The sequence below is a fragment of the Lasioglossum baleicum genome, chromosome 13, assembly GCF_051020765.1.
Source record: "Lasioglossum baleicum chromosome 13, iyLasBale1, whole genome shotgun sequence".
NCBI classification, from domain to species: domain Eukaryota; kingdom Metazoa; phylum Arthropoda; class Insecta; order Hymenoptera; family Halictidae; genus Lasioglossum; species Lasioglossum baleicum.
In genome coordinates, this window is record NC_134941.1 from 2,341,730 (window position 1) to 3,495,162 (window position 1,153,433).

Consider the following 1,153,433-nt stretch of genomic DNA (forward strand, 5'->3'; position numbering starts at 1 on the left):
CCGATAATAGCGCGCGAAGTATGCTGCGTCACCTCCTAACCTGACTCCCAAATATCTTATTTGATTTGAGTTGTTTACCATCACGACAGACGATTAATTTAGTTAATGTTAGCTCCGTGGCTTCGCAGCGTGATTTTCTTAACGATATTCTTAAGGAAACGTGTACAATTTACGGTGAGTGATTTCCATACTTTTAATATTTTCTGATTGGATCTTTCATTATTTGAATTGTAATGGTACTTTATACTTAATAAGTGTAACTTTTTGATTATCTAAACTTTAAAAACCATAATTCAGGGGGGGGGTCAAATATTGACTTTTATTATCCTGATTGTTCCTAGAAGTTCACAGGCGTGGTCAATTACTGACATAAATTTTTCAAATTTATTTACTAATTATAGTACACCTATTTGACATATAACCTCGTCAGAGATCAGGAGCGCAGTGCTCGTCTTTGTTTTATGATACACTTCAGAAGATGACCGTATGGTCAACTATTGACTTAATCTGGGGTCAATTATTGAAAAAATGGGGGAAAAAATAATGGTTAATTATTATGCAAAAGCATGGGAGATTGTGGAAGTGGCCAGAGACACCAGACATATCAGACTACGAGTGGGAAAATGTTATTGGTCATATCAATGAGCCTCTGAGAACGAGTAAAACTCGGAACATCTACTATGTTCAAGAAATAGATTTTATATGGAATTAGTGCTTTTTTCAGTCTTATTTGATTTTCTGTGAATAATTTGTTTTAATTCTTGTAAATAAACAATATAAAAATGATCGCATTTACTGTTTTTAATGTGCCGTAAATGGTCAACTATTAACCTAAAACGTGGTCAATTACTAGCGTTTTCATTTCCGAAGATGGTCAACTTCTGACGCCGTTTTTAGATTTGCAGATATGTTTATATAATTTGTATAACATAACTTTTTGTAGAAAGTTAGTATTGTTACATAATTTACGACGTTTGGACAGCATTTTTACACAAAATGTTTTGGTATGTAATAAAAGAGTAATAAATTACTATTATTTGGCCAGAAAGTTTCTCTTAAATATGGTCAACTACTGCTGCCTTTACCTTACTTTTTGTCACAAATGGATAAAGATCTGCAGTCTAGTTATTACAGCGAATTATTAAACCTGACAGAATAGAAAATAAGTGTGTTTATTTATATAAAATATATATTTATGTTATAGATTATTGAGTTTTAAATGCGATTTCACCGGTTATTTTATCCATTGTTCTCGCAGTTCGCGTAATTCCCACTTATCTGGTTCCATCCCTGCGGTGTGTTTTTGCGAATGGTACGATAGGATGCAGTTAATGGCGAATGATAAGTTTTATGGAGCTGATGGTAAAAAAAGGAAGTGAAAAAGATAAACGACGCACATTTATTACGAGCATCGACGTTTGAGAAAGTTTATCAATGATTAATGTTGAATTGGTGGCTGCTTTTCATTCTCGGTTTTCTTTTCTACCGATGCTAGGAGGGTTCTTTTCCTTCGATTAGGTGCGACACAATGGAAAGCTTAAAAAATATGGAGCCACTGGGAAATACAATTAGTAGTCCTGACATGTCTGTGTACTTCTATAAAAAGCAATTATACGTTAAGCATTCTTATAATGTTCATTATAATTATTACTGTTTATACAGGGTGTCCCAAAATTCGTGAAAATCCCGAAAGGGGGTGGTTCCCGAGACCATTTCAAGCGACATTTTCCTTTGTAAAAATGTTATCCGCGGCTTTGTTTAGGAGTAATTAACGAAAAACACGGACCAATCAGAGCGCGACCTAGACGCGAGTTGCCACAGTCGGCCAATAGACAGTTTGCGCGCCGGTCCGACTGTGGCAACTCGCGTCTAGGTCGCGCTCTGATTGGTCCGTGTTTTTCGTTAATAACTCCTAAACAAAGCCGCGGATAACATTTTTGCAAAGGAAAATGTCGCTTGAAATGGTCTCAGAAACCACCCCCTTTCAGGATTTTCACGAATTTTGGGACACCCTGTATAATAATTATATAATCATATAATATATAATAATTTATATTTATTTTTATATTTATTTATAATAAATAATAATAATTATTATAATGATTTAATATAATTAATATATATCATAATTATTATTAACTAAAATGCATGAAAAATCGTAGTTCCTTATTTGTGGAACTTATACTTGTTTTTAACTAAAGAATACGACTTAAATAAAGGAAAGCAGAACCAAGTACATATAAAAACTCGATTCGTTTACATTTTCCTTTCTCCGATGTCGAGACACTCGACAAACGAGTGCAAAGGGTTAAAAAATGATTGGTTCAATTAACCCTTTGCACTCGAATGGTTACTCCGGAGCTCCATGACAGTAAAAATTGCCATACCATTATTCAAAGCAGTTTTAATATTGTTGAAATATGTCAAAATGAATCTATTGTTTTACTCAAGGAACGATCGATTTAATATTTGTATTATAGTAGTATTATATAATATTTGTAGTTCAGTTTATTTATAAACCCGTTAGTTATTTGTTCGAAGTATCGTTCAATGCTTTCTAGCCTGAATGATTCTCAATTGACGTGTGATATTTAAATCAAATAGACGTGTTTTCTGTGTGCTCGGAGTTGTGTTAATAAAACTTCAATAAGTTAATTTGTTTGATTAAATACATAATCTAATAAATATGATTAAAATCGTCCGTATTCTATAAATTGTGAAAAGCTCAACTGTTACACGAGAAAACAGGTGCAATTTGATGTGCACAATGTAAAAAAGATTACGTAGAATAAAAATGATCCGGGTTGAATAAAATGTCTTGATTTTGGAATGAAATTTTTCTTCGAGTGCAAAGGGTTAAGGAGAAAATGAAAAGTTATTAAAAAGCAATAGCCAACAGGAACAACGAGCTAACTCGTCTTCGTCGACCAAGTCCGAACGTAAAGCAAAGTTAGTTGGAGAAATAGGCAGAATTCGCGCAAATTGCGCGAGATACGAGGGCTGTAGGTGGGTGGCGATATTAAAGAGTTTGAAAACGATGGATAAAAAGGAGAGAATCTGCCGACGAAAGTTCTCAGCTAGTCGAGTTTACGACAATACTTCGGCGGAATCTCGCGGATGGTCACGTAGGTGCGCCGCGCCGCGCGCCGATGCGATGTTCCCCGTGAATTCTCGCGCGTCGAAGAAAGTTGGCCGCCGCGATGGTGAAACAAATGAGCGCTTTGTCTCTCGGTAGGTTTAAAGCCTGGCGCGATGTGGCGCGGCGATCTAGCAGCGGGAAGTTTCGGCATCGTAGCCAGAGAGCTCTTTTATTCTTTCCTGCTCTATCCCTTCGTCTTCTCTTTGACCGTGCCCTGCCCGTGCAACCCCTTTTCCGCTGTTCGTCCTCCCACGCCCCCGATCCGAATCTCGACATGAAATAAGAAGAGAGTAAATACTCGGAGTCGTCTCCGAGTACATGGACGTTTGGCATGAAACCAAATTCCAACGGCAGGAGGTATATCATCGCTGGCAAGTGAACATGTATATATACAGTGTCCCCTTTGAAATCATTCTCGTAGCTTATTTCGAAGCGATGACGGTAACGAGATTTTTCTCTGAGGGTGGTCGCGCCACGAGAGGAACTGGGCCATGCAACCGTCTGCTATTTTACTTTCCAATTAGGTTCCTGCGAGGGTCGCGATCCATTTTATTTTTGTACACATGTCCTGGTTCCACTTTGTACACCGTGCGCTCAAATTTAATCACATTAACCGCTTCGCTGCGCCCCGAGTCGACCAAAAATCGGTCGCGACATGCGCAGCCATAATTGCGCGTTCATCGTTGATGATTAAACGTCCTGAGAATTTTGCATATTTTCGTAATAAATTGTAAAGCCCTCGGCACTACTGCTTCTGAAGGAGGAGCTTTTTACTAAGAACCACTAGGAACGTCTCTAATACTACGGGGTGAATTGCAACTACGATGAGAAACGAGCTTTACTTCAGCCCAACGTTTTAGGTTAGGTACCTATTCGATACACGTAATTTGGTAGAATACGATTCTCGATAAAGAATATTAAGGTGGAGTAGGGCAAGTCCGTCTACGAGGCAAGTTCGTTAATTGGTTATTTTTATTATAATATGAACGAAATTTCTCTAGCTTGTATTTATTAATGTAATCAACCAATGCCAAACAGTTACGTGCGAGGTACATTTACAACTTTTGAGGTTACCCTTAAGGTACAATAGTTTACAAGTTATTAATATATCCTGTGTTGCTATTTTAGGTAAGTACAACAAATATTGATGTAGGTTTACATTAAATAAACCGTTTTCATTGTATTTTTTAAAGTTTATTGAGAAAAACACTAAGATGATCTTACCCCGTAAATATTACTACACGGGGCAAGTTCGTACTATCACGGTGGGGTAAGTGCGTACTGTATAGATAACTATAAAACTAAACAATATAATTTAATCCAATAAGAAGCATTCTATAGCAGGCTTGGTAATCATTCTTTGCTTGCCCCGTAGCACTTGAAACAAGTTTCGAAAGCATTTTTAACTCTCAGAGACGGACTTGCCCCATTTTCGGGGTAAAATTTGTACAATGTCCTATAAAAATGATAATTTTCAAGCAAAATTAGAATTCTACATAATACTAATTCATCAATAATAACTATGGCAAGAATTTGATATCAAGAACGTTAAGTTTTTACATACCAGACTGAAAATACATCAGTTTAAAGTCCAACTTTGCAAAAACTAGGGCGGTCTTACCCCACTCCACCTCATAGATAAAAATAAGAAGAGTAATAAAAATAAAAGACAAAGTGAAGTGTAACAAAGAAAAAATGGAGATTTTAAGAAATAAAAAGGAAGAAGAGAATTGAGAAAGACAAAGGAGTTTACATTGTTCTTAATTTAACACTAAACCTACCAACACTGGTCAAAATGACCGGTTCCAGATTATTGAAATAACAAAAATGATTTTATAAGAATTGATTGTATAAATATTGTAATGAAGTATCGCTTTCTCTAAATAAATAAACACTCTTTAAACAACATTAGCCTTTTAGTACTCGGAGGAAGGAGACTTATCTTTTTCTTTTTATCGCTTTTATCGTCTTTATCGAAGAAGACGTCCGTCCTCAACCGCGTCTGTCTCCAGGCTCTCCTTCGTTCCAGCGTCGTTTTCATAACAACGCTGTGACCAACCTGAATCTACAACCGATTACCGATTCTATAAAACGGGTGTATCGGCAGACCCGTAACAATATCTTTAGTAGAGCACGTATTATAATAGGAGCACACAAAGTCTAAATAAAATCAATCTTGTCGTTTTTATAAGGGAACATGTACCAGTTACTTTTAAGGCTCGGTAGATTTAATGTTAAAACAGCAAGGAACTAAAGATAATAAATATTACTCAAATACTGGTTAAAAGAAAAGGTGTACTAATTTAACATGTAATAAATCAAAAAATTATTTGTTACTGTATTCAGGATTTACTTAAATTAATGCTTGTACAATCGTATATTTCTCATCCGCGGTAATACGCACAAAATGTTATTGATTTTATTTTTTAATATTTTCGTATGTTCTATTAGGTTTTGATGACCACCAATGGTTTTTCGTATTCAGAATACATTACTTTTCTATAAAATGCTTACACATATTATTATTTTATGTGTGACTGAAAGTTTTATTATTATTACTTCGATACAATATAAATATAAAAAGAAACTTCTCTTGTCCTTTTAATCAAAACATTAAGACCGCAGCATTACGTACATTAAAGTGAAGGAGGAGCTCATTACTGCGGCACAAAAATCACTAGGAATGTCCCTAATATTCAGAACACATCATTCTTCTATAAAATGCTTACACATGTTATGATTAGACTGCTGATTTTTATGCATTTATGAAGAAATTGGCTGGACGAAACGTAAAACAGCAAACGATTAGAAAAGTTGAAGAATATTGCAATACTGTCTTTAATCCAATAAAGTAATTAAGGGATGAAATATCAATTTTAATTTTACTCCTGCTTCCCACAAAAATTCAGAAGATTTTTAATTTTGCATAAAGATCCGCATTCTAGCTATGATAAATGAGGAATAATATTATGTGTGCAAATAAGTTCTTTCCATTTTTTTCCAAATTCAAGATTTTATTACATAAAATGTAATAAAATGTAATAAAGTCTTGTCTGGTGACTGCCAATCATTCTGCCAATTCTTCTTGCGTCTGGGTCGGATTATCGTTGAGCTATTCCTCTAATTCACACCGTCATCGAACTTTCTCAGTCCACCTGAACGATCGTCGTCTTCCAAATTAAAATTTCCGGCTTTAAATCGTTGGTACCATTTCTTACATGTTCCGTAAGATACGGCGTTCTCTCCCAGTGCCGCACAAACCATTTCAGTAGCTTCAACAGCTGATTTCTTAAGCTGGAGTGCAAAAAATAAGCAGTGACGCAACCGATGTTTCTCGCACGCCATATTGCTTGAAATTGTTGCATAGGACTGGAAACTCTTAGAGCGCTCATCACGATTCTTCTTAAAAAACTAAAGGAACGCTCTTCCAGATGGCACCAAAATCGGGAAGTAATTCGGATTCAGTCAGAATTTATGATCGTAAAAAAAATAAAGGGGAAGGAACTTATTTGCACACCTAATATTAAAATTAAGTACGTGCGAAGCATGACGCCGCAGTAAACGGTACAGTTACCCTAATGTCAAACACGAACGAGCTTATTATGTGCAGAGCCTAATAATACTCGTCCGCAAAGAACACAAAGGAAGTTAATATGCGGGAAGTTGTGTCAATAGTCATAAATAATCTCGCGACAATGGCGCCGTAACCAGCCCTTAAACCCGAGCTTCGCCGACAAGAGAGCTACGTGAGAACAAGGTAGCAGCAAGCTCGCCGTGTTCTTTTTTCCAAACTGCCGCCGTCCTTTCTGCGGCTCGCACGAACTACGAACGTCGAGCATCGTAAATCGTCCGAGGGATAATTGAAAATGAAAATAGAACGGGGTTGCGCCGCGAAGGTATTTAGGAGAACACGACCTTAATGAGTCCACCGGAACGTTTGTTGCGGGGAAACGTCGCTAAGCATGCTGGAAACGACTTTAATTCCCTTCAAGATTAGTAGTCAGATTGAAGCTATACACGGATTCGAAACGGTTTCAGTCGGTTCCATTGTCGCTCGTAAAGCAGCGGCGCGGCGCTTTGTTACCGCGACTTGCAATCAACGGGTTAATCGTGTAGCATTCGATAGGGCCGGCGACTCATGTCATGGGAATATCATGGCGTCGGTAATAAGGAGACTGCGAATTTATCCATTTGAAGATTAAATGACAAAAACAGGAACTGGAAACTTGATACGCGACGTCAACTCTGACGTTGAATATGAATAAACGGGACAAGAATTTGAATACTGAATATATAGGGAAAATTCTGTTCACTGGTCTGGCAGGATAAGCATGGTTCTGCGACCCCGCGACAATTGTTATTGTTATCGTGTGCATAACAATGTTTTTAGTGTAATACAAGGGTAAACACGCTTAACTTTATCATTTATTTTCACGGTTGTCACTTGAGATAATAATTGATATATTGGGTTCGGGACAAAGTTTCTTTATTTTCCTTTAGTTTCTTTATTTTTATTAAAAAGCTGAGCGTCAATGGCATGGTTAAGATTGAAGGCGAAAGATAGTGGTATAAATATTAAACAGCCAGACATAATAAATCTATTAATTAAATTTGTTCAATGTGAAAATTCTTTGCAATGTTCACGTTATGTAAAGGTCTACTAGTTTTTTTTCATAAATAGCTGATATGAGAAAATAAACCTGAAAGTGTTAAGAATTCGGTAGCACAAGTGGAACAGCCCAGAATGTAGTCAGACAATGCTGTGGGAGCAGTAGAATAAGTCGGTGCAATATCAGACATACATACTCAGCGCAGCAGCTTGAGGATTTCTTCAGTATAATTGGAGCAAGTATACTCATTAGCATCCAGTTTCCTTATTTTAATTACCTAGATTTCAAGTTATTTATTTATCTATCCATTTACTAATTGGAAATGAATTTCTTTCTGTACAATTAACAAAATACGACACGAAAGTGGAAACCTGACAAATGAACCACATTATCCGTAATTTCATTTTGTTACATGTTTGTTAATTTTCTATAATGTTTTTCCGGTTAATTCTAGATCTAGAAATTAAAACTTGCTTTGCTCATAGCTCATGCACAGTATAAACAGCTATTTTATTTTCTACAGAGAACTTATAATTTGGAGAGGCATTTATGTAAATCATTGACTCTGGATCTTTCTACAAAATTAGATTTTCTCTTATAATACTTGTTAATAAGTCGTAAATAATATAGCAATATCCTCAAATTCTTCTGTTTTCACTTAACAAATTAATCACAACAAGAATATTAGGTGTACAAATTAACTTGTACTGCTTTCTTCGTACTTTTATTGATTATTTTTACACACAATTAAAATACATTCTACTCTCGAAAATCGTTTCCTATGTGTTTACTCTATTTTATATGTAATTAATGAATTTCCAATATAGTGGTTGAACAATTTGAAATTCAAAATAAAGCTACAATTGATCAACTGTGAAGAATCGTTTTATATTTTCATACAAACCCTGTGTGATTTATCCTTACCTGTTCTCTCCTTTCAGAAGTTGCTCCATTAAATCGGCCACAGGGAAACAAATGAATGATTGGCATTGTCAGTACTAGTGCACGCAATTGTTCGCGAAATTTTTGAGTGCGATCAAACGTTGAATATGTACGCTGCAGCATGGCTAATAATGCGATTTTTTATACAAAGACGAGAGCTCAATCACACTGAGAAGGCAATTCGCAGCAGTGTGTTAATAATCGCCAATTAATTTGACCGTACGATGCTTCTGCATCTGCCGTTCCATTGTAACGTGCGGATGAGATAATGACGCGTTTCCTGCGAATGTCATTCGTTATTGACAATTCGGCCATAGACCGTGAGAACACTGCAAATATACACGCCACAGCTTTTCGACAGCAGTCGTCACCCCTCGAAATCATTTACCAAAAATTCGTGAATTTGTTGAAATCAATACAACATTTATTCGTGTATGTGCCCAGAATCATGAAAGTGGTCTAGGTAAAAATTTAAAAACAATGAGTTTATCAGTTATTTCACATCGCATTATTTCAAACTAAATTAATTCAATGTAATTTTTACGATATCATGTTAATGTCCTTTTCCTTGAAATATTTATGTTTAAAAAGGTAAATATTTACTTTAAATATTAAGTAATTATGGGCTCATATACTGTTAAAAATAAAACTTTGAAATTATTACCGGACAGCGGATCTTTATGCAAAATAAAAATTTTCCACCGGAATTGCAACAAACTGCAGTGACATACAAATTTATTTTCTTTCTCAATATGTTTAACTGGTTGCAAATAATATAACAGCGTTTTAAAATTTTTCTAATGTTTTTAATGTTTTAAATTATAGCTATTCATTTTTGGCATAATTGCATAAAATCCGCTGTCTAATTGTTACTTAGATTATTAAGATAATGTCAAAAAATTATCCTTCGTTTGACCAAGCGATGATTTCGATTGTGTAAGTGTAAGTGTGTACGAGTAAAATGAAAATAAGTGTGGTGATTTAATAGAAGTTCGTTTTCAATACTTATGTTTTCTGAAAATTGATGTTTTCAATATTGTCGATGATGTTAAATATTCGTTAATGTACATAACATTTTCACATATGCAATAGTGTTTATTTAGTCATGGATAAAATACATAGACCATTCGAAAAAAATTAAACTACAAATATTAAACTGAAAAATGTATGCTAAGTTAGTCACAATATTTAATTTTGTGTTATATTATACCGTCGTGTAATTGTGTTGTCGTCGATTATAACACCTGGTCGTGTATTGCGTGGTCCATACTAGTTTCCCAAGCTGTAAAGTAAAATTAGATTTGTGATACAAATTGAAACTCGAACTTTCACTGCAAAATTTTCAAATAGATTATAATAAATTCGTTAATACTAAATTAGCAATAAAAAATAAACAGATCGAATCAATGTTTCTCTCAAAATAGTATTTTAAATAACGATGCCACAAACTCAAATGACTGATAAACTTTATATGAATATTATGATTAGTTTAATGAACTCGAGAACAAACAAAAGTGAAGTATGATGGATTCGTTGTTATCCCAATTTTGTAGAATTAACAGAAAAAACATTATTTTTGAAATTATTAGATATATCTGATAATAAATATACATGAATGTGGAAATTATGCTTGTTATCCTGTGGACATTTAAAAATTGATAGAACATTTAAGTACAGCTAAGTTTTGTGAAGCTGCGACTTTATTAATACTTGGTTATTAACAAACATACAATTCTTAGACAGTTTTTCACGCTAGAACGAAAGAACCACGATTTTTGGATATCCATAATCAATGGTACGGTGTTACATTGAAAATTGGAACATTCCAATACAATTCGACGCGAACAATCTCGTCGACATGGTTCTTAGCACATGTATCTACAGTTTCGTAACTATAAAAGTCTTTGGCTGCCTGGAATGTAGCTACACCTTATTGCTATTCGCACACTAAAGTACTACCTCGCATAAATAGTATAACACAATAATTTCACAGGTGTATAAATTACAATGTGCTTAGCACAGCTAGGAACTCGGATTAGAAACGTTATGATCGGTTACGGTGGTTATATCATTAATCTACTTTTGATTATCGACGAGAAAACTAATATTAAAAATACAATTTTTTTACAAATTGATTCGATATTAACTATTTGTTAGACAGCGTATAGTGAAGGCATCATAGTAAGCGTATTTGAAACGGAACGCAGTGGAATGCGTGGCGTATTACAACGTTCTTAATCCTGTTAATTACATATGTCAACTGTAAATTGAAACTTTAACAATACACACTCATGTAAGTCCAAATGGATTAATCTTATTACTAATTGAAGCGATACAAAAAATTTGGCTAAATGACCGGACGAGAAGAAGAACGCGAAATCAGTTCCTCATTGAATTCCGCATCGACGACCCCAAAATTCATCTTGGCGAGACACGACACTGTGAATCCTCACGTTTCGCCCCACTGAATCACATCGTTCTCTATGCACTTGTAATATTCACCGGGCTACGACTAACCTAATTTACGATCGGGTTTGGAATGTATTTGCTAGACCGTGACATCAATTCAACCGTTGTTTGTCATTATTTCGGAGCACCGTTAATGCTGGCGCGTGATCTTGCTGCTGTACTTTACTAGTGCTCTTCAAACCACATTGTATAGATATGAGATGATTGATTTTTATTCTATATTCAAATGAAGCCATCAAATAATTTAGCTGCAGCTTTTCGAGGCGTATGAACTATTCTAATTCTGAATTCCTTTCTCATTCTAAAGATTTGATGAAAATGGACTTTTTGATTTACTATTTTAATCTTTCAACCATTTCAAACCATACCAAACCATATCAAGCCGCGCCTTAGATTGCTCTAATCTTCAATTTTTTCTCTGTCTGCAGATCTGATGAGAATGGACTTTTTGCGTTACTATTTTAATCTTTCAACCATTTCAAACGATACCAAATATATCAAATCACACCTTAAACTATTCTAATCTTCAATTCCTTCTTCGCCTGAGTATCTGATGAAAATGGACGTTTTGCGTTACTATTTCAATCCTTCAACCATGTCAAACCATACCAAATTTCATTCTTTCTGAAGATTCGATGAAAATGGACTTCCATCGATATTATTTGAATCTTCTAACCCTGATCAACCATGTCAAACCATACCAAATTTCATTCTTTCTGAAGATTTGATGAAAATGGATTTCCATCGTTATTATTTGAATCTTCTAACCCTGATCAACCATGACAATCCGTGTCATACCATCTTGTATTCGTCCGTCACTATTATCCGAGTCTTCGGACCATATCAAATTTTTAAAAGTAGTCTTCAACCCATTTTCAAACTGTGCCAAACAACGCGGATCATGCATTCATCTTCCAGTAGTTCATCAGTCTTCAAAGGACACTTAGTTACTTAAGCTCAAGATGGTTTAACGAATTTTTATTTTCCTAAAGCTATCTATTAGTTCCTGAGGTTATAAAGCACATTCGATACAGATTGGTCCACCGTTCCAATAATTTTTATTTCTTTCTTGAAATAGAAATAACCTGGAAAACCCAAAATTCAAGCTGCCGCATCTTGAAAGTATATCAGACTTTTGCAAATTAATAAGCGTCGATAAAAACAAACTGTTCGCAACAGTATCCGAGCTTTTTAATCATTATTAAACTATATATACGAAACCATTCTCCATCACCACTTGAGTCATTCTACAAGCTTCCTTCGCCCAAAGAAGATCCGAATCTAAAAACCTTCCTAGGTCATCATTCTTCCAAATAGTTATTCCCCAATAAAAAATATACGTAAACTAGAATTCTCGTTATTTCTCCAAACAATTCGTTCCACTTAAATCCTCGATTTCTCGAAAGTCCAATAAAATCTTCTTCCACTACCGGCAAGGCTGTCGACCGATTTAGTTACACAAACTGCTTGGTCGTTCCACTTTTATCTTCGACTTGGACTGATCGCCGCCTTGGAAAACCGAGAATCCCAGCAGCGGCTTCACCAAATAATTTCGACCCTTTAAATCCTTCATTCGTTCCTCGTCCCGAAGCTCCGGCAAAAAAAGGGCTTCCTCTAGCGTCACCGAGCCCGCATCAACCGCTTCCGAGTCCGTTTCTTTTACTCGCTGTCGGAATAGCCGGCATTCTCCTGCAGTTTGTCGGTGTCCTTGTTAGCGTCCCCGTTGTTGGAGCAGGAGACCTTGCTGTAGCCGTAGATCTGCGAGTTCCTCCTTCGAAGGTACCAGCTCACTGCCAGATAAACCGTCGGCGCAACTATCAGCACGGCCAGGTTGATGGCGAACAGGATCGACATCCTGTAGAACCACAGGGTCGACTGCATCGTCCAGGACAGCTCCTTCAGGACGCATTGGGAGTCCGCAAAGTTCGAATGCACCGAGTCCTCGTAGCAACGGGTGCACTCGGTGACCAACGGCCCTGAACAGGCCATGCAGCTGTAGTGACAGGGCACACAGGCTGACCTTGTCTCATCGTAGACAGCATAGGTCTTGGCTGGACACTTGCTCACGCAGATGCCGTCGTACAGGTACCAGGACCGGTTACACTCTGAAAAATTACATACATTTTTGATGGCCGTCCGTCTCTTCCCCCTCGGCAGAATTCTCCTCGTGTGTCACGTTGTTTGTGTTTGTTGTTGTGCGAACGTGTCGTGTGCCTTTCTGACGATTGGATGACATCGACGGATTTATTCGTTGAACAATTTCACTGTTTCTCGGTGTTCGTTTAAGCACGAGTCAATCTCTTTCCGCAGAAAGCGAACATTTTAGTTGTACTGTCCCTTCCTGTTCAAGAGGCAACTGTGTGTGTGTGTGCGTGCGTGTGTGTGTGTGTGTGTGTGTGTGTGTGTGTGTGTGTGTGTGTGTGTGTGTGTGTGCAGAGGGTGGTGTTTAAAAGAATTTTTCTGATGAAAGATTTAGTGACTTCTTCATTCTAATTTGTTGCTTCTGTAATTGTATAGATGTGTGTACAAGATGATAAATAAATTTTGATTTGAATGAATTCCTCATCAGAAACTGGAAAATGGAAAATATGCCAGAGATACTCAATAATGCATCATTTATATAATAAATTTATAATAACATTCTGAAAATCTTTCAGGTATTATTATATTAGATCTTTCTTGTTGTGAGTAATGCGGATTTTTATGCATTTGTGGCTTCTGAAAATTTTCGAAAAAGGGTGGAATATAAAATTCGACAGAATTTAGTAAAATTTTTATTTCGTTGAGATCTGCAAAGGCTACTACCACTGGAAATAACGTTGTATCTTACTCCACTTTTTTAAAATTCGTCTAGAAAAATTGAAAATTGCATAAGCATTCGCAGTCTAGTAATGAGATATATTTTGTTTATTTAGAAAAGTTATAGAACGTAAGAAGTCACTAACTTTTCGGTCAACCCCTTGTCGTATCTTAACGAGTCACACTCGTTGTGAAGATTTTAAACAAAATCTAACCAGGTACCATAACTGTTATAACCAAACAGAAAAAAAGTCATAGAATAACAAGTATTTCATCGACTAAAATCAAGGAAAAGTTTTTCTCTTGTTGCTAAATGTTATCGTTGAGAGAAATTAATTTCGATCACTTATAACAGTTATCAATGAGTGAAATTTATTTCGATCGCTCATAACGGTTACGAGTGAAATGAACTTCTTTCATCGATAACTGTTATGAGCGATCGAAATGAACTTCTTTTATCGATAACTATTTTGAACAATCGAAACAGTTTTTCTCCATCGATAACAGTTATCAAGGAGGATCCAATTTTTTGAACACTAATAACTGTTATTTGTAACCAAAAAGTATAAAAATCGATATGTTAAATTTCAATAATAATCGATTAATGATTTTTATCATAGAACATTTTAGAATAACTGTTATTTTTGGTCCCCGAGTCTAACAGACATGAACGTTACGCCTTTCTTTTTAAATGGAATGAAATTTGATTCGTTTGCAATTCAAATAAATGTAGCCATACAGAAAATATAAATTTTCTTTTCTCTTCTACGACGTTTTTGGGGATAAATACGTTTTAATCACTGAAACTGTAAAGAAAATAATACGGCAAGGGATTACACCACTATATTTTATCTAGCACAGTTGTCAAGTATCGTAAAACAGCTTTATTACTTTAGTTATCGTTGTATTTGTTACCAGTTATTTACTTGAAAATGTTCACGAACTTGAAAAAATAATTTTGAAATATCCAAAATATTCCAGTTGTCTATTGTTTTGTATTCGTCACCAGTAATTTACTTGAAAATATTGATGAATTTCAAAACATAATTTTAAAATATCCAAAATATTCCAAAGTTGTTTAGTACCCGATTCTCTTGATCTTACAGAAGTAGATCTATCGTATTTGTTTTAAAGTAAAAGTCGTAAGCGTTGTACCAGTGACGCGAAAAATCGGCGAGATTGTGTCGTTCCGTATAAGTGTCCGATAATTACAAGTTCCTCGAGCGGCGCGCAAACTTTGCAGATTGTCCCGTCATACAACAAGTTGGATATTCAAGTAATATCCGTGTCGAGAGCAAGTTTGGAACACTCCTCAGACGCAAGGTATGTTTAGAGCACCTTTATGCAGTAATGCAAATGTTGGTAAACCTATGCTGAACACGGAACAATCAAGGATCCCGAATTACGGCTCGAATTAATGGTCATAGAAGCCGGAAACGACTAATAGCTTGGAACTACAATTTCCGCCGATGGGTATATCGTTTCGGATCAAATGCCGATAGAAACGTTCGCAAGTTATGTCATCCACATGAAATCATTTAAACATTTTATACATTCGTCGCCTATTCGAACGTGGAAAAAACAATGAAATTTGCTTCAACCAAACAGTGAATACACTTTTCACAGAATTTTTACTTGGGCTTAAACGCCGATAGAAAATTTGAAAGGCAATCTCGTGCATATCAAATTATTTGGAGTGTTCATTTTATGCATCTATTGCATATTTGAAAGTGTCAATTTAATTAAATCCTAAACATATTTTCCGTCTGGAAAATTGCCAAAATATAATTTTAAAGACAATGTCATCCACATCAAATTACATAGACTGCTGATTTTATGCATTTATTGATCCTCTTATTGATAAATTATTATAAATCAGGTTTTTCTCTGTATTTAATTTGTCCGTGAAAATGATTTGCATAAACACCAGCAGTCCAACATGTTCGTTTTTCTGTGTTTCTGTGTGTTTGTGTTCAAGACAATGCATATCAAACATAGCTTACATAAAAAAAAGAACATAATAATATGTTACAAGTTATGATAAGTACCGCTTAAAACTAATGTACATTGACGCGATATAACGGCGCTGTAGAACTTAATGATAAATAAATATAAATAAAAATATATATTCGCCGAATTAGGCCTCGGTGAATTACACTGATATATTTCATTGTTTCAGAAATTAATGGACATTCGAGAGAGCGTCTCGAGCTTTGATTCGCCCAGCCCTAATACAAATCGGTCTCGCTTTTTCTTTTGTAAGTAAACATAGAGATCTCAATTTGCGTTATTTCGTTAAGGAAAACAATTAAGCGAGCAAGAACCAACTACGGAGGGTCAACCTTGCTGGCTACTATTTACAACAACTATGGCCACAACGAGAGCGACTACTGAGCATGCTAGACGAGTACATAGATTCGTTATGATACTAGGTGGAACTGAATGCATGTTGAGATGTGTTTTACAGTGACTCGAATTAATATTCGGACGCTCTAAAAAAGACGATAACTTTTTTAATATTGCACCACACGATTTGAACTTTTTTGGGGAGCTAGAGCAATTACTTTACTACAGGATGTGTAAAGAAATTTTATCAAAAATAGCAATTGATCGGAATTGTGCAAAAAATACTAAAAGTTGCATTTTACAACTTTTTTATGTGGGCCTATATTGACAATTTAAAAAGCACGTTTTGTAGGTCTGTGTCAATTGTATGCACTGTGAAAGTTTCATCGAAATCGGTTGGTGCGGGGAAAAACGACAGGCCTTGAAAGATGTAAGAATTAAGAATTGTTAGATACAGTGACTCACGAAAGTATTCAAACGCCCTTTAAAACAGAATAATTTTTTATAATCAATTAGAAGCACTGGTTTATGAAATGATATGCAAAAAAAATTTTCCAAAAAATTATAATTTACAAAGTTACATGTAAAAATAAAAAAGGCATTTTTTAAACTTTTTTATTAGGGTCCTTAATGAAAATTTAAAATATATGTTTTGTATATCTATGTCAGTTATACACATGCTGAAAATTTCATCGAAATCGGTTGATGCAGGAAAAAACTACACGCATCGAAAGATGTACGAGTTTTTGTGGATTTTAAGCAAAAACTGATGAAAAAATCGTGTAAAACTGCGAATTTCAACATTTTTAATCACTTGTAGCTCGTGTGTATGTTAATCGATTTTGACGAAATTTTCAGCATGTGTATAACTAACATAGATCTAAAAAACATATATTTCAAATTTTCTTTAAGGGCCCTAATAAAAAAGTTAGAAAAATGACTTTTTTATTTTTGCATGTAACTTTGTAAATTATAATTTTTTGGAAAATCTTTTTTGCATATCATTTCATAAACCAGTGCTTCTAATTGATTACAAAAAATCAGGTCGCGCGCGCGTTTGTTACAATTATAAAAAAATTATTCTGTTTTAAAGGGCGTTCGAATACTTTCGTGAGCCACTGTATGTCTTTAAGCGTTTGTAGCTCATTGCAACGTCGACCGATTTTGACGAAATTTTCAGAATATGTTTAATTCACACAGATGTACAGAAGGTATTTTTTAAATTTTCAATACAGGCCCATATAAAAAAGTTGTAAAAGGCAACTTTTAGTATTTTCTCTACAATTCCGATCAATTGCGATTTTTTTAAAAATTCCTTTTTACATCCTGTAGTAAACTGGTTGTTTAGCTTCCCAAAAAAGTTCAAATCGTATAGTACAATATTAAAAAAGTTATCGTCTTTTTTAGAGCGTCCAAATATTAATTCGAGTGCGTAACTGTATGTGCATACGTATCGATCAATTTCCAAATTATTGCGAGGACGTTTGAATTTGCTGAACACGAGGTGTTCAACAATTCCATTATTTCAGTAAAGATTACTCAAGGTTGAATTTTACGTTAACATAATTTTATAATATAAGTAGATATACACTTATTTGTTAACATTCAAATGCAAACAGCTTATTTTACACACACACATAATATGTATATATACTTCGAAATAAACTCTTTCTTTTATAGAAATGAATTTCAGAATTACAAACACCGTGCCGTGATTAGTACAAACAATTAACAACTTCGTACGTCATGTATGCAGTTAATTCAAGCTTGAGAGATGAAGCAAGTATTTTAGCTATCATAACCAGCAGCCAAATTTCACGTAAACATACAGATAGTCGCAGGCAAGATGAATAAAAAATAAGCAGCATTACTAATTATGAGGTAGCAGATGGTAAAGCTTGTGAGAGAATAGAGAACACACGTTAATTATGTAATAAAGTAATTTGAATCCAAGCAGGCATTATGTACATACATACACTTACATTATGTCATAATTTTCTGAAATGTTGAATATGTCAACTATTATTCGACTACATTTTAATTGAATTTAACGTAATAACTAGACAGTTGCTTCTATGCATTTATAACAAGAATAACTAAGTGTAATTTAAAATAGTAAAAACATTAGAAGTATTTAAAAATACTGTCACATTACTTTGAACCAATTAGACATATTGAGACAGAAAATGTTCTATTTCACTCCAGTTTGTTGCATTTTAGCTGGAACATTTCTATTTTGTATAAAGTCTAAAGCTGTCTAGTAATGACAAAGTACATACTGGAAGTCTGAAAATTCTTTTATGCAAATATCACTGACATTTTCGTTAATCTTTGCAATGTATATAATACAAACTTTATATACATTGTATTATAAAAATTGCAATACAACGAAAAGAATAGATTACACCTTCTGCAAAATTACAATAAATAAAAATTCTGCAAGAGATTATTTATTTTGCGTGTTATAAAAATTGATTTCAAATATTTCTCTTACACTGGTGGAATTAAATAGTACAATATTAATTATACTGATGAGAAACAAGTTTATTAGATGATTTTCTCAATCACTTTGTGTAAATTGTTTGAAGAAAATGAACTTCGTATGAAGAAGCTCTAATATACTGTATATTAAATTCTAAAAATAATAAATACAACACGGCAATGGATAGTAACATCTTTATACATTTATAAAGAATTTGGTTGGGTGAAATATAAAACCAGAAAAGATTTTAAGAATACAAGAATGCTGTAATGTTGTTTCTAATGTAACAAAGTCGTTAAGGGATGAAATCAATTTTTACATTATTCCTGCTTTCCACAATCAATGCAAAGCATATTTATTTTACATAAAGATCCGCAGTCTAGTGATGACAGACTACACAAAACAAGAAATACTTAATGTATTTCTTATTGTTTAAGGGGAGAGTCATCTACCTTTTGTAATCACATATAAAAAATTAACAGACCTCACATCAAACACAATATCTCTCGACATCTACTCGGCCGTCCCACGTGAGCCACCCCCACATAAATCCAAAGTGTCCCGGATCTATCGAAGCGTGTTAGAACTAATTTCACACTACTCTACCACAAGTTAGTCTAATACTACTGCCGCCTACAATTCAAACAACTCGATACGAAAGCAACGTTCAGCGAGAGGATACATGTACGTAGGAACATTACAGAACGATAGAGAAGTAAGACTCACCGTGCTGGTGAAGCGATCAGGGATAGGTCTTTTATTAATATTTGTTTTTTTTATTGATTGGTTGTACATGTGTGGTTGTGGATGTGGATGTGGTTGGTGATGGTAGTTGGTGATGGTGGTGGTTGGCTGGTCTGAGAAAATCCGCACCGCAACTCGCCCACGGAGAGGCCCAAGTACCTAAATACGTTTTCAGAACCTGCTATGGAGTAAAGGGATGAAGCGACACGTGACGCTTCGGGTGCACCGAGTAATCTTTCTTTTCGCCTCCGTGTCCCCGCCGCGAAGAATTCAATTTTGATCTTCTGGATAAACGGTGCCCGATCATCTTTCTTTTATTTTTCCTTTTCCTCATCTCCCTCTCTCTCTTTCTCTCTGCCTTTCTTTTTTCCATCCATTGATCGCCGGTCTCTCTATCACACGAGAAACTCGATTTGTCGCGTCGGAAATTGCTGTGGATTTCTTTGTCTTATTTTCGCGCAGGCTACGCGTAACAGCGGATTCTCTTCCGCCGATGGCTCCGCGTGTGTCACGGTGGTCACGTTGCTTTTATCGATTTTATTAAGCATCCCGGCAAACAGTCGAATAAACCCTCCGTTGTTCAGTGACTCGCAGATTCGGTTGAACAGGATCCACGGACACGCTTCGAGTGTGAAGTGCCGATCAACAGCGAATAATACTGCGTAAAAAGTCGGTCGAACCGTGTCCAATGAATTTACCGCGTTGCCGATCTTTCGCTCCCGAAATTGGGTCGAGGATTCGCGATATAGAACGATCAGCTCGCGCTCTGGACGCTGGAGAAATTTGTGTTTCATTGTTATTCCTCGCGCTGAATATATTTTACCGATATTCGCATCTACTTTTCACAGTGAAACGCACTGTGGCTTCGTATTTCTAGTCACGAGTGAGAGAAACGTTTTTGCGATGTGTTGTCAAATTTAAATTGTTATTGAACTTTTTAAACGTCCTATTGTCAAACGCACAGGGCGCAAAGAAATGTTTGAAGATCTGTAAAACAAGATGCAACAAAATTCTCCTTGATCTTGAATTTCAAGGTGAAATTTTATTCTTTTAGGAAAATAAAGGTTTTGTCGAGTCCAGTAAGTTTCGGTAGACAAAAAAGATTTGACTTTGAAATTTAAAGTCAAGGACGATTTTATGGCAACTTTTTTTACAGATCTTTATAGATCAGAAAATTCAGAATACGCCTATGGCAGCCAAGACTTTTCTTTACACCCTGTACAGCTAATTTCTCGTTTTATCTGATTTTTATTCAATAGTAAATATTGAAAAACCTGTCCTTTCATATTCAATTTAATTATTGATAAATATATACGGTGTTCTTCAAGTATTTGGATAAATGAAAAATCTCTTTAGAGGATTAACTTCTTTAGCATGTTCCTTTTATAACTGAGCATTCTTGCTTCCTCCAAGATTTATTTTACCGTAGTATGCTTTCGTATTAACGTTTCTAATCTTTGTATTTTGATGCCACAGTATTTTACAGTCACGTTACAAGAAGTAGTATAAAATCACAAAATGGCAAAGCACCGGAAATCTGCGAGTCATGTAGTATGTAGAAATTTTGTGCACTACAATTTTAACGTAACTTTTTCTATGATGCAGTTTTGTTTACACCTACCTTGTACATTTGCGAGTACTACGATAGCATGTAACAACGAAATTATTTACACAGGACATTTACAAACATCACGAGATAAACAATTACTTAATCTACGGCACAGGTAACTTGATTAAATGTTTCTTGGATTGGGAATGATTATTCCAAGAAAGCAGGGGACAATCGTATAAAATTAAAAATCGAAGGTGCAAGGATGTAAATAAGGGAATAGAACAAACTATAGCCGCAGAAACACTGTTAATCATTTTAGTAAAGGAATGTCAGGTATTCAAAACGAGACTTCGATTATGAATTTATAAGTAACTTTAAAAAGTAAACGATTGTGACGTATTATTACACTATTGAAACAACATTAGATAAATTATTTACAACATTATCATAAAAAAGGTAAACAATGCACCTTTAAACTACCACCAATTACGTTTGTTAAACTAGCTATCTGCAAACACGTGTAACAAAACTCAAGGTGCAAATGATGTACAGGATGGTTTAAAAATTTAGGCTGAGAGGTGGCTGCTTCCTAATTGATAACAAATTGGCAATCATACTATTAGGTTGGAAAGAAAGTTCTTGCTGTTTTTATTATAAAATCAAAATAACAAAAACCGGAAGAACTTTCTTTCCGACCTAATACTTTTATCGTTATAAAATGTCACACATTTGTAAGCGGAGTTGAATATTTTTCTTCTACAAGTGAATACGAATATTTAACTTATTAAAAAGAGAGATATAGAATATGGAATGTAATTCAAAATTGATTATTTATCACGAAAAATTGTTATTTTAAAAATGCCATTGAAGGTTAGAATATGTATCCGAGGTTTCCGACATGAAATATTCGGAGACTATTTAAATATAATTTCCCCATACATAGTCTCTGAATATAATTTCATAAAAATCTTGGAAATATATTCTAATCATCAACAACATCTTTTTCCGTGATAAATAAATTTTTTTAATAAAATGTTTAATAACATTATTAGTTTGAAATCGTTCGAAAGTAGCTCCAACAAAACCATGTGTTTAGAACCATCCCTATAGTGCTGCTACAACTACATACGTCTACAGTTTCAAATAAAAGGAAAATGATGAAGAAAATAATGTATATAGAATTTTGCACAATGCATGCACAGACACCATAAACAACAGAAAAACGTTCATTTGAAAATGCGTTCACAAACAGAACATGCAACGCTGGAACACAGTAATTTCGTGCTAAACAATTAACGTTCCTAAAAGGTTAATGAATTGCAGGCAAGGAAACATTATTATTCGAAAGTCGCTCGTGTCCGAGAAAGTTAGGTCGTTGGAAAAAAAACAAGCAGTGTCGCATCGGATCGTTCCAAGTGCGAGCAATTAAAATTTAGAAACGGCCACTGGTGTACAGGATTTCACGAGATGGAGCTATTAGGGCGATGCTGTCCAACTATGCAAACTGTTAAGTATTTTCATTATTCAAATACAGGTGTTATGGGGCCTTTCGCAGAGTTCACGTGAAAATTCGCTGAATTATTCATGGGGGCGCAAGCAGAAAACTTTCCGTATACGGGAAAGTTAAATTAAAATCTATTCCTATGTTAACTTCTAACGGTGTAACTCCTCGCGCGCTCATCGCGCCTCTTGTTTTCAAATCTTTCCAAATCCTGCCATTAGCATTTATCCCGTTATCCGACTTCATAACGGTATACAGTTCGAATCGTTCCGGAAAATTATGCATCGCCGGCCGATGTAGCTATGAATAACGTAGCGACTTCGCGAGGAGATGTAACAGCTTCTGGAGAAAATATTGCTCATAGTTCCAGACGATACGATACGCTCGACGCAATAAAGACAAATGAACAGAAACAAGATTTTCATATTTTTCCACCGATCCTTCGTTTCCGAGAAAATCTTATGAATTATTCGTGCATTTGAATATTACTAGCTCCAATAAATGTCTACATACGTACAGCTAGTAAATTTAGATGAATAGTTTATTCAACGCTAGGAATTATACAACTTTATTTTATCAGAATTAATGTTGGCTTAAACTGTCTGTTGCTGAAGAATTAGTAGAATGCATAACGATCATTCGTTTCTGAGAAAATCGTATGAATTATTCGTGCATTTGAATATTACTGGCTCCAATAAATGTCTACATATGTACAGCTAGTTTTAGATAAACAGTTTATTCAACGCTACGAATTATATAACTTTATTTTAACAGAATTAATGTTGGCTTAAACTGTCTGTTGCTAAAGAATTAGTAGAATGCATAACAATTATTCGTTTCTGAGTAAATCTTGTTGAATTATTCGTGCACTTGAATATTACTGGCTCCCATAAATGTCTACATATGTACAGCTAGTATAAATTTAGATAAATAGTTTATTCAACGCTATAAATTATACAACTTTATTTTAAAAGAATTAATGTTGGCTTAAATTGTCTGTTGCTGAAGAATGAATAAAGTACATGTAAATTGCTTACCAAATAAGCTTGGCAAATATGATATAAAAATATTTATACTATTTATACGAATATATGTAAATACAACAATGTATACAACAAATGTATAGAAATCTCTAACACCAGTGACAAATAATAATCTTAAATATCATGTAATTTTTGTCTGATTTTGGCTACAGCAATTTGATCAATATGTCTTAAAAAATATTAGTTATTTTGTTCGATAATAATGTAAAATTTGTAAAATAATAAGCTAATGTGATAAACGAAAGTGTACTTGTCAGATATTTCAGTGATCAGCAAATTTAAGCAAACAGACCATAGTGAACTCCACTGTCTGATAATTATTGGCTGTTTGTACTGCCAGCGTCATTTTCATTGTATCACGTTAAGTTTAAATAGATTGTCAAAGAATTTCATCGGTAAATTTACTATGGATGACAGAGTTGGACAAATTAGCTAATTCAATTCGGAAACAGGCGTATTTTAATAATTTTTAATATCTTAATATTTTCTCAAAAACGAAATTTCAAACGCATGAAATAATCTCATTTTCTAAAAAAGAGAGTTTGACACACCTACATATGTGAAATATAAGATAAAAATGTTATCGTGATTGAAAGAAAGACTTCCAATAATCTAAAAATTATTTTAAACCTTTCTAATAGAGAAGAATCTGACAATCGATTTTCAAAACTAGATCTACGAGTTTAGGATGATAATACCATCGTTTCGGTAGTAACATACTATGTTTAGATATGCAGTTTATAAAATGTACCTAATAAAAACTGGAAATAATAATGCATGTAATAAAAAATAGGATTAAGAACATTTCGACAGAGCCCCAATAAAAATTAGAAACTAGTTTAGATCAAACTATTCATAGAGGCATCTAATCTTAATTCTATATGTGTTAAAACATAAATTAATAACATAGTCAGAAAGTCACGATCGTCAATTTTTCTGAAGAATTCGTTTCGAAATTATTTCCACAAAAGCTAGAATTCAAATAAACCTCTACAATCTAGCAGTCATGGTCAAACACTCAAGAACTACAAAAAAAATCAATGATTAAAATACCAATTAGAACAACAAACGTGCAGTCAATCAAAACAGAATATTTTAAAAAAATTAAATCAAACGAGACTACGGTTGTCTGAGAACGTAGAATGCTTAGATGGGTAAACACCAGATCATGTGCAACTCTGTTACAAAATTACAAACTGTAGTCGGAATCGTAAGAAAAATAATAAAAATCGCGTTTTATAACTTTTTTTACTTGATCCTGCAAGAAAAATTTACCAAATACACTTTGCATATGTGTGTCCATCATTTGCATGTCAAAGAGAAATTATAAATATTTGAACTATGTTAATTTCATGAAGAAAAACAGTATAATAATAAATTGGGGCTCGTATTATAGATGGAAGCCTCAAATTCGAGCTTTATAACTGTTCTGTCCTACAAGGAGAGGTCACAGTGGTGGAGTTGTTGATACTAATTAAACTTTTTCTAGTGAATCTAGAGCAAAAATAAGCTCACCCATGTCCGAGCGTTTTTGATAATACTCATTATTTATCAACGGAATTATTACTTAATTTTATGATATCTAGAAAATTCATTGATATACTTCATTTCTTAGTCGTATAAGAACAGCTATGGTTTTTTTTTATTTTTGTTGCTTTTACTTTCAATTTTAAGTTTTAATCTCATTTCCTTTGTTTCTCTTTTCATTCAAAATGTTTTCTTTTCTCTTTGTTTCTAATCTTGCTATTTATCGTAACTAATTATATATTTGTGCAGGAAAAAGACAGCCCGTAGGGTGGTACGCTTTGCGAAAACATTTCAAACAAATATTTCCAGCAGTATGAACATTTTATGAATGCTACTGAATTACAAAGGCACTTTGCTGTTTTGATATCATCCGGAAAACAAACTTGGATTACGTTGGAAAAATTAGATCTGCCAGATAAAACCCGGAAAAATTAAAATATGATTAAGAAATTGCAGTAAATCGAGATATTTTCTGTATTTCATAAACTTAAATGCTAATTACCTGTATAAATAATGAGTATCGTAAAAAACGCTCGGACATGAGTCTGCTGATTTTTGCTCTAGATCCGCCGAAAAATGTTCAATTAAAATCGACGACCGTACCGCTGTGATTAAATCCTCCTTATTAAAGAGTGTAGAAAGACCTTTTGGACCGACTGTGAAAGTGCTCGAAGGCCCGTGTTATGCGGTGGAAGAGGGCCGAGGGATCGTGAAATCCGTAAAAACTTGCTCGCTGAACAGGCAGGCCGCCATCCGCGTTCTAGATTGAGCGATCAGTCATGCGACAAATACGGCACGATTCCAAAACCACATGAATCCGCTAAACATGCAACCGAACGTGCTCGGTATTTGCCATATCTACCTATGTGAAATTCGACGGAGGCATGCTTTAGTGGCACGTACCTGTCTCCCCCGTACGAAATAGAAACCACCGTTTAGTGTGTCTGTGTTATTTGTGTGTGTGTGTATGTGTGTACGGGTCTGAGCAATCTGACCGGGCAATGATTCGATTAGTTCTTGAACGAGCGCGCGCCGTGTCATGCCGTCGTGATCAATAACGAATGCCCGGCTGGGTTTTCTTTGTTCAGGATATTTTTCCCCTTTTAATTCATCCATGATATACAAATTTCAATGTCGCATATAATGGTTCATAGTAGTTGCAATTACTTATACAATATTATTATGTATATGTGTACATAAACGCACGTGTTATGTACTGACACCTTTCCTTCGATAGTTTTCTTCTTCCTCCTCGTCGCTACAACGGCGATCTTTTCTAATTGCGCGAACGAACCTCGTATGGAGGAACCTTCTATTATTCTTTCTTTTTACGTTTCTCCTTTTGTTCCGCGTTTTCTTTTATTTCTCTTTCGCAGCGGCGACTCGCCGGCAAGAGAGAAACCCGAGACGCGAGGAAGAAGAAAACGGTGTTAAGGCGTGAACACGTCAGGCTAGTCGCACCTCGCAGCTCCTCCTCTCATTCACTTTCTCTCATCTCTCAGAACTCTATAACTTAGGATATGTCGCCTTTCCAAGCAAAGATACATTTTACAATACATACAAACATTTACAATAGATACATTAACAATATGGTGGACCGCGCCGCCGCTGGACAACGTCGGAACTCCGAATCGGGGGAAACTTTCGTTATCCTTTTGCCATTTTATAGATATTGATTTTGCTGTTTTCCTATCTCAGAATAAATATTGTGCTTCGTTTTTTTGGTTCGATTGTTATATTGGTTCCGAGGTATTTTAAGAGTTTTTTTATTTTATTCAGGCATATTCATTTCAGCTAGAATCATAGTCGAAATCAAGCGAATGTTTATTTTAGAAAAAGTCAACATTCATACGTGTGGAAGAATATTTTTTCCGTTATTTGATTGAAAAGTTCAATCAAACCCACAATTAGTCAGTTGCAAGTTCTACAAAACCTTTTAAACTCGCGACAATGTTGCCTGGGTATATCTTAACCCAGTTTCGATTAAATTCAATGAACAGCTGTTAAGAACAACAAAACGACTAACATGTCTAGGACAAGTATCTCCAATATTCCAAAAAATTGATTAACAAAGCATTGGACAATCCTGAACGTCATCAATTATGTAATTGTAAGAATGATCTGCCGTCCGAGGGTAAAAGAGAGCTTATTGCAAACAAAATAGTAGTAATATGAACTTGTTCATCACATCTAACACATTAGAAAATTTCGATCTGTAACTGACAACAGATTCTATCGATCTTGATTTTGCTATCTCAGAATAAATATTCCGTTTCAGTTTTTCGTATTAATTGTTATATTGGTTTCGAGGTTTTTTATGATTTTGTTATTTTATTCAGACACATTCATTTCAGCTAGAATCATAGTGGAAATCAAGCAAACGTTTATTTTAGAAAAAGTCAACATTCATACGTGTGGAAGAATATTTTTTCCGTTATTTGATTGAAAAATTCAATCAAACCCTCAATTAGTCAGTCGAAAGTTCTACAAAACCTTTTAAACCTGCGACGACGTAGCCTGGGTCTATTTTGACCCTCCTTTTGGATTAACGACAGTGTCCGAATTTCGAATCAAGGGAAACATTCGTCATCCTAGACATCTTTGCCATTCTATAGACCTTGATTTTGCTATCTCAGAATAAATATTGTGTTTCAGTTTTTTGGTTCAATTTTTATATTGGTTTCGAGGTGTTTTATTAGAATTACAGTGGAAATCAAGAAAATGTTAGAAAAATACTCATCGAGTACAAGAATGTCCAACCACAGTGTTTGCTTTCAGGTTTATTTGCAGTTTATGCAAATTGTCGTGCTACTATGAACATCGTATAAAAAATTTCATTTCCCACCAATATTTTCTTATCCTTCATACGCTCCTCAGAGTGAAAACTACCCCATTTACCTTTCCTACATATTGTAGCAATTTATTTTTGTCTGTGTTGCCAAATGTAGTTCTTTGAAGCATAATTCGCAGATTTAAAATGTGAAGTAAGAAAGGGTGAAATATTATTCTTGGATCTTTTATGCAACTATGTTTGAGGAGCCAATTTTACTATCAATTTGACTATAAATGCGCACAACACACTATATGGTGTAGAAAAAGAAATCATACAACAAACAAAGTTATATACATTTAGTTTTAATGAAATTACTAAAGCCACATTACTCAAAAAGTTAAGAAAACAGCGAATATTAATGATGAATATAACAAATGATTCAATAAAGTCAAGGATTGCTGTTTACGATTCAATTTAACGAACATTGAAATATGGGGGATAAATTCATATTCCTCGGAGTTTATAAAAACGTAGAAACTTCTCGAGCTTCATTAAACCGGAAGTGTATTCATAGAATTACGCTAAATACCTGCTGCGTGTGTATATTTGCATCGTTTATAATCTGTGAAACATAATTTCGCGCTGGCATACGAACAATCACGCACAATGATTTAGTAGTATTATCCGCCATTAAACATCTGTAGCATTGACGACGACAGAGATTTCATCCAAATGGATACCAACCGTAATTTAAACGTCAAATATCGATCCTATCGAGTTATTGAGTACCGATTCACGATGCTAGTTCGTTGTTACATTCCCACGTGCTCAATGAATATAATTCTCCCCGTGTAATGGTTATTAACACGGACTCATTTAATCCAATTTTCGTGGTGTTGAAATGTGGAAGTGCAAATTTAATAAAGTTGCTTTAATATGACATTTTACAAATGTTATACTTGCAATAATTTTTTGGTTCTACATGTTCCATGGAAATTATATTTTAAGTCCCATATTAAATTTTTGCTCGTAGTAGAATGAAGTATAATTATGTTGAAATAAGAACCAGAGTCTTCACGGAAACTACAGTGGCCTAAATGTAGCAACGGAATAACAAAATCATTGTATTTCAAAACGTTTATAGTAAATCTACATGGGTAAATCACAATAAAACAGTAACGTCTAAGCAAAAATATAAGACAATATTTACTTTCCTCCCCATCGAATGAAACAGTTAGATCAATTTTGGAATATCTGTACTCTCGTAAATAAGTCGCTAAAGTTACGAAGCTGCAGTAAATATTGACAAAAGTCACTACCAATTTTTACATTTTAATATCCGGCAAAGTAATGCATTCCAAGTGAAATGTATATTCGTTTATTGTGTCATGTACGCCAATTAAGAATTATAATCTAAAAGAAACTACAGGCAAACAATCTAAAAATAAATCATACAGAAATATTGCAATTTCTCTCAACCCGTCTAGGGGGCTATGTTTGTGTCCACATTTTTGGACGTGGTGTCTGAAAGAAACCATTCATCGACATTGAAGTAACAAAATAAGATACGTCACTTTACAGCGGAAGTGTTCCACGCAAACGCGAATATTCCGACTGTCCAGCCGCGTTGTCCGACGTATTGTACACCTTGGAAGATACCTCACACCCGAACGAATTGTAACACATCCAAAATCCTGTTCTACGTAGTATTTGTCCACGTTTACACCGTTCATCTCCCACTTACTGGACTACCGACACCCTTCCGCGCTGATTAGAATAATTGACTCTTATCGTTAGAATCCAATATACACGTATGATCGGTATGTGTATCTACTGTGCAGAGGTGACAAGTTGGCTGGGCCGAGTGTGATTCCGCTCTGATTCGTGTCCACTGCCCCCCTCCACTGTCACAAGTCCTCCAGCTCCGCCTCCTTTCACGCGCCTCTACCAATTAGATCGCACGATACGGAACCTACACGTGACAACCGCATTGTCGAAAGTGGGGAGGAGCGTGCCGCAGCCCCGCCCAGCTGGCAAGTTGTCATCCGTGCACATTGCGCGCGAATGAATGTGTTACTTTCGTAATTGTTTCACTTTCCTTTTCGTTTTCTCTGGATTCTCGAGATAATCCGGGAACGCGTATCGAATTAATCTCTGATTTCTCCGGCAGTGGCTTTATCGGCGTCGTGAGGAGGACCTTCAAGTCGATCGTGTATTCGAAAATATCGGAGATTCGGCGTCTCCTCGTCTTAGAGATTCGCTTCCACGCGCGAAAATCTTTCGAGACCGGGCCGAAGGTGCTTTCGATGCCGAGCACGTCCACCCCCGGCGCGCTCTTCAAATTAGAAATTTAATCGAGCCTTCGAAAGCCTTTCGAGGGCGCCATTCCGAACGTACACCGAATATAATTGTTTCTCGGGGACTGTATCATCGCCGGAACCGACGCGACGACGGCGAGCTTTGTTATCACTTTCGGCGCACTTGTCTACGGTCTTTCCGTCTTTCCAGGATTCGTCGATCTTCCTACTTCGTTCTGGCGGCTTTGCGGAGTCGAAGCGGCGAACGCTTTTCGCGCATTCCACGTGTATATACAGTTATTATACATGCATTCGTGAAGGTACGTTTAACCCCCTACAATTCGACCTTTTTCTCTTTTGTGTGGTTAACCCTCGAACGGACCGAGTCACTTTTGACCCCTGACGCCAGCGCAACAAAGAGATTGCACGTATAAACTGTGGATCTTTATTATTACATCTCAAGAAAATCGAGTTGAGAACAATTTGATTTGATCTGAGACTGTACCGAATTGTATCAAACTTGGCGTTTCACTGTTTTCTTAAACAAAGTCTTTTTCGCAGAGATCTACAGTATAATTAAATTGGTTTCATGAAATCTCTCTGATGCGCGTCAAAAGCGACCAAGTATCTCTTTCGACCGATCGTTTGAGGGATTATGAGCCAAGGAAACATTTGTCTCGGCCAAATAAAAAATAAATTAACGATTTGAGACGACTATGGAGAGTTAGGTGTGAACGCATACGTAAGTGCATAAAAGTGTGTCTTTGGAAGTGTCGAATGGAACGTCTTTCGTTCTTAAATTATGTATAATAATGATTCAACTATGCGTTGCGTAGGGAAGATAGAATTATTATAACTGCTTCGTGATTTCTACCGACACTATGCATAAACGTTTACAGTCTTGCATAATGTATAAAAATATTTAAAGAAACATTGTAACTGATTCACCAGTTTCACGAGTGTTTAGTGCTAGAGTGATTGTAACTCGATTTCGAAGTTGTTAATATAGTAGTAGCAATTATCCTGTACGATTGCAACAATTCTTCCTTTCTAATTTTCATTACTGTAAAAATAGTTTCTGCTTAGAAATGCGTATATCAATTTTCGGACCATTAAATTAGTGTTTCCTAGAACTGCATACTAATTAGAAAATTACTATTATTTACAAATTCGAACTCTATTAATTATACGATATCAATCGACAGTAAGAAAGTGTTAAAAATGGCCTCCTTTAAAAATGCTAAAAAATAAAGAGCTCCCGAATTCTAATATTGTCAAACCACTTTGAGTGTCGCGTATGCTCAAATTTTCAACCAACCAACTCTGATAATTATCGACAATCAAGAAGCACTTATAAATATTATTGCAATATCGAGAAACTTCCATGATCAATTTGACCAATTGCTATTTCTCCTGTGACCAGAACTGTATAAATATTGTTAAACACCGTCAAAGCTGACCGAAAATTCGCACTCTCGATTAGAATAGTGACAGCGACACTTGAGTGACAGCAGTGAAGATTGACTGAACGATTGATAAAAGAGATTCTTCTCTTGACAGCTGCCAAGCACTGCTATTTATGCTCTCTGACAGCGTGTGCAACAATACTTATAGTCAATGTCTAGCACAGGAAATTGTAAAAATAATATCTGTCGAGCGAAAATTACTATTTATCGCAGCAGACACGTTGACACCATAGTCCACGCTTTTATACGCGTTACGTATCGTCGCGACACGCCGATCCACAGCACTTAAACGATCGATAAATTAAAAGCTAAATGTACAATAAGCGGCTCTGTATTCTAGTGATCGAACTCAACGCGCAAGGTGGACGACAGTAATCGAGTAGATCACTTCTGTTTCTATGTCGTGTCGATTCGAGACAAAGCTAAAACGAACGTAACAATTGCTTGCGAAGCGTAACTATTAAATATAGAGCGTTCCGAGTGGACCAATGAAAAGCGATTCCTCTCGATGAATAAACAATACGGAATAGTATTTTATCAAATATTTTCCATCTAGAAATCGAATATCGTAAACTCACAGATCCCTGTCGAGAGTTGTACACTATCGTTACGGCAGTTGTAGATTCTGGATATTTATACAAGTTCACATTTTCAGGGATAATCTGATAAAAGCTGGAAACCTCGCAAAGAACGTTTGTCAGACTGTATCTCACCTGTTTCATTCTGTTTTGCGTATCTGCGGTCGTTATAAATGCATGGAACTGCCTGTTGCCTCGATATAAAGTCGACGCTCTTCTCCCGTTATTGTTTTTCGGGGAATTACTTTAGTAAATTGCACTGTTGTAAATGCCGCACGCCCTCGTTGCATGCGCCGCAATGCCGGCGGAAAAATTCGCACTGGTAAATCGCGTGGCGCGCTGACAACTTGTCACCAGGTCCGTTCGTGCAACTTTCATGTCCGTTTTATTTCACTAAGGAAAGCCTGAACCACGCACAGGTCCCTTTATTAATGATTCTATTCAGCGAAATTAGATCTTGTCAAACTTTACGTGTATTATTAACGAAGTTTGTAAGCTTCTTCCAAATTTCGAATTTTTTTCATGTGCATCTAATCTTTTCGTAAGCTGTTTGGTTTGTTTAGATCAGTATAGAACATTTTCAAAATACATATTACCCAACTTAAAATTCAACAGAATTTAATACAGTTTGATTTCACGTTTTACTTTTTGGAAAATGCACAAACTAATTCATGAAAATTGATAAATGCTTGGTTCAAAAATGTTTTAAATTTCTTAATACATTATATGAATTAGCATAATATTGTAAATGCTTCTTCAGCAGAGTATTGATAGTGTACAAGAGGTCTGTCCAACTGGCGAGCCACGGAGGTGACGTTCCCCCACTGTGTGACGCATGGCATTTGTAGGCTAAGTAGTGGGAGAACGTATTGATTGATGGTGGGGATTTTGTGGCTCGCGACGAAGAAGTTGGACAGGTGTACACCAAAAATTCCTAAAGTAAGTATCGCTAACTAAACGAGATTATCTGTGATTTTAAAAATGTCGATTTTGCTATGAGAAATACTATTTTGCACTGTCAGTGCGTTACTCAGGGAGAAATCGCTTTTGTGCCACATTCGAGACGTCGAGTACACGGGAAAGGGTGTTCTGTCGATTAAACATGATGTACACGAACCTTTTCGTAAACGAATGCTGTGCGAGTATCGCGAACTGGAATCCATGTCGCAGCAAGAATTCCAAGGAACTGTTTGTGCGTATGGTAATCAGGTAAAATTAATCAATTTCTCGTAAGTATGTTTCCACGGTTCGCGTCGCGCACCGAAGCATCCGCGGTTCACTAAAAATTGTCTAACTACGAAACATATAGCAACAGGAAACTAGAGATAGAATAACAATTATTAATTATACTACAGCGTTCATCGTCACCATCGATCGCGTCGACGTTGAACGGCAACGATTACGCTGTCACGTTTTAAACTGTAACATATCACTTGAAAGATTAGCGGGCTGGTTTCTACACTTCAATCCAACTTTATGTCGTTGCGATAGAGATTCTCGTATTCCCTGGCATGGGGAAGGTCGCGAATATGGTTCCGAGGATATAACATAACCGTGTGCTTCTACACCTTTGTGCACGATTCAGGTGGGTACGTTGGAACTGGTGGCGGCGATTCAGAAAATTGGTTGAATCGCGTATTTCGTAATAGCCGTTGGGAATTTTGTTTCCAATTCAATGGTTTCGAATTATTCTGTAAAAATGATTGAAATGAAAAATAAAAGAATCTTTTCATTTTATAAAAAAATGCTCGGTTGTAACTCGATGTACACGAAATGTCAACAGAAATTCACTTCTATGCCCCATTAATGTTCTTCTTTAACGATTGAAAAAGCTTGAGATTTTATACAGAAAAATAAAATAGTCAATTTTTCAATCGGAATGTTAATATTCGATCGATGCAATAAATGCGTACAATTACTTTCGATATAACCACTATTTTCACAAACAAAACTCTTTTTATATTAAAATATATATGTTTATTACTTTTATTTTTAAAAAATTTATTTGTTATGTAAATAATTTTAATCGATTCGAAATAACGTCTTCATATTTTTACATTTTTTAAATGTTTTTAGTGTTTTAAGTTTCACTGAATTTTGACATAAATGCATCAAATCCGCTGTCTATTAATGATTAACGTCGCAAACGTTACGCTTCTGCTAATCATTTTCCAACGACAAAATGATATTTTAAAGTACATGTACTGTACATGTTTAACATTTATAAATGAAGCCCTCAATTAGTTGAAAGTTGTACAAAACCTTTCAACCTGACGTGTCTAGGACAAGTAAAAAATTAATAAACAAAGCAGTGAATAATCCTAAACGTCATCAATTATACAGGGTGTCTCACTTCAGTATGATCCCCAAAATATCTTCTTTAACTTTGACAAAGTAAACAATTTCTTATGTGTAATTTGAATGGTATCGAATTGTTAATATTTTACAGGGGTTGTTTTGTTGTTTTTTCGCGCAGTTGTCATATTTTCGTGTTGCATCGCGTAGCTCTTGAAAAATACATTCAAATATGCACCTACTGTGACATGCCCTTCAAATGATCTTGAACTCCGAATATGAAGGTCAAACTTAAATTTCTTTTGTAAGGAAAATGCAGTTTTTATTAGAAATGCTAGCACCTGTGAATCTGTAGAAAGTGTCTTTCGTAGCACAAATAATATCGAGATGGATTGATGATGAACTTCACAAAGATTTACTTTCATTTACTACATCTTTGTATTATAAAGAATTTTTTAGTTCGTCAAAATCAAAGAAAGATATTCTGGCGGTCCACTAATATTTTCATTTAATGCAGCGCTGACGTCTTGATAAATGAATAAATATTATAAATGAATATGTAATACACAATTTGATTAAAATTGAAATAATTATCGGTCTTCTCAAAATTAAAACACTTATGGGTCTCCTCAAGCTTAAACCCCTAAAGGGGTCTTATTAGTCTGTTGCTCAAAAAATAAGGCAACGACTTGAGCATCGTTAAAAAAATGTTAAGTATTGCAACTCCAAAGTTATTTATAGTAAATAATGTTTCTAAGAATGAATTTTCAAGGTAATAATAAGCTGAGACATTTATTTCATTTGAAATTGAAACAAGAACACTAAAAACATCCTGAATTATTACGAATATGGTTATTGCTTAAACAGCAATCAAATAAAATTGGATAATGTGTCATCATCTGGTTGCATTTATTGCGAACAAAATAGTGGTAATACGAACTTGTTCATCACATCTGCTACATCAGAAAATGTCGATCTGTAGTTGGCAACAGAACAAAATGGAGATAGATTGAAAAGCAGCTTTTCTATAAACGAATCGAGTTTTCATAACACATCTGACTTCATTCGGAAAGATAACGAATGGGATTAAGCTCTACATTTGATACAATTGAACAGAAAAAGCGATCGAGGTACAAAGGTATACTTTTGGATGAAACCAACCTGAACAGTGCGCGATGGTTGAAACGTACGTGTTGCCGGGGTGTGAAACGGGTTAGTTCGAATGACGTCGGTTCACAGCAGCGGTCTCGTTAGCCGACCAGACGGCAAGAATCGAAGGGATGAAAAGCAACGCTTGAATTTAATGTAGAAGCATCCGCACGTTGAAAATGATATGTGCTTGATAACATAGCCGATCGAGTCGCGGTGAATGGGCCGCCGCGTTACGCTGGAACGACGATAACGCGTTGTTTCCAGGCGTTCTCGTCGCCCATCGGCCGATCTTATTGCGCAGCCTCCGGTTAAAATGATATGACATTCTGCGATAGAATAACAACGCGGACAACAAATAGACGACGAACGAACGATAACAGTCGCGACTCATCTTCCGGAGCGGATTATTGGCTAAAGGGAAATCACATTGGCTGATCCGGCGCAGCCCGAATTCTGGGAATGGAGGAACGGAGGAACCGTTTTTCGTCAGAAATTAGGTTAATGTCAGGCGAGGAAGCAGTTAACAGAGGGAGTGCGCGCAGAGATAGAGTGGTCCGCCGATTTATTCTTCATCGCAAGCGAATAACTAATTTAAAATTTATAATGAAAGTAAAACGTTGCTGGTACAGTACCCTCTTTGAGCGTTCAGGGTGTAAAGAAATGACCTTGGCTGCAAGGGACGTACTGTACATCTTCAGATCAATGAAGATCCGGGAAAAAAGTTGTTGCAATATTGTGTCCGACTTTGAAATTCAAGGTCAAATTTTATTTTAAACACATCTTCGTCGATCCGAAGACGTAGAATACGCCTGTGGCAGCCAAGACCGAACATATATTTGCACCCCGTACAATCTATATTGTAACACAATAAGTACAATCCAGGCTTTGATCGAACGTCACTAAATAGCAAATAAAATAATGTCCAGCAGGCCTGTCCAACTCACGGCCCGTGGGGACCGTATGACTCGCGACGAAAAAGAAACGGGACAGACTTGATATACAGCATAAGGAAAATTGTTGCCATATCTCAATTGCTCCCAACGAGCAATGTTATATTCTAATTTAACAGAATCTTTGCGTCGAATTAAAAGACGCCGGAGAGAATGGTCGGAAGAAATGATTTAAACTCTAGGCGGATAAATAACTTGTCGGTTTTCCAATTAGTTTGTTGTTCGGAATGAAGAAGAAATCCACGAGCCACCGTGGGTTGGAATAATATCGTCTCGTCTCGCCGTGAGAAAAATTGATTATTGCACTGGAATTATTGCTTCCGTGTGGTCGCGAGCAAACGACACACTGGTGACTCTTCGTCGAGTTATTGACCGACGATACTTGTTCCAAAAGATCGGTAATAGAGAAATGAAGATAGAAGAAAGCAGGTGCGAGAGGGTGAAGCGTGGTTTCGCAGGAAGCAAGATATCGGAGACTCGTAAGACATGCTTGTTGATCACAGACTATGATAAAACATAACAAGTATGGTCCGGTGTCACGCGATCCGTGCGCTTTTCAACTTAAACGAGACCCCCGGAAATCGGTCCGATTTCCATGGCTGGAAAGGAAGACCTGTGATTTTCTAAATGACTACATTATCGTTTCCCTTCAATTTCCATCCGATCGCATCTTTTCACGAAACGAGAACGTCAAATTGATCGATTCCCCTCGTTTCAGACACTTTCCTAGATTTTCTGTCGCCTCCAATGTCGACGGGTTCAACATCCGAATCAGATGTCGGCGAATTGTTGAGGTAGGAACAATAATTTCGAGATTTGATCCTCTTCGCAAGATGCTAGGGATTAAATGAATCTTCCCGCGATCGATACGGCTCGCGGCGCGCCGCACAACGTGACCGAGCAGGCGCTGATAGAGTTTAATTTTATTAATTAAAATCGAGGCATCAATGCAAACCAATTTTCGTGTCCCATGCGACGATTCGGATCTTAATCAAAGCAAGGGCAATTAAACTTTGGCGCTGTTCGATCCCCTTCGAGGACAGACGTCATTAGTGTTTTCCATTCGACTGTTCTTTGTGGCCGCTCATCAATGATATCAATTAACGACCGACTCGCCTGGCTCTCTATTTTCCTCCCATCGTTCGCGCGCCCATTAAAAATCGCTGTTCTTACGGGTCGCGTGCTGTGTCTTTTTTGTCCTCGGAATATTAAAATCAATTGCCGGACGTGCCATTTGCTGCGTTCCCCCTCTCACCAGTATCGTTGTTTCATTAATTGATTACTTCCTCGCGCTTTTGTTCATTCTTTTCTTTTGCTTCTCGTCAAATTCTTTTTCTCTTTTCTCGAGGCTATATTTATACCAATATAAGGCATACGTTCTATTTTGCGTTGAAAAATAATTGCTCCATCAATTTTATTCTGCAATTTTTACACATTCCTGTTCATCTAATTGTATTATCAATTCGGTCATTTTTGCCAGATACCATTGTCACAAATTTTGTTCCGAGTTTTCATTGGCGAAACTTCTATACTCAACGATTTTACTTTCGCAGTACTAATGGACAGTACCCAATTACAGCAGCGAATGTTTACGCATTAAAACTGTAAATAACGGCGATAATACAATGAAATAAAAGTCGACAGCTTCGTATTGTTATTACAAGGGCAAACAGAGCATCGAATAAAATAATGAACATCAGCAGAAGTTCCATAAAGTCAATTTACTAAATGAAAAAGAAACTGTCTCGTCGTAATTCGCGTGTAAAAACCGTTACAGTGTGATTCTACACCTCAGGATCGGCGAAGATCTGTTAACAAAATGTTACGCAAAAATGATCTTGACAGACTTTTTCAAAGTCAAATTTCTTTTACGATTGTATCGTGCTCTACTCGTCGAGAGGAACAAACTTCTCGAAGGAACCATGCGTCAAAAATGAACTTCCCTCTTGAGGATTTACGTTAGACTTGAAATAACACATTGTAAGTTTACTTGATTCAGAATTTCATTACAACATAAACAATATAACGCAATATAATAGATGAGCAGACGAGAAGTCTGTTCCTCTTCATAAGTAGAACACGATGCAATCATAAAAAATGTTGGTGTAGAATCACGGTGTTTACAAATAATTTCTTAACACTCTGTATATAAACAATTTTGTCGAACCAACAAATTAAATACCTTGAAGAATAAATGACTGAAGAGTCAATTAAGAATTGTACCGTAAATACGTTCTCAACACGAGTAAAATGGTCGAAGCAGAAATGATAGAAACGCGAAGCGGAAGCTAGCGTTTGCACAAAGTTTGGCTGATCGAACTATTAAATATCCTTGTCGGGTTTATCGTGACAAAGGCTGCAGGCAAATTGATACAGCTTGAAGACAGCTGGCTGCTCACGAACGTCCCATTCTGGGCTTGTGTTTTCGTTTAGAAGGCCGATCGGTTTGAACGGGCTCTTCTCCATTCGACCATTGGTTTGAGTCCAGAGGCCACTTGGACGAGAGAGGATGTCTGTCGTTACCCCGTATACCGGTCCTTTGCGGTCGGACAGATAGGTGGTCAATTCTAGGAACATAAATGATGCCCCTTGTCAATGAATTGGGTTACTCGATTCCTTTGATAGCCGCCTAGCCGAATATTTCGTGCCTTTTATGCACGGGGCTCGTGTTCGCTTCACCATTCAAATTCTGAGGACCCTTTAGCCCCATGCTGTCCCCTTCATTGCTCGACCTCGCCGATTCAGGCTCGACTTAAAGGGTAATATTTTTCTTTCTTGCTACTCTGCTTGCCAGAGGGTACCATTAAATGCTCGCTGAACTAATCCACCAGAGTGTCTTTACATGACAGCATTTTATTTCGTATAGTAGACTTTTGGATAGGTAGCTTTGCAAATAGAATGTGAAATGTTGAAATGCTCGCTGAACTAATTCACAGGAGTCCCAAGCTTGTACGACGTCAGCATTTTATTTCGAAAAACAAACTTTTAGTAGCTTCGTATTTTCCATCGAAATGTAGCAGTACGGTGGCCACTTTGCTTGACAGAGGTTCATAACAAAATGGTAGTTAATTCGTTTGTTAGGCAAAAAAAGTCTCATTAAATGCCCTGACCCGATTTGATTTGATATTTGAATTCATTTTTAACAGTTTTCTCTCGAATGCAGCAAGGGGTAACTACCCTTTAAAATGTTTCATCTCGACAAAAATATCTTTGAAAGAGTTACTGTTTATTTCTTATGTTTTTGAGCAACAAATGAACACAAACGTTGCGGTAAACAGAAATATTAATCTAAACGAATATAAGTTGTGTGGTCAAAGTTTGGCCGAATAAAATGTTTGATTTTTATCACCGTTAGGAAAAACATCATTGACATAAGTGTATATGCATGTAAATATTATAGAAAATGAATTTTTTTGAAGACGGACCGTAAAAAAGTTGAAATTTTACACGGAACAACGCAATACCCGAGATTTATGGGTTTCGGTGGTCACCGTACTGCTGGATCATGCAGTGCAGAATGTTTTTTATGTCGCACGTAAAATTATTTATATCGTGGCACATAAAAAAGTGTCCTTGCACGTGCGACTCCTCTTTATTTTTACGGTTATTTATCCGATATCGATATCGCACATTTTTGTTTCACTTGTCAACAGTCCACGATCATTTTCGATTATTTTTCTTGCCATCGAAAAAAATGCGTGTAATACAAACACACACGCGCGCGCGGACATTTCTCTTTTTTTCGCGAGCCGTTGCAACAAACAATAGAGGCAATATATTCCCAATTAATGGAGCCATGTGGGCGTTCACGCGACAACTTTCACCCAAAGATATAGTTCAATTCCGTAATTTTCGTTCGCCAGTAGTTTATCAATGAATAGGCGGGTCACACTTTGTGTTCCATTTGATTTTTCGTTTCGTAATATTCCTGTTATCGAAACTGTTCTTCACGGACCAGTAAACTCCGCTTACATCATTATTATTCACATCAATATGTATCGCCGGCTCGATATCAATTTTCGTCTCTTAATTGATAAAAACGATTCGCAAAATGAAATCCGTTTCTTTCTGTTCCAAATAAATTGCTGACTTTTTACCATCTTGTCCATTAGAAACGTCGCCGTGGAATTAGGTTCATTCGTTTTGATGACGGTCTTCGGTGAACTAGATTGTGACAGTTCGTATTTTAAAAATACAGATAGAAAATATTTGAACTTCTATATTGTCGAGCCACTTAAACGCGCGAGGTAATTATAATTTGTTTTTGGAATGAAAACGTCTGAAATATGAACATAGTCATTAATAACTGTCCACTTTATTATGTTGCAGAGGTATGAAGTGATGGCAGTGGAGTGGACAGCTATTATGTCTATGAGGGTATTTTTAAGGGAGCATATTGAAGTGACGTTGGCTGATCGTAATGAAACTTTTAAAGCAATTAGCTATTACAGAGTATTATTACTGCTTTATATTGGCGCAAGTAGCTGATTAGCGAGAAGGTTTAAATAGCAAAGATATTTAACAAGGAAAGAGCTTTATTCAGAATTTCGACCCAATGTTAACATAAAAAAAGAATGTAATATGTAATCATAAATTCACCATTTTTAAAGCAATTAGCTATTACAAAATATTCAAAATTCACAGTTTTACATTGGCCCAAACAGCTATTCACAGCAGTGAAAAAAAGACACCTAGCAGTGCAAACTAGTTTTAGATAGAACAAAGAATGAACTTGATCATTTTTCGTAGGTTTTCGACCCACTATTAACATAAAAAAACTTATGTAACAATACGTAATCGTGAATTCACAATTTAAAGAAAAAATTGAATTTATTTAGAAGTGTTTTATCCAACAATACGGCTAAACATGAAATTCTAAAACATCATATGCGAGCACATGACTTCAAAGTTGGTAAGGGTTGTAAATGGTTAAGATCAGCTAATGTGATTCCGATATGTCCCTTCATTGGACGTTTTCTATCGAAGAGCAGACCGTAATTTCTAACAGTTAATTTTCTATTTAGGTAATACGGCAGTAAACGTGACGAAGGCCAACATTGGGTCCACTGTGTCCTGTTGATGGCTCTGTTTGCGTTAGCCGAGCGAGGTTGCCATCTCCTATCGGCAGTGCTGATAGTCTGGCTGACGTTGGCCCTCCGGGCAAAGTAAAGTTGCGGAGGGAAAGCTGCGGCCGGTGAAAGTTTGGCAGAAAGAACGCGGAAGCGAAGAGACAGAGGGAATGCGGCGCATAAAGGAAGAAGAACCGGCAGATAAAAGTGAAAAGTCCGCGAAGAGAGAAGGGGGTGGGGGTAGGGGGCGAGGCAGAATGGGACGGGGATGAAAGAGACGGATGAGAGAGACTCGAGGGATGTGTTGGCTCGTTTCATCAATCAATACGCTGAGAATAACTACCGAAGTTCGGACGCGGACAAATTCTCTGCTCTGGATGACATATTAAAATATTATTCCTCTTTTCCCGGTCACGCCTGCGAAACTCCTCGCGAGTTTGGTATAGGGTGAATTGTTTGCATCCTGCGTACACACTGCGACGATAGAACTTTACTGCGTTCCGTCATTGCCCGACAACATACTTCCATTCTTCGATTGTTCTTCAAGAAACAGTAACAAAGTTAGTGAAACATCAATTTAGTTCTAACCTCTTGGAGATATTTCAACGATTTGATCAAATTTTATTGATTGATAATATAGATAATCATTTCGAACGTCTTCGTCAAGATGGAAACGGCAAACCATTTTCAGTGAGAAAGTTTTGTAGCTACATGGGCAATATTGTTCTAAACACTTTAACGTCAAGTCCTAGTAGCTGACTTTAACCACACGTACTTAACGTTCTCGTTAAAAGTGTGTTCGTTAAAGTAAAAACAATAAAGCACATTCTCGGTGAGAAAGTTTCGATGCTACATCGGCAATGATACTCTAGAAATCTTAAACAATTACCGAATCAATTTCAAGTTTATGGGTAACATTTCCAGCAATTTCATTAAGTCTGAATGGTTGACTCTAACCACTGATTCCGGACGTTCTCCTTGAAAATGTCTCCGCCAGGATGAAAGCAAAGAAAGAGTATTTCCGATGAGAGACATTTGTGCAATGATACGCTAAAAAGTTTAAACGATAGGTTGTAAGATAAATGATAAATAAATTCTGTGATCAGAAGCAAGCTACTTGTAATCCTTTAATAAAGAAGCCTCTTGTAATTACCAATGAACATAACCGGGCTTGTTTTCATTAGGATCAATAACTATTGAATTTAGTTCCAGTTTCTCGAAGGCACTATCAAAAATGTCAGGCCTCATTGATTGACTCTAACCACTAATTTTTCACGTACTCCTCGAAAATATCAAGGCGAAACCAATAAAACATATTTTCAGTAAGATAATAATTTGATCAAAAGCAATCGGCGAACGGAAAGAACCGAAATTTGGATGGGCAGTCATCCGAGACCTGATCAAAGCCAACAGAAAAGTTTCACGTTCAATTTCCCTATCAATTAAACGTAATAAAAATTCGGCGAGGTTCTTCGGGGAAGAGCGTAGCCGATGTTTGTCAAACAATCACGGAACGCCTTATCTATTCGTTCCTCGGGATCGAAGCGGCGCGGCGGCAACTTGATCGATCCCTGTGTAATCCGAAGGACTCGGAGAGTCGAGTAGCATCCCCATGGCAATCGGAGAGCCGGCCGTGAGATTGAGCGAGCGAGTTAGCGTCTCGACGGGAAGCGATTGCGTAGCGAGTCTTCGAGAAGCGGTTGCTGGTGTTACCGGCGACAGTAATACTAAAGTAACGCGAGGTAATTTTTCGTCTGGGATCGCAGCCGACCCATCGATGAGTAGATTCCTCGTACTGGCAATATCGCGGGCTGGTTCTGTTACGTTCCGTAGAGAAGCGTAACGCGAGATGTTCCCGAACAGATGCAGGAACGATGCGCCTATCGATCAACAGCCGTCGCGCGACGGCTTGTGATCGCTGGGAGCAGCGATCCCCGATCGAGGAAAAGGTGGCGCAACCGGTGTTAGAATCAACGATTCCGAGCAGCCTTGTTCTAACTTTCATGGACCCGGCTCGAGTAGCAATCGGGATTGAGCAATTGCCGAAGATAGCGACTCGCCGGGATAATGGTGCAGCCGAAGTGTATTGTTTCCAAGACACACACACCGGATATATCCATATTGAATAATTCATCGGCGCGAGGAATGAGGAGACGACGGCGTTGGCTGCATATTCAAAAGAATACGGTCATAAACGTTTCGAATACCGTCCGGAATCGATCCTCTACGAGAGGGATCGCTGGCTCCCTGGTCAACCAGCCCAATTCTTCGCGGAGGTTGCCGTCTCAGTGACTCATTCTCTGCGCACATTCGTTCAGACAACTCTTTCCTACACGCGTACCAGTCACAGAGGTCTGTCGTACACGACACTTAATTGAGCTAAATCCTAACCCTCTCTAGCGAGCGACACACGTTTAGTGAGCGATCGGGCCGTCCCGGTGGAAAGTATTCTCTCTTTCTTTCTCCCTCTCTCTCCCTCTCTATCTCTCTCTCAGCCCGTTAGGACATTCGTTTCGTTTGTTTTATATTTTTGTCGTTTCTTTTTTTGTTTTAAGCTCGATGCCCGGCACATCCTCGGAGTCCGTTCTCCGGACGAAGAAATACGTCGAGGAGAAGGCGGCTCGCTTCGCTCCTTGGGGGATCACACAACACACAAAGTTTGAACGAACGCGTCGACACCCAGCTCTAGGAGGCTGTCTCTCGCGGACCGATTAGACGGTGCCCCGAGAGACCGGGGTATCGATCGTCAAGGGATGTCATCATGAGTACAGGGGAGCACCCGACGATCTGTCGACCGACGAGCTCGTGTCGGTCACCGTCACCGGATTTCTTTCGCTCAACGACGTCCAGGCTGGGCCCGAGGACACCTCGAGGTCTCCACAGCCTCGGACACTCGCCGGCTTCCGCCGACTGGTCACCAGGCTCCCCCAGCTGGTCTCGCAGGTCAGGTAGGCTAGAAGGAGTAGAATGAGGCACCCACCTAGGCACCTGCCATTCGCAGCGTCCACCGACGTGCAGCCGCTCGTCTGGTTCTCGGTCGTCGGTCTTTGTACCTCCAGATGAGAGACCCGTTCTACCTGCTGGCTGTCCATCCATGGATCCCCTTCCGCGTCCATCGCGTTATGCCTCGCGCCGATCGCCGAAAAGTCCTGGATCTCCTGCGGATGGTTCACCGATGGCACCGGCTTGTCCTTGTCCAGCTCGTCGTCGAACTCCAACGATGTTTCCGTGCCGTAGAACACTAGTTTGAATTGCTCGAGATTATCTGGAACAGTCCCGGATTGTCTTAGACTTGCCGCGTACACGCGAATGGGAACCTTAGATAGGACTGAGATATGCTGATCATTCTCGAATGTAGTTGACCATTTTTTCCTCTAAATCTAATTTCGATTTTCTACTAATTTGAAGTCTGAAGCTGGTCGATATTCGCTACAAAATTGTTCTATATAATAAGACCATTTTTGCAGCCAGTAATCTGTTTGATTCTTCTGTATTGTTTTGGCAGGAGATCAATGCTTTTGAGAAAGTTTTATGTCACACACACACTGGCTGCGTATATTGAGAACTTATTCTTACGGATAAAAGAAAGTGAGATTTAGTTTTTAAATGAATGTCTCTATATTTTTTGTCTCGAAATTTGCAAGGTGGACAACATTTTATAATATTATTTTCGTTCTTTCATACATCTCAGTCCCATCTACGATTCGGTTTTCTAAAAAACAATATTATATACAAAACAATAATAATACTAATATGCTGGAAAATTAAAAATTCATGGATACTTTGTAAAAAAACATAAAATCGTATCCACCGAAATTGTTAAAACAATATATATGTGTATTCCAATCTAGAAAGAAAGCTTAAGAATAACAGGTACAAAATAGATGTGTAATCATGCTGAAATCGAGTGATAGAAAAATGGTTGTGGTTGCTCGTGCCGACGCTGTAACATTGTCAATCGTAAAAAGAACACAATGAATAACCCTCGAACATAAAATCTCCGATACGTAACGTTATAGTGGCTCTTAAAGTATGAATAAACATTCGAGCTTAAACTTCGTGTATTACAACAACTTATCTTCCGAGATGCACCATGCTAAAAATATACTTATATTCAATATTTATAACTTCATAAGGGACGTAAGTAGCATCATTCAAAAACGCAGGAATAAGGGGAAAAAGCGCAAGCTTGCTAAAACTGATAAATATATTTCACTATCGTATTTAAAAATAAAAATTAAGATTGTGCAATGTTTGTGCGGTGCTAATAATGCTAATAAAACGCTTGGAACTTTATAAACACAAAATAAAGGAAATATATGTACATGCAGAATATTTCACCTAATTCAAAAGTCTTCTTAAATAGTTCGTTTATTTTTCATGATAGGAAAAAAGGTCAGAGGAGAAAACAGTAGTCGGCTCGAAGGGGCAAATGCGGTGATAAGCAAAATTGTCCCGAGGTTCCTTTTTCCGAGATTTGACGAGAAGGTCAATATATCGCACATCGTTGAATTTGTTTTTTATGTTTTCTACGATGACCTCGAAATCTCGAAAAATGAGACATTGAGAAAATTTTTTATCATAAAAAATAAACGAAATACAATATTTAAGATAGTCATGTTAGGTGAAATACCTTGTACGCACAACAATATAAATATGTAAAATGTACTACAAGCAGTGTTTTGGGCAATAAATAAATTTATTTAGATAAATAATTATTTAAATAAAAATTTAAATAGCAAGTTATTTATTATTTGAGCAAGTGTAAATGAATTATGTAAAATAATACAGTTAATTGTTATTTACAAATACAATTTCAAATATTATTTGTTGTATTGACAAATAACAAAGTAAATTGTATTTTTTTATAGGCAGCTAGGCCTTCGGACGGGCCCGACCACTGGTGGGTTATCTGAAAAGGTTGCTATAGCAGACAAAAACTGTTTATTTGATTTTCACCTCAATCCAAATAATAAATAATCTTTTCTTTGCAATAAAAATCACACGTTTATTTATTATTCAAAATAAAATTTGCCCAACACTGACTACAAGGAAATGTAACTAAAAGTGCACCGAATAATTCACGTGGAAATTACACACCAATTTGAAGTTTTATTTCTCGGTGTCCTCAGACAGTTACATATGGAAGACGTCCTACAGATAGCTTACAATAAAAACGCCTGAGGCAGGAACGTCGATCAAAATTTAATCTTCGATGCGATAGAGCTCTCGGTTTCAGCGTTTCCTTTAGGTCAGATCGCGCAGGCAAATTGCAGCGACCTGTATTCTCTTCACGAAATCATGCTAGATTGAATTCCGGGACCGAATGTTTCCCATCTTCGTCGGAAAAGAGAGCTTCTAATAAGATGGAATTGAGTTTCCTCTGGAATTGAGAAGTTTATGCTAAATAACAGTCCCGTTGGTGGAACCGACAACGACCGTTGCCACGCGTGATTGATTTTACTCGCGATTGGATCTCATGGGAATATCAGCGAACGAATTTTCTTTTATTCTTTTCCAGAAAGCTTCGAACGAATAACGATCTCGAAGCCATGGAACTCTGTTTCGTTCTACTTATTCTTAAACCTCTCCCCAGCTGGTTACCACTTTTGTAAACACCTTGATAAGTGTTTTGCAAACAGAAGGTCCTCGAGAACCAAGCAGGCGTGTTCTCGGCGCTTCCTAAGAATTTTCCGTCTTCGAAACTCGAAGATAAAACGATTTTTAGCGACGAAGCACGTCAACTTGTTTTCAGGAGACACGATGGAGTAACGAAGTTATTGTAAATCGTATGAACTCTTAATAATAGAAATGCTAAATCTTTTTGAAGCTTAAGTAAATTATTCTAGTGATACATTCCATTGCGAGTTTTTAAAAATTAATTGCGTTCTATCTCTGGCAGGAAGCAATTCATCGAAGTATGAAATGTGACTTAAAATTTGTTGTTTAAAATAATTAACTTTTCGAAGCGTTGTATAAGAACGCAGAATATTATCGCACGCATATAAAACAAACATGATGACTAAGAGTATGTCAAAAAAAATATAATATTAGTAAAATAATAACTACTAACGATATATCAAAGTTCTAAAAAATTTTCAATAACATAACTCAAGGTTAGAACATTTTTTAATAGATCAAACTATGGTGATGAAATTGCTAAAAACATTTGGTCAACATTTGAAATATTTTTATTTAAAATGATTAAATTAGTGTTAAATTTTGTCATTCTGTATGTCACTGACATAAGGACCGTTTATATAAATCAATATAATGACAGACATATAAAAATAACAATAAAATAATAGATAAATCCTAGACAATTGGTTCAATCGAATATTTCTTGCTAGAGATGTTTTTTGAATTTTACCCATATCCAGTGTAAGTAAATTAATAAAATTATCAATGACTATATCAGGAAGAAGCTTAAAATATTCTTTTAACTATTATGTACTCTCAAAGTAAATATGTGTATATAAAAGTAACTTCTTGGTCTATGATTACAATTCTCATTGCAAATGAAAAACACATTAATTAATGTATTAAAATTAGCATCAGTATGATATTTCTGAGAGATGACTATCAGCAGGTAAGGCATTTTTATTCAATGCTTCTAATCGGTGAGTATCGATTGCAATTTGGTCTAGGAGGACCTATTCTGAGCAGATACTGTTAGTTTCGAACTAACGATAAGTGGACTTCCCAGTTCATTTGTATGATCCAAGACCGGAAATCATATTAAACGCTTTACCCTCATTTCTATGCTCGAGTAACCGCGGACAAACTAGTTTATTTCAGCTTCACTACGCGAAAAACAAAGCTCCGTATAGCAGCATGGAGTACAGGTTGCAGGAAATTGTATTAATGTACCGCTCGTCTGATACTTCCTTAGCGACAAAAATTAAACAGTATTCCAGACCTTTGCAAATCGGTCAATCTAACAATCACGATCAAAGAAGAACTTTAAAATACGTAAAAATGTTGCCATATAGACGACGTTAAAATCATGTCGCTAACTTTTCCGTTGAATTTAAGACTGAAGTATGATCTAGTCCTGTACTAAAAAATATTTAAAAAATTTTAGAAATTCGTCGTCTGCGATTAACTTTATAAATGAGTAGTTTCATGTAAAAATTCTATCGGTAAATTTTTGCCTCCTTCGTTTAAGACGACATCTCAAGAATTTAACCGTCATTAAATAAAATAATATAATACAATATTATCGTGACATAATTCGATATACAGTGTAACCGTAGGATTTAAAATTACAAAGCTTCTTTACTTTTTCATGAGACTTTCACCAACTTAATTGTGGTATTTTTCTGATTAGAATGACACTAAAGTTGCGTTTACTGTCCAACAGCCTATGTTCTGCACGGACAGCGATCGCATACCGACATTATTTTTTTATGACTACGTCTACCGCGCCATCCGCGCCGAGAGTTCAAAAACAAGCCGAACGTACAGAAGGACAGCCTGTGGAGTGACAGTGGAGTGGGTAGGCACTGGGCAGTGATCGCGGACAGTAAACGCGACTTTACTGTAATTTGAACAGTTATTTAATGGTTTAATTCACGGTATGTAGTGCGCTTTTGTCGTTTTCTACCCTCGGCGCGGTGAGCGAGGTCACAAAGAAATAGTAGAACCACAAGATCTAAGAAACAACACGGACCCGAGGGTTTTTCTTAGAAAAAGGCTTTACTGAATTTCACTGAATCCCCAATATCAAATAATTAGCTGTTTTAACTTGCGCGACTTTTGCATTAAACTATTCGAATATTATTCAGTTTTCTTTCAACTCGAAATAATACACCATTTTGCGTTCAATGAATACCTAGGCCGCGAAATGAACGTAAAATGAAGAATATAGAATCTTTTATTTCGAGTAATCGACGATAAAAAAGCTGTAACGAGCACAGTTGTAATAATGGGCCGTCAAAAAACGAAAAGAACTTCGCATTTAACAGTGCTGGTGAACGTCTAAGTACGCTTGTACAGTCTAAATGACCTGCGATTTGCACGGCAAATTGCGAGCTGCGGCTTAAGATGAATCTCTACTGAACACACATTCTCATGCATACAAGCGATTCTGGAAGACAAGCATTACCTGTGCCGAAGTCATTCGAAGTTTTGATTAAATGGCACAGCCTGCATACACCTACCTTAACAAGTTTTCTTATTATGGGCGTAGGAGTTTTTACGAAACTGCGCTTCAATCATTACAGAGGAAAAGTTCGCTGCGTCGTAATTACCGACTTCCGTGTGCGAGTTGCCATACAGATTCCGCCATTTTCTTCGCGGGGTATTGAGAAAAATATTAAATAACCGAGGCACCGAGAGAATATTCATTTTCCTTATATCATCCATGTTATTTCATAATGCGTTTTCAACGAAACAGTGATTGTTTCACGATTTATTGAAGATAGTATAAATAATGAACATTGGCTACCACACTGTGGAAACGTGGTCATAGGAAGTAATTCACGTTTGCAAGACATGAATTCTATCGCGCGCTTTTTGAAATTAAAAATACTACGGTAATGGAAAAATAAATAATAATCCAATTACGAGGAAGTCATTTATGTAAAATCAAGCATAAAAGTGATTATTTCCTGCTTTCTTCTAAACATCCATTTAATTGTTAAGATGAAGCTTACAAATTAAATAATACAATGCGACTATCACGAACCAAGATCACGAACACTACGTAGAGCATATTTGGCAACAGTCTCGCTAAATAACATATAGTAAACACTACGATAACGGTAAAAAGTAAAAACTTGTTTTTATCGACTCGAGTGAAAACAGCAAACGATAATCGAATAATACCATGTTGCACGAATAAAATAAAAGATCTCCTTGCTAAAACCACAAGCAAAATTAATGAAAACCGTACTCGCAAAATAAAAACAGTCGAGGTGCAGTTTCTACACAGCAAACGGAAGAAAAGGGAACACTGTGAACCAAGGTCTACCAACAATATCACTTAATTCTGTAACATTACACAAGGGTGCATAAACTCCACTACTGTTGCAAGGCGTAGTGATAAGTCCCATGTAAGGCGTATCCGTGAACGTGTGCGAGGACGTCAGCTTCCATGGTCGTGTCTTTAAAACATAAACACAGGAGCAACAAATTGCTCGTATTACACGTTTGCAATTTGCGAGTGACGCGACTCGACAAACACGATTTCCGAGTTGCGCTATGAGAAGGTCATGGAGATACTTCTCAACCCATTATGGAGATCATATTTACCATTCCTGACTCGTGCGTTGTGCTTTATCGTATGAGTGTATCTACAATTATGAAGAAATGTATGTACTCAATCCTGTTCTATGAGCATCATTCATGTTGTTCATTATGAACAAATGTATGTAGGTACTTAATCCTGCTCTATGAGCATCATTCATGTTGATCATTCTGAACGAATGTATTTACTCAACCCTGTTCTATGAGCATCATTCATGTTGTTCATTATGAACAAATGTATGTACACAATCCTGTTCTATGAGTATCATTCCTGTTGTCCATTATGAACAAATGTATGTACTTAATTCTGTTCTATGTGCATCATTCATGTTGTTCATTCTGAGCAAACGTATGTACTCAATCCTGTTCTATAAGCATCATTCATGTTGTTCATAAATTGTATTAACCATTAATCATTGTCAATTATTAACAATTAAATATTATAAAAAGTGGAAACTAAGATTGTATATTAATCTAGGATCTTGTATACGACTAGATCTGAAGTGCACACGATGGCTACCAAAATAAACTGCAATTACGATCAAAAACAATTTTGCTTTTCCTGGAAAACGTAATCCTCGAGTAGCTCTGGTGGTCGCAAGTGTGCAATACAAGTTGTAAACTATGTATAGTCCAACATCGAGGAACAATAACCGTATGAAGACGTCAGTATGTCTACAACTGCTGACGCAAGCAACATCCACGGATTAGCCATTACAGAGACATAAATCCACGCTAACGAGAAACGTCAGTATTCGAGTACCCTTGTCGAGGTTCTTCGAATCGAACATCTGTTCGTCCTGGAGCAGATCGGGACCCTTGGCCCTGGTCGCGTGCTGCCCAGGTCCCCGGACACCGGGATAGACAGGGTAGAGTGGGTAGAGTTGCTGGATCTTAGGGTATTGTTGGAAGATCTCCGGTACGTTCTCGATCATGGGCTTCGCCGGGGGTTCGAGGAGGATTAAGCCCCTCTGAAGGGACGAGGCAGTCACCAAATCGACGATTCTTTGTCTGCTGCTGATCCTGGTGGTGGGGACGGTGATGGTAGGCCTAGTCTGGACGACCGTGGTGGTGATCGGACTTGGAGTACTCCTTCCTCGAGGCCTCGACGTGATTAGGCGAACCTCCCCAGCGGTGTTAGGCCCCCTGGCTGCCGTTAGACCTCTCAAAGTCTGCACGGTCGGCTTGGGCGTCGGTCGGTTCGCCGATTTTCCATTCTTGTGCTGACCACGGGCCTTGCTCTTCCTCTGAGATTGCGTCTGCGCGTTCACCACGTAAGGTGGACTGAGATTACCGGATTTTTCGGACTTGTGCTGCGCTTGCTTGCTCTTTGAACCCGTCAAGGAGTTTTGCGACTTCGAATATGCAGTTTCCCGAGGCTTCACGAACGGTCTTCTGGGAATGTTCATGCTGGCGGGGCTGTACAACGCGTACTCGGTGCGATCGGGCAGCGTCGCTGTCCCGTAGAAGATGATCGCCCACTCGTGGAGAGTCGCGCGGCCTGATCCATCGATCGTTCCAACGACACGCAGCAGGAAAGTAGAGAATTATTGGTTCAATAATCATTGGTAACTGGTTACAGAGATGATTAGCCTTGTATAAAAGCATTGTGGATAGACATAAGTATAATACATTTTGAAAATTTTTGTTGCTTCTTCTTATTCAACACTTTTTTAAAATAAATATTGTTTCTTCTTGGAAGTCCTTGTTGGACATTCCTACGGACTCCAACAAATATAAATATCAATACATTGCTTTAGGTTGAAATAAAATACTATTGGCAAGTCTACTATGTACTGTATTTACGATGGACATAGAATCTCCATTTCTGCTAGTAAAGTATTAATCCTCCAGCGCACGGGTTCAATCCGATGCATCCAAACAGAAAATTATTATCCCGTTGTATCCTTCGAATTAATATTTTATATAAATTCTTTTTAAAATGTATTCATTAAACACAAAAAGTGTTGTATTTAGTAATCAAAACATAGATGGCCCATGCACTATAGGATTACTAATGAAGTACCTCTGATGGGTTCAATTGGAAAATAAACCACAAGGCAAAGTGTTAATTCTTCTTCAACTTTTAATTCCCTACGTATAAGTATTGCCATGAAATTGTTGCGTTTACTAGTCAATTAATAATTTGCAAGAACTTCTAGTACGTTGCTTTTAATTTTGCGATGATCTATAAGTAGACAGCAGATTTTATGCGTTTATAATTATGTTGTCATGGTAAGTTACTTAAATTTGCACTTAGAAAATGATGCAGATTCGTAGAAGTTTTAAAACACAACAATTCTAATAACAACTTAACAGCGATTTTACACGAAATGAACTACTATCTTGTTGAGTTGGAATGTAGAAGACTAAGTATTGCGATTCCTTTTTGTATTTCACCAGTCAGAAATTCGAAAGAAAACGTGCATTACCCACGGGACCTATTGAGCCATCTAATACATAGCTGCTTGAGCACGTACTATTGCGAGATGGGGTGAAACAAGTGGCACTTCACCTCGCGAGAGTCTCGCGCTACAGTGACCACGTGTCGGTGAACGTTTTCTGTATTTTACAAATTCGCTATGGCTATGGGCACGGCGCGGCGGTGTGCAGCTCCGACAGTCCATTAACTGAAGAACAGGCGGTGGAAGGCCATCGATGTCGAAAACGGCAGCTGACGAACCAGTTAGCGTTCACCGACGCGACGGCAATTGATGCCCGGACAATCATCCGCGATTATTTCCGAACGTGTTCGATGGGATTCGCGAGTGGCACAATATTGTGCTATGGCCAATGATAATGAAGCGGGCCGGGGCCAGCGGCATGTCCGCGGAATCAAAGCAAACACGCGGAGCGGCAGCGATGGTTTAAATTCCTGTACACTTGGAATATAGTCGGGCAACATTATCCGAGACAATGGCGCGGGAATCCACCTTGCGAACGGACACCAGAGATTACAAGCTACCCCGTTCGCTCGAACTTTATGCGACTATCGGCTTTAACGGGCTTCCAGCTTGAAGTGGTTCCAACAGTTTCAACCCTGCACAAGGTCAGCCGACCCCGGTTGTGTGGTTCGCGAGAGACGCATCGCGCCACGTCGGTGCTGGATGCCATCGCGGGGGGACACGCCTCGAATATGGAATTATACCCCTGGGAGGTGATGCAGCGGCTTACGTGGTCCACGTGCACGGTTTACGAGAATTCCCTTCATGTTCCCGAAGATGAGACGATAAGATACCAGATGGCTGTTACTGTTAGGGACGGCCGACCGGAATCTATAGTATCGGCCCTAAACGACACTCCTCAGGTTTTACGAGAAATTTCGAGATCGCGAGACTCGTACGTGGTTTAGCAAAATTTCGAGCGGCTATTGCAGCTTGACCTCAATTGGTCGTTTAGATATTAGGTATTTGAATAACTTTCTGTCGTTTACCAATATCTACATGACGGAGCTAGTAGGAGAGATAGGGTCATCGCATCAGCGGGCGATGATAATCAGTAGACTGCGGATCTTTATGCATTTATAGCAAATTTGAGTAGATTAAATTCGCAATTGTTAGAAAATTTTAAAAATTGAAGATGTCCATATGTGATTTCTCCTTTATTAATCGTCTTGGAATCGATGCAGACAATTATTATTTTGCAGAAACATCCGCAGTCTATGCATTTATGACAAAAATGGTTACGTACAATTTAAAACAGAGGGAATATTAAAAAGATTTAAGGCCACCAGTGTATGAGTTTCATCTTAATAAGATAATTAAAAGAAGAATGAAATTTTTATTTGGCTCCTGTCTCTTGCAATCAATGCAAACATTTTTTATTTTGCATAAAGATCCGCAGTCTATTGATCAGTATTATTATTCCAAAATGACACATCTTACGTTTCTAACATTCCTTGTTTACGTCTTAGGATCGATTAGAGTTCAGCACCAATCAGACAAACATTCTTTAATGCATTTGAATGTTCAGTGAATCAAAATAATGTTAGCACACGTTGTAGTAATGCCATAGCGTTTTAATATTGCACTGTACGAGTTGGAATTTTGTTTGGAAAAATTGCAATACGTCGAAATTACAAAGAAAATGCTGAAAGTTGATGTTTACAACATTATTAGGTTGGCCTATATCGAAAATTTTATAGATGGAAGAAATTTTGTTACTTTCTGTAGATCTGTGTCAATTGAACATATTCCGAAAATTTTATCATAATTAATTTCGTCATTTTTTCCGCATCAACCGATTTTGATGAAAATTTCTGAATATGTACAGTTGATACAGATCTACTAACTAATTGTACTAACTTCTAAAGAAAAATCCAATTTGTATGATCCAATATTAAACAGCTCCTTTAAATAGTGCGCAGTATTACCTTGATTCACTGTATGTATCGGCTCAGACACATATCGAAAACTAAACAAAGAAAGTATTATTAAAGTGTTATTATACTAAACGGAACCGTTCCGTGTCTGAGCGGATAGTATAAATCGGCCTTTACTACACTGTTCGCCGCACGTGTGCACGATACCCACTGAACTGTTGCCTAATAGCGAAGAAAAACAAGCTTGATTTGGTTTTAAAGTGTGATAGATGTGTAATATTATGTGTGCAGAATATTAGAGATTAGTACATAGCTATTAACTTCGAAGCTCTTTTAACTTGATTTACACATAAATAGGTACTTGTCCCTATTAGGGAGCCTGTCCCTCTTAATGTGTATATGTATAAATAAGCAGTAGAAATTAATTTGAAAAAAAATCAATAAATAAATTATATTTTTTAATTAGATTAAACTATTAATGTATATGTTGCAATTGATATTACACATTTTTCAAAGGAACGTCTATTTAACAGTACTAAATTAATAGACAATTAATATAATTTACACTGTATGTACAAGGTAAGCATATCATGAAACTGTTTAATTTTCTGAAAAAACGATGAAATATTTTGAAATGTTGTCATTCATAACTTGAAAAAAATATTCAAATAAACAGAAAGAGTTTGGGAATCAACATAAATTTTTGAACAGATTAAATTAAAATCAAGTAATTCATTAATTAATTCATGAATTAATAAGTTAGCTAAATGAAACACAGTGATTGGGACAAGTACCCTCCATATTTCATATGAATATTTTTCATGTCATTTATCAAACAAGTTATTTCACTATAAGACAAAATATACATGACTTGAACCAACTTTCCTGCTGAATAAATTCGCTGAAAATTTATTTCATTAGGTTGCTTATAATATTTTTCATAAAAACACGAAAGATGTCGTTCAAGTTCATGTTCGAGACTTTGCGTTTAACGACTCCACCCAAGTTTAAAATTGAGTAATAAAATCATATATTGAAATTTTAACCTGTTAGTCTGTTACTCCATAAAGTTTTCGACTTTTTAGTGTCAAAACTTTGAATTAATCTACCAGACACATTTTTGTTTATTTAGAATTTTATGTCGCATCAACTGCTAGGTTTTCTATCCGGAAAAATTCGAAACCGGTTTCATGGAAAAGTTGGAATTCGAAAACCGGTTTTCTCAAAAGTCGGTTTTTGTATAAACCCTATTAGATATCTCAGGGATATTTCATAATGTAAATAATACTTTAAATAATAGTACAGCAAATTTTAGTGGTGACTTTGAGTCACCACTCGAGTGCTAAGGGTTAAAACACAATTTAAAAGATTGATTTTTCCGACCTGTCTGCACCATGCCCCCTTAAATGGCGTACGAAGGCTTGTTTAGCTGGCTGTAGTTACACGTGGTAACTGTGGGCTGACAGTTAGAGCGACCGCGACGCAACTGGCCTGACAAATCGTGGACTCGAGTCCCTCAGCAGGCGCCATGTTGCAACAGCCATCTTGTTAAACTGCCTGCATTTTCGTGACGATCGAAGACGTTGGGCAAACACCTGCGTCTTGAATACATCGGACGCAGAAAAGTCGACACCGGGGATTTACTATGCACGGATACACGAAGCCAACGATGCCCCATTTAGGGACAAATTTTACGTAATGAAGTTTACGCAGCCATTAGGTTTAACGGCGGTGTAGCAGCCGCCTGAACTTCTCTTAATACTTGCGGAAGGTCATTTGCTTCTCTCCCGGTGAGCGAAAGCTGCCTCGCTTCAAGCCAAAGTACTACAAGCCCGAGAATCATCTGAGCCGTCTCGGTGAACTTCGCCATATGCAAGAATCGTAGTGTGAACTACTGAATCGGTCGAGGAGTTCGGCAACAGCCCCGCAGGTGCAACTTTAGTGCTCCGTTTGAGCTGCGTACGGCTCAAGTTTCTTGTTTATCCCTCACTAATTTCCGGTATTTATATCTGTATTAGCAAGAAGCCAGTGCAGCTTAAATTCTAATTAACCGTCGGCCACCCTCTTCCTTTCAGAATGATGGATGGCATCAGGGAACAAGTATGAACATCGACGTTACTGCACGGCTTTCAAATTCGGTTAGAATTTTTATGGATTGTTTAATAAAATCCAAAATTAGGAGAAACTTCTAGTGCCAAGTGAAACAACCTTTGTGGCAAATGTAAAACGAAAGTAGCTCTTGTTGTTGATAACAATACTGTTACGACATTAATTCAAAATACACTGATTCTAATTCTTCAGCAATAATTTTCATGGATTGTTTTATAAAATTCGGGAAAACCTCTTTTTCTCCATTACAAGAAATTCCAAGTATTGGTACAAGTAATAGCGATTCGAAATATTTTATATTGTCGATTTGTATCGTTTATCAATTTATATTAAATTTCATTTTCCCAGGGGTCGACCATACTTGCATCATTACTAAACTAGGTTTTCGGAACACCACTAAAATATTTTTGATTAACAATCTAATTGCAAATGACAGATTATTAAATGCATACAATGAAATTTGATTAAACTTGAATAAATTTGATTAAACTTGAATAAATTTGTTTAAATGTAATTAAATTGAAGCATATTTAATTAAATTAGTCCTGCTCGAGTTTACCACACCCCTCGGGAATAATACATAATTATGCGGATATTTTATATGTTATGTTGATAGGAAATATGTGGTAGTTCAACGTTCTTGTTTGACATTTATAATTGTATGGAATTTCCACATATTAATTGAGATAACAAATCATTGCAGTTTCTAATTTATACACAGTGTCTAAAATCAATAAAATCTTTGAAAGCTTCCACAATCATTCTCAATACAGCAAAGTTTTATTGCTTAAAATACTAACTTCTGAAATAATCTTAATTGTTTATAGCCGAAAAAATGAGGTGTGAATACGTAAATCCTATACTCTAAAGTTCAATCAATATAAATTCGAATTTTTTGAAATTGTGACACACTGTGTTTTTCCTGACAACCACAGATGTTCTACTATTTTTCAACGAAATTATCACAGTCTCAATATCGAGAATTTATTGAGAATGGGAAATTCAGCATTCGAATGCTTTTTGGATCCATTGTAATTTGGCATTCAGACTTCTGGCTCGTGAAGCGTTTGCTTGTTTGATCGAGCCACTCTCAACTGAAGAAGCAGTGCCTAAAGTGAATTAACACAGCTGTGACCCGTATGTGGGTCATGGTCCCGTCGCCAGGGACACTATCATCTGCAATGGGGCATAGATTGCGGAACTGAAACTGGTATGACCCACATGTGGGTCATGGTCTGTAGACCCGAATATATTATGACCAGCACGTGAACCGTGGACCATATGTCCAAAGATAATATACAATTATGCTCTAGTCTGCGACTCGGGTTCAGGAAATGATACTACTCACGTGAGTGTCATATGTCACTGCCTGGAGTCAACCCTAACCAAACGTCTCCGAAATGAAATGTTGTGGCCTTTGACTCAATCTTGTAGTAAATCGAATTCCTCTTAGTGCAGTTACTGAATTATTTTGCCAATTCTGTGACCCTTGTGTTCACCCTTTGCACTCCGAATTATTTTTCCATTTTGTTGCCAACATCTCCCCACTATTTCAAATATTTTATTTGAAATTTATTTAAAAGATCAGATTATTTTAAACAATTTCGTTTACTAATCATATTAAATACAGGTCTCAAACTTTGTTGCAATTTTTCTTTCTCTGATGTTGAGTCACACTCGACAAAGGGGTGCAAAGGGTTAATACCAGAAATTTTGAATGAATGTGACAACTTTTATAAACATTGTCATTCCTTCGACATGAAATAATGAAAAACTACCCAAGCCATGAATAGATTTTGTAATCAAAATTTTAGATGCAAATTAAGAGTGCATACTTGGTTATTGACTTCTATCGGATATTGGTTATTAGTTATTTTAGTAACGGTGGCTATTGGGTTTTGGATCAATAATACAATAAGATCGACAAAATTTAATATATTACAGCGATTTAGCTGCGGTTCCATAAATATCCAAGAATGTGTCACTTCGTGAAGCTATGAAATTTATTACTACTAGCACAATTATCTTATTTTATATAGAATGGTATAATTTTTTAAGGGAGTCTATAGTGAACAGTATAATATTTATTGATGAAATATGCAAATAACATCACTTGCATTAGTGGATAACGTTTTGGAGACTTGAAGGTTGATTTCGCACTATTTTTCAATTAAACGTACAAGCCATAATTCGAAAAAAATTAAATTCCAAGTACATACAGCATATTTATTTTCACTAAATGTATAAACAGTTGTAGAAATATTATAGTGTGCCACTAAAATATTCAATTTCAAGAAACGAAGTCAAATATCTACAAATTGTACAATTCTATCAGAAAATAATTTCAATTAAAAAAAGAAGAGCTGGTTTCCTAATTTCCAAAACGCCTTCACCAGCATACGTGATATGAAACTTTATATGTGTATAATTAACTTATAAGTTATTGTACGTATATATACGTACGTAATAAGTAATAAGTATAATTACATAAGTGGGTAAATATTTAGAGAAGATACCTTTTTTTGAGAGTTTACCGTACAAAAAATGCTTACTCATATTATAAAATACTAGAATACTAGGAAGTTTCTCTAAAATTCTGTATAAATATTCTAATTTACCCTCAACTGCATAATTTAAAATTGAATAATCAAAATGCTTCAAAGAAGACAAAGAACTTGCATTTGCATCTCTGGCAAAGCAGGCCACCTAAATATCTCCTTCATTTTTAATGACACAAAACAATATTTGTGGTATAATTTAAATGGTATCGAAGGAGGAATATCATAGAAGAACAATTTCTTTCGTCCCGTTATTTTTTCATATATTTTTCAAGGTCATCGATATTTTTTATCGGCAAAACTGCTTTTTTTTATTCGATCTTGCTAATGACTTAAGCATATTCAAATGTATTTTTTCAGCCGCTATAAAATGGAATAAAAAAAATAAGTTTTCCTGATAAAAAAATAACGATGACCTTGAAAAAAACTATGAAAAAATAACCGGACAAGAAAAATGGTTCTTCTATGATATTCCTCCTTCGATACCATTTAAATTATGCCATAAATATTTTTAGTGTCATTAAAAATACAGGAGATATTTAGGTGGCCTGCTTTGGCTGAGACACCCTGTATAATAACGAAAGTTGGTGCACAGAAATTTCGTTGGAGTCATAAGAGACTCGAGTGTACCAGTTTAGGTACCAATTTTTCAAAATGGTGTAAGACTCTTTAAAATTAAGGTTATTGTCGTTGATCTGTTATTTAAATTAGATTTCATGAAAACCGAACAAGTATCCTCTGTTCGGAACACTCTTGTACGGTGCTTTTCCCAAGACGCGATAGGAAGAAAGTCTTATTGCTAGTCTGGAAACATTGTACTGGAAGAAAGGAAAGAACAAAAAGATCCACACAATGGACTCACCTTGATATCGACCCTCATTGTGGATTTCAAGTTTCCACGTGCCGTGCGGCCTCTCACCCCAAGTGTGAACCGACATAAATGGCCATTGATTGAAACCGGCTTTCGAGATGTCGTGTGGCCTTTTCGCGAGCAGGGTGCTCTTCGTGCCTTGTGGAGACGTTAGTTGTATCTGAAGATCTCCTCTTCTGATAGCCATCAGAGATACCTTCGCCTGACACACAAGAATAATATTAGGTCGTCCGTAGATTTCATTCCATTTCCTTGCGCACTCTCTTTATTACCCGTTATCCGTTCACGCTGACGATCGTACATACATTTTATTATCGAACGTAGCACCTACCAAAGGCTTTTCTCAAAACTTACAGTCAGTCAAGAAAGTATTAGGTTGTTGCGTATGAAATGTCCGATTTTAGAATGCAACTCTTATAAAACGTTTCGATCGAGAAATGCTATTGTATTACAAACTATAAGTTTATTATATAAAACTTTGAGGTACAAAGTTAATCTTTTACACTAAACGTACCGTGACCGGTCCTAGATTTTTTTTATTTCACAATTAACGAAATTATAAAGATGCTTTCATAAGAAATGATTTAATAAATATCTTTATTAGAGCATATATTATACAAGGTGTCCCGAATTTAAATGGCAAAACTTCAGGAGCGTGTAGGGGACCGAAAAACTGAGACAAAAAGTCTTTTAGAAATTTGCTCGTTTTTGCTTCGTTTTGGAGAAAATCGCAAAAATTCAATATCTCGTTGTCAGTTGCTCTCTTGAGAAAAAAGAAATAGAAAACAAGAATAGAATAGATGATAACGTAAATAAAATGTAAATAAATAAGTACAAAAATGAAAACTTGTTTTGTTTCTTTTTTTGCAATTTTCTCCAAAACGAAGCAAAAACGAGCAAATCTCTAAAAGACTTTTTGTCTTAGTTTTTTGGTCCCCTACACGCTCCTGAAGTTTTGCCATTTAAATTCGCGCGGGACACCCTGTATAATAAGAACCGCGCAAAGTTCAGATGAATCAATTATTGTCATTTTTATAAGACCACCACGTGCCAGTTACTTTTATAGCTCAGTACGTTCAGTTTTAATTTGGATGTGTAATTTTAGTTTTAAATCAAGATTATTTCAACGTCAACCAACGCGACTGTCGTGTATTCCTTTTATATGTCTGGAAAAATAACTTTTATGTGATTTTTGGCCAAAATGTGATGATTAATTCAGTTACTAGCACAGTAAAAATAGCCAGATTGCACTTATTCAAATTTTACGCAATTTTCAATATCCAATAATTTTTCTAAACAAAAACTTCACAATTTGACTGGCCTGCTAATTCTAATATTGAATACTAATCCTCATTTGTTAACTATGAAGTGAAATAAGTGTTAAATCTGTTATGCTAAAACATTTGTAATAATTTATAAAAGATAGCCTTGAAACGAATTTATTTACCCTATTAGAAGTAATATCATATTTCAACGAACATACAGATTAAATCATTCCAAATATATTTCTGATAAAAACTGCTACACACGCATGGACTCCACTGTCTAGTGATAAAAGATATTGTCAGTGGGATAGATAACGTTAAAAATGAATTTTCTAATTTAGTATGAAGGGATCGTGAACAATGAGATTATGTTTGCGTGATACTGGCCGATAAAGGCTGGCTAGAAAAGTCACGCACTCGCGGCACAAGCCATACAAATATTAAATAATAAAATCTTGTTTGTGGAATAACTACCAGCTAATGACTACTTGTACATGTACTTAAGCATTTTCAAGAATTAATTTTATAGGAATATTAAATGAACGAAATTTCTTTACGATCTACGGAGGTGCATAAAATTAAACGATCATTAGACTGCGGATTTTATGCATTCATGGCAAAAGTAGGTGAAACATGAAATAGTAAAAAGATTGAAACAATTTAGAAATATTATTACTAGACTGCGGATCTTTATGCAAAATAAAAAAATGTTTGCACTGATCTCAGAACACAGGAGCCAAACAAAAATTGCATTCTTCTTTTAATTATCCTATTAAGCTGAAACTAATACATTGATGTCCTAACATATTTTTAACATGTCCACTGCTTTAAATTACATGTACCAATTTTTGTCATAAATGCATAAAATCCTCAGTTTAATTATTACATTATTTTAAGCTTATTAAAATGATTAGGAAAGGTAATAATTTTTTATTACAGACTTGTCTCTGTTGCAACCTAGGTCAAAAAATGTTATTTTGCATAAAGATTCGCAGTCTAATAATGTGTTAAGTATAATAAGAAAAAAAGAGTTTCTCAGCAAAGTTTCAAGTAGGTATCGATGACATTTTGTATTCTACACGAGAGACACAAAAACAAAAGTATGAATAAGTACGTACAAGATATGGTTAAGTCGCATTATGTACACCGTGTTGACAAAGGATTACACTGCTTCGAGTGAAAAATTTTACCAGCAGGAAACTCGTATCCCAGTACAGAGATAAAAAAACGTGTGAGAAAGAAACTTCAAAAACAGAGAAACGCACAACCGCGTCACGGATTTCTTTTTTAAGAAGAAGAGTAAAAATTTAACGTGAATAGAACTGTTTGGAAAAAATTTTAATTAACATCCTGCACGAGCTAATATGCGGTCTGAGTATCAAAAGTACATAAGGTAACATTTCTGTAACAATTATTTCAGAGCATTTTGCAGATCCCTTTGTGTCTTCATTACAGGTGAGGTACTATATTCTGTTGGATACATGTTCCACCTCTACGTTCCACTTTGATAAAACGAAAAGTTCCGGCATTAAGCCCGCTGCTCTTTCCGGGCCTGCGCGACAAAAAGTAACGTTCCAGTTTCCGTAATCAATTCTGTTTTCCATAAATGTCGCTCCTCTGCAATATCATATTAATTATATGCATTTTCTGAGATCTCTAAAATTTCATATTTGACAGATTATGTTAGATTATCAATCAACATAAAAATACGGTTGATAATATAATACACACATATGTATACCATTAATTACACATGTAAAAAATGTAAAAAAAGGAAGAGAAATTATTTATAAAAATATAAATTACGAACTACACTCCTCAAAAGAATTACGGGATCACTTCTGCGAACCCGAAAAATTGGCACCACTTTACGTGATCATAACTCCGTCAAAAATTGCCGTATCGATACCGTTAAACAATGGTTTCAAACCCTGAAACCTCTAGTTTCAGATGCTCTGTTTCAAATTGTGGCTATGTTGGTTTTTTACAAAGTTATAGCGAGATGAAGACAACATTGACGGTTAACAAAAATTTTGCGCAACTTTGGAACACCACACGGGGAGTAACAAATTTTTTTGATAAATCGCGTTAATATTATTTGGAAGGGCTATGTTTCCTGCGTAAATTGTGTGGTTGTTGAATATTGTGCGATTTTTTTTATACGAGTTATTCAACGTTGGCGTAAATATGGACTTTTCAACTTTAACCGCCAACAGAAAGCGAAGAAATTATCATAGAATCTGGTGCAAAAAAGCAATAGAACCAGATTTGAAATCAGCGTTAAGAAATCTACGGGAAATGATATATAGCATGTAAAAAAAATTTTTCCGCGGGTGGTACTGGAGAAACCACATTTTCTTGAAATTCTACATGTTTAACGAATTTTCTCAACGTTAAAAAACGTTCGTTCCATAATCTCCCTATTTTCCCCATGTTCTGCAAAGTTTCAGCTTTACTTTTAAAAAAATTTCATCGCTCTACCTCATTATTTCTATCGAAAGTTCTTTGGTTTTGAATCGAGTTTGGTCCAAATTTTCCAGCGTATTCAGAGATGTCACTAACTTCAAACACAGCTACCATAGGTAAAAAATTGTCGCAGCGAGTTCATGGGGTACTCAATCGAATCGGCAGAATTTCTGGTACAATCTGACGTTCGGATCATGGCATTACGATCATTTCTCGCCGAGATACAGCGAGTTGAAGGAAAAATGGAAATTGTGCATTTTATAAGCATATTTTCAGAAACACCTGGTATATCGAAATGTTAATGAAATTGAAAAAACAACAGGAGTGACTTGAAGAGAAAGAAACGCTCTTTCTATTGCTTTTTTGCACAAGATTCTACGATAATTTTTTCGCTTTCTGGAGCCAGTTAAAGTTAAAAAGCCCATATTTACTTCAATGTTGAATAACTCGAATAAAAAAATCGCACAATATTCAACAACCACAGAATTTACACAGGAAAGATAGCCCTTCCAAATGATATTAACGCGATTTATCAAAAGAATTTGTTGCTCGCCATGTGATGTTTCAAAGTTGCACAAAATTTTTGTTAACCGTCAATGTTGTCTTCATCTCACTATAACTTTGTAAAAAACCAACATATCAACAATTTGAAACAGAGCATCTGAAACTAGAGGTTTCAGACTTCCAAACCATTGTTTAACGATATCGATACAGCAATTTTTTACGGAGTTATGATCACGTAAAGTGGGACCAATTTTTCGGGTTCGCAGAAGTGATCCCTTAATTCTTTTGAGGACGGTATTTATAAAAATATCGATTAGGAACTATGTAACACCTACAGTGGGTGTAAAAAGTATTTTCATACGCCCTTTAAAAAACGACCTCATTTTGTACATTTCATAAAATTTTCAGTATGTATGTATTTTTAATTTTCCACACATTAAGGACCCAAATAAAAGAAGTTTTAAAAATGCCTTTTTTCCTTTTGCATGTAACCTCGTAAATTATAATTTTTGGAAAATATTTGTTGCATTTCATTTCTTAAACCAATGCTTCTAATTCATTATAAAAAATCAGGTCTTTTGGTACAATTATAAAAAAGTTATTCTGTTTTAAAGGTCGTACGAATACTTTGTACACCCACTGTATGTAATATAAGCTACACATGTAACAATATTCTACTTGCTAAATGAACCACTCTGTTTCAAGCAATAATAAATAAAGAAATAAGAGAAAGTTAATAAACATTTAGATTGTTAGTGGGGTTTATCTAAATAAGAGAACATTATTCGGTAACAAGATTGCGGATTTTTATGCATTTACAGCAAAATAGATGAAGTACAAAAACTGTAGGAGAATTTGGAAAATTTAAAGATGTCAGTATATTATTTTCATCTATTAAAATCGTTAAGAGAAGAAATAACATTTTACTTGGTTTCTACTTCTGGCAATCGATGCAGACAATTTTTATTTAATAGGAAAAAGTTTCTACTTCCTGACAACTGGAGAATCGTTTAGACTTTTTAATTTTAGTGTACGATTTACTTGTATGAATTATTATTATTATAGCTATTAAAACCTGAATTATGGTCAGATCATTAATAAAACGTCGCATGTCTAATTACTCATGAAGCAGAGAACTTTTATACGGACTGAGCTTGTGGACGAAAAAGAAAGAACGTGGGGAAAAATTCGCCGACCGCAGAAACATATGAAAATTTTTCATACGTGCGCGATCTCAACCTTTACGCGAAAACTATTAACCTGCAGCTTACCCAAGTGACACGGTACTTACCTGAACGTGCTCGAGAAAATTAACACCGCTACACTCCTTGACGTTCAATTCCAGAGTTAACTGGCTCTTTGGTGGTATTGGCCTACAATATAACACGAAACTGAGGTCAGTAACGAAACTGGGGCACTGGATATGTCGAATACATTTTTAATCATTCAATCCAATAATTTCGACACAACGGGTATTCTAGTACCTCGGGCGTTCTTAGCTCTGACACCTGAGATTGTTTTTCGCAAGACCTTCGCCAATCGTGGATATTAACTACCAAATTAGAAAGCTTCGACTTCAGAAACTTCGAAGGTGGTGAGAATCGAAGTTTCGAAGCTTCGTTTTTTGAAACTTCACAGGTGATGAGAATCGAATTTCGAAGCTTCGAAAGTAGTAGTCCGTAGTAGATTATTAGAGGATTAAAATAAATGGAGTTTCGAAGCTTTGAACTTCGAAATTTCGCTGCTGAGTTATATTTGATATAATTACAGATACCCCTACATTTAGAAAAATACGTCACCGCAGCTAACAGATTGATCAAGTTCTAACTTCATATGATTCGAAGACTTCGAAGACTTTGAAACTTCGGACAATTTGAAGACTTCGAAATTTCGAACAATTTAAAGACTTCGAAACTTCGAACAATTTCAAGATTTCGAAACTTCAAAACTTCGGACAATTTGAAAGCTTCGAAACTTCGGACAATTTGAAAGCTTCAATACTTCGAAGCTTCAATACTTCGAAGCTGCAATATTTCGAAGCTGCAATACTTCGAAGCTTCAATACTTCGAAGCTGCAATACTTCGAAGCTGCAATACTTCGAAACATCGTACACTTCGAAGTTCTCTTCGTTCCTTCGAATCTTCGAAGAGTCGAAGCTTTGGAAAAGTAACAGCCCTCGATACTAGTAAATACTCCCTGTATATGTTTGAATTTTTAAACGCAGTGTCATACCAAAGCTAATTTGTCAACTTTGTGTATCGATAAAACATTGTTAATAAATGTTCATCGTTATCATCATTAATAAAATATTTAACGATACGGAAAATAAATGCGTGCGTGTTTGTAATGTTTGTAATTTACCTGCCCATATGGGGTGCCGAAACTTCACATTTATGTTGTTCCGGCACTGTCCGCCATCTTCGCGCTAAACGCACCATAGCTGCAGCATCCATCAACCCATAACCAAAACTGTGGCTCACTGTAAACAATTCGAAGAATGTCCACGTAATAAACAACGAACTGTAGGAATAAAAGGAGGATTATACGGGACAAAGGATAAAAGAGGGGGCATTCTAAAAGCAGAGGAAACGACCGAAAAAGGAGAAAGAAAGAGAGTAAAGACACAGTAGTAAGAGATAAGGTGGAGGAAACAAGTAACCTTTAGCGTAATTGAAGAGAGGGATACTGGAGAAAATCTGTTGGATGTAATTAAAAGACTGCAAATACACGTGTACAGGCTGGTTCACGGAATTGGAGCAAGTTACACAATCTCTTTTCTGGTTGCAATTAGAAAGAAATAGTAGGAGATAAAGTCGAATACTTCGGGAGTAGCTATCTTGCGAGAACAAAATCTTTTTCATACGTACTAGTTAAGTAATTTACTTGCAGAAATCTTCAAATAAAAATGTGTACTTATAGTCCAGTCAACGAAAAGTTGTAGAGGGAAATGGAAGGAACACAATTTTTAACTTTTAACTTTTCAAATAATTTCATGTTGCTGTATTTGATTGAAATCATTGCACGAGTGTTTGACTACGTATTGTTCATTCAAAATTTAACATGCTTAAACTGGCAATAAGATTGATATCGAGACACACTCAACGTGTGAGTGGAAAGGGTTATCCTCATCGAATGACATAGCTGAGAAAAACAGTTTTGATAAAGAGGAGACAGGATAGAATATGACATACTTCAAATATTACGCTCCAAGAAAAACTACTTGAACAACTTCAAAAGAAGAAGAAGAAGAGGGGATGGCGATCTCGAAACAAACATCGTCGCCTGATATCGGAAGAAAACTGTAACAATGTCCTTCGAACTCACCGTTCCTTCCGACGCCGTTCGTGACCCAGTCCGGGGCGGTGAGGTTCGCGGGCTTCGCAGTCCTGACGACAATGTGTTGCATGTCCCTCCAAGTTAGCTCTTTGTTGGCCTCGAGGGCAAGGGCACAGATACCAGCGGCCAAAGGCGCCGATGCGGACGTTCCGGTGTGACTGCTGGTGCAATGGTTATGCAGGTCGGTGGTCACCACTTGTTTCTCTCCCGCTGAACCGGAACTGTAGGTAGTGGCTAGGGTGGAAGAGCAGGCCTCGCTATACCACGGCACCTGGCCGTTCTCCGTGGCGCTGCTGATGGACAACGTCCAAATGCTGTTCGTGTAGCCGTCGCAGTTACAGTTGTCGTGGTCCTTGCCGCCATTCCCCGATGCCCACACGAAGATCGATCCCTTACCGTTGCGACCCTGCCGATCAAAGCGAGCACCTTGATCAATCGAATGCCATGAGAGATCCTTCGATCAGCGGGAATTCAGTTTAACTGGGTTAACTCGATTCGATGGTGGAATATATAATTGTTACGGCATCTGGATGGGTTCTCTTAGTGATTGGATCTTATTGTTAGAGAACACGAGAAGAATACACCGTCGGGGATTCAGTGCACATTCTTCAAAAGCTAATACACTTTTCAAAATTGGACCAAACGGCTTGGGAGGTCTTCTGAGATGTTCGAAGATGTTGGGAGATGTTGAGTTTACTAATAAAAGTTAATTGATTTTTAAAATGAAAGTTTGATTCTAAAGATTTTGGGAACGATTAATGATTTAGTAGATTTAGATTTTTCAGTAATTATGTACATGTTTTTCAGTATTTGGTTCTGATGAATTTTAATTGTCTCTTAAAACTGTCACGAAGATGTAATAAAAGACAAATGAATTTAAAATAACAATTTTACCATAGTCAAGGTAAATACGATATAGTTTATAAAAATATGGACACTCTGACACAATAACGTGAGAGAGTTATTCGTTGAGTTAAAAACAGAAATTCAATGTTCCTGGAAAACAATAACAACCTCAAGTGATGAAGAAGCTTGTTACCCTCGGTTAAAAGTTTAACGAACTACAATTGTTTAACCACGTTAAACGAAATTTAATATCTTTTTCCTATCTAAAAAGAAACATTTAATTTCTATCGAATTCTGTCTTTGTGAATGTATTTTTGTATTAAGTGTTCTGCCGATTAATAAAAATGAGACTGCGGATGTTCATGCATTTTCCAATTTTTGTCGACAAGTTTTACGAAAGTGGAATGAAATAAACTCCCATTTTTAATGGGAACAGCCTTTGTAGATCCAAAACAAATGAAAATTGTACAAAATTCTATCATATTTTATAACCTAGTCTTTTCTGAACATTTTCATAAGCCATAAATGCATAAAGATCCGCAGTATAATAATAATAAATGAAAGTAAACGCAATGTAGAACTATCACAATGGAAAAGTAGAATAAAGACAACTATTATTGATCAACTAGTATGAACTAGTATTGATCAATACGCAGTAACAGTGAAACATGAGTCGATAGCAAGAAAGTTGTACTGCTGTGGAAGATCGCCATATCAAGTAGAAACAGCGAGAAATGGTCAGACACGTCAGCTAAATTCAATTTAGTGCATCATAAATGTTGAAATCCATCTGTTTCAAATATCAGAAGAATTTAGTTTATTTCTCATTCTTTTTTAGTGTTTCCGATCTTAACTTTAAATGTTCGCACGCCTGTGCATTGTTGTTTAAATGTTAGAAACACTAGAAAGTTTCTGATTAAATAATAAAACTCTAGAAACGGCAAACAATCATGTTCATTTAAAACGAATTAAAAGTTGAAATGACAGTAATCCTTGTTAAAAGTTTTAATTACGATTTGAAGAATGAATATCGCGCAATGTATGTAGTATTACGAAACCCTGTACTAATTTAAAATTTTTAGTAGGTGGTTTCACTGCCAGGAGTATTTCATTGTGTTTCAATTACAGATAAGATAGCCTAAGGCTCTAACAGTAACTTATTAACTGATACACACTCTCGTACTTTAGGAACTATGAGTTTATCGTTAATAGTGATAAATAGACTGCAGATTTTTATGCATTTATGTATGAAATATGAAACAGATTAGAAATATCTACGAACATTGTTATCATGTTTTAATGTGAAAAATTTATTAATGGATGAAATTAATTTTTATTTAAATCTTGCTGCACAAAATCGTTGCAAAACATTTTCATTTTGCATGATGATCCGCAGACTAGTGATAAAGAATCTACACTGTTTTTTTTTAGTTTCTTTCGTGGTTAAGAAAATTTTCACAGATTTTAAAAATAACTTATAACTAGACTGCGGATTTTATGCATTTATGACAAAAATGGGTACGTACAATTTAAAGCAATGCACATGTAGAAAATATTTAAGAACATTAGTGTTAGTTTCAGCTTAATAGAATAATTATAAGAAAAATACAATTTTTATTTAGCTCCTGTGTCCTACAATCAATGCAAACATTTTTTATTTTGCATAAAGATCCGCAGTGTATACTTATAACATAAATATATCCTGAGAGGTAGCATTAAGAAGAACACTTTTAATTATCGTATAATTATTGATAAAAGTCTATTTTCATTGATAAAATATCTACATTATGTAATATTAATATATGAATGAAAATATTAATGTATGTAATAATATGTAATATTTCTATATCAATGAAAATATTAATATACGTAATATTAATAATATATCAATTAAAACAAAAACAAAGGTATTTAATACAAATATTGTACTGCAGATATGTAACAGGAAATAAAATTTATATTTTAAATTTAAAAAATAATTGCAGTAATTAAGTTACAACGCAGCAATGAGTGTCAGATCTTAAACTATTTATTTTCAGTGTTTGAGTCTTCCGGTTAAGAATAACACATTTAAACAATATGTGTCAAATTATAGCATAAACTCAGATGCTCTGTTCACTTTCTTCTCTTTAATAAATTGCAGAATATTGATTTTTTTGGATATTTGGAAAGGCGTATAACGAGTATGCAAATATTTGCAGGTTTCAAAACCACTTGGGCGCGTGATTTGTGTAATAACAAGGTAAGGGAATTGATAAGGGCGTAGTTTATTAGGTTCCGTTCGTTTTTTCAAGTAGAGGAAGTTCGAAATTCAATATACACGCCCGCACCGCAACGATTTCGGTGAAGTATTCTCTGGAAATATTAAACTGTTTAGCATATACGGGCAGCTCTACGGACTACCGCGAGCAGAAAGTCACTTTATGAATATTTAACGATTAACGTTGTATCAGGTAGTAGTGCTTTAAATACAGAAGTAACAGTAATTATACTGACTAGATGAATTCATACTTTCTGATGAGGGTAGTGACGAGCAACATTGTTACCGTCCCAATAAAACGAATGTCTACTCATTTTTAATGCTGATCTTTCCTGAAGTAAGTATTTTCAATTATTGAAATTGATTTCTGATATTTTTAAAAATGAAACATTCTTTAAATTATAATATATAAGATGGCAAAATTTCTGACTCAACTGAAACTTTCTACGGAGAAATATTCAAATTGATTTCAGACTGATATTTTTAAAAATTAAACATTCTTTAAATTATAATATACAAGATGGCAAAATCTCTGACTCGACTAAAACTTAAATCAAGAATTCAAATTGATTTCGGACATTTTTGAAAATTCTTGAAATTATTACAAGCAATCTAAAAGATTACAAAATTTCTGTCTTACCTAAAACTTTCTACGGAAAAGCTGCATCTTTACTTTTTGATATTTATGTCACATTACGTTTTATTAGCTGCGTAAATATATCTATAGAGATAACAGGGCACTGTATTACGAAACAGAAAAGTTTTTCTCAGTAAACGAGACTCCACTGGAATCTTTCCAACTATACTGGACGCAGTGTACAAACTAAATATTTAGTGAATATATTCAATTTATCAAAATGAAGCAACGGAGGCCAGAAGAAATTTTACTGAGCGAAACTAAAGTTGCGATATAAGCTTCACTAATGTTTTCGTACGGAGTTTGCATTCGCTGCAAATAAATTTTATTACTGTTTACCTAATAACATTCAACTCTCGAGCAACACGAGCGTTTGTCTTGTAAAGTAATAAGAAAATTTGGAATATAGAAAATGATCAAACGAAACATTACCAAGCATCGAAACTTTGAACGGTGGAAACAAAAATCAATGAATCGCAGAATCTATTTAATTCATTCGCTTGAAGAATCTTTTCCCTGTATTTTATTATACGCTTTTAGTTTTGAGAAAATTATTTAACGCAAAGAATCTTATAGTGGAACTAGAGAGAGAACTACATAAATTTTATACTATTTTTAATGGTCTGTATATTTGAAAACAAATTTTTCAATAGATAATCAATGGTATTGACAGTGCTGTAAAAGAAAGCACTTTTTCTGTGCAGTTATATTAAAAAACAATGATTTGTTTCGAAAATATACTTAAATGTAGTTACACAACTCAATTTTGAGACGGGAATATATGTCAAATACTTTTGCGAATTTTAATAACATTGTATTATGTGTAAATTGAGTGACGCCAAAAGCCAATTTTAAATTGATTTTCCAATAAAACCTCTCGATTTCTTTGAATCCTGTTAGGAATATGTATTAAGTATACATACTGTAGCATAGCAGAAACTAGAATTATGTTCACTGGACATTTTTTTATATTTTTAAAACAATAAAATTGTTAAAAGTATTTATTATTTTTATATTGTTAACGCTCTCAATCTTCCTTTGTTCCGCTACGCGATTCTTTCTCCTTTTGCACACTTCCAGTTCGGTTTCCGCTCGGGCAATGTGTGCACAGTACTGCACAGTTATTGCATTAACTGTATCAATCGTAATCCAATACTATGTTCAATAAATTTATCAATTAACTATAGACTTTTATGAGAAATGAAAATTGCCTATATCGATTACAAGACAAAGAGAGTAAAACAGAAATTAATTTCTTCTCTTAACAATTTTAGTACGTTGAACGTAATATATTTTTATATTCTTCAAATTTGTTAACTGTTTTGTATATTTGCAACTTATTTTTGTTACTAGTGTATAAAATCCGTAGGTTAATTATTATAATGAGTTCATTTAAAGTCCCTCTGTTAAGTAAATAGTGAAAAGTCAAAGAATCCTCACAATTTGCTACCTTCAATGATATACAATATAAAAAATGTGTACTATTTGAATCTATCAAAAAATTAACCCAATATTAACGTAATTTGCTTTCACCAATGCCCACAATTTTCGAATATGAACAAAGATTATTTACGTGAATCTTTGTTATAATTTATATTATCATCTTCGAAGTGCCATTTAGTATCTACATGCTAAATGCAACTTTCGTTTCCATTTAATAAAACAGTACTGCAGCTCGTCGTTTGAAATGCTCTTTAATGCTCTCGTCATTTCTTGTTTTATCGTGTTTGTATCCGCAAAATGCTGCGCCCGCATGATACTTTTTACTTTGAGGAATAAAAGGAGGTCATATGGAGCGATATCCGGCGAATAGGAGCCATGATCAAAGATGGCGATATCAAATCGTGCTAAAACCTTGTGAAAGGTGAGGGCAGTGTAGAATGGTGCATTTTTGTGGTGAAAAATCTACTGGTTTCCCTCATGACATCAAGTAATAACACGAACGTACGAACTAACCATTGATTATCCACACTTCATGTCGTACAATTTCTTTCACAGTTACAATTATTAAAACTTCTTTAGTCCTTTATATTGGGTTGGCAAGAAAGTAATTTCGGTATCTTAAGGTGAAGTAGAGCCGAATATTTTAATTCAAGCAATAAACTTTAATGAATAAGATATTTTCCCTTTTGTTCGATGATCTTTTCCAAAAAAGAATTTCTTTTTATTAATATTTTATTTATTTTATTTAGGTTAAAGTTCATCGTTTCAATAAAGAAATTCGGTTTTATTTCACCTTAAATACTGAAATTACTTTCTTGCCAACCCAATAATTCCTTAGAGGAAAAATTAACTTTGTACAGTAATGTACAAAAATTTCGTGCGATCTGTTCTTTATACAGTATTGGAGAATTTATCTGAACAATAATTTATTAGTAGACCACGGATTTTATGCACTTTTTACTGCATTTTTTTACACATTTCTCTAGGGATTGGACCTGAAATGTATATCTGATTTTTTATTCATATTTTTCTCAACAATATAAATTTTTTTGAACACTAAAACACTGCAGTTCACAAATAACACTTGCAGTTCAAGACTATCTGTTTAAATCTAGAAAAGGCCAAGATCCATATTCCCAATAGTTGTTTAAAAAAAAACTTAATAATCACTATTTCACTAAAGTTTATGAATTTTGTGAATTGAGTGAATTTTCCTGAACAATATAAGTTTTGTTGAACACTAAAACAAGAACAGTTGCACTTCAAAACTATCTGCTTAAATCTAGAAAAGGCCTAGTTCCATATTCCCAACAGTTGTTAAAAAAAAACTCTTCAAAATCATTATTTCACTAAAGTTTGTGAATTTTTCTGAACAATATAAATTTTTTTGAACACTAAAACAAGAACACTTGCACTTCAAAACTATCTATTTAAATCTAGAAAAGGGCTAGTTCCATATACCCAATAGTTGTTTAAAAAAACTCTTAAAAATCGCTACTTCACTGAAGTTACACAAACCTCCCTAAAATACGTTTCAAAGGAGATTTTTCCTTTTCATGCAAAAATGAACGCATACATATACGGGCGAATATCATTAGTATTTCCCACAACAAACACAACTGTTGTAATTAGAATCAACATTGACGTTCTAAACAATAAACAACAGGTGAAAAGTGTGTCCTTTATTTCGATGCTATTTATCATACTACTACATTCAACCTTAACTTCTACAGACATGTGTGTTGTCGTAAGAAATAGTATTAAATTTTATGAATTTATTGAATAAAGTTTTTGGAATTTTGCACTCCTAGATCGGCCGTTTACCTCACTGTGTGGCGCCTGCAATTTCAGACGGAAGGAAGTTTCACGCGTGCCGTCGTCGTAAAGCCAATAATGCGACGTAAAAGACCATGGCGGCCGGTAATTGGCGTGGCACAAGGGGCGTTAGCGGTGTCGATAATTACTCGGGCAATCGAAGGGCGATTCTTTTCGCCCGGCGAAAATAGTCGTTGCCGGGGACAACCATAATTCGATTACACCGGCGGGAACCGAGCGGAAGTCTCTTCAGCTGCGGATCCGGCTTAACAGACTCTGTCGGACGAGGTCAGTCCTCAGAAAGTTTCTAATTGGCTGCTTTTAGACGAACTGTCCCCGCGACACCGCACCCGCACGCATTACCATTTTAACCTTATCCTACTGCCCGCGGACAGGCGCGGAGACTAGCCGTAAGTCATATGCAAATTCCGAAAAGGTACTTTCGCCGCGGGAACTCGTTAAAACACTGCCGCCGGAAAATAGAATTCGCCGAAGCAGAATTTCGGAAGCTCCGCAGGCCATTCGTGGAAAGTAACTCGCGAGCAATTAGCCACGCCATTCGGCCCGTATGGAGCCCGGTGATTAAGTAACCAGAATGGTTTTTTTTTTCTCGACGCTGCAAGATTGTGCGAGAAATATTGGTTTTCTTGCTTTCACGCCCGATCTATGTACAACCGAATCGATAATCGTATTTTAACCTCTGCGGAACTTAGTTTTAAAAATCCCCCACAGAGTGCGGAATTAAAATCAAGCAAATGACGAGTATACACGTCGAACGCAGGGCAAATGGTCCTGTCAATTATAAATTTTACGAAAAAACGAGGAAGAATTACATTTTTATTTGATAGAAAATTAACAATTCATTCTTGAAGAGGTTATTGTTATTGCACCGCAATAGAGATTTGGATTGACGTGAATACACGTCGAACGCGTTAATTGGTTAATTGTTTCAGCGATGTGGGGAGAGTTGTTAAATTTTAACTAGTGCACAGTGGTTCGATTACTTTTGCCGCCAGGACAGAATTATTTTTTCACGGTTCTGAACTAATTTTGGGGTTTAATTGTTATAACTAGACAGCAGATCTTTATGCAAAATAAAAATTTTCTACCTGAATTGCAACGAACTGGAGCGGAATAGAAATTTATTTTCTTTCTTAATAGGTTTAATAGGTTGAAAATAATATAACAGTAATTTCAAACTCCCCTAATGTTGTTACTGTTTTAAATTACACCTACTCATTTTTGTCATAAATGCATAAAATCCGCTCTCTAGTTATAACTCGAGTCAGCTTGGTATTATAATATGTATTTCTCGTTGAAGGTCAACATATCGTGCAAAAGTACAAATGTGTAGTACTGTAATAGTAATGTAAAGGAGTTCATTTTAAAATTGTAAAATGTAAAAGAAATATATTATTGACAGCGGACGCGTTAACTAGTTAACCGTTTTCTCTTGAAAATCGAAAACAACTGTTTGCCAAACGCATAAACAAATATTTTGATTATCGATAATCTACCAAAAGCGAAAGTACAGCGCAGCGGTGCGGAAAACTGTTCGGTCAAATCAATTTTTCATTTTCATTATATTAAGTACAAATATGTACCAAATGAAGTAAAACAACGCGAAAAATATCCTGTTTACATTTATTGTATACAATTGCATATGTTAAAATACATATTGTATATTACATATTAAAATGTATGTGGGAGGTGTAAATTCTCGCGAGAAACAAGCGAAACGCGCGTCCCGCGAGAAACAGGCGAAACGCGCGTCCCGCCGAAAGCAAGCGGAACGCGCGTTCCACGAAAAAGTTTAACAGATGAATTCGCCTGCCGTTTGTCGAAACAAACGATAGGCGAAGACGGTTGAAAAAGGCGTGGAAGAAGCGAGAACGGCAGTCTCTCGCCGGTCGTCGCCTTGTAAAGTTGTCATTGAATCTTTGTTCTACCTTTTTTATTTCTTCATTATATTATTAAACAGTTATCGTAAGAGTCGATCCTTTTATTGCTTCCCCGCCCGCGTAGATCGATTAGCTAACTCGATCGCCACCGAAATAATATAAAATAGGGAAATCCTACATGTATATTAATGAAGAAATTCTTTGAGAGAATCACCTCTCGAAAAAATATTGAGCATTGATTTTTATCGATTAATTCTTTTATATTTCAAGTTTTTCGTTAAGTGTGCTATCATTTTGTACCTCTATAGTTCGTTAATAATTCCACTACATTCAATATAAATAGATAAGTTAATGAAGCTTCGTTTCATTTAATTCATACATGTTAAGAAAGACACATTAAAAATATGTGTATCAAAAAAAATTAAATTTCTAATGTTTAGTAAACAGAAATTACATTAAGAATGTATATTTATGTTAAAGTATAATTACATTAGAATCATAAATTTGAAGTTGAAAAATATGAAAGAATACCTTATATCCGTTTTTATACATAAGAATATTAATCGTGGGTTATAAAATACTAATGTCTAGGTGCTTACAAATTTTTCAGAATCTTCTGTTTCTCCGTCGGATCAATAGGACACTGCCTTTTGCGCGAATACGTCTTAATAAGTATGAAGAACAAAACAACACATAATCCAAAATCGTGACAACGAACGGGAAGAAGTTACTTCGATTGCGGTCAAAATAATACTGCGGTTGTCACCTCGGTTTTTCATGAATGGTTAAGGGTGGATTTAAGTGGGGAAATGTTGCGTTTGTTAATTGGAGGGAGGTGTATCGGAAGGACTTAGGTTGAGAAGTGGGGAAACTGTCAAAGAAATTCCTTTTGGTATTGTCTTCGGTCGTAAATAACGAGATTTATAAGGGTAGTCCGCTCGTCGCTTCGATGGGTCCGTCCCACGTGTTATTCATCTGTCGGGGTTGAAGATTCGCAAGCGTTTTTTGCTTGCTATGACGTCCTTTACAGGTATATTGCCTAATCCGCTGGAGGAACGGTGAGGTACGGTAACATTTTATAATATAGGATTAATATTTTTATAACAATGGATATAAGGTATTCTTTCATATTTTGCACTTCAAATTTATACCTTCCCTTTCCCCCGTACCCTTAAATTTCGTTTGTCTCAATGCACGCATACGATTATGTGCGTAGCAGACTTTTGTCTATACTATATAACTCCATACAATCAAACTTTGAAAAAACTTCAACAGCTTATATCTCAATAATTATTTGTTTGCGACACGTGGCTTCTTTCAAACTTTTTCTCTTCTGAATTAGTGGAAGGTGTTTATGTAAAAAACAACTTCACCAACAATTTTCTTTGTTATAAATAATTTTGCGGCAAGTTTCCCTTACAAATGTCCACCGATCCAAAGGTGTAGATTCACCCCTAGAACGGATGACCATTACTTTTCCTACACATTGTACGGTGTTCGTTAGAAAACGTGTTTGAATATAGTAATTTACTCGATGGAAGCCCATGAAAACGTTTACAATTTCAATTAATGATAATAATGAAAAATATGATTTCGGATATTTTACCAACGATGGTAGATTTCATGTTAATGAACTAAATGTTCACACGACCTTCGGATCAAAATTGACCCATTTTACGTAAAATATTTAATTCTAATTTAAATACTTTTAAATAACCCGGTGTAATTTTTATGCAATTACTCTCTCTTTCATTACTATTTAAATTATTGTAAGATCCTAACTTCGTATCATTTCTCATGGTTGCCATAATATTTCACTAATGAATTGGCCAATCTTCTTCAAATTCTACATACTACATATAAAATCGAGATTTCTTTATGCACACAACATTTTTTTAACAAGATAGTTGTCGTATGAATCAGAAATTCATTAAAATTGAACAAAAATTCATGAAAGTTGAAATGTATAATATAATAATTTAAACAGTACTAAAGATAATTGTATACAAATTTCACTGTGTTCACATGTATAAAAACTTTTAGAATACTTGATTTACGATTTTACTTGATCTAACCATTTGTTATCCTATAAATGTGTAAAATTTACTAAATGAGAATACCTCCTTCAATTGATTTTTAAAACGCGACATTTTCTGAAGCTCTCGCATTACACAAACTCTGCTCACGGGAAATATAGAACTTTTTGGACGGAGCTTGCAGAGCACAAAGAGAAAAACTTATTTATCCGGTATAAGCCAGTGTATCTTGTAGGTGTTTCCATTCGCGAGTTCCACCGGGCACAAAGCTGCGAGGCAAAGGGATATATATTGCACACCGAAGGACAGATACAGCCGGCGAAAAAATACAACGAATAGAGGGCGGTGTAACCGATGCCGCGGCGAGTCCGATCCAGATCTCCCTAAGCTCTGAATCAATAGAAAAAAGATTCCTAGGAAACCCGGGGTAGAAATATGGCCGGCGTGCAACTGTATCTGTCGAACGGGTAAAGAAATCGTCGCAGAGGGCTGGAAACGAACAAACGTTCGCAAGCAAGTGTTGCGGAGCCCTAATTCACAGTCGTCGGACTGATAAAGGAAGAAGAAAGCGATTGTTCTTGCATCGGCCTGTCCCGTGTCTCGATACGTTTCGTTTTCATTAACGGCCGCTTCCATTTAACTCGCGGGCTCCCCTATCAGCGCCCTAACGATCGGTTTCTTGGTCTGATTCGATGGGACGTCGGCTGACGTCCTCCATGTCTCAGGACCGAGATAAAGAGGCCTTCGTGCCTGTCGTCTGGCGAACGCAATCGAAGAGGATCGGTTCCGAGCTGACTGCTAGACATACACGTCGGGATAACAATGAGCTCGCTACGTCGTCGTACCCGGAAAGAGCCCGAGACTGCTTTCAGGTGATACATTTCTGGGAATTTCACTCCGGGAAACGACTCCTCTGATTCTATCGCAACGGTCAGACGAGATATTCTCCTATTTTTTCGCTCCCCGTGCGACTACAGAATGGGTAACGAATTTTTCGTGCACCGCAGACAAACTTCAAGAGATCCGACTTAATGCGCGCGGTGAAACGTTATTTCACAGATGCGGGGGGTGCACCGACGACGAGTGGGTCTGAAATCGAATAAGGAAAGCTCGTAGCCGCTAGTTTCGTTCCGTAAATGAACCGCGGAATATTAGCTTTAACCAAGTGGGTTTTAAATCCACTTTATTAGAAATTTTTATGTAAATCAAATTTTTGCCCGATTCAGGCTTTAACTGGATTTAAATGGATGAAACATTGAAATCGTTTTCCTTGAACATCTCCTAAACTATTTACCGCGTCGAAAAATATGCTAAACAAAACCTGTAGATTTTGACAGGCTGCGTCTTTTATGCAGTATTACTTTTCTTCGTAAAACAAACGGTTTCCGAAAAAATTGACAGAGAACGTCACACTAAAATTCAAACATTTTTCCTGAAATTTGAAAATTGAAGTGTGTTTTCATTATCTTTTATGAATAAATATTAATCCAAAATGTGTTTTGTTTTTAACTTGCGGCACTTATTTTTTTCAATTGCAGATATTTTTGCCCGAGGTTCAGGTGTGGGAACATGCGGTTCTTTTTTAACGTATTTGTTTTGAAGAGGACTGACACGGTGATATGAAAAAACACAATGAATTTGTCCGGTTGTGAGGGGGATTACGCAACGCAATGATATCGAGCGGTGCGGTGCACAGGGTGTTCCGGAAATTGTGTGATGCAACCGAAACATAAGTAATCCCTTGTGTGAAAGGTGGAAAATGTTTTTTATTTTATTAAACGATAAAAAATAGATTTTTAAATTTCTTTTTTATAATGAAAAAATAAATTCTCAACGTTATAAATGATTTGCTCACGTATATTCAAATATTTGGATACAAGAGGCTTTAATAAATCCTCTTTTTTCAGTATGTTAATTAATTGACTAGAACATCGAATAAAATTAATTTGGATTGTGCGTACATACACATACATATATTATTAACAGCATAAAGTCCTCGTTATAATTCATCAGGAAAGTTTATTGAAGCGTAAGCTATATTGCTTATTATTAGACTGTTGATCTTCATGCAAAATGAAAGCTTTCCGAGCTCTTCGTTGGGCGCAGAAGTTAAACAAAAGTGAATTTTGCCTTCTAGCAATTTTAATCAGTTAAAAACAAAGTAAAAGCAGTTTTGTAATTCATCTATTCATTTTTGTTATAAATGCATAAAATCTGCAGTCTACTAAAACTTATCTGTACTTAATTATCTGTAATTAAATAAATAATGTCTCACATCCTGATCCATAAAAGCTTTTAACAGAATGACTTGTGCTGGCAAGTACTCTCTCTTTTAATTTTATTATTGCAATTACATTGTGAATCGTTACAAATTATTACCTGGACAAACGACGCACTCAAGTTTTAACAATCTGCTCTACGTCAATTAGTAGCAACAGTAAACCCGTGTAAAAAAACTTTTGCTACTATAACTTCAATTGCTCACCCGCCCTTGAATCTCAGTTTTATATTTCTCGAGGTAAAAAAGCACAGTAGCGACAGACTTCGAACAAAAGATGAAGATTTTGGGATTAGGAATTGTCGATTTAACCGATACTCAACTGGCAATGTAACATAAAGAAGTGCAGTGTTGCGCAGGTAGTTAAAGTAGCAGTGACAGGTGATCGAAGAAGGCGCAGTCGAGCCTATCATAAATGGAAGTAGGCTACAGCTGGGGTGTGCGGTACCTCATTGTGCACAAGTGTGCAGATTACTCTTATCGCCGGGAAGCTTGACAGCAATGGTTCCTCAGAAGTTGCATCCACGGCCGGGACTTTTAATTAGACGCGTACCGACGGTGTCAACAATAGGTTATTGTCCTACCGCGCCAAAATGGAAGGGAAATCTCAGAATGTCTGATTAAACGGAACCAATTGAACCGTTTGAGAAAAAACCCTCGGGAATGTGCAATCTCGGCGCGAGACAATGGATTTATTAATACTCTTTCTACAGCGATGTGTTGTTTCCCTACCCATTCAAATCAATCATTTCGATGTAAGCAACTTCATAGTTTCAATAATTGTGAAATTAAAAATATAAAACCGGTCATTCGACCGGCAGTGGTGGGTATAGTGCTAAAGAGTGTTTAGCCACACACACACATGTGCCATAGATATTTCAAAATTATGCAATAATCACCGGCCAGTAATGTGTTAATAAGTATTTGTTTACGACATATGCTTCCTTTCAAAGTTTCTCTCATCTCGATGTGTAGAAGGTGTTGATGTAAATACAAACTTTAACAACAATTCTCGTTGGCATAAACAATTTTGCGGGAAGTTTCTTTTACAAATATCCACCGATCCACAGGTGTAGATTCATCCCTACGACGGTGACCATTACTTTTTATACACCCAGTATGTTTCGATTTATTTTGGCATGTGGAATTATGAGTTTTTGAGGACAAACAATATGTAGTTATTGTTATATCTATTAATTTTCAAGTGTTTACACACGGTAGTTGTGAGATTTCGCGAGATATTATCGAATTCGGAGGCAGTTAATGAACTTAAACAGAAAGTAAAGGTATTTATCAGAATTTGTGTGTGTATCGAACCTTCGTGATTCCTTCGATGAATGCTCTGGTGGCAAGTTCCCCGGGGCCGTCAACTGTTTTCCCATCATCGTCCGGCCCCCAGGAGGCGCTGTAAATGTCGATGTGCTGAGGATTTAAGCTCAGAGATCTGGCTTCGACGGAGTCCGTCACGTCCCCGTCTAACATCCTCACCCCTGGAGACAAATAAAAACACCTTTAATTTGTAATTAAAACTTCTTTTGTCATATTTGATATCCATCTTTCTTTGTTTGCCACCAAAAAGTGGATGCTGTCAAAGGACACACAGATGACAGTGCTTGGTACTATTTAAGTAGCTTATCAATGTTTTAAATTCAATTTGAATTGAAGACCGAAGTTAAAAAAGTTGTGACATTTTTTCAAAAATTGTTTGCTCCGCAAGAAAAGGATGTATAAGTTCCAACAGCAATACAATGAAACAAGAGATGGTTACAAGACGATCTTACAAGTTTCACATCGATTCTTCTCGGAATTTTCATTTTGGCACTTGCAGCCTTTTTTAATTCGTCTTCAATTAATAACTAGATACTGAATCATTAGATGATTCAAGAATTAATTGAATTAAATATGAACTGCTTTTGCAAAAATAATAATACTTTTTTCCCTCAATTCGAGTAAATTCCCTTCATCTGACTTGACACGTTGCCTTTCAAATCACCACTCGTAATAATCCTACAATATTTGTCACTAAATTTGCACTACTAACCAGGATGAGATGAGAGCTAGATGATACAAGATTTCACTGCATCCGTTTCATAGTAGAATAATTAAAATTCTTCACACATCTACATATAAAATGTTTTTCTATAATAAAGAAATAATCAACAGACAAACAAACAAACAAGAAAGCGAGCTAATAAAAACGTGGTAAAATAGTTCAGTAATATTTAGAATAGTTCAAATAATAATAACAATCATAAAAGTCAACAAAATTAAAACTGTCTATCTACAGAAAAAGAAATTCAAGAAATAGTTCAATAATATTCAGAATAGTTCAAATAATAATAACAATAATAAAAATCTACAAAATCAAAACTGTCTATTTACAGAAACAGAAATTCAAGAATTAAAATCCTCACTAAATTTTGCATAATCAATATAATAAAAATATAAATTAATCTCTGCATTTTGAAAAGAAAAAGGTAATTCGAAATTGAAATACAATTTAAATAACATTGAGTTATTCAGTAACCATTTTAGTACGAGTATATAGCGAGAAGAATTCTGATTTTTGCATTAAGAGAGAGGATTGCAGGTTTCGTGATAATAAACGAAATTATTTACGTAGTCTGTTCAACTATGTCTGCATCCGTTGGCAAATAGCTCAGTCATTAAAGCTAAAAACTTTCGAGTGCTCTCTAAGATAATTGACTGTTATTGTGCTTGGGACTGGAATCAAATCATTTTATACATATTGTTTCAAGGTACGTTCCCAGCTTCAGCGTCGTGGGTATACTAAATATGGATTCTAACCAGTGGTCACTACTGGTTGGTGTGTCGATTACAGTTTTGAACTTGCTTGCAATTACGGAATCAAGGCTAATCCCGACCTTCCAATTTAGGTCCCTGTGACAATACACTAGGAAATGTTAAATTTGCGGCACATGCGGATAATTTTCCCGTATGCAGCAAATTGTACGTTCAACTCATTTACTAACAGAGTTATGTTGTTGGAGAGCACGTATAATCGATGTTGAAACAATAAGTGTTATATGAACATTGAAAACGCTTGGAAGTTCAAAATGAGGACAATACTAGAGGGGAGGAGGTTAGCCAATCATAACCTCCCGATTTTAGTGGAATTTTTATATGATATCATGCTAAGGGGGTGAAAATCGTCATCAAAGTTGGGGTTGCAAAATCTATTTTATTAAATATCTCCGAAACTATTAGGCCTCCACAAAAATTTCAAAATCCTATTTGTGCGTCTTTGAATAACGAATATTTGCGTGCAAACTAATGTTTAAAAAATAGTTTGCTTCAAAAATATGTTAAAAGTTTACTTTTTTTGCAAAATTTGCGTTACGACTGGATAACCTCCCCTGTTAGTACAGATTATGCATATTACGAATAAATTATGTTCACGCTTTCACGAGTTCACATCTACGATTATATGTATAACTACATTTGTACTTTACGTTTCATTCTTCGTTGACAGATTTTTTAAAATATTTCAAGCCACGATTTCAGGAGAATGTGACAGGGTAAACAGAGCAAAATAAAAAAATACTTTGTCAAGCACTCTGCAGCAAAATACTTCGTGTAAAAAATTTAATTTAATGCATACGTGGAAAATGCCTTGATGTTATAAATTATGAAAACGAAACGTTCAAATCATTTAATGTACAGAGTAGGTAATATTGAATTGTAACATACATTTGCTCGATCGCAAATATAAATACGCTCTGTACTTTATTAATTTACAGACACTCCGTAAAGCGACGATAATAGAATTATTTGATTAACCCTTTGCACTCGGAGCTATTTTAACTCGAAAATTAAACATTCCTTCCGACTTAGAATATTTCCATTATCTATGATTTTTTAAATTGTATGTGTGTGTGGACATGAAATTGGTATAATATCTAAATGTTTGGTAATTGATTAAATATCGACATATTTAATAATGTAAACAAAATTTTTAATAATGGTACAGCAATTTTTAGTGGCGCCTCTCTCTCTCTCTCTCTCTCTCTCTTTCTCAGAGTCACCATTAGTCGAGTGTAACTTAAAAACAAATATAAGTTCCACAAATATAAATTACCAGGGACCAAAAATAACAGTTTTCTAAAATTTTCTACGATAAAAATCATTAATAAAAAGTTGATTAGTATTGAAATTTAAGATAATGTACACAAAATATAAAGAAAAAAATTCAAAGAACAAAATGAGAAGTTCATTTCGATCACTCATAACAGATTTCAATCGCTGATAACAGTTATCGATGAAAGAAATTTATTTCGATCGTTCATAACAGTTATCGACGATTGAATATCTTTTTACTTGTTCATAATAATTATTGATGAGAAAATTCATTTTGGTTGCTTATTTATTGAGTTGTCTACTCTTTTTCGGATGGAGCAAGTCTGTGAAATTCTTTGAGAAGGTTTAGTACAACAAGACGAATCAACAGACCATGAGAACAACACAAAATCTATTTGTTTGTCACATTAAATTTTGATCGAAGCAATTCATTTTACGAATACACAATTTATGAAATAATTGATTGTCTACTATAATAACTATTACAAATTACCTTCATCAATAACTGTTATGAACGATCGAAATGAACTCAGGCGGGCGCGAGCTGCGAAGCGTAAATTTATTTCGGTAGTCATTGTGCGATGAAGAAGTCTTCACCCTATAAAGGTAACTCGAGTATCAAGGTTTTACAGCGCCGTAGGTTTTTCTACGATCCGTGTTACGAGTTTTGTACAGCTGTAAGGGTTCTGCACACAGACTTACCCCCAATGCCAGCTCCGAACGCGACGCCGACTGCGCAGATGGAATTATTAGCAGTAGCAGCCACTTCACCGGCACATCTGGTACCATGTCGATTACTATCCAAAAGGTCGTATCTCGGCATAGGATCCTCGTCGTGATTGTTAACGTCGTAACTGGCTTGTGGGTCCTGGAACGATAATTTCATTTCCGTTTCACGAATCGTCGAGTATTGTTTCTATAAGGCAATGTTATTAGCAAACTATACTATCCAGTCTACTATTTCCCTTTGCAGAAGACACTCGCTCTAAGATCGTCAATGTTACGCATTCTCTTGTGCTCAAACCTTCGAAGGAGAGAGTGGAGAGCGAAACTGAAGCAATAATTAGAGGTTCACAGATCATTCTTTATTTAACATCGTGAACAACGGTCGGTACAAAATATTAATATGATCATTAGAGGATCTTTATGCAAAATAAAATGTTTATACATGATTTGCATGGAAATGGAGCTAAATAAAGATTTATTTCTTACGTAATTAATTTTAATCAATCGAAAATAACGTCTACATATTTTACATTTTGTAAATGTTTTCATTGTTTTAAGTTTGACCTACTCGATTTTCTCATAAATACATAAAATCCGCTGTCTAAGGATTATATTGTATTGTGTGGTTTCACCCCTTGTATCACGATTTATTTTACGGTTACAATGATTCGAATTCCTATATCCTTCCTACTTTGTTAGAAGGTGAAAGAAGTTTGTGTTAATTTTATGTTTATGTGCATTCTCTCTCTCTATGGCTTTACAATCGACAACTATAAAGTAGAATTTTAATTCGATTCATAGGAAATCAATAACGTCATGTGCCGGACTCGATGTTAAAGTTCAAGGGGTTGAGATGATATAAACGATTTTAAAAAATAGAGTATCTTTCTTTATTTACTTGTTACAGGAACTACTCATGGATTCCGAGCTGCCCAATATTTTCAACAGTATACCTTGTTAATTCTACATTTTTATCTTAAATCATATAAAATGGGATTGTTATAATTGCCCTCCATCTAGCTTGCTGTTCACGATATTCAAGATCTATACAATATTATTGATTATGGCGATATTCGTCACCATTGTCACCAAGTCGCTCAATTTGGCTAACTAATCCACTAATCCATTAAAATTTTCTGAATGAAAAGCCTCTTGAGACACAAGAAATTCTTATTATGCATGGTGTTTCGTAAAACGTAGACCAACTGGCCACACAGTAGATTTATTTACAAAAATAAATCGAAAACAGTAAATTATAATAATAACATGTGCTATATAATAATAATACATTATTAGTATTACATTATTAATAATGTAATAATAATATTAATAATGTATATAATATGTATTAGCCCATAGATCAATTATTACGTGTCAGTTTACAGATCCATGTATCGTGCAATTTTAAAACATGTAAATAAATTTGTCAACAAATACATCAGTGGTATATGCATAGTTTCAGTATTTAATAGTATTTGTTAAACATTAAACAGTTGCAAATGGATTCTTTTATCGTAATTAACACTGTGAAATATTCCACCTATACAATCATTTTTACAGGACTACGTAATATTCAAAAATTGTTGTCACCAATGAATTTTGCAATATTTGAGCATTAACTACAATTGACAGCAATCTCCACAGTCACGGATTAGTTAAAGTAAATGACGTTATATTATCGACAGATTTTTTAATATAGTGGTCGTTCGATCTCGAAAAATCTTTTCTTTTTATAGAGATTCGAGAGGACAAGTCAGCAAATTAATACCGAACAAACTAGTTCTGGAATTAGCGAATACAACTCGGTTGCAATTCTACAAAGTTCACGGGGAATATCGATTTCCTACTGGTTTCGATTTAATTACATTTTCCTTCGGGCGGTTTATAAGAGATTGTTTCAAAGTTCTCGGTCCGATGTCACGGTTACGAAACTCGTTCCTACGAAATTGTGTCGGAACGTTTAAACGATTGTAATATTAGAATGTCCCATTAAACCGTACTAGCTGTGGCGACATAGCAAAATGAATATTTGAAATTTTCGTCCATTAATTCATGCGTATGAAAAATTGTATTGGTCGACATATGTGTCCCGATATTCCTCTGATCGTTAAAGTGAACTCGAACTGATCGTAAACTCGAAATGAATAATATCACATTAAATATTATAATGAAAAACAATTGGTCTAATTAATTTTATTAATCGTTCGTTTGGTTACAAGCACTTCCTATAAAATGTGAAATAAAATATTATATGTAGTACTTGTAAACTTGCACGTTTGTTTCGCTTATGTGTCTGATCAGTACGAATTAACTCTACTTAAAAATTTGTAAGAATTATTAATGGGAGGGCATTGTTAATATCTGAAAATTATTTAATATAATTTGAGATTGTAGTTAGAAGAGGATTTCATTTATATAGAAAATAAATAATTATTTTTCGTCTTTCCTTCGCTACAAGTAGAAAGAATAAACGAAAGGTCAGACACGCAATCAATCATGTTGAAATTCATTCTTTATTTGAAAATGTTATAAGTAAAATCTTTTTATTTCTTTTCGTACGTAGATTTTACATAGCAAAATTTCTATTAATTCATCAAAAGGCACATCTTTACTTAAATTCTATCAGTAAACAAAAAATGTTGAAATTCATTCATTTGAAAATGTTATAAGCAAAATCTTTTTATTTCTTTTTGTACGCAAATTTTACATAGCAAAATTTCTATTCACTCATCAAAAGGCAACATCTTTAGTTAAATTCTATCAGTAAACTACACAGAGATAAATTTTAATATACTCTACTAATTTAACGCAATATTTTTCACTAATTCAGAGTTCATTAACAGTATTAGATCATTGTCCTTCACAGTATTATCTTATGTGATATCTAGACTGTGGATCTTTATGCAAAATAAAAATTGTCTGTATCGATTGCAAGGAATAGAAACCAAACAGAATGTTATTTCTTCCCTCAATAATTTTAATAGATGAGAAATCATATATTGACATCTTCAATTAAAAAAATTTTCCTACAATTTTCAATTTCATCTACTCAATTTTGCTATAAATGCATAAAGATCCGCAGTCTAGTGATATCTATTCCTGAGTTCCAATAATGTTTAAATTTGTTTAAATAAAAGATGTAGAGTCCCCATCAGAGTGTTGCGTTTATAAATACTTAACAGGAAATCGCCACTTCCATAATTCACAGATACAACCAATAAACCCGATCTCGAGGTACGGGCAATTTGTGTCCATACTACTTTGCTCGAAACTTTGCGGTCCAACAGAGACACAAATATTCGATCCGATACTCATAACTGCTCCGCATTTTATCGATTGCAATATTTTCGATCCGCTGCTAGTGGCTTCTATTAGAGCCGAGCGTATAGTCCGCCGGTGTGTATCTCGTTTAGATCAATATCGGGGCAGCAACCCGTGTCTGATCATGGGCGTCCATATCTACTGCGAGATTGTACAGAGTGTTCCTAAAACTATGGTACAGCCACAAATAACTGTAACTGTGATATAAAAGTGAAATATAATTCTAAAATGAAATTCAAAATTCTATGTTTAGACTGCGGACCTTTATGCATTTATGGCTTATAAAAATTTGCAAAAAATGCTAGTATTAAATTCGTTAGTAAGATTTTTGATAATTTTGAATCTACAAATGCTATTACCAATGAAATAGTCCCACTTTCTTATACTTTGCCTACAAAGTTAGCGCTTCCAAAATAATAAATTTCATTTATTAACATCAACGAAGAGTAGAACTGGTAAATTACACTGTCCAACAAATTTCAACTTTTTTTGTGATTTCAATATACTGTTGGGTCCTTCTTATAGAGTTTTTTGCGCTGATTCCGAATCTGGTTTTAATTTTTTTCCTATACGTCCAGTTTTTGAGAAAATGGAGTTTTAAAAAAAGACATATTTTTCAACTTTAAACAAATATTGCGATGTTATTATAAAAGATATTGAATTGTTGTTTACAGCAAAAGATTCTGTAGACTTTCCCGAATACAGTGATATCCAATATTAATACATTATGATTGTTTAAACATGTTTAAAGAATGATTAAAGACGGAGATGCACCACTTTTGCACCAATTTTTGCGGATATTTTCGAATTTATCTCAAAAAATAAGGGTCCAGCGAAAAATTGAACTATACCACGCGAAAGAGCAGACTTTTATCTTGAGAAACCCCCCTGTGAAGTTTGCATGGTCGACGTTTTTACCGAACCAGAAAGCAAAATATCTTCGCCCGACATGCGTTGACGCCAGTGGTGCTCTTCCACTAGCGGGGTCGTTCGTCGGGATACGGCGCGGCGCGCTGCGGTGAAACGGCGCGTGGCTATAAGCGCGCAATTATGTCAGCTTACTTAAATGTAATATTTTATTAAATGTGTTATACTATTGTTATTTATTATTTATTAGTATATTTATTCTGTATAAACTATTTTATGTATTTTTTAATGTTAGTCTCTCGTTTATAGTATATTTAATACAAAAAATACCTTTTGTAAAAAAAAAATAATTTATTCACACACTACACTATTACACTATTTACAATGCTAATATATATGTGTACACTATTCAGATATAATACGCTACTAAAATACATATATTATATACAGAACAACTAAAATACTATAAATAACTATAAATGTTTTTTATGAAGTTTTATACGTAGCAATGCAGATTTGAAATGCTTCACACGACTGATTTCAACAAACACAAAGCCGAAACTGAACTCTGGCATCAGTTTTCTTAAGAACCAACACGATACATATTTTGAAATAAATGACGGTCTACGGACAACGGAATACATACAATGTAAGGAAAGTCTGCAATGCGGTGACTGAAAAATTTTATTTTCAGTAATTGTCGTCTTATCTATGTATTGTAATTATAGTGCCAATGAACACTCGAGATTCTTCCGAGTAAAATAAGTCCAAACACAATATAAACGGGACTATTTTTATTGACTTAAATATATAATTAAAATAGTTTGCTCCATATTAAATCGATATAGTGTATTATATCTGAATAGTGTACACATATATATTAGCATTGTAAATAGTGTAATAGTGTAGTGTGTGAATAAATTATTTTTTTTTTACAAAAGGTATTTTTTGTATTAAATATACTATAAACGAGAGACTAACATTAAAAAATACATAAAATAGTTTATACAGAATAAATATACTAATAAATAATAAATAACAATAGTATAACACATTTAATAAAATATTACATTTAAGTAAGCTGACATTATTGCGCGCTTATAGCCACGCGCCGTTTCACCGCAGCGCGCCGCGCCGTATCCCGACGAACGACCCCGCTAGTGGAAGAGCACCACTGGCGTCAACGCATGTCGGGCGAAGATATTTTGCTTTCTGGTTCGGTAAAAACGTCGACCATGCAAACTTCACAGGGGGGTTTCTCAAGATAAAAGTCTGCTCTTTCGCGTGGTATAGTTCAATTTTTCGCTGGACCCTTATTTTTTGAGATAAATTCGAAAATATCCGCAAAAATTGGTGCAAAAGTGGTGCATCTCCGTCTTTAATCATTCTTTAAACATGTTTAAACAATCATAATGTATTAATATTGGATATCACTGTATTCGGGAAAGTCTACAGAATCTTTTGCTGTAAACAACAATTCAATATCTTTTATAATAACATCGCAATATTTGTTTAAAGTTGAAAAATATGTCTTTTTTTAAAACTCCATTTTCTCAAAAACTGGACGTATAGGATAAAAATTAAAACCAGATTCGGAATTAGCGCAAAAAACTCTATAAGAAGGACCCAACAGTATATTGAAATCAAATTTGGTGTTGGACAGTGTTATTGTAAGAGCCTTTAGCCGTTTTAAATAGAATAAAACGTGTGTTTAACAGATTTTTCAACTGGATTATTTCCACATATGAGTTGTTGAACGTCTCTTTCATATAATACTGTTGTCAGCTGTGCTACGGTTTCCGGAACATCCTGTAGGGCTCTGTGCGCATTTCTCTGTGGTTGCCTTATTAACTCCGGCCACCCACTAGTAAACACACGGTCCGGGTGCGGTTCAAGACTGCCACTCGACTCGCTATCTGACTCTGAATTCCCTAGTAACTTCGATACCGTGATGCAAACCCCTACGATTTAATCCTTTGCGCTACGCAAAATCATGGATCTGTAAACCTGCTTTGTAGCAATGTACTCCTTCATTTAAGTGCACGCAGAACCCTGTTTTGCCATATATATTCACAAGCTAACATACTTGCGGTTGCGTGTCACACTTGATGCGATTTTCTCATGATCTTACATTTACATGATAATGTAGTATTTATGGGAACAAGTTCAATATGTGTACTCACGAATCCGAGTCAATTTCAATAACCAAGTTTCATTTCATGGGTTTCGATTACTACTTAAAAGCAATAATGTTTCAATGATTATACTTGAAAAGCATTCATTTTATACAAACTGATATCGAACCTCGGAATGAGCACTTACAAGTTTCGAAAAGATACTTTTATAAGTACTTTGATGTTGAAAGGAATCGAGTCTTTCACAAGTAGTCTCGAATCTTGGAAATCAGAACTGCATTTTTGGAACTGGTTTTAAGCACTTTCTTGATTAAATTCGTAACTACTTAAGAATAATATTTCCGATAGATTATGAAATTATAGTTATACATGTTGAATTAAATTATGCATTAGAGGACAACATAATTGAGTTTAAAGGTAGAAAAAATAATGATTAGAAAAATCAGAGAATTTCCGGTACGACATTCGTAAAAGTTTCGAATCCGTTCGACCAAGATTCGAATATACTTGCAAGTATTATTTCCGTTTACCAAAATACTTGTAAAAGGTTCGAAACTGTCTGGCATAGGTTCGAGTATACTTAGTACTATGTATTTCTGTTTTTCGAAGTACTTATGTATAAAGAGTTAGAAATCAATCAATCAAAGTTCTAACCTGTTTGCGAAGTACTTGATCTCATCCCTAGTATTAAGGGACTGTCGTAACGGTTAGGATACGTTTTGTTTTCTGGCTATAAAATTTTGTGCTAAGAATTACGTAAAAAAGACCGTTGGAAAGTTACAATTGCCAGCTACATTTTTGTTCGAGAAAAAATAATGATAACGTTAACGAATAAAAAGTTATAATCAATTTTCTGAATACAATGTTTTCGGCAAAAATTATTTTCAATGAATTAAAATTATTTGCACAAGAAATAAATCTTTATTCAGCTTCATATATTTCCGTGCAAATGATGTATAAACATTTTATTTTGCATAAAGATCCGCTGTCTAGTTATAACATTATTTTAAATCCAAATCTTTTATCCTCCGAATTGAAGATTCATTAATTATATTTATGAGTTGGAATAAAAGCCCAAAATGTGATTTTTCTCGCCAGTAGAATATACAATATTTTAATTTGTAGAAAATCAATAAAATTACGAAAAGAACACTACGATTACTATTTGTATAATTTCAATGCATGTGTTATTTTCTTAAACAGGAATTAAAGAGTTGATAGTTACATTGATAAGACAATATTAATTATTGTTAAACACATAGTTGGTTACTTATTAATGCACCTGATAAGTGATTTTATCCTAGTATATTGAAAGTTACTTAGTCAAAAACATTTTATCGAAAGCTTCTAATAGATTTTTTAATGACCATTGTCTGTTCAGAAGAAGCTTGATAATTTTCTGACGAAGATAACCTGTTGGTTCACGAATAAAATCGTTATCGGTATCGAAAAATTTGTTAAGAAGTCCTTAACAATCTTTTGAAAATCTGAGATTAAAAATTGAGTACTCTTGAAAATCAAAAATAGACAATCAACCAATTGTCGTATCATTTTCTTTACAGTTACAGCGATTAAAACATCTTTATCCCCAAAAATGTCGTAGAAGCGAAAAGAAAATTTATATTTTTTGTATGGCTACATTTATTTTAATGCTTAAATATTGATTACAAACGAATCAAATTTTATTTCATTTAAAAAGAAAGGCGTAACAATCATATTTATTAGGCTTTGTTTAAAATCTTCATGACTAACGTGACTCGTTAAAATACGACAAGGGGTTAAGATGAAGTGAAGGTAAATCGATAAATAATATCTGAAATCATTGAAAATGATCTAGAAATGATAAAAGAGTGCAGCAAATACAGAGAGATTGTGGTACTAACTATAATAATTGAAATATAGTGAACTGAATCTAAAAAAATATATTCAATTGCTTCGAATGAAGCTTTTAATTGTTTCTCTATTCTTTGTATCTAAATGTACAATCGAAACAATCAACAAAGGTTTTTATGATCATACTTAATAGAATGGCATATAGACTCACATAATTTTTGTAGAGATCCGGATGATCTTTCTCCAATCCGTCGTCAAGAATCGTGACCACGATTCCATTCCCCGTAATTCCTTCGGCCCAAGCTTCCTGCACGTTCATATCCAATCCGTTCCCCCTGTTCTGAAACGAGTCGTCAACATTTACATTTATAATGTGCTTATGTTCCACATATTTATCGTTCAAACAATGACCATAACATAATAAAACATAAAAAAGGAAACAACGAACGAAAAATACAAATTATTTATATGGGATTTGTGTCGAACTTGTCGAAGTGCCATTCAATTCAATGATTCAGAAAAAATGAATTTCTAATAAGTTATTAATTGACTGGAATTGAGTATATATATAGAAATTTTAATAACGCCTACGTTCGGAGAAGAAAAACAACAATTTTTTGCGCGACATAAAATTTTTCGCCTGAAAGGCTTGTTAAATGAAAACGTACATTCGATTTATTTAACACTATTAGTGAAGCACTCAGTCGAAATTTAACTAACACTTTTTTGGAAAAATGGGACATGAATTTAAACATTTTTCTACAAAATGGAACTAGGCCATCACTTACGAAATGGAAAACTGTTTTAGTGCTTTCTTGCTCTTTAATATTTGTATTTTTTTCTTGTCATGTTTGGCACTGTTAAACAATTTTGCAAGGCGTTTCTGTGAAACTGCTGCAACTTCGGATGACACCAATTTTTTATTTAAAAAAAAAAAACGTTACACGTTCTTCACGTCAAGAGATCTGTGAAATGTAGTATTGATATATTTATCAGTTCCCTTCGAAAAAATATGCGGAAGTTATATCATTATTTTTAATGTCAATCTGATATATCGCTTATATATTGTTCTTACTATATTTTTTTTTAAATAAAGTAAGTTGTGAGAAAATAAATGCAGATCTCATATTATCAACATCTATATTGGAACTTAACTTTTTTCAAATTATAATTGATAAAATGAATTAGCAAAGTAAAAGTATTTAAGTGTGCATTAACACTAAATGAATTGCATATAATGTTGAAATAACAAGCACTATCTAACGGTTCATGTTTGACAATATAGTAAAAATTACATTGAATTAATTAAGTTTAAAATAATGTGATAACTCATTTTATTTTAATTTTGGCTTATAGACTTTAGCTTTACACCACTTTCATAATTATAGTCATATGGTCTAAGCTAGCACACAGTACTTGAGGCGCCGCGATGCGGTGGGCCCTAGAACTATTCTCAGCGCGAATTATAATCTATTCACACATTTAATACACTCATTTTTGTGATAAATGCACAAAATCCGCAGTCTAGTTAATAACATTTTATTAAGTTCACGGTAACAACTTGGAATATATTTACTAGAAGTATATATAAATACTAGAAATAGTAAGAGTAGAAAATAAAATAAAAGTAAAATATAGAATGCAATGCGTTATAATATTAAACAATGACACCAAATTAATGTAATTTTCTTTACGTGAAATATAAAATCGCAGTCGTCACAAATGCACGACGCTGAACGTGTTCAAAAATATAGTAGAAAAATGTAAAATTGATAACGATCATCTATTAGTTATCGGATTGCAGAGTAATTGTAAGATTTGAATCAAATTGAACATGCATAGGTATAATCAGATTTTTTTCAAACTCGGTGTTGCGAAAGAGACTGAAAAGCCTTGCGTGCTGCGCGTGGGGTTGAACTGTTAAATATTCGCCGGCTCTCGAAAGCAGAAAAATTCAAATGAACTAACCAAGTACCACATCTGCGACCACCTCTCATCATTCAGGATTGTGTGGAGATTGGACGGACCGCGTTTGATCAGATCTCGTTTCGTTCGTGATTTTACCCGCTGCTGCTCAGCCCGGCGCACCCTGCGGTCTTGTATTAGCCTCTGGTGTACACCGAGGTGTGGTTCCGTGGACCTCTTTACCACGGACGTGTGCACCATGTGGTACCAGTCGTCAACAATCTGTAACAAAAAAGAAGAAACGATCCCACATGAATCCCGTTTGTCTTGTAATCGCAGACGCCGCGGTTTAACTTCGTTCCCCAGGAACAAATGAATTTTAATGAGCTTCCATTGTTACCAAATTGCGACTGGCTGCGCTCCACGGTATATAATTCGCTCTTTACGCGACGAGCATCCCCGCGAGCACGTTGTAATTCATGCGCGAGTCGCTTGAGCTTGTATTTCTAGCCGTTGAAATAATATTTACCAAGATTTACTCCGCCCTGTTTTGCGGCCGAAGCGGAGTGCGAAGCCACGTGTCTTCTAATTTCGTTGAGCTGCGGCGACGTTGAAGTGTCCCGGAAAATATCGCGCGGACGTTTCAAGCGACTCTACACGCCCGTAATTGTGTTTTCTATAGCACAGAAATGGGACGCGATGCGAAAATGAGCTTCGAGCCGAAAGTCAACCGAAAAGCTTCGAATTTCTCACTGTTACAGTCAAACCTCTTTAACTCGAAAACCTCAACAAGACGAAATTTTGATCATTCCGCTGCACTTTCAAAACCTCTATAAAGTGAAATAAAACTTCCTTTAACTCGAATTATTTTCCACAAGTGTGGAAGCTAAACAAGCCAAAACAGCAGTAAATGTTTTACGAAGTTTCGTAGAAAGATGCGATGATATTGAAGAAAATGTACTCTCTGCTTTGGTTACCGTTGAGTTTGCTCAGCAAACCGTTAATTCATTAACGCAGAGTAAAGTCACAGATTTTTGTAATATGTAAGAGTACATCTCCAAAAATTGAACTTTCCTTTCGTTAAAACTATTACAATCAGCAAATTATTAGCTCGTGTACAAACCTCCTGTAAGTCGAATTTTCATTGGGTAAATCCCTCTTACTCGAAGATTGATTTGTCGCAACCTCTACAACTCGAAGATTTTTGTTCTCCCCTTGAGATTCGAGGTTCGATTGTAGATCATCAATTTTTCAGTTGAAAATAAATTGTTGTATTAGACTAGACCAGTGTTTCCCAACCATTTCTGTGCCATGCCCCACCTAAGCATTTCTAAAATTCTTATGCCCTCTATGTAACATGTATACATAATTTTTCATATTCAAAAATTAAATTGTTTACTGAAGAAACTTAACCCTTTGCACTCGGAGCTATTTTAATATTTTAGAATATTTTCATTCCCTATGATTTTTTTGATATTTTATGAATATGAAATTGGAAGAATACCTCGTACAATACCTAAATGTTCAGTAATTGATTAGGTACTGTATATTTAGTAATGTAAACAATATTTTGAGTAATCCTACAGCAATTTTTAGTGGCGCCTCAGAGATACCATTCGAGTGCTAAGGGTTAAATGATTGGTTTTAGGAAATTGTTGAATTGCCCCCCTTAACAATCAAACTGCCCCACTAGACTAGACTGTCTGGATTCATCTGACGAATATTTTCCCAAAATAAAAATTAATAAGCATCAGCATTGTGTCACTGAAGGAAGGCAAACGTTAAAAAATTCCCAGGATCGAACCCTGCAGAATGATGACTTAAATTCATTCTAATTTTACACATACAAAGAAAAAGTACTAACATAAATTGCAGAAAACGATTGATTTGCGTAGTACAGCCCTCATAGTCATAAGCGGACCCTACACGGTCAATCGGAATGACAGTCACGTCGAAGATTGACATTTGGATTGCTCGTAAAAGGCGGATTGATGAAATGGACTGACGGATTTCCAGACATTTGGAAATCCGAAATCCGAGCTTCAATCACAGGAAGTGGAGGAGAAACTATTTAACAGTCTTCAATAGGTTTTCGTCCATTCGAAAATAATTTTTATAATCATCAGAATTTGTTACCGTCATCTCACGGAGCAAATTACATGAATTTATTATGATTGAAGTCAGGATCACAGTCAGGATTGACAGTCTGACTGTTCAATCAGACTGTCATTCCTGATTGACCGTGTAGGGGCCGCTATAAAAGCTGTCCGCTTCAGTCATATGCCACAAGCCTGAAGTCATTCGAGTGAAGTTGACATCTATTATGACCATCAGTGCATGTCATGTTGTAACACATACAAATTTTGTAGCTTCAACGCAAAACACAGTTTATCTTGTTAGCACAACGTGCGAACATTATTATATATTATTGTTTAAGGGGTTACGCCATCCTGAGATTTAAAAAATCGATTTTTAAAAATTTTTCTTTAATTTAGAGTTCAGGGAATAATTTAAGCCACGATATAGATGTAATAGCTCCCAAAAATATCGAACTTACAGTGCTTAGAATTTCGTGCGACAGTTCGCCGTGTCCGAACAGGTACGTGGCGTTTCCAAGTCGCACTTTTCCTTTTGCATTTTTCTCGAAACTACATTTTTACAACTGGTGTAACAAATATCTCGGGAACTATACGTCCGATTTACTTCAAATTTAATACACATAATTCTAATAACATTATCTATCGTGAAGCATAGGATTGTTTTGCTACGATATCCCGATTGTTCATTACAATCGTTTAAAGTTTGATTTTTCGGGTAAAAATTGAATGTTCACTTTCACTTTCCTCGCATTTGTATTTACAAAAATGGTTTTTTCTTAAAATCCCTATGCCTCGCGATAGATATTTTATCAAGGAACAATAAAATCATGAGTTTTTAATTTCTGATAATCGTGAGCATCATAATCCGTTATACCGGTTTGCGCGTGTCATTACAGAGTACTGCAGGACAACGGATAACCAGGCCATTTTTAAATATATTCTTATGAAATTTACACAATACATCCTTTAATGCATGCCCTAACCATGTATAATAATAAAATAATTGTCACATTCATAGTTTCGTAGAAAAAAATTCGTTAACTTTGATGTCATTTCAGCCGGCTCAGGTTGGCGTAGGCCCTTAATTACTCTGTAATTTTCTGAAAAATGGTGAAGTTGTTTTGATAACAGCTCCGCGCAGTTTACAAGCTTTTTCATTAGGGACGGGGAATCCATCATTTCTGGATCGAAGCGAAGTCGCGCATTGCTCGTAAAGCAACATTATTTGATGCACAAGTTTGCTCGCCGGTATGGCGATACAGGCAAGTGAAAATATACGCCGAAGAGCAATGATAAATGCGAGAAGTTGGAAACAGCTGTTAGGCGCAAGCTTCTTACTGTTTCTTTCCCTATGACAAATTGCAGTGCATTTTTTTCCAGTTTCCCGGAGACTTTTCCGTCCCACGAGTGAGATTTGGTATTCTGCAGTTTCATCAACCTGTGGAAAGAAAGCTAAAGCAAGAAATATTCACCGAACAACGTTACCGTTCTGCAAAAATGTGTCTTACGCGGCGACAGTGGAAATTTTTAATATAGTGAACTTAATTCAGAGAATAAATTTTGGTCGAAGTTCGAAATTTAAAATTTAGATCAATTCAAATTCCCCGATCAATGAAATTTGCATGTGGTAGATTAGAGGCGTGTAGATTTAAAAATATTCCACGCAGGTATAGAAGTTCAGGATAATTTAATATTAACGACGGGTGTATTTTCCTTGGAATTACGAGACCGTAGACGGCAAATTCACTCATGTTTTCGTATACGAATTGTTTTGCAGTGCGAGGTCGAAGAGATAACCCGCGTTTTACGTCAGAACCGCCACAAAAATGGGGCTCGGCGAACAATAAAATTCGTCGGTGGCGGTGCTTCGTTCTATCTGCTTGTTGATTTTAATATTACGAAACGGGGAATTAAATTACAACGGCAGTTGGAAGGAGAACAATACAATTAGCCAAGGAATAATCAGAGCACATCGAAAAAGCACAGTTTCTTTGTGGTCTCCGTGAAATATCTTTTATGAAACCATCTCTTTGAATTTTTACGGTTGCTTATTCTATCTCGAGGCAGGTGATACTGTTCCACAATAGTGCGTTTATTCGTAATACAGAATGGGAAATGCTTTTTACATTCAGTAGATGTAGAAACAAGGTAAAAATTTACTATAGGTAAAAGTTCACTTTGGGACTCGTTTCTGATTAGTGCTGCATCGAATTTCGTTAATAATTTAATCAGTCGTTTACAAAGCTTATACGTAGACAGCTCGTAGATCTTCATGCGAAAGAAAAATGTTCCAACCAAATTACAACGAACTGGAGTGAAATACATAGAAATGTGTTCTTACTATTTTAAATAACACCTGCTCATTTTTGTTGTCCACTTATATGTTACAGGATCAGGATCATTTTAACTCGCCAATTAACAAGCAATCAAATATTATTCATTATTAAAAACTGAGAATAAATAAAAGGAAATGCAGATTTCTCGGAACAAATCAATTTTGCTCAAGTAAGTAATGTAAAAACTATTTACGATGTGCAATCGAATAGAAAAACGTTATCTTACAATTTAGTTGACGCTTCGACTGAATACTTATGATTTCTATTTATAACTTTGTTTATGGACATTGGGGATGATATACTATTATCTAGATGCTTTCTTTATCCAACATAAACTTCTCTTCCAATTTTATTTAAACTGACAGTTAAGAGATAGTGTGATTGATGATCACGGATTACATGGAATACAGAACCAGTATCAGTTCTTGCTGTAAGTAGAGACAATGGATAATAGTCAGACGCAGTAGGCAGTTTTAAACCCACAACACGCATGTTCCTCAAATATTCAAGCTCACTTTATACAAAGTAAAACCTTACTCTTAAACAAATATTATTCAATTGAAATATTCTTTCCAATGTACAGAGATGTAATATCTATATGTATTTAATATACAGAGATTTAGTAAAAAGGATGCCGCAAAAATGTTGTATTTCGTTGAAAAGGGTGATTCCTAAGGCCATTCGAAATAACTTTTCCCTTGACGAAAATGTGTTCCGCAGCTTCGTTACAGAGTTATTAACGAGAAACGCGGACCAATCGTTAGCGTTGGTATTGGCCGCGCGGAATGTCCGTGCTTTTCGTTAGTAACGCCTTAACAAAGCCGCGGAGAACGTTTGCGCAAAGGAAATCTCCCCAATCAAGGAAATCCAATATTTTTGGGACATTTTGTATTGGCAACAACTAGTAGTCCTTTGCTTTTAGAAGAAACCGTCGACTCAATGAAACAAATGTGTCCGTCATTCGGAGGTTCGTAAAACGTCCTACAAAAATTGGAATCTACACAAAAATCCGCAGTATGCCAATAATACTCACTCGATTATTGCCTACCCTATTTCGAGCGCTCTCTTTCAACGGAAACCAGTATTTAGGACATCGAAGGAAATTAAACTTTTCGGGACTTGGGGCAAGGTAGGCAGGTCTTTGCCCTCTTCAATTTTCGTCCCTGCGCGGTGCTTTCCTTCATCAGCGTGGGTACATTTTTCTTTGGCTCGGTCGGTGGAGCAGAACAGGGACATGTCATGCATTTATCATGATCCGTCTGTTTGAACTTCGGTGCTTGTATCATGCTACTATCGATGCGACTGCGATCTCGTGTGACTTCAGCCATTTTAGGTAAACAGGGATCCAAGCAGTCCTTCGATTTGTAAATTCTCAAGCGAATTTGGTATTTCTGGCCCCCCCACTCGCCGGACGCTTTGAATGGCGCTACCTTTCGACGCGTGACAGGAATCGCTGGTGGTATTTTGACAGGTTTCGCGGAGATCTTGGGCAGCTGGCAATCAGCGTGCTGCCACATCTCCTTCACGACAGGACACTTGGCCAGTCGGTACTTCAGCGTGGACATATTGGGCTTGGCGTCGTTAACATCGTCCATTTTGAACGAGCCCGCTGGCTTCTGGTAAGAACTGCTGCCGAGCGCTGCGAAGCTTGCCTCACCCCTGACCTCCTCGCCGGTTTTAACTCCACGCGGCAGCTTGAAGCAGTGGCTCTTCTTGTCGTCGAACTGAACGATGCATGGGTTCGACGAAGACGACTCCTGCCACTCCTTGTTGAACACTCTTGATTTCGGTTTTGCCTCCGTCCCCGGACGCTGACATTTCGCTGGGTCTTGAATCAAGCTTTGCACATCAATTTTTCTTGGTGGCGGTCGCTGCTTTACCTTCTGTCTTATCGAACTCTGATAAGGAATAAACACCTCAATGCCATATGCCTGAGTCCGAGAGTCTGGTTGCTTCTTCTGGGTCCAGTGGTTAGACTTCATAGGCAACTGATTAGTCGAATGCGATCTCGAGTCACTGCATCCACATCTTGGAGCTTCGACATTGGTTTTAGAAGTTTCAGAGGATTTGCACTTCCACAAGCGAGAAATAAGTCCTTCGCTGGTCGATGATTTTTTACAATTACTGCCGCACATCCGAGCAATTTTTTCTCGAAGAGATTCACCCTGTTGTTGCTTCTTACATGGCTTTGGCGGTCTGGGTTTCACCATTGGCAACGGTTGGAAGACGTTGCACGTAGTGGGTGAAGGATTCTCATCACATAATACGTTTGTTTGTTGGTTGCCAGTGGTTTCTGGTTGGTTCCAAGCAGATCGTACAGGCTGTTGTCCTGAGGGGCAGTCTTTTTGTTGATCTGAAGATGATGATGAGTTCTTACATTCCGTAGGTGGATGTTGTTGATCTGAATGTCTGCACGATTGCTGGTGATCTGAATTTTGTGGTTGTTGTGGCTCCGGGTGTTGATACTGTTGTTGTTGATGGTCGCATTGCTGCTGATGTGATTGTTGTTGATGACTATGCTGAGTGCACTGTTGCTGTTGTTCTTCTTGATATTTCTGCAGCTTCTGTAGCTGTGGATATTGTTGTTGAGCTTGATTTTGTGGTTGTTGTGTCTCCTGGTGTTGATACTGCAGTTGTTGATGGGCGCATTGCTGCTGGTGTGGTTGTTGTTGATGCTGATGGTCGCACTGTTGCTGTTGTTCTTTTTGATGTTGCTGTAGCTGCTTCTGTAGCTGTGGATATTGCTGTTGATGTTGCTGTACTTGATGATGAGGACACTGCTGTTGTTGTTGATGGGGACACTGTTGTTGTTGATGGGGACATTGGTGTAGCTCCTGCTGTTCCTGTTGACGAGAACACTGCTGTTGTTGCTGCTGTTTATATTGCTGTTGTTGCTCATCGTGACAACCCTGATAATTCACTTGTTCGGACGGTTCATCGTACTGGCATCGCGCTGATCGATACTGTTGATTTGCGGAACGCTCACGTTGTGTGGAACCTTCCATTGGTTTATCGCTTCTGCAGTGCACAGACTGTTGTTGTTGTTGATTTTCAAATTCCTGTTGCTTCGCATATTGCACCGATTCATAATCATGATCTTTGGACTGGCTATGTTGTCTCTGCTGAGGTATTCCTCTCTGATGTTTGGAATAGCTTGTTGAATCTTCATAATCGGGTCCCGTTGGTCGGTGACGTTGTCCGGCACTGTGTTCCGCCTGGTTGCAAGATTTGGATGTTTCATTATGATTATATTGTAGAGATTCGTGTTGCTGAGGGTAGTTGGCTACTTTGTCGGAACAGTCTGATGACTTTTGTTCTCGTGCATAATTTTCATTGCCACTGCAATCTGCAGGTTGACGTTCCTGTGTCTTCGTGTAGCCCTCCCATTGTTCCGAATCCTTGGCTGACCTATTGCCATACTGTCTACATATTACATCTTGGGTATAGTACCTCACTGAATTATTCAAAGACAACAGAGACGTAATCAGTCTCGGTTGAAAATAATCAATATCTAAATCCTGGGAATAATTTTGATGGTCTTTGATCTTTGTTTCCTTACCATTTTTCGTAATTACGTTCGATCGTCCAAAACACGTTGGAAAATCGGATTTCAGAGAGTGTACAGTTTCACTGGAGCTTCTTTTCAGCCTTTTCGAAGAAGGTTTTCTATCAGCATGCCAGTTTACGTAATGTCTGCACGAGTCTGCCTCATGATCGGGTACGTTTTGATCGGCGACGTAGTTTGAGAATCGCCTGGATGGTCTATTTACTATTTTGTCAGGGCAAACAACTGTTGAAGAGTCGCTTAGTATCCTAGTTCCGCGAAGTTTCTGTCGTTCTTGTAAATCGGAATTCTGTTGCAACAACCGAGCTCGAATACTGTTTTCCGAAAGGCTCTTCTTAAATTGCAGGCACGGCTTACTGCTATTTCGCAGCGTCAGGCTCGCTTTTGAGGGCACCTGTCGCGAAAACACTCGTATTATTGACGCGTGAAATAGACGACTTTCAAGAGGGGTGCTATTGAAACGCAATTCACGCGAGTCAAGCCGAATGATAATTAGTGGAGTGTTGAAGCGAGTCGGAAAACTGTGCAAGAGACTGCGCAACATGTATAAACAGCGCTTGCGACAACAATATGCGTCGTTGTTCGTCTAAACTGTCTAAAAGCCTTGAGGAACTCGTCATTAGACGGCGCATATTTGCACAAGCGTGTACGTTTTCAAACAACGTTCAGGAAACAGCAATTCAAGAACAATTCATTTCTCCATGAACCACTTTATAAAGTCTCATTACCGAGTCCTTTATCTCTTCTCTCTACCTCTATTTCGATATTGAAAGACCTTTCTTAATTTAAGAAGGCTCCCATTAACCCTTAAATGGACTATTAGTTGCCTGTGCAAACTAATAATTACTCAATGTATGTTGATTTTATCGTCTGAAGACTCCAATTTCTAACGTTATAAAGCACAATTTAAATTCATTTATCAACTTGGTACAAATCAACCTTAATTAATTGAGTGGTTGAACGTGTAAAGTTTACTTTGACAATTCACTCAACGGTTAAATATTTACAAAAAGTTCTAACATGCTAATTTAGCTACCTCTCTAATGCTGCAAGTAAAATCGAAGTTCACTTATCAACTTAGTAAAAGTTAAACGTTAACTAGATTAACTGAATTGCAGCACATGTAAAATTCACTTTAACATTTCACTTAACGGTTTAATGTTTATAAAAGTTTCTAAAGCGCGCTCTTTTCCAGTCAGGATAAGAGAATAGTCTTTTTTTTATCGGACAAGTATTGCGCAGGTAATTGGTATGTACCGTGATGAAATGACAAGAAGGTCCCTGGCAGGAATGCGGTGACGTGCGGCCGATTGGTTACTTTGGAAGGAGCGCGCCTTCTATTGGCCAAAGCAGTCACATTGTCATCTCACCACGGTAATCAACAATGCACCAGGTCCTTTTGCGAAGGTTGAAGTGCCTTGCAAAGGCGATGTACAATCCTGCACTTGATTTTCTTCCGCCGTCAATTTATTGTCAAACAGATCTGGTTTAATCGCAAAGTTTTGTCGAGGGTCTCTAGAGTATTGCAATCCGGGACGCCGATCGTGTGTCTCGATAAGGGAAGAGAGCTTTACCTTCCGAAGTAAAAGCGCCAACATTTCCTGCGACGATTCATCGATGCTACCAAGGACGAGGACCACACATTTTTTCGACCTCTCCTTTCAGTTCTCTTCGTTTTCAATAATTCTTGCAGCATTCGCGCTCAGTCGTTGTCATTGTACGTTCATTCATTTGAGAAAGGAGCAAATGCGGTGACTGAGGTGTTGTTATTTTTAAGGTTAATTAGTCGAGTTCTCAGGAATTCCGTTTATCTTGTGTTATCTTATATTGTGTATAGATAAAATTTTGAATTACCGCAGCATAATTGTCGTTAATGCGAAAAGAACTTAGTTACTAAAATTAGTTACTAAAATTTTGAATTTCATTAGGTGGAGTCCGAATATGGTTAGTTGAACTTTCTTATCGATTTCAGTTTGAAGGACATCGATTTGGATGGTTTTAGTCACATTTCAGTATGTATACGTCATGAAAGTGATATAGATAAGTGAAAATAACTCGGTATCAATTTTTTAAATGATTATTAAGAACTTCAATATTTGAAGTGAAGAATAATTATTAATTTTCCATACTTTCTTTCAACAATCATATCAGATTAGAATCAAAAACCTTTTCGGGTTGAGTTATAAACTTCAAATATTTGAGAGACTGATTGAAGTAATAGTTCTATTCAATTCAATTCTTGTTTTGCTCAATCTTTTATTCAATACTTGAAATATGTATCGTAAATTAAAAACAGTTGTGATGAAATTAATACCTTCTTTTTACTTAGGTTCACATATACATATGTATTAATTTAAACAAACTGAAATTAAACAGAAATTGCTTTACTCTACTACAAGCGTGATTAGATTACATTTTTGGAATTTCTACGCTCCAGAAATATACATTTTGATGTCTAGATTATAACGTACTATTGGAAATTCAGTTTCCGCAGTTTCTAAAATTCGATTCGGAACTTAAAATTGGAATTGGCCGGATAAAATAGTAACTCGTACCTCTGAACATCACTACATTATTTATATGTATAGAACCTAATATTATGCAACGTAATATAAAATCAAATCATACGAGTCTCATGTAATATGTAATAGAGAATTTTTTCTAAAAAAGCTAATATAAAAAAACTTATAAAAAAAAACTAATATAGTTTGTCATAACTCGTCTATTTCGCAGGAAATAGTTTTTATTATAGGAATGCACCAGTTGCAATTATAGTAATAATTTCACACAATCTGGCAGAAACACTAATATCTTTAAAACAGTGCAATTTCTGCAATCACGTTTAAAATCCGTAAACGATGTTTTAACAATTTCGTACGTAGTATACAAAATTCAAAAATGTAATTTATTTATCCTCTATTATTTTATTCAATATGAATTAAAATTCTTTTAACCCTTTGTGCGGGGTTAAACTTACGAGGATTTTTTAAAATACATACTCAAATATTTTTCTCAGAGAAAAAGGTTCAATCAATGTTTTAAATGTACTGATCTTTTGTTGTGTACATAATTTAATTATACGTTTGCAACGTCATGAATTAGATGAGTTGTTCTGATGTCGTTTTGAAATATGTATAATGATCGGTTGTTATAATTCCGACGTTTCGCTATAGATCATGAAACGATTTAATCATTCGCGACACGGATGTCGGTGTTTGGCCGCGGCATAACAGCTCATACGCGAACAGTTAAAATCTGGGGAAACTTACGGCGCCAGAGGACATTTTGGAATTCAATCCTAGATTGCTTTAGTTCCGTGGAGCGAGTTCATCTTCGATATGTGGCCCCGGCATACGCAGACACTGATCGATCAGATTCATCACGGGTTCGGCTTACACGGCTGTAGAACTCTCTCATTCTCTCCCTCACTCTCTCCTTCTCCTTCTCTCTCTTTCTATCTAGCGACGGTATTCCCCGATAAATTCCGCTTTGCGAGTCGGCGACGACGCGAGCGAACGGCGCACGTAATTGCAAAGCGTTTACACGACGCTCTCGCATAAATTGGAATCTTTGCCCGTAACGAGATCTCCATGTTTATCCTGGTTTATCATACAATGAATTTCTTAGTCGAACTACAGGCAGAGCCGAACAAATTGACGGACAATGCGATTCGATTCCTGATCGACATAAAGTCGGTTTTACGTCGGATCGATCCTGAATGCTGCGCGCCGAGAAATTGCAAATTATTCTCCTTGCTGAACGGATTCTTGAAAAATCACTTATCATGTATACACCCTCACGTTTAAGGAACACGTACAGTCGGTCAAGGATGATGGACTCCATATATTTTTTAAAATGCAGAATCTTTTACAGAGAAACTAAAAAGAAACCAAACCATTTGAGTTTCTTCAAGAACTTAGAAGGTAACTTTTCAAGAATTTACAAGATAACTTTTCAAGAACTTCTTTATACGACGTGTAAAAAAAATTGAAAAAATTGTAATTGAGAGGAATTATGAAGGAAATAGTGATTTATGAGCAAGTTGGTTTAAAAATTTGTCGTCAAGACTTTTCAAGCCCTACCAATAATTGTGCAAAAACTGTTTCGAACAAAATTTTATCAACTTGCAATTCACTACAAACGGTAATATCATGACTAGACTGCAGACCTTTATGCAAAATAAAAATGTTTCGCATTGGTTATGGGAAACAGAAATAACATGCAAATTAATTTCATCCCTTAACGACTTTGTTATATTAAAAGCGATATTTAAAAAAAAAAAACTTATAAGTTTGACACAGATCGAAAAATAGAAATGTTGAACTATATTTTTCCTGTGGAACATCGGTAACAATTAAATACATGTCGAAAGGAAGTCTAAAATACTAAAATACACAATGATGAAATACACTCATAATTGTCAGAATGATTAACTTAAAGATTCTATCGAATTTCAAATAATATATAAAGTTGTATCATGTTTATATTTCTGTTGAATAATTGTAAGCTTGTTTTATAGATCCCCATAGAATAATTTTGTCCTAATTGTAACATCAAAATAGACATTTTTAGGTCTCGAACTTCCGAGGAATAATAATTTTCAATACCGACTTGTTAAAGTTATCTTACAAAATTGATTTCGCATAACAGTTTGCAATCTACAAATTGAATGAATTCATTTGGTACCTGCAGAAACAGAAATGTGTGTTCCTCTAAACAAATTTCATCTCATTCATCCTGTATTAAACAATTAAAAATTCTGCAGCGATGCAGGGAACATAAAAGATCGACGATTAAGATTCCCCACTTTTGATTTGATTTGCTTTATTATAAGTTGGGCACGGGCCCGAGTAACGACGCAGCATTCGCACATTGATCGATTACGACGTCGATGGCACCGTACCAAAACCGATTCATTAGGGACAGTCTTGTGTTGGCTTATGTGATCTGGAAAGTCATGTGCGGGCGGTGATTGCTGAATTTGCAATTAACTGCATGAAGCTGTGCCCGTCGCCTCTTCAAACTAAATCGAAACTTCGAAAGGATGTCTGAAACTTCGCATCTTGCATTTGTGTGGGGGAAACTGCAAACTGTTTTCCGGGGATATGAATCGCGAGACACGATGATCGACGATGTGTCGTTATCGATGCGCACGATTTATGACATTGAGGACTCTACTGGAAGGGATCTCGTATTCTACAAAACGGATCTGAACGCATCACAGTCCGTTGTCATGGGACAAAAATCAAAAAGTGATCTTCCGTGTTATTATACAATGTCGTCATTGAAGATTCGATTTTCATCATTATAATTATTCGCAGCGAAGAATGTTTATACGGTAAATCCTCTATAAACGCAAAAAGGCCGAACACGATAAACGCAAGAAAAATATCCCCTCCACTGTAATAATCTGATCTCGGCTCGGGTATATCGGTGTGAAAGCCCCGTGCGTCCTCACAATGTAATACCAATATCAAATCTTTTTTATTATTACTTATTTTTTATGAAATTTTCACCAATGTACTTGTGGCATTTTTCTGATTAAAATAAGACCAGACACGATATAATTTGAACTGTATTTAGTGGTTTAATTGACGATGAACGTTCCGGACGCAAAGAAGGACAGCGTATGGGAAAGAAAGAGACGCGGAGAGTCGCAGTCACTTCGGCCGCGTTCGGCTCGGCCTTTGAAGCTCAAAAACATAGTGTCCGTCTAGGAAAAATGCAAGCAAACCTCCCCGAGGCTTCTGCGTTTATAGTGAATCTACTGTATAAAGTTGAATGATTTCGAGAGATGCATACTTTGTGGTGTTGTGACTTTTTTTGTAGGTGAACGCGTAGAAGAGATATGAAGGTCATCAGTATTTTTTTAAATAGGGTCGTATGTTTTTTCCTGCACGAATCGATGAAGCTTCATATTCTCTACAAAAAATTATTGCCTATTAATATCGAAAAACCATTATTCAAGGAGATATTTTATTTTTAGTGTTCTTACGAAATCACTACTCTCAAGTAGTTTTTTTCAGTACATTTGAAGTTCAACCAACTATAATTATTCGTTTAACGTTGAAAACTCTGCATTTACGTGTGAGCAGTTCATTTCGGTTTAACCAATTGTTTTAGCTTTTTCATGCTCCCTTATTTTGTAATTTTTTGCGCGATTCCAACAAATTTTTTTATTACAACCACTTTGTCCGTAATGCTTTGCTAGATATGAAAGAAACACAGGAAAAATATTAATATCAGAGAAATGGTACCTCTTTGTGATTCACCTTTCAACTGTCTTTTTATGCGAATTTAAAACATGTTTCTCGCATAAAGTGCATACTGCGATTACCGTAAAAAGATACGGCCTGTACGTCGTTTTATTACTTTTGAACAATGCGGACAACTGTATACTTGAGTAGACAGACATTTTATTCCTTTATCGTTCGGCAAAGAAACTGTCCCTTGAGAAAAGGGGAACGTGATTAATCCTGGTATGATTATACATTAAATATAAAGTTTACGTGTTTGCCGCCGGTATATTTTATATATTGTATGCAGAAATCTTAGTCTTTCTTTCAATATTCTTTTAGTCATACACGATATAGGAGATATGTTAGCAATCGATAATTAAGTTGGCTACTCAGAATTCAGATACGTTGATAATAAATAAACAATTGCACAAAAAAGCGAAGGATTATCGGGATCTTTACGCAAAATAAAAATGTTGTGCATCAATTGCAAGATGCAGGGGGTAATTAGAAATGTTCACCTGACATTAATAATTTGGATATTTTGAAAACAATACAAGGTGTTCTTCGTAACGGTCTTAAAAAATGTTTCCAATAAAAGTTATTCAGCAGTGGGATGAGAATAGAGTGCAATAATAATAATTCCGAAAAAATTTTGTATTCAATAAAAAGTTGAAGACTATATTAAATATAGCACTATGTATTTTTAATTTCATATTATTATAGCTGATAAAAAACTTCTACGTTCTTGTCATTACTGCATAAACTCCGAACTCTTATAATGATCATTATAATTATTGGGTTGTTTAATGAATTCCCGTGTTTTTTGTATTTTATTTTTTTCCAGCAATTCTGCGACTTGTTAGATAAAGTGCATATATGCATTTGCAAGTCTTTTTATTGCTCTACAAACCTGTCTGCTTCAATTTTTCGAATTAATTAATTTTAATCAATTTTCAGGCTTTTTCAATGGAAGTTCCAGGAGGCAGAAAAATTGATTTTCGACATCTCCTCGACATCTCACTCAAGTTGTGAGGCACCTAAGCTCCAAGTTTTTGAGTAAAGCCCATGGAGTGAAGATGGTCAGCGATGGTAAGTGATAGACAATATAAATCATTGTACATGAACGGTTGAAGAAGACCACAACTTTTGCATACGTTGAATAGCATTAACAAAGCAAATAGGCAGTGCTGGGAAACTTGGAGGGTCCTGTACAACAATCAACCATACTTAATTGTGATGCGATATCTTTGTTCGACGGTGTAGTACAGGATTCGTCGTCGATAAGCGTATTTCACGTGCAGCGATCGATGTTGATTTCGCTGGAGCTAATTGATTAGGAACAGCTTTCTCGCTTATGCGATTTGTGGCCCTGTACACTGACACTGATTAGTTGCTTCCTCGTTCTACTTCCGTGATTGCAAGAACTATCGACGTTACAGTAACTTGCTTAATTCATCTGCGGCAAATAGTTGCTAACTTCCCAAAAACGATCTGCTACAATTGTTACATCAAAGCTTATTCTTATTCGTATTCTTAGTCTCCAACCAATGAATGAGAGATTAAGAAAAGACAGTCTTCGATAGTTAGAAGAAAAATTAAAGATTACTCGAACAAATAAGTTTCGTTAAATTTAACTATAGACACACACACACATACATATATGTAATGTTAACTGTAATTTTTAACTGTATTACTCTATGTATCCTTATATACATATGCAGTACATACATACATATATTTTGACATCTATGACATCTATGATTGACATATATATTTTCAACATCTGGAAATGGAAGGTTCCTGAGATCATTTGAAGCAACATTTTTTTGTGCAAAAACAGCATCCGCGACTTTGTTAACGAGTTATTAACGAATAACACGGACCAATCATAGCGCGACCTAGACGCGTGTTGGCACAGTCGGCCTTTTCTTTTAATTTTTTTTTAGAACGCGTAGTGGAGTAGGGAGCGCTGGCGCGCGGAGTGGGGATCGCTGAACGCGATGGAAGTACTACCGAGTGTCGCGCGATGAGGTGTGACGGTTAATATTAAAATTCTTTCCTCCTGAACGCACAGTTTTTTTTCTAATTTGTTTTTTAATATTGCATTGTTATCCAGTTCTAAGCTATGTTTAAAGTTTAAAGTCTCTAGCTCATCAGGAAGTGGTTTAAAATTCGATTACAAGATTTGACGCATACAACGACAACTCGGCAAGCTGATATAAGCGTGGTAAAATAGCCTCCATTGATTGCAAGAAATAGAAACTAAATTGAATGTTATTTCGTCGTTAAACGATTCTAATAGAAGAGAAATCATATATTGACATCTTCAATTTAGAAAATTGTTCAACAATTTTGAATGTAATCTTCCCAATTTTGCTATAAATGCATAAAGATCCGCACTCTAGTAATTATTATTATTATGAACATACTAAAGGGTCTGCAAAGAAAATAATTTTCTCGAATAATCGGCTACCAAGTTTTCTCGAAATACCCATTCCACTTTGACCCGATCAAACTAAGTTTAGACGAATTCTCGCCGGTGAGATCCGCGACGGCGATTTCCCGGTGAACGCTTAAAAAGTTTCGAGACTCGGAGTGGACGCGGACCGCGTTCCACATTTCCTCGAATTCGGATAAACGGTGGATGACGTTCGCAGGAAATTCCAGGCCGGATCATTGTCAAGCGGATTCTGGCTCGACTAGGCTCGTCGCGGCGCGGCACGGCGGTTCATGCGTTGCCATATTCACGGGCCCATCGATCATGATGTCGAGAGGAGGCTGCATCGAATATGATTTACCGGGAAGAGCCTCAGCTCTTCGCGCGGCTTATGCGATTTACGATTCCGTGCGAAAGCATTGATTGGCGGATTTCGGATTACCGTAAACGGGGCCGCGCTCGGAAATTGTGGAAGGTCACGAAGGGATAATAGTAACTGTGTCTGGGAGAGACGATGGGGGAATGGGGGACAGCCGTGCTGCGACATGCCGATGGTAATTCCATAAAGTGGATCCCGAGCGAATCGCGGGCGAGAATTGAATCGTCGCCGAGCGCAATAGAAATTAGCGACCGAAGAAATCGGTAATGCCTTCAAAAGGAGGCTAAAAGCTCCGAGAGGATTCCTCGTGGCTTTAAGAGAGCCAATATCGAGACGTACTTACAGATGGTTCCGCGTTTCTGAATTTTGCTACAGTGGAGGGTGAAAAAGAAAACGAGTGGCTCTTACGGCGGTGCACCAACCTGATGGTTCCAACAAGCGAATTTCTTCTTTTTTCCCGATGCTTCAAGTGTACAGAACATTGTGCCCAAACGATTGTTCAAAGTTTTGACGTGTGGTAAAGATTACATCGTGGTAGACGATTTTGTTTCTTGGGCTCGGTTTCTTGATTTCTTTTCTTCATTTCAGAAAATATTCTGCCCAAAAGTATTCCACAATCATACGAATTTTTAGATATCCAATTTTTTATAAACCTTAAACGATGTTTCATCTTAAAGGTTTCCAGCCAGAGATTTTCTTGCTGCTGATACTTGAGTATTGAAAGACGACATTATCTCTTAAGTGGTATATTGTTTAGTCAGATTATATATATAAAGTATTCGTACGTTCGTTCACAATAAACAGACAAAAACTTTAAAGAGAAATACTGTTCAGAATAATGACCTTTTGACAACATATTTAAAAGTCATTGGAATCGAGGAGGGGAACCCATTTCTGCGAGTTTACCGTAAAAAGTATTAACGTGTTCATTCAACCGTATCGAAGTAATTCAACTGGAAAGAACTTTTCGATTTTAGTTATGCAATACTGGTGTGCTCCTTAATAAAACATGCAACTTTCGCCTGTACGAAGATCGGTTAAGCGCTGAGACAAAGAAAGTTAAAAAGAGTTTCGGTTAAACCGTGGCCAGTAATGGTAAGATAATAAAATTTAAATAAAATTAGTTCCCGCTAACCGGCTCGGCGAGGGCTGATTGCGTTAGAAGTTGACAAGTAGTTTTTGATGGAAAACTAACATCGCGATTCAGCGAAGGGGGCTGAAAAATTTAACGAGATCGAATCGATCGTGTAATTTCAATTTAAGTTTAAATTACTCGGTGTTGCATTATCTTCTTTCAACGGAGTAAATATTCTGGCAGATAATTGATGCATGCGGATGATGATTTCCGTGTTTAAGGAGGGCTCCATTTCAATTTGAAACTTTAATCGATTTTTAATGAGCTTAACATTCGAATATGTCTGTACGGTGCCATGATAATCTTCGCTTGAAACGTAAGAGAGCACGGAATAATTCGCACTTATGTAGATTGTTGTTATTGTTTTGTAAACATGTATATAAATCATACTCTGAGAGTAATTTTACACGCACTGCTGATTAATACGCTCAATTCGACGACTAAGAACATCATTTCAAATACGTAAAATTATTTTATCCTTGTGTCCGAACACTTTCGTGGGTTACTGCATAAAGTTTATCACAGTGTCAGTGATTATTGTAAGACAACATTAGAAAATTTCTGATGAAAACATTTTTATAATATCAATAATTGCGAAAGAAGACATTAGTAGTTTCGAGAAATAAGAAAGTAAATAAATTGTCTTACAATAATCTTATTTATTGAAGCATATGTTACAATAAAAATTTAGGAAGTCTGAATAGATGTGGTCTTGTCATTATTACAAAGCAATTAGTATATGCATTTAATTTATTACTAGGTAGTGTGTTAATAAATATTATATGGCTCAGGATATGTTGTTGAAATAAATATTATTAATAAACTGCGGATGTTTATGCATTTTCCAATTTTTCTAGACTTTTAAGAAAGTGAAATGGAATAAAATCTTATTTTTAATTGGGACAGCCTTTCTAGATCCGAGACAAATAAAATTTGTGCAAAATTCTATCAAATTTCATATCCCAGCCTTTTTTACACATTTTCATAAGCCATAAATGCGTAAAGATCCGCAATCTAATTATTAAACTTAGAATCTGCTGATTGATCGGTTAGGGAATTATTTGCAATCGCCGACATTTACTCGAATCGCTGTCACAATTGTCTATTTTTGGTTTTATCGACGGAGATCGACCGATTGTGGAGTCTTTGCGACAGGTGTTGATTGTAAACACGCCTTGTGCCAACTTTCTGGTGTTTCGATCAAGCGTCATCGGTCAGTCCGGTTCAGACAGTCGACGAAGCGATGCGTTTCGTGTTCCGCGTGCGGCGCGCGGACTTTTTGATATTTTATTTTTGGCCGACGTATTTTTTACTTTTTGATTTATGTACAATCGGGGGTGAAAATGGCGCAACAGATCTCGACGATGATGCTCAAGTATGCGTACTTGAAGCCGAGGAGATACTTCGGGAAGCAATGCATCTTCGAGAGCACACGGGTCGGGGTCGAGAACATCTTGCCAAATCCAGTTGACAGTGCGAATTACATTCAACGCAAAAGGACTGACCGTTCAATGCAATTATCCACGACATTTTCTACCCATACGGTGAGTTTCCAAAAACTGTGTGACGGATAACCTTAAATTTTCTCGGTGAACTTTAGGAGGCAGTCTCGTGTGGACGAGTAAAAAAATCTAACTGTTTTATGTAATTTATTAAAAGTATTGTCCCGCCCTCAGCACCGGGACAGTGATGTGCACTTGATCCGGGCGCCGCAGTCATTGTCACCTACTTCCACAATTGATAAACAATAAATAAATGTAATTGTAGTAGCTGAGACGTCCAATTTTTACCTTTTCTGTCATACTATGCCAGTGTTGCGATATGGTGCAAGATTTCTCGCGCATGCGCGGGCAGTTATATTGGCAAGAATGTACCGAAACAATCTGTTCCGGTAAAAAAGACTCCAGGACGTAGCGTACGAGTTGCAAAATATACAGAAATACACATGTTATACATTCATTTCTCACAATCAAATCATACCAATTTTTTTTAATTCTGCGGAGTGCCCATGGTACCCCACTTTATCGAGAATCTTACTTCATTGAGGCTGAAATCGCCGCGCATGCGCGAGAAATCTTGCACTATGTCACATCACTGTACTATGCGTAAGTATGCATTGTATTTTTGTCGAGATCGGACTTGCCCTAATAATAATTTGTATTTATCTTTTTGTATGATAATTCCAACTGTATTTAGTGGTTTAATCGACGATGAAAGTTTCAGGCGCAAGGAAGGACAGCGTATGGGAAAAGAAGAGTCGCGGAGATTCGCAGTCGCCGGCACAGTTCAAAGGCCCGCGTGTTCGCTGTCCTTCCTTGCGCCCGAAACTTTCATCGTCGATTAAACCACTAAATACGGTTGAAATTATATCGTGTTCGGTCTTGTTTTAATCACAAAAATTCCAGAAATAAGTTGGTGAAAGGCCCATAAAAACATAATGAAAACTAAAGAAGTTTTTGTACGTTAGATTAGTAGTGATCCACGCCGATACGCTTCGGCCACGCGATCCGTATTTCATGCTGTCTTTCTCTACGTTCGGCTTTCTTTTGAACTCTCTGCGCAGTCGGGGCGTTAAACGCAGTCATAAAAAGATAATGCCGGTATGCGATCACTGTCCGTGCAGAACACAGGCTGTTGGACAGTAAACGCGACTTTACTGTACAAGATGAATATTATGTATTTTGCAGGCACAAACCGGCAGAATAGACACAAAGGATTCGGGAGTCCTGCACGTGGAAGGAGGCTGGCCGAGAGAAGTTAATCGAAATGACGGTGAAGCCGTGCATAGATATCGTCGACGAGTGGAGAAGGACCACGGTTATGCATCTAGTATGATGAACCTCATACCGGTGAGATTCTCTGTCACAACTCCACGTAAAATATAGTGATAAGGGAAATACTGTAAAAGCACCGGCAATAAATACTTCAACAGATTTTCACACACTATCCTATATATAGCTGATGGAGTACCACGTGCGTCAAAACAACGCGGTGAATGTCCATAAAAATTTTTTCGACGACATGATTCCGACGCCGCTCGTAAAGCAGTACGATATAAGGTGCATTTCTCATCTTTCACTTTCTCGTTAGTATAACTTCGTTTCACGAACGCTCGTTCATTTTCACGACCGACGTCACGAGTGGAAGTCGCGTGCGCTGTTATTAATATATAATCACTCATTTGCGAGACAAAACGAGACAGCTCCGTAGCTGATGTTTTTTCGAGCTGTTTCGCAACAAGTTCCCGGGAACTCGTAGCACTGAATCACACTGTCATAGCAGTTACTTTTTGTTGCATTTTCTTCATTTATAATTAGACTGCGGATTTTATGCAATTGTGACAATAAATAGTGGAGAAATTGGAAGAATTCGAGTATATTGAAATTATCTTCAAACTGTATCTTGTATTTCATGCACAACATTTTTTATTTTGTATAAAGATCCACAGTCTAGTTACAACGTGTGTACATAAAATTTGAATCTAGCCATATTCATCCGAAGTAGACTGCGGATTTTATGCATTTATGACAAGAATGAACACGTACAATTTAAAACAGTGGACATGTTAAAAATATTTAAGGACACCAAGGTATCAGTTTCAGCTTAATAGGAAAATTAAAAGAAGAATACAACTCTTATTTGACTCCTGTGTCCTGCAATCAATGCGAACATTTTTAATTTTGCATAAACATCCGCAGTCTAATCAGAAGTATTTCCACATTTAACCAGCTAACTTCTTCACAATATTTCATTTGTGTAATAATATTGTAATTGTATAACTTTGAGCTAGCTATGTGCCAGTGACCAATTTCATTTATCAACATTTATCATTTATCTACAATTATTTATTTCTTATTCTCCTTCTGTCTCTGTTGAATATTGGAGCATATCCTCACAGTCATTTTCTATTGTTCTTATTGTAAATTCGTTGATACTAGCAACTTTTTGAACCTCTTGCTAAGGATATTATATGTACAGCAGGGCTGGGCACATGTTATTTGAAATATTATAATAAATAATACTGTATTATTTTTTTTCTTACAAGTAACATGAAAAACTAGCTAACATTCAGCGTTTGAAATACATACATTATTGCCGAATAATATTTTAGTTGATTAATTTTTCATTTCATTGTAAATGTAAGAGAAAATCTTTAAGTAGAATTCTGCACAGTATAAATTGTTCTATCAAGAGGAAAAACAAGATGAAATGAAATTGTCATTGAAACAATGAAATAATTAAAAAAGCTTGACTATTCAAATAAAGTAACAAATGATTATTTCGAATGTAGCCAAGTAGGATAACACGTGAACATGACAATTGAAATAATTGATTTCGATAATGTTCAAGCCTGCTCTACAGACTACAAAGATAAAGCAAGCGGTTCGCTGATAAAACGTAAAGTGGCCCGGACATTCTGAATGACTCGAACACGAGGCGGAGAGTGCAATTTCATCGCGCTTGATTCTCATATTATTTTGATTTGCAGAGTCACCCCCTAAAATATATAACGCCACAGTGTCGAGCACCCTATCTATGTACTCCGAGCACTTGAAACATCAAAGAATTCCGGATATTCGATTCGATTTTATTGGATCTCCCTCTCCTCTGTTTCTTTCTGTCCGCACAGGATTTGGAACTCGTACGACGACCCGCAGAAGATCGTGAGACCAATCAGGAGTCTCTCGTGGTCACCGAACGGCTCGAATCGATTGGGCGCCGCGTACTCCTTCACGGAATTCGAAGATCAACCAGTCGATCTGAATACGTACTCCTACGTATGGGACGTCGGTACTCGAGTGCCTCCTTACCAAGTTATTCAACTACGAACCGCGTTTAATCGACGTCACTTGCCGCTTCTCTCTTCTCGATTCTCGCTTGTCGCATCGCGTCCGCACAGAGAACGCTGTGTCGCCCCCCATCGATCCGATACCGCAAATGCGTGGTGGCGGTGCTGGGCTAACCGAAAAATTTCTGGTCAAATACCTACCTTTGAATTCTTTTTTTTCCTGTCGGGATCTGCCTTCAATCTCGAAAGCTTCACGCTCCGCGAAATCCGGTAGTTACGCGTCGCGATGCCGATCATTCCTTGCATTAGATAAAACGTGTGCAAAAACTCGAGCGTACACAACGGGAACTTTGATTATAATTCAATGCGCGGTTGGAGTGATAGTAGATCGTTGCATGCGAAATGTACGAGTTTTAACAGTAATGTTAACATGTTCCGTGCCGAGCCGTTTTTCCTTGACAATTGAAGGAGTATACTCCTTTCTTCCAGGATTGCAAGGGTGCGGGATGCGCGTTCTCATTTTTCGATAATACAAAATTGGGTTTTTAATAGTCAAAAACGCTAGATAGGAGTAGTATTAGTTTCACCTTGATAAGATAATCGAAAGAAGAATTAAATTGTTATTTGGCTCCTGTGTCTTGCAATCAATGCAAACATTTTTTATTTTGCATAAAGATCCGCAGTCTATTAATCACTTTTTCGATCATTTTATATTTCACAGACCACGAGCAAATTTTAGCACGCTCTCTACCTGTCAATACTGAAATTAATTTTTAAATATGGAGAAATAATCTCGTCTCCCGACAACGTGTTAATAATTAGGTTGGAAAAGTGTGAATATATTCGAGAATCAAGGAACATCTGTTTGCATCTCCTCAAAGTCAACGACTTCCCTCTTGTGCAGGTAATGCTAGCAAACCGATGATCGCGTTGGAGACATCTTCACCGATGCTCTCGCTTCAATTCAATCCGCGAGATATATCGATGTTGATCAGTGGTCATATGTCCGGACAAGTATGCTGCTGGGACATCCGAGTCGGTGGGAAACCAGTGCATACGTCTCATCTTTACCAAAGTCACGGGTATCTCTTCCACCTTACATAAATCTCACCTTTTAAGAATTGATGTTCCGCAGGGACACCTAAAAGTCAACGTAACTTCTTCTAATGTCCCTTTCCATCCTAACGGAGTTGAGTTTTATTTAGACGAAACTATTTTTACTGCGACTGTCGAGTAACAAATTAAATCGGTGTATCGTAATTTACTAATTTTACTGATAATTTAATATCTCAATTTCCTGAATATCTTTAACCATATTTTGGTTACTTTATTGCTATTATTATTTCAAACAATGTATCACTTTTTTGGAGTATAATAATTTCTCTCATTTAAACAGAATTATTTTACAATCAATATTCAAACAATAAATTGAATGATTGTAAATAATATTTACAAATACTTTACTATTCATTTCTATAAAATCTCCAATCATTTTTAGCTAGTTTATAAAAAAAACACATTACTACTTTTACTTTAAACAATGTACTATTGTTTTGGAACATAATAATTTCTCTCATTTAAACAGAATTATTTTACAATCAATATTCAAGCAATAAATTTAATCATTGTAAGTAATTTACAAATAATTTAATATTAATTTCATTAAAATCTGCAATCATTGTTAGCTAGTTTATAAAACACGTTACAATCTTCACTTTAAACAGTGTACTACTGTTTTAGAGAACAATAATTTCTCGTAACAGCGATTACTTTAATAATCAGTGCCAAAAATTTCTGATTTGAAATTCTGTTTAATATGTTTCCAGAAATGTTTTAAAAGTCTGAGCTGCAAGTAACAAATCGATATTCATATTTTTACCTTTATTTTAGCCATTTAGAAGGAGGGAAAATATTTTTAGTTAATATTTTTCGCAAAAATGTAAATCGCGGTACAACAGTTTCATTGGTCACAAGAGTAATTCGTGCTTGTTATCTTGGCAGCAATGTGACTGATACTGGATACGACAAACTCTGTAGAAACTTTATAACACTGTGGGGCGCATTTGAAATTCCTCGCTCGAGCTACATATTTTATCGGACAACGAGTTTGAATTTCAGACTTCATTAAATGAAATTTATGCGTTTGTTTGACCAGCGGAGACCGGCAGATAATGTCGCGTCGCGTCAAGCGTGAAAATCACAATCTATCACAATAGGGCCATTGTTATTATACTGCGCCAAGTATTGTAAAGATTATTCACACAAAATTTAAACGGGACCTACGTTATTTGAAACAATAAACTCGAATTTATTAAAATTAATTTACTAGATATTACAGTTTTGTCATATTAACTTTACCGATGTTACCGAAACAGCTGGGAGATGTACTTCTTAAAAATTTGTATATCCTGCTATATACATATATATGTATATATTATTATTATATCATTTTTAAATACTCATTTAAAACATTTTTCATGTTTACTTACAATATTAATAACAATCTATTTGTATCATTCCCTCGTGCACCGATTTAATATTACTGTGTTATATTTATACAAAATTTCGCGAATACGTCATTTTCAGGAATTCATTGTAGAAAAACTGAATGATATAAAGCCAAAATTCTTTTACAATGTATACGTGTATGGTTCACTATCGTAGACTTTTTACTTTTTATTTTAAACAATTTTACGTGGAGGAGTTGTACGTTTCGTAAATGGAGAAGTTATTTTCATCGATAAGTCGATCAGCAACAAAATACAATATACAACAAAAATCGTCTATAATATTAAATCATGCCAAAGTATATTTCAAAAAGTTTCATAGCTGTACATTATTTCCTTTCGTAATAAATTGCCGAAAATGACCTATCTGTTACAGGCAGAAGAGTATTCTTAATTAAAAATGATTGTTTTTTCCGTGATTCATTTAAAGAGATCCAGCAACCAAGTGCCTTTGGATTTCATCTAAGGCTAACACCGAGTTCTTCTCTTCCTCCTCCAACGGCACGATCATGTGGTGGGACACCAGGTTCATGCATACGCCGGTTAGCGTTATGGTCATGGATTTAGAAGATCCAAGACGATCCGACAAATTCAAATCAGTTGGCATCACGGCGCTTAATTATGAGCCGACAATGAGCAACAAATTTTTAGTTGGCTTGGTGAACGGTCTGGTCTTTAACATCAATAGAAAGAACATTTCGCCTGATGAGAAGTTCACGATGCAGTTCGAATGCTTCGCCGGTCCAGTGCATGCTGTAGACAGGAACCCATTCGCGCCGAAGACTTTCTTAACGATAGGCAATTGGTCAACTAAAATTTGGTCGGACGATGTGAAAGAAGGCTTCCTGGTCAATACTACGTGCGATTTCTATCTACTTTTTATTTCTCATTAACTTTATTATCATTTTGCAGTGAAATGGTCAAATTAATTTCATGAACTTTGCTGAGAGCATTTCTTTTCTGGCTCAGACAGAGCCTGCGTTGTTAATTTCATCTCCGAAGTAAAGTTTTTCTTTGTAATTGTTAGACAGCTGTATGCAAATTTTCATTTTCATAAATTATTTTATACAATAAATTTTTTAATGTTTTCGGCGCAACGGATCGATCGTTTATTACGAATTATAAAGCAACTTTGCTAATCGTCAAACAAATTTAATTTACAGACGCGATTCAAATGAATCTTGAAAAAGATCCGAACTTGGATCGAAACGTTGATTTTGTTTGACAATTCGCAAAGTTGCTTTATAATTCGTAATAGACGATCGAACCGTTGCGCCAAAAACATTTAAAAATTTATCATCAGCAAATACGATCGATAGAAGAAACATATATTATTACAAATCGGAAAAATTTGATCGGACAAATAAAATATATGTGCTATTAGTAGACTGTGGATTTTAAAAATTTATGAAAGCTGTTATATTATTCTGGTCTTATTAAAATTTCTAACAGCAAAATAGAAGCTATTAATAGCTATTAATTTCTGGCAATGTACGTGTCCTAAAAGATCCACAATCTGCTAATTATACATGATAAGAAATCAATCAAGTACTCCATTATATAAAATGAGAATTTAATCTGATGAAATTACCGATATAGAAAATAATATTCTATAATATAATATAATAATATTCTCACAATCTAATAATACAAACTAGGGTTAAACAAGAGCTATCCGAATGAAAGAATTATGGACGAGAGAAATTCTTTCCAACATTGCAAATTATTTTTACCTGTCATGTATGCATAAGTTATAAGTAGACTGCGGATTTTATGCAGTTACGAGAAAAATGGATACATATAATTTCAAGCAGTGGACATGTTAAAAACATTTAAGGACATCAATGTATTAGTTTCAGCTTAATAGGATAATTAAAAGGAGAATACAATTTTTATTTGGCTCCTGTGTCATGCAATCAACGCAAACATTTTTTATTTTGCATAAAAATCCGCAGTTAGTTATAAGAAACGATTGATGAATTTGAATATTTTGAGCAGCCTGCAGAACGAAAGTTTAACTGGCGGCTGTTGGAGCAAATCTAGGGGCTCGATATTTTACACCACGAAGAAAAATGGTCTGGTGGAAGCGTTCGATATTCTGTCGGGTATGCAGAAGCCATTGACGTCGATTCACGTCTGCAGTGATAGCTTGACCGCTATCAGCACTCACGAAGATGGTGAATTAATCGCAGTTGGAAGCTCGAAGGGTACGGTGTACGTTTTGGAGTGTCTGGAGGGTCTCACCACGTTTAGCAGGGAAGATAAATCTCGTTTAAGTTATGTAAGTTACATTCAATTATGAATATAGAAATTCACACATTAAAATTGCAAGAAAAGTCACGAATCATTTGTTTTTCTATTCTTTATTTGTTTTTTGTTTTATAATCTTGTTTTTTCCCGTTTTGCTATTATTGTGCGACTCGAAGTCTCACAGAACAAAATTAGAGATCTCTTCTTTTCTTTCTCTTAAGAAAATAAAAAACTTTGCTCTCGTTCACTGATACAACAAAACTGTACGTCCTAGAAAAATGTTACTCGCCTCATTTAGGTTATTAATAGAAAATTCTTCGTTTCCATTCGAGTCTTCTAAATTAATACTGCTCAAAATATTGCGAAAGATCAAAAAGGAAATGCAATAAATTTAGATAATTTGCGTCGTTGCAAAAATGAGTAAAAATACATACATTTTGTGTTTCGTAGTCGCTAGCAAAATGCTCAATTTTTGCAAAAATGGTAGAAGTATTATCTTCGGATCTTTTCTGCAACACTTTTAAGCTTCTGTGGATTAGATTGTTTCTTTTCTTTTCCGAGAGTAAACGGCTCCCGTGGTTCCCAATACTTCTCGAGTGGCGGTCTTAACGACTCGATAATCGAACAGCATGAAAAAGTAATGCCTCCGCGCGGAAGTTCTCTCGTATCGCGAGATTAGTTTCGCCGGCGAAAAATTGAATCGGTGGACTTCAAAGTCGAGGCATCCCGAGCATTCTCCGGGAAATCGATTCTCGGCCGAGCTGTCAGAATGTTCAAGATCGTGTTTACGTTCTTCCCAGTATTTGGAGGGGAGCAGCAGATTCGAGAAGGTGTTGGACAGCCGGCTGAGGGAACTGCGGTTGCTCTATAGTTCTACCGAGGAGGAGCTCGAACCAAAGCCAAAAGCAAAGATCAAAGTGAAAGACGAATCGAAAGGAAAGAAAAAGAGAGATGATGCGAAGAAGAAACACAAGGAGGACAAGAAGCTGAAGGAAGACAAGAAGCTGAAGAGGGTCAAGTCACGACGGAAAGAGTCCTTCTTCGTGGACGCTGAGCTTTCCGCTGTGCAGAAACGTTATTTTGAAATTGTGGAACAGGTAAATTCGAAATTACAATTACCGTAAAAATTGTATTGACTGTCGTTGCTTCAATCTAACCCACGCACAGCGGGCTGTTTGGCCGGAAAAGTCGGAAAAAAGTCGATTTCAAAATTTTGCGCGTCGTAAAATTTTTGCTGTCCGACGTAGTTAAAGGTCTGAAGAATGAGACATTCATTCGTCTACAGTCTACATGAATGTTATCTCCTTCAAAATAGAGTCTACATTAGGTATTACACACTTATTACACGCTTCTTTCGGGTAAACTTCATTTTACCGGACTGAAAATTTGTGCCTTTCTCCTATAAATTATGATGTATTTGGTACGTAAACCAGTAGATTTGTACTTGGGGCGGATCGAAGCTTCGATCTGCAGTCGCCAAGGGTACAAATCTACTGAATTACATACCAAATACATCATAATTTATAGGGGAAAGGCACAAATTTTGAGTCCGGTAAAGTAAAGAGCAGCCCATCTTTTTCAATCTCCGAAACACGTCTGGAACTCGATCTTTGGGATAGCTTTTAGGTAGTCTTTATTTTTGGGAACAAAAAAGGGTCACACGAGGCCATGTCAGGTGAATAGGAGGTTGGGGCATCATTACAGGGCTGGTTCTGGCCAAAAAAATCACGGACAAGCAATGAGGTGTGAGCAGGTGCAAAATCCATGAATTGTTTCGGCACAAACGTCTGATCGTACCAGAACACATGTAACCTTCTCGAAAGTTGACAATAAACTAAACATCTAATACGACAACCAATGTACAGACACTTTTCAAACATGTTTACCAACACAACACAGAAAAAATGGCGTGATTCGGACTAATACAAAACCGACGATCATTCTACCGGTACAAACGCGACTGACTTTTTCGAGCAGGAAGCCGCGAAAATGGAGGATATCGACTCAGTGGACAGGACGGCGGTTCAATCATTGCTGGAATTGCGAGTGGTGACGAAATCGGAAGACCAGCCCAAGGAGACCGAGAAAGAGGAACTGACGAGAGAACGGAGTGGGAGGGCCATCAGGATCAGAAAGCCGCCGCTGAAGCGACTGAAGAGAAGCAGTTTGGCGGTTGACGAATCGTTACTGGAGATGGAACCCATCATGACCGTCGATCAAGCCGCGGAGAGGGCCAGAGGGGCGAGACGTCGCTCGATCTTGAAGACTTGCCCGATGGAAGTCTGCAAGCCGGAAATTTGTTGCAAGGACGTAATGGGTAAGTCTGTTTCTGGTCGAAAGTTGCGGAAAATCGCATTTTATTCGATGAAATGCAATTTCCTTTCCGTGCCTGTTTCCGTCATCTTTCTTCCTTTTTCCCTTCCCTCGCGTTTCGAGCCGCGACGCCCTTCGACGCGAGATCTTTATTCCGCGCGGGGAATCGGAAGCAGCTTGAACCTCTTCAGAGCCAACGACTTACAGTGCTGGTCATATACAGTAGTCCTCACTTAACCTTCTCTCTGTGTACTGCTATACTAATGTTAACCGTATACAGAGGGGTAATTGGACCCCATGCATTTTTAGAGCAAAATGGAAGAAAAAATTTGTTCGCATAAGTATTTGTGGAATTTCATTGCTTTTTAAAAGATAAGTATATAATATTCTTGATGATTTTTCAGCGCACTGGTTCGATCAAGTATTGTAAAATAAACACTATTTGCAAATTTTCACAAAATCTCTATTTCAACGTTTCGATCTTCTTTTAGATCATTTTCAAGAAATCTTTAAAGAATTGCGTCTGTAAAGTAATAATTGATGCAAAATTTAAAATTAATGTGGATTTATACCATACCATCGTATGGCATATTCATTGCGTAGTACTTTGCCATAGCATCAATACGTGTTTCATTAAAATTCATAATATGAAATATTACTTTATATTGCACTAAGCAAGTAAGTAGCATTTATCCCACGTAGTTTAAAATCCACATTAATTTTAAATTTTGCATCAATTATTACTTTACAGGCGCAATTCTTTAAAGATTTCTTGAAAATGATCTAAAAGAAGATCGAAAGGTTGAAATAGAGATTTTGTGAAAATTTACAAATAGTGTTTATTTTACAATACTTGATCGAACCAGTGCGCTGAAATCACCAAGAATATCGTTTTTAACAACAATATACGATCGACACTTGTGTCCTTAGTCACTTATTAGTACCTTACTCACTTATTTCCTTAGAAACAGTTATAAGTATATGTATAATACTCAGAAAACTTGAAACATCACAGACAGCATTCCTAGATCATTTTTGTTAATCTTCCATTTGTCAACTTTCTTGGGGTGCGTTTGCACCCCACAGAGAAGGTTAAATTTGCGACATCTGTTACGCTTAAATCTGTACGACCTATCTTTACTCTTGCCTTGCCACTTAGTGCCTCGAGCTTGGCGGAGCCTTATCTCGATAGATAAGGAAGGATAATAAAATTGTACCGCGAGCGTAATGCAAAAACTTCAAATTCAATATTATTTGACTTGATCTTTTTAATACAGTATCAGTGGATTGTTGAGTTTCTTCCGATTAAAATAAGTCCAAACATGACGTTAATCGGACTAGTTTTATAGATTTAGTTTAATTAACATAATTAATATCAAGTCTGTAAAAGTAGACTGATTTACGTCATGTTTGGCCTCATTTTAATTGGCAAAACCTCAACAATCCATCGGATGCACATTTGGAAAGGTAAGACAAACATTATTCAATTTGAAATTTTCTTTGACGACTTCTGCATGATATATTAGGCGCCATTTCGAACAATTAATATTTTGGATAGATAAAAATGATTTAATGACACGTGCGCTATGCTTCGGATCGTTATTGCCTTGATAAATCCAATCATTTTCAATGCACCTCTCTGCATGTGGCAGCAATATCTCTTTTATTATATTTAAATCAAAATGACGGTCCACGATTTCCTGTATTCAATGAATCGTGGCAAACAATTAATCGCACGCACTTTAAATCAGAATGACCTTTTTTATAAATAAACCAAACGCCTTCAATACTACATAGAACTCCTATAAAAAATTCAGAACAATTGTTTCAATAATGTCTAACTACTGAGTTCTTATAAAACTGCTATCTCTAAACCTTCAATATGAAGTATGCATTTTTCCAATTTTTTTAAACATGTTCGCATAATCCGAAAAGACTGAAAAAGATAGACATTAATTGTCACGATGAGTGACAATAAACGTGATTCTCTGAAAACTTTAATATAAAATCTGCAATTTTATGCTTCCGGAATTTCAAGAAATCGATTTTGCAACCAAAAATTCTGAAATAATTCACTGTCATGTGTGCTATTAGGTAGAATTTACATTAATTTTTTCGTAATTCTTTGTTGAGCAAGAACAGAAGAAATAGAGTTTTGTATGTAGAGTCATAATTATATCGTGCTCACCCTGTGTGGTAGGAGTATCAATTTGAAACTTGTCACAGAGAATATTCTTTGGAAACCCTATCGAATGGTGTAATCAAAAATCAATTTGGTTTATGGCACTTTTCCCCATCTTATCCGGCTGTATGAGCCTTCTTTCGAAGTTTCGTTAGGATCTTCCCCACAGGAAATAAGAGAAGGTCCGCGATGTAGTTCCGGCCTTGTGCAGAAATTAAAAATTGAGAATCTTAGTGGAAGATGGATTACGAATGCTGATGGTCTTGTACATTATAGAAGTTTCTTTGTTACCGAAGTAGTCCAACCTTTTTGAATTGCTGAACGGTTCGACACATTGCACAATCTTCGAAACTGAAAGATCGTGCAGAATGCAGTTTAAAGCGGATGCATTTTTATAGAAACTTTCTTAATTAGGTGAAGAAAGTAATTTCTCTGTTGGTTATGTTTAATTACTTGATTTGATTACCAAATTGAATATATTATATTATTAGTGGGTAGACTAATATTCATATACTGCTGTAAGTATTATTTGATGTAATGGGAAAATTTCGAATTTTTAAGTTATCATTAGACAGCGGATTCTGTGCATTTATGTCAAAAATGAGTAGGTGTAATTTAAAAAGTAGAAAAATGTTACTTTCAACTTACTATACATATTGAGAAAGAAAATAAATTTCTATTTCGCTCCAGTTTGATGCAATTCAGGTAGAAAATATTTATTCTGCATAAAGATCCGCTGTCTACTTATCATGCATAAGAAACGGGAAGCAAATTTTCATGATAAGTCAGTCACAAAGACCAAATTTAAATTATTCGAGATAAAAAATGAAGGTTATGAACATTTTATACACTTGTAATTAACTATTTCAAAATTGAATAGATTCTTAAAAAATGACACTATTTAAATATTTGTTTACAAGAAAATACACACTATAGATGTATTAAATTAAGATATATCAAATTTATTAATACGATAACGATGGCAATTACAATAAGAAATTTTGTGCATTTTTATAAACATGCTCTGTATTCTCAAAATTTTGTAATAATTATTTATAGATATATGCTGAAGTAAATGTAAAGAACACATACTACTTTCACAAAGTTAACAACAACTTCCTACTATTTTAAGTATTTAATTTGAAATTTAATTCAAAGGACAGTTTCTTGACTCCTACTTTATTTCAAACAATTTTGTCTACTAATTATATTAAAGATAGCTCTCAAACTTCGTTGTAATTTATATTTGTTTCTAACTAAAAATACGACTTAAATAAATAGAGGAAGAATCAAATATATAAATCACGTTCCATTTACATTTTCAAGGGTTAATCACAAAGTGCATAGAATGTGGAAAATCGTGTTCCCTTCTAAGTCAAACAGATTAAATGAGGATCGAATCGCGATAGATCGATTTGGCGTGCAGGAAAAAGACTCTTTACTTCACCGGAGTCAAAATTTGTGCCTTTCTCCTATAAATTATGGTGTATTTGGTATGTAATCTAGTAGATTTGTACTCAGGGCGGCTGCAGATCGAAGTTTCGATCCTGTAGGATCAATCGTTCAGGAGTTATGCTTGCTTAAAGTTGAGCATTTTTCAGTGTTTTTGACAGGTAAGGGCGCCGCCATATTTGTTTGTAGTGACGACCGCGAGCCGCTTACCCCGACCTAATCACCAACCAACTGATTAATTATTGTGCTTGGTAAGCGGTTCGCGATCGTCACTACAAACCAATATGGCGGCGCTCTTACCTGTCAAAAACACTGCAGATTGCTCATCTTTAAGCAAGCATAACTCCTGAACCATTGCTCCTACAGGATCGAGACTTCGATCTACAGCCGCTCCGGGTACAAATCTACTGGATAAAGTCATTATGGAAAGAAGCGTACTCGATATGACCTATAGAAGCGAGTGGTTCTCACAAGTTTAAGTGAAGTCTCTTCGAGGCGAAATAAGAGAGGTGCAGAGCTACTCACGGAAAGTCGGGAATAAAACAGGAACACTTGAAATGTCACTCGAGCTCGCATATATAGCTTCTTTGCTATTCAATAATTTCCGCGGAATTTCGAAAAGAGGTTCCACGTTGAAGGAGACGACTGGATACGAATGTAGGTTACAAACCTTGTACCGTGATCCTTGGCCTTTATTCTATCCCGTATCGATCGTCCAGGGATCTGTGCCAGTGTTCCTCGAACTTAATGCCGAATTTATCGTCCCCAGTGCTCGCAATTGCTTCCCTATCGTTGTTCACAAACGATTCCCCGAAATTCACTTGAAAACATCAACTTGACTGAATCGATCGACTTATCAGGCACCATTATTCCCACATTCCCTTCAAATTAAAATCTCAAAATAAGCTTATTAACAGATTGCGAAAATAACCTAGCGAAAACTTTAAAAAGAACCCATGAATCATAATCTTCACTCGATGAAACTTCGCTTCAGTTTGATTTATCGGTGCCGTTCATGAGGAAAATTAAATTCTGCTCACATGGGAAATCTGGTGAGAGATATATGTATAACGATTTTAAGGCGCGTTTAATGTTTTTACATTTTGTTTGCAGAAAATGCTTGACATTTCTGGTATTTTATTTCTGGCATTCATCATGTGTTTGAAATACATAAATCATTTCAATAAAGTCTCTAATGAAAACCATCTGTGACAAGTTTCAAATAAAAAGAAACAGGGACCAGAAATGACAGTTATTCTATTTTCTACGATAAAAATCATTAATAAAAAGTTGATAATTATTGAAGATAATCTACACAAAACATAAGGAAAAAATTCGAAAAACAAGGTGATTAAAAAATATTGATACCTTTTGGTTACAAGTTACAGTTATTAGTATCAAAAAATTGGGTACTCCACGATAACTGTTACACATGAAGAAAAATTGTTTCGGTTGCTCAAAGTAGTTATCGATGAGAGAAGTTCATTTTGATCACTCGTAATTGTTATGAACGACCGAAATAAACTTCTCCCATTGATAAATGTTATGAGGGATCGAAATAAATTTCTCTCCACGATAACATTTACCAAGAAGAGAAAAAATCTTCGGTTACATATAATACTTATTTGTAACCAATACGATTTTGGTCGATGAAATACTTGTTATTCCATGACTTTTTTTCTTTTTGGTTATAACAGTTGGTTCCTGGTAGAAAATTCCATAGGATAAGCAGGTTTTAATTAATTATCTTCCATGTCCTTTGTTCTACTTGACAAAAAATTACGAAAAAATTCATGAACATTCTACCTAATAGCACACACGACAGTGAATTATTTCAGAATTTTTGGTTGCAAAATCGATTTTTAAAAATGCCCGAATCTTAAAATTGCTGCTTTCGTATAAAAAATATTTCTCATAAAAGTTTTTGAGATACAAATTTTATATAAATTCAGTACTCATTGTCAAATCTTTTTACGAAGTGCATCGTAGTTAATTAAATAAAAACTCGATTTTCTTTCGATGTTTCTTTACTTTTCTGTGTGTAGGATATTATGCAATATAATATAATAATATATAAATTTTGGAATTCACGTTTTGTGTGGAGCGGGCGAGTAAATGTGCGGTTGCAAAAAGCTTTGCAGCCTACTTGCTAAGCATCGATGTGCCACTTTGAAAATCAGTATGAAGTTATAGGAGGATGAGTTGAAACGCGGAACAAAATGGTGAAACAGGATAATTTATAGAGTTGGATCGGTCCGAGGCAAAGTTTGACCCGCACGCGCTGAATTTATTTCCATATCGGCGACGGGAAACGTCGCAAAAGCGATTTCTGCATTCTAATCACGCGAAGTAGGAGTGGATCTGGAGATCGAAGGCACATTGTTCGAGTACCCGGAAACTCTTTTCTTCCCCGTTCTCTGTGCCCGCCTCTTCAGAAACGTGAAATCTCAGCCGCAACCTAACGTCACTGCCTTACCCTCTCCTCCTTCTTTCCGTTTTATTTTTCGCCGCGAATTAATTCGAGATTATGTAAATGGGATATCGGGAAGGAGCCGGGAATTGTAAGGAACAGTTGAGAGCGGTCGAGTGAGTTTCACGATTACAAATTAGAACGGAATTCATTAGTGTCAGGGCCGTAGAAAGATCGCGTGCAACGAATTATTTTGTTTCGCCTCTGCCAGGAACCCCGGTAAGGCCATTACTACATTAAATCTCTTAATTAACTCGATGAATAGCTTCTTTGCGAAATTAACGAGTGTTACAACTCGTTTAACAGCTTCTGGAGGAGTGTACCTAACTTCGAGTCTTTCACCGCCCCTGAAATTGACAGAATAATTTCGTCGAAAATAATCGTTTCTGTTATTAGGTGTTGAAATTCATTTCGTAACTGTTACTGAATCGTTCGCGAACCTATTGCGGACTTAATAACATTCTGGCAGGTTTAAAATTATGATATGGTAATAAATACAACATATATGAGGCACCGCATAATTTGGCAGACAGTGTCGACACAATATAAATTGCATTTTTATTCGACATTATAAAATTTCCGATACTTCATTTCCCTTTTTAAATACGTATTTTTGTATAATACAACAATTTTTTATTTTGCTGCAGTAATATTACTCATTTTAATAAATGCAATTAACTATTTATCAATATGTTTTACATTGAAATTTAAAATGCAGGATCTGCTTTGTTTCTGCTTCTATCCAAAACCAGAGCCAGATATCTGAATTGTAGTATATTTTGTCAAAAATCAACAAATTAATCAAAATCGTACCAAACTCTATTGGCTATCGTGTCAATGTTTGCTGCCAATTTGCTGTACCAATTATGCTGCATCCAAATTATTCACATTGTCACCACTTCGAATACCTGCTTGAATCTGGTAAATTGCTAAATTATTAACGTATTACGTCTACCCTGGCAGTGAAATTGGATTCGCTTGCTCCACTCATAAAAAAGTTATTCTGATTTAAAGTGTGTGCCATCACTTATTAGACTGTCTGTATACGAACCCTTAACCAAGCCTCTATTATACAAACTATGTACAACCCAGCTTACTATATTAGTTATTAGTAGACAGCGGATCTAATGTGCAAAATAAAAATTTTACTTGAATTGCAACAAGTCGGAGTTACATAGAAATTTATTTTCTCTGTCTTAATACGTTCAATAAGTTGAAAATAATATACATAAGAGAGTATTTTGAAGTTCGTCTAAAGTCTTGCAATGTTTTAAATTACACTTACTGATTTCATAAATGCATAAAATCCGCTGTCTGATTATAAGAACACGTATTCTGAAGTCCGTAGAACATGTATGGCTAACCTTTATGTACCGATTCCGACAAAGGAGAACCTTTATGTTCACAATCTTTATGTACGAAAACAGCAAACTTCTATTTCGAACTCCGAACGGCTTTCCAGCCCGACGCGTTTGGATAAACATAGTTCTGCTGTAGTTCGAGAGGGACACAGTTTACACCCGACAGCCTCGACATTAGAAAAAGAATTGTAGAAAAAGAAATGGGTACTATGCGTCCAACGAAAGATGGCAGAGATGGATCTTGCGCTTAGGTTCTGGCGGGAAATGTCGACATAGTAAGCAAACATGCTCGATTTTGGACAATATCCAATCTATGCCAGCAGAACAACATGCCTCTGCGTTCAAATAAGTATCGCTTTATGCTGGCAGGGTGTGCTGTCGAAAATTGAGCAGATTCCGATCATCCTCAGCTTCGAGCGCGTTCTGACAGCATAACGCTCGCCATCTGCTGGCATCGTACGATTGCAGGCTGTGCTCGATGTCTACTCGAGGCAGGCCTGGCTGACTGGGCACATCGTTCTATTGCAGTCACACTCAATATGCTCGTTTGCTGTCTTCGTTGAACGATTCGGCCAATCGCGGAGGACGTGTAACGCGAAGTAGGGATACCACGTGGTACCTACAAGTTTCTCTGTGCCATCTTTCGTTGGACGCATAGTACCTATGTCAACTGGTAAAGCTGTTAGCTCACATTGCCGCAACTACAGTCGCACCTTTGCACATTTCAGCGAAACGGAGATCCCCAAGTACGCGTAAAAGGTATCCGTCGGAGGATCTACAACCTCCGAAGATGCTGACTCCACTGGTGGTTGAGAGCAAAAGCTATCAAACGCTGGCCGATTACGTGGAACAAATCGAACAGCCTACCCGGGAGATACGAAGGAATATCTTGAAACAGAGGAATTACCCGCCGAACATTCTGAAACACGAGCTTGCGTTAGCGAAGGCGGCTGTTCATATTTGGCAAAATGAGATCCTGGCCGGCAAGCTCAGCTTCCGAACGGTAGAGCGGAAACTGGAGGAAGACCTGCAGAAGACGGTTGACGATCTGGATAAATTGGGGGATAAACCAGAGTCATTGGACGCAGTCACTGACCCATCAAAGACGACGGTTCGAACTGTATCTGCGAGATCATACCACATGCGGACAGGTACCCGCAGGAGAAAGTCGAAGATTACGCTGGAGGACCCGGCAGAGGTGGCCGAGCGAGAGAAGCAGGAACGATGGAAGGAACTGAAGAAGAAGGTGAAAGAGTTCGAGGCAAACCTAGGAGCGAGGTGGACGTATCCTAGAATATCCGCTGCTCGAAGGTTATCGGAAAATGCAGATGTATCCCGGACATAATTCAGTAAAGGAAATCGAAAATTCGAAGCTGGAACTGTCGCTGAAGCATGGTACTCCGATTCTAGCGACCGGGATTTTTGGATTCTGTAGGTATGTTTTAGACATTTCGGTTCTTTTGGATGATGCGAACAATTCAGACGTTCAATGCAAAAATTATGCAAATTGAAGTAGTGAATTAAGTAAGAGTTCTATAAGACAAAAGAATATCAAAATTACGCAAGTGACGTGTGCGTGACGATTGCATCCTTGATGTATGCTTAACTGTCCAAATGTTATCCCCGCCACTGGAGGGTTGAAGTTGTTGGAAAGAAGTTGTTTTTACCAACACATTTTATTAAAAAATTTGTTGTGTTTCCACCATTTACGTTATACTGGATGTACTGGATTATACGCTGTACAGAATATGCAAGAGCATACAAGTGGAATAGACTAGAATATACCTGAATATACTGGTACATGCTAGAATGTACATACAGTATTAAACTCAATTTCTAAGGACATGAATTTTAAATATAAAAAGTTGAGCATCAATCAAGTGCGTCGACAGTAAGATTCAACATAATTATAAAAAAGAAGTAAATCGCGTTGACTTTTGAATGGTACAATCCGACGTCAACCGAGTCCAATTGAATTTCTAAAACATGAACGTAAATCATCTGAGCGTAGACTAAAGCTGAATGTCGTCGTCCCAACAGCCTATTATCTTGTCCGGAGCGTTTCGACGGAGTCTCCGAATACTATCGCGAAGTTATCCGTGGAACTCGAAGTATTCGGAGTATCTACGGAAAGAATCAAGTTCAACGGAGCTGATAGTCCATCAGGGAGCCGAATATATCCAAGAATGAGCTATCCAATTTTCGAAGAGTCTTCCAGGAGGTGATTCGGGCTCGAGTGTGTCGGAATACGTCGTCGAGGGCCAGAGAAGAGCCAATGGTTAACTAGGATACAGTAACAAACCGAAAGCCCAGAGCGTATATTTGTCTTCGCAGCAGTTCCAACAGAGCGGAGGGTTTCGAGATGGCCGGATCTGAATGAGCCACTCGGTGGGTAAACCACCAATTATTTAATCGATCTCTCTCTATTGCCGCGGAACAAGAATCATCGAGATTCAGCGCAGCTTTTTTAGGAGGGGGGGCAGGGAGGACTACGTGGGTTTCCTCAGGCATTCGAGATATTCCGCGAAGGTCGGGGAATCGCGGGGGAAGACAAACAATCTCGTGGAAAAGTTCCGCGAGCAGAAGAAACCCGAGGAAGCTCGGTCAAGACTCTCCTATCGTTTGCTCGGCGATATTACGCATTCGAGATACGGAACCGTCGAGATCGCAGAAATACTGGTAAATTGGTAATAGAGATAAATGGTAAACCCATGCGACATCGATGCCACACACGATTTCGTGGATCTTTGAAAAATTACCGTTGTATGCATGTTTTCAGTAATTATTAACCATTAGGGTGCTGATATTCCGCGGTGACTTCACACGAGGGAATCTTCGCTTGAGGGGAAGAGTAACGTTTTGTAGTGCAAGGTAATGGTCCCACTTTTAAACAATTTTAATTAACACGCGACTTACCGGAAACCTTTAGCACGATTCTATGTTCTATCAGAAAATCTTCTTTGGAAAAATAATCCCGAGATAAATAATTGAAATACTTGAGGATGGTTCATCACTAGACAGCGGATCTCTATGCAAAATAAAAATTTTCTACCTGAATTGCAACATACCAAGAGTGACATAGAAATTAATTTTTTCTCTCAACCCTTTGCACTCTTTTGTCGAGTGTTACTCGACAGCACAGAAAGAAAAATGTAAATGAAACGGGTTTTTATATGTATTTGGTTCTTCCTTTATGTATTTAATTTCTTACTTTTAGTTAAAGACAAATATAAGTTCCACAAATATAAATTACAACAAAATTTGGGAGAGGTATATCTAATATAATTAGTAAACAAAATTGTTCAAAATAAGTAGCAGTTAAATATTAGGGAGTTGTTTGCAATAAAATTGAAAAATAATTCGGAATGCAAAGGGTTAATATGTTCAATAGGTTGAAAATAATACAAAAGTATTTTTAAATTCGTCTAATGTATTTAACACTATTGTGTCACATTTCTTACTTTATAATCATTGAAGTTGCAAGGATATATAATTCTAATAGGAATTATATTAAATGAATTTCTTCATTCAAGCTCGAATAAATTCAGTGTTGTCATTTTTAAAAAACAATGTTCGTGTTAATGTTTTAAGCTACACCCTTCTCATTTTTGTCATTAACTGTGTAAAATCCGCTGTATACGTGTAACTTTTTATTGAAACATTATTAAATATTATTAATAATTACAGAGATATTCGAGGGAATCGCTTGAAATTGGGCAGCCTGTACATGTAGCCTAGTCAGCAGTTCTGCCAGTCGACTTTCCGTAAAAGTTGGTCGCTGTCGGCGTGGTAGCCGCGGATATTCGTCCGTCATCCTCCCTCTCGCGTAGACAGCATGAAATTCTGCTTAAAAACAGGTGGTTCGTACGCGGACGACGAGCACCGACGAGGAATTTATAGGACAAAAGAAGGGAACACGCGCGCGCGCGCACTCTCCTGAGAAAGTGCAAGAGTACGAGAGGAGAGGAAGCTGCGAAAATGTTCCAAGTTTACCGCTGTTCTTGTCCTTCAAGACTTCGACGGCCCTCTCGCAGCTTTCCATTTATTGCCGGAGTTTAAGCGGCCGGCTCTTGCCAACTTGCGCGGACATTATGCCGGAAAACATGGAAGATAATCCGACTGGAATTTAACTGGATGGATGACGAACTTGTGACGAGCGCCACGGAAACTTTTTGCCGTTCCTGTGTTCGCAGGAACGCCGCACCGTTTCGTGGTCGCGTCGCGTCGCCTGGAATAAAATACCGTCGACTTCTTAACGACCCTGCCCATTGTGGGAAACACCGGTAATTTTCTGAATTTTTTTTAGGGGAACTGTTGAACATACGAACGGCAAACTTCGTAGACTTATTAATGCGTGTTTCGAGAGTGTGCTGTAGTTTTTTTCGAGCAGAAACATTGATTTAGTCAGAAGTTAGAAAAGTTTTAATGAGGCACCTTGAAAATGTTCTCCTGTGATTTAATAGCGCTGCTATGGTCGCGCAAAACCAAAATACTAAAACAATTCGTGGGCTATACGAGTGTATGCACCAGAGTTGGGCATTAATCGATTAAAATTTTAATCATGATTGATTGAATAATGAGTACGATTAAAAGAAAAAATCATCGAAAAATCGGAGACTGATTCAATCGATTGATGAAGATAATCGTCAATCGTTGATTAAAAGAAGAAATAATCAAAAAATTGGCGATTGATTCAATCGATTGATGAAGTTAATCGTCAATCGTTGATTAAAAGAAGAAATAATCGAAAAATCGGAGACTGATTCAATCGATTGATGAAGTTAATCGCCATACGGTCTATCCATAAATTGTAATAAGGAGGGAGATAGAGACAGAGAGCGGAGATGGAGAATTGACAGGAATATATCTCAACAAACACTCAGTTTAAATTTTTTAGTATTCATACAGTTTTGATTCCGTATTTCATTTCGAAGTTTCAGCAGTTAATCATTAATCAATTATCCGATTGACGATTACAATGGAAAGGAATGTAATCGTTAATCGCAATTAACGGCCTAAAGTAAAAATTTGACCGTTATTCCCAATTAACGATTAATAAGTATTTAATTGTTAACCGCAATTTTTTAATGACTAAACTAGGAGATTAATTGTTAATCGCGATTAACGATTGAAATAGAAATTTATTCGTCAATCGTTGATTATATTTTTACCCAACTCTGGTATCCACCATGCAAATTAAGACCAAGAGTAGTTATTATAAAATAACACAATTTACGTGTAGTTTGATTACAGTAGTATCTCCGTAACTGTCGCATCGTCGGGTCTGGCGAGCAACAGTTATAGTAAAGGAGCTACTGAAACTTTAGTCGCTTATCACACGAGTAATTATAGAGTAATTGTATCGTGTTTGCAGTCATTTTAATTGGAAGAACGAGACGAATACGATGGTAAAAGTTCATTAAAAAAATAAAAAATTAGAAAAGTTGGTTGGCTGGTTCGATCGTTGAGCGTGTTTAACGTTTGACTGTTTCCAAGGGGGTTAGTGGGGATGAAATTTTGACAGTGATGGTAGACACAGTTATGGTCTTCGTGCAAAAGATACACTTTTCTCAGTTTTGAAGCTAGAATCAAATATATATCCACTTTGTTCTAGTTCAGACACTAATGAGACACCGGCTGAATGTGTTTTACAAAATTTTCAGTAAATTGACAACATTAAATTAACAAAATTTGAGGCGCTTCATTAAAAAAACGTGGTAAAATTGCAAAACTGACTAGTAATCGGTTGAAAATGGAGACGTCCTTGAATGTCCTCGAAAAATTACGATGTCTCCACAAGGGGAATTAGTTTACGAATTTCCTCCTTTTATTACTACCATTTATTACTAGACTGCGAAACCTTATGCATTTATGAAAAAATTGGTTGGCCGAAATGTAAAACAGTAAAAGATTAGAAAAATTTAAGAACATTGTAATGTTGTTCTTAACGTGACAATATATATGTCATTAGGGAACAAAATCAATTTTTGTTTTACTTCTGCTTCCAATAATAATCAATGCAGAACATTTTTATTTTGCATACACATAGGCAGTATATTTATTACTTTGACGTGGAAGAACGTCATAGCATCCTCTGAAATCTGTAACTGTTACAGGAAAAATGGAGTATAAGTCGCCTAAGTTGACGAAGATATGTGGACAGGTAATAATATCGTACAATTTTTATCGCTATTTGAGACTACAACAAAGGTATCCATTTTAATCGTTTATTAACGAAGTAAACGTGCTTCGATTAGCGTTTAGACACAAATGGAATGCGAATACATTGTTCACTGCTTCTCGACGATATCCGAAGTGCCTATTAAGGATGATTATTCCCAGAACAAGGAGAATCGAAGCACTTAATGCCAAACACGGAACGGCCTTTAATACTAGAACGTCTTTACTCAATTGTACTCAGAATTGATTTTATTCCATAACTTTGCTGATAGTGTTTTTATAATTTGTAACTGTAATTGTACTCGGTTAATATTTTAAGATTTTAACGATTTACTGTAGCTTTTGATAAATAAGGGAACAAATTGTAATACTTTACTTTGTACTTTGTAATACTTTAGATAATAATGAATTCCATTTTCTGAGTATATATGTTTTGTTCACTGGTTCGAAACAACATCGATTTGAAGTTGTAGAAAGCAGAGAAAATTGTTCGAGACTATCTATCGTAACATATAACATTATTCACGAATGTCAAGTAACATTTTGTGATTATAATGAATAATTATGATTAGACTGCGGATTTTATGCGTTTATGACAAAAATGGGTACGTGCAATTTAAAGCAGCGAACGAATTAAGAAGATCTAAGGACATCTGTGTAATAATTTCAGCTTAATAAGACAATTAAAAGAAGAAAGAAATTTCTATTTGGCTCCTGTGTCTTGCAATCAATGCCTGCATTTTTTATTTTGCATAAAGATCCGCAGTCCTGTTATGATATTGAATATTTTTTTTATAACGCAAAAACTAATTATTTTAACAAAATCGTGTAAATATTGAAAATATAACAAATATTTACACAATATGTTGCTCGCATATTTACATTTCTCAATTTCATTTGCAAGTGTTTGACTTACAAGGGAAGTCGAACAGTAAGTTATGCCTAATGCAACCCTATGTTTTTCTCATGCTAGTTCTCGCATTAAAGGGGTGAAATCAGCCCTTGAAAAAATCTCAATATTTTCTTTTTGGTATTAGTGCGTCTACCAAACTGTGTGAAAACATTTTTTTGAAAACACAATCTCAAAAATCTGCCTGCATTCTGAAGGAGATGAATGCATAATTGTAGTGTAACAATTCCAAAGCAACGAAGTAGAAGTCAAAGGCTTGAAAAAATGTGCTTCACAATTTTTATCGCGTATATTGCTATTAACAATACTAAATGTACAATACATTTTATGTTAAAAGAGTACGTAAAAACCGTGTCAAATTGACACGAGGGACGGAGGGTTAACGTTCTTCCATAATGCAACTTACTGAGTGCCATAGTCCAATGACTGCCAGTTCAAACACGAGCAATTGTGTAACAACAAAGTAAAAAATTCCTCAACGAACGTTCGTTTAGTTACAACGACATACCCAATGCAATCTGCAGCACAATGTATCCATAAACATCGTCGCTCGTGTCTCGCAAGTGTTCCCGAAATCATGCGTGACTATCGCGGAGCGCGTTGATCTGGTCATAAATTAATTGTGACTGATCAGTTTCAATCAGTTAATCGGTCAGTGAAAAGGGAATCGTTATTCGGTACAACGCTTCCGGGTTCGCGGGGGCGTATTCGGCACGCGATAGAGCTGTATCCTGTTGCAAATAACTCGAGACTAACACGAGTTCGGTGTAAAACCAAAATTCGGTCCGAGTTCGACCTTCCATTCCGGTTCCAATTTGCGCCGGCTTATCGGGCCAGAGGAGCGAAAGGATCCGGTCGCTTGAAACAATCGGAATCTCTTCCTTTTTTTGTCTCCCTTCGACCCCCCCCCCCGCACACACACACCCGTCGGATGGCACGCATAACCAGCAGCCAGGAAACTGACGAACCGGACCTATGTGCATTAGCTGATGAAAGAGTACCTCGAACGGTTTAGCTGGCTTTTTGACTTCGGGACCTGCTCGAGAGGAAAACGCCAGTCGGGTGAAGCTTCGAGCTCACGCTAGACGAGAAGCGAAAACAGCAGTCACTATGAGGATGGGATCTGAATAATGTAGGCCGACTGGTGGTGCTATCGGTGTCTGGATTTGCGGATGTGCGAATCTTGAGTAGCAGGGTACTCGCTCGATTTGGAGCCGAGCAATAAAAATGGGTACTCTGTAAAAAGAGAAAGTCGTTTGAGATCCTCTTATACGCCAGCTGTGATAAATAAATATGCCAGGGGTAGTCTAACATTGTACCTCGTCATCAGCACAGTCTGTGTAGTTTCATTTATTTCATCACCAAACTAGGTAGCTAGATCCAAAATAGTACAACCTCACCTTTTGCCCTATAAATACGAGTCAACATCATGATGAAGATTTCGAACAGAATTTACCAACTATACAGGGTGAGTCACCTAACGTTGCCACCCCAAGTATCTTTTGATCTTCTGAAGGACAAAGTTGAATGGTTCAGTGGGGCTCACACATGATAACAAAAATATTTTTGTTTTTATGTTATTTTTTTAGAGATATCAAGGTCACCTTCTTTTTTTTTAATGGAAGCACCCTTTTTTAAACACCTACAATGATGGTCCCTTTCATTAGGAATTCAGTGACTATAATTACCCATGCACGTATAAACTTTCTAAGTAACTCCTAGTTCATATAACAGACACATTATTATTTTGCAGTAGCCATTAAAAATTCGCAGTCTACTTGTTAATCACTCACTAATTTTCGAAGCCCCTTATTTGTAGACTTCATACTTAGGCTTTAAAAACAGCAAAGATATTTGAGTTGACAACGTTAGGTGACTCGCCCTCTAGATAAATGGTTTACTGATAAGAATTCATAGATATATAATACATATATGTATTTTTTTTCTTCTTTTTAATTCCAAATTCGTTAAAATTATTAAGGGATGAAAAGAACTTTATTTTTTACCAGCCGTTTCCTACAATGAGGGCTGAGTAACATAGCATTTGAAATAAAAAATATAAATATCTCCAGAGAGTATTTCCTAAATTGTGTTACATTAGTTAATTTGATGATTTCATTTATATTGCTGGAAATACCATTTGAATTATTTGTTTGATTTCACAAGCATACTCAATTATTAGTATACTCAATTATGTATTTACATTCCTGTTTTGTGCATTGAAATGTTGTGTATTATTTTCCTATATGAAAAGCATTATTATCAATAATTATTTCTGATAACTGTATGCTACAAACAATTATTAATTCAATCAGTAATTCCAATAAATATGGAATATGTACGTGGTCAAATACATATTCCCAAGAACTAAACTAAATCTTAAAATACTATCTTACTTAAAAATATTTCAATTACTATTCTCAATACATTCTAATTGTCTAATCTTTTAATCAATTTCAAGTTAAAAGAATTGATTCACACCATTTCTTCTTAAATTTTGTTAATTTTTACTCAAAGTATTTGCTGAACTCCTTTTTCAATGCATTTCTACAATGGATTTAATTGAAAGTTGAAGAAAGAAAAAAGAATTGCATCTGTAAAAATCATGTTTTTAGTAAATCTACCAATAGAGGAATAAGAGGTTAGCTAATAAGGATAACGTTGGTAAAATAGCAAATTTAATACAATAAACTGAAATTCCTGTAATAATAAATGTCGCGTATGAATCGTGTGCCTTTAGAAAAACAATCTCATATCACGAGCGCAGCAACTCTAGCTTCGTTAGGAGGTTTAATGCCGCGCTAACGACTGTAGGTATGTATATAGGAAGAGCAATGAAATATTATTCAAACATATTAGCATTGGTCCACTCGGTGATCCGGATTTAGGAGCTTCCTAGATTTCCCGATGGAAATTTTGGAACGATTAGATATTAAATGGCTCGCAAAAACTGGCATTAAGAGGATTAATTAATCGACTTCAGCCTTGCCCCAGGGCACTCGTGTGCGTTTTGCTGGAACATTTATAACCCATAAAGTTCATTTTCACACCTGAACACTTTATATATACATACTATAATGGGAGAGTAAGAACCGCTGGGAAAATTCCATGGTGTAGTCTCCAAGTTAGTTCAAAATGAATACCGAGGGTCATCATGTAGTGTGCGTATTAACGGTCACGAATCTCTATTTAGTAGAATATCAATATTTTATGGGTAGGGAAGTTCACGAATAAGTTTCATAAATTCTATATGCAAATTAAATTAATCTTCCAGTGATCTAGTTCAGGATTACCTAAATTTGTGAACTAGAAGAGAAACATCTTGCTCACCTTCTACCTCAGGTCCGGACGACTCCCACTACCATTGTACCGATTCCCCCACTATCGACTATTTCATATTGCTCCTACCAGTGTTACCAGACAGGGGTAATCGAAAAGGAATCGAGGGGAATACAAGTACCCCCTCTCTGATGACCAGAATAACATGTGACACGTTGCGCGACTGCGCGACTGCGCGACGAGAATAGAGTGAGGCGAATAGGAAACACGTTGCGCGTGCGCGATAGGGACTGAAAGGTGGAATAGGATAGTGGAAGGGGATAAAGGTGGAGAGCCTGGAGAGGGAATGAGGTTCGTTTCAACCTCAATCTGGCCACACTGGTTCCTACCGTGCTTGGCCCCGCGTAATTATCTCCCCACCTTCTACACTCAGGAGTTTTGTGGGGAGGACCCAGGAGTAGGGAGAGCAGTCCTCTGTGGCTCTCAAGCCGCAAGTTGTCCAGGCCTGTTCTATGTACCTAATTCCCACAGCACAGAAACGTTGAACGAATACGGAAACCAATGTGAATAGTTCCCTCGAGAATAATAATATTGTCCTTCGGTGTATCACATTGCTCACGAGAGATTCAAAAGGAACGGCAGGAAATTACCGTTTCAAGGACATTTAACACGCCATCACATTGAACATCCCATATGTGGATGACAGAAGTTTAAATTTTAATCAGAAATGAAAAAACAGCATTGAAAACTTTTAGAATATTCTATTGTCCTGTGCATTTTCTAGTTTGGTCATTAAAAAGCTCATTAACACTTTGAATGCCGCGTATCCCACAAAGAGGAGGCGGAATTATTTATTCAGCTCTGAAAGTGAATTTTGACGCTAATATATTCATTGTACTTTTGTATAAGATCTGAAAAATGCAAGAAGGTTAGAATTCACTTTTCAATTTTAATTGCATTGAATAAATTACTTTAACTTTGTGGAATTTTTAGGTTGTTGAGAGTTGACAGGCTGTTAACTACTTCGTGACGCGTATACATATGTATAAATTATATTCATATATTTAGATATTAATTATTCTACTGATATATTTAATGCACCTTTGGTTGGGATCTACGAGATGCAAGAGGATGAAAATATTAGCAGCTCCAATGAATATCGTATTCTCAGTTTCAGTTCTTCCAAATAGATTATCTCAAGCATTTAAATGGTTACTAGTTTGACATTCGACATATTAAGAGCACATTTTATAGAAATCTAAAAAGTGGTAACCGTTTATTTTAGATAGGAAAGGAAAATTGCACAAATGCCAGGCACGAAATAAAAATGGTACACAATAAGTTTCACAATCCATTTACAGTTTTAGAAACCTATGAACAGACGGAACGTGATGAGCATTGGCAATTACTGCTCGCATGTAACAACTAATCTCACGATAATTTTTGTCATTTGTTATTTTCACTCGATACCAATTTTCGTCTCGCTTATTATTATTATTGCTTTATTTTTCAGCCTCACAGCTAACAAATGTGACTTGGTTTACAGTATCCTAACTTTACATATCTATCTTATTCACACATTCGGTTCATATCTTTTCTCACTCTCTCCGTCTCACTCATTTTTACTCTAACCTACTCTATTCTTAACCTAATTATTACTAGCCTAATTATTGTATCCTTTCCTATTCCTAACATTTCTTTTTAATTTGCTAGATTTATGGATTCGATCTTTTCCTCCCACTCACTACATCCTCAGTCTTGACCCTTTCTTTCATTACCCACGTCTCGCTTATTAATTAGGTGTACAAATTAATCCACAGCCCGGTTTGTTAACAAATTATTCAGATTGTTCTTGATTGGACAAATCCAGTTTCTACGCTTTAATTACATTATGTTATTATGTACTAACATAAATATTTTTCGCATGAACTATACAGGATTAACACTAGCTAATTATTCAACAAATTATTTGTTGAGGGTATACATATTGTAAAAGATTGCTTAAAAATTTGAATAGAGCCGAGATCAATCATCGCAGCCCTGCGGCGTTGGCCGGCAGTGGAGTGGCTAGGCACTTGACAACTATCGCGACTTTACTGTATTTTCATAAAGCAATATAAAAGAAGTCACTGTTGGCCCCGTGTAAACCTAGCGTCGAACACGGTCTGAAATTAGAAATTTCAGTTCGAAGTGTTGCTTTCACAGCGGTGAAACGGTTTTTGCTTTGCAAGACGCTTTCGAAAGAGACACACGGAATTGTGGTGGGGTGGCCGCGGTCATTCTTTGTTTCCGTAATCACGTCGGTGAACCTTTCATTAAAACAATCAGCTGCAACGAAGTAGACTCGTTTGCAGGCGGCGCGCGGCGTCGTTCCCCCGTAACAAATTCGGCGTGCACGCAGCATCAAAGTCGCCCGACTTTCGGCCAGGGGCAATTAGAGGCCCGCCCCTTTGCGTTGGTTAGCTTCCGCGGCGCTGAAACCCGACAATTTTTGGCGTACCGTTCGAAATTAAAGCCGAAAACTCATTGTGTAACGCTCGGTCAATAAACAGAAATTATTTTCCGGTTACAGCGCGCACGCGGAATTCTCATGGCGGGCTGGTTATTTTATATTCATCGTGGACCGTTCGCAGCCACCGGGGCAATTTCTGCAACATTAACGGCTCGCTGTCCCAGGCCGAATATAACATCTCTATTTGCAGGCCATCTCCACGGAAACGAAGCAACGAATTATTTAGGCCCCGGCTATTAACGCGGTTAGGAAAAGAAGCTTCCTCTCTGCTCGCAGTAACGCCGACTTTTTCTTTCGGAAATGTTTGCGCATTGGAAGCTAACCTCGGTTTAATTATTCTCAAACATAGCACCCCTAGGATAATAAGAGGAGACCGGGGCTAAAAGTTCCGATTTTGAAGAAACATATAAAATGACGTTGAAATAGTATATGTATATGTATAGGGTGTCTCAGCTGAAGGATGCCAACTAAATATCTCCTTTATTTTTAAGCCACAAAAAAAATATTTATGGCATAATTTAAATGGTACCGAGGGAGGAATATCATAGAACAACAATTTTTTCATAGCTATTAGGAGGTCAACGTTATTTTTTATCGGGAAAACTTTTTTTTTTATTTCATCTTGTTAATGACTTAAGCATATTCAAATGTATTTTTCAGCCGCTATAACATGGAATCGAAAAAAATAAGTTTTCCCGATAAAAAAATAACGATGGCCTTGAAAAAACTATGAAAAAATAACCGGACAAAAGAAATTGTTCTTCTATGATATTCCTCCTTCCATACCATTTAAATTATGCCATAAATATATTTTGTGCCATTAAAAATAAAGGAGATATTTAGGTGGCCTCCTTCAGTTGAGACACCCTGTATATTCTCATCTTTATCGAGTAATTTTAGACTGCGGATTTTATGCATTTGTTACAAAAAGGGGTACATACAATTTAAAACAGGCCACAAATAAGGCCAAAAGTGTATTAGTTTCAGCTTAATAGGAAAATTAAAAGCAGAAAGACATTATTACTTGGCTCCCGTATCATGCAATCAATGCAAACATTTTGTATTTTGCATAAACATTCGCAGTCTATCTATTATATTTTAAAATTCTAATCTTAAAATTAACCCTTTGCACGCGGAGCTATTTTAACCCAAAAATTAAACATTTCTTCCGACCTTCAATAATTCCATTCTATGTATATTAATTCGTTTCTTTGTGCGAATATGAAATTGATATAATACCTCATGCAATACTTAAATGTTCAGTAATTGATTAGATACCAACATATTTAATAATCTAAACAATATTTGAAACAATGGTAAAGCAAATTTTAGTAAAGCAATTGTAATAGGTTATTGTAATAGGTTTTTTATATTTTTTCATTTATATTTTCGAACTTTTCGCCCTGTTGTGGGGTAAGTTCTTACATTGTGGCAAGATGTTACTAAATACTACTAAAAACTTTTATGTAGATAAAATTGATGTATGTTTTGCCTTAGGTTAACGAAAATATGCTACGTTTAACAGAACATCAAAGCAATGTTGCATTCAATTCTTTAGCCACCAAGAAGGTGGAATGTTGTGCAATTTAAATATTGGGTTGGCAAATAAGTTCGTTCGGTTTTTTACATTGGAGTAAATCACAAAAACCGAACGAATTTAGTTGCCTACCCAATACATTCATAAATTTTCATGAATATATTTATGCCATTGCAATTTCTGTTGACGAGGGGCTCAAACTTCATAGGCTTAATTCATAAACTTAATAACATAGATAAGAATTAATAATCGAAGAATAAACAAACTATTTTGTCTAAAAATTGCATCACTAAAAATAACGTAATGCACCAATTGGTGATGCATATACCACAGTTTCAGAAATACTCTGATGAAATTATTAATAAAATTCATCTTCTGCAATATTCATGCGAGAATATGTGGACAAAACTATCCGTCAACTTGGGAATTGATTCCACTAGCAATTGAATATAAAAAAAAACGATCGTTCGAACGTTTCTCAATTTTTATTTCTAGAACACGTATTGGTGAATATGGACCGAATTTGATCGTGCGATGCGAAAGTCCATCGATCAAAGGTATTGAGTTACAACATTTTAATTTCCGCGGGCAGTCCGCGAGTCGCGTAAAAAGGTTGTTCCAGGAAAATTCGTTGCTGGAGGTAAATGCGGAACAAATTTTTTTTATCAGAGAATTTGATTAGCGGCCGTCGAAATATGACGGTCAAAAGGATTAGCGTTTCGACGTTTTTCGTTACAATTTTTCCGGGGCTATAAAATTGTAAAAGGAAAGTCTTTCGGAACGCGATGGCGTGACGTGAATGCAACTCTCGACGGGCAAGAAACGAAGCTCAATAACGGGAAACGATCGATTCGTTAAGACAGAATGATTGCATCAGCGGTTCTTGATGAACCAAGTATTAGCAAAGAATTGAGAAGCCTTGATTGCAATCTTCTGCCGGTCGTCTCCGGTTTTCCTGTTGAGCGGGTCAGTTTTACAGATTGCTGAGCGCAATGTTTCGGAGTCCTGCGGCTCAATGGGGAGAAATTATTGATAAGAGGAAACAAACGCCAGGAATCAAACTGTTTTCATGGAACTCTGCTTACTCGGTCTTGTGGCTTCGTTTCGATTACTTAGCAATAGTTTCATTCCATCCACGATTTACCGTTGCTAGTTCATTCGAAGATTCTGATGCTTTGGTAATAAATCCGGTTAAATATTCAATTAGATACATGTTTAATCATTAACCCTCTCTGGAATAAAAACATTCTAGGTGGAGCTACATACCTGAAAATGTATACGTAAGCTAATATGATAGTACTGAAGCATTGCTATTTCAATCCAAAATTCTGATGCTTTGGTAATAAATCCGGTTAAATAGACAATCAGATAAACATTTAATCATTAACCCTCTCTGGATCAAAAATAGTTTAGGTCGAGCTAAAAATCTGAAAACGTTTATGTAAGCTAACATGATAGTGCTTGAGCCAAGATAAATAAAAAAGAAATAAAAATTTGTATTATGGTATTTGAAAATAATCATTTTTTACTATTTGTATTTTATTTTTATTATATGGCATATTTTACTTGACGATATAAATTTTTCTCTCGCTCACTTGAATGTTTCGTGTAACAAGTAAAGCATAAACCACGAATTGAACATGCATTCGTTGACACTTCCTTCGCCCCATACTTCGTCGATATTCAGAGCTCTTGAGCCTTGGGCCTATTTAGTTTGAACTCATAGAAAAAATTAATGCGAAAATCGCGTTTTGACATCTTAAAATAAAAGCCAAATAATTTAACAAAAATTTGGATAAAATTAAATATCAAAAGCATAATTAAATAGATCGTAAAACAATCTTTAAAATTACATATAAGTAATTAAATTAACAAAAATCCTGCATTTCTTTCTTTACAACCTAATATTATTAACTAATTTTATTTATTTTGTTCGCTACTCGAAACTGTTTCAACCTCAGTTTTCAGTAAATAAAGTAGACAGTTCAAGAGAGTTGTAATTTATTTTACACTTACGACAATAGTTGCTATAGTAAATATAATTCGAATTAATTCAATTAGCTTGAGATTCTCTTACAGAGATGTGCAACTGCATTCTTTGTCGAACGACAGAATAAAAACACCACAAACTACATATAAAGATTTAATAGTGGATATATGATACTATAAAATATATATGTGCTGGAATATATGCTTTTAACGCCCCAACATTAAAGAAGCAAGTGAAAGTTAGCCATTAAAGCCGTAGTGCTACAATTTAAGCAACATGATTATTCTGTCTAAAACAAAAACAACGGCAGTTCCGGTAATTTTAAGAGAATGTTCATAAAAAGCGGTCTACATATGCACAGGAACGCGTACGTAATTATACAGGTACATGCAAGAATGAACCCACCGAGGTAAAAAAGATCTCATAACTTAAATTTCATGCACACGGTACGTCAGTCTCCATCAACTTCATTTCATATGCAACAATTTAATTCCGAGCGAAGTTTCGTGGGGAAGACTTCGATTACTTAGTGCTTCGTCAAGAAGAAACCCATTCAAACTGATTTCCCGCCAATATTCGGCTTTGCAGAAGGAACAAACTTCCGGCGGCATGCTCCGACGACGCGCGACGGTTCAATCTCGAACCAGCGAAATATCACTTGTCGAGTGATCGACATGCGACAGTGAGCAAAACCGTGGCTATATTCAAACGGAAGTAGAACTCAAAGAGACAGTATAGCAAGAGTAAGGTACATTGGAACACCGGCGACCATCTTTTCATTGCTGATATACTCTATATTAGATTCGCAGTTTAAGTGAATATTGCTCGATTATCAAATACCGATTGTCTTGGAAATATTTTACGAAGGAGCTGTCATTCTGACATTGGTTAACCTCATCATGTGGCAGGGAGTCGTCAAGGTTTGTCAGTTGCCATATGCAGGGCCGGCCTTCTCTACATATAAAGGGGCCTGAGTGCAAGAAACCATTTGGGGCCCTAAATTTTTTGTAAAGTAAAAAAAATTACATACACGACCATATATTACTAATGCATGTTTATTTAATGCGTGATTTTGTTTTACTAATACATTAATTACTTCAGAAAAATTATATAATATTATTTTAGTTCTTGATAATGATGGGGCCCTCTCAATCGCGGAGCCCCGGTGCATAGCATCCGCCGCACCCCCAGATGGCCGGCCCTGGCCATTTGTCGCCCGTTTTATTTTTAACCTTCGCAAGGTAATGTGGGGTCTCAGGGAACCCAGCTTCAGATTTTTGAAAAGAATTTTTATAGGAATAAAATTAAATCTGTTTACTTTTTATCCAGTGTTATTCTTTATTCCAAATTCATTAATTAAAAACGAGGTTATTTGTGAAATTCATTTGTCGGGGTCTAAGAGACTCATTTATGTGTTATTAGACCTTATCTTGCGATGGTTAATAAATCTTGTGCACACAGCGTGTCCCAACAATATTGTATTTCCTTGATGTGCTGATTCTGAAGTCCTGAAATCCTGAAGTCATTTCAAGTAACTTTCTCGTTTGGGAAAATGTTCTCTGTAGCTGTGTTAAGGAGTTATTAACGAAAAACACGGACCAATCAGCGCGCTTTCATAGTGAAAGGATTCCGGCTCGGCGACAGGTCCCGCTGAGCGTGGCGTTGCCATTGGCTGCACCAGAATCCGTCTACTGTAGACGCGCTCCGATTGGTCCGTGTGTTTATTCGTTAATAACTCTTCAATAAAACCGAGAAGAACATTTTCGTAAAGGAAAAAGTTACTTCAAATGACTTTGGGAATCACCCCTTTTAAAGAAATACATTTTTGGAACATCCTGTATAATAAACATGTAGATTATAATATTTAGTATTTCTTGATTAACACACTTCATAAAATGCATTCTGAAAAAACGAAATACTTTCTCGGAAATATTTTCTCGTTTCGAATGATTTTGTTTATGACACTTTTTACCAACATATTTGTCGCATTTTTCTGATTAAAAGCAGACCATACATGGTATAATTCGTAGCATATTTGCTTGTTCAATAGACTATTCAGTAGAACTTCTATTATACGAACCAATGATATTTGAATTCTCTACTATCCGATTACATGTTTTACATGGAAACAGTTCGGCCTAAAGGGATCCATATACATCATGGTTTACTGTGCAAATCAGTAATGATTTAATAGCAATGTAGCTAGGTATAGCTGTTCTATTATTCGAACATAATCGAGGTTACACTGTATCGTGAATTAAACAAGCAAACTTGATACGATTTGTGCCGTGTTTGGTGCTGTTCCAATTAGAAAAATGTCTCGAATATGTTGGTAGATGTTTCATTAAAAAATTATTTACAAAAAAATGTTTCCCTTATTACCTTTCACCGCTCACGTTTTTTTAAATTCGACGCTAGCGATACGAGATCAAGGAATAGTGTTTGCACACGATGTAACTGATATTTCGGTTCCAAAGTTTTCTCATAATAGTAGAACAGTTTTGAAATTACTTATTAAATAACAAAGTACATACTACTGCTGTAATTAGAAATGTAATATACTGTATAATACTCAAAATACATATACATATACGTACCTGTACATATGTATATGTACACGATACATAGTATAATTACACTGTCCAACAAATTTCAACTTTTTTTGTGATTTCAATATACTGTTGGGTCCTTCTTATAGAGTTTTTTGCGCTGATTCTGAATCTGGTTTTAATTTTTTCCCTATACGTCCAGTTTTTGAAAATCACGGCTTTGAAAAAAAAACATATTTTTCAACTTTAAACAAATATTGCGATGTTATTATAAAAGATATTGAATTGTTGTTTACAGCAAAAGATTCTGTAGACTTTCCCGAATACAGTGATATCCAATATTAATACATTATGATTGTTTAAACATGTTTAAACAATGATTAAAGACGGAGATGCACCACTTTTGCACCAATTTTTGCGGATATTTTCGAATTTATCTCAAAAAATAAGGGTCCAGCGAAAAATTGAACTATACCACGCGAAAGAGCAGACTTTTATCTTGAGAAACCCCCCTGTGAAGTTTGCATGGTCGACGTTTTTACCGAACCAGAAAGCAAAATATCTTCGCCCGACATGCGTTGACGCCAGTGGTGCTCTTCCACTAGCGCGGTCGTTCGTCGGGATACGGCGCGGCGCGCTGCGGTGAAACGGCGCGTGGCTATAAGCGCGCAATTATGTCAGCTTACTTAAATGTAATATTTTATTAAATGTTATATTATTGTTATTTATTATATATTAGTATATTTATTCTGTATAAATTATTTTATGTATTTTTTAATGTTAGTCTCTCGTTTATAGTATATTTAATACAAAAAATACCTTTTGTAACAAAATAATAATTTATTCACACACTACACTATTACACTATTTACAATGCTAATATATATGTGTACACTATTCAAATATAATACACTACTAAAATACGTATATTATATACACAACAACTAAAATACTATAAATAACTATAAATGTTTTTTATGAAGTTTTATACGTAGCAATGCAGATTTGAAATGCTTGACACGACTGATTTCAACAAACACAAAGCCGAAACTGAACTCTGGCATCAGTTTTCTTAAGAACCAACACGATATTTTGAAATAAATGACGGTCTACGGACAACGGAATACATACAATGTAAGGAAAGTCTGCAATGCGGTGACTGAAAAATTTTATTTTCAGTAATTGTCGTCTTATCTATGTATTGTAATTATAGTGCCAATGAACACTCGAGATTCTTCCGAGTAAAATAAGTCCAAACACAATATAAACGGGACTATTTTTATTGACTTAAATACATAATTAAAATAGTTTGCTCCATATTAAATCGATATAGTGTATTATATCTGAATAGTGTACACATATATATTAGCATTGTAAATAGTGTAATAGTGTAGTGTGTGAATAAATTATTATTTTGTTACAAAAGGTATTTTTGTATTAAATATACTATAAACGAGAGACTAACATTAAAAAATGCATAAAATAATTTATACAGAATAAATATACTAATATATAATAAATAACAATAATATAACATTTAATAAAATATTACATTTAAGTAAGCTGACATAATTGCGCGCTTATAGCCACGCGCCGTTTCACCGCAGCGCGCCGCGCCGTATCCCGACGAACGACCGCGCTAGTGGAAGAGCACCACTGGCGTCAACGCATGTCGGGCGAAGATATTTTGCTTTCTGGTTCGGTAAAAACGTCGACCATGCAAACTTCACAGGGGGGTTTCTCAAGATAAAAGTCTGCTCTTTCGCGTGGTATAGTTCAATTTTTCGCTGGACCCTTATTTTTTGAGATAAATTCGGAAATATCCGCAAAAATTGGTGCAAAAGTGGTGCATCTCCGTCTTTAATAATTGTTTAAACATGTTTAAACAATCATAATGTATTAATATTGGATATCACTGTATTCGGGAAAGTCTACAGAATCTTTTGCTGTAAAGAACAATTCAATATCTTTTATAATAACATCGCAATATTTGTTTAAAGTTGAAAAATATGTCTTTTTTTAAAACTCCATTTTCTCAAAAACTGGACGTATAGGAAAAAAATTAAAACCAGATTCGGAATCAGCGCAAAAAACTCTATAAGAAGGACCCAACAGTATATTGAAATCAAATTTGGTGTTGGACAGTGTTATTAGACAGCGGATCTTCATGCAAAATAAAAATGTTTTACCTGAATTATAACAAACTGTGAAGTGAAATAGAAAATTTTCTTTATCAATATGGATAAAAGGTTGAAAATAATATAACAGAATTTTTTAATTCTTCTAATGTTTTCATTGATTTTAATTATACCTACTCATTCTTGTTATAAATGCATAATGATCCGCTGTATAGTAATTATACATGTACACCTAATGTTAACAAAACTTACTTGTTAACCTCCTTGCCGTGTATTTAAACTAATTAGACTCGTGATAAAGATTTTAACAAAGTAGTCGAACAAATATGAATTTCATGCCTTTCTTTTTAGATGAAATAAGATTTGATTCCTTTGTAATGAATATTTAAGCATTCAAGTATAATAAATATAGCCGTACAAAAAATATAAATTTTCTTTTCTCTTCTACGACATTTTTCGGGATAGAGACGTTCTAATCACTGTAACTGTAAAGAAAATGGTACGGCAAAGAGTTAAAGTAATCATTAATTCTTTTGAACCATCAAAGACTGTCTTTTCACTAGTTCGGATAATCGAGGCTCTGCTGCGTGAAAGTACAAGGTTTTGTTCGAATTAAATCTGATCTTTTGCAATACCGGTTCTATGAAAATTGTTTTCCGTTCAAAGTCGACAAGAAATCATAGAAAATTTCGATTGTCAGCGATCATTCCGACGATCATCGGACATCCCGCCGAATTTGCGACCGAATCGTGCGTAAAGAGAGAAACCCCGTAAGAAAGGACGAACGTCAAAGCGAGTCTGCCGTGAATCTTTAGCAGAGTTCCCGGGTGTTTGCTGAAACAAGGTAAATATCGTACCGGTTGTAACTTTATTCGTCTCTCGGTGAATTTCATGAATGTTCCAGCGCTCACTTCCTCCTCTTTTGCGCGCCGTAACTCGGCGCGAGCCTCGTAAACCCGCGAATTATCAATCTTTGATAAAGGGAGAAAAGGATCACGAAAATTTCTTTATTCCGCGACTACTGAATGAAAGGAATTTCCCGTTGGCCTTTTCCAGCGTTCCGACTCTCTCGTTAAATTATGCGACGGCAGATTAAAACGGACGTATTCCCTAATGAAATTTTGTTAGAAAAAAAAATAGACAGTTGCGAAATTCAGGATATAAACATGGAAATTTGATGATCCACGTTGCTCGGGAAAGTCGTTCCTTTAAATAAAAGTCCCTCCTGAAGGTCGAATAAAGTTTTCCAGAAAATATTCAGAAAATCTAATATTCTAAGTTGATCTCCTTATATTTACTTGATGCAGTATAATTCTCACACACAAAAAGCAAAGAAAAATTTGCTGTATAAGTTGGGACACTCAAAAAACTCCGAAAAGAAGTGTTGAAATGAAGTCAAAACGCCTTATATTACGTTTATTGATTCCTTAGATTATGTGTTGACACAAAGCAAACATTGTCCACTCTATAATAACCGACTTAATCGTCTGATTTACTATCACAATGTTTGCATCTGAAATAACCTGCAGGCATATTAGCACATTTCAAGTGCACAGCTCTGTTGCAGGTGTTGCATTCGTTGGAATTCTAGAGATCCAACTTCTTCGGCATGTTCTTCATAGACGCGATACAAAAATCTACATCTTTTGAAGTAGACGAATCCGGAGAATCAGACGAAAATGTCAATTCTCGGTTCACTCGTTTTGTTGCTGTCGTTTTTTATTTTTTGGATAGCGTTTCCTTTTTGGTGTCGCGTTGTTCTCTTGATCGGCGGCTATCTGCTTCGCAGCAGTGCTTTTTGTTTGTTTTCCTCTTAGTATCGAAAGATTATCGGGCGATGTCAAAATAGTTCAAACAAAGAAGAAAAGTCCAATCATTACAAAAAAGTGCCATTTCGAAACACACGCAAAAAAAGAAATTCACAACACGATAAATGCCTAATTACTTTTGCACATTTAAGCAATCTGGGTTGAAAAATGTTCAGTTGAAAACGAATCGATAAGAAACACAATGAAACTTTTTAGCTACACTGGACAGGACTTGTTGCTTCTAATGCTCGTGAAAGGTTTGTTCATAAACAGAAATAAAGTTGATAACCATGACATTGGTGTTTCCAGTGCGTTAATGTGAAAAAGAACACTGTCTACCTGACATTGTTCGAAGATGTGATCGAGTAAGAGGTTTCCGGATCAGTTGCAGGAAGAAGATTAGAATGGAGATCAAGAAGGTGTACGTGAAAAAACGATTGGAGTTCGGCAAACAGTGCACTTGGTCTGAGTCATACCCGACGCTGGACGTGGATATACCGCCGAATCCGTCTGAATTGCAGCAGTACATCCTGAGAACTGAGTGTCACGTCGGTCTGCAGAAGTCGACGCAATTGGCAGCGCACGAGGTTAGCCTGAACGTGATTTAAGGAGATTAAAGGGGGAGCAGCGGGTTTGCCCGGTTCATTCAGTGCATCAGCGTTGATCCGAATCAACACGGCATGGAAAATACGCCATTGTTCCTGATCTCGATAGGAGAATTCTTTTCTCTGTCAAACCGGAACACAATAGACGAGCCATCCTGTAGACTTCGCTTAGGCTGTACACGGCTCCCAGCCGTTAACGATGTGTCCCTGAATGGGTTTAATTAACCCCTTCGAGTGGAAACTTTTCTTTAGACCGCTCGGCCCACCTCGTGAACAACCGAATCACATCGGTACGAAGTGGTTATGGTGGGATTCGCTTATGATGCCAGTCATTATGACGCACTTGAGGCTTTTGTGTCGAAACACAGGCCACCGCGAAGGCTTCTTACATTTGCTAATGGCTCATAAGTTAATGAACTAAGATTCTAAGCAAAGTTCTAAGTAAATTTGAATTTAAAGTTATTATTTCGACCTTCGTGCATTTTCTTGGGGAGATAACTTTGTTTAGATACTGTTAAACATTTGATTCTTCTTTCTGCTTGCGTTGCAAGATGTGTATTTGACACGTGGAGTGTCACAATGGCTACAAAAGTCACACGAAGTCGAAACAACTTATTTAATAATACATTTACTAATAACTCCTAAGTTAATAAGCAAAGTTCTAAGTAAATTTGAATTTAAACTTCTTTTTTCAACCCTCGTGCATTTCTTGGGGAGATAATTTTCTTCAGATAATGTTAAACATTTGATTCTTCTTTCTGCTTGCGTAGCAAGATCTGTTTATTTAACACGTGAAGTGTCACAATGCCTATGGAAGTCACACAAAGTCGAAACAGCTTATTTAATATTACTAAAATAGAAAAGGTTTATTACAACAGTGATTTTTAAGACGTTCTCATACCTCATAGATCCTAATCAAAGATTTACTTTATTGATTTTAATAAAAGACTGCGGATATTTATGCAGTTTCCAATTTTTGTAGACAAATTCGAAGAAATTGGAATCTTTTAAAATTCTATTTTTAGTGGACATAGAGAGAGAGCCGTTGTAGATCCAAAATAAATACAAATTAGACTAAATTCTATCTATTTTAATATTGTAGCATTTTTTGACAATTATCGTAAGCCTTAAAATGCATAAAGATCCGCAGTCTAGTACTCTAATTTGAAAGTTTTTGCAACTATTAATAGAATAATATAGCGTAGGCTACCTTAACCCTTACATCGATGTAGTTATTAATCTAAATTTACAGCTTCGTTTGTTCGTTAAAAGAGGAAACATATACGAATCAGAAATCCGTTTCATTAAAGACTGGATAATAGCGTTAAGAGAATAAAGATACACGAGATATCTCGTCCACGGTAGTGAAAGGGTTAATAGGACCCGAAATCTCGATATGCCGAAAATCCGAGGGGTGACTCGTTACGCCGAGGGCTGAGAAGTTTATTTACACCGTCGTCTTGGTTGGCCAGCGCTACAATAACAGAAGCAGTCTCAACTTGTTGAAAGCTTTCGGTTAGACGGGTACGAACGATAGCACAACAAGCTTGCCGAAAACTTCCTTACTTGACGCATCGAGCATGCAACTTTCCGCGCGGCTACAGAGATTCCCTGATATTTTGTACAGATTTACAGAACATCCACGGTTACCAGCAACGTCTCTCGGCCGTGAGAAGCACGCGTTGTTCCGCCTGTCGCGTTAATAAGTAACAAATCTCTGGGAAATATATATCTTCATCTATGACGTCTGTGTTATCGACTTCGCTTCGTACTTGTGACATTACAGATTATAAATGTGTATTGGAACAGGAATATACAAGAAACTGTTGAGACACAATGAATATTTATAGCAAACAGCAATCTTTCAAACTTCAAACAGAAAATCTTGAATTATCTTGTTTCAAATATGTATAGTTTTTCTTATTTATTCAAAATGTATTTTCATCTATGCTATCAACAGGAATATACAAGATTATGACAAGTTATGATTAGACAGCAGATTTTATGCATTTATCGCAATCACGAGCAGGTGTGATTTAAAGCATTCAAAACACTAGAAGAATTTAAAACTACTGTTATATTGTTTTCAATCTATTAAACATATTTCGAAAGAAAATAACTTTCTATTTCACTCCACTTTGTTACAGTGCAGGTAGGACATTTTTATTTTGCATGAAAAGACGCGCAGTCTATTTATGAGTTAGAAAATTTCCATGACCATAGTTGGTTTATTTGAATTTTCCTTTCAAATGAGTACATACATACGGTATGTACTAATCAGATCGTATTAATAACTAGACAGCGGATTTTATGCATTTATGACAAAAATGAGTAGCTGTAATCAGAATAGGATTCAACAATTGAATTACTCCAGGAATTATAATTACAAAGTAATTGAATTACATTGTAATTCAATCATATTGTCATTTATAATTCAGATCTTCATTCAATTAAATTACAATGTAATTCGCAATTGCAATTGGAGTACAATTATAAAATACATTGTAATTAAATTACGATGTAATTCGTGATTGCAATTCGAGTACAATTATGAGATATTTCGTAATTAAATAACATTAATTACGAATTACGTTGTAATTCAATTACATTAATTACGAATTACGATGTAATTAAATTAAAATTAAAAATTAAAGAATAATAGGTAAGAACAGGTTGAAAAATCCATGTGAACGTTCCAAACAGAAGGAATTTATAATTTATAAATTTCAATTGCGTAATTGAATTACAATGTAATTGAATTAGCACAACTCTGGCTGTAATTTAAAATAGTGGAAACATTAGAAGACTTTTAAAATACTACTACATTCTTTTCAACCTGTATTAAACGTATTAAGAAAGAAAATAAACTCCTGTTTCGCTCCAGTTTGTTGCAACTTAGGTACAAAATGTTTATTTTTCATAAAGATCCGCTGACCATTAATAACCTTCCAGCGGTGACGCTCAGGCACTGTTTGACTTACGCGGAAAGCGCTGGAACGAATTAACCGCGTAATTCGTGGACTTACTGTATTTAAATGATTAATGCACTATGATGAATAAGTGAATGTTATATCGTCTTAAATGCCATTAATCAAATTAGAGAACGAGTATGTGTATAGTCCAATGTACGTGCTAATCGTTTGCTGTGTCGAAAATCGAATTATGCAAACTGATTAGTCTGCCATGCAAATGCTTGACAAATAATTAACCTGTTATCAAGTACACAATCCTCTAACGCGGGTAGAATCCCAATTAGGGTATCAGAGCATGAATATGCGATAGTTAGTCCCGTAATCTACGCGAAAACATTTTTATCCTGTGGTCAACATGGCCACTAGATTAAAGGCAGCGATCATTACCTGTCATTGTTAATCTTTAATCGACAGACATTGTGTCTATAATTAACCCTATTTAGTAACAATCATTCGGCCCCACTTTAAAGCGTACATACACGGTGTACTTTCGCACTCGACTTTCACAAAACTAACATGTTACTAAAAATTTCATTCTATCCTCTCATACTTATTTTTCTTGTTCTCGCTTTGCGACAGGTTACTTAACGCTGACATGAAAAAGCTTTTTAACAGACTTCCGCTAAATGATAAACTCGAGTTTCTACATAATTTATGTACTGTGTAATACATTTTAAAAATACAAACAAAATTTTTTTTAAATTTCTTTTTCATAATAACAGTCTCTGAAGATTATTTAAAACACATTGATACAGAACATCAAGTTTCTTATTAAACGAATCTTCAAAGTTAATGAATCTGGTTTGAACAAATTTTGTTGCATCTTTTCGATTAATTTTGTTAGATAGTTCTTTTAACTTAATCAATCATTAGACTGCGGTTCTGTATGCAAAATAAAAATGTTCCGCATCGTTTGTGGGAAACAGGAGTTAAATAAAAATTCATTTCATCACTTAATGATGTCTTTACATTGAGAACAACCTAACACCATTGTCAGGTTTTTCTGATATTTCATTGTTTTATTTTTCACCCAGCTAATTTCTCCATAAATGCATACAAATCCGCAGTCCATTAATCATCTATGCAGCAATGTAAACCTAGATTAACAGCTAAAGATCAAGTAACTGAAACATCTACTTGAAATTTCGATAGACAATGGATCTGACTAACCTACAGTGAAGGATATCATAGATTTGAAGATTGATTTTTTATCGTTTTATTCAGCTTCGAACAAAAAGTTGGTAGACCATCAATTCTGCAATAATATAAGGAACACAATGAGGTCTCTACAAATTTATTTCGCGTTTCTGTTCCATAAAAGCATCTGAAAGGGTCATACGTCAAGTTTTAAAAGGGCTTTGTGCAGGGGAGCCTTCAATCTTCAAATCTATGGTAGATTTACAATAGAGCCAAAAAGTATTTGTACACTGAATTTCCGATTCTCAAGACGTTCTAAATATTTGCTTTACGCGATAACTTCGTTAAAAAAATATTACAGTAATAAATTTCGACTTATTTTGAAGCTCGAAGCCTCTACTTTCTTACCCTCTGTATTATGCACGAACATCTCAGGAAGAAATGCAGTTTTGTCAGTGTGCGATTCTTTTCAGGAGACCATGACAGCTTCAGTATTGACAATTTGTCTAAAATTGGGAATTTAGTGTAGCAATACTTTCTGGTGCAGTTGTAGGAAGACGTACCAGCAGAGATCGCGCGAGACAGCGAGAAAGCTAAGAAAATAGTAGAATCTCGAAAGTCCGGGGAAACATTGAAGAAGTTGCACTGGCACCGGTAGCTGTGCAGTTTGATAGGATCTGTCTCGAGATAGCAGGTAAATTCGAGTTGTGCAACTGGAGCAACAGTTCCCTTGGAATTTCAGGCGCAGACCATTGAGAGGACTACGAAAGACTCTGGGATGTATCATTTCGAGGGCGGATGGCCGAAGGAGATCAATCCGAGGGATGAAGAGACCACTGCGAGATTTCGCAGGAGAGTGGAGAAAGATGACCACTGGGCACCGAAATTACATAACTTGTTCGAGGTAAGTTCCTGCTTGATCGATCGGGCTCGAAGCTTGACGCCTAGGAGGGCAGTTCGTCACTTTCGAACTTTGAAGATGGTTCTCCTTGGGCGTTATCGATTCGGATTACTATGCGCCCTCCTTCGCTCAGTGGCTATGACGTTTGTCATTTATCATGCGAAATTTGGGACGCTTCTTCATGCAGGGCTCCATAGATCGTGCTCTCTATTTGTTATACTTCACACGAACATCTCTTCACACTTCAGCTACGAAGAGGCTATTAACCCCTAAACATATTAATTAAATGAAATTCGATGTGGCCAAAGATACCATTTATTTTTAACTTATCATTTGTGTAAACTTTGTATTCTTTTGTGGAGTGTGACTCGACGTCAGAGATAGAATAATATAAATACAACGGGTTCTTGAATGTACCTGGTTCTTCCTTTATTTATTCTTTAGTTAAAAACAAATCTAAATTACAACAAAGTTTGAGAGCTATATCTAATATAATTAGTAAACAAAATTGTTTAAAATAAGTAGCAGTCAAGGAACTGTCCTTTGAAGTAAATTTCAAATAAAACACTTGAAATAGTAGGGAGCTGCTGGCAACAAAATTGAAAAATAATTCGGAGTGCAAAGGGTTCACAATTTTCGTATAAATTCAAAACAAATGTGTTCTTGGAATGATAATAGATATGTTGATGATTATATGTACTTCTTGTAGACATTACCCCTAGAATTACTAAACGCGATTTTATAGTAATGACAAGATTGTATTTATTCAGATTTTGAAAAATTTTTATCCAAATATGCATTTCAATAGAGAAGTTCATGAAAAATTCTTTGAAAAAACATTTTTGTAATTTAAATATTTGAGGAAGAAGCAAAGGAACAAGTAATTTTGATCAGTCCAATACTCCTAGTGTTAAACAATATTATAAGTGCGTAAAATATATTTTATAAGAAGCCACATTCTTGACTGATTAAAATTCTTAAAATAAGAAGCAAATCTCTTTGTAACTCTTGTTTCGTGTAATATCTTTAATTTTTTATTTTGCATAAAGATCCGCAGTCAATCAATGACTGTGCTGTATCTAAAAGAAGCACAATAATTTTCTTTCAACCTAATCTCAGAAGAAGTTATTAGATTACATTGTTTAAATAACTTGTTGAACTATTGTGCATTTTATTGAGAAACTCTCTCTTAATTGTTAATTTTTTACGTTCGAAGGACTATTAGAATACTGCCGATATATGTATAAAATTCAATACTATATTATAACCAAACTGAAAAATAAAAATTGTCCAGGATAATTGTTTAAAACAGAAGTTTGATGAAAATGTATCTCTTCTTTTAATATCTTTAGTATGTCGCAAATGCTGGCAATTATTTTTAATTTTTTAAATATTTTTTTAGTTTTATATTTCACAAAAACCCGCAGTGTAATCAAAACTAATTGCGGACAAATATGCAATTTTCTACTTTTGTAGACAGATTTTAAAAAAAGGGGGATTAAACAGAATCTGAATAAAAGAATAGCTAAAGGTTATATCAACTTCCTTCTTTCTCTTCTTATTGTTCTACTCGAGAACGTTCGTTTCACACGGAAATGAGAATTTCACCTAGTTTTCTTTACCATGAAATTTTCATTAACGCTTCAAACGTTTTAAATAAAAAGGTAACAGTTTCAGAATTTTTCCATTCATTATTCGCATACAATCTCTCTACCGTGCAAAGTGGCCCACATCTTTCCAAAGATCTTTATTGTCTCCGAAAAGGATTTAAAAAATGAAATGAACCTCTCTGTACACCGAATTTCATTTATAAAGAAAGCAATTTTAAAAATTGTATCCGACGTACGCTCTAATTTTTCCTTAAACTTGTTGCAATAATTTATAATACTCTTCAAAATGTTGAAATCCGGTAATAAATGATTAACAATTATTAGCAGTTTCGGCTGTTGAACAGAATAGTTCAATTGTGTTATCCAAGTTAGATACGATTGATGACGTTTTGTTACAGGTAATGGAAGAAGGTGTTCTTGAAAATGGCGCTATCAACATATACCAGCACTATTTCGACGACATGGTGCCGACAGAGCTGGTACAACCAGTCAGTCTCAGGTGAGCAAGTGCAGTGTTGCAGTTTCATTGAATTTTCTGTCACCTCATTAGTCTCGCGTGTAATTCAAAACGCAGACGTTACAGGATTCAATTCCTATTCACGAGTTACTCCCTACACATGCTTTTCATTCCGCGAACAATTTCTTGTTATTACAATGTTCGTCTAAATGACAAAAATTTAAATTATATGTGCAGATGTTACATACAAGGTGGTACACGCAACTTGCACACCTATGTATAATAACTTCCAAAGTATGCGTTGCACGAAAAAGTTTGGTATACAGAAGTTGCATGGTCTGAAGAGATACATTGTGTAGTGTATTTATTTTTTTTACCGGTGGACGCGTAAAGGACATATGAAGGTCAACTTCATTTTTTTAAATGGAATGAGGTATTTTTTAATACATCAATCGATGCAGCTGGACATTCGTTACAAAAAAGTACTAACCTATGTCGATGAAATTTTCAGTATGCATATAAGTTACCGAAATCTATAAAACGCATTTTTTAAATTATCGTTACAGGCCCAGATAAAAAAGTTACAAAACATCATTTTTAAAAATTTTGTATAATTCCTACCAATTGCAATCGTAATAAATTTTTGTTTACTTATTCTCTAGCGAACTAGCCAGTCTAATATCTAAAAAATATTCAAGTCCTTTGGACCAATTTCTAAAAAGTTATGCGATTTTTAAGGGTGTCCACTCATTATTGCCGCTGACTGTAACTCCTTTTAAGTTTGAAGGGATGCGAGAAGGTTTTAATAAGACGGTTACCTATTTTCAGAGCCGTGAAAGTGTACACGGACCCACAGAGGCCGAGGAGACCAGTAACCGATATCTCTGTGTCCCCAGACGATGGCAGAAGAATAGTGGTCTCCTACTGTTTCTTGGAGTTCGGTAGGCGAGCAGACTACAGTAACACGGTGTATGTCTGGCAGGTCGGTACGTAGAAAAAATAGCTTCCGGTTCTTCTAACCGCAAGTCTCGATTTTCACTGCATTATCAAAATCGGCCGGGTATTTGCATCGCTTTGCATCTCTTTGCATATCCTCGGGAAAGGACGTTCCATTGAAAATGGTCGAGATTGAAACCCCGGGGTTGGCTTCGTGTTTTGCTTTCGGAGAGAAATTGTCCGCTTTTCTATACGGCTGAAAGAGATTCATGTTCCCGGGATACCGCGTGATGCTGCGAGGTGAACGATGAAAATTAATTTTCCGGGCAAGAGACTGAATTAATTGTATGAAACATCTTACTCGCCGTGGTCGTGATACTAAACTGTGTACGCGTGCGCTGCCGAAGAAAATTTGATATTCGTCTGACAACCTTCATTAACCCCTACGCGGAGCGCTAAGTGAAATATTATTTCGCATAGCAGACGATCTATTTCTATTTAAGTCGTGAATTAAATATCGCGTTCGATGCAAAACGTATTTTAAATATTTTATTCGAAAGGTTCAGTATATGAAGGTACTTTATTTTGATAGAATTTTCAGTGTTTGAAAATAACATTTTATTTAGCTGAACGTCATAGTGTTGTAGCTGATGTCAAGACCAGTTCAATGATGTGGCACACCATGACGCTGAGTGAAATATCATTTCGCATAGCAGACGATCTATTTCCGTTTAAATCGTGAATTAAATATCGCGTTCGCTGCAAAACGTATTTTAAATATTTCATTCGATAGGTTCAGTAAACGGAAGTACTTTATTTTGAAATAATTCTCAATGTTTGAAAATAACATTTTATTTGAAAATTCCAGAAAATGGTGATACTTTGTTCTGAAATGATCTACTTTAATTCATTCTCTGTACGTTTATCATTAATTCCATCTCCATAAATTACTTTCAGTCGACTAAAATAATATTTTAACCGTAAGATTCTGTGTATCATAGATCTTTATACCGAACGATTTGGTTTACTTCAATTAATTCTCATCATTTACTTCAAACAAGTAATTTACCTTTTCTGAAGTAATTAACACTTCATGAACTTTATAAATTATTTTCACTTTTGATTAAACCAATACTTGAAATAATGTTCGAAGACTTTAGTTTATTTGTAGGATTCTCAAAATAGTGAAACTTTGCAAAAATATTGTTCTATCTTATGTTCAATTTATGTGTTATAATTTGTAATCATTAGACTGCGGATCTTTATGCGTTAAAAAATTTTCGAAGACGTCAATATATGATTTCTCCTTTTTTAAAATCATTAAGGGAATAAATAGCATTCAATTTAGTTTCTATTTATTGCAATCTATGCAGATCATTTTTCTTTTGCATAAAGATCCGCAGTCTAGTAATCATATAATAAATCACACACAAATAATCGATGTGTGTGATTTTTATTTGTTAATTATTCAGTAAATGAAACTCGCCTAAATCGCTCGATTACCTTAAAACCTCGAAGAAGAGCCGCGTGAAGTTACTTGGCGGGACACGTCTCATAAGCTGATTGCTTCTTATGCACAATCAAAGGATTGACTACTGCATGGTCGCAGACAGCTGCAGTCCAAACGATAGTTTCAAAGGTAGTCTCGAAAGAGTAATTGATTTTGATGTGACAAGCAACTGATCGATGACTGGCGGCGACGCGTAAGCCGCTCGAAACGCGAAGAGCGATGATCAAATGTAAACGGGCGGTTACGATGAAAATCATGGCGGCGCGGCGTGCGGTTCTCATTCACTTCTTTAATCCGGATTAAGAGGCACTGCCGTTATTTTGCGTGCAGACAATCCCAACGAGCCTTACATGGCGATGGAGCCTTTTTGTCCATGCGTCACATGCGAATTTAATCCTCGGGATCCTTCCATCCTCGCCAGCGGTCTTATGACGGGCCAGGTCTGCAACTGGGATCTCAGAATCAGCGAGAAACCCGTTCAGTACTCTGATCTGCTATACAGTCACAGGTGAGCGGTAGGAAGGTGTGTTTGTTTGACTTTTTCTGGGGGAACGCGCGCTGACTCACGCGAGTTCCTTTTGCTATGCTATCCTATACAACAATTCTGGGCACGGTTGGGGCTCCTCAAAGCAGTGGTGAGATATTGGGCGGCGATTTTAACCTCAGTAAAGTAAAATTCTACATAAAATGGGGTACCTTGAACACCAGGTAATATATCGGTACTTTCCCGCCAATATGCACTACCGCTCAAAAGTATCCAGACACTTGCGAAATGTGTAATAGCATCGCATAAAAGTTACTTAAGAATCTAAAATAGTGACTAAAATCGATCCTTATTACTCTCTTATGGAATATCTAACGTTTTAAGTTAAAAACTGTTCTGTTTTTTACTACTTTGCTTTTTTATTTAGCTACGAGGATCGTCCTTAATTTTTTCAATGGAATGTCTACTATTTTTTTCTGAAATTCGGATAAATTATGAAATTATGTGTAAAAACGTAATATACAAAGTGGGAACTAAAATGAATTTCAAAAATTTTCGGGTACCCGCCCATCCCTAGTGTTTACCCTCGTATTAACTTAACGTGACTCTGAAACATTGCCATACTATTATTCAAAACAGTTTTAATATTATTAAATTTGTCTGTATTCTATGAATTATAAAAAGCTCAACTGTGGTATGAGAAAACAGGTTCAATTTCACATGCACAATGTAAAAAAGATTACATGGACTAAAAATGATCTGGGTTGAAAGGTATGTCTTGATTTTCGAATTAAAATTGCTTCGAGTCCAAAGGGTTAACCCATTTGCAAGTAAAATGGATCTCTAAAAGATAAGTATACGATACTGAAGAAATTTGAATCATACCACAGGTAGCATTCCTGACAAATTTTTCGAAATTTTCCATTTGTCAACTTTTTATTTCCATTTTGGACAATCTGTATTTGCACCCCATACACAGAGACAAGGTTAAGCTGATCGTAAGTGGACATCCCATTTCGAATAAAATCGACTTGGAAAGCACAGGAGGGTTAAAAATTAATTGTCACACTTGCGAAATGTGTAATAGCAACGCATAAAAGTAACTTAAATATCTAAAATAGTGACTAAAATCGATCTTTATTACTTTCTTATGGAATATCTACCAAATTAAGTTGAAAACTACCTATGTGGAAACTTACTAATATTAGACTAAGATTAAATACGAGATTCGTCGACGTATCCATCACGATTAGATATCGTTGCTTGCACTAATCGCGGCAATCTTTCTACAGTAAAGTCGCGATATTTGTCAACGACCGCGTACGCGATAGTTGCCAGGTGCCTACCCCTCCACTGGCGGCCAACGTCCCAGGGCGATGATGAGTAAAACTTCTTTATTTTTCATTATTTTTTATGTGACTTTCATCAAATTATTTCTAGAATTTTCCTGATTAAAATAACACCAGACATTATATAATTTCAACTGCAGTTAGCGGTTCAATCGACGATGAAAATTTCGGGCGCAAGAAAGGACAGCGTATGGGAAAGAAAGAGACGCAGACAATCGCCGTCGCATCGCCGGCACAGTTCAAAGACCCGTGTGTTCGCTGTCCTTCCTTGCGTCCGAAACTTTCATCGTCGATTAAACCGTTAAATACAGTTGAAATTATATCCTGTTTGGTCTTATTTTAATCAGAAAAATGCCATAAATAAGTTGGTGAAAGCCCCATAAAAAAATAATGACAAATAAAGATGTTTTTGTACATTCGATTAGTAGTAATTCACACCGATACGCTTCGGCCACGCGATCCGTATGTCATGCTGTCCTTCTGTACGTTCGGCTTTCGTTTGAACTCGCGGCGCGGTCGGCGCGGTAGACGCAGTCATAAAAAGATAATGTCGGTATGCGATAGTTGTTCGTGCAGAATACAGGCTGTTTGACAGGAATCGCGACTTTACTGTATCTCGTCCACGGTAGTGAAAGGATTAACAAAAGAATTTGTTCCAAGGGCTTATGCTAATGCAGTGAAATGGGTGCCAACGAAGACCAACACAGAATTCTTCTCCACTTCGTCGGACGGATGTTCTTTATGGTGGGACACGCGACGGCTTCGGCAGCCAACGGAAAAACTGATAATGGATTTGGACAAACCGAACGAGCCTACCATGGAGAGATCGGTCGGAATCTCCAGCATAAATTTCGGACCAATGGTCGGGACGAAGTTCATGTGCGGCTTGGACAACGGTACCATTGTTACCGGCACGCGGAAAGCGAAAACCAACGCCGAAAAAATGGCCGCCAAGTTCATCGCCCATTTCGGACCGGTGTGCGCTGTTGATCGAAACGTACTCAACCCGTCGATATTCATGTCTGTTGGAGACTGGAGGGTTAAAGTCTGGGCGGAAGATACCAGGGAAGGGAACTTAATCTCCACTCTGTACGTTAGTTACTGTATAGGTTATCATTTTATTAAGTCATTCGGAAAGTAATTTCGATTTTCGTGTAGGAATGGAATTGCTTTCATTTGTTATTACTAGACTGCGGATGTTTAGGCAATTTTCAATTTTTGTAGACGAATTTTAAGAAAGTGGAATAAAATACAATCTTATCTCCAGTGGTAGCACCCTTTCCAGATCAAAAAAATAAAAATTGTACTGAATTTTGTCGAATTTTATGTTTCACCCTTTTTTGAAAATTTTCAGAAACCTTAAATGCATAACGATCCGCAGTTATTACTTAACCGTATTTGAAATCGCAAAATCGTGGTATATTTTTCTCAATTCAAGAAAGAGTTCTCAATCATTTCTGCAAATACTAAATACCATTCAATGAATAGTATTGTAACAATATTAAATGACGATTACAGTTGAATTGATATTTTAATAAGTTGAACGAGTAAAAATTGTTTGTGTTTCTCGTCTAAGTTGTTTTAATAAATTATTTATTATACATATAGATTTTAAAATATCTGCTCCATGAACACAGTTGGTAAAAAAGCTTGTTGGATAATTATTTATTCATTTTAATTAAGGGGACACAATTGTTTCAGAGTTCCAAAAAATTAATTCTTCTTTCTGCGTTCACGTATTGATGTTCCAAAATATTATGAGGCCAGTGTAGAAGGATAGAGGGTCGTGGAATGTTTTTAATCTCCTGATTTATAAATCCAAGGATCGTCATCGATTTTCCCTTTTAGCTCCATTAGTAATTACTCAAATGAAAAAGTGGCTTCGAAGGCGACGATATACACTACTGTGCGAAAGAAAGAAGCACCCAGTATAATTATAAGATATAATGACAAACAATAACTTATGTAGAAATTGTATTGTACAATGATTGATTTATTGCATTTAACGTATTAGATAATTCGCAATAACACATAGAGTAAATCCTGTATAAACGCAAAAGCGTCGGGGAGATTCGTTTGCATTTATCGTAGACGGGACACTATTTTTTGCGACTCTCCGCGTCTCATTCTTTCCCGTACGCTGTCCTTCGTTGTGCCCGAAACGTTCATCGTCAATTGATCGCACGGGCCTTTGAACTGTGCCGGCGACTGCGACTCTCCGCGTCGCATTAATAGTGGTTCTCACCGATATACCCAAGCCAAATCACATTACTACAGTGGAGGGGATATTTTTTTTGCGTTTATAGAAGATTTATTATACAGGGTCATCCGTTTTTAAACGGCCAAATGTTAACCAGCTGTAGAGGACCCCAAATGGAACAACTTTTACCCCTATCACTTTTTTTGTTTCGGCCTTGATTTCCAGATAATTGCAAAAAACCATCATTTTTTGAGTTTACATAAAATTAAATATCTCAGGACTCCAATGATGAATCTTGATGGTTTTTCCTTTGTTTAGTTTAAAATAAGTAGGGGCATCTTTTTTTATTGAATAAACTTTTTGTATGACCTTCGGATCATGGTTTTTTGGCGTGGGGCACACCGCCACTTTCCAACTTATTTCTTTCAGGCTCCACGGTGTGCCCCACGCCAAAAAAACCATGATCCGAGGGTCATACAAAAAAGTTTATTCAATAAAAAAGATGCCCCTACTTATTTTAAACTAAACAAAGGAAAAACCATCAAGATTCATCATTGGAGTCCTGAGATATTTAATTTTACGTAAACTCAAAAAATGATGATTTTTTGCAATTATCTGGAAATCAAGGCCGAAACAAAAAAAAGTGATAGGGGTAAAAGTTGTTCCATTTGGGGTCTTCTACAGCTGGTTAACGTTTGGGCGTTTAAAAACGGATGACCCGGTATATAAGTATATTCTCATGAGATATTAGATCTTTTTATGTTTTTTTACGTTTTAGATACTAGATTCTTTACGCTTTTCTATGAAATATGGTCGGGCGCTTCTTTCTTTTGCAGAGTAGTGCAACTGCTTAGCGTGATAGCAAAATTAGTTCTGGAATGGAAAGCTGTGTCAGTTTTGATTCAAACAAAAATGATGCATACATGCAATTTTGTGCGACTCTCGGCTGATAGGGAGGCTCCAATGACCTATATCCTTTCAAAGTGTCATATGTATATTGGTTGTCAGCGGTCGCCTAGCAGAGCTAAATATTTAGAGGAAATCTGGTTGGCCCCTGGCCGACGCGGTGGAATGGGTAAAACTGACCCACATTGTTCTTTCGAATCACAATATTGGTTATTAGCAATCGAGTGTCTGATGCAAATATTTAGAGAAAGTCTGTCGCATCATCGACTGGAGTGATAGGCTGCGATCAAACCATATACTGTTGTTTGAAAGGGTCATATTTGGTCGACCTCGTCAATCGGCAATCTAAATCTCTGTGTACTCTGCCTTTTACCTGCTGTTGAACTTCCGAAAACGCGCGAACGCAGAATTGTAATCTTCTGAATTAATTTCGGGCTTCCATGTTGGAGATTCTAACATTGATTCGTTTTGGCGTGGTCATACGTACAGGGTGAGTCACGAAAAACCGAACACCTCAATTTCTCTGTTCATATGAAGGATACATGCGATATAAAGATCTGTGCAAAGTTAGGGATGCATTTGGAACACATGCAATAACAAGAGCACGCATTAATAATGACAATAATCAACAAGTTCTATGAATTTTAATGTACCTTTCATATATACAGTACATTTCATGATTCTGAGTCTCTGATTTATTCGAGTGTTCTGGTAAACAAATGAAGGAAGCCATTGTTCTGTTTCAGAATCTGTTTAATGCGAAATTAGCCAGTTATTCACCGTTCATAAAATTTGCACTATCTCTCTCTCTCTCTCTCTCTCTCTTTGCGCTTATTAATAATATAATACTTCTAGTTTTTTACTCAGAATTCAATCGTTCACGACAAAATTAAGATTGACCTTCTGCAATAAAGAATCTCAAAAGAATTTCATATTTTGATAAAAATAGAAAAAACTAAAGTAATAGTTTAGATAATCGACCAAATACTTTACTTGCAATTTACAGTTACTCACATAATTCATCACACACACTCTCCAGAATAACTTTTCTATAAATCGACCAAAATGCTTCAAAGTTCATCGAAATTGGTTGATCGGTTTACGAGTTATGAACGCATTAATCATGACAATAATCAACAAGTTCTATGAATTTTAATGTACCTTTCTCTGATTTATTTGAGTGTTCTGGCAAACGAATGAAGGAAGGTAACAGTTTAGGTAATCGACCAAATAGTTTACTTACAATTTACAGTTACTCACATAATTGATCACACACACTCTCCAGAATAACTGTTCTATAAATCGACCAAAATGCTTCAAAGTTCATCGAAATTGGTTAATCGGTTTACGAGTTATGAACGCATTAATAATGACAATAATCAACAAGTTCTATGAATTTTAATGTACCTTTCTCTGATTTATTTGAGTGTTCTGGCGAACAAATGAAGGAAGGTAACAGTTTAGGTAATCGACCAAATAATTTACTTGCAGTTTACAGTTACTCACATAATTGATCACACACTCTCCAGAATAACGTTTTTATAAATCGACCAAAATGCTTCAAAGATCATCGAAATTGGTTAATTGGTTTACGAGTTATGAACGATCAAAGGTGGTAAAAATGGCAATTTTCACGATTTTCAGCATGTAACTGCCGTTTTTACCACTTTCGATCGTTTATGACTCGTAAACCAATTAACCAATTTCGACGAGAATTTTCAAAATGTATATTGACTCGGATAAATAAAATTGTGAAACTCAATTTTCATTATTATTGTTTGAACATTGTTTCATCAAGAAATTGGAGTCGTTTGGTCCATTTATAGACAAGTTATCCTGATCTAAAGTGTGTGTGATCAATTATGTGTAGCACACTTGTTAGCTGAACCACCGAGTATATTTACAAAATTAGTTGTTACATGTTGTTAACGGCACATTTCACGAAAAATCGTACCACCGTCAGGTACATGCAATCTAACCCAACATCTGGATGCTGGGACAAGACAAGAAACTCAGTTTTTTACGTAGCGACGGACGCTGGAACTCTAGTCGCCTGGGACCTTCTCCAGAGACTGCGGAAGCCAATTTTCAAGTTGCAATTGTGCAAGGAGAAGATCACGGCATTAGCGCCCTACGAAGAAGGGACGTACATGGCCGTCGGCAACTACAACGGGAACTCTTACCTTGTCGAATCAACCGAGTTCCTTCAGCACTTCGACAGGAAGGACCGGGCAGCGTTATCAGAGGTAGATGACCGTAAAACTAATGTCTGTATTCGTTTTTACCCATACATGTTTATCCGTCCGGTCTACGAGCGGTTTTTCTTGTAGCTGCGCAAAAACCTTTTCCGCTCTGCAGTTTGGGAAACTAAATAATTCACCCCGTATTTAAAATTCGTTAATGATTACCGGACTCCGAAAGTTTAATCGCCCGCAGCACCGTTTAACCGAAACGACTACGGTGCATTAATGATTCTAAGCGAAATTTAACAATAAGCATTTATCTGTTATTGTTACGCTATAGAGGCTTATGATCATTTATAGTGAAAGGGATTGGGATTAAATGAAACTAAAGTAAAACGAAAAAATTACACACTATGAATATTAAAAATTAAGGAAGTTTTGGTACAAGTGATATAATTGTTATTGGGTTATTTATTACTGAGATATTTTTCATTATTATCATATCGTAATGGTTTCACGTTCGCTAGAATATTCTTAGATTTCCTTGATATAAATTCATCAGCGTAATATGATTTTAAAAAGTGAAATAAAATAAATTGTTCACTAATGATTAGACAGCGGATCTTCATGCAAAATAAAAATTGTCAACCTAAGTTTCAGCAAATCGGAGTGAAATAGTTTATTTTCTTCTTTAATATCTTGAATAAGTTCGAGATAATATAACAGTGTTTTCTAAATTCTTCTAATTGCTTTACTGTCTTAAATTGCCCTACTCATTCTTGTCATAAACGCATAAAATCCGCTGTCTACTAATTAGGGAGCTTCATTTGGTTTGAATTTGGGATTGGGATTAAATGAAACTAAAGTAAAACGAAAAAATTACACACTATGAATATTAAAAATTAAGGAAGTTTTGGTACAAGTGATATAATTGTTATTGGGTTATTTATTACTGAGATATTTTTCATTATTATCATATCGTAATGGTTTCATGTTCGTTAGAATGTTCTTAGATTTCCTTGATATAAATTCATCAGCGTAATATGATTTTAAAACGTGAAATATTCAACGAAATGAAGAATTAATTGCTTCGCTTTAGTGTATAAAATAAATTGTTCACTAATTATTAGACAGCGGATCTTCGTGCAAAATTAAAATTGTCTACAGCAAATCGGAGTGAGATTTTATTTTCTTCTTTAATATTTTGAATAAGTTCGAGATAATATAAGTGTTTTCTAAATTCTTCTACTTGCTTTACTGTCTTAAATTGTCCTACTCATTCTTGTCATAAACGCATAAAATCCTCTGTCTACTAATTAGGGAGTTTTATATTTAGTTTGAATTTATACAATAATAGGGAGAAGCCCACTTTCATTTGCATTTAATGAACGTACGTAAATCAGACGATGAAAATGCGAATTCCAGTAAATATCTGATGGACTGCAGGGTCAATTCATCAGGAAGAACGAAGTTTTCTAAAAAATATTGTCTTATTCCTTATCGCAGTATCTGGAAAGATGCTCGAAGTTAACGAAGGCAGTGGACGCGCGGCTGAGGGAGATTAAATTAATGCATAAACTTACGACTGAGTGGGAAGAGGCCGCTGTGCCTGTTCCCAAGGTCAAAGAGAAGAGGAAATCGAAAAAGAAGGAGAAAGACACAAACCACGTGAACAACAACGACAAGAAACACAGCAGAGATTCAAAGAAGAAAGTTAAAAACGATTCAATGACGATCCACCTGATGGAGGCAGAAAATAAGTATTACGAGCTTGTGGGACAGGTACCCCGATACAGTTCAATATTTACATTCCACACCAACCATTTTCTCCATATTTCGTTTCCTGGATATTCAGAAAAAAATGATAGAAAGTGGTTAGTCTCATAAAAATCCACAATCAACTCGGAATTAGTCGAATGTAGTAGGAACGTTATGCTGTACCTCATTATTTCGAAAACTTTATTAGCATTATTTAAACTACTTTAAAATCGCTTTATTTGAACTCTCTTTTTACTGTTCGATCGTTCCAAACGGACGTGTCCCAAACTGTAATTTCTGAATCTTAATTTGATCAAATTTTCAATGAAACATTACATCATCGAGTAAATGCATCAAAGGAATTATACACCACAGAAAATGAATGCTTCAGTCGAAACGTTAATAAAAGCATTCGATGAATTTCGACAATTTTGTACAGCAGTATTCATAGGAACGGATCAATTAATTGATACATGCTATTTAACACGTTGATTGCAGAATTAGAATCTCTGAATATGCCACGAAATCGGAGAAATTAATTTCATGGAACGCAGCTGGAAATACTAGATTTCATCGCAATTATTTACACACTCTTTTTAACGTTCTTCTCGTATGTTATGTGAATGACATAAAACTTAATATTTTAGTCTCTACAGAGTATAAGTATTATAACTATGTACATATAGATGAAAATGCGTTCTTTATTGCGTTCCATCTTCAACCGTAATGAAAAGTGAGATTATATTTACAAACGGCGTAGATTAAATACTTTTTATAAATTTGAAGCTTTGAAATGATGCTCTATATAACATCTAACTTCTCAAGTCACTCAACTATTGTAGATTTTATAGCCATCTGTAGAGAACCTTCTTACTATTATATACATTAGTGCACGGTTAAACTTACATTAGTCACAGTTTTTACTTCTTTCAACACTCCGAGGTTCGACGTAGTGAGTCTATCTCGTTTTCGCTCTCTCACTTTGTCGAGTCGGACCTTGGGAAAAAATGTCCTGCTCGCGGGAAGTTAACTACCGACTCTTGAACTGAACGGATTTATTAACAAAATTGGGCGCACGGATCACCTGGAGTTAACGACCACGTGTTTGTCGCGGGCGCTCGTTTCAATCTGTCTTCTTTTTGCAATCTGTTGGCGATCGTAATTATACAATTCTTCTGTTATTTCTTATTTGTTCTTGTTTCTGTTATTTGAAATTGATTTGCAAAACGGTTGGATTGACTTGCGCAACGGTGAAATTGATTTGAAAAACGGCGAAATTTATTTCCAAATTGGTGAAATTGATTTTCTGTTAATAAACACACATACATACACCGTTCGTACTTCAACTCTATACGTAATTGTTTAACGAAGTGAATTATGATTGTGACAAAAAGGAATTGCTGCAGTACGCGTACAATACCGAGCCGGAGCTGTGTCCGACAGGCCCAATCATAGTTGCAGGGAAGAAGCAGGATCGAAAGGCGAAGAAGACTGAGGAGAAGACGAAGCCGGTGAAGGAGCCGAAGAAAAAGAAGAAGAAGGGTCGGAAAGCTACGGATGCGTCGTTCTTGAAGATGAGAGCGATGCTGCGGCGGGTTAAATCGGGCCAAAGATCGACTATAAGCCGGCCCGGGTTGTCCGCCGATCCGGCGTTGTTGGCGACAGTGTCCTCGTCCTCAACAGAGACGAAGCGACCGAAGAAGAAGAAGAAGGAGATCATCAAGTTCCGGCTGCCGGTGCCGTGCAAAAAGGAAATTTGCAAACCAAAGGTCTGTTGCTTCAGACGTAAGAGCGGGTCAAGGGGCAAGAAGACGGGAAAGAAGCGAGAGACAAGGATCTCAAGCTTGACCTCGTCGATGTTGACGGATGGGTCCACGGTATCGGCGTCGATGAAGCAGCCTTACGGAAAGAAGGATCGTAATCGGGAAGCGCTTATTCGCTGGCAAATGCTGAACCTGCCCGCGGAGCTGCTGCAGGAAGTCCGGAGGGCCAAGAGAGACGTAAGAAGGTTCGCACTGTACAGAACAGTCAGGAAGAGACGTACGAGACGTGCCGAGACTGTGCAAAGGGAAAAACGGTGAGAATGTGGACAAAGTTCCTTTGATTCGGGTGTACCCGGCTAACCGATAAACTGGCCTTGTTCTGGCACGGTTTATGGTCACTGGGAAATTTGTTTTCGAACTTGTTGTTGTTGTTGCGTGCATATATTTCGTTCTATGGTGGACCGGGGCAGGTTGTGGCCGAAATAATGGCTAGACGGATGGCGTTCGGGAGAGTTTCCGGTTCGGGGAGTAGCCCGTAGAAAGTGATGTGACGCTTAGAATGCAATTTTAACTGTTTTGTGTTCTTGGAACTGGTCTTGATACAATACGTACTTTTACTTGTCTATTTTGCTCTGGGATAGAACAGAAGGTTTGATAGTCATGTACAGTAGCGGACAAAAGTTTAAGACCGCTCTAAAGAAGACGATAACTTTTTAAATATTGTACTATACGATTTGAAATTTTTTGGGAAGCTAGAGCTATTAGTTTACTAAAGGATGTGAAAAGAAATTTTTTCAAAAATTGCAATTGATCGGAATTGTTGAAAAAATACTAAAAGTTGAATTTTTAACTTTTTTTGTGGGCCTATATTGAAAATTTAAAAAATACGTTTTGTAGATCTGTGTCAATTAAACATATTCTGAAAATTTCGTCAAAATTGGTCGACGTTGCAATGAGCTACAAACGTTTAAAGATAGTAAAAATTGCAGATTTTCACGATTTTCGGCAATAAATCGTGAAAATCTGCAATTTTTACCATCTTTAAACGTTTGTACCTCATTGCAACGTTGACCGATTTCGATGAAACTTTCACAGTTCATCTAATTGACAAAGATTCACAAAAAGTATTTTTTAAATTTTCAATATAGGCCCACATAAAAAAATTAAAAATTCAACTTTTAGTATTTTTTCAACAATTCCGATCAGTTGCAATTTTTGAAAAAATTTCTTTTCATATCCTTTAGTAAACTAATTGCTCTAGCTTCCCAAAAAATTTCAAATCGTATAGTACAATATCAAAAAAGTTATCGTCTTCTTTAGAGCGGTCTTAACCTTTGTCCGCTACTGTATATGGGGACATTACTTCCTTTTAGTTTACCATTATTTTCGTCGATTTTTGTTTGGTGTCATTCATATTTTCTTAAACTGTATAAAGTAGCTATTTATTATTTATAATCATTATATGTTAGTTTTAATTATGTATCTACATTTAAAACACTCTATTTTTAACGTAGGTTTATCGTAGGTAAAATGGTTTACTTATTTAATTTAGTTCTAAAACAATTTAGAAAATAAATAGAAAATAAAAGGATCCAAAACTACTAATTGTAGACGAGAAAAACTTGAAATTTATGAAAGAATGAACATTTCAAGACAAAAATTTCTTTTTCGAACGTTTCTAACGAGCGTATTTTTTTCTCCGACACAGAAGGCTTTTTACTGGATAAATAGCTTAACAATTTTTCTTTTAAAACATGACATCACATATGTATAATATAGCGTAATGAAAGCAATACCAAGAGCACAGTATCTAAATTAGATCATTGAATTAGCCCTGAGATTAGCTACTACCCCATAAAGCTAAAAGTATACAACGCTATTCAAAAGCGCTACGAAAACAGGAAAAAGCAACGTGAAACAATAAAAAATTACTTTTATAATTACATTTCCGTCCAACAGAAAAGCTTTTGCCCCGGACATTTTGTTCCACCTTTCCAGCGCAGATAAATATGTACTCTTTTTCTTGCGACTCGTCCTAAACACGTAGCTTCCGCCAGGTAGTCCGCGGGAAATTCAAACGTAAAGCATTCGTGAAATGCTTGATATAGAAAAGAGTTTCGCCGTAACCCACATTGCTCCAATTCTCCGTTGAAAACAGGCAAGTCAGCGAGAGCGAATGGTCGCGGAAAACGATCAGTGACGCGCACGTTAGAGGAAGTGAGGAGGAGGACTCTCCGGTGGACGAAGAGGACAGCTCGGAGGAAGACTTGCCGGTTAAAGGAAGACGGAAAGTAAAGATTGGTCCGGACCCGTGCAGTCCTCCGAGAAAGAAGAGCATCGCGAAGGAGTTCTCGGAGATGATTGGCGTCCCGATGCCGAAATCGACGACATCGATCGATGAAGGGGCGGAGGAGGGGAAGGCTTACATAAAGAAGACACTAGCCATGCAAGAAAGAGTTTATCCACGAATTTCAGAGTTTCACACGATCGAGTAACGCTAGAACGACGCTGTTTGAGGAATTTCTCTGCCGCGTTGCATCCGATCGAAACCGAACAACCGGTCGACCGATCGCAGACATTTTCTACGGTGCCTTGATTTCGGTAATGAGTGCAATCCCGGGGGACCGAATGTCCCGAGACGCGCATTGGCAAATAAAATGATAAGGTACCTTGAAAATTGTCGGAATAAAAACTAAAGTGGGTAGACACGTTTCCAGGATTGCAAGGGTGCGGGATGCGCCTTCTCATTTCTCGATCATGCAAGGATGGTGTTTTTCTGTAGTCGAAAGCGCTAGATAGAAGATCAATCTAGGCCGCGATCGCCCTCAAAAGTCCTATTTTTACGTTTGATAGGCGTAATATGCATTATTCTGAAGCATACAGCTGCGCATGTAGCTATTTTCATAAAGCTGCGGCAGCTACATGCTGCCAAATAATGCAAATTACACCTCGTAAACGTAAAAATAGGATTTTCGAGGGCGATCGCGGCCAGATTGATCGATTATCTAGCCTAACGCTTTTCAGTACTGAAAACCCCCATCTTTGAATTATCGAGAAATCAGAAGGCGCATTGCGCACCCTTGTAATCCTAGAAACGCGAGTCTATCCGTTTAATATTGCTTTTAGCCAATCTATCTAACATCAAAGTCCATATCCAACATCCTCAAAAAGTACATGAAAGTGCTAACACATTCCAAAATTGAATAAAAATAATAGAATTCCTCTTGGAACAAATTACAAGACACTGTTGCTTTAATGTAGGACTATGCAATCTATCTAACATCAAAGTCCATATCCAACATCCTCAACAAGTAAAAGAACAATGCTAACACGTTCCCAAATTCAATAAAAATAATAGAATTCCTCTTGGAACAAATTACAAGACTCTGTTGCTTTATTATGGGGTATCCAATCTATCTAACATTAAAGTCCATATTCAACATCCTCAAAAAGTAAATGAACAGTGCTAACATATTCCAAAATTGAATAAAAATAATAGAATTCCTCTTGGAACAAATCACAAGACACTGTTCCTGAAAATAGTGGCCTGACTGATATATGTAATTATTGTAAATATAGATGTTAAAAATATTTATGATGGGTTTATAATCAACTTCAGTATCCATTTGTTGAATATCCACAGGACAAAGATTAGAATTTAAAAATTTCTGTGTGAGTCTGGTAAGAAATATACTTCTGTTCCAATGATGGTGATTATTTATGCAAAATAAAAATATTCTACCGGAATTGCAATAAACTCGAGCGAAATAGAAATTTATTTTAATTATTAATGTGTTTAATAGGTTGAAAATAATATAATATATCATTTTTAAATTCTTCTAATGTTTTTACTGTTTTAGAGTACATCTACTCGTTTCTGACAAAAATGTAGTGATTATTCCACTTGTTTGTCAAACCTTTGGCTAATTTACCAAACTATCAAACCCTGCGTTAATGTCTACTGCCTTGACCAGTCAATAACTCTGCATGTAGAATTATTTCATTAAGCTTATCAATACCAGGATTTTTGATGTTAATGCTTTTCAAAATAAATCGATAACCCAACTCAAATCGATAATTGATATATTTTCGATATATTAATAGTTTAAATATATTTTTTAATACTCTTACTATATGGACAGCAACTTAGTATTATACATATTATAGTAACTTGCAGCTGTAGGCTCTGCTAATTCGCTTTCCCCTCTGAAATAAAAAATATCTGCTACTAAACATCATGATTGCTTATTGAAATTAATTAGAAAACAAATTCAGAATTATGTCATTGAAATAATCTATCCAAGAAGTAGTAAACGATGCTTCAAACAAGATATAAAATGATGTCACATAGGAAAGTTAGACTTTTATTTAAAGTGGGATTTTGCATGAGATTTCATTGATACAGATTGTATGAAACAAAAACTGTAAAACCTTGCAAATACACCCTAAAGGAAACATTCGAGCTTTTGCGAAGGTTTGAAAATATTTTGCAACTGAAAACGTATCGTTTTTAGATACCTTAGCATGTTCTCAAGAGATAAATAACACAGGAAATGCATCAACTCAGTAAAGCAATATACGAAGATGATATTTACATAGACAAATAAATCTAAACCTATTCCATCGAATAATTGAGGTAATACAAAATTAATTAACACTGACCTATGACTAATATTATTTTTAGCAGTTCTGTTTATTTACATAGTGCAGGACACTATTTTCTGGATAGTGTCTCATCATTTCGTTCGAGTAAAACTACCTAACTGACCAATTTTCTGACAAATTCAACTGACAAATTTCATTATTTAATCACATGCTATACTGAAAACTGCAAAATCTACGTAAAAACACTCTTTATTTAAAAGAGTTTATTTAAAAATTTGGAAAGTTATTACTTTCACATTTTGTTTTACTTTCACGTTTGCACATTTTATGTTTCAATAACATATCGTATGTTTAAATTTTAATATAGATGGATCAACATTTTCGAGATGAATTTTCTGAAATTAATGAAAAAATTGAAACAACATTTTCTTGTAAACCTTACGTACATACGTAGATAGATATGATTTGCAGCAATTTAGAGGATTTACCCTTAAATTTTATTTTACACCTCAATATAAACGATGGCTCTTTAAGAAAGAACAAATAAATTTTATTTTCTATTATCAGTGTAGATTTAGTATTGAATTGATAATGTTTTGCATGATTCGTTTAATTTGTGGTTACATGTCAAATGCTGTACAAATGTTGGTTACAAGTCGACTACGGATCTTTATGCATTTACGTTTGTTTTGTTTCTACAAAGGCTGTTTCCATTAAAAAAATAGGATTTGATGTCATTTCACTTACTCAAAAGTCGCCAGAAATTGGAAAATGCATAAACACCGGCAGTCTAATTGCAAAGTGAATAGCTCTATTTACTATAGATATTATATAATATGAAGTCCTTACTCCGATAATTTTCCGTGTTATCTTATCATTTCGTTCGCTAGCGAAGCGCCGAGTCTCGGACTTTCGAGTTAATTCAATTCTCAGTCGTAGTTTTAACAGTGCACAATTTGGTTCAATTGTTGCGCAGTTAGTCCAGTTACACGGACCACGGTTTAGTTAATAAACGATGCAGTTGGGATTACGTTTCTTGAGTCCAGTTCGCGGGACAAGGGTGGAAAGACGCCAAGTTGCGCCGACATTTTCTCGTTAAACTGTATACACCGTTGCGTACCGGTTCCCCGAGGATCCAAATTAAATTTTTCCCGTCGCGATTTTCCTCTCTCTCTCTTGTTTGAAGCGCCGGATCGTAGAAAAGCACGAGAATGCTCTTTCTTGCATTCAACTATCTTGGAATTGTGGTTTTCGGGGATGGCTTTCGGGAGTATTGGGAAGCTTTCCTGGATTAATGCAACGTTTTCGGCTGCTGAAGAATAGGGGATGTTTTGCTTGTACGAATTGTTGCGTTCTCCTGGAAGTTCCATTCAAACCATTGATATACGACGTGGAATATTTATGGCTCCAAAGAGATCGCTACAAAACGCAAAGCACATATCGAGGAAGACATCGTTGAGTCTTGTAAAGATGTCGGGATTCCTTGTGGTACACAAGTTTCATTGCGCGAATGACAGGGTTGCTATTCGAATGGATTAATGCTTTATTTGACTTTGTTGGGACCGTTCCTGTTACGATGTTCTATAGTATATTAAGTCTGATTTATGTATATGTAAGGTGTACTATCAAGGAGAGGTCACAGCTGTGGACTCGCCGATTTTAATGAAACTTTCTGTGCTGATTCTGGAGACAAAATAAGCGGACACGTGTCCGAGCCTTTTTACCACGTTTTTATTAGCTCGCTTTCTTGTCTGTCTGTCTGTTTGTTCGGTGCAAATTTTGCAATTGATTTTTTGCTAGTACTCATCTTTTACGAACGTATTTAACATATAATCTTTGGATATATCTGTATAATGCAGTTTATGTTTGTTACATATTTATTTCCAAATCTATTTGTATTCTTATTTATTTACTTATTATACAGGCTGAGGCCAGACGGGTGGTACAACCGGGCAGGGGATGATTCTACATGTAAAAACAAGTAGAAAAAAACGCTTCGTTTACAAGAAAATCGACTTTAAAGATCCGTCTGGTTCGTATGCTTTAGCTAGTATACGCAGACAGTAGAATTCGTTGGCCATGATCAGACGCGTCAGACGATTCCTATCAACTGCACGTGTATTTGCTCGTTTTCGAGAAAACAGATTCTCTGAAAATGCAGAAGAAAATGTTATTCTTTTTCTTCGACTTATTGTTACATGTAGATTCATCCCCTGCCCGATTGTACCACCCGTCCGGCCACACTCTGTATACAGAGGAATCCAAAAATTACATGTTAAATATCCTCGTGAAAAATAAGCACATTGGCATAAAAGCTCGGACACGTGTCTGCTTATTTTGTCTCTAGAATCACCATAAAAAGTTTCATCAAAATCGGCGATCCGAAAATTAATATTCTATAAGTTTTATATTGACTATTGTTATTATAAGTTTTTTCGTAATACTCTTTCTTCTATGAGTGAGAATAATATTGTATGTCTTTAATCGATTTCATTGAATTTATATTATTCAGATAGAACACAAGTCTTTGAAGTATGTGTACTATTGTAATGTGAATTTTAGATGTTTATGTACGAAACACAATAAAATAAAAGTTTTTCATTCAAATTTCCTACGTAACGTCATTAAACAACGATGAAAGAAATATTGCAATTCAGGATCATGCAAAATTGTAGAACATATACAACCTTGAATTTAAAACAAAATTTAGAAGAATTTTCATTCAAATTTCGTACGCGACGTCATTAAACAACGATAAAAGAACTATTGCAATTCAGAATCGTGCAATATTGTAGAAAATATACAACCTTGTATATAAAACAAAATCAAAAAGAATCTTCATTTATAATTTTCATTTGCAACATCATCAGACTACGATACAAGAAATATTGCAATTCAGGATCGTGCAAAATTGTAGAAAATATAGAACCTTGTATTTAAAACAAAATCTGGAAGAATTTTCATTTAATTTTCATTTGCGACGTCATTAGACTACGATAAAAGAAATATTGCAATTCAGGATCATGCAAAATTGTAGAACATATACAACCTTGAATTTAAAACAAAATCTAGAAGAATTTTCATTCAAATTTCGTACGTGACGTCATTAAACTACGATAAAAGAACTATTGCAATTCAGAATCGTGCAATATTGTAGAAAATATACAACCTTACATTTACAACAAAATCTCGAAGAATTTTCATTTAATTTTCATTTGAGACGTCATCAAACTACGATACAAGAAATATTGCAATTCAGGATCGTGCAAAATTCTAGAAAGAATACAATCTTTTAAAAAAGAATCTAGAAACAGAAACTCACGCTGATTTTTACTTAACTAACCAGTTAAATAACAATGTACATTAATAACGTAGAATCAGGGCTGACATTTATTTTAGGGGGGAATTGTTAAGCTGCAGAGACTATGATAAAGCTACAGAACGTTTCCAGAACCACAATATGATAAATCAGAGTAGGAAGGACTGACAATCAGGGGCTGGTTCCGGGCAGCGGTGCAAGAAGGCATTTCCTAAAGTCGTTTGCCGACAATGTCCAGACTAACTTCCGGGAGTCTAAGCTAACATTCAACCAGAGAGACGAGATATTCGCGTGGCAATAGGATTTTTTCTGTAAAAATAGAAATTTGTTCGTTTTATAAAAGGAAAGTGGGAACTAAAAATATAATTTTATTTCAATCTTTGTTCTACGAAAATAAAAGTTTTCTATCTGAATTGCAACAGAAGTAAATACAAGTAGAAGTAAAATCCAAAAGTTATTGTCCTCTTTAGTAGATTTAATGAGTCGAGAATTATTGAACAACGTTTTTAAATTCTTCTAATGTTTTTAGTGTCATAAATGCACAGGACTCGCAGTCTAATAATATAAAAAATATTTGTTTCATTATACTATGATACATATATATTTATTTATTATAATAAAGATGTAGTATTTATAATAATCTAATACTTGCAATCAATATAAAATATTTGCTATTGTTCAAATCTTTTAAAAAGACATTGTCAAGAATTAAATTTCCTGTTACCTGGAAGTTTTGTTACTATAATATGTTGAAGATAAATATGATCTCTGTACATAGTAGAAACTAGAGTTTCATCGTGTATGAGGCTTCCTGGAAAACTGCAGTGAACGCAAAGTACTATGTAATTGCATCGATAGTTCAACCATGTAACTGGGACGAGCATAATTTCCAATTACAATAGAAACAGTATTTTCTATTATAAAAATATACACATTATACAGGGTAGGTTACCACATATTACTTCGATTTACACGACCATTATTGTTTCTAGCGTAAATTGGTTCGCGTATGGTTGAATGGTATCAAGAGGGGCACATTTTGACATTAATAGTTTCTTTGTAGGTGAACACGTAGATAGCATATGAATTTTTTATTGTTATGAAGAAAACAGTGCATTCCTAAATCAGTCACATAAGATTCACAACTACTAACTTGTATAGACAATGTCCTACAACATATAAAATTAATTTTTCTTAATTCTTTACCTTCAAAAAGCTTCCTCATTTTTTATTATTTAGTTTTTTAATACACCAAATAAGTTATTATTATTACTTTAAAAGATTACTTTAAAATTATTTACTGAAATGAAAGGGGAATGAAATATAAGCTGTTTCAATATTAAAAAATTAATTTAAAATTTTAGTAAAAATGAAATTTTAAATTTTATATAAATCACAATAAAATTCCCTATGGTCGTCAGAGTTGGAGTGCGTTTGAAAAACTAGGCAAAGGAGGACAGCGATGAGCCTCACTCACGGAAATCTATAAAGTGGTTCCTGATGACAGCCGAATGATTTCAGGACCGTGTCGAATTCTCACGTTCCGCCTGCTCGAGACCGAACTATGGTTTAACAAAAAGAGGTCGAGGTCGAAGTCGGACGATTGAGGTTCCCTGTTCTAGAGTTAGCCTCCATCGAAATGGTTCAAATCAAACACTGCACGCGAAACAAATATTTTGCGTCGACGTTAGGAGCAGAAAAGGAAGCAGCGCAGCCTCGGAAGAGCACTCAACCCTATACAGGACGACAAATCCACTTTGGTCCACGTTATTCTATCGGAAGAAGGAGCCCGGGATCCGCTAAGCTCATCAGTGGACTGCTCGGGACTAGCTCGGTTTCCCTTCGAGCTTGAACAAACTGTTTTCCTCGGGAAAGCGGTCCTCGAGCTCTTCGAGCGGGGTTTCGTTGCGCGAACTCGTGCGCGATTAAATTCAAAGAGAATTGCCCGGCGAGACAGTTTCTCTCGTGCGCCGCTAGAAAGTGGAGTTTGCGTCGTCGCACAGGCCCGAGGAAAATTTTCGAATTACGAGCGAGGGAACGCGAACGGATGTCGGAAGAATCAACGGCGCCGGGAATTCCGTGAACGGACAGGAAAAGAAACGCGAACACGGAAGAAAGTCGAATAAAATACGCGATTCGCGAGCTGGCTGGCGGAAATCCAAATTCAGAGATGGATTCATACCCATTCGACGGCGGCGTGTCATCGTAATCGGCGATTTACCGTCCCTGCGCACACTGGGCCAGATCGAATTAGCTAATTTGGTAAAAAATCTACTTATAAAATCTACATTCCTTTCGAAATGTCCATCACGGTCGAGAAGGATAAAATTAATGGGATTTGTCGGACGACCAACTGTCAAGGGCTTACCAATAAAGAGAAACGAAGATTTGTATCACTTATGCACGATTGATCATTAAGTTTATAAAACAGTTAAAACGTGTCAACGAGACTGGTTCCCACAGTATTAATTGTAATTGCTTCGGCATTTGATGTTTTTCATTTTAAAAATTACCTGCTGTCAACTCTTCGTCGCTATTGTTATTTTTGATATTTTTGAAACGTTCATTTCCCAAATCGATTAACTCCGCGGTATTAAAAGTGGAGAAAATGTGCGGAACAGTGAATACACGTTAACTTTTGATACGGTAGTTATGGTATTAAGACTAATAACTAAAAAACTTTTTCTTAGGTGTATGTCGTTAACGAACGAGGTTACAGTAAATGTAAAAAGTCTGAAAGCTTCGTTTCTGAAGCAACTGGCATATTAACATTTCTCGAGGCGAGTGGATATAACGTGATTCTCTAATGCAATTGGGAAATCACTATGCGACCATGTAGATCGAAGGCTTTAGAGCGTTTCCTGATTCCGAATCAATTTACGGCTGTCAAGGGTAATTCAATGGTGTCTAATAAATAATGAGAGTATCTAAAGCGGGGGCGAACGAATACGTGCTCGGGCACGTTATATCAACTTCTAGGATTAAATGGTAAATTGGCCATTGTAATCCACGACTATCTGGTACAATAGACGGCCGGTGCAGCTGACACCGATTGTATTAATGTCGCGGTGGTGTTTCGCGATTAGCGGCGTCGTGATTTGAAGTGAGATCGAGCGTTTCGGACACCAGCAAACTCTGCCCTTGCCTTTGGCGCACTGGTGGCTCCACCGAATCACGTGTAGTATATCACTGCACTGCTTGCGGTGTATTTAGCAAAATATTAGGTCAATCGGAAAGTTCCGTCCGTTTTTTTTTTACAAAAAGTAGAGCTTTATTTAAGAAACAAAATGGAAAAGTACATTGATCAAAATATTGTCCATCGTTAGCGATGACTTTTCCCCATCTTTCGGGCAGCAAGCGAATTCCGCGACGAAAGAATGAGTCATCTTTGCAGGTCATCCTGTCAGAGACTCATTTTTCGACATCTTCGTAAGAATTAAATCGTTCCTCAGCAAGTGCGTGTGCCATCGATCGAAACAAGTGATAGTCAGAAGGGGCACAGTCTAGCTAACAAGCCGCACGGGGTAGCACATCCCGGCGAAGTGCTTCTAACGTTTCTTTGACAACTTTTTTTATATTTCGCAAGCAGAATTTTACAGATGGTTTTTCGCTTTTCAATGTCTCTTGGCTTGAGTTCATACGGGACCCACTTTCCTTCCTTGTAGACCTTCCCAAAGGCTTTTAAACGATCGGAAATGACAGATTAAACACAACTTCACGCTTCTGGGTCATTCCATGCCGAATCGATCACTTTTTGCAGGCACCATCGCCGATTTTGTTCTAACTGAAATATGTTGTAGTCCCTGCGAAATTACGGGGGGTTTAAGTCATCATTTTGCCGGTTTCGAATTTTTTTAGAAATGGCAGGACTTCAAATTTTTCAATTTTTGCCCATTTCGGCGAAAACGGGCCTCACTTACGAATTTTTATCTCAAGAACGGTTTGTCCGATTGAGCTAAACTTTTTTTTGGTTTTATTCGGAAAGGATTGGGCTATTACAAAATAATTTTTTCAACCGCGACAATCAACTTTATAATGTCGAAAAATTTAAACAAATTCTTCTTTTGCGTTTTTTTCGATGATGGGGCGGAGTGATTTAAATTTTGAAAAAAATATGGTTATATTCCTTGAAGTTTCCCCTTTAAAATGAGCCCTTGAACAAGATGGTATCTTTAAAATTGGCGTCACAATGAGCTGGTAAAGGACGCCGTGTACCTCCGTTTCAGGTAGAGGCGAGTCGAGCGCACGGCTATTAAGGTCCGTTGTCTATATCGCTGGTCTCAAGAAAATGCCAGCAGACTGTATACGACTAAATAACCCTATTTTTAGAAGGTATTGATGTGAAAACAAACTAGCCTCGATTAGCAATTTCAATTGTGAGTGTACTTCACATGAAGCCAGAAATTTGCATATAAAGGGTGCGTTCCGTTTCACGCTTCAGACGCATACACTGTATAGTGTATGCATAGAGACTCTTATACTACACTATACAGTGTATGCGCATTATGCGTGAAACGGAACGCACCCAAAGTGAAACTCGTAGGCAGCTCCTAAGATACCAACTTCCCTCCCAAAATTGCTAAAATTCCGTGCACAAGCTGAGCGCAAGATTTTCCGATGCCCGGGAAGAAGTCCGCCTGGGCGAGTTGACAGGCAGTTGGAACAAGTTTTGAACTTCGCAGGTCTTTGAAACGCTGTGTTTGTCAACGCGACAGTTCTCTCCTGCGCGGCTTCGAGTGTACATTTTCCGGAAACGTAAGGTGGTTCGGTGGGGTACACATGTTCAAAGACTCCGGGCTGCCACGATGTTTAAACCGTGAAATCGATGCGGAAATTCAGCGTGCACAAAAGCATCCAGCGGAGATGAAAAAAGCATCTGCGCTGCGGATCGGATATGCGAATGTAAATCGGCCGAGTTTCGTTATCGTTGGTTTCCCCTCGCGGTTCGGAGAGCCGCTTACAAGACAGACAAGAAAACGTTTCAGTGAAGAACCGACTCGCTTTACTTCCGAGATTATACGATACCCTGCAGTGGTACCTTTTGATTCGTTACTGTCACTCTTTGTGTCTAATAGGAGCCAGCCACTGTGGACCAAAGGCCGGCCGGAGTCGTATGTCGTCCGCCGATTACGCGTTAGGCTCCGTTCACAGTGGCTCCGATATCGGCCAATTCGGCCGACGTCCGACGTTGTGTCTCTTTTTCGCGCGCTCGAAAAAAGAGACAGATGCGTCGGACGTCGGCCGAATCGGGCGATATCGGAGCCACTGTGAGCGCAGCCTTAAATGGCAACCTACGATAGCGGTGAACATGTCTGCCTCAATTGAGGCAACACTAAGCGCCGCACAGTGGGCTAAACCGACGAAATCTGTGTAAAAATCAAAGAACTTTCGATAGAAATGAGATAGAGCGATAAAATTTTTTTTAAATGAAAGCTGAAACTGCAGAATATGGGATAATTATGGAGATTGTGGTACGAACGTTTTTTAACCTTGAAAGAATTCGTTAAACTTGCACAATTTCAAGAAAATTGTGGTTTTGCCAATACCACGCGCGGAAAATTTTTTTTTAACATTAAAAATAACCATGAAACAATCATACAGCGTGACTGTAATGCATTACAGTCACTCATAGCCTACAAGGAGTGCCGTACAAGGAGTGATATACGTTAAGTAAACGTTCAAATACTTCATTATGATTATTTTTAATGTGTTTTATATATGAGAATACAATATTCCTTCAAACTAGTGGGTTACCAATTCATTTCAACGAAAAAATGATTTCACAAGTTGTGTTCACAAAAATCGATTTCTTGCAAAATCCTGAGGTCGTAGACAAATTTTGAAACCAGATTTGAAATCAGCGTGGAAAAATCTACGGGAAATGATGTGTCGCATGTTAAAAAAAATTTTCCGCGCGTGGTATTGGAAAAACCACAATTTTCTTGAAATTGTGCAAGTTTAACGAATTCTTTCAAGGTTAAAAAACGTTCGTACCACAATCTCCATAATTATCCCGTATTCTGCAAAGTTTCAGCTTTCATTTAAAAAAAATTTCATCGCTCTATCTCATTTGTATCGAAAGCTCTTTGATTTTTACACAGATTTCGTCGGTTTAGCCCACCGTGCGCCGCGCCGCACAGTGGTCTAAACGGGCCATTTAGCTGGACAAAACCCAAAAATGGAAATCTCGCAGAAAATTTCTCGCTTCGGTAAATGAGAGGTACGGTACCAGGTCAGAAGAATCACTGTTGGTTTTTCACCTTCTATCACCCCATAATAAAATATACCCCCACGAACAACTCATTTTTCATCTTCGTATTTCTTCATCGTCGTTCGACACCTCACTATTCATTAGTATATCTCGTTGTGAACATCTAGTAGTGGATATATTTGTGGAATTTTTCATTCTATGATGGATACCAGCATGAACCAAAAGGACAAAACTCAAATAAAACTTAAATATATTGTTTATTTGCTTAAAAATGAATGTATACTTCAAACGTATATAGCATTCAAACTTTGACAGTCTCGCAAAAAAAACCTTTAAAAACCTTTAGGATGGAACATGTTGGAACATCTTTATAGAAGTCTAGAGTGTCCGAAAAAATCAATTTTATTAGCACGAACTTGCACCTTTGAATTTGAGACAGTTTTTAGTAATTCAATGTCGATATACGAATCATCTCTATGATTCTCTTCTACGTAAGCCACAAACGACACAAAAAGATATCAAAACATGGTTGGAGTAAAAGTGATATCGTATTTTTGGACCCCTAAAATTTATGCAAACAATTTTGAAGATTTATAAATTTTTTAAAATTTTGAAAATGATTGTTTTTAGAAAATTTTCGTACAAATTTGTCGGCCTAAAAATACGATGTAACTTTTATTTGAATCAGTCTTTGCTATCTTTTGTCGTTTGTGATTCATAAGCACTTACATAAAACGGTCGGTTCGGAAGTTTTTCGGTGGAAATGCCCAATTCTCACCACGATAATTTGAACATTTCGGATAATCTGGCAAGAAAATGTTTCAAACAAAAGTTAATCGATACTCAGTCATCTATAAATCCCAATAAAAACATTTCACAAAAATTTTTTTTTTAATAAAAAAATATAATTATGTCAATTTTTTAAACGCGACTAAGTATTTTTTATTACATATTGTTGTATCTGATGTCAAGACGAATCCAATTACCTACTTAACTACGGCTTTAAGTCTTAAAATAATGCTAGAATAATTTTGTCCAGCTAAATGGCCCGTTTAGACCACTGTGCGCCGCACAGTGGGGTATTTGGCTGAAAAACGGGAATAAAATATTGTAGCGTTATTTATGGACTCAGGGTCATAAAAAAGTAGGTCATTGGATTCGCCTTGACGCCAGCTATAACATTATGAAGTAAAAAATGTATTTTGTCCACTAAAAAATCAAAATATTTTTAATTTTTTGTAGAAAAAATTTTTTTTCGAAATTTTAAATATAGAATTTTGTACATGTTTAAGTACTGTTCAACTTTTATTCGAAGCATTTTATCATCAGATTATCCGAACTCTTGGGAAGTAGTGATAACGGAATGCTTTGATTACGATGTACAAAGTTGAGATAGGTGTATTTACAAACTCTTCACACATTTCATTCTGTTATAATCTAAATTAGTATTGTTATTAATATTTGAACATTACCAATCATTCTGTAATTTTTTTTTCGATTTCAAAACTTTATTGATGATTTTGTTATACTATTGAGCTGAATTGAGCACTCTTTCTTGTACCAATACATTCGATAAAGATTTGCGATTATAGTCCAAAAATAAATGGTTCCAGATTTTTCCATATTGCAGAGTTATACCTAATTTAAGTAGAAATGAGCATCGAAAGTCGCGACCCTCGTTTTGAAATCGAAAAAAAACTTACAGAATGATTGGTGATGTTCAAATATTAATAACAATACTAATTTAGATGATAACAGAATGAAATCTGTGAAGAGTTTGTACACCTATCTCAACTTTGTACATCTTCAATTGTACATTTTCAAGAGTTCGGATAATTTGACGACAAAATGTTTCGAATGAAAGTTGAACAGTACTTAACATGTACAAAATTCTATATTTAAAATTTCGATAAAAATTTTGAGTCTCCACGAAAATCTTCCCTTGCCTACTCGCTCCACTGAGGGGCAATACCGCAAGGCCACGAAGCTCGAGCTGCCTCGGTCTCCGAGCAGTGTAAACATGCCGCGTAATCTGACCTCGGCTCGGGTATATCGGTGTGAACCACTACTAATCCAACTACAAAACTTCTTTATTTTTCATTATTTTTTAATGGAACTTTATCGAACTTATTTCTGACATTGTTTTGATTAAAATGTCTAATATAATTTCAATTGTATTTAGTGGTTTAATTGACGGTATGGAGTAACTAAGTTATGCTTCACATGTGCAGTAAATATGGACCAAATTGTATCTTGTTTGGTGTCATTGTAATCAGAATCTATGATCTATGTAAAATCTATGATCACATAGATAATCCTCACTTCCTCCATGATTTTTATTGGCAAAAATATGCGTACATGTATCCTGCAAAGGATTACCTGCACGAAAATTTTAAAACAATTGTTTTGTTATTGTCATTTGTTTTGTTTTTATTATTATGATTTATATTATTTATAAACAATCGATTTCGACTTGACTTGTGTATAATAATTGACAACGTTTTATGCAAAAATAACGTTTTTGTAGTGTTTTGAAAATGTGTATCTTTTCTATGTGTCTCTCCTATATATGTATATGTATACATATGTAGAAATTTAAGTAAAGAATGTTTTTTATTACACCGTATTAAATAAACTGCACCAGCCCAGCGCTCCAACCGCGTTTTATAACGTGTAAAAGTTCTCATATTTGTATTTTTATTGATAAATATTGTAATTGCGGGAGAATATTTTGTAAAAAATAAACCAGTTTTACATTCTTTCATAAAGATTCACATTTTCACATACAGAAATGAACTGCAATTTGCAGGAAATAAAATGTTAGTCTCTTCAGTCATGAATGTAATGGAAAAAATAAAATGAAACGATTGAATTTCAATTAACATTGACGTAATAGAATTCGAGGTGATCAATATGAAGCGTAAAAATTACATTTGTTACGTTTACACAAGGCAAATTTTGAAATTCTGAGATTGTAGATTTTCAACAATCACGCACAAAAGATTAGTAATAAAAATTAAGAAACTATTAATTTTACAAGGAGAATATTGAGATAAGGATTGATTGTGATCGAATTAACCATGATTACTAGACTGCGGATCTTTATGCAAAATAAAAATGTTTTGCATTGATTACACTGTCCAACACCAAATTTGATTTCAATATACTGTTCGGTCCTTCTTATAGAGTTTTTTGCGCTGATTCCGAATCTGTCCTTAATTTTGCTCCTATACGCACAGTTTTTGAAAAACATGGCTTTGAAAAAAAAAACATATTTTTCAACTTTAAACAAATATTGTGATGTTATTATAAAAGATATTGAATTGTGTTCTTTACAGCAAAAGATTCTGTAGACTTTCCCGAATACAATGATAGCCAATATTAATACATTATGATTGTTTAAACATGTTTAAACAATGATTAAAGACGGAGAGACGCCACTTTTGCACCAATTTTTGAGGATATTTTTCAATTTATCTCAAAAAATTAGGGTCCAGCGAAAAATTGAACTATACCACGCGATAGAGCAGACTTTTATCTTGAAAAACCCCCGTTTGAAGTTTGCGACATCGATGTTTCTTCGAACCAGAAAGCAAAATATCTTCGCCCGACATGCGTTGACGCCAGTGGTGCTCTTCCACTAGCGCGGTCGTTCGTCGGGATACGGCGCGGCGCGGCGCACAGTGGGTAAAATCGACGTTCTAGCTGTTCACGGGCTAAAAACTCAAAGTCCTCATATCGATTTTTAACGAATGCACAATGTTTCTTAAATGTCTATTACATTCGAAAACGATAATATTAATTAAAGCTATTAAAAACTCTCGTTACAATAAACGTTCAAAGATCAAACTTTTTCAGATACGATTTATCACCGAAAAAATCCCATGGTCTGACAAAGTGGAACATTTTCGGCAAGATCTCCTCTAAAAGATCGTGCAAAATTTATACCCGAGACGACCCGGGGAACCGTAGTTATGATAGTTTAAAGCGTCGCGTGACACGCGCACAGTGGTGAGTTCGATCGAAATCGTGGCCAAATTATTCATTATTCACACGAGTTTTCAGACATTTCCGGTGGTGTGACAAAAAAATGTTTCCTACAAAAAGTAATCAGTACACAGACTTTTACAAATATCAATACAAAAAATTTGCAAAAAAAATTTTTTTTCAATAAAAAATTGTGGTCACCTTCATTATTTATTTATAACTATATATTTTTTATTCAATAATGTTATAGCTGACGGCAAGACGAATCCAACGACCTATTTAATGTGGTCTTTATGTATTGAAATAATGGTGAAATAGGCGTGAACAGCTAGAACGTCGATTTTACCCACTGTGCGGCGCGCTGCGGTGAAACGGCGCGTGGCTATAAGCGCGCAATTATGTCTGCTTACTTAAATGTAATATTTTATTAAATGTTATACTATTGTTATTTATTATTTATTAGTATATTTATTCTGTATAAATTATTTTATGTATTTTTTAATGTTAGTCTCTCGTTTATAGTATATTTAATACAAAAAATACCTTTTGTAACAAAAAAATAATTTATTACAAAAAGCGGTAGCTATGCGGACCGACATGTGTACCACTCAAATAAGTTTTATTTACTATGCTTCAATTTCATAAATTGTTTTTCCTTTTGGGTGCCGATCAGTACGCAGGATTATAAAATACAAAATATATTCACATTTTTTTGTGGAAATACTTAATAAAGATAACTAAACTGCTTGCCGCTTATACGTGGTTTCGCTATTTTCACTGATAAGTGTCCAACAATAGTCTGCAAGCATCGCACATAAGTCTTTCCCTTGATAACGTTTTTCAATTACTGAAATATCTTGATGAAAGCGTTCTCCATGTTCATCACTCACGTCACCAAGATTCGCAGGAAAAAAGTCTAAATGCGAATGCAAGAAATGTATCTTGAGTGACATATTGCATCCTAGTTTTTGGCAATTTTTTAAAAGTTTATTCACTATGGGCACATAGTTTTCCGATCTATTGTTCCCAAGAAAATTGTTAATTGTTTCCAAAAATGAAGTCCACACTTTTTTTTCTAGTTTATTTAATTTTTCACTAAAATTACTGTCTTTAAGTAACTGTCGTATTTGGGGACCGATAAATATACCTTTTTTTATTTTGGCATCAGAAATTCTAGGACATTTGGTTTTCAAATATTCAAATTCGTGTCCAGTTTTGTCCATAGCTTTCACAAAATTTTTCATTATTCCCAACTTTATATGCAATGGTGGCAAAATAACGTCTTCTGCATTAATCAGATTTTCATATTTTATATTTTTTGATCCTGGAGTTGAGTGTTTTCGTTTTGGACAATCTTTTCGCAGGTAATGTTGATTTCTTGCTCTGCTGTCCCACTCGCAAAGAAAGCAGCAATATTTTGTGTATCCCGCTTGAAGACCGAGCAATATGACTACCACTTTTAAGTCTGCACAAATTTTCCACTTATATTTATCATAGTTAATTTTGCATAACACGGTCTTTAGGGATTCGTAGCATTCTTTCATTTTCACCGAATATGCAATGGGGATGGACGGATATACATATATTAGTAATGTGCAGTAATACTACTTTCAAACTTGTTTTTGATGGATCGATAAATAGCCGCCATTCGGTTCCAATATGTTCAAAACCAAGTGTTCTTGCGAGAGAATTAATGTCAGTACAAATGCATAAGTCATCGGACATCAAGAAATACTGCTGGAATTTATGCTGCCGGGTTCTAAAGTGGGTGATTTTTGTTGAACTGTATAATAAATTCCATCCTTGTAGGCGCGATCCAAAAAGCTCTGCTTCTTCCTTCGTTAAATTTAAATCTCTCACGAGATCATCGAGGTCCGGCTGTGTTAATAAATGCAGCTCTTTCGAATGTGGTGAATTATATTTTTCAGTGTCTTGAGTTTCTTCTTGTTTTTCTTCGGTTGCGTCAAATGCCTGAGGTATTTTTGCAGGAGATTTAGGCACAGGGAATTCTTCCGAATAAGTAACTGGCCGAATAGCGGAAGGCACATTAGCATACACAATTTTGTCTTTATATTTTTTATTGAACCCACATATTTTTGTTAAACAAAAAAAGCAGTCCGTCGTATGATTTGTGGGCTCCCTCCATACCATTGGTATTGCGAAGGGCATTTTTCTAGTTCCACCCCTCAGCCACGCTAGGAGAACGTTGGCACAACGCTGGCAGGAAGTATGAGGAGCCCAATCTTTATCCTGGTCTCCAAGTTTGCATTGAAAATAATTTTCATATGCAAATTTTAATGTAGGAGATATGACCCCGCATTTTGACTTTAAAACAACTTCGCCACAAATATAACAGAAAGAGTCCGGTTTATTTATACACTTTCACGACATTATATAATATTATATTATATAAAACAATATTAATACATATATGTATACACACACTACATTTGTTGCGGATAGATACAATAGGCGTGGGATGGTTTATGGACGTATGGTGAAAATGTATATAAAAGTCTGCTCTTTCGCGTGGTATACTTTAATTTTTCGCTGGGGACCCTTTTTTGAGATAAATTCGAAAATATCCACAAAAATTGGAGCAAAAGTGGTGTCTCTCCGTCTTTAATCATTGTTTAAACATGTTTAAACAATCATAATCTATTAATATTGGATATCACTGTATTCGGGAAAGTCTACAGAATCTTTTGCTGTAAACAACAATTCAATATCTTTTATAATAACATCGCAATATTTGTTTAAAGTTGAAAAATATGTTTTTTTTCAAAGCCATGTTTTTCAAAAACTGTGCGTATAGGGAAAATAATTAAAAACAGATTTGGAATCAGCGCAAAAAACTCTATAAGAAGGACCCAACAGTATATTGAAATCAAATTTGGTGTTGGACAGTATTATGAGAAGCAGGAATAACACATTGATTTTATCCCTTAACAACTTTGTTACATTAAAAAAAACATTACAACATTCTTGAATTTGTTAGATCCTACTCTTTTATATTTCGGCCAACTAAATTCTTCATAAATGCATAAAGATCCGCAGTTTAATGATTACAATGCACAGTGGGCCAGAATCGCATAAAGGTGGTGAAAATTCACATTTATTGTATGTACTATCAGTGTGTCAATGCCGCTCGTTGTTTATAAATATATTAGTTTGTTACCAAGATACAGACCATCAAATTTGACGAAATTTCAAGCTCTTCAATTTCTTGTAAATTAGAAAGATAATGTACTAGGGATACATAGAGTTTATCTTAAAAAAGAACTAAAATAAAACATTTCATTCCTAAAGTGACAAACACAAACTTTCCACAGAAATAAAATAAAATACGTGCATTTTTCGTATTCAACAAATCAAGAAACATAAAAATGCCAATTTCCATAAAAGTTTTATTGCATTTAGATATATTTTGACCAGCTTTTTCGAAAAATGGCCCCACGGTGCGACGACGCGACACTCGCGCGCCATCAACGCGATCAACATTGCAGAAAGAGTTATGATACAGGTGTTATCCCGACGATTGAACGAATTGTTTCCCGGGAAGTGGAGAAATCAGGGATTCCCTGCGGCATCGAATCGTCTCGACGATTTTTCACGAGGAAACGGTGGCTGATCGAGGCGTCCTTATTTCGATCGGGGATTCTCGTGATTTCCGCGAAATCCCTGCGAATACCGGAGATATCAAAAAATTGTGTAAGCCCTTTCGGCGACAATCCGATTATCCGCGTTTCATAGAATTCTCGCAGGGCGGCGCGGTTTTAAGCCGGAGAAGCCGGACTAATTTTCGGGAGCCAGCGGAAGGAAGTTGGTTTAAATTCTTAATGAGACGAGACTACATCGGCCGGGAATATTCCCCTCCCATTCGGTCGAGTCAAAGTTTGTCTAAGTTATTGAGGCACTTTGATAGAAAAAGTGGGAACGAAATTAGCGGCATTCGCGACGGAAAAGTTCAGTCGTCGACGGCTGATGTGGGACAAGACTGTATTCTTAGAGACGTTTTATTCTTTACGCGTGGACTTCATCATTTTCATCACTACCAATAAGCTGGAAGCATCAATTTCTGAAGCTGGCTAAGGACCATTTCGGCTCTAATCGTCTTATTTTTTTATATCTACAGTGGGTGTACAAAGTATTCGTACACCTTTTAAAAACTAATAGCTTTTTTATAATTGTACCAAACGACCTGATTTTTTCTAGAATCAATTAGAAGCATTGGTTTACGAAATGATGTGCAAAAAAGATTTTTCAGAAATTATAATTTACAAGGTTACATGCAAAAATAAAGAAGGGACTTTTTAAAACTTTTTTATTAGAGCCGTTAAAGAAAATTTAAAATATATGTTTTGTAGATCTATAGTTGTTACACACATGCTGAAAATTTCATCAAAATCGATTATCATACACACGAGCTACAAGCGATTAAAAATGGTGAAAATCGTAGTTTTACGCGACTTTTGATCAATTTCTGCTTCAAATCCACAAAATCGTACATCTTTCGATGCGTGTCGTTTTTTCCTGCGTCAACCGATTCCGATGAAATTTTCAGCATGTGTATAACTAACATAGATCTACAAAACGTATATTTTAAATTTTCATTAAGGGCCCTAATGAAAAAATTAAAAAAATGCCTTTTTTATTTTTGCCTGTAACGTTGTAAATTATAATTTTTGGAAAATCTTCAATGCTTCTAATTGATTATAAAAAATCAGGATGTTGGGTACAATTATAAAAAAGTTATTGGTTTTTAAAAGGTGTGCGAATACTTTGTACACCCACTGTACATATTTTTCCAGCGAGGACTCGTTGTCTCATCTCCATCTTTTTTCTATGTTTCAATAACGATAATGAAAAGTAACTTTTAGCACCTATCTTATTCCATTTCTTTATCAATTATATACATTATAACATTGATTTTTATTGACTTGATAAGGTCGTAAAACAATTTTCATACAAAATAAAAATGATCTGTGTTAATTGCAACACATGAGCTACATAGACATCCTTTTCCTTAATAATTTGATTAAGTTGCAAATAATGCCACAGTGCTTTTATATTTTTTGAATGTTCTTATCGTTTCCCGTTTGACCCATTCGTTTGTGTCATAAATGCATCAAATCCGCAGTCTGTTTATAAGATGCGCTTTATTCTTACAATTAGTCATACAGGTCGAATGTTTATTACAGTTTTATATGTAATATGTAGACAGTGGATCTTTATGCAAAATAAAAACTTTGTACCCGAATTGCAACAAACTTAAGTGAAATGGAAATCTATTTTCTTTCTTCATATGTTTAACAGGTTGAAAATAATATGGTAGCATTTCTAAATTCTTCTAATATTTTTAGTATCTTAAATTACGCCTATTCATTTTGGTCATAAACGCATAAAATCCGCTGTCTAGTAACATGAAACATCGCCGAAATTATGTACGTTTCTAAAAAATATTTTTTGGAAACAAACAATTTTTAATTGACCGTCCGATAGAAATACAAACTCAGAATTTTCTCATGTTCAGATAGACATGATAAAACAGAAAAGTATAATGAAGTTGCAACTATTTATTCAACATACAAGCAGAGCATTTGAAAAAGAAACAAAGACGAATGATGGACACTATATAAAACAGTATAAAAAAGAATAAAAATAATTTTCCTAATTTTACTTTATTATTAACGCTGAGAAACTAAGCCCCGGTATTTATGCAGAGAATCATTTGAGCACATTCATTTGTTCAATTCTGACACATTTTTAAAAAATAATAATTTGCCTAAAATGGAAAAATTTGTTTAATCTCGCACACATAAATGAGGACAAATTATTTTTTCCGTAATATTCCGCACGAATTGAATAACATATTCTGTAGTTAATGAGTTCGACAAGTAATTGAAACATTTTATTGTAATTAGAAAATACCAATCAAATTGCCTTAAATAATTCATTAAAATCTTCGTCCGTGGACAGCCTCTGAATCCATTAAGCAGATTCGCATTTTTCGCGGCGATAAAAAAAAAGAGAAACATCGTATCCGGTATTATGCAAATTTCCGGAGTGTAGGACATGCCATTAAAATGGGAAATGACGAATGACGACGATTTAACGTCAAACAGCGGCACCTGTGGCAATCCTTTGGGTGTTGCGAGAAGTATGTAGAAGCCGGGCAGGATCTTGAAGGAACAATCTCGAGGATGCTATAGATCCTGGACCCATTCGAAGCCGCGAATTAAGTCATTAAATGATAGGTTTGCCGAGTTATTTATGACTGTAAGCTGGGAGCTTGTGTTGCCACGTGCTATAAATTATGGAAAAATTTATTGGTGGATCAGTGGCATAGAAACAAGTAATCTTAAAATATTTATTACATAGGGGAATAATACTCGAACAGAGAAAATATGGGGCACACGCTATATTCTTTAAATTGCTTTCATATTATGATTAATTTGATAATTTTGGTATAATAGCAATAATAAGAATTGTACATACTTGAACTCTTTCAGATTTAGAAGAAAAGAAACCAAATGTTAACACATTACCGACCGGTGATTATTGCATAATTTTGAAAAGTCTATGGTACATGGCTAAACACTTTTTAATGGAAACTTCGATAGCAACAGCAATTTTTATTGTGAACTAACAAGTCACCCTCAATAACGTCATCTAATAGTTTCATTTAAGATTGCAATGTAAAAGAAAATTTCTATATATGCTTTCTTTTGGCACAGCACAATTATTGAAAATCCTATTAATAGGCTTCCGGTAGGTAAAGTGTTAAATAGCTAGACTTATGATGTGCTTTTAAAATTTTTACGAATATTTTGTAAACTACTTCCGATCGCCAACACTTTAAAGGGAAATGTTGTTCAGAATATCATTGAAGTATGTTTCTTTAGACACATTAGTCATCTAAGGGTCAAGATACTGTTAACCAAATAGTAATTAACAAGTTAGTCCAATTTTACGCAAGAGTATTTTGCAATATTTTCAGTATCTACGTAGACAGTGCGGCAAAAACCATCTGTAGACTTTTATGTTAAATGTAATACCCGGAAGGCGCAAACTTGGATGTTTGCGAAGCAATTTACAATAAATTATCGCATAAATTGTGTTAAATTTCAGTAAAATTGTGTATTTTACTGTATATTCCATATATTCGCAGATGTTATGACCGCACGAAATCCACTGTCAAAATACAACATAGCTTGTGCCATACTGGCAAACATGATACCGCTGCCGCCGTTATTTAATGCAATTAATAAACTTTATTTAGAGTTTCGTTCGGTATGCCCGAGTTGACGGATACAGTGCGTAGTGATCGCGGCTTTAATAATGCTCTATATCTGTCAGATGTTTGCTGTATTAAAATGAACGAGCAAGTGAGCTAAATATGTGTTTAGAATATTTTGAAAGGATAGCTGCGCATATATTCGCATACCTCGGAACGTCGAGAGGCATTAAAATTTTCGTTGGATGCCTCGGCGATTTGCTGCTCACTTTTCATGGACACCTCATTACGCGAATTTCCAAGCAGATTTATTTCCCACGTGTCGCCGTGGCCGCTGAATCGCTTAGTCGATCTTTTTCTAGAAACGGAAAACGCAGCCAGCGGAAGACTGTAATCAAGTCCACGAAACGAAAGGAATCTAAAACATCGTTATTGGAACTAGTCTTGTCCCGTGTTTCCTCAAATCTCGTTGTTTCGTTGCAAGTAGATTTCTACATCCTCGCATCAGTCGGGAAAAATTACAATTTTTGTACGACTTTCTCTGTTGTAATAACAATACAGGGTGTCCCAAAATTCCTTCAACAGCCGGAAATGGGAGGTTCCTGAGATCATTTGATAAAAGTCTGCTCTATCGCGTGGTATAGTTCGATTTTCCGCTGGACCCTAATTTTTTGAGATAAATTGAAAAGTATCCTCAAAAATTGGTGCAAAAGTGGCGTCTCTCCGTCTTTAATCTTTGTTTAAACATGTTTAAACAATCATGATGTATTAATATTGGATATCATTGTATTCGGGAAAGTCTACAGAATCTTTTGCTGTAAAGAACACAATTCAATATCTTTTATAATAACATCACAATATTTGTTTAAAGTTGAAAAATATGTTTTTTTTCAAAGCCATGTTCTTCAAAAACTGTGCGTACAGGAGCAAAATTAAGGACAGATTCGGAATCAGCGCAAAAAACTCTATAAGAAGGACCCAACAGTATATTGAACACAAATTTGGTGTTGGACAGTGTAATTAATGGGGGTTGTGAATATTTTCGCGAGGCCAGCAGTGGATCATTAGGAACTAGATCTGGGATCGACGTCTCGTCAGTACCATTACCAGTAATTATCGATAATTTCCTCGTGATCCGTTGTAAGCACATACTCGACCGGCTGAAGAGGGCAAGGGGCGTCGTTTTGACACGAACGTTCGTACATCGGCCGTGCTCGAACAGGGCTGCAATAGATGCACCGACATCGAGTGCATGTCCGGCCCGGCGGAGTACACCGGCGCGGCGGCCACTTCCTAAAGCGCTTACTTCGCACACAGTGAATTCGATTTGCTCTCCCGCAATCCCGCCTCGATCGCGTTGCCTGTCCCGCGCAGATTGTTTCGTTTTCAATGAAAATGCGGCCCCGCCGATGGGGATTCGTTGAGCCAGCTGGAAACAGTGATGCGATCGGGCAACGCTTTCAACGTGCACGATGCAGATCCTTCCGATCGTTTCGTATCTTACTTGTTAACTCTGCGTGTACTGCACCGCCCGTAATTATTCCAACAACAGTTTTACGCGCGCCATTCAAAAACCAGCGAACAAACGTGCTTTGTTATCCTCTGCCCGGAACGCTATTTATTAGAATAATTTAAAGACCTCGCGCTGTATCGTAGCTGTGGCTGCAGTGAGTGACGAATTTCAATTGATGCTTCTTCTGGCAACCCTGCTGAGGACGCAGCTGCTAGATCGACAAACATATGTCACTTCGGTGAAGTATGTTCTCCTTTCGCATAATCATTTTTATTTAAATCCGATAATGTATCTATACATATGTATATTTATGCATATGTAGAAGATTCATTTATAATTTGTTTCATTATAATCAGACTGCGATTTTTTTTATCCGAAATCTACATCAATTGCAAGAAACAGATCACGAGTACAAATATTTTTCTTGTTTTAATAACTTCTAATCTTTCTAAATTTAATCTTTCTACTTCTCCAAATTGCACCTACTGACTTTTAACATGACAGTATTTCGTCTTTTATCAACGTTCGAACTTCCAAATAGTTATGAATTCTTTCTTTGAATTTGAAAAATTTGTTATAATATTAGGTCTTGTCTAACCATGATCTTGCATTTGACATAAAGAAAACTAAATTAATCGTGTGCATGTAACTCAAAATTATTTTGATTATGTGTATAAAATTTGTAACCAATAGAGCATGATATTCAGAAAATTTTTTATTATAAAAGCATACGGAATTGGAGTTTGTTGAGTTTGTTGTTCGTGTCAATTGAGCTCGCGAATTATTCATTTGTAATTATTGAAATGTCTGTATTGAAAGTCATAAATTATTGCAAACAAATTTACTTATCGAGGCACATATTATAATAAAAACCGTGGGAAATCTGATCAATCTGTCCATTAAAGTATGTTTCAATCATCAGAATAATGGAATGCCTTGACGCAGATACTGAATAAATCGACATTTTAAAAACTTGTCTAAATCTCACTTAAAAGAGGCGATTCCTGAAATGATTTGAAACAATTTTTACAAGCATCTTTTTTAAGGAGTTATTAACGAAAAACACAGACCAATGAGAGCACAAGCCCCGCTGGAGTCCATAATTCCTTCACAAAGCCACGGAGAACATTTTCGCAAAGGAAAATACATCAAATAAGCTCAAGAATCACCCCCTTCAAGGAAGTACAACATTGTTGGAACACCCTGTATGAAAATAGGTAGAAGCCTGAGGTGAACAATTTGGTGATCGGGAAATAGAAGATCGGTGTACAGCCCAGTATAAAATATAATGGAAATTAAGGTCTGAAATGAAAAATTGATAACAGAGAAGAATAGTCGATAAATTGAAGATTAAAAATAATTCAAAGTGGAAAGGTAACGTAAAAATCTGGCTATTAAATATAATTGACTGGGTACAGTTCCTTTGACTGGGCACCCTTAATATAGAACCCCGCTAATTCCCTTTCACCCGTTTGAACCTTCTCTAGCAGCAAAGACTTCCGACCCCGGTTTCCAGTCGTCAGTTTCTTTTAATTCAGCGGAGCCTCGGTCAAAAGAGGCAATCTCGCAAACCGTCTGATTCTGCAAACCGTAAATCGAATTCCATCAGTTTCGAAGCGACTTCCCTCGGCTGCCGCGCTCCCATTTCCCGATACGGAACCCGCAGGTTTCCGGGACGATCAACGCGAAACAGCAGCAGCTTGTAAAGGGGTTAACAAGCACGCGAGCCAAATAAGGGAGGAAAAGTCTGTCGGCTGGAGCTTGTTGACACACACGTAATCGACATGTGAATCGTAAACTGCTACAGGCCTCTGCCTGCCATTTTCCACCCCTTCTCTATCTTTCAAACGATATTTTACACTGTGTTTCTATTTGGTCGCGATGTAAATAATACAAATTATATTTTTATTATATGTATTTTGTGTTCGATATTATACAGGGTGTCTCAGCTGAAGGAGACCATCTAAATATCTCCTTTATTTTTAATGGTACAAAAAATATTTGTAGCATAATTTAAATGGTATCGAAGGAGGAATATATATATCACAGAAGAACAATTTCTTTCGTCCCGTTATTTTTCCATATTTTTTTTTCAAGGTCATCGTAATATTTTTATCGGTAAAACTTTTTTTATATTATATTATTTTATATATTATATCCATCTTATAGCGGCTGAAAAATACTTTAAATATGCCTAAGCCATTAACAACATCGAATAAAAGAAAAATAAGTTTTCACGATAAAAAATAACGATGATTAAAATGTTTCATCGGATAAAAATGTCGAGGCTCTATTTATTTAGATTTTGTGCAATTTTTATAGCAATACGTGCATGAATAAAGAAATTTATTGAATCGATTTCCATGTAAGCAACGTCATTATTTCAATAATTACAAAATTAAGAATCCAAGACCGGTTATTTGACCGGCAGTAAAATTGTGAAAATTTCAGATAGACAATTTTTCTTTTCAACGTAATATATCCCGATTATCTCCCCATCTCGACGTAATCGGTGAACATACATAGAAAAAAAAGCGAAAAAAGGCACATACAGATCGAATTGAGTAACCTCCTCCTTTTTCGAAGTCGGTTAAAAACAAAAATCGCGCGGTGGGGCATTGAAACAAATGTAACCTATTAGACTACGGTAACTGGTGGAGCCACCAAATATAGTTGCCGATCTGGTGGACGGCATCGGCAACCGGCCGGGCAACATTTGGTGGCGCCGCCACCAGCCGGGGTATTGATTTGAATGTAGCCTATTAGACAAAGCCACCAAGTTGCGCCACCAGCATCGCGAAAACATGAACAATTGACGTTCAAATTACCACCACATTTATCGTAAAATACATAAGAACACGACACAGCGTTACATCGACAGCGGGAATGAACGCTTGGTGGTACCACCAGTTACCGATTCATAAAAGCTCTTCAATTCGGTGGCGCCACCAAGTTGCCCACCAGTGGCCTAGTCTAATAACGGCCTTAAAGTCATGTAAAGAAGAATCTGCAACTCTGCTGGAGAATTGCAAAATTCGATCAAATATTAATGCAAAAAACATAATATTAATAAAACAGAAATTAATACATATAACAAATATAATACATTATATTAGAATTTGATAAAAAATATAATATCGCTAATATGATATGTTCGAATTGAATTGTTGCGGCACATAGTGTTTTACCGACATGTAGTTGAAAATCTCAAGCTGAGGAAATGACTATCATTGAACCAGCAGACAGGCGGTGGCAAGGTACACGGCATAACTCAAAGAAAATCATCGTAAGTGGCGAATACCGTGTCGCAGAGCTAGTAAACGTCACGCGCCGGTAAGATTAATCTTCTTCGAAGAAAAACCGGAGTGTCTGAGCCCGTTAACAGCGTTCGTCACTTTCTGGGGCGATGTCTGCGGCACGAAGTGAGCCAGGCTGAAAGCAATCGTGTCCAAGTTCCGTTCATCGTTCCGCGACGTGCCAGCATCGCGGTACTTCAATCCATCCCGGAACCCGCCCCCGACCCGAACCCGTCGCGGCGCATTTGCATAAAAGCGGAGAAACAAGCCGAACACGATTCAGCTGTTCCACCGGGAATCCGTGCGTTGCCACACGGCTCTCGAATGCGCCGGATGCACCGGTTGCATTGGCTTTCTCGGCCACCCGCGCACCGGGACCGCGTCTTACCATCGCTTGTCGTTATTTCGACGCTGTTAATCGAAACTTTCACTTCCCTCCAAAGTTTTCGGCTACTTCGAACTCTCCTCCTCCACCGTACCTATTACTAGACCATTTTCAACAAGAAAGAGCTCAAGTTTCGGTCCCACTTGGGGAACACACCCGAGCGCCATATTGAGTAACAGATATGCGCGCTTCTGGAAATGCTTATCCTGTCGCTCTCGAATTCCCGTGCCGTGCCACACAGTTTTCATAACGATTTCACCGAAATAATACTTAATTGTTTATTTACCTCAGTTCAGGGGTGTCTCGTTTAAGGGGCTACACTCGTTTTTCCAGGATTGTAAGGGTGCGGTATGCGCCTTCTCATTTCTCGATAATTCTCATCCCAGTATAATAGTCATTCAATATTCATTTGTCGATAAGTATGCATTTATAGGGGAGCAGCGAGGTGAGCTGTGCGGTGAAAAAAAAGAAAAACAATGAAAATAAATATGTACTTTTTCTTTAGTATGTGTCGAAATGTTGTCACGAATGTTGGTTTGTTTTCACCGCGCCGCGCCGCTATCATCGATGCGCTCCACTATAAATGCACCCTAATGCAGTAGTCAAAAGCGCTAGATAAAAGATCAATCTAGGCCACGATCGCCCTCGAAAGTCCTATTTTTACGTTTACGAGCCGTCATTTGCATTATTCGGCAGCGCAATTTGCATTTATTCACAAGCATACAGCTGCGCATGTATGTATTTTCATAAAGCTGCGACAGTTATGTACATGCAGGCGAGGTGAAAAGTGCATACATGTTACTTATTGTTAGTAATGCTTAACTCTAAAGGTAGACCAATGTAGATACATACTACAACCTGATACTTATTTGCTAAGATCGACAGGCGAACATTGCTTAGAACATTTTTAATCAATTATAAATTACTAATGCCTACTTTATATTTCCCTTATTATTCCAAGTTATGTTCTAGAAAAGAGATTACATTACCAGTATATTTTTTATTGTTTAAACATAAATACTTTGATGAGAGGGTGGATTCCTACTTATTGTCTTAGCTCTTTGAATATATGCAAGTCTTCTGTTATGTTTTATGAATATTCCTGAATGTAGTTTCAGAGTTCTAGTTGATCCAAACATTTTCTTGATCATTTTGATGATATTCGGCAGCGTAATTTGCATTATTCGGAAGCATACAGCTGCGTATACTGCGCATGTAGCGCATGTTGTATTTTCATAAAGGTGCGACAGCTACATGCTGCCGAATAATGCAAATTACGCCTCGTAACTATTAGAAATGTTTTACGAATTAAACAGTTGAAGTTGTTGAAGAGTTTTACAAATTAAAGAACTGAAGAGTTAAATTGTAAAGTAAAGAACTACATTACATTGTGATTGACAAAATAAAAGATATTGTCGAACTTCATAAAGAATTATGCTGTATTACATTTGGCAAAATAAACATTTCTTAAAGAGTTATACCGCGTTGTGATTCACAAAGTAAAAATAAAGTTTAAAAATGAAAAAATAAAATAAAAAATTGGTAAAGAATTATTCTGCATTATATTTCACAAAATAAAAATTTCGTTGAATTTGGTAAAGAGTAATACAACATTGCATTTTACATTTGACAAAATAAAAGTATTATTTGGTTTGATATTGCGTTATACGGCATCACATTTCACATAGTAACAATGTGGTCAAATTTATCAAATATAATTACACTATACCACATTTTATACAATGACGTTCCTCATAAACGTATAAACGTTCCTAATCCACTTATTACATCTGCATAAACTGAATAATTTGTCGTAACACCAATAGTTCATAATCTTCCACGGAAGCAAGAAAATCTGGTGGTGCAAATTTAATCCTTCACCATTGGGTATTGGGAAGTTTGTAATCCTAATATTAATACATTGTAATCTCAATTCTCCCGGATTAACTTTAACTAATTATGATTGCATAACAGCTACCTCTTGCCTCCTGGAATGTTTAGTCTGATTTAATTGAATCTCCAGTTAATTAATTATCCTGTGAGAGGATAAGAATAATAGAAGAGAATCCATGGCGTTATTCCATCAAAAGGATAATTATCTTTGTATGTTGTAGCATAATACATTAAGTTGAACCAAAAACTTTCGCAATGTATACGTTTAATATTGTTAGATAACACACAAGCATATAAAATTTATATTATTTATATTATAAACTAATGGTCACAAATAGTGTGATCGTCTGTTCGTTAACATTGTATTAATTCCTAAGATTTCTTTAACGTAGCTGCACAATTTGCTTTCTTAGAAAATTAGGTTGAATTTTCAATGTTTAATCGAAAGCTGAACGAACTTTCGGGACAACCTATAGTAAAGCCCTGATCTAAGAAAACTGAAATCGTAGGATCTACGCGAAACGAATATCCCCTCCACTGCGGGCCAAAACTTCTTTATTTCTCATTATATTTTTATGGGAGTTTCATCAACTTATTTATTACATTCTTCTGATTGAAATGACACTAGCACGATATAATTTGAACTGTATGTAACTGTATTCAAAAAATGCTAGAATATAAAAGTGCATAGAATTTAATAAGATTTTTATTTGTTTTGGATCTACAAGGGCTGTTCCTAATAAAAATAGGATTTTATTTCATGCCACTTTCTTAAAATACGTAGAAGAGAATAGCGAGTGATAAAGAAAGAGAAACAGCGAACGCGACGGTCGGCAAAAATGAAAAACCTTTTTATTTTCAATTTTCTTCTTGTACAACCTTTATCAAAATATTTTCCACGTGTTTCTTACTGAAATGAGTCATTTAAAAAACTCTAACAGGCTGCAGCTCCGTTAATATGCAAAATTCTAGTCCAATTCTTTGAGAACATATTTTCGTGATGTCAAGCTGTTTATGTAAACAAAAAATATGTTTTATTTTTTAAACTTGTTACACGAGAAGTCCCCTTTAAATCGTATTCGCCTTACGATCTAAGAAATGCGTTTTCTCACGCTTTTGACACTAAACACGATATCATTTGAACCGTGGTTTAGTTGTTTACACGCGCTGTCCTTTTCTACATTCGGCGCGGTCGGCGAGGACGCCAAGAAATAGTAGAACCATAGGATCTAAGAAACAGCATGGATCCGAGGGTTTTTCTTAGGTCAAGACTTTACTGCACATCGCCGGAAGTCTCTTGCGTTGTGATAAGTAAACCTACCGGAAATTCGTATACCAGCACGCAGCAGGAATGTTCTGTTGGCTACCGAACAATAATAGGAATACATTTTTGTCGTTGACATTCGCTATAACGGAGACAGGTAGGTCTTGTCGGTGACAATGGTTTATGGGAATACACAAAGGATGACCAAATGCGATATTCAGGACATTCTCGTTCTTCGCGCTCAAACGGACACTTCGTAACATCACTCCGTAAAGCTACTAAACCTCTGTGATCGTTTTACGAGACCAGTCGGATTTTCACTGTCCCTTAAAGCGACTGGTTACTCGTCGTCATCAAATCTGGCTCAAAATACTTTACGGTGGATGAAGATTGACGAGATGGAACGAAAACGATAAAACTGGCAGTACCGTTTAGTCTTTGATGAAAATTTCATTGTCTGCAGTGGAAGAAACATTTTTAGGGGATTATAGCCGATCGTCAGATAGCATAACAGTTGTCACTTCATGCCTTTATAATGAAAGTCGTGATAGTTTATTGTCGAGTACATCCGATCGTGAAAGCTAGGTTTTTCATATTTTCTTTATCTGTCTAGCGATTGTATGGGAAGAATTCCAAATGATTGTATGGGAAGAATCCCCCAAATGAAGAATTATTTTGAAATTATTTTATTTCGCAGTAAGATAAATGCTCTTCAAAGAAATTATTCAATCTAACTTTTAATAAAAGAGACACAAATTGGTCAGAATAAATGCTTTCAACCGATTCAGATATTTATTTTAGCCAAACTTTAACAAAATATAGTTAATTTTTATAACAATCAAATTTGGCGAGTTTAATTTTATGGGTAAATTCTAGAATTGAAGGAAGAATATTAAATTGATAATAATTAAATGGTTTTAGAGAATATTTCAATGAAATTAAATTTTAGAGGGGTTTCATTATACAATATTGAAATAATTTTGTGAATATCCAAATACATTTCGCATTAAAAAGAAAATTAAACCGACTTCGAAAAAATGCACTTTAATTTATGTGAATACACACGAACTTAAATACAATACAATCTTTTCGGAGGCGGCGCAAAATTGAAAATTTTCGACACTGGAAATTACGAAAATCCTTAAATTCTTCTATGTAAATATTGTATATGATTTCACATATGAATGTATCTTCTCTTCCCACTTACTGATTTCCAAGTTCATCATATTCCAATGGAATCATAATCAGCAACATCTGTCATTTGGAAAATTGTCAATTTTGCGCCGCCTCCGAAAAGATTGTATTGTAATTAGATTAAATAGAAATTATTTCATACTTTTTAGTGCGTTTTTTCGAAGTCGGTTTAATTTTTTTTTATAAAATTTTTTTATTTCGCACTTTTTAGTGGAACGAGCAGAATTTGTAGAACACCGTAGGGTTGTTTTTTCGGTCTTGGTAGTTATTTGCAATAAAAATCGCAAAGAATGAAAAAATGCAAAATTTGTTTTCAAGGGACCACCCCGGGGACACACTCTACAAAATGCAAAAGGTTTCATTCCGATTGGTCCATCCATCTCGGCGTAATCGGTGAACAAGTGAACATACATAGAAAAAAAGGCACATACAGATTGAATTGAGTAACCTCCTCCTTTTTCAAAGTCGGTTAAAAAAACATATTGGTAATGTATTTGTCATTTGAATATTTTTGTAAAATGATGTTTGCCGATCGGCGATGACCAGTACTTGTGGAGGAGGCTGTAGATCGCTAACAAACAGACCGATTAAAAAGGAAGCGGTGCTATTTGTCTTCCGGTGGGAGGCGCAAAGAGAGCAGTTATCGTCTCAATGAAAAAGCGAGTGGTTAAATGGATGTTGCGTGATGATAATCGCTGCTATCCGCGTAATGGTTCCTTTCAGGAGTGTTTCGACGGAGGTACTGCGTCCGCATTGACGCACAGTGAGAAACAATCTTCCACCGACACATGGTAGAACATCGTCCCGTCCCTCGCGGATCAACCCCTTCGAGACGTTTAGCAACAGCGCGTGTTGCGTTACGACCCTCTTTCAACGGATACTCTCGCCGCTTCTGCTCGAGGTAATTTCAAGCAAGCTAATTAAGGGATAGGGTGGCCGACCCTTCCCTGATAAAACTGGCTCGAGCTTCGAGCACCTCTTTCTCGGCAGTCATTCAGAGAACGATCTCGAAATTTGCGCCTGGTGCTTTAGATGCGCACTGCCATATCGTGACGCAACGGGAACGAGGCCGAGAAAGGGAACGGAGCGTGGCCATTTGATGGACGTTATTCGACTAATCGCTTGACTAGAGGCACCATGATCTTCGAGGCATGTATCGAATTTTTTTCGCATTCCTCCGAACTGTCGCATCACTGAATGCCGCAACCACTGCATATTTACAGGTACTTACAAAATTTAGTGTATATACGTTATACACGCCTTACTTGTTCGATTAATAAGAAACAATTTTTTTGGAAATGAAATTTTTCCATATGCAATTTTTTCAAAGTCTTAAAGTACCTAGTTAATGTTAGCTTCGTTTGCGATTTTAGTCAAGAACATTGCGGAATGTAGAAATAGTTTAGTTGTCAGTTTCAACTGTCTTTGTCGTCAATTTTTCTTATCTTGCCTCCCGACTTTTTCTTATTGGCTTCCTTAAGGGAGTAGACTCGTTTCCAGGATTGCAAGAATGCGGGATTCGCGTTCTCATTTCTGGATAATGCAAAGATGGGGGTTTTCAGTAGTCAAAAACGCTGGATAAAAGATCGATCTAGGCCGCTATCGTCCTCAAAAGTCCTATTTTTTCGTTTAAGAGGCGTGATTTGCATTATTCGGAAGCATGTAGCTATTCTCATAAAGCTGCGACAGCTACATGCTGCCGAATGATGCAAATTACACCTCATAAACGTAAAAATAGGACTTTCGAGGGCGATCGCGGCCTAGATTGATCTTTTATCTAGCGCTTTTAACTACTAAAAAATCCCATCTTTTTATCATCGAGAAATGACTACGCGCATCCAGCACCCTCTTGCAATTCTGGAAACGAGTCTCGCGCTGAGGTTCCGATGACAATGGCGAATATATGAAGGATCCGTGTTACCATAGATTGCAACAAAATATCAGCGAATATATTTCACAATGAAAAACAATCGTTATTTTATCGATTTACAAATGTTATAAGTGGTCGTTAGATTGAACTTTTTCTGTGTACACATGTAAAATCACTAGTCATTATTCCATATAAATACCATACATTATACAACAATAAACATATATGTTAAGTTGATGGTTTTTTAACAGCGGTAAGTTAACATTCCTTCGTAAAGAATATCATGATACACTTTCCTGGTACAATCAAAAATATATACTCCTATTTAAACAAGCATTCATGATTTTCTTATACAGGGTGTTGGCGTCATTACTAACCAGCATAAAAGAGGAGAAAGCTATACTGCTTTTTGTAAGCAATTTAATGGTGTCTGTAAGTTTTTTTATGTGCATTATTGAAACGAATTCATTCTTGCTGTATTTTAGGAACATTTTTTGGAATTCGTATGCATATGTGGATAATGAATTATGTGTTAATATTACAAGTATTTATCAAACTGGAAAAGGTTGTGTTTCAACATGTTGCATGCCGGAGTTCAAAATAATTGTCATAGAATTGATATTCAATCAGTACTATTGAAATTAACTAGATTACAGTTTAAAGAGAGAACTTCACTACCAAGTAACTAATAATCGTTATTAATAGACTGCGGATGTTCATGCAAAATAAAAATTTTGTTGCTTACAAGACTCAAAAGCTACATAGACATTTGTTTCTTCTTTTTCTTGAAAATAATACAACAGATCTATCCATCTATCCATCTTTTGTAATAAATGCATAAAATCCGTAGTCTAGTTGAAACGCATAAAATTGGCACGACACTGAACGTGTTAGAGTAAATTGGTTGCGAAGTACATTTTGCCGATTCACATCGAAGCGAACGGAAAGCGTAGACTATTCGCATGAAGTTAGCACAACGACGTGTAAAGTCGCGAAGCACTAAAGCGATTGTGCCAAAGACTTCGCGACACAACAGGTTTGATCGCTACTGCCAATTCCCCTCGCTCGATATAGCAATTTTGCAAGTATAGAAGATGCAGTTTTAATGGAAAGCCTAATTAAGCGGAGGAACCTATTATCTTTACCTTATTAACCATCGTCCTACCTCCGCGTTTCATCTCCTTCAGTTTTAATTATTTCATGGCATAAATTAAGCTATACTTTGTTCAATATTCGTCGAGTTAACTTCAATTTCGAGCAGGATTTTCACGAAAAATCATCTTCTTTAGATTTCCAAGCTAAAAAGCTAAATATTTGCAGGAAGTTCATCACAGAAAATTAACTTTCAATTTACCGGAGTCACGTAGAAATTTTCAACAAATATATCCGTGGTAGTTATCAATGAAATAAATTTATTTGATCTTTTTTTGTTTGTTTAAACTTACTGATACCCGTGGAAATTCAGCCAGCCGCAATGTCATTTCAATGATGTTTCGGAAAGCAACCACTCACCTGTAACAAACAAGAAATGAATGATTTAATTGCCATAAATTATAATAATTGTAGACACATATATATATATATATTTTGCCATATATTATATTCGTCGGTTTAATTGTTAATGGACAATTTGTTAGATAAATTTAACCCTTCACTGCATGATCTTTTTAATTGGGATGAAAAAATTGAAAGAATTACGTTGTTCAATGTTTTCGAATAATTATGTTATCTTATACCTTTCAATAAACAGCTTTCTATGAACCAGATAAATTGTATTATGAAATTCAAAGGACAGAAACCATTCTTATATCTGCAACAAACCTCTCGAAACGTTGAATAACATTGTGCTATGTAATTGATGTTTACTCTACAGAATTCAATAACCAGTCCCTAGACTCCAGGCTATGAATAATATTGTGCAATCGTACTGTTCAAAACAAAAATTAAATTATAAAACAACGTGATTTATCATAAACTGAATTATGAATAATACAGCTTCCGCAGCGTTGGTTTTTTTCTATGACAATAAGAAAACAATTGTAGTATCTATCAAAGTCTCAATATTTCGGATATTGCTAAATATGCCTATATTTTTCTATTCATAGTTTATATTTTTAATTTAAACTGTGATGATCTTGTAAAAGATGATCATACGACAATAAACTTGCACTCATTTTGAAGCTAGATACTTCTAGTTTATAATATATTCATTCGTGATATAGAGGGGCAAGAAACTAGACGCGTCTCTTCTAAAAAATGCTATAAATTCAAACGTCTGTGAAAACTTGGACACATTTTTTTCGTCACTAGAACCTCTACAGATTTAAAGACTGATGCCCCCGCTTTACAACGACACCTTAAAAATTGATGTACGATTTTTATTAGTCGTTTTGCAGTATACTATGAGTTACAGTAGTTACACCATGAGGGCTTTATACAACCGAAATTGTTCCTCGTTTTTGTTTCATAGAACAGTGAAAAAAATCGTGCACCAATTTTTGGGGAATCGTTGTAGAAAGCAAACTTCAATCTTCAAATCTATGGCAGTTTTATTGGTGAGAAAAATTTTTAACAGGTTTTGAAGACGCTTGAATTTGCAGCATTTCTCTATGAAAAAAACAGACAGACAAACAAGAAAGCGAGCTAATAAAAGCGTGGTAAAAATGGGAACAATACTTCAAAATATCTTAGTCAATATTAAAAATAAATCCAGACACGTGGTTGTACTATTTGCTCTTACAAGATTATCACAATTTATGTATCGACAATTTTTCAAGAATCGGAAACGCAGTGTTTAAATCATTTTTGTAAACTCCTTGTACGAAAGCATACAGAAGAAAGATTGTACAGTAAAGCCTTGATGTAAGAAAACAGAAACTGTAGGATCTACGAGAAACGAATATCCCCTCCACTGCGAGGCACTACTAATACAATTACAAAACTTCTTTAATTTTCATTACTTTTTTATGGGACTTTCGCCAACTTATTTGTGGCATTTTCCTTATTAAAATGACACTAAACACGATATCATTTGAACCGTGGTTTAATTATTTACACGCGCTGTCCTTTTCTACATTCGGCGCGGTTCGCGGAGTCACAAAGAAATAGTAGAACCACAGGATTTTCTTAGATCCAGGCTTTACTGTCTTATCGTACACCCTCAGTTCTCGTGATGTCTCAAAATAGGCTTTTTATCCCAAAATTTAAAGGCTGTTTTCAATCCCTAGCTCGGTGCAGTAAAATACAACACATGTAAAATATTTTTCGACAGGCCATATCACTAGATAGCGGATCTTATACAAAATAAAATGTTTATACATCATTCGCGTGGGAACGAAGCTAAATAAATATTTATTCCTTGTATAAATAACTTCAATTGATTGAAAATAACGTCTCCGTATTTTTACATTTTTAAAATGTTTTCACTTCTTTAAGTTTCACCTACTGATTGTTGTTATAAATGCCCAAAATCCGCTGTCTACATACGATCGTATCATTAAGATCGGCGTGATCGAATTGAACGACGTGCCTTGTTAATAATTGCAGTCGCAAAACCGTGGATCCTCCACCTTCCGTTTGCAAATATTCGTGGTATTCGTTGCAGAAAAACTGGACAGGTGTTCCCGTCTGAGAAATCACCCTGTATATTTCGCACGTCGAGCGGTTCTGGCGGGGGGTAATAAAATGAAAGACAGAAAATACGCGGGACTGAGGGAATTCTTGCAAGTTTCATTTGGTGCATCCAGAGCCGGCTGGCCGAGTAAGCGAATTTAGGCAGATCGCTTTCCCGTTTCCCTTAAGCGTAGACGTGGCACCGTTACAGAAGCCATTAGGGGGCATAATATTCACCAGCTACTGCACACCGTCCATAAATTTCATCTGCGTACATAAACGTATCCCCAGACGTGTCAGCATGTGTCTTCCTGTGCGAGCAGGTACACGGCCGGAGTGCCGGAGAACATTCGCGGGCGTCAGCGAATTTCCAACGTGTCTTCGGATGATGTGCGTGCACCTTCAAAGCCAGCCGTTACCTGTGCGACTTAATTGGCCTCGTGGGCCCGTCATCCGCGTAAGTCAATTATACACCGCGTCGTTGACAAATTAACAGTTGACGATGTCTGCTGCTTCCCATCGAATTTTCCAATGACGTCGTCGCGAAGTCTATCACTCCTTCCAGTAAGATGCAAGGACACGTTTTGTTTTTTAATTATAAATACGGATCTTGATGCAAAATAAAAATATTCTGCATTGATTGTGGGAAGCAGGAAGAAAATAAAAATTGATTTCTTCCCTTGATAACTTTGTTACATTAAAAACAACGTTACAGTGTTCTTCCTTTGGACTCCGAATTATTTTTCAATATTATAGCCAACAACTCTCCATTATTTTAAGCGTTTTGTTTGACATTTACTTCAAAGGACAGTTCCTTGACTGCTACTTATTTGAAAGAATTTTGTTTACTAATTACATTAAATATAGCTCTCAAACTTTGTTGTAATTTATATTTGTGGCACTTATATTTGTCTTAAACTAAAAAATACGACGATTAAATAAATAATAGAAGAACCAAAGGCATTTAAAAACCCGTTTCATTTACATTTTCCTTTCTCTGATGTCGAGTCACACTCGACAAAGGAGTGCAAAGGGTTAAATTATTTTAATCTATTACTGTTTTATATATTCCACCCAATCAATTACTTCGTAAATGCATAAAGATCCGCAGTCTAGTTATAAAATTTCATGGGATGAGAATTACGCAAAAAACTTATACCGCTGGAAAGACATGCCAGCTATATTTTCGCTGCAGGAAGTATAATACGGTAAAGTCGCGATTCTTGTCAACCAGCCTGTGTTCTGCACGGACAATTATCGCATACAGCATGTAAGTACGGATCAAAGAGAACGGTCGTTGACAACTATTGCGACTTTACTTGTAATAGCGTTAGCGGATAAAAAGTTATAGCCAATTTTCTGAAGACAATGTTTTCGGCAAAAAAATGTTGCTGTATGAGTTGGGACACACCAAAAACTCTGAAAAGTAAGTGATGAAATGAAGTCAAAACGCGTATATCCAGTGTTTATTGAATATTTATTTTTTAGATCATGAGTTAACACAAAAAAGAACATTGTTCACTCAATAATAACCGGCTTAATTGTTCGATTCACTTTCACAATGTTTGCATGTGACATAAGTTGCACGTATATTATTATTTCTTTGGCATGTGTGTTCTTCATAAACACAGACAATACCAAAATTGAAAAAACTTCAGAAGGATTTAAGGATACTATTATATTAAAGATTATAATTTTATTATGAAAATCTAATAATAATAGTAATTTAATCATTGTTATAACTAGACAGTGGATCTTTATGAAAAATAAAAATTATCTACCTGAATTGCAACAAACTGGAATGCAATATAAATTTATTCTGTCTTTTAATATGTTTAGAACGTTGAAAATAATATGTAATCGCATTTTTAAATTCTTCTAATGTTTTTACCGTTTTAAATGATGTTTACTAATTTTTGTCATAAATGCATGAAATCCGCTGTATAATTATAACAGAGAAAATATGATTTCATTCAACTTTTGCAATAGACTTGGACAATTTTTCTAGTTATAACATAAATTCGTTCAATTATCTTCAATGTCTTCTTTTCATTTATTAACAATGTAGAGAATTACAAGCAATCATTTATAAAATCTGTCGACTATAAACAGCTTGTATTTAAAAACAGTCATTTGCATTTGCAATGAGTCAACTAGACCGTTAAAATTACAACACACTTATATTTGCAAACGAACGAATTTATGTTAATTTTTTAACTTACTTTTTCGAAATCAACATTGAGGTTACTAAACTATTTCTGCTTGTAATAAATAGGTAACTATTGATTTGTTCACATTCTACAAGTCTATTTTTAGAAAATTATATACTCCATTGTATAACATAGTATCTAACACATACATCAAAACGGGAAATCGAATGTTTTATTCATTGTTCGAATCATATCATAGATTGTTTGGTTAACTTATGCATTGATTTTAATTCGCCACCTACATGAAATCCATTGCACGTTGAAGCTAAAATTTAAACGCGATAAAAATATTTTACAAACTGACGTTGTATTCTGTCGAAAATTTCAATTACTGCGTAAACTTTATAATTAAAAATTTTCAAAAATATATGCATCAAGAAATCTAAAAAAAAAATATAAATTTTCTACGCTAGAAAATTAAAAAATTTATAATTCCTAGAGTGTTCTGAATAAAGATTAATCTAACAATAACAAAAACTTTCTTTGTAGAATTCGTGAATGATTATGTCACTCTATAGGCCTGCATACATAACGCCAGTAGAAATCACGAATAATGGTCAGACATATGCTATAACTACATTATACATATGGAAGTATTGAATTTAACCCTTATATGTACATGTATATACAAATTTTAGTTTATATTATCTATTCACTATTGCAGATAGTATTAGATCTTGTTCTACTAAATGTTGGTAGACAATGTATAATACATCATTTGTTAGGAAATAATAGAATTGTTAAAAGGAAAAGAGGAGAGTCTCAAAATGTTTTCCAAAATTAGATATACTTACAGAATTAAATATTTTAGAACTGTAACATCATCATTCACATATTTACAGTTATTTGCATAGAAGAGAAACAAACTTTCTGTCTTGGAAAATACGCAACGATGAGATAGGATTTTTATACAGGGTAAGTCACCTAACGTTATCACCTCAAATATCTTTATTGTTTTCAAAGACACATTAAATGTCTTCAGGACAAGATTGAATAGTAAAATGGGGCTCATACGATACCAAAACATTTGTTTTTAAATAATTTTTTTAGAGATATCAAGGTCACCTTAATTTTTTTAAATGGAACCACTCGTTTTTAAACATCTACAATGACAGTCCCTTTCATTGCGATATTATTATAACTAATTATTGTTTTCTATGCAAATAACTGACAATATGTCAATGTACGATGATGTTAGACTTCTTAAATATTTATTTCTAATTTTGAAAAACATTTTGAGACTATAATTTTTTTAACAATTCTATTATTTCCGTCTAGAGAATTCAAAGATAAAACCTCCAACGAGGTGAAACATTCGATTCCAATAAATTCGAAGAACCGAGATTTCAATTGATAAGAAAAGGAGGAAGCCGACAAATAATTACAGCAATAATTCGAGTTTTCCGCGTCGTACAGTTACCCCTGTCCAATCAGACGATCGTACAGCTTAGACATATTGTATTAACAGTGAAAGCCTATCGTACTGGGAACCCTCGAGTCTAATGCGCGCACATGATAACTATGCTCATGATTATGTGTAGCTCTGTATATGCAGTTTCCGTGTACACGTGTCCTATATGCGCACGTGTTTCGCCTGTAACGCTGTCTCGCATTCCTATAATATTCGACATAATATCACGTTTACTAGACATTACCAAACGACGCGACGACGCGCGACGTCTCGCGCTGCTTCATTTGCCGTAACTTGGAAAAGCCGGTTACAACGCTTTACGTGGTCTTTCATAGTTTATTATGCTCCGCCTTCGCGACAGAAGTTTCCTGTTCACCCAACAAATATTCTCCCTCTCATTGTCAGATCTTCGATTCTTCGACAGGTACAAAACCCAGATTAAAATCAAGCAAGCTGTTGCGAGCATTTCGGTCGGAGCTTATTATCAAGTTCGGTCAAAGAATATTAGCAACAGCTTTACGATCCTTTTCCTGGAGAACAATGTGCTAGGAATATTAACCAAGCTCGTCGGCTTGTCTATTAAGACACGTTGAACAATTGTGCGAAAAGACGCGGATTTTATTGCAGTATAGTGAAGCAAATTCTCTCCGGGAATAAATTGACTGCTTTTTCTTGAAATATATAAAGATTTTTGGAAAGTGCCCCGAGACCAAATTGATTTTTGGTCACACCATATTCGATACAGAGCTTCCACTGAAAACCCTCTTTGACAAGATTCAAGTCGGTACCAATACCACAAGGGTAGTTGCAGGGTGAGCACGGTTTAATGAATTATTTCTTCTGTTTTGTTCATTCATGAACATTCATGAACATTCTACCCAATAGCATACAATACAGTGAATTATTTCAGATTTCATATCATGAACAATCAAATTTCAATTCATGAGCATTCTACTCAATAACATACAATACAGCCAATTATTTCAGATTTTGAAAACAATCAAGAAGCACAAAATTGCCGATTTTATAACGAAGTTTTCAGAGTACCACGTTTATGCATATTATATACTAGAGGGGAGTTGTTGCTCGCTCGTCTCGCGAGCTTCGCGAGTGGGGTTGTTGTCAAACGATATTTGCGTACGTAACGAAATAAATTGTAATCGAAATTAACTAACTGGCGAATGTTTATAATGTCAATAATGCAAACAGACGTCGATAATATAAATTTCTATTGAAATATTGATTAAAAGCTGCGACGTTCGTTTTTTTTGTTGTATTGAAATATGATTCTAAAAGCACTTTTAGTTTTTCCCGAATTTTCCATTTTTCCGTGATACTTTTCCAATTTTTCTTATCCTATAACCTAGTTCGGACTAATACGAACATTTTAAAAAAAGAATTAGCCAAATCGGTCCAGCCGTTCTCAAGTGATGCGCTTACCACAACGAACAGCATTTGATTTTTATTTATATAGATTACGTTAGTTGTGTCTCTCAGTGATTATTAATGTGTATTTTTTCAGATTTTAATATATGTATATGTAATCAATATAGGACTATTTATGCGAACAGCCTCATTGTTTATGTCACCACTTTGAAGTAAACTATCAGAATAATATAAGAATTTAGAGCAGAATTAAACCTGAACATATGAGACCAACACACATTTACAGTTTTAATGTACGTCTATTGTTTGACGCTATTTCTTTCTTTTTTGGAGACGTCATTTATTTTATTGCAAATTGTAACCTCCACCAGCCATAATGTGTAAAACTAGTTATGCTGTATATTAATGTACATTATATGTTATTCTATATTGTAACTGTTTTATTCGATATTCTCTCTAATCATCACCGCCATTAACGTGACTCTAACGTTGTATTAACATAGTATCATGTAACAAGTATCTGATAATGAATCTTATAATGAAATACTAATTGCTAAACTGCGGACCTTTATGCAAAATAAGAATATTCTGCATTGATTGTGGAAAGCAGGAGTAAAATAAAAATGTTGTGCATTGATTGTGGAAAGCAGGAGTAAAATAAAAATTGATTTCATCCCTTAATAATTTTGTTGCATTACGAACAACTGATGGCGCAACAGGGTTAGAGTGAATTGTATTTTATACATTCACAGTTTATTCACACGAAATGTACGAATGTAGTAAATGTAAAAATACAATTCTATAGTAAATAACATTAATGATAATATACAGGGTGTCCCAGCTAACTTGATCACCTTGAATATCTTTGTTGTTTTTAAAGATACGTCAAATGTCTGAAGGACAAAGTTGAATGGTAAAATGGGGCTCATAAGATACCAACAAAATTTTTTTTTTCATGTACTTTTTTTAGAGATATGAAGGTCACCTTCATTTTTTTAATGGAATGAGGTATTTTTTAATACATCAATCGATGCAGCTGGACATTCGTTATAAAAAGGTACTAACCTATGTATGTCGAAAAGTTAGTAGTTCAGGAGATATTTCAATTTAAAAAACTCTAAAATACCATTACTGTCGTACTAACAATAAGACGTTACATAAGTAAGTAAACACGTCTTAATACGATAACTTTTCGACAGACATAGGTTAGTACTTTTTTATAACGAATGTCCAGCTGCATCGATTGATGTATTAAAAAATACCTCATTCCATTTAAAAAAATGAAGGTGACCTTCATATTCTAAAAAAAAGTACATGAAAAAAAAAAATTTTGTTGGTATCTTATGAGCCCCATTTTACCATTCAACTTTGTCCTTCAGACATTTGACGTATCTTTAAAAACAACAAAGATATTCAAGGTGGTCAAGTTAGCTGGGACACCCTGTATACGAGAAACTCACTCATCCAATTTCTTCATGGATGCATAAAAATCCGCAGTCTCCTAATTACAAATACTGACAATAAAATTAAACTAACTATGCTACATGATAGATATCTTACAATGTGATTATTAAGATCAAATAATATTATATAAACAATATGTAACATCAATGTACAATGAAAAAGAAAGTTTATTTCTTGAAGAGACAATCGACACGACGAGGTATAATATTCTTTCAGTGTAACCTGTGAAATGTAACACGTTCGAAAGAATTATTTTTTTCCAATTCTCCGAGTCATAAGATAACATTTTTCGTTCGACAATAAATAGCGAACAGACCCTTCCGCCTCGAAGTTCGTAAATTTGGTCAGGTGCTAAATCAAGAGCGAAAAAAAATGTTTTAACAGAACCGAAAACGCATTGTTCGCGATGATCTACAATCTACAATCACCGGTTTCCCCGTTAGTTGTCCTTCGCCGTGATTCTCGTCGACATGACGGATTTCGGCAGCGAGTGCCACGGAGGGGAAACGGCGCGACGGCTGTCCATCGATTTACCGTCGCGTCGATTTCGCATTAGCGGCGGCCGAATCGTGTTCGTATCGATGCTCTATTGATTTTCCATTACCCGGGTAGCTTGTAAAAAAATTCCGTCAGCCGGTAATCCGTGGAATTTTTCACGGGTGATCGTGACGGGAACAAGCGTCCCGACGAGGCGCGCGGTGTCGCGTCGCGTCGTCGGCCCCGGAAATATTTTCGCCGAGAAATCCCTCGGTGTTCTCCTGTAATCTGAACAAGGTGAGGTGAAAATGGATCGCGCGACTTTCATAGACGCGTACCTGTGAAAAACATTCAATTTTTGAACGCTCTCTCCGCGCCGACGTTGTCAAATCAGAAAGCACGCCATTTCAGCCTGCATTTTCCCGGCTTAATTTGTTCCTCGGCGTCGAATTGACGAAAATGAAAATGAAAAATATTGTAAAATGAGATAGAGGATTGAAATAAGATTATTCGGTCGCTCACAAATAGACAAAGGATGTTTTTAATTTGCAACATACTGGAGTGAAATAGAAATAGGTTGGGGAAAAAGAAATCCATAATTTTTTCGCTTGAGATAACGTAAAAATAATGGATTTCTTTTTCCCCAATCTAATATATTTTCTTTATTTTCTTTCAATAAAAATAATATGGTTTATATTACTAGATACCGGATTTTATGCACTCATAACAAAAATGAATAAAGTCTGTCTCATGAAAGAAAGGACTCGTTCCGCGCAGCTCGACTGAGCTCAACTGATCGCAGCGCCTTGCTGCGAGCCTCCCAACTCCACTCGTTGGCTCACGCTCGTTGTGCATTGGGAGTTCTACCAATCAGGGCGAACCTGCGCAGCGAACGACGCAAACTGGTCGTTACCCAAGTCCCTTCTCTCGTGAGACGGACTTTAGGTATGATTAAAAGCAGTAAAAACACTAGAAGAATTTAATAATACTGATATATAATATTATTTTGAACCTATTAAACATATTAAGAATAAAAATAAATTTCCATTTCAGTCCAGTTTCTTGCAATTTGAGCAGGAAGTTTTTATATTGTAAGACGCTTTACATTTTTAGAAACAGTTTCTCATCGTCTACTCAATTTTACTATAAATGCATAAAGATCCGCAGTCTAGTTATGAAGTATGAAAACTATTTTGTTTTAAATTGTACGTATTTAGATCTCCAAAATTGTTTTTAATATTCATTCCGTATATTAATTTTGTTATAAAAATCAATTCGGAACTAACAACATTGGAGATAAATGTGCATACATCAGTTGTCTAGAGAGTTTTTCTAGAAATAATAAGAATATAATTACATTTATTTTTTTCAGTGTATTGCTCTTGTAACTAACGTTGGAATTTTTCGTGTGACGGGGGTCAATAATTGTTAGGAATTTATTTACAGTAAGTTCAATATAAAGTGTACTAATTTATATTAAGATCAACTAATGAGTAAAATTTACCAATCGTGAACAAATGATTATTTGTTTGTAGGGCCGTAGATAGAGGTTTCCACGGACATAGAGTGTGGACACAAGTCCTAATTAGTGATAGACTGCAGATCCTTATGCACAAAATAAAAATTGTCTGCATCGATTGCAAGAAATAGAAACCAAATTGAATGTTATTTTTAATAGAGGAGAAATCATATATTGACATTTTCAATTTTTAAAATCATTCAACAATTTTGAATTTCATCTTCTCAATTTTGCTATAAATGCGTAAAGATCCGCAGTCTAGTTATAAATAACATTTGTTTCGTTTGTATATATTATTATTTATATTTACTATATCTATAATTACTATACATAATGTACTATATATATAATATAATTAATTATATAATCATTATTTTTATACTCCACGCTGGTAACACAATCACTTTTTCAATATGCATCAGTTTCTCGACATTTTCCTTCATCGCAAAAACGGTGTAGTTCGTTACTAACTGCTACTGTTCACGGCAAAAAATAACTGTAAGTATTTGCATATTTATTCAGGAACATGAGAAAAAAAGTTAATTTTGGACAAAATAAAAATTTGTATTTTCGGCTAGCTTCTCAAGGCAACTACCCCACTGTGGCGTCCCGAGGAGCCGCAAAGGAAAAGAAAGCAATTAATGTGCCGCGTTGTTTCGGCGCAGGTGTGTATTTCCGCGGGACACGAAATGAAATTTATTTCGTCCATGTTATTTTTCAAATTTATGTTAGCCGCGAAAGGCAGCTCCTTAATTAAAACCAGCAGGGTCCGCGCATCGCTTGGTTTTACACACGAACTCGCAGTTTAATTAATCCACCGACGTTAAGTTCGCGTTATTCGCAGCAAATATTTCGGAAGCAGTTAGGCGAACCTCCGGCCACATCAACGAAGACGACTGGCTCACTGTATGTCATTACGACGCGTATGTATATTGATTCGACGATAATCCCCGCGGAAAGGACAGTCCAGCGACGTGCTTTCACCTCCGTAATTATGAAAATGAGCTTGAACTAATTACGATCGTAACGTATGACGCGACGATCCATTCAACTATAGTGCTAATTAGAGACGATCGAGCGTTGTCGCCTGAATAACGATCACATTCAATACCTGGATGGTCTATGGATTTACGGCTCTTGTTCTGCTCCTTACCCCTTATGTAGTTTCTCAAACGTGCAACAGAAGTTTAAATAATAAGATACTATTTGTAAGATGATTGTCTTTCACATAAAATTTGTTGTTAGTCATTTTATAATCAGATTGCGAATTTTTGTGCGTTCGTAGCATCTGTAATTTTATAACACACAAGGAAACAAGTTTAAATACTAAGATACTAATTGTAAGATGATTGTCTTTCATAAAATTTGTTGTTAGTCATTTTGTAATCAGATTGCGGATTTTTGTGCGTTCGTAGCATCTGTAATTTTATAACACACAAGGAAACAAGTTTAAATAATAAGTTTAAATTGTAAGATGACTTTGTCTTTCACATAAAATTTGTTGTTAGTAATTTGGAATCAGACTGTGGATTTTTGTGCGTTCGTAGCACCTGTAATTTTATAACACTCGAGGAAACATTTAAATTAACAAAGACTTATTTATTTTATTTCATCTAAAATCGTAGGAACTAATTTTTTTACAAATCCTGTCGTGTTAATAGATCTTTATATGCAGTACATGTATAGTATTATAATCTTCATGCGTCAACAGAATATGTAGTAAGGTGGAGTGGGGTAAGTCCGTCTACGGGGCAAGTCCGCTAATTGGTTATTTTTATTATAATTTTTTATTATAAGAAGTTAGTATGAACTATTCTACGTAGATGTTACCCAAGAATAAAGGTGTTTTCCTCGCTTAAATCAACCAATGCCTGAACGTGCAATAGTTTACAAGTTGTTAATATATTCTGTGTTGTTATTTTAGGTAAGTACAACAAATATTGATGTGGATTTACATCAAATAAACCGTTTTTATTGTATTTTTTTTTAATTTATTGAGAAAAACAGTAAGATGATCTTGCTCCGTAAATATTACTACACGGAGCAAGTCCGTACTATCACGGTGGGGTAAGTCCGTACTGTATGGGTAACTATAAATCTAAACAATATATTTAATGCAATAAAAAGCATTTTGTATAGCAGGCTTGATAATAATTCTTTTCTTGCCGCGTAGCACTTGAAACAAGGTTCGAAAGCATTTTTAAACTTTGTTTTAATATCACTGTGTCCCTTTTCATATTTCAGCATAAAAGTACTTGTTTGTTTAAAAATGGTTAACTATAAAACTAAACAATATAATTTAATGCTATAAGAATCATTTTAAAGCAGGCTTGTTAATCATTATTTTCTTGCCCCGTAGCACTTGAAACAAGGTTCGAAAGCATTTTTAAATCTCAGAGACGGACTTGCCCCATTTTCGGGGCAAGTGCGTCCTAGTTGACACTTCGTACAATATCCTATCAAAATGACAATTTTCAAGCAAAATTAAAATCCTACATAATACTAATTCATCAGTAATAACTGTGACCAGAGTTTGATACCAAGAACGTTAAGTTTTTACATACCAGACTGAAAATACATCAGTCCAACTTTGCAAAAACTAGGGCGGACTTAGCCCACTCCACCTTACAAAAATTACGTTATTAGATAGCGGATCGTCGACGGGACGAGCAACACTTTTTAAAACCACCGTACACCTTGTCCCAATAAATAATTTCCTGTTCTAACCAATTTCCTCGGAAATTTCCTCAAAAAAGGGAACGTATTCGTTCGAATCGGCTGAACCACCCCGTACATTCTATTCAGTTACGTCGCGAACATTCCCTTTTGTGAACCGATGCGATGGTTCTGCAATCATTAGGTTGCCGGCAATTCCAGATTGAACGAAAATGAACGTTAGAACGAACGGCGCTGCTGTCGCCGGGCTCGTTTGATAGGAGCCGGAAGACGAGACGGCATAAAAGAAACTAATCTAAATCACGTGCCGTTCGGATCGCTCGGCTGGGATTGCCGGTACACGAGAAAAGTCCCCGTGCCTCGCCTATTATTTCGACCACCGTAAAAGAATTGGTATGGCCGTCGCGCGCGGCCGTGTTTACGGCGACCGAGGGGATCCGAAAGACGTAAAAGGGCACCGGGCGAAATTACACGGGACAGGCCGCGAAATGATACCGCGTCGGGACACGTTAATTTCGCCCGACGAAATTTCACGTGAGTCTGACTCGCAACTAACTTTGACAGGGGACAGAGCCATTTCGTTGACTCTCGCCGCCGCGATTGCAGCACTGGGAGTGTACCTACACGGCCTGCTTCTCGTATGCGTTTCACTGGCAAAGTCCGTTGGAATATTCGGATACTTCACGCACCCCTCTCGAGCCGCTCGGTTTACCAGCCTGCTCCGTTACGTTGGCTTGAAATTTTGGAAAACTACGCGGTTAACGATCCGGCTCTCTTAATGACAATCGTCAGACGTCCGTGCTATGGTTAGTTATGTAACTAAAATTCTCGGAGCTCTGGCATTTTCATTGAACAGACGTCCAACTTGTCTGCAAAGGATTTTGGTTGTGACTAAAAAAATCGTGGTGACTACATATTGGGCATTTTCAATGTGAGAATGCAAACCGAAAAAATAGAACAACAACTTCTGTGCTTCTTTTAAAGTTTTGCAGCGAGAACACTGCGCTAGAAGGATTTTTTAACTTGAAGGAAATGGAGTTATAACACTGAAAATGACTACGCGTCATATGAGATAAATCTAAGACCTTAATCGTGTTTTTCTCGAAACTGTTTTCCGATCTTGCACCCAGTAGATGCGTCTGGAACTTTTTATCCACTTAAAAAGAAAAAGGAAGTTTCAGTTTTAACGAGATGCTATTCTCGCGGTTTTTAAGGCATTATGAAAGCGTACATTAGATCGACAATAATCCGTTCTTATTTCAGTTGAGACGAAAATCTCTATCAAATTGAATACAGCAGTACCTCGAAATTACATTCATGTGTAATACAAAATATAAATAAAAAAAAGATATATCTTAATTGATAATTTTGTATACATAATGTATTACGATTTAGATTTTATAAATACAGTCATTGTTTCTTGCTGAGGTATTTCCTTTTCTCGTCGAAGTTGGTGTTAGCATTCGCGATCGATCTTTCAATTCCGTTTGTCACCATTAGCGATCTTTCTTTATTTAGATTGATCTCCTATAAAGTATTGCTATAGAACTGATTCTGAGCGAGAACTATCCAGACTTGCGCATTTTATCCAAATAAATTATATTGAATATAATTGAATATATATGTTACTTACAAGGGAACATATTCAGATGCGAAAATCCGATTTTGATGAAACTTATGGGAGTTTATAGTTCTTTGAAAAATATTTGATACGTATTTTTTTTATCGGCAACCATCCACTTTGAAGGGGTGAAAACAGCCCTCAAAGTTGTGGGTCAAAACCATATTTTTTGAGATATCTCGGAAACCAGAGGTCGAAAAAATTTGAATTTTTTTTTAATTGTGTTTTTCAGGGAAATGTAGTCGCGCAAGACAATGTTAACAAAAATTTTTCAGTAATAAGCAATATCTGACGATTACTTAAAAGGTGTGAATAATTATTTGTCATTTTGTTATCAATAACTAATCAAAAAGTTTTGACTAATTACTATATTGCTATGACTAACATTCAAAAAGACTATTGGTCATTTTTAAATATTAGTGGATGTGTGGGGTTATGCGTGTAGACAAAATCCTTCTACTACAGTCCACCCGACCGTGTTGATCTGACAGAAGATAATCGCGTGCGTGCCATGAGACAAACGAAATTTAAAGGGACATTCTCGTAGCTAGGCCCGTACAACGTCATCGTCTCCCTGCCCATTCGAAACATAAATTTGAAGTGCAAAATATGAAAGAATACCTTATATCCATTGTTATAAAAATATTAATCCTATATTATAAAATGTTACCGTACCTCACCGTTCCTCCATCGGATTAGGCAATATACCTGTAAAGGACGTCATAGCAAGCAAAAAACGCATGCGAGTCTTCAACCCCGACAGAAGGACAACACGTGCGACGGACCCATCGTTGCGACGAGTGGACTACCCTTATAAATTTCGTTATTTACGACCGAAGACAATACCAAAAGGAAATTCTTTGACAGTTTCCGCACTTCTCAACCTAAGTTCTTCCGATACACCTCCCTCCAATTAACAAACGCAACATTTCCCCACCTAAATTCACCCTTAACATTCACGAAAAACCGAGGTGACAACCGCAGTATTATTTTGACCGTGGTCGAAGTAACTTCTTTACGTTCGCTGTCGAGATTTTGGATTATGTGTTGTTTTGTGCTTCACACCTATCAAGACGTATTCGTGCAAATTGCAGTGCACTGTTGATCCGACGGAGGAACAGACGATTCTGAAAAATTTGTAAGTACCTATACTTGACATTAGTATTTTATAACCCAGGATTAATATTCTCATGTATAAAAATGGATATAAGCTATTCTTTCATATTTTGCTACTTCACATTTGTGATTCGAATGGGCAGGAAAACAATCACTTGGTACGGGCCTGGCGATGAATGTCCCTTTTTTCGTTAGTCTCGAGACACGCACACGATTATGTTCTGTCTCACCGATACGGTCGAGTGGACGGTAGTAGTAGGCTTTTTCCTATACGTATAACTCCACACAATCAAATTTTGCAAAAACTTTAACGGCTTATATCTCAATAACTATTTGTTTGTACGTGAAAAAGTCAAATTCCAAAGTTGCAACCCCCTTTAGTACCTACACATACACTACCGGCCAAAAGTTTGGAGTCACTTGCTGATTTTTGTAAAAATCGAATACATCGATAAATTTTGAAATGATCCATCTTTATAATATCAAATATTAACTAGTTGAAAAATATTCCTAAACAGATTTCAGCATTTTCTTATGTTCGTAATGCTCCTGTATAGTTTATACACCCAGTGTGTATAACAATGTTCGAAATTCACTTTTCTAGAGGGACATCTTTGGCAACTTGTACAAGAAGTATGGAAAAATATCAAATTAGAAACATTCGAAAAACTAATTGCCAGGATGCCCTGATTGTCAGGCTATTAACAATTAGGGTTGTTTTTTTAATGAAAGAGTAATTTGAAGAAAAATACCAGCCGGACTAATTGTCAGGCTGTCATTAACAATTTCGGCTGTTTTTTAATGAAAGAGCAATTTGAAGAAAAATACGCACAATCCTTAATAAAAAAAAAATAATACAAAATATAAAACATAATTAATCTTCCTTGGTTGTTCTAAAGGCGCATTCAGTTCTTGTTATAAACCTTCTGTTCTGAATTTACGCCGTGATTCCAAACTTTTGGCCGGTACTGTATATTTTACGGTCCGACAAAAATCTCTGATATCCACAGATTAACGGGAAAGACTTGTGGCGATCAGCGGGAAAATTTGGTGCGAGGTAGGAAAACTGGCAGGGGAAGAAATAAAGGGAGCGAAGGCGAACCAATTTTCTACGGCAATGTTACAGCATATTGTCAGAGGGGTTGCGAGAGTGCAAGAGAGAGGGAGAGAGATGTACCGGTGCCAATAAGACCGCCGCGAATGGGCTTCCCTTAACAGTCAGCTTTATTGTAACCTTTATGTTCCGCGGAGAGCGGAGCCGTCGCGAAACGAATGTAGCAAGGGTGTGGAGATCTGAAACGCGTAATGATAACCGGGGTGCGTTAATGCGGGTCCGCGGACTTGCAATAAAACTGCGAGTAGGGTGGTCCGCGCCCTCCGACCCCGCATCAGTCGCCCTCGTCTCGCCCTTTCAACGTCTGCCATTAGTTCCTCGAAATGGAATCTCGCGACGCGAACGGCCGAAAGAAGCAACCGGGGATGACTATGTATACAGTATACATAGTTCCAAGTGTTGCCGTGGCCATTGTGGCATAGGTCTCTCCCTTTCTCCACCTCTCTCTCTATCCGTCTCTCTCTCGGGCAAGGAGCGATCCGCACGGTTTTACTTTTGCCTCTTATTTTTTTTCGTCGGCATGATTTAGCACGACCGCATTTCAAATTTTTATTCACTGCTTTTATCCTCGGAACACGTCGGCCTGACACCCTGAAAGCTTTTCGGGCTTGAACGTGTCACGGTTCGGCCGCGACATCCGAGTGTTCGCTGGTTTTTTCACTAGGGACTCGAATCACTGGCAATATTAATAATTCCGTATGCTTCTTCTATTCGGTTGTTTATTCGGAAACAACCGCCGAACGCGTTCTACGTGTTTTTATAGGTTTTCTGCCCTTCGAAAATTCGGCGCAGATATGTCTGAAAAAGTTGAAATTTTTATCATCTTTTATCGAGTTTTCGTTTTACTCTTTCCGGTTTGGTTTCGTTTCGCCCGGTTGTTTATTTGGAAACAGTTGCCAGACGTGTGACGCGTTTTATAGGATTTTTGTTGTCCCGGAATCCGGTGTAGTGAGATGTGTAAAACAGTGAAATGTTTATCTTCTTTCAGTTGGTATATTTGGGAACGACTGCCGATCGTGATATGCGTAAGTAGGATTTTCGATATTTTTATCTTCCCGAGCAATTAACCCCTTGCCGTACCATTTTCCTCACATTTACAGTGATTAGAACGTCTTTATCCCGAAAAATGTAGAAGGGAAAAGAAAATTTATATTTTTCGGATACATTTATTTGAATGGTTAAACATTGATTACAAACGAATCAAAAATTTCATTTCATCTAGAAAAAAAGGCATAACATTGATATTTGTTAGACTTTGTTAAAATCTTCATCAACACGAGTCTGACCCGTTAAAATACGGCAAAAGTCTTTCCCAAAGTAAAATTCAATCCAAATTCAAAATATAGAGATGTGTATAAATTTATATAGAGAAACAATTGCCAAACTGGAAGTAATGAGAACATTTTTATTGTTTTCAATCGTTTATATCTCGTAAAAGCATTACCCAATTTCGTTGAAATTTTCATCAATCTTTTTATCTGCATTATTTTCTTACAATTAGAAATGGAGGTGACCTTTAATTTTTTAAATGGAATGCTATGTATCTTTTTTATATCATATAATAACGTGTGCCGAAAAGATTTCATTCGTATACTACACACTGATCTTCAAGGCCATTCGAAGTCATAAATGAAAGAAACGCTTTCCCTCTTCAATTTCTTTCGATTCACAATAGTTTTCGGAAAAGATGCTGGCTAGTAATGACGCGGACACCCTGTATAATAGACAGATGTATCAACAAAACGTACTGTTTCAATTTCCAATATAACAGAACTGTGAACAAGTATACTTAACACTTTCTTCGCAATTTTCTAAAATCTAGTTTTACATGCCGTATGCAAAAAAAAACTAGGGTAATTATACAGAAAAGGTCTCTTTACTCCGATTTTGATGAAATTTAAATATGTTATACAGCAACACATTTTGAACAACTTTTTCCTTTTCCAATATAGGGGGGTCGCTTTTAGTTTTCGAGATATTTGCAAAAAACTATCGCTAATACTGTATTGAATTTTTCGTATTCTTGCACGCTCCGTGGCAACGTAAGCCTGTCCCGGTGCGGCGTTTGTTTACATTTTGACACTGTGGAGGTGAGAGAGAAAACAGGGTCTCACTCTGGTCATGTATATATAGGGTGAGCTTTCAATTTTGAAAGAATATTTCTGGGTTTCCGTATGCGTGGTCGGGCCCTCTCCGCCCCCCACCACCTATCCCTAACTAATTCTGATCTCATGATTTTTCCATTACTGGTTCAAATTCTGTATGACGGCTATATAGAATGAAAAGATTATGCGATCAGAATTAGTTAGGGTTAGGTGGTGGGGGGCGGGGAGGGCCCGACCACGCACACGGAAATGTAGGAGTAATCTTTCAAAACTGAAAGCTCACCCTATACATATATGTATGTATGGTCAGAGTGAGACCCTATTTTTTCTCTCATCTCCGCAGCGTGTTTACAAGCAATATGTAAACAAACGCCGCGCCGGGACAGGCTTACGTTACCGCGCAGCGTGCAAGGATACGAAAAATTCAATACAGTATTAGCGATAGTTTTTTGCAAATATCTCGAAAACTAAAAGCGACCCCCCTATATTGGAAAAGGAAAAAGTTGTTCAAAATGTCAATATCTATATCATATTTAAATTTTATCAAAATCGGAGTAGGTAGACCTTTTCTGTATAATTACCAAAACTAGTTCTTCTAACGGCATTGAAAAAACTCGAGCCGTTCAAGTCCTCTTTCCAAAAAGTTATTTGTTTTAAAACAGTATAAAGAGACTTTTTTAGTGTACGTAGTAAAATATTTTCAATGGAAGAGAAGAACAAGATTTTTCAAAGAGTTGGGAAGAAGTTTTATGAATAAATTGTTCACTGTGAAAATCTTACAAAAGCTCATATCAAAATTGATATCTGAACTGATTTATACTGGTACTTTACGGATTCGAGTGAAAGGGTAGCCCAGTTTCCATGCGTTTCCTTTGAACGGGACTTCTTTGGGCCGAAATTATTCCAGCCGGTAGCAAATTGCACATTCTGTTTGTTTTCTGAGCCAGTGCGATTCGGTCAAACGGAAAATGTGTTTATACGTATGTATAATGGCGCCGGATGCAACGAAAAGTCATTTATGCTTGCACGCATGCCACAAGACCGTAGAACCATTTGTTACGGTTAACTGTTCTGTTGTCATCGATTGTATTCATATTTCACTTCATGTTCTGTTCCATGTTCTGTCGAAAGGTCCAGATCGATATATAATATTCACGTCGAGTGCGTATTGTTAACTTTACTAATTTAACATCTCTTGCTTACAAGTGTACCCATAATTATGAAAGTCGTCCAGGTCAAAATTTAAGAAACATCACATTATTTTGAACTAAATGAATTCAATGTAATTTTTACGATATTGTCATAAATGAACCATTGGATAGTGATGTTATTTCAACATTATATGGAATTCATTTAGTGTTAATATCCTGTTACTTTAACCCTTTGTACTCGAGGAGTTATTTTGACTCAAAAATTAAACATTTCTTCCAACCTAGAATATTTACATTCAGGGCCTGCTCTAGGGGCGAGCGACCTGGACATTTGTCCGGGGCGCCATTTTGGCTGTAAGTGTAAGTAAAATGTTGATGTGTTAAATACCCAATTAGTAGAAAATAGCTTTTATTAAAATAAATGGTTTTATTAAAATTTAAATAAAATGATTTGTTTTTTATTGAAAATATAAAATATTTACCTTTATTTAAAAAATATATATTCTTAAGGGGCGGTGATTTGTCTTTTTGTCCGGGGTGACATAACCGCTAGAGTGGGCGCTGTTACATTCCATATGATTTTAAAAATTTAATAGATATGATATACTGATGTAATATCTGATACAATATTACCTAAATGTTTAGTAATTGATTAGATACCGATATATTTAATAAAGTAATCAATTTTTTCTAATAATGAAGTTAGTTAAATACCTCGAAACAAGAAATATGTATATGACTTATTATTAGACCACTTTCATAATTATGGGCACAATTATCACGACCACTTGCGTCGTCATACAATACTAATACATATCATGTATATTTTTTTTGCGTTTTGTTATTGTTGCATTTTCTGTGTTAACGATATTAACAGAAAATATCTTGAATACCTAAATACATACGTTAAAATGTGGCAAAATGTTTACGAATGTGGACTACACAAACGACATCAGTGTAATAAAGTACAGCTTGTAAAAATCATTATAATATTTTCTCAGAACTTTTATTTATTATATTGATATTCCCAAGATAAAATAGCTTTGGAATTTTTCAACATTTCTGCAAAAACGACACTTGTCGTACATACATTTTTTCCATCTTTATAAGTTTATTAGGATTAATCAGAAACTTTGAGGTAATTGTGTTTAATAAATCTACTGAAGAGTCAATTTTTAAATTTATATAGAAGACATTTTTAAATTTCTGGGATTTTAACAAGAAATTTGAAGACAGTTTTGTTTAATAAATCTACTATATGAAATAGACTATTCATTACTGGACTAATATTATATTTTCTATTAAAATTCTACCAATAACTTTTCCGTGAATGCAACAATGCATGCAAGAGAACTAAAACAAGTTTAACGTATACGTATTTCAATTACGAAATGCATACCACAAACATGCTCGGTAATAAACGTCACTGTTCCGAACAAAAACTCTGCATTGCTTGTATCTGCTGAAAATTCTATGGCGTCCGTTTCAATGAATTTCCATTTTATTCCGCAAAATCTGATCCCTATTATTCTACCATACACAATTGGAAATGTTCGGAACTTGTACATGCTTTAAAAGTTACTATTAACGACACCGACAGCTGCGAACCCAGGCATGGGCATCATAGGACCCCCTTCGCGGTAAACAAAAGTAAAAATAAAAACAATTTAAATTAAAAACTTAAGACAAAATAAATTATACAAAAATTGTTGGTGTTTGGGTTTCTAGTGGTGAGCGCCACTGGCGGCAACTCACGTCGGGCGAAGATATTTTGCTTTCTGGTTCGAAAAAACGTCGACCATGCAAACTTGAAACGGTGATTTCTCAAGATAAAAGTCTGCTCTTTCGCGTGGTGTAGTTCGATTTTCCGCTGGACCCTTATTTTTTTTAGATAAATTCAAAAATATCCTCAAAATGGGTGCAAAATTGATGCCTCTCCGTCTTCAATCATTGTTTAAATATGTTTAAACAATCATAATGTATTAATATTGGATATCACTGTATTGCGGAAAGTCTACAGAATCTTTTGCTGTAAAGAACAATTCAATATCTTTTATAATAACATCACAATATTTGTTCAAAGTTGAAAAATATGTCTTTTCTTAAAACTCAATTTTCTCAAAAAGTGTACGTGTCTAGCTCAAAAATTAAGGGCAGATTCGGAATTAGAGCGAAAAAGTCTATAAGAATCGCATAGTGGGAATCGAAATCCAAAAAGAGTTGAAATTTATTGGACCGTGTTGTTTGCACTGCTATTTTTAGTTTTTTGTGAACAGATTGTGCATACAGATAATTACTGGTCAAAGCAACTCTCCTTTGTAATTACACGTAGAAATTATAAAGGTGCTTTCATGAAAAATTACAATATTATTCATCTATACATTACCATTAAAATTGCACATCCTAAAAACGTATTTACATAAAATCGTTATATAAATATTCTACTATTTGTATGGCTATAACTTTTTTTGTGCACAGATAATACTTGTCAAAGCAACTCTCCTTTGTAATTACAGGTAGAAATTATAAATGTGCTTCCGTGAAAAATTTTTATTCGTCCATACTCTCTATAAAAAACTCTGTACCGAAGGAACGCTTTTACTGATCGGCATAAGCTCTAAATTTTCAACAAGTGTTCAGCAGAATACTCGGCAAAATTACATCGGCTTACGAAACCGCATTTATCGATCGCGGAACAACGCCGCACAACGAGCCGAATAATTTGGAGAAACAGTCGGGCAAATCTTGAAAGTGTGTTCCCGGGTGGTCGACGAGCCGCAGGAAGAAAGGCGGCGGATTAAAACCAAGTTAAATCGCGGCCACTAATAAAAGCCAAACAACATCGTAAAAAGGAAGGCGGGCTGCGGCGTGTACAATGAAAAAGTCCGAGAAATTTCGAGCTGACCATTTTTTCCCGCACTGATTCCTTCGCCGGATGAAAGGTGGGCTGCCACTCCTCTCCCCATCCCTTTGCTACAACCTCTTTAATTATAACCGCTAATTGCAGAACTTTCTATTACGTTTCTACTTGGCGGGCGTTCGCGAGTTCGTCTCGTCCCGAAAATTGCTCGATCCGAGCCCTTAAAAGCATCACCGCGTTCCGGAATCTCGTCCCGCTTAAATTTCAACCCCCTTCGGTATTCCCGCGTTTCTGTAGGAGCAGGTGCGCAACGCAAGCTCCGCCTCCGGTCGACTGACGTTTCACGTGGTTGTTCCGGCAGATCGCTTTGATTAGCGACGCGGATTATTGGCAGGGCGATGCACTTCGGTAATATACTTCCGATAACCCCCCAGGTGCATCTAGCGCTTCGAAACATCAACAGCAACACCACCGCAAGCCGGAAATTGCCTCTTCACCCCTTTTTTTTATTAATTGCGCCCTTGCTTTTCTCATTACCTTTTTAGTGCCTCTAGTTAAACGATTTCCTTTCCATAATTTGCGCGCGATTAACCTCTTAAAGGTCGGAAAGACATCTGATTGGCTTGAGCCAGAGGTGGGCATTATTTGGGCGAAACAGATATTTCAAATACCTACTATTTAATATTGTATCGAGGATTTTAAAGTCTCTATAACCGAGCCAAAACAAATTGCGTTCATAAATTCTGTCTTTTCCATCATATGCGCAATAGAGAAAGTTGCTAGTTAAGGGTTTCCTTCTTGCTATTGCGTTTTTCGGCACTCGATAAACTCAGATTAAAGTTTTTGCTCGCGACGTGATCAAGAATTCCACGTATTCCTCTCTGATTTTTCTGTTCAGCTGCCACAGACGTTCGGACGTTTCTCTCCGGGTGTATAACGGCCACCGAAATTCACCCCCGATTACGTATCAAGGGTCACGTTTTTGGGGTTGTTACCCTGCTCTAGGTTTTTACGATTCCCCGTCATCCCCGCGACAAGGGAGTATCGTGCAAGAGAAGGGGATTTAGGAAATATACGGTTAACCTAGCGGAAGGTATTACGTTTGCCTTCGAATTAGACCGCTGTTCTCGACAGTAAGAGTGTGCAGCCCTCTGAAAAATAGTAATGGAATCGATCATCCAGCGAAAATAAGACCGAAGTTTTCTGTTCAGCACATTCCGCAAATTATATTTGTCCTGTGTTGTCAATGTCAATGTCCTCCTTAACAATAAACCTACCGACCATCAAAAATGACTTACCGAATAACTTACCGACTTACTGAATATTCCGATTTTCTCGAGAACGAAACTTCAAATGAAAAAATTTTATTCCTTATTTTCGATTTGTTTTTTCATGTAGAATCGCCTCCTTCTCGGTTGTACCACCGATGCTGGGACACCCTGTATAAAACGCTTATTGGCCTCGAGGTACTGTTACTTTTAACGCTAAAAAGTCATGCTGAATAGAACCAATACACCGTATAACACGAATCGATGAGAATGCGAAACAATTTGTCCCCGAAACGTCCGTCGTAACAGTTGGTTTCCAGATTTTCGGGCGAGCAGGGAAATATGAAAGTTTGTTGAATAACACGATCACGGGCTCGTCGAGTTTTTCAGGTTATTGATTGGAAAAGCGTGATGCGATTCCGGTGTAACGTAATTCCTCCGGTTTGCTTTGATGTGCGCGCGGAGCACGTCGTTGTATTTGCAGTATTAAAATCGATGCCGTGAAATTAGTGACGGTAATGTAATGCCGAGAAACGGTCCCGGGCTCATAAAAACGTGAATATTAACGCAGCCGTAAAACAGCGCGACGAGTACTATCGATATTTTAAATTTATCGGACGGCACAAGCAGCGCTTCAATTTATGTCTGTACATTGATTTCGATTCACCGGTCGGGCCCTTTTCAGGTACCGGATGAAAAGTCTTTAGACCTCGATGCGATCTCTGCAAATGGGAAATTACACTGCGCGGCGAATAAATGTTGAGAGCCTATAATATCCGGTCTACATAAACTTCAAATAAAAATATACTACGAAGTGTGTCTAAACTTCGTATGTTAAAAATTAGTTGTCGAATATATCTAGAAAACTTTTAAAATTTTATTTTTTAAGACGCGGTGTTCTGGTTTTTGGATTGTTTCGCACGACTCTTCTATCGGAATTTTTTCAGAAAAGTAATTTCGATTGAGGCAAAGTTGAGTTTTTCAAAAAGGAATTATTACATTTTGTTGAATTTTAAATGTACCCAAGACGCGAAATTGAAATGCAGATTGCGCTACGTCGGAATATAATGCTGTGCTCTTTATTAAAAAACCGGACCGTGTGGATGAATTGTTCAAACAAAATGAATTTTACGTTACGCCGTCAACGGATGGTAATGGAATGACACAAATTCGTATGATATTGCGATCAATATTTTTCAATTAAAACAAATGAAACTTTACGAGCAATAAGTTCTGCAGAAAAATAGTGCAAAAATGAGAGAATAACGACCGCACGCCGTACATCAGGTGAAAAATGCGATGTAGTCAATATGCAGTAACAGTAGATACCCATCGAATAAAAAGTTTCGACCGCAAACGGCATCGAAAACATCGTCTTTCAATCATATTTCTCGAATAACATTTCAAAAAATAAATCATTCCACCAAATTTTGTGCACTTTCTGCACGTCACCAAAAATTATGAAAAATCGCACTTTGTGACGGCGTTCTTTTTGTTAATAAACCGTACATTTCTGAAAAACAACTAAAGTATTAAAACGACAACTCAAACGTAAATATCTTCCATTTTCAAAGCAATTGTGTTTCAGCCGTGTAGACCGTTGCCGTTTAAAATAGAGTTAAAGTAATAAATAAATTTTCAAAGAAAGAAATTTCGTTTCCAAAAATTGTCCACATTTAAATTGTGATCGTTTCGCAAAAACAAATTGTACAACTTCTTATATATTTATTTCGAAATCTATTTATAATTAATATATTAATCTATTATACAGGGTGTGTGGCCGGACGGGTGGTACAACCGAGCAGGGGATGATTCTACACGTAAAAATTAGCCGAAATAAAGGAATAACATTTTTTCGTTTGACGACTCGTTTCCGATATAAGCTAAATAGCTTGTATGAACGAAACCTGAGAAATTTATGCTGCACTCTTTCGAGCATGATTTCGAAATTAAAGCTTTTCGGAGACCATATACAGTAAGGAGCATAACTGATTCCACACACTTTAAATCGGAATAACTTTTATATGAATGGACCAAACGACTTCAATTTCTCCGTAAGGTTAGAAGAATTAGTTTAGTAAATGATGTGTAAAAAAATATGTTTTGAAAAAATGCATTTGGACGGAATTGTGAAAAACAGTACTAAAAATTTATTGTTCCAACTTTTTTAGCTGGCCCAATAACAAAAATTTAAAAAATGTGTTTTGTCAACTGGTATAAATTATATACGCTCTGAAAATTTCATTGAAATTGGTTGATTGGTTTGAGAATTATAAACGATCAAAAATGGTAAAACTTGCCACTTTATGGTACACTACAAATTACCACTTTTGATCGTTTATAATTCGCAAATCAATGAACTAATTTCGATGAAATTTTCAGAGCGTATGTAATTTATACCAGTTGACCAGACACATCTTTTAAATTTTCATTATTGGCCCAGCTAAAAAAGTTGTAAAAATCAATTTTTACTATTGTTTTTCACAATTCCGTCCATATGCATTTTTTCAACATATTTTTTACACATCATTTATTAAACCAATTCTTCTAGCCTTACAGAGAAATTGAAGTTGTTTGGGCCATTCATAAAAAAGTTGCTCCGATTTAAAGTGTGTGGAATCAGTTATGCTCCTTACTGTAATTGAAGCATATTCTAACAGGGTAATATACAAGCAATCTAAGTGTGAGGATTGAATGAAAATCAGTGGAAAAACGAAGTATGAAACCGCGAATGTTTTTGATATATTAAATATCTTCGTAAAAAATGAGCATCGGCAAAAAAGCTCAGACACGTGTCTGCTTATCTTGTCTCTAGAATCACAAGAAAAAGTTTCATTAAAATCGGTGACCTCGCAGACGTGTGACCTCTTCTTGTCAGACCCTTTGTCTTGACCGTCTGTCAAAATACTTGGAATGTTGTAACGCTAAATGATTTATAACAAACGGCGTCTGCAGCGGCCAAATTTGTATCACAAAATAAACGCGTTACATTGGACATCAATTTGACAGAATAAAATGAAATTACCCGTTGCAAGTATCGGTTTCAATGGGATGGTGGCAGGTTTCCGAAAATTCCCATTTTCCTGATTGGAAACGCGAAACTAACGGCGCACCGTTCCGCCGATTCGCAAGTGCAGCCGGGATACCTGGTCGTTTCTGTAGCCGGGCCACCACTTGAAAAGTTTATTAGTTCGATCGGCAAATAAAGCAAAAGCTGATAGCCCGCGATTTCATAGGAAAGATTTCGTCGAACTGACGCGACCCCTTGCACTGCCAGCTCGTTGCTATTCCCCGAAATTTATGAGCATTTCATCGCGGAAACTTGGGATAGTTATTCAAAGCTTCCTTCGTAATACGCGAGCTGACATCAAAGTGGAGTGGGAGAGAGAGAAGTCGCGCGCGCGGCTTCTAAGCGGTTCGATGTTTGCGAAAACTTTCGCGGTAAGTAGCGCGGGTATGTCATGCGTCAGACGTAATTATGCATAGCAAGACCGGAACCGAAGTTGACGACTGTTGCGTGTTTGCAGCTCGCTGTAAGTAGACGCCGATGTATATTCGAATTTGCTTACTTGTAAAAGCCTTCGGTAACATAAAAAATGTACTGGAATTCGGTTTCAGTGTGTCAAGGGGGTATTCTGATTTCTCATTTTCAAAGAATGGCATTTTCTCTAAATATAAAAAAATTACCAGTTGTAGATGTAGGGGTTACCCTCGGTTGGTCGACAACTCATTTCGCCGACACAGCTTTCATCGACGATTTGACCGTGTTAGTGTCGGCCAAACCGTGTCGATGGAGACATTTGTCGACGATTTGACCGTGTAGATAAAAACATAGTGTCGACGAAAGTTAATTAATTAAATGATGATGAAAACAGTGTCGACGAAATGAGTTGTCGACCAACCGAGGGTAACCCTTGTAGATGCATTTCCTCCCTATAAGATTCTGAGGTCAAGTTTGTTTAACAAAATTATTTAAATAAAAATAAATTTTTTAAAAATACCACGTTTTTAAAATGGACTAAAAAGTATAAAATAATTTTTCCTAGCCCCGTACAGATTCCTAACCACGTACAGATAATCCTGAAAATTTGTGATTGTGAATTTTTAACATCTACGCAAATACTTGTAAGATTTAAAACGAAAAACGTGGGGCGCAAGATAATAGTAAGGAGTGTAGAGAGTAGAAGCCGTTGAGAAATCTCACACAACAGTTCATATCATTTGCGAAGGAATAAAATTTTTAGTAATTTAGGTGAACTATTCATGCATCAATTATCTATTGCATGCGCCCCACGTTTTTCGTTTTAAATCTTACAAGTATTTGCGTAGATGTTAAAAATTCACAATCACAAATTTTCAGGATTATCTGTACGTGGTTAGGAATCTGTACGGGGCTAGGAAAAATTATTTTATACTTTTTAGTCCATTTTAAAAACGTGGTATTTTTAAAAAATTTATTTTTATTTAAATAATTATTTTCTGCTTTTTAGTCTTGTGTGTGTGAAATTTTTGAATCGATTTTAAACATTTTTATGAGATTATAACAGAGACACGTAGTAAATTTCAGACGGTATTGCAACCCCGTCCTATCGAAAACAAACGCCATGGTAAAATGTCAAAGATAAAGGTTCGGCGTTCAGTGGAGTGGGGATGAGTCAGAGTGGGAACGCCTAGTGGAGTAGGGAGCGCTGAACACGTGGACGTAGGGTTTCGCGGGGAGGTGAACAGGCAAATATTTAATTGTTATTTCTCCGAAACGGATAGACTTTTAAAAAATTTTTTTTTGAATAATGCATTGTCATCTAGTTCTGAGCCATGTAACCGATTTCAAGTCTCTAGCTCATCAGGAAGTTAGTTTAAAATCAATTGCAAAATTTGCCACCGAACAAACAGACAAACAGACAAACAAACAAGAAAGCGAGCTAATAAAAACGTGGTAATTAATACAGCTTGGGAAAAATATTTTTTTCGTGGTGTTATTTGCAGGTTTCAGCGGAAGGGGTTCTTAATATGGTATACCTTGAGTCTCTAATATGACACCTGGTGCCATATTCGACACCTATACCAAGAATGTCAATAGCTATACTCATATTTGGGAACCCTTGGTAGTGGGAACTCCACGTGGACTAATATTACTAGTTATTGACGAAGAGAATATAAATTTATAGCTGAAGCCAACAGTTGGCAAACATTAATATAAATAAACTGAAATTACAAATAATTCAAAATCACTTACCTTCCTAGAAAAAGATACAATCGAAAATCTAACTACAAAAATATTCAACACGTGAAAACACAACTGGCGGAGGATCCATACTAAAATCAGGTCCCATGGAAATCACCGACACAGATTTCTGCGACACGGTTTTCGCCGACAACATTTCTCCGACTCCAGATTTGTCCGACAATAGTTTTGGCCGACAACGCCTTTAACCGACAACGATTTTGACCGACACGATTTTGTCAGACAACGAATTTGGTCCGCAACAACTTAAGACAACCACAGTATGTATTATCATACAGTATTATCATATGTATTATCATACAGTATTATCATATGTATTATCATACGGTATTATCATATGTATTATCATACAGTATCATCATACAATATTATCATACTGTGTTTTAAGTCGTTGTGGATCAAATTCGTTGTCGGTGAAAATCGTTGTCGATCAAAATCGTTGTCGGTTAAAGGTGTTGTCGGGCAAAGCTATTGTCGGACAAATCTGGAGTCGGAGAAATGTTGTCGGCGAAAACCGTGTTGGAGAAATCTGTGTCGGTGATTTCCATGGGACCCACTAAAATCTATAGAATGGTGCGATTGCACTGTACACTATTGAGTAAACATGGTAAAGTATTGTTTGAGCATTTTCTCACTAGATTGCGACTTCTCCTTTACAAGATATAAGGTAGTGGCATAATAGGCAACTATTATTTTGTAAAATATACAGTTAGCATAACTGACCACTAGACTGCGGATCTTCATGCAAAATAAAAATTTTCTGCATGAATTTTAGAAAACACAGGCCAAGGAAAAAGTTCTTCCCTTCTTTAATAATTATAGTGTGGCTTGAAAATAATACATTGGTGTTTCTAAATTCTCTTCACCTTTAATCTTTTTTAAATTGGACTTGCCCATTTTTGATATAAATGCATAAAATCTGCAGTCTACTGATCACACACACTTCAAATCAGAATAACTTATTTATGAATGGGCCAAACGATTTCAATTTCTCTGTAAGGCTGGAAGAAATATGTTGAAAAAATGCATTTGTTCGGAATTGTGAAAAACAATAGTAAAAATTGATTTTTACAACTTTTTTAGCTGGGGGCTAATAACGAAAACGTGATAGATGTGACAACTAGTATAAATTATATACGCTCTGAAAATTTTCATTGAAATTGGTTAATTGGTTTACGAGTTATAAACGATCAAAAGTGGTAAAAATTGCTATTTTTCAAGATTTTCGGCCTTTTTAACTACGGCGACCTTTAAACTAGTTCTTCTAGCCTTGCAGAGAAATTGAAGTCGTTTGGTCCATTCATAAAAAAGTTATTCAGATTTCTTTAAGCAAAATAAAAATTGTCCGTGTCGCTTGCAAGAAATAGAATCCAAATTTAATGTTATTTCCTCCCTCAATCATTTTAATAGATAAGAAATCATATATTGACGTCTTAAATTTTCAAAATTTTCCTACAATTTTGGATTTCATTCGTGTGTATAATAATGAACTACACAAGGTCAAATTTCAGGTCAAAATCTATCTTTATTGACCTTCTCAAATTAATCTCAAGATCGAATAAATAACAGCATAACGTGTTTCCAGTAAAACCATACAACTCCATTCTAAAAAGCTTTTCATACCCTTCATATTTTTCAAGATATTTGTCATGAGAATTTAAAATGGTACATCCTTTATAATAGAATAATAAAAGTACATTTATAATAGTATAGTAAATGTAGTGCAATGTAGAATGACATACATGTTAAATTTTAACGAATGCTACGCCAACGTAATCTAGAGTATTAATGTCAAATTCGAATTAATCTTATTCCACAAAGCGCGATAAATTATTAATATTGTAATTATGACTGCGACACTCTGGTAAATATATTAATAGCAAACACTGATTCGGTTAATCTAAAGCTGAATTTTCTCGCATTTCAACAGAGATAATACAAAAATATTGGAAAACTAGATCGAATTATTATTTTTATTGTTGCAGAATATTATTATAATCCATTATATTAGACACTTTTATTTAATTTTTTCGTTACCCTTTCTTCGGGCGCATTAATCGGAAATTAATGGTTAATAAATAAGTTATAGTTACAATAATAAGCAAATTGGTTACATACAGGGTGGCCCAAAAGTCACTAGACAATTTTACAAGAAATTCACATTTATTTAATTATTAATTATTTATTTAATGCTTTAAACCAAGTATGGTTTATGTAGCATATACAATAAATACATGGACATATTAACATATTACATAATAGCTCTCTTAATAATACATAATAGCACCTTTTAACTTAACTTAACTTACAACTAGTTTATATAGCTTCTACTTGGTTACATTAATTTAATGAGATTAGATTTTAATTGCACATCGCTGAATAAAATCGAAGATAATTGATAGGCCTTTAATATCTGGGCCACATAGGAAGCATTTTATAAATTCACATTTATTTTTGTTGAAACAAATTCGCATTTCCAATCATCTAGCGACTTTTGGACCACCCGGTACTATGTAAACAAACTTGATAAGGGAAGCGGAGAAACTATCAAGCAAATGTAGCAAACGTAGCAAACGTACAAAATGGTAAATGCATGTGTAAGAGCCTGCACATCCAGTAAGTAGAATAAGTGCACCATGCGTCAGACACAATCAGGAGAGTTACGAGCGCAATAATTGCTCCAGATCTCTTAGGTGTCACTTTAACCTGTTGGAGCCTGATGTTTGGTATCATGCCAAGCCTGATGGCTATCATCATTAGCGAGGTTTTCATCGCAAATAAACAATTAGCTTAATTGAGAGAGATCACGTATGCAGACTGAATTGGTAATATTTTATTGCACTTTCTACTGCGTTCAATTTTACTATGCATGAACATGTTCTTGCTACTTTATAAATGTGCTACTATATAATGTAGAACTTGCTATAATTTCTCTAATGGTAAAAATAGTAATTTTTCTGTTAGAATTATAACATTTGTTTCCCAATATTTTACCGTTTTGATTCAATCTGTTCATTTATGACGAATTCGTAATATCATATTTGAAGCGAATATTCCAAATTAATTAAATATATAAAAGATTTTAGAGCATCTAATGCACAGATCGGGTGAATTTTAATCGGAGTATGAGGATTAATTTAAACAAGTACCCAGACAATATCAGCTTTTATATGTGTTGGACAGTAAAGATTGTCATAACCGGTATGTCAATACCTAAAACTTTCTATGACGTTCAGTAAGATAAATGAATAGATTTATGGAATTTTTAGGCTCGAATGTAAATTAATTTATAATTATCTAAGCAACTGAAGATCTACAATAATTTTTCTATTCATCAACAAGAACATACAACATATTTTAGATATTTTAAAGACAAATTAAAAGAGTAAGTACTCAGGCACAAGAGCTCAGAGTTTTTCTTTTGTAGAAAATCAAGTATAGACAATAGCTTAAATTATTGTTCTTTGGTGCTTCCACTAAATGTTCTATCAAATTCGAAATAAAACAAAAAGATTTTTAAAGTGGATTCTTAACTATATTGGATTATATAAAATCATAAGTAATCTAAATATATAAAATCCATTAATATTACTGAATATAGTATTAGTACTATGTAATCACTAGACAGATGATATTTATGTATGAAATAGAAATTTATTTTCTTTCCTAATATGTTTAATAGGTTGAAAATAATGTAACAATAATGTTCTTACTGTTTCAAATTACACCTACTCATTTTTGTCATAAATGCATAAAACATTAATCGTTCAATATTTCTCTTTTCTTTGTTCAATATGTATTTATATTATTATTTATTCAATATTACTTTTAATAAGGGATGATTGGCAACCCTCAGCAGACACACTGCTATATAGACATATAGAAAATTCACGTAATTAAACCTTCATATTTTCCGCAGAGGTTGACTGTGTGGAAAGAATGCAAGAGACAAAAGCTTCGAGCCTTTCACAACCAACACAATCGTGGAACAGAGGTACTGTCAATTTTTTAACGGAATACTATTCCCATATAAAACCGTTCAATAATTAGCAGTACAGTGACTTTCAAAGTCCCATAAAATCAAGAAACGAACAGAACAATTTCAATACCTCGTCTATTACCGAGACCATGACCACCGACAATCGATTTTCAAATGAATTCGCCACTGCGTCCGACAATCAAACGACCCACGCAAAAAACCGTATCGCTCCTCGAATTCGGTGCTGTACTATACACACCTGCCGTCCCTCTGATTGATAAAAATGGCGCGGATCCTGGACGTGTGCACCGGTTTCACCTCAATTCTCAATTACTATCGACTCCAAACAGCAAAGTACGATTGCATTTAAGGTACGTACGAATACACAAGTATCAAAGAGTATCAATTCCCAAATGATACCTGCTAAAAAATATCGACTCTTCACAGGTACATACAGTCAGTGTAAAAAGTGTTTGAACACTTTTAAAAAGACGATAATTTTTTACAAGTATACGAAACGACCTGATTTGATGTAGGAATAACACGAAAATATAAAACGGAACTTTTTAAAACTTTTCTGTTTGAGTCTGTAATGAAAATCTAAAATATTTTTACAGTATGTGTATAACTAACATAGACCTACAAAACGCATATTTCAAATGTTTATTACAAGCCCAAATAATAGTTTTAAAAAGTGCTTTTTTTTATTTTTTGTGTTATTCCTAGCAATTGCAATTTTGTCAAAATTCTTTTTCCACGATTTTTAGTGAAAATCAGGTCGTTAAACCTGTAAGATATAGTTAGACAGCGGATCTTTATACAAAGTAAAAATTTTCTACCTAAACTGAAACAACCAGGAGTGAAATAGAAAATTTTCTTTCGTAATATGTTTAATAAGTTGCAAATAATACAACAATATTCTTATATTCCTCTAATGTGTTCACTGTTTTAAATTGCATCTACTCATTTTAGTCGTAAATGCATAAAATCCACTGTCTAGATCAGTGGTGGCCAACACATGACACGCGGGTCAGATACTGACCCACAAAGGCTTTGTACGTGACCCACGCGTTTATTGTAATATTGACCTGCAAAAGGTAAAGTTATAAATCAAAAAGGAAACTAAAACCCTGTCAACTTTATCTTTTAACAGAATGTTTGATGTTTCCAAATAATTGACACCCTTCCCCCCCTCCCTTTTTAATTGAAGCCACAGACCCACAAGACATGACCCACGAGATAGTATTTAAAAAAGAAATAAAAATAATTGACCCACTCTTCAAAAAGATTCGTCATCACTGGTCTAGATACAATAGTATTTCTAAATCAAAATGCTTCGTTTCATCTGTATGCTAAAATCATAAGTTCCATATGCACCAACGAAATACTTAACCCGGCGTAAGGTGGGGCCTCACAGACCCCCCGAAATAATATATTGTATTCTGGAAATAAATACCTTTTTCATAAATATAAGATTAGGTATTGCTTTAAGAGGCTTGTAATTTACCAGAGTAAAAACGCAGATCCACGAAATTAAATTTTTGTTATTCAAAAATACTTAACAACTGTCACGCGTTGTTACAATGTTACGATCAATCTAAAATCTCTGGGGTCTGTGAGACCCCACCTAACTAACGCCGGGTTAAAAATGACAAGTAGGATCACTCCCATCACCAGTTTCGCGGATAGAAGCTATAAATGTCAGAGGGCTGCGCGGGCCGGGTGTTGAAGCGAGAACTCTGTTCCGCGGAATGGAGCTCAAAGAAATTTGATAAAAGAAAAACCGGGGTACAGAGGTTGGCGGAGGTGAGGGTGGAGGTGAGCGGCTGGAAAACAGGAAAGAGATTAATTCCCCCTAGAACGAGAAAGTTTCGGTGTCTCGAATGGGAGTACGCGATAACATCAGCTGCCAAAGATTCCCTGGTTCCGAGTTTCTTTTCCAGGGATGAACGGGGTGCCGTAAATGGGGCTGGGAGGGTTGGGACGCGTGTCGTTCGATTCGAAAGCATCAGTTCTCCACCCCCGGTCTCGCGAAACTTTTGCGCTCGAGGCGTCGCGAGACACGGATGGTCGCCTGCTCGAGTGATCCAACGAAAATTGATCCGGAAAAGCAGGATTTATGGAGTCCGCCGCCGCGCGCAACCTTAACTTTTCCGCTTCTAATATCTACCCGAGGACCAGGTGAAACGCAGAGACGCGTAATCGCGTACGCGTTGCTGCCGGGGGTTCGACAAAATTACAGAATCCTTTTACTCGAACCGGCTAACCATAAATTTCGCCGGGCTACGTTGAATCTTTATTACCGCGGTGGAGAGCCGCGGTGATCGGATAGCAAAACGATCCTTGTCACGGTGTGCTTTTACGAGAAAATTAGCTCTTGAATGACTGAAGGGAAGCTTGACGAGCCGGCCCGGTTACGGAATATTAAAAACGTACAGGGGGGATGGCGTAATCGGTGATCCTGCATGGAACAGAGTGAGCCTGTATGAAAAATTAACGGAAAACAGAGACTAAAGGCTTGTGTAGGGTTCATTGAGGTTAATCGTACCGATTTTCCTATACATATAGGGTGGGGCACTATAAACAGATCACCTGAATAACTCGCTTGCTTTTGGAGATAGAAGAAAATGCATCAGACCAAACTTACTTGATATCGAGGCGCTCGTAGTCTGATGTCATTAATTTTTATTATAGGTGGAGACGTCAAGGAGATATGGTGACCTTCATTTTTTTTAACGGAATGAGGTATTTTTTAATACATCAATCGATGCAGCTGGACATTCGTTATAAAAAAGTACTAACCTATGTATGTCGAAAAGTTAGTAGTTCACAGGACATATTTCAATTTAAAAAACTCTAAAACGATAGTAATGCTCATCAGTAAATAAACTCCGTTAAGTTAATTTATATGAAGTGTGCAGATTATTTAATTACATAATCTAATACTTTAGTTTGGATTTTGTTACGTCATGAAGATGTGTTTTTCGTTTGAAAAAATTTTTGTTTTAAGATTTGGTGTCATAAAATTCTTGTTTTAAGATTTGGTGTCATAAAATTCTTGTTTTAAGATTTGGTTTCATAAAATTCTTGTTTTTGTTCCTTACAATAAGTAATGTATTAAATCCTCTACTATAACCGTTTTGTTATTTTCTGCTGTATGTGTGCTGTATCAATACATACCTTTTTTTTGTCTCTAATTTCGCTCCAAAAATATGGACACCGTATATGTAGGACAAAAGAGTGGTTGAATCGATTGCAAACAAAAAAAAACATTCTAACGTAAAGCAAACTTCGAAAAAAATTCATGAAAATTGATCGATTTCTAAACACATTCAGTGACTCCCACTAATATTTGGACACTCTTGAAGAAACTATAACTTTTTTAATATTGGACCTTTACATTTTTATTTTATTTGAACTTTTTTGAGAAGTTAAAACAATTAGTTTGCTACACAACGCGACCAAAATTTTTGAGAAATATTGCGGGTTGTTCGAAATTGCAGAGAAAATACCGAAGCTGTATTTTGCAACTTTTCTATGTGGGCTTCTATGGAAAATTTACGAAACACGTTTCATACATCTGAGTCAACATATTCTGAAAATTTCACAAAAATCAGTCGACGTTGCAATGAGTTACAAAGTTTAAAGATGGTAAAAATTGCAGTTTTTCACGATTATGGGAAATGAATCTAAGAATTCTTACATCTTTCAATGTTTTTTCCCGCATTAACCGATTTCGATGAAACTTTCACAGTGCATATAATTAACACAGCCTACAGAATGTATTTTTAAAATTTCAATATAGGCCCACATAAAAAAGTTATAAAATGCAACTTTTAGTATATTCTCTACAATTCCGTCTACAATGCTGTAGTAAACTAAATTGCTCTAGCCTCCCAAAAACTCCAAATCGTATAGTCCAATGTTAACCCCTTGCCGTATTTCAACGAGTCGGACTCGTCATGGAGATTTTAACAGAGTCTAACACAAAAATGAATATTACGCGTTTCGTTTTAGCTGAAATAAAATTTGATTCGTTTGTAAATAATATTTCAGCATGAAATAAATATAGCCATACAAAAAAATATAAATTTCTTTTTTCCTTCCACGACATTTTTAAGTAAAGTGTAAAGAAAATGGTACGGCAAGGGGTTAACAAAGTTATCGTTTTTTTTTTTTTAGAGCGTCCGAATATTAATGTGAGTCACTGTGTGTACCTCCCGTAAGTGAACAATTAATCCACGTGTAGAAGATGCGAAAACTCCGTGTGAATTTTACAAATTGAACAAGTCTATGCTTCCGTAGCCGATTGTGTACTCGATTCTTTATCACGCGACAGGGGAATCCGATAAGTCGATACTCGAGGAGAGACAGGCTAAGCGATTCACGGCAATTTATCTCGCGCCGTCTCGAAACGATCGTTCGTTTCGCCAAATAGCGTTTATCGGTCGCAATCGGACCAAGCACGTCACGTGAATAGGGAAGCCAACCAATCGCTGGCTTCGCAAGATTTTCTGTTCGTTTGGCGAACGAGACAGTCGAACATGGTCGTTTTATTGCTCAATAATTCGCGTATTCAAAACGTCGCCGTTGGGCGTCGCGAATCTAATCCCGGATGGAGGACAAAGCTCAATTTATTAACTGTCCCGGCATCGAGAAGACGAATATCCCAGTGAGGCCCCATAAAAATGCAATTCACGACGACGAATCGCCGTGGAACGTTGTCTTTGGCCAGTCTCCTAGTCGCCGTTCCCCTTTATCCCTCAGACCGGACTCGCAATTTCCTGACGATTCGCATCTATTACCTTTTTAACCTTTTGTGATAGAAAAGGAAGCGACTCTCGCACCCCCACGGCCGCGCGGCGTGGAGAAGCGACTGTGTAGATTAAAAGTTGGCCCATCGTGTGAAAAGCTTCTCCGGCTCTCGAAGCAGTGTTAGTGTTTCAACTGACAGACGGCGGAATGTCGGGAGCGAGGCAAAAGGCGGAGCTGGATCATTTCCGACCCGTGATGGAATTTTTTATTTATCTGGAAATACATTTTCCTGACGCGCCTCTCTATCTTGACGTTTCAAGCTGCGTCTCTGCGCGATCATTTCTCGGCCGACGGCGCTGCTAATTAATGCTTGATAGGGGACAAAAGTGTTTCATCAAGTTGAAAAGCCAGTTTTCGCTTTAATGAAAGTTTTCAAATGAATGAGAAATTGTGATGAGCTGTGAAAATAAAATGTAAAACAATATTCGTCTTTTCCGGCAAAATCAATACCGAAACGCGATGAGTTCGAGTTGTAATTATAAGTCAACAGGATGTTGATTTAGTCGTTTTTGTAAGCAACTGTAATGTCAATATCAAAATATTACGAGTCTAAATTAATATAGGAAGTCAAACAGTATTTATATTTTTCGTTCGTCAGCAAATGAAAAGTCAATGTCGACGTGTATTTCAAATTAAAGTCGATATGAAACTATTGTGGGTTTAAAATACAGTTGAAGGTTAAGGGGGTGCTGTTTCTTTCTTTTTCATAAACAAATAAAAAATTAATCTCAATTGTAACGAGTAGACTGCGGATCTTTATGCAGAATAAAAAATCGTATACATTAATTGCAGGACACACGAACAAAATAGGAATTTATTTCTCTGTGTAATGGCTTTATTAAGCTGCGAGAAATGTATTGATACTCTTAAAATCTTGTGATCTTTTTATTGTTTGAAATTACACACACTTATTTTTCAAATAAAAGTACAAGTTGAATGAACATTTATCTTTCCCCTTTCGTGAGCAAATCAAACAACTACAGTAATCTGTATCTATAAAATAAAATTACCAATCCGCAAACAAACGAAATCAAAAATGATCGAACAGAAACTTTCGAAAGGCTGTTTCCTATAATGGTCATTTTAGTCATGTTCTTTAACACTAAACCATTTTAGATTTTTTATTTGACAATTATTGAGATTGTAAAGGTGCTTTCCTGGGAATTGATTGAATAAATTTTTTGACTGCTGTATATATTATAATAAAAATCGCACAAAATACAAATTAATTTAATCTTGTTATTTTTATAATACCATATACACGTGTTTGTCACTTTTGATGGTCGGTAGGTTTAGTGTTAAATATGCTAACATGTATTTGAACTTCTTTAGCAAAAGAAATGGAAACTAATACACCAGCAAACACAATGTTCTGGCAATTTAATTATGTACACGGCATAATCGCGACAGCGCAAGCGCTCGAATAATTTATACTAAGCCCTTAGCGTACAGCCTGTGTTTAATACACGAGTCTAACGACGAGATTCTACAGAATTGTATAATAAATTTCAAATCCGAGATTAAAGTTTCATTTTTACCCATGTGAACAGTTTTCTATACTTATACAGTACCCTTTGAAATATTAAATAGTACTAATGATTTCAACCTGTGATGTAACAAACTTTGAAACGGATTTGAACTTCGTACATCTCCTCGTTAAGAAACAGTCATGCGTTAAGGGATTACTCAAAGCAATTTTTCTGGAATCCGGTTAACATTTACGCAGAATTTCGAACAACTTTTCCTTCGTGGAATTGTAAAAATTAATAAAGTATGTAGATACATTGGGATGATTTGAAATACATGTAAAGTTATCAATTGAAACTCTTTATGCTATAAAGTTCAATCGTAAAGAACTATTTTTAGGTTACTCTGAGTCACCACACAAGTGCTATCGGTTAAATAAGCAGCCAATTTTGCTTGTAATTCAAAAACACATGTTGCAGGTGGGTCATTGGCAAATAGAAATTGACAGGTTATCTGGAAGATAGCAACAAGCTGTTACAAATAATGGAAATTATATCATTGAACAATATTAAACATATATTTTTATAAATTGATTCAAATGTTTTCTTTAAAAAATACATCAGAACTTTCCCTCCAACCTAGTAAATATATTGGTTTAAGTTAATTTTGCCTCTATATTCAATGTGAGCGATTTAGTTTCTATTAATTCGAATTTCCAGATTTGTCGACGGTTCATCACCATGAATACAAACTAACAATTCGAGGCAACGATTCGTTTTCACCGCTTTCCTATTTTTATGTGGAAAGCAATTTAAATAGACTCTCGTTATATGCCGATGAAATCGTACGAATCGACTGTAATATTTTTTTTGTATCTTCCATTTTGATTACAGGAGTCTAACACAGCTGCATTCCCGCCCCCCCCCCCTCGTGCAATGACCAACGTGACGCGACGGCCAGCTGAAAAGTTTTGAATTGAGCTGTTAACTTCCATTCCTGGTGTTCAGCATCGCCACATCAAGCTCACTGTATGACAATCCACAGTCGTCCGGTAGCATCACACGGTTCTCGTCGTGACAAGCGGATTTTTAGCAGTTTAATGCGCCGTACTTTATTTCGCGGTTAATAAATAATAGAAATTTGTACGCAATTTTTCATACAATAGTATACATATGTATACATTTAAAATTGTATAATAATGTATATGGTAATAAATAAAAGACATTTTCACAACAACTCAATGTGTTCTCCTTTCCCCTAATTGTACATGAATATATGTACAAAGAACAATTTTTTAACGCATTTTCCGTGTGACTCATCGTAGTGTCGTACTACTGAATTTCGTGTCACCTCCTCCCATGTCATGTTCTCCTAATACAAAGATCGATTTTTCGAAAAATTTTGGAAAACCACGAAAATTGAACTTTGTATTAGGAGAACACGATATCGAAGGAGGTATCCGAAATTTCAGTAGTACAAGTCAACGACAAGCCAGAAGCCCGAAAATTTTCGAAAATTCAATAGTGCAACTCAACTACGGTCGAAAATTGTTCGAAAAATCTCGAAAATTGAACTTTGTATTAGGAGAACACGATATCGAAGGAGGTATCCGAAATTTCAGTGATACAAGTCAACGACAAGCCAGACGGTCGAAAATGTATGGCCCGCTCGTGGTTTCTCTTTACACGCGCTGTCCTTCTCTATGTTCGGCTCGGCCTTCCAAGCTCAAAAAAATAGCAGCCCGTCTACGATAAAGGCAAGCAAATCGCCCCGAGGCTTTTGCGTTTATAGAGGATTTACTGTAGCTACATGCGCAGCTGTATGCTTCCAAATGATGCAAATTACGCTGCCGAATAATGAAAATTACCCCTCGTACACATAAAAATGGGACTTTTGAGGGCGATCGCGGCCCAGATTGATCTTTTATGTAGCGCTTTTCACTACTGAAAACCCCCATCTTTGCATTATCGAGAAATGAGAAGGCGCATCCCTCACTCTTGCAATCCTGGAAAAACGAGTCTACCCCCTTAACTTAACAATTGACGATTAACTTCATCAATCGATTGAATCAATCGCCGATTTTTCGACGACTTCTTTTTTTTAATCGTATACATTAATCAATCAGTCATGATTGAAATTTTAATCGATTAATTCCCAACTCTGGTGTCTACAACCACGTTCCACCACGCCAACAAATTTTAATTAATTAATTGCAAAATAAAAATACCAAACATGTATTTATGAGAAAGATATTGAATTTAGATAATTTTTAATTGCTTTATTAATTATACGAGTTATATCGTAGTCGGTTTTTGCGATAAAATGTTTTATGACAGCGCCAACTACGAGTATATTCGTAGCATAAACACAAACTTCGACCTACGAGATAACTCGTTGTTGGTAGCGAACGTGTTAAGAATATCCGGAAAAATAAAATTGCCGACTTTATATTAAAGTTTTCAGTGTAAAAATTGTGGTGGTCATACATTACTGTTTAAGCTTTCTTTTGTCCGCCACATAGACAAATCCAGCAGTGGTGGGGCTGAGTATTTGGCGGTGCGATCAGTGCTGCGACCGCAGAATTGTCAACCACGACGGTATCCGGTAATAAAAGTGGAAGAAAAATCGCGGAGAAACGAGAAACGAGAAACGCTGGATACCGGGTCCCGGCGGACAGGAGGCCGATATTTAATAAATTAAAGGGAACACCGTCAGCTTCTATTTTCATGGCGATGGCGGCGCGTGTAATCATTATACACCGGCAAAAGGTAACGCCTAGGGGAGCCCATTACGAGTTTCATAAATTGCGGGGTGAGCCCTCGGGAGTAATCTTAAATAACGACTACGAAAACGACGCTTAGCGGAAGCGAGGAAGAGTTCGTGCGACTTCCTCAAGGACACCTCGCGTCGCTTCTTCCAGCCTTTGCTTGAACGATGATGCGGTTTAGCGGACGTATCGCGAGCGGAAACGCTGCTGCACCGGATAACCGCGTTTCTTCGAAGCGAAAACTTTCGTTTCGCTGCCGGGGAAAGAGGAATAACGACTCTTTGTATATGAGTCTCTATTTCCGCTGTTTACCAAGTACGCTCTAATGACCAACTATTTACTCTAATTATTTATGTATCATTGCTTTAAACCGAATGGTTCATTCAGCAAGTACAATATTCTTGCATGCATTAGTGTATTTGTTTGAGAGGATTGAAGACTCGTATTAAAAAAAAGGCTGTAAGTAAATCCATATAAAACTTGTTGCAATTTACTTCAGAGCAAATGGTGTATGCAAATAGTGTGATTTTAAAAAAGAGAATGAAATATAAAATTGAGGAAGAAAAATTAGAACATTAACAAAGTGGAAAGAATGAAAGTCCGCTTGTCGTTTTCTTGAAAAAGGAACAACAAACTATTGAATTGACGTTGCAACTTACATCCTTTCTTTGCGAAGAAAATAATTTAAACAAATGGCACATTCTTAATTCCATTCTTCAATTTATTGACATCTTTCGTTAACTTTATACCACTTTATATGGCACGTTTTAGTCGGCTTGCAAATTTTACTACGGATGATATTTAACACGTTTACTGCCACGCGAATTTAATGAATTTCACCCAAGTTTCGCGTATTTCATTCATAAAATCAACCAGTGTTATTAATAACAATTGTTAGTTAATTGATAATGAAATTCTCACCCCATACTATAATTTAGTTAATTCCAGCATTAATAATCTGATATTCCCTAATGACCCTCGACGTGTTAAAATAGACACGATTTAACTTGTAATATTTACCAATAAACTTAAACCAATAAATTTAAAAAATATATTCATTGTCATAATTTATCATTCGTAATTGTATAATAATTTGAAACACTTTTTAAAAATATGGCATTATAAATAAAACATGGTCGAATTAAAATATAACATGAAAAAAAAATGGAAAATTAATGAAAATTATGTATGAGAAGAGTGCGATGATTAAAAACATGGAGGAAGCATGTTCGTGCTAAAATAACTTAAAATTTTAAACCATCAATATTGATGTATTACGTGTCAGTTTAAAATAACGAAACTATTACCATCGGCAATTGTTATTAGCATCTATTGTTAACACTTTTGTCAGAGAGAAATGAGTCTGTATTCATTCCGGCAGTATTAAATTCTGAAGTCCTAGAGCACATGAAATCTTCGTGGGGTGTTTCTTCGTAAGAACTTGTCAAGATACTTGAAAAGGTACAGTGGTAGTAGTCGGTTGGAGAGAGGTCTGGAAAATAAGCTGAGCGAATCAAAAAGTAGCAGAAGTTACTGCGAAGCAGCTTGCAGAGTTGAAAAAATCGAAATCTTCTTACTAAAGTTTCCACGAGGATTAAGTACATGTTTCTTTAAAGTTTCAACCCTTTACATCGCGAAGGCATTAAATAACTTCTTTTAGAACTGCCAGAGTGGACCATAGAATAAGCGTGAATATTTTTCCCATTAATGAAAATTAAGTTGTATAGAAAATATCATCAAAAGGGGAGAACTTTAGTCATTTCTTTAATTCAGTTCCCAGAAAAAGTAATTATTTGTCCCACAAGTCTGTTTTCGATCAATACTTGTTTTTCAAGAAAGCAAATTGCATGGTTCAGTAAGAGGAACTTTAGAAAATAGTAAAACATTAATTATTGCTAATATTATTTGACAATACTGGATGTACACATTGGGGAAGAATCTTCTGTGACAACCTAATACAGTAGGTCCACGATTATCCTAGCCTCTGATACTCTTTAGGGGTGGAGACTTGCAGTATATTTTATTGGAAACATGTATTTTACTATGTCAATCTTTTGCATTTACATTGTTTCTTAATTTTATAATATAAAAGCGTCGGTCAAGACGAATTCATTTATTGTATGTAACACACTATCTTCCAAGATCATACAAGATTAGAAATAAGAGAAATATGATTTTTCGTCACCTTCGTTTACCGAAAAATAATGTAAATATAAAAAATTGACATAGCTTATCGTGTTGCCGGTGAAATATTCTGCAAATTCGTCCTCTTCCATTTTTTGTGAATACTCATTGTTTACGAGAAAAACGCTGTTCCAATTTACCCTGAAGACCCTGTATACTCGCAAAAACGCGATATAAAAGTTTGATAAAGAAATTCGAAGTGACTCGACTTCTGTAGTATTCGAATTTAATATCGGAAACTTTATACGCTTTTCTTTCGGAACAGGAGGGGAATAAAAAATACTGTGTGCAATCGATCAGGCTAAAGTTTTTGGCTCCATTCCACAAAAGAAGACTACCCTAGGAAATTGCATCAAGTTTCTTCGTCGAAAAATTCGTGTATTTTTTGTAGCTAAAAGTTGTAAGAGAGTTGAAATTTTCGATAATTAAACTTAATCGTCACTTAAGGAGTTGAAACTTCCTAGGAGAACGTGAACGTATTCACAAGTTTTATACAGAGTGTTTCCTGTTTGGTAAATAGCAAAAGTCACTTTCTAAACGACAAATTCGAGTACAACCCTTATATAATGAAATACAAGATTTTGTTGTATAGTGTCTAAAGAGGTATATTATATTTTTTTGGACATAAAAAAGTTTAAACATGCTTCGCGTTTACGTAATAAAATTCTGAATACCACACAATTTTTAAGCGGATTTATGGAAATACTCGCTAATTGGTTTCATGGTTTTGACGATGCAGAGATATTTTTTTGCAATTTTAAACCCTGAATCATAAAAACATTGTTTGCGGAAAGCCGCAAAATGGCGTGTACCTACTTTATTTTCCCATTCCCATTATTTTCTAGATCAACTCATCAATTATCAAAACAATGTGCAGCATGCCTTCAGCGTATAAAGCTTCAAAAATGCAACTGCTTACTGCTTCCTCTTATGAGACATATTTCTTTTTTCCCGTGAAAATGCGGGAACAGCTCGATTTTACGATTCAGTGTCGCAACGGTACAATTCGAGACAACGTTTTTTTTTTATCTTTCGGAAGTAATGGTCCAGGCCGGAAGGAAGCCGGAGGTAGCGAGGAGAACTGAAACGGCGAGGACAGCGTCCAACTTGCGGCTCGGACGATAAATCGAGTTCGTAACGAGAAAATACGGTCCGCGATTTCTGGGAGGGACAGAGCCGACGCAGCAGTGTTGCTACGTCCGTCGACGTGCAGATTCGCAAGGATATTGTGTCTCTGTAAATCTTGCCCGCGAGAATTTGCGAGAATTTTCGCGATCATCCGCGTCCGAACACCACGTGTCAACCCTATGCAACGAGAAAAATATGTGCGTTCGAACAAAAGGAGTGCGAATCTCTCGGATCCACGACGATATTACGTTTCCCGCGCTCGGAACGCCGACGGCATTTAATTTTGCTTCGATTGTTGACAGTCCAGTTGTTTAAAACTCGTATATTCAAAGTCGTGTGCGTACATTGTCATCCGAAATAGGAAATCTCGCGCGCGGATACAACTTCCAGATTTATTAGTTGCTATTAGTTCGATGTGTTATTTCTTTGTGGACATGTATGCCGTACGCGAAACGTTTACGTAGTCTTTTATACGGAAAAAGAATTCAGTTATGGCAGGAGATGCCATTTTATGAGGTTTATGGTAATGCTTATTGCACTTTCCCCCGCGGGGACGCAGTTTTAAAAGGATCATAAAAATTCCTGCGGGGTCGATCCCTCTTACTGGGAAATACGATCTTGTTTACAGGATTTTGCAATAATGTTGGACCACTGATTCCTCCGATGAAACCGTATTGTTTTACTCATATGTAGTTTCAATATTTAGTGCACGATTTCGTAACGAAAGGTCACACTTGTAAATATTTGTACAGAAGAGTCTCTCTCTTTAAGACTAAACCTACCGAGCTTAAGAGTAACTGATAAAAATATATTTAAAAAAATTGTTTAAAACCATAAAATGTTCTTCTCCATAAAATACCGAATCCAGTTAAATAATTAATAATATTTTTCGACAAAATTTTAAGCAATTAGTTCAAAATTTCTGCTGTTATAAAATTAGAGTCGGAATAGATGGGAAAATTTAATATAAATTTAAATAAAATCATGTCATTAGTGACTATAAATAAAAGCGTGGAGCGCTAAACTATATTGACGTAATCTTCGTGGACGCTCCACGCTTTTATTTTTATAGTCACTAGTGTCATGATTTTATTTAACTTTATGTTAAATTTTTCTATCTATTCCGACACTAATTTCATAACAGGAGAAATTTTGAACTAATTCCTTGAAATTTTGGGGAAAAATATTATTAATTATGTAACTGGATATAAGCGTGGTAAAAATGACAAGATTCATTGTATTTAGACTTTGTGTAGCTCCTATTGTAATATGTGCTTCACTAAAGATATCTCTACAATCATTTCTTATGAAATTATGTTTGTTATATCAATAATCGTAAAACAAAAAATCTGGAACCGGTGATGGTAGGTTTAGTGTTAAGGGATGACTGGAAAAATAAGACGAAATGCTTTTTAAAAGATACATGGGTATATCTTAGTTTCCAAAGAAACTCGGTGACGAGTTTCAAGTCACATCCCTACCACAAGGGTAGTTGCAGGGTGAACACGGTTTAATGAATTATTTCTTCTGTTCTGCTCAAACAAAAAATTACGAAAAAATTCACGAACATTCTACCTGATAGCACACACGACAGTGAATTATTTCAGAACTTTTGGTTGCAAACTCTATTTTTAAAAAAATCAGGAAAAATAAAATTTCCAATTTTATATTGAAGTTTTCAGTGTACCACGTTTACATTATTATGTCAGTTGTGTCTCATCGTTGTTATTAATGTGTATTATTTTCAGATTTGTTGGATTGTGCGAACACAATTAAAACAATTGGAAATGTAACGCTCATCCTATAACTACCCTTGTGGTAGGGGTAACGACTTAAAACTTGTCACAAGGGTTTCCTGTGACCATCTTATCCGGTTATACCCTTAATCAAGAACTTCATGGAATCGTTATTACTAGATTGCGGATCTTAATGCGGAAAAAATGCTAGAATATAAAATTTTATAGAATTGAGTAAGATTTTTATTTGTTTTGGATCTACAAAGGTTGTTCCCATTAGAAATAGGATTTCATCACACAGGTCTCTTTCTTAAAATTTGTCTATAAAAATTGAAAATCGCATAACCATCCGCAGTCTAGTTGTTACTTTTGTTTTATTATAACACACATTTAGAATACATCGCGAAACAATAAATTAATATATTCTGCACCTAATAACATTGAATCGTTAATACTTTTGTTTTCACATATAGCATACGTTTATAATATAAGTTAATGAATTAATAAATTCTGCATTTAATAACATAGTAATAAATTAACGCAATTAGTGCAATAATTGTACTGCGGTTTAGTAATGGAAATGGATTTTAATATGTAAATCCACACTGTAGCGATTCAGCACATTGTTTTTAATGCAGCAAGCTCATAAAAAGTCTACTGGAAAAAGCAGCAAACGTAAAGAGTCTGTGTTTGCTGCTTTTAGTGTGCATCACATGTACTTATTATTTTTCTCTTGTTCCTTGGTAAGTAAATTAGTATGCATTTGAGAGTTAAGTTGAAAGCACGAAGTACACAAGCGTAACAAGTATTCATAAAATTCCGCTGGCGAATTACACGGTGGACACGAAACGTACCGTGCATTTTCAGCAGGGAAAAACTAGAGTCAAATGAGACGAGACTAGCGTAATTCCGGAAGCTCTAAAAATTGTCACACGAGCGCACCACTGTGCTCCGAATCCTTCTGTGAACATTCGTAAGCGGGTCGAAAGTTCGTGGTGGAAATTCCGCGAGAAAAGGATCGTGCCCGAAACGATCGGATCGCATAATTCGTGCGATTATGAAGCTGGATCCCGGCGGCTTTTCGCCGGAAAGTAGTGCGCACCGTTGGAATCACGAAGTTAGCCGGTGCAGAAAGGAAATTGTCTTTCTATAGACGCACGATGATGAGCCTGATCGAGATGAGAACGATGGCTTTATATCGGGGAGGGCTATCAGCGTGTAGGCGTCGCTTCGAGCGCGATTCCCAGTATCGATTCAGCCGGGACCACGTGGAGAGGAAGAATATTTCTTTATCGGTTTTATTATCTTCCTTCTTTTCAAGGGGTTTTCGAATGGGCGCCAGTCCGGCGTGGAACCGTGCCGAAGAATAGAACAGTTTCACCCCTCCCTGCCCCACCCCGATCGCCCTTTCCCCGCAGCTTTCTTGCTAACTTTTTGTCCGATGGGATTCGGCTCCCAGAAAAAACATATTTCTTTGTGATTGCCGGTGATACGAAGAAGACCGGGACGAATAGGATTACATGGGAAAATTGAAGACGAAAATTGAAAGACTGCGAGCTTCCTCAACCTAATACTGCATTAAAATTGTATTCCGTAGTTTTCGGAAATTTCTGTTTCACTGTCCAGGATTTATTAATGGATTTTTAATGACAGTAACAGTTTTTAACGTAGATAGAGTTTACACTGCATCCAAAAAGTATTCGAACACTGAATTTCCTATTTTCGAGAAATTCTCGGTATTTGAACTTTGATAATTTAATTAAAAGAGATATAATAATAAATTTATGTTTTTTAAATTTGAATATACAATTCTAATATAAATATGTTTCTTCTATCGATCGTATTTGCTGTTAATAAATTTTTAAATGCTTTCGGCGCAACAATTTATGTGTTGTGCAAATAAATCTTGAAAAAGATCCAAACTAGGATCGAAACGTTGATTTTGTTTGACAATTAGCAAAATTGCTTTATAATTCGTAATAAACGATCGAACCGTTGCGCCGAAAGCATTTAAAAATTTATTAACAATTCTAATATGTTGATAAACTCAATTTTAAAAGATCATTCGGTTTCAAAGTGTGTAGGCAGACTTTTTTAACTGGCTGTAGAAATGTACCACATACCGTCATTTCCAAAGGAACAACAACAAGCAAACCTAATTTCATGAAATTAGCTTCTCGTTCAGAGAATTTAATTGTTCAGGGGATAATGGTGTATGAATAATAGAAGCGAGTAATTTGTATGAATGAATTTTCGTGGTCGAGTATATTTACATAATCTCTATTTGTTATTTCTACGATTTCTATTATCAATTCATTTGACTGTAGATATACCAATAATTGATTTACTAATGTAGCCCAGACTATAAAACATTGATGAATAATTGTAAATATTATTAACCCTTAGCACTCGAGTGGTGACTCGTAGTCTCCACTAAAATTTGCTGTACCCAATTATTCCCAATATTGTTTACATTATTACATAGTATGTTGTGATCTAATCAATTACTAAACGTTTCAGTATTGTATGAGGTATTATATATAACAGTTTCATCATATTCATAAAATTAAAAAAGTAATATACATAGAGTGGAATTATTTTAGGTTAGAAGAAATGTTTACTTTTCGAATTAAAATAGCTCCGAGTGCAAAGGGTTAAATTACTATAAATTGCATGTAATAAGATTCTATTTTATTATACCTGTCTCAATAAGCGTTAATCATTATAAAACCACTTACGCCTACTAAACGATGATAAATCTTATTAACACCAGTCGCGCGCGTACCTCAACCAGTCAAATAACTGGTTTCACATTCCTTATTTTATAACTATTGAAATGACAAAGATACTTCAAGAGAAGTATTAGAAATTATTAAAGAAATTGCCTCAGAAAAATTGCAAGAAATCCAAATAAATTCAGTCTTGTAATTTTCATAAATCAACAAATACCACATTTAGGACAGCGGATCTTATTTTTTTACCTGATTTCCAAACACAAAAAACTAGAGTGAAACATACATTTATTTTCTTTCTTAATATGTTCAACAGGTTGAAAATAATACAACTAGACTGCGGATCATTATGCAAAATAAAAATTATCTACGTCGATTGCAATAAATGGAAACCAAATACATATATAGAATGTTCTGTTTTCCTTTAATAATTTTAATAGAGGAGAAATCTGTATTGACATCAATTTTCAAAATTTTCCTACAATTTTGAATGTCATCTACTCAATTTTTCTATAAATGCATAAAGATCTGCAGTCTAAATATAAGGGTAGTTTCAAATTGTTCCAATGTTTGTACTGTTTTAAATAACACCATTTCATTTTTGACATAAATGCATAAATTCCGCTGTCTAGTATTAAGCAATTGTCAAATTAAATATCAGTTTTAATGAAAAGAGCACATTTCCTCTCAGGTTTCTTTGATTTTCGCCACGAACGTAATTCGACCGCTGATTTTGATATAAACGCCTCGAAAGGTAATGGGAATTTCAACGTGACCATGCTGTAACGCAAGAACAATGCGGCCCGTAGTATTTGCGCCGAAACGTTGCTCTATTTTCGCCGAGGCACGTGATGCATTAAATTATTATTAACTGTGGACCGCATAATGTCCGGGAAATTCTTCAAAATCCGAAGGGTTTTTGTTGCTTGTAATACCCGCTAATGGATAGTATTTCATTCAGCAGATTTCACTATGAGGTAATTCCGCTGCTATCGTAAACTCCGATTTATTAACTGAACAACGTGGTTCTTTGACGACGGTAATTGTTGCTTGGGAAACAAGAACGAGTGACTTGTCGGTCAGTCATGCTACTTCGGAAGATAATTCACTGGACCAATTTGTGACTTCTGGGTCAAACTAATTTTCATTTTCCAGGTAGGAGACAATTTTGTAAGAGACAAACGTCCATAATTTCTTTATGGTAATTAGCAAATCCTCTATCGACGCAAAAGCCTCGGCGATGTTCGTTTGCATCGATCGTAGAGCCGAACGTAAAGAAGGACTGCGACTCTCCGCGTCTCTGTCTTTCCCATAGGCTGTCCTTCCTTGCGCCCGAAACGTTCATCGTCAATTCTGTGGTTGCAAGGAAAAACGCCGCATGGCACAATTTCAAAAAATTTGAGTTTATGCATTCATTGAGCTTCGCAGTATAGGATTGGCGTATTTACCAGAAAAAACGTCATGAAAACAAGTTCGAAAGGCTCGAAAAAATAATACAATTTAACCGATGTCCTATTTCGAAGCATTAGGGATGAAAACTTTAAACGGCTATATCTCGAAAGTGAAAGTGTGTGACATGCGGCGTTCTTCCTGACAATCACAGAATTAATCGCACGGGCTTTTGAACTGTGCCGACGACTGCGACTCTCCGCGTCGCATTAGTAATGGTTCACACCGACATACCCGAGCCGAGATAAGATTACAGTGGAGGGGATATTTTTTTGCGTCCATCGTGTAGCACCTGTTTGCGTCGATAGAGGATTTACTGTATTTAGAACAGGGTCCTCCTCACCGATCTTGATGACCTTGAAATATGTTCCCAAGGTCGTCATTCTAAACAATTTTTCTCTACACATGTTATGAATGTTATGTTATTCTTTTTATGCCATTTTTTCGTAATCTTGTTACGTAAAATTAGTAATGGGATCTGAATCACTTCGAATCGCTTCGACTCAATATTTACGACAGAATATTCGAATCAGTTGCAACATAATTCGAAGCTTAGAACTCGTGAAACTCTTGGACGTCTTGAAAGTCTTCATTGTCTTGAAATTCTTGAAAGCTTTGAAACTTTGGAAGATTTGTAAGAATTGAAAACCTTGAAATGTTACATCTATCACGAAACAATGATTACGTTATGTCAGCAGTGGGATGAATAACAGTATGAACGTACCAATATTATAAAAAGTATAACATTTATCAAGATCATATAAAAACTTTTAAAATTTCCAAGACTTCAAGACTTTCAAGAGTTTCAAGAATTTCTGATTTCGAATAAATATCAAATTGATTCGAAACTCTGTGATGATTGATTTGTTCGAAAACTTGCAAGACAGAATATTGTATGCCCATCACTACGTACAATCTTTTCGTACCTGCTATATTATCGTGAACTAATTCATATTATCTCATGCTTTACGGCATTACGCGGCAGCGGTTATGACTCCTCTGTACGGAGGAGCTCTTCGTGAATACACTTTACGTAGATAGAGTGAAACGCGTAAATAAGTAATGCTATGTAGATACAGTGAAATGCTGCAGAATTAATCGTTATTTGAGCGCCGACTATAACCGGTGCTAGTATCCGCAGTTCATTATGCGAACGACAACTATAGCCGGCGCTAAGAATGAAAGGTTTAACATTATGACTTTGTAAGTGACTTTATTAATTTAGCCTCTCACTTCTCTAGATATCGTTGTACGCTTACTTTCATGGCAGAAAAAAGACATGGACACATATAGGTACATATACTGGTAAGTAAATACGTATTGGAATGTATTTTTTTATGAGTTACACGATGCAACATGAAAATGTGTATGTAGTTGTTTAAAACAGAACATTCTCCGTTCATTATTCTTCCAATTTAATCTGGCACTTGGTGTCAAATGAACCTAATAATTGAGAAAATCAGTTTGATCGGAGGTAAATAGCTAAATGCAAAGTGTATTGCTACTAAGTACAATAAATACCTACTAAGGAAACGAAATGTAACGTTTGCATTCTTTTACTATTAACCTGTTGACCTACAATATCGTGTCAGACTCGTGATGAAGATTCAGAACAGAGTCTAATAAAAATTTTATTAATTTCCTTTAAACCGAAATAAAATTCCTCTTGGTTTTGTTAATCTACAGCTATTATAGAATATACAGGCATACAATAGATATAAATTTTCTCCTGTTTCAGGAAATTACGATCTACAAAAAAGTTCTAATCACTGAAACCGTAAAATAAATCGTAGGGCAAGTGGTTGAAGTACATTCATAAAATAATTCAATTGCACACTGTTATGTATTCTAATAATATACATACACTACCGCTCAAAAGTATGTGGACACTTATCGTTGAAATTTGCGTACTATTTGATTGTTATTAGGCGATATTTATTTTGTTCACAGAGCTGGGTAAAATAGAATTTGAAATAGTAAATAGTTAAAGTATGCGTACCACTGGAAATGTTTGGAAACGTATTTTAAGGGAGGCTTGTGGAATTTCATTGGAATAGTGATTTTTTAGAATTCTTTTTAGAACAACTACAATTGGTTATATGAAACTAGGCCTTTTCTAGATGTAAACAAATAGTCTTGAAGTACAAGTGTTCTTGTTTTAGTGTTCAAAAATATTTATATTGTTCAGAAAAATATAAATAAAAAATTAAATACATATTTTAGGTCCAATCCCTAGAGAAATGTGTAATCATGCAGTAAATAATAATTTTTGTTATAAATGCATAAAGTATTCGCGGTCTACTAATAAATTATTGCTCAGATAAATTCTCCAATACTGTATAAGACAGAGATCGCATGAAATTTGATTAAATCCCATGAAGATTTTTTTTCTACCAGGAGGAGAATTGAACAAGTGTCCACATACTTTTGAGCGATAGTGTACATGTAATTTCTTATCTAAAGCATATTGTACTGTACTCTTATTTAATTGTTCGTTGTTCAGGTGGGGTGTGGTGAACTAGATATATTGCAAGCTACAAGAACTAACGGTTTCAATATCATTCTCTGTAGGTAATATTTTTATTCTGTCGATTAAGGACATTAGAAGCTGTGATAATTTATAATTTATTAGAAAATACACATTTCTCACCTAAGTAACGAGGAGTTAACATATGATCTACCGGTAACTGTTTCATAATTTTTGAAAGTCTATGGTCCACGGCTAACAAGTTTTTAATAGATTCTCCAACAGATGGTCTTCCAGCACATGGAAGGCTTTGAAAATGACAGAAAACAACCCCTGTGAAATACTGGCCATTTGATACCGTTCACATTACACAAAAATAATTGTTTAAAATAATCCCAATTATCGATCGTAAATGTTCAATATTTAATTTAATTGATCGAAACGGTAGCGCCGAATGCATCATTAATATAATTGTGTGTGTGTGTGTGTGTGTGTTTACTTCGTCAAAATTAAAGAAGGTTAAATAAATGTACAGCAGGTTCGAAAAGCTAATCCACGTTTGAAACCACAACGAGACAGTTCTGACACGGATTCTTTGTAAGAATTATACCTGGCCGTTGGCTTATCTTCAGCTATTTGTACACCTCGGTGCATTCTTCGTTGCATTAAGTACAATAATATTCTCGACATGTTTCCCACAAAGAATCGTCTGTGGAGAGATTGTGCCACGAATTACACGCCACTCTGCGGTATGAGAGAAGATGCTTTCGTCTCTCCGCATTCAAAATTTCCTTTGATACTTCTTATCGACGCGGAAGGAAGGATTTTCCTTGCTTGTCAGAAACCGCTTCCGCCCTCGTAATACCGAGACAGCGGCGATCGATACAAGGCAGATGGGACAGAACAATTTTTTTACGAGCCTAACAACTTTTCTCTCCCCTTCGTTTAAAACACGAAACACATGCTGATTCTCTTGAATATTTTTTTAAAAATCGCGACTTCTCACCCGGCCGGTTTTCTGTTCCACCTGTTCGGCAAACGGGAAAATCGGACGATTCGCTAACGAGTAAGACGGTGCTCGGTGCATTATGCAACGCGTTGTCTGGTCACGTTGCTGGCTCGACTATTTATAGACTCATTGAGATATCGATGAAATGCCGAGAGAAGTCGGAACCACGGTAAAATTAATATTAACCGCCATCGTCGTCGGCCAAGAATATACCACGTCTGCCTACCAAATTAATTTCCGAAATTTTAACATGCTCTACATTTTAACGGATTATTTATTATTAATTGTTTAATTATTGAGTGATTGCGAAAGTTCGTGCCCGATTTTCAGTGACCTTTTCCGAACCGTTTTTGTGAACAAGAAATCCATTAATTTGTAAAATGTTGGAGGAAAATTGCGGGAAGTGATTTAACTATACCATTGAGTAATAAAACTGCTGTTTTAAACTGTAACAGCTTGTGTATTTTTAGCAAGCCTGCACGAATATGCAGGGCAGGGGAAAATTTGAAATAATTTAATATAGAATTGTAAACATTAAAATATTTGCACAAGTAAACATTATTTAATTTAATGCATAAATGAAATACTATTTGAGAATACTGTTTCATTAAATGTTTAAATTATGAGATAATACTATTTAATATTTATAGTTAAATTCATTAACAAGTGTATTTTGTTTAAAGCAAACAAAGTGAAAGTAACTCATAGAAATTACTCTTCTACAATGTTTCCAGTTATTTACACAGAAAAAAAAAATATATAAACGTCTTATGTAATCGACATTATTTTCAGTCAATTATAAACATGGCACTATAAAAAGTTAAAGCATAAAAACCTCTTATTTGCATGTATTAGTTGCATATTATTATTCTAAATACTACATATTATGTGAAATATTATTATTTGATGAAATATTATTTTCTTACATTTCTATGAGCTACTATTAAAATGAATATTTGAAATAGGATTTCCACATGTAACAACTATTTTAAAAAAAAGTTTATTTGCCAAATTCTGTATCACATGACAAAATAAAAATATTTATAGTCTACTGTATTGTTTATGCTACATAAACCTTACTTGATTAAATCATTAAATAAATAATAATAATATTTACAGTCTACTTACGATTTCAAAAATTTCTCCAATCTTGTAAATTTATGCTATTATTTAATATTTTAGTTGACACTAGGTTAACCACTCCCGGTAAACAAACATTATATTAAACGAAACAATAACATATATGATGCACTCATCGCGTTGAAAATACAGTAATTGTATTGTGAATTCGCAGATGTTTCGCTAAAGAGATCTATTTTATTTATACATTAATTTATTTAGCAATTCAAACCACATCCACGTATTCTAGATAAGTATTATCGTCTAGTTAGGACAAGCAAAACAATTTTTTTTTCGTAGCGGAAGATGAACTGTTACTAAAATGTCGGGAGCATTTTTTCCGTGTTGCAATGTACCATAATTAGAAAATAAATGTTCCCCAATTTAAGGCATCGCAGCGTAGAATTTAAGTAAAAGCGACATTTCATGTGGGGATAATGTAAATGTACGAACACCGTTTCGTAGGTGACCTTCCGTGAATGTTAATGTAAAAGCTTTACGAGATTAAGGGAAACGAATGTGACACGAGTTTTTAAAAAAAGCAATTGTAATTGCATGTTTTAATCATTAATTATTCCCGTTAAATCCTGTTATTATTTGACGATATAAAATAGCTATGTATACTGTTGCTTTGATAATATGGATGCAGCTGTTATGTGTACTAAATCAATTTAAAATTAATGGAATGAATGTGTTTTCAAAAGTGGTTGTGTACGTTAAAACAATCAAAAAATCTTTGACTTCTGCCAATACCGAATAAATTCACATTCTGTCGGTTTTGCAAGTCAGTTATTACGAAATAACGTCCAATTATTTGTCCCTCAGCGAAACACAATTACTGTTGCTGAATACGAAAAATATTTTGACCAAATCGAACAAATTCAATATTTTTAAGGATCGCCAATCAATTATTGCAAAATAACAATCATTCATCGTTTATTAAAGAATAATTTGTCGGGCTGTATAGTACAAATATTTACAAAACCATTTAAACACCTGTAACAAAAGAATGTTTACCGACACCAATACTTTATAAAATTAAAAACAATTTTGTATTTCGAATCAAATCTCTATTCCTTTTTTGTTACCTCTTTTTTGTTACTTTTTGAGATTTTTAACAGAATATTTTGTATGTTCTCTTACATCCTCCAGTTCTAGAGTACAAATTAAAGAGAAATTTTTCTCTAAATCGTGAAATGTTTCATTAAAATTTGAACCTATCGACTGCATCTGTAGCAATGTATACATATAATACATACGTGTATGAACAGGAATAAATATTCTCACATCCACCTGTTCCGCAGGAAAAATTGTAGTAATATTTTTCCCTAATTCTCGCAGTGTTTTATTAGAATTCCAACATATTAATTGTACCTGTAACAATCTTTATATGTGTTGGAATAGCTGTTCCTACATCCTCCAGTTGTACAGGAAAACAAAAAGTAATATTTTTCCCTAATTCTTGCAATGTTTTTGTTAATTATATCTGTAGTAACCCCCTAACTTATACCATTTGGTAAGAAATAATAATATACATGTAATTCATTTTATAATATACATATAATTATTATATATAATTATTTGTACGTACAGTTACTTTGTTAATATTGTACTGTACGATTTGAACTTTTTTTGGGAAGCTAGAGCAATTAGTTTACTACAGGATGTGAAAAGAATTGTAGAAATTGATCGGAATTGTAGAAAAAATACTAAAAGTTGCATGTTATAACTTTTTTATGTGGGCCTACATTGAAAATTTAAAAAGTACGTTCACGTGAAAAGTTTCTTTCCACATCTCCTGTAGTGTAAACTAATTGCTCTAGCTTCTCAAAAAAGTTCAAACCGTATAGTACAATATTAAAAAAAGTTATCGTCTTTTTTAGAACGTCCGAATATTAATTCGAGTAACTGTATATGTACGTGAAAGAATAAACGTTGTTATGGATAAAACTAAAGGGAGTATCTCTAGTCATTGCACCGTTTTATTAAAATTTGAACATACTAATTGTACTTGCAGCAGTCCGTACGCGTGTAGGAACAAACGTTAAATTCGCCAAAAAGATGCGAATTAAATGTGCATCGCGGCAACTGCAGCGAACGCGCAGAACATTATTTCCGAGTTTAGGCGCGCGAACAGCTGCTAATATCGACCGTAAGATGAGACGAGGGCTGTGGAAATTCTACGGGAAAGCTAGTTTCTGGACCAGCCGCCCTTCGACGTTCTTCTTGCAGTAGTTTCCACCCTTCTGTAAAAGGATGCCCCAATCAGCACGCACGCGAGCATATCCCAGCATTCGGGGCTTGGCTCTCTTCGTACGCCATTCTGTTTCCACAATCGTTCTAGGGGATCAAATTTTCCGCTCCTCCAGATTACTAGTCGCAAACTTTTACAGTACACCGTGTAACTGTTGAACATTGCTCCCCAGAAATATATAATCAATTCTGTTTGGTTAGGAAACTTTGATCTGCAGCCGCCCCAGGTACAAATCTACTGGAAATTTTAAGTCCGGTAAAGTAAAGAGCAGCCAATATGTGTGTCATAAATCTTCTTTAAACCGAGATGAAATTACATTTTAGTTTTGTTAATGTAGTTGTTTAATGTTGATGTAATGTTGTAGAACGTGTAGGCATGCAATAGATATAAACTTTCTCCTTTTTTAGAAAATTACGAACTAGGGTAACTGCACCAGTGAATGAACATTTAAGAAATTGTTCAAGAAGATATTTTATTTTTTTAAAAAATGTGTGAATTAAAGGAATCTCATATATGCCAAATGGCTCTCTATACTTCATTTGTCAAAAATAAATGAACACAAATAAAATGAAATTATTATTATTTGTCTTTATTAAACGTTAAATAAAAAATATAAAAAATACCAGTCAATGAACACTACATTCTAGTAATTGAACAATGATGGTCCAATGAATGAACAAAATTACTAAACAATATTTTCCTATTTATTTAACTCTTTATAATCACAAAAAATCCCCTAGAATTAATTTTCTTTGGCTCCGTTATCTTTGTTAAAACATCCTGTCTCTTGTACCAAACCGTATCTGGAATCTCTGGCCATTTCCATACCTTTCCTTTTTCACATTCTACCATTGTTGTCACTTCATGAACACTCTGTTCATTTACTGGGCTATGAGTAATATCGTGGACCAGTGAATAGGCACAACGAATTTTTAACGAAATATTCATTTTATAGCTATTTTTGTGATTTATATTCAATATTTAAACCCTCGTACATCTATATTGTTAGTAACTTTTATCTCATGTGTAAAAGAAAAGTATAAGAACTCATGTGTAAAAGAAAAGGTCGTGTATACATACCCTACTAGTTTTAGCTTTGTTGCACACACTCAACGCACTTGGTGAAAATAGGCCACCTTAGAAACTAATGGTCAATTGACCAATACAAACCAATAGGAATACAGCTACGAAAAAGAGTCATATATTCAATTGGCCCAAGAGTCATTATCGCTAGTATGCCGTGCGGATTAAAATTTGTTGAAATATACAAAAGCGTTCATTTACTGGTGCCCGTTTATTCACTGGTGCAGTTACCCTACAATAAAAGTTCTAATCACTGAAACCGTAAAATAAATGGTACATGCAAGGGGTTAAAGGAACTCCCCCTACTTGTTAATTCGTATGTCACCGAGTTCAAACTCATCTGGCTTCTAATTCCCGTTTAATTGGAAGATTTAAGGTCGAACCATTGGAAAGTTCTAATCACTGAAACCGTAAAATACAGGGTGACAAGAAATAACGGAGTTAATCATTTCTTATTATAATTCTGTCAAATTGACGAATTTTGAAAAACCAAATAATAACAACCATAACATGTGGACCTTTAGTATTCATATATTTAAAAAGTTTCGAAATGGCCACCCTTTGCGCCGATACAGAGGCTCAAACGTGTCTTGAAATTTTCGGCAATGGGCCGCAGCTCTTCTGGCGTCATTCGGTCCCACTCCTGGTGCAGAGATTTTTTCAATGACCCCAAATTTTTATGGGGCCGAGCACAGGCCCTGGCCTCCAAAATCGACCACACGCTGTAGTCCATCGGGTTGAGATTCGGTGAGTACGGCGGCCATTCCACAGATGCGATGAAACCTGGAAAATGGGCTTTGCACAACTCCTGAGTCGTTTTCGCCCTGTGGGCCGGCGCGGAATCCTGCTGTAACGTCCATTCCGGATCGCCGAAGTGCTCCAACAGCACAACAAAACAGCCCACAAAAGTACGACGGCTTCGAGAATGTCCCGTCGATACACTTCTTGGTTGATTTTGACCCCTTGATCCACGAAAACCGTAGCAAATCCCATTTTCCAGGGTTCATCACATCTGCGGAATGGCCGCCGTACTCGCCGTATCTCAACTCTATGAACTCCAGCGTTTGGTCGATTTTGGAGGCCAGGGCCTGTGCTCAGCCCCGTAAAAGTTTCGAGTCGCTGAAAAAATCTCTGCGCCGGGTGTGGGACCGAATGACGTCAGAGGAGCTGCGGCCAATAGCCGAAAATTTCAAAACACGTTTGAGCCTCTGAATCGGCTCAAAGGGTGGCCACTTCGAAACTTCTTAAATATATGAATACTAAAGGTCTATGTTATGGTTGTCATCATTTGGTTTTCCAAAATTCGTCGATTTGACAGAATTATAATAAGAAATGTTTAACTCCGTTATTTCTTGTCACCCTGTATATCATAGGGCAAGGGGTTAAGGGAACTCACCCTACTTGTTAATTCGTATGTCACCGAGTTCAAACTCATCTGTCATCTAATTCCTTTCTAATTAGAAGATTTAAGATTGAACCATTGATCGAAACACTTCATTAAACGTAATTTTCCGTATCTATTCGTTGCATTAGAAATTATGTACCTCTTGGCAATGGTGTTCTGTTTCCTGATCGACAGCTCAATTACAAATTAATTCGTAGCATCCGATCATCCTGTTACCGAGTCTATTCGTTGCTGAACTCGGCTGTTCGATCGGCTGTTAGATCCGTTCTCGTTCAGCAAGTTGAAAGTGCTCGATTCGGTGGTTCTGAGGAAGTCGGATCGATTGGTTGGCCACTCGATCTTCAGCGATCGGTGAGACGAACGCGATACGTATACATACTCACACATACACTCCAAGCATGTGCATAACAGAGATCAATACTGCCGTCATTTGCTCGTTAGGAACTTGTCAGCAGAGTCCAAAATTAATCAAAACGATTGTTATTCGATATTGTTTTTCTTATCTAAGGTGGAGTGGGGTAAGTCCGTCTACGGGGCAAGTCCGTTAATTGGTTATTTTTATTATGATATGAACGAAATTTCTCTAGCTTGTATTTATTAATGTAGTATAAGTTACTATTCTACATAGATGTCGCCCAAGAATAAAGGTGTTTTCCTCGCTTAAATCAACCAATGCCAAACAATCACGTGCGAGGTACACGTACAACTTTGAGGTTACCCTGAACGTGCAATAGTTTCTGTGTTGTTATATGTATACATATATTCTGTGTTGTTATTTTAGGTAAGTACAACAAATATTGATGTAGGTTTACATTAAACAAACCGCTTTTATTGTATTTTTAAAAATTTATTGAGAAAAACACCCAGATGATCTTGCCCCGTGAATATTACTACAGGGTCAAGTCCGTACTATCGCGGTGGGGTAAGTCCGTACTGTATGGGTAACTATAAAACTAACCAATATATTTAATGCAATAAAAAGCATTTTATAGCAGGCTTCATAACAATTGTTTTCTTGCCCCGTAGCACTTGAAAACGGGTTCGAGGGCATTTTTAAACTTTGTTTTAATATCACTGTATCCCCTTTCATATTTCAGCATAAAAGTTTTGTTTAAAAATGGATAACTACAAAACTAAACAATATATTGAATGCAACAAAAAGCATTTTGTAGTAGGCTTGATAATAATTCTTTTCTTGCCCCGTAGCACTTGAAACAAGGTTCGAAAGCATTTTTAAGTCTCAAAATGATAATTTTCAAGCAAAATGAGAATCCTACATAATACTAATTCATCAGTAATAACTGTGGCAAAAGTTTGATACCAAGAACGTTAAGTTTTTACATACCAGACTGAAAATATATCAGTTTAAAATCCAACTTTGCAAAAACTAAGGGCGGACTTACCCCACTCCACCTTATTCAATTCATTTGTCTGGAACTTAATCAAATTCATACAGTTTTGTTTTACAACTGGTATTAATTATGAAGAGAACAAAATGTACTTCATACAGGCTGTCTCAAAGATGACGTCCTTCCTTGAACGGGGAGATTCCTGAGGTCTTCTGAAGCAACTTTATCCTTTGCGAAAATGTTCAACGCAGCTTTGTTAAGCGGTCAATATATTTAATATTATCAATATATTGCGCAATAATTGAAATTGTACAATAATATTGATCGTCTGTAAATCAAATTAAAAGTCAATGAAAGTAGAGTCATTCAAAAAGAGTTTGATTTTTATTGTACAATCTCGTAAATATTGCTTCGTCCGTAGGTAATATTGCGCAGTATTGGCTCAGTTTTATCTTCACAGTCGCAAAGTAAACATTGAATTTTCAAGTATGGCTACGAAGGAAAAAGAGGATGGTAAAAAATTAATTTTATTAATACACGCTGACTTGGAGGAATAGCATCTCGCATTATATGTAAATTTCATTTTTGAATTTCAGGTATAGATATAACCATTCTCAAAAGTTCATCAAATAATGTACCTAGTAGTTGTATCTAGCCGCAGAAAGTTTCGAAAATCAGTTGGTTCACTTAGCCTTAGATCCCTTACTAACTAACGCAATGGCCACACAACTTTCTTTCTTTTAATAAAAATGTTAACTGCAGTGTCATCAGTCGTGCACTAACTTATTGGCCAATAATATTGTCTCGTGTGGGTGAGCCAGCAATATTATTGTGCAATATATTGTGCCATATATTGACGATAATATTGATCGTATAGAGACCACTTTAAGGAGTTATTAATGAAACACACGGACCAGCAGGCGGATTGTAGCTCAACCAATGGCAACGTCGCGCCAGTAGCCGCGCTCTGATTGGATCATGTTTTGCGTTAATAACTTCTTAACGAAGCTATACAGGACTTTTCAGCAAAGGAAAAAATTACTTCACAAGACCTCAGGAATCACCCCTTTTCAAGGAAGTACAACATTTTTGGGACACCCTGTGCACTAGTCGTTGATCTTTTTTCTACAGTTCATAGTATACAATGACTAGACTGCGGATCTTTATGCAAAATAAAAAATGTCCACATTGATTGCAGGACACACTAGCCAAATAAAAATTGTATTCTTCTTTTAATTATCCTATTAAACTGAAACTAATACCTTCATGTCTTTAAATGTATTTAACATGTCTACTGCTTTAAATTGTACGTGCCCATTTTTGCCATAAATGCATAAAATCCGCAGTCTACATATTTGAGGGTACGTACGAACGCTGATCGCTAAGAAAATGCAAATTGATTATTTTTCAAGTTTTAACACTCCCAGTAGTATGGAAACCTCGATGAATTTCTGAAGGATCAGTCAAGATATTGCAGCGGAGTGAAAGTTTCTGATTACGGAAGTAAATGGAAGAGACTTCGGTAATAAAATCGTTGGATAATAAGTTGAACGAATTTCTTATCCTGCGAATCTGAAATGGTGTTTTAAATCTCTTCGCGAGATCGATGACGCTCAACAACTCCGATTAATAGCTCGACACCACACGAAGCAAGGTGTCTAACAGTTGATTCATCAAGCTTGTGGAATTTTATGTAAATTTACATCTTCATAGGTCAATTTGAAGAAGCGAGAATTAAATGAAATTTTTCTCCCTTCGCTATTCTTTGCGGGATAATTAAAATTGTAATCGAACAGTATTAACTCATCTCCGTCCGTTATTCTTCCAATTTAACCTGCCCCTTGGTGGCAAATGAACCAAATAATTAAAACAATCAGTTTGATCGAAGGTAAATACCGTTCATTTATAAGAAAAGTTGCACAACTCAAAATATATTTCTATAGTATATTCTTCATACAGTGACTCCCACTAATAATCGGACACTCTTAAAAACATCATAACTTTTTTAATATTGGAATATACGACTTGAAATTTGTGGAGAAGTTAGAAGAATTGGTTTGCTACAAAACGTGACAAAAATTTTTCAAAAAAAACTGCAAGTTGTCGGAATTGCAAAGAAAATACTAAAAGCTGTATTTTTCAACTTTTTTACGTGGGCTTATATGGAAAATTTAGAAAACACGTTTCGTAGATCTGTATCAATTTCATCGAAATCGGTCGACGTTGTAATGAGCCACAAACGTTTAAAAATGGTAAAAATTGCAGTTTTTCACGATTTTCGGCCTCCAACTGCAGTAATTCTAATGATTCTTGCATCTTTCAATGCCTGTTGTTTTTTCCCGCATCAACCGATTTCTATGAAACTTTCACAGTGCGTATAATTGACACAGATCTACACAAAACGTATTTTTTAAAATTTCAATATAGGCCCGCATAAAAAAGTTGTAAAATGCAACTTTTAGTATTTTCTTTATAATCCCGACGAAATGCAATTTTCGAAATAGTTTCTTTTCACATCCTGCAGTAAACTAATTGCTCTAGCTTCCCAAGAAAGTTCAAATCGTATAGTCCAATATTTAAAAAGTTATGGTGTTTTTAAGCGTGTCCGAATATTAGTAGGGACACTGTATATAAATTGTAGTGTACTTTATAACTAATATACATGATAATTAACCCAGTGTCTATATAACAACAAATTATTTTACATTTCCAAGTTGGTGATTTCTAAATGACTCTCCTGTAAGATTTCCTTGTTTTTCCTGATGTCATTTTTCTTATGAATGAACGAATACATGACGGATTAATTAAATAATGGTAGTAGATAAAGTGTTACGACACAGTAATATCCTACGAGCGCATAAATAATCCAAACCTGATCCCTCAATTCCATATTTCAATGCATTTCATGCTTTCTTGCCAGGGTGCATCACATCGAAAAATTCGAGTGACCCAAAAATCCGGAATTTCAGCAAAATACGGTTGGTCTCCGTCGACCTAACATTTTTAGCGACGCTCGAGAAAGAAAGCTTGATTAAAATGATTTATGTTATACAGCCGTTCCGATCCGGACCCGTCGAACTCGTTTCAACTGGCGATTACAGGGATCCAAGGTATGAAAAAGCGGATTTTTCCGGCGCAGCTGGGTCTCCCAATTAATTCGAAAACCGGCGCAGCGTTCACGCTCTCCCTCGGAAATTCCGCGTTGCATAATGTACGGAGCTTCTGAAAAATATTATGATTTCGTAAAAAACAATCGCACAATAGTAAACCTGGATACCATGCAGAGCTTAAAGCGTCTACCTTCGCAACTCATCGTTACTTTTCTTGGAAAATATTTTCGCCTGACATATCAGGTAGGATAGACATATTTTTCCTGAAAATGCTATGTAGTAACACGTCTCTGCACACATTTTTCCGTGACAGAATGTACCGAAGATTTGTAGAGTGAAACCTTTACAATCACCCCATGAAACTAGATATACGATACTTTTAGTTGTTTTTGGAAAAGAAATTAGGAACAATTTAATCTGTAAACTCCTTACAACATGCCTTATGTTAAGACAGCGGATATTTATGCAAAATAAAAATTGTCTACCTAGATCGCACCAAACTGAAGTGAAATAGAAAATTGTATTCACTCTTAATATGTTTCATAGATTGAAAATAATAGAAGAATATGTTTAATATCTTCAAATGCTTTTACTGTTTTAAATTGCATCTTATTGTAAAGTTGGCAACACATCTTTCATTTAAAGCCTTAAACAAAAAGGCCTCTTGTATACATATACATACATATAGGAAGCTTTAATCTTCAAATCTATGATAAATTCAGACACGAAATAAATTTTCCAATGTCTTCAGAGACGTTTTAGTCCGCAACGTTTTTTCAAAAAACGTGTTTTCAGTTTCAATTTATTGTTCACACGTTCAAAAAGAAAAATGAACCAATGCCAAAGAAGAAGCTTGAAGCATTAGTCCAGGGTACTCTCTACGAAATTGTTGCAGTTTAAATATTTAAGAATACGTCGGAGGTCGGGGATTTATTGTTGAAATACTTTCCTGAGCAACTTTATGTCCGTCCCGTTAAATCCAAAACAGATGCGGTGTTTTCGCGGAGCCGTGGAGGGCTAAACACCGGGAGAAGCGTAAGTGGTATTACGCGACGCTACGGAGGGCGCTTTAGAGATCATCTTGGGATACACGAAGAGGTCATAAACGCGGCGCGGAATAAGCCAAGAATGGAAGCCAGAATACGGAGGCCGTTACTTGACATTTACGTTGCTGCGCCCAATGAATTCCATTAGAGCCATGCGGCGCTCGAAATCTCACGGAATACATCTGTTTATTTTCTTTTCCCTTTCTTCCGGGGTCGGGCCGAACGACGCAGACACCGGGGAAACCCCGAAACGAGACAAGGGCTCGGCGCCGAGGAAAAGACTCCAGAGTGGAATAGAAAGAATCCAATGAATAGGGGGATCACCGAGCCAGAATTTGAGAGAGAGAACTAGATCGACCAAGAGAGAGAGAGAGAGAGAGAGAGAGAGAGAGAGAGAGAGAGAGAGAGAGAGAGAGAAGGAGAACGATGAACGAGGAGTGCAATTCATATCCTGCTCTTGAAGGGTTGATCTTACGACTTCCTTGCGGGAAACGTTTCATCAATTACTGGACCCCTTTTGTCCGCCAGCTTCTTCGGGGAAGGAAGTCTTCGCCAGCGTGTCCTCTGGAGGAAGACGACTAGTTCCCTTGGATTTGTTGCGCGGCATGGCTGCATAAAAGGGGATATTCTCCGGGGTGAACAGTCCCCGGGATCAAATTGAAGCTGTCTGAAATTTTTAAGCGGGTCGTGATCGAGAATTCTCTCAGGTGTCGAGCACCAGCTGATTTTCGAAGAAATTTTCTGTAGAACCCGCCATTTTTGCCAGCTTGACGCGACGAATACCTTTTTTCCGGAGATTGTCTCCATATTCGTCGCTATGACAATAACGATCCTTTTAGGTTCGAGCTTTTGAAAACGTTCATGCATGAATTAATTTTCTTTACTCACACATTATAATAAAAATTGTAAAAATTGGTATACGTTCTTATACATTCTATACATTCTATGATACATTGTCAACTAATTTTTGTCAAATGTAATATCTTCTTCTTATTTTATCTTTTACATTTAGCATTTCAGTACATAACCTTATTCGATACTGAGCACTTCATTGCATTAGAAGATGTAATAGAAAAAGTTGTTCACCAGAAAAGATTAAGGTGGTACAGTTACTGTTAGTGAGTTGTAAGTTTTTATAAATTTTTTGAATAGTTAACTTACAAAATCAAGATGTGTATTTATACAATCTCAAGGAGTACACTACAAATCTTGTTAATTCGAGACAAACACACACACACACACACAATAAAGTTGTCTTACGTATAATTTATCAAAAAGTATTAAAAGAATATTTGCATCCAGAAAGAAATTTTCACTTATCTCCTGTTGCTTTCAATCCTATTCGAAAATTGTGCTTTTGTGTAAAAAAATGCAGATAGATAACAAAAAACTATTTTGAATGAACTGTGATCCATAAAAAGCCAGGAAACTGGAAACTGGAGAAAGCCCTCGAATGAGTGGCAAATAATCGTCGAGCGCGATACTTATACATACTTCGAACGTAACATTAATCGTGATCGATTATGCACGCCGCTCAACTTTTTCTAGTCGAGATCAATTAATCGAATGAAAATTAAGGTAAGCACCGTCGGGACGATTAATTTCCCATCAGGCTGGCCGAGTTCTTAATTAACGGGGCGGCTGACGGGCCCGTCATTCTGCAGACGCATAAATGCCGCGGTGTTCCAGTTAATTATTCGAACCTCGCCGCCTAAAGAGAGAAGGACGCGCACGTCCCCGTCGAATAACGAGATTATTAATTAACTCGGGATGCAGAGGAGTCTGGAACACTTAACAGCCGCGAGACGACGACGAGTCGCAGCGCGGAACGCGAAAATTCTCGCCTGGGCGAGCCCTTCGTGACGAGGATCCGCTGGAATTCATTTCGCGCCGCGTTTCGCACGAATTTCGCCTGAAAAACAACGCCCGGCACTACAATTGTTCCAGAAATTAAGTATTTTGCAGCTCGCAACTCGGAACGAATTAATCGCGTAATTCACGATGCTCGACGCTCTTGCGTTCTTTATTCCCCACTGTCCGAATTGAATCGAAAGCTCGCCGCGACACGTATATTATTTGTCCGTCGGACGGTGGCTAGGTAAAGAATAACGCGGTCCACTCTATTCAGGATCCGCAGCTTATTAGCAACCTCTACAGTAAGGGACGTTTTGTTTTTTAGCTATAAAACTGCATAGGATGGGAAATACGCTAAAAAGTTTATATCGTCGCGTCGCGTCGGAGAGGTATAATTGCCAGCTACATTTTCGCTGCAGAAAATGTACTGATAGCGTTAACGGATGGAAAGTTATAGCCAATTTTCTGACGACAATGTTCTCGGCAGAAAAAATTTTCTACCGTTTAGCTATTAGATGTACAAATAAGTTCGGTGCCTTTACATATATTCAATCGAAAATTTTCTCCCGCCGCTTTGGTGTTTTAAAGTTTAAAGCATCAACCTTACCCTATTAAACGCACTACATAAATTTACCCTAATTGGTACATAATCTCGAAAAACAATACATGGTACCAAGGCGTTTAAGAAACAGCACATTCGACACTGTATTCTTTTTGCATTCGAGTCAAAGAAAAATGCTGCTGAGGGGCTGCGAACTTATAAAACAGTTGGAGTGATGGAGAACGCAGTGGAATGCCGAAACAATTGCAGGACGAGGAATTAGAGCAATTGTTGAATGAAAATCCTTGTCGAACACAACAGAAACTTGCTGAGGAACTTGGTGTAACACATCAAGCATTTTCCGTTCGTTTGAAGAAGCTTGGGAGCTTCGAAACGTAACGTGTATTCCATTTTTTTTATAAATAAAGATCAAAAGAATGCTCAAAAGGCACCGGACTTATTTGTGCACCTAATAAAATGATACTGTTTATCTTTTCTTATCGTCAGAGATTCGGAGTTTGGGAGATATTCGACTGAGTCGGTTTAAATTGTACACCACGAAGTCGATGACGAAGAACGACAGCGGGTCATGTCGAGACCAAGTGAAATTGTAGTATGATTTCGCGACGTGATATCTCAAGGCGTTGAGAAGTTATCGTTTTATGTAACTCGGTCTAGCTATGATCGTTGTCATTCTTCGTTATCGTCTTCGGCCAATAGCGACAAACATTTCGTATAGCCATCATCCGACGGACAGACAGAACACCGATGCGACGCTGTCGAGGCCCTTCTTGTTTATGGTCGCGTCAGTTACGATCCAACTGAAACATTTTAACTGTGCGCATTTTTTACCGCCGGGAAATATGTAGATAGTGACGTAAGAGAAGGGAAATTTTTATGCAAATTCTTGGTTCGTTCCGTCGTGAAACTAGACATTCAAAGGGACAAGCGCACAGCACACAAACAATTGTATAAAAAATATTACGGTACTGAAAGTATTGGATTAAATCGTTTTCGGTAATCATAAAATTCTCATCTTACTTTAAACTTTGCAGGTTAGAACAGGGCCTTCATTTTTGCTACTAGCTTTCGATTATTCAAGTGTGAAAATAGCTTCTTTCAAATCCTCAAAAGCATTTTCCTCCGTACCTCTTGAAAACAGTGAATAAAAAATAATTTCCAGAGTGAAAAATTAATACCCTTTTATGCAACGAGTTAAATCTCTGAAAATCGTTGAATTCGGTCAGATCGTTGAGACTTAAAAGCTAAATGAATATCAAAACAGAACATATAATAAAATAATATATTTCAAAAATTCAAGCCTTATCTTTAGAACATTTCTTCGTAAAATCTCTGCATTTTGAAATATGTACAGCTGATATCTCATCGTTACTGTCACAGAAAATAAGTCCATTCATTCATCTGTTTCAACTAAAATCAAAGCGTCAACTGCTAAGCTTTTTCTCGTAATGCCTATAAGCACAACCGTATTTTTTGGGGCATGAGCAAAAATTGACTGATGAATACGAAGGTATAAGTAAATAAGAAAAACGGGAGGTACATAATTGCAAATGAAACAGCAAATCGAAAATGTAAATCAAATTGTTACTTTTACTGAGAACAGAATTTAGAGTTGTTTTAAAATACTGATAGGAAAATGAAAAAGATACCATTACAGGATGAATAATTGCAATGTTTCAGTGGTAGATTTTTCAACGCGCGTAGCAAATCTTCAGGGACGAAAGTCAGTATTAAAGATTTCTCACGGTTCACGAATTCCGCGCGCGTTTTAAATTCTGAAAACGACTACAGACAAGAAATTATCCGACGGTCCGAGTTAACGCTCGTTAACGATGCTGCGCTGATTATTAAACGGAGTAACAAAACGCGCAAACTTTCTCATTGCATGGGCGCGGGGATTTCCTGTGCGAAGTTATGGACCGTCGCATCCCTTCCGCTACGTTCAACGATCAATGAGCGAAGTTAACTTCTTGTATGGAGTATACGAGCCTCTTAAGGTGCGTACACACCGTAGATCCCAAACTGATTTCCCTTGTAAAGGTTTTATTGGGTATCAAATTTATTGCGGCTCTCAACTCCGCTGGAATTTCATCCACCTCTTAGACTATGTCTATACAGCGCCGCTCTGGCATAAAACAGTTAATCAATTGGAATATTCGCAACTTTGGAAAAACAAATATCTCAGAATACTATTATTTTCATACAATCAAACATTTCAATCATAAATATCAAACATTTATTGCTATCTTGTTCACAAAAAAAAAACATTCATCGCTCATCGAACGTGTTAATCAACATTGTTAACTAGTAATGAATATATATTTATATTTATATATACAATAAACAAATATAACCATATATACATTAACATACAATATATATAAATATTTCAGATATATTAAATTATGAGTCATATAAATATAATATATATGTATACATAAATAAAAACAGATATATGAATATAATAAATAATATACATAACTAAATAAATATATACGAATACAATATATGTGCATGAATAAAAAAATATATGTATAGTTATACTACATTTATCAAATACCTTTTGATTATATCATTCCTCGATTAAAACACTTCCTAAAATGTGCATTTTGAAACTGATCATTTCATACGACCTAATAAAATCAAATCCAAAATACAAATATTTTTACGTCTCTGATATAGCTTTATAAATACAGCTTTGTATTTTGAGTTTACGCTTGACCGAGAATGCTCTATCACGTATCAGCGATCTGCAAGATGTCAATGATCTATCTGACCGGTAAAAAACTTCTGAGATGTCGCGGACAATTAGTCCCTCATCACTGGAGTTGTGCTCGCGAGTTAAGTGCCGATATCCCAATCTCGTTCTCATTAATACCGTCAGAATTACTGCATGTAAAGCAATTTAACGTTCACGTTATTTTTCTCTCTTTCCTTCGATCTCTCTTTGCCGTCTGAGTGGAAAGGGAGCAGATTGCGCGTGTTCGTGTTTTCTTGCATTTAATTAACGCCTCTCGGATCCGAAGAGAGCCCAAGACGCGGCGCGACGCGGAGAAACAAACATGACGTGCGTCACGACAAACGCCGGAATCATTAATTAATTCGAAACAGGAACGGTTAACACGGCCGCTAGAAGTTGCGCACCAGACGCACTTGGAAATTGTCGTGGAACAGGGGCCCGAGTTCGTCTGAACTAGTTAGCGTTTATTAAATTTCATTGAATCCGCCCGTCGCAGCTGCAATCACCATGCACGCTGCACAATACACGCGCCAGCTATATCCGCAAAAATTTTCTTTTTGATTCTCGTGTTTTCGTATTCGATACCGTTGTGCCGGTGTTCCGACGAGATATACGCCATCCCGCAGATTCAATTAAAAAGCTAAAAGGATTTGCGCAAGGTTAATTAAAGCCTGAGAGCTTCGCGAGCTCAGAGGTGTGTATCATATCGATTTTCGGGCTCTTTGCAGTTTCAAGGTCGATTTTAACATACCGCAACGCAGACATTTCGCCGCTGGCTTTATGCGGCAGTTAGCTATTTTGTTACATCATGTTACGTATCTTTTAATTACTTCTATTAGGTTGTCAAGTAAAATCGCGACCGTTTGTATCGTAATTCTTTTGAACTGTATAACATTGGAAAGCTCTGAATTTTGCGATTAATTTGATATAAAATATTCGTGCTTAAAAAATATATATAACTGACTTTGTTTGAGAAAATGTGGAGGTCGCGAACTTAATTGCCAACCTAATAGATTGCGGTTTTTATACAGAAGAGAAACTGTCTTCGTCAATTGTAAGTAGACTCCGGATTTTATGCACTTATGACGGAAATGCAATTTAAAACAGTGAACAGACTGTGTGTATGCGTAAGAGTATTAACATATTATTTTGACTACATTAAAATTATTAGTGAAAAATTTATATTTGCCGCCTGTGTTTTGCAATTAATGCACAAATTTTTTAAGAAACGGAGGTGCAATAGAAACGCATTTTTTCCCTTAATGGTTTTGATAAATTGAGAGTACCATAACAGTATTCGACAATTTTTCAAGTTTTCGTTGTTTTGTATTGTGCCTAAAATCCGGTAGTGGAAACGTAATTTTATCAGAAGTGTTTAAAGAGATTCAAACTGATTTTTAACAATATTATGGATAGCAACGCAACATACAATAATGAAAAGAATATGTCGTTAAATATTAGGTCGTTGCATATGAAATGTACAATTTTGAACAGTAACATGAAACAACCGCAATTATTTCCGATTGATCAAAGAATCGCACGTTTCTTAATTGTATGATGGTAGACGTTTATAATTATAAAATGCTTCATTTACAAGATCATCTCTATTTTGTAGTTCTTTTTACAATCACCAAATAGTGCATTGTTAATTGCAAGTGACTGGAGCCACATAAATAGTTTATTCTTACTTTAATCATTTTAATGAGCTGAGAAAAATTCATAGATTATCACTCTTAAATCGTTGTCACCTTTTTACTGTTTTAAATTGCACCCACATTCAATATGTTATTTCTCCACATATACAAAAAGAGCACGCGACAATCGCACCGATTGGTGTTGATATCAAATTTACTTAAACGGAAATTTATATCGGGTTGGCAAGAAAGTAATTTCGGTATTTTAAGATGAAATAGAACCTAATTTTTTATTCAAGTAATGAACTTTAATGAATAAGCTATTTTCCCTTTTGTTCGATGATCTTTTACCATGAAGAATAAATAAGAAAATATTTTATTGATTAAAGTTCATCGCTTGAACAAACAAATTCGGTTTTACTTCACCTTAAAATACCGAAATTACTTTCTTGCCAACCTAATATACAGTCAGGGACAATTTAAAGTGGACACCCTTAAAAATCGCATAACTTTTTAGAAATTGGTCCACAGGACTTGAATTTTTTTAAGATGTTAGACCGGCTAGTTCGCTAGAGAATAAGTAAACAAAAATTTAATACGATTGCAATTGGTAGGAATTATACAAAATTTTTAAAAATGATGTTTTGTCAACTTTTTTATGTGGGCCTGTAACGATAATTTAAAAAATGCGTTTTATAGATTTCGGTAACTTATATGCATACTGAAAATTTCATCGAAATCGGTCAACATTGCAATGAGCTACAAACGTTTAAAGATGATCACGTAAGGGCGAAATGCCCTGGCAAGGCTGAAAATCTGCGACTTTCACCCTTAAGCTCTCATCTTTAAACGTATGTAGCTCATTACAATGTTGACCGATTTCGATGAAATTTTCAGTATGCTAGGACGAAACACTCCACCTTTGTTTTCCTCCAATAGAATAGCAGCTGGCATTTTTACAGATTCAAATCCGAATCGGAAACGTTATCTGGTTCAAACCCGAATCATAACGTTTCATGCCTCACTTAGCTATACATATTTATTTGTAGAAATTGATCGAAACTGTGCGCCGTGAAAATAATTACTATTTCAAAAAGTACGATCGTGAAAAATACCTCCTTTATCAGAAATGGTTTCAATAAAAAATTCTTTTCCACCATTTCGTTCATTCCTCCAAGCAATGAGCCATGTCGTAAGGAACTTCTTTACACACCATCAAATACAAGGAAAATTGATGAAATTTTCAGGATTCTACCTGCGCTTAAAATTGTACGTTCGTCGAATCGAAGGATTGGGTATCTTCTCATCGACTATACTTTTTCCAGACACAAATCAAAGAAATCTTTGGAAACGGATCTGGATTTCCGGTCATCCCCGAGCTATCAACTGGTTCCTGCAACCCGCAAAAACGCAGCTACCGCCGTAAACCAACCGAGATGCACCGACACGTGCAACGATAATTCAACGAGACTATAGTAGGGTGAACGGCTAGGGCCTTGCGTCTTCTTCCGTAACTATAAATCACGGGCCCGAAGGAGGGCAAGCATACGCGAATGATGAATCGCTTGCTCCAAGACGAAATCCCATGGCTGCTGGACACGGTACACGTAATATTAAACTATGGACGATCTGTTCCAATCTAGAGAAATTAATATTCGCGATCGTGTAAAACCAACAGCATCAATATCGCTGTAGCCTCCCTTTAAAGCATACCATTATTTTTGCTTGTTGGAAATATTAAATTGGAATATTGTACTATTAATAATGAAGGTGTCACAGCTTTTAAATAACTGTGTGTTGAAATGTTGTAGCGATTTATTGTTAATGGGACATTTTCTTAATTAATTTACTGTTCGGATAAATTGAGATTTTTCCTTTTGAAATTATTTGACTGCAACTTACGCAACTAACAAATAGTCAGAGACTCGAAAAGGGTAGTCTTTTCATAGACTTCCCAGAAGATCATAGTCCACTTCACTCGAAAATTAGTTTTTCACGCAGAAACTCTTCATGCAAAGACAAAATTATAAAAATGTAGGAAGAATGTATGAATATTGCAATATTAATGCCGACTTATTCAAATTCTTGAAGAAAGAAACACATTTTCATTGCTGTTTTTTTACGGTCGAATTACAACATTTTCATTTTGTGTAAATATTCGCAGTATAAAAAATTAATTTCCTGGAAAAATATTTACTAAGAGACATATGATTTTAGTAACCAACCCCTGTTAAAATACAATTTCTATACTTGTCAACATTATGTGTCAATCCAAAGCAAAATAGAAGGTAGATAGATCGATAAATTTATTTTTCAGTCTCTCAACTATGGAAAAAGACTCGATTTACAATAATTGTTTTTATTGACCTCGAATATTCGTACATTCTTGATGAAACTGTTAATGATACTAAAAAATATTTCAGACAGAAGTTACACGGTATCAGGGGCACACTTTCCGATGTAGATGTCTTTTATAGCTTTTTCTACATATCGCACCCCCGCAAGAAAAGTGACACAAGTCAAAAAATGGCAATTTTGAGGCTATGTCATTGAAAAATATGTATGAAGTGCCCCAACATGCACGAAAAGCGTCACATCTCTATCTCGCAATTTATCCACCTGAGGGGGAATTTAAAAGAAGCTTAAACTATTTCAATATAAGTTTTATAGTACTCTTTAAGTTGATTTTTCTCGAATGCTGCATTTTTGAGTTGTGTCACTTTTCTCGCGGGGGTGAGATATGTGAAGACTCATATCACATGAAGATCAACTTTGTCTTTTTAAATGGAGTCGTATAATTTTAATGCACTGCTCGATGCTACTAGTTATTCCCTACATAAAAGTACTTAGTGTCTTATTAGAAGATATTTTTATTTTAATATATACATTTAATGGAGTACACGGATGAAAACACTGCATCACTGCACAAAAAATACTTCCTCCTTAATCGTTTGTAAGATTGACAGCATTTCTAATTGTTAACCCTCATACGTTCCACAAAAGTAGTTGCATAGAAGAGACTAGGATAACAATTCACCCATGTTTGTTCAACACGTTGAATCAACAGATCATGTTTAATTTAAAGCGTCAAATTTTGAAGAAAAACGTCTTACAACATAAACATAAAAGGCTCAATAACGTTACAGTGTGTGAAAATAGTAAATGAATTTTCATCATGAGAAACGTACACTACTGTGCAAAAGAAAGAAGCACCCAGTATAATTACAAGATATAATGACAAACAATATCTTTATGTAGACATTATATTGTACAATGATTGATTTATTGCATTTAAAATAACAATTCTCAGAATTATTCAATTAAAAATCCTTTTTCAAAACTTACCGTGTTCTTATTTGTTTTTTTACGCTTTTCTATTAAATATGGCCGGGCGCTTCTTTCTTTTGCACAGTACTGTGGTTGTCAGGAAAAACGCCACATGTCACAATTTCAAAAAGCATTAATTGAGCTTTATGGTATAGGATTGACATCTTTACCAGAAAAAAAGTCATGAAAATAAATTTGAAAGGCTGAAAAGAATAATGTAATTTAACCGATCTCCATTAGTGATCAAAACTTTAGACGGAAATATCTCGGAAGTGAAAGTATATGTGACATGCGGCGTGTTTCCTGATAACCACAGAGTAGTGTACAAGGGTTAAGGATTCGTGAAGCGGTATTGCATTTTGTTCACGAGTACATTTCTCTGAAAGATCTAAAATAGAACAATTTAATTGTTCACCTCTGAATTTATGTTGCAATAAAAATAATTGATATTTCGTTGCACCACTCGAAGCACTATATCACGATTACGCACCAGTTCATTCGACGAACAGCAATCTGCGTGCGCTTCGATCCATGGTGTCGTATATTTAGCTCTGATACGTCTAATAGATCTATCCGATCTCGCGGGCGCGCTCGTGCACACCGACGATAATTGCGGCGAACCAATCATATCTGTCACTCTTTCCTCGTCTATCCCTTCGTGCATTGCGGCGTATCAATGGCTCCATGGTAAAATCTTCGACGCGTTTAAAACGTCGCTTGTCTGCTCGCCGCGACGGCTACTGATTGGCATTACGAACGGAAAATATTCTGCGACGCTTCCTTTCGCATTATTCTGTGACACGATTGTGCATATAAATGCGCTTTCGACGAGACGGTGCACGTACACGTCCCATGATAACTTACTCTTGACAAGACAAGTCTGGAATCGGACAAGTGCAATTCTGAACCCACTTAGCTAGACGTATTACCACTGCATAAACCGGATGTCCAGAAATGTGTATGTTTCACGTACGAGTACACGAATACAGGATCTGTCCGGAAAGTAATGCGACCACATTTAAAAAAAATTCTATTTAACATATGAGTCCAAAGGTACTTTACTTTACCGGACTCAAAATCTGTGCCTTTCTCCTATAAATGATGATGTATTTGGTATGTAATCTATTAGATTTATGATTGCTTAAATCTGCAGTGTTTTTGACAGGTATGGGCACCGCCATATTGGCAGCAAAATATCTCAGAAAATTGTGTAAGAACAAATATGGTGGAAAATATTTACAAAGACCTAACCCAGACCTAATCCAGACCAGTTAAAACACAACACCGTGGCCATGTTGTTCAAAATTCGTACAACAAAAAAAACATCGCTCTACCCGCTGTATATCATCATTATTAATTTTCTAGTTTCTGCTCGGTACGCGGCGCGCGATCGTAAAAATACTGAAAAATGTACAACTTTAAGCAAGCATAACTCCTGAACCATTGATCCTACAGGATCGAAACTTCGACCTGCAACCGCCCCGGGTACAAATTTACTGAATTACATACCAAATACATCATCATTTATAGGAGAAAGACACAAATTTTGAGTCCGGTAAAGTAAAGAGCAGCCTACAAACATTTAAAATTAAGGGACACTTGATTCGACAAAACAAATTAAGATTATGATCTCAGGCGTAGTGAGCAATCTTGATGTACTTTCAAAAAAGAATTAATATTCGGACGTTCTAAAAAACGATAGCTTTTTTAACTGTAAACCTACCACGAGGGGTCAAATGACCCATTTTAGATTTTTTATTTGACAATTATTGAAATTGTAAAGGTGTTTTCATGGGAATTTACTAAATATAGTTTTTGACCATAGTATATATTATATTTAAATTTTGATCTTGTTATTTTTATAATACTATACACATCAGTCACTTTTGATGGTCGATAGGTTTAGTGTTAATATTGGACTATACGATTTGAACTATTTTGAGAAGTTACAGCAATTGGTTTACTACATGTTGCGAAAAGAAATTTTTTCAATAATTGGAATTGGTCGGAATTGTATAGAAAATGCTAGAAGTTGCAAAATACAACTTTTAGTGTATTTTCTCTGTAATCACGACCCCGACAACTTGCAATTTTCTTCAAAAAGTTTGGTCACGTTGTTGAGCAAACCAATTGTTCCAACTGCCCAAAAAATTACAAATCGCATATGATTTAATATTTAAAATTAGTAAAGTAAATTATAATTATATTATATTGTTGAAAATCTCGGTCAATAACGCGCGCGGCGATCACTCAATTTAAATCAGTCCGTTTTGTAACAGACAGCGACGCCACCGCTGCTGCGAGTCTCCTCATAAAGACGGCCAATAGGAGAGTCCGATTTATGCCAAAAACGACGACACATGTTAAACACGCAATCACATTCCATAAAGTTTATAGTTCTCAATGTATAATTTAGTTTATAATAAAGGAATATGTTAAAGAGTGCATATACATCAGAGGAACAATTTAATTAAAAACACCAACATATATTATGTTTTGTTTTTATAATACAGTTATTAAGCCAGTGTATCAAATATAAAGGAAAAAGCGAGGAGTGCAACGAATAGTTTTACATAAAGTTATCCAATGTGTAATCCACTATATTTCTTAAAGTGTAATACAATATTGTATCTCATTGTTTACTAATCATTCATGGTCTAAGTTTTCCCGTTCCAAAAATTTTGTATTATGAATTGCAATTCCTAGTTGGTTTATTTTCATTATTCTTGATCTTTCTTGTGAAAGTTATACACATGACTGCACGTGGAAGTTTCGATAATAGGAATAGTTTATCTCCGAAGACATAACGTTGAATAAAGAACACTTTAAAGAGAGGGCTGCGAGCCAAGAAATGTTGGAAAACGGTGGTCTACACTAAATTATCCAAGAAAGAAGAGATAAGAAAGGAGGTGAATTATTCAGATTAACTTTCAGTGTACCTTTTTTTTAATATTTTTTGTTTCGGGCTGAACAAGATGGTACTTCGTGTCAGACTTTTTAATGAAAGCTTTAACGGTCTACGTTTATATAACATTTATCTTATTTAAACCCATAGACAAAGATTGTCTGATAAAATCAGTAATACCATTCTGTGTTCTATCCCTTAAATATTTGATATAAAATCATCACAAATATAATGAGTATATTATTTTCTGAAGAAACATTAAAATGAATGTGATGTGCCGAAACAAGATGCTAATAAGTTTTAAGAATTAGCCATTTTAAACTGAACGTATCATTTATAGGAAATGGGAAAATATTATTACGTTACCACTACAAAATATTGTCGGTGGTTAAACAGAAAATAATCGGAATTTTCTGTGGAGATGAGTCGTGCACTTTTATCAATAGAACGAAGCCGATGCTATAAGGGTGGTTACCCAACAATAAGAATTACTAGTTCCCTCGTCCGTGAGCCAATTACAAAGACAATACCGAGTTTTCGCACGATGTGCGGATATCTCTTACCAGAAAATAATTGAATTGCCTCGGTATCATAAAATTCGTATTTCTCCGTTCTTTTTCTCGGAAGATTTATACTCGAAAGCTGCGTCCACAAAAGGCAATCGCGCGATCAAATAATTGTTCAATCCGTTGAAAAATTCTGATTCTGATTTATTCTTGAATTTCAATCATCGAATTCAATGATTGAATTCAAATCATTGAATTATGTACTTCTGAACATGAGAAATACATATTTTTATAGACACATGGCAAAAATAGATAAGAAGAAAAATTAAATAATTGATGAACACATTTACGATTAGAAATACATAGTCTAAACAATTTTTTTGGTAGCATTTCTACTTTCCTGCACCTACACAATTAAAAGTGTAGCACAATTGAGACTGCGGATCTTCATGCAAAATAAAAATTCTTGGTAACAATTGCAAGAACCAGTACCTTATATACCTTTCTATTCTTCTTTAACAATTTTAATAACTTAAAGACAATATATTGACATTGTATTCTTTATAATGTTTCTACTGTGTAAAATTGAACAACTTGTTATGTGTCATTGATAAAATCCGCGGTCTATAATAAATAACGGTTTATGTAAAACTCGTTTTATTTCATTGCTTGGGATTTAATGAATTAATAGTATCAAGTTCTGTATGAATTACAAGTCATGGATAGACAGCGGATTTTATGCATTTATGACACAAATAAATCATTTGAAACAGTAAAAACATTGGAAGAATTTAAAAATAATTATTTATAGTTTATTTTAATGTGGTCGCATTAACAGCGAGGTCATTAGCGACTACATGGTTTACAATTAATTATAATTATGAACATATCTTACAAGTAGCTTGCAAAGAGTGTTATATTATTTTCGACCTATCAAACATATTAAGAAAGAAAATAAATTTCTAACTCACCCCAGTTTGTTGCAATTTAAGTTGGAAATTTTCATTTTCCATAAAAATCCGCTGTCTAGTCATGGAACAGTGCTCGATCATCAATCAGTGTAATCATGTGGAAAGACGCGATCGAACAAAAACGTGAGGGAATTCAGTGATACAATTCGGTGGATGTATCCGGCGGTATTTTCGGTATTCAGGAAGTTGCCTCGATTTCCGAACGCTCCGCGAACTATTCCCAAGGTGGTACGCCCCTGACAGAAGCTACCTGTTGATTTAGCCAAGCCAGCCAGGTAACCGAGCCACCTTACGAGGTATAAGTTACGGTTGGGGCCGGCGCGCAACGTACATATACTTTTATTCGTCGCCGTTTTCGTCCCCTACCGCCGCCGCGCCGGCGTGATTTTATGCTATACTTAAACGGATCTCTTTACGCCATCGATCATCAAGTCACCTCGTGATTATCCTGTCCGAGACTTTATTCAGGTGAATAAACCCTGGTTCTGTGATTTACTTCATCTTAGACCTTCATCCTGTACTGACATTCTCTCGTAAACGATCATCTCTTCCTGCTACAGTACGTAAATGCGTGACACATTCAATACTTTTACTACCGCAATTTTTTTTTTGGTAATACATACAGGATCTTCCATTAAGAAGTTTTATTTTAAATTATAAGAAAATTCTGTGTGTTTCTTTACGAATAACAATGTATTTTACAATTTTACTAACCGCGTGTCCAAAAGTGGCAACTGTAATCTTCATAAATAGAAATCAGTGCGGAAATTAAATACTTTTACTACCGCAATTTTTTTTTGGTAATACATACAGGATCTACCATTAAGAAGTGTCATTTTAAATTATAATAATAATGCTGTTTCTTTACGATTAACAATTTCTTTTACAATTTTACTAACCGCGTGTCCAAAAGTGACTACTCTAATCTTCACAAATAGAAATCAGTGCGGAATTTAAATACTTTTACTACCGCAATTTTTTTTTGGTAATACATACAGGATCTTCCATTAAGAAGTGTCATTTTAAATTATAATAATAATGCTGTTTTTTTACGATTAACAATTTCTTTTACAATTTTATTAACCGCGTGTCCAAAAGTGACTACTCTAATCTTCACAAATAGAAATCAGTGCGGAATTTAAATACTTTTATTACCGCAATTTTCTTTTGATAATACAGGATCTTCCATTGAGAAGTATTATTTTAAATTATAAAAATAATTCTGTTTCTTTGCGATTAACAATTTCTTTTACAATTTTACGAACCGCGTGTCCAAAAGTGGCAACTCTAATTTAAAATGACATCTTTTTGCATTTTATAGTTAAAAATTAAAAGCTATTTGTTGTATCTCTATTGCTTTGCAATTTGATCTCTTTTAAACAGAGGATTTTATGCATTTATGATAAAAATGGACAGTTGTAATTTAAAACAATAAAAACATTAGAATAATTTACGAACATTGTTATATTACTTTCAACCTATTAAACATATTAAGAAAGAAAATATAAATTTATATTTCACTCTAGTTTGTTGCAGTTTAGGTAGAAAGTTTTAATGTTGCATTAAGGTCCGCTGTTTAGTTATGAGTGAAACACTCATTTAATTAAAGTGCATTACTTGAGGAGAAAATTTGTAAAATTGATGAATATGAGAACCGACATTTGTGCATGTATTTTGAACATTAAAATGTTTTGATAAATATAACTGATCCTTTCTGTAAAATTTTGGAGAAATGTGTTACAAATAGTCATTTTCTTGAATATCATGAAATACTTGAAATAATTAAGTGAACGGAGTTCAATTTAATTATATCTAAAATAACAATTATTTTATTGCCTCCTTAAGATTTAACAAAGGTAAAAAAATAGATTTTAATAAATAAAATGTTGACTTAATTTCCTCAAATAATAAATACTTCCTCTCGCTTAAATAATAGCAATTATTTACACAAAATATTATACAATATGATCTTGTTTTCTATTACCAGTTGCATTGTTTCTATGTACCAATTGCAGTGAATCCATGAACTAAATGCCACATAAATACAGCTGGAATGTATTGGAAAGTTTCTACTACGTGAATGACCTACCATCAAATGACCTTTCAGCAGATCGCACGTTCTCTGCTACGAAATGCGTGCATCAAATGTCATCCTTGCATTAATCGAGATTCCAATCCTCTCCAATATTAGAGTTCTTGACTAGGAGCGTACCAACGTGTTTATAGGCCCTAGCACTTTAATTACTGGTACCTTCTTCTTTTACGTAAATTCTCATTTTCTACAATCCTCTTGAAGACAGGATAAACTGGACTGGACTAAGGATAAACTGGACTGGACTAACTACTCTCCTTCTGTATTAAATATTAGCTTTCAAGGTGAAAAATGGAAGTTTAACTGTCTAATTGAAATTGATCAAGACAATCGATACAACAAAGCAATGAATATGTTATGTTGTTCACTTTTTAATGTTAACACTTTACCTACCGGAAGCCGATTAATAGGATTTTCAATAATTGTGCTGCACCAAAAGAAAGCATAGAAATTTTCTTTTACATTGCAATCTTAAATAAAACTATTAGATGTCATTATTGAGGGTGACTTGTTAGTTTACAATGAAAATTGCTGTTGCTATCAAAGATTCCATTAAAAAATGTTTAGCCATGTGCCATAGATTTTTCAAAATTATGCATTAATCACCCGTCGATAATGTGTTAATGAATAAGTATGTTCAAAACATAGCAAAAATTGCATCTTCAGCCTAAATGGTTGAAAATTGTGGTAAAAATATTTTTGTTACGTCACGCCAAAAAGTAAATAACACCTCCAGAATGCGTTATAAATGGCTACCACAGTTGAAACGGTTTGTCGACCATAAATTCGGTGTACAAAAAGATGTCGGATGCGAATGTTCATTCGAGACTGTAGGTGATAGTTATTATAGCTTCGTGTAAATCCGACCGTCGTGACAACCGGAACGTCCATTTTGATGTTTGAAATATTCAGTACCAAGCGCGAACTCTTCTTTATCCTATTGTCATGGACTTTATCGTCGACCACACCGCCCGACTACAGTGTTCCCGTTTGGCCATGACAATTTTATCTTGATAAAAGCTTCGTCAAAAAGCGTGAATTGTAGAATATTCTACAGCCTCAAATGCACCGGAACACCCCTCCCCAACTCCCAAGAGAAATCCAGGATGCCCTGAACGTTTGGGACTCTGACCAAAAACAAACAAAATCTCAACAGTGTTCCAACACAGTCCGGTAATTGATTTATAATGCCAACCTTGATACGCCGAGATGAAAATTTTCGAATTAATTAAATCTTTACGTCACAATGTGGAATGAACACAAACGTTTAAATCTTTTAGTGGAAAGAAGATTGAATGGGGATTCTGCGTTCTGCGTCGATGCTACAGGTTTTGTACTTCAAATTAATGCTTTTGTAGATCATATTCTGTGCCGAATACCTAATCCAGATATTCTTACACTCCAAATCAAACCTTTGCAGGCGTTTTGTGTGTTCACCTTTTTACAAATCAAATTCATCTTGAAAGTATACAGTGAATCACGAAAGTATTTGAACGTACTTCAAAACAGTACAACTATTTTATGATTGGACCAAACGACCTGACTTTTTTTTAGCAATTAGAAGAATTGATTTACCAAATGACATGCAAAAAGGATTTTGAAACAATTGCAATTGCTAAGAATTACATGAGAAAGTAAAAGAGGCCCCATTTATAACTTTTTTGTGTAGATTGTAGATATATGTTAGTTATACACATGCGGAAAATTTCATCGAAATCGGTTGACGCAGAAAAAACGATACGCATCGAAAGATGTAAGAATCTGGATTTGTAGCAGAAACTGACCAAAAGTCTCGAAAAACTATGATTTTCACCATATTTAACAACTTGTAGCTCTTGGGTATTTTAATCGATTTTTATAAAATTTTCAGCATGTGTATATAAATAACATAGGTCTACAAAACATATATTTTAAATTTTCATCAAGGGCATAAATAAAAAAAGTTTTAAAAAGTGCTTTTTTCATTTTTGCATGCAACCTTGTAAATTGTAATTTTTGGAAAATCTTTGCAGATCATTCAGTAAACCAATGCTTCTTATTGCTTACAAAACGTCAGGTCGTTTGGGACAATTGTAAAAAAGTTATTCTGTTATAAGGGCGTTCAAATACTTCCGTCGTTCAATATAGACGACTCGAAAGTGAAGTAATGCAACGTGATTTTGTCGTTTTGGAGATATTATTCGCGGTTACTGTCGTTACTGTCGTAAACGTTGGGACACGTTTTGTTTTCTGGCTATAGAATTTCATAGGGTGAGATTTACGCAAAAAAATTTATACCGTTGAAAATATATGTATTGTTACCGCACAGAATTTTTCCATGTTGCATGCTGCACATGTTGCAAGCACTAAGCGTTTCAGCTACTGATAAGCACCACACTTGCGCGCGCGCGCGCGCTCCTATGAACGATATTGCGCAATCGATAACGAATCAGAGCGTGTTAATGTTTATTTCGAGAGTCACGGCGAGCATGATTGGTGACTTCGAAATTTCCATTGATCCGCGGGTCTCGAGCACGACCTCATCGGTTCGGTCCGGATTATCCGGCCCACCCTTCGTTCGTCATTTGTATCCGAGCGCTATCGTTTAATCGTCTGTGCTCACTGGAAGCTGCATTGATGAGAATTTCAGTCGAACTTCGATAACGAGAAGAGAATCGGATAGGCAATTAATCAAACACCAATTAAGAGAGCGATCGCTATTTGTCGAAAGGTATACATAGGAAAAGGAGACATAGGAAAAAAATAAAATAAAACTAGTACGATAACACCGTTCATTGATCTCATACCCTTTCGAAAACCTTCGAAAAAATCTGACAGAACCTGCATCTCGAAATAAGTTTACTAAATTTCGATATTGATATTGAATAATAAACATATTGAGAAAGAAAATCAATTTCTATTTCACTCCAGTTTCTTGTAATTCAGGTAGAAAATTTTTATTTTGCATGAAAATCGGCTGTCTAGTGATTAGTATACACTGTGTGCAAGTCTACAGCTTCAAGCATTAATTTCTGAAGAAGAAAACGTTAGACATAACTTCATCTTCTGTGCGTTATATTGTGTTCATAAAAATATTAAAATATTTTATTCTAATAAAATAAAATAATAAAGCAAACGTTATAAATATATAAGAATCCGCAGTTTATATTCAGCCGATATTTCTGGCTTATAAAACCGCAAATTGGAATGTCTAGTCGACACCGTGGCCCAGAAACCAGCAACGAGCACGAAGCGACAGATTAATGTTGCTTCTTCCGGGCGAGCAAATTCTGAAAGTATTTTTGAATTTCGCGGATTATAAAAATCAGGGAATTAAACGAGCCGCAAGAACTTCGGGCAACCTTCTACCGCGACATTATTCACGTGTTTTACCGCGTTCGCTTTCCCACATCTATGCGGTGGCCGAGCAAGAACAGTAAGAAAAAGCAAAAATGAAGAATAGAGAGATAAGAGAGGGAGAGAGAATAAGAGAAAGCGCGCGATATGTGTGCAGAAATCAACGCTTTACCACTATTCTTCTCGCCGATCTGTTTTTCTCCTGTTCTTTGTCGCTTTTTCTTCTGGCTCATTAATTTCCGATTTAACATCTTGTATACGGGGCGTCCCAAGAATGTTCTACTTCATTGAACGAGGAGATTTCCGAGGTAATTTGAAGTAACCTTTTCGTTTGGGAAAATGTTCTCCGCGGCTTTGTTAAGGAGTTATTAACGAAACACACGGACCAATCAGAGCGCGGTTACAGCAGACGGATTCCGGCTCGGCCAATGCCAACGCCAACATCCGTTGTAGCCGCGTTCTGATTGGTCCGCCGTGTTTTTAGTTAACACGCTTCGTGCTGAGCTGTTTTTACTCGATTTTTCATTCAGGCCATTTGCTTTGTTCTATACTGCATTTTTTATAATACCCCATTCTTTTGGTCGGAATATTCTATACAGTCTTAAGATGCCTCTTAACTTTACAATAAACTTTTAAAAAATTCTTCGTTTTTCAATGAGAATTCCAATCGGCCGAAACGTGTTAATCACTCTGTAACAAAGGCGCGGAGAACATTTTCGTAAAGGAAAAATTTACATTGAATGATCTCAGGAATCTGCCCATTCAAGGAAGTAAAACATTTTTGGGACACCCTGTATAAGAGAATTCTCTCCTTATTTCTGAAAATATACTGTTTGATCATTAATACCATTATATCGCTATCAAATTTAATATTCTAATAATATTGTGCCGATACCCTGGCAGACGATATTACATTATCGTCACTGAATTATCCGAAAATGCGTCCTGTTAATCATCATAATTAATTCAATCAATTGCAGACACTGCGTTACGCTTCTTTGTAATCATTCCGTGACACGTAATTTTGGTATTCCGTTCTCCATCGGTTTCGTGATCAATTAGATCCTCATAATTGGCATTAATGTTAAATAATTCGTAATTACATACCCCAATCACAATGGAGCATATTAATTATGTCAGGCCTATTTAATGACTTTGATGAGATCATCCGAACTGTTCTTACCTGAAACAAAAATAAACACGTTAATAGTAATTTAAAATAAGAAAACCATTAGAATAATATAAGTGATTCTTCATATTAGTCAGGTGTGCCATTTGATTCGTGTGGTCCTCGCAATTAATTAATATTTTTCTAATAAAAGTAGTCAACACTTCTGTGGATTTTTACGATGTATTGGGTTGGGAAGAAAATTCGTAGCGTTTTCCAATTCGACCAATTCCACCTCGAAAATGGCAAAAAGTAATAGAACAGATTGAAAAATATGTTATTGAATAAATCTATGAATAAATATCTGAATTTTAGCTTTCAATTTTAATTTACAAACGCTACGAACTTTCATTCCAACCCAATATACATATTGATGCATCGTTAATTTCACATTATTTCACTCAACAACTGAACAAGAGAGTGCAGGATAATATTTAAACAAAGAAAATGACAATTCGTCTAATAGAATAATTAAATTTTATCACATCCTTCAATTTGATTATTTGTAAATAGTTGATCTAATCGTACATTTGAAATGGAACTAGATTTATGAATGGAATGATGAGAAACTAAAACGAAAACGTTCAAATCTCCGGTCGAATTGAAGACTGCGGACTTTTATGCATTCATGAAGAAATTAACTGGGTGAAATATATGAAAGAGTGAAAAGTATAAAATATCTAAGGATATTGTTATGTTGTTTTCAACGTAACAAGGCTATTAAAGGGATAAAATTTATTTTTATTTAACTACTATTTCTCACAATCGATGCAGAATATTTTTATTTTGCATGAAGATCCGCAGTCTAGATAAACTTAAATTCTTGATTAGTAAAGCCTTGATCTAAGAATGTATTGGGGTCATTCCTAGTGATTTTTGTGCCGCAGTAATGAGCTACTCCTCCTTCAGTTTAGTGTACATAATGCTAAGGACTTTATTCTTTTATTAAAAAGGCAAGAGAAGAGAAAACAATGTATGTTGTATAAAAGAATGTACAATCATGTGAACAACATGATGAACAACTGATGTGAACAACTTCGGTGATCGAGATAGAAGAAAAACGGTCTTGCTTTTATCTTTTATAAAGAATGTTTTTTCAAATTCCTGAGATTACAAAAATATGAGAATGATTGGCAATTTTGTTTGCCTCGCCAACGAGAATACATTCTCATTGACTTGTACAAATTTGTTCAGGGCAAAGTATTTATTTTTACGTATTTTAATCTCATTGGGAAAAATACGATAGTAAAACGTACACCCGTGTCCAGATAATTTGATTGTATCAACTTGCCTTACCCCGGCCTCCCCTCTACGAATTGCGTTTAGCGCTCGATAGTTCCGGTGTTAACGAAGTCTCTAAACCGCAAGAACAAGAGACGGCTGCAGAGAGGCCGCGGTGACTCAACGCGAAAAATAAACACGGCGACGATAAGTTGGCCGAAAGTTTCACGCGCCATCAAAGACGCGAAGTTTCTCAAGTTCTCGCCACACCGTTCCCAAAACGGTTTGCGCGGAAAAACTGGGCGAGAAAAGCGAACAAAGCGAAAGCCCGCGCGGAATGGGACGCCAGGGTTTGAGGTTGCCGTCGGCAACGGCGCGAAAGGAAACGTTTCGCTCGCGTTTTTCGAACTTTCCGCTGACTTTTTTCTTCGCCGGGGTGTCTTTCGTCCGCGTCTTTTTATTCCAGGTTTTTGCGCGACACGCGACACTGATTTACCTAAGATTCCGTTGCCGCCGAACGACGCTGTGACATGTTATACGAGCATTGAACCTCGGCCAGCCAGTCGCGAAATCAGATTCCCGCGTTCAGATCGACGACGACGACGCGATTGTTCCGGCTACGAAACGACGCGCGACGCGACGCGCACAAATGAAATTTCTCGCCGCGCTGCGCTGCTTTGGGCGAAATCTGGACGGAGATACCGACTTATTTCGTTTCCACTTGTATCGAATTGCTTGCGCTGCTGCCGCGCCGCGCCGGTCGTACGGTGTCGAAGTTTTATCGAATCTTATAGCTGCTTTTACCCGTGAGTGGTAAGTTATCCTTTCGAGAAGGGAAAATATTCAACTTGGATACTGGGCAAATTGTGATGCCGTTCCCCGAGATTGTATTGTGTCCTCGTGTACTACTTTTTTCACGCTTCAATCCCGTCTTCGCGAGGCAAATCTTTCTTCTGTGCGGTTTTACCGTTACTTTTTAAACCAATGCCCATAAAAGGTGTTAGGTAGCGGCCAAGTTTGAATAATTTAGCCCTTCATGCATCTCTTTAAAAATTAAATAGCGTTCTTTTAAACTAATTTTTACAAACGCGTTTTTCAATATTGTACGAGGTATTTCTAAGCTAACGAACTTGGCCGTATTTTGTTTGATCTCACAACTTTTTACGGCCATAAGAACTTGGCTCCTGTTTACAGGAAGGTTTTGGTGGAATACGTATAACTCAACACAATCAAATTTTGCAAAAACCTTATCAGCTTACATCTCAATAACTATTTGATTGCGACACGTGGCTGCTTTCAAACTTTTTCTCTTCTGGACGAGTGAAAGGTGTTCATGTGAAAAACAACTTTGCCAACAATTTTCTTTGTTGTGAACAATTTTGCGGCAAGTTTCTTTTACAAATGTCCACCAATCCAGAAGTATAGATTCACCCCTAGAACGGATGAACATTACTTTTTATACACCCTGTACATTCCAGTCGCGTTCTCGGCAGGGTGCAAGTTTAGAAGAAGAGTTGCAGCGAAGGGTCACGAAGAGATTTTTTCGCAAGACCGTGGAAAAGAATGTTTCGGCGTATCTATCGGTCGACGCTTCCGTGGGAAGCCACCACCGACGCGACGCGACGCGATCCAACACGACGACGAGGGAGCGCCGAGGTTGGAAAAATCGAGGAAACGTCGATCAACCGAAAAACGCTTGCGGATTGCCGCGGGATCGCTGGGAAATGAGCCCCGTTTCCTTCGGCATCGTTGCATTCCTCAATTTCTCCCTTTCGCTCCTCGCCTTTTTCACCCGTTCCCGTTCCATTTGTCTTCCTTCCTTCTTTTCCTCGGTTTTATCGCAGCTCACGGCTTCCTTTATATTTCGTTCCTTTGCCGCTACGGAAATTTCGCGGTTCGATGAGAGATAAAGCTCACCCAGTGGCTTCAAGGGAAAGTAATTGTTGCGGTGTAGGTGTTGCTGGACGGGAAGAGGCTTTCATTCGTTTCTCCGGGTCGTTGTGCCGATCGCGTACTCGCTTAAGGACAGAATCCGCCGAACTAACCGTCCGATCAAGACCAATTCTCCAAACGAATGACCTCATATACCGCAGATGCGAGATATTGCCACCGGTAACGAACCCTCTCAGTTTCCTCCTGAGATCTTCTTCTGATTTTATTGCAGGTGGCCACAGAAATCGCACCGCTCTCAAAATATCTATGCCTTTCCATCTATCACTTTGATCCTCGCGTGAAAACCTGGGTCTTTCGAAATGTAGCAAACTGTTCATCCTTCGACTGGACATCTGAGGTTTTAGCTACGGTAAGACGAAATCGGTATCGGATAGAGGTGTGCGGGACCGGAACGGGACAGGAACGGGAACGATCTTCGGGATCGGGACGGGATCTTGAACCTTTCGGGTATTCCCGAAAATTTTCGGGATTTCTTAACACTTTACCTACCGGAAGCCTATTAATAGGATTTCCAATAATCGTGCTGTACCAAAAGAAAGCATAGAAATTTTCTTTTACATTGCAGTCTTAAATGAAACTATTAGATGACGTTATTGAGGGTGACTTATCAGTTCACAATGAAAATTGCTGTTGATATTACAAATTCCATTAGAAAGTGTTTAGCCATGTACACCGTAGATTTTTCAAAATTATGCAATAGTCACCGGTCGGTAATGTGTTAAAATGCTGGGATTCGAAAACGTGTCTTGTTTTCTTGAATATGACACCATAGTGTTAGATTTATCTAAATAAAACCAAGTTTTTTTTATTTAACTTGATAATTTATAACTAGACGGCGGATGTTTATGCAGATGCACATTTTTATAGAAAGTAGGTACTGTTATGGGACCTGGACTTTACGTTGTCTATAGGGGATTTTGAAAATATAGTTTGTGTAATAAATACCCCATAACATTATGTTTACTGTTTCTGCGATGGCAACTGTACGCGTAAGTTCTCTTTACAAGATATTTCGAAAGACGAAATTATATAAAAAACTCTTGTAGCATAGATAAAGACTAAAAGACAATATTAAAAGAATCCGTACAGTATCAGTAATCTCGAAAAAATTCTCGGGAAACCCGAACACCTACGCGAATTTCGAAAAAATTCACGGGAAACCTCAACGGAATCCCGAATATTCTCGGGAAAAATGCGGGATTTCCGGGGATTATGAAATCTACGAATTAGAGCAAATATTTAAATCTACAAAATACATTTTGCAACACAGAGAAAAAGAAATCGATAGTTCTGCAATATGTAAAAAAGCTATTATAAATGGGTGAATTTCCGCGCTAAGTATGAGAGAGAGAGAGAGGGCTAACAGCTATCATAGTAAAAAAAATACATAAAACCCAGCTAAGACTTGTAATTATTAGTTCTTTGAATATTTCGAAGATTCCATGAAATGTTATCAACACTAAAAGGTACCATATTTAATTACAGAGAGCGGAGCAGCGTCGCCATATCAGGAGAATTGACTGGAATTGATCTGGCCTTCCTTGCTATAGTCGAGGGATATTAACATGTTTTAGAATCCATTTTCTTTTATTTTACATGCATATAATAGAACATCGGGTTTTTAAAAATATGTGCAGCTGAATAAGCTACTCCTTACAAATTTTGCATTTTCCCTCGAAATCTCCGAAAATTCTCCAGCTGTAAAAATTATTACCGCCATAATTTACCGCCATATTTAGATCTCCCTGACCTGAACAACTTTTATTAATAAAGTTTTCCAATATCTCCAAAAGTAACAGAGATATTCAGATATTTGTTTTTTAACATTTTACTTGAACACAGTATGTAATGGTGAAATTTGTTTCTCGATCGAAATTGAAATATATGAATTTATGATTTCGGCGCCAGGTTCGATCAATTATAAAGAGACAGCAAATGTGCAATTAATTAAACATGTATCTTGACGTTTCGATCCCTATGTGGATCATTTTCACAAAGAACATTTATTGCGTCTGAAAATAATGCAATAGTGCAGTATGCAGTATGTAATAGTTGTTTCGTGACTGCCGGGAAAGGTAACTGTATTAAGCAGAATTAATGACAACATCAAAGTGAATAATCGATATCCGATTTATATTTTCAACTCTGTATAGTCTAATAGCTTGAATGCAAAGGGAAATGTTAATTTTACTTAATAACAATGTGCTTTGCTCGTTCAATTCTGCAACTGCATTCGAATCGCCAGCAGACGTCGTCGAGGGAATTATTTTCGTTCGATTTCCTCGCGTAATCTTTCCTTTCCCCAACATAATTCTCTGTCTATTTATGCTCCTTCTATTTTACCTCGGCCACGTTCGGTCCATTTCACTTCCTTTCCTTATCTCCACTAAATTTTCCCATGAACTTCTTCTCCGGCTAGGCTCTTTTTATCCCGGATTTCTTAGCCTGAGAAAACTCGTTGGAAATCTTCGATAAGATTCATTTCGCGTTAAAACTGTGTTTCTTTCTCTAATTTGTAAGAAATCGGCTGATGGCAATTGGAATATCGACAGCTCGAATCCTGCAAGAGGTCGACAAACTATTATAAAGCTGTCGAGAAGACAGAAGAGAAGAGAGACATCTGTTTTACTTGTAGCTTGCAAATGGAAGCATTTTTTCCATAAGATTACTTAAGCCAGAGGCGACGAATTCCTTCTTCACGGGGAGCCACAGAACCCCCACTACAGTAAAGTCGCGATATTTGTCAACGACCGCGTACGCGATAGTTGTCAGGTACCTACCCACTCCACTGCCGGTCAACGCCGCACAGTGGTGCGAAATGGCTAAAAAGCGGTCAAAAATCCGTAAAACCGAAACTATGCAACGAATTTGTTTAAAGGTTGCCACAGGTACAACCATTAATGGCTAAAAAAATTTGTTCAAAAAATTATTGAACAGTAAGTAATATCGGCTAATTGGAAATCTCTGATTCCGGCTCATTTTTTATTCATGAAAGCAAATCGTAAAAGTGTTAAGCAGCTTCGGTCTGGCACTAATCGTTTTGACAAGGCATAATATTGAACTAACTTTGTGTAAAAAATCTCGGTCTACTTCGAACTACTTTAGCCACAATTTAAGTTTAAATATCAACTTATTTTAATAATTATTTATTTAAATAGATTTATTTATTGCCCAGCACTGGTTACCGGTAGATGAAGTGTTAAAATAGATATTGTATAGATTATTAATGTATTGGGTTGGCAAGAAAGAGTAATTTCGGAAGTTTTTAAGGCGAAATAATGTAATGACCTGAAATTGCACTTGGACAGTTTTTTGCCGATAACTACCATCTTCCATCGACCATATTCTATCGATTAAAGTTCATTGCTTGAATAGGAAAATTCGGTTCTATTTCACCTTAACACTTTACCTACCGAAAGCCTACCAATAGGATTTTCAATAATTGTGCTGTACCAAAAGAAAGCATAGAAATTGTTCTTTTACATTACAATTTTAAATGAAAGTATTAGATGACGTTATTGAGGGTGACTTGTTAGTTCGCAATAAAAATTGCTGTCACTGTTGAAGGTTCCATTGAAACGTGTTTAGCCTTGAACCATAGATTTTTCAAATTATGCAATAATCACCGGTCGGTAATTTGTTAAAATACCGAAATTACTTTCTTGCCAAACCAATATATTAATGCGATTTCGTAAAACAAATGTGAAGTCAATGGTCGTTTGTAGTTGTCGAGCTATATTTCTCTTAGCACTCTCGTTATTCTCAAATCTGTGAGGTTAAACGATAAAGTTCGCATATTCTGGCACTAAAGAAATATTTGGAGAATACACATATGTATTACATAGTTCAGCCCGCCGCGCTGCTGTGTTTTCTTTACAAACGCATTCTCTTCCTTCCTGTTGTATTTAACAGCTTTGATCTAATGCTTTGAAACATAATTACACAAATCTTGGTCACCTATGTTTTCAAGAAAAAAATTCAAATGAAGACCACAGATGCGCGGCGGTTGTTTCTTAAACAAGAAAACAGATTATGACACGATTAAAATTGTACATACCAGTTATAAAAATAAATTCGTAGCATTTATTTACTCTTCTAAAGCAAACAATTTGTGCACAGCGAGCTACAAGGAAGTTTAATTTATTCAATACGCCGTTTAAAGCGTTGATATTATTCATATGTGGTTGATGGGGCAATTAACATGTTAATCAAGCCTCCCGGGGCACCATTGATGCTATTTTCTTAATTAAACTCGTAGAACTCATTACTCTTCAGAGAGCTGGCATTAAATTTCCGAACGCATTCCGTTCAAAACTTTGTGCAACTTTCTAACTTGGATATCTAATTTCGCACTTGATGCACCCGAGATTAATTAGAATTTTTCCGTTGGCCGTGGCAAACGCGAAGGGGATGACCGTAGAAAGGAATTAAGGGGAAGCATCGGGTGTGGTTTGTTTCCACCTGCCTCTGGCATGATTTTGCGGGCATCAGGAAGAAAAATGGCGGCTCATGGGTCGCACGGTACGAAATGCCGCGAAAATTGCTCGGGATGAAGAGGGTTGGCGACGCGAGGGGCCGCACGCCAACAGGAAGACACGACCAAGCAGACGAATGGGAAAAAATGAAAGTCTCGAAAGGAATGGGACGAGAGAAATTGCTGACGATACCAGCGAGATGAGAACACGTTGCGAGTAACGATGGCTAGGGGAAAAAGTAAATGAAGAAAACCGTAGCAACCAACATCTACCGGGAACTAATTAAACGCATATCACGTGTTCAATGAAATATTACCTGAAATCGTGTGTGCGTGCAGTTTGTCACTGCAAAAAGGAATTGATTAACCAACGAGGATACACCTAGCTGCACCTACTTAAATGTACTTATCGTATGTGTCTCCCAGAATGTACACTCCGGGACAAAAAGATAGCACATCATGAATTTTCCTCATTTGGCACATTAAACTGGGGAAAATGAATATTTTAACACATTACCGACCGGTGATTCTTTTGCTTAATTTTGAAAAATCTGTGGTTCATGGCTAAACACTTTTTAATGGAACCTTCAATGGTAACAGCAATTTTCATTATGAACTAACAAGACACCCTCAATACTTTTCGTCTACTTTTATTTTTCTGATCTGATGTGTATTTTTCGAGATATGCCCAATTTTCAACGACTTATTCCATTTTGATTTTTGTCCATTACAGCGCCATCTGTGAACCAAAATGCAAAAACTCCTAGATCAAATTTGTGTGACCCCCGGGGGGTGGGGGGTGGAGGGTCGAGTTTGGTATCATTGGATGTCCCCCTTCGTGACGAACAACTTTCATTACAAGCTTGTTTGATCCGATGCATAGTTCTCGAGATATTTCAATGTCTTCAGATAAAATGGACACCCTGTATACATAGAGAACATACATGCATAAAATACATATATAAATTTTCTCCTTTCGTAGGAAATTACGAACTACAAAAGTGTTCTAATCGCTGAAACCGTAAAATAAATCGTAGTGCAAGGGGTTAATAGAACGTTAGGGGTTAATAGAATTGAATTGAAACCAATAGTTCCTTTGAAACTGTTGTTCGTCGCGACGAGTACTATAGGATGCAATAGAAAACAATTTTGACTTTAGAATTCAATGGTAAATTTTGCGGACTACTTTTGTAACAAATCTCCACATATCTAGAGTAGAGCAGAATCACGCTATAGAAACACCCTGCACAACAAACCAGCCATCACATCGAGAAGAAAAGTTCAGATAAAGCAAGCAGCACAGAAGGATGAACAAATGCTTGTGATCCATTTCGGGAAAGGTTTGAAGAACACGGTAAAAGGACCAGTTCGAAGGTGTTATTCAGCTCCTGAGCGTTCCATTTCCCGAGAACCACGCGACAAAACAACTAGCACAATGAAGAGAGGAGAATCCAAAAAAGAGAAGTCCAGGCGAAGAAAAGGATTCTGAAGGATGAGCGAAGGGTGGCGATTAATTTCGGCCAACGTTTGTAGAACAGCATTAATGGAACTGTCTGTCCGTACGTCACCAAATACGCAACGCCGCGACGCGACACGACGCGGTGTGGAGCCGCTTGTCACCTAAAACGAGGTCCATTTTCGTGGCAACCGGGACACGGGTCGGGGAAAAAAGAGGGCTCTGTCCTGAATTTACATGGACGGATTCAGCGACTGTCCGGATCAATTGGACAGCAACGGGTATTATTCGGTGTACGGACGGTTCAGGAATTCGCTCCGAAATCCATAAATCTCAGCCCGTGCGCGTCCGTGTGTGCTACACTGCCGTTTTTGTCGTCGCGCGACCTCTGTCAACCGTGGACCCCCGTTTTCTCGATTTCACCCCTCGTGCCCAGACACTACAATCTTTCGCCTCTTTCCTGTGTCACGCCTTCCTCCTCTCTCTCTCTCTTTCTCGTTCCATTCTTTCCGTGCCGCAGTGATACGGGGAGGATAATCGATTGCTTCTTTTCGGAAATATTGTTCGAGGGTCGCGAAATTGAAGGAAGATCCTTAAACGCTAGTGCCTCGACCCCGATACGCATTTTATCATCCCCGATACACTCCGACAGTTTTATCTTTTATACTTTTGCGGGCTCGCATGCGACACCGGATTTCGGGAGGAATTTAATATTTTTTTTCTTTTTTAGCTGTTCGGTTGGATACGACCGGGCTAAACTGTCCCGGCCAACGGTTTGGAAACAATAAAATTTGGTTGGACCCACGCATGCCGTGGCGGAAAAAAATCCGGACACCTATTCGGATCTATACTACTCTAATGTTTTATCTGCAGAACGTTTATGGGCTCTTCGAGTTCTTGTTTTTTAATAACTGCTAGGAAGATAAGTCGTCCAACGAAGGTAACAGAAATAGCTGGCTACTGAACCTGTCGTGCAATAATATTGGATTGGCAAGAAAGTAATTTCGCTATTTTAAGGTGAAATAAAACCGAATTTTTTTATTCAAGCGATAAACTTTAATCAATATAATATTTTCTTGTTTCTCTTCTTTCTGGCAAAAGATCATCGAACAAAAGGGAAAATATCTTATTCATTAAAGTTCATTACTTGAATAAAATAATTGGGCTCTATTTCACCTTAAATTACTGAAATTACTTTCTTGCTAACCCAATAATACGTTTTAACACTTACAAGGGAAGGACCCCAAGTGTCCGACTTCGATTTTGATAATGTTTTGTGAGATGATGGTATATGGATCCCTAATTATGTATGCAAAATATTAGGTGTAGTTAGTCAATAGTTTTAATGATATATACAATTAAAGTTTCATACCTGTGAATCACGCAATCTGCTTACACGGATAATGGAACGAGGTATGAAACTTTAATTGTTTATATCTTTAAAACTATTGAGTAACTACACCTAATGTTTTGCATACATAATTAGGGATCCATATACCATCATCTCACAAAAAATTATCAAAATCGAAGTCAGACACTTGGGGTCCTTCCCTTGTTAGCAGTCGAGGGGCGACCCTGAATTACCACTAAAAAGTACTGTACCATTATTTACAGTATTGTTTAGATTATTAAATATGTTGGTACCTATCTAATCAATTACTAAATATTTAAGTATTGTATGAGTATTATATCAATTGTTTAATTTTCGAGTTTAAAAGAACTCCGAGAGCAAAGGGTTAATTTGTTACAAGTGATGAACAATCTACATCCTTGTTGTTTACATTACACGTTGCTTTGGGCTAGGACGTTGTCGTAAGTTGGGATACATACAGATCTGCGTGAAAATATTTGAAAAAGTATTGGGAATAGTTAATGAAATACTCTTGCTTGCATGGAAGATAGTTATTTTTATTTAATTTATTTAATGCAATTTGAATCTCCAAGTAGAGATTATTTTGCCGAATAGTTATTTACTTTGTAGTAAAAAAAACTTATTAATTGGAATAGTATTTCCTTAAGATGTACTGGAAATATATAATTATTTGAAATAGTATTTCATGTGTCTAAAAATATTTCTATCAATTGTTTGAAATTCTATTTCTTACGATTAATATTTATTATTTTTATATAATTATAAAAATAGCAAGTTTTAATTTGAAAGGCACTTCCAATCAGAGTTATGTATGTACGTTTACAATAAGTCTACCGTTTACAAAAAAAAAGGGGTAGAATATACAATTCGACAGAATTTAGTAAAGTTTTCATGTACTTCAGATCTGCAGAGGTTACTACCACTGGAAATAAGATACTATTTCATCCCACTTTCATAAAATTTGTCTACAAAAATTGGTAATTGCATAAACATCCGCAGTCTAGTAATATTATAACTAGACTGCGGATTTTAAGGATTTATAACAAATATTGGTAGGTACAATTTAAAGCGGTGGATATATTTAAACAATTTAAGAACATCAACGTATTAGTTTCAGTTTACTAAAATAATTAAAGGAAGAAAGAAATTTTTATTTAGCTTCTGTGTCTTAGGATCGACGCAGACATTTGTTATTTTATCACACTTATATTAGCTTGCCGAATTGTTGTTATATCATACACTACATCGTGACCATACTCGTTGGCAAACGACAAACAACTTCTACGAGCGATAACAAAAAAAGAATTCACTAACAGAAATACCTGGAAAATCCTCTGAAACTTGTCACGGTGAACCAAGGCAACAGTTACACTTTTTGCCGTGTAAACAATTTCGACAACCGTGAAACGTTTTTCCAACTCAACACTGCCGCGCTGTGCAAATTCTAGCTTATTGGCGTCTATCAAACCATGTTTCGGCTACAATATTTTCCGTCGCAATAACCCGACGGACCGTACATACCATACGTATCAATAAAACCATGTGGCTGCTATGTGGTTTCAAGATTAAATAGTAGCTGTTTTCATCAGTCTGCGTGTCACGCGATATACCGTTTCATTACTTTCCCCGATGTCGTGCTCGTCTTGACTTTACCAATGATTACACTGCGGATGGTTCTGTGTTTATGGCTCAGAAAAATGCTCGAGAAACAGTGAGATAGAAAATCGAATAGATTCTTCAGGTCCTGGTTATTTTCCGTCGAAAAGAAAATATTAACCCTTTGCACTCGGTTTTCCCCACTGAGGCAACACACTAAAAATTGATGTACCATTATTCAAAATATTGTTTACATTGTTAAATACAGTGACTCAAACAATTGATCAAATGTTTAATTTCGTTTAAATATTTATTTAATTGAACACATGTTAATAAGATATGTAACAAAATATTTTATTATAATACATACATAGTTTTCATAGTTCATATAATACAGAATTAACTTAAATATATTACACTTTTTAAACAAAATTAAATGAAATTAACAAATTATGTAATGATCAAATTTTTGAGTTTGAGGAAACGAAATATTAGTACTTCGTATACCCTCCTTTCGCTTTCAGTACGGCTTCTATGCGTCTTGGCATAGACGCTAGAGACTGGCACTAGAAACTTGCAATTTTAAACATAGCTCAAAACTGGATGACAATGCAATATTTTTTGTAGTGAATTTTCACAATTTCTATGCGTTGCTCGATCGTGTAATTCTCCATGGCTAAACCTCAATACTTCCCGATGCCAATTGTCAAAGATTAGTACTCCTATGTTCGCCATAAAAAAATGGCGTGCAATTTAAAATGTCAGTATTTTTCCAAGCACCATGTGACTTTCCCTGCGAAAAGCAAACTCTAGCAGTGATGTTCGCCAACGTGTTAAACATCCAGTGGAACGATGTCTCCGTGCGAAACAAAATCGCACCGAATGATTGAAACCAAAGACTCTCCCGGAATGACGTTCGACTCCGGCTACACAGACAGAAGTTGAACAACGCTCCGTTTCAAGTTTGCACGTCCCGCGGATATCCGTCGTCAAATACTCGCCGGAAATGAGGAAACTAGGTGTTCGCCTGCTTCGGCAGAGAGCATCGACGAAAAACACCGGATTTAATCTAATAATCCGCAGAAACCAGCACTCAGCGACAATACGCGTTTTCCTACGAATTTGTGGACGTCGCGAAAATGCACCATCCTCCAGAATTTGAAACTTTTAATAATTCCTATAATAGAAGTTTCTAATGAAAAGAAATTTATTTAGATGTCCCACAATTTTTATAACACCTGCTGGAATGAAGATTTAATCATCTCTAATGGAAGTTTCTAATGAAATCTTCATTCAAGCAGGTGTTTTTTTTTTATTGTTTATTTATAAAGGTCGCATTAACATCGAGGTCATTAGCGACCACTTTTGGTATACAGTTATAAGTACATTCTTTTGTTATCGCAATAATACATAAGTGTAAATATAATTAAATTTTGTAGTATAGGTCTACATTTTTGAGAAAAGTAAGAACGCTTGTAATAATCTTTTGGTCGTTGAGGCATTCACTCAGATTGGGTGGAATGTTGTGGGCTTGTCGTTGTACTTATTTTAATATATTACATTAATTATAATATTACACATCTACACAAAATCTCGAAAAACCCCCCAACTCTCTGTCAACCGTGTAACATACCACTATCTATCGAACATATCCTCCTCGAGTGCCCAGCCCTTCAAGCAGGTGTTGTTATAAAAATTGAGAGACATTCAAATAAATTCGACGTGTGCCAGTCACATTTTGTGCTCGGTAAAACAAAGTTGTTGTTGGCTCCTAATGCATAAGGGTGGCGTCTCTCCTACATTTACCCTATCACCCTTGAAAGGCCTGATTCCCGAGGTAATTTGAACTTTCCCTTTGCGAAAATGTTTACTACGGCTTTGTGAAGGAGTTATTAACGAACAACATGGACGTGCCGTTGGCACTGGCCGAGCCAGAATACGCCCACTGTAGTCGCGCTTTGATTGGTCCGTGTTTTTCGTTAACAACTCCATTGGTACGGCTTTGTAGCCGCGAAGAATATATTTTCACAAAGGAAAAAGTGACTTCAAATGACATCATGAATCGCCCCTTTCAATGAAGTATAATATTTTTGGAGCACCCAATAGACTTTCACGAAACACACGACAATGTGCACGGCATTTCGAGAATGTTCGACGATACGGGAAAGTTCGGTTTCGCGTTGTTGGTTGATCTACGCCGTGCTCGTATTTTAATGCACGATGTACCCGCACTAATTACGGATTACCGGGGCTCCTGTGTCATGGAATTGCGCGGTCGACTGCGGAACCCCGTTAAATGTAGCGGAATTCTAAATGCACGGGACGAATTTTACGTTCTGTTAAGTTCCCCACGACCGATCCACGTTTCCTACATCCTACATGCCGCTTCTCGCGGATACTCGACACAGGAACGTCCCATCAGTAATCGTGCGCTTTTTGCCGCGGACAACGAGCATCTAATTGAAGCAGGCTAATTAGGGGGCTGAAACAAAATAAAACGAGAGCGATATCTGCTCGAACTACAACGCTTAATTCGAACCATTATCCGGTTAAAGGGGTATTCACTTTTCAAGCTTTGAAAAATAGGTCATTTTCGGAAATTTCTTTTTAACCCTTCTGAGAGAACTGTTTCTGTCTCACTCGATGGAAAATTCTACGACTATTATATTGTCCCGAAAGTTTCCATTATATATCCACTATACGTTTAATATTGTTAGGTATCACGGAAATATACGAAGAACGTGATATCGTCTGTTCATTAACTCTCACACGTTCCTCAAGTTGGATATTCACCCATTTATTATTATAACACACAGCATCAACACGTCTTATGTTAAAGGTTATATTATGAAAAATTATTTTTGATTGCACTAAGCAAGTAAGTAACAGTTGTTCTTCTTGTTTTAAATTCACACAACTTGAAATATAGTATTAATTATTAATTTACAGACGCAATTCTTAAAAAATTTTCTTGAGAATGATCTAAAATAAGATCGAAACGTTGAAATAAAGATATTGTGAAAATTTGCAAATATGTAGTGGTTATGTATAACAATTGATCGAACCGGTGCAATCTACGATCGACATAAGGAAACATTTATTATATTATAACACACTGTTTGATCCATTTTTGTCTGCGTCGTGAGACATAAATATGTATATCTTTAAAATGTGACACTACAAATGAAATACGTTTTGTTGATTTAAAGAGTATAGCAAAAATGGGCGAATTATTATCCTAACCCGTTTTATGCAGCTATTTTTTAGGAGCGTATGAGGGTTAATGTTTTTATTTTTCCCAAGCTTCTTCTTATTACTTCTCGTATTTCAATACTCTTCTACATTGGTACTGAGTAATTAATTTTAGCAAAAATATCATTAAATATTGCCATTAAAACGAAGTTTCAAATTTGAAAGTAGACTAACTGACTTAAATTTTTTCAAAAATATAAAAGATTAGTTTATCACATGACATGCAAAAAAAACTTTTACGAAATTATAATTGGCTGGAATTGTGAAAGAAATAGTCGATATTAATAACCAGTAATGAAAATTTAGAAAATATGTATTACAAATTGGTAACTTGCTTTGTTGAAGTGTTTTAAAAATTAGGAAAGACGAAAATAGTGAAAAACGTAGTTTTTTCACATTATCAGATCCATGTACGAGGCTTTTTTCATTATACAATATGAGAGTATCACTATCTCTAAAATATTTATATCCAACAGCGCCTGTGACTACAATTTCCTTCAAATATTTTCAATAACTTTAAATCGTCATGTATACAACAATTGATGTAAACGATACCAATAGATTTATAGTAATGGAGGTTTAATGTGTGCTACGTGAAACACGCGTACAGAACACGAAGTTATTTTTAACGATTGCAATGAAAGAAAGTTATTTTTATATTCGTAAAATGTTTTAGTTATCGCTCCTGGTAGAATCGTTTGTATCTGATAACGTAGCAAAATATGACAGCGCCGGACAGGAGGAATTGATGGTTTTCGCAGGCTTTCAAATTTTCAACCGGACAAAATGGAACTTTTTTAGAAAAACAGAAAAAATTCCGTTTCTTGGAGAAAACAAATTGCTGTCACGGAAGGAAAAATTTTGTTACTTACAATTAGTCATAACAATTGAACGTATGCATCAATGTAATTTATAAATAATATGTATAGAACTTCATTAAATCCTGGTTGCTCGTCGTTCCAATTACGTGGAGATATAATAAACTTCACGAACCTGTTAATTTTACCATATTGAAATGACGTTCCCACTGAGGTCTATTCTTTGAAGTGAGCAAATTTCACGTGTGTCAGATCGAGCCAAAATGATTAATAAATTATTACTACCAACCGAATCTGTAACAAACTCCATATTGTTCGAAGGATCGTCGCTGCGTTTCAGTTTTCATTGAATATTGAATATCGAATATCGAATTTCTACACGAATCGACGGAAAGAGAAAATTGCTACAACTTGGTTATTCGTTTTTAATGTGCGTTCATATCGAAATGGCGACACGTGGCAAATAATTAATTTCCGATTGAATATCGCAACATTATATGAAATTCGTTAACATTTTCTCCCGATTCATTCCGCGATACTGGATAAATTCATTTTATAACCGATCTGATTTCGAGTGTACCGTAAGCAGATAGCCGACAATATTATGTGCAAATAAATAGCACGCTTGTATATCATTTCGGGAGTATAATCAAGTCTTGTTGAATCAAGAAATATTTATTCGAATCGTCAATAATTCACATAGCCGAAAATCTAACATGTAGAGGAGAGTGGGGGTAATCGCGAATACGAATATTATATTACTGCGGATCTTTATGCAAAATAAAAATATTCTGCGTCAATTATGGGAAGCAGTAGTTAAATAAAAATTAATTTTAACCCTTAACCCTTTGCACTCCGAATTATTTTTCAATTTTTGAAAACAACTGCCTACGATTTTAAGTGTTTTATTTGAAATTTACTACAAAGGACAGTTCCATTACTGCAATTTATTTTAAACAATTTTGTTTACCAATTATATTAAATATTACTCAAGCTTTGTTGTAATTTGTTGAAATATACTTTGGGAAACAAAATGAATCCATGTGTGAAGGAACTGTGTGGACCAATCTCGAACGTTCGTCATAATGCCTATCATTCATTTTTGTAAAAAATTGATTTTATTCCCTTAGCTGTTCGATATTACCGTATTAGTTGGACGATCAAAAGGAAATTAGAAAACAGAAACACATTTGCTACCATGTATAACTAATCCACGACGACCGCTAATGACCAATTGAGGTAATTAGGCAACGTACAAGTGCTGTTGTGGCGGTATCGTGGATAATCCAATGTATTGGATCGCTATTTCTCGTGGTATCGAACATGCACCATCATTTAGTAATAAGCAAACCTCGGGAGAATCGCGAAATAACCCAGAGGAATCACGTAATTACTTTTTCCTCGTTTTCTTTATTCATTTCGCAAACATCTTCGCTCCACTGAACATCGATGAAAATATCATTTAATCTTCCCCTCACTTTTCGAGTTTTCGAAATAGATTTTTCTTCAAAATAAACAATTTCGAAGAGGAAGAATCGTAGAATACGACCATATTTTAAAGAAATTTTCACACTTGAACCGGTAAAATAGTTGCATAAAAGAGCTTGAAATAACATTTCACCTATTGTTGTTTCAGGCACACTTTAAATCAACAAATCAATCAAGAGAATTACGATTTTGTTCCCAAGAATCGTATATGAGGGTTAAAAGAGATGTTTGTCGGATTTCGTTCAGTAGCATCGCTACTTGCAAACAAAGTTGCAGTCTACAAACAAGATTCGCCAATTGAAAAGAGAAAGTGTTCGTTCGCTTGCGAGTTCCGTTGGCGAATGATCTCCGGCCGAATTAACGTCGATAATTCGAGACGAACGGTGATTTATTAGGCAAATATTTGACGTGGCAGAAACGGGGCCGGCAGTTGAGACGCAAATTACGTCGCCCAGGAAACTCATTATTATACCAGCAAGTTGTTACAATTACGCCGCGAACTTTCCGCCGGATGGTACGTCGTACTGTAACTTTAATAGGAAACACTGTCTCCTATTACCCCTTTCTAACAAGAAACCATTTGCGGTTGGATAACGCGGCCGGTTATCATGCTCCGAGCAGTCTACCTCCTCCCCCGCACCCCCGCATACTCCACATCGTCGAAACTTTTTATTGTCGTGTACACTCGCTAAGCAAGTATGGCGTTGGCCAGCTAGTGATCTTCACGGCCCATGGCACTCGAAGTAACTGTAAACCTTTTTTCCGTGTTTCTTCGAACGTTCTCACTTTTACTGCCATTTACAGTGCTCCCTCGAACAACGCGGCGCGCTAGGGACGAGAACTGACCGCGCACAGTGAAATCCGCGAAGTTAACACTAAACCAAGCTTTACAAGTACAGTATTTATTTTTTGACGGACAATTATATCCGTCAGGGATACTATTTTTTGACTTTTGCCGAACGTAGAGAGGGACAGCGGAGCTCGAGAGGCCTCGGTTGCCGAGAAGTGTAAACATATTTATATTGGTGGCATTTTTCTAATGAAGATAATATCAAATATGGTATAATTCCAATTATATTTACAGGAAAGTCACGATATTTGTGAAATTATCAGGTGCCTACCTACTCCACTGCCGCCGGCCAACGCCGCACAGTGGGACGAAACAGGCGATTCCCTGGACATGGCTTTTTCATCCAGTTATTCCTTTATAAAAATTTAAATGAGGGTCATACTATATGTATTTTTTCGTGCTGAATCGAATGGTGAAGTCCGTTAGGTGACAGGAATGATGCGAAAGAAGCTACAGCGCATTCATAGAACAATGATCTTGGATTTTTTATTTTGACATGAAACATTTCATGGTTACTTAAATATGTATAATAGATTAATAGTTAATAATAATAATAAAAAATAAACTTAAATATGTACTGAAGGATTAATAGAATTTAGTTTTTGTTTGATTTTTAAATTTTGTTTAATGTTTTGTAGGTATGATTTGTTTAATTTTATAAACAAATTAGAAATACAAAACAAAAGCGCAAATAGGAACATATAAAAGAAAAGTAAAATAAAATCTCTACTTAGCAACTGAAAAACATCAGAAATGATATAAGTAAAATGAGGTACCTTTTTTTTTCATTTTTTTAAAAATGAAGTTGACCTTCATATCTCCTTGACGTCTCCATCTATAAAATTAATGTCATATCTAAAAAATTAATGACATCAGATTACGAGCGCCTCGATATCAAGTAAGTTTGGTCTGATGAATTTTCTTCTATCTTCAAAAGCAAGCGAGTTATTCAGGTGACCTGTTTATAGTGCCCCACCCTGTACATTGTTTCGTTGTCTTCCTTATTTACATTATTTCGTTATCTTTGTTGTTAAGTATTCTACACAGAACACTGCAATTGTATGTAAAACTCGTAACAAGTCATAGAAATATGGAATAAATACCCTCCTTTTATAATTTACAATCTTTATTCGATCATATGCATGCAATGAAAATCCACAATTCCAACAGTTTCAAAAACCATTCCCTGCACACGGATACGTAAAGCTGAGAACTGATACTGAACGATAAGAGCAGAATTAAGAAATACATAGTCAACAAATACTGCGTTTTGCTGGACTTTGACCCTAGAAACCACTTGTTCAAACATTATTTCCGGGAAGAATCGGACGAAGCAGGGAATGATTTTTGCGTATTTCTCTCACTAAATACCAACTGTAAACACTTGTAAAGTCTATTTTTCGGAACAAGTCGGAACTTTTTTGTAACGCGACAAAATGTACGCAAACTGCCCACAACGTTACTAAACGTCAAGTGTTAAACAGTAGTACAGCCATTTTTTATTTCATTCATATTTTTCTCAGCTCAAATACATCTCATACGTAGGAAAAAATTATACAACCACATTACCAAAAGATGGAAACTATTAGGAAAAATTCATTAGAAAGATACGGTTTCGTGAAAATTCAAGTCTTGAGCTGTCGATTTCAGATATACAGGGTGTCCCAAAATTCGTGAAAATCCCGAAAGGGGGTGGTTCCTGAGACCATTCTAAGAGACATTTTCCTTTGCACCAAAGTCAACTGCGGCTTTGTTTAGGAGTTATTAACGAAAAACACGGACCAATCAGAGCGCGGCCTGGGCCGCCGCGCCGTCACGATGCGATGTCACGGCGTACCGCGACACTCGCTTGCCGGTGCGGCTTGGCGCTCTGGGCCAGGGCGCGTTCTGATTGGTCCGTGTTTTTCATTAATAACTCCTAAACAAAGCCGCGGATAACATTTTTGCAAAGGAAAATGTCGCTGGAAATGGTCTCAGGAACCACCCCCTTTCGGGATTTTCACGAATTTTGGGACACCCTGTATATGCCGGAAATATAGCGTTATCACTGACATGTCCTGGAATGTCCCCACATTTTACTTGTTCCAAAAGCCTAGGAAACAATCCTATGAGCTCTCTTACTGGGAAAAAGAAGTTTGAATTTTTCGTCCATATATGTCGGGGATTTTACATAAGTCGTCCCACTGTGCGCCGCAGGGCGGCGATGATCGATCTCGGCTCAGGTATATCTCGAGTAAAACTTCTTTATTTTTCATAATTTTTTTATGGGGTTTACACTACCTTATTTCTAGCAATTCTGTAATTAAAATAACACCAAACACGATATAATTTCAACTGTATTTAGTGGTTCAATCGACGATGAAAGTTTCGGGCGCAAGGAAGGACAGCGTATGGGAAAGAAAGAGACGCGGACAGTCGCCATCGCCGGCACAATTGAAGGGCCCGCGTGTTCATTGATTAAACCATTGAATACAGTTGAAATTATATCGTGTTTGGTGAAAGTCCCATAAAAAGATAATGAAAAATAAAGAAGTTCTTGTACATTCGATTATAGTAGTAGGATGACGTATGGAATTTCTGAATTTTGATTTGAAGGAAAGTGATTGATATGTATTTACCGATAGCGATACGTTCTACAGTAATTAATTTCTGAGCACTCGCAGTGGTGGGAAGTCTGATTCGTTTCCTGGTTTGAACTTCTCATTGGTAAGTAACATAGTTTTCGACTTATACTTAGGCATCCCGATAAAGTTCGGTGTGCCTCGTAATACCATCTGACGTCGAATTCGTTTAGGAAGACGATCGAGTTGCATTTGCATCCAAGTTTCAAGAGGGCGCATCCCGTAAGTGACACGTGGAAGTGGAGGCGAAATTAATTATCCGCAACGGCGGATCGATGTAGACTATTAATTCCACTAATTCTGCGGGTAACGATGGCATTAAAGGCTTCGTCCATTTAATCTAACTTCATTCCCCCTATTTTATTATCATATATCTACAAAATTTGACAGGAAACCATCAACCGACGAATTAACTCTTACTCTATCCCACGGACGATTAATTACGAAATATGTTCAGCAGCTCGATTTTCATTTTGCGATAGCGAAGATAATGACTGTCGATGTCGATTGGCGATGATCCCAACAGATCCAGATCTTCAGAGAAACGAACTTCTGCCTTTTCTAATACTACTTTTCGATTTTTAACATAACAAAATCATAAGAGAAAGTAGAGTTGGGCAAACGCTAGTCACAATTATGATTATTGACTAATAACTTCATAAGCTCCACAAAAGTGACTAATAATTAATGACTAAGAGCGTGACCATGAGTAATGAGTACATAAGTATTTGTTAAGCGTAATGAATAACGACTAAATTTTTATTAAGGATGAATATTGAATAACGACTTAATTTTTATTAAGGATGAATATTGAATACTGACTATAATGGCATAACTAATGACTAAATACGCAATCAGAATTTCACTATGACTAATGACTAAAAATGGTTATAAGTTAAAATAAGACATAATAATAACAAAAATATAGCCCATTAGTTTATAAACATATAAAATACAGATTATGACACGTTCGGTCACTGCTAATTCCGACATAGTTTAAGTATACATATTAATGTATGTTAATCGTACAATAGTGACTTATATTTAAAAATTGATGACTGATCATTTAAACTAACTAATGATTAATCATAACTAATAAGCAATAACTAACGATTACATAGAGTTGTGACTGTGACTAACTAGTGCCATGTAGTTATGACTAACTAATCAAACAGTTTTAACTGACTTTTTTTAAGTTTTGACTATAAATCAATCAGACTATTAGTCATTTTTAAATATTAGTTGATTTTTACCCAACTCTGAAAGAAAGAAAGAAATTTAATTTTATGGTGTTCTCAGTTTTCCTGGTACTTTGTGTAACTAATTTATTATTCATCCATGCAGTAGCGTTTACCATAGCCCTTTTAATTGCTTGTCCACTGGATGGTAAGTTTATTTTTCTACAATTAATTTTACTTACTTATTTAACGTCTAAATTTTTCTATTAAAGCACAGTATCTCAAAAAGGTGCAACCCCCGGTAGTTCCTCAACATGTTATACTCATATTTTCTAACGTATTCTAAATATACTGCAGATCTCTATGCACCTTCTTTTTTATTTATTTTTTATTGTTTAAAGCGGAGGGACGTTTAATGCTTTATGCACGACTTCCTAGGGTCATCGCAAACTCAGAAAAATGAGAGACTCCCCAGCGTTTATCTACTAAGGGAAATCTTTATGCATCTATAATCCGCAAAAATCCAAAAGAATTGTGTGCGGTTGGTCTAACATGAGAAGTATTTGAACGCTAAATTCCCGGTTCTCGAAAAATTGCCTATATTTAAACAGTGATAATTTCGTAAAAAATGCTCGTACTATGTACCAATAAATGATGACTCCAGTTTCATAATAAATCCTTCATTTTATTCTAGGATCTTTCACCATGCACGAGAAACTGAAGATATATCTAGAAAAATAACTTTTATGTGATTTTTGGTAAAAACATGGTGATTAATTAATCACGACGTACTAGTCGTTGATGCTGAAAAAGAACTACAAAATCAAGATAACAATCTTGTAAATGAAAAACGTGAATGACCATAATGTATTATTTTTACCGTAATACAATCAAGAAACTTGAAATTTCTAGATAGAATACAAGATTGCGTTTGTTTAATGTCATTGCTAAAAATCAGCCATTTCATATGCAACAACCTGATAAATGTGGGAAAATAATTACATGTGTGGCTGCACACATACGTGAACGTTGTAATTAATGCGTTATATGATTTTGAGTTGTTCTTGGTCAACAGAGTCTGCAAATATGGGAAACAAGTAGTTTCCGAGCAGCAGATGCCAATAAAAATGCAAAGACCAGCCTAGCGACAAACAGTTCGTCAATCAAACCAACACGTCGCCAGGGATCAGCAAGTTGTCCATTTAATCAAAGCGGGACGCTCGATCGAGGAAACGTTCGACAGCCGGTCAAAGTGACACCCAGTCGAGTAGCCATCGAGTAATTTTTCGCAACTGAATCCCCCGACCGGTAGTTGTAAGGGTTCGCTTTGGCCGGCGAGTCTTGTTCGCGTCAGTCGTGCATAACTCTGTCGGCGTCCTTTTTGCACTGTCAAAACCAATGAGGGATCGGCACCGAGTGCTGCCGCAAATCGGAACGGTGGTATGACGCCGACCGACATAGATTGATGAGTCTATGGGTGCGTGTTCCGTTTCTACGTGAACGATCATTGCGCGTTGCGGATCGGCGTCACGTTGCGTTGCGTTGCGTTATATTGCATTGTGTTGCGTTGTGTTCATCAGCTATCCGCTCGCCAAACTTTACGACTCGCCCCCTACCGTGCACCGATACCGATATTTGTCCAGTTTAGGGGTAGCATGAGACTCGATAGTACTGTTTTTCGTATAAACTCACAATATAGGACGAAATAATACGATGGAATACATGCAATTGCTCACGAAAGTGTGTACGAACGCCCCACGCTGGAGTATTTGGTCCGATAAATCGGAAAAAAGACGATTTCAAAATTTTGTGTAGGTCGTAAAATGTTTGCTGTCCGATGTAATTGACCCATTGCACTCGGAGCTATTTAACTCGAAAATTAAACATTTCTTCCGACCTAGAATATTTCCATTCCTCATGATTGGACTGTGGATCTTTATGCATTTATAGGAAAATTGAGTAGATGAAATTGAAAATTGAAGATGTCAATATATGATTTCTCATCTAGTAAAATTATTAAGGGAGGAAATAGCATTCTGTTTGGTTTCTATTTCTTACAATCGACGCGCAGACAATTTTTAGTTTGCATAAATATCCGTAATCTACTCAGGATTCTTGAAATTGGTATAATACCCCATACAATACATTTAATAATGTAAACAATATTTTGAATAATGGTACAGCAACATTTAGTGCCGCTTCACAGTCACCATTCGAGTGCTAAGGGTTGAAGGTCTGAAGAATAATCTTTCTCGGTTTTCTATTACACAATTGTTGAAACTAAAGAAACGGTTGCATAGGAAATGATTGAATTGACTTCTTTATTTAAGACGAGAAGGAAGTTGTTGCTCGCGCGCTTCGCGAGCAGGGTTGTTGTTACATTAAGCTGATCAAACGACATTTGCGTACGTAACGAAATAAATTGTAATCGAAATTAACTAACTGGCGAATGTTTATAATGTCGATAATGCAAACAGACGTCGATAATGTAAATTTCAATTGAAATATTGATTAAAAGCTACGACGTTCGTTTTTTTGTTGTATTGAAATATGATTCTAAAAGCACTTTTTGTTTTTCCCGAATTTTCCATTTTTCCGTGATCCTTTTCCAATTTTTCTTATCCTATAATCTAGTTCGGACTAATACGAACATTTTAAAAAAAGAATTAGCCAAATCGGTCCAGCCGTTCTCAAGTGATGCGCTTACCAACGAACAGCATTTGATTTTTATGTATAGACTATAGATTATTTATATGAAAACGTAAGATGGTAATACTTGTATATTAGTATAGTTATTATTGTACATAATGTCTAACAATCGGTTGAATATAGTTTAGTATGATCTTTTATTAATTTTTAATCTTGTTTTTTGTATTCTAGTTTAATTTTTTAAGACATTTCAATTGTAAATAACGCTGCTTTGAAGTTCATTAATATTATTAAATTATCGTCCACTCGCACAAACATCTTTTTAGAGTTGAGGAAATTTTTTGGTAGAAGGAAATATTTCACTCATTTCGCGGTGTGAACAGTAGCATTATCATGCTGAAAAATGTAATTACTGCGATACGAATCGCATATTTATTTGACTGTTTATCGAATACTAGAATATTTGTAAATTTTCCTTCGATTTTATCGTAGTATCGATTCGAAGACATCTCTTACAAGACGTTTTAACTTCACTTCTGGTTTTCTTGAGCCGTGGAAATAGTATGACCACCCATCAGGGCAGACAAGATTTAACTTCCTTACGTCACTGAAGATTACGGTTTTTCACTTCTTCCTCCACCGAACGTAATCTCGAGCGAATTTTAAACGGACTTCTTTATGTGCCTCGGTAAAAGATGGTTGTCGCTTTAATTTTTTCCGTTTCAAATTCGGAGCTGCTTGTAAAATACGATGCACATTTTTCACATGGGTTTTAACACCCGCTCCGTGGGCAATTTCTCTCACAGTACCTTTGAAATTAGAAGCCATGCGTAACATTGCACGTCTATTGTTTAATTGACGACTGCGATTTAATAATTTTGAAATTTTTTAAAGTTGAAAGGAATCAGCTTGAAATAACATAAATTTTACTCCTCATTGGTTGACTTTAATATAAATTAGTGCACATTTTATATTGACTTTACTGTAAATAAATTCATAACTATTTATACAGTCATAAATTCACAAAATGGTGGATCTCCAAAGTTGGTGATCTCAAAAATAGCATTTTCTTCGTAAAAAAACGTTAAAAATTCAGGAAAGACTTAACCAATCTTATTTATTCTAGTCTATATTGAGGCTATTGCGTAGAAGAACATATTAAAATTTCAGACCGATCGGTTAAATAGTTTTTAAGTTTTCATGCACGCTGATTACAAAAAAATTTTCACATATAAGATCTACTTGGGTTCAATCAGATATGCTTGCTATAATCTTTTACAACTTCGAGAGCATTTCGAATTTTCCTCTGAAATTTTCAGAGAATATTATTGAAATGATACTTTATAAGGAGTCGATTTTTCCGATCCAAGAAGAGGGTGATTGGACAAAATAATCCATGTTTTCGAAAAAATACTGTAGAGTTTTCCGCTTAGACTTGAATATTATAAATCGTTTAATATCAATAATAATACATAGTGCCTTCTATCGGTATTGTTCGTATTCTTTGTCGCATCCTGCATCTCCATTATTCATTTCACTGTATGCACACATATTGTCAATACTATTTTACTATTTTCTGAAAGATATGAAGTCTTGTATGAAACATTTTTTTAATTTGTCTAATTTTTTATTGTAGAATCATCTGCTGCCCGGTTGTACGACCAGTTACCTAACAGTTTGCATTCCCATAGAAAGGTCTGCGAGGTGCCAGAAATACCTGGTTTGAACAACGAAGGGGTTGAAGGTTACGATCACTACGTTTGAATATTTGAAGAAAATAAGAAAACAAAGACAAGACGAGTAGTGATACAGTGTTTCCATTTATTATGTCTAGACTGCGGATGTTTCGCCGGCAGGGCCGTACTAATGTCGCGAATCCTCGGTCAACGGGGCATAATACGTTCCTGGGCGGTTTGCCAGCACTCCCGGGAACAACATTCGATCCAGTTCTCACCGCTGCGAAACATTGACCCGGTTCACGAAAATTCCGGCTAGGAAGATGAGACTGAACGGGGACAGAACACGCCGCGCGCCGCTGCCAGAAGAAAAATGCCCGCCATTCTGCCGAATTTATTATATGCACGTGGAAACACGTAATAAACTTCACTCATACGCACACTGTCGCGGTTGAAATGTTCACTCGGTTTAAGTCATTTAGAAAGTCATTCCCAACGCCCCATGAATTTCCTGTCTGTCTCTCCGAATCGCTCTCTAATTCTTGCGTTTGTTTCGGCGAATTACATTTCCCGACCGATTAGTCGATCTCGTAGTTTTATTGTTCGGTGAGTGGAAATACACCTCCTTGCCGTATTTTAACGAGTCACACTCGTTTTGTTTTAACAAAGTCCAACAAATATGAATGTTACGTGTTCCTTTTCAGATAAAATTTGATTCGTTTGGAATCGACATTTAAGCATTCAAATAAATGTAGCCATACAAAAAATATAAATTTTATTTTCCCTTCTACGACACTTTCCGGGATAATGACGTTTTAATCACTGCAACTGTAAAGAAAATGGTACGGCAAGCGGGAAACGCAGAAACATAGAAATATTCAGAGGAAGTTTATACTCCTTCTCACTTATGTGTGTTCTCCAGGATATCTTCTTTAATTTTGACGAAATATAAAACTTTTTATGTGTAATTTGAACGGTACCAAGTGGTCCGATCCTACAAGAGTTGTTTGTTTGAAATATTGGGTAGGCAAGAAGGTAATTTCGGTATTTTAAGGTGAAATAAAACCGAATTCTCTTTATTCAAGCGATGAACTTTGATCAATAAAATATTTTCTTATTTATTCGTTTTGTACAAAAGGGAAAATATCATATTTAATGCTTGAATAAAAAAATTGGGCTCTATTTCACCTTGAAATACCGAAATTACTTTCTTGCTAACCTAATAGTATATTAGTTATGTTTGAAATAACTACACATGTATTTTTTGTGCTAATTCAATACTTAATTAATAGTTTTTGATATGGATACTTTAATTACTTGTTTGTCACACTACAAGAATTGGAAATTATGGATACTTTAATTATTTGTTTGTCAAACTACGCAAGCCATTTCGTCGTAAAGCATATTATACTTTTCAATTTTTTATTTTATGAAAAGAAAAGTAGAACTACTTCGTATAAAAAGCTTTATTAATTAGCACTTAACATAAACGCTTTATATTAATTAGACAATTTTTCCTATTTGCCACACCCATTTTGCCGACGTTTCCACGTAAAATTTGACAATTGAAACCTAAAATGCGTGCAATTAAAACCACTGCATACTAAAAACAATGTCGTTTGTTGTAATATATTAATAGACAGCATGATTACGAGCGTAACTGTACAAAATGGCTGCCAGGGCGCTCTATCGATTACGATATTACCCTTCAATCAAGCCATAATTTATATGTATAACAGTTCTGAACGGCGAATTCTCTATTAATTATCGAGAATATGTTATATTTTTGAGAAAGTAGAGCAGATAGAATCGTGCTAATATTATTCTGTAATTTCTATGTTACCGGGAATCGGTTTACACTGCAACCTTTGTGCATCAGACGACGAATTCCTTTCGAGAAATTTCGTGTTCCGCGACATTTGGTTTCATTCGATTCCGGTGTGCACGGATCGCGTTCGAGCATAAATCACCGGCAAAAGGTATTTAACCGTGCGTGGCCCGTACTGCGATGCACGCGTGCGGCTGTAATTACCGGTTGGCCGAAATAACGTTTGCTCGCGTTGCTACGTCTAATCCCGTCATACTCGGTGCCCTCTCTCGCAGGCGCATCTTTTATGCAGCAGACCACCGGTTCACGTACTCCGGGAAACCGACGCGATACCACGCGGATTATTTCTGCTGCGGTTAAACGCAATTAATGTCGACATGATATTCAGGTTCTCGAGTGGACGGAACTCTTGCGCACGCGATAGGAAAGTGTCTTTTCAGTTTGCTACCCGGGGCTTTATTACTCATTTACAGATACTTCCACAAAATCAGAATTGTCCTCACGATTCCATCTTCATCTGTCCTTCGTGTTTGGAATTTGCGGGAGAACATATTCAAGTTATATGAGCCGTTTATTTTGAAAGTGGCCTAACAATAAGTCTATTTGTCAACTATTTTTTGTTCACTGTAGTAACGTGTACAACTTGAAGTTCCACTTTTTGTGGATGTCATTTTTTTAATTATTTTAGAATGTTCTTTTACGACCGAAAAATTACCAGTTGTAGATGCATTTCTTCCCTATAAAATTCTGGGATCAAGTTTGTTGAAAAATTAATACAGCTTGGAGAAAATATTTTTTTGTGGCGTGTCATCTGCAGGTTCCAGCGGAAAAGGTTCTTGATATACTATTTATATAAATAAATATAAAGCAATCACTTTTAGTGCCGAGTAATTCCCGTTTTAAATAAGTTGAAAATAAATTCTAAAATTACGTTTCTGTTTCTATTAAAGATTAAATATCTGAGAAATGTATTAACGGCAAAAAGAGCAACGACAAACATGTTTGAACACGATAAAGAAACACTGGTTCCTATAAAGAAAATTGCTCGAGTCATTACACGACTAATAATTTAGTACTCACGTTAAACATAATTAAGTGTTCGGCTACTTTTTCCATTAGCAATATGCAAACATTTCGACTATTGAATAACAAATCACAAACATTTCCAAACAAGTAATAAACAGAGATCTATACATAGATTTATATATCTGACGGTACCATTCAACTAAAACTAATTTGCCTATGCGTAAATTGAAACAGCAAAACACATGAATGTAAAACTTTATTTGCACGCAAACAACCTACATTTCACAGTTATGCATAGTGCAAAGAACAAACGTGAAACTACAGACACATTCTCGAACGCCGTTATAATTTTTTCAGGAAATAAAATCTTTCGATTATACCAAGATGCTAGTTTCACAGCGCACAGGGGGAAAAACTGACTGTACCAAAAGTTTATTTCCCGACATTTCCCGGGTGCACAAAGAGCGAGCGAAATTTCGGGTCGCGCCGCGCCATGTCACGCGCCCGTTAAACTCAACTTATGCTAGCAGTTTCGTTCGACTCGCGTTCACGAGTGTTCAACGAGCAAAAAAACTTTTCGAACGGGGACCGTCGGGATTTCGTATCCCGTAAATCGCGCTAAATTATCGCGTTAAACTCGCAGGAACGAGGGTAGGGGGGAGGGGGACGCCGAAGCCTCGCGTGACAAACGAAAAAGGACCACGATTGGAAGGTTTGTTTGCTGACGCTGGGGTTGTGAGCGCGTGTTGCATCGATGACAAAAAAAAGAGGAATGCGCGGATTCCGGCTGGGGCGTGAAAAACATTCGGAAAATCGGGTTCGGTTCGCAGGATGCGCGAGCCGTGTAAATCGCGAGGGAAAGCCGAGCGCAAAACTGCAAAACAACGGGGGACGCGGATTGGGCCGGGTTGAAGCGCTCGCTCGCGCGCGTTACATGACGGCGCGGCGCAGCGGGCTCACGAGGGTCGCGTGTCGAGGCCGTAATTACAGACCCGGGGTAAATAACGCTTTCCCGTAGCCCTCTAATCTTGCACGCTGTTCCCATAAGGGCACCAAAGCTCCTCCATATACGTTACGAAAGATCCACGCCGCGCTGGAACGCGGCACGTGAATATTAACCACGATAAATTGAGACCGCTTTGTCGCGAAAAACTGATTGAAACCTTTATGCCGGGGGAACCGCCCACCGTTCTACGCCGGATTACATTAACTTCTTAATTGGATTCGTTCCGCGGGTCTCCGGGACAAACAACTTCATTGGCAAAGTAATCGCGGGGTTTTGTTTCGTTTGATGAATTGCTACGGATTCAACACTTGCGAGACCGGCGCGATGCGATGGAGCGATACGTTTCAAGCCGACCTTTGCAAACACGACTGACGCGTTCGGTGTAACTGTACTAGGGTAAAACACCCGATTACTGACGCTTTAGGAAATTACACTAACATTATTGCATGGTTTCCGGGAGGCAGGGCTTGAAACGGGCCCGGAAATAACTGTTTGAAACTGTTTCATTTCGGGCTTGATCGAAACAGTTATGAAGGACCGATATTCTGAATAACTGTTATGAAGGCCCGAAATTTTGGTTGATATCGGTTTCGATTATGGTCCTTTGTACATGGATATCGGTCCTAGCATAACGGTCTAAGACCGATATTTTTTCGGTCCTATATCGGTCTTCATATCGGTTCTAATACTTTGTTGCTCGACCGATGCTTTAGGCACAGCGACTTCTAAGGGTCGGCCGATGCTTTGTAATCGGTGGCAAAGAGACCGGCACCTTATTGTCGATTGCCGACGCGACTGTTGACTCGACGTCATCGGTGACGCTTTTGCGGGGATACGAATCAGAATGATCTCTGGTAAAACAAAACACGTCCTCTTGGACACAAGACTCACCACTCTGCAAGCGAAAATCCTAGAGCCTAGAGAGAAGCTCAGCAACTTTCGAAGTTCCTGATCTTATTGTCGCTTCATTAGGATTATTTACCATTTCCAATCTTAATTTACTTCTAAACATTACTAGACTGCAAGAAGTTTCACTTTTGCCGCGCGTGGTTTTTTTTTTAAATTCAAAAGACTACGTACGTCATGTGGTTGGGCGTATATGCCAGGCGTTGTACCCTATATGCTTCGGGGTTGAGCCTTTCGAAAATTTCGTTATTTTTGCGGTAGGACGCACCGTTCTCGAGATACAGCCATTTTTTATTTAAGACTAGCTCGGCTAACCATCCCCACCACTTCCGTTACGCATTTTCGTATCGCGAATTCCGTGACGCGAATTAGGCCTACACCCTGCCAAATGAAGTTTCACTTCAAAAATAGTCAATAATGTATACATTTATTGTTATAATAAAACAACTTTGAATTATGACCAAAATATAACCGTTTTTAATGTTGGTAGTTATTTTTGGATCCGTTTCAAACCCTGATTGCTATAACTTGAAACTTAGAACTTAGAACCGATATGAGGACCGATATAGGACCGAAAAAATAACGGTCCTAGATCGTTATGCAAGGGCCGATATCCATGTACGAAGGACCGTAATCGAAACCGATATCAACCAAAATTTCGGGCCTTCATAACAGTTATTCAGAATATCGGTCCTTCATAACTGTTTCAAGGACTCAAACCGAATTCATAACTGTTTTCAAGCCGTGCCGGGAGGGACTGTCGTAAAGGTTGGGACACGTTTTGTTTCTTAGTTATACAATTTATTAGTATGAGAGTTACGCAAAAGAAATTTATACCGCTGGATAGGTACAGTTGCCAGCTACATTTTTGCTGGAAAGTATAATGATAGCGGTAACGGATAAAATGTTATACCAAATTTTCTGAAGACAATGTTTTCGCAAAAAAGCTTGCCGTATAAGTTGGGACACCCCAAAAACTCTGAAAAGTAAGTGTTGAAATGAAGTCAAAAGCCTTATTTATTCAAGCTGTATTGAGTACTTATTTCTTAGATCATGATTTGACACAAAAACACATTGTTGACTCAATAATAACCAGCGCGCGTAATCGTCTTAACAAATTAAATATGTATATTGAAGCGATCAGGGTTGAACAATTTTCAATTAAAGACGAATCAATAGGGAACACAATAAAACATTTTAGGATATATTTTTAGCCTTTGCTTGGCACAGCTATACTGAGCACAACTTGTTGCTTCTAATTGTCATGAAAAGTTTGTTTATAAACAGACATAAAGTTGACAACCATGATACTGCTGTTTCCAGTACTGTCCCAACTTTCTTAGTGAAAAATAAATCATACATTTGACATAATCGTATAGTTACCTTTAATTATAATTTGATTTACTTTAACCAATTTAAACCGAAAAGTACTCAAATTTATTGAATATAATTTAAGGCTTCCACACCATTTAGCTTACTCAATAGTATATGTATAGTATAACACATTCCCACAGTAAAATATTGCATACTTCGTTAAAAGAAACATCTATCTTGATATTAATAACAAATTCAAAATCAACTCGAAGACTGCCCTTACATTCCTTAAAGAAATCACTTCCACAAAATCTAAAGTCATCATGCAAGTTCGTCGCCAATGACATAGATGTTGATGCGACGTAAAAAAAACCTTGTAATAAAAAAAATAAAAAGCTCTGAGGAAAATTTCAATAAAAATAAGCGTGGTAAAAAGACATGAATTGCATTGTACCTAGAGTATTTAGTTCACGTGAATAAACAAATTCGTAATCACAATTTCATATTGCATTATGAAAATTATAGTAAAGAACTAGTATTCGATAGAAAGTAATATTCGTTTATATCGTCTGAATACTTGTAAAATTAAATTCATTTCGCGTTTAATTACTTCCAAGTAATATCGTGCCCGTAATGAAATTTCTCTTTCGGTAAACATGAATCGGCTTTAATATCATAGTAATTGTAACGTTGATTAAAACTGTCGTAGACAAATGACGAATCAATGGTTGCCAATCGGTACCAACGCGTTCTCTCATGCGTTTCCTCCGTTCGACTTTTCTCTGCAAATAGCGTTTTCCAATCAAGAGAAATTTCATAGCATACTTTCCTGTTTACGGAGAACCTTTCCGCCTGCGGATTCACAATTAACTGTTCGGAGATTCACTAAAATTTCCTCGTTCAACAATTTCTAATAAATTAAAATTCTTTTGCATTCTATCTAACGTAATAGTCTACGAAGATTCTCCTCAAAAGAAATTAACGAATAACTATTAAAATACTTTTTCAAGTAAGTTTATCCTCAACCAAGAATCTCTCTCTAATAAATTGAAATTCTTTCAAGTCCCAATTTGGAAGCACGCGATTCTTCTTTAATACCATGCAAATTAAAAACGGAAACTGTTTCTGAATTCAACTGCTCTATCGACCGACTAATTGTAAGTTTAACCACTAAACAACTTCACGAATAACGATTGCAACACTCTTATTAAAACAACTTCTTTCCTCACTTTAGAATATTTTAATAATCCCATTCTTTCTCGATATAATAAATTAAAAATGGACGTCAACCATCTAAATCTCTTATTTCGACAAATTCCCACGAACTCTGTCGACCCGAAATATCGAAAATGTTTCAAATAAAAGTTACAGGAGTTCAAGCAAACAATACAGTTAACGCAGTATTTTGACAAGTGGACGTGTGAAGGACATATGAAGATCACTTTCGTTTTTTTTCATGGAATGGCTTATTTTTTTATGCTCGCTTTCGATAGAATGGTAAATTCTGAATAAAAAAGTGCGAAGGTAGAACTTGTGACCGAAATAATTTTGGAACCGAACCTGATATTGTAAGGAGTATAAGCATGTAGGTAAAGTCTGCAAATAAATTCGTTGTAAAGAAATGAGGGGAGAGTGCGATATCGATAGTACGACATCGATTTACTGGCATATGTTAATGATTTATGCGACAAGCTGGTTGCGGCCATCCGTATTGTATAATTAAGAACAAATGATTATTAATCGTTAAAAAATCAGTCTTCCAATATAATAATCGATAATGCAACATTTCCTTAAAACCAACGGCATTATCCCGAATATTGGAAACTTGACGATGAATTAATTGAGTAATCCTTGTCGCCGTTCGATTCGCCGACGCGTCATTGGAGGAACAACGTTACACGGAAAATGGCGGGGCGCAATATATTGCATTCCTAAAGTCCTGAATCTGATCAAAGATTCAATAATGGCCAGGGCCGCTTCTAAAGCGAGCATAAAGTTGACGGTAGACGGTACGACGAACGTGGCAGTAATAACTATCTGCACCGTCGACGACCAACTTCCGCCACTTCGATCAATGTTAATCACTTTCTTATCACCTGCCGTCAGACTCACCGGGAGCGGCGAAACGACGGACACGAAGAAGTTGTCTTCGCGCTTAACGGCCTTCAACGTTTATGATTAATGCTTCGATTGTTCGCCGATAAACTTGCCCCGCTCTCAAACGGCTTCTAATTGCCTCATTAACCAATAATTTCGCGGTGTTGCATAAACTGCGCGGCGATCGCCGTGATATATACTCGCCAGATAATGGATCGCGACTGTACGATCAGATCGTTGTACGATTATATTGTTAGACTCACCATCGCCAACCATGCTTGATCAAAAACGCGTTGTATTAATCATTTTTTACCTGAAACAAAAAGATAGCAATATTCAGAACAGGTTTTAAAAACAATGTTTTAGTTATTTGACAGATTTGATAGGCAGGGTATCCCAAGAATGTTGCATTTCGTTAAATCAGGCGTGGGCAATTTTTCCTCAATTGAGGCAAAACTGTCCCCACCGTAGCGCCCAATGTCTCCCACCAGCATCCGTCGTTACTATGTAGGAAGGACACGTTTCGCTGGTCGCAAGCAGTGCGCAGGCCTCGTGCATCGGAGCCACGAGGAGCGCCACCGAAAGGAAGCTTGGTGGGGGAAGCAGGCGTTTGAGGGGCTCCACCCATGCCCACGCCTGCGTTAAATGGAGTGATTCCTAAGGTCATGTGGAATAACGTTTTCCTTTACGAAAATGTTCTCCGCGACTTCGTTAAGGAGATGTTTTAACGAAAAACACAGACCAATCGGAGCGTGGCTACTGCGAACGGATTCTGGCACGGCCAATGCCAACGCCACGCTGGAATCCGTCCGCTGTAGCCGCGCTCGGATTGGTCTGCGCTTTCCGTTAATAACTCCTGTTAAGACTTTCAAAGTGCCCGCGTAAAACGCTTGAACCGCGTAAGACAGTTGAGCCGCGTGCGATGCCTTTTTGTCTTACGTTGAATTACGTTGAACACGTTGAACGCCGCACAGCGGTGCCAAATGGCCAAAAAGCGGGAAAAAATCTATAAAAATTTTATAAATAACAAATTTGCTTGAAAATTTGTGGAAAGCATGCCACAGGTACAACGGTTATGTGGCAAGAAAATAAATATTTATTTATTTATTAATTAATTTATTTTTTCATTAAAATTTTTTTTTACATGTTTTACTGTTCTCCGATTTTGATGAAATTTAGATATGTTATAGATTTCAACTTTTTCCTTTTCCAATATAGGGGGCTCGCTTTTAGTTTTCGAGATATTCGCATTTTCGTATGCAGGAACTGACCAGGAGCCGTAAGAGCTGTGTATACATATGTTAATGTGTACATACCAAGATTTTCACCACTTTTAACCACTTATACCTCGTGTGTATGTTAATCAATTTCGATGAAATTTTCAGTATATATATATATATAATTAACGTAGATCTACTAAACGTATATTTTAAATTTTCTATACGGGGACAAATAAAAAAAATTTTTAAGCTGCCTTTTTTTACGTAATTGCTATTCTTTGAAAAATATTTTTGCACGTTATTTAGTAAACAACTGCATTTAATTGATCACAAAAAATCAGATCGTTTGGTAAAAGTTTAGAAAAGCTATTCCGTTTTAAAGAGCGTACACGGATAAAGAGCGTACCGACTGACTATACATAGTTAGAAAAAATTGGTCGCAGAGCCAGGTTCGCAGGAGTTCGCAGCCAAAACCCGGTTGGATATGTACTTTAAAGTGTGTTGCATGATTTGCAACAAGTTTTATCTTGGCGCTTTCTGACGCAAACAAGTTATGTCAAATTAAACTTTAATTCTACTATTCAATATAGCTCTTTTTCAATTTGTGTTTTAGATAAATAAATGACACTTACATTAATTAAAGCTACGTTTAATAAATCATCTATTATAAACATAATCAAATTATAATGTTGTTCAAGTGTTATAAGCCAAAATCGCAGGTTTCATACTTCCAAACTTTCATGTCATATTATTCCTAGAAATAAGTGATACTTATAAAAAATTTTTATTGGTTTAAATTCTCCAACTATATAGTAAACGAAATTGCAATGAAAAATCTATGTACCTAACATTCGAAAAATTGATTTTTTTCCCTGTTCGCACCACTGTGCGCCGCCGCGCGATCGCCGATCTCTCTACTCTCGACCGCTGAACTATGAGCATATGCGCGACCGGCAGTCTAATATATATTAAACGTTTAGTTAACCAACGTTAGATATTGTGGTACTTTTTATTTACCTGGCCTCCCAAGGAAAATCCCAACAACTCCTTAAAGAAATCGCGGAGAACATTTTCGTAAAAGAAAAAGAATCACACGAAATACAACATTCTTGGGACACCCTGCATCTATGATTCACCCCGAAAGATCTCTGAATTCATTATTTAATGTCAGTCAGTTTTAATCAAGCAATGTAATAATTTATTTTGTGAATATTATACAATATAAGCAGATTGTTAAGCTTCTTACCGATATACATCGTGTATAATAATCACAGAGAGACCTGTTATTAGTATCCCAATAGGTAAAATATTAAGTAAGTATTCAACGTATCAAAGAATTAATTAAATACTTTTAATCCTTGAATCTCTCTAGATCTGCATACTGTGTGTCGGTAAAAATCGTCGCAAAAGTATAAACAGGAAGCAGTTTCTATATTCTTTCATTAAATAATTAATAATTTCACTTCAATCATTTAACGGAGCTATTAAAATTTCTCTTGTCCTTCGTTTAATAATTCATAATTTAATTAATTTACAATTTCCTTTATTCAATGAATACGTCGTGTATTATAATTACAGAGAGACCTGTTATTAGTATCCCAATAGGTAAAATATTAAGTAAGCATTCAATGCATCAAAGAATTAATTAAACACTTCTAATCCTTGAATCTCTCAAATTTAAATCTGCACACTATGTGTCAGTAAAAATCGTCGCAAAAAGTATAAACGCGAATGCAGTTTCTATATTCTTTCATTAAATAATTAATCATTTCACTTCAATCATTTAACGAAGCTATTCAAATTTCTCCTGTCCTTCGATTGATAACCCATAATTTAATTAATTTACAATTTCCTTTATTCAATGAAGCCGTTGAAATTTCTATTAATAGTAGATACACGTAAGTACACTACCGCTCACGGAAGTTTGGCCAAGAGAGAAAATTTTTAAATATAATAATTTAAAACGTTTCGCGCTCGCTTTAAGAAAGTTTATATTATTACGTAGTAATCTTAAGTAACCTTTCTACATAACTAAATGAGGGTTTCTCGAAGAAACATTGCAATAATCATTTTACGAGAGGAGGTAAAAATTTCGAGATACAGGCGAATTAGAAGATCGTACACGCCCAGGCCCGTCGAGAATAACTACAACAGCAGAGGATCGATATCTTCGATCGATAAGTAAACGAAATCGCAAAGAAACAGCACCTGAAATAGCGAGTGAATTTAATCGCGAACATCCAATTTTCGTGAATACGGTCGAACGTAGGCTACAAGTAGGAAATTTATAAGACCGAATAGCCGTAAGCAGTACGGCAATAATGTTTATTGCAATGGTTCTTCGAAAAACCCTCATTAGTTATGTAGAAAGGTTATTTAAGATTACTATGTAATAAGTAATATAAACTTTCTTGAAGCGAGCGAAACGTTTTAAATTATCATGTATATTTAAAAATTTTCTCTCTTGGCCAAACTTCCGTTAGCGGTACTGTAGGTACATGGGATACGATACTATGTTGATAAAGAGTTCTACAGATAAAATAAGATGGGCAAAAATGGAATCGAAAAGTAATGAAAAAAACAGTAACAAAAATAGAAAACAAGATAAAGTAAAGTGCACGAAAAGATCTACATATGGAGTTGAAAACTTAAAGAAAGAAAGTATGGAGATATTAAGAAATAAAAAGGAAGAGGAATTGAGAAAAACAAAGGAGTTTACATTGTAAATGCAATTGTGAATTGTTGTAAACTTCACAATATTCTTAATATAAAACAGCTTCAAGCTAAAGATAATAAATATTACTCAAATATCTATTAAAAGAATGTATTCAGTTATCTATGTGATATTATACTACAGTGCTAAAATTAATATAAAAGTTTTACTCATTTAAAATGTGTGATAGATAAAAAAAGTATTTGTTACTGTACTCAGGCTAGATACGTAGTTTGTTTCCGTACGCTTGTAATTTCGAATTCTAATCCGCAGTAAAGGGTACGTGGCTTTTCTCGCGTCCGCAGTAATACGTACAAGAACATACGTACAATTCAGACCACATTCTTCGTGATAAATTAATAATATAATAATATTAAAATAAAGCACGATCGAAGCATGATGTCGCAGTAATCGGTACAGTTACCTTATCGTGTTCAAAATAATTGTTAACACAATAACAAAGCAAAAAGATCGCAATCGACACGATAGACGCAGATGGGACAGAGTGAAACTCACGACTACAGGCATGCATGATATAGTAGTGAATCGAGGAGAAATTTGAACCCCGATTCATGCACAAAACGGTCGTAAAAGCCTAGCAATCAATCGTCGTTAATTTTGGATTCTTTTGTGTGTCGGTGATAGGCGAGGACGGTTCCTTTGGCTCCCTTTCACGGCCACTTCCGTTGCGGACAGTCGCATTTGAATTTAAATAACGCACCCTGTTGCCAACAGAACCGGAAACTGCGATTGGAGGTCGAAAAGAAGCCTCCGGCTATGTGCCCGCCAGAACGGCTCTTTGTATCGGATGCATCTAATATGAGGGATTTGTAATTAAACTTGCTACCCGATGACGAGTTATTGTGCCACCGGCTTGTTTGCCCCTTCGGGCGTCGAGGGATCCCTCTCTTTCTCTCTCTCTCTCTCTCTCTCTCTCTCGATTTGTCCCTTCGTGTCTGATGTTTGTTGCCGACAGGGACAATTGGAAAACGCGATATTAAACGTCGATCACGTACATTATTACTTGTAACGCGGATTACCCGCATGCGAATCTCATTGCATCGACTTTAATTCTCCTCGAATTTCGAGGATTAAATAGAAATTCAGACCCTCCATCAAGGATTCTATTGCGTTATGGATGAAATAACGTTACACGACTACACCACGAATTTGCTCCGAGTTTGTAACATACGCATCGGTCGAAAACTGGGTACCCGTAGAATGTTTAATATTGCTTCGTTGAACTTTTCAGTTTATTTTAGGTTTCACACCGTTTCGAATGCAATGAATTCTTCTTGCATTCAGTCTCTATCAATTAACCCGCATACGTTGCTCAGGGTGAAAATTCACCCTTTTATGGTTTTATATGTAGAACGTTGTAAAACGATCGGTTTCTTTCTGACTGGATTGTGAAATTTATTTCGTTGAAGTATGACGTGAATTAAACAGTTTGTTGATTTAAAATGTAACAAGAATAGATGAAATACGTTGCGTACGAGAGTCAACCATTTGCAAATTAGAACTGTTTCTATTACCTATGTTTTTAAATGAATCTAAATCCATTTTGTCTATAAAATTAAATGAGGTATTGGAGAACTTACATAGAAAAAGTCAATTCAGAGAAAGGAGCTGTGTTTCGTGAAACATGAGTATATAATTTTTATGATTTTAACTGTGCTGCTATAATGGCAGTATGTATCCTCAAACAGTTAACACAACAACTAGTAGCAATGTTTGTATGCGTAAATATTTGTTGTATACTCTTACAAGTAATATTAATCTGGATAATCGTGGAACTCGAGTACGAGTTATTATTAATAAATATTCAGCTATAACAGCTATTTTCATGAATTACTCAATTTTTCCTTTTATACAATAATATAAAATATTGGATTCCTAATCGATCGTATTACAATTGAATGTGTATGTTTAATATATGACATTACGAATAAAAGAAAATTCGATAAACCTAAAGTTTACCTACATAAGGTGAAAATGAGTGAATAATTACTAGACCTGGGCAAATATTATTTAAAACGAAAATAAGAAATAATTGATTTCGCAGCTTATTTTTCCAATACCATTATTCGAAAATACAAATAATATTGATTCTTTGAAAATAATAACAATTTCAAAAGACGTATCATTATATTGTTACTTTCCTATTTCGAATTTGGCAAAAGACATAATTCTCATAATAATATGTAACAAAGAGTGTCGGTATAAACCAGACTCAGTTATCCCAAAGAATTATAGAATAAAGTAACATGTTATTTCAAATAATACTAGGATTAATATTCCTGAAAACATCAAGTAGATTTTATGAAAATCTGAAAAAACGTGCAAGTGGGCTTGTTTTTAGAAAATTTCTGTTTTAAAGACAAGAGGAAAGTGATCACGAAATAGATACTAGGGGTCCGATGGTTCAATATAAAATTACGAGCCACGCACTGGGAAGAAAGCTTAAACTTTCGCTCCGCACAGGAGGCACTTCAATTTTGTTCGCTCGGTCTTGCGCAGGGGCAGGCCATGCATGAGAGAACAAGGGTCTACATCGGGTACAGACACCATCACAGTGGAGTTAATCGTCCGAAACGATGCGTCCGTCCGCTGATCGAACGCTGAATCGTTCACACAGGACCTCGCGGAATGAGAAAAATCGCGAAAACGCGTCGATCCGCCGCGTTGAAAGAAAGAACTCGAGCGCGTCTCGCCGTTCGAGCGAGCAGCATTCGATAGACTCTACAGCACAATTGACGACTCGGTTAGAGCCACATACGGGGTTGATAGCAATGCCGTCCACAAGAATGGAGATTCAATCAGCGTTAACTAAGAGATATTAGGAAAAGCAAATATTTTCATTTCTTGCGTTCGTGGATTCGTTCACAGAAACTGGATATAACCAGAAATGTATTCTTGGTCCTCTAAGAATTTTATTCAAACCTAAATGATAGTCAAATCTCCCTAACCCCTTGCCGTAACATTTTCTTTACAGTTACAGCGAAAGAGTCTTAAAATTTATATTTTTTCTATTTATTTTACTACATTTTGCTACATTTATTTTAATGCTTAAATATTGATTATAAACGAATCAACTTTTATTTTACTTAAAAAGGAAGGCGTAACATTCATATTTGTTAGACTTTGTTTGAAATCTTCATCATGTGTGTGACACGTTGATTACGGCAAAGGGTTAAGTCGTTTTGTCTTTGTGTCGCTTTTCTTTTCTCTTTCTTTCTAATCTTGCTACTTGTCTATTGGTGCGATTGTCAATAGTGCAACTAGTTATAATATTTTGCAGAAAATGAACAGTACACAGGGTGGCATGCTTCGCAAAAACATTTAAAACAAATATTTTCGGCAGTATGAACAACCTTTTGAGTGCTAATGAATTCGAACGAAAAATTCGAACATTATGCGACAGCGTAATTTGCATTATTCGGAAGTATAAAGCTGCGCATGTACAGTCGGTCACAAAAATATTGGGACACAAATATTGGGACAAAATTTCAATAGGGCGGAATTGTAGAAAAAAGTACTAAAAGTTGCATTTCACAACTTTATTATGTGGGCCTATATTGAAAATTTAAGAAATACGTTTTGTAGATCTGTGTCATTTAAACATATTCTGAAAATTTCGTCAAAATCGGCCGGCGTTGCAGTAAGCTACAAACATTTAAAGATGGTGAAAATTGCAATTTTTCACGAGTTTTGGCCTGTAACCGAATTCTAAGGATTCTTACATCTTTCAATGTCTGCCGTTTTTCCCACATCAACCGATTTCGATGAAACTTTCACAGTGCATATAATTGACACAGATCTACAAAATGTACTTTTTAAATTTTCAATACATAAAATACACATAAAAATGTTGAAAATGCGACTTTTAGTCTTTGTTCTACAATTCCGAACTATTGCAATTTTTGAAAAAATTTCTTTTTACATCCTGTAGTAAACTAATTGCTCTTGCTTTCCAAGAAAATTCAAATCGCATGGTCCAATATTAAAAAAGTTATCGTCTTTTCAAGAGTGTCCCAAAATTTTTGTGACCGACTGTAGCTATTTTCATAAAGCTGCGAAAGCTACATGCTGCCGAATAATGCAAATTACGCCTCGTAAACGTAAAAATAGGACTTTCGAGGGCGATTGCAGCCTAGATTGATCTTTTACCCAGCGCTTTTGACTACTAAAAAAAGCCCATCTATGCATTATCGAGAAATGTGTCCTAAAAAGGAGTTATTTAATACTAAACCTACCACTACCGGTCAAAATGGCCGGTTCCAGATTTATTATTTTACAATTATTGAAATAATAAAAGTAATTTTATATGAATTGATTGTATAAATATCTTTAGTGGAGCACGTACATATTATAACACAAGTTGCACAAAGTCTAAATGAAATCAATCTTGCCATTTTTATAAGGGAGCATGTAAACACCAGTTACTTTTAAGACTCGGTAGGTTTAGTGTCAAGTTCATTAGAATGAAAATGAAATAAGTTTGAGTATATCGAGGAATAATTATCGAAGACGATCATCGCGCGTGAACACTATGATCATTTTCGCAATCGCGGATTTCACCGGGACACGTGTGCACGTTTAATTTGTGAGAAGTGCCGAGGGATGGCCTCGGACGCTGGCGCGTTAAATCGCGCGATGGAACGGAACACGACCGTGGCTGTTTGAAAAATGGCCCCGTAGCAAGACACCGGATTTCCGCTCGTTTAGGCCCGCGAATGCGTTAATTGCACCGCGGGGAAAGAATAAGGGGAACATGATCCGTGGTTCAGGGCAACGCTGCTGTTTCGCGCGTAATTATTCGGTGCGTGTTAGCCTTGCAATTGCGGTACGCGAAACGTCACCGCTGGAAAAGTGTATATTACACGGGCGGACATGACGCAATGGTTCTCCTGGGAATTAGAATCTTTGTTGTTGTCCGTGGATCTTCGCTGACTCCGTTTAACAGTGTCGGGACAAATAGGGATTGTGGCGCATTTATTCGAATTGTTTCAATCCGAACAAAACAAGTCCTTGCCCACAAGGAATACTATAGATAAATAAATGTTTAGTGGCTCTTTTTGTCGTTCATATTCGATGATTTGTAGTAAAACTTTTTTATAAATATCCATTGTATTCACCATTGTCTATGACAAAAACAATACGGTTGCAAAAATACATGTTTTTATTTGAGGAGATCATTCTGTGTGGTTTTAAAAATCTTGCGAAAGAATTACCTTGCGATAAACGTTTTTAATTGGGACAATTTTTTCTTAACTCTAAAGTGACCGATTCGGCTTCAAATTTATGATAATAATTATTTAATCTGTAACTGTTAATAATATAACTATTTGTGGATTTAGATGACATTTTACCATTTATAGAATGACAATACCATTTCGTTTTCAGAATACGTCCTGATTGGACGTGACAAATTTTGTTCGGTATACGACATAAATTTTTTGTGTAAATTCTGCGTCATTTTAAAATAATTATCTCGGAAGAAAAATTAAATTAATAATCATTATACTCGGAGTTGATGTATTATTAACTGACTGATCATACAAGTAAGGATAGTCAAACCAGCTGAGCCTAGTGAAAAGCGATAGAAGACGGAAAAAGAAAAAACACCAGAATGTCAGGTTTTATTGCAAAAGGACTCTTCTTCCACAGAATAGAATATTATTTTTTTCTTTTTGTATTTTAGCATTAAGTAGAGTTTAAATTTAAAAATCTATGATGAAGTTTTCAGCATGCGTATAACTAACATAGATCTACAAAACATATATTTTAAATTTTCATTAAGGGCCCAAATAAAAAAGTTTTCTAAAATGCCTTTTTTATTTTTGCATGTAACCTTGTAAATTATAATTCTTAGAAAATCGTTTTTGCATATCATTTCGTAAACCAATGCTTCTAATTGATTATAAAAAAATTAGGTCGTTTGGTACAATTATAATAAAGTTATCCTATTTTAAAGGGCGTACGAACACTTTCTACACCCACTGTGTTGACATCAGCAATTTTCAGAATTTTTCATCAATTTTGAACTTCATCTTTTCAATTTTGCTATAACTGCATAAAAATACGCAGTCTAGTCATTAGCAAGTACAGGTTCATACATGAGTGGTCGTTTGTTTATAGTGTTGGGTACTATACGATGCAAACACAGTAACATTAAGAATAAAGAAAGAAGAAAACTCTTACTAGAATACGTTTCTCATCTATTTTCTTGGGTACATCTTATAGTTTTGTCGCGGAGTGTACACTGTCGATTTTCGATGGGGCGCCAGTGGCTCACGAGATAGCGTCGCTAACGTTTAGCGGAAACAGCCTGTTTACACCAAGCGGCTGTAGTTTTTTGCGGATATTTTAATTCGCGAGACTCGGAGCCTTCCGACACATTGCGTATCGCAACGAGTTCCTGCGCTCTCATTTTCCGGAGACCGGTCCCGGAAAAAAAGAGTACATGGGCGCCGTCGAAATATTGAACACACGAGTATACCATTTGCGCGAGGGCGTAGCCGAGTCCACAACCCTCAAAATTGCCAGTTACAAATTTGATTTCGATGCGACATTGTTGGTTTTCATTTTTTGCGAACGTTCTCCAGGGACAGTGTATACTGATTCGTGCAACGTTGGATAGATTTTCACGTATGGGGAATAAATGAATTTGAATTAGTGTTGTATAAAGCTCGAGTCTTCGAAGCTTCAGAGCTCAGTCTTAAAGACTAAGTTTCTATAGAAGAAGATTTAGAAGAAGTCTTTAAGACTGAGCTCTGGAGCTTCGAAGACTCGAGCTTTATACAACACTAATTTGAATAACAACTTACAGCTTGATTTGTGGAGCCGTAAACGAGATGAAGTATAGCAGCTTTGAAGCCTACAACTTCTGTACGTAACATTTTCTCGTATTGTTAGAAATAACCAAGATATTCAAGTTGACAGAGTTCGTGGGACACGCTGTATATTTGCCGGACGAAACTGCTTGTGTACAAACTCTGGGAGAATTTTATAAAAATGTTATTTCGACGTTCTACGTAAATTGATAATTAAATTGTAAATAATCTATATATGTATATAAAAACGAAGTCCTGACTCACTCACCTATCAACGCCCAGGCTAAACCCTTGGACCTAGAAAGCTGAAATTTTGTACAGAGGTTTCCTTCATGATCTGTACAAGGGATAAGAAAGGATATTTCGAAATTCAACGCCTAAGGGGGTGAAAAAGGGTTGAAACGTTTGTATGTGTGAGGAATATATTGTTCGTGGTCGGATTTGCTTGATACTTGGTCTTAATGCTCTTTGATACAATTAATCAAACACCTATTTCGGCATTTAAAAAAATTCAACCCATAAGGGGGTGAAAATGGGTTGCAACGTTTGTATGTGGAATATTTTGTTCGTGGTCGGATTTACTTCATACTTGGTCTTAATGCTCTTTGGTACAATTAATCAAACACCTGTTTCGGCATTTTTAAAAATTCAACCCCCGAGGGGGTGAAAAGGGATTGCAACGTTTGTATGAGGAATATTTCATTTGTGGTCGGATTTGCTTGAAACTTGGTCTTAATGCTCTTTGATATAATTAATCAAACACCTGTTTCGGCATTTAAAAAAACTGATCCCCTAAGGGGTGAAAAGGGGGTTTGAAATCCAAGATGGCGGCATAACATAAAATTAAAACTCTATAGGGGTGTGTTAGATTATTGAATATATAACGGTTTATTGATAATGAACGATACATGAAGAATACATATTGCGACACGCGACAAGACACGAGGACCGCACGATGGCTTGCGTAGACCAATGCTCATGCGCACATCATACTCGCGCGCACTCTTGCAAACACTTCCGCGCACACTCGTCGGCGCACGCTCGCACGTTACAGGATGTGTGACAAACTTCCATCAATCCCCCACTTTTGGCACACATCTATGTCTCTTGCATACAACTTATTTCTCATACAATCGTAATTTTTCTACATGAACACTCATTACATTGTATGGTAATGCTTTGGTGAAAATATCCGCCACATTATCACCAGAAGACACATACCTCAGCTTTATCAAACCTTCCTCACATTTTTCTCGAGTAATATGGTACGCAATATCTATGTGTTTTGTCTTCGATCTCTCTACTCTATTCAATGTGAAGTCGATAGCTGATCTATTATCACACCTAATGATGTATGGCTCACGCGGTATATTAATATTAATCAGTAGCTGTAACTCTTTATACATCATGTTTATCCATATCGCCTCTTTCACAGCACATTCCAACGCTATATATTCCGCCTCCATGGTAGATGTGGATATGGATCTTTGTTTGTTTGACTTCCAAGAAATCGGATTTCCTCCTAAATAAGCTATCATTCCGCTGTACGAATGCCTATCGTCAATGTCGGCAGCCCAGTCCGCATCGCTAAATATTTCTATTTCACTGTCTCCTTGACTATATATCATACTTCTCTCTCTCGTAGTGAACAAATATCTTAACACCCTTTTCGCTTGCATCCAGTGCATTTTACCTGGATCCGATACAAACTGTGCTAATTTCGATACCGCATACATTATATCCGGTCGGGTCGCCAACGCTATGTACATTAGTGATCCTACCAGTCGTCTATATGGCACATTTTTCATCCCCTCTCTTTCCATTTTACTTGAAGGGCTATCCTGCTTCGATAATTTTATACCTGCCTCGATTGGCGTTTTTGTGGTTTTACACTCTATCATATTGTATTCATCTAATAGTTTCTGTATATACAACTCTTGTGACAGTTTCATAGTTTTATCAGTATATGTAATACTTATCCCTAATAAATAAGACGCTATTCCTAAATCTCTTATTTCATATTGTGACATTAATAATACTTTAACTCGTTTTACTTTATCTACATTTTTACTGAATAACACTATATCATCGACATAAATAGTTAGAATGAGATCGCGATCATATATGTAGACGCAGTTATTGCTTTTTAATCTTTGGAATCCGTTTTTAATTAGGAACTTATCAATTGCATCATTCCAATTCCGACCTGACTGTTTTAACCCGTAAATCGGTCTTTTCAATTTTGCTACCTTTGTATCTGTTTCGCTATATCCCGGTGGTAACTTCATATATATTTTCTCAGTCAGTTCTCCATACAAATATGCACATTTAACATCTAAATGATGTGCCTGCCAACCTTCGCACATTGACATTGCCAATAACATCCTAATAGTCGACATGTTGGCAACTGGAGCATATGATTCAAAATAGTCTACATCTTTCTTTTGACCATACCCCTGCGCTACCAATCTCGCTTTATACCTAATAACCTTGCCGGTGGGATCCGTCTTGACCTTGTAGACCCATTTGCTACCGATACATGACATATTTTCGACTCTATTTACAACCTCCCACGTATTTCTGCTTTCTAAGCTCTGTAATTCCTCATCCATTGCCATTTTCCATTGTTCGGATTGAGGTAATGACATCGCTTGCTCGAACGTTGTAGGTTCGATTATCTCTGCTAGGTTAATTTCAATATTTTTAGGTTTACCTTTACAACCCCAAGGATTTCTAATAACCTTTCCGCGTTTTCGTTTATTTATAACAATATCTGATTTTCGCGTCTCTCGTAAACTGCTAACATCACTATTTATATTTGTTTCTACTTTATCGTTTTCTAATTTCAGCATTTCTTCTATTGGTACACTACTTGTTGCTTCATCTAGTTTTACTTCTTCCTTGTTAATTTCTATCTCATTTGTTACATCATTGGCTCTATTTTCGTCGTAAAATGGTATTTCATATGTTTCTTTCCCATGAATATATTCAAATCCACATACTTCTTCCACGAATTCTACATGTTTACTATGGATAATATCGTCTTTCGAAGGGTCATATAGCCGATATCCCTTCGTTTGTGTCGAATACCCTACAAATATACATTCTTTCGCCCTTGGATTGAGCTTATGCTTACCGTGTCCCGAGAGATGTACATACGCCAAACATCCATACGTTTTTAAATGCCTCACGCTTGGTCTGTTTCCAGTCCACATACCTTCCGGGACATTATCGCCGATTGCTGAATGCATGACTCTGTTTTTGGTATAGCATGCAGTAAGCAACGCTTCTGCCCAAAATCTTTCGGGTAATTTTGCTGTCTTTAACATCGCACGCACAAGATTCATTAAGGTTCTGTTAACCCTTTCGGCTACACCGTTCATTTGTGGTGTATACGCATTTGTGCGTTCATGTCTTATACCTAATTTATCAAATAACGTTTCTAATTCCTTGTTACAAAATTCTAATCCGTTATCAGTTCTTATTCTCTTTATTTTTCTATTCAGTTCCCTTTCTACTCTAGCTATATATTTTTGTATGAAACCAGATACTTCGTCTTTACTTTTTAAACAATATATTGTTGTTTTCCTAGAATAGTCATCAGTAAGAGTGAGAAAATATTTTGAACCCCCCATTGATTTTACTGGTAATGGTCCACATAAATCTGAATGAATTAAATCCAATACAGCTTTCGTTTGTCTACCTCCCATGCTCTTACATGGAGCTTTCACAGATTTGCCTACGCTACATCCATTACAATGAACATCCTTTATATTTAAATTTTCCAAGCCTCTAACTAAGCTCTTATTTGATATTTCGCGAATATTTCTTGTGCTTATATGGCAAAATCGTTGATGCCATTTCTCACTATCATCTAATTTATCATTCTTGACAATATGTGTTTCCACTTGATTTGGCCTGCTTTTAGTTACATTAGCTCTAACGATATATAATCCATTTTTACAGAATGCTTCCCCCACTATCGTCTTAGTCTTCTTATTTAAAATGCTTAATCTATGATTATCTATTATTAGTCGTTTCTGCTTACTCTCTATTTGTGATACTGACAATAAGTTTCTTCTTACATTAGGAACATGGTACACATTGTGCAAAGTTATATCAAAACTGTCATTATTTACATAAGTCTCTATGTTAATATCACCGATTCCTATTGCCTTTAAGTTATCCTGCGCATTGTTGTCAGCTGAGTAAATTGTTTCATTCGCTATTGACTTATAATTAACAAACCAATCTCTATGTTTACAAATGTGGTGAGTCGCACCACTATCTATTAACCAAGAGTCATCTAATTGAACATTATTTAATTCTAATAAGAACATATCTTTCCGCTTATACTGCTTATCATTAGACGTACCCTGTTTCCACTTTGTCGTTGTGCTTTGTGTCCTTGTTTTACAATAATGTGCAAGGTGTCCCTGTTTACCGCACTTGAAGCATTTCCTTTCATCCTTTCTATATTCCTTCGGTTGATTATACGCTTCTCTGTTTTGATGAGGCGTCTCTCTGGTTTGATGGTGCGCTTCTTTTCTTTCTTCAGGGCTGCTGCTCTCCTTCGCTGCTCTCCTGTCGTACTCGTTCAGCAATATTCCTTTTATTTCTGACGACTTAAACTTTTCGTCATCGAGGTTCGCTAATGCCATGATAATTCCTTCGTATGTATCCGGTAATCCACATAGCATTGCATACGCTAAATCGTCATCTCTGATTTCATGACCTGCTTCTTTAAGACTGTCGCTACATGTCTTTATTTTTCCTAAATACGACATCATTGTTTCATCATGCTCAAGCTTTATCGAAACCATTTGTTTCTTGAGTTGTAATATTCTAGGCCTCGACTTTGGTTCAAATACCTTTGTTAGCGCATCCCAGGCTTCAGATGCTTTTGTACAGTCCATGATGTGTATTTGGTGTTCCGGCTCAATACTTAATGCAATCGTGGCTAGTGCTTTGTCTTCTTTACGTCTAAAGATTGTCCTTGCTTCGTTCTCGGTTGGTTCAACAGCTTCGCCGTTCACGTGTTGCCATAATTCACGTTGTACTAAAGCCATTTTCACGTTAAACTTCCATGATCGGTAATTGTTCCCATTTAATTTATCTATCCGATCAGTTTGTATTAGAGTAGCCATTTTTCCTTTATTTATTTATTAATCGTACCTCTTTATAATTTTCGGAACACGTGGTTATTCTCACATAACCTCACTTTTAAATATAACTTTCTTTCTATTTATGCGTGTCTTTTATCTCCACTTCCGTTCGCGTGATGGAACCGTTCCTGGGCCCATAACCTTGTTAGATTATTGAATATATAACGGTTTATTGATAATGAACGATACATGAAGAATACATATTGCGACACGCGACAAGACACGAGGACCGCACGATGGCTTGCGTAGACCAATGCTCATGCGCACATCATACTCGCGCGCACTCTTGCAAACACTTCCGCGCACACTCGTCGGCGCACGCTCGCACGTTACAGGATGTGTGACAAACTTCCATCAGGGTGAATGGGGGGTTAAAAGGTTTCATGGAGAAACAATATCAATTTCCGAGGGCATTAAACGGTTTTCTATGCGAGCGAAGCCGCGGGCAAAAGCTAGTTGTCAATAAAATTGACAATATGAAAAGTAACAAATCGTTGGCTAGATTTCCGCGTTTTCGATACCACGTTTTGGCGACCATTGTGCCGGCTGCTTGAAAAATTTCTGGAGAAACACACATTCGGTCGTGCCGAAGCTCAATACAATTTATTTCGACCGAAGCACGTGAATTTTTCAAACGACCACCGCGGACATACATTGCCGTGAAATATTTAAACCGGAACATGCGGACAGTCACGTACCACCTCCGGAACGTAGAATCTGTTAAGAATTCAATTCAGCCCGAAATTCAAATGAAATCTAACCTGAAATGAATTACCGCGAGATATGTATTGCAATTTTTCGAAAGTTCGCGTCCCCGACGATAGAACGTTTCCGGGCGGTAATAAAACGTGTCTAGACTGTAGAAAAAGTATCTACAATTGATCTGCGCGTGGTTTAGTATAATAACCGAACAGTCCGTTGGACGAATGGCTTATCAAGATTATGTTATACATATACATACATATAATTTACCATGGGAACAACGGGGCCTCGATATCAACAGTTACTTATTTAATTTATAAGTGTACAACGATCGTTTATGATACACGCAAAATGGTAGCTCTTACACAACAACAAACGTTTCATTAAATAAAATTGATTGGTTCATAAACTTACCTACTTAAACTTAAATTTATACAGGCCTGTGTTTTACTGAATTTATTAATTACAGATTTTCTGTGGAATACTTTCTTTTTCATTTAATTTTCTATAAACGAATTTTTTCCAAGTCGAAACAGGAAATTTACAAATTGGAAGGAGTTTTAAAACATGTATAATGTGATCGACGTTTGTTCAATTAGAAACAGCTGACAAAAAATTTAAATGGTATAAATGTATGACTTCAAAGTTTTATGCAAGATTTTTTATATGATTAGTGATTACAGTCAATTTAATTGAACAGGAACCTCAGAAATTCGACAAAATCAATTTATTTGACGAAATAAGAATTGAATCAATCGTTTCAGTAATTTAGTAACAGCTTAAAAAAGTATGAGTGTCTGCAAGAGTTTTGGTCTCATTCTTTACTAAAAAACATTCATGACATGAATGTATAAAAATCTAGTTACGTTCAAATAGTACAAAATAACATGAATTATTTTTCAAAGCTTCAAATGATGCAACTCGAAGGAAAAAATGTGCAAACTTTGATGGATGTTATTTTGATTGATACACGTAAATTACAACGTGTCAAAGGCACGAACATTATTCAACCATTTATTTCTCATCAGCCAAGTAAATACCATGAAATAAGTAACTAATTATCCTGCAAGTGTAGAACCATCTTGTTACGAGGTGAATAACTAGGAAACCTCCGGTTACCGGTGAAATACAACACTTGCGAACAGAAATCCACATACTTGCATAAATATCCTCAATATATTTATAATTATTATTGGAATATTATTTAGTCGAATGTGGAACTTTAAATATTTGAGACAATATTTGTTTGTGATGTTTACAAATTTGTGACCAGAAATTGTCAGTACTAACAAAGACTTATACACATGTATTGACATATAAGTAAATAATATTCATACTGTCATGCATATTTTTAATTGTAGATTTTATGTATTCATATTGAAATTGAGACAATGGGTAGATAAAATATAAACAGTACAAATATCAGCAAAATTTCAGTATACTGACTTACTTATATTTTCAATTCATTGAAATTATAAATAGGAGAAACAAAGATGGGAACAGGAAAATGTTTGGAACAAATTCCTGGTAGTATTTTGTAATCAAAAACAACAATATAATCGTAACATTCTAACATTCTACGAAAACAGTACAATGTTTTTATCTTTGCATCTTTGTATATTACAGTACATGTACTTAAATATACCAAAATCTCATCGCAATTTGTTCAGAAAAAACTTGTTTTTCATATTAAAATATTGATAATATCAACTGGAACAAGAGAATGCTTACAATATAGTTGCAATATACATTAATATGCAATATAACAAATGAGTATAAATAATGTAAACGATAAAATATGTGAAACTTCTTTTCGTTTTGCAAAAACAAAGAAACGGTAGTATGTGTTTTCTCGATTCATTGAATCTATTGGACAATTTAATGAGTGATTATATAAGTAAGTATTGACGAATATAATTAATTGATTATATGTATATAATTCGTCGGTAAGACCACATACACTTATATCAAAGGCTCGAACATAAATACCATGTACGTAACTATCGAACGTAAATACCATGAAATAAGTAACTAATTATCCTGCAGAAAACGACGATAAGGACGATTGCTGTTCAAATATAATTGCGTATATCGAAATATTGACAGATGCGAATCACGTACACGAAAATAGGGAAAACGTAAAGAGTCCTCACAGCCGGTAGATGGCTGGAAGTTAACGAAAAACGAAGAAAAAAAGAAGAAAATGGAAAAAATCCCACCGCCTCGACTAAGACGCCATCAGCGAGAGCGCAAAGAGTGCTCAGGGTGTCTTTCCCACCCCCGAACCTCTCGGTTGCAACAGCTGCATCAAATCTAGTTATACCGGCGGCGAATGAAATTTTAGCAGGCTGAGAGATAGTTCAGATTTACGGTGGAATCCTCTTAGTGGCACAATTAGATGTACGAAGACGTTTAAACTTTTCGCTCGTGGAAGTCGTTATGGCTGCCCGTAATACACTCATCAATTATTTAACGTGCCAACTTCTGTTTGAAATATGTACGAACGCCATTAATTACGCCCATTCCACGGTATTAACAATGCGAAAACGCTACGGGGAAACGAGGCGAGACGCTTAATATTGTTTGTCCGTCAGATGATGCCTCGGCAAGAATATGGTTATACAGCAGTATGTATCTCCGTAACTGTCGTATCGCCGAGTTTGCCGAGCTACAGTTAGAGCAGAGGTGCTACGTTAATCGCTTATTACGGAAGTAATTATGATCGTAACTACGGTAAATCCTCTATAAACGCAAAAATGATCACAACTCGGGTATATCGGGTGTGAACCACTGCTAATGCGACGCGGAGAGTCGTAGTCGCCGGCACAGTTCAAAGGCCCGTACGTCCTCACAATGCAATACCAATATAAAATCTGTTTTATTATTACTTATTTGTTTATGAAACTTCACCAACATATTTGTGGCATTTTTCTGATTAAAATAAGACCAAACACGATATAATTTCAACTGTATTTAGTGGTTTCATTGACGATGAACGTTTCGGGAGCAAGGAAGGACAGCGTATGGGAAAGAAAGAGACGCGGAGATGTCTCTCTTTACACGCACTGTCCTTCTCTACGTTCGGCTCGGCCTTTGAAGCACAAAAATATAGTGTCAGTCTACGAAAAATGCAAACGAACCTGCCCGAGGCTTTTGCGTTTATAGAGGATTTACTGTATATCGTGTTGGGTGCCATTTTAATGATAAAAACGAGACGAATACGCTGGTAATAGTTACATTAAGGGGGTAGACGCATTTCCAGGATTGCAAGGATGCGAGACGCACCTTCTCATTTCTCGATCATGCAAAGATGGGGTTTTTCAGTAGTCAAAAGCGCTACATAAAAGATCAATTTAGGCCGTAATCGCCCTCAAAAGTTCTATTTTTACGTTGTGACACATGCGCGACAGAGATAAACGCGTCACGAGGCCGGGCCGTGGTGGAAGCGTGGGGAAATAGCGTCGTAGAGAGGGAAGGATAGAGTGGGAGACAAATCTTAACACTAAACCTACCACCACCTGTTAAAATGACTGGTTCCAGATTTTTTATTTTACAATTATTGATATAATAAAAATAATTTCATAAGAAATGATTGCATACATCTGTTTAGTGGAGAACACATTACAATAGGATCTGCACAAAGTCTAACTAAAATCAGTCTTATCATTTTTATAAGTGTTAATCTTGTGTGTCTGCCCCTAGTAAGACAACAATGACTGAAAATAAAATTTTCATTATTCGACGTTTACTTTTTCTTCATTTTTGTTTTTCTTTCTTTATTTATATGTTTTAGATAGTTTAGTTGATCCTTTTTCCTTTTCTACCCTACTGAGGAAGCTTCGTCGAGCTCAAGAAACTGAGTTAGGAGAAGAATGAGGCTGATTCATGTAAATTTAACCGTGCACAACTGTATCAAGAACTCGGATCTTCCATCGCGAACCGTGCACCGTTCTCGCGGAAAAGGTGGAATAACGCTCGGCAAATATTTGCGTCCTTATCATTTCTCAGGGTAATCGGCCCGACTGCCACTGCAGTACCACATTGGATGCGATTGTCGAAGCCAATGAAGCGAGAAATCGAGTACACGACGCTACTGGCCGACCGAGGTTTTAATCTAAATAAAAGAAACACGATAGTCCAGCGTGTTACCTTCGGTTAATTCGGGGTGTTGCAATTTGTTCCAGAGATGTGAACACTGGATGTATAACACTGAACATTGAATATTTATTTTTCAATGGTGACGGGCGATCGATTTATTTGTTCCGGAAGAAAATTTGAACGTTTTCACTGCATGAATTATTCAGCGTATTATCATTCATTAACAAAAAAGTAAAATAGAAGAGACCTAGTCATCTATTTTATAAGCAGACATTTATAGCACCTTCAATCTTTTAAAACTAGACATAGAAAAATGTTTAAATTAGCTTGATAACAACTTCAGTTTCATTGGAATATCATAAAGTCTCTAACAGGGTAAAGAAATTATTCCTCGATTTAATTTCATATATATTATCTTAACAAAAATTTAATTTACATAAATATTCATGGACTAAACTGCTAGACGCTAGTTTTGGTTGCAAATATTAAATTTGGTTGTCCTTTAAAACATTTCAAACATATCTTTCGTTATTTATATCACTAAAGAAGGACACTTCATGGACCATTAGATAAATAACTAAATACTTTGAAGTATTTATAAGAATTCATTTATAAGAGTTAATTCACAGGGATAATCCATTAGAAAATGTACAATGTAAAGTGTACAAGATATTTGACAATTTTACCTCATACATTTTCATAAAATAATGTGTAAGATTCGATCTATAAAAAGATGAAGCTGTATATAATGAGAAAGGAAAATTATTTACTCCAAAAGTATGATGCTATGAATACACAATACTCACAGACGTTCAGTGCTACCAGTACCATTTGGGGCATCAATAAGTTACGCCGAACCTCGAGCTCGAACCCCTCTTAATTTAATCTTAAATTTAAATTTTAAACAAACGTTCTGTAAAACCAACGCTGCATGCTATTCTAATTTTACATTCTTAAACATTGCCTTGGTATTAAGGGTGGCAGGGACAAACACCCCCAGGCAACATGGAAAATTAAGAGAACGGGGCAACCCTCGCAAAGTATATTGGAATACCGTAAGTATATATTCAAATTAAAAAGAAAGAACAATTTTGAACCGGTTTAGAAAATAAATTCAAGACTTCCGGGCTTTACCTACAGAACAGTATAACTTATTTCAGGAAAACTGTGTCAAATTCGCACGAGGGACAAATTGAGATTTGATAGGTCACTAAAGACATATTCAAATTTGAACAAAATCCGAAACAGTGCTCCAAAAAGTGTCCGATTTTGACAAGGAATTACCCAATTGTGTAAGAATAATTTTTATAAGCATCTTACATCACGCAGCATCTAAAGTCAACGCAAACTTGTTAAACGATCAAGTGCAGCGTGATTTATTTTTCCATTTTATTGCCAACAACTGCCTACTATTTTAAGTATTTTATTTAGAAATTTATTTCAAAGTAAAGTCCCTCGACTGCTACTTATTTTAAACAATTTTGTTCACTAATGATATTAAATATAGCTCTCAAACTTTGTTGTGATTCATATTTGTGGAACTTCTATTTGTTTTAACTAAAAAATATAACAATTAAATAAATCAAGGAGAAATACATATAAAAACCCATTTTATTTACATTTTTCTTACTCTGATGTCGAGTCACATTCGACAAACGACTGCACAGGGTTAATCGATCAAGATTTCGATATGGTGGATCTATGAGGTTTCCGGTGTATCGGTCGGTCGCACGCCAGTTCGAAAATAAATTAGCCCCGGTGCGGTGGCGAGACATGGAGGAATTCCGACGAATCGATAAACTACGACACAATGGCTGGCCCCAGCCTGTCCCTCGTCGGAAAATAAATGTTTCAGCACCCTCCGCAGCGGACCCAATTTACTCAGCGCGGTTTCGTTAACATTTATTGGATTCTTACGTGTACAGTTGTCAACGTCACCTCCCCTAGTAATTTACGACTGTCAATAACTCCCGTGGATATGACCGGTGTAGTTAGCTCCTGAATTCGACAAGTAATTGGGACAGACTCTTTCATTCGGGGAAATTTATAGCCGCGTGAGAACGCACCCGATAATCCCCCCTTTGAAGCAAATAATAGATCAAGTTTGTCGATGATGGATAGCCAAGCTCGTTGAGGATAGAACATGGAACTGAATCAAATTTCTTATCAGCCGAATGATGAATGTTTGATGATCGAAGTCGGGATACAATGCTGACCGGTGGCGCGAACGTTGATGAACTGACGATTAACAGACAAATTTTTTATTATACAAGATGTAGAAATGAACAAAACAGCAAATAGTAAATGCTATTTATGTCATGTAATTGACCTACATTTTAAAAGAATATGGAAAGGGAAAAGTAAGTTATTTATAGAGAGTAGTTTTTAAAAACATCTTCTTAAATGTCACCTAGACACTAATAATTATGTATATATGAAAATTTTACAATGTCAAGTTGATAGACATTTAAGTCAAGTCGATTTTACAATGTCAAGTTGATAACATTGCTTAAATATTATCAATATGAGCCTTATTTTAATGTGTTTCTAACAAAAATGAATGCACGAAAATAACAGCACAAGATCAAAAGGAATCAAAAAATGATTATGAGAAGAGGCTTAATAATTAAGAGAAGAGAATTTTCGTAACTCTTAAAAACATATCCAATTTTGTGTTTATATTTTTCAAAATGTATGTAACTACACGAACACAAAATGTAGGTACACCAGTCGAATCTTTAATTGAAAAAATAAAACTTGTCCTTTTCCTAAAAACAGCTAATCATTATTTCTGATGAATATGTTTTAAAAATACCCGCAAAGATCCGAATCTCCTAGAGATAAAAGATATTTGGAAGATGGACGCTCGAGAACCTGCAACGAAACAACGTCGTAATCAAAAGTAATAGGAAAACGCGACGATCCAATACCGTTTCGCTGTCAAAATGGGAACAAAGCCGGCATACGATTCCCAAAAACTTGAATCGCATTGAACACGATTTTCTTTGTGAGACTAGAAAGCCGGATCTGCGATATATCCGGCACCCGGAACAGCCAATTTGCCGTGTTCCATCCGCTTTCAATTATTTCCGCGCTCACTTCTTCCAGAAACGGAAAGAATGACTGGCCTCGTGGGAGCTGAGCGTCGCTCGTAAACTTGGAAGCTACGGGATCGGCGCTCGTGTAATCGTTAACCGGTTTATCACGATCTCGTGGCCATTGGCTCGATTCGTGAGCTACGGAAGACAGATTCAACGAAACTGCGAGGCTGGCCGCAGCGATTGCTAACCAGTCGCATAAATGTTCACTTAACGATTCGATTCGAAACGGATCTCGATTGGTGGTGCGTCTTCGAAGTTTACCGACGAACCGATTAACTTGTTGCCCCGAGTTGAGGCGTTTGCGCTTAACGGCTCGGTTGTTGAATGTTGTATCAACCGAGCATTTCACTTTTCTTTTCTCGTGGCACCGTCTGATTTAGAACTTCGCCAACCTAATTCGTCGAAATGGAGGACTTTAAATTTTTCGTTTATACCTCAAACAATTATCGAGGTCTCTTAGGGGCCTTGTCTAGAATCTAGACTCTACATCAATATGTATACCATTATGTATAGCAATTTATTTTAATTATTCACGTCTTCGTATACAGTAAATTTTGTAATTTTGGTTTAAATGAGTGCTATTTATTTCTGTCTTCTGTTCCCCAGTAAAAATTCAATCTAAGAATTGTTAAGTGGCGCTACTTGTTAATTTTAATGGTACTCTGGCATAATTTTAATATAAAGCATCAAATTTTATATGCAACGGAAACAAGAAAATCTAACAACTTTCTGTTAACAATAATGCTCTACATATTTACAGTATCTCTTATCTTCCCTAAACTTGAAATGTTCAGAAACATTCAATGAGATCCTTGTCTTTTTTAAAATGTAATACAATCTTCAACAGATCAAAAAATTTCTTTTTTAATAAAATAGTGTAGTACTTGTACTTGCATAAATACCCTCAATCTATTTATAATTATTAGACTGCGGATCTTTATGCAAAATAAAAATTCGTTGCATCGATGGCAAAAAATAGAAACTAAATTGAATGTTATTTCTTCCTTTAATGATTCTAATAGAGGAGAAATTCTATCAACAATGTTGATCTTCATCCCCTCAATTTTGCTATAAATGCATAAAGATCCGCGGTCTGATAATTATTATTGGAATATTATTAATCAAATGTGGAATAGACAATACTTGTTTGTGATGTTTACAAAGTGACCAGAAATTGTCAGTATTAAGAAAGATTTATGTATATATTGTATACATTAATTGTAGATTTTATGTATTCATATTGAAATTGAGATGACAATGGTTAGATAAAATATAATCAGTATAAATATCAGCAAAATTTGAGTACACTGTTATATTTTCAATTGATTAAAATATAAAGAGGAGAAACGAATTTTATGAGAACAGGAAATGTATGGAACAAATTCCTAAAAGTATTTTGCAATCGAAAACAACAATATAATCGTAACATTTTACGAAAAAGCACGATGTTTTCATCCTTGACTCTTCGTACACTACAGTATATTTAAATATACCAAAATCTCATCGCAATTTGTTCAGAAAAAACTTATTTTTCATGTTAAAATATTTATAATATCAACTAGAACAAGAGAATGCTTACAATATAGTTGCAATATACATTAATATGCAATATATCAAATAATTACTAATGTAAACGATAAAATATGTGAAACTTTCTTCCGTTTTGCAGAAACAAAGAAACGGTAGTATTTGTTTTCTCAATTCATTGGATCTATTGGACAATTTAATGAATGCTTATAAAATTAAGTATTGATGAACATAGTTGATTGATTTAATTCGTCCGTAAGACCACTTCCGTTTTTATTACTTTATTTAGAAATATGAAACAACCTTCACAAGAAGTAGCTTTTAATACGTTCTCAGAAAGCGGATAAACATTTATCCAATATTCGATATTTTCTGAATGAGAGGGCAAAAATTGCTTATCGGTGGTAGCGCGCGTGATTGATCTCGATTAAATGTCTGATGATTCTCCGAACTGGTAAAGAATACAAAACTTTGATTTCAGTGATCGAGCAAAGAGTAATTTCGAAGCCCTAACCTAGCGTACTTGAATCGTACCTTACAATAAAAAACAGCCTGAAAATGTTCGCACAACCTTCTTTTTTCCTACTCCGATTCGTGGAAAATACTGTTGAAAATACTGTGACTGGTCTCGATTAAATGTCTGATGATTCTCCGCACTGATAAAGAATACAAAACTTTGCATTCAGTGATCGAGAAAAGAGTATTTTCGAAGCCCTAACCTAGCGTAGGGTAACTGCACCAGTGAATGAACATTTAAGAAATGGCTCCCTATACTTCATTTGTCAAAAATAAATGAACACAAATAAAATGAAATTATTATTATTTGTCTTTATTAAACGTTAAATAAAAAATATAAAAAATACCAGTCAATGAACACTACATTCTAGTAATTGAACAATGATGGTCCAATGAATGAACAAAATTACTAAACAATATTCTCCTATTTCTTTAACTCTTTAATCACAAAAAATCCCCTAGAATTAATTTCCTTTGGCTCCGTTATCTTTGTTAAAACATCCTGTCTCTTGTACCAAACCGTATCTGGAATCTCTGGCCATTTCCATACCTTTCCTTTTTCACATTCTACCATTGTTGTCACTTCATGAACACTGTTCATTCACTGGGCTATGAGTAATATCGTGGACTATAGTGAATAGACACAACGAATTTTTAACGAAATATTCATTTTATAGCTATTTTTGTGATTTATATATATTCAATATTTACACCCTCGTACATCTATATTGTTAGTAACTTTTATCTCATGTGTAAAAGAAAAGCTCGTGTATGCATACCTTACTAGTTTTAGCTCACACACTCAACGCACTTGGTGAAAATAGGCCATCTTAGAAACTAATGGTCAATTGACAAATATAAACCAATAGGAATACAGCTACGAAAAAGAGTCATATATTCCATTGGCCCAAGAGTCAATGTCGCTGGTATGCCGTGCGGCTTAAAATTTGTTATAATATACAAAAGCGTTCATTTGCTGGTGCCCGTTTATTCACTGGTGCAGTTACCCTACTTGAATCGTACCTTTTAATAAAAACTAGCCTGAAAATGTTCGCATAACCTTCTTTTCTGCTAAACCGATTCGTGGAAAATACTGTTGACGTTTGAATATTTAATTTACCGAAGAGCCCGGGTACGATTCACTTCGCAGAAAATCGATACTCGCTGGAGCAATTTGCGCGAATCGTGATTTGTCTTTTGTGAATCCACTCGTAGGCCCGTATGTATTCTACGCGGATTTTATCTGAAATGGAAATCAGCTACATTTTTCTCCGCAATGCACGATTCATCACCGGCAAAGGCATGCTAGCGTAATTAGGGGCTGAAATCCAGGTTGTCGCGATCGAAATAAATACAACTATGCCTGAAGTCCTATTTCTACTACCAGATGAACCGGGAGCGTATTCAATGCACACGGTTCGCAACGTCAATGCGTGTTGACGCTGCGCGCTGTTCAATAGATTTCCTCTATTTGTGAGAACACCGATCATCGAATGCGCGTTTGCTTCTCCTGATAAATGGAACGACTCTTAACTATCTGTAAACTTAGGACCATTTCTTCTGCATTGAAATACTCCGACGCGTACATTTTGCGAACTGCATTCTGTATTATGGTACAATTGAAACTATTAATGTTATTACTAGATTGCAGATTTCCATGCAAAATAAAAATGGTCCTAGTCAATTGTAAGAAACTAAAGTTAAATTAAATGTATCTTCCCGTTTAATCGTCTTAAAGAGTTGAAAATAATGTGACACTATCTTAAATTCTTCTAATTTCTCTTGAGCTTTGTATTTGACCTATTGACCTTTTTGCCATAAATGCATAAAATCCGCAGTTTAGTTATTGAAAACTATTGTGATACAACTGAAGAATCTGAAATTATGAATCAGAAAGTACAGAACTTCTTTGTGTTATAATTAGACAGCGGATCTTTATGTAAAATGAAAATTTTGTACCTGAATTGCAACAAACTAGAGTGACGTAGACATTTATTTTCTCTCTTAATATGTTCAATAGGTTGAAAATAATATAAACGTATTTTTAAATTCGTCTAATGTTTTTGCTGTTTTAAATTACACCTACTCATTTTTATCATAAATGCATAACATTCGTTGTCTATAGTTATAATTTTTACTTATAATTATGCGAACAAAATTTTAGAAAAAAATACCTTTCATTCTTCAAAAATATTAAAAGCAATGGAGCATTATTATATCGATTAAAAAGTCATCTCACTGTTTTTCAATATAGCATTCGCTTTATAAGACCTGGTGGTTCTAAATTAATTAAAGAATTTCAAAGCATACAAAATTATCTAAAAAAAATTGTATATAGTGTACATAAGTATATACATTTATTTCGTCTTGACATAAATAATAATATTATGTACTAAAAAATATGCAGTGCCATTTAAAAAAATGAAGATGATCTTCATGAACAAACTTCTTTTTTGAAAAAAACTAATTAATTTTGTTCCAAAAATGTTTTTATGCATATGTATGAATGAACGATGCATAGAATTATAAAAATATACAGTTAACGTTAACAAAACCTATTTGTTGAAGCAATCTTTAATTATTTTTCGAACCATCGAACACCGTCTTTCCGAGATCTCTCGTTCACTGTGAAAGTTCGGATAATTGACGCTGTACTTTGAAATTGATTTAATTACATACATAAGGATTGTAGCGATCAAGATTTGCGCTCGTCGCAAGCAGACGTAATAAATTGCTTTTCGTCGGTTACGAAGATTTGTGGGACAGCGTAAAACCGAGTGAACGATTTACGGAGGAGCAAACAGCAAGAACTTGATGCGTTACGAGTTTTCTGCGGGTTCGAAAGCCGATTAAACGGCTGTATAATCACCGTGTTTGCGAATAGCTCCATCGGATAATGATTTTAGTTAATTAGCTTTGAAATCCGTACGAGTGGACAGCGGTAGACTAACACTTACGTTCGTGCGAGCTGCTCTAATGGCCATTCCGCGGGATTAAAGGCACGATATATCACTGCGAGGTGAGACAGAAACGAGCGTTCCGATTTTTTCCCGTTTCCCTGTCCACCGAACGCTCGTTTTTTACAGTGCGATCAACCGATCGACTATTGATGATCGTTCCGCAAAAACAGTGACATTAATTCAGTTGCGATACCTGTATTTTGCATGGACGCCGACGATATCGCTAATATTTGCAATCGATTCTCAATGTCGAACGGTTATTCAGAAATTAAATATTTACAGCTCTGTAAAGGTTGCACTTTCGCGAGTCGGTTACGCACAGAAGAATTACGATAAAAACGTTTTGGTAACAACAGCCGTCAGAATAAATTGAATTCGACTGAAATCGATTGAACGAACTGTTTGTTTGGTTACTGCCAATAATTTCAATTAAATCTTCGTTTCTTGCAGAGCGGTGCAGAAGAACCAGATCGTTTATAACGTGCTATCATTCGTGGAGGTGCATTCAAGTGTAAATTAAAAGCTCGTCAACCTAGAAAAACTGTTAAAATACTCCGCAAAGTAGAATTTGATAAAATCGTGATATACGGGGAACAAAGTATGTGAAACACTTTTGGACCACACGAAAATTCGAATCCAATTACCCTTTATGATAGTGCACCCTTGCGGACGGGTAATCGAATGTTAACAAGCGCCAATATAATAATGAGCCTTTAATCGCAGTCAAGCGCGTTTAAAGTTTCACGCCGTTGATGCGTACCCTGAAAACCGAGGGTGCATTTGCGCGAAAATAAGGGGATTAAGCCCGATCCTCTGTCAATGTCATTATCGGCCATTAATTAATCAATGCTTAGTGATTTGTTCGAGAGAATTCTCACATTTTTCTTCGCACGAGAAACTCGCTTGAAATTGTACTCCATTGGTTCCGTTTATAACAAGTATTTCCCATTTCCGGTTTTCATTTCCCCATTTCCCATTTCCTGATCAGTTAGCACTTAACACTGTAACCATTATTCAAAATATTGATTGCATTATTAAATATGTTGGTATTTAATGAATAGACAGCGGATCTTTATGCAAAATAAAATGTTTATCCATCATTTGCACGGAAATGAAGCTAAATAAAGACTTATTTCTAGCGTAAATAATTTCAATTCTCCGTTTTTTACATTTTCTTAACGTTTTTACTGTTTTATGTTTCACCTGCTGATTATACATATTAATGTCATATTCATAAAATGAAAAAAGCCATGTACAATGGAGTTATTCTAGGTAGGGAAAAATGTTTAATTTTCGAGTTAATTTGCAAAAATATTTTGCTTAGGGATGAAAAAGTTCTCTAATCAATTACTGAATATTTAACTATTGATTGTACAATGGAGTTATTCCAGGTCGGAAGAAATGTTTAATTTTTAGTTAATTTGCAAAAATATTTTGCTGAGGCATGAAAAAGTTCTCTAATCAGTTACTGAACGTTTAACTATTGATTGTACAATGGAGTTATTCCAGGTCGGAAGAAATGTTTAATTTTTAGTTAATTTACAAAAATATTTTGCTGAGGCATGAAAAAATTCTCTAATCAATTACTGAACGTTTAACTATTGATTGAGGTATATATCAATTTCATATCCATAAAACGAGGAAAAATCATAAATGGAATTATTCTAGATCGGAAAAAATGTTGAATTTTCGAGTTAATTTACAAAAAAATTTTGCTGAGGGATGAAAGAGTTACAATATGTAACGAGGAAGATCAAAGAATATCTTTGCATACCTTTTTTACGTGATTGATTCAAACAAAAATTGCAGAAATGAAAAACTGAAAAGGGGTCACAAGTCTGGTGGAAATACGAGATATTAACATCTGTTAATAGTGTCATGTACAGCAGTAGTGTATTGTGTTATTAGTTAATAAACTATACCATTACAATTTCATCAGACCTTTTACTTTTACGGAAAACATGAAAAATGCTGAAAATTTCGAGTGGTTCTAATGCGATGACTAGGGACAGTAAATGTTGAGATGTTCCAATGTGCAGTTCCAAACGCGTAAGCGCAGTACGTGTCTGAAGTCTTGTTTTGTAAAAAATCGAGGACGAATTTCATGGACTTCTCGCCGTCTAGCGAGGAGAATGTTGCGAAACAGACGAGAGGTACGCTCGAATAGAGAAAACAAAATAGTCGTACGGTGTACGGATCCGGAAAGTGTGCATCGAATCACGACGTTCATAAAAGCGTTGTTTCCACGAGGAGGAATAGCGGCGCACAGTGGGCCAGATCGACGCGCTAGCTGTTCATGAGCTAAAAAAAAATATTTTAAAAAACTTTTTAAAAACCACGCTTATATTAATATGCACTAAAAAGGAGAACATAATTTTTTTAGACATTAGCGACAATAAATAAAAGCGTGGAGCGCCCACGAAGATTGCGTCAATATAGTTTAGCGCTCCACGCTTTTATTTATTGTCGCTAATGTCTAAAAAAATTATTTTCTCCTGTAGTGGACATGGTGCGTTGGAAAGAGGGACTTTCCGGACGCGGAAATTCCATCCTTCTCAAGTGTGCACGTTGGACGGTTGCGTTGAGGGTTCGGTCGTAAAAGTGACGATTGCCAGAACCCTGACCCAACCGTTGCAATGTCCTTGGCAACGACGATTTTTGAATTGTTTTGGGGAAGAAAACTTTCTCCTTACTCTTGAGGAACGGAGAATTCCTCCCCTTATTTTAACGGTTTTTCCCACGTTGCTAATCCTCCCACCAAAAAGGATTTTTACCAGTAGACCAGAAAGCTTGTGGCACTCGTTGAGAACGCATCGCTCTAGAGTTGTCCGCGCTACGTGACATTATATCTTTGTACTTTGTAGTACGTGATAGTCGTTAACGTTATAATCTAGTTTTCTCGTTATTGTCGTTATTGTTACATTTCGTTTTATTTTGTTATTGTTATGTGTTATTGTTTTGATAAATAAACATTTATATTCGTTGTCTGTTAACCACGCGAAACATATTTGTTACACACTGAACTACCCGTCATCCTAAACTCCTTTTTAGTGCACATTAATATAAGCGTGGTTTTTAAAAAGTTTTTTAAAATATTTTTTTATTTTCTACTTATTAGTCTTTGCATATCTTGTAATCGATTTTAATTACCACTTTAACCTGTAAAATCAACCATCTTTTGTAAAAGGAAAAATATTGTGTCATGGCGGCTGCAAATCGAAGTTTCCATTCTGTAGGATCCAGTGATGCCATATGCGGGGAGTCACGGGGAAATGATGTACCCCTTCTCTGATGACGGGGAATGAGTGGGACGAATGGGAGGCACGTTGCACGTGCGCGATGGGGACCGTGGAGTGTGCGCCTGCGCACGGTGCTGGAATGGAATAGTGGAAGGGGTATGTAGGAGAGTACGGGAGCTCCGTCTGGAGCTCATTATGGCAACACTGGTAGGATCTAATAGTTCAGGAGCTATTGCAGTGTTTTTGACAGGTAAGGGCGCCGCCATATTTTGTAGTGACGACCGCGAGCCGCTTACCGAGCAGAATTGCCGGTCCTTGTCGCCCTCCACCCCGACCTAATCCTAACCAACTCGGTAAGTAAACTGAGCTCCTACGATGCGAAGTGGGCCAGTGGAGTGGGGATGAGTCGGAGTGGGAAGACGTAGTGGAGTAGGTAAGCGGTGGCGCGCGGAGTGGAGATCGCTGGCCGCGATGACGTACTAAGCGTTGCGGGGCGAGGTGTAACGGTTAATATTAAAATTTTTTTTTCTCCCAGACGCACAGTTTTTTTTAAATTTGTTTTTTAATATTGCACTGTCACCCAGTTCTGAGCTATATTTAAAGTTTCAAGTCTCTAGCTTATCGGGAAGTGGTTTAAAATTCGATTACAAGATTTGACGCATACGACAACAATGAAAGTCATGGGATATGGATGGATGAGTGGAGGAATGGATGGATGGAGGAATAGAGAGATGAATGACTTAGAGATTTGTGATCCAATTCCAATTTCTTGGCCGCGAGGCTGAAATAAATAAATACTATTATAATAAAAATGAAAGTCCTCATATCGATTTTTAACCAATGCACAGTGATTCTTAAATGTCCATTACATTCGGAAACTTTAATATTCATTAAAGTTATTAAAAACTCTTGTTACAATAAGCGTTCAAAGATCAAACTTTTTCAGATACGGTTTATCACCGAAATGATTCCGTTTCTTCATAACGATGTCCTGGAAAACCTACTGAAGATTAAGTGCCCAAATTTTTTTTTTTATGAATAATGTATACCTACGTTGAGAACGCTCCAGGAACTAAACGTTAATGTTCATAATTTATTATTTAAAAAGATGCTTAGCCAACTAAGGAAAATCGTCAAAGTTTTTCACCTTTGACAAGGGATAAGTTAAAATGTAAGCGGATGTAAGGGCTCTAACAAAGTAGAACATTTTCAGCAACATCTCCTCTAAAAGATCCTGTAAAGTTCTCGTCCCAGCTCGTCCCAGTTCGGAAATTATGATGGTTTAAAGCGTCGCGTGACACGCATTCCGCGGCGAGTCGCGTTGCACGAAACGCATTGACGACCACTCAGCGGCTCTTAAAAAGTAATCAGTACACAGACTTTTACAAATCTCGGTATAAAAAATTTCAAAAAAAATTTTTTTTTATCAAAAATTGTGATCACCTTCATTATTTATTTATAACTATATATTTTTTATTCAATAATATTATAGCTGACGCCAAGACTGATCCAACGATATATTTAATATGGTCTTTATGTTTTGAAATAATGGTGAACAGCCAGTTTTAAAATATTATTCATTATTCACACGAGTTTCCAGACATTTCCGGTGGTATGTATGACCAAAAAATGTTTCCTACAAAAAGTAATCAGTACTCAGTCTTCTACAGATCTCAAAACAAAAAAATTTGAATAATTTCTTTTTTTAAATAAAAAATTGTGGTCACCTTCAATATTTATTTATAACTATATATTTTTTATATAATAACATTATAGCTGATGTCAAGACGAATTCAACGACCTATTTAATGTGGTCTTTAAGTTTTGAAATAATGGTGAAATAGGCGTGAACAGCTACGGAGCCATTCTGGCCCACTGTGCGGCGTCGCGAATATTTAATGGTGATCTCTGCGGGCTGCTTCGTATGCTTCTTTTCCCGCCGAATGCCGGCTGATTAAATCAGTTCCCGGAAGCGATGTGTTGATTCGAGCCACGAACCTGCGAAACGCGTGCGCTGCAATGAAATTTCGCCTGCGAACGCCCGCACACGAATCTGTTCCGAAATAAAAGCCGCCGCGGAACTTTTCGCGGACCGTGCAAATTTGATGGGAATTAATTCCGCTGGAGGAGAGAAAAATAAACTAGAACGCATTAATGAAGTCGGACAATATTTACGTTATCATTCCGATATGACTGCCCCGACGACACCGCGAACGAATTCCCCGACGAATTTTTATCTCCGCGAGTCAAATATTCAACAATTTTATAGCGGATTAAATGTAAAGTATAATAATGGAATATTTAATTCAGTAATATCCATTATTTTTTTGTAAAGCTTACTGCTAATAATTCACTTTTTTGGTAGAAACGGCTTGTTTGGTTTTCGCGTTTAATGCGGTGAAGAACTTTTCTGGATCAGTGACATTTTTGAGCCAAATTTTTCCATAGGGTGCGAATCGATTTTTTTGATCTTGTAAATTTTTTCAACTCAACACAATTCACCCTGTCGTTCATATTTTATTTTTAACCATTCTCTCTTGTCTAACACAATGTAAATCCATAGGTGTAAACGTACAATTGCGCAAGCTTGCTTGTTGCGCGCCATTTTGGCCCCATTTGGCGTTCTGTAATAATAACTTCTAAGCCGTTAGAGATAATTATGCAATTCAAGAGGTTAAAAGGTAACATTTATAGTATCAAGATTGCAACAAAAATCAATTTAAATTTACAGGGTGTTTATTAATTTCACAGGTTGCAAACAAATAACGAAATGAATCGAATGAATTGAAGTGCTTTGGAATTAATTCAATGGATGTGATTTCTAGTCGACAGTCTATTAACTATTGGGTTCTGGCTGAGAGGCGCATATTTAAAGTTAAAATTTAAGCGAAAAACTCGTGCTCACTTGAAAGGATTATAATTTTCTAAACGTAATACGAAGTACTTGTTTTAAAATAAGTATTTGTTTTAAAATCGGTTTAAATCCTAGAAGATTTCGTATAGGTTTCGTAAGGTTTCGTATTGTTTAGAACCAACTCACCTATACCTAACAGTTTTTTTAAAAATTGCACTTGAATATTGGAAAAATCATAACAATGTCACGATTTCATTTTCATATTTTCTTTCATTTTTCATTTTTGAGAATGCATTTTTGATTTCATAATGTTATAGCTGACGTTGAGATGAATTCAACAACCTTCAGCCCATAAATAATGCACAAATAGTTTTTGCCGATTTTGCTACACATATAGACCTGATTAAAAATGACTCGCTTGCAAATTCTCTTTCTTGAGATACACTAAATTCTCATTTACTGTCCAGGGTCGCCTGTGCGATCGCTGTCCAGTGCCTACCCACTCCACTGCCGGCCAACGCCGCGCCGCACTATGGGCCAAACCGACGAAATCTGTGTCAAAATCAAAGAACTTTCGGTAGAAATGAGATAGAGCGATGAAATTTTTTTTAAATGAAAGCTGAAACTTTGCAGAATATGGGATAATTATGGAGATTGTGGTACGAACGTTTTCTAACCTTGAAAGAATTCGTTAAATTTGCACAATTTCAAGAAAATTGTGGTTTTTCCAATAACACGCGCGGAAAAAAATTTCTTTAAACATGCAACACATCATTTGCTGTAGATTTTTTCACGCTGATTTTAAGTAAACATCCAAATACTTCATTATGATTATTTTTAATGTGTTTTATATATGAGAATTCGCGGGAAGTGTTCCGCTTAAAAAACTGGGATGTCGAACGCCAGATAAATGGGATGACTCGCGAACTGCAAAGTATTAAAGAGCAATATCGAAAACACGAAGCGGAATTGCTTCTTGACGTATTATCGTTTGATCTTTCGTCGTTGTATCGGCGAAATTATTTCCACGAGAAGCCCCCGCATTGAACCCCGACATCTCTCGTTTCAGCAACGCCGGCTCGGAACAATGAGAAAAATCTCGCTAAGTCGGTCTATCAAGCTCCAGAAATAATTAGAGAGAACCCCGGCACCCCTTTCATCTCGCTGCTTTGAATGGTCTCACTTAAAGCGTGCAGTATCACTCTCGCAAATGAGAATAATTTTTATCTTTGTTTCGGTAGCATTCCATTTTTCCTGAAACACTTTACACTTTTTTTCGATACCAAAGCTCTTGTCCGCGACGGCTTCTCTTATCTGTCGCACCGGAACGGTTGGTCACTGTGCAAAACGCAGTTTCAAATTCCCACTAAAAGCGCACGCTGTTTCTCACTACCAGTGCCAGTGTTTCGCAACTCGCTCGCGTATCATTCCGACGACTCTCCTTTTATAATTTCTGTTCTGCTGACTAATGAGTAACTTTTATGCCGCGTAATTGGGTTGCTCGATTGCAACTCTTATTCGTAATAAGCCGAGCCCACGTTCGTAAATTCGTCTCTGGCCTTTTTAATTCATTTACTGATAACGGACGTTATCAGGCCTTCACATTTATTTCGTGACTTTTCATTGAATTCATTATAATATGATTTTAATTTCAATCCCCGTTCATAAATTCATCCCTTGCCCCTTTGATTACTTTACTCTTTAGATTCTGACAAATTATTATTAGATCTAAATATTCATTTCGTGACTTTTCATTGAAGCAATCTCAAAATTATTTTGCATTTCAATTTGCGTACATAAATTCATTTATCCCTTGCCTCTTTGATTGGTTTACCGTTTAGAGTTTAGATTCTGAAAAATTATTTGGTCTAAATATTTAATATTTCGTGACTTTTCATTGAATTTATTATAATATGATTTTAATTCTAATCCCCGTTCATAAATTCATCCTTTGCCTGTTTAATTGATTGGATAATAAAATTATTTTAAATTTCAAGCTGGATTTTTTCCTTGGATCATTCCTTGGCTTTGCGATTTTAATCGTTTACAATGACGGTGCTAAGGCGTCATTGAGAATTACTATAACATTATTAAAACGATTCCGAAAGTCATTTGAAGTAACTTTTTCCTTTGCGGAAATGTTCTCCGCGGCGCGGCGCGGCGTTGTTCAGGAGCTATTAACGAAAAACACGAACCAATCACAGCGCGGAGAGGTCCAGCTCAGCGAGGTGTTGGAATTAGCCGAGGCAGAATCCGTCTGCTGTATCCGCGCTCTGATTGGTCCGTGTTTTTCATTAATAACAATAACTCCTGAATGAAGCCGCAGAGAACATTTCCGCAAAGGAAAAAGTTGCTTGAAACTTCATCGCCCATTTCAAGCAAGTTCATTTTTGGGACACCCTGTATTGTGCGCAAATATGTATCTTAAAAGAAAATGGCCGATATTCTTTCAAAGAAGAAGTTTCAAGCTTCAAAATGTATATCTACAAATGTATCATTTCTATACCATTGTTTTTTTAAAAAGGAACAATTTCGATCGAAGATACGGTAATTGATCAGGATTTAATATATCGACGCGCCGTTTAACACATCGTGAGTGAGTGAGCCTCCAAGTGTATCGTTTGCGAAACAAATCATATCTGAGTTAATATTTACTAACTATCTTTGATTTCGTTTCACGAACTGCATTGTTGAAGTTCATCATTGTGTTTTATCGCTATTGTTTGGAACACAGAATTTTATTTTTGATAGACATTCCACAAGCGATTCGGCTAAATCGTGTTTCATCTATTCCGGGGCGCACGGCGAGCACGTGTCAAAGGATTCCATTCGCGGGCTTGATTAGAAAAACCATGCTCTTTTAAAGAGACAGTGACACAGAGCGAGACGCGGAAACACGGCTTGAAAAATCGTCGAAGGTAAACTGACCGATGCGGGTGGGATAAATTCCAGGAAATAAGAGAAATGGGCTTTTCGATCGGGAACACCGTGGAGAACCGTATGAGGCCGTCCGGACACCTGTGATTCGTGGCGAACTGGAATCAAGCTGATCCGATTTAGATCAGGCTGATTCCTCGTTGCCGAAACCAGCATCCCTGCTTCCAATCGACAACCGATCTGCTTTCCCTGCATTTTACCCACGACCGGGAACCACTTCATTCTACGCCAACAGGCTTCGTCGAATAGCGTTCCACATCCATTATTTCGGACGCTTTCTGGGCTAGAAAATACGCGTAGGACAATGCTTACGAACGAATTTAAGCAAACAATCTACTTGTTTGATTTTGTACAATTTGAAAAAAATGTAGCGATTTCGGTTTCTCACTTCGTTTCAAGAGAAAAGAGATCTCGGATAAAATAAATTCAGGAACGTAGAGAATTCATCCTTTAAAATCAGAACAGACAGAATGTTCGGAGATTTTCGTTACGCGAAGTTACAGCATTCGAAGATTAACCATTTTTAGAGTTATTAAATTTGAGGTTAGTTTAATTTTGTGGAGGGATGAAATTAACACGCTTCGTCGAATAGCGGTCCACATCCATTATTTGGGACGCTTTCGGGGCTAGAAAATACGCGTAGGACAATGCTTACGAACGAATTTAAGTAAACAATCTACTTGTTTAGTTTTGTACAATTTGAAAAAATGTAGCAATTTCGGTTTCTCACTCCGTTTCAAGAGAAAAGAGATCTCGGATAAAATAAATTCAGGAACGTAGAGAATACATCCTTTACAATGAGAACAGGCAGAATGTTCGTAGATTTTCGTTACGCGAAGTTACAGCATTCGAAGATTAACCATTTTTAGAGTCATCAAATTTGAGGTTTGTTTAATTTTGTGGAGGGATAAAATTAACACGCTTCGTCGAATAGCGGTCCACATCCATTATTTGGGACGCTTTCGGGGCTAGAAAATACGCGTAGGACAATGCTTACGAACGAATTTAAGCAAACAATCTACTTGTTTAGTTTTGTACAATTTGAAAAAATGTAGCAATTTCGATTTCTCACTCCGTTTCAAGAGAAAAGAGATCTCGGATAAAATAAATTCAGGAACGTAGAGAATACATCCTTTACAATGAGAACAGGCAGAATGTTCGTAGATTTTCGTTACGCGAAGTTACAGCATTCGAAGATTAACCATTTTTAGAGTCATCAAATTTGAGGTTTGTTTAATTTTGTGGAGGGATGAAATTAACACGCTTCGTCGAATAGCGGTCCACATCCATTATTTGGGACGCTTTCGGGGCTAGAAAATACGCGTAGGACAATGCTTACGAACGAATTTAAGCAAACAATCTACTTGTTTGATTTTGTACAATTTGAAAAAAATGTAGCAATTTCGGTTCCTCACTCCGTTTCAAGAGAAAAGAGAGATCTCGGATAAAATAAATTCGGGAACGTAGAGAATTCATCCTTTAAAATCAGAACAGCATTGGAATATTAACCATTTTTAGAGTTATTAAATTTGAGATTAGCTTAATTTTGTGAAGGGATGAAATTAACACGCTTCGTCGAATAGCGGTCCACATCCATTATTTGGGACGCTTTCGGGGCTAGAAAATCCACGTAGGACAATGTTTACGAATGAATTTAACACTAGGTTTATGGAGCTCTAGAAATAACTATTTCACATTATTTTATGAACATAACAAGTATGTGTCGATCCAAATTTTTGGTCATTTTTCCAATAATATATGTATACCCAAAGAAATAAATTTGGTAATACAATTTTACAATCTTAATAATCGCAAATTAAGAATATTAGAACCCGTCATTTTGATGAGTCCCGTAAACCTATAGTGTTAAACAAATAATCTACTTGTTTGAATTTGTACAATTTGAAAATAATATATAATGGCAATTTCGGTTTCTCACTCCGTTTCATAACAAAAGGAAGATCTCGGATAAAATAAATTCAGGAACGTAGAGAATTCATCCTTTAAAATCAGAACGGGCAGAATGTTCGAAGATTTTTGTTACATATTTAAGATCGGTATCAAGAAATGCATGAGTGACGTCATTATTTATCATAAAAGTGTTCAAACTAAATGACTATGTATTCAGACAAATTACTTAATCTGGAGACTTAGTCATTCCATGGTTAATGTTGACAGGACTAGAAATAACCAGCTGTAAACGGCCTAATGTCTAATCGATCAAGAAGTGACTAATTGCACTCCTACTTTTACTTTCTAATACGGTTGCCTTAAGAATTAAGGATCAGAATGCTAGCTTATCGTTAGAATTTTTCGTAAATGTTCGGTATATTTTTATAATTTGATATTGTTTTCTTGAAAACTTCACCGTCGCATTTGTCTCGTTTTTCTAATTAAAATGACACCAAACACCAGATAAGTGCGATCATAATTGTGTAACAAGCGAAGTTAAGAATTCGTGTACCTCTGCCGTAAATGTTAAATCCGAAACTTCAATCGCTTGTTACACAAACAATTATGATAGTAATTATATCGTGTTTGGTGTCATTTTAATCGCAAAGACGAACCGAAAGTTTCACTGACGAGAAACTAAAAATAAGGAATGATTTTTGAATTTACAAGGTTGAGCTGGCATAAATCCTTTGATGTTTGCCTCAGGCCCTCTTGCATTTTCAATCGCTATCCTTTTCAACGTTCGGCACACTAAAAAGAATGTAGTATCTCTTCTATAACTATCGCGAAAGTTACGGAGAGAATACTGTAGTCATCCTAGCAGTTGTTTGCGTATATATCTAGAATCTATATTTCGAGGTCATTGAAATCCTACTCCGAATAATTTCCCAATTTTTCCTGATTTAGTCGATCCACGTTGACACCATAGCCACAATTTGTTTCTTCGTTACTCGTTTCCGTTCAAAGCAAACATGGCGAAGCATCTGGCCATGAAATCCCACTGAATTGTTATATCTGGCGGGCAATAGAATGTTTGCTATCGAGGACATAAATCCCTTGGCCTTTTTTGTTTGCTTTTATCGCTCGTTCATCGGATCGTTTGTCTAGATATTGTTTCCAACGTACACGTGATCTACGAATCGAGATCACAGGAATGATGGAGCTAGACGAGTACGTTCGTACATTCCGAACGATTGCGATCTTTTAAAGTCGGTCAACGTTAAACAGAATTAGTTATGGTTAAAATAAATAATTACTGCGCTTCGTCGTTTTAACTGATTCTACAAATTGAATAAGATAAATATTTTAATACAGACGCGCGATCACCATTCAGATTCTGTAACTAGAATTCAATTTTAACTTGTGGCTTCCATTTAAATTTTACTTTCTATACTTTTTATGAAATAATCTTTTCATATTTTTTTGTTTTAATAATTTAGTTGTAATAGACAATGAAATAAGACGTAGGACATTCTATTTTAATTGCTTCTACAAATTGAATACGATAAATATTTTAATAAACACGCGATCACCATTGAGAATCTCTAACTAGAATTCAATTTTACCTTGTGTCTTTAATTTAAATTTTGCAATCACTATAATTTTACTTTCCAATCAAACATACTCGTTCATATTTTTGTAGAATCGTACTGGCCCTGGTCGACATAATCTTTTAATGTTCTTTGTTTTAATAATCTCATTATATTAAACAATGAAATAAGACGTCGGACATTCTGTTTTAAATATAGGGTCCTCGTAGCATTTCTCTGAACGCACATTTCGATTTATTTCCGAGTAATTTGAAGTTATTGGGTTATAAATAACTCGACCCACATTCACGTATGAACTTTCTAAGTACCGTAATTCCTCTATTTTCAAACGCGAATAATTTTCTATCGCGTGCATATTTCACGATCAAGTCATTTTACGAAGCTCCGCAAAAGCCGACACTCCCCGGGACGTTATCACGTTCGCTATGAAAACGAGCATAAGATTCATAAAGATAATTTGTAAACTTTTAATCGGGACTTTCATCGCGCACTTCTGCTGCACTCGAATTGAGGAACTTCTGGGACGTGCGTCCTCTTAAAAGATGATTTTTATAGATTATCGTGCGGTTATGGAGCGTGGAAAATATTCGGAGACGCACATTTTTTTAGGTACAGACACTTTGAACTTTAACATTAATCTCAACATTGTGTAATATTGCTTCAACATTAATTTCAATCCTATTAAAAATACATTAGCACTATAGTATCATTTTTTGCATAGAACTGATGCATCATCTTTATGAAATAACGCGAAAATCCTATTTTTCATAAATTAAAACCAGGGACCAAAAATAACAGTTATTCTAAAATGTTCTACGATAATAATCATTAATGAAAAGTTGATTATTATTGAGATTTAAGATAATGTACATAAAATACAAAGAAAAAGATGCGAAGAACAAAATGATTAAAAAATATCGATTTTTATACTTTTTGGTTACAAGCACCAGTGTCCAAAAAATTGGATCCTCCTCGATAACTGTTATCGTGGAGAAAAACCGTTTCGAATATATAATCCTAATTTGTGACCAATACGATTTTAGTCGATGAAATACTCGTTATTCCATGACTTTTTTTCTTTTTGGTTATAACAGTTAGGATGCTGGAGGTAGAAGATACAGTTTTTTAATCAGACATAGCTTCGCAAGAGTGACGATCATTATTCAATTCGTGTAGTACTTTTTTCCTTATTAACACAATCAGCTGCCAAGGTCCCCTTTGGAAGTCATACACAATTTAATACCACCACTTTCATTTTAACATTTCCCATACTTTCAAACATTATTGAAGAATATATTTGCAAAACAGATTAAATCTACGGAAAGCACGTAAAAATTTTTGAAGAAAAAATTAGTAGTTCATAAGTATTACCTTAATTTCTAATAGTGTATTAACATCAAAATTTTAACACTTTATCTAGCGGAAACCTATTAACCCTTAGCACTCGAGTGATCAATATTTTGTTTGCATTATTAAATACGGTATCTAATCAATTACTAAAAATTTAAGTATTGCATGAGGCATTAAATCAATTGCATATCCATGAAATGAAAAAAATCATGTACAATGGAGTTATTCTAGGTCGGAAAAATGTTTAATTTTCGAGTTAATTTGCAAAAATATTTGCTGAGGGATGAGAAAGTCCTCTAATCAATTACGAAACATTTAATTATTATTTGAGGTATTATATCAATTTCATATCCATAAAACGAAGAAAAATCATACAGAAGGGAATTATTCTAGGTCGGAAGAAATGTTTAATTTTCGAGTTAATTTGCAGAAATATTTTGCTGAGGGATGAAAAAGTCCTCTAATCAATTAATATACATTTAGCTATTGATTGAAGTGTATGAAAAGAACCATGTACAATGGAGCTATTCTAGGTCGGAAGAAATGTTTAATTTTCGAGATAATTTATAAAAACATTTTGCTGAGGGATGAGAGGGTTCTCTAATCAATTACTAAACATTTGATTATTGTTTGAGGTATTATATCAACTTCATATCCATAAAATGAAGAAAAATCATATAGAATGGAATTATTCTAGTTCGGAAAAAATGTTTAATTTTCGAGTTAATTGTCTTCTAGATATTACAGAATTACTCTAAGTCGAAAGAAATGTTTAATTTTCGAGTTAAAAAAGCTCCGAGTGCAAAGGGTTAATAAGATTTTCAATAAATATGCCATGCCAAAAGTAATCCCAAACAAAATTATTACAGTATTGTGATTGGGTGACTTATTGTTGTTGAAGGATCTATTAAAAAGTCTTGAGCTGTCGACCACAGATTTGAAAAAATTATAAAATCATCCCTCGTATACATGTGTGTCAGAATTAAGAAAAAATAATACAAATAATGAATTTAGACGAAACTGATCGAGAAGAGTTTGTATCTCGATAAGTTAGCTCGACTTATTAAATTCTCAAGTGCCGGCCATAAATATATACGACCATATGTTTCGCGAGACAGACTACCTTTTATCGCCCACCTTTAGTGCCAGAATAATTTCTCAATGCACAAAGTTAAAGTTTTAATATCGATCGTTGTCTAGGTACTTCTACACGACATCGATATAATTTAGTGATCGCAATATGCCCGGTAATGTACTGCTGAAAACCGGGAAACAAGTTTGCCAGCGCCATTTCAAAAGCAAGACGCAATCTGCACGATCTAAATAGAAATGGTTCTGTCTGAAAACACAATAATAAATCAGCATGGTATCATGACACACATTGTCCCGGTACTACACGAACCGGTATCATAAGTATGTTATTAAGGTCAACGGGGTAATGGCGTTTGCCTTGACGGTACAGTTGTTCCGCAGCTCACTAATACAACCGCCACACGGTATTAGGTTACGATCGAACCGACTGAAATTTTTGCTACCGATACAGTCATTGATCCACTCACCTCGGAAGTATTGTAAAGGCTGCTGCACAAGTGTCGTGATACGTGGCGACAACGCGGACACTTCGTGATACCGAGAGAGATAGATCTGTGGCCTGTGATCGCAGTTTCTTACCTGAAAGAAAGAGAACATGATCGTATAGCTTTTAGATAGTATGGACAATACACCAGAGTTTTAAAATTATTTCCGAAGAGAACGATATTTTTGAATGACATTAACATTGTTATTATATTCGGTCGGAAAGAAAGATCGTAGCGTTTTCAAATTAAGAATCGAAGATAAAATTAAGGTATTTATTCACATGTTTATTCAATAACACGAAAAGTTACCTGGAAAATGACAAAACGCAATACAACAGAATGGAAAATGTGTTCCTGAACAAATCTCTATGAATAAATATCTGAAGTTTAGCTTTCAATTTTAATTTACAAACGCTACGAACTTTCGTTCCAACCCAATACATATTTGTTATTAATCCTCATATGCTTATTATAACATCGTGTCAGACTCGTGATGAACAGTATCTACAAAATATAAATATTATTAATTTCCTTCAGTTCGAAATGAAATTCTATTTTCTTGTTGTTCACATAAAGTCATTAGAAAACATATAGGCATACGATAGATTTGAATTTTCTTCTTTTTCTAGAAAATTATGATCTCGACAAAGAAGTTCTAATCACGGCAGCCGTAGAATAAATCGTAGTGCAAGGGGTTCAGAGTATGTAGTTGCATAAAAGATCCTAGGATAACATTTCGACCATTTATGCATCACACTTTCAATCAGATAATTGTGCGTCATTCATAATGTCATATCTTAAGATGAAGATAAACAAAACAGACATCGTTGGTTTCACTAAAATTTTACCAACACGCTCGTCTTTTGTTCGGGCGCCGCGACGCGACAGACAAGTTTTCCCGAGAAGCAGCACTCAATGCAATAACCACTTGATTTGCGCAGCATTTCGCAGTTGTTCGCGTCGTAAAAAAAGGCTATGGCCCTTCCATATAAATAAATGATTCACTTTGCCGCGGCCTGTCACGGTGGGACGCGACGAAATTAATTTCAGCGGCGCTCGACGCGCACAATATTTCATGTGGCACGTGTAAAGGAAGCGGCGAAACGCGGGTCGAAACGCGCGGCTGGAGAGAATAAAAAAAAAAATTGTAAAGCGGAAAAACGATTACGAAAGAGGACAGAATTGATCGCGTTACAGAGAGTTAGCAATGTTATTGGCTGGGACACGAGTAGTGGGTACGCGCGACACGAGCACACCCATTGTTATTGTGTAAAGAAGAGCGCGCGAGATAGTCAATTTGCGCGCGACGGTCAATGGCGATGCGATGGTGATGGTGCACCAACTGGCAGAGTTACGCAAAGGTCGAGTCATTGACAGAATGTGAAAGATGACCGGGTGTGGGGCGGCAGAGGGCTGCACGCAGAAATTGATTCGACGTAATTCTGTCGGAGGCAGACGGCGCGGCGCGGCACAGCGCGACACGCGCACGGAACGAACGAAATCCATGAGCGGTGCGTTACGGATTTAATTGACCCTTTGATTCTGGAACTCGATGCGCAATCACGATCTACGAGCCGGTTAATTGTCGTGTTTTTGCGACCCGGCCTTCCTTGACGGCCCCGGACGTGAAACCGTTCGCAAACACTTACTCCCGCGCAGTCTGACGCACTCCGATCGAGAGAAAGTTCCCGTTCGATTGCCTCTCCGAGAGCGGACGCTTATGGCTGCTGCACAATCGCCGACGCTTAGGTCCGGTTAGACCGTTAGTCATCAATTTTTTAAACGAACTCACGAACCGTTCCAATTTTTCTTATGTTCGCGTGGTTCAAATCAATTTACAGTAAAGGAGACCGGGGCTAAAAGTAGCGCTTTTGAAGAGAAAGAGAGAGAGAGAGAGAGAGAGAGAGAAACATAAAAATTAACGAGTAATTTATTGTTAAATACAGTTAGGAGCAAAACTGATCACAAACACTTTAAATCAGAATAACTTTTTTATGAATGGACCAAACGACTTCAATTTTGCTGTAAGGCTAGTAGATTTAGTATAGTAAATGACGTCTAAAAAAATATGTTGAAAAAATGCATTTGGTCGGAATTGAAAATAATGAAAATTTAAAAGATGTGTCTGGTCAACTGGTATAAATTACATACGCTCTGAAAATTTCATCGAAATTAGTTCATTGATTTGCGAATTATAAACGATCAAAAGTGGTAATTTGTAGTGTACCATAAAGTGGCAAGTTTTACCATTTTTGATCGTTTATAATTCTCAAACCAATCAACCAATTTCAATGAAATTTTCAGAGCGTATATAATTTATACCAGTTGACAAAACACATTTTTTAAATTTTTGTTATTGGGCCAGCTAAAAAAGTTGGAAAAATAAATTTTTATTATTGTTTTTCACAATTCCGACCATATGCATTTTTTCAACATATTTTTTAGACGTCATTCACTAAACTAATTCCTCTAGCCTTAACAGAGAAATTGAAGTCGTTTGGTCCATTCATAAAAAAGTTATTCTGATTTAAAGTGTGTGTGATCAGTTCTGCTCCTAACTGTATATGTCGTAAAATCTCAGTCGAAACGAATTATATTCACGCATGAAAAGAAACTAAATTTTCCAGATGGATACAAGTACTATTTCCATGATTTAAGAAAGGAACAAAGGGTTTTCAGTCGTCGACAATATGGTGGCGGTACAGTAATGATATGTGGACGAATCGGCTATAGAGGAAAAATGGAAATAAAATTTATTCAAGGCCGTATGAATAGTGCTGGCTACTTAAATTTAATTAAAGAGCAAATTGGAACATATGCTCGCAGAATTGCTGGCAGAAAACATATATTTCAGCAAGATAATGCAGCTGTGCATACTGGTCTTATAGTGAAAAATTATTTTGAAGCGGAAAATATAAAGGTTTTGAATTAGCCTGCAAGGTCTCCTGACCTAAACATGATCGAGAACGATTGGGGAAGACTGTCGAGAATATTATACGAAGGTGGAAAGCAGTACAGTACAGTATCGGAATTGAAATCAGCAATTTTAGTAGCTTGGGAAAGCATACGTCAATGATTGAAGCGGTACAACGTGGGCAGCCCACGCATTACTAAAACTGCCAAAATTTGTGTAATTTTGTTGAATTCTAATACTTTTCTTATTTTATATACAAAGTGCATTATCATTTTGCCCACACTAAAAGTCCATTTTTGTAGAAATAATAAATGGTTTAAACGAGTTATATAATTTTTAGTATATTATATAAAAGTTAGTACCTCATTTTGTTGCATATTCACTTTCTACGTGTATATATATGTACAAATTCATTGCTAAAAACCTTGAGGTGCCTTATCGTTTTGACCACCAGTGTAGTTATAATGGTGATCCGTTTCCAGCAGAACAAAAGTGCTGGCAGATTTGATAAAATTACTACGCGTACTCTATCTAAATGTTTTCAATGTTGGCGCACCTGTTATACCACGGAGAGGTCCCCCATTCAAACTGAGCGTCATTGTTTAAAGTTCGTACGATTATTTGGCAGGAAAAACCGAACAAAACCTGAATAGTGAGAAATAAAAGAAAAGAAACAACAGTTGCTGAGAGAAAGATTTAAATGTAAGCAAGGAAAATCTTATTTAGAAATAGGAAAAATTATTAATGGAAATTGTTTACCGTGTGATCGAAAAGATCTACAAATGCAGTTGCTGTACATTCTTTTTATGTAACTGGAAAAACAACGATTAATCCAATATTTCACATTTCAAGTGTGTTAGACAGATAATAATGCAAAGATTTTTTGCATGTACATTTTTCTCCGCCTCTCCGATCTTTGTGACAATTTTCATATTGATAAATCATTTCATTTAAACTATCAAAACCTGAAATAAGCTGAAAAGTTTTCCTCGCGGAAAATATCAAATAAAAACCATTAATCTATATTAAGTCTCTCGCGCATTTCTAGAAATTATTTAATTTATACTTCGCGAATGAAATTGGAATTAAATCATAACTGACACCCAATCAAGAAGAAAACTTTATCTCTAATAGGATTATAAAGTATATCGAAACTGTTGATATTAACTGAATTTATAGAACTCTACGACGAGAAATATGATTAAAAACTAGACTCTCTCCTGAATGTTACGAAAATACAGAATATTAATCTTGCAGTATCATTTTTCCTGCCTGTGCGACGTAATTGCAGTCATAAAGCGCCTCAATTGCGCGAATTACCATGCGCGGAACGTATTGATGTATTCCCGAAAATTATGACGCCAATACCATGAATTACCAAACAAACGTAATAGTCGCTGGCACGCGAAGAAAGAAAGGAGATAAATAGACCGTACGCTTCGGAGGCGAACTAGTTTCCTCGTGAAAAGTAACCTACTTTAATTAATTACGCAGCTGAGTTGCGTTCACATCGAGCGAGAAGTTCGATCTTGGAAACCGATGGTTACGTCTATTCATAAAATTATGCTTTGTTCCGTTTCGTTCGAGGGGGTTACCGCGAAAAAATCTTTTCACCTTTATAAAGCGTTCGTCGAATCGTCAGTCGTGACGCGTCTTGGAAATCTGTAAGTATAAGTATGTAACAATAGACCACAAAAAGTTATATAACTAGACTGCGGTTCTTTATGGAAAATAAAAATGTTCTGCATTGATTGTGGGAAGCAGGACTAAAGTAAAATTTCATTTCATCCCTTAACCCTCGCCAGGTAAGGTCTAATAAATATTCTCTTGTTTCGAGAAAATTAAAGGTTAACATAATATGTAATTAAAAAATTTAGGCAAATTATATGAAGTCTGGCAATGTTTCTACTGTTTTATCAATATGTAATTTGATTATATAAATTTGTTTGAGGCGTATTTTACTAAACTGATGGATACTTACGGGACTTACATCACTTTCAAAATTAGACAATTGTAAAAATCGTTTAATTTCAATTTTGAAAAATCAATTATCACTTAAAATATACTTCATATTAATCCAATTTTATTTTCAAATAATGACACGACATAAAATAGAAGTGGTATTTTTAATTTTAGACGCTAATTACATTATTCTTCTGTTTAAATTCACGGGCTTTATTTCTGTGTGAATTTATTTAAAATTAAATAAAATAAATATTTTCAATTGTCATATAAAATAATATTGATTTACCATTTGTTCATACCTATATCACTAGCTGATGTTAATATGAAGTTATCCATTTTAGGAAAAAATAGAATACGTAACCTAAACTAGATTTTTTCTTTTCGCAAAAGGAAAACTTACTTCGAATGACCTCAGGAATCACCCTTTCAAGTACAACATTTTTGGGACACCTGTGTAATTACAATGCTAGATTGAATGTGTACTAATTTGTACTATGAACAGTGTTGATTATGCATCGCCTTATATTGAGCTAATTAAGACGTAGACAGGTACAGTAAAGTCGCGTTATTTCTCAGCGACCGCCTAGAATTAGTCAAGTGCCTACCCCCTCCACTGAGGGGCACTTGATGTCTATCGGTGTGAACCACACTAATCCAATTACAGAACTTCTTTACTTTCAATTATTTTTCGATGGGACTTTCATCAACTTATTTGTGGAATTTTTCCGATTAAAATGACACTAAACACGATATAATTTCAACTGTATTTAGTGGTTTAATTGACGAAAAAAGTTTCGGGGCTCGGGTCATAAAAATATAGTGTCCCTATACGATATTTCTCCGTGCAGAACACAGCCATTTGCAAAATAACGCGACTTTACTGTAACATTTACAGTTTCAAAGTGATGCAACTTTTGTCGCAACGACTGTATTCTAACAACGTTTCCGTTCTCCCGGGGTTAATAGATTTTCTCTGCTATTTTGCAAAATAAAACTGTGAAGCGGGAAGAATACCATCCAGTTTTTCCATAAGTCGATAGCGCTCGTGGTCGATGCTAGTCGTTCAGTCGATAAATAATACGAACTCGATATTCGGACCATGCCAACCAACTATTTCCATGAAGAATGCATTAAGGTCGTCGCGCCTCGAGTGTACTTTTACCGCGGCATCACGCATCGGGGATGCAGGCTGCATCCTTTAAGATCGCGTTATGAAGAACGGCTCTGCGACCCAATAACGTAGCAAGAACCGCGGCATTACGGCAACGATAATTTACGGGATGATTAACCGGAAGAAAAACGCGTTGATTTAGAACCTCGTAGGGGCAAAGTCGCGGAAAGCTGTTAGTTGATATTAAATACGACCGAGGTAATCATTTTAATGAGATTTATTCGTCGAATTTCGAAACCTACCTACTACTATACAGCACCATTAAGATGATTCAATGGCAATTTGCCTTGGGGAGAGGATAACAATAATAACCCTTAAGATTAAACAACTTCCTTGCGTGCATAACCACATGTATCTCCAACCCTTTCTATTGGGAACATATATCATTTTAGACTTGTTAAAAATATTAAGGATGGAAACAAGTTTCCGTTCAACTTCTGCTTCTTGTAATTAACGCACGCCATTTTTATTTTGCGTATGGATTTGTAATGAAACAATGGTATATCCAAATTGTAATTTACTTCATAAGAATCTATCTTTGTACGAAAATGTGCAGTTCAATCGTCATTTGAGGTCGCTAAAAGGAGACTGCGCATCTTTATGCAAAATAGAAATTTTCTACGCCAATTACAAGACACAAAAACCATATAAAAATTTCTCTCTGTCTTTAACAATTTAAATTTATTTTAAACAGTTGTCTTAATGTCATTGCTGTTTTAAATTACATCTACCTGTTTTTGTCATAAATAATAATATTAATTATTATATTAAACATAGTTTCGTATCTGTCATGTTACTGAAATAAAAAAATCTTCGTAATTAATGCAAGATATTCTGTCAATTAATCGGAAACCTTAAATCAGAGGTTAAACATTTAAAATGCTATAAATGCTTTCATTAAAAACAAATATACATTTTTATTGGAAAGTCTTTTTGCAATTTTCTTTGAAATTTTGTCGCGCTTAAAAATGAAAGGAAATGAGAAATGTTAATTATTCAGAAACGTTTAAAAAAAAACAACCGATCTACAAGCACTAAAATGTTCTAAAAGAACGAAAAAAGAAAAATTTATTTCGAAGGTTACGCTTATCGGAATGACAAAGCTATTAATTTTTCACAAAGGTGAAAAATCTCTCTGAGTTTATTATTAATTGTAAATAATTATTATTAATTGGTGCAAAGTAGACGATTGCAGTTTATGCCATCGCTTATTTATGCAGGAATCGTTAATGGTCCAAACTGTGAATGTAATAATGATGTTCGAAGTATTAATTATATTGTTTGACGCGCCGTTCATAATTCACACCGTTTAAAATTAATTAATCACATGCCGAAGCACAGAATCCTATTACGATTCAGTTCAGTTAAAATTAAACTGTAGACGTGGTAACAAAAATTCTTGTTCGTGATTTTAAATTTTCAAAAAAATTGATACAATAAATATACAGGGTGTCTCAGCTAAAGGAGGCAATTATCGCATTTTTTAATATAATCCAATGTATTTTTACAGTCGCTACGAGATGGAATAAAAAAACTACAGAACACACACCGTTTTTTATTCAATTCTTTCTTCACCTACAATATTAAAATTTACACCTTGCAAAACAAGATTATTTGTTGAAACCACACAAATTGGGTCTGGCAGACTAAGAATGGTTCAGCGCACCGCCAGCCCACAATTTGTATTGATTTTGTGTGGAAAACAATGGTTTTAGGTTGAAAGATAACTCCCTATAATTTTAAGTCGCTAATCCTTCGTATCCTTCGTATCATTTGTTTCTCGGTTGTTAATTAAGATATTCAGATAAAAAAAAAACGAAAATACTCGAACTTACCTCCTTCATACCATATATTTTTTACACAATTGTGATCAAATGATTAAGGGTTGAAAAAAATTATTTAATTTTTTGGGGTTGGGGATTGCCAGCAACCCTTTCAGTGGCCACTTCAATAAAATGCAAGAACAATGTTCTGTTAACTATCTAATATATGTATACAAAAGTTTCAAGATGATCGGATTGGTGGAACATAATAATAATTTTTTTAAAATGGAATACTATATTTTTTCTACAGACAATAAAAGGTGCTATATGATATTATTCTGATAATGAGTTGATTAAAGGTAAATCGTTAGCTTACGATCTGCATCGATCGACGCGACAGCCAAAAACCGCTGCTGAGTGGCGTCGAATCTGCTTCAAAAAATTAAATGATTTTTTCTACCCTCGGTAATTTGATCACGATTGTGAAAAAAATATATGGTATGAAGAAGGTAAGTTTGAGTATTTTCGTTTTTTTTATCTGAATATCTTAATTAATAACCGAGAAAAAAAATTATACAGTTGAGGGTATTTACCCTCTTATCATCCTTATATGAAGGGTTAGCGACTTAAAATTTTAGGGGGTTATCTTTCAACCTAAAACCATCGTTTTCCACACAATATCGATAAAAATTATGGGTGGGGCCGCTAGGCCATTCTTAGTCTGCTAGAGCAGCTAGACTAAACTATTTTTTCAATGTACCAAATATCAAAATTTAGATAGCACACTCAACTGGATCACTCTGTACAGTTGAGATAAAGTTCCAACCTACTCATGAGATTTAAAGTATTTACCGAAAGAATGAAAAAAAAAACAACAATTCATGGTCGAGTAAAACCTCGATTTTCGAAACTTTGGAATCGCTCCGTCGAAGTCCGCAGTTTCGGAAAGCCCGAAACGAGGCGGCCACACACATCCAGCGGGAAACCGAGAACAATGCATCCAGATCGTGAAACTTGCACCCGCGAAACAAACCCGAAAAAAAAGTCAAACACAATTTTCCGCGTTCCGCGATCGCATAAAGCCGCGGAAGCAGCGAGCCGGGAAACGTAGAATTGCTTCCGCGATCTCAATTACATATTTAATTATCGAAACTCCTGCATCTAGCGACGAGGTCGCTGCGCGCGGGTGCAACGGAAAAAAGACATCCTGAAAACGCGCTTTCGCGAAACACGCAGGTACGCGCTGAGACAGAAAACGAAACGCGACCCAGTTCCGGACAAGTTTCGATGCGCGCCGGGTTATGAAGTTTTGCATATTCACCTTTTTCCCTATTTCTCGTACCTTTCAGACGTCTAAGATAGTTCTGCAAACAGACTTATTTGTATCTAGAATATTTCAAGAATGCCCACGAGGTCATGAACTTAATGACATCATCTTCTCGCTTATCTTTTTATACGCTCTGTTATCTTCAGAGATATTTCGGCAGAGTTTTTTGTTTGCAGGATAACTGAGAAACTCCAAAAGTTCAAGTAAGCAAAAGTTACTCCCACTATCATAATTAGACAGTAGATTTTATGCGTTTATGACAAAAATGAATAGGTGTAATTTGAAACAGTAAAACCATTCCAAGAATTTGAAAATATTGTTATTTTATTTTCAACTTATAAAACGTATTGGGAAAGAAAATAAATTTCTATTTCACTCCAGTTTGTTACAATTTAGATAGGAAATGTTTATTTTGAATAAAGATAAACACATAAATACATATAGAAACATAAATATGTAACATAAATTCTAAAAGAAGAATCTTTCGAAATTTTTATCAGATCAAATTAATTATTGTGTTACATAAACATATTTGCAATTGTAATTACATCCACTGAGATATAATCTTTAGAAGAATGTAAATAGGTGAACTGGCAATGATGTTTGATGTAGTAATTAATATTTCAACTTTTCATGTTAATTGGATTCTGTTTCTGCAGTTGATTAATTAATTTTGCACGCAACTCATTATACTGTGTCTTGTATCTGGAACATTAATTTATCTGACCACAGAAATTTCTAATTAATCCATATGCAGGCAACCGAACATCTGTGAATACTCATTATCATATTTCTTTTAACAATCTTTGTATATGTTCTTGTGAAAACATTGGAAAATTCGGAAAGTTTGTACTGAATGATTATAGGAAATAATTTAAGTCCTACAAATCTAGAAAATGTTTTGCGTGTGAAATTAAATTGACTTTTTTATCCAATATTCCTAATAAAACTATGACACTATGCGCGATGCAATAATGCCGCTTTTCGCTTGAGCGAAGTGGCACGGCGATACCTCGAGCTTTCGTGAAAACTGTAAGGCGAGCAGTATGGCTCTTTCTTTTGTTTTCTTCTGTGAAAGTATAGGCGCCACGTATCTTTCGAATATTTCATTTTTTTCTTTTCACGTGCAACATGATTTCACTGCGATATAACCTAGATTATACCACCTGATTAGACGCGACGCGTGATGTTCTTGTTACCTGCGGATGTCCGTTCGAAATAATTTCGTTTACGTTAATGGAGTACTCTGGTCCAGAATATTGTAGACACGTTATTAGCTTGTTATTTTAAAAAAGTTGCAGTCCTTTGATTCTAAATTAAAATGTTTTAAGGTTTTCCAATTTGACATGATAGAAAATTAAACAGACCAGCCCTTAATTTAGAAACAATAATATCCGATAGAATCGTAATTGCAAGAAAGTAATTTCGGCTTTTTAATGTAAAATAAAAGCGAACTTCTTTATTCAAGCGATGAACTTTAGTGAATAAGATATTTTGCCAAAAAGGATAAATAATAAAATATTTTACTTATTTTAAGTTCATTGCTTGAATAAATAATTGGGCTCTATTTCACCTGAAAATACCGAAATTACTTTCTTGCCAACCCAATGGCTTTCGTAATAAATGTAGCATTCGTAATAAATACTTATTTTGCTATCTCTTACAGATTATAAATGAAATAAATAATTGCATAAACTAATGTACTAAATCTTTAGTAAAATGTTTTTAAGAAACTGTAGAATTACACTTTACGAGAGTAAATTTTTCTACCGTTTTATATTTTCGTCGTTCTGCCAGTTTTCAAGTACTTAGTTTCGTTATTATGCTTTTAAAAACGTTTTAAATAAAAATTCTCCCACGTTAAAAGGGAAACGAAAAATTTGTTGTGCATACAATTATTAACCGTCGGACTAGAGTTACTAATGTTTTCATTACCCTTTTAGTTTGATGATATCTTTAACGACAAAATGAATTCTCGACTGACTTCAGGGTTCTACAAGGTTGTTTATTAGGTGGAAGCAGCATTGGATAGAACAAGTAAGCAAAGTGTAGCATTATCTTCACGGGAATCGTAAGATAACACATAATATGACATACAAATCCCTAATCGGAATAAGATGGCTCCTCAGCAAGTGTATGCTGGATATAACGGAAACTATTTGAACAACTTCGTCCGCAGCGGGATTACGAATGGACCTCGACGTGTCTCAAGCTGAAATGGAAAAAGTGTTCCGAATAAGGCAGGTAGATTTTCACGGATTTCGCGCGGTACACGGGAGGAGATATTTGCGGAAAATCCTTTTCCCAGGTGTCGTTTATAAGTAATATATTTACTCACCGCGCGCGTCCTTTCTGGAAAGGCTACGGTAAATAATTGAAGAAGACTTTAACCAACTTTGCATGTTTGGACCGCTTCGCTCTTAATAAAACAAGAAACGAATTAGCTTACCTCTTTCATGTCTCGATTCGAACGCGTTAAAACTTGAAACTGTTTTAAGCCATTTAAGTTAAAAAAAAAATACAATAAAACTTGAGCTGTGTATATTACTTATAATTAGTAGGAAAAGCACGAAAACTTTGTTGTCAAGTTCCAATTATTTTAATTGATCACGTTGTTACTGCTTCCTGGTCTCTCTTTGATAAATAATGGAGTGGAATGTACTTCAGCACATAGTGATAATTTTCCCAGGTTGCTTGCCCCGTGTCTCAAACATACCTTCCCACTTCAAGTTTGTAAACTATTATCATATAGTTAATGAAGCTGCGTGGATCATAATTACAAATTCTTGCACAAACTTCCATTTGTGTTCCAAGCAACAAGAAGCTGGAGTCAAATGAAATCATTTCGAATATCATATTGTGCTTTTCAAATTCCTATACATATTTTCAAATAGTTTATGAACTATTTAATTCAACGAAGATCACCAGAATTTATTGTGATATTTTGAGAGTATGTTTAAGGTAAGTAACGTGAGTAACGTTCAAAATATAAAAAAAATGAGAGACGAAAGTAATAACTAGACTACGGATCTTTATGCACAATAAAAAGGTTCTGCATCGATCGCGGGGGGGAAGCAGGAATAAAATAAAAATTGATTTCATCCCTTAATGACTTCGTTACACTAACGATATATTCATTACGATATTCTTAAATTTTTCTAATCCTTTACTGTTTTATATTTCACCCAACCTGATTCTTCATAAATGCATAAAGATCCGCAGTCTAGTAATAACTGTTTAAGAAATATTATAAAAAAAATGTTTTAAAAAGTGACGTAGATTTTTGTAATAGACACAAATTGGATATTTTTATATACTTCAATATTTTTAACAAAATCATACCTATTCACATAGAAGTTAAACTCTCAAAATATTAATTACTTTATTAAACGGAAATCTATTAACAGAATTCTCGAAAAGAATTTATTAAATTCGGTTACTAGGGGTGAAATGTTGATTCGGTAAATCGATTAAGTAATCCAAAAAAATACAATTTCTACTTTTCTAATAAATATCTCCCTCGTTAATAAACGGTTATTCATATCGTCACGTGATAGTATTATGGATCATAGCAAGGTATGTAGGATTTATGTTGGTATACATTATACATGAATACATTTATAGAAACCCTTCCAATGTCGGCTCACGAGGGACATGTTCAACATGTAAATTAATTTTATCTGATAAAAGGCACTAGTTGACGGTTAAAAACGTACAAAATATTATTGTCAGCTATTATAATGCATAATTTTGTATAATTTTTATTTGTTTTGGATCTACAAAGACTGTTTCCATTAAAAGTAGAATTTTATTTCGTTCCACTTTCATAAAATTCGTCTACAAAAATTGAGAATTGCCTAAGCATCCGCAGTCTAGTAATGAGATAACTAGACAGCGGATTTTATGCATTTATGGCAGAAATGAGTACGTGTAATCTAAAACATCAAGACCATTAGAAAAATTTAAAAATACCGTTGTATTATTTTCAACCTATTAAAAACATATTAGGAAAGAAAATAAATTTTTATGTCGTTTCAGTTTATTGCAATTCTGGCAAAAAATGTTTATTTTGCATAAAGTTCCGCTGTCTAGAGATAACAAAGAAGAAATAGGTATTCGTCAAGTAAAAAGATCCTGACCCAGACCATTTCTAAGTTTTCGGGGATCAATCTATTTTGTCTGGCAGCGTGTCACCCCGCTGCGACACAAAGGGAGAGCAAATGCATGATTGTACTTGCGAAAAAAGCGCAGAAAATATGACCCACAAATTGCCGAACCGCACAAAAGGGACACGGCGCGCGTGCCTCTCACAAAGACGCAATTATCGCCCGGCAACGTTACGACACCGCGAAATCTCGCTTGCTCTTTCTTCCAGCAACGAAAAACCGTCCCGCCATGCGCCACCGTGTTGGGGGATCCTTGTTGAAATAGTTGCGATTCTTTTCACGCTAATGGCGTGTCCGCGGTAAGAAGCGCAGGCGGATTTCTTGCGTCCCTTCGGCACACGAATAAAAGGCTCCCCGGACAGCCAGGGGAAGTCCCTGTTTCCATTAAGCTCGTAACTACCGTCGACGTTTTCGCCGCTACTCGACGCGTTGCGAATAGAATAACTGTACCGATTACTGCGGTATTAAACTTCGATCGTACTTTATTTTAACCCCTTGCCCTACGATTTATTTCACTGTACCAATTACTAGTGTACCAATTACTAGTAAGTAGCTCTACTTCAAGTAGAGTCTTCAAGCTTTAAAATGAGTCTAAGTTTGCTGTTGTACTTGTATCTTTTTTAAATTCAGTGTGTAAACACTTTTTGGGCTCGCTGTATTTGTGTTCCGATTACAACATTTTTTATGGAATTATTACTCCGTCGGTCCCACAATAATAGTAGCAAGTGAATATTTAAACGGGAATTATTGGCAAATGCAGCTATAAGTTATGTTGTAGCGCAAAATTGCGAAACCTTCGATCAAAATCAATGTTTCACGACATCTGTAATTTGTTTTGACACATCTTTCAATTTTTAGGTTAACCTAATTATTACGAATTATAACTATTTTTCTAATTTCATCCTCTGATCGAAATCAATTGTTTTATTTCAGTTGAATATCGACCCATTGTAAAAGTAAGATGGAAAAGAAACAAGTTATGCTGGAAAGCAAAGCTTCGCAGCCAAGGGATCCTACCTACAAGTTTAAAATGCAGTAAAGAAATCATTGAACAATCCAGAGAGAGAGAGAGAGAGAGAGAGAGAGAGAGAGAAACTATCTGAACACTCAAAATAAAAATTAGGAGTAATATTTTTAATTGATGTTTAATGTAATCTATTTTTTTTATAATAAATGTTGCGTTCCATATTTATTTTCTTTTGCTGCTATTATTATGGGACAAATTCAATTCATCAACTGCTACTATTATTATGGGACAGAGGGAGTGTCAAAATTTATTTCAAAATTAAAAGATTAAAAGATACACCTTTTCCGAAGAATGTTTTTCAAGTCCTGAAATTATACAAATGTAAGAATTATTGACAATTTTGTTTGTCTCGCCAACGAGAATACATTCTCATTGAATTGTACAAATTGATTCAGGGCAAATATTTATTTTACGTATTTTAATCTGATTGTAATAAAATACTGCAGTATAAAAAGTATAAATCGTACACCCGCAGTAATAGGTACATTTACCCTACGCGACGCGTTGCGAATATCCGCGCAAGTGCCTGCTACCGACGACGGTACCGACGCGATACAAATTCCAATTACGCCCGTTTCTCCCATTCCGCTTATGATTAAGTAAGATGAATAAGCAGTCGAAACTAGAGATCGCCTTCGCGCGCTTCTCAGCTCATGGAATCTGCTCTATGGAACACGCCGCCAGCAAACATCGTATACACTGTGAAATAATCATAATTTCACACTTCGAAGACTGTTATTGGGCGAGTAATTGTTCGCAAGGTAAATACGTGCCTTGTTGCTTTGAAACGCTGCGTTTCAATCATTGGCTTGATACAAAACGAACCGCCCCGATTTTACGGTGATTGATTCCGACGTTGCTGTGACAACAATTGCCGGCTCCCTTCGATTTTTTTTTGCATCACGTTACAGTGTTTTACTCTTATCAAATACGAGGTGTTAATTTTAACTCGAGCACCTAAATTATGTCCTCTACTATTGAAAGTAAAAACAGATGATTAAATTGGATGTATTATGGTTTTAAGCCATGCATCTGATGGTGCTAAAAGAATTCTTTGAAGCTCATTTTAACGGCTTTGCATATTAACCCTTTGCATTCTGAATTATTTTTCAACTTTATTGCCAACAACTCCCTACTATTTGAAGTGTTTTGATTGAAATTTACTTCAAAGGACACTTCCTCGGCTACTGCTTATTTCAAACAATTTGGTTTACTATTTATATTAAATATAGCTCTCAATCTTTGTTGTAATTTATATTTGTAGAACTTATATTTGTTTTAAGTAAAAAATAAGACAAGTAAATAAATAAAGGAAGAACCAAGCACATATAAGAATCCATTTTATTTACATTTTTCTTTCTCTGATGTCGAGTAACGTTCGACAAAAGAGTGCAAAGGGTTAACATGTACTTTTTATAATGCGATTTGGTAGTCGTCGTCAAGGTGAGACCAACGACCTACACAACACCATGACCTTGGAGATGAAAAAATCAGTTTCAGTTTGAAGTGATTTCCCCCTTTATACCATGCAACTTTTGAAGGGCAGGGTGGACAAAGTTATTGCCCCACCCTGTATATTAATTTAAGGTACTAGCTTAAGAGCGTAGCTTCAGTTTTGGCATAGAAGTTTATGCCAATTATTACTAGACTGCGGATCTTTATGCATTTATAGCAAAATTGAGTAGATGAAATTCAAAATTGTTGGAAAATTTTAAAAATTGAATATGTCAATATATGATTTCTCCTCTATTAAAATCATTAAGGGAAGAAATAACATTCAATTTAGTTTCTATTTCTTGTAATCGACGCAGACAATTTTATTTTGCATAAAGATCCGCAGTCTATTTATTACTATATTATTATACACTATATTATTATATTTAGTACAATTTTTTTTATTTTGGATCTACGAAGGCTATCGCCACTAAGAATAGGATTGTATTTGATTCCATTTTCTTAACATTTGATTATAAAACTTGAAAATTGTGTTACGGATGACGAACAGGTGTTCAATATCATCTCTGGCAGGAACCGTCCTAGATAAACGAACAGAGTTTTTCTCCAGATAAACATACATAACTGTTTAGGTTAGTTTAGGGCCCAAACGTACGCACGACCAACTGGTCGTTGACAAAATACGAATGTTCACTTGAAGGGTACTGACAAGTACCACCCGTCATTGAAGGGCTATATAAGCCCTTACATTTCTACTCTCGTGGGCTAGTACTGTCGTAATCACGAATAGTGTCGCGTCGTGCTGCATCTCGGAAGTCAACTACCAGTGAGATCGGACGTTCGTTCCTTTTGAATCAAAGTTTAACCGTACAGATTCCGCGAGTTCGGTCTAAAATCTGTTAGGCAGTGACAAGGTTGCTCCGAGTCCCCCGCATTGCCAGTGCGTCAACACCGTGCGTCTTAGCTTAGGTAATATCACCTTTCAATTTCTTTCCTATTCTAAATTCAGTTCATTCGCGACACAAATACACTTGTAGAACGAAACTCTATAGTAAGAATATATTTGTCTTCTTTGATAATTAACTCAAATTCATTAAACCCATAATTATCGTCCAATATCCTAACCAAGTAATTGAACGTCCCCACATGATACAATCTTACCGCTCGGATTGTATCAATTAAATTATACTAGTTACGAGGCTTACTAATTATCCTAGCAATTCCCTGATTAACCATCAGGTTCTTTCGCGACATTCCAATTGTCCGAACAGAGATTTATCCAACCTAGCGGCTCCCCAGTTTCGCATTGGGTTCGTCCGCATCCTAACAGCTCCCTGATTTCGCATCAGGTTCGTCTGTGCTATTATACAACATCCTAGCAGCTCCCCGGTTTTGCATCGGGTTCGTCTGCGTTTGACTCCATTCCTAGAGGCTCCCTGACTTCGCGTCAGGTTCGTCCTCGCTGTCAGTAATCCTAGCGGCTCCCCAATTTTGCATTGGGTTCGTCCGCGTTCCTTAACTAACAAATTTATATCATATTCCTAGGGTAATAACCCTTCGCCGGCCACTCGTGCTACTCGCGGCCCTGGCTCGTAACAGAACTGGTGACAGCGGTGGGATTGTTCAATTATTTTAGGATCACTTTAATTTTGGGTTTACTACGTTAAATTACTCGTAGCTGAGTATTGACAATATACTAGTTTTCCTAGTTACGTCTCAATATTATTAGCAATATACTAGTTTTCGCTAGTCACGCTTTTATACCAATAATATACTAGTTTTCCTAGTTGAAAGGTTTCTATATACTAGTTTTCCTAGTTGAAAGGTTTCGGTAATATACTAGTTTTCTCTAGTTACATTTAAAAAAAAAAAAAAATGCCGAATTCAGCTGCAAATACTTCTTCCGTTGACATAATGAACTTGACGGTTTCACTTGCAAATTCTATGTCGCTGTTGACGCAAAAGACATGCTTACAGAATATTACTTCGACAATTCCGACCTTTAACGGGGAAGACCCCTCTTTGATTCGTTTCGCGCAAACTTTAGAGGACGGGTTAACTTTGATTCCGGAGGGTACGGAAACCGAGTATCTGGCAATTGTTCTTACTAAGCTCGTCGGGCCAGCACGTAGATGCACATTAGAGCACAAGTTTACTACCGTAAAAGCGTTAATTCAACATTTGAAGAAACGGTTCGCTCCCGGCAAGAGCCTATCATATTATCAAGTGGAAATCGCGAAACTACATATTCGCGAAGGAGAAAGCCTACGACAATACATCGATAGGACAAGCCACTTGGTCTACTGTACGCGCGGAGCCATGAGGGAAAAATACGAGGCACATGCTGAAGAATTTATCAAATTGATGGAAAAGGACGTCATTGAAAACTTCATCGATGGATTACCGGATCGGATTTCCCTGAAGGTGTCGGCTATCTTGAAGGATATAAAAAATCTGGAGGATGCTTACGACGCCGTGCTACAGATAGATAAACGATTAAGGAATCGACGACAGTCGCCTCGGAGTGAATCACCATCAAGGTGGTCCCGCCGAGATTCATATGACCAGGACTCTCGCTACCGCGATCGTGAAGTGTCATATCCCTTATCTCCAAGCAAATATGACCGACACAGGGATCAACGCACGAGACCATCTGGTTTTGAGGAGGAAAGAGAAGGACGAGCGTCTGCCTGGACCTTGCGTCACAGGAGCCCCTCCGGTTCCCCCTCCAACCGTTCGGATTCGTCAATTGTGAGAGACGGAGAGAAACGGTATACAATTTTAAAAAATTCCGATAGGAATCGCATGTCAAAATCGTATTGTTGGCATTGCGGAACATCCGGACACGATGGAAAATTCTGCAAGAATCGACCGCGTAGTCCGCGATTCCAAAGAGATTCGCGAGATTCGTCCGTGGAATCGAACAAATCTTTAAACTTCGATCGCGCTCACCGTACAGGCGACACGATGAGCGAAAACAAAGAAGTTCGCCAAAGAACTGTCCGCTTCGAGGAAAAACCCTCATCAAAGAAGCTCCAGCACCACGAATCAAAATCAAAATCCCAGAACTGGAATCAGGCACGGGAGAATTTCTAATTGATGGTGGAGCATCCGTAAATTTAGTAGTTCTTGACGTTTTAGGAGAAGGAGCAGAAATTGTTTCACGCGAAGAAATTGAAATAACTGGTCTTACTACAAATCCAATTCGCACTCTAGGAACTACGATACTTCACATACACGAAGCTCCTGCGTTTTTCTACGTAGTGAAGCGCCTTGCAATAGAAGCAGATGGACTTATAGGAAGCCCATTTTTAAAACAGGAAGAAGCAGAAATTTCTTATTACCATGGGACACTGGTATTAAAAAATAAGCCCATCAGGCCTATTCGATTTTCAAATTACCAGCAGGACTCAGATGTACGGACCAAACATCGCATCGATGCCCGAACATCTCAACAAATTGCCATAAGAATAGCTAATCCAAGGATAAAAGAAGGCTATTTACCACGCATAAAAACGCACAAACAACTCTACATAGGAGAAGCCGCCGTCCTGAACGACGGAGGAAAATGTCATGTTATGGCAACCAACACTAGCGAGGAAGCCATAGACGTAGAAATAGAGCCACAAATCGTGGAACCTTACGACATTTTGAGCACATCAGATGAAGATATTTATTCAGAGGTACGTCAACATTGTAATTTCAAAACTAGAGAAGATAGGATACAGGGAATCTCCGAAACGCTAAATTTGAGTCACCTGAACAAAGAAGAACGGTGTAGCATCACCGCATTGATAAAGGAATTTCCCGATCGATTTTATCTCCCCGGAGATAAATTAGGGAAGGCATCTGATTTCAAGCACTCCTTACATACAACTGATGAGATTCCGATTAACACGAGACAGTATCGCTACCCTCCTGTACACCAAGAGGAAATAAAAAAGCAAATCAATGGCTTATTATCCGATGGTATTATTACTCCGTCGAAATCTCCGTACAATTCACCCTTGTGGATTGTACCCAAAAAACCAGACGCGCAAGGAAACAAACGTTGGCGCATGGTAATAGATTTTCGTGCGCTTAACGAGAAGACCATTTCCGATAAATATCCACTGCCTCAAATTACGGAAATATTGGATCGTCTCGGAGGAGCCAAATACTTCTCCGTTTTCGATCTTGCCAGTGGGTTCCACCAAATAGAAATGGATCCGAAAGACAGACAGAAGACAGCTTTCACCACCCCTAATGGACATTATGAATTTTCACGAATGCCGTTTGGTTTGAAAAATGCACCACCTACTTTTCAACGCCTCATGGATCAGGTATTAACTGGACTCCAGGGAACGGACGTTTTCATTTACCTGGATGATATCGTGGTTTACGCTGCGTCATTACACGAACACAACATTAAAGTCAGGAAATTATTAAACCGTTTGCGAGAACATGGTTTAACTCTTCAAACCAATAAATGCGAATTCTTACGAAAAGAAGTTGCATACCTTGGACATATTATTTCAAGACGGGGAGTAAAACCTGATCCCCGAAAATTAAAGGCTGTCAAGGATTTCCCAACGCCTACCTCACAGAAAAATATACAACAGTTTTTGGGTTTAGTAGGATATTACCGAAGATTCGTACCAGATTTCACTACAAAAGCAAAATCTTTAATTGACCTTCTAGGAAAGGGCAAAAAATTCAAATGGACTGAAGAACAGGAAAACAGTTTTAAGCAGTTACGTGAAGAACTCTGTCGAGAGCCTATTTTACAATATCCAGATTTTAGCAAACCATTCGTCGTTACAACAGACGCCTCCGAATATGCCGTTGGAGCCGTGCTTAGTCAAGGCGAAATAGGAAATGATCTGCCGATCGCTTATGCATCGCGCAGCCTCAACAAAGCAGAGAGAAATTATTCAGCCACGGAAAAAGAATGTTTAGCAATGGTATACGCCGTCAAATATTTCCGACCGTATGTGTACGGAACAAAATTCACATTGGTTACAGATCATCGACCATTAGTTTGGCTGCATTCTGTGAAAGATCCGACATCAAGACTCATGAAATGGAAGCTCCGACTATTAGAATATGATTATCAGGTTGTCCATAAATCTGGAAAAACAAATAAGAATGCTGATGCATTATCACGTAATCCTACTTCCACCTGTTTACCACTCATCCCGAGGGAAGTCAAAGACCCCGATTTTAAAATCCAAATACCGAAAACAGCTGTCGACGCTGTTTCAATAGGACAACGCGTCAGACAACTACATCGAGACCGAGAAAAACGGCCGAAATATCAACAAACAAGCAGCAGTTCAGATGAGACGGAACAACCCGCCCTGGGGAAGGTTCAACACTCACCAATTATTAACATAAATAGAACTCTTCCGAGTTTATCTAAAGAGATAGTGATGCCAGACGAAGATCAGGACAACGCACACCATTTTTTGCCCGCAGCAAACTCCACAGAAATTTTTTCTACGGATAAGAATACGACCTTATCTGGTGATTTAATTTCGTTTGAGGAGCCACTGGAAAACACCGTTATAGAGAATAGGAACAATTTACAGCAGGATGTACCCTACATACCGCAGGTACCATTTCCTGAAATAGGTGGAATTTTGCAACCCAACGTAATTCGATTTCCAAACAATATAATACGCAAAGCAAGGACGCGGCAACTACCTGATCGCACAGCCGACCCTTACCCATTCTTTGACGCCGATACCGATGGTTCTTCTACCGAAACTGACCTGGAAGCGCCGCCGGAACCGAAACAGAGGATTAGCATTTCTTCAAACACCCTTACCGCAAAGGAAGACCATTATGTACATTTTATATCAGCTGATCGCAACCTAATAACCCCCGTAGGAAAACTGTTACTGGACACGGGATTGATAAATAAGCAAGAACTTTTAGCTGCACGACCGAAAAAGGGACAGGTCATAATTTCAAACAATGGGTTATTTAAAACCTTCAGCATTGTAATTTCCGATAACTTCTATGATAAACCAAAAGGATTGGATATAATTAATGGATTGAAAACTCTTCAATCTGCTTTAGAACAAAATAGGAGCAAATCTTTTCGAATATCCGCCACCGGAGATCATCATAAATCATCGCCTGATGAACTTTTCAAAGCATTAAAAGAAGTCTTTACAGATTCAACTTATCAAATTACAATATGTAACTGTGTTATTACTACACCTTCCGTAGAAGACAGGCAAGAAATCATCCATGAAGCACATGATAGCCTAATAGGAGGACATAAAGGAGTTACAAAAACCTACAATCGCATTCGATCAAGATTTCATTGGCCGCACATGCGCAACGAAATTCAGGATTACATCCGAAAATGTAAAAGTTGTCAGGAGCAAAAATTAGTCAGAACGAAAACTCGACAACCTATGTTGATCACCGACACACCGTTGGACGCATTTGAAAAAATTTCATTAGATACCGTTGGACCATTACCAATTACACCTGGAGGGAACCGATACATTCTCACCATGCAGGACAATCTAACCAAATATTGTATTGCAGTAGCGATACCTAATATCCGAGCCACTACCATCGCAGATGCTTTTGCACGGCATTTTATTGCAATATATGGGACACCTCGAGCCATACTCACGGATAAGGGAACCAGCTTTATTGGAACTCTTATGACAAATCTGTCAGAAATATTCAAGATTAAACAAATCACCACCTCCGGATACCGACCACAAACTAATGGATCATTGGAGCGAAGCCATATTGTTCTTACAGAATACCTCAAACACTATATGGAGAACTACGAGGATTGGGATTTATTAATTCCGTTTGCAATGTTTTCTTATAACACGTCTGTTCATGAAGCTACCAACTTCACACCATATGAATTAATTTTTGGTAAACAGGCTCGAGAGCCAACCTCATTTCCAACCGGTACAATTTTGAAGACATATGGAGACTATTTATCGGAACTAATAACAAATATAGTCCGAATCCGTAATATAGCAGCAAATGGAAACCATGCATAACGATCTTCTAAGGAGCAGGACTACCTCCACCGACAGCAGTCTCTACCTGAGCACCACCTAGCAATAAGTACACTTACACCTACACTACACTCGTTAAAAATTTTTTCTCTTCAGTTTATTTTTTTTTCTCTCCACTTTTGTTTTTTCTTTTTTCTTAAAGTCTATTGTATCTAGGACGTTTCCTTCCTGATGAGAAAGCATCACGGGAACCGCGATGTTTCTTCTTGGTGGGGAGATGTTACGGATGACGAACAGGTGTTCAATATCATCTCTTGCAGGAACCGTCCTAGATAAACGAACAGAGTTTTTCTCCAGATAAACATACATAACTGTTTAGGTTAGTTTAGGGCCCAAACGTACGCACGACCAACTGGTCGTTGACAAAATACGAATGTTCACTTGAAGGGTACTGACAAGTACCACCCGTCATTGAAGGGCTATATAAGCCCTTACATTTCTACTCTCGTGGGCTAGTACTGTCGTAATCACGAATAGTGTCGCGTCGTGCTGCATCTCGGAAGTCAACTACCAGTGAGATCGGACGTTCGTTCCTTTTGAATCAAAGTTTAACCGTACAGATTCCGCGAGTTCGGTCTAAAATCTGTTAGGCAGTGACAAGGTTGCTCCGAGTCCCCCGCATTGCCAGTGCGTCAACACCGTGCGTCTTAGCTTAGGTAATATCACCTTTCAATTTCTTTCCTATTCTAAATTCAGTTCATTCGCGACACAAATACACTTGTAGAACGAAACTCTATAGTAAGAATATATTTGTCTTCTTTGATAATTAACTCAAATTCATTAAACCCATAATTATCGTCCAATATCCTAACCAAGTAATTGAACGTCCCCACATGATACAATCTTACCGCTCGGATTGTATCAATTAAATTATACTAGTTACGAGGCTTACTAATTATCCTAGCAATTCCCTGATTAACCATCAGGTTCTTTCGCGACATTCCAATTGTCCGAACAGAGATTTATCCAACCTAGCGGCTCCCCAGTTTCGCATTGGGTTCGTCCGCATCCTAACAGCTCCCTGATTTCGCATCAGGTTCGTCTGTGCTATTATACAACATCCTAGCAGCTCCCCGGTTTTGCATCGGGTTCGTCTGCGTTTGACTCCATTCCTAGAGGCTCCCTGACTTCGCGTCAGGTTCGTCCTCGCTGTCAGTAATCCTAGCGGCTCCCCAATTTTGCATTGGGTTCGTCCGCGTTCCTTAACTAACAAATTTATATCATATTCCTAGGGTAATAACCCTTCGCCGGCCACTCGTGCTACTCGCGGCCCTGGCTCGTAACAATTGCATAAACATCCGCAGTCTTGTTAGTAATACTTAGATAGCGGATTTTATGCATTTATGACAAAAATTAGTAGGTGTAATTTAAAACAATCAAAATATTCGAAAGATTTGAAGATACTGTTTTATGATTTCAAACCTATTAAACATATTCAAAAATGAAACAAATTTTTTACGCTCTAATTTGGTCTAATTAACATACGAAATGTTTATTTTGTATAAAGATCCGCTGTCTAGAGAAATAACGAATGGAGAAGACACTGATCGGCAATTTATTTGAGTGGTTTTTAACATTTTCAAACCGCAAGTTTAATGGAATTCTTTATTCGTCTAAGAGTTCGTTGTTTGGTCAACATCTAGTGTACACAGCGTATGCCAATAAGAACTGAAAAATGTATTTTGTCCGCTCCTCCGCTCATCCCCTTAAGCGAGACACTTAAAGGTTTCAGATATCTGTAACCAGGACGAGTCTAGCAACTGGGTCAGGTTATCCAAGTAAAGTTGGAAAACATCTCCGAGGAAAATTTCGCAGTATTTAACGAGTGTCTATCATTCCATGTCACGATTTTGTTTCGCAAAAACCTCTTGATAAATTTCTAAACGCAGTTTAATTCGACAGTTTCGTAAGATAAATCGACGCGGATGTCTGTCGTGTAACATCGTTTTTCATTCATTTCGACCTATTTCCTCGGGATCCAAAACTGCAAATTTTGATGACACTTCTTGCAGCAGCGATTCCTGACGCGTTGCTGCGCGCACTCAGCAAAGGACTTTGAATAATGATACCCTCATTAAAAAACAGAGTTATGTATCGGCTACTATATGTATTGCTAATGAATATTCATCGGCAGAATGCTTTTCTGCATTTATAACTGTTATGTTTTTAAATAATAATCACTGACTTGGTAAATAATAATCTCATATATACAGTGTGTCTCCCATGTAACTGTTAACTATTGTACATAGTCTAATAAGTAGACTGTGGTTTTATGCGAAGACAGTAAAACAATTTAAGTGATCAAAAATGATCAAACTAAGAAATACATTTTGATTCAACTTTTCTGTTACCTACGACTAATTTGGAATATTTTTATTTCGCATAAAGATCCACAGATTTGTAACATGGACAGAACATTCGTTTACTAAAAATGGATAAAATTCACAGGGTGCGGATAATCTTTTTGCACTGGGCTCTCCGCAATTAGCGAAATCCTTTCGGAAGAAGTCTTCATTGGCGCCCATTTTTGACTGTTTACCGCTAATCGCGGTACGTGCTCGTTAGGCCGTTATCTCGAACACTTTTTACGCGTTTTGTGGCATCGTAAACGCGATATTAGATGTTCGAACCCCCGCTGGTGTAATGAGCAGAAGCGTCGCGAGGGTGTAATAACGGCGAGGCGAGCGGCCACGAAATAAGTAAGCTTAATAGCACCGTTATCGCGGCGACCTTACATTTTCGCCTTTAATTACCCTCCTCCCGATGGGGTGAGGCCACGGGAACACCGTGTTGGGTTTGAACTTCCGTCTCGCATTGTTTGCGGTGATGGACAACGCTCGTGACTCCGCAAAGTGGGCTTCGCGCCGGTCGAAACGTTTAAATTAAATACAAATATTTATGAAACGATTCGGCGCAGTTGATTAAAAGTTAACCCTTAGCACTTTAAAAATTACTATACCATTACTTAAAGTATTGTTTACGTTATGAGATATGTCGGTATCTAATCAATTAATAAACATTTCAGTATTGTATGAGGTATTATATCAATTTCATATTCAACAAATTTAAGAAATCATAGAAAGTGGAAATATTCTAGGTCGGGAAAAATGCTGAATTTTTCAAATTTCCCTTAGAAATTAATCGAACCTAAGATATGTGGAAGGGCAATGCATAATTGCACATATAGTCTGAAACTTAACATCTCAGCCTTAATTAAATAAAATTTTCTATTTAATATTATACCACTGCCTTCTTTCATTGTTTCATTAAAAGTACTATAGTACAGTGGTCCCCACAACCCCCGGTCCGTGGATCAAATGGTACCGGGCCGCCCAAGGAACATGAAATACAATTATTTAAATACAATTAAATTAAAATTATTAAATCAGAACAATCTGAAATATAAACAATCAACGTCCCCCCCCCCCGCACCTCAGCGGGCCGCGGTAAAATTATCAAACGTTGATCGGTCCGCGGCGATAAAAAGGTTGGGAGCACTGCTATAGTAGATACTATTATAGAATTACAATTTCTTCAGTTTCTTCATATAAATTTCAACCAAAAGTTCAACCAAACTTCTAAGAATCTTAGTGTGTCCATAGAATATTAGTATAATTGCATTTTGTACTTTTCTGTCATATTACAAATAAATATCAATGTTTTTTTATGTTAAACTGGCCGTAATCTGCTACTTATGTATGTTTGGTAATTTTTGTAAACTACCGAAACTACTATCAAATTATATATATTTAGCCATTGAAACACATTCAAAATTACCAATAAAGGGTAATTATATTATATTGCACGGAATTATAACGTAATTAAATGCTCCGTGAAGTGGCAAATGAATATCTGATTGTCGGTGCAGAATTTTCATGGCGCCAAATTAATTATCACATTCCACCAGTTTAAATGTAGAATAAAATGCGCTGGCGTGAAAAGTAAATGTAATAAAAATGGCAAACGGTCGGCATACCACTTGGTACTGGAACAACAATGCATCTCAATCCGTGGATGTCTCAATTTATGCCATTTAACTATTTAAATTAGTATTTGAAATATACAGTTTGGGATTTTTCCATAATACTAAGAATTTTAATCAATTTCTACTGACAAGTATGTTTCTCACACACACATAATTGTGGCTATACCTTTCTTATTTTGTTAGACTTCCATTAGTTTGAAACATGTATTCCGGTAATGACAAGCATAGAAATTTATTTTTTTTTCGTAATAATTACAAGTTGTTTTTAAGATAATGTTCTTTGATTCTTCTAAACAGGGCTTAATTCTGTTATATCTCAAGTTTTTCTCTTACTTCATTCAACAAATATAGATAAGTTAATGAAGCTTCATTTCATTCCACTCATATATGTGTATATGTATAGTGTATATTAAGAGACACATTAAAACTATGTGTGTAAAAACATTGAACTTCTAATGTTTAATAAACAGAAATTACATTAATTTCAAAGTGTGCTATCTTTTCGTCCCGGAGTGTACTTACAATTGTACATAGAGACCGTACAAATATAACTGATGTCGATTTTAAACTTCAATGCACGATCTACATCTGCCCGATTTTTTAAAACATTTTTTATGGTTAAAATTTTACACAACATGTTTCTCGTTGATGCTCTTTATCGAATGACTCATAGACCGATTAATTTCATTCAAGGGTCACATTTTTAACACTTTACACCTACCGAAAGCCTATTAATAGGATTTTCAATAATTGTGCTGTACCAAAAGAAACCATAGAAATTTTCTTTTACATTACAATCTTAAATGACGTTAGGGTGACTTGTTAGTTCACAATGAATATTGCTGTTGCTATTGAAGGTTCCATTAAGAAGTGGTTAGCATAGATTTAAGTGTTTAGCTAGATTAGAAGTGTTTACCATAGATTTTTCAAAATTATGCAATAAAATCGCCGGTATCGGTAATGTGTTAACATTTTTATTCAGCTACACGATGTTGTTCCATAAAGCGTGCATGTACGGAAGAAAGATAGCGACGTCACATCCCATATTATTTCTAAGAACATCACCAAGGAGAATGATAATCTGAACTTTTTGTCAGCGTGTCTGCCTCGGTCTCCCATTGCTCCGTCAAGGGAATTTAAACGGGATCAAGATAACGCGCGCGCGCGCGCGCGACCCAAGTATAAATTTTACGAGTTGCACTCGCCTATTTGTAAACGAGACCGTGCCGATAACAACGGAGGGGTGTGTCTCGCCGGTGATATATCGGCGGAGACGCATTACCCTGATGAGTCTCCGCATCAAAAGTCAGGTAATTTGCAATTAACGAAACTCGCCGCTCGGTGTATCCTGCTCGTCTTGTATTTCGCCTGGCTGGAAATTTGAATATTTCTACTGGCAAATTGGCTCGGCCCTGGTCGCCCTCACGATAAAATCGAATCCGAATGTCATTAAAAACCGCTTCTACATCAATCGCCGTTCTCTGTACGTATTTCATATAAAATTTTCCTTCCTCCTTCGTTAGACGCACCACTTCATTTCTCAATTAATGAATCCTGTTACGCGCAGCTATTCCACTATTGAAATTTGAATATTTTCATAAGCAAATTGCTGCCTCCGCTGCTCTGATAATTATGAAATTTATTGCGTCATGCCTGGAGTACCAACTTTTTCGTTAATTGTGCATTTTCCGGAACAAGAAGCTATATACGTTGGAAATTAAAGCGCGACAGAAAATAAACATTACTGAACGAACTAATAGCACATAGTTTGCATTTATTTGTTATTAACTTGTTCGCCAATCTACGGATCTAATTTCTGGATAATAAAACAATGTCACTTTCTTTCTTTCCATTGAATTTTATTTTTCTGGAATCGAAACTCATGCATTCCAATAATTTAAACACTTTATTTGTATCTAGATAACAGACACCGTTATTTCCATCGTTTCGAAACAATATAACAAACTTCTAGTAATTATTAATTATTAATTCCTTTAATAATTTTGTATTGATAAGCTTGCTGATACTTCTATACTTATATATTTGACACTTCACTCTAAAGGTATGCAATTTTCGTGCAATTAATTATTGAGTATATAATTATAAAACTGAAAAGAAGTGTTTAGAATTGTTTTTATGCAACAAATGTTCAAAAAATTATCCGACGACAGTGTCTAAATAAGTTCTCGTTAAATGATAATATTTGTTTTATCAATGGGAAATTGTTCATTATGCAAAATCAAATTTCCATTTCAAGTATACATATACCTTCATGTAAGTCCCGCATTTTGCCAAAAAAGAAAACAACCAATCGTAGCACGACCTAATTTGTCTTTCATGTTAGAACACTTGTGTTACAACACAAGTCCTAGAGAGAAAATATTAAGATGAATTATTAACATACGAGTGTTTATCAGTCTACAGTCGATCTATGATGCAACCTTTACCGCTGAACTTATTTTTCAATCTAATGTGTTTCGAGAGCATCCATTCAAACATCTGGTGCTCCCAAGTGTTTTACAAGTGTCTTATTAATGAACAAAGAGTTCCTAAGTATAATGACAGCTTTTTCAAACGTGATTGGAATAAAGAACACACGGCAGACAAAAATTGTATGCCGATTGAATTCAGCGACGATGACATTTGCCAAGATAAATTTATAACTCAACCTAATGTTTAATAGAAGAGATATTTATTATTTATTATATTTATTTATATTATTTATTACATGATATATATATATATATCCTTTGCTGTCAAAACTATAATAAACCTATGTTTTAACTTTATGTAATTTAAAATTTTCCTTCCATTTTACATTTCATATAAATTTGATTATAGAAAATCTATAAATGTATTTCGAAATCGTTAAATCCAGCTAACATTTGCTCGTCGATATCGTCACGGTAGAAAGCAACATTTATTTATTCAGTTCGTCTATTACTATACATGAAACTTTAAACTTTCTACAAGAATGAAACATATGACGAATCATATGTGTTATTTTTGTAAAATATAAAAAGCATCTAAGGCCTAAGCTAACCAAAATTAATATTAATTTTATTGTATTCTGATCAAATGTGTGGCATCTAGTTGACGCGAAAAAACCCATTTTAAACAACTACGATGACAGCGGATTTTATGCATTTATGACAAAAATGAGTAGGTATAATTTCAAACATTCAAAACATTAGACGAATTTAGAAATACCTTCATATTATTTTCAACCTATTGAACACATCCAGAGAGAAAATAAAATTCTATGTCACTCCGTTTTCTTGCAATTCAGGTGGAAAATTTTTATTTTGCATAAAGTTCCGTTGTCTAACAATGATACTCCCTTTCACTAGGAATTCTGTGACTATAATTACTGAACGTCATTCAAGATCACAGACAAAGGAAACGTCTAACATTTAAAAAGAATGAAAATATTTTTTTGCAACCAGCGACACGATGTTTCAGTATGTTTTTTAACATTTATATATCAACAATAACGGTTAGGTTCTTGTATGGCTACATTTAATTTAATGCTCGAGTGTTCATTACAAACGAATCAAATTTGATTTCATCTAAAAAGAAAGGTGTAACATTCATATTTGTTAGACTTTGTTTAAAATCTGCATTAGGAGTCCGTCCGACTCGTTAAAATGCGGCAAGGGTTAGAAAGTGATCGTCTTTTCAAAAATGTCCGAATATTAGTGCGATTGACTGTATCAAATTCACAGAAATTTCACAGACAAACATTTCACAGTATCCAAAAGCATGAAATGGGTCAATTATCAGTGGAGGAGCGTACGAGGATTAAAAGCGTCGCTCGTCTTTTTCGAAGTGCTCGAAAATTATTCGAAAATGAAAATAAAACGTTCGGAGCTATACCGGGGTTCGAGCCTGTTTACAGTACACTTTATCCCGCTCCTAGTCAAAAGCGCGAAACACAAACTTGTTGTACGTCGAATTGTTTGAAATCAGAATCGCTTTCAGAGACGATTAACGGCGAAACAAGAAATCCCCATTACTGCCGCGCGTGGAAACACGCATTAAATATCGCCGGCATTTTCCCGGCTGTTGCCGAGCCTATTACACACGGCGAACAGGTTCGGCCGAAGAAAAATTTACTAGGAAGCAACACCAATCCAGCGGTCGCGACCAGTTGCCGTCACGTGAAATGTTATTCCGGTTTCCGAGGGGATCGAAGCGTGAGGCGAGAACAAGGTTGAATTAGCGCGGCGTGATTAACACTTTCAGGATCGCATGATTCTGCACAGCTACCTATCGCCATGATTTTCGTAAAGATTTGTAGGAAAGATGCAAGTTCGTGTTTTCGGTTGTTAATGCTACGTAAACAAAAGATGGAGATCCACGTGTTCGGTCCAAGAAGTAAAAATAAAAACAATTTAAATGAAAAATTGAAGAAAAAATGAATTATAAGTTATGCGAATCGCCACGATTTTTGTAAAGAGTTTTAGTAAAAACGCAGTTCCACGTGTTTGGTCCAAAAAGCAAAAATAAAAACAATATATTTGCGTTAATTGGGCAGGCCTCTAAACAGCGTTAGCCCAGGGGTCCAAAATTAACGGTCCGCCGCTGACTGTGGTGCATAACTATAGCTTTATGCTATAGTTATAACATAGCTATAGCACCACTAAAGTTTTCAACAATTTTCAACGTTTATATAATGATTTTTAAATGTAAATAGCATTAAAGAAATTAAAAAAGAAATTATATACATATAGGGTGTCCCAGGTTTTAACGGTCAAATAGATTCTATGGATCTAAGTAAGAAAAGAATATTATATAAAAATAGATCGTTCCAAGATTTATTAAAAAATTTCGATGAAAATAAAAGTAACGTAGCGAATTATAATTATTAATTATTTTTAGAAGTGCTAAGAGTATTATGTTCCCTTTGACCTCAGATAGTAAACAAATATGTATGATTCGTGCGAACAGTATAAATTGAGTCGCAGTAACTTTATGTCAGACTGTTCGTTACTGTTCCCTGCGTAATTCTTACTTTAATAACTTTTTAATAAGCCTTAAACGACCAATATTTATAAAACATTTTTTCTTACTTAGGTCCATAGAATAAACTTTAGCCCTTAAAACCTGAGACGCCCTCTATAATGTAAAGAGAATGAATGTATTAAATTAAATCAAAATATAACAATTAATTAAATCAAAATGTAACAACATGAAAAGAGAATGAATGTGTTAAATTAAATCAAAATATAACAATTAATTAAATCAAAATACAACAATGAAACAATTACAACGTAACAGCAATATTAAATTTTAACGAAATGATTAAATTATAGTACGAGTTGTCGCAATGAAGAATTTTAATAATGTATTTAATGATGGCGCTTTTCTTACGTATTAATTCAAAACTACGGTTAGGCACGTTCCGAACTGATTCTTTCAAAATTTCTTCGCTAATTGTATTTCACGATTCAGTTTCAACTTCTTTCAGCTGCGTAACGTTAAGCACTGCCGGCTATTTGCATAAATACGTCGTACCATAATCCCCCACAAATTTACCATAAGATTTTGATCTGGGGAACATGCTGGCCATTCTACTAAATTGATATTAAAAGTTTCCGACCATGCTGCGGTTTCTCGGCTTTTATACAGGGTGGCTCATGTAACTCTGCCACCCCTAATAACTGTGTTATTTATACAGATACGAAAAACTGATTACGGATAAAATTATCATATTTGGACGAGCGCAAGTTTGTGTGGGTGAAGGTCATCTCAAGGTTATATTATCCGAGATCTTACGAACAGTAATGTTCTTTTTTTTAATCGAATTATATGATTTTTACTAACATTTTGATAGAGCGTTTCAAGACGAATACAATCACCTATTATGAAGATCATTGAAGATCTGTCGAAATAAATTGTTGAGGGACACTGTTCAGACAACGTCGACGACTTATGTACATGTAACTCATTGGTAGGGCAAGTGTTCAAAATGACAACCTTGAACCTGGGTTCAGCGACATACCAACAATCAGAGGGAACACGAAAGTATTCGAAGTCTGTCCTTGAGTGACCTTAAATGGCCGCCATAATAGGTCATTTGTCTTGAAACGCTCTATCAAAATAAGGGAGCCATAACATTCTACTTACAGCAAACCCTTCGCAAAATCTCGGGAGATATGACCTTGAGATGACCTTCATCCACACAAACTTATGTAGAGCCGCGCTCTGATTAGTTCGTGGTTTTTCGTTAATAACTCCTTAACCCCTTGCCGTACCATTTTCTTTACAGTTACAGTGATTAAAACGTCTTTACGCAGAAAAATGTCGTGGAAGGGAAAAGAAAATTTATATTTTTTGCATGGCTACATTTATTTTAACTCAAATCGAATTTTATTTCATGTAAAATGAAACGCGTGACATTCATATTTGTCAGACTTTGTTAAAAACCTTCATCACGAGTCTGTTCGTCAAAATACGGCAAGGAATTAAAAAATACGACCTCAGGAACCACTCCTTTCAAGGAAGTGCAACATTTTTGCAACAATTTCAATATTTTTGTCCTATCATACGCTTAGTTAGCTTTCCTGAGTTATTCTTCCAACGTTCAAGAATCTTAAAAATGTCGGTGGCGTTATGTGTTATTCGTCGCAGTGTATTAAAAGTCTCCGAACCAATTTATATCATGGAATAGCTTCTTTCCGCGAGAAACTATCGTCGTGGCGTCGATTCGAGAAGGCAGTTCGATAGACGCGAGCTACGATTCCGCTTTCAAATAACCCGGTGTCGCCTTTTCCGTTCGTTTCACGTGGAGTTTGTCACCGTTCGAGATTTACAAGTGTCGAGTCGAAATTCCTGTATTTGGTCGGGTGTTGCCGTTTCAGAAGAAATTGCCAATTAATTAAAAGCGTCTAGCTTCCTTTGATATCTAACATCCTGGTATTGACGGTGTCCGCTACGTCGATTCAGTTTGCCGAAGAATTTACGACTATCGACGAATTGGCAGCACAGTTCGATTAGCAGGAAAATATTTTTCCAATGCCAGCTTTCAGTTCTCTAACTAGACATTCGCATATTATCCTCAGCTTATAAAAATTATTGAAGAAGGACGGAAAATTTCGCTCACATTTCTTGCAATTGTTGCAGAGAACTTTCATTGTGGGCATTCGCACACTGAGAAAAAAAAGTAGTTACTTCAATAACACGCGTGTTATTGTAATTTTTTTACTTCGATGAATATCAATGTATTCTTTTCAATAGTATGAAATTTAGAAGCAAATCGTGATGTATTTGAATTGTCTATCATGAAATGATTGAAAATATTATTCGATTCAATACCGTACATTATTATTCGTAATATTTCTCTTTTTCCTTCAATCAGATATGTTGTTAAAAAAATTTGAGAAATGTATTGATTAATACTGGAATTGGTTTGAGGCCATATCTTATTTTTTTGAAAACATTGATGTCAAGCTATTCGCTTATATGATTGGCGGAAATGAGTTTTGCTATTGAAATTCAATAGTATTAAATATTAAAATAAGTTTATATGATATTGGCACTATTCAATAGTACATCTTATTGAATCAACATATATTTTTTTTGTTTCGACAGGATTTTTTTCTCAGTGCACAAAATCAAAATTCTATGAAACATTTTCAAGAAACACGAGCGTTTTCCTTCCGTTTCCAATAATGTTCATAAGCTGGGGATAATGTCGAACTAAAATTATGTTAATATTTCGACCGTTTTAAATTTCAATAACTGCATAAAATCGGCAGTCTAACCTTAATGCATTTATATCAACTTCTATTTTTAAAAAAGTACAGTACTACGAACGTTTACAAATCTTGAAGCAAATACAACGTTCAAACTCTCTTCAGAAATATTTGTTGATATAATAAACTTCTATATAAGTCTTAATTTTGTCAATTATTGTCTAAAAACTGGTGTTTGTATAAACACGGCTTTGTTAGATAATATTTAAACGAAATGTATTTAGTTTGCAAACAAGAGAGACAAAAATTCTTTTGAAAACTAGAATGTATGATTTTTACAATTTTAAAAATTCAATGCATACATGCAAGCATATTTCATATATATGGAAGCATTGTAATTAAAAAGATATTGCAAAGTATCTTTTGCTGCTCCAAATGTTTTTCCGAAGCGTTTGGATTTCTGAGACAATCGGCAGCAATAAAGTAGCGACATTGACGACGCGGTAATAAAAAGAAGCAGAGATAACGATAGCGTCGGAATTGGCAATATTTCTGTGATTATATGGTGACAGTCGTGAAACAGGAGATGAAGCACGCTCGAGCGAAAATAATGAGGAGCGGAATAAGGACATTTTTATATTGCCACGTGAATGTACCTCTCATTCGAATTACTGCTTTTCTGGCACATGATATTAGTATTAAACTTGAAACATTCGTTCGCGAAAGACAGTTTCCGCAAACAGATTTCATAAACTACATACTTTTTAATTCAATAAATATCGAACGACGATATTATAAAGTATTGTGCGACGACTGGAGACATAAAATCACAATGTTTACAAGTTAACAAGTTATTATATATATATAATTAATATACAGGATGTCCCAAAATTCCTTCAACAGCCGGAAATGGTAGGTTCCTGAGATCATGTGAAGCAATATTTTCCTTTGCAAAAATGTTATCTGCGGCTTTGTTTAGGAGTTATTAACGAAAAACACGGACCAATCAGAGCGCGACCTAGACGCGAGTTGGCACAGTAGTCATGGCGCGCCAACTGTCTATTGGCCGACTGTGCCAACTCGCGTCCAGGTCGCGCTGTGATTGGTCCGTGTTTTTCGTTAATAACTGCTAAACAAAGCCGCGTATAACATTATTGCAAAGGAAAATATTGCTTCAAATGATCTCAGAAATCTCCCATTTCCGGCTGTTGAAGGAATTTTGGGACACCCTGTATATAATTAATAAGTTATTATATATATTGAACTTATTAAACTGTAATCACACACACATTAGACTGTGGATTTTCATGCAAAACAAGAATTTTCTGAATCAATTCTAAATCAATACTAAGATACTTAATAGTTCTCTTGGTTCTTTCCTCACAGTTTTGTATTTCATCTATTAATGTTTCTCATAAATGCATAAAATCCGTGGTCTAATTAATGTCATGTAGAACCCGTTAATAAATTAACAAAATTATCAAAATGACGCGTTTCCAATTTCAACATGAAGGTAAACGCATCCAAATACATGTTCGTACACAACAATATTGGGGAATCGCATTTATAAAACCGATTCTATACAACCGGAAGCAGAACAAGTAATCATCAATATGCATGTCACTTGAAGTGTCCGATGAAATAACGAGACTTATGGAGGTAATCTAATTTGCATGCTGGTTACACAAAATTTGCAATAATTGAGCAATGCGATCCGATTGATCCTGCGAATGGTAAAAGTTTAATTAAACCGCCGATAAAATCGATATAGTCGTAAATAAAGAATTAATTATCTTTCGCGTTATCTATTTATTTGTTTCCTCGTTCACTGCACCATTTAGTTATAATTACCATATATTTTGCGACGAAATTAATCTATTCGAATAGATTATAAAACTTATTCGAATGATCTGTTCAAACTTCAATCTTTTTATAATATTAAATTGTTTCAAAAGTTTCTTTTGTAATATATAACTACCCAATTTTTCTTTAAAAAATAGGTTGAATTTGCATCGTGTGCGTTAATCGAAAGGAAACAAACTTTCGAGACAGCCTAATACAATTTAAATTGATTTGGGTTCTCTGGTATTGATCAACACAAAATATAGTTTATAATCAAGTCCGCAGCTCAAGAGAATATTCATCAAATTAATAAGAATTTGAAAATATTTGAATGGATTGTAATTCGGTATATCGCACAAAGGCAGTCCTGCCCTAATTATCCGTCAGCACGCCGACGTTCACGGACAATTAGCAAATGTTCCGCAGCCATTAAATTCGCTACGGTAAGAGCCGAGCGCTTTTAAATTTCTAAAATTTCATCCCGCTCACAACAACGCTTGTTATTCCCATGATACGATTTTATTAGAAAGTTTCTTGTTGCTCCGAGCTCGTTACACCGTGCTACACGATCGGCTACCGTTCATTATTAGCGCGCGGAGTGAAATAAAATAATCGTTGTCGTTCCAGACGTTAAAGCACGCGTTTCTATATCAAAGCGGCGATTTCACAGGCTCCGATCGGTTGCACAATGCGCGCGCCATTGCTGCGGTTTGTTGCTTTTTTCGTGCCGGAAAAATAGCATATAATCGGTGCCATTATGCAATGAAATCCCGTTGCTGATCCCTCGAAAATCCGTGATCGCTTCATGGGTCGCTCACCGTCACGATTTAGAAAGGGAAAGTGTGTCGCACTGTCTCTCAATTCGAATAAACAATGAGACAACGATTGTTGCTCCTTACAAGATAACTGGGGCTATAGGTTCTGAGTTTGAAGAAACATACATATGTATACATAGAATGACGTAGAAATACTACATATAGATATTCTCATCTTTAACGAGTACTTTATCGTTAAATTTATTATATTTTAAAATTCCAACCATAAGATTAAAATATTCTAATTGGTTTTTTTATATTTTTTCATTTATTTGTTGTTGGGTGAAGCGAAACTTTTTGCCCCGTTGTAGAGCAAGTTGTTCTCCATTGTGGCAAGATGTTACTAAAGAATACAATTTGCTGATAATTAAAACTTTAATGAAATACAACACTATTATGTAAATAGTATTGATTTGTTTAGGTTTAGGTTAACGAAAAATATGCTATGTTTACCAGAACATCAAGACAATACAATAATTGAAACATTATATGAAATTACTTTGACATATATTGCATTCAATTCTTTAGCCACCAAGAAATAAATAAAATTAAGAAATTATAATAAAATACTAACTATATAAAACTATAACTAGGTACATCATTTTTGTTTGAATCAATTACGTAATAGAAAATATTCTAAACTATTCTTTGAGCCTTCCTCTTTACATATTGTAAGCATAACTCTGAGAAAAATACGTGGAGAATAATATTTAATATATATTTTTTTATCAATATTATCTGCTATTGTCATTAAATATGGCCCTGGTCACCCATATTTGTAAAATGTAATTATAATAATTGGAAAATAAAATTATTTTGAAAAAGCTTAACCTCGAAGTGGGTATGTAATGCTAATGCTTCACTAATTTCAAAACCCATTCATAATATCACCTTGCATTAGCATTTGTTATCGCGCACTACGTTATCTTAAGTTTTTTTTTAATTAGCATGATTAATACACAGAGTCCAAAACCGTTTGTTTGGTCGTAAAAAATTTGTCCTTCAAGAAAGTAAGAATTACGCAACGTAGTTCCGCTAAGTTTGAAATGAGGTTCAAGTTAATTACATAGTTCATTAACTCCTCACTTAGAGTCGTCATAATTCTTAAAAAATTCCTTCCTGTCAAGAGTAAAGGAATGTTACATAGTCTCGTTTCGTTAATTTTAAAATGACCGTTCAACTAATAACGTGTTAAGATTTAATTAAAGTTATCGTAACTCGTACACGAGCAACGTAAAATAGTTTTATCGTTTATCCAGATGACATTTGTCTTCGAAAAAATTGATGATTGCTTGCATAATGTTATTTGATTAGTTTCGATCAGACTTCCGAATTAATTATAACCTCTATTAAATTCTTTGAAAAATTGTGGATAACGTATTTTAAAATTGCCTCAAACTAATCATATAGTTTATTAATCTTTTATTTAAGAAGCATTCCGTCTACTCAAACAAGATTATCTGTACAGAAGTTAAAGATAATATAATACTTTCGAAATAGTTTTAATTAATCACGCGAATATTAAGGAACATTAAAAAAACCATTTTACACGAGCTCTAAAAAATTCATTCTTCATGAATCTCAAAAGCACACACATTTTCAAGAATTTATTAGAGAAAAATTAAAAAACTTAAAACTAACAACCTTTTTGCAATGTATTCAGGCATGATTCAGTATTACAAATAGACTTATTTCATTTAGTCAGACTCATGATGAAAATTTCAAACAATATTTCAAAAGAATCCTATCTTTCTATTGTAGATATAAATTTTTGTCTTTTTCTAGCGAATTGCGAACGAAAAATAAATTCTAATCAATTGACTAATAAAATAAATCATAGTGGATAAAAAAGATTTTTATCTGCGAGGTGTAGTTTCCCTGTAACAAATTCCTAGAAATAACTTATCATCTAGATAATTTGATGAAAAGCTACCGTAAAGAAATATAAAATGTTCTGGCAGTTAAAACTTTTATAAATTGTCTCCCAAGATAACCATAATTCTAGCACTTGCTGTCCTTATTCTCAGGAGTAATGAAACTCTGATGTAGTTATGACAGAAAGATTATTAAGTATTTATCGACTGACGAGTTCATAGGCGTCGCATACGCATACTTTCTGTATGAAATAAGGTAAGACTTCGAACCTGTTTCATAACATTTATAAGGAAAGTCAAATTAATTATCTCAGCAACGGTAAGTTTTAGGACAAATGTACCTCAGTACTTTTATACCCGGAATGCGCCATTCTATCGAAAGTTGTATTAGGTTTTCAGGGCCACTAATTTTTTTGTATTCAGAACACATTATTCTTCTACAAAATGCTTACACGTATTATTTTATGATAAGTTAGGGGTAATATTAAAATAAAGTACGATCGAACCAAGATACCGCAGTAATCGGTACAGTTGCCCTATGAATTAGGTGTAGTAATTAATTTGGTGCCTTTTTAATACAAATTTAGTATTTATTTATCCATTATTTTCGATGACTTTGGTCCATCTTTCAAGCAACTGTCGAATTCCTTGACGGAAAAAACATGATGTAATGAATTCATCAATACTTTTTTGCACATCTTCCAATGTTTGGAAATTTGTATCTGCTAAATGATGCTGAGTGATCGGAATAAATGAAAATTCAAGCAGAATTCAATTCGTTCATCAAAATCGAAGCAGAACAAATCATTTCAGCGGCTTCGAAAGCATTTTTCTTTAATTGAAAAGCAAACAAAATCTTGCTTACTAATAGTTTTTGTTTTGACTAGAGCTCAAATGTTTCATAACTGTAAGTGTTGGCACTTAAACGTTACAAAATGGCAGTCGATTATTTCCATTCAAACAAGAGTTATAAATAATTGAATACTCCCTCTGTCCCATAATAATCGTAGCAAGTGAATAATTAAACGGGAATTGTTGGCGAACACAGCCGTAAGTTATGTTGTAGCGCAAAATAAGCGAAGCCTTCAATCAAAATCAATGTTTCATGACATCTGTCATTTGTTCTGACACATCTTTCAATTTTCAGGTTAACCTAATTATTACGAATTATAACTATTTTTCTAATTTCATCCGCTGATCGAAATCAATTGTTTCATTTCAGCTGAATATCAACTCATTGTAAAAGTAAGATGAAAAAAGCAAGTTATGCTGGAAGCAACGAGGAACGATGGCTCTAATAAGTTTAAGCTCACGCATTTAGGGAAAGCAAAGCTTCGCAGCCAAGGGATCCTACCTACAAGTTTAATGTAATCTAGTTTTATGATAATAAATGTTGCGTTCTATATTTATTTTCTTTTGCTACTATTATTATGGGACAAATTCAATTCATCAACTGCTACTATTATTATGGGACAGAGGGAGTATCAAGAGACACCGAATGAATTTCTACACCTAATATTACATGTTGGCCGATCGCGTAAGAACCTAAGCGTAAAGGTGCGTTCTCGCAGATCCCTTTGCGCCCCACTGTCGAAATCATTGCCATCTCCTGATGGACCATCAGTACATACAGGGTGTTCGAAAAGTCTGGAAACGATCGAATATCTCAAAAATAAAGCATTTTAGAGAAAAATGGTTCAGACATATATTTTATGGTTTCGCAAGGGCTATAAAATGGCGCCATTGGTTTGACCTTGAAGAATCATTTGAAGGTCACGTGAAGGTTACCTCAATTTTTTTAAATGGCACCCCCTATTTTTTATTACATATTCTTCTAGCTGATCTCGAGAGCTTTCCAAAACACTATAATCAAATGTTTTTTCATCAATTACTTTACGAGTTATAAGGCTTCAAAGATACAATACCGCCGGCATTAGCGTTAACCGAGATGTACCACGTGGTGGTTGCACGGTCGGATTTACATCTCTTGTGTGTACGTATGTGTGTGTGGGTGAATTAAATGTACGAATTGTCTTCCGTCTGCTGCTTCACAATTACCTAATCGTAGATACAGTTCACTTAAAACGTTTCGTCTCATTTCTGGTGAGATAAGATTTATTTGGTGCAGTATGCGTTCCCTAAGGTCTGCCAAATTAGCAGGTTTCGGTACGTATACATTGTTTTTAACTGTACCCCCGTAAAAAGTAGTCCAATGGAGAAAGATCTGGTGATCTAGAGGGCCACTCTATTTCTCCACGTCTTCCTATCCATCGGTTTAAGGAAGTGTTAGTTAAATATTGACGTACTATTACTGCATAGTGTGGCGGTGCACCATCTAATTTTAATATTTGTATCGGGTGAATCCGATGTGCTGAAGATTTCGTTAAATAAATAAAAAAATCAAATTAAAAAACGCATATGTTGAATTATGTGTAATTTCGTGCGCTACACATATCTAAATATATGTATATATATATTGAAAGAAGCGCATGCGCGCGCAGCTCCACGTAGTGAGTTGCTATTCCGTCTTGCACAGAAGAGATGAAGATGGCGTGTGTAACGTGTGAGCAAGCCGTTGGCATTGTGCGTGAATAATGAGACATTGTAGAGCATATCCATGTACATCCAATTAATTAAGGATCATATATAATAAATACAATATTGTTATTGTCGCGAAAGTGGTTGCAAATGGTCGTGAACGTTTATTTCGGAAATCCCGATCCAAAATTATCAACAGCATACTGCACCAAGTAAATCTTATGTCACCAGAAATGAGACGAAACGTTTTAAATGAATTTTATCTACGATTAGGTCATTATCACGCAGCAGACGGAAGACAATTCGATCATTTAATTCAGTAAAAACCCGTTTACACACGCACCCACACACACATACGTATACATAAGAGATGTAAATCCGACCGTGCAACCTCCACGTGGTACATCTCGGTTAACGCTAATGCCGGCGGTATTGTACCTTTGAAGCCTTATAACTCGAAAAGTAATTGATGAAAAAATATTTGATTATAGTGTTTTGGAAAGCTCTCGAGATCAGCTACAAGAATATGTAATAAAAAATAGGGGGTGCCATTTAAAAAAATTGAGGTAACCTTCACGTGACCTTCAAATGATTCTTCAAGGTCAAACCAATGGCGCCATTTTATAGCCCTTGCGAAACCATAAAATATATGTCTGAACCATTTTTCTCTAAAATGCTTTATTTTTTAGATATTCGACCGTTTCTAGACTTTTCGAACACCCTGTATAACAATATAAAGAAGCAATTGCGACGCGGCTCGCACCACCTCCCCGAAATTACCATTTCCACTAATTATAAGCTCCCCACCTTGCACAGTCAAAATACAACGAAATGGTTCACGTAAAGAACGAACGTGCAATCAGTGCTTCGATTGTGCCCAACATTTTCCATACGATGGATGGCCGCTAGAGGCGCTGCGCGGAAAAACAGTAACGTATCTACTATTGGGTAGATGAAATGGGGTTCCTTGAGTACCCCGCAGAATTTAAAAAAATTTATATGATTTGATTCTGAAAAATGAATGTATAACAAGTGTATTTGTGTATATTTTGTAACTCGTAGGACACGTCCTGGAGTCTTTTTGTCCGGTAAGATTATTTCGATAGATTCCCGCCAATATAACTGCCTCAGGGCTCTGGCCGCTCTGCTACCCAATAGTAGATACGTTACTTTTTTTCCGCGCAGCGCCTCTAGCGGCCATCCATCGTACGAAAAATGTTGGGCACAATCGAAGCACTGCGTGCAATGGGCGAGAATCTACTGTATATGTACCTTGATCAACGATCGATGCGCGCCGGCCTGGAAGCCATTCGAGGAAGCAAAATAAAAACGCCACAAAAGTCCGAGAATATGACGGGAGAAGAGAAAATGGTGGAAGTAGAAAATGCGGAGGAAAGTGGAACATCTGCGCGGTAACACGCGTCCTTCCGGTCAACAAGTCCTTATCGCCCCGATAATATACGATACTTCAGAGTTTCGAGGAGAACTCTGTCGCTGATTGCATTAAGCAATTAGTGTCGTCGTCGCGGAAAAGCAAGCGAAGCGTGTCCTCTTCCTTGTAATGACTTTATGAGTAATTAACAGATAACGTAAATCTTTTTAAACGTACTAGGTCAATCAAGTATTTCCACTACCCGAGGGAATTTGCACGTTAACGCGATCTACATTCGTTAGAAATTTGCTATTCGCGAAAGCAGTTCTTCTAGGAAGCAATTGATAAGCTGTTATTCGAAAGTAATGCAGGAATATCGTGGCCTTGAAAGTGTTTGCTCGCTGATAAGTAGACTACGGATCTTTATGCGTTTATGGCGTGTGCAAATTTATGAAATGCAAGCAAGTGTATACGGGGTGTCCCATTTAAATTTAAATCGAACAAGTCGAAGATTTCTGGGTCCGTTGATGATACTAGAAAATTAGACAAAAGTTAAACGGTATCAGAGGCACACTTTCTAGATATCTTTTTTCTATGTGGATTTTCTATGTGGTTTTTAATGGAATCATTTATGGCGAGAAATCAGTAGTTCAAAAGATATTTTGATGTTAGTATTGAGTACTGGAGAAAGAACTGTACAGGTCTTAGCAAATAGAGAAATGATATCTAGAACATTTTTAGTATCATCGACAGTTTCGGAGATATTCGAATGAATCGATTTAAATGGGACACCCTGTACATTAACAACAACTAATAGCAGCTTTATTTTACTTTTACAATGGGAACCTTTTAGTAGAGGAAAGAAATTTCTTATTTTTTACATCTACTTCTGGTTTTGATCTACATCTGTCTTTTATGAGATGACATATGGAAATGGGAATTTGCATAGATATTGGCAATAGTAAGATCTTTGATTTAATACTCACCACTAATATTTGTGAAACTTATTAGAATTCCATTACTCAATAGCGAGATGCTTACCTGAAACGAAAGAAAAAGTCATTGTAGAAAATGTCAGCAAAAATAAATATAATAATGTGGGAATTGGAAGGTTTTGGTGGAAATCAAGTTCGCGTGTAAGGTAACGTAAAAGGAAGTATACTTTATTTAAGAACAAACGATACTAAAAAAAGAAGAAGTCCACTCGGTACTACGCTGTTCTACGCTGTGCTATTCGATCTACTCGCTCTGACTTCCAGAACCACTCTGCCTATTTTCCCTTCGTCAAGGGTTCTCGTCGCCAGTCGTTCTTTTACTTCACCCCCGCGATCTATACCTGAGTAATAAACGTAACGGTTTTTCCGCGAAGGTTTGGAACTGTTTGGGACACGGTTCTGCAGGCCATCGCCGCTCGCCTGCAAACCATCTGTGTCCCAAATGGTCAGGATACAGAATACTTAAAGCTAGACGCTCTTAGACCTAATGTTAATTTATTCGAACCCCACAATAATTCTCATGTATGTGTGTTAAGTAACTACATTATTTAAAAAGTTACTTCAAGTGACCCCAGGAATCACCCCTTTCATGGAAGTACAACATTTTTGGGACAGCCCGTATGTATTTGAAGTAGTTTATGTATTATGTGAACCCTGACAGTTTAAATAGCTTTAAAGTATCTTGAAATTTTTGCTGTTTCTTTAAAATATACATATAAATATCGCCAATTTCTCGGGAATCAGAAACTTGATGTTCGAATACTTTTTGGATCCACTGTAATACAATTTGATATTATAAATCCTGAAGTAAAATATACAAGTTACAGGTTACAAGTTACAATTAACATTCACAAATGCCGGAAGCATTTGTATAATCCTTCACAATGCTAGCAGAACCAGGCAGCAACCGAATCATCCTCCGACTTACTCCTAATTATTTCCACAATTGAAGCTGATCTTATGGGTCAAAACTTCAGTTTTAATGAAGAAACGGGAACTTCGGCGCGGCAACGGCTTTCGGAGAAGAACAAGCACTCCCTTAACTCCGGAACTTATTAAACGTTGACACAAGTGTATTGAAGTTGGTGGTGATAACGTGAAAAAGTAATTACTCAGGATTGGTGAATAAATGTTTATGGACCATTCTCTTTTTTCGTTTCATTGAGATATCTTTCTCGACGGTCGATTTTTTATTCAGCCATCGGCGAAACTTTTCAGCCCGACCTGCTATGTAGTAATACGATATTTACCTTCTCGGAGTTGATGTTCAAAAGTATGTCTTCCAGTCTGAATATAGAACTTTAGTCGATATTAATTCTTCCAGACTGCTCGGAAAAATCTTAAAGCCATTTTCAATTCGAGAAAGACACCAATTCCCGATAGTCTGTTTACCTAACAATTAAATTCCACGTCGAATCAAAATTACTAAAGAACGTTTCGAAACTCCGAATCATGAAGAAATAGATTCTGAAACTGCTCTGGAATTTCTGGGATCTGGTAATTGGCTCAAGAAGGACTACAATCGAAGGAGCTTTAAAATATGTGGTTCAATTTTTAAAATCTAAGTGATTTCTTCCTATCTCAAAAAATGTAGAAGTTATTCTGGTGTCTTAGGTGACTCTCCCTGTATACATATAAATGTTAACCCACGAACGGTGTTTATTATCTTCTACGGACCCACATATCGGCAAGAGAACAGTTTTTGTTTATTTCTGTTTCCTTTCGTAATTAATTTGGAGACGTTGAATATAAACGCTAGCAATCGTTCTAAAACTCGAATGCATTGGTAAACAGTTCCTTAGGTAAATCTGTGTGTGTAAAGTACACTGGAAACGAATACTAATCAAGGCCGTATAAAACAGCGGACATCAAAGGGGGACATAGAAAAGGAGGCAGAATGCACGGCAACCGCGGTGTACGATGCAAAACAGTCCATTTCGAGATACATTCATTACCATAATTTCAACGTTTCCGTGGCACTCTTTCCGTAATAGCTGTCGCTAGCGCAAACCACACGAAAGAATCCCCAGAACTTTCGGCGAGCCGAATTTGCATAAAAATTTCGCGGACTGGTGTTTCTCCATCAAGGAGCAAACGCAAGCGCGAAAAACTGCAGCGTTTGCCAACTGTGTACGAATGACTAACTCGTTTGTTTCGACTTCCTGCATTTGAAAAGAAAATTACCTTTCAGAAAGTAAGTGCTCCCGGACTCGGAAAGGACTACTTATTTGCACCGAATCCATCGTGACACCGAAAAACTAGGGTAACTGTACCGATTACTGCGATATCATGGTTTGATCGTACTTTATTTAAATATTATCCTGAATTTTTATCATTATACTGCGGATCTGTATGCACAATAAAAATTGTCTGGCTCGATTGCAAGAAATAGAAAATAAATTGAATGTTATTTCTTCCCTTAATGATTTTAATAGAGGTGAAGTCATATATTGACATCTTCAATTTTTAAAATTTTCCAACAGTTTCGAATTTCATCTACTCAATTTTCCTATAAATGCATAAAGATGTCTATTTATCATGGAATAATCATACGTGTAACCATTTTATGGAAGAATGATTTTTTTAAATACAAAAAGAAATTGTGGCTCCCAAAACCTAATACAACGTAAGAAAATATTAGGAACTAAAATCGATAACATTTTGTACGTATTATTGTGGACGAAAAAGAGCCATGTTCTAATTACTGCGGATTAGAATTCGAAATATACATACGAGTGTATAATAATTTTTTGATGCGTTACATCGTAAATGAATAAATTTATTATTAATTTTAACACTGTAGTATAATACCACATAAATAACTAAATACATTCTTTATATGTTTTAACAAATATTTGAGTAATGTTTATTATCTGTAGTTTGAAGCTATTTTAAATTAAGAACATTGTGAAATTTACAACATTTAACAATTATATTTTTATGCATTTTTACAATGTAAACTCCTTGGTCTTTCTCAATTCTTCTTCCTTTTAATCTCTCTTAAAGTCTCCATTCTTTCTTTGTTTCTTACGTTTTCTGTTCCACGAGTAAAACTTTTCGTGCACTTCACTTTACTTTGTTTTTTATTTGTGTGTTATAATACTCTTTATTTTATCTTTTATTGTATCAAAGTAGGTGTCGAAATAATAATAAAACTTTCCCCTGTGCAATTTGAAACAATATAAAGAATGTACAAACATGTGAATAATTGTCCTTTGGTGGTCTCAATTTTTTTTCCAATCCTGAGATTGTGTAAATATGAGAATGAGGATGATTAACAATTTTGTTTGCCTCGCCTACGTGAATACATTCTCATTGAATTGTACAAATTTATTCAGGGCAAAATATTTATTTTTACGTATTTTAATCTCATTATAACATACAAAAAACATATTAGAATAAAATGAACGACGCATCGTGAAAGTAGGGTCTTCAAGCTTTAAAATGAGTCTAAAAGTTTGCTGTTGTACTATGTTTTTTGGTCATTGACCAAAACTGCGAATAAATATGCGCTATGTAATTGTAGTTCATAATTTTAATTGGATTGTACATAACCTACATCGAAATTAGTAATTCTAAAAAAGAAAATTGTGTAGTATTTTATGTTCAGTACCAGGAATTTTATTGTAATTCTGATAAAACATGCTGGAAGTTTTGCTTCAGCGAATTTTACAATGTTACGAGAATGTTAATAACGTTTACAGACGTTAATGGTGAATGGTTCCGTTCCTGGAACACGCTTTCTTCGTCACTTACACTTATCGAAATTAAAATGTAATGTAAGTATGTACTAGGAATGTCGAGATAACTTATAAACTAGTTCCAGTCTGAAGTCTACAACAAGATATCATTTAATGCTCATTATCAATGACCTTCTTCCATAAAATTACACACGTGTGCTTATCGTTTGTCTTAAGCGTTCAATCATTTTGTCACGTTTCCTTTTCCTCGGTCTGCGAGATTCCCCCGAATCGCATTAGAAGCTTTATCAAGTATTCAAATTGGCGTGTAGATAATTAGGGGACGTAAATACTTTATTCCCCCTCTAGCGAACGACTAAAATTCTTGGGAAACGAATGGGAAATTTATACTTCAATGTCATACACGTATACCAAAATAAAAATTACGAGAAGCAATCATCGAATACTTTTTCAACTCTCTTGAATTCTCCTCATATTTCGATATGAACTACTGGCTCAATATAGAGTGGCACCTGTCACTGGGCAGACACTTCAGTTAACGGACAAAGAGAATTTTCAAATATTTACTGTCCGTTGCCTTTGTTATTGACACTCTTCATATGTACACGACAATGACTACAAAAGATTGTGATTGAAAAAAGCAGGTCAAAACTGCACTGTAACAAAAATTATCCTATGCTTGAACACTTTAAACGAGAAAATAAAATAAAAGATCCAATCTTTTGCATGACAGAAAGTTTTTTTCAATCTCTAATCTCTAGCACAACTTTGTACACAATTGTATAGTTTGAATGAGTATATGAAATTTATTCGATAATTGTCCATAGTAAAAATAATATTCTAATTATGAACATAATTGATCTGATCCAGAGTTTAAAAAAGAATAAAATAAAAGCTCCAAATAGATTTTGTTAATGTAGAAATTTTCTCGCATTTCAATAGAGTAAAAATATAAATTAAATTTTATCAATGTACACCTCCTTCTACAATTTTTACACTTTTGATAATTAAAGATTCACAGCCTTAAAGAAATAATATGAAAATACTAATTAATTTTCGTGAATGTACAAGTTTCTCGCATTTCACATACTGGAACATGTCACAAATGCATGAAGAGCCCACATTTTTGAAGAATTAAAATAGTACAGTAATATCATAAATAGCCAAACCTTATTATTACACTCCGGATGTTTATGTAAAATAAAAAGGTTGTGCATCAATTGCGAGACCCAATAGCTAAATATAAATATATTCTTCATTAATGTGGTGAAAATAATATATTAATATTCTTAAGGTCTTTTTTAATATGTTCACTGTTTTAAATTGCACGTGCTCATATTTATTAGACATGCATCAAATCCGGAGTCTACTTGTTATAAATAAACCAGTGACAAAATTTGTCTTTTCAATTATTTTTTCATGAAACTTTTACCATGATATTTCCGACATTTCCTGATTGAAACAACGCCAAACACTACACAATCAGTATCATTACTTGTTTAATGAAGTGCCCTGTGTAAAGAATAAATTATTATACTTTAACCAGAGAGAGAAATTTCCTGAAAAAATGTAATAAAACCGAAATTATTTATTCATTCGTGCATGGTTCAATATTATACATATAAAGTGTAGCATATGTATATAGCGCTAGTAAACGCTTCTACTTCCTATTGGTTGGCGATAGAGATCGCGGTTTTGAACGGGTATTAAAATACATGTGAATCGTGTAGTAAGGAATTAAGGATCCGTGGAATATTTGTGAAATTAAAATAAACCGGCAATCCTGTATTTAATATTACACGGATTAAGATCCGGATTCGTTGATTACACGTGTTTGCATACACGGGAAATAGGAATCTTTGGCATATACACGGGTAATAAACAAATTGTATATTTCAATACACGCTGACATAACGTCGAACATTTTACCGTGGAGTTTATTGGTGTCTCGCTTGCGTCTCACTTCTAACATCAACAGTTGAAAAGAATTCGATCGAAAAACATAAACTCAAGAGTCGCCGGACTGGAGCCGCGTGAGCTCGCGAGCTACGTGTTGAAACGTTGAAACTCCATGATGTATGAGTATGCGGACACAAAAACGCGACGCTAAAGAGGGACAACCATACTTGGTCACCTTCACAATAATTCTAATTACAGTCAAGTCGCGATAGCTGTCAACGACCGGGTATGCAATAGTTGTCAGGTGTCTACCCACTCCACTACCGATCAAGGGTGGACAGCGTCTGGGAAAGAAAGAGACGCGGACAGTCGCCGTCGCCGGCATAGTTCAAAGGCCCGCGTGTTCTCTTTGATCCGTACATACATGCTGTCCTTCTCTACGTTCGGCGCGGTAGACGCAGTCATAAAGAAATAATGTCAGTACGCGATAGTTGTCCGTGCAGAACACAGGCTGGTTGACAACTATCGCGACTTTACTGTAATTGCAACACACTTGTGCGAACGGTTTTTTTTGAATCACCAATGCTTCAACTCGATTTCTACGTCTGATAGCACAGAAGGCCAGGTCATACAGTGTCGTTCCGCTATAAGTCGATGGCTCAGGACAGCCCTCGGCGTATTGCGGTGCAGAGTACCCTATGCGGCTTCACTTTGTTCCCGAGTGGGCCGGCAGTGAATAGGGGGAATGTGCCAGAGGCTTGAACGTAGCGGCAAACTACAAAGTGGTCGACCGAGCAGCGATATCTTTCGTTGGAAAACAATAGAATATGACATACCCTCTCGTTCTGGCGCTAAGCAGTGTCGCTCGGGCAAGTTCAAGAGGAGAAGAGGGGGTAGCGATTTTCTTATTGCGAAACAAGCGTCCTCTTACAGCGAAACAAGACTGTGTAATTAACAGTACAGGAGAGATCATTCGCGAGGTGACGTTAGAACAAATCACTGGTTGTTCCTCTGTGTTTTTCAGTTTAACTTGGTGTATAGATCAGGGGTGGTCAACCTGTGGCGCATTGGATCCTTTCTTTCATATTTTCAACACCTTTGTGTTCTCGGTTCATATAGTCTTCTTACTCATCAGTTCGTCGCAATTTTTTGACAATTTACAATTGATGTGAATTGCGGGGTTCACGTTGTTGTAGTTTAGTGCTCCAATAAAAGTGTACATATCTTTTGAACTGACGTAAATTAACTAATTTGTATGCGTGATGGAATTATCCCTTTTCCTTCCCTAAGCGAAGCAGATCCCACCCCTATCCCTATTTTCCAACACCAACAATGAACGAATGAAGTTAGAAAAAGAGCTCAAGTTGTATGGAAACACAAAAATTGACGCATAGTATGCAAAAGGTTGGTCACCCCTGGTATAGATCATTCGAGTCGGTGTTACAGAAAAAAGGATCGATTTAATAATAACGTCAACTGTTTAGCATGATGGAACGTTGTCACACGTGGTACTGATACGGGTCCGTTGCCACGCGATGCCAGTTATAAATCCGTGTTGCCTGGACGGCGTTACGTCAACGGCAACGTTAGCGAAATACCTTGTCCCGTGAGAAATCGGCCTAAAAGTACGACATTTCTCGATATGATCGACCGTTCTCCCAGTGACTATGATACATCTGAATTCCTGCGCGTCGCTCCTTTCCCGATTCCCTTCCGAAGAAGTAAAATAGCAACATTGAAAAGTTCCCGACGCGACCTATCGGGAAAACGACGCGCCGCGCCGGTGATTTGAAAGTGTTCTGTCTCGCGTCGTGATAACACGCCCCGCATCCGAGCATTATTCAGTAGAACCTCGTTTATACGAACCAATTAGTGCTAAGCCTCGTATACACGGACTCTTCACCGAGCCTCTATTACATCCTGTGGCAAAAGAGAATGAATGAAAAGTGTATTCTGGTCACACACACACACAGAATTTTCTTCCTCCTTCATTGTTAATGTTATTTTTTAGTACACTTTGTAAAGTTCTACATCTTTCTTAAAGCTAAAGTTCAAAGAACTTCAGTAATACAGTAAATCCTCTACATTCGCAAAAGCCTCGTAGACGGACACTACATATCTTTTTGAGGTTTAAAGACCGAGCCGAACGTAGAGAAGGACGGGTTACCATGGGTTCGTCGACAACTCATTTGACCGACACTGTTTTGATCGACACGATTTGACCGATAATAACTTTCGTCGACAATATGTTTTCCTCGACATTGTGAAATCGTCGACAAATGATTTGACCGACACTATGTTTTCATAGACACGGTCAAATTGTCGACGTCTGCTGCTTTCATCGACAGTTCGTGTTTAGCGACAGATTTGATTCGTATTTGCTAATGTTGACTAATCACTGTTATGTTAGTGATTTAGTTGCTTGTATAATAAAAAATAAAGAGAAGTACAAAGCATTTCTTCAAATAAACAAACTCTATTAATAGGTACACACAAATGAACAATTTGACAAATACAATTTGACCGTGTCTATGAAAACATAGTGTCGGTCAAATCATTTGTCGACGAAAACATAGTGTCGGTCAAATTATTTGTCGACGATTTCACAATGTCGACGAAAACATATAGTGTCGACGAAAGTTACTGTCGGTCAAATCGTGTCGATCAAAACAGTGTCGGTCAAATAAGTTGTCGACGAATGTATGCTAACCCGAGAAGGACAGCGAGTGTAAAGAGAGACCGCGCGCGGCCGAAGCGATTTCGACTCTCCGCGTCTCTTTCTTTCCCATACGCTGTCCTTCCTTGCGCCCGAAACGATGATCGTAAATTAAACCACTAAATACAGTTGAAATTCTATCGTGTTCAGTCTTATTTGAATCCGAAAAATACCACAAATATATTGATGAAAGTTTCATAAAAAAATAAGTAATAATATAAAAAAGATTTTATATTGGTATTACATTGTGATGACGCGCGGGCCTTTCAACTGTGCCGATGACTGCGACTCTCCGCGTCAGATTAGTAGTGGTTCACACCGATATACCCGAGCCGAGATCACATTACTACAGTGGAGGGGATATTTTTTTGTTTGTTTATAGAGAATTTACTGTAATTGAAAATACGCTCTTTTAGGTGCGACGAAACTATTATTAATAATGTGTAGTCCCACCTTTATTTTGTACAACCTCCAGTGGTGTATTTCATTGACAAATAAAAGTATTAATTATTAGCAAATTCTGTTCTTCAGTCTTACTTGCCCCAATGTAAGACCAAGCCCCACAACGAAGCAAAAAGTTCCACTTTGCTCAACGACAAATAAATGAAAAAATATAAAAGACATATGTATTACCAAATTTTAATTGTGAGGTTAGAATTTTAAAATATGAAGAAAATAAAAATATAAAACATGAAGAATTTTAAAATATCTGTTTCTTTTCAAAATCGGAACGTATATAGTCCCTGTTTCTCCTTACTACATACAGCGCGTTTGGATAAATAAGGTTCTACCGTAATTCTAAAGTAACAGGGACGATGTTTGCGAGCGGAAACGTCCAATTTAAAAATTAAAAATAATATTTAACCGCGCGATTGTGGCTTAAACGCCGGAAATGTTTATGAAGCTTTATGGCACGAATTGGACGCAATCGTATCTATTTCGGAAATATAATTGCGCTGACGAATTAACACCATTAAATATTCTAATCTCATTCCAAGGTTTCACGAGTTTGCGTATCTCCGGTTTAAAGCGTTTGTCGACCGAAGTGTGAATAAAACGGAATGCACGCGGACAAGTAATGCAGATGAGTGAAATTCAATAAAACTTATACACGCGTACGAGATTTAAAATTAGTTTGTACAATATTTTTATAACGAAAGCAGTAATTTTTAATCAATCAACTTTTGTTGCTTCTTTGTTGTTAATATTTGCATATCGGTGATGGAAAAATTGATCGTCAGCGTTTAAAATACGTTGCGGTATTATGTTCACGCTTGAAGAATCACCTCGAAACCACGTTAAAAAGTAGAGCTTAAAACGCCCGATATAAAAAAGGAAAGATTTATAATTAAAAACTAGCAGGAAGGTTGAAGGTTAACTCTGTTTAACTACAATCTCAGAAAATAGCGTCTCTAAGCAAGTGAAACACGAACATATAAAGATCTGAACAAATTCAAATTAGTATTTCAAATATTTCTCCAAATTTTTGTCCAATTTCACCTTTTAAATGAAGCACTAAATCTTTTGGCATCGAATAAAATATCTTACTTTTAAAATTGTATTCGCACAGTATGCAAGAAAATGATCTACTGGGTCACCCAAAATGTATTTTCTTGAAAGGGGTGATTCTTGAGATTATGTGAAGTCAAACTTTTTCCTTTGTAAAAATTTTCTCCGCTGCTTTGTGAAGGAGTTATTAACGAAGAACAACTCAGCCAATGTCAACGCCACGCCTGCTGTAGCCTCGCTCTGATTGGTCCGTGTTTTCTTTAATAACTCCTTAACAAAGTCGCGGAGAACATTTTCGCAAAGGAGAAAGTTACTTCAAAGGACCTCAGGAATAATCCCTTTCAAGGAAGTAGGGAAGGTTGGGGTAAGACGACGATATTAAGCAAAAATACGTATAACTATGTTATACTACATTACTATATTATTTATTATATAAGATGAATAAAAATATATGTATGTGTTAATCTCACATGTTTTAATTAAACTGAATATTAATATAAAAGAACATAATTTTGAAATTACAAGTAGAAAAAAATGAAAAACTAATCCTACAATTCCTACATGAAATCGTAATCTTACCCAAACACTGAGTAAGATGGCGAACGTATTGTGGTAAGATACAGTTTTGGAATTTGAACGAACCAATGTTCTTATAATTGATGCAAGACTCATCCTACCAACATGAACATTTAAAACATTGTATCCAGTCTTGTATAGGAGGATCTACATATAGCTCCTTGACACCCACCATCTTACCCCCACCGCCATGCCCCATGAATTATTATGTTTATAATTTCCATTAAAATAGAATTTAGACATCAAATTAATGTTAAACTAACGTGTGATATTAAGATCTACACCTTTACGAATATGTATCTGGATTGCTTCTTATGTAAAACTTATCTTTCATTAAGTTTTCATTCCGTAATTCGATTTTTATGTTCTTACAAAAAAAAGCCACGTGCTTGAAACGATTAATCGCAATCAATTTTCTTTTCTTTAATCCAATCTCTACTTTAACGACAAATGTTAGTTCGCCCATTTATAAGCATAGATGACACAATAAGTAAAATAAATATATATATAACGAATAAAGCTAAAACATAACGTTCGCTATCTTACCCGAATCTCCCCTACAATATTTTTGGGACACTCTATATGTAGGCACTACAGTAAAGTCGCGTTTACTATCCACCAGCCTGTGTTCTGCACGGACGGTGATCGCATACCGACATTATTTTTCTATGACTGCGTCGAGAGTTCAAAAGAAAGCCGAACGTAGAGAAGGACAGCATGACAGTGGAATGGGTAGGCACTGGACAGTGATCGCGTACGGCAGGGATGGGCACGGGTGGGGCCCCTCAAACGCCTGCTTCTCCCACCAACCTCTCCTCCATGCAACGCGCGCCTTCGTCGCATAGGCCGCGATGCGCGAAGCCTTCGCGAGACATGCGCACTCCTCGCTACGGGCGAAGCGCGTTCTTTCTCCATGGTAACGGTGGAGCTGGTGGGAGGCAGTGGTCGCTGTGGTGTGGACAGTCTTGCCTCAATTGAGGCAAAAATGCCCATCCCTGGCGTACGGAGTTCGCGGACAGTAAACGCGACTTTACTGTATTTTCTATTTGAGGAAGCATATACATTATTCACTTGCTTCGCAACATCATTTCAAGTTCGTCAAGGAGCAAACGCCACAAGAATAAATGCCGTAAATTAACATTGAATAAGAAGCAAACAGATTCTCCCCGACACAGCCAGAGTTCTTTCAAATTATTCAAATCAATTATTTCATTTCATATAATTTGGATGGCGGAAATCGCCGATGAAATTTGATATCACCTATACCAACCCCCGAATATTTCGTGTTCATGTTTGCCTCGCGTCGCAATAATTATTCCGGAACAGAACGAGAAGTTTCCCTCGCCATGATATCGTCGAATTGAAACGGTACTATTGAAGTGCATCGTGAAAAACGATCAATCAAGGTGGAGAAGCTTTTTTGTGCCGGCCGCGTTCCGATCGTCGACTTCAATTAAAAACGAATAAAATACAGCTCGTTGAAGCTCGCAAATTGACCGGGCCAATGAAGTAATTTAACGGGGAATCCAGTCGAAACGAAGTTACCGACCAAATCTTCTTTTAATTATTCAATGGAGCTGAAACTAATACATTGACGTTTTTAAATACTTCTAACATGTACACTGTTTTAAATTTTAAAACATTATTTTAGTGACAGTGAATGCTTAATGGTTAACTTGAACTGCTAAAGACATTTTATTCAATGAAAAACGCTTTGCCAGTAGCGTCACGGATATTACACGTTCCACGAAATGCAATTAAGGCAGTTAACAAGTATAACCATCACGGTTGGTATAAGTCTATAGCTATCACCGTAATGCACCATTAGCTACGATAAAGGGAGCGAGGAATGATAGTTCATCGTAATTGCTGGTTACACCTCAAAGGGACAAGTCCGAGCATTAGGAACCGTAATTAAGAAAGGCATATGAATTTTACGCACCATTCAATCACTTATCCACCCCCTGTTATAAACCATCACGGTTATTTATAGTAGCAAATACTCATTTTGCTTTAGTTTGTAGTGTGTTAAAAGAAAATATTTTCTGTGGAACCCCATAACTTTGACGTCTTGACACCGATTGGGTTGGAAAGAAAGTTCGTAGCGTTTTCAAATTAAGAATCGAAGATAAAATGAAAATTACGTTTATTCAGTAAATGGCAAAAAATAATACAACAGAATGGAAAATATGTTATTGAATAAATGTATGAATAAATATCTGAATTTTAGGTTTCAATTTTAATTTACAAACGCTACGAACTTTCGTTCCAATCAACTACTATTTTCCACTTTTTTTACATATATTTTTATATTGCAACTATAAATCAGTATACAAAATATTCGATAGGAAGCCAAAATAATGTGACGATTTTTTAAATGAGAGAATATAAACGAAATTTCAAGTTGAATTCTTAAGAAGTTTTTAATAGTAAATTGTTATGAAAGTGACATTAGATTTGTTATGGATTAGGTTCGGTGATAATATAGTGGCCTTAGTAATTGAGGATGTGAATCATGTTTTAAATTTGCGGTGGTAAAGATGTTGCTAATAGGATTACTCATCCTCTAATAGCAAATATATACGAATTATTTTGCATATTTTGCATACAATTATTACTATGCAACACAATAAACTCAATTGAACACATCCTGGTGACTTGACTCAAACACAGAGACGTCAGATTAAGACTTTTGTCCCACTCTAACTTTTCCTTCGGCTCTGTCCTGCATGTATCGCAAATCGCAATGTCACGTGACTATGCTATACTGCCTGAAATCTGCTCAAACACAATACGAAAAAGACACAACTTACAGAACATGCTGTAATTATTACTTCTTTCCATAGTTGGGCATAAGCAAATCAAATTTTAACCGAGGTTGATTGATTAATGTGTACGATTAAAAAAGGTAATCATTGAAAAATGGTCGATTGATTCAATCGATGGATGAAGTTAATCGTCAATCGTTGATTAAAAAAGAAATCATCGAAAAATCGGAGACTGATTTAATCAATTGTTGAAGTTAATCGCCACACGGTGTATCCATAAATTGTAATAAGGAGGGAGAGAGAGAGACAAAGAGCGGAGATGGAGAATTGACAGAAATATATTTTTAAAAAAACTAAGTTTACATTTTTTCAGTATGTTTAGATTCCGTATTTCATTTAGACATTTCAGCAGTGTTAATCATTAATCAATTATCCGATTGACGATTACAATTGAAAAGAATGTAATCGTTAACCACAATTAGCGACTAAAGTACATAGTTTAATTGTTAATTGAATTAGAAGTAGAAATTTATTCGTGAATCGTTGATTAAATGTTTGTCCAAAGGTTATTCCTAAAGGGTGTAGATTTGTGTGTATGTACCACCAAATATACATGAGTATGTTTAGACGAACCAACCGAGGTCGCTAGTAAAAAAAATTCTGTTCTAAATTTCTATTCCATTAGTGTTTCTTTTATCTCTTTCATATCTTTCTCCATTCCACGTACCGCATTTTTATCATTTCACGTACCCCTACCGTATCATAACAAACTTTCTGGCCAACACTTTAAATCCGTTCCTGAATTATTCAATGATTATTCTAAACACGTGACCGTATTCCTTACACCCGCACGTATGCAGTCGGGAAAAACATTTGCACACTTTCTCGTACATTTTCTCCCTCACTTCAATTTCGGCTTGTTGATTGGGGCGCAGGTGGTATCCCAAAACCGTATACATAAAGGAGAGTCTTGATAATACGACGACGAAAACAAATCGCTGAAATTCAAGACTCTGAAATACGTTATCTCAAAAATTGATTGTTGTACAATAAAGAAAACTGTTATGCACATCAGCAAGTAAAGTAATCCTTCTAACATCTGAAAAAAGCTAAAGATGTTTTAACTCGTTTCAGAGTACTTTAAATTTACCACATAAATAAATACGTGTAATTTGAAGCAGTGGATAAATTTAAATAATTGATAACTATCGATGTACAATCTTCAATGTGTTAAAATTATTAAAGAAATCTCTAGCTGGCTCTTATTGCTTGCAATGAATGCAACGAATATTATTTTGCATAGAAATCCGCGGTCTAATTATAAATATCATTGAATGCACGCGATGGCATAATTATAATACCGTTAAAAATTGAGTAGCTTCTGGTCCGTTAGTGAATAGAATTATTTAGACCCATGCTCTTAGCAAAAACGTTGTTAGTTCTGTTCGCAGTACATATAATGTGTGTACGTGCGTGGGCGTCGCATGATGCACGAGTAGATAAATCGGAAGTTGACGGAACAGGTAATCGAAATAAATCATTCGCGCGGTGAGAATTATAGTGAGCTTATCGCGGGGGCCATGATTCAAGATCGACGAACAAGAAACTTCGGTCGGACAACGGGTAATGTAATTCCGATTTTAGGACCGGATGCGGAAGGATTTGTCGGTGAAACGGCGACACACGTGTTTACACTAATACGGGTCGACGTGGATTCGAAATTATAACACGCTGGACACACGTCCCGTTCCCCCCGAATATTCATGAAATTAGATTGATTTATACCGCGCCGGGAATTATTTAGGGGAGACGCCGAAAATCGAAGAGATCGCGCGTATTATCGACAGCATCGACGCGAACTAAACATGTAACGCGTTGCGCGTTTATGATGCACCCCAGATTTCGCCCACCAATGCCGCAGAGGTAATCGAAAATATGGTCGCGGGTTCAAAGGGAACATTATATAGTTAGTGTAAAAAGTATTCGTACGCCCTTTAAAATAGAATAACTTTTTTTATAATTGTACCAAACGACCTGATTTTTTATAATCAATTAGAAGCAGTGGTTTACGAGATGATATGCAAAAACGATTTTCCAAAAATGACTTCTATAATTTACAAGGTTACACACAAATATAAAAAAGGCCTTTTTTATAACTTTGGAATAAAAAATAATTTCATTAGTATATTGTTCACAAAAATCGATTTCATGCAAAATCCTGGGGTCGTAGACTTGTGAGACCAGATTTGAAATCAGCGTGAAGAAACGTACTGCAATTGATATACAGCATGTTAAAAAGAAATTTTCCGCGCGTGGTATTGGGAAAACCACAATTTTCTTGAAATTGTGCAAGTTTAACGAATTTTTTCACGGTGAAAAAACGTTCGTACCACAATCTCCATAATTACCCATATTCTGCAAAGTTTCAGCTTTCATTTAAAAAACAATTCATAGCTCTATCTCATTTCTATCGAAAGTTCTTTGATTTTGACACAGAATTCATCGGTTTGTTCCACTGTGCGCTGCAGGGCACTACTAATCTAATTACAAAAATTCTTTATGTTTCATTATTTTTTTTTTGAGACTTTCACCAACTTATTTCTGGCATTTTTCTGATTAAAATGACACCAAACGCGATATAATTTTAACTGTATTTAGTGGTTTAATTGACGATGAAAGTTTGGGGCGCAAGGAAGGACAGCGCGTATGGAAAAGAGAGTCGCCATCGCCGGCACAATTCAAAGAATGCGTTCGAAACTTTCATCGATTAAACCACTAAATTCAGTTGAAATTATATCGTGCTTGGTGTCATTTTAATCAGAAAAATGACAGAATTAAGTTCGTGAAAGTCCCATAAAAAAATAATGAAAAATGAAGAAGTTTTGTAATTGGATTAGTAGTGGTTCACACCGATACGCTTCGGCCGTGCGATCCGTATTTATATGCTGTCCTTTCCTACGTTCGGCTTCGTTTATACTCTCGGCACGGTAGACGCAGTAATAGAAAAATAGTGTCCCTACACGATACTTTTCCGTGCAGAACACAGCCTTTGGAAAAATATCGCGACTTGACTGTATCACGAAAAATGTTTACATGATACTTCATTACATACTTGTAGCATTTTAATAGTAACCGTACTGAGTATAAAATATGACTAGTGTATGTTGTTTTATAAAAATTGAAAGACTGTATTTATTCTGACATCTCGCAATTTTTATTGGAATGTATGCTTGAATGAAGAAATTTATTTAACATCATTTTCAGACGAAATTTTCGCAAAGGAAAAAATTAGTACAAGTGACCTTAGCTATCATCCCTGTTAAGGAAGTACGACATATTTGGGACACCTTGTATACATTGGTGAAACAGTTCTCGTGTAATACATAGAATGCTAATTTTGGTAAAGGAGAATAAGGGAAAATAATATAACATTATTATTCATTTTCAGTAACCTCATAAGTTTCACGGAACGAACGAAATTCAGAAGGCATCGAACCAACCGCATTTTATTCAACTTCTTATGCACACGCGCGGCACTATGAATACGCGAACGTCGTCACACTGTTTGTGCTCCACACTCTAATGAAATATTCAGAACTGTGTTGGATGTGGGTTACGTGCACGAGATAACATTTTACGGAAGTTCTTTTTTGAAAAGCATCTCTTTCCTTCGAAGGAAAATAAATTTATATTCATAAATGAATGACGCGATCAAGGGTTGCGTTCACGCAAACTGCGACTTCATAATGAGTATGTTCCTATGTGCATCTGTATGTATATCTTGAATTTATGTTTCTTATTTTCTATAACCCCTTATTTTTCACATTCAAACATTTCTTTGATTATGAGTAGACTGCGGATTTTATGCATTTATGACAAAAATGGGTACATACAATTTAAAGCCGTGGACATGTTAAAAGTATTTAAGGACAGTAACGTATTAGTTTCAGGTTAATAGAATAATTAAAAGAAGAATACAATTTTTATTTGGCTCCTGTCCTGCAATCAATGCAAACATTTTTTATTTTGCATAAAGATCCGCAGTCTAGTTATGAGTTTTCAAAAAGAAGTTTTTATATTGGGACAGTTCTTTGGTGATTAGTAGACTGCGGATTTTATTCATTTATGACAAAAATGGATAGATCAAACATACTGGGTGACTTTCGCAATTATTTGTATTACGAAAAACTATTTCAAACAAATGTTGCATGGCTTCCAGAGACTCACCCTGTATAACAAAACTGAAAAGACATTAGAAAAATTGAGGGATCTTGTTACATTATTTTCGACTTTTCAGAATGATTAAAAGAGAATAAATTTTCATTTAACTCCTATTTCTTATTAATGAGGACAATTTTTATTTTGCATAAAGATCCGCAGTATAGTTAATAGTTTTAAAAGAAGAGCTATTTCTATCAATTTTGGAAGAAGCATTTTTTCATAGGAATCAAATTATCTTTCCTCAGTTGCAACGAGAGGTACGGTCACCACCTTTAATGGTTTTCAGAGGAATATAAACTCTCATTTCAGTTCTATCGACAGACGAATGTCCAATTAGAGTCATGTCCAGTCTGGTTCAAAGCTAACAACGGTTTGATTTGATATGAATCGTGGAACTAATATAATCCAGCGTTTTCGTTATCACTTCCAATTTTAATTTAAAGGGCGCATAATGGTTTTGCATTACATTCCTATTCTATCAAGAAAACAGTGGATTGCTTACTGGTGCACCTGGGACAAAGGCAACTGCAATATAGCAAGATAAGAAAGGGTAAGTATAATAAGGAATATGAAAAATATCGGACGAAGGGGTCACCAAGATATCCCGGGAAGAGTAGAGCAAAGGAGTTTAATAGCAAAGATAATGCACGAGAATGAGATGGGGGAAAATACAAATTCAGAGAGAAGATACGAAGTGTACAACTGTGTCGAAACACAAAGGAGTGGTGCTGGAACATTTAATGCATAAGCCGAGTAAAATGGAAAAATATCACAGAAGAAAAAACTGATATACTCGCAAAAATGACAAGGATCTATTTATTTAGATTTTCTGCAGTTTTTACAATAATGTGTGCTTGGATACAGAATTTTATCGAATCAATTTCCATATAAGCAATTTCCACATAAGCAACTTCATAATTTCAATAATTAGGAAATGAAAAATATAAAATCGGTCATTTGACCGGCAGTGGTAGGTTTAGTGTTAATGCACAGTTATTGGAGAACATATAGGCATGTAACTGAAACCGTAAAATAAATCATAGGGCAAGGGGTTAATTTCAGTGCTTGAATGAAACTGTAAACTTTGATAAATAAAAGTTACTTCGTAAACTTGAAACTTTTAAATTATTTATTTTCTGTTTTAAGTTAACTTTGTACATTAATACTTTAATTTTGTTATGAAAGTTCAATTTTAACAGTTGTTTTATACTTGGTTGATAAAAACTTTGAAGGAACATTTATTTCTTAACAGATACTTTGAAGTAAAGTATAAAAGTCCAAACTATTTTTCATTTAGCATTATTTAAGGAATTGAGAACGATTTTCATGTAATTATTTTATTCTACTCTTATGTACGTAGTATACGTTCCGTCTTCAGCATTTAGTTTTAGAATTTAGAATCACAAAGATATTTGCTTATCGTCCCATATTTACAACTTGTAAATGTAACTCTGAGCTCATCACGGAGTTGACTGAATCAGTACATACTAGTCATACTACTGATTCATTGTTGTTCCTTGTGAACACGGAGTCTCCAACATATTCCATCTCACTTGCAAATGTTCGTATACAGCTAGAACTCTGTAGAATGATTCAAGGTTTCAAACTCAAACCTACATATGTAACACTAAACGGTAAATTTGTTTGAAAGTACTTTACCTTTTTCAAGGCAGAATAACTGTTACTGCCCAACTGGAATTTCTTTCCATTTCCAAATAGGTAAAAATGTTCTATTTATGCATACATATATGGAGTAAAAGTTCCAGTGGATTTATAACTGTTTTCTTAGAACAGAAAAGTTAAAAGTCAAAAAATAACCGTTATATCGGAACTAATTGAAAATTTTAACAGTTTCCTTCAAGACCGGGTTAATTTGACCGGTGCCAATTTCGTAATGCGATTAGAATTAAAAACGAACAGCTCAAGTAGATTAGAAAGGATTCCCGAGGCGAAATCCTCCGATGAGATATGTTCATAGGATGCCGGACGTCTGATAAACACGGCGCATTTCATTAATTTCGAACCGAGAAATTTATGAAGGGACACAGCACAGAAAAAAACGACATTCTGATGCAGAACTCACACGCGGCCGGGTCCGAGTATCGGCCACGAAAATTAGTCCCGATGGACTAATTTTCTGGCTGGCACGGTGCGTGCACACGCGAGGAACCACAGTGTTTAATGCCTCGTCTGCAGGGACCCGGTGCACACGTGCGGTTGCGGTGACGTTTACAGAGAAATATCACAGTTCCGTGTGGTTGTGCGATTTTTTAATTAACCCTTTGTGGTCCATTAAAATCAGCCGTGCGCGGGCGTACACGCCCGGTTGAATTTTACCACCTCGCCGGAAAGATTTATGCACGCGCACGCCGATCTCCCTGCTAAGACCAAAGCCTTTGTAAACAAAAGCATTACCACATTTTTTAACGGGAGCGAAAAAAGAAGGACTGGCCAGAATGAGAATCGGACCGCGGCGCAGCATAATTTTTGTATAATGGCTAAATCCCACGGCGTGAGATCTCCTGCAACTGGAACATCTGTTTGTAAAAGAGATTTGGATGATAATCCAGATGTAATATTGTAATAACAAGAAGGATCAAGTAATATGTAGTCTGTTTCGTCTAGTAGCATGTTGACTATTATTGTATGTTCAAATTTAAAGATCATATATATAGTGAATCCTAACTCTTTTCAGTTTTTATCTTAGTAAATTCATTATTTTTATCTTGTAGAACTATTCGTGATCTTTATATAAAGACCATTTTGAGAAAGAATGTGGTACAGTGCCGGACAAAATGATAGAACGTTTGATGTATTTGTATATTTCATATAACACAATAGGATATACATATGTACATATTACTCAACCTATACAGGGTGGTCCACGCAATTGTTTCAATTCATAACTCCGTTATTATTGCATTTACGAAAAAATGCCAAAGGAGAAAGATAAATGGTTCGAAGAGCACTACATCTGTAGGCCTTAACATTTTTTTTAGTTTCATTTAAGACCCCTCTAGTGTAATTTAAGATTGCAATGTAAAAGAAAATGTCAATGCTTTCTTTTGGTACAGTATAATTATTGAAAATCCTATAAATAGGCTTCCGGTAAGTAAACACTGTGTAAAAGTAACCCATTAAATTTTTTCTTAGAACGCGCGTATGATGAACGCTCAAAGCTGGATTCCCGAGGGTTAATGAGGAGCTTAGCCGAAAGCAGAACAGGGATCGAAGGAATCGAGACTTAATCTTTCGATGAAGGTAATCAACGCCGAACGAAAAACAAAGTCGGCGGCTTTTGTCTTAAGGAAACTGGAAAATGAGCGGCGTGCTTACGGTCGAATAGCACTCGACGTTGAAAGCCGTGTTTAAGTACCTAGCAGCTTTCGTGTGTCAAACAATGGATCGAGTCGATTGATCGGACGAGTTGCTTTCGACGTAAGGCAGTATCGTCAAACAGAGCTTGAGCACGTACCCGGCTAATGTTTACTGTTTCCGATCTCTCGAGGAAACTGTAATTTCGCGTTATATTAAATTCACGAACAACAAGCGTGTACCTGCTGTCGGTGGAATATCCCTCCATTGATCTTACTAATTAGTTCGAGTTGCGGGGAACGGTAATCCCTTTTCCAAGAAAATTCTTCGATCGTTTAATTGGCTTCATTATCGCTGTACACTTCATTCCAGTTGCAACCGCCTATTCAATTTTTCTTGTATGTTACTTCTTTTCTCTTTGCCATTTGAATGCAGTTAAAATAAAAGTATCACTACAAGATTTTTAAAAAACCAATTTTGTTATCGAGGCAGAAATTTTTTATTTTGTATGAAGATTTGTACAATACTTTCAAAAATGTTGTACTTCTTTTGAAACTCTTGAACGAGGTGATTCCTGAACTTTTAAAATTGTAATCCCAGTATGCAATGAAACGATCTACAGTTACCCAAAAATGTTGTATTTACCAAAAAGGGGTGATTCCTGAGATCATTTGAAGTAACTTTTTCCCTTGCGAAAATGTTCTCCGCGGCTTTGTTGAGGAGTTATTAACGAAAAATGCCGATCAATCACAGCGCGCCTACCGCAGACGAATTCCGGCTCGGCCAATGCCAACGCCACGTTCAGCGGGAGCTGTCGTCGACCCAGAATTCCTTCGCTAAAACAGCGCTCTGATTGGTCCACGTTTTTCATGAATAACTTCTTAACAAAGCCACAGAGAACATTTTTACAAAGGAGAAAGTTTCTTCAAGTGACCTCAGGAATTACCCCTTTCTAGAAAATACATGTTTGGAACACTCCGTACTGACTAGGTTAGCAAAGAGTTGTGTTCTGTACTCTCTGCTGACGAAACATGAATATACTATTACATCGAATATTACATGGAGAGGTGAAGCTTCATTCAAATTTTATAATACAGAGTTTTGTATTTCTGCGGAAAAAATCGATGCACCATGGCTTATCAAACAAACTCCATACCGTCAGAAGTAGCATAATGGGAAAACTTTGTTTCACTCTGACGGTTATTACATCAGAAATTACGTTTCACGTATAGTCTCAGCCGCAGCGACGTGTTTGTACACTTCCAAGTCGAGTTATATTAAATAAATTTTTGTAATTTGTCACCGAGAAGATGCGGGAAACCAGAAAATTTGTAATGGATGCAAGGGCCTTCTGCATGAATAAAGATGTTCTGTCATGCTTCCTTGATGTCGAGTTTTTCACAATGTTAACAGTGATATTCTCTTTTGAAAGCTGTATGATATGAGCAGTCCCAATAATATTATTGATCTTGTAGGATTTTTGACATATGAACGCAATGTTACATTTATTATCAACTCGGCAAATACAGTAAAGAGGAAGATATTTAAAAGCTTGCATCCTGAGAAAGCATTCTGATCGCGAATACATTGCATTCCTAAAAAAATAATAAACTTCTTTCATACGACGTTTTCGTTGTTACACAATTAAAATTGCAAATTTACCTATGGTTAATAATTGTTTTTCTTCCGCTACCGGTTATTAATAATGTGATATAAATTAGCCGGCGGGAAATAATTTTATTGACAGACCGAATTTAATCGATACTGTGATGAGCGTTTGCTATAAATTCATATCGAAATAGCAAACATTGGACAGATATGCACAAGTCGAATACAAAACACATTCGACGAATTATCAAATGTAATTAAACGATTAAACAAACCTAAGTGAAGTTCTACCGTAATTAAATTTCAATCACTTCGTAATACCCCTACTTTATACCAAAAAATAAGAGAATAGGAAAAAATAAGAAATTAGGCGTATATATTCGCTCCTGAATTAAAGATATTTTACGACATGCAATAAATTGCAAGTTTTGAGTTCATTTCAACACTTACTTTCAGAGTTTTTGTTGTGTCTCAACTTCTACAGCAAAATTTGTTTTGCGAAGACATTGTCTTCAGAAAACTGGCTATAACTTTTTATCCGTTAACGCTATCATTATACTTTCTGCAGCAAAAGTGTAGCTGGCAACTATACCTTTCCAATAGTATACATACATTTTTTCGCGTAAGTCTCGTCCTATGTATAGCTAAAAAAGAAAACGTGTGCCAACTATTACAATAGTCCCTTAACAAAAATTATTGTATAATTTATTTTGTTTTAAGTTTTCAATTGAAATTGTTTTTATTTGTTTGAAGGGTGCCCTTTGACTGCCCAGGGCTGCAGCCCATGAAGCCAATTGGAAAACCCAAGATTTTCTTGAAATTCTACAAGTTTAACGAACTCTTTCAAGGTTAAAAAACGTCCGTACCGTAATCTCCCTATTTTCCCATATTCTGCAAAGTTTCAGCTGTAATTTAAAAAAAATTTCATCGCTCTATCTCATTTCTATCGAAAGTTCTGTGAATTTATCGCCGATTTCGTCCAAATTGCTCGCCGTGCGCCGCTGATCCTCCGTGCTCTCCAAACAAGAATAAATGTTGTTGCACTACTTATCGGCGATGAGCTGAAAGCATGCTAATTTTAGATGGTGAAATCAGGTCCCCCCGACAAAGTTAATCGCGATAGAGTACCCGGAGGAGGAACCTGTACCTAACCGAAGCGTTAGGTAAGACCGCCGGTTATGGAAACAAGTCGAATAAACTCGATAATTCTGAAAGTTGCCGGAGCTCGAACCTCGCAAGGTATAATACCTTGTAACCGCATACTTGCCTAAAATTTCGATTCCCGGGAAGAAGGAGGAGCAAAGGGAAAACCGTGGCCACACGGCTCACGACTCTGCGCACCGTGTAAAACGTGCACTTCTGAAAGAAACTTGGAAAGAACATACACCGAATCGAAGCGAAGAAAGGAAGAGCAAGTATCGCGAGAACCGAGCGATCCAGGGAAAAGTCGTGCAAGTCGAAACTTCGGAACTGCAATTACGGTACACAAGCTGTATCCCGTGTAACAACTTCGCCTGTCTCTTTCGGACGATACTTTTGTGTTTCACTTTCATCCGAGCCACCGCTGATAACGGAATCCCTTTCTTTCTGCCCGCACAGACGTTACAACCAGCCTCGGCTTTTCGAACTTTTATTATTATGATACGTTATTTTTCTGGAGTGCAAGTATGCTGTACTTGTAACTAGACCGCGCAATTTTATTGTGCAAGTTTACATTTTCGCGGATTGGAATCCGTGAACCGAGGCACATTACAATTTTAAATATTATGTCAGCTGCTTTCACCGGTAAAAGAATTTTTGCAAAATATATTATTCAAATATATATGAGTGTAATTATAAATATACGGTTATTGTTAACAAAACTTATTTGTTAAAGTAATCTTTAACTTTATTTAACTTTCCGAGATCTCTCATACATTGGTTTTACCGTATCAGATTTGAAACTAGTTTTGTCAGAATTTTCGAAATTTTTAATTCTTTTTCAACAGCTTCGTAAACCGCATTTAGTTATTTAACGAGTTCGGTGGCTCGTGAATTTTCAGTTTCCCGCGAGTTTGCATTATTCATGCCAGAATTGAAATGTTTTTGATCATAATTATGTCATAATTTAACGTTACGCTGCGTGTCTAGTTATTTGTGTTACCAGAAGGGTCACATTCGTTGTAATTATTCAAACAAACGTTGCGGTTATATTTTGGTGACCTCCCTCCAATTTTTTGTGAACTCGAGTATTTCCTCGTATCCATTCAACTTTAATGAAAATATTTTTGTTCCGTCCCTAACGCTTTCCAAGTTAGAATTTCAGCGGTGAAATTTTCCAGGATGGGATGGATAATCCCGTAAACTTGGGTCACTGCAGGTCAAAAAATATGTCTCTATTATCTCTGACTAAACTATCTCCAACAAGAGAACTAACATTCCCTGAATTATAACTTCTTATGAACAGCAACTCGTACAAGAATATTTTTAAAAATTTATTCAAAATTCCCCTGATATGTCTTTTATTAAATATACCTATTCTCTATTGCCACGACTGCGTCAAAACTCAAGAGTTTCAATAAGAAGCCGAGAATACCAGCGATACAAGCAACAGAAATGTTCGGAAGACACTTTTATTGTATCGACATGTCTCCATTTCACCTGTAATTTGTCAAAGGCGGCGCACTTCTCAATCGACAAATTCTATTGCTTCGAAGAATTGGATTTTTTACGGAAGATTTACGCCGATCCTACAACTCATGTTACAAGAAAGAAATGCACTAAGAGGTATGAGATAATTTCCATTTAATTTATGTGAATACACACAAACTTAAATACAACATACATGAAATAATTCATTTTTCGCAAATAAAATCGTAAGGAATAAAAAAATGCACAATTTTTTCACGGGACTACCCCGAGGACATACATACTGTACAGAATGCAAAAGTTTTCGTTCCGATTGGTCCCTCCATTTTGGCGTAATCGGTGAAACATATGCTACATTAACAAAACGCGAAAAAGGGCACACACAGATCAAATTGAGCAATCTCCTCCTTTTTCGAAGTCGGTTAAAATCGATCCGGAAAACATTGTTTAAAGACATTTAAATCGTATTAAATTTGTATCATTAGAGGAAATGTTCTGAATAATGACTTTTACAAATTTAATTAAGTTGTACAATAACTAGTGTTTTATACGAATTGCATTAGATCGAGCTATTTACATATGGAACATGTATGGATAATAAAGAGTTCAGATATCAGGGGTTTTCGATAATCGACGTCCTAGTATAGTGCAAAAATGCAATTCCACATTCCTGCATCAGGATTGCATGAAACGGCACCGATTTCATCGAAAAACAGCCATGGCGGGCAACAGAAACGTGTCGAGCACATTTTCATTCTATGGGTTCCCGTTTCACCGGTGATGTTTTGTAAAACTGCATCTCAATCGATAAATTCCATTACTTCGAAGAAGAATTTAGACTTGTAGAGAAGAAAGAAGACGTTGGTGGTGCTGGTGGAGGGGGTGAGATGGGGGAGTGGAATGGGGGTCGACAGGAGCGAGTCTTTAAACAGGGAAAAAGCGGTCTATCATTTTCTGGGGACGTAAATTTATTCTGTCACGAATTCCATTTCCTCGAGATTCTAAATACATCAGGGAATCGGGACCTCAATGAATTCTCTCGATTTTCCTAAGGAGCGGGTTGATGGAATTAGCATCCTCCTACTGGCACCGTTTCGTTCGCCGAGGCGGCTTGTCCGAGGGCAGCGATCGATCCGCGTTGTACAAGATCGATTTTTGAACCGCGCGTCGACTGTCGAGGAAAGGCCGGAGCGAAGAGACTCAGAGACACGGATTGGTTTGGTTGCGTGAGTCAGAAGTCGTCGTAGCAGCTCGTGAAACCGGACTGGTTCGCGCCGCGCTCGACTCTCGACAAGAAAATCACCGAGCTCTTACTCATGCATTATGTAATTCGGATTTCTCAACATCCAATCACGTGGCGGGGGCGGATAAAATCCGCGAGACGCCTTCCTACGCGGCCGCCTCGCTCACGTGTACGTCTCGGGATGCGGAAAGCGACGCTGGCACGCGCTCCGCGGGGCACGAGGTGATTCCTCGAGGTTGTTAGCTCCAGAATGCGCCGCACAGTCGTCCGGATTGGAAAATCCAGTGACATTTTGTTGAAAAATGAACTTTCTCATATTGACATGTAGGTACAAGGTTTGTATTGCCTCCTAAATATCCATCTACCGCGAAAATAAAGAAATTGATAAAATATATAATAAAAATTAGAATCGTAATGAACACTTAAAATTGGACATTTCGAAAATAGTATGTTTCGCAGAAGAAAGATGCTTACCTTCATCTGGATGCCACGACTAACGTGATTAATATTTTTTCTCTGCTTTTCTTTTGAAGCGAAGAGAATTCCTTTAGAATAAGAATTTAGATTAGCAATTAAAAATTAATTTAGATAATGTATTAAAAAATAATGCACAGCAAAGGCACGGAAATTGCGAAAATTCCTCATCTTTGATAAGGAATATCTTTTGAGTTCGAAATAGTACCGCATTATTACAAATTGTACTATTTTCAGTACACTTTTCCCTATACATATAGGTATGCACGATTTACTTCTCACATTGTTCCCCCACGCAAGTTATTAGTGTTTAAAGCGAGATATTTGGTGATATTTTACTGTAACTCTTCAACCCTAAGAGGCGTAAGGACCATAAGAACCGATGTCTTTGGTTGCAAATTTCTTTGTATTTCTTGAAACATTCGTAATATGAAGACCAAATGTCCAGAAATACGAAAACCAAAGACATCTGCGATTTAAATTAAGTACTACATAAGTAACGAGTAAACAATTTTACTTGGAATCCGAGGAAATTTCTAATACAGGAAAGACATATTTTCTCATAGTTCTAATTTCAATAAATTAATCCATAAAAGTCTACACTTTTATCCATTTATATTTTCTACTTACGCTTGTCATTAATAATATACGATTCCTAGTTATGAAATTGTGTTAGACTTGAAACCTAATCTAGACATCACCTTAATCCCAGATGTTTATGTTATTGTAAATTGCTAACCCTGAGTTGGTCTGGATTAGATCTAAATGAGATCTAGGTTAGATCGGGATTACAGGTAAGGCAGGGGAACTCAGCTTAGCCTAATTACCATAACTGTTCGATAGTATAGACAACTTGTTCATTAAGAATCATTTATCGCCATATCTTCTTAATCCTCAGGCAATATTTTACCTATTACTCCTTTACAAATTTATTAAACAATCATTTTTATAATCTTTTCTGTGATCATTTTATTGATACATAATCAGAGAGAAATTAAACATTTTACAATATTCAGGAAGAAAATAAATGTTCCCTTCTCTCGAACATATAACAATTGAAAACATATTATAAAAGTTTGTTTTCATTTTAAAAGTTTTTTCAAATTAAAAGTTTCATATCGTAGAAATTAATTATAGAAGTTCGAAGAAAATTTTTCGCAATGTTTAAAAAGTAGGGTTTTGAACCCACGTTTCTACAATTGTACTTTTGTATTCCTAAATCGACAAAGTTTAAACAATTAGAAATCGATATTCGAATAGAAATCTATTAATTACTTTCATTATCTTTCAAAGTGCTGTCGTCAAACAAATTATTCCCATTCTTCTCCGAAATGATTGAAATAACGTAGGTAATTCTTTGGGACTTGCGTAGTTTGCGCCGCGGAGCCGTCTAAAAAGTTTGAAGGACCACCCAATTAAAGTATTGAGAAACTTCCCTGATTTTGTTGAAAGCGTCCTAATTGATGCCGCACTGAATAAGAGCGTGTCCAGACTGCCTCTGTACTGAACTTAGAGTGTCCCAAATGACACTGTTTTCTAACGTGTTGGCTGATTTCCATTGGTCACTAGCTGAATGACTGACTGAACTGAATGACTAATCTGATGAAACTGTCACAGTGTCCTCTACGAAACTATGTTAACTGTTTGCTTTGTAAGTGGCTTCTGCCAACATCAACTTCTATAAAGGAGATTAACCAGAATTTTCATTACATCTCTATTCATACAAAATATGATTCAATTCTCCTATATCTTCATAATATGTATACAGGGTGTCGCAAAAATGATTCCTGTGAAGTCGCGTTCTGATTGGCCCGTCTTTTTCGCTAATAATTCCTTAACGAAGGACAAAGTCTCTTCAAATAACATCAGGAATCACCTCCTTCAAGGAAGTATTGTACATTTTTGGGACATCCTGTATAAAAACATAATTGTCAACTTTAGCAGCCAACGAGACGGAAACGTAGTAAAAGTTTTGTCAACGAATCTGCTACATTAAAAGGGCATTAAGAATGTTTATTTCCTTCAAGCAACGGTCTTGAAAGAAAATTTTATTACATAGTACGTTTCGCTCGAGATATTTCCTTCATTAGATACTGAAATTGCTGCTGCAGAATTAATTAAGAAACTAAACGGATGGCCCATAAATCACTGGCTTTCAGAGACTTTTCTTCAGAGATTAAGTGATCAAGAATAAGTACAGTAATATTGTGTAATACTGCGACACTATAACACATTTGACACTAGAACTATCATACTGTTGAAACTGTAACAATGATAAATTGATTGTATGTATAGTGAAGCTTTGATCTAAGAAAGCGGAAACCGTAGGATCTACGAAAAAGCATGGACCCGAGGGGTTTTCTTATTGTTAGATCAAGGCTTTACTGTATAGTGAAAGTCAACTAAACTCTCAATTTTTTAAGCTCTAGTATCAGCACTCGATAATTTTAATCTTGAATAAGGGGATTCCAATAAAGGTACTGAAATATTTAATCCACGCATAACGAAATCAATAAGAAAGCAGTTGATAAATATCACACTTTCGAACGACTCTGGCACATTTGTTATCAGTAGACTGTAATCTTTATGCAAAATAAAAAATGTCCGCATTGATTACAACACACAGGAGCCAAATGAAAATTCTATTCTTCTTTTAATTATCCTATTCAGCTGAAAATAATACATTGACGTTAGGGTTGCCAGAAATGTTTTATCCAAATATGTATAGAAGAAGTAGTGAAAACTGCAATTATGTATATATGAAATAGGCTCAAAATATGGGAGTTCAAGTAAAAGAGGTATGTACACAGCACATTTTAAACGTTTTTATTTAATCAAAGATTTTTGAAAATTCCTATAGGTACGTAAAGATCAAGTTCAAATAAAGAAGACTCGTATCAAATATAGAAGACCTGGCATCCCTAATTGACGTCCTTAAATATTTTTAACACTAAACTTTCCACGAGGGGTCAAATGAGGTCAAAACGGGTCAACCCATTTTAGATTTTTTATTTGACAATTATTGAAACCGTGAAGGCGTTTTCATGGGAATTTAGTGAATATATTTTTTGACTATATATTATAGTAAAAATCGCACAAAATATAAATAGATTTAATCTTGTTATGTTTATAATACTATACACATCAGTCACTTTTGATGGTCGGTAGGTTTAGAGTTACCATGTCGACTGCTTTAAATTGTACGTACACATTTTTGCCATAAAAGCATAAAATCCGCGGTCTAGCTATCATTAAACATTTAAACATTAATTTACGCACATCCACAAAATATACTGATTGACAGATTTCATACATTTTTTAATGCTACCCATTGCTACGCTCAGAATCGGAAATCGGTTCAACAACAATTCTCACGTGTCAGAAGCGAATTCACTCGAACAATATCCCGTCGTTAATTAATATCCGCTTTGCATACAGAATTGATTCGTTTGAATCCTCTTTCCGCCGGCGAAAGGTCGACGAGATGAATATTTAATGGAAAGTAGGCGTCGCGGCGAGGAAAAAGAGAGACGGGATATAGATCAAGCGCAGCGTCGATGACGCACAGTGCACTGCATCGAAGAATTTAGTGACAGTTGATCGAAAAGTCAGTTTTTTTTTACCGATTTTAAATGTATTTGTATTGCTTTCAAGAGTCTGTGGACCTTAAAAATAAAGAAATTAATCAAATTAAGAAAAACAGTTTAGTTACGAAGATTTCGTCAGAGAAAGTTTTTTTATTTTTCATTCTCTTTTTACAAATCTTTTAACAACGTATTTGTGACATTTTTTAAATTAAAATGTATCTAAATACGGCATAAATCGGACCATATTTATTTATTTAAAGTCATGATCGTTAATGATAATTTCAACTGTATTTAGTGGTTCAATCGACGATGAAAGTTTCGGTCGGAAGGAAGGACAGCGTATGGGAAAGAAAGAGACACGGACAGTCGCCGTCACCGGCATAGTTCAAAGGCCCGCGTGTTCGCTGTCCTTCCTTGCGCCCGAAACTATCATCGTCGATTAAACCACTAAATACAATTGAAATTATTATATATCTTGTTGGTCTTATTTTAATCAGAAAAATGCCAGAAATAAGTTAGTGAAGGTCTCATTTAAAAATAATGAAAATGAAGAAGTTTTGTTCGATTAGTGGTGTGAATGTAGTGGTGTTCACGCCGATATACCCGAGCCGAGATCAATCATCGCCGCGCTGCGTACTGTAGGCACTGGACAGTAAATCGCGTACCCGATCGCGGACAGTAAACGCGACTTTATTGTAACAGATTCCTGGTTTCCGGGTCGTAACAGTTATGGAATTGTGTGTTTCGTTCAGAAATTCCATGTAGTCTTGGAGAAATTCAAGATAGCAACTATCATTTTGTCCAGGACTGTAGTCGAAAGGTTCAACGTCACTAAACCCTTCGATCCAGACAACGCGACTGAGCGACGACAGCCGGCGACGCGGCGCGAAGCGTAGTGGAGTGGCGACGCGGCGGACGTCGAAATTCACGGGATTCGTGGGCCCCCTAATTGCATTTATTCTCGGTTGACAACCAGGAGAGACCGCGTCCTCGCTTAAGCGCCGAAAACTGCGGGTCCCGGTTGGCTGAACGCTTGAAAATATAATTACGGCATCGCGCGAGAGTCCCCCGTTGTTTTTCCGCTGGAAATCGTCGTCCGCTTGGAAGCGCACGGACTCCGCGGAAAACCGCGGCCACCGTCATTGTTTGCGGGCTGAAACGACCGTGCATCGGTCCAGTTTTTCGCCGCGTACTAGCTTCCTTCTTCTCTCGCCAGTTATTTCCCAGGATTTCACTGTTGCCGCGAGTCCCGACATTCCGAAAAGAAATCCTGAATCCTACACGCCAGTGTCCCCCGATCCCCTGTCCGCGGTACATCACTTTGCTCTTTTCCCTTTATGAATAAATGCATTCCCGGCATTGTATCGTTTACGCATATACAAGGTGTTCCTCTTGCCTGTCCGTCGTCGTGTTTTCTTTGTCCTCGCCGCTACCGAAAATTACTGACGCAGGAACGTTGCTCCAGCGCTGCCGAAAGAAGCCTGGACTTGCGAGGGTCACGTCAGTTTCCTTCGGTGTGTTACGTATGCAGACGCTACCGTTTGTGACTCTTGACCCTTCCGGAGATATGTGTCGAAACAAAGGGCCTATTTAAGAACAAAGGGCTCACTCAAAATCGGATCATAGAGGGGCTTCTTGCAAGCGATATAACTTCTAAGAATTAATTTCTAATCAGAAGTAGCACGTGGCCCCCACCATCGCTAGGTCCGATTTTGGGTACTACATATATAAGGGCATGGATCCCTCCTATTAGTTGGGTTGATTCAAGTGAACACGGGCAGTACGTACCGTTCCACGTCGAAAGTCACGTCAAGCAAGATCGGGTGCTAAAGTCTTTGTCGAGCACTCTGTGGTATATCGCCCCCGCATTTCTCGGTGCGTGAAAACTGAGAGTGTTTAGTCCGCGAGTCCGCGATACTATACACCGAACATTTGTATCCTCGATTATTATCAACAATATATTACTTGTATTAATCTATTCGAAGTTCATTTCCATTAGGCATATTCCTTTTCGATCTTCCAGTAGCTAGTATTCTATGACGATACACCTTTGCCGCTCGAGGTGTATCTATTTCAATCAATAAGTTACGAGACAGCGGAACCACGACCTTATCCTTTATAGTGGCGACCCGGTGGTGAGATAGACATCGGCTAGTCCACTCCCTTGTTCCCTCGAGGTGACCCGGTGGTGAAATAGACATCGGCTAGTCCTCGTGTACCCCTACAGTGGCGACCCGGTGGTGAAATAGACATCGGCTAGTCCACTTTTCCATATTCCACACACGAGGCGACCCGGTGGTGAGATAGACACCGGCTAGTCCTACGTGTACCCTTCCTACCTAGACCCAAAATATCTCTAAATCCTAACTCCCCTCGGTTCCCGCATCGCTGCCTGAACCTTGGCTCGTAACAGGTGCCTCAAGATCCTACTATATTATACAGGGTATTTCACCGAACACTTGACCGTCTCAAATATCCCGCTTATTTTTTTATGATAGATTTTATGATAAGAAGGTCAGAGGAAAAGAGTATACAGTTCGAAAAATTTTCTTGAGGTCACTTTCTCTTCGAGATTTCAATGTCATCCAAGTTTTTTAACACTAATCCTACCAAGTCCAAAACATCTAAAAGTAAAGTACCATATGGAAGTGAGAAGGTTGGATTTACTTCAACTTTGTACGGTTTTCATTATAATACGTGCTTAAATAAAGAAGACAATTCAGTCATTTCCCCCCCCCCCAATAGAAACCTTTTTATAATTTCAATAACTATGGCATAGAAAACCGGTCAATTTGACCGTGGTAGGTTTAGTGTTCGGAATACATATTTTCTCATTACAACAGTCTCACAGCTCATAAAAAAACAAATTCAACGATGTACGATATGTTGACCTTCGCGTGACCTTCGCGTTTCCTTCAACGTTGTTTTATCAGAATATGATACAATGAGCATTTGAAGTCTCGTGTTATAGAACTAACGATTTTAATTGGAGGATGCTTATCCCTCAAAGAAGGAGAGCGTATGGAAAATGCTATGAACTATGTTTCTTTCCCATACGCTCTCCTTCTTTGGGTCACAAATTTTGATCGTTCATTATCTTTTCTATGATTTTCTATGATTCTATCATTGAAACAATTGGCTTGTGATAGCTAAAATATGATATAAATATTCTTCATTCAATTTTGTCGAAATGTCTTGCAAATACTGCATCGAGAGTTGTTCCTAATCTCGTTGTCGCGCTTCATTAGGATTATTTACCATTTACAATCTTAATTTACTTCTAAACATTACTAGACTGCAAGAAGTTTCACTTCTTTCACAGATTATCGCAATAACTTGAAAAATCGTGAAAAGTGTTACGTGGAACACTCTGTACATGAAATTTTGTGTGTATAACGGTGCCTTATCATTTTGTCCACCAGTGTACACAGATCTTTGCTCACATGGATAACACACTTCAGCTAGCAGTTTACCGCAGTGTTGGGCACAAAATTAATCAACGATTGACGACTAAATTTCTACTTCAATCGTTAATCGCACCTAACAATTAATCTCCTAGTTTAGTCGTTCAAAAATTGCGGTTAACGATTAAATACTTATTAATCGTTAATCGCGGTTAACGATTAAATTTCTACTTTAGTTGTTAATTGCGATTAACGATTATTATTAATCGTCAATCGGATAATTGATTAATGATTATTGCTGAAATTTCGAAATGAAATACGTAATCAGAACTGTATGAATACTGGAAAAAAATGTAAACTGAGTTTCGGTGTATTGTCATTTGGTCCATAATACAAATTCTGTTTACGTGCTTTTATGTTTTTTTTTCGATGATTACTTTTTTTAATCGACGATTGACAATTAAATCAATCGATTGAATCAAACGCCGATTATTCGACGATTTCTTTTGTTAATCGTATACATTAATCAATCAATCATGATTAAAATTTTAATCGATTAATGCCCAACACTGGTTTACCGCTAGTCGCGGTAACGTTTCAGCCGCCCGTAAATGAAAAAGTCGCCTAACTAAAAGGTCAAAATCGCCTCCTGCCAAAAATCAATGTGACTGCGAATAAGCGAGACATCCGGGTCGGACCAGACGCGTAAACATACCTACAATAGATATCGCGCAGTAGCGAGCCACGGTCATTTTCGAGTCGGTGATTTTTCGTGTCAAGGAGAAACTCGTCCAAGGAGAAATTCCGCGTGTGTGTCGTCCATGCGGACGCGCGCCCGTTCCGATTATCTTCGCGGCGCGTGCGTTTTTGTTCCGCGCGGTTTGCTGCACGCGAATCAGATTCCCCTGTCGAAGCAAAGCACCGACGCGACGCGACGTCGTTTATGCGTACGAACGCGGTCAGTTGCTCTTTAAATGTTCCCGGGGAAGAACGCGTGAACATTTTCGACGGTCACGCAACCGTGTAAATAATCTTTTTTATGTTATTGCACTTTCAACCCGAGCTACACTTTTCGCTTCGCTGCCCCGTTACCGTACCGATGTTCTTCCATTCTGTTCATTCTGTTCGGTACAATCGGCACCCCGATAGTTTCCTGTCCTTCGAGATAAATCGATCTTTCAACCCCGAATCGAGATTGAAGTCCGCGTGGACCTCTCATGTTGCATTATGGATACGGTGACCATCCGTCCTGTATTTTCGAGGACAGTTCTGTATTTCAACAACCTTTTCCTGAAATATTTTTAAGAAATACGGAACCGTACAAATGTTCTGTATTTTTTTCAGTCCCGTATTTGCATATTGGAATTGTTTTTAATGTAAATTATAGTCGATAATCGAGAATCGAATGCAAGACTTATTTTCTAAAAAAATTTAAATTTCAAGTTTCTTTAGTTTGGGTTTTGTTACGTCACGAGGGCTCTATTTGTATATCTTGTTTTTTTCGTTTTAGGAAATTGTTGCTTTCATAAAATGTTTTTTCTTTGTCTTTTTACAACAAATAATGTATTAAATTCTTTAATGTAAAAGTTTTGTTATTTTTTGCTCTATGTGTGTTGAATTAATCGCTACTTTTTTGTTGTCCCGTATTTCGCTCCCAAAAAAAACAGCGGATTTCATGCATTCATGACAAAAATGAGTAGGTGTCATTTAAAATAGTAATAACATTAAGATAATTTAAATATACTGTTATACATAGTATGTTCAACCTATAAAACATATTAAGAAAGAAAATAAATTTCTATTTCACTACAATTTTTGTTGCAACTCGTGTACCCAGGATAATAAGATAACTAAGTAAGATAGACTGCGAATCTTTATGCAAAATAAAAATGTTCTGCTTCAATTAAAAAATACAGGAGCTAAATAGAATTATTTATTAATACGTATAATATGTTCAAAATAAATAAAATATTTGTTTGAAAATATCAAATATTCTTAAAATCTTGTAATTACTCTAAATGTTGTAAATTTCACCCACTTATTTTTGTCATAAATGCGCCAAACAATCTAGTAGAACAAAATAGTCGTATCTATCTTTAATTAACATGGTTTCGAACATATAAAATGAAGTCCCCATTAAAGGGAAAACAGCAAACAATAGTGCAAGTGTAATTCTGAAGGGATTTCCTGAGTGACTGGAAATTTGAGATAGTTGATAATTGGAATGGGGAACTATTAATTGAACATAGTTGACGGTTTTAATAGGAAAACACGGACTTATCGTTTTGAAGCCCAATTGATCGCGATTTGCGGTGCGAATCTAAATTCTGAAGGTCCGCAACAGAGTCCAAACTTAATTGCTTCGAACTCCAGCCGTGACTTACTGTGTACAAGTCTAGCAGGAACCTAATTGTTTCTGGTTGGCGACTCCGTCTGACTGACTACTGACCAAAAGTACGTGCTTCTGCCTCTGAACTACACTGCACTACTATGTTGAACTGACTGTGTTGACCAGAGTGCTTCCCCAAACTGAGATTTTGGTCAAAGAAAAGTAAATTCTGTCACCAAGTTCTCTTTGCATCGGTGTGCCCTAAGAGCAGACACATGTTAACGTCAGTCAGAGCTTTTTTCGAGTAGGTTTGAAAAATGTATACATCCTTCGGGAACATCGTACTGCATTGGCACGCGAATTCTCAGAGCAATAAATGAACTAAACAGAATAATGAAGACCTGAGCAAAATCCGTAACGAAATCTCAACTTCCAAATGAATGTTTCTCTGATAGAAATAAAATTTGTGTAAAAGCTTCCATACGATGAACAAGGAACATGAAATTCAAACCGACTGTTATACCACTATCGTGATAAATAGATTGCAAACATAAACATCAGCCAACAATGAAGCTTTATTTAATTCCATTGTTCCTAAAGTCTATAAAACCTTGAAATTGCATAAACATCGTCTTAGAAAAGAAGTCTAAGGAAAATGTCTTCTGTACACTAGCAAGAAACTAAAAGTCTAGGTAACCACAGAGATAGAAAAATGCAAAACAATATTGTAATTGCTAAATAAACTACTCGGTTTACAGCAATAATTTTTCATTTCATTATAATCTTAGTTATTCATTTCATTATTTATTTATGGGACTTCCACTGACTTATTTATGTCACTTTGCTTATTAAAATGACACTAAACAAAGAAATAGTAGGACTTTTTCTTAGATTTACTGTGCAGGATGAAATATGTATAACAATAATGAATACGTGTTCCAGTAGCAGCACATAAGGGCTCAACGATCATTAGCAGCGATTTATGAATCATTCAGTGTGCGTGTGTGTTTGCGAAATTAAGCTCATTACCTACATACTGAAATGTATGCACGTACCTAAATCTTGTACGCCTGCCTTAAACACAGGAGCGTGAGATTTGGATGAGATTCGGATTTGGAGTTGCAGACCGATTCTACATAATTAAAGGACGTGCAGTGCCCCTCCATTGCATATCTGAGTACCCTATTTGGGCAGATTTGAGTGGAACGTATGCAAAATTCAAGAAACCGCCCGAAATGCCAGATCGATTTTCGCCTGCCTCAATAAATTTCAAAACACTACGAACAGTTTCAAAAGAAAAATTCGATTCTATCCAAACTTGAACTTATTTATTATTTAAAGGTATTTAGATATTAAAATTCGACCATCTGACCGTTTATAGCAAAAGTTAATTGCCCTTTGAAAATAGAGCTTTCAGGATTTCTAAACAAACTGAAGATTTTATATTATTTCCGACATATAGAACTTCTTAAAGGGGAAGAAATACATTTCCATCCAACTTTTGTTACTTTGATTTACAATTGAGTAACGCCATCTCTATTGATAAAGTTCACTTTCGTTAGACTCTCAATGTTTTTACGAACACAAATACTTGAATTGAAACAGGAATACTTATGCACGAGAGTTTATAAAATTGTGTGCAGGTATGCTGTACAGGGTATCCCAAAAATGTCGGAGAACTTGAAGAGGGTGGTTGCTGAGGTCATTTGAAATGACTTTTTTCCTTTGAAAAATCTTCTCCACTTTGTTGAGGAGTTATTAACGAAAAACATGGACCAGTCAGAGTGCGGCTCTGATTGCAAAAGTTCGTGTCCGATGTAAAAATAAAACCCGAGCAATTTACATGTCAAAAGAACAGTTTTATTAAACAATTATTTAATCACCATCATTTTGTACAAGTGTTGCCTAGCATTTTATAAGCTGGTGGATTCCTTTTTTGTAAAATTTGCGTAGTTTTCTTGAAAGAAGCTACATATCGAGCTCTCTAAGCTTGAGGTGCACGAACTTTTGCAATAATCCAATAACTCCTTAACAAAGCCGAGGAGAACATTTTCGCAAAAGAAAAGGTTACTTCAAATGATGTCTTTTTTAAGACAACAATTTTCAACTATTCTGTATTTTATAAAAATATTTTAGGATATTAGAAGCGGTTTCGTACATTTCTTTCGATGAGCATTTCAACGTTTCAATGATGTCTGACGAATATGAAAATACATTGCGTAATCACGATAAACTGAGCTATTAAAATTGTTTGCGCGAAGGCGCCTGCGATGACCTAATTGCATAGAACAATGCATCTGATAAGCTCGTACGTTGTTATCGCGAAATGATTGTCAAACAATTCCGCTGAGCGCAGTTAGAAACTAATTGCGGCATGGGTAATCTGTATTTTTCGGGTTCATAAAGATAGTAATCGTCGATCGAGATCTGTCACACGCGAGGCTATACCTCAAATTTGGTTGAACATAACAAAACGTGATAGAATAAAATAAGGTTTCTGTTTCAGACAACAATACTATCTTGGTAAATACATATAACAAGTACACTTGGTAATTAGTATGTATATCATGCACAAGAAAAACGTCGCAACTAAAAATTTCTCAGTTTTCGTTTTATCGCGTTAAAATACTCGCCAGAGGTGTATCTCTAATGTAGAAAAGAGTTTAGTGATAGTTAATTTAAAAAATGTGACTTTAATCGTTCTTTTTTGCAACCTAACAGACACTCCTGTTTCTTTTTTGTTTTGTAGCTCACGAGATCACAGAAAGTATCAATTAAAGAATCACAGCCACAGCTAGTTATAACACTAAACCTAACGAGCCTTAAAATTACCTACATAACTGGAACATGTTCCCTTAGAAAAATGACAAGATTGATTTTATTTAGAGTTTGTGCAGCTCCTATTGTAATGTATGCTTCACTAAAGATATCTATACAATCATTTCTTATGAAATTATTTTTATTATATCAATAATCGTAAAATAAAAAATCTAGAACCGATCATTCTGACCGGTGATGGTAGGTTTAGTATTGAAACTATCAAAGCACTTTGAAGCGTTCTCCTGTAAAAATTGTATTTTTTTATTTGTGACAAAAATATAAAGAGAAAATAGAAAATTCTGCGTAGAAAAATATAGGAGTACAACATGAATTCGTAAAATGTTTCAAACGTTTCGATGTTTAACCATGCGTCTATTGACAGTAGTATTAGTTAAAATTAGTATCTAATTTTAAATATTTAATAACTTCAAATCTCCTGCCGCAGTTTCGGTACTCCTGATTTTTTTACTACTCAGATGCCAAACAAAACTCGCGATAGTGATTTTTCACGAATTCTATATAACAAATTAGCAGGCGAAAATTATGTAAACTTCATGATCTATTCTTTTTTCCTTGTTCAAAATTTGTTGAAGAAGGAAAGGACGAAAATGCTGATTCTATTATCCGAATATATTTCTTAGTCATTTCTACACAATACTTCTACCCCTTTAAATGGAATCTACACTCCAATTATTTATGTCAGCACAAAATTCACGTTTCGCGACTATCCAGGAGAATAATACTTCTGCTTTACCGTTCGGGGAATGAAGATGATGAAACCTCAAATAGAAAGAATACATACGATCTCTAAAATCTCCGTATTTGACTGTCATTAGCATCCGGTCGTTTTCTGGCATGGATCTCCTAATGACAGACAGGAAGTGGCAAGTGTTTGCATGCAATTACGCGCCTTGAAAGTAACGTTCGAGGAAGTTCGGCTCTTGAACTTCTGAACATCAAACTCGTTCTTCGATCTTCATGATGTTCTGCTACTTAGAACGATTTGAATGAAACTGATAATTTCGTTAATGAGTGAAGAAACAGGTTTGGTGGTTCGTTAGTTGCTTGTCTGTCGACTAGCATTACATAACTCGTTAAATTACAAAACTCGACACGTTGTGGTCTTTCAATTAAACATTTTTTCATTCATTAACAAACAAAACCGATGGTTCTCTCTAATTAATCGTAGACCGACAGAACAAAATAAAACAGAATATGTATCGAGGTTTCACTGCAGTTAGTTTACTTTAAATTTAAATAGTAACTTTGATTCTAAACTTGTAATAAAAACAACACGTTGTTTGCAAAACAGAAATTGCATTGAATATTGATGCCATGTTATTGTAACGAACAAGTAACGAAAGTACACTGTCCCGCGTCGAATTTTTCGCTCGGCTCGAAAATATTTTGGCCCATTGTCGGCATCCCGGAAACAATGGAAACACGTCGGTAAACGGACAGGAGTGCGGCTAAACTTCCGCCAGACAATTAACTCAATACTCGGCGTCATATTAATCGCATTACTATCAATTTACAGACACACGCGTGCGAGCTCGACCGTGACTGCGTCAAAACGAAACAAAACATTCCGCAACATAATTTACCGGTGCCCCCGCAAATTAGCGGGCCCGTTGCATCCGGGCCAGCGCATACCATGGCGTTCATACCTAAAAGTCGTACCTGATGTAATAAGATTATTCAAAAACACAATTGTTTTTTAATAAATGATTCATTTCTTCCTAATAGCAGCCGAGTTATTCAGGTGGCCTGTTTCTGGCGCCTCACCCTGTATAAATATGATACATATTTATACATGATACATAATATTGTATATTATATGGTAGAAATTGATGTAAGAAAGCTGTCGCTAAATTAATTTAGTCTACTCATCACAAAGATAAAAAGTGCAAATGAAACCGTGGATCGAAACTCAACCGTACTCTTAACAAATTATGATAAGAAGTTCTTTCATTATCACACTGATTTTATTTATATTACATTTTCGATATATTTCACACGTAACGAAATAATTTCCAACGGCTTCATCAACAGAACGCTATACATATAAACATATAAACTCCATCTGATTGAAAAATGAAAATATAAATACATATAATCAGTTTGATAATGAAAAAACCTTTTATCCTCGTGATAAATAAAAAACTACACTTTTTATTCTTGTGATAAATAGAATACGACGCAGTGAAAAGAAATTATTAGCCTTATGATCTTGAAATTTGAGGTCAAGGTTAATTTTGCGGCACCTTTCTTACATTAATTTCCACCAAACCGATAGTGTATGTAAACAATGGTGAATGCACCCTGTACATACTGTACATACATACATTGTGTACATGTGCGTCTGAAGACACCTAGAATGCTATGCGCGAAATGCATTTTATTCAATCAACAGGTAAACCGCCGCGCCACGCCGCACCCGTTCACCTACGTAAACGCCTATTCGCGTTCCGCGTTGCGCGCGCAGTTAGGGATCCAAACAATTTCTGGAAATGATTGTATTGTTCGGAAACAGGGCGAAACGTTTTCTCGACGTCAACGCAACGCGCTGAAAAAAATTTTTTTCCGACAAATGAGCCCAATTTAAAACTTCCTCTCTCCCTCTCTATTCACTCCGAGCGCCGACATTTTCGTTGCCCGTACAATTTTTATTTCGCCCAGTAGGATTTTTATAATTGGACCATTTCATACGGCCCGGCGGGACTAGATTACACAAACAATTCAGGGAACTTATTATGACGTAGTAGAATTTGTCGAATTAAATTTAAACGGACGAGAGATTAACACAGTTAGAAATTAAACGTCGTAGTCCTATAACTCTTCTGAGATTATGTAGTGGATTGATTCAATAATTTTTATGAAACTTTAAAATCTTTGACTATATATAATGAATTATATAATGAATTTAATATAAAAAAAACTTTTTAAAACCCACGCTTATATTAAAATGCACTAAAAAGGAGAAAATAATTTTTTTCCTGGTTCTCCATGAAATACCGAATCCAGTTAAATGATTAATATTTTATTAATATTTTTCCCCAAAATTTTAAGCAATTAGTTCAAAATTTCTTCTGTTATAAAATTAGTGTCGGTATAAGAAAAATTTAATATAAATTTAAATAAAATCATGACATTAGTGACTGTAAAAAGAAAAGCGTGGAGCGCTAAACTATATTGACGTAATCTTCGTGGGCTTAAGTTCAAAACTTAAATTTTTTATTTAGTGCGTCGTAGTTATAAAAAAGATAAATTAATCCGATGTTTCTTTACATTCCACTTTATATTCTAATTGCCTTACATTTCAATAGACAGAATTTTGTTTCTCGTTCTTTCTTAACCATGTAATTGTTGTAGCAACATTTTAAATGTATTCTACTTGTTCGCAGGGTAACGATATCTTTTGCTTTCCACGTTTCGTCCGTTATAAGCAAAGTTTCTTGAAAAATAATTAATTTGCTTGGTAGAAGAAACAAGTTCAAAAACTGTATTACTTTGCCGAAGAGCTGTAGCAAAATTTCACTGCTTAATGAATAAAGCAATCATCTTAAAAGGAAGTAATTTTCTTGACAAAAAGAAAGGATAAGAAGCTACTCTGCCGTATTTGTAGATCGTCTTGGAGTTTCAAGAAGTAAACTATTTTACCGAAAACCCGGCGAAGTTATCTCGCACGTACACAACAGCATTGTTTCCGCGGGCAAACAAGCGTTCGGCGAGTTTCAAAATGAAGAGCAGATTAAATTAATTGAAAAATCCGCATCGGTGACGACAGTTCGTGTGCATTTAACTTGACCTTAAAAAATGAATTTTCATGCCGTCGAATAATCAAAAGGTGAAGGATTTCCGCGTAATTACGTCGCCGCGTCGCATCGCGCCGCTCCTCTCGCGGAATCCGACAAAAGCCTTCCGTAACGAAGGCATTTCCGCCAAAATAGCTCCGACGACTAATTGACTTAATACCTGAAAAGAAGTCTTTAAGTCTCGGGGACCGATTTAATTGATTCTTCTTATCATTCGGCGCAGGTTCGACTGTTAGCAGTCACGGAGGGCCAACTCCGATCGTCACGGACGAACCTCCAGGAAATAAAGCGAAAGTTCGAGAAAATATCCTGACTAAGGGGGATGCCTAGCTTCGCCCCATCCCTTGGCTAGGGGGAAAAATCACTTCAGGGAAGCGTAACGAATGATCAATAAACGGTCGCACACCTCCGTGAGTTTCGTCCTAGGACTTCTGCCGCCCTGCGACGAAAGGAATAGAATTCCATTAGCGTTATCCTCCAGGATCAGCAACAGGACGTCAGTTACAGCGATTCAAAGAATATTTTCTTAGGACCGGAGAGCCGTCGTACGAATTTTTCTAAACCCAGCATCGAGTTCACTCGAATCGCTCCGCGGATCTTGATTCGCTTTTGTTGATCGCTATGAGGTTTATTATTAAGAAGTCGCCACCAGACGACGGCAAAGTATTATTGAAAGGCCCTCTGGGTGACTGCGTCGCGTCGTCGTCGTCGTCTCGTTCAGAAATTTCTCTGATACGGTGTATTGCTCGCGAATACCGTGAGAAGTCAGTTCAAAACCCCATGAATTCTTTAAGAAAACCTTGAGAAATGGACGTCGGAATTGGACGGACTTCTGATCTTTAAGCCTTCGAAATTGTTTTACAAAACAATAAAAATAAATCCTTCTTTGTAAACGATATTAACACTAAAATGTACGAAACATTTTAAATTAGATTTGTATGATCATATAATTGTGATTACCAGACTGCGGATTTTATGCATTTATGACAAAAATGGGTACGCATAATTTGAAGCAGTGGACATGTTAAAAATATTTAAGGAGTCAATGTATTAGTTTCAGCTTAACAGGATAATTAGAAGAAGAATAAAATTTTTATTTGGCTCCTATGTCCCCTGGAATCAATGCGAACATTTTTATTCATTTTTTAAAATTTCATTTTAGTCATTATTATTAAAATAAATTTATTATTAGGAATTATTATAATGTGTGAGTGCGATATATTAATTCTATTTCAATATATTCGTTTCATTATACCAGAAATGTGTAGCAACATTTTTTAAACTAATATTAATACACATTGCACCACGATGGCTGCCATTTTAAACATATTTGGTGATGCATCTATTCGTAAAAACTTACAAATCAATTTCCACGCTGATGGATTAATTGCATCTTCAAAATGGGAAAGAGTGTTGAACACTTAACATCTCAAGAAAATAGCTTTGATTTTAATTTTAATTTTCCTTTTATGTATTTTAAAACGCAAGATGTAATATACTATACAATTGTTTGTCAACATGTCAACTCGAATAAAAAAACAATCTGTTTGAAACTGCACAATGATGAAATCACGCAATCGCAGTGCACTGGAAAGGAATTAAAGGCTAAAGGGGATAAAAACGGCTTGATAATTAAAGCGTAAAAGTTTTTTTCCAAGAATGGCAAATGAAATCCTCTGGTAAAAGCCTTCAAAGTTAACGTTCTCTGTGAAAGTGTTCTCTGGTTGAATGTAGATTTAACTAACATGATTGAGGAGAGTGCTGCGCGTGGTTTTCCAGGGGGTGCCGAGTGAAAGAAACATTTCCTCGTTTCTGCGAATGACACTTTTATTTAGTGGAGAAGTCTGTTGGCAGGTGCGCGGCCCTAAAAATCCCACCGACCCACAAAAGACATAAGATTCCATTAAAGTTATCTCGGTGAATTGGCTGCTCGACGTCAACCGCAGAACGCCAGCCATTATTTCTCTTCTAAACGAATGAACATTTCAGGCATCTTGGACAAATTACGAATTGTTCTGTTGTTCCTGTTGTCCGTCCGGTGAAGTGCTCCCATTGTGTGCCCGCTTCAAAACGAGAATTTCACACCAAGCATGTGGACTAGGACACTAAAAATACCCGGCGCGACCTGAACGAATCAATTGCTTTCTGTGTCGATGTACCAAGGCTGAAATAAAAGAGACATTTCTGTCGAATCTATCAAGAATTTCATTTTTTTAGATACACACAATACATATTTTCTATTAGCCTATCTGTCAAGCTTCATTTAATAGCATTCAATCTGCTGTCGATGATTATAATGATATGTTGATTTCAATCATGTAATAAAATATTTTTATCGAATCCTTTTTTATTCGTGAAAATAAAAAGAACAGAAAAAATCAACACTAGAGTCCACGAAAATGAAGAAAAACCTAACCTTGATCTATTTAACCCTTAACACTCGAGTGGTGACTCAGAGTTACCACTAAAAATTGCTGTACTATTATTCAAAATATTGTTTATATGTTGGCATCTAATCAATTACTAAACATTTAAGTATTGTATGTATGTAGCATTAGGTTGGAAAGAAAGTTCATAGCGTTTTCAAATTAAGAGTCGGACATAAAATTCATATGTTTATTCAATAACGTGGCAAAAAAGTGGCAAAATTAAAGAACAGAATGGGAAATATGTTATTGAATAAATATCTGAATTTTAGCTTTCAATTTTAATTTACAAACGCTACGAACTTTCGTTCCAACCCAATATTATGTATATCAGTGGAATTATTCCAGCTAGGAAGTTATGTTTAATTTTCCAGTTGAAATAGCGAAGAGTGCAAAGTGTTAAAAATCAATTCTGAAGTCTAAGATTATGTTGTATTAACTTTCAATATCTTGTTTCTTATACGACATATAATCAAGGATATCAGTTGACTCTTTGCCAAAATCTTCAAAATATTTTTACTGTTTGCTTTAATGTTGTTACATGATAAGCTAGAAAATTATATGAAAAATAATATTGTACGGAATGAAATCGTTGGAGAAATTTCCTAATTATCATATTCATATTTTCATATGTAATTATACGTAAATATCCATAATATTGATCAAATAATGGACGACCATGGCTGCATGTTAAGCAGTCTTCCCTAAAATGACGGAACGTGAACTGATTCATCAAACGATTTATAAACATTTCATCAGTACTAAATTTGGAAAATATAAAATATGTATTTCTTAATACGTAGCAGAATGTTTGTCTAAAACACAAAATATTTAAACGAATATTTTTATTCTCGATATTAAAATCGAGACTGCAATGGAACAAAATACGAGATCTTGTTTTCGTACTACTATCCCAAACATTGAATCAGAACGAAAACATTGTATAAAATTACAGTTGAAAAAATAGAACTTCGCTCGACGGTAAAGTGTTTGAACATGTTAAAAAATACGTAAGAGGAGGAACAAATTACCATATAATAATAGTACACAAACTAGATGAAATATAAAATTATAAAAATGTGACGAAAAAATTAAAGAATTAAGTGTTCGACCAACAGACTTCCTGATTGCCTTATAACAGGATTGCATATCTTTATGCAGAATAAAAATTGTCAGAATCTGTTGGAAGGAGGAGCCATTTACGAATTTCACTCTTTTCATAAAATTTAAATAGGTTCAAGGGTTCTTCGATTTTGTTAATCCTTTGCGCTCGGAGCTGTTTTAACTCGAAAGAACATTTACCCTAAAACCACTAATTTTTATCATGAATGCATAAAATCCGCAGGCTACTCCTGCCATTGGCACACAATATAAAATCTCGTAACACGCATTACGAACTTGAAATTACAATCTACCGAGAAATCGCTAAAAGAAACAGAAACCATGATTAACGGTGCTCCCATGACGGTGGATCGGCGACTATAAAACGGGGCTAGTTTAAACAGGAAAAGTTCGGCCGCGCGGATCATGGAAAACGTCGAACAAAACGTTGAATACTCCTAAAGCACATAATAAAATAGCTTTTTAAGCGCTTGTTCCCGGGCGCAATAGGTAAAGTGTAAATGAAATGGAACATTGAGAGCGCAGTCAATTCATGGTAACAATGGGAACACGGGAACACGGGAACACGGGTGCAGGCCGAGCGCTGCATCGCGGGGCTCGGTTCAACCGTGTAAAAGACTTCAATTTCGCTCGGACGCGATTAAATTCCCCACACAGCTTCTGTTGGAAATATCTTTTCTTGATACAGTGGCAGGCCGGGGAAAATTTCCGGCCGGCTGAAGTTTCGCCGTCCGACAGAAATTCTAATAAAGAAGGAGGCGAAGTGCGAGCATTCTTTGGCGCGCACGTCCACGCGGCGCTCGTGCTCGCTTTCGCACTCGCGCTCGGCTCTAACGCCGGCAAAAAGCGGATGCAAATTTTCCTTCGGCCTGGTCTGGTATTGTGCTCGCTTGTTATTCGCCGTTCATACTCAACATTTCTCCTCTCGCCTCTCTCTGTCATTCTTTTCAACGACGCCGCGCCGCGCCGGGCGGAGAGAGTCGCACGGCCAGAGGTATCTCTCCGCGCGGCGTTAAATTCACCGTTCCCCGAAGTGGAGCGCGTATCTCCTCGATTTTTGCACCCTCGATACGCGAATCACGTTCGATCGATCGTCCGACACACCGCGCGAATGCCAACCCCCGTTATCCCGGCACAATACTTCTCTTTGTCGGTTTCGATAGCAAACCTCTTCGAAAATATACAACCTTTCCGTGCGTGCGCGAACCTTTCTCATTATGTCGCCGTTTCTCCAGCGAATTGCGCTATTCTTGAACGACTGAATTGTTTATACGAATACTATGGAAATCACTGCTCGAGCAACCAATAAGCAAAGTGAGCACGTACCTGGGGTATCGGTAGGAGGGGCACCATGGAAATTTTCAAAATTTTACATTACACAGTTAGAAGCATAACTGATCACCAGACCTGGGGAAAATAGTATTTTAAATAGCGAATAGTAAATATAATCCTATTTTTTCTAAAGTATGTGTACAACTTTAAAAATAAAAAAATTTTCTCCAATTTTGCTAAATTTTGTCCAATTGTCACAGAATGTCTTATAACAAGCCAGAGAACCAGAAAAGAGTAATTTTAAATACGGAAATAAATTTTTAACCTGAAATAAAATGTTCTTGTAAGCATATGAAACTATTGTTAAATATTTTTAGTACCAATTGCATATTTGAAACTCGTTCTCGAGCGATGAATTGTTTATATTAAGACGGTGGCAATGGTAATCGTGGTTCCAGATGAACTATTCAATATAAATTGCTTTTTCCAGATCCTTTGTGTAAAACTTTAAACTGCAATTAAACTCTGTACATTATAACAAAATGTCTTTTAAACTGCGAACTTCATGCATTTAGAACAAAACCGGATATTCGGAACACAAGGCTTTGATAACGTTAAACAAAGAAATGCATTTCCATTCAACTTTATTTAATTTTCAATAAAAATTCACGGTCTGCTTGCGACAGGTTACACTATTTCAAAGGAACTCATTTAAAACGTGAGATGGAATGACTTAGTATGTAAATATAATTGCAGCTAAATGTTTACGGAGCGTGAATAGCACGTTTGAGACTCACTGTCCTCGGGCGATAATTTATTTATGCGAAGCTAATGATAATGTTACTCGTGGTCCCTTGCGAACCATTCTAATGAAAATAATGTTTTCGAATGTATAAAATTGAAAAGGAACATTGGGGTCGCTTGTTTAATCTCTTTGGTTTGTAACGAAAATTCATCCTCAAAGCACGCACAACATTCATGCACAAGTAGCTTGGACTTTAAATAAAAAATAAAAATAAAAGATAACAAAATATTTTCATATGCAGATATAAAATATTGTCCTTATTGTTCAGTGATTATGGAGTGAATTACAAGTTTACTGTAGTCGAACAATGAATCGTTTATACATACAAGGATAATGTTGATCGATACGCTACTGCTCGAAACTTTGGAATTGTTTATTTAATTGCTTACTGCATAATTAATCTTATAGAATTTAACTATGCATTATAGCTGTACATATGTATACTGGGTGTGGCAAATAAAATGTTATAAACTGTTTCCTGTCAGACCACCAGCCATTAATTTTATTTTTATTTTGAAAACGAGAAACTGATCAGTCGATCCATAACAGATTTCTTGGGTCCATTATTAAAAGGTAAAAGAATGTCGTCTCTAAGTTTCTTCAAATAATTAATATAAGTTACAATTAAAGCAATAGAATGGGGTGAATATTATAATATAATTTTTATTTTTTAACCAAAATAATACTAACTCTTTATATTTCTTTATATCTTTATTGGGTACTGATATCATTACTTTTTCCATAACCGTTTTCAGTAATTGGATATATCAAATATAGATTTAATGATATCTGAAATTACTGTGAAAACAGTTATATAAAAATTGATAAAATCAGTATTCAATAAAGAGAGCAGCATTAATGAAATTGTTGAAACGGATACTTTGTTCGTATTGTATGATCGTCTGTAAGAGAAGTCTAATCCGTGAATTTCTTCAGCAAATCTTGACTTTTTTACTTTATATCTTCCAGTGTAATCGCGACGATCGAGTCAACATGACCTAGTGTCTTCGAATTCGTCCGTGCTCAACTCTCCTGTTTATTTTACGTCGATCGATTCTTGGGGGAACGGTACCTGATATTTGTATCATGCATACCATATGTCTGATACGGAATAAATCTTCCTGCGAAAGTAAGTAGTTTCTCTCCGCGGATTACGAAAGCGAGGACGAGAATGAAATTCTCGAAGGGAGCGAACGGTATACTGGAACAGATTGGAGGACTTAAATATTTCATGACCGAGGAACGTTTTTAATTTACGTAAATCGTACGTTAAATCCTTATTGTTGCGAATCTTTCCTATAGTCTTAATCATTCTTGCTGCACGTAAACATGCATGAATTAGTCAGATTTCAATTACTTTAAACTTTCCGAGCGAAAGGCATGGTATAAATATTATGAGCGTAGTGTACAGGATGTTTAAAATATGTTGTACTTCCTCGAAAGGAGTGATTCTGTCTTTCCTTACAAACGAAATTTAAGAGTTTGAGCTTTAACTTCGGAATTCAAGATAACTCTAAAAATGCATACATATTTGATGTATTTTTTACGAGCTTCACGATGCAACACGAAAAAATATACGTAGTTATTCAGAAAGAAACATCGATGATCTTGAAAACTGCCAGATAAACAACCCTTGCGGGCCATTCAATTTACATATAAAAAATTTGTCACTTTGTCAAAATTAAAGAAGATATTCTAGGGGTCACTCTTAAGTGAGTCATCCTGTACAGGGTGTCACAAAATTATATGTCGTGGACACCATAGCGCGATTCTACACCCCCGATTTAGTCGAAAATGACGTAAGAAATCCCCCCGCAAAATTGACCTTGAACGTGAAAAACAAGCTAAAAAAGCCAACATTCTTTTTAAGGATTAAGATTTTTTTTATTTTTATACCAAAATTTTCTTTTAAAATCTAAAATCGTATATCTTAAAAGAAAATTTTTGTATAAAAATGTTAAAAACCTTAATCCTTAAAAAAAATGTTGGTTTTTTACCTTGTTTTTCACGTCTAAGGTCGATTTTGCGGGGGGTTTCTTACGTCATTTTCGACTAAATCGGGGGTGTAGAATCGCGCTATGGTGTCCACAACATATAATTTTGTGACACCCTGTACAATTCCCTGTAATATTAAAAATTATGTTTACACTGTCTTAAAAGGTGTTACAAGCCTTCAGTTTATGCACAGGCGTAGTTTTCTATTGAACTCAAATAATAAAAGTGAATTGCTGCAATAGAAAAAGTACAACACAAGTTGAAAAATGAAAAAATATTTGTTACAATAATGGTTTTATCTTATTCAGTGTCTATTGGGGTTTTCAGGCGTATTTGTATATTAAACTGAATTTGTTAGATTTATTTATATAAACTGGAGAATACCCAATGTAATAACTAAACGTAATTATATTGAATGCACAACATAATCGAACCACGTATCAATCGAACTACAACGTATACATATGACGGAATAAGTAGAAGAAACGAAGGGTAAACTTTACTTTACCGGCCTCAAAATTTGTGCCTTTCTCCTATAAATTATGGTAACTCCTGAACCATTTATCCTACAAGATCGAAACATCGATCTGCAGCCGTTCCGATTACAAATCTCCTGGATTACATACCAAATACATCATAATTTATAGGAGAAAGGCACAAATTTTGAGTCTGGTACAGGGCTTCGGAGTCGGAGTCGGAGTCGTGGAGTCGGAGTCGGAGTTTGGGAGTAATTGCTGATGAGTGGAGTCGGAGCCGGATTAAGAAAAAGCTATATATCGACCCCCGGAGTCGGAGTCAGAGTCGGAAAAAATATGTCGACTCCGACTCCGACTCTGACTCTTTTGTTTATAAATCATTAATAGATTTATGTATACAATTGCTAATATTCGATCTACAGTACAGACGTATTGTATATGTATATACCTCGGTGCTATGTAGAGAAGAAACAGTTAAAGTTATGGTTAGTTCACTGCCAAAAAGAGAAAAGACAGCCCTAAAAGCAACAAGTGTCTCGTGTCTCTATGAAATATTAGAGATTATATTAATTTTCGAAAATGGAAACTTTATCATTAGTATTTCTCAAACTGATACGTATTTTCTAACTATTTCTTGAAAAAGAGAAAGTAACAGTCGTGTTGTGATGTATCAGAGTTATCTGTTCCACATTCTTGGACTTCAATACTTTAATACAAATATTTAAACTATTTATGCGGTTTTATTACAACTCTTAATTATTTTGAGTACATATTTTTTCAAGTTGGAGAGTCGGAGTCGGAATCGGAGTCGGATTCGGAGTCGGAGATAGAAAAAGAGATGGATTGGAGTCGGAGTCGGAGTTATGAATTTTGTCTACCGACTCCGAAGCCCTGGTCTGGTAAAGTAAAGAGCAGCCGAAACGAAACATAGGACGAGTAAAATCCATGGCCTACGACTGTAGCAACATCTATATTAAACGTAGTTCATATCTAGACACGCATTTGATTCAGATGAATACTCAACAGACTTAAACTTGAATCAAAAGTGACTATTACAATAGAAAAAGAGTCCGATACACCTGAGAAAACATTTGAGTAACGCTCCGTATGATTTTAAAAAACGATTACTCTTCTCACGAAGTGTACTTACATTGTATTACAATAGAAAAAAATTACTGAAAATATATTGAAAAATGATGACATATTTATTACAGTAATAGTGTTATCTTATTCCGTGTCTATTGGAGTTTTCAATATAGCGAGCATGAATCGAATCTATATAAATCAGCTCAGAAAAATCTCCGCTCGGGCAGTCACGGTAATACTGGCGGTAACTTAAAAAATTCTCCGATTGAACTGTGAATTTGAATTACAATCCCTCGTATTTCCGGCGCGAATCCCGTGATTCGATTTAAGACAGGATTTCCCTGCCCACGGAAAAATATTCAGTAAGCGATTCTACCGGATCCAACTTCCAACACTGGCCGCAAATCCTCATTCAACTTACGAACGTACATAGTCGTCGATTCTCTGGGACGCACGCATTTATCTCCAAGCGCCTCTCCGCTTGTTCTGGATCAATTTCAAAACTTTCGCCCAGCTCGAACGTTCGTGAAATTTCCCCCGGTCCAACGTCTCGAGAAGCTTTATTGTTCCAGAATCGCGATATATGTAAACGTCCGGACGGTGGAATTGTGACGTTACAATCCCCTCGGACCCGTATTTCGTATCCAACTTCACTGAAAAATGAAGCTTCCGGCGAATGATCGTGTCGAGAACTAAAGTTAAACAATAAACGTAGCTGTAGACCGTAAAACTAACCGGGAACTCCCCGTTTCCGAAAAATTTACTGGATCACCGTAAAAGCACCGACTGCCGAAATATTTTTTCCCCATAAAGTCAATCTCTGAAGTGAGAAGCTTAATTGGAAACGAAGTTTTTTTACTCAGCAGCTAACTAGACATCGATTTTTATCTCCAGAGAAAACATTTTGTTATCCGCATACGAGATACGCGACAATCAAAGATCTCAGAATATTTCTGATAAAAAAAAGAGGTTACCTTTGTTAATAACATGTACTACCCTTGGCAAGTAGTATTCGATCAATAAAATCAAGTGTCTGTCATTGAAATGATTCATAGTTTCAATGTAGCAAATAGTTCAATTAACGATCATCGATTTTTATCTCCAGAGAAAACATTTTGTTATCCGCATACGAGATACAATACGCGACAATCAAAGATCTCAGAATATCTCTGATAAAAAGAAGAGGTTACCTTTGTTAATAACATGTACTACCCTTAGCAAATATTATTCGATCAATAAAATCAAGTGTCTGTCATTGAAATGATTCATAGTTTCAATGTAGCAAATATTTCGATTAACGATACAAGTGAATTCAACGATGAAACTGGCTTGTATAAAGAAAGTATTAGCGTTCAGAGCATTTTTGTGGTAACGTCTATTGGCATCTCCACCATTAGAAATATTAATAAATGTTCCCTTGCTTTGTTACTCTGTTTAAACTTTATAATATTCTGGACAGTTCATTATTTTATATTTAGTAACAGGCAAAACAATTTCATAATTTTCTGCATACTTTTCTAAAATAGCATTACCTCTTATACAGTAAAGCCTTGATTTAAGAAAACTGAAACCGTAGGATCTATGAAAAACGAATATCCCCTCCACTGCAGGGCCGAGAACTGCCTCGGAGCTCGGGGTATCGGTGTGAACCACGACCAATCCAATTACAAAACTTCTTTATTTCCCATTATTGAGATTGTAACTTTTCTGTTCTGTTCGCAGGATACCCAATTAAATTAAAGGGGAGACCGAGTATGGTTGTCACGCGCTTAGGTTGTCACCGACGGTATATTACAGAAACAGTAGACGGTAAAAATGTAAATAGCTCAGGATCATGCGTAGACGTACTGTCGTCTCCCCTCAGCAGACATAATTCTTACGAATTTGCATCAAGATAGGACCTGTTATTCTTTGTTTTCGTGCGCTCGAAGTAAATTTTGCCACGTAGTTTATGTCAAGCATACTTGTTTCTTAAGAGCGATTACTTGTATATCTTTCACTTGATCTTGTAGAGTATTTTCTAAGTTACTTGAATGATTTTCTTGCATTTTCTTACACCATTTATCAATGTGACAACCTAATGCTTCTAATAAATTAATTTAATTTACTGGTTCTGTTTAAGGCTGCTGGCTTATCAATTGTCCTCAGCTGTTGAACTACTTTCATTTGATTGCAATGATTGTTTAAAATTAAAGTAAAGTTCTTAATATTGTTACCATAATTAATTTTATGTTTTAATAGGTTTTCTTATAAATGTTCATAAGTTCAGTATGTGTTTAATACTGCGTAACATTTGTGACAACCACTTATGCAATATCGTCAGCAATAAAGATAATATTTTCATAATTAAAACGAAATTTAGCTATTTAAAATTCATGACCCCTGTGTCAATCAACCCAAGCTCGGGATATATTGTCACGAAACATTCCTAAAGATAATTTCAATGAATTTTCAACTTTGATGATAATATCCATAAGATTGAATATTATCAATATTGGATATTATGAATAAAATTGAATATTATCAATAAGATTGAAAATTAATTTAAAGTATCTTTAGGAATGACTGTATGACAATATATACCCCGGTTGGGTTGATTGTCACAGAATCTGGTGTTGTTTATTAATGAAAAGTCGATCTAATTATGAAAATATTATCTGTATTGTTGACGGGATAACGAAAGTGGTTATGATTAAATTTTTTTATAATGACAGACATAAGTACTGTTTCTATTAGACTCGTCAAAATGACTTTTCCGGTAACTATAACTTGTACAAAAATGCGACGACCATGCCCGATCTCCGCTACACTGCACCGCTTGGAAACGTCGACACTTTCCTAGCTGTGTTCCGTAATTGATTCTTCGGCAATCCAGCGATTTCCAAAGTTAATTCTATTTGAAGGTGAACGAACATATTGCGAGGAGTTTCAAAGGAAGCGCGTCCGAACTTTCGAACCCCAAGGAAGGAAAGGAAACCGATGAAAAAACCGTTCGCCTGGCTTGCTCATTGAAAAATCCGAGCACAAAGAGTGTTCGTTCGATCTTATTTTCCGGCGGGGATCCAGTCGGACCCACTTCAATCGCCTGTCTAATACCTGAAAATCAGCTTTGCCGTGGCCCATTCAAAAAATTTTCAGCCAACTTGCCCGGGCTTCCGCGGCAAAACCCTTCGGAATCCCGCAGGGATAACATTCAGCGAGTTATCCTATCGGAACCGACCGAAACCTCGGCCACAGATCAGCCATCTTCATTCAACTTGCGAACCATAGATCACCCTTTCCCTCCCTCTCGGCACGGTCTCCGTACGGTCTCGGCTCCGACAGAGTCGAGAGTCAGCGAGCACAAACTCTCCCCGCTTCGGTACGTACTACGTACCCCACATAACTCCCGGGATCCTACTCGGGAACAAAACGAGACATGAGCTGATTCGTATCCTAGGCTCGTGCGAAGTCGTGGGTGGTCCCTTCGTGCTTTCGTTTATTAGGTTCACCGACGAGGATATTTACTTTTCTGTATTCTGCTGGCTCCCCCGAATTATGGATCTCTCCGTGGAAAAACTTTCATCGCCTTCCCCTCTCACAAAGAAATTTCAGAAATTTAGAAACCTTGGACGCTGCACACTTTTTACAAAACCTGAAGAAAGATTTTCACTACAATCCATTAATCTTCTCCGGGTCAAAAATTGGCTGCTCTTTTTACTTTACCGGGCTCAAAATTTGTGCCTTTCTCCTATAAATTATGATGTATTTGGTATGTAATCCCGCAGATTTGTACGACTGCAGATCGAAGTTTCGATCCTGTAGAATCAATGGTTCAGGAGTTATGCTTGCTTAAAGTTGAGCAATCTGCAGTGTTTTTGACAGGTAAGGGAGCCGCCATATTGGTTTGTAGTGACGATCGCGTGCCGCTTACCGAGCAGAACTGATAATATGGAGCAGTTATTGCGATTGTTGTTTGAATTTTGGATGACATGGTCACGATGTTGCGTTTTAACTGGTCTGGGTTAGGTTTTTGTAAATATTTTGCACAATATTTCTTCTCCAACATTGTCCGAGATATTTTCTCCATTTTAACGATATTACTGTGTGCCCGTGCTGCCATCTAGCGGTTCTGTTCGGTAAACGACTCGCGATCGTCACTACAAACCAATATGGCGGCGCTCTTACCTGTCAAAAACACTGCAGATTGCTCAACTTTAAGCGAGCATAACTCCTGAATCATTGATCCTGCGGGATTACGTACCAAATACATCATAATTTATAGGAGAAAGGCACAAATCCTGTGTCCGGTAAAGTAAGTTTCACTCCAAAAATATTTTGAATCAAGCTAAAAATCTGAAAATTTGTATGTAGCCTAATGTGTTCTTAAACCAGGAAAAATACTATTTTTTATCTGAGATGTCTCATCTGGCCAGTGATGCCAGATGCGGGGAGTCACGGTGAAATGACGTAACCCCTCTCCACCCCTCTCTGATGACGGAGAATGAGTAGGACGAATGGGAGACACGTTGCACGTGCGCGATGGGGACCGTGGAGTGTGCGGCTGCGCACGGTGCTGAAATGGAATAGTGGAAGCGGTATGTAGGGGAATACGGGAGCTCCGTTTGGAGCTCATTATGGCATCACTGCATCTGGCTTGTGGATCGCTGTCGAATATATTCGACACCCATAAATAAGCCTCCACATTGAACCACACAACAGTTCTATAAAACATTTTCATCAAACAGTTATTTAGATTTCTATCAATACACACAATTGTTTTTAATATTCTATCTTGATGTCTACCTGTTTAATGTCTATCTCGATTTCTCTAAACTGGCACAATAATTACAATAAAAACGTGATTGACATTATCGGTCTAAATATAGTTAAACGATAATGATTAGACTGCGGATCACACATTATGCAAAAAAATTTCTTAGCTGAATTGCACCAAACTGGAGTGAAATAGAAATTTATTTTGTTCCTTATTGTTTTTAGTAGGTTGAGAATAATGTAATAGTATGTTCACATTTTTGTAATATTTTTGCTATTTTAAATTATATACACATATCCATTTTCATCATAAATCTATAAAATCCGTAGTCTAATAATGATATTATTGATGGACACGATAGATAAACAAAAATTACAAACTACACCTGGACAAACTGAGTTCAATGAAGAGCGATGAGTTTCGATCGAAAACAGAAATGTCATATTCCAGAAGTAATGCCCCCCAATACACAGCAAACGATGAAAATAAGACAATGTGAGTGAACGTCCGATGACATGTGACATAGGCACTTTCGTAAAATTGCGATGTGCAGGCGTGAACGCGATCGAGAATGTACGCCAGGTCGCTAGACCACGGAGGGTGCAAAGAGAACAGAAAACTTCGAATCCAATCTAAATCAACCTAGTTTCCTGGACACACAGTGGAAATCTGGGTATGCTCCTTCGGAAACCCTCGCTCCCGTTCATCGGCAATTTTTCATGTCCTATGTACGCGTTCTTCTTCAAGTAAATATGTGTACCTACATGTATACATATGTATATGTATGTGCATACAATAAATGGTTTGTCGTTTCTCGTTTCTTTTCAATTTTAAACCTTCAAGGAACAGACTGGTAATTTTGGATTTTCTATAAATTTGTAAGAACTGTTTGTTGCCGTCATTCTATAAGGCATTTCGTTATAAAACTTCAGTGAACTGCGGTTCATTTTTTAAATAAAAATGTAAGCTGAAAATGAGACGGAGAAATCTTTAAATTCCGTGGACTTTGTAGGCATTATCCTAGTCAATTAGTCCGTACAAAAATGTTTCACAGAATTGAGTGTACAATAGAATTCCATTTGCATTAATTCTTTTACATTTGTCTAATAATTGATGAGTAGACTGCGGATCTTTATGCAAAATAAAAAATGTTTGCATTGATTGCGAAACACCTGAGCCATATAAAAATTTCGTTCTTCTTTTAATTATCTTATTAAGGTGAAACTAATACACCGGTGGTCTTAAATCTTTTTAATACCTCCACTACCTTTTTTTTTGTATGTATCTGTGATTTCGATGAGCAATGACACGCTTCCATTTAGCTACGTAAAAATTACCGGTGCCGTTCGCCGAGGGAATAAAATGCAAACGGAATCATTCGCCACGGAGCGCATCGAACTTCGATCCTATATTTTTCAAAAGTACGAGTTATCAAAGATGAAGCTTCAATTCAGACTGAAATGGAGCACGTAGCCCTAGATTCCTCGCGTGTCTATATCATTCTCCCTGGACCTACTTATTCTGTTTCTTTCTGAAAGCTTTCCAGCCTGGCAGTTCCCTTTATTTTCAGTTTCCTTTTCACTCAAGGTTCGCGTGCCATATACGAACGCGTCGTGTTAATTCAATTGTGACCCTTTCGCTGCAAAGATAAGTCAAATCAAAATTCCACTAACAAGGACAAGGTCCTATACACAGTAGAGCTTCCCGTATTCGAACCTTTATTATCCGAATGCTCTAATATCCGAACAGCAAACAATGGGGGTAAACTTTACTTTACCAAACTCAAAATTTGTGCCATTCTCCAATAATTATGATGTATTTAGTATTTAATCCCGCAGATTTGTACGACTGCAGATCGAAGTTTCGATCCTCTAGGATCAATGGTTCAGGAGTTATGCTTGTTTAAAGTTGAGCAATCTGCAGTGTTTTTGACCCGCTTACTGAACAAAACCTCTAGATGGCAGCACGGGCATGCGTTAATGCTGATATAACGCTTACCTGTCAAAAGTACTGAAAAATGCACAACTTTAAGCAAGCATAACTCCTGAACCATTGATCCTACCGGATCGAAACTTCGACCTGCAACCTCCCCGAGTACAAGTCTACTGGATTACATATCAAATACATCATAATTAATAGGAGAAAGGCACAAATCTTGAATCCGGTAAAGTAAAGAGCAGCCAACAATGGTCCAGGAGCCGCGAAACGTGGCGTTTTCAAGATTAATATATTGAAGAAATTTTTTTCTCTGAATTGAAAACCTTTTTAAAACTACGAAATCCAAAATATAAGTCATTTTAGATGATTGCATGATCAGGGCCTGAAGACCAAATTCATAAATACGAGGTAAAACTAATTTCTTTAGGTGCTCATCAGGATCTAAGAAACAGCACGGACCCGAGGGATTTGCATAGATCAAGACTTTACTCTATAAGGCTATAACTTGACTTACCATAACGGGTGACATAAACGATAAATTATTGTATTTTTTCGATTCCGAAGCAATAACTATCTACACAACAATGACTGCTACCATTTCTGTGGTAAATATCCAGCTGAACCATTCAGGCAAACGCGCCTAATATATCGACCACTTCCGATAATTACGGAACTATAATAATATTTACCGTGCACGACTAATGCAACAGAAATGTCAGATTTAAATGCAATTAGATTGCAGTTTAGTATAAATCTTTCGTAAATTACAAGGTTAGTGCCTGGTTTAAATCGATCTTTTAAACTCTTTTCTACGTTCATTCAGATAAATCGCGAAATCTCTTTGGATTTCCATTTCAGAGAATTTTACATTAATCGTATTCCCCATATAGGGGTTGATAGAACATAGAACAGACCTTCAGTTATATGTATATAATCTCCTATAACTCGGTCGTTAGGCAGATCCACAAAATTCAATGTAGTGTGAGATCGTGCGATGTGGAATTATATGTAGTTTAACCGACCGAGTTCAGATCAGCAGGAATTGTCAGTAAAAATAAGCCAGAAAAGAAAGAAGTTTAAGAACTGGAACGTCGCTTGAATTCAATTTAATTCTTAGCAGTGTCCACTGTTCTTTATAACCGGTTGTTTTGTAATAACTGTCGTCATTTCATACTATGAACATACTCTTGTTGAAAATACTAAAAATGTTTCACAATTACAAGACTGAATTTATTCAGATTTTTCGAAGGTTTACTTGAACGAAGATATTTATTTAACAATTTCTCATGGAAACATCTTTGTTATTTCCAGTAAACTAAAGTGCCTTCGACCACAACAAAATTTCTGTACACTAACTTCCGTTACTACATTGTACGAAAATTGAAAATATCAACATTTTCTTGTTCTTTGGATTATTTAATCTTAAATGGTATACTTAAAAATATCTGATAAGAATCCAACAAAATTTTAGAAGGTCCTAGGGTGATACCTCACCCTATCTGACGATCACGAAAAGTATTAACATCTTCCAAGCTCAATATTAATGCAAAATTATGGATTTTTACGTTACCACGCGAAACACATTGAGCATTATTCCAAGCTGGTTAGGAAAGCATGTTTGACCACGTTTATTGTCGTTTGCTTAATCAAAATGTAAATCGAAAATCAATAGTACCGGTGCTTTTTATTGTTTCAACTCGGGGTACATTTAAACTTCTCGATGCTTCATTTCATCGTAATTTGCAAGTGGAATTATAATTAGTCCGTCGCGTTTGCGATGTGCTCCGACAATAATAAAATATTTTTGGAGTTTTATTGATATAATTTTGAGCAATATCGAGTTCCACGGGATAATTTAACTTCGTAAATACGTGCGTCGTGTTGCATTTTTAATAGCTGCACGCGATACATGTTGATTAAGTAAAATTGATCTGATATTATAATAGTGTATCTATTATTAAACTGAAATTATTAATAATATTATTCTAATTATGATAAGCGTACTTACTGGCACTCAAAGTTCGCGTGATATAATGACTCCCTTACCTGCAAAAATACAAAAAAACAACCATATTAATTCGATAAGTCACACATTAAAACTGCTGTTACAATAAAAGGCTGCATTATTAATCCTTGGACTCCTGCGAGTCCTATGCCGGAGTCATTTCTGACCCACGCAGATATCTCACTAATACAATATTGACATGGTCGCTCAAGTTTATACCCACCGTTTCCCTAGTGTCACCAGATTAAGACTTGTCTCCCACTCTACCTTACCCCTTCTACGACGCCATTCCCCAACTCCCGACCATGGTTGCCATATTCTGCGGGAACCAGGCCCCTTACCGCTGCGCCCCTCGCCCAGCTGCGCCGCTGAGCCCGCCCCACTCTTCCTACTAACACTGACGCGTACCGCGTGGAGCAGGGATGGGCACGGGTGGGGCCCCTCAAACGCCTGCTTCTCCCACCAACCTCTCTTCCATGCAACGCGCGCCTTCGTCGCATAGGCCGCGATTCGCGTAGTCTTCGCGAGACATGCGCAGTGCTCGCTACGGGCGAAGCGCGTTCTTTTTCCATGGAAACGGTGGAGCTGGTGGGAGGCAGTGGGCGCTGTGGTGGGGACAGTCTTGCCTCAATTGAGGCAAAAATGCCCATCCCTGGCGTGGAGCAAGCTAAGTTAGCGGTACGCGTCAGTGTTAGTAGGAAGAGTGGGGAATATGGCGACCATGCTCCCGACTGCGAGCATACCCACACTTCCGCCACAGCCCGGTTACGTGACACGTTCGTCTCTGTCGCGCATGTGTCACAATTAGGAATGGCGTGAACTGCTACTTTTGGATCATTCGTGATTCGATCACGTTCGTTCCCAATCACGGTAATTTGTCAGAGTGATTCAGGATTGATCGCTTCTGATTGGCGGAGAGCATGAATGTTTTTCGCTCAAGTCACAGAGACATAACCTGTACCTTTTATATTAACAACGTCAAAACAAAATTGCGAGTTACATCGCATCTTCATTTATTAGATTTGTAGGACGATTCTCAAACTATCATTTGCGTTTCCTATAATTGTTAAGTAATATATTGATATTTTGTAATATTTACTTCATATACAGGGTGGTCCACGCAACTTGCACACCTATAATAACTTCCAAAGTATGCGTTGCACGAAAAAGTTTTGTATGCAGAAATAATATTTCAATTAAAGAAGAATTACCGAAGTAAATTAATGACTTATATATAACGAAGTAAATTAATGAAGAGTTAATTGTTTTCTTTTTTAAATACTGAAATAAGGTACGAAGAAGAAAATTGAATATTTTTTATTCTTATCATTATAAACGGAGTAAATTTACGTTATATACAGAAAAGGTAGCTTAATTTTAAATTTACGTTATATGCAGATGTTTTTATGCGAGCTAATTGATGTATTTAATAAAAGAACCATGCGACCCTATGCCGGTTCATGAATGATTCTGGCATAGCATACAGAGGCTTAAATATCTGTATATTCAAAAACACAATATACATAGTGTATTGTCGTGTACTGACGAAATGCACGATGATCGCAATAGGATGACTGCTGTTCTGTTTTAATTAATTTTGCAATGAATATATGAAGGATTTTTCTGTGAAAACAACAAACGATTTTCGGAATTCTTTTGCGCAAGACGATGTTGGTTTTCAAGACACTTTTAAACTTTGTGCCAATACAAAATTAAGTTACTGTTTTTGAGCATGATTCCGTGACCGTGCAGAACGCGGGATATATTATGTAAAATTATGGAATACATTACGCGCAATGAGATCGATTTCTGAATTCCCCATGCAGGAACTGGAAAAGCGCACGGCGAACTGGAATTGAATATTTCCATACTTCGAAATAACTCGATTTCGCCGGTTCGGAGTTATCGCACATTCAATACCAAGCGGGGAGACGATTGTAAATTATTTCGTGAATATCGAGCATCTTTCCCATTGTACAAACTAATTATCGCGGAATATTTGTTGCTTCATTAGCAGTGTAACGTGTTTATCATCATTAATTTCATCCGGCAGCATTTGATTACCTAGGCGCTTTCGTGGCTGAAATCAGCGCCACTTACATCACAATAAATTTCATAACGACTCCGTTTTCAATTTCATACCTATTTACAATAGCAGCAACGTGTATCGACACTCTTGCCCATTGGATAAATCAGCAAATGCAGCACACTGCACTTTGATTACTTACTGTTTAAAAGTTCCAATTTTCATTTAATTTACAATTTTATTTCGATAAATTTTCTTAGCAACTAAATTGAATGTTATTTCTTCCCTTAATGGTTTCAATAGAGGATAAATGTACAATATATTGACATCTTCAATTTAAAACGTTTTCCAACAATCTTGTATTTCATCTACTCAATTTTGATATAAATGCATACAGATCCGCAATTTAATTATCACTATACTCCGGATCATTATGCAAAATTGATATTTCGTGCATTAATCGCAAGATACAGGAAATTTTTCACTAATAATTTTAATGCAATGAAAATAATTTTGAAGTAGTATCTCCACTGTTTAAGTTTCACCTGCTCATTTCTGTCAGGAAACCATGAAATCCGGAGTTAATTATCATAATCCTATAAATTAAAACTTTCTTCAAATTTTTTGGTGTTATATTCTTGAAATGAGAATTTCTCATCTCTGGTAATGGAAATCTATGGTACATAGCTAAACACTTTTTAATGGAACCTTCAATAGCTTCGGCCACGCGATCCGTATTTCATGCTGTCCTCTACGTTCGGCTTTCGTTTGAACTCTCGGCACTGTCGGCGCGGTAGACGCAGGCATACACTAACGAGCATAACTGATTCAACACACTTTAAATCGGAATAACTTTTTTATGAATAGACCAAACGACTTCAATTTCTCTGTAAGGCTAGAAGAATTAGTTTAGTAAATGACATTTAAAAAATATTTTGAAAAAATGCATTTGGTCGGAATTGCGAAACATGTCCGTGCAGAACATCGTGCAGAACTGTGACGCAGGCCTGAGCAACTAGTGCTCCGAGAGTCGATGACGTAGAACAAAGCCTGTGCGACTAGCGCGAAGCTATCTTCGGGGGTAGCTTGCCCTGACGTCGTCACTATGTCGACATTCATCCTCAAACGGAAAAGAAATGTTGCTGTTAATTCCAGGATGAAAATGAAGATGGCAAGTTGCGACTTTCCATCGATCGGACACAAATCGAGTTCCGCGATCGGCAAGAAATAACGTTCCTCGTCTTGCAGCGCAGATGCAAAAATGCGCAGGCAATTTGCGACGAGCATTTAGCTGGTGAATGTTTGAAGCGAAGTATTATCTTTCTATTGCATTTCGCCGTCGCGCAGGATCCGGAAAAGAGTCAAGAAGAAGCACGACACTGTTGAAACTATACATCACTGTGAAGTTGCTGAAATATGCATGGTAATGCCCGAGGGCGGTAAGAAACTCGCGAATAAAATGAAAATAGAGGGAACGAACGGCAGAAGATTAATATGTTTTGGAATTTCCCTGCCGTTTCCCTGTGTAATTGCAGCCTCTCCCACCATTGGCGCCGGCGAACAATTCGAGGAAATATCGACCGGAAATAAAAACATCTTCGAGGCTCGGAAACAAAGTCAGTCAGTTTTATAATTTGCGACGGGTTACGGGACTTTCTTAATTGCGCAGTGCGCCTCGTCGCGTCGCTTCGTTGCCGGCGGAATTTGCAAAAATAAACAGCTCGCCTCTGTTACACGTGTTGGTCGTAAACGGAAGTAGCAAGTAGCAACCACTGTTTGCGCCGGCATTACATTCCCCTGAAATATTAGATGGAACGCTCCGGCGCTAATGAAATGTGCTGACAATTTCGTGACTGCACCTTTAACGCAAAGAATAAGATGCGCACTTTGTCAGACACCTGTAGTTCACACTTCTCGCGAAGAATTATAATCGCTTAACACACCGGCTCATCGTTCATAGTACGAAGGTAATATTCTTATCGTGTTATATTCCTCTTTCACTTTCAACTTCATCCCTCTTCTTTGAATAGTAAGAAAATAATAGGTCAACTTGTCGCCGAGCTACTTCCTTGCCGATTTCAATAACGTTGAGTTATGTTGTCAAGGTCATCATTCTGAACATCTTTTCCCTTTTCCGTTTTTTATTTTGTAATAATTGAAAGTATGATGTGATGCTTTTACTGGAAATTACAAAGTAACATAATATGTATAACCTAACATATTTTAGACAGTATGTTCTTTTCTTAAAATATGAATATAGCATAAATCTTATTGTTAGTATATATTGTTAGTATTCTTAGTATGTTATACTAACTAATTTAGTATATTATACTAACAATGAGGTATATGCTTATTCATATTTTAAGAAAAGAACACATTGTCTAAAATATGTTGGGTTATTTATAATTAATTTTCACCAAGTTTTATGAGACTTGTACTGTTGTTACCGAAGGTAAACAGATACCTGGATAAAATTTCATTTTTGTACGCATTTTTCAACGAGCCGAAGTGTTTGCCGCGAGAATTAAATGTTTATTCGATCTCGGATCGATAACGCTCCGTTGCAAAAATAAATTTGCATAAAAATTCGCATTCCAATTCTGGGTAAATGAAGTTCACGTGTCGCAGTCACACGGGGAGTAGCTTCATCGAGGGGTTACTCACTTCAACTCACTTCCTTGCAAAGCCAGGATGTAAACGTGAGTATACGCCCGGGAAACAGTTCCATCGTTAGCGTGGAATACTTATACTTGGAAAGAAATCAAGTTCGATTTGCGAATGAACAACGAACCAGGGAAACACAGGAATCACGGGAAATAAGGGAAACAAGGGAAACCTCCTGTAAGACGTATTCAAAATAAAAACTGACCGCTATGAAAGCTGGGTGGTTGCAGAATGATAAATGACGGGACGCGGGTGCCCGCAATTCTGGAATAGTTAATACGACGAAAAGGTGTTCTCATGAAAGACGAATGAGTCTCGGGATTTCCCGTGATTTATTATGCGTGACTAGCGTTACCATCGCGGGAATGCACCGACGAAAATAACAGCAACCGGTATATGAAAACAACGATGCCAACGATGCCGTCATTTATTTTAATGGACCCCGCCCCCCATCATCGGATCGAAACAGGGGCTCGAAAATTTTTAGGTGTCCCCTGGAATGAAGTTATCATATCTATTCCCGTAACGCGGTTCATACAGGACGTTTTAATCGGCGGCAAAATAAATTCTATCGTTTGCTTCGTGAAGAACAATTCATTAAAGGTTGGCGCACACTAGACCGCACCGCTCCGCACCGCGACTGCACGCCGACCGCCCGCTTCCGCTGTTTTGACTTTCTTCTATTAGTTTCAATGGGAGTGCGCACACCTAACTTCGTAGCGGTACGGAGGCATGCTGGCGCTGTGACGTTGCTGTTAGGTGTGCGCACTCCCATTGAAACTAATAGAAGAAAATGAAAACAGCGGAAGCGGGCGGTCGGCGTGCAGTCGCGGTGCGCTCTAGTGTGCGCCAACCTTAAATCTATTGTCCATTATCGAGCTGAGAAAACTGTTCACTGGACCGATCCATCTTCTGCAACTCATGACAGTTTTAGCTCGATGCCATCTACCAATAACGCCTAACATTATTTTACGAAAACAATTATTACCTCGCACGTATATGGGTATAAATTCAGAATTTAATTGGAAAAATAAATTGTCTCGTTCGTTTTAATCATCTGCGCAATTGGAAATTCATGTTTCATATGTATGTGATTGGGTTTTGGTGAACTGACTCTAAGGGTGGATTTATAGTGGAGCTGCGAGCATCAATGATAGCGGCGCGGCGCGGTGAAAACAAACCAACATGCGTGACAACATTTCGACACATACTAATGGAAAAATACATATGTATTTTCTTTGATTTTCTTTTTTTTTCACCGCACAGCTCACCTCGCTGCTCCACTATAAATCCACACTAAATAACGTATCGGTAATAATGTGACTTTATTACTAGCTAACGATATGCGAATAAGAATGACTGGAGACTCCTTGTGTACCCCCGTACCCCCACTGCTTGTTTGCGTTTACTCCCTTGGTTTTGTTTATTACGTGCGATTTTACTTCAAACTATATATTTGTCTGCGTGTGACATACTTCGTGTAATTCAAATTCAGTAATAAAATTTGAATAAAGTAATAAAAAGCGAGCGAAATGAGAGCCAGCAGCAATTGTAATTTCGCACATTATTGCAGAATTTCATTGGGAAAATACATTTTCTTGGACACCGTTCAAAATAAGAAAAAGTTTTACCCATTACATATACTGTGCAATAAATCATGAGAGTAACTGCATTAAAATTAGGCGAGATAGTATAACCATAAGGAATTGGTTGGAAAAATAGACCATTTTATTAATTCTGCTAATTCGTGTGCTTCCGCGTCTTTGAAAATCAGATTCTTCTATTTATATGCAGTGAAACAGTTAAAAATATACTTTGAGAATAATAACAAAATTCCATGTGTTTTTCACAGAGTATTCAGGAACGACTGAATAGTTTCTCTTGCTTCGACAGTGTTCATCAAGTTCCCCCGTTACTCGCGTTAACCGGCATGCATCCCGTAACAGTCGGAAAAAAGATTCTGCGCGGGCATGGAGACCTCCGACGGAAATAAAATGTAAAGGAGTCAGGTAGACGGTTCGCAGAGAATTTATATCGATAAGTCGGAACAGGTGTCGGCATCCTGGAAAAATATTCGCGAAGAGGATTTTACAGAACGGTAACTTGAACGGATTCCGAGCCTCGATAATAACAAACTCACGGTGAGAATCTGGAGACCCATGTGCGTCGCCAAGCAAGGCCAAAGAAAAAATCGGAGGAAAACGAGAAACACGCGAGATAAAACAAGCAAAGCGCTCGCGAAAAAATTCATCCGCGCGTATTTTTTCCCCGCTCCGAATTGTAAACGCCCTTTGAGTTTTACGATCCAGTGAATATTTCATATTTGAATATTACGCCACTAGCCTCCTCTTCCGTAAATTGCAAAAATATTGCAGAACGCAGTAAAAGAAATTCTCCCGCCGTCCTGTATTAATTATAAACGGACTTTGAAAACATAGACGACTTCAAAGGAATTTTAAAGGAGGTGATCAACGTTAAATGGCGGCAAAATACCTTTTATCTCGACTCGTAGCCAAGTTGAGACACGGTTTACCATTCACACTTCTTTATATTTATTTATTTCTGTATTATTTTTATTCCATATTATGTTCCGTTTCTGCAATATTTATTTTATTTGTCATTCTTGCTTACAACACTTGCAACTCCTACCTTCTCAACTTTGTCAGCTATTCTTCCTCTCAACAAAAATAAGAAGGAGGGGGACTGTTTCTCGGTCAGTCAAGTTGACTGAGCTATTAATTTTGATTCTGAGTGATTATTAATTTTAAATCCCGTTTGGTTAAGTACTTTTTTAAAAAACTGAAGGTGACCCCTCATATCTCGACAAAAACGTAAAGTGATAAAAAGCCTCTAAATTAAATTCTTCAATTCATTCCAAATTAATTTACTTAAATATTCGATTTAATTTATTATTAGAATTCCTCTACACAATTAAATTTATTATAAGAGTTCCTCTAAATTAGATTGTTCAACTACAGCACTGTATGTCCCTCTGAAGTCATGTTACGAGACACACTCTGTATATTTAATGTTTGATTCATTTCCTGCCGCTTTGTCCTCAATTATTTTACTACTCTTGCTGCTAGACACTCTCTGTATAATCACGACCTAACACCTCCATGAAATATCAAAACAATTTAGCAGAAGAAAGTCATGAACTCTCTGAATATTATGCTGTGTATATACTAGGACTTGAAACAACAGAGTGTACAATATTAATTTGATTGTCTTTAATTAAACTGCGAGATTGTAAATGTCACACATGTGCGATGGTGGTAGTGAACGAGTTAAGTAAATGAGAAATGAAATTTTATTTAAAACTGCGCAGCTTATTAGTTCTCCCCTGTTTACATGCTGATCAATGTTTATGGTCATTATTGCAAACGGTTAATATTTAGATTACGTGATAAGACAAATAATGGTCTAATAAATTGCCGTGTACCTTGTTTTTAAATATGGTAGAATACACATAATATCATATATTGATAAAATATATTGCATATAACTAACATGACTAATTAGTATACGCCAATACATCCAGATTAAAACGTAAGCATACTTTCCGATAGGAAAAATTGATCGAGTCACCTAAATGTTTAATATTCCTACTCCTTGGCGTCACTCAATATTAACAAATGTGGATTCATCATGCTCGACAGTAAATATATATTGTATTAACTATTTTATTGTGTTAACAGTATTGTATAACTAGACTGCGGATCTTCATGCAAAATAAAAAATGTTTGCATTGATTGCAAGACACAGCAGTCAAATAAAAATTTCTTTCTTCTTTTAATTATCTTATCAAGGTGAAACTAATACACTGGTGGCGTTAAATCTTTTAAATATGTCCACTGTATTAAATTGTACGCACCCCTTTTTGTTATAAATGTATAAAATCCGCAGTCTATGTATAACATCGAATACAAAGTATTATAAGAGATTTAAGGGGTTATTAACACTGAAGTACAGGATCTAAGAAACAACACGAACCCGAGGGTTCTTCTTAGATCAAGGCTTTACTGTAGACTTTTTTAAATTAAAGATCAATAGTTGAGCATTCCTCAATATCCTTTCTTAGAATATCAAATCAGACTCGTAGCGAAGGTTTCAAACAGAATTCATATCCATCATGTCAAAATGAAATACTACATTTTCCTCCCATCGATATTCACCAATATATTCGTGCAAGATCCCGTATGGTTCTACTTGGGGTAATTGTCAAGAACTCGTAAAGCAAGGGGTAAAAGATACAAAAAGCTTTCCACACGGATGAATTCAACAAAGTACTAAAAGCTCGCCAACTGTAAAAAGAACATAGTACATAATTCAAACGATGCAATAAACAAATTCAACTCTTCCTAAGCAGAAGCTGGCAAACAGTAAAAATTTAAAGCCGAGCACTAGTTCGTTGAAAATAGGATAGCTTTCGGAGCAGGCGTCCTCTAAAACCCAGTTCCCTCATTGTAGAGATGAAAGGAGTCAAATTAAATTTCCCGTATCCGCTTTCGAGAAATGAAAGAAACAAAGGCCGAGGCTCGTCTCCTTTAATAAAGCTTAAGGGAAAAATATTCCATGGAACCGGTCTGTTCCGCGGCTCCCTTTGTCGCGGAAGAAAGGGTGAGTCGCGGTGCTCACCGATAAGGGAAAGTCAGGAGACCTCGAAAAAGCTGTTTGACTTAACGATGATTAATAGGGGATAATTGCTAAATACCAGTGACGGGGAAGCGTCGAATACTTTTGTAACTGAATTCGGGTGACCTCTCCAGTGAATGAACATTATTCGTATTAAACGAAAATATAACATTTGTGATGCCCCCTTCATGTTGAAATTTATGTAGTAATTGCATTGCAAAACCGATGTCTCGTCAAAGACATCTGATTTTGTTTGTAACCTATTCGCCACTATTAATTTATTTAACCGTTGTTCGAACAACATGTATTCAAGATATTGTTGTCGTGAGGTTAGCAATTTGTATTTTGAGACGATTCAATGGTCCCATGATGGGCCCACACTGAGATATCTCTGTTCATTCGTTAGAAATTCATGTCCATTCATTGGTCATTTGACCCATTCTTCATTTAATCCTATACCAGATTTTGAATAGAAGCTACAACCATCAAATATTGTTAGAATCGTGTTGTGGAATGTAAGAACTTAACATTGACAAAGCCTTCTTATAGCAATAGCACTCAGGAAATGAAATAAGGATTCACGAATACTACCCTAGCAACAATTGAAGGGGTGGATGGATAAAGCTGTCAAATTTGTTTTCTGTAAAACAGTTTTCAACAAAATATGTTGTCCTTTTTTGATGAATGAAGATATAATTATTATCTTCTTTTGTATTAGAGATTAACCATAACAATACATATATTTGTAATTGATTTGTGTTATTATCTTCATTCATCAAAAAAGGACAACATACCTCGCTAAAAACTCTTTTACAGAAAACAATTTGTTGCTTGACACCTTTATCCATTCACCCCTTCAATTATTGTTGACATTTTGATGGGTCATTGTTGCAGTATTGGTTGGTCCACAGTTAGAATTGTCACCGTTTTTTTTACGAGTGAGCTAACGATCTTAGGATCTTAGCTTACGATATTATTCTGATCTTCTCTTGTGTGCGTTTATTATTACGATACATCATAGAATTATATTATCACTAGACTGCGGATTTTATGCATTTATGACAAAAATGGGTACATATAATTTAAAACAGTGCAGGTATTAAAAAGATTCAAGGCGACCAGTGTATTAGTTTTACCTTAATAAAATAATTAAAAGAAGAGTGAAATTTTTATTTGGCTCCTGTGTCTTGCAATCATTGCAAACATTTTTTATTTTGCATAAAAAGATCCGCAGTCTAATTATCACGTTATATAAATATGTGTATTAGTTTTATCTGTATCCTTATCTAAGTTTTTTCTGGGTCTTAATCTGGCCATAGCTACAGAGGTATGAGCTACAGAGTATAATAATTGTAGGCCCAATATTGGATGTTTGTTAGCAATTGTCATAACTAGACTGCGGATCTTTATGAAATAAAAATTGTCTTCATAAATTGTACAACATAGGAGCCAAATAGAAATGTAATGATATTAATCAGCTGAAACGAGTACATTGATATTTTTAAATCCTTTTCATCTGTCCACTACTTTAAATTGCACACCCTCGTTTTTGCCATAAGTGCATACAATCCGAAGTATAGTCATAACTAGTCACAAGTAGACTGCGGATTTTTATGCAAAATAAGAATTGTCTATGCTAATTACAGGACGCAGGAGTTACATAGACATTTGTTTCCTTTTATAATAACTAGACTGCGGATTTTATGCATTTATGAGAAAAATGGGTACCGTACAATTTAAAACGATGGAGGTGTTAAACAGATTTAAGGCCACCAGTGTATTAGTTTCACCTTAATAAGATAATTAAAAGAAGAATACACAATTTTTATTTGGCTCGTGTGTCTTTCAATTAATGAAAACATTTTTTATTTTGCATAAAGATCCGCAGTCTAATAATAACGTTACTAAGTTGAAAACAGTACAACAGTGCATTTCAATTCTCTAAATGATTTCACTGTTTTGCATCTGATCCATTGTTGTCATAAATGCACAAAATCCGCAGTCTAGTCATAACTTTATCATCGTAGGACCTATGTTAGGAATTTGTAGGTAAGAACACTAATTATAGCTCAACTAACTCCTAGTTACTACTAGCTCAAACTAGCTCAACTATTCAATACCGTTGGCCAACCATAAATCCTACTAGGGTAATTTCAACAGACATGCAGCTCAAGTATTCATTCATTGGGCAGGCACTAGTGATTGGATCTAAAACAGTACGAATCGCTTCGATCCAATATTTACGGCGAAAAATTCGAATCACTTCCAACATAATTCGAAGCTTAGAACTCTTGAAAGTCTTGAAACCCAAATGTAATCCATGAATTTGCGAGTAAAGTTTTATAAACGGGAATAAAGTCGACAATCCTGACCTTGGTGTTTCCCAAGGAAACAAGCACTGTTCCAACTTATACGGTGTGCAAACCTTTACGACAATCCCTCATCATTACGAAACAGAATTTCTCGTCTGGAGTTGCTTGCCCTGGTCTCCAGCATGCGCCCTAAGAGCTCGCATCCACACCCTTTTCGCGGGTCCGCACCTCTGGAACCGGCAGCAGCTAGAGACCACCTTGCACTTGACTGCATGCGTCCCTGGCCCGTAATTGAAGCGTTTTCAATTCGATTTAATTCCCCCGGCGACATTCCCCCGGAAAATAAGCAGCCGGGAGAGTCTGCTCGGTCTGCCTCGCGTCTACAAGAGAATCGGGCTGAGTAATCAGCCTCATTGATCCAGCTACTCGGTGCGTTGACTCTCTCTCCGACTCCGTTCGTATTCGTACACACGTCTCGCGTGCGTGTTCCTAGAATCTGTGAGCTCGCGCGCGCGCGCATACGAGAGAGTTGTGCACGCGTTTCGAACCTCGCTGCATCGTCACGTTCCTGGTGCATACCTCTTTAATGACCCAAACAAGATGCCATCAATACGGCTCGCGACCCTGGATCAAACGAATCTCGGAAACAGCATGTGCTTGAGCGAAAGTAGCCAATTACACCATTTACGCAATTTTCGATTCTTAGGAAAATTTCTTATGCTTCTTTAACCCCTTGCTGTGCCGCTTTCTTTGCGGCTACAGTGATTAGAACACGTCTTTAGCTCCAGAATGGTTACGGAAGAAAAAGGAAAATTTATTTTCTTAAATCAGAGTTGGCCATTAATCAATAAAAATTTTAATCAAGATTGATTGATTGATGTGTACGATTAAAAAGGTAATCATTGGAAAATCTACGATTGATTCAATCGATTGATGAAGTTAATCGTCAATCGTTGATTAAACAAAGAAATCATCGAAAAATTGGAGACTGATTTAATCAATTGTTGAAGTTAATCGCCCCACGGTCTATCCATAAATTGTAATAAGGGTGAGAGAGAGAGAGAGAGAGAGAGAGAGAGAGAGAGAGAGAAACAGAGAGCGGAGGTGGAGAATTGACAGAAATATATCCCGACAAAAAGTCAGTTTACATTTTTTTTCAGTATTCAATTCATACAGTTTTGATTCCGTATTTCATTTCGAAGTTTCAGCAGTTAATCAATTATCCGATTGACGATTACGTAGTTTTACTATTGAAGTAGTAATTTATTCGTCAATCGTTGATTAAATTTTTACCCAACTCTGCAATATCGATATCAACTTGAAATATTGATTTCAAAAGAATAAATTTGTTATGCTGTTTTAACCCCTTGCGGTACCGTTTTCTTTGCGGCTACAGTAATATTAGAACGTTTCTAGCTGCGGAATTGTCACGGAAGACAAAAGAAAATTGATTTTCTTAAATATTGATTGCAATAGTATAAAATTTTATCTTGAAAGAAGGGCACAACATTCATATTTGTTAGCACAATCAAATCCTTATTTAACTCGTTTACGATCGATTTTTGTATAATATTTACAGTCGATAAAATTGTTTGCCGATAAAAAGAAATTAACTGCAAAGTTTGCACTACGCGTTCCATAACCGAGATATCGGGATAAACACCTACCTGAGAGTGAATCGTAATGGATGTTTAATATAAAGCTACAATAAAGCAGTGTGATATGCATCAAATCAATAAAAACCACGTCGTTATTAAACAAATGTTATCTATTAATAAATAGAAGGTAAAAGTATGTATTCAACGCTAAAAATCTACCACATAGATCAAAATGCCTCGTTTCTGATTTTGTCTTTTAGAATTATTATAAAAATGTTTTCCTCAGAATTTAACAAGCGTGTTTATTCCAGGCCATATAATAAGAAAAATAGTAGGAAATCTGAATGAATACTACTTGACCGTTATTATAAAGCAATGTAAATACACATATTAGTCGTAATTAGTGCTCGGTAGTTCTAGTGTTAATAAGATATGTATGGAACAGTAGCAGTTGGAGGTCATGGAATTTTCAGTAGGCTAATTCAGTCCTGGTAATTAGGTATTGAGTTTAGTAACTAGACTACGGAATCTCTTAATCACTCTACTGAGAACTATTAAGAACAATTTATATTATTCTGTTGTTGCTGTCGATTTCATGTATTTACAATTGAAATATGAATTCAAATTTTCATGAAAAAGGAATTTTATTTAGACTCTAATGGTTTCTAACTGTACATATAAACAAGAACACAAATATTACAGGAAATAGCAATAGTACTAATCCTATTAAAACTTCATATATTTATGTTGAATATTCAACATAAAAGTGGCAAATGTTGTTACTAAATTACTTAGTATAAACGAGAAGCAGTATAATTTTGCCATTGCAGGTGAATGTGACGTAAATCCATAAAATGTGTAATTATTGAAATAAAATTCAACGCCAAATATATCTCAATATATGTAGCACCTAAAAGAACTAAAAATAAATGTTCTTTTGTAGTTTAAATGATCACGTGTGTAATAATGTTTAAAACTGTTACGATGTACATTATTATTAGATGGTATTCGAAATACCTTTTCATTAATTTAGTAACCTGTTTAGTATCCTTTGAAAGAGATTTGAGCAGCAATAACCAATATGGCCGTACACATACTAACAAATAAATCTGGTATAATTGACGCAGAAAATTAGTTGAGAGTGTAAGAGGAATAAACTGTGCAATCCGTATCAAAAGCTTCAATAATTTCAGAGGTACTTTACGTAAATATTCTATATATTAATTAACGTATTTAAGTTATGTTTTCTGTAATATTTCATGTGTTCAGCGTATGTATTGGGCAATTTATTTCTTGTCAATATACGCGCTTTTGCGTACATGAACAAATAATAATTAATGATACATTATGAAGTATTTCTTCACAGTAGTTCTATTGATTTAACTGCTTCTATTAAACAGGATAAAATCTATATCACTTCTTCAATTAAAGCTCGAAATTAAATATTTTGGTCTTTTATAACCATAATTAATTAAAATATTACTATTCTTGCAGAGAATTTAATTCCATGGTACGTACTTTATGAAGAAATTATTAACTTATTAATAATTAAATGATTAACTTCATTATTAACGAAAGAAACGAAAAATTGTCATAGTACAAAAATGCACATAATTGACTATAGGAAGCACTGCAAAAGAAAGAAATATCCATGCTCTGTCGAGTCTTTCTACATGAAATTCCTTAATCCACTTTTTCATGAAATTTCTTTGAAGCTATGGAGGCTTAATAATTAATAATGGTATGAATGCACTTGCACGATTTCGTTAACTGAGTTCGGGTATTCCTAATTCCCTGATAGTGAAATCGGGCGAGAATTTAGAGATAATCCAACTGAATTTTAATTACTCCGTTAATAGAATTAGTGATTTAATTTCGAGATACTAAAAAGATTTAAAAATTAAAATACATTTAATAAATTTCAGTATTAATACTCGAATCTTTATATATTACCTGAGATTAGATAATAATCATTATTAGAGGAGGACGTTTTGAAAGTGACATATTTGAGACATTGATAACAAAAATTCTTTTCCATGTATTCCAAAAATTTTGCAGACAGATATCACAAAAGGAAGCATTTTATATACATATATAAAATACAATGAAATGAAAAATATTTATGTACACTGTATTTTACTTAACTTCCAATTTGTTTGAAGAAATAAAGGAAATGGTAACAATTTGTTACACAAGAGAAGTCGCTATTTAATACCAATTTCTTAGTTAGAGATCACTTCAAGGTCAACTCAAGGTCATAGTATAGAAGGACATTGAATTCGTCTAGAAATCGTTTACAAAATTATGCAGTACAGATATGTATACATAGTGCCATTTAAAAAAGAAACTCAAGTTGACTTCTAATGATGAAACTGTTTCTCAAACTCCTAATGGTGCAATTCGTAGACCAGCACTGATTAATTTTTGTTCGAAAGATATGTTCGTCAGGCTATACTGGAGTAAGTGAAAAATCGTGTAGACCACCCTGTATACTCGAGTAAACATCAGCGGAACAATAAAAATTGGAACCGGAAAGTGTGACCCAAATTTTTGAGCGACGGTATACATCCAATTTCTGCGAGATCGGCGAAAGTTGCTGATTAAGGAGGACAAATCAAAGGTGATTTGCTGAATCTCCTTGGAGCTTCCCTTGTCTGTCGGCCGCATTGTTCTCCCGTTCTTTTCGCGCGTTTCAATTCTCCGGGCCGTCAGTCACGTTTGTAGACCGGGTTCGATCACGGTGTGACGCGCGCTGTGTTCCCCGGGCTCGCTGGGAAAACCAGCCGGAGGCGCAATTCCCGGAGAAAAGGGAATTTCTTCGGCCTGTTTTCCCCTTCTTTTCTTTTTTTCATCAAATGAAATTCAATGCCGGATATCGTGTCAATTTGATCCGAGGTCGGGCGCGAAAGGGTGACGCGTTCGAAACAGCCCCGAGGAAGATGCGAGAAGAACTTGCATGTTCAACAGTGGGACTAGACCATAAGTGGCCAAGGCACGACGATGTTTCCCGTGACATTGATACAAAATGCATCGAACACTGCCGGCACAATGCAGAAGCACGGGATTCTTCATCCCATGAAAGTAACTCGAGAATGTGGAGCAAAATTCGTCCCTGCGGAGTTTCCCTTCGGTATATTCAGCCTCGAAGAATTTTAATAAATCCCTACATTCTTGTAACGCTTAGTACACGGTATAAACCTTTACGTACATTTTCTTGAATGAAAATTCATCCGTTTTGTATCTCAGGATACAGTGAAACCTCGAACCAGAGTTGGACAATAATCAACTAATATTTAAAAATGACTAATAGTCTTTTTGAATGTTAGAGTCATAGCAAAATAGTCATTAGTCAAAACTTTTTGATTAGTTAGCGATAACTAATTAATAATATTAATGTATATTAATCGCACAATAGTGACTGATGACTAAAGATTGATGACTGATCATCAACTACTAATTCACTAATAAGCAATAGCTAACGATTACTTAGAGCTGTGACCAACTATTTGCCATTTAGTTATCTCTAACTAATCAAAAAGTTTTGACTATGTAATAACTATCTTGCTATGATTAACATTCAAAAAGACTATGTATTAGTCTTTCTTAAATATTAGTTAATTATTTCCCAACTCTGCCTCGAACTATACAGAAAAACTGTTTCCATATTAGAACGCTTGGTTGGATTCACACAATTTTTCAATTAATTTGAGAATTTGTTCTCCCCTCAGATTTCAATGACCTTGAAATATGTTGTCAAGGTCATCATTCTGAACAACATAAAAAACTTTACTTGTAAATGCATGCATTAGGTCTGGATTAGGTCATTGAAATCGAAAAAGAGGCAGCACATCGACCCCATGGATTTACAAGTATAATTTTTTGCGAATGCTGTTCAGAATGATGACCTTGACAACATATCTAAACATCATTGAAATCTGAGGGGAGGACCCTTTTCTACAAATTCGCCGACTTCAGACATTGGAGGTTCGGATAACGAAGTCCTCATGTACTGTAAAATGATTATTATTATTCCTCTGACTATGTTTTAAACTGATCTATGTGTCTACTTCTTCACAGTGCGAAGATATGAATGAAACACTGGGACTATTCATGAAGTGAAAATGGGTGAACTATCAGCAGAGAATCTCTTGTGTAACTTGTGTAATTATCTCTGGAGGAACGTGTGAAGGTTAAGTAATAGTTAACATTTTTCATTGAGGATTTTCCCTCGTAACGAAGTTTTTTTTTACTCGGCTTTTTGTACGTTAGAAATGTACAAAATCTCCGGTTCACTTATTAGATTTGAAGCAGTGATTTGAAATGCTGATTCGGAATTTGGCAACATTGCACTCGTAATATCCGAAAGGATGAGAGAGGATTGCGAAATAAAACACAGCGGCCGGATAGATTGTATCTTTACTCTTCCCACTGTCTTGTTATTTTTATTTCCAGCCGAACATTCTTCACTGTATCCGTAGAATCGATGGTACGCAATTAGTTAGGGTTCGCTACGCGTTAAACCAAGCGCAAACAAAAGTTCTATCGTGATTTAGATCTCTTTTCGGGTTATTGATCGTTCGCATCTGTGCGAAGGAAAAAGGATGTTTAACTAAAAGAGGACGCTACAAAATTAGATTAGATTATTAGTGTATGATAAAACGTATACTTAAACTAGTCTGTTAGAAAGCCTTGTCGAACTAATATTTACAGTTCCAATTAATATGTTACTTCGATTCAGCCCCCAATTAATTCAAAGTAGAATTCAAATTTTGTCTAGACAATTATATATCATTGTATGTGTTTGTTCTCTACACTAATTATTTTGGATTCAAATATTTTCCCATCGTTTTATACGGTTATCATTAATTATTTGTGGGTGCTGTACAGTAAAAATAAAAAAAAGAGACCAACACTTTTGCACACACGTAATATTTTCACAGATATTGTTGTCCGTTAGCTATAAACTTTATTATAGTTAATGGACTAGATGGATATGGACTATATGTTTACGTTTTCAATTTTCATTATAGTCGGATAAGGAAGCTAAAAACGTGACCTCCATTTTTGTCTCTGCAATTCCGAGTAACAGCAATTTTCAATAAATTTTTGGACACATCTATTAAAGTAATTCTTCCAATATCTGAGAAAAATTCAAGTCATCTGGTGCAATTTTAAAGAAGTTGTTCCTTTGTAAAGGGTGTGGGAATACGTTTGCAAACTGTAAATAATTCACGAAAGAATTGGAAGGGGTTAAACTGTCGCACTAATAGTTGTAGTGCGTCAGGAACATTATAGAAAGACTGAGATTCCAATCAGATTTATCTTCTAGCCTTTGCTGAAGTTCTTGAGAAGCAGTAAACCCAGAACGGTCCTCGGAGCGCACCGATAGCATACCGACAAGGAGCTACAAGATCCCTGGGCATAAACCAGCTCGAAACAATTGTTCGCGAGTCCCCCACCACTGGGCGATCATTTATTTGCAGCGAGCGGACCCATTCGCATTCAGGCATTTAACAGCGACGATTCAGCCAATTCTCATCTCGTCGGTGCTCTTAAGGGAAAAATAAAATGGAGAAATCTCTTAACGAGCTGTACAATGAAGCCGCCACCCCTGGCAAGAGAAACTATTCCGCCTTTCGAGCAATTAAGACGGTCGTATTAAATAGACGAGCGACTTTTCTCATCGACACGGCCGGCTGTCATTTGCATAACCTCGGTGTAGCCGTGGCATGATTTAAAGAGATGAGAGATAGTCGACGCCGCTCGGCGGCGCGGCGCGTCGGTTTATCGGCGAAATGGAGGAAGATCTCACGCGGATAACACCTTCAATTACCTGATGCAATGGCGACGAAATTTCACGGGCGGTCAACGCTGAAAGAAGCACCTCTTTCTCCTGGTGTACGCTGCTCCCTCGTCTACCCTTCGTCCAGCCCCGATTCTCCTTTTTTCCTTACGGTCCTTTGCAATTTCTCCACCCTCCCGTCCGCTCGGCCGTCGTCACAATGCTGTCGAAATATAAGGCGTACCCGCTACATTTTCCTCCCCGTCCGTCCGCGAGAGTGAAATTTTCTCTTTCCTCTGTGTCACCCTTCACGCTTCTTCCTTCCTTTTATTTTTTTTTTCTCGCAAGCCACCCTCCGTATAATTAATGGTCGCGCGATCCTCTTCGCCTCGCCTTTTTTCCAGTAATTGCATCCACTAAGGGAAAGTCCCTCCTACCCCCGGGTCTCTTTATCGCGCTGAAAGGGAACGCGTTACCGCCGGACCCGTTGTCATATTGTCTCGCAGACGACGACGACGACGCGACGGATCGCTAGGAATTTTGTTTTTGGGAACCGGACCGGCATTCTTTCGGGATACTGACGCCTTAATGGATGGCCCGCTGAATTTACCAAAGCTCCCTCCGCGAAGGTATGCCCGATCTCACGACAAAGAAATGTGATGCCCTGCATCGCTACCGCGTTCTTGTCCAGGGATGCTTTAGACAATGTGTACTTTGCATTTCGAAATGAGGTGCAGCAGAGTGAAGACAGAGATGACCGCACCTCGCACCCTTTGCGATACATCATGAGCAGATCGACGATCTCACGCAGGAGATCCTGGTCGAAAGATGCTTCCCAGTCGGACTCATTACCGTCTGTACTAATCGGGAAAGTTCGTAGCGTTTTTAAATTAAAACTCAAAGATACAATTAAGATATTTATTCAATAGCATATTTTCCATTCTGTTCTATTATTTGAATGTTGTTGAGTAAACCTATTAACCCTCCCTGGATCAAAAACAGTTCAGGTCGGGCTAAAAATGAGAAAATTTGTATGTAGGCTAATTATAAGATAGTGCATAATTTTATAATAGGGTATTGCATAATTTTGAAAAATCTATGGTACATGGGTAAACACTTTTTAATGGAATCTTCAATAGCAACAGCAATTTTCATTGTGAAATAACAAATCAGCCTCAACAACGTCATCTAACAGTTTCATTTAAGATTGCAATGTAAAAGAAAATTTCTATGCTTTCTTTTGATACAGCACAATTATTGAAAATTCTATTACGTAATAGGCTTCCGTTAGGTGAAGTGTTAAGCCAGGAAAAAATAGTGTTTCTCATCTGAGAATATATCCAACACATCGCTCCTCAAAGACATCAAATATTATTATTCAACCACACAATAATTTTATAAAAATAATTTTCATAAAACATTTATTTACATTTGTATCAAGACTCTCACAATGTTTTTTAAATTATCCGATCACTGTATAAAGGGTGAATCACGAATCGTGATCAGTAGAGATTACTCTGTCATTAGCTGTCCGATCGAAAATGTTTTTATCACATGGTTTCAAAAGAACTTTCACGGGATTATAGCAAATTTCTTGTAATAAAGATTTTTTAAATCAATTTTTTGCGATTTTTTAAATGTTATGATACGTTCCAGAATTTGCCATGAAATCCTCTAACAAATAGGTGTGAAAAAATTATAGCTGTATTTGCAAAAAAATGAAGGTGAACTTGGAAAATCATGAAAAAAAGAGTTGACGAAATATTTGCTATAATCACGTGAAAGCTCTTTTGAAATTATCCTGTGTGTGGGTGTGTGTGTGTACCTGATAAAAACATTTTCGATCGGACTGCTAATAACACAGTAATCTCTACTGATCACGATTCGTGATTCACCCTGTATATTTCAGGGTAAGTATTTTTTTGGAACAACTTTTTCCTATTATACATGTATCCGTCGCTCGAGAATAAAGTGTACGTGTTTGTATGTATACATATGTGTATTGTATGTGTATGTCTTTCTAAAATAGTTTTTCTAAATTCTTGAAAATAACGACACAACTGTCTTTTTGTGAGCCGGTCTCCGTGTACGTGTTTTAATTGTACCGTTAATTATGTATATTGTGGGTCTCTATTATAATTACGATGGCAAAATTACTCGACAAAGTGTTCAGAATATGCAGCTGTTTGAGCCACTTCTAAACGTGAAAGTCATTGCTAAACATTTTAACGATGTGAAACATAAAAAATTGATCACGCTGTCGGAATACTGCCAAAACAAACAAATCTTCCGCCGGAAAGTCATAGCTAACTGTCACGCGCACGATACGAGTTTTGACGATGATCCATCTCTTTTTAATAGAAAAAAACTTACACCGCACTTCCAGGAGTGGTGGACATGACTAGTACTATTGGACAAGTTTAGGTGAAATATAGTACGCTGACAAAAAAATTACTGGCGAAATAATTGAATATAAAACTGTGGACGCGTTTTTCTGTAAACGATATTTTGGTCCCCGACATGTCTCACTGTCAGTCAAAACCCATCAGATGTTCAAAAAAATGTTACACAATACATATAGTAAAATGAATATTTTTCCTTCAAGCATACGAATGTTTTTTGCAATTGAAACGTTTTTCAAAAATGACCTATAACATAGCACCATTTTCTTCGTCAATTTCAGATTATTTTAACCTGCACTATTTTATATACATAGATAACTATGTAATGTATTAAAAATTTCATACTCTTAACCAAGAATACTTTGAAAAAATCTCTAACATCAAATATATAGAATATAATTTGATTTTGTAAAATTTGTAGTGTAATCGACTGATTATAATCTATTTTCAAAATAATTAAAATGCCGTAACGTGGCTACAAAACATAATTAATAGCTATAATACTACTAACTTCTTATTTTAACTTAAAGTATTATGCAAACTTCAAACCAAAATAAATATGAATACATATAATTAATTTTATTTATCATAATTGACAGGTCCTACTATTTTTAAATGTAAATATTTCACTTTTAGTTTTGATGGATGTATGTATGTATCTGCCACAAAGAAACAGTGAGACAAAGAGATAACTTTTATCTCTGCTCTATTTATTATAATTCCGTACTTTTTTAAATTTTTAAGTCCACAAGATACAAAATATTTATCCACCTGTGACTAAATATAAATATATGCTTAGTTGTTAAAGTATTCAGTTTGATAAGTCAGTAAAGATATTATTTCTCAACAATGGTGTTGACATCATACAGATTACGTAAACTAACAATAAAGTATTTACATAAATATTTGTTTAGTTATTAAAGCATTAAATTTGTTACTACAGTAAAGGTATTATTTTTTAGAAGTTTTCACAGTTCAATTATTATTTCCATGCATACATCAATCCAGAAAATGTTTATGTTTACTCACAAATATCAGTGATTTGTGTTTATTCATTCGAGTGGAATTAACAATGCCTCTTCTTAATGAAAAGAATTGTTTTCAATCTAGCTAATTGAACAATTTATCCAAGTTTCCAATCGAAATCACTTTGACAAGGAAAACTGTCATGTAGACAATCACGGTCGCATCAAAGTTGCCTCGGAATGGAAATTACCCATGGTCGTGCAAACGACCTCTGCGGCATGGTACGTAGATCAACACAGTGTGAATTACATTCCCTTTGGCCCATTACGCTTTCATTAGACGATTCTGCTTGCGTTTATCGTTAATTAACATTTTGTCAGGTTTAAGGTAGTCGCCTGTGTAAGGAGACCATTAATAGTGGCCGGCTCCTACACTCAAGATTAAGGTAGAATGGCGAGCTTGACATTGAGCCGGTGCACTGAAATAATAATTGAGATGACGAATACATGTAGCGTTGCATGCACAAGTACCGCGGCAATTGAGGATCACGCAACCGTGAGGATACCGCGTTATACATATGTATACGGTTCACTCGAAGTCGCGATAATGTGTTCCTAGAATTCCGTTGCTCAGCCAGCTAATTGTTTTAATCTCCCGCCTAAAGCGATAAGATCGAGTGATTTCTCGCTGCTGTGCAAACAATCGACTTCTGAATGAAAATTTTTCATTATTCTGCTAACGTCTTGTACACGCAAAGAGCATAACGGAACAGAATTATTAATTTAATTCAGTGATGTGTTTCTATTTATTCTACTTTATACTTTAAATTTTTGGTACTTCTACAATTTTTGTTAGTTTTATGACGGGTAATTTTCTAAGAATTTTATTAATATTTTCTTTAATAGAATAGTTAGAACAATACAATATTAGACTAGTTACTCAGTTATAATGCTAGATTTTTAGAATTTTTATTGTTTTCTACAATAAATAATGTTGCGTATGGGTCGCCTTAGACTGAGTGAGCTATTTTCATGTAAATCTCTATTTTGACCGGGAACATCCAAATTATCATTTAAGTACTCAATTTGTGGCAATTAAACTAACTGAATAGCTGTTTCATTGACGATATCAAAAATGAATTTTTAAAAATTATTAATTAGAGCTGTGAACGGTCCTAAGCATTGCCAAATATATAGCTATAAAAATCGTCTGTTGTCCGAGGGTTAACACTAAACATACCACGGTTAAATGACCGGTTTTATATTCCCCGATTATCAAAATGATAAAAATTCATTTATAGAAAATAATGGAATAAATTTCTTTGTCCAAGCATCTATTATATTGAAAATTACAGACAATCTTAATAAAAGTGTTGCCATTTTTCTAAGGCAATATTTACTAGATACTTTTAAGATAGATATCAAACACTGCAGACATAGAAGATTCGGATAATTGAGGCTCTGCTGTAATTTAACTGAATAAAGTAAAGATAGCCAATAAAATCTTAAATGAACATCAAATGTGCCAGAACACTTTAGTCCCTTCCTCGAAAAAGACCGCAACTGACAGAAATCGTTCTCACCTCTCAATTTTCTTTTTATCAGCAACGAAACAACTAATCGAATGCTATAGTGAATCGAGCAGACTCGATTGCAGTGCAGACGCAAAGTGGCTTGAGAGAGAGATAGCAGCGGCAGTCACTCGGAAAGAGGGGCAAGCAGGCGAAGAAATGGCTAGAAAATTCAGGCTGGTCGAACTGCTCTTTCTCGTTCCCACCCCTACCACGCCGTTTCCATTTCCATCGCGCGCCATCTTGCCCTTTCCCGCCCCGTCCTTCGACAGTCTCGATGGCCAACTCTCCGTCTCTCTCCTCATTATGCACCTGGATAAAAAACGAAAGAGAGGAGTCGGGCAACAGCAAGGGCAGAAACTTCCCCTCCCACCATCGCATCGTTTCGGTTTTCTTTCTCCTCGTTCATCAACATCTTCGTTGGTTACCCGCGCTGTGCGCCGGCTATCTCCCTCCAATTATTCCCTTCTTGCCCGTTTCTCTTTCTGCTTAGGCGTGCTCCACTTCTCCGAGCTCCACTCGTTATCAAGCCGCCTGCGATTCCTCGCCGTTTCCCTTTTAGACCCCTTCGCCACCCCCTTCCTAGACAAACCTACTCTTAACGTTCCGACGCATTTCAATGTTGAGACGCCGCGCCGGGAGGGAGGTCGGGGGTGTACAAGGGGTCCTGCCACAGAAGCTGAGTGACAGCCATTGACACTTTGAGTCGCTCGGGCGCGCGGCGGGAGAGACCGGGAATGTTCCTCCGTGCGACTTTAATTTCTGCAGCGAACACGCCGGAGCGCGAATTCGACCGCGAGAACGCCCGATTGTGTCTCACGGTTGTCGTAAACTGAGACGGACCAATGTTGCCACGCAGATATGCACGTCATTCTGAAATTTTGATACCGTCGAGGCTGCTACGGAGTCGACCTTTTTGTTTTTCAGATGGTGCGCGCAGGACAGTTCACCTAAAGGGTGTCTGTTTTATCTCAATACAGCGAGATATCTCTTGAAGGAATGGTGCCACGGAAAAACTGTTTCGACAAAAGTTCCATGGTACAGAGGACATTCTGTGGTACAAATAATTCGTTTCTGTCTGTGTGGTGGGAGAGGTTTAAAATCAGTGTAACTTTTTCAAATAGAAAATTCCAGGATTTATTTTTTATAAATTTATTCAACATTCGTACAAGTTATTCAACATTGTCCCCATCAAAGTACTTACATTTTTCCCACCGCTGTTTTCATTGCTGAAAGCATCGGGAAAACGCCTCTTCTGAAATGCTGTTTAGTTCCATCAGCGGTTTTTCTTGTATTTCGTCAATCATGTGAAATCTCTTTCCTTTCAGCGGGTACTTAAGCTTTGGAAGCAGGAAAAAGTCCGCAGGGACCAGATCGGGTGAGTAGGGGGGCTGGGGTAAGACTGTCGTGCCGTTTTTTGTGCAAAAATCATGAATGAGCAGGGCCGAATGACGGGTGCATTGGCGTGATGCAAAATCCACTCCCCGCTTTCCTAGAGTTCAGGGTCCTTAAACTTCCCATACCACTCGTGACACCGTGAACGACTCAAACTTTCATCCCCGAAAGCCTCCCGTAACGTTTGAAAAGTTTCCGTGAATGGTTTTTTCAATTTCACACAAATGTGTTGTTCTTCTTTTTCATTCATCATAAAATCGCTGAACGCAAATATGTATCTTGTTTCACTGAAACAACTGTAGATTTGCAACCAAGAAGGTTATCGAAATTTTGCAAACCCGGTCGTCTTTAGAAAGGTTAGGGCTAAACATTTAAACCAATTGCACCACGCTCTGACCTTTCGTTGGCGCGCAATTTAAACAGTCTTGGAATTTTTTGATCAGATCTCGTATAGGATAACTATACCCATTACTGTATCATGCTTCGATCGTACTTTATCAGTACTTTTAATTAGGACCCCGGAAGCACTTTTATTATGCGCTTCATGTTTTTGATAAACACGTGTACTTTAGCGTCACAGATCACGAGTCAATAGCGATTGAATCACGAATCCTCCAGGTGTGACAGAACACTCGATGAGTTGGCTACGTGCACACCACTTTTGTGCCTAACAGCAACCCTACAGGCCACTTCATGGGTTTTTGCCCCACAAATACAATAGGTGGTTGCCTTAGCTTTCTAATTGTCTGTTGGTGATTGGAAATTTAGTTCCTCACTCAGTATCTGTAAATTAATGGAATTTTCGAAAATTGACAATCTTTAAAAACTTCTAAGATTAATCTTTAATTTAATTTTTCTAAAACGCAGTTCTACTTTATCTTCTACTATTTATGATTGATTATATTATTAACACTAAACCTAACACCACCGGTCAAATGACCGGTTCCAGATTTTTTATTTCATAATCACTGAAATTATAAAGATGCTTTCGTGATAAATGATTAAAGAAATACAGTGACTCCCACTAATATTCGAACGCTCTAAAAATACCGATACCTTTTTTAATATTGCACTATACGGTTTGAACTTTTTTGGGAAGCTACAGCAATTAGTTTACTACAGGATGTGAAAAGAAATTTTTCCAAAAATTGCAATTGGTCGGAATTGCAGAGAAAATACTAGAAGTTGCATTCTCTACAACTTTTTTATGTGGGCCTATATTGAAAATTTAAAAAATACGTTTTGTAGACCTATGTCAATTATATACATTGTGAAATTTTTATTGAAATCGGTTGATGCAGAAAAAAAACGACAGACATTGAAAGATGTAAGAATTCTTAGATTTACTAAATCGTGAAGATGTGCAATTTTTACCATCTTTAAACATTTGTAGCTCATTGCAACGTCGACCGATTTTGACGAAATTTTCAGGATGTGTTTAATTGACATAGATCTACAAAACGTATTTTTAAAATTTTCAATATAAGCCCACATAAAAAAGTTGTAAAATGCAACTTCTAGTATTTTCTCTACAATTCCGACCAATTGCAATTTTCGAAAAAATTTCTTTTCACATCCTGTAGTAAACTGATTGCTCTAGCTTCCCAAAAAAGTTTGAATCGTACAAAGTTATCGCCTTTTTCAGAGCGTGCGAATATTAATGGGAGTCACTGTACATACATATTTAGTAGCGCAGATATAATATAAACCGCACGAAGTTCAAATAAATTTAACCTTATTTACAAATTTACATATTGTAAATACAATATGTACTTTTAAAGCTCGGTAGCTTCAGTGTTAATTCTGATAAGCTGAAACTGATACATAGATATGCTTAAAATCTTGCGATTTGTCTACTGATTTGAATAGTGCTTACTCATTCTCCTCATAAATGCATGAAACCCGCGATCCACTCGGAACGTATTTGAAGCGAATCATGTCTCGACTGCAGCAAATTTTACTTTTACGATGATTAATACCGCAGAGATATTCCGTCCAACAATTTAAACCAAGGAACAAGAATTCCGTGTAAGAGGGTGCAACGATCCCCGCAGTCACGAGGCTCCTTTCAACGATGAAACTCGGCGAACGTGCCGAATCTAAAAGAACCCGAACGACCGCAGGATCTTCGGGGAAATGAGGGTGAAGTACGGGAGAGGCAAGGTAGAACAGGTAGAGACCGGATGGTACTTAAAGTTGCATCGAAATGCTATGTACTAAACAGTGAATGGCTACCGGGAGCAGGTACGAGCGTGAATGTGTTGGTAGTCTTGACCATGTGATACATCCTGAAAGAAGAATTCACCGTGGCTAGCTACAGATACCTGTAGGGCACCAGGTATTCGTCTTGTAGGTCGGATACTTCAAGAGGGCAGGGCCGGCAGCTCCGAGAGGAAGGATCAAATTCAATGACATCGTTGTGTACCGATTTTATCGCACACCTTCAATGCACTATAAAAAGAGTGGCGGCCAGGGTGAACGAGGGATTCGAAGACGCCCTAACCCTTTACGGCACCGTAGTTGGCTAGCATACTCATACTTCAACGGTCGATTCCTCGTTCAAAGTATGGACTTAACTTACCACTGAATTTTCCGATCAGTGTCGCAACTTTTGCGAGTTCCACATATTTTATTTTATTATCACTACGTACATATATACAGTAGGATCTCGATTAACCGGCTTGATCGGGAGACAAACAGCCCGGATAAATTAATGCCCGATGGATAATCAAGACCCAAAGGAAATAATTAAAATGTACATTATATTCCCAAATAAATTGTTTATTTTTGAAAATTGATTTCCCTTCTATAATCATATTTAAACGCATATTTGTTTATAATCGGAATCCAGTTAATCGAAGTCCTACTGTATTTTATTTTATTGCAACCACACCTTTGATTTTACTATCACCAGACTTTGAAATACTCAAAATGGAAGTTAAATGGAACTTGCTTCGTCTAGGAATAACGTTAATAACTAGAGGATATTATAGTTTTATTTAACCGCAGTCTAGAAAAATAACTGAACCAGTTGTAACTGAATTGGAGTGACCTGTTCAGTGAATGAACATTATTTGTATTAACCCTCGCAAGGTAAGGTATAATAACACATAAATAAATAGTAAGGTGGGGTCTCTTAGAGCACGACAAATGAATTTCATAAATAGCAGATTTAATTTTATTCATATAAAAATTCTTTTCAAAAATCTGAAGCCGAGGTTTCCGAAACCCCACATTACCTTGCGACTTCATGTTGAAATTTATACAGTAATTTCCTTGTAAGTTCACATTTAAGTAAATTGGCCTGTAAGTGTTCATTCATTGGACAAGCCACACTAGTTGACCCTATTCAAGATTATTTTCACCCAGGTTCTAGAAACTGAATAATTTTTTATTTTATAGCAGCCAACAATAAATTAGCTGTTGTTTTCATTGGGTTTGGGAGATTAATAGTTTCTCAGTATTAATTATTATCAAGTTGCAAAGAATACCAAGAACTTCCTTACAATTGATAATATGTTAAAAATAATAAATGGCCTGAATGAACCTAAATTCTACTTTGTAGATGTAAGTGACTGCAAAAAATTCCGATATTTGATTAAAAAGGAAAGAAACTATGAACGAAGTATATTCAATAAGAAATGAAACTAATAACTAGGCTACGGATTTTTATGCAAAATAAAAATGGTTTGAATTGCAAAGTACAGGAGCTATGGAGACATTTATTTCTTTTCTTTGGACTTCATAGAAGTCGCACAATATTAAATTCTTTGAATGCTTTTATTACTTTGCATTTAAAACTAAACCTACCAAGCATTAAAAGTACCTAGCAAATGTAGTACATAGTAGATGTTTTTAAATATGTATAACTTGAATGATTTGACTAGTGTGTTTTTATTGTTTTGCATTTCATCTACTGATTTTTGTCATAAATACAGAAAATTCGCGATGTAGTAATACCTGTTTAAATATATGTATATAACTTGATTGATTCGACTAGTGTGTTTTTATTGTTTTGCATTTGATCTACTGATTTTTGTCATAAATGTATAAAATTCGCGATGTAGTAATACCCGCTTAAGTATGTATAAACTGAATAACTTGACTAGTGTGCAATGGTGGATGTCCCACGCCAATAGGAACATGGGAAGCCGTTTCCCACGCGGAAGTAATGTTCCATTGTCGCGGGCGTGAAAAGGTTAAAAGCCGCCCGAAAGACTTTTCTTATAAAATGTTTCGATCGTACAACATTTTCCAGCTCGCGCTTTCCGCCGACGAGGAAAATAAAAATCTGCTCCGATTTTTAGCTCGCTCACCCTCGATCGTTTGATCTCGAGGAGCCATAAGAACCCGAGAAAGACAAAGGGTGCGTTTAGCCTGGGCCTGAGTGTTCTCTTAATGTGGCATAGTCACCCTTTTGCCTTTAAAGTGGCAAGGGTGGAAACGACTTACAAATATCAGGGCACGATGCTCTTTTGTGCACGCCTTTCACCCCCGACTCCTAGGATCATTCAAAACGCAATGCTCGTCGAGGATCCTCGAACGATTCATTCGGACGGAATACGCGTCGCCGTAAATTCGCGTTTCAGCCCGGACGTCTCTCGTCGTACAATGCACGAACACTTGTCCCCCGGTTGTTAGTGTTCCGCAATACTGTTTCGATGTGCCTTGGGGAGATCGAATAAAAAGAACGCGCCTTTTTTTCCACCGAATGAAAAATTATTCGAAAGTTAAAAAGAAGAACCGCGCGCCCCAGGAAAAATATTCTGCATTCGAATGATTCCTCGTTCGCCGCATTCACGCGCGCAACATTTCCGCAGAGAATGCTTTGCGGACGTTCGGATATTTGGAATTTCAAACTCTGCTTTCGATTGAATATTTAATGCGAGTTCACTCGATTATTTTATTCGTATTATTTGTGGTTTAAGGAATAACTCGCGCGCGAAAGTAAATTATTCATCCTCTTGTCTTTGTGAATCTCGAGATATCTGATTGCGAGTAGCAAGATTTCTTTCATTTTATTTCTTCATCACAATTTTGCAGTATTTTCGACACCAGTCAGGCTAAAAATAAATAGCAGAGGGTTAAAACAGTTTTGTCTTTTTCGACATTCTTTAACAAAGGTCTGTACACTTTCAAAATTTTAGAATAGTTTGTAACTTTATGATTTGACCATTTAATAATTGTTCCGATGCTGCGAGGGAAAAATATCATTGATGTGAGATTCGACAAAAACGAATTAGAATTTCAAGAACATATTAATGTTATTGACGGTTCCATAAAAATGAGATTATATACCTAGTTTTGCTCTACATTTTCATTTAACTTCCATTTCTTACATTTGACCTGGACAATTTTTATTTTACATAAAGACACGCAGTCTGGTTATACAGAAAAAATAATTGTCCGTTTGGCAAGGATTTTCGGTTTAGAGAGCCTGAAAATCTGAAAATCCCATAAACATCAGCAGCCTACTCAGGCCAAAGCCGGGTTAAGTCGAACGGTGGAGTAATCCTCAGTTGTAACATTCACGATCCCGGGAACGTTCGAACAGTTCGTCCATCATTTCCGGCGAGAGGGCCACGGTGCAATCGGAAATTCGGGACACGCAACAAATCCCCGGGGAAGAGTTTGAAGGTGCATTGAAAGTATAATCTCGCGCGACGGTAATCCAGTGAAACGTTGGGTTTCGCAAAATCGTTTTGAAAGGCTCGCCTGGAAATCCGGACTTACACGGGAGGATCTATTTTCTCGCGGAACTTTCTTGCTCGACTGCGAACGCCGCGCCGAGCCGCGGTGTCCCGTCGTGAACTCTTGACAATCGGAGAACCAAGTAGTAACGTCGTTCGAAATGAACCGGTCATGTTTCTTCCCGCTACTTCCGCGCTTTCTTCCCTTCCTACACTATTGAAAATCGATCAGCTGATTCGAAAGTTGGATATACGAGCTTCCACCATGTATTTCGCTGATAGTTACCGATCGACTTGCATCCGATGCGATAGAACGATGCTATTAGGTGTCACAAATTCATTCGCGGCCCTTTCTTTGCTAAATTCTTGTTCCCGATTCCAAGCTATTTAATTCGTTTGAGTTAGACAACACATTATATTGAGTTATGCATTTAGAATTGATCTATGGTTTTGTATCTCGCAAATACTTGTACGGATGAAAAGGCATAGATACATTGGATATTCCCAGCTCTTCATGGCCATCAATAAAAACTTAGTTATTACTAGACTGCGGATTTTATGCATTTATGACGAAAATGGATACGTACAATTTAAAGCAGTGGACGAATTAAGACGTTTTAAGGACATCAGTGTATTAATTTCAGCTCTTTAGGATAATTAAAAGAAGAATGCATATTTTATTTGGCTCCTGTGTCCTGCAGTCAATGCAAACATTTTTTATTTTGCATAAAGATCCGCAGTCTAGTTATCACTAACTGTACCAGAATTATTTTTCAATTATTGAAATTATAAAGATGTTCCCATGAAAAATTATTACATAAATTTCAAGCACATGTTCTTATCAAAATTGTGGGAAACCTAAATAAGTTCAGTCTTGTAATTTTTACGAAACAATGTATACCAGTCACATTTTGTAATCGGTACAGTTATGTAGGGTTAATGCAACTTATATCCCCATTAGCAAACCTTTAAAAACTTGTATGTAGTGCTAAAAATATCGATCGTGTAAACTGAACGAACGATCACAAATATTTACGAATGTGTGTCTGACTCACCGTGGAATGTAGATCATTCTCTTCGCAGGAAATCGGTCCGTAAGAATACAAAGCAGAATATTTGGTAACCACGTTTATGGTCTCCATTGAAGAAATCATTTTATCTGTCCGAACCATGACAGCGTTATCGGAAAGAAGGGGAAGAAGTGTGTCCTTATTCGACGTTCTCACGGTGTGAAACCGACGAAAGGAGTTTTTATCTTGTTCAAAAACGATAACGAGCGACACTGAACTGTCGACGTCCCGTTGGCCGAGCACACGGGCCACTAGCAGTTCCCCGTGGCGCGTCCGATTTTTCCCGAAGTCAGCTTTTCTCGCTCCTAAAGTTCTCTCGGAGAAAGTTCATCGGCGCATCCGCAAAATGCCGTCCGGACATTATAAAGCAATCGCAACAGTTCTTACGGAATCAATGGGACGATTTGTCGAAATAGTCGGAAGTGTTCTCGCGCGGCAACTTGTATCTCCGATTCCCGGGGAAGTTCCGAGGAAAGGATTATTTTCCCAACAATAAGATCGTGTTCAAGTTCTTATTCCCTTGGACTGTTCGCTTGAATCCCCTCCCCGCTCCCTCCAACGTCCCATCCCATCCCGAAACGGTACCAAAGATGGAGAGCGTGAAACTGGAACTATTACTCTCGGACGGAGACTTCTCGAGGTGTAATTTTCGTGAAATAATATTGAAGTACGTGAAATTATTTCTCGCGATTACAGCTCGGTAATTGTCCCCGTGCTCGTTGTAACGTCGCTTTTAAGTGTTATGAGAAGCGCCGAGCCGCACAGTGGGACAAACCGATGAATTTCGTGTCAAAGTCAAAGAGCTTTCGATAAAAATAAAATAGAGCAATGATTTTTTAAAAATTGAAGCTGAAATACTACAGAATATGGGAAAATAGAGAGATTATGGTATGAACGTTTTTTAACATTCGAAATCTGTGTTAAACTTGCAGAATTACAAGAAAATTGTGGTTTATCCGATACCATGTACGGATAGATTTTCTTCTTGACATGTACTATACTTCTGTTATCGAAAGACATCCTGCTAGCGAACGTGTTGAATTTCTGTATTATTTTAAATGCGCTTGCAGATTTTAGGAAAATTTTTTCGGCAAATCATTTCATAAACGGGAAAATATACAAACACCTATTTTCTGCGATTAGGATGAGCACAATAATAATAAATTGCAACAAATTCTACCGAAACCATCTACTGAAGTTTTAAAAAATTCCGAATTTTCAAATGAACATGTTTTAGCAAGTTTCACAAACTTTTCAATGCACCATCGAAGTACGCGAAATTTTAATTCAGTTTTTTTAATAAGACGCGGAAACAGAAATGTAAAGGAAAAGTATATTAATATTGGATGTACATCGTCGAGGAAGCACGATGTGAATAAACAAGTCAAAAAACTTGTTAATAAACTTTTTTATATACACGATGTATTCAGTAGTACACGATAATGGCGAGGTCCGCGAAATTTTGTAAAATTAGAACGCGATTTCCGCGTAGCCCGCGGTCAGAGGTCACAATGCAAATTCACAAATTTATCGCACAAATTTACGAAAAACTAGAGCAGAATAAATACATATTTATCGTTCGAAAAATTTTGACGCGTTCAAATTAGGAAATAAAAATATTTTTTATCGGACTGAGCAGTTTATATTATGGTATTTTTGGCTAAAGGTAAAAAGGAATTTCTTTTTCTCGTTTACTAGTTCTCGTTATAGTTCACTTGAGAAGACTTTCTTCAACACCCTGTTGCAATTAATATTTCTATCGTCATTAAGTATGAAACTTGACAAATAAAACACAAATTTCAAGCACATTTGTCAAATGTCATCCTTAATGACCTGATAAGAATTACGAAACTGGATAAGAATAGCTGATAAGGCTTGCTATATTAACCACGACGAAAATATAAGAAAACTTTTATTAACTTCTTTTCTTACCTTTTCTTAATTTAATTTCTTTTTATAACTTCTTTAATATATTTGTGGACAAATGGCAAAATTATTGTAGATTTTTATATTTTCGATGATGAGAGATCCAGATGATCACAGATTAATTTATATTTTAGATATAAAGATATGAATTGAAACTATAAGTGGAAACTATCATTGAATATCGAAGAAAATGTTGGTTATTGTATAAGAGAATTTTGATTGAAAAAGTGAATAGTAAACGTGCAATATTATAAGTAATAGTAAACTGGTCGTATTTTTTGATTGTTCAAAATCAGGATTGGAATTTAGAATTAATCTACATATTATATTACGTTATGCTAAAATTCTGAATCAAATAAATTTGAAATTAATTTTGTGAACTTAATTTATTACATGGTAATCATACAATATTATAGGTAGTCGTATTTTTGTAGAATTTAGAATTAATCTCTTATATTACGTTATGTTGTAATGATATACTGAATCAAATAAACTTATGTGTTATTTGAACTTAATTTATTACGTAATAAACATGCAATATTGTAAGTAATAGTAAACTAGTCGTATTTTTTGATTGTTCAAAATCAGAATTGGAATTCAGAATTAATCTATTCTATTACGTTATGTTGTAATGAAATTCTGAATCAAGTAAGTTTATGTGTTATATGAACGTTAACGTCAGTTTTCAAGAGAACGGTCCAATGAGTAGAAATGATAATTCACATATAAATTCTTGTCACCTTGTACAATGTCTTACAGCATTGTCGCGGAGTGTATAAAACGCATAGTCTAAATGGCCATTATTATATCTCACACGTTGTCGACGAGAGCGAAGGAAGCCCATCCCTGCTGTCAACCATCCCGGCGATATGATGAAGATAATATCGGGATTATAAGGAGGTCGAGAGAGCATGATCAAGGGGAGGAAATACCGTATCCCTATCATGTTTCCAAAGGAGTTAAGAAGTACGTTCTCGAAACCGCTAATTGTAAGCTTCGCAGTTTCCAGTTAAGTTCTATGGTTCAGCTAATCTGCCTCTTCCTCCTGTACTTACTTCCACTGTATGCGATTAGTTCCATTTGATAAAACGAAAAATATGTATACTCTATTATCTCGAGATACTTGTTATCGATAATATAATAATAATTCATAATGTAATCTATCTACCTGGTATCTTCTGGCCTTCGAGTATACTCTATACCACTAATTGTAACCGTTACTGTGTTTAGCTTAATTCTAGAGTTTAGACACCCTATACGGGTCTCGCGTGTTTACTTTCAAAATACGTAACTATCATACCGAATACAACAATGACGATATATTCCGTTCAAGTTACTATAATAGATAGCACAAATTCGTATAATAGAGCGATTCGTATATAAATTATTCTACTAGAGAACGTACTGGAACTTTATTAGATACAATTGCAGAAAACACTGTTTTATTCTCAACTCGGACATGAACTTTTGCAATCACCTAATCGTACATTTTTAACAGTAAAAATCTGGTTCAATTACTTTTAGATGAGATTAATAATACGAGAATTCTTTATTTATATAATAGGCAGGTTTATACCTTTTTTTTGTTCAATAAATTGTGGCAAACTAAGAACCTTTACGAAACATGACATTTCACAAACACGTTGAAGTAAACTCCTCCTTCACTGTAATGTATGTAATGCTGAGGGGGCTTAATTTGTTTATTAAAAAACGGCAAGAGAAGTTTCTTTTTATGAAGTAGGTATCTAAATAACAGTAAAAATTTCCCCTATGCAATTTATAGCAATATAAAGAATATACAATCATGTGAACAACAGTCCTTTGCCGATTGAGATAGAAGAGAAATAGTTATTTTTACCTTTTAAAAATGTTTTTCGAAATACTGAGATTATATAAATATCAGCACACGATCTCGTTAAATTGTACTTTCTTCAGAGGCATAGTATTTATTTTTAAATATTTTACCCCCTCGCCGTATTTTAACGAGTCAGACGTCAGACTCGTCATGAAGATTTTAACAAAGTCTAACAAATATTGAATGTCATGCGTTTCTTTTTAAATGAAATAGAATTTGATTCATTTAAGCATTCAAATAAATGTAGACATTCAAAAAATATAAATTATCTTTTCTCTTCTACGACATTTTTGGAGGTAAAGACGTTTTAATCACTGTAACTCGAAAGGAAATGGTACGGCAAGGAGTTAATCTTAGCGGGTAAAAATACCGCAGAGAAACGTACACCCGAGGTAATAGGTACATTTACCCTATACATATAGAGAAGAATAGTAAGACAGAAGTTGCGAACGTGAATTACAAAGACTCGGCACACTCAATCTGGTATCGTAGCGTGACCACGTTAATCGCATGCTTGCACTCCAAGGTAACAGTTTTACACCGGAAAATAAGAACACGTTTTACAACAGTTACTCCATAAACAGCTCGGTTTATTCAGCCCGAGTTGAACACCCCGATTGACTGTAATAGGCGGCCTGTTAAAGGTTAGAAAGTCAAGTTTAAACTTCTCTCTACCTACACAGCGATCGCGTTCTCATACTAAAACTGCAGTCCTTTAAAAGTTTATAATCTTCCGTCGTTCTTTAAAGGAACATAGTCTTTTATGGCCGCCGCGTTGGTTCGCGACCTTATGTCTTCCTAACAACGATTTATTGGACTTCGCAGAAAGAACTTCCCGAAATACCCTAACAAATCTTTAGCCATTGGAAAGTGAATGCTGCAAAGCGACGGAACGACTTTACGCGCGTTCAAGTTTGACTTATAGTTTCATGACTGTGAAGCTAAGCGACGCTGTCGCATTTTTTAATTGGAGCTTGCGTTACGGTTAAACTCTTTATTGGTCAAACGTTGTCGTCTATGACAACACGTTTTGACAACGGCATATTAATACAATAACTCGTACAAGTAGCAGTATAAAAATATGAAACTGGTCTACAGAAGTTTGAACAGTTCACTAAACAGTACAGGAACGTAGCCTCGGTCATTTGAAATATGAGTTTGCAAGAAATTAATTGAACTATAAAATATGTGTTGACGGATAAACATTTGCCAGTCGCTTTTACATCAAACTAGTGGGTAGAAAATGAGGAAACTTACACGTGGCTTGTGTTAGATAATCTTCGGTATCTAGTATACAAGAAGACCAGCTGAGTTTACCTTTCACAGCTGTTCACGATTAATTTATGATAACGTTTCTTTGATATAAAGCGCGCATTTCTCAAGACGAATACCTAATATATCTTTGTGTGCCGAAGAAAAAGTAGAAGGAAAACATGTCAGTCGCTATCATAACTTTGAAACCCTGGACTGTGAGTCATATAAATGAATACACTGTTACCGCAAGAACTATTCCACTTTTATTACTAAAAAACTGTGAGCTCAATAGTGCTCAACGAATCCATACATAAATAAATATCTAGACCAAGTCGTTGCTACAGTCCAGAGGCAACGTAAAACGAATACTCCAACAAAATAGGTGAATTAAAAATGCCTTCGGACTTTACTTGTGAATAATTTTTCGAAATACTTGTGCATCAAAGCGTTACGCATTGATGCAATGCTAACTTTAACAGATACTGCATTTAGAACAGTTGGCATAGCTAAAGGTATAAATTTTCTAACATCTTATAATTTATAAATTTGCAAGTAGTTCAACAAAAACTAATTACTTTTCAACGCAAACGCAAACTGTTATACACTATCAAACGTGGCCTCTAAAGAGCCTATTAATTATTGTGAGGTATTTGGCAATGGTTCATCTCAATATCAAAAGGATGATTTATTTTGTCGACTAAAAATTGAAAATTCAATGCACCAGAAGAAAAACTAATCATTGAACAATTTAACCCACATCAGTCTTTCCATTTGTCAACTTAATTTGTCTCTGGCAAAAAGATGCAAAAATCAATGTGATGGGAAGATGAACAATTAAATTTGTAATTCCCTTCTTTGAAAATAATGAACTATGGTAAAAGAGAAAACAAGATGTATTGGATGTGCTACATTCTGAGCAGTAACAAGGACACAAAGGACGAATGACGACTACAGAATTTTTGATTTTCGAATTTTTTTCGCTAAAATAAGAGGAAGTGAAATAAACAGACCAGTTTCAAACACGATAATCTCTGTATAAGGCAGGTTTTACTGCTGGATGTTGCTGCAGCGCAGCTTCGTTCGTAATATCAGGGATTTAATAAAATTTCTATTACTCATAATTATTGCACTCTTACAAGAGGATGATGTAAGGAAATATACGGCTTATAATGGAGCGGCATTAATATAAAAGGTTGCAATCTGTGCTCGAGAATTAATAAGAAGGAAACGAAAGAATTCGTAATAAAACCTCTGCGTGTTCCGCGTTTTACGATCGTGGCGACGACACAAAGGAAACGGCATTCGTCTCGACGTGTACTCTTGTGAATCCCCCGTCTTATCGACCGGCGTTGTCGCTTTTCCCTCTTACATTGCAAGCAAACGCTAAAACGCATGAAATATCGGTGAATTATCGCTTGTGCAACGAGAGACCGCTGCTGCGAATTCGCAATATACCCTCGTGCCCAAGTTAATGACAAAGTAACAACGGTACTTGTTGTGGCGATATCTAGTGATTATTTATTGTCCCTCCGACGTTGTCTGCGCTTAATTTGCAAACACCGGAAGACTACGAAAATACAGGCGAAAGTGGAATCCATAAAACAACGAAATGTCGAAGCGACAAATAAATGTTAAGGAGGTATGCAACCCTGTATAAGCCTAATCAAATTTTTCTCGCATGTAAAAATACTGTTTTAGATTTAGCTTTATTTTCATTTTTTACCACGTTTTTATTTATTACATGAAAGTACAAAATGTATGACATTATTGAACTCCACGTCCAGCAATACAGCTTGCACTCAGCGATAAAAATAACCAAAATATAAAAATAGAACATATTCAACGTAGCGTACAATTTTTTTGATATCTTAATCTGCTGAATTTTTATAAATGGTTAAAGTTGAATTTTTCCAGCGGAAAAGATATTTTTGCGTCTAACAGTCACCTCTCTTTTTAACACATCTCTTTTTTAAAATTATTAAAAAATCCTACGCTACATTGAAGATAAAAATACAATATTTTATATTTTATCTTCAAGTAATAAGAAAATGTGAAAATAAAGTTAAAATGTTTCTTAATGTTCCCAAATATATCTTTTTGTTTGCAGTATCTTTAGATGCGGAAAAATGATAGATTCGCTCCATTTCATTAGGGGCTTACAAGGATGCAACGGAAATATTTCACATTTGCCAGAAACAGTGTAACAAATAACTTACTAATTGAAGAAGCTAGCAATAGTTTAAACTTCAAAATAGCATTAAAGAAAGATAGAACTTGAAATCTTGCAGGTTCAATATCAAGAGAAGATTTTAATTTGCTTTTTCGTGTAGAGCGCTTTGGCATGGATTCACTTCTATCGATCTTATCGGACCCAGACCAGTGCCCCACAGGGCAATCTCTGCTCATGCTCAAATGATGGACCTCCAAAATTAAATTACAACTCCTAATCGGTATTATAGTCTTTATGTAAACTATATCCAACGATAGAACAGTACCGTTGCGCGCAGCTTGGAAGATGGTGGGGGCGCAGCGAGCCTATCATCTCTCACTCCACTATCCCCTCCCCAGTTTCTTGAACCAATTAGGGCGAAGATGCGCAGCGACAAACGAAAACTGGTCTTCACGCGGTACTGGTCTCTCGTTGGATAGAGTATAAGTCTACAGAGGGGCATAATGGCATTTATAGTCTTTAAATACTTGAGCATTTAACCCTAAACCCAGTAGCGTAGCTAGATATTCAGCGCCGTGGAGCAAAAATGAAGCAGGTCTCGCGAAATTTATTTTGAACATTTAACATACACTAGACAAGTGGTCTAGCTGTCTTTACCATGTTTAACGTCCTCATACTTATACTCGTGACAGATACAGTCACGTTAAATGGTCAAAGGGTGCTTTTGAGTTCGAATTCAGAAGAATCTTTTGTTTTCAATACGTGTACAAGAGCTTGTATCTAGTGGGATCGAACGATGCGAATTTTATCTTAATAATCAAGTAGATAGAATTTTAGAAATTAAATAATGATGTGTTGAGAGATTAATTTTGATTTTATAATAAATGTCGTGCCTAAAGCACCTACTGAATAATAGAATTGTCGCGGCTGACACGTCTGCACGAATTGTATCTGGAAAAAAAGAATGCGGAGGGAAATTTTCAAGAGTGTAAATTAGATTCAAGTGTTTAGTTTTAACTGATTTAGGAGTGTGTGCGCCATTTTTCGTCGTTCAAGTTTACTCGGCCCACCTGCCGCATATTTAAGGGGACGTAAATTGCCAGTGAAAACGTAACCGTACTCGAGATAGCTAAGCAAACTATGACCGTGCGCATTGTGCACACATACATAGGTAGGTAGACGGTGTGTATGCTTCTATTAAGAAAAATAAGTAAATATGCTCCATCACCGGGGTCATTGAAATGTGCTAAAGTTAACACGCGAGGAAGCAAGCGCGAGTGAAATTTAATTTGCGACAATATCGGCCGGCAACGAAATAATCTGATTAAACGTGGTACATACATAGTCACGCGGCCCGCGCAATAAAGATAACAGTCTGACGTTACATTAACTACATATATTCGACAGATTTTACCAGAACTCTCATCAACGAATGCAATACTTCGATTCTTTTTATTTCTGTTACTATAGTTTTCTTCATATTACAGTGCAACCTCGATTATTGAATATTTTTAACACAGAAATAATATTCGATCACGAACAATCCACATACTATACAATTTATTGTAATCACGCTATCATAGCAAGATTCTACACCCTCGGTTCAGGGTTGAATAATTTCAATAATTTCAGAGTTAATGTTATTCTACTCGTCACAAGGATAAAAGATATAGATATAAAAAAAACTTTTTACAAACCATGCTTATATTAAAATGCACTAAGAAGGAGAAAATAATTTTTTTCCTAGCTCTCCATAAAATACCGAATCCAGTTAAATGATTAATAATATCTTTCCCCAAAGTTTTAAGCAATCAGTTAAAAATTTCATCTGTTATAAAATTAGTGTCGGAATAGATAGTAAAATTTAATATAAATTTAAATAAAATCGTGACATTAGTGACTATAAAAATAAAGGCGTGGAGCGTCCACGAAGATTACGTCAATATAGTTTAGCGCTGCACGCTTTTATTTTTATAGTCACTAATGCCATGATTTTATATTTTTCTATCTATTCCGACACTAATTTTATAATGGAAGAAATTTTGAACTAATTGCTTAAAATTTTGGGGAAAGATATTATTAATCATTTAACTGGATTCGGTATTTTTGGAAAACCAGGAAAAAATTATTTTCCCTTTTTCAATGCATTTTAATATAAGCGTGGTTTTTAAAAAGTTTTTTTATATATTTTATTTTCTACTTTTATTGTAATCGGAAGCAAGTGTGTATACAAACTTTCAGCAAGATTGGACTATGGGAAGTGGTTTAAGTTTAAAATTCGATTACAAGATTTGACGCATACAATAACAACACGGCAATTTAAGATAAGCGTGGTAAAAAGTGCAAAGCATCGGTCAAAACTCAACCGTTCTCTTAAAATATGATGATAAAGTTTTTTCATTATCAAACTGATTTTATTTATTTTCGATATATTGCACGCGCAAAGAAATCATTACCAACTGGTTCGTTCACAGCGCGCTATACATATAAACTCCATTCGATCGAGGAATGAAAATATTGTACAAATAAAATCAGTTCGTTAATGAAAAACTTTATTATAATTTTTTAACAGAACGGTTGTGTTTTGACCGATCGTTTTTTTGGAACTACATATTTATTTTCGTGATTAATAAAATACGACGCACAGTAAAACAAAATTGTTGACCTTTTCACCTTGAAAATCAATTGTTATACACCTGCACAACTCGGTAAGGGTTTAGTTCAGCACTGAAGCTAAGTAATTGTTCTATTATTCGAACAACTCGTGTTCCACCGATGAGTACCAATAATCGAGGTTCCATTGTACCTATAATGGCGTGTGTACCAGTTTGAAATTACATTTGAATTGCACACGCCAACGAAATTGTGCCGTACTTCGAAAGTTATTGTCAATTGTCCATTTTGCAACGTTTCTTTCACTGTCATCGGAATTATTGCTGTTCTAGTGTACACAACATGTGTACATATCTTCCCCTCTGCTATTAACTACACAATGTTATATAACCGTTGCAAATGTTTCCACATGTCTTTACATATACAGCTTGAATCATGCTTCTAGCTACAGAACTTTAATTCCAGTTAGGAAGAAGAAATGTATGTATGTATCTTGATTATTCGAAACTTTTAATATTTACAGAGAAGAATTTGTTCTTTCCTACAGAAATACATTTCGAGAATTCTTGTAATATTATTTCAAATTTCAAATTATTTCGAAAGTAATTAAAAAAAGTCAACCAATACTTTCAAATATTACATCACAGAGAAATGATAGATTTTTAACTGGTAGACTGTATACATATATGTAAATAAATATAAAGGAAAATATATAAAATACATACAAAATATTAAAAGAATTAATTCTGCTATTGTAAAAATTATTTTCAATACTTGTACGTACATCATATTGTTTTCCTTGACTTTGGAATTGTTTTGTAAAATTATAGTCGTAGACCAGTTATAATTATAGAATGAAAATTGAGTGGAAACATTTTTTTTACCGCCACATATATGTGTAATATTTGTGTAGCCTATTGTATTAATATTTCTCTCTTTCTAACAAATTTATATTAATTTTAACGTAAAGCTTGAAATTTTAAATTTGAACCAATTGATGTGACAGACCTTTGTTTCAACAAATTTCTGAGACACTGTAATTAAAACTGACTGTGCCAACACATTTGTTCGTGACTGTGTCTATTACTTTATATTGTGTTATTTGAAGTTGCAAGGAAAAAATACTTGGAACACAAAGTTACTCGAAGCATACAGTGAGAATATCCTTCTCAGTCATCATATCTTGAGTGGTCGATTGATTTAGTTCCATCTGTAGCCCAATTGAAGCTGCCTTCCACTGGAAGGTACATTTCGCTAGATTGTGTTTCATTTAATTTTCGTGATCGAACAGGAATTGACACGGAAAGCGAAGATAGGGGTGTGTCCCGGCGAAAACTATTTACGCAGAAAGGAGATTCGCCCGTAGCTTCATTTCCGTCGTCCTTCTTGACGAGAAGTGAATAGGACGGCCATTGCGGCCGTTGCGTTGGTTGACAACGTAGAATCACAATCACGTTAGCCAATCAACCTTATTAACAGAAATTAGTTAAACGAAGAAATGAAGTCGAACTTGCAAAATTTTCTTCAATTATCCAGTCATAAACTTCTTTTATTTTGTGTATTCAGAAAATATTTTTATCGTTTCAATGTTATCGCCTGTGGATCAACACGAAAAGAGAACGTGATGATAAGTATATTGTGTATCGATTATTTTCATTTACTAGATTATTTATTATATTATACAGTATTTGTTATACCATTACCAGCAGACTTGTGCTAATTCAATTACAGCGTAATTGAATTATTGCATTGTATTTCAATTACATCGTAATTGAATTATTGCATTGTATTTCAATTACATAGTAATTCAATTACGTCGTAACTGAATTACATAATTCAAACTTTTCAATCAATTCAATTACTAAGCATTTTAATCAGATGTGTAATTGAAATACAATATAATTAAAATACAGCTCTCCAAATTATAGCCCAGAACTTTGAAGAAGTGCGGTATGTTTTTATGTTTTTCTTTCATATTCTTGTTTGCTGTCTGTGTGGCGTAGTTTCTATTCCTCGTCCTCGTTCATATGTAATACGTAATGCTATTCCATATTTATGGTTGTTCAGATGGCTGTTCAGATATTATAAATTTATAAATAATAAATTCCTTCTGTTTGAAACCTTCACCTGGATTTTTCAACCTCTTCTTACCCATTACTTTGTTATTCTTTAATTTTTAATTTTAATTTAATTACATCGTAATTCGTAATTAATGTATTTTATACAAAGTATTTTATAATTGTATTGTAATTTCAATTGCTGTAATTTAATTAAAATGTATTTTATAATTGCACTCCAGTTGCAATTACGAATTACATCGTAATTTAATTGAATAAAGATCTGAATTATAAATTTCAATAAGACTGAATTACAATGTAATTCAAAATTACTTTGTAATTATAATTCCTTGAGTAATTCAATTGTAATTCTGTTCAACTCTGGTTACCAGTGCAATTACAGAGAAACGTCAAAGGACAAATATGAAGACAAGACTTGTGTCGCCACTCTAACTTCCCCTTCCCCACGCTTCCCGTCCCGATCACGTAACGTGTTTCATGTCATGTTTTTTTTAAAATGGAAGCGCATATTTTTTCCACATAATTGGCTTCCTGTTGTCATTCAAAGGAGTATTTGGGGTACAATGGTAAAAAAATATAACCTGAAACAATTGCGCGTTGTCCTGTCCGTGGATGTTCATGCAAATTCAAATGTTTGAAAACTGACCGATGAAACGAAGACATCTTGAGAAATATTTGATCGAGAGAGATTAAGGACAATCATTTAAAGTCTGCATGCAACTATGAAGATTTATAGTTCGACGGACTTTAGTAGCAATTCCTGTGCACAAATCAGGAAAGCGGACAAATAAATTAACTGACATTCTAAAAGAAGAAGAAGCAATTCTTGTCGCAGCGTTTCGGATCGAGCAGTAGCCCGATTTTCTATCATTCGTCTCAACTCCCGATGATTTCTACGGCATAAGCAAATACGCGATTCGTTAAATCTATTCCCGTTTCAGCTTGGTTTTTTCATATACGCAGCTTATCGTTCAGAAACCGCGCCGAGTCGAGACGACTCTTATTCCGAGCACAGATAGATGCCTCCATATCGGCCCCAATATGGCGGCCGGGAATCTTTTCGTGGTTTCGCGATCAAAGTGAGAAATTCCTGAGAAGCGAAGCTCGATCATGTCAGGCTCATCTTTCCCTGTGACGTGTAATACCGACCGCGCCAGACTCATATCTTGTGGAACATTTTTCTCGTTTCCTCACGGAGAAATAGTAATTTGTAAGACTCGTTCTGCGAGCTGCGCTTTCGCGACTTATTCCTGTCACATGCTCCTCTTGATTGACAAATGATTTATGCAAAATGTTTGTGGCAACCAATTCTCCGAAATTTGCATTAAACTCATTTGCACGTACAACATTTTTAGTATCGTTTGAAATGATGGATTGTTTTCCGATATCAAATTTAAAAATTCTAAATAAGCTAATAAAAACGTGCACGACACATGATCGAACGTTCCATAAAACATGGATGAATATCAATTATAATATTAAATGAAGAATATTAAATGCTACTAACTCACAAATTTAGTTTTTCACACGTAAATGTTGATTATGTGAAGTTATAATATGGTTATGTAATATGGGTACTGTATTCCCCTCAATTTCCCCTATTTGGCGACACTGGGTATAACTAACGTACACCCACGAGACGCATATTTTAAATTTTTATCACGGGCTCAAATAAAGAAGTTTTAAAAAGTGCCCTTTCTTATTTTCTCATGTAATTCAATTGCAATTTTTTCTAAATCTGTGTTGTACGCCATTCAGTAAATCAGTGCTTCCAATTGCTCAAAAAAGTCAAGTCATTCGGTCCAATTTGAAAAAAGTTATTCTGAATAAGGGCACTTTCAGTAATGCAGCGAGTTGCATAATTTTCGAGAATTGAATTCTAATCCATTGGACCGATTTTTGTTAGGCATTTCCGTGGATCATCCCCGCACTTCTCGGTGCGTCGGACGTAGACGCACGCGACAAATCACACAAACCATTTGTAACGTTCTATATAGGTATTAAACTAAAATATATTACTCGACATTAATATAATCGAGTCCATCCTATTTCTCACATCCCTTCGAATTTCCAGTAGTTGGTATTCTGCGACGATACGCCCTTTCCGCTCGAGGTGTGTCTAATTGTTTTCATAAGTTACGAGGCAAACGGAGCACCCGATCCCTTTCTACACGTGGATACCCGGTGGTGAAGCCAGAGTCGTCAAATCAGGGGAATTGACTCGAATTAAAGGGTAAAAGTTACGCTCTCCCCCTCTCTGCCAGTACCGGATTAGTTACGTCACATTGGGACACGTGCACAACCGAGACGAAACGCATCACGTGACCGGGCCGTGGCGGAAGCGTGGGGAACAGCGTCGTAGAAGGGGAAGGTAGAGCGGGGACACAAGTCTTAATCTGGCGGCTATGCTCAATGCGTTAACGTTATAATAAAGAGATTAAATAAAAGTTACTTGTCTCGTCACATGCATGATATGAATACACAATTCGTAATGATGTCCAGCAGTGCGTGTAATGATGCCAACGTAACAAACGCTCGAAAAATACTCCAAAGGTTATCCTACGAGCTCGCGAAGACTGCTAATTCAAGTACCAACAAGAGACCGTTCTCAGATGTTTCTTTTTTAATATTTATCCGGCATTTACAACGATGTTTGATGTATGTACGCGCAAGCGGGTAATTCCGCCTGATTCACCGAAGTCGTACACATTATTATCTCGTTTTACGCAACCGGATTTCTCAAGCACAAAACCAGCAACATCTACTATCATGAAATGCACAGCGCCTATCATGCAATAGGAATAATTAATTCTCACTGTATGATCAATTAACCTGTTCACAAAAAAGCTATTCAACCGCGCCGCTTCTCCAACCATCGATGATAAATGACTGATCGATGTCGTTCGTATGAATTGTTGCAATCGTTCCCAGCCGATTAAGTAACAAACAATTCCCGTTTCATTCGCGAGCATAGAGTATTGAAAAAGCGAGCTAATAAAAACGTGGTAAAAATATATTCGACGCGGTTTACAACGTTACACGACAACTGATCAAGTTATTTATCCTTTGTTTGACTTATTTATATCATAGACTGATAAGTCCTGATCTTTATCGAGTAATTATAATTCTGTAAATAAATAAACTTTTCTGATAAGGCAATCTTTTAATGACAAAGTTGATATTGACTTGCGATGAAGCATATCGAGTGAAACTGTAGGAAAAGTGTAATCACAAATTCACGAATCTACAGAATATGTACATAAAAATTGTATACATATGAATGCTTACAATAGGAATGATGATTTACAGTTCCGTGCAATTAACTTTTAATACTCGGAATCGTGATTTTAACCGTTCGAATGAAAATTTAAATCGTTTTTCAACAAACAGGACCAGTGTTGATATATTCAATACACGAAACAGCGAATTTCAGCATCGTTGCCAGGGGGTTAAAAAAATATGAAGCTCGCGAGAAAACAAACATTTTGAAAAGAGAGTTAGTAATTTAAAAATACACAATTTCAAGGCTCGCTTTTTATCATCTTTCTTTTTACCACCAATTTAATTAACCTGCACATCTCAATTATAAACACTTTAAAAGCACGATTTTCTATCATAGATAAAACAATTGAGACAATCTGAAAGATTAATCTCGGCAATTATTTCTTTTTCTTTACACTGAGTTTACGGGACTCGTCAAACTGACGAGTTCTAATATTTTTAATTAGTTTGGGTGCACATATTATTTTTAAAAATGGCTAAAAATTTGAATAGATACATTATTTTTATAAAATAATGTAAAATAGTCGATTCGAGTGTTCCGCAAATCTAGTATTAATTAGATGTAATTATCGTTACATAATATTAATCGTTGACGGCGTCCGTTAAAGGCCTCTTCCGAGAATCTTTATTTGGCATACAATATTATATTTGACATATTCGCTTTAATATCATTATTAACGAAGTAAACATTACATTGTATCGTGTACGCTACGCTACTTTACGTGGTTGTTATGCCCGTCATTTATCACACGACAATGAGATAATTGGAAACAGTTTGCAGTACATAGAATACCATTCGCTGTACCACTGCACGATTCATTAATTTCTAAATACACTGACACAACGGTTTAGGTATGAAATATGTATTCATCGCGTTTGAAATCAACAAGGAATATCGCTATTAACGAATTTTCAAGAACTCCTTTTAATCCCATAAACAGATAATTTTATACGAAATTATGAATTATTAAACTGTGAACCAAACTTTGTCTGGGTCTACAGGACGCGTGCAAGTTGGGAGAACAATTATTAATAAACATTTACATAATATTCTATTTTAATGTTAATAGGTCTACTGATTAATCATTTTTTAAAGGGGTTTTTATGGGATTATCTACGTCTCTACGTTGCCAATTTGTTAGTTAAGCATGCAGAGTATCTTCACGTAATCGAATGCTATTCAAAGTAGCACTTTGGTTACAATGTTATCATACACAAAATATAAATAAAATTCATTTGGAAGAACAATTCTGTGTATGGAGTACTCTATACTATTCTGTACTCTAACTCTGTTGAGTATCATTTTGTAAAATCAATAGGACATGAATCTAAGAAAGCCTTGACCTAAGAAAAACTCTCGGGTCCGTGCTGTTTCTTAGATCCTGTGGTTCTACTATTTCTTCGTAATCCCACCGATCGTCCCATCGTTCGTGTAAACACGAACCGCGCGACCGAAAACTTACGGAACACCGTCAATTAGTGTGTTCAGTGTCAGTGCCATTTTGATCAGAAGAATGCCACAAATAAGTGATGAAAGAAATATTCAAAGGGCCTGGCAATAACAGAGTAATTTAAACTGATCGCGTATCGTAGTTTATCTTGTATACCTGAAGAAATAAATTTGCTTAACCCTTTGCACTCGGAGCAATTTTACCTTGAAAATTAAACATTTCTTCCGACCTAGAATAATTCCATTCTCTACGATTTTTTAAATTTTATGTATAAAATTGGTATAATAGCTCATACAATACCTACATGTTTAGTAATTGATTTAACAATGTAAACAATATCTTGAATCATTTTTAGCGGCGCCTCAGAGTCACCAGTCGAGTGCTAAGGGTTAATAATTCCAGTTGGATGCATCTGTATGATCTCAATAATCGTAAATTGAAAATATAAGATGCCGTAAACCTAGTGTTAAATTGCTTCTGGGAATGAAGAGAAAAATAGTGCCCTACCTTATCAAGATACTGAAACCCATGGTCCATGGCGACCCTCTGCGCGGCCTCCGGTCCACCCTCGATGTGCACCGCCCACTGATTGGAGTAGGCTGTTACCCGACCACCTAGAGTCAGCAGCGCGAAGACCGCCAGTCCGAAAATCATCTGCGGGCACATGATAGCTCTTCCTCAGGGCCGCGACCACCACCGGCTCCAGTTTCACACTCGACACTGGTACCCACCACTATCCACCAAAACCGGCACTGCAACCGGCGCGGGGGAGCGACGACGATAACAAGAACAACGACACAAACAACGGCACAGGACACTGCCACTACCGATGAACACGCGATCGGGAACCCAGGGGAGAGCGGGAACAGGATCGAGGACGCTCTGATCCCGAGAACCGACACGAGCGAAAGCGGAATGGAAGCGTCGGAGCCTCGCACGTTCTGACAGGCTGCCGCCAACTGAACTACCAGCCGCGTGTGTCACTGGTTAAATACCCACCCGCAGTGTGCAAGGAACCGTTTGCCAATCTCTGCCGCGTTCTTTCCTCGTCTACGTCCGTCGTCGTCGTCGGTGTCGTCGTCGGTCGTCACCGTCGTCGGTCGTCGTTGTCGTGGTCGTCGCCGTCGTCGTCGTGCTGGTCGTTCCTTCGATGACGTCGCTGCCACTGTCGCCGCCTTCACTTAACGACGAGCAGCGGTAGGTGGGGCGATCGTCAAGTCATGTGGCCGTTATTGGTGGGGAAATCAATGTGATCCTCGTGATGCCAATAATCGTGAACGTGTACGGTGCACGTGGCTGACGTGGAGGATGGATCAAGGCCGACAACGTTCGAGGAGCCGACGTGTTCTAGACCGTTGCCCTCATCGATGGCGAATCCCTCACCCTCTGCTTGCTCGGACGACCCTAAACGGTCCCGGGCTCTACCTGGCAACCCTCCGAAAGACCTTCCCTGCTGGCCCTCGCGATAGAGAACTCTTAGCGCTGATGACTCGCAGCCACGCAGCTGCTCGGGATCTCCTGTCTCTTCGGTCTTCTCGATTCGCCTCGCACTTTGCTTCTCTTATCTCGCAAAACTCGGGAGATCCCGGAGATGATAGCGACTAATGATCGCCGACTGGGAGGAGATCAAACGGATTTTACTAGCCTTCCGGCAGACGAGTCCGTCGAATAAGAGATACGCTTATCCGCGGATCATTCGAAAGCGTAAGGAGACCGTCCTACTACAGGAGTCGAGTACTCGATCTGCCATTCAATCCACGCACAGCCAACAACTTATCGACCGTGATCCGATGGGCTCACGTACACCCGTGCATCCACCGTGGACACGTGACCAGGAAAATTCGGCGGCAACTCGTCCTCCTAGTTCGTTTTTTATTTAATCCAGGCCGGTCTGTCCTCCGATTCCGACATCGGCTCCGTCTTCGTCTCTGCTAGCCAAATTGGAATCTGAAAACCGTTCCAAGAATTTTAGGTCAGGCGCCTTGATACGTGGACGAAGGGAGTGATTAACCCGGTTTTTCGCGTGAATACCTTTCAGGATTTCAATCCTAGAGTGACGGAATTTGGGTATGATTTGAACCACGGTACAAACTACAAACGTTCCATAGCAATTCTACGGAGACCTGTCGATAAGTTATACCCGTATTCTGAAGGTGGCATTTCCTAGGCAAATCACGACGCTGCGTTTTGCAATTTATACTCCGTTCGTCATAACTTCCTGCGAGGAAGTGCGACGCGATTTCGTATGTCTTTCCTTCTTTTTCCTTCGACAAACGCGTGCGTCAGACCACTTCGTATAGGCGTTCGACGCACACGTTTGCGTTTATACCTACGCTTCGACACCTCCAAATGTCGCACCCGACGCAACGCACGCGTTTTTCGACCCACTGCTTCAGAAGTAGACGCAAATGATTCCGCGCGAAACCGGACACTTTTCGGAGTACTGTTCCGGATTTTATTCGAATTCGGATATGTTGGAATCTGTAGTGATAGGTATGTGAACGTATCCCGAAGGATTTGTCGAAATCTTCAAAATTGTTGGTTTCGCAGACGTGTAAAATGAAGTGTCCACATTTTTTCCATTAAATTAGAATGGCTGAACTAACAGATGAAAATGAGGTTTTACGAGAACTACTTTTACAGAACAATTTATATCACGGTTACCAGAGTAGAAACATTTTTGTTGTTCGCATGCAAATGTAATTTTATAGTGCAAGAATGTTAGCCCTTTGCACTCGGAGCTATGATATTGATATAATACCTCATACAATGCTTAAATGTTTAGTAGTTGAGTAGATACGAACATATTTAATAATGTAATATTGTTATATTAATAAGTGTGACAAGCAAAAAGGTAAAAATATTAACAAACTGATGAAACTGATGAGAGCGAGTAACAAGATGCAGCGTGTTTTTAAGGATATGTAATTTGAGGAAGTGCATGCTCTAAAAAATATTAAGCATCTGAAAAATGTACGGCTCCTAAAACGACGAACATAGGCTACTTATCTCCCTGCTAATATTGTATTGGAAATAAATTGTGCTGTTTACGATGTGGATGGTGCCCGAAAAACTCGGGTGGCATGCTCCAGTATTAAATATACATACATATATCTGCAGCCATGTTTCATATGTGATTTGTCAAATAGGAAACCGCAAAATCGGATTTATATAGATGGAAAAGGTCGTGGTTCGGTGCAAATTTCATTGGTTTCGGAGTTTCATGTTTTCAGTAGCTGCGTTCACTCAACTTGTATCATCTTCACGGTTGAAGAGTGCTCGAACGAGTTGGATTTTGAAATGAAAGAAACAGGATCGATACCGCGTTCGAATAGTTGCATGGTGCGCCAGGAAAATCGCGTTCAATATGTAACGCGACCTGATTTCCATCGTACGACAGATTTACTAAGGGTATCTATACCTATTTTCTTTCACGTTTATGCGATGCTCCTGATAAATTTGCAATAAGCTTCATACGGCGGATTTGTAGATGATTATTTGCGCGTAATATGCCTGTCTGTACAATATAATATTAGGTTGTTGCATATGAAATGTCTGATTTTTAGAATGAGACTCTTAGAAAACGTTTCGATCAAGAAATACTATTATAGTCTATAGGTTTATTGTTACTAAACGTACCACGACCGGTCAGATGACCGGTTCTAGATTTTTCTATTTCACAATTAATGAAATTATGAAGATGCTTTCATAAGGAATGATTTAATGAATATACATATTATAATAAGAACCGCGTAAAGTAAATAAAGTAATTCTTGTCATTTTTAAAAGGCAACCACGTGCCTGTTACTTTCATAGCTCAATACGTTTAGTGTTAATATCCTATGTTCAATTTTCATTCAGATGTATAATTTTACTCTTAAATAAAATTTATTTCAACGTCAACCAACGCGATTGTCATGTATTCCCTTTATATGTCTGGAAAAATAACTTATTGACGATAGTATTATGTGATTTTTGGTAAAAATGTGGTGATTAATTAATCAATTCCGAATAGCATTACGTACGGAAACAGTAACTAATGCTGTTCAACAATTCTCTGAAACATGTCAAAACATCGTCATCACAGTTTCTAAACATGTACAAGGTAAAATTAATAGCGGATGACGAAACGTACGTCGAATACAAAATTCTTAGACGTACAATCTATCGCTGAGGAGTCAGGTTTAATTCTATCATTATCATTCACGGCTGCCCGCAGATCTACCAGGTTGTGTAACCAGGAAAAAAGGAATGGACGAACGATTTAAATATATTTAATGCGTGTGCGATAACAAAGAGAATAGTATCATTGAAAATATTTCGAAGTCCAGTAGAAGACTTCGATTATTAATTTCTATTTTGTCACAAGAAACGAGAATGAGAAAGAATGAGAAACGTGCCGTAAGAAAATATGGCAAAAATTAAATCAAAAAGTCACGAAAAAATGTAAAACAAAGTGATGTGCAGGAAAAGATCTACTTATGGAACCGAAAACTTAAGAACCAAAGAAAGAATGGAGATTTTCAGAAATAAAAATGCAAGATGCAAAGAAGATAGATACTTTAACAGATATTGTTTATAATTATATTGTAAAAGGAAATAAATGTTCTAAAAGTACAGAGTTCATGTTGGTATGCATTTTAAGTATTTCACCTCGGCTCTCGATTATCCATATCGGGTATGATTTTTAAGAGAGAAAATTCAAAGCTCAATACTGTTCCATATATGATCATTGATTATATCAATTTTTTGCACGCCGCGCTCGACTTTTACTCCTACAAATGGCCGCGACCATCGAAATTTAGCACTTCGCTCGCAACTAATTTTTTTCCTCAGACGTTCGCCATTATTCTGATAACGTTTGATATTAAAGAGAGCGCTCCACGGAACTCTGAAGATTCAAAGAACAGAATAGGAACGATCGTCGGTTCTTATTATCGATGCATTTTAAAGGTCGCTGGGTTTCATGATAAAGGATTCCATTTCCAAGCCGCGGTTTGCGCAGTTACAATTCGATCGACCGTTTGCGCTGCGATCAGGTGGAATTGCGTTTGCGATATTTACCCAGTCGGAGCAGTTTTAAATGTGCGTTTGCAGCATATAAATTTCATGCAGATTATATAAAACTGTTCAATAATAGCTTTGCAAATGTGACTCTATCTGCTCGACCAATAAATTAGAGTAGGTTTAATAACAGTTACTAGGATTTAGAGTGTTAAAGCTGCTAATGGACGTGCCTGTTCCGTTAATCCTGCATTTCCCACATTTAATTGCAGTGAATTCGTTTTCATTAGATCTCGAATCTGTTAATTCATAATTCTTGTTCGGTGCATTTTAATTTCGTTTTACTGTTTGGTGTATAAAAACGTAATATTTTACTTCAAACAAATTCAAAAAATTATGCATAGGTAACAGAGTTGGGCAAAAATATTATTTAAATAAAAATTTGTTCGTTTGTTGATAAAAGGGTGTTCGCGTCATTTACTAGCCAGCGTATTTTTCGAAAACTTTTGTGATTCGTCAAAACTGAAAGAGGAAAGAGTTACACTGTTTTTTGCAAGCAATGTAATAGTGTCTGTAATTTTTTTTAAAATGTAGAAGACTTTCAATTTCTTAAATGGAATGCTATGCATTCTTTTATATCATATGAAAGCGTGTGCCAAAACGAATTCATTCGTATACGACACACTGATCATACAAGGTTATACAATAAGGCCATACTTCTCTTCTTTCATTTTTTTCTAATCACAATAGATTTAAAAATAAAACTATTTGTTTTATTAGGAAAATCGATGAAGAAATGTAGAATATGGAGACATGACAGCGAATTCGTAAAGAAATTGAATTACAGATGCATAAAAGGTTTTTCTAAAAGGATCCTTTGCTTCTTGGAAAATATAATAGATTTAGTAAAGTTGAAATACCTACACTGTGCAAACCTGGACTGTGTCTTATTGTTAGCAGTAGCAGTATGTTCTCACGATTATAAAATTAAAACGAAACTGTCTTGTTACTTGACTTCTTGAAGTCATTCACATAGCCGAATAATATTTTAAAACAATTTATAATTCATCAATCAATCATCTCGCCCGTAGTGGATGCTAAATTGGGATCAATCTTAGTTCGAGACCTCAACTGGGACATACATATGTACCTATACGTACACGCTGCTGGCCAGGAAAGGGCTATAGTGAGTTATGAGGACGACTTACGAAGCTGTATAGTTAATTACAAGTGCGCTTGACAGTTTCCATCTCGTTAAATAGAACACTATTGTGAATTTTCAAAGCAGAAACACATAGAACGGCTCGCAATTGTGTAGGAGCACGTTATTGTTCTACTGCAGCGTCTGGTTATAAAGTTGTACAAAAATATATTTAGAACGAATGCACCTCTTCGTGAACATAATTGTTTATAATTTGTACGCTCCTATTTACTCAGTAGTCAATACTCTTTCGAATCGCATATTTAAAAGTATTACAAATTAAAAAACCAAAATTCTAGGTCACTTTTCATATCTCGATAAGAGATCGAGATATCAGGAAAGTAATTATTACATTGTATGTGCCAGTTAATGTCTAACAACTTTTGTTTGAAACATTTTTTATGCAACAAGTGGGTTAGAATTTTGGGGAGTACAGTTAAGTGAGTCACCCAGTATACATATACAGTTTCTGTAAATGTCTAAAAATAAGCGAATAGCTAAAATATGAAATGGAAATGTTTACAATCATATCATTGCTTGTAATTGAAAAAATAAAAGATGATATATGAAATTAGTTCTCCAATGAAAGAAATAAAAAATAGAGTCCAATAAAAATCATTCGTTTGTACATCTCGTTAAACTGTTTTAAACTATATTATGTACAGTGATGAATTAAATAGATAATCTATTACCTAAGTACGTAAAACTATATTGAATAATCGAAAGCATGTATAATCACCGAGAATCCAATTAACACAAAATTACTATCGACTCGCGTTTTCAATAGAACATGGAATTATCTCTGTTGGTAATAACCAATCACTAATAGCTACGAAATCGTTCGAAACACAAACCTGAAACAAAATTACTGTCGTATGGGATGTATGAAAGGGAGACTTCCATAATTCAATACCAATGCTGAAGAAAATCGCCAGCCTCGAATTATCTTAAAAATCGGAACAAGCTTTGTGATGTTTCCAATTGTGGTATGTACTACGTTTGCTTACAAGACAACGAAGTAACATACTGGGACTTTTATAAAATTCCGTACAAATTGACTAAGGTAGTTTGAAGATTGAAAACCCCAAATGTTTCGAGGAAGTTAAAGAAACATCGTAATTGCAGTTGTTGTGCAACACAGTAGCGCAAATTAGTGAACAGAAATATTGAAGTCATTAGAGACCCAATGAGATTCCATTCCAAGGTTAAACAATTTAATAATTAAAATTCAGCACTACCGGTGGTTATATTCAACATTTTCATTTCATTAATTTGCTAAGAAAATCTATGTATAATTCATAGTAATTGTTTCAGTAAATCTTTCATCAGCAATAGCAATTTCAACTGGCCGTACAAGACTTGTGTTGTCTCTGTCATGCATGTGTCCGGTACTGGCAGAGAGAGGGTAACTTTTTCCCCTCGATTTGTGCTCTCTCCCCTCATCTGGCGACACTACTGCCAGGGACCTCCTTGTCATCTCACCGCAATACCAATAAATGTCAGAGTAAAGGGGCCTATTCATGATCAAGCATTTTACGCAACAATGCCGATCGCGCAACATGATTGATCGTGAATGATAGTTATATACAGGGTGTCCCAAAATTCGTGAAAATCCCGAAACGGGGTGGTTCCTGAGACCATTTGAAGCGACATTTTCCTTTGCAAAAATGTTATCCGCGGCTTTGTTTAGGAATTATTAACGAAAAACACGAACCAATCAGAGCGCGACCTCGATGCGAGTTGTCACAGTCACCCAATTGACAGTTGGCGCGCCATGACTACTGTGCCAACTCGCGTCTAGGTCGCGCTCTGATTGGTCCGTGTTTTTCGTTAATAACTCCTAAACAAAGCCGCGGATAACATTTTTGCAAAGGAAAATGTTGCTTGAAATGGTCTCAGGAACCACCCCCTTTCGGGATTTTCACGAATTTTGGAACACCCTGTATAGTGAACCTGTTGTGTAAAATCAGAATTTCCTGATATTTTGTGCAGAACAAACGGGTTGCGTTTGTACTGTGAATGGCAGTGTTGCACAAATATAGTCAGACGAGCCTCGTCATTATGGAGTGAAAAACTGAACGATTGCGCAAATTAAGTGTCAACGTGAATACAATTTGGATTTGCGTAACATCATGCTGCACAATAATTGTTGCGCAACATGCTTGACCGTGAATAGGCCCCTTAATATAATGTAATAACTTCCTTGAGACTTATTTAACACGTTGATTACCAACCTAGCGAACTCAAAAATTCCACAAAACCACAGAAGTTTATTTAATGAAATAGATATTGAAAAGTTAAGATGTACAATACTAATATTCTGTCAACTTTCTTATATTTTGACAACCTGATTGGTAGATTTGCGATAGATGAAGCATCGTACGCTCCCAACAAAAAGTAAGAGAAGGGTCTCCAGGAAAATTGTTATCGATGGATCCTCAATTTTGAAGAGTCTACCGGCACCGTGTTCGAAGACCGGAAAAATGTCCACGGTTCTCTAGGAAAGTCCGGAGGAAATTCAAGTTAGAATGTTTGCGTGCGAGCAAGCAAAGCACGCAAGCGCGCGCGCTCGCTCCTCATTATCGCTAACCCCGTCCATGCTCGGCAGACGAATTATGAAAATTACCACGCAATAAGCCTGGCCGGTAAAATATCCTGACATTGTCACGGTGCTCAAAGGACAGCCGCGTCGCGCCGGGAGGAGGAGATTTCCGGAAAAAGGACTCCGCGACGCATTGGCTGACCTACACTGGACCATTGCAGTCCAATGGAACATCTACTTCGTGCCCCGAGGAAATTGCATTCTGCGGTCTTCCTCCTCCACTTCCGTGCTCGGTGCTCGAGTGATAAAGAGAGAATAAGAGAGGGTTGGCGCAGTGGGTGGTTGGGTGGAGAAGTGGGAGAGACGAAGAGGAATAGCGTTAGAGAGAAGTGAATTAAATTTAAGCCGACTGGCCTCACCGATGGCCCTGTCTCTCTTTATCTAACGGAGTCTGGGATCGGGCCGTCTTTCTCCGCTACGCACCAGTGCAGTGGCACGAATGACGAACGCCACAGAGCGGATACGGGCGACCAGAATTTTTTCCCCCGATTTCGAAACAAAAGGGAGCGAAAACCCTTTCTGTTCGCGAAGGAAACCACTCGACGAATTGATCATCGCCTTGGCAACAGATACGAGAGAGGCCCCCGGTGCCACGGTAGGTGCGCGCACACCAACCAAATGAAAACGAATGAGGCTATACCTCTTGGCCAGGTAATAACCGCCAACCTTTACCCCCCAACGATCTACCTACCTGGCCGGTACGTGACCGAGTTCCCTCTAAAGAGGACGAATTTTTACGCACGGCCAGCCAGAGCATCGCATCTCGTTGGATATTCCGGCGTGGCGCCGGAAGAATGCCAGGCTACACACAGCTGCAGCTCGCAAAAATTGTCTACGATAGGCAGTTTGCTTTGAACTCGAGCGAGACGAATCATGGACCCCGACTCGGCTTGCGAGGACCGTAGAAAATTTTACTTCCGATGGTCGGCCCGGTCCGCCTCGGCCCGACCGCCGCGCCCCACCGCTGCGTTTCGCTCACTCCGAATAGGGAAGGAAGAGAACGACAATTAGGATAGACCTTTTGTGTATGGCACAAGAATGCATGCCCGCTGGAGGTATATCGAAGTTTTGACCGACTCGACGACGTTTCCTACCAGTTTTATACCGCTCCGGACCAAACCGTTCCTCAACTACGCTCTAAAGGTCGTTGCAATCATTTTCGGTAAATTTCAAGGTTTCGACTGATATCCCAATACTATTTTTAAAATTTCGCGTAAGACGAAAAATTTTGGTTGTTCGAGCTATTTGAAGCTATTGGATTTTTTTATTTGTGTACGCATGTAGCGTTGTTATACATTGAAAATAAAAGCTTTTGTAGTACTAACTTTTCTCTTCGCCTGTTTCTGAAATATCGCTTGGCTACTTTTTCTTTACAGACAACTTTTAGATAGGTGTACATTATAGTTTTCATAAAATTTCATTTCCTTAGTGTTTGCCTGTTTAAAATTATTCAAGTTTAAAGATGACCTATTACTTACTGCTGAATTTTGCTGAATTACTTACTGAATTTTCAAGAAAGAAATTTTCAAACTTCCAAGTGAGTCTCGATGTTCTTTTTTACGCCATTGGAAATTGTAAAGGTTTCCGTTGACAATGCAAAAAGAATTGGCTGCCGAGATCTGCTAATACGACTTTTACTTTTTGTACTACGATGAATGGAACGAATTATCTATGAAACTATTGCCTGTTCAACATATTCTGTAATCGTGGGAATTTTAGTTTAATATTTCTTGTCATTCTTTTACAGTGAAACAAGTAGAACCACCTTGTTTATTTTTATCAAACTATTGACGATTTCTTCCCAGTTGTAAAGTTATTTCAAGAAGGTTATTACAAATCTCGTCAGGAATCACCTCTTTTAAGGAAGTACAACATTTTTAAGACACCCTGTAGATAAATTGTAAATTGAAGATCCTTTAATCAACTGTCTATTTTAATGGCTACACTACTGTATTAGATTGTTACGTATGAAATGTCTGCTTTTCAACAGAAACATTCAATAAACGCGCGTATCCTTTATCTAAATAAAACTTATTGATCGAATTACGGATAATTGTAATTAACATATTCTGTAAACGAATTATAATTTTCTCGGTTACATTACGGTAGCACTTTAATTTCTTTTTAGTCATTTTATTGAAAATAATTATCATCTCGATTTTTTGAGTTTTTCTACCATCGACGAATGGTAAACATTCGACAAACACATTTGCCATCAGATTTTAAACAAACATCATATAAATCGACATGTTTATTTTTCCACTCACAAAAAGAAAATACGCCACAATCACATTGATTGATATTGAAATAAACAAACAAAATTGGCTTTAAATCAGCGTTTTATCTTTCAATAATATACAGTACCGTATAAATAATGATATACACAATTAAGAGAAGAAATATATTTCATTCAACTCCTGTTTCGCGCAGAACATATTTATTTTGCACAAAAATCTGCAGTTTAATAATAATACATTTCATAATCAAATACGTAGAGCAATATTGTGAGCTTATTAAAAAGTGATACGTAAAACCAACTGGAGACAATATCCCAACATTTAAAGCAACTCATTCCACTGAATCAACAGATAAGATCTAGTCTGCAAGCGCGATTACACTCCATCAAAGATGGGAAAAACAGCGCGAAATAATTAACATTTGTAACAACCGGTGAAGAGTAACTAGATGAAATCGTTTACAGCACAATACTGTAGAAGGAGAGAGCAAGCATCCTGAAGGTTCGCACGCGCCCGAGTTTTTCCCAAATGTTAAGAGTTACGCAATGATCATTACCGCGGACAAAAGGAATGCCAACGTACCGAACCATGCAAAGGCCTTTCTCGTAACAGGAAACACTCGGGGTCACGGACTGCCGTGAAGTTCAGGCCAGCATGGTGTATACGGAGCGTAGAGTCAGTGTAGCGTGTGGTATACGCGCAACGAGACGCGCAGAAAACCGGCTCGTATGACTGACGTTCATCGCCGGTAATACAGACGCGACGCTAGAAATTCTCTGTCGAATTCGGGTTTCGATTCCGATTCCGATTTCGTACGAAGCCACAGTGGTCCGGGCGATCGATTTAGCAGTTCATGTGGTAAAAAATGACTTGTCTCATATCGGTATTTAATGCATCTACGTCCTTTCTAAATGTCTACAGTGAGCGAAACTCGTTGAAACGTACTTTAAAATTGACAACATGCTTATTTAGAAGAAAAGGACAGATGATGTTGTCAAAATGGGGTTATTTACTTTGCTAAACCTTTACTTTCAACGTCTATGCTTCGGAATTTTCCATATTTACATGCCAGAATATGTCGCAGAGCGAAACGTGCTACAACAGCGTCTACAAGTGCGAAATTCGTTTAAACGCAGTGCTTTTTTCCCCAGACATTGAGAGCAATTATAAAGGAAAGTGTGTGTGGTTGATTTAAAGAGTGATCACATAAAGGTATTGTTGACCCGTGTTCCTGATTAAGCCATATTTTTGATTTTATGTAACAGAACAGAATGGGGAAAGGAAAATATTTAAATGAAGCTGAAAAGGCAATACTATCTTCTTTTAAATAAAAAAGGAGGGAATTGAATCGAAAGATTGCCAAAGAAATTAAACTTTCCGAGTCCGTAGCACGAAATTTTTGGAAACAAGGTGAAGTTTACGGCAAAAAAACATGATATAAATGGAAATACAAAAATCACAAATAGAGAAAATAATAATATAAGTGGTGACAAAAAAAATTAGTTGCACGTTAAATTGTTGTGCAGTTACAATTACTAATAACGTCCAGACGTGTGTAACAAAATTTGCACAATGCACCGAATGTTGTTTTCAGAAAACCGATGATAAAGCCAATGTTAAAACAACATCATAAGGCTACGCGGTTACAATTCGCAGAAAATCACATGCACTGGCCCGACGAATGGCATAAAGTCATTTTTTCCGATGAAAAGAAGTTTAATTCGGATGATCCAGACGGATGCTCATCGTATTGGCATGATCTGCGTCAAAAGAATGATTCAAGATTAAGCCGAAATTTTTTCATGGCGGTAGTGTTATGATTTGGGAAGCTTTTTCATCATTTAGGAAACTGAAACTTTGTTTCGTTTCCCCCAAGATGAATTCAAAATACATAGGCATGCTCGATGTGGTGTTAATACCATTTTTAGAAGATGTAGATTGAGAAAATGAATTTATATTTCAGCAGGATAACGCAGTGGTTCACGCGCGCGTGTCAAGATATTCCCGTGAATCCTTCGAAGCACGAAACATTCGTAAAATTAAATTGGCCAGCATTTAGCCCTGACATGAAACCAATAGAGAATTTATGAGCTATACTTGTAAGAAAAGTTTATGCCAATGGTCGTCAGTTCAAAAAAAGAAATTAAACACTGCTGGGAAGAAATTCCTAATACCGCTATTACCAATCTTTTAAATTCAATGACCAATCGAATTTTCGCTTTAATTCAAAAGCAATGGCGGCCATACAAAATATTAAATTTGTAATGCTCATGTATTTTTAATTTTTAATTGTTTTCTTTGCATGTGCGTTTAAACGAATTTCGCGCGTAAAATATGGTTTTGTTTGTCAAAATTCTTACATAAATGTTTTGCTAGATATATATGTACAAATATTATAGCATATAAATATATTTATAATCCTCAGTTATTTTGTTAAACGTTTCTTATTAAAATTTTGAACCTTCAGCCCAAAATCCTTATTTTTGTATGTGCGTTTAAACGAATTTCGCTCACTGTAGCAATGCCGAAAATGTCGATATTAACGAAATTAAATAAAAATTCTAATTAGAACAAGCATTTAAAAATGAACACATTTTGTGCATATGATTTTCGATCGAGAAAATTACTAGCTTTCTTTAGTGAACCGTGCCCCGAACCTATTTAATATTTCCAAAAAAAATTCTTTTTAAATGAAGAGCACTCTTTTACCTTGAAGATGCATACCTCAAAAATTTAGAATTACTACAGTTTATTTATTAAATAAATCATTTTTCATAATCACGGAAATATGTATGTCACGCGACGGAGCAGCAGAAAAAGAAAAAGGCGCACAGCGCTCTCACGAGATCGTGCGTTCGAAAAACTTTTCCCCTGTACATAATGTTCCGAATGTAATTTACAAGTCAAATATGGCGACGCGAACAGACCTGATTTTAATAAAAAAACAGCATTGATACGAGCCTTCGAATCACACTCCCCGAAATTTTTATAAAGCCACCACGCGCGTTTCTTGAAAAAATCTTATTATTATTCTAGATCGATGAAAAAGTCGTGTTTGGTACCATATTGCAATTAATTGAAGAAAGCATGTACGTCGGTTTCAAAAACTGAAAAAATACTCCATTTATTTAAAGAAAGACATAAAAAGATGGTAATGAACTTGCATTTTTCATGAATGAACTCAAAATCAACAATTATTTTTCCACTATTTCTATATTAATAATTAGTGTAACCTCTATTTTGTCCAATAACATTAAAAATTCGGTTTGACATTGATAAAACTATGTTTTGAAGTGTTTCTATTTCAACAGACGCCCACGCTTCATTCAGTAACTGAGCTGTGCTCTTTGCAATTGCTATTAATGTGTAGTGCGATGCTACTAATTAATTAAGTAGATATACATTTGTAGAAGCTACGCAAAATCTTATAGGTACAATTTATTTGAACTGTATATTACGTTATACATATATTACAAATTATCAACCAACATAAGTGATATTGTGATAAACTCGTAATAGTGAAAGTTAATCGAATGCGTGTGGAAAGATCCAGTTCTAGACGACTTTATTTCACGTTTTCTTCTTTCCCTCCATTGCAATGTATTTGATATGCTTACTTCAATTAAATTTGGCGTGCATGCACATTTCATGGAATCAAAACAATTTAAAATCAATAAATATCGAGATAAAACAGTGCAGTTTGGAATTGTTGAACAAGCTATAGCTTCAGAAGCTAGAACCAAACGGCTAAAGTTTGAAAATGAGCTCTAGAAATAATTCCAAACGAATTAGATAGCATTTCGAACAGTTGTTAAAGAAACTTATTCACGCCATGACGATAGATTATTTGATTGATATTATTTTCATTTAAAAAATTGTTCTTTTGTTACAGCATTACTATTGAATGCGAACACTTTTACAATTATTTACATTCGTTTGATTTTTAAACAAATATTTGAAGTACTTCATACAGAACTCTCTCTCTCTATCTTCGTCTTTTACAATTAATTAAATTATTTGTATATTATAATTCTATGTGACACTATTATTTTTATCCAGCTGTACGTTCTGAATGATTAATCTTGCATGCCTTTTTAACTTTAATACATTCGCAGCTCCCGCAGCTACTTATAACGAACAAAATTTCGCGTAAAGAAACGCAGATTAATCTCATTCATGTTGTTATTTAAAAATGTAACGCACAGTGTAATATTCAGAAGCTTAACGAGATCTCTCCACTGTATTTTTTTATCTACACAGAGAATGTTCCGGATTTACTAAAATATTGTAACTGAGTGGAATGTTACCTAAATACGTAGCGGTTGTGAATATGCTAATGTTTGTTACTCCCCCGAAAGTATGTATAACATAATATATCTGTTATATTATAATACATATAGTGTTGACAGTGGTTCAGCATAGTGGATGGAAATCGGTAAGATCGATAAGAAAAACTAGTTTTTTCTAGCAAATTCAAGCAATATTTCAAATCGATAAAATAGAAATTATGGTTCGGTAATGTTTTATAAGAAATCGCATAATTGAAAATATGATAACTAGACTGCGGTTCTCTATAGAAAATAAAAATTCTACATTGATTGTGGGGGAAGCAGGAATAAAGTAATAATTTATTTAATTCCCCTTAACGACTTTGTTATATCAAAAACAATGTTCATACATTCTTCTAATCTTTTACTGTCTTATATTTCTCACCCAACTAATTTCCTCACAAATGCATAAAGATCCACAGTCTAATCATAACTCTGAAAGTTCAGACAGATCTAGTGTACACGTCACGTCCTTCCCATGTGAAAATAAAGCATCCGACAACTCAAATTAAACAATATCTACATGATCCTACTAAAAAATGTATATTGCCAGATAGCAACGAAGTCCCTACCGAGTTTCCCTACAATATCGAGACAGACTCGTGATGAAGATTCTACACAGAGTCTAATAAATGTTATTAATTTACTTTAAACCCCGAAATGAAATTCTATTTTGGATAGAAAACATAGAATAAATATAAACTTTCTTCTTTGTCCTATGAAATTCCGAACAATGGAACATTTCTAATCACCGTAATCACAAAATAAATAGTGGGGGGTTTAAGAGTTTAAACCTGCATGCATTCATATCTGTAACTCGTGAACTCGTATCTTTAAACTCGATAGAAGTAAATACATACAGTGCTCCCACGAACAACGCGATCCCCACCAACGCCGCGACCTTACACTTCATTGACCTTATACATTCTTATTTTATTTTTTGACCTTATCGTTAATAAGAAAGACGATCATATATAAGAGAGGAAGATCTTGGACATTCAAAATTTGGACATTTTGAGTTATCTACTTCGTATTAAAGAAGAAATCAAGTAGAATTTAATGTAAAAACAGGGTATAACTTATCAAAGTAATCTACGACATCTAGTGAGCAGTGTTCAAAGTAGATAAAAAATAAGTACAGATTTCTATTTATGTTATAAATGGGCAAAAAAAAGATTTAAAATTCTTTTTAATCAAAAATGATGTTTTTTCATGTATTGTTCCACTTAAAATAAATAAATATAAGTAGATATTGGCATTATGTTTAAAATAACGGTCTCCCTACCATAATCTTAAAACCTTAACAAACAAACAAATTTAATTCTTTTCGTATAAAAATTCTTTTCAAAACTCTGAAGCTGGGGTCTCTGAGACCTCACATTACCTTGCGGAGGTTAAAATAGTACCGAGTGCAAAGGATTGAATATAACCACAATATCTAACGAAATGGAAGAGAAGCTTACAGTTTGGTGGTTGAAAAATCGGTATTACTTATTTGAACGTGATCATGTGTGGTTGGCTAGTGAAATGTAGTATTGAAGATATATTTCAAGTAATTTTGTATATGTTTGTCCGTAATCTCGATTTAAATGCCGCAGTGCGAGCCGGTTTAAAGTTTAAAACTCGCGGTTCACGAAATCGGACAAGAATGCGTATAGGTTGGAAAGGAGGGCCGAATGCACGTGGGTAGAACACGGTCGGCGCGTCGCGTCGCCGAACGCTGGCAAACGGTTTGAACGGTATTCACGCGGCGAAACGCGAAACTGTCAAGACTAAGAACACGTTCGGGCGATTCGGGCCCCGTCGAAAGACGAGCACAACGACACGACCCGCAGACAGTCAGAGAGATTCGCGCGTGGTCGGCACCGTTGAAAACAGGCTTTCGCGAGGCCATGCCAGGCTATGTAACGAGTTCCCGGACACGCGTATCTCTCGCTGCGGGAGTAAGAGTAAGAGGCGAAGGAGGCATACGGACGGCGCGACTCGGCGCGGTCGGACGCGTCTTGACAGTTCGGAATCGATGATAACAAAGCGCCGAGGAAGACACACGGTGGTCTTCTTCGCTGGGCCGTGGCACAACGCTTATTAATAGAATTTTCACTCACGATGATGCCGGCGTTCCTTTTCGGCTCCGGTTCGTTCGAGCGGATTTCGTTGGCCGCGTAATAATCCCAAGAGAACCGCTCGATGCACGCTCGGTGCACGATGAAAGATACTCCCAATCGAAGCAAGGAATGCGGAAGATGGAGAAACGAGGATAGCACCGCACAGTTGCACAGCCTGGGAAACACGCCTCTTCTGCCGCCAAACTACAACATCCACCGATCGCAAGCCGCGGAAGCGAATCCCAGAATCGCGACACGTTACGTATGCGTAGCGGGTCGCGTGCACAGTCTTTGTATCGTGTCACCGTCGTCGCGCGAATGTCGGATCGTGCAACGTCCTGCCTCGTTGCGATCTCATCCCTACGACGTAGCACGGCTGACTGACGGCTCGGTCCGCCCCGCCGTCGGTCTTCGCCGCTCCGATCTTCCCCCACCACCACGGCGTCGCGACGCACCGCTCCCCACCACCCTCTTCACCGATCCCCACCGCCGTCGCAACTAGAAGCCCCGCGCGTCCCACGCCACCCGCAGCGACGTTCAGTCACTCGGCAACCGCCTGGCCGTGTACTTCTCTTTCTCTTTTGTGTTATACATCCGTCCAACGGAATAGAGAGAGAGAGGAAGGGAGAGGGACAACCAGGAGTCGCGTGAAAGGTTGAGGACGATACCAGTGTCGTCGAAACCGCGATGTTATGGGTGCACACTACTGCACACGCTACACGCTCGTCACATCCTCTTAATTTCGCAGAGATCACCTGTCCGCCTTTATCTATAAGCATTTTTGCCATTCCGAATTTTCCAATTCCGTGCACCACGACAGCTTCCGGAAGCTGCGAAAAATTTTTCAAATCGTCGCGCCTCCGTTCGCCTCGCGTTTGGAGAATCGGCTTTGAAAGCTGATGCTGGCATAGTTCCGGGTCTCTCTAAACGCATCGGCGTCCTCGTTCTTTGCCCCCACTCGCTGTTATTAATACTCGCGCCGCAGATACAGGAAATAAACGGAAAATATAGTATGCGACGAGTGATCTGTCTCGTGCAATTGAGCTCCGCCCTAGAGAAAGCGAAATTCCATTAACGATGAACCAATTTGCCTGCATATAAAATATTAATTACAATACACCTCCTAAAAAATGATATAGTTGTTACGTGTTTATACTCGCAAAAATACTTTCTTCGGTGCCATTGTTTAAGGTAACAATAGTTAATTCTTTTTTAGAGAACTTGAAAAGCTCCGTAACTCCTAATCTTGAAAATAGATAATTAGACGTTGATAAAGGATAGTTAGGACCGTCTACAACTATTGAGTTGATAGGATTATTATCTCACTAATAATGAATTCAAACATTACCAAGCTAACTAAGAAACGAAATCACAGGAGCTGACGTGTTTCTAACGTTAAGTAAAACACTGACACGCCAAGCAAATTGATCTGGCCATTGGTGAAGCTGAAATTCCCACGAAACGGAAACAGAGGGTTGAGCATCTAAACAAGAGGCACAATGAAAGAAAACTGCGAAACATCGAAACACCTGTTCGTATTTACCTCTGAGAACTTTCTCTGCTCCGTTCATTCCATCGGACATGGGCCCGACAAGGTCCTGGATCGTCCCTGGGGGGTTCCACGAGGAGTTCGCCCCTCTCCGTTCCATCGTGATCCTCTGCCTCGTTCTTGGACGGTCTCCTAACGCCTAGCTGTATGCACGTACCAATACGTCTCCTGCAGCGGTGTCTTCCGCCGCAAGTGCGAGACGCTCCGTTCAACCTGGTTTCTCAGCTCGCCTCTTTCTCTCTTTCGTTTTCATTCTTCCGTTCCTGGGCCGCGAGTCGAACGAAGAGGGAACGAAAGCTACACGGAATACTGGGCACCAGCCACGCATTCCGATGCTGAGGATCGAGCGCGCACCACCTATACCTACGTGCCGGCACGTCCACCTTTGATTCCGTACCACCTTATCTTATCCACCTGCTTGGCTCGTATCAATGCGCGGCGAAGCTCGCGTGTCCGGTCCTCGAAGGAGACACAATTGCACAAGAACATGCAGAATCCATCAGCACGGCCTTTTTCCACGAAACTGCAACGTCTACCGAGTCTTACAATTAGTTCGCGGGAAAACAAACACATCAATTCTTCGGACTGCTCCGGTTGCGTGAGATCTCGCACTAGGGTACAGTAGACTTTATATGAACTTGTAAGGAAATACATATTGGGCTGGCAAGAAAGTAATTTCGGTATTTTAAGGTGAAATAGAGCCCAATTTTTTTATTCAAGCAATGAACTTTAATGAATAAGATATTTTCCCTTTTGTTCGATAATCTTTTGCAAAAAAGAATAAATAAGAAAGTATAAATACCGAAATTACTTTCTTGCCAACACAATTGTTCGGATATAATAGTTAATAGAGACTCACCAGCTGCTCATATTATACATATATGTACTTCCAGTAATGGCAGTCGACGTTCGAATAACTGGGGTTGGACAACAATTTCGAACCAAACATTCATTTGCTCGTAGAATGTCAGATTATATCAGTATGCAAGTCGGTGTACATAGTATTCGTACACATTAAAAAAAACGAATTACTTTTTCAAAATTGAAGCCAACAGTTTAAGTTTCTTTTCAGACGTTAGAAGGATTAGTTTACTAGCTAATGTGTAAATAATTTTTTTTTAATTGTTATTGGTCGCAATTGCGAAGGAAATAGTAAAGGTTACGATTTTAAAATTTTTCATCTGTACCTGTATACGTGTACAAAGTTTCATCGAAATCGATCAAAGCTGTTACGAAATATAATTGATTGAAAATGCAATAGCAAAAATCGTAAGAATCTGCGATTTAAATTGCAAACCGTAAATTCAAAGATTTTTACATCTCACAATGCCCATAACTTTTTTATCCGTCAAACCAATTTTAATGAAACTTTGCACATATATGTATATAACTTATTCAGATTTACAAAATACATGTTTTAAATTTTCGTTACGGGCACAGCTAAAAAATTTGAAAATCGTGGTCTTTACTGTTCCCTTCGTAATTGCGACCAATAACAATTACAAAAAAATTATTTACGCATTAGCTAGTAAATTAACCCTTCTAACGTCTCAAAAAAACTCAAGTTGCTGAATCCAATGCTGAAAAATTTATTCGTTTTAAAAAAGTATACGAATACTTTGTACAATTCAAATTGTCTATTATAGGTCAATTAGGTAAATATTTACAATACGAGAGCACCTTTCGATAACCTTGACCTTGACATGTGTTGACAAGGACAGTTTCTCCAGTAATCCTGGAAAGAAAAGGAGTTCATTGAAAGTAAAACCGAAAGTAAAACTTACGTTCAGCCTTGATCTTGATATATCTTGTCAGGGACACTGTCTTGGGTGACTAATAAAAGGTTTTAGTCGTGACTCGGTATTTGCCTTTTGGCAACAAATCCTTTTTGTTAATTTAAGGCATCCAGTATGAAAAATGTATGATCTATCCATAAAAGCTAATGTTAACAACGAATATGTATACAAGATCATATACAGGAGTTCAAAGAAGAGGTATTGTTGAAGTTGGTTGGAATTACTGAGGGGTTGACTATGCTTGCAATGTTTCACATTTTGCATGGATTTTTGTACGTATGGCGAGCCCTCTCCACCCCCTCGATTTCAACAACAACAATTTCAATAATAATCAACTTTTTATTAAAGATTTTTATCGTAGAAAATTTTATAACTGTTATTTTTGGTTCCTGATAAAGACACAATAGTTCCTCACGATTTAGAATAATTCACAATATATCATCTCAAATGATCAAGTCTAACAAGAAGGTTAAAATAACGCTTCCAATGATTTCGAAACTGTGCACTGGCAGAATGAAGTTTTCTTCGAAAATGGTACTGTACAGATCGATCATAAAGGGGTCCAACTCGACCCGTAGACTTCACTGGACCCATACAAACGGAGACAGTATCGAGGTTGCTTATCATCGATGGTCCCGGCGATGACGCGGCGCAGGATGCATGCTAAACAAGCGTGCCGATAACGAGCAAGGATACGGGTCGAAGGTGGAATATATCCGGATTTCTGCGACCCGACGCGGCGCCCGGTTATTTGAGCTCCCCAACCCCCCTCGAGCATCGCCGTAGTCCTCTCAAGATGGAGAATTCGAGGGAAACGGAGATAGCCGAGCGGAACGGCACATCGAAGAAGGTTAAACGAGACGCGGATAATGGAGAGGCCGACGATCAGAATGCCGGAGATTTCGGCGTGGGTAAAAATGAGCGCTGAATAGCAGCGAGAGAGATTAAGACCCGGTCTATGGTCGAATGCCTTTATTGAGAATCGGAGGATTTATTTTCGAGCTGGCCCGTGAAACTGGGTTCCTCCATCGCAGCTACTACTCCGAATGCAGGAAGTGCTAGGGACTTTTTGTGCTGTCGCATAGAAACTGAAAGTAACTTATCAGCGCTCCGAACTTTACAGATGTCTGAGAAAACTTTTGTTTTCAGAAGTAATACAAAAAACGAACACACGACATGTAAGTAAACAAATGTTTCAACGAATCGTTTTGTTTTTCGATATAATGATAAAACGGTTCGAGTAATAAAATGTTGAACAAAGATATGAATCGATACCAAAAGCTATAGCAGTGAAATATCAATTCTCCCAGCCCGTTAAAATTTCAAGATTCATAGCTGACTAATTCGAAGACCGACAAATATTTGATGCGCATATTTTCATTAACGCGCTGAAGTGGTTACAACACCAGCGTGGCAAGCATGCTTGCGCATTCCAAAATATTAGTGGCAGTCGAATAAATCTGCATAATCACGCGTAGTTGAAAAGTCAATAGCACAGCTAATACAAACGCGAACCTGCAAACTTGACAGACGCAATGCCACTGGCAAATTCTCGAATGTCGCGGATGTAACCCGTACATACCAACACTCGTAGAATCCAGGAAACAAGTCAATTTTCTTCTACATCTAGTTCCTGTAATACCAGATATATGTAACTTGGAAAAGACAAATTCCATGTAAATATCTATGCCCTCGGAAAGTAGTACAACTGCGAAGGAGTGGGCAAACAAATATTTCTCATTCGAGCGACCGATTTAATTAGTTAGTAGTGCTACTGTATGCACAGCTATTTCTCATCGAATAAATTTAATTTACGAGCGAACCAGTGCTACGCGAACTTATAACTCGGAATCGGTTTCTGAGCAATCGGAGTATCGATCGAACGCGATAATCGGAAATTACACGTTTATATCGTAAAATGAAATACGAGCGGAGCGGATCATTTTTCCCGAACTATTGCAAGCAACTTTCAGAAAGAGCCGAATCCATGGCTCCGATATTAAAATCCGACCGATTCGAAAGCAAATATAGGCACGATGTTTAATCTGAAAGTGGATCGAACGTCGTCGTATTCTTGTTCGTGCAATTTTCAAGACGATACAGTTGATGCTATTTGCATAATTTAGACGGGGAGTTTTCTTCGAGACGAAGAGACGAAGTTTTCTCTTGGTGACAGGCCGCATTAGAGACGGTCCCCCTCTAACTTTTCCAATTTCCTTAAAACTCTGTATAACGAAGCATCTTTATTAGCATCGGCCGTGCCTTATTCGAAACGGGCATCGTGCGCAGCATACATCCCTCGTACAACATAATGTAGCCGACCACTCACGTAACCGGAAGCTTAGTTTCTCTTTCGTATTTTCACCCTCGACCGCCTCTAGAATCGCGCGCGGCGCCGCGCCGTTTCGCTTTACCCCTTCTTTATTACGACCAGTAAATCTTCAAAGTATCGTTGCCTGATAGCCGTTACCCGAAAAGCAACCGGGTCGAAATGCTCAGCTCTCTTAAATCCTACCGCTTTATACGTTTGATTTATTCCCATAATAGAGAAACATCCGTATGTACGTTCGCACCACAGTACCCGACCATATTTCCCTCGACTTTAAACGTTACGACCGTTTGCGCCAGTCGGCTTGAATTCTCGAAGAAGTTGCTCGTCTTCGTCCGAGACCCGAACGAGGCCGAACCCGCTGCGATTCATCAAAGATTTACACACCGAATATCCGGCGAGCGACTCGTGATCTTCAAATGAATCAAGGCAGAACTGTTACGAACAGGTTGCGCGGATTTTCGTGATACCGTGGATGCGCAACTTGAATCTTACGTTATCCCTTCCTAAAGGTCCCTGAATTTCGTCATTGTATACAGTGTGAATTGCGGGATATCATCAGCAGACTGCGGATTTTTGTGCATTTATGAGGAAATTGACTAGGTGAAATAAAGGATGTCTCAAAATGACCTGACATTTTGGCGAACATGGAGTACTGATCTTTGACAACTGGCATCAGGAATTATTGAGTTCAGTGGCGCGTTACTCTATGGGCAACTTGGAAAAATACCCGGGGCCCCAAGCAAAAGGGACCCCGAACACAAACCGAGATCCAAATTGTACGTTTTTCTCATTACATAAAAAGTTTTAAACTCAAACTTTAATTTGGGAAAATTCATAATACAGTAAAGTCGCGATTCTTATCAAACAGCCTGTATTCTGCACGGACAGTGATCGCATACCGATATTATTTTTTTATGACTGCGTCTACCGCGCCGACAACAAGGTGGTCCTCAAGAGCAAATGCAATTTTAGCTGATAAGATTAATTTTTTGTCAATTAAAGAGACTTTATTTTCAACTTTCTGCAAATTTGCAGAAAAACACTGCAGCGATTGAATGCAACCAGCAAAAGTCTGCAAAATAGAAATTGTGATTTGCAAACTGCTGTAAATCTTTTAAAAGCACTATCGCTTTATATTTCCGAAGATATTCGAAACAAGAGTTTCTTTAATAATGTTGAAATCGAATGCTTCTCTTTGAAAAACAATGTGAACTTTGAGTCAAAGAAGAGGAGAAAAGTTGAAAGAACACACTATGACGAAAATAGAGATGATGTTGAAAACGTGCGATTAAGTGGCAAGCAAGTTATTGTAAATTGTTTAAATGTAATTTGCGACCAATTGATGTCGGAAATTCAAAGACGTATTGTAGCTTATCAAAATATTTTTAATTAATTTGTTGTTTTACTAAATGTTAACTTGAAAGAAACTTCTTTAAATGAATATGACCAATGAAACGACTTCAGTTTTTCTGTTGAGCTAGAAAACTTTCGAATGATAGGTTTCGGAATCTTTTGCTTTGTGATTATTGTAACTGTAAAGCTACTTTCACAAGAAATGGTTGAATTAATTCATTTATTCAAGAATACTTTATCTTAAAAATATACAATAAAGTCCGAATACACCAATACATGTATATTCAATCTTATTTTTATAAGGCGACACGTTCCAGTCGCTTTGAGTGCTCGGTTGGTTCCTTTCGGAACCATTTTAAAGGAAATTTATTGAGCTTCTGTTTAATATAGCCCTGTCATTGAGAAGTTTATTAATAAGCTTCCGGTAGGTACACTGTAAATAGATACTGTGGAAGGACATAATTCCATTAATAGACTTCCGTTCAAATAAAAATAATGATGTAAATTTTCCATAAATACCATCGTTCAAAAATGGAATCTAATATCATATGAATTAATTTAGAATATTATACACATAAGAGTATTGAAATAAAATACTATTTTTCGGATTTCATAATGTAATTGTTTTGTAAAACGCTAACGATAACTTCTACACCTGATTTAGTTCCCTGTAGCTTCTCCTGCAACCAAAAATAATCACTTTACACACAAATATCCGTAAACTTTGAAAATAGCCTTAAAGTAGGCCGGATATCGTATGATTACTCGGTAAAAGCAAACTGCTTGTCTCGCACAATAAACATTTTAATGCTATTCTTGGATGACGTTTAAAGCTAGCTAAGTAGGTGCATACTGACAGTAGTCGAACGCATGTTGAAAATGATAACATAGAGAACGTTAAAAGACACTAAGATCGATTTTCACAAGTATGTATACAGTGTATGTATATTAGAGAGAAATTTTGAAAGAGGAATTTTGTTGCATTGTATATGAATTGCATACACAATCAAATTCTTGTGTATGGATAGTCATGGCGGTCATGTTTCCTCGCTACAAGTACGTGCCTTGGTTTAATTTCAACCAAATCGAGGGTGTAGAATCATCCTATGGCAGCCACGATATATGGACCGTTTATTTTGAAAGTGGTGTAAGTCAATTTTCTCTTGTTTCGAGAAAATTAAAAAGGTTAGCATATTAGTAAATTTAAAAATATGTATAAATTAATTATGTCAAGTCTGGCAATATTTCTACTTATTTATCAATATGTAATTTGATCATATACATTTTTTCAGGTTAACTAAAATAATATATATTTACGGGCTGCAAATAGACTTATACCACTTTCTCTTGTTTCGAGAAAATTAAAGGTTAACATAATATGTTAATTAAAAAATTTAGGCAAATTATATGAAGTCTGGCAATGTTTCTAGTGTTTTATCAATATGTAATTTGGTTATATAAATTTGTTTTAGGCGTATTTTACTAAACTGATGTATACTTACGGGCTGCAAATGGACTTACATCACTTTCAAAATTAGACAATTGTAAAAATCGTTTAATTTCCATTTTGAAAAATCAAATATCACTTAAAATATACTTCATATTAATCCAATTTTATTTTCAAATAATGACACGACATAAAATAGAAGAAGATTCTACCTCTGTTATTCTTTTTCTATTTTTACTATTCGTTAATTTGTTGTTCATAGCGGAATTATCTTCATCCTCTGAATCTAAGATTATTCTTCTGTTTAAATTCATGGGCTTTATTTCTGTGTGAATTTATTTAAAATTAAATAAAGTAAATATTTTCAATTGTCATAAAATAATACTGATTTACCATTTGTTCTTACCTATATCACTATCTGATGTTAATATGAAGTTATCCATTTTAGGAAAAAATAGAATAAGTAACCTAAACTAGTAACTCTTGACACGTAATATGACACGTAATATAAAACAAATTTAGAATAACAGGCTACTGATCTGATCGGCAACCATCTGCTAAACCACCTACCTCTGTCAATTGGACTTACACCACTTTTATAATCGATAATTATGCAATTTCATTTACCGACCAATTTTACATTGTACAAAACATGGAAATTTTTTAAGAAATTAAACACGGACTAGTTATATATAAAAAATTTACATTAAATTAAGCATGAATTACGTGATATCTCATTTTTTTCAAAATTGGACTTACACCACTTTCAAAATAAACGGTCCATATAATTTCTTTACATTCCGTACATTTCTTTTGTAATCTTATGGCGAAGTAATTCTAACAATAAATGAAAAGCATCGTTGCCCATTTTCCATGGTTTTTTAAACTGACGCCGATTCATTGATACGTAATAAATTCATGTGAGAATGCATATCCCGATGCAGTACGTTTCGAACGTACATTTCATTGAGCTGTACATTTGAATAAACTTCAAATATTGAAAAATATATTCAATCACCAACCTTCCTTCTAACAGAAAGCAAAACTTGTCGTATGACGCGAAGCACGACAAAACGTATCGCCTGTAGGCCGTTTTAGAGTAGACAAAATACTTGAACATTCTTTTCCCATGTTTCGACTTGTTATAGGCGAATATGAAATTGCTCGGGAACGAAAACCGACTGAGTTTCAACTGCACGTTTGCCGAGACCACCTTGTTTATTTTGATGAGCACTAGACGTTTCTAAAGTTTATCCGAAAAGTTTCCTCGACAGAGAGTCGGTACACTGCCTCCCGGCGACACGAACTTTGCTTGTTTCCAAGTAACACCAAGATTTCTAACGAGAGTTAAAAAACCCACGTTTTTCCGAACTGTTCAATCGACTTCACGGAAACCGGCCGGCCACAGTGTTCGATCCTGTAGGTGATTTCGGGACAAAATTAATAACATTCCAAACTATAATAGATTTCTGATCTAGCAATAAGACCCTTAATACTTTCATAAAAAGCATATGAAAATTTTAAATAATCTCAATTTCTTATTAAATAAAATGTTTTTTGTACATATTTTCTTAATGAAACTGGTTGTCATGTAAATAATTACTGAATAACTTCTGTTCGAAGAATATTTTTGTCAGTTTATCGGAAACGTGTGAAAAATCGACATAATTAAGTTTAATGTGCCCAGAAGTAGTATACTAAAAATCAGGAAGGTACCTCTTTTGGTACTTTTTAAAAAAGTCTCTTTAAAGTTGATAAATACTTCATAAGAAAAATTATAAATAAAAATATATTGTTATTCTCATAAAAAGCTTTACACGTTTTAAAGGTTGTATAGTACTGAATTCAAGTTATAAAAATCAGTGTTAAACAACAGATATTCTGCCAATGATACATGATTAAAGAAATGCATTGATGTTTTGCATTCAACTTTAAGTTGAAATTTCAGCAAATTGATATACACAGCAAAAATTATGGGTAATTTTAAACACGTTTTGCGATACAAGACTTTTTAGATCGTACACTTCGAATTTTCGACTTTTGTACACTGGGTCGAACACTGTGGCACCGTGAGAAAAAAAAACAGAAAGATTGGTCCTGTGTTAAAGCACATGCTATACACCGGTCCTTATTTCTCTCGTCACTCGCCCGCTTTCATTAATCTGCGTCAGTTCGGAAAGACAACGGAAAAAACTGATAACGAAGAAGTTATCAGAGACGATGAGCGAAGTTCTTCCGCGTGGAGTTTCTTCCGTTTCTTGATAACCAATCAGCGAAACTTTGCATGAAAGATTGCCTCATATCTCAAACGGTCCTACCGAATCATGTTTATTCTGCTTATTATTCGTGCCAGTGATTATGAGAATGAAGTAAGCCATGTATTATTTCTTCGAGATATTTTAAATATTTTACCATGATAATATTTAACCCTTGGGGCAGAAGGTTAAGCTTTCCAACCAAATGAAATGTTACGACTCCAAAGTAGAACAACGAAGCAAACAGTATGAATGTATTTACATTTATTCTGTTATTCCTATCGAACGAATTTATTAACGTTCCCCCGACTATCATACTTCGCAGAAGATCATGATCCACTTTCAAGGACTTGTTCGAAAAAAAACTTCTATTATTCAGATGTACCGCATGAATATTCAATGGTCGAAGTTTTTAAAGACTCTCCGAGGCACTGTGCTCGTCGAAACGATGCAAGAACAATCGACGCAAACAAAGAGGCAAGAGACTCGAAAAAGATCCTGGAAACTGGAAAACTCCCGTGAATAATGATGCAAGTTCGAAACACGTATTAATTATCATTGAAGCCATGCTTGGTCACGTAGCCCCCCCCCCCCTCCCCGGATTTGGCCAGGACTCGGAATAATGCGGCCCTGTCAAAACAGGATGCCATCAATTATATTTCTTACGTCCAGCGGCGATTTAGTTTTCAACTCCGTGTCCGTCACATCCATGTCGAGTTTGTCGCAGCGCTTGCTATTCGCGGTATCATTTGACACGGCAAGATGAAGTGGCAAAACAGAGAAATCATACTAGGGGAAGTTCTTCTAATGCCGGACACTTGAACTTTTTCTCCAACAAATGGAAAAGATAATTACTTTATTTGCTTTTATGAAAAGAAAATAACCAATGACGATGTAAAACGAAAATGAAGAATTGAAAAATTGCGCTTTCGGCTTCGTTTTTCAGTTACTGGCAATTAACACTAAACCTACCTACCGACCATCAAAAGTGACTGATGTGTATAGTATTAGGTTGGCCCCACATTTTCTCAAACAAAGTCATTTATATATATTTTTTAAGCACGAGTATTTTATATGAAATTAATCGCAAAATTCAGAGCTCTCCAATGATATAAATTCAAAAGGAATGGAAACTGAATAAGGTTATAATGATACGATAAAAGAGAGAGAATTACGAAACAAAAGGTCGCGAATTTAGTTGTCAACCTAATATTATAAAAATAACAAGATTAAATTTAATTATATTTTGTGCGATTTTTACTATAATATACATATACTGGAGTCAAAAGATATATTTGGTAGATTTGGTTTAGCGCTCGAACGATCGAGATCAGCGTCTCCGCAGAATCAATCAGTCAGGTCACTTGACAGCCCAACACGCGACAATGAAACGTGAAAACGCCGGAGCGCACGGGTCGCGTCAGAATGTTCGAGATATATTCAATAAATTTTCATGAAAACACCTTTACAATTTCAATAATTGTCAAATAAGAAATCTAAAATTGTTCATTTGGCCTATCGTGGTAGATTTAGTGTTAAACATCCGCCTAAAATGCTACAACCCGACCGACAGAGGTGTACGCCACATTTCACTTGATACATAACTGTCGCGCTTCGTCTATGACGTACTTAGGTAACGTGTACACCTTCTGTTGCTCGGATTGCCGCAGTTTAGGGATATTTTTAATTGTCAATAACTATAGAAAACGAAATTGCAATTTTTTAGTTCATTTTCGTCTTATAAGTCATGGAGAATCACCCCTTAAATTTTCTGCCACCTGTGGTCAAACACCCTGTCAAACACACGTCGCACGTCTCCTGGCCACAAAAATGAATAGAAATAATAGTTTATAATTTGTACAATCTCATTTTTGTTAGCCGCAAGAATCAATTGGGGTCCTTAGTTGTATACACGGTAGCACAATGTGATAAAAAGTAAATATAATAGTTATAGCTTGGTTTTGTTCCTCTACAATTACACGGTAGATAAAGTTTTAAATGTTAAAGCTGTAGCTACTGTCCGGTATTAGGGAAACTCCTCTATACACGGCACCGCGAAATCCCGATCAACTTCCGAACGGAATAATTAACTCGGATGGAATGCGTTACTATTGTTGCAGCAGCACCGAGTGGCCGAATAGTAATAGTTTCCTTGGAAGTTCGGCTGAATCGACTCGTTTGCGCGGCACTTGATACAGATTTATTAACTCAATAATTGGCCCATCCGGCTGGGTTAACTTGTTGATTACGTGTTCTCTGACAACACGAAATTGATCGTCTCTACAGACCAGGTGCTACAGTTCGACGATAACGCATCCTTCTCTCTTCATTACTATTGTAGTGTCAATTTCATGGGAATCGTTTCATTTAAAGTGCAAGCTGAACTCGCGCACCATAAGCATAGCAGAACTATTTGGACAAAGTGGACATGTTCCTTCATCGCACATATACAGTGAGAAGCAAAATTGTATCAATGAAACAATATTTTCAGAAAATCATTGACGAATAAGACAGGATTGCAAGAACTCAAAAAGCATATGAGTTTACACATTTATTTGAACTTCAGAAACGATTCTCGATGATTCCCGACTCAGAAATCCTGAAGAGAAGAGACACGTTCAAAACTTTTCTCTCATCCCTTTCATAATTTGTACCATCTTTCACTGTTCGTTCAATATTCCTCGGGTGTTACAGGATGTCCTATAATGCCACTTCGCTGTCACTTCCGTTGAAGTAACGGCAGTGACTCTCGTTTGAAGGATTTAGGACAACGATACAGCGTCAAAGTGCTGTGTAACGAAAATCGATTGATCATTATAGACATCACTTTTCCTCAAGCTCTAGCAACGCTTGTTTTTCTTGTTTCTTTAGAGAATTGTATCGACTTATCACGTCGTAAAAGACTACGGTGAATTAAAATGTTGTATAAAGTGATTTCAATGGAATTTCGTGTTTGTGGTCGAATTTGTCACGCTGCTAAATCTCTTTGCATCAAATTGCGGTGAACCAGGTTGACAAATATATTAGAAACAACGACGAAAAGATAGAAGATGTTAGTCTAGCATTGTCTCATAAGTTCATTTACGAAATATAGATAGTATAGGGAAATCCGGAATTTCTTCGGCAGTCCCACAAATAATAATAATATTAAGGCAGAGGGCGCTCGAAAATTACGGGTTTTGTGTGTCACCACTTTGACAAAATAACGAGATGCTAAAACTAAAAATATAAACGTAGTATTTGATCACTTTGTCAAGAAACAGGCATTTAAAATTTTGTCTTATTTTTTAAAATTCTAAGAAATATAAAATAAACAATACCGCGTATCCCAAGCAATTTTCACAGGAATGGTTTTCAAACTTTACAGAAGTGCGGAATTCGTGATTGAATTGAAAGCAACAAATAATTAAGCTTTACAAAAACCTCTCTGTTATCACTTCTCTCTCAATTTACGGTTTACCTGTAGCCCTGACTGCAATCCCCTTGACTATTACATGTGGGGCGTAGTCGGGACAAAGGAAAATGCAAAGCATCACAACATCAAACATACCCTAAAGCCCACCATCACGGAGGTGATAACGAAAATGTACAGAGAGGAGGTGAAGTGGGAGCCTGCAGCGGGTTCAGGTGCAAACTCGAGATGTTCGTGGCAGCCAGTGAAGACTACATACAGTAATGCAATTCTTTTTACCATTCACTATTTTTGTACAAACTGGCGAAACAATGTACTGACATTTTCCTGGGATTTCAACTATTTTTCTTTACAATGACTTTTCAACAACCCTATACTGTAAGAACAGTTGAAGCTATCTTATAATTGGAGAACACGAGCCGAGATTTGTGATTTTATACCAAATAAATCGAAACTTGTTCTTAGGAGTCTCGTTAGTCTGTGTATCCATCCTTTACGCTCGTCGTGATTCAAGTATCTTGTTTCGTGGACCAACACGACACGACATGAGAGCAAAAATAAAGATGAGGAAATGGATAACATTGCAAATAAATGTAACGTGCAACGATAAGGTACAGTAATTAAGAAATTTTTTAATTCGTTAATTTGCAACTTCGTTTTTATGAATATGTGCTCATTTACAGTTATTTCCTTGTGTTTGTTTGATGAAAAGATCTCAATGTGCAACCAATCACGAAGCATAAATAATGTATAAATTAATTAAGATTGTACAGCTGTTTGAAACAATCTTCGAATTTTTCTCTTTATATTTTGTGTACATCTTAAATTTCATTAATAATCAATATTTTATTAATGATTTTTGTCGTATAAAATTTTAGAATAACTGTTATTTTTGGTCCCTGTTTCTTATTGAACAGGTTTTATCGGCTGTCCGTCTGATGCTTTTAGTGGTGGCAAATTAATTAAGGCAAACATTTACGGCAGAGGTTTGTGGCTCGCTATCTCGGTCGAAATAAATAAATTTGAGAATGATGCGATAAATGTGTTCAGCTCCATATCCAGTATTAGCGGAGAACGTTTTAAGGCAAAACTATTTTTTCCCCGGTCGTAAAGATAATCGCGTAAACCTGTTCGGCGAGGAGCGCTCACAGGCTGGAAACTAAAGGCTTGTAATTTAATTGTTACGCTTACATCGTGTCGTAGCCAAAAGACATTAAGGATGGTTGTCGTCATCGACAGTGCTTAAGTTTCCCGGGCACATTCGACAAAGCTGAAGTGCTGTGACTCGGTTGCTCTAAGTTTCAAACTGATAACCGCAACGATTAAGCGGACGGTAATAGGAATTCGCAAGTCATGTTGCGGCCTGATACTCGCGAGATCGCAAACAGTAATTCAACTGCTCTTACGTCAAGGACGTGAATGCATAGAATGAGCATTGAATCGGCAGAAAACTTCTTTACATTTCAACGTATCCCCAAGAAGAGATTACTATATGGTCGATTATATTCGTGATACATTCGATACATTTCGTTAAAAATCTACTTTTATCCCGCGATGGTTTGTAAAGACCCTGCAATCTTCACCAGAAAGAAACCGTAACAATAGAACTACCGAACACCAAACGCGACTGATATACAGTGTGTATCGGGGTAACTTCTTCCCCTCAATTCGTGCTCCCTCTCCTCATCTGGCGACTCTCATCTTTCAAAATCAACTATAAAAAACCGGTTTTTAAGGTTCTATACGGGTGTACTCATCATTGAACCCTCTTCTCTAGAAGCATGCCTCGAACCCATAATGAAGAAGGATTAATTAATCTATTTGTTATTCTGTTCCTTACTCGCTTGTCTCACATCTATTCATAGCAGGAACCATATAACTGTTATAACCAAAAAGAAAAAAGTCATAGAATAACAAGTATTTCATCGAGTAAAATCGTATTGGTTACAAATAAGGATTATACGTTACCAAAATTTTTTCTCTTGTTGGTAAATGTTATCGTTGGGAGAAATTCATTTCGATCACTTATAACAGTTATCAATAGGAGAAGTTTATTTCGGTCACTCATAATAGTTGTCGATAAGAGAAATTTATTTCGATCGTTCATAACAGTTATTCGATGAAATAAATTTATTTCGATCGCTCGTAACAGTTATCAATGGGAGAAATTCATTTCGATCGCTCATAACAGTTATTGATAAAGGAAATTTGTAATAGTTATTATTAAATAGTACAACTTTCAAATGGTAGACAATCAATTATTTCATAAATTTTTTGTTCCTAAAATTAATTACTACAATCTAAATTTAATGTGACAAACGAAAACAGATTTTGTGTTGTTCTTATGGTCTGTTGATTTGTCTTGTTGTACGTAACCTTCTCAATGAATTACCCAGGCTTCCTCCATCCGAAAAAGAGTAGACAACTCAATATAATTAAATAAGCAACCAAAATGAATTTTCTCATCAATAATTATTATGAACAAGTGAAAAGAAATTCGATCATCGATCACTGTTATGAGTAATCGAAATAAACTCTCATTGATAATTGTTATGAGCGATCGAAATAAATGTCTCTCATCGATAACTGTTATGAGCGATAGAAATAAATTTCTCTCGTCGATAACTGCTTTGAGCAATCGAAGCAGTTTTTCTTCATCGATAACAGCTATCGAGAAGGATCCAATTTTTGGACACTAATATAATTGTTATGTATTTGTAACCAGAAAGTATAAAAATCGATATTTTTTAATTATTTTGTTCTTGGTATCTCTTTTAAAAGTCACAGATTATATCAATTGGATGATGGATGATTGAAATTGTTGCTTAATTTATACATATATACTAAAGAAAAGCAAAGTAAAAGTAAAGAATTTTCCGAACTTCCATAAAAGCAAATCCTGCATACAATATTATCTTATATCTTTTCGTCTGAACAATCATACCTTTGAAGCAAACGTTTATTGCATATTAGCAGTCGGTTAATTTGATTTATGAAGATCAATTCTTCCATTTATGACTACACAATAGAAATATAGTTTGTTGCGTATGCGCAGAACACAAAAGCACTAGCAGCATAATGAATTCAATGAGGACGTTAAATGGCTGACACAATGCTGAGCCGCTATAAATCCAGCGAGTGTTGTAGTGAAATTAAAAAGATTTAAGGGGAGATCTGTATTCTAATCAAGAAACAAAGGGAATATTGTTGTGACGGTTTTCCATCGTGTACTGCATAGCTTGCAGCCATTAGATAATTAAATTGAGGATCAGTTGAAATTCCAGAGGTCAAATCCAATCTGTTCGTACTCGAGAGCGAAAGCCGATTAAAAAGTGATTGGCCGTGTTGCATGACCTCGGTATGTAGCAGCGTTGTTCAGCTATTATAAAACCAGGATTGTAATAGTTTATAACAATTCCCGGAAGTATGTTGCGACTCCTCCGACAACATTAATCACACAAACATGAACACACATGGAATACATTTGCAACAGGTTCCTTTTCAACGAATTACATCTTTTTAGCTTTAACCTTGGACCGCATAAACCTACGCTTTTAAGAGTACCTAGCATTAAAAGTAACTGATTTATGATGTACACAATTAGAAGAATGTGTTCGTTCCGAATACATGCACGAGAGTGCAATAAATATATTTAATAGCTTTCCACAATAAATCATTTTAGGTAAATGTTACGTTTAGGAGCGGCAGCTTGAATAGCTTTGATCTTGAAAGGGTTTCAGCCGCCGCTCGTTTTTCATGGAAAAGTTATGAATAGATTTCATGCATTTATAACCACCAAAAATGAGTAGATGCAATTTGAAACAGTGAACAGATTAAAACACTTTAAGAGTACTAAGTATTATTTTCACTACATTAAAATTATTAATGAAAAATATAAATTGATTGTATATAGCTCCTGTGCCTTGCAATTGATGCACAAATTTTGTATTTTGCATAAAAATCCGAAGTATATTTATGAACAAAAATATATTGTTAAAACTTAAATTATCAATAAATACATGTTAGTCATTGTCATCTTAAATACTTGACATAATTGCTACACATATATATATTTTTTTCGAGCGACGGCTAAAACCTCTTGGGGGTTACTTGATAACATATGTCAAGGTCATCCGAGTTTCCTCCCCTAAACGTAATATTTATTTTCCACAATAAAATAAGACCTGAAATGCGTCATTTTGGCCCATCCGGTAACTCTAATGTGAAAAGACTTGTTCAACTTAATTGTTATCAGGAAAGAATGTTGAAGAAAAGAGTTGGAGGACTAGAAAAGGAATACGGAGTGTCGCGATTTGTTTTTCGCGAAGTTTTTCGGAATTATCGAGTCACTCTCTAAATTGCTGGCGACGTAAATACGAGTGTCGCGAAAGCGCAACGAGTTGTGCACAGATTAAATTAGTTTGTTCCCTTAGCAGGGCATTCATCGATCATTCAATTTATCAATCGTCAGATTGCGTTATTGGCAAATGAATCTGGAGCAGTTGTTTGCCATACGAAGGCGACCATTGTGTCCCCAGAGCGATTAATTAATGACCTATGGGTGTAGCCAACTGTGTAACTAATAAATTAATTTAATCCAAGGGGGCGAACGTGGTTTCGCAGCAATGCCTATTAAAAGCCTTATTAAACATATCAATGGGGAAGTATAATTGCGTTCGTGCGTTATGTGACGCCGCACTTTATCTCACGGTGTACAATTCTTTTCTTGCTTTTAAATTGTTACTCGTACATCAAGTTGTCTTATTCGATTCGAAGTAATAATTTTCAAATAATTGCACTTGCTGTAGTTTCGAATTCTGTAACGTTGAATCTCAGCTTTTGTTTTAAAAAGAGCTTGAACTGAAATAGAACCCCATGAAACTTTGATCGTTTCCTTTTTATTACATATTGTAATAAGAAATTTCCATATTCTACTTGTTGACGCTCGCTTGCCCAAGGTTAATTATCCGCTCCAACCCCGGGCATCGATTATGACAATGGTTAACAGACAAAACTGCTTCAAAAAAACGTTTTAAAATCTTGCATGAAGGTAAGAATTTGGTAATTCTCAAAATGTCGAGGTTTCGTTTTAACTACATGTTCTTTAAATATCAAAGAAGTGAGAAATGTAAAAGAAAATTCGATTTTCCGTTGAAAAATCTAGATCGGAACCTCTCCTTAACGATTTACTAACGAGTTGGAACTCTCAACACTGCCTAAACGTTGTTTTAATCAACCTCGGTAATGTAAATTTGATTTTACACGGTTGCAGCACGTATTATACCGTTTTTCCACGAGACTCGATGAAACAGCGTTTTCTACAGTCTCGCAAAACAAGGCAATGGTATGTAAAATATTTCTTTCACAATATGGCGCCGCACGATAATTCAGCGAACATTTTTCAACGACCATGCAAATACACAAGAGCACGTAAATATCTTTCATAACAGCGAAACCGACTGCACAATATCTCGTCAATGTGTATTTTCCCTCGATGAAAACCCCATGTAATAATTACAATATACGTATCATTCTTTTCGAAAGTTTTTAATCATAAGCCACTAGATATTCGTGTTATTTGTATAAAATAAAAGAGAATCTAATTGCGACCGTTCTAATATTTTCATCAAAGCGTGGCAAGTGCGCGAGTACGCGGGGAATATTTATACTTAATTTTCCTGGAAACGAACCGTAAACGAGATATTGTTATTCTATATTTTTCAATTAACTCTTCCATAATAAATCTACCGGAAGCAGAAAACAGTGAAATCTCGGATCGCTTTCGCTAGCATCTACCGAATTAATTTAATTCCGCATTCGACAGAGGTTCCTTCACTGGCATGATGTCCTTTTACGACGGGTCTTGAAACAGCCGGCGATTCCGGCGCAGCAAACGCTGTGTCTGCAGAAACACACGCAGGATATGTGCGTAATGGAATTCTACCGAACACGAATACTCTGTTATTACACGCGAAGACTGCGAGGCAAACAATTTCGACAGACAATTTCTATTCAGGATTAGCAACGGAAATATTCCTGTCTTGCGCGACCAGCGGGACTTCGAGTCTGCTGATGTCAGCGCAGGCAAGCGGTAACGTAAACGAGCATGAACTAAGAAAACGGGCGTGAGAAAAATTTATGCTAATTACGCGGTAATTATGCGAGCAAGTTTGTCAAAGGAGCAAATTTATTCGGAAACATGCACCAGAGTGCATATTTTTTTAGTAAATAAAGTTCCACTTTGAATAGTTACTCCGGGGAAGCTCGAATGAAGCTATCAACCACTTTATAGTACAGCGCAATAAGTCATGCATTGGAACCAGTAGTCAACAGTTATTTGTGAACTATTGCGCACCGAAATTTTTTTGATATTTAACTCTTTGTACTCGGAACTATTTTAACTCGAAAATTAAACATTTCTTCCGACCTAGAATAATTCCGTTCTATATGATTCTTTTCATTTTATGAATATGAAATAAACCCTGGAAACTCTAAAAATTGCTGTACCATTATTCAAAATATTGTTTACATTATTAAATGCGTCGGTATCTGATCAATAGACCGGGAATGTTATGCATTATGACAAAAATGCAGCTGCAATTTAAAACAGTGGACAGATTTAAGAAATTTAAGAACATCAATGTATTAGTTGCAGCTTATGAACATTATTAAAGAATGAAAGAAATTATTACTTGGGCCTTGTTTGTTGCAGTTGATGCATACAATTTTTATTTTGCATAAAGTTCCACAGTCTACTAATCAATTACTAAACATTTAGGTATTGTATGAGGTATTGTACTAATCTCGTATCCATAAAAATTGAAAATCATAGGGAGTGGAAATATTCTAGGTTGAAAGAAATGTTTAATTTTCGAGTTAAAACAGCTCCGAGTACAAAGGTTAAGTACAATACTTAAATGTTCAGTAGTTGATTACATATCAACATATTGAATAATGTAAAAAATATTTTGAATAATGGTAAAGCAATTTTTAGTGGTGACTTTCACTACTCATTTTTGTCATAAATACATAAAGTCCGCTATCTATTGGGTTGGCAAATAAGTTTTTTCGGTTTTTTAGGCTGGAATAGATCACAAAAACCGAACAAACTTATTTGCCAACCCAATAGATATCAATGAGCAGAGCCTGAACCATTCCATTGTGTTTACTGTTATTGCAACGATGTCTTGTACGAATCTGCAGTGCTTGTCTATGAAGATTAGGAAGACTTAGCAGAGAAATCGGGCGCTTTGAGGTAATCGAAATTCCCCGGGTATTGAATGTTTCTGGGTCAATAGGTAAATGATATTCAATTAGACAAAGGCCTTAAACGCTAACGAGCTCGAGATTTCACCTTTGACATCGCCACTACCTAGATACGGTAATGACGATTTTAATACCCCAATGAAACAAAAAGTGAAAGATTAGCAACGTTGCACAAAGGGAGTTCTAATTAAAGCTTACGCTCCACTCGTTTTTCCGTAGGCCACGAGTTGTACATTACTTTTGCAAAAATGTTGATCAAACGATTTTTATCTCGATGATTAACCACGTAGCGGTAGACCATCAAACGATAATGATATTGGAGGCAAATTGGACAGAGACCTGTATTGGATAGCATCCGTATCACAACAATGGATATTACATTGAATATTAATTAGTAAGGTGGAGTGGGGTAAGGCCGTCTACGGGGCAAATCCGTTAATTGGTTATTTTTATTATAATATAATACGAACAAAATTTCTCTAGCTTGTACATATTTATTAATGTAGTATAAGTTAGTATGAACTATTCTACATAGATGTAGGCCAAGAATAAAGGTGTTTTCCTCGCTTAAATCAACCAATGCCAAACAGTCACGTGCGAGGTACACGTACAACTTTGAGGTTACCCTGAACGTGCAATAGTTTACAAGTTATTAATATATTCTGTGTTGTTATTTTAGGTAAGTACAACAAATATTGATGTAGGTTTAAATTAAACAAACCGCTTTTATTGTATTTTTTTAAATTTATTGAGAAAAACGCCAAGATGATCTTGCCCCGTGAATATTACTACAGGGGGCAAGTCCGTACTATCGCGGTGGGGTAAGTCCGTACTGTATGGGTAACTATAAAACTAACCAATATATTTAATGCAATAAAAAGCATTTTATAGCAGGCTTCATAATAATTGTTTTCTTGCCCCGTAGCACTTGAAAACGGGTTCGAGGGCATTTTTTTAAACTTTGTTTTAATATCACTGTATCCCCTTTCATATTTCAGCATAAAAGTTTTGTTTAAAAATGGATAACTATAAAACTAAACAATATAATTTAATGAAATAAAAAGCATTTTGTAGCAGGCTTGTTAATAATTATTTTCTTGCCCCGTAGCACTTGAAACAAGGTTCGAAAGCATTTTTAACTATCGGAGACGGACTTGCCCCATTTTCGGGACAAAATTAGAATCCTACATAAGACTAATTCATCAGTAATATCCGTGGCAAGAGTTTGATACAAAGAACGTTAAGTTTTTACGTACCAGACTAAAAATACATCAGTTTAAAGTCCAACTTAGCAAAAACTAGGGGCGGACTTACCCCACTCCACCTTACAGTGGTACTTAAACTTATGTAGTCCGGGGCCCCCCTCCTGAACAACATTTTTTTTGCTTGATTTGAAACACGAAAATGTGAAAACATGAAATATTTTGAACACGAAAATGATTTGAATCACCCTTTTTTTAGCTCGACCAAACATAGTTTCGCCGGAACCAATCAATGCACAATCAACGACGTGACACTTTCTATTTTGAATCGTTCTGGTTGTTAAGAGGCTTTTTCGATTCGGTACCGAACGAAAGACCAAGACAGAGAACGTCGATTGTTCCCGTCGGCTTTCTCCAGTTGAATATGGAAACCCATTTCGGCCGCGGATTTTACAAAAGAATCGCCGATGAATGGCGAACAGAAGAGTGTAATTGTACCTGATTGAAAATTTTTTGGTTTTCCGGTCGTGGTCGGGGGTCCGTGCGATTACGTCAGCTCGCCGCTTAAAGTTTAAACACGAATGATCATCCATCCCGATTCGAATTAAAAGGACACCTCAGGAAGTAATAATACCCATCCAGCGACCTACAACAAGAAGAAAATTCCGCTGTGTACAACGTAACTTGTAATTAACCGCACAAAGAGCAGATTATACGCGCGGGATCTACAATGAAAAGTGGAGCCGCCTCGTTTGTGCGACTAGGCAGAAAACAGAGGATCCACTAGTATTGCGCTGGGAAATTCAATTGTCGAACTGTGAAGTTCGTCCGGCTCTCGCGAAGCGTTTCTCGTGAGAATGGGAAAATTGCGTAACCTCCGAAAGCTGAATTTTTCACGATACATATTCTGTCCGTAACATTGAAATTCAAATTACATTCAAAGTGTTTTTTCAATTCTTGCTTCGTGCATTGATCCAGTCCTTTACCCTGACTATTACATACATATAGACATACACCCCACAACAAAATTATAAGATATACATATGTGTCAGAAAATTAATGAAAAGTATATTCTAGTAAGCAGTTCGTTGTAAGCAGTTTACTGTTGTTATTGTTTATTGTTGACTCGTTTCCAGATTACAAAGGTGCGGGATGCGCCTTCTCATTTCTCGATAATGCAAAGATGGGGTTTTTCAGTATACAAAAGCGCTAGAGATAAAAGATCAATCTAGACCGCGATCGCCCTCACAAGTCCTATTTTTACGTTCACGAGGCGTAATTTGCATTATTCGGCAGCATGTAGCTGTCGCAGCTTTATGAAAATACCACATGCGCTATACGCGCAGCTGTGTATGCTTCCGAATAATGCCAATTGCGCTGCCGAATACCATTAAAATGATCACGAAAATGTTTGGCTCAACTAGAACTCTAAAACTGAAAGTATGAATCTGAAACTGAAAAGCAAGAATCCCTCCTCTCATCAAAGTATGTTTGAACAATAACAAATATATTGGTAATGTAATCTCTTTTCTAGATCAACTTGGAATAATAAGGGAAATATAAAGTAGGCATTAATAATTTATAATAAATTAAAAATGTTTTTCGCCTGTCGATCTTAGCAAATAAGTATCCGGTTGTATGTATGTATCTATACATATTGTTCTATCTTTAGAGTTAAGCACTACTAACAATAAGTAACATTTGTTATAACTAGACTGCGGATATGTATGCAATTTTCACCTCGCCCTCAATACGTTTACGAAGCGTAATTTGCATTATTCGGCAGCATATAACTGTCGCAGCTTCATGAAAATAGCTATATGCGCAGCTTCGTGCTTTCGAACAAAGCAAATTACGTTGCCGAATAGGCAAATTTTTTAGGGCGATCGCGGCCTAAATTGATCTTTTATTTAGCGCTTTTGACTACTGAAAACCCCCATCTTTGAATTATCGAGAAATCAGAAGACGCATCCCGCACCCGTTCAATCCTGGAAACGCAAGTCTTACTTGGAACTCTTCTATGGTGTTTCGGATCTATGTGACCTAGCTGGGTATGTACTAATCGTCCATCAGGACATGGCAGTGATTTCGACAGTGGGGCGCAGGGTGATATGCCAGACCCCACTCTTACGTTTAGGTTCTGGCGGGAAGGATCGACATCCCAGTAACCTCTCTCTGCTATTACTACAGGTGTACGACGTTTCACTACGTAATTTTTTCCCAATGATACAAACAGATATTTTGCCCTGAATAAATTTGTACAATTGGCGAGGCAAACAAAATTGTCAATCATTCACATATTTTTATAATCTCAGGATTTGAAAAACATTCTTCATAAAAGGTAAAAATAAAACAATTCTTCTATCTTCTATCTCGATCACCAAAGGACTGTTGTTCACATGATTGTGCATCTTTATGCTGCTTTAAATTTCATAGGGGAAAGTTTTCTTATTATTTGGAGATACATATTTCGATATAATAAAAATAGAAAGAGAACAACATCCACAAAACAAAAGACATGGAAATGATCCTTCGTCGAGCACCATAATTTGCATAGCCATGGAACAAACAGTCCTCGAACATTTTCACAAATCATCAGCCGAGCTACACGAAGTTCTGCGTTTCGTGCGTCTCGAACAATTAGTACGACAAACAGTGGAAGACAAACATATTCTCGCATAAAAGCGGACACCGGCGCGCTGTGTTTCGGCCTGGAACGATCCATAAAAATGCGAACCACCGAAATAAAAAAAAAGAGAAATGGTAAAAAAGAATGTAACGTTCCTCTCGATGAAACAAATACACATTCATAGCAATGGCACATGGATCAAGTACGAAAATTCTCGGGTGCGCGCAAAATAGTACGTGAAACAGTGGCGCAGCGCGATCACAGCCGGAGGGGGTTGAAAAAAAAATGGGAATTCAACGTATGCTTACAATTTCCATATTTGAATAAAGAAAATACCGCAAGCGGCCCCGGGACAGCCACGCGAGCGAGAAAGGTTGCGAGATTCGATGGTGCTGCGCGGATACGCTTTTCGCTTACGATCTAACGTACCCGCTCCACGAAGCCGGTTCACGTTTAAACATAAAAAGCAGGGCGAAAGGGTCGCCGCGACAAAGGCAGCCACGCGACCCGTGCGCCATTGCTTTTTTAATAATTCGAATCCGGCATAGACGCCGGCTGTGCGCGCGCTGACGGTAAAAACCTTGGACCGGTCGTCGTCGTGGTCGTCTTCGTCGTAGTGGTCGTCGTCATCGTAATCGTGGCATCGAAATGCGCGGTGTATTCCCATCATTTGACATAACGATAACCCGGCCGAATGCATCGCGCAACACGGAATCTGATGCACGTACAGCTGGTCGCAGTATCGCGGTCGGCCACAGCAGATTGCTGGTTTTTAGGACCCGCTGCGCCGCCGTGTCTCCAAGTTCGACCGAACGTTTTATGAATCGCTCGGTTTATTCGATCGGTCGCCCGGCCGCAACTTCCGGCGCAGCATTTTCCAATATCACGCACGGTATTGTCCATAATATTGTCGGGATTGTCGGAATGCCTGCACGCGTGTGCGCCGGGTAGTCCGCTTCAAGGGGCACCTCCAATTTCACCCTCCAAATACGACACGATTTTCGAGCAGTTTTTTTCAAAGGAAACTGACAAATAGTGAGCTCGGGATACAGTGAGTATACCTTCAGAGGACTAGACCTTTATCAGTAGACAAAATCGAAATTTTTGTTTGAATTTTCTTGCACACCTTCTGGACATAATGGTAGCACATGTGTGATAGAGTGACGTGTTCAATGAATGAATAATTAACAAATCGTTATTTGTACAGAACACAATTCTAATAATGTTTGATAGTTGTGCTTGGGTTGTATTCAAAATTGGGCACAGAATTAAATGAAAAATGGGCCAAATGACCAATGAATGAACATCAATTTGTAACGAACAAATAGAGACACCCCAGTGAGTGATAATTACCCAAAGAAACTTATCATGGGACCATTGAATCACATCAACATACAAATTGCTACAGTTCTATCTCGAGGAACGGTATTGGCTCGGAATCGACATCTACCGTTTCTCGGATCAGCGTACCTGTTCGGCTCACCTTTATTTTTGAGTAGGCCATGAGTTGATGGATCCCATTAAGTTGTGCGGTAGACTACAGTGGTCGAAATTTCTATAAAGTCACTGTGTTTTGTGCCCGTGCGAAATCAATACGGGCCGGTTTATGTACTTCTTTAAGGCCTGGTTTACGTTGTATTTTTGTCCAGAAGAATTTAAAAGTTGTGGCACACGTCTTGTTGTTACTGGGAGCTCCAATTCAGCTCGAAATTGTGCTGCATTTTTCCTTTCCTTAGCTGCAGACCTCATTAATATTGAATGTTGTCTCTTTGACTATTTTTTATTACTACCTTTAAGATGATTTTTTCCGTAATTCTCACGTAAATTGATATAATTATTAATCACAGTATATGACCGATTAGTTTTCTTAGCAATTGTGCGATTAGAGCAGGCCATATCTTTATAAGCATCGATTGATGCTTTTTCTTCACTTGTTAGTATACAGGGTGTCTCAAAATTAGGTCCGGAGCCGAAAATGGGAGGTTCCTGAGATCATTTCAAGCGACATTTTCCTTTGAAAAAATGTCGTCCGCGGCTTCGTTAACGAGTTATTAACGAAAAACACGGACCAATCAGAGCGCGAGCTAGACGCGTGCAGCCCGGCGCGCCGGCAGCCGAGTGTCGGTGGCACGCCGCGATGTCGTAACGAACAAAAGTTTCTCGATGATGTGAATCCTCACCAATTTCGATAAGCTTTGGATATGTTGTCAATACCATGATTTTGAACAACATTTCCCTTTACAGTTTCTGTCGATCGGCTTTAGTTTACGACATTATTGTAAAAATTTGTAATTGTAAATCGATCGATGTACTATTTCCTGTCCGATTTCGATAAGCTTTGGATATGTTGTCAAGACCATGATTCTGAACAACATTTCCCTTGACGGTTTTTGTCGATCGGCTTTAGTTTACGATATTATTGTAAAAATTTGTAATTGTAAATCGATCGATGTACATACTATCTCCTCGCCGATGTCGATGAGCTTCATTTCAAAGGAAAAAGATATTTAAAACATCGAATTTATAACATATTTCAAAGTCATCGAAATCGGTGAGGACCTACATCATCGGCAACTTTACCCGAACGATAGAAGAAGCACAAACTTATTGAATCAAAAACTCACTTATTCAGCCGTAAATCCATTTGACTACCACATACAACCACCACACTTTTACATAATTGTTGAACTCGTAGCACACTTTTATAACTCGTATCGATATCGAATGAAATTACTTACTCCGACGCGGAAAGAGTTCGATGCTCTTCGCGATGCCGCGCGAAACTGTGCTCTCCCAGCGTACAATGTATTCGATGAAGGCGTCGTTTAAAACAAATGAAATCGTTCCCAAGGGGATATTGATTTTTCGAGAATCACATGATTCTCGAAAACACCGATTCGAAGATTATGTAAAAGTGTGGTGGTTGTATGTGGTAGTCAAATGGATTTACGGCTGAATAAGTGAGTTTTTGATTCAATAAGTTTGTGCTTCTTCTATCGTTCGGGTAAAGTTGCCGATGATGTGGGTCCTCACCGATTTCGATGACTTTGAAATATGTTATAAATTCGATGTTTTAAATATCTTTTTCCTTTGAAATGAAGCTCATCGACATCGGCGAGGAGATAGTATGTACATCGATCGATTTACAATTACAAATTTTTACAATAATATCGTAAACTAAAGCCGATCGACAGAAACTGTAAAGGGAAATGTTGTTCAGAATCATGGTATTGACAACATATCCAAAGCTTATCGAAATTGGTGAGGATTCACATCATCGAGAAACTTTTGTTCGTTACGACATCGCGGCGTGCCACCGACACTCGGCTGCCGGCGCGCCGGGCTGCACGCGTCTAGCTCGCGCTCTGATTGGTCCGTGTTTTTCGTTAATAACTCGTTAACGAAGCCGCAGACGACATTTTTTCAAAGGAAAATGTCGCTTGAAATGATCTCAGGAACCTCCCATTTTCGGCTCCGGACCTAATTTTGAGACACCCTGTATACTTATACTCTCGGCATTCTCATACACGTGAATCAAATTATAACAAACAGGATTTCTGTGAGTTCTAAAACTAATACTTTTAGAATATTCGCAGTTTTCCGTAGTTCTCTGCTCAGAATACAGAGAAAACACTAAGTGACTTTATAGAAATTTCGCACTTGTGTTCTGCACCACACAGAAAAGAATTTTAAAAAACGTAAATAGTAAACATAGCGGTCTAGAGTACGCAGTCCCTCTATCCGAGTGTCTACAAGGCACAAGACCAGATACGATAAATCAACAAAAATGGTGATATTTTTAAGATATCTATGAAAAAGAAGATGACTTTATACAAATTTCGACCACTGTATAAAATGATCAACCGAGCAGCGATATCTTTTTTAATCATTAAATACTCTTATCAAATTTGTGGCTTTTAATAGTTCGTTAAAGTGCGACAAAAATTATACATCGTGTTTGCACAAACTTCGCCACAGTTGTCGATAAAAAAGCTACTGCATGAGTAATGAGGTCATAGAAATGCAAATTGCAATCAATTTGGTATACAGATTGGGAAACTTTCTCATTAATTCGGAACGAGTACAGATCTCATCGATCGCACAATAAACCGTAAAATCAGAAGATACGTTTAGCTCTAATTTAGCTCTAATTAGCTCTAATTAAAAAAATCCATTGAATAAATTCTATTCTGTCAACTAAAACTAATGTTTTCAATAGTGTAATCTTATTGAACTTTAAGTAGTTATAACTGTTTAATCTAACAACTGAAATCAGTTCACACAATCAGCAAGTTATGATATTATACATCAAAGTTATCCATTAAGAAGTGTTCCTTTAAATTATAGAAAACCGCTGTTTTTTTACAATTTACAATATTTTTACACTTTTACTAACCACGTGTCGAAGAGTGACAACTTCTCTTCACAGATAAAAAAGCGCGGACTAATGGAAGACTCTTTACGTGTGGGAAAATATAAACATTATACGCATCTCATCTTTTATCGAAATTACCTTTCCCCAATAATTCATAAACGAACTGTAATCCAGTTGTAGAAACGTTCATTCAATTATTTCAGTAAATATTCTAATTTTTTGGTCACAAGAAACTCCCTTTCGTTTCATTTCTATTACATTATGTTACTTTTATTTTCAAAGCTGTATATACACATACTTTAAAATAAAGTAAGATCTTTACTATTTACTATTTAGAATACCATTTTACCCGGCATTGAGCTTTAACGAGTATAATTGCGGTTGCATTATTTCTTATTTGATCTGTATGAGTGACCAGAAAGTTAGCTGTTTCGAAGTAGCCCACAGTCGCAACTTTGATAGTTCCACGGGCATGTAAGCAACTTCGGAACTTCGTCGATCGTAGGTCCACGTTAGACATAGAATGCAGGAAATTTCACGGTAATTAGCCTGAGGGGCGATAGTAGGGTTGAAGATGAGGGAGGGGTAGTCGAGCAGCAAATGAATTGAAAGTGCTACGATGCATCTTTGTTGGCCGGAGAGTGTCCTGATTGCTTACGGGCCTGCTTGTTATGGTACTTTCAAATTAATTGACACGTATTATGATGTCAAAGGGCTGGCTGGCCGTTTGATAGAAACTGAAATTAACCTGCAATTATGGTGCAAATGTCGAGCGCTCGATGAACTCAAATTCGAATAGTCTTTTGTACGAATATCCTTAAGCTAGAAAATTAAATGTTTATAGTTAAAGTTAAGAACAGTTTCGTTTACATATCTATGTATGTATGGCACATGTTAAAGTGTAAAACGGGGATTATAGTTCAGGTTTATACACTGCGACGTGCGCTGCTACTCGGAAATAGATACAGTCAGTGAAAAAAATCTTCATACACATTTTAAACCTCAAGTGGACCTCCAAACTGTATTTTAAAAATGGTATGTGACTCAATCAAATTATATTTAATATTATATTTATATCTGATATCCATCGCTATCGAAATGGTAAATAGAAACGTAGTGAGATAGTAAAATTTCAGCTAAATTCACAAATAGTTAGATTATTATAGTTACATATTAAATAATTATTAGCATAAATTTGAGTGGGGCTGCATCGGCCTTAATAATTTACGTAAGGCTTAGAACGACATAACATAATGCTAAAAGGATCAGTCTATTAAATTATGCATAAAACAAATTTTCGAAAAGTTCCGAAGAAAATATTAAAAGTTGCTTTTTACAACTTTTTTATGCAGACCTATACAGAAAATTTAGAAAATACGTTTTGTAGATGTGTCATTTGTACACATTGGGCTTATTTTTCAACTGGATGTGCTTAAAAGCATTTACCTACCGCCCTTAAACAAAAAAAGGCTTATTTTTCAATTATGAAATTTTTAACGCACCGCCCCTTACATTTGTTCCGTTTCATGAAAGAATGGTACATTTGGAGATCAATTGGATGTCGCGCGGCGGTAAGACAATAGTTTTGAGATAGAAATAACTGCACGCTAAATGTAAAGAATACAAAAATATTTTGGATGGTTTCCCGTTGTTGGAGCGATTTGAAATTTTGCATAACTATTTTATTCAGCCACTGCCACAATCCTAGGAGTGTCCCGAAAAAATTAGACGATCAAAAAATAAGGTCCACCCTACTGCGCAATTGCAAGCCTATGCGAAGGGAAGTCTATCCCTCGGATGGACGAATCGCACCACTAACTTGGGTAGGTAAGAGTAAACAACCTCCTCCTGTCTGGGGCTAGTGCCAAGTTGTTTAAATGTCCGAGCCAGCGGCAACCAGAAACCCAGTCACCCGTATCATTTAGGTAATGGTTATTCGATTGTGAGAATCATGCATAGGTTTCATGCAGGAGTATCCTGGAGAACCATTTAATAACCGATAGAATAAAAAGAACATCAACCATGATTCATATTTTTATTTTTGTGCTAATAAAGCTTTAAATATAAGCAAGGCGCGTTTCTCTTCCATTTCTCTTACTGTAAGCAGTGTTGGGCAAATTTTATTTTAAATAATAAATAAACGTGTGTTTTTAATTGCAAATAATAACTAAACTTTTTATTTAAATAAAAGTTATTTATATAATTCCAAAAATGAATTATTTATTATTTTTTATTTGCAAATAAAAAATTATTTATTATTGGGATTGAGGTGGACACCAAATAGTTTTTTTGGTCTTCTCTTATTTCTTGTAATATTTATTTAAATAAATTTATTTATTGCCCAACACTGACTGTAAGTAACTTGTGCATACTTGTAAGAAATTTCCTTCTGTCCAATATATCCCAATTTTTAAGCGTTATAAAATATAAATTTTCATATTTATAAAATATGTATATATGTATATACGCGAATGTATATTTAATAAGGCACTATTGTACGCAAGATTATTACACTTGTGCATAAAATCATACTGGCTACGTCTACAGTTGTTCGATCTTAAGGGAGTATTCTGGTTTGGATTTCAAGAAATCAATTTTTTGCATTTTCTTTAAACATGAATAATCTTGAACATGTGTACAAAAAAATTTGTTCAAAAATTCGTAAATATTAATTATAGGCGTTTAAAGAAAAAGGTTCATCAAATTCGGTGAAATATAGTCACCAAAAACAGAGTACACCCTTAAAAATAACATTTAAACTGCGTTTTCATAAGTAGCAGTGTAGAAATTTTATCTTCGGATCAAAGGGTTATAATTCTTATGGTAATTATACTACGTTTATATGTTATCATTTTAGTAATTATCTTAATTCTTATCGTTAACATTCTAACAATTGCATCTTTCAACATGTATAGTGGAACCATACTGTATTAAGATATGCTACGATTGTGCGCCATGTGTTTTGCCTTAGCCACTTGTACCATATACATATTATTGAGAACACTGATTTCTCGATCCATACTCACGAAAATTGTTGTAGAGTGTTTTCTGAGCGCTTGTAAATCAATCTGGTACCTCTTTGCAGATTACATTTTTAATATTCATGATTTATGTAGTCAGATTTGTATATAGGTCACATTTCTTATGGTGGGTCAAAACTGAAGATATTTTCTCATCTATTAACTTTTTGGATATACTATAATATCACTATTTCCGCTCGCCAATCGGCGACAGAGAAGCAGATATATGTTTCTCGCAGGAAAGACACTGACAGGGAATATGAAACAGCTTGATTTTTTGATCACCCAGTCGAACTGCATTTAGCGAAGAAGCAATATTTTTTTATGCTCTTTGTGTTGAAATATTCTCTGCATTATTGCGGGGTCCCGTACAGAGCCCTTATTTGCAATTTGGCTCTTGGAACTTTATAAACAACAAAAGTGTACGTTTTTATAGAAGAAATTTTTTCTGTACACTTTTTCCAAAAAAGGGCTCTGTACGCTAACCCGCAATAATACAGAGAGTATTTCAACACAAAGAGCATTTGGAAAAAGTGTACAGAAAAAATTTCTTCTATAAAAACGTACACTTTTGTTGTTTATAAAGTTCCAAGAGCCAAATTGCAAATAAGGGCTCTGTACGGGACCCCGCAATAATGCAGAGAATATTTCAACACAAAGAGCATAAAAAAATATTGCTTCTTCGCTAAATGCAGCTCGACTGGGTGATCAAAAAATCAAGCTGTTTCATATTCCCTGTCAGTGTCTTTGCTGCGAGAAACATATCTGCTTCTCTGTCTTCGTAGTTCACCTCGATTGGCCCTAAGTCTGGATCCTATCCACTCCCAGAGAGATATCTTACAAAAGCAGGTATCAATGGTTTCACTACATTATCTGCGTGCTCAAACATACAAATTATAAATTCCTGCAACGCAGCTTGTGCGGCTGGATTCTCGATTAAATTAGTTAAATCTAAACATCCTCGCATCAAATTTTCTTTCGCATAATTCCAAATAAAATGAACTGCTGCTACTAAACAGTCAGAAGGAGATCGACAACCTTTACATAAAATAATAGCCGTTTTAAATAACACAGGGAAAATATCCAGCGCATTTTCAATATTGTTCAATTCCATAAAGATATGTTCGAAGCCATCGATATCAGAAACAGGAGAATATCTACCACTATTACTTGTATTAAAGCTCTCTAATAAATTCATTAACAAATTCCTTAAAGCACAAACCATGAAGGAGTTAACATCCTCGGAAGACGCAGTTTCATTTCTACACTGGTCTGCTTTTAGTAATATCGATACAAATGTCATGGGATCTATCAATACTTTATCGTCAATTTTCATTACTCCCTTTTCAAACTTTACGATGTTATAATTAGGGACTTGAATATTATTTTGTTGCCACACTTCGTACTTTCGATTAATGAATCGTATGACTTCAGCATTTTCATGCATTTGTCCTACATTATTTTCAGCAGCAATGCGTCTAGCACGATTAAACTGTTTTCTGAGACGTTTGGAACGTATAGCATTTCTATATTCGTCTAAATATTGTCCTTGCGTTGATTCAATGAGATTTCCCGCTAATTGTAAATTGATGACAGCATTACCAAAGAATAGGAGATGTGCGGCCAGGTTCCCTAAAGACATATAACTAACTCGACCTTCTTCTCTATATTCCTCATAAATACAATATGCCTGATACGCCACACCAACTCCATTGATACTTAAATTCCCAATGGTTAATGAGTTGTAAGCAACTTTAGTAGCCGTACTGATCGTGCTGCCATTACGAATAGCTTGTGTAAGAAGAACGCTTCCTCCGCTCGCTGCTAACCCAACTACACTACCTGTGATCGATAACCATGAACTAAAAGCGTGTCTGTCTGCAAGGGGATTAATACTTTCTTCATGAACTGATCGGTCTCTCAGTTGTTGCACTGATCGTCCAGAACCCCACAGAGCAGTCCCTCCCGCAGCTGCTGCTGCTCCTAAAATTGTGACAATATTTATCTGTAACGCGTATTACTTTTATTCTTATTAATTATACTTGCTATTAAGATTATTGTATTCATCTAAGATTTATTGGAGATGAGCAAAACAACAGCATAGCATAGGATACAAACATCTATATGCTGGATCTCGTTAATTACGGGGTTTCTACTTTTTTACCTCGTAATAACTATAATTCAATTAAAATAACTGTACTGATCCACAGGATAATGGTTACTTTAATTTATACTAATAATATTCTACCATTCCTTATGCTCACAAAATATTGATAAAAATAAATCGTCTAATTTCTGAGAACACATAATTACAGTCAGTGGCTTTAACTATTGTAAAAATTAATTCTCACATTTTTAAATTTACAGTAATAAGATGTAAACAACACAAAAATACCACAAATTAAATTACGTATTGCTTACAGCATTATAGAAAGTAACAATTAAAAAACAAAATGCTGTTGATTTTAAATTCATAAGTCACTTCATAACACTATAAACATTATAAAATTATGCACAAGATGTACCAAAATGAACAAAGGAGAATTTCTGTGGCGTGTGATTTCTGAAATGAATGTAAGAGACAAAAACTTGAAAACTAGATCAAGATTAAAAATTGAAAGTTATTTACCTATTACTACAGGAGCAGCAGGTGTAAATAAAGATGCAATACCTAATGCCAATCCTCCTATTCCTGTTATATTAGCTGCTATATCTATACCACGAAGAACAGTTTCTACAGTTTGGCACGCAGGAGTATCAGCTTCTTCCAACCATACGCGTGAAGAGTTTTCGGTAATTTCATATGATCTATCAGGCTGATAAAACCCATCTTTTGGGAGAAACATTTTATACTTTGGTAGTGTATTATTGTCTTTATAGTCACTCCAAGTTTTATATACTCTGCCACCCATGTCAATATACCATATTTCATATGAAATTGGTTTCACTTTACTCGTAGACGCAGAAGTTTCAGAAGAACCACTTTTTAATTTTCTTATTTTGAAAACAGGTGTCGTCATTACACATATTTCCTCCTTTTTTAGTGATTTACTTTTTATGGGAATCATTGTATTAAAGATAATTCCATAATGAATAGAGTCAGCATCGATAGATCCATGTCCAAATTCATATATTTTTTGGAATATTTTATCTATCACTGCTTTCGCTTTAGGTTCATAACATACCACATCAGTAACATAATGACTATCATCATTAAAACTCTCTCTATATTGTACCATTTGTCTTTCAGATTCATTAGAAGTTGTAGACTGTTTTGGAGGACCATAAATAGAAAATCCAATATTTTGCTTCAAATATTCGTATTCATCCTTATTATATTTTGTCCAGTCTGGTAAAAGTTCATAGTATTCTTGTTGTTGGAATTTAACAAGTTCCCGCACATTATCCTAAATAAAAATGAAAGTAGAAATTAGTGAAACAATTGGATTATCAAAGCTCTACACAAACATAAATATTATATTTAGTTCGTTAATTATTAATATTATATTTATAATTGATATTTACCAAATCAGCATCTGTAGCAAGTTCAGCGTTACCCTTTTTAGCGTTATCCTTTACAGCGTTATCCTTTTTAGCGTTATCCATTTTAATTATCGATAAAAATAATACATTTATATTTACGTACACAATTTTTTGAAGCCTGAAAAGATCATTTATTTTATGTATATTTATTGGCTAGTAGGGTTATCCCATTTAAGTGAGAACAGCAGGATATCTCGGAAGGCATTGTCGTTATCAAAAAAGTGTTCGTACAAAAGTTGTTTGGTATGACGGGCTACATTACATAGTATGTATTAATTGTTTTCTTGTGGGTGGAGTGGTAGAGGAGATTTGAAGATCAATCTATTTTTTTAAGAATGGAATACTATATTTTTTCTTCAGAAAATAATAACAGGTACTGAGACAAATCCAAAAAGGTGCTATATGATATTATTCTGAGTTGATTAAAGGTAAATCGTTAGTTTACGTTCTGCATAGACTGACACCCAATTCGACGCCACTCAGCAGCAGCTGCTGGCTGTCGGCCATCGTTCGATGCAGAACGTAAGCTGACGATTTACCTTTAATCAATTCAGAATAATATCATACAACTCCTTTTTGGATTTGTCTCAGTACCTGCTATTATTTTCTGAAGAAGAAAATATAGTATTCCATTTGAAAAAAAATAGATTGATCTTCAGATTTCCTCTACCACTCCACCCACAAGAAAACAATTAATACTATGTAATGTAGCCCGTCATACCAAACAACTTTTGTACGAACACTTTCTTGATAATGACAACACCTTCCGAGATATCCTGCAGGTCTCACTTAAACGGGACACACCCTGTACACACATTGTATACAAGGTGTGTCCGTTAACTTATGTCACCAATTTTTAGGCATTTCCGGTAGTGTAATTAAAAAATGTTTTAGACAAAAGTTTCTCAGTACTTGGTAAGCTACATGTTCGCATATTCTTAAATCTGAAAGAATGCTCCTTACGTAAAAAAGTAAAGGTCACCTTGACTTTTTTAGATGACACCATATGTTTTGGACATCATAGAATTGTTTCTGACGTCGAGACGGATTTAACAGTGTACTATACTATGACCTTCAAATTACCTCAAACTTGAAAATTTTGTGCAAACGTAATTTTAATGAAAAATTATTTCTTACAATATAAATCAAGTTTCATTAGATGTTCGAACTGCGATCTACCTTCTATGATACAGAACTCCGCTCTTTGTATTAGATTTTTCGTTGTTGCCGTAATTAGGGTGTCTCAGTTTATGTTTATTCTCTTCGCTTCCCGTATTATATTTGTATTTATCACTTATGGTTCAGAATCATCAGTGTGTCATCGTGTCATCGATCTAATCAGCTTTATAGACAGTATTCCTTCAGTCGTAGTTTATTATATCACGATTTGATCTTGCAAGTACAGGAAGATGTGATATGTTATCTGTTTTCAATGAATGTGGAGAGAAAGTGCACGCACGGCAGAAAAATTGTACAAAGAACGGTTTCCAAGTAGGATTTGTCCTTTTAGAGAAACGTTCCGTTATCTTCAAAAATCATTGCTTTTACGTGGTAAATTTCCTGATGGGAAACATCCTAGTCGCAGTAGACCCATCACAAATGAAGAGAATGCAATATTAGTCCTCGGTTATTTTGAAGCCAATCCGCACGCGTCTATTTGACAAGTTGCAAAAGAATTGAATATGTCGGTCAAAAGTATTAATAGAATTACAAAAAGATACAAATATCATCCATTTAAAATGACATTAGTTCAAAAACTGGGCGTTACTGATGGACAGCGGCGATTATAATTTCTGGCGTGGCTAGCTGCTGCTAATGAAGAGGATCCTAAAATTTTTATGAAAATTATGTAGACAGACGAATCTAGATTTACAAATAATGGTGTATTCAATCAACGAAATCAACGTTATTGGTCAACAGAGAGTCCACACTGGACAAGAGATCGCAACTTTCGAACTAAAATTAGTGTCAATGTTTGGTGTGGTATTTTAAATGGTCACTTAATCGGACCATAATTCTTCGAAGAAAATTTGACAGCTGCTCGATATCTTAACTTTTTGTAAGAAAAACTTCCACACTTATTGCAAGACAATTCAATGAACATTAGGAACGATATGTACCTTCAACAAGATGGGTATCCTGCCCACAATGCTATTATAATTAGGGAATATCTTAATAACAAGTTTAGAAATCATTGGATAGGAGCGTATGGTCCGCGTTCTCCAGATCTGTCTCCGTTGGATTCTTATCTTTGGGGATATTTGCAATATGTTGTATATCAAGATGCATATCTCGTGCCATTTAAAAACATCAAAGTGACCTTTACTTTTTTATATAAAAAGCATTCTTTCAGATTTAAGAATATGCGAACATGTAGCTCACCAAGTACTGAGAAACTTTTGTCTAAAACATTTTTTAATTACACTACCGGAAATGCCTAAAAATTGGTGTATAGAGTGTTATATTCGAGTACAACTGGTAGAATATCTTGTTGAGGATTGAAGCTATCAAACAAAGTGTTCCTACAATGGAATTGTGTCATATATTTAGCACATTAGTGAGTTCATCGTGACAGCCTAAGAAAATTGTGTTAACCCTTTAAGGTTAATTGATTATATGAAAATAGTCTAATATTAATTATTTCCAGCATGTTGAGTATAGTATAATCGACATTCTTGAATTCTTTTGATTTCTTTACCGTTTTAAACTGCACCGAAGATCTCATTTTTGTCATAAATCTGTAGTCTAGTAATTACTTCATTTTATCTACGCAGTATTTTAATAACTCACCCAATTTACGACGTTTTCCGTTTAAATGCACAATTGACGATGAGTGCACTTTGAGATATGGAATCTGTATAAATATACTGGGGATGCCCCTTACTCACAGTAAAAATTCTTGTTGCTATTGACGCCATTTTGACCACTGATTTGAGTCACTCCCAGTCACTCCAGCGTAAGAAAACACCAGTGCCACTCTACTAGGAGAACTGTGGAAAACACTGGAAAACACCGAATTATTCGAGTGACACGATCTCTCGTAAGGTTGGCAGTCGGTGATTATAGTACTTTGCCCACATCCGTCATCTGGTAGACTGGTAGACGATATAATCTTGGAACAAGACATGTTATCTGAAGCTGGGTCTATATATGTATTTACAGTGTTACGTCGCAGTGTGGTGGGATTAGGGAATTTGCTGGGTTCGGGTGCCCGTGGAGCGCTGAAGCACTCTACTCGTGGAAGGTTTGCAGAAAATAACTTTGAACAATGTAATATAAAGAAAAATAAATATAGACTTTATTTAATAGTGTACTCGTTGTTGACTCTAAGCTCTGAGAATTCTATCTGCCTCGTATTTGCCTCGTCCTGAAGTTTTATCTTCTTCCAGCATCCATTTCCTTAGCCAATAGGAAAATTCGGATCTTCCAGCTGGACGTTGATTCGTCGGGTGGCTCGTCTATGATTCACACAAACATATAAACAGTTGTTTTGTATGTTTACTGCTGTAAGAAATAATGGAAAGTACGCACTTTTGACGAGGTGTGTACTTTACCGTTCAAATGTTGCATCCTTCTCTCGTCGAGTGTGGTCTTTGTTTTCTTCTGCGCATCCCTATGAATTTGGTCAACCCATAGTAGTGATGGGCACTATCGACTAAATTCAACTATCGACTAGTTACTATTTAGTAACTACATACTATCGACTATTTAGTCGATAGTTTTCAGTCGACTGAATTGGCTTATTTGACTGAATTGCGTTATTGGTTCATGTTCATTGCTCTCCATATTCGATGGTTTTCATGACGCTCAGCTTTATTAGAGAGAGAGAGAGGTTCCTAAAATTAAAAATATTTAATGTTATTTTATATTTTACATTTGTCGTAGTAGAAATTAGTAATAAAATTAAATTAAGGTAAAAATTCCAAAATTATAATTAATCTAACCTTAAATGATTATGGTCTCCACTATGAAGTTGACCCAAATTTATATATATATATACATATATTTTAAATGTTGACATTTAAAAAGATCAATTGGTCTAAGTTTTTCGCTGAAAGTCTGTTTCTTCTTTCAGACATAATCTGTCCAGCCTTTGAAAATATTCTCTCCGAGGGTACAGAGGTTGCAGGAATACAAAGATATTTATCTGCTATCTCGAAAAGCTGTGGCATTGTGCAATTATATTTGTTCCAAAATGCGACTGGACAACTCTTAATGTTTTCATATGGTAAATCTATGTATTGACGGATGATGGTTGTTACATTTTCAATATGCGTAGATTGGTTATTTAACTGTGACACTTTTGATACAAAAAAGTTCCAAAATTCATTGTTTTGAGATGGTTCTTCTGCTATGGCTCTATTTGCATTCGTTTCATGACTACTGGCTGTTCTTGCCAAGGAACTTATTTCTTCTTTTAATATATTCTGTGCTGTCTGTGCAATCCTATTGTCTTCAAATACAGCTATTTTAAACCTTGGATCTAATAGTGTGGCTATTAAAGTAATATTATTCTGTTCGATGTAGTTAAATCTTATTTCAATATTATTTAAAATATTATTTTTTAAACGTAGTCCTGCTGTGGTTTCTGGTGTAATCATGTTTATAGCATTTTGAATTCCTCTTATTAAAGGAACAATTTTGGATGCTGTGGGATATTTTTCTGCTGATAAATCAGTTGTAACATATTCTAGTGGTTTCAATAACGGTATGATATCTTCTATGATTTCCCAGTGTTCAGCTGTAAGTGATGTGGGACTTCTGCTTAATGAAACTATGACAGCAGACAAAGGCACTTTTATTGCAAACAGTCTCTCCAGCATCACGAGGCAAGAATTCCAGCGTGTTGCTACATCTTTTTTTATCTTCAGTTCTGGTAAGCCCATTTGCTTTTGCATACTTCTTAATTTCTCTGCTGCTACAACACTTGTTTTAAAGTGCCCAACTAATGAACGGCAGATTTTTAATAAATTTATTATTTCAGTCACACCACTTATGGAATCGTTTACCACTAAATTTAACGTGTGTGCTGTACATGGCAAATGCATATAGCCTAAGTTACGTACAGCTCCTTTAATATTTGCACCATTATCTGTCACGACAGCACAAATTTTATTTGAGATTTGCCATTCCGATAAAATATCTTGAATACAGTGCGCAATATATTGACTTGTGTGGCTATTTGTTAAAAGATTAGTGGCTAATACGTTTGAGCGTAATTTATTTTCAATAAAATAATGTGCAGTGATCGTTAAAAAGGATTGCATATTTAAATTGGTCCAGATATCTGTCGTAATAGAAACATGACTTGTTTTTTTCAAGTTTTCTAAAATTATATTTTTAGTGTCAATGTATAATTGTGGTAAGATGGTCCGTCCCAGTGTTCTTCGACTGGGAAGTTTATATCGTGGTTCAAGCTCCTTAATTAACTCATTAAAGCCTTCGTCTTCTACAATAGTTAGCGGTTGCAAATCTTTACAAATCATGGCTGCCACCAGATTATTTAATTTTGTAATTTTTGTTTGTGATAGATCATTTGAAGTTGTCCTCAATGTTAGCTGCCTTAAATGAACCCGAGACCTCTGCACCATACCTGGTAAGTCTTCATTTTGGATTGCCAAATTTGCATTTGAAGTGAAAGCCACCGATGTAATTCCTTGTGCTTGCGTTGATGTTCCAGGTGTAGCACTTGCAAGTTGATCATCCACGTCTATCGACTCTGCTTCTTCGTGCACGCGACGATCGGCTTCCAGCACTGTGAAATGTTTGCGCTTCAAATGGTCACTTAAATTGGATGTGTTTTTTGCACTTTTGTATTCTCTTTTACATAAGCGACACACGGCACTCGTTGGTGTCTTTTGTTCAAAATATTGCCACACTATTGAGCGCTTTTGTTTATACATATTGTATTATATATACACTATGAAAACTTATGTATACTACTAAACACTATTTTAGAACTCAGAATGTTTCCTCAACACGAGTTTATTTAAGAGAAAACTTGGTGTACGACGCGAGACCAGAGACCAACGACTTGTGACTAAGTGACTCGTCAACGTATAGAAACTCCCGAGGAAAAGGAAAAAATGGAAGAGAGGTGGAAACCCGAATAGTGGGAGGAAAGTAAGGAGAAGAAATTAAGGATAGGAAAGTAAGGAAAATCTAGGAGAAGAGGAAAGACAGGTAAAGACACGTGGAAAGAAGCAATCGCGGAAGGATGCTATAAAAAACGGAAAGAGCAGAGGAAGGCAAGCAGGAGAGGATGTCGTAAAGAAAGGAAACGTTCGCCAGGGCCTGACCGTAAATCTCGAATAGGTTCGAGAGATACCTGGAAGAGACACAGGAGAGGCCGTGGATCTGGTCGCCACATGTATATCAGGACTGACCAGACCCGCGCAGAATGGACAACAATAGGAAAGGAATATGGCAAGGAAATAAGAAGTTTTCTAAAACAGCAGCGTAGGGCAGCGCCAAAAAAGCAGCCACAGTTCATTAAAATTATTCAGGGAGCAGTTTTAAAATTAAAAATGGTTTAAACTATTTGATTTCATAGAAAACCAAGCGTTCGCTTCCTTGCTTGCAAAAGTGTTCGCTGTTGCAGACGCGTTCAAATCTATTTCGTTACTGAACTCGAGTGGTTGAGAAAAATCTCAATCCTTAGCTAGAAAGCCGGTTTATATTGTCAAAGTTATAAGTATATTCACAGTGGTTTCACATCCAAGAAAAGTCGCACGTGAAGATTCTTTCGTTCCACAATATCATATTTCATACCATATAAGTTTTCCTATTTATTATAATTTGGAGAGACTATCTAAAAATATAGTACTTTACAATTTTATATTATTTATAAGTTTATAATTAAACATTAGTGAAACTAATGACTTGGTCGTCTGTGTTACACCTACATTAAATTTCTCAAAGCACTGTAATAATATTGTAAACGCTGGTCTAAAAATATTAGGTTTTATTAAATTTATTGATATGATTGATTTCTTCAATGGATCTATTGATTACTTTAAGAAATTCTTATGTAGGGCACTAAGAAATGTTTAATTTTAAGTTAATGTTTATCTATAATTTCCTCTATTGCGATTAATTTGTTAATACATGCTATGTTACTGTAATTTTTTTATATTTTTATTTGATTTAAGTCTATATATACATATTGGGTTTGTAGCGGCCACCGGCACGTACAATAAAACATTTGGCGTGCAAATGGTCGGGTCGGTTTACGAAGCAAGCGACAATGAAGCTATTTTTAGCGCGTGCAATTTAGATGTTTTATGATATGCATGTCTCGTTACTTAGAATCTTTCGTTGCCGGCCTAAAGGCCTCAATAGCACATAATAAACCCCCGAGTTTCCGAAGGGTCGCGCCGACCAAGATCCGATGGGCCCACACAAGGCCACGGTAAGTATGTATCTCGCGGGCCTGGAAGAAAAATCCGCTATACCTGATCTGTCGAATAAAGTTCCATTCCCACGAACTTGTACTATCATTATTTAGAATACAACAATCCTAGCTTCTTCAGATTTATACATGTATAATAAATAAATAAATAAATAATCCTTTTGGTGTTATCGATATTACATATAATATATAGGATAGGATAAATATAATAATAAAATATCAATTTTGTATTGAATGTAATAAATATTTTATTAACATAAATGAAATGCATAAATCATTCATATTTTCGGAGAATATTTGTAATAATTAATATTTAGTAGTACATACAACAATTGAATTCCGTCAATCTGGCAGTTTTCTCGAAATATCGAATTGTTTATAGGTATAAATTTGCCCGAGACTTCGTGACTTTTATCTTTTTCATGCGAAACACATAACCGAAATTTTAACTCATCAATTTGACTAAAAATCATCGAAAAATAACTAATCACCTGCTTGTTATTTTATCGGTTTTTTACCACTGTGTCAATTTGACACCGAGGGACGGATGGGGTTAATGAATTAATTAATTAATTTGATAATTCAATCAGAGAGGTAACCTCTGGTTTAGTTGGGTTTAGTAAAGCAGTATATATATATATATATATATCAGTGAAAGCAGTCGACTGAAAATAGTAACCTCTACCACTGCGAAATTCAGTCGTTCAGTAAAACAGTCGACTGAAAATAGTAACCCCTACCACTGCGAAATTACTAAAACTAGTCGACTGAAAATAGTAACCCCCACCACTGCGAAATTACTAAAACTAGTCGACTGAAAATAGTAACCCCCACCACTGCGAAATTCAGTCGTTTTACTAAAACTAGTCGACTGAAAATAGTAACCCCCACCACTGCGAAATTCAGTCGATAGTTCAGTAAAACTAGTCGACTGAAAATAGTAACAGCTACTATCGACTAAATCGATAGTTTTTAGTCGATTGCGCCCATCACTAACCCATAGACATATAGAGATAGACTGCGCCGTCTTATGGGCGAGTTGAAGCCCACAATGGCGGCGCGCGGTACATATAAAACATTTTTACATATGCATCTCTTGCTTATTTATCATTTTTATTAATGGAATTAAAAAACTGTAATATATATAAACAATATTTCTACGAATTATATATACATGACATATATTGATATATTTCTATTTTTCTGTATGTTGCAAAAATGATGGCGTTGTCTAAATTTCCTATACAGTGAACAATCTTGTAATTTTTACGCCATGGTTGTAATACTTTCTATATTCTATATATACATATATATATACTAACCAGTCGTAATGGTCGTAACCAATCACAGCAAAGCGTGAAAATTCGTTATTTTGAAATGCAACAGCAGTGAAAACTGGTGAAAACTTCACATTTTTGTGCATTTTTGGCAGAAACCAGCAGGAACCAGCAGGAACCTTCTACTGTCGACGTGAGTAGTTATTTTATACACATTAATCTGTATCAATATGTGAAAATGTATTTAATTTGACTGATATATTTATAATAAATGCTAGTTTTGTCGTCTTCTTATGCATGATAGATACTCTTATAAGAAATTTTTAATTTATGACTTGAAATGCGTAATTTTTCAATTATTCTCTTTTATAAATACTTTTTACACTATGGCATTTTATGTAGAAGTTGTATACTTCATGAAGCAATCGATGATTTTATAATATAAACCTATATAACATTAAATATTTCATTTCTTCAATTTTTTACTATCTAATTTTTAATAAACTTCTGTGTATTAATTTAAATTATTGTCAATTTTAGATAGTACATTACACGTTCAGAGATGTTTAAGGACAAAAAAACAAATTCTCAGTCACAACGCGTGATTTCACAAGTGCATAACAATTTTAAACAATTACGAATATCTAAGTCGCCGTCTGTTTTAAGTGAAAATTCACAACATAATTCAACGAATACAACCAGTAACACAGACGAGTGTACTACTTATTTAACAGATAATAAGAAGAAGGAACAAAAGATAAATAAATCTATAGAATTGATGCCACCACCAAAATTACCTTTGGCTTCAAAGACGCTTGTATCGACACAGAATAAAACTGATAAAGAGAACGATAAAGACAACAGATATGGAACAAAAGACACAGAGAGAAATGAAGGCCAATGCAGTGTAAAGAATAAATATCAAAGTGACAAGAAGTGGGTTTTAACAGATTTTGATATTGGACGTCCGTTAGGAAAAGGAAAGTTTGGTAATGTTTATTTAGCTAGAGAAAAGAAATCCAAATTTATCATTGCTATGAAAGTGTTATTTAAAGCACAAATACAAACAGCTGATGTAGAACATCAAGTTAGACGAGAAATAGAAATTCAGTCGCATCTAAGGTAAGAAAGTACAAACTTCAAAATTGTTTCCGCTACAAAAGTTAGTTTTACATGCCTCTTACATGTAATGTGATTTTATGCATAACAAAAATGAGTAGGTGTAATTTAAAACTGTAAACAAATAAGAAGAATTTAAATGTACTGTTGTACTATTTTCAACCTATTAAACATATTAAGAGACAGAATATATTTCTATTTCACTCCTGGTTGTTGCAATTCGGGTAGAAAATTTTATTTTGCATGAAGATCCGCTGTCTAGTAATAATATGTTGAAGATTGGAAAAAAGTTACCTTCAAATATTAATAGGTATTTATTTTTTAATATAGACATCCAAATATATTGAAAATGTATGGCTACTTCCACGATGAGAAGAGGGTCTACTTAATTTTAGAATATGCCCCAAACGGAGAGTTATTCAAAGAATTAAATTCTCAACCAGAGAAGCGTTTTGATGAAGTCAGGACAGCTACATATGTATCTCAATTAGCAGATGCTCTGAAATATTGTCATACCAAGAAAGTCATACACCGTGATATTAAACCCGAGAACTTGTTACTTGGAATGAAAGGTGAATTAAAAATGGCAGACTTTGGATGGTCTGTTCATGCTCCTGCGTCCAGAAGAAACACTTTATGTGGGACTCTGGATTATCTGCCACCTGAAATGGTTGTCGGCAAGACACACGATCATACTGTAGATTTGTGGGGTCTTGGTGTTTTATGTTATGAATGTTTAGTTGGTACACCGCCGTTTTTAGCTAAAACTTACGAAGAAACATATGTGAAAATCAAGAAAGCACAATATAAATTTCCGGATTATGTTAGCGAAGGTGCAAGAAATTTAATATCCAAGGTAAGACTTTCATTTACATTAACTTACGGTAACTGTAAGATCTTTTTGTCTGTTCATTTATTATGTTCAATGTTTTCTTGTTTTAGTTATTAGTTGTTGATCCGGAACAAAGGTTGCCTTTAGAAGATGTTTTGAAACATCCTTGGATTGTACAAAATCGAACAACAGAGCCGCATGTTCAGTAATGAATAAATTGGTTCTAATTCATATTCTTCTATGCCCCACGCATACAAAGGAAATATGCCGTGAAAGTTCAACAACAATATAAATGCAATTATTATGAAATAACTCCCTCATTTTATAGATTAACCCCTTGCCTTGTTAATCCGAGATGAAATTCTATTTTGGTTTTGTTAATGTATAGTTATTGGAGAACACGTAGGTATACAATAGATATAAATTTTCTCCTTTTCTAGAAAATTACAAACTATAAAAAAGGTTTTAATCACTGAAACCGTAAAATAAATCGTAGGGCAAGGGGTTAAGACAGGCATTCATTGCATGTTTTATTGTCGATAACGTTGCTCTATTACGTTACAGCAACTATACAAGTTTTATATGAATTAAGTTATATGGAAATGACTATGTAAAACTGTGTGTATGTTGAATATAATTTCATTTATTTTTAAAAATGAACCATGACAACTTTCGCATCGCATATGTCTAGTGTTTAAACAATAAAGAAAAATATAAATTTAGTCATTAGGTTGACATGATCAACTAAGTTTTAATATTGCAACTACATCTTCGCTTGGTTAAGATCAAACTGCTTTGACTATAAAAATAAAGTCAAAGTGTGTACACTTTTGTATTTCAATGTTTTTAATCTGAAAGAGTATTTTAAAATGGAAGATTGTTACATACATGCGTCATATTTTTATTTCACGTTTCCATAGGTTCCATAACTACATCTACTATAGTGGCATCTGTTGGAGTTTCCATCGGAGAGTCGTTAGATTTCTTTTTAATTGAATACAGCTTCTTTAGCTTTTCATAATGTTTTATGTCCTAAAATTTATAGTTGGTTAACCCAATATCATGTTCGAAGACAAAGGTGTGTGCAAAGGTGTGTGTTTGTAGTTCGTATAAATGTTGAAAATATATACCTTCTCTTGTACAGATGGTCTTATTTTATCAAATGCAGATAAAATATGCCGCATAGAGATTTCCGGCTGACCTGTATAATGTATGTCCATTAATTCTCTCAATGCTTCTACACCAGCTTCTCTGATTAAGGCTGCCAAATCTGCTCCAGTATAACCATCGCACTTGGCATTATACCCTATTAGTTCGAGGTTTACATCCGCAGCTAGTTTTGGTTTAGTTGAATTCTGTATACATAAATTATTTACAATAAAGATCATATATCTTGAGAATATTACTCTACTTATCTACGATCAATACATAAAATACCTTTGTTAGTGCTCTTAAAATATCAATACGATCTGCTGCTGTAGGCAGGTCTACGTATAAAATTTTATCTAATCTTCCTGGTCTCAAAACTGCTGGATCAATAATGTCAGGTCTGTTACTCGCAGCCATTAAAAATACTTCTTTACGTTCTTCTACCCCATCCATTTCTGTAAGCATCTGATTAACTACACGTGAAGTAGCAGAATTGTCGCCATCCGATCGCCTTGGGCACAAAGCATCCAGCTCGTCGAAAAATATAACACACGGTGCTGAGTTCCTTGCTCTCATAAAACATTGTCGAACTGCTTTCTCACTTTCACCAACGTACTAAAAGAAAGCCAAAATACATTGAAATAAAAAGTAAATCGCTGTATCTCTGTATAAATTACCTGTAACTGTTCGAAATATTTTTACTTTCTTATAACATTTTACAAATAATTTCAGGCAACAAAGTTAAGTTGCTCACTTTTATATTGCTTATAAAATATTACTTATCATTTACGAGAACAACAGTAGTTTGTAAATACCCAATGACACTATATGTTCGGCTACAAAGTATTTGTTCAAGCAATTAAAACAGTTACCATATTTAAAAGTTCTGGCCCTTTAACAGATATAAAGTTGATGCCAGCTTCATTTGCAATCGCTTTTGCTAATAACGTTTTGCCGCATCCAGGCGGGCCACACAATAATACTCCGGTAGGTGTTGTTAATCCTAGGGCTGTAAAATGTTCGGAATGTCGAACTGGACCCTATAATGTTAAATTGAACAGAAAAAAAATACAACTCAAAAAAACATACTTGATCAGTTTCAACAAACAGAGAACATTTATGGAGGATTTATATGCTATTACCAGTATAGCCATCTGCAATTCTTCTCTTATATCTCGTAAAGAACCAACATCATCCCACGTAACATCAGGTACAGTTGCAAAGCCTTCTCTTTTGGCTGATGGCTGAATAACGCGAAGAGCAGTTTCAAAATCACTGTGCTCGATACATAAATTTCTTAATCGTTCTGAGGAAAGTGGTGGATCATTACGTAACCAAGTAAGTAATGCCGCCAAATCCGGAGATTTTGAATTTTCTGGTATGACGTCCATCTCGATTAGCGCTGGAGGGCTTACAGAATCGCTCGTTTTGTTTGATTTGACGGTCTTGTCTTGATTTGAGGGAGACGATTCGGTAGTTGCTTCTTCGTCTAAATTACCAGTATTTTCAAAATTTTCTTTTTCAGCGTCTGGTTCGACTTCTCTTGTTTCCGATGATTTAGTGTCCGGTTCAGATCTGTTTACATTTTCCAGTATTCTAGTAGAAACAAAATAAGTGATACAATTCGTTGTCCATAATATAATACATTAGTTTTTACGTATACAGAAAACATCGAATAAGTTACCTATCCACAGCTGCCATAGCAGCCTCTCTAATTAGTGCAACCAAATCGGCTCCAACAAAACCAGGCGTTAGTGAAGCTATTGTGGATAAACTAACATTGGAAGCAAGTGCAACTTTCTCTGTATGTACAGTTAGGATGTTTGTCCTCGCATCTTTATCCGGTATACCAAGACACACTTCATGATCAAAACGGCCGGCTCTTCTTAATGCTGGATCCAATGAATCGGGGCGATTTGTAGCTCCAAGTACCAATACCCCAGTACCATTTTCTTTTAAACTCAATTCTGCACGATAAAACGTTATTCCTCGTTTAAAAATGAAATTGGAGGTCAATATAATCTAATAATTACGATTTAGTAATAGAAATAATTTACCATCTAAACATGATAGTAACTGGGCAACAATTCTTCTCTCCATTTCTCTCTGAGCAGTCGCTCTATGGGGTGCAACAGCATCAATTTCATCCAAGAAAATTACACACGGTGAAATAGCTAACGCTTGTTCAAATAAATCTCTAATCCGTGCTTCGCTTTCCCCTGATACTCCAGCCACAAGTTCCGGTGCTGCAACTTTCAGCAAAGGTATCCCCAATTCCTACATTTAAGATAAAAGATTAATAATGAATGAAATAGAAAAAACTATTGGGTTGGCAAATAAGTTTGTTCGGTTTTTGTGATTTATTCCACTCTAAAAAACCAAACGAACTTATTTGCCAACCCAATATAATAACTTATAATTGCATTCTTACTCCTGCAATAGCGTATGCCAGTAATGTCTTGCCACATCCAGGTGGACCGTGAAGCAAAAATCCTCTTGGCGGTGATATACCAAGTTGTTTAAAGATTTCTGGATGCTTCATATGAGCAAGTAGCTTACATACAGTTTTCAGAACTTTGTCACAGCCTCCTATGTTAGTGAACGTAACTTTTGATTCTGAGACAGGGATCCCTTTGGCTTTTTTCGTGAATATAAATTGACTGGTATCACTCTCTTTATCACGTTGCCTTTTTCTGTTAATCGGTTCGATCGGTGTACTACTTGCTGCAGTTTGTCGTATTTCTTTTGTAGGCTGTAAAGAAAACATTACATAATGTAATAATTTTATAGGCAATATAAATATTTCCGAAACCAAATGAATGAAAGTGAAATTTTACTGGTTTTTTCTGTTCGACATCCTTAGATGGTACAGGCTTTTCTACGTGTGAAGATGAATTCGGTTTGACCTGTCGATTCATCAGTTTGGTTTCATCGGTTTTATTATAAGTGTTTGAATCTGCTTTACTCGCATCGTCGTCGCTACTGATGTCTATTAATTCTTTGTCACTAGAATTTCCATTTTGTTTGTTCTGTGACTTTTTATATACTTTTAATAACATATCGTCCAACATCGTATTCTGAGGATCTGACTAAAATCAATATATTCTTGTTTAGATATGCAACTAAAAATTATATTTATGTAAAGTATATGCCAATACTTCTATATCCACTTCCTCTTCATCATCCTCGTCCTCGTAAGCAGGCCATTCGCAAGGACAATGTTTCTTCGCAAACATCTCTGTGAGCTCGTCGTATGCTTTGCGTACCAAAGCTCTAAATGGGCCTCGTTTCTTTATACGATAATCACGATATTTCTTTTGCAATGTATCTGCCATTTCATGAACATCAATGTAAACTTTGTTTTCATTCTCATGCATATACTAAAAATTAAACGGTATATATACAATATGTTTTAAAATACAAAATATGAAAAAATTTTATGCGAAACACAATTTTAATTCTAGATTTTTACAATTACATGATAAATTATAGTTGAATGTTTCATAAACAAATTTTATTCATTATATTTATTTCATTATATTGTGAGGTATAAAAAAATAATAAATAATTTGTTAATGCATAGACTTAAACGTTAAAGTAACAAATAATTTGTAAAATTCTTTTGTTATGTACTTTAAATGTTAGTAGACAAATTTACCGCGCAAAGTGCGCATTACAAATGTGTTAACTTTACGTATCTACATAGTTAAGTGAAGGAACATTAAAGAAAGAAATCAACGAATTACCGTTTGCACACGCGAAATTAATAACTGATCCCGAAGATCTCTATGAGAAAGATCAACTTTCGGTTTATTATTCACAGCTTTCGATTTAGAGTCTCCGCTGGATCCTTGTAACGGAATGATATCAATTGACGCATTCAATTTTCCAACCTTCTGCATTTTCTTACTGTCAGGAGTCATGAACGGTTTTATAGAAATCAAATGATCATGAAATCTTTATGCTTGCCTTCTTCCAATTTTTCACACGTGGTATCATGTAATTATTATTAACAATACTCATTCACCACTTCGTTTCTTAAACTGTAATACGGTGAATACGGAAAAGAGGGTACATATATCAGTATATCACAAGCAATCACAAGAGAAAGAATAACTTCCGAAACGATGTTGGAAGCCTAGAAGCAATGAAAACATGTAGATTGGCGTCAGTGTTGGGATATTGCACAGTTTTTTTTAGCGTCATTCAGCGTCATTTTAGCGCCAGTAAAGTACAAAGTGGGGCTAAAATGGGGTACCTTGATCACCCCGCATAATTTCGCAAAATTTTGTTTTCCGATTTTCAAATATGGATGTTTAACATGCGTATGTTATATTAAAATTTAATGTGTATGTACATATACATGTAATAAATTCAGATAAAATGCCTTGTTCACAGATTACATCGTCTACCAGATGACGGTTGTGGGAAAAATGCTACAGTCTGTTGAGAAATCGCAATGTGTACTGCGAAGCTAACGTGTTAGAAGGCGAAGGGGAGTTGTCACTGTATCTCATCCTGTATCAGTATTTATAGAAACTGTAACTGTAATATATACACAGCGGATTTTATGCATTTATTATTTTTTAACGTAGTTGCTCCGAGCACTACAGCCGCCACAGGGAGCGAGGCGAGACGCGCGGCCAGGAGAAGTGGGGGTATTCCACGGGTATTCCTTGGGAATGCCTTCGAGTGAGCACAAAAGAGTGCCCATGACTGTCCTATACATATACCGGGTCCAATGACGCCAGAATCGACCAAAAACGGTCGACAGGGTCGACTTTCCCACTCCAGCACCATGAGCATACTCCAACATCCCCCACTAAGACCGTAGACTGGTCTGGTTATCAGAGAGGGGGTAAACTGTATTCCCCTCTATTTCCCCGATCTGGCGACACTGACCGGCTCTATAAGTATATATCTATATCTATAAGTAGTGTTAGCGAGTGTCCTCCATAGATTTATAGAGATAGACTGTGCGGCCTGTACGAAGCACTAAAGCCTACAATGGCGGTGCGGGGTATAAAGAGTGAGAGAGAGCAATAACCAGTGGAATCGCTCTCTCTTTCTAATTGACGAGTTGGTGGGGAGAGATTCGCCCAATGAAAGTGGGGAGTGCGTAGGAAGTGAGAGTTGACTGGCTCGCTGCGCCCCCACCAACTATCGGTGTGCGAGTGAGAATAGAGATCCCACCGGCCGCCATTGTAGGCTTCAGCGCTTCGTACAAGGCCGCGTGGTCTATCTCTAATAAATTGAGGGGAATACAGAGTTACCCTCTCCCTCTCATTACAAGATTAGTCACGTGACATTGTGACACATGCACGACAAAGACGTAACGTGACACTTGACCGGACCATGGCGGAAGCGTGGGGGAATAGCGTCGTATAAGGGGAAGGTTTGAGTGGAAGATAAGTTTTAATCTGGCAGTGCCGTCCAGTGCTGCCAGATGGTTGTGAGATCGCAACCAGGTACTCTCCTACTTTTCCCCTTCCACTATCCTATTCCATCGCTTTAGGATTGAGTGGGGCAAATGGGAGACACATTGCGCGTGCGCGATGGGGACGCAACGATGACAGATGAGATGACATGACATTTCGCAGGTTTTAGGTTATTGCCGCGTATCGTATCGTACTCGTGTACATATACGTACTTAATGAAATAAATCATATGGTTCGTTCTAAATAGACATTGTAAACATTCTTTATTATATAATAAATAAAATGAATTGTAACATGTGGGAGTTTCAGTCGTGAAGCGAAGTATGAATGCTTTCTTTTATATGTACAATTGAAAAAATTTTGAAATCTGTATGTATGTAGTACTGAGTTACATTCCAGTAAAATCAATAAATCATAATATATTTTAACACTGTTAACCCTCATACGCTTCTCAAAAATAGTTGCATAAAAGAGACTGGGATAATAAATTCACTCATTTTTCTTCTACACGATAAATTGACAAATTACGTTTTATTTGTAACGTTATATTTTAAAGAAATACAACTCACAACATAGACATAAAGGGATCAATAATTACATAGTATGTGAAATAAGTAAATGGGTGAATTTTACGCGGCAATAACCTAAAACCTGCGAAATGTCATGCCATTGTTGCGTCCCCATCGCGCACGCGCAACGTGTCTCCCATTTGCCTCACTCAATCCCCGTCGCACACGCGCAACGTGTCACATATTACTCTGGTCATCAGAGAGGGGGTACCTCATATCGGCGTGATTCCCCTCATCTGGCAGCACTGGTGCCGTCAGAATCGACCAAAACTGGTCGATTTTTCCTCTCCTCCTTTTCCCCTTCTACTATCCCATTCCAGCACCATGAGCATACTTCAACATCCCCTACTAAGACCGTAGACAGAGAGGGGGTAAACTGTATTCCCCTCGATGCCCTCGATTTCCTCGATTTGGTGGCATTGTCAGGCACTGTACTCTGGCGACATTGAGCGACATTGGTGTTTAGTAGTGCACTACCACACACAGTCACACATGCGTATTTTGCGTAGCATATGGTAGGGATATCTACAAGAAATCTGCATTGTATTTTGGCGCACAAATGATCGTAAATTCTTCTCTGCACTTATTTTTCAAATCATGTGGTATTACTAATAGAACGATTCTATACTTGACGGATACAAATAATTGCAAACTAGTTGTGTTCTAGAAATAGGTTTATTATCGTACCATTCGGTACAAATAAATTTATTGAAAACAAAATCTGAAGGTGTATGCATACTTTGCAAACTCACCGGGTGTAAATATGAAGCGTTAGCTGTTGCGTATAATTGTACATATTTCTGCTCGTATCAATTTTCAAAAACAAACGGTGTTTTCTTCGTTGCATTATGAATGCTTGAGCAATAACGAAAAGGCGGGAACAAAAGAAAGTAAAAGAAGGAAAAGTTAAAGAACGGACGAAAAGGTTAAAGTCGCAGTGTGTACCAGTGTGTACTAATGTGTGTTGTGGATTAATGTGCCCTGATACTTCAAAGTGATTATTGCAATTTATTTGTTCCAGTGTTTGCAAAATAAACACGAAAGGACGTGGTGAGCGATTTCATCTGTATGCGTGAACTGTTAGTGAAACTACACCGAACATTGTGATAATTTCATGATTTTCCTGAAAGCCCTTGTAGGAATATTTGTGATGAGATGAATGAATGTTGTTATTCTAACACCTTGTGAAACTTGATTTTCTAGAATGGCTTCTAATACGCCTTCTTTCCCGCGCATGCTGAAAATGCTGCGGGAAAATAGTAATATTAAGGATAAACGCGAAGCTTTAACCTATATTCGTAGGTAAGTTTGACGACTTTTTATTGCTAAATTTACGTATTGCATGTTTACACATTTATATATTAAATATCCAAAAGGAAAACAATTTTTTATATTAAATGATAAGCGTAAAACATACAAGAAATTTGCATTTCTTTATACGTAGCGAATTTCATTCATTTATAATATTCGCAACGATATAAAATATAATTAAATGAACAATTTTATTGAAGTTTAACCCTTGTGAAGCATGTTACTGAGATATAAAAAATTTTTTTCTATTCAAGGGTTGTTAATTGGAAGCTGAGATAGATTAATTGACTACTCTCTGTCACAAATGATAACATCTTCATGTACCGCTATTACCAGTAGCAATTCATGTTACTATTTTTATGATATTACAATTTTTTAACCTTTCATTGTTACTGCTGTACCATGTGTAAATATTTGTGAGCTATAAAGAGTGAAAATGGTTATTGCAGCAATAAAGTTTGTAATGAAAGAAACAAATTGTTATTCAACCCTAATTTTTCTAAATTGGTTCAGAGAATTTTCTATTTGTATTTATACGAATTTGCAGTCTACTTGTAACAAAAATGATCTCGTTTTAAAGATGTAAAACTTTTGTGAAAAATCAATTTGACAAGACAAGTACATAAGTACTTAAATCAACAAAAATGTGGTCTGTAATGTCTAATAAAACTTATAAAAATGTGTTTATTGAGAATTCATACAATTTTGTTTGCAATGTGTACTTGGAGAAATAAATCAATTTAATTATTTCTAACAAAAACATTGTTATAAGTCCAGGTATAACTTCTATCGACAACATGTTCATGACTACTAGTAACTTACTTACTAATCTTCTCACAATTGAAAATAATTTCAAATACATTTATGCTTCTTTATTTCCATTGTAATAAGAAAATTGTAGGCGTAAGATCTGCAAAAATATGCTATAAAATCTTAATTAACGATAAGTAATTATATTTTTTAGCAACAGCAAGAGGTTGGAGCAAACGAAAGCTATTAAAGAGGAACAATACAAAGAACTATGTAAATTAGTCATTGATGTATTTGCGAATGGAAACAGTGATATACAGAATGAAGCATATGAAACGTTAAATGTAATCATTCAAGACTTCAGAGATCATTCTTTGAATTTGTTCGAAACAATGTCACAAATAAGTCAAAAATCTAGGTGTGTTAAATCAAATATCTAGGATATTAATTAATTGTTGTACAAATTCTCTCAAATATTAGTTTTTGAAAGTACCATTTAAAAATTATAAAGCTTATAACAAATGTAAATTTCTTTTATAACATAGAATTTTCATGTGTAACTTTGTATGTAATAATGTACAATTATCTGTACATTAATATGCAGTTTAGATTTACGTTGTTTATTATTTGATTTTTAAATGAGACAATAATTATTGTAGAGAAGAATGAGTTTACAAATTACTTGATATACGAAACATTGACATAATTTCAGATTAAAAATTCTTAAATTATTAGAAGTTGTCGAGGATAATGCTATATCGACAGTTGCTTACGATGCACATACTTTGAATTTTTTTAACAATTGTATGTGTACAATACAAACTAATACAATGCCATGGATAGCGGCAAATGCGTGCACGGATAATATCCAAGCTTTGACAGATGCCGAAAGTAGACAGTTATCAGATGACCAAAGATTAGAAGAGGAAACAATTAATTATTGCATGATTTTGTTACGAAGGTTGTACAAAGTGGCTGCGGCAACATCAGATCCAAACGTTCAAAGGGTATACTGAAATAAATACTTGAAATAAAATAGATATAGTTTAAATACATTCTATTTGATTTGTGAAACTAAAAATCAAAAATATAAAGATTTTTATTTTTGCAGTTTCATGCATTATTGTTAGACAAAATAATGCTATTAGCATATATGGGTCATAAGAGGCAACGAAGTCATGCTTTAAAACTTTTAGAACAATCACTTGCTACAGACATAACATCGTATATTCGTACTAAATTACCAGAAGCATGGACTCAATATAAATCATTGCTACAATCTACATACTGCAAACGTATGTTACTTTTGGTATCCACGTGTGAATTAGATTGGGCAACTCAGTGGAACATTAGTATTCAATTTCTTGGTGTGGATCTTCATCGTGGTGCTGGTTTGATAAATAACTTACTGAGCGTTGAAGAAAAAGCATTTAAGTCTACAGATACGGTTATACGCAGGTATACATAATAATTGCGAAGAAGGTAGTATTCATTTACAGAAATCAATATAGTCTGGTTATTGTATGTTTCAGACAAGCATTTCTTTCATGGAAATTACTGGTGGATAATTTTGCATTAGATCCGCAGGAGCTTGCTACCGCTAGACGAGTAAAGTTGTTGTGTGTTCCATTGAATGCTAAAAATAGTAAAAGTGAATTAATAGCGCTAACAAAATTAGAAGTCTGGTGGCACGTGATTATCAAACTTTATAAGGACATTTCGAAATTTGTCAATCCAGTAATCGCACAATTTCTGAACTTCTGTTTCGGACCTCTTGGAGACACACCATTAATGTCTTTGAAATTTGAAATAGTAGCTTCGCCAGGAAAACGATTTTATAAAACCAAAATTATTGCTGTAGATGCTTTATGTCAACTCCTTGTGACCAAACAAGAAAATAGCACAGTATTTTCGCCGATCTTGGAAGAGAGACTCCCACATTCTCTGACTAATGCTACTTTTCAAGAGTGTTATAAGTATTTTATTCATAGTGTAGGAGAAGCTTGGCTTGTCCTTAGTCAACTTACAGATGCAGAAATGAAAAATAGACACCAACTTGGTAAAACATTATGGTCAAGTTTAGTTAACTACATACAGGAATCAAACACACAATTACAGGTTGGTCGATATCTAGGTGATAATATTCAATATTCTATTTCTCTCAAAATATTTATATAGTAATATTATCTTACAGGAAACAATATATAAAGAGTTACTGATGGTTATCACAGAATTGGCGAATTCTGCTACAGATAAGCCAATGATCAGAAATTTAATCCTTGATACAATCCTACCTGAAGTTGTCGAGATTAATAATATTTTCGATTTTGAAGATGATATATTATTAACGCTGGTAATCAAGCTTGTTCAAATTCCATTATTAAATGATGCTAAAAAGTGAGTTAAACTACAAATATAATGCATGTCAGATCTTCCATTTGTTCCGAAAAGTATTTTACTGAAAAGTTCCATGGTTTAAAGCACTGGTTAATTTTATTAGTTATCTTAGTGTTCCCCAGAACATTAATTTCAATTACATAATTTATGTAATTTATATGTTATTCTTGCTAATGCTACTTTATTTATAGTAATACTTTAACATAATACTTTAACAGGTTCACTATAGTATGGGTCTTGAGTATCTCGTGTTATGTATATTTTTCCCTTATGTTAGTTGGATAAGTATGAGTGATAAAAAAATTAAAAAATGTTTTCTCCACTTTTTTATCTGGACTTATAAAGATAATTTAAATTTCATTAAAATCGGTTAAAGTTGTAATGAGCTAAATATTTGTTTAAAGATGATCGCATAAGGGCGAAATTCGCTGACAAGGCCGAAAATCTGCGACTTTTACCCTTCAGCACTCATCTTGAAACGTTTGTAGCTCATTAAATTGGTTTCAATTTGAAAATGTCACAAATTCCTATTAGCAGTGTCATATTCTGCTGAAATCTCATAGTCTTCTTAATTTTTCCAAGAACTTTATTGCATTTTATTTCGTTACTGCTATATACATTTTTTCGGAATGATAAGAAACTAGTTTCTCGAATATAACAAATTATTTGTGCAAAGAAAACCACATACAAAACTTTTGGCTAGTCCAAAACAAATCGAAACATTTAGCATGCTACACATACAATTTCATGTGTAACATACTGTTTATTTCAACACGTATATATGATTTGTAAATATCATATATAAAGGGAGAAAAGTAGATTTATTTTAAAAATTAAGGATGATAAAAGTTTTTGGTAAATGTATGATATTAAATAAAATATTATGTAGTTTATAAACAGTGCTTTTAACATATATCTATTATAATGTATGTATTACTATGGGAAATCATATAAAAAGAGTATATATTATTCTTTTAAGGAGTCACTATGACGTAGTAAGATATCTGATTTTCCAATCTATTAAATCTGAAAGGAAAAAGGAGTATTATGCCCATGCACTAAAATGTTTGAAAGAAATACATGAGAAAATATCTACATTATTAAGTGGTGGACAGAAAAATCAGTAAGTTGCTAGAAGTACAACGCGTGTCGTAATGTTCAATTCTATTGCTATATTTTCTTTATTATTGCCTTATCATGAATATAATTGTATTATTCTTTTCTAGGATCACCGTTTATGAATTGTGGCGAACTTTGGCGGAAGTGCTAACAAAATATATGTATGATTTACAAGAAATTAACGAGGGTAATGCTGTACAACATAATTTAAAGACTGTTGAATCAATAGTAATATTTCCATTTATGTATATGAGTTTTAAAGACCATAAGCAAGTAAGTTAGTTTAACATTTTTAATTTTTATGGAATTATACAAAAATATAGTTTGAATTTAATACTTATGCTCTTTACATTAGGCACAAGAGTTGGTCAAAGTTTGGAAAAATTTGTATAAACAATTCGAGATGCGAGCAGATCTCATTGAAACTGTCAAATCTAATGAAATTTTATTAAGCGTTGCGGATGCTATGCGGTGCTGTATAGTGAAAAATGAGAAATCTTGTCTTCTGATCACAAAATGTTTAACTACTTTGTCAAGTACTATCAACTTTAAATTTTTGTTGGGTACGTCGATAATTATATTAATGATCAAAATCAATGACGGGTACAAATATTTTGTAGCTAATCTGATTCTAATTTTTCAGCCAATTCAGAAGTTCCATCTATTATACACCTGATTGTAGAACTTATAACTTGCTCCATATCCAATATAAACTGTGCAGAATATTGGTCTCAATATGCAGAAGCTGGTCTCAAAGCACTCTCTGCAATAATTATTACGATTTATGGTCATAATCCTCAAAAAGTGATATCGTATTTGCAAGTCTGTAGACCAACGGTTGAACTGATTCTTTCATCTAAAACAGATAGAATAAATGGAGAAGTATGTACCTAATATGCTTATTGTTTATACAGTGTGGATTCCGTTTATTTGAGCTATCGTTTAATCGGGGCAGCTGTATGTTTGAGCTAAAGCTCAAAGAACAGTATCTAATCATTAGACAGCAGATCTTTATGCTAAATAAATATGTTCTACCTGAATTGCTACGAATGGGAGTGAAATGGAAATGTTTTTCTTTCTTAATGTGTTTAATGGGTTGAAAATAATACGACAGTATTTTTATATTGATCTAATGTTTCTATTGTTTCAAATGGCACCTACTCATTTTTGTCATAAATGCATAAAATTCGCTGTCTACTAATCACACAAATCTGATTCTCTTTGTTTTATTGGGACTGATGTTTATCTGCCCTGATATGTACCAAATAACTGGACTCCACTATAAATATAGGGTCGTTTCATGCCGAATCGATCACTTTTTGCAGGCACCATCGTCGATTTTTTTTTCTAAATGAAATATGTTGTGGTCCATGAGAAATTAGAGGGGTTTAAGTCATCATTTTGCCGGTTTCGAATTTTTTTTAGAAATGGCAGGCCTTCAAAGTTTTCAATTTTTGCCCATTTCGGCGAAAACGGGCCTCGCTTACGAATTTTTATCTCGGGAACTGTTTGTCCGATTGAGCTACATTTTTTTTTGTTTTATTCGGGAAGGATTGGGCTATTACAAAATAATTTTTTCAACCTCGAAAATCAACTTTATAATGTCGAAAAATCGCAACAAATTCTTTTTTTACGTTTTTTTCGATGAGCGGCCGGAGTGATTTCAATTTTGAAAAAAATATGGTTATATTCCTTGAAGTTTCCCCTTTAAAACGAGCCCTTGAAAAGGATGGTGTCATTAAAATTGGCGTCACAATGAGCTGGTAAAGGACGCCGTGTACCCCCGTTTCAGGTAGCTAGACGAGTCGAGCCGGTCGAGCGCACGGCTATTATGGTCCGTTGTCTATATTGCTGGTCTCAAGAAAATGCCAGCAGACTGTATACGACTAAATAACCCTATTTATACCTGGAGAACAATATTAGTAACCACTCTTGGTTACAATAACAAACATGCTGATATACAAGCTCGCTTTGCAACAGCATTACCAATTAGAAGCACTAGAAGCTTTCATAGCTTTACCCCATTATCGAGTAAAGAACTGCTATGCAAAACTTGCTCGTGCGATGATGATGGCTTTAGTTTTAGTGTAATGAAATAGTTTTCCTTATATTTTTACCTAATCCTTAAGTCTACCCCACACAATGATCCTATCCATATTTCTTACCATAAACTCTTCTTATGCCTCCCCGAGAGAAGAAAACCACCACCTTCTCGTGGCTTCCATTGAGCAACGACACCGTTTTTGTAGAACATATAAAATTCGTATAAAAACTAATATCTATAAATGAAGTCATGATTAAAAAGGTGTTCTCTCTACCTGAAACAGGGGTACATAACTGTGGTGCCCAAGGTGGTTCGGAACCCACCTTATAAAAACTGTAGGTCCCGTCGCGAAAAAATCCTAACAGGATTAAGTGCGACGTAAAATAACCGATAAAAAAAACGGGGGTACACGGCTTCCTTTACCAGCTCATTGTGACGCTAATTTTAATGACACCATCTTTTTCAAGGGCTCATTTTAAAGGGAAAACTTCGAGGAATATAACCATATTTTTTTTTTAAATTGAAATCACTCCGGCCGCTCATCGAAAAAAAAGTAAAAAAAGAATTTGTTGCGATTTTTCGACATTATAAAGTTGATTTTCGAGGTTGAAAAAATTATTTTGTAATAGCCCAATCCTTCCCGAATAAAACAAAAAAAAATGTAGCTCAATCGGACAAACAGTTCCCGAGATAAAAATTCGTAAGCGAAGCCCGTTTTCGCTGAAATGGGCAAAAATTGAAAACTTTGAAGGCCTGCCATTTCTAAAAAAAATTCGAAACCGGCAAAATGATGACTTAAACCCCCCTAATTTCTCATGGACTACAACATATTTCATTTAGAAAAAAAAATCGACGATGGTGCCTGCAAAAAGTGATCGATTCGGCATGGAATGACCCTATACAGGGTGTCCCAGAACAAGTGTCGTTCCTTGAAATGGGAGGTTCCTGAGACCATTCTAAGACACATTTTTCTTTGCACCAATGTCAACTGCGGCTTTGTTTAGGAGTTATTAACGAAAAACAAGGACCAATCAAAGCGCGCCCTGGGCCGCCGCGCCGCGCCACGCCGGCAAGCGAGTGTCGGTGGTACGCCGTGACATCGCAACGAACAAGAGTTTCTCGATTATGTGAATGCTCTCCGATTTCAATGAGCTTTAGATATGTGGTCAAGATCATTATTCTGAACAACATTTCTCTTTAGACTTTTTGGCGATCGGCATTAGTTTACGAGATTATCGCGAGAAACTTTACTTGTAAATCCATGGGATCGATGTACTACTAGCTTCTATCCGATTTCAATGAGCTTTGGATATGTGGTCAAGACCATTATTCTGAACAACATTTCTCTTTAGAATTTGTGGCTGTAGGCTTTAGTTTACGAGATTATCGCGAGAAACTTTACTTGTAAATTCATTATGGGTGTTCATGACAGCGGACACGGCCTGCTAATGTCTTCGAAACTAAAGCCGACCGTCAACCAGCGCTGCGCGGCGCGGCGGCCCAGGGCGCGCTCTGATTGGTCCGTGTTTTTCGTTAATAACTCCTAAACAAAGCCGCAGTTGACATTGGTGCAAAGGAAAATATCTCTTAGAATGGTCTCAGGAACCTCCCATTTCAAGGAACGACACTTGTTCTGGGACACCCTGTATATTTATGTAAATACTAGAGATCACGAGTTTGAACGTGTATTGAAAACTCACGAGTACACATGTAACGAATATATACGTGTTTGAGTTCGTCTAATGTTTAATACACGGATACACGTATATTTTAGCGATTTCAATTTCACGTGTACCTAAAATACACGTGTACCCGTGTAGTAAACAATAATACACGAACTTCAACACGAACATCCGAACTACACGTGTACACGCGTATTTCAACATGAAACGGAGATCTCTAGTAAATACATAAGTTACAATATTTTAATATGCAATCTCTTCAACTTTTAGGTAGTAAGTACATGGGAGACAATTGTTAGTATTTTCAAAGGTCTTAATAAACTGGTTGATTATGATCTGATGTTATCGTACAAGAAAGCTATTCTTCTTGCTTTGAATCACAGAAATGTTGATATACAGAATCAAGCAGTTTCACTTTTCGATCTTACGAATGTGCTAAGTAAAAGTGCTAAATCAGTATTTCAAGAAATAGGAAGGGAGTCTGGTAGAGATAATATATCACGCAAATCTGATACTAGAAAGGAGAATGATGTAATTGAAAAAGCAGCAAACCAAGTTAAAATGGCTGGTAGCTTTTTAAATAGACGTTCTTGCAGCCCGAAAGCTATAGTGAAAGAATCTGGTAAAACCGATAAGAATATACTACCTGATTCTAAGTCTGAGGTAAATATATATCTACAGTCAATATACATGCCCATCACATAACATAATTAAAATCACGTTCAAGAAGTACTGAAAAATTACTTGTAAATTATCAGTTTACTTGTAAACATCCTCAAATAGAATCATAAAACACATTGTATGGTCTTTTGACATTAGCACTCTTTTTCAATAAAATTCAAGTCCAATAATTTTTCTGAATTTTTGTAGTAACTTTTTATTAATATTCCGTGTAATATGGCCTTATAGATATAAGGTGATTTTAGTTTTAGTTCTCACGATTTAAAAGTGCTCTACTAAATTGCTTAGTCAACTATTTGTTCTAAATTAAATATTGTATAGAGTGAGTTTACAGTACACTTATAAATTACAATATCGTGTACCATGCGTGTTTGGCATGCGCCGCACAGTGGGAACTTTCGACCAAACTCGATTAAAAATCAAAGAACTTTCGATAGAAATGGTAGAGCGATGAAATTTTTTTTAATTTAAAGCTGAAACTTTGCAGAATATGGGAAAAATAGGGAGATTAAGGTACGAACGTTTTTTAACCTTGAGAAGATTCGTTAAACTTTCACAATTTCAAGAAAACGTGGTTTCTCCGTTACCACGCGCGGAAAAATATTTTTTTTAACATGCTATATATCATTTCCCGTAGATTTTTTCACGCTGATTTCAAATCTGGTCTCAAAATTTGAAATCGGCGTGAAAAAATCTACGCGAAATGATATATGTTAAAAAAAATTTTTTTCGCGCGTGGTATTGGAGAAACCACAATTTCTTGAAATTCTACATGTTCAATTAATTTTCTCAAGGTTAAAAAACGTTCGTACCATAATCTCCCTATTTTCCCATATTCTGCCAAGTTTCAGCTTTAATTCTAAAAAAATTTCGTCGCTCTGCCTCATTTCTATCGAAAGTTCTTTGATTTTGAATCGAGTTTGGTCCAAATTTTCCACTGTGCGCCGTTTCAGTCAACAACGAGACTGTATCTAAAAGAAGTTATTAGACACCAATCATAGCCTCTTTGCTTTCTTAATTTCACTGCTTAACTAGCTTGTCATTACACTGTAAATGTTTATAGTTTTAAAAAAAGGTTTTGCTTTCAATAATTTCTTTACGATTATCGGTTAATATTTTAGGAATATGTCTTCATCAAGACTGATCTAAGATTTGATGTCAGCCGTTTGACCGACCACCAAAAAGAGTCATTAAAGCGAAAGCGAGATGATATTCCAGCACTTTATAACGATCTGTCGCAGTCTTCTTCTCAAGATACTCAACATCTACAAGAATGGTTCGATAGGAAAAACGAAGCTTTAGCTAAAAAAGATAATATTTCAATGGAAAACGCTATAAATGACGAGGCAAATAAAGAGAATAAATTGAAAATGACACAATCTGAAATCGTAGACAAGACAACTATTCAGAATGATGGAATGTCGGTTGAACATGTTGGACAAAACATAAAGGATGTTGTAGAAAGCACAGACAATTTAACTGCAGCAGTCACAGTAGCAGAAACTTGTGACAATCCTGCAGAAGAAGGTACAAATAAAAGCAGCGATCAAAGTCTGTCCCCATCCGTATTAGATAGTGGCAAACGACGAAACCGACAAAATACAATTATGACGCCTAGTATTTCTCAAACAATAGAAGAAACTAACAGCCAGCCAGAACAGTCTGACGCAACTATGGTTAGGGAAAGAAGATTAAGAACAAAAGGAACTCATAACAAGTCAAAAATCGGTAATAAACAAAGACTTTCGAGTGATTCGAAGAGAAAATTTCTTGAAACAGGGAGAAGAGGTGTGAAACGGAAAGCAACTTCGGATAGCGAAAGTGAAGGTACGTCTCAACGTCGACGTAGTAAGGTTAGAACAATGGCAGTAAACTATGATACTCCTACCGATAGTGACAGTTCCAAAACTACAGAAGTTGATAATATGGAGGCAGTAATCGAAGAAGGAAATTTAAGTAAACGAACGAAGAGTGAAATTTCTCGATTACGAATAAATATGGTATTTGATTGTCCTTTATCAAACAGCCGTCGATCCAGGGGTCACGAAGATGTTACTGGTAAGAAACATTCCCCTGATAATAAAACAACATCTAAATCGAAAAACCAAAAAAGGAAAGGAGGTGGATTGACCACATCGAAGTCAAATACAGGCAAAAATAATGAACTTGCTAAGTCTGGAGATAACAATGCGAACGTAAGTTTAGAAAACAAGGAAGACGAAAGAGGAGTTGGGAAGAAACTAGAAGAAGGAGAAGAAGAAGAGGAGGTGGAGGAAGAAGAAGAGAGCAAAGAAGAGGGGTGTCAGGAAGATATCGAAGAAGAAGAAGAGGACACAGGAAAAGAGAATAAAGAGGACATGAAAGAACAAGAGGACAAAGAAGAAGAAACTGTACAGATAAATATATCAAGGACTGCAGTAGAAGACGAAGGCAGTGAATTGCCCGATGCTAACTTGATAGTTAATACGCCTAAAATTGTAGATCCTAAGAACGATAAATCTAATGCTGAAGTAGGAAGTAGAGACGTTGTCGTCGGGGAAAGTGTTGTACGAACTGAAGATTCAAAACTGGTTGAACAACAAACACAGTCTGAGGATGATACAGAAGATATAATAGAAAATTCGCAAGATGTATCTGAATTACAAAAGATGTGTAGCGAGAAACAGTGTTTTATTAAGATTAATAAAATTGGCGAGGCAAAGCAATCATTAAAAATTCAAGGGACTTCAGGTGAGGATGAAAAGATGCGAGACATTGTTGCGAGTACTTGTGATAACGACAATAATGAAGTTCCTAAAGATAATATTAAGGGATCCGAGGAAAGCGTTGAAGTTGATTCCGATAAGCTAAAGATATCGACTCCAACCACTGATCTCACTATGTGTGATAATGGGAAGAACGTTATAGCTGAAGTACAAAAAGCGATCGAGGGGTCATCGGTTAAATCCCTTATCGGGTTTTCCTCGCCAAAAGGTGTGACCAAGCGTCAATTGAAATTTAAAACTTATTCGGGACAAGGTCGCGCAGCACATATGTTAGGGTTAGTGACAAAACAAGCAAAGATGGAATCTGAATCGTACTCTGTAACTACAGAGGACGAAGCTACAATAAAGAAACTCAAGATTAAAGATACAGAAAGTGAAACAGGAAAGAAAGAAAAGACTCCAACACTTAAAGAACCTGATAAAGTAACAGCTACGTGTAGTAGTCGACAAGAGAAAATTTTTAGTAATATGAGGTCGTCCGACTATTGCCCATCACCTCCAATCAAATTGTTTTCTAATTTGAAAAATGATGGGGAAAAGTTTTTCTCGAAAATAGACAAACCAGTGGATTCTGCACCTGCTAAAATTGATGTCCAGGTTGAAAAAGTGAACGAAGAAACATCGACTGAAACGGAAGAATTGCAAATTTTAGAGTGGTCAAGTGCAAATCCACCTTCGTTAACTGCATCGCCTAGTGTTAGTATTCTTAAACGTCAACGGCAGTCAATACCAGAACCAGATCCAGAGACTCCTAATAAGGTACTTATCTTTTTCAATATCCACTTATGTTAGTAGACCCTTGCGTGATACAGCAACTGATACAAATGGTGCAATCAACTAGGACTATCGTCTGAAGCAAATCATATCTGTTCTGTAATACAAGGATCTACTAAATATTTAATTTTTCGATAAATTTTTATAATAAAATACTGTATTTAATTAAGTATAGAAAAAACTTTTAAATTTAAAATTTTAAAAACCTTTCGAAATTAAATCTTTTCTTTATCACAGTTTGGTAATAGTAGATTTGGCACATTTAGAGTAAGCGGAATAGAATACAGGTATGAGTACACGTGTAACTAAACATTTTAAAGTGTTATAGAAGTGTAGACTTTCAATTATGATTACAATAATATATTTTAAATATGTATAATAAATAAATACAGTTTAAATATGTATAATAACTACAGAATGAAATATTTCGATGACTAGAATTTGTTCTATTATCTACGATTATCAAACTGAATTCGGTTATGCAGGGTGTCTCAAAACTTCTTCGCTTCCCGGAAATGAGAGATTTCTGAAGTCACTTGAAGCGACATTTTCCTTTGCAAAAATGGCCGCCGCGGCTTTGTTTAGGAGTTATTAACGAAAAACACGGACCAATCAGAGAACATTCCTAGGCGCGTGTTGGCAAAGTCGGCGGCGCACGGTGGGTAAAAGTGTCTTACCTCGCTTCAAAAAGAAATAACTTTCGATAGAAATGAGGTAGAGCGATGAATTTTTTTTTAAATTAAAGCTGAAACTTTGCAGAATATAGGAAAAATGGGGAGATTACGGTACGAACGGTTTTTAACCTTGAGAAAACTCGTTAAACTTTCACAATTTCCAGAAAATGTGGTTTCTGCGTTACCACGGGCAGAAAAAAATGTTTTTAATTTTTGCTATATATCATTTCCCGTAGATTTTTTCACGCTGATTTCAAGTCTGGTCTCAAAATTTGTCTACGACCTCTGGTTTTTACAAGAAATCGATTTTTGTGAACAGAACTAATGTAATCATTTTTCCTTGAAATGATTTGATAACCCACTAGTTTGAAGGTATATATTGTATTCTCATATATAAAACACAATAAAATTAAACATAATGAAGTATTTAAATGTTTATTTGCCGTATATCACTTGACGCGCGCACGCGAACGATCACCCGATGTATCGCTGCGATTGCCGCGATTTAACGCAAGAGAGATATCGTCTTTCAAACTTCACTAACGTTGCCCTTTTTCCCGTTTAATAGCATTATCTGTAAAACTACTTGAAAAAATTAAAAATAAACATTTTTCGCGAGTTATTCCGGGTCTTCGTACTTGAAGGAAGCCAGAAAAGAAAACATTATTTACATTACTATTTTTACAGGCGCATACGGTTTCTTCAAACCTGCGCTTGAATTTATGCTGGAAACTAGGAATGCTTAGCATGGCCGACTTTAAGACGTTCTACAACGAAGTTAATTTGGATTTTGAACTGATTCATCCTTGAAACGTTTTGATTTACTCTCCTACTAGTCAAAAATATAAAAAATTTTGTTTTTTAATAAACTTGAAAATATGGGGTTTTTGCCGCTCTCAGACCACTGTGCGCCGCCGACTGTGCCAACACGCGCCTAGGTCGCGCTCTGATTGGACAGTGGTTTTTCGTTAATAACTCCTAAACAAAGCCGCGGCGGCTATTTTTGCAAAGGAAAGTGTCGCTTCAAATGACCTCAGGAACCTCTTACTGCCGGGTAGTGCAGGAATTTTGGGTACCCTGTAAATATACATATTAATAAATATATGAAATTGTAGTGGTTATATATATAAACATCTCAGAAGTTAATGAGGTAGGGTTATCTCATGCCAAATCGATCACTTTTTGCAGGCACCATCGTTGATTTTGTTCTAAATGAAATATGTTGTAGTTCATGTGACATTAGGGGGGGGGGGGGTTAAGTCATCATTTTGCCGGTTTCGAATTATTTTAGAAATGGCAGGCTTTCAAAGTTTTCAATTTTTACCCATTTCGGCAAGAACGGGCCTCGCTTACGAATTTTTATCTCGGGAACTGTTTGTCCAATTGAGTTACATTTTTATTTCTATTACAAAATAATTTTTTCAACCTTTCAAAATTTTTCAAATAGTTCCATTTACGTTAATTTCATAACTCCGAAGGTTCATGAATTCCAACGAGATTTAGATCATTTTCAAGATGACAGAGAAATGATATACAGGGTGTTTCCTACTTTTCCAGCGAGATTGTAGGAGCATGATCTACAAGTGAAAATACGAAAAAATGTTATATGAAGTTTATTTATGAACGCTTTATTACAGTATTATAGGCAAATATTGAATGTAGCCTGAATAGGTGCGGAACAGCAGATTTAAAGGTGAATAATACGGAAGGTCGATTGCGTTTACTTTGCCTGCACTTACGAGATATTTCTTAACGTACGAGGATCGTTAAAAATTTGTAAATCATCATTTCAAAATGACCACCTTCTGCATTGATACAAACTTGACATCGTTTATAAATAAACATCATATAACATTTTTTTCGTATTTTCACTTGTAGATCATGCTTCTACAATCTTGCCGGAAAAGTAAACACTCTGTATAAGACTGATTTTGAGAGAGAGGGAGAGCGAGTGACTGTCATTTAGCGTTTCAAGGTTTTTTGAGATTGGAAGACGTTACGTGTTAACAAACATGAAACATGTGCGCTTTTAATTATAATATGTAAAATGTTTTGAAACCATTGTTAGGCAAATTGTGAATAGAAATTTTACAAAAGAAACTGCTACGTACAAATTATGTATTAACTATTATAACAACAGGACAACTACGACATGTTGTAATTGCCCTCGGAAAATATTCACTTATCCTTTTTTGGGAGAAGAGAAAGCAATAAGTTGTATCATCAGTGAGAACTATGGCATAGCGGTTTCAGCAGCCTGTAGTTTTTGAGCAGCCAGTAAAGTAGTCTCAACCATAATGCATTATCTTTCTTTATAGAGAAAACGAGTAAGTTTCGCGGATCCTCCGGTTTCAAAAGAAATGGGATACGAAACCACTGAGTCTCCACACAAGCTTAATAAATTCGGTTCGCGCGGCTTGTTGAGTCGTAAAGATTCGCCTCTAAGATCGAAGCATATGAAACCGAGGCTGTTACACGCCGAGTCCGAGAAGATGGACTGCGACGAAGAAACAGACGCGACAAATGCATCCGAACTTGATTTGCAATGTGAACGAGAAAATGAATTGTTAACGAAAATAGCGGAAGATTTAGAGTACTCGGAGAATTTTGCAATAGACGCTGATCACGGTCAGACATCTTGTAACCCTGTTGAAAACGAATTATTAGACGAACATCCTGTCGAAGATAACGCTCGGAATAAAATCAAGATTCATAATTTGAGTGGCGAATTCGAAATTTCACAAAATACTAAATTTATTGCACAGACGAAAGCAAAAGACGATATTGAGACAGGTACTACGAAGAGATCTGATGACGTCCCTGAGAACGACACTAGAGCTGTTGCAGCTGACACAACCAACGATGTATTCAATGAAGAAGAAACAAAGCATGGCATTGCAGAAGCTGTAGACGGTAACACTAACGGCAACGCCAACGATCGACACAATCTTTCTGTGCAAAACAGATCAGAGGATTCTCTTAATTACAATATTGTGAACGATTCAGTTATACAGAGTTCGTGCAAAGGTCATTCAAATACCGATAGTTTGGAGGACACGGTGGACGTACAGAATCTCTCTAGCTTGAACTCAACAACGAATTCGGATGAGATTTTCTGTGGAAAATTGATGCGTACCAGTACGAAAGCAGTAGACAGCGCAGAAGAACAAGATACTTTGCCAGTTACAGATTCGATGTTTGGAAGTTTACCATTGAGCAATGACAGCCAAAACATGACCCAGTTCGATGCAGAAATTTCTGATCCGGAGCTTTTGGACTCCACGCAGCCGATATATCCGTTGCTGACTACATCTACAGAATCTATACAGACTATCGTTGAGAAGTTAACAAATCCTCTGTGGGTGCAACATCTGTCTTCATATCTTCAAAGCAGAAACCTTAAAACTATTGGCGACCTTGCACGATTATCCGAGCGTGAAGTGAATAGGATGCCCGTGAAAGGTAATTCGAAGGTTGAATTAGTTAGAAACGTCTTGAAATGTTACGAAAGAACACACGTTGCAAAAGAAACGAACAATGCGATGGAACGCTTGGCCAACACTTCGGAGAGCAAAGTACCTCTTAATGTAAATAACAATGTACCTGTATCTGGAAAAAAACCGATATCTGACAACCAAGCATCAAAAGCGACATGTACATCGACTACGAATGCTACGACATCACCAGCTATTGACGATATCGATATAATCAAGGAAGAAATATCTGATTCGCCTGAAAATACAGTAGAGTCAAGTTTGGATGCAACTCCAAATGACCTTGTCGTATCACCTACTTCTGCTTCGAAAATATCAACACCTATGTACGTTCGAAATGTTATCTTACTATTTATCCTGCATGTTCGCCTAGTTTAGGCTGATCCACTTGACATTTGTTCATTTCAATGTAAATCATAAAATCCTGCTTCAACTTTCGAGTGTGCATGCATAGTTTTGTATCTCAGAGAATATACAGGGCGTCCCAAACTCCTTCGCTTCCCGAAAATGGGAGGTTCCTGAGGTCATTCGAAGCAACATTTTCCTGCGCAAAAATGGCCGCCGCGACTTTGTTTAGGAGCTATTAACAAAAACACGGACCAATCAGAGCGCGACCTAGACGCGTGTTGGGAAAGTCTCTCTCCGATTTCGACGAGCTTTGGAACTGGGTCTCTCGGTGACGAACTACACAGATGTCTTCAGGTATACGGCAATACCGAAAGCTAAGGGACGTACGGTCAGGTCAACGAACTGCACGGCTGGTGGTAGGTAGTTGGTATACGACAACCTAAGGCCTGAGGCAGCGCTCGGATTTACTTACTCGCGACGGCCGAGTTTCGAAGTCTACGCTCTCTCGACCCGGCCGCTCGTCTCGCTCCCCGTGGTGGCCGTAGTTCTCCTAGGCGCTAAGAATAGCGAATAGGGAACGCGCCTGAGGAGCCCCAAACTAGGACCGCCAAGGGGAGCGAGACGCGCGGCCGGGAAATGTGGGGGTATTCCACGGGTATTCCTTGAGAATGCCTCCGAACGAGCTACGAATTGGCCATGCCTGTCGTAAATGTTGTGCAGAATGATGGTCTTGACAACATATCCAAAGCTCATCGAAATCGGAGAGGCGTCACTTCATCAACAAACTCTTGTTCGTTGCGATGTCACGGCGTACCACCAACGCTCGGCTGCCGGCGCGTCGGACTGACTTTCACAACACGCGTCTAGGTCGTGCTCTGATTGGTCCGTGTTTTTCGTTAATAACTTCTAAACAAAGCCGCAGACGGTCATTTTTGCAAAGGAATCTGTCGCTTCAAATGACCTCCCATTTCCGGAAACGGAAGGAGTTTTGGGTGAACCTGTATACGGATGTTAAGTGGATTACTTTGGAATTAATTTGACAAACTAGCAATTAGTAGTTAATATAATTATACTTTTGTTTAGACAAATGACGAGCATACCGATGTCATCTATGTTAGATGTTGTCTACTCGTCACAAGCAGATTCTGGACAATCTACTATGTCGAAAGCAATGTCTGCTTTACACGCAGCAAAGGCTAGCGCTGCTTGTACCAGTAGCGAATCCATTTATTCGTCGAAATCTGCGGCAAGTAAACTCACAAAATCTTCCGAAGCGCAAACGTCTTTGGAAGATCTCCTGGACGAAATAGATGTTAATTTGGTATTGGAAAGCGCAGTTAGAAGGTGTTCTGCAGAGAAAATTCTTATGCAATATAAGGTAATTATTTCATTTTGTAGCCATTACGGTAGGGAATAAACAGGATATGCTGGACAGACAAATTTATTTTGAATTAGGAACATGGGTACAGGAAGGTGAGGTATATAAAATTATTCAATTGCTCGAATTACAGAATACAATCATGTAAACTCTCTCTCTCTCTCATCCTCTCTCTCTCTCTCTCTCTCTCTCTCTCTCTCTCTCAAACGTCTAGAAGGTACTCTGTCCTCTCTCGCTCGACAAGGCGTCCAGGTATTATCGCCGTACTCTCCTTGTCGAGACGAGCGGCCAGGGATACTCTCTCATCCTCTCTCTCTCTCAAACGTCTAGAAGGTGCTCTGTCCTCTCTCGCTCGACAAGGCGTCCAGGTTTTATCGCCGTACTCTCCTTGTCGAGACGAGCGGCCAGGAACACTCTCCCGTTCTCCCGGCAGGCGTCTAGGTATTATCGCCGTACTCTCCTGCCGGGGCGCTACTGCTAACCAAGAGCGGCCGTGGTCCTTACCTCGTCCTCTCTCTCGGAATAGCAAATAGGCCGTGTCCCTCTGTGAACCCTCTCTATTTATATAAATTCGTTACTATCCACGAACGTGAAATCAACAGCGGTCGTTAAGCGCGATTCGTCTTTTCGCGTGCTCCCCTTACGCCGCTACCTCACGTCGGTCGTCTGCAAACTATGCCTCTAGAATTTTCTATACATGCTACAATTTTCATTTCACTTTTATTGGAAAGCTGAAGCTCGTGCGCGTGTCAGTGTGGTCAGTAACGACCACGAGCGACAGATGACAATTTACACGGGAACACATCCGAATGATATTCTATAATATTCATGTGAGTTTAATGTGAGGTATTTCTTATAAATGCATATTATACGTATTTTTCTATCGGGTATTATTCATACCGAAGGGATGAAGATTATACCAAGTGCAGCGACGAGAAACATAGTTGAATGTTTTGGAAAGTTTTTGTGTGTGTTTTTTTCTCTCGAAGAAATTCAACTCTGTAAATACTATAGATTTTAGAATTTTCCATTGCTTCAAATGGAGAATATTGTTACGGAGGCGTGTCGAATATAATGTCGCCAATATGCAAAGCTGTCCTGCGACGAACAACCCCTAAATAGTAAATAGTCGAAGAGACGGATTGTCATGAAACTGTTCTATCAACTGACAGTTGAGAAGTCGATATCTGACCACGGATCGAACCAGACAGATAATTGAACATAATTGTATGTAACTTTGAATCAATGTATATTCGTGTAAATAAAATGTTCTATTATAAAATGCCGCGACGCGAAGTGCCGTCGGAATTCACAAATGCAGCACCAGCGGTGGTGGATGTTTTTGCAAATCTCCAGCGAGTAATCAGCGAGCAGTTCTAAGAGTATTAGCGGCAGTAACGGGATCAAGCTGCTCCGAACGAGTCCGTAACGAGAGGCTCGCATGAAAGGAAGAATCGCGTAGATCGAGAATCAATGGCAGGTGTTATCGAACATGTTACGAAATATTATGTCGACAAATTTGGCGGCACTCTCGTCGATGGAACACACGGAAGCGCATGTAAATAATTTTCACGCTCGTGTAAATATCTTTAATATCGCAAGTGTGCGTACTCTTTCGGATGCTCCGGTAATTACTCCTCAGTCGGCGCCATCGTGGTGCGAGGAATAGAGATCGATGCGATCCGTATATGATTTAAGATACAGTGACTCCCATTAATATTCGGACGCTCTAAAAAATGCGATAATCTTTTTAATATTGGTCTATACGATTCAAACTTTTTTCGGAAGCTAGAGCACTTAGTTCACTACAGCATGTGAAATGAAATTTTTTCGAAAATTGCAATTGGTCGGAATTGTAGAGCAAATACTAAAAGATCCATTTTACAACTTTTTTATGTGGGCCTATATTGAAAATTTAAAAAATACGTTTTGTAGATCTGTTTCAATTAAACATATCCTGAAAATTTCGTCAAAATCGGTCGACGTTGCAATGAGCTACAAACGTTTAAAGGTGGTAAAAATTGCAGATTTTCACGAAAACATAGTGTCGACGAAAGTTACTATCGGTCAAATGGGTTGTCGACGAACCCATGGTAACCCCTGGAAAAGTGCACCCGGTTAAATGATACTTTTCAGGCAGAGGTACTTGAAGGAGAGGTTATCTGTCAGTAGGGCTGACGGGACCTTGGAAGTTAAGAAACTGAAGCAGGCAGGATATTGACGTTTCAATTGTTGTTGGTCAACAGAATTGACAACCGCTCATTGGAAAGGGAGGGCAGTGTTACGGCGCGGCGGTGTGTTGAATATAAAGTCGCTGTAATGTAAAACTGCCCTGAGATGAACGATCCCTAAAGAAGTATTAGCAAAGAGGGGTTGTCAGGAAAATGCCGTCTCATGCGACGCGAAGTGCTATCGGAATTCGTTAGTTGTTAGGATCATCTTTCTTTTATTACGTGTTAATGTCACATTTACCTATTAAGGTTATTAGTGACCACTAGAATCATCTTCCTTCTGTAATCTTCATCATCTATTCCTTGTCCTCTGTTCTAAAAATTCAAGATTCTATTCTCCCAGCCTTCAGAAACTTTAAAGCAAAGTTCTCGAAAACATTCTTAATCTTGCCCTTGGTCATTCTACTGTAGACTTGAATTACAAAGTCAAGGTTAAACGCATTAATGAACATTTAGTAAAAATCAGCTCCAAACAAATTAATTTATAATGCCTGTCCTTACTAGCCTCTAATAGCTAAAAGAACTTCTTCACTTTAGTATGTGCTAGTTACACTATAGATAAATGTTACGTTTAAAGGAGCTAGCTCTGATGACCTTGACCTTATATGGGTTGTCAAGGTCGTCCCAGCTCCCTCCCCCGAATGTAAAAAAGTATTGAGTTAATATTGATATATTAACGAAATAATTTTCCATATGTACTTACCATATTCAAGGTAGATAAGCGGTCGATACTTTTTTATGGAGAATTTTGTGCTTTACCTGATTTCGAGAAAATATATCAAGCATTCTATTTAAGAAATTGAAGGTGACCTTCATATCTCGATGAAAACAGAAAATGAGAAAAAACAGATTGCAGCACTGTATATTCCCCTAGATACCATGCAACATTTGTTTGAACTTTTTTGTCGTACAACAAATAACTTACGAGCTATTTGAGATCATCACGTTATCAGACTCACCCACATAGATGCATAACATATACTGAACGTTGCACATTCCGGAGTGTTTAAATTTGTTTCCGTCTCGCTGCCCAAAAGTAGATTTAAGTATGTTTAGCTCATGACACGTGCCACAATCTGACAAGAAATTTTTTAATTTTTGTAGAACAAAATGAGGCACGTCCCACAAGTGGAATTGGAAAATGAAACCATAAGAATGCTCGCGTCAGAGAGGCCGAATAGCAATGAGACAACATTGAAATACGCTTGCCGTGCCTGTGGAATTAATAAAGTGTTACTCCGGCTGCCTGATATTTTTGCCTCTGAGAAACAATTTTTCGTTAAAGTATTGAACGCCTACCGACAGAAGATACAAACCAGCGACTGCATGAATATCCTCGATTTCGCTGAAGTGAAAGATGCTGTTTGTGAAAAGTGCACGTCTTCCGAGCTCGCGGAGATGTTGTCGAAGAAGCTGAAAGAAGAGGAACAGGAAGGAATAAGGAAGCCCATGACGGAATTGTCTAGTTTGGATGCTATGTTGAAGAGAATGCCGATCGATGTAATTATTAGTCACACGGTGGCGAACGATGAGCTGATACCATCGCGACTGGTTTTGGACATAGCTTTACAGAACAACAGTCCCAGTGATATAGCACAGGCTTTGGAGTCTCAGTCCCCCGTTGTCACCAAGAACGTTTTTTATAAATTGTGGTCCGACCAATTTGCAGCTGACCATATCAAAGAGTGTAATAAATCCGATGAAAGTTTGCTGAGCATGTTTAAAGCCGTTGCTTCGAAACTCAGTGAAAAAGATCTTCTGCAAGCATTTTACGAATGTATGAATTCCAAGGTAAAAGTGAACGACAACCCAAAAAAATAAAAATCATGTGTCACGTCGGATCGATTTATCGCGTCGGATCGATTTATCGCGTTTACGTATGTTTCTGATGTTCATTATATCAATATTGGTTATAATCACATTCAGTTTCCTTTCGCAACAATAGCCCTTATACTTGATATATGTATATTATACATCCTTACAGTTATCGAACTATATTTCACAGATAGGTTCCACATAAAAGTGGTATTGCATAGTAGCCTAGCATTTGAAATACTTAGAATATTGTGTTTCAAGAGAAACAGAAACAATTTCTTTTTGATTGACATAGTTTGACGCTTGTTTATGCGCAAGTTCAATGTGTAGAAAAGACACTGTCAACAATATTTGAAATGAGATTATATTAATCACAGTAATTGTTATATCTCCTTGTACATATTTACTGCTGCAGAAAGGTTCACTTTTTATTCAGACACACTAGCACCGTATTAACATTCACATTTCTTCATTCCTTTCGTTCACATTTTCTCGAAGCTAAACAGTAAAATAAACTCAAAACACACCAACTATAATAACTTGTTCATTAATGTTCCGTAACTCGAATGTCAAACAAAAACTAAAGTTTTAAAAAAAGAATGGTTCATTCTCTGAAAGTATTAATGCGTCACTTCTGTTTCTTTTGAAAAATGGTCAATTTATACAACACTCAAAGTACTGTAGCAATTTTCGTTTAAGTCAAAATTCCAAAGATTTGACCAAATTAAATATTATTACTTAAGTAATCGGCCAAGCATGCTTACGTTTCGGCTCCATTGATTGGCATGTGGTACTTGAAATTGTTCGAACAGTTGGTTTTCATGTTCTTTAAGAACAACATAGTGTAAATATTATACCTACATTAAATATAATAACGTTTCATGGAAAACGTATAACGTATTTTTACGCACTGTATTATTTGTCAATTACTGTACACACTAGAAGTGATAAAAAATAATCAGGATTTCTCGATTTTTGTTTTGAATACATATGTGTCTATGTGTTCAACGAATTCGGAATTTTAATATGTAATTTGATATGTAATTTTCTCGTATGCAAAAATGTCTATTCCATCTGATGCATAAACAATCGAAAATGTTGGAACACTTTAGGGAGCGCAAAATAAAAGTATTACATTATCTATTTTTCTTGACATACTTGTAACTCGATGTTGAAGTTTTCTAAGAGCTGAGATAAATAAAACAATGTTGCAAATATCTTTTCGATATGAAATACGATAATTGCTGATGAGAATTATGTTTGCATCCTTTTCTAATTTCACGAAACGCGTGTAATATAAAATTTCAACTAAAAGAGATATTATTAAAACCATTTCATGTAATATACTCCACAGAAAGTCGTATCAATTGTATTCAATTGTGGTCACGTTAATATTTTACACGTAAAAATATTTAAACAGGAGTGTAATACTTCAACATCTCATTTTACTTCAAAAATGTGGAATATAAAGGTTTATATATGATTTTTATTTATCAGTTATTTTTATTTATAACAGTATTGTAATCATCCACGAACTTTTTTATACTGCATTTTATTTACCAACTTTGAATAAACATTAATGAATCTCACGTAACATTTTAATCATGTGTTGAGAGATATTACACAATTTAATACCAGCAATCTTGTATTGTATATCCAACGAAAGAACAGTACCGTTGCGCGCAGCTTGGAAGATGGTGGGGCGCAGCGAGCCTATCATCTCTAACTCCCCACTTTCTTGAACCAATTAGGGCGAAGATGCGCAGCGACGAACAAAAACTGGTCTTCACACGGTACTGTTCTCTCCTTGGATAGAGTATAGGTAAGACGTAAAACAACATAAAAAAAATATATCAGAATACACAAATTTATTAGTATTGGGGGTCACCGTAAAATTACATTAATTGTGGATATAATTGCACACATACCTAACAGGGATACAAAACTTCAATTACCAAAAACATGTACTTTTATGACGTTTTCAAATATATACAGATTCTCGTTATTCGTAACATTACTAGTGATATACATTCAGGACTTGTCACTCGACAGATGCTGATTTGATAATTATTTCATATTACTATATTGAATGTACATAGTTTAATTAATCAGAATTTCTAAGTACTGTTTAATAGTTTCAGCTACTTTCTAATTAACGAGGTGTTCTGGTTTTGAATGCCATTTTTTAAAACAATTTACAGGAATTTCTTTCAGAAGAAGTGTTAAATCTTTTGCATTAGTTTTTTGCTCACACATTCATGGATATTTGAAATATACAGGGTGATTCTGGGAACTAGGACAAGTTACTGCTCCTTTTTAAGTAAGAATAGAAAAAAATGGTACAGGAAAAAGTCGTATGTCATAATACGTCCTATCTTCCAATGACTTTATTTTTTATGTGGATGCACAGGTGCACCTGCCAGCTGCAATTGCACTTTATTCTTTAATGCAACCCAATTTTGTTGTTAAACCAATTGATCCCTTTTATTATCCTACGTATAAAAGTACTAACCCAACAAGAAGTATCCAAACTCCCGATACGAATTCTAGGAACTATTGTCGTGTTTACTCTGACACAAGTTTCAAATCTCTCGTGAAGTATTGACATGGACGAAAAAATATATTTCTCAAACGTCTGTAACTAAATTAATTTTATAAATTTAAACAAATCCCTTTCTACACGCGTGCAACAAAAAACTGACTTTGAAGATTCAAAACCAGAATACCCTCTTAAATACCTTATACATAGTACGTATTACATTTTAGTACTTTAAGTGGATTTCAGTAAATCATTCTTGATTACACTTTATGTTCCCTTAAGTATTTACATTTGATTTGATTGAAGATGAAACTTGGAGTATGGACTTGTCTACTGGTACATAATTTATGTGTCCCAGTTAAATGAAAGGCAAAAAGAATTTCGTCAATTTTTTCGAGGTGTGTACGGTTTTTAGTTAACATTATATGTATGTATATGTAACCTACGTTAACTGAAAATTCTTTTCCACGCGGAGCAAGCTTCAATCCTACATATAGAAACAGTTTCAGTAAAAGTGATTTTTGATCTGTATCATTCAATTCTTTTATTTTATATGTAGAGAACTAATTACAACTTACACAAATTGTAAAAATATTTATAGTGTGACATATAATTCAAAATAATATTTTATATAAATTGATGAAATATTAATAAATAACTTTTATAACTATAATATGTAATTTTTAATCAAATCAACTTCAATAACGTTAGAAAACAAGTATTTTGAATAAGAATGATGAACAGACGATGCTGCCTTCGTGCCGCCAGTTATCGAACAGAACAGAACAGTCAACAGTGTTCCCGCGATTGATGTGACTTTCTTATCCCCACTATTAGGGGGTTCCCCCTTGGGCGGTCGATCGCGCTACAAAGAAATTAAGGTATCAGGGTGTTAAAATTTGGGGTTTTATGATACTCGATGTATCAATCTCAGGTATGGAATAGCATTAGTAAACAGAAATATGCATTGCATGCAGTTGCATGAGAATATTAAACCATCGTTAATTCCATGGCCTAAGGTGATTAGTGGTCCGACAAACAAAATATGTATGATTTCTGACAAACATTCTAATGTTGTATACATATATTTTTTCCTTTCATAATTGAACATAATTACATGATAGGAATCATTGAAATTGGCATTACTCATTTCGAAGAAACTTTATTGTACAAATTGTAAAGTTGGGACAAGCTTATCACCATCGAATACATAAACAATAAACTTCAATTGTACGCTAATGAACATGGATTATTTTTATAAACAATGCCAACGTTTCGACAGACGTTCGTTTACTCTCTAGTCCGAGGCCGAATATTATATTCATTATAGTAATCCGTTTTTGTCGCACCCCATCGAGCAAAAGTCACGCGATTTTCACGTTCAAAGACTACCACGGACTCCTGGCATCTTAACATTATCATTATAATTTTGAGCGTTACAAATATATATATGTATAATACAAAACAAACTGTCTCGTCACGTAGTTCACGGTAAATTCCATTGCAATAATCGCATTTATTTACAGGCAACTTCCGTAAAATCCAATGAAATACCTCGGTTCTCTTGTTTTAATATCATCAGTCATGATAGTCATGAAAACTATAAATAGTTCTATAAAGAATGAAACTCCTTTCGTGCAGTATAAATATCGGACGCTAAACCAATTTAAAAAATGTAAAAATTCTATATAACATCGTAGTTTTCTTTCCATTTCAAATGCTTAAAATATAATTCAAGAGCTTGAAATATTGCTTTCTAAATATATTCTTACACGATGATTTTACCGTCTTCGAACTTTCATGATTGACGAAATTTATATTTAAGACGTACTTCTTAAACGCAAACTGGAGTAACATGGAGTCGTAAAAATGGCGCTAGTCGCAATTACAATTATACATATATATTGTCAGAAAAAAACGCTTCTCTTGAACATGACACATGGCTGTCAGAGTAAAAAAGTCGTAACAATATTCAACACGAGAGTAAAAGTAAGATCAACACGATCCTTTTTCAGTTCCAAAAATTAGTAACGAAGATTTCCAGCTATCACTATGTACACACACCTTTCATCAGACTTTCAATGAAACGTTCTCGCTTACTGATAGATTGACTGACGATTAATCGACGAGCATCGCAACTTTCATTTGTGTTTGACCGTCAAACCAGCCTGGAAAAGTCTGACCGGCGAATCCTCAGTGGAAAATTGACTACAGTAAAAAATCTTATCAACTATATTATTTACTGTTTAAAAATTCTCATTCGTAACATCGGTAGTTTCTCATGCTTTCTGTACACTGAATACGATAAAACTTCGTTTAACGTTTGACTATGAACACGTTCATGATACAGTTATACAATAGATCATTAAATCCTAGTATCTCAATCATTGGCAATTCCTTCTTGTTCGAAAGATTTTCGTCTTCGAGGATACATCCCTTACAATTGGATGTTTAATTAATGCGCCAGCTTATCCCGCGAGTAATAAATAATAATAAGACGTTTATTGCGAACGGGACAACTTGACGCTTAACGACGAGACGGTGCAGTCTTTAATCAAAGATTACGTTCATTTTAATCTCAATCCTATAGACACCACGTTTGCGACTAGAAGTTTCCGCAATTCTCGTTTGTCGAGAATTTTTTCTTAACGAAAGAATTATTTGCAGTGTCTTGTTTCTAGGACTGCAAGGGTGGGTGTTTTCAGTAGTCAAAGGCGCTAGATAAAAGATCAATCTAAATTACAATCGCCGTAAAAAAAAGTAGCATCGCAGTGGTGTTTTAAACAGTAGAATAAGTTTTGAATTTTTGCCGACCGTCGCGATCGCTATTTCTCTTTTCGTTTCGCTTGCTATCCTTTTCTATGTCCTAAAGTTATTCTATACCGTCAATTATAATATCGTGTTTAGTGTCATTTTAATCAGAAAAACGCCACAAATAAGTTTGTGAAAGTCCCATAAAAAAATAATGAAAATTAAGAAATTTGAATATTCGATTCACTCGAGTCAATTTTGTGGTGTTCACACCGATATACCCGAGCCGACATCAATCGTCGCCGCCGTGCGGAGTGACTCGGCGTTGACAGGCAGTGGAGTGGGTAGGCACTGGACAACGATCGTGCCTCACGATTCAGGACAACGAAGGAGCTTTTACCGTAGTCTGATCACTCGGGTGTTCTTTGCGTCACTCTTGCCCCGTTCCCGTCCCGCTAGTTTCCTCTCGTGCTCTGGACCAGGGTTGCCATATTTTGCGGGAACAGGGAACCAGTCCCTTTACCGCTGCGCCCCTCGCTCAGCTGCGCGGAGGTAAGGGGCTGGGTTCCCTGTTCCCGCAAAATATGGCAACCCTGCTCTGGACAGCAGAGTGGGGACACAGGTCCCGCCTCAGGGACCTTTTTGTCATCTCAGCATACTACGTGCTGCCGAATAATGTTAATTACATCTCGTAAATGTAAAAATAGATAGATTGATCTTTTATCTAGCGCTTTTGATAACTGAAAACCCTCATCTTCGCATTATCGAGAAATGAAAAGGCGCATCCCGCACAGTCTGCAGTCTGCCCCCTTAAGAAACGATGTCATATATCGCTGCGAGTTTCTTGATCTCCGTAGAATTAAGATTAAAATGTTAAACATACGACAATTATCTACACTAAATACAACGGTGTTTACGCAATTACAGGTTAATCGATTCGCAGTCTCGATTTGTTTCAGGTTTGGCAGTCTTTCAGTGCTCCAGCAACAAGTATGAATACAAATGATTTGGACAATTAGAAAATGATTATTGCGATCAACAATCTGTATATATAAATTCCTCTTGCAAAGAGGTAACGTTTAATCTTAATCCTTTGCACTCGAGCAGCGACGGTGAGCCATTAAAAGGACACTGTTTGTGTTTAATTAAATGTCACAAGCATGAAACGAAAACGTTTCGGAATTCAAGTGGTTTCGGGTGCAAAGGGTTAATCCTAAATTCTCAAAAAAAAACGATACATTTGACAATAATTTCGTGATTAAATAATCAAATTATTTGATACGCTCTACACGCTACGAACATTTTTCATTTTTCTGTCCACGCAATTTTGCATTGAACGTGGTAAGTGTCCTCGTCCGTTCCCCTTTATTCTGAAAGGACGGTTTATTTGAACAAAGGGGATCGAGGATCGAGGCTGGCAGTTAGTCAGTGCGACGTTTTCGTCGATCTTTGGTCGTCCATTGTTCGAACGATTCCACGGGCTTCGAGAAACGTCTCTCGCGCTATCATCGGTGAAAATATTCATTGAAAAAGGAAACGAAAGACAGTTGCTACACCTGTCAAACGAGATCGCTGCACTTCGCACTAATGTCCACGGTGTAATCGCAGTGTCAGTCTCTGTCACTTGTTTCTCACATTTCTCGAGGAACGGAAGTTATCTTCCGCGGAACAGTTTCTCGGCGACCGCGATGGGATGGTTATTAAAAACCGAGATTCGATAATACGACGATCGATCTCCTCGCTCTGGCACCGTTTCAAAAGCTTCTCCTTTGCGTTTGTGCGGGGCCTGTGGCTCGGGCACGATGAAATATTTGTGATCGCGTAGGCAAGGTCTCATTAAAAAGCAAGTCAATCTGTTTAATCGCCGGCTATATCGTGGTCCTCCTCGGTTTCCGCTTCGTCCTCTTCGTCGCTTTCGACGCTTTGCACCAGCCGCGCGTATCTGTGCAAGAAATCGAGAAGTATTCATTTTAGTGCATCGCCCGACAACTTTCAACGACAACTTTCAGTTCCCTCTCGCCGATCCGCGCGGGATCGATCGCGGGATTGAAAGGGGTTGATTAGTAACGAAAGAAAACAGAAAAGTCGAAAATGCCCGTCGATATGTTTTCATTACGTCCCGTGGAAAATTCCTTTTAAAAATTTACTTCACCGAACGTGATTACAAAGTTCGCCCGTTATGTACTCTACACGCTCGTTGTAACGAGTTATCGACTTTTATCCAGTTTTAATTTAGTTTGTTCGGAAATTTATTAAATAAGGAGTTTAGCAACTGCGATTTCTGGCTGTACAGCAGACGAATCTCTTTATTGTATTAATAATGTATTGGAGATTATGTGGCAACATAATTATGAAGTTCGTCGAGTTATCGATTGTTATTCTACATTTAGTAATACATACATATAGACTAACTGTGATCTGTGGCTGTGATGAAAACGAAACCCTTGAATACATTAATAATATACATTTGTTGGACCGTGTAATTTTCTATAAAATGGTAGTAGCCAACAATTTGCCAAAACGACATTAGTAACTAATTGTTGGGCGTACTTTTATTCCAATATGGCAATCTTTATGCAGAATAAAAATTATTTGAATCAATTCCAAGTAATAACAGTTAAACAGAAGCAAGTTTCTTCTCCTAACAATTAAAAAAAAAATTGAAAGTAAGGTAACAGTGCTTTGTCACCTTATTTAATTGTTAAACTTTTTTAGTGTGTTGTGTTCGATCTGCTCATTGTCTGCCTATTATACAAAGTTAAATTTTGTATTCGTGTAATGAATAAATATTATTTTCACCTAGTACGTTTCTCTTTAAACAAAGAGGAATGTCAAAAATTGATGTAAAAATTGGAACCAATTGTAGACAAATTTGAGAGGTTTGTGCAACGGGTCTGCTTCGTTAATTTATTTGGGAAATGAGCTATTGTTCCTCTCGTTAAGTGTCTTCGACCAGCTTAACTGGGTACTCATTCCCCTGCTAAAGTGTCCTAACTTAGTTTCATTATTTTAGAATCATAATTAGCTTCTCTCGAAGTCAAGTAGTTCGAAGTTGTCTGTTTCTATTAGAAGCAGTCTGGTGTGTATTTGTTTGTATAACGACCGCGCTATCGAGGCCCTTAAACAACAACGCGAATTACGTGAAGCAATTACATGAGCACACTTCCGTGCCTGCAGAACGAACCACGTACGAGCAGTGAATATCGAACTTCATGGGATTCCTACTGATAGTTTTGTACATGAGTTTAACTTTAATCACGTTGGGTAAACAGTTGCATTACGCGTTTATATTAATTAGAGATTATTTGGAAGACAAACAACGTTCTTCCGACTGTAAGGTAATTGTTAACCCCTTGCACTCGAAGCAATTTGAATTCCAAAATCAAGATATTTGTTTCAAACTACATCATTTTCGTTCTATGTAATCCTTTTTACATTGTGCACATCAAAATGAACCTGTTTTCTTATATAACAGTTGAGCTTTTTACAATTTATAGAAAACAGACAAATTGAATAATGTTAAAATTGTTTTGAATAATGGTATGGCAATTTTTACTGGCGCCTCGGACTCGCCATTCGAGTGCAAAGGGTTACAATTTCATGTTATTGTAAAAATTTGGTTGAAAATACAATATAATTTTGACCTTTTCGAAACATTTCAGAAAACTAAAATTCTCTAACAAACAGCAGTGAATTTGTAACAATGCAAATGTCTGTTGTGTAAAAATAATTATGGATATTATAATGAATTGAAGGGGTGATTTTATTGTGTCATGAACTAGAACTATACAAGACTAAAAGCTGTTAACCCTCATACGTTCCTCAGAAATAGTTGCATATGAAAGTCTAGAATAATATTTCACCTATTTTTATTTTGCACTTTAAAACAACAAGTTATGTTTCGTTTATAGCGTCACACATTAAAGAAGTACATCTCGCAACACAAACAGAAAGAGATGAATTATTCTCCAGTATGTAAAAATACTAAAGTGATGAATTTTCACCCTGAGGAACGTATGAGGGTTAAAAAAATTGTAGAATGTTTATTTTAAAATTGAATTTGTTATGTACCTGACGGTATATCAGACGGGAGTCGTTTTCCTCAGCGTGTCGAAAGCCCATTCGCTACCCCTAACCGGGGGTGGTGGAGGCAGAGGTCCATCAAGATCGAAAGTCACGAATTCGTGCTGAACACTTGGGCTATACTCTTCTTCCTCTTCCTGCAGTACGTCGGCCGTTGTACTGACCTGAAATTTATTTCGAGAGCTCCAAACTGATTGTAAACCTAGTTGAACAGTACAGTATACGCTCAGAGGTTTACAGACCAGTGTTTTTTCCGTAAATGGTAGGTTACTAGGTGAAAATATCAGAGAGAAAAATTGTTCTGTCTTCTATAAGCTACGTAACGAAGAACAACAACATAATTGGCATGTTTGCATTTAAACATAAAAAATTGATGTGCACCTTAATTGCACTTAATTGCAATAATGCGCCTTAAACCATTGCACAGCTTATAGAAAACAGAAGATCTTTTCCCTCTAACATTTTTTTGTACAGTATTTATAGTTCAATAATCGAGTTAGAATGATACTAACATTGTTTTTGTCATGTCTTTGATGAACAATAGAAATAATGAAGTTTTTAAATATCTTTTTACCTTTTAAATTGAGAGTAGCGTAACCTAGTTTAGACTAGTGCCTAGAATCATCATGTACCTTGTGAAATAAAAGTTGTTGTTAACCCTGTATAGATCGAATTTTTGTTATGAATGTAAACAAATTTTTATAACCTGACAAGAGTAACCCGTAATAATTACTAGACTGCGGATTTTTATGAATTTCCGAAGAAATTGGCTGGGTGAATGATTAGAAAAATCTAAGAGTATTGTTATGTTTTCAATTTGAAAAATCTATTAAGGAATGAAGTGAATTTTTATTTAACTCCTGCTGTCCACAATCGTGTTCAAAATATTTTTATTTCGTATAAAGATCCGCAGTCTAATAATTACTGCTTCTTGGTTAAAAAGGAAACACAACAGAACAAGTTACTTTTGTTACATTGTTGCTCTAAGAATAAAATAAAAAATATTAATATTACACTAGGTTATGAATTTCACTTTTGCTGATTTAACTTTGGAGAATTAGTTAATTATACGTTGTAAAATAGGTCGACTCCAGGCACAGGTTCAAATTCGGCTGTTCTCCCATTTCTCTAAATTATAAATCGTAATTTAAACATATTTTGAAGTATGTTTTACCGTTTGAGTGGTGAGGTCTCTAGGAAACTGTCTGGAATAATCATGATAATCCAGATTCGGTGGAGGCGGTAAGAATTCGTCGAAATCGACATGATCTACCGAATCCCTACCGAAGAAGTATCTTTTCTGATGCCTCTCGCAGAGAAACCCACTGTGACCAATGGTCGAGTGATTTGAATGATGCACGTGGTGATTGTCTAAATGATACACTCCCTGAAAACAGACATTATTAGTTAAAAGAACATATTAATATGAATCAAAATTAATGTTTTATCACTTATTTAAACTCTACAAACTACCACTAAATACAATTCACTAATATCTCCTTGTCCTTTTCATTTGAAAAATACTGTGTTGTTCAAATGCTGCAATTTTTAAGTACAAAAGGACAACAATATCATTGCTCTTGGAAATAATTGAGCCTTTGTTTTCGAAAGTGGTATAAGTCCATTCATTTATTAAATTTTTTATAAATTTTTGTTACGTCTATATCTGATTAAAACTACTATCTCATTTTGTTTCAAAAATGAACTTATACTAGGTGAAAGAAAATAGACGAACCCCCATCTGCATAACCATAAGCAACACGCATTATAGTATTTAGCAGATTAGTTAACATAGCGTTTGCTGACGAACAAGTTTCGATAATGGGTTTACTGTAATCCCTTTGAATAAGAAACACACGAACTGAAACCTATTTGATCGCTGAAACCCTGTGTTCTCGTAAAAATTAATTAATCTTATTTAATAATAAGTAAACAGTGGCGGCCATATGCTAACGAATACTTTATATTTGAACTGTAATGCTTCTACGACATTAGCCAATAGTGTTTTGTGTTTTAGTTACGTATGCTTTATACTTATAAATAATGTAATTCATTTGTGTATAAATGTATAATGTTGAAGTGCAGATTAAATGAAGTTTCATTTTGTTAAGTGTACTTAGGTATCCTACATGTCCGCCACTGTATGTATACTTCCGCCTTCGAGCTCCAAGGGTTCGAGAGTATCATATACAAGGCCGGCCATCTGGGGGGTGCGGCGGATGCTATGCACCGGAGCCCCGCGATTCAGAGGGCCCCAACACGATCAAGAACTAAAATAATCTAATTTTTCTGAAGTAATTAATGTATTACAAAAACAAAATCACGCATTGAATAAACATGCATTAGTAATATACAGGGTGAGTTCTGTTTCTGAAGAAACAGAACACCTAAATATCTACGTTACTTTTCGTTGTACAAAAAAACTTCTTAGGGCAAAGTTACACTGTTTGAAGGGCCACATGTAACGGTGTTACATACACCATTACTGTCGTACTAAGACGTTACACAAGTAAGCAAAGGCTAACATCAATTTCAATATCAATGTCAATTTTTCAATTTCAACTTCAATTTCAATATCAACTCTTCAACTCCATTTTCAACTTCAATTTTTCAATTTCAACTTTAATTTCAACTCTTCCATTTCAATTTTAATTTTTCAATTTCATTTCGTTTATATCAACTTCAATTTCAATTTCAACTCGTCAATTTCAACTCTTCAATTCCAATTTTTCAATTGCATTTCGTTAATTTCAACTCTTCAATTCCAATTTTTCAATTGCATTTCGTTAATTTCAACTCTTCAATTTCAACGTCAATTTTTCAATTTCAATTTCAACTTCAATTTCAATATCAACCCTTCAACTTCAATTTCAACTTCAATTTCAATTTTTCAATTTCAACTTCAACTCTTCAATTTCAATTCGTTAATTTCAAATCTTCAATTTCATTTTCAACGTCAATTTTTCTATTTCAATTTCAACTCTTCAATTTACACTAGCAAGTAAACGCTAACGTTTTAGTACGACAGTAATGGTGTTTTAAAGTTATTTAAATTGAAATATCTCCTGAACTATGAACTTTTCGAAATACATGGGTTAGTACTTTTTTATAACAAATGTCCTGCTGCATCGTTTGATGTATTAAAAAATACCTCAACCATTAAAAAAAATATCAATGACCTTGAAATCTTGTACAGAAATGACCTTGAAAATTTTTTCCCTTACACCGTTACATGTGGTCCTTCAAACAGTGTAACGTTGTCCTAAGAAGTTTTTTTGTACAACGAAAAGTAACGGAGATATTTAGGTGTTCTGTTTCTTCGGACTCACCCTGTATGTTCGTGTTTGTAAATTTTTTGTTACTTTACAAAAAATTTGGGGCCCCAAATGGTTTCTTGCACCCAGGCCCCTTTATAGAGAAGGCCGGCCCTGATCATATAGTGTCAAAGTCCGTCTCAAAGAGAACCGATACTTTAAATCCTTGCGATGTGCGGTGGAAACCACCTAGGGACGGGAAGTCAAGAGTGTCACTTGTTTCGGAGTGCGATGGCATTGCGCGAATGAGATCTCGAGTGCTTGGAGACCGAGTGCTAACACTCGTTTCTACTTCGCCTTTCGTTTTCATCCGGTGTCTGTTTACCAGTTAAATGCAATTTAAGTCTAGTTGCTTGATGGTAGTTCGCGAGTACCGGAATTTACTTAACGTTGGCTAACGCGTGCTGCGTCGCCAACTAGAAACATATGCAGACGAGGGTCCCAATGAAAAGTTAATTAAACAGAGCGAGGAACTTGGACAGAATAATCTTCACATTGCTTGTTCAGTGTTTTCAACGCGTATCGAATAATTATTTACAGAATAAGGCGTACGGAATTTTCCTGTCCATTGCTAACAAAGTTCTACAAATGATTTTACAGTAATCTGATTTCACAGTAAAGTTATAAATATTTGTTGGGGCAAAGTGATTTTAGGAACACCGGAATAAATTCCTTTCGCCGACAGGAATATCTTTCATGTAATAAAATAAAAATTACATTAATCGATAACGTGTTTTGACTTGTATAAATCACGATGTTAATTATTTGTAAATAATTGCTGGATTGATACCGATATTATAGTTTACTCCAATTTCAAAAATGTTTTATATTATTTTTACTTACAATTATTATGTTTTCAAATAATTAAAACGTTTGCTAGGTTTTACTCGTGTCAAAAATCGTGCGAGATGAATTTGACGAAAAAAGGCCGAGAACTTATTTGTACACCTAATAAGTACTCAATTTGTGGCAATTAAACTAACTGAATAGCTGTTTCATTGAGGATATCGGAAAGACTAATGTGTCTACACGAGATATATCATCAAAAGTAAATTTTTTAAAATTGTTAATTAGAGCAGTGAACGGTCCCAAGCATTACCAATTGTATAGCTACAAAAATCGTCCGTTGCCCGAGGGTTGAAGCAATTATTGCAACTGAAGGCGGAGTTGAAAAAATGGAAATTTTTCATGTATTCTTAACGAAGAATTATATCAAGTACTGTGATTTTACCTTTGCGCAACACGGAAAAATAAAATTCTCGCGCAGCTGCTCGAGTATTAAATTAATGGAAAGAATGTTGAAACGGTATTTCAACGGTAAATGAATTTTAAGGGGTGTAATTGCTGCAGCATATTGCGTGTAACACTCGGGAATGATAGAAGTTGTAGGAAGAAGCTCTCCGTTGGTAAACTTGGAATGTAAAGGTAAACTTCACGTTCAAATTTGCGCTTCGTACGCGGAAGACTTAACCACCTGGATACTTGACTAAGCCAGAAGTTTATTTACATAGGGGTTTTATTTTACCCTGGGAACCTCGAGATTGCGCCTGAATTTTTCACGGAGCAACTTATCTCCTTTAAAACTTTTCGAAATCCCGGGGATTCGCGAGGCGCGACTGACGAGAGCAGCGAATTATTAAAAAGAAAAGATAAATCTCTTAGGCGAAAGTTTTCTGAATACAAATGAAAAGTTGGATCGCGGAAAGTTTCAAATTATCGGTGTATATTTCAGACGCTTCTCACCGTAGAAAGAAATGTATTCGTTTCCACTTAACCCTCGTGTTCTCGCCGAAAGATATTTCACATATTAATGATTTGCGAATCGAGATTCAGATCGATTTAAAATAACGAACTCGTCTGAAATTAAACTAAATTTGCTCAAAAAGATAAACAACTGTCATATTAATTTATATACATTAATCAATAGTGTGTTTTGACTTGTAAATCACAATGTAAATTTCTTGTAAATACTTGATTGATACCTTTATTATAGTTTACTACACACAATTTCAAAAAATTTTATATTATTTTTAACTACAAGTATCATGTTTTAAAACAATTAAAATGTTTCCCAGGTTTTACTCGAATTAAAAATCGTGTGGGATGAGCTTGATAGTAAAATAGAAACTATAGTTACTGCAAGAAAGAACCAATTTCTTTACTCTAATTAAGTAAAAGGTTTAATTAATAATGTGGTTTTCCCCTTGTAAATTACAATGTTCATTACTTGTAAATACTTGATCGATATCGATTTCATAGTTCACTCTAATTTGAAAAATGTTTAATATTATGTTTAACTTCAAGTACTACTTTTTAAAATATAACTAAGTGTGGGATATATGAATTTTATCGTAAAATAAAAACTATAGTTACTGCAAGAAAGAATTACACACCAATGGGTTTGGAATTGTACTGAAATATGTATAATGCCAGCTTAATCACCATGAAATAAACACAAGCACTACTCAAAACAGTAATTGGTGCGCAGAGGTGGTGTGCATACTGATATGCGTCGTTTAAGTAAAGATTAAAAACCACTAACTCGTTATCGAGTCTACAAGCTTATCAAATATAATGGTTTTATGTTTTAAACAGAACGTTGTATCTCTTGTATAATTATTACATAAATTTGCTTCACCATCCTCTTAATTTTCGTTCACTTTCAAACAATGAAAAATTTCAAATTGTACTCGTTACCATTATTTAAATCTCCGTGCCGTGTTACCTGCTAAAACTTCGAACATTTTAATAGGACATTGTTCCTTAACTCATTAATTCATTCAAATATGTTTACCTGCTAAAACTTCGAACATTTTAATAGGACAGTGTTCCTTAACTCATTAACTCATTCAAATATGTCTAAAATGTATCAGATTAAATTTCAGGGAGATAACGGTAATACAGGAATGTCCTACAACATTTTTTTTACAGAAAATTCAGGAATCCAGAACAATGGCAGGCAAAAGTTGTCTTTAGTTTGTTATAGTTGAATGAAATTCCGGTCGGCAAGAATTCGGTTCCGATGCCGGAAATTACTGTACTTTCGCCGCTTTGAAACTTCGCCAAATAAAGGCTAACGATTTGCAATTTGCGTAATGGTTATACTTAAGCGGATGTTAATTCTGTCCAAGTTCCGAACGGTGAGCGGTTGCCGATCCGCGGAAGTCGTGGAAAAGAAGCTAATACTACCAACCCCGTAATTTTTCCTCCTGGAATCTCTTCGTACCAGTTCTCTCTGGTGCCAAGAAATATACAAGAAAATGGCGTAAGTGCCAGCGACCTCGGTCGTGATGAAGCCACTCACGTACAGCAAAAATGAGAATCCGTACCTGTAGGTAAAGGGTGGTCCCTGAAATCGCAAGATTGCTACGAAGATATTCATTCGTACAAGCGCGATACAGATAAGAAGTAATCCGCGCCACCGAACAAAATATGAGATTCAGAACTTTCGTTTCTTTTTTATTTTTCTTTTGGTCATGTTCTCCGAAAATACCGGAATTTTGCAACGTTACGAAAAATCAATATGAAAATATATTTACAATTTAATATTTAATCGGAAACAAGCTGTCCGCCAAGTCCCGCGGAAAATTCTGTTACATTTTCTATCAAAGCGATTTTTTTAACGGAAAAACTTCGAAAATAATTTACATCGATTTTCACGTTCAGCGAATTCGTTTAACAGTTTTCTTAAACTAGCTTGTTACACTGATAATATACTGCGAATTTTTTATGCAAAATAAAAGTTTAGAGAATTAGTAGATACAAAGTAATTTTTTCTCATAATAATTAAAAATTCTTAACTTGTTCTGACGTTTTTAAATTTCCCATTCTCGAGAAATTTTCAATATTTGAACTGCTATAATTTCGTTAAACAAGGTGGTACGGCAATATGCAATTTGCACCCTCTACTTTTGCTTGACACAGCATTGGGAAACTGAAAACACATTTTTCTTACTAATATCGTATACAAATATCCTGGGAAGAAATAAATGATGAAAATTGAGGATTCGAGCTTTAAAATAAGTCCTTTATTATTGCACCGTTTTGTTAAATGAAATGATCATAGTTCAAATATTGAAAATTATACGACAATGGAAATTGTTCAAATACTTTTTGGAACCACTGTGAATGCATAAAATCCGCAGTTTAGTAATTAATTAGTGTATTCCATAGTGATTACCTCGTCCGCAAATTAAAATTGATGAAAATTAACCTTGAAAAATACGCCAATTGGGATGTTCACATTGTGTTTAATTTGTCCCGTGTCTCAGCTACGATTTTATTAGTTTTAACAATATAATTAACGTGTTGACGAAGCGGAGAGCTCAAGATAATTTAAGATGAAACAGAACTTTTCGTGGAACGCGACAAGTTAACAAAAATGTTGTAATGTAGTCTAGAGAGTCACATTTGACTGACCTGAAACGACGACCTTGGTCTAAGTTTACTACCAACTTCAGCTTTGAACACAGATATGTACATCACCATTCCCACCAGCATTAACAAACCTGAAAGGGAAACCAATTTAATAACCCGAGCCTTATCTCTCTGCCACAGTTCCAGCGACAATTTCACGGTGACTGACTGAGATAATAACAATCGATTGGGTAACCGTAATGCGATTGTTTAAACTTTAATCCCCCTTTTCCACAGTCGTTTCGCAGTGCTACGCAATATTCGATTCGTAATGGTCGAGAGAAAAATTTCATCATACAAAGAGTGTCATCATTTTTTTAAAAGAATAAACAATTTCCACAGTACCGAACGCTTAAAAATAAAATAAAGATCGAGTACTCTATTACCAGGTATTTACAGTGCTGAAATATTACTTAATTTTTGAGCGTGAATAGAAAATAGGTATAGTATAATTTTTATTAATATTGACGAATGGTAAACGGTGATTTAACCCTCATACATTTTTACAGGTGAAAATCCACCCATTTTCTTTTGTTAGTTACTGTAATTGCCAGATTTCCTACCCATAGGGAAGACTCAACTTTAATCGACCATAGCTCCTCAACTATTGATCCTAGAGGATCGAAACTTCGATCTGCATCCGCGCCGGGTACAAATCTACTGAATTACATACCAAATACATCATAATTCGTAAGAGAAAGGTACTAATTTTGAGTGCGGTAGAGTAAAGTTTACCCTAAACTATTATATTACAAATGTAATACATACAACAAAAATGGGTGAAGTTCTACTAGGTATTATTTCGTGGAACTATAGAGGGTGTCTCTGACCTGACATTTTAAATTGCGCGCCATCTTTTTTTGTGGCGAACATAGAGTACTAATTTTTGACAACTGGCATTAGGAAGTATTGAGGTTTAGTCATGGAGAATTACACGACCGAGCAACCCATAGAAATTGTGAAAATTCACTACAAAAACTGGTGAAAAGTTTTCAGAGACTATTTTATTTACGTAGCCACTACGTTGAAAATGCGACTCATCGCTAAAGATGATTTTCTTCGAAAAATCGCCATCAATTTGTTGATGCTCCAATATCTGACTGGCGAATGTACGGCGCGGCGCACAGTGGGCCAGGAACCGATCTTTTTGGACAAAAATCTGCCGACAACTCAGTTTTTCATCGATTCAATTGAAATTTTTTGAAAAATGTTCGTGAAGGACTATACTTTGATGACGTGCTGCGCGAAAATCGTTAACTGTCACAATCAAGAATCCTTATCTACAAAGCCCAATAACTCCGATACGCAAAATTCTTTGAAAGAGCTATCAATCACAGTTGATGTTGTCAAACAGGGAGACTGGTACACAGTGCCGTAACGAGGGTATGAAGCGCCTGTGGCAAGTGTCTAACTTGCGCCTCCCCGTAACCTAATAATAATGACAAAAAAATAAAAAATTTTAATGTAACAAGTTAAATATTTACTAAATGCAATATATTAAATATGTACTATTAACCTCATCAAAATGAGTTGCCTGTATATACAATAATGTATTTGTCAAGGTACTTGTATGAATAAATAATCTATAACCTAAATAAGAACAAATTTTTATTCATATTCAATGACGACAAAATAAAAGAAATACAAAACATAGGTATATGTTAAAATAATCTAATAAAAACATAAAACAGTTCAGCATATTTTATGAAGCAATTTTTCTCGTTTTTTCATTTGCAAACACATCTATTGTATCGTCATGATTTAATGTTTTGGCAACATCTTTTTTAATTGATATTATAGACATGTTGTTCAATCGCTCTTGTCCAATAGAAGTACGAAGGTACGATTTTACAATTTTTAATTTGCTAAACGAACGTTTGCAGGAAGCTGTTGTTACAGGCTTTGTTATGAAAATCCTTAACTCTATGTCTAGATTTGGATACGTGTTTTATAATGAGAGTTCATAATTTTTTTGCAAGATTTGAAAAGCATCCAAGCGACTCTCAACCGGGTTGGTATTCTTTGTTTTGCGCCCCAAACCCAGTTGCGCCCGTGACGGGCGCCTCTTTCGCCACGCCCTCGTTACGGCACTGCTGGTACGAACTTTCTTTAGAAAAGCCGAATGAGTTGCTGCAGTTGCTGGATTAAACGCGGTTATTATCACAAGATTGCATAACATTCTTTAGGTAATTACATGTGACAAGAAAGCTGATTCTGTGAAATTCAAAGAATATTGTTCGGAGACGCCTAAATTGTGCATTAAAATTTATCCGTGGTATAAACTACCTCCATCAGTTCATAAGGTACTGCAACATGGAAGTGAAGTACTTGCCACATTTGAACTGCCAATTGGTTTGTATTCAGAAGAGCAACAAGAGGCAAATAATAAAGTCTTCAGGAAATCACGAGCTGAAAACTCCCGAATGTGTTGCCGCAAAAAGACAAATATAGATATTATACGGCATATGTTATTAACATCCGATCCACTAATAAGCTCTCTAAGAATAAAGGATGCCAAGCACAAGGAAGTTCTTTCTCAAGAAGCGAAAACGCTGCTGTTGGATCAATAAATTAATGGTGAGTCTCATAAGTGCCGAATGTAATCCTATTCAATTGGTAATTCTCTGGGCCAGATTTACAGTTCAAAATTTTGCGGTTTAGGGTTTAGGGTTAAGAAGTGTCGGCGACTCAGCTGGGACATGCAAATTTATGGTATGGGCGGATGAAGTATCGGAGTTATTTGGTCGTGTAGATAAGGATTCTTGATTTCTTGTGACAGTTAACGATTTTCGCGCAACACGTTATCAAAGTGTAGTCCTTCAAGAACATTTAAAAAAAAATTCCAATTGAATCGATCAAAAACTAAGTTGTCGGCAGATTTTTGTCCAAAACGATCGGTTTCTGGCCCACTGTGCGGCGCTGCGCAAGGCCTGCTGGCTGCAGTTCTTGTATCAATTGGAACTGACTTGACTTCCGTCAAAATTCGCTGCTCAGAGCATCTTGAAATGTTTAATTGCTGTGCACGACGATGAATCGAGGTTGAAGGAGTTTCGTTAACACTCGCACTCACTGCAGTTATGTTTTCATTCGACCGACCGGTAAATACGAGGACGGCCACTGCTTTTCGCGGTCAGAATTGAACCACTATCCTCAAATTTTGTGATTAAATGCGCCACAGTGTTGCGAGATGGTGCGTTATGATGACCAAAAGACTTTTCGAACCTGTCTGAACGTGTCTGAAAAATTTTCACCATTTTTGTAGTGAATTTTCACAATTTCTACGCGTTGCTCGATCGTGTAATTCTCCATGACTAAACCTCAATACTTCCTGATGCCAATTGTCAAAGATTAGTACTCTATGTTAACACTTTACCTACCAGAAGCCTATTAATAGGATTTTCAATAATTTTGTTGTAGCAAAAGAAAGCATAGAAATTTTCTTTTACATTGCAATCTTAAATGAAACTATTAGATAACGTTATTGAGGGTGTACTTGCTACTTCACAATGAAAATTGCTGTTGAAAGTTCCATTAAAAAGTGTTTAGCCATGATTTTTCAAAATTATGCAATAATCACCGGTCGGTAATGTGTTAAAATGTCAGGTCATTTTGAGACACCCTTTACTTTCGGGAAGCGTACGAGGGTTGAAACTTATAATCAGCGTTGTTTGCCAGTTAGGCAGGCAAAAGACATTCAAAGCTCGCATTACGTTCATCCACAGCCTCCGCAAGTAAACAATTTATCGGAAGGATAATGCGCCGAGATTAAATAAAAATTCTACCGTTCAATATTGCACGTAGATTGCGGTAACGCAGTGCTCGCGGAATATAAAACGGCGGAAGTTCGAATGAATTATAAATGGAATTACACATTAAACTGTTTCCGACAACAAACGAGTTTCCATCGTCGCAACAAGATAAACTAAATTATCCGGAGCAAGCCGAGGCACTAAATGAAACTTGTTAAGTCTTTAATGGCTTCTTTAAAGTAACCGCTGGGGGCCGGGACGAAGTTTCGCCTAGCGATTCATTCGGCTTTCTTTTTATGGTTCTTGCGGGTCCCGTCGAAACGCAAATTTCATCTCGATCGTTCGCGGAATCACGGGCGGTAGTATGCTTGGCGAATCTCCTTTGTACCCGGGCAGAGCACAGTATGTATCGTTTTAGATAGGCGTGCACGCGACTACGCCGTATATAATGCACGCCGGTGTACTTTATTACTCACCGGAAACTATGAAGACCACGCCGGCGACAAAGACGCAGAGTCTGTGTCTCGGGTGAGTAACGTGAGCAGTGAAGTAACAAACTTCGGCCACCACCAGCAGCGATGTTGCAGCGAAGAAGAACATCGCCGACTTGGTAACTGCATCTGCGTAAAAAATATAGGTATGAAAGCCTCGGGGAATGGGAAAAGTTTCGGACGGAATTTTTCTTCTTCTTCTTCTGTTTCACGGCTTTGTTCCGCGGTCATTATTTATGGAAATGCGGGGATCCTGATGAGAGATATGCAATGTGACAATAGTTCGCGCCCCTAATACGTAATTGATTTCATTACACTGTGGAGCGTATCTTTATCATCAATAAACATTTCAAGAGCTTCGAACATTTGCATAATGAGTTCCAAATGTTAACAGCATTGCGTAAAAGGAATTGTAACCTAACCTACTACGTAATTGATTTCACTACACTCTGGAGCGTACCTTTAGCATCAATAAACATTTCAAGAGCTTCGAACATTTGCATAATGAGTTTTAACAGCATTGCGTAAAAAGAATTAAAAAGAAATGCTATACGTGTAACGAACAGAGAGTGATAATTAGAATGCGGATCTTTAGTCATTTATGGTTTTCAAAATTTTCAAAAAATACTAAGATATAACATATGGCAGAATGTAATACGATTCTAATTTATCTCAAATCTAAAAAGGCTACTACCACGGAAAATAAACCTGGTAAAACTACCAAAACCTGGTAGCCTTGTTATTCAGCTAGTACTTTCGTGTGGAATATAGTTTACATGTGGAATATAATGGCATAATTCATAAATGTACATCACATTGCTATGTTTCTCATGGCTATTTTAATCACAAATTTTATTTCTTTTAACATATTCATGTTAACCCCTTGCTGTATTTTAACGAGTCACACTCGTCATGAAGATTTTAAACAAAGTCTGCCAAATATGAATGTTACGCCTTTTGATTCATTTGTAATCAATATTTAAGCCTTAAAATAAACGTAGGCATACAAAAAATATAAACTTTCTTTTCTCTTCTACGACATTTTTGGGGTCACAGACATTTTAATCACTGTAACTGTAAAGAAAATGATACGACAAGAGGTTAACTGCTTATACATATACTTTCGTATGATTCATACATGAAAATATTGTTAATTCTTCTAGGGGCTGTCTAATTGTAATTAATAAGTAGATTACTGTTCAGGAAAACTTTAAAATCTTCGCTTTTTTCCGCGAAATATCCACAATTTGTCATATGTGTGTAAACTTTTGTGACTAACTTGTACATGAACCAGAAACAACAAAGAGTAAAGGATTATCCATGTTACCTTTGTAAATTTTTCATTCAATAAATGAAATAGACGAACTACTCTGAAAAATTAAAAGAATCGTATTACTTTTATGTGATCACGTTTCTTAACACGTTTAATCTGACATTTAATAATGAAAAATGTGGTATTATATAATAATTTAAGATACAAGAGCCTCATATTAACTCTGAACAGATTTACGTCGTTTTTTGATGGACAAGTAAGAGATGCAGATGATGAAACCAGAGTTTTCTACCATGACAATTTTGTAGATTGTTTTAACACTAAACTCATATATTATTATTACGTTTATTACTATCAACTTTTTCAAAAAGTGTTTTCATTGAACAGAATTTTAGAAACCGTACAATAAAAACTCCATGGAAACTAGTTCCTTTGGGACGTTCCACAATATAAGTAGAAACATTACATCATATAGAGTTTGATTTAACAATATAGTATCTTAATAGTTCAATCAATAAATGAAAATCTTAAATAATAATAAACACTCAAGTATTGTATGAAATACTATATCAATATCAAATCCACAAAATAAAAAAAATAATATAGAATGGAATTATTCTAGGTCGGAAGAAATGTTTAATTTTCGAGTTAAAAAATTTCCACGTGTAATGGATTCCAATAAAGTTTATTAAAAAGTTGGGGAACCCTTTCGAGCGCTTCTACCCTGCACTACAACCAACAAAACAATGATTTTACGTAGAAGGAAATCCTACGTGCACAGCTAAATCTTAAAAATGCGGAATAAAATTTAGAGTCGACGGTTCGACAACAGTGTGGAGAAGGCGCAGCACGAAAAACCCGGATCTCACCGTTCGAAGTCGTGATATTGGCATTTTCTCGGCAGTTATATTCAAACAGGAATTTTCTGTAACTCCGTGTCATTTGGATTCTCCTTTCGGTCGGCCGAACATGCCGGCAGAATGATGGGTCGCTGGCGAGGGGATCGGGGGAGAGAGAAATCGGGGATAGACAAATTGTCGGATCCAGTTTATCATGGGGAGGTATATTCTCTCGGCTGAAAGCATTTTCCCGCCGAATATTTTACGGGCGTGTCACACTCGAGTTCAGTGCCAGGCAGAGGACACCTAATCAACCTCCTTCAAAGGCACACGTTTCTCATTCCACCTGTCTCCATCGCACATTTTTCACGGTACTCACATGGTATTGCCATGGTTGAATCGCTCGGGTCCGGACTGTACTCCTCGTTTGGAAAATAGTCGATACTCGAGCACTCGTATTCCATGCGGGAACCTGCGGAAAACAAAAGAAAAGTGATTCGTACGCTGGTACCATCGCATCGTCGTGATATGCGCATTTCTGAAACACACGCTGATCGAAAAATCGACCGACAGCCAAGTAAATTCGTCCCTGTTTTCAGCAATACAGTCTCGGTTCAATTTACCACTGTCCCCACCTTCTTCACCACCAACGCTACCCTTTCCCTTCTCCTACATTAGAATTATTGATTCTTTTTTTTCTTACATTCCATTTATCGTTGACATACAACTCACATTTCATTTTTGTTCATAGCGTAATTTCGTTAGAACACGTCCAGGGATTTTTATTAAATTTGCTGATGCGTACAGTGAATCGAAAAAGTAGTGGATCGGAAATGTAGGTTGAAAGCTCCATACTGATGAGATTTTTATATTCAGACAGCGGATCTTTATGCAAAATAAAAATGTTCTACGTAAATTACAACAAACTAGAGTGAAATGGAAATTTATTTTCTTTCCTAATATTTTTAATAGATTGATAATAATATAACAGTATTTCTAAATTTGTCTAATGTTCTTACATTTTTTAAATTACACCTACAAATTTTGGTAATAAATGCATAAAATCCTCTGTTTACTTATAACACACCCATCCCCCATTTTCATGGGTTTCAAAAATAAAAGCTGTTAACAAAAAATGTTTATACTCTGCACATATTTGTACAGCCATTTTTTAGTACCGTCCGTTTGTTAACACTGGCATATTAAACGTACAGTAAAAAGCTTGTTAACACAATAAATCCAGAAAAGCGAATTCGTTTTTTTTTTGTATACAAAAAGCATTCATATTAATTAGCGCAGTAGATTTTTGACAGCAGAATGGCGTATGTGTGTGTGTCTCAAAGAGAAAGAATGGTGAAAAAGTATAAAGTGGAATATAAAATTACATACAGCTTTAAACATTTGTTATATTTCACGAATGAACTGATAATTTTTTGTTTTTGATTAGTACTGTATTTTTATTTCACGTTGAAATAAATGAATTCAATTAAATAACTAACGAAATTATGCGCTTTTTGGTAAACATTTCCATGAGTGTAATGAATGTATGGATGTAACTTTACAAATCTTATTCTAACACTACTGTTATCTACTAAACTGATTCTTCTAGGTGTACAAAAGAAGTTGTTTGGTCCATTTATAAAAAAGATATTCTGATTTAAAGTGGGCGCGATCAATTAATCTGGTTGCATGTCTTAAATATTATATATATTCTAGATTCGCAGTTTAAAATAAATTCTATTCTAGCAAACAAATTTAAAAATCTTTAGATACAGCTCGTTGGCTTTGCACGGAATTGGAACGTTTCTATGTGCCTTTTCGCTCTTTCGAGAACAAAGGCTGCGATCGATTTAATTTATATGTTCCAGTTCAATAACGTTTTCAATCAACAATTCTTCAAAAAAACAGTGTGTAAAATATTCCACGATGAAATTGACTTTTATTGACACTTTTACTAAACCATAAAAAAAGAAATTGTGTAAAATCTCAGACATATGAAGTTAATTTTAATTATTCTCTCTGTATCTCTCTGTATATCAAAATAAATGAAATAACAATGAACGCACAACTTAATATTGATTTATAATCACGCGAGTCCACATGTAAATTCATATCCACTGCATGAATTTAATATTTAATTTGAATTGTTCCTGTGAAAAACAAAATTGTTACGAAGGAAGGACATAATTGAATTCGTGTAGATTATTATTTACATAATAATAAAACAGCTTCGAACGACAGGTACATGTTCATGTTGTTTGCGACGTTATTAGTATTTATTTTTTCATAGTAATATAAAGCTGTTCCGTTACAAATTCCATTTATATTTTAATAATTGAATCTGTGAAGAATCGATACATAAAATTCTTCTGTATTTGGAAAAACCGTACTGCTTATTCGATAAAATATAACTGCAACTCTTCGTCAAATAAATGACTACTTCCTTGTTATTATAAATTAAATCGTGGAATTATCGTTATCCGAGTACTTAACAGAAAATCTGCTTTAGCAAATCGTTCCATTTATTCAACATATTGATACATCAGCGTTACATACGTTCTTATTTTCCAGCCAGTAATATTGAAAAGCAAACATATTTTTATTAGATTTTACTGTTTTCGTACCGTCTGCAATAACCCGATAAACTTACACGAATGTTTACAATGTAGCTGTCGCACGACGATTGGCATAAAATCGATAGAACCGGGCCAACATGTATGAAACCAACGCGCTGATAGGCTGACAATAATTTTATCGACGGCAACCTTTGAAAAATACGCATTGTTTAACTAAAAAGTTCTGGGATAGGACAGAACTTCCGAGAAACTGCATTCCTCAAAGGGAACTGTGAAACAACCATTTTTGCTCGGCAAACCTAACCGAATGGAAGCAGAAGCGGTTCGAAAAAGTGGTTACGGAAGAAACGTTAAATGAATTTCAAATCGAAAGAGAAAACGGGATGGGGACTTTAATTTGTATGTACCAAACTAGTAAATTGTCCAAGGTTCCGCGCTGTCGTTGACCCATACCGTACTAGCTATTCCATTTTGCACCCACAATATAAGATATGCTGACAATAATTATATCGACGGCAACCTTTGAAAAATACGCATTATATAACTATTAAATTCTGGGATAGGACAGAACTTCCGAGAAACTGCATCCCTCAGAGTGAACTGTGAAACAACCATTTTTACTGGGCAAACCTAATCAAATGGAAGCAGAAGCGGTTCGAAAAAGTGGTTACAGAAGAAACGTTAAATGAATTTCAAATCGAAAGAGAAAACGGGATGGGGACTTTAATTTGTATGTACCAAACTAGTAAATTGTCCAAGGTTCCGCGCTGTCGTTGACCCATACCGTACTAGCTATTCCATTTTGTACCCACAATATAAGATATGCTGACAATAATTATATCGACGGCAACCTTTGAAAAATACGCATTATATAACTATTAAATTCTGGGATAGGACAGAACTTCCGAGAAACTGCATCCCTCAGAGTGAACTGTGAAACAACCATTTTTACTGGGCAAACCTAATCAAATGGAAGCAGAAGCGGTTCGAAAAAGTGGTTACAGAAGAAACGTTAAATGAATTTCAAATCGAAAGAGAAAACGGGATGGGGACTTTAATTCGTATGTACCAAACTAGTAAATTGTCCAAGGTTCCGCGCTGTCGTTGAACCATACCCTACTAGCTTTTTCATTTCACACTCACAGGTTCGACTTTAATTGAAACGGATAGCAAAGAGAAGATAGTCAGCGACCTGGGAATTTCGAGCTCTTTCGACGGCGGTTATTAAACTCGCGTGCTCCCGCTCTGTCCCCTCACCCGGAACCGTTCCGTTTTATACGATTTGATTTAACAGGATCGATACCATTCTCACGGGTATCTTACGTCTCGTCGTCTACGCCACTAAACCATCAAACGCATCGATCTCTGTTTTAAAGGTCGCAAGAAAATCGACTCCGGCGGGATGCTACGGACAGCAGCCAGAGCAGACACAGAGACAAGGTTTTTAGATGTAGGGTAACTCTACCGATTACTGTGGTATCATGCTTTGATCGTACTTTATATTAATATTACAGGAAAGTCGCGTTTACCGTCCAACAGCCTGTGTTCTGCACGGACAGTGATCGCATACCGACATTATTTTTTTATGACTGCGTCTACCGCGCCGAGGGTTCGAAAGAAAGCCAAACGTAGAGAAGGACAGCATGAAATACGGATCGCGTGGTCGAAGCGTATCGGTGTGGACCATTACTAATAGTACTAAACGAATGTACAAAACCTTCTTTATTTTTTTATGGGACTTTCACCAACTTATTTCTGGCTTTTTTCTGATTAAAACAACACAAAATACAATCTTAACTGTATTTAGTGGTTTAATCGACGATGAAAATTTCGGGCGCAAGGAAGGACAGCGTATGGGAAAGGAAGAGACGCGGATAGTAAACGCGACTTTACTGTATTCCTAATTTATCATAAAATAATAATGTGTGTAAGCATTTTATGGAAGAATAATATGTTTTGAATACAAAAAAATTGGTGGCCGTCAAAACCTAATACAACATAAGAAAATGTTAAAAAATACAATCGGCAACGTTTTGTACATATTACTGTGGACAAAAAGGAGCCATGTAGAAATTACTGTGTACCCATTACTGCGGATGAGGATTCGAAATATACGAGCGTACGGAAACAAACTACGTATCCAGGCATTAATTTAAATAAATCCTGTACAGTAACGAATAATAAACCTTTTATTCATTTTAACACCGTAGTTTTAAATTAGAAAAAGAATAGTTTTAATTTTCTTTATTTTGTTGGACGTATTTGTTTCATTGAATTCTTAGCTCCAATTAAGTTATTCTCATCCTTTACACGAATTAAATCTTTCTGTTATTAGCATTAAGTGCTCTTCTACGTTAGGTGTCTTTGTTATTCGACCCTATTTATTGTTAATCTCTCTGTGCCGTTCAGAAAATGGTTATATTAATATTTTCCGAATTAAATTGACGCAATTCAAATAAATCTTGAAAAAGATCCAAACTAGGATTGAAACGTTGATTTTGTTTGACAATTAGCAAAATTGCTTTATACTTCGTAATAAACGATTGAACCGTTGCGCCAAAAGCATTAAAAAATTTATTAGTATTCAATTGCGAATGAAAAATGAGGTGCAGTGGATATATATTTTTATAATAGACACTATTATTAAAGATATTTTGAATTCTTTTGGAAGACTTGTTCCTTGTTATTCGAGTATTTATGTTAAAAGAATAGATAATAGAAATAGTCTGTAAATTTTTCTGCATCGACCGTGCATTGTTTATAATGTTTCATTTAAATTCATGCTTTATAACTAAATATGAAATACATACATAAAGGAATTGTAGATTCAATAATATAAATAGTATTTTTCATTAGTTTTGATTTAATCACATTTTCGAAGCATGAATAACATATACAAAAGAATTATACGATAAATTATGAACACGGAATGAGCTTTACCGTTACGTTTAGACTTTGAATATTAGTTTTCCGAAACTTGATGTTGCACAAGCATCCGCATTCAGATGTAACAAATTTAAATGAGGTTGAGATGAATGAACACATATCTATTTCTCATTACCGTTCCAGTGGTATTCAAATTCGCTTCCGCCACTTTTAAGCTGCGCAGGCGCGAAGAAACTAAAATAAAGCGCGAGCAGTGGAGCGTCAAATAAGCGTGCAGCAGTTCGAAAAATTAAAATTTTTAATGAAATCCTCGAAATTGTTAGAGCTTTTCGAGTTACTTCTTTTTCAAGCTGTATCGACCAGCAGTATTGGAGTATTAATACCTGAAAAGAGATTCGAGCATTTATCCGCGTAACGATTAGGCGCAGTCGTCTAAATCGCTCTTAAATTCTCTCTTCGCAAATGGTATTTCATTCGAAACGCTTTGAACCACGTGAAAGAGGTTTAAATTTAAATTCGGCAGGAACGGCCGGTGCTTGGCGTTAGTGGAAGTCATCGGAAAAGGATTATAATACATCAAACAGGGCGCAAAACGTGGGCCCGTACCCGTTTCGAATTGCTTGATGGAGCAAAAGAGGGGCCGCGATCTAAATAATTACACTGCACTACAAATTATGAAATAGTCCGCGTTACAGGAGCGAAATTAAGTGGAAACTATAGCACAACTGACAGAAATGGTTAGTAAGAAACAAGAACACAGGTGCCGAAAAACATGACTTTTACAGGACAATTGTTTTCCTCTTTTGGTACAATCAAATCGTACGTCGGAACCATGTAAACATTTTTCACCCACTTATAGCACACAAAGAATTGTTATAACACTAAGCACTAGAAGCGATTAAAATGTTTTAGCTTTTTACAATGACAAGGATCTATTTTTATTACAAATTGTGTATGGATAAAGAAATTTATCCAATCAATTTCCACGTAAGCAACTTCATAATTTCAATAATTGTAATATGAAAAATATAAAACCGGTCATTTGATCGGCAGTGAATATTATCTATTATCAAATCAAAAAATGAGGAAGAAAGTCGATTCTTTTTGCACCCAAAATGCCTACTCCCTTTAGGAAAAATTATAAATTAGTATTAATGATTAAATTATAAGCATGTACTCTTTGTAACAAAAGAATATACGTTGCGATTTGCAGTTTTTAAAGTGAAGTTGCAGTACGTATTTTCCAATATCAGTATTTGTTGTATACAATGACAAATTTTGATGTTTATCTATTAGTTTTTTTATGAAAAGATGGAAAGAATTGTTAGATTGTTTCATGGTTCTTACACGAGTTGAAAATGACTAATTTGTAATAATGTGTGTTATGAGAAATACGAAGACACGTTTACTGAGATTTTCTCAAAGAATTTTTCTATTCGTTTCATGGTTCTTACAGAAATTGAAAATGACTAATTTGTAATAATGTGTGTTGCAAAAAATACGAAGACAAGTTTACTGAGATTTTCTCCAAGTTTCACTCTGTCAAATTACTAAAATTATGAAAACTCCAGTGACCACAACACGATAATCTTTTGATGGTGGTAAATAAACTAAAATACGGGTAAGCCCAGTAGATAGAAAGGATGGCGCGAGGCTTCAGATTTCAATTCGTGCATCATTGCCGCCGTTATATCCAGCGAATGAGGCATCATTATCGTGCAACAGGATCGCACCTCTACGGTTCATCGAAGCTGGCTGCAATTTGCGTAACTTGCAATTACCACGCGTTATCAGCAATTTGCTGCAATATTGTCATTTTTACAAACCAAGCAATTATTAACGTACTTTTCAGCTAACCAAATTTTGTTGTCTACAATCGACAATATCATGTGTACCCAATACGAACCAACGTTTTCATTGAACTTCTCTTTTTTATCGAATCACCTGTACCAACCGATCACTGGAGCTTGAGCCGATCCAATAAAATTCGAAGCCTCAACTGACTTTTTCTTTTTCGTCAATTCACCTACACTGACCAATTATATGCATTCCAACCGACCCAATAGAAAACAGAACTTCCAATGATTTTTTTTTCTATTTTCTCGTACCACCTATCTGGTGGAATCACGTTTTTGGGAACGGCCTGTGTGTGTCTAGAGTCTCTCTAGTTTGGCAGACTGTAAACATTTTTTTCCCTTGCATTTTCTCACATTTCAACATTGCAAAGGTATTTTGTCGAAGTATTGGGTTGGAAAATAAGTTCGTTCTGTTTTTGTGTTTTATTCCACTTTAAAAAACGAAAAGATCGAACTTATTTGCCAACTCAATATATAGGGGACTTCGTCTAACGCCGGATGGCACCTAATTTCGGTAAATAGCTATATGTACATATACAGTGAGTGAAACTTGTTTAAACGCACTTGAAAATTTACAAAATGCCCGATTTAAATCCAATCGAGCATCTGTGGAATGACGTAGATAAAGCAATTAAAATGAAAAAACCTGCGAATTTAAACAATTTACACGAAATAATCGAAGATGCATGGAATAATATTTCAATCGATCTCTGCATTCTCTCGACTTATTGATTCTATGTCTCGTCCTTGTGCTGAAATCATCAAAAAGAGAGGTGGTCCAACCAAGTATTAGTTATTATATTATATAGTATTATTAAATATATTATTTATATTGATTACATGGTAAAATAAAATACATTCAGTACATAAATCTGTATTTCCCTATTTATATGCTCCCCAAAAATTTTCTTATTTTAAGTTTGGTATTTATTTTATTAACAATTAAGCTGAGTTAATTATCAAAACTTTGTGCAAGAGTTAGCTTAAGGACTCGTAATACGTGCAAAGAAAAAAGAGACATAATAACTACAACTTCAGAAGAATGTGGTATGCATTGACGGGCCAATTTCCCTATTTATATGCCCGTCACTGTATAATTGAAATAGATGAAGCTTATAGGAGACAATAGATATTGTGTATTTGACTCACAATAATATTGTGTTGAGCAATAGATTTCCTATGTGTTAATAGATATTAGGATGTTCAGCAATCAACGGGGTCTGAAGTTATCAACAGATAATAAGCTATTGTTGTGAATTTCAAAGGATAGTACATAATAGCACAGGTGTAGTATTCTAAGAAGTCGTATCTATTCTGTGTGAATTTGTATCTTCTCGAACCTTGACCTCTTCGTTGGGATTGTTGTTACAACACAGCAATTTTCTTTCAAATTGGAAGATAAAATGAAGATGATAAATCAGTTCAAAAGACTTCGCAATAAAATAAACGTGGTTAATTCTGTATGCAAATCAGTTTGAAAACGTGTCCATATTACAAACAAATCAATTATAGTACAAATTAAATATTATTGTGAGTGATAAGTAAAATCCCATAAAATAGAATATTTTTGTTTTCAGACGCTACAGTATAAAATCAAATATTTCTATGTTTAGACTCTTCGGAGTAAAATAAAATATTTTAATTGTCTGTTATAGTTATAAATGGTGTGCGAAATATTTCTTGACAATGAGAATTGATAAGAAGAAAGGTGACATCAGAGTACAAAAATCTATATTTAACGAACCGCATTGTTCGAAGTTTTTCGAATATTTGTTCGTGGACAAAGGATCAATCGAACGAAATTAAATAGTCTTTTAATTGGAACAGGCGACAGAATCACATTGTACTACATTTGAAAAATAATTGTTATTTGTATTTCGTGTTGCTTTGAATTCGCAATTTTTGTCACGCAAACATTGCTGAATTTTTTATTAATAAAAAATGACATTTGTTTCTGTATCCCTTATTCTACTTTGCGAAAATGTTTGCTGTTTCTTTCCAGGCTTTTCATACTATTTGTTTACTATAATTTTATCTCCAATTATATTGTCTAGAATCCGCCGTAATTCTTATTTTAGATGATTAATTATTTTTCGTTCTCAGCCTCTGAAAAATCGTAAAAATCATGGTATCGAGTTTTTAAGACTGGTATTACTAAAGTTTTAAAGGTATGCAACATTTAAAGGTTTTAAAATCATTCCTGACATTTCCGATATTTTATAAATAAATTTTTTTTGCTAAAATCTACGGAAAAATAACCCCTACAAAACTTATTTTTAACGATGGTTCCCGTAAATGAAATTGTTATTTTCTGTTGTGAATAATCAAATAAAAAATATTGGTAACAGTAATTGAAATATTTTTGTTATATAAGGGAATATTTTTGGTATTGTTACTTGAAATAATGTGTTTTTAGGATGCATCAGAAAGAATTACTTGAAATAATATTTGTTGGTAGGATATATGAGAAATAATTATTTTAACTGATATCTCGTCTTCTTAAATTCATTTTATGAGGTGCAAACATAATTGTAAATTTCAAGACATATATGAAATATTTATTTCAAATAACTATTTAATGTTCGTACTGAAAAATACACAATTGAAATACATGTTACGTATATTGTAAATTCGAATAAGTATTTTAGACAGGATTTATGTAACACGGTGGCTACCATATTTGGGTGGCGGAATTATTTCTGAAATCTCATTTCTGCGGTTGTTTTGTTTCCTACGATGATAGATAAAGTGTGCTAACTGTAAGCTTGTGGTCTGGGAAATGTAAGAGGATTGAAAAAGTAATCAGCACCATAAATCCTAGCATTTTAGTAAATTGCTCCGAGTTTACCCGATTTTCGTGGTCGCTGAGTGCACGGCCGAAGTGCTACTAGAAAAACAAATAATTATTCCAAATTGATCAGTGTAATGCAGGATATACTTCCTAAAAATATTTATATTTAGCGTTTCAAATACTATTTTTCCCAACGCTGTTTGTGGAGTGCAGAGGTGGACAATATTTTTCGAAATAAATATTTCGAATGCTCTACTTAATATTTTATATATTATTCGGTTTAAAAGAATAGTTCATATTCTAAATATATATATATATATATAAATGTTGTCAATTCAGACCAAAAAATAAAATATTTTCATTTTAACAGTCTGAAAAATAAAATAAAATATTTTATCGCAATAACCTAGCATAAAATGAAATACTTTAATCGTATTTAGAGTGTGTAATGCGGTTCTTCTTTATTCTATGATCTAAAATTTAAAACTTGCTATCATTGGGTTATTAAAAGTCATCAAGAAACGAGTTTTAAATAATGGTGGTAAATAGTATTTCTGATAAAGTTGAATTGGTTTTCTTGCTTCTACTACTGCGAGTTGTTGATAAACAATAGATACAATGTATCTTGCCATTAGGAAACAATTTGTGCTGAAAAATGTATCGAACAAGACCCATTATATTCAGTAAAAGTATATATGAGAGAGAGAGAGAGAGAGAGAAATAATGAAAATAAATTAAAATTAATTTCAATATTCTTCAAATACTATTTAAAAAAATTATTGTTTGAAATAAAATATTGAACGCATACTTCACTGCAAATGGGTTTATTTCTTACCCAGTTAAATACTATTTTACCCAGCTCTGCTAATAACGTTTATAGATTGCCAATGTTTAAATCGAGAGCTCGGCGGCCGGTTCTATCGAAAGGTGGCATCGTGATGAGGGAGATGAGGTATCGCGCGCTCGGCCGAACGTGAATTTTCGATCGGGCTTCGAATAAATCGCAAAGGTGATGGACGGCAACCATCAAAAGCGTTTCTCAAAATGATCCGCAAAAGGCGGCGAGGCGACAGCTTTCAGAGGCGCGGAGGGGCGAGAGAGCCGAGAGGTACGGGGCACCGTCGCCCGTCAGGGGGAACGGGGGAACAGGGAACGAGAGAAACGAGGAACGGGGAATTGGGTTGGCAGGCGTGGAACAGTCATTTCCGGTTCGTGCCGGAAGTCGGCCGTATTGCCTCCCTTCGACAGTCGGGAATCAATATTCCTGGTTCGTTGTCGGCGTGCCCACTGGCAGAGGCATAACAGAAATAATAACTTGCAGCCCGGTGTGCGCGCCGCGGCGCAACGATGCACTGCGGGCCACTGTTGAACCGTGACCAGAGAACCGGATGTGTACGACCCCCTGGCAGCTTCCCATTTCACCGATCCCACGTTTCCTCGAGGCGCGAGAGCCCGCCGCGAACGCGGTCTGACGAAAACTTCGCGTGTCCTTCGGATTTCGAATTTAACGGGGCGCTCACCGATGAATAATGCAACGATCGGGAAAATATGGTTAAAGAAACGAAAATCTAGAGCAAAACTTCCTCCTTTGAAAACTGGGGCTCCTTGCTCGCGCAAAGTGCATGGGGATCGCCGAACGCAACCACGTTCGCCTGATCCTGAAACCTTTATCCTGCCGAATGTTGGACGATCAAACAAATCCGGAATCAGTTGTTTAGTAGTATAGTATAGTATATTTAAATAGTATAGAGTATAAACACGTATTTTAAATTTTCCTTAATCCCTTGCCCTACAATATCGTGTCAATATAATTTTTAACCGCTTGTAGCTCGTGTGTATGTTAATCGATTTCAATGAAACTTTTAGCATGTGTATAACTAACATAGACCTACAAAACATACATTTTAAATTTTCAATAACGGCCCAAATAAAAAAGTTTTAAAAAATGCCTTATTAATTTTTTCATGTAATCTTGTAAATTATAATTTTTGGAAAATCTTTTCTTTGCGTGTCATTTCATAAACCAATGCTTCTAATTGATTAGAAAGAATCACGTCGTTTGGTGTAATTAAAAAAAAGTTATTCTGTTTTAAAGGGCGTTCGAATACTTTCGTTATCGAATTATTTTCTGGGGTGACCTTTGTGGTTAGTTAATTTGACGGGTTATTCCTTTAGGTATCTTTAAGTACCTTTAGATACCTTTAAGTACCTTTAGGTACTTAAGTAACTTATGTAGGTACTAGGTTAACTGTTATAAAGAAATAATAACAATGTAAATATTAGATGATTGCAAAAGTTCACGCTCAATTGGAAAATAAAATAATAATGCACTACATGCAGTTATGTTCCAAACTAACAGTTCCATAAGCACGTTAAGTAGTCACCACCATTATTTACAATAATCTCCCAACGTTTTACAAGAGCTAGTAGATTCATTCCATGTAAAAACTACATAGTGTTTCTTCAAAAATGATTTTGAGGAGTTTGAAATTGAAATCGTGCGATTATCCAATATTATCTGGTAGAATAATTGAGAGAGCTCAACAACATCAATAAATATGTACATGTAATAGCCAAATGCAATTAGTATTAATATAAAATTCATGCTACAACAAACCACACAGCGGAATTACTGTTACTGACATAATCATTAACTACAAAATTCACGAAGTTCCGTTTCATGTTTGCGAATTCAAATACCTACAGTCTGAACTTGTGTTTGTGTGTGTGTGTATTGACGCGAACGTGTAACTTTACGAGAATACTTTTTCCAGTGGTAGTAAGGAGCCTCGGTAATGAAGAATTAAAGTTGCTCGCTTGAGAGTTCCATTCTGCCAACTCGTGAATTTCTCTGGGGTATCGTATTTCTTAATTTTCCTCGCGGTATAATGACGAAGTCACTTATTCAAACAATTCACGGCTCTGCGGATAAAACGATCAAATGAATATACAGGAAACCCGATTGTGGTTTAATTAATCCGAGCGTATAATTATTATTGTTAGTATTTTTCATTGAAATGTACCGAGACCAGTACAAAACATGACAGATTTTGTTCCCCATTTCGTTTAAACGACATTGTCTGATCATTAAATGAAACAAAAAATGAAGGAGCACTGTTGCATTATTATGACATCGTTAAAAATAATTAAAAGATAGAAGTAATTTTCAAGTTCACTCTAACTTGTGATGGACAAGTTTTGTTTTGCGATAAAGATCCGCAGTTTAATGATTATTTTTTAAGATTAAAAATTTATTTATTTCATAATTTATTTATGCATATCATACGATTATTTATGTCACATATCCAAGCAATCAGTGAATTGTATAAACAGCAAGAATTTCATTATTCACTTACTGTTCTCGTTTTAATTTCAATAAAGTTGGTAGCTCTCAGGCTCGCCTATCTCTAAGACATCCTAGAAGCTAATTCAAGTAATTTTTCTCAGACAACCGTAAACTTTCCGTTAATCGCATCCAACACTTAATCCTCTGCAACACTGTTACACTGGAGTTGGAAGAAGCAAAAAAGGAGAACGATTCTTAACCGGTTTACAGAAGCAATGTCGTAAAGGTGACATTTACAGGAAAAGTTCATCAGCATCTGATAAGACGTTCGTTTTCCACGTGAGCCGTCGACACACGGGGAAAAATCAGGGGTGACCAAGAGCGGCCGGCATTTCTCAAAGCAGGGAAACTTTTTCAATCTACGAGTATAATTGCGGAGGGTATCGTAAGCATTTTAATTAAAACAATTTTCGTTTCTGGAATGGCGAGACTTTGCCGAAAGGCGAGGGAAGAAGTTTGGGTCGTCGCAGTGTTTTCGATTCGGCGATGGCTGTTTCCAAGAAAGAAAGAGAACGGTAAACCGCCGCGGCGGTGGACACGGGCTGCAGGTGTAGTTTACAACGGAATAGGATCATCCAATTTACAACTGCGATAGGGTAGCAAGGCCGCCGGTTCGTTTGGACGGGCCCGTTTCCCCCGGCGTGACATTATTTAACATCACTATGGATAATTGGTACAAACGGGTCGGGGTACCTGGACACGTTACCAAGACACTGTTCTGGCACGATTACACTATTAAACGGCCGGAAACATTTGTCACGGGCGCGCGAGTTTTAGCGTCGCTGGTCCGCATTTATCTGCGGTCCTCGAATTCGATAACAGTGATATCCGATTTAACTTCGCCGAGTTCTAAGTCGCGTTCATGGGGGCTATCTGCTGAACAGGAAATTTTACCACCGCGCCAAAGCCGCGATAAAGTCGGTAAATTGTCAGAAGAAAATTTTCTCCCCGGCTAGGCTACGTGATACTCATTCGTTTCGCTGGCGAATAGGGTGAATGAATCTATTACTGCGGGCGTACGTTTTACTGTGGTATTTTTTCCCACTAACAATGTAAGGTTAACCCGTTGCCGTACCATTTTCTTTACAGTTACAGTGATTAAAACGTCTTTTTCACCAAAAAAGGCATAGAAGAGGAAAGAAAATTTATATTTCTTGTTCAATTTAATCAATAGAATTTTCAATGGCTATAGTAGACACTAAACATCTTTATGTAGGTAATAATCCTTATAAGAAACATTAGATTATGTTAATAAGCGTAACTATAAATTGCCATTGATGTTGAAAATTGGATTGTGAAATTTTTAGCTGCGAATTGTGTGTTTCTAAAAACTATTAAACAATCGTCGGTAGGTAATCTGTTAAGGTGTTTCAATTGTGCTCATCTAATACATTTAACTTCTTGCAGTAACATTTTCTTTACAGTTACAGTGATTAAAACGTCTTCATCCCGAGAAATGTCGTGGAAGGGAAAAGATAATTTATATTTTTTGTATAGCTACATTTATTTGAATGCTTGGCTGCTTTTTACTTTACCGGACTCAAAATTTGTGCCTTTCTCCTGCGAATTATGATATATTTGGTATGTAATCCAGTAGATTTGTACCCGGCGCAGATGCAGATCGAAGTTTCAAACCTCTAGGATCAATAGTTGAGAAGCTATGGTTGTTTAAAGTTGAGGATATTACCAGTTTCTTGACAGATAAGGGCGCCACCATATTGGTTTGTACTGGCAGTTGCACGCCGCTTACCGAGTTGGTTAGGATCAGTAAATAATTAATAATAAAACATTTATTGCAACAACATATTTACTTGTTTAAATATGTGCAGTGATATAAATATGTGTATTATTTTCTTTAAAAAAGTCCGTAGAATTACTTTCTATAAGAAACATTTGTATATTTTAATTGTTATTTGCTGTAGATTAATTAAACTGTTACGTATATGATTTTTATGTATTGTATTACGCATTATAAACCAGACCAATAGAAGTGAAAACTTCTATGCCGATTACACACCCGTCCGTTTCTTGCTCGCTCGGCTAAACTCGGCTCCTCCGAGTTTTCCCGATTAGCGTTTCACCTCGGAGCGTGACGGATCAGACTCATTCAGTGCCCAGCAATTGTGTACGCGGTAAAATTATTATGCGATAAAATAGCAAAAGTGTCGCGTGGTTTTAAGTCGACGCGGCGCCGCGGCGGTGGCAGTAGCGGTCACGGAGTAGATGATAAGCCGAAGAGGCAACGAATTGTATGCAATCAGGAGATGTCAACGAATTGAGCGTTAATCGAAACTGCGGCGAAGGAAACTGCGGCATCCGTCCACGCCAATGGGACGCCAGCTTTTACACGCAATTTATCCTCGGCTGCTTCTTCGCGCGCGCGCGTTCTTATTCCATCCCGCAAAATTCAAGTCCCTTCGGCCGCGATAAGAAGTTATCCGGTAGTTGAATGAGGACGAGCCTCCAATCGACGGGTTCTGCTTTTTCCTTTTTTCTTGATCCCAAGGCATAGCCAGGGGGCATCGTTCCTGGTAGGCGTGGAACGAGCCGAGCAGCAGAAGGAGCAGAAGGAGAGAGCGGTTTCCGGTGCCCTCGGTAACGAGTCATTTCCGACCCAGTGTGCTCGTCTCCGTCAGACCTGGTCCCATCCCGTGGCGTCATTCCCATCCGAAGTGCCCGGACCGGAATCACAGAACGCTTCGCGAATATTACCAGTTAAATGCTTTCTGCCCTCGTCTCGGCCGGAGGGAAAATCTTGACTGCTGTCGAGTGAATAAGGGACAGGATGGGAAATGTTTGCTACTGGAATCCATAATGATTCCTGTTTATACCCTCGGTAACATTCTATCCCATTGGCGATGCGCAGCCTTACTTACTTCGCGATTATTCCACTGGGGATCTTTGCGCGGACTCTCATCTTTGAGAACCGTTCGGCGAAACCAGCAATTCAATGGAAAATTGGTCGGTACAGTCAACCTTCCTACAACAGGGTTAATTCGTGCCGCGTTGGATATCGAAACCCTGATTTTGGAGCATTCGTTGTAGTGTCGAAGCCGTGCTGACGGTGTTAACCATTTGATTGCGGTGCTATCTACCTTAAAACCTTAAGGGGATAGACTCTCGTTTCCAGGATTGCAAGGGTGCGGGATGCGCCTTCGCATTTCTCGATAATACAAAGCACATATAATAATGTAAACGCGTTGACGTTGGTCTGGTTGTCGTTCATGTGCGGCGCTGTTAAGTGAATCTTAAGGGGGTAGACTCGTGTCTAGGATTGCAAGGGTGCAGGATGCGCCTTCTCATTTCTCGACAATGCAAAGGTGGGGTTTCTCAGTTGTCAAAAGCGCTAGAGATAAAAGATCAATCTGAACCGCAATCGCCCTCGAATGTCCTATTTTCACGTTTACGAGGTCTAATAAAAAGCTGCGACAGCTACATGCTGCCAAATAATGGAAATAACGCCTCGTCCTCCTTGAGGACGATTGCACTACTGAAAAACCCCGTCTTTGCATTATCGGGAAATGAGAAGGCGCATCCCGTGTCACGCGGCACAATCGAGGAAAAAAGAAAACTAACGTATAGTCATCGAACTAACACTCGTACTTTACCGCGATTGAAATAATAGAAAGATTAACTCGCGAAAAGATATATCTTACGACTCTTAAAAGGTGAGGTGAAGCGAAATGAGATGTGTTCGTGGGAAAAGACACTCTTTTTATTACCATTGTTACAGTGGCTCATCGGGCATGTATAATGGGTCTTATCGGCGCATAGTGGGGGGTATCGATTGGGTCTCAGGTGAATTGTCTATCGAATGATTTTCTTATCAGCATGTCGTGGGGATATCGATGGGGATATTGATTGAGGTGTCGGTTGAGGTATTGATTATGTTTCAGATGTTTTATACGGATGGCATGGTTACACCCGCACCCTTGCAATCCTAGAAACGAGTCTATCCCCTTAAAATTCACTTAACAGCGCCGCACATGAACGACAACCAGGCCAACGTCAACGCGTTTACATTATTACAGAATTGGGCAGTATTTAAATAAAAAGTAACTAAATCCGGATCCAACTAAAATATAAGTAACTAATATTCGTGATCTCTTAAGGTTCAGATCCAAAAGGATCTTGATCCGAAGTTTAACTAGTTATTTTTGTATCCGAAGCAGAAGGATCCGAAGCTACGGATACAAAAGTAACTAGTTAAACTTCGGATCAACATCCTTTTGGATCCGAACCTTAAAATTAATTAATTAAAATTCTGTATCTTTTATTCGTGATCCGAAATTTGTATCTAATTACATATTTTGCCCAACTCTGCATTATTATATGTGCCGGTGATTATCACTAGACTGCGGATCTTTATGCAAAATTAAAAATGTTTGCATCGACTGCAAGATACAGGGGAGCCGAACGAAAAATTTGTTCTTCTTTTAATTTAAGTTAAACTTTTTTTTTAATATGACCGCTGCTTTAAATTGTGCGTACCCATTTTTATCATAAATGCATAAAATCCGCGGTCTAATTATCACAGTGAAGTATGTAATGTCTTGGTCATCTGATTTGGTAAATTGTTTGTTATGTTATGTTGTTTTCGTCTCTCTTTCTTATTCGTTATTTCGCAATCTCTGAATTTCTATTATCAACTCCTGTCACAAATGTTCAATCGAATTTAATTCGGTGGCTATGGCGGGCTGTTTAATAATTCCGGCATATTGCATAACAGCCATTCTCTTACAACATACGCCACATGCTTTGGGTCGTTGTCGTGCTGAAAATCATATAAGGCATGCTTCAAATTGTTCTTTACGATGCTGATGTATTTCATCTTGTCCATAGTTTGACATACATCCTCATAAAATTAATGATTGTACTGTATTATTCTTTTTAAATGTTGAATTTTGTTTCTGCCACACTATAATTCTGCTATATCCGCGTTAAATAAATAAATTTTTACTTTATCAGAACGTATTGCATTATTCTAGAAACTTAAGTCTCGTTTTCTATACATTTTCGCGAATTCCAAACGTCTCAACATGTTGATCTTAGAAATGTAAGCTCTTTTGAACTTCGTTAAAAGGAAGGAGGGTTGCACAATATTCTCTTTGCAATTTTGTATTTCATGTAAGTTATTAGTGGTCATAAGCAATGTCTTTTTCGCAGATTAATAAAACATTGTCACCTTATTCGTGAATTCCATACTAACCTAATCTATTAACACTTAATTCGCAGTAATTAGTACTACGATAGATTATTTACTTCGGCGTCGTTATATTCTCTTCGATCGTATTTTACATTGTAAAATACTAACGATCACTCACAATCTAATGCACAGCTTTTTCACGAAATGCGTTTAATGCAGCCTCGTTTCACTGTGCGACGCCAAAGCGGGATGGTAAAATGGAGGGGACGGCTCTTATGGTAGCGAGCGGAAAGACCCTGAAAAGCTCTCAATCAGCTGGCAAAGGTATTTCTGAATAGTCCCAACGATTCACGTTCCTCAGATGTCTAGCCGGATTCAATAAGGTTCTTAAAGTATTCTGAATAGAAATATTTTTCTCTTAGTTTCACCCGGACAATTGTCGAATAGCAAGAACAGACGTTTACCGAGCTAATAACATAATCGCTGCCGAAGTAGCCGAAGCAGAAGCCGGGCGAATTTAAATTTCCCTCTGTCAGGGCATTATTGTAATGAATCGTAAACTCGGACGGAATAAGTTGCAGCCGGGCACAATGTCCGGAATAAATATTTTGTAATACCGGGGCGGCGTCCATTATGTTGTCAAAGGACTGAAAATTGCGGGACACGAATATCTTCTCGCTATCACAACTCGGCTTAGACATTAATATTCAGAGCTTGAGGCACGTAGAGGTACGTGTCCAGCAATGCAGCAAAGGTTGCTTGTAACTCCGTACCGCGCGGCGTCGTAGTCGTATAAGTTAGCAGAAAATAAAAGGATTCGCGCAATTTTCATGCATGAAGAATGATCGCAATTATACGACCGCAAAATTAAAACCGGCAGAAAAATACACGGAGCCGCGACGCGGCAGCGCTGCTTTATCGTCGGCGAGCCCCAAGACCCGCGGCGCACACCCTTTGAACGGATAAAATTCGAAAAATTTTTCTCTTCTCGCGCTCGTCCGACGCGAGCGTATTTCCCTTTCGCGCGTTGTTGACCGTGCGAAATCCAAACAGCCAGAATTTCTTTTCCCCCTCCGTATAAATATTATTGTGCTCGCTACCGTCGCGCGCCGCGCGTTTCTCCTCCGGACGATTTCAACAAAAGCGAGTCAACATCCTCCCGTGTTTTACTGGCGCGGTTCTTAATTGCTCCGAAGGACGACTGCGTTTTACAGTTTCTTCGATAGTTTTATGAAATCGTCGTCCACCGGAATTGCGCCACGGAAAATAACGATGTCATTTAAATGCATTAAGATGCAATGGAAAGCGATTTCTTTATTTTGTTCGATTAGTTTGCTTAACCCGCTGGGAAACGTTACTGGCTATTTATTTTCACCGTTGATATTGTATCTAGCTGCGCCATCGTCATTCAAATCTAGGGTAAACGTACTGTTAGCGCGAACGCGGAACAATTAATAATAATTTGTATTTCGCGCTGTACCTCACAAATGTTTACGTTTGCTCGTCACCTGAGCTCGCTCTCTTTAAATGTATGTGCAGTAAATCCTCTATAATAATCGCAGAAGCCTCGGCGAGGTTCGTTTGCAAAGTTCGTAGATGGACACTATTTTTCTGAGCGTCAAAGACCGAGCTGAACGTAGAGAAGAATTGCTCGTGTAAAGAGAGACCGCACGCGGCTGAAGCGACTGCGACTCCACGTCTCTTTCATTCCCATACGCTGTCCTTCCTTGCGCCCGCAACTTTCATCGTTAATTAAACCACTAAATACAGTTGAAATTATATCGTGTTTGGTATTATTTTAATCAGAAAAGTGCCACAAATATATTGATGAAAGTTTCATAGAAAATAAGTAATAATAACAACATTTTTATATTGGTATTACATTGTGAGGGCGCGCGAGCCTTTGAACTGTGCCGGCGACTGCGACTCTCCGCGTGGCATTAAGAAAGTGGCAAAGAACCACTGTTCTTTTTGTCGTAGAAGGGGAAGGTAGAGTGGGGACACAGTCTTGATCTGGCGACACTGTATGAAGGAACGTTGAAAAATATGGCTGTTATTGATTGCATGAGTGTTTATACCAGCATACAATTTCCAGAATACACTATGGAATTAATGTATTATGTTGTGTTAGATACATAGTTATTTATTTAACCACCAGTGAGACACATTTATAATTCCATCCTCTGCGCGAACAACATTGTCTATGATGCACATAGAAAAGAAATAAAGTATAAAGTTTGTTCTCAACTTACATGTGTTGTGTATGCAAGAAATGTTTTGTTAAAGTAAAGTTGGCGGTGCATTCTCCATTTAAAGTACAGTAGAACCGCGACAAAAACTCGGAGATCACTTTTCAGAGAGTACAGGGCAGACTTCTCTTTATGAAGTTGTGAATAAATATAAACAAAAATGTTTAAACTCCATCGAATTCCGGTTTATAACGAAAGGGGTCTGTGAAAAACATGAGTTTAATGTCGTGAATATACATACAGACTTAATCCTTTAAAATTAATCCAGATAGAATATTGCAAGACCTTTTCACATGGAGCTACAGCAGTTTAAGGATAAACAATTTTGCAGTTACAATTTAGTGGCCATTTAATTTTGTGGAACAGTGGCATATCTCCATTCATCCCTTTTCTCTTTCCACAATTGAGAAGAATTTTAATATTTCATATTTTATTTTCCACAATAAATTTTAATACTTGTTAACAAAGTTGTATGTAACGGTATGATAGAATGTAATGTTTTATTTGTCATTTTTAATTATATCATTATAATTAAATTTAATTATTTGAACGCATTACTCACTGGCACTTATTCAATACCATTTTTACATGATTTGTAGCTAAAGCTTTATTTTAGCGCAGTTTTAATCGTGAACAAATAATCCCCAGAAATATTATTTAATAGTTTCTTTCAGAACTCTATTATTTAAAAAAAGATTTTAAAGTTCCTTCAAAAGTCAATAAATAGAATTTTCAATGGTTGTGCTATATGAAAAAGAAATTGTGTGGCATAAGATGTTTTATTTGTCATTTTTAATTATGTTTTAAGTCCTCTTATATTTCTGCAGCCTAAGATCTGCAGTCCAATAATTAATGTTTAGTTACTGGCAATCCATTTTCGATACAATTGTTCACACAGAATTTTGTATGACCCCAACGTAAATAAATGTTTATTCAATAAAACAACTATTTTAAAGCAAAATAAATATTTACTTATGCAGGCGAGACTTTCGTGTATGCTCCCAAACAATTTTAAACTTTCTATATTGTAAATAATACATGTTAGTAATTAAAAAAAAACGTTAATTTAAAATTTCTAGTTAAAACTTTCCGACAGATGATACTGTAGAAAGATGAATAAACAACTTTAGAATAATTTACTTTGTATAATAAAAAGGTGAGATTTCATACAATGACACATTGATCAACAGAACAGATCCAATTGTCAATTAAATTTAAACAAGACAATACTTCTTTAAAAAATTCTTATTAAAATTTTATCTATTATTAAATATATATATTTTTATCTATTATTAAAATTTTTATTATTATAAAAATTCACTTGATCTTGAAAATTCTTTTTTCGAATCAAAACAGCAGAGACAAAGATAGTTGTACATTTCAACAAATCATTTTGCTTAGAAAACAATCTAATTCTTACGCGAGAGAGTCATTCGCCCAAATCAAAGCTTTTTTTCGGAAACTGTAATTTGCAGGAACGCGAGGTAAGTACCCAGGAGTTACGGTTTCGCGAGTACGGCGAAGTTCAAAGGGCAGCAAATGCCAGTAGAAACAGACGGTGGTGTTCAGCCATAGGAGTTGTACGCACTAAACTCTGGCTATAACGTTACTCCGGGGATCCCGTAAGTCCTGTCGGTTAAGTATTCGGGAAAAGTTCACAGACGGCTATGCAAAGTAGCTGGAACTGTGAAATGGAAGACGATATCTCGAGTTGTCGAAATGAAAAATGTACCTTTCAAGAGTACGAGCTGCCCTTGGTAATTTTATTCACCGACCGTCCACGTTCCCCGAGGAATCAAGCATGGAAATCTTCAGGCGAGGGATAGTTTTGCGTCCCGCTTAATGCTCGAATCGATCTGGTATTTGTACATAATCTTCTATTCAGAGCTCGTTTCGTCAGTGCCTCCTCTGTTTCTTGAGCAACGCTGCTTGTTACACTAATTTCGACTTTTACACTCAATTAACTCGCGAACTTGTTGCTTCATATTGCTCCTCCTGGTCCCATAGAATGGGGTGCGGTCGGTGTGCAACAGGATTTGTGTTGTTGAAATAAAGTTTTATTCGAATAGATTCAATTTTAGTGAAATTTTTGTTTCTTATATGTATACACACATTCTGGTACTTCATCTTTTATTTAGTTGAAGACTAAATTTTTTTACTAGTTAGTTCACTGGGTGGTTGTTGGTAAAGTTTCCAAACTCTGTATTGTGTTAGGAAAACAATGATATATTTTGTTCAAACAATAATTTTGAGGGAAAATGATTAAACAATCTTATTAAGATTTTTGTTTCTTATAATTAGACTGCGGCTCTTTATGCAAAATAAAAATGGTCTGCATCGATCGCAAAAACTAGAAACTAAATTGAACGTTATTTCTACTCTTAATGATTTTAATAAAGGATAAATCATATATTGACATCTATTTTTTCAATTTTTCAACAATTTTCAATTTCATCTATTCAATTTTGCTATAAATGCATAAAGATCCGCAGTCTACTTTTAATTAGTTGACGCTATTTGAGTGAAGTATTTGAAGATTAAATTTTTGAAATAGTTCATTGGATAATAGTTAGCAAACTTTCCAAACTTTGTACTATGCGAGGAAAACCATAATGATTTTTGTGCAAACAATAATTTTGGGAAAAGATGATTAAACAAGTGAATGACTGTACTATGTTAAAAGCGAACTGCATAATTTTCTTTTAAACAATAATTCTAACAGAATTGACTGTAATGTGGCAGATAAAGACTTAATAATTTCGTTTTAAATAGTAATCGTAAAAAATGCTTGTACCAATCAATGTTTGTACTATACTAGAAAACATTTGCTAGAATACAATTCTGAAAGAAATAATTGAACTATCTTACTGCAGATGATTTGTTGCTTTACAACAGTCATTGCTATTGCAGAAAAATTTGTGAAAAAATTCTTAGCACTTCATTATTGATTTTTAAAAGATCATAAAATATCCTTAACTTGAAGCTTGAATAGAATTAAATTTTTTATGTACCTTTAAAAATCAAACGACTATCTGATTGGGTGCTGAGGTTTTTTTTTTATTATTTCTTCTTTTATTTACTATTCCTTGTTGTATTTTAGCAGACAGTGCACAGCGAAGTACAACTGCGCGCTGTAACGTGAGAAGAGATCCACTGGACATTGAGAGTGTTTGTTAGCAGGTGGAAAAGTTTCGATAGCAGGTGACACCCAGGGGAGAAAGAGGTCAGAAGTTAGTTCCCCACGCAGAGACACTGGGGATGTTTGAAAACTGAACGAACAATCCAACAATTGCCTCGACGGTCTAGATCTTGGAAACGAGAAATATTGCGGAGAAGTGTGTTCATTAATTAATTGGTGATTTAATTTACTCCCACGTTTAATTCAATACCGAATACGATGATAGTGAACACAAGTTTTAATAGAAGATCCTAAAGAAATCCATTATTCATTCCATACAATAAATGTAAAGATAAGAAGCTTATAACTAAAATTCAATTGAGTTTTATGCGAATACAAATTTGTACGAATTAATTTACAGATATCAGAGTCAAGAAAAAACTCGGGTCTCCAGACAGGGCTTTTATTAAGATTAAAATAAAATTTATGAACTACAGGGTCTGTCCGGAAAGTAATGCAACCACATTTTTTTTAAAATCTATTGAATATATGAGTACAAACCTTTAAAATTCTTCAAAGTAGGATCCTTGGGCGTCGACACATTTTTTCCAGCGCGATTTCCATGCTTTGTATGCTCCCTGGAAGGCGTTATCTGGAGCCTCTCGTAGTACCCTCGTTGCAGCCTCCGTCGAGCACTTCCAACCAAAACTTTTCCGTAGATTACGGGGAAAAGAGTAAACGGTACTTCTTAGTTGGATCGCAACACTTCTTCAACCCCCGTACACTCCTGACTTGTCTCCCGCCGACTTTTTCTAGTTTCCAAAAATTAAAAATGTGCTAAAAGGATGCCATTTTGAAAGCGTGGAACGCGTCAAAGAGGCTGTGACGAAGGTACTACGAGAGGTTCCAAAAAACGCCTTCCAGAGAGCATACGAAGCATGGAAATCGCGATGGAAAAAATGTGTCGACGCCCAAGGATCCTACTATGAAGAAATTTAAAGGTTTGTACCCATATGTTTAATAGACTCTTTTTTAAAAAATGTGGTTGTATTACTTTCCGGACAGACCCTGTACGTATATTCATACATTTTTGGAGTGTCGAATATTTGAGAAATAACTTGTAATTTGAGAAATAAATTGTACCTTTATGATTTTTATTCAACTAAAAAAAACTGTGATTAATCCGCATCCAATTAATAGGTTGGCAACTAAATTCGCGGCCTTTTGTTTCGCAATTCTTTTATTGTATCATTATAACCTCATTCAGTGACCATTCCTTTTGAACTGTATGTTAGTGGAAAGCTCTGAATGTCGCGATTAATTTGTTATGAAATACTCGTGCTTAAAAAATTATATAAATTACTTCGTTTGAGAAAATGTAGAGGCCGCGAACTTAGTTGCCAACCTAATATTTAGCATACACCAACCGAATAACCTCCCTTTCCCGTGGATTTATTTTTTCGCGTATTTACGTTTTCGCATGATTACTCGAAGCCACGGTAAAACGATCGCGGCGCAGTCATGCATTTCGTAGAATCAATTCAGCGTGCAAATAAACACAATGGAGTTGTTGTGCTGATATTTACTGAACTGGAATGTCAACTTATCATGAGCTTACAACATAATACCGTTTTCAACGAATTGCGCTACCATAGGTGGAACAAGTTGCTTTTACACCGATTTACATTTAACACACTGTTGGAATAGTCTGGCTGACCAAGTACAATTAACGTTCGTTCAATTATCAGAAACAATTAATCGGGTAGTTTATTAATATATTAAATGCGGTACCTGAAACCGACTAGCATTCAACAGCAGATAGTCAAAAGCGTATGGAACATTCAACGAATTTGTATCAGCGATATTTCACCTGAATTAATTCTTCTTTCAGTTATAAATCTATCGAAAGTAATCCCATCGCTGAAAGATTTTTACTTGCTAATTTTCCGCGGCTGTTTATCCATCTGTAATTGAAAAATTAATGGCTATTTGGCTACAGACGAACCACGGTTAATTAGAACAGTTAACAGCCTTTTAATGTAGCATCAAAGAGTTCGTTAAGTTCCTTTTAAGTTCACGTATTACCGGAAAGTTTTCAGACGTTTGCACAGGTTCTTGTCTCATCCAAAGTAAATTAATTCTTATCGTTAATGAACCCGATGATTTCTGTTGAAATTAATTATTCATGAGATCGAAAAGCTGTAGTCGTGAACGCGAACACTTGCTTTACGATCTGTGAGATTAATAGGTCGTGGTTTACGTGATAGAATTACACGGGGAAGCAACACACAATTTGTATTATGTACTTTATTAACACTAAACCTACCATTACCGGTCAAAATGACCGTTTCCAGATTTTTTATTTCACACAATTATTGAAATAATACAAATTATTTCATAAGAAATGAGGGTATAGATAGCTCTAGTAGAGCACGTATTACAATAGGAGCCTAATTTTCGTTAATTTCCGTTAAATACAACGTTAATTTTCATAATCTTGTAAGAGAATTATTGGAAGTTTCATTAACTTTCGAGAGTGAAAATTTATCTATTTTTTGTTCCTACATATCGTAAAATATTTTATTTCTCACCGATTACATTCTACGCTAATTCTTTGAGAGTTTATTCTAGCCTTGAAATTTCAAAAAATCAATTTCTTTTGCATCTACTTTCAGTATAAGTGTTCTTCGGCATGTGTGCAAAAAGATTTGGTTGAATCCATAAAATGAATTTAGTTATGGCTGTCTGAAAATATTCTCTATAAAAAATATATGTCATGTAATTTTCATTATTTTTACTTTGAGAACGTAATGTGTGTACTTCAAATGCCCATGAAATTCTAATGTAAAAAATGTAATAATTCTCCGAATACCCCCTTATAATATGAAATTACGAATAAAACTTCGAAACTACGAATAAAACATTGCAACGTGGACCGATTTTGATGAAATTTTCAGAATATGCTGAATTGATACAGATCTACGCAACGTGTTTCCTAAATTTTCCATATAAGCTCACATAAAAAAGTTGCAGAATACAACTTTTAGTATTGTCTCTGCAATGCCGACGGCTTGCAATTTTTCCAAAAAATTTTATTCCTTTTGTGTCGCAAACGAATCGTTCTAACTGCTAAAAAAAGTTTAAATCGTATATGGTCCGATATTAAGAAAGTTATCGTCATTTTCAAAGCGTCCGAATATTAGTGGGAGTCACTGTACGTGCAGTCTGCTACTAACAAGTTACGTTTAAATAGAGTGGAATGAATTCTGCACATTTCAGGGACTCTGTTTTGATCAATATATGTACAGTGCGAGCTCGGCCAGACCTGTCCTGTTCACAAAGTGGTGGGTCGTTTTGGTCAATGAGCAGCAACGGGAACACGTGCGGTCATGGCTTTTACTCTTTGACACGGCCCCCGTCCGGTCCGGGCAAAAAGCTCGAACGACGACGTCGAATTAGATTTCCTTAAATACGATTTCGCCGGTCGGAGTGCTTCGGTGCACTTCCATCCAAGATCCCAAACAATCTTCCGGTTCCGTCATTTCTCTATGAGTTTTTCAATTTCCGTTATTGTTCCCGCTGCCGTGTGTCCATTCCGATATTACGTATCGAACGCGATGAACAAGATATAAGCGGGCTCGGTTGCTACGAGATCACCAGCTCCGGGAAAAGTGCTTGGTAATGCCTTTTCGTTGCATCGACGTTAAAAAGGATTTGGGAGGGAACTGCGACGATCCAGGAACGCAAGTATGCTTGTTATATTGCACGTTTGAGAATTGACAACGCAATCTTCCTCGATGTAACTTATTCGATTCGATTGGATTCCCTTAAGCATTTTCCGTTACGTCGAGTCCTCTTCTTGTACCTGAGCTCGAATAATGTTATTTTTAAATACGCATGATTTACAGCTTAAGTTCCATTTTAGTACGTTTTCAACAGCAATGGCAATTTTAATCTTGAACAAATAATCTCGGATAATATCATTTATTCAGTCCTTTCAGTACTAGAGTACCTAGAAGATTTTTAACTTTATTAAAGATATTGGGAAGTATTTAATAGCAGTACTTTTTTATACAGCACAAAGATATCCGAAATTCAATTAATAGAATTTTCAATGGCTAAAGTGGACACTAAAAATCTTTAATTACATAATGATCCTTAAAAGAAACATTAGACAATGTTAATAGGCGTAACTATAAAATTGCCATTAATGCTGAAAAGATTACGAAATTTTTAACTGTGAATCGCAAGTTACATTTTAGTACATTTTTCAACAGCAATGGCAATCTTAATCGTGAACAAATAACCTCGAATAATATAATTTATTCAGTTCTTTCAATACTAGTACCTAGAAGATCTTTAACTTTATTAAAGATATTGGGAAGTATTTAATAGCAGTTCTTTTTTATACAGCACAAAGATATCCGAAATTCAATTAACAGAATTTTCAATGGCTATAGTGGACGCTAAAAATCTTTAATTACGTAATGATCCTTAAAACTTAAAAGAAACATTAGATAATGTTAATAGGCGTAACTATAAAGTTGCCATGGATGTTGAAAATTTGATTACGAAATTTTTAACTGTGAATCGTATGCTTCTAAAAACTATTATATTAAGAAATCCTAATACATTTAACCCCTCGCCGTAACATTTCCTTTACAATTAAAGTGATTCAAACGTCTTTATTCCTAAAAATATCGTAGAAGAGAAAAGAAAATTTATGTTCTTGAATAGCTACTGTTTAATACTTAATTTAACCTTGAATTTCAAGGTCAAAAGGGTCACCATTTTTTTATATTGCGTCGTATCCTACTCGTTAGAAGTATAGAAAGTACAACAGGAACCATGGGTTGAAACACAATCGTTCTCTTAAAAAATTATATTACATAATAGTAAAATTATAATAAAATTCTAAAAAATAGCTATCCCGTCTCGCTCCAGCTTCTTCACAATTTTGTTTGACTCATTCATTTTTGCCATAAATGCATAAAAATCCGTAGTCTAGGAATAAGTCTACAACGAATGTGGCGCACATAAATCTCAATTATTTGTTATTTTATAAATAATAGTGTATAATATGTATAATATAATTTTGCATTCATATTAAGTTTTCAGGCTGTTTTAACATATGTAAAGTTAGAACAATGTAGAAAATGTAACTCTCGTCCGAGTACCAAAGTAGAGTATTCAATGAATCCGAAATAATTAGCAGCACCAGAAGGCAAACAGTACAAAAATTCATTCTTGCGATAATCAAATTGGGAAGAAGTTATTTTAGACATGCGCGTGACTGCGGTTCGCATTCAGCATTCAGCATTCATTTCGAACGACGATAAGCTGGCTTGAATGGTTCCAGTTTCGAGATTACCTTTACAGCTTCTATTGTCGTTGCTTTTCCCGAGCTGTCTAAGCTGATTACACAGTAAGCTGATTGCTGCAGTTACAAAGAATGCTGTGTGTCGTTTTTGGACAGAACAATGGCATGATGAGATAATTTATCTCAAAACGATGAACAAGAAAACTAAGTCGTTCTTCATCACTAGATTAGGCACTTATGGAAAATGAATAGGATATGTATCTGGTTATTTAACACCTGTTAGATTGTCTCCAGAATTTTCGCATATGACTAAATAGGGAAAAAAAGTTTTTTTAAATATTGCATTGTTATCCAGTTCTGAGCTATGTATAAAATTTCAAGTCTCTAGCTCATCGGGAAGTTAGTTTAAAATCAATTGCAAATTTTGTACCGAACAAACAGACAAACAGACAGATAAGAAAGCGAGCTAAATAAAAACGTGGTAAAATAGGCCAAAAACGAATTTTTTCCATTTTACCCCATAACTACCCTCCCGGACAAGATGTAGGGTTAAAATTTGATACAACATGGTTTTTCTTGATGCTCTATTCACCTCTTAATTTGGTCCAAGCCTTGTATACTAATTTCTGGCCCTATAGCTCCTAGCATTTTTCTAATAACGTATTGTTTTTTAAAGTTGTTTTATATTTCATTTACTTATTTGCTTCAGGACTGGAATAATGGTTAAAGAATGCAATCAATTTCTACTTGTCCCCTGTCTCGTGTGATCGATGCAGCAAATTTTTATTCAGCATAAATATTCGCAGTCCAATCGTCAGATTCGCGAATAAATTAATCTGAATATTAGGGGATGGAGTCATTCAGTAGTTTTCAATAGCAAAAACATTGAACTGCAAGAGTTTAGAGCTTTTTAATACTCAGCTAACGAAGGTGTTCGGTATAATTACCTAGAAAATAGCTATTGCAATGCTAACTGTTCAAATAACTTTCCAAAATTGGATTTTCTATACCATTTATTAGCCGGTGAATGTGTTTTCCGATTTGAGACTCTTACGAGCATTCCACTGCAAGATAGATCTTTTTAACTGCTACTCGAAAGGTTTAGACCATGGACATCTGGGGTCCAGACCACGGTACTTCCTATACAGACCGACCATTTTTCTTCGCAACTAAGTTAGCGGCCCGGGGTAAGATTTACAGTGTTTTACCACTCGCCGTCGAGTTGAGGGTTCCTATGAATTTTTTACGTGTTCTTCCCTATAGCCCAAGAAGATGAACTTTACGTGCTGGTGTATATATCGCCTACGATACACAATTATTAACCAATCGAGAAGAAGAAGTTGATAGATTCTTGGCTTGATCCACGAGAATAGCTCAGATAGATTGTAACGCGCTAGATCAGACGTGGCCGCAGATTGCTCTGCAGGACACTGCACTAGCTCCGTCAAAAGCAATCAAACCACACGTACTTACTCGTAAAGGGTACTCTAGCCAGATACAGCAAGATACCATCTGCTACTGGACTTGCAAAATCGAAGGTACCCTTGTATGGCTCTAACCGTTAGAGTTTAACTTCGTTTATTCGAAAGCGTCGCTCTCGGGACAATACCCAACGCCCCCAGAGCAAAGTGCTCTTATTCCCACGTTTGCTTTAGGCACAGTCACCCTCAATCTTCCCCATAAGCTAAATAAGATAACGACAACAACTTGAAATATATGTAGTTCTATCATTCTATCAGATGATTGCATAAGTTCGTGACCGATTTTCTAATAGTAGAAGAGAATGGTGACTATACAATTGATTAATAAAGCTGCAGTCTTTAAAATTTAACCATTTTTCTGATAAAACATTGAAATACACGATGAGTAGACCAAGGATCTTTATCCAAATTCTAAATTTTATGGATTATTTTGTAAATACCAGGATGAGGGACAAGTTCATTTAGCAACTAGAAAATTCCTTATGGTAAGCGTAAAGTAGAGATGTCATGATGGATCACCAATAATAAAACTGAACAAGGACATTTACCAACAGCTACCTACAATTCCAGAAGACAATAACCTTCATAGTTACTGTCTGCGTTGCAATTACTGTGGAAACAATAGGATGTGCATATTGTGCATCACAACCCGTGATTATGTGTTTCAGAAAATGCATCACTGTTGAAGGACATCATTTTGAATATTAATAACATGAATCGTAAGTTCTCATATCATTGACTTCATTTTATAGTGTTCCAGGTCACCTGAAGATGGTTATGCAAGCATATTCAGATGAATACAGTGGTTTGCTACATGATGGAATAGAAAAAATACACATTCTCTAGATAAACAATGACGATGACCTCGAAAAGACCAGAAAAAAACATTTACTTTCACAATAGTCCCCTTCGAAAACCATTCAAATGTTCATAACAATAACAACAATGGATATTTAGATGTCCTCGATCTAGGACCTAGGACCTAGGATCTTCTATAAATAACGAGATTATTTCTGTAAGAAGCTGAAAGACGTTAATTGATAGGAGAAGCAGTATCTCAAATAACTGGTGATTTATCGTGACTTTGTAGCTGAAAGGGGGCCCAGAGTCCTCGTCAGAGGTGTAATTGGATACGCGCGGGAGTATCAATTGCGCAGTCTGCATAGACCCGTTGAAGTTCGAGGGATCGGCGCGACGGGCGCGACAAAACACCGAGGAAATATTCAAATGACGTAGAGGATCGGGGAATTCGAAGTTCGAAACTCGGGCTAAGTGAAAACTACTTACTTATTGCCACGCAGACTCTCCACAGGCCGCTGTAGGTAACTTTGCTGTCAGGCTCCGCGGAAGTGTTCGAGGAACTTTTGGGCAGCTTCTCCTCCGTCAGAAGCCACTCCCCTGTGCTAATGGCAACGGTGACGACTACCAACGACAGCATCGCGGATAGACCGGACGCGATACCGAGACCACCACCGCCGGCGTTATTGGCGTCACTGCCAACGACGACACTGCCTCCGGACGCACCAGTAACTACACCTCCAGCACCAGCACTTGAGGAACCGGCACCGCCTAGGCCGTCGCAGCACCAGCAGCAACAAGACATCACCACGAGCCTCCCTCTTGTCATGGGGGCATCCCAGCAACAGTAACAACTGGTTTACCTCTCCGCTATTGTCAATGAGAAACGAGGATCTCTTCTTATCGACAGTTAGACGACAGAATCACGCATCTACTTCAAGCTCATTGCGTCGTCGAACCGCTGATGAAACACCTTGAGAAGCTGATTCCACTGAGGCTCGGCTCAAAAATCTCTGCGTTTACTTCAACTGATTTATCCCGGCTTCTATGTATACCAAATACTTATTGCGCTGCGCCGTGCAAGTTAGAAATAGCCTACAGTTCCTTTAGAAAAATCGATTTGTCATTGATCGGATATGAATATTAAGATCACAGCTGTGAGCTTTGAGAATAGATCGTAGGGAACGCTGGGATGTGTTCGAGAGTGGATGATCGAGTTTCCGGTATTGCTTTCAGCAGTTTTCGACTCGGGAGATCAATAAATCGGCCGGTTCTTCTGGCTCGAGCGGAAAGACAAATTATTGTTCTCTTGTTCCGACTCCGTTCTTCTTGCGTCGTTATTTCCAAAGTTATGGACGAAAGTTCGCCGCGCGAGGGAGTGAGAGAAAGAGAGAGAGAGAGAGAGAGAGAGAAAGCGCACGGTATCGTAGACTGGTTGATACTGGATTCGCCCGTTAGCACTTTTCATCGATAATGCAGCGGGAGTAGCGGCAACAACTTATTTTCCAGGGAACGTACGTAGCTGGAATGCTCTCCGGCTGTCCTCCTTTTCCTCGGTTCTTTATTTGAGAAGATACGCAGGAACTTGATCCGTAAAGCTTCCGGCGGGAGCGGTTTAAGCCCCGCTGTTGATAAAGGATAGGCTCCCGGGCTCAGCACCGCTGAATGGTTGATGAAGGATTTGGGAAGTTGGGATCTTAAACGCGCCACTCCGCGGCCGATGCGAGTCACTGCTCCCTCGATTGGCTCTTGTCGCAGGAACGTTTCGGAGACTGTAATTGATCGATGAAACTGCTGACAACGGTTTTCCGCGTATCTTGACAAGGCCCCGGCGAACGTTTCACCGTGAAAGCGAAGTTTCGTTGCGATGCGATGCGAAGCGAAGTGAAGCGAGCTCAGTCAACGCTCTGGCAGGCGATCCGCCTAACTTCTCTCTTATTTTCGTTCGAGGAAACCCTTGGTTTCTAACTTTTGACTACCGAGTCCTCCAAACACTTTCTTCGGAATTGCGAAAGTTCCGATGCGGGCGAACGTCCAACGATGAATGATCAGATCACCGGTCTCAAACACGCCAGGAACAGGCCGTGAGACATCCTCCATTTATTATGAACACATCAGTCGCCAGTCGTTGGTAGGTTTTGTTGGCCGGCGTGCTCAATCAACGGTCGCGCCTCCAAGTTCATAGTTCGCAGCTGGAAGTTCGTCAAGACGGCACCCCTTTCCGGAACTCTGCAACAGAAAGTGTCAATCCGGTTAGGATTTATGAGCTACGTGGGTCGCTGTTGGACGAAACGTTTCCTGGATTCAAGATGCTCCGTCGAGTTTCATGAATCTTCCGCGGTGAAAGCCATTGCGCATAAATTGCGGACGAAAATCGAGCTTTGGTCGATTTATGCTCGCGTTGACAGCAGGAGAAACGCGATGCCGGAGTGTCTCGCGAATATACGCTGCTCGTTTGGCGAATGAAACGGATATGAGCTCTGGTTCGGGAATAAAATAACCATTCTACGGTTATACCATCTTTATATTCGTTCGAATTACTCAATCGTCCGAGTTCTCTGACGACTTGGGGCGGGTCACACGTTAGTTGACTACGAAACAACTGACACTTGATTGCGTTTTCGGGTACTTTTACAGTGCTGGGCAAACTAATAGAGATCCCTATTTAAATACACGTGTATTAACGTACCCGCATTTTATTTCGTATTAATTTTTAATGGTTCGGACAATTAAACTAATGGGGAGATACACAACTGTTGTTTTAACAATTTTTCACTACAGCGTCCAATATAGAGGTGTGCTTGTCGATTATTATCGATAATTATCGACATAATTATGGTTGCTTATATTATAATTGCAACTGCTAATATACTAGTCACGTTTGAAGGCTATCGTTTAGTAAGTGTGATATTGTGCGAGAAACAATTTGAAATATGAGGCACATAAAAAGCTACAATTGAAAAATGTAAAAATTCTTAATTTGGGGGGTTCGCAATTTACTTAAGTCGCAGTTTCCTACGATTTGGTTACACATGGCAACGTTAATGATTATTATCCATAAAATTTTGTGCATGTTTTAAAAATTTTCATTATACGCTTCAATGAAAAAGATAAAAATCTCGACTTCGTTTGACTTTCGTTGAAACGCTGACATCGCGTTTGATCCAGTTAAAAAAATATTATTCCTGTTTAAAGGATGTGCGAATACAATAAATTAGCAGGATGTGCAATTGCAATAAATTAGAAGCCAGTAAACATTGCTTTGCCTCTATATGTATAATAACTTCAATAAGTTGAAAATAATACATTGACAACTTCTTTTAATCATTGCAATCTTTCAAATTTGCGAAACTAAAAATAAACGTGATCCTTAATTTTTAAATGCAATGCTTTTATATCATATAAAAGTGGGTGCCAAAACGAATTTATTCGCATACGACATAATAATTTTCAGGATTATACAAGGTGTTCCTAAATTCTTATAATGTTTTTCCTATTTTAAATTGCACTTGCCCATTTCTCAATTTCATTCAACATTGTATTTGCGTATGAAGCTCGTTGTTCTTCGGCTTTTCAATATCCTGACATTTAGTTTCAACTGACAGTGCTACGCGTTTCCATTTACTATACGTTGTAACAACTCTGCGAGCGCGTCGATTGTAAATATTACACCGAAATATTGCGTAAAGATTTTGATTTGATGGTTATGCACATACAGAGAGTAAATACCGCGTGTGCTGCATGCACACATCGCGTCGTTCGAATACACGGATGACGGGATATTCGTAAAATGAAGTTCCCCGTAACAGCGACTCTAATCGCAAAATAAAGAGCCCGAAATGGCTCGCTTTAACCCATCTGGTAGAATCAAAAGCGCGATGTACGATATCAAAAGACACTCCCACGACGACTGCGACAAAATAAAACCGAAGAGCTGCATCAGAAATAAAAAGGATGGCAGAAAGTCTCTGGCAGAGGAGGCAAAAATCCGTGACAGATCCCTCAGGATAGTCAAGTGTCAAAGCCTCGTTGGATTATCATGCCCTCTTGAGTCAGTCGACTCGGCAGCGTTGGAGGATCCTCTAGAAGGCATATTCCAGCTTCCGAGCAAGAAAAAAGAAAAAAAAGAAAGATGAAAAGGGGAAAAAGGAAGGAAGCGAACGATCGACGACGAGAAAAAGAGAAAAGGGAAAAAGAGGACGCAGAGGAGCAGAGCACCTTACGTCCTCACGCATTTTGTTAATCCTTTAATCGTAATTGAATCGACGTTTCGGTCTTGCCGGGGCCACGAACAGAAATTGAACTTTTAATCCGGCGCCGGTATAAATTCCACGGGGTTGCTATTAGCGTAATCCGTGAACTCGCCACGGTGAGCCCTCCCAAAGGCCCTTCAGGTCGCGACTTTTTATCAGGCGTTACCCTTCCCTGCGCCGCCCACTCTTAACCCGGCCTCTTATCCCGTGAGGATTATCGAAGCCCAGACTGGCGTGGGCGGGTCTTTCGATTCAACTGCGGCAGAAGTCGATCGAGACAAAAGAAAAGACCGTGGAATTGACGTACGCTGAAACCTAACATCCAAGATCCTCCGGTATTTCCCTCGGAATCCACCGAGTTCTACTGTTAGAGGGCTCAATCGGCTGCGATGCCTTTCGTTAGAATTTTTGTCAGCAAGTTGCCAACACAATCTCGACATTCTTGTCGAACGGGACGCATCCTTGTCGATAGGACCATTCCGTCGCAAATGAGTCACTTCTCGACGAACATGTCAGCGAGTGTGTTTTACGTGAATTAAATGTGGTATACAATAGACTGCGGATTTTTATGCATTTATGAAGAAATTGGCTGAGTGAAATATAAAACAGTAAAGGATTAGAAAAATTTAAGAATATTGCAATGTTGTTTTTAATTTAATGAAGACATTAAGGGATGAAATCAATTTTTATTTTATTCCTGATTCCCATAATTAATGAAGAACATTCTTATTTTGCATAAAGATCCGCAGTCTAGTGATATACAATGCATGGACTGCGGATCTTTATGCAAAATAAAAATGGTTTGGATCAAAAGACAAAATTTCTTTCTTTAATAATCTTAATAAATTGAATATAATACTATATTCGATAGAGGTCCTCAGAAAGTCTTAATTCACTGTTTTAAATTACGCAATCGCTTTTACCATGAATGTTTAAAAGTGGACCAAACAACTCGAATTTTTTGGGAAGTTAGGATTAATTTATTACGTGATTACTGGTTACTGGAAACCTCTATAATTTTTTTGTCATTTAACACTATATTTATGGAGTACTAAAAGTGACAATTTTACATCACTTCATAAGAATAACGAGAATGCAATCTTTGCACAATAAATAATCATAAATTAAAAAATTTGGATCTCGATAGTTTAGTAGGTCCCATAGTTTTCATATTAATAGAGAAAATGTGTATGTTAATAGATTATGCAGCCTTGTTACGTATAATTAAGCTACCTATACATATATTCTAAATTAATGAATTATACAATATGTATATATATATGTATATAATTCGCCCCTTCGCTTCGGTTATAATACCAAAATTAGAAACACAAAAATTGTTCCTCAGTAATAATTGACTTAACATAACCTCACCGCGTATAACACTCTTAAAATTCAAACAATCCTCATTTCCAAAATTAATCGTCGAACAAATGTGCAGTATATTAACACAATCAAAAAACTTATCCATACCCCGAATTTCGCATATTATTTCTTAAACCGGCTCAAATACTGCCACAATAAAAAAGACATTTAGTTGGAACACTTAAATTATTATCATTCCTATAATACTATGCGGGGAACAACGAAAAAAACTTAATAATCTCGAACAGTGGAGCTGCGTTCAACTCGTATATTCGCTTCCGTGGGAATAAATGTACGAAATGAATACATTTGTTCGCTCGCGATGCAAATTAATTAACAACGAATGCCTCGAAACTCGCGGTTTGAAAACACTAAACATAACTTCCGATGGCAAACAGTTCTCCGCCCTCGCGTGAACACTTCTAAACGCATCTTATCTTCCGCGGGAGCGTACGCGGTTATACATGCCAGACCCACTTGAATTTTAATTGCCTCCTCTCTCCCGGTATCTCTCCCTCTCGTTCTCATTTATTATTATCACTCTATTTCAATTTGCCCCCGACACCTTTTTAATACCATTCCGCGTGCGGCGCGTTTAAGGGTGTCTTTTGGTCCAGAACCTTGAAAAATCGACGTTTCTTTTTGCATTTTCTTAAAGCACATGTATTCAAAAATATATCTGTAAGAATAACGAAGTTAGGGCTGTTTGAATTAGGATTTTATGCATTTGCAGTAGAAGCACTACATAGAAGAATTTAAAAATACTGTCGCATTATTTGACATCTATTCGAGATATTAAGAAACAGAATTAATTTCTACTTCACTCCAGTTTGTCACAATTCGGGAAGAACATTTTTATTTTGCATAAAGATCCGCTGTCAATGATCAAAATTTTGAAAGCATTTTTCTCGAGCATTTTTCTTAGTTGTGCAGCTTCAAATTTTGAGAGAAGCTTCAGAAAAGATTTACTGCATATCTTTCAATAACTTATTAATGCTCCTCTAAAAATATCACATAATTTCTCTAAATGTCCATTCTTTACCCGTTAATATATTCATTTATTGTCTTAAAATGAGAATTCTCGTGCAAATACGTTAAATACCAAAGGTTCGAAATAATTTATACACTTTGGTTCAATTATTCAGCTAATAAGCCAGCTGATGAAGAATCCTCTTTATATGTTTCCTTTTAGTCCACCCTGAGACTTCTAATCTCCTACGCCAACAAGATGCGATTTTAAAACATTTATTTATTGCCGGCGGGATAGAATCGACAAGTGATTAAAACTGTATAAAAAATTGTTCTCTATGACGAACAAGAAAATAAATTTTGGCAGCATCTACACGAGCTCATCCGCTTATTGAGGGAAAAGCGTTCGGCGCGCATCTGTTCCGTTCCTTGGCCGTTCGGTCGCGAGTTTTACGTCGGCGGGGCGGTGTAACGCATTGGCGACGAAATTCGGCTATTTAAATGGGGAACGCGCGCGGCCCTCCGTAATTTCGTTTCGAAATTATTTGCTCCTGGGGAAACTACGGAAGCACCGCTTGCAGGTGCAGCCCGCGGCTCCGCGCGCAGCCCCGAGCGTTACAACACGGTGCAACGGCGGATGCTCACGGGGTGCGAATGCACGTTGCGGTTTCATCGGAATACCGTCGAGCGTGCGATAGAACTTTTGCCGCGGTCGCACGGTTACGCGTCCCAACATCTGACTTTGGTTTCGACTTTTCGAGTGGATGCTTGGTAGTCCACGAGTGACTTTCCCTCTGTTTTTCACTCTCTTGTAAGTTAGGAGAGTCAGCGGCGTGGTCCGCTCGTGAAACTAGATTGTAAAGTTCATGCGACAAGATATCGACAAATGCATTTCTCTCTGTCTCTCTTTCCCGCTCGCTCGCTCTGTCGAGTCTTACGATGCTCTCAACGTAACACGGCTTGATTATCACTCGCTCGTTTTAATCGTTCACGCAACAATAATTACGAAATAATCGAGGATAGACAAGTTTTGCAATATCTTTCCGCGAATTGAACATTCAAAGCTAAAGAAGCATGAGCGTCGGGTTGATTGGCAATTATTGTCGCTCGAGTTTGCCTTGTAGAGTCTCTTTTAGGGATTTTTATAATTGAAGGGAGCTCGAGTAGCCGGCATTGCATATGAAATTGCCGATAGTGGCGTGAAAGTTACTTCGTTTCACGCGAGGCGAGGGTGCAATTCCGAGCTTTAACGGTGGCTTGCGGATGTAATGACACTGTGATACGACAAGGATAATGCGTGGACAAAGTTGACAAAGTTATAGGAATCTTTGATGCTGTTTATTTACTTATTTATGGCTAAAAATCATTCATTTTTGTAGAAAGAGGAAACAAAGAATGGGCATGAGTGATGAGTGAGCGAACGGATGAATGAAAGGATAGAATTGTATTGATTAGGTTTATGTAAATTTTTATTTATTGAAGCATGCAACAAATCCTTTGTAACTTCCATACTTGTTAGAATACAGAAATGCATTACTATCATAATATTTATTACGCTAAATCGTTAACTGACATGGTCTCAACAAGATTTTCATTTAATTAAGAATTAAAGCAATTTTCAAAGGAATGGTAACTGAAAGAAGGAAGAAACTATATAAAGAATAAATGCTCAAGGATGTGATTTAAAAGAATTAAGGTTCATAGTCAACTTCAAGTTCGATCTAGGTAAACGAAAATAAAAATTTAGAATTAATAAACTTTATAGGGAGAATTAGTTCTTGTCAGAAGACTAATAAATAAAATAGAATGATGTTTTTCGTAAAGGAATGACAACATTTCCGGATGAAACCGACATTAGCTTTTGTGTGAAGAATGATCCCCAGTCTGTTGATTAAATCCAAATATTTGCGAGAATAATTATTGTATAATTTATCTAGGGTATGAGATCGTAAGGTGTGATCAATACATGTGATTAAATGAGAGAGCTCTTAATATTGACAATGTTCAATTTAACGCCAGCACAGTGGAATACGTGAAACATTAATTGAGCTGTTATCATATTGGACGGAACAGCGAGAGTTGGCTATGCGGCTCAACAGGTGATTAAAATATTAACGTGACTTTGGCGTCGAACTACCCCTGGAAAAAAATATTACTGACTGACCTGATTGAACCAATCTGCCTCACTGTTGTAAAAGATTCAGATGCACAAACATGCACGGCATAAAAATTAATTACTCTATACAGTAATGATTAAAATCTGCAGAGTGTCCCAAAACTACTGCAGAACCCGGAAATGGGAGGTTCCCGGGATCAATTGAATCAATATTTTCCTTTGCAAAAATGGCGTCCGCGGCTTTGTTTAGGAGTTATTAACAAAAAACCACGGACCAATCAGAGTCGGCCAATAGCCAGTTGGCGCACCGCACTATGGGCCAAACCGACGAAATCTGTGTCAAAATCAAAGAACTTTCGATAGAAATGAGATAGAGCGATGAAATTTCTGTTAAATGAAAGCTGAAACTTTGCAGAATATGGGATAATTATGGAGATTGTGGTACGAACGTTTTTTAACCTTGAAAGAATTCGTTAAACTTGCACAATTTCAAAAAAATTGTGGTTTTTCCAATACCACGCGCGGAAAAAATTTTTGTTTAACGTGCGAAACATCATTTCCCGTAGATTTTTTCATGCTGATTTTAAGTAAACGTTCAAATACTTCATTATGATTATTTTTAATGTGTTTTATACATATATGAGAATACAATATTCCTTCAAACTAGTAGGTTACCGAATCATTTCAACGAAAAAATGATTTTATAAGTTGTGTTCACAAAAATCGCTTGATTTCTTGCAAAATCCTGAGGTCGTAGACAAATTTTGAAACCAGATTTGGAATCAGCGTGAAAGAATCTACGGGAAATGATGTGTCGCACGTTAAAAACAAATTTTTCCGCGCGTGGTATTGGAAAAACCACAATTTTCTTGAAACTGTGCAAGTTTAACGAATTCTTTCAAGGTTAAAAAACGTTCGTACCACAATCTCCATAATTATCCCATATTCTGCAAAGTTTCAGCTTTCATTTAAAAGAAATTTCATCGCTCTACCTCATTATTTCTATCGAAAGTTCTTTAATTTTGACACAGATTTCGTCGGCTTGGCCCATAGTGCGCCGCGCCGATTCGCGTCTAGGTCGCGCTCTGATTGGTCCGTGTTTTTCGTTAATGTTTCCTAAACAAAGCCGCGGACGCCATTTTTGCAGAGGAAAATGTCGCTTCAAATGACCTGAGGAACCTCCCATTTCCGGGTTCTGCGGAGTTTTGGGACACCCTCTATATTGACGACGCCCTGTAAAAGTAGAGATTAATATAGTGCTTACCAAATACGTAATGAAGATATAACAATATTTCACATTTTGTGTTTGACGCAGCGCGGCGCGGCAATGTTTACAAGAAAATATGATGTTTCGCCCCGCGGCAAATAACAGAGTAAAGTTTGAAACGTGTAATCTTACGCATACAACATTAAAGGCTTTAGCGTGCCCGCGTCACGTTCCCGTGCTTTATTTTGTTTACGTGTGTCTGCGGGAAAAGGGAGATACGACCGCATCTCTCGCGCGAACAATCGTACACGCGCGGATACAGTAGCACAGCTTCCCAGTGGATGAAACGTATTTCCCCTCGAAACGAAGTATCAAAAATATATTGACAACCATGAATAGTCCTTTCCTCGATTTGCGAAACGTCAGCGCCATTTATCTCTCCGGAGACCGCTGACCTGAACCAGACTTGACAGAATCTTCGTTGTTCCGTGGTCTCGACGCAAAAATGCGCACAAAATGTTTGTGCACTTAAAGAAATAAACAAATACAGTGAACGTATTAAAAAAATTTAAGAACATCAGTGCATTATTTTCAGCTTATTCAGAAAATTAAGCTTAACATTTCTTATTTTGCATAGAGGATTTTCTCCTAATTAACTACATTTATAAAATACGAGTTATATTGCATTTTTTTGTGTTGCAAAAAAGTTAATGAATAATTTAGATGAACTGAAAGAACTCTGAACAATATATCAAGCAGTTTAAAAGACTAAATTTTCCCAAAAGGTCCAGAGGGCCTTTCTTCAACCGATCCGCTTTCTCAGCGAGTAATTATTGCAGTTTTGAAGCAAACAAAGAATAAAAATTCACAAATGTAGTTTAAGCACGCACGAACGCGTGTGTAAAGTTTCGCAACGATATATTGTTTAGTTCGATCGCAAAGAAAAACCCGAAAACAGAGTCTCGAAACAGCCTGAAGAATGGGAACAGCCCCTTAAAGCTACCCTTTATTCGCAGTCAGCGAGTTAAACAAACAATGCCTGTTGTCTTCGTTAAATTATCACGTTCGAACAACTTCCGGGCATCAGGAAAAAATCCGCAAACCTCACGAAACTTTCGAAACTGAAATAAACGGCGTTTCCGAATGGTTATATAAGATCTTTGAAAACAGTGCCTCAATCTTCTCCTGAAGTATCCGCTGTTACAATTTGCCGGAACTTTTTAAAAAGTTCTTTTCGAGCTCTGACCATTCTATACGAGTTTCGTGCAACCTACTTTGCGAAGAACATTTGGCCACGCGGTAAGAAACTCTGTGTACTGTGATGCGTCATGGGAATGATTCAACTTCTTAATCTGAAGCGTTTGAGATGCAAATGCAGCTTCTTCGCTCTCGTCACGTAGTTTAAAGCGACGTTTCCTCCGAAAACTTCTTTTCACCGTGGGATCCGTCGAAAGTTCAAAATTGGCCGGGACTCGCGAAGAGAAATCAACTCCGATCTCTAATGCTTCCATTTGCAAACACTCTGATGCCTGCGTGCTTTTTTTGCGAATGTCCCCAGCTGCGACGTCCGGCGCATACTGACAAAGCTCAGAGGACAGAGCGGACAGAGAGGACAGATCATTGATTATTAAAAAAGTTTATTCCCTTGAAAACCCTACCATCTGCTCCTAAAAATGTATCTGTATGAATGGACTGTTATTTCTATTATGGAGAACATGTACAGACAATGTAAAAAGTGTTAGGACATTCTTAAAAAGACGATAACTTTTTTGTGTGCCAAACGACAGATAGTTTCTTACACGAAACTTGTAAATTCAATACTATGAAAAATGTTTTTTACTTTTGAGAGATATAAAGTAACAATCAATTTCAGATTATGTGATATTTATATATGCATTTACATATGTATACGTACAGTACGTACAGGATATTTATGAGAAATAGACTGCAAACTTTTGTGCATGAAATATTGGGTCGGTTTTTGTGGCTTATTCCACTCTAAAAAACCGCGCGCGCGCGAATGAACTTATTTGCCAACCCAATATAAAACAATGGCTTACAAAGTGCTGTTAATTCTTCCTAAGTTATTAAAGTTACTAGATAAATGCATTTGAGCTTAAACAATTGCAATTGCATAAAGAGTAATTTATTGACAGCATTATCCATTCGTACAACCACGCGTCGCACATATGCAACAACTACGATTTTGTGTTTTATGTAAAGAAAACTGAATTAAGTTTGCACATGTCGTTATATAAATTTATATTTTATAAAAGGACGCATTGTGTGTGTGTGTGCATACAGAATGTTATACCCAGACTGTTGATCTTTGTGCGAAACAACAATTGTCCATGGCAATTGTATGAATTATAAAGTCGAAAATAATGTAACATTATCCTTAAATGCTAACATTGTAGTTTTGTCGCTTCCATTATTTGCATTCGGAGCTATTTTAACTCGAAAATTAAACATTTCTTCCCACCTAGAATAATTCCATTTGATATGATTTTTTTCATTTTAGGAATATGAAATAAACCCTGAACACTAAAAATTGCTGTACCATTATTAAAAATATTGTTTACATTATTAAATGCGTCGGTATCTAATCAACTACTAAACGTCTTAAGGTATTATACCAATTTCGTATCCATAAGATTTGAAAAATCATAGGGAATGGAAATATTCTCAGTTGGAAGAAATGTTTAATTTTCGAGATAAAATAGCTCCGACTACAAAGGGTTAATATAATACTTCATACAATACTTAAATGTCCAGTAATTGGTTAAAACCCAACATATTTAATAATGTAAATAATATTTTGAATAATGATACAGCAATTTTTAATGGTGACTCTGACAAGGGAAGGACCCCAAAGTATCCGACTTCGATTTTGATAATCTTTTGTGAGACGATATGGTATATGGATCCCTAATGATGTCTGCAAAATATTAGGTGTAGTTACTCAATAGTTTTAAAGATATAAACAATTGAACTTTCACGCAACCTGCGTTCAATTGTTTATATCTTTAAAACTATTGAATAATTACACCTAATATTTTGCAGGCATCATTAGGAATTCATATACCATCGTCTCACAAAAAATCTTCTTCCCTTGTGAATCACTACTCGAGTCCTAAGTGGTTAATAAAATGTAGATAATTCTGAAAAATTCATTGTTGCATTAAAATAAAATTTGAGTTTGTAATAATTGGAGTAGATGTGTGTGTATACATTACTATTTAAACTTTGTTTCGTCCGCCACAGTAGACAGTAATTAACAGGCAGTTTATTTATCAGGCACTAAATTAGGAATGAGGAGCATTTTCCTGGCAGCAGCTTGATGACCCAATTTGCGCCAGAAACTGGTTCGAATCGATCGCGGTGCTTTGCAGAAAAACTTCGTTAAGTACGGATAATGAAGCAACGATGGAGCGGAACTGCGCCAAGCGTAAGGAGAGACTCGCTCGCTTGCGGGCCGTGCGGTTAAAGAACAAGTAATGGCGCGAGCGGTATCACTGCAATCACGCGATTCGAGCCTAATTGCTATCGGTTTTCCCATTACTCATTACCGTTGTCGAAACAAGGCCGTCGTTCCCTGAAAAACTGCTTTAACGAGGACTATTCCGGTGAGAAGCGTAACTTTTCCACCAAATGTCGAGCTTATTTCGATTCGAATGCACCGACTCGCGAACACGAGCTCTGGTTATCGCGCAATTCCCAAATTACGATACGGATCGCGTTTCAATTGTCGAACAATTTTTCGAAAATTTCCAGGCAGAATCTTCTGGAAAACGAGGCAAGTTTTGAAAGAGAGCAGGTTGATGAATTTTTATGTGTTTTCCGTAATAATGAGAATTCTTTGAATGTGTGCACGGTGTAGAAAAAGCACCCACACTTGCCAGCCGCGAAGACGAAAATCTTGCGCAGCAATTAAAAGTATACATGCAAGCTGCTTTCTGTTGGAAACTGAAGTAACCCGAGTTACTTGAAACATACGACTTTTCCTTATGTTGCTATATACATACACATATACATATATAGGCTGCAGAATTAAATTGCGATCTCGTGTTGCCCGGACATTTTTCGTGTATTTTAATGACTGTTGCACAGTTTCACCTGTTTAACATATTTCCGTGTGTTGTGGTCCAGAATATTTAAAATCAGTGTGATAATAATGAGTGCACAATTAGAAGTAAAGAACTATGTCAAGGTAACAATTTAATGTTAGCAATAACAGAAATAATAATAGAAATAGAGTTGGTCAATCACTATGAAGAGTTTAAATACGAATTGTTTAAATTTGTTATACAATTTTGAACCGTGCTCGAGTGAAGAAAAATACTCGTCGTCGACTGAATAAAAAAGGTGAAAAACCTATTTTATTGAACATATCGGAGATGCTAGACAAAAAATTTTAATTGTAAGAGCTCAGGATAATGGATGGTTGAACAAAAACGGGAGCAACAAGCTTCGTTAGGCACAGATAATGAAAAGGGAACGCGCGAAAAATAATCTAGCATGTAAATCCTTCCGACGATTCTCGATATCGGCTGGAAATGACTTGGCAAACAAAGGAGGTGTAATTAAGTCATACTGATAGCGACTGGCTGCCTCATTAGCGTCATGGGGTCATGGTTTTCGAGCTTTGCGAAAGTAAAAGAGTAAAAGAGTTAAATTCTGAAATAAAGTAGCTCAAAGGACGTGGAAATTGTAGTATGCCATCGTGTTAATTAAGAGTATGACGGATTTTTTACCAAGAATATACGTTTGGGCCACAAATAATTCCACTTTTAGTGTTTTAATCTTGTCCGTCCATAGAATACATAATAAATATACTTCAATTGATTATACATTCGCTATTATTTGTAATAACTTGTTATTTATCAAGTACTTCGAGTCTCTCTCTCTCTCTCTCTCCCTCTCTCTCTCTCTCCCTCTCAAGGCTGATATTATAATTTATTCCAAGTAAAATATTCAAACTCTAAACGCAATTTGACGCATGGTTTTCTTTTCCGTATTTCCGTGAATTTTTTCCATTTTCCAAAACGTCAATTTCACGCGATCAAAAGCAAAAATTTCGGATAAAAGGGTAATTGCGTAATAATAAATTAATAAAGCTGGGAACGCGAAATAAACGGGAAATGATAATACATAGAAATCGAAAATTATGAATTCCATAATGCAATTCCATTTCAGAGGTACTTATAAATAAATGGAATTCGTCCCTTCGATGATTTCAGGATTATCATAAAATCGATGATTCAGCCATTCGGTTCGAATCGAAATCAGATCGTAAAGTTCCGGCGGATGGTAAGAATGAACAATGAAAGGGGAAAATGATCAAAGCGTCGCGTCGTGGCAAGGAGGATCGAAGGCAAATTTCTGTCAGTGGCTTTCATCGGAGCATGATATGTAGTATGATTCCGAACTTAATGTCTATGCTCTGCTTTGCAACAATATTAATGGAAGCGCGTTCGGTAAATTTCTGCGGAAACATAATTGTGCAAGACAGTCGTTGAATTGAACAATGTAGCGCTGAGATCAAGATTTAATGAAATGATTTAAATGAATCTGGGCGGCAGGTTTGTTTAATGAAATATTCCGACGGTTAGTCAAAGAAAATTGAAGTTTTAATGAAGCCTTGTGAACGCACGCGTTTCATTCATTCAAATGCGAAATTGAAACAACTCGATTCTTGTGGAAAGTCTTTAAAGATACGTTAGAAGATTTTTTAACCTTGTTATTATGTTCATGGATTAGTTAAATCCATGTTCTTCCCGTGAAATTGTATTAAAATTAACGAAACGTGATCATTTGCATCAAAAAACGCTGTCGAGCATAACTATAGTTCAAAAGTCTTGAACATTTATGTAATGCTTTATAAATGTTAATAGCATTATGTGAAATAAGTATTGTAGGAAGATTTTCCACACGAATATTTTCGTGTTCGTTGTTCAGTCCATCGGTCAGTTCGAAGGGTACGTGCGATTTCGTGAAACGCGGATGCGCAGTATGTGTGTCAGCATTATTTGAATAATATTCCAATCTGGACAGAACGCAACATTTGTCTATCGATTCCGCATAAACGACGACCCCCTGCGTCCCGGCCAAGAGCACGCAATTAAAATGTAATTTCCTGTACTATACTTTGAAACTTTCCACCGTATGGAAAAGTTCTAATGGCGGATGGATTTTACATCCATTAAAACTCGCCTCGTTTCCTCTCCTTTTATTTTGTATTTTTTTTTCTATCCGTTGTCGCCGGCCTTTTTATACCATAATATGTCGTACGATATTTCGTATTTCGTGTTCCGGAGCTCTGTGCGTTATATATCCCTAACGCTCGCTCGCTGGCTTTTAATTAATCGGATTATAAGTAGCGTCAGCGAAATTGATTTTTGCTAAAGGAAGCTGAAAGCACCCATCCTTTCCCAAGTGAGAGAGGCCATTGACTGCCTACCTCTTGCCACTCTTTTATGGACTGTTACAAAGACTAAAAGCGGCTCAATCTCACCTTTTCAGCCCTTTTTGGAGATATCTTTGATGAAATCAATAAATTGCGACCGGAGACGAAACGAAGCAGAAATAGTTTGTTGGCGGTTATTATCACTCATTTATTAATCATCGACACGTTACCATCCAATGAGATTCAATTTGTTATAATTAATTTAATCGGAAATATGAAATTACCTCTTTATAGTATACGTATAACTAGACTGCGGATCTTTATGCATTTATGAAGAAATTGACTGGGTAAAATATAATAAAGTAAAAGATTTAAACAACCGAAAAATAGTTTTATTATGTTTTAATGTAAAAAATCTATTAAAGGGTGAAATGAATTTCGATTTAACTTCTGCTATTCACTATCGCTGCAAAATATTTTTATTTTCCAATTTCTCTAAGTTAAGTGAACTTAGAATTTAACCATAAATAATTTATAGTTATAATTGTTTTACCATCATAGTATAATGGTCTTTAAAATATGAATATAAATATAATTTTTATAGAAAATTTAGCTTTTGATAAACTTAAAAAGTCTCCGCAGACAAGTTTTGAGAATTTTTAAAAGGAAGATATCCAGTGATATTACTTCGATCTTGACATATTTACTAACTAACATTCGAAGAACTAATATTTGAAAGCTATAATAACATTTAGTAAAATTACAGCGGTTATAGTAAGAACATTTGAAGGAAAAGATTTATTGCTGATAATTACTGAAAGAGCTTGTTAATTCTTCTTTAAAAATGATTTCGAACTATGTTTTATTTTCCATAAATTAATACCCGATGTCAGTGTTCTATATTTGTTTTAGTTCGAGTTAAAATACATATTTTTTCTTCGTATCTCAAAAAACAAATTTTATCTTCGCGCAAACATTTTTGCATATAGCTTGAAAGTATTAACATTTGTACTAAACTTATATTATTTTGTGATAATGGATTCCGGGAATACAAAATAAAATGGAATAATTATCTTTACGGTCTATCATCTTTTGAAGATTTCTACGGGTTGCAAATACCAAACTGTAATGTAATATTTTTTCGCGCGTGAAATAAATGTCATTCAGGCGCAGTAAAATGTAATTGAAACCTTTCTCAATATCCGTAATTTCTAACGAACAAGAATTACCGCCAGTTCTATTCGAAACGGTCCATAATATTAAAGTATTCCTGAATTCCCATTTGGTATCGTAATTTTTCTTTCAGGGTCGTTTAATTGACAAAGCTCCGTTTTTACGCCATTTTGCTTCAACTTGGCCGAGTACTTTGCGTTTTCCTATTTCTTGCTCTCCCTCGTCTTTCTCCTTCCAATGAAAAATATCGGGAGTACGGCACGATGCCAGACTTTTACTTCGTGGTCGATCGTTTCGTGCAGCTGAGCTACAACGTGGCCCTCCAATATTTTAAAGACGCTTTTCAATATCGTCAAATGAACATCAGTACTATCGTTCCGGAATCGTGCAATCTAAGAACCAATCACATTCAGTTGCCTATACATTGATAAGAAATCCTTCTCGCATATAAAATTATACATAGGAAATTCTAAAATACCACTTCCCCATCGGGACTTTTCTCAATCTACTTGTATTGACCCGAAACCAAAAAAAAGTGTCTTCGTGCTGAAAATTCAGTAATAAATGTGTGCACGTTTTAACACATTTTTTACTGCTTCTAAAATTATTGTTTCTTAAAGTTTTTATACGTAATCTTCTATAAATGTTGAACTTACCACAGTACTTCATTTTCAAAGAAGCACCTTGCAAATATAGCTGATTGAAAAAGTGCATGAGTTATTATCTTCATGTAGCTATAATTCGAAACATTAGAAAGATTAAAGACTTCAACAGTGTCGATATACTATTTCTGACATATAAAAATTATTAATGAGTAAAATAAATTTTTACTTAGCTCCTATATAGATCGCAATTGATGTATAAAAATTTTATTTTGCATAAACATTCACAGTCTAGTAATGAGCTACAGCAGTACAGCTACCTGTTTTTAATAAGGTATTTTTAATACTTTAAAAATCGCATAACTTTTTTTAAATTGTTCTAAAGGATTTGATTTTTTTAAAGATGTTAGACCGACTAGTTTACTAGAGAATGAATAAACAAAAATTTGTTTAGATTGCAATTGATGGGAATCATACAAAATTTTAGAAATGATATTTTTTCAACTTTTTTATCTGAGCTTGTAACGATTGTTGCAATGTTCACCGATTTTTATAAAACTTTCGTTTAAAGAAAAAAAGTTGAAAAACAGTTTTTAAAATTTTGTATGATTCCTAGCAATTGCAATCGAATCAAGTTCTTGTTTACTCATTTTCTAGCAAACTAGACGGTCTAACATCTTTAAAAAATCAAGTCCTTTGGACTAATTTAAAAGAAGTTATGCAATTTTTAAGAGTGTCCGCTTAATATTGTCTCCGACTGTATGTATTTTTGCCAGGGTCAGGCTTGCCCCGGGCCCCGCAATCTGTAGAGGCGTCTCTGTACCAAAAGGAGGCTCAGAAATCTTCTTTCATATAACAACACTAACCGCAATTATTAGATTACGTTACTGGTGTCATGTTGGTTCACGATTTATGTGGCTGTTAAAGGATCTATTAAAACATCCATAGATTTTCAAAAATTACGAAAGGATGGTCATAAATAATATTTGCAGTGATGTTCCTTGCAGTACCAATGAAAATACGTATTCGTTACAATTGATTTTGTAAAAACGACATTCAAAAAACAGAATGCTATTCCATATTTGACTATTTCTCCCCACGGCGCAAAGGATTTTCGTGGCCTCGCATTTTTCGAGCGGTTTTGTATTCAAGTGATATTTTCGGTCGTCGAAAGATTCTGTGGGCGACCCGACAGGCGTTGAGGTCAACCCCCGAGGGTCGGCGTCCCCACCATTTATAATCATGTGTGTCCCCACACAGGGAATTTCCGCAAGAGAGGAAAGGTCGCAAAATTTATCGAGATCCAAGCAAGACAGGTAAATGACCCGAGTAAACTACCTTACCGTGGAACGTTATTTAAAAATCATGTTTCATTGCGGACCGCGCGGGGATATCAAAAAGGGATATCCCCGGGATAACCGGGTTTGCAAAATAATTGTTCCAACAGAATAACATTGCAACGAATTATTCCGGCTGTTCCGTTGCAAGCTACGCTGCCTCCGCTATTTTCATTTGTATTGTGTAATTGAGTTTCGACCGAAGGCGCTTCTCGCAAAAACCGACCGCAAACGAAATTGATAATTTCGTTACACGTCCATTCCAGAAAGTAAGCTATATTACTGTCCCCGGTGAAATTTTCTGAGGTCACTATTTCACTGTCGGCGACTGCGACAAAATTGTCGCAAGTTGTGTGCAGAGAAACGCGGAGACGAATAGGGCGACTCCACACAGAAACACAATCATCCGTCCCACTATTTTTATTCCCGTGGCAACCCCATTTTTGTTACTCTGCGAGCAACACGGGATGACAGAACATTAGCCAAAGAGTAGGAAATATATCATGAATGGATTTCTTTCGCGTTTTGATGTCTCTAACCCGCGATTATAACAAAAACCATCATAAAACGACGGGAAGAAATCCGTCTCGATAAGATGTGCCGATAAAAAGGGACAAATGCGCGCTATAATTTCAGAATCAGATAGAAGTAATATTCATCAAATTATTCTGAACAGACGGAGAAGTTGCACAAACATGTCTATGAACATTATTGTATTGTGTAAAATATTATTATATTTCTGAATACCTACATCACTCTTTTGCAGTAATGATTGGATAGCGGATCTTTATGCAAAATAAAATTTTTTTTATGTGAATTACGACAAACTGGAGTAAAATAGAAATTTATTTCCCCTGTTAATATGTTTAATAGGTTCAAAATAATATAACAGCATTTTTAAATTTTTTAATATTTTTACTGTTTAAATTATTATACTAAAAGTTGTATTTTTCAACTTTTTCATGTGGGCTTATATGGAAAATTTAGAAAACATTTTTCGTAGATCTGTACCAATTGAACACATTCTCTGAAAATTTCATCAAAATCGGTGACGTAGTAAGGAGCTGCAAACGTTTAAAGATGGTAAAAATTGCAGTTTTTCACGATTTTCGGCCTCCAACTGCAGTAATTCTAAGGATTCTTACATCTTTCAATGCCTGTCGTTCTTTCCCGCATCAACCGATTTCTATGAAACTTTCACAGTGCACAGAATTGACACAGATCTACAAAACGTATTTTTTAAAATTTCAATATAGGCCCGCATAAAAAAGTTGTAAACTGCAACATTTAGTAGTTTCTCTACAATTCTGACCAAATGCAATTTGTGAAAAAATTTCTTTCCGCATCCTGTAGTAAACTAATTGCTCTAGCTTCCCAAAAATGTTCAAATTTGCATAGTCCAATATTAACAAAGTTATCGTTTTTTGGAGAGCGTCCGAATATTAATGGGTGCCACTGTAATTAGTAGACAAAATTGTCTAAAATAAGTAGCATTCTTTAAACTGATCTATGAAGTCAATTTCAAATAACACACTTAAAATAGTAGGGAGTTGTTGGCAACAAAATTGAAAAATAATTCGGAGTGCAAAGGGTTAACTCGTCATTCCCAATTAAAAAGGTTCACAAAAGTAGTTTTTTTCTAGAGGGTGTGCCAGGATTGTCAACCATTGTATATTTTCAAAGGATTTCGAACGAAAGTCAGTGGCATTTGCAGAATGCAGAAAAACATATTGATTGGTGTGCTCCAAAAATCGAGACACCGACTTCCAGTTAAATTTGTATTCCCCGATGTAACGGTTGTCAGAGGTCGTCTGCATTCAAGTAGCTCGTTTGGTCCTCGAAAGGTTCACAAGTTCGAGACTGGTTTCTAAGGGTCGACATTCTCCGCGCTGATAATCATGCCACCGCACGTACGGAGTTCTGCCGCGAGAGCAAAGAAACGAAAAACTTTCTGAATAGTCCAGCTTGGAGGACTTTCTCTGAACAGTATAGCAACAACTGTAACTTCCGCCGTGGTTAACTACTGCAATTACTGCAACGAAATCCATTTTTGCAAATATGTCGAAAGTGAGAAAAGATAATAACAAAGATCAAATCGCAGTTGGAACCTTTCAGGAAGATCAAATTTTGATTTATTGTATGCCTGTTATATAATATTCTCTAATGGCTAAAAATTAGAGAATATAAATGGCTAAAACTATAAGAAAATCGAAATATATTTTGATTTAAAAGAAATTAGTTACATACAGTGACTCCCACTAATATTCGGACGCTCTTAAAAAGACGATAACTCTTTTAATATTGGACCTTACGGTTTGAACTTTTCTGAGAAGTTAGAATAATTGGTTTGCTACACAACGTGAAAACATTTTTTGAAAAACTTCGCAAGCTGTCGGAATTGCAGAAAAAATACTAACAGCTGTAAACAATTTCTTTTCACATCGTGTAGTAAACTAATTGCTCTAACTTCTCAAAGAAGATCAAATCAGTATTAAAAAAATTATCGGTTTTTTGAGAGCGTCCTAATATTAGTGAGAGGCACTGTACAAATTTAGTAGATTTTGTTCGAATTCTTCATCACGAGTCTGATTGGATATTATAGTGGATGGGGTTAATTTCTTTTCCGAGCTCTTTTAATAACATAAATAATATAAAATCATATAATGATTCTGTCATTAAAGGGCAAACATTCATGTATGGTAGGAATCATGCACTGCTTAAGTGAATTTGACCCAAGAACAAACTTCTGTTGCTAACCATAATTGTTATTGTAAACGCATGTAAATTAATTTGAGATCATCAGTTTGTGTATGTTGTAGTGAATGTGATAATTCGACAAGTGTATGAATTTCCAGGTCAATCTATGCACATACTAATTCGATAAGTAAATATATTCACAACCACTGGAATTTGAATTACTACTAGTAGATGCATGCACTTTTTTCACTTATTGTTAGCAGATGTACACTCGAACCGCATAATTTATGCAGAATTTAAAAAATTTATTTCGTTAAAAATATTAGTACAATTCTCTTAAGATTGTTACCTACTTTACGGAAAACGTTTGGACCCAGCAAGAATGTTAAACAACATGTTATCAATTCTTATTTTCTTTTTTTGTAAACGTATCTGTATAAATTAACCAACGTTGTTATAACGCCAATTTTCAATATTGTATTTTTACTGTAATGTATTTGCTAAAATCAATTTCCATTTTTAATATATTCACTTATAAATACACTTCATTTTTACATCAAAATTGAAGGAAGACGAGTATATAACAAGTATTTAAAGAATTAAATTATATATTTTTGTTTAAGTTGGCACAATTAGTTTTCATTTTTTAAATTTCAGTCACTTATTTTGCTGGGGGTCAAAACATACAAATAGATAATAATGTGTAACTCCACATTTTCTGACTTTAAAGCAATCAAACAATTATTATAATAGAGTTGAAATATTGTTTACGACTTCTATAAAGATCTTATTTGCATGCAGTATATTTGCACAGTGTGTGTGACGAAAATATTGGATTCACTCAATTCTGCTAGGGTTCCAGGGTTGCATACCGCTTTAATGAGTTTCATTGTTCATACAGATATTACAATAGATAAAATAAATATTATAGATAAATTCATAATAAATTTATATATTATAATAATATAATATCATATATATACCGGTTGGTTTTAGTGCTCGGTAGTTCTGGTTATTTGTCATTTATTTATCAATGCTTTACACAAAATGGTTTATTTAGCAGATGCAATTTACATGTAGCTGAACTATCACGTGGTTACTAAATTCCCGAGGAACATTGTTTAAGAAAATTACAAATCGGCAGTTCTAGTGTTAATTTCGCGGAGTAGCGTGCATTCAAATGGAGTTGCAGATACACTTTTTCTTTAATTGCGTGCCAACTGCGAAATGATTTCGAGGAATGTGAATGCAACAATTACCGGAGGCGCGAACGAGGGTTGGAAAAAGTCGGTGAAATCCGGAAAACTCGCGAGCATCGTTAAACACGTCCGTGAAAGCTGGAATTCGTCTCGTCGACGAGTTTTCGGGGGAGGATTTTAAAGGGTCCGCTGAAATCACGAGGCATAGTCAAGAACAATCATGTAGGTAGTCTTTTTCAGGGCGAGAGAGAAAGAAGGGTCAGAAAGCCCCGATGCTCCGCGCTGGTAAGACGACGAAGAAACAGGGAACAGTCGAGGTTCTGTTCATGGGTCATGAATTGTAAAGCGTCGCTGTTTATATTCAGACATTCGAGCCGTGGCGGCGTGGCCACGGCGCTTCGTGCCAGCTTCCGGAAAGCGATATAAAGAGGAAAGCGAAGCGACGACGTTAAAAAGGATCACCGAGCCCTGCTCAAGAGGGATCTGGCATTTTAATAAATTGAAATTCAACTGCGAAACGAAGGCGGAAAGCGTTCTACGCGCGGCAAAAGGGCGGAGGGGCTTCTGAAATTCCGGGATATATAGATTAAAATGCCCTCATTCTGCTCGATTTGCTTAGAAACGAAAGAAGGGCCCGCGCGAGGATGATCCTCCGCAGTTTCGAATCTTATCCTTCCCGAACCCGGATCCGACAGCTTCTGTTCAACGTACATTTTATACGGTCCACCCTGCTGCGGTACGTTTGCATGAAAAATAATGTTTTCTCTGTTTTCCTGACTTGGTCCTAGGTCACTGGACATTTCCGTCCCAAGCACCAGCGATCTTAAAGGGAATAAAAATTATATTACGGATGTTCTGGCATACTTATATGTAGACGGATCTTTATGCAAAATAAAAATTTTCTACCTGAATTGCAACAAACTGGGCTGAAATACAAATGTATATTCTTTTTTAATATGTTCAATAGATTGAAAATAATATAATAACATTTTTAAACTCTTCTGTTGTTACTGTTTTAGATTACAACTATTCAGTTTTGTCATAAATGCATAAAATCCGCTGTATACTCATATGGCTTGCAAAATTTTTCGGAGAACGTTTTTGAAGAGGAGGACCTCAATCTTCAAATTGATTTTCGATCTATAAATTTGAAAAAATTTCGGAAGGAGAAAGTAGTTTTGCTTTCTTTAATATCTCACATGCGGAGTATGCGTGATAGAAGAGGTTGTACGCTTTAAACGAATCTAGAATGTTGTACGACTTTGTTTTTAGTTGGAATAGTTTTAATATCAATAATTTTATTTATGAAAAGTGGTGGTTCTTTAGTTTTACACTCGATGTCAGCGTTCTTCATTCGAGTACCCCTATTCCATATTTAATAAAGAATATCCTAGAATTATATGCATTTATGACAAAAATGAGTAGGTGTAATTTAAAACAGTAAAAAACATTAGAAGAATTTAAGAACACTGTCATATTATTTTCAACCTATTAAACATATTAACAAAGAAAATAAGTTTCTATTCCACGCCAGTTTGTTGCAAATCAGGTAAAAAATTTCTATTTTGCATAAAGATCCGCTGTCTAATTATGAAACATCTTTTTGATTGAACAAAATTACTTAATAGTGACCACAAAATCTGGGTGATTGTAAAAGCGCGTGCCGATTTTCAAAAATCGCAATATCTTCTTAGAAGAAAAACTTGTGAAACGTTAGGAGACAATTGTAGGAGATGATGATGACCAGATTGCGGATCTTCATGTATTTATGAAAAAAATGGTTGGTCGAAATGTATAACGGTAAAAGATTAGATAAAAAGAACAATGTAATGTTGTTTTTAATGTAACAATGTGATTATAGGGGATAAAATCAATTTTTGGTTTACTTCTGCTTTCCACAATCAATGCAGAGCATCTTTATTTTGCATAAAGATCTGCAGTCTAATGATGACAATAAAATTGAGTAACAAATCTGTTATATTAAAATTCATATAATTTATAATATACTAGTTTGCAAAAGAAGAAAAATCGAATAGCCTAGCTCTTTGCAGATATCTCTTCTCTATGCCGTAAAATATAATTATTCCAGACTAATAATAAACAATTACACTACATAAGGGCATTATCTTTCAAGGAGCGCGTTACGATACTGTACTGACTCTAAAGAGTACCTCAATTTATTATAGATAGATTATTCGATGCGAATGGAAGATAACTATAAAAAATATCAAGTAGTCCAACTGTCTATAAAATTATACAGTAAAACAATGCAACGCGGGAGCAGTACAAAAAAGAAACTGGCCGTCGGACGTCGTCCCTGAAGGGTTAAACCCATCACACAATGCAACAGAAACGGTTCTCGTCCGTAAAGGATTAATTTTCCATTAATGGACCTGCCAGGGTTTATGTGAAATGGAAAATTCATTAATCTACAATTATTGCACAGCGGATTTGATATATTTATGAGAAAAGCGAATAAGTGAAATACGAAATTGTAAATATATTAAAAGAATTTAAGTATACTGTTACATTATTTATTAAAATGATTAAAATGAGAAATTCATTTAAGCTCTGTTTCTCAGAATTGATTTCAACAATTTTCATTTTGCATGAAATTGTAGTCTATCACAAACGTATAAAATCATTAGTAATGTACAAACAAAAGTGTGGAACAATCTTATCCGATTATTTCGTATTTCTACAATGCAGAATCCATAAATATTCAACGGGAAGCCTTGACTAATTACATTTGGAAGGCAATTATAACAAAATCATATTTATGCAATTTGAGTTATTTAACGCGAGAGAAATACTAGCAATTATGGAAGATAAAATTAGAGTGGGCGTTGAAAATCAAGTAAAAATGCCTCCACAAAATATGAACCTTCATACGCTACTAAAAAATAATTGCATAAAAAAGATCTGAAGGTAACATTTCACCGAGTTTTGTTTTACACTTTAAATCAACAAATTCATCACAGTTTTACAGTGCGTATAATAAAGTAAATGTGTGAATTTTCACCCCGAGGTACGTATGAGGGTTAAAAAGCTCCCAGGGGACCAAGTCGAGAAACATTTTAGAAACTCACGGTGCAACCGCGATGATCGACTCGAACTTTATTGCAAAAATATGAATGCGAAGGTATCTCAAATATTTGCAAAACATGATAGTCTTCGCATTGGAATGTAGACGATATGTGAATATTTAAAAACTTTCATTGAAATTTTATTTACGAAGTTTGAAGCCTGATTCAACAATGTAAAGAATTTATGAATATTTTATCAGATCGGTTTAAAAATGTAGGGAATTTATGAATATCATTTAAAATTTTCTCTGCAATGGTTCCTTTAAGAAATAAATATTAACAGACTTTGAAAAAAAGTACAGGAGGAGAAATTGTAGCTCTCGCGTCTATCTGAAAAATACTTGCTCGGTGTTTTTGTATTTTCTATTCCGAGCAAATGAATTTGGTCAATAATTTCAGCAATCTGTAGAGTACCTCGCGCGTACGCGTTGTACGCGCAAAATAAACGCAGAGTGGACTAAATTAGAAGTATACCCTGCATATTAAAAGACTTGCGATATGCAAAGTACGTCGCTGGGTGTATACATGTTAAACATGTCGTAGAATGTGCAGGCTCATAGAATGATGTTCGCGTTAAGTATCGCAGCGTGGAAAATTGTTCATGTGGAACGTTACAGGGAGAATACTACCATGTAGAAAAATGCTGAGCATATTTCATGGCTACCGCAATATTTATCTCGCGCAAAGATTTTATTCTAGAATTTTCGATATTCTCTCTCTCTTTGGCCGACAAGAAAAAATCAGTGTTATTTCAGTCATATTAAATACGAGAACCGCGCAAACGAAGGGGAAATGAAGCCACTAATCAACATTTCACAAATTCTAATACAAAAACCACAACGTCCTCGTAATTAATTAACTACGGATGTTTATGCGAGTATAAAATTACAGAAATTGCAATCAAAGTGAAAATCTGAGAGTTCTATTAGAATCTAGATAGATGAAAATAATTCGTAAAATGTATCAAGTTTTTAACTATTTATTTGTTAGAAAAAAGAATTGTGTCTTTATGAATAATTTCAATATTCCTAACCACGAAAATATCAAGTTTTTAACTATCTATTTGTTAGAGAATCGATTTCGTTTCCATGAATAGAAGAAAAATTGGTGTGAATTGTTCCAATATTTCTGACGACGAAAATAAAGCATTTTTCTTTGCGTACTATATGTCACATACACTCTGGAGCATAATTGCAGCACCACTAAAATTTTCAAGAGTTTTGAACATCCGTATTGTTTTGAATATCCAATTATAGGATAATGAGGAATTAAGTGAAAGTTATATAAAACAGAAAATAATGTGGAAGGCTGTTGCGTTTGTCGTACGCAAGCCATGTTAAAATTATATTGCAATTATCTTATACGGCTAAAATGCGGATTTAATGCATTTATGAAAAAATATGAGTAAGTGCTACTGAAAGCAGTGGACAAATTAAATGAATTTAAAAATGAGTCAGAAATTATTAAAGGAAGAATGGAATTTGTATTCGGCTCCTATTACATTGCTCAATTTACACAGAAAACTTTTATTTTGCATAAAAGTCCACTGTTTATTAACGGGTAAACCTTTGAAATGTGGCGTTAAACCGATAAACAAGCATTGAATTACTTTTGCATTAAAAATACCTCATATAATGATTTACAAATATCAATAACCATACGTGAAAAGAGTTAAAAAGAAATTATATACACATCACGAAAAGAAAGGGAAATATTATATATTTGAAATATAAAATATAACAACAAAACGTATATTTGCCTGGTGCACGTAACGTAATAGCAATATTGATTAAATTTTTTGTTGATTGTTGCGTAGAATATACATATATTCTTACGTAAACCTGTTTTTGATCATTGCATCTAAAAATTCAAAAACAACTTCTTTTAGCTGTGAAACGTGATAACTTTCCATAGTGTATTTTTATCCGACCATTTCAATAAATTGATATTAAACGTATCAAATCACGGCTTGTTTACTTTATGTATCGTGTATGTTCATGTATCGGGGTAATATTCTGTTTGTATGAAATTTTATTTCTTGCACGAATAAAACGTAATCGTTTTTTAATATTTCAATGTACTCTCCAAACGTTACTCGCTTGTAAAAAAAATACACAACACTGAACATTAGAGAAAATAAAGAGGAACAAGTCATATACTGTATTTTCAAGCAATGTATTGGTGTCTATAATCTTTTTTATCTGTATTTGATTTTTAGAAGTTAAGTTGACTTTTAATTTCTTAAATGGAATGCTACGTATCATTTTATATGAAAATCTTATCTTTTTGTGTGAAAGCGTGTGCCAGGTAAGTGCAATTTAACATAGGAAAAACATTATAAGAATGAATTCCTTTTGGCACGCGCTTCCGTATGATATAAAAATGCATTCCATTGAAAAAATTGAATGTCACCTCTCTTTCTAAAAAAATAATGCAGTTAAAAAGAATTAAAGACATCATTACATTGCTTGCAAACACGTAATTCTTTCACGTTTCATTTTTCTCCAATGTTTACTATTTGCATAGAAATACACTGGCTACTGCTAGCATAAACTTTATGGAAACGCCCTACTTCCCGTTCGATTCCACGAATTGCCACCTCTTGTAATTGTTAAATTGCGCCTCGCTCTTTTTCACTAAGGTAATTACGGCGTGACATTATAAATATAAATTGAGCAACAAAGAATGCTGTTCAGCAAACATACGACATGAAAATCCCTGAAGTGTGCTAAAATAATGCGTCTCACTTCCATCTCAATATGTGCACGTGTGAAGTTCGTTGTTTATCATGCACTTGCTTTTTCTGAGTTGTTCTCTCAAAGTGGAAGAACCTTAAAACTATGCGTGGAGCTATAGTTATGGCACCGCAATGTATAAACAGACGAAATTCAGAGTTTATTAATAACAGACGTCCATGGCTGAAGAAAGACAGAGGGGGACGTACTGGTGAATCAGTATTGTACGGGTAGCGAGATGGCGACGGCAGTTAATTAATTCCAACGTCCGTGGAGCATAGCAATGTCAATGTTTGGGATTTTCGCGAGGACCGCTGTGCAAATTCGTGTGGCATATGAAAGGAATAATCACGTTTCTGCAGCGCAATTCAACGGGGGATCGGTTCACGGGTTACCGTCAACAGTTAAGAAACTACAATAAGCAATTAGAAATGAAACATAAATCGAGGACAATAGGAAGGGTGTGTGTGTGTGTGTGTATTGTGTCGGCGGTCGAAGAAGCTGCAACTTCGCGCCTGGCGAACTTAAATTAGTTTTGCGCGATATGGGTTGGCTTAAACTCCGCGAATAACTGCATTGACCAAAGCAAAAGTAGAGGAAACCTGAATCGAGCCATATCCGCACATAATATAAAAGTTGTACTTTTCAACGCTCGTGCTTTAATTAACATTCAAAAATAATATCCGAGCCGTGCGATATTTTGTTCGCTTTTTAAATTATTCGAATTACCGGCTCGACCAGTTATTAGCGACATCGACGTGAATACTGACGATGCTATGCATTCGAAACTACGCGGGCCCATTGTCACCGAAAATGACGCTGCGCGAGTGCGCGTAAACACGCATCTTTTCATGAAATACGGAAATGAACGTCGCACTTTGTTATTTTTAGAAAAATCTCTGAAATTTTACAGGCCTACTGAAACGAATGTTTGTTGCGAGTACTTGAAACGTAGCGATCGGAAAAAGGCATAGACAAAAAAGTTATTTTTCCATTCAAAGGAGAAAAATCTGCCATTTTTAACCGAAAACACCCATTATGTGTAGAATATTTTTATTATTTTCAGAAATGATCACATGTTATTCGCATGACTAATTATTACAAAACTTGTTGACAATTATTAGACAGCGACTTTTTATGCAAACTAAATATTGTCTATATTTATTATAAGATGCAGGGACTACATATACGTCTCAATCATAAATCATGTCAGTATATTTTGCATGGTACACCATTATAACACGTTTGACACTGAACTCAATGTTTCTAAGGCTTTGATCATGAAAATGGAGAATTCCAATAACTGCATAGCACATTGTCGTCTTTGTTTTCGTTCTGAAATGTTTTCTTGTTTTTAAATTTATTACGTCAACGTACACTCTTCTTGTTGTTATTCCTTTTGAATTTGTTTGTTTGTATTGACTCAAACTCGTCTAATTTAATTTATTTCTTATTATCTGATCTATATAATAGATATATGTATTTTACATTTAAATGGTGTTCGTTGAATATTTGCAATAGGGACAGCCTCGCCGATTTCAAAGTGTCAGGGTTATAATTCCGAACAACTATTTCTTATACATGTTACCGACATAATAATAATAGAAACAAAATAAAGATCATACACCTTGAATTAAATACTTTATAACATGCCTCTCTTTCAAGTGTGTAATTTAGGTTGTAAATAAATTCCTTTTTACATTCATCATATCAGATCAGTTATTCATTTGTTTGGTGTTTTGGCGAATATCAATTTTTATTTCACTTCTAGTCCACGCATTGGTATTGAAAGTTTGTTAATAACATAACAACTTGTTGTTGTATATGAATATCTACAGTTTACTAATGACATTAAACCTTGAACACTTTCCGATCAACAAATACGATAATAATACTCTAACACATGGTCCTCTTCCACAAGTGAGAAATATAAAATATAAATTATCGTCTTAAACGAAGAACTTCGAGTAAAAGGAAAAGGGGGGTATTTCCACACCACCGTGCCACAGATACGTAATTTCCAGTGTACATCATTAAACGATGAATAACAGCGATTCCATGAATTCGTTCTCGTAGCGTGTGCATATTTCAGAACTCGCCGCTATTTATTTTTCCAATTGTCTAATACTGTTAACCAAATAACACGTTCGCTGGAAGTTCACTAATTGCTCCACAATGTTTTTTACACGGCGGTGCAGACGTGTGAGAGAAGTGGCTGGTACGGGCACCCTCATGAGCACAATGGTGTTGGTGGGAAGTCTGTTATAAAGCTACGCTCCACCGAGACACTACCGAGAATCCCGGGACTTTTTTTTCTGCAATTAATAGCACTAGAAGAAATTCCTATGTCAACCGGAATAAGAAGTGTTTACTCGGAGTTTTTATCTCGCGGAAGTAAGCAGTTTATTAGCGGGACGAACGACGACAACACCCGCGGACATAGTTATGAATTAAAATCGCGTAATGGATTCGCTCCATAAAACGCAGACACACTCCTGTCCCGACACAACACGCCGAAATTCTGCCGACGTTAATCAAAACGCTAACTCTCGGATTCCGAGGGAGCCTCTCAACGCAAACTACATGCGGATTTCACACCAATAAATAATAGTGTTGATTACACGAGAGCCGAGAGGGTATCAAGAAGTTCCGCGACGAGGAATTCGCCGTGTTGAAATTTACCTTTGAATTCGCAAAGATCGAAGAATCCCCTTTGTGCCGGAATTGTATATCCTCGCGAGACGCGAGGAATTCCGCGACGAATCCTTGTTACACTCAATTTTTCGTCCTCTCTCGCGCGTTCGCCTGTCGAGCATCCATCAGCCAAAGTGACTCGTTCCGAATTTCTCGTCAGAACTACGCGAGTCACTTTATCGAGAGACTCCGCGCGACTTTCATCGTGAAATAATAAATTCTCCACGAGCCGCGATTCTCCTCGAAAGTGATAAACGTGTTTCGGAGGAACGATTACGCGAGAAAAAGCACAAATCGCTTCGAAGAGCTGGCCGTTATTTCATTTATTTTTCGATAGCTGGCATATATGAAAAGTTTGCTTCTTCGAGCGTGATGCGGGAAATGTTTTTACTTTGTTTCGTCTTTCCCCGACATCTGTTACTATCGCTACGTTGCACTGTGTTCCACGGGATGAACACTTTCCGCGTTCCCAGGATTGCCGACCGTAGCGACAGCAAAACGACAGAGGGGAATAAATTTTATTTCCGACCGCCCGTTCTAATTTTGAGGGCACAAATAACTTTCCGACGACAAATGGAATAATGAGCGCGGTGGTCGGCGATTTTCCCAGACTAAAAGCGCAGCAGACTTTCTGGTTGCCGTTTGTGCTAACCGCGCGCGGACGCACACATGCTCGCAGTGGCCGCACGCTACCCCTACGTGTACATGCAATTTGCCGACTCATGTAAATGTTTCAAACTAATATTACGTTAGGTTGCAATCTGCGAGCACAGACGGATGAAGTAATTTCGTTCTTTCGCGGTGTTTTTTCTCCGGGGTTTGTATTAACGCGAGGCGTTGCACTTTCGACGCCGGGTCCGCGGCGCGTTTCCGCGACAACACGCGAAAAGCTTCGAGTGAAATGAGGGACAGCTTTATGCGTCGTGTAATGTTTGTTTAACGTTTCACTCTCCGCTTTCTTCTATCTTCCTCTCTCTCTCCTCCGTGTCGGGGGTAACTTTTCTGATTAATATCTTGCTACTTATATCGTTGTTAATAAACTCGAACACGGCCCGGAAACTGCGAATGCTCCTGCATATTTTCATTTCACGTTTCATCTTATATGTACGTGTAATGTTTTCATATATTCTCCGTCACGCGTTGCAATTTCATTCATTCCTCTTTGCCGAACGTTAATTAAATTTGGATTGCATTATGTTGCTTTACACTTTGTTCGCTTTTCGTACCTGTTTTATGTTTGTTCCCTCAAACCCGCCGCGCCGCAGTTTATTAAAATCGTTTTCTTCTCCGGACGAATCAAATTTCGCCGTGAAAGCTTTCGCACGATAAATCTCAACACGTTTTTTTGCGACGATAGCGGTTAGGTTTTTGCGCACTGCAGTGGCAATTAAATGTCTCCGAAGTGCGCGAAGTGTGGAAACAAAATGGAAGGTGTTATGGCCGATAAATTGCTCGAGGAAAATGGAAATCATTGCACAGACAGATATTGCACGTGCGAACGGTCGTTTCTCTCGATCGAGCAAATTGAAAGTTAGGATCCAATTATACATGGTGATCGGTAACTGGTGGTACTAATGACAACAGTGATCGAAAAGGAGGCTTATTTTCGAGAAAATCCTGTTTGATAATTCGGCTAAGCGTGCCATATGAGAACTTTTTTTATTCTATATTTCTTCTTTTATGTAGAATCACTCTCTTTTCAGTTGCACCACCGGTTTAAATATCACGGTGCTTTGTGAATTTAAGTAAATCCTTCAGTTTTACATCCGGTGCTATTTGCCAGCTTCAATTTCTTCAAAAAAAAAATATGGCAAACAAAATTTATTTGAACACGATCCATTCGCTTCAATTTAAATGCACTAAAACATTGCATTGCAAAGAATTATGGCACCCGGAAAGTCGTGTTGCACACTTTAACGAGGAATGCATTTTAAAGTGCTGCGAACACGGGATTTAATGCAAACTTTCACATAAAAACGCTGTAAAAAGGGACGCGTCCAAGCGAAATGAGAATTTTACAATTTCAAAAGCACGATCGTGAATGGTACAATGCCCCCTTGAAATCCCGTATTTTTCAAACAAATGCAAACTGCAAATACATCTAACGAAATGCCGCGCAGCAGCCCGTGACAACATAATGTTTCACTTCCAATAAGTTATTCCAATAAACAAACATTTCAACGATTACATTCGATCGATTCTAGGCGAGACTCTCTTTAGGCCTTTCACAAAATGCCAGTAGATAAACTTTTGATAAACATTATCAATGACTTTATCGAAACAGTAAAAGCATTAGAGTAATTTATATTATTTTCAATCTATTAAACATTAAGAAAGAAAATAAATGTCTATTTCACTCGAGTATGTTGGAATTCGGCTTATGAACTGAAGAAATAAAATCAATGCATCGTATTTCAATGTAAATTGAGATAGTTTTTGGTTTTATTGCTATTTTTAAAATTTGACGTACAATCGAATTTTTAACAACGTCTGTATCTCCATCGAGCAGGATTATATAACAGTATGGAAGGTGATAAACGTTTCTTCATAGTCGTAAAAAATTCAATTCTTCGCGAAAGTTTGGAACGTCCGATAAAATGAACTCGAAGATTATTAATTTTGATTGATCGTCCGGAAACTAACTTTATCGGGGCACAATGATAAAAAGGAAAAGTTGTCACCGACGGTAAAAAAGAGGGTCGAGAGGAACGGGAGGAAACCACCTGTGAGTGACATGGAAAACCGAACTTCAACAATTGCCAAGTTTTGAAAGCCAGCCTCCGTCCGGTAATACCAATCGAAATACCTCGACGAAAATCCATTTGCAGTATATCATGGGGCTCACATATCACGCGAAAATTATCGACACCGCGGGCTTGATTTACTGCAAGTTTAACGGGCGACCAGCATCAGGAACTTGCCTCGCGTCGAAGATTTAAGAAAAGCGCATACCGGCCCGATAGCGTGAACCGCGTCAACAAAAAGTCTACGATCACAAACAAAATCTCGGCGTATTCGAGATTCGTTGGGACCCAACGAAACGTGGAAAATCCAGTTAAGCGGCGCGGCGGCGGCGTCCGCGGTCGTGGAAGTACTTTTAAATCGTTTAGCTGCAAAGTCTTGTTTATTCGTCGGATGAAACGCGCAGAGCGTGGTCGCAAAGAAAAAAAAAAAGAACGGCAACGAACTCGTAAGACAACAAACGAGTGTAGAAACAAGTTCCGTCAATCGATGTAATTCGAGTCATCCTGTACATACAGTGGGTACACAGAGTTCTCGGTGTTCCGTCACGCCGAAAGGTTCAAGAGGTGAGCGAGAGGGAGGGAGGGAGGGAGAGACAGAAAAAGGAAGCGAGGCAAAGGTAAAGATCAACAGGGGCTGCGGAGGATCGAAGTTTCGCTCGTGACTGGCAAAAGCAGCGTTCTTCAAACATACCTGAAGTTTCTCGACAGGGCCGCGGAGGTCTTTGGTCGCGATGTGTCGCTCGGTTCCTTCCTCAGGAAACAATCCTCTCGGCGAGGAGCGGTGCGATGGTCTGTCTCGCGCGCGCACCTACGATCATCCCCTTTCTTTCACCCCGGTACGCTCTCTCGGCACCCTCCACGATCACTGACTGCAGCAGAGTCCACACGGCGCTGCGACACTCGCAGCACCGCGCTTCCTCGATCGTTAACGCGAACTCGTGCACCGAGAAGCAACACTGAATGCTCGTTGCCGAGAAGAAACCAGGGTGGCACACACCCCCACTTCTTTTTCTATCTCTCTCTCTCTCTCTTTCTCTCTCTTTCTCTCTCTTTCTCCCGGTCCGCCGCTCCCCGGAGGTTTTAAAGGATCGCGGAGGAAAGAGCGTCTCGTCGACTTTCGTTCCCGTGAGGAACGGACGTGCACCTGCCCTGGAGGAAGCTACAGATTCGACTACCGGTCGACGCCCGTCGCGCGTCCTCCGCGCAGCACCCTCTCGAAAGCGCGGCGAGACGCGCGCGCATTCACGCGGGAGAAACGCACCGATGCGATGCGATGCAACCGACTGCGATCCGACTCGGCTGCGATTTCAGGACTTAGCTGCACAAAGGGCGGTCAGCCGAACACGCATCTCCCGCGAGGCAACGTGCGGTCCAAGAGCAGAGACACTTGTTTCGGGCGATCGTCGATTGAACGTCGATGATCCGGTATAAGTAACGCGCAAGACGCCCCGAAGCCGGGAATTTCTGAACGTGTAATGCGACCATGCACCGCGTTGTCTCTATGTATGTGTAGAGACGCGTAGAGACGAGACCGGGGAAACACGATTCCGATAGTCGGCGGTGATTCCTTTGGGCCGCGCTCGCGGAAGAAAGATAGGGGATGCAGGGGATACGGGGCTCGCTTTGATGATATGTGGGTGAGCAACAAGGTAGGAGGTACGGGGGAAGAATGGGGATCAAAGGGATGTAAGTGCGTTGCGAAGGCTGCTAGTGGCGAGCAAAGTGAATCGCGTATCGGCGGTGGTAGGGGAGAAATCGAAAAGTAAGGGGGAAATTATTTCATGCGGCTGGGATCGATTATGTCCTGCAGAGGGAAGATGATGGGAATAGCGGGGCGTGTTGAGAGATGGGTCGTCGAATAGCGATGGAGACATCGAGCGTTGTTGGTAGTTCCTTTAAGAAGAGATCGAGGAGTACAACGGAAAATGAGAACTCGTAGCTTTTATGCATTCAGGCGAGTACACGGGGACGATACGCAGTGGGCTCTGAAATATGGAATACATTGAATGGAAGAATGCTGATGGAGGGAGCGTGCAGTGTGCAAATGTGAAACTGAAAGGAAACAACGGGAAAAGATGTATATTAGAAGCATGCGTAAGCATGTGGATGTAGAGAAGTGGGGGGGATGGTAGAGACCGGGGGTAGGGAAATGACTCTAGTGCGCGTGACTGTGAAGACTAACCACTACCAAACGTTTCATCCAGCGGAACCGTCTCTGCGAAAGTTCCCCTCAGATTCCCTCCATCCGAGGTTTCCATCCCCGGTGTCGAACCACCAAGACCTTTGCGCAGTCTCCAGATCGAACATCCTGCCATTGAAAGCACGAAAAGCCCCCGTATCCAACGTACGTCGGTCTCCTACAGGGATGAAACGTTCTGACACGTGAGAGTTTGACGGAACTCCTCGCCGATGAGATTCCTCCGCAGACGTGACTGCGGCAACCGAACGGGATAGTTTCGAAACGGAGTGGACACTCCGCTGAAAGTTTGACGTGAACCGTTTCCGATCTGCCGTGAAAGATTGCCTATAGCAGTTTTTTTAATGCGAAAATCTCGAACTGGATGCGGGAAAAAAATACTCCACCACAAGTAGAATGGTCGTGATTGTTGTACAGTATAGAATCTTGTTCATCCGAACCAATTGATCCTAAACTTCGTATAAGTATACGGATTCTTAACAGATCTATAACCTCTATTATATGAACGCATATTCTGAAGTACACGGTACATGACTGACCTTCGTGCACTGATTCCGATAAATGAGAAAACGTGAAACTGCAAATCGTCGCATGACCTTTATGTATGAAAACAAGAAACAAAACGACTGTCACCGGAACAAATAAGAGTCGGTTTTTTCGGTTCAGATGAAACAAAATTTTGTTATGATGCCAGCGAATTCGTCTTAATATCTACTGAAAGATGGGTGTTAAAAAATTATAGACCTATCCAAAAATTTAACCTTGACAACTCCTGAAGAGAAGAGTTGGAAAAACATTTACTATAATCGTCTTAAAACTCTTTCTGAACTTTGCTAAATCAAATTCGTCTTAATATCCACTAAAACATGCATACACTACCGCTCATAAGTGATTAGGCACTCCTCTTTTCACGTATTATTGGTACAGAATGTTTATTAAAAAACATTAGAATAAAATGAAATACTTGTCTAAAATGCAGTTCAATTATATAGAGACACCCATTAGTTTTTATATGATTTATGCTTTTATTGAAAGTGCCTAAACACTTACGAGCGGTAGTGTAGGTGTGAACAAAATTATAGGTCCATTTATAAAAAATTTATGGTGAACTTGGAAACTCCTGAAAAAAAGAGTTGACAAAAAATTTACGATAATTTCTCTGAACGGAGCAATACTTCGTAAAAAATGCATTGATTGGTCTGCTAATAATTCAAACTGATCACGTTTCGTGTATACGTATCTATAAATAATAGAAAAACAGCGTTTCATATCTGAATTGCGAAGGTAATAATTTGGCAGCGGATCTTTATGCAAAATAAAAATGTTCTCACCCGAATTGCAACAAACTGGAGTTTATTTTCTTTCTTAATATGTTTAATAGGTTGAAAATAATACGACAGTATTTTCAAATTCTTCTTCTGTTGTTAATGTTTCAAATTACACTTAATTTTTGTCATAAATGTATAAAATCCGCTGTCTAGAAATAATACCCAGCTAATAAATGTCTTTGAGAATGAATTCATAAGGTGAGAGGAGTTACTCGCATCGTTTGCACCTAATAGAACAATGTTTAGAATATGCTGTTTGTTTAATAACTGTGAAGACTACCGGTTGATTCGTGGAGGGACGAGAGAGAGGATACTCGAATGTTTCGGTATTACTTTGGTTAAATAATAAACAACATTTCGCACTAAGAACGGTGTACATCAGATTCTGGCTATTCATCTTCTTGGCAACTCCATTAAATTAAATTGCGCTTTTCAAATTTAATCGAGTTACTAGAGAGTTACGAACTTGACTGCTGAAATTCTCTTGTCAACTATCAACAAAAGCGTAGGATAAGTTACTGTAGAATATGCTATTTCGGGAACTTTAAGTGCATAACATGGCAGTCCGAATTATGTAGTAATTGGTGAAGAAATGAGTTAGAAAATAAATTTAGAATTTTTCTCTAACATTCTTTAAAACTATCGAATCTCCAGAATCAAACACAGATTTGATCTCGAAAAGACCGTAAGGAATAACGGTATTGTTAGTGACGTTATTAATAGGTATCAACGAAGAGAATGTCATCCGATGAAAAATAAATTTACATCGACATTGTCCAAGCTTGCAGCAAAATGGATAACATGGTACATGGCTCCTCATTGTCGCTACGTCAACGATCGATACGGAAATTTCATCTTCGTGAAATCGGTTACGTTAAAAACATTACAAGCTAATTTCGGAATTTCACATCAACAATTGGACCGTTTATTTTGAAGGTGGTGCAAGTCCATTTTCTCTTGTTTCGAGAAAATTAAAGGTTAACATAATATGTTAATTAAAAAATGTAGGCAAATTATATGAAGTCTGGCAATGTTTCTACTGTTTTATCAATATGTATTTTGGTTTTTTATTTTAATTTTTTTTTTTTATTTCTAGGCCTTCTTCTCTTGACAGTTTCACGTTGAACATTACAATAGAGAAATACATTTTGCTTATTAAAATCACCTATATTCCAGAACTTATCAAAAATTTCTATACGTTGTGTTTCATTAATACGTTCTATACATTTCTTCGAGCAATTACAACTTTTGGATTCAAATTTTTTTGCTGGAATGAATTTTCCTCTTTTTGTATAGTATTTTTGTTCAGTATTTCGCTTAATTTTATTTATTTGTTGCATATATTTTTCTTTATTATGTTCTGCAGAATCTAAGTTCTCAGTAATAATATCCTCATCTGATGAAGATTCTACCTCTATTATTCTTTTTCTCTTTTTACTAAATTCGTTAATTTGTTGTTCATAGCGGAATTATCTTCACCCACTGAATCTAAGATTATTCTTCTGTTTAAATTCATGGGCTTTATTTCTGTGTGAATTTATTTAAAATTAAATAAAATAAATATTTTCAATTGTCATAAAATAATATTGATTTACCATTTGTTCTTACCTATATCACTATCTGATGTTAATATGAGGTTATCCATTTTAGGAAAAAATAGAATAAGTAACCTAAACTAGTAACTCTTGACACGTAATGTGACACGTAATATAAAACAAATGTAAAATAATAGGCTATTGATCTGATCGGCAACCATCTGCTATGCTAAGCCACCTATGTACCTCTGTCAATTGGACTTACACCACTTTCATAATCGATAATTATGCAATTTCATTTACCGACCAATTTTAAATTGTACAAAACGTGGGAATTTTTTGAGAAATTAAACACGGACTAGTTACACATAAAAAATTTACATTAAATTAAGCATGAATTACGTGATATCTCATTTTTTTCAAAAATGGACTTACACCACTTTCAAAATAAACGGTCCCATTATCAATTCTCTTGATCCGGAAAAGTTATATCATAAAGTCATTTGTATCGGACGAATTATTTAAACGACCACATTTTCGTATGTTTGCGAGAAAACTTAATGCCAGAAATCATTCTGCGTTTTCGATAAACAAGATTTGACCTGTTGCATAATTTACATGAATCGAACAGATAGGATTTTTTTCTACTGTACTTGAATGAGATATATCGTGATAGATAACGAAGTCTGTGGATGACACGTACAGAAAACTACGTTATTGAGGCACTAATAGAATGAACTGCATAGTAGATTAAGCGTAGTAAGTGCGTTTGATAGTGCGCTTGCGATCTTTCTAGAATACGTGACGCAACTACATTTTCACTATAACAAATTTGAATGTTAACCTTACGAGTATATAAGATTGATTAAATTGATTGAAACGAACGTTTCAAGAAAAGATAGTCAATAGTTCGCTGATTCTATCTTCCTGTCGCTCAACATCATAAGATAAATGACATCATGGGATTGCAATGCCGTGTTCCATGATTCAACGTGCACTTTGGATTTGTCACAAATATCTTCATACACAGTGATCAATCACTATGGATTATTTTTTATCATCGAAGCTCCGTGGACAGGAAAACGGAGGAAAATTTTTAGTAGTTCCGAAGTATTTGTTAAAAGTACTCCGCCGAGTAAATTTAATTAATATCGTATTAATTAAATTCCCACGATGCCAATATTAATTCATTACTTTACGGTTTTTCAGCCATAATGAATGACAATGGCAGATGAAACGCGACACGGATTTATTCAATTATATTATGATTTTCCCTTATTGCAACATTTTTAATCTGCCGTGTACATATATTCAGTGAGAGATTATTACTATATAATTACTATTTAATTACGGCGATTAATGATTTCGTTTAATATTCAGATAACGAGAAGATAATATTAAATGGAGTTTTCGAACGTAGGAAGGGAAATATTAATGCGAAAAGAGCGAAGGGATATTTTCAAGTTGCAGAATATCTGAGGGAGTTGTCGAACTATTAAAAATTCGACGGCTTTTAAAACTTCGAACTTCTCGAAGATAACTTTAAGGCTTCGGGAGATTATCAGGAATTTTAAAACGGCGATTTGCCCAGAATTTCAAAGATTGCATGCGCCTAAGTGGATTAAAAGAATTTTGTGCAAATATATCGTCTCGAAAAAGCTCTCTTAAACGAAGAACCCTTGAAAATAAGATTATAAATATGTAACACACGTTTTCTCAAAACGGCGTTGACTAATTAATTCGGCTGAAATTGTATGCAATCATTTTCGATTCAATTACATATCGACTTCGTATTATATTCGATACATTTGATATCCTGCATAGTTTTATTCCAACTAAAATTGGAACGTTTCAACCAACAACTATCATTTTCATTTATCTACTTCAAAAGAATTTTTATTCCCGATCAATTTTGATAGTGACGCTGATACTGCGAGCGCCACACTCGAAAACCGTAACGTCTCCGCTATTATCGACTATCATACAAAAAAAGTCGTTCAAATAGAACCGCGAACAATTTTCGATGGTGGTGTAACAATTGCTCAATAAAACGCAACTGTCTATACAGAGGAAAAAAGTTCAAAATATAATCGTACTTCTATCGCTCGAACATATGTTGCCTTTTTAAAATACAATTGACCGTTGAAGAGAGAGAGAGAGAGATCGAGCATTCGAAACTCTAGCCGAAAATGGAAACGCCATCCCCTCGGAAAAAAAGGCGGGATTTTTATTTTTATTTGAGGTCGCTAAAGCGATTATATGCACTCACTGCAGCGTTCTGCTTCCTTTTACGTCACGTTCGCGCCACATCGTTCTCATTCTCGGTACTTCCCCACTCTTTCTTTCGCGTGCGCCTTCATTGTCTGTTTCGCTCGGGCTCACGGGCAACGTCAGGCCAGTAACGACAGTGAATTTCACCAAGTGTTCAGTGTTCCACTGGCTACGTAGTGGAGTAGGCGTTTCATTGTGTACGAAGCAACAATTTTTTCGGTAAGTTTACCCGTTCGCATTACAATCATTGTTCCGTGTTTTGCGAACGAACGGCCGCGTCGAGAATATTCGTGAAATACCCATGGAAAATAATACGTTTGTCGGCGGTCGGAACGAACAACGCAATTGTGTATGTGCTGTTTGCCAAGGTCAATCGATTGGAGCATCACAATTTCAATGCGGTGATTGCAGCTGACTACGAGTGATTCGAATAACTAAGAATTTAACTGTATCACGCTCGGGCTCCTCGTGAAATAAGTCGTGTTTGCTTGTTGTTACTCGACGCGTTTGAGGTTAGGCGCACCTGCTCCAATCCTTGGGGCGACGAGTGAGGTTAGAAAGTGTGAGTAAGACAAGGACGAACGCGTGGAAAAGGAATTTCGCGGTCGAATTCGAAATTCGGTGCGGGTTTTGAACGTTCCGACCTTGATACGACGTATTATTCAGTGCTAGTTTGAATGAACGATTTTGATTGGTGTGAGCTGCCGTTGTTTTTGCACGTTTAAATCTATTAAATTCTCTTATGAATAGACGGCGGATCTTTATGCATTTATGGCTTATAAAAATTTTCAAAAATTGCTGGAGTATTAAATTCAACTGAATTTAGTACGATTTTTATTTGTCGTGGATCTACAAATGCTATTACCAATGAAAATAGAATTTTATTTGGTACCACGTTCTCTCAAAATTTGTTTACAAAAATTGAAAATTGCATAAACATCCGCAGTCTACTTATGAACTTTAAATTATTATTGTCCTTGTCGTGTGTGTGTGTGTTGTTTTGTGAACTTCGCCATCATTGATTTTATTACTCACATTCTTGTTGCTGTTATTGATTCTTTTAAACGAATATTTTCAGTATTTGATATATTATTATGCATTGACACGTTTCTTTATGTTTTTCTTATATTCTGTATTGATTGTATTTGTTTCTATTGTAGACAAACACGAAAACTTGTAACATTTCATTTCCTATTATTCACTGACTGTATTTGTTGTATTATTTGTACTCCAGAACACAAAATTGTATATTTAATATAAATTGTAAATTTAATTTATTTCTTATTCACTGTGACGGCGTTTGTTCTATTATTTATACTCCGAAACGAAAACTTAAAATATTTAATGTTTCATCATTCATTGTCTACAGTGTGTAACATTTTACTATCCGGTTTTTGCAATTTTTAATATTTTATTATGCATTGACTGTAGCTGTTTGTATTATGTATACATGAAAAAATGTTTCTTTCTATTATCCATACCTTAAAACAAAATTTTTCTATAATATATTCAATGTTTTATGAATTAATTAACCGTTTTACAGTTTCATAATGCACTCATCGGATATTCACAAATGGTAGTACATTTGCATTAAAATTTTATACGCAACGCATATATATATAATTTTATTTATGCCGTTTTTGGGTCATAAATTATGTAATTGTCGTTTTATTTATGTTATTTCAAAGTTTGTGAACGCTGCGACTGTATCGACGTTTCGATGTTTACTTATGCATTATCATTACGTGTCTCTTTATCGTTATGCAAATATTTTCATTTCTGATGTGGTAGACGAAATTTATTTTGCTCTCTGTGAGTCGGTTACTAGATATTGAATTATTAAACCAATGTCCAATACGACCACTCCATTTCCGTTACTTAAACGTTATGTATATTATTTCTATATTATTACTGAAAATATTACCGAATTCGTTATGAATTGTTTGTTAATATTGCTTTCGACGAACAACGAATGCAAATAATGTAGTACACCGTTATTAATATTTCTGATGTTTATAAATATTGATAAAACGCAAGATTAATTAATAAGTAAACTGTTAACACTCTAATCATCTTGATACTGTTGTTGGTAACAATTTTCCTAGTTATAATATTTTAATGATTAGAAACATCTTGTTTAACAACAATTATTTACTGTGATTTCTTTTGTTTTAGACCATGATCTCCAGTTCAACACTGGGTACCCTGTTGGGGGTGATCTTTGTTATCTCTTCGATACCAAATGCAACGTCTTATACCAGTGAGTATATTAGTAACAATAATATCCATTTTCATATTAATATTCCTTATTATTGAAATAACATTGAAAGAGTACGTGTAACACAAAAATTGCATTTCATTCAGTTCTTCGTTTTTCATTGCGTGAAGAACATTATCTTAAATTACGAACGAAAAATTCTTTCATAAATCCATTCTTTGTTTTCCATTGAGCAAAATCCGAGTACTAAACATGACTGATTACTAGACTGCGGATTCTATGCATTTATGAAAAAAACGGAGAGCTGCAATTTCAAACAGTGAAAATATTAGATGAATTTAAAAATACTATTACATTATTTTCGACCTATTAAATATGTATATTAAGGAAGAAAATAAATTTCTATTTCCCTCACTCCAGTTTATTGCAATTGAAGTAGAATATTCTTATTTTGCATAAAGATCCGCAGTCTACTGATTACTCACCTATTATACCTTGTTTAACGAGACGCGAGGCAGCAATATAACAATGTGCATCCTTTGCTGCGTACCTGAGAAGGGTATTAACATCATCTCTGTCGAGCGATTATGTTTACGTTTACTGCTTCGTCTCGTTGGACAAGGTATGTCGTGCTTTATAAGAATTAGAAGATTGTTTATTCGGATTCTTTACAATTTTCATTAATAAAAAAGGTTCATTCGAACATTTCTCATGAAAACGCGTTTATAATTTGAATAATTCTGCAAGTGCAAATCGGAAACAAGTAATTTTGATCCGTCCGGTTGTTCTAGTGTTAAATTGAACCTATTTATTAATGAAATCATTGATGAATTAATTTGATCAATGACAGAACTTCGAAATGGATTAAACTATTCCAAAAATTCAACAGAATTTTTTATTGCATTATTTATACGGTAATATCTAATAAATACAATATTGTAAAATCATGTCAATATAATTTTATTGATCTTCATTGACAGATTGCATAATGTTAAATGGTATGATTTAAAGACATTTTTCTACTACATGAATATCATTTTTACCTTTTGCTTTCCTCTGAATTTGGAGAATAAATTGCAATCTCCAACTTCCTCAAGTTATATTCCGAAAAGAATATCTAATTATTAAATGTTTATTTAATATTAAGTTACTTTGCAACATTTTTCTTGAGTTTTACAGTTTCCCCACTTACATTTCATATTGTTTCTCACATTAACTGCGTAGACATGTAAAAACATTGGGAACTCAATTTAAAATTTGATTATTATTCAGCGCACATCAGTCTAAAAGAAGCATTACCCACTTTTGCAATGAGTGCATAATCTCTGTTTCTGCGGAGCATTGTTAACAAGTGAAGAACGGTAGAATACAATTACAGAAGAATGAGAAGAATGTAATAATTAATTGGTGGGGTAGCACCAGCTAGAAAGTTGAACAAGAATATAAACAGACATTCTTCAATGCATTATGTTTGCTAGTCGATACACTTTCTGGATAAAGTCTAGTACACACGAGGACCTCGATTTTCTTCTTTGTGCGATTCACTCTATTCAGATAAAAATTGTATTCAAGTAGCAGGGTTTTACGTAATCAAGCATCGTTTGTTTGAAGGCCGCGTACGGAGACACCTTTTTTCAGACGTATTCAAATTCGCTTTAACGGTAGAGGAATCTCGTTAATCGCTTCCACCGAGTTAACAATTATTGCTCCACCCTTTTCGTGCTATCATGCGATTTATTCGCCGGGTTTGCGCAACACCAATAAAACTGCCCGTCTACGTTTTTGTTTCTGTTTTATGCGCCGTGAATCTTCCACGTGCGTTTTGTCTATGGGTAATTGTTTTAAGTTCAATATCCGTGATTTATCCAACGAGTCGTAAAACTCGAAATTCCCTTCTGAATAATTAAAACTATAGAGAAAGAGGTACACGTTCGAACGTGTATGGCGCGGTAATGGCGTTCACGTGATTGCCGTACAAAGTGACAATCTTGCCTTTGAAGTAGCTAATTGCCTATAGTTATTGCGATAAGGGTCCCGACGTTGTTCATAAGTCAAGAAGTTTATTTTTAATGAGAAACTTCCAGCGGTCTCGAAGTTTTCGCAACATGTTCCGCTCGGTACGAATTAAATTTCTTGTCTATGACGAATACGGAAATAATGATTAATAATTGGAAAATTACGCCTGGAAAAAGAAAAGATTAAATTACAATCTGATTTTAATTCAATAAAGGTATGCAGTTTAGCCAGGTTGGATAAAGTAATTTGAAAAGAATTGAGAAGCTTGGCTACTTTTCGTTTGTATAAGGTTGTTGCATATGGAATGACCGATTTTTAACCATAACGATAAATAATGCAAAATGAACATTGTTTGCATCTACATTTTTTTGTTTCCATAATCGTTTGTAATTGAATGTGAAGTAACTTTTTCCTTTGTGAAAATGTTCTCCGCGGCTTTGTTAAGAAGTTATTCACGGAAAATCACTGACCAATCGCAGCGCAACGCCACGCCCAACGGGCCTGTAGCTGCGCTCGGATTGGGCCGTGGTTTTTCGTTAATAACTCCTTAACAAAGCCGCAGAGAACATTTGTGCAAAGGAAAAAGTTACTTCAAATGATCTCAAGAATCACCGCTTTCAGGGAAATACATTTTTGGGACTCCTTGTATAATACAATTGTTTTTAAATTCTTCAAGTATTTTCACTGTTTTGATCTATTCATTTTTGGCATAAATAAATGCATAAAAGCCGCAGTGTAGTAATCATATCCTGTCAGTGGATTACAAGTTTGTTTATTGTATTACGATTGAAATTGAATTTTTTGGTTGGCCATACAAGACTGTCTCCATTTTTGAGTTTTTTCTGGCATCGACGAATCGTATCAAAGTGCAATAGTTCATTTACCACGATATTTTAATTTTTAAGCAAACTTCGTATAACAGTTAGTCTGAGTTAGTATGTTTATTTCTCCACTCATATACAGTGAGTGTAAAAAGTATTCGTACGCCCTTTAAAATAGAATAACTATTTTATAATTGTACCAAACGACCTGATTTTTTCTAATCAATTAGAAGCATTAGTTTACGAAATGATATACAAAAAAGATTTTCCAAACAATTATAATTTAAAATGTTACATGCAAAAATAAAGAAGCATTTTTTAGAACTTTTTTATTTGGGCCCTTAACGAAAATTTGAAATATATGTGTTGTACCAATGCTTCTAATTGATTATAAAAAAATCAGGTCGATTGGTACAATTATGAAAAAGTTATTCCATTTTAAAGGGCGTACGAATACTTTTTACACCCATTGTACATAAAAAACATACACGAGACAATCACATTGGTTGAAATAAACTCAATTTAAAAATGAAATGAGATATCTACGTTACAACCGAAAATAGAACCTTAAAAATCAGCTTTGTATCTTAAAATTATATACAGGGTGTCCCGCAAATAATAACATAGTAAAACATTTTCATTTGTCGCTTCGTTTTCGACTAAATTGTGTTTGAAAATATGTATTCGGCAGAAATCGGCTGATGCGTCTCTTCATGGTCTACCGAATCTACTTGCACATACTATAGCACATGGACCCAACGGGTCCTTAAACTTGTTTTTCTCGAAAACGAGAGGTCGAACAAAAAAATGTTATTCTTCTTTTTCGACTCACTTTTTCGCGTTTTGATCAGCTTCAGAGCATTAGTACACTAAAATCGGACGTTTCACACGCAACATCTAATATCAGCGACGATCGGCGAAACTTTAATTGATCTTTCTGAATAAAGCTTCCCGCGCGTTTAATAATATCATCTTGACGCATCTGTTAGCTGGGTGTAAATTTGATAGCGTTAATGCGATATAAAAGATTAGAGAAACTTCGCCGGTATGAATTAGTTGACTTGAAACCCTCCGTTGGAATCGTATTAAGTTTACACACATCAGCTTTAATCTTGATCCTAATAAGCTTTTGTGAGGGAAACAGGGGTACTCCGTTGATCGTGAAAAAGCTCCCAGGTTTCAAATGCAATCAAAACTTTGATGAATAATTATTAGAGCTGCTGGAAGTTACTGTATTGAACTTCAAAAACTTCATCTCGCTCGTATGTATATAAATTGTACATATACCTGCGAGATTCAGCTCAAATGAAATATAATAGAAATTGATTTATTGTATATACCAATTAGAGCAATACTTTTGTCCTGCAAAAGAGCGTCGATTAACCGAACCAGCGACAGAGAGATCTCGAAAAGGCAGACTCCGATGGTTAAACAAAATTAACAAATTAGTTTCGTTAACATTAATGTATATGTTATAATTATACTATACTTCATATACGTACCTACATACAGTGAGTGTAAAAAGTATTCGTTCGCCCTTTAAAAACTTTTTTATAATTGTACCACAAGACCTGATTTTTTTAGAATCAATTAAAAGCATTGGTTTACGAAATTATATGAAAAAAATATTTTCCAAATAATTCTAATTTACAAGGTTACATGCAAAAATAAAAAAGGCATTTTTTAAAACTTTTTTATTTGAGCCCTTAACTCTCATACGCTCCTCAAAAATAGCTCCATAAAAGAGACTGGGATAACAATTCACCCATTTTTATTTTACACGTTAAATCAACACATTATGTTTCATTTATAACGTCACATTTTAAAGAAATACATCTCATGACATGGACATAAAAGGATGAATAATTTTACAGTATGTGGAAATATTGAATGGGTGAATTTTGCACCCTCAGGAACGTGTGAGGGTTAAAGAAAATTTAAAATATATGTTTTGTACGGCTATAGTGGTTACACACATGCTGAAAATTCCATCGAAACCGATTAACATACACACGAGTTACAAGCGGTTGAAAATGGTGAAAATCGTTTCTCACTTTTGTGATCAGTTTCTGCTTAAAATTGACAGAATCGTACATTTTTCGATGCGTGTCGTTTTTTCCTGCGTCAACCAATTTCGATGAAATTTTCAATATGTGTACGACTAACATAGACCTACAAAACATATATTTTAAATTTTCATTAAGGGCCCAAATAAAAAAGTTTAAAAAAATGCCTTTTTTATTTTTGCATGTAACCTTGTAAATTAGAATTATTTAGAAAATCTTTTTTACATATCATTTCGTAAACCAATGCCTCTAATTGTTTATAACAAATCAGGTCGTTTGGTAAAATTATAAGAAAGTTATTCTATTTTGAAGGGCGTACGAATACTTTTACACTCACTGTATATTTTGAGTAATATATCACATTTCTAATTTTTAATTACTAGACAGCGGATTTTATGCATTTAGAAATAGTTTTATACGATTTTCAACCTATTGAACATATTAAGAAAGAAAATAAATTTCTATGTCACTCCAGTTTGTTGTAATTCAGGTGCAAAATTTTTAGTTTGCATAAAGATCCGCTAATTATAAAGATCTACTAATTATATTGTATTAAATAAGTAATTTTAAAACTGTTCGATTACCCGCGAACCACCTCGGTCCCAATTAGTTTGGATAATTGACGCCCTACTGTATGTATTTTTTTCTAGTTAATCATATTCGAAGGACCGCTTATTATTAACTTGTTGAAAGATAAATTGAAAATGTTGTTTAGTTGGTTCGGTATACATTTTTAAGGCGTTTTGAAATATTAATAACTCGGTTAGTAAAAACATTACGTGTAATAATGAATGAGATTACACACACCGAACGGATTATTACATGCAAATTTGTATTGCGCTAAAATGCATAACTAGCATTTCCACAATACCCAAGAAATCGTATTACCTCTGCCGCGCAGGTAACGAGAATGTATCTTGATTACAGGTTAATTAAAATTACGTAACTCGTGTGATTCTCACTATACCGCCATCGTTGTTGCAGCGTAGTATAATCTCGTAGGTTATTTCATTTATAACTTTAACCACTTATTATTTGATTTGTTTCGATTAATTTATTATTTGATCCCATATAATTGCTACGAAATTATATTGTCGAAATTGTGGTGTGTTGGATTTATTGCATGTAATTAATAGCCCGACCTCAATTATGATAGAGAAATCAATATTGGTACAAAATGTTACAATCGTAACAGCGGTTAAACGTTTATAGCCAACCAAACAGAAAATGTTTAAACATTAATTGTGCGTTTATACGACAATAAAAGTATACTGCGAATGCAAAATAAAAATTGTCTGCATCGATTGCAAGAAACAGAAGGAGAAATCATATATTGATATCTTCAATTTTTAAAATTTTTCAACTCTTTTCAATTTCATCTACTCAAGTTTGCTATAAATGCATAAAGATCAGCTGTCTAACAATAAGTAATAGTCTCTTCTCAGGTATGTTTTACTTGATTCATATCTTCAGTATCATATCAACTTGAAAACATTGTATATTTTAGTTCATCATTTTTTATTGCCATATTTAATCATATTTTAGTTACCAGAGATTATTCTGATGCTACTACTGCAATTGTTAGTTCTTTTTCACTCTACTGTTACTTTGGAATTGATCAATCTATTTGTAAACATTTGAGTTCACGCAACTACATAGGGGTTGCCCACAAAGTTTTCTTGTCTTGTCATTTTGATACTTTGAAATTCGGCCAAGGGTAGTCGAACGAAATGAACGATACCTAGATTCAATGTAAAGTAATAAACTGAAACTTATTTTTCAATTTCTTAACACGTTTCGTGCCAAGCCCTTTTTTATGGCCTGAAGATCACGAAGATAACGTGTACCACCGGTGGTACGCGTGGCACGGAACGTGTTAACAAAAGAGTCTGGGAAATGGTTTTCCAATTCACTGCAAACCTCCGGAAAATAATGTTAGATTGTTTGAACGTCTTCAAGACTACATTTTCAAAATATGTCATTGTCGAATGCGTGATAGACGGTACACAAAAGAATCTAAGGATACAGTTGCAGGATTTTGTTACGTTTTAAAATGTTTAAAAATTTGTATTTTATAAGAGATCTATTATAAAAAATTCTTATTGATTAAAGATTCTCTTTTATTTGTTTATCTTTCAAATTACATCCCCCTGTCCTGTTCATCTATGGAACGATCCACGTATTACAAATTTTCATTATTAGTCCACACAATGGGGGTGCATCGTGTGCATGAACGCTGCACGACAAAATTTCCATCGCGTAAATATGTAAATCTGTTTACGTCACATAGGCACCGTTGCCTATTTAGACACCTTTTGTACACGGCTTCACACTTGATTAAACCCCGTTAATTGTTCCCACCTTTTGTTTGTTCCCGAATACGATCGACCTAAAAGCAGCGATGTCCACGAGAGAATCATTAGACTAGTTTTAATATTCCTTCTTCGTCCACGCAATTTTCTCCCTTTTTGACGAGTCTTTTCTAGACGCGGGCGGTTATGGGTAACACGATGCTGGGCGTTAACTCGATGGCTGCTCTCTATCTCTCTTTGTCCCTCCTTCCCTCGCTCCCTCTTTCGCTCTCCCTTCTTGTCTCCTGTCCTTGCGACCTTCTCCTTCTCCTGCTGGCTAGATAATTGAGAATCGATGGGGTTATATGGGGATGACACTGTGGTGCTCGAATAGAATTACGATTAGCGGCGTTACATCGATGAGAGGATAACGTCAGCTAAATGCACAATAGATGCATGCGATGTCGAACAAGAAATCTTAATTCCGACCGATACTAAATTATTATCTAATTGCAATCGCCATCATTAACTTCCCAAGATTAATCATGGGAATACACTGCTGTGCAAAAGAAAGAAGCACCCGGCCATATTTAATAGAACAGTGTAAAAAATCAAAGCAGAATAGAGTAAGTTTTGAAAAAGGAATCCGCTGTTAATCTTCTGTTTCATGAAACATGAACAGAACATTCGTTCGCTAAAAATGCATGAAATTTACGGGTGCGGATAATATTTTTGCAATGGGCTCTCCGCAATTTGCGAAATCCTTTTGGGAGACGTATGCATTGGTGTCCATTAATAAGGCAAAATAATATAACGGATAACAAACCGCAAAACCCAGGTTTCATGAAAAACGACCGCAGGAATCAAACAGACGACAATAACGATATTTTAACCGTACATATACTGCTGTGCAAAAGAAAGAATCACCCGGCTATATTCAATAGAACAACGTAAAAGATCAAATGAGAGCACAGTAATTTGTGAAAAAGGATTCCGCTGTTTAATTGAATAGTTCTCAGAATATGTATTATTTCGGATTATCTAATACTTCAAATGCAATGAATCAATCATTGTACAATACAATTTCTTGTAAAGGTAAAGATATTGTTTCTCATTATATCTTATAATTATACTGGGTGCTTCTTTCGGGTCCCATGGAAATCACCGACACAGATTTCTCCGACACGGTTTTCACCGACAACATTTCATTACTTTATTAATTAATTAATTAATTAATGTGGATTGAATGAAAATCAGTGGAAAAACGAAATATGAAACCGAGTGTTCTTGAATTAATTAATTAATAAATAAAAAATTAATGAAATGTCGCTTCTTTCTATCCGTGATTTTCATTTAGTTTTGTTTCACACTTAAAATTATGGAGTTACGAACGAAATATAATTTGTTTATTTACTGGTAGACGGCGGACTTCATGAATTTATGATAGGAATGACTAGTTGGAATGCTAAACTAGAAAGATGTTAGAACTAATTAAGAACATCAGTCATTAATCATCAGTCTAATTATTGAGTTGGTAATATAAATTCGTTTGGTTGTGCCAATGTAAATATGTTTCAATTCCAACGTATTAATTGTGACTCATTGTATTAAATGATGATCTCATTGGGCCAACGGTTCAATAATATTGATTTAAATATCTCGAGACACAAAATCGAAATCGTATGGATATACAGGTTGGTGATTTCGTTTGCTAGACTCTAAAAGAATATGCAAAATGTATGTTATTGCACTTAAAAAGACCGTGAATTGACCTTGAAATCCCTGAAGAATCACCTTGGAATAAACCTTGCCCCGCTGCATGTCCTTTTTCCATAAAATCATTAACAACAGAGATATTTAAATGCCCCACCCTGTATATTGAAAAGTAATTTCCCACGTCATACAAATTTAAAATTACCTCCAAATTTTAAAGAAGAGGGACAGAACTGGACAACATTTTTTTCTTAAATGGGAGGTGTACTTTCGAAAGAATGGTTTTAATATGGGGGTGAGGTAATGTGCACTCATTAAGACCAACAAAGTTCTCGTTTGATCAAGAGTAGCATTCGTCGGCAGAGTGGATATCCGAGCCGAAATTCGAGTAGCGTGTTGATCATTAATTGTCGTGGAGTATCGTATTTAATTGTTAATAGAGTACATTTCGCTCGCTAAACAACAGGTTCATGTAAATTTAGTTACATTAGACTCGGTTGCCGCGCCACTGTCTGACATTTTGCTGGAACTTTGCGTGGGCGTGGAATCTTCAGTTAATGTCACTTACATGTAAACATATTTACTCCGTTTAATAGTTTCACGTTGCCGGGTCAATTAACCGCGCCTGCTAAACCCATGATTATAAATATTAGGATTTCCGGTGTACATGAAGACAGTGTAATACTTAACGACTGCATACTCAGCAACACATTTGCTCCCACGTGCTTGCAGCTTACTTATTGTTAGTACTCTACTAAACTTTTGACAGTTTCGCCGTTGTACTTGTTCATCACAGTACTAACGGTATTGCTTTTTAGTCCTTTTATGATAGCATAGTACTGTTAAAACCTCAACTGTTTGTCTCATACACTTTTCAATAGTAGGATAATCAATAAATAAATGTCAATTTATATTTAAACCCCGGTTGCTTGCTGGTTTTCTTTAATCTTTTATACAGGATGGCCCATAAGTCATCTCTTCCCATTTAAAAGATGAATAACTTTTTTATTTTTTAATAATTTCTTTTCATTTTTTATTGCGGTTTAGAGTACAACAAATGGAAATATTTTTAATTCAGAAGCGAAAAATATCGTCACGTAGATGTCCCCCGTTTTGCTGTTTCGCGTTCGTCGCGCTCTTTCCACTACATTTTGCATCACAGCTTTCAATGTTTCTGATCCCAGAGCATGAATTTCTTCCTGGATATTGTCCTTTAGCTGTTGTATTGTTCGGGACTTATTAACGTACACTCGGTCCTTCAAATATCCCCATAGAAACATATCTGGCGCGACCGGGAAGGCCAGTTGAAATTGGAAGCTCGAGAAATTAAAATAGCCAGCGTATGCCCTCGGTGTTCGAATAATGAAGCACTGATTTTGAAAATAAAATTCAGTTATTTTTGCTCGGTGCTCTGTCGTAAATTTTTCATTATAAATGTTCAAAAAAAGAATTTAAAAAATTTGAAAATGTACATTTCAGAAAAAGTTATACGACTATTAAATGGGAAGGTGACATATTCACTTATACACATAATATACTATGATACTGAAAGGTTATATTAATTTATAACATAATACTCGCGATAGTAGTAAAACAAGTGATTATTTTCTATCACAGTTTGTGTGAAAAAAATTTGAAAAAAATTGGAAACAATTTAGCTACATATTTGAAGAGTTGTACTATGCAAAGGTTAATATAAATTAGTAGTATACATTGATCATGTAAAATGCAAAAACTATAGAAAGAGTTGAATTAGTTATTTTTCAAAAATTCATAATTTCACTGTTTGCTGTTTGAATGTTTGCGATAGCTGCCACTCAAAATGTCGTTGGCCTGTAGCGTGCCAGCGTAACTTCGATATCCGACAAGAAAGATCTTATTTTCTTCGTGTGTACATGCTACATGCTATACCTTCCTACAGCAGTTGGACAAAATAATGGAAACACTCCTCATAAGTTTAGCGTTGTGCTTTTAGGATGTAGTAGCCATGAAAAGGTACGTTAAACCGATTATTAGCTAGAAAGCCATTTCGAAATGAAACAACGCTGTGTGGTCCTTAATCCTTTTAAGACAGTATTTTTTTAAGAACTTCTACAGCGTTGTGTATTGTTCTTCTGGCTAATAGGATTCTACGAACCCCTATTATGCTAAAAATACCTGTTCGAAGTGGCTGGAAGCTGTGCTACGCATTTCTGCCAACACATTCACGTGTGGCTCAAATATACACTACTTCACAAAATGAAAGCAACACTGAATTATTACCGAGAAATTATCGATATTTTAATTATGTAACTTTGGACACTGTGCTCATCTTAAAGAATTGATACTTTCACCCTCCAGTTTCATTTTTTTTTAAAAAACCTCTGCTTTCATAAAAATAAGAAAAAGTTTAAACCTTTTCATCTCTTTCTCGTTTTCCAATTTGCAAATTTACAGATTCTGACAGTCAATATGATTGGGAAGTTTCATTAAATACTATTGGAAATTCGAATGATTTTTGATGGAAAAGATTTCTGCGAAAAGAGTTGCAGTTTAATACTTCGGGGCAGACAGCGAATTTTTATAGAAAAAAACGTGGTAAAATAGATAAAAACGTGGGAAATTATTTTGATAATATCTTGTTAACTATTACATATGAAAACTAGGCCATACAAATAAAAAAAAGTCAATACATTTTTCCGCAGAATTTGATACTCGATTCATGATACAAAAAATCTTTCCATTTCAAGAAATGAAGTAATACATTGGTATTTTGTAAAACTTTATACATAACATATACAATACATGTATAAACGTAAAGAAAATTTTCTAAACTTTTATACTATTGAAATAAATATTACGATTTCGAAATTGAGAGGAAGAATTAATACTTTACTTTTTAAAATAGTGAAATAAGGAGGTACGAAAAAGATGATTGAATATTTTTTTAATTTTTATCACTAAGTGAAGTAAATTTACGTTATATGTAGATATTTTCATGAAAGCTAATTGATGTATTTCATAAGAGAACTAATTCAATCGAGCTGAAGAATTAGTTTGAAAGTGAGCAAATTCATTCGAGATTAAAAAATCACAAAAATCAGTGAGTCTACGATCACTGTAATAAATCAGGGTCAGTGATTATGCACGCCATCACTAATACCGATGATACATTCTCGAGAATCCTTGTATGTATATCTACCAGCAGAAGCGAAAGAGCCTCAACATCCGACAAAACTGTTTCTAATGTAGGACGGAAATGTGGAAGCATTTCCTCGCGGCTGTATAGAATGCAGGAACAGTATAGGTACACAGAAGTCCGGCAAACTGTGCAGCCGTGTGCTTCGAACTTCAGTATAAAACCACGATCGTGTAAATATTTAATGCGGGCACTTTACCGAAGTACGCATCATTCCCGTATAGTTGTCGGGGCTCGGCTCGGATTAAGGTATCCAAATGATTGAGCGTCAGAGGCTCTGATATAAATTCCATTTATGACACGTGCCTCCCCGCGAGCGAAGTTTTAATGAACCGTATCCAATCGCGGGATCATGGCTTACTACTCGAACTTTTGCCACTAAACGGGAACTCACAAAGAGTTACTACTCTGTCCGCAGAATACGGGAGGACATGCAAGGACATCGGCTGCAGGAGGGACGAGGTCTGCGTGATGGCTGAAGATCCTTGCTCGATCTACCAGCGGGATAACTGCGGTCGTTATCCGACTTGCTCGAAAGCTCATCCAGGCGGTAAGAATGCAGTTGACCCTAGCCATAAATACGTTTCATACATGCCGTGTCTCACGATCAAGAATGAACGCGCGAGAGGATCAATCGATGTAGACGCTTCGTTAACACTTTCGCGACGACGATGACGCGCCGCGTCTTTTAATATCTGACACCGGCAGTTGATGACGTGCTACCGCGTCTTTTTATATCCAAAATTGTTAATCAATGACGCGCCGATGCGTCCTTTTAGCTCCAATGACGAGCTGCCGCGACCCTCCGCGTTTAAACCTGGAAACTGATGACGAGATTGTCGTCTGTTTAAGACGGGGAAGCGGTGACGTGCTTCTACGTCATCCAGCTCGCAACAGAGAACCGATGGCATGGTATACGTACCATGCGCTTACGCGGTTCTAATAATTATAGTTTATGAACAACAAACTTCCCCGTCGTCAACTCCGAGATCGAGAACCGCGTACTATATCACGGTTCTGTGGTTCTAATGATTACGGTATGCGAACGAGTGATACGCTTTTAACATTATTTTCGAAGCACTACGAAGGCTCTAAAACTACGGAATCGCATTTATCAGACGTGAAACGCTAGTTCCAAGTGCTAATTAGTATTTCCGGTCACGAAAGTGTTAACTGTATGCTTTTGCGTGGATTATGTTGCTTTTATTGAGATTTTGCCGTCTACTGAAACAGCTGAAGTTTACGGAATATTCTACGAGAATTACTAGTCAGACTTTCGTCAAATATGATTTTCTTTTTTATACTCTCGGAATAATTAGAGTAATTATTTTGTAGAAGATACTTTCGCTTTTGTAATTATAAGCCAAATATTAATTATATTGGTGTTGGATAATTATAGTTTCTGAACATTGCTTTTAGTACATAAATTATTGATTGCTAAACTGCCCTTCAATCAATTACGGGCTTATTGAATGTTAAACCGGTGCACGACAGTTGGCGACTAACCGCATATGAAATTATGCGATTTTTGATCGATAATGTCAATAAATAACGTGTGAACATTTTGGTAAACGTAAAGTGCATTCCGTCAATTATCGTCTTCGATTGCGGCGAGACAATTATTACGAAATATCATGAATAATTGCTGACAAACTCGAAACGGATGAAAAGTTAGACTATCGAAACTGGTTAATATCGAAATATTGCCAGTTACATTACTGTAAATTTGACAGTAGATCTTTCATTCAAACCTTAATAAAACAGCCCCAAAAATCATGGAGATTGTTACGTCCTTGTAAAAGAGGAGACTTCAGTTTTCAAATCTATCATTGATCAATTCTCCAAAAAATTTTTCTACGTTTTCAAAGATGCTTCCGTCGGTGGTATTTTCTAGGGAAATATTTCTTCAGTTCTTCACCCGTCACATTGTGCAAAACTGTCTTAGGTAAAATTGAATAATAGTTTGTGTTGGTTTTAAAATGTGATCAAGTTCATTGCACTATTCTTTTTACGAAATTATCACGGTTCAAATATCGACGATTTTTCACAAGTTAAAAAATTTCGTCTTCATATACTTTTTGGATTCACTGTAATTCAAAAGAATTTGTTCTTTCAATCATCTGAATGAGTCTAAAAAATAGTGTAACGGTATTCTTAAATTCTTCTGGTATCTTCACAGATTTATTCATTTTTGCCCAGAATGCATAAAATTCGTAGTCAACTCATAAAAATAGCGTTCGATGTAGGCTAAAATTTGCGTCACAGACTTCGTGTCCTCGATGAGATTTAATTTCTCAAGATACATCGGCTGGAGTCTGCATTCTATTTAAGGAGATCAAGTTGACCTCGGCGACTCCTTAACATTTCCAACTGAAAACTGTGTCCGCCTCTGCGGTTCGTTCGCGCAGGACACGTTTCCTTTTTCCGTTCGATTAAAAACTAATCCTGTGGTTTCACAAGAGACGTTTAGCATAAACGCGTGATGAATCTCATTTACAGAGGCCAACTGTGCAAGTACCGTCTGCGGGGAGAACGAATACTGCAAGACCGAGAACGGAGTGCCGACATGTGTGAAGAAATCAACCGCGATTGGTGAGTCTTTCAACATGCTCCGTTTATTAGTAGCGAGTTTGTTAATTGTGCATGCACGAAACTCGAATGGATATCGAAGAGCATGACCGAGCGTCGACGAGCGAAATGCCTAAAACTAAATAACTCATATGAGTGCAGAGGAGGCATACAATAGCGGCAGAAACCGTGCTGAAATGGTTTGAATGGCTCGCGAATACTATATTCCATCTGAAGCATTAGGGCCTTGTAGTATTCGAGACTCAATTCTGTGATAATTCACAGCATTCCGAGTTACGTACTGGGATTAAATTATTTTCTAATTACATGTCTCCTCACAACAACCGTGCGCAATACGTCCCGGCATCGTTTCGAAATCAGGGTCGGCTAATTGAATTTTAAGCTATTGTGTGCCTCTCTGTACGGTGTGCTGTACGGAAGCTCTGCGCTTTTGCTTCTTGCTATTTTAATTATTTCCTCATTTTTATAAATCTGTTACCTCGTAACTTGGTGTCCAAGTGTTTCCTCTTTGAAAATTATGCTGGAACTAGCGCGAAAACGATTCTTTTAATACTTCCGCCACTGTTTTATGTTACTGTTGATTCGAATGCAAGCATATGAAATGATTAAGTACGATTCCAGCGGTAACAATAGGCTCGCCGGAATTAAAGAAGCTTGGAAATCACGCCGAGCGCGAATTATGCTGATACGTGTGCACTTGATTGAAATTTCCGGCGCATTTGATGCTGTAAAATTGTGGACTGCTGTTCGTGATATTCTCGTCTTTCTGATTTGTTAGAAGCCGGGATCTATGGAATTATTGTTTTTGTTGTTTTAAATATTTCATCAATATAACCATTATTCAATCCTTTAAAAAAGGAGTTCAAAATGTGATGTTTTAGTAAAATATTAATCACTTGTTTAAAATTGATCGAATTTTAACCAATACACGTCAATCCAAATTTCTATGTTAGAGCAAAAACTGTAACATTTTGTTATACGGAGTTAAAACATTTGCAGCAATCATTTGAAAAAGGACGAACGCAATTCCCAGCCTTGTATTTTGTCGTAAACTAGATTTTCTTCTTCCGGTACCTTCAGATCTGGCAGTTTAAAGTCGATCAATAAAACTCAATATTTCTCGTACAGCTGAAGTAGGTTTTATTCATCGATTGAATAATTTTACTGCTTAAATAATTTGGACAGAATGACATTTACATCGTCTAAAAACACATTGATAACTTTTCAAAGTTTCGTAAAACCTTTGACATTTAGAATAAAGTTTTGGAACGTTACGTGAGCTATTAAAAATATACTCACTTTTTCCATCCAGTTTTTTACCACCAAGTTGTTTGAATGTTTCTCTTATGATTTTCTTTCCATAAATAAACCATTTGCTTTAAAGCAATCATAAATGAATGTAAATATAATCATTAAAGCTTCAGAGATTTTACTTTTTACTCTTTATTGGAATAATTCTTTTTATTGTATGATAATTACAATTGATCGCATCTTGAATCTCGCTTTCTATAAGTTCTGCTTCCATTAAAATCTTATTGGACTGGTTACATAAGAACAAAAGAATAGTACCAATATCAACTAACATATTCATAAAATTGTTTCGATGAATAACAGAATTTTTGAAGCTGAAAATAGTTTCGAGGAAAACGCATTTAAAGGCATTTAAAACGCATTTCACTATCGATGTCTTGCAACTTGATTTGCATCCTTCAAACGCCTAAAACTGCGTTAATTTTACAAATTCAACGAAAACCTTTTACACACATATGCTACAGCATTTGCATTTCAAGAAAATGTAAAATATCTAAAATAAAGAGTATCCCCTTAAATAATTGAGTACCTGTTATGAATATTGAGAGGTTTATTTCTTTGTGCAAGAGCAAAATTTAGGTACAAACATAGTCTTCGCAACTTGACGTCACATTTCGAAGTTTTTTTCGGCGACCCGCGAGACCGTATTGAAAAATTAATTTGTAAACTTGAAGTGTAAAGCGGGATGTAATACGTCGTCGCGAACTCGAGGAGCCTGCAGTGTGCAGAATTTTTTTCTCTTCTCAACATTTGCGAACACGACCTTTCCATTATCGTCCACCGCCACTCGCGAGCGTGTGTAAGCACGCGTACACTCACGCAGCATTATAGGATATTGGAGAAATTGCTCTCGAACGTATAAACTTTTAGCATCCCGCCGATATGAAAGCAAAAGCGTATCACCCGGCTCGGAATTGAAATTAACTTTTCGTGAGTGCTTTATGTGGCGGAGAATGAAATTCCCCCGCATTTGTATTTTCAATTTTTAATGTATTTCTTCATAACGTCGTTAGCCAATTAGTTGGAAATTTTAAGCAGTAGCTATCACTTCAGTCACATATTTTATTGTGCTGGTAGATTTCACTTTGACAGAACAGTCAAGACTGTCTTTAAACTTCGGTTAAACTATCGAAATAATCTCGTTTGGACACTTTGTTGTCAGAAACTATTAACTAAATTAAGTGATGAAAATTTCGAACAGAATCTGCTTATTATATATGTTAAATCCCTTTACATTGAAATGAAATTCAATTTTATCATAGTCAATATTTGGCCATTGAAGGATAATGTGTACATACAATAAATATAAATTTTCTTCTTCTCTTAGTAAATTATAAACGTCAAAGAAGTTCTAATAATTGCAATTCTAACACATTAAGACATGTGTTAACACATTACATGTCGGACATGTATTATTTTTTATATAATTTCTAGAATATATTAGGTGTGTGCAGAAGCTATAGTCTTTTTGTTAATTTTCTGTTATTTATACAAAATATACGAAGATATCAGCCGTTATTAACATAAAGCTGATTATTTAGACAAGTCGTTACACAAAAAGGTAGCAGATTATAATTGTAAACCATTTTGCATGAACGATTAAAAATTATTTACGGAGTATTTTATATAATAATGTCTTTTGATAAGATATCGTTGTGGGAACGCTTAATGATGAAGAAATAGAACACATCAAATCAAAATTCATAGTTTATTAGTAATTAGAGCGACTTTATCTCTCTTTTCAGTCACATCTTCAAAAATAACCATACAAATTAGCTATACACATCAGTATCAGGCGAAATTGTCGCACACAATTTTATTGTAACATTTTATTACTGACAAAAATACTATGCTTCTGATTTTAATAAATGTATATCAGGTTAATACAAAGACCAATAGGTTGGGTAGAATCAGAAATTTTCTTCGAAACTGATTATTCGCAGCATGACATTTAAAACATTAGTACTTGATCCACGTAAAAAGGATTTTTCTGAAAACTTCCTTACACTAACATAACTACATTACAAATCAAATTTTAATATAAAACGAAATTTTCTAGAATGCTTGTGTTTTGGAACAAGTAGTAAAAGGACTGGAACAAATTGAAACATGACGCAAAGTAGTCTAGTTCACGTCCTATGATGTTATTGTATTGATCGAAACAGTATGACGAAAATCGAACAGCATAATTTTCCTGCACCGTGTCAAAGGTAAAACTGCACGCAGCATGTGCTTTCTTCTCGCTCCCCTAACGCTTGCTCGATAACTATTGCATATGTAACACAGAACGAAGTAACCGCACAATTTCGGAGTCCCGGCCGCACCCTCATTAAGCTAACTCCATTAAAACGAGTCACTTTAAAATCTCCAATTTCCCGTGAAAGGTTTTCGGTCTGGTACGCGTGTGTGTAGACATAGTCGGATCAAAATCAACTGGTCGCTCAAGGCCGGCACAGAGAGTGCTTGGGCCAGGTTATCGTCAGATGATCTCTCTGCACAGCAGCATACATATAATGAAAATCATGCCAGGGGAAATAATACCTAAATTAAAAGTAGTCCGGAGCGGCGACCAGTCAATTTTCATCCAACCTTTAGTCGTAGCTAGGGCATCCTGTATTTTCCCAAAGGACTGGCCCCCTGTTTGCCCCAGCAATGTGTTTTCTGTTTCGGCTGGTTTTTGATCTATATCAGCATCCAATTTTAACCTTGTCCTTGATATATGTCGTCATGGTCGTCGTTTTGACTCTGACTTTGACAAAATTACTGGCAACGAACATTAAACATGAAAGTTTCCGTTTTGAACAATACTAAACCTCGGTGCCAATGCCAATATCATTCGATCATTGCGTTGCTTAAATCATAAGATGTGATTCTTCTTTTTTTAATAGGTCTCGGTTGTGTCAGATTAAACGTTGATTAGAGGTTCAATATAAACACCTGACAAAATCATAGTATAAATGTCCTATCTTTAACCCTTAGCACTCGAATGGTGACTCTGAGACACCACTAAAAATTGCTGTACCAGTATTCAAAGTATCGAATCAATTGTATCGAATATTATACCGATTTCATATCCATAAAATTTAAAAAATCATGGGGAATGGAAATATTTTAGGTTGGAAGGAATGTTTAGTTTTCAAGTTGAAATATCTCCGAGTGCAAAGGGTAAATTTCTCGAAGACTATAGAATTTCTGAACACAAAACACAGGCGTGCAAAGATCGAAGTCGTGCTCCAAAAGAGGTAGCCAACCATAGTGATTCGTAATGTCGATCTTCTTTCGTGTCTAATTATACCACCACGAGACCCGGAACATCTAACAATGCGTTGTGGGGATTGCTAGCCTGCAATAAACGTGGTTATACTGTATTGGCATTGCATCGTGCTTTCTTAGGGTACAAACTGGAAACTTTGATGCTTCGTAACTGATGTGAACGGACTTTGCCGCCGATTGTTTCAAAGTTAAGGGTCCTCACACCTTGACAACATGTATCAAGGTCCGGGTGGAAGTTCGACGTTGAAATATCAAACACGTGCCTCTGTTTCCTTGTCACGTATCCGTTGCGACCGACGATAAGCAAAGCCGACGCAGAAAAGAGGACAATCTTTTCAGGATACGATTCGGCGGGCGTGTCTTACGTGAACGGGCAACGAAGCAACACCGACGATAAGACCAACAGCAACAGCGCTAGCAACTCGAACCCCTACGCGAACGCAAATGCGCCCCCCGCACCGGCGGATCCGGCAGGCGGGTACCGGCAGGTGAATTCCGACCGAAATCTGGGCTACCCGGCGTACCCCAGTAACAGCGGTTCCAACAACGGATATCCACCGTACCCAAGTAATAGCGGCTCGAACAACGGATATCCACCCTACCCCAGTAACACTGGCTCGAACACTGGCTCGAACACCGGCTCGAACAGCGGATATCCACCCTATCCCAGTAACACCGGCTCGAATAACGGATATCCACCTTACCCGACCAACAACCGAATGCCAATGCCCGGATATCCCGCGCAGAACTATCCCGGCTATCCAGCAGTGCCCCAACAGTATCCCGGATATCCGCAACAACCCTATCCCGGCTACCCGAATTATCCTCAGAACCGAATGAACCATAACGTCTACTCCACCTATCGCAAAAACAACGGCATAGCCCAGTCTGCGTCTTTGCTGACCGTCTGTCTGGTCAGCCTCCTCGCGATCGTTGCCGGTAGGTCGTGATCCGCAAAGCTTCCAATTCGGACTCTTTTGTTATCGTAAGAATACTGTACGATTCCTTCCATTGTTATATGTACGCGAACCCTGGAGTATCGAGAAACTGGCATAACGAGAAGAAATTTGTTTGTCGAGTGCAGCAGCTGTAAATTGATATATACCGACCAGGTTGGAAATTCCGGCACTGCCGAATTGGGCGATTCGAATTTTTCATTCTCGCGATGTATTGTTTTCGGGAAAATTGTCCGGCGCACGCGGGTTTTATCGCCGCCTGGTTAAATACGGCCGCCATAATCGACCGAGAGTTAATCAGCGCGCGAAGATGAATAATTTTCAAAGATAAGCCCGTTCTCGGCCGTGCCAAGATTTTCAGCGCACCCTGTATACCAAGTGAATATTGTAGAATAGTTCGATGAATGTTGACGGGGGATTTATTTATTTGTTTTATTTTCTTTGTGTGTGGAGTACTAAAATCGAAGGATCGAGGGAAGATATTTAAAAGAGTAATTTTTGTTGAATGAATTTGACTACGTTCGTAGCAATGAACTTTGGTATATAAATCCGTTTTGGACTTCGATATACTCATTAATATTAAGAGATTACTATGAAAGGAATTTTACACGGATATATCCAATTGAACACGATAGTATTACTCAGAATTGTATACGCTCTCTTATATGGAAATATTAATATTGTTTAACAATGGTAGGACATTGAGAAAGCAATCGTCATCCACACGATGATTTTGACAACTTGGTCAAACTATATTACTCGTATAATTGCATTTCAAACCTTTTCGGTAATTATTCGGAATGATGGGAGGTTCCCATTGATTTCAATAATCTTGAAATACGTTATCAATATACAATAAATGCTCCTTCGTTGTCCAAAAGCCGTGGTTTGCACGGACAACGACCGTGCCTGCACATCGCTTTTGATTTGTGACTGCGTCTAGATATTGCGCCGACTGCGCCGAGCCAGACTTCAGTAGAGAGCCGAACATAGAGAAGGACAGAATGAAATACGGATCGGGTGACCAAAGCGTGTCGCCGTCGCCGGCACAGTTCAAAGAATGTCCCATACGCTGTTCTTCGTTGCGTTCGAAATTTTCACCATCGATTAAAGCACTAAATACAGTTGAAATTATATCGTGTTTGGTGTCATTTTAATCAGAGAAATGCCAGAAATAAGCTAGTGAAAGTCCCATGAAAAAATAATGAAAATTAAGAAGTTTGAAAATTCGATTCATTCGAGTCAATGTTGTGGTGTTCACACCGATATACCCGAGCCGACATCAATCGTCGCGTTGACAGGCAGTGGAGTGGGTAGGCGCTGGACAACGAAGGAGCTTTTATTGTATACAGTAAAGTTGCGATAGTTGTCAACGATCGCGTATGCGATAGTTGTCAGGTGCTTACTCACTCCACTGCCGGCCAAGGAAGGACAGTGTATGGGAAAGAAAGACGCGGACAGTTGACGACGCCGGCACAGTTCAAAGGCCCGCGTGTTCTCTTTGATCCGTACTTACAGCTTGTCAAAACTAGCTGTGCGGCAGAATGTCCCCCGCAAGGGGAAACCTCCCCGCTGCGCAATGGCAGGTAGGCGCACGGTGCATTATACAGGTGTGCCAACTTCCCTCAAAAAACTGAGGCAGATGAGTCGTAATTCTCTGGCCGTCGCCAGACGGCGCATGGTCCCAGGTACCGTACGTGTGCGGTTCGGGCGCGCTGCTGAATACACACAATCACACTCATTCGCACACGTACGGTACCTGGAACCATGCGCCGTCTGGCGGCGGCCAGAGAATTACGACTCATCTGCCTCCAAATTTCAGCATTACAGAGATGCTAAGTCGGACTTCGCAACGATGGGAACTGATCGTCACCTGTCAAACGATGCACGTAGCGACAGTTCAGTTAAAAAGTAAAGTGACACAAGTGTATTCACACAAACATATAAACAGTTGTTTTGTATGTTTACTGCTGTAAGAAATAATGGACAGTACGCACTTTTGACGAGGTGTGTACGTTCATATGTTGCATTCTTCTCTCGTCGAGTGCGGTCTTTGTTTTTGTCTGCGCATTCCTAAGTTTTGGTCAACCGCACAGCTAGATTTGACAAGCTGTACATGCTGTCCTTCTCTATGTTCGGCTTACGATTGAATTCTCGGCCGACCGGCGCGGTAGACGCAGTCATAATGAAATAATGTCGGTATGCGATAGTTGTCCGTGCAGAACACAGGCTGGTTGACAAGAATCGCGACTTTACTGTACTAATATAGTCGTTCCACAAAATTGTTCAACCATGCCAAAAGTGTTTGGTCGGGCCTAGTTAGACAAAATCATCGTGTTAAAATCACTCTTTCAGAAAGTTACAACATATTTTCATAATGATGCTTTAGGAAGGTTATTTTTGTGCAACTGTACAACTCAGAGCTGGGTAAAAAACTATTTTAAATAGTGAATATTTATATATCTTATTTGGTACAGTATGTTTTTAAAATACTATTTAAAAGTAATATTTGAAAAATGTTGAAAACATTTGGATTTCGTTTCGAAACGTCTTATTTATTTTAATTTATTTCTTTTGCTTTAAACGTTATTGTTGGTAATAATGATTCGTGTTTAATACATTTGTGAGTTTAAATAATTTTCTCGATCATTGATACAATCATAAGTTATAAGATAAGAAGTTTTTCGAGTTTTAAAACAACGCAAAACAAGATATTCAACTTTAATATTTTTTATCACTCTTATTTAGAACTGGTTTCTGCCATAATTTCTTCTAACACTTCGTCGATAGAACCTTCCAGATTTTAAGTCAAAGAATAAATGCAGAAAACCGCATTACTACAAAGTACTTTTTTATATCAGATTATTAAAATAAAATATTTGATTGTGGTGGTTGAAATTGTTAAAATAGAAATACTTGATTCTGCAAAATTTGATATCCCACATTAAGACATCAAATCGTATTTGAAATATAATATTTATTTCGCCAAATACTACCCAGCACTGATATAACGAATAACGATGTCCGAGAACGTGCGTACGAGTTCGTGAAGGTCCTGCAAAAGAGGAAATACATTGAAATCGTGATGCTTTGTTAAAACGATCGCTACAGTAAACTTTCAGTTTGCTAGTCTTCCATTTAGTTACAACGGAGTCTGATTAATCGTGATCACGCGCATTTCTTTCCATACAAAGAAAGCGGTTCAAAGTCAACTCGACGCGAAAGCTTGAAATAGCTCTTTCAAAGTGTCCAATCGAAACAGAAAGGATGAAGAGAACAACTTCCATAAACCGTCTGATTTGGTACCTGATATTGCGGGAAAATTTTATGGAACAGCCATCGAGTTATTTTCTATTTTATAGCTAGTGCACTACTATGTACCTCGATAAAGTGATTTCGTTACGAGCGAAACACTTTCTGCCGTCCGATAAATCATGTTTTTAGCGTTAATAAAATGTTATCCAAATATTCTACGTGCATGCATACAAATTCTTATTTATATATTACAATGCAAAACTGTTTCCGCACTGACATACACACATGCGACGAAAGCAATTGATACCATTATATAATGATTGTTCTCGGAATAAAAAATAATGTTTCTACCGACTCGTAGATTTACCGTCACCACTCTTTCCCGTAGTTTACCAATTCGCGCATGCAGCAATGATCTGCGTTGTTGCGAGGTCTGCTTCGTTGATAAGGAAAGAATAAAGACATGCGAAAACAAGGAAAAATGGTAACACTTAAACTGGACTGTACGCGGTAGATAACAGATTGTTCGCAGAATTCGATGGCGGCAGAGAACCACAATCGGAGTCACCGAGTTCGACGTCATCGGGATATCCGTCCGCAAGTGGATATCCCAAGATTAAGTAAAATATGTCTGATAGGACGCTATCAATCTTTCGGTAACCTGGGTACCCTTTATTGTTACCCGTTTGTATGGTTATACTGATGACCTTGTCCTTCCTCAAACTCTGAGGAATAACCTCGGAGACATTTTACCCCAGATTGTAATCTCTGGAGATTCTGGATAGCCCAATCCGTACGTACAGTAATCAAAATGCAGGGTAGATGTACTCGATGATGGTAGCCTCAGGGTTATCCCTGAGGATACCTATCTAAGGCGAGCATACGAGTGCTCACATGTATGCCCACTGGGAGCCTCCTTTTCCTTTTCCTACCATTAAGGTATCAAATATTGATGATCACATAATCAGTCTCGCTGAAGATGTTAGCCGAGTTCTAGCTTAAGGAATTTTAGAGGTAATCCTCGTTTTATGGATACTTGAGGACTCGTGTTAATTAGTGCTAATGGACTGCGGAAATTTATGCTTTTATGCGTTCTCAATTGATAATTATAATCAATTTTAACATATCACGCGTCACAAGTCTTTTAATAGGCTTTGCAGTAACTGCGTCGTTTTTTAAAGAAACTTTTAACAATGTTCTTTCAATGCTTATTCAAATTTCATTTTAGAAAGAAACTTGTAACAATGTTCCTTCAAACATTTACTTATTCAACTTCCATTTTTGAAAGACTACGATATTAAATGGACAGTATACACGAAAAATGAAACTGTTGTCTGATCTTCGTATCTAAAATTTTGAAATCGCATAAAAATTCGCAGTCCGCATAATAGCTTCTTTCGAATTAAGGAGAAGATTTGTATGTGTGAGAAGCGTATTAACGACAATTGTGTAAAAGACGATGATTTCCAAATGTTTCTATGAAACGTTAAGATAGTCTTGCAAGTATGTCCAACGAAAGACTGGTCTCGTTATCACTGTCGAACCCTGACACGTGTTATCAACTTGAGTAAGCCGCGTGAACGAATTTTCTAGGTCATATTGCTTAAGCGAAAGACGAAGTCGTTCTCGTGCTAACACAAGCTCTTTAAACATTGCCCAAACTGCTCTTCTAATTTTCTGCTGTACATATTCTTAAAAAGTTTCTTTTTTACAGTTCAGCATTAATACGCTAATTATACTTATTAATGCCTTTACGATTATACCAGCTTATTAATGGTACCACAATTTTAATTGTCAACAAGACGACTTATAATATGAGTCACCCAACGTTTGCAGCTCGAATATCTTTGTCGCTTTCAAAGATACATTATGCAAATATCTTGAGGACAAGTTGAATGGTAAAATGGGGCTCGCACGATACCAAAAACATTTCTGAGTGGAAGTTTGAAACGAAAACAATTACGTACAATATACTTACACACGAAGAAACTAACAGGAACCATCGTGCATGCTCACGGAAGCCTAAAAGATGAAAAGCATGAAATATCAACTAACATTTTATTAATCGCTCATCTAAATTAATATCATGACAAAGACGGTAGATTACCTTTGCTACCTTCTAATGTCGTTAAACGATTGGTTGAAAACAAGATTGTGTACTTTGTGCGAGGTCAATTTCGCGCGTCTCGGATGTGTATAATCGTGGTTTTTGACTACCACTCTCCAATTTAACAGTATATCCGACACAAAGACCGTGGAGGATCGGACCGACTCCGCCCACGCCACCGCCGAGGTCTTCGTCCAATGGATACGGTGGAAGAATCAGCGGTAATTCGGGATCGAGGAACACTATTGGGGACGGTTCTATTTTTAATCGGTTGTTCGGGAATGATCGTATTTATGGATCGCGTGGTGCAACCACTCCCGGAAGCCGATACCAGCCAGGTGGTAGAGGCTATTACAACACCCACACGTCCACCGATAACCAGGGGAATAGGGTCTGGACATTCTCGGGTTAACCGCCGTGCCCTCCACGATCTTACGAATCATTTATCTTATGCTTAATCTCGATCGCTTTGGGACCAAGTCTTATTTTACAGGCTGAAAACTACAATTGTCACGGAATATAGATGATCTGACAAGCATCGTTAACAATGTTTGGATCGATTCCACGAGAGGTTGGAAGCAGAGTCGCCAGATGAGGGGAATTGACTCGAATCGAGGGGAAAAAGTTACCCTCTCTCTACCAGTACCGAATTGGGTACCGAAAAGTGCCACGTGACCAGGCCGTGGTGGAAGGAAAAGGTAGAGTAGGGACGCAAGTCTTCATCTGGCGACTCTGGTTGAAAGACATACAAGAATTATACTTCATTTTGGATTTGCTCGAATAATTGGAAACGTAATGATGCTCTGTAGAAAATTATCAAATAGCTCGATTTATTAAGAAAAGTTTAATAGAATCTCGGTAAACATACAATCCAGCCACATTGATTGCTCGATATATTTAGGCTATATAAAAGTATATAAGAATTGCTGTTTTGCATAAATACATTAGACATAAGTGGACATAAACGGTGGTATCGTACTTAAGAAGTGAACTTTGTCTCGGATGTGAAGTATATTAATTATATTGGCGTTTCCGAAGTTTTACAACCGTGGGTTCTTCCTTACAGTGCCATGTTACAGTCCGACAATTAATTTGCATACCGTGTGACAAATGTAGTAGTTAACGAGTACTTAATCTAATACTATATGTAATTATCAAGGGTACGTAAATATACAATCTGGAATTCAGCGTTCTACTTGTTTTTTTTTATCAACCCTTCAACTTTGCGAAACACCATTAAATTACAATGCACCATCCGCATGCTTTACACAAGAGATTACTAACGAGTATTGAAACGTTGACGTGCGTGCACGGATCGAGCATTAATTAATCAACAAGACAGCCTACCTACGTTGAAACTAATTTTAATAAAACATCAAATTGCATGTCTCGACAGCAACACACATACACACACACACGCGCGCGCGCGTACATTACAACTTGCTTTGTCAAGCACATGCTCATTAACCGACAGGGTTCAAGGAGAAAGAGCATCTCGGCGCGGGCGAACGCTGCGATAACGCGTAATTGGCTTTGATAACCTGCTAATTGATGGAATAAAATAATCAGGATACCGGCCTTAATAATTCACACACAACCGCGGCCTGGTCGAATCAAAGCAAACGTTCGCTATGACGACGGAATGATAATGATTCTGTTGGTCTCGGCATGGCATGGGGCGGCGAAACCTGAACATACCTAGACAATTAGGAGGTAGATAACGAATTGTTCGCAGAAGTCATCGACGAGGACGGCCGGATAATAGCGAGACGTCAGAGCAGCAGCGACGCGCAAGCACCGTCACCGGATTCGTCGAATCCGTCTGGAAGTGGAGACACTTCGAGCGGTTCGTCCGGTTATCCTTCCAGGAGCGGCTCGTCCGGTTACCCGTCGAGTTCCGGTTACCCGTCCAGTTCTGGTTATCCTTCTAGAAGCGGTTCTTCCGGTTATCCGTCAGGATATCCGTCGAGAAGCTCTGGTTATCCGTCCAGTTCCTCCGGGTACCCGTCCGAGTCCGGAAGTCCTCCGCAGAGCAACACCGATTACGCTTCGAGGAGGTCCGGATATCCCACGGAGTCCGAGTCCCCTTCGAGATCCAGGTCTCCGTCAAGTTCCGGATATCCTTCGGGGTCCGGATACCCCTCAAGCGGCTCTTCCGGTTACCCGACAAACTCGGGATATCCGTCGGGATCTGGTTATCCTTCACGCAGTAATTCCGGTTACCCTTCAAGCTCGAGTGGCTACCCGAGCTCTTATCCTTCCTCTAACTCTAGAGGATATCCTTCGAGCTCCGGTTACCCGGGCAGCTCACCGGTAAACGAGGACAGCGTCAGACGAACTGGAGCAAGCACAGTTAACGCTGGATATCCTAGTCAATCCTCTCAGGGTGGCACTGGTGGCTACCCAGGACAATCGTCGGGATATCCTGGCCAGTCTGGATACCCTGGACAGGCTCCATACGGTAATCAGAATCCTGGATATCAAGGAGGCTATCCTCAAGGATATCCAGCTCAAGGCTATCCACAAGGCTATCCACAAGGCTATCCACAAGGATATCCTCAAGGATATCCACAGGGGTATCCGCAAGGTGGTTACTATCCTCCACCTCCTTCCACTACCAAGAAACCGAATTTCAGCGATCAGCTGACCAATTTTGCTAAAGATTTTACCAAAAAGGTTATAACTCAGGCTGTTCTAGAGAAAATTACCGGGAAACTCTGAGTTTACTCAGCCGGCGAACATTCGGTGTAGAATAGCTTAACGCGTGCTACAATGGCCAATGTATTCGAACGACCTTTAAATCGGAATAACTTTTATAAAAATTGAACCAAACGATTTGACTGTTTTTGAGCATTTGGAAGCATTGATTTTTACTGAATGACGTGCGAAAGAGGGTTTGAAAAAATTTTAATAGGTAGGAATTAAATAAAAATGGGACTTTTTGAAATTTAAGAATTTCTTTTAACTTGAACCAAACGATTCGACTCTTTTCTTTACAATTAGAGGCATAAAAAGTCATTTAGCAAATTAATGCACCTAATTGCTAAAGAAGAGTCAAGCAATTTTAAAAAGGTTGTTCTGATTTGAAGAGCGTCCGAATACTTTCGTGGACCACTGTATACATATTTAGATAGTTAGTACTGCTTTCTTGCGTTTACTATTTCGCACATAATTTGTAGTTTCAGGAATAAATACTCGAAGGATCGGTCACATACGAAAAATGAGACAGAAGTTTAATCTGCACTAGTTATTAATATCCACTTATTGGAAACTAATCTGTCCCAGCATATGTTACCTTGATAACTCTCATTTCGCGATAAGTCGTACGAAAAGCGTAGCAATATCAATTAATCGATCAGCCAGTGCCACTGTCGAATGATTATAATTGTTACATAAACCTTCTTTGGTTTAAAGTGATACATAAATAATAATACCGTTGACAAAATGTATTTAATCGAACAATCCTAGTTGTTACAAAATTTACTTCTATATGAAATAAAGAAAATATGTATCCATTTCATGCGTTACGAGATAAAGAAAATATTCTGAATGATAACGAAGAAAATAGAGTAATGCATGAAAGATATTGTGATGTCTGATGCTGTTTGCAATGCAACTTATTGTTTTGTTCAGTCAAGACGTTACTAAATCGAAGAAAGTAAGAACAATTATTGTATAACGTTGAATGAAGTGAAATAAATATATAATGCAATTTTAAAAGAAATCACGTGAATCTTGATTTGTACAGGTAACCCGCAAAAAGTAATTGTATATTCAAACCAGCATACCAGACATTTTGGTGCCGGAAGTCATTGATTTGTATCGAGCACGACCCATTCCATACCTTTATGATGTATCACGATACAATTGTCTATAAATACAATTGACTGCACCGGCACAGCCTGATATTACCTACGTGGTCAACGAAGATATTCGTTGATAACGTTGCTCTGTAATCCACCGGTTAATTATCATGCGATGAGTGTCGGTGACAGACCCTTTGTCCACGGGCGCGTGTGTAATTAACCAAATTATTCTAGATGCGTTTAACAGCTGATCGATCGTTGCTACGAAACTGTAAGTACTTGTAAATACGGGCTAATCTACAATTCCTCTTTCCCAAAGAGAATACCAAATGAATGTTTATTATGCAATTAATATGCTGGCATACTCCCTCATTATCCTATACAAAAGTCAAAGAGCGTTTTTAGGCGTTTACTGTTCTGCTTAGAGAACTCTGTCACGTTGAAATAGGAATTATTATAGACAGTGAGTGTAAAAAGTATTCGTACACCCTTTAAAATAGAATAACTTTTTTATAATTGTACCAAACGATCTGATTTTTTAGAATCAATTAAAAGCATTGGTTTACGAAATGATGTGCAGAAAAGATTTTCCGAAAATGATAATTTACAAAGTTACATGCAAAAATAAAAAAAGGCATTTTTTAAAACTGTTTTATTTGGGCCCTTAATGAAAATTTAAAATATATGTTTTGTAGATCTATGTTAGTTATACACATATTGCGAATTTCATCGAAATCTGATGTCGCAGGAAAAAACAACACGCATCGAAAGATGATTATGTGGATTTTAAGTAGAAACTGATCAAAAGTCGTGTAAAACTACGATTTTCACAATTTTTAACCGCTTGTAGCTCGTGTTCATTCTCATCAATTTTCAGCATGTGTGACACACATTGTATGTAACTACTATAAATCTACAAAACATATATTTAAAATTTTCTTTAAGGGCCCAAATCAAGAAGTAATCAAAAATGCCTTTTTTATTTTTGCATGTAACCTTGTAAATTATCATTTTAGGAAAATCGTTTTTGCATATCATTTCGTAAACCAATGCTTCTAATTGACTACAGAAATTAGGTCGTTTGGTACAATTATAAAAGAGTTATTCTGTTTTAAAGGGTGTACAAATACTTTTTGCACTCGCTGTATCTTCGTTCGAAGTTTAATGTTTGCTATAGAGGTCAATAATTTGAAAGAATAATTAGTAGGTTTGTATGTAACATGTGAAAATTATTGAATCGTTTTATGTAGGTGGAATAAAGGTGGGTAGGTGTTAATAAATGGAGTTACTGTAGGTAGACGTGTTTAATAATATGCGTCAACGGTGTATCTTGTTTATGATGCTTAATTATAATAAAGAATTATAGTTATAGTTAATTATATAGTTAGAATTATAATAAAGTAAACATTCTCCATTTGAAAATTACTCCATTTAAAAATACTTCAATATTTCAATCTGAAAGTGAAGTGTGTAAGTAAATGATTTTTAATTTTCTTTCTGTACCTTTCTCATAATAAAATATAACATCGTGATCTGTGTGTCTCTCTCGCTCACAGGTTACAAGCAACAACGTGAGAAATATTTCATAAATGATATAAAGTGTCACTAAGGTAAGGTTCTAATCGATTATCAACCACCGCAGTAATAGATCATGAACTTTAACTGTTAAAGGTTATTTAAGAGTTTGCGTTTCAATGAAATTAAAAATATACGTATAGGATACCAATGTATCACACTCCTTAAGTGTATCTAAGAGAGTTAAATTTACAATTCCTATTAAAATAATAGCAATTATTAAGTGAATAATATGCGTCTTCTTACCAAGAATGGACTTAAGCCAATTTCAAAATTAACACCTAGATTTGTCATAAAATTTGGAACAGTCCAAGTTCATTCGATATAATTTAAAATGCTTCAAATTGAGAAAACAATATTCAATTTATTTTATATTTCATTATAAAACTTGAAAAACACCATTTATGCAATTCAGGAAATCTTCTAACTATATAAATTACATAACAATTTACTCCTCATTTACATTTTGTGTATGCGGGAGAGATTTGAAGGAGTCATGGCGCTCCGGTGGTATGTAAGTCCATCATATCCTTGTATTTCGCGGTTGTAATTTGTATTATATTTTTATAAAGTAGTGTCAATACAATATTTTCGAATTTTCTTGGTCTATCCTGACGTGGTAATAAATTCAGTATTTTAAACTCCGCATTCTCATCCATTGATATCTTATAGAAAATTTTACATGGTTCATTTCTCAAAAAACACATTCAGCATATTTTTAATCAATTTATTGTTTCCCCGTTAGAATTCTTGACCCTTTTAAAAATTGCATCCTCCAAAAATCTTGTTGATATGAAATCCTCTTGTTTCATTTCATTTAAAATAAATTTATTACTTTTCTGGCACTTCTTGATAAATTATTTTTCTTTAATGACGCCAAAATCTTTGTCATTCACTAAAACTGAATGTCCTGATACTAAGAATTCATGGTCTATGATTTCCACATTATGGACTTGGGCCACTTTCACAATAAAAATTTGTATCATTCTATTAACCAGCTAATTTCCTTTTTACAAAATCATTGTGATTTTAAATATATCAGTTACAATTTGCGTCAGAATGAAAAGATAACGTAGAAATGTAAATATTAAAATTGCTAGCTTGGTTTTTCTCGAAAATGGACTTAGGCCACTTCAAAACAAACGGCTCAATTAACACTGTTCAATGACAAACATTGGAAGAACTATTCAAAATTAATATAAACTCTCTCTCTCTCTCTCTCTCTCTCTCTCTCTCTCTATACTATATCATATATTAAATTTATTTGGCAAATAAGCTATTGAAACGTCGCATCTGAACATCTCAATCGACTAACGACAATCACGCGGTGTCAAATTGTTGCATCACTCATCGCAATAAACAATGTACCAACAGCTGATAACTCCAAAGTGTTCCACGATTACGTCGCCATTTGTATCGCCAAAATTAGATTGTTCGAACAGAAGGTCCAGCGAAGGTCACCGACCATGTGGCCTAAGTGGAGAATCGTGTAAAACCAGGTATGACACGGAATATGCTAACACCATTTAACATTTCGAGGCCGTTGATAATAGAACGGTTCGCAAGGCATTGTGTTACTATTCGACGGTACAGTCGCGTGTCGATTTTAGCGGCCGAGAAGAACGAATCGATAAGTCGACGGAGGCGTCCGACAGGGGTGGTAGATGACACTCGCACCCTCCCTCCGCGAATGATCCAGCAACCCTATTTCGGGCAGAATACGGTTGCGAGACTTGGTTTCTCGTCTCCGATTCCGCGGGCTGCACAGTCGCGCCGCATCCACCGCCGGTTGTGTGTCTTCCTCACGGTCTCAGAACGCTTCGTCCACGCAGACCTGTCAGTCCGAAACAAGTTACTGCGATGGAAACACGTGGGAACATTCTCCGCGTGCTCGGAACGATGACGGCCGATGTTCAATTCGATTAAACGCGACAATCAAGAAGATCGATCGCGCGCCGATCTCCGACGAAATCACACAGCGAATCTGTGATCCTCTTCGACGGGAATGCACGACCGAGCACAATCCGCTTTGCGATCAAACTCGACGCCAGTCGAGCACGTGTAGCCTTGAAAATCTCGTCTTCATCAATGAAAAATCATTGGTAACCGGGGCCAGATTGTGTTCCAACGTTACGATACTCCTCTTGATCGATGCCGGCCACGTTCTCCAGCAAGAAACCACCGATATGCGAAGCAGATTCCGATCATTTTCTCGTTAGCACCGCGCGCACGTAGTTGGCAATATATTCGGGAGTAATTAACAGCTACCTCGCAGAAAGTTTCCGGGAAGTTTGAGCGGCATGATGTTCAGGCGGGAGAGTGATAAGGATGGTGCGCCGAGTGCGAGAGGATCGTAACAGTTCGATCTTTTTTCGGAGAATATCTTCGAGTTTCTCCGACTGGTTCGTGAGACGATCAAGCAGCCCGTGATCTTTCGGAGTGCCACCGAGAACGGGAGCGTTCTCGATATTGTGTGTTTAACGCGCTCATTACGCCCCGGGTTTCATTGTAAAAGCAAGGAGAACGAGAAGGGCGAGAGAGGGAGGGGAACGAAGATCTCAGTTAAATTGAAGTCTCCTTCGCATTCAGATTAATCCTCGGCCGTGTTCCATACACCGGATAATTAATCGTTGCGCAAAATCGTTGGATGACGTGTGGCAATTAATTAACGTTCCTGAGGAGGGCTACCGATGGAGAGGCCGCCGCCGGCGGAGTGTGTAGGGTCGGTGTGAAAGGGTCGGCGTGTTCGCTGCCAAAGAGAAAAAGAAAAGGAATCATGCGCTCGGATGTATTCGGCTGGTCGTCGTCGCGTCGTTGGCCGGGAAAGTACACCAGCAATATTCATCGGGAACACGTTCGCCGGTGCGGCAATTAGCAGCGGCTGAGCCACCAATCATGAATCGATCTATCTGCATCAGTTACGCCTTATCAGCTTTAATCCGCTAAAAGGAAGGGCGGAGGGTCGTTAAAGCCACCCCCCCTCCTCGGATAGCGGCACGTGAGAGGACGCCAAGGTAATTATGCGAAGATCGCTCTAATATAAATGTTGTTGATGAACAGCGACATGGGACGTCACGTTAGCCCCAGAGTCACGTGTCGACAATCTTTCGATCTCTGGTACGCAGCCTCCTTTTCGCCGTCGGGGAACAGAAATCACCCTAATCCTTCGATGAAACGGAACACACACTCGCAGTCGCAACCTTCCTTTTGTACGGTGCTGGTGTGGACAGTCTCGTTCTCGCAGGGCTAACTCACTCGAGGAGATTAATTACGCGAAAATAATGCCGCTCGATATTTATGTTCCTGTGCGACATGTGCTTGTGTTGCACGCGGTTTTGCACGCGAACAGAGAAATGCTTGGCAAGAAAGAGTCGTGTTGATTCTGGGGCTGAGTAAGTTAAATGATTTATCGCCGTGTTGTCTTGCCATCGAGCCAATTGTACATGCGGCCGGATCGCAAACAGTGGACGTTGCACGAGTGATCGATCTGCGATTCTAATTTACGCCGTTTCGATTACGTGATTCTAATAAACGGTTTATTGCTAATATTGAAACAATTGCAGACTGCGGATTTTATGTATTTTTGACGAGAATTTACGTAAATCTATGTGGTGCTGTGACTCGAAAATGTGTTCTTATGGTTTCAATACCGAAGTATTAACAGAGCTTTTATGGGCACGCAAGTATGTTAAAGAGCATGGTGCATGACCACGTATTTCATTTGATTTGATTGAAAGAGACAGGAACCAAATAGGAATTTCGTTCTTTCTATAACAATTTTAACCCTTAGCACGTGACTCAGAGTCACCACTAAAAATTGGTGCACCATTATTCAAAATATTGTTCACATCATTAATGTTGGTATCTAATCGATTATTAAACATTTAAATATTGTATGAGGTATTATATCACTTTCATATCCATGAAAAGAAAATGGAACGGAATTATGCTTGAAACATTTTAATTCACTGATTAAAATGACTGAAGTCGCTGTTCTCACAACTGAGGACATTTTTAATTCCATTTTGTAATGCTATACTGGAAATTGTGACGCGTGGTAGACGCAAAGGCTGGAAACTTTAAATAACAAATTAGTCTAGAATATTCGCCTCGAATAGAGAACTAGCAAATTGTTAGTTCTACGAAACTTTTATTTTTATTCCTTGAAACTGTATACGCGTTTATTTCGAAAACACTTTTACGGAATCGGCGTGCGATACAGTTTCAAAACTAATCAGTCGACTTGAAATTTTATACACGTATAGAAAACTCTATTGCGCCGTGTGGAAAATTAAATTGAATAATTGTTTTTACCCGAATAAAATGAAATATTTTTGCGAGAAGTTCATTCTTTAACGTTTTTTAAAGAAATTAGGTTCACGCACATTCTGCAATTTTATTGAGAATACAAAACTGTTCAATTTTTTAATTTTATACCAGTACAATATGAAAAATTTAGATCTTGAGACCTTGTCGACATATTTCTGCACATTTCAATTCCTTGAAGCGAAAAAAATACCTTTTTACTTTCTGGGACGTGTGGTAACTGAATATTAAAAATTTTTTAATATGTGGCCTACCGTCGTTCTGTAAGAATTTCGTAGAAGTTGCCTTACTTTCGGTGTATTACATGAGTTGACACCTTTAAACGGCAGAAAGATTTAAAGCATTCACGAATAGAAATATATGAAATTTTCCAGAATTCTTCTGGTCATTCAGTATTTTCATTTACTTTTGCCGACATATTTAGCAAAGATACCTTTCTGTGGTTAAGTAAAAAAAACAACGCCAAGCTAAATTGTTTTATTCGGTGTTTCAATGTATTTTTGTCAACCATATTGTCTACGTGTAAGGAATACCGCTGCTACACAGAGCGCAATAGAGTCCGCGACAGTTTTTCGGCGGCTGTGTGTCCGCTATCAAAGGCACACGGCTAAAAATGATGCAATCGGTTTAAAAGTCCTGCGGACAACGAAATGAGAGGATTTCGTGGTCGGAGTGGCACGCATTTCCGAGTCGAGCGTCGGAGACCCGTGTGACGTATCGGAAAAAAGTTTGATGATATTCACCGAGGTTCCAGTTATTGAAATTCCATTACTTCTATAACGAGTTATTTAATTGTTCAACTTTTTCTCCGTACGGAATAGGTGATCCCCGTGAACTCGAATGGTGTCCGAAGTTGACCCGAAAAATCGGAAAAAGTCGATTTCAAAGTTTTGTGCAGGTCGTACAATTTTTAGTGTCAAGCTTCAATATTGTTTCCTTTTTTATTTATACACCCGTGAAGTACTTTACTTCTCATCGAAAGTCAAGAGATTTTATAGCACGCTTTGCATTCTTAAAGAGTCGCTGAAACAGTGTCCATTTTTTTAGCGATTTCGAAGTGTTTAAAGAAATTGTGTAAATTCTGAAATTGCAGAAGCTCTTCAAGTAGGTATACAGAGCACTTCCCCACAGATTTCGTTTCGTTATCGTCTAAATTAGTATAGTCATTAATATTTAAACATGATTAATTATTCTGTAAGTTTTTTTACGATGATAAAACTTCATTGAGGATTTTGTTATACTATTGAGTAATATTCGGCGATCTTTCTGTTATCATTGTATTCGATAAAGGTTTGTGAACATCGTGCCAAAAGAATTAGCATAAAGTTAGTAGAATTAGAATAAAATTTATAGCAAGAATTTATAAATTTCTTAGAATATATATTTACTGTTTAATAAATTACGTAATTTACATGCAAAAGTAATTGTTTCGAGCTTTTCTATGAAAGTACTCCATTATTTGTTTTGAATAAATAATCGGAGGAAAAATTGTTTGGAATAAAAGTTGAACAGTCTTTAATTATCTACAAATTTCTAAATAATATAAAATTTCGAAAAAAATTCTTTTCGACAAGAAATAAAAATCATTTTGACTTTTTAAAGGTTAAAATGTATTTTTAATTTGATAATGTTGTAGCTGACGTTAAAACGAATTCAACGACCTGCTGTATTACGTCCTTGAGCCCATAAATAACACTAAACTAGTTTATTCCGACTTTTCGAGCCAATTACCGCACTCTGTGCGGTGTTAAGTTTTTGATATTTGATGACAGACGGATTCGTGCGTCGTTTCACGCCGATAATACGCTACTGCATGAAAGAGCACTTCATTTCTGTAGAATTGAAATCCATCGAGGTCATTTACACCACTTTTGATGCTGCGAACGGCGGACAAAACGATCCTTATTCGAGAAAGAAGCTCGAACGCTTCGGATCGCGATGATCGATGAAACATCCGCGGAAAGTAGAAAAAAGTTGCGGGATTCCTGCGGATTCGGGAATCAAGGAATCAACTTCTGGAAGTTCTCCGGTGAAACTTTTCAACGGCCGTGCTTCTCATACTGTGCTAAATATTAACAATCGTGTTATTATGATTTATTAGAGTTTTTGTTAGGTAGCTCGGGACTCTGAATAATACCTCGTTTAAGTCCCCGCCGCCGGTTTTTCTTTTATGTTACGTGTTGCATACGAAGTGAGCCACTTCCCCGTAAATTTTCTACCGCTTCCGAGAGACAGGGGCCACGAACAAAGTTCACTGCCTCGGGATTTTACGGACAGGGAGAATCATTCGTATTTCGTATCGGATTTATATTATTTATATTTGCTTAACTGAGAATGAGCGCTAAATGAGGCGCTTTTTCAGCGGAGTCACAGAAGTGAAGTCGCACGTGCTCTTAACGTGACCTGAATTTCGATAAGCCACCGCGACTAGTCAAACACGAGCTGAAATGGGTCAGTTTCTGCGTTTTTCTCTTTCGATTTTAATTTCGATAGAGTTACTGCTTCCCCGGTATGCGAAATTCATACGCTATTGCATTATTAAACACACACTTTTCGCGGAATCCATTTCCTAATCTTTAAAATTACTGAATTCCATGCACGGAAGCTAATATTGATCGTTGAGCGTGCTAACATAGAATCTTAATTAATAATTCGTTTTTCATAGAAAATCAAGTAGCTGATGGAACATGGGATTAGCACATTACATACCAGCGATTATTTCACAATATTTAAAAAATCTACGATTCGTAGCTAAGGATTTCATAATGAATTTTTTAATCTTATTAGTGGATTTTTAAAAAATGTCGAATCTATTTCATAATCTCCAAGCTAATATATTCAGCCGTAATTATTGCATTTGCGATTACAATTTATTAATCCTAGAAGTACAAATTTTTCTACGAGAAATTATAAGCTAATATATCAAGATGTAAATTAATTTATTGCATTTGCGATTACAATTTATTAATCCTAGAAGTACAAATTTTTCTACGTGAAATTATAAGCTAATATATCAAGATGTAAATTAATTTATTGCATTTGCGATTACAATTTATTAATCCTAGAAGTACAAATTTTTCTACGAGAAATTATAAGCTAATATATCAAGATGTAAATTAATTTATTGCATTTGCGATTACAATTTATTAATCCTAGAAGTACAAATTTTTCTACGTGAAATTATAAGCTAATATATTAAGACGTAAATTAATTTACTGAAGAAGTCCTTTTTGTACGAGAAATTATAAGATAACACATTAAGACGTGAACGTAGTAATATTTTTCATAATAAGAGATGTAGTAAAAGAATGATATTAACGATTTAAATTGCGCAGTGCTATGTAGTCGTTTTGTTAAGGGCTGAAGCACAGGGGAATTGTTTAACGAGACGGGTAGTATATTAAATATATCGAGGACACAGAGCATTAGAATCGTCGGAATTGTACGTGATAATATACGCCGGTTTTGAGAATACGCCGATCCAATTTAGCATATGAAAGGGCGTCCGCCGTTCTATGCATTCGTTACTCAGCTGAGGGCTTTCTATTCTTATTTCAGCTATTTATACATTTTTCTTGCCAAGATATTTTTCATGCCGCGAACATCCTCAAATTGTCCGAATAAGAGCTTTTCATTCGCATCGCTTCGATTTTACAAGATTTTTTCTAATTTAAAAAAATCATTTTAATATTCTCCAAGCATATTTAATTAGTAGACTGCGGATCTTTATGCAAAATGAAAATTGTCTGTATCGATTGCATGGGATAGAAACCAAACAGAATGTTATTTCTTCCCTTAATAATTTTAATAGATGAAAAATCATACATTGACATCTTCAATTTCTAAAATTTTTCTACAATTTTGAATTTCATCTACTCAATTTTGCTATAAATGCATAAAGATCCGCAGCCTATTAATTATTAAACTATGGATTTTATACTGTCAAAAATGTATTATGTAGTTTCAATGTATTAAAATTGTTGAAAGAAGAAATACATCGTCGTTTAATTTATGTTCGTTGGAATCGACTTGGAACATTTTTAGTTTGCATAAAGATCCGCAGTCTGCTAATAAATCGATCTAATAAGTCATACGTATGAAGTACGTGTGAAATTTAAAACTATAGAAAAGATGTTACGAATGTTTAATTTGCTGAAATAATTGAAGACGAATTATTGAAATCTGGAATTCCTTTATTATTTTAATGTTTCTAAAGTGTCACTCCTGGACAGCGTTATGCACAGCGATGATTATTCTTGTTCAATTATGATGCGCCAGTTTAAATTTGCATAAGTTTAAATTAGCGAAATGGAAGAACAGACGTTGGCTTCTCACTTGTATACTAGCCGCGCGAGTTTTTGTGTAATTCGGGGCTTCACTTTTAATTAAACGAACTAACGTAATTTTGTTTGGTAAAACACCGAAATGGATTCTGGCAGTTATCGTATGTACGAATGTTAGCGATCTTGGCATATCGTGTTCGTTCATTTAAAAACTGTCCAGAAATTGTTTCCTGGAAACTGGATAGTTTTCAACAAATTACAAAATTCGGACGCTAAAATGTCGAACGAATGCATGGAGATTACTACGGTGTGCGGAACGTAATTTCTAAATTGCAGATTTTTTTCAATCTTCTGAAATTTCTATATTTTTTTTTTAATTACTAGATTGCAGATTGTTTCTTCATTGAATTACTTTATACAGCGTACATTGTCATGAATATCCATAGCAGAGTAATTAGTAGACTGCGGTTCTTTATGCAAAATAAAAAATGTTTGCATTGATTGCAAGACAGAGGAGCGAAATAAAAATTTCTTTCTTCTTTTAATTATCTGATTAAGTTGAAACCAATACACTAATGTCTTTAAATCTTTTTAATATGTCCAATGCTATAAATTGTGCTTACCCATTTTTGTGATAAATCCATAAAATCCGCAGTCTAGTAATTACTATTATACATATATCGATTCAGTGGACAATATAAAATCATTTTTAAATACTAATAATTTAAGTAATAAGTAACCTACACGATTACATATTCTCAGCAAATAAACGTGTTAATTTTCAGCCGCCGTAGCAACGAACAACAACGCAAATTCGATTTCTTCGGGTCCGGAGGAGCTCATCATAGAACTCAATCCGTGAAGGGTGAAGAATCGATTGCTCTCCAAAGTCGCATGAACGAGAATTCATCCATAGAACCTATTCGATCGTTCGAACGAGAGCCAAAACCTGCTGACAATGTCGGAACTATCAGGAGCACGTTTCACAGGAGTACAAAATGTCTCGTTGCGATGACACGTACGAGTTACTACAGAAATCTGCCATAGTTATCAACGTAACTAGAACGATAGGTCTAAAAATAAATAATTTAAATAGAACTCGTCATGGTTGTCGTCGACACGACTGAGGAATTGTAACATATGCATCCGCGAAACTGATCGGCAGCGAGCTTAGCAGATTCGTGGGAGACTCGGTCGTTGTTCGCTCTGTTCTTTGCTGTGATATATGATGCTTGAAGAGATGGAGATCGGGCTGGACCAAGAGATGTTGAACGTCACGGACACCAACGACACGGAGACGTACGATTTCGATCAGCAACAAGTGCAGAGGATCGTAGGGGTGATCGTGCCACTGTGCTTCGGCATGATCGGCATACTTGGATTCGTTGGGAATTGTCTGGTAGTAACCGTCGTCGCGGCGAATCCCGGCATGAGATCGACGACGAACATTCTGATCATCAATCTCGCCGTGGCCGATCTGCTATTTGTCATTTTCTGCATACCGTTCACCGCCACCGATTTCGTACTGCCGTTTTGGCCGTTCGGCAACATCTGGTGCAAAATCGTCCAGTACCTTATCATCGTCACCGCCTTCGCCAGCGTTTATACCCTGGTCCTCATGAGCCTGGACAGGTAAGTCGCTGTTGTTTCATCGTTGCCTTCTACACAGGGCCGTCGAGGTAAATTCGGAAAAGTCATTACATAGGGAAAAACGATTAAAATTCAAGAAAAATGTAAATATATTCTAACCCGATTTGGTACAACAGTAGTAAATGATATTTACAATTGAATTACTCGATGTAGTCTCCATCAGCTGCTACGATCTTCTCGAGTCTGGACCATGGTTGCCATATTCCGCGGGAACCAGGCCCCTTACCGCTGCGCCCCTCGCCCAGCTGCGCCGCTGAGCGCGCCCCACTCTTCCCACTAACACTGACGCGTACCGCGTGGAGCAAGCTAAGTTAGCGGTACGCGTCAGTGTTAGTGGGAAGAGTGGGGCGGGCTCAGCGGCGCAGCTGGGCGAGGGGCGCAGCGGTAAGGCCGTTATTAGACTAGGCCACTGGTGGGCAACTTGGTAGCGCAACTTGGTGGCGCCACCGAATTGAAGAGCTTTTATGAATCGGTAACTGGTGGTACCACCAAGCGTTCATTCCCGCTGTCGATGTAACGCTGTGTCGAGTTCTTATGTATTTTACGATAAATGTGGTGGTAATTTGAACGTCAATTGTTCATGTTTTCGCGATGCTGGTGGCGCAACTTGGTGGCTTTGTCTAATAGGCTACATTCAAATCAATACCCCAGCTGGTGGCGGCGCCACCAAATGTTGCCCGGCCGGTTGCCGATGCCGTCCACCAGATCGGCAACTATTTTTGGTGGCTCCACCAGTGGCCTAGTCTAATAACGGCCTTAGGGGCCTGGTTCCCGCGGAATATGGCAATCATGGTCTGGAGTCCAGACTCTGGACCTGAATCGATTGCAGGCTCGCTTGATCTCCTCTTTGTCCATATTTGTCATCACTTCCATAATGGAGGCTCGTAGAGAATCTTCCGTGTTATGTAGCTTCGCATTTACCTTTGTTCCGACTACGCCCCACATCAATAATCAAGGGATTGCAATCAGGGCTAGAGGGGGTCCACAATTCGGGGACCAGTGATGACTTATGGGGCACGAGACGATCAATAATATTGACGAGGCGCATTGAAAGGGCATATTGACCGTTTAGCAGGGGTTCAAACAGAAGTATCGACGGGAGCTTCAATGTTATTGTCAACCTACATTAAGAATATTATTGGTCGTCTAGGGCTTTTCGTAAAGCCAGGCCTGTGTCTTTCTTGCCTTGTGAGGTGGAGCAGAGTCCTGTTGAAATTCCTTCTGTTTCTTGGACTCCCTCAACTTCTTAGCTAGATCATACACTACCATTCTTTTGTAGCCAATCCACTCAATTATATTTCCGAGAGCGACTTTCTCGCGCGAAGCGGTTCGACTATCGCTGCTCTTCGATCGTATTCTTGGTTCATGGTTGAACAAATGCCAGTTGTTGACTGATCAGTGGTTTCTTACTGATTGGCGTTACTGCGAGCTGTTGTGTTTGCCGGATTTACCTCGACGGCCCTGTACTTCTTCACTTTGCGACCTACAGTCAGAGTTGGGCAAAAATTTCGAATAAAGTGGATTTTTCCAAGTGGGTTTTAAACCCACTTTATTCGAAATTTTTGCCCAACTATGTCTACAGCGCATAGTGAGGTATTTGGCCCTAAAAGTCGGAATAAAGTCGATTTCAAAATTTTGCGTAAGTCGTACATTTTTTTCTGTCGGACGTAGTTAAACGTCTGAAGAATTAGGTTTCAGTTTTTTTTTATTTGTACATCCGTGAGGTACTCTACTTCGTCGAAAGTTAAGGGTCTCTCGATAATACAAAGATGAGGTTTTTTAGTAGTCAAAAGCGGTAGATAAAAGATAAAAGTCCTAGTTTCACGTTAGGAGGTGTAATTTGCATTATTCGGCAGCATGTAGATGTCGCAGATTTATGAAAATAGCTACATGCGCAGCTGTATGCTCCCGAATAATGCAAATTACGCCTCGTAAACGTAAACATAGGACTTTTTAGGGCCATCGCGGCTTAGATTGATCTTTTATCTAGCCCTTTTGACTACTGAAAAACCCCATCACTGCATTATCGAGAAATGAAAAGGCGCATTCCGCAATCTTGCAATCCTGGAACTACCTCCAGAGTCTGCCCACTTAAGAGATTTAATAACACGCTTTGCGTTCTTAAACAGTCTCTAATACAGCATTCATTCATTAGCGATTCTCAAATGTTTTAAAGAAATTGTGTAATACAGTATACAGAGCACTTCCACACAGATTTCATTTCGTATCATCGTCTAAATTCGTGTCGTTATTAATATTTAAACATAATCAATCATTCTGTAAGTTCTTTTTTATGATTATAAAACCTCATTGAGGATTTTGTTATACTATTGAGAAATATCCGGTGCTCTTTTTGGTATCATTATATTCGGTAAAGGTTTGTGAACATCGTGCCAAAAGTATTAGTCCCAGAATTGCACAGATTGAAAATTTATAACTAATTTAAGTAGAAATTAGCATCAACAATCGCAGCATGCGTTTCCTGATGAATTTTAATAGTAAGAATTTTTTAATTTCTTAAAATACATATTCACTTCTTAAAAAATTTCGCGATCTACATATTTAATATTAAAATAATAAATTACATCATTCCAACATAATTTACTAGATTTAATACTGGAGTACTACTGGAGTTAGCACTATACTATTTGATAATAATAAGCTATGAAAATGTGGAAGTGCAACATACATTTAATAAATTAGCAAAGTTTTATAAGTATATGTTATTTAGTTTATCAACAAGGAAGTTGCAATGTGCACCCTTACACAGGTTAACAATTTGATTTTGACCCTATCAGTTACAAAATGGTTGAACGATAAGATTTTTTTCCGTGTTTCTGGTCCAATTGAAAGATTAAAAAGGGGAATAGCTCCTTACAAGGTACTGTTTAAATATTGTACACGATCTCGCGATACTCACGAGATTATATGAATATAGTAAAGTTAATTGCATTCTTTTCATAGAAAGTTTCTCGTGACAAAGATTACGCAAATATTATTATAAAAAATCATACTGTCTCTGTTACGTCTTCTTAGTACCTATCCAAAATTGATTTTTAATAAGTGATTTAAACATAAATAATTGTGGATACAAACCTGCATAGATTAAAAGATATTTTCTAAGTGCTTAGGAACTTTTTCAATCGAGAACTAATAAACATATCGACTTGAGACAGAACTTCTTTATTCTGCAGTGTTTGGAGAACATGCAGGCATTTCCTCATGTAAAATTAATGATTCTGTCGAAAGTTATGGCAGTTCTGGCAGCATGCCTCGGGAACATTTTTCTGAAACTTTCCACGAGCCAGAGGAAAATAGAAAGATTCTTAATCTGCGCGAGTGTAGATCGTAGAACTAGAATAAATCAAAAACACCAAAACGAAAAAACTTTCAGTTTTGTAAATATTGACTTGGCTCTAATTTAAACGAGAAACAAATTCAACTTTCCGATGCACAATTTTGTCTGATTTACACTCATATTTTAGATTTCCAACAGAATCTGCTAAACATGTATATTATTAATTTCCCTTAAACCGAAATAGGATTCTATTTTGTTGTTGTCGATATACATATTGGAGAATACTCTTCTTTCTCTATGAAATTATGAACGATGAAGAAGTTCTAATCACTGCAATTGTAAATTAAATCGTAGCTCATGAACAAATGCATTGAAACATGTTCTGTGATATGACCATCAAATGACAGGAGAATGCAGGCTTTGCGAGAAAAGCTAATACCTGTCACTCTGTAGAATGTGTAGAAAGTATCCTTCTTAGCCCAAAGACACAGTCAGTAAAAGTTAGTCATTTTGAAAATTTCATAATCTTTCATCTCTATGAACATGAACTACGTACATGATTTACGAAAGACACTGGCTACAGATTTCTCCTTGCAAACGAAATTTAAATTTGACCTCCATCTTTGAAGATCAAGGTAATTTGAAATACAGTCAAACCTGTTTTTGTGCGGCAGATAGGGACCGCAGAAAAAATATTCACAAACTTCATAAATAGCAGGACACCCTATATGTATAAGAACATTGATCATGCCTAATGAAATTGGCTGATGCAATAGGTATGAAAATGGCTGATGCAAAATGTACATACACACTGATAGAAAAAAGTGATGCCAACACCGTTGGGATTGACCTAACCTCGCGGCGAACTTACATATGGCGAACAGAATCTCGATATTCATGTACCACATAGTAGTCCAGTGGCCAGGTCGAAAAAAAGGCGTCTACCTGGAAAGTATTCCGAACTTAATGAAATTTTGACACGTCATTTAGGGGTGCTAACTTGGGGAGGGGGAAAAAACCACGATTTTTATTACCTTGTTTTGGTTTTTCGCCTATTACTCAAAAACTATGGGTCCTATGAACTTTTGTCTTCCATTTTTGGAAAGAGTATTTTTCCTTCAAATTTCACTGCTTAATCTTTTTTTTTGACCAAATAGGTACCGAGAGACAGGCGTTCAAAATTAGGAAATGTTTCTCAAAATGACGTTTTGAGCCACGCATTGTGACATTTAGCAGGAAATTGCAAGTTTTTGGCTCATAACTTTAGTTTTTCAACATATTTATATATAATCTTCATACTACGGATACCCCTTACATTTTTACTTTTAACTGGGGAGGACAGCACAATTTATTTACTTCAACCGAGTGGATTCAAGCCTTTTCATATTTTCGTTGGTGTTATGTTTAATAGCAATATAGATATTAATAATAAAAAAAAACATCCCCATCGGGCCCCGCCGTCGTTTTTTTCAGTTTTTGAGTAATAGGCGAAAAACCAAAACAAGGTAATAAAAATCGTGGTTTTTTCCCCCTCCCCAAGTTAGCACAGGGTCCTCGAGGTCGAAAACTTAGATTCGACACCCCAGAGTACCCCTAAATGACGTGTCAAAATTTCATTAAGTTCGGAATACTTTCCAGGTAAAAGTACCTGGCGACTGGACTATAAAAAAAATCACACGAAACAAATCGCACAAAAACAGGTTTGACTGTATACGAAGATCAATACTTTGTTTCGCAGAAGTTTGTGCTATATCCGAGTTCGAGCAAAAATATTGGGCATTCTATTTAAAAAAACTGAAGGTGATCTTCATATCTTGATAAAAAATGGAAGTAACAAAAATCAGATTGCAGCACTGTATGTCCCCCTAGGAACCATGCAACATTTGTTTGAACATTTCTTTTGTACAATAAATAACTTACGAGTTTTTTGAGATCGTCACGTTACGAGACTCACCCTGTACATTAGAGAATATAATCTATACAAGAATGTTATCGTAATGTTGTTACAGTTCGTGGTCTATTTTCCCGTAGCTGTAAAAGTTACAAATGCATGCAATTTACAGTCTGTGTAGCAGGAGACGATGCGGTCGCTTCACGATTCTTTGATCGCCGGCGATATGATAGAACATACTCGGCGAACGCCGCTGTATAATAAAACTCGATCCTGTACGTAGGACGGGGAGCTGAAACCCATTCTTGCCCCGTAAATATCAGCAGTATTTCCGGTTACATTTCCTGGTCCCGTACGGCGTTCTATCACTTGCAGTAGAATCACGTGCCGCGCCTGTAAATGTCATACGTACGAAAGGAATCTTGACTCTTCCCTCGTCTACCCGACACGTTCATTTTCTATTACGTATCAGAATTTTCACCCTGTAAAATTGCGTTCCTCTTTCTGGATTTTATTCGCTCTTCCGACGGTCATCGCGACGGTATCTCTGCCATTAACTGCCGGCAATATGGATTGCAAAACTAACTTTGAGTCTATTCGCCATTTCTACTTTCTTTTCTTGGAACGTTACTTATGCAAATTGACGCTGTCGCGGATCGATCTAAAGAATTGAAATTGCAAGACAATTTTCTTTTCTTCGTCATCGCTTTCAATGAATTGCAGATGAAAATATTTTTAATTCTATGAAAGTTTGCATTGAAACATCTTCTTCTTTCGTTCTTTAACGTCGCATCGACTTCTTCGTCATTGGCGACGATGAAACATCTTCATTGATGTCGTTAAATTAGAAATTACATGAAAGTATACCAGAGGTGGGGATTTCAAGTACTATTTACTATTTTGGATTTTATTTTGCTTAAAGAAAATAGTATTTTAATTAAGATATACAATTTCGAAAATAAAATATTTCTATTTGAACAATCTGAACCTAGAAATAAAATATATTCCTATTTCAACAATTTGATCCAGAAAATAAAATATTCATATTTTAACAATCTGAAACGCGAAATACAAAATTTTACTTTTTGTATTATTATAATACTCTGAGAAACCGCGTAAACTAACAGTTACACTCATACATGTATTGAATTCGAACCACTGTTTTCAGCAATGATATTTAAAATTGAAATTAAAAATAAAGACAAAATACAAATTTTTTTAATATTCTTCAAATGAATTACTATTTCCAAAAAAATTACTACCTCAAATAAATTCTTATTTTCTAAATAAAATGTCTTATTTTTAAAGTTGTGTGCATACTTTAAAATAAATGGGATTATATTTACCATGTACAATTTAAAATCTCGTATTTTCCCCAGCTCTGAAGTATACTCTACATAACCCAGTACTACAACGTCAAATTTTTTTATTTTATCCACAATAAATATCGTGCGTGTTACTTTTATTTATTGTCACCGTCAGTTTTGTGTTTCTTCCACTTTGGAGTGACGCTTTCAATAAATTCCAGATAAAAATGTTTTACATTCTATGAAAGCTTGCATTAAAACAGTCACTTCGTTATTTTTATTTACTATTATTGTCAGTTTTGTGTTTCTTCCACTTTGGAATGACACATTTAATAAATTGCAGATAAAAATGTTTTACATTCTATGAAAGCTTGCATTAAAACAGTCACTTCGTTATTTTTATGTACTATTATCGTCAGTTTTGTGTTTCTTACACTTTGAAATGATGCTTTCAATGAATTGTGGATGAAAATATTTTAAATTCGCTATGAAAGTATGCATTAAAACATCTTCAATGATGTCGTTAAATCAGAAATGAAATAACAGCATACTCTACGAAATCCTGTGCTGAAACTTCCAATTTTTTGTTCTATCTGCAATAAATATCGTGTTTGTTATTTTTATTTATTATTACTGTCAGTTTTGTGTCTTTTTTTCACTTCGGTGTGATGCGTTTCGCATTCAATTTGATAATGCACATTTCATATCGAGAGTGCAGTTTGTTGCAAATAAAAAGAGCAAATACTTTAAAACGTTCGCTGCCAACAACGAGTTATCTCGTAGGTCGAAGTTTGTGTTCAGGTTTGTCATAAAACATTTTATCGCAAAAATCGACTACGATATAACTCGTATAATTAATAAAGCAATTAAAAATTATCTAAATTCAATATCTGTCCCATAAATACGTGTTTTGTATTTTTATTTTACAATTAATTAAAATTTGTTGGCGTGGTGGAACCGTTTTTGAAAATGTCGCTCGGCAGCGGACGTGTTAGCAATAGATTTGTAAAGAAAATTGAAATTATTAGGATACAGAATGATAGGATTAGAGAAGGAGGAATTCTATAAAAGTTAATTAAACACAGACAAAATATACATGTGCTTCTTTAGTTTTTATGTGCACAGGAGGCGTTTATTATAAGATTTAATGACAAACCATTTACGAATGAATGTTATCCTTGATACAGAGTTTTCGTGTCATGAGCTTGCAATTAACAACTAGGTTAATCGTGAGTTCCCAGTAACCTGCATAATTCAATCTGTTGGCTTTCATCCAAGTCGATTACCGTGAACGATTGTCCATTCATTTTGCCGGGTATATGATACGTGAAACATTTTCGGAGTAAACATGTTCGTCACAGTTAATCCGCAAATCATGTATGATACATACTACTGCACCCAAAAATAGCAACATCGGTAAATCACAGCCATTAATGTCGCATGAATCTCGTACATTTCACACATGTATCATTTGTTTTAACCGTAGTTAACCTATTTATTAACTCCACTTTTCGTTTCTCGAGGATTGCAATTGTTATACACAGCATTCATTAACATGCATATCATTTATATATTAATAATTGTTCCGAAATAGTTCATCTTGTTGTTCTAAATACTCTGTCAACTTCTGGTTTGATTATTAATTTGATCGTGAAAAGAATTCTACAGCAATACTAAATAGTTTTTCTGTAAATGGAATCGACGAAACAGCTTTCCAGTTTCTTTTGTTGTACGTAAAATAAGAAATAGTATTCTGGTTTTCGACATCGTTTCTTCACCGATTCTTAGCAATTCTTTCCAGAAGAACCATTGAAGTTTTTGCATTAGGTTTCTTTTGTTGTACATCAAATAGGAAACAGTATTCTGGGTTTCGAGACCTTTCTTTCGCCAATTGTGTAAGATGTAATTTTTCAGAATTTCTATAATGATTGCTGCTGCATTTTGAAATGGTCTTAAATTCTGATTCTGTCTTTTTCGTATTTAGCATGCTGAAAGTCGGAATACTATAGCAATTTATAACGAAAATTGTTCAACTAGAACTTGAGATATCGTGGCGACAGTTTCGAAAAAAGTGATTCTGTGAAAAATGCAAGTTACAGTTTCTGTTAGACGTAATTTTCCAGATTTTCTATAATGATTGTTTCTGCATTTTGAAGTCGTCTTCAATTCTGATCCTGTCTTTTCATATTTAGCATACTTAACATGTTCGCTACCACCGTCACAAATATGTGACATCCATAATCTGACAGTTCACTTAAAAACAGTCGAATTAATTTGATGCACTCTTCGTTGTTTAAAGTCATAGTAGAATGCACAATTTTCAGAGAATCTGTGACTTTCTTTTGCTAAACTGTTTTAATAATTCAAAATTGGATACGTTGCATTTAATAAAACTTTCGAACAAGGAAGGTAAGCAACGAAACAAATGCTGGCAGCGAACGTGTTAAAGTAGGAATACTATAGCAATTTATAACGAAAAATGTCTATGAATTGTTACAGGTATTTAGCAGTGGTTCATCCAATCACTTCGATATCATGGAGGACCGAAAGTCGTGCGATCCTTGCTATTTGCATCGCGTGGGCGATTATCTTCGCGATCTCTACCCCTGCCCTCGTTGTTCATGGCGAGGTAAGTCATTTGAAAGTGTTTGGATTTTAAATTTTATCTAGAAGTTTGTCAAAAAGAAACAAATGCCTTGCGGCCAGAACATCCTCCATCTTCAAAATCCTGATTTTTTATTATTCTATTATAGAATATGATATAAACGAATATTTCATTCTTTGTATGATTGCAAATTCCAAAATCTGCCCGATCCTTTAACGTTACATTTTATTGGGCTGATAAACGAAAATTAATATGCTTTGAAAATTTGACAATAGGAATTTAACAAACGTTACATAAATTTCGCAAGTAATTATATTAGCGCACATTAAAGCAAGCTTAATTCAAAATTACGTGAAATCGCTACGGTTCCATTATTTGAAGAATGGTTAATTGCACCCTACGTTTGCCCAGGAGCTCGTATATTCCGTTTCTATTGCCGATATTAATCTGTCGTTGGCTCTTTAAAGCGCAGTTAACGCGTTAACGCAATTATAAAAATGAATTTTGAACATTACGTGTACCGTAATCGCTTTATGGCAATCATTCGAATAATAATAAGTAGACTGCGGGTTATGCATTTAAGTCAAACATGATGAATACATGAAATACAAAAGTGTGAAGATTTGAGGAGAATTGCCGAATATTGTTACAACATTTTAGGCTTATTAATATGATTAGACGGAGAAATATATTTCTAGTGAATCTACGTTTCTGATAATTGCTTTATGAAACTTTTATTTTGCATAAAGAACCGCAGTCTAATAATAAGAATTTAGAGCACTGAGATTTCCATTTGGTGTTTGGTCCGTTACTCCTGACTCACCCTGTATATTCTATAAATAATTGGCCTCAGGATGACGAGCTCCAATTATTAACAATTGTTCATAACAGAAAATCTGTTTTTTTCAAAACTTCGCCATTTTTGCAATTTTGCAAATTTTATAATAATAAAAGAAGAACGTCATTCTGACCGTTTTTGCATAAACTAACGATTCCATTTTGATTTTTTTGTTTCTTATCATTTTTGTGCATTGTAGGGTAACTGCACCAGTGAATGAACATTTAAGAAATTGTTCAAGAAGATATTTTATTTTTAAAAAAAATATGTGAATTAAAGAAATCTCATATAATGCCAAATGACTCCCTATACTTCATTTGTCAAAAATAAATGAACACAAATAAAATGAAATTATTATTAATTAAAAAATACCAGTCAATGAACACTACATTCTAGTAATTGAACAATGATGGTCCAATGAATGAACAAAATTACTAAACAATATTCTCCTATTTATTTAACTCTTTAATCACAAAAAATCCCCCAGAATTAATTTAATTTGGCTCCGTTGTCTTTGTTAAAACATCCTGTCTCTTGTACCAAACCGTATCTGGAATCTCTGGCCATTTCCATACCTTTTCTTTTTCACATTCTACCATTGTTGTCACTTCATGAACACTGTTCATTTACTGGGCTATGAGTAATATCGTGGACCAGTGAATAGACACAACGAATTTTTAACGAAATATTCATTTTATAGCTATTTTTGTGATTTATATTCAATATTTAAACCCTCGTACATCTATATTGTTAGTAACTTTTATCTCATGTGTAAAAGAAAAGTATAAAAACTCATGTGTAAAAGAAAAGGTCGTGTATACATACATACCTTACAAGTTTTAGCTCTGTTGCACACACTCAACGCACTTGGTGAAAATAGGCCATCTTAGAAACTAATGTTCAATTGACCAATATAAACCAATAGGAATACAGCGACGAAAAAGAATCATATATTCCATTGGCCCAAGAGGCATTATCGCTAGTATGCCGTGCGGCTTAAAATTTGTTGAAATACATATACAAAAGCGTTCATTTACTGCTGCCCGTTTATTCACTGGCGCAGTTAACCTACGCTGCACAGCGCATTTACAAGATGCCATTTTCAAGCCGTTTTTCAAACCATTGTTATCAACAATTAAAATTTATAAAAAATATTTTCCTTTACATTATAACATTAATATATGATACCTTAAATTTTAAATCAATCAACGCATTACATTTTTCAAAAAGAATTCTTGAAAAACAGGCCATTTACGTAAGGTGCCCCCCTTAAAGCGACCTTTACGAATAAAGAATGTTTAAAAAAAAGGTCATCGAATGTTGAACAAAATGCAGGGTATTGGCACAAGGATTAAGAAATCCTCGATCATTAAATCGCGACGTTGAAGGGCCTGTCGGCAAACTGGCGATAGGTAAACTGTCAAATGAATTAGCTCGATTTGTGAAATCTCGATGGCTGCTGATTCGGCAGGCAACGCTTTAATCACGGGAGGTATTTTTCGCTTTTCCTTCCGTGATCGAGCACTCTAATTGGAGTCTATACATACTTCCGTTGGGATATCTGAAGGCTTTTTGATTCGGTTTGTTCTGGCCATGTCGCGCAAAACGCGAAAAATCCTGTCCGTTGCGCGCAGCTCTTTTGATTGATCCGGTCTCCTTCAATCCGGTTACTCGTTATGATGGATCGCATTGATTCCGACTGGATTTCGATACCGTAAAATGGTTAAAAACTCAATAGTCCGAAAAGCACGCCATTCGAAACTCTGCTTGTTCTTTGTACCACCGAGAATCTGGCTACAAACAAAAAGGGAGTGAGAAAAGAGCAAAAATGTGTCTACTGATACGCGAGCTCCAAACAGGCACATCCGTTCGCCTGGCTGATAGAGGACCGCGAAGATCATTTATCCGGCGCTTCGTTCTAATTAATACTTTCGAAATGACCGGGAAGAAAGCGACCGGCAAGTTGATATAAATCTAGTTTAAATTGGAGTTGATGGGTGGAAGATCTACAGATACCATCTATCCCTGTAATTCCCCAATGACCGTTCTCGCCGTAATTACCTTCGAATGAGAGGAACAAAGTCGGCCAAGAAACTGAAATCGTTCGAGCTTGAACACCCGCCGCGCTTCCCTGTAAATGTGGAACTAATACTCACTAATGGCAGTTCCAGCGGTTCGAGTGAAAATCAAATACTTCCATAACTCGGCGAATTATCTTTTCCTGTGGCGTAATTTTATGTTTTCGCCAGACCGTGCGACGCACAACATTTTTACTGTCCAACGTATGTAGTTAAAGATCTGAAAAATAAGGCTTCAGTATTGTTTTTTTTTTATTCGTACACCCACGAAGTACCCTACTTCATCGAAAGTCAAAAGATTTTATAGCACGCTTTGCGTAGTTAACCCCCCCTTGCCTTACAATATCGTGTCAGACTCGTGATGAAGATTCTGAACAGAGTCTAATAAATGTGTATGCTATTCATTTTCTTTAGCACTAGAACTACCACACACCAGTCAAAATGACTGAATTTACAATTTCATTTTAAAGTTCTTACTTCATGTTACATTCTTTTTTGTGTAATATAATGAATTTTTTTGTATCATGGCTTATACCAATACCAGTACTTCTCAAAGTGGAGAAGTATCGTATATTTAGAATCTGTTTTCCGAACTCGAAATCGTTTATTAGATATTTCGATAGATCTATCCATGTTTCGTTATGTAATTTTATCACAAATAATGTCTCATTCTGGCGTCACAACATAAACATAAATATAGCCGCGATGTAACGTAACATAGTCATCTCGATCTTGTTTGATGCGGTTATGTTGTACACCATAGCCGTTGGAATCGGACCTAATTCTTTTTTATACAATAACGATGTTCTAGAAGCCTTAAAAATGGCAAAACGATTGGAAATCTCTGAATTGAAATCTCTAAAATTTTATTGAGGTTTTGTTAATGTACAGCTATTTGGGAACAAATAAGCGCACAGTGGATATAAAGTTTCTCCTTGTTTAGGAAATTAAGAATTACAAAAAAAGTTTTTATCACTGAAATCGTAAACTAAATCGTAAGGCAAGGGGTTAAGCTTCTCTCTGTGTACTGATATTATAATGTTAACAGTGTACAGGGGGGTAATTGGACCCCATACATTTTTGGAGCAAAATGATGCACAATACTTAAAAAATTTGAATCTTTTTTGAAAATTGATCTAATAAGCTTCGATAAATATTAATTTTCAATTAACATGATAATGCAGAATTACATTTCTGTTATCCTTGACTTTTCTTTCCTAGATCGTCGATCTATTTACCTTAAATACCAATAAACAAGCTTTTTAAATTATAAGTAGACAGCGGATCTTTATGCATTTATGAAGAAATTGGTTGGATGAAATATAAAACAATAACAGATTTTAAAAATTCGAGAATGTTGTAATACTGCTTTTAATGTAACAAAGTCGTTAAGGGATGAGATCAATTTTTATGTTATTCCTGTTTGCCACAATCAATGCAAAACATTTTTATTTTGCATAAAAATCCGCAGTCTAATTATAAGTAAAAGCGTACAGATGTTTGAATTTTATCATAATGAGTTACAACAAAGTTCGCAAGAGTAAAACACAGGTAATTCCTATTTATTTAATAAATCCTACAATTGATTCCTGATTTTATGAGACAAATGAGTAGGTGTAATTCAAAACATGAAAAACATTAGACGAATTTAAAAATATTTTTACATCCTTTTCAAGCTATTGAACATATAAATTTCTATGTCACTCCGGTTGGTTGCAATTCCGGCTTTATTTTGCATAAATATCTGCTATCTAAACATAAGTATTGTTTCAAAATTGCTTCAAAGCTACAATCGGTTTCGCACGAACCTAATATTTTCGTATCACACACGTTGCTCCGTTCCCTGATAGACCCCTAAATCTTCGCGACCAAAAACTTGTCGCCGGAGGCATTTGAAACTTGCTCACGTTCGGCAAAGAATGTTTTCCGTATTGCGACTGATTCGATCACGATCGAAATCGTAGAATGCACACACGTTCACGCGCTATCTATTCTCCGACGTAGCTACAATCCAGGGACTGCTCCTTTATATATGTTTCGCTTTAGTTTCAGGACGAAGGCAACTCGTCGTCGACGAATCTGACGGCTTGTCGAGTCCTACCGCACTATGATTGGCCGTTGTTCCAAGTCTCGTTTTTCCTGATGAGCTACCTGCTGCCACTGCTGCTGATATGCTTCTTTTACATTTGCATGCTCGTCAGGCTGTGGCGTCGGTCCCGCGTCACCGCCGAGAGTCGTCGCGGGAGGAGACGTGTCACGAGGCTGGTGCTCGTGGTCGTCGGCGTTTTTGCATTTTGTTGGTGTCCTATCCAGGTTAGTACCACTTTCATCTGTCTAACAAGGAACCCGGCGTGATAAATTTCCTCCTTGTCTCGCCTCCGATTCAAACGTTTGCAAATATTGGGTTGGGAAGAAAGTAGTTCGTAGCGTTTTCAAATTAAGAATCCAAGATAAAATTAAGGTATTTATTCATATGTTTATTTAATGACACGAGAAGTTACCTCGAAAATGGCGAAAAGTAATAAAACAGAATGGAAAATATGGTATTCAATAAATCTCTATGAATAAACATCTGAATTTTAGCTTGCAATTTTAATTTACAAACGCTACGAACTTTCGTTCCAACCAAATGCAAATTCGATTTTGAGGAAACATATAAAATGACGTAGAAATAGTATAGATATTCTCATCTTTAACGAGTAATTTATTATTAGCTTTATTATATTTGAAAATTCTAACCCTAAAATTAAAATATCGTAATAGGTTTTTTATATTTTTTCATTTATTTGTCGTTGGGCGAAGCGGAACCTTTTGATCCATTGTATTTGCTCTGTAATAATTAAAACTTCAGTGGAATATATTATTTGTTAATGAAAAACAACACAGAACATCAGAACAATATATAATAATTCAAACATTATCTTTCTATTTAATACTGTGCATTTTATTTGGCTATCAACATATTTTTATATCAAGACTATGAATCATAAAATAAAATACTCTATTTTAATATCATCCGGCATAAAATGAAATAAAATATTTAATTTTAATCATGTGGCTTGAAACAAACTATTGTAATATTACTTAAACTGTTGAATTATCCAAAGTATTGTTTTAAGAGTTTAAGAGGATTTGTGATAATAATGGTAGAAGGTGTGATAAAGCTGAATGTGTTTTCCTGCTGCGTTTTAATACTCTGATAACTCGCATTAGTGATAACTAATCTGCATACAAGTACTCTACATAAGCAGCAGAATCCTACTGCAGTTTTTTGATAAACCATATAAACGTACAAAGTATTTTGCCATTAGAAAACAAATTATACTCATAAATGTATTAAACACGAACCATTATTTCCATCAAAAATATTTGAAGTACAGAAAATATTTCTAAAAGAAATCAAATACTATTTAAAGAATTTATTCCATCCAATAAAATATATTTTATTTTCGAAAAGTTGCATACTTTACATAATTTTTTTAAAATGATCGTTTACGATAAGCATGCCACTGCTGTATGTTTAGTAAATGTTATCTACAGTGAATAATGTAATTAACGCGGTGGTTTTGAATGGTTTTGACATTATGCAATGTGGGAAATATTAATACGCCCACTGTCAGCATTATTATACCGCGATCATATTTCGCATAAGAAAATTAAATTTTGCTTGTCTTGTAATTTATTCATATTAATATATCGTAGTGATATCGGGATTTACTTTGTAAAGGTGAATCCCATAAAGTTAACGTTCACGAGCAGAGAATATTATTACATCTGTAATTGATATAGACTAAAATATTCATACATTAAATTCATTTTAATGTCTTCGCCACGTGTTTCGCTTAATATTATGGAGCAAAAGTTAATTTTATGTGTAATAACATAGGATTATAAGATAAATTCTGCGAAAAAATTCTATTTTGAATACGAAATCCTTGATTCAATGAACAAGTTTAAAATGTAAAAACTGCTTAATGTTAATGCGACCTTTAAAAAGTTTCTTTTGCGTTGCATTTAATAGATATTGTAGTTAAAAGAATTGTAACTGATATAAATAGTGATTGCACACGATTTAATATACAGCGTAAGACATATAAATGGAACATGAAAATATTTTCCTTGTTTACTGAAAACGTTGTTCCGCAGAAAACATTAAAACTGTGTTGCTCGAAAATATTATTCAGATGTATCGGTATTTTTCTCGCTTGTGTGGAGTTGAACTTTCCGAAAGAGGTTACTTTTTACCATTGCTTTCGTCTCTTCGGGAAGTTCGACACTGTTTTAACCAGTTTTCTGAAGTATACGTAAACAGCGGAGATTTTTAGGTCTCCCTATTTATGTGACCATTCTGTACATAAAAGTTAGATACTTACGTGGAATACATTACACAAAGAATGCACAAGAATGCTTCTTATACTTGCATACATAGAGCATGATGCATATTTTTAAACTTGAAGACCAACCTCATTTTTTCAAAAAAGTACTGTATTGCTCAGTTTGTCATTTGAAATACTAATGAAAAAGCCTTGACGAATATTACAGACAATTAAGGAAATGTTTTGCTACATTTATCTCAAATTCGAAAATATAAAAGCTCGAAAAATTTTGCCTTATCTCTATTATTACATCTATCCATTTCTCTGAAGTGCCTTCGCTTATAAACAATTGCAATTAGGTAAATGTGTACACAATGCATAACCTGGGTTTGTTTGAAATGTTATGATAGTAGAAAATGGTACGACACGTTCTACTGCAAACTTCAATCTCTTTTTCAGAATTTCTTCGAGATGATTAAGTTATGTTATCATCCCTGTGCAAGCAAACTCTGTTTAATCTCGCACTGAAGTCATTGAGTTCCAATTTTCGTGTTACAGTATCTCTATAAATAAATTTCATTTTTTTAAAGTAACAATAGAGTGACCACTCGGATTGAATTGTGGAAAGCAAAGTAACATTGTTAGCCTTTAGTGCCACAATATAGAACACGTGCTGCATGATTTGAAAACATTGTCCACACGTTTCAGCGGTTCTTTCGCAAATTATGAATCGTTATATCGAAGCAACAGCGTGCAACGGATGGCCTTAGAGTAAGAACGCATTGTATGTACAACAGTGTAATGCAATCTCGAATAGATAAAAACGCGTCGATAGGAATCCAAATAAAACAGTCATGATTTCACGATATTATTATAAAAAGCTCGGCAAAATTTATGTCTCTGTTAATTAGTGTGGTTTTAGTGGATTTGGGGGTCGTAGAATCTGATTCCGGAATTAGTTATATGCTAGAATAACAACTTACCTTCATAGGGGTTGTATCAATCTAATTATAAGCAGTTGAAACAGTAAATAGTTAAAGAGTTGATGTTAATAAAAGTTACGATTTTTACTGATCTGAATTTTAAGCGAATAAAAATTAAAACCGTAATTTGAACAAAATTTAGCATTGGAATTGTTATTAAATTATTATTAGTTGCACCACACCCTCTTCCTTCTACTCGTTAAACGTTGCTCTCCTACTTATCACGAAATCACTTACTAAAACAAAAAACTGTCTCATGATTACAGCTGCAATTAAAAATTATAACCAACAAAAAGTAAAATTAAGGATAAAGCTTATTTTTAGATTAGATTATCCTGAACTCTCTCATTGATCTCCATTAGGGTATAAATAGAGCACAGTTATGATTGATGTTATTTGTGGAGTAACCTAACGTGTTCCGGCAATGAAAACAGAGCCTCGTAAATCGTTCATAATTTTGAATACTACGTTGTGATAAATTTAAAATGTATACTGCATGTTGTTCGAATAATAAGTCATTGTTCCCATAATAACCCTAATTATCCGTCGAACGGGTCTAATCACCGAATTTCGCCGTACGTAATTTCCCAGCTGCGATTTATCTTCCATCCCCATTAACACGAGAATAGGGGCGCAGTTAATTGCTATTGTATCGGTGTCGTCCGCAAATTTTTCCGCAGCGATGCCTTCCCCGAAATGTCGTTCGAAACACAGGGCTACGTTTCAATCCCCAAGCGGCAGTTCTCAATGGGCAGCACAGCGGTTTGCGTGATACCGAAGCCGTGATAACACCGACAGATTATTGTCTACATCGTCGAGAATTTAATCCTATTTACGTGATACCATTCGATCCGAACGCGTCGCGAAACGTTTTTCCAAATCTGACTGGTCAGATCGATCTACCGTGAAAAACAATCGGCGCACAATCGAATGAGTTCAAAAATGTTCATGTTGAAAACGATTGAAACTAGGTCTTTTTGTAAGCTGATACAGTAGAGCGGGCATGTCAAACTCTTTCACCATCAAGGGCCTCATTATGTATTGTAAATTAATTCGAGGGCCGCAATAGAAAAAAGCAGACTTGAAATAGAAAGGAAACACATTTTTTTTTATTAACACGTTGCTGTTACACATATAAAATGACATACGAACAAATTTTGTTTTTTGTTCAAGTTTACTTTATTTGAATAAAACTCAAAATTTTTAAAATTTGGTGGAATTTGTTGAGCTGTAATTATTTTTGACATTGATTGTACAGACCCTGGTCTGTTCAGTCTGTTCATGTTGACCTTTCCGCAGCTTTATTATTTTTTAACGTTGAAGATACATGCATATAGTGGTTCGCTCATGTATGTATGTGCTACCACTGCTACCGAACATAGCTGAAATACGCCTAATGGTATGTAACATATCGGGAAATCGGTCGACAGATAAATAATTGTAAAAATGTGCAATCACAACATCCATGTATGTTTGTTTCAATACGGAATCACACTGCATTTCGATTAATTCCAGTTGTACAGGTTTTGCACTCCAAATTCACCCTTCCGTAAATCAATTTCGCCCTTTTGCAAGTCAATTTCACCCTTCTGCAAATTAATTTCACCCTTCTGCAAATAAAATTCAACCTTTTACAAATAAAGTATTTTTAAGTAAGTTTTTGTAAAAAAATCAGATCGAATTTATTCAAATTTATTAATTTAAATTTATTTATTGCAAAGATGTACATCAAATACTTATTTAATTTTTAATGTGCGGAAACTGTGTGTAGAATAGTGTAGACATGCATATTCAGTGTAGCCATTTTCTGATTAATAAATTTTAGAAATGAAAATACATATGTATTTATTGAAGCGTATTGAGTACTGAGTTTTCCCCCGCAGTAATGACACCGTTTACGTGTGTCTAAATAAATTATTATTTTTAAATATTCTTAATGGGTGAAATTGATTTACAAAAGGGCGAAATTGATTTACAGAAAGGTGAAAAAGACTTGCAAAAGGGTGAATTTGGAGTTTAAAACGGAAGGGCCGTGTGTTTGACATGCCTGCAGTAGAGCGTCAATTTTCCGAACTTCGACTATCCGAACCCGAAAGGAGAGATCCCTTAACGACAGTGTTTGATTACTTCAGCAAATACGTTTTGTTAACATTAACTGTATATTTATCGTATAATTATTATTTATCGTATATATATTAATATATATAATAAATATATAATTATAATTATAATATATTATACAGGGTGAGAGAGTCATGAAAAACAGAACACCTGAATTTCTCTGTTGGTTTGAAGGATAAATGAAAGCTTCAAAGGGAAATGAAACCGTTAATAGGGGACAATACAAATGATATCAACAGATCTTGTGGTTCACCATATATCTTTAACTTCATAATGTTGTAGCCGATGGCAAGACGGGTTTATCGATGTGGTACAATATGACCTTCAAATGACTTTGGATTCTTTAATAGCTATAGTTTGACTACTTTATTTGATCAACTTTGTTTCACCACTGCTTTATCAAAAATATTCTAGTTCAAAGTAATTTGTAGGTCAGAGTGTACCAGATCATTGGACTCGTCTTGACCACAGCTACAACATTATGAAGTTAAAAATATATAATCACAAGATCTGTTGATATCATCATATTTGAACGGTTTCATTTCACTTTTGAAAAACTTTCGTTTATCCTTCATACCATCAAAGAAATTCAGGTGTCCTGTTTTTCGTGACTCACTCTGTATATGTATATTATATAAAGTTTGTTTAACGTACTGTTACTAATCGTACATTTCATATGCATCCACTTCATAGCACGATTTTCCTCTTAATTGGTCACTCACTGGTACATTCACCTTACTATCAAAAAATAGACCATGGAACAATAAACAAGGATTCATGTGCATAGGATTCATGTGGTGTAAAGAACGATACTGCGGATAGTACGAATCTTTTGCTGAAAAATATTGAACCCACGAGTCTAGATGCTTTGTTTTGTTGTGGGTGTGAAAGCTCCGGTACGATAATGGAAGGTGAAGTGTTGAAACGGTGGAATCGGGTCGCAAAAAATATGTTGCCGCATGCAATACCGTGCCCGCGCTCGAGTTGCCAGTTTCAAACTTCTCTCCCACTCTACCCTTCCCCTTCTACGACGCTGTTCCCCCACGCTTCCGACACGGCCCGGTTACGTAACACGTTTCGCCTCCTTCGTGCATGTGTCACAATGTCACGTGACTAATTCGTCACTGGCAGAGAGAGTGGTAACTTTTTCCCCTCAACTCGAATCAATTCCCCTGATGCATAGAGGTCCAGGTGGCCGATCTAGCAGTTCATTAAGATTTTTGCACTATTTGGAAGTTTAACCCGGCGTTGGTAAGGTGGGAAAATGTATAGTAAGTGGTACGGTGGGGTCTCACAGATCCCCCGAAATAATATATTGTATTATAGAAATAAATACCTTTTTCATAAATATAAGATTAGGCATTGCTTATAAGAGGCTTGTAATTTATCAGAGTAAAAACGCAGATCCACGAAATTAAATTTTTATTATTCAAAAATACCTAACAACTGTCACGCGTTGTTACAATGTTACGATCAATCTAAAATCTCTGGGGTCTGTGAGACCCCACCTAACTAACGCCGGATTAAGGGTACACCAATGGAGATCGTTGGATTCGTTTTGACATCAGCTACAATATTATGACATACATAAGTGATAAATGATTGCATAAGTTCGTGTCCGATTTGAAGATTCAATTCAATGGTTAAATTTTAAAGAATACAACTTTACTAATCAATTATACATTCTTTTCTAATTGTAGAAAATTTAACCATTCTTTAATTTTAATTTACCATCCTTTAATTTTAATTTAACCAATCTTTAACCAAATCTTTAACCAAATTTTTAAACAAATCTTTAACCAATCTTTAAAATTTAACCATTAAATTTTATTTTCAAATCGGGAACGAACTTATGCAATCATCTAATACAATATTAAATATACATTATACAATATTAAATGTTGATTAACTTTTTTTAAAAACATTTTTTTGTCTCATTGTCGGAACTGCCTGAAAAATCATATTCAGTTTTAAAAGAAACTATTCATAAAATGTTGATTTTTAAATGCTTGTACAATTCATAATAAATCTTATTAATTAGGAGCAATATACATTCGACAAACATCAATATCCACTGAAGCATCTGTGACATTTTAAACAATAATAATGAAAGGACGACATCTATTTGGAACTATTTGGAACTCAATAGACATTCCATGTCAAAGGGAAATATCTTCGACAACTTTCACTAGTCCATTAAGAATTACTTATTTAATAAATGACGAACTGTAATTCTAAATTTGAGGTATGCATCTTCAAGGTAAAAGAATGCTCTTCATTGAAAAAAATTTTTTTTTTATAAATGTTAAATAGGTTCGCCAGGGTTCACTAGAAAGTTAGTAATTTTTTCGATCGAAAATCATATCCACCAAATGATCACTTTTAAATGCTAGTTCTAATTATAATTTTTATTAAATTTTATTAATATCTACATTTTCGGCATTGTTGAGCATTTAGAAAGCAATGTAGATGCATTGAATACCGATATGAAGCAAGTCATTTTTCTAGATCGGCCATTAATTTAGATTAATGCAACTTTTTATGAACACAGCGGATTATCGCTCGCCTCTCGAACGCGTTTGACGTATTTGATTGAGTTTTGTCGGGACATGTTTGTCCCCGGGAATAAGACAAGAAGCTTGTTTATCGCGACAGAAAGTAAGTTTCTGTATGTATATCACCTCTCGCTGCGTCATTAAATGATCCAATCGTCGTCGGACGATATCGCGAATATTGCTGAGTGCAACGTTTCCCCCAGCTTCTGCTAGCGATGTAATAAAAGCGTAGCATAATTTACGGGGCCATTTATCGAAATTGCTTGGACGAAGAATTGTTATTCTAATTGAATGGACCTACTTCTCCTTTTTTACTTCGATATGGACCTCTAATACGTCGTTGAAGATCAATGATCGTAGACAAATATTTTTTTTTGGTGAATACTTGAAATATAATAAAATAGTTACTCGGTATTCAGTGGTAATCTCCATTTTGATCGAAGAGCGCTGATATGTACATAGTTACACAACTACTTAAGCAGAGGACCTTATTCAAAATCGGTTATCGGAAAGCACTTTGGTTGTTTCAAAATCATGCAAATGTGGAGAGCTAGTTCGGCAGTTTGAACTGGGAAAATAAAGGACAAGTTGATGCAAAAAGTTTTGGGAACTACGGAATAATGGATTCTACATTTTTAGCTATCAAATAAACTATATTTTTTTGTACTCCAGGAAAATTATACATTATTTATTCTAGATTTATTATACACTATATACATATAGAAAATGATTATTAAGTTTTGGGAACTATGGAATAATGGATTCAAAATTTTCTACTATCACATATAATATATATTGTTAATTTTTGGAAATTACGGGATAATGAGTTCATAAAATTTTTAACTACCAAATAAGCTGAACATGTATTTGTTTCACACTCGAGGAATGTATTATCAAATTTTATAAAGTGTAGAATAATTAATTTAAAACTTGTAACCATCGAGTCAGCTGTTTAATGCAGAAACAGTACAAGTCGAAGCAGTTAATCAGTGGATAATTAAGTAAAAGTTCTATTAACAGTAATATCGAAGCATATTACGTCTTATGCAAGCCTCGCTAAAATTATTTTATAGTAATTTTACTTAATGACATAGTGCGGATAATATACATATTGTGGGAATTGTGTTACTGGTTTTCTATGCCCAGTAGCTGAATAGCTGAATTAAAAATCTCCTAGTTTTCTCTATTAATGATTTAAAGGGTCCAAGTGTTAATTAATTCGATTCTTTTTGTGTTTTAATAAAGGTGATTCTGGTGAGGAAGTCATTGGACGTGTACCCGTTGACAACGACGTCGATAATGGTGCAAATAGCCAGCCACATCCTGGCCTACATGAACAGCTGCATCAACCCTTTCCTATACGCCTTCCTGAGCGATAGTTTCCGGAAAGCTTTTCGGAAAATAATATACTGCACGCCTCGGCCGGATCAGAACAGACAGGGACCATTGACGAGGACTACAAGAGCTTCCAGTACTGGCGACATACTATAGGTAGGTCCATTTTTATATTTTTGCATTCATGAAATTCAGATTTCACTTCTTCCACCGAGATACTCCGAAACTAATTTTTTTAAACATTAGAACTACCACACTCGCTAAAATAACGTCATAAACATTGTTTATCTGACCACTATGGAAAGCATGAAATCGTTTCTACAGAAAATTATTAAATATAATAATTTAATGCTAGTTGTGTTAAAAAAGGTGTACCTACACGTACAATTTTTATAAGAAATTAGAAATGAATCAATTTTATTCTTCGGCATTTGTAGTTACTGTTAAATAATTTCAGATCAATTATTGTGTCGTAGTTTTAAACAAAACATGGATTTATATGTATTTTATACGACACGAAAAATATTGTTTTTCCTGATTACGGATAATTTTGTCCATAGTGTTGTCAAGCACGTATTTGCAATTTGAAATGATTAATACTTCATTAAAAATATAATAATTCAGTGTAGTTACGTTTCTATTTAAATATCGTTTATTTATATGTAAAATCGAAAATTGATTCAAGTGATTGTTTTGTAACAGAGACTATTAATTATACAGTACACTTTAATTAATTGTCGATTTTACCATATAAATGATCAATTTTTCAATAGTAACTATACCGAGTTATTATTTTTTTTAATTTCCGTGTTATGTTTCGGATAGTATCAATTATAAGTCCAATACTAAAGTTCATGTTTTCGAAGCACTTCAAAAATCATCATAAAATTTCTTGATTGTTGCAACAAAAACGATTAAAATTCTGCACGTTTTTCCAATCACGACGAAGTGTCTCCGATTTTAGAGACTTTAATGGAACGAAAGGATTGCTTTGGCATCGGGATACATTTCCATGCTTCCACGTTTCGGATCAGGATTTTTTCTCACTTTAGCGTCTCGCCCGAGGTCCGATATTTTCGCTCCGAGTTTTAGGATAGGATTAATTACTTCGTAGGCAATTTGACGTTCATAATGGCGACAGAGTGAAACACATCTTTTACCTTATTCGCTCTTCGACCTCCCAAAAAAACTTCCTTTGTTTCCTGGACGAGCCAGAGGGCTTTGAAAACACATTTCCTTCTTTTTTACCCTCTTCTCCGAGCGCTACTTGTGTCGCTGTAGGCGTAGATTCTCAAGTTGAAAATCCAAGGCCATCCGGGGTGCGCTCATAGGGATCGTCTAGCCTACAGTGGCCTCGGCTACCCAGCTCCGCTGTAAATTACACTCCTCGTTCCAGTGCAAGTGCAATTTCCTATATTTTCCATCCTGTGTCGCAAATGAGCCCTGGCGCTTGTGCGTCGAACGATTGCCGCTGGGAGTTTCGTCGATGATCCTTTGTAATCGACATACATACTGATAAACAGCGTCGAGAAGATAGTGCGTTGACCGTTTCCTTCGGTATTAATCCCCATTGACTGTCGCACGTTTCATATTGCACTGACAGCTGCTGATGGTCGTCAGAATCTGCCTGTCATCAATCTTCATCCTGGGGATATTCTCGTTTTGAACCTAGTAGCATTTATGGTTGGTGATTTTGTCTACAAATTCCCAACATAGTCGATGATGTTTTGTAATCGTCGATGATCCTTTCTAATCGACATACAGTAAGGATCGAAACTGAACCAATAACCACAAGTTTTGTATAAATCATTGTTTATTGCTAGGAATATAGAAGAATAACAAACAATCAACATTATAATTATTTTTATCATAGAAGTAACTTAAGAATTTTTTTTCAATAATTAATGTCTCCTCGTGTAGCAATGACAACAAAATTAGATTGACTCGGTTTTGCACCACGTCTAATACTTGGCAAAATATTTAATATATTATTTATTTTTAATACTTCGTCCACAACCCTTGTGCTTGTAAAACTGCACTAATTCGCTTTGGCATATTTTCTACTAATTTTTTGCAATAATCCGGAGATATTTGTTCCCACTGTTCTTGAATTCTATCATACAAATCTGTGATTGAAGTTGGTTGGGAGTCGTATGAATCCCCCGAAGTCGTCTTTTTAGTAAACCCCATAGATTCTCTATGGGGTTGAGGTCGGGGCTCTGTGCAGACCAATCCAGAACAGAAAGTTTTTTAGTACCGAGCCAAATTTTTACACTTTTAGCAGTGTACTTAGGGTCTCGGTCATGCATGAAAATTACATTTTTTTTCTTCAAAAGGCATATTTTCAACAGCATCTATGAGATGATCTTGTAAAATATCCTTGCACATGTACTGATTCATGATGCCATTAATTCGGTGCAGTGATCCAACACCAAATGCTGTTAGGCACCCCCAGAACATTAGGGATCCACCTCCATGCTTTAACGTTTGTTTCACATGTCGTGGTTTAAGCTTTTCATTTTTACGAATCCAGCACCAAGACTTGCCATCTGAACAAATTCTGTTAATTTTGGTCTTGTCTGACCAAATAACCCGTTCCCAGTCTGTAGTTGTCCAGTTTTTATATTTTGTAGCAAATTCCAAACGACGTTTAATATTTTTTTTCGATAACATTGGCTTCTTTATTTTCTTAATGCTTCTAAACTCAGCTCCTTTGAAGGTTCTTCGTGCTATCCACTGACTTATTTGTATATTCGTATCTTCTTTTAATAATTTTGCAGCCATAATGGAACTTGAAGCTTCACCAGATGTGACAAACCGTATCAAATCCTTCGTTCATCCTGCGGTGATAATATTTTTGGTCTTCCTCCAACATTTAATAATATACTTTTACAGTATTTTTTTTCTTATTCTCTGCACTGTCGATTGACTAACACTGCAAGTTTTCGCTGTCTTACGCGTTGACAAGCCGTCATTCAAAAGAGAAATGACTTTTCTTACACAATTTGGAGCAATTGACTTCATATTTATTCTTACTTTACTTGCGTGCTTTTCCGTTCGACTGATTGCGAAGAAATGAGTGTTAAGACGTAGACTAATAGTTTGTAAACATACCAAAGTGCTACATGTAAACATACTACTAGAACATGCCACGTAAACATTTCTTGTAGGGACCGGTGCAAAACCGGGTCAATCTATTTTTGTTGTCATTGCTAAACGAGGAGACATTAATTATTGAAAAAAATTTCTTAAGTTACTTCTAACTATGATAAGAATAATTATAATGTTGATTTTTTGTTATTCTTCTATATTCCTAGCAATAAATAATGATTTATACAAAACTTGTGGTTATTGGTTCAGTTTCGCTCCTTACTGTACATACCGATAAACAGCGTGGAAAAGATAGTTTGTCGACCGTTTCCTTCGGTATTAATCCCCATTGGCTGACGTGACGATTTACCTTCTCACCGACGAGAATCTCCTCAGTAGCCTTCTGCACCGACGAGATCATGTCGATGGCCTTCTCTCTCTCACTCCAGTCAGAATATATCCTAGAAGGCGTAAGAGAACACCGAAATATTCGGGTGACACGAACTCCCATAAGGCTGGCAGTCTTTAATAGTACCTCGTCGGTGCCACAGTGTATGTGTGTGTATGATAATACATATAATTCATATGATAATACATACTGTGGTCGTCTCAAGTCGTTGTGGATCAAATTTGTTGTCGGTCCAATCTGGACTCCAGATTCTGGAGTTGGTGGAAACCGTGTCCGGGAAATTTGTGTCGGTGATCTGCATCGGACCCGATTTATAATACAGTCAGTTGTTAAATTACACTGTCCAACACCGTTCAAGATAAAAGTCTGCTCTATCGCGTGGTATAGTTCAATTTTCCGCTGGACCCTAATTTTTTGAGATAAATTGAAAAATATCCTCAAAAATTGGTGCAAAAGTGGTGTCTCTCCGTCTTTAATAATTGTTTAAACATGTTTAAACAATCATAACGTATTAATATTGGATATCAATGTATTCGGGAAAGTCTACAGAATCTTTTGCTGTAAAGAACAATTCAATATCTTTTATAATAACATCACAATATTTGTTTAAAGTTGAAAAATATGTTTTTTTTCCAAAGCCATGTTTTTCAAAAACTGTGCGTATAGGAGAAAAATTAAGGACAGATTCGGAATCAGCGCAAAAAAGTCTATAAGAAGGACCCAACAGTATATTGAAATCATAAAAAAAGTTGAAATTTGTTGGACAGTGTTATATGCCCAAGGGCTGTGATTATTTGTTTTAAAATGTTATATTAGACTACACGTATCGGGGAAGTAGAAAATTACATTGAAATGATAAAATTTTTTCGAAACGCCGAACATCCTTCTCGCAATCATCATGTTTGTCGTAAATGAACCCATTCACACAATTTCACTCAAAGGATTCGAGGTAGAATCTAAACAAAAGTCTTCTAAAAAATTTTAAAAGTTCATAAAAATAACGATTTTCTGTAAATACTAAATCATCTATACATCTAAAGAGAAATTACAGTTGGTACTGTAACCGTTTGCAATTTTTAATCGCTGCGAAACACGATTCCATGTCTAATGAAAACATTAAAAATTTAATGGAATCGATATGCATTTACACTTGACAGACGGTCGCGCGAGCTTAAACGAGTTTTCTACGGACCATGTTTTCAAGTACGATAAAAAAAATATCGCGGGACCAAGTGCTGGTTTTGATTATTTTTTGTATAGATATTTTCCATGCAAGTACCTAGCACTTGTGTTAGATTTTTTTATACCGATAACACTATTGTTTTAGAAGTAAAAATTTGACGATTTTTATATCTGCTTCTTACTTTTTATTTACACTTTTATTATTTTATGAGATATTTTATAATACATCAATTATCAATTTTACTGTAACTGTAATCTTGTTAGAAAAGATCATCATTATTTAATCGTTATTATCTTGAAGAAGTAGGCGATAACCTTGTACGGGACAAAAGAGAATACATCAAAGAATATTGTTCATTACTAGACTCCAGATCTTTATGCAAAATAAAAAGTTTGCGTATCAATTGTAAGACACAGAAAGTAAATGGACATATTTATATCTTTCACGAATAATTTTAATATGATGAAAATAATATATTAATACTCTTAAAGTCTTTCAATCTTTCCAATGTTTTAAATGCACCTACTCACGTCTGTCATAAATGCATAAAATCCGGAATCTATTCATGCTGCTACTTTTTATTATTTCTTCAGTATCACGTATAATTAGAAAAAAATATAGTTTTATTTTCGTCGAGTTATTTCTAAATTTTATTCTGATTTTGTGCATTTACAGCAATACCATAGATATAAAACATAAAAAAGTAATCAATTTTACTACGATTTTAAATAATTTTTATATCATTAATTAATGGAACTCCAATTCAATCCCAATCAAAGAAATAAATTGCTATTCAACTTCAGTTTTCCTCTAAGTTCCTTTGTATTCAAATATAAATACTCAGTTTATGCATTTCACGTTTTGGATGAAGTGTTCAGTACTATTGTTTAATTGATCGTACAATGGATACTTTAAACAGAATGATTTACATTTGACCTAGATGCATGCTCGGTTGGCTAGCCCAACATCGATTCACAAAATTTGCTATCACTCCGTCAATTTTCATATCACTGCAACGAAATTAACATGCCATGTGCAGGGAAGAGTGGAGAATTTATTTGAGCACCTAGGAAAAAAAGAATCTCTCCGTGACTTGGAGCCATTCTTACACCCAAAAGTACAATTATAAAACGTCACTGTCCATCTAGTAGACAATGCTCGTGAATGTAACGCATTCGTCTCTCCACAGTAGACGAGCTACAAACGCGAGTGGACTAGTTTCTTCCAACTACTTTTCTTTCATTCTCTTTCTTGTTTGCCATCTTGTTCTCCCGAGCTTCCCACTTTCTTATCCCTTTCGTGCATTACATTTGCTGCAGTCTTATGAATGCGGTGGAGTGCTCTATTAAAAAACGTTCGAATTCTCAAGTTTGTGCAGTATGACATAATCAATTATATCGATAAATATTGAAATTGTATACCAGATAGTTCACTCTCCCGTTAATCATATCAGATGTAACTGTAAGAGATTCCAGATTTTGTGGGACATAAATTTGTCTGTGCGTATAAAATACAACAAAATTCAAACTAAAGAAGAATTATTTAATAAATTAATGAATAAATGTGTAACAAATTTTTTATTTTAGTTGTGATTTCATGAAATGCTGATTGAAAAGAGTAGGACACGAATTAAATTTAATTTCTAGATTGTGGATGTTTATGCAATTTTTAATTTTTGCAGGCAAATCAGGAAAGAGCGAACAAGTAAAATCTTATTTTCAGTGATAGTAGCCTCCATAGATCCGAAATGAGTAAAAATCGTATTAAATTCTGTGGAATTTTATATTCTAGCATTTTTTCAACATTTTAAGTAGCCATAAATGTATAAAGATCCGCAGTCTAGTAATCATTTTGCCATAAACTGGTTTTTAATTTACATGCTGATTGTTTATTTACTGTTATAGAAGTCTTACAGAAATTTTTGCACAGAATACAATCAAAAGAACAAAAATTCACAATATAATTATAACAATTAAATACTTCTTCTAACAAATCCTATATATTTTTATCCCATTAATATTTCGAAGCATTGAAGAAAAAGTAAAAGAAGACGTACAGCATAGTTTAATAAAATTTGATACAATTTCAATACTTCTAGATTTGTCTGGAAGAAAATAATTAACAAATCATCGATATTACCCTATATTTCTCATTCAGTAAAATTTCCACAATTTCAATCAATCAAATATAAAAATTTATAGAAGTCTAGTTCAATCTTTTCAGATACAAAGAAAATTGAAATAAAATTTCACTCGAGATTTGTCACCTATTTTTTTCAGTTCAGGCACATTTTGTATTAAAATCGCAGAAGTTTCTTCCCTCGATTCGTCGACAACGCAGGTCCCCTTCAACTCCTAAAATATTAATCCAAAAATTTGCTGAACGCAGCGAATGGATTAATCTGAGTTTAATCTATAAAATATTAATTTAAAAATACCCCGAACGTGGCAAGAAGTTGATCCAAGTTTTCCCACCCCAGAGTCGCGCGACTCTAATTCCTGCGAGCCAGATTTTTCCGCGACATTCGCGATATCGATCTCCCGCGGTGAGATTTTCATGAAACATCAAAAGCTTCGACGAGCACCCTGTTGGCTGGCAAGCACACAGAAGCTTTGTTTCTCTCGACGGAGGAATAAACTCGAACGACTCAGTTCCCTTTTTTCTCGCTTACTGTCCAGCTTCTTCGCTAGTAATGTCTTCGTATATCGTGTAACACATGAACTGCCACATCACTGCTCCTAAAAGTCATATAAAATCGAAGCAGTTTATTCAGTGATTAGACAGCGGATCTTTATGCAAAATAAAAACTTTCTACCTGCATTGTAACAAAGTGGAGTGAAATAGAAATTTATATTCTTTCAAAATATGTTTAATACATTGATAATAATATAACAGTAGTTTTAAATTCTTCTAATGTTTTTACTATTTCAATTTACACGTACTCATTTTCGCAATAAATGCATAAAATCCGCCAGAGTCAGGCAAAAATTTAATCAACGATTCACGAATAAATTTCTACTTCAATCGTTAATCGCAATTAACAATTAAACTCCTACTTTAGTCGTTAATTGCGGTTAACGATTACATTCTTTTCAATTGCAATCGTCAATCGGATAATTGATTAATGATTAATTGCTGAAATTTCGAAATGAAATACGGAATTAAAACTGTATACCGTTGTATAACGTTGAGATATTTTTCTGTCAATTCTCCATCTCCGCTCTCTGTCTCTCTCTCCCTCGTTATTAGAATTTATGGATAGACCATGTGGAGATTAACTTCAACAATTGATTAAATTAGTCTCCGAATTTTCGATGATTTCTTATTTTAATCAACGATTGACGATTAACTTCATCAATCGATTGATTCAATCGTCCATTTTTCAATGATTGCCTTTTTTAATCGTCAATCAATCAATCTTGATTAAAATTGTAATTGATTAATGCCCAACTTTGAATTGAAAAGACAACGTGTATCACAAAAATTACTGTTGTAACTTTCTCACACATTTCTGACCTATACCAATGAATTTCTATAATCGGAAATCTCAAAATCAACCAGGCATCGAAAGGAAGTTTAAACAGTTTTCTGATACCTAAAGCGAAAACTTTTGCAATAAAGAAATATACAAGTTGTCGGATCAATGGAACGAGATGTAATAGAAGCAGAAGATAACTACATACTTATCTAAAGGTCGCATGATTCACTTTTTATGTCATTTTTCTCTTTCTGTTGAAAGAGCGTGAACTTTCTTGGTTATCCGTATGGAGAGTATTTTAACATCGATTTAAATTTTCCATGTAGATCACGGAGTACATTTTTAAGCTTTTATGTGGCTATCATAAAATTCACAAAGGAAGTTATCGAACTCATAAATTCAAAAACTGATGAACCTTCGTACACAGGTAGAATAAGTTATGCCTCATACTTCTCGCATTAAAGGGGTGAAACGGTGAAACCAGTTAAAAAATTTTAATATTTTCTTTTTCGTGAAATATCTCAAGAACAACAAATGATATAAAAAGAAAGAATTGCATGGTAGTCTTGTGTCCACCAAACTTTGTAAACAAAAATTTTTGAAATGCATTTGTTTCTATTTTTTTGAGGCATGCATTTGAAAAAATTTTTTGACACAGTTCGGTAGATACAATAATACCATGCAAGTTTTGTGTTGACCTTTTTCAAATATCATTTGTTGTTCTTGAAATATTTCACGCAAAAGGAAATATTGAAATTTTTTCAAGGACTGGTTTCACCCCTTTAACGCGAGAAGTAGCACGAAAAAAGATACTCTAAACATTGTTCTGCTCTTGTGTAAAAAGTTTCACCATTTTTTTAGTATACGGGTTCGATAACTTCCGTTGTCAGTAACTTCTGTTTCAAGTTTCAAGCCGTTTCCGAAATGTTACATATAGCGAAAGTTATAATGACTTGATTCATGCAGCAGAAATTTTCAATACGAGCGAAAGTTTGGGAAACGTTTCGAACAAAAGTTGTTCAGTTCAATAAGGACAACGTGAGTGTGTAAAAATTGACCTCACAATCTATTTAACTCTTATCCGTGTCTCATATTCCCATATTAATTTGTTCTTTGATATCAAATAGGCACAACAGTAAACAATCGATGTAAATATATTATGTAGAACTTTCTCTTCGAATAAAATCCTTTTTTGAAAATGAAAAACAGTGACAAGATAAGATAAGGTTTGAAAACAATTATTTGCATCGTCCACAGAAATAAATAAATAATAAATCAACTTGCAGAGCATATTACAGTAGTGCCTCGAGACGAATGTGCACGATATTTGTGAAAAATGTTTCCCCACTACCTCAGAGGGTACTTTTGAGGGAATCAAACACTCGAACAAAGGCAAAACTTTTGCAAAACAAGTTTTTAATTATATGTGAAATAATTGATCAGTAAGTAATTATATTAGAATATGTTTGTGACATTTTTCTGATTATTGCGATTATGTAGCTAGGTAACTGTTCTATTATACGAACACTCATGTTCCACTGATTTGTTCGGTTCTACAGTATTGTGAATAAAAAAAGTGAACATGATATATATAAATTGCATCTTGTTTGGTATCATTTCAATAAAAAAATGCAACGAATATGTTGGTCACAGCGTCATAAAAAATAATTAAATACAGATAACTTTTATTATTGGATTAGTATTGCAATCGACACTAGTTTAAGTGTTTTATTTACTCGCTACTCTTTCCTGCGTTCAGTGCTAGCGACAAGGGATACGTTACATTTTGGTGCCAAGGTTTTCACATACATATACACACATATACATAAAAGTGTATCAAATTGATATCAAACACAGATAAGGGTTAGAAATATTAAATTAACCTAGAAATCTCTGAAGAGTTATATGTATATGCTAAAAATTATTCACACCATATTACTAGTTTGTTGCATACGAAATATCCAATTTCGGAATGCAAATTTTATGAAGCCTTGTGTGTAACAAAAGGGGTTTTAATCTACAGGTTTATTGTATTGTACATGTCATTCGAGAAAGCTGATCTTTAAGGTGCTGTTTTCAGTTTTTTATTTACATCTCTAATTTTACTTTTAAACAAACTTCATTGTGAAAATAGTTAACATACATTATAATATCTTAATAGATACGAATAAAATTACAAGTTGATGATAGAAAAACTCAAAAATGGAGATGACAACCTTGTAAATGAGGAACTTACAAAAGACACTTTCTAAAGATTTACAGGTGTTAACATTTCACGCAAAGCCTGCATTCTCCAAACGAAATTTAAGTTTTACCTTCATCATCGAAGTTATAGGTCATTTGAAGGTCATATTACAGTATTTTGTATGAGCTACGCGATACAACACGAAAATATGTGTAGTTATTTCTGTGGTTGTCAGGAAGAACGCAGCATATCACATAATTTCACTTTCGAGATATTGCTGTTTAAAGTTTTGGTTACTAATGCTTTGCCATAGTATATCGGTTCAATTGCATTATGTTTTTAAGCCTCTCGAATTTATTTCCATTACTTTTTCTCTAATAAAGACGTAAATCCTACACTAATTATATAAATCTCAATTAATGCATAAATTGAAACTTTTTGAAATTGTGACATGCGGCGTTTTTCCTGGCAACCACAGATTTAAAGGAAGAAACATCGATAATCTAGAAAACTACGAGAAGAAACAACGTTTGAAAAACAACTCTTGATGCCATTCAAATTACACATAAAAAAGGTTTACGTTATCAAAATTAAAGAAGACGTCCCGTATATCGATCTCAAAATGAAACAATTTTCGCGATAGCAACGTTTTCATGCTTGCAAGGGTTTACGGAATATTCTCTCAGTTCCGTAAAGAAAAGCGAACCGCGTGCATACTGCATAGTCGGGCTGTGCAGTGTGATGGCTCGAATGGTCTGCGACATAGGCGCCGGACATAAATAACGCGACATCCGAGTAAAGTGCTCCCACAGGTTTAAGAAATGGGCGGCGTGTTTATGGGTGAACGAAATTAAAAGCAAGGGGAGGTCGACGAGGGAGCGCTGCCGCTTCTTGGCTACGCTCGGGAACATTTGTAAAACGGTGGAACATTTGTCTTGTTACTCGGCAAATTACTGTCGACAAGTCGTGTCATGATCATTCGGAGCATCGAATGGAAAGTCAGGAAGACGGGGGCTTCCGCGATCCTTTTCTGCTGATAAAGATCTATTTTCGGAGAGTTTTGTTAGCCTGTTGCACGGTTCTTGTTCACCTCTCTGCACCCCGGAGCACCGGGGACATTGATTAATGATGCGACGTTGTACCTATGTTTATGATCCTGGGGGAAGTCCCCAGTTTTTTGGTAGCTTAGCGTCAGCTCTGTTAACTTCCCATTAACGAAGTTATTGTGTAACTAATTTAAAGACTTGTTGTGTTTGCAATCGGCTGAGATTAACGTGTAATTAGATCACGTTGAAGTAGACAACTGGATGTTGATTAATCAAGGGATGCTCGAAATAGAACAGGATTCTTCTGGAAATTAGTCTTTCTAGACTGTTGGAAATATTTTGTACGAGTAACTGTAACAATACAAAGGGCCTAGTTAAACAATGGTTTAAGGTTGAAAGATAACCCCCTAAAATTTTAAGTCGCTAACCCTTCGTATAAGGATGATATGAGGGTAAATACCCTTAACTGTATCATTTTTTTTCTCGGTTGTTAATTAAGATATTCGGATAAAAAAAAAACGAAAATACTCGAACTTACCTCCTTCATATCATACATTTTTTTCACCATCGTGATCAAATTATTATATTAAGGGTAGAAAAAAATCATTTAATTTGTTAGGGGTGGGAATTGCAAGCAACCCTTCTTGATAACATTATAATAATCTTGGGGGACAAACAGTAAATTATTTTTCTTTAATGACATTTCTATGATGTCAAAATTTCTCTCATTCGGTAAAAACAAATGTCCTGATACATACTAAGAATTTATGGTCTATCAAACAACTTTCAAACACTTTCAAAATAAAAATTTGTGTCAGTCTATTAACCAGCTAATTTCCTTTTTACAAAATCTTTGTGATTTTAAATATATTAGTTACAATTTGCTTCAGAATGAAAAGATAATGTAGAAACGTAAATATTAAAATCGCAAACTTGATTTTTCTCGAAAATAGACTTAGGCTACTTTCAAAATAAACGGTTCATATGTGTTACTGCGGATTATCTAATACTTTAAATGCAATAAATCAATCATTGTACAATACAATTTCCACATAAAGATATTGTTTGTCATTATTAGACTGCGGATCTTTATGCAAAATAACAAATGTTTGCATTGATTACAAGACACAGGAGCCAAATAAAAATTACACTCTTCTTAAATCTTTTTAATACCTCCACTGTTTTAAATTGTATGTACCCATTTTTGTCATAAATGTATAAAATCCGCAGTCTAGTCATTATATCTTGTAATTATACTGGGTGCTTCTTTCATTTGCATAGTAGTGTACATAGTAGTACATACATATTTGTGTTGAATTGCTTTTCTGGAGCAGTGGTGTTTAGGAATTTCGGTATATCCGGGATTAGGTGAGGAGATAAAGGGATAAATAGGGTGCAGATTTCTCGAACGCGTCACGTCTGCATGTTGATGGTAATGGAGTCTCCGGAACGAAGGGTTTCGAAACTTTTTTCATTAGGCCATACGCGACTGCTTATAGGGCACCCAACTTTGAATGAAAAAGAAGAAACGCGCGAACTGTGCTGACTCAATTAACGTGTCTGAAATGAAAATGAGGGTCGTCTCCTCCGCATATTGATGGAAAGAGAAGATGTAAAAGCATCAGTTACAATTTAATGAGATTGGCGGAAGCGACGATTTTCTTTTAACGAGAACGTCTGTCTGCTCTATTTCCAGAAATCATTCTTTCCCATTGTTATTGTTGGGAGTAATTTTTCACGTTGGCATGAGTTAATCACGTTAACTTCTAGGTTGGTATAAATGTTAACTAACAAGGGCACCATTTTATTAATTTTAACACGTTCTGTGCCACGCGTACCACCTGTTTCACTTGTTCTGTAATTTTACTTTATTTAAACTCGCCCACAAAAGAATAAATGTAAGATCCTTAATACAGAATCTTATCGCCCGAGTAATTTCGTTATTCGTAGCAGATTATATCTGCTATCGCAGCAAGAATCCCAAAATGAGGTCGTAGAAATACAAGATATCTGGCAATGATCAAAAGAAGCTCGGTACAAATGGTAAAAGGGTACACTGTAGGCAAAGCATAAGTTTAAACGTATCGAGAGATAGCGCAGGGAACGAGTGTGTAGGATCAGTTCCGGAATTTCGCCGTTTCGAGTTTATTCTACACGGAGGACCGTTGTGACTTAACATACGATATCCCTTAGAGTATAAGCGATATTCCTATGTGGGGAATAGACCACGGTTCCATCCAATAATGGTAATCTGTGGCATATTATTCGTAAATAAGAATTTTCAAATGTTTAAGTCGGCCAGCAGACAGGCGAGGCAGGGAATTCTTGGCGCGGAAAACGTCTGGGAATCGAATAGCAGTTTACTCTGATGCTAACGGAACGAGGCCGGGCCATAAATCAGAATCGGATCGAACACTTGACATCAGATTACGCTAGAACTCTGAAAAACGAACCGTAATTGCACTGAAGCGCCTCGAGAATCCGCTCTAAAACAATTTCACGCTTCACGTAACTCCTCTAACTGCTAATCGATGATTCGACATTAATACCCTGCTATTTTCATCATTAGACACTTGGTCGTAAGAATAAGTGGTAACATTTTAGGTTACAAATTAGCAGAATGCATTCAAGAAAACCTTTCTGCCGGGAATTACGGAAATACGTTCGAACGAAAATCCGTAGCGCGTTTTTAAATTACAATTAAGAGATTTATACGTAGATTTATTTAATATTTTCCATTCCGTTCCTTAAGAATCACCGAAATGCAACATTTTTGAGGCACTCTGTATTAAATTGGAGAATCGGTTCTGCAACTGTCTTGGAATTGATACAAACTTTAAAAAATAACAGTTATAGAACAAACACAGAAGTTATTAAAAAATTTGTAGGCATTTCATAACTAGACTGTGGTGAAAAATAAAATTGTAAATGTACATTAGATGCACTTAAGAATGTTATTACATTATTTTCGACTTGTTAAGATAATTGAAAGATGAAATACATTGTCATGTAGCTTCCATTTCTTACAATCAGCTTAAAAAATTTTATTTTGCACAAAAATCCGCAGTCTATTCATTACAGTATTATTTAGGATAAAAGTTTTTCGTAATGGAACCAAGAATCTTTCATAAAGAAAGTTCCAAAGAAATTGAAGAGTCTTAATATTTTTAATTATCGTACAATACACACACAGCTAAAAGTTAGTGTAAAAAAATGTCTAGGAGTCATGAGAGATCCTAGTATACCAGTTAAGAGTTAAAAATTTGTTTCGTAACGCGTGATCAGTAGATTGCGGATCTTTATGCAAAATAAAAAATGTTTGCATTGATTGCAAGACATCGGAGTGAAATAAAAATTTCTTTCTTCTTTTAATTATCTGATTAAGCTGAAACCAATACGCTGATGTCTTCAAATCTTTTTAATATGTTCACTGCTTTAAATTGTGCTTACCCATTTTTGTCATAAATGCATAAAATCCGCAGTCTAGTGATCAGTGACTTTCATGCAGAAAAATGTCAGCGACGATGTGGCAATGTTACAAAATTCTTTTCTGGGAATGGAGGAGACTGTCAAACGATTTATTGTAATAAAGTATTCTACGTAGATAAGGGATCTATCGGTGGGAAGCCTGGTGAACAATATGCACAAGGACTGAATATGAAAACTCGAGAACGTGATGCTCCCTTCGATCTTCTGCCTTCAGGGAAATTGACATTATCTTTGTAATAACTTCACGGTTCGCGGCATCGAACGTTATCCACATCAGGATAGCGAGTGAAAAATTGCATAAGGGTAACCGTGCGATGTTTGAAAGTAAGATTTACATGATTTTATCTATCCACCACTATACCTTTAATAAATGAATCTACTTATAATAAAAACGATTTTGTACGATTTTTTAGTTAACGAGACGAGAAAAATACAATCTCTTCCGAATGTATAATTTCGTAAAACAGTCTGTCCGTGGGAAATAAAATAATACAGGGCTCAATAATAAGAAGAGGTCCGGGTCTCAATATTATGGTCCAGGTATATTGTTGTACCATTTTTTTAACGAAATAGATCACACTTCAAATATCTACAATTCCTGGAGAATGGGAAATTTTATGTTCAAATACTTCTTGGATCTACTGTATACGAATCATAATCCTTTAACTTGAATAAATTAAAGATTTTCTAATTTAATATAGGATTATAGGCATATTTCCAATGTCATCCTTGACGATGTTATTTTATAAGTAAAAACAGTAGTACGGTAGAACTTGGATTATCCGAACCAATTGGGACCGAGGTGGATCACACACAGGTAATCGAACAGTTTTAAAATTACTTATTAACCCTCATGGAACCCTCATTTCACGAACTGAATTTGTTCCTCGGTGTCAAATTGAAAGAACAACGTAAACAGTTATTTTTCGATGTTTCTTTATTCAAATCGATCTGTTAACAACAAGTTCAAACAACATTTACGATCAGTTAACGCTCACATCTTAGATTATTCGGCTGTGTTTCGCATTAGAAAAATAGAAAACACAGAGTTTTGGAATTTACCTACAAATAACAGAACAGTATAACTTATTTCGGGAAAACTTCACAAAACTTACTATTAAATACAAAATATATGTATGTACATATGTATATGTATACGATAAACAATTTAAGTATGCATATACAATTAATGTTAACAAAACTTATTTGTTAAAGCAATCTTTAATGTTTTATCAATCGAAGACTGTCTCTTCGAAATCTGTAATTCACTGGCTCGGATAACCTAGGTTCGAATAATCCAGATTCTACTGTATTTAACTATGTATGCGTATCAAAACAAGTTTGATGTTGGACGAGCATGAGGGATGATAGACGAGACGGTAACAGCGTCTTAACCCAAAGATGCATGTCATTGTGTGTTAATTAAATTCAAATTCTAAGGAGATTAGACGCAAACTTCAGTCTTGTGTGTTGCGCACACCACCACTCTGCGGCTGTTGATGTAAATTAGCATCTGTAAGACACAGTTTATTAACAAACTCGTTAAGCTAGAGTTTACGTTCTTTTTTCTGGATGTTTTTAGATTAAGAGACAATTATAACTTCTACAATATTTCCGTTATTTCCAATATTCTCTATTTAATTTTTAGTGCCTTTAACATTCTGTTTTTATCGTATCATTTTATAACACCTTTGTTACAAAATGTTGGAAGAAACATAATTTACACAATATAATATAATTTACATAATTTGAACAATGTTTAAGGGCCTGCGATATTTTTAAAATTACCATTTAAGCTTGATTCACGTTTAATAACTTTTTTTCATTCAGAATAGAAAGGATTAGGTAAAACATGAAACAGTACAAAGATAAAATTAATTAAGAGCATCGGTACATTAACATTATCAGAATTATTAAATGGAGAAACAAATTTTTAGTTGGTTCGAATACTCTGTAATCGGTGCAGACAATTTTCATGTTAGATAAAGATCCTCAGTCTAATAATTACAAATAATATTATCATTCAGTAAATGTTTGGAAATATATGAACGTACGCATTTTCATCCAAAGTGAATCTTTAGTGTAAAATAAAACAGCATTTTCTGCAGAGAAAAAAGATAACAGTCGAAGTAATACCTTTTCAATTAAAAAGACACAATTGTGTCGCAGGAGTATGTAGCTGCAAACGTTATAAAAATGCTAGCTTTAAAAATATGAGTTAAATGTTATAAAAATTTTAGTTTTGCGTTGAAGAGAGTGTGGAGTTTGTGCAACGATTAATGAGAAACTGTCGAGACTCGGCAACATGACGAAACAGGCAGAGAGTGACAGACATTTAGAACTAACTAACATTAAATTGTAAGATTAGACATTGCAGTCGAAGCTATTTAAACTTGAAAATTAAACATTTCTTCCGACCTAGAATAATTCCATTGTATATGATTTTTTTCATTTCATGGATGTGAAGTTGATACAAAATCTCATACAATACTTAAATGTGTAGTAATTGATTAGATGGCAACATATTTAATAATGTAAACAATATTGTGAGTCATGACACAGCAATGTTTAGTGTATAAATATAAGTATAAATATAACTAATAATTAAAAATGTCTAATAGTCTGACACAGTCAAATAATTTTCTCAATATCACTTCAGTATTTCAATTCCAACTTTTTATTTCATCTTTTGATCAAATAATTCTCCACAATTCTGTTTATTTCGTGTACTAAAGAACAAGTTTAAAAGCGAATGCAGCTAAACTTTATAATCATTAAACTGCAAAAATTAGCATATCTAAATTTAATAATTAATTGCTTCAATAACCTCTCCTTGAGGTGAAATTATTTATTATTTTATTTGAACAATGTAATTAATAGATTGTGGATCTTTATGAAAAATAAACATTTTCTTCGTTAATTACAAGATGCGGGCACCATATAAAAATTTCTTCGTATCTTTAACAATTGTAATAAATTCAATGTAACATATGGATGTTCTTAAATCGTCCTAATGGTTTTACTGTTTTAAATTACATCCAGCCATTTTTATCATAAATGCATAAAATCCTCAGCCTAGTAATTAAAATGAAACATTATTCAAATAAAATCTCTGAGTTACCCCTCTGACTGCTAAAGGTTAAATTATTACAACATGTATAGGAGAAAATCTACATATAAATCCTGCAGCACGTATAGGAGAAAATGGCGGTCAATCAATGCGGAGAGAATCCCTGCGATTCGAGAATTTGTCTTGGCAATATCGTTTCGGGGCAACGTGTAATTGCATTGGCGCAGCGTTTCGGTCGCGCACAGAAAAACGATTTGTATCAAAATGGCCTGAGCGGTGTAATAGGATTTAGCAAGGAGGAGTGCTACCACCCAATTTCGTTTCGCGGTGATGGACGCGAGAAGAGATTTACTCCATGTCGGATAAAAACAGCGAGCGAGTTCAAATATGCGCGGAGATGGGAACGGAGTACGAAGATGAAACGAGGCACCAGGTGACCCGTCGGGCATTGAGAAGTTTCGGATAAATTAGCGTCCCATCCATTCTTCGCATACAATACCGAACGCTTCTTCAATCATTTTTCATGACCACTCTACTTCCGTTTCGATCTGATTAATAGCTTCGCGTTGGGGCATTTATCTCTTTAATTTATGCTTTCAAGTATTAGGTTGTTGCGTATGAAATGTCCGATTTTAGAATGCGACTCTTATAAATCGTTTCGATCAAGAAATGCTGTTACAGTCTATAGTTTATATTTACATTATTTTAGCGTTATTTGTGTGTTCAAGCTCATAATATAGTAGATCTTTGAATGTGTCATAACGTCAGCTATAATATTATGAAAGCAAAAATACATTTTAATATTTAACAGATCAAAATGATCCTTATTTTCTGTCGAAGAAACATTTTTCTCGGACTTTTACATATAGAAGTTTGTAGATGTTTAAATACTGTTCAACTTTTGTTGGTAACCAGTTTTTCTCAGATTATCGGAAACCCTTGAAAAATCGCGACAATGGAGTACTTCCACCGTAAAGCTGGAAAAAATTATTTTTATTTTATGTTGAAATAATATAATTTATTATTGTAATACTAAATATGTAGGTGACGAAACTTTTTCATAAGTAAATATTAATGGAAATATTAATTTTAAAGTGCAAAAGAGTAGCAACTTTTTCTTTTTTAGCGTTAAAGTTAGATAAATTCTTGACTAGAAGAGCTTTATCACTTTTAATCTATTTAACAATAAATCCAAATCTTATAATCTCATACAGTGAACCACAGTAATATACGGACACTTTTTTATTAGGTTGGCAACTAAATTCGCGACCTTCTGTTTCGTAATTCTGTTATTGTATCATTATAACCTCATTCAGTGACCATTCCTTTTGAATATTTATCTTTTTATCATTGGAAAGCTCTGAATTTTGCGATTAATTTGATATAAAATACTTAATACATATAATTGACAGATCTACAAAATATATTTCTTAAATTCTTAATTTAGGCCACCACAAAAAGGTTGTAAACAACAAGTTCTAGTATTTTCTCTGTAATTCCGATTTGTTCAAAAATTTTGATCACGTCTTGTAGTAGACTTAATTGCTCTAACTTCTCAAAATATATCCAAGTTGTATATAAAGTGTCCGAATATTACTTTGGTTCACTGCATCTGGAATTTCAATTTTATCCGCCTTGATGTTTGAGAAGCCGTTTTAGACTATTTCAAAATTAAATATTCCCAGAACAATAGATGAGAGAAACTTTGTACCCCCGGTTCGGAACCGTGTCGAAGTAATTTGTCCGCTCTTGTTGGACATTTCAAATAACGCGTAATGCAATTACAGTGTCTTTGTAATTATGTTCTCTGATTCGTACCTACCTCTTCTGACTGCTCGTTCCAGTTTACTGTCTTATGTATAGTACCCAACGCGATTAGCTGACCACTTATGTCCTGCATTGTGTCATTTCTATTTTCCACGGTAATCTTCACTCCCGATACAATACCGCAAGCTTGTTCATGTAATATGTAGGTTATGTTTAATCCTTATCTGCCTCTCATTTTTCCAAGATAATTTGCCCTTCGGTCTCAAATTGACATAGTATTAAGTGTACAAATTAATTTGGAACTCCTTCCTCGTGAATATACTGATTCCTTATAAATAGACAGCGGATTTTATGCATTTATGGCAAAAATGAGTAGATGTATTATAATTTAAAACAGCGAAAACATTAGAAGAATTTAAAAATACTTTCATATTATTTTCAACCTGTTAAACATATTGAGAAAGAAAATAAGTTTCTATGTCACTAAAGTCTGTTGCAATTCCGGTGGAAAATTTTTATTTTGCATAAAGATCCGCCATCTACTTATGAACAATTAATATACGCTTTATTGTCAAAAATAATCCCCATCACCTCCTGTGCATTAACTCCACCTTAAAAATAATTACTGCATCTTTAATTCGGTTGATAAATAATTTTCATTTGAAAGAGGATTATTACTGATTGATTGTGAGCACCACGAATTAGTTTGTATATGTAATGTTCAAAAATCAATGTGATGCAAAGATAAATAATCAAGTTCGTTAATTCCTTCTTTGAAAATGAATATCTGAAGTAAGCTGAGATTTTAATCTAAATTATCTAGTAAATATGTAATGGGTTTTTGATACAAAAAACGAATGAGTATTAAGCATTTTATGTCATTATTAGGCCTTCTCAAGGTTGAATTAAATTAATTTTTACAAAAATGTTAGCACATTTGGTTCAAAACAGGAGCTGAATGAAACTAGTTCCTAAAAATCCTCGAATCCACGAACTGTTAAAATAATTTTGCTACTTTCCAGAGTGCTGCTTTCAAAGCGAGCACTTGTGACGTTTTTTCCTAAAAAACTAATTTTCCGAAATTAGTCTGCTCCGAGGCAAAAGTGAAAAGTTTTGGCAACTTCTTGAGCCACTGAAAAGTCCGCGAGTATTCCGAAAGGGAAGATTTATAGCTCTGATTAGCATACAATGCATACGTAATTCGTTGATTTCCTGGGTTTAAATCGATCCCTTTCAATCCACGCAATTAATAGGGCAGGATAGGGGCTGAAAGCTCGTCGAATAAAAAATATCGACTTCAAAATTTTTATTCGTACACGATCGATATACTTTTATTTTGTATTACATATATGAATCGCATTTGCCATTATTTAGATCAAAAAGTGAAGAAAATACTTAAATACAAGAGTACTACTGATGTAATTATTAAATAAATATATTATGTAATTATAAATATACATTCAACGTTAACAAAACTGATTTGTTAAAGTAACCTTTAACCTTTTGGAATCGAAGATTGCCTTTCGGATAATTTACGCTCTACCGTATATTAAATTTCACTTACTCAATTTTGTTATAAATCCATAAAATCCGAAGTTTAATGATGTTTGGTCAAAATGTGGTAGCACATAAATGTTGACTATTATATAATATTGGGTTAGCAAGAAAGTAATTTCGAGACTGCGGATTTTTACGCATTTATGAAGAAATTGGCTGAGTGAAATATAAAACAGCAAAGGATTAGAAAACTTCAAGAATATTGCAATGTTGTTTTTAATGTAATGAAGTCGTTAAGGGATGAAATAAATTTTTATTTTATTCCAGCTTCCCACGATCAATTAAGGCGAATGAAGAATATTTTAAATTTTATTTAAGGTATGAAATATAGAGTCCAATTTTTTTATCCAAATAATGATCATTAATGAATAAGATATTTTCCCTTTTGTTTGATAATCTTTTACCAAGAAGAATAAATAAGAAAATATTTCATAATAAAGAAAAATATTTCATTGATGAGAGTTCATCGCTTAAATAAAGAAATTCGGTTTTTTTCACCTTAAAATATTGAAATTACTTTCTTGCTAACCCAATAGTTTACTCTGATCAATAAGTTTTATTAATAAAAGAGGGCACTGCAAATGCGACAACCTGATACAGGTAGTAGTGGGTTGGACGTCTCTTTTTAATACTTACAGTTCATACATCACTAGCGTCGAGAAGGCTAGGAGAAATGAAATGCAGTGAAGGGGTAGCAATAACACCCTTATCAAAGCCCGATCAGATCGTTGTGATTGATCGCGTACGATGAGTGGAATGCGAAAGTAGGTGTGTGTCGGCTCTTGTAGGCGATAGAAAGGAACATGGCGGGATACCAGGTCAACCTTTGCAATCCTGCTTTTGAATTCACAAGCTAGAAGATAATAAGCCGTGGCGGAGAGGGATGAAGCCGGCTAGAGAATGGTGCTAATTTTAGAAGTACTGTTTCTTTGGCTGCTTGGACCTTTCGTGGGATTATCGCGAGAGAAAGAGGAATGCACCTATTCGCGTCTTATCTGTTTCCCGTTACGGATCTTTTCGGTCGAGATAAGCTGTGCTCTTTCGCAATTCATTACAGCGTTGTTTCGTTCCCAGTGCTTAATCGCTGGAACGACCATCGTTCGCGACAAGACCTCGGACAAATTCTCCGCTGCTGTGCTCAAACGCCGCTGCCAAACGATGCTTTCTGCATAAATGTTACAGTCTAGAAACGTTGAACTTGTTTCGTACAAAGCTTTCAACACCAGACAGATTTTTAGTAAGGTAAATGTACGTTTTATTGCGGTATTTCTTCCCAACGAGATTAAAATACGTAAAAATAAATACAGTAGGACCTCGATTAGCCGGATTGATTGGGAGACAAACAGCCCGGATAAATTAAGGCCCGATGGATAATCGAGAACCGAGGGAAATAATTAAAATGTACATTACATTCCAAATTAAATTTTTTATTTTTGAATATTATTTCTCTTCATAATGTAGTCACATTTAAACGCATATTTGTTTATAATCGGGACCCGGTTAATCGAGATCTACAGGGTGTCCCAAAATTCGTGAACTTCCCGAAAGGGGGTGGTTCCTGAGACCATTTCAAGCGACATTTTCCTTTGCAAAAATGTTATCCGCGGCTTTGTTTAGGAGTTATTAACGAAACTGACAAGACAGAACTGTGTTGATCGCTGTTATTATGTCATCCCATAAGTTCGTGCCGACTATTGTGTATACATTTCACACGTCGATTTATAAACTTTACGGCGATAAGGGACCAATGCACTTAAGCGTAGGTATTCGGGAACAGCCTAGAGAAGGTTCTCGTGGGTATAAGATCGTGAAATAGTGAACACAGTGATTCCTAGCAGTGAAAAATCATGAGCGAAACGCGTATCCATTTCCGACATCTCATGTTATATGAATTTCGGAAAGAAGTTCAGTAACAATCGCCACGAACAACATATGTGCTGTTTACGCAGAAAGTGCGCATTCATCTCGTACCTGTCGAAAGTGGTTTCAACGTTTAGAAAGTGGGAATTTTTGTTTAGAAGACGAGGAACGTTCCGGGTGTCCTCCCCAGACAGACAAAGATAAAATGCGAGACCTTGTACAGAAATCACGAAGTTTATCAGTTGAGGAGATGTCAGATGTTCTGAAAGTACCTAAAACAAACTTAAAGGTATGTTAATAAAATTAACATATGCAACCGCTCGAAAAACGGCACGAAGTTATGGGATGGGTCCTAAGGTGGACGTTTTAAGGGGTAATTACCGTAAAGGTGATTAGCTTGAGGCTTAAGGGGAGACGGACATGATCGATTCGACAGCCTAGGGGATGACGATGATGACGTCGATGACAATAATGTTGATGATAATGATGATGTTGATAATCCAGCGGGTGTACACGCCTTTTCAACTCTAACTTCACTTCGAAGTTGACCGAGAAGTACAAACTGACTTTTAATAATCGAAACGGGTGAATTAATATCGAACGAATTTCTAATGATGACCGACTGTCCTGATGAGGAGCTGTCCCTTTTAATAAATCGGTCAATCCATTGTTCTAAGCTTAATCTTCATGGAGATGAGGGTATCTTCACCATTTCCTCTTAATCGCTCTTCTTATTAATTTGTCGTCTACATTTTGACCGGATTCGATTCCTTCTTATCATCCTTCTGGCTAAATCATGTTGCTCTGCATCCTCCCAGGTAGTTAGTCACCAGTTTTTATTGTCCATCGATCTTTCGTCCATTTCTTCTACGTAGTTTATCTTGCTTTCTTCTGGACTACGTTTCGTCTAATTATTCGCTCGCATATTATATTTCGGATTATCTCATTTCTTTAATAAAATACATTCCGCTGTGTTTGTAATTTGTTCAATGAAGTTCTAAATTCTAGATGAGTTCAAGTTTGAAATAAATCGCATGGCTTAGCAATTACCTGTAGTCTACTGCGAAATACTATATCTAATGGGTGTTCCTTAACACTAAACTTACCACTGCCGGTCAAATGACCGGTTTTATATTTTTCATTTCATAAGTATTGAAATTGTGATGTTGCTCACGTGGAAATTGATTCGATAAAATTCTGTATCGAAGCACACATTGTTGTAAAAATTGCAGAAAATCTAAATAAATAGAGCCTCGTCATAACTAAAACACATGTTAATCGCTTTTAGTGCTCGGTAGGTTTAGTGTTAATTCCATCGCTCGCAATGTGCTATAATATACGATAGTTTAATATTAATTATCAATAGACTGCGGATGTTTTTGCAAATGCATATTTATATAGAAATCTGATAAAGCAATGGGATTTAAACAGAAATATGTTTTGCGATTAGAGGATTCCAAAAATATGTTTTTTATTTTGCACTTTTTGCATAATGCATATGTTTTGCATATCTCATGCTCATATGAATCATTTATCTTGTTAAATTTATTTAATCTATTAATAAGGACTTGTATCATAACCGAATAGCGTCGATAATAGTGATACGCCGATATAATACTGAAGAAGCCTCAACAAGTTATGATGTTACGACCTTATATTGCTTGCTGTGAATCAGCTGTAAGAACACATGTATCTGTTGGTATTTAGAATTCGAACAGTTCAGTTTGATACTCGAAGTGGTAAGGCGAATTTTGTGAGAGTGCGTGCGATCGTTATTAAAATGCCGGAAGTTCGGAAAAGTAGGGTTTCACTGATGAAAAGCTGGATCGAGGACGATCCCAATTTCATTATTGACGAAAATAATGAAAGTAGTATTTACTGTGAAATGTGCAATAAAAGTGTAAAGTGCGATAGAAAATCGCAATTAATTCAACATATTAATACTTCCATGCACAGAAAAAATAGTGATCAAGCAAATATTACGATATAGATTTATCATTAAATGAATCAATAGGAATATACAGTAGCGGACAAAAGTTTAAGACCGCTCTAAAGAAGACGATAACTTTTTTAATATTTTATTATACGATTTGAACTTTTTTGGGAAGCCAGAGCAATTAGTTTACTAAAGGATGTGAAAAGAAATTTTTTCAAAAATTGCAATTGATCGGAATTGTTGAAAAAATACTAAAAGTTGATTTTTTAACTTTGTTATGTGGGCCTATATTGAAAATTTAAAAAATACGTTGTAGATCTGTGTCAATTAAATATATTCTGAAAATTTCATCAAAATTCTCGACGTTGCAATGAGCAACAAACGTTTAAAGATGGTAAAAATTGCAGATTTTCACGATTTATTGCCGAAAATAAATCGAAATACTCCAGTATTACTGTGAAATGTCTGTTAATACTCAATATTGTACCTAACACTTAATGCAATATATAATTAATATCGGAAAAATTTGCATATGTTCGAGCATATTTGCATATTTTTCGTGCATAAATGTCATATGCATTTTGCATATTTATCGTGCATAAACTTCCGCAGTCTAATTATCAATTATAGTATCTGATATTTTATTTCCCGTGCAACATTATTAGAGCAAATATAGAAAGAAATTCAGAAATATATGTATATGTGACGGTAAATGTAATAAATTGGTGATTATGTATAATAACTGGTTATTGTGGTCTCCAGAAGGTTGAAGGATTTCCCAATATAAATTGTCTTCAGCCCCCGGAAGTCAGGAGCTAGCACAATTCCAGAAATGATCGTTCCACTCCGATGAGGAGGAAGTAGAATTGACGGCGCTATCACATTGCGTGGCGTCGTTATTTTTAGCTGCGTGGAGAAAATTTGTCACAGGAAGTGGTCAGACAGTACGGATTTGGTTCGGGGATTAGTTTCGCGGCGCGCTGGGAGAAAGCGTCTTCCGTTACCTTTGTCTCGCGTTCCCGTTTTTATCGGGTCGCGTGGCCTATTCGCGTTAGCCCCAATTAATCATCTCGATTCCCTCTGACATCATTATCTCACCCCAAATACCAGCTCGTTTGTTAGATCAGCGGCGAACGCCGTTGATTTACACGTTGGGAAAGTTCCGAACGGTTCAAACGAGTCGCTCAACTTTCTGGGGCTTTAATACTCTTCCGTTCCCTCTTAAGAAACCGTTTTAATGTCGAACAGTGAGCCGGATCTTTCGTTGCGTCAAATGAGATTTAATCAGGATCAACGGAAGATGAGACGTGCAGATGAGAGGATTCGTTAATCTATTGAGCCTGCGTCGCCTTGATCATCTGATCCGAAAGTTCCTTGGCAACCGGCCGAAGCTTTTCTGTAAACTCCTGCGGAGACACTCTTAGTTACTATTCTCATTAAAACGTGGATAGGTAACCAAAATACACTTATCTCTCTTATGGTGTCTTCGCCAATGTTCATTAATTATTAATTATTAATAAATGTGTGCATTGGGTAGGGTAATTTCGAGATAGATGCACCACATTTTGTTTGACGCCACATTTTGAGGCATTCGGAACAACAAATCCAATCTTCTTTAGATGTGGTTGAATAATTATCTTCCAAACATTCGATACAATGATTATAAGAATCTTCAGGACTGTTTATGATCTCAGTTTTAATTTATCGCTTTGTAATTAATTGAAAAAGACTGCCCAGTATACATACTCACATAAATTACTGGTGCGTCTATCTCTAAATTGAGGGAGAGACGCACCTACACAGAAACAAGAACCAGTACGAAAAATTTTGTCAAAACACGGTGTCAAATCATAAAGGAGACACCATTGTCACTATTTATAAGCAGATACTGATAGTTAAAACCATACAATAAGAACGTAATAACATTTATACTTAACATTTACAAAAATATTCGTCAGGAGTTCGGAGCACTAACTAAGAAGTTTTTATGCTTCTGTTACACGTAAATGTTGTGATAGTTCTTCGAAACAAGGTTATTTTCATAAGGATAAAACGATGTAAATGACACGTGAAAAACAGTATTGCCACAATAAAAACTGGTGCATCTCGCCCAGTAGTCCAGTCGCCAGGTCGAAAAAAGGGCGTCTACCTGGAAAGTATTCCGAACTTAATGAAATTTTGGCACGTCATTTGGGGGTACACTGGGGAGTCAAATCAGAGTTTTCAACCTCGAGGATCCTGTGCTAACTTGGGGAGGGGGAAAAAACCACGATTTTTGTTACCCGTTTTTGGTATTTCACCTATAACTCAAGAACTATGGGTCCTACGAACTTTTCCTTTTTATTTTTGAAAAGAGCATTAAATTTCCTTCAAATTTCACTGTTCCTACGTATTTTTTGACCCAATAGGTACCGAGAGACAGGTGTTCAAAATTAGGAAATGTTTCTCAAAATGACATTTTGAGCATTACAATATAAGGGGTATACATAGTATGTAGATTATATGTAGATGTGTTGAAAAACTAAAATTATGAGCCAAAAACTTGCAATTTCCTGCTAAATGTCACAATGTGTGGCTCAAAATGTCATTTTGAGAAACATTTCCTAATTTTGAACACCTGTCTCTCGGTACCTATTGGGTCAAAAAATACGTCGGAACAGTGAAATTTGAAGGAAATTTAATGCTCTTTTCAAAAATGAAAATGAAAAGCTCGTAGGACCCATAGTTTTTGAGTTATTGGCGAAATAGCAAAAACAGGTAACAAAAATCGTGGTTTTTTCTCCCTCCCCAAGTTAGCACAGGGTCCTTGAGGTCGAAAAAACTGAGATTCGACTACCCAGAGTACCCCCAAATGACGTGCAAAAATTTCATTAAGTTCGGAATACTTTCCAGGTAAAAGTACCTGGCGACTGGACTACAGTGGTGCATCTGTCCCGAAATTACGTTGGCGTCCCAAAAGAAGCTCCGTTGGTCAAGGAAATTGTATTTCTGCCTCGAAACCAGAAGCATTATTCGCAATTCCATGTCTGCGTGATAGAATTGCTGTCACCAAGCATGTTTGGTAATCATAAATTGTGTTTGATGATGATCGGGCACTGTCATTCCGGTATCGAGCGTCCGCATGACGACCATAACGGAGGGGCATCGTCGCGTCGGCTAGTGATATTTCCGCGAGGAATGGTTCACGTAGCCCAGTGAGGATATACACCGATAAATCGGAGCAAAAATCCTCTCCTTCTCCTCTTCGTTCGTACATTTTCGTGCTTTACCGACGCCGGAAAACGTAAACCTTGTGCGTTATGGATCCATTACTGGGCTTCGAGTAACAGCACAGATAACTGTGCCGTTTCCCTGTCCTCGATAAACGACTAGGCGTATCTCGGTCCTACCGCGTTGCGTTTTCGGCTAAATAATTCGGAAACTTCGCGGAATGCTGAATTTCTGGATAATGGGCGCGACCACTGGCAGCTTGTTTCTACGTAAACGTGTTCACTTGTTCCAGCGTTACAGCGACAGGACCAGGCAATATGTTTCGAACTTAATAAAACGGTGCTGCTAGTGGACACATGATTCGACCTCGTGTTCCCAGCTGGTATTTCATAGGCGAACTACGGATCTCGATTTTCAATAAGCAATTCCAAAGATTTTGGGTCGGGGTCGATTTTCAATCGAGCGATTGAATAAGTTGGTATTATTAGTATCACATTAGGTCCTGCTTAACTTATTTGACTGCGTGCGTTTAGGCAAGTCCTAGTTTCCGGCAGCTAGTTCTACGAGAGAAGTCCCCGTGCGATTAGAAACTCATTCTCCATGTAAGGCTTATTATAGTAATTGTAAGGACTGTAAGGAGCCAAACGAGATCAAGTAAAATCACCTACTGAAATGCACAGTCGTCCCAAATCGTTAAAACGTAGCCAAAACCTGGAGACGTTCCTGAATTTAACTGAAAATTTGTGAAATAAGGTTTCCGAGGTTGCTGATCGCCTGTCCGAATTTGATAGAGGGCAGGTCTTTCAAAAAATCATTTGATTTCCAGAAAAATTCGTAATGCAATTTTCTTCGGGATCTTTGATTAAGGTCATAGGAGTACTCGATCAAACAACGGACACACCTCCAACGAAAAATTAATTTTCGAGGTTTCGACCACGTTTTGGCGATTTGGAACGACTGTGCGACGTACCGACTGTGGCCGCCATAAACCAATGACCAGATGTACCGACTAATTAAGCGATTTTAGAAAGAAGCACAGCTGATAGTCACATTTTAAACCTTCTATATCGTTGATATGAATAACTGCTGCTATCTATAACCGTGAGTACTCTATTTCCACTCTTACTTACCACTACTTAATTCTCCGCCATTTTTCTGACACATCCTATAGCCAATCGAACTCCAATTCCTCGGACCACAGTTACAACCGACACTATCAAATCAGAGCCGTTTCGATCACCGATTTATCGCACTGGTGGAATGAACTCACCGTACAAGTAGAATTAATAGATCATTTTCCAGGGATCTCCTGCAGAATTTATTCTCTCATTGTTAAAAGTAGTACGTTGCAGCACAATTATGGTTAAGCAGTATTATGTATCTTCTACGTGAAATTTGCAATGAATTAAGCGAGCATTTTGTTCACCAATACCCGAGGTTTTTCGCGAATTGTTTGAACTTACCGTGCAAGTAGAACGAACAGACCATTCTCCAACGCGATCTCCTGCACAATCACTTCAGTTCTGTTGTTATGTAGGACAGCATCGGCTCACAAATCATCGAAACATCTACGATTCAGACATTCGTCTTTGTTTACCCACTTCTGACTTCCAAATTGATGGCTTCCCTTCGGAAGCAAACAGGGAGCAACTTTTCACGTGACAAAAGAGCTCGCTGTACTCGTGCTTTGGGTACTAGTTTCGTGGGTGTCGTTGTCACCAGACTGCGGATCTTTGTGCAAATTTCAACTTTCATGGATTATTTTCTAAAAATCGGGATGAGGGATGTTGGACATGTCTTTATGTTGGCATGGTATTCTAATAAACAGACTGCGGATCTTTATGCAAAGTAACAATTGTCTGTTTGGATTGCAGGAAAAAGAAACTAAATTGAATGTTATTTTTCCCCTTAATGATTTTACTAAAGGAGAAATCATATATTTACATAATAAATTGAAAATAAATATATTTACATCATCAATTTTAAAAATTTCCATCAATTTTGAATTTCATCTACTCAATTTTGCTATAAATGCATAAAGATCCGCAGTCTACGAATAAACTACACTTTATACCGTGTATGCTTTATTAGCATTATAAAGATGTTGCTCTAAATAACGACATCACAGTGTTTCCGCGTATCCTGTATTTAATTTACAGTAGCGGACAAAAGTTCAAGACCACTCTAAAGAAGGCGATAACTTTTTTAATATTGTACTATACGATTTGAACTTTTTGGGAAGCTAGAGCAATTAGTTTACTAAAGGATGTGAAAAGAAATTTTTTCAAAAATTGCAATTGATCGGAATTGTTGAAAAAATACTAAAAGTTGAATTTTTAACTTTTTTTTGTGGGCCTATATTGAAAATTTAAAAAATACTTTTCAAGATTTTCGGCAATAAACTGCGAAAATTAGCAATTTTTACCATCTTTAAACGTTTGTAGCTCATTGCAACGTCGATCGTTTTTGACGAAATTTTCAGAATATGTTTAATTGACACAGATCTACAAAACATATTTTTTAAATTTTCAATGTAGGCCCACAAAAAAAGTTAAAAATTCAACTTTTAGTATTTTTTCAACAATTCCGATCAATTGCAATTTTTGAAAAAAATTTCTTTTCACATCCTTTAGTAAACTAATTGCTCTAGCTTCCCAAAAAAGTTCAAATCGTATAGTACAATATTTAAAAAGTTATCGTCTTCTTTAGAGCGGTCTTAAACTTTTGTCCGCTACTGTAAGTGTAAATAGTAAAAGCGATAGTCGCTTCTAATACCAGACTGGCGACTCTTATGTCCAAGACGCTATGGTATCGCTTGGTATCGTTGAATTCCAACAAGGAACAATCTCGATCTATCAACTAAAAAATTTCTTATGTTACGAGCAGAGGAGAGATGTCGTTAATATTTGTAACTTGTGCATTGTTGTATTTTAAAAATGGGATAAACATTATCAATGCGTGAAGATCTGCAGTTTAGTTACTACTAGACTACGGATCTTTATGCATTTATGGTTATGAAAAAATCTCAAAAAATGCTCGAGAATTTTATTGGTTCCACATTCTTGAAATTCGTGTAGAAAAATTTGTAAATTCCATAAAGCAATTCCGCATTCTAGTTATTACTTACTTAGGTCACCCACTGCAAATGTAAGTTCCGTTGTACCCCATTCTTTGATAATCTACTAAAAATTATTTAGTCCATCAAGTCATTAGTAACTGGAACGAATAAATTGGTGATTCAAATGATAAGTAATTTATTATGTTTGTGTTTATTCTTGAATATTATGGTAACGATAAAACAGAATTTTTATTCGTGTTCTCGATTCAAACACTGTTTCTGTACTGTTCGAAATTATTTCGTCTAAGAAGGTGAGGATTATAATAGAACAAATTGGTCGTTTGAATTACAAGTAACTTGTTTATCTTTTCTTGAATATAGCAGTAACGAGAAAGCAGAATTTCCAGTAATTCTCTTTTCGATAATAATCCACTGTTTGAAATTATTTCGCCTAAGAAGAATTGATCAATAGAACAAATTGGCTGTTTTGAATTTTGCGGTGACGGTAAAGCAGAATCAATCAATTCGATCGTCGTTTCGTGTCACTATTTTGCTTGAGCGTTTGCGTGAAACGGATTGACAACGAGCGAAGTTCTGTCTCGAGAGCTGAAGAACGGAACAAGACTCGCTTGTCGTTACTGTTCCTTCAAATAGCCGATAAACCTATACGATTCAGTCATTCGAGGTTTATGTGTTTCACGCCATTGTCGAAATTACACCACTAAACAGACAACGCACTTTAATCAAACCCGCATCAAGTGAAATGTGTCACTTGATCGATACTGAGAGCGATACGAGGAAATTTATTTCCTCACTGTCATGATACATACCAGTATTTACATTAAACTCCTTCACGCTTAATATATTAAGTGTTCAAATTAGTTTATAGCCTTCGTGAATTTGTTAATCATTTAGAAACAATCAAAATACATACTACTGTAGAAAATAATCTCCATCTCCTGCTGTGCATTTACACCAACTTATAAATAATTACTGAATCTTCAAATCGACAAATCGATAATACATTTGTATTTAAAATAAAAATAGCATTGATATATAATCGGTGATAATACAATTGGTACTAATATCCATCTCTCGGGTGCATTTACACAAACTTATAAATAATTACTGAATCTTCAAATCGACTGACAAAACATTTGGATTTAAAATAAAAATAGCATTGATATATAATCGGTGATAATACAATTGGTACTAATATCCATCTCTCTGGTGCATTTACACCAACCTATAAATAATTACTGAATCTTCAAATCGACTGACAAAACATTTGGATTTAAAATAAAAATAGCATTGATATATAATCGGTGATAATATAATTGGTACTAATATCCATCTCTCTGGTGCATTTACACAAACTTATAAATAATTACTGAATCTTCAAATCAACTGATATAATATTTGGATTTAAAACAAAAATAGCATTGGTTGGTCCCGGACTGATTTGTACACCTAATACGAATAAAATTAATCAAGAATCTGCAATGAATAAAGTTACAACTATCTCTTAAAATGCAGGCATTAAATACAAAACCAAATATTACAGCTTTCTTTTATGTGTTCGTTTTTCTAAAAGAGTGTAAAATTAACTAAATAATAACAAACAGAAATGTAACTTCCTCGAAAGGGGGGGTTCTTGTGGTGATTCGAAGTAACTTTTTCCTTTGCGAAAATGTTCTCCGCGGCTTTGTTAAGGAGTTATTAACAAAAAAACAGGGGCCAATTCATATCGCCTCAGGAATCATCCCTTTCGAGGAAGTAGAACATTTTTGGGACACCCTGTACAGGGACATAGACGCCAGGAAACTATAATAATGTTAATTTAATTTACAGACGCGATTCAAATAAATCTTGAAAAAGATCCAAACTGGGATCGAAACGTTGATTTTGTTTGACAATTAGCAAAGTTGCTTTATAATTCGTAATAAACGATCGAACCGTTGCGCCGAAAACATTTAAAAATTTAATAATGTGAATAATATAATTGACACACTCCTATACAATAAAGGTGTAACTATACTTACATGTATCTAAGCAGAAATAAACCTCCACAGAATGTCGAACATAAAATAAATACTTCAATTTTGGAATAAAGTTAAGTGCCATTTTGTCACTAAAATAGGATAGTATTGATTTTGCAGTCGCACCATGCTAAACTATATACTTGAACGATGTTTATCATGCTCCATTTCGTCCTCGCAAATAAGTAATTAAACCGTGGACAGTTATGCAAACATACGGTTTTATGCATTGATCAACAATGAAATTAAGAAAAAGTAATCTCCCTCGCGAATGTTTTTCGGTAAATACAAAATAAATCGTGTCTCTGCTGAATGCAATTCGAGCGTTTAATATGAATGCGCAAACGATGACGTTATTTTTGTGTTTAACAAAGGACAATATTATTGGCGAGCATAATCACTGTTTACGCGTGCGGTGTATCAGTCACAGTTGGCAAAACTGCAGGCAGACGTGACGGTGCCGTTGCTGTTTTTTTTCTCGGCGCGCTCATCTATTTCGTGTCAACATGATCGATCAATGGCAAACATGATTAGTTCCGATCGAGTTTACGCGCGTTTAATTCCTCCGAATTCCATCGTAGAAACCACCCTGCCTGGCACAATCGATCACGCGCCAAGGAGAGCTCACCGCGATCGTGATTTCCTTTCGCGGAGACGTTAGATCCTTCACAATTGCTAATCTGAATGTTATTATCGTCGAGCGTAAACTTCCGAGGAAGTTCGAGTCAATTAAAAGTTTCATTGCTCGCATTCCGCTCCGAAGACTACAAATAATTTCATTTGCCTCGAACAGTTAAACTGTGAACGGTGACACAAGCTCCTCGTGTCCCTCGTTTACTTTCGAAAACTCTGAAAAAAGATTTCTTCTCTTCGTTCGCGGATATATCGGCGTTCAAAGTATGCGGACATTTGAAGAAGTGAATTCGATTTAAAAACAATACAACAGGCGGCTACGTTTTAAAATAAACAATTTTGTTAACGCTTTAAATCAGAATTACTTTTTTACAAATGGATCGAATGATTTTAACCCTTAGCACTCGAATGGTGACTCTGAGAGAGGCGCCGCTAAAAATTGCATTATTCAAAATGTTATTCGCGTTATTAAATATATCGGTATCTTATCAATTATTAAACATTTAGGTATATTGCATGAGGTATTATACCAATTTCATATCCATAAAATTTAAAAAATCGCAGAGAATGGAAATATTCTAGGTCGGAAGAAATGTTTAATTTTCGAGTTAAAATAGCTCCGACTGCTAATAACGTGTCTTTTAACTTCATATAAATTATACACATTCTGAAAATTTCATTGTAATTCATGAATTGGTTTGTGAGTTATAGACTGCGGATCTTTATGCAAAATAAAAAATGTTTGCATTGATTGCAAGACTCGGGAACCAAGTAAAAATTGTATTCTTCTTTCAATTATCCTATTAAGATGAAACAAATACGTTCATGTCTTTTAAATATTTTTAACATGTCCACTGCTTTAAATTGTACGTGTCCAGTTTTGTCATAAATGCATAAAATCCGCAGTCTAGTTATAAATGATCAAAGACACGCGATTGAAAATTGAAAAACACATTGTTATCGCACGGAAATCGCATTAAGATCGCTGTTGCGACGGCAACATCCAAGGTTAAGCGTATTTCACCGTTCCACCAGCGGATTAGGCAATATACCTTGAAAGGTCGTTACAGCAGGCAAAAAAAACGTACGCGATTCTGCTCCGAACTGCCGATTATTTTACAACCCCCGCTCTCCGACAAGTTCAACCCCGACAGATGGACAATACGTGTGACAGACCCACCGAAGTGACGAGAGGTCATAAACTTATAAATCACGCCATTCACGACCGAAGACAATACGAAAAAAATTTCCTTGACAGTTTCCCACTCCTCAATCTAAAGGCCTTCCGACACACCGGCGTCCAATTAACAAACGGTACATTTCCCCACCTAAATTCACCCTGAACCATTCACGAAAAATCGAGGTGACATTCGCAGTACTATTTTGATCGTGGTCCGAGGAAGTTTGTCTCGTTCGCTGTCACGGTGTGTAGAAGTGTGGTGTTTTATTAAGACGTATTCTCGCGTAAATGACAGTGTCCTGTGGATCCAACGGAGAAACAGGATATTCTGAAAAATTTGTAAGTACCTATTCTTTACATTAGTATTTTATAATGCAGGAGTAATGTTCTTCAGTGTAACAATGGATATAAGGTTTTCTCTCATATTTTGCAACTTCAAATTTATAACCTGAATGGGCAGGGAGGCGAAATAAAAATGTTCTGCATTGATTGTGGGAAGCAGGAAGAAAATAACAATTTATTTCAGCTTTTAATGATTTTCTTGCATTAAAGACATCACAATATGCTTAAATTTTTCGAATACTCTACTGTTTTATATTTCACCCATCCAATTTCTTCATAAATGCATAAAAATCCGCATTATCGAGATACACACACGATTATGTGTTCTGTCTCATTCACACGGTCAGGTGGATTGTAGTAGTAGGCTTTTGTCTGTTCGTATAATTCTACACAATAAAATTTTGCAATAACTTTAGCAGCTTTTATCTCGGTAACTATTTGTTTGCGATATATGGTTCCTTTCAAACTTATCTCTTCTCGACAATTCAGCTTGTTGATGTATTAGGTTGTCCCAAAAGTTGGTTTTCGATGCATGCGTATAATGCAAATTCATATTAAGAAGTACTAAATTATTAACATAAAGATTATCGTATTGTTTGTATTTATTTAGCGACATTAAAGGAACACATTCCGAAAGAAACTTTTGGGACAACCCAATAAAATAAAACTTTAACAATGATTATCTTGGTATAAACAATTTTGCGGCAAGTTCCTTTTACAAATGTCCACCGATCCAGAGGTGTAAATTCAACTCTAGCACGGATGACTATTATTTTTTATACACTCTGTACAAAAAATGAAAGATGCAATAAAGAAACCATAATTATTTCTGAAGCATTTAACGTGTTTAACTACTAGGAAGTAATTAATAGACTTAATGCATTTATGACAAAAATGGGTGGATGTAATTTAAAACAGAAAAACATTAAGATAATTTAAGAACGTCTATGTGTTATTTTCAATTGATTGAAATCGTTGAAATAGAAAGAAAGTTTTATATGGTTTCTGTGTCTTGCGATTGATGAAGGCAATTTTTATTTTGCATAAAGATCCGCAGTCTAGTAATTAATATGCAAAACAGCAATCCACAGCAAATAACTAGCGAATTTTCACTTTCGCAACCACTTAGCTTAGCAACGGCGTTCGAGATTCATTTTGTCGCATCCTTCAGAACTTTGCCAATTAACTGGCTGACGCGTGATTAGATTAACGTTTCGTCATCGCTTTCTCAATCTTCCGAATCAGTCTTGTCTAAAAACATTCGGACATTTACAAGGGAAGGCCCGAGGTGGTTGTCTTCGATCCTTTTGCGCACTCCGAATTATTTTTCAATTTTACGTTGTCAATTTGTGGAATTTGAAGATTAATTGTTTTACTTTACAACACTTAAGAAATGTCTTACCTTGTGTTAATTAAGGGATTGAAGGTAGAATAGATATGGAAGAGGAAGTACAACACACACACACTGTAATTTTTATAGGATGATTCACAATCATATTTTTCGTTAATTAGAACTATTTTCCACTTTCAAGAAAATAAAAGTTTCTTGTTTACACAAAAATGTATGGTATAAAAGTTTCACTTAATGCACTGCATTTTATAACAGTTTTCTCGGAACAGGAAAGCCAATAGCATAAAATTAGTTATCCCATAACTAATTAAAAATTTTAATAGTTTTATCGTTTTATCCCATAACTAATTAAAAATTTTAATAGTTTTATCGTTTTATCCTTGCTCTAGTATACATAGAAGAATAGTATTCTACATCAACAACTATATGATACTTGGTGTTATAAAATAATCAGGTGTTGTACTGTAAAACGATTTAGATTCAGCTATTTTTAGTATGAAAATGAAATTAGTTTGGATGTCCGGTTTCAAAAAAGTGCAAAATTTAAATGTACGAAGTTAATAGATTGTTGCTTAGTTATTCGTGTTTTTACAAAATATCTAATTAGAATCAACTGTGCATAGTTATAATGGATCAACGAATTGCTTTTATCGTACATACATTAAATGAAATGAGCAATACAATAATTATTTGGAGCTAAACGATTTCCAAACTGTACGTACTCCTTTCCAAGTGTAAACGTTTTTAAAGGCATTCTTATGTTTCGCGATAGCGTGTAATAATATTGTAGTTTAATTTGAAATGGGAACACCACGAAATCGTTGGATTAGCCTGAGAGTAGGAAAGGTATTACGCAGAAATACTAAAGTTGCATCTTCTAAAACAAACGTCTCAGTTTTTATGGTTTATTTTCACTAGGGCCACGGAACATTCGCTGAATGAAGCTGCAATAACAAACCGACCCGTGGATGTTCCATTGCATACTTGAACTGGAAGCTTTCTTCTTGTACGTTGTACCGATTTGCACTTCTCCGCGTCTCTCGCCTCGAATTGGAACATGCATTCCATCGCGATGTCTTCCGCTGTTCTTGAAAAGAACATTCTTGCACGAGTACAATTCTATTCGATCGCTATACGCGTTCGAAATCAATTCGAATTCCGTTTTCTTCAGTCGATAAACCTCGAAAAGTATACCCGACACTAATCGATCCATAATTTGCCTTGTTTAGTACGCTCGTTCCAGTGCACGTGGTACACGTGGTACCAATAGCATCAAAAGGTTGCAGTATTATAAGCAGATTATTGACTTTAGGCATTTATAGCGTATACGCTTTCGAAAATCTCGGCGTGAATGCAATAGAAGCGCGATAGTTTTCGACAGCAATTTTAATAAATTAGGTTGCAAGACGTTTGCGTAAATATTCGTTGTTTCAGTATAAAAATCACGTGATTAACGCGTTCTGATAACTATGATTTTTGTCAAGCATAGAATTATGTAGAAATTAATAATTTTTTGTAGAAATCCTTTCCGTGTTAATGTTGTTTATTTTTAATGAAGGCAGATTCTAAACGTTGAAAGTGTACTAGTGAAGTGTTGTTGTATAATATTTGCGCGTTTTAAACAGCCTGTTTTGTTTAAACGATGTCACTTTTCCCTTTATCGTATATTTTCCACACGCTTTCCGCTATGTCGGTCAATGGCATTCGACGCTGAGTAGATTGCTCATATTTATGCAAATGTACGCTTTTATGGAGTAATTTACAGAATCAGCAAACAACAAGAAACGTGTTAGCTCCACTGAACGTTTTATCAGCTTTTTAATCGCATAAAAGCCAGCGCATACCTTATTGAATCTATTTTTGGCTTTTAGGATGTATTATTTATTCTTGATTTTTGAATATGTTCAATTTTTACAATCACGAAATCTTTAGGAGTAAACGGAGAAGATTTCAATTTTTGGTTATTCCTGTTAGATCATTTAAGCAGATAGACACTGAACAAAATCCAGAAGTCTAAACATAATTAGGAGGTTACTAAGATAATGTGATCACCAGGCTCCCGATTTTTTAAAATATTAAAATTTAAAATAAGAAGACTAAAAAAATTTAAGAATTTCAATATGTTATTTCCAATCTATTAATATGACTAAACAAGGCACAAATTTTCATTTTGCATAAAGACAACGGAATTGTTCACATACGCTTTAAACCAGAATAGCTTTTTCAATAGTGACTCGAACACCTAGTTCTTTTTGCGAGGCAAGATGGATTAATTTAGCGTGCAATGAAAATTTTGAACAAATTTCATTCGGTCGGAATCGCAGGGAGATGTCGTTCGAACAACTGCTAAATAAATTAATGTAGAAGCGAATAGGTTATGAAGAAAATTAGATCTGTTAATTACTGCATAAATTTCAACATAAAGGGGGGCGTACAATGTTATTTTTTCGTTTAATCCGATTATAGTCATTCACACATGTGAGAGAATCACCGAGTTCTAATTTCTAATTAAATCAATTTCTACTCCTCTTGTTCACTACTCCACCGCGGCGCGACACCAACGCTACGCTTAGCGGAACGTGCCGCCGAGTTGGATTCTCTGCGTTTTTCGTTAATAACTTCTTAACAAAATCGCGGGCAACATTTTCGCAAAGGAAAAAGTTACTTCAAATTACGTCAAGAATCTCCACTTTCGAGGGAGTACATTTTCGCGAACGAGAAAGTCAGTTCAGATGACCTCGGGAACCACTCCTTTCAAGTTGAACCGACATTTTTGGGACATTCTACATAGCTTTAAAATTCGAAAACAAAAACCGTATTTTTTTGCACCAACGTAACACATTACGTTACATATTATTGCGTAATTTTGAAAAATGGTACATGGCTAAACACTTTTTAATGGAACCTTCAATAACAACAGCAATTTTCATTGTGAAGATGTTATTTTTCATCGATTACAATTCAACTAATTATTAGACTGCGGATCTTCATGCAAAATAAAACTGTTTTACATTAATCGTGAGAAGTAGGAATAAAATAAAAATTCATTTCATCCCTTAATGATTATTCTACTTTAGAAACAACATTTTCAAATTTTTAAAATCTTGTACTGTTTTATATATTTCGCCCAGCCAATTTCTTTATAAATGCATAAAGATTCGCTGTCTACTAATTACAAATCTTCATTTAGCTTCAGTACATAATACTAAATATACTGCATATACTATATGCACAAAGTAGAATTGGTTGATCATAGTCAGACGCGTCAGACGTTCAATAAATTCCCATGAAAACACCTTTACAATTTCGATAATTGTCAAATAAGAAATCAAAAATGGGTCATTTGACCCTTCGCGGTAGGGGGGGGGGGTTTAGTGTTAATATTTCACTCATGTCTATAGTCCCAGTGAGTTTAGGCGCTGTCAGTCAGTCTGTAACGGATCCGAAGGTTTTTGCTTCGCCGTTGTCGCATCCATCACGGAACCTCGATTTCTTGCTGGAACATCAATTTTTCTAATTTCGCAATGAATAGAGCGTGTACATAGCGAGCAAGAGATGCCGTTTGTCTTTTAAATTGCAGGCATTACGGTATAACGTGTACGAAAATGGTTCGACATCAATTTCAATCGGATGTTTTTGTTAATAAAGTTGTACCGGGCGAGGTAAAGCAAGGGATAGCACACAGGGGAGATTAACACTGTGTATTTTTTATCGGACGACCATTAATCTTTGGGATAACGCAGCGCAGCGGGCTGTTAGTTCTTATCTAATGACGTTTTTGCGCTGGGGTATTGTCTCGCGCGAAGAAACCGGCTGATGAAGAAAAACTAGATCAATTTTTTTACTGGAATTTATCTCTACGGACTGCAACGAAGTTCGAATTATTTCCACCGGCACTGCAGTGAAGCCGGAAGAAACGAGGTGCCCATTTAATCACGAATCCTGTTGCAGAGATTCTGATTTCTTTGCCAGATATTCTACTATCTGATTGTCATTTTTATCCATTTAATTATGCCACATGTTTGAACTTTCTTGTTTGAATTTGTTAACCATGGCTCTATAAAATATCGAGTCGTAACATAAATTCTGTAATCCTCAGTATCTTCTTTTTAACCGTTAGCACTCGAATGGGGTGACTCTGGGGCTCTACTAAAAACTGCTGTACCATTATTCAAAATATTGTTTACATTATTAAATATATCGGTATCTAATCAATTACTAAACATTTCATATTCATGAAATTTTTAAAATCATGAGGAATGGAAATATTGTAGCTCGGAAGAAATATTTAATTTTCGAGTCAAAATAGTTCCGAGTGCAAAGGGTTAATTAGTAACAAAATAGATAATTTACAACCCACCACTTGTAAAATTGTTGACTATAAGAAGCTTTTATTTAGCCAGAATTATCTCCATTTGCACAATGAATTTCATTAAAATTGATAAATAAAATTGCTAGATAAGTGCACACATTTATATTTAGCGGGAAAATCATAGTGGTCTGAGTCACATTCACGGTATTTCGAGTTCAATCATTTTTTGCGTTTGTTGTCATAAAAAGAACTCCATATACGCACTGTGGTTGCAAAAACACATTTATAGATTCAGAAAACTATAAAAAATGTCTGTATGTGGAAATTATTATTATACAGATTTATTATACAATAAATTATTATACAGATTTATTATACGATAAATTATTATACAGAATTTCATACAATCCACAAGCGAATTATGTAATTAGGATTGATCTATACCGATATCTAAACGCATTTCGATTAGTAAGGGTAATAATTAATTTCTTGTTTAAAATTCTATTCAATGAAGGTAGCATTATTCACTACATCCTTCCGTTTCTCGTCATCAGAAAGAGGGTCATGATCTCATACATCTACGGCGGTTTTAATGGAGTTAAAAAAGGGACGATGAATAGGTGGGATATAGCATAGCCCTTTTTTTTTAGATAAAAAGGTTGACAACAAAAGAGCGTAAGGCGGACCTACACTATGATCCCAAATTGTTCATTCTATTGGTTTAGTGACAAAAGAATATGCTGGCCCCTTTCAGTAAAAAAGTAACTGTAAATAAATTATACCTTTAAGATTCGAAAAACGATCTTAACTGATATCTTCAAAGTTTGAACATACGCCACTATGATTTTCAGATTTGTAACCGAAAGAATTTGTTTTAACTATACTACGGATTTTTATGCAAAATAAAAATTCTGTATTCATTGCAAGACAGAATCTACATAGACATTTATTTCTTTGCTTAATAATTGTATGAATATAATAAGCAGACAGCGGATCTTTATGCAAAATAAAATGTTTATACATCATTTACGTGGAAATATATGAAGCTAAATGAAGATCTGTAATTAGTAGACAGCGGATCTTTATGCATTTATAAAGAAATTGGCTGGGCGAAATGTAAAACAGTACAAGATTTAAAACATTTGAGAATATTGTAATGTGTTGTTTCTAAAGTAAAAAAATCATTGTGAGGGATGAAATAAATTTTTATTTTATTCCTGCTTCCCCCACGATTAATGTAGAACATTTTTATTTTGCATAAAGACCCGCAGTCTAGTAATTAGTTTAATTGTAATCGATCGAAAATAACATCTTCATATTTTTACATTTTTCTAATGTTTTTACTGTTTCAAGTTTCACATTTTTGCCATAAATGGATAAAATTCTGTGTCTAATAATAAGACAGCATTCCGAAGTTTTCTGTACGATCTTGTCCTTTGTCATAAATGCATAAAATCCCTAGTCGAGTGTTCCATACAAATCAGAATACAACTCACCATTATTGAAAAATGGGCTACACAAAATTTAGCAAAATTGATATCATCGTATCCAAACGTTAAACAGAACAACGAGAATTGTGTACGCAGTAACTAATTAATGCCGCTCCAATTATTGTGGCGCGTGAGGGAAGTTTTTAAATCATGGAAATATCGCGTCCTCGGGTATCGTGTTCGCGTCAGAAATTTCTCCGTCACGAAAATATCATGTTCTTAAATATGATATTCGTGTCACGAATTTTTACAACGTGAAAAGTATCATGTTCCCAGAAAATGTTTCTGGATATATATATGTATATTCCGCTCGACAAGAAAAAAAGCAGCATTGTTACATGAAAATATGTCGACGCGCGAGACTGTATTATCATGCAAAAAAATGGGATTGATTTTGTGAAACGCGAGCGTTATTCGGCCGTAACACGCAATCCAGGATTTCTTCTTTCCATGGAAATGCGATCATTTTGTACGTGACGAATATTTATGAGAAAATATTAGTCCACCTACCGGGATGATCAAACAGTGCGCGAAATTTCCATTCATTTTCATCGCGTATTCCCTAGGCCGGTTCTATTAATACGATATTTCAGCTATCCTCGTTCGAGTACTCTTCCCTCTTGTTCCCTTCGATTCCGCGCCAGTTTTTAAGAAGGATTACGTTCCAAGTCACTTCCAAATTCTTTTTACTGCGAACCATTGGAATATACAGGGTATCCCACGTAACACTTTTCACGATTTTTCAATCAAGTGCTTGCGATAATCTGACAAAAAATATGTTAAACAAAAATCGATCAGTTTTCGATTGGCTATACATTGCAATAAAAAAGAGTTCGACATTTTTTTTAGTATTGTCAAGGCCACCTTCACTTTTTTAAATGGCACTTGGTATTTTTTACTTAACAGTATTATAGTCCGTATCAAGACGAATTCAACGACCTAGTATACCATGACCTTCGGATGACCTTGAAGTACCATTTTAAAAAATGAAGGTGGCCTTGACGATATAATTAAAAAGAAAATTTTCGAACTTTTTTCATTGCAATGTTGCATAGATAATAAAATAAATAGAGAAATAAAATATTTTTTGTCAGATTATCGCAAGCAGTTAATTGAAAAATCGTGAGAAGTGTTACGTGGCACACCCTGTATATAAGTAAGAAGGTTCTGGACCATCGGCATTATTTAGCATTCGCGTTTATCTTCATTCCGTGTGTGGCTTTACTTAGAAAATGAGATCCACGTAAAAAGACAAAGAATTATCCACCAAGTTCAGTGAAAACCTCCGTTTTATGTCATTTTATGTTGTAGATGAATTTTAAGAAAGTGCAGATCCCAAAAAATCGAAAAATTATACTAAATTCTGTTGCATTTTATATTCCACCCTTTTCTGGAGATTTTCAGAAGCCATAAATGCATAAAGATCCGCAGTCTAGTCACGACATAATGGATTCTATTTTTAAACAAATGTGATTAATCCAATTTTAATAAAATGTCTTTAGGTAGCTTACTCTACTGTATATTACTCGAAAGTATCATACAAATTTATTGCTATCTATTGTTTATTAATTAAAACTTTTTTCGGACTGAACGAACATTCACTGAAGAAAATACATTGTTACATTATTCTAGAAAACCGACAATTTTTACTTATTGTCTATTAATATTAGATTCTTTTCGGACTGAACGAACTTTCACTGAACAAAATACATTGTTATCTTATTTTAGAATAGGAAACTGACAATTTTCGTTTCCATAATATTAATTCATTCAATGATACGTAAATAGATTCAGTGTAAAAAGTGTTCGTACACCCTTTAAAAACAAATAACTTATTTAAATGTGAACCAAATAGCTCGAATCTCTTTTAAATATTACGATTAGTTTACCAGATGATGTATAAATAATTATTTTAAAAATTGTTATTGAATAATTATCTGAAAAATTGACCTTAACCTTTAATCTCAAGGTCAAAATTGTTTTTTATCCTATATGCAGCATCACTACCTCCACGTATATGCCATTTTGGGACACCCTGTTCACATATGGACTAACATAGTTTACAAAATCAGATCGAACCAGTGCGCCGAGAGCATTAATACATCTTTTATTAACAATTATACGATCGATATTAAAGGAACATTTATAGTTTACGTAACTTTAAAGTTGTTTTTTAACCCCTTGCCGTATCATTTTCTGTACATACGCTAGAGGAAAACCAAGAAAATACGCGTGAAGACATGAAGAAAGTAGAAGGAAGTAGAATTTCACCTTGCTTATTTACTAGAATTTTAACATCAGCTTTTCCAGACTTCCTTACGGCTTAATCTATGCGATAACGTGCAATCGGATAGCGCTCGTATGCACTTTCGATTTTCTTTTCACGAGTACTTATACGTAGAACGAAGAATCCGTGAAAGTAGTGATAAACTCAGCGACGTGTCTTACAGTTCATCATTTAAAGGCAACGAGGAGGCGAAAAAGAAAAATTCTCGCCGTGGCAAGCTTCGCTTTTTATGAGACCGTATATATTTCATAAAAGTTTGAGTGAAGTGAAAACAAGGCGGGGCACGTAGAAAATTGTACCGCGAGCCCTGTGTTTTTGCCTTAGGCTGCACGTGTGTGGTTTAAATTCATCGGAGAAAATTGTGGAGGGTTCGCGAGCACGCTCCGCGGAGCCTATATAATTTGCCAGGATGCTTCTTCTATGAACAAGGGCTCTTCCGAGCTCCTTTAAATACATTCATATAGATATGCATTTGCGCGTGCACTTCGCTTCCTTCGAGACAGCGAATATTTTCGTCCAAGTATGACGTAATTGCGCTGTTATTAGAATTTGTAATTGTGTGTTGAACGCGCTGCGCTCACCGATACCCACTTATTGGAACTTATTTTGCGGTACACGGGAAATTGGCTCAATTTAAAAAGTCATTAGCTACCATTGCTGCAAGGAAATTGCGATTTTTAATTGGTTATGCTGCTCGCGTACGGCAATATTCAACTCGAACGCGTCAATCATAGTTTATGCAGATGGAAATATTGCATAAATTTTTGGGAAAAGAATTTCCCTACCCTATTATAGAGATCACATTGCATTCAAACGAACATAAAAATCTTGCAGGACTCATTTAGAGAGATGTTTCTTTTCTAAATTAGCAAACAAAAAATGCTTTAATTCCATATTATAGACTGATATCTTTCTTCTGGCTTCTCGTATTAATTTTGTTTACGTGGTCTTTATGCATTTATGGTGTGTAAAAACCTTCAATGTGCAAGATTTAAAAAATTATGACATACAAAATTCGATTGATAGAGCAGCTTATTTTAAATTGCTTAAAAACGTTAATTACATTCATTATAATACAATGAAAGAAAGCATCGTCTGTATGCATTTATAGAGTGTAAAAACCGTCAATGTGCAAAATATTAAAAAAAAAAATCTTAAAGTTTCGTTCACAATTCCGATCAAATGCATTTTTTCAACATATATTTTAGACGTCACTTACTAAAATAATTCTTCTAGCCTTACAGAGAAATTGAAGTCGTTTGGTCCATTCATAAAAAAGTTATTCCGATTTAAAGCGTGTGTGATCAGTTTTGCTCCCAACTGTAGTTATCAAACTAGACTAAACTAACTCTTTCTATTTTTAACAATTCATTCATTCATCGATTCATTCATTCATCGATTAGAGAGTCGTTGCAATACTCACGGTAATTTCGTGTAATCATAGTCCGCGTAAACAATTGTGGCGGCCCTCGCAATGGTGAAAAAGCTCGCGCCAAAATATCGCATTGAAAATGTGAATCGATAACGCGAGTAGTTCGTTTGAATGCAAATGCAGCCTGTCAGCGGTCGGCAAATGCATCAATTCACATGAAATTGTGCTACACAGCGGAGGGTAGCCGCAGTTGTAGACGTAGATTGTGGACGGGGCTATTTTCTACGATTTCGAATGCGAGACACTGAAGGCATTATGGCTGTTGGTATCTCGGCGGTTCGGCCATAAACAAAATGAGGTACCGGGCGAGCGTCGACGTAAAGGAAGCCGTTATTCGCCGTTTCATCTTCTCCTGTTCCTTTTTAATTTCTTCCATTGTGAAACTGTAATATTTATGGACCCGTAAAAATAGTTGAAATGATTCTGCACGCGATGATATCCCGTCAAACGATATTTACCGATCACGGGAGACGGAAAAATGAGTAACTTTTTAAGCGGAAATGGAAGCTTTTATATACCGCGGAATCGAATGTCGAACGATGGAACACACGTGGACAGTTAATTACTTGACGTCCGTTAAAATCGATTTTATTTTTTAAGCTGCACTTCCCGCTCGAAGAATTACTTATCGATTTCCTGTCGGCGCACAGTGTGTCCGCCAAAAGAGGATGAAAATAGAAAGTAAACGTTTTTGTGTGTATTTATTTACGCGAATGTGTTTAAAATAAGTAATCGAACATCGATTTAAAAAGAAATTTGTGTATCGTCATATCATGAATTACGCACTTAAAAGAAAGAGCTTCTACAAAGTATTGTAAAGCGAAACGTTGAACAATTTGCGACGATCATTTAAGGTGTTAGGACACAGTAACAAGTGGGGCAAATATAAGATTTTTAAACAACAGTACAGAAAAATGTGAATGACCGATTAATATAAGATTTTGTATTTCAGTTTACTGTATTATGAACTATAAAACAATGCTTGTAATATTTAAACAATAATTTGTTCTTGTGCCTTTCGGCACCTTTGCTCGGAATATCTTTTCTTCCAGATGACCAATTGGTGTACAGGATTTCTACAAATCGAATTAACTATATCAAAAATCCCAAAAATGTCATAAACTGTGATATGTTCTCTATTCATTAACGATCCCACATTTCAATTTTTATGAAAATTAACAAAATGGCAGATATTTTAAATTTAATGACTGAATTTCAGTAGAAAATTTGTTAATTTTTTATTTATATTGAACATAATAATGGGAAAATGAAAAAAAATCGATCGCCAATGCTTAATAGATATTATAATGAAGACAACTGTAAAATTTTAATGTAATCGATAAGGTAGAACTCGAGATATCTTGTACACCGTTTTGAAAAACGCAATTCTGAGAAAAACACGTTTAAAGTTTACGAATGTAATTTTTCTACAAAAAAGATTTTCGATTTTTTCAAAATATTACTGTGTTCTAACCCCTTAAGTAGTAGCTTTGACACAGGGGTCTTGTTTGTCTATCGACAATTTCGCCGGCAATGTCAAGACATATCGACACCTGGCAGCCTATTCCATTAGCTAGAACCTCATTTACTTACCTATTTGTACGGTCTTGTCGCACGAACATAATACACTTCACTTAGGAAATGTTAATCAAGATGCGAAACAAGAAAAGAAATTGCAAGAGTACGGAGAAAAGAAGTGAGGAAAGGAACAGGGAAATAAATTAGAAAAGGAGCAAGATAAGAAAAGGGGGGAAGGAGCTAGGAAAGAAGCATGAAAAGGAAATGGAGGAGACAAGAGAAGAAATACGTCCAACTTTGATTTATCTGAAGCTATTTCTGCAACAGGCGAGAAGATAAGAACAGTTTAATCTAGCACTCTATTAATTATCAAGCTACGTATATCATCAATCATTTGTTTTTTATAAATTTTTGACGATACAAGACCTCAACTTATCTTATTCTTTTAACATCTTCACAATACGGTTATCTAATTGCAAGTTTGAGTATAGAGAAAGGCAATTTTTACAAAATTTTTCTATGTATACGACGGCTTACTGATAGTTGAAAACAATAATTGTTTTCAACAGCATCAATCTTATAAAATTTTAAAAAATACATCGAAGGATATATTTTACTTCTCATTTTTACTTATTCGAGCGACTGTTTTCAAGATTGATATCAAACTGGTACGCGCATTGGAAATGTGTTTAATTATATCCATTATCCATTAATATTCGGACACTAAAAAAGACGATAACATTTTTAATATTACCCCACACGACATTTAATTTTTTGAGAAGTCGGAACAATTGGTTCGCTGCATTACTAAAAAAATTTTTGGAAGAATTGAAAAAATTACAACGTTTTTATGCGAGCCTATATTAAAAATTTAGAAAGTATATTTCGTAGATCTGCATGAATTGTACATATTCTAAAAATTTCATCAGAATCTATAAACGTTTGAAGATGGTAAAAATGGCAGTTCTTCACGATTTTCTAACTGTAGTGAATCTGAAGATTCTTTCGATGCTTGTAACTTTCAACTTTCAGCATTTTCTTTGCAATTTGTCCAAACTGCAATTATTCAACAAGCTTTTTTCCACATTGTGTAGTAAACTAATTGTTTTAATTGTTCATAGAAATTCGAGTCTGGTCCAATTTGACAAAAGTTGTTTTTCTAAGATTGTCTAAATATTAATGGTAGTCACGGTATGTGGTTTGTCCAGGACTGTACGCGTGAGAACCTTGCGGAGAACGTGAATTAAATATTGATACCAGGGGTTATCCCGCGGGACGTATCGAGCTCGATAAATAAGTGACGGTATTATTGTAGCTACTGGGTGAATTCTTTCGGATATCGGGTTCGCAGCGGATTTGATTTGTCAGATTCCTTGGAGCGAGTCGTGAGCGTATTACAGCATACCAGAAATCGGTGGGATGCGACGTTCGAGATCAATTTCACGTGGAGAAAAGTGTTTGTCATCTGACAGGATTTAGATTACATTGTATGGTTTCATTCAGTTCGCTTGTGCATACACGTAACCTATGCAGGGAACAGTGCCAATGAAATAACTCTGTCCACGACGTTTCAATGAAAAATCTCCCCAGATGAATATTCAAATTTCACGATGCGAGAAAGCGTTCAAACATTCCACTAAAAGGGGAAGATCGAATCGAAGTGACGTGCAAGTTCGACCAGGAGAGCTATTCATTCGGTAGAAGCTTACAGACGTTCTCCCTACGGGATTAATTTGCATATAATATTTATAGTTCGTTGGATTCCGACGGAAATTCAAAATCGTACTTCAACATCTGTAGGGGAGACCGGGGCCGTAAGTTCCGATTTCGAAGAAACATACATATAAAATGACGTAGAAATAGTATGGATATTCTCATTTCTAACGGATAATTTATCGTTAGAATTATACAGTAGGACTCCCATTATCGGATCCCGATTATAAACAAATATACGTTTAAATATGACTACATTATGAAGGGAAATAAATTTTCAAAAATAATAAATTTATTTTGGAATATGATGTATACATTTTCATTATGTCCCTCGGGTCTTGGTTATCCATCGCTTCTTAATTTATTCGGGCTGTTTGTCTCCCGATCAAGCCGGTTAATCGAGGTCCTACTGTATTTTGGTATTTTTAAAAATATTTAGTCATATATTTGTCGTTGAGCGAAGCGGAACTTTTTGCCCCGATGTGGGACAAGTTGTCACCAAAGAATACAATTTGCTAATAATTAAAACCTTAATGAAATATTCTATTTGGTAATGACATACAACACTATTATGTAAATAATATTGATTTATTTAGGTTTAGGTGTTAACAAAAATATGGTATGTTTAACACAACATCAAAACAATATACAGTAAAGTCGCGATATTTGTCAACGACCGCGTACGGGATAGTTGTGCCTACCCACTCCAATGCCGGCCAACGTCGGCGTAAAACTTCTTTCTTTTTCATAATTTTTTATGGGACTTTCACCAACTTGTTTCTGGAATTTTTCTGATTAAAATAACACCAAACATGGTATAATTTCAACTGTATTTAGTGGTTCAATGGACGATGAAAGTTTCGGGCGCAAGGGAGGACAGCGTATGCACAGTTCAAAGGCCCGCGTGTTCGCTGTCCTTCCTTGCGCCCGAAACTTTCATCGCCGATTAAACCACTAAATACAGTTGGAATTATATCGTGTTCGGTGTTGTTTTAATAAAAAAAATGCCAGAAATAAGTTGGTGAAAGTCCCATGAAAAAATAATGAAAAATAAAGAAGTTTTTGTACATTCGATTAGTAGTGATTCACACCGATGTCCTTCTTTACGATCGGCTTTCGTTTGAACTCTCGACGCGGTCGGAGCGGTAGACGCAGTCATAAACAAATAATGTCGATATGCGATAGTTGTCCGTGCAGAATACAGGCTGTTTGACAAGAATCGCGACTTTACAGTAGTAACTCGAACATTATCTTTGGTATGAAATTACTTTGGCATATATGTATTGTATAACTTCAATCTTGAAATATCGCGAAAGTTTCGATGCTGAGATCACTAAAGAATGTCGGTTTCTGCATTATTGCACTGATTGCGAGAGAAAAATGCGTGCAATGCAGAAATGCAGTTAACAGTAACGTAGGTCACTTCGACTTTTTGAAATTGTCTATGACTAACTTTAAATTCTAAAAAGTAAACGATAACTGACGGAAACCTATCGTGTCTAATAATCTTACTTTTCGAGTTAATACTATAATATAATATATTATAATTATAGATTTATAGCTGCGGTATATCATTACATAAAATATCACAATTTAGAGATCTCTTGCAAATTGCTGGCTCTTGATAAAATTAGTTCTCGGGACTAACCACTCGTTACAGCGTTACTTTCGCGAGCGACTACATCTCTGAATGCGCACTTGATTGACGTCTCTTTTACAACGGCCAGATAAAACTGCAGCAACATCGCTTGTTGATAAAGATGTAGTCAACAAGCATTCACGTTGCGGTGAAAAATGTTGTTACTGAAAATTCAAAGACTAGGTGCTATTATCGCTGTAGTGGAAATGACTCCGCACCCTCGCGAGCGAATCTTAATCAGGTCGGTGTATTCTGTGAAGATTGACGCAAACGGAAATGCAATTAACCATTCTCTGCCGATGTACTCGTTTCAAGGTACGCTGATGTCAACGTCGGCTTTTAGTTTGGAGTCGTTGATCGATTAGCTTTCGCGCGATAACGAAAACTGGAATGCGACTGAAATCGACTTCTCCTTCGATATTATAATGACTTATTTCAAATAATTGCCATTAAATCAATTTCCTTTGATCTTTCCACTGCAACACGTTTGCCCCCGGATGTCAACAAATCAACTATTATGTCAATCATTAGCGATTTTAAGAGTTAGCTTGATTTGTTTACGTAAAATGTAGACATTGGAATGTAAGAAAAGCTCCTTGGAATATTTATTTTCATACATTCGGTTATTATGTATTCAGGCATTATTGAATGAGGAACATTAATTTTTAGAATCGGCTGGAATTTTTTGTACTTAAAATTTGAGACTAATTATTACATTATTAATCTATTATAGACATCGAAATATAAGACAAGCTCCTTGATATATTGGTTTATGCATTCATGTATTTATAATTTCATAAGAAACATTAATTTCTAGAATCAGCTTGCAATTTTATAAAGAAAATGAATGTCACAGACATTAAAATATAGTAAAAGGGCATTGAGATATTTATTTTTGTACATTCTGGTTATTACGTACATATATATATATATTTATTTATTTAATGCTTTAAACCAAGTATGGTTTATGTAGCATATACAATACATGAACACATATTAACATATTACATAATAGCACCTTTTAACTTTACTTAACTTACAACTAGTTTATACAGTAACTTAACTTAACTTACAACTAGTTTGTATAGCTCCATGCATTATTGAATAAGGAACATTAATATGAATAAATATTCTTTCATGTAACAGTATTTTATAGGAATTCTCGTCTTTCGAATTCAATAAAATCTTAGTTGAAGATCAATTCTTTTTCCATGCAGATGTTTAGTACTCAGGTCATGATTCATATTTGCAGAATGCAATGGCTTTGACACAATTCGCTATAATTGTTACGTGAACAATACGAACATCAATGTGAGTTTATTTTCTATTCAACTATAGTGTTACACCATTCTTTAGTTACAACATGTTGCATCAACTAATGGATGCATTGTTATGAAACAATATCGCAATCAATTTTTTTGACATTTCTCCAACTGTTTTTTGTTGCAAAATTTTCATTTTGGAGATTCGTGAATGTTATTTACAGAAATAATGAAGTATTTAGAAAAGAAAAATATTGAGAACAGATTTTGTTTTTAGAGAAAAGAATCATATCATTGTTCCTTCATTGATACACTTTCTGTATTAACTAAACCGTTGCGTTTGTTAATATTTATCCATTATTGCTCTGAAATGCGTTAAGATTACAAATATTATTTTTCATAGTAAGAGAATTTTTTAAAATCGAACGGGTTAATTAAAAACGCATTAATATTCGTTTGAACAGTTACACACGAGATTCAGTGTTCCAACGCCGATCCATCAAGCATAAAAATAATTACAAACTGTAATTGTGATCGGGATGGAGTGTGTTTATTCGATTATATCCGTAGCAGAATAATTACATCCACGCCAGTTCATTAATAGATCGCGATTGGTGTTCGGTAGATCCTCGCGGGCATCGTAAATTTTAATTTCTCGCTTGGTAACGTTCTTGAATTGTTACGCAATCGGCAATTTCGCCATCGGGACAATTTCAAACTTTTTCTTTCTGCATTCTGCATCGCTGTTTTCCTTATATTGACATAATATCGCCACTCGGTTACGCCAACTATTGGAATACGTCGACCACGAGATCTGCCACAGGAATAATTCGATCATGTATATTCACATACAGAATCCTGTGAATAATAAAACGCATCGGAGTATTATTATTAGACTGCGGATTTTATGCATTTATGATAAAATTGGAGAGGTCTAATTTGTGACAGTAAAAATATTTTTTTGAATTGTTAACTATTAAACATACTCGGCAAGAAATTAAATATTTATTTCACCCGAACTTGTTGCAATTCGGGCAGAAAGTTTTTATTTTGCACAAAGATCCACAGTTTAGCTTGCAACTACGATTAGCGACAATTCATTTTGTGCAACAAGAATTTCATACATTTATAAATGTGCAAGATATTATAAAACACGGAAATAAAATAATAATTCCCGCGAAAAGTATTATCTCATTTTAATTAATTACTTTTAACCTTTTAATTAATTGCAACTCTTTTAAATTCTAATATGAAATTATCGATTCCATAAATATCTGCGATCAGTGCGCTGCGCATAATTCTGGAACAGACATTTCCTACAGGAAATTCATATTTACAAAATATTACAGTATGAGATATTTCATATGGAAATTATTAAATATGAAAAGTATTTGAATCTGTGAACGGTAAAGGTTTAAATATCTGTTGAATGTTTAAATATGTAATAAATAGTTGAGTACGATGTTTCAAACATATTTTCAAGTATGAATATAAATATTATAAATCATTTTAGTAACCATTGGCACGTACAACAAACATTTGACGACCTAGTTTCATTACATCCGCCATAATAAATCTGTACTTATTTGTACAATGATACAGTTACATTTCTTTAATACAAAATTCTTTTGCATATTGAAATGATAACATTTTTAAATATTTTAATACAATATATTTTTAAGTATTTATAATTTAAAAGTAACTAAATGAGGATAACAGCAGTATAACGTCGCCATTGTACTCTTTCAAGTAAGTCCATCATTTACTATAACATAATGTAGCAATAACGACCCTCGTTATGCTAAAATGGCCTCTATCTATCAACCAAGGATTAACATTACCTAATTCCTGAAATTATTTGCATATAAAACTATATCGTGCTAAAATTAATATATGTATTAGCAAACATATGATACGCATACAGGGTGGCCCGTTTTAATCTATACATGCAAATTATTCGTACATTATGTGGGATGTAAATAAAAAAGAAAAGGGAGTTCAATACACATTGATTTCGTAATAATTTTAACAGGCTGTAGATAATGTACCAGTAATATTAGATTTTATTTTAGTGGATCTCTATGCAAAGTAAAAATTGTCTGCATCAATTTCAAGAAAAGAGAGTTACATACAAATTGATTTCGTAATAATTTGAACAGGTTGTAAACAATGTGTACCAGTAATATTAAATTCACTTGACGTTTATTCTATTTATTTTGTATTTTTGCCATAAATGCATAAAATCCGCAGTCTAGTTATTGATGACTTCTCTAGAAATATAATTTCCGAGACTGTCCTTTAACCCCTTGCCCTTTGCCCTACAATATCGAGCCAGACTCGTGATGGAGGTTCTGAACCGATTCCATCGATGTTATTAGTGGACTCCGGATTTATGCATTTATGACAAAAATGGGTGGGTGCAATTTAAAACAGTGAAAAGGTTAGAAGACTTTGAGAGTATTAATTTATTATTTTCTCTGCATTAAAATTATTAGTGAAAAATATAAATTCATTTGTAGGTCTTGTGTCTCGCAATTGATGCACAAACTTTTCATCTTGCATAAAGATCTGAGGTCTAAGTTTTCTATTTTGTTGTAGCTGATAAATAACCTTATAAATATATGCTTTCCTTCTTTTCTATGAAATTCTGAAAGATCAAGAAGTTCTAATCATTATGACCACAAAATAAATAGTGTAAAGGGTTAATTGCAGCCATTGTGCCAACCATTGCAGAAAGAGTTTGTCGGCACGTTGTTTACAGACGTAGTGATTTACAATGGCCAGCGGTTTGTAACGTTTTAGATGGTGCAGTTCGAACGCAGGCGGTCCATTTGCATTCCAAAGGGACCACTTTCGGTAAATGGAACAGTTCGGGTTGCCTTGAAAGGGAACAGAACTGGTGCTTTTAAACAGTCTCAAATTACATTTAATTTATTCGCGGGGAAAGTTACGTAGTGATTTCCGAGGAAATTGTCCGGACCTTATTGAAACCGTATTGAACACGACGGAATAATTACGGAACTTTTTGAACTCCGAGTTTTTCCCATTTTTCACTGAGCAGTTCACTTTTTCCGAACAACCGGATGTAATTTACAGAACGTCGCAAACTTTCTTATTTTATTCGCCAGCTGTTTAGCTGGACGAAACGGATTAAATCGCATCAATCTTCATTTATCTCCTCGTTCAAAGACTTTTAAATTCACCTTGCTCAATTAATTTTATTTACCCAATTAACTTTATTTTATTTGATTTACGTTTATGGCTTGAATGGGTCCTCGTGATTGAGAAATCACTTCCTTAACAGGTTGAAGTTCTATGGGGTAGTTAGGACTGTATTGTGTCAAGTTTGAAGTCAATTTACCACAAGTTACGTAACTGGAGTTCGACTATAATTATTCATGTTGTTATTATATTCTATGTATCCAACATTGCATAAAATAATTTTAACATGTCTGTGACATTAAATAAACACATTGATTTTTCAAAAATGGTATATTCTGTCAGCACGGTTCTTCTGAAATACTATCCCAAAGTTTTATTTGGAAATTCGTGAAACTACTGGATTTATAGCTTGGAAAGTACAGTTGTATTCCACAGTGGGAACAGATGATTCTAATACAAACTTTAAAGACGTTTTCCCAGAAATAAAGTTTCCAAAATCTTTTGGATTTGTATCTGGTGATTGCACAAGTTTGTATCCGATTTGAAAATAAAATTCAATGGTTAAATTTTAGAGAATTTATTCATCTTTATTAATTCTTTAATAATCAATCATATGTATTGTCACAATTCTTTTCTAAAAAATTCTAGAATTATCTATATAATTCTATAATTCTTTTTTTTACACTCCGCCGCGTGCAGTACAGTTTTGCGACATCTATGAAAATCGGGCACGAACTTATGCAATCATCTAATATAAAATTTTGCAGCAAGAAGTGCATTTTTTATTCGTTTACATTTTTTTTTTCTTTGGGATGAAATAGTTGTAATCTTTTTCATAATCGACTTCGACATTGACTAGTTCTTTCGGTAAATTTGTCGACGTGCTACCTCCTCTCCGATTTCAATGACCTTGGAATAGGTTATCAAGGTCACCATATTTCAGTGACCTTGGTCACCATTCTGCTTTAATTTACAGCTGATATTTAGCTAAATTTTTCAGTAAATGGTACTTAATTATCACTCAATAAAATATTCTGAAAATAAAGTATTGGTTTTGTCAAAAAACTATAATATATGTATAGGATAAACAATGAAAAAAAGATGATTGGCACCATAAGCCATACTAGGAGTAACAATTTTTTAATCTTTTTTTGAAATGTTTAAACGAGTTTAACATTCTATTATTATAAGCTAATAGAGATTTTTCAGCAAACTCAAACAGTTTTACGAGTCATAAATCTTTTATTACAAAATATATTCAGTGAATAACAATCGTAAGACAAATAGTACAGTCATTGGCACATTTGCGAACAGTCATATGTGGAACTCTGAATATTTAAATTAACTCTGAACTTTGAAATATAAATAAGAAGCAATAAAAAATGATTTTCTATACCAGGAATGCTTAATATTTGCCGTTTAAATCGAAAGTGCCAATAACTATTGCAGTGCCAGCAATAGTACAGTTTATCCTACAGATCAAAACATTGTTGAATTTCTCCTATTGTTCAACCGTTTAATTCTATATAACCTCTTAATTCACAAATATCCTCTAAAGCAAGATAAAATATTTGTTAAAAATTACCGTATAATCATATTATGTTTATTCTTCGATCGTAACCGCGCGCACATATCCTAAAATGAGAAATATGGTGGAAAGGTTTGGTGCAGCGCGAAGAATTGTGAACGATGAGTAGTTTCGACGAGTTTCCTGAAAACAGCTTAACGTGCGATTGGTGTCGCTTAAAAGCAACCCGAAGGAGTGCTAAAACCTGATACCGCTCCAATATTGAATCGTCTCGAATTGCTTCGAGTCGCTCCGTAATCATAGTACGATTTCATCCGTGAAAGCGTCTTTGGCTGCTGTAAACAGAGCCAGCCGAAATGGAGGCCAGAAGTTAGATGCCGGCGGAGGAGGTCTTGGAAACAGTAAACGAATTCACATGGAATTAACGCTAAATGGGAAAAGTAGGGTGACGCTTAATGGAAAGTGCTTGTACTCGGCGTCGGCTGCCGAATGACTCATCGACGATACCTAAAAATAGATTAGACGTTCGCCTTGCTTTTGTCGTGACTTCCGGTGGAATTAGCCCCAGTTCATGGTTTATTTTTCTAAAGACCTCAATCAACCGTTTCTCTTTCCTTCCACCTGCTTTTCGTGCACTCTTTTCTTGTACTTGGACCAGGTTAATAAATTGTAAGGTGGGGTCTCTTACACCCCGACAAATGAATTTCATAAATAGCTTTGTTTGTATGCTGACACATGCTGCAGCAATCGATTAGCATGCACACGAGTTACAGGCGGTTGGAAATGGTGAAAATCGTAGTTTTACACGGCTTTTGTTAAAATCCACAGAATCGTACATCTTTCAATGCGTGTCGTTTTTTCCTGCGTCAACCGATTTCGATGAAATTTTCAGCATGTGTATAACTAACATAGATCTACAAAACATGTATTTTTAATTTTCATTAAGGGCCCAATTAAAAAAGTTTAAAAAGATGCCTTTTTATTTTTTCATGTAACCTTGAGAATTATAATTTTCGGAAATGTTTTTTGCAGGTCATTTAGTAAACCAATGCTTCTTCTAATTGATGATAAAAAATCAGGTCGTTTGGTACAATTAAAAAAAGGTGTACGAATATTTTGTACACCCACTGCATATGTGCAACATTTGCATGGCAAACGAAAAGCAAATTGAAAATATTGTTGGTAAACGAGCCATCAACCACGCAAATCGAAAAAGGCTGATCGAAAATTGTTCAATTTTCCATATTAATCTCCACTCGATACGATACACGCTCGACCATCCGATACACCCCTAATTTGCCTATATTAAACACGGTACGAGACTAATTACGGTTTCAATATGTGACAATATTAATTTGCACGAGATATACATCCGTCGTACACGTATCTAGGCATAAGGGCGGAACTACTTGATCGCGTTAATTACCAACCCTTCATTTACCCGTGAAATATTTGCTCGAACACCGTCGTGTGTCAACGGGAGCGGCCATAGTGGTCCCGAAATAACTGTTCGTGTCTCTCTGCCATGAGCCGGTTTTGTTCAATGGAGACTAATTTAAAGCCGAGTCTTTATTTTATGGGGATGATCGTTACCCGGAAGCCATCCTTAGAGGGAGTCTAACTCGGAAAGAATGTTTACGACATTGATCAGAAGATATTATTTCATGGTATCGTCATCCCCATACGACGCCCAGTGGGACAGAATCGTAAAAACCATGGACAGAGCAATATGGACAGCAAATGTTCGGTACCTTGAAAACTCCATTTTCGTTACATATTGTAAATAAATCCTTCCGTGAGTCATCTGAAATTTATCGACAAAGTTTTCAAGATGGAGACATATGCTTGTTCCAGAAAAATGACATTTTTACTGAAATTGGCTTATCTCTCTCTTCTTCGTTATACGTATTGTAATACGGATTAACCTAGATCTAACTATTTACATACATCGTTTTGAAAAGCGTCTTTTTAATATGTCCATGTCCATTGCACACGAGTTAAAAGCAATAAATCTCTCACATTCATTTCAAACATACCCCTTTGTGAAAATCTACTGTTTTATTCAAATGGATTTATACATTCAACATAAGTCTCGCGTGTCCACCATGAATTTTGCATAAGAGTATTTAATAGGCCTTCATTAAAGTGTTAGGTTGTTGCATATGAAATTATTACAGTCTATAAGTTTATTATATGTATATAGTGACTCTCTCAAAACTGTTGCAATGATTAGGATTATTGATTAAAAATTATTTGAATATTACATAAACGCTTTTGAAAAATACGAACTTTATTGAAAATAAAAGTAATATTATTAAACTTTGAAAACTACAAAAAATAATAATTTATCTTGATCCTTAATAGTATGTATAATCTTTTTTATTTTAATAATGCATTTCAACACTTTTGCACCTCAATATGTAGATCATATTTTTAGTATTTAATGAAGCCGCCTTTGGCTTTTTTGATAGCATCTAATCATTTCGGAACACTGTTCACGAAACTGTTCAAAAATCCTTCAGGAATACCGTTCCATACACTTTGAACTCGTTCCTACAGTTCATGGACAGAATTAGGTATATCTGGATACTTAGCCAACTGTTGTTTTATACAAAACCATACATGTTCACAATAATATTAATATCTGGCGATTGAGGAGACCGTGATCCAATTCATTGTTTCTTTCGCTTTATGCTTTGGATCGTTGTTCTGTTGGAAAACGAGGTGGAATATAAAAATAGGCTAGGTGAAATGTAAAACAGTGAAAAATTAGAAAAGTCTGAAAATACTGTTATGTTGTTTTCAAGTGTAAGAAAACTATTAGGGGATGAAATGAATTTTTATTTAACTCCTGCTTCTCACAATCGCAGCTGAACATTTCTATTTTGCATAAAGATCCGCAATCTGTTTGAAACGTTTAACACTAAACCTACCGAGCCTTAAAATTAACTAAGAACATATTCCGTTATAAAAATGACAAGATTGAAATTTATGTAGACTTTGTGCGGTTTCTATTGTAATGCGTGCTCTACTAAAGATATCTACATATACAATCATTTGTTATGAAATCATTTTTATTGTTTCTGTTGGAAAATAGAGTCAATGCGGCCCCTTGCGTCTTTTCTTATTAGGATCTTTTAAATGTACGAACGTTCGCGTCTAAATTCAGTCTGTGTTCAACCGCCAATATTGTATCACGTGTTCCTCAGTAGTACCTGAATAAATATAATTATTGTAACTATCAAACAGTGTAATACAGTAACTGTTCCTTGTAATAATTAACTACGAGTGCAGTTAATAAGCTGCGCGTAACAATATTACCAACAGTTTCAATCATTGTAAAATAAAAAATCTGGAGCCGGTCATTTTGATCGGCGGTGGTAGGTTTAGTGTTAAAACATAAAAGCCTGAAACATTTCGGAATGATTTAGAGTGGACATCATAGCTATTTTGAAATTAGATAACTGAATTGAAAGACTTCACGATGGGAACTAAAATGATTTTCGTCCAGCTAAATTGACGATCCATCACACTATGCGACGTGTCCACACTGTGGTTCTGGGTTAGGAGACTCTACGGAAGTAGGCCAAGCCGTGAAACCGGCGGAAAACTTCGCTCGACAAGAGGGCTGCGGCGCGCACACACCCCCGCCTCACCCGCGGCCTTGCGCGGCCCGTCGTGTCTCTGCTTTCACTCTTTTCGAGTCTTCAGCCCCTTCCATCTTGGGTGGTTATCTTTCTTGCGCCTTCCCGTCATCGATCTGTGTACCCATCATCGAGTCTGCCCACTTTTCTCGACACTTACGTACTACTTTCGTAATACGCCGAGCAAGATGGTCGCTGAAAAATTTCACTCTCCCACCGTCATCCCTCGTTTCGAATCGAACCGATCGGATCCGATCCGCTATTTTTAGAAGATTGGGAAGCAATAATAATTCCTAATGGCATGAAGTTATTTTGGTCTCGGATTTGGGGGAGCAAGTGTCGGTCTATTTGGCCCTGGCACACAGTCTTCGATTCAGTGGACATAAATAAAAAATTCGAAGCAGTGAATCATGAAATATTAACCCCTTGCACTATAATATCGTGCCAGACTCGTGATGAAAATTTCGGACTAAATATAAATATCATTAATTTTTCCTCTAGATCGAAATAAAATTCTATTTTGTTGTTGTCAATTGGATAGTTGTTAGATAACATATTGGCATACGGCATATGGAAGTATGGACACTTGAAAGAAAAAAAGTAAGAACAGAAAATGTGTTTAGCGCAAAATAATTTCTCTCCTAATCAGTTTTTCATTTTATAAGTATATAAAATAAACGGCTATGCATAAATGATTAAACAATATTCAAACAGAAATAAATTAACAATTTAACTTTGGCATTTATTACATTTTTCGTTAATTGTGGCATTCGTCGTATTAATTTTTTTATTGTTTCATCCGGTATTTTACTTTATGCCTCTTGTACGAGTGTCCAGAGCTGGGTTTCAGAATTGGGGCACTTTTTTCTAACTCGTACAAAAATTTATGTGTATTACTACATTTATGTATACTACTTAAAAAAATAAAATATTAGTGATTTATTGTTTGGTTACTAAGGGATGACACAATATAAACATATTTTATACGTACAAGTTATGAATGATTATTTTACCTTTTTAACAGTGTCCATATATTTCCATGATAGGTAGTGTTGATTTTCTTCATTTTCTTTGAAATTATGATCGATAAAGAAGTTCTAATCACGGTCACGGTAGAATAAATTGTAGTGCGAGGGATTAACGAGGAAATATACTTTTTAAAACCACCCAGTTTTTGCCAAATATACTAATTTGTTCTCGTAATTCTAATTTTTAATCACGTGTTATTGGCAGATTATTTGTTTTTTATTCTGATTTTTACAAGTTGAATTGACAGTATATTTCCATAATTTTTCATATAAAATACTTATCATCTTTAAAAAACAGACGTTCAAAAAAAGTATGATATATCTTCCTGATTTTTTGTATTATTACTTCTGGACAGATTGAACGTTATTGTTTGCTTAAATTTGCTCGAAATTAACGGTTACGATAAAGACCTTTTAGCAATAGTTACGGAGACAATATTGTATGTTCTTTTCACACATTTCCGAAAAATTGTCAAAAAATTGTTCAAACAAAAATTACTCGGTAATTATACGACAACAAATTGCAATGTAGTATTTCGTGAGAAATTTTTCATGAATAAAAGAATTGAGATTGTTCAAACTTTTTAATCAATTGATAGATCTTCGTACATTTTTAAAAAAGTATTAAGAATATCACGTCAAAAATGAATCAGTTATTAATTTTGTCCCGGAATATCCTATCGCATCGAACAGTGTGCCACGTTGCCTTGGGCTTTGTCTTTGGATTGTTTTGCTTGATACTCGTCGGACTCAGGATGTTTGATCCTGGAATGACGAGAATACGGTGTACCTGTCTCGGATGTTCAGAAATATTATCTGTTGACGTTCGCGGCTTCGAGGATGATACTGGAGAATACTTGTTGTACAAACAATAGATGCAATATTTAGTTAGGAAACGTAGGAAGGACCAAGCAACGAAATTACTGCAGGAAAATAAGTGGAGAAATTAGGAAAGGAAACAATAATATATTATTGTAATTTCTCTACTTATTTTCCTCCAACGTACATTCTATTAATGATGTATTTTCATTTCGTTACACACTTTCGTTACACATATTCGTTACACGTATATTATGCATATATGATGATAAATGGTTGCTAAATTATTGTTTAATAACTTTATAGTGTTTGTAGTACATGTTATTCACTATTGAATATAATATTTGTAACTAAAATCAAATGATAAAAAAATTATCTATATCTGCTTCATCAATGTATTTCTCATATATTTTTATGTAATTCCGAAAAATGGAAAAGCATGGTTATGGCAATAAACCAGCCAGAAAAAGAAGTGTACTTATAATTTTGGTCAGCAGTGTAGAATTTTAAAAAATAGGAGAACAATTCTATATTCACTGTATACATTTTTTTATTTTATGCTTAATTGTACGGTTCAATTTAATGTTCTAATTTAACACTGATATAGCGGCTTGTACCATTTTGTTTAGGTATTAGTTGTTAATACTACAAGGTATTACTTCTCAGTAGTGGATTTTATCCAAATTCATATGTTTGTAGAGTATTTCATCAAAACTTTAAGTAAATGAAGTTTCGAGGTTTTAGAGGGAAATATGTAGTATAGCATAAATTAATCATGTTTATAGGTTATAATCCTAAAATTATTAAGATAACACAGGTATATATATAGAAACTTAACAAAAGTGTACACATGCAGATTATTATAATAACTAATAATTATTACGATAACAATTGTGTTCAACGTTTCGCAAAGAATATTTATGGCAAACTCAATCAACGAATAAACTAAATATATGTTTTTGTATAAATAATGCTACTGAAAAATTATTGGAGGCTTTTGAAAGGAGATTTTTATGCCCATTACTTTCACATATTTCGATACTTGTTTGATTATTTTAGTATTACTATAATTATCGTTAGAAAATTCTATACTTATCACTAGACTATAGATTTTTATGCATTTATGGCTTCAACAAATTTTCAAAAAATGCTAGAAAATAAAATCCCACTGAATTTAGTACGATTTTTATTTATTTCAGATATGCAAGGACTACTAACACTGAAAATAACATTCTACAGGATTCCACTTTCTTAAAATTTGCCTACAAAAATTGAAAAATACGTAAACATCCGCAGTCTACTTATCATATTTACATAATTTACAAGTCACCAAAATATTATAGTAAAGTACATTTTCGTGGGAAAACTTTGTTAACCCTTTGCACTCGAACAATTTGAATTCCAAAATCAAGATATTTGTTTCAACTCACATCATTTTTGTATTATACTATATGTATAATCTTTTTTACATTGTGCACATCAAATTGAACCTGTTCTCTTATATGTATAACAGTTGAGCTATTTACAGTTTATAGAATATAGACAAATTTAATAATGTTAAAACGGTTTCGAATAATGGTACGGCAATTTTTAGTGGCGCCTCAGACTCGCCATTCGAGTGCAAAGGGTTAATAATGAATCGAAGAGTTTAAAGGTATTACTATACTGCGGATATTCATGCATTTTAAGGCTTACGATAATTGTCAAAAACGCTACAATATTAAAATCGATAGAATTTAGTACAATTTGCATTTATTTCGGATCTACAAAGGCTCTCTATTCCCACTAAAAATAGAATTTTAAAAGATTCCACTTTCTTCGAATTTGTCTACGAAAATTGGAATCTGCATAAACATCTGCAGTCTAGTCATTACAATAGACCTTTTGAAAATACTATTCTTCGTCAAAAACAGATGCTCTTTTATCGGAATGTTAATATTTGACGAATGTGGATTACCTCGCATCGCAATTGTTTAAAGTTCTGCTCCTCCGTATGAAAAAGACTTGTTCAACTTTCCGAGACTCGCTCTGACAGATTATTCTACTCTGCCGCTTCGCGTTTGGTTCCTTTGCGACAGTAATAAATGATAGAATCGTTTTCTTCTATTCTCTTTATGCCTCCCAGAAACATGAAAGCGAGGCTCAATTTCTATTTGTTGCAAAACTGACTGCATTTTTCGTGACATGTTCCTAGCATTTTTCAGCTTGGTTTCCCTTTGGTACAACATTTTTCTTCAACAAATCTATTTTCCTTTTCAGCAAACAATCACGTTCTTCTATAATTTCTTTGTACGAATTTTGACATTTCCCGACATTTTCCTACCTTCCAATATTCTTTCCTGTATTCATAGATATTTATAACGTAAATTAGTTTTATAATCACGAGCAGAGACCATTAACTACGATGGTTATAGCAACACTTCAACTTTTCATTAGTTATTAGCAGAGTTGGGCAAAAATTTTTATTTAAATAAAATTTTCAAAACATTTTGGGATATAAAAACTCACAGAATTTAGTACGATTTTTAATTATTCCAGAACTACAAAGACTACTGCCACCGAAAATAAGATTTACATGATTCCACTTTCTTAAACGCCTGCAAAAATTGAAAATTGCATAAACATCCGCAGTCTAGTTACTAGTATAAATATTCAACTATGATAAAAACTTCTTTATGGAGGTCTTAAAGAAGTGAAATTAACTTTCGTTTGCTACACTTAATTACAAAAACGTGCTCAATCAAGAATGTCTATATGATCAATTTAAAAGTTAATTTTCTAGAATTACTACATAAAAGGTACAGAAAATTTTTTGGAAAACATGAACATTTATCGATGCGATAAAAATATGTCGTTGATTAACGTCAGATATGTCGATGAACAAATTGATTCAGCTTTTCCTACGCTTATGTTAATAATACCTATTAATAACAACTTGGTCACTAAGAATTGATTTGCATGCAATTCCAAATAGAATAATTAGAAATATAATTGTCAGAGTATTTGCTATTTAAAATGCTAATCCTGGAAGAACACTATGACATTACCAGTAACCACAAGAAAATTTTAATGAGCCTCACAATTATTTTAAGGAAGTTTAGCCAATTCTAGCCTTTTAATTGAGTAATTTTTCAATAATGAACATTTAGAGAGACAATAAAAATGTTACCATATTAATGTGAGTAAAGTTTACACTGATATGGATATTATGGCACAGTAAAGTGAAAGAATTATTAGTTGAATTAAGAAGAACTGTGCAAACTAAAAATTGTCTGCATTGATTGCAAGAAATAGAAGCCAAGTAGAGTGTTATTTCTCCCCTTGATAATTTGAACAGATGAAAAATAATGTATTGCCACCTTTATATTTTTAAAATTTTCCCACAATTTTAAATTGCATCTATTAAATTTTGCTATAAGTGCACAAAACCCGCAGGCTAATGATAAGAAACACGACTGACGAGTTGACTCGTCATCCCCAGTTAAACGCTTAATTAATCGTTATCAATTCTCAGAAAGCAAAAAATATTGATTCGTCGGTGTGTGAAAACATTACATAGAGTAGAATTTAATAACACTGTTACAGTAGGAATTAAGGCCCGATGGATAATCGAGACCCGAGAGAAATAATTAAAATATGCATTGTATTCCAAAATAAATTGTTTATTTTTGAAAATTTATTTCCCTTCATAATATAATCATAATTAAACGCATATTCGTTTATAATCGGGATCCGGTTAATCGAGGTCCTACCGTACAATTATTTTCGACCAATTAAACACATTAAGAAAGAAAATAAGTTTCTACTTCACTCTAGTTGGTTGCAAATCAGATAGAACATTTTTATCTTGCATAAAAATCCGCTGTCCAGTGATGTCATGGTGTTCCAGGCTGAATATTCTCGTTCCCAGTGGTCACGATGTTCTTCTTATTTCAGGTTGCGACTCCTTCGGCAGCAAAATTCGTCCAGAATCTCCGAATAAATGAGAGTATCCTCGTTGTTGCGTGTACGGGACGGTTCGTGGGAATTCGGACCTGGCCGTTGTCGCACGGCAATTTTAGCCAGCATCGTTTCGCGAAGCATTGCTGGTGACGTACGTTTAATCTTCCTAATTAGCGAGCGTGACGCTGCGATTAATTCGAGCGTGGGAGCTGCCTGATTTTTGTCGTCGGCGCTCGCCGAATCGTAACCGGGAATCAAGTTCTCCGTCTTGCGCGAACGTGAACAATTTTATAGTTATTAACGTTGTGGAACTTACGCTTACACTGTAAAGAGGACGTCGTGTACATAACGCTTGTAAGAAGGGACAGAACCGAACGGAAAGAAAACACCGAGCGAGTAATTTAATTAAGCTAAATAGATTCGAGAGAAGTGTGGTTACTAATCTAGCATTTAGAACCGAGAACCGCTCGGCTTACTCGTTTGTTCTGTGACCGTAAAGGAAACAAAGAGCTTATCGCGACCTGATCAGGGACGTTTTAAACGATTTAACGTTTCAATTACGAGTTCGCCCTTGTGTAACTTCAGTGGGAATATCTTTGGGGATTCGCGGATAGTGACAGATGAGCCCCTGCTCTTTCCGTGAAGCCAACCATAAGAAAAAGGGATACGTCTCTGAAAGTAACTTTATCCACGATGTGAAATTTCGTTTTCCAGAGAATCGACACGTAGATTTAAGGCCGTTAGGTTCCAACGAAACTCGAGATTCCTGGAGAATCGATGCAAATTGTAAAGTACGCATGTCAATAAAGACGCTAAAGCGATACGTGTTTCGAAATTCTTTTTGTCATTCTTACGTCTACGTCAGACCTAGGCTACTTCTTCCCGGCTGCCATTTTGAAGAAACATATAGAATGATGTAGAAATAGTATAGATATCCTCATCATTAACTTACAGTCAGCGGCAATAATAAGTGGACACCCCCTTAAACATCGCATAACGTTTTAGAAATTGGTCCAAAGGACTTGAATTTTTTTAAGATGTTACTCAAAAAGATAGCCCAGGTGTGCTATCTTTAATTTCTCAATGACCCATGTAAATTTTTACGTTTGTAACGTATAATATCAAAAAATTATGAGCTCAGAATATGCGGTTCGTTGAAAATAATTAAAAATATTATAAAGTTTAGAGTCTGTAACAAAAAAAATGGTTTTATTTTAAGAAAGAAATAATGAACATAAATTTTAACTAACAATAATTACTTATCAAACATATAGTTATTTAATAATGGGTGCATCAATCTTGATGTGTGTACAGATGCATTATCTTGTTGAAAGATGTAATCAGGTCCAGAAATGCGTTCTGCATGATTATTTATTTGTTCTTTGATTAAATTTATGTATTGGACACTATTCATTCTCCCATTGATGAACTTGATACTTGTCTTGCTGAAATAACCGATGCCGGCCCAAACCATTACGCTGCTTCCTCCTATTTGTCGTCGAATTGCTGACATTGTCTCTTTTCTTATGTCATGAAAATAACATTGGAACCCATCAGGACCATCCAGGTTAAATTTTTTTTCGTCCGAAAATAGTACCCTTCTCCATTTCTTTTTCCAATGCACTCTTTCTTTCGCAAAGCGTAAACGTTCTGCTTTGTGTTTCGTTGTTAACGGAGGTTTCTTTTTCAATTTTAACCTCTTAATATTTTGTGCAGGATAGTAGAACTCGACGAACACTTGAAACACTGGCACGAACACCAGATTTTTCCATTATTTGCCTCGTTGTTAAGTGCGAGTTGGAAGCTACACGCAAAATTGCTCGCTTATCACGATCGGATAACGATGACGGCCGACCAGTACTTTTCTTTTTGCCATAATCTTCAACATTTTTAAAGAAATTGTGTATTACTTTACGACTTCTTTTTATTACGTTCGATATTTTCGCTACTGACAACTGTTGCTGTTTTAGTTCAAAAATTTGCTTTTTTTCAGACTCGTTTAATTTTTTTCCGCGTCCCATACTTACAAATTTATATAATATTGTACTGTAATCTTTACTCGTTGATAGATCATGAAATACTGAGCAATTTCTAAACATATTAACAGAGTGTGCTATCATTTCGACCTTAGTATGGAACAGTTTTTCTTCATTGTATACAAACTTCTACGACATCGTAACACATTTCCAGTAAGCCGGATATTCTGAGCTCATAATGTTTTGATATTATACGTTACAAACGTAAAAATTTACATGGGTCATTGAGAAATTAAAGATAGCACACCTGGGCTATATCTTTTTGACGAGGAGTGTACACCGGCTAGTTCGCTAGAGAATAAGTAAACAAACATTTATTACGATTGCAATTGGTAGGAATTACACAAAATTTTTAAAAATGATGTTTTATCAACATTTTTATCTGGGCCTGTAACGATAATTTAACAAATGCGTTTTATAGATTTCGGTAACTTATATGCATACTGAAAATTTCATCGAAATCGGTCAACATTGCAATTGTGCTAATATCCTATGTTCAATTTTAATTTAGATGTATAAGTTCACTTCTACATCAAGTTTATTTCAACGTTAACCAACGCGACTGTCGTGTATTCCTTTTATATATCAGGAAAAATAACTTTCAAGTGATTTTTGGTCAAAATGTGGTGTATTAATTAACTTACTAATCATTGATGGTCAAAAAGAACTACAAAATCAGGATAACAATCTTGTAAATGAAATACGTGAATGATCATATCTTATTTTTACCGTAATACAATCAAGAAACTTGAAATTTGTAGATAGAATACGTTGGATACGAAATTGCGTTTGTTTAATGTCATTCCTAAAACTCGGACATTTCGTATGCAACAACCTAATGAATTATTGGCGGATGATCATGAATTCTTGATCTATTTCGAGTTTCTGCCAGGTTTTCGGGGCCGCGACACCTCTGTGCCACATTTTAAAATGGAATGGAATGGAAATCTCTTTTTCTACGTGAAAGATCTTGCCAGGTCGTCGGCTTTTCGCTGTTACAACGTTACAATGTCAGCTGTTGGCGGGGACACATCTTTAATTTCAGAATTTACATATCCGCGGGTCTTCCCGCCAAAGGAGCAACTGGAAGAAAGCATCAGAGGTACGTTTATTGCATATCATAGTTGTACGAGCGAGGTCAGCGAAATGAACTCTTAAGTACGAACGACAGTTCCATTTCACTGCCGTCCAACGAGTAACGTTGTCGTTTTAACATAATATCTTAGGAAGATTTTCTTTTTATCGCCTCCGCGCCATTCACCGTTGTGAACGGGTTTCACCGTTGAATTTGCGAAAAGGAGTCATGTGTTTCTTCGAGACATTCTCCGGGAAGGAAGTAGTAAAGCTCAACGCTCGGCGATTGGCATCGGGAAACGCGGTTTACTGTGCTGCAGACCATTTACTTTTATTTACAACACTTTTCGTAAAATTGTTTTATAATTTACATTTTGTACAAACAATCAATTTATATTTTATTTAGTTTTATGTAAGACATACTCTATTTTGTTACGTCCATAAATATTGAGCAAGCCGGACATTTTTAAGTAAGTATGAATATATTTTTCTGATCTGATTATATTTTGTAATTTCTTGTAAATATTATAAGTATTTTTTAAAACAGTTTATCATATTCATTCACACGAGAGGATCAAACGTACAATAAATAGGATAATGTTATACAAATATTGAAGTATAAATCATTTTTTTATAATTTAGATATACATATACACGTATACATTAAATATGTGTTATAGTAGCGGGAAATCCAAATTTAACTTGTATTTGCTTGTTACACGATTGATTTCGCTTGATTACTTCTCTCATGTTTGAAATTGTAAGAGTCATGTTTGCTAAACATAAACTTAAATGCGTGTTTTCGAGCAAATAGCTATTGATAGGGAGTTATCCCAAGTTTACAGTAAAATTTCATTTTACCCCATGATTCAACAGAATTTGTTACCCCAGGGTAGCTGGAGCCAATATTGTACGTCCATAGGGTGTCCGAAAATTAAAAGGGGAACTTCCGCAGGGGATTCTATTGTTAGAAATTTAGAGGTGACTCTGAATATAAAAATAAATTGTGATTTTACAGTAGAAATGTTTTTCTTGCGTACGTCTCTATTATCTACTGTTTTCACTCGCATCAGACTTTACAGACGTTGACAGTGAAATCAAACCATTAGTTTCTGACTTCTGACAATATCAAATTATAGAAATTGATGGTCTCTCGAGGGCAGAGCTTACTTTGTAAGTCTTTTTTTACTCTGTATTCATTATGAGTAGAAACAATGAGTGATAGACAGTCGCATTAGTCAGCTGTACTGACGATCATGTGAGTCCAACAGGATTTCAGTTACCATATTCGAGACCACTATGTCATCCAATTTAAAGAATAATACTTTTTAATGCAGAATAACACAATAGAAAATAGCACATTCATTCCTCTGCGGATTTCCAAATTGTATTGAATATTCTTGCCATTTTTATAATATAGAATAATATTCTTAAATGCAGAATAACACAATTAAATGCAGAATAACACAATTAAAAATAGCACATTAATTCATCTGCGGATTTCCAAATTGTATTAAATATTTTTGCCATTTTTATAATATAGAATAATATTCTTAAATGCAGAATAACACAATTAAATGCAGAATAACACAATTAAAAATAGCACATTAATTCATCTGCGGATTTCCAAATTGTATTAAATATTTTTGCGATTTTTTATAATATAGAATGAAACTTTTAAATGCAGAATAACACAATTAAAAGTAGCAGGATTTCAGGTAGCGGATTTCCAAATTTCGTTTTATCAAATAGGTCAGTACAAATTAATTTTTCTATGTAACATCGTAACAATATTGTAATCTAATAAGGAATTACCTAAATTTTCTTCCTGCATTTAAGTATTCTTGTGGAAAAGTGTAATTCCCTTTTTTTCTTCATTTGGAACGCCACGCAATTTTTTTCTATCCCATTTGTAATTCTCAGGGGAGTGAAAACATTCCTTGAATATTAATGCACTGTTTTCCTTCCTTCGCATATTTTTGAACAGTGGTCGTTGTAACAGAATTGTTCGTATAAAAATTCAATGGCCTTTTGTGCTGGTTAAACGAGTTTGTTAGAAAGTAATTTAAATAGAAAAGCATCCCTCATCGCCATCATTTCAAGCACATTTTATAAACAGCTTGAAAGCTATTAAATTTTGTATTCACATAATCTTTTCTATCCATTATACATAGTTCTTAGATTGACACAAAGATATATAAACGTATATCAATGTTTAAGGCACGTTTTCATCTTGGAGAGTTAAAAAGTAGCAGATAAAAATACCGAGTAGATTTCATTAATTTAAACTTATCATTGCAGACACAATTTTCTGGTTACCTAAATCCTTTGTCAGTTTTCATACTTTGCTTACTGACAAATCAAAGATGAACAATTAAAGGTCATTCAACGAACTGTTCAATGGTCGTAGCAATTTCATTTTTTGGAACAACAAATTGTCTGGAGTAATACAACCTACTAACTAGACTGCGGATGTTTATGCAATTTTTCATTATGTAGGAAAATTTGAAGAAAGTGGGAACAAATCAAATCTTTTTCTCATCTTTTCTCAAAAGCAATGAATGCATAAAGATCCGCAGTCAACTTACTTCTTTCGAGAGATTACCATTTAAAAGGAAATTGCTAACCTTCTTTCAGATTTCAGATCTACAGTCATTGAAGAATTAATTATTAATAGTTTTTCAGTAGCTAAAGTGTTAAATTAAATCATTTTCTTACTCGAATATGTTATCAAAAAATAGAATTTGTTAGTTCGATTGGCAAAGAATTTCTTGAATAAATGACAAACTTAAAGCATTATAACATAATTTTTACTTATACTTCTCGTTGAAATTACGTCAACAAAATTAGAAATGTCAACTTGAGGTGCATTTGCTATGTTACTCGAAGCAGTTACCAAAAAATAGAATTTGTTAGTTAGAATTGCTGCAGGATTTCTTGAATAAATGACAAACTTAAATCATTCTTTTTGGAATTACGTCAATAAAATTACAAATGTTTACCGAAGGTTCATTAGCTATGTGACTCAAAGGTGTTATCAAAAAATAGCATTTGTTAGTTCGAATGGCAAAGAATTTCCTGAATAATTAACAAACTCAAAGCATTCTAACATAATGTATTGACAATTCCGGTTGGAATTACGTGAACAAAATTACAAATGTACGTAAGATCCATTTGCTATGTTACTCGAAGCAGTTATACAAAAATATAGTATGTCAATTACGAAGCTTTCTTGAATAAATGACAAACTTAAAGCTTCCTAACATAATTTTTATGCTCTCTAACGATCGCTACACACCAGCAAAATGACAAACAAATTTTTCTCTTCTGCAAATCGTGAAAATCCGAGTGAACAGACATGTTAGAGCACGTATTTACAGCACAGAAAAATGTCTATGGTACTTGTTGCACACTCTCGGACTCAGTATACCGTATAAACTTGGAGGGCTCTAGAAAATCTCTGGGGACACCCAGTGTGTGACGCAGAGACTTCGTCCGTCCCCAAGCAGCGGATCGTATCAGGCGAAAACGATAGTCGGTTGAACACGGATAACAGTGCCATTTCTCAGTGTCTCGATCCCGCATCGTTAGTCGAAAGTAATATCCATACGGGAACCCTATGGGCAAGTAGCCTAACGATAAGATGACGCTGCCACAGTTCCGGTAGGAGACTAATGGCTCTTCGATCCTAATGGAATCAAATCATTCCTCAGCGAAGCTAATGTGGCGGAAACAAGAGAGAACCACACGTGTTTCACACAGCACATACCGTCACAATGATGGTATTAACTAGGGTTTGAAATAAAGTTACCTTCAGGTATTTAAAAAATTCTGTTTCTGAAAAGAATTGTTAATCCTATTCGCCAGGGATTTCTTTGAAAGTGCTCTCATTGAAAAGACATTTTACGATCTGTACAATGAAAACTCAAAGTCCTTTTGGAACGTTTATTGAAAACATTTCCATAAAGTATAAAGTAAACGACAAAGTCAAATTGTGTGCTGGTTTTATTCAACAATACAATACCATTGAATCCATAAAGTTGTTGAATAAATTGTATGAATGAAAGTCTGGAACAGGCATGCCAAACACGCGGCCCGTCGACAAGTAGTTTGCGGCCCGACCAAAAACTTTGAAACTGTTGATGACAATTTATAGGTTTTACACTCCAAATTCACCCTTTTGCAAGTCAATTTCACCTTTCTGTAGACCAATTTCACCCTTTTGCAAATCAAATTGAACCTCTTGCAAATCAATTTCATCCATTAAGAATATCTAAAATTAATTATTTATCTGTTTCGATTAAATTATATATTAATTATATATATAATATATATTTATATTAGGTTGGGGAAAAATAAATCCATTATATTTACGTTATCTCAAGCGGAGAAATGATGGATTTCTTTTTCCCCAACCTAATATTATTTTTTATTAACTATATATTACTCAATACGCTCCAATAAATATGTACTTTAATTTCTAAAATTTATTAATCAGAAAGTGGCTACAATGAATATGCACATCTACACACAGATTTCGCACATTACAAAGTTAATGAATTGGTAATTACTAGACTGCGTATCTTTATGCAAAATATAAAATGTTTGCAAAATACAGAAGCTAAGTAAAAATGTCGTTCTTCTTTTAATTATCTTATTAAGGTGAAACTAATACACTGGTGGCCTTAAATCTTTTTACTCTGTCCACTGTTTTAAATTGTACGTACCCTTTTTTGTCATAAATGCATAAAATCCGCAGACTCTACTAATTACTTTTAAATATGTATTTGATGTAAATCTTTGCAATTTCTTTACAATTAATCTGATTTTATTTACAAAAACTTACATAAAAATATTTTATTTGTAAAAGGTTGAATTTGATTTGCAAAAGTGTAAAATTAATTTGCAGAAGGGTGAAACTGATTTGTAAAAGGGTGAAATTGATTTACACAAAGGTAAAAATTGACTTGCAGAAGGGTGAATTTGGAGGCAAAACCTGCAAAACTGGAATTAATCGAAATGCAGTATGATTCCGTATTGAAACAAAAATATATATGGATGTTGTGATTGCACATTTCTACAATTATTTATCTGTCGACCGATTTCCCGATATGGTATTTGGAATTAGGCGTATTTCAGCTGTGTTCGGTATCAGTGGTACCACATATTTATATGTTGCGAACCACTATTTGCAACGTTAAAAAATAATAAAACTGCGGAAAGGTCAGGATGAACAGACCAGCGCGTGTACAATCGATTTCAAAAATAATTACAGTTCAATAAATTCAACTTAATTTATATAAGGTTCACCCCACTGCACGCATACAGATTCTACCTCTAAAGTTTCAGCCTTCAGGCAGAAATTCGAAGTAGTTATGTAGATCGTCAATATTTGAACACTGTTTACACAATTACACAATCTCTTACAGAATATACACTACCGGCCAAAAGTTTGGAATCACTGTGTAAATTCAGAGAAACAGAAGGTTTACAAGAAGAACTGAATGCCTTTAGAACAACCAAGGAAGATTGTTAAAAAACATACGATCAGTATGTTTTACATTTTGTATTATTTATTTTTTATCAAGGAATGCGTATTTTTCTTCAAATTGCTCTACACTTACAAAAATGTAATTTTTCTATCAAAAAATTTTCGATTTTTTTCAAAATATTACTGTGTCCTAACCCCTTAGAAGTTTCAGAAGAAACAACTTCACCGTTTCTTAGAAAGAAGATCACAAAAGTCGTCAGATTTTCAGCATTTTAAACCGAGCTGTACCCTTACGATGTTCCAGGGCCCGGTGATCACCTTGATAAAGCAAACAGGCGTGCAAAAAAACGTCATTAGCCAGTTAATCCTTGGCTTCCCGAGCTTTCGTCTATTGTTCGCGACATGAAGGGGTCGATTCGATCGGTTGCCCAGACAGTTAAGCCGAGCTATTACTGTTGTTCAGATTAGCCTTATGCAGTCGCACTAGGAAAATATAATGTACGATTGAATATGCATCGCGGCCACTGAATATTAATGCGGCCGCGATAGCACAACAGATTTTCCGAGCTCGTTACAAACAATAATGTTTGCTATGCATGAGATGTTGCCGTTCCTTCTCCGGCTCTCCTTTGCACCTTTTTTCTTCTCGTCGTTTGTACACCGCCCGGCAATTTTCATTACGAAAAGTCTCCGAGGAGAACTTGCCAAGCCCACTAGATGGAAGATGCACAATTTAGAGGAACTTTGAGAAATTCACCAGAGGAACACAAAAGTGGTTGGGTAACCGTACCGGGTACAAAATGTATCGTTTATACAGGGCGAGTCTCGTAACGTGACCATCTCAAATAACTCGTAAGTCATTTATTTTACAACAAAAATGTTCAAAGAAATGAAGGATTTTAGTAATTTATTACGTCAATTCTCGTTAACGTACAGAAGACAACTGACAGATTTAAAACAACAAACGAAAGACAGCAGACATTCAACTCTCACGAACATTCACACGCATTCACACATCTTCACACACACTCACACTCAGAGATGCCGCTGTTTCGATCCTCGATTTCTCGATTTCTCGATATTCCTACAGAAATGTTGCATGGTTCCTAGGGGGACATACAGTGCTGTACTATCTGATTTTTGTTACTTCGATTTTTTATCAAGATATGAAGATCAGTTTCAGTTTTTTAACACATTACCGACCGGTGATTATTGCATAATTTTGAAAAATCTATGGTATAATCACCGTCGTTCATTTTTATTATTGAATCTCGTAAATTCTGTTGCAAAATATTTACATACCCTGCTACTGTTAATATCCCGTCTATAAAATGTAAATTGCCAACACCATTTGCAGAAAAACAACCCCAAACGCATACTGACCCTCCACGATGCTTTCTCCATACACATTTTCTTCTATTGCAACATCGAAGTTAAAATTTTGACTCGCGTCGCTAAATATATCCTTCTTCCAGAAATCTGGTGATATGTTTTTAAACAAAATATGTACCAAACTTCATATTAATTATGTCGTTTTATTGTTAATAATACACTCAATTACGAATTTTCAATGCTGTCAACATACTTTCCGCAATCGATAAAAAAGTTATTTCAATTTTTCTGTCTTTATTATAAACTTTGTGTCATCTTTGGTGCTACACATATTAGTTTGTACTATATTGAATAACATACATAATATATATTTTCGATTAATTCCTAAATTATTGATTTAAAATAGAAAATATGCATTTTTGAGACATGTCAACATACTTTCCGCAGCGACTGTACATTAAAATACAATTTTCAGATATTTAACGCATTCGATATCTAGTGTTATACAGAGTTTTCACTATTCCTGCTTTATCGAGTGGACTTTTCTCTCTGATAATCCTCTGATATTTTAGCTTTTGCTAATCGGAGTGTGGAATAATACAATCATGCTCTACTGTACCGCGCAATGATCCATTTTTAAGCGCACTCTGTTCATGTTCCGGATCAATGGCTGCTGTTAGAACCAATAAGCCAGCTACTCTACATAACGTATAAACTCTGTGAATTTTTTAACGACCATAATGCAGACAAAGCATGAGGCCATAAGTTCGAAAGCGTTGGTGTTAAGCTCTTTTTACCTATTTTTCAGAAAATTTTCGACCATTTACTTGAATCTTTTCACAGATCTTTCATAAATCAAGTTTTATTTAATCTGTCCACTTATATACTTTTCTAACTAATATAAAAATTGTTCAAATTTCTTACTCATGCAATGACATTTGTTAATAAATGCATTACGTGATAAAAATTTTGTCACTAATATGACACACTAAAGTGGAAGAAATATTTATTGAAAAAGATTGACGAAAAAGTGAACAATTTAAATTTAAAATTAAAAGCAAAATAAAAATTGGAAGCATCAATTACAGACTATACGAGTTACGTACAGATTCATTTTCTTCAGTAATAATTATAACAAATATGTTTCTTCTATCGATCGTATTTGCTGTTAATAAATGTTAAATGCTTTCGGCGCAACACGATTCGATCGTTTACTACTAATTATGAAGCAATTTTGCTAATCGTCAAACAAATCAAACAAAATAATTATAGCATAATGAAAATAGTATATCGACATTCTTCATTTAAAATATTTTTACTGTGTTAAATTACACCGACACATTTTTGTCATAAATGCATAAAATCCGCAGTCTAGTTGTCACTAATATAACAGTAATATATTCAATAATTAATATTATAAAATAAAAATTGTCTGCGTAGATTGCAAGAAATGGAAATTAAATTAAATGTTATTTCTTTCTTTTTTAATTATTTCCTTAATGATGTTAAAAGAGGAGAAATCGTATATAACATCTTCAATTTATTTAATTTCTTAACAGTTTCGAATTTCATCTACTCAATTTTGCTATAAATGCATAAAGATCCGCAGTCTAGTGATAACGAACTCGAACTCGTCGTTAACTCGTCATCCACAGTTAGCAGATTAAAATATAAAATTGTTTCATGCCAAGATAAAATATTCTTTCGGTGTACGTTTTAAAAGAGCTTCCACGAGCGAATAACGTTCGGAATGAATTTTGTTGCAGCAATGAAATGTTATTTCGATGAACGTCTGATTAATGAATTTCTTTTTACGGACTTTCTATTTATAACCCACCGAGCCGCGTTATTTTCAATAGAACGAGGAAACCGTAGAATTCCGGCGATTCGTCCGACATCTGTCAATTAATGGCGGCCATTCGAATCGTGAGGAGATTAAAAAGAAGGTTTACGAGCGGTATAAAATTAAAAGGACTTTACGGTTTATGACCACACCACTGAGCTCATAAATATTAATGCTTTTATGGTCGCGCGTACACCAAGCACACAAATCACACAAAGCAGTGGCCGCGATAATTTGAATGATACATGCCCCTGTGTGCGCGTGTCAGAGAATTTCACGTGGTTGGCATAAGATAGACATTATTTCACCCAGAATATAAGCGAGCAGTCCAAATATCCGATACACAACTCGTACATACTGAAAACAGTTCACGTGTGCTCCATCGAATGACAGAAGGTCGACCGAAACGTCGCGACATCCTGGGAAACAATAGACCTCGATCATTCGTTAAGCATTCAATTTTTGCGTATAGTGTAACAAATAAAGTCTAAATAAAGCGATGTTACCACAAAACGTACTATGACAGTAACAGGTACATGTTGCCTTTACAAATGACAAGATTTAATTGATTTAGGCTGCGCGGTTCTTATTGTAATGTGTACTCTACTAAAGATATTTATTAAATCATTTCTCATGTAAGCATATTTATAAGACAACGACCTACTAAATATTAGGTTGACAAACTAAGTTCCCGACCTCCACATTTTCTCAAACAAAGTCATTTACAGTAAAGTCGCGATTCTTGTTAACCAGTCTGTGTTCTGCACGGACAACTATCGCATACCGACATTATTTCTTTATGACTGCGTCTACCGCGCCGACCGGCTCAGAGTTCAATCGAAAGCCGAACGTAGAGAAGGACAACATGTAAGTACGGATCAAAGAGAACACGCGGGCTTTTGAACTGTGCGACGGCGACTGTTCGCGTCTCTTTCTTTTCAATACGCTGTTCTTCCTGGGTGGCAATGGAGTGGGTAGCCACCTGACAACTATCGCATAGCTGGTCTTTGACAACTATCGCGACTTTACTGTATACAGGGTGTCCCAAAATTCGTGAAAATCCCGGAAGGGTGTGGTTCCTGAGACCATTCTAAGAGACATTTTCCTTTGCACCAATGTCAACTGCGGCTTTGTTTAGGAGTTATTAACGAAAAACACGGACCAATCAGAGCGCTCCCTGGTCCGGCGCGCCAAGCCGCGCCGGCAAGCGAGTGTCGCGGTACGCCGTGACATCGCATCGTGACGGCGCGGCGGCCCAGGGCGCGCTCTGATTGGTCCGAGTTTTTCGTTAATAACTCCTAAACAAAGCCGCAGTTGACTTTGGTGCAAAGGAAAATGTCTCTTAGAATGGTCTCAGGAACCACCCTCTTTCGGGATTTTCACGAATTTTGGGACACCCTGTATATATATATTTTTTAAGCACGAGTATTTTATATCAAATTAATCGCAAACAGGTAAGAACAAAATTCAGAACTCTCCAATGATATACAGTTCAAAAGGAATGGTCACTGAATTAGGTTATAATGACACTTAATTGCCAACCTAATACATATTGTGATCTTGAGCCTGACTGTGCGGCGGTGCTTTAGTGTTGAAGTATAAATAAGAAAAAGAACATTTCAGTAGAACTTTAGAAATTAAATTTCCTTTTCAAGAATCGATCGCGCGGTATGCTATTTACAGGCGTTAATGGTTATTTCGTGGAGAAGCGTACTTTACTGTTCGGATGATCTTGCAGCGTTTATCGAATAGCGGCGAGAGTGCTGATCACCGAATATCTTGAACCGATGGACCGATTGCTAGGAGAGTGCAGATATCTTTGATCCTGTCGATATTCAGCTGAAGCCTGAGTGTTCCAAAGCCACAAGCCTGAGTGGGGGACGTCGCCTCATCCATTATAAGGTTACCGCTGTGAGAATTTTCAAGCACTGCGGTAAACCGTATGAGTTGATCTGAAACGTACGATCAACAATATACTGCTAGCTGAATACTAATGCGGATTTGTATCCTGGAAACTCGATCTTATCGATAAGCATGGGTCGCTTCTTTCGAATAACATCTCTGTCGCAACGTATTATTACAATACTACCCTGTAAAAATAAAATGCATGTAACAACAATGCCACTGATAATAACGATATTTGAAATATGTATGTAGCGACTCTTATTTAACATCCGGATATTTTCGTATGATCTACGTACTTTTCTTTTAAAGTGTAAAAATAATAATCTTTATTATTTAAAAGAAAATTGCTAAGCTTTTTCTCTGGATATACGCCCAGTCTTAAAATCGTACAATTTAACACTAAACCTACCACGAGGGGTCAAATAACCCATTTTAGATATTTTATTCGACAATTATTGATATTGTAGGAAATTGTAAATCCTCTATAAACGCAAAAGCCTCGGGGAGATTCGTTTGAGTTTATCGTAGACGGGACACTATTTTTTGTTAACACTTTTGAGCTTTAAAGGCCGAGCCGAACGTAGAGAAGGACAGCGCGTGTAAAGAGAGACCGCGCGCGGCCGACTCTCCGCGTCTCTTTTTTTCCCATACGCTGTCCTTCCTTGCGCCCGAAACGTTTATCGTCAATTAAACCACTCAATATAGTTGAAATTATATCGTGTTTGGTCTTATTTGAATCAGAAAAATGCCACAAATATATTGGTGAAAGTTTCATAAAAAAGTAAGTAATAATAAAAAAGATTTAATATTGGTATTACACTGTGAGGACGCGCGGGCCTTTGAACTGTGCCGACGACTGCGACTCTCCGTGTCGCATTAGTAGTGGTTCACACCGATATACCCGAGTCAAGATCAGATTACTACAGTGGAGGGGATATTTTTTTTGCGTTTATAGGAGATTTACTATATATTTTTTTACTTCAGTTTCTAATATAGTAAAAATCGCAGAAAATATAAATCAATTTAATCTTGTTATTTTTATAATACTATACACATCAGAGTCACTTTTGATCGTCGGTAGGTTTAGTGTTAATACGCTACCAGTACCGAGAATATTAAAAATTTAGTATTCATTAACTAGAGTAGTTTTTACCATAAAAGTAACGCTATCTTTAGCTACAATGGCCAATAGGGATATGGCCAAGTACACGCATGACAGTATTGGGCAAAAAGTAATTTCATTAATGATTAACGATTATAACTCAATTGAAAACATGTACGTGATTAATGATTATACTGAGTAATCCAGAAATCTTGATTAATGAATAATAACTTAAATAATGAAAGGAGATGTAATCTTCGGTCATGATTAAATCAGTAATCATTGATCACCAAATGATTTAGTTTTTTTTAATCATAATTGACTCATAAATTTTGTATTATTGCAGTTATAATAATTGAGCAGTTTACACAAAAAAGACTAGACTGCGGATTTATATGTAAAATAAAAATTGTAGTAATTGCATGATACAATGGTGTTTTAAAATTCTTGCTTTTACTGTTTTGCATTGGATCAACTCATTGTTGTTATATACGTACATAAAATCTTCAGTTTATTCATAACTCGACGAAAAACACATTATTTACATAGCAATCTTAAATGAAACTATTAGATGACGTTATTGAGGATGACTTGTGTTAGTTCACAATGAAAACTGCTGTTGTTATTGAAGGTTCTATTAAAAAGTGTTTAGCCATGTACCATAGATTTTTCAAAATCATCATTCAATAAAAAGATTAACGTTAATCTATAAGTAGATAGAAAATCTTTACCTTCGTTAAAGCGGATATGAAACCATATTATTTTGGTTCAGCAGAAGAAATAAATGCTATTCTTAGTTGTGAGCCTAATAAGACAATAGTTACTTCTGTGGGAAGATTAAATTCTGCAGAGGGTACAATGACGCATAGTAAAGTTTGGAAAATCTATAAATAAACACAGGTTAAATACAAGTAAAAAAATTGATGTGTTTGAATAGATTTAGACTGTTATGAAATCATCAAAAGCATCCGCCCTGCGGGGGTTAATTAAAGCTCGTTCGAGAATAGTGCGTTCCACGTGGACGAGGTTGCGTTCTTTCGCGTTCCGGCGTCGAAGAAGAATTTCGACGGGGGAATTGAAAAAATAACACGATACACGGTCGGCAAACCGATAGTGAATCAATTGGAGCAGGATTCAGCAGACGTAATGCCTTTATCCTCACATTTTACGGGGCAGTTGTTCGCATCGAGGCAACGCGGCACATTGGAGATCGAGGCGGTGATAAAACAGTTTCGATTCTATTGACATTCTCAGGGAACAATCATCTGCGAATCTCCAGGATGTCGGTCACATGGAGCCGCGCAGAGGTGCATGTAAGTGCAGATATTTCTGCGATCAGATCATGTTCGAGGGGATTCTTTATGTCGCGCATCTCGATACCAATCTACATTTTTGACAAGGAACGCGACACGAGTAGACTATGAATGCTCGAGCGAACGATCGTGCTGCAGAACGTTCTACAGAAATAGATGTCGCGTTTTATTCCTTTTCTTATGGCTCATATCGCCATCAAAGTAACCTGAGATTTTATTAACGCTGAACCGGTGCCCTCTGCGAAACTGTTTTATTTGCAAGGTTTGTAGTAATTTGAGCAGGTATTTATGTATTCTGATCGATCACTTTTCTTTCATTGCACGATCTTCAGAAACATGTTTGCAAAAAGGAAAGATTCAACTCTAAGGCAAATACATATACAGTAAGGAGCATAACTGTTTCCACACACTTTAAATCAGAATAACTTCTTTATGAATGGACCAAACGACTTCAGTCTCTCTGTCAGAGTTGGCCATTAATTATTATACGTTCTGAAAATTACATTGAAATTGATTATTTAGTTTACGAATTATAAACGACCAAAATTGGTCGGAAATCATGAAAAATTGCAATTCGTCCAACTTCTTAAAAAATCCAGGTCGTATGGGTCCACTATTAAAAAGGTTATCGATATTTTAACTGACAATAAATAAATAAATACGATTCACTTAACAATTTTTATATCGAATAGTTTCGATACCGTGTGAACTGACGCCTGCACGATATAAAATATAAATGCATAAAATTCGCACACCAATCGTTACCTTCATATTTGTTTAGCATACGCCAGAACTACTGCACAGATTAAATCAATGAAAAAAATTAACTTTCGCATCGAAATTGAAATTTATAATTTACGATGGTAACGATTATTATTCCAAATGGATGTTGATCGCAATAAAATTACAGATACCATCTAAATTTATAGATGCTATCTCTCCTTTTATCTGTAGCAATATTGTCTGATTTTATAGTAATTTAATAGGCTATTTAATATTATGTTACATCGTTGAACGCGTTGCATGCAACTTTAAAAATTGCTTTGGTTCAAGGTGACTGCTTAGAACTGAAAAGAGATGCTGTCGAGGTTGTTAGCGTGATACGTTCAGTCTCGGATGAAATGCTGTAATTACGAGTGCAGCAATTTGAAGAAAAAAAAGTTCTACTTAAGTGGCTATTCTTGGTGCTATCAACCGAAGAAGTTCGAGGACAGGGAATTGCAACAGCTGTCGCAGTAAAATCAAACGGGACGATGAAAGGAGGTTGTAGGGACAATGCGTAGCGATCCGTGAATAAAATTTGATCCATGCAGAAAGAAGGGATCCGTAAATAAAATTTAAATTTCGCGTTCTGTGCCATTCCCCTTAATTACCTTCCATGTTTTTACTCCCAGCCGTAATGATCCGACATAGAGAAATATAAAATTTTACGGAAGTTATAGGATTTATGGGGATCATATTTTTTTTATACGCATGGTACTTATTTATGGAATGTAATAACACCGACTATCGGTGTTCAAGTTTTATTTCAGATCGGAATCGAGAGAGACAACAACGTTAACAAACTGATAAAGAAACTCATAATTTTTAATATTTAAAAAAAATTTTTAACGATTGGCTTTTATTATAATGTGCACAGAGAAACGAATTTTATTAAACCACATACCACAAAAGCATTTTTAGAAGTACATAAAATTGATACAGATAACTCACTGTCGCCTAATTTCAGCGGGACCTACAGTTTATAAAGGTGAGTTCCAAACCATCTAAATAATAATTCCACATAATTTATGTGTTAATCCAGTAGATTTATACCCGTCGCGGATGCAGATCGAAGATTCGAATCTCTAGGATCAATAATTGAGGAGCCAAGGTCGCTTAAAGTTGAGAATATTTCCAGTTTCTTGACAGGCAAGGGTGCCGCCATATTGTGTTGCTCACCTGTCAAAAATGCTCAACTTTAAGCGACCACAGCTCCTCAACTATAGATCCTAGAGGATCGAAACTTCGATCTGCATCCACGCCGGGTAAAAATCTTCTGGATTGCATACCAAATACATCGTAATTCGTAGGAGAAAGGTATTAGTTTTGAGCAATACCGTAACGAGGGTATGAAGCGCCTTGTGGCAAGTGTCTAACTTGCGCCTCCCCGTTACCCAATAATGACAAAATACAAAAAATTTCAACGTAACAAGTTAAATTTTACTAAATGCAATATATTAAATACTATTAACCTCATCAAAATGAGTTGCCTGTATAATACAATAATGTATTTGTCAATGTATTTGTCTGAATAAATAATCTATAACCTAAATAACAACAAATTTTTATTCATATTCAATGACGACAAAATAAAAGAAATACAAAACACAGGTATATGTTAATATAATAATAAAAACATAAAACAGTTCAGCATATTTTATAAAGTAATGTTTCTCGTTTATTTCATTTGCAGATACATCTATTATATCGCAGAGTTGGGCAAAATATGTAATTAGTTACAAATTTCGGATCACGAATAAAAGATACAAAATTTTAATTAATTAATTTTAAGGTTCGGATCCAAAAGGAACTTGATCCGAAATTTAATTAGTTATTTTTGTATCCGAAGCAGAAGGATCCGAAGCTACGGATCCATTTGTAACTAGTTAATGTAACTAATTCAAAGTTCCTTTCGGATCCTTTAAGTTCCTTTTGACCAGCTCGAGGCTTGAATGAACACGTTCCGAGGCCCGAGGGTCGGGCCCCGAGACCTGAGCCCAGAACACAATAGCAGTTCAATAAACACGGCCGGGGAATCACCCGGCCGTGTTTATAGCACCACTCGGCCTATGCCGCCGAGGCACCGATGATGGGCAGAAAAATTGAATTAGTTACTTTCTCCAAGATATCTTTTCAACTAAAAGCAGCAAGCAGTGAACGAATTCTATCGAATTTAGACTTTTCTTAATCGGCAGAACGCCACGAATCGGCTCGTGTGACTTTCGTGAGGGCAGCACGGAAAATAAATAAGTTCAGGTTTCACGTGTCAGGGGTTTCATGCCGAGCTACCTGCCTGACCGGGGGATCACCCGGCCGTGTTTATAGCACCATTCGGCCTATGCCGCCGAGGCACCGATGATGGGCAGAAAAATTGAATTAGTTACTTTTTCCAAGATATCTTTTCAACTAAAAGCAGCAAGCAGTGAACGAATTCTATCGAATTTAGACTTTTCTTAATCGGCAGAACGCCACGAATCGGCTCGTGTGACTTTCGTGAGGGCAGCACGGAAAATAAATAAGTTCAGGTTTCACGTGTCAGGGGTTTCATGCCGAGCTACCTGCCTGACCGGGGGATCACCCGGCCGTGTTTATAGCACCACTCGGCCTATGCCGCCGAGGCACCGATGATGGGCAGAAAAATTGAATTAGTTACTTTCTCCAAGATATCTTTTCAACTAAAAGCAGCAAGCAGTGAACGAATTCTATCAAATTTAGACTTTTCTTAATCGGCAGAACGCCACGAATCGGCTCGTGTGACTTTCGTGAGGGCAGCACGGAAAATAAATAAGTTCAGGTTTCACGTGTCAGGGGTTTCATTCCGAGCTACCTGCCTGACCGGGGGATCACCCGGCCATGTTTATAGCACCACTCGGCCTATGCCGCCGAGGCACCGATGATGGGCAGAAAAATTGAATTAGTTACTTTTTCCAAGATATCTTTTCAACTAAAAGCAGCAAGCAGTGAACGAATTCTATCGAATTTAGACTTTTCTTAATCGGCAGAACGCCACGAATCGGCTCGTGTGACTTTCGTGAGGGCAGCACGGAAAATAAATAAGTTCAGGTTTCACGTGTCAGGGGTTTCATGCCGAGCTACCTGCCTGACCGGGGGATCACCCGGCCGTGTTTATAGCACCACTCGGCCTATGCCGCCGAGGCACCGATGATGGGCAGAAAAATTGAATTAGTTACTTTTTCCAAGATATCTTTTCAACTAAAAGCAGCAAGCAGTGAACGAATTCTATCGAATTTAGACTTTTCTTAATCGGCAGAACGCCACGAATCGGCTCGTGTGACTTTCGTGAGGGCAGCACGGAAAATAAATAAGTTCAGGTTTCACGTGTCAGGGGTTTCATGCCGAGCTACCTGCCTGACCGGGGGATCACCCGGCCGTGTTTATAGCACCACTCGGCCTATGCCGCCGAGGCACCGATGATGGGCAGAAAAATTGAATTAGTTACTTTCTCCAAGATATCTTTTCAACTAAAAGCAGCAAGCAGTGAACGAATTCTATCGAATTTAGACTTTTCTTAATCGGCAGAACGCCACGAATCGGCTCGTGTGACTTTCGTGAGGGCAGCACGGAAAATAAATAAGTTCAGGTTTCACGTGTCAGGGGTTTCATGCCGAGCTACCTGCCTGACCGGGGGATCACCCGGCCGTGTTTATAGCACCACTCGGCCTATGCCGCCGAGGCACCGATGATGGGCAGAAAAATTGAATTAGTTACTTTCTCCAAGATATCTTTTCAACTAAAAGCAGCAAGCAGTGAACGAATTCTATCGAATTTAGACTTTTCTTAATCGGCAGAACGCCACGAATCGGCTCGTGTGACTTTCGTGAGGGCAGCACGGAAAATAAATAAGTTCAGGTTTCACGTGTCAGGGGTTTCATGCCGAGCTACCTGCCTGACCGGGGGATCACCCGGCCGTGTTTATAGCACCACTCGGCCTATGCCGCCGAGGCACCGATGATGGGCAGAAAAATTGAATTAGTTACTTTCTCCAAGATATCTTTTCAACTAAAAGCAGCAAGCAGTGAACGAATTCTATCGAATTTAGACTTTTCTTAATCGGCAGAACGCCACGAATCGGCTCGTGTGACTTTCGTGAGGGCAGCACGGAAAATAAATAAGTTCAGGTTTCACGTGTCAGGGGTTTCATGCCGAGCTACCTGCCTGACCGGGGGATCACCCGGCCGTGTTTATAGCACCACTCGGCCTATGCCGCCGAGGCACCGATGATGGGCAGAAAAATTGAATTAGTTACTTTCTCCAAGATATCTTTTCAACTAAAAGCAGCAAGCAGTGAACGAATTCTATCAAATTTAGACTTTTCTTAATCGGCAGAACGCCACGAATCGGCTCGTGTGACTTTCGTGAGGGCAGCACGGAAAATAAATAAGTTCAGGTTTCACGTGTCAGGGGTTTCATTCCGAGCTACCTGCCTGACCGGGGGATCACCCGGCCATGTTTATAGCACCACTCGGCCTATGCCGCCGAGGCACCGATGATGGGCAGAAAAATTGAATTAGTTACTTTTTCCAAGATATCTTTTCAACTAAAAGCAGCAAGCAGTGAACGAATTCTATCGAATTTAGACTTTTCTTAATCGGCAGAACGCCACGAATCGGCTCGTGTGACTTTCGTGAGGGCAGCACGGAAAATAAATAAGTTCAGGTTTCACGTGTCAGGGGTTTCATGCCGAGCTACCTGCCTGACCGGGGGATCACCCGGCCGTGTTTATAGCACCACTCGGCCTATGCCGCCGAGGCACCGATGATGGGCAGAAAAATTGAATTAGTTACTTTTTCCAAGATATCTTTTCAACTAAAAGCAGCAAGCAGTGAACGAATTCTATCGAATTTAGACTTTTCTTAATCGGCAGAACGCCACGAATCGGCTCGTGTGACTTTCGTGAGGGCAGCACGGAAAATAAATAAGTTCAGGTTTCACGTGTCAGGGGTTTCATGCCGAGCTACCTGCCTGACCGGGGGATCACCCGGCCGTGTTTATAGCACCACTCGGCCTATGCCGCCGAGGCACCGATGATGGGCAGAAAAATTGAATTAGTTACTTTCTCCAAGATATCTTTTCAACTAAAAGCAGCAAGCAGTGAACGAATTCTATCGAATTTAGACTTTTCTTAATCGGCAGAACGCCACGAATCGGCTCGTGTGACTTTCGTGAGGGCAGCACGGAAAATAAATAAGTTCAGGTTTCACGTGTCAGGGGTTTCATGCCGAGCTACCTGCCTGACCGGGGGATCACCCGGCCGTGTTTATAGCACCACTCGGCCTATGCCGCCGAGGCACCGATGATGGGCAGAAAAATTGAATTAGTTACTTTTTCCAAGATATCTTTTCAACTAAAAGCAGCAAGCAGTGAACGAATTCTATCGAATTTAGACTTTTCTTAATCGGCAGAACGCCACGAATCGGCTCGTGTGACTTTCGTGAGGGCAGCACGGAAAATAAATAAGTTCAGGTTTCACGTGTCAGGGGTTTCATGCCGAGCTACCTGCCTGACCGGGGGATCACCCGGCCGTGTTTATAGCACCACTCGGCCTATGCCGCCGAGGCACCGATGATGGGCAGAAAAATTGAATTAGTTACTTTCTCCAAGATATCTTTTCAACTAAAAGCAGCAAGCAGTGAACGAATTCTATCGAATTTAGACTTTTCTGAATCGGCAGACCTAGGACGAAAACGCTTGGGATACATAATGTAAAAACTTATAGGGTTGTTTCAAGAACTGTGACATGATTTGGTGGGTCTTTCGTTCTAAGGATTTGGATTCAAAATGTACGAAAATATGGATAGGAAAAGATGAAAGGAAAATAGAACAAGGTGTAAACGGTTCATATACAGTATACATGATTTATTCAATTTTGAACAGTTCAATAAGACAGAATGTACAAGCATGTAACAATAAGCAAAACTAAGATTCCAACTTTCAAGGGGTACGACCGAGGGAACAAAATAAATGACGCTGATCAGCGGGGTCAGATTTCGCTTAGAGTTTCCTGCTGTTGTTTTTTCGCTGGTCCTCGCCGTCTTCCTTTAGTCTCCGATAACATGAAAAGAGAAACGTTTTCGCATGAAAATGTGTTTGTCACACGTACAATTGGAGGTTTAATACAACTCATGTGTAAGTCATGTCATGGTATAACTAACCTGGCGTCCTATCGCCTTACGGTCATCCTCACGCTGATGTCTCCGATAACATGAAAAGAGAAACGTTTTCGCATGAAAATGTGTTTGTCACACGTACAATTGGAGCTTTAATACAACTCATGTGTAAGTCATGTCATGGTATAACTAACCTGGCGTCCTGTCGCCTTATGGTCATCCCCACGCTGATGTCTCCGATAACATGAAAAGAGAAACGTTTTCGCATGAAAATGTGTTTGTTACATGTACAATTGGAGCTTTAATATGACTCGTATGTAAGTCATGTAATGTTATAAGTAACCTGACATCCTGGCGCTTGTCTTCCACGTTGCTGTCTATTTGGGGGCTGTTTCCTGGTTCCTGGTTGCTGGATGGTGGACGACATCTCATCACCTCTTCTTCATATTTGCTTTCAACAGCACTCGCCTCTCAAAGTTTTCGTCGGAAAGGCGATTCCTCTTCGGTGAGTTGGCCATTGTCGCATATGAAAAAAGCCTTTCGACGGATCCTGACGACGGCAGCGGCGTGTTCTCCTTGATAAATATTGCCTTAATGGCTGGATATTTGTCCAGAATTGTCCAACTATCACTTTTTTCCTTGAAGAAATGTAGTATCTGTAAAACAAATTTTTTTAAATTTCTGACATACATACAGAACAGTGTATTGATTAAGTAGGCAACATTTTACAAACCTGCAAGGATGCCTCGGATGCATAGTCCATAGTTTCTTCAGTTGGGGTCTCACCGAAATCGAAGAAATCTTCCAGGGTTGTTGACGATGATGATGACGATGTTGACACGCCTGCGGCTGGCGGGTTGGTCTTCTTCAGCTCCTCAATAACTTTTATGTTCAGTGACGTCATCAACGCATCTCGGTGGCTCTCTTCAATGCAACTGAACCACCGATTCTTGAAATGCGGATGGGTTAGTGCCGCAATTCCCGCGTTGTCCGCCTCCGTTGTAATGAACTTCAGGTGATCCCGGAATCTGGTCTCTATGCTGTGAAGCAGGTGGACACTCAAGGATCCATAGAATGTCCAAGTACTTTCTGCCAACATTGTTAATTTTCTTCTCAGGGAGAGAAGACAAGGCAGCAACGTGCCGTAGAAAATGTTATTCTCCCCCTGTAATATGTCGATGGCCGCGGCGATGGGTGCTGTGCACTTCAGGTGCTCGTAAATGTAGAGGAATTCATTTTCCCTTAACATATTTTTCTCTCCAAGGGCTCTACATATATCTGGAACCTTGTCCTTATTGTCGTGTAATTGCCTCAAGGAATCATATAGGGAGTTCCACCTGGTTTCCACGGGTCTTTTCAGGGCACGGCCCAATATTTTCTGTATTTCTTCGGCCGCTTTCGGTCGAATTGACGCCCTCCACAAAATGTTGCATTTGTTCATCACTGCCTTGTGTATTGCCAATAGATACTCTTCTCCTTCTATGGCACTCATCATATCCATGGTGACACACAGGTTCAGTGTGTGGGCAGCACACCTGATATGGCGGGGCAGTATATACTCCATGTACGTGTCGTTTACGATGTCTTCTTCTTCTTCCGATTCTTCTTCTGCGTCCTCGCCTTCTTCCGCTTGCGACGATCCCGTCTCGATATACTGCTGCAAGTCCTCTTCGTCCTCGGTTCTGACCGCGCACCCATGAACACCGAACTGTTTGAATGCTTTCACGAAATTTCGGGCATTGTCTGTAACCGTCGCGACGATTTTATCGTTTGTGAGCCCGAATTCGGCGTGAATCGAGCTCAGCATGTCCGTGATTCTGTCAAATGAATGCACACCCGCGAAGCGTCGACAGGCAAGTGCTACTGATTTCCTCTCGTACGTGGGAGAAATCCAATGCGCTGTCACGCCAAAGAAACTTCGTTTTCGTGAAGACCAGATGTCCGCTGTGGTGCACACGAACTGCACCGTCTTAAATTCTTCCGCGATTTCGTTGTTTCCACTCACGAACGATTTCGCCATGGTTCGGCCCACTGTGCGCCGACTAATGGTGCAGGCGGATTCCGGCACTCCAAAATTCGTGTATGATTGGCGAAAGTATGGATCTTCCACCGCTCGCAGTGGGATCATGGCGTTAATTACGTAATTTGTAATGGTGGATATAAATTCTTCCCTGCTGCCCCTCTTCTCCCCCCGTTGGTCCTCTCCAACAGGGGTTGCCGTTCCGTTGATAGTGGTGGATGTGGATGGTCTTCCTCTGCGCGTCTCTACGCTGTACTCTTCATACTCGGCCGGATGTTTCCGTTTCAGATGCCTCAGGAAATTCGATGACGAAGCAAGCTGCCCTTTTACTTTGTTCCTCGCTGGCTCGCAAAATTGGCACACACTGATCACATTTCGGCCATGCAATTCGACGATTCTGAAGTATTTTCCATTCAGAATCGTTGGAACTCGATCACTTGGTATTGCTGATCCTGCTGCTTCTCCGCTTGAGTTAGTCGTAGCCGTGGCCGAGGTTTCGGCGACTGATCCAATGTGTTGTTGTTCCTCGGAGTGTGAATCCATCGTTGGTAGTGTGGTGTGGCGAAAGGCTGGTCAACGCTGGACGGATCCAAAGCTTTCAGCTTGCAGCTTTCAAAGTTAGTTCTAGACCTAGATCTAGACTAATTTGAAACAAACGCGTGAACCTGTATTTATAGTAGGGGGTGCCGTCATCCCTTCCACTGCGCCTCGCGCCCCTCCACTTCACCCTCGCCTGCGCCGGGCCTTACGGCCCCATGGCACCACAGCGCACAGTGGGACCTTTCGTCCAAATCGGAGACAAAATCGAAGAACTTTCGATAGAAATGATGTAGAGCGATGAAATTTTTTTAAAATTAAAGCTGTAACGTTACAGAATACGGGAAAAATAGAGAGATTGTGGTAAGAACGTTTTTTAACGTTGAGAAAATTCGTTAAACTTGCACAATTTCGAGAAAATTGTGGTTTTTCCAATACCACGCGCGGAAAAAAATTTTTTTTGAACATGCTGTACTTCATTTCCCGTAGATTTTTTCACGCTGATTTCAAATCTGGTCTCAAAATTTGTCTACGACCTCAGGATATTGCAAAATCGATTTCTTGAAATTCTGCATGTTTAACGAATTTTCTCAACGTTAAAAACCGTTCTTACCACAATCTCCCTATTTTTCCCATATTCTGTAACGTTTCAGCATTAATTTTTAAAAAATTTCATCGCTCTACCTCATTTCTATCGAAAGTTCTTCGATTTTGTCTCCGATTTGGACGAAAGGTCCCACTGTGCGGCGCGGCGCACAGTGGTCCCATTTGGCCAAAAAGCGGAAAAAATCTATAAAAATCCAATCTATCTAACAAAACTGTTTGAAAATTCGTGAAAAGCATGCCACAGGTACAACGGTTATGTGGCAGAAATTAATTAATTTATGAATTTCTTAATTTTTTTATTTGGGCCCGCAATGAAAATTCGAAATCCGTGTTTTGTTGATCTATGTTAGTTAAACATATATGTGAATATTGCATCGAGCAGGAGCTGTGCATACTGCATACTAAGATTTTCACCACTGTTGATCGCACATACCCCGTGTATATGTTAATCGATTTCAATGAAATCGACACAAATTAGTCCACACGATTTTTCAGCCTCTTCGAATGGGCGGACAGAAAAGTATTACTTACCCCAAAGTTAATCAGTATTTAACCGACAAGAAATTTAAATATTGTAAGTTAAGAAAAAATCGATTTTCAACGAAAAATTGAATTCGCTGTGATATCTTTAAATGGAACTAGGTATTTTTAACTTCATATTATAATATTGTAGGCGACGTCGAAAAGAATTCAACGACCTGCTACACGATGACTTTCAGATAACCGTGAAAGAAAATATCGCCATGAATCAATTGCCAGAATATTTGAAGTAGTTTGACCGTACATAATAGCAACGCCTCGCATTCAGAGGTGAACAAATGAACGTAAACATTTGGAATGCTCATTTCCTCAATTGTTGTCTGTTTGTGTCGCAAGATTTGTTAGTTCATTATATGAAATTATGAGATACATTATAACAATGAACCTGAATATTTGAATTATTTCAAATATTCTGCAAATTGATTCATACATGGCGATATTTTCTTTCACGGTAATCTGAAAGTCATAGTGTAGCAGGTCGTTGAATTCGTTTCGACGTCGCCTTAATCTTTCTATTTTTACCATATTCTGCAAAGATTCAGCTTTAATTTTTAAAAAATTTCGTCGCTTTATCTTATTTTTATTGAAAGTTCTTTGATTTTGTCAAAGATATCGTCCTAATTTTGTCCACTGCGTGGCGAGGATGGCGAGCACGCGGAAATCCCGGCGAAATAGCCCGTTTTGGTTTTCATTTTGGTTTTCTTTCTTGTACCTGGCACGGCCATTTACACTTTACGGTAATGCCTTTATAATACGGCTATTTTGCCTGGAGCGAAAGGGAAAAAAGTGGGTACCAGCTGAGGTACCCTAGAGTGTTAATAGCCGTACCAGGTAACAGAAAGACATTAAAAACCAAATCGGTCTAAAGGAATTTGCAGACTATACCGACACGGCGGCTACCTGCACCGCGCCGCTAGGCCGTTTTGGGTTTCTTCTGTGTATTTCAATGGGGATGCGGCGGGTCGTCGGTACGGCCTAGTATCCGCATCCCCATTGAAATACACAGAAGAAACCCAAAACGGCCTAGCGGCGCGGTGCATGTAGCCGCCGTGTCGGTATAGTCTGCAACGACCCTAACGGTCTAACCCATCGGGATTTCCGCGTGCTCGCCACCGCGATGAAGCCGCGTGGGGCTGCCGAAGAATCGCAACAGCAACAGCGGAAAAATGTAAGTGTAAATTAAAAATAAATAATAAAATTGTACTTACCATGTTAATATGTAATGGTATGAAAAGGTGGTATCGTAGCTTTCACTAGGGTTTTCGGTAACATTGGCTTTCCTTACGTCATCGGACAAATGTCAAAGCGATTTTTGTCCGGATTTGGCCACAACATAGACATAAACAACAATAACATATTCCCGCTTCTCCAGAATAGGGGTACGAGTCTTGTGTGGAAATGTGTAGAAATTGCATGTATAACCCCTGGCAAATAGTCACCGATCGCAGGCATTGAAACGGATTTTACAGACAACCTTCATGTGCTTCAGTTTCAGAAGTATAAAATATCAGCATCATTGAGTTAAAACTTCTGGGAAGTTAAAATACCATAAACCGCGGCGGGTTAGACCGATTTGGTTCTTTAATGGCTTTCTGTAACCTGGAACGGCTATTTACACTTTATGGCAAGGTCCAGGCAAAATATTGGTTCAAGACTTAATGACGGTCAAATAAACATACCAAATACCAGACAACACCGGTAAATGTTTTTTGGAACGAAAGTTTCTGAAAAAGTAAGTAGGGCTTAGGATAAGCCATGCAATTGTAGTCGCCCAAGCTTACTAGCAGTTATGGTGCCCCAATTGGTCTAATCGCTAATCCATCGGGATTGCCCGGGATTGGCCGGGTTTATTGCACCACTTGCCTTCGGCTGCCGAGCCTTTGTCGCCTAGGTGTCGCGTCACCCTAGCAGAAAATAAGTAGAAGTATCTTTTGAAAGTCTATGTCTCAGTCTCAAGAAAATAATACCAGGCCGTATACGAATACGACTAAATGACTCTATTCTTTAATATTTTTCACTTCCAAATCCCCTCATCCTGTCCTAAATAACAGACTGACAATAGGCGTTCTTACAAGTTTTTAATTTAGTTTATTTAGGATAGGATGAGAGGTTATGAATAGAACTAGGGCGACGAAGCGACGAGGGCCTGGGACTTGGCCGTGTGGTGCAATAAACACGGCCGGGCGATCCCCCGGTCAGGCAGGTAGCTCGGCATGAAACCCCTGACACGTGAAACCTGAACTTATTTATTTTCCGTGCTGCCCTCACGAAAGTCACACGAGCCAATTCGTGGCGTTCTGCCGATTAAGAAAAGTCTAAATTCGATAGAATTCGTTCACTGCTTGCTGCTTTTAGTTGAAAAGATATCTTGGAGAAAGTAACTAATTCAATTTTTCTGCCCATCATCGGTGCCTCGGCGGCATAGGCCGAGTGGTGCTATAAACACGGCCGGGTGATCCCCCGGTCAGGCAGGTAGCTCGGCATGAAACCCCTGACACGTGAAACCTGAACTTATTTATTTTCCGTGCTGCCCTCACGAAAGTCACACGAGCCGATTCGTGGCGTTCTGCCGATTAAGAAAAGTCTAAATTTGATAGAATTCGTTCACTGCTTGCTGCTTTTAGTTGAAAAGATATCTTGGAGAAAGTAACTAATTCAATTTTTCTGCCCATCATCGGTGCCTCGGCGGCATAGGCCGAGTGGTGCTATAAACATGGCCGGGTGATCCCCCGGTCAGGCAGGTAGCTCGGCATGAAACCCCTGACACGTGAAACCTGAACTTATTTATTTTCCGTGCTGCCCTCACGAAAGTCACACGAGCCGATTCGTGGCGTTCTGCCGATTAAGAAAAGTCTAAATTTGATAGAATTCGTTCACTGCTTGCTGCTTTTAGTTGAAAAGATATCTTGGAGAAAGTAACTAATTCAATTTTTCTGCCCATCATCGGTGCCTCGGCGGCATAGGCCGAGTGGTGCTATAAACACGGCCGGGTGATCCCCCGGTCAGGCAGGTAGCTCGGCATGAAACCCCTGACACGTGAAACCTGAACTTATTTATTTTCCGTGCTGCCCTCACGAAAGTCACACGAGCCAATTCGTGGCGTTCTGCCGATTAAGAAAAGTCTAAATTCGATAGAATTCGTTCACTGCTTGCTGCTTTTAGTTGAAAAGATATCTTGGAAAAAGTAACTAATTCAATTTTTCTGCCCATCATCGGTGCCTCGGCGGCATAGGCCGAGTGGTGCTATAAACATGGCCGGGTGATCCCCCGGTCAGGCAGGTAGCTCGGAATGAAACCCCTGACACGTGAAACCTGAACTTATTTATTTTCCGTGCTGCCCTCACGAAAGTCACACGAGCCGATTCGTGGCGTTCTGCCGATTAAGAAAAGTCTAAATTCGATAGAATTCGTTCACTGCTTGCTGCTTTTAGTTGAAAAGATATCTTGGAGAAAGTAACTAATTCAATTTTTCTGCCCATCATCGGTGCCTCGGCGGCATAGGCCGAGTGGTGCTATAAACACGGCCGGGTGATCCCCCGGTCAGGCAGGTAGCTCGGCATGAAACCCCTGACACGTGAAACCTGAACTTATTTATTTTCCGTGCTGCCCTCACGAAAGTCACACGAGCCAATTCGTGGCGTTCTGCCGATTAAGAAAAGTCTAAATTTGATAGAATTCGTTCACTGCTTGCTGCTTTTAGTTGAAAAGATATCTTGGAGAAAGTAACTAATTCAATTTTTCTGCCCATCATCGGTGCCTCGGCGGCATAGGCCGAGTGGTGCTATAAACATGGCCGGGTGATCCCCCGGTCAGGCAGGTAGCTCGGCATGAAACCCCTGACACGTGAAACCTGAACTTATTTATTTTCCGTGCTGCCCTCACGAAAGTCACACGAGCCGATTCGTGGCGTTCTGCCGATTAAGAAAAGTCTAAATTTGATAGAATTCGTTCACTGCTTGCTGCTTTTAGTTGAAAAGATATCTTGGAGAAAGTAACTAATTCAATTTTTCTGCCCATCATCGGTGCCTCGGCGGCATAGGCCGAGTGGTGCTATAAACATGGCCGGGTGATCCCCCGGTCAGGCAGGTAGCTCGGCATGAAACCCCTGACACGTGAAACCTGAACTTATTTATTTTCCGTGCTGCCCTCACGAAAGTCACACGAGCCGATTCGTGGCGTTCTGCCGATTAAGAAAAGTCTAAATTTGATAGAATTCGTTCACTGCTTGCTGCTTTTAGTTGAAAAGATATCTTGGAGAAAGTAACTAATTCAATTTTTCTGCCCATCATCGGTGCCTCGGCGGCATAGGCCGAGTGGTGCTATAAACATGGCCGGGTGATCCCCCGGTCAGGCAGGTAGCTCGGCATGAAACCCCTGACACGTGAAACCTGAACTTATTTATTTTCCGTGCTGCCCTCACGAAAGTCACACGAGCCGATTCGTGGCGTTCTGCCGATTAAGAAAAGTCTAAATTTGATAGAATTCGTTCACTGCTTGCTGCTTTTAGTTGAAAAGATATCTTGGAGAAAGTAACTAATTCAATTTTTCTGCCCATCATCGGTGCCTCGGCGGCATAGGCCGAGTGGTGCTATAAACACGGCCGGGTGATCCCCCGGTCAGGCAGGTAGCTCGGCATGAAACCCCTGACACGTGAAACCTGAACTTATTTATTTTCCGTGCTGCCCTCACGAAAGTCACACGAGCCGATTCGTGGCGTTCTGCCGATTAAGAAAAGTCTAAATTTGATAGAATTCGTTCACTGCTTGCTGCTTTTAGTTGAAAAGATATCTTGGAGAAAGTAACTAATTCAATTTTTCTGCCCATCATCGGTGCCTCGGCGGCATAGGCCGAGTGGTGCTATAAACATGGCCGGGTGATCCCCCGGTCAGGCAGGTAGCTCGGCATGAAACCCCTGACACGTGAAACCTGAACTTATTTATTTTCCGTGCTGCCCTCACGAAAGTCACACGAGCCGATTCGTGGCGTTCTGCCGATTAAGAAAAGTCTAAATTTGATAGAATTCGTTCACTGCTTGCTGCTTTTAGTTGAAAAGATATCTTGGAGAAAGTAACTAATTCAATTTTTCTGCCCATCATCGGTGCCTCGGCGGTATAGGCCGAGTGGTGCAATAAACACGGCCGGGGAATCGCCCGGCCGTGTTTATTGAACTGCTATTGTGTTCTGGGCTTAGGTCTCGAGGCCCGACCCTCGGGCCTCGGAACGTGTTCATTCAAGCCTCGAGCTGGTCAAAAGGAACTTAAAGGATCCGAAAGGAACTTTGAATTAGTTACATTAACTAGTTACAAACGGATCCGTAGCTTCGGATCCTTCTGCTTCGGATACAAAAATAACTAATTAAATTTCGGATCAAGTTCCTTTTGGATCCGAACCTTAAGATCACGAATATTAGTTACTTATCTTTTAGTTGGATCCGGATTTAGTTACTTTTTATTTAAATACTGCCCAACTCTGTTATATCGTCATAATTTAATATTTTGGCAACATTTTTTTTCAATTGATATTATATACACATGTTTGTTAATCGCTCTTGTCCAATAGGAGAACGAAGGTACGATTTTACAATTTTTAATTTGCTAAACGAACGTTTGCAGAGGAAGCTGTTGTTACAGGCATTGTTATGAAAATCCTTAATGCTATGTCTAGATTTGGATACGTGTTTTGTAATGAGAGTTCGTAATTTTTTTGCGAGATTTGAAAAGCGTCCAAGCGACCCTCAACCGGGTCGGTATCCTTTGTTTTGCGCACCAAACCCAGTTGCGCCCGTGGCGGGCGCCTCTTTGGCCACGCCCTCGTTACGGCACTGGTTTTAAGTCCGGTAAAGTAACGTTTACGCAATTTATATATTCTATTCGGTTGGCAAATAAGTTCGTTCGGTTTTTGTTTTTTATTCCACTCTAAAAAACCGAACGAACTCATTTGCTGCCAACCCAATATATTCTATATGAACCTCATTTAAAGCACTAGATAATAATAATAATGATAAAATAATAATAATATTTTGATGAATTTCATAGGTAAAAAGAAGATACTAGTTTCCATTCAATTTTGTTGGAATTGATATACTGATGGATTTTATGAAAGTCTGGTAATGATTAAAATTCGTTCGGTCTAACCGTTCGTTATCAGGAATTCTGTTTGAGGAACAGACTATCTCTATGGAACATTCGGATAATGGATGTTCGGTCAGAGGATGGTACGCTGTACCACTATCATGGTCATGGAGAGCCAACTGAGCAGTGTTTCAAAAGGTACGGCGTCGACAGTGAATTGCGATCGATCGCAGTAATCACTTGGTAATAACGTACGTACGGTATCAAAAAATCGTATACACGGTCGGTGTATAGTGTACTCTACATATATCACAATGATCGCCGCGTAATGACGCGGCATGTCATAAAAACCGGGCACTATCGAATGGTTAAATCATTATGGCATACTGGCCCATAAAACCGCAGCGGATAGTGCACCGTCGCGTCGAGAAGACCATTGTATCGCGACTGCCGAGTCCAGGAATGCATCGATCGTGATTGAGTTAAATTTATCGAACCCTTCCCCAACGGTGAAAACAGAGAACAAAGGAAATAGGGAGTCTCACTCGAGCAAAACTAGAAGAAAGCTGAAACACAGACAGGTTTGACAATAATCCGACCCTTGATTCCCTAATTGGTGGTTCGGCAACTTGAAAACGCAACGAACATTTCTTTGGCAGTCCACAGACACAAACACACACACACACACGTACTATATGTATACATTTAAAATTGTAATGTGGTGACAAATAAAGAATATTTTTACAATAACTCAACGTGTTCGTTTTGTAAACTCTCCATTCTGTAAAACCCACTAAAATTCAAGTTTGTATTACGAAAAATATCATACTAAAAGATATGGCAGGAAAAACTAGTGAATTTCCGAAATATTTTCGACAGTATGACTTATCCTTGAGATATACTACTGACCTCCGTGCCACCGCCTTTGATATCATATTCTCGTAATACCAAGTTCAATTTTCGAAATTTTCCAAAAATTTTCGACCGTCTGACTTGTGGTTGAGTTGTACTACTGAATTTTCGAAAATTTTCGGGCGTCTGGCTTGACGTTGACTTGCACTACTGAAATTTCGAATACCTCCTTGGATATCATGTTCTCCTAATACAAAGTTCAATTTTCGAGATTTTCGAAAAATTTTCGTCCGTCTGGCATATCGTCGAGTTGTACTACTGAATTTTCGAAAATTTTCGGGCGTCTGGCTTGACGTTGACTTGCACTACTGAAATTTCGAATACCTCCTTGGATATCATGTTCTCCTAATACAAAGTTCCATTTTCGAAGTTTTCCAAAAATTTTCGACCGTCTGACTTGTCGTTGACTTGTACTACTGAAATTTCGAATACCTCCTTGGATATCATGTTCTCCTAATACAAAGTTCAATTTTCGAAGTTTTCCAAAAATTTTCGACCGTCTGACTTGTCGTTGACTTGTACTACTGAAATTTCGAATACCTCCTTGGATATCATGTTCTCCTAATACAAAGTTCAATTTTCGAAGTTTTCCAAAAGTTTTCGACCGTCTGACTTGTCGTTGACTTGTACTACTGAAATTTCGAATACCTCCTTGGATATCATGTTCTCCTAATACAAAGTTCAATTTTCGAAGTTTTCCAAAAGTTTTCGACCGTCTGACTTGTGGTTGACTTGCACTACTGAAATTTCGAATACCTCCTTGGATATCATGTTCTCCTAATACAAAGTTCAATTTTCGAGATTTTCCGAATATTTTTCGAAACATCGAACTTTGTATTAGGAGAACATGATATCGAAGGAGGTATCCGAAATTTCAGTAGTACAAGACGCCCGAAAATTTTCGAAAATTCAGTAGTACAACTCGACGATAAGCCAGACGGACGAAAATTTTTCGAAAATCTCGAAAATGAACTTTGTATTAGGAGAACATGATATCCGAGGAGGTATTCGGAATTTCAGTAGTACAAGTCTACGTCAAGTCAGACGCCCGAAAATTTTCGAAAATTCAGTAGTACAACTCGACGATAAGCCAGACGGACGAAAATTTTTCGAAAATCTCGAAAATTGAACTTTGTATTAGGAGAACATGATATCCGAGGAGGTATTCGGAATTTCAGTAGTACAAGTCTACGTCAAGTCAGACGCCCGAAAATTTTCGAAAATTCAGTAGTACAACTCGACGATAAGCCAGACGGACGAAAATTTTTCGAAAATCTCGAAAATTGAACTTTGTATTAGGAGAACATGATATCCGAGGAGGTATTCGGAATTTCAGTAGTACAAGTCTACGTCAAGTCAGACGCCCGAAAATTTTCGAAAATTCAGTAGTACAACTCGACGATAAGCCAGACGGACGAAAATTTTTCGAAAATCTCGAAAATTGAACTTTGTATTAGGAGAACATGATATCCGAGGAGGTATTCGGAATTTCAGTAGTACAAGTCTACGTCAAGTCAGACGCCCGAAAATTTTCGAAAATTCAGTAGTACAACTCGACGATAAGCCAGACGGACGAAAATTTTTCGAAAATCTCGAAAATTGAACTTTGTATTAGGAGAACATGATATCCGAGGAGGTATTCGGAATTTCAGTAGTACAAGTCTACGTCAAGTCAGACGCTCGAACATTTTCGAAAATCTCGGAAATTGTATTTTGTATTAGGAGCACATGATATCGAAGGAGGTGGCACGAATTTCAGTAGTGCAAGTCAACGACAGGCCAGACGGTGGTAAATTTTATAACTCGATGACAAGTTACACGCCGCAACTTTTTGGGGATAACAGTAGTATAACTCAACGACAATTGGGAGGATGGGGAAGAATTGAAGGTTTAATGAATATATATACGCAGATACGTGTTTTGTGACATGGTTTTTATTTTCTCATTGTGTAGATTCATACATAATATTCTTATATTTTTAATGTACATAAATTAGATTCTAGTGATTTGTGTAACAAGGATGGAAACTAGCTCAGGGAGACTCGGCACACCGTTACAGACTTCTACTGCAATACTGGAATGCTGTGGACTGCGGTCACAGGCGAAATACAGACAATTATATCAGACTAGCTTTTGCCCGCGGCTTCGCTCGCACAGAAAACCGTTTAATGCCCTCGGAAATTGATATTGTTTCTCCATATAAAACCTTTTAACCCCTCATTCACCCCTATAGAGTTTTAATTTTATGTCATGCCGCAATCTTAGATTTCAAAACCCCTTTTCACCCCCTTAGGGGATCAATTTTTTAAAATGCCGAAATAGGTGTTTGATTAATTATATCAAAGAGCATTAAGACCAAGTATGAAGTAAATCCGACCACGAACAAAATATTCCTCATACAAACGTTGCAACCCCTTTTCACCCCCTTGGGGGTTCAATTTTTTAAAATGCCGGAACAGGTGCTTGATTAATTATATCAAAGAGCATTAAGACCAAGTATGAAGTAAATCCGACCACGAACAAAATATTCCTCATACAAACGTTGCAACCCCTTTTCACCTCCTTGGGGATTGAATTTCGAAATATCCTTTCTTATCCCTTGTATAGATCATAAGGGAAACCTCTGTGCAAAATTTCAGCTTTCTAAGTTCAAGGGTTTAGCCTGGGCGTTGATAGGTGAGTCAGGACTTCGCTTTTATATATATAGATGACCATTATACTGCTATACCTCGCTTGTACTGCGGCATCCGATAGATAAACCTGCTAACACCATTTGTCGTAAATGCTTGAGACACTATGTATATAATCTGCTCTAATCTAATATAGTTTACTCTCTCCTCAATCATTATCGGATTGAATAGTAGTTATAATTAGACTGCGGATCTTTATGCATTTATTGCATGTAAAAATGTTCAGAAAATGTAGGGATGGAAAATTCGGTTGAATTCGTTACGATTTTTATTTATTCCAGATCTGCAAAGACTATTACCACTACCTATAAACAGAATTGTGCAGAATTACAATTAAATTACTCCAGGAATTATAATTACAAAGTAATTGAATTACATTGTAATTCTATCATATTGTAATTTATAATTCAGATCTTCGTACAATTAAATTACAATGTAATATGTTGACGATACAAGATCCATAAATTGAAATCTAAAAATCACAAATAAACGATTCAGTTATGGCAGTAACAAAACCGTAAAACAAAATACAATTTTGTACAGGACTTTGTTCCCCAGGGGAAATATTGTAAAAATTTTTAAAAACCATCGATAAATGGTACGTTCGTTACGAAAAAACGAGGGACAATAGAATAATACTTTTTACCCAATTTTCATCCTCGCATATCATGTTTGAAAACACTGGCAACGTGGTAACACATCATTCAAAAGCACCGAGTTCAAGTACAAGCACAAAGAATTTTTTTAACGAATAAAATTTCATTCTATCAGTTACAGAACTACTGAAACTAATTTCCTCGCTGCCGTATAGGTATATGGCATAGCTCAACCCGCCTAATTACAGACGCACGAACTCTCGGTAACGTGTTTGCATTCCTCGGGTGTTCAAAAGCGTGATTAATAGTATTAAAAATGTAATAATGAGGGTGAGCAGATACGGGAGGCTCTACTGTATCATCCCGTATCTCCAACAGTTTCCGTGTTCGCACGTTGCGGGTTAAACTTTGAAGGGTAGTTTCACTCATCAAACTCCACTTGCTTCAGCTAAAAACGTGGTAAAAAGCAACCATTTACTATAATATTTTTAGCTGTTCCACCTGCGTAACTTTATTGAAAAAAACTGACATCTGTACTCTGGAACAAAAATATTAAAAAATGTATATGATTTTAATTTATTCTCACATTGTAACTGCAATTTATTTCTACACTCTATATTTCAGGATGTGTTTAATTGTAAGTAAAAGCAAATTGGATTTTATCAACCTGTTTAGTTTCATTTGACAAACACTACATTTTCGCAAAGATTTGGATGATATTTTGTACTTAACATAATTTTATACTTAATACAGTAATGGTTTTGTTGGGTGCAGATCTATATAATTTTTTAATACTTTTCTGAACCAATTTTGTCACACTTCTCTTGAATATGTTATTTAAAATCATTCAACGGTTTCCAATTGTCTGCTATTATTCAATGTTTTCATAATTTGGACATAATAAATTTAGTCTCTATTCTTTAAAAAATAAACTACACTACAAACAAAAAAATGAAAGAAAATGTCCGTTTGTTTATACAAACGAAAAATAAGAAAAAGATCAGTAGGATAAAATGAAGACATAAACAAGCCACGAGTATTTATAAGAAAAATTCGATGTTTTCATCATTTGGACATGATAAATGTAGTCTCTATTCTTTAAAAAATAAACTACATTACAAACAAAAAATGAAAGAAAATGTCCGCGTTTGTTTATACAAACAAAAAATGAAAGAAAATGTCCGTTTGCTATATAGTGTACAATCAAGAAATAAGAAAAAGGTCAGTACGACAAAATGAAGGCATATACAAGCCAGGAGTATTTATAGGGAGTAAATGTAAGAAAAATGTGATTTGCATACGTAAGATAATAAATTATTTTTAGCAGTTTTTACTGCAAGACTGAAAAATGTACAAACATGCTAATTTCTGTAGCAGAGTGTAACAGTTCACTAAAACTGCTGGTTGGCCTCCCCTGCAGTTAGAGTACGCCGACGTGATAAACTGCAGCGATCGTGATCATGTCGAAATTATCGAACCCTTTCGAGGGTTGAAGTCGAAGAAAATAGGTGGCGGAGGGTTTGGTTGAGCTGGATAGGAGAAAGGGGGAGAGACGGAAACAGGTTGGGCAATAACAACGCGTGTCCCGAAGAAGCATAGAAAAGGAGAGCTCGAGAGGAAGTAGGAGAGGAAACGATGAGAAGGGGGTTGAAAATACCCGGAAGCGTTTTTCCCGTAGAAGAAAAGAACGCCGCCCGCCGCGGTGGGACTTTTCTGTTTTGTCGAAAGATCGATGAACTCTGTTCCTCCTGGACAACAAAAGGGGAGAGCGAAAGGGAGTGAGGAGGACGTATACGCTGCTGGGTGCTGGTATTCGGGGCTGGAAAGCAACAAGCGAGCTTCTGAAACGGAAGGAGGAAACAACCAGCGCACACACCCCCGGGGACGGTTATACGTACGCGCTTGTATTTATGTTAGCCACCCCTCTGTTGTACTTTACAGACACCGTTACAAGTTTCTTTCGCGCGGCATCGACCTGATATGTTTCGGACGGCGATAAAGGGGTGGACGGGGGCGTGGATTTCGGGGACTCCTTCCTCTAATTATTTCGAGCCGCCTGGTATGCCGATTCGGGCCCTTTTCTGCTCGGTTCCTGTTCTGTTCGCCATTCTGTTCATGGTTCTGTTCTGTTCTGTTCTGTGCATGGTGTCTAGAATTGTCTAGAAATTGTGTATGGGCCTGTGCTACGATCGAGTGGAACATCGTCAGTTTCGAGTTATTTATTGTCATCCTTGGCCCTGAGAATTAGTTACGAACTTGGGTACGGTTGAAAGTTAAGTGTCCTGTTTCGCATCAGAAAGGCAAACCAACCGTGCATCAGTCAATGACAAGTGACGCATCGCAGGCCCATACTCGGCGGAAAGGCGACACCAATTTTGGGAATAGATTGTGGAACAAGGGATCTTCGTGCAACGTCTTACAGAGACTTGCGTGAGAAATGAAATCACAATCTTAGTAGGCGTTTCAGAAATTTGGACTACACCCCGAACTGGTGATTGGTTCCCTTTCTATCATTACCAAAGAAATGATCTTTTTCCAAGCTTTGGTAGGGTATTGCAGGAGAAATAGGTTTAGAACTTTACAAGCTTTCGAGAGAACCGTACGAACCTTGTACCTTGTCATACTAATTCGTGGAACGTTACGAAGCATCTTGTTAGAAAGTATTAATTCGGATTCGAACTTGAATTGTGAACGGGAGTTGCGAAGTTGAACTGTGAAGTGGATTGTGAACTTCCTCCTGAACTTTCTTTCGATCTTTCTTATGAACTTTTCTTACGAACCATCTCATGAACTTTTTCGACGAACCATCTCATGAACTTTTTCGACGAACCGTTTTATGTACTTTTGTTACGAAACATCATTAATAACTTCATTACGAACTTTGTTACGAAACATTATTATGAACTTCATTACGAACCATACTATGAACTTTTATCATGAACGTTTATCGAGAAATTTTACAATAAACTTCTCTTCAGAACTATCTTGCACATTATCTTTGAACCTTTACTATGAACTTTGTACTGTGTACCTTTGAACCTTGGACGTTCCAAGAGTTCACAATACGTGTGTTTCGTTTACGACTGTGAAATACACAAATGTTTGTGCGAACCAGAGCGTTTCATTGCTCCTGAACCAGCAGCAGTTCTGTTTATGGTTCTGTTCCTGTTCTGTTCGTCGTGCTTTTCTTCGTCGTTCTGTTCTTCATCGTTCTGTTCTTCTTCGTTCTGTTCGTCGTTCTGTTCATGGTCACTCCATGGCGTAAAGTGCGATTGACGTTTCAACAAAGTTTCCCCCACGCAAAAAAGGGTCTGGGTTAACGGCTGAAATCTGTTTCAATGGCTCCGTCGCGACGCTGTTGGCCGCTGAAGTATCTGTCCGTTCCACGGAATTGGGAAACTTTGTTCGACCGCATTGACTCGCGCGTGCTGCTTTAATGTCGTACAGCGCGTGTCAAAAAACATGTTGCATTGGGCAAACACGATTTTACATCTTTTGTTTCGCTTTTCTTTTGACGTGTTTCAATGAAAGAAAACTGAACCTCTGTTCCATTCAAGTCGAATTTAATTTGTTACTAGCTCCGTATAGCGCACAACAATTGCAAGCATGTAAAATTGGTAACCTCCGGTGCACGGGTGAATAGAACTTCTCGCAATGTCGTGATAGAAATCTACTTCTTTTTGTCATAGATGTATACAATCCGCAGTCTAGCAATAAGCATATTCATTTATAATTTTCCATATTTATCATGAAAATTTCTGAAGTGTTACTTCAGAATGAAAAAGAGAAGAAAAATATCTAGAAATATTAATTTGCATCAATTTACTCTGTAATAAAAAATGGTCAGGGGGAGTTCCCCTAGCCCCGGACGGCACCTAGTATCGGACAATAGCTGTATCTCAATAATCTGAAATGCAACAAAGTCGTTTTAACCGTCAAAACAAAGGAAAGGCTAAAACAAACGACATGCGGAAATTGCACGTTTCTGTCGCGTGAACAAAGCCATTAAAATCATTCGACTGTTAGCGTTCGACGTGAAAGCAGTGTATCGTATAAATTATAAAGTGTTATATCTATATCAAATTGTCGTGAATAAAAGACATCTGATCAGTGTTATTGTAAATTCTGGTAAGCACTTTTTCATTTACTTTTTGTTTTTTCTATAAAGTGAACTGCTTTTCAGAAAAATATTTTTTTTCAGTGCGTTCACTGTCCCCTAGTATCGGACAAAATATTGTCCCCTATTATCGGACAGTAACAAACTCATTATTGTATGTTCGTATTTATAATAATGTTTATTATCTTACTTTCAGTCGTTAAAACTACACCTAAGCAACGACATGGACATCAAAAAACGAGGTTTATGGAATGAAAAGGAACTTCAACATTCGAAGTTCGTAGTGAGAAAAGTCCAAAAACGTTAGACGTGCATCCACCTAGTACCTCTGCTGCTGATATTTATAAATCTATTTTAAAATTGTCTCCGTTGCCTGATGCAACAAAAAAGCGATCAGAATCAAGAAAAAGAAAATCAGAAAAGAGTGAAGTTCTTACTTCACAAACTCATAAATTATTGGTCGAAGAAAAGGAAAATAAAAACCGGATAAGAGAAGAAAAGAAGAATTTAAAAAGTAACTTTAAAACAACGAATAGAAAAAATAAAATAAAGAAAACTCGAGCAGTGAAACCGGAAAATACAAACGAGGAGAGAGTTTGTGTGGTTTGTTTGGAAACCAATAATGAGGACTGGATACAGTGCTCAAAATGCCAAGAATGGGCTCACGAAGCTTGTGCCGACATCCCTGAATGTGTCGACGACTATATTTGTGATCATTGTAAATTATTTTAAAAGTATTATGCGTTAATTTACACATGTTTGCTATGTCCGATATTAGGGGCCATTCTAGACTCACTCTAAATCAATGACCTATATTAATGTTAATGTAATTTAAATATTATAATAATGTTGGTTTATTTGATAGTTTACTTTGATTTCCATTACTGTTATCTTGTAATTAATGCAAAAGAAATAAAAATAAATCAATATTCCTTTTATTTATTTAAGAAAAACCTTAAGTGTCCGGTACTAGCCTACTCGTTATTTATTACAGAATATTCTACAAGCAGCTATGAAAACTATTTTTTACATTATCGAATTATAGTATAGTTATTATTATATTATGTTGTCCCAAAAGTTTCTTTCGCAATGTGTTCCTTTAATGTTGCTAATTAAATACAAACAATGCGATAATCTTTATGCTAATGTTTTAGTGCTTCCTAACATGAATTTGAACCCAATATTTATTTAGCAAGGAACACACTCCCAAAGAAACTTTTGGGACAACCTAATATTTTATGAAAATAGAGGAATGTTTGTTTGTTTAAGATTCTTTAGTTACAATGCCAGGTAATGAATATCTAACGTTTCCGTCAAACTGCTATCTCTGGCAGTGTTATGCGAGTGTAAATGAAAAAAGAAAGATTACACCTGTCACACACCAGTGCTTCGTGTTAAACAATGTTTACAAGGTCACTCAGCTGCGCACATGAGAAGTAGCAGGCCTTGCAAGTTCAGTACATTAACTTCGACAGTCGAAGTGTAACAGTACAGTCAGTTAACACTAAACCTACCACGAGGGGTCAAATGACCCGTTTTAGATTTTTTATTTGACAATTATTGAAAATTGTAAAGGTGTTTTCATGGGGGAATTGACTCAATATATTTCTTGACTCCAGTATAGTTTATTATAGTATAAAAATGGCACAACATATAAATAAATTTAATCTTGTTATTTCTATAATATTATACACATCAGTCACGTTTGATGGTCGGTAGGTTTAGTGTTAAGGGAATGAATCCAAGAATTTTCAAACATATTGCGGTTTACTCTTTTGTGTTCAACTTCTAGGACAGTTTTATTGAATCGTAAATTTTCTTATCGGCACGTATAAGTGTAGCAATAGCGCGCAGAAGTAATATAAATAGTGATTGCGAGCACCACATAGTGATCGAACTTGTTCAGAGTCAGAAGTTAGTTTTTGAATGTTAAATGAAATATCAGTCGAATTTTAAAGAAACTGTCCATTACTATAAGAAGTGATCGTTAATTTCTAAATAACAAATTAAATAAAATTGTGGGCGTGTTAATGAGACTCGTTAACTCTTTGCACTCCTTTATGGAGTGTGACTCGACATCAGAGAATTTCTTCCTTTATGTATTTGATTCTCGTATTTTTTCGTTAAAAACAAAGTTTGAGAGCTACATTTAATGTAATTAGTAAACAACTTCATTTAAAATAAGTAGCAGTCAAGGAACTGTCTTTTGAAGTAAATTTAAAATGAAACACTTAATATAAATAGTAGGGAGTTGTTGGCAACAAAATTGAAAAATAATTCGGAGTGCAAAGGGTTCAAGTTTATCAATTGAGAGGTTTGTGAATCAAAGTGAGGAATATTCGAAGAAGAAAGAACATGTAAACTGTACTTCTAAAGGTAGGTACTAATTCGTCTTTTCTCTCATTGAAAGAAAATGGAAACCCTTTGCGTTTCATTAAAGTTACCGTGGCAAACTAAAGGAAAATAGGAACTTACATTTAATTGTACAGAAAATTATGCTAACTATACGGAAGGTCTTCGCGCAGTCGCGCATTAATACTGCTCCTTAATCTGCAAGGCTCTTTAAAATTGAAATGTTAATAAATTACCACACTTTGTACGTGTTGTCACAGATGCAGTCACTTTGTCATACGAAATGAAATTATAAATAACTCTACGATGTCGCTAATTTACATAAACCTCACTGTATCTAGTAATAACTCGATATTTGAACATTTTGTTTATAAAAAAAAGGATTTTTAAGTTTTTCTCTAATTTTTCCTTATCATGTTCAAGTTAATTGTGTACTAATTATGAATTTATAATAAAAGACTAGCTTTCTGAATACTGACTGTTAAGAATTCCTTTATTATTAAACAGAAAATCGAACCTTATTATTTTTATTCACAACTGATTTATAGTTTGTCTTCAACGACAATGAAACTAGGCTATGGAGTCAGAAAATAGGACAATTTATTAACAAATGTAAATTTAATCCAGTACTAGATAAAAATTGTTAATATTTCTATAGAAATATAGAAAAGTTGAAGATAGAAATGATTAATGAATTATTCATTTTATTATGTTCATGATTTGTTTTATTTCATATGAACATTTCTCGTCTATGAAATGGTCTTCACCATTTTCCAAAATTTGATATTACACTTCCTAGTGAAGAGTTGAAATAAATTATAATTGTTATTCGTACAAATGTTAACAAAATCGTCCCCTGGAATCGAAAGATAGAAACAGCAAACATTTTGATTTAGATTCAGATTAAATTTAGGTTCGTTAATGATTGATCGTATTTCGTAGTAATATTTACTTTCTGTAGTTAATTATTCGACAAAATTCGATATTAAAAGTCATACTTTGTCATTGTTAGACTGCGGATTTTATGCATTTATGACAAAAATTGGTACGTACAATTTAAAACAGTGGAGGTATTAAAAAGATTTACGGCCACCAGTAGTTTCACCTTAACAACCCCGACGGCACACCGGCTCGGTTTCAGCCTGGCACCTGTGCACAAAAGGGCGCGATTTTCACCTGCCGAGGGCTCTAAGCCCAGGTCCTGCCGGCCGGGCTAGGATTCAGCCGATTTGCAAGATTGCAAGGGTGCGGAATTCGCGTTCTCATTGCGTGATAATACAAACACGGGTTTTTCAGTAGTCAAAAACGCCAGATAAAGGTCCTTCTAGGCAGCAATCGCCCTCAAAGGTCTTATTTATTAACTTATTATACTTTTGTCGGTAACAAGGGAGACTGCTACGCATTTGCAAAGTACTGCCACATTGATGCAACCCGCCCTGTGTCGCGCATGCGCGAGAAAAGTTGGGCCCAATCGAAGCACTGATTGGCCACATTAGTGTGATACCGTGCTGCCCTCTCAAAAACAGACTGAATCCCAGCCCGGCCGTCAGGCTCTGGGCTCGAGCCCCCGGCAGGTGAAAATCGCGCCCTTTTGTGCACAGGGGCCAGGCTAAATCGTCCTGATTTGGTCTCAACGCTGAGCCAAGCATTGCGTTAGCCCGTAACGTGTCGGGCTGGGGCTCGGCTAGCTGGGTCCGGCGGTGGGCTCGGGCAGACTGTGCCGTCGGGGAAGATAATCAAAAGAAAAATGAAATTTTTATTTGGCTCCTGTGTCCTGCAATCAATGCATACATATTTTATTTTGTATAAAGATCTGCAGTCTAGTCATTATTCAAATAAATTATTTGAAAAATAGAAGTTGTATAGTATTAGGTTGTCCCAAAAGTTCCTTCCGGAATGTGATACTTTAATATTGCTAAATAAATATTAGGTTGTCCCAAAAGTTGGTTTTCGATGCATGCACATAATGCAAATTCATATTAAGAAGTACTAAAATATTAACATAAAGATTATCGTATTGTTTGTATTTATTTAGCGACATTAAAGGAACACATTCCGGAAGGAACTTTTGGGACAACCTAATAGTATCATACCTGTTTTTTGATTTGAGTCAATATTTGAAACGAAAAATTATTTGAGAATAATTCATCTGAATGAAACACAAAGTAAAGATACATTTTCAAATGTTATCTATCAAGTAGAAGAAATACTTTTATGAACGTGAGTGAAATTATTCCGTTAAATCGAAAGACAGAAATGTGGAAAATTTAGCAAGGAATAGTACTGGAAGTATTCGCGCTTGAACGGTGCAATTTTGCGTAGGCGAGAAAAGTGTAAGAATGGCATCCGTGCAACCCGAATGGATGCGTCATTTTGCATGCACCGGTAATTGCAAGCTGTAAAAGGAACGGCCATAAAGCCTTATGTATCAAGGTGAAGTTTAATATCTACCGCAACTCCTCGTAATAAAGAACTTTCAGTAAAACAGGAGAGACCCGCGTGAATATTCATAATAAAGTTCTATTGGCTCATAAAAGTTCTGAAATATATTAACAAGTACGCTGCACAGTCATTGTTTTCCAACAAGAATTAATTAAAACAATTCATATTCCAAGATTTCCACAGACGACGACAGTCTTGCACCAACAATTTAAACTTCTCTTCCAAGAATGCAAATGTGCAAGGTGTACAGAAGAAATTGTATGTCGCGACTATCATAGCAACATTCTACATCCTCGACTTCACCTTGAATTTCAAGGTCAGAAGGTCAACGATTTTTTCCTGACTGCATTGTATCCTATTCATCACATGGATGAAAAATGGAAAAGAAACAATGATGAAGTTTTTTCATTATTGAGCTGATTTTATTTATATTACAGTTTCATTCCTCAACAAGGTGGAGTTTATTGATGGAGTTTATTGATGAAGCCGTTGGAAATTGTTTCTTTGTGCGTGAATTATTACTATTTAGACTGCGGATCTTTATACATCTATGAAGAATTTGGTTGGATGGAATATAAAACGGTAAAAGATTTTTAAAATTCAAAGTAAAATAACAAGTTAAAATAACAAAGTCGTTAAGGGATGAAATTAATTTTTATCTTATTCCTGCTCCCCACAATTAATGCAAAACATTTTTATTTTGCATAAAAATCCGCAGTCTAATTATTACATATATTGGGTTGGAAAGAAAGCTCGTAGCGTTTTCAAATTAACAATCGAAGATAAAATTAAGGTATTTATTCATATGCTTATTCAATAACACGAGAAGTTACCTCGAAAATGGCAGAAAGTAATAGAACAGAATGGAAAATATGTTATTGAATAAATCTATGAATAAATATCTGAATTTTAGTTTTCAATTGTAATTTACAAATACTACGAATTTTCGTTCCAACCCAATAGAACAAATGTAATATACAATGAATCACAGTCATGTTCGGACACTTCTAGAAAGAAGAAAACTTTTCAAATATGAGATCATTCGACTTGGACTTTTTTTGAGAAGTTGAAACAATTAATTTACTACACGACGTGGAAAATAAATTTTGAGAAAATTACAATTGGTCGGGATTACAAAGAAAATAATAAAAGTTGCTGTTTACAAATGTTTTACGTGGGCCAATATCGAAAATTTAAAAAATATGTTTTGTAAATCAGTGTCAAAAATCCTTAGACTTATTTCAGTTATAGGCAGAAAATAGTGAAAAACTGCAATCTTCACCATCTTTAAACGTTTGTAGCTTATTGTAACGATGATCAATTTTTATGAAGATTTCGGAATATGTATAATTGACACAGATCTACAAAATCTATTTTTTAAATTTTCAATATAAGCCCCCGTTAAAACTTTTTTTCATGTCTTGTAGTAAAGCAATTGCTGGAACTTCTAAAAAACTGTCAAAGTCGTACGATCTGATATTAAAAAAGTTGTCGACCTTTTAAAAGTGTCCGGATATTACTGTGGTGCACTGTAAATAAAATCAGTTTGATAATGAAAAAATTTTATAATTTTCTAAGAGAACGGTCGAGTTTTCATCTATGGTTTCTTTTGAACTTTTGATCTTTAAGATGAGTAGAATAAGACGTTTCTCAAGAAATCATCTAGAAATTTCTTTACACCCTGTATAGCATCGCAATGTGGATTTTATGCATTTATGACGAAAATGGGTATTTGTAATTTAAAGTATTTGAACATTTCAAAAATATTCAAGGACATCAACGTATTAGTTTCAGCTTAATATAATAAATTAAAAGAAGAATACAATTTTATTTTGGCTCCTGCATCCTGCAATCGATGCAAACATTTTTTATTTTGCATGAAGATCCGCAGTCTGGATATTACATTATTCTACGCTTGCATTCTTCGGAAGTGTGCATCCGTCGGACACTTCGCGTAATCTGTCAACACGAAATATTTGACGACTACAGAATTGGAATGCAGTAATTCTTTGCACAGTAAACACACTATTTCCAATAGGATTTATTTGGGTTTTGTGTACGTTTACACAATTCAGTGCTTCTCTCGTACGCCTGAAATTTACGAAACTTGTCAAATACGGAAGTTGCAGCTTAAAACGAAGATACGCGATATTTCTGTCTTTTATATTGCAGCGAAACTGACTCTCTCACAGAATTAAAAATTTCTCTTTGTCATCCATCTCTCTGTCTGCAACTGAACAAGATATATTGCTTCGACTTCGCAATTCATTCTTGCAACATTGTCTTGCCTGCAGAGAAATCGAATTTTTCATATTTCTTAATCAAGTAAGTACCACCCCCTAATTTAACCCACGTCTTGTATTAACTCTTTGCAGTCAGAGCTATTGCAACTTGAAAATTAAACATTTCTTCCGACCTAGAATAATTCCATTGCATATGATTTTTTTCATTTTATTGGATATGAAGTTGATATAATACCTCATACAGGTTTTGCATTTCAAATACATACACATACACCCTTTTGCAAATCAAATTCAACCTTTTGCAAATCATACATTCCGAACATTAGTACCCGTGTCATTAGTTTGCATTGGGCCACAATACCTTCGGCTTAACCCTCATCCACACGACGTGGTACCCGGGTACCTATTTCAAATTCATGCAGAATCGTATAAAAAGTTACCCGTGTGGATGAGGGTTAAGGTAGACGCTTCATTTATCTTCTGTTCGCCTATTATCAGCACTGTGTTGCTGTCAGCTCCCATTAGGCATCGTGCATCATTCGAAGTTTACATGAAACTAATACACAAGTTACACAAGTAAGTAAACGCTAGCGTCTTAGTACGACAGTAATGGTGTTTTAGAGTTACAGTGGATAACAAAAGTAAGTTAATACTCGTATTTTCAATAATGAAATCACGATAACAGTAATATTTATTCACTTATAAAAATAAACAAGTTGATTACGTATTTAATGGTAATGTTGAAAACAAAATTTATCACGATAATCACAAGGATCTGAATATTTATCAAGATATTCATCTTTCTATACTAAATATACAAAATTTGGTGTGCCAAAAGTAAGTTAAAGTATCGTTTGTTAACACTGTCCAACACCAAATTTGTTTCACAATTACATTTTGATGGTGGTACTTGTAGAGTTTTATGCGCTGATTCCGAATCTGCCCTTAATTTTTTCCCTAGACGCACAGTTTTTGAGAAACATGGCTATGAAAAAAAAAATATTTTTCAACTTTAAACAAATATTGTGATGGTATTATAAAAGATATTGAATTGTTCTTTACAGCAAAAGATTCTGTAGACTTTCCCGAATACAGTGATATCTAATACTAATACATTATGAACGTTTAAACATGTTTAAACAATCATTGAAGACGGAGAGACACCACTTTTGCAGCAACTTTTCTGGATATTTTTGATTTTATCTCAAAAAATAAGGGTTCAGCGGAAAATCCAACTATACCACGCGATAAAGCAGACTTTTATTTGAAGAATGATTTTTTTTATTTTAAATTACTTTACAAACTCTGAACTGTGTATGTTAAAACTCTTAAAAAATTATTTTTGTTTATTTAAAGTGATAAAATTAAAAATAGAAAAACATGCTGTCCAGGCATAGGGCACTTCACCTTATATAGCTATTGCCCCACCCTGTATTTTGTATATTTTCGATAAACAGAAGGTGGTCAGATATTTATGGACGGCAGTGTGTATATCCCCGGTCTCCCCTACACATATTTTCCCCGTGGCTACAATAGTTGGAGAGATAACGGTCCATTTACACTTAAGCGCGGACACACTGTATATGAGCTGGCCATTTTGCGCCGAAGAGATGAAGAAACGCGGATTGTAAAAAACCGAGTAAAACGCTTAAGAGTAGAGCGGCGCAGTGAAAGGTTATGGTCGCCGGCTGGTATAATACCAGTCCTCCAACGCGACCTGGTATCATTCGACGGAACGAGATATCCACCTGCTTCATATCTGCCGCTTTCTCGCGAGAGAAAGGGAGACAGTGAGAGAGGCGGAAGTGTTAGCTATATCCTAGCTGGCTGCCTAACACAGGCCTGCAAAGATCATACGGTTTCTACAGTCCCAGAATTTTTGTGGTTTCATTACGGTTACAATACTAATCCGGGAAATCGTCACAGGGATTTACACGCGCGGACGTGCACCCCGTTTTAATGATAGGGTCGACGAGCCTTTGATGAAGCCGTTTTCTGCACTAGCCCCAAGTGTCAGCTCGTTCGAAGCTAATCGCGAAAATTGTGGCCAAGGACTCTCTTCAGTCTACGCAGGCTTTTTGTCGCGTCGTTTCTTTTCCACAGGATTATTCCTTATTACTCCCTCGTCATCTCTGTTTAGAGTTCAGGATATACTCGCAGAGGAAACTCTTCCGACGCTAAATTAGTTTCGAGGCGAGGATGGTAGCACGAACTTGTAAATAGATTTGAATTTCATTTGGATTCGAATTCACGTTTTCGTTGGTGAATCTCGGAAATGGAATTAAGAGACACACGTCGATTGCTGTGTCAACAGCTTCGGCAGATTAAGGGGGATACTGTCGGAGTAATGAAGTCCTACAATTTATAGCTATTTCGGAAGGTTTTTCCAGAATCATCACATTCGTTGTTGACTTGGAACTGCCAGATTTGGGGTTTTCAGGTGTTGCAAGTAGAATGTTTCTATTAATCACATTTATAATAAATGGACTGCGGATTTTATGCATTTGTGACAAAAGTGTGAGTAGGTGAAACGTGAAACAGTAAAAGCATATAATATTTAAGAGTATGAGTATATGTATTAGCATCATCTTATTTGGATTATTAAAGGAGGAAACAAATTACAAAAATACGAGTAAGGAAAAATCTATTATTAGACTGCGGATCTATATGCAAAATAAAAATTTTCTGCATCAATTACAAGATACTGAAATCAAATGAAAAGTAGTTTTTAAATCAAATAAAAATTAGTTTCTTAAATCAAATAAAAATTAGTTACATGAATGAAATAAAAATCAGTTTTTTAAATAAAATAAAAATTAGTTACTTAAATTACAAAAATACCAGTAAAGAAAAATCTATTATTAGACTGCGGATCTTTATCCAAAACAAGAATTTTCAGCATGAATTACAAGATACTGAATCAAATAAAAATTAGTTACTTAAATTGCAAAAATAAAAGTAAGAGAAAATGTATATTATCATGCAATGGATTTTTATGCAAAATAAAAATTTTCAGCATCAATTACGAGATACTGAAATCAAATAAAAATTAAAATGTCTATTGGTACAAACGGTATTGTCTGGTGTTACATCTTTATAAATGTTTAGAATTGAAGAATCATTCGGTTAAAAAGCAAAAATTCATTATCGCGTTTTTATGGACACACACCGATAAAAAGAATCACTGAAGTAAAGGAGTTAAAATGTTAAATCTTGTGGGGGAATCTTTTAAGAGAATCAATTAATGGCGGCGTAAAACCAATCGAACGACGGAACAGGCTGACTCGTGGACTCGTGCGATCCACGTGTCACGGTCTTTAACAACGTCCAATGAGGGTCACATTTTATCTTCCACGCGATTTTCGAGCTAGCAGGAAGCAGCGTATAAAACACGCACACAAAGTGTATTTACAATTAAAAAATTTAAGTTTATCATTTTCTGGAGTTATTTGCTATCTTTTTGAAGCATATCAATGAAGGCAAGTGTAAGACCGATAATCTTTCAACTAGATCTTGAATTTCAAGAAAACTTGTTTTGACTGTCAGTTATATCAGACATATTTTTAAAGACATACGCTTTAAGAAAATGCAAAAACATTTTTCATGGTTGTAGACCAGAAGAACTTCTTAAAAGTGTTCGCGGTTTTTCGATTTCAGTCTGTCAAGAAATTAAATAAATTTTCTTTGTATACAAGTTTTGATTTTTCAATTGTGATTTACAATTAAAATATTTAAATTTTCTTTATCGCATTTCTTTACAATTTTTTTGAGTTATTTAGTATCTTTTTGAAACGTATCAATAAAGGCAAGTCTAGTCATTTTTTCCAAAAATAACATAAACGTTTCCAAATTCGCGTGTTCAAAAGTATCTTATAATTGAAATGTTCAAAACAAACGATTTTATATTCACAAATTGCAGGCATGATAGTCAGGATCAAAATCTTTGTCCAATGTTCCATTTCATGGTTAATACAAAATGGAGGAATTACACTAATTACAACTTTAAATTATGCGCTTCTTATAAACGAGGAAACAGGTAAAGAAATTATAAAACGTTGCAGAGAAGTAATATGAGGAAAGTTTACGATACAGAGGCGAACGCCATTAAAATAAAGATTGGTAAATAACTTTTTGAGGAACTGCTGCTACATTGCAGACCAATGTACAAGCTTGTCAAGAATAACAGTTTTATTTTGCAATTATAACTTTCTACTGTCTAAACTTTTAATCCCGTTCAAGATATTACAAACAGTATTAACCTCACTGCTGAGGGGAGGAGCATTATATTCTCCATGTAACCCTTTACACGGGTTTATACGTTTAATACACTTGCAAATATGCAGAATGCAAAACCATAAACGAAACATTATTATATTATCATCATGAGTAACATATGTATTAACTAATAAGCTTCTTTTATTTAGAAACTAAAAATTCTGTTCGAACAAGAAAATAAATATTCTGTTTTTAAAATAAAGTAAGAAGTTCGTAATAAGCTACATACATCTTGTAACAATCACTTGAATTTTAAGTGAATGTTAATGTCAACGAACATTACATTAATACATGGAAAACAATATAATCAACAATTAAATAATTATATTAACCTGTTCGCTACCACCGTCACAAATATGCGACTTCCATAATCTGACAGTTCACTTAAAAACAATGAAATTAATTTTATGCACTTCGTTGTTTAAAGTCATAGTGGAATGCATAATTTCAGAGAATCTGTGACTTTCTTCTGCTAAACTGTTGTAATAATTCAAAATTTGGTACGTTGCATTTAATAAAACTTTCGAACAAGGAAGGTAACCACGTGCGATCCACGTGGCGCGGTCTTTAACAGCGTCCGATGGGGGTTACTGTCGTGTTAACGTTATACATTTTATCTTTCATGCGATTTTCTAGCTAGCAGGAAGCAGCGTATAAAGCAAATTTCAAGGCCACCCGCGCCCCTTCCGCATCGTGACTAATGGCGCGGTAGAGTGCCATAGAATATTTCGAACATGCCAGACGGCTGTGACATAAATTATGTCTCTCTGACCTGTAGCTGAAACTCGCGTTGGGCAACTATCTTCGACGTGAATTAAGGACATCGAGGCACTCGACGGGTTTAGTCAGACAATTCCGTTGAAACTGTACGATTCGTCCTATACCATCAAAAACTGCAACGTAGTTTCCAAAACTTGTAATCACTGTCTTACCTTGCCATCAATTCTCTAATTGCTGCTTGGACAGTTGAGGAACACTGGCGTCTCCGTTTTCCTAAGGATGTGACACAGCATATGTTTGCATTTTTAATATTTCAATTGACGATCAGAGCTTTTAAATCTTGTGACATCAGATGGTTCACTAAATGCTTCAGTTAACCCTTTGCAGTCGGAGCTATTTTAACTCGAAAATTCAACATTTCTTCCGACCTAGAGGAATTCCATTCTAGGGTAAACTGTACAATGATTGCCACCCTAAGCCAAAATCGTCGTAAAAATCTTTTTATCTTTTTTTGAAAATTTGAGATTTTTCCGCAAAATCGAACAGTTTTACGAGTCTTAAATCTTATTATAAAATATAATCAGTGAATAACAATCGTAGTCATTGGCACATCTGATAACAGTCATATGTGGAACTCTGTTATGAAAACTTACAACGTTGCTTTGAAATATAAATAAGAAGCAATAAAAAATGATTTTCTCTACCAGAAATTCTCAATATTTGCTGTATTTTCTTCATCTTATGGATATGAAATTGATATAATGCCGCAAACAATATTTAAATGTTTCGTAATTGATCAGACACCAAGATATTTAATAATGTAAACAATATTTTGAATAATATTTGCGTATCTAGTTATCTCTGCGTTAATTAAATTTAGTTATAAATCTATTAATTACAATCTTTTTTGGTCCTTTATTTTGGATTAAATAAAAAAATGTGTTAAAATCTGTTAATGATATGGAAGAAGTGCTCGCAACAAAGTTGTAATACATTAGTTGTAAAGTTATTTCTTCTTCCAAGGTAATTTTTTAGGAGATTACAAGATCACATCAGCACTTTCATAAATGGAATGACATACTTCGTTTTGCATGTTCTTTTCGAGCATAAAAAATAGAATCATCGAAAACCACGAATCGGAAGCTTATCGAATTTATTTAGCCATTTGGCACGCCATTTCTATCTTCCCTCAACGCAGCAAGACGTCGCGTCGGTACCAATTGCAGCGCGCTTTTTTCCCGAAGAACGAGCCCGTCGCGATGTGGTTGAAATTTATTTTCCAATTCGAAACGACGGGGACTCGACTGAAATTCCTCGCCGCGCAGTCACTGCCATGGAAAGAAGACAATTTCACGGGAACGTCGCATCCTTCGCTTCGGCGAGAAAAACGGGTCAAAGAGCACCGCCGTTGATTCAAGGGGAACTGCTTGTCGGCAGATAAATCCTCGGCTGTCACAGTGCTTCATAGCTGAAACTTGAATCGAACGAGAACGTTCGATCCGTGAGTGTGGCGAGTGATAATCTGATGTGGACAAAAATAATATTATTCCTATCGTTTTAATTTGTTCGTAGTTGGTACGACAGCAAATGGATTCAAATCGACATTTCTCGTTAGAATTTCTTCAAATATTTATGTTTAATTAAGCAATTCGAAATTAATTTGTTCTGCTTTTCACAAAGAATCTGTGATAGTTGGAACTTGCATGAACCACCATTTCACGTATTTATTATTAGTCTACATTAAAAACGACACTATTTTCGTAAACTTATTCTGATACGAGCCTCTGTGTAAGATAATATTTGTGATGGAGATGAAATGAAGTCGCATTTCTTCGTTTACGAGGCGTAATTTTCATTTTTCGGCAACGTAATTTGCATTATTCGCAAGCATACAGTTTCGCATATTTTCATAAAGCTGCTAAAAATAGGACTTTTGAGGGCGAACACGGCCTAAATTGGTCTTTCATCGAGCGCTTTGACTACTGAGAAACCTCATCTTTGCAACCCTTGGACACGAGACCTCCTTAAGACAGTGCTGCATGCTGTGAGCTAATTTTTCAGTTACTATAGATCAGAGGAATTCATTCGTATTGTGGGGAAAAGTTACTTTCTCTCTGCCAGTACTAGTCACGTGACATTGCGACACACGCACGACGTAGACGAAACGCGTCACGTGACCGAGCCGTGGCGGAAGCGTGGGAGAATAACGTCGTGGAAGAGAAAGAGTATAGTGGCAGACAGCTCTCAACACATTACCCACCGGTGATTATTGCTTAATTTTGAAAAATCTATGGTCATGGCTAAACACTTTTTAATGGAACTGTCAAGACTTAGTTTATAATAAATAATTCAATAGTTTTCTGACTCTGATATTATAGTTTATTGAACAAACTGTTTTGACTGTTCCGCTTGGCGGTTCGCTTCTATCTGAACATTTTCACAAATCTCGTATTTATTTATTTTTACTTCTTTTGTTCTCATACTTTCCTTCAGGGCATTCATATCACACATAGTTCATGCTTTCTTTCAGTCATCGATTATACATTCTCAACAGTCGTACCACTCACTCAATATTTACAATAAACCATTCATACAACTATTTACACTCTGCTACAGAACCATCAATAGTAACAGTTTAACATCTAATAGTTTCATTTAAGATTGCAATGTAAAAGAAAATTTCTATGCTTTCTTTCGATACAGCAAAATTATTGAAGATCCTATTAATAGGCTTCCAGTAGGTAAAGTGTTAATCTGGCAACTCTGGTTCCATATAGTTTTGAATATTCTACCCCGACAGTTGAGGATTGACATAAATCTCTTGTGTTTATTAAATGTAACATAAATATTCCCTCGTAACAGAACAAGATAAATATACGCAGTATATTCAAAACGACAGTACGAGTAAACAACCATGTGCAATATAAAAAAATTGTGAAAACTTTCAGCTGATATTTGTAAAACAGTCGAACGGTTATCGCGAATAATATTGATACACTCAAGATATGGACGCTTTTCAAGCTGCAAAAAAATTTTATATTGAGAGATCGGTCTCTGTAGTCAGTTTTGATCTTTTTGTCAGTTTATTTGTTCACCTGGGTCTATGTCACTGTTAGCATTTTCTATACAACATGCATGCAGAGATTTAGTATATCGTATATCAACTATTGTTTGTCAACAAGCTTTACGATCTGTCCGTTTCCAAATATTTATGGGAAGACTTTTACGTGTATCTGTCCCATCAATCACGACCTTCGCAGGAGTCATTCATTTAATTGACCTGTATATACGGATCCATTTGGACCAAAGTGAATACTTAAACTCTGACACGTTTCTGTGAAAAACATTAATAAATTCTCTGCAATTACTCTTACGTGTAAAATGCCATACTGCAGTTGCTAGACCGCGGATTTTATGCATTTATGGCAAAAACGAATATGAAATGTATGAAATGAAATATTAAAAATACTGTTATTTTATTTTCGACCTATTAAACATATTAAGAAAGAAAATAAGTATCAATTTCACTACAGTTTGTTACAAATCAGGTAAAAAATTTTTGTTTTGCATAAAGATTCGCTGTCTAGTAATTGCACTCGCTTTTATTACGAGAAAGAATATGTAAAATTTTTTTTCATGTATTACCAACTTGTTTTTTCTAATTGTTTATATTGATAAGAAGGTAATAATGAGAAAATTGATAGATTGGAATTATAAACGCGAGAACTCAATTCACAACTGAATACGAACACAGCACGAGTGACATAAATAAGGAAAATCGTTGCATAAATTCAGTATGAATTGTAACACTGTACAATCAGGTATATTATTTATTCAATCGTTTCCTGACAAGTGACAATAAATAATAAACATTCGATGGTAATGAAACGGGGACAGATGAACCAATTAAATATTAATATGTAGGCAGTAGTGTATATCAAAAGCTTCATTATTTCATCACGATTTGATTCTCAACATCGAAACGCCATTAACGTATCCCATTACGTGTTCGTAATATTACTATTTATACTCGCGTAATTACATATTTAAAAAAATCTCTAATAAAACATACTAGAGCGGAATTTAGATTCAAATGTTATGTTTATTTTGTTTCAATTTAATTTTTAATCTACGCACGTGTTCGAGGAATTTAAAATGTACGTATATCTAGAATAAAAAATATTTTTATGGATTTTAATAAAAATGTTTTATAAGAATTTATCTATAGATAAATTATATATAACACCATTCTTTGGACTCGTGTTTCTCGCGATTCATTTTTAAATTGTCCGGATAAAAATATATCGCGACTGAAATAGATATTTTTAATAATTTTTCCCTGCAAATATTCATAATTTTTTTTTGTAAGATAAGGTAGCCACGATTCGTGCACGTATAACCGCTTTTCCATAATCTGCATATAGAAATGATATTCATAATAAAATATTCCCAGCGATAAGCGTTTCATTTTATATAAATTAAAAACAGGAATTTTATTAGTTATTCAGCAACAAAATACTGCGAGAAATGGAATCGTACAATGTCTATTGCACCACGCTGTTTGCGATAGAGGAATGATTAAGTGTAAGAAAATTGTGCAGACAGAAAGAACTTCGGCCCGGAGTGTAGCAGTAGTATAAACATATATTAGGTCCGACTTCCCTTACGTTGCAGTACGTGACGGGCTTCAAGTACTTCCTAGAAAAACACTATGTCCATGCACACGTCTAGTACCATTTGCGGTCAGAGATAATAAAGCAATCAATAAACGCTTTTTCCTCGAACCCCCCCGTGGAAATAGTCTCTAGACATACACTCATACACCACTCCACATATACATACAATACATACATATAACGTGAATAATTTGTCGATTTTCTCAGACTACTGTAACTTCATTAAAAAGAATCTTATCGCATTCTAACTAGGCTTGATTTAAAGAACGTAATCTCTACTTACACGTTCTTGATGTATTTTTTTTTTCAAAAGTCCTATTTCGTTATAAATCGGATCGAGAAACTGGTGTTTCTTTTTCTTTCGGAATTTCATGAAATATAATTGTCTGCAAACTTTCTATCTAAATTATAATAAAACCGTCTCTAGACATACACACATATACTACTCCATATATACATACATACAGTAAGGAGCATAACTGATTCCACACACTTTAAATCAGAACAACTTTTTTATGAATGGACAAGCGACTTCAATTTCTCTTTAAGGCTAGAAGAATTAGTTTAGTAAACGATGTGTAAATAATATCTTGAGAAAATGCATTTGGACGTACTTGTGAAAAACAATAGTAAAAATTGATGTTTTACAACTTTTTAGCTGGGCCAATAACGAAAATTCAAAAGATGTGTCTGGTCAACTGGTATAAATTATATACGCTCTGAAAATTTCATTGAAATTAGTTAATTCGTTTGCGAATTATAAGCTATCAATAGTGGTAAAAATTGAAATTTAAATTGAAAATTACCAATTAATATTGATAATTTTTCGATTTTCAAACTACTGTATCTTCATTAAAAAGAATCTTGTCGCATTCCAACTAGGCTTGATTTAAAGAACGAAATCTCTACTTACACGTTCTTGAACTATATATTTTTTCAAATGTCCTATTTCGTTATAAATCGGAGCGAGAAACTGGTGCCTTTTTCTTTCGGATTTTTATGAAATATAATTTTGTCTGCACACTTTTTATCTAAATTATAATAAAATCGTATAGAAAAATCTCAGATCAATTTTTAAGGCGTCATTGTAAAAGGGAGACTTTTTTATGAAATCATATTGAAACGAATGTGAAAAAAAATTGAATTTCGTCTAGATTAGTAGAGAAAATCAGCAACTTTAAATCTTTCTTATGAGAAAGGATCTTTGGTAGACCAAGTTCAAGGGTTTAAAAGTAGAGGCTTTTCACCCTTTAAAATGAATACAGACGGAATTTTATATTATCAATTTTATATCGGTGAATAACATCAATTTTTCAGGACGATCAACATCGTCCAAATTAAACGAGACCTACGTCCAAAATAAACGAGACCTAAAAACGAGCTATTTGAAGCACCGATCGTGTTTAGAGTGACAAAAAATTTATCGAAAATTAACCGCCAGCTGAAATACTGTAAAAACTAGTGTTTTGTGGTAGCTCTGTTACGAGCCAGCACGTCGTGATAACTTTTCCAATACTTCGCGCGATTAATTGGCAAATTATTTATCAGAAAATTCCAGCCACGCACGGCTGCGACGCAATTACTCTTTCCAAGCATGAAGATAACAGTTTGTTGAGATGTGGAATTTCACGGAATATTTATACTAAATTTGGACTTCAGTTACCCAAAAATACTGTGTAGCACCAATTTTTTAAACACGAATTTTTGTACAGAAAAATCCGGATAAAATTCGGTTCTTTGTCCTATTTGCGGATTTACGAGTAACGGAATAAAACAGAGAGCTAGTTAAGCTTTGTTAAAATATTTGATTGAAACGCTTTGTGCGGATGGCTTGTCGGGATGTGAATACGTAGAATTGAAAATCGTTTCCTGGGTAGTTGTTAAACTGCAGGGATAGTTATGCAAACAATTGTTTAAACTCGGTTTATAAAATCGCAAAGCTTTTAATAAATTCTGCTAAACTGAATTGCATCAGCTATTGCCACCAAATAATTGTTAAAAATCATCATTTGGTAATTTTAACAAATTTTAAAATCTTGTGCGATACTGTAACTAATAAATCGTGCGACACAAAGTTAAAAGTCGATGATTTCCGAGTAGTTATAATAAACTGTAAATTTAAAATAATTCTATAATAGAAATTCCTGGTAGTTAACAAACTGCACAAGCTAATTCTATTGAAAATAAACAATTGGTTGTTGTATTCGCCGTGTTACAGGTTTTTTTTTATTTTGAGGCAGCTTCAACTGAATTGAAAATTGTAAGTTTTTTTTGTAAATAACTTTTGTGTTAAATAATTTGGTAACTAGTTTTCCTTTAAAAATGCAATACTCACAGTCGATCGTTCCGGTGTTTGAAGAGCCATATTTCCATCACTCGTTGGAGGTGCATTCTTCCGGAAAGTTTCTGAAAACATGATTGACGTTATTCTAGTTCGCGGCCATAGTTACGTGTAATGGGAACACATAAACAACTTTTGAGGTTTGCGCGTTAGTCGAGCAGAAACCTAATTTTCACGGGTCCATTCGGTACACGTTTAAATCTTGCTGCACGCCCAGTACGCTGTCACTTAAGTGAGAATTACGAAAATCGCCGAGCAGGATTACCGGTGCGGAAGCCTCAAAATATGCTTCTAAATAATACTGTTAATATGCGAGAAGTTCGCAGAGGGTTTGGTGAGATTTCCAATTTCATAACGATGTATATGTTACGTTGCTTCCCCGCTGATTCAATACCGCAATGTTTCGAACATGTGGAAACTACCGTCCCATCGAGATACAGAACTACTTCGCAAATCATCATTTATTCCTAAGTAACCAGCAAAATGTTTAATAAAGGAAAACTATTTATTAAATGTGGATAACTTCGTTTTAAATTATCTGTTGCGTTAAGCATTGTTAATCGAGTAATCTACAGTGGCTCACGAAAGTATTCGAACGCCCTTTAAAACAGAATAACTTTTTTATAATTGTAACAAACGACCTGATTTTTTATAATCAATTAGAAGCACTGGTTTATGAAATGATATGCAAAAAAGATTTTCCAAAAAATTATAATTTACAAAGTTACATGCAAAAATAAAAAAGTCATTTTTTTAACTTTTTTATTAGGGCCCTTAAAGAAAATTTAAAATATATGTTTTGTAGATCTATGTTAGTTATACACATGCTGAAAGTTTCGTCAAAATCGATTAACATACACACGAGCTACAAGCGATTAAAAATGTTGAAAATCGTAGTTTTACACGATTTTTGATCAGTCTCTGCTTAAAATCCACAAAATCGTACATCTGTCGATGCGTGTCGTTTTTTCCTGCGTCAACCGATTTCGATGAAATTTTCAGCATGTGTATAACTAACATAGATCTACAAAACGTATATTTGAAATCTTCGTTAAGGGCTCAAATAAAAAAGTTATAGAAAATGCCTTTTTTACTTTTACATGTAACCTTGTAAATTATAATTTTTGGAGAATCTTTTTTGCATATCATTTCGTAAACCAATGCATCTAATTGATTATAAAAGATCAGGTCGCGTTTGGTACAATTATAAAAAAGTTATTCTGTTTTACAGGACGTACTTTTTACATCCACTGTATACATACGAACGAAATTAATGAACCGAAATAAATTCTGATATGACATAAAAACAAAAATCCACGATATTTAACCGGAAAATTCGCAATGTACAGTAATAATATGAATACTGATACGATATTTTCATTGCATATTTACGGTAATTTTGACAAGGAAACAACATTCTCAGTAAATTTCAGTTCCCCGAGCCGGCATATTAAAATGCGTGAATCGGTGTACATAACCTCTGTTTACCCATAATTCAATATGTCTGAAAAATTCCATACGCGCCACGTGTGCGAGCGATATCGAAGAACACGCCACGCTATATCGAAGAACACGCAAGCCAGGTGCTTTCGCAGCGATTTGAGCGTACCTTATCCGCGAAACAGCGTACCCGCGTTAAACAGAAGTAAACAGGCGAGTATGTACATAGTAGCGTAAACAAAATGGTGGCGCGAAAACAGACGACAAGATAAACCTACGGATAAACGAGTAGCAAGATATTTATTGATTACAGCATCGTTATAGAAGGGGCCGAAGCTTTGCGGAGTTTATGTTAAACAAATTCGAAAATACGAGTTTATACCCGAAAGGGGTAAACACAGAACAGCCAAAGGCCGAACCGGACGATGCACAGGGAATTTGGCCCGGAAAGTCGGGAAAAGCTATTTTAGCGTTATTTATGGGCGCAAGATCAATGTAGTAGATCTTTGAATTCGTCTTAAGGCGGTAGACTCGCTTCCAAGATTGTAAAGGTGCGGGATTTGCGTTCTCATTTCTCGATGATACTAAAATTGGGGATTTTAAATAGTCAAAAACTCTAGATAAAAGAGATCGATCTAGGGCGCTATCGCCCTCAAAAGTCCTATTTTTTCGTTTACGAGGCGTAATTTGCATTCAACGTGTGATGATATCGTCGCACAGATTCGATCAATGATAAACTACCAGCAATTTTGCAAATAATTAATTAATTATTTATTTATTGATGCCGTAAACCTAGTTTGGTTTCTATAGCATACATTATTATGGCATTATACAAAAAAAATAGAGAAGTATATAACATAGTATGTATAAAGTGGAATTATGTAGTATAAACGTTAGGCGCTAAATCCTAATCTTGCATTTTTTGATAAAGTCAAAAATAAACATTAGCGCTGTAATATCTCGTACGCTTAGAAAAAAATTAATATTGTAGGGAGGATAGTTTTGGAAATAATTAAACACTCAACGTTTCGATCCTGATATGGACCTTTTTCAAGAGTAGAATTTTGCGTTTGCTATATCAGAAAATTAAATTTGAAAATTATTACACGTGAACTCTGACTCCATGCCGGTAGACACTGGTGCAAAATTACTTGTAGTTTATCATTGATCGAACCTGTGCGCCGATATCACCACACGTTGATTATCAAAAATACGATCGATAAACATTAAATTTGATGTAATTTGCATTATTCGGAAGCATACAACTGCGCATGTAGCTATTTTCATAGCCACATGCTGCGAATAATGCAAATTACGCCTCGTAGACGGAAATATAGGACTTTTGAGGGCGACAGCGCCCTAGATCGATCTTTTATCTAGCGTTTTTGATTACTGAAAAACCCCATTTTTGTATTATCGAGAAATGAAAACGCGAATATCGCACTCTTGCAATTCTGGAAAAAGGAGTCAACTCCCTTAAACGTCAGCAATAACATTATAAAATCAAAAAAATACAATTTAACATTTAACCCTCAAACAACGGACGATACATAGTCGGATACGAAATGAGTTTCGTTTGTAAGCAATCTAGTTTGATGAATATTTAATGTTCTCCGCTGCTCTGTCCGCCATTTTTCCTCGTTAATCAACGACGAGGAACTGCGTTGTCTATCGCGCAGTACATTTTCAGTTGTTGCCGCGTCAATATCGTCGTTACGTGTCGTATTTTGTAGGTAGAGGATTATTTAGATTCAAGGGGATAGGAATGTCTGGTACAATGATATCGTTTCCGATGCGATCGTTTGTTGGTTCTCCTCGAAACCTTTCAACGAATTCGATATTCGATACTCTCGGCATGTTAGCCAGCATGAAATTTACACTTGCACCGTAAAGGAAGTATGAAATCTGCTTTAAAATATGCTGCCGTGACTATGTAACGGCTGCATGCGGGAAATGTAAAACAACGATGTCGAAACAGTGGCACGGTGTTGTATATTTATTGAACAATTGGCTGCATAGTGCACCCTCTCCGCAATCAAAGTTATAGTTCTCATTCACCGTATTTTACAGAATTTATTTCCTCGATATTAAATCCGAAGCAAAGCTGGTATTCTTTTGTTTATTAGAGGAATGGTTTCATTATATTACCCTGCTGTTACGTCAACACACGAGCCATTGTTTTTGAAAGAGGTGTAAAAATCAGTTAACGGTAATTTTAATCAGATATATATAATAATATAAAAAAAATTTTCGAAAAGAACAAGAACATTAACCCTTAGCACTCGAGTAGTGACTCAGAGTCACCACTAAAAATTGCTATATCATTATTCAAAATGTTGTTCAGATTATCAAATATGTGGGCATCTAATCAACTACTAAACAATTAAGTATTGTATTGTGTTCCATATCCATAGAATGGAAGAAATGATCATGGAATTACTCTATGTCGGAAGAAATGTTTAATTTTCGAGTGAAAATAGCTCCGACTACAAGGTCTTAATAAATAAAGCGACTTGTACCACTTTCGAAAGCAACGGCTAAAATGATCGCAACAAATACAAAATATGAATGTAAAGGTACTTACAAATTTTTCTAAATCTTCTGTTCCTCCGTTGGATCGACGGGACACTGCCATTTACGCGAATACGTCTGAATAAAATACCACACTCCCACAGAATTATTAAAACACTACACAACACAATTTCCGAAATTGTGTCGGTGAATGAGAAGAAGTGACTCCGACGAGGATCAAAATAGTACTGATGGTTTTTCACGAATGGTTAAGGGTGGCTTTAGGTGGGGAAATGTAGCGTTTGTTTGAAGGACTTTGGGAAACTGTCAAGGAAATTTTTTTCGTGTTGTCTTCGGTCGTCAATGACATGATTTATAAGAGTATGTCCGCTCGTCGCTTCGGTGGGTTCGTCGCACGTGTTGTCCATTTGTTGGGGTTGAAGTTGGCGGAGCGCGGTGGTTGTAAAATAATCAGCGGGGTCGGAGCCAATCCTCATACGTTTTTTGCCTGTTTTAACCACTTGCCGTATCATTTTCTTTCGTTGCAGTAATTAAAACGTATTTGTCCTCAAAAATGTCGTAGAAGAGAAAAGAAAATTTACATTTTCTGTATGGCTACATTTATTTTAATGCTTAAACATTGATTGCAAACGAATCGAATTTTATTTCATTTAAAAAGAAAGGCATAACATTCATATTTGTTAGACTTTGTTTAAAATCTTCGCGACGAGTGTGATTTGTTAAAATACGGCAAGGGGTTAACGTCCGGTAAACACCAGTATAATATTATAATAGTTAATAATAATAACTATTTTCTACTAATTTTCACGCATAATCATTGTCCTTAATATTAAAATAATTTCTTGTTTGTTACATTACTTTTATTAACGTTTTTACTGATACTTTATCCTCAGATTTTGTAAATTCTTGGACAAATCTAGCACGTCCCATAAGACTTTAATTGCAGTAACACGTGACAACGGGGATTTGCACGTGCAAATGCAGCTATTGTAAAACAAACAGGGTGGTAAGTAGTTTAATTGAGAGATATACATATACGCTAATAATAACGTCGGACACTAACATGATTCACAGTAACGCCATTTAAAAACAAAATGAAATGTAAAACCTCCATTATTCAAATAATTATAATCGGACTGTAGATCTTCATACTTCCTACTTGCTCGATGAATTTTATGCGAACTAAAATAAAGGAGTTTTTCTCATTGACTAAAAGATTCTTTATAGAAGAGTATTACTCCTTTTGATTGAGTTATATGTTACCTGTATGTATTTGTAAAAATTTATATTTATCGCGTAAATGTATTGACAGTACTGTGAATTGTGTAATTGTGAATTATGCAAATTTGTTCAGGGCAAAATACTTATTTTTACGTATTTTAATCTCATTAGGAAAAATACAGCAGTAAAACGTACAGCCACAGTAATAGGTACATTTACCCTAAGTATTTGGTTATCGAATAATTTTTTGAAGATCATGAGAAAAAAAGAATTGGGGATCATCGCCATGACTAGTGTTAGACTCATTGTTAACCCCTTGCCTTACAATATCGTGTCAGACTCGTGATGAATATGCTGAACAGAGTGCAAGAAATATATGTATGCTATTAATTTTCCTTATTATTTGGTTTTGTTAATGTACAGCAAGGAACATCAGAGTTGGTCATCAATCGATATTAAAATTTTAATCAAGATTGATTGATTAATGTGTACGATTAAAAAAGGTAACCATTGAAAAATCGACGACTGATTCAATCGATTGACGAAGTTAATCATCGTGAAATCGAAGACTGATTCAATCGATTCATAAAGTTAATCGTCAATCGTCGATTAAAAAAAGGAATCATCGTGAAATCGAAGACTGATTCAATCGATTGATGAAGTTAATCGTCAATCGTTGATTAAAAAACGACATCATCGATTATATTTCTGCCCAACTCTGGGGAACATACAACAGGCGCACAATAGACATAAAGTTTCTCCTTTTTTAGGAAATTAAGTACTACAAAATAAAATTACTCACCGAAATCGTACAATAAATCGAAAGGCAAATGTGTGTGTGTGTGGTTAAGGAAGCGAACCGACAGGCACACCAACATTTGGGGAAATAATATCGCGTCTGTTGATTATGGAAAACGCAGCGTTCGCTATCCTAACATCCAGTTCAGAGCCATGTAACCGATTTCAAGTCTCTAGCTCATCAGGAAGTTAGTTTAAAATCAATTGCAAAATTTGCCACCGAACAGACAAACAAACAAACAAACAAGAAAGCGAGCTAATAAAAACGTGGTAAAAAGTAGGTGCCATTTGGAACCAGTCAGTTGTGATACGTGAGGGGAATGAGTATTGCCGGATGAATGTCGATCTCTCGCTCCAAGATTCGTTGTATACGTGCGCCAGTTCTCGTATAACCGCGGAACCGAGCGGTTGTAAATCTTGCAGCCGCTTCTCTCGTAACGGGAACGAAAGATTTTCACATCCTTGTCGAGAACGTGTTAATTGGCGCGATGGAGAACTTCCTACCGAACTTCCCGGTGCAAAGTTTCGAGTTGCTAGACGTTGGAGGTGTGGGCAAGCTGCTTGATCGAAAAATAATGCCGTCACTGCCGCATATAACTTACGGTTAACCGAGAGCAGTTTAATAAATGAAACAGGCCCTTTCGAGTACCAACAGGTTCCGATGGACCCTCATCCTAGAAGATTAAAAGCCTGTTTAAGAAAAGTGAGTTTACCTCTACCAAGGAAAAGCTGTTCTCGCAGAACTTCGTTGAACTCTCAAGACGACACAAATTCCTTTTACCAAGAGCTCCTTTACTTTTTGCAAAATCTGTAATGCACCCCGCACCGAGAAAGCTCAAACTGCCTTCAAAACTGCTCGGCTTCTTCACCATTAAACAGGAAACCGTTGCGGCATCCCTTTTGATTTTTAACAAACTGGTTCTTCTCTTTTTCCACTTAAAAAGTATGTTTTCTTTATGGTTCTGCTAGAAACTATAACGCAAGATGGAAATGGAGATAACAGAATGGATCGAGATCATTTTATTTCTAAAAAAAGAACAGGGAAAATAATACGGAAGAATTGCAGTAATAATAATACTGCCTTTTCATTGCGTACAACAGGATGAGAATAATAACGTAAGGTGGAAATGAAAATAAGGAGGATTTTAGTGTGAGACACTCGTGCAAAATTGCTCTTGAGAAAATGCAATAATAATAGTATTGCATTTTTATTGCATACAACAGGATGAAGACAAGGTGAAAATGAAAATAAGGAGATCTGTATATGGAGGATTTTAGTGTGGAAAACTCGTACAAAATTGCTCTTGAAAAGGTGCAATAATAATAATAATAAGCTTTTTATCGCATGCAACAGAGCGAAATATTAACGTGGGGTGAAAATCAAAGCAAAATTGAATCGAGTATTTTAATGTGAACGAGAAGTGCGAAATTCATAACAGAGACACGAAATAATAATACTGTTCTGTATCACATGCAGCAGAATAAGATAAATCGCAAGGTACAAGAGACAGAAATTAAAAAATACATTTTTTAAAAGTACCACGTTTTTAAAACGGACTAAAAAGTATAGAATAATTTTCCTCGCCCCATACAGGTTCCTAACCCCACATACAAACTCCTAACCCCATACAGATAGTCCTGAAAATTTATGATTGTGAAGTTTTAGTAGCTATGAAAATACTTGTAAGATTTAAAACGAAAAACGTGGGGCGCATGCAATAGATAATTGATGCATGAATAGTTCACCTAAGTCACTAACTATTTTATTGCACTGCAAATGATATGAACTGTTGCGCCCCACGTTTTTCGTTTTAAATCTTACAAGTATTTTCATAGCTATTAAAAATTCACAATCAAAATTTTCAGGTCTATCTGTATGAGGTTAGGAATCTGTATGGGATGTGGAACCTGTATGGGGCTAGGAAAAATGATTTTATACTTTTTAGTCCGTTTTAAAAACGTGGTATTTTTAAAAAATTTATTGTTATTTTCTGCTTTTTAGTCTTGTGTGTGTGTGAAATTTTACAATCGATTTTAAACATTTTGATGAGATTATAACAAAGACATGTAGTAAATTTGATACGGTATTGCGGCCGCGTCATATCGAAAACAAACGCCGTGGTAAAATGTCAAAGGTAAAGGTTCAACGGAGAATCTCGGTGTAACTGTCCTTTCGCATGGTGAATAAACATTGTAGTATAATAATACGTAGTAACTTTGTAAACACCGCACGGAGCTCGAACGCACACTAAGCTCCACGGTGCGAAGCGGGTCAGTGGAGTGGGGATGAATCGGAGTGGGGATCGCTGAACGCGATCACGTACTACCGAGCGTCGCACGGGGAAGTGTAACGGTTAAATTGAATAGTTTATATCTCCTAAACGCATAGGCCTTTTAATCATCCTTTTAGTCATCCAGTTCTGAGCTATGTTTAAAATTTCAAGTCTCTAGCTCATCGGGAAGTTAGTTTAAAATCAATTGCGAAATTTGTACCGAACAGACAGACAAACAGAAAGACAAAAAAACAAACAGACAGACAAACAGACAAACAAACAGACGAGAAAGCGAGCTAATAAAAACGTGGTGAAAACGAAATAAGTTAAGGATATTAATGTGACAGACTATCGTTTCTATTAAGCGTGACAGATCAAGGTGAAAAAGTCATAGGTAAAACGTGAAAATAAAAAGTTCATATATTTCATCTTGTATAAACGCACTAAAATAAATATCGATTCTATTGAATGTAAACAAAGGTGAAGCTGCAGAATATAAAAATGAAAATGAAATTTAGGATCACAGACATTAAAGAAGTATTTACATTCTACGAGAAAATAAGCGGGTCGACAGAAAGATTAATGAATAAATAAATGATATTGAAAGGAAGAACATATGGAAAAATGGAAAATTGAGTGCGCGCAATATAGCCAGTGTGATGTGCATCGATATTAAACTGAATCCGAATATGATATCTAGACTGCGGATTTTTATGCAAGATAAAAGTTGTCCGCATCAATTACAGATAAAACGGAATTCCATAAAAATTGATCACATCTTTTGATAAATTTAATAGGTTGCACCCGTAATATTGAATTCATCTGAGGCTTCATCTATTTTGTGTTTCACTTACCCATTTTTGCTATAAATGCATAAAATCCGCAGTCTAATGGTAACTGAAAGATAATAATCAACACCGTGGATCGGATCGGTTTCTATCAGGGAAAAAACATTTCTTGTCGCATCAGTATCAGTCGATAAAGTTCCAACGTAGCAAGCCGCCGTGTTTGCGCAAACGTCAAACAGAAGTTAGAGCCGATAATGTTGCGACAACTCGCGCGAGTTCGCGTTCGTTAATCGCTCCGCTCTCCTCAAAATTCACTAGGATTTTCGCGTCTGATTAAAGCGATAACGTGACGAGCTGAATTTTCCGGGTAAAATCTGAAAATGCTTTATCGATCCTCGGGCTAAATTAATATCATAAGTTTAGTGATGCCGTGAAAAATCACTAATCGTCATTTATTTTAATAAATCTTCACTTTTTTTACTTTTAACTTCATTCACGCGCCGTCATCGTGATTTTTTAATCTAGAGTGAATTTGCTCACTTTTGCATCCCAATTCTTCATCTCGATTGAATTGTATAGTTCTTTTATTAGATACATCATTTAGCTTGCATAAAAATATCTGCATATAACGTAAATTTACTTCATTTAATGATTATACAATTAATATTCAATTTTCTTTTCCGTACCTCGTTTCAGTGTTTTAAAAAATAAAATTAATTATTCACATTAAATTAAAAATTGTAATTAATACTTCCACTCGCTTTCGAAATCGTAATATCTATTTACATAGCATAAAAGTGCAGTTAATTTCCTTTATGTTTACGTATGTGCTACACATAAGGTTTTACAAAATACTAATGTATTTTTAACAATTATATAGGAAACATAAATGATAGTTTCAGGAACGTCTTACAAATGTAACAAATTGTTCTGTTATTCGATATGCATACTGTGATGTTATATGCAGTATATGTTTTAATTACAGTAAAGAAATACTCGTTATCTTTAAATAGAATGTTTTTCTTGAAAATGTTTTGAGTATCTATTGGAAATCAATGGTCCATTCTGTATAGACCGAGACTTTTTGTAGTCCTTGTCTGTTGATTAAAACCGCTCTTTTGTTCAAACAATCTGAAACGCAGCTTATGTAATTGTTGGCAAGTCTGCGGTAACCGTTTGTCCAGGATTCAATAAGTTGAAGTGAACTGTTACGATCCTACGAAGCACACAACAGAACCATTCTCATGGATGAGGTTGGTTTAGGTGTCTGGTTTGAAGATAGCCATTGTTTTGGACGTCTTATGTTGTCATAGAGGGAGGGTAGCAATGGATCTCTACGTAATCTGGTGAGCAATGCAGTGCAAACTGTTCGTCGGAGATCTTTGTTGGCCTGGGATAGTTGGTGTGGAACCCATATTCCTTATCTATGTACTTTGTCGATTCCATGTAGGTGCCTTTATACAGTTGACCAGGTGGACCAAAGGCTTCTTGATCATTCCTGCACACTTAACCTTGGTGATCAGACTCCACTAGAGATTTTCAGGCGTCGTCATTAAATTTAACTGCTCGCCTACTTCGAGGCCTGTCAAACAGGTCGTAATCACCAGCAGCAAATCTCCTGAACCAACGCTCACATTTGTTGTTGACCTTCAATACGTTTACATAGCTATCACAAATTTTCCTCGTTACTTCTGTTGCGCTAAATCCCACATGAAAAAGTACGCAATTACGGATATGACTCTCGGAAGATCTGCCATTTCATGGCAGGGTAATAAAAAATTTCAAACTCTTCGCAATAATTAGCTGACAGAATGCTTCATCTCTTTAATCTTTCTTCATTATTTCATATTTCACTTGATCAAATAATTCGTACTCTGCACAATTCTGTTTTATTTCGTGTTCTCAAGAGCAAAATCGAATGCAGCTACACTTTATAATCTGCAACAATTAGCATATCTGAATTTAATAATTAATTTAGTTGCTTCGATAGCCTCTTCTTGAGGTGACAAATTTCTTATTTTATTTGAACAATGTGTGGTTGATTTGCCCCATTTGGATTTAAGCACCCAGTATATAGAAACAGAATCTGAGATTTAACACATTCAATTTGTTTATAAAATAATAGCGAACCGTTTCTTTGCGACACGAATATTGATTTATTAGGCCAGCGTATTCTCACTCTTCCGATAAACATCGTTCTTTTCGGACGTACATTTGTGTTGTTTTCCTTATGTTCTTAATAAATTGCTTTTGTTCGATGATCTTTGGGTTGCTTGGTTTAAGATCTTCTACCGTGATATTACGTAATATTTCAAACCTCCCACACAATAGAAATTAGTTTATATTATCGGCGCACAGGTTCGATCCAAAATCAAGACAAAGCAATTTTGCAATAGAATTCAGATGCAAATTTATGCACTTATAAACAATTTACACATAGCAAGTACGGTGAAAAATTATGCTGTTGATTATTGTTGATCTTGTGAAACACTCGGTATAATATTCAGTATTTTTCAGACGCAAAATTCTCTTGAAAATTATCCATAATCCATACTTGTATCGAAACGTTGAGAAAAATTTTTGAAATTGCAAAATTGCTTTGTCTTGATTTTGGATCGAACCTGTGCGCCGATAACATAAACTAATTTCTATTAATTCGTTACGATCGACAAAACGGAATATTTTTCTCCCACACAATGCAATTGAAATATATAGATATTCAAATATTAGAATATTCAAATAAAACATTATTTGAACTATGTAATTGAAATAAAACAATATTCAAACACAATATTATTTAAAAATAGTTTATCTGATGTAAACGTCGAATAAAAATTAATGGTAATTATTGATGTTATTTGTAAAAAAACAAATATGTTGCTAAAATTATTGTTTATTATCTTAGTTCAAATAAAATGTACCCAACCCTGTACTCTCTTCAAGTCTTTTAATCTTTTCACGGTTTTAAATTGCACCTACTCAGTTTTGCTTAAAATGCATAAAACCCGGAGTCTACTGATGCATGTAACATATAAATCTCCATCGAACATATTTTAATGTCCCAAATATCAAATTAAAAGAACAAAATATAAAATAGTTAGAAACAACGCTAGAAGATGAAAATTCTTGTGCTAATTTAATTTAATTAAACACTGTGTGGTCACCGATAACCTTAGAAGGCACATATGGACCTAAATAATTAATTAAAAAAAAAAAATGAAAAGTTGCACCGAGAGAAAATCCTGATTTTATCGCGACACGAGGTACAGAAAAGCGTTTCCGGGGCGGTCGTATGAAACGAAACGCGAGATCATCGATTATAAAGCCGCGGACAATGGAGTGTAATTTCCAAGCTCGAAAAATTCGCTAAATCCTCTTAACAACAAAATCGGTTCTTCCGTTCGGGTCGCGTGAATGTGTAACGATGAAGCAGCCGTTGATTGTCGCTCGTTATAATCTGGTTGGTTCCACGGAGAACAGATCGAATCATTCGACGACTGGAAATGACGTCGCATCTTGATCGTGTAATCGTTAGTGGCTGATTGAATGACTTTGGCTCGACTGGGCTTCATACGACACACGGTCTCTTCGGTCTGTTGCATCGAAAGCGCAACCGGAAAGCTTCGGATCTGTGATCGGAATGCTTGCAATCGGGTCGATACGAAACCGAACGTAGAACTTGCTCACATTTAATAGCGGTTTTATTGTAACAGGTTTTAGCATTTTAGTTGCAAAAATTTAATCAACGATTGACGAATAAATTTCTACTTCAACGATTAAATACTTATTAATCGTTAATTGGGAATAACGGTTAAATTTCTACTTTAGTCGTCAATTGCGATTAACGATTACATTTTTTTCAATTGTATTTTTATTTGGTATATAATACAAACTCTGTTTACGTGCTTTTAGGTTTTTTTTCCTCGATTATTTCTTTTTTAAATCAACGATTGACGATTAACTTCATCAATCGCCGATTTTTCAATGATTACCTTCTTTAATCGTACACATTAATCAATCAATCTGATCCAACTCTGAACGATGCGAATCATAAAAGATCATAAAAGGATGCAAAACTTTTTGTTACCGAAATAAATGTATCATTGTTGCGAATCTTCAAGCACGACAAACATTTTTAAGAAGAAATTACTTTAATAAGTGGAAAATAATGTGTCAATATATCTAAATTTTCCTAATCTACTCACACTTTTTATACATGCATCAAATCCGTAGTTTAATCATGATTATTTGAAAATAATGTGAATTAATTACATGCAATATCTACCGATAAATATATTTCTATTGTACAATCGGTTGGTTGTAAGAAAAATTGTTCATAAAGATAAAAAAATTTATGAACCATTTTTCTTACAATCAATCATTTAATATTTCTGTTTTTTTCCAAAATTACAACAACATATTTAATTTACAGACGCGATTCAAATAAATCTTGAAAAAGATCCAAACTGGGATCGAAACTTTGATTTTGTTTGACAATTAGCAAAGTTGCTTTATAATTCGTAATAAACGATCGAACCGTTGCGCCAAAAACATTTAAAAATTTATTATCAGCACAAATACGATCGATAGAAGAAACATATTTACTATACACATCGGTCATTTTTTAGGTAGGTTTAGTGTTAATAGGAGAAGAATCTGAAGAACTGCACGATGATAAGTTGTCAATATTAACGTTTCTATGGTAGATCAGTAGTTCTTCGGGTTTTGGCTCGAGACGCAGGGCGTCTCGGAGGACTTCATTGGTATTGTGTATTAGAGCCTTATTAGGGAGCAGGGTATCTTTCCGTCCCGGGAACTCGGAAAATAATGAGCTCGATGAAGGGTGCGATTCGCTATTTCGTGTTGCCTTAAGAGCGTCCTTAGGGATAGCAACGCAGAATACGATCGGATACTGGGGAATCTCCATCTTTGTGTAGAATTTAGAAACGCTGTCCATTTGTACAGGATTAGTTACCTAAGGCTTGCATCTTAAACAAATTAAAGACATGTAATGTCTTCAGGAAAAAGATGAATGTTTTAGTCGAAATCACACGATGCCAGAAAACTGTTTCTGTGCCATTTTGTTTAGAGATTACAAGGTCACCATAATTCTTTTTAACGAAACCATCATTTTTTAAACACCCGTGATGATAGTCCCTTTCATTAGGAATTCAGTGGTTATGATTACTCAAGGTCATTCAAGGACACACACAATGAATGTGGAAGAAATTTTTCGGAGAACGAAGTATAAAAATCGCGAGAAGATTCGCAGTCGAAGTGTGGATTCTCGAGCGGGAAGCTGTCACTTGGGAAAAGACACTGTGAATTGGCTTTCAGTAAGAACAGCGACACACAACAGCCGTATTGTTATGTGTACCAGAGGAACTCTTTGTTTATGCCAGGGAAACAGTGCCATGAAAATATTCGTATTGTATCAGGTGTCGAAGGGTAATAAATGGTACTATTTGAAAACCCTGTTATCAGAATATTTCGTTATAGGAGAACTGTCGCAGTTTTTGCATTGTGTCATGTCAAAATCTTTTTTCCAGAATATGTTACAAGAGGGTTGACTCTGTACTCCATGTATAGCGTTCCGAGCAATACGAGTTGTAACTCGTAGAACATAGCGGCAAATACCCGTCACGCCAGTCGCAGAGTACGAACACTGCACGCTTTCCATTTTTCACGAATTGCGAGATGAAGTGCATTCCCGCCAATTTCGCTTACCACTTCATCCGGTACACTATGGAATTCGGACGGTCAAGAATTAGCACTACACCGACCAGTGTCGACCAACGGACCGGTCTGAAATGTTTCATTTTTCAATTTTCAAGAGGCACATTTACATTTAATTTATGTACTGTCACGTTAACCTTTTTCCGACGAGCGGTTTGACTCGCGGAAGCCGGTCAACTTCGGGCCTTGCAGGCGCTGAGACCAGGCCGCGTGCAAGCCGAGTACACGCGGTCCGCCCGAGACAAACGAGACTCGAGGATTCGACGATTTCCTCACGACAAACGAAAGGTTCGGGCGCCAGGCACCGCAAGGATGCCACACGAAACGCGGAACAAGGCTCGAGCTCGGAGAAGCCGAGGTCGAGAGTCGAATCTTCGAGATACGCGGATCGAAAACGACGTCGCGACTGGGCCAGATGGCTCGAACACGGGATGACTAGGACAGCCCTCTCGGCAGGACGGATCTCACAGGGAATCGAGTAATTCGACTACGATATGGTCTCGAGCTATTTATTGTAGCAGTCGTTAAATTACAAAATCTGCGGCCACGTGACCGCGACCCGAGAGCCCGCGCTCTTCATACAAGATAGCGAGAAGATGGGCGTTCGCCGCGCGGTTGTCTTACCGATTTTGCTCGCACGATACCGCTGACAATTACCGTGATTTCGTTCGCAACGAACTTCGGAAACGCGAGGCGCAGATGACCGGCGAACTGCGAGACTGTCGCGATGACTTCCGCCCGTGATTCGCCCCGACGCGTACGCTAACAATTACGCGATCGAACGCCGACGAAAACCCTACGATGTTCGGCGAGAGACACAGGATTCGAGAAACACGAAGAGACCGAAAAGATTTACTCTCACGAAACGCGACTCCTCTTAGGACACTCTTTCGCACGTAATTTAGAGACGAAAACTCTCAAAATAATCTCGAAATCTCAAAGCATTCCCGAAACGAACGCGAGCGAATTATCGAGGACGGAATGGGAAGCATTCGTCCTCTCGCGACGAAGGTCGAGCCGTCGCGCAACGAAATACCGAATGGATCACAAGTGCGGCTTACCGTTTCTCGTTTTCGATGCCCTTTTTCGGAACTGCTCTCGATAGAGCGTGAGGCACGGCCGGAGCGTAGGTGGACTTCATCCTAGACACCACGAAAACCTCCAACGGGCACTTCTCGGTTTCCCGACGCTAAGTTACAATTAGTTCGCAACGCGAGTGCAGAACGCACGACATGCGATAACGAGAGCCAGCGCGACAGTGATCCATCGATTTTCGGCAATCTAGCGGATCGAACTCGGTTCCCCCCACTCGACCGCTTTTCCGAATTGCCTATGGCGTGTTTCCACGGCGTAACTCTGCGGCACAGGAGCGTTCCCTCTTCGCGCCCTAGGGCCCCGGGCAATCACGAAATTGGTCAAGGAGCCTATCGCTCGACTTGACCAGCGGAGGGGCTTCCTCTTCTTGGCTACGAGGGCACCGACCCCGGGGTAGCTCTCCCTTGCCGGGGCGAGACGGCGTCAGGTCTTCCAGTGCGTCACCTTGGACGAGATGTTTAAGAGAGCTTCTGTCCTGGCGGCGCCTCCGGTTTGTTGGCCGAGTGTCCTCGCACCAAGCTCTAATTTCTCGAAACGGCCATTCGCTTTTCCGTCGGGAGCTTCCTGGCCTTGGGGCGATTGTTCATTTCCCGTGACAATTCGGACGATCGGTGGTTCCTTCTGCGCGTTCCCTATACGGCCCTGAAACTTGCCGTTCTCGGCACGCGCGACAGATGTCATTAGGAGGTCCTCGATAATATCGGAATCTCTTAGAGGAGCGCTCTCGAATCCTGTATCGGTAACGTGTCCCGTTAGAGGGCGGTCCGGTCCCTTATCGCTCTCAAATATGCGCGGAATTAACGGAGAAGGGACGTCGCAAAGGTTGCAACGTCACAGTACATGAAAATGTGCATTTAGAAAATGCCGTAATATGATATTCCATAGAATTAAGTACGATTTTTATTCATTCCAGATCTATTAGCTTGTAAAGAAAGAAATGCAGGATTTTTGTTCCTATGTTTTAATTGAAATTTTATACCAATAAATATTTACCTTAATTTAATGAGTTATATGTCATTTTAAAGCTTGTTTTAAGCTCTATTTAATTATGCTTTTGATATTTAATTGTATTCAAATTTTTATTAAATTATTTGGCTTTTATTTCAGAATGTCAAACGCGATTTTCACATTATTTTTTTCTGTAAGTTCAAACTTTCAAACTAGGCCAAAGTGCGGCTCGGAATATCAACGAAGTATGGGGCGAAGGAAGTGTCAACGAATGCACAGCTTCATATTTTTAAATAATATTAAATTCTCTCTAAAATTAATTTTAATACTATTCCCCTCAATAATATTAAAATCAATTCCCATAATAATTTACTGTCACTATTAAACAATATTAAAGTTTCTATAAAATTAATTTTCATATTATTGTTATTATTAAAACACTTTTAATAAATTTTTAATAAAATTATTTTTTATGTGAGTTATAACACTTTAAAAACATAGGTTTCAAATCCTGCATTCCTTTACAACCTAATACAAGGGCTATTACCACTGAAAATTGTATTTGTTTCCACTTTTTTGTCATATCCGCAGTCTATTTATCACTTACTAGCTGCTCATGGCGTGCCTTCGGCACGCCCTTGCAACCAGGCACTCCGGGCGGGTTGCCCTGGCGGGAGGCGCACAATGGGCGCACTAATGACGTCTCATAAATTGGAATAGAAATAAACTAACTGGAGAATGTTGACAATGTCGATAATGCAAACAGACGTCGATAATGTAAATTCCCATTGTTTGTCTATTGTATTGAAATATGATTCAAAAAGCACTTTTAGTTTTTCCCGAATTTTCCAATTTCCCGGGCAACTTTTCCATTTTTTCTCTCCCTGAAACCTTATTCGGACTATTACGAACATTAAAAAAAAAAAAATTAGCCAAATCGGTTCAGCCGTGTTCTCAAGTGATGCGCTTATCAACGAACAGCATTTGATTTTTATTTATAGTTCAGTGATAAGATAATAATTGCGTACTTACATGTTAAAGTTGAAGTTTCTATAGATACATTTACGGAAATAAGGCAACTTTAAAGCGAAATAATTGTATCAATGAGCATTAAGACCAAGTATGAAGTAAATCCGACCACGAGTAAAATATTCCTCGTACAAACGTTGCAACCCCTTTTCACCTCCTTAGGGGTTAAATTTCGAAATATCCTTTCTTATTCCTTGTATAGATAAATAAAGGAAACCTCTGTGCAAAATTTCAGCTTACTAGATCGAAGGGTTTATCCTGGGCGTTGATGAGTCAGTCAGGACTTTCTTTTCATATACACAATATAATAATATAGATAGATTAGATAGATAGATTAGACAGAAATCGCTAAATCGGTGTACTATACCTATTCCGTCGCGAAGACGTCCCCATTTCTCGTACGATTCTTTGCCTGTCAGAGCTACTATACCACCCCTCGCTTTTCGAGGGTCCATTTGGTAAAAATTTCGTGACATGAATCGGTCTGGTCTTGTTGAGTAACACCTTTCAGGTGTCTAGTGCAATGGTACGAACAATTTCGCTACAGACATTCTCAAATGATTCTTCACTTTCATTCTTCTTTATAAAAACTTCGAGTTGGATACAGAGCTAGGTAAAATACTATTTTAAGTAGTAAACAATCCTATTTATGCTAAAGTATTTTACTTTAAAAATGAAATATTTTATTTGCTATAATTAAGTTTTTAAAATAGTGTTTTATTTGAAGAATATTGAAAATGTTTGGATTTGTGTACCAAAAGCTGTGCGATATAACAACCATTTCTTTGGATTATTGTCGAGTTAAGAAATATTAAGTCACAGCATAAGTAACGTGGTTTCTCAGAGTTTTAAAACAACGCAAACTTACAGTATTTTATTTTGGACCAACCCAATACTTTAAGCAAGATTAAAGGATTTAATTTTATTTTGGAATGACCCAATACTTTAAGTAAGATTAAAGGATTTTACTTTAGGACGATTCAACGCTTCTTAAGCGAGTTTTATTTTATGCTAGATTAGTAAAACCAAATGTTTTATTTTACCTCTCAGATTATTAAATGAAAATATTTTATCTTGTGGTAGAAATTGTTAAAAAGGAAACATTTTATTTGCCTAATTATTGATCCGGGGGTGTATTTCAAGCGTGAATTCCACGGTACGTTAAATCGCAGTGTCACTAGGATTCGCATTCCGCGTAATTAATGGGCGATTAAGTGAAGTCAAATAACTAACACCGGCTCAACTTTAGAGCGCAGTCTTACCGAATATTTAAATATCATTTCCTTGGGAGTATTGATAACACAAAATACAAATTTATTGGTGGACGATAATTGTTTTATGCAAAATAACTCCAACACATTCGATATTACGTGATCAAATTTAATGACTTGAAAATTGATATTATTCCTTTTAGGTGGTTTACTCCCAATCAATAATGTGGGTAATGAATACTATCGAATATTGAGCAAGGAATTCGTTAAAAACGTGAAATCATAAATATTCTCGCATGTTATATTATCAACAGTGTGTTACACACACAAAAGTGTAGTACAAAACTATATTCTTCGAGTTTTCAGTTTTCATAATTACGTATTTATTGTGTTATTATTAGACAGCGGATTTTTATGCAAAATAAAAATTTTCTAGATCAATTGCAACAATCTGGAGTAAAATAGAAATTTATCTTGTTTCTTAATATGTATGATAGGCTGAAAACACACACACAATACACAACAGTGTAATTAAATTATTTGAATGCTTTCACTGTTTGAAATTACACCTACTCATTTTTGTCATGATACTTCACGAGTCCGGTAAAGTAAAAAACAGCCCAGTTCTGATACTCTTCACGGTTTTGCAATATTCTCTGTATCCGTTCTTCATTTGTATGGTCGATGTAAACATTGTCGGTGCATTATTATTGTCAGTAAAGTGAATGTCGTTAAAACAAGCGTTGATGTAAACATTGTTGGCGAATTACTCTTGTCAGCGAAATCAATGTCGATCAAAGGTTGTCGTTTAACACTAAACCTACCAGCACCGGTGAAAATGACCAGTGATGCAAAGTGATGGTTCCAGATGTTTCATTTTACAATTATTGAAACAATAAAAATGATTTCATAAGGAATGGTTGTATAAATATCTTTAGTAGAGCACATATTACAACAGAAGCTTCACAAAGTCTAAATAGAATCAGTCTTATCATTTTTATAAGGGAACATGTACCAGTTACTTTTAGGCTCGGTAGGTTTAGTGTTAAAACGTTGTCGGTGAAGCGATTGGCGGTAATTTGCTACAAACTCGTGTGCCAGGGACCTTCTTCTCATCTCACCACGATACATCTATTCCTAGAGGAGAACGCTGCCCGAGATTTAGTTATCCGATGAGGGGCAAGCTGCATGTCGCCGCGAAGAACAATCTCCAGCGAACGGAGGAATAGAAGATCGTCTTTGGAGATGGAGGTCGAAGATCCTGAGACGGCATCCGTATCGTCGCCGTCGGGATTAGCAGGTTTAGCCGGAATCTGAACGATGCGACCTCGTATCCGTGGCGTTGGACAAACGGATATGCAAATCAAACTATGGAATAAAATGCACTGACTGCTGCTAGTACTGCGGAAGATCCGGCGAGAGGTTGAACCGGGTTCTTCGGGTTGCACGCGAATCGCATCGGCGGTCAATGGGAAATTCATGGGGTGCAGTCGCAAATAGTAAACGAGAGGGCGAGCTCGCACAAGGGAGAAGGGAGGTGACAAAGGGATTGAAAGACCGAAGGAACGAAGGAACAGAGGCGGGGTTCGGTCACCAGGAACTTCCTCTCTGGAGGAAAAGGCGTTAGAGGGTTTGGGGAGGCGAACGCCGAGTCGGAGAGAAAAGAAAATTCAAAGAGATAAGTTTGCACGACCGCCGGGAAAACATGCTCGAATACGCAGCAGAAAAGTTTCTCGACGTTCGAGATTCGCCGAGATTCCAACAGGCTTGTCGGGAATTTTGATTTCGCCCGGTCGACAAAGCGGATCGCTGTCGCTTGCACTTTCTCGTGTTAATGCGATCAGTGAAAAATGGCTGAACCAGGGACGAAGAAATTGCTGCTCTCCCTTTGATTTATATAATACTTCAGCGAAAAATTAGGTAACTATGCTAGAATATTCTTGATATTGGGTGTTTAAATTTTGGAGCTGTTACCCTCTTATTCTTTTCATATTCACGATTTATTCTTAATCCAGTGCACGGTTACTCTTTCACCAGTTACTTTTTTAATTCGTCTTTAATTTGTCTTTTCAGGATGTAACAACAATCGCATTATGCATGAGAAGCTCTGAATTTTTACAAGAAATGTGAACGATAAAATGGATACTTTTTGGCCCGTGTTGATTGATAAGGAATGCATGACCAAGATTATGTAAAATTTAATTCATTCCATGTTCAGTGGTTTTTATAATGAATAAAGGTGTCCAGTTATTTTTCTATTACAAGAGAAGCACTCCTGACAAAAGATAAAGAGAAATAAAATTATAATGTTCGACAAGTGTAAAGAAAATATCAATATAGGAATGAATATTATTTAAAGGTTTTTAAAAATGGTGAGAAGTGTGTTATTTTCCATTTGGAAAAATAAAAAAATACTCTTAACTCTTCTATTATATTTGTGTAATATCTAATATACAGGGTCTGTCCGGAAAGTAATGCGACCACATTTTTTAAAAAAATCTATTGAACATACGGGTACAAACCTTTAAATTTCTTCAAAGTAGGATCGTTGTATAATAATTTAGATATACAATACTTATTAGTACATATACAATAATTTAAATCATCTCACCAGCAGCTTAATTTATTAATTTCTTATGAGAGTATATTTAAAAGGAGACTTAAGCTTCTTTCTTATTTAGGTCAATTACCAAGGATTTTATTATAGGCTTCTTGTACGCAAAGGTTTTTCCTAACGTTCCCAAAAATCCTTAAAGCTTATTATGTAACAAGCAATTAAATTTCGTTGTCATCTATCATCGTATGTCATCTATTTCCTATTAAAAGTACCATGCGAGTATTTAAAATTATGTGTGTGTACACAGAAAATTTTAATTTTATATCTGGATAATATGAATATGAATCTTAAGTTAATTATTCATTTGTTATTAGCTTAATTGTAAATTTATAAGTTTTAATACGTGTTTTAGAATTTTCGTTGGCCAAATACTCTTTCAGACATTCTGTTTGTTTACTTCTTTTTAGTAACCAATAAATGAATATCCGAATCATTTATTGAGCGCATTTAATGTACATTAATATTTATTATTTACGTCGATTAGATGTATTTCTCGTCAGGCTCGTACCACTGCATTTGATGAAAAACTAATTACGAATGATGGTATAAAATACTGCACTATTTTCGTTGCAGAAAGTGAAGATACTCGCTAATCGCTAATTGCCCTGAGTGTAAACGGGTTTTAAATTTCAAGAAGATCGCTGTGTTTAAACTTTATCATCGTATTGGCGGAACAGAAGTCGCACAATAATAAAGTCGGGACCGCGTTCGCGATTAATTCATCGAACTTTGTGAATACATTTCAAACTTGGAGAATTTGTCGATCTCGGCGAGCGCACTTTGTCCCCATCGCACTAGTTGAACGGCAGAATGGCATCGCGGAAATTCTTGTTGCATAATTACCGGCTGTTTGGACGCCATTTTGTGCTCAGAATTTATCAGGCCGGCCGTTGCCACCGCTGGTTGAGTATTGTCTTCGTAATACCGTAATTTCGCGGATATAATTATACAAATTCCAGGTTAAGGGAGATGAAGGAGAAGAGTATCGTCCTTCGAACAATATTAAAATTTCATGCTTAGGAAAAAGAAATTACCTTTTTAAATATACAATAGACAGATCGATATTTATTCACTAGAATTAATTTATCGTTATAAAAATACGCTGCTGATTAATTCATCGATATGTTTCGAAAACTTGTGTCCTATTGAATGCTTACAATTTAGATATACAGTGATGGACACAGAAGTATTGCAACAATTTAAAAGGAAAACCTTTTTTAAAATTAGGAAAACGACTTAAATTTTTTTTTAATATTAGCTTACCGGATGATGTACCAAACATTTTTTTAAATATCTTGGCCAATATCAACAACTCAAGCCTGCCTGACTGTTATGTTGAACTCGTCTTGACATGAACAATTATATTATGTGCTAAAAAATAAGTAGTGCCATTTAAAAACATGAAGGTGACCGTCATTTTTCATGAACAAACTTCCTTCACTTTTTTCTATTGTATTTTGTAAGTGCCCGAAAAAACGTGGCCACAGTTACGTGGCACAGATTGCATACAAGCTGATTACAACCTTAATCATTTGGTCCAACTTTGAAAAAGTGGTATTCATTTTTAAACGGTATCAGAATACTTTCGTCTAGCACTGTCACATGTTTTCCTTACAGGAGTTTTATTTAAATTTGGTCATAAATATGTTCAACGTTCAGTTTATTATTGACATTCTAGAATAATGAGAATACTGTATTGATAACATATCTTACAGATTCATGGAAACGGAGAGGGAACCCAACCAGTTTCCCTCTCTGAATCTAAAAAGTATTTTGAGTGCAGCAATTTCCGACCCCGAAATCATTTCTCCTGGAAAATAAAAATACCGCTATAAGAATGATATAAAAATATAGAAGGGAAGTCGCGGAAATAGACGGCAGTTGGTCGGGACGGTAAAAATAAAATCTAAGTCGTCGATTGACAGAAAGTGATCGTAAAAAAAGCGAATCGAAGTAAAGATCCTTAGATTGAGGGACAAAGAACACGGAGTCCTTTTATGTCCCTGTACCGAAGAATGGTGATATAAAAGTCATCGCTGCAGCGATTGTTACGCGAGAAATGATCTATTTAACCTAATAAAATTGTCCAATTTGAAGTAATTGACAGGTTCTGCCAGTTTTATTCAACTTCCAACGAATCCTTTATTTCTCAAACGAAGAAAAATGATCATTCGTTACAATTGTCAAATGCTTTACTATCGAGAAAGATATATATAGTATTTTTTACGCTTCTAGAATTTTGTTAAGAACATTGATTCATTAAATTTTTTCAATCGTTATTGAATTTGGTCATCCTTGATTCATTTTAAAGTTTATAATTGTTATTTACGCACTGTTTAATCTTTAAACGCTTGGACACTTCCAACTTATTACATTTTTTCGATCTTTATTGAATTTGGTCATTCTTGATTCATTTTAAAGTTTATAATTGTTATTTACGCACTGTTTTATCTTTAAAAACTTGAACGCTTTCAATTCATTAAATTTTTTCGATCGTTATTGAATTTGGTCATCCTTGATTCATTTTAAAGTTTATAATTGTTATTTACGCACTGTTTTATCTTTAAAAACTTGGACGCTTTCAATTCATTAAATTTGTTCATCCTTGATTCATTTTAACATTTGTAATTGTTATTTTATCGCTGTTTAATCTTTAAAAACTTGGACGCTGTTGACGATTAAACAGATCCGGATCCCTGTTTTGGTAGGTTTCTTTTCATTTTTCTAATTGTAATTTTAATGGTATTTTATCTAAACTTTCAATCAACAATTATTGCAATTCACTTACAGTGGATTCAAGAAGTATTTGAACATTAAGTATTCAATTCTCGAAAAATTTTCTCTATTTAAACTATGATAATTTCCTAAATATTGCTGTGCAATGTAAAATTGCTAGTTCCGTAATCGATTGTTTATATTGTTGTTATCAATGTATATGTTTGTGTACTCTGCCAGTATCAGATTAGTCAGGTGACACTGTGATACATGCACGACAGAGGCGACTCTACTATAGAGCTCTTAATCTGGCGTCTCTGCTGAAGAGTCCTTAATCCGGCGACTCTGCTGTAGAGACATCTTTTATTGTTTAATAAATGTGTGGACTATTACTGTCTTATGTAATTGTGCCAACAAATATATTTAATTTTTGACAATTTCACGTGAATGCAGAACTCTCGTATTTTTAACGAGAAAAGCAATATTGTCAGGAGATAGAGTTTGAAGGATCAGGATACTCTCAGCTGCTGCGGCACTTGAAATTAGTTAAATGTAACAAAGTGCCCTTAGTAGTTCGTTAACGACATTCCCGCGTTACGTTGGAGAACCTTAACTTAGATAATGTCAGAAGATTGACATAGTTCTCTGAAATTATTTTGCAAAACCCTGCGAGTGAGCCATATACGTTAAGACGTCGTCTTGACTGCAAACTTGTCAGCGAGGTAATATCGAGTATTAGTTCTTTCAAAGAAACTAGTTGGAGTATATAGTCAAAGGTCGCAGAAGATGTAAAAGTATGTTTCATCGTACTTTTTTACATTTACGTCGCTATTACATTTGTGTGAGATGTTGATCTTTGATCTCTGAGATTTTGTCTGAGACTTTGTTGCGGGATTCAGATGCAAGCCGGGTCTCGTGCATCACATCTCACTTGACTTTAATAAAACGTTTGATATCTTCAACCATAATTTAACTTTACCTTGATTCCGTGGGCTTGGTATTCACGATCCTCCTTCAACCTGGCTTTCCTTTTTCACAATTCGCAAGCAAGATGTACTACACAATCTGCGCTAGTCCTCTTCCAACATGCGTAATATTTTCTGCAAGTTTTCCAAGGTCAACTTTTCTGTACAACTCCCTCTGAAAGGAAACATTCATTTTAATGGGCGAATTGTAAACTCGACGAAATATGTCCATACATAATGCACTGAAAAATAGTATCAATTGTATCCTATATTTAAAAAAATATACAGTATACAAACTACAATAGGTATTACATTTAAAGAAAACGCTAAACCTACCATTGCCGGTCAAATGACCGGTCTGAAATTTTTAATTTTATAGTTATTGACATTATGACGTTGCTTACATGGAAAATGATTCGATTTTCTTTATCCACAAACGCATGTTGCAATAAAAATTGTACGAAATCTAAATAAATAGATCCTTGTCATTTTTATCAGATAAACATTTCAATCGCTCTCAGTGCTCGGTAGTTTTAGTGTTAATTCTCTAGACAAAAATTTTGGAAAAGTCCAACGAATGTGGATCAATAAAGTCGTTGAAATTAAAGGTTTCACGAACAAGTGAAATAATAAATAATATTATCATGTATCATATCATTAAATATTTATCGTACATTATCTTTTTAATCGCGTAAATAGATTATAAAATATTAAAATTTAATTCTGTAACACAGACATTTTTTTACCTTGTATTCAACGTTTGTAGATGAAGGAGTTAACATTTGTGGACAAATTCTGGCTTTCTCAAACCAGGGAGAAACAATAAATATTCTTCTTTTATCATAAATATCATAGCGCGTTCACTGAAATGTGAAAATTATGAAATAATGTGTGAGCAGCACGAAGAAATATTTTTAATTCTCTAAACAAAAGTTTTAAAAAATGCGTAAAACATTTGTAAACAGATAAACGCGTTCATAAACCAATGTTTGTTTTCGTTTTGCCGAATTTTACAATAAAACAAATGTCTTAGTTATGCTAAGACAACTATTTCTTGTACATTTATGTGTACAAAAATTATTCAAGTGTGGTAAATGGTTAATTATTTCATCAAAGTTAACGTTCTACAATTCTCAAATCTCATAGCCTCAAAATCGCACAATCTTTTTTCAATTTCAATTTCCATTCGTTACACTCATTGTGATATGTTGAAACCATTTTTATTGTTGCGTATAAACCATTTGCACGGCTTGCTGTAACTGGCTTTTTTCAGGTATCTCTGTTGTTTCTACATCGATTGAAAAAATGCTATCCATTGTTCTACATTGCTTTTTTATTTCCAAATTGCATTGTTTTAATATTTTAACGATGTTCAACAAATAACGCGATTGAGAAAGCTACATGCAAACAATTAAAATGAATGTAATCTTCTTAATTCAGTATCATATACTTAATAAAAAATTCTAAAGTCAATTTTAAGTAAATGCGATGTGAAAGTGAGTCGGATTAATATGCGGACGCTTTAAAATAGACGATAACTTTTTTAATATTGTAGTATACGATCTGAACTTTTTTGGGAAGCTAGAGCAATTACTTTACTACAGGATGTGAAAACAAATAAATTTTCAAAAATTGCAATTGATCGGAATTGTAGAAAAAGTAGTAAAAGTTGCATTTTACACGTTTTTTGTGTGGGTTTGTATTGAAAATTTAAAAAATACGTTTTGTAGATTTGTGCCAATTAAACATATTCTGAAAAATTCGTAAAAATCGGTTGACGTTGCAATGAGCTGCAAACGTTTAAAGATGGTAAAAATTGCAGATTTTCACGATTTTCGGCCTCTAACTGTAATAAATTTAGGGATTCTGACATTTTTCAATACCTGTAGTATTTTCCCGCATCAACCGATTTCCATGAAACTTTCACAGTGCATATAATTGATACAGACCTGGAAAAAGTACTTTTTAAATTTTCAATATAGGCCCACATAAAAAAGTTGTGAAATGCAACTTTTAGTATTTTTTTCTAAAATTTCGACCAATCGCAATTATTGGAAAAGTTTTTTTTGACATCCTGTAGTAAATCAATTGCTCTAGCTTCCCCAGAAAAAGTTAAAATCGTATAGTACAATATTAAAAAAGTAATGCCGTTTTAGAGCGTCCGAATATTAATCCGAGTCACTTTATCTACAATTGCTTGAAAATAAGCCCTTAAATTTTCACTACACTGAATGAAGCCACTCATCAATCACCAACACTGCTCAGCACTATTCCATTCATTAACGATTAACTCTATTGTCCATCGGATCAACGATGACAATATCAATTTAATATTAATGAGCTGTTACAATGTCACCATTTACGAGAAACATTCGAGATGTTCGAATGTCCGTTCAATGGTATTAACTGCCTCGAGCATCGAATGCGATCAACAAGTTGTAATTGTAGTTATCGTTCGACTGGGAATAGTACTACAACACATCGAAATCTAAAACGAGGTTGAAATCAATACCAACTGTTCCCAATGATTTTGGCATAATTACACCGAGAACGTTATACATACCGAACTTTACTATTCACGTCGAATACAATCCATTTTGCATTTGTAATAATATATAGAAGCACTTAAATATTCATTTTCAAATTATTGTTAACCTTCGCAAGGTAATGTGGGGTCTCAGAGACCCCAGCTTTAGATTTTTTAAAAGTATTATTCTTTATCACAAATTTATTAAAAACGAGACTATTTATGAAATTTATTTGTCGGGGTCTATAAGAGACCCCACCTTACTATTTATGTGTTATTAAACCTTGCGAGGGTTAATCGATAAACGAAAGTCTCCAAAAAACAGAAGAAAAATGCAGAACTTGCGTCAAGAACCAAATACACTTAATATCAGAAATGTTTAGAATGATATGCATAAAAGATTTTCCAAAAATTATAAGTTACAAGGTTGCATGCAAGAAGGAAATGCATTTCTTAAAACCTTTAATTTGGGCCCTTAATAAAAACTTAAAATATATGTTTTGTAGATCTATGTTAGTTATACACATGCTGAAAATTTCATCGAAATCGATTAATATACACACGAGTTACAAGCGGTTAAAAATGGTGAAAATCATAGTTTTACACGACTTTTGATCAGTTTTATCTTTCGATGCGTGTCGTTTTTTTTTCTGCGTCCACCGATTTCGATGAAATTTTCAGCATGTGTATAACTAACATATATTTGAAATTTTCATTAAGGGTCCAAATAAAAGGTTTTAAGAAATGCCTTTTCTTTTTTGCATGCAACCTTGTGAATTATAATTTTTGGAAAATATTTTTTGCACATCATTTCGTAAACCAATGCTTCCAATTGATTATAAAAAATCAGGTCGTTTGGTACAATTATAAAAAAGTTATTAGTTTTAAAGGGCATTCGCACAGTTTCGTTACCCACTGTATATCATTTTCATAAAATTCTCTCGCTTATTTCCAATAGTGAAACGGACGTTTAATATTAGGAACTTCGAATGCAATTTCGATCGCTGCACCAGCCGACAAAAGTTTCAATCCGCTAGTCCGCCGGCTGCAGTTTCACATCGTTCTTTAATTCAAAGTAAGGCGTGATAACGAAATTTCACAGCGGCCGGCAGTATAAAACAGAAATTTCGTGTTCGACTGCGCCCGTAATGCCTCTCAAAATTAGCGGAACGTCGCGCGCGTTTAAGCCGCGAGGGCTTTAGTTTGTATTTATAGACGAAGAGGGTAGTTCCTCGGATTGCGACTAATTAAGGTGAGGGCGGATATAAATGCTGGGAAGTGTCCGACCATTGAAGCAGAAATTTATTTAAATTTTCAAGTTTAAAGTGAACTCCACGGTAACTATAAGTTCATTTCTTTTTCTCTCTTGATAACCTCTTTTCGGGCCTCTTATCTCCGGCGCCATCTGAATTTTTATTTTCGCCAACTTTCGCAATTTGCAATCACCGCATTTTCACATTCATAGGCTCCCTCTTGCGCAGAACACGATGCAATAAAAAGTTTCACGACGTCTCGTCAAGGTCTCATTCGATTTTTCAAGCTCATAAAATTCTGAGCGACGCAAATAAATCCCTGTTTAATTTCAATTTTCGTGAATCAGCATGGAAAAACGTGTATTCGGATAATGAAACGTTCGCGTTTCCTCCAGATATACATGGAAACGTATTCGCTAGTGAGTAATGGTTGAATACAGAATCAACGCAATATTCTGTGGGCGATACAGATTCTGCTTGTTGCGCCAAGATGATGAGAAACCCAACACAACGGTATAAATTGTGGAATATACTGTCCGTGGGTTTACTCTTTTCCCAACGACTTGCAACCATAACATTTTTGTAGTGTTCTAAATTCTAAGGTGTGGATTTTGTGGAGGTGTTGAAGAGTACGGTATTCTATTTTTTATCAAACCCTGTATTATTCTATTTCCCTCGGGCAGACTATTCTACGGAATTGTATTTTCGGACCAGGTTGGTTTTTTCATACAGTTTTCCATGTGGAAAACGTACGAGAAAAGTTTTGTGTAACCCATTGTTTCACACTTGAATAATAACATCGTCGAAACTATCTATTTGTCTGAGAAAAAATATTTATTATTGTCTATTGTCTACGATAGTTTTGCGTGACACAGCGACTTGGAAACTGAAGATTGTATCGTCTGTAATAACTAGACTACGGATCTTTATGCAAAATATAAATTGTCTGCATCGATTGCAAGAAATGGAAACAAAGTCGAATGTTATTTCTTCCCTTAATGATCTTAATAGAGGAGAAATCATATATTGACATGTTCAATTTTTTGAATTATTCAACAATTTATAATTTGAACAATGTAAAATTGTTGTGTCTATAACAATAGTATGATCATAGGCAGTATTTCTTTGTTAATATAAGAAATATTGCCTTTGATCATACTATTGTTATAGACACTATATTGTTCAAATTATGTACTATGTGCCCTCTCTTATCACATGGTTTATGGAAATCATTTCTTCATACGATACTTTATAGAATAATGATCTTGCATGTAAGAAAAATACCTTTTGTAACTTTCGCCAAAGAGGAAAAACTATACAGTATACATTATATAATAAGAAACATTTTTAAAGTGTATTATGTATTACAAATTTATTAGGTCGAGTCTGAAGTAATTTCTGTTGCATTATATGAATTTTATCGATCAATACAATGAGCAACACTTATATTACAGTCATTTATATGTATGTTCACCATCATTTGTAGTAACCTATTACCATTTATCAGATAGCTCGAGCATGAGAAGAGTCATTAGAATGATAAATGCATTATTACAATGTGTTCCATGAAACGGAAATTATTTGTGGTCTGACCTAATCGATGCCACGAAATTGTCAGACCAGAACCTATTTTCCTAAATCCATTTTTTAGAAAATTAACGATATGATTAGAATTAATTTAGCGGATTTATCTGACAATTACTCGCTAATTCTATCTGTAATTAATACGAGTTTATAGTAGCCAGTATTTCCCATTTTTCGATGATCAAATTATCTATCAACAGTTAATTGCATTATTCATTGTATTAAATCATCCGCCAATATTAACTAAAGTAGAATTATCCAGCCATGGACGAACGCATGAACGAATAAATGGTGCAAAAAGGAGTTTTATATTTGAATTTTCCGGTAGATAAAATTTCATACGATTTAAGCCTCCATTTGTTTTCGTATTTATTTGCATGTTATATATTAAATAATATTGTGTGGAAGTCGTTCGAATTGGAATATTCTTTTTCGTCTCGCTCGAACTGAAAAATACATTTCCGACAATTCGAAAAATGTAGCACGGAAGCCACAGGGTACGTGAAACTAGATAATGGAAAACTACTCGAGAAAGGATGGGAAGTAAGGCCTATCATTATCCTTTACCGTTTTAACACGGCGACGACGTCCCAAAGCGGTTTAAATGCAAATGCGTTATAAAGCTGACAAGCTTCTGACCGCCCCGCCATTTGTTCGCGGAAGTCGTCCCACTTTCAATTCTGATTGTAGCCAAATACGTACGTGTGTCGAAAGGATTAGCACTTTAACTACCATGTAAGACTTTTAAGATCATAAGAACTTATTACATCTTTAGTCTTTTCGTGAAAACGTAGAATATTTAATATTGTGGATTGATTTGCTCCATTTGTGTTTAATCACCCAGTAAGATATAGATTCAAGTTTGTAAAAAATAATAGCGAATCGTTCCTTTGCTACACAAGTATTGATTTATTAAGTCAGCGTCCGATAAACATTTCATTCTGCTCGAATGTACATTTTTTGTGTTATGTTTTCCTTATAATTGTGTTCTTAATAAATTACTTTTGTTCAATGATCTGTGGCTTGAGATCTTCTACTGTGATATTATATTTCAAACCTTCCACAAATATCTTCTTTTCATGTTTGTAGAAATGCAAAATTCGATGTTTCGCATTAATTTCTCTACTTTTTTGGGACACTCTGTACACGTTCTACTTTCTTGGTCATTATCATGTACGAGTTTTGTAGGTAACAATATGTATAACAAATATATTAATATATACAAATGATTAAAATAGTCTCCTTTTATGTTTTGAAATTCTTCTACTTCAATTTAATAAAGAACATTATTTTTGATTTATTAAAATTATTGGAAGAAGTACAATTGTAGTTTAATTTATGTTCGTTAGAATCGTCTTAGAACACTTTTATCTTGCATGAACGTAGTCTAATAAAAGTTTTAATTTTTTTAGACCAATTCAGAAAGAGTAGTCTTCAGTCTTTGTTTTTCTTTTCAATTGTAGAGCTCGAGAACTAATAAAAAAAGTGTGTTAAGTTCTATTGTGTATTGATTGATTTTTGAATATTTTTGAAGACTCGGTGAATAAAGGTCCGCAGCTCATTGTTTAGAAAACAAAGATGCTTTCACTGGGAGAAGAGAACGAAGTAATATTTGAGTTATTTATTTACGTACATGCGTAAAACGAAATCTCAATTTGTTGTGTGCTAATGTAAATTTGATTTATCATGTCAAGACTATTTTACGAAGTGTGTTAATTGAATTTAAAGATTTCGTTATTTAACAAGAATTGTAATGTTGTGAAACTGTTAAACGCTAGTTCGAATCAATTAAAATAACTTTATTATGCAGTATACGTCATTCTGTCACGTGCTGTTAAGCTTGTTGCGGAATTGTCAACAGGCGACTTGAATTCAGTAAATGAAAATATACTAATATTCCATATATGTATTTCCATTTTTGCAAATAAATTCCTTTATTTCATTATATTGAGATAAAATCGAGAGTAATTAACAGATTAAAACTACAACACTTCCTTTACAGTCAGGGTTGTTCATTAAAATTAGAAAAGGGATTCTCACTTTATTATTTATTTATAAATAAATATATGTACAAATGAGAATACTTTACCAGATTAAAACTACACACTTTCTTCACAGTTTGGGTTGCTTTAACGTTACATAAATGTATAGAAAAGGGATTCTCACTTTATTATTTACTTATTTATGAATAAATATGTACAAATGAGAACAAAAATTTCGAGAATTGCCTCACTACATTTGATAATACCTACAATCCTCAAAAGTAAATTATTACACACAGTCTATTCGAAAAAATTTCAGAAAATATTTTTTGCATAAAAATTACAATATTTAATAAGTGTCAGCCATTGTCCACTTGCGATTTATTTAGTTTCCAACAGACAGTATACGGATATTTAACCAACTCTCTCCGTCCAGTGTTGGATGGCGTGTAGAGTATAATCGGAGTTGGTAGATGTTAATTGCCAAATTCCCTCAATGGGATTCAAAGAGATGCAAACCCCAATTTCGATTGCAGAACAATGAATTGTCAGGGAGAGGTTCTGTTCACTGATTACGTTATCAAAACCGTTAGTTGTTCCCCGAAACAAACCGAAAGGATTACGTGGGATCGTACAAACTGCAATCACACAAAAGAACATTTCATGAACGCTCGATTCTTTCCGATAACAGTGGAAACATTACTTTAACGTTTGTAGAAATCGTTAAAACATAATTCAATCACTTAAGAAATTACATAAAACTATTTCTGTGACAAAACACTAAAAATTTATTTAAAAAAAGGACCAATAATTATGAACTAATGCATTAACACTTTATAAAGAAAATCTTCGTCGAAGAATCGATAGTGTTGAAGCCTAGGCAGCATAAATGTTTTAAAGAGACTATTTGATTGATTGAAAGTTGAAGAATTACCTATAAACCAATAATTACTGTATAATAATAGGCGAGGCACCTAAAACCGGACGAGACTCTCGTGGTTATATTTTTGTAGGGGGACGCGTAGAGGACATATGAAGGTCACCTCCATTTTTTAACCCTTTGCACTCGAGCGGCGACTCAGAGGCGTAGCTACTAATTCTTATACCATTATTCAAAATATTTGTAGCATTATGAAATTTGTATTCAGTAAATTACTAAACGTATTGAATGTTTTATTTAAGAAATTAAGAAAATCATAAAAAATGAAAATATTTCAGGGCGGAAGAAAAATTCGGTTTTCGAATTAGATTAGCTCCGAGTGCAAAGGGTTAAATTAGAATAATATACTCTTCTACGTACTATCTAATAGAACGTTTTAAGGCACGTACAGCGACCTACGACTCAAGGTCATTCAAGATTGTTGAAGGTCAACATTCATTATACATAATGAATATACATATGTTCATAATTGCAGAGTGACTCACCTTAAAAGGTAAAAATTGCCTCAGAATTTGAAAAAGCGGCACAACTGTCGACAGATCAATAATAGTAATTCGAATAAGTTATAAGCTGATCAAATAATTATAATCAAACAAATCGATCAAGTCCAAATCAAATCAGCAAACATTTTAAGGAAATCGTTACCAATTACCAAAAGCCAGTACCAAAAAGATAGGGGGGGGGGGATATTAACAATAACCAATGCACTAGCAGAGAGAAATAATTGCGTAATATTTTCCAGCGAAAGATAGCGTGAAAGAAGCGACATAACTCACGGAACGACCAGATATCGCGAAAGCTACGAGAGTTCGAGTTTCTTCCTGAAAGTTTTTTACCCTCTATTACAGCCGTCTGAGGCACCTATTCCCAGGACCATTTATTTTTCCACACGGTTGTTTATACTTTTAAGTTCATACTCGTGTCGCGCATGTAGCGGCTGGCTGACCGATGGCGGCGGGGGGAAGGGACTTCTCGATGCCTTTAAGGAAATCTCATTAAAACCGTAATTACAATTTCGCTGGCGGTGCCATTGCAATAATAAAGTACTTGGTCGTGGCGCGAAACACTCGAAGCGGAACACGGCAATCCGCCTTCCACTTATTCCTCCCACTCACTTTTTTTCACCCCGTTTCCCGGGCTCCTCAGTTCGTCAGTTCTCTAATCCATCCTCCACCCCCGCAGCTTTCGTGTTAGCACTTTACCTCCTTCGTTGTTTTCATCTTCGCCGGAGTTTCTTCCGGAATCCTTTGACACCGAAACACGTTGCTCGTCTCCCCGATACTTTCTGTTAATCTGTTTACCAGAGGAACGAGTTAACTTGCCATCCTGGTGTTTATTGTACCCTCGAACCATTTTTCATCTTGTTACTTACCTCAGGCTCCTACAATTATTTATATTGGCATTTTAATCTTCTAATAAATTGAGTGAATTTTCTTTTCCCACCTAAGGCCATTTATCACTTCATTATTTATTTGCCTTCGGGCTTTTCAAATCCTTCTTCATTGATCCTTTAATTAGCTAATAAATTCTATTAATTTTACGCTGTCGCTGCAGTCGTTCTATGTCGAGACTATTTTTTGATTTATTATTTATTCATCTCGAAGTTCCGCCATTTATTTGTATGTATCAGGTACTGTTTTAAATCTTCTGATAAATGAGAGTAATCTTTCTTTACAGAGATCATTTCCTACTTGATTATACATTTGTTTGTATTCATGTTTTAATCTTCTAAGAAATGGAATCAACGTTTTTTTGTTATCCGTGATCCGTTCAATCACATTAAATTCTTTATCATTCATTTGCTTTAACGTGTCTACATTTCATTGGGTTCACATCATAATCTTTTTATAAAGGAAATCAATTTCTCTGTACAACCATTATTGATTTTACTCGTAAATTTCGTTTGCTGTTTATTGTTTGATCTCCTGAGAAATGAAAAGAATCATTCTGTCTATTATTTCAATTCCCCGTTTCATTGTTTATTCATTCTGAAAATGCCCAAATGTATTGGTATTAATATTTCAAAATCTTAATAAACGAGGCAGATTTAAATGCTCCACAATCGTTTTTCATTATTCACGATTTCATATCATTTTGATGTTTCTATATTTAATCATAACCGATATTTCAGTGCAATTTACTGTAATATCATTAAAGTCGCAATATAAGTTTAAACATTTACACACCATAATTATAAAATGTCTTCCGTGCGAGTACATGTGGTTAATTAATTTATGACTAAATGTGATTAATTTGGTTAAACGTGAATTTATCGCACAGTGTGTTTCATAACGTGTTAAATAGAACTAGAAACAATAAGGAATTCTTTCCACAAGGATGCATATCGTATATTTATCTCTTTTCTTTCAAAGATTAATTCGAATACTTTTGCAGTCTTAAAAACATACAAGGAGAGGTCACATCTGTGGAGTCGCCAATTTTAATGAAACTTTTTGTGGCGATTCTAGAGACAAAATAAGAAGACACGTGCCCGAGCTTTTTTGCCACTGCTCATGTTTTTTACGAAGATATTTAACACAATTTTTGGGGAATTAAATGTTGATAGTATCGTACCCCAAGTTTCTGGAGTTCAAATCTCAATAATATTTAAAAACAATCATAAAATGGAGGACACATAATAGTATTCGAATAAAGAGAAACTTCTGAGACATTAAAGAAGTTAATTACTCTTCTCTCGAATAGAAAATTAGTTGCTCCACTTCCCGCCATGTCGATAGCAGCCAGTACACTAACGAAGCGTATTTGAGTTCGAGTAATGAAGGTATTTAAGCTCCTCGCTTTCAGGCACCGAGTCATTCTTCAAATTGAACATCATGTAAACTCATGAACCTAAATACAACGTTCTGCAACCCTTCCAGTGTAAGAATAAGAAATGATTTCAATTTGTTGAGCTCCTTCCCCCCCCCTTGCAACTAATTATTTAGCCTCGCACCAGGTGCGTTCTTTATTAATCACTAGGTGATTTGTTGATCTTAAATGCAAATGAAAAAGCGGATAAGAAAAAATGATGAAATGAGTAGTAAAAAATGCATTGTTTTCTAAATGTTCAGCAATGCCGAAAATGTTGATATCGATGAAATTTCATAAAAATTATAATCAAAACAAGCATTTGGAAATGAACATTTTGTGAATATAATTTTGATGTACTCTGCCGAACCTATTTAATATTTAAAAAACATTTTCTCAACTCAAATTTAGAATTACAGTTCGTCATTTATTAAATAAATAATTCTTAACAGACTAATGAATGTTGTCGAAGTTATTTCCCTCTGACATGGAGTATCTTTTGAGTTTCAAATAGTTTCGCATTTTCTCAAATTGGAATATTTTCAGTATTTTTCCTTGTATGAGATGCCGCAAGAAACATTTCCACCTTTTCGTTCTTATTCAGGAATGATTATTGTTTAAAGTTTCACAGATATTTCAGTCGATATTCATGTTTATATCGCAATGTAAATGCTTTATAAATGTCCATCACCTTCAAAAACGATTAAAAATTGTACAAGCATTTAAAAATCAATATTTTGTGAATATCATCATGGATTGTTGTTTCTAAACTGAACATGATTTTTCAGGCAATTCCGAAAATGAGACAAAGAAGTGGTTTAAATAAAAGTTAATCAACATTTAGCGGTCTACTATAAAAAATTTTTTAAAATGTTAAAAAATCAAGGTCACCCTTAATTTTTATTATAAAAATCAATTTACAGGGTGTCCCACGTAACACTTTTCACGATTTTTCAAGTACTTGCGATAATCTGACAAAAACATATTTTAAACAAAAGTCGATCAGTTTTCTCTCGATTGGCTATACATTGCAATAAAAAAAATTCCAAAATTTTCTTTTTAATTATTGCCAAGGCCAGGTATTTTTGACTTGATAGTAGTAAAGCCCGTATCAAGAGGAATTCAACGACCTTCGGATGACCATGGAAGTACCATTTTAAAAATTGAAGGTGGCCTTGTCAATAATTAAAAAGAAAATTTTTGACAACGAAAACTCATCGACTTTTGTTTAAAATATTTTTTGTCAGATTACTTAATTAAAAGTAGTTAAATACTTAACTAAAAAATCGTGAAAAGTGTTACGTGGGACACCCTGTATATTTTTAACTCCATAATATTGTAGCTAATGTCAAACAGAATTCAACGACTTACATCGTTACACCCTTAAACTTCCAAATAGTGCTAAAATCGCCTGGATCACTGTGCACCGTATGCATACATACATAATTTGATAGTTATACATAACTGAATACATAATGGACGATATTTCTTATGCGCCGAGCGCAACAACCGCGTAAGTTTTTGCTGAAGCTCCGAATCGGACAACGCCTTGGTCTAATTTCCACTTAAAGTCGATCTTTCCGCATTTACTGGCGCTCGGGGCGACGATAAATTTCGTTGGCAAACGCCATCCGGCGGAATGCGAGCCACGTATACATCGTAAAATTGCAGCAGCCCAGGGAAGGCAACGAAAGAGAAAAGGAAGGGCAATTGCAAGGGTACGAGTGAGGTTTCAATGATAACACACTATTGTGACGTTTAGTTCTTTTGGGAGACGTTCCCGCCGAGAAGCGGAGAAATTTTATCGCGGCTCATGTTATCGATACACCGTTCCCCGGAAAAATATGGGAGCCGTTGCTATGAATCAGGATTGTTCTCGCTGAAGCAAAATAATGAAAGGTCCGCTATATCTTTCGGGAGATTTGAAAGTACGATCTCCAAGTGGGTTATAATTGTGTGTTATCTTCGTTTTTCTCGTGCTGAGAATGGGAACACGGAATCGGGAATGGGAGGTGTAGAACTCGCGAAAGGAAGGTACGAGTGCAGAGAGATTTGCATGAGAAGATAATAGAAATGAGTCAGGTAGGGATAGTTCGGAGCGAAATTATATATAAGAGCGCGCCATGAAGAATGCAGGAGGGCAGATTAACCATTAGGATTGGGTCAGGAGTTATGAGATTCTCGTGCCGAATGCTTGGAATTGCCGCGAGGCCGTGGGAACCAACGAAATATAAAGAGTTATTGTTATGGGTACATACTCAAAGAGTAATGCGAGATTCTTGACACCACCCACTCGAGATTATTTCGTGACTTTTCCATCGTGACCTAACAGCAATTTTCTAACAGTCTTTTCCCTAACACAAGGTAGATAAATTGTTAAAATTATTTGACATAAACGGAACACAGATTTAATATTTAACATCGAGTAACATCGAGCCAGATCTCGTGACGAAGATTTCGAACGGAATCTACTAAATATATGTATATTATTAAGTTTTGTTTGACGCGAAATAAAATTCTACTTTGTCGTTGTCGATATATATAGACAAACTTCATTAACCTTTAACTACCCGCGCTGGTGTAAACAGTACACCATTATTTCAGAAAATGCTGTCCCATCATAGTGCGACTTCCCCCAGCACTGCCGCTTCATGTAACCTACGCCCAATGTATCCACAAAATACACACGAAGTTGCTGTTTACACACTGCTGTTTCCGTGTATTCATTCGTACAGAGTACAGAAGAAGGAATTGAAGAGGAGCCGCCACCAGCTTTGGCAGGTATTTTGATACGAGCGAGATGTTTTATCTGCGGTAGGAAGAAGGATCGAGTAACCAACTATCTTCTGCGGCAGTTGCAAGAGATCAGTATGTAAACGACATATGACCACCGTTATTACATGCGATTCGTGCAAGATCGGCGAACAGAGCAGCGAATAAAGCGAATGTGAAAAGAATGTCACCAGATTTTTTTTTTTTTATTAACAATTATTATATTCATTTATCGTTATTTTCTCAATAAATATCATAATTCATCAAGACAATGTATTTTCTTGTACTAATACAATGATATGTGTACTTAATCACACAGTGATACATATGGTGTACAAAATACACCGCGCGAGTACTTAAGTGAAAATTCAGGGCGCGCGGGTAGTTAAAGATTAAATATAAAAAAAAAAATTCGAAGTTAATAATAGTTGGTCTTCAACTTTGGCTACAGTATTCTCTCCGTAACTGTGAAGACTTTTGCAGAGTCACAGTTATAGAAGAGGTATACGACTTTCTTTGTAGTTTGCAGTGTTCTTCATATTCGAAGGATAACGATCGAGGACGGTGTCTCATGACGTTCGGCAAACTTTAACGGAGTGTGAGCTCAGTCTTCTAAATTCAAAAATCAAAATTCCTTATTATGTATTGGTTTATCGTAAATGAAACTTCAACCATCTCATTCGTCTCCTTTTTCCGATTAAATGACAGAAACATGATATAATGACGACAATAATTACTTGTGTAAACTATAATTAAAGTTTCGGAGTTCACAATTACAGAATTCTTTCATCCGTCATAAATGTAAAGTTCGAATCTTCAATCGCTCGTTACACAAGTAGTTATGATCGCAATAATATCGTCTGTGGTGTCATTTTGATCAGAAATATAATTTAATCATTTGATGATAATTTAATAAGGAAAAATACAGTATCTTAAACTTGAATTTTAGTCAAATTAAGAATAGATACGTAACTCCAAAAAATATTCCATGATCCTGAAACGACGTCACAATATTTCCTCGATGATACAACATTCATTTATCTCGTTTAATTCGATTATCCGATTGTCCACAAAAGCGTTGAATGCAACGTTGTTACTTCTGCAATTAAACTTCAATTAACGAAACGTAAATACGTTGATTAAACTGGCAAATTAAGGTGAACGTTTTCACGGTACAGCCGCTGATAATGGCAGAGTGTTATTGAATAATTTATGATTTTCACGCAGAGCCGGAGATTTATGGTTTCATTAGAAGTCGATTATTCAATCGAAAGTTTATCGCATTCCAGTTATTAATACGGACGCTTTTCCTGCTCCACACCACTGGTTCGGCAGTATTGATCGGCCTCTTTTACCAAATACCAATTACTTGATTAACACGATCGCCCTGGCCTTCCATTATCATTTGGGGATCTGCTTATGCCATGAATTTGCGAAAACAAAACCAACCGGATACTTCGGCTGATCCGCGAACAATCAGCCGTTTCCATTCCGAACGCCATTCGTAATTAAATTGGACTGTCAAAAGAATGCGACCTGATTTTCGAATATTGTGCTTCTTCACGTTTCCTGTCGATCAAGTAAGAAACAATTTTTATGACTGAGGTAAAGTAACATTTTTTAGTTTTCTGAGAGCCGTATCTTATCACAAGATTGTCTTCTTACTATAGATGTTTATGCAACAATATATTAACGATATTACTATCTTCCTTCGGTACAAGATTACTCTGAGCTAATTAATACGGTGCAACATACTAGTTTGCAATTTAAAGCAATGAACAGATTTAAAAAATTGAATAACATCAATGTATTAGTTGCATCTTACGAACATTATTACAGAATGAAAGAAATTTTTACTTGGCCCTTGTTTATTGCAGAAGATGCAACAATTTTTATTCTGCACGAAGTTGCGCGGTTTAGTAATGAGGCAGAAAGTGAAGTATAACTGAATCCAAATGAACAATTTCATTTACAATATATGAGAATATTAGGTTTTCAATGACAGTACAATTCCAGTAAATAATTTTTAGTACCTGAATAAAAAATCGACAGAAGTATACAAGTACATTATTAATATGAGAACTATCAATATGACCTATTACAATTAAAATTTTATTTTACGATTATTGAAATTGTCAGTAACGTCAATTATACTCGCATAGGTTTCGCACATCTCTTGCAATGTTCATTGCAGTATTATATTACGATGTACATCTTCCGTTATATTAATTAAATATTGTATTAAAACGTTTCCCATACTCTTATCGTAATGCTAACAGAAAACGAATAGATAATTTCAGAGAAATATTAAATGAATTTATTGATCTGTATATTACTAAAAAGATCAGGTCACATTTCCGTAACAGTGCGCTTGTAGGTTTTATAAAACGAATCACCTTGATTGGTGGATGCATTGTTAGAAAATCTACAAGCGCACAGTTACGGAGATGTGACGGAGAATTATATTGATTAAATATTGTATTAAAATGTTTCCCATACTCTCATCGTAATGCTAACAGAAATCGAATAGATAATTTCAGAGAAATATTAAATGAATTTATTGATCTGTATATTACTAAAAAGATCAGGTCACATCTCCGTAACTGTGCGCTTGTAGATTTTCTAAAACGAATCACCTTGAGTGGTGGATGCATTGTTAGAAAATCTACAAGCGCACAGTTACGGAGATGTGACGGAGAATTATATTGATTAAATATTGTATTAAAATGTTTCCCATACTCTCATCGTAATGCTAACAGAAATCGAATAGATAATTTCAGAGAAATATTAAATGAATTTATTGATCTGTATATTACTAAAAAGATCAGGTCACATCTCCGTAACTGTGCGCTTGTAGATTTTCTAAAACGAATCACCTTGATTGGTGGATGCATGGTTAGAAAATCTACAAGCGCACAGTTACGGAGATGTGACGGAGAATTATATTGATTAAATATTGTATTAAAATGTTTCCCATACTCTCATCGTAATGCTAACAGAAATCGAATAGATAATTTCAGAGAAATATTAAATGAATTTATTGATCTGTATATTACTAAAAAGATCAGGTCACATTTCCGTAACAGTGCGCTTGTAGGTTTTATAAAACGAATCACCTTGATTGGTGGATGCATTGTTAGAAAATCTACAAGCGCACAGTTACGGAGATGTGACGGAGAATTATATTGATTAAATATTGTATTAAAACGTTTCCCATACTCTCATCGTAATGCTAACAAAAATCGAATAGACACTTTCAGGGAAATATTAAATGAATTTATTGATCTGTATATTACTAAAAAGATCAGGTCACATCTCCCTAACTGTGCGCTTGTAGGTTCTATAAAACGAATTACCTTGATTGGTGGATGCATTGTTAGAAAATCTACAAGCGCACAGTTACGGACATGTGACGGAGAATTATATTGATTAAATATTGTATATTAAAACGTTTCCCATACACTTATCGTAATTCTAACAGGAATCGAACGCATAATTTCAGAGAAATTATTAAATGAATTTATTGATCTGTATATTACTAAAAAGATCAGGTCACATCTCCGCAACTGTGCGCTTCTAGGTTTTATAAAACGAATCACCTTGAGTGGTGGATGCATTGTTAAGTATCCTGAATTCCTGTATCGAGGCATTTCCAGGAACGGAATTGAACGTAGGGACAGCATAGATATTCGCAGATGAGAAAGAATCACTCCCCCATATTGGCGTGGGACCTTCTGAATTCTTCGAGGAGACCATGAGAATAAGATTGCTCTTCATATCTGATATACACAGGCGATTTAACCTGAAATATGCAACTTCCTGGTATATTGCTTCATTCCACCTTTTATTCCCCCTCGATCCGAGGTCTGTCGGAATTTAATTAATAGTTCGAACATGCACGGGCTTTACGCATCAACGTGTTCTTGGGTGCGAACAAAAAACGTGCTTCAAAACGGAGGAGAGTGAGCTGCAGACAACGTAGAGACATATTTCAACAACAAAAAACCACGGCATAATTTGTAATTGTTCCAAAGCACTTTGTCTTGTGCAGATGTTGAACTTTTCTTCGGATTTAATTCAGCCTAGAATTTATAGTGTTTTCGCTCATTTCGATGCAAATTCCCGCGCTTCGTATGTCTGGCGCAGACGAAGAAGAATCTTCAAACTTCATTTCGCGGAGAGGACTTTTTGTACGTGTCCATCAGAGGACCGGAAATGAAAGTTCCTTGCCACCGTAGTTAGGGAATTTGGCCTTTTTCTACGTGTACATGACTGCTGATTTTCGGCTGAGGGAAGTCCCCTAACACCGGACATCACTTGATGCAGTATACCAACATTTTATTAAATAGTTTAACCGGTGAAGGGCATGAAGAAAAACGAATAGGAGTGAAGAATCCAATAAAACTGATGAGTCCCTCTAAATAAAGAAAATGAAAATACTAAAATAAGCGTAGACATGAAAGCTATACGAAACTAAACCATGATGATGCTGAAGAAACTGTATGTATAATTTGCTTATAGAATAATTATGAAAATTCAATTAAATTTTCGAGTTGTCACGAATGATATGTTATTAGCTGGTGTACATACTAGGTCATTCAGAACGTTCGTAGCCTGACACATAGATGATATTGGTAGCAGAAAAAACATATCGTTATTGAAAACATCCGTCCTTCATGTGAACGTACCATACATTCCAAATCGATCTGTCAAATAGCTTGCTTCAGGCAGCTGATTAAAGTGGACGTGTTTGCTTTGGTTAGAAAAATGGAAAACTTGAAAAATCGTGCAGTCATTGAATATTTATACGAAAAAGGATTAAGCGGAAAGGAAATTTTTGATGATATGGTGAATGTGTTAGGGGACAGTGCTCCTTCATATGCAATGGTAAAAAATGAGTTGCTCTATTTAAACATGGTCGTACAGACATTAATAATGATCCACATTCAGGACGTTCAAGAACTGCAACCACTTCAGAAATGATTGATCATGTCCATGATTTGCTTTTGGAAGATCGCCGATTAACTGTGGTTGATTTAGCTGAGGCCACAGGCATCTCAACTGAATCAGTTCATGAGATCTTAACTAATGAATTAGGAATGAGAAAGCTATTGCCAAGATGGGTGCCGCATTCGTTAAATTCAGATCAAAAACGCATTCGCGTGAAATGTTCTCAACAACATTTTGATTGTTTGCAAAAAAGTAAAACTGACTTTGTTCGTCGATTTGTAACTATGGATGAGACTTGGATTCACCACTATGATCCTGCATTGCGACAACAAACCGAAGAGTTGACTGAGCCCAGTTGTTCAGCTCCAAAGCAGCCAAAGTGGTCAAAATAGACAAAGAATGTCATGGCATCCGTTTTTTGGGATGCAAAAGGAATTTTGTTAATTGATTAAATTCAAATCAGGAAAATAATAACAGGAGAGTATTACTCAAACCTTTTGGATCAACAGGATGCACAAATTCGGGAGAAAAGATCTGGCTTGGCGAAGAAAAATGTCATTTTTCACCAGGACAATGCGCCGGCTCACAAAGGTGTTCTTGCAATGTACAAATTGAAGAAGTTACGCTATGAATTGTTGGAGCATCCACCATATTCAGCAGACCTGGCCCCCTCTGACTTCCATTTATTCCCAAACCTCAAAAAATTTCTACGTGGCAGGCGTTTTTCAGCAAATGAAGAAGTTATAGCAGCCATAGATGAATATTTTAGAGGTCTCGAGGAAAATCATTTCAGAGATGGAGTAAATGAATTAGAAAATCGCTGGAAAAGAATAAATGTATTTTGACTCATTATTTCATGTCATTTCATTGTTAGGCTACGAACTTTCTGAATGATCTAGTATGTATGTATCCCTGAATATTGAGATAATTAGATGTACTTGTAACGAATCTAAGATATTTTGAAAGCAGGTGCCTCTATTTGATTAAAGAAGATTTATGTTGAATAGATTTGCTTTTTCTATTTATTTCGTCGACTTAATCAGGCACATAAGATTCTTAATGCAAAGTAATGCTTATTTGTATTTTAAAAAAGCTTTGTATGTTCTTAATAACTTAAAATTCCTTCAGATTAAGTGGTAACGAGTTTCCAAAATTGTAATTTCCCATCTCTCTTCAACGTTATACAATAATAATTGATGCGGATGAATGCTTTAAAATCACTGAAATAGTACAGGGATTTGTGAATGTAACAATTGTTTTATGTTTTACTTCGCATACACAGGACAGACATATGTAGAATAATTAAAAACCATTGATCTGTTAGGCCAACTTTGCTTTACATAAAGACATGAAAAAATTTTTCAAAGCTGTGCTTAAAAAGCGAATAACTCTTTCATATTGTTTCCATACACATTTTTGACATTAATTTAATTTGCAACTTTTGCTTGAAATTGGTAGGTCTGTTTAGACATTGAGATCATTTTTTCCATTCATTTTGTTTGTTAATTTTCTCAGTGTAAAATGTTTAGTAGTTCCAATACTAGTTCTAATTCTAATACGAGAATCTGACTAAATTTCATGTAATACAACTAATTTAATTCACATTTATATAGTACACAGATTAAATACAGTTAAATAATTATAGCTACATTCGATTATAATTTTTTAACTTTTTGTTAGAAATTAGTTTTGTCGAATTGTATTCTTTCGTATGGTATGAATTATTCAAATAAATGCTAAACAGTGTGTTTCTGAAAAAGCGAGATATTTTATATTTTCGAGAATATCATAATTCCTTATTTATTTATTGCAACACAAGTTTAATTTGTACGAATTAAGATTATTTCGCATTAACTGGCTCGCAGCTACACAAAAATATGGCACTTTGATTAATAGAATTTTGATGGTTTCATAAATCAGTTAGTGTGAATCAACCTTCAGGCTTCTGAAAGTGCAGCCACAACTCCCGAGGTATAAAACTCGGTCCCCTCAGAGTCCTGAATCATGATCCTCTAAGTCTGCAGCAGTACATGGTTTACAGCCCGATAATTAGCGAGAATGGCTTGCAAATGTCAAAGGTAAGCTGAGGACTTTCCTTCGGCTTCTGCAAGTTAAGCCCTGGGCGATCTATTGAGGCTGATGCGACCACACTCAAATTTATGCTGATAATTACAAAGCGTGTAACTATGAATAATATATCAATTTGTGGATGTAGATGAAATTTAGTATACTATCTCACTACGTTTCTATTTACCAATTCGATAGAGATCAATATTAAATATTTTAATCGAACCATTGCATTTTTAAAGATAATTATGAAAGTCTATTTAAGGGTAGAATGGACAAGAATGACTCTTTATTACAATTAAATTTTCCTGACAAGTCCATATAAAGAAGCTGTAGAAAGCAATCTCTACTATTCCTTTCGTAATACAAACTAAACGCAACTTTTCAAATATTTTCATTACATATCATCAAGTAAATTAATTCATCTAGCTTGCCAGAAAATCTGAAGTCGTTTCGTTCACTTATAAGAAGTTATTCTGATTTAATGTGGTGCCATCAATCATGAGTAGACAGCGGATCTTTATTATTAGGTGATCGCATAACTTCGTGACCGATTTGAAAATAAAATTCAATGGTTACGTTTTAATGAATACAGCTTTATCAATCAATTACACCCCCCGGAAAATCATTTGGTGGATACGCACTTCCAAACAGTTGAACAAGTCGAAAAATTCCTCGCAGACTTCATCGAGTCCAAACCGCCATCTTTGTTTTCACCAAGAGATTCGTCGTCTCCCCGAGAAATGGCGACTACATTCCCGATTAAAAAACATACTTGTATTTTAAATAAGAAAATAATTTAATTTGACGAAAATAGGCCGAGAACTTATTCGTACACCTAATATTTATGCTATTAGAATAGCTATGATAAAATACTTTCATAAAAGTGATATGTCTACATACTTTTGAGCAGGAGTGATATTTTTTCACACTCGGCCGTGCAGTATAGTTTGCAACATCAATGAAAATCGGGCACGAATAGGGATTGCAATACCGGTACACCGGTATACCGAATGCCGGTACATATTTCGTGCTATTTTGCAATTTCGTGAAACCAGTATTTGCTAAGGTAAAATACCGGTATTTTCGGTATTAGCTATAAATAATAAATATATTTTTGGAGCATCTACTCTTATTTGATATACGGTCGCCGCTGACGATGTGTGTGTGTGTGCTTGCCGATCAAAGCACATTGCCGCGGTGACTGCTGAAGCCACTGCGCTCTTTTCGGTGTGGTACCGATGCCGCTGCGCTCTTTTCGGCATGGTACATATCGATGCCGTTGTATTCTTTGCAACATTGTGGCGATGAACGACAACGTTTGAAGCACTTTTCTGCCTATAAAGGCGGATCTTGATGACCACAGTTTAATATCAACCACCGATGACCACCGATTTAATATCAAAAACTGTATCAGCTCTGCTCCCAATAAAGCGGGCTGTGGAAGCATTATATGCGGAAGGATTCCAACTTATTAACAGCGAATGCAGCAATAAATTTTATGCTGCAATCACTTAAAGATCAGGACACGCCACTGTCTGAGGAATTATACAGTGCATTGAAAATTCGTATACAGGAAAGGCATAGTGAACTAGAAAATATTTTAAGGTATTTACATAATTATAACGACTTTAAAAAAGGAAACGGGAATGAAGAAAAGAAGCTAACAGGTCAAATTTAATTAAGTTCCTCGTCAAGTTTCACAGAAACATTTATGAAAACCAAATACAAACCTATCCAGAAGAATTCGTTGAAGATGATGTTGATGTTAATATCGAAAGAGAATTGTCTCTCGAGAAGAAATTACAATTAGCTATAAATAAAACAATTGCCACGAACAATAATACAAAAATAATAGAAAAAATAGATTTATCCAAAACCGTCAGACGAGAGACCGAGTTGTTAGAAGATGAAGGACATCTCGAGGCAAATATTTAGAGAAAGTATATCGCTCATTATTAACACTACCACCAACCAGCGTGGATGCGGAAAGAGCATTTACAACTGCAGGTAATTTGTGCAGAAAAATACGTGTTCAAGGCTTAATGATAGTTGAACAGATGCATTATGTTTTTTTACAATTATTGTACATTTCAAAAATATCAAGTCAATAAATTAGTTTTTTTTCTATTAAACAACTGTGTTTTTGTACCTTCATGAAAATTCCTAATACCGGTATTAATACCGGTATAACGTTTAAAAAAATACCGAATACCGGTATTGTATTTTTGGTCCGGTATTGCAATTCCTAGGCACGAACTTATGCAATCATCTGATATGTCATGCCACGAAAATTTTTAAATAATTTCACCGTTTTAGAGAAACGGCCCATTCTGCAGCGTCTCAGTTTGAATCGTTCGCGCGGGGTGGAGGCAGGTGTAAGGGTGTAATTTTAAGCGGTTCATCCTGCGATCGCGGCTACGATTGTCGGTCCCGGGCACTAAATTGCAATTGCGCAACCACATGAGGCCTCGACGAAGGGAAGAAGACGAATGACGGGACGCCGGTCTAGATAGCGAAGAGAGGGGAAATGGGTCGTTGCCGGTCGGGAAAGGGGCACGATAAGTGAATACCAAGGAAATAAAAGATCGCGGGGAGGAAGAATGATGAACGGATCAATGCCGGGTGTCAGAAAAGGGAAAGAGTCTAATTCTTGCGGGCAGTGCGTCGAACGATTTCGCTTCGGTCGAACGTTGTTAACAAGATCAATGACGGTTGCCGTCATGGCCGAGATACGAGAGCGGATCAAAGCGAGCGAAAAAAAGGCAACGACAGGGAATTAAGGGGGAGGATAAGAAAGTGTAAGGAAACTCGATGGGACGCTGGACGACAACAATTTCTTCACCAGGCCGTAACGAAGATTCCTGGCTCGGCCCCCGAAGCGCGTGTTCTCCACGCCACCGAGGACTCTACCGGAAGCTAATTGAATTTTCAACACAAACGGGTCGATTGGATTGCGCGCGTTGAACGATTCAAGTCGATTATCGCTGAACCAGATTAAACTTAAACTTTAATGATTCGGAAACTGATTGGGTCCCCATATACTTCTGCGCGGCGCGTGATAAGTGCGGACGCTTCGTCGGGATCAGACGCTTTTAATTAACCGACACCGTTCTTCATTAAGACGCGGTTGTTCACCAATTATTCGCCGTTTATTTTGACTACTTCATCCTTTGTCAGATCCCTCGAGAAGTCTCTTCGGCCGCGTCAAAGGATTCCATTTCCTTTCGGAAGCTTCGCCTTTCAACCCCGTAGATTAAAATATTTTCTTATTTCACAACAATGGCCTAACTGCAATGACTGATTTATTTATCTGATAAATAGACAGTTGATCCTTATGCAAAATAGAAATGTTCTACCTGAATTGCAACAAACCGCAGTGAAATGGAAATTTATTTTCTTTTTTAATATGTTTGATAGATTGAAAGTAGTATAACAGTATTTATAAATATTTCGAATGTTTTACTGGCTTAAATTACACCGTTTAATCTATTAACTTACACAAAATTATTTTTGTCATAAATTCAAGAAATCCGCTGTCTAGTGATAAAAATGAACAAATGCAAAACAGCAGGAACATTTGGAGAACTCAAAAATTCTGCTGTATTATATTGAACTCGTTAACATTATTAAGAAAAAAAAATATCTACTCCCGTAGATATAACTCCTGTAAAATATAACTCCCGTATCTTGCAATTAATGCAAACAAGTATTATTTTGAAAAAAGATCCAGAGTCTAATTAATTATAACTCAATATATAATTCCTATATTTGTGAATATGAAAAATATTTGTATATATCCTGTGAAGATTATTATACATATATCCTTACAAAGACTAAAGTTGATATATCCAAAAATAATTGCTATAAATCATATTATCTTTCATATTGAATGTTTAAAAAGAAAATTAATTTAATTAAGCCCGTGTGCTGAATTGAAGATCAACTACAGTTTATAGAAAACAGAAATTCTATGAACTTTCGCAAAGTTTGTCCACTTTATTAGCCGAGTTAAAAAGTTTTGGAAGTCTAACGCTGAGAAAGATACGGGAAATCGCTCAAACGTCGATGAGTCTGTGATCAATGGAAGCTATTTATCAACTATTAGAAGTTGTTTAGAATTTTTTCACTCTCGTAGATGCTTTACCTGAAATACGAGACGTAAGACTTTGTTAATATACTGCATTATTAACTATTCTCTGGGAGAGAGAGCTTCTCCAATGTAAGCGACTTCGTAAAAACTCTGGGGAGTGCTAAGCTGGTGGCACTATATTCGCTGGGTCATATAGTATCTCTTCATACGAAATAAGGGGATCGTCCCTATACGGCTTTGCGGGGAAGCATTCCTACAAATGAGTTAGATTTATTAATCGACGCCGCGAGAAAAGTATTTTAATAAAGCGGTGCCATCGGAATAAAAAGAGCTTTACTAATTGGTGCGTCTGACTGTAGGTCCGTTTCATCAGAAAAAAGTGAACACCACTAAAAATGTGATCAAATGGGGAATACCCTGATATCATATCCAAATATCTGAAGGAGAAGAATTAAACCTAAAATTTAGAATAGAAATTTTATTGTTTTGAAATATTAGATTATTTTTCCAAAGAATAAATATTAGAGCGATCAAAAATATGTTGTTCGCTATTTTTTCATGAAAAGATGTCAATGACAGAATTCGAAACTGCAATCTATTTTTGCACTAATATTACCTTGTCATTCTGTAATTCGATCATAGTTGGCCATAGTCTTTCTTAACGTTGCTTGGAGAATATATAACTTAAAGGAAAATAATAACTTTTCTTGTTATACATACAGACTCTTAAATTGAGTAACTTTAAGTAATTAAACTTCGCTGGTGATCAGAATTAAAAATAAAAAAGGATATTATTGGATGGAAAAGTTTTGATTGGCAATTTTATGTATCATGTGCTATTTTTTGTATCTTTTTCCTTTAACTGATATTTCTTCGTATCTCTATCTTATCCTGTTTGTTTTTTTGTACCTCAAGGACTGCACGTATTGTCGAAACATAAGCAAGAGATGCACAGAAAAATAATTGAAGAATGTGAACAAATTGTAAGCTTATTTGAAAATTTTTTCGATTGCAATTCTTTCAAACTTTCTTTTTCTCTCGAAATAGTAGACTAGTTTTTCTAACTTCTCAAAATAATCCAAGTCGTATGGTTCAGTTTCAAAAAAGCTGTCATTCTTTTAACAGTTTCCAAATATTACTGTGAGTGACTGTATATGTGCAAAGTACATATTTGTGTTGCTCCGTCACGAATAAAATACTCCGAATATGTCAGAACCATGCGGTGAGATGAACTTGAGAATAATGTAACATCGTCGACAAACAATTGGATATATCATCCAGTGTCTCGTGTGTTTCCACAGTATTTTCCTGTCAAAAACACATGCTATCTCTTAATTCAGTTCCTTTCGTTGATCCCGTTCTCAATCAACGTCGATGAAAGGAAAATAAGACGAAATTGGATACATGTCAATCCGCCGATAGATTCAATCTGACTGGGTCGAGAGGAATGATTTAGGACCTGGATAAAGAAGAAGAGAGTTTCGGGGATGGACATAATTACTCTGCCATCTCTTCTAGCCCCTAATTGACGAAGTGGATCTTCTTGAACCTCATCGAATTTTTTAGTCGCCTGATTTCTGCTGCAATACATCCTACATTCATTGCATATGAAACTGCTTTAATTGCTTCAACATGATTACTTCAATACCACGAAGGCTACATTTTGAAAATTAATATAATTTTATTATTACTGTTTCACCAGAGAGTTTATGTTAAAATGGTCGCGCCAATAATGATGTCATTAGTGACCTTGTCATTACACGATGGTTACATGTATTAGGTTGTCCCAAAAGTCTCTTTAGGAATGTGTTCCTTTAATGTTGCTAAATAAATACAAACAATGCGATAATCTTTATGTTAATGTTTTAGTACTTCCTAGCATGAATTTGCATTATGGGCATGAATCGAAAAGCAACTTTTCGGACAACGTAATATTTACTTGGCAATATTAAAGGAACACATTCCGTAAGAAACTTTTGGTACAACCTAATACAGTGGCCGAAATTTCTATAAAGTTATCTTCTTTTTCATAGATATTGTAAAAATATCACCATTTTTGTTGATTTATCGTATCTGGTCTTGTGCCTTGTAGACACTCGGATAGAGGGACTGTGTACTCTATAGACCGCTACGTTTACTATTTACGTTTGTTTTGATTCTTTTCTGTGTGGTGCAGAACACAAGCGCGAAATTTCTATAAAGTCACTTAGTGTTTTCTCTGTATTCTGAGCAGAGAACTACGGAAAACTGCGAATATTCTAAAAGTATTAGTTTTAGAACTCACAGAAATCCTGCTTGTTATAATTTGATTCACGTGTATGAGAATGCCGAGAGGAAAAGTACTAACAAGTGAAGAAAAAGCATCAATCGATGCTTATAAAGATATGGGCTGCTCTAATCGCGCAATTGCTAAGAAAACTAATCGGTCATATACTGTGACTAATAATTATATCAATTTACGTGAAAATTACGAAAAGAATCATCTTAAAGGTAGTAATAAAAAATAGCCAAAGAGACAACATTCAATATTAATGAGGTCTGCAGTTAAGGAAAGGAAAAATGCAGCACAATTTCGAGCTGAATTGGAGCTCCCGGTAACAACAAGACCGTGTGCAACAACTTTCAAATTCTTCTGGACAAAAATACAACGTAAACCAGGCCTTAAAGAAGTACATAAACCGGCCCGTATTGATTTCGCACGGGCACAAAACACAGTGACTTTATAGAAATTTCGGTGAGTGTACATATAGTGAAGAGCAAAATTAAACAAATGAAACCATCTCTCCAAAAAAATCATTACTTGTCTTTCTCTTAAGTGTGACCCCTAGAATATCTTCCTGAATTTTGACACAGTAAACAGATTTTAATGTGTAACTTGAATGGTATCAAGCGATCAGTATCCCGCAGGCAGAGTTGGGCAAAAATTTAATCAACGATTGACGAATAAATTTCTACATCAATCGTTAATCACAATTAACAATTAAGCTATAGTCGTTAATTGCGGTTAACGATCACATTCTTTTCAATTGCAATCGTCAATCGGATAATTGATTAATGATTAACTGCTGAAATTTCGAAATGAAATACGAAATCAAAACTGTATGCATATTGAAAACAATGTAAACTGAGTTTTTGTTGTATTTCTGGCAATTCTCCATCTCCGCTCTCTGTCTCTCTCTCCCCTCCTTATTACAATTTATGGAGAGACCGTGTGGCGATTAACTTCAACAACTGATTAAATCAGTCTCCGATTTTTCGATGATTTCTTTTTCTAATCAACGATTGACGATTAACTTCATCAATCGATTGAATCAATCGTCCATTTTTCGTAAAATTTTAATTGATTAAGGCCCAACTCTGCCCGAAAGAGTTGTTTTTACTCGTAGTTTTCAAGGGTTATCGATGTTATTTTTTAAATAACTACAAATATTTTCATGTTGCATGCCGTAGCTTGTAAGACACATCCAAATATTATGTACTGTGACATGACCTTGAACTCCGAAGATGAAGGTCAAATTACGGTCAGAATTCGCGACAATATTGTAACTGGTAAACTAAACGTAGCAGAGTAAAAATATTAATTGCGTTTCAAGCTAAATTAAAATTGATGGTATATCGATTAACGGTCTGTCACGTTCGACGGTCCAATATCGACGCTCGCAACTGTCAGGTCGGTTAACAGTTTCCTGACAACTCCTCTCTTCTATTATTTCCTCAGAGGTTGTTTATTGTAGGGTAAGTTTGCATTACGGTGACTTTACATTGAACAAGCCACCAAAACAATATTATATTCCTGACTTATTGTTAGTTTTATCAAGAATATATGTGGTTAGATGTTAGATGGATCGAAAACTAGATTTGGACGTGTGGGAAAAATTACAAAAATGGTCCGTGAAAGAAGCTGTAAAATTTTATGTGGGTGCACTCATGTTATGCGGATGTTTTACTTGATATGGCGTTATGGCCAATTGTAAATATGTCAGTCGAAGAAAACGATATTACTTTTCAATAGAATTGAGATCGAAAACACGCATAAAAAATATTGAAAAACTACTGAAAGTTTTAGACGGGCTATCGCAAAGCCTAAACTTAAATATAAAAAAAATATGAGCTTTTTTTAAATAAAAATAGAACTCTCCACCATCTTCAATTCAATTATTGGACTGAGGAGACAGTAACGGAACAATGGGGGAATCATAACATATTAATGTAATAAAATAAAAGTAAAATAAATTCGAAATATGTTAACAAATATACTGAAACGAATTGAATCTGTCAGAGCAGTAGAAAGTTCTTAAATAAAATGTTAAATATACTTGGTTAACATACAAAATAATGCAACTAGTCAATTAAATGTAACAAAATTAAAACATTAATCGCTCCATAAGGTCAAATTAATGTGAAACCATGTAGCCCTGAGTTGTTTGAAATTCTATTTTATTAAACACATAAATATTGATTTTCTGGAAAAAATGGTTTCATTTGTTTAATTTTGATCCCCGTATAATAATAAATAGGTATGTAGTAATATAATAAAATATATAGTAATATATTACATAATAATTAGTTAATAATTAATTTCTGGACGGAAATTAATAATGAATTCACAGTTTTGAAGGAAATTGAATTTACTCTCAACTCAATGCGTAATTTCTTGACTTGGGAATGAGAGCAAAATGCAGTTGCAGATCTTTATGCAGTTATAGCAAAATTGAGTAGATGAAATTCAAAATTGTTGTGAAATTAAAAAAATTGGAGATGTCAATTTATGATGCCTCTAGCTAGAAAATATTTATTTAAATGCTACTCTTATACAACCACTACTCCAAACAAAATATTGTTTAAAAACAACACTGATTTGATTGCTATCTCTTCTAATAGACGCGAACGAAACACTCTCTGTTAGTTGAAAACCTCCTTAATTTGTTGGAAACACGAACTGACCTAGAGATTGTTGAAAAACATCCTATTTTTACCACAGACTATAACATCCTATTTAATATTCCACCTACTGATGTTTATTTAGGTCAATCATTACAAGATTCTTCCGACCCTAATGTTCCGTTACGAGATTTTATTGAATCCAACCCTCCGAGAATACGGTTGCAATCTATACCGATGGCAGTGTAACGGAAAACTCCGAATCAGTAGGTGTGCCGCAATATACTGCCCACAACTAAATATCTCCCAAAAATTTAGCTTTAGACAAACACGCATCAATTTACACAGCAGAGTGCTATGCCATTAGCCGAGCACTGGATATTGCCAATTTATATAATAATGCTACAAACTTTCTCATCTTCACCGACTCGCAAAGCACAATCAAATCGCTACAGAAGCCAACCTTCAAATATAGTATCAGTAACCATATCATTGAAATTAAAACAAAGTACTCTACGTTTATATTAAACAACAAAGGCCAGAATTTTATTAAGTTCATCTGGATACTAGCACATGTAGGAATTACCGGTAACGAGAAAGTAGACTCACTTTCGAAAGAAGCGACCAAAGAAAGTCCTTCGCCAGATATCAAGGCTTCAATCGCTGACCTGACCAGAGACCTTAAAATTCAAGCAAGATTGTCCACTAACACCCTAATCAAAAAGGAAGGTCTAGTCAAAGGTGCGAACTACGTTAGATTTGATCACCAGGACAAAGGCAAGCCATGGTACACGGGACTTGTGCTCTCCACAGATTTTCTGGTTTTTGTTAATAGATGTCGAGCCAATCACTATAATTTAAACGGTTCATTGGCAAGGGTTAACTTTATAACTAACAGTGCTTGCCAATGCGGAGCAGAACTTCAAGACCTAAATCATGTTATATGGCAATGCCCAGACTACGAAAACGAACGCAATACATTAGAAACAAATCTCCTCAAAGGCAAGTACTGTTTCCCTCTTTGTATTAGTTCCTTCCTATGTAAACCTGATATAAAAGATCTGAAAATGTTCCGTTAGAATTTAGAAACAATGTAAACAATGTAAACCTATTTAATGTAAGCCAAATGTAATAACACTGTACTTGCTATATAAACCACTTGGTTTAAAGCAATAAATAAATAATTAATTAATTAATTTATGATGCCTCCTCTATTAAAACCATTAAGGGAAGAAATAACATTCGAACTAGTTTCTATTTCTTACAATCGATGCAGATAATTTTTATTTTGCATAAAGATCCGCAGTCTAGTGATCACACACAGAAGCCACTTTGCTGTTTAAGCGTTGCTAAACATGATAGTACACATAAAAATATATCGATGAAATCGGTTTTTTTAAGTTTAGAAAGTCTGATTTACCTGATCCTATTACCAGTGTCGCCATCGGGTAAGCACAGAAGCCACTTTGCTCTTCAAGCGTTGCTAAACATGATAGCATCCATAAAAATATATCAATGAAATAGGTTTTTTTAAGTTTAGAAAGTCTGATTTGCTGTATCCTATTATCAGTGTCGCCATCGGGTAAGCACAATGCAAACATCGCGTGTAAATGCGCATTTCTCTACGTCACTGGTTATACAACACTGTTACGGATACTTGAATCCCTAATCGGTGATCCGATAATTGAATCTTCCATTAATCAATGTTCCGATACTCGATCGATCCATCCATCGGTGTTCGGATGATCGAGATTCCGCCGTACTCCAAAGATTTATTAATCAATCTGTCAATCCGTGCACAGCAACTTAATAATGAATCTACGAACTGATTAACATTTCACAGTAAATTAAAAATTCTATTTAAAACTCTGACATTATATAAAAAATGCAATTAAGAGATTTTTATTCTAATTTGATTTCTAAAGTTTTAAATAGTCTACAATCGTACGAACGAACATAATAGTATATTCAAAGTATAATACTAACTAGACTGCAGATTTTATACATTTAAGAAAAATCAGTAGGTGAAACTTAAAACAGTAAAAGCATTTAAACAATGTAAAAATATGGAGACGTTATTTTATATAAATAAATGTTCATTTAGCTTCATTTCCATGCAAATGATGTATAAACATTTTGTTTTGCATAAAGATCCGCTGTCTAATAATTATAACTACGCTGCAAATTTTATGCATTTACGACAAAAATGAGTTACATTTTGAAAAAAAAAACTGAAAGATTAAAAGAACTGAAGAGCATCGATATACAATTATTATTAGACAGCGGATTTTGTGCAATGAGTAAATGTAATTCGAAACGGTGAAAACATTAGAAGAATTTGAAACCACTGTTATATTATTTTCGACCTATTAATCACACCGTGAAAGAAAATAAATTTTTATTTCGCTCCAGTTGATTGCAAATCAAGTAGACAATTTTTATTTTGTATAAACCTAAGAAAAGTTCTTGAAGAAAAAACAAATACCAGTCAATATATTTTCTACAAAAGCTGTAGAAAATGTATATCTGGTACCTGGTTAATCTTTTAAGAATTTAATATAAAACAGCGAATATTTCAGATACGTAGCAGGATAAGCTGGAAAGATATCTCCGATTCCATTTATTTACAACATATATTGTACACCGTTTCTTACTCCACTGAAAAGAGGATGTCCCTTCGCAATTAGCCGTATTCCCTCATCGATAATCGATCATGCCAAGAGACTATCCCGTCGACGACGTCAGTCTTTTTTCATTCGTTTTCCGCCAATGGGACGAATCGAAAAACGCGAATACGTGTATCACACTCTCTTTGATCTCACCTCTTTCGCTGGGTGCAACGTGCGTTATCCTTCATCCACCAGGGATTTCTTTGACCAGGCAATATCATTGCTACGCAGGATGGAGTCGATTTTAAATGCTCGCGTGCGTACTTTCGAACTGTTGGATTTTCGATTGTCCATATGATCAAAGGGTTTTCGTTCAAGAAATTTCTGTTCCAATTGGGGAAATGTTCTCCAGCTTCTCAGAGGCTGTGTGTCACAAGGATTAGAATCATTTGCTGATTTTGAATAACATAGCTTTGATTTAAGAAAACAGAAACCGTAGGATCTAAGAAAAACGAATATCGCCTCCACTGACATTCCTTCCACTAAGTAAAAAGCGTAAACAAGACGCGCAATCCGATACGAGGTAATTGTAAAACTTCTTTATTTTTCATGGGACTTTCGCCAATTTGTTCGTTGCATTTTTCGGATTAAAATGACACCAAACACGATATAATTTCAACTGTATTTGGTGATATAACTTTACACATGCTGTACTTTCCAACATTTTCAACATAAAAATATTCTGCACTGATTGTGGGAAGCAGGAAGAAAATAAAAATTGATTTCATCCCTTAATGACTTTGTTTCTTGAATTTTTCTATTACTGTTTTATATTTCATCTAACTAATTTCTTCATAAATGCATAAAGATCCGCAGTGTAGTAATTATCTTCAATTTTTTAATTGTATCTTAAGGGGTAGACTGGTTTCCAGGATTTCAAGGATTTTTCAGTAGTCAAAAGCGCTAGATAAAAGATCAATCTAGGCCGCAATTGCCCTCAAAAGCCCTATTTTTACGTTTACGAAGCGTAATTTGCATTATTCGGAAGCATAAAGCTGTGCGTGTAGCTATATTCATAAATCTGCGACTGCTGTATGCTGTAAATTACTCTTCGTAAACGTAAAAATAGGATTCTTGAGGGCGATCGCGGCCTAGATTGATCTTTTATCTAGCGCTTTTGACTACTGAAAAACCCCATTTTTGCATTATCGAGAAATGAGAAGGCGCATCCCGCACCCTTGCAATCCTGGAAAAACGAGTGCACTCTCGTAAGACAAATATTTTCGGGTTTGAAAATCGTAAAATGAATTGTAGATAAATTACATATTATTAAAACATTTATTTTAAAGTTCTATACACACAGTTTACTGAGATTTCTCTGTGGGAAAACTTCTTCAACAGTAAATAATTTCCTATTTCCTCCGTTCATGAATTATACCGTGTAAATCTATCCATAGATCTGTGTATATGTATTTGTACTAATATGTACAGACTGACGACGATTAATTAAACATTCAACTTCTAACTTCCAACGAACCTATGCAGTCAATAATCTATATTGACTAAATTCTATTTGGCTTTCCTAAAAACCTCTCGTTCTATGATATCATAGACCAATGTTAGATGATAGTTTATGTTCAGTTAAGCTAGTAGTAGTAACTTTTTCATGTGAACATTTTATGGGTGTAGCTTACAGGACTTAAAAGAATAGCAAAGCAATTAGCAATAAAAATATATGTATTTTAGAAAATCCCTAATTAAATTTTAAAAAATAGAATGAATTAAATAGTCCATTTCTTATGTAAAGTCCTTAGAACTCTAGCTACTTCGAATTTCCCCCTGTCAATTTATTTTCCTCACCATTAAGTCTAATTTCTATTAATATTGTATATAATTCTATTTACTATTTAAATCTAATTCAGTTGCTAAAATCACGAATATTGTGACCATACAGCAATATAGATTCCGGTATACAATAATACTATGTTAAAATACATTATAATACATATATTAAATAGAATATGGTACAACACATTAGAATATAATATAATGTAAAATACTAGACTCTGATATACTAAAATATAATATGATATTCTAGGATGTAATACGACATGCTAGAATACAGCTTAAAATATATTACAGCATGATTTAATATACTAGAATATGTCAGAAATATATAATATTAGATATTAGAATATATCATAATATACTATAATATTTTATAATATTAAGATATATCATAATATAATATTTTATAATATTAGAATACATCATAATATGCTATAATATTTTATAATATTTGAATATAGTATTATTATATTTTATAATATTAGGATATATCGTAATATAATATTTTATAATATTAGAGAATACATCATAATATACAATAATATTTTATAATATTAGAACATAGTATAATAATACTATGATAATATTATGATGTATTCTAATATTATGAAATATTATAGTATATTATGATATATCTCCCCCCTAATATTATAAAATATTCTAGTTTATTAACTAATATAGTAGAATGTAGATTCTGTATGCTGAAATATATTATACTAGAACATGATTTTAATATATATCAAAATACAACATAAAAAGAATAAACTTTAAATATAAAATAATTTGTAAAATCATAAACTAAATATCATGCATACAATTTGAAATGAAATACTTGCCCGGAAGTTCTTTCGATCGTCTTGCAAGATTAACCCCAATGTCCTGGCAAATAAGTCTCCAGGCGTAAAATTAGATTAACCGCCTATTGCAACGTAATCAAAGGGCTTAGGATAACAATTGCTTTTGGACAAGACAGTCTCTGCACTCCAGTGACATGTACGTTCAAGGGACGCAGGGGACGACCGCATTATCGAACTCCGAAGGGTCAGTGTCCCTGCATATTGCTCGAATTAATCACCGATTTCATTATCACCACTATCTGCCCTCAACTGGATTTGCATACATTTATTAAAGCTGCTTATGGGTTTAGCTTTGTATAGCAATGCCACTTTTAACCCATGTAAATTGTATTCCGTATTTAATGTACAGTGGATATCCACTTAAGGGATACTGCCACACCAATTTAAAAGCGATTAGATTTGATCTTAATAAAAATTAATGTATCGCGCGTGCCTTTTGAAATCACATATGCTATTCGAAACACTTTAGTTTGATGGTAGACACAATACCAAAATTCTTTCGCGACAGGTCAATAATTCGAGGAATAATTCAATGAGCAAGCGGTGGCTGTTTTCGAAATCCACAGCGGATTATTTTAATCCGACGCGATAAAATTTCGTTCACGTGTCAGGATAGTGAAAACGTTTGGTTTCACATTGTCGATATCGGTTCCTGTTTTCCAGATACACTGCTATTTGAATACCAAATTTCTGATTCTCGAAAAATTTTCGATATTTCAGGCCTTTCTGTAAACAACAATAGTACAGAAATTTTTTGAATCTGAAGACCTATTTTTCCTCGAAAATGTAATACATTGAAACCTCTGTATAAACGTTGGAAATTTTTTTCGTAGCTGAATATACCACAGATTTCACGACTGAAGTCTCCGCTTTACAACGACCTCTGAAAAACTTTTGTACCATTTTAGCACTGTTTTATAGAATAAAAAATGAAGAACAAGTTCGGTCGCATAAAGCTCTCATGGTGCATTTTATATTACTACAAATTTTGCAGTACACTAACAGATTTTTTTAGAGAACATTCAGCAACATTTTGGTTTTATTATCATATCTTTTTTATTACGTAAAATTACAAAACGGTGGACTTGTATAACATTATCTAACTCCATGCTCCATTTTCATGTTATTGCAAATCTACGGTAGATTCATTCACGAACAAAATTATTTATCGTGCAAGACATTGTGCAAACCTTAGATAATAATGAATGAAGTTTATGAAAGTCTCAAGCTTTAAAATGAGACTTATTGTTGTACTATTTTTCGTAACGAAATTACCTCAATGTAAATAACGACGACAGTTCGCAAATTGGAAACTTCGTATCCAAATACTTTTTTTTTCACTGTACATTTGAGCGGAAACTTTTAATAACTCCTGCATCATCGGATTAGCGAAATTGCAGTTTTCGATAGCAGCATTGCGCATTGTGCGACCGACAAATTTTTATCGGTACTGATATGCATATATTTCCGATTCGTTCCGATCCTCGGCTCGTATTTCGTTTTTATTGGCAAACGAAATTATTAATTCTCGTTGCTGTATTGCCGCCGATAAATTATCCGAAACGCTCCACGCAGAACAATGGCCGTGACTATGAAGATGGCCGGATTCATTTGCTCCTTATCGTTTCTTACCAGAAAGTAATATCCTCACTGGCGAGGATTATGCATTGCTCGTGACGTTTTTGGTTTGAAGGATTCACCGTGAGTACCTCCATTTTTTCCTATTATGATTCATCTTCCGACTACGGCGAATGGCTTCGCGAAGCAAATTGTGTTCGCAATAGAAACGAAACCGGTAAATTGCAATTACGAATGCAGACCGAGGCTTTAAAGTAATGCGCGCTCTTAATGCGATTTGTTGTTGTTAATTGAAGCTGTCATCCCTTTGCCGTGCTGCTGCAGTGGGAATCAGGGAACAAAGACTGGAAAGCGTGTTGTCAGACACATGGTAGACACAATTAACTACTAACGCCAGAATAATTTTGGTATTTCGCATATTAACCTTAATTATACATTTTGCAGCTTCTAATTGTCTTACTTTTTTAATCGTCGAGAGGTGCAGCCCGACATTCTTTAAAATTTAATTCATTCTACGTAGACTCTTTTTCAAATGAATGAACGTTCGAGTAATATTTTACTAACAGAAATTATGACGCATTTCATAATTGTAAAATTATTCATGTTATATTTTATGCGAAATATTTTATCGGTAACGATGAAGACGAATCTAATTACGAAATTCGCCATGTGTGAAGAACAGGATACGAATTAATTAAAATCCAATATACATATAAAATTAATTATCAATTAAGTCAATCAATTTAAAATGTAAATTCATAATTATTTAATAGAATTATGATATTATTTAATGTAATAATTCATCAAATATAAAACCATTACAAAAATTAGTATGTTTCTTACATCCTGAAACTTAAGCACTTAGTATTTCATAAATATTTTCGTAAATATTACTGAGAAAATGGAACATGCGTACTGAAAGCAGAGTTGGGCAAAAATTTTATTCAAATAAAAATTCCGAATAAAGTGGGTTTAAAACCCACTTGGAAAAAGCCCAATTTATTCGAAATTTTTGTTTAGATAAAATTTTTGCCCAACTGACTGATAGATATGATTTTGGAAAATTGTTTTCGCGTCGTTCACTATCTCCGAATATTCGAATATACGAAATACGATTTTCTGACCTTGGAGAAAGTGCAAAATCCTTTAAATCGAGTTTTTAACGATATTACGTTTTTATCGTCGTTTGTGGATTGTGTACGGTAAAGAATCTGTTAATCAAAGTGCAGTGAATAAGTGGGTTATAAAGTGTCGTGCATGGGAAGCCATTCATGCAAATTTAACTGACAAAGCTCATAATGGAAGTGCAGTTTCAGCGATAGATCAAGCACATCGCACTGAAGTCAATCGTGTAATCAAAGGCGAACGTCGCATCACTGAAAGCTACATTGCAACAGAGATTAGAATGTTTAAAGGGTAGGTAATCCATTTCTGTTGGGTTGATTGTATTGGCGGAGCTTGTATGAATGAGTTGGTGTGAACGGATTTGAAGCGCATAGTAGGTGTGAGGTGTGAGAGTTGGCCGCGTTGAGGTTGGAGGTCAGAATTAGTGATGGCGTGCGAAATTACTAACCCTGATTACTCACAGTGCTTGCAGAATCACAATCACGGTCGTGATTTCAACTTCATTCACCCTGTGATCGTGATTTTCTAGTCTAGAATGAATTTGCTCACTTTCATCCTAATTCAATTAGCTTAATCAGTCAATTAAGCAATTAGCTTGCATAAAAATATTTGCATATAAATAAAATTACTTCATTTAATGATGAAAATAAAAAGTATTCAACTTTCTTTTCCGTAACTTATTTCAGTATCTTAAATAAAATATTATTCCTCCTCTCGATTACGAAATCGTAATATTTATCTAACTATTCTAGTATAAAAGTGCAGACAAATTTCCTAAATGTTTATGTATGTTCATGGTATAATATAAAGTATCACAAAATACCAATTACTAAATTATTCAATAAATGTCTTTATTTAATCACGTATTATTATAAAAATTGTGGAAGATCTAAATGGTGATTATGACGAAAATTAAATAGGCCATTTTGCAGGTGATGAATTGTAATTTAATTTTCTTTCTATTTCATTTTGATAGCTACGCACGCTTTTGGGATATAAATGAGCGTGTATTACTTTGTACTCGACCCTCTTGAAACAACTAAAATTACATTTCCCACAAATCCATGAAAATAAAATTCAAAGTTTAATTGCTCTGAATAAGCGGTAGCACAAGTAATTAAATATAAAAATAAAACGTGTGGAAAGCACGTAGGAAAATTAAAATATAATATTTTAACGCGGTTTTAATGGAACGCTATTAGCGGGAGAAGGTGAATTTCCATTCAATTTCACTTTTGAATCGTTAAATTTGCATAATAAGCAATCTAAAAACAAAAATTACACTTTGATTGTAATGACCATACAATTACATTCAAAGTTTTAGTCGTTCGTTTTTGACAATCGAATTCAGGGATATTGAAAGTTTATATTGTTCGTAATCTCTTCGGCGTAAAGAGTAATTAAAAGTATTGAACACGTACCATGAGTTGAGAATTATTATTTGATATATCAATGGACAATGGGGGAAAGGAAACCAGAGAGAGAGTCGAAAGAGTCGAGCACGGCTGGAGAACTACTGGAGTACGTAAAATTCTTTTTCCATCGTTTAATTAAGTTAAAATTTCACCGGGGTCTGCGAAAGAATGAAATCTCGTCGGTGAAAAGAAGATGAAGTTTTTGTGTTCAGTAACAAAGATTTTTGTACATTGTTCCGTACGCACAGTTAAATTTCATAACTGCGGAATTCCAATATTAAATTCGTAGGGTTGAAATATATATTTTGTTTCGAAATTCTTCGCTTTTGTCTTTCAGCTCTTCAGATAAATCGTAGTATTCTGCTGGAAAATTTGGCTTTGCAGAACTTACAATTAGTTTTAACAAAAATATAATTTTGTACGTTTTACAAAATAAAAACATTTCAATATCTGGATAACTTAGTTGCCATGCAATGAGTTGTAACATAAATTCGTTCGATAGCAAATACAATTATGTCCTAATTCTCACGATTTAGGTGTAATTCATTGTCAATTACATGACGGTGATCGAGAAGAGAAACTACTTGCAGTCGCGAATTATAAAATTGTAAAATTGACTAAACATAATTATGTATTTTATTATTATACAAAAAGAGCTACCGAATATAATTGAACATATTTATGCTACGGCCTAATACCAGAGTCGTAGGATTAAGACTTGTGTCCCCACTCTACCTTCCCCTTCTACGACGCTATTCCCCCACGCTTCCGCCACGTGACTAATCCGGTACTGTCAGAGAGGGTAAGATTTCCCCCTCAATTCGACTGCAATCCTCTCATCTGGCGACTTTGCCTAATACATGTAAGTAGTCGAATATTATACGTAAACTCCAAATTTAAACCATGTATTATTAAAATGAGTAGCTACAGTTTGAGACAGTAGAACGATTCGATCAATTGGAGAGCATCGATATAGTACTTTCGAAAAATAGACTAAAAAAGAAATTCTTAAGTAGTTCTTGTTTTTCGCAACTGATGATGCAGACAATTTTAATGTTGATGAATTTAACAGAGCATGCGTATTTTCGAAAATTCTATAACATTTTTAAAAAAATGTTTGAACAGATTTGCGATACTGTAGTTTCCTTGTTGAGATAGTCGTCACTTATGGGATGATGATTACTCAAAAGTGTGCAGCCATGCTCACTGCATTAGATTCTCATAACCTCCGACAAGTTGCAACCAGCACGACAGCCAAGCAACGAACTTCGTAATATGGCTTAAGTCTTCATCTCCGCGAACTTTCGAGGTTCAAAGTCAACAGAAGTTTGGCCCTTTAGCTAGATCTTCGTTTACCACTATGAACATATCTGCTTATTACAGCTCGGTTATCCTATAATTATTAAAAGCCTAACCATTATAATTAGATATTCGTCGAGCATCAGTGTCGACGTCAGGGAATCGGTAATATTAAGTTTATATCAATACGTAATTTCAACTTATTACCTGGGTAATTCGAAATTTTTGAAATTCTGAATCTATAGTCTTATTTACTAGCTTTTCAAATTCCATGATTTTCGATTATAGCGTTCCCGTGGTCGAGCCGGAATTGAGATAATAACTCAACGACAAAGCGTTTCAGCGGGAATTTGCAAAGGAAAAACGTGTTTAGAATACTTATTTCACATAAATATCCGCAGTTTATTCATAATATTTAACAGATTCTCATATTCTACCATTTTACTTATTAATAGACTATACGGATTTTTATGCAATTATAACTTCCGCAAATTTAAAAAAAGTGCTAGGACATAAAATACGACAGAATGTAGTAGGATTTTAATTTATTTCAGATCTAAAAAGATTACTACTACGGAAAATAAGATTCTATTGCTTCGAGTTTCTGAAAATTCGTCTACAAAAATTGCAAATTGCATAAACATCCGCAGTCAACTTATTAATATTCTTCTACTAATAGTTCTTCTGTTCTATGATAAATTCAGTATAAATCAATATTAATTTAAATAAAATAAAGTTTTACGATTTTACTTAATAGTATTTAATAAAAAATGTCACTTTTATAATTTTACTTAAAAATATTTAAAATTATAGGACTCAAAACTAAGAATTTATTAATCACATTTTCACTATCAGCAACTTAATCTACTAGTTCATCTTGGAATTATTATATTTTCTGAATTATCGGAAAAGTTCCAATCTTTTTTAAAACTGTAAACTCGATCCACAAAATGGCGAAAGATCATCTATCACAGTGGAACATATATGGTTTGCTTGTATCACCACAAAACTTTCAATATTTTACGACAAACCAATATTTTTTAGGAAACTGAATACTCGGTTGTTTTGGAAATATTTGTTTTCATTTCCTGGCCCCATCCTCCATTGTATGGAATAATATTGCTGAAAAATATTTCCAATTTTACGTCTTTCCACTAGAAATTCAAATTTCCAACTATTTTATTAAATACTTAAACATATTTCAACATATTTACCATGGAAGGCGAAAATCACACAACCTTGAAAAAGATCCAAACTGGGATCGAAACGTTGATTTTGTTTGACAATTAGCAAAGTTGCTTTATAATTCGTAATAAACGATCGAACCGTTGCGCCGGAAACATTTAAAAATTTATTATCAGCAAATACCATCGATAGAAGAAACATATTTTATTAAATATCTGAAACCATTGGTTCTAATGATCTGTTCTACGCAGTAATATAATCTCTGCAGTAATCACGATGATCATTCATCATATATTCATTTCAATGTAGAGATGTGTTATGATCGTCGCGTTTCATCATGCACTGGGATTTCTATTATCGGTACATCCATTATTCGAATAATCTATTATCCCAATGTTCTATTATCTGCGTGCCATTATGTGTACATACATATAGTCTATGCAATACTATACATACAGTGAGTGCAAAAAGTATTCATACGCCCTTTAAAACGGAATAACTGTTTCATAATTGTGCCAAACAACCTGTTTTTTTTATAATCAATTAGAACTTACACGGTTAAATGCAAAAATAGAAAAGGCATTTCTTAAAACTTTTTTATTTCGGCCCTAATAAGTAAACCAATACTTCTAATTCATTATAAAAAGTCAGGTCGTTTGATACAATTATAAAGAAGGTATTTTAAAGGGCATACGAATACTTTTTACACTTACTGTATGTATAAATACTATGTATATTCTTTATATGGAGTCTTTCACAAAAATATTCGTACATGTAACTTGAAACTTTTAACATACGAACTGTATACTATGTGTACCAACCTAAATTCACCCATTTTGTTAGAAATGTTTGATCTCTTCTTGTTTATTATTTCCATATCAGTAAGAATTTTCATTAATGTGAGAAGGCATACTACTTTTGGTAAAGAATATTCGATTCAAATCGTCAACATGATGGACGAAAAAATTCTTTGAGCGTTTGTTAACCTTTATACGTTGTTCAGGGTGAAAAATCACTCATTTTCTTCTTTTGGGTTCCGTAAAACGTTTGAGTAAAAATGGATGATGTACAGTAAATTCTGTATAGTCTTTTCGAGCTTCAAAGACCGAGCCGAACGTAGAGAACAGCGCGTGTAAAGAGAGACCGCGGGTGACCGACTCTCCGCGTCTGTTTCGTTCCCGTACGCTGTCCTTCCTTGCGCCCGAAACGTTCATCGTCAATTAAACCACTAACTACAGTTGAAATTATATCGTGTTTGGTCTTATTTTAATCAGAAAAATGCCACAAATGTATTGGTGAAAGTTTCATAAGAAAATAAATAGTTATAAAAAAATTTTTACATTGGTATTACATTGTGAGGACGCACGGGACTTTGAACAGTGCCGGCGACTGCAACTCTCCGCATTGCAGTAGTTCACACCGATATACTCGAGCCGAGATCAGATTACTACAGTGGAAGGGATAGTGTTTATCGTGTACGGCCTTTTTGCGACTACAGAGGATTTACTGTACTATCCTAAGATGTTTTATGCAACCATTTCTGAGAAGCGAGTCAAATTGAAAAGTCTGAAGAAGTTCCAAGATTATGTGAGTAAAGTTAAACAATAGTTCAACAGTACTGATAAACAATATCTTTAAAAATATGGAAGTTGAAAAATTATGAATGCACTACAAACAATATAGTGATAAGAATGATCGTGGAATCAAAATAAGAACTGATAAGAGCAATGAAGATGTGCTTTCTAATCCTGAAGCATTAGTTGCTCTCAAATGTGTTAAATTGAGCCAAACGATTTGAGCTTTTTCAAGGAGTTAGAAGAGTTAGTTAACGCGTGAAAGGAATTATTTTTTCAATTTGCGATTTGTCGGAATCAGGGAGAAAATAGTAATGGTTGCTTTTTACAATTATTTCATGTGGGCTCATATTGAAAATCTAAAACAGCCACCTGGTTAATTATATAAAATGTGTATCGAAATTGTTTCGTGAAGAAACAACTAACAACGAAAAATTTAAGAATTTTTAGATTTATTATGCATTAGATCTGCAACATTTTCTAATCTTACTTTTTCAGAATGTTGCCTAATGAGAACTAACAATAACAAGAAAATTAATATGTTCTGTACCGTTTAAGACACTAACTACCATCCACAATGCTTCACATTATATAATTTTGCAGTGTCGTAAGCATGACATCATCACAAACCATCCTGGCCACTCCGAAGGCTTGCAAGCACTCGAGCTTATTTACGACTATTAGTCCACAGAACTGAGCTGTCCACAGAAAGCTGCAGCTATTTTTATACTCTGCAATTGTGGTAAAGAGTAGTATAATATTATACGCAACAAGAAATTCATTCCAACGCATGCCAAGAAAGTTATGTATCAATATTCATGTTATGGCTATAGCAGAAATTTTATCTATTGTCTAACGAATTCATTGATTATTTGTCATAACAATCCAAAATTAAGTTTTCAGTTTTATCAACTATTCACGTCTTTTCTAATTTCTAACATTTTCTATTTACGGATTCTAATATTTTGAATTTACGAATATTGAGGTTACAAAGATTTATAAGGAATTATTGAACAAATTTCTTTTTCTTTGGTCATATATTATTTAAAAAATGGCTAAAAACTTAGACACATTCTTACTATTTTTATAAAGTAGTGTAAAATAGTGTTCCGTAAACGTGGTGTTAAACAAGATATTGCATTTTAACCCTTAACACCGATGACTCAGCAAGTCACCACCTAAAAATTGCTGTACCATTATTCAAAATATTGTTTAAATTATTAAACATGTTGGTAGCTAATCAATTACTAAACATTTAAGTATTGTGTGAGGTATTATATCAATTTCATATCCATAAAATGAAAAAAATTATATAGAATGGAATTATTCGAGCTAGAAATAAATGTTTAATTTTCTAGTTAACCGTTTGCACTCCTTTGTCGAGTGGGACTCGACATCAGAGAAAGAAAAATGTTAATAAAACTGGTTCTTCCTTTATTTATCTAATTTTTAGTTAAAAACAAACATAAGTTCCCGAAATCTAAATTACAACAAAGTTTGGCAGAGCTATATTTAATATAGTTAGTAAACAAAATTGTTTAAAATAAGTAGCAGTCAAGGAACTGTCCTTTGAAGTAAATTTCAAATGAAACACTTGAAATAGTAAGGAGTTGTTGGCAATAAAATTGAAAAATAATTCGGAGTGCAAAGGGTTAAAACAGATCCAAGTGCAAAGGGTTGAAGGTTACATATATGGAAATGTTCTTGACATAGTATCACAGATATAGTATTACGCACTAATAAATAAAATGAAACAACAATGTTATAAGGCGACAGTCTTGTATTTACGTCGGACATTCGCAAATATAGACTACTGTGGTTCGTGGGCTGAAAGCAAGGCAGATTTTAAGGAGATCGATGAAACGGCGAGACCACTTTGTTTTCCTCTTCAGAATGCAAACAGAGGCCGGGCGGTGAACACGGAGCTTGGCAGCGGTTTACGAAAACAGATCGAATCAGCGAAGTTTGTCAAAACCTAGAAGGATGGTCGGCCTTTCTGTTGTTGCGAGGTGCAGGCCAATAAATTTCACGCAAATCGCGTAAAACTGCTTAGCCGCCGGTTTATGGGAGCCGAAACTTTTTAGACGCGTTGTTGACCGGGCGATATACATAAATTCCGATCAACCGAGAAACTTTCCGGAAGGTAAAACCAGGTAGTAGTTCAGACAATGCGAAACATCGGCTGTACTACGCAACCGTGTACGCTTTTGTCCGAATTTTATGAAGCTCGGGACTCTCGAGACGTTCTTTTCCCCGCCAAATGAAATCGTCACATTTTATGAGCACGATGCATCAAAACGCACTCGAATAATTTTGTAAATATTGACTGAGCGTGTACTCGTACATGCTGCACCAGTTTTTTTCTCCCTTTTTTTATGTATGTCGCAGAACTTGTGAAAATCGAGGTAATCGACAAATTTTATTGTCCATTGTTCGCTCGGTAGATTTGAGAATAAAAATTCCTTTTTTGCAAATAAAACTCGCTTCACCCTCGGCCGTCGAGCCCATAAAAAATACATTTTACGCTTTCAACGAAAACGCCAGTTAAAAGCTCAGCCGCGAGGCAACAATAAAACTGCGGAATGAAACGGACTTTGTTTCCATAAACAGAAAGTTGCTTTGGCTGTAAGGATATAATTAAAACAATTTCCCACGCTGCGTCTTTCCTTAATGATATCTTTTTTTAATTATCCTTATAATTGTATACTTCTACAATTTTTTACGGTTAATATTGTATTGCTGTTAAGTGCAATACATTGTTGAATACAAATCAATTTATTTCATTTCAAGGATTAATTTCGAAACGTGGATTAAAATTCGATCCGAGTAGTACTTATTCAACATAATTCTTTTGTTTATGCATTTGTCTCTTATTTAGCTACATTTTATTACGAATTGATATTTACTCGATGTATTTCACGAGCTCGCGAGAATTCTATATCGAAAGTGATGGATTAAAGAGAACAATAATTCGAAACGACTTGTATTCTTCATTGTCTTCGGTTCGGTTCATTCGACTTACAACGAGATTCCAGCCTCGCCCGAAAGTTCAGATCCAACAAAAGAGGAAGGAAAGAGAATTGAGAGAAAGAAAGTAAATTGCATTTAATTGTTTCGTCGAACTCCTTCAGGAGACTCGATTTAAGGTAATGGGTAATTGATTTTCGGAAGTTATAGAAAGACAAAAACTTTGCATTACGCTCAATGCCATTATTTAAAGAACGATCAACCTACCGTGCATGTGTACTTGCGAATAGAATACATTTAAAAAGAGAGAGATTCATGCCTTTTTCTATATTTATAAATAAAATAAAATAACCGGAGAAGAATTTATAAATGCGAATTTAAATAGAGTTGTATCATATTTTCCAGTTTTTCAAGTAAAATTTATTTGAAAGTGGAGAGACAATATTAACATTCATTGTACATGAATAATCGGTTCGTTAAACGTCAAAAAATAAGGCATTAAAAAATGAAAAAATGTATATAACATCATTTTAAAGAAGGCAATTCCAAAAAATATCTTGGATAATAAAAAACGATGTATTATGTCTGAGACTATTAGCGAGTTTCGACGATTCTATTATTCAGAAGTGAAACAATATGCTGCAAAAATAATTCGCTCGAACATTCTTCGTGTGACAAAATTGTTACAAAATAAAATCTGTTCCGAAAATATAATTTCGTAAAATAGTCTGCCCGAGGGAAATAGTAATTCAGTAATTCAATAATAGAAAGAAGATACTAAACTAAACATTCTTTTAACAAATATTTGAGTAATATTTATTATCTTCAGTTCGTGAAGCTGTTTCAAATTAAGAGCATTGTGAAGTTTACAACATTTCACAATTGCATTTACAATGTAAACTCCTTTGTCTTTTTCAATTCTTCTTTCATTATTTTTCTTAAGTTTTCAGTTCCCTAAGTAGATCTTTTCGTGCATTTCACTTTGCTTTGTTTGTTATTTTTTAAATGAATAATTGACAATTTTGTTTCTTTTGCCAACTAGAATACGTTATAATGCACGAGTACACCCGCAGTAATTGATTTTACCCTACAGTGACTCCCACTAATATTCGGACACTCTTAAAAACACCATAACTTTTTTAATATTGGAATATACGATTTGAAATTTTCGGAGAAGTTAGAACAATTGGTTTGCTACACAACGTGACAAAATTTTTTGAAAAAAAACTGCAAGTTGTCGGAATTACAGAGAAAATACTAAAAGTTGTACTTTTCAACTTTTTTATGTGCGCTTATATGGACAATTTGGAAAACACGTTTCGTAGATCTGTATCGATTAAACATATTCTGAAAATTTCAAAATCGGTCGACGTTGTAATGAGCTACAAACGTTTAAAGATGGTAAAAATTGCAGTTGTTCACGATTTCCGGCCTCCAACTGCTGTAATTCTAAGGATTCTTACATCTTTCAATGCCTGTCGTTTTTTCCCGCATGAACCGATTTATAGGCTCGCATAAAGAAGTTGTAAAATGCAACTTTTAGTATTTTCTCTACAATTACGACCAAATTCAATTTTTGAAAAAATTTCTTTTCACGTCCTGTAGTAAATTAATTGCTCTAGCTTCCCAAAAAAGGTTCTCGTCTGTTTGAGAGCGTCCAAATGTTAATGGGAGTCACTGTATATTTTCAATTTCATTTTTGACGAAGGCATTTTATAAGTGAAAATAGTATTTAATGTTCCGAGTAAGGAAAACATAATCTGCTACATTTCGTGGCTAGTGAATGGATTCGTTTCTTAAAATTCGCAGCATTATCTCGAGCTTAACGGCGATGCTTTCATTAACCATGACGATATTATCTGGCGAAATCAGCTAAATGTCGCCGCAGCTTCTCGTTCTTAGATGTGATTGGCGGTCTAGATGGTTTTGAGGCGGATACTGAGGAAAATTGGAGTTTTACCGTCTGCTCCTGAGACAGTTTACCCGCGGAATAATTATTATTGCTGTCAGACTGCTGAGTTACGTTATTACGGGATAAAGATAGGAAAGTTGCACCCCTTAAATATACAGTTGAGCCGCGCACCGAGCCAGCTCACTGATCCGCTAGTAATATAATTTACATTATCCTCGAAGAATCTTAATAAGACATCCTCAGGACGATTTTTATCGCGTTGTATATTTTTTAGAGCACGAGACATTGTCTACATTGTCGGGCGAGTTTATAAGCAACGACATCTCAGACTGTCCTTGATATACAGAATATTTTAGCTCAATATTTTCTTCGTTGACAATGATTACTACGGATTTTTATACAAAATAAAAATTCTCTGCATTCATTACGAGACAGAGTGGGGCAAAAATTTAATCAACGATTAACGAATACATTTCTACTTCAAACGTTAATCGCAATTAACAATTAAACTCCTATTTTAGTCGTTAATTGCGGTTAACGATTACATTCTTTTCAATTGTAATCGTCGATCGGATAATTGATTAATGATTAACTGCTGAAACTTTGAAATGAAATACGGAACCAAAACTGTATGAATACTGAAAAAAATGTAAACTGAGAGTTTTTGTTGAGATATATTTCTGTCAATTCTCCATCTCCGCGCTTCCTGTCTCCCTCACCCTCCTTATTACAATTTATGGATAGACCGTGTGGCGATTAACTTCAACAATTGATTAAATTAGTCTCCGATTTTTCGATGATTTCTTTTTTTAATCAACGATTGACGATTAACTTCAACAATCGATTGAATCAGTCGTCGATTTTTCAATGATTACCTTCTTGAATCGTACACATCAATCAATCAATCTTGAGTAAAATTTTAATTGATTAATGCCCAACTTTGTTACGAGATACAGGAGCTACACAATTATTGCTTTCCTTCATCCTTGGACGGCGGGATGGGTCCATTTTGACCCAGAATTATAAACGTTCCATCCAAATTTTATTCTGTCAGCAGTCGTTCGCAATTATTATTAGCTACTTATATTGAGTCCAAAGAAAGATTAACCCCTTGCCGTACCATTTTCTTTACAGTTACTACATTTATTTTAATGCATAATATTAGTTAGAAACGAATCTTTCTTTTTATTTCATCTAAATAGAAACGCGTAACATTCATATTTGTTAGACTTTGTTAAAATCTGCATGACTAGTCTGACTCGTTAAAATACGGCAAGGGGTTAATGTTGACCTCAAAGATGTGAATTGAAAAATATCAATATAAATAATAAATATGGCTGCCATGAAATCATGAAAAGCTCCCGCAGTTCAAAAGTTAATCATTTTAATAAGTCAAAAATAATGCGACAGTAGTTCCGAACTCTTGGAATACTTTCACAGTTTTTAACTTTAATGACTACAATAGCGGTTATTCAATGAATTTATTGTAGAAGTGATAATAACTTGGTAAATTGTCAACTGTAGTCAAATTTCGCAGCAGTATACAATGTTATCTGCACGAATGAATAATCCATTACTTCCAAGAAAATGGCAAGAAAATTTAAATTTAAAATATTTGCCCCGTCCTTCGTTTAGTCAAAATGGCGTGGGCAGATGATGAACGACCATGAATATTTTATATGATAAAGTTTCTAAGACAGTACTGTTCCGTCTCAAGAATCGTTGTCCCTCGCAAATATTCGATTTCTAACGAACGATTTATTAACGGGTCTTCCCTCGAAAACACATTACGATCGAGCCCCCCTTTACAATGTTTTTCCTTATAACAGCGACACGACGATGCAAGATCGGTATTTGTTTTTAGCAATCGCTCGTCCCCCCAAACATCAGAGACACGGAGAGTCGATTCTCGAATGTTCTGCAACATTGTCGTGCCCAGGAAACCGTTAGAGATTAAATAATTTGATATACCGTAACTGACCAAAAACAGTCGGCATTCGCTTCAGGTATTGCAACCTTCGGAACAACCCAATCGCGATATGGGTCGATTGTATGCACAGTCATAAAATATCTACAGTCTAAAGTCTAAAGAATCCTCGCGTTCGTTAATCTCGGTCAAGTATCCACGTTCACCCTCGACCATCTTGTTTCAAGGATGCGCGCTAGCTCGTAAATCTACGGAAAAGGGACACCATTAAATTCTTACAACATGCTTCCAAGGGTGCATCGGCCGACCCATACACAATTCTTAATATCGAAGATTTGTGTACGTATATTTCGGACAGTAAACAATTCGCATGTATACGGTTCATCTGCACTGCTGCTCTCGTAAACCAAGAGATGGCATTGCCCTCGCAGGCCCGTCACATGGAAATGCTGCATGTTCATAAACAATCGAAAACCTCTCGTTCTCCAACTCGGGCATACTCCTACTCTTCTTTCCAATCGACCAATCGAAAGAAAGTGTAAAGAGTGATCGATGTCCTGATTGGAAGCGAAAGATCGACAGCACCAACCAGGTTGCTTACCATTAGAACAAAAGACGATTCATTCTTTTCCCTACTCCAAAGCCAACCTCTCATCCACGAGGCGCTTCTCAAAAAACTCGTGTGGTATGGAAGTCGAGATCACTCTCAGTTCGTTACGATCCTTCGAACGAGTGACACTAACCATACAACCGAGCGTTACACTTCTTGCTACCGATATCGTGCAAGCGAAGTAATACAGATCAACACGGTTTGATCTGCGCGCGTATAAGGCAAGACTTGTCGGCACAGCCTTACTGACGAGTCCTCCGGCAAGTCTAGGACGAAACGCAATTCTTTCATTTTTTACATTTCCTTCATTCCATCCAATCCGATCCGATAAATTGAAATAGTTGTCCAAGGTTAATTCGGCGGACAACCAAACGATAGACTCGCGGACACGACGGTCGCGACAAAACATTTTGGTCCTTCGAGCCGGATTCGGTGACCTTGTGAGTGTACAGTGAGTGCAAGGACAATTCAAGGTGGAAAACATCAATCATTGAGAGAATTGCGTCCACGATCAACCGACAACGTTGACCAGCTTACGCAGAGAGCAGCCACGATCAGCCGACAACGTTGAGCAACCGCCAGCGATAGCAATCAACCGTATCAGCTCAAGGTAGGCACGTTTTTGAATTTTCCGATCAGGATCGTTTATTGGCCACCCCCATCGAGACATTCGTAAAATGGCAAACACGAGCAAGTTAAGCCAGCGTATTAACGCCCTCAAGGTTAAACAACGCGTTTTCAAGTCGGATCTAACAGACTTTTCTAACGAATTATCGAAATATCAAGAGTCCGCGACCGCGCGTACAATACTTCGAGAACGGGTAGAACAACTCAGGAAACAATTCGACGCGTTCAACGACGCCCAAGACGAGCTAGGTCATCATGAAAACTTCGAACAGTTACAAATTGAACGAAAGGCCGTGAGAGATTCGTATTACAATGCGCTAGCCACCGCGATACAAATACTCGATGAATCGCCGACGGCACAGAGCCAATCGACTAGAACCGCGATTGATTCACCAGCTCCATCCACATCTACCAGCATCACCGGGGTGCATTTACCCAAAATTCGTCTTCCGCGTTTCGATGGACGGCTCGAGAAATGGTTGCCTTTCAAGGACGCATTCTTGAGCTTGATCCAGGGTCACCAAGGACTCACCGATATCCAACGTTTCAATTATCTCAGGCTATCGGTAACAGAACAAGCCGAAGAGGCCATTGAATCGTTCACAATGAGCGAGGAGAATTATAAGGCCGCGTGGGCTCAATTATTAGAAACGTACGACAATCAACGCGCGCTCATTCTACGTCATACCACATTGTTACTAGAGACACCTGCTATGCTCAACGGTTCACCAGCCGAAATAAATAACCTGATAAATTATATGCAATCGCACATCCGCTCGTTGCAATCGCTCGGTAGATCCTGGGAAAACATCGCGAGCGATCTAATCACGGTTATCGCTATCAATCGAATGGACGACGAAACGCGCAGAAATTGGGAACAAACCCTTGTAGATACCGGCATGCCTCTCGCATCAGACATGTTCAAACATCTTCGCAATGCTTCACATCAAGGCAATTTTCGCGCCGCACCGGCAAATACGAAACAATACAGGAAAGCGTTGCCAGAAATTAGTCGACCGTCGGCAAATCTTCGACCGCGAGCCCCGAAACGAACGTTCGCGACAATATCGAAAGGAACATCGGCGTCTCCGAGACCGAATAAACGAACATTCACAACGACAACCAACGTTCAAGCATGCCAGATCTGCAAATCTTCGACACACAAATTATTTGCGTGTCCTACATTTGGGAACATGACCATCGATGAACGATGGGCAGCGACTACGGCAGCAAATCTATGCTCGAATTGTTTACTAGCAGGTCACACTCTTGACAAATGCATAAAGGGTCGGTGTCGCATTTGTGGTAAGAGACACAATACCAGATTGCATAGAGAACAGAGACCGACGATTCCTGACAAAGAAACATGACTAGTCTCCGAAAACGCGAACCGGCTCTTGTCTAACAATCACTCGTTTTTGTCGAACAAAACAACAAACGGTCTATTAACAACCGCGATCATTCACGTTTTGGATCGCGATCGAAACCTGATTCCGTGTCGCACGTTGGTTGACACCTGTTCCAACGCGAATCTTATCACAGATGAGCTAGCGAACCGGTTACAACTACCAACTACTCGACAAACCGCCGTCATCGAAGCGTTGAACCAACTCAACACGACTACTAGCAATCTCATGACTGCCACGATAAAATCGAGATTGACAAATTATCAGAGGACGTTAACATTTTGCATCATCCCACGCATAGCAGAAACATTACCCGATAATCAGATCGACAGAACAGACATTCGTATACCGACTAATCTCCGTCTAGCCGATCCCGAATTCCATCGTCCGGGAAAAATCGATATGCTACTCGGCACTGGGCCTACATTATCCTGTCTTAGTATCGGACAAATCAATTTGTCAAATCGAAACAACGTTGATCTCATACTCCAAAAAACTCAGTTCGGATGGATTATAGGAGGCGATCTCCTCTCAGCGTCGCGATCGAGCCGCAAGACATTTACCCAAAACGTACAGTTCGATTTAGGGAAGTTCTGGGAAATAGAAGAAGGAACTATCGAGCGAGTTCGGTCAATCGAGGATCAAGCCTGCGAGAATCATTTCGCGGCCACCGTAACGCGCGATGATTCCGGTCGGTATATGGTAGCGTTACCTTTCAACGAAAAGCAAACCCAACTCGGGGAGTCTCGTTCACGCGCTCTGAATCGGTTCTTAGCCCTCGAACGAAAACTGGAACGCGATCCAGAATTTAAAAAAAAATACACAGAAGTAATAGACGAATACCGCGTCCTCGGACACATGAAGCAAGTCACAACCATTCAAACGCCCGGATTTTATCTGCCGCATCATGCCGTCTTCAAACCAACGAGCTCAACCACAAAAATCCGCATAGTTTTCGACGGTTCCGCTAAGACAAATACGAACATATCCTTAAATGATACACTCCGAATCGGTCCCACTCTACAAGATGATATTTTTTCACTCTTATTAAGATTCAGAATGCACGCATACGTGATAACGGCCGATATCGAGAAAATGTATCGCCAATTTCTAGTTCGACCCGAAGACCGCGCTTTTCAAAGAATACTATGGCGAGACCCGAACGAGGACATCAAAACCTACGAATTGACAACCGTTACGTTCGGACTCGCTCCAGCACCATATCTAGCCATCCGATGTTTACATCAATTAGCAAACGACGAAGAACGCGATTTCCCGGAAGCCGCAGCACGTATCAAACAAGATTTATATGTCGACGATCTATTGACCGGTACCGATTCAATCACAGAAGCGCGATCATTACAACGTCAAATCATTACCCTGTTGAAAAGGGGAGGATTAAACATTCGGCAGTGGGCATCAAATGAACCGAAATTGCTCTCGGGCCTGAGCAAGGATTCAATTCACCCAAAAATTCTGGGAGACGCGCCCGCGATGAAAACGCTCGGTGTTTCATGGGACGCACGACAAGACGTTATACGATATTCAGTTCAACAAGCAACGGTGACCAAGGAAATCACCAAACGGAACATACTATCCACAATCGCGAAAATTTACGACCCACTCGGGTTACTCGGACCGATCACGATCACAGCAAAAATATTGATGCAACGATTGTGGGCGTTAAAAATCACGTGGGACGAATCCGTGCCAGCCAACATTCACACAGAATGGACCAACTTCGCTAACGACGTACAATTACTCAATAATTTCGAATTCAATCGCTTCGTTAGGACAAAGGGCGCAAGACAGACCGAAATACACGGTTTTTGCGACGCCAGTGAAAGGGCTTACGGCGCGTGCTTATACATCCGGACAACAGATCATTTCGGCGGCATTCATACGCATCTATTTTGCGCCAAATCACGTGTCGCACCCCTCAGTCAAATAACCCTAGCTCGTTTAGAGTTGTGCGGCGCCGCCTTGCTAGCCACGCTATCGCAAACCGTGCGGAGTGCGTTGACTCACAACATCGATAAATCAGTATTCTGGACCGATTCGACGATAGTTTTAAGTTGGTTGCGCAAGCAACCTTCTACCTTGAAGACATTCGTCGCGAATCGCGTGGCCAAAATCCAACGAAAAACAGAAATACAGTCGTGGCGATATGTACGTTCCGCAGACAACCCAGCTGATCTCATTTCGCGAGGAATGACCACAGCAGAATTTAACAACAATCGTCTCTGGCGGTATGGTCCCGAATGGCTTGCTCAGGAACAAGCAAAGTGGCCATCCGCAAGATTCACCATATGCGATGAGCTACCGGAAGTACGAACGGTTACATGTTTGGTCGGGTCGATAATCCAAACCGACGAAATCCTTCAGCGATACTCGTGTATTCAAAAACTCAGGCGAATCGTCGCTTATTGTTTACGTTTCCGAACGAGTCGTCGGACTATCGGGCCATTGTCCATTGAAGAGATACAGCACGCGAACAGACAAATCATAAAATTACTTCAATCCGTCACTTTCGCTCGTGATATACATGATTTGAAAACTGGTCATCTATCTAACACGAGCAAATTACAACCGCTAACTCCATTCCTCGACGAACAGGGAATATTGCGCGTAGGAGGTCGACTGCAAAATTCCACGCTACCGTTCGAACAACGGCATCCGATACTTCTACCTCGAAGTCATCACATTACTAAACTCATAATTCGCGATTCACATCAACGGAATCATCATGCTGGAATCACTGCGACTTTATACGACGTGCGATTATCATACTGGCCAATCGACGGAAAGAACACTACGCGCCAAATAGTGCGACATTGTATTAGATGTTTCCGTATAAAACCTCCCACAGTTGAATATATCATGGGTAATTTACCTGCTGCCCGTGTCACCGAAGGACGCCCATTCGTTAATAGTGGAATTGATTATTGCGGTCCATTCTACATAAAGGAGCGGCAATTTCGAAACAGAGTTCGAGTCAAAATATATGTAGCCGTCTTCGTCTGCTTCGCGACGAAGGCCGTTCATTTAGAAATAGTCGGCGATCTCACCACAGAAGCCTTTATGGCAGCGCTTAAAAGATTTATTGCACGAAGAGGTATTTGCAAAAACCTATATTCGGACAACGGCACAAATTTTGTCGGTGCCAACCACGAGCTGATGGAACTTCAGCAAACATTGTCAAAAGACGAGAAGTTCAACCACTTCCTCAACTCCAAGGCAATATCGTGGCACTTTATGCCTGCGTTATCCCCACATTTTGGCGGGTTGTGGGAAGCAGCCGTAAAATCATTCAAGCATCACGTCAAGCGAGTCGTCGGCGAGGAATTGTTCACGTATGAACAATTCAATACGTTCGTTATCGAGGTCGAAGCTATTTTAAATTCGCGTCCTCTGACTCCACTCTCGTCAGACCCGAACGATATTTCCGCTTTAACACCTGGCCATTTCCTGATCGGTGATTCCTTAACGTGTATTACCGAGACTGATTTCAGCGAAACGCCGTCAAATCGCTTGTCCACCTGGCAACATATACAGAAGGTAAAGCAAGACTTCTGGACCAGGTGGCACAAAGAATACATACACCAACTCAATGTTCGTCACACATGGACCAAGGGGTCTCATGACATCCAACCAGGAACGGTTGTCTTATTGAAGGACGACACTTTACCGCCATTGTGTTGGCATCTGGGCCGAATATTACAGGTGCACCCAGGAACAGACGGCGTCACGCGTGCTGTGACCGTTCGTACCATCAACGGCACGTACAAACGAAATGTCAAGAGATTAGCACCTCTTCCCATAACTGATAGTGCACGACCAATCGGTGCCGCTATCTCAACGTAGTCATGTGAGTCCATCTTATCTTTATATCATATTACATTTGATCGATCGAATCGATCAACGAGGGGGAGCATGTTCCGTCTCAAGAATCGTTGTCCCTCGCAAATATTCGATTTCTAACGAACGATTTATTAACGGGTCTTCCCTCGAAAACACATTACGATCGAGCCCCCCTTTACAATGTTTTTCCTTATAACAGCGACACGACGATGCAAGATCGGTATTTGTTTTTAGCAATCGCTCGTCCCCCCAAACATCAGAGACACGGAGAGTCGATTCTCGAATGTTCTGCAACATTGTCGTGCCCAGGAAACCGTTAGAGATTAAATAATTTGATATACCGTAACTGACCAAAAACAGTCGGCATTCGCTTCAGGTATTGCAACCTTCGGAACAACCCAATCGCGATATGGGTCGATTGTATGCACAGTCATAAAATATCTACAGTCTAAAGTCTAAAGAATCCTCGCGTTCGTTAATCTCGGTCAAGTATCCACGTTCACCCTCGACCATCTTGTTTCAAGGATGCGCGCTAGCTCGTAAATCTACGGAAAAGGGACACCATTAAATTCTTACAACATGCTTCCAAGGGTGCATCGGCCGACCCATACACAATTCTTAATATCGAAGATTTGTGTACGTATATTTCGGACAGTAAACAATTCGCATGTATACGGTTCATCTGCACTGCTGCTCTCGTAAACCAAGAGATGGCATTGCCCTCGCAGGCCCGTCACATGGAAATGCTGCATGTTCATAAACAATCGAAAACCTCTCGTTCTCCAACTCGGGCATACTCCTACTCTTCTTTCCAATCGACCAATCGAAAGAAAGTGTAAAGAGTGATCGATGTCCTGATTGGAAGCGAAAGATCGACAGCACCAACCAGGTTGCTTACCATTAGAACAAAAGACGATTCATTCTTTTCCCTACTCCAAAGCCAACCTCTCATCCACGAGGCGCTTCTCAAAAAACTCGTGTGGTATGGAAGTCGAGATCACTCTCAGTTCGTTACGATCCTTCGAACGAGTGACACTAACCATACAACCGAGCGTTACACTTCTTGCTACCGATATCGTGCAAGCGAAGTAATACAGATCAACACGGTTTGATCTGCGCGCGTATAAGGCAAGACTTGTCGGCACAGCCTTACTGACGAGTCCTCCGGCAAGTCTAGGACGAAACGCAATTCTTTCATTTTTTACATTTCCTTCATTCCATCCAATCCGATCCGATAAATTGAAATAGTTGTCCAAGGTTAATTCGGCGGACAACCAAACGATAGACTCGCGGACACGACGGTCGCGACAAAACAAGTACAATGTCTACTTCTTTGAAAATAATTGGTCGAAACGATGACAGATTAATTATTCCTACATTTATTATATTTCAGCTTACTACATGTAAAACTAAAGCATAGTTTCGAAATTTTTTAAATTCATAATTACTAGACTGCGGATGTTTATGCATTCATGAAGAAATTGTTTGGATGAAATATAAAACAGTAAAAGAATAGAAAAATTTAAGAATATTGTAATGTTGTTTTCAATGTAGCAAACTCGTTAAGGGATGAAATAAATTTTTATTTTATTCCTAAATCCCCCACGATCAATGCAGAACATTTTTATTTTGCATAAAGATCCGCAGTCTAATAATTACATTGATATTTTGTTAAAAATACGTTTGAAATGCTTAGATATGTTTCAACTCTGAGATATGAAAGAAGCAATTACCGTTATTACGAGCTGACGTTAAACTGTGAATATACATAATTATTAAAACCTACACATTATCGTAATAACTTTTCGTTTGACAGAAATTAATGAATGAATATTTTGACCAACGTTCTCCTCGTGCTTCTCTTTTTGCTGTTTGAATTTATAATTACATTTTAAATATATCCCAGCAGTTATCCAGTCATCTTTAAACAATATATATAATTCGCAGCTGTGAGTCTTCGTTCGTTTTTTAATCGCACAATTTTAGTCACAAGTAACGAATCTTCCTCAGTAACATAATTTAAATGTTTTTTTATTGAAATCGATTGTGATGTAATTTTCAAAATATATAATTGACAAAAATTTACAAAACGTATTTTTTAAATTTTCAATATTGGCCCACATAAAAAAGTTGCGACCGCAACAACCTGTATTACCTTCTTTGTAATACCAACCAATTGCAATTTTTACAAAATTTCTTTTTCACGTCACGTAGTAAATTAATTGGTCTGACTTCTCAAAAAAAATCCAAGTCGTATGATCTGATATTAAAAACGTTATCGTCCTTTTAAAAATGTCCGAATATTACTCTGGTTCACTGTAGGTCTTGCTCAAATTTTCGCAAGGACAATATGACTTTAATATGACATTATATCCGAGACCCCTAATCGTCGAAGGCTTAAAGATCCAGGAATGTATATTAGAAGGGCGTGCGTAGATTTAGGTCAGCTGTAAATCACAGTACGTGGCAAACACGGTCAAAATTTATGGTGTTCGATTACGTTTCCCCTCCGGTAAGAGGGTGCAGTCTTGAAAATAAGCTTACCCAGAAATTTGCTCGCGGAAACGTTCCTTAACTTGCGGACTAATATCTGTTGCCCGAATAAATCATTCAGGGTCGTGTAGAATAAATATCTCATCCATCACAACTTGCGGAGAACAGAGAACCGTACTACTGCAAACTGTGAAATTTCCTTTCTCGTTCTTTGGTGTATCCCGGGACCGAAACAATGGTAAAAAGTGCGGAAAAATTCGGATCGTATCCGGAAAACCAATCGCGAAACAGTGTCAGTCGGGTTCGCGCGAGTTCTATTTTTAATTTCATACGGCACAAAAGGGCCGACGCGCGTTCCAATACGCCTTTGGAAACAGTACGCGCGACGCGATTGCGGCGCAGTGGACACGTCGACGTACCCAGGAAAACATTGTTACGTGCGAATGCGCGAACCCAAGGAAACAAAAACGAGCAGGAGTCTCGTGACTGTAAGTTTCTTGTTTCCCATGGCGGCTTATCTATACAAGGGGGTAGCTTTGAGTCAGTTTTACTCGGATAAAAGCTGTCCGAATAAAGTACAATGCATACGTCCTGTTTCATTTACCATGTTCGCATTATGAGCGTAATGGTCTCCGAAGCCAGGCTAAATTTTTCGTCGAATTATTATGCAATTTATTTTCGTTACGCGAGTAAAAATTCACCTCCGCTCACGTTACCTACAAAAATTGCATCGTTCAAATGCTCTCTGAAGCCGCGCTACATTGTTCGTGGAATTTTGGTCCTATTCAACTCCGCATACCTTATAGAGATTGCGTTGTATACAGAAAATTATAATAGAGACGCTTTTCATTGTTCACTCAGAAAAATATCTTTCATCTTGTAACCATCATCTTCATCCTTTAATGGGTGAAGTACGAAGGTATAATCAGTGTGTTCGGCAATATTTAAATACATATTTATTTCAATAAAAAAAATAAGTTATTTGTTATTTGGATATTCAAATAAAAGCAAAAATAATTATTTAGTATTTGAGCAGGTCTAAATGAATTATTTAAAGTAATAAAGTTGATTCTTATTTACACACAAACACAATTTCAATTATTATTTGCGTCGACAAATAATAAATTAAATTGTATTTTTTTATAGGCAGCTACGCTCTGGCGGTATGTATGTATACCCGAAAAAGTTGCTGTGGCAGACAAAAAACGCGCACGTGTTCATTCTATGTATATCCAAAATACAAGAACTAAGAGAAGACCAAAAACTATTTATTTGATTTCCACCTGAATCCACAAATAATAAATAATCTTTTATTTGCACATGAGAAATAATAAATCGATCACTTTTTTGGAATTATTTAAATTACTTTTATTTGCAATTAAAATCACACGTTTATTTATTATTTAAAATAAAATTCGCACAACACTGGGTATAATTATTGCAGCCATTAGTATTTCGTCCGACACATTTTTCTATTACTCTTGTTCTCATATTCCTCTTTGAAAAAATGTTCATGTAAATTCGAAATCTTCCATTGTATCGAAAATTTCTCTCCACGTTGTGTAACATTAAATTAGCAGTTGATTGTTCAATATCGCGCATTAATACACTCGTGCTTTTATTTTTTGTTATCCGAGATCATCGAATTGTTTGTTTCGAGAATTTCTATAATCTGCAGAGAAAAATATTTTCCTAGCGAATACATAAGCGAGAGATATACATATTTTCCCGGATCCTCTCGCGATATTGTTTGCTCGTCTATCGATAATATTGTAGGATCAAAAAAGCAAGCAGAACAAAAGCTGGAGAACCGATACGAAGTGAAATGGTCTGATGTTACACTTTTCATTTCTTCCATTTCTCACGAGGTAATTTACCTCTTTGGGAACCTACTGCTTCAGCCAATAATATAAATAAGTTTTGTTATAACTTTAAAATTGTACAAAATCAAGGTGGACTACAGATTACTTCCAGCTTTACATTAGTTATCTTCCTGGCCCTGTAGCTGTAATATTTTATTGAAAAGAAATTCGAGAGCTAGTTCACTGAAGCACCTAACGTTACTGTAAACTCCGGCTGTATAACTCCCAATGAAAGCTCAATAAAACGATCAAAACGATCAAATTCAAGTGGTGTGTATTTGGTCGTGAAATAAATTTCGAAATGGATTTTACAAATTGAGATTTGTAGCATTTGTGGCCGCAACGATCAATTGTAGAAATATATCCAGCTTTAAAATAGTAACTCCAAATAAACTCTGGCAACGAGTTCCAAGTCGGAATCCCTACCACAAGGCTAGTTATAAGGTAAACGTGGTTTAATGAATTAATCATTATATTTGTAATTTTGTTGCACATTAATAATTACGATGAGATACAACTAAAATTGGCGATTTTATGGTTCCGGGTTTTTTAAAAATCGACGATTCTGCAACCAAAAATTCTGAAATAATTCACTGTCATGTGTTCTATCAGGTAGAATGTTCATGAATTATTTCGTAATTTTTTGTCGAGCAGAACATAAGAAATAGAGCATGATTCATTAAATCGTGCTCACCCTATAACTACCCATGCCAACATTTTTTGGACACCCTGTAAAATTTTCTGGCACGTACCTAAAATTTAAGTTAATTGTTTTAACAGATTCATTCTCGTTTACTTTTGGCTTCGGTCTAATCAGATGCATTTATACCATGGGAAAGAATTTTCGAAAATAAGCAACCGATAAAGGAGAGGCCAAACGGATAAGAAAAAGTTCGATACTAAGAAGTTTAGCTCATTGAGCATGTTACGGGCATAGACTTTGCCAACGAGCTTCGCCGAATACTCCGGCGCTGAATAAAAATGCACAGAAACTTGGACCACTATTTTAGACGTCGCAACGTTATCTGGAATACACCGTTCCGCGTCAGAAGTTGGACACTTAATTAGAAGATATTACTGTTCATTGAGCGAGAAACAGAAGAGAGGTACCGTTGTATCGAAAATTCGATTAATATTTCATTAGCTCGAGAGAAATATCTTAATGCAGCAGCCGAAGAAAAATTCCTCGCCGCGGGAGCAAAGAAGATTTTCGGTGTCCGCGGGCATATCTGTTTTAATTTCGAATTATGAACGATGATGGCGAAACTTTAGAAAATTCCGCGTAGGTGCGTCGTTAGAGTCGCCCCATTGCGTCCCTTAATCCTTGAGGCTTCGTTATGAATTATTAATTCACTGGACTGTTCGAGTCGAAATATAAATTGCTTATTGCGAGTTCCCGTCGAACTTCCCTTTCAACGCGATTGCAATTACTTATCTACAGCTCTCCTACACAGATTTCAAACTTTATTCATTATTGTTTGCTATTCTTCAGCGAAATATGAAAAATTCATTTCTCGGGCTAAATATTATTTATATTCTGGTGTGAAGAATTTTAGAAGATTTACGCGGGGCATTATTAGACTGTGGGTGTCATATATTTATGACAAAAATCAGTAGTTTAAATACAAAATCGTGAACTACATAAACCTTATATATATATTTGGCTTAAAGCAATAAATATATACTAACAATAATCAAACTTCTTCTATTCTCGATGAGTAGAACGTGTTGATGTAAAACCAAACTTCAACAACAATTTCTTTAGTGTAAACAATTTTTCGGCAAGTTTTTTAAACAAATGTCCACCGATCCAGAACTGGATATTCATCTCATGACGATTACTTTTTATACATAATTTAAGTGCTCATAAGTAGAAGTAATTTAGGTGTTGGAGTTAAAATTAACACCCAGTATACAACTTTGCGAAACAAAAATACTGTTTAAATATGAATATATATTTTTAAACTCATATTTTATTGCAATCAGTATAGATTCTAATACAGTAGGACCTCGATTAACCGGCTTGATCGGGAGACGAACAGCCCGGATAAATTAAGGCCCGATGGATAATCGAGACCCGAGGGACATAATTAAAATGTACACTACATATATTCCAAAATAAATTTGTTATATTTGAACGCATATATTTGTTTATAATCGAGGTCCTACTGTATTGTGTTCCAATGAAGAGAAAATAATATGAAATATATGAATTGCATAACTTCAACATTTAATAATCTTTTAACTTCAAATTCCTGAATGGTAGAGAACGCTCCACACTTTTAAGAAGCCTTATAAGAAGCAGTTCGCGCAATGCGAAAACATTTTTCATTTAATTAAAGTACAAGTTTAAAATTAAAAAATTCTTCCGGTACGTTTGTGACATTTAAAAGGTTTGAAGTTGCCGAGCGCAAAGTTGTCCGAGTTCGAACTCACGTCGGTGTACTCTTATTTGCCGAGTATTTACAGAAGTGTTTGGCAGGTTGAAAGGAGAAAATCGAAAATTTAAGACAATCGATACGAGCTTAAAGCTTCAGCGTATATCTGTCACGGTTCTAGCTTCTAAGACGCGGAACAGGGTTCCCGGATTAAACTCAGCTGCTAAAACGTTACAGTTATACTCTTAAATCCTTCTAAATGTGCTTTTAGCTTCCCACTGAGTTTTCTTCTTTGTTGTTGAAGAGAAATGACATCGTCACTTAACTCCTTAATTCTATGTGGCGTGATAAAAGCTCGAGCGGATTACTGGACGACTGACATTTTGCATCGATTAACCGACCTTTTCAGGTGTTGCTAATTTTTCATATTTCTTAAGAATAAAACTATACACAGTTCATTACCTGTCGCTGATAAAATTTCGTGTTTATTATTAAATTAATAGTGCGTTTAAAGTTTTAATATTCATCAGTAGCGGAAATTAAATTTTCAATATTTATCGCTGATGAAATTAGATTATTGAAACTTTTATTATTTGGTAAAATGAAAATGTTAATGTTCATCACCGGTGAAATTCGTTTAATCAATTTGTTTAATTTATGCGTACCTATATAAATTTTTCATAATAATATTTATTTAAATTTCGCAGGATGAAAAATTCATCCGTCTAAAAATGAAACAAAATTCATTCATTTAACGGGTGAAATAATTCTAAATTTTCATTTCACTTATAGTGTGTGTTTTATATGATGTAATTAAATGTTCTCACGTGTATTGCGTAAACATAATAAAAGACGAAAGATAACAATTACAAAAGTTATATTTGAAACCTCTGAAATATATTTTAAATGTTATAGCATCGTGTGTGTATGTTCAATTTTTAGAGACCACGAGAATTTTAAAGAAAAATCACACAGTCTTTATAAAAAAGGAATCCACCTGTACAACCGCATATGTTTTATTTTTAAGTGATTAAAAGTTATGTTTTGTTTTAAAGTGATTCGAATGAATCGCCTTCTAACAATGAGAAATATTGAATTTATTTAATTTTGCACGATTTCTCGTGTAACACTTGCTTGAATAAATAAATTCATTCAATAATTTCCAATAAAAGAATCTTTACAATTTCAACGATCTGAAAATAAAAAATCTGAAATCACTCATTTCACTGGATGTAGTCAGATTAGTATTTAATTATTGAACTGCGCGGATTATATGCAATTTAGAACAGTGTAAAGGTGAAATGAATTTCAGAATATCAATAACATGATTTTGGGTCCCGAAATAGAAATTATGTTTTTTATTTTGAAATGAGGCATGAAATTTTGCAATCATGCAGACTGCTAAAGTTTGATAACGGAAGTGAAAACAGCCGTGATGAAGGCATAACGAAAAAGCGTGCGAAATTTGACCGTGTTTTTCATGCGTCTCGCGAATTAAATCGGAATTGAATTTCCCGTACGTAAAATGGATCAGCTTGCAACTTAACGAAGTTAAAACGGAGGGCTTTTATACGGTCGCGCGAGTTTAATTTAAAATGAAGCAACGATGTAGACGATTTTGATTGCTGTCCTATTTTGTCCTGTATTTTATCAAACGATCGGAACGATTACTGCCAATTCCACACGAGCAGCCCGATCGTGTGCTCGCTCGTGCAAGAAATCAGTCACGGAATCAATCGGCGAGTTATCCATTCATTCATTTGTTCGAATTATATGCGGAAAGTCTGACAAACAGCTTGTTTTAATGACGGAGATTCCTGTTCCGATTTACACGTATCGTGGAAATATTACAACACCCACAAACTGTCGAAAAATCGGTGGAATAATTGAAATTGCTGCTAGGGAAATGTTCGCATTTATCAAACCGATTATTATTAGCAGCAAATCTATTAGTTCTTTCCATTTTTATCATAAACGATCATTTTTTCCTAAAAAATAAATGACTAATTAATTAGATAACTAAGCCATCATCCATGGATATGATGACGACAATAAACAGAAATATATAATATTTGAACCCTTTTCATTTCAATTAATAAGGAACCAGGATAATATTCTAATATGTTGTAAAACATTATAAAAAAGTTAGATTTGGTATTGAAATTATTAGTTGAAAGATATGAATGTTATTAACCGAAACAATTATTATTTTTACGAAAGGTTAGTTCCAGGTTAAATATTTTTATAGAATATTTTTAAATAACAAAAGATTTCACATGAAAATATAAAATTGTTTTACCCTTTCAGTTTCTGAACTTGTGAAAACTTTTTTAAGTCATTCCTTTAAAAGCCAACATGTTAAGAGTTATTAATAGACTGCGTATTTTTATGCAAAAATAAAAATTGTCTTCGTTAATTGCAAGTTTTAGGAGCTATGCAGTTATTTCTTCTCGTAATAATTTGAAAATGCAAAGTATTTTTAAAATCTGTAAATATATTCGCCGTTTTGCACGCGATTTACTCATTTTTGTCATAAAAGCATAAAATCCGGAGTTTAGTTATTGACAGATGTGTAGCAAGTATTATAATTTTCCCTATTTTATTTACTTTTCCGTCTTCACGCATTTGCGCACATTGATAAAAGTTAATGATATTTATTTTTACCGCAATAAATATCCTATAAATGAAATAGAGTCCCACATTTTAATTTTCATCGATTCAATATCAAAGCGGAATTTCCATAAGCATTTGCAGTCCAGTCTTCAGTATCCAGCTACGGATTTAATTTGAACGACGGATATAACTTGCAAAGGAATATAAAATGCAGTCAATTCTCATATCTTAAAATATTTGCGAAGGTCTTTGAGTTATTTAGTCCCTTTTAAATATCGTTTGGGATACCGGAAATTGTTTGAATTTTCGAAAATCTATGATAACAAAGCGTCTAGGTGGTTCTAAAGGTGGAATTAATTTATGCCCTTTGTGCGATCGATGTGAGCGGAAAACAACGAGGAAAGAGAATTCTGCCGCGAAATAGGGGAATAACTTGCAAAGTAATAACGATTATAAAATGGAGCTTTGTACACCGGCGAGAGAAATTTCAAGCGGCATTAACAACCGGAATTTTGTCCCTCAGAAGTTTTCCACCCGCATTGATTAAACTCGAATGCAGTTCCTTACTTACCATTCAAACGTTTACTCGCATTTCGCCTTATAACTCATTATTTTTTTACCGATGTAGACGGTGTGACGAGAATTAATATTAGATTTATAAATGTTTTCTAATTTAAAATCATCATTCTTCTTTAAACAACATACATTTAATCAAAATAGACTGTATATGATTTTGTACTCTTGTGATAAAGAGTTGAAAAAATATAATTCTTTTAGTAAACAAATGGAAACTTGCATTATAAGTTCACAGCGGATTTCATACATTTATGAAAAAAATCAGTAGGTGAAACTTAAAACAGTAAAAACATTTATAAATGTAAAATATGAAGACGTTAGTTTTAATGAATTAAAATTATTTACCCAAGAAATAAATCTTTATTTAGATTCATTTCCGTGCATATGATGTATAAACATATTATTTTGCATATAAATCCACAGTCTAATTATAACTTGTAGCACAAGGCATATTTCATTTTTGACACAATTGCGTTTTTGTAAATAATGATTAGTTGTTCGGAAAAGTGTACACAGAATCGTGCGAAAAATACTTTGATTAAATATGCAATGCGTATAATTAAAATTCCAATTCAGCAATAATAAAATCATTCGTGTAATGATGATGAAATTTTTGATTTAAGTCGCATTAACATCTAACAATAAGAGCGATTCACTATATTTACATTTACATTTGCATTTACATTTCTCGTTTGGTTCTAATTACGTTACATGTTATACACGATGGATTTGCAGCTTTACAAAGTCCTTATTTTTGCTACTATAGTTTGGTATTAATTTTTATTTCTAAAAAGAATGCAATTTTGTTTATATTTTCCTACGTGATTTCGTAATTACGTAGTGTTTTACTTCATATTGACAATATTAATATTGTAAATTTTTCGTAGTCAGTTTTACCGTACACAGCAACGCGATTTGGTATGCATCTAGTTCGAGACGGATATTTCCAAGCCAGATTCACGCGGATTTATCTTTAATAAATTGCTGTCTCGTTGGATAAGTTCAATGGATGCAGGTCCCCTTATTCAAGGGAGAATTTATGGCACAGTTCTGCTGTAATATTGAGCACGTGTGGACGTTAACAATGCCAAATGCCAAATGGTTGAATTTCACGGAAGAGGGAAATGACGTTGAAAACTCGAAAATATTGTCGCTTTTCACCGTGAGCAGTTGTAAATACTGTAATTTGGGACGGTTTGACACAGCTAACAGGAAACTAATATTTCGTTTGTGCCGCGTGTTCGGATTAATCTAACGAACGACAAAAATTTCAAACCGTATTAGTATGTCAAAGAAAGATTGCATCTACAAAAACTGACCCAGAAACCTAATTAATTTTATCTTTTATTATATGTACATCAACAGTCAGTTATTATAGTGCATAAAGTAATAATGATATTCCGTAAGAATTTGTCGTTTCAGAAATTGAAACTTTACTTACAAAATTTTCAATCATCTTCCTCAGAGCAATTTCAATCAAAATACAATGTGCAGAATAATTATAGTGTAACAATTTCTTCTGAAATTACTATTCAACATGAGAATATTTTATATGAATACATTTAACAATTCAGAATAGTTGTTGTCATCAAAATTGTACGGAACCATCCACAAAATATGTAGTACCAATTACAACCGTATTTAGTTGCTCAAAAGCATTGCCACCACCTCTATTAATTTCGTATGAAATGCACGGCTTTTATAAATATCATCAAAAAAGAATTTTTCAATTAAAATGTGGATGCAGTCGCCAACAAAATGGGAACTCTGTTAGTCCTCGTTAAAAGTTTTTACACAGGACCGGTTACAGTTCAGTGTAAGCGAGCCTTTTAAATTGTCAGTTATAGAGAAATATACATATGTATATAGGATTTATAATAGCAAACTTGCTTGGAAGGGTTCGCGAGGGAAATTATAAATATCACCCTCGAAGTTCTTACTGTGATTCATTCTTGACTTGTCGTCGAGAACTGCAAGTTTTAATTATAAGACGGAGACGACGTTGCAAATAACATCGAGCATTAAGGGCAAGTGCATGTAATTGTAACCTGTATCGCCTATGTGCTCGCGCGACTATTGCACGTTTGCGGGCAACCGCGCCTTATGTGCTTTATTTTAAATTATGCCCACGGAGATCGCTACCACCGCAAAAAAAAACGACGCCATGGAGAACGAACACAAGTACTTGACTTTAATGGAAAATAATATCAATTTTTTATTTTTCTCTTTATACGCACAATAATTAGTAATAGCAGAAACGAGATATAAAAATAAACGTAACGTTTAAAAATCGAGGTTTAGAGTACCGCAGATTTTATGCATTCATAACGAAAATGGTTGGACAAAATATAAAACAATATGTAAAACTGATTGAAAGAACTGAAATTATTGATTTTACTGTTCATAATACATTAAAGTTATTAAAAGACGTAATATGCTTTTATCCAACTCCAGCTTTTCGCAAACAATTCAGAAAATTTTCATTTTCCATAATGGTCTGCAATTCTCTTTTCATGCTCGAGTCTACAAAAGCTTGATTTTGTCATTCTCGATAAAAGAATTTGTGAATCGAAGTATTTCCTTTTCCGTTGCATTTCCGTTTATCGTTGTATGCTTTATCATTGTTTTATTTGAGCTCGAAAAGATAAATTAAACTCGCTTAGATTTACAAAATACACGCGTTTTAAATCTTCATCGTATGCACTTGTAAAAACTTAGAAATCGTGATCTCTATTCTCTTTTATTGCAAGTGCGACCAATTTTCTAAAAAAATTATTTACACATTACCCAGTAAACCAATCTTCCTAACATGTAAAAAGAACTCGTGCCGTTTCGTCCAATTTTGAAAAAGATATTCGTTTTTACAGGGTGTACAAATGCTTTTCACGCTGACTGTATGTCGTAACAAATAAATATTTTCTTGAATATCATGAAATCTCGTATTTTCTTCACATTTGAATATACAAGGTTTTAAAGTATTACACATAATGACGTCGTAGACGGATAACATCTATGACATTTAACGATATTCTCGATGGTGAAGGGTCACGAGATCGATATCTTGTTAAGTAGAATTAAATGACATTAGGTGGGATGGCTATAAGCCTGTGCGGCGCACATTACATTTGCATAACAGATACATTAGGAACGTATTAGTCCAAGTAGATTGATACGCGCGTGGTCAGACAAGTAAAATGAGGCGATACGTGAACAAACGGGTGGAATAGGTCCGTGCATAGTCGGACAAATGGTATAGAAATGGTTACTGCTCGATTAATCCTTGCAACGGTCACGTACCACTGCGCAGATTGGATTAGGCGGGTGTAAAACTTTTGACGGCTTTCGTTTTGAGTCAGTAGGTTGTGAATATTCTCCGAAAAATTCAAAAGAGGTATCAAAAAGTATCACTATCTTGCAGGAAGACCACTATGAATTATTTTGTGCAATAGGTTTTCACATAACTTATTATTGTGGATACTGTTTTAGATACGTTACATTTTATTCAAATATCTTCCAGTCGCTAAATGTTCCTTCAACGTTTTAACAAAATGATTCAAAAATTATTTAAGATATTCTAACAAATAGCTGTAAGATATTTTAACAAATTGTATGACATTTCTAATTCAGTATCTAATAATAATTCTTGCAGTATTTTGTTACTATTTTGAAGGAAGTATAGTGTAAATCTATAGCATGCCAACAATAATATTATTTACTTTTAAAGTATAGATAAGTAGATTTTGTATCAATTTCAAAATTTCCTATAATTCAGAATTTGTATTTGATGTTGCAGTTAATAAATCATTTTCTAAACCGCCCAGCCATAATCTACTTGTTTATGAGCTTCTGAACTGACCTACTGGCTTTTCTTTCGTGTTGATTTTTGTATAACAGATTTATGAAAGCATTAGCTTACCTCCCGAGGCGACTGTATATGTTCTCCGAAAATGAATGGAGCCGAAACTAACATAACTCACGCTTGGAATGCCCTGGGTACTCGACAATGCGAAAGCAACTTTCCATGTCACGATCATTTTTAACCATGGAAACGGGAAGCAAAGTTAAGCTAGAAATAATCTTTTAATCTTTCTATTGTTTTCAATTTTACTTTCTCCTTTTTGTCATAAATGTATAAAACCCGCGGTCTAATTATTATAAAGTATTTTGAAATTATATCTGAACGATTTATCTGAACGATAAAGACTAAAACTTTTAAATACACTTAACATTTACACGTACATGGTCAAGAAAATGGATTCGTTTTTAATCAAATGCTTTAATGCATTCATTTCTACGAGTTTGTGCTTGTACACCTTGTTTTCTATTAAAATGTAGAGAATATAGAACACCAATATTTGGGGGTTGTTTCTACCCTTTCAATATAAATGAGAGATAATAAAGAAGATATAGTGTTAAATATACAGTGGCTCACGAAAGTATTCGAACGCCCTTTAAAACACAATAACTTTTTTATAATTGTAACAAATGACCTGATTTTTTATAATCAATCAGAAGCACTGGTTTATGAAATGATACGCAAAAAAGATTTTCCAAAAAATTATAATTTACAGTTACATGCAAAAATAAAAAAGGCATTTTTTAAACTTTTTTATTAGGGCCCTTAATGAAAATTAAAAATATATGTTTTTTAGATCTATGTTAGTTATACACATGCTGAAAATTTCATCGAAATCGGTTGACGCAGGAAAAAACAACACGCATCGAAAAATGTACGATTTTGTGGATTTTAAGCAGAAACTGATCAAAAAACCGTGTAAAACTACGATTTTCAACATTTTTAATCGCTTGTAGCTCGTGTGTATGTTAATCGATTTTGACGAAATTTTCAGCATGTGTATAACTAACATAGATCTACAAAACATATATTTTAAATTTTCTTTAAGGGCCCTAATAAAAAGGTTAAAAAAATGTATTTTATATTTCTGCATGTAACTTTGTAAATTATAATTTTTTGGAAAATCTTTTTTGCATATCATTTCATAAACCAGTGCTTCTAATTGATTATAAAAAATCAGGTCGTTTGTTACAATTATAAAAAAGTTATTCTGTTTTAAAGGGCGTTCGAATACTTTCGTGAGCCACTGTACATACACAGTGATCATTATTTCTTGTAATATTTGAAATAGATTGAATACGAATCAATATGTAATAACAACAGCGTCAAATATATTAGTAAAGACTCGGTAATGCTACAAGGAACATAATATTCAATTGTTTCTTAACAGCAATCGCACCGTATACTAAAAGTGATTCGAATGAATCGCCATTTGAGGATATTGAATTTGTCTCTCGTATAACAATTTCTTGAATAAATAAATTCACTCAATAATTCGCAATAAAAAAATCTGAAATGAAATTACTAAAAAGAATTACTAAACTGAATTTAAGAATATCAATAAAATGATTTTGGGTGCTGAGATAGTTGTACTATTGTTGCTTACATATAAAATACGTATGTGAAGCATACGCAACATGAAAAATTATTAAATGGAAACCTAGTTGTTCTAAATTCTTCGTATTACTGCCATGATCCTGCAGCTTGCCATAAACCCAAAAAGGTTTCTAAATGTCTGGAAAGTCAAGGTTCTCGACTACCCATTTTACTTCTCGAGTACCAAGTACCTCATTCCCAGGTGTTAAAACCGAGAAATTTCGAGAAAACTCTCGGAATTTTCAATTTCTGCGCAGGGTGGTCAACGGTAAAGCTGAAATAAGTGTACTATTGTTGCTGGATGCAAATGGACATGTCAGCTTGTACTGACGTGGAGCGGCGATACCAAAAGTTTTGCGATCTGCGAACCGGCTGGGTAACAATGAAAGGGAAAACGGGTGTCGTCCGCTTTCAGGAATTTTTGTTCGTTACGAATGACCGCGCGACCGAGTTCGAATTTTCTATGTGGGAACCCGGGCGCGCAACTTTGTTACGGTTCTTCTCTCTCTTTCTCTAACTCTCTCTCGCTCTCTCTCTCATAGCGCAATAATGCAGTTTGTTACGCGAAGCAATACAGAGTCCCGGCGCGGTGCTATTTCTCTTCGGGGGCAGAGATATGAAAGCTACGTGAAATAACACCGGACTCCTCGGTTTTACGATACCCCGTAAAAATTTGTAACATGCGCTGCAAAGTTACAATCACGGGCACCATTGTCGTCGCGGTAATAATTTAAGGAACAGACGGTCCGGTGCAATCCGAGAAAAAAGAAACGGTTGTTTAGGATTTCACTTTCTGAAGAACGCTTAGCCTCGCTGGAATGACCACTTCAGCGTCGCGTCGTCGCGCGTCGCCTAGAAACTGTAGAACCTTCGAGATTCAAACTCAGGCCTGATCTTACTATTTTCTATTCGTTTTCTGTTTTGTCGTGGTCGGGGACAAATAAAGGAAATGATTTATTTCATTTTACTCTCATTTTCGCTTCTCGAGAAATTGTCGATGTTTAAATCGTGATCATTTCGTGAAAACAAATACTACAACCATAAGCTTGGACTCATTTTGAAGATTGAAGCCTCTACTTTCGCAATGCAGTGTTCATTTTCTATGATGTAGCAGGTGGGAAACTGAAGACCCATTTTGTCCAAAAAATGATGCAAATTCGAAAGTCTCCAAAGACGTTCAAAAAATTTACTCTTAAATGAAAGTGTCATAGATTCAAAGATTGAAGCCTCCTCTTCACAACGGGTTTTCAGAAATTGATGCATGATTGGCTTGCACCGTTTGGTGGGACAAAATGAGTAACCAAATTATTAGAACAACTTGCATAAGTTGATAATTTTATATCAAAACGTATCGTTTTTGTACGAAGTATTAATTTTTTGAAAACAACAAACGTACATTTAGCAACACTGTGGACGAATCGATTTACGACGTGGATGAAAAATTTAAATCATGCAATTTATAAATTTTTAACATGTCAATCAATTACTTTGTAGTTAAAATAAAAATATTTTTTAATTTAACATGTTATATAATCAAAATAAGATTATAATGTTTATTACTGTTTCAAACCTTCTCCATTTCGCAAATCCCGACGAAATTCGACAAACTAACTTCATCAGCGTGAAAAATAATGTTGTGACATATGAGTGACGTGGATATCAACATGTCAATGTTGTATACAATGGAAACCATGTTCTATTTAGATATAACCGAAGCTTTTTGAATTAAATTGCAAATAAATGCTGTCGTAAATATTGGAAAATATTAGATAATACTAGCCATACTTTTTAGCCATTTATTAAAGAAACATATAAATTAATTTTAAAGTATGTCACCAGAATATCTCGCTTGCTATTGATGATAGAACAAAATGCATGGGATGAAACTTGCTTGGGTTTGACAGATGTATTATCTGGTATTATACAAATTTGATTATACATAGTTCGTGACATAGAGGAGGTATGGAGGTTAATCCTGTTTCTCTTTAAATGGAATGCCATTTTCTTTTTATTTATTTTATGAAGGTCATTCAAGATTGTCCAAGATTAATCCCAATAGAAAATTGTTTTAAGTTTTTTATCGAATACTTCGGCGATTTATATGTTAATATTTCACACTCGCTGCTAATACAAATGTTCTGAACAACGACCTTGAATATTGATACAAATTCTACTTGCATATTCTTGCACGTCATCTTTGGCTTATGCTTTCTCGTGGTACACTTGTTCCTCGGACCCAAACAAGCTTCATTGATGCACTTTTTCGTATTGTTAATGGCAAGCCAAATATTCAGGTGACCTTTTCTAAATGCTCCACCCTGGATATACAACATTATAATTGATTAGCCTAAATCTAGATTTAGATTGGAAATTCTTTAGCAATTGTAATAGCAATTAACAATGTGTGACAAGTAGACTGCGAATCTTTTTATGCATTTATGAAGAAATTGCTTGGGTGAAATATAAAACAGCAAAACATTTTAAAAATTCAAGAATGTTGTAATGTTGCTTTTAATGTAACAAAATCGTTAAGGGATGAAATTTATTTTTACGTTATTCCTGCTTCTCACAATCAATACAAAACATTTTTATTTTGCATAAAGATCCGCATTCTAGTGATAAGTAATTGTTAATTGTAAAGTACCTTAGATTTACATAAATTAAAAAAATTGAAACATAGTATATACGTTGTTTCTAACTAGTGTACAATTTATTATAACATGGATGGGAACCAAAAACTTTATATAAACATAATTCATCAGTTCAGTCAGTTCCGATCACGTACGTGAGAAAATAAAATTATTCGAGCGATCAATTACGGAAAAATTTCTATATTCGCAGGACGAGTTTGTCGATGCATCGTATATCGTATCTATCATTCATCTACCAACAAGTTTTGACAACTGCGGGATCAGTATGGCGCCGAAAAATGGGGTGAAGCGAGGAACAGGGAAAAACGCGCGCGAGAGTGATTTATCCTGCTATTTCAAAAACGGAATAAGGAGCGGAGAAATTTGGGGATGAGCGAAAATTGCTGGTAGAAATATGGCCTGGCTGTCCTCTGTCAAACAATGGCGTCGTCCTATTCGACGTCGAAATGGCACCGCTTCTGGAATTGGCAAACCGCCTGGTTCTAATGTATCGCCTTGCCCTATTGTTCCCAGTTCATTATGGGTAAACAAAAAATGGAGACGCGGGTGAATATAAAGTATTCGGTAACACTGAGCACGCGAATCAACGAAAAATAGAGATCGGACATGGTAAAGTTTCGTAGACCACCCAGAAATACATGGATATATAAAACATCCTTACACATAAAACATTCCTTGTTCTTGCTCAAAGAAATACTAGAAAGGAAATTAATAAAATTATATCCTTTTATCATAGCGATTGAAAATTAACACTAAACCTACCGAGCCTTATTTGTAACTGGTACATGTTCCCTTATAAAAATGACGAGATTGATTTTATTTAGACTTTGTGCGGCTCCTATTATAATATGTGCTCTACTAACGATATTTATACAATTACCTTATAAAATCATTGTTAGTATTTCAATAATTGTAAAATAATAAATCTGGAACCGGTCATTTTGACTGGTGATGGTAGGTTTAGTGTTAATATTAATTTTCAGTTTAAGGAAACTTTTAAGCGACACAGTGAGTCATTTTTATGTATAATTTACAGAAAACTAACAATAATAAAGTGTCACGTATTATGTACGTAATGGATCTATGAATACATCTTTCAGCTATGAGAAAACATCTTTCAGTTGCATTTGGTTATTTATTGGACAGTATATGTACGGTCATAAAGGTACACATGTTCCGGAGTACAAGCCCATATTTATGTAAAGTGTAGAAGCTATCATAGTCGTGCGAACGGAAAATATCAATAACTTTCTTAAAGTTGGATAGTTTTAGGCCTAGAAGAAAATTGAACTGACAAAATAATATTCACATATTGTTAGTGCACTATTTGAACAAACCGTGCGGAATTCGAAAATATGTGCGAAATGTTATGCAATTAAGACCCATAGAGACGTACAAAAAGTGTGCAAACAGTATGATGAATTATGGTAGATGTATACACGAAAATATTATATGTATACATATGTATATTCTACGCAGGGTCTACAAATTATTATTTATTTTATTGAGATGTTATTTATCACAGCGTGTGTGTGAGTGTGTGTGTGTGTATAAGTTTTTCCACGATTTTCAACACTAAAATTATATCGTCCGTCTGAAACAATTAAGTTTCACTAAACAATAAAATTATATCGTCAGTCTGAAACAATTAAAGTTATACAAATAGCGAATTGTAGCTAGGATTTGTTTCTACGGTACAACTAAATTATATACATAATAATAAACCACTGCCGGTCAAATGACCGGTTTATGTTTTTAATTTCACAATTAGTGAAATTATGAAGTTGCTAACATTGAAATTGATTCGATAAATTTCTTCATCCAAGCACATATTGTTATAAAAATTGCACAGAATCTAAATAAATAGAGTCTTGTCATTTTTGTAACTAAAATCATTTTAATCGCTTTTAGCGCTTCTTCAAATCTACTATGTATGTTTGGAACATCTTGCTTTAGAAGTTGTATGAAAATATGAATAAGACCTTCCAATGAATAACCCTCCTAAAAAATTGTTTTAAACTACTACCTCGATACTATAATGTTGCTATTCCTTCTTAAAATTTTACTTGGTTAATTTAATTTAACTTAATTTATATAGTAATTCTGAAAGATTACTTATATATGCAAAGAGGAGTCAATTTTTCGAAGCAGTACAAGCAGAAGCCTCTTTAAGTGAGTAAGTTAAGTGAGTAAGTCAATCACATTGTTACCCTCCCAAACAACAAAAGATGGACGCGTGCACATACAGTTGATTTTTCATAAAAATGTGACTGTTCAGGTGTCCGCTTTATCTCCATTCGGTCGATCGAGCTGCTTCCCATATAGACCGCTACGTAATCTTGTTACCCGCTCTCTCGAGTACGATCCTCAGTATCGAGCCGCTGTAAATTATTCTTTTATGGCGCCTATTCTGTACTGCCTACCGCCTCTATAAACCTATAAGATCCTTTAAACAGTAAATGAGCTTTACGATCAAGTGCCGTCACGGAAAACCGCTTCCCGCCCAGGCGTCCAGTTTCTTACCACGAAGAAAGAAGCTTATAAAAAGTTCACGCAGGTTAGACTCCTTTTTTTTCGCACGGTTTCTATCCCTTTCTCCATATGGAACGAAGGGAGCAAGCTCGGAATGCAACGGTGCACGCTGCGCTCAGGCGGACTGCCAACTGCGACAAACTTTTATCGTCCCTGGCTATTTTAATTCTCAAGTGGTTAGACTTGCTTTACCGTTTCTTACTTCTTTCTCGCTAATGCGCGTAATCTGTTCGTACCACCCGATGAGCCTCAAAGGGCTGTTTTCTCCTAGAATTGGACGGTAATTCCGGGGCAAGTACGAACATTCTTTGTGGCATACGTCACAAAGTGAAAAAGGGTCACTGTGCATGATTTTTATTAATGGACTCTTATCAACAAATTTACGAAAATTGTGACCACCTTTGGTTATAATATTGCCTTTACCTTACATGCACTGTTTGTGCAATTTGGATCATCGAATGAATTATACAGGTACACTATTACAATAGTCCGTGTATACTGTATCTATCAATTAATAGAAATAATCACTATGCCAGTTTTATGTTAATAAATTCTTATATATTAATTTACAGAAGTTGAAACTACCACGAATTCTATAATATAATTTTGTTTAAGTACTTTATATACACTGTCGATGCAATTTGAATTATTCTATGAATTATAAAGATTTTAAATTAAATTTATACGAATAGTTCACGCGAGCGTATACTATTGTATGTTAATAAATTGTATGTTAATAAATTGTATGTTAATAAATTCTTATACAGGGTGTCCCAGCTAACTTGACCACCTTAAATATCTCGCTTAGTTTTAGTAATAGAAAAAAAAACGTTATAGGACAATACATTGTATACTAATTTACAGAAATTAGACTACCTTGTCCACTGCTTGTCCAATTTGAGTTCTCGTGCAAATTATACAGGTTTTAAAATAAAACTTACATGAATAGTTCGTATCTAATATCTTTTTTATCGGTTACGGAACGAACATTGCCTCTGTGCACATTTCTGCTAATAGCTCCTTATACATTAATTTACAGAAACTGAATGTACTAAAACAATTTTAATTATTGTACGAATGCTAAAGATTTAAAATAAATTTGTAATAAGCTATAATACTATGTGCTTATGAAGGTACAAATTAATCAAAAATTTATTCATAATATAAAATTTCGAAGTCATATTAAATTAATAAAGCAACGCGTGCTAACGACAGCAGTACATATTTAGCAGATTTGCAGCAGTGCATTTCAATTTAGGATTGAAATGAAGTCTATACCCTGTACTAGTAATTTCATTAAATTATGAATGAGATGCAAAGCTTTTAAATTGTATGGAAATTACTGTCTTATTATTTCCTGGATAATTTCATTATTATTATGAATATATTACTTAGCAATTTGGTATTAATGATGACATGTAATATTGGTATGAACGTATTAGGTATTTTTAACATGTTAAAACACACAAAAGTATTATAGACACAATCCACATACCATTTGACTAATTTTGCTATAAATAAATGAAGAACCACAGGGTTATTTACTGTATATTCAAAATATTTTTATCTATCAATTGACGAGTCTATACAATTAATACAAAGTCAATATTAAAAAATTATATATAATGGATATAATATGTAGTTATTGCAAACCACCTTTTAAAAAATTCAGGGGAATTGAAATTGAAGAAAGTTCATTATAAGTACGCTTCTAAGAAAGTTAAAAGTAAAATGAGATTCTATTTAATTGAATTAAAGTTTCTATCTTCTTAACACTTTGAAGATTGTTGGATGATGCCGGATTAAATGAACTTAATATGAGTATAAAAAAAGAACAAGACTCAGCGAATGAGTAAAATGTTCTTCCCGATTCAATCTTTAAAAAACGACTCTTTACTTGTTTGTAAAAAGTTATTAAAATATTTTCTATAGACTCCGCTGATGTGTACACCGAACATTCCACAATATTACTTTTGATGGACGCTGAATGAATTTGACGACGGAAGTTGCCGCTTTTCGAACTTTCTCAATTTGATTTCTTAACATGGCGAAGAGGGAGACTTTTTAACGGACACTGTGGATGAAGTTTCCTTTCAGAGTACCTCGAAAAGCTTTTTGAGACTGGTCTGTAGAAGGCATTGAATGATGATACGCTTCAACTTTAAATATTAAATCGATAGATGTCACATCGAGTATATGTATGTCAGTTTCCTGGAAAACTTCGAAGCAACGGACATCGTTCTAATGCGTTCAACGTTATTATTGACAAACACATTTCTTTCGAAACAACAATTAGTCTGCTAATTCGAGATAATGAACGATAACGCGGATACTTAGTATGTTGCAATAATTGGTTTGTAGAATCGATCATTTCGCTCAGATAACTCAATTTAGCGGTAACTGTGTCACCTGAAAAATTGTTTTCACCGGTAAATACAAAGGTGTGTTATTTCGTCGATAACGGTGACGTCAACACGCAAGTTATGTCAGAATTTTTGAAATTGTTATCGAATGTTTTGAGTACATGCTCTTTTAAAAATGATTTCCCGTATTAACGATTTATCAGTAAATTATTTTCTGTCGAGATAACAGGAAACATATCGAGATATTGTCTAAATATTTCGTGAGAATAATATTTTTTATCACACTGAATAATCATTAAAAAATAATAATAGCAATGCCTAAATAAAGCAATAAAGTCATAACAAAGCTTTCGTGCACAAATAAATATCTTTTTCACAAATCAAATTGGTTTTTCAAATATTTATGGCAAAAATTAGTAGGTGTAATTTAAAATAGCAAAAATATTAGAAAAAATTAAACGTATGGTGAAGCCTTGATCTAAGAAGAACCCTCGGGTCCCTGCTGTTTCTTAGATCCTGCGGTTTCCGTTTTCTTACATCCGGGCTTTATATTATTCTCAACCTACTAAACACAATAGGGAAGAAAATAAATGTCTATTTCACTCCAGTTTGTTGTAATTCAGGTGAGAAATGTTTATTTTACGTTTGTGACGGTTAATAAACTATGAAACGCAAGAAAGTGGCAAACAATTCTACCATGTTGGTAGATTGGATTCTATCGCAATAATTGTCGATTTCCAATTTCAAACTTTTTGGTATCAGAATTTCTGGTATTGAATATTCGTTCGAAGTACAGAAACAATTTTCACCGATATTGGCCATACGAGAACATTTCTACAGTGACATGTAATTTAATGTACCGTTTCGCAATTCTACTGCAAGGTCAAAAATAAATTTTTGATATCGAATCATTGTTCGAAGCGTAGCGATAGGTTTTATCAGCAATATTGGCAATCGGCGAAGTTATTAGATTGAATTCGAACGTTGTTGCTTCGTTAAACCGGAAATCGTCTTCGGACGTTATCGGAATTCCCTGTATCTGCCGGCAGATTTTAATCACGCTGCCTCATAATTCTCAAGTGACGCGTTGTTCGGACGGCGCGCGGCGCAACGGTGCGGCGGAAGTAAAAAATCGCAAATTGACGTATTTCCGCGGAGAAAAGCACAGTCACTTGCATCTGCCCGGCAGTTTCATAACGCCATCAAGAGATCTTAATTTCCATTTGTTTGCGAACGCTTCGGTGGACCCTGTCGCAAGCAGATGTTTCGATCGCTTTGTTTCCAACGGGACAGGCCGTGATTGGGTTTCCATAATGTCGAGGAACCTTTGGAAACCGTGCGTCCGTAATATTCTTTCCGCGATAGTTATCAGAAGCCAAACGTATCGACTACACTTTCGATAAACGTTTCGAGAGCATCAGCAGGTTTGTCCGATAATTACTAGACTGCGTTCCATGCAGAAAGTTACTTGGATCTACACGGTTTAACGTTACATTGAAAACTTTATATCCTGTGGTAAATAAATAATTTTCATGAAAACGCAAACAATTATGATAAATACATAACTAGACCGTCGCTAATGACTAAAAGGTCGAAGCGTGGTGAAACATACGTGAAAGATAAATATTGAATTTAATGCTATTTTAACACTTTACCTACCGAAAGCCTATTAATGGGAATTTTTTTTACATTTCAATCTTAAAAGTTACTATTAGATGACGTTATTGAGGGTGACTTGTTAGCTCACAATGAAAATTGCTGTTGCTATTGAATCCATTAAAACATGGTCGGTAATGTGTTAAATTTAGCACGCAATTATTTCCCAACCGGGAAATAACATTCTAGCAAATATTTCAAATGAAACTTGGTCTGTTTTAGGGGAGACATCTTGCGACGTGCTTTTGGGAGTGTTAGAAGTGGAAAATTATCTAAAATTACAATATTTAGAACGCAAAGAAGACCCGTTATTATTTTGGCGTGAAAATTCAATGAAGTACCCCATTTTATCAAAAATTAAACGTGATTATCTTTGTATAATGTCCGCTTCTGTACCTTCAGAAAGAAATGTAATCGAGTTCTTTGTGCCATGAGTTGTGTTTAACAAATGAGATCAGATACGTGTCTGTGTCCTTTCCAGTCCATTTCGTTCAAGTACAGTAAATCCTCTATAAACGCAAAAGCCTCGGGGGGATCCGTTTGCATTTATCGTAGACGGGTAGGTACATATCTCTTTGAGCTTCAGAGGCCGAGCCGAACGTAGAGAAGGACAGCGCATGTAAAGAGAGACTCTCCTTTCCCATACGCTGTCCTTCTTTGCGCCCGAAACGTTCATCGTCAATTAAACCAGTAAATACAGTTGAAATTATATCGTGTTTGGTCTTATTTGAATCAGAAAAATGCCACAAACATATTTGTGAAAGTTTCATAAGAAAATAAGTAATAATATAAAAGATTATAAATATATTGGTGTTACATTGTGAGAGGACGCACGAGCCTTTGAACTGTGCTGACGATTGCGATTCTCCGCGTCACATTAGTAGTGGCACACACCGATATATACGCGAGCCGAGATCAGATTACTAAAGGGGAGGGGATGCTTTTTTGCGTTTATCGTGTACAGCCTTTTTGCGTTTATAGAGGATTTACTGTATCAGCGCACGAAAAGATCTAGTGTTAACGTATTTCATAACATTAAAATTTTTCAATCACTTCCACCTATTTCGTAGTAGACACGGGCCACTGTGCGACAGCGATTATGCCGACCGATGTGAAATCTGACGCGTGTCGCACGTGGAATTCAATTGTATGCAAAACTAACCGAAACACTGGCAAATTAATGAGCCCATCTAATCTGCCAACCGCGAGCTCAGACAACCGTGTAACACCGCTGTCGCGTCATTTAAAATCGCGCATGAACCATCACCGCAGCGCCATGCCATTTTAAACGGTTTTCCAACTCGTATTACTCGCGCCATAATTGTCAGTGAGATTTCATGCTGTCATGTCATTTCAGCCATGCTTCCCATATAATTCGAAAACCAGATCTAATTTCAGGAATAACTTCTCAACAAGCGATTCTTTCCGAATTGTATCTCCCGCGGCTTCCAACTTACGCCGTTTGCGGCAGAGATTTTAGATTGCTGACAATCTCGTTGTACGTTCTATCCGAGAATCGAAGAAAATCTTGTGATTTTTCCTATTGCTATTGTTCTGTGAACCGTCTGTTATATGAGCGCTCTGTTATTTGAACGGTATTCCTACTACAGTGCTATAAGCAAACAGAAATATTACTTGCTTTTATAGGACGAAATTTATTACATTGACGAGAAGTTTTTTTAATATCAGATCATACACGACTTGGATATTTTTGAGAAATCAGAACAATTAATTTACTACATGACGTGAAACAGAAATTTTGAGAAAATTTCATTTAGTCGGAATTACAAAGGAAATAATAGAAGTTGTCGTTTTTACAACATTTTTGTGTGAGGCAATATCGAACATTTAAAAAATACGTTTTGTAAATCTGTGTCAATTATACATATTCTGAAAATTTTAAAAGATGCATAAATCCCCAGGATTTATTTCAATGATAGGCTGAAAATCGTGGAAAAATCTGCAATTTTAACCATCTTTAAACGTTGCAACGTTGACCGATTTTGGTGAAATTTTCCGAATATGTATAATATAATTGACACAGACCTACAAAATGTGTTTTTAAAATTTTCAGTATAGGCTTCCATAAAAAAGTTGTAAACGACAACTCTTAGTACTTTCATTGTAATTCCGACTAATTGCAATTTTCTCAAAATTTATTTCTCAATTTATATTTTACAATGAACGCACCTTATTCGAGAAACAACTTTTATTCTACGAGAGGCAATCATAATTTCTTTAAAGAAGAAGCTGTGCTGTGTTGTTCGTAAGCTACACGCACACTTCTATACAAATTCTTTCCATTTATGTGTACAAATTAGTTAATTGACTCTCTGATGCTCAACCTCCTCTAACATCGTTTCATTAGCATGCAAAAAACCGAGTACACGCTATTAATGAATATGGAGTAGTCTGAGGAATTACGAAAATCATAATACATTAATGTTTCAAAGGAATAGTACCATGAAGTTTACAACATCGGTTGTTACAAAGGAAAAAAATTATTTTCTCCCTGTTAGTGCATTTTAACATAAGCGTGGTTTTTACGAAGATTGCAGTAATTAATTATTTCAGATACTTTGCTATGTTTATTTGATTAATAACATTTTAAAAAGCATTATTATTTTGTGTTTAATTTCACCTTTAGAGAATTAAATAAATCAAAATAAATCGACAGATTTTCTCCATTTTTAAACGCGTTTGAAGATCTAACTATGAATTATATGAAATGATTAAGTCAGTTGTAAGGAATCAGAGTTAATAAAAAATGTATTTCGTAAATTCTTCTAATGTCTTTTCAATTTATAATTATTATAATAAATGCATAAAATCTGCAGTGTATTCACAACTAACAATAAGTTAACGATAAGTTAATTGTACAAATTGAAGGAAATCTTTTGCTCATATATTCTACAACACTTGTACTTAAAGAAAATCCCCAAAAAAACATTTTTTTCAATAAAACACCACTATACACCCTTCAACTTAATTTTCAAATAATCTATTTGGAAGTTTGAAGAACTTTTGAAGAGAAATGTCCATACCGTTCTCGGATTGTGGCTCGCCACGTCGAAACAAACTTAGTAAAACCTTCGCGGCTAAATCCAACGATCGGAACAGTTCCGCTTCCCCTAATTGCAAAAGTTTATGCGTTTGTACTCGGAGCGGGGGAGAAATTTGTGTTTTGTCCTGGCAGGGGGCAGAATGTAACATGAAAATTCGAATTCATTTTAAGGGTAAAGAGTCCCGTTTAACTGTCCCGGCGAGGCAAGATGGCTGCGATGTCCAACTATAGCGGGTTGTCTAATTTGCATTATCCGCAAACGTTACACGGTCACGTGGAGATTAAACGGACTACCCAATCCGTATCATGTTGCTCTATCCTAATGCGTGACGCTTGGAATAATCGTGTATAAATTTATAATAAAAACACGGTGATCCACGAATCCCCGTGGTTTCAACAATGTTAATATTTATTATTGCTACGTGCGCGGTTTCGGTACTTGCATATTCATGGTGGTATGAAACCACAACAATATTTACGATACGTTGTATAGATTCATTTTTATTATATTCTACAGAAGGCAAACACCTACATTTTACTGTATTAAACTTTAGAAGACCAGACGTATTATAATTGCCACGAGAATCTACACTTCCATTTATTATATTGTGACATTTGCTTTAATAGAATTTGTATAAATTTGAATGTATTAGGTTGTTGCATATGAAATGTCCGATTTTAGAATGCGTCTCTTATAAAACGTTTCGATCAAGAAATGCTGTTACAGTCTATACGTTTATTGTATAAAACTCTGAGATACAAAGCTAATCCTTAACATTAAACTTACCACGAATGGTCAAATGACCGGTTCTAGATTTATTTTCCACAATTAATGAAATTATAAAGATACTTTCATAAGAAATGACTTAATAAATATCTTTATTAGAGAGCACAAGTTATAATAAGAACCGCGCAAAGTCTAAATAAATTATATTATAATTTAAAATATATTATAATTGCTTTTATAGCTTGGTACGTTTAGTGTTAATATCCTATGTTCAATTTTAATTTAGATGTATACTTTTACTTTTAAATCAAGTTTATGTCAACGTCCGCCAATGCGACTGTCGTGTGTTCCTTTTGTATGTCTGGAAAAATAACTTTTATGCGATTTTTGGTCAAAATGTGATGATTAATTAACTTACTAGTTGTTGATGGTGAAAAGAACTACAAAATCAAGATAACAATATCTTATTTTCTCCGTAATACAATGAAGAAACTTGAAATTTGTACAAAATTGCGTTTGTTTAATGTCATTGCTAAAAATCGGGCATTTCATATGCAACAACCTAATATTACATGCAAAATTGAAGTAGGTGGTAGACTATATTATAATATTATACAATGTAAATAAAATGTCTCGGCGTTCGGAATTATTTATTTAAACAATTATATGCGAGTCTTCAGAAGAAATTTACGTCCTGAAAAATTGTTCTTAGTGAGCAACAGACACTCTAAAAAAATTCATATACAATGTTACAATCGATACGGATGATTTTCCTTATTTTTAAAATTAATATTTCATGTGGTTGCTTAAAGTTCGTTGCTAAACAGTTTAAAACTTTAAAATTCCTGCAGAATAGTTTCTCTTGGAAACCATGCACTTTTGTTATTGAGAAAGTTTTTCGAATGACGAAGTTGTTACTGGCGTGAAACACGGTACACGACCCTAACGCAAAACAACTTGTGAACTTTGTCAGAAAAAGTTCGATCCACCGGCGAATAATTAGCGAATCACCCGAAAAATATCAGGCTATTAATTTGAAAAGTTTTTGCATGCTTCGTAGGATGCAGTTGTGATGCATTTTACGCGATTCTCGTATGTTTGCACTGGTGCAGCATATGAGCTTCTTTTACGAGCACCGCTGCGCTGTAGCGTCAATATTCAATCTGTAAACAGAATTCGCAGCGAATTGGATATTACTTTTCGTTTTAATGAATGAATATTTATGCATGCATGATGGATAGTTATAAAATCTGCGTGTAATGAATGTTATTTTAGAGAAGCTCACAGAGAGAGTTGACATTTTATGTAATTATTCTTTTTATTCTTCTTTAGTTACTACTACATCGCAATTGATGTATTTTTAACAATTTTATTTTAAATCTTTATGCTAAAATGTCACTGAGACAAAAAACAAGTTCTTATCTTTATCTTTTAAAGATATTTCCAAGGTCACGCCATATTTTTGTTTTGATATTATGAAAGTTCAGAAAAAAACGAATTCAGCACAGCCTTTGAAATGACGTTAAGGTAAACTAAGTTTGCAAAAATGAACAACTTTTAAAACAGACAGGAATCAGTGTCTCTAAGCATTGTGTAGCCTGGTTGCGAAATGAACTGAAATTGTTGATCGCAAAAGTAACTCTTAGTTTGTAAACAATGGGAGTCAGCTTATGTTCACACAATAAAATTCACATTGTTAATTTATTAGTAGACTGCGGATCTTTACGCAAAATAAAATTTTTATACATCAATGCAAGCTATATAGGAGCTAAGTAAAAATTGATTTTCTTCATTAATAATTTTTCTATGTTAAAAATCGTATGTCAGCATTGTTAAACTCTTTTAATCTTGTTCGTGTTTTGAATTACACCTAGTCACTTTTGTCATAAATGCATCAAATCCGCAGTCTATTTATTACTATATTAAAAAATTTGTTAAGTCATTAGTAGTATTATTAATTCAGTTCCATACATATTTTGGATAAGTATATACAGAGTATCCAAAAAGTGTTTGAAGTGTTTGAACACTAAATCTTGAATTCTGGAGAATTTGTCGATATTTAACCTGTGGTAATTTCGTAAAAAAAACAATAGTAGAGAAATAAATTTTGACTCGTTTTAAAGCTTCTACTTTCCAAGAACACATAATTCTAATAAGCTGGAAATACTGTATATCATTAATTTGTTTTTAAATATATGCATAAAATCTACAGTATAACTGTAATTATTGTCATTATCTACAATAAAGAATTGTATTCATTTCAGGCCTGATGACTCTAAATATATTCGTGTATCCTTGTTTTCAATATCAATGAATGATACAGGTCTCAATGAATGATACACGTCATCAATGAATGATACACGTCATCAATGAATGATACACGTCATCAATGAATAAATTTGATGCACGACTCTATCCATCCTTCTACGACGAAATAATAAACGTCGGAACAATTGAGTTTATAAAAATCTCCTAACACTAAGAAATACATGAAACAGGTAGATATATGTTCTACACACAATGGTTAATTAATATCAGAATCTACAATCGACATTCACCGATAACTACTCGCGAGAGCATGGTTGATGCTCGTTAGCGACGTCATTAGAGTCCCACCACTCAAACTGGTCGCCGAGAAACGCTGAATCGTCGCCTAGCAGAAAATTGTCTGCAACTAATGACAACCATCCGGAACACGATACTTGCGAATCGCGGTTCGAAACTGTTCCCCCCTCCCTCCTCTCCCTCTCTTTACCCATCAGTCGTTCGGCGATCTCCCACATTCTATCATTGTAGTCGAAACTCGAAACACCGAAATCATGCGCAGTTACGTGGACCGCAGAGTTCATCTGTGCCTGGTCTCGGTGGCTGTGTCATACACGAGGCGAAACCGCAATTTGTAGTGCGCTGATGGTACTTGCAATCGAGACGATTGTTAATTACTATGGCTTGTCGTATCCGCCTTCGATGATGGTTTCCGTTTTCCAGACATTCACCTTGATTGACTAGAGATCTAATTTCCATAACGACATTCCGAAACGAGATACTATGGTGCCCCGTCAAGCCGGAAGAGCGAAGAACGCCGTCATGTATGTAGGTAACTCGCTCGTTCGATAGGAATCGCTTCTGTTTTAGGAGAAGCGATTGGATATTGAGAGTTTGCATTAGGGATCAGATTTTAACCTCCGCACCCATAGTCCACATTCCAGTTGAGTTTGTCTAACTGGGTACATCGTGAGCTGGCTAAGCCATGGGATAGAATATGTCAGCTGGAGATTGCTCTCTAATAGCCCTGAACAAAATCATAGCACATGCTCTGTCTCAAATAGCCTGATATCGCCCTGTATATTCAGCAAAAACTGTATTTTCTCGTTAATGCTTCGTGATTCAAGACTGTCTAGATCTTACACTGTCTAGATCTTACACTTCTTACACTTACACATATACATATAAGTAGACAGCAGATTTTATGCATTCATGACAGAAATGAGTAGCTATAATTTAAGACAGTAAAAACATCACAAGAATTAGAAAATATTGTGGTATTATTTTCTATCAATCATATTGTAGTATATTAAGAAAGAAAATAATCTTCTATTCCTTTCCAGTTCGTTACAATTCAAGTATAAAATGTTTATTTTGCATAAATTTCCCCAGAATTCGTAGCAAGTGGTGCTACGTAAACTTGCCAGTGTGCAGTAAACTTTCACTTGAAATACTTTATTGTTATCTGCTATGAATGATTGAGATCTGAAATTTAATTCCGAAGAATAATCAAAAAGATTATCACCTGGATCGATAAGAGTCAAATTGTAGATCGACCGAGGGTTTATCCGTTCAATGACTAACTGTTATCAAAGTCATAAATCTCTCAATCCGCATGACTGTCCGGTTCGTGCTCTTCCGGTTTGTACCGATGCCAAGCGCAGAAGGTTTCGGTTTAAGGTAACAAGCGTGAATCATAATCGCGTGACACGCGAAACACGTCGCGTCGAATAGGACTAAATATTCAGACCTTCCAGCCAATTCGAGCCGCTCTGAATTTCGATTTTAATGAAGACGTCACTTCCAGGAAGATTCTCCCAAGGCGACTGCAACGCTTCGAACGGAAAGCAGAAAGTCCTTGTCGGCCGTGTCACGTCCCTTTCGCGAATGTATCTTCCATTTGACAATCTAGGAGAGGGTCTCATTCATAACCGTGATTCTTCGGCCTGAAATATTTCCTCGCAATGTCGCCGGCTGAATAGATCGTGCCGATGGCCCCGACAAATTGTTATTCATCGACTGTCAATCTGTATCATGCACCGTGACTGCGGATTCTATCACGGAGGTTGTACCGGCTGCCATAAGTGACTGCGACCGCTTTTTTCTTTATCGACCGTTGCAACACGGTTTAATATACAGTATTGGAAATCACTCGGGATAATGAGAATACATAAGACTTCGCGGTTTAACGTTTTATAAATAGATATGCGGATTCTTATGCATTTATAACCGATTCGTGTCGCAGATGATGGAAATAGGTGCAAAGTTCTCTGCAGGTAAATGTTGGTTTTATTTTGTTCACAGTTATTTTATATATGATAACTTTATTTTATTCGTGATTTAGGCTAAAACTGTTAGCGTTTAGAGTCGAATTTTATTTCATTTTTGGCAATTCGGCAAATATGACGGAAATTTTATAAATAATAAATGTTGCTATGGCTTTTGTATTATACACGATTGTTTTGTACATATATTTTACTTGAGATTTAGAACTTCAACGATAATATATATTTTCAATACACCACACGGTAAACTTGTCGATGCTACCTTCTCTCCGATTTCAATGACCTTAAAATATGTTGTCAAGGTCACTGAATAACATTTCCCTTTAAAGGTTTTGGCGGTCGGCTGTAGTTTACGAGATAATTGCAAAAAGCTTTACTTGGTTTACAAGTATTTGATTATTTGATTTTTGACAATTTATATGGATAAAAGATAAAACTAGCTTTTGCCCGCGGCTTCGCTCGCACAGAAAACCGTTTAATGCCCTCGAAAATTGATATTGTTTCTCCATAAAACCTTTTAACCCCCCATTCACCCCTATAGAGTTTTAATTTTATGTCATGCCGCCATCTTAGATTTCAAAACCCCTTTTCACCCTCTTAGGGGTTGAATTTTTTGAAATGTCGAAACAGGTGTTTGATTAATTATATCAAAGAGCATTAAGACCAAGTATGAAGTAAATCCGACCACGAACAAAATATTCCTCATACAAACGTTGCAACCCCTTTTCACCCCCAGCACAAAATCACTATTATTTTGTATGTTCTCTGTTATTAATAATTTATTCCAACTATTAACACAGGAAGTAGTATTTTATTTCATTTCTGATACTTCAAATTTTATAGTATTGTATAATTTGCTATTGTTGCGTACGGATATTTTTCCTCTGTGACTTTTGACCCTATCCAAGAGCTGTGTGCTAACACAAAGAGCTTGTTATACAGAATCAAAATTATCTGGTACTTTCATAATGATGCAACAGCAAAGCATCAGTGTGCCCTTTCCTTTCATCTATTGAAGATCATTTTGAGTCTAGCTTAGACGAGAAATAATTTATGTATGATCGGCTTATAGTCCCTTTCAATCAATATTAACTATACGGTAGGTAAAATCACTGTTAGGGAGTTTAGTATAGAATACACCCCCATATCTCGGTAAACCAAACCTGAGAGAACAGACTTATTGTTAGTGTCTGCGACAGGATATACACAACCAGTTGCAAAGCGCTGAAGTCAAATCTGGATGCAGTAGTACTCCGTTTATATCAATAGATTGGGGAACACAACAGTTTATATAATTGGATGGTTCATATAATAGTCTCACGAACTCTCCCCAGTATCTATAGATCAGTGGTTGGCAACGGCTGTGTCTTTTCAACCCGATCTCGGCTTGCTACGCTTCCTTTCGTCTCGCCCCCCATGACGGCCCTAGTCCACGAGGCAGCTCAGGCGCGTACCTATCCCAGATCGTATGAACTGCGCGTCGCACATTAGGGCGACACCCGTATATCAATAGGTTCCCAGTTAGGTACGCGCCTGAGCTGTCTCGAGGACTAGAAACGTAGCGAGTCGAGATCGGACTTAAAGGCACTGCCATTGCCGATCACTGCTATACATAGATACTAGTTCTGATAATAGAAGCTGAAGTTGAGAAAATTAGAGTCGTATACCATAGGATTTACATTTCCGATATCGAAAATTGTAGACATTTCGTAAAAATAATAGTACAACCATAAGGCTAGACTTATTTCAAATAGGGGGATTAATCCCTCGCGCTGCAACCCCTTCCAAAAAAACCTAACCGAGACATAACCAAAATTTGTTTAATATTGTGTTAACTGTTGTCTTTTACAAATATAGGGAAAAGTTGCTCAGAATCACACCCCAAATAACCCCTCGCCCTATGATTTATTTTACGGTTTCAGTGATTAAAATTTTTCTGTAGATCGTAATTTTCTAAAAAAGCAAAAAATGTATATCTATTGTATGCCTACATGTTCTCCAATAGCTGTACATTAACAAAACTAAAATAGAATTTTATTTCGGTTTAAAGGAAATTATTAACATACATTTCTATCAGAATCTGTTCAGAAAATTCATCACGAGTCAGACACGATATTGTAAGGCAAGGGGTTAAAGCTCATCAAAATGATGAGGTGCCCCGTTTCTAGATTATTACTAGATAACGGATTTTATGCATTTATGGCAAAAATGAGTAGTTTTAATATAAAACAGTAAAAACATTAGAGGAATTTAAAAATACTGTTATATTATTTTCAACATTAAGATGAATCATCTAATAATACAATATAAAGCAAAAAATATGAAGATAAAAGGAAAAATGCTAAGTTGCTTGGATCCTTACCCATTCTGTTAGGTTCTGGGGACTTCATGTAATAAGAGCTCAGTCCCGAGTTTGTGTATTTGAACCCGCTGCAAGCTGGTGCATATACATAAGTGGAGTACAGATAAATGGAGTTCTACTGTGTATTGTACTTTAGTATTTTGTACATTCGAGTATACTACATTTGAAACTACATCCAACGCGAAACTCTAGTTCTAGTAAAACCCAAAGCGGTACACTCTTGCTGTTCGGAGTGTGACATATTATTATAAGTTAGGAGGCTAGCTAATCCTATGCTTTTCTACTTGTGAGTCCCGGTGGTGATACAGACATCGTTTTGTTCACGAATTTTCGTGGGTCCCGGGAGTGAAACAGTCTCAAACTAACAAACCTAAAATCATGAATCTCGGTTACGCATGCGAGGTTAGTTCTCGACAGGTAACACTATCTATTCATGTTTATGGCCTTGTGAATTATTGATTGAAGTATCCGTCATAATACAATAATGTGTTATGTGAAAACTTCGGGACCGAAGTGTCACTTATATCGTGTACAATATTACATCGTAGACAGTAGTAATAAATAGACAGAGGATCTTCATGCAAAATAAAAAAGTTTTGCATTGATTATAGAAAGCACACACACAGGAATAATATAATATAAAAAATTATTTCATCCTTTAATGCCTTTGTTACATTAAAAACAACATTACAGTATTCTTGAATTTTTCAATCTTTTCGCATTTTATATTTCACCCAACCAATTTCTTCATAAATGCATTTTTGTCTCCAATTATTTTATTATAAGGTTATAAGGGTCTTAGTATTGCTATTTTGTATTGTTTATTATTAATCTGTACTGCATAGAACAGAAATAAATGTTTCTACTTCTCCATGCAGCTAAGGAAGTATTTGAAGAAATTGTGAAGTTATATAAAAATATATCCAGCAATAACTGTAGAACAGAAAGTGTATCATTGAAGATTTAAATTATTATTCTTAAAGAACAATGGACCTTTTCCTCAATTATTTATTTAAATGTGAACAATAAGCAGTTGAATTTATTCCTTCTTGTTCACATATGTATAAAGACCTTAATTATCATCAGTGATCACTAGATTGCGGATGTTTATGCTATTTGCAATTTTTGTAGACGATTTTAAGAAAGTAGAATCATACATAAAATGTTATTTTCAGTGGTGGTAGCCCCTGCAGTTCTGAAATAAATAAAAATCGTAATAAGTTCTGTCAAATTTTATACTGTAACATGTTTTGAAAATTGTTGTAAGCCATAAATGTTATACGTATAAAATGATAATAATTAAAGAATGATTATGATCGTGAAACTGGCATCCAAAAGAACTTCGGCATGCAAAGCAAGTCTCCGCGGCAACAATATAAACCGCACTATAAGTTACTAAATCATAGTAACAAGTTTGCTCTGGTGGCTCTGTAACATCAGAAGTTAATTACACGTGCCACAGGTGGTGCGGAACGCTTTGCATTGCCTTGTAACCGACATTCTTCATTTTCCCGCGATACGTTGAAGGAAATATTTATTCTGATCCCACCGGTTTTTCTATAAGAATTGAAATACTAACGCGTGACATTCACATTTCACAAATTCTTACCGTTCGACTACTCGTTCATGCATTCAGCACACTTTTCTTCGATAACACCGTGATAATTCCCAGCGTTCCCGGTACTCACGAAATTGACATTTCACTTCTCGTCTCGGATGTTTACATTCGTCAGAAATTTTTCACTCGATTGCTTTCGCAGATAACATTGTCACCGGCGGAAATTCGTTTCGGTAATAACCGGCCGCGAAATGGCGATTCGTCGCGATGGCACAGAACATCCCGCAAAGATATTTGAAGTATAATTCCGTTTCGCAAACTCTCGACGCTCCGTGGTTCTCTCTTATGACAAATGTAACGGCGCAAAAAGATCGAGACGAAAGATACTCACTAAATGCAAAACGTCTGTTTCTATCGTAGCTGAAGATACTTCGACCGTATTTGATAAGAATCGAAATGCGTGGCCTTTGCACGATGCTCAAGACATCTTCCTGGTGAAGAATCTATGCACTTTTCCAACGTTCAGAAATACTGCTTTCAAATTCATGAATAGGGGTGAAATATCTAGGCTAACTGTTAGGGGTGTGCGTGTACTCGAATTTCGAGTCGAGCGTTTGAATGTTTCGAGCTACTTGAAATCGACGAACTGTGTGAAAAAAATGCGAGCTGCTTGAAAAAATCAATCAGCTCGAATATTCGAGCCCTCGGAAAACTTCGATCTACTTGAAAATCAATTTTTAGCTCGAAATTTTTCCAATTACTCGAATACAGTAAAGTCGCGATTCTTGTCAAACAGCCTGTGTTCTCCACGGTCAACTACGTGTGTGTTGCGCACGGTAACTCGAAAGCTGAAGATCTGTTCGAGCTGAAAATTCAGTTTCGAGTAGATCGAAGTTTTACGAGGGCTCGAATATTCGAGCCGTTCGGTTTTTTCAAGTAGCTCGCATTTTTTCGAACAGTTCGACGATTTCAAGTAGCTTGGAAAAATCAAACGCTCGACTCGGCTCGAGCAATCGAATCGAGTTTAGTTCAGCTCGTAAATAACGGATACTCGCGCACCCCTAGTAACTGTACCGATTACTACGGTATCATGGTTTGATCGACTTTATTTCAATATTATGTACAGTAAATCCTTTATAAACGCAAAGAGGCCGTACACGATAATCGCAAAAAATATCGATAACGTAAGAAAATAGTGTGCCCTCTACGATAACTGCAAACGAATCTCCGAGGCTTTTGCGTTTATAGAGGATTTACTGTATTCATGATATTAATTTATCATGAAATAATAATACACTCCGACGAAACGAACACACGCGTGCTGTCTTCACTTTCTCGCGTTATAATTATGGCATAGGGAAGGTGCAAATTATACATGAAAACTACCTTCTACTAATATATAAACACTACCTATATTGGAATTTCTACAAAATAGATATTCTCTTAGAAGGAATGTAAGCACACAAATAGACAGAGGCAAAATGATAGCACACTCGAGGTTTATTTTGATTTTCTTCAATATGTCGCAAGGTTTAAAGAAGTTAACACTTTATCTACCGAAAGCCTATTAATACGATTTTCGATCATTATGCTGTATCAACAGAAAGCATAGAAATTTTCTTTTACATTGCAATCTGAAATGAACATAATAGATGACGTTACTGAGGGTGACTTGTTAGTTCACAATGAAAATTGTTGTTGCTATTGAAAGTTCCATTAAAAAGTGTTTAGCCATGTACCATAGATATTTCAAAACTGTGAAATAATCATCGGTCGGTAATGTGTTAAAGTGGTCAGTCAGTGTTTCTGAATAATATTATCATAACTAGACTGCGGATATTTATGCAAAATAAAAAATGTTTGCATCGATTGCAAGACGCAGGAGGCAAATAGAAATTTCTTTCGTCTTTTAATTGTTATTAAGCTGAAATGAATACAGTGATGTCCTTAAATCTTCTTAATTCGTTCACTGCTTTAAAATATACGTGGCCATTTTCGTCATAAATCCATAAGATCCACAGTCTAACGGAAGGAATTAATTCCGGTGTTACCAAACATTCGAATCCAGTTTAAACTGTGATAAAGTGCAAGAAAGACGATTTTTACAAACCGTCAAATTAGGGGTGTCTTTAAGTTTTGGGTCTTACGTGCCTTGTAATTGAGATGCAATGCGATCGACTAAATTATAAAGCAGCTTCGGAAGATTCGAAACACTTGCGAAACTCTGTCAGCCTTGTAGTAACAGCCTGTTGAGATCTCACGGACTTACTGTAAATAATATATTGAGTCTAGGAAGTTTGTACACATTTTTCATGACAGAATCTCATTGTATATAGAAACTTTCAATATTTTCGTTATTCCTATTAACTTTTGTGCCTATATTGTAAGTTACATGCTATTGATAGCTGTCATCTATGGCCCTGTTTTTGAAGCTCGTTACTTCCGTCTCTGAACTCGGCAAACCACTAACGAGCAGTCGTTTCTCAAAGGAAATCGTCTCCGTGAATATCACATACCACCTCGTTTACAGTTACAGTAAAAGTTTCCCTCTTTTGATCCAAGATAAGCGTTTAATGTCACAAATGTACAACAACAAAAACCAATCCATTCAAATAAATCTTTAAAGATCTCCAAAAATGTAAACTTGAACAATACACGTGAAAATCTGTTATAATTATGATCGATGAATGAAAGCATGAGGTATTAAATCAATTTCATATCCATGAAATGACAAAAATCATGTACAATGGAGTTATTCTAGTTCGGAAAAAATGTTTAATTTTCGAGTTAATTGTCTTCTAGGTATTACAGAATTATTCTAAAATTGAATGCAAAGGGTTAATAAGATTTTTAATAAATGTGCTATGCCAAAAGAAAGCTTAAAAATCATTCTTCACATGGTAATCCCGAACAAAACTATTAGATTACGTGATTGGGTGACTTATTGTTGTTGAAGGATCCATTAAAAACTCTTGAGCTACGGACCACAGACTTGAAAAAATTATAAAATCATCTCCGACATATAATGTGTGTCAGAATTAGACAGCAGATGTTTATGCAATTTACAATTTTTGTACACGAATTTTAACACTAAACCTACCATTGCCGGTCAAATGACCGGTCTTACATTTTTTATTTTATAATTATTGAATTTATGACGTTGCTTACATGGAAAATAATTCGATAAATTTCTTTATCTAAGCGCATATTGCAATAAAAATTGCACGAAATCTAAATAAATAGAGCTTGTCATTTTTATCAGCTACAACATTTTAATCGCTTTCAGTGCTCGGTAGTTTTAGTGTTAAGAGAGAGAGAATCTCGAATCAAATAAAATCTTATAATATTTTCTGTGGTAGTAGCCCTTTTCGATCTGAAATAAATGAAAAATTGCTAGGTCTACATTTGCTTACATTTACTGCTGCTCCCGGAGGCTACCTTTCCCAAGCGAGTGCTATGCTTGTTTTATAAAACATCACAAAGAGTGCATTTGCTTGCAATACCTAATTATGCCATTTATTTCTATTCTTTTCTCTCCACTCTGCGTACACAGAAGTAAAATCAGCGTGGGATGGTCCGCATTTAAAATAGAATAGCTTCGCATAATTAAGTTGAACTTGCAGTGTATATTCGAGATCGGGAATATGTTTACCAGTGCGATATACAGTGGGTGTAAAAAGTATTCGTACGCCCTTTAAAATAGAATAACTTTTCTATAATTGTACCAAACGACCTGATTTTTTATAATCAATTAGAACCATTGGTTTACGAAATGATATGCAAAAAAGATTTTCCAAATAATTATAATTTACAAGGTTACTACAGGCAAAAATAAAAAAGGCATTTTTTATTTATATACGATTCTGTGGATTTTAAGCAGAGACTGATCAAAAGTCGTGTAAAACTACGATTTTCACAATTTTCAACAGCCTGTAACTCGTGTGTACGTTAATCGATTCCGATGAAATTTTCAGCATATGTATAACTAACATATGTAGATATTACAAAACATATATTTTAAATTTTCTTTAAGGGCTCAAATAAAAGAGTTTTAAAAAATGCCATTTTTATTTCTGCATGTAACCTTGAAAATTATAATTATTTGATAATTATTGCTTCTAATTGATTATAAAAAAATCAGGTTGTTTGGTACGATTAAAAAGAATTATTCTATTTTAAAGGGCGTACGAATACTTTTTACACTCACTGTAGGTATGAAAGTAGAAACAACCGTAAGATATGACAATTAACGAGACGCTTGTTTTCGTGTCATAAGCAAACATTTTCATTGGCAATCAAACCAGCCGAGCGATCGATCGTAATTAAGAGAAACGAGCCACCGTGAAAGTTTTTATATTGTGGAGCAAGTACTTTTCGCCATTAGTATCGTCGATCTCCATAAAGTATGTGACTAATATCTATGATCACAGTTAAAGAGGTAAGTGCCACTCGAAACATGTCATAAAATTCGATGGCGGCGCCAGCTTTATCAGATTTCATGGAGCCGGTAATGAAAGGTTGGATATATGTATAGATCGAACAAGTTGGACATTACAAGTTGGGAACTTTTTAACGGCGATTCAGCACGCGAATGTACTTATCGCTCATCGGAACAGGACTCTTTAGCGAACGATAAACCTCTACCCGACTTAATTCACAAATTAAAAGATACATATTTCAATATCTGTCGAGTTCTCATCTCTATAGATCTTGCTCCGGCGATTTGCTCGTGAAAAATTTCATTCCACGTGTGATATTAATTTGCAATAATCCTTTGCACTCGGAGCAATTTTAATTTGATAATTAAACATTTCTTCCGATTTAGAATATTTCCATTCCCTATGATTTTTAAAATTTTATGGATATGAAATTGGTATAATGCCTCATGCAATACCCAAATGTTTAGTATTGATTCGATACCGACATATTTAATAATGTAAACAATATTTTGAATACTGGTACAGCAATTTTTAGTGGCGCATTCGTTAACACAGTCTGCCATCGTTTGTGTCGATCTTCTTAGTTATCTATAGACTGCGGAAGTTTATGCACGATAAATATGCAAAATGCATATGACATTTATGCACGAAAAACATGCAAATATGCACGAAAAATATGCAAATATGCACGAAAAATATGCAAATTTTTCCGATATTAATTATATATTACATTAACTGTTAGGTACAATATTGAGTATTAACAGACATTTCACAGTTATACTGGAGTATTTAGATTTATTTTCGGCAATAAATCTCGTGAAAATCTGCAATTTTTACCATCTTTAAACGTTTGTTGCTCATTGCAACGTCGAGAATTTTTACGAAATTTTCAGAATATATTTAATTGACACAGATGTACAACGTATTTTTTAAATTTTCAATATAAAACTTTTAGAAGTCACACGTGCATAAAGATCGGCACTCTACTCATTAATGCTTTAGCTACTGGTATACATATATTCACAAATGTGTCTGTCTAAACGCAATAAAAAAAAGGAGAAGTTGTACAAATGCTGATACATTCATTTCTTATCTATATGTAATGATTTATTTATACGTTTGCTAAGAAAATTAGTTCCCTATAAGCTTATTGTCTTATTTATAAAATGAATAAAATAAATAAATAAATAAAATTCAATAAGCGACCCCCGTTCCCGGCATAATTCATCAAATCGCTTATTGACGACGGCCATATCTCACGAAAGTTTCGTACCGTCGTCTATTCACGACAGCCGTAGTTAAAAGGTTAAAAATAATATATGAAATGAATCCAAATCTAGGTCGAATTAAGGTATGCTTCTAGATGAACAATATACTCGAAATAAACGTTAATAAACAATCGAATTTCCTCCCCTCGAAGCATAAAAAAATTAAGTATTTCACTTTTGATCATATGTATACTAATAGCAATATTATCTGGCTCAATTAATTTCCGTATAAATCACGATCGCTAACTTATTTTCCGCGGCCTACTGTCCATGGAAATTCCGTTTGTCACATATCACAAAGACAACTAGGTCGTCCGGAGCAGAGTAGGGCAATAATCAACTAATATTTAAAAATGACTAATAGTCTTCTTGAATGTTAATCATAGCAAAAATAATCATTTGTCAAAACTTTTTGATTAGTTAATGATAACTAAATGGCATTATTAGTGAATTAGTAGTTAATGATCAGTCATCAATCTTTAGTCATCAGTCACTATTGTGCGATTAATATACATTAATACCATTAATGTTTTGAAATGACTATTTTGCTATGACTTAACATTCAAAAAGACTATTAGTCATTTTTAAATATCAGTTGATTATTGCCCTACTCTGGTCCGAGTCTTCCAAAAAGAGCAAACCGTCATGATTTAAGAACTTCCTTGAAAACGGCCTTGAGCCCATTCAATGGCTCTGTGGATCCACCCACAAAGCCCTAACAACGCTCCAAACTGTTAAGCGAAAATGTATACTCGAACGGCCGAGTCCGTTACCATTGTGGACCGCACAGCGCGGCATGCCTCGTCGAGAGATCGATAGATCAATCTGATCGATCGGCATTACTTTCCTCTTTCCCAAGATTCCACCGCGGTATCGCGGCGTTTAGATCCCATGAAATACGAACGTCGATCATGCACACGAGGTTTCTTCTCCCGATTAGAAGCTACGAACTTAAAGGCAATACGAGAAACGAATCAATTACGCGCGCACGCGGGTTTAGAAAAATGATTGGCTTTACGTAAGCGGGTTGAAAAGCGTTATTAGGAGCAATTTGCCTTACGTAAGATTGGAATTGTAAGTGGCAATGCATGCGTCGTTATCGAACGCGCATTTACAAATTTTATAATGTGGCGAATGTAAACGGAAGCGCGTAATGAAACGAAGATATGCCAGCGAGACGGCAGGGAATGACAATTCCTCGCTGATAAGGAGGCTTTATGCATTTACCTTCGTCCCTGTGAATTTTCAGTCATTTGTTAAATTAATTAATGAATTTTTTAATTTACTTCGACTATATTGTCATTTTTATTTAATAGAATTTTTTGAGCAGTTTGGAACCAACATAATTAACTAAATAAACTATTCATAGGATTCGTGCGGCTTTATTGTTTAGACTAACAATTATTACAGTTGCTTTTACATACATAAAAATAAAAGAAACTTTTTGTCGAATTTATTAACTCGCCAATCTTCATATATAAATTTTCATACATTTATTTAGGTGGTTTGGAATCAATGAATTATTGTCAAGACTAATAATTTTTATAATTACTTTTACGCAAATAAAAGTGAAAGAAACTTTCTCATATAGGCTGGCAAATTTCCACATGTGTATAAACTTTGTATAAAACGAAGCTGTTTGTATGAAGTGAGAAATGTAGAATTGAAATATGAGACGTTCATTATTTTATTATGCAACTTGACTAATTGTAAGACAATGATCCCCCCCCCCAACAAATAGAATAGTCCTACTTTCATAATAAACACATAATGCATAATAAATATCCACCAATCTGTTTACATAATTCCGATGTAAAGAAGAGTTTATAACTAACTACATCAGCGAATTCTTATTATTAGAGTCGAACATGATTGTAAGAAGCAAGTATTTCGCTTTGAAATATTTTCAAAAAGTCGAAAATAGTAAAATAATTTTAGTATTTCCTATTTCATCTATTTAGTTCTGTCGTAAATGCATAATATCTACTCATTATGTCATTAGCTTCTGATGTTTGTATTATTCAGGACAGGAAACAGTTGTATCTAATAGCTAAACGAATCTTTATATACATGAATTTACTATGAACTTCCATAAAATTCTACAAATAGTGACAACGACAGAAAAATTCCCGACTATAACACGTAGCCTGGTAAGTCTTTATGTGCATGAATTTACTATGAACTTCCATAAAATTCTACAAATAGTGACAACGAAAGAAAAATTCCCGACTATAACAGGTAGCCTGGTAAGTCTTTATGTGCATGAATTTACTATGATCTTTCATGAAATTCTACAAACAGTGACAAAGAAAGAAAAGTTCCCGACTATAACAGATAGCCTGATAAGTCTTTATGTGCATGAATTTACTATGAACTTCCATAAAATTCTACAAATAGTGACAACGAAAGAAAAATTCCCGACTATATAACAGGTAGCCTGGTAACTCTTCATGTACCTTAGAATGTTCTCCAGTTGATGTACACTGTTTAAAATGCATATCACCAATGCAGACATTCTCCGAAGCACTGCCGATGCGAAAAATGCATCACTGCTTGTTGAACTTGTACCATAACGTTGCATACATGTCTGCATGCTGCGAATGCGAGGTATTCTCAGTGTATTAATAAATACTAGGTATTCAAAGAAGGTTAGACGATGCTCGGAGTTTTTCACGATGATGAAAGTTCAATTACTCAGCGGAATGAACGCATCTACTTCCTTCGTCTGCCGCCATTACGTAAACCGCTCCCATTGTTGTACGAGACCAGGTAACGCGAGAACATTTCTCACCATGGCGTTGGTTCAGGTTTTTTGAAGCACAGCGATCGAATTATTCGCTCGAGGATGTTTGACTTTCGTCCAACGAAACACCGAAGACTCTTAGCAAATTCATTACGTAACTCGAGTGAACCATCGATTAAATTGTCATCCTATCGAACACGTTATTAAAAAAATGCCTATCGATTCGAAAAATCTGCGCATGCACGTGTACCATCCATTGCAACGTACCGACGACGTATTCAGCAATAAATTGCATATCATTTTTTTCACAATCGGTGTTGCTTGTCATCGGCTCGATCAGATTACCGGGAATCCGAAGTCAAAAATTTAATCAAGGAATTTTGCATTCTTTCTCGATGTCCATTCGTCTTTTTTAATTCGCCGGCCGATTGCATAAGACCGGACTTAATATGCATTTATACATCGCTAAACAGCTTAAATCAGTGTCAGATTACAACTGGTTGGAATCCTATCGAACAATGCATCAGACCTATCAGACTAATTGCCAGTTTAGAAAAAATGTTACCGTTCGCATCTCATTAAATCAGCTGATGTTCCTCCAACGGGACTGAAGACAGTGTGCGATTGCCCTGGCGGGTTCGAGCCGGGAATTTCTAATTTATTTAAATTGTCAAATGTTGCGGAATACGAGCGACAAATAAACATTCTACACGTCGTTCGTAATTAATGTAATCTACGTAGGAAATGCTTCGGCATATCTGCAGTGCGTGAGCCGCTTTTTCAGCTAAAGTTACTTAAGTTAGTCTACGCACGATAAAATCGCGGAACGAGTGCTTTGTTTAACAATGTTGCGGTCAACCGCCGTGCAAAGTCCGTAAAATAGTTTCACCCGATATGAACAAATGCGGAGCATCGTAGAAAGTAATGAAAATAATGGATCAGCTGTGAAATCAGTGCAAATAGTAAGAGCACTGTTTACATGCTATGAAGAGGACGATTTCTCAGATCAGACACCGAAGGAGAACAATATTCAATAATATTTGTTTAAAGAACTTCTTGGAATCTTATGTCCCGATAAATTGTTCTTTGCACAGTGACGTGCAACGTCTGTTATGTTTTATATTTACTCGGAATACACAACCTCGATTTTTATGTTAAAAATGGAGCACATCTTTGATACAATGTACAGAAACGAGATAGCAGAGCTAGCAAAAGTTAATGCAATGTTAATGTGGAATAATGTGTACACATATTAGCTGCGTTATCATGTAACATACAAAAGTTATTGAAGAATCATATTGTATCACAATCACTGACTATGAGAAGTAGAAACGGTATGTAGTGATCAGACTCGGAACGGAAAAGAGTTCTGCAATTTTCGTTAAGGATGTTCTGGAGGTACAATGGGAGACAAAAGTACAAGAAATTCGAAATCCATCAATACATGGCAATGAAAGCCATTCATGAGTATATTTTGCATTAAACTTTTGCGAATACTGTACCCTCTGTAGCTATATTCAGTGGTCTACGCTTGTCGCGTTTCCATGCTAGTGAGAGACGACACGATAAATTTGACGTTTTGTAGCAGTTTATAACTTTTTTACTCTGTAACTGTTTAGTGAATCCTAATAAATTTTGAACATAATTAATTACATAATTTTTACTGCATATACAAAAAAAAACTGGAGTTTCTAGTTGCGTTTTTTCATGGTTTAAATGGGTTTGAAGTGGAATTTTATGAATTCTCCATAAGAAGACGTGTTAAAATGTGCAAACTTTAAGTTGCTATAATTCTTAAACAGTGCAGTGAATCGAACCCAAACTTTGGTAATTGCATTAATTTAGTAAGAATTATACCTTGTGAAATTTTCAAAAATTTTGTTGCGTTTTTATATACCTCCAGAACATCCTTAAGACTTTTGAAGAAACAAAGAACTAAATTATTATCATATTGGTTTCGATTCATTAAAATGACTAATTGTAAGAGATGATATGAATGTCTCTTTAATTAACATTGCATTTAGGTCCTCGGTTTAGCTATAAACTATCACACATTTCAGAAAATTGGCTAACAGGTAATATTATAAACTATTAACAAGGAAATTTTTTAACGACAAACAAAGTTTTCTTGGTACATAGTACCATTAAACATTAATGAATACTACGAAATACATATTATCAGTAAACGAAAAAACGAATAATTATACTTTTCACGTCACTCTGTTATAGATTAGCAACTATTTCTACGTAAATACTTATGAATGTTTAAATAACAATGTATCCAACGAAACTCATACATACATATTCATCTGAAAATATAATTTTTGTACAAATTTTTGCAACTGCTTCTAAGAAATTATAGTACATTCTAAATGTGAGCAACCAACTATACAGATATCAAATGGAAAAGCAAAAACTAACGGAAGTGAATATTTAAACAAAAAACGACAAACAAGAACTCCCCAAAAAAGTGTCATTTAAAATATAGTTTAAAAGAGTGCAGAACCCTCACACATATTTAATAAATTCATTTTCGAGTACCCGCCCTCCACCCCTACTATAAATTAATATTAAATTCTGATATAACAAGATTTTGTGACGAATTCGTTATTAATTGTTTATAGACAGAGATACGCGAATATTAATTATGAATTGATGTAGCAATGATTCTGTTATTTCATTGACATGTAATATTATAGTTATATCGAATGAATAGACTCCGGATCCTTATGCAAAATAAAAATTGTCTGCATCGATTGCAAGAAACGGAAACTAAATTCAATGTTACTTACTCTCTTAATGATTTTAATAGAGGAGAAATCATCTATCGACATCTTTTTGTCAAATTTACTCAATTTTGCTATAAATGCATCAAGATCCGCAGTCTACGAATGAATATTGATTACATTATCAATGTAAAAAGAAGTATAAGAATTTTACAATCATTCCCACCCGCAGATTAAATATTGTAAAAATTGTATTATGTCAATAGTACGTGGGGAATGCTATGTTTATTCAAAGTGACAGTCAATGATCATGTCACCAGCTGCCAATAGCTAGGTCCCCTAAGTTATTAAGCATTCGTATCACGCGTGGGTGCATGTATCAAATCCATCGAAATTCACAGGGACAGGATTGCGTAGAACAGTAGATAATAATTTCCGTCATATGCGCACGTCCTCGTTAAACAATGTTAGCTGCGGCTATGTGTGCTTCACATTTAAAATTTGTGAAGGACAGTGTCCCTCCGCCTATTTGCGCGTGAAGTGAATGGTGAAGGAGCAAATTAAACCGAATAATTATCGCCGAAAGATTATTTGTAAACGTCGCTCGTTAAATTTTACATAAACCATTCTTAGAACTGTGTCCACTTGTACTGTCTTCATGTGAAATTTTGAAAGGCACTTATCGCCGGCAATTTCACAGAAACGATAAAGGTTACACACACGTCGCAGAAAAATTATACGATGTACGAATGACAGTAAATTATTCGTCGTAATTCAGCGTTAAATATTTCGCACATTTGTAGAGCATGAAGAAACACATTTCTAACATTGGTCTTAATGTCACAAAAATGTTAATTAATCTTTTTAAAACATTAGTCTTCTTATTTTTGTAAAATAAATTGCTAAATTTCGCATTTAGACATGCAATTTAATTATTAGAAAAATATGTCAGTAATGCTTATCTGGAACAACGTGGAATAATAAAGGATGTATAAACTAGCCATTTGTAATTACGATAGATTAAGAAAGTTCTAAGCAATGTTCACCTCGAAACAGACAATTGTTCAAACTTTACAGTTAAGCACTACTAATTTTAAGTAGTATTCGTCATAACCCTGCACATAGTATATGTAACATAATGTAATCAGTGGTAAAAAATAAAGTAATTAGTAGAAAGGTAAAATTCTTACGAAATATTGTTTAATTACTTAATTATTAATTAGTAATGCTAAATGGAGTCATAGAATGATTAAACGTTTCTGACATAGTTTACCGAGATCTATAGCAATAATTTTGATTGTTACCTAGTTCGAATGATTTGTGTCGTGTGAAAAATATGTAAAATTTATTCATAGGTATTTCTAGAAAAAATGTGCACCATTTTCTCTGTTCTGTTACAGATACGTGAACATAAATGGTCAGCAATTACAATGCCACAAGACTGCTCATATAAATTCAAATGGACTTCCAGCGTAGAATGGCTTCAACAGTGAAATTCCGATGAAAAGTTAAATTATAAACTACTACGGAAGTGGAACTCAATTTCTACCAACACAAAACCGTGACACGGCCTGTATGCGCGCTACAGAAAATAATTATTTCGTTTACATGTTTAACAGAACAGTTAATCGATATCATTCTGAACTGCTAATACTTTCCCGAGGAATTCACTTTAATTCAACATATTTAGGAAAAACCCTTTCGAATTATAAATTATTATTAACATTCAGTTGAATTTAGAAGCATGATATAAGCATGATAAAATACAGCAACAGGTTCTGTTGCTGAATGTCAAAAGACATTCCATGTTAACGATTAACATTAATAATAAAATAAATTTCAATAAAAGAATGCTCCTCATATTAAAAAAAAACTTTTAGAAATATTAAATAAGTTCGGCGTGGTTCACAAAAATAAAATTAGTAATTTCTTCGATCGAAAATCATATTCACAAAATGTTCATGTTTAAATGCTTGTTCTAATCATAATTTTTATCTTTTTCATTAATATCGACATCTTCCGCCACTGATTTGTTTCTGCCAAATTACTACAGAAAGAGCAAAATGTGCTTTCCTGGAGAACGAGAGGCGTGAATTGTAAATAATCCACTGAGAGTGGTCGCGTTCTGTCTGTTCGGTTGAATTCATGAAAAGCTACGATTCTTCCGTAAACGTTCACCCCATGAGTTGTTCAGCGAACACTGGACTAGTCGTGCTGGTATGTATAGCCAAGTTTCGCAAGAAATTTCTCCGCGCCCGTGATCGGTAAGCAAGACTACAATATTCCCATTTTGCTCCCTACATCTGGTGTCTTCTCGTCGCTCGCCACACCTCGAGGTAATCTGAATTATTCATGAAAATGAAAAAGATACACCGCGATGCAAGCCCAGGTCGTTTAAGAACAATGATTCAACGCCGGATGCAAACAGTGGATCGTTCGCCATGAAACATTGACTACGGTGTACCAATTAACTTGCATACAATGAGGAAATCAAATATGCGATAGCTAGTTATCACTGCTGTGTATTCCGAAATGCAAAAAAAAGGTTTTCTCGTTCTATTTATATTACGTTTGGACTGCGGATTTTATGCATTTATAACAAAACTGTCAAGTATAAGACTGTACAAACGTTAAAGGAATTGATGAGCACAATTACGCCAGTTCTGTCTTATTAAAATGATTAAGAGAGAAAGTACTAAGAAGTAAAAGAGAAATGTCTATTTCTATTTTGCACAAATGCATACACACAAACGAGTGGAACTGTTTATATCTATTGTAATATCAAATTTATAATTTATACGCATACAGAGCGTCTAAAAAATGTTGTACTTTCTTTAAAAGGGAAATTCCTAAGGTTATTTGAAGTAACTTGTACAACTGTATACACATGTACAAATATGCAACATTTTTGGGACACCCTGTATACTTTGAAAATGCACGAGTTATATTTTAACCCACTTAGACCTAGCATACCATGTAAGGTACAGTTCATTAAATAAAAATATAAGCTGACATACTTCTGAATATGGAACTGTATATGGTAAGCACTGTATATGGGACGAGTGGTTACCAACAGACCTCTATTTTATTTTTTTGTTGTATTTTTCTCATCATTTTTAAACATCATTAATTATATTTATATATACTCAACATATTCCATCAAATTCTAATTAATTTAGTTTCAGGTCTAGATAGATCAAACTTGTTGAGTCTGAATGTGCTGATGTTTTCACATGGGAATTGCAACTCTCACAGAAAGGGTAGTTGCATACGATTAATTAGAAATTAATTACTTTCTGTAACAAAAAATATAGTAAACAGTGTAGAAATTTAGTATAAATTCGTCTTGATAAATTAAAAATATTTCGTAACTTTTAATGTTGGGCGTAAGGTATTTAACTACTAATAAATTGCAAGTAACTTAACCCTCATACGCTCCTCGGAAATAGTTGTATAAAAGATTCTATGACAACATCTTACCCATTTTTGCTGTACACGTGAACCTAACAAATTATGTTTTATTTATCACGTCACATTTTAGACAACTCACCACAACACGGATAAAGAGAGACCAGTCATTTTATACAACAGTATGCAAAAATAGTGAGTGAGTGAATTTTCACCCCGAGGAACGTATTAGGGTTAATATTTGATGTAAGAAAGTAGTTGGTTTATAGTGAGAATATTTAGAATATTTCTTCTTGCACTTAATTGTGTGTTACTTCCTATCAGCTTTCATTCTACACAAGAATGGTATTTCGACAATTGTTAGCTGAAAGAAATCTTCTTCGTAGTGGAAGCTGTGTAGCTATAGCGATGCATTGAATAATTAAAAAATGGACATTGCTGCAAAAGAATTGAAAAATATTATTGGGAAGACCTAGCATAGCAAAAACCAAGGGAAAAATCGTCTTCCCTCCACTTTTCACTTCTTAATAAATATCCAGCTTCATGTACCAAAGGTTCCCTTTCTTCAAAGGCTTCTAAGTTTACCACGCTTACGTTTGAATAGTGTACTTTAATTAATTACGGAGATGTGTACTGTGTACCGATAAAGATATTATTTGTCGTTTGAAGTTTTCCATGAAAATTATTCACACTGAAAATGTAATGAAAACCAGAAGGAACTGATTCAATTTGGTGGTAGGTTTTTAAATTAATTATTATAACTTTGAAACATTATGTGTGCATAGCACACAGACTAAGTTTATGTTACACAGTATGTTTTCGCAAAGAATAAAACAAGAACAGTTAAATGTCCACTTTAAATGCTCATTTATGTTTCATCATCGTATGTTAAATAAATTAACTTTTAGGTTACACCGTGTCTACTGTACATATAAACGAACAAATCAACCTACATTGTATACCTAATTACATTATTCGATACCATATTTTCTTGAAATTGTTCAAACGTTTTAAACGTTCAGATAATTGTAGGATATTAAAATAAATTGGCCAACGTGATAGTGGTCGTGACATAATAACCCATTAAGACCCAACGTTGCTTAATAATTAAATTCATTATTTTTCATGTTGCAAATATAATGAAAGATTTCGAAAATTTACCTATATTTTTCTCATTAGCTTCTTCTTTAGCTTTCTCATTATTCTTCTTGCATCAAAGTCATATAGGGTCTATTCATAGAGCTACAATAAACCAATTTCGTCTTAAATCACACGAATCCATTTTTATACATCTTTTTATGTAATCGATTTTCATTGGCTGTGCCTATAGTATTATAGTATAATTTTTATTGTGTACCTAGATATATTATTATAAGCGATTTTCTTTATATTTATTGTGTTCCACAAAAAATTCGGCTTCAAACATCTTTCTTGGTAGCATTTATACTCATTAAAAGTAATTGTTTATGTAAAAATCGTCTTCTATCATCGCTCGAGACATAACGGGTAGAAATAATGCATACACCAAGAAATTTAAGTAATCCTCCAGCTTTCAGACGACAGGTTTCGAACAAATTCTGTTTATGACATTAACATTGATCTCGAAAGCATTACATTCAACTTGAATAATTCCGCTCTTGTCATGCGCAACGATTGACTTCCCAAGAAGTGTCTACTCCACGACTGAACCTCCTTCCTATGAAAGAAGCCACCACCCTTTCAAGATACTTTTTCCCCATGAGTGAGTTCTCTTCCTACGAAAGAAAGTATCCCCTCTTCGACAAATTTTCTATTCACCAACTCCTTCCGCGAACAAAAATACTTGTCTCTGTCCATAGTCTAGACAAAAGGAGAATATAACAGTTGAAGACGGGTAGAACGAAACTATGAATCTTTATGCTTTTACGGTTTCTGTAAACGTTTACGTTAACAAAAATGTGTTACAGTTTTACACTGTTTTTACCTAATCGTTTAGGGTCCGCTTATTCTGATTTTTACAAAAATCTTTAAAATAATATGTATACAAGTTACAAAAGAACGTTGATGTAATTCTTAGCTTTACTGACTTTCAAGCAACGTAATGGTGTCTAACTTTTAATTGCATTATTCTTTTAGAAATAAATGAAACCTTCAATTTTTTAAGTGGAATGCTATGTATTTTTTCATATCACTCATTTCCAAGGTCATACAAGGTCACAAATGGAAGCACATCTCTTCAAATTTTTGTTCAATTTATAAATTTGATTCATACCAAATCATCTTTATTAATCTCCTGAGGTTAATACTTTTTAATACTGTACTCAAGTAAAATTTATTTGTATATAAATCTAATAATTAATTTTTTAATTATTTTCCATACAATTTTCATTATGTCTATTCGGGTTGGAATCGTTATAAACTTCTATGTTGATAAAATTTTCATTCACTTCAATCCGCAACTCTAAATTACAGAGTATATTGGATTTCATCAAAATATAACCGTACTTTTTATAAAATGTGTATCGAATCAATTTTGTAACTCTCATTTTATAATATTCTCCCAATTGGGTTTCATAAAAATTTCATTCAACTGATTCTACAATCCTCGATTATGGTATTGGATTGAATAAATATTTTTATAAAATCTGCAATACATCTCTCATCAAAATTCTTCTAAACATTTGTTTTCAATATAAAACTTGGACAATGTACTCGATTACAACATTGAGATAAATCGAAATGTAATCGAAATCCTAATAAACATTTGTTTCCGATCAAATTTTTATTGAATCTATTTTGTAATTCTCAATTGCAATATTACCGCCGTAATATTATTATATGTATACCGGGTTCCGTGAATGGACTGTTGATTCGAGAGACTTTACTACGGTCTAGAAATTTCACGAGTGTTCATAACAGCATTTATTTTATCGTGTCACATAGTAAACACTAGTAATAATGTATAAGTATCAGCAGCCTGTCAACAGCTATTATGTTAACAAACAAACAGCCTGCACTTGCGTCCTTCCTGAATCATGGTGATCGGTAGACTGCGGATCTTTATGAAAAATAAAATTTTTATACATCAATTTCAAGCTATATATATAGGAGCTAAGTAAAAATTTATTTTCTTCATCAATGATTTTTATATGATAAAAATAGTACATCGGCATTGTTAAACTCTTCTAATCTTTCTCCTGTTTTAAATTACACCTACTCACTTTTGTCATAAATGTATAAAATCCGCAGTCTAGTGATCAGCATTATCGTGTAAGCACGCGGGAATGTTTCACCTTTTCTCCGAGTTCTCGTTTTGCATGTCGCTCGTGTTCCATAAACCCGAAACAACGGTGGAAACTGGATCGGCGCGGCGCCGAGCCGCGCACTGCGTTGTTTACATAACAAAAATAGAAAAAGCAACATTCCTGTTAGTATTTACGGATCTAGAGGACATGTTTGGAGATGAATGCTGTAATTGTAAAAAAAACCTCTATTTGGACACTCTTAAAAAGATAATTTTTTAAATATTAGATCATACGGCTTGGATTTTTCTAAGAAGTTAGAACAATTATTAGAACAATTAAAATACTAAAAGTAGTTTTTACAAATTCTTTATGGAGGCCTATATTGAAAATTTACAAAATGCGTTTCGTAGATCTGTGTCAGTTTTACATATTCTAGAAATTTCAACTTTAAGTTATTTATAATCTAATTATTTATGGAATATTTATATCATTCATAGAAATATTATCCAAATCAATGAATCTCGCAAAAATCTTGACTCAACAATAAGTTGGCTTAATAATAATATGAATATTTCAATTTTAGAGGTGTTGCAATTATTTTCTACTAAAATTTCAATGTACCAACTATACATAGAGGCTATTATCAAAACAAATGCTGATGGTAAACGTATTAATTTCTATTACCACAACAAAATATATATAGAATATGAAAATTTTTCAATCCATAGTACATTTTCACATCAAATGCTTGCTAAACTATAAAGCCCGTACTGTTCACACCACTACAACAAGTATTAGAATACTTGTGGAAATAACTTCAGAGATGGATTCAGTAAAAATAAAAGAAAAAGTTCATATATACACATATCCCCGATATGACCTTGTTTCTGAATTATAGCCGTTTATGTTTGCGTCCTTGAATTGTTTCAAGTAACGCTTCTTATCTGATGGAGGACCTTCTGGGCTGCTATGTAAACACTATTTTGTAAATTGTTTCAATCAGCTTAGTAAGTAAATACATGTTCTTGGTGATAACAGCATAATAGACTATAATTCGGAAAGGTCATATCGGGTATGCGTTCATATAAACTTTTTTCTTATTTTAGGATATTGAATTCATCCCTGATGTTATGGCCACATGTTTTAAAACACCTCGTATTTATTTCGTATTTTTAATTTTCCTACAGTATATGTTTTGCCTTGTGTAGTCTGGTCTATGTAAATTAGGTTAAGACTAATAGTTGTCTTTTCTTTGTTTCATGACATAAAAATGTACAAGATTTGCATGACCCATATGTGTACCTACTACCCCCTTCGTGAGTTCTGACTTGAGACTCGAGCTTGACTAGAAATTCGAGCTTTTTTGAAATATTAGATGAATTACTTTACTAGACGATGTACAAGAAGGTTTTTTTAGAAAAATTGCAATTAGTCAGGATTCCGAAAAAACTACTAAAACTTGCTTGTCACAACTTCTTTATCTGAGCCTGCAATGAAAATGTTAACAAATATACTTTGTAGATTTACGTTAGTTGCATGCAATTGTATGTCGGTACTAAATGCTTTAGATTAGCAAAAAATTATTTATATAACTTCTTTCTTATATATTTATTATAAATGTAATATACTTTCTTATCGATCTATTCTTTCTTATCGGATACACTTGAATACCCATTGCTGCGATTGCAGAAGTCATAAAAAGGCTCTTTGAATGTATACATCAAAGATCTGTTCCCCATGCTTCGCATACAAGCACATCGGATCCCGTTATAACAGACCTGATGGGATTTCCATGGTAAAAACCCAATCATGATCGATGGCGATGTTAAGTAATTACTTGGAAAGAATGACACATCTATCTCCGAAGATGAACAGGTGTATTCAATACCATAATAATCGAATAAATTAAATGTCGACGTCATGCTGACTTTCGTCCCACTTTTTTGAAAAATCGGCCGCCATGTGACGTGTCTCGCGGCGGTTACGGCTGCGTTCAGCTGGTTCGCTCGCGGGAGGAAGCGCCAGAAAAACAATAGCCGGCAAAAAGCCTTTCGCCTTCGACGTGAAGATAAGCGCGGTTTAATCGGCAGCCAATCAGGCCGGGGGAGTGTTCCGTTGACAAACCAATGGACGTCGAGTTGTTATCAAGCGAACGACGCTCATATAACAGATCGGCGAGTCCTGGCGAGTCCAGTGCAGAGGGTCGGAGGCGAGTACCGCGGTGTCGGCATTTTTTCCCGTCTCGGGTGTCCTCTTTTTCGCTGCGTGTAGTTGCGATCATCCGCGATCTCACGGCCGCTCTCCTTCGACGGACAGCGGCTAGTAGGTCTGTCAACGGTGGTGTTTGAGCGCGAGAGACACCCGAGCACCGAACTGTGCGAAGGAAGGCCAAACGCGATCGTACCTATTCGTAACTGGTGCGCGGCGCCGTTTCGTATCAGTCGGTCCGCTGATCGTCGCGGTATTCAGCTGCGCGCGAGCGAGTAAGGCCCGCTTGAATCAGCCGGCTAACTTCGCAGGAGCACCAAACCGAGCGGGGCTAGAACAACAACACGGCCGACTTTGCCTCCTGACATCGGGTCACTGCCACCACCTGACACCTGACACCTGATACCTGACACCCTCGCAGCCACTCTACAGGAAGCACGATGCCACTCGGACGATTGATCGTTGTTTTGGCCGTGATCGCCTTGACCAGTGCCGCCTCGATCGGGCATGTCACCCGCAAGGCCAGGGACTGCAATAGGTGAGTGAAAGGAAAACGGAGAAGGTGCCAACCCAGCCTCTGCTGCGATCGAATCGCTCGTTCGCTCGTTTATGCGTTTCTTCGGCCGACCGGTGGGAACCAGGTTTCGCGGGTCGAACACGCTGGCTGACTTGTCAGTTCTACGCCAGTGACACAATTCTTTGCGCCGAGATGCAGAACGATTTTACATGGTGGTTCGTTCAGTGTGACCTGCGAGATCTGACGTTCGTTCGGCACCCGCTTTGATCAATCCGAAACTTTTTACTGCGGCTCCCTTCATTCGTTTCTTGCTGTCTCGATTGCGGTTCTCTATAGTCTACGAAATGTCTTCAGGTAGAGTTCATGCTGCAGCTATCGAACTAGTGTTTCTCAAAACTCTTGTTTCTAACGTTCCATGTACTAGTTTAGTTCCAGTACGTGCACGAAGACATAGACTTATTTGTCTAATAACAGATACATTTATTTAATAATTTTCCACAGAAGTATCGCCACGATTTCAGTAATTACTGTCGTAAATCGAAACATCTGAAATGTGTCTTTTCACCTGTTTGGTGGAGGAGTAAATTGTGTTGTAGATGATGGAACAAAGAAACGTCATTTATTTCTTGACAACTATCCTTTGCAATGATAGATGACAGTGAAAAAATGAAACACCCGAACCAAATCATTTTGAACTGTTTGATACTTCTAGTTCTAGAAACGTTTGAACAAAGAAACGTCATTTATTGCTCGACAACTTTGTGATTGTAGGTGACAGTCATACTAATTGCGAAATTGTAACGAATGCGTAGAGTTCGGCAGACGTCAGATTTTGAGTGATTTTTATGGGTGACATGTATCAAAAAATGAAAAATTTCAAATTATTTTGGACTGTTTGGTACTTCAGTGCTACAGAAGTTTGAACAAAGAGGCGTAATTTATTTCTTGATTGTGCACAGTGGCTATAATGCATATGTGCAAATACACGACTTTATTTGTGTAATATTCAAGACTGTAACAAATGTGTTCACGTGTTAAATGAATTAGATTTTGTGGGGCTTTTATGGGTGCTGGATAGGCAGTCAACGTGTTAAACGCTGCGGAACGCTCTTGGCCCAGAAACTTTTATCTTTCCTGCTGGGTTTTGACGGATCTTTTCTTTGTCTTCGTTACCGGCAATATTCTTTATTTACTTTGATGTGATTCTCCATTGTGGGAATCCTTTAATTTATAACCGCGGCGTTGGGCACGGTTGCGGTTCATTTCGCGTTCCGGTTATTATTAAAAGACAAAGGAAATGCAGAGTTTGAATGTTTTAATTGTCTTCAAGGTGATTAGATTAGTTCTTTATCGTTTTGGCTATTTTCATCTTTCTGATTCAATTATGACTTATGCATCTGTGATTTGCATAAATTGTAACTTTGGTTCAAAACCCAACTATATTGCGTTCGATTTTATCGTTGACTTTATGTTATTGCTTGCGATCCAGAAAATCTTTATTGTATTTTTCAAGTAGCGTTGAATGATGAGAATGGAAATCTTAATTGGGAATTCTGCCTGCGTTACTCTACATTGAAGTATATCCTCAAATGTTTGGAAATTTCGTTTTCTTTGAAATCTATTACTTTTTAATGAAATTGAAAATTATTTACTAACTTATTTTTGGGAAAATAATAATGTGGTGCTACGGTAGCGCTAATGGTATTGCCATTTACGATAGTAAAGAAAAGTTAGCTTGATACTATATCGTTGCCTTGTAGTAAATGATGAATTACCTATATCTTACACCTTTTATATGAAAGACTTCGACCATTACTCTTACTATCCAGTGCATTAAGTGTACAAAACGATACTTAATATTCGTTTGAACGTCCTTTACATAGTATAGTGCCAATGAGTTGATGGTCACACAAAACACCTCGAGCCTCAACTACTTGTAATTAAAAATTGCTCAACACAAATAAGAATGTGCACATTAAAAAATATCTGGTATAAAATCGAACTTCATACATTCGTCTAATATATGAGATAATTACCATGTCTATATTCGCAACTAATTAACTACAACGCAGTGAATATTTGCGCTTCGTAGAATAGAGATAAAAGAAAGTTAGAAAATCACACCCCGCGGTGATTTTACGTAAAGCATATTCGCTTCAATCACCCATGGCATTTAGAAAGTCATGGGATTCCAGAATAAAAGTAACATCGAGCCAGGCTGCGTCGTTCCGTTGTACACGCCGGACGAGTTCCAATCAGAGAGAAGAAATTTCCACATCGTCGACTATTAGTAATTAACTCCGGATTTCACTGCAGCTCGTACGATACGTAACAATAACCGAGACTCTTAGAAGTCAGTGCCCCGTAAATATAACGATAATGCTTGGGGAACGAATTTAACACCATTAACATGTTTACATCGGACTGCACCGCCGGCAGTTTCTATTTTTATGGGTGACATTTTCCTTTCACTTTATTCAATAAAATCGCTTCGGCTCTGTCGGCGTGCAGCCTAAGTTATTTACTATTAGGCAGATACGGCAATCAAATGACATTTATACGTCCCATTAATTACGAATATGCTGTTGCCGGCGCTTGCTGGCGGCATTAACGACGACAAAATTTCATGTTCCTTCTCAATAATTTCGATAAAACGCAACAAGATATTATAGTTACTTGCTAGTGAACTGATATGCGGGGCTGGGGAAAATTTGAAATAATAATACTTTTATGTTAAATGGTAAACATTGAAATATCTGCATAAGTAAATACTATTTGGAAGTACTATTTTGTTAAGTGTTTAAATTATGAGAAAATACTATTTACACTGGGGTCAAATATAGCCGATAGTGACGACGAAAATGACGAAATTCATTAAAGGATATCGTGTTCGAAAAATCGGTTCTGTTTCAAACAAAGTGAGCCAGTAACTTATATAAATTACTCCTACAATGTGTGTTTCCAGTTATTTACACAGGAAGTGAACGTCTTATGTTATCGGAATTATTTTCAATCACTTGTAAACAAAATTAATGTCTTATATTGTCGATAAAGTTAAAGGATAAAAACCTCTTATTTGTAATATCATTATTCTAAATACTATTGTGTGAAATATTACTATTTTATGAAACATTACTTATATTTTAATGAATTACCTATTTCACAATAGTATTTCTACGAACTACTGTAAAAATATATATAGTTGAAATGCTATATCCATATGGAACTACTATTTAAAAAAAAAGTTATTTGCCAAATTCTATTTATTATTTATACATCAACATTAATGGCGAATATGATGTTGTTAGCAATGATTAGAGATAACTAGACTGCGGATCTCCAAGTAGAATAAAAATTTTCTGGAATTACAATAAACTGGAGCGAAATAGAAGTTTGTTTTGTTTCTTAATGCGTTTATTAGAACAATATAACAGCATTTTTTAAATTCTCTTAACATTTCCACTATTTTGAATTACACCTACTTAGTTTTCCAAATCCGCAGTCTAAAGATAACGAAACGAAAAATGTCAAGAATTCGGTTCCTTTTAAAATTGTGGCAAACATGAAAACAATCAAAACACGCGAAATTATCGAATCAGCTTATTTATCCATCGTTGCTTCGCCAATTACGATTGATAAAACTTCGGCTCAATTAACGCATGACTCGATATTTGCAGAAAACTGAAGTCGTACATTTGCACAGATAAAAGGACGCTTCGAGAATAATTTTGTGTTCGTTTCTCTGAACGCATATTGAATTTATCGCAACTATGACAACTCTAGTGTCTGTGGAAACCTCCGAAACCCCAGATAAACTCGACCTCGTAGAATGATGAATGAAAGAAGTATTTCAATATCGTCGAAGTAATATCTCTCGCATCGATGTAGGATGCACGGAGAAACATGTCGCAACTTTTCCAGTGGGTTTCGATGGAAAGTACGGCGCACACCGGTTTCGAGTATTTTTGCAAACTCTCCGCGCGATAAAAAACAGTTGTAATTCATATATAAATAATCGCGAGTCATACTCCCGTGACGCGTTCCAGCGTTCGGCCAATTAAATCCGCGATTTTTCTGTATTATCTGCACCGCTACGCTAGAGGAATGCAAAACGTCCCGTTTCGTGTCGAAATTACTCAACCATATTCACGTTGTAATTGTTAACATTTCATTATTTGACGGTCCACTTACGAACGTGCTTGCTAATAAGTGTAGAATCTCTGTGTGAATGGAAAATACTTTACTAATTACAGTCTCCATTTTGTACGCTACAATGAATTGTATAAACATTCTCTGCGTATTTGTCTTCGCGGTAATTAGAATGAATTTTACTTCAGTAATTATTGTTTCTATTGAAAGACATTCTGCACCATTGTTTCGACCGCTATTGTATTAAAAAATGATTTTGTTGAAGAAGTCATTATACAAACAATATGAATTTTCTTTTATATTCCTGGATAGAGAAACATGAGAATAAACTGCGGATTTTATGCACTTGTAACAAAAATGTGTAACATGTGTAACAACGTTCAAGAAAAATATTCATTTCACTTCTGTTCTCTTGGCAAATTTTTATGTTGCATACAGATCCGCAGTTCAATAATCACATTCTATATGTTGTTGAAAATGTAGGAAATTATTTACAACACTACGATTTCACCATAAAAAATATGGAAGTGAATTCATATTACAAGGTTCAGATTACAACATCCTAGAATTCCTAGAAATACTTTATTAAATTGATTTTATGTTTTTGGAGATTTAGTTTTCCATGTTCGTCACAAGTAGACAGCAAATCTTCATACGAAATAAAAATGAACCTGAATTACAACAGACTGAAATAAAATAGAAATTGATTTTCTTTCTCAATATGTTTAACAGGTTGAAAATAATATAGTAGTGTTTTTAAACTCTTCTAATGTGTTCACTGTTTTAAATCACGCCCATTTATTAATGTCATAAATGTATAAAATCCGTGGTCTAGTCATACGTTAAACAGGTTATGTAGATGGAAGAGCAGAGCTAATTAATCTTTAATTGATCGTATAAAACAGAAGAGGACAATTAAATTACTAGGGTCTATAAAAATGTGTTAATAAGTGAATTTTAAATTGATCATGTAAATAGAAAAATATAGTTCTGTGTCTCCGGTCTACAGGAATGCATTAATAATTTAATTTCATATTTCTCTCAACTTGTCTCACCGTTAAAATCGATCAGGTAAATAGAAGAGCATAATTAGGTTCATTAAAATATTGAATAATCTATTTTAAAATTTATTTGTCCATTTATATCGCCGTTTAACTGCGGATTTTTACGCATTTATAAAATTTAAGAATATTGTAATTTTCTTTTTCAATAATACTCCTGCTTGCCATAATAATAATCAATGCAGAACATTTTTATTTTGTAAAATTCAATGGTTAAATTTTAAACAATACAGCCTTATTAATCAATTATATAGTCGCCATTCTTTTCTAAAAAGAACCTAACCCAGACCATTCTTTTTTAAAAAGCATGGTGACTATATACTTGATTAATAAAGCTGTATTCTTTAAAATTTTACCATTGCATTTTCAAATCGGGCACGAACTTATGCAATCATCTGATATAAGATCCTAGAGTCTATGAAAACAATTTAACAAATTAATTTTATACATACTGAGCTGTTTCGTGATTGGATTGATCATGTCTGGAATAGTATTGTCGCGACAATGGTTGTCGTTTCGCTGGCACGATCTTTGAAAAAGTTTGATAGATTCCTACTTCCTGCTATGCGTTTATTTACAACTGGTTGCGTACCACGCCGCGTTGTCGCAAGGTTGCAGTCGACAGTTGTAGCTGTTGTAGGCTACACTCGGTTCTTTTATGCAATCGTTTCGCGCATCCGCACCTATCATTATATTCCCTTTTTCCATGCATAAAACGGAATGGGAATCCGAGCAAAAAAACCCAGTACCAGACGGAACTTGCGTGCAATGATAATGAAATCGAAAGTCTTCATCTCTGTTGGCCATAGATTTGTGGGAAACCACGATACAGAGGACATGTCGCGGTTTACACAAGTGAAATTATAAGTTAAATGGATGCCAGTATAGCAGTACAAGGATCATTTAATACCACAACCAGCGAATGAGTCAAAATGACTTGTTTCTTTGATTGGAAATTCATAAATATACTTCTTTCTTAAAGTACATACTACCATTAAAATTTTATAAAAGCGGAATAAATTAAATCTTGTTATTATTATATCAGTAGCAATTAACGTTTGGTAGTTATAGTGTTAAACTGTGATAATTTCGTAAAGAATTATCGTTTGACAATTTTGGACTCACTTTAAAGCTAGAAGCCTCTAATTTTAAAATACATCCATGGATCCACTGTTCATATTTACATAGAAATAGAATAAATAGAATATTCCATTCTATTAGATAATATAAATCTAATCTTAAATCTGTATAAAATAGAAGAAATAGAATAATGTGAATAGTTGTGAATAGAGAAAAATTACTGTAATTTTCGAACAAAATAGCAGTATTAAAATCGTTAAAGTATAATCATAAACGTCAATACTCAGTTTACAGTCTAACATATTGTCTTAGTGAGAAACTAATTTAAACTAACTAACTTTCACATACAGAAACATTATTTTGTAATGACATTATTATTTTGTTTTCTGCATTATTTTTTACTAGCTCGTTTTTGCGTTGTTCGAAGCAGTAAAATTTATTTAATGACTGACGAAAAGTAATCTTATCTCGGCAAGGTTAAGAACCGGCATTACTTCCTCACCAACGAAACCGAAACAAATTTTTAAATCCTTTTCAATGTTATGAAAAGTAATTCATTTACTACTTGGTTTTCGCTTATTTAAACATGTATTTTTATTTTCAATCGAATTTTTGTTTAATACAGAAAAGTTAGAAAAATAATATGTTTGATGAACACAAGAATTTAGCTTCCGTATAAATTTATAGATTAGAGAATAGAAAAAGTGGAACCACTAATTAAACATTCAGATTTTCATCTCTTTCGTTTTAGAGTTTATATTATTTATTCTGTCCAATCTGTTAAGTAAACTATTATTCTTATAATGTGTTTAACAAATTCTTGAAATTCAATAGCACACACACAAAAAAAATGCGAAATATTGTATCATGGCAAACGCATTTCAATTATTAAATTTGCAACAGTGTATAACGTTTTCAGCGAGCGACCGTTCAGCTGCTAATGAAGTGACATTTATTAAATTTCTGTATTCATAAAATCAATTAGCACTCGTCAATCTGTTCTGTCGAGCGAGAGATGTGAAAATCACTTTTGATCTTTTTTCAACATGGGTAAACGACAAAGAACGGTGTAATTAATGTTCGTTATTCGAGTAGAAAGAAATCATTACAAATATATACTAATAATTATATAATATCTATCCAATCACACACACTTAATATTTCAATAATCATAAAAACTCGAAGGAAAATGTTTCTCTGACAAATGTGGTTTGAACATTTATAATACTAAACGTTTAAAACTCGGTGAGCACTCAGGACATTATTGAAGCAGAATTAATACCTCCAGAAGAACATAAATTTTATACAAGGCAATAAAAAGAATCTACGTTAATATGGAATAAAAGAAACGTCGAGAAACTCATTAACTGGCTGCTTCGTTCGGAGACTGGTTACATACCACGATTAATTAGTATGGACAGCTGATTCCCCTGGTAACACGGTTCGAGCACGTGTATTTAACCATTCATGCTTCATACGAAAGAATCGATGCACTATCAACATGCAAATATTAATATTTGAACGTTGTTAAAATTCAAGGTAGTCTAGGTACCTCTGAAGTTATTATTTCTTCATATTCTACGTAAATTTTATGTTATACAGGGTGTCCCAAAATTCGTGAAAATCTCGAAGGGGGTGGATCCTGAGACCATTTCAAGCGACATTTTCCTTTGCAAAAATGTTATCCGCGGCTTTATTTAGGAGTTATTAACGAAAAACACGGACCAATCAAGAGTGCGATCTAGACGCGAGTTGACACAGTAGTCATGGCGCGCCAACTGTCTATTGGCCGACTGTGCCAACTCGCGTCTAGGTCGCGCTGTGATTGGTCCGTGTTTTTTGTTAATAACTCCTGAACAAAGCCGCGTATAACATTTTTACGAAGGAAAATATTGCTTCATATGATGTCGGGAACCTCCCATTTCCGCCTGTTGAAGGAATTTTGGGACACCCTGTATAAAGCCGCCAACACATCATTCTGATTTAACAAAGTTATATTTTATAAAGCTCTACACAACGACGAATTACCTTGAGTTCTACATTCCGTTTCATCGAAACTGCGAAGCTAACTACAATGCTTTGAAATTTTCCTCATTATTATTACGAGTATATGCATATAGTTAAAAGTGTTGCTTGCTATACTGTTTCGTAAATTCGCCTTACATTACAATTATCTACACGATAGTGCCAAGCGGAAGTTGCCACAACATCGTGAATCAATTCGATAAGGAGCTCGCTATCGGAACTACGAAAAGCAATTTGGTCTGCCCCGAATTTGCGTGAGTCTTTCCGTTTCGAGAACACCGTCAAAAATGGCGTTATCGATTAAAGTCGGAATTGTTCTGTTATCGGTCGCTTACACGCGATCAATTTCTCTTGACTCGGAAAACTTTCTTCTTGCTACTCACAAAACTCCTAAGTTTGTGTATATTCATCATTTGTTACCAAAGATCGCTCGAAAAGATAACGTAGAGATATTAACAAAATCTCAATACTCTCCACAATTTATTTATAACTAGACTGCGGATTTTTAGGCGAAATAAAAATTCAAGTCAAACGGAAATTCATTAATAATGTATCTTTACAGTCTCTTCGAGTTGTATGTTCTCTATATTTCATCGAATTATAACCTATTCGATGTATTGGGTTGGAACGAAAGTTCGTAGCGTTTGTAAATTAAAATTGAAAGCTAAAATTCAGATATTTGTTCATAGACTTATTCAATAACATATTTTCCATTCTGTTCTATTACTTTTTGCCATTTTCGAGGTAACTTCTCGTGTTATTGAATAAACATATGAATTCCAACCCAATATTAACGATGCAAATAATTAAAGGACGTATTTTATGTATTTATGATAAAAATGAATAAACGATGCAAATAATTAAAGGACGTATTTTATGTATTTACGATAAAAATGAATAAACGATGCACAAAGCACAAAAGGTCTGAGCAATTAGCGAGTACAGTTTTGTTACTTTGAATTCGTTAAAATTATGGAGAAACACACTGTTATTTAAACCCTGCTGCTCGCAATCGATGCAAACAACGTTTACTTTGCATAAAGTCCATTGATAATATATTTCTGTAATAGTTCAGTGCTTGTAAATTATGCTTAACCATGAGATATGTTGTGACATTGAAGTCAATCCGAACCAGCACGCCCTTATCTTTTTAGGGCATTTAGTACAAATCGTTATCGACAATGTTATTTTTATCTATAGGCTGAAGTTCGCCGGCACCCACGCGTTCTTCGTTGATGATCGGTAATTAGATATTCTATTTTTGAGACGAAGTTATTTGCGAGCACAGAGGAGCGAAGTGGCACTCACAAAAGAATTCTGATCTCTTTCACCGGCGCGCAGCTTAAAATAACAACAGCGATGGTGCAGCACTTTCAACGTGATTAAATGTAATTGAACCGACCTTATTGTTGCACCGCGAATTCAGTTCAATGGCTTACCTTCGAGTTCAAGGCTAATTCATAATTCATTGCCGTCTTGCATGGCGATTTCCGCTTTTTTTGTTCCCTTTGCACCTCGGTGAAAACTACTTTTTGCATGCGTTTAACAGATTCGTTAGTCTGGTTAACCACTTCGTTGTAAAAAAGACCTGTCCAATGAGAAACAACCAGCTATCCGGTATCGATTTCATTCGCCTTCAATCTGCTGAAATCTGAAAGACGATTGCTCTGTCATTTTTGCACACTCTGCTAATTAATCGATTATATTCCGTGCAATGATTACTCGGAAATTAATCATTTCTTCTGGAAACTTCTTTATCATCTAAATTGTTACAATTAACAATTGTACAATTGTTCATCATCTAAAATAATTAGTTAAATAAATTCTTTCTATAGTCGAATAAAATATTCGTATAAATTCTTTTTAATCGAATAAAATATTCGAATAAATTCTTTATAGTCGATTACAATATTCGAATAAATTCTTTTTAGTCGAATTAAATATTCGAATAAATTCTTTTTAGTTGAATAAAATATTCGATTAAATTCTTTTTAGTCGAATAAAATATTCGAATGAATAATTTACTAATAAATGTACTAATTATATAAATAGTACCATTATTCGTAACAAGTTATTCTCTCTATTTAATCGAATAAATCGAATAAAAATCTTTGAAAAAGACAAAATTAATACTTTCATGAAAACCGTCCAATAATATTTTGAGAATATTGAAGCTAATCTATGATTAAAATTTTATTTTATTCTGCCTTCCAATGTTAAAAAAGAAATGGCTGTTATTTATAAAAGTTCTCGTGCGACGTGTGAGATGTATAAATGTGTGGAACCCGTGTTTCAAGTTTTATTGCTCGGTGAAATGAACGAGAGAACATAGCACTTGAAAGCTAAAAATTGTTCTTCCATAACGCGTTGAGCGTTCATCCTCTATAAATTTCTTGTTCCAGCATGCATAATCTCTCCACCGCTTGAAAAACATACTTCATCCGTAAGATATTCAAATTTATGAACCTGGAGGCTAACACTTCACTGGAGGACAATTTCTAGCCACCCAGGGTGTTGTCTCATCCCTTAAATCTAAATACTGACGGAGCTATACAAATGCGACCCTCATAGATTTTAATGCCATTTCAGATTTTTTTCCAGGAGAATGTTCATTCGAGAAGAAAGACTTTCTGTTCAATTTCTTTTATAGGTCTTCCATAAATAATTTTTAACAGTTTTGAAATTTTCAACTAATTTTTGTTTTAATTTGCAATTGCATGTTACCGATATAAATTGACAATTTTTTTCCAATGATATAATTGAAAAATGGTAATGATATATTCGAATTGAATTCTTTATTAGTTACTTCAATTATTCGATAGTAAATAATCAAATTATGCTGCTGAATAACCGAATAAAATATTATCCATTCATGTCATGTAATAATGATTTTTAGTAGTGTCCCTGCCAAGGGGACTCTAAAACATTTTACGATCATTCAATAATAATAATAGAGTTCTGCCACATCTTAACTTTTGCTGTGTTATTTGAATTAATTATTTTAACAATCATTCAACACAGGAAAACAGAGTTTGACTTCAATAATTATAGGTCAATAGTTTCAAAACGAATCGCCTGACAAATATTGCATGTTAAGATATCAAGCATGTAAACACAAAAGTGTTAGTCTTTCTTTTATCTGTTCAGAACACTCGAGGTAACAAAAAGGATTATATTACAACCCTTATAATTAAAAGTCAGTATGCATGAATGATTGAAAAAGACTGAAACTTTTACGCTCGCCTCATAATTAGCATTAGAAGAAGATAAATTGAGCAATACTTTCAAATACCGAGTCAAATCTACATACATATACCACGTTCCAATGGAAAATAGAATCGAATTCGAAGATCCGAATAATGTGTAAGCGATGTAATTTACGAGTACAACGGCCAAGGATTCGCCATTGGTACCGAGGAAGCGATTCTGCCGGTTTGAAACGTTTGAAACGTTCGAAGGAGATGTTTTCCTCGTCCTGGCACACTATCGCAGGATACGATTCCTTTCGATTATCAGTTCGGCGAAACGGCTGGTGCTAACCGTGGAAAGTTTCAGTTACAATTTCTTCCAATTCTAGCAGTAAGATAATAAGGGTGGTATAGTGACTCGATAAAGTATCTGTACATCTCGCTTTTTGGATACAATTTCCTGTAAAGAAATAGTACATTAATATAATGTACAATTTTTAATGATTTATCACGCACAGGAACAATATGCGAAATTAGGAATGTTGATAATTTAGTATTCGAAAGTGAGTAAAAAAAAGTATTTGTACTTTTCCCGGTCTCAACTATTTCTCTGCTTCTACTATGTATTAATATATTCTTTAATTCCATCATAATAAGAAATATATTTAAGTTTGCTGATTTATATGATGGAGCGATTAAAAGTTCACATTAATAATAAAAAGAAAAAAAAAACTTACTGTGCGGGAATAGTATTGCAGTTATGTGGCTGGACTACATACTAATATTCTTCCTAGATTATATGACGCGATATGAATAAAACAACGTGGCGCTCCTGGATGTACAGTAATTTATACACATCAGCAGTGTATTATATAAAATTCCTGTTACAGTGGGTGATCAAAGTATTAGAACCACCGTATGGAAAACATATTTTTTAACTCTGTGATAAATAATGTTTACAGTGCCGGTAAATATGCATTTGATTTTTGAAAAATTGATTGTTTTAATGCAAAATCGTCAAAGGTTCTATTTTTAATTTACAAATTTATTTCTTTATATATTAAAACAATCACTTTTAGTGTTCACTAGGCCTGGTGTTAATGCAGGCAATTTTTATTTTATTTTACATAAAGATCCGCAGTCTACTCATGAGGTGACCTAATGTTTTTCCGATCCACTGTAGTTCGGAGAAGGAGTAAGGTTGCGCAAGAGGGCAAGAAAACGTGGAAGAAGCTCCTTAAAATTTCGCCAATCGTTTCTCGGGGACGAGTCACCGCGAGAAAGTTTTTTTCGTTCGTTTTCGACGGCCCGATAGCATCGTTTGCTATGAAAGTGCAGCTATTCCTTGCCGGTATAATGCTATCATAAAGGCGGCTTTACGAGCCCGATGAAAGGGGGGCCTCGTCGATGTTCCATAAATTCGCAGCACAGGATGGTGCCAAGGCAAAGTGGTCAATGATAACGGCTCGATGCCCTCCGAAAGGATCGGATTATAATCCAAGAACCCTCAGAACCCGTGTTTTGTCCGGTCCAATCGATCTTAATCAATGGTGCGACATCAGACTCGGCAGAAGCTACCGAAAAACTGTTGATCAGTGGACTTTGCTAATGCCACGACCTCATGATCACGATGAAACAAGAATGGGTCTCTTAGGCTAACTAAATGGATAATAGGGTGGTTGTTAACTATAGGATTCAACAATTGTTTTGGTATTACCCCTCTAAATTGTAAGACTTGAGGAAATGTGTACAAAATTTGGAAGCAATCGGACGACGCTAAAGTTTAAAAATTTCTATGTCATGTAATTTTCAAGTATAACTGTATTGCGTTATTTTGCAAATGTCATTAAAATTCTTAAAATTCTAGGATGTAAAATTTGACGGAATTTAGTCGATCTTAATTTATATCTGGTCTGACAAGACTACTACCACAGAAAATAAGATCTGATTTGATTCGATTTTGTGTCTAGTGATGAGATTTATGTGTTAACTTAAAAAAACTTCAGGCGAAGGGGAATATTTAAAATCTGGACACACCAATTTAGATGACATTCTTTTCGGAAAAATATTTGACACGTAGTTTCTTTGCCATCGTCCACGTTAAAAGGGTGAACACCCTGCTCTGCGTATCTCAGTTTGCAACGATCCGTCATTGTCATTGTCATCGTTCTCAGACGAGCACGAAATAAATTGCCATTGAACTGCGAAAACAGCTTTATGAAACCGGCACGAAAGGCTGAATTTCATTTCGAGAATCAAAGGTGCACCAATAAAAGGCGCAGTTACCGGTTTCCGAACAGCGGCGCAGTGGCGGCGACTGCCTGTTGGAAACGGGCGCGCACGATCATGGCGACATACCGGACGAACAGGGTAAATGCGGATGCGAGAAATTGAATGGACGAATTTTATTGCTCGGCTACGGCGAAGATATTGAGGAAAATTATTTCGCAGCTGTTCTAAGTCATAAAATCGAGCAGATCCGTATCGCGGTCGACGCAATAAGCGAATATGTGTAATAAAGTACGCTTCTGGTTGCGCGAAGTGTCGAATTGAAACGGCAAAGAAGTTTAATGTACGCTGTGGAAGTCTACGAGCTTGATTTGGTTTCGAGGTTGTGAAGAAAATAATATCAACGAGGAGAGACAAGGATGACTAATATGATAAAGACTATTTTGCTACACGTACTGATTGTCTACATATGTCGTGGAAACTTTATATTCGACATAAATTCAACTACTACACAGTTGCTAAAAACCAAGAAGATAATACGACTTTAGAGACCTAAGAAAAAATACAATACCAACACCTAAGTATTTCTATTATTTTCTAACATACATACAGAGTGACCCAAAAAGGCCGAGCAAGTACAACATTTTTGGGATGCCCTAATATACAGAGTGAAGGTTCCCAAAATTTCAGTTCAAACTGAAAGACTCTGGAAGAATTGATGGTTTATTCGCTGTAGTTCCTGAAGAATGTGTCTAGAATTTGTACAGTCTCGCGATAGTCAATGTCACGAAGCATTCAGGTATTTAAAGAAACAGGAAAACGTCCTTGTCACCAATTCATTACGCTAATTGTCGCGCTCACAATAACAATCAGTAGGCACTCAATACTGCTTTCTTTATCTTGTTCAAAACGAGTTCATCGCGACAGACACACACCCTTATCAGTTAAATGCTTCGACGAGAACTACCGATGTTTTAATTGGTCGTTGGCCTGATAGCGAAAAAGAACCATCACACATATGTATACAAACATTACATAAGCTGCCCTCTTGCTGCATGTAATCCACTCGATTACTATAAAAACATCCAATGTCCGATTACTAGACAGATGAAGAAATTTACAAAATCTTCCTCTGCTTATCGTTTTGCACGTGAAAGTCAATGAATTCTAATAATAATTGGAAAAAGTGTAGAAAAGAATCATCTTAGGCAGATGTATGGGTTAGCAAGAAAGTAATTTCGGTATTTTAAGTTGAAATAGCGTCATCAAATATTTTCCATTTTGTTCGGTGATCTTTTGCCATCTTTCTGGTAGCTTAAAAAAGTTATTGGCTATTTTCATAAAGCTGCGACGGCTACATATTGAATAACAAAATTGGGCTTTTCATTTCACCTTAAAATACCGATATTACTTTCTTGCCAACCCAATATATTTTTAATTATCGTATATGTTTCTCTTGAAACAACAACTGCTATTATCGGACAACGTTGATCTTTCTGAACAACGGAAATCTTTTCCGACATTACACTAATCTTATCGCCTTTCAATACATTAATGGTTTAATTGCGTTGAGCAATTCTTTCATGATCTTCATTGCCGAGTACGTACATCTAAGCAAGGAATCTTAAAAGTTTTCTGTATTTGGTTTGCAATTGAAATTTCGTGTCGCGCGTTTATCGTTTAATGACGCGATTATTATTTTTAGATCCTCCATTATTCTTCATCGAGTACATCAATGAAAAGAAACGCCTTGGTTGTTAACAGTATCATTCGATCGACTTTCGTCTGGGAATTCAACAAGAACTTTTAATTTCGCGCTCGTTAAAATAAACTCGATCGCTCGATAAATTCAGAATTGCCTCGAAGACTTTGTCTCCATTCGAATTTTACGGCCGACTTTTACCACTTGGGTTCCACGAGCTTCTCTTAATGATTAAAGGAAATGTCAAAGTCTCTCCAATGGCTAACTCCCTTTTTATGAATCAACTTCGACGTAGTAAATCGAATTGATTCTTTGATCGAAGTAATACGACCTTTCTACCCTGACTTATCGTCTGGTTGGCATGAGATTGAACTATTCCGAGGTTTCACGGGTCAATTGAACAGCCGATCACACTTGTCAATCTCTCTGGCGTTTTCTTTCTCCCGTCGACGTCCATTCCATTTATTCTCTCTGCTCATAATCACGACGGCGACTTACAGTGCAGGCGAAATATAAATAATACGATTTAAATGCATTGTGAAAGACGGAAAATTCCTCCGTCCGCCAGTTCACTGGTTTTTATTAGTCGCCTCAGCGTTCGATCGCTCAGTTAGTTTTCCACTGTTGTTTAAATAACATCCCGGAAAAGAGCAATAATTTTTAACGAAAAGAAAAATTTACGACTAGTAAAATCGATTCTGTCAAGCTACATGTATATTAAATACTAAATAGATAAATTGAATTTTGTTGGGTATTAATATGTAAAAATAAACATTGCAAATGCATTTATGACTAAAATGGGTGGGTGTAATTTCAAACAATAAAGAGATTACAAAAATTTGAGAGTATCAATACATTTCTTACAACCTGATAAAATCGCTGAAGAGAGAAATAAATTCCTACTTTGTTCCTATGCCTTGCAATTAATGCATACAATTTTTAATTTGCATAAAGCTATCCGCAGTTTACTGATCATTTTTTTAAATGTATCTTGAACGTGTATTTTTGATTAAATAAAATGTATATTAACTTTTTATTTTATTTCGCATGCAACAGATTCTTCTAGTATAAAAACTTTTTTCACTGACAAATTCATTGAATAACCATATAATAAATTAGTAAAATTGTTAAAGAAGAGCCTACAACTGTGGGAAAAATTGGAAAAATATATAACGAAAGGACCATTAGCAATGTAACTATGCACAACAACAAAAAATGGTTTAAGTAAATGCTATTCAGTTTAATGAGAGGTATCACAAAAAATCAGTACTACTTCCCATTTTTAAAAAATGTTGGGGCCCTCCTTTTCCACTCAAAAGTTACTCCCCAAAAAAGTTAAATACATACTAAAATATTAGCCCCCCTTATCACCATTTAATTAAAAAAATGAAATGAACTCGATATCTTCATTAGATTTTGAGAAAATATGTAGTAACACCTTAGTTGGTACACCCTGTATAATAAACCTTTCGGTTGTAATAGTATTCCTTGATTAAAACACGTATAGTTCCAATAGTATTTAGATTGGATCTAATAAAAAGATGAATTGGTGATTGAGGTTCAAAAATCTGTAAAATTTGGGACAAACATAAATGGTTTAAAGGGATCCATGGTCGGCATGAAGTGGTCAAAAGCTTGCCAAATAAACGGCATGATTAATATTTATTTTTCCGCGGAAGTCACTGGCAGGTTCTCACGTACACAGAACAAGCCCGTAAGAATGCAATTTACCCACCCTGTTAAAAGCTTCGTAAAATCGTGGAAGCTCGACAGATATTCCTGGTGGCTCCAGGAAAATTTGCACGAGAATGCTCCGGATTACTGATAGCAAGGCCGGCTGCGGAAACCAGCAAGGATCGGGGATCGGGCATCGGGCTTTCGAGATTTTTCTCCTTTTTGGTTTTATATCTCCGTGTTCTCCACTCAATTTCCGCAGCCTGTATTTTGACCCGGTGATTTTCAGGCGTTCGGTGCACCCTTATCACGGTTCTCCTCGAATGTTCTTCGTTTCGGAATGTCGGTATTTCCAGGGGATTGCCACGGGTTTCGTGCTGTACCTAGCCAGATTCTTATTACACGGCGCAAGAATACCGTCAAGTACAATTGCTCGTGATTCATCCCAGAAACCCAGTTGCCCACTGTCTTTCCATTGCGCAAAATTTTTCTTTTCGCTTTTCTTTGCTATTGTACGTGTGCGAAATTGTGTTACAACTTTCCAATTCTTTCATTAACATTTTTCGTTCTCCTCCGGCGATGAGTTATGATGTGTTGTATCCCATTATACAACAATCTTATCATAACTTGTTATAATCTTATCTTATTGTATCAAAACAAAAATGTTCTGAATGAGTTACTGAACAGAGGAGTGCCAGTACAGTAAAGTCTTGACGTGAGCCGGATTCTCTAGTATAATAACAGTGGGGCTACTATTTTACTGTGATCTCACCGACCACGCCGAACGTAGAAAAGGACAGTGCGTGTAAACACGGACTGCCGCGCCGCTGCCGAAAACCTACTGCATACTGTCAATTAAATGATTAAAAATACAGTTCAAATTATACCGTGTTTAGTGTCAGCTTAATTGGAAAATGCCACAAATAAGTTGATGAAAGTCCCATAAAGAAATAATAGAAAAGAAAGAAGTATGGTACTTAATTGGATTAGTAGTGATTCACACCGATACACTCGACGCCGCACAGTGGGTAAATTTGACCTAACTCGATTCAAAATCAAACAATTTTTTAAAAATTAAAGCTGAAACTTTGCAGAATATGGGAAAAATAGGGAGATTACGGTACGAACGGTTTTTAACCTTGAGAAAATTCGTTAAACTTGCACAATTTCAAGAAAATGTGGTTTTTCCGTTACCACGGGCGTCAAACATGTTTTTTAAACATTCTATATATCATTTCCCGTGGATTTTCTCACGTTGATTTCAAATCTGGTCCCAAAATTTGTCTACGACCTCTGGTTTTTTCAAGAAATCGATTTTTGTGACAAGAAATTAATGAAATCATGTTTTCGTTGAAATGATTTCTTGTCACAGAAATCGATTTCTTGAAAAAGCCAGAGGTGGTAGACAAATTTTGAGAACAGATTTGAAATCAGCGTGAAAAAATCTACGGGATATGATATATACAGTGGCCGAAATTTCTATAAAATCATCTTCTTTTTAACAGATATTTTAAAAAAATATCACCATTTTTGTTGATTTATCGTATCTGATCTTGCAGACACTCGGATAGAGGGACTGCGTACTCTAGACCGCTATGTTTACTATTTACGCTATGTTTGTCTTGATTTCTTTCTGTCTGGTGCAGAACACAAGTGCGAAGTTTCTATAAAGTCACTTAGTGTTTCTCTGTATGTATTCTGAGTAGAGAACTACGGAAAACTGCGAATATTCTAAAAGTATTAGTTTTAGAACTCAAAGAAATCCTGTTTGTTATAATTTGATTTACGTGTATGAGAATGCCGAGAGGAAAAGTACTAACAAGTGAAGAAAAAAATTCAATCGATGCTTATAAATATATGAGCTGCTCTAATCGCATAATTGCTAAGAAAATTAAACGGTCATATACCGTGATTAATAATTATATCAATTTACGTGAAAATTATGGAAAAAAAACATTTTAAAGCTGGTAATAAAATATTATCAAAGAGACGACATTCATTATTAATGAGATCTGCGGCTACGGGAAGGAAAACTGCAGCACAATTTCGAGCTGAATGGAAGCTCCCAGTAACAATAAGACGTGTGCAACAACTTTTAAACTCTTCTGGACAAAAACGCAACTTAAACCAGGACTTAACAAGCACATAAACAGGCCTGTATTGATTTCGCACGGGCACAAAACACAGTGACTTTATAGAAATTTCGATGAGTGTAGCATGTTAAAAAAAAAATTTTTCCGCCCGTGGTAACGGAGAAACCACATTTTCTTTAACGAATTTTCTCAAGGTTAAAAACCGTTCGTACCGTAATCTCCCTATTTTTCCCATATTCTGTAATGTTTCAGCTTTAATTTTAAAAAAATGCATCGCTCTACCTCATTTCTATCGACAGTTCTTTGATTTTGAAACGAGTTACGTCAAATTTATCCACTGTGCGCCGTATCGGATTACGCTGACTAACAATAAGATCGTACAGTTCTGTCCAGCTTATATCAAGACTTTATACAATTCATTTCTATCTGTTTTTAAGAATTTTAATACGTTGAACGTAATATATCGATGTTCTTAATTCCTTCTTACTATTTTATGTTGCATTTTGTAAATCCAGTTCTAATGCTTTATCTATACTTTAAAATTAAATTTTGTGGAAATATGAAGTATACATACTACTTTATGTGATTAACTTACTTTAAAGGAAGCCTGAATTGTTCTTAAATCTCAAGTGAAATTAGAATTCTAATTTTCAAAAAATGTTGTGAAATTCAATTTAAAATTCACATGTTTACAATAAAATAGTTTTATTTTAATCTTGCTTTAAAGGAACACCAAATTGTCCTCAAATCTGAAGTGAAATTCAAATTCAGATTTTAAGAAACTTTTTTGAAATTCATTTAAAATTTACATGTTTACAATAAAATAGTTTGAATTCAAAAAGTAAAATTCATACGTGATTTTTATCTCGTATGAAAATAATATTAAAATCAAATACATTTGATCAAACATTCCATAAAGCTTAAAATTTATTAGAATGTTGAGATGTATAAATATTTGCAGTTTATTAATTAGCTACAACTTTTGCAGGCACGTACCTATCTATCATTGTTTATTACTTCGATAAAATAAAAAAAAGATATATTGAACGAGTATGAATGGTAATAAAATATAATGAATTAATGGGTAATCTAATAAAGTCAATTTTCTCGACGAAATCCAAAAAAATCTAACAATAAGAATACCTACAGTTGTTCCAACTAAACAAAAGATAGTTCATTAAATCTGTGCAATTAGAACAGTATGTACAATGACGTCGTAGTCCATTGTGTGCGGAACGGTATCAAATCATTCTCGCCGCAAGTGCGGATTACGACTGTATTTCATCAAACATCGACTTATGCGACTAAAGTGCGCCTAATTACAGGCATAATCACTGTAAACGTTTGGAATCCCAGCCGAGTCGATCACGTAGCGCGTAACAATAAATTATCGGGGGATTACTAATTATAACAGCAGTTTCCCTAACTGCGCTCTCGAGCTATTAATATTAATTGAGTGTGAAACTGCGGCGTCCGCGTTGTCGTCGCCCGAGGCGGAATATTAACGTAGTCCGGATGTGTATCAATTTTTACTCACCGCTTTAAATTTCCCAGTGTATTTACCTGTTGCACCAAGGAAGCGAGTTGGTCTACCCGAGTTGAAAATATTCTCCCATTACGCTCACGTGTCTTCTGAAACAAGAGCCGCTAAAAGGGACGCCATCGCGTACCGCTCTCGCTCCATTCTTCTTCGATTTCTTCGCCTCCTATTTTCCGCGCCATTTTCTACTACACGTCGCGAACGTGTATTATACTCGACGACGTTCACGTCGAATAATCGCAGGATCCCGCAGAAAAATTTCGGCCGTTCCACGATTTTCCAACGCCGCTCGTCCCGCTTTTAATCACTCCGATGTGAAATATGCGGCCTTTCACGCGAGATTTTTCACGCTGCGTATCTACACAGAATCAAAAAAATATTGATGCACCCATGTTTTGAACATCGCTTCAATTCGCCGTGAAAAAGCGATATATACTTGCACATATCCAATGGGATATAATATTTTCTTTTATATTGTTTAGAGTAAAATATAATGTTTATAGTCGATAATCCAGAGGCTACTCGAACGAACATAGTGAAGTGTCCTTTTCAACTTTAAACCATATGCTAAAGCCGAATCCATGCGTATATGTTATGGTGTAAGGTCCAACTGGATATAATTTTTTTTTTCTTCCTGTTTTCTCTTATATTATTTAATCAAATATAATGTTTATACCTACATAGTCGATAATCGAGAGTCGCGTGCAAGACTGTACCGACGAGCGCGTGCGTAGCAAAGGCTTTGCTGCAAAGCGTCGGTTAGGTTAGGTTACGAAACCAAAACAAATGCCTGACGATTTCGACGAAGGCTCCCGATAATCGGCGGCGAGGGCCGATCAACAGCAAAACGAGTTGTTTAGTAGCGAAGAAACGTTCGCGAAGTGAACTCGTGTCGTCCTTCACAAACTGTAGGTTGATTGCGTGCGTTTAATGTTTCGGTTTCCGTGTGTTCGGTAATACTCGGTATATTTGTTTACATTCATCCTTGAGTGTTGTATTAAACTATAATAATTATCTTTTGTTTTATATAATCTATGTTATACATATACACATAGATTTTGTGTTAAAAATACATAATTATCTTCTGTTTTATATAATCTATGGAATAAATATACGTAGATTTTGTGTTAAAAGTAATTATCTTCTGTTTTATATAATCTATGTTATACATATACATTTGTAAATAGTAAATAGTCATGCATAGTCTACGGTTTCCGTATACCAGTACCTCGCAGCCAACAACTTCAATTGTATTTCTCCTTTGGTAATATATTATATTTTATAAAATCCTACAATTTTATCATTCATGAACGTTCATGGATACATGGATTATTTCAATTGGTTTCAATTTAGAGAAACTAGAATTATTAATTGACTGCAATACTTGGCGTTTAGTGATTGGCAGTGCAGTGAAGTCAATAATTTCAGTTATGTGGTTCGATATGTGTTAATGTAATTATTGTTCCATTGTGTAGAGAAACGTTAATTGGTAAAAATATTAAGAATTCGTGACCAACCTAGAAATTGTTGCAGGGCCGAGAGGAAAATTGTTGTAGTAATTGTGGAAACGGACCGACGAAAGCACCATTCACGACCGACGTAATCTGCTTAAATGTCGAGTCATAAACTATTTAATATGATGCGCCGCTACTCAAACAAGGTACAAATTCATTAAAATCTTGATAAACTGATTTGCAACCCAACTGTAACCCGCTTGTCAAAGAGAACCACCGCATCGGGCCGAACTGTTAAAAGGATTTCCGTTACTCGTATGGATGGTTAACATCCCACTCGACACTATGTCGAGGATTATTCCATCAACGGTTTAATTCACTGATTGAAGTTAGCAGAAGTGTGCCAGTCGGGCTTATCCTAAGCAAAACATGCAAACAATTGGCGGGGTGGAATTACGGAATTATTGAACATCTTGAATGGTTCTAAAGAGCTAATCATTGTTTGCATTAAACCGTACCCCATTACTCCGATGATGATTAACGATTTCTTTCTCGACTCCCCTAATCAGGTACTCAGTGCTATTTATAGATAATTACCTGGAAATCCTAACGATCTTAAATTCTAAGGGTTGAAAATCAACTTCTTGTAGAGTGCATTTCAGCTATTTATGATTTTCTTATAAAACATACTGTGAACTACATTGAAAGTCTTTCTTCTTGTTTAATTTTTTAAATACGTATTTTAAATTATCATACGCATTGTATTGCGTTCATCCTTTCCGAAAACATTTTGCAAGAAACATTTTACACCACTTAATCGCATTAATCTTGTCATTCACGCCATACATAATGCAATTATCTGAAACCAAATTACACAGTTTGTAAGTAAGATTAGATCAAAAACAAATTACTTCTTGAGCTGGCCGCGCAGTTTCAACTTCGTTCGAGTAATAGATTCACGAAAGTTGGACGTTGCAAATAAGTTACAATTTAATAAAAGTCGAAGCAGCAAAATTGAGCTTCTGAAATTATACAATATTGCATGATAATTACTACAAGGAAGAACGCGCGCGTTGTTGTACATTCCGTTATTATCGTATTACAACAGGAAGTTACGTCAACTTTATTTTATGAAATAATCAACGAAATTGCACAGCAGCCAAGTAAACAAAGTTAATTGAAATGAAGCAAAACTCGCTTCGCCGTGGTTTATTCACTGGTACGTCAGGACCTAACAATCCGCAGGATAATCGATAATTTAACGGGTCCAACTATTAGGAAACGCGTTATAATTGGAGTACAATCCTCCGTCTGGGGACAAGACACAGATTAACAAACTTTCCGTCCCGATGCAATTCGGCGCAAACCGAACAAGCCAGAAGTCAAAGCGAAGCGAAGCCGCGATACAACTCGAGAGGGACCGTATAGCATATCCTGTGGAATAGAGGAAATCATTAAACCATAAGCTTAATCGTTACAGCGGATCGTGCGCTATAACTTATAACTTTCGCCGGATGAAGTAAAACGAACAGGACTCGTTGGCGACGCCGGAGCTATCCTGTAAATCATGGGTGTGGCCACGACTGCTCAATTAATCGAAGTTCGATCGAAGTTTAAGGAACTCCGATTACACGGAATTCGAGTTATCCGCTGCGGAATGATGCACGGCCATGGAACGACCCAATTCACCAGCCCACAGTCAATTTGCTCAAAAACGAGATCGAAATTATACAAATCTTGCCGAAACTTTCGGATTGCTTTCCCCCTCCTCAAGCTCTTGGCACCTGTTGTGCGTCATTCTACTCGCAATACGTCGAAAGACGTCCCGAGTCATTGTCTTATATCGAAAGAAAACTGTAGAAGCTTGGGTAGACAATTGTAAAGTTCAGCCCAAATCTTTAGTATTAGCTGAAGACGGAGAGGGAGAGATATGGATGGTAAAGTTCGATAGAGAGAGAAAGGGAAAAGAAGGATAGAAAGTGTGAATGAGAGAGGAAGAAAATGGATGGAAGGATGAGAGTATGAGAGGGTAGGAGTTAAGGAATAAAAGAGACGACAGGGTGAAAATAAAGAAAAGAATTGTAGAGGGAACACGGGATCTCTTTGCATCCCGCAAGAGAACAAGCATACATACAGCCTAAATATTTATTAGTTATAGGAGAGGCTGGAAAGGAAACCCAAAAAAGAGTTTTCTATTCGTGCAGGGTGGTAAATCGGAAAAGTAATTTGAATAAAACAGTTCAAATTCAAGGAAAATGTCAATATATTCTTTCGCCAGTTTGTGAAAAAGTGGTAAATGGTATAAAGAATGGAACTATATTCGATGTGGCCTCGACTAGTTGCCACAAGCTTCTTGAGCTTCGACCTGAATGGCGGGCTTTACGGTATCCGTGGTGTTGTGGTGCTTTGCATTCACCTTTGCAAATGTCACATGTAATAGTCAAGAGGATTGCAGTCGGGGCTATAGTGAGGCCTCAAGTCGAGACCAGTGAGATTTTCGTAAAGCCTGATTAACCTTTTCATTCAATTCAATCACGAATTCCGCGCTTCTACTGCGATCAGAACGATTAGTGTGAGTTGCCCACGAATCCCACGATGCAGTTACCCCCTACCGCGTGTCAGAATTTCTGAATTTCTTTGGTACATAGGTCGTAAACTTGCCCCTCTTATGGTCGAACCACGCAATAACTTCCGCGGGCGATTTCCAGGCACGGAGAAATTCGAGCATGTATTGCCACTTATCTATAGTCTCGGTTCATGGCTGACATTTTTGAGCTTTCCGAGAAAATTAACCACTATTGGTCGTCATAGTGGCGCCTGTACGATGTTTTGACTCGTGGAAGACTCGCTCCTTCGAAAGACATAACACGCCTCCATGTTAAACACTTGGTAAACTGTAAAATAAACCGTAAACTGAGGGATTAGCTCTAAAACGCGGACATTAACTCGCTGGTACGTTCATTGAACGGATGCCAGGGGATAATGCACGTACGCTATCATCCACAAGTATTTGATACGTACGAAAGACGAAGTAAGCACGAGACATTTCTAAAGATTTTCTTGTGAATGACACTTTGCAGTTCAAAGAATCTGCATACATATTTTCTTTTCGGCTGTTCCATACTTAAATGTTTCGATTGCCAATCCAGTAACCTTACAGATTCCATAAAATGACAGCAATTTATTTAAATAATACACTGAATACATTAGGTAGTACAGAAATATGCCATTCAAAGTGCTGATTGATTTAAATACGCAGAGATTAAAAGAATTGATAAAATAATATACATCCAACCTTAAAGTTTATTTCAAATCTAAAAAGTTTAGTGTCAATCAAATGTTTTGATAACAGAATTTCAAAAATGTAAAGAGTGGAGTTAGTCGCTTCGGCTTATGGACAATTCAAATATTAGCTGAATCAATTATTCTTCGTAGGTCCCCCAAAATATTATTTCAACTCGTGCATAATAGATATTTTCGAATATTCCTGTGTGCAAGACTGATAAATGAATCTTGAATTACCATCTAATTTAACATTCAACCTACCAAGCACGAACATACAAAAATGAGAGTCCGTGTAGCAGTGAGTAGATTAAACTATTTACAGATGTCAGTTTAGTCATTTCCTATGGAAGCCTTCAATTACTATTGTCAACAGCTTTTGCACGTATACCTCTATCTTCTATTTTAATGGTTTTATTTGTTGTTAGTTGTTTCTTAACAAAGTTAACTCATAAATTATACAGGTATCGTGTACAACTGGCCTGATACTTATGAATGACTGTACGCAGGAACGTAAAACGGCCATACGGCCTATTATTGATTTCTCGATCGTTGGTGCGTTAATCTGCGCGTAAACCCGGAACCGTAAACCCATTGGCAAGGATTGGAACTATAAACTGTGAAATGGACTCGCCAAGATAGTTAACAGCGGCTGTTCGTGTAATTGAAATCCTACAGAGCGTCTTAGCGGGCCGCTCAACGAGGCGAGCTACAACCGGGAACAGAATGACTCTGATGTAAGGGACCGCCTTATCTGCTAACGAAGATTTTTTTGTTTAATCCACGGACGACAGACTGCCTAGACGTCGGGCACTGTCTCGCTAATGGGTTTTTCAATATCCATACAGCCAAAAGAATGCGCGAGAGAAAACATCCTTCCGAGCGGAAGACTCTAGATGGTCGTCTTTCTTTGAAACTCTAATTTTACGGGGGCTGGCGGCTCCATTATTCGAACTGAAGTGTAGAGTACTAAATTCAGGTAATATCGAAGTAACTAATCGCGCATATTAGTTTCCAGCAACAAATAATCTTGCGAAAGTTCAGCTGGCATCCATTTTTGGAAAAGAAATGTTTTTAGTTCTCAAGGGGTGCAAAAGTTTCTGAAATATTAACCGAACAGTCAAATATTGTAGGTTGAAGAGTCTGTAAGCTGTATCATTAAATATGTTTGTTTGAAATTGTAAAAAAATAGTTTAACTTAAAATTATTTTTTTTCAGTTAGTGGGTATTTTCTTTGACTTTCAAAATTGCAATTAAATATGAAATTCATTTTCATGTTACATGCAAAATATATTTGATACCATCATAATTGAAGGAGATATTTAGGTTAGTTGTATTGTTGGAGAAATATTAAAAATTGTTTATCTACACGGCGTACATTAAATTTACAATACGATAATTGTAGACACAATGCTTCCAGGTTAATTTAAATCCAACCGGTGTTGCTTCTTCGCAAATGCTTTTTAATAATGTTTTCAACTTTTCGTCCATAAATCATTATGTCCATTCGCCTGAAAATACGCACGGGCAAGCAGAAAATAGCAGAGAAGGTATTAGCGAACCCTTATTATCGGAACCGTCATGTTCCCCCAACAGGTTTGGATAAATGGAGTCGCACCGTATTTTCTTTCCGGCAAATGATTTTTTTTGGGAAAATACCTTTCCGTGTCCCCTTGAGCACGGAAACAGAGATCTCTCAAGCGCTTGACAGTTTGTTTTATCGTCACCGCGATTTCAACGACCTCAGTGATTCGTTTCCGGCATTATTTCATCCGTCTCGCACCTTATTCGGTTATTTGTCCCCTCGGCGCGCGCGCCCGTTTGTTTTACTTTATTCTCTCGTAAATCCGCTGCGTATAAAAATGTGAATCTTTGCATTTTGAAGATGCTTCGAGATAGTTTGATGTATCCCGGGAACCGCCGCCGCGCCGCAATGTTATTTACATATATTTTTATACAGTCGAATGTAAATCTCCTTTATGGTAATCCGGACTCCATGACGGGAATCATCTTTCTAGCATAAAAAAGTAGATCTTTCCCGCAGACATTGAAATTCAAGCCGCAAAATCGATATCCAGGGGGACATAGTTTAGTTAATATTAATTTTCTTCGATGGGGGCCCTGGAGAATATTCCTCCGGCCAGTCTATAAAATATTTTATGTTTTCCCGGTACACTGCTACTGTTTTCCTTTCGTTGGAGCTTCTTTCGCGTTCGAAAAACTTTTAACTCGACTGCAGATAGAACTTCCGTAATGAAATCTGAGTAGTTTCGAACGCGCATGAAATATCCTCGTCTATGGCTGCTGAAACTTTGAAATTGCATCTTCGTTAATTTCCATGGACGCTACGCAACAGCCTGGTGGCTGGTTAAACGAAGTCATAGAAGTGTACACGTTCCACGATTCGTTTGCGATCGTTTTGCATGAAAGTTTGTGTACAACTCTTCTGGATCAGCATCGCCAAATTAAGCATTGTTAACTTCATCTTCCCCTTCTACGATGCTATTTCTCCGCTTACGTCACAGCCCGGTCACGTGGCGCGTTTCGTCTCTGTCGCGCTTGTGTCACAATGTCGCGTGATTAATCGAGACTGACAGAGACAGGGAAACTTTTTCCACTCCCTCCCCTCTCATCATTCGATACTTCATGTGTCACGATTCATCTTACGAGTGCATTATTGTGCTCCACATTTCCAATCACGCCAATCTACAATTGTTTTCGCAATCAGCTACTTGAATCAATTCTTCACGCCACAGAGTAAATAAAGATTCAAAAGAATATTGTAACGATAAGAATAATCCAACCGCCAATTAAAAAAACATTCAGAACAAAATGGATAGCACGAAAAATATGTTACTAGATTACACATCTTACGGTTTTACAGTGAATTACAAAGAGAGCTCGTATAAGTCTCAGACTTATCAAGGTTAAATAAAGTATCACAAATTTTGAAAGGATAGCGACGATTTCGTTGTATCCCGAAGGCATGGGGGTTAATTAAAATGTAATTCAATTACACTCATGACTAGCGTAATTAACATTCAAATTAATTGAATGGTTTGAATTACGTAATGCAACCATAATATAATTAAATTACTATGTAATTAAAAGACGGTGCTAATTGAATTATGCAATTAAATACAATGTAATTAAAATACAATGTAATTCTCAATTATAACGTATTTCGATTAGCATAGTGAATGCGCCTAACAGAGACAAGAGTGATACAGCTCAGGGAATTAAATCTTTGAACGGAGACCATTTTATCTTCGGCTCCGCTACGAGACCGAGTCTCGAGAACAGTTTATGCTGAATTATTTCCCCAGGATCTTGATAAAACAGCCGCGGAGGTGGAGGAGTGTTGATTAGGTCAATCGGAGGAACCTCGGAGGTGCTTTTTCTGAAGGAGATTCGGTCTCCCTTGAAGCGTGCGGGCGATGCCGATTTCACAAAATAACCTTAATCAAGTTAGGGCCGCCTCGAAATATTATCGCGTTAGAGGAAGCAGGAAAAAATTGATGGGCCAAGACGATATGATAATGAGGCCGAAGCGTTGTAACAACGATTTTCTCCTGGAGTTTTTCGTCTTCGTTTTTCACCTCCCTTATTAACACGCTCTGCGCTGTCGTGTTACAGGAAACCATTCCGCGAAAAGAATCCCGTGTAGAACTCGAATTATTTGATATTGCAGCGGCAATGAAATGCGAGCGTAGGAATTCTTTTTTTTTTGTGAAATCGCGCAAAATGTTTTTCAAGCTTCAAGAGAATATTTCGTATCTCCTTTTTGTTGAAAGTTTAGCGCTGTGTCGACAGCAGAGGTTACCAGCGAGTGGAACAGAAAGGTGTTTATGATAAGACGGGTCTAACAAAATTTTTGATTTTCTCCCATTCGAACACAGTAGTCAGTTCTCACTGAAATAATCATTGTTATGGTTATACCGTTCTCATCAATTTATCTTTATATTATTATACATTCGTCAATTGTCACTTTGTTAGTGAAGCAAGAAATGTGCTAACCTAAATTTCTCAAGAAAAGTAACCGAATTCACGATTAATGCAAGAAGGAACAGCACAAAAGCTTGACAAGCTTGTTGAATGTTTATTTACATGTAACTCAATTACATGCCACGTGTAAGTATAATTATTAGACTGCGGATTTTTATTTTGCATATAAATTACTAACATTTATTGCAAGATAGAGGAGCTACATGGGCATTACATTACTTTTTTACTAATTTTGGTGAACTAAGAGTAATACATCAGTATTTTTACCGTAAGTGTACGGATTTAATTCGAGCCATCCCCACATGTTTCTCGCCAGCACAAACAATTTTTATTGTAGAGTGTAATTCCTCGCCAGACGTTTTATTTACGAATCTGGCGAGGCGAAGGTAGTTAGATGGTAAGATGGTAAGATGATAACACGAGAAACAAGCACCCTCTGAAAAAAATTCATGACTCCACCGGAGGACGGTTTTCTCTGACCGAAATAACCTTCGAATGATCCGTGGGGTGGTCTCCTCTGTGGAAGAGCGACCACGCCAAAATGGATGCCCGGTGATTTATTTTATCGCTGAACCCCTTGGAGTGTCTCCCGCAGCGTGTGTCTGACTTATCTAACAGCAGTTGACCCCCGTTCGACTAGCCTGCCGATATTCAGACTCAACTCTACAGCATTATTTATTTGTTTATGCAAACACGTACCACTGGGTTGCGCGCATTGAAAGTTTGCATAAGTACATTTTGTTGTGCGAGCTATTGCATTCAGTAGCTTTTCATAGTCTCGGTTAAAGTATTAGTCTCACTCGCAGTTCACCATTAAATACTCCTTTTCACAGAAAATTCACAACGTTTGATTTTAAACTAAGCCCTGATGTTTGAGTCTATAATACAGTCCAACAAAATTACATTTTTTTCGTGCTCAACAAATAATTCTTGTTGGGTGATTCTCATAGAGTTCTTCATTCTAAAATCAAATCCGAAAGTGAAATTGCTCTATCACGCTATCTTTTCGGAAAACATTGATTTTTGTAAAAATGCATGCATTTTATTAATATAAGCAGCAATTTTTCTGAAAGAAGTAAAAGGAGAAATATACAGAAATGAAGTAAATTATTGGAGGAATTTTTCTGAATGAGAAGAGAGTAATCTTAATATATTACGAAATTGAATTTCTATCTATTTACTTTAATCTGGTATTTCCTTACGGGGGGGGGGGGGTTGTAATGTAACCACTGCAAATTATCTATGTATAATCTGAAGTGTTCATTTATCTAGAAAAGGCACCACTTAAAAATGATACATCTATCATTTTTTTGTGTTCAAGATAACGCTATTATTTATCGCATTGGTAGAATTCCACAAGGTGAAAACAATTCTTTGTTTAACACTTACGGAGTGTAAAAATACAGAAAAGCTCTATTATCACTTTTACTTTCACATTCTATCTAACTCACATACGTCTTTGTGCAGAGTAAAAATCTACGTCAACAACTAGAGATAACAATCATTTTTTAACGGGTAGATTAGATAGTAAGAGATAATAAGAGAACAAAGAAATCACTATAGCAAATACATATTGACTGCGCAGTTTGTGCTCCATTAATTTTTTCTAACCACAATGCACTTTTAAAGCAACCATTTTCATTATTACAAAAAGTTTAACTTCACCTTACGGCACCACAAATTTTGGACCTCTTTTATATAACCCCGTTGGTTTTGGCAAAAAATGCCAAAAATCCAAGTTTTAGCGTTAGGAATTAACTGATTTCAAAGTTAGGCGTGTATAAAGTTGAACGATTTGAAGCATTTTCTAGATAAGACAAAATTATTTGAACACTATCATTTTCGGAGCTCTGTCATGTTTAAAGGGTTACAATTTGATAAAGACAAATCGTACAATAATAACCGTGGACTAGTTTTATAGCTCGAAGCCTCTACTTTTCAATCCATCGTCCATTTTCTTCCGAGATCAATGTTCATAATATAAAATATAAAAGGTGGGAGAGACCAAAATCACAGATCGAAAATATAGCATTCAAATATCTTTCAGATCCACCACATACATTTTAATTAGTTAATTGTCGATTTTGTGATTGCTTGGCAATTAGAAAATTTGCTGTACTTTTTTCTCAAATAATAATTTTGTATCAAATCCTGGGTATTAATTAAATTGCTATTACATTGGTTACTATTATATTTGCTAACATGTGATCATACTAATTAGGGGTTAATACGCGTTTGAATTTAATAGAACATACTGAAATTAGAATTACATAATTCGGTGCGTAATAGGTTAAACAAATCGCCTCCGTGCGCCGGATATTAATGGGGAAGCTATGGCTCGACACACGAGGTGTTATCTTAATATATCGAAGGCGAAGGCACGCGGGTCATCTGAAAAATGGCTTCGGACATCTCCTCGCCATTATAATAAATACCAATGAGACTAAGGAAAGTGGGTCATTTATTGTAAGTTCGGGAGCGCGTACAATAAGACGCCATCAATCAAACGGGGGCCAAGTTCCGATATCATCCCCGAGGACGTCGAAGATAAAATATATCCATGGAGACGAGGAAGAGCCGTAAGAGGGTGACGAAGGTCGACAACCTCGACGAGCCCGTCATTTTTTTCTACGGTTCGCTGTGGCAAGTGCAAAATCCAGGATAGGGCGTCACAGTTACGACGTCATCGCACCTCTTTTCATAGCGTGACGCAAGTGGGAGAAGACAAATGCATAGGAAATGCAGACAACAAAAGGAACTCGAAAGCTAGAAAATATCAAACATTCTCCATTCCTGTTTTCTTTTCCCTGCTCTTCAACGACACACGATTACATCGGGAAAAATGACAATATGTACTCCCCTTTACGAAATTTGACGAATCAATTAAGGGAAGCAGACACATCTTTAAGTGAAACGATTTTCATTTTTCAAAACAATTCCTGGGCTCGTGCTTTTTTGTGGGACGAAATAACTAAACTTAATTTGCATACTGTTATGTCGAAACATAAAGACTGAATTATAATATACTACTATAAAAACCTATTGTACAAAAAGATATACGTATAAAAATTAATTCTTACGATTTAGGACGAAATTGGTTTCTATCTATGAACATTTTAATTTCTGACAATTTAAAAAAATCATAAGATACAGGTTTATTGAGAAATAGTAATGAAACAAATTAAGCAAGTCTTTGAAGTCCCTTATTATTATTGTTAGAATAATATTTGTCCTAATATGAATGTGTGATCGCTATTGGTCAGTTTAATTTTTGATAGAGTCATCACTATGTGGCGCTGTGTGCGTACTGTTCTTTTTGCTCTACACAGTTGCTCTCTCTCTCTCTCTCTCTCTCTGCTTCTACATTCTTTTCTTTCTCTGTTCTTCTACACTTACCTGCCATATTGTTATGTACAAAAGAGTTGTGTTCTTACGCTAATAAAATATCTATTGTTCACGAATCCATCCTGGAAGGTTATCCGCTGTCTAAGCCTAAATCCATCAATTATATCTACAACATGATAAATAATAATAATAATATAAGTTCATTGATGAAACTTGCGAGAGAAATGTGGCGCTAACCCAATGTTGGGCCTTAATGGGTGAAGCTATAAAAAACATTTTTTACATGTAACTATTTATTTGTTGGGCAAATCATGTCAACCTGTTCGGCGTTTAAGCCCTTGTTGCTGTGACGTGTAACACCTGTCATAGTCATGTGCATGCAAAAAACGTGAATAATTTTTTAAAAGTTAAATTGTTTATATATATATATATATATTTATATATATATATATATATATATATATATATATATATACACCGGGATTACACCAGTTTTCCAAATAGAAACTCCAAAAATTCCACCTATCTGAAGAATCTTTTATAATTAAACTGTAAAACTTTTTGTAAACGAAATGTTTGAATACATTTATACGTACTTAAATGACATTGATGATTTTTTAAATTGAAGAGTAAACATTGTTCATAATTGCTTATAAAATAGATCGTCTCGTATCACTCAGCTTATCTGAAATATAAAAAAGAAACAAAGAATATTTTTAATTGAGGTAAGTTTTTGGCTATGCGGGAACAAGAACCAAAGAAAAAAGTCGATAATTAAATGGATGACGGCATTTTGAAGTGTAATTGTCGATTTCTCCATGTTCTGCTAACTTTTGAGAGTTTAAAAGACATAAAAAAGAAAGTTTTCGAAATTAATTATAGTTCGAGAGTTCGAGCTATAGTGGCCCAAGAACTGAAGAACTAAATGAAACTTTAATCTGGTTGGATTAGATTGCAAAATAACTGCGATGTAATCTGCAGTAACAATAACGCATTCCATACGCGTAACAATAACCGTCCTTCGAACAGTCATATCAAACCTTCGTTAATTTCAGAAGCACTGTCATAGCAATTCGCACGTGTATTTTTCAAAGTACAATTCTGTCCATAAGTCACCCGACATTTATTAAAATTCGGATGCGGACAATTTTCTATTATTAAAAGACCGATATTATGAAGCTAAAATGGTGCTTACCAATCTTTCTAGTGTAGGGAATTTTTGTTTTAATTATCATTTTGCTGAAAATAAGTTCTGTAATGTCCAGTGAATCGATCGGGAGTGTAAGTTCTCCAAAAAAATGCGGAAAGATCGGTTTTTTAGAGGGTATTTTGAGTCTGAACGTTAAAAAAATCAATTTCTTTTACATTATCTTCAAGTATAAGTGTTCTTGGACATGCGCGCAGTAGGATCCGTTTTAATCCGTAAAATTAATTTAGTAACAGGCATTTGAAGAACACAATTCGTAGATCTGAGTTAAAAGGACCATCAATTCGTAAACAATCAAGACTTTTATTCTATTTTGATTCATTCACACGATTTCCAGATTTCCACTGATTAAGATGCTTGCTCATTTTTTAATTTCCGGTCAGCAAAAGGCCCATATCATGTTAACTGTTAAAACACTCAATAAAAAACGATATAACTCGTGTAATTTTTATCGTTTTTACATAGAAAAAATAATTGATGTATTTCGAATACACAAATTCTTAGTTCTTTCGTAAAAAAAACTTGGTAAAATTAATTTAAAAAAATGCGGTTCAAAATGAGAATACCCCGTTAAAGGATCAGGCTAGAATAGCCCCTCAAGTTGCAAAAACGTAAAGCGAAGTGTGGCGATGAAAGAGGAAACGTGCTTGCGGGAAAAGGTGTGAGAGATTTCGAATGAACGTGACACGGATATTTTACATTTCATGTACTAACGGAATGTATACGTTTCTCGCGCGGATATACGGCGCCTTTGACGCCTGTGTTCGACACACCGACAATATTATGAACGATAAAATATCCCGTTCGATTTGTCGCCGGCGCGAAATTCGTAGAACAACGGGTCCGATGTTTCATTAACATGATCGAAGCCATTTTTCATATCGTCTCCGGGAACAGTGATTCCAGCAACGGATTGATATGAACTCGTGCAATGCTTCCGATCCGAATTATAACAAGAGAAGAATATTCTCGGTGATATTGCTATCTGCGCGTATCTACGCCGGGGATTCGATAAATTTTCCAAGCTCGATTTCACCTATATCGACGCAGGAAAATTTCATGAAAAACGTTGAGAGCCTCTTTAATATGTTTTTAGTAAACACTCCACTCTCGCGGCTTTTTAAATAAAACGATAAAGAGCTGAGATAAAGTCAATGATCGATGGATAACAGGAGCAGACTTGAGAAAGAAGAAATGGAAAATTTACTTACTGGAAAATTAATTAGTCGGGCACACGACAGCATGCTTTTCAAATGTGGTCGCTAATATTTTATCACGTTGCATTACAATCACTTCTTGTTATCTACTTGTGCGGCTATTACGGATTAATTGTATTTGATATCATTCTAGTTATAAATTGAGTACTTGCTATGTAGGATAAAAACTTAAAACATTTTTATTCACTGCACGTGCTTCCTGTAGTATAGATTAATGCGAATGATATTTAATTTTTGTGTGATAACGAATTTATCACTGCATGAAAAATGTGACTGCTTTTTCCACTTTATTCTCAGTCGTAAAGGGTGGTTGTAAAAATGAAAATCTTTTTCAATTTTATTTGGAAGCGCGGATGTGAATAACAGGTGAATAAACGATGGGAAATATTTCCGAACATTTTCGCGTATGATCCTCTTAATTCTAGAAGCGAAGCTTTTGCAACAACATTATTTGGAATCTAAAATTATCGTTAATTATTTAGTCTGAAATTACCTTACTTATTCTACTTCGTAATTATTTTTCTAAAACAACGTATGTGTTTAACTACAACATCAATTAATTCCAAACTGATCGAAACCTCATACATACGAGTTCCCTTCGTTATCTCGTGTTTCCGAAGTTACAAGAGAGCGTAAGGTTCATTGAATTCTCCTCCTGTTTATCTACCCGTATCCCACATATTCTTCATTTTACTTCGTCAGCTCGTGCAAATTTGTTACGCTAGATTAAAATTTAACACGGAGGGAGCATGAATTGAGGAGAAAAAGTTATCCTCTCTCTGTCAGTACCGGATTTGTCACGTGACATTGTGTGTATACACGACAGAGACGGAACGCGACACGTGATGTTGGCGGAAGCGTGGGGGAATAGTGTCGTAGAAGGGGAAGGCAGAGAGGGAGCACAAGTCTTAATCTGGCAACTCGTACATAATTGGAAATTAATCTGGCAATTTCACATAATTTATTATGGTTTAACGCGTTAGCCCTTCAGTTCACAGGTTAAAATTATGCATTTGTTTAACATTTGCTCTAAAAACTCAGAGCTTTTCTCACATGGTGCTATTGTTGTATTAAATAAAACTACTACTAGTGAAACAAGATTTCATTATTAGTTAATGAATTTTAAGAAATCTCGCACACCCAATACGTATACTCGATCATCAGCCGACCCAGTTCGAAATTATGTTTAATTATCTTTCGAAGAAATGTCAACGAAATGAATAGTATTGATTTCAAAGGATCACTAACAAATTGTCAAATAAACTCGAACATCTTTATGTAAAATTACTTGAAGCAACCGCTATCTCTACGACAAGTTTCGAAACTCCGAATGCAACTATACTGCAGATTTTATGCGTTTCTACTATCCGGGATCGCCCAAAGCTCAATGTTCGAGTTCCCAAGTTTCGGAAATTTCCGGAAGTCACCGAGACTGTTATTTTGTTTTAAACTCGGCAGAAACTTTGGCTAAAGTGAATAAGTTCCTATTTAACTCCTACTTTGTGATAATCAACTTATAAAAATATCTATTAGGTATTTGAATAAGTTTCTGCCTTTTTTTTTGTAAAGAAAGGTCCTTCGTTTGTATAGAAAAGTAGGGAATATTTCAAAGTATTTTCTATCGTCAGCTATAACTTCTGATGTTATGCATTTGTGACAAAAAAGAATTATTTTCAGAAAAATTTTACATACATATTTACTGGTATTTGAAGTACGCGTGTGTAATTCAAAATCAAAGTAAAAATAATAAAAATTACAAGGGTTATATTTTTGTATATGTATAATAGAGCTGTTACTACAAAATTAATTTTTTCTATAATATATCAAGTGTCTGAACAATGCTCTGCATCACCTATACGTTGTGTAACTGACAGTGAAAGTGTTAATGGATGCCTGGAGGTGCAGACGAAGGTCTCTGTCGTTCTCCGGACGAAACCGTGACGTAACAGAACTTTTCGTGTTAGTGACAGGTAAGGACGTCCGTAGAATAGCACTGGCGAAAGTTATGGTCTGTGCGGGTTTGGCACGCTTCTGACAGGATCCAAGAAAATGGAATCGTAACAGCGCTACTGTTCTACATACTGGTCGAGCGAAAGCAAATGACGGTCACAAGCTAATTCGGGTACGATGCCAGCATCGACCGGTGAAAAAAGGCAGTTGGCATCGGTTTTCGTTCTCGGTTCAACGAATTCTGGATGTTCCATTTCCTTTTTCTTGTCGCGCCCTTCTAAAAAACTCTCCACGATGATGTCTCTATTTTATGCGTCATCATCATAATGATTTTCCGTGCAAATATTAGCTACTCGAATATGTTTCTGCTGTTTAGTAACCGATGTCAAAGTACGCTTATAATTTGAGATGGTACAGCATGTATATGATAGTACGTGCTTTAAGACTTAGTATACAAGGTGCGGCGAAAGTTCCCGGAATTTTATTCGGATTTATTTGTTGTTATCGTTTAAAAAGTTTTATTGTTCGGCATTTTCTCCGCTGCATACCCTTATGCATCTTTAGCACATACCCTGTCGTCGCACGAACCCAAATTTTTGGATCCGTAATGTCCGGACCCGTATGAAAAAATCGTGAGGAAGGATGGAAGAAGTAAGTTTGCAACCGTGCGCGCTATCACCGACGCCCAGACCTTTAAATCTCTATAACTTTTACAGTTTCTCTTTGGGGGCACATTCTCACAGAATAGAGATTGAACAACTGTAAAAAAAAATCGCTTCGTTTTTCGGCCCTTTAAATCAGAAGACCCGCTTTACGCACGTATCGGTTTCGCAAGCGTAAAGCGGGACACCTGCTGTGACAAAAAGTGCCGACTTATTCTTTGATCTTTTCGTCACGAAGTTTGAATTTACTCCATTTTCTTTGTACGCATTCTTCTAGGAAATAATGATCGACAAAGTATTGAGCTTTGACAATACATAGAGGCAGCTTAACGACGATAGTCAAAGATCTCCGATGCATCTATCAGAAGACTTACGGAAACATAAATAATGAAACTAGGGAAATTTCTACTATATAGTAATTAGTAGACTGCGGATCTTTATGCAAAATAAAAAATGTTCGCATTGATTGCAAGACACAGGAGCCAAATAGAAATTGCATTATTCTTTTGCATTGACGTTCTTAAATATTTTTAACATGTCCACTGCTTTAAATTGTACGTGGCCATTTTTGTCATAAATGCATAAAATCCGCGGTCTAGTAATTAGTAATTGAATATTCACGGCACTGTAGAATTTCAGACCATATTCCGTTAATGTTCAATGCTTCATAAAATTGTTTCGGTATTTAAACATTTCGGATACCATAAATAATGCGTTTGCTAACTACATCGTTTATTTTAAGTACTGTCACGTTAACCTTTTTCCGACGAGCGGTTTGACTCGCGGAAGCCGGTCAACTTCGGGCCTTGCAGGCGCTGAGACCAGGCCGCGTGCAAGCCGAGTACACGCGGTCCGCCCGAGACAAACGAGACTCGAGGATTCGACGATTTCCTCACGACAAACGAAAGGTTCGGGCGCCAGGCACCGCAAGGATGCCACACGAAACGCGGAACAAGGCTCGAGCTCGGAGAAGCCGAGGTCGAGAGTCGAATCTTCGAGATACGCGGATCGAAAACGACGTCGCGACTGGGCCAGATGGCTCGAACACGGGATGACTAGGACAGCCCTCTCGGCAGGACGGATCTCACAGGGAATCGAGTAATTCGACTACGATATGGTCTCGAGCTATTTATTGTAGCAGTCGTTAAATTACAAAATCTGCGGCCACGTGACCGCGACCCGAGAGCCCGCGCTCTTCATACAAGATAGCGAGAAGATGGTCGTTCGCCGCGCGGTTGTCTTACCGATTTTGCTCGCACGATACCGCTGACAATTACCGTGATTTCGTTCGCAACGAACTTCGGAAACGCGAGGCGCAGATGACCGGCGAACTGCGAGACTGTCGCGATGACTTCCGCCCGTGATTCGCCCCGACGCGTACGCTAACATTTACGCGATCGAACGCCGACGAAAACCCTACGATGTTCGGCGAGAGACACAGGATTCGAGAAACACGAAGAGACCGAAAAGATTTACTCGCACGAAACGCGACTCCTCTTAGGACACTCTTTCGCACGTAATTTAAAGACGAAAACTCTCAAAATAATCTCGAAATCTCAAAGCATTCCCGAAACGAACGCGAGCGAATTATCGAGGACGGAATGGGAAGCATTCGTCCTCTCGCGACGAAGGTCGAGCCGTCGCGCAACGAAATACCGAATGGATCACAAGTGCGGCTTACCGTTTCTCGTTTTCGATGCCCTTTTTCGGAACTGCTCTCGATAGAGCGTGAGGCACGGCCGGAGCGTAGGTGGACTTCATCCTAGACACCACGAAAACCTCCAACGGGCACTTCTCGGTTTCCCGACGCTAAGTTACAATTAGTTCGCAACGCGAGTGCAGAACGCACGACATGCGATAACGAGAGCCAGCGCGACAGTGATCCATCGATTTTCGGCAATCTAGCGGATCGAACTCGGTTCCCCCCACTCGACCGCTTTTCCGAATTGCCTATGGCGTGTTTCCACGGCGTAACTCTGCGGCACAGGAGCGTTCCCTCTTCGCGCCCTAGGGCCCCGGGCAATCACGAAATTGGTCAAGGAGCCTATCGCTCGACTTGACCAGCGGAGGGGCTTCCTCTTCTTGGCTACGAGGGCACCGACCCCGGGGTAGCTCTCCCTTGCCGGGGCGAGACGGCGTCAGGTCTTCCAGTGCGTCACCTTGGACGAGATGTTTAAGAGAGCTTCTGTCCTGGCGGCGCCTCCGGTTTGTTGGCCGAGTGTCCTCGCACCAAGCTCTAATTTCTCGAAACGGCCATTCGCTTTTCCGTCGGGAGCTTCCTGGCCTTGGGGCGATTGTTCATTTCCCGTGACAATTCGGACGATCGGTGGTTCCTTCTGCGCGTTCCATATACGGCCCTGAAACTTGCCGTTCTCGGCACGCGCGACAGATGTCATTAGGAGGTCCTCGATAATATCGGAATCTCTTAGAGGAGCGCTCTCGAATCCTGTATCGGTAACGTGTCCCGTTAGAGGGCGGTCCGGTCCCTTATCGCTCTCAAATATGCGCGGAATTAACGGAGAAGGGACGTCGCAAAGGTTGCAACGTCACAGTACATACTTAAAGACCCTTCGTCACGGTCGCTATCGAATAAGAAGCTTTGGAGACTGTTGTAAATCGAAAAGCGTCTTAAAGAATTATTATTCTACGCAATGGGTGTAATAACACAAATCTAAAGAGAAACATCTTTTATTATTAGTTTATTAGTTCTCGTGGTTCTCGAAATTATTTCTATATTTATCACGTTTGATACATTTTTCAGAACCCTGTTAACAGAGTTTCCTGTTTCGATTTTTCAGCACGATCTATTGCACGGGTCCTTTGCTACAAACGGTGCAGCTCGCCGGAATCTATCCTGACAGCAAGACCTTCGTCGATCTTCGTCAGATACACGATCCCGAACAAACCCTTGCGAAGTAAGTATCAATCCATCATCTCTCCGAACGTATAAAACGTATATTTTTCCTCCCCTTAAATTTCATAACAATCCCCGTATCTTGTTTGCCTGAGCCATGGAGAGCAACGAAGCTATTCAATCTGCATAACGATTTTATTGTTGAAACAAAGAACAACTACTTTCTATAAATTTTTCTCATAAACTTAATAATTCTGACTGTATCATAACTTTTCTCACAGTTGTGTATTTTTAAATCCATTTCGGCTTGTTCAAGCAGTGGACGGAATTATCAATGTTTATAAACGAATATGTATTTAACAAAACATATTACTAATGTTCACACAAACGCTCCTTCATGCACACTCATTTCTTTATTTCACACTACCAAATTCACTCCAGACATTTTTGCCTCTCACTCATTGTGTTTCTTTCTCATTGTCACCACACATTATCCACAGGGCTAACATAAATTCATAAAGTAGTTAAAATGTTTCTATTTTAACGATTTAATTGTGACTCATTGCACATGCAAAAACAACTTATAAAGTAATTGTTCCAATAGTCAACCATCTTAAGCATTGCTATTACGAATGTAACTGGTTTCTCAACTCTTTATATGAAGACATGGAGCTATACATTGGCAGCGAGGAATAAGCTGATCATTATGTTCATTCAAATGTATACGAATTTGTTAGTAAATATTTCTTATTTTCAATTTATTTTCTGAAATGAGGCACAATTACCCTAGTCAACAATTTTATAATTGATCGATTGTAATTCTCTACTTTTGTATCTCTATATATGATGGAATAAATTTTTATTATGATCCAACTCAATTGGTCTACTACAATCAATATAAATTAAACGACTTCGATCAAAAGCAATTTTCACAAATTTAATTTTACTTTGACGACACATTTACTGTATTTGCATTGTGAATTTACTTTATGACACCTGTTGTTCCTTTGGTATAAACAATTATTGTAGAATGAAGACAGACTATTGTTACGTATCATCTGAATTTATAGAAAAAAGTGGCTTATATAATTTCTGGCTACAGTTTAGGGAAAAGATGAACGTTGAACCATTTCACTTAGAGATACCAGCGCGTCGCAGGAAACAGCTGCAATATATACCGGTAGCGAAAATATCAAATATTAAAGTCTACGGAAACGTCTCGCTGACTTTCAATTTTTGAATGTATATACTTTTCCCAGTCACGTATCTCTCATTGTTGAGATTTTCCAGGATCTGTAATGTCCTGAGGAAACTTACCCCGACGTTTCGCCAACATTGCAGCTTGTCGAACGACATACACTTACATTGTTATGACACACTCGATAGTGCACGTATACTACGTTCCTTACCATTTTTTTAGCATGCTAATTATTTATAAACCGTGCCAATTGATATTTTTTTCAAACTGGAGACAGTGATATAATTTTTGTTGTGGATTATCTAAAATCAAATTTGTTATGTCCCACTTTGTATTTGACAAATATTCAATTTTCACGTACATAACTTCTTATTTTAAATTACGCATGCGAAATGCCTCGTTTTAATTCAATCATAGATTATTTTTCTTATTGTTCAATTTTTAAATAAGTGACTTTCTAATGTAACTGTTGCTCACGAAATTTTTGTAGACGTCATCTTTCACGTAATCTTGAAAACTGATTTCATAGGTTAAATAAACTTCGATTCTACTTGCAAAAAAGAATGAAATATGTATGCCGATTCATGATGTAAGCAAACAGTGGCATAATATTTATAAAATGTACGTATGTTAAGGTTCATGGCGACAGCGTTAAAAAAATTGGCACGTGGAATAGATTAGAATGTATGTATAACTATGAACATAATAACTGAAAATGGATACTATGATTATAATAAATTAAAATGCATACCCCAGTTTCTACGATTATAATATCTACACTACTGACGTGTTTATACGATTTCCAATTTTCATAGATAATTTTCTAGAAGTCAACAGACAAAGAAATATTTTCTTGAAAGAGAATTTCAACGTACTGCTCGAGTTTTTTCTTTCCAGTCTTTCCTTTCTCTTCCTTTCTAGATGATGTTTCCTTTTCTGCAACATTATACCAGATGCTAAATGTGAATTACATAATTATATTACATTTTCTTACATTTTACTTGAAATTGAATCATGTCATTTTATTGTATAATGTTCTATAAACGTATGCGCTCTCTCTTTCTAAAGTTTAACAGATTGACTGCCTTATCGGTTCTAATTGGGTGACATAATTTCGAGACATTAACAATAATCACTACGATAAACATCAATCTTTGAGGTGCAGTTTTGTTTAATAAAATAATGGGATTTCGTGAACATTTCTAGATAGTTCGTTCAGTAATTAATAATCACAGTAAAAAGCCGTAGACTTTGTAAAATCGAAACAATTACAATACATACATTACACTGTTACCGTCACCACGCATCCACGTTCTAGATCAATGTTTACATACCATTTTCGAGTCAACCGAAAGCCTCGGAAATGAGAATTGTATAATGTATTAAATCATTGGCTATGAAAGCTTTTCTCGTTCTTGTTTACTCGGAACCAGGTTGGCGTATAAGAGAAGCAACGACCGGTTTGATATTATTCCCGTCGTTTCGTTTCCTCACTACACCGGAAACGGGGGCCACGTTCGCCGCTGAAAACAGCTGGAGTTTACGATCACAGCGAAACGAAATCACGGTTGCCTCCACTAGTTTTTAAACTGACCTATGCGATCACCGGGAACCACCATGCGTTAAATCACCCGACCCGTCAGGACATTTACGGTTCCCGTTTTACGGCACCGTGTTACGTTCACTTTCATCCACCATCGTTGAGCCGAATTAGGATTCCTAGCGTTCGCACCGGATGTCTCCGAACGTTTTACAATTAGATCCGACGAACGCACATTGAATTGTCACCTTGGATCCAGTATACAGTGTCTATTAAACAATTCAGGGCTAACAGAAAACAATTCAGAACCTACAAAATAATTTAGTACACTTACAGTACCTTCAACATATTCCATAGTGCAACATAATAATAATATTCTGCCATATTTAAGAGACACAGTTGACACAGTGTCTATTAAATGTGTCTATTAAACACGATCTAGAGCCTGCAAAATACAATTTAGAACCTACAAAAATAATTTAGTGCTCCTACAGAACATAAGAATTCATTTATTTGACACTTTGATCATACAGTTGAAGCAATTTATTTAACACTAAACCTACCGAGCCTTAAGGGTGCCGGTGCGGCCGTGCAAGAGTGTGCGGGCACACGCACACATCGCTAAATCCGTATATACGTATATGAAAATACAAGGTTTACGAGAATAGCGTTCAGAAGCGGTCAATTGTGATTCCTAAAAGTCAAATCTATATGCGTCCGGTGCCCAAGATGCATATTTTTGCGCTATAGAGTAATTTGTAATATTCGGCAGACACCGCCTATCACGAGGTATCCGAAGCAAGCATTTACATGCTACATCCGTGTTTACATGCTGTCCTTTTCTACCTTCGGCTTTCTTTGTACTTTCGGCGTGGTCGGCGCGGTCGGCGCGACAGACTCACAATCAGTCATAAAAAATAGTGTCCCTACACGATATTTCTCCATGCAGAATACAGCCCTTTGCAAAATAACGCGACTTTACTGTATAATACGTGCTCTACTAAAGATATTTATACAATCAATTCTTATAAAATCATTTTTATTATTCCAATAATTGTAAAATAATAAATCTGGAACCGGTCATTGTGACCGGTAGTGGTAGGTTTAGTGTTAATATAATAAAAAGTGACAGCTTAAGATCTATCATGTTAATGACTCTTTCAGTCCAGTTGCATTTTGTAGATCGTAAGCAGATCGAATTTACGTCTAGCTTTTGTGCGTAGTGGTTTCAAAAATCCTATGACTGAGATAAAAGTATCGAAAATGAAGAGGTTGGCGGACGTCCCTCTGAAATTGATGATGATAAACTAAGGGTTATTGTCAATGCGAGTCCAAGCAAAATATGAACAGAACAGTTATTCGAGATTTAGCTCAAATTGACAAATAAAGCAAAATAACTTTAAAATTCCGGGACACAAACCGCAATTATTTTTGTGCATCGACCTAATACTACAGGTGAACCTGTGATACCACGAGATGGGCAGAGTTGTCATGCGAATCTCACGACCCACATTACCCGTGATCGTTTCGGGAAGATTGCGTTGTTTCGTGGCGACCAATTTGCTCGGACGCTTATGTACAACTCGTAATGGCCGCTGGCATAAAGTAAGCATCGACTCGCTAGCGGCCACACCGTCCCGTTCGGATTCTAGAACCGGCGGCAGTGCAGACCATTTCGTGTGAAATGTCGGAATTTGGCCGTGGTTTACGAGCATTGTGGGACGATCGAGGAAATTCGAGGGGGCGGAGAGACTCTCTGGCGGAGCACCAATCGTCCAGATCGGCTACGAATATTGATCCTGCCTGTTGTGTCCGATTGTTTAGTGAGCCTTCACATATTTCTCTATCCGTATTGCAACGGGACTGTCCCGGTACGGTAGTGGGCTTCATACTAGATCTACGGAGTACTAAAAGTGTCTATTTTATACTGCTTTATACAAATAGTAGAAATAAAATGATTCGGATCTGTAGCAATTTTTATCATAATATTTGTACTAGGTCATTCAGAAAGTTCGTAGCCTAACAATGAAATGACTTGAAATAGTGAGTCAAAATACATTTATTCTTCAGTATATTCTCCCTTAATCTCAATACATTTTTTCCAGCAATTTGTAATTCATTTACCCCATCTCTGAAATGATTTTCCTCGAGACCTCTAAAATACTCATCTACGGCTGCTATAACTTCTTCATTTGATGAAAAACGCCTGCCACGTAGAATTTTTTGAGGTTTAGGAACAAATGTAAGTCTGAGGGGGACAGGTCTGGTGAATATGGTGGATGCTTCAACAATTCATAGCGTAACTCCTTCAATTTGGCCACTGCAAGAACACCTTTGTGAGCCGGTGCATTGCCCTGGTGAAAAATGACTTTTTCTTCGCTAAGTCAGGTCTTTTCTCCCGAATTTATGCATCCAGTTGATCCAAAAGATTTCAGTAATACTCTCCTGTTATCGTTTTCCTGGTTTGAAGGTAATCAATTAACAAAATTCCTTTTGCATCCCAAAAAACGGATGCCATGACATTCTTTATCGATTTTGACCACTTTGGCTGCGTTGGAGCTGAATAACCGGGCTCAGTCAACTCTGCGGTTTGTTGTCGCAATGCACGATGATAGTGGTAAACCCAAGTCTCATCCATGGTTAAAAATCGACGCACAAAGTCAGTTTTAGTTTTTTGCAAACGATCCAAATGTTGTTGAGAACATTTCACGCGAATGCGCTTTTGATCCCAATTTAACGAATGCGGCGCCCATTTTGTCAATAGCTCCTTCATACCTAATTCATTAGTTAAGATCTCATGAACTGATCCAGTTGAGGTGCCTGTGGCCTCAGCTAAATCAACCACAGTTAGTCGGCGATCTTTCAAAACCAAATCATGAACATGATCAATCATTTTTGAAGTAGTTGCAGTTCTTGAACGTCCTGAACGTGGATCATCATTACTGTCTGTTTAAAAGAGCAACCCATTTTTTTACCATTGCATATAAAGGAGCACTGTCCCCTAACACATTCACCATATAATCAAAAATTTCTTCTCCGCTTAATCATTTTTTTATGTATATATATTCAATGGCTGCACGATTTTTCAAGTTTTCCATTCTTCTAACCAAAGCAAACACGTCCACTTAATCAGCTGCCTGAAGCAAGCTATTTGACAGATCGATTTGGAGTGTATGGTATGTTCACGTCAAGGACGGATGTTTTCAACAACGATATGTTTTTGCTGCTACCAATATCAACTTTCTGAATGACTGAATGACGCATTACAATCTCGACACATCACCTCTGATATGTATACACGAGCTCACTGCCTGTTTATCGTTATTTTATTCAATAAATAACTACAAATGATATAAATTCTCAAATATTTATCACGTAATATATTTCTGTTGCTCACGATCTTATACAACTACAAACACAATATTTTCAACAAACTGAAAGAGTACAATATAAATTTCCAGAATAATTAAACGTACAGGTTAAAAGAACACTCCACATATATTATTGTATATTTAAAGTGGGAAATTAATTTAAAAATTGTGCTAAATTTATCAAGTAAAAGAGTATACTCGTTTGAAGGTAATTGAGGAAAATGAAAGTCTTGTACAAAAAGCTCGATTATCAGATATATCAGACCTTTAATTGATCGTTTGTGTAACAGTTCCTTTTGATATGATCCCAAAATAAATTAAAACAAATGTATAGGCAATGATAGTTTGTTAGCTAAACATTTGAAAGAAAATAAGTGATGTCACACACTGTGTTCCAACGACGCGCACTAAAAATAACGGGATACTCAATCACGCAATCACAGAAACGTCTGAAATGAGAGAGCACGATACAATTTTATTTTTCTGCGGAACGTTGTGCAGTTTAGAACTCGGGCAAGGTTGTTTGCAATTAATTAATTCGTGAGACGATTTCTATTAGCACTCTGACAGCTCGAAATGCATCGTGAAGCGGTGCAACGTAAACGTTCCGCTGTTTGATATGTCATGATTGATTAACTGACCAATCGGTTCTATTTGTGCTTGGACAGCTTCCGCAACCTGATGAATACAACAAAAAACAAGCCGACTCGAAGCGAGGTGGAAGTTTTCGTCAAGAAAAACTTCGTCGAGGCGAATGAACTTCGAAACTGGACGTTGCCCGATTGGAAAGCGAACCCCACGATCCTGAGACGCGTGCAGGACCCGAAGTATCGCGAATGGCTGTCGCACCTCAATGGCATTTGGAAGAGTTTGGCGAAGAAGATGGACAAAGACGTGGCCGAGAATCCTTTGAGGCACAGCTTGATCTACGTGAAGAACGGATTCATTATTCCTGGAGGAAGGTTCAAAGGTGAGATGCTTGAAAGTTTGGTGAATGCCTGCTTACGGTTCAGACTATACGAGATGTCCCAAAAATGGAATCACCCTTTTCAAGGAAGTACAACATTTTTGGGACACCCTGTATATCAGGTTGCTGTTTCTTAAAATAATCCATGCATTAATTCAAATTGAAAGGTTCAATCATATAGTTCGATGTATTCTTAACATTTAATGACAAAAATTGTAGATATTTCATAGTTACTTAATTCTCTTTTAGTTTTGTTACATGTGCTAGATCTAAGATTTTATTATACTTCTTTGTTATTATATTACTTCTCAAATCGAGATTAAAAATTGTCGTCTACTCGAGAAACAATTCACAAATGAAGTTGCTATTTCTGTAAATCTTATAACCCTAATTTGTTATAAATTGAACATATAATTGTAAGTTCATCTACATTAACGTTATTATCTGTTGTTATTTCAATGACGTAATATTTAAATGTAGTTGATAAAGGGACGTGCTTTTGTGTACTTATATTTTAGAAAACGAATTAATACTAAATTTCGAATTTTTACTACTAAACTTTCTCATTACTATTTTAATCGGCAATAAAAATATAATAACATTTTACTTAAATGGTAATCAAGTAATTAAAATCCATATTCAACATCAATATTATCGTAATTGATTACTAGACTGCGGATCTTGATACAAAATAAAAAATGTTCGCATTGAATGCAGGACACAAGAGCCAAATAGAAATTGCTTTCTTCTTTTAATTATTCTACTAACAATAAGCTGAAACTAATACATTGACGTTCATAAATATTTTTAACATGTCCACTGCTTCAAATTGAAGATCAGAATTATTTTGTTCCATGTAAAACCGAATTCACGTCTCTGTAATTCGATAACCATTCAATATAATCTTAACGAGCAACCGTAGACGACCACGTTTTACGTAAATGGTGATTAAGCAGTATCGTCCGGATCGTAAATTCCGACTTCTCGCTTACATCAATTTGTAGTAACGAAGATAAATGCCGTTTACGCCCGATTAAGTGTTAAATGACAAAAACATGCAGCGCGGGGATTGACGTAGAGGGCATTTATCAATGGCGATTTGACTGATAGAAGTTGAGCGTGTGCCTAGCATCTGGTTATAGAATTGAAACGTCACTTGAATGTTTGTTTCTCTCCCACAGAGTTCTACTATTGGGACAGCTACTGGGTGATCGAAGGGCTGCTGTTATCGGACATGCATCAAACTGCCAAAGGAATGATAGACAATTTCTTGTCCATGGTGGAGAAATACGGATTCATACCCAACGGTGGTAGAATTTATTACCTCATGAGGAGCCAACCGCCCCTGTTACATCTCATGGTGCGTCGTACTTTTCAGATATTAATTTTTGGGGATCTGTTCCCCAGTTTATTTACGTCGCCGACGGATATGGCACTTCGCGGAGAAAATTGCTCGCTATATTGAGCGTGCTCGAAACATCACATCTTTTAAAACACTCAATTTTAAATGGCTGTCTCGAGATTTACACTTTATGTACTGAGCTATATTTATTGTTGGTAGGATTTTAGAATTTAGATTTTAGAGACACTGTACTGTATTATTTTTGCTATTGACAGGTTCTTTTTGCACTAAAAAATATTTTAAATACTTGATTTCAATACTTGAAACCCTTGACAATTGCAGATACTGCTAGTAACACATCATCTCAACACAAACTTGTTCTACTTAACATTATTTCGCTCCAAAAAAGTTTATCATTTAATCAATGTATAATATTTATGTTACTAAGCACATTATAATTTTTTGTTAAAGTTCGTAGTAATTTTTTCATTGGCCTCGAGTTAATTAATGAGAATAGTTTATATTTTCTTCAATAGAATTGCACATTAATGTTCTCCCGAATCGGATATCAATTTAGACCAAAAATGTAAACCAAGAAGGATTTCGGACTATGAGAAAACAGGAGCACTATTATTACAGACAGGGGTCCATTCGGACCTTACAAATATATCAATTCGATTCCATTCAGAAAGTAAATTACTAGTAATGGATAGTAATGGACTAGAATTACGACGACGAGACCGGGTTGGGATTCGTAAATAATCGCGTTAGTTGCAATTCCATTTATCAGCCGTGTCCCCGAAAGTTCGATGACGGCTCAGTTTCCGAATCAACTTCATCGAATCTCGTCGCGCACCGATACCGAACACTTATCGCGTAACCTAGAAATTCCAACCAGCATCGTCGCAGGTACGGCGAAATTTCGATTTCAGAAATGGAACTAGATTCTTCAGCTTTGTTCCGAGCTTTGCCGACGAACTTTTCGTGTTTCCCTTTCTCCGGGCACAGTGCTTTCTTCCGCCACTCGAAGATTTCCGCGCGATTTAGCTGACAAGTTCAATAGTCGGAAAATGCTCGTAATTTAGAAAAGAAATGGGATTCCTGTGGTTGCTGAGAAAACCCTGTTAACAGAGCTTTACACAAGAAAGCGTATCACTTTTGAAGATAAGAACTTTCTTTTCGATGTCGGCGATTGGACGCGCTCGACGATTTTTAGAGAGCATTTTTCCTATAGGAGGGGAAGGAGCACGAATTGAGGGGACAGAAGTTATCCCCTCTCGTGGCACGAGCGCGTCACGTGACCGGACGGAAGCGTGGGGAATAGCGTCGTAGAAGGGGAAGCTAGAGTGGGAACACTGTTTGAGTGTCATACAGTTAGACAATGGATTTTATGCATTGAAAATTCTGGGATATTATTTGCAATTTATTCAAACTATCAAGAGGAAAAATTAATTTTTATATAGCTCTTATCTTTCACAATAGATTTTGAAAATTGTTATGTTGCATAGAAATCCGTAGTCTAGATATAATAATAATTATATCGTTAATTTTGGATATTTATAGTACACGAGGGTGTGCACGATATAAAAAAATAAATAGTTTATAAACCATTTCATGGTTTCAAGAACATTAACGAGACAAAGGATTATTTTCACAGTATAATATTGCTTAATATATCACTTGTACAATCATCTAAATTGTTTGAAACATCTTGGTGCTGTTTCAGTAAATAGAGACATTCAAGAAAGGAAAAAACAGAAATTAATAAAGAAATTTATTATTTTTCATATAATTTTTAACCTTTTGAAATTATTAATGACCAGTGCTCATTGTTGTTATTTGTATGTGTTTGGCATATTATATTTTGTGATAGAAGTTAATCTTTTGAGAATTAATGATGTCTCTTGCGTGCTCCTGGATCTTAATTAGAGTTTTGTGCATTAGTATAAGATGTGATCAATTATAAGGATGTAATGAGTGCAATAAGGTTTGTCACTTTTTAAGATTAGGTGTTCTGGGTGATTTTAGTGTAGTCTGTCCTGAATCGGTCCATTATTGTTCCTTCCTGTTTACATCATAGAGACGGATGGATTGTTAGAAATTTTGTATCACATTGTCTATTTTTGTTCTCTCTGTCGTCGTCCAGATTGCACTCCATTCTTCCTTTATACTTACTTTTATACATATAATAAGATCCTAGTATAGTATTGGAGTTATTCCGGATGCTGGTAAAGTTGTTGATTCTTTCGTTGCAGCATCTGCGTCCTCGTTTCCTGTTATGCCTTTCTATGAAAGGCACTGTCTACACGATATTTATATCGAAGCTATTGTTGTTACGTAGTCTTCCATATATTTTCAATTTTCATGTTATGACTTCTCTCATAGCTGTTTGGATTCGCTAAGGCTTTTAATTCAATTTCATTTCGCTCTAGATTTTCTATAATCGATTATGAAATTTAAGATTAAATTGCAGTTCCATATAATTTCATCGAATTATAAATAACTGCCGCAGGCATCGCACATTTGTGAAATGAGTATAAAGTGGCATCAATGATGATAAAACAGCAATTATTAAATCTAATAATAATTGCGAATGTGAGCTCGACGAATGCTACTTATTAAACTCTCTGTGCTGATATAAATTTAACAATCATTTGTCTTAAAAATAATTACACAGAAGAGAAAAATAAAATCTATTTAGTTATTATATTTTGTTTTATCAAAAATTGTAATATTCATTAGTATGTTTATAAACTTCTTTTTTTTATCTCAGAAACCTAATGTGAAAGTAAATATTTTTGCACCTCTTAAGAAGTTTCTTATCGAGCTTAATAAAAGAAAATTCTGTTTGGTTCCTATGACGTACAATTAATGCAATCAATATTGGACACAATAGACTACATTGAATTAAATTAAAAATTAAATTTTTAGTATTCTATAAATAATAATTTGCAACACGGCCTACAAATATCGTATCAAAATCTTAGAACCATTAACACGTTGAACACAGAGCTACTTTATCCAATTTTCCATTTAGGTAGCTCGTAAGTACATGTGTGCACAAGCAGAAAACTTGTTAGCCTTATTTTTGTTAAACTAAAAAAGGTGTAAATATAGTTTTTAATATTACACTGTCGGTCCACAGGGACCAACAAACAGTTTAACGTGTTAACATTTTATATAATTATTAAAATTACAATGATGCTACCACCATTAAATTTCTTCATGCCAGCACCTTGTAATTTTTATACATTCTGTGCTAAGGTTAGTGACAAACATAAAATATAACTGTAGAAAAAGTTCAGTGAAAAATCTTGTAACAGCTAAAAATTTCACGCACCAGAGATTCAATAAAGAAACGTGTGTGTCGCGTGTAGATTGCCGGAAACGTCGAGGGGGAAAGTGACAATTTGCGAAGTCGAAGTTGCAAGAATTCGGAATGGCGGTCTCGATCTCTCGTTTGAATAAACCCGGTGGTGAACAGCGACGGAAATCGTTACCGTACGAACTCCGTGCACGCGCGCGGAGTAAAATACGTTTTACGGTATATGTATACACGAAAATCTCCGTGATACCAAAAATGTTTCGGGAAATGCCGGGAGTGTGTACACAGAGGCTTGGGAACCAGTTCTTTGACAAATCTCAGAATAATCTCGAGCCCTCCCGCAAACTCTCGACTGCCTTTCCACCGTAAATCGCATTTCAAAAGTTTCTTCCCTCTGTATTCCGATCTGCCCGTTTTCGCGGAGTCTTGCCAGTCGATTGAGATAAAAGAAATATTCCGAAGAAACCTTGCAGAAGCTATTTATTTCAATGGCCGAACAGAACGCGAAATCGAACTGACAACTAGAAACTAAACCACGAAGACAAATTGATCCATTGAACCCCGCCGGTCGACTTTGTTATCGCTACCAACGTTCTCCAATAGGACCGTGTCGCGGTACATTGAATTCTCGTTCGTTTAACCATTAACCCCTCAGGGATGACGTCACTATACGTCGCCACAGTGGGGTATTTGGCCAAAAACCGGAAGTTTATTTCAAAAGTTTAAGTTGTTGTAGTTTTTTATCAAACAAGAAGTTTCTGTACAGTGTGTTGTCATATAATTGTGGCACCGCCTCACCATACCAACCACTCATACCCAACCCAATCATACCAACCACTTTTAAAGCTTGGCAAGTGTAGTGTTAATAATAACAGAATAGAAAAGGCAAAGTTAGAAATAGAAAAGACACACATCTCATAGATCCTAATGAAACTTGGTTTACTTAATAGATTGTAATAGAAATGAATTCTTTTTCAAGTTGGTGCAAAAATACTCGTAAAAATATTAAGAACGATGATAAACAAAATTTCTAATTAATTAAAATTCATAAGATCTGTATCGATTATCTTGAAATAATTCCTAACAAATGAAGATTGAACACAGTGGCCAATTGTCATGTGAAAATAATCTTCTCTTATTTAAGAATGAATATAAATTTGAAAGCATGTTATTTAAAAGTAAGAATAATTGTGAAAATCCAAGGTAAATTATTCGTGGATAACACGATAATTTATCTCATCTTTACCAGGGCGAAGCGCCATTAAAGGAGACGATTTCTTTGACCCGATGTTATTCATCTTGAGCTTCTCACTGTGACATCATTTCTATGCTCCGTTTTCTTCAGGAAGTCTGTTATTTTTGCTCGTTTACCCCTTCGTGGGAGATGTTTACAAACGTAGTGTGATTCAAGCCCTCTCTTGAATTCTATGCTTCTTTCAATGTACTAGTGCGGTGTCATGCCGAAGCAGCCTTACTTCTTTCCTACTATACAAGCAAAACATGTTAGAAATGTTGTTTTGCACAGAAATTACCAATATTCATCAACTATTAGAATGTCGAAGAAATTTAGAAAATCTTCTTTTAAATTCTAAAATATATATTTTATCGTACAAGTTACGGTAACACAATTAAAACATAATGTAATAATAATACAGTACAGCAATCTACACGTAATATAAATAGGTTTCAGATTTTTAGACAAAAATGTGTAAAAGTGGAGCTGCCTCTTTATTGTTGCAACATGTTCAACTATGTCGAGGATGAACACTTGACCATTTGTATCGGCGCTCCTGAAATTTGCGATATGCGTTATACGATATGGGACGATCGAGTTGATCGCACTATGTATTTTGTTTCTCTCCCTTTTATCTCCTCGTTCGATTCGTTCGCCGTGTCCCAGCCTTCTCTGTTCTGTTCGGAACATAATGTAGAGTCTACATTGTAGTCCTAACCCAGATGTGATCTACAGTAAGTGTACAAAGTATTCGTACACCCTTTAAAATAGGATACCTTTTTATATAATTGTGTTACGAGCCAGGGCCGCGAGCAGCACGAGTGGCCGGCGGAGGGTTGTTACTAGGGATTGCAATCCCGCGTCATTAGTCCAGTCAACGAAAAATCGTAGAGGAAAATGGAAGGAACACAATTTTTAATTTTGGGACTTTGTTTGGACTAGTTAGGAGGTAAACATACTAAAAGTCCCCACTCCTAGGAGGTGAGCGGGGTGCAGGGGGCACATAGTTTCCGAAATATAAGCGGAAAACCAAAAAAGGGATCTTCTACGTGCCCCCTGCACCCGCTCACCTCCTAGGAGTGGGGACTTTTAGTATGTTTACCTCCTAACTAGTCCAAACAAAGTCCCAAAGTTGAAAATTGTGTTCCTTCCATTTTCCTCTACGATTTTTCGTTGACTGGACTAATGACGCGGGATCCCGCATCGCGGGATTGCAATCCCTAGTTGTTACCCTAGGAATATGGTATCAATTTGTTAGTTAAGGAACGCGGACGAACCCAATGCGAAATTGGGGAGCCGCTAGGATTATAGACAGCGAGGATGAACCTGACGCGAAGTCAGGAAGCCTCTAGGAATGGAGTCAAACGCAGACGAACCCGATGCAAAACCGGGGAGCTGCTAGGAGGTTGTGTAATAGCACAGACGAACCTGATGCGAAATCGGCGAGCTGTTAGGATGCGGACAAACCCAATGCGAAACTGGGGAGCCGCTAGGTTCGATAAATCTCTGTTTGGACAATTGGAATGTCGCGAAAGAACCTGATGCTTAATCAGGGAATCGTTAGGATAATTAGTAAGTCTCGTAACTAGTATAATTTGGATGTTCAATTACTTGATTAGTATATTGGACAATAGTTATGGGTTTAATGAATTTGAGATAATTATCAAAGAACACAAATATATTCTTACTATAGAATTCGTGTTACAATTGTGTGATTGTCGCGAATGAATTGAATTTAGAATAGAAAGAAATTGAAAGGTGATATTACCTAAACTAATTGTAAGATGCACGGTGTTGACGCACTGGCAATGCGGGGGACTCGCAGCAACCTTATCACTGCCTAACAGATTTTACACCGAACTCGCGGAATCGGTACGGTTAAACTTTGATTCAAAAGGAACGAACGTCCGATCTCACTGGTAGTTGACTTCCGAGATGCAGCACGACGCGACACTATTCGTGATTACGACAGTACTAGCCCACGAGAGTAGAAATGTAAGGGCTTATGTAGCCCTGCAATGACGGGTGGTACTTGTCAGTACCCTTCAATTGAACATTCGTATTTTGTCAACGACCAGTTGGTCGTGCGTATGTTTGGGCCCTAAACTAAACTAAATAGTTATGTAGATTTATCTAGGGTAGCTCTGTTCGTTTATCTAGGACGGTTCCTGCCAGAGATGATATTGAACATCTGTTCGTCATCCGTAACAATTGTACCAAACGACCTGATTTTTTATAATCAATTAGAAGCATTGTAGCCAAAGAACCGCAGTTTGCCGAACACTGTCATGAACTAAGGCCGACTGACGAAATCTTTAAGGGAAATGTTATTCAGAATGGCAACTTTGACAAAACATACTTCAAGGACATTGAAATCTGAGGGGAGGATCCTTTTCTACAACAAGTTTACTCGTATTTTAACGTACTGAATCCATCTCTGAGGAGATCCAAATTTGAAAGTCGAAAATCTCATTTTCGCAAAGCTTTCGATTGCGAAATGAAAGATCCGAAATGGATTGTTTAAGTCCCTCGGTGATGCCGGTGGCGAAATCGGCGTCTACAAAATGGAAGCGAACAGATTCGTGTTATCGAGAAACTCCGGCTCGACGCTGAAACTTTCTTTCCGCGTTTCTCCTTAAAAGTTCGATACGCGAGCGCCTACTTGCCGATGCAACGAGCCCTTTAATGCGTTTCCAGTAAGGACATTCGCTTACAAGCCCGTGTGGTCCTGCTGTTTGTTGATTCCGCGGTTATTGGAGTTTCCGAGGCAGGATTGAGGATATCGCGGAAGTTTGCGCCCCGTTACATTATGCTCAGTGTTCACCGATTCGTTGTTTGCTTGACGCAGGTCTCGAGGTACTTGGATTTTACGGGAGATTACGCTTACCTGCGTTCGATCATATCCACCTTGGAAGAAGAATTCGCTTTCTGGCAGAACGAGAGGATGGTCAGTGTCAATAAAAACGGGAAGATCTACAAGATGGCGCACTACATGGTTCGCAGCAACGGACCCAGACCGGAGAGTTACAAGTAATGTTCCATTCCTGTTTACGCTTTTGAATATTTACCAGATAAGGTAATAGCAAACGCGAGAAAATTTCTAAGAAGGGGGAACTCATTTATGGTGGTTGGACCGCGGAATTTTATGCTAATTAGCACTTCCAAGGAAAAATTTGAGAAAGCAAGTGCGAGGTAGAATTTTAGATTCTTTAATTTCATCTCCAGTGCAATAAAAGCTTAATGAAATCGTAAACTAGGAGGCACGTTCCGTGCGTGTTTGTGCATTTTCCTTCGTTTATATTATAAAGTTATCTAAATAATGAAATTTGTGTTCCTTAAGTCCCCAAAGATTTTTGCAATCAACGAATGTCTAATGTAATGTTCTGCATCGTTAAATATTTAGTGCAATTTCTTTAAATATTTGTAGATTGCTGCAACATTGACCGATGTTGATGAAATTTTTAGAATATGTATAATTGACACAGATAAAAAAGTTGTAAACAACATCTAGTATTTTCTTTGTAATTCCGACGAATTTCAATTTTTTCAAAAATTCTTTTCTAACTTAAAAAAAAGTCCAAATCGTATGGTCCGATGTTAAAAAGTTATCGTCCTCTCAAAAGTGTCCGAGTATGCGTTTCAGATTTTCAATAGACATCGAGTTCTTGACTATATGATACGTTTGAAAACAATCCTTTCAAACTGAATGAATGTAAACATTTGTGGAACGTAGCATCGTCAGACAATCTAATATTTACTGATGATTATCGTCTCGACTGGCCAGTTCGAACAATCGAAGTTCCACTACATTATCCCGTTTGACAAGCTAAACGGCAAATGGAGTGGAATCTCGCCTAAAGCCATCCATCACAATAATCTTCACCGGTCATCGTGGCCTCTTCTTTACAATACTTCAAACGTTCGTAAATAATACCAAACCCACAATACGAATACTTTCACATAAAAATTGGAATGACATTGCCGTCGATTGTAAAATTAGAAACACTAACAAAAGCTATATTTCTTAAGAAGGAAAAAGCCGTTGTGACATTATTATTAATAAAACAAAAGTACAAATTGAAAGAATGTCTCCTTAGCAAATATTGTAAAAGTAACACTTGTTCCTTCATCGAGCAAATATAAACAATTTTTGGTCCGAAAAATGATCACATATATTTGGAATTATGAAGTAAAAAGGTTGTCGATGTACATGATATTGTGCGGCGCAATTGCCGTGCACATGGTTCGTTTAAACATTAATAACTGTTGTCAAATTTTTATTTAGTACAATAAAAGTACAAATTAAATATAGAATGTGTCTCCCCATAATTTCAATCGACAAGCAATAACAAATATTATAAAAATAACACTCGGTCCTTCATCGAGCAAATACAGACGATTTTTGGTTCGAAAATGATCAGATATTTGGAATTATGAAGTAAAAAGGTTATCGTTGTACATGATATTGTGCGGCGCAATTGCCGCGCACATGGTTCGTTTAAATGTTAATTACTGTCGTCAAAGATAAACTGACCATTAAACTGTGGTCAACGCGCGACAAATTAAGCTACGCCGGTAGTATTATGTTGCACTCGCATACATGAAATTGAGTTCGCCGTTGTTCGAAGCAAATATTTATATGTGCCCCCCTACTGAAACTCCTTAGAAGCGTTAATATGCAGCGTAGACGTGATTAAATGCAGGCGCACGTGCATTCCCGCCTTACACCTACGTTCACGGTTCGACAGTGTATTCAAATCCGTTCGTAATGAAATTTCATTGCGCTGTTGTTTGCAGTTCCTTTCATGATGTTTTAATGGTATTAAAGTCTGACACGGTTTCCGCGTGAATTTCGATTGAAATTACATCGGACGAGAAATACCTCGTTATCTGATTAAATGCGATTAACCATAATTTATCGCGAAATAATATTTAATTACTGAAAAGCATAAATGTGCTTTATCCAGTTAGCCGAAATGTAGTGCTGTTTGATCATAAACGGTTTCGAATGGATCGTTCAATTTTTCCTTGATTAAATCACGAAAATAATGAACATTCTATTCACGATGAAGATGACAAAACGCGATACGCGGTTCTCCTTATTTGGCAACGACTTTAATCAGTCGATTTCGAATCTTTATGCAATTGCCTGCATCGTTTGCGTGTTGCTGAGATTGAATAACAATATATTTCTAACAATTTTAATTGGATAAAAATAACACAACAGTATCCGTTAATTCTGGAATTTTCACTGTTTTTCCAGGAATGCACAAAATCTGCAGTCTATTAATCAGCTTTAAAAATGGTTAAAATATAACTGTTTTATTAGTCCAGTCAATTATATTGCTTTTTAAATGTACAAACACGTAGACGATTGTAATACAATTTATTGATTGGAGGAATAATGCCGTAGAAAATTAGTTTGCTTGTGCCTTTAACGCTTTTATCGCAATGAACAAATAGTTTTCGAGGTGTAAAGTTCACACCTCTGTAAACTGTAAACGACAATTGTGGTAATTGTAAATTTCTATTTTAGGGAGGACTACGAGATAGCGCAGAAGCTGCCCCAAAAATCGCGGGAGTTCTTTTACAACAACATAAAAGCCGGTGCCGAAAGTGGTTGGGACTTTTCCAACAGGTGGTTTAATGGAAATACCGCAGGCGGAAAGCTCAGTTTAATGAACATCTCGACCGAGTATATTATACCTGTCGACCTGAATGCAATTTTGCAACAAAACGCACGACTTCTGGGCCAATTTCATAGGTCCCTAGGAAACTTGAGGGTGAGTAGTCTGTGAAACTATCAAACAACCTTTGTCAAAATCTTATTCGCAAACTTGTTGCTTCTGTTACTCGGCACAGTTAAAAAAGAAATTAACCTTCTACAGCCTGAATGTTTTTCATGAACGTAGACTTTCTGTGACTTGGAAACAGCAAATATCGTCCTCTAAATACAAATTAATTCAAGGTTTAACAAAAAATTGAATTTGTTCATTGGTTAAAACGGGGACACAAGAGAACAAGGTACTTTTGTATCTAGAACAAAAATATTGATAAAGTTACACGGAGCTGTAGAGGGTTACACGTATTTATGTATACATGTGTATATATTTTAAAAAATAATCTGAAAAGTAGAGAAAGCGGAAAATATTGCTAACAGTTCAATTGATAGAATAAAATAATGTTTTCTTATTAGACACAATATTACATTGAGAAATAATCACACGAATCAATAAAATTCTTCCCTATGTTACAAAACATTCTTTCTCTTTATCTCTTATAGTAAGTGTAAATCTTCTCTTAAAGTTGACTAGAGGGATTTTTAATTTTTCATAAATGATCTGCATTGTTTAATACTATCTAATACATTTCCTTTTAATATTTGTGCAGGGAATTATTCGAGAACTCGCGAAACATATATTAAGTGTACAAATTAATTCGTAGTTCTCACTCTTAATCAATCAAGCTATTATCGATGACGAAATTCGTTGTTGGTTACGACTAACCATTATTGCTGACAAAAATTAGTTTTTGGTTACCGGTAAACTTTATCAATGACAGGAGTTTTGTTTTGGCTGCGAATCGTAATTTACGAATAATCAATATCGATCGTATGCAAAAAATTTCATAGTACATACTAACAAGAGCACCTTTCTATTAATATTAATATTGGATAGAAATAAAAAAAATAGTGACAACAGCACGTGGTGTTCCCAAGCGGTCACCCATCCAAGTACTAACCACGCTCAACAATGTTTAACTTCGATGATCGGACGAGAATCGGTTCTTTGCAATGTGAAATGACCGTTGCCTTTAGAATTATTTTTAGCAATGAATGATATAGAATTTATTTTTCACAATAGTAAATGCATAGTATAATATGTATAATATATTTTAAGTAGTACATCAGCGAAGAAAGAGCTTGGAATTAATTTGTACATTTAATGCTTATTAGCCTGTTACAACGGAATGAAATTTGCAGAATCAATTTATTAGGTTACCTCCACACAGTTCTTCTCGTTTTTCATGAAATATTAAGTGTACAAATTTTTATGGAAGCCAGTGGAAATCTGTACGTCCCTTCCGCTGCCTCAAACAAGTTGTTCAAATATAATTAGGATGTTCCCCCTATCTTCCCTATTTTCCATTTATTACTCGCCCGTTCGTTACAAAATTTTGTTTGTGACAAGATTGACACTCTGTACATAATTATCTTTATTAATATTCTGAAAGTGTAAACAATTTTAGAAAAAGGGAACGATGGAGAAGACATTTATCGCTTAATGTCTAAAAGGAATATAAGTAATGAAATAAGTCATTATAAGACAGGGTATTCATTAAAGATTTTATTTCCCAATTTTGTACAATTTTCTTTTGCATTAACTACCAACTAATACGAATTATGAATAACAATATTTTATACGAATTATTCTTGTTTCATTTGGATAAGAGGTGCAAGAGTTCTCGCATTTTCCTAGTTCGTTTATAGAAAGACCGGTTATCGAACTTCTGAATGTTAGTGTACACGGTATGTATACAATATGGCTCACTAAATCGAGAAATTTATAGAAAGTATAGTTAGTTTGGTTCCTGAGAGGTTCCATTTAAAAGTTGCGTGGCAGGAGAGTGATGAACGAGCTCTGCGAGTCTGTGATTAAAACTTTTATAAATCATTGATTTCAAGCGTGACTAGCTTTGTCAAAAGTGAAATATCCCCGTATAAAACTTTTCACAGGAAACCGGCTTTCCTCGGTCACAGTGATGATCAGAGTTCCGTACAATATCTCACTGCCTTAAGTCATTAAAGTGCCTGAATTGTAGTCAGTGTTCCGCCGTTGTACTTGTTTAATCCGGGTTTCCTTGTTCGTGTATCCAAACGACGACGTCTCCCTTCTGGGTGGATAAATGAAGGCACGCGAGCACGTGCAACAAATCGGAATGACAAAAGATAAGCCCGGATTGCTCGTCTGCCTTCAGAGAAGCCATTATGCCTAACGATCAGTAATTCTATATACATTTCTTCGGCCACTATATAACTTTCGTTCCGCGCCGCGTAAAAAGAAACAATAAGCGAATCACGCGATTCGACCGTTAATGAAGCTTGTCTGTCGGCGCGCAACCGACGCAAGAACACGCGCAGAGATTCTCTGGCAGAGAATGCGTGCACCCTTCTCGCAAAAGTGCATACGTTCGCGTCTTAGAGCTCGGAAATTATTTAAGGATGTTCTGGAGGTATATAAAAAAGCAACAAAATTTTGGAAAATTTGACAAGATATAATTCTTACTAAATTAATGCAATTACCAAAGTTTGGGTTCGAGTCACTGCACCGTTTAAGAATTACAACTTAAAGTTTGCACATTTTAACACGTCTTCTTATGGAGAATTCATAAAGTTCCACTTCAAACCCTATTTAAACCTTGAAAAAACGCAACTAGAAACTCCAGTTTTTTTGTATATAGTAAAAATTATGTAATTAATTATGTTCAAAATTTATTAGGATTCACTAAACAGTTACAGAGCAAAAAATGATAAACTGTTACAAAACAGTATCTAGTATCTAGGCATTGGCTTAAATAAAACTTGAAATGTGTAACGTATCAAAATCGCCATTTAATTCCTATACATATTTCTGGCCATTAAATTAAATGGACACCTACTACTTTGGGAACATCACAAAGATGTGCCTACAAAAAATGTTTTAAAAAATTTATAAATACAGCAGTGAATGGTCCTAAACATTATCAATGATATTCTTGTAAGAATGGTACGTCGTCCGCGGGTTAAGTGTGAAAATAGATGTTGGCATATGCAATAAATACAAATTCTTTTTTGAATACCTTTCACTAAGGGGAGCATTTTTCTAATCAAAGAGAAAATAGATATTCACTCTGTAAAAACTATATCGTGTCAATACTTTTGTGCTGCACTGTGTACGAGTAACTATTAGCTTGCCCCAAAAGTTTCTTTCGGAATGTATTGCTTTAATACAATGCTGAATAAGTATTAGGTTGTCCCAAAAATTGGTTTTCGATTCATGCACATAATGCAAATTCGTGTTAGGAAGTGCTAAAAAATTAACATAAAAATTATGGCATTGTTTGTATTTATTTAGCAACATTAAAGGAACACATTCCGGAAGGAACTTCCGGGACAACCTAATATCACAACAGACGTTTGACATATTTGATCGAATGTTTACTAGGGACAGTAATTTTCGAAGAGTGCCATTTTATTTCTAAAATTCATGTGTTTAATTTGCAGAAAGCTGCGTCTTACGAGAAGCTAGCGGTTCAAATTCAGCAAGCAATCGACAACGTCCTATGGAACCAAGCGGCCGGTATCTGGCTGGACTACAATCTGAAAACTAATCAGCCCAGAAACACCTTTTATCCGACGAACCTCGCGCCGCTGTACACAATGAGCTACAATCCCGTGCACCGCAGGGAGTACGCGTTATCAGCCGTGAAATATCTGCAATCGCAAGGCATCGATAGATTCCTAGGTGAGTCAACGGAAATTAACAATAATTTCAACGAGAGGAATCCAAGACAAGGGCCACCACCCGGCTCGAGTTTTAATTTCTTCGGTCTTGTCTTTCTCTTCATCACCGCGATTCAATTTAAACTTTTGCCAGCCTCGAAGAAACCTTTCGCCCCGAAAGTTATTCCTATAAGAATGAAATCGAATGGAATCGAGATAAGAGACGAATGGTCACCTCTATATTCCGTCGGCTGCTTGAAAGAGCGGCGTTTATCGGTCCAAGAATATGTAGCGGCGCTATACGTCGTTCGACTTGGTCAGCCGAATAGGCTGTATTAAAAATTCGATGCGACGTGACTGAATATGCTTGCAGAAAATGCTTTTTATCAAACAGCCTTTCGTTATTTATGATTATCATATTCATTGTGGAAAAACAGTTGATTGCTTACTTTGTCCAATGAATCTTTATGCAACACGAAAATTGTCCTAGGCAATTGTAACAAACCGAAGTTAAATGAAACTGTCTTTCCTCTTTGAATCATCTTAGAAGGTCTGAAGTAATATCACAATATCCTCAAATTCTTCTAATAATACATATTAATTTCGTGTTCGACCTATTTTTGTCATAAATTAATAAAATCTACAATTTACATAATCAAACATAATTTTACAGTGGTTTGAACTATAAGCGTAAAAGCATACATAGCAGAGATGTAACATTCTTTGTTAATATTGCATTTTATAGTATTTTTACTTCATTCTTCATTTTCCAATAACATGCTGTCTCACTTTTCCTTAATAGATAGAGTAAAACTACATTAAAAATGAAAAACCCGATACGGAAAATCTCGTCATTGTTTCACTTTCGCATTGCTTGCAGTAAGTACACATAGACAGCAATTAACAGACGTGTGAAGCACATTCTACATATGTGTAGAACACGTTGCCAGACAAAGCTGGAAGTCAATTATTTCGAAAACGAGATCAGCTGCGCCTTTTAACTAATAAATGAATTAGTATGCATAAAATATCTAAAAGCCCTGCCATTTTCTAATATTTGAAATTCGACAAGCTCTTGTGGACTTTTCACCGAAAAATGACAGGAGCGTAGTGAACTGCAGCCGCAAACCAAAAAATGTCGCGACCTAGTTCTTTTTCGCGGAAATACGCACGTCTACTCGTAGTAGTAGTAGCAGTAAAAGGCTGGCTGAGTCAGCCAACCGTCATTGACCACCGCACAGGTGCAAAGCGTGGGCAGACCAGTGTGTCAGTGGGCGTCAGAGAGATCCGAGGGTGTGGAGAAACAAAACGACAATGACATATTCCGAAATTATGCATCGCTTTAGGCGATGATACCTCGGCAACGAAAAGTCCTATCGGAATGAGAAGTACAAGCCGCGTTTTAACGGGCAAAATTTTCTGCCTCCGTTGACGTAACTCCCATGGGAATCTCTTTTATATCGGCGCCAGTGCCCCAATTTTAATACTCGCACCTTTTTCGTGCGTACTATTTGTTACATGTTTTATCTCTTATTCGCTTAGTCCATTCGTACCAGAAATAACATTTTAACAAAAATTTTAATGTACATACTGTTCAGTAATCTAATGATTTAATCAACTATATCGTCAGTTGTTTATTGCAATTTTATTCCAAAGGAATTATTGGGTTCAGTAAAAAAAAATTAGTGAACTATTTAGTAAATTAGGATAACTACAATATGTATAGACGAAACAGAAAAGATTTAAAGAAACTAATCATTTTACCGTATTCCTTTCAGCTGATTAAAATTATTGGAAAAATAAATGAATGTCTGAAGTTCTTTTCATTCTAATCAGCAGTTTAATCATAAGACTCGTCACTGTGCTCACTTTTATACTATTTTCACCAAGTTCTACTATAATAAAGTGACATAAGCCATGTAAATATTTTAATATGATAGAATCAGGTTAATTACAACTGTTTAATAGTCCATATTATCTCGCGGTACGGTGCGCGACAAACTTTGTCACAATGGAATTACGAGACCCTGTAATAATACCTGTCACTATATATAATTCACACCATTTCATGCCAGTTTCATCAAGCTCTATGACAATAAAGTTACAGTGATGTAAACTGTATTAGCGACTTATTAGGAAAATTTTGGCTTACCCTAATAACTGAGATTAATGTCGTATAGTTACGTTTTGTTTCCAGATTTATGTCTGCAGAAAGTTTAATGCGTTACACATAGCAGTAAATGGGATTGTGTTAGCAAGTATTTTATGGTACATGTGAACGCAATCCGTTCAACATTAAATTGCTTTATGCGAGTGGGAAGCTGTGAAAACGTTAAACTACAAATGTCCAAAACAAAAAAAATAAAAGAATGCAGGTTTTTCTGAATAATTTCACAAAATCAAAAATGAGCCGTTCATGTTCATCGAATGTCCTCAATAATTCGTATCATTGAATGATAAAAATTCAAAGAGTTTTTAAAAATAAATACATACTATTTCATCAATTCTCTCTGCTCTTTATTTTAAGGAGTTAATAATAATAATATTTCTGGTGACGTTGAAGAGAGGTCACATTAGTCGCCTTTAATGAGGTAAACGATTTCTTGTGTTTTACGAATTGGCGAGAGACATTAATGATATATTAGTTATCTGTTATCTATATTTGTTTTGTTTTGTCGCTTTCAAGATTATTTTCAATGTTCGGTCGTCATTTTTGTCGCAGGTGGCACACCCTCGTCCTTAAATTACACGGGCGAACAATGGGACTATCCGAACGCATGGCCGCCATTGCAATCATTTATTATAATAGGTCTGTACAAGACTGGTGTTCCAAAAGCGACGTCTTTCGCCCAAATGTTGGCAGACAGATGGATCAGCTCTAATTACATTGGTTTCGCCGCCACTGGGAGCATGTTTGAAAAGGTAAGCCGCACGAATTTCCATATTTTTTATATTCCTCACCCTTCGAAAAAATTACCTTCGTCGTATCATTATTACGCGTTAGAAAACCATATTTTTATCCGGAGTAGTTTCCAAGATAGATTACCAATTTCAGAGGGTGGTTTCACCCGTAAAACTCGAATATCCATCGATAAAAAAAGTATATGTCTCTTATTTTTTGCCATTCGACAAACCTATAAAATTTTATTAAAGCCGGAGAGGCTGGTTGTAAAAGAAATTGAAAATTCAAGAAATTTCGTGGATCTCAAGATTTGTTAAACGAAAGAAGAACGAAGGAGAAGGACTCTATCTGTTAATCAGTCTTGAAGATAACAGAAAATCGATATTTCGTTCGGTAAATACTGGAATGCTGGAGCAAGCTATCAATTTTTAAAGAGATTTCTCGAAATACTTCCGAACGTACTACTCTTAGTATTGTCAAGGGACAAATGCCTTCAGTAAACAGATTTCGTATGCTATCCAATCGAAGCAACCATGAATGCTTTCGAAACCGTTTCTTCAAGATCGTGTATCGATTGGAAGGAAAGATGCATTGAAGGCTATCGGCAATTATGCTCAACTAGAATCTTTCACTAATTCGTCAGGTTTCTTCCGGTTATCTGTTCGTCGTAGAAATGTATATTCCTAGGTTATGACTAGACTGCGGATCTTTATGCATTTATAGCAAAATTGAGTACATGAAATTCAAAATTGTTGGAAAATTTAAAAAATTGTAGATGTCAATACACGATTCTGCTCTATTAAAATCATTAAGCGAAGAAATAACATTCAATTCAGTTTCTATTTCTTGCAATCGATGCAGACAATTTTTACATTGCATGAAGATCCGCAGTCTAGTTATGACAAATATTTTGAAATTTAACACTTTAATAATGGTTACGAAAGAATTATTGAATTTATTACTGCTATTGGAAAATTGATTACGAAATCCTATAACAGGCCCGGGCAACTTGTTTTATTTCAATTATTGGGTTGACAAGAAAGTAACCTCGGTATTTTAAGGTGAAATAGAGCCCAATTTTTTTATTCAAGCAATGAATTTTAATGAGTAAGATATTTTCCCTTTTGTTCACTGATCTTTTGCCAAAGAGAATACATAAAAAAATATTTTAGTGATTGAAGTTCATCGCTTGAATAAAGAAATTCGGTTTTATTTCACCTTAAAATACCGAAATTACTTTCTTACCAACCCAATAGATTATTTATTATATGAATATTAAGAACGGAACAATTGGATGAAAACGCTAAATTTGTAAAATATTTACGTGGAAACGCCGTACCTCATTTTTGCCGTGGAAGATAGTCTCGTCTACAGTACATATCGTAAGAGCGTTATAAAAGCAGCGAAGATGTTGATCTGATACTCTTTCTAACAGAAATAAAATTTTCATATATCGCTCCGAGGAACCTAATGATCCTTTTCTGTTATAAACCATAGGGGTGACGTTATCCGCGTTGTAAAAATGCGAAGGCACTTTTATGGCCGAAATTATGTTCGAAATCGAAGATCTCTTGGTCGAACTGTCTTAAGTATCCTTCAGAATTCGTTTTATTGATGGCATGTGTAGAAGCGATCATAAAAGATGGGTCTCTCACGGGAGTAAAGTAGTACGAGTCAATACTAAACTGATCCTTGAATTCATGAGTAATTTTACAGCGAGTTAATAGTACTAAATGTATGAGGCGATATTCCTGACTTATGCAGAAGAAATGTTAATACAGACTTACTAATTCTGTGTACTCTATCATTATCATCCATAATTGTTGCATTAAAAACAAGTAATTTGCGGTCGATTAATGATAGAATGACAAGATGCATGAATCAGTGTTGGACTCATGGTCAATTTTGATTTATGGCGAATATGATTATGCTCGAGACCGTGTATGTACTGTATTATTATCCTTCGTAATCGTAGTATTACAAACGAGTCATTTTGTGACGAGTTAATAATGGTATAATAATATAGGAACAGAATATTATGAACGTCAAGTAGTATAGCTCAATGTTAAGCTATTTATTCTAATTCATAAACACCACAACTTGAATACACAAATGAAATAATCATTAAATATAATTTAAATCGCTGTTTTAACAAACATTAACGAAATAACTTTTTAGTTCTAATTTTATTAACTACTAGAGGGGAGTTGTTGCTCGCTCGCTTCGCGAGCTTCGCATTTTCGTACGTAACGAAATAAATTGTAATCGAAATTAACTAACTGGCGAATGTTTATAATGTCGATAATGCAAACAGACGTCGATAATGTAAATTTCTATTGAAATATTGATTAAAAGCTGCGACGTTCTATTGAAATATTGATTAAAAGCTACGACGTTCGCGTTTTTTTGTTGTATTGAAATATGATTCTAAAAGCACTTTTAGTTTTCCCGAATTTTTCATTTTTCCGTGATACTTTCCCAATTTTTCTTATCCTATAACCTGGTTCGGACTAATACGAACATTTTAAAGAAAGAATTAGCCAAATCGGTCCAGCCGTTCTCAAATGATGCGCTTACCAACGAACAGCATTTGATTTTTATTTATACATATAGATTAGGAGGATTTGAAAGTAACACAGTAGTATAGATCACTATCAAATTGCTAATCAATTTTCTTCGAAGATATTGCTTAAACAGTCCTTTTATAATCTCATTATTTACATTTCCACACAATTATTTACTAAAGAACTGCGAAATAATTGTTTATACTGTAATTTAACATAGAAGAAGTAGCTTTTATGTACACAACAATTTTGTAAGTCGTGAATGATCACATTCTTATTTTTGATTACTTTTTTTATTTCAAGTGAACTTTATATGAAACTTTTCGAAGGCATATATGTGAGTTGTTTTCTACAATCATCAGGACTCCGTACAACAGTGCTTCAGAATGACATAAATAGTCTAAGAGTTTAATTAAAAATATTGTAGTGTCCTGTTATGTCGTTTTACAATTAGAAAAACAAACATAAGGAACATCTCTTACGAGCACTGTTAATTTCTGTCATGCTATTGTACAAGATCCTGGTTTCCAAAGATCTACAAACGATGGTAGAGTGGGGACACAAGTCTTGATCTGGCGACACTGCGTTGCAATGAACTTCAAGCACCTTTGGAGCACAAAGGATTAAATATCCCTTACATGTAAAATGAAAAAATCAGGATTTTGGTGCACGTATAATGACTCTCATCCCTTGACATTGGCATTAGCTGGAACAAATGAGTGATTTTCCCAGTTCTATTTCGGAAAGTGAACAGGGCTTACGTAGGTATAGTGACTGACATATGTTCGCCTGGGGGCAAAGAGGGCGGCGAGATGGATCCGTAAAATCTCCGTAAAAATATTCCCCCATGAACAGAAGGGAACCGAATCCGTTCGAGACGGAAAGAATCAGTGTTCGCCATTTTTCAGCCGTCTATGAATTTTCAGCGCAGTCGAAATCTTTCGATCCGGCTTCGTTTACGTTTCTTATACGGCGCGTTTTTACGGTCACGACGATGCGCAGACACTTGAACGTTGCTGGGTGTTTTATACTTCATCTCGGGCTACGGCACAGCGGTGACGAAAAAGAGAATTTATGAAGCTCCCTCGCTGCCGCGCGAGTAGCTTACGGGGGAAAAATGTCAGCACGGATTCCCTGTTTTCCTTTTTTCCCCGTCTTCTTCGGCTCGCAACCCTTTTCTTCCGCCTCGGCGAGGACACAGCCGCCGATGGTGTATTTCAGGATGCAGTTTGTTTTTCAAGGGTGCCACCCCTCCGCGGATTTCCATATTCTTCGTCCCGCGAAATTGAAAGTTATTATACTCTTCGAGCCTCATCGCCCACGGTATTTTTGCAAGTGCGACGCACCGATCGCGCCGCCAGAGGATCATTCTCTAAGAGAAAATACATACACTCTTCGTCGAAATTATGGCACACGTCTCGGAGATTAAGTACACAGCATTTCTTCATGATATGTCCGATTCGTAGCAGTAGCTTTAAACAAACATCAGTTTCTCTAAATACAACTTATTGACTACTGTAAGCATCATTGTAATCGTTATATACTGTCAAAAATTACGAGTGTTTGGTCTTTCACCTTCCGCATTTATTAGATTGTGATGTATTGAATTAATCTTACTGTTTAGAGCGTTCTCGAGTACAGAATTGCTGCTGGTTCAGGAGAAATCAAACGCTCTGGTTCGCACAAACATTTGTGTATTTCACAGTCGTAAACGAAGCGCCCACGTATTGTGAACTCTTGGAACGCCCAAGGTTCAAAAGTACGAAGTTCAAAGTTCGGAGTAAAGGTTCAAAGATAATGTGCAAGATAGTTCTGAAGAGAAGTTTATTGTAAAACTTCTCGATAAACGTTCATGATAAAAATTCATAATTAAAGTTCATAATATGGTTCGTAATGAAGTTCGTAACAATGTTTCGTAACAAAGTCCGTACTAAAGTTTGCTATGATATTTCGTATCAAAGTTCATAATGATGATTTGTATCAAAGTTCATAATAAAGTTCATGAGACGGTTCGTAAGAAAGTTCATAAGACGGTTCGTAAGAAAAGTTCATAAGAAAGATCGAAAGAAAGTTCAGAAGAAAGTTCACAATCCACTTCACAGTTTAACTTCGCAACTCCCGTTCACAATTCAAGTTCGAATCCGAATTAATACTTTCTAACAAGACGCTTTGTAACGTTCCACTAATTAATATGCCAATGTACCAGGTTCGTACGATTCTCTTGAAAGCTCGTAAAGTTCTGAATCCTATTTCTCCTGCAATTCTCTACCAAAGCTCGGGAAAGGATCATTTCTTTGGCAGGGATAGAAAGGGAACCAATCACCAGTTCGGAATGTAATCCAACTGTCCAATGTTTTTACATCACTTTTCCAGTTAAATGAATTTTTAATCAGTGAACAGAACGGTTGACTGCGTCATGCTCGACAACGCCAAGAATTTCCATAGTGAAGTCTTTAAGTTCGCTTTGCGTGTTTAATGCAATCTGTGATCCAACGTTGTCTTGATGAAATATGTAACAGTGCTAAAGCTGCATAACATATAGGGTGTCTCGATAAGCTTCTCGTATGCAATTCAAGCCGTATATCGATGTACGGATACGCGCTACAAACAGTATTGCTGTCATAGAATAATTTTACCTATCCAAGTATATCTTGACTAGTCCCTAGATCATCAATACCAAATTTCAAACTTTTATATGTATACAAATATACAGGGTGTTCGACTACAGTACAGATGGGAGATAATTCAAGGGGTGGTTGTCCATGACGTTATAAGACGGAAATAAAGAATAAAACAATTACGATTTCAGCTTCCTTTTTTTAGTTATTAACTGGATCTACTTTAACTGGAAAATTAAACATTTCTTTCGACCTAGACTAGTTCCATTCTGTATTAATTCTTTTCTTTGTATGAACATGTAATTGATATAATAACTCGCATAGTACTTGAGTGTTTAGTAATTGATTAGATGCTAACATATTTAGTAATGTAAGCAATATTTTGAATAATGGTGCACAGCAATTTTTAATGGCGTCTCAGAGTCGCCGCTCGAGTGCTAAGGGTTAACAATTAAAAAGTCACCTAAAATGAGGCAACCCGATCAACAGATGTGTACGTTGCGCACGTCATGGAGGCGCGCGACAGTCTCGTATGAAGCGACAGAAACATGCTTACCTTGGTTCTCATTTGGGGCCCTAGGGAGGTGAAAATGTTTTAAGGATTCACAAATTAATCAGGGACACAAGGACACAAGGAAATTTGTATGTATCCTCCCTATGGAATTATCGAGGAGAAGGGGTCAATGCCCTTTCATTTTACAATCGGCTCATAGAAATAATTTATTCGTGATCACTAAACTGCGGATCTTTATGAATAATAAAAATATTCTGCATTGATTATGGGAAGCAGGAACAAAATAAAAATAGATTTCATCCCTTAACGCGTTCGCTACCAGCATTTCTACCATCGTTCTCTGTAAAATATATGAAATGAAATTGACATATAGTCACACTTCACACTGCATATAAAATATCATTTATATGACCATATCAGAAAAAATATTTATGTGGTTTATTTTTAACGGGACACCCTGTATACTGATTTCTAAGTACATCCAGGAGCCAGGAGTGTTTTATAAACATAGAACTCCAACCAGATAAAATGAATTTATTGCGACCGGTGACGTGTGAGTTATTTGAAACCGTTTACCTTAACGCCGGAACCCAGAAGCGTTACTTCCCGCTGAACTCAATAAAATGTTGGATAATTTTCAGCTGGAAGTTGCATTAAGAATGTTCCTCTTGCGGTTCTAATTCAGAGCTCCAGACGTCGAACTAAATAGATTCCCACACACAGGTACATGAGGAATTTAAAATTCAAATGCGTATTTCGCCGTTTCACCCTGGCTTCCGTTTCACCATCAAATACATCAGGCTTCATACATACATACATACATACATGCTTCAAGAAACAAATAAAAATACGGTAAAAACAGTTGACCCCTTTGAAAATACGCACAGACACACGGAGACTTTAAAATTCAATCTAATTAGCACGAGCGTCCCTCATCTACTTTAATTGAAGACAAATTTCTAACAAAATTTTTGCATATATGTATAACCAAAATGAGTAGACGCAAGTTTAAATACAAGAAAGATTAAAACAATTCTAGATTATTAGTTTTGGTTCATTCACAACAAAGAAAGAAGTTCCTATTTGGTTCTTGTTCCTCGATGCATAACATTGTTATTTTGTATGACTTAAATAAATTTTTCATATAATATTCTCGTGTGAAATGAAAGAGGAATGATAATTAAAAATGTGCACGAACTAATGCATCTATTAAAAATTAAATATCTTGTATTACTTTGCTCACAATTTTGTTTTCTGCTTAGTTAAATTTAATTATGAAACATGAACTTAAATCATTTGGTATAAATTCATCAAAGTCGCTTAAATATTATTTTAATGCACAGTAATTCCAGTTCGCCAGGTTTTTAAAAATGTTACGTTACGAATATTTGGGTCATTTTAAAGTTACAAATGTTGGCACCATTGCAGACAAATATATTGGTGAAGATAGCACAAAGATTGATGAACGATTTAAATCGCGAGGTACTATCTTGTCGAGGTTGGCAACAGAATTTGCGAGGAAGAAAAATCAGACCGAACAGCAAGTTTTTCTCTGCGTTCCGAAAAGAGTAGATAGTAGATATCGATTCGACGAGACGATGCAATAATTCAATGCTGTCCGCATTGTTCGACCAAGAGCCAAAAGTCGCAGCAGGAATCAAGACACGGTCCCTGAACTGTCGCAAACGCCATTGAATGCGCTGACGCTTAATCAATGATAATTTAAGACCGTCATTGCCGCAATTAAACAGGTGAAGCATGTCGCGGTGCTGGGGTCTTTGTTGTTCTCTACGGGAAAGGAGCGCGTGAAGTATTTCACGTGTCGAGGATTTATGCCAATCGATACTCGCCTCTATGAAAGATGGTGGTTATCACGTGAGATTTAAGCCGCCACCGAGGCCAATAGGAAATTAAAAATCGTTTTATCGATACCATTTCGGTGAAATATTCGCGCTGCCGGAAAATATCGAGCTGGCAGGAACAAAATTGAGGATTGCTCCAGCCAACGACTGATAACTTCACTAGCCCGGAGGGTTTTATGAATTATCAATTATCGCGACGGTTTTAGGGAAATGCCCCGAAGAAGGTAGATTATTTTCTCCCTGCCGACGAGTTTTATAAATCGCTCAGAACTTCAATATCCGGCGATATCGAGAAAATAATATTGTTATCAAAATAGTGAAAATTGTTACGAATTAGTTTATCACTATAAATTAGGGATTTTATGCATCTATGATAAACACGAGCAAATGAAGTACTAAATAATAAGAACATCAGAAAAATTTAATTATTTTATTAAGAGAAGAAATCCAATTTTTATATATCTTCTATTTCTATTAATTGATACAGAAAATTGTTATTTTGCAAGTTTAAGCAGCAAATACACCCCTGTTCGAAAGCTGGCACACAATTAAACAATATTTATGAAGAGATTAGGTTCTCTATTGCACTAACAATGGGCACTTACTTTTAATGTAACTTGTTCATCTAAAATTATTATTTTATTTCATTCGTAGAAAATTTTCAAAGCTTACTAAGACTTTGTTCAATTCTATTTTGCTTATGGTATGTAAAGTTGCAGACTTGATTAAAATCTTTATTTTACCGAGTTTGAAAATTAACCATTCAACAGCAGTGGCAGGGTACGTTGTGACCCTGTCTGTCACAAAGAAATACATGCAAAATTTATTAGTGGTTAATAGGGGTTACTGGCGATTTTATTTTCCTCGCGATAAAATCTGTATTCTACCGACGCGACGTTTGCAAATTAAGTATTGAACGACGCTGGTCGGATTCATCATGGCATTTATATTTCAGAGGCTTTATCTGATCACTTAGCCTTTTGCAAACAATTTAACCTCCTAACTAGATTGCGGATCTTTATGTAAAGTAAACACTTTCTGCACCGATTGAAAGACGTGGAAGCCAAATACAAACTACTTTTCTTCGACGATGATTTCGATCAGTTAGAAATAATACATTATTAAGTTCTTTTAATGTTCCTTCACTTATACATTTTTCTCGTAAACGCATCTAAACCGCAATTCGTAGATGAAATGTAAAACTGTACAAGAATTTAAAAATATTGTATTATATTATTTTCATTTCGTTAAAAATTATGAAGGAATATTTGATATATTATTTGATATTTTATGGTATTTTATAATGAATGCAAATAATTTTAATTTTGCATAACGATCTGCGGTCTGTTGACACGAAAACAGATGCTCCTCATTAAATGTAATGTTGAAAGTTCGAGAAGAAAATATCGGCGGGGAAAATTATTATCATTAGAAATGTTGCTTCAAAAAACAAATTAACAATCGTTTTACATATTAATATTACATACCACCGACAAAGATATTAAATTTAAGGCCCTATGTCCACGATGCGTCGCGTCAGAGACGCGTACGCGACAAAATATCGATTGCTGTACGTTTCAGTGCTGCAACCAATGTAAAATAATTGACGCGTGTCCACGAAGCGTCATCGTCGCGTAATCGTCGCTACATTCAGTCGTCATTATGATTAGCGTACGATGCCGCAATCGTCTATACACGAAGCGTAGAGCAAACTTCACGTGATTTACGAAAAGCGAACAAAGATGTCGAGTGACGAGGAGAATGTGATTTTTTATAATTATATTCGACGGAGAAGAAGAAGAACAAGAAAATTCTGGGTGCACCCTTACATTCGCAATAATATTAACTGCAGAATATTTGTGGCTGCAAGAGAATTAGCAGAAGACGATGCTAAATTTCAAGCATTGTACAGAATGCGCAAGGCTACGTACAAGAATCTTGTACGAATAGTGGGGCCAAGCATAGCAAGACAAAATACAAATATGCGAGAATGTGTGAGTCCTGAAGAAAGGATTTTGATAACGTTAAGGTAGGCAAATAAAATTAAATTGTTTATAATAAATTATTAATATTATCAATATAAGTAAAGGACTGAGTTTCGAATTCAGGTTTCAGGATAAGTGTAAATTATATACTATACTATACTATACAAAGACAAGGTCAAAGATATTTCGTTTGCAGATACCTGGCAACAGGTTGTACTTTCGTATCACTGGGACTCTACTTTGCAAGAGGAGTATCTACTATAGCGAGAGTTGTAGCGGAAACTACAGAAGCAATCTGGACTGCCCTAAAAGATTTATATATGCCCATTCCTAGTATGGAAAAGTGGAAAGGAATTGCAGAAAAATATTCGGAATTGTGGAATTTACCAAATTGTTTGGGAGCTATTGATGGAAAGCATATTAGAATTCAGAAATTTCCAAATTCGGGATCCACAAACTTTAATTACAAAGGATATCATTCCGTAATTTTATTGGGTTGCAGTGATGCAGATGGCTGCTTTATATCCATCGAATGTGGTTTCGCAGGGAGAAATAGCGATGGAGGTATATTCCGCACATCGGCATTAGGTCGTTGGTTGGAAAGAGATGGCATCAATATTCCTATGTCGTCGCGATTACCACATGATGAAGAAAACAACCCATTTCCATATTATTTCGTTGCCGATAACGCTTTTCCTTTGCGAAAAAATTTAATGAGACCGTATGCCCAGAGAGGCCTCAATAACAAAAAAAGGATTTTTAATTACAGGTTAAGCCGAGGCAGAAAGAACATAGAATGCACATTTGGCATGTTAACGCAAAAATTTCAAGTATTTTTGACTCCTATTCGATGCCGTAAATATGAAACTATAGTTTCTATAATAAAATGTGCTTGTGTACTTCACAATTACATTCGAAGAAATGATGGACTCCCATACGGAATTAATTCAAATAATCCAACAGTTTCTTCTGCAACGCGTAGAAATATTCCCAATTTACGGGAAAATATTAACATTTCTGGGCGACCTTCTGCGCTAATTTTACGCGACTACTTAGCGAATTATTTTTTAAAACCACAGGTTGCTGTGCCATGGCAGTGGAATGTCTGTATTAATTGAAGAATACGCACCTGAAACGATAAGATTCTTGTACGTAGTCTTGCGCATTCTGTAAAATGCTTGAAATTTAACATCGTCTTCTGCTAACTCTCTTGTAGCCACAAATATTCGGCAGTTAATATTATTGCGAATGTAAGGGTGCACCCAGAATTTTCTTGTTCTTCTTCTTGTCCGTCGAATGTAATTATAAAAATTGAAAATATATTAAATAAAAAAGTCTTAAAAATGCCTTTTTTATTTTTGCATGTAACCTTGTAAATTATAATTTTTGGAAAATCTTTTTTTCATATCATTTCATAAACCAATGCTTCGAATTGATTATAAAAAATCAGGTTGTTTGGTACAATTATAAAAACGTTATTGTGTTTCAAGTGGCGTTCGAATACTTTCGTGGCTCACTGTATACATATGTATGTAGAATGTAGATATACGGCGATGTACGCCTAGCGTACGACACTGTCGTACGGCAGGCGTCATGATGAATGAAGATTGCTACCAATATCGAGATATCGCTTCACGAGCGGGTTTTCATTGTTTTACATTAACCTATAGATGTTTTTTCACCTACGCGTTGCATAGATACAATTATTTTTCATTATTGTTCAACATATTATTCATTGTTTTTATTGGTTCAGTTAATATTTAATTATTGTTAATTGTTATTTGTTTATTGTTTGTTTCTTGTTGAATTTTGCTACTATTTGTACAAAAGCAAACATGTGTGAAATTACATCGTTTGTACAATTGATAGAAAGGTATCCTTGTTTGTATAACCATACATTATCGGAGTATGCAAAGAAGGATATTACGGAAAAGGCGTGGAATGAAGTGGCGAACGAAATAAAGTGGCCTGGTAAATATTATTATACAAAAGCACATCCCGTTGCTAAATATGTACAGTGACTCAGAAAAATATTCGGACGTTCTAAAAAAGACGATAACTTTTTTAATATTGTACTATACGATTTGAACTTTTTTGGGAAGCTACAGCAATTAGTTTTTACTACAGAATGTGAACAAATTTTTTTTCAAAAATATCAATTGATCGGAATTATATAAAAAATACTAAAAGTTGCATTTTACAACTTTTTTATGTGGTCTATATTGAAAATTTAAAAAATAATTTTTGTTGATCTATGTCAACTGTAGTTGCCGATTGTAAAGAAAAATGGAGAAATATTCGGAACGGATTTGTAAGAAGTTTAAAACCAGGAGCTAGTGGTTCTTCCGCAAAACAAAGGAGGCAGTATTACTTGCATGATATTATGCAATTTGTTCTCCCGTTCGTAAAGCCCACAATGCACGTAGAAAATTGTGGAAACATTCTACCTCCACCAATTGAGGAAATCTCAGGAACTGAAGAACGGGATGATAGTTTTATTGAGACAGTTGCAGAAGTCCATCAAGAGGATACAAGGCGAAAAAAAAAAAATGTTCCAATGAGGTGGACAAGATGTTCATGAAGTATTTGGAACATAAAACAAAAACTTCGACTGAGGACCACCGGAAAATGTTTCTGCTGAGTTTGCTCCCTGATGTCCAGAAATTGACAAATAGTGAGACACGGGAGTTTAAAATGAAAACCATGATGCTACTCGATGAAATTTTAAGCCGCTCTCATCATCAAGCCACAAATACATTTCCCTTTTCACCAACTCCACCATCAATCATTACACCCCATTCACCCACATTTATATGTATATCCCCCACTCCTCTATCAAACTCTACAGAATGTCATCGGGACAACAATATGTAAACATTAAAAAATAATTAAAGAAACGGTCTGGGTTTAATGTTGTAATGTTATGTTGTTTGACACAATTAAAGTTTTTATTGTTTATTTTGTGTGGAATACTCCAAAACATGGTGAATTGCATAGTGTGACGGATTTGGTTTCCTCCCGTCGACCATTTTTTTTTGCAAACTACACATTATCTCGTTGGATGAGATCTTTTTCTGTGAGTTGCATTTTTGTATATTAGATCTTCTACATCGATTACAATTATCCCTCTTTATTCCATATAAAATAAACAATAAAAACTCTAATTGTGTAAAATATGGAATATTTTATATTTATCATCTTTAAAGCACCTTCCACCAACGATGACATGTCGAAATATCTCGACCATAGTATTGTACGTACAGTATCATGGTGACGAGATATCTCGTCCATAGTATCGTTTCGTCGACATCGTGGAAACGAAATATCTCATTTAGCATCATCTTCTGATCAATCTTTTGCAGCTATAAACGTTCTGCAATCAATATTTCCTGTATAAGGGGTCCACCTAGAATTTCCTTCTGTTTCGATTATAGAGCGCGTCCTCATCGTCACTCAACATTCTCGAAATGATGGAAAACTTGCTGTACGTTTCGTGAATGAAACAAAGCGTCCACATCTCATACGCCATGCGTACGTGTACGCGTCTCTGACGCGACGCATCGTAGACAGAAACAAATCGCGGCCCGCACGCTACGCGTACGCTACGCGTACGCTACGCGTACGCTACGCGTACGCCTCTCTGACGCGACGCATCGTGGACATAGGGCCTTATTGAAGTAGACTGTCTTATTTATTGACAGACTGTTTACAATATTAATAATTCGTTAACCTGTTTTTATGAGAATTTTATTTACGTTTGCATCAATCACAATTGGTTATTAGTAGACTGTTATTTTTTAGTATTAGTAGACTGCTATTAGTAGACTATTGTGCATCGATTATAGGAACCAGTAGTTAAAAAGTAATTTCATCTCTTGACAGTCTTATTTTTACGTTGAGAACAACGTAACGATATTCTTCGATTTTTCATATTCTTCACTGTTTTATATTTCATTCTGTTAATTTCTTCATGAATGCATAAAGATCCACCGTGTAGTTATTAGCAATCATTTTAACAATTCTGCGTTATATTCTCTCTTTTTATTTTTCCAATCTTAAGATGTTAAAAAGATTGGATATATTCTATGTCTACTGTTTTGCATACTCTTGAACAAATGTAAGTATCATTCTTTAATTATAACGGGTGCAGGTTTTCATGATAACGCAATTAGGATGCAATTCTTTCATAGAAGCGTTCCAGCATAACCATCTACATTTTAGGCAAATGTGCTGAATTATGTCGATGTAATGAGATTTACGATGTATGATTTATGGATGGAGCAATGGAGCATGCATAAGTACCGTACATTGTTGAACTGTAAATTTACATCTTAATTCAGTCTCGTCGTCTCCAGCACGATCTCTCGTTAATTAATTACATTCATTTGCTTTCAAACAAGGGAACTAATGCAAAGAGATGCAAATAATGGACGGCTGGATAATGAATTTCTAAGTGGTGTTCTTATAGTAACTTCAAGCTCCCGCCGCGTCGCCGTTGATCGCGAAACCAAGTCGTCGTAGTCAAATTCTTCGAGCTGTCCCATTATTTAGCGCTGACTTGAAAAAGTTAGTAACATTTCAAGGAAAGTTACATTCCAGAATTTTGTTCATATGTAAAATTGTTTTGCAAATTGTTACCTTAATTTTCAAAACTGCGACTTTACAACTTCGAGAACTAGCGAGTTCCTTTTGTGCAATGTACATTTTTCTAAACCAACATTTCCGATGGACATACCTCTGTCAATATTCACTCGAATAAAACAAATAAAATGATCTTGTGAAGAAGGCGAGCAAAGCTATTGGTTATAGTGAAAAATTCCGGCGAACTGAAAATGTTTTTTCACGAGTTTCTCTTTCATTCCGAACTGTGAAAAAGTTTTACGCAAAATGTCTGCAAAATTTCAGTTAATGTAAAGGAACCGATAATTAAAATGAAATCTAATCTGAATATAATCTAACTGAGATTACATTGCATTTTAAATGCACAGTTTATTGTGTTAGTTAACACTAAGTTGACCACTGCCGGTCAAATGACTGGTTTTATTATTTTTTTATCTTGGAATTATGCGGGGTCTCGGAGCAACTTCGCAAATGCGTAATAGATCTTATACCAAACTCGCGGAATCTATATGGTTAACTTTGATATGAAGGGGAGCATTAGCCCGATCTCACTAACAAGTCGACTCTACGAGATGCAGCACGACGTGACACGATTCGTGACTACGGAAGTGCTAGCCCACGAGAGTAAAAATGTAAGGGTTTATATACCCCTACAATGAATGGGATGCTCTGTTCATAATCTGAGGTCACGTAGAGCCACACTCTCGTTTTTGTCACTTCCGATTAAATCGGGCCAGAGCTCGGTCTTCGTTAGAAGGTTCAACTATGATACGAAAGGTTATCTAGGACGCTTCCTGCCAGAGACGATCTTGAAGAGATTCCTGTGAGAAAAGAATCTCAGATTCCGTTCGAAGGAATCTGTTCTTTATCCGTAACACTCTCGAGTGGGTAGAGAAAGAGAGAGATCTCGGAGCAGAATAAAATATGTCGAGTGAACGGCTTCAAAAGGAGAGGGGATAGCGATTTCCTTATATCGGAACAAAAGTATATCGGTCGATGGACATGAACAGTTTCTCTCGTTCTCACTGTCTCACTTACTTCGTCTTTGTCTTCCCTTCACGTCGCGCGTCACATATAATTAGGTGCGTGCATAAGGCGTCCCCCCACCACTGTACACAGTACTGTCCACAGTAAAAGTTAACATATTGGGCGATCCTGACGGTCGCCGCGTGACTTAATTACTTCTACGGGGCGGCCGCTTTGGAACAAGAACGTGTGATTACTTACTTTAATTACTCTTTTAATTACAGTACGACGCAATTACGCCTGGCCGAGGAGGCGGCGGCGGGGAGTACAACGTTCAGACGGGTTTCGGTTGGACGAACGGTGTGATCTTCGAGTTCCTTAATACTTTCCCGCGGTTACGGTACAACGTGACGACGTCTATACTGGATGCTTCGGACTATGGACAGTAGCAGGTACGAGATTATAAAATAGATCACTCTTACGATAAGAATCCCTAAACAGGAGTTGGGAGAATTCCCCTAACGCCACACAGTGGGGTATTTGTCCCGAAAAATCACGTTTGGCGTAAGTCATACAATTTTTGATGTCCGACGTAGTTAAAGGTCTGAAGAATAAGGTTCCAGTATTGTTTCTTTTTCATTTGTACGCCCGTGAAGTACTCTACTTCATCGAAAGTCAAGAGATTTTCAAGTGTTTTAAGGAAATCGTGTAAATTCTTACATTGCAGAAGCGTTTGAAGTAGGTGTACAGAGCACTTTCACACAGACCTCATTTCGTTATCGTCTAAATTAGTATAATTATTAATATTTGAACACAATCATTCTGTAAGTTTTTTTGCGATTACGAAACTTCATTGACGATTGTTTTATACTACAGGGTGACAAGAAATAACGGAGTTAATCATTTCTTATTATTATATAATTCTGTCAAATTGACGAAGTTTGAAAAACCAAATAATAAAAACCATAACATGGACCTTTAGTATTCATATATTTAAGAAGTTTCGAAATGGCCACCCTTTGCGCCGATACAGAAGCTCAAACGTGTCTTGAAATTTTCGGCAATGGGCCGCAGCTCTTCTGGCGTCATTCGGTCCCACTCCTGGTACAGAGATTTTTTCAACGACTCCAAATTTTTATGGGGCCGAGCACATATAAATACTAAAGGTCTATGTTATGGTTGTTATCATTTGGTTTTTCAAAATTCGTCGATTTGACAGAATTATAATAAGAAATGTTTAACTTCGTTATTTCTTGTTACCCTGTATTGAGTTATAGCCGGTACTCTTTCTGGTATCATTACATTCGATAAAGGCTTGTGATCATAATGCAAAAGAAATTAGTCACAGAGATTTGCACAGATTGAAGATTCGTTTCGTATTTTTCATTTCACAATTATTGAAACTGTGAAGTTGGTTACATGAAAATTAATTCGATAGATTTTTTTACTCGGGCACATATTGTAATAAAAATTGCACAAAATCTAAATAAATAGAGCCTTGTAATTATTGTAAAGCTAAGACATCTTAGTCGCTTTTAGTGCTCGGCAGGTTTAGCGTTGAGCTTTGAAGTAAGTGTAGCCGCAAATAAAATGGCATAGCAAGGAATTAACTTCAACTCGAAGTAAACTCGATTAGAGTTCTACCTCAGCTTATTGGAATCGGAGATTCCACAGGTGTGTAGGACTTGCATCCTCCTCGTGACTGGGAGCAAACAGAATATTCGGTAAATTGATAGTGGTTTGGCAGCACTTATTGGATCTAGATACATTCCGCACATATCCGCTATGTTCCGGTTGTGATTACTGAGCAATGTCATTACACACAGTCTATTGGCCATTGGAAATCGTGGAATGATGATAACGGAATATTTCCATGGAAACTTTTTATTGTGTTCCACTGTAAGATTTTAATGAACTGAATGATTTTATTTTGTGTTCCAGGTTTTATTGACGACAATGCAGCGCGTATTTTCCAACGAATCTAGTCTACACGGAAAAACAGGGCAGCGCATTTTATTAAACCCCACCGTCGTGTCACGTCGATTCGATGCGAGTCGATCTATATTTTAAGGAAGTTACTGTGCCTTGGTGTGCCTACAGATTGTGATCATCCCTTCGGGGAATCGGAATTCTTGTCCGTATTATTAACAAATATTTCTACTTCCATCAATTACGCAGAGGGTTTCAATTAACGTGTACGAGATTCTTCACGGGTCTCCGAAAATCGCGTTGGCTGTGTCAAGTATCGATTACGACATTTTAGGTAGCTATTTCCTTACTGCATTCTTACCAGGCTCTGAGATGATTAAAAAGCATGATGACATTTTTTAAATTGACACAATAATAAATGAAAAGTTTTCATTTTGATTGGATATCGACGTCGTCCATGTTTAATTTCCCAAAATATTAATGCAACAATTAATTTACAGTAAATTCAATCCTGATGTTCTATTCACATTCACACTTTTCTTATGAAATTGCGTCAGAATGGAAACCAGTGGGTAAATTGTATTTACAGGAAAACCTCGATTATCTGAACTCTCCTTTGTCCCAGCAACAGTGCTAATTGTAAAAATACAGATTAATGCTAGCAATTTAATTAAGTTACTGTATAATGTATAATTAACTCTTAGGTATCTTTTAGTTCGGATAATCGACGTTCCACTGTATTTCCTACCAAAATATTCAAATCATCCATTTAATCGTTTAATGCAAAAATGGTGCAAGTCAAACTAATCATTGGATCCTGAATCCTGAGCCGCCGGATTAAGACTTGTCTCCCACTCTACGTCACTCTTGTAACGTGAGGCCTTTCATCTCTTTCGTGCATGTGTCAGAATGTCACGTGACTAATCTAGTACTGGCAGAGAGAGAGAGAGAAAGAGAGGGTAACTTTCTCCCCTCAATTCGAATTAATTCGAGTCAATTCTCCTGATCTGGCGACTCTAATAGGATCACGAGGAATTAAGTAAACGCTCCGTAAACCACAATAATATCGAAGGATGTTACGTTTGTTTTATGCGCGACAAAATTATATAACAATTACCTTTTTTTAAATGGCGATTCAATCCTTGAGATGTGGTGTTAAACCGAAACAGACAAATCCATGGGTCACTTTTGCATTAAACGGCTCAAATTCTACTAAAAGTGACTGTATAAAATTTATTTTTAAAATTTCATTTTAACCCGGCGTTGGTAAGGTGGGAAAATGTATCGTAAGTGGTGAGGTGGGGTCTCACAGACCCACCGAAATAATATATTGTATTATATTATATAAAAATAAATACCTTTTTCATAAATATAAGATTAGGTATTGCTTAAGAGGCTTGTAATTTATCAGAGTAAAAACGCAGATCCACGAAAGTAAATTTTTATTATTAAAAATACTTAACAACTGTCGCGCGTTGTTACAATGTTACAATCAATCGAAAATCTCTGGGGTCTGTGAGACCGGGTGATGCCGGGTTAACAAAAACGCGCTTCGCATTCGGTGTGAAATGCTATGCCGAAAAGTGTACAAGGTTTATAGCAGTTATTTCGTTATATGATCGGATCCAGCAGAACTTTCTTACACATCGTAATTTATGGAGGTATTAATATGTTGAAATATTGAATCGCTGTCAGTCTGTGTTTGCCATAGTAGCGTAAGCAGTCCATAGTCGTCGATTCTATGTATAATCCACTTTTTTTCGAGCCCCCTTCTAGCAGAATATTTGGAGTACTTCTTTAGCATAGTCGAGGAATAATCGGATCGAGATGCGTGTATGTATCGGAATCATGTTCAACGACGTTCTGTCGTTCGGTCGTACACGTTCGTGTACGAACAGCGAGCACAAAGTATAATTTTGCGTGTAACTCGTCAGTATTCTAATTTTAATGCTAGTTTTTAACGGTGTGTTAGTGCGACTAAGGGAGAGACTAGCATACGTTTTCGGTCATTTCGTGGGAAGAATGACGCTGGCGACGAACCTCCGATTAGGCTGTTGCGTAATTTCTGTCGTATGCTTCGTCACAATTCATATATTTTAATCTAACACATATTTAAACAAACATATATAGAAATTTCTACAGTACGTGAGCTTTGTAAGGACACCTACGTGTACTATGCATTCAACTCTTAAGTAGATTAGGGTCGCCAAACCCTGTTCGAATGTAGTCTAATGATTAGACTGCGAATTTTATGCATTTATGACAAAAACGAACAGACGAATCTTGAAACGCTAAAACTATTTAAAAAGTAAATATATCCATGTACCTTCTGTAGCTTGTAATTAATGTAGCCAATTATTATTTTGCATAAAAATCTGCAGTCTACTAATAATTGTTTAATGTGCGTTAATGTAACCGTTTAAATTTAAATTACCTTTTATTATGTCACTAGGTCTCCTATATTGGAAAGCAAAGTCCACTTAATCTAGCTATTAAGTCACAACAAGTAAATTTATTATTAATTTATTCCATGCTGGGTTTAATTCCATACGATTAAAATAATGCAACAACCTCATTCTTTGTTTATCCGTCATCACGTGCGTTCTCAAGGAAACGTTGTTGTCGAGTATCATCGAAACCAACTAATGATTCAAAATGGAAACGATTTGGGAAAAAACTATTGTAAACAAATTGATATATATATATATATGTATATATATATATATATATATATATAAATATTGTACGTATATTTTTATTATACTGTTAAAGTGAATTTAAAAAGGATAATTAAAAAAAACCATGTGTGTATTACAATAAAGAAGAATGTATTTTATCAGATTAAAAAAGTTTCTGTTTTCGTGCCCAAAAGAATGTCCATTAAAATGCCTAGAAATTTTTTCAGAAATCATTGAAGAGCAACAAGATGCTTATCGGAAGCAGCACGAATTTATTTAGAGTATTTATCGCACGAATAAAATTGCGCCAGTTCTGAACAACAATGATACTTACGAGTTTAGAGTGGCGGAACAGAACGACGCCGAAAACTTCGATTCTGGCCTCTCTTCCACTTCAACCCCCGAAGAGCTCCGTTTTCCGAAGTTCCTACCGCATCCGAACAGAGAGAAGTTTCAATGCACGCATAGAGCAGTCGGTATCCGTGTAGTGGCGTTCAAATTGAACTTTCTTACGGTGTACCGAAATTGTAAGCGTATCTACACTCAAAACAGTTGTCCACTCAACTTCGACAATCCGAAAATCACCAAGGAAATGGGGGCTTTCTCCTACGTCTCGTATTGTGTAATCAATTTTATGTATCAGGTGTCTGACAGAAAATTTGTACACTCTATACGACAATTAACATGTTAATCCTCTATGGGGCTACTTTTTGTTATGAATGTGAAAACATTTGTGTAGCTTATAAAACAGCAAACACCATTTATTGGATAATAATTTATAATGAATTCGCAGTTTAGACAAAAATTGATATACATATCAGTACGTTACGCTATACATATAAACTTTATATAGTTTAAAGTAATAAATTAATAATACATCAGTACGTGATTTCAAAATTGCACGGAACTGTAGAGGATTAAATTCTGGAATCTGTTTAAACTATTTACAACTTTCGTGAACATGCTGCTGACCACGTTACATAGATTTGACAAGCCCCATGTGTTTAAAACTTTATCAGTAATGTTATTTCAGTTTATATAGTAGTGCACGTAGTTATGCTTTAACCCTTTGCACTCGGAACTATTTTAACTCGAAAATTAAACATTTCTTCCGACCCCGATGATTTTTATAATTTTTCTTCATACATTACCTAAATGTTTAGTAATTGTTTAGATACCGATATATTTCATAATGTAAACAATATTTTAAATAATGGTACAGCAATCTTTAGTGGCGGCTCAGAGTCGCCATTTAAGGGTTAATTATTGCTATATGTATTTAGACTAGAAGCATATATGTATACGTTTTTACTAGGAGTGTGCGAGTACTCGAATTTCGAGTCAAGTCAGCGTTTGAATTTTTCAAGCTACTTGAAATCGACGAACTGTTTGAAAAAACTTTGAGAAACTTCGTCACTAATTAAGTGTTAATGCATGTTCTAGAATGGTATCGATCAACATCTTTTAATGAGAATGGAAGATACGAAACACGAGGATGAACAAAGTCGAGGTCCTTGCACGTTGCTTGCATAAAGAAGATTGGCAACGTCACTTTATGAAGAAGGGATGTTAAGTCAGTATCTGAGCCGTGTCAAAGGAACTTCGTCGCCGTTACTAACTGATATACGTGCTTTTCATAGAAGAGGAATTTTAATAGCCTCCTCTATTGTTTACTTTCTTTTCCCAACCTCCGGCAAATTGCAGCGGAACTATGCCTTTATGCTGCAAATTCAAAGACTCGTTAGATGATCGGTTTAGAGTGTATTGTGCTTAAAACATTAAGAGCTGGTTGTCATTCATAAAGATTAAAACGAGAAGTATATTAACTTCAAGAAATTATAAAAATACAGTGGATGTGAAAGGTATTTCAATGCTAAATTTCGAATTTTTCAAAAGTCCTCTGGAGGGACAATTTCGTTAAAAAGTCGTTGTATTATATAAACCTGGACTCAGCTTAAAGCTTGAAGCCTTTCCGAGAGCATCGTTCATCTTTTCCTAAAATATTTTTTCGTTTTATTTTGCCTCGCGTGACTGCGAGGACTGCCTTGAAAGGGGCGGTTTCTGAGGTCATTTAAAGTGACGTTTTCATTTGCAAATATATCCGCCTCAGCTTCGTTATTTATTTAATTGTACAAAAAGATAACAATAAGTTATAAATAATCGTAGCATGATCTTCAGAGTGTTTCCCACACACTGTATCATGCTGAAGTATTTTTGGCAAAAATGAGCGACGGATTGTAAAAGTAGAATCTTCAAGATCTGAAGTGACTTCAGGTTTACTATTGTAGTATTTCTTTTAGCAAAAATTACTACAGTTTTTAAATTCATTTATATTTGTTCGACACTAGAAAAATTAATGTATCATTCCGTTATATGACTGGGTATTCAGTTTTCGTTTTAATTAATCTGTGAAATTCGATACTAAGCATTGCTCAAAGAAAACACTCGATGGGATGCTGCTGAAAAATCAATTTTCCCGATACGACATTCGAGTCCCAGCGGCGCCGTCGCAATAAATTACGATTTCACTGTATAACCCGAACTTCTTCAGCGGCTACTTATCGATGTTTGATCTAAGTTTATTGAGTTTTAAATCCTGTGCTTGAAGATGAAAACGCTCGAGGAAATATTATTATTAACAATAGAAAATATTATAACAAGTTCATTCAGATCAGTGAATATTTTCATAATGCGTTATATTCCTTGCTTGTATTATATTATCTTATTCAAATTTTATTTTATTTAAACGAATTTAATATGTTTTTGAATTCTCATTTATAATAACTTACGATAAATTTCGCATGAAATATATGACGAAGAATAACATTTTCGTATAAATATAACAAAAGCATGCCAGATTGAACTACTTTGTAATTAGAAAACATTCCATTAGCAGTAAATTGTTAAGCGTAATGTTCTGTGGTACTATTACACACCAAAAACCATTAGGACCGAGCGCTAATTAATTGTTTAGCGTAATAGCGAAGACGCAAGAAATGTCAGTAGTAACGTCATCTCAAACTGTTGAAACAGTTTTCGTTGTTAGAGGCAATTGGAGATAATTTAGCTTTATTAATTATGTGATAGAATAATAATAAGCAGTATCTTAAATTTCAGTATAATAAATGGTAATGCACACTCGCATGGAGACTACCCAGAACGAACTCACAGTGTAAAGGGGATTCACAATACGCATCTCCAAGAGAGGCCGAGCTGTCACGTGAGTATGCCCACCTCCGCCAGTCTAGCCAATATTGCAGATTGGGAGATTTATTTTGAATGTCTCAACATATTTCAATACGAAATTGGGCACAAACTTTTGCACTGACCTAATACATACATTATACAGTATGTCCGTTCGAAATGTTCGCATTTGATTATTTCTGTAAGTATTAGTGACAGGGTTGCCAGAAATGTTTTATCCAAATATACATAGAAGAAGTAGTGAAACGAAAACTGCAATTATGTATATATGAGATAGGCTCAAAATATAGGAGTTCAAGTAAAAGAGGTACACCGCACATTTTAAACTTTTTTATTCAAACACAGATTTTTGAAAATTCAAATATGATATAGGAGAGATCAATTTCAAATATAGAAGATTCATATCAAATATAGAAGATCTGGCAACCCTAATTAGAGATATACAAAAATATTCCAAACGAAAGTTGTATGGCATCGTAGGGGACATATTGTGATGATAATTATTTGATCTTGAGATAGTGTCGGTGCGTCCAATGAACGCTACACTTTTTATTGCACGTTCTCGTAGTTGTACAGTTAATAATTCTCAAAGTTTTCGTGCCGCCGCGCCGCGCCGGCAGAAGTGTTACCTTTTTACCACGTTTTTAATATAAGTATCCCTATGACAAAGTGTTATCCTCCACCTTCAATTTAAGTCCTCTTTGTCAAAATTCTTGCTAGAAACATCGTAAAATTTTCTCGAAGAATTCTATCAGAATCGAGTAAATTGTGTTCAAGTTGGTGGCCGAGTTTCATTGATTTTTCCATATTCTCTCGTCTTTCTTTTAAACCCAAATGCTCCTATCATAAAAGTGCGATCCCCACCTCTAATATGAGCCCTCAAACGTTCGAAAATTCCAATAAGAATGCATACTAAAATTGACTTGAAAATTACATGTGAAAGTGACAGTTCTCGGAACGTGACGTCATGTATTGTTTCGAAGGGGAGTTATGGTGCAACGCAGGTATGAACCCCGCATTTTCGATCGTGCGCAAGGTCCCCGTCATATTTAATCGACGGGGCGATGGACCAATCGCCAAGCCTTCCCTCCGCTCCGGTCCCACAATTCGGGTGCAATCGCCGATCGGTGGGGCTCTGTTCGGGTCCCTCGCCCCTCTCCCCACCAATGAAAAATATATATTCGCGAGGGTAGCCACCCCACTACCGCGCCGTACCTGCGACCTTCGCGGACCCAAGTGTACGGCTGCGGTGTCATTAGTATAATGAGAGTGAAAGTGAACACATGTGAGTTTTGTTGTTTCCAAGTGTAAACGTGTCAACCGCGTCATTTGTTATCAAGACGCAGGAAGTATACAAGTGTACGACCCAATACGATGAGCGTTACGTGGTGAGTATCGTTTTTATGTTTCATTCTCTGGATAGGAATTCTGATTATTTATTTGTGTGTGTGTGGGGATATACATTATTTTAAAAATTAATTCTGAGTTTAAGTGAACTGTTTGTTTTCCATCGATTTCAATTTTTTCTCATGTCGTGTCGTTGCGTTCCCGCGATAATCTCCTCTTGTGTCAAGACGATTGATTGAAGTTAAACGAATTTATTATTTCTGTTTTATCATAGAATAGAAATATAGTTTGTTTAATTTTAGTTCAAATAATTTTGGTTTTACATTCAACCTGAATGATTCATTTCCTATTTTTTTTTACTTGGATGATTTATTTTCTATTTTTTAATACTTGAATGATTCATTTTCTATTTTGTATGACTTGAACGATTCATTTTCTATTTTTTATTACTTGAATGATTCATTTTCTATTTTCTATTACTTGAATGATTCATTTTCTATTTTCTATTACTTGAATTTTCTAGTTTTCTAGTTTTTATTGCTTACAGACTTTTTTGTAATTTTTTAATTTTCCGTCTGTGGGACGATAAGGAAATATTAAGTCAATAATGTTCGAGCTGATGATAGCATTCTATTGTTTTGTCCATGTGCTCCCGTGTTCCTTTTAAATCAAAGTGCCCCTATGACAAAGCATCATCCTCTACCTGTATAATTTGAGTCTTCAAACGTTTAAAATTTCTCACGGGAGTACCATTCTAAGATCCAGAAATTCGTCTCAAGTTCGTGCGAATTTTATGATTGGTGCAGATTGTGCTTTTTCGATTTTTCAGTTCGATCTAATATTTCTTTCCAAGATTGAGTGCCTCTACGAGGTATAATAATTGTCCGTGTCTTTTAAAATCTAGCTTCCTCAGACACACACCTTTTGTGTTGTAGTTGTAACTTCATGTAGTTGACTAGCTGACCGTTGCATTTTGATAGAGTCCACTACCGTACAAGAGCATTTTCGACAGTGTTGGTAATTCAGAACTCTAGACAGAATAGTAAAAATAGAGTATGACGCCATCTTCTAACAAGGACTGGAAGTTGAATACCCAAAAACTTGCAAGTTTTACCGCTTATAGATGCTTTTAGTCAAGTTTTTAATCAAGTCTTTGTTTCAATTTTGCTGGAGGAGAGTTTTTGTAATTTTTTAATTATACTCAATTTTCATAGTCAGTATACAATGTAGACAGCGGATGTTTATGAATTTATAACAAAATCGAGTAGCTGAAATTCAAAATTGTTGAAAAATTTTACAAATTGAAGACGTTAATATATGATTTCTCCTCTATTAAAATCATTAAGGGAAGAAATAACATTCAATCTAGTTTCTATTTCTTGCAATCCATGCAGACAATTTTTATTTTGCATAAAGATCCGCAGTCTAATAATTATTCAGGGTGTTAATTTTAACTCGAGCACCTAAATTATTTCCGCTCATTTTGAAAGTAAGAAAAAATGACCAAATAGGATGTCCATGGTGTTAAGGCGTTTGTGAGTGCATCTGATAGTGATAAAAAATAAATTATTACCTTTGTCCATCTTATGTAGTCATTTTTTCTTACTTTCAATAGTAGCGAACATAATTTTGGGTGCTCGAGTTAAAATTAACACTGTATATTATTGCATTATTTCATTATTGTATATTATTTACTTTAATCAACGTATTAGGAGTCGAAATAAATTATTATTTATATTTTGCGTAAAGATCGACAGTTTAATAATAACTTTCAGCCACAGAGTCTACATCCGGCGAAGTTATTAACGTCTGGAAAAGTATATGGGTTTGAAGACAATTATGAAAAAAAATTTGATCCGATATGAGTTGCTACGTGACAGGAAGGCTTTGCGAATATTGAGCGTAATAGAATTTTCGCGTTCGCTATAATCCCTTCGCCAACTGCGGTTAAATCCTGTACAATTTAATACTCGGGAAAATCTCGGCTGATGATCGAAATCATAGGAAAACGCCGCGTCGCGTTGCGTTGCCATGCGACTATAATTACATATATTAGGTTGTCCCAAAAGTTTCTTCCGGAATGTGATCCCTTAATATTGCTAAATAAATATTAGGT

General features: G+C 36.0%; 15 protein-coding genes, 2 long non-coding RNA genes and 1 pseudogene across 37 annotated transcripts; 9 read left to right on the forward strand and 9 right to left on the reverse strand.

The window, feature by feature from the left end:
• Nucleotides 1–4,334: 4,334 nt before the first annotated feature.
• On the reverse strand, nucleotides 4,335–554,035 carry LOC143215015 (furin-like protease 1). 4 transcript variants are annotated; one of them, XM_076436690.1, is made up of 13 exons: nucleotides 553,642–554,035; nucleotides 536,672–538,111; nucleotides 96,579–96,797; nucleotides 94,822–94,950; nucleotides 86,431–86,596; nucleotides 82,948–83,120; nucleotides 68,403–68,820; nucleotides 67,440–67,557; nucleotides 66,369–66,450; nucleotides 60,834–61,044; nucleotides 51,747–52,484; nucleotides 44,715–44,999; nucleotides 4,335–9,973 (listed from the first exon to the last, which is right to left on the reverse strand). In XM_076436690.1, exons 2-13 carry the CDS (start codon nucleotides 536,828–536,830, stop codon nucleotides 9,927–9,929), a joined length of 2,745 nt encoding a protein of 914 aa, XP_076292805.1. In that variant the 5' UTR covers nucleotides 536,831–538,111; nucleotides 553,642–554,035; the 3' UTR covers nucleotides 4,335–9,926. The 4 variants fall into 4 exon arrangements, with proteins under 4 accessions (XP_076292805.1, XP_076292804.1, XP_076292803.1 ...); XM_076436688.1 differs by lacking the exon at nucleotides 4,335–9,973 and adding an exon at nucleotides 10,102–13,265; XM_076436689.1 differs by lacking the exons at nucleotides 4,335–9,973; nucleotides 536,672–538,111; nucleotides 553,642–554,035 and adding exons at nucleotides 10,096–13,265; nucleotides 215,923–215,973.
• LOC143215016 (uncharacterized) lies at nucleotides 100,297–123,191 on the reverse strand. The gene is made up of 2 exons (XM_076436692.1): nucleotides 106,090–123,191; nucleotides 100,297–104,909 (listed from the first exon to the last, which is right to left on the reverse strand). Exons 1-2 carry the CDS (start codon nucleotides 106,111–106,113, stop codon nucleotides 102,054–102,056), a joined length of 2,880 nt encoding a protein of 959 aa, XP_076292807.1. The 5' UTR covers nucleotides 106,114–123,191; the 3' UTR covers nucleotides 100,297–102,053.
• On the forward strand, nucleotides 117,412–141,014 carry LOC143215017 (dynein intermediate chain 3, ciliary-like). Of its 2 annotated transcripts, XR_013010254.1 has the most exons (15): nucleotides 117,412–117,554; nucleotides 117,664–117,764; nucleotides 119,336–119,496; nucleotides 120,399–120,576; nucleotides 122,432–122,860; nucleotides 124,000–124,282; nucleotides 125,052–125,348; nucleotides 126,229–126,568; nucleotides 134,758–135,464; nucleotides 136,070–136,417; nucleotides 136,501–136,708; nucleotides 136,826–136,900; nucleotides 137,717–138,312; nucleotides 140,146–140,192; nucleotides 140,287–141,014. XR_013010254.1 is itself a non-coding variant. In XM_076436693.1 (9 exons), the coding sequence occupies exons 1-9, from the start codon at nucleotides 117,537–117,539 to the stop codon at nucleotides 135,372–135,374; spliced, it is 2,424 nt and encodes an 807-aa protein (XP_076292808.1). In that variant the 5' UTR covers nucleotides 117,412–117,536; the 3' UTR covers nucleotides 135,375–135,499. The 2 variants fall into 2 exon arrangements, 1 of the variants encoding a protein (XP_076292808.1); XM_076436693.1 differs by lacking the exons at nucleotides 136,070–136,417; nucleotides 136,501–136,708; nucleotides 136,826–136,900; ... (1 more) ...; nucleotides 140,146–140,192; nucleotides 140,287–141,014 and having other exon boundaries at nucleotides 134,758–135,499.
• Nucleotides 157,323–178,247, forward strand: LOC143215111 (dynein axonemal intermediate chain 2-like). The gene is made up of 9 exons (XM_076436924.1): nucleotides 157,323–157,519; nucleotides 162,389–162,550; nucleotides 164,556–164,656; nucleotides 165,443–165,600; nucleotides 167,391–167,568; nucleotides 169,554–169,982; nucleotides 173,963–174,245; nucleotides 175,689–176,056; nucleotides 177,304–178,247. The coding sequence occupies exons 1-9, from the start codon at nucleotides 157,337–157,339 to the stop codon at nucleotides 178,019–178,021; spliced, it is 2,580 nt and encodes an 859-aa protein (XP_076293039.1). The 5' UTR covers nucleotides 157,323–157,336; the 3' UTR covers nucleotides 178,022–178,247.
• On the reverse strand, nucleotides 188,206–197,518 carry LOC143215018 (uncharacterized). The gene has a single exon (XM_076436694.1). The coding sequence runs from the start codon at nucleotides 197,367–197,369 to the stop codon at nucleotides 196,563–196,565; it is 807 nt and encodes a 268-aa protein (XP_076292809.1). The 5' UTR covers nucleotides 197,370–197,518; the 3' UTR covers nucleotides 188,206–196,562.
• A 28,603-nt stretch (nucleotides 554,036–582,638) lies between the features above and the next one.
• On the reverse strand, nucleotides 582,639–592,798 carry LOC143215145 (uncharacterized). Its single transcript, XM_076436997.1, has 4 exons — nucleotides 592,611–592,798; nucleotides 589,803–589,938; nucleotides 588,907–589,684; nucleotides 582,639–588,260 (listed from the first exon to the last, which is right to left on the reverse strand). The coding sequence occupies exons 2-4, from the start codon at nucleotides 589,881–589,883 to the stop codon at nucleotides 587,092–587,094; spliced, it is 2,028 nt and encodes a 675-aa protein (XP_076293112.1). The 5' UTR covers nucleotides 589,884–589,938; nucleotides 592,611–592,798; the 3' UTR covers nucleotides 582,639–587,091.
• A 691-nt stretch (nucleotides 592,799–593,489) lies between these two features.
• On the forward strand, nucleotides 593,490–597,389 carry LOC143215150 (uncharacterized). Of its 4 annotated transcripts, none has more exons than XR_013010296.1 (5): nucleotides 593,490–593,733; nucleotides 593,896–594,048; nucleotides 594,555–594,696; nucleotides 594,805–595,416; nucleotides 595,501–597,389. It is a non-coding gene; the product is annotated as an uncharacterized LOC143215150 (long non-coding RNA). The 4 variants fall into 4 exon arrangements; XR_013010295.1 differs by having other exon boundaries at nucleotides 593,548–593,733; nucleotides 595,352–595,416; XR_013010294.1 differs by having other exon boundaries at nucleotides 593,493–593,652; nucleotides 593,896–594,696; nucleotides 595,352–595,416.
• Nucleotides 597,390–598,561: 1,172 nt separating this feature from the next.
• Nucleotides 598,562–601,098, forward strand: LOC143215148 (uncharacterized). Its single transcript, XM_076437004.1, has 4 exons — nucleotides 598,562–598,701; nucleotides 599,049–599,630; nucleotides 599,958–600,483; nucleotides 600,570–601,098. The coding sequence occupies exons 2-4, from the start codon at nucleotides 599,071–599,073 to the stop codon at nucleotides 600,666–600,668; spliced, it is 1,185 nt and encodes a 394-aa protein (XP_076293119.1). The 5' UTR covers nucleotides 598,562–598,701; nucleotides 599,049–599,070; the 3' UTR covers nucleotides 600,669–601,098.
• Smid (nuclear valosin-containing protein-like smid) lies at nucleotides 601,083–605,768 on the reverse strand. 3 transcript variants are annotated; one of them, XM_076436995.1, is made up of 12 exons: nucleotides 605,355–605,768; nucleotides 604,767–604,988; nucleotides 604,446–604,697; nucleotides 604,040–604,360; nucleotides 603,666–603,885; nucleotides 603,293–603,575; nucleotides 602,751–603,204; nucleotides 602,481–602,648; nucleotides 601,897–602,223; nucleotides 601,590–601,814; nucleotides 601,348–601,491; nucleotides 601,083–601,258 (listed from the first exon to the last, which is right to left on the reverse strand). In XM_076436995.1, the coding sequence occupies exons 1-11, from the start codon at nucleotides 605,529–605,531 to the stop codon at nucleotides 601,366–601,368; spliced, it is 2,775 nt and encodes a 924-aa protein (XP_076293110.1). In that variant the 5' UTR covers nucleotides 605,532–605,768; the 3' UTR covers nucleotides 601,083–601,258; nucleotides 601,348–601,365. The 3 variants fall into 3 exon arrangements, with proteins under 3 accessions (XP_076293110.1, XP_076293109.1, XP_076293111.1); XM_076436994.1 differs by having other exon boundaries at nucleotides 601,083–601,491; XM_076436996.1 differs by having other exon boundaries at nucleotides 601,083–601,491; nucleotides 604,767–604,936; nucleotides 605,355–605,498.
• Nucleotides 605,769–607,873: 2,105 nt separating this feature from the next.
• On the forward strand, nucleotides 607,874–632,293 carry LOC143215143 (uncharacterized). Of its 5 annotated transcripts, none has more exons than XM_076436991.1 (16): nucleotides 607,874–608,130; nucleotides 608,637–608,917; nucleotides 609,891–610,094; nucleotides 610,389–610,683; nucleotides 610,788–611,134; nucleotides 611,209–611,794; nucleotides 611,871–612,073; nucleotides 613,053–613,196; nucleotides 613,300–613,465; nucleotides 613,548–613,755; nucleotides 613,836–614,074; nucleotides 617,189–617,581; nucleotides 618,721–621,123; nucleotides 624,131–625,632; nucleotides 626,738–627,032; nucleotides 630,368–632,293. In XM_076436991.1, the coding sequence occupies exons 2-16, from the start codon at nucleotides 608,820–608,822 to the stop codon at nucleotides 631,082–631,084; spliced, it is 7,800 nt and encodes a 2,599-aa protein (XP_076293106.1). In that variant the 5' UTR covers nucleotides 607,874–608,130; nucleotides 608,637–608,819; the 3' UTR covers nucleotides 631,085–632,293. The 5 variants fall into 5 exon arrangements, with proteins under 5 accessions (XP_076293106.1, XP_076293108.1, XP_076293103.1 ...); XM_076436993.1 differs by lacking the exon at nucleotides 607,874–608,130 and having other exon boundaries at nucleotides 608,137–608,665; nucleotides 608,819–608,917; XM_076436988.1 differs by lacking the exon at nucleotides 607,874–608,130 and adding an exon at nucleotides 608,137–608,562.
• Nucleotides 632,294–634,763: 2,470 nt separating this feature from the next.
• On the reverse strand, nucleotides 634,764–722,713 carry Stg-1 (stargazin related protein STG-1). The gene is made up of 9 exons (XM_076437003.1): nucleotides 721,375–722,713; nucleotides 686,590–688,329; nucleotides 654,913–655,005; nucleotides 652,407–652,550; nucleotides 648,185–648,273; nucleotides 646,959–647,114; nucleotides 641,626–641,838; nucleotides 640,440–640,615; nucleotides 634,764–638,310 (listed from the first exon to the last, which is right to left on the reverse strand). Exons 2-8 carry the CDS (start codon nucleotides 686,927–686,929, stop codon nucleotides 640,451–640,453), a joined length of 1,200 nt encoding a protein of 399 aa, XP_076293118.1. The 5' UTR covers nucleotides 686,930–688,329; nucleotides 721,375–722,713; the 3' UTR covers nucleotides 634,764–638,310; nucleotides 640,440–640,450.
• Nucleotides 722,714–728,074: 5,361 nt separating this feature from the next.
• Nucleotides 728,075–758,622, forward strand: LOC143215146 (uncharacterized). Of its 4 annotated transcripts, none has more exons than XM_076436998.1 (5): nucleotides 728,075–728,233; nucleotides 730,190–730,274; nucleotides 742,736–742,867; nucleotides 744,817–744,909; nucleotides 757,526–758,622. In XM_076436998.1, the coding sequence occupies exons 2-5, from the start codon at nucleotides 730,193–730,195 to the stop codon at nucleotides 758,527–758,529; spliced, it is 1,311 nt and encodes a 436-aa protein (XP_076293113.1). In that variant the 5' UTR covers nucleotides 728,075–728,233; nucleotides 730,190–730,192; the 3' UTR covers nucleotides 758,530–758,622. The 4 variants fall into 4 exon arrangements, with proteins under 4 accessions (XP_076293113.1, XP_076293117.1, XP_076293115.1 ...); XM_076437002.1 differs by having other exon boundaries at nucleotides 757,544–758,622; XM_076437000.1 differs by lacking the exon at nucleotides 728,075–728,233 and adding an exon at nucleotides 728,288–728,576.
• Nucleotides 758,623–759,675: 1,053 nt separating this feature from the next.
• Asta-r1 (allatostatin A receptor 1) lies at nucleotides 759,676–879,399 on the forward strand. Of its 2 annotated transcripts, none has more exons than XM_076437006.1 (6): nucleotides 759,676–764,203; nucleotides 770,584–771,430; nucleotides 780,444–780,573; nucleotides 785,512–785,778; nucleotides 794,686–794,931; nucleotides 878,584–879,399. In XM_076437006.1, the coding sequence occupies exons 2-5, from the start codon at nucleotides 771,024–771,026 to the stop codon at nucleotides 794,929–794,931; spliced, it is 1,050 nt and encodes a 349-aa protein (XP_076293121.1). In that variant the 5' UTR covers nucleotides 759,676–764,203; nucleotides 770,584–771,023; the 3' UTR covers nucleotides 878,584–879,399. The 2 variants fall into 2 exon arrangements, with proteins under 2 accessions (XP_076293121.1, XP_076293120.1); XM_076437005.1 differs by lacking the exon at nucleotides 878,584–879,399 and adding an exon at nucleotides 861,429–862,269.
• A 4,593-nt stretch (nucleotides 879,400–883,992) lies between these two features.
• Nucleotides 883,993–887,264, reverse strand: LOC143215197 (uncharacterized). Its single transcript, XM_076437121.1, has 2 exons — nucleotides 885,154–887,264; nucleotides 883,993–885,076 (listed from the first exon to the last, which is right to left on the reverse strand). The coding sequence occupies exons 1-2, from the start codon at nucleotides 886,981–886,983 to the stop codon at nucleotides 884,852–884,854; spliced, it is 2,055 nt and encodes a 684-aa protein (XP_076293236.1). The 5' UTR covers nucleotides 886,984–887,264; the 3' UTR covers nucleotides 883,993–884,851.
• Nucleotides 887,265–915,269: 28,005 nt separating this feature from the next.
• On the reverse strand, nucleotides 915,270–1,082,607 carry LOC143215401 (uncharacterized). The gene is made up of 6 exons (XR_013010371.1): nucleotides 1,082,131–1,082,607; nucleotides 1,078,123–1,082,052; nucleotides 947,673–947,789; nucleotides 946,941–947,101; nucleotides 921,553–921,623; nucleotides 915,270–916,015 (listed from the first exon to the last, which is right to left on the reverse strand). It is a non-coding gene; the product is annotated as an uncharacterized LOC143215401 (long non-coding RNA).
• On the forward strand, nucleotides 999,951–1,004,877 carry LOC143215396 (uncharacterized). The gene is made up of 2 exons (XM_076437506.1): nucleotides 999,951–1,003,280; nucleotides 1,003,446–1,004,877. Exons 1-2 carry the CDS (start codon nucleotides 999,951–999,953, stop codon nucleotides 1,003,584–1,003,586), a joined length of 3,471 nt encoding a protein of 1,156 aa, XP_076293621.1. The 3' UTR covers nucleotides 1,003,587–1,004,877.
• LOC143215399 (trehalase) lies at nucleotides 1,060,412–1,146,015 on the forward strand. Of its 4 annotated transcripts, XM_076437510.1 has the most exons (13): nucleotides 1,082,011–1,082,958; nucleotides 1,083,090–1,083,146; nucleotides 1,083,228–1,083,354; nucleotides 1,098,033–1,098,174; nucleotides 1,101,615–1,101,731; nucleotides 1,108,448–1,108,749; nucleotides 1,109,928–1,110,106; nucleotides 1,117,496–1,117,677; nucleotides 1,120,184–1,120,430; nucleotides 1,123,910–1,124,150; nucleotides 1,126,851–1,127,050; nucleotides 1,142,444–1,142,611; nucleotides 1,144,101–1,146,015. In XM_076437510.1, the coding sequence occupies exons 6-12, from the start codon at nucleotides 1,108,461–1,108,463 to the stop codon at nucleotides 1,142,606–1,142,608; spliced, it is 1,503 nt and encodes a 500-aa protein (XP_076293625.1). In that variant the 5' UTR covers nucleotides 1,082,011–1,082,958; nucleotides 1,083,090–1,083,146; nucleotides 1,083,228–1,083,354; nucleotides 1,098,033–1,098,174; nucleotides 1,101,615–1,101,731; nucleotides 1,108,448–1,108,460; the 3' UTR covers nucleotides 1,142,609–1,142,611; nucleotides 1,144,101–1,146,015. The 4 variants fall into 4 exon arrangements, with proteins under 4 accessions (XP_076293623.1, XP_076293625.1, XP_076293626.1 ...); XM_076437511.1 differs by lacking the exon at nucleotides 1,098,033–1,098,174; XM_076437508.1 differs by lacking the exons at nucleotides 1,082,011–1,082,958; nucleotides 1,083,090–1,083,146; nucleotides 1,083,228–1,083,354; nucleotides 1,098,033–1,098,174 and adding an exon at nucleotides 1,060,412–1,060,974.
• On the reverse strand, nucleotides 1,121,340–1,121,459 carry LOC143215490 (5S ribosomal RNA; annotated as a pseudogene).
• Nucleotides 1,146,016–1,153,433: the final 7,418 nt, after the last annotated feature.

What these genes read in the sequence shown, in the direction of transcription:
- LOC143215016 (XM_076436692.1), bottom strand. Translation starts at nt 106,113, where the DNA reads ATGTTGGCGCTTTTACTTCGGAAG. An exon ending in TGGCGCTTTTACTTCGGAAG is followed by an intron (nt 104,910 to 106,089) that starts GTAAAGCTCTCT and finishes TTTTCGCGACAG; the next exon opens with GTGCCCTCAAAAGCGAGCCT.
- LOC143215146 (XM_076436998.1), top strand. Translation starts at nt 730,193, where the DNA reads ATGATCTCCAGTTCAACACTGGGTACCCTGTTGGGGGTGATCTTTGTT. An exon ending in AAATGCAACGTCTTATACCA is followed by an intron (nt 730,275 to 742,735) that starts GTGAGTATATTA and finishes CTCTGTCCGCAG; the next exon opens with AATACGGGAGGACATGCAAG. An exon ending in GAAGAAATCAACCGCGATTG is followed by an intron (nt 744,910 to 757,525) that starts GTGAGTCTTTCA and finishes ATTAGGAGGTAG; the next exon opens with ATAACGAATTGTTCGCAGAA.
- LOC143215197 (XM_076437121.1), bottom strand. Translation starts at nt 886,983, where the DNA reads ATGGATTCACACTCCGAGGAACAACAACACATTGGATCAGTCGCCGAA. An exon ending in CATCCGAGGCATCCTTGCAG is followed by an intron (nt 885,077 to 885,153) that starts GTTTGTAAAATG and finishes TTTGTTTTACAG; the next exon opens with ATACTACATTTCTTCAAGGA.
- LOC143215111 (XM_076436924.1), top strand. Translation starts at nt 157,337, where the DNA reads ATGGAGATCAAGAAGGTGTACGTGAAAAAACGATTGGAGTTCGGCAAA. An exon ending in GTACAACCAGTCAGTCTCAG is followed by an intron (nt 164,657 to 165,442) that starts GTGAGCAAGTGC and finishes ACCTATTTTCAG; the next exon opens with AGCCGTGAAAGTGTACACGG. An exon ending in GGGAACTTAATCTCCACTCT is followed by an intron (nt 169,983 to 173,962) that starts GTACGTTAGTTA and finishes TACCACCGTCAG; the next exon opens with GTACATGCAATCTAACCCAA.
- LOC143215017 (XM_076436693.1), top strand. An exon ending in ATAAATCTCGTTTAAGTTAT is followed by an intron (nt 124,283 to 125,051) that starts GTAAGTTACATT and finishes CGTTCTTCCCAG; the next exon opens with TATTTGGAGGGGAGCAGCAG. An exon ending in TTGTTGCAAGGACGTAATGG is followed by an intron (nt 126,569 to 134,757) that starts GTAAGTCTGTTT and finishes TGCACATTTCAG; the next exon opens with CGAAACGGAGATCCCCAAGT.
- LOC143215148 (XM_076437004.1), top strand. Translation starts at nt 599,071, where the DNA reads ATGTTTAAGGACAAAAAAACAAATTCTCAGTCACAACGCGTGATTTCA. An exon ending in GAAATTCAGTCGCATCTAAG is followed by an intron (nt 599,631 to 599,957) that starts GTAAGAAAGTAC and finishes TTTTTAATATAG; the next exon opens with ACATCCAAATATATTGAAAA. An exon ending in CAAGAAATTTAATATCCAAG is followed by an intron (nt 600,484 to 600,569) that starts GTAAGACTTTCA and finishes TTCTTGTTTTAG; the next exon opens with TTATTAGTTGTTGATCCGGA.
- LOC143215015 (XM_076436688.1), bottom strand. Translation starts at nt 536,830, where the DNA reads ATGTGCCCGCAGATGATTTTCGGACTGGCGGTCTTCGCGCTGCTGACT. An exon ending in GAACGGCGTCGGAAGGAACG is followed by an intron (nt 67,558 to 68,402) that starts GTGAGTTCGAAG and finishes AATTGTTTACAG; the next exon opens with TGAGCCACAGTTTTGGTTAT. An exon ending in TTCGAAGAACCTCGACAAGG is followed by an intron (nt 45,000 to 51,746) that starts GTACTCGAATAC and finishes GGACTGTTCCAG; the next exon opens with ATAATCTCGAGCAATTCAAA.
- LOC143215396 (XM_076437506.1), top strand. Translation starts at nt 999,951, where the DNA reads ATGACTGCCACGATAAAATCGAGATTGACAAATTATCAGAGGACGTTA. An exon ending in CCTGGCAACATATACAGAAG is followed by an intron (nt 1,003,281 to 1,003,445) that starts GTAAAGCAAGAC and finishes CGAATATTACAG; the next exon opens with GTGCACCCAGGAACAGACGG.
- LOC143215145 (XM_076436997.1), bottom strand. Translation starts at nt 589,883, where the DNA reads ATGGATAACGCTAAAAAGGATAACGCTGTAAAGGATAACGCTAAAAAG. An exon ending in TTGCTACAGATGCTGATTTG is followed by an intron (nt 589,685 to 589,802) that starts GTAAATATCAAT and finishes ATTTTTATTTAG; the next exon opens with GATAATGTGCGGGAACTTGT. An exon ending in TGCTGCTCCTGTAGTAATAG is followed by an intron (nt 588,261 to 588,906) that starts GTAAATAACTTT and finishes TCACAATTTTAG; the next exon opens with GAGCAGCAGCAGCTGCGGGA.
- Smid (XM_076436995.1), bottom strand. Translation starts at nt 605,531, where the DNA reads ATGACTCCTGACAGTAAGAAAATGCAGAAGGTTGGAAAATTGAATGCG. An exon ending in AAGAGGAAGTGGATATAGAA is followed by an intron (nt 604,698 to 604,766) that starts GTATTGGCATAT and finishes TATTGATTTTAG; the next exon opens with TCAGATCCTCAGAATACGAT. An exon ending in GGCCAGAACTTTTAAATATG is followed by an intron (nt 602,224 to 602,480) that starts GTAACTGTTTTA and finishes GCTTTCTTTTAG; the next exon opens with TACGTTGGTGAAAGTGAGAA.
- Asta-r1 (XM_076437006.1), top strand. Translation starts at nt 771,024, where the DNA reads ATGATGCTTGAAGAGATGGAGATCGGGCTGGACCAAGAGATGTTGAAC. An exon ending in CCCTCGTTGTTCATGGCGAG is followed by an intron (nt 780,574 to 785,511) that starts GTAAGTCATTTG and finishes GTTTCGCTTTAG; the next exon opens with TTTCAGGACGAAGGCAACTC. An exon ending in TTTGTTGGTGTCCTATCCAG is followed by an intron (nt 785,779 to 794,685) that starts GTTAGTACCACT and finishes GTTTTAATAAAG; the next exon opens with GTGATTCTGGTGAGGAAGTC.
- LOC143215143 (XM_076436991.1), top strand. Translation starts at nt 608,820, where the DNA reads ATGGCTTCTAATACGCCTTCTTTCCCGCGCATGCTGAAAATGCTGCGG. An exon ending in ACAGATACGGTTATACGCAG is followed by an intron (nt 611,135 to 611,208) that starts GTATACATAATA and finishes TGTATGTTTCAG; the next exon opens with ACAAGCATTTCTTTCATGGA. An exon ending in TACCTGATTCTAAGTCTGAG is followed by an intron (nt 617,582 to 618,720) that starts GTAAATATATAT and finishes TTAATATTTTAG; the next exon opens with GAATATGTCTTCATCAAGAC.
- LOC143215018 (XM_076436694.1), bottom strand. Translation starts at nt 197,369, where the DNA reads ATGAAAGAATGCTACGAATCCCTAAAGACCGTGTTATGCAAAATTAAC.
- LOC143215399 (XM_076437508.1), top strand. Translation starts at nt 1,060,877, where the DNA reads ATGCCACTCGGACGATTGATCGTTGTTTTGGCCGTGATCGCCTTGACC. An exon ending in AAGGCCAGGGACTGCAATAG is followed by an intron (nt 1,060,975 to 1,101,614) that starts GTGAGTGAAAGG and finishes TCGATTTTTCAG; the next exon opens with CACGATCTATTGCACGGGTC. An exon ending in CGCCCCTGTTACATCTCATG is followed by an intron (nt 1,110,107 to 1,117,495) that starts GTGCGTCGTACT and finishes TGCTTGACGCAG; the next exon opens with GTCTCGAGGTACTTGGATTT.
- Stg-1 (XM_076437003.1), bottom strand. Translation starts at nt 686,929, where the DNA reads ATGACAAGAGGGAGGCTCGTGGTGATGTCTTGTTGCTGCTGGTGCTGC. An exon ending in GAGAGTCTGCGTGGCAATAA is followed by an intron (nt 655,006 to 686,589) that starts GTAAGTAGTTTT and finishes TGTTTTCCGCAG; the next exon opens with GTTCCCGCATGGAATACGAG. An exon ending in GACCAAGGTCGTCGTTTCAG is followed by an intron (nt 647,115 to 648,184) that starts GTCAGTCAAATG and finishes TTGCGATTTCAG; the next exon opens with GGACCACCCTTTACCTACAG.